The sequence below is a fragment of the Alligator mississippiensis genome, chromosome 1 (genome assembly GCF_030867095.1).
Source record: "Alligator mississippiensis isolate rAllMis1 chromosome 1, rAllMis1, whole genome shotgun sequence".
In the NCBI taxonomy this organism is placed as follows: Eukaryota; Metazoa; Chordata; order Crocodylia; family Alligatoridae; genus Alligator; species Alligator mississippiensis.
Genome location: NC_081824.1, coordinates 157,578,827 through 158,732,259, shown reverse-complemented (window position 1 = coordinate 158,732,259; position 1,153,433 = coordinate 157,578,827). Strand labels below are relative to the sequence as shown.

Genomic DNA, 1,153,433 nt, shown 5'->3' with positions numbered 1-1,153,433 from the left:
TGATAATGATAAAACCATTAAACTATCAGCATCATAGATGTGAGTTTCCAATCTTTGGTTTGTGGCAATGGCTGCAGCAATTCAATTATCTAAAACACTGATAGTGATAATCTGTTTGTTGGGAGCATGAAGGTGCAAGGTACTTTGGGTGACAGTGACCTGATGTGATGGAAGAATAGGAAATGCTACAGGAGATCAACCTGACCAGACAACAATCTCTTCAATGAGGTGAAACTCAAAAAGGAATCCTACAAAAAGTAAAAAATTGGTTGCAGTAGTAGGGAAGACTACAAAAGTAGCACATGGGCATGCAGGGAGAACATTAGGAAGGCAAAGGCATGATTTGAGATGCAACTGGAAAGGGACATAAAAGGCAATAAAAGGGGATTCTACAAGAGTTAGAGAAAAACCAAAGAAACCCTAGGTCCATTTTGGAATACAGAAGGAAATCTATTGATGTACTAGGATCAGTGCATCTGTGGACATTAGAAAAGCAATAGTGCAGGATAGAGATTGAGTAGAGGGTCAGCCTGACTGTATGAGACTTTGGTTGGGTGATGATGGACAGCAGTGCTGGACTCAACATGGCATGCTAGCTGTTGGGAGCAGAGCTGAAATCACAGAACTGGATGAGTATCTATACAGAGCATCAGGACATGCTAGCTGACCAATTTCAGGGGCAAAATCCAATAGAACCATGAGCTGCAGGTTGCTGATGAGTGATGACCTATACCCTACACATCTGTACCCAGGACTAGAGCATAGCTCATGCTGACTTCTTCTCCTCTTATCTTTTTCCCTTATTTTGCTCTATCTCCGTGGCTGTGGGAGGGGTGGGAAACAGTTTTTTAACAACTCTTCTCCTATGCAGTCAAAGCTAGTTCAGCCCTTATCCTGCTTTATATGCACGGAAGCAGGAATGGGTGTAGGCAGAGGGGAATTCCCCCAGTGATGTAGCATTTGATGGGCATGGAAATTGTTGAGTACTTGCTGAGGAGAATAGCAGCACAATTCTGTGCCTGGCTCACATCAGAGCTGCTCGTGGACATGCAGAGGAAGAGATTAAGTCAGTGAAAGAGGTGGTCCCTGTATGTCTTCCTCCCAGAAAAATAAGTGAATCAAACTACATTGCTCAGGTAACTTGGTTTCACTTCCTAATAAAATGATATAATAGAATTCCAAATCCTGAGACAAGGAAAATATGAGGTCAGCAAAATGTGGACACTAGATTTCAAAAGGGTGGATGAAAGAATGGGCAGGTCATCAAGGAAGCATACCAAAAACTAGCAAGAACCAGAAGGAACAAAATCAGGAAGTCAAAGATAAAGAACAAATTGCACCTGGCAAAGGAGGTTAAGAACAACAAGAAGAGGCTCTATGAATATATTAGCTAGAAAAGAAGGACCAGGGAAGCTGCAGATACTTTTTTAACAAACGAGAGAGATCTTCTAACTGAAGATGCAAAGAAAGCAGACAGCTACTTTGCTTCAGTCTTCACAAAAGTATTAAGCTGCAGCCAGACACCTAATAAGGATTATCTGGACAAGGAAGGGGGCAAGCTGAGGGAGGAGATATGGCCAAAGAGTTTTTGATAGGTCTGAATGAATTCAGGTCAGCTGGGGTAGATGAACTTCATTCCAGGGTCCTGAAGAAGATCTTGGAGCCCTTGGTAATGATCTTCATGAAGTTGTAGGAGACAAGCCAGGAACCAGAGGACTGGAGAAGTACCAACGTAGGACCCTCAAAGGACCAACAAAGGACCCTCTTTTTAAAAAAGGCAAAAATAGGACCTGGAGAACTACAGACCAGTTAGCCTCACCTCAGTACTTGGGAAGTTACTGCAGCCTAAGGAAGGCCATTTGTGAGGATCTGGAAGGAGAAGGGTGATCACAAGCAACCACCATGGATTTATGAAAAACAAATGATGTAAGGAGAGATTGAAGGAGCTAGGCATGCTCAGCTTGCAGAAAAGGGATTTAAGAAGAGACATGACAACAATCTTAAAATACTTTAAGGGTTTCTATAAAGAAAAGGGAAAGCACCTTTTCTCTCTTGCTCCAGAGAGGAGGATGTGGATCAATGGCTTGAAGTTGCAGCAAAGTAAATTTAGACTGGATAGCCAGAAAAACTTCATCATGGTTACAATAATGAGTCAGTGGAATGCATTGCCTAGGGAAGTTGTGGATTCTCCATCACTGGAGGTATTAAAGAGGAAGTTGGATAACCACTGATAATCTAGGCATAGGTATGCCTATGTTCTACTATGGGTATTTCCCATGCCTCTGGGCTTTGCTGATTGTCCCCATCCCATCTCCCCCTACCCTCCTTTTCTGGTACATGCCTCAGGGTGTTTTTAAGCTTCCCTTAGAGGCATTGGGTATTGGCTATAGCCAAGTCTGAGGACTTTGACTGGGGTGTACCAATGCTCCTGCTGAGACAAAAGTCAGACGTGCCTGGCTAGAGGGTCTTGTCCATCTACTCAGGGTCAGACAGATTACCATATTTGGCGTCAGAAGGGAATTTTTCCTCATGATCAGATTGGTACAGACTGTGGAGGTTTTTGCCTTCCTCCATAGCAGGGAGCATGACCTTCTACCGGGAAATCTTTTGACGACATTTCATAGAAGCAGGGCACTGGCTGCTATTGTTCCCTTGCTTGACCTGTGGCAGATTATGGTGTTAGGTCTGTGTCATGGCAGGGTTGACGGCAGACATATGCAGAGTTTAGCTTATCGATTGTATAGGATGGTTTGGCTAGGGATGATCCTGCCTCAGACAGGGGGTTGGATTGTATAGGATGGTTTGGCTAGGGATGACCTCTGGAGGTCCCTTCTAGCCCTACTTCTCTATGATCCTATGTTTCTTTGCACAGTCATCATAGACAGCCAAAGACTGGAGACCCATAAACTGAGCTCTCACAAGCATCAGTCTGGGAAGCACAGGGCCTGCCAGGTTGTGGAAGGTGAGAGCACCCAAAAAAACAAACAAGAAAGGGGGAATTTTCTGAAGGCAGTATCTGAAAAGGCTGTCTTCTTGCTTGCTTATTATGTTGTAGGTTCTTCAGTCAGAGAACAATTGCTGTGTCAGGAGTTACTGAAAATGGTCTGACTTCCCTGGGGTTTCACCAACAGAACAACTGTGGCCAAATTAGATTAGTCAAAGTGTTTAAGGGCCTGCCTTCTGTGTGGATTTAACTCTGCTCCTAGTAGGATCAACATACAGGTGTTGCTTGTGTAGCCTAGCATGGGCCAGGCAAGTGAATAAGGCCTGTTGCATCTTTGTTGATGGGTGAGCAAGAAAAGGAGTGGTTTTATGGTGTAAAATGCTGTGTTTCACTGAAGTTCTTTTCCCCCTGTACCTTCACCTTGGAACATCCAGCAGATCTGCTTCCCCGTACCCCTAGGCCCTCAAAGCAACCATGTATGTACTTGACACTTGACAGTGTAATGTCATTCCTTGCCCCTTTGAGGAACTCCTCTGAGCTAGCAGGGCATTTGTACTGCTGATCCATGTTGTGTATTCTCCACTGATGCTTGCCTATTCAGGCACAGTGATTCATCTGCTGTGTTTTTTGCATCCTCTCTCAAATGCTGGGTTATCGTTGTTTATGTAGGGTGCCACCATGTGTACAGACACATATGCTGGTATTTGTGCACTCTGACTTTTTGTTGTTGTTGTTCCACATACCAATCTGCCTCAGGTCTTCACCTGCAGAAGTTGGGATTTTCTGTCATGTCCTGTATCAGCACTACCCACCTTCCATAAACTGCATTCTGGGTTAGGTGACTCCTTTGCTTGGCAAATTCTAATTGATTTGTCGTGGGTTAATTTTAGGTCTGTCTGCAAACTGAAGCTTAGAGCTAGATCCAGTCATGATTCTTCTTTATGGTTGTGGTACCCACCTTGGGGTGGCACGTACATCATCACTCATCATTTGTTGCCAGCCAGTTCATGCTCTCCCAGGTGCTTAGATCTCTTAGATCTTTTCTGATATTGTCTTCCCACGTCAGTCCTGCCTGAGTCACCGAACCATCTCAATCTAGTTTATCTGACCTTTGGGGTGAGTTTTCGTGCTTCCAGGCATGTCCTGATATTATTATTTCTTGTCTTGTTCTTCAGGCTGATTCCCACATTTATATCTCTACATTCTTGTCACTGATCTTTCTAGTTTCTCCTCCTTTCTCTTCATGGTCCAGAATTACACCTTGGTTTTATCATAATCTTGGAAGAGTTGTTCTTTAATCTGATTGGCCTTTTTAAAACCATAGATTAACCCAGCATTTCTCTCCATTTTTTCCATGCTATCCATGCCTCTTTCTCTGACAGCCTCTTCATAGCCTCTTTCATTGTTCATGATAACGCTGTCTACACGAATGCTTTTTATTTGTGTAAGATGTTGCATCCTGCTGTATGTATCGCAACACTCTTCTTTCCATTCCTGCAACTCAGCATCACTTCTGTCTTTTGAGTATTCACTTTTCTCTTATTTAAGATTTTCTTGCTACCTTGCCCATGCTGTTAAAGTTTCTCTGTAATATCTGCCATAATGGCCAGGTCATCAGAATACAACAGCCTAAGGGCTGTTGCTCTAGGTGTTGTTTTGCTAATTATATCCAGCAGAGTGATAAACAGGGGCTTAGGGCTGATCCCTGCGATAGGCCAAATACAGTTTTGACTGCTGTTTTGGCTTCTCTTTATGTTTCTTGGAAGAACCTTATCAGACTCCTCTTAGGCACACTTTTCCTCCTGAGGCACCCCGAGGCACTATTTTTTTCCAGGTCCACAAACACTTGGCACAATTTCCTGTTTTGTTCCAGATACCTTTCCTGCAGATGTCGTACTATAAAGATTGCTGCCTTTGTTGTGCCTTTCCTGGCATGAATCCAAACTGTGGGCTGTATATTGTGACCATTTCCCTCAACCTTGGGTGGAATATTGTTTTCAGGGTTCTTACTAAGTGGGTCCATCTTGCATAGGACTAAAGGCAGTGCCTTTGCTGTCTGCCAATAGCATAGCCTCAATGAGCAATTTCAGATCTTTAGCCATTCAGTGAGCTGAGGTCATAATGAAGATTATCTGATCTTTCATTAAGCTTGCACATCATCCCCCAACAAAGAAAAAATGGCTTTTTCAGCTTCCTGGATTGTTAAAGAATGCTCATGTTTCCTTTTTTGTATGCAGTATAGTACTCATTTCTGTAACAGGCTGTGTTTATACAGTAAACTTACTGTGACTGTTTATACAGTAAACTACCACCTAACTGGGAGCAGTGTAGCCATGTCTACAAGGTGTTTCAGCTGAGCTAATTAGCACTGCTGAATGACTGGGCCAATTAGCCCACCCATATGCTACCTTGTCCACCCAAAGCATCACGTAGATGTGGCTACCCTGCTTCCAGTTTAAGAGGTAGTTTGTGAGAGAAGTATAGCATGCCTGAGGGAGCTGCTGCTGTGCATGTTGAGATTACCTTGTAGATATGGCTACAGTTTTCCTAGTTATTGTCTAGGTCTCAGAACTTTTACTATATTTTATCCAATGATTGTTTCATGTAAAGTACCAAAAGAGCCCTTGGAGCATAAACCAGCACCTAGGTCTCCTTCCCAGATGCCTAGACCAGAACTCAAGTCCCCTCTCTCTCTAACCATCATTGTGCAGTCACACACCATCAAAACTCTCTCTAAAACTATGAATCTTTAACTGTTTGTTATTTGGTGATACAGCTTCAACAAGAAATTTGGAGAGCACCTTTCAACTTACTGTAAGCTATAGCCTGATGGTAAGGGTATGTATGTGGGAGCTGTAAGGTGGAGCCTTTCAATGCAGAGGAGAGAAATGGGAGGAGACCTGTGTGTCTCACATCCTGCACAAGTTCTGTATTCACTAGGTTATTGTAAAGAAGCCAGGATAGAGAGTGTCACCAAGACTGGTATGCAGTATGTTCCTAAGTGGTAAGAAGTAAGGCTGTGTGAAACTTCAGCAGCCGTTTTGTTTTGGAGGTGTTTTGGCCTGTTTTGGTGCCTGAAACATGGAATCTGAAACAAAACAGAAAGCTCCAAAACATCTCCAAAACAAAATGAAATGAAATTTGAGAAAATTTCAGAGTTTCAGAGCTGGGCTTGCAGGGAAACAGAAACTAAGAAGAGGGAAGGGAAGGGGGGGTGGGGGGCGGGGAAAGACTGCCCTGTAGCTGGCCAGTGTCTGAGATCTGTCCCTGAGGTCCTTTCCAATCCCAGTGCTCTGGGGAGGGACAGCAGCCTGCTGTCATCCCATGCACAGATCTGGGGACCCGTGTCCCCTGGAGGAGTCTGGCACAGCCATGCAGCCCTCCTGGGGGGCATAGGTCCCCAAATCTGCATGCGGGATGACAGCAGGCTGCTGCTGCTGGCTGCAGCCAACGCCAGCACCCGAGCCTGCTCAGCACAGCCCACACCAAGCCGAAAAGAACCCAGTGCTAGTGCAGGCCCCCAGATCTGCATGCAAGATGACAGCATGCTGCCACTGCTGGTTGGGGCCAGCACCAGTCTTCCCAGCGCTTGGGCAGGGGCAGCAGCAGGGGTAGCCTGCTGTTATCCTGTGTGCAGATCCAGGGGCTGCCAGACTCCCCCCCGGTATGAGTCTGGCACAGCCCCGCAGCCCTCCCGGGGGTTGCAGGCCCCTGGATCTGGACGTGGGATGACAGGAGGCTGCCGCTGCTGGCTGGGGCCAGTGGCAGCACCAGTCTTCCCAGTGATCAGCGCAGGCTGTGCCAAATGCCAGTTGCAGCCAGCAGCGGTAGCCTGCTGTTATCCCACGTGCAGATCCAGGGGCCTGTACCCCCTGGGAGGACTCTGGCACAGCCCCACAGTCCTCCCAGGGGGTGCAGGTCCCTGGATCTGCATGCGGGTGACAGCGTGCTGCCACTGCCAGCAAGTAATACGAGTTTTGCTTTGAACAGTTTGAGGTACAGTTTCACATAACCCCCTGCACCTATCTGCTTGAAGCTTGGCAGGCTTCATGCCCTCAGGAGGGGCTACCATCCCTGTACTTTTCATCGAAATCAGGCAAGAAACGACAAATTTATAGGCATGTTAGTGATTTTCCATTATATCCTATGGACGAATCACTGAAACAACATCGAAACTCCAACACAGATTTGGTCAAATTGAAACAGATCAGTGATCCAAAACCCCAAAATGAATCACTATCCCTCTGAAATGGCCAAATCTGAAACTGTATTGAAACATAACCATCTTGCACAGCCCTAGTAAGAAGGATACTGAATAATTGGAGAGGGAGAGGGTAAAGAAAAGCCATGAAAAAATTTCAAGGACTGGAGAAAATGACTTACCATGGGATACTCACTGAATTAAATCTGTTAAGATTATCAAAGAGATTGAGACATAACTTGATTCCAAAGGATTAATACCTTCAGAGGAAGAAATTACCAGGTCCTAAAGGGCTCTGTAATCTCAAAGAAAAAGGCAGATCCCATGTCTTCCAAGCATTGCGGGGGGGAGGACTGGAAAGGCACATCTCTTCTGAATGGCAGCCTGTCTAAATATGGGCCTAGAATTCATTCCAATCTTGTGGGAAAAAAAGAGAAGACCTTCTCATATGACAGACTTTCCAGATGGTCTTTCAGATTTCAGGCAGCCTCAACCTCCCACAGCAGCCAATTATTCGTTGACAGTCACTTCTTTGCGCCTCAGTCAGGAGACAGCAAGGAATCCAGGGTATAGATTGCAGTTACAACCAAAAACCGAAGGTACAGATTGAGGGTTTTCTCCAGAGTCCTGACATAACTGTTCTTTTTTCCTACTAAGATGCCCCAAACCATCTAATGTCTTTTCGTGCCACCACCACTTGACGCAGTAAGAGCACCATCTGTTCTGTTCTGATGTATCAGGCTGTCTCTGGCTCATCATTCAGAGCAGTACCCATGGTCTTCCAGTTGCTGTAGTATCAGCTGTTGTGAAGATAACTCTTTAGGAAATTTATCTTACAAGTAGTGTACTGCAACTGTAGCCAATTTGTGTGTAGGCTAGAAATGAATCTGTCTTATCCTTGATGGCAGTTAGCTTAGGCAGTTAAGGATGTAATGTCTCTGAAGACTGCTTTCATAAATTATGAAAACATTACCGGAAGCCAGATACATTGGTTCACTGAGGCAGTGCTAATAGTATTGTGAGAGCGAGCATGAGTTTCCCATCTGGTTCCAGCCCTGCTGTTACTACAAATTTTCACCAGATGGCAGTATGCTGTAAGGGAAAATCCCCCCAGTATCAGTCACCCTTGCTCAGATCCGCAAGTTCAGACCTTATTCTTGAGCTTGCTTAGGGCCAGATCTTAGATTTGCTACTTTTTGTTGTTCTGATTTCTGAAATCTTAGCCCCAGCTATTTGGTTTCATTTCACCTGGAAGAAAACTGGTGAAACAGGGCCAGAAAAACAGGGCAAAGCTTAAATAAGTTGTAATGTTTTTCTTCTCTGTAGTTGCATATGGGAATCTGCTCTCCCTTTCCTCCTTTGGGCAGGGATAGCCTTGATGTATGCTGTACTGTGCCAAAGGCAGGCTGATCATAATAATCGCACCTCTGTTAGTTTTTATGGGTGACTGTCTTTTAAAAGCCACACACTAGAACAGGAATAAGTCCAGGGCTTTTGTCCATTTCCGAGAAAGCTCAAGCTGGATGCACAGCTTAGGCAGGGTTTGTGTATGCAGGGGGAAGATCTGTAGAGGCTGCAGTGGTGCAGTTGCTGTCTGGTAGTCACTGTGCTGTCTGTTAGCCATTCCTGGTAATGTCCCTCTTCTATTCACAGCCCTGCAAACTGTTTAGCTCTAGCTGAAAACATTAAGGTGTGATAACATTAACTCAGCTGTAGAAACGAATGACAGTGAAGCACTGGAGGCACTGTCAGAACACTCAAAAAGACTAGATTTTGTTTAACAAATTTGAATAAGAGATGTACATTTAACTATGATGATCGCAGGACTTTGACAACTACAGGACTACATTTAACTATGATGACACAATATTTTTTGGCTCTTTTGGCCTAGTTTGTTGTGTTTCTTTAATATATAATCAAGCAAATTAGTGCTTGTTCCAATAAAGTTATATTTATTTTTTGCTTTGATCTTAAATGGAATTATTTAGTACTGGGCTCCTAGCATACTAGTAAAGCTTCTACTTTCTCTTTAACTGAAGAAAAATATGTTATTATATGTAATTATATACCACACCTCCTGCACCCCCTTTTTCAAAATCCTAAATCTGACCATGAATGTACATCAGTCTTTACTTCAAGGGAAAGACTCAGCAAAGCATAGGTTTTAATCCTTGGGTACAGCTAAATGTGTTCAAGGCAAGACCTTGAGGTTGAGAAGTCTAAATTAGTTTACTGGAGCCATTTTGGCAGCAGAGCTATAGCCATGTCCCCTTTTACCTGACTTGTTGTGCCAAGTACAAGCCCTGCTGGAAACTCCTGGGTGCCTAGATCACCAGCTTTATAGATGCTTTGTACTGGTATCAAGGGGTTGTAACATGACAATGAATCAAGCTCATGCTGTTTTCCTGGCCACAATGCTGCATTATTCCAGTGGTAGTCCTTTGCTCCTTCCCTGCTTTTGAACCCAACTGGCTCCTTAGGGCCTTGCTCCCAAGCATAAGAGTTTTGTCTTGCTACTGATGAGAAACTGGTAATATTTGCTGTAACCAAGTTGCACAAGGCTAACCACTAGGGCTATGCAAAATTTTGCCAGCTGTTTTGATTCAACACTGTTTCAACTCATTTCAAGCTCAAAGCAGCGAAATCGAATTGAAACAAAGGGCTTTGAAACAGCCTTGAAACAAAATGAGGCTAGCTGAAACATTTTGAAAGTATTTAAATGTTTCGAGTTTCGACACAGCCAGCAGCCAGGTGGTGGGACACAGGGGAGAACCAGGGCTGCGCGCCCAGTGGCTCCGCAGCCCCATGTGGCTCAGCTGGGCAAGGAGAACAGCCCTGGTCTCCCCACCTCCCACAGCTGGGCTGTGGGAAGTTGATCAAAGTGCAGGGGATCGGGCTGGTTCCCCTCCCCAGCCCTATGATTCGCTGCTCAGCTGAGTTGCTTTCCCCAGCCTGATCATAGCACTGGGGAAGGGAACTGAGTGATCGGGCTCAGTTTCCTTCCCCAGCTCCCTGGTCCCAGGCAGCAGCACCTGGCTTTCCTACCTCACCTGGCAGGCAGATCAGGGGCCCGTAACCCCGGGAGGACTGAAACAGCCCCCGCAGCCTTCCTGGGGTTGCAGGCCCCTGATCTGCCTGCTGGATGAAAGAAGCTGTTTCGACCTTTCCCGTTATAGCATATGGGTGAAATGTTGAAACAGCTTTGAAACAGTGTCACTGTTTCAACAAAACAAAATGGAACAGCGGTTTTGAATCGAAACGAAATTTGAAACAAAACTATTTCGTTGAAACCTCAAAACTCAAGTCAAAATGGAATGGTGCCGTTTCACACAGCCCTACTAACCACAGCTACAGCCCAGAGCTGTGCGATGTAGCTGGCAGTTGCCTTATCTGTCATTCATAATTGTAACCCATGAACATTATACTTTTGTCAACACTCCTTGAAGCGGGCTCTCTCAATAAGGACCAGTTCCTGTGCCTGGTTTCTATAGAGCCACACCCACATTGTAAAAGTATAATTTGGCCTGTTTAATATAAGCAGGCATGAGGTGATGTAGGATTTTGAAAAAGTAGGAGCAGGTGGTATGACACACTGGGCATTTCTACATGTGCAATTAATGCACCTAAATTTTCTGTGCAGAAAATTCAGGTGCCTTAAACTGCTACTGGGCGTGTGTCTACATGTGCTCCTGTGTCAGGAGCAAATTGAGCTTGACAGGAGCAGCTTAGTGCAGGGCTGCTCCTTCCCTGATCTTCAGCATCCAGGGGGAGCCCCAGGCTCTGGCTGCAGCTGCCTGGGTGCCAGCCTCAGGCTGACAGGAGACACAGGGGCAGCCCTGGCCTGGTAGGAGGCTCTGGGGGCAGCCTTGGTCTGGTAGAGGACTCAGGGCATCAGGCCTGGGCTCTGGGGAGTGGGGCAGGAGCTGTCCCCAGCTCTGGGGGCAGTTTTGAGCTGTGCAGAGCTGAAAGCAAGCCCCAATTTGCTCCCAGGTCAGCATCTACACATGTATTCAGGCACATTAATGTAAAGTGCCATTGGCTAGTACTTGTATCTGTTGGTAGTAGCAAATGGTGCTTCACATTAATCTACTGTGTAGTAATTGCTGTGTATGTGTAGATGGTGATGCTTTACTGTGTATTAGATTAGTCTAATGCACAGTAAAGTGCATGTGTAGATACACCCACTGTCTCATAAAGCACAACACATTTTTCTGTGGTTAAAGAGAAACTAGGAGCTTTGCCAATATGCTAGGGGCTTAGCACTATATTATTAAACTTAATATCATAGCAGAAACAAAAATAACTTTATTGGACTGTGCACTAATTTGCTAGGTTATATGTTAAGTTAAAAAAAACACAACAACCTACAGAAAAAAATATATTGTTTCATTAGTCCTGAAGTCATTATAGTTAAATATGCATCTCTAATTCAGATTCCTGAAACAGAACCTAGCCTTCCTGAGTGTCTTGATAACGTATCCAATACTTCACTGTTAGTTATTTTCACACTGAGGTGGAGGGGGCATGGGGACGGCTCCAATCCACCTTCCTCACCCTCCAGCGGAGGCTGGGCAAAACCCAGGCTGAGCTCCCTCTGCTCCCTTCCCCACCTCCTATTTTGAAGACAGCACTGGAGCTGGGGTGGGGTGTGAAGCTAAAGGAGAGTAGCTGCAAACACACAGCCCCTCTAAATTGGAGCTTGATCCCCCAACCCCCTGGACCGAACAGCAAATATCTGCTGGGTCGGGGGGAATGCTGTAACTCATGGCACTTCCTACAAAGCACCATTAGTTACAGTGGGGAGCTGCATGTCTGTCAGCCTCCATTAAGTTAATTGACTCCCTCAATGCTGTCTAAGGAGAAATGCCACTGGCTTCTCCCAGGCAGTTGGTTTAAAGTTTGAGTAGAGCAGGAATCAAAGCGGGGGTTGCAACTGTACTGCTGCAACCCCCCTGAATCTGCCCCTTTAACCATGCTGTGACTTTGTCCCATTGTACCCATTGGATAAGCAAACTTGAGAAACACCTGTGCTAATAATTGCCCTCCCCTTTACTTCTAATGTTTCCAAGAGCTTTGCAGCAGTATGGAGGCAGAAATTGAAATGCAGAGACATTAACCCCAAAAAGGTCATTTATTTCCACTCTAACCTCTGTTCCCTGTACTCCAGCAAGTGATGGAAGAGAACTGGAAGAGGCAAAGCCAGTCAGATAGAGAAATGGATATTTCAAGCTAACTGATCTTTTGGACTGTTGAAAATGTATGTGGGAACAGTGAGATAAGGCTAATTATGATTCACTGGAGAGCAGGGCTGTGCTTTTTTATGTAGTCAGCTATGTTGTGTGTACTGCTCTATTACAGCATTTATAAAACCTTACTGAAGAACTGACATGTAGTTAACTACTTACTGTTTAGCTTGTCTGATACAATCACTTCCCTGTGGATGACATAACAAATGTTGATGATTACCCTCACCCCAGTATGCTGACCAAGTTAAAGCTCCTTGATCTCTCTCCTGCTCCCAAAACATTAAACACTTCTGTTTTTACTCTTCGTTTTTCTACCACCCCAGAAGCCCATCTGACTCATAATTAATAATTTTCCACTTAAAGGGATATTAGTGAAGTGATACATAACAATGGGAATATATTTGTACATTATAGAGTTTGTACTTGCCACTGATATTTTGAGTGTGAACTGAAGCAGATGCTAGGTCAGCCTTGCCTTAAACACAAGGTGTTCTGGAAGAAGCTGTTTCATTCAAAATATTAGCTGGTAGATTAAGTATATTGTGCCATCTACTGCTCAATGTTACAAATGACAATTTCTAAGCAAGAGCAATTGCAATGGCTTAAAAATCAAGTTAGAAGCAGAATTTTCCAGTCCTAGCTTAGAATACATCAGTCCGAGTCGAGTTAGTTACTGTAGGCTGCTTATAGTGGAAGGAATATTCAATTTAAAAACTCACATTTCTCTGAGTACTGCTGTAACCACTTTGCCATTAAGACCTTCCTCTTTGAGCAGACACATTCTTGCAAACCCAGATTTATCACAATCTAGGAGAAACTTCCCACAGATAAAACTATCATGACCTTTAGATCAGCATCCAAATCAGATCAATAAAAAGTTGCACCACATATGCCTTTGTTATTAGGTAGAACCTTGATCCAAGGCCTTGATTCAAGTTGTAATCTTTCCCTAGACATTTAAGAAAAATAATAACACAGCTTGAAGAAAAAAGAAGGTTCATCCAGATTGAGGGTAGCATCTGTCTGCCAACTTTCCCCTGTTTAATTAACTTGCTCCCTTTCTCACAGGGCCTTGCCTGTTAATCCTTGAAGGATGTGTGCTGGTAGAACGTCCTTCTAGCTTTCTAGCCGTTTCAATGAGGGACAATGCCACAACAACTCAAAACAGAAAACTCAGAAGTTTCTCTACTTCCTGTGCCTTTGCCCCCCTCCTGTAAGCAGAGAGCAATGGCTCTGGGATAAGCAGCTCAGGTGTGGGATTGCTTTGAAGAGACTTTTCTCTGTGCTAGTGACTTGGGATGGTCGACTGCTAATAGAGTGTTTGCCTAGTGCCTGGTGTCTATCTGCCTGCCTTTCTTGAGTGACTGAGTGACAGCAGTTGTTCTGGGTAGGACTGATTTAGGTAATTGAGGGGTGGAGCTAAGCAAGGCAGCCTTATAAGAAGGCAACCCCTAGCAAACTGTGGGAGCAGCAAGCAGAGGGCAGCAAACAGAAGGAGTTTGCCTAGGGAGTTCACCCTAGGAGGGAGCCAGGGAAGAGGAGATGCTACGTGTGTGGGGATGCATGGGCATACCTTGTGCAGGCACTTGGCATGCAGGTTCTTATGGTGTGTCCTTTTCCCCCTCCCCTTGCTTTCTTTTTTTATCCTTACAGCATAGGTGTGCTCCAGGCAGCAAAGGAGGCACAGATGGAGTCTGGATCCATTGTTGTGATCTGCATGGGATGTGCCATGCTTGTTTCTCCCAGACAGTCAGGAGCACGTCATTTGCATGAATTGAAGAGGAGCAGATTGAAGTCAGCAACCACTTTCAAGCACTCCATGGTGGAACTGCTGAGGAAGAGGCAGAGGAGAGGACATCTGCAGGTGAGGCAGAAGAGGCAGCAGCCAAGAGAGCAGGAAGGACCACTGCACCAAGAAGGAAAAGAAGAGTGGTCATGGTTAGTGACTTGCTTCTGTGGGGGACAGAGGCACCAATTTATTATCTAGATTTGGGGACCTGGGAGGTGTATTGTCTGCTGGAGCTTGAATTCAGGACATCACTGAAAGTCTGCTGAAGTTCATCCATCCTTTGGACCAGTACCCTACCTGCTTGTCTACGTAGGCACCCATGATTTTGCCAGGAATGTCACTGACCAGATCAGAAATCACAATGAGGCTGTTGGCAGGAGTACTAAGGAGCTTGCAGCACAAGTGGTATTCTCATCAATCCTACCCATGGAAAGCAGGGGTTTATGGGAGTACCATCATATCCTGGAAGTGAATGTGTGGCTGAGATGATGGTATGGATGTGAAAGCTTTGGCTTTTCAACAATGGGCAGATATTTTTGGTAGGAGGGCTGCTATCAAGAGAGGGAATCCATCTGATGAGAAGAGGGAAGAGCATCTTCGGGTATCATCCAGCCAAACTAGAAACAAGGGCTTTAAACTAGGTTCTACAAGGGATGGTGATCAAAACCCTCCAGTAGCAGAACAAACAATCCAGGGGGGAAAGGACCAGGAGAAGCAACTCAACTCTAGGAAAGGGCCAGAAAGCCACAGGACAGCAACAAGTGGTGCAAAAGAAAAGCGAGTAGATCAAAAAGCAAATATGTTGAAGCATGTATACAAATGCGAGAAGTACAGGGAATGAGCAAACAAAATGAGCTAGAAGCAGCAGCCTTTGAAAAGAACTGTGATCTGATAGGCATCACCAAGACCTGGTGGAACAGCTTTTATGATTGGAATGTCAGCATTGAGGATTACACTGTTTTGAAAGGACACGGTTGGGAGGAAAGGTGGTGGTGTTGCCTTGTATATCAAAAACAAATATACTTGTTCTCTGGTTCAGGAGGAAGAATACAGCTAAGCGGAATGCATTTGGGTGAAGATGAAGAGTGAAAGATGCAGCACCGATATAATAGTGGGGATTTATTACAGGCCACCAAATCAGGAAGAGGGGTGCATGAGGCACTCTTCAAACAGGCAACAAACTTATCCAAAAGCTATGGGATGGTACTGATGGGAGACTTGGATTTTCTGGAATTGATGGAGGATGTGAAGGTGATGGGTAAGTGGGGAGAAAACAATCACAATATGATAGAATTCCACATCTGGAAATAGGGAAAGCATGAAATCAGCAAAATTAGGACATTAGATTTCAAAAAGCAGATTTCATCCAACTCAAGGAGATAATTGGTATGATGTCATGGGAGGACAGACTGAAGGATAAAGGTGCCCAGGATGGAAGCACAAGAAGAATGGCAAGAGACCAATGTGGTTGCACAAGAAGCTTCTAAAATGATTAAAAATGCAAAAGAAAAGCAAGCAATGGAAAAAAGGGCAGGTCACCAAGAAAGCGTACCAGGAAATAGCAAGAACCAGAAGGAACAAAATCGGAAGGCTATGATAAAGAACAAGTTGTACCTGGCAAAGGAGGTTAAGGACAGCAAAAAGAGGTTCTATGAGTATGTTAGCTAGAAAAGAAGGACCAAGGAAGCACTGAGTCCTCTGTTAATGAGCCAGAGGGAACTCCTAACTGAAGATACAAAGAAAGCAGAGCTACTAAACAGCTACTTTGCCTTGGTCTTCACAAAAATATTAAGCTGCAGCCAGACACCTAATAAGGATTATCTGGATAAGGCAGGCAGTGAGCTGAGGGAGGAGATAACAAAAGAAACAGAAGGTTTTTGATAGGTCTGAATGAATTCAGGTCAGCAGGATCAGATGAGATTCATCCCAGAGTCCTGAAAGGAACTGGAAGAGGAGATCTTGGAGCCCTTGGCAATGATATTCACAAAGTCATGGGAAACAGCCCAGATACCAGAGGACTGGAAAAAAAGACAAAATAGTGCCACTCTTTAAAAAAGACAAGAAGGAGGACCTGGGGAACCACAGACTGATTCATCTCATCTTGATACCTGGCAAGGTAGTGGAGCATATCCTAAGAAAGACCATTTGCAGGCCATTGGAGGAAGAAAGGTTGATTGCAACCGATCAGTATAAATTTATGAAAAACAAATAAAGTCAAACAAACTAGATCTTCTTTGATAAAGTAACTACTTGTGTGGCTGAAGGGAATGATGTGTATATAGTGGATCTTGACTTTAACAAGGCTTTTGACAAGGTCCCACACAACCTTCTCATAAACACTTTGGAAAAATGTCATCTTTATAAAACTGCTGCAAGGTAGATAGTTAACTGGCTCAATAACCACAGACAAAGGTCATTATTAACAGGTCCGTGTCAAAATGGCAGGAGGTTTTGAGTGGAATCCTGCAGGAGTCTGTCCTGGGCCTGGTACTGTTCAACATGTTTGTTAATGATTAGGATGCTGGGATAGAAATCTTGAACAAGGTAGGGGATGACACAAAACTGGGAAGGAATGTAAATATGCTGAAGGTTGCGAGTGTAATTCAGAAGGATCTCAACAGATTGGAAAGCTGGGTTAGAGTTACCAGGATGAAGCCAATGAAAAATGCTACACCTCAAGAGGAATAATCAAAAACACAAATGCAAAATGGAGAACACCTAGCTGCATAGCATCTCTATGGAAAAGGACTTAGGATTCTTGGTTGATTGCAGGTTGAATATGAGTTTTCAGTGTGATGCAGCCACACAAAAGGTGAATGTGGTTTTGAGCTGCGGCAATAAAAGCATTAGATACAAGACACAGGAGGTGATAGTGCCTCTCTGCTTGGAACTGGTTAGGCCTTATCTGGAGTACTGTTTGCAGTTCTGGGCTCCGTATTTCAAAAAAGGACATGGAGAAGTTAGAGAAGGTCCAGAGGCAGACAACAAAGATGATCAAGGGCTCAAAAGTCAAGTCATGTCAGGAAAGGCTGAAGCAGCTAGGCATGTTCAGCTTACAAAAAAGGCTTTTAAGGGGGGACATGATAACATAAAGGGCTGCCATAAAAAAGAGGGAAAGTACTTTTTCTCTCTGCCTGCAGATAGGTGGATGTGGACTAATGGCTTGAAGTTGTGTCAAAGTAAATTTAGATTGGATGTCTTTACTGTTAGAATAGTGAGGCAGTAGATTAGACTGCCTAGGGAAGTTGTGGACTTTCCATCACTGGAAGTGCTCAAAAAGAGATTGGATAGTCATGCTCAGGGATGGTCTAGGCATAGTTATGCCTTCTTTCTACCATGGGTATGTCCCATTCTTCTGGGCTTTGCTAGTTTCTATCCCCCTGCCCCCCAGCCCCTTTTTCTGAGATATGCATCACAGTGTTTTTAAGCCTTTCTTAGAGGCATTGGGTGTTGACTGTATCTAAGGCTGGAGAGTTCAGCTGGGTACACTCTTTCCCTCTGCTCAGGGTCAGGCCAATTGCCATATGTGGGGTCAGAAAGGAATTATACCCCATGGTTATGTTGGCATGGACTGTGGGGGGTTTTGCCTTCCGCTGTAGCAAGGGGTATGGTCCTTTACCTGGGAACTCTTGGGCATATGTTGACAACATTCTATAGAAGCAAGATATTGGGTGTCGTGGTTCCCCTGGTTCACCTGTGGTGGGTTAAGGTATTATATCTATGTTGTGTCAGGGTTGAGGGTAGTTGAATGTAGAGATTATGGACTGTATAGTATGTTTGGCTAGGGCTGATCCTGCCTCAGGCAGAAGGTTGGACTAGATGACCTTTGGAGTTCCCTTCCAGCCCTACTTCTTATGATGCTATGACTCCTCACAGCTTTCCCTAGCCCATTTTATTAGTTTAATGTGAGAAGAAGAACTGACCACAAGGGACCAGGTTTCTGCTGTAGTGTTTCTAGGGCTGCTGGAGAAGAGCCTTGACACAGCTGTTGTGAGTACCTGGGTTGGCTGGGCCCCAGCTCCCTACTATTTGTCTCTGTCCCTATTTTTTAGTACTTATTAGACTTAATGAAATGACAAAATGAGTATAACTAGAGAGCCTTTAATCATTGAAGGCTGGCTGATCAAACTGCCTGGCAGAGAGGAATCTTGCAGGTATTTTATGCAATTGAAAAGTTACCATCATATCTTTTATACCTTTGCTCAGGGGTGGATTGGGAGGGAAGTGCAAGGAAGGGGGAGTGAAGGGTGGCAGTTGCATCCCCCTTTGATTCCTGGTCCATCCAAAGTTTAAAACCAACTGCGTAGCAATGGCAGCAGCACTTCTATTCAGGCAGCAGTAAGGAACTCAGTTGACTTTATGGATCATTGTAATCTACCTGATTCCTTCTGAACTCTTCTTTTGACAGGTGTTAACAATATTGCCTCTCCTCACTGTTTCCCTCCTGGATCACAACTCACAGGGAGAGGTAAACAAGAAAAAGGAGAGAGTGGGAAGGAGAAGAACTGCCAGTGGCTCATCAGGTATCTTGCTGGAAGGGGCTGAGGACTAGGCATGGAGATAAAGTGTGGCCTCTAAGAAATAAAGGATTAAAAGAGGGCGCTGATTTATTATCTGCTGCTTTATTTTTTACCCTCTCACTCCATCTCACTCTCATCCTTACTTCCATCTCCACTGGTCCTCACCTTCCTCAGCCAGTAGTCTACTGGGAGTTTAACGCAGAACATCTCCATATACGCTCAGAGGTATCACTGATGGTCAGGGTCACTGCCAGGTTCACCCAAGTACACCACTGATCTCTGTTGAAACCACACATGTCTCCTTATGTTGCTTGACCCTGCCTGCAGCACAACATGATGCCATCCACAAAACTTAGCAAGTCAGCAAGGACAGGGCAAAGGCCCTAGTTTTCTCCTCAACTTTTCTGCCTTATGAGCTCTTTTCAGTCACTGGCCTTCTGATGTTGCTACCGTAACTTGCACAATATAGCCTGGGTTCTTAAGTGACACTTTTGGGTACTATGGCAGCATTTGTGATTGTGAAATGATAATGATCTAATAACATAAAAAACCCACAATCAAGACTCACTAACCTCCACTGTTACTGATACACATACTTAAAAGTATGGGTACAAATCCCTGACGGATGTATAGCTAGTAGAAACTCCTAAGGCAGACAGTGTTCTTTGGGTAGATGTGTTATCCCTTATTAGACCAACTAAATAGTTGGAAAAATTGTTCTTTGCAAGCCTTCAGGTGCAAATGCCCTTCTTCAGGCAGAGGGAGAGCCTGCAGTTGTTCTGTGCCCTCCGGAGACATTTTGATTTTCAGCCGAGCTGGACTGCAACTCAGCTGTCCGCTAGCAGGCAAATTCAGTTAAGGTACACAAAATGTCCAACTCTGCTGACCTGCGCAATCGTGAGGCACGGTTTGTTCATCTATCATGAACAGTTTCATCTTAGCAGCAGGCCTAGAAAACTAAAATGTCCGATCTTGTCGAGACAGCCCAAGGTTTTGAAGAGTAACTAGTGATTCGAAGTGCCTAAATTGAGAGTCATTAAATGGATCTGACTGTTCTTGGCACTTCACCGGCAGGCAAGTTTCTTTGGATGCCGCATCAAGCCTTGCCTGCCTATGTCCTTAGACCGAGCTGGCTACAACCAAAGACACTGCACTGTATCTCAAGCTGGGGATTCAGAGCATCACAGCTTGCTTGGCCACGGGGTCTCCACTCTTTCCAGGGGTCATGGACCCACGGTCTAGTCGAGGTAGGTTGGGGGCCGGGAATGTTCTGGAAGGAGTGACCATTAGGAGAGGGTTCCCCGTGAGGAGAAGTGGGCTGGGGGTCCCCGCTGGAGGGAGCTAGCTCTGACTGAAGGGAGGCTGACCCCAGAAACGTTATGAGGGCTTGGTGGTTGTCGGGGAGCAGCATAAGGATTTTGTCAGTTTTATTTGACCATATTCTGTTGCCCAAGCATTTGGTCGCTTGTTTTTCTCTCCATGGAACAAACCCTTTCATTTTTCTTTCTCTCTCTCTCTATTTGACTGAAGTGCCTGTGGTAAATTGTGATTTCTGGGCAAATTAATAACCTGGCTATCCCTATTCACCAGAGTGGGGGACCACTCAAGCTTACACAACCCCAGGGTATATTCCTAGGGGCACCCCAACATCCCAGGGTTTTGTCCTACCCGTCTCCCTCACAAACACACTCACCTGCAGAGAGCACTGAAAGCCACCCTCTGAACTCACCCCATCCATCTTATTTGGAGTTAAAGTAACAAGTCTAACCCAAGCCTGTCTAGACTGAGATTACAATTCGTGGATACTGTTACGTGGATAGTGTAATGACAAACCAAAGCATGTTGTAACTCATAGGGCAGATGGAAGGGATATTTGGAATAAAATCATTTCATATTTACTCTCACATATTTGGGGTCTTTTCTATTCACGTTAATTGTGGTTTAAGAGGCTTAGCTTTTTGGATGGCTAACGAGAATGTTATTGTAATGGTTTCTCTTAAATCACTGGTATCTAATCACAATAAGGTGTTTGAGAACTGCCTTCAACCTCTACATGATGTTTTTTGACATAGGTCAGCAACATAAATTGTCCCTTTATGAGTCCTACTGTTGCTGCTTTGCCAAACAGCAGCAGATTTTGGGGGGGGGGGGGGGGGTTTATCGGTAAATTTTATGTTTGAGGAGAAAGAAATGCTACAGAATGGGAGAGGCAAGAAAGGAGTAACTGTAGTTACTGCACATTCAGTTAGTACTTCATTAAGGAAATACTTTGGCTGGGATGATCTAGTTGGGGCTTGTCCAGTTTTGAGCAGGGGGTTGGACTGCATGACCTCCTGAGGTCCCTTCCAGGCCTAACTTTCTATGATTCTACGACACTGTACTAAACTCACTATGCAGTATCTAAGGTGTGTTAATAAGACTGCTGGTGGTGCATGTGATGCTATAAAAATGCATGGACTGATTCTCATCTCACTTGCACTAGTGTCCAAAAGATAAGAGGTGGTGTAGTTCCTGCTTCAGGAGTGCACCAAGTGTGTCTGAAAGCAAGTGAAGGAAGTTTATGAAAATCTCACTTAAAATAACTAGATCAAGGGGGAGCTAAAGGAGGACCAAGCAAAAACAGAGGGAAAGGCTAATGGCTCATTGGCTACCCCTATGCCTCCTTACTGCTGAACTGTATCTCTTCAGTATAAAACTGTGGAGAAACAATCATTTTAGAAATTAGGAGAAGGAACTGGAGTGTAAAGGCATTTCTTTATGCGTAGGAAGGAAGCTCTGCGCATCGTGTATCTTCAGAGAAGGGATTGGATTGTGTAATCTACTTCTGGTTACAGATCCCGAGCAAGATGGCATTTTTATCAGAGAAAGACTTCCAAAAAAGAAGTGGAAAGGAGATGCAATGGGAACAAGAGGAGGAGTTAAGAAAGGAAATCGGCATCTTTAAAGATATGAGAGTCTGTCTCCAGAGGCTGAATCCAATATGGCCTAAAGAGAATTCTGGCAATGTTTCTGGCCTGGGACAGTCCAGAAGAAGAGAGGTAAGTATAGTTCCCACTTCAGTAGGATGGCAAGTGTATCTGAAAGCAAGTGAAAAAAGTTCATGAGGATCTCATTTTAAAATAACTACCATATTTATTGAATCCAAGACAAGGTTCCTGCCATCCCAAATCAGCACAGCGGGGAAAAAAGCTTCATCTTGAATTTGAATACTGGCCCAGGATAGGCAGCAGCCCAGCTCAGGCTTCAAGCCCAGCCTCAGGGCTGGGCTGCCACCTGCCTCAGGTTCGAATGGCTCATTTGATGAGGGAGGGCACGCATGGCTGGCGGGAAGCATAAGGGAGACTGCAGGGTGGGGGAATCACTTGCAGCCTACCCCCACATCCCATGGCAGATGTTGGGAGCATATGGCAGGGGAGTGCATGGGGGGCAGCCACAGGCATGGGGAGACAAGGAGTAGGGGAGCAAGCAGCAGGGGTCTGGCCTCTCACCCCCCACCACTGCTTTCCCTGTCATAGCAGTGAGGGGAAGAGAGGAGGACAAATTTAAGATGACCTACCAATTAGATTCTATACATGAAAAATTATAACAAATTTATAGTTTTCCATGTATAGAATCTAGTTACTGAAGGGCCATCTTAAATTCAAAGTTGGTTTGGACTATACTATAGTTCAAGAGAGTTAAAGGTGGACCAAACAAAAATAGAATGAAAGTCTAATTGCTCATTGGCTACCTCTATCCCTCCTTCCTGTTAAGCTGTATCTCTTTGCTATAGAACTGTGGGAAAACAATCCTCCTGAAAATTAGGTGAAGGAATTGGGATGTAAGGGCATTTCTTTCTGTGTAGGAAGGAAGCCCCATGCATCCTTTACCTGGAGATGGGGGTTGGATTGTGTGATCAAGTTTTGATTACAGCTCCTGCGTGTGTCAAAGAAAGGCTTGCAAAAAAGAAGTGGAAAGGAGATGCAATGGGAACAGGAGGAGGTGTCAAGGAAGAAATGTGGCATCCTGAAAGATGTGAGAGTCTGTCTCAGGAGGATGAATCCAATAGAGTCTAAAGAGAATTCTGGCAAAGCTACTGCCCTTGGAAAGGTGGCAACTACCAGAAAAGAGTAGAAGAGAAAGATGGCAAAGGTACCTAAATGTTCATTTACAAAAAAAGTCTTTTATTTAGTACTTCTAAATGTTTCTTTGAGCTTTTTTTAAAGCTCAGTTTATGATGAAGAAGAGGAGAGAATGGGCATGTCCAGTGCATAAGATCAAGATTTACTTTGAGAAGTTAATGAAAAGTTATTCAAAATATATTTTTAAAGGCTATAAAGTCCTATGCTGGCATATGTAACTTTCTGTGCCTTAAAAGAGTACCTCAGTATAGTTGAGTCAATACTTGTATTAACTGGTAGGACTGGGGTGTTCTATCTAGATTCATAGATGTTAGGGTCGGAAGGGACCTCAATAGATCATCGAGTCTAACCCCCTGCATAGGCAGGAAAGAGTGCTGGGTCTAGATGGCCCCTGCTAGATGCCTATCTAACCCCAGCTAGATGCCTATTCTCTTTGGAAAGAAACCTGAAAACCTAACTCTATGCAAAGACCTTAACTGAATCCCCTTTTTTGGCACAAGCTCAGTTACTCCTCAGACTTACCATCATAAAACTCTCTCCAGGTGGTTTGCAACCCTCCTAATTATCACTTCATTGCCAAGACAGAAAGGGCCCTTTCAGCTGCCTGTGGGAGCTTTAACTTCAAAGGACACCTCCTCCCCACACAGCTGACTGGAGAAGCAGTGTCCTGTGAAATCAAAGCCACAACAAAGACCTGGGGCACTCAGTGGTCCCATGTAGCTGTTTGCTGCAACTTTGTGTATTACCCTGGGCTGAATTGCAAACTCTCATCTTTGCAAGGGCTACAGAACCTGACCCTATGGACTATCCAGATGTACTATATTGCATTAACCCTGTGTCTGCAGTGATTCAGATATGTATACTCCTTCTTAAAAGTCTTACTCACCTATTTATTTTGGCATCCTTATACAAATTCTAGAAATTAACTTAATGCATGAATAATCCCAGGCAGCATCTTCCTCCATTCTCTGTTACTGGCTGGTGTCTTGTGTGAGTGTAGTTAACTTGCAGCCCTGTATTATTTGCCTTTAAGCCCTGTGTAATGAATAAGAAAAACAGTTGTCCAAGCTAAGGCAGGTAAGCTATTCCCACAAAAGTTTCCTTCTAGATTGGGAAGAATCACTGCGCCTTCTTGCGATTCTGCATCATTCTCTTTAGAGAGAAAACATGGAATAAGGGGGCAGATGGCTCAGGATGTGGATACTAACTCTGCCTGTGATTAGAAACCTTTTCCTAACACTTCCCTAGACTATACTGGAAATGAGCAATTATTCTCTAGGTTTAAATTAATGTCTTAACTTCCAGGTGGAGTATAAGGGAGCAGTTCTTTCATGCCTCCGAACACACAGGCTAAACTGTTAAAGATAAAAGTCCTTTTTAGGTAATGGATAGAAACTTCATTAGAAGTTTTGACTATCCAGCATTTCCTATTTAAATGCATATGTATTAGATTCTTTCCATTAAACACCAAGCTCTGACAATGGAGCAGACTTTGACAAAGGAAAGCTAAGTAGCTGAAGTGATGGAAGAAACCATAAAATGGAGGAAAGATGAAGTTTGTCCAACAATGAAAAACTTCACTAGCCATCAGTTATATAAGATTCTGCCCAGATTCACTGGAAAGAGAAGAGTTGCGACATACCACTACGGTTTCTTTAGGAAGAGCATTGAGCAAAGCCTATGCCTTCAGGATGACCCAGGTGAATTGACCAAGTGGAATCAAACTTTACGTTCTAGAGCAAACATGCAGGTTGGTAAAAGTTTTTAACTAAGGAATCTTCCTCTGAAGCTCTTCTAGGAATGACAGAAACAACCAGAGAGGAAAATATTAAAATGCGTAAAAAACTCTTAAGAGAAGAAGAGACAGCAATAGAGAAAATGTGTAAAAATCTGCAGCTGAAGTGAGAAAATATTCCTCACTGTTAAACTGTAAAACTTAAAATTAGAGTTTTGGGAAGGAAGGGTGGTAGTGTTTTGTTCCGGTGTTTAAGATTTGTTTTCCTAAATGGAAATAGATTGTCAACAATCATTTTTCATTCTTACTTTTAATATATTAAAGAATATGCAAGTTATCTCTTCTCTTGATGTCTATGCAAAATCCTTATTGACATATAGGTATAATGTATAGGTCTAATTTCTGTCTCTGGGTCAGCCATTGAAAAAATGGTAGAAATAAGTCTGACTTACACTCACGAGAGGAGAGTCACACACATTTGCATTCATAGTAAAGTATGCGTATCAGTATACCAATATTGTGGTCACTCAGTAAGAAGTGAACACTTATCAACAACAGCTTCTACCCAGTGGTCCTTTGGTTACTGCTGGCAACACATACATGAGACTTGAGTTAACTACATGGTATCATAGCATTTGATTTTTTTTTTAATGGTAACCACTCCAAAATTTTCCTTAGCCTTCCCATAGCCACCCCTCCCAGCGCCTCCCTTTCCAAGCCCCCTGCCTTATTCCCAGGTCACTGCTGCCTGCCCCGCACAGCTGAGCCTGCCCTGCTCCCTCCTTCAAAAGGTGCGGTGCTCCTGCTTTGGCCCTGCCCTTGGGGCCCATATCAAGCTTTGTCTGAAGATGGAAAGAAGGAAAGAAAGAGGCTGGGGAAGGAAAGAAGGCGGTGCTGTGAGAGGGATGCCAGAATTTCAAGCAGATCCCTCTTTCCTCTATAGAGTTACCTCAAGCCCAAAGTTCTTAACTATATACAATTTGTTGAGTTATAATATACATAATCATAAAACTAAATATCATATACATTTATTTACACAGTGAACATTAACCAGTAACCAAGGTCAAACCCTAAATAACACTATTTACTCATCACAATAAAACAATTTCAGCAGCATCAACACAATACAACATCAAAATACAAAATTTCAATGACAAAATATAAGGTGCGAATAAGAACAATCTTAATAACACCTATTCTTTAATATAGTCCCTGACCCATGCCAAGAGATAGTCCTTCTTCCAATGGGGTCCCTTGCGGGGTGTCCAGGAAGCACCAGGGCCCCCTCCCCTTAGGGCCTTGACTAGGCAGGGGGCTACTCACCCAGCCCCTTCTCTGGGGTTGCCCGCCCCAAATGTCTTTCCCTTGTGGGACCCAAGGGCCCAATAACCCAAGGGCCACAATTCAAAAAGGACATGGAGAAGCTAGAGAGGGTCCAGACAAGAGCCATGTACGTAAGAGGTCAGGAAAACAGACCTTACGATAACAGACTGAGAGCCATGGGGCTCTTCAGCCTGGAAAAGCGCAGGCTCAGGGGCAATCTGGTGGCCACCTATAAGTTTATCAGGGGTGCTCACCAGGATCTGGGGGAACATCTGTTCACCAGAGCACCCCAAGGGATGACAAGATTGAACAGTCACAAACTCCTCCGTGACCATTTCAGGCTGGACATATGAAAGAATTTCTTTACTGTCTGAGCCCCCAAGGTTTGGAATAGACTGCCACCGGAAGTGGTTCAAGCACCTACTTTGAATGCCTTCAAGAAACATTTGGATGTCTATCTTGCTGGGATCCTATGACCCCTGCTGACTTCCTGCCCCTTGGGCAGGGGGCTGGACTTGATGATCTTCCAAGGTTGCTTCCAGCCCTAATGTCTATGAAATCTATGAGACATGCTCCCTCAGGCGGCGGTGGTCAGGGCGCAGCTCAATGTGGTCTCCTCTGCTGGAGTGCCTCTCCAGGCCTCTCCAGGCCTCTCCGCTCCAGGCACTGAGGGCTCAGCTTCTCTCAGCTGCTGCATCACTGCTTCTGGCTTCTGGGTGCTGGGCCTCATGCTGTAGCACTACTATTTCCCTGTGCCCTAGCTTCAGCACCAAGCCTCTTTTAGCACAGGGTGGGCCCTTCAGGCACTGTCCATCGGTCCTCACGCCAGGTGGCTAACTCAAGCAGCCTCCGCTGCTCCCAAGGCTTGGGCCAGTATGCCACGCTGTGCACCATGGGACCTGGGTGCTTGCTGGGAAATGGGACCTGAGCCGTCTCACTGTGGCCCCCTTGCCCTGTGCGCTGCTCCATGCACCATGTAGCCCGCTGGCCCTGCTGCGGTTGCAGGCTTGAGCCGCCCTTGCGGCTACCATAGCTTGGGCTCTGTGCACCAAACCTTGTACCATGATGGGTCCGAGCAGTCTCACACCACTCCCAAGGCTGCTCCTCCAGTGGCAGCTTCAGGAGCCTTGGGCTTATTGCCCATTGGGGGAGAGCTCCCCAGCTTTTCTTGGCTCCGTTCTTCTTGAGTCCCTCGCTGCATCTGCCCCTGTGCTGGGCACAGAGCTCCTTTTATATGCTCCAGGACTCCGCTCCTGAATCCTTCTGGACCTAACAGTTTACAGTCTTCAATCAGGTCCCGGGGAGCTCTTCTACCCCTCCCCTCAGGAAAGGGGCGCAGCTTTATTTCTCTTGCTGCCTCCTGATTGGTAGATGGGCTTCACCAATCAAAACAGCAGGATCTCAAGCCTGGGACTCAACCCAAGCTCTGAAAGGTTTATAATTAAAAAATAAAAGTTCAAGTTTCTGAAAATATTATTGGTACTACTTTTATTGTATCTCTCCACCTGACCTCGCCATCACCCTACAAGAGAAGGACTTTGTCACTGTCAAGAATAGACTGACATGAATGCATACCGAGCAGCCTCTCAGATTAGTACAAAGAATCAGCTTCATGCAAACCCAACCAAGATGCAGGTCACAGCTTTTCACATATGCCAAAGAGAAACCAAGCAGAAATAAAACATAATCTGGGATGGAATCCCATTGACTGATCACCCAAACCCTGTGTACTTGGGACTTACACTGGATGGAACACTCACCTTCAAAGCACATGTGGAGAAGATGAAAAGGAAAGTCAGCACCCGCAACAACATACTTTGAAAATTGGTCACCTCAAAATGGGAAGCAGACCCTGCTATGTTACAAACCACTGCTACTGTCTTATGTTACTCCACTGCAGAGTATGCATGTCTCGTATGGGAATGATTAGTCCATGCCAGGAAGGTACACACAATTCTAAATGACAGCTGCCATGGAATAACAGGATGTCTAAAGTCAACACCAAAGAATAGCCTGTACTTACTGTATGGCATTGCACCACCTGATCTCAGTAGAAAGGTAGTGAGCCAAAAAGAAAGATCACAGTAGATGGAAGATCCAAGGCATCCACTTTATGGTCACATAGAAGTAAATAAACAGCTTAAAATGTGCAAGTGTATTGTGACCAGTGTTGCACCGTTGGACATGAGGGCTGAAAGGGCACAGCTGAGGTTGTGGAAGAAAAGATTACATGCAATCAGGTGCTCTAAATGCAACCGGAATCTCAGGAGAACCTGCCAAGAGGGGTGGACCTAGATTGGCCAACATGGTGATGCCTGAATCACCTGCGCATGCAAACTGGAAGATCAGAAACAAACATGATCAAATAGGGCTACTCTAATTACATGAATACATATGAGTGCAGTGAAGTGCAAGCTGTGGAGCATGTGCCTGTTTGCCAACTCCTTGGTGAGACTTGTACAAGAGAGGACCTTGCCACAGCAATGGAAAGAGTTATCAGTTTTGCACAATTCTGGGAAAACATCCAGTTTTATGACAAGGGTGCAGAAAGAAAAAGAACCTTATCTGCCTGGCTACTTTGAAAGAAGTGTACCTTTTTCTTGAAGCTAAGTTTCACCAAGTGCTAAAAATTTTCCAAATACTATTTGCTGAAGAATTGTATGTTCTATTTTTTTTCAGTTGTGGTATCTCAAGCCCTGGCAGTGTTAATGCCACTTATTGTTCCCAATTTGAGAATAAGGAAGGGTATGTTCTATGTATGTTTTGTCTCACTACCACTATGTGAGACTTGTGATATATTGAATTTCAACATTGTACCTCCTGAAAAATAATAGTCTGCAGCTCCAATAAGAATCCCTTAGAGCAAACATGGATACTTTAAAAAGTGGTAGTGGTATGTCTGTGCCTGAGAGAGATTGTCTATGTACATGTGGATTAGTGGGTACTCTGCATCTGAAGGGGGCAATGTTGCATAATAAATATATTTTGCCATGGAATTGTGTATTACTTGGACCCAGTTTCTCTGATGGGCCAATAACCCATACCAGCCCTGAAGGAAACTTAGTACCTCTCAGGATAATCTGATAAACAGTAACTCAGCACTGGCTGTAAAGAACTTGTTTAAGGAAACTTTTACTCAGTATTACTACAATCACAGCTTGAATGAGCAAAGGCTATATCTTCATTCCTTTCTTCTATTCTAATTAAGTCAACAGCATTTAGTAGAGCATGACCTTGGTGTGAATTATAAAGCTCAGGATTTACTGCTTTTCAGATGAATGTGGAATGCTGTATAAAGCCTTCTGGTTTCCTTCTGGAACTGAGCTATGTGGATAAGACATGCTCTTTGTTCTGGGTTTGTCTCTTAAAAGCCAAAGGCTACACAGCTGCCACTTGGGCCCAGACACAGACACATCCCATCCAATGTGCTGTCATTTCCTGCGAGCAAAATAAATAGGAAAATCAGACATGAAATGTAAGTTAACTGAGTGGGCAAACTTAAACTATTCTACTACTTACTATGTGTTAACTCTTGTTAAGTCAGTTTATCTTTTGCATAGGTTAATAAAGTTGATATACTACCCCATTTTTATGTTTAGCTTATTAGAACATTTAGTTATGTTTATTTTTTAAGTAAAAGGGAATATTTTAATATAAAAAGGGAGCCACAGGCTTCACTCTCTACCTGTCTGTTTCAGACACCCAAGGAGTGCTTCATTAGTTCCAGCTTACCCTGAAATCTAGTATTGGGAAATCAGGATAGTTATGATTTTCACTGGCCCCAAAACTCATTATTTTCATTCTAATAAAAATGATAACGGATATAAGAAGAGAAGTCAGAAAACAAGCCCATTAAACCAGTTCTCAAGCATATTTATTCCTTATGCATAGTAAGACTTTAATTGTTTAACTAAAACAAAGTACAAAATATGAATCCGCTAACTAATTAGGACCAACTCCTCTTCTATTAACTTTAAAAACTAATACACTTTGCAAACTTGTTCATTGCTTCAGTGTCTTGATTCTTATGAAGCTTTGATCAAATCTATCCATGAGCACTAAAAACATCCTCCACTGATACTGAGCCAGGGGCAGATCCAGAGTGGTGCACTTGCACCTCCCTTTGGCAGCAGCATTTTTAGTCAAGGCAGTGCTGGGGAAGTCAATTGAATTCATGGCTTATTATACTCTACGTTATCCCTTCTAAACTCTTCATTTCATATGTGTTAACAACCCTCTCTGCTTTTTAATAGTTTTGACATTCCATCAACAAGCTATCCTTTGTTCTGCAGTTTGCTGTTTGTTAACTGCTCCTGGTAATGAAGCTCCTATTTCACAGTCCTGTAGATTTTTTCACATTTGACAATTCTTAGTCCAGCTGTGTGTCTTCTATAATTTTCCACCATTTTATTGCAATTAAGTGTGATACAACCTCTTTCTTAAACTGTGATTCGAGGTAGAAATCTGGATCTTCAATATTACATCCTAGAAGAGATTTTGTGTGTGGAACTGTTCAAATCAGAGAGAAATTCCATATCCTCTCCATGTAGTTTCTCATTTTGACCATGAAATCTGAAACAGTGTTGGCAGTGCTTTAGCTTGTTATTGTCAAATTCTTCTGAAATATCCTTCAACTTATTGTGTATGTTTAATACTTCTCTCCAGAGAGTCCCATATGTAAAACATTTTATCTTACAAGTACTTGTGATCAATGCAAGTTTCAGCATATATAGTAATTGAATGCATATGTAAGAACACAGTTTTTCTGAAAAGTCCAGGAACAAATCTATTGTTCTTAGTCAGATAACTGTGAGTTTGATAACACTGGCAGGAAAACAAAAGTTCAATATTCACAGTAGTTTTTAGGATTCTTAAGTCTCCTTCCTCTACATGATTTGAAATATTGGGCTGAAGCTCATTATGCCAAAAGTATCAGATGATTTGCATATCTTTTTCTAGTTGACTTTGTCAGACAAGATAGAAATTCTTAAGGACAGGCATCTAGCTGTAAGAGATAGGGAGGCAGCTCAAAGTATAAAGGGCAGCACAGAAGAAAACTATGAAAACATCAAGAAGCCTCGTTGTCTCTCATCTTAATATACATGATTTTGTTTTTGGTTTGCAATTAATAAAAAGAAAACAATAGCTTTCAGCATGCAAATGAATTAAATGGGAAAGAAAAGAGGGGTTGGTAAGTGCACAGTTAGCCCCATCTCTTCAACATGGAATCCTGTAGCTTCCAGCTGTAGTCTGTTATTGATTGGGAAATTCACCATGCATTTCCTTTGCCCGGGCTGGTTTGGGCTACCACTTACCATTTTCTTCTTCTTTCTTCTGTCCTGTCCAACAGAGATTTATGCATGAGAGGCCTATACAATATTATCTCTCTCTCAGCAGAGAGAGGTAGTCAGCCTTATTAGTCTGAAGTCAGGAAAAAAGAACGGTAGAAGTGCATCTTTTAGACTTATTGAATCAGAGATACATGTGTCATCAGATGATTTGAAAACTGGCAGAATAGGCTGTATGGTATGTAGAATGGAGCGCATCAGCTGCAAGCAGATAAATGCCATATTGAAGGGGCTCCAGGGGACCAATCCACTCTATTCTATATATCACAGCTTTCATAGCATCTGTTGAAGTAAAATCTCTTGCTCATAAAACCTTATGCATCTCTGCTTCATTTAGCCTATAAGATGCATCTCTTCCCTGCCTTCTAATTCTGTCTCTTTCTGGGCATTTTTACACATGCTGTAGGGGCTAAATAAAGCACTGCAGCATCTTATGTATCAGCATCCTTGCACTTCAAAATGGCAGCAGGGGCATTTCAACTAAAGCTTATTGAACAAGCTTTAGTTAAAGCACCCCCACTGCCATTTTGAAGCACAGGGATGCTGATACATGGGATGTGGAGGCTGTAATTATAGCAAATCAGAGCAGTCTCTTGCCATGTCTACAGGCACCCTCTGGTTCTAGTTCCTTTGCGAGATGTAAGATGGTGTGTGTGTGTGTGTGTGTGTGTGTGTGTGTGAGAGAGACAGAGACAGAGACAGAGAGACAGAGAGTGGTCCATACCTCTCTGTCTCTCACCATCTCACACAGGAACTAAAACCAGAGGGTGCCTGTTTTGTAAACCCTTGTCTGATACACACAGACATACACACGTTTGTCTGTACATGTACGTGCAGGTGTGTGCGTGCGTGTGTGTGCGTGCATGTGCGTGCATCAGAAAAGGGTTTATAAAACTAAAAAGATACAGAAGATATACATGCTAGGAATAAAATAAAGAGTTAAGAAGAAATTTGGTACCTGTAAAGATGGGAGTCTATCTCAAGAAAATGCCTTCTTTGGGGATAAATCTCCATGGGGATAAATCTCCATCTCACACTGTTATGTGGGTCATTCTTTTGAGCTACATCTCAAGTACATCTGATTCAGTCTACATAAAAAGAGTGTGGTTGGGCAGCATAGTAATAGATTTTTGCTGTGGAGGTGGAACCTAAGTGATTTTACCTCAACCCTAGCAAAACTGTATGGACATGTCCTTTAAGACAAAATGACACATGATCCTTACATTGCTCATTCCCATCAGTCAGGGTGCCTGCAACCACAAAGCTGGGTCAGTGGGAGAAGTCAGGGTTGGCATTCTTTGAGAAGCTAACAGGTATCCAGGTGTCAGCTTCCCTACAGATGAAGCAGAACATTCAGCGTCTCATAGTTGGGGACCTACCTACATCAGGGTGAGATTAAAGGTTTTTCACAGCCTGCTTGCAGTGTGCAGAGCCACTTTCACAGGCATTTTGCAGTGACCACTTATTGACTAAGAGGCCCCAAAGGCACTGCCCCTTGTGGTTAATTGGCAGAGAGGGCCTGGCGAGGGAGAAGGGACAAAGAGGAGGTCACCATCTTGGCTGCTTACCTTCATATCACTCCACTAGTTAGTGCTCTCTGCTCCCCTAGTGGGCTGCAAGGTCCTCTGGCCACTGGGAACCTTTTATTTTTAGTAAGTTTTTATTTTTTTCAGGTGGTTCTACAGAAATCACAGCAAATGCCATCTGTTGTGGCAATCACGGAAACTGCCGGTTTTCATGGTTTCCGCAAAAATCGTGAAATCATGATTTAAGTAGATCCTAGGTCCCTACTCAGTCTCCCTTCACAGAATTGCGTTAAAAAATTGAACAACTCAGGCAATCTCCCTTTAGAGGAGAGGGCCACTGGGATAAGGAGTGATCACCTACCTCCACTGTCTAAGCAATCAAAGAGCAACACTAAGAGTCAGCTTAACAGAACTCCATCTACATTGATGAGGAGATGTTCATGAGCTCCCTGGCTCAAGGCCACCCAAAACATCCAATTGAATTGGTGTTTGGTGTTGACACCTGTGCACTGCTGTGAGATCACCCACCAGCATTGTGATTCCTGTCTTTGTGCAGTGTTTAAGTCCAAAACAGGACTGGAAAGGATCCACTTAATTGGAAATGTCAACATCTTGATGGCCTTTTCCTAGTAGCCCAGAGAAAGAGACAGAGGTTTGATTTAGGCCTAGGTAGCAATTTATTACATTCCTAGTGTCAGGGTACAACCACTTAAAATGAAGACCAGGCCCTAATGCATTCTTTGTCTGGTAGATTTTTGAACGTAACAAAACAATGAATTAAGTGAAAGGCAGGCTTTCTTTTCATAGTTATATCCTAAACAAGGTTTGTTTTACCAAGTCTCAGACCACTCTTCAGGCAGGGCAAGGAAAGTTTTAATAAAGGAACCTTGTTATTCTGTTTAGCACTTAATTAGCACTTCACTCTTCAAAGTGCTCTACAGACATGACTGAGTTCTCCCAACACTTCAGGATGGCACATAACAGCAGCCAACATCTGTGCTCGTAAGTATATACGGTATAGCTAATGTCTACAGACACATTTTTAAACTAACAATCACTGTTAGATTTTCCAATATTGCAGGATCTGATGGGTCAAGATCAGGTGGGTTTTTTTCCATTTAGATTTTCTTAGTCTGTGCTTCCTGACTTCTCTGGATTCATCCTTTTTATCTGATTTCTTTTCCAATTTAGGAAGTGACTCGTTTGATGGAATGAAGGGATGAAACAGAGGAAGAGTAGCAAAGTGTTTATAATAAATAGAAGGCAAATAGCCTGAAAAAAACTGTAAAAAGTTTAAAATTGTGCTGAATATGGTGGTAATAAATGTTTGGCTTCTTCATTGCTGGCTGAGATCTGGAATAGTATGTCAGAACCTTGGAATCTAAATCTGCATGCTAGTAACATTTTCCCCGTCTGGTTTTTCAAAACAGATAATTTATATTAAAGGCAGAGTCTTCCTTTATTTTAAATGAAATACTGGATATGTTCTCACATGAAAGAAAATTTTCCTTGTACAATGGCAATTCTGGAATGTGACCACTTGGGAATCTGCCCAACTGGGGAGAGAGGAAGTCAAACCACTGTAAAGTAGAATATTTGTGTTGTGTTCTTCATGTTTCCAAGGAGCTACACTCATGTTGCACTCACCTACTCCCACTGGTCCCCAAACAATGAAGTTCAATATTGGCTATACCTTTGTTTCATTGTTGGTGCAATACAGTCCTTTATTGAAGTGAACAGTCTTATTGGTGATTAAGTGGGCTCATTATTGTTGAATTATTCTTATAGGAAAGTATTGAAATCTGGTAATGCAAAATATATAATTTAGTAGTAAACGGGTAACACTGGTACAGGAATTAGAATTAACTAAGAAAGAAAAACGGTAGCTATGACAATGAAAATAGAAAAATGCAAATCCAAAGGAAGATGGAGTCAGAGCAACTGTTACTGACTTCCCTAGTTACCAAATACTTTTAAGGGAAATGCTTCCCAAAACAGGAAATTCCACCAATACACTGTACAGTATGCTTCCACATTGGCAAATTACTATACTTTGTGACCTACCAAATCTACGGCCAGAAACCATTTATCATCAGACAACTTAGGAAGAGTTGCCCCACCCCTCTTCCAACGGGTTCTGCACTCATTGAGAGTAGTGGGGCCAGGGACGTCCACAGGGGACATCTGAGCCCATTGGGGGTGCAAGATCTTGAAGAGGAGTAGTGAAGGCCAGGTAAGCTTTGAAAAGCGCCTGAGCCTGAAATGGCTGAAGACCCTGGAGATGAGGCTAGGTTAGCTTTGAGAAGCACCTGAGCCTTAAGGCTGGAAGACCCCATGAGAGGAGTAGTTAGGACCCTGAGAGAGGGCATCAGCAGTTGAGACCCTGATGAGAAGGAGTGAGTTGTGGGCCAGGCACACCAATGAGTGGCACCTGAGTCTGTGGGGAATGTGCGACCCCAGAGTATGGGGTGGAGTAGAGAGTGGCAGTGGTGAAGCCTCGTGAGTGAGGGACATGAGTTGAGGGCCCTGACGGCAGGGGCTTGAGTGGAGGCTCTGCTAGAATGGGGCCTGAGTTAGGTCCAGGTAAGCTTTTAGGCACCTGAAGCTACAGGTGGCCAGAGGCTGATAGGAGGGTGGCAGAGGAGGAGCCGTGAGGAGAACAAGGGGCAAACCATCATCCCCTTGATGGAGAGCAACTGGGGGAGTTACCCCGTTACAATACCAGGGGCAGAGTTAGCACAGCATTTTTGTGAACCACCCAGTGCTTGCTCAGATGAAAGTAGCAAGAAATGCCCCAAAGGCTCCGCGCTTGCTGGCTGGGGAGTGAAGAATAGCAAGCCTGAGGAACCTCTGGGTGAGGGCAGAGTGAATGTGGTCCCTGGGAGAGAAGAGGTGGTATGAGTGTGGCCCAGAAAGGGAGGGATGAAAGAAAGTGGGTGTGAGTCGGTGGAGAGTGAGAGGCCTCTGTGAGAGGGAGGCGGTATGAGTGTGGCCCTAGCAGGGCAGAGTGAAAGAGACTCAATGCTGTGATAAATTTAGCCTGGCCTCAGGCTAGAGATTAGCACAGCTGTGAGCAACAACTGTGAGGCATGGGACATGTTAAGGGGTGGTAGGAGTGTATACATTTGGCCCTTACACATTAGGGCCCTGGAAGGGCAGCCTCCCACCTAATTACCAGCTAATTACTTAACAGCAAAGTGTGGCAGGAAAGCAAGGTGGGTGGCATGCCCAGAGGTAGTGGGATATCAGCATTGTGGCTGGTTGGGGACCTCCCACATTGCCACACTACCCCATCTCACTTATGAATACTGGACTTCAAACTTGTCTCTGGTCTGTGACTGAACTGGCCCCTCTTTCTGCACCTCAGATTAGTTTAAATTTATTGGTAAAATGACTGGTGGCTGAAGTATTTAAAAAATGGCAGCAGCTTGGAAGCTGCCAAAAAAGGTTTTGAATGTAAGACACCAACCTTTTTTAAGGAAGGATCAGAAGGTGGCATCCCTGGAAGGGTCAAAAGTGTATGACAAATGCAGCTGAGCAGTATATTACATGAGACAGATCCTGAGAGCACGGAAAGTGGTCAGTAGTCAGTAGGTACAAATACATGAATAGTAGTGTCACTGACAGTGAAACAAAGATAGTTTGTTTTTGTTTTATTTCTAAGCAGGAGGGAATAATATTTTGCGGGCAAGAAAAAGAGGACATGACTCTTGCTGCCTACTCCCCTAGCTGCTCCACTGCAGCTCTCTGTCATTACTGAGGCTTCCATTTTACTCAAGAGTTGTTTTAATGTTTTTGTCTTGTCAACATGGGGGGCCCTCACTGCTCACGTTCGTTCCCCTGTGAAAGTCAACATTTTAAACAATGACATGTTCCTGCATAACAAGGGCCTGCCTCGGGGGTGGCTCTGATGCCCCTTGGTGGCCACTCAGCCCCCTTCTCTCCCTGTCTTTTAAGCATCCTCCCCTTCTATTCACCTGCCACATCTTGATGTAAATACACACTTGTCAAAAGGGAGGCTGAGTGGCCACCCCCACAGGTTTCTGAGGGAGTGCAGATCTAGTTGCTCATTGCATAAAGGGCTAATTTTGTGGCCTCCTCATCTCCCCTTTTAGCCATGCCCAAGCCTCACATATGTTACCAATCAATCAGTTATCACCAATCAGTTCCTGGGTCCTCCGCCCCAGTCTCAATCAGTGTAATGGGCACTCAGCCGCAGTCTGCGCAGCCTCTCCATGGGTTCTCTAGCTCCTTCCTTGACTCTCTTTGGGTGCTGAGCTCTCTAGTCCCATCCATCTCAGCCCCTCCCTGAGCCCTGGTCTCTCTGCTCTGCTCACAGGTTCTGGCCTTACTCCCAGACTTTTTTGTCTTTTCTCTTCCCTGTACTCAGGCTATGGCTTTACTCCCAGGCCTTTGGCTCTGCTCCCAGGCCTGTTGGGATTCATAGATGTTAGGGTCGAAAGGGACCTCAATAGATCATCGAGTCTGACCCCCTGCATAAGCAGGAAAGAGTGCTGGGTCTAGATGACCCCAGCTAGATGCTCATCTAACCTCCTCTTGAAGACCCCCAGGGTAGGGGAGAGCACCACCTCCCTTGGGAGCCCGTTCCAGACCTTGGCCACTCGAACTGTGAAGAAGTTCTTCCTAATGTCCAATCTAAATCTTCTCTCTGGTAGCTTGTGGCCATTATTTCTTGTAACCCCCGGGGCGCCTTGGTGAATAAATACTCACCAATTCCCTTCTGTGCCCCCGTGATGAACTTATAGGTGGCCACAAGGTCGCTTCTCAACCTTCTCTTGTGGAGGCTGAAAAGATCCAGTTTCTCTAGTCTCTCCTCGTAGGGCTTGGTCTGTAGGCCCTTAACCATACGAGTGGCCCTTCTCTGGACCCTCTCCAGGTTATCCGCATCCCTCTTGAATTGCGGGGCCCAGAATTGCACGAAGTACTCCAACTGCGGTCTGACCAGCGCCCAATAGAGGGGAAGTATCACCTCCTTGGACCTATTCATCATGCATCTGCTGATGCACGATAAAGTGCCATTGGCTTTTTTGATGGCTTCGTCACACTGCTGACTCATGTTCATCTTGGAGTCCACTAGGACTCCAAGATCCCTTTCCACTTCCGTGCCACCCAGCAGGTCATTCCCTAGGCTGGAGGCGTGCTGGACATTTTTCCTCCCTAGGTGCAGCACTTTGCATTTCTCCTTGTTGAACTGCATTCTGTTGTTTTCTGCCCACTTGTCCAACCTGTCCAGATCTGCTTGCAGCTGTTCCCTGCCCTCCGGCATGTCCACTTCTCCCCACAGCTTTGTGTCATCTGCAAACTTGGACAGAGTACATTTCACTCCCTCGTCCAAGTCGCTGATGAAGACATTAAAGAGTATCGGTCCAAGGACCGAACCCTGCGGGACCCCACTGCCCACACCCTTCCAGGTCGAAACCGACCCATCCACCATGACTCTCTGGGTGCGACCCTCCAGCCAATTCGCCACCCACTGGACTGTGTAGTCATCCAAGTCACAGCCTCTTAACTTCTTCACCAGTATGGGGTGGGATACCGTATTGAAGGCCTTCGTGAAGTCTAAGTATACGACATCCACCCCTACTCCTGTGTCCAGGCATTTCGTAACCTGGTCATAAAAAGAAACTAGATTGGTCAGGCACAATCTGCCTGCCACGAACCCGTGCTGATTTCCCCTCAGCATAATTTGTCTTGCCGGGCTCTCACAAATGTGAGCCTTGATAATTTTTTCAAAGACTTTACCAAGGATGGAGGTGAGACTGACTGGCCTATAGTTGCCCGGGTCCTCCTTCCTCCCCTTTTTGAAAATGGGGACCACGTTGGCCCTTTTCCAGTCCTCTGGGACTTGGCCCGTGTGCCACGAGCGTTCAAATATTCCCGCCAGTGGCTCTGCAATGATGTCGGCCAGTGCCTTCAGCACCCTCGGATGGAGCTCATCCGAGCCTGCCGACTTAAAGGCATCCAGTTCTTCCAAGTGACTCTGCACCACCTCAGGGTCTACGCATGGAAGTCTGGAGCCTTGCTGCTGCCTCTCTACAACCCCAGTGAGAGACTTGTCGTGCCCCTCACTTAGGAACACTAAGGGATCTACTCCTCCCCATAGTCCCCCCTAGCCACCACTTGCTGGAACTTCCACCTCCCCTTAATCCCATGCTAAACTGCCAATGTTATCCCAAGCCTAAGACTGTATTACCGACAGGCTTTCTTGGTGTCCATCAGAAGCCTCTCCTCTCTGTAGCCTGCTCAAGAGCTCCTCTTGCATCAAACTCCAGGATCAGACTGCCTGCCCATCTCAGGACCTGGGTTATATACACCCTAAGGCAAGCCTCTTCCTGGTCAGGTGTCTCCCTGGATTGCCAGTTGAGTTGTTCCTGCAGCCTTTTCCTCCTAAAGTAACACATGCCCTAAGTGTCCTGTTACACTATCCACTGGACACATCTACATGAGATGCTAAATGCCCATTGGACTAATTCTATGGCACATTCTACCACTACGGGCAAAAACCATTCTAACACACAGTAGATTAATCCAATGGGCATTAAGTGTCACAAAAAAGCATTCACCTGCACTAATGCACAGTATCTTTAGTCCAGTGGGCAATACACATGACATAAAAAGCACTCATCAATTCACAGTAGCATCAATTGATGCACTAATTCACAGTAGCATCAATTATGGCACATTAATGAATGTGTAGATGTGCCCACTGTGGGTCTAATCCCATAAATCCTTACTTCTGTGAATAACCTTATGCATGGCTTGCTACAGTGATTTGTTCTACCCATGTAAAAGGAAATGCCTTTCCTCATAAGCCCTATACCCAATGGTAAGGGTGTAACAGTAGAAGCCCTAATCAGGCAAAGACCCAAGCTAAGTTGAACATCAGTTCAGGATCTCACTGGTTTTATTTAGACACTAAGCAAGATCCCTTTACAAAGCAGGGGCCTTAATTAGCAAATAATTATGCTTCCTTGTGCAATAAGTATAACAGCATGGAGGATTTTATTAATTCAGATTTTCTGTAATAGTGCATTCTTACAAGGAAAATAACGGAGCATCTACAGCCACCATTTTCCATTCCTTTCCAGGATGAGCAGTTTGCCTAGCTTCCAAGGGTGGGTCCAGGATTTACTAAGAGTCTGTGGCACCCCAGGCAATTGCAGTTCACAGATGGAGCAGGACAGGAGCAGCTCAGGGATTCCCCTACTCCTACGTCAGCCAGGGACAGCATCAGCAGTGGCAATAGAGTGCTTGTGATGACTGCACCACTACAGTATTGCCCTTCTTCCCCATCCACCCACATCTCCCCTTGCTAGCTTCATTTGCTCCATTTTTTACCAAAGGTTCTGTTTATTCTGTCACCATGTAATTAAGCTTCTGCACACAGGAGTGCGACTCAGAGACTAAATTATTTCTTGACCTTGGTCACCTATGACTCAGGATTATACAAGTATTACCTTACCATCAAGAAGGGTAAGAAGTGTTAGTATTGCTGACTAAGAGTTCTTTCACACCTGATCTTGTTGCTGGCACTTCAAGCACAAATTCCAGAAAAGGACAGCCAAAACCTGTAATATAGTGGACAGAATTTTTTTCATTCAAAAAGTTTTGTCACAAAAGTGACCTTCCTCCCCTCCCCACCCTTCAAAGAACTAAAGCTTTGCTTTAAAAAAAAAATCCAAAAACCAACCTTACCATTATCATATTTGTCTGGTTTTCCAGAAAATTTCCACAACTCCTGCCTAGTATTGTGTCAGCATCTTAAAACTGAAACTATTAAAATATGGTTTACTACAAAAGTATGACTTTGAGCAAAGAAAACTTTTTAGTTACAATTAAAAAAAAGGTTCTCATAAAAATGTTGTCCAACATGGTAACAAACTTTTGGAAAGGACAGAAAATAGTCTACTTTGAAAAGAGGGAAGGCTTTTTTATTGGACCAACAGCATAGTTGGGAAAGCTGTTAGACAAGCTTTCAGGCATCGAAAGCCTTTCTTCAGAGCCAACCCTTACCCAAGGGGTTGAAAGGGCTAGAATTTGCAACCTAGTCCTTGTGGGTGATACATAAACTCAGAAAGATGCACAACTGGAACATTTATATAATACCTAACAGAAAAGAAATACAAGCCATGACCGCTGTGCTATACTCAATAGTATAAATTTAACTGAAGGGAAAAGGGGCTGCAGCTACATAAACAAGCAAGAAGGTCTTAAGCCCCTCTAAGCCCCTTCTTCAGTGGCACCCTGCCTGCTCTTTTCCCACTCTTTGACTTTTTTTTTCTTCCTTTTTCAAGAGTTTCACAAGCACTTCATAAAGGTTACACTATGCTGTGAGAACTCATGCCAGCAGGTTAAGCATGGGTGAATGACCACAGCATGAGCCCTGAGCACCAACTTAGAAGGGGCACAAGAATGGAGCTGCTACCACTGCTGGCCTGGCTACTGCAGCCACCCTTACTGCTGTTGCCACCCAGGATACAGAAACTTCTCATTACACCTCTGACTCATACACCCTGTAAAATTTAACTATGAGATAAACTGCACATGGCACTGAAGTCATACTCCAGCTCTGGCAGTACCTTAAATTCCCAGGTGCTGAACAAGTGCCTGACAAGCTTATATTACAGTTGTAAAATATATACATAATTTCATGTATTTCTTCAGCAAGGCAAATTCCTTTGCCAGTAACGGTCTATGAAATCATTTGACTTTGGAACTTCATTCAGCTATTGTGACATTAAGCAGCAAATTTACCCAGCAGAGATCACTTAGGTTATTGATGTTAAATGGTTTGGAACAATAAACAGAGATGTTTTTCATATTATTACACATGACAGTCGGCTGGTGATGATGAGAATTGTGATAACAGGTTGATAAATATTTCCTGGATTTAACCATTCTTCACAGTGGCTAAAGTCAGAGTGGACAAAATCTTAAATATGTTTCTTCAGTGCTTACCTGACAGAAAATAAAAGGCCTGAGATCCCAAAGTTGAAGCTACAATTATGAAGATTTAGTTTGAATTATTTTGAAAGACAACTTTAACATGAAGACAACTGCTGACAGCCTTTCTGTGGTTTGGAGGTGAAGGAGAAAATCCTTTGATTCCCTAAGATGAGGTGGTGGGAAGAATGACTACATGCTTTCCTTACATGTTATATCCTGCAAGGATACACTGTGGTCTCTATGATGATGCCATTTGAAATACACACACTGTGAAGTGAGTAAAAAGATCTCATTAGTATGGTGAGGGGGAAGGCAGAGCTAAAGCCAAGTTGTTTAAAAGATTTGATGGAATAAAGGCTCAAGACGGGGGGTAAATGCATTAACTTCTATAGGCTGTGTTATAATCAGAGGTCAGACTACGTGATCAAATGGTCATCTAACCTTCAAATCAATAGATCTAGAGAATTAATGCATACATTTTAATGACTTAGAAGCCATCTAGACTGCAGTAGAGTAGATTATTTAAATTCACAATACAGGCAGGTTAGACTTTGTTGGAACCATAGAATAATGACTGCAGAAATAAAGTGAAAGTTTCCTCATTAATTTAGTGAAAACAGGGGTTGAGACACAGTAATTTGAAAATGTCTCATTCCTTTGGGCAGCTTCCATTAATATCCACATCATTACATATCTCCTTTCTGCCACTGGAATGCTAGATGAGTCACAAAATTCAGACAGCACAAATTGTGATAAAAGCAGTTTTAGTTCATTTAAAAACTTTGTCTTGAAAGCCTGGAGGAATACAGAATTTGCATGGGACTCAATGCACTCCATCAGCAGTAGCAAGGATAGAAATGTTAACAATGGGATCCCCAAACACTTTGGATTTCAGAAAAGTCACAAAACTCATGGAAAATCTAATGATCTTCCTTAAGATCCCTCCTCAAAACCCTCATTTGTCATGAGGTCTACTTTAATGTAGTCTAATTATTTCCTTGTGTTTCCCCATCAGTCCATTTTCCCTTGACCTGTACTTCAATTGAAAACTCACTGGTGCAAAGGTCATTTCTATTGTTCTGTGTTTATATAGCACCTAGGACAATAGGGTCCTACTCCATGGTAATACAACTGACAAGCTGCCTGTGCAGACTGAGTAACTTAAAAACATAATATGGGAATTATTAGCAGTTGCTTAACAAGAGTAACCATCAGAAAGAAAAGTTTCAAGTGGGATGGAATATAAGTCACTGAACTAAAGCTTTCTCTAATCAAATATTTTATGAACTTCCTTAAAAAGGGACCTACCATCCATGTTCCTTTAGACCAAGAAGGAAGGCAACCCATGGGCCTGTGGGTACCAAGGACCTTGTTACACATTAATTTTAAACAGCTCAGGAAGTTTTTAACCCCTGAATTGTCCACATAATAACACCTGAAACTACTTTTAAACACACTTTAGGTGGCTTAAAGTTGTGCCACTCTAGGGCAGTTTTCTCTCTGATCCATGTTACCCAGCACCTATTCCATTAACATGTGGCCACTCCCTACAGATGACCCACCCAAGTTGCAGTCCTCCACCATCCAGGATGCAGTGTCCTTTCCCCCACCCTCCTTTTCTGTGTGAACAAACTTTCCACCCCCTTAATTCTACTGCCCAGGGGTGGTTCTGGTACCATGCCAACTCTGTGTCCTGCCCCCAAGGGTGTGACCCCAGGGGTGCAATCCCATTCAAACAGCCTGCAGAACATATTCTAAGCTAGCCAGGTCACAGGGCATGGATGAGTCCAGGAATGGGGTCAAGGAGGGGTGGGCAGGGGGAACAATGTAAGGGACTGGATCAGGTCCCCATGAGCTAGGCCTTCCTTCCTGTTAGAGGGCAGGGGTAGTAGCTCCCCCAAAACTGCTGCTGTCACCTCCCAGCCAGCCTGGGAAGTATGATCAGCACCCCCTGTACCCCAATCCCAAATTATTAACACATGAGACCTTCTTTAACTTATTTCCTCTTTATTTCTTTTTAAGTCCTTTTTACTTTACTTTTTATTTTGTTCTTCAATGGCTGACTTGCTTCATTTCACCACCCTTCCCCAACCTCATTTCCTTTCCACATCTCATTTCATTACCCACCTCCATCCCATTAACTCTCCATCTCCCAGCTTCAACTTCCCACCTCCCCCCACAACCCATCTCTCTCCCCCCCCCTTCCCCCCCCCCCCCCCCAGAGCAGGGTTAGAAGCCTGTCTTGGCTCACCAGCCCTATAGTGGCAACTCACAGCTGTAGCTCCTAGACAGGCTGCTGCTTGCCAGCCCTCTAGTGGCAAGTCACAGCTGTGCAGATGGAGAACAGTCAGAAGGTTTTTAGCCTCAAGGTGTGACTGCTCCAAATTTGAGATAGCATTAACACCAATCAACTTTTGAGCAGATTAAAATGCAACATGTAACAAGGCCCCAATAGCACCTTTCCTATTTCCCCAGGCTATACATCCCGGAAGTCACACGATTGTTATGCATATTATCATGCAGTAAAGTCCTGCTGCCTCTCTCAAAGACCCCCATATGCAGCAGAACTTTCTTACCTCTGATGATTTCTTGTGCATCCATGTCCAGTGGACTTTGGAGGAAGTATTCTTTGCCCTTTTCAAGTTTTAATAGAGTTTGGTTATCAAGGCCTGGTCTGTCTAGGCAAGGTTATACTCAAAATTTTGAAGAGGCTTTACACACTCTCACTTTCTAAAAGCAGAATGTCATTGATACTTATGATTGAAAATATAGTCTGATTTCCAGTTGAAACTCTGGCAATCTGTACCCCCTCCCCCTCCCTGCAGAGCAGTTTGATATAGTGAATGCGAGTACTAGACTGGGACCCAGAAGACCTGAGTTATACTCCCAGCTCTGACACTGGTCCGTTGATGATCTTACTTCAGCACTCCCTCTCCCCAATTCCCCTACTTGTAAAATGAGGACAGTGTTACTAACCTCCTTTGTGATCTTTGAGATCACAAGACTGGTATATAAAAACTACAACATAGTACACTATATTATTGCTTTGAGACCAAGTAAAGGAATTTCAGTTTATTTTGCACCGAGTCTGCAAAGCAGGGCAATCCAGCAGTTCTACGATATGGACTATCACATCAGTCTTCAGGACAATCCCTGGTTTCACTTAACCGTTAAGTGAAAACAAGAAAAGTTGAAGTAGCTCATCATCTTGCAGGTTCCCAGGCTCCTGGAAACTCAAGTCCAAAATCTAGTTCTGACAGGATTTTTATCTTCCCTTGGAAGAGATCTATTGCTCTGAACAGATATTATCCCAGGCAATCCCTGACTGAAACTCAGTATTTGGACGTCCGTTGTTACCTTCCTTCTGTAGTGTTTCAGGATATAGATGTTTTGTTATACAGTATTGTAAAAAACGTGGTTTGGTATTAAAATGTTTCATACAATCCTCTGGAAAACATATTTAAAAGTCCACTTTATAGAACCTATTAGTCTGGATGTGGAGGGAAGGACAAGGATATTATGAGTCATATTCCTATTTAGGGTCAAAAGCATCTGGAGCACTTTAGTATTTTGTTCCTGTACGAATTCCACATTGTGGACAACATGTTACTTGTGAAGGAGCAATGACCACAGATACACAACCACTGCTGTGTATAAGGCAAATACACAACGGTCCCTACCAGACATTAGAGGGGCAGATTTTCTGCAGACAGCCAAACATTCAGTCAGGTATTTTGGAGTCTGCATTCCAGTCCATTACATTGTGGTTACAGTGAGAAAATGAATTATGAAAAATCTGCACCTCCTTCCTGCACAGATGTGCTCCTTGTGTGTCTGAGTCACAGCTGTGAACCTCAGTGACCAAAAAAAAATAAATAGTTTCATTAGAAGCCCTGCCGAGCCAATAACCGAACGGAAGGAACAATTGTTTAAGACCAAATCTTTGAATTTGTCTGCTTCAAATTAGGCAGTGAAATCCATAGCTGATAAATAAACAGCCTGATTTGCAGATGCACAAATCAGCTGCAAGTGTTCTGAAAAGCTGGACAACTTTTTTATTACCTAAATTTAAGCACCCAAGGAAACAAACATGGTTCTTAATCTCTAGTTCTATAAAAAAAATGGTGGCCTATTTGCCACCCACCTGACCATGTAATCATCTGCATCACAGCCTGTCAGTTTATTTATGAGAACAGAATGAGATACCATATTGAAAGCCTGCTTAAAGTCTAGGTAGATGACATCTACCTTGACTCCTGCATCTAAGCATTTTGTGACCTGGTCATAAAAAGAAACAAGGTTAGTTAGGCAGTGAATCCATGCTGATTTCCTTTCAGCATTATTGCCCCTGCTGGGCTCCCACAAATGTGATCCATAATGATTTTTTCCAGAGTTTTCCCAAGAATAGAAGTGAGACTAGCTTACCAGTGGAAACATGGAAGGCTAAGAGAAGAAGTCGGTTCATATGAGAGTTCTGACAGTGATGCATAACTATTTATTCAACAATGAATTTTCTTAACTTTTTTCATGATTCCAAATAATATGCTATTAAAACTGTGGCCTGTGAACAACTTGAGTGCACTAACTTATTTTTTTTATATGAAAAAAACACCTGCTAAAAGTCACATGGCATATTACTGTTTTCTATTGAAGAAATGTAATTTTTAATAAATCAGCCAACATGAAACTTTGCAGAATATTCCAGTGTCTTCCTAGTCATGAATCAGACCCCCAAATTACAGCCGAGAGGCGTGTATGCACAACACTTTAAAGCGGGCTAAATGCTTTTGCACCACTTTAATGGTATCAGCATTTGCACGTCTCGGTGGCGTATTGTGCATTCATTCCAGCTGCTGTAGGAAATTCAGTGGTATAATGTGCCTTAAATGACTTGGGGCACAGCAAACTAAAACACCTTCAAGGAGTTTTAGTTTCCTGCCCCTACAGCTGCAGAATGAAGCAGTGGGCTCCGTGCAGCTCCATGGCTCTGTAGGAAGCCCTGCAGGCAGCCTGGCAGCAGCCCAGGAAAGCAGGCTCTGCCGCGGAGGGGTGCAGCAGCCCCCCACTGTAGCAGTCCCCCCCACCTTCCCCACAGCCCAGGGACCACTCTACCCACTGGCAGTTTGCCCTCCCCTCCCCACCAGAGAGGCAGGTAAGTCAGTGGGGTGTGTGCACAGCGCGGGGGTTTAATCAGCCCTAAATTGAAACGGTGCTTTTAAAACCCACCAGTTAAATTTAGGGCTCGTTTCATCTACACATGCCCTACAATGCTGAACTAAGACCCTGAATTTAAAAAAAATCTGCTAACTTCCAGGAAGCTGGCTCTCTCAGGTTTGCTCCCTGCCATTTCAACACAACTCTATTTTTGTGAAAATTTTCACAAGAATTTGGTTCCAATGCAAACAAAAACACAGTTAAAACCAAAATTAAAACTAAATTAAGAATTCTCATCCTTTTGTCCGATTTATCAATAGCTTTCCCTGTGGAAAGCGCTGGTGCTTTATTAACACCATGAAAGAAGATGGCCTGTGTCAACTACTTGGCTTACTAGATCTTTTCCTCATCTGGTTCCTGCAAGAAGTGTTTTCCATTTGTGACTCCTGTTTAACTTTGGTTTGTGACACCAAGCTGATATTAGACACTAACTCACCATTCCAGAGACATACACAAGGAAGGCAAAATATCCAGTCATCTGCAGGCAGTTTGCCACCATCCATCAACAAGCTGATTTCAGAGATGATTGCTCTGACTTGGAACAGAAAGCAGATTTTAAACCACGTTACACATGGGATGCAAGAACTATCCATGAAACATTTTACAGCCCCAGATTGTAAATCATTACTCAGAATCCTTTTTATTTTGTAGAGGTATTAGTGGGGTGTGCATTTGACCACAGCCAGCCAGACTGTTTATCAGCTAAGATTATTTCCATCCATAGTAATCTATTTTACATACTGTCTGCATGTGACTGCCTACTGTTCCATGGGGAAGGACAAGGAAATGATACATATGTATATTTCAGTATCTGAGGAGGCACCACACAGTTGTGGAAAATACAGGAAAAATAAAGTCTGCTTTTAAACCAGTTCAATAAGAATTCTTAAATTCCAGTGGAGAGAGTTTTGTATTAAATAACCCCCTTCAGTCTTTGCTGCATGGAGCTAATGAATGGTACTTGAGAAACAAAATGGGAACAGGTAACAGTGACACTAACTAGCCTGTCCTCAGCATCCAAACTAAGAAAAAATAATGGAAATCTGATCACAACTGGTGAAAGGTTAATTTGTTTTTTTCAAAAAAGTATTAATAATCTAAAGGACTGATGTCAACATATGGGGTCGAATTCTATTTCCCTGTGAGCATGTAAATGGCAGCTTTCTAGTTATGTCAGGGTTGACTGTGCAGTTTTGGTAAGAGGTTAGACAAAGTATTTGTATAGGATGATTTGGATAGGGATGATCCAGCCTCAGTTGGACTAGACAACCTATGGAGGCCCCTTCCAGCCTTACTTCTCTATGAGTGCCTATACACATGCAGAGAGGCTGTTGCAATGTACTATAATCAGAGCATGTTGGAGCAGGCTCAATTAATCGAGTCTGCTGGAGCATGGTAATTGCTGTGTTCCAGCAGAGTCTAGCATCGCATGTATCAGTGTCCCCGTGATGAAAAATGGTGGCAGAGCTGCTATGGCGGGGACGCTGATACACATAACGCTCTGAGCACTTTAATTCACGCATCTTTTAGAGTTGCTCTAATTAAAGCAGCCCCCCGCCCCTCAAGCATGTGTATAAGCACCCTATGATTCTATGTGGCTTTGACCTTAAGCACAGGTAGAGATTCTATTGCCCCTGCACTGTGAATGTGTAAGTTTGCACAAGCAGACAGAGCATGTGCAATGGGCTACACACTGAGTGGACAGGTACGTATACGTATACACAAATGTCCAAAGCACAGAAACAAAGGCCTCCAGAAACAGATGACTGGTGAAGATGAAGCGGGGTGGGGTGGGGTGGGGTGGGGTGGGGGGAGGGAGGGAGGGAGCTTATGGATCCACTGTGTAGAGGCAGGGCCATGAAGGTCCATGTATACGGCTACAATATTTCCACTTAGTTGGATAAAGGGAAACAGAAGAGCTCAAAGAGAGGAGCTCTACTACACACACAAATAAATAAATGTAAATAAGTCAATATAATTAAAAAGGTGTAGGAAATCTACCTGGATAGAGATATTCTCATGACAGGGTGCTGTGACCAAGTGGAAGTGGCTGGTGGTAAGTCTAACAAACATTGCCTTGAGACGTTGAGAGAGGTGCCTCTTACTATGGCTTTATACACCGATGCTGCTTTCTTTGTGCTTTTAGGTACCAGGGGATAAATACGTCTTGCCACCAGTCCAAATAAGAACCATCTGAGCTATTCAGTTCTTCTGTCAGCACCATCTCCAAGACCCTAGCATGCCCTCCATCACACCAGCGCTCTTTGACCTGGGATATGACTAATCTCATACACAGAGTTTAGAGAAAATTGTGGGGGTGGTCTTGCCACTTCAAATTATTGATCTACCATCAGCCTACTTAAATGCATCTCTCATGCTTCTGGTGATTCATAGCACTAGCTAGTGCTTCACCAGATGTGAAAGTCAAACTCCACTGATGGACTGTTTTCTTCACAGGACAACTGAGGTCCAAGCTTCCCCACTCTGCCCTGGGAGCTTCAGGGTTCTATCTGAGCAAGGGTGACCAGACTCCCCTCTTACCACAGAGAATGGTTTCAGTGCCCATTCAATATTTAGTCTCCCTCTCCGCAGACCCTGTCAAAAGGATGCTCAACCCTGACAGCTATGATGACTTGTTTTGTGAAGTAGATACTTGTTCACTAACAACTGAACTGAGACTATCCAGCCATTTTACAGAGACCGCACCAAAACTTTGTGGTAGAGGGCAAGAGACAGATTCAAGCGAGGTACCTAGAGGTGAAGATCTCTAAGTTAATCCTATGAGCTATTTGATTCCTCTAGTTACTCTAGAAGCCATTCAATATTTTTATCTGTTACCAGGCAATTACCCAGATATTTCCTAGTTGTTTTAAAGCAAGCTTTTCATAATTTTTCAGACCCATCCTAATTCTTCTTCCACTGAAGTCAACAAGAATTTTATCATCCACTTCAGCAGAAACAAGGTTTAACCAGTGCTACAGACTTGTGAAAACCTGATGGTTTAAAGTCAGAGCAGAACATGGCAATGACCACCACATATTGATGTGTTAATAGCAACCACCACGATTGTGAATACTAAATACTTTTGCTTCCAGATTATTTCTGCCATCATCATCATTGTCATCATCAATCCTCCAATAACAGATGACATATTTAGCATCCTACCACTTCTCCTAGATACTGCTGAAGGACATAGAGAACTTGAAAGCAAACAGCTGATGAAAGATTCCTTGCATTCCAAAATGGTTATGTTTGTTCAAGAAGACAAAAGGTGGAAGATGATGATGCATGCCTCACGTAGCAGACAGCCTGTTTGTGTCAAATACGTTCTTCTTGGTTCTTCTTCAAGAACTATTCATCCCTGTGTAAAGATTGCCCACCACAACATGCTGCGAAGGTCATTAAGAATTGGTTTATCTACTGCCTACATGCTAGTCACACAGACTAAAGCTGATGAAGTGAATTGTGCAATGAGTTGATGTTTTGCGCCTGTGGGTTCACCGGAGTTGCAAACATAATGAAGGCTTGCCCTTTGCTCAGTGTTACCCACCCCACTTTTTGACTCTCACGTACTACACTTCACCATTGCATAGGTAGATCTGCCGCTTCATACAAAACCATCACATGACTAAGTAGTAGCTACACGTGGGAGCAGCATTGAGTTTACAGAGAGAATACAGAAAGGGAAGTTCTGACTGTCCAGTTACAGGATTCAATGTGTGCATTTATATTGCTTGTCCCCACGTTGCAGAAAAGAGAGGAGGATGTTCAGGTTTTCCCATGCTTCTGGGTTTGCTGGTTGCTACATGGGGCTAGGAAGGATTTTTTTTACCCCTCCTGTTGCAACAGGAGTGGTTTCAGAGGGTTGTTTTCCTCAGAAACTTTGGCTGTTGGCTGCAGCCAAGGCTAGGGCTCCTGCTGGGATTAAAACCCAGAGGTTCCTAGTCTTGCCTCAATGAAGTCAAGCCAGTTGCTACATCTGGGATCAGGAAGTAATCTGACACCACAGCTTGATTGGTATGGAGTGTAAGGGGTTTTTTTTTTTTGCCTTCCTTTGTAGTGGAGGCATAGCTTTCTTGGATCTCTTGAGTGCATTTTTACAACTGCTACAACAGCTGGACATTGACTGCCTTTGTTCCCCTGCTTTACCCACGGCAGGTTAGTGTACTTTTGGTGTCTGAGCAATATGCCTCCTGGTTGTGCAACAGGGTTGACTGAGAAGTTTTAGGATCATAACTTGTATGGAATGGGTAGGATAGGGATGATCTTGACTTCAGCAGGAGGTTGGACTAGGTGACTTCTAGAGGTCCCTTCCAGTCCTATTTTTCTGTGATCTCACAGCAGCACAAGTCCCTTGTCAGGGTCTGATTGAGCCTCAATGTATCCCCATCATTCAGACAACATTTTTCAGTGGTTCAATTGAAGCAATGAGAGGTTACATGACAGGATGACCACCCTGCTGCTGGTGATGTCATCTCCCAATATGTTCACCAGCCTAAAGATAATTTTAAAATCATCTGATCTCCATTATTTATAACATCATTTTAAAGGTTAAAATAGAAGTCAGACTCCAGCATCTGCAAATCAAAATCCAGCAGTTACTTTTGGCCCCCTCTGGTACATTGTTGGTAGCCTCGGGATAGAGGCCAAAGATTTGTGGGACAAAGAGACCCTGAGATTCCATCAAAAAAAATATTTCAGCCATGCCACAAAAGTACTTTTATAACAAAAGTTTTAAGGAAAGCCTCCACAATACAGTGATATCCTCCCTATTTAAACAGGGCACAGTTTGGTTAAAACCATTTTTACAAAAAGTGGAATGCTAGATAACTAAACTGCTTCCATTCCCAAGTCCACTGTACCATCCTGGCCTGCCTTATTCCAGAGTCATTTAAGAACCATTAAATATGTTAAACTTCTCATTTGCATTTCACTTAGTTCTATCTTTACTGTAATAACTTTAGCTTTTTCTAAAGGCCAAGTCCTGAGCAGTAACTCAGGATGGGTGGGCAAGCAGGACGTGAGTCCTGGGCACTGTCTGGGGTGGAACAGGGCAACAGAACAGAGTAGGGAGCACCTTCTGAACCCATCTCCTGCTCCCCCTCCTCCTGTAACCTTCTGACCTCAGCTCTGCCAGGAGACAGAGAAGCATTAAGTGAAGTGAGAAATGTAAAGTGCTCCATTTGGGGAGGAAAAATCCACAACAAACTTACAGGCTCAGTGGTGCTATGCTACTAAGGCTCAGGAGTGTACGTGAATGACTGGAGGCCATTATGGGAAATGCAATTTTGGAGCAGCGGTGACAATCACTGCAGCTGGGGGAGATGTCATCCCATTTTTTTGCCACCAAAACCAGGTATTTTTTTGGCTGCTTAACTTGAGCAACTGTGGCAAAAGTATGAGGAGACATCTCCCCTCTGCAGCAATTAAATCTAGCTCCTGCTACCACACTCTGCCAGAGCTTTTGGAACCAAAGTCCTGCACGAGATATATGGGGAAATGTGAAGGGGAACTGCATCTGATGCAGTCCTGACCAGTTATACCTCTGGTCCTGAGACACTTGCTAATACTAACAGGAGTAGCCCCACTGCAATCGATGAGACTTCACGGAAGTATGAGCTGCAATGGCAAGTGTTGGATAAATTTAAACCAAACAAAGGAAAAACATATTTTCAAGGAACCAGCCTGATAAATGTACTCCAAATGTGTTTATCCTTAAAATCAAATTAATTCAAAACACACATACAGTAAATTCTAATCCAATTGAAATAGGATGCTTTCCTTTAGCATGCCTTTTTATTAACTCTTGCTGGTTTCTGCACAAACAATCCTTGCAAAAAAAGTAAAGGCTCTACACACTCTATTAAAGAAAGGCAGTGAGTTAGCCACAACATTCATTCACTAGCTCCAATCCTGCAGAGGTGTCTTATCAAGTGTTCAATTAGTTCTTTTATTTAAAGGCTATAAACACAGCAATGATCACAGAACATTACACAATTTTTAAAAAGGAAACAAATTGAAGCAATATTCCTAAAACAGAGGTAAACAATCTTTTACATAAAAAAAAATACCTATTTTTTTATGATTTCTCAGAAAGAGAACCAAAAAAAATTGGCTAGAGCAATATCAATTTTATTTTTTTCTTCAGGGCAGGAAAAGTCACAGCACGTATATCAGCATAGAGCAGGGAATGAAAGAAGGAAGCAGAGGATCAGAAAGTAAACTTCCTTTTTTATATATTTCCAGGTTTGGAAGTCAGCCACATGAAGGAAAATTTAATATCTGCTGTTAAAGAAGAAAAGTGGAAACCAGAGGGTTATTTATATCATGACCTTGGTGAGCTAAATTTATGCCAATTAAAAAATAAAAGAAAAAAGCCACCAATTTTAGGACCAAATTCAGATCACTGATTTCAACAGCTGCTCAAAATCACTAAGAATTTGGTCCCCAGAATCTCAAGTTCAGCACTCCAAAACTGAGGCATTCCATCAGTGAATATATTGTCAAACCAAGGACGTATCTTCTTATATCTCAACTTTCTTATCTCTCAAGAGGGTTATGTGATTTAATAAATGAGTCTTAGTAAAACTTTCAAAATATTTGGATGAAAGATGCTATAGACAAGCAAACTGTTATAGCCAGTGGTGCTTCTCAAATCAACAACTAGCACTCAAGGAGTAAATTTTATTTTAAGTAAATACTGAAACAATGGAAGTCTGTATACAGCCCTTTAAAAGTCTGTCTGGACTGGAGCTTGTGGTCCTGCTTTAACTCAAGTTAATGGATTGCTAATTAAATCATGTTAGCTAACCTTACTATAAATGCTCTTTTATATATCCCACAAATATTTGTGCCCTTGGAAAAGCATTTGTGGTTTATTCTAAGATTCAGGCTATATTCGCAGCCAATAACAAGACAGATATTTGCCATATACTGTACTATGTTCCTGCAAACATATCACAAATAAGCAAGGTTTCCCTCCCTTCTTTACACATTAGAATGCATGTGAATTGTTGACTAGCCCAGGGTCTCCAGAAAGCAACTGAAGGTAAATTATAGTGTCCTTTATGGAAGAGACCTGTACAATTCAGTGGTGTTAATGACAGCATTTATATCAGGGGTTCTCAACCTTTTTTCATTAACGAGCACTGAGATGACTTAGCCTTTCTCATGGAGAATTAAAAGAAAATCAAATAAATATAATTGTCATCTCACCTCAATTATGCTTTTCAATGCAATTCTTGACATGACTGCGAGCACTTTTGAGCGCTGTTTTTGAACTGGTTGGAGAGCACTTTATACAATCATGAGAGCACTACAGTGCTCATGAGCACCAGGTTGAGAATTCCTAGTTTATATCATATCACAAAATACTTTATTCTTAAAGTCCTAGCTCCTGGAGCCCAGTGATTAGGGCTAGGTACAGACATTACAGTTATGTGCTTTAAGCGTACAGAAAGCACCTTACAGCCATAACAGAACAGATGTTCACAGGACATAGTGCTTTAAAAATGGCAGATACTGTTCTAAGTTAACCCTGGATGGATGTGTACTAAGCTAAAGTGCTTTCTGCTAGAGTGCTTCATCCAATGTCTGTGCCAGATCCCATTGAGGGGTAATTTAGAGCGTGATCACTGGCATCCCAAGCAGCATTGCACAGGGCTGCACTCTAGCTTTGGGCAGAGCCTGTTTGCTGTGTCCAAGCACGAGGTTGGCACCACTCTGTGGCTGTCACTGACCCAAGACCCACAGATCCCAGCCTGGTGGTTTTTGTCCCTGCAGCCACCTAGCCAGGTGGGGGGGAGGGACCAAGGGGCTGAGGGGGAAAGGGTCCAGGTTCTTACTCCCAACAGCCGCCCTGGCTAGGCTGTGGCGTGCAGCTACTTGGCTGGGGGAAGTATTACCATACTTCCAGGTTTTCCCCGAAAGTTCCTCTTTTTGGATCCTCTCATCTCTGTCCAGGCAGTTTTTTGAAATGTGAACCAATGTCTGGGATTTTGCTCTGCTCCCTCGTGGGAGCAGGGGGAGGGCAACTGGAGGCAAGGGCACTATGTGCACCTGTGCACACACACACATACATGGCCAGCATGCAGCCAGGCAGGGTGGTGGAAGCAGCCCTGGCAGCTGGATGCAGGTAAGTGCACCAGCCCAGCTCTTTCCTCCTACCTGCACCGGGGCTAGACTCACTCTGCTGCCTCCTGCACAAATCAGAGTCACATGCTCTGGGCGGGGGCAGCAGGGCTGGAGATAGCAAGGGTCTGCGGGTCAGGAGTGAGGGGCACCAGCATGGCCTGCAGGCGTGGAGAACTGTGGGTTAGGAATGGGGGCACCAGCAGAGCCAGGGGTTTGTGGGTCAGGAGCAGGGGCAGCAACAGGGCCAGGGGCTGCAGTTTGGGAGTAAGGGGAGTAAGGGGCATTGTCAGAGCCAGTGGGCTGTGGGTTGGGAGTGAGATGTCCCCCAGCTTTTTGGAGCTGGAAATATGGTAACCATATGTGGGAGGGAGGGGCTGCAGGCAAAGGCCTCTGGGGTCTGTGTTCCTATGCTGCCTGGTCGGAGCTGCTGCAGGGACACAGACCTCAAAGCCCTTCCTTTGCAGCAGCCCTGTCTAGACCATGCCATGCTGCAACTGGTGGGCTGCATCTGTCAAGAGCCTAGGGGAGTGGGGAAGGAAACCCTCCCCCCTCCCCCCTGAGACCCCAGCCAGCAAATCGGGCAGGGCTGGGGAGAAGGGCTGCTCTGGGAGCCTCCTGGAAGGCATGCAGGAGCTCCCCCAGTTACCAGTGTGGGCAGGCTTCAAGCCCCCTGAACAGCAAACCCTGTTTGGTTGGTTTCTGCTCTAATTTATCGTGCTTTAAGTAAAGCAAGATAAGTTAAAGTGCTTCCTCAAGGGGCTTTTTGAACATTTGTACTTAGCCTAGATCAGCTTCAGTTAAAATCAAGAGGTCAGTTTTTAGCTCTGGTAGCTACAATGAAAGCCTTAATGCATGTGACCTGACTGCATCCCAAATACTCAAAAACAGAACCCAAAGTGTCACACACATATGTCTCACAACTGTTATGCCAGGTTTAGGATTCCTTGGAGCCAGACTCATGATTTCTCATTGGTTGGGGTTGACTTTTTCAATCACCCTGCAGAATCTGTGGTCAAGTCTATTCTATCTTCTGCTAAGCCCAGGACTGCCAACAAGAAACAGGAGAGAGGAGGCCAATGGTATACTAAGATTTTTGCAAACTCAGAGGTAAGGAATGAGAGCTTATTGGAGAGCTGTCTAGGGAGTGGCAGACATGTTCAGTGTTAGGAAGAACAAGACTGCTCCTTATCTAGACCTAAATGTGTTCAGGAAACAGGCAATTTCACAGAGGTTCTTTTAAAATGTTTCTTAATTGGTTTGCCCAGGCTGGTAGCCAAGGTCCTTCTACCCCTTTTTGAATCCACCATTCTATTTATATACAACTCTCCTGAAAGAACATATTTGAGTTATACTTTTATACTTCCACGAATCCTCACAAATTTCTGCAGAGCAACAATCAACCCTGGATTTCATTAACCCACCTTTTCCCCCTAGAACATCATGCAGCAGCTTCTATGCCTATTCAGTGATACTGGTCAGCAGAGTAATTCCTCTGCTGTTCAAAGAGTTCGTCATCATGTAACTGTTTTGTGCTTTCTACAGTTAATTCCCCAACTCCTCTAAGCTTACATATCAATACATTATAGATTTTCAAGTGCTGGATAGACTTTGTAGCCACAGCAAAGCCTCATTCATCATCACTGCATGGTTAACACACTAGCTCTTGCACCAGGAGTTGTGAAGGAAGACAAGTTTTTTGTACATTGTGAGGATCATTGTGCAACATTTGCAGCACATAATATCTACTGAATGTAAGTCACTAGGAGCACAATCCATGTTTTATTATTTATTGGGTTTCTCTCTTAAAGAAATCTGACTTTTGAGTTGTCTTATTTTGGTTAGTTAGCTTAGCTGGGGGAGGAAGCGGGGAGAGGGGGTTAAGAGGCTTAGTCTGACCTCAGACTCAAAAACCAGTTGGAAGGATTTAATTTAAAACGTTATTTTTTTTAACAAAAAGGTGCCTGAGCACTAGTAAGCCTTGTCGACAGACACTTTAAATGAAAGTGCAGAGCAAATAATACCCAAGGGCTTGAGTTCCTGAATCTTCCTGTCAAGTGAACTCTTAGCCAGAGCTTCTCAGTACTGGCACATACTGTTCCTACTATACTCCCTATCTCAGTGCACAGACTGATCAAAGCATCTCAGCCCTTTCACTCATATAGGCAACTCTGGAATCCAACCCAGAGACAGCCTGCTGACCTATTCGGAAAATGCAGCACTAATATTCATCACTGCTGAGTACTCCACACATCTTTGTCCATCTGGGAGTCTTGTGATATGCTGAGCACACAGCTGAGTATCCAACAGCATTTGGGGGGAGAGAGTCACCACACTTTGGTTTTGAAAAAAATAGATCAGTTACTCATTTGTTTGAACACTCACTGTAACAAACATGTGACCTGACACAGGCCATGGCAATTGCCAGTTGGCTGTCACACATGTGGCATAAATAAGATTTAAATGTTTGTTGTAAAGCTACAGGCCTCTGAGGAGTTGGATCAAAAAGAACCACCATCTATAGTGCTGTTCATCCACAGGGCTCTGTCTCTATCCAGCAGAGGGCACTTGAACACACCAATCCCATTACAGACTACAGTTTAGCATTACTATTTTGAGCTGCATTTCATTGTTTTTCGCAGAGGCGAGTGCTCTCAGGATTATCTCATTAAGCACTCTGCTCCCTGCTTCTCTTGGTCTGTTGCAACAGAGGTATTGTGAAAGCTTTAGAAAAACTTGATTCTGCACTCCTCAGCCTCAGAACAGCAAGCAGGGATTTTATAGTTTTTAAACACAATCACGTACAAAACCATAAAGCATTTTTTTACCTTGTTCTCAGAAGGGGGGCCTTGCAACTAAAGCAGTGGATGTGGACCACAGAGATCTAGGATCTGTTACAAACTCTGCTACAAACTTCCATGCACAATACTGTGCAAGGGGTTATACTCGTTATGCCTTAGTTCACCTCTGTTTTTGGAGTTTTTTCTAACTAAACAACATTTTCTGATCCATGTGAATACAAAAGATGGCACAAATCAAGAAAATAGCCTTCCATTTGACCCAAGTAGCAGCCAAGTTAGACTTACCAGCCACACCTCCTTTTGTTTGCCTACCAAAGGGCAAAAGGTATTGTCAGGCTTGGGAACATGTAGAAGTGCTAAGTTCAGGTGGTGAGCAAAGGAGTTACGTGTGGAGAGAGGGGCGAGGGGAAGCAAGTCCAATCTTCAGGACACATGGAGGCAAGCTGCATGCCTGGGTAGAAGGCAAGGCCAAAGGGACCCTTCCTACTCATTCTGGCTCCCTAGTAGACCTCTTACCCTTCTTTGGGTCACGGTACAGACCCAGAAACCTGGACAAAGCAAGTTACCCAACTCCCTCCAGCTTCCATAGCCTATTTTATTCCTTCTTTGTTCATATGCAGGGGTGGGCAAAATGGCGGATCCAGCTGGCGGCTGGACTCCATTTCTCAGCAGCCCCTGCCTGCATGGCTGGGAATGGTCTCCATGGAGACCCCAGCCACCGCGCTGTGATAGCGCAAGGCTAGGGTTGAAATGGAGAACTCCCCAGCCACACTGTCAGCGCACATAGCAGGGCAGGGCAGGGCCTGCTTCAGAGCAGCTGGGATCTTACAGCAGGGGCAGCTTGGTCCAGGGCCAAGGCAGAGCTGCAATCTGCTGCCTGCATGAACTGGGCAGGAGATACAGGCAGTGGATCATGGCTCTGCCCCAGCTTGGGACCATGCTGTCACCACTGCAAGAAGCTGGAGCAGAACCATGATCCGTTGCCTGCGCACCCCTGCCCAGAGTGTGCAAGTAGCAGATCATGGCTCTGCCCTGGCCCCAGACCAATCCGCCCTTGTCACAAGATCCCAGCAGCTCTGGAGCAGCCCCCTGCCCTGCCCTGCCCTGCGCCATGCCAGCAAGGCTGGGTCTGGTCTCCATGGCAACCCCAGCCTTGCTCTATCACAGGGTAGCAGCTGGGGCCTCCATGGAGACTGGCCCCAGGCATGTGGGCAGGGGCTGCTGGGAAATGGAGTCCACTGCCAGTTAGATCCAGTCCATGGGCTGGACTTTGCCCACCCTGAAATAGTTTTCTGTACAGGATTCTGGAACTGCTGCTATATTGTCTCTTTCCACACAACAAACCACCCCATTCCTGACTAAAGCACCTTCCTGCTCTCAAATGTTTATTAAAAAGTTTTGAAAAGTATTGAAAAGTTTATTAAAGAGGCCATCCTTAATGGACTGGCCGACGCCAACATCCTGAGGGATAGTTGTGGGTAGGTCAGCATGGGTTTGTTGCAGGTAGGTCTTGCTTGACCAATCTCATTTCCTTTTACAACCAGGTGACCTATCACCTGGACAAGGGAAAAGGGGAAGAGAGATTAATGTCATATTTCTTGACTTCAAAAAAGCCTTCGATCTGGTATCCCATGATCACCTCTTGGCAAAACTGGCCAACTGAGGCCTTGGGTCCACTACGATCCTCTGGCTGGAAAACTGGTTCCATGGTCAGACCCAGAGGGTGGTGGTTGACGGAAGTCAATCGTCATGGTGCCCTGTGACCAGTGGGGTCCCCCAGGGCTCTGTCCTTGGACCCATCTTGTTCAACATCTTCATTAATGATGTGGACACTGGAGTCAGAAGCGGATTGGCCAAGTTTGCCATTGACACCAAACTCTGGGGCAAAGCATCCACACCCGAAGACAGGAGGGAGATCCAGGCTGACCTGGATAAGCTCAGCAAATGGGTGAATGAGAACCTGATGGTGTTTAACACTGAAAAATGCAAGGTTCTCCACCTCGGGAGGAAAAACCTGCAGCATCCTTATAGGCTCGGCAGTGCTACACTGGCTAGCACTATGGAAGAAAGAGACTGGGGGGGTCATCATTGACCACAAGATGAACATGAGCCTTCAATGAGATGCTCCGGCTAGTAAAGCAACCAAAACACTGGCTTGCATCCATAGATGCTTCTCAAGCAAATCCCAGGATGTCATTCTCCTCTTGTACTTGTCCTTGGTGAGGCCGCAGGTGGAGTACTGCATCTGGTTTTGGGCTCCACAATTCAAAAAGGATGTGGAGAAGCTTGAGAGAGTCCAGCAAAGAACCATGCGCATGATCAGAGGTCAGGAAAACAGACCCTACGATGAGAGGCTGAGAGCTATGGGGCTCTTTAGCCTGGAAAAGCGCAGGCTCAGGGGTGATCTGATGGCCAGCTATAAGTTTATCAGGGGTGACCACCAGTATCTGAGGGAACATTTGTTCACCAGAGCGCCCCCAGGGATGACAAAGTCGAACGGTTATAAACTCCTGCAAGACCGTTTCAGGCTGGACATAAGAAAGAATTTCTTTATTGTCTGAGCCCCCAAGGTCTGGAACAGCCTGCCACCGGAGGTGGTTCAAGCACCTACATTGAACACCTTCAAGAAAAAATTGGATGCTTATCTTGCTGGGATCCTATGACCCCAGCTGACTTCCTGCCCTTGGGGCAGGGGGCTGGACTCGATGATCTTCCGAGGTCCCTTCCAGCCCTAATGTCTATGAAATCTATGAAAATGAGTCTCAAGTGAAGCAGAGGCAGCAGACACACATCCCCACCCCAAATTAATTTTCTGCCTGCCAAACCATAGGCAAGGATGTGACTGTAAGGCCCTGAGCCTGGGATATGGGGCTGTAATGGAGATATCAGAGGTCAGTTACACAACAGCAAACGGAGGACTTTAGAAAGGGCTGTAAATGCTTCAATGAAACCAGATCAGATAAGACAGCCTGACATTCAAGATGCTGCTTTAGCTCTAAATGTTTGTTTCACAAGTAGCTTTAAAACTCAAGGTTTTCTATGGCTCACACCAGCATGGTCTCTGAACACTGCCCAAGAACTTAAAAATAGGCACAGTAACAATCTTCCGCTGACTCTCACCAAATTCTAATGTTGGTAAGAACCTACGTGATTAGATTGTAATTCTGTGCATATCTGAAGAGCTTCCTGAAAGAAAATGAAGTAGAAGGTAGGGGGTTTGTATTTAGTTCTGCTGATGATGAGTTCTGTGTCAACTCTTACCTGTTCTGGGGGTAGGGTCGTTGATTGAAGTCCAGCTTCAGTGAAACTTCTTCCTTCTCAGCTGCCCCCAGTGTAACAGTTCCATGGAAATATCCCTGTTTTGGGATTACAAGGGTATGGAGAAGAATAAAGCCTCTGCAGAAGCCAGGGCTGATCCATTTAAAAGGCTTTAAGCACCTAGAGGGAGCCACTGGTCTGAATTCTTCAGAACACCTATGTGATATATGTTCCCTGTCTTCTGTGTTACTAACCTCAATCAGGATGAAAGAAAAGCTGAAGACACTGTGTGGGAATTCCTGCTCCAAGTTACAAGGGTGAACCTCCCATAAATGCTGAACAAAGAAAGGTTTTTGTAAGGCCTGGTATATATACACAACACTTTTTTTTTTCTAGCAGAACTCAATTCCAAGTGGCAGCTAAACCCTATTTTTTGACCAGCAGAGCAATATCAGCTTCTGACTAGAAAGAGTCTTCTGCCACAAAACAGTCAACAGAAAACACTTGTGGATGATGCTCATGCATTTTGCCAGCTACTCTGGCCCTTTCAACAGTGGATCCCACCCAGAGTGCACTTTGAGCCCTGGAAGCCATAGGTGTGCATATGTTCTGGTGGCTTTCCTGTCTACCTTATGCTGCCAGAAGTTCTGGCACTAGAAGCAGCCTAGGATAGACAAGGCCTAATAACAAAGACTAAAATCAGGGCTCTGGTGCACAGGGATAGATACTAAGGAGAGAAAAAATTAATCCTGGGACCAAGTTTAACAAGAATACCTGGGGTTGTTCATTGCAAACAAAAGTCTGCACTCCTTAGTCTGAAGCCTAAGCATAATAAGTTTGGAGACACTTGATGGCAGATAAATCTCTCAGAGGTCAGCTTTTGGGCATGTGGGTCGAACAGCCAAAAGCAGATGCATTTGGTTAATGTAGGATCTTCATTCTACTTGCCTAACTGGCAAATGCAGAGAAAGCAGTGGTGCTGCCTGAAAAAAACTCCTGATCTGCCTATTGGGTATGTTTGGGAATACCCCAAACTAAGTATATAGCACAAAGTATATTTGCTAGCCTCCAAAACACATCCATGCTAGTACTGACTGCTTTTGTTTCAGTGCTGGAGACAATTTTACTGGATGCCCCAATTCTCCTCCTTCTTTCTCAACCTATCACATTAAATACTTTGCTCTATCAAACTGTACACTTGCCTCACTAAGCAAATGGGCAACTTCTTTACCCTCCCTATCATCCTTTTACATTGCCCACTACCTTCCATGCACCATGACTGGAACTAAGGCCCAAATCTGCAAACAAATCCCTGACTGGATCTCCACTGAAGTCTGAGCACATTCCAGGATCTTCTTGCAGATGAAGTTTCCCAGATTTCTGCATAGGCATTTACAAATCATGCAACTGACCTGAAATGCAAAGGGTTGTTTGAAGATTTCTTGGGTTCTGATTTCTTACCCGATTCCCTTCTGGTTTCTAGACTTTCTAGGGTGCGCTCAGAACACGTTTTCAAGCTTTTCTCTGTAACCATGAGGACTAAAACTTTCATTTTTAAGCAAAAAGCAAGATTCTCCCTTATTGGTGAGTCTGAACGCTGAGAATTTAAGTGTAACAACCAATATTGCAAGGCTGGCAATAAAACCGTGCAAGTTGGAAAGACTCAGCCAGAACAGCAGCTTTGATTCTGCTTTACAGAACAGTGATATTAGACATTCATAAATTCTAAGCAACCCTACATTGCCCCAAATCTGATAAGATGAATAGACTGCTAATACCGTGCTATCAATACTTGTGTAAGGCAGTCAGAATAATTCAGAGCAGGTACAGCCATGTGCTGGCATGGCTTGTCAAAACATCAATCAGTCTTTTATTGATTTTACTCTTACTAAGTCATGTTTGGCTGAGAAACCATCTTGATAGCTGAACTAGTAAAAGGGATATAAGAATCCAGGAGGTTGACCTGCGTGTGACTAATCATGGTTCAGGAACAGATGAATCTGCCATCTATCTGAAAATCATTAAATCAGTCAAAACAAAGTACCTCTGAGAGACAAAAAAACAGTATTTTAAATCACTCCTCAATATTCATAAAACGAGCCAGTCTGGTATTTGAGGGTTTGAAGGAGTAAAAAAGTTCTTTTGCAAAAGAAATCATTTAATGAGCCACTTGTAAGTACTGAGAAGCTAACTGTCTTGTTGAAGGTAGAACCACATGAAAAAAAAGGAAAGTACGTGGGCCACAGAGCATCGTTAAGGTAAAAGGTCTCTTAGCTACACCCACAGTTTCCTGACAAAAACATTATGTTGTGTCATTCATCATGTATCTTATAGTTTGGGTGACTTAATTTACATTAAAGAAAAACAAGGGGGGGATGTAACATCTCCACAGTAAAAAGAGAAAACGTAGATCCAATTGCATAAACATATTCAGGTACCTAACTCCCATCAACATCAAATGAAATAAGAGCCCTTAATACCCTTGTAGTTGGGAGCCACAGCAACTTCTCCTGTAACATTCTGCATCCGAACTACAACACAACATGGCAGCTTCCCAACAGTAGACAAAGAAACTCTCTGCCTTTAAAGGTGCAGAATAGAAAAGTCAAAACAATAGCAAAGTCCTTCAGTCATATGGTTATATGCATTGTGGAAAGGGAACAAAGTCCCAAAACCACAACAGAATCAGGGTCAATTTTCTTTTGCCACAAGCAAAGACTTTAGTATGGTATTTACAGAGGTCCATGAGGAGAAAAAAATATATGTTTGCAGTCAACCTTCTTGTCATGCTCATTTGGAGAAAACTACTTAGTCTTTACTTGCATAAAGCAGATCTGCTTACCTGAAGAAACTGAACAGTCTTCGCAACACCCCTCTAAAATGGGAGTTGTTGTTATTACCACTACTTTATGGATGAGGAAGCTAATCTATAAAGATGATTATAACTTACCCAAAAATATTATAACATCCCTAAGATTACAGTGGAGGTTGCTGATGGATGTGGGAACAATCTACACATTTTCTGATTCCCGGGCCTGTTCTTTTACCACCATAAGAACATCCAACCTTCCTGCAAAGGAAGAATGCAGAGACGAATCAACATATGATGCCTATTTTTTTCTATGGAGGGACACTGAATGCAATAGCTAACTTTACTTACCCAAATATTTAGTTATAACCTACTAACCAAATGTTATATTCAGTGCTTGAGGGCAAAACTCCCTTTGATACCAGTGGGAGGTCAGCATTTTATTCTTGATTTTGCAAAATCAAGATCTTCATTAATTCAGACCATTAATCAGCCCTCACCACACATTGTCTTCAACTCCCCTCTACCATTTTAAGCTCATAATATCCTAAAATATTTAGCATATTCCCAGCAAACAAACCCTATAAGGCCTATTTCTCTCTTGAATCGTTGATGTACTTAATTGAAAATGTGTGTGTATTGTGAGGGAAAAGGTTAATAAGCACAGAAAAATGCTTATGAGGTTACTGAAGCAATCCACTGCGGTTAATCTTGGTTCATTCAAAACAGGTGAAATTCAACCCTGGGCCCAGAGCCACCAAAAGGCCCATGAAGCAATTACACCCCACTCAAACCCTCATACTGCAATTTAAATTGTGTATAGATCCCTGCAAGGGGATGAGTTATCCCTCACTGCATCTAATGCAACAAAACAGGCTGGCCCACCTCTCTGTTCATACTGAAGCTTGCTATAGAAATAGTGTATCATAACTGCACCAGGATGATGCTCACAGGTGAGCACCAATTAGACTTCACTGTCTCTTCATATACTGGCAGTTTGGGTATGCTAATGAATCACTGTACTCAGTCTTCAGTAGGGACTACTTGCTGCTACTCCCCAGGAAAATCTTCTGGTCAACATATTTTCATTGTTCAAGGGCTGTAGGCAGGAGCTGGGGGAGAGGTGGGTTTCTTCAAATAGACCTCAATGGTGGTCTCCTTGAAGAGAGCTCTAACATGCAGGAAAATGAGAAGACCCAAGGACCTTCTGTTACATAAGGGGACAAAGCAAATGCCATGAGATGTACCATATGTCCCAATACCCTTCCAGGATAAGGGTGCATATTGTATCCCTTAGGTACAGAGCACAGTAGAACTACTGTGAACTCTCTGTGCCAGAGCCTACCATGCTAATGCAATTTAGCTTTAGTCAGGTTAAATCCCACCCCTACTGTGTGTGGGAGAGGTCAGGGGTGGGGTAAGAAAGTAATATGAAGTCACAACCAGGTCTTTATAAGGGGCTTGGCTTAACACCCTTACATAGTGTGCTCAGTTCTGGTGAAGGAGAGGGAGTTAGTTGCTCTTTTTTTTTTTTTTTTTTGTTAAGAGTGAAACACTAAGCCTTCAAGTAAAGAAGATGCAGACTTTCCATAGTAGCCAATCTGTCAGGCCTTTTAAGATGAGAAAGAGTTTTGGTAAATCATTTGGGTATTTTAGTTGGCTGAGAAATGCCTGAGATGCAGGATTTCATATGTATAACATCTGTGTTTCTTTTGCACAGCAACTAGACTGGAAGAAGTAGCTGGAATTCGGGCAAAGTTCCCAACGAAAGTCCCGGTAAATGCCTCTCTCCTATTTCCTTATGTTAGTGTTTGAATGGCTGTGTGGGTGCATGTGTCTCCTTTTTTTTTAATTTACTTATTTTATCATCTTGTTTTGTTTTTCCTAAAGCAAAGCCTTTTAAGACTTCCCTTCCTTTCGTAAAAAGCTTGCATTTTTTACTCTTCTTTAAACCAGGTGATTGTTGAAAGATACCATAGAGAAAAATACCTGCCTCTACTGGACAAAACAAAATTTCTAGTTCCACAAGAACTGACTATGACGCAGTTTATAACCATCATTAGGTATGTAATGCATGCTTGTGTAACTAATACTATGTAAATGGAACAGTGTTCCTTCCTGTGCTGACTTTGCTGTAGCTACCTGAAGTCTAGGTTTTCAGCGGGGGGTGTTCCAAAGCACTAATTTAAAACTTAAATCCCTCGCTGCCTTCTACAAGAAATGTGGTGTCCCTTCTGTCTGTATGTTTCTGACGTGATTTTTAAAGGCTACATATTTTCTCCCTAAGGTGGGTTAGAGGGGAGAACCTATTCGGAGAGGCTAGTGACACTAGTACCTCAGAAACAGAGAGCTGTTTTTCTTGTCTGGTCTGTGTCTTTTAATATTTTTTGGTGTGTGTATTTTTCTTATGAAGTGGGGGGGAAGGACACTATGTAAAGCCTTTACATGGCACCTTCTATAAAATATAATCAAGAAACTTTATTCTCTTTCTTAAAGCTGAGCTGCTCTTCATTGCAAAACAAATGCCTGAGTTAAGCTGGGAATCCACAGCTGTAGGTGTTGTTTTTTTTTTTGTTTTTTTTTGTGCTGCTGCAAGCAACTAATCCTCTAACTGAAGCTTTTAATAAGTCTGTTAATAGGTTGCATTAAATCTCTGTCCTGCATCAGGCCTGAAGCACTGATGAAGAAACTTGTGCTCTCATTAACTGTAATGGGGAAAATCAAAGTCCAAAGTATAAGAGCTGTGCTCTGCTTTGAACTGCTGCAGAACAGATGCTGACTTCTTGAACTATGTGCCTATATACCTAGATTCTTGTTACACTTTTTAAGTTTAACTCTCAAAACCTCTACCTTGAACCTCCGCCCTCACCTGAGGAGGAGGGTTTAAAATCATGTCATGACTTGCAGAGCATTTGGTTTAAAATATAATGTGTAAGGTAACTGTGTCACAGTACTTTAGCATATTGTACTGATTGATGTTGCCTTTAAAATTTTGTAATGTAAAAGCTTAAATAGATTTTTTTCCAACATGAAAACTTTTTCTCTCCTACCTTCCCTACTCCCAAACAGAAGCAGAATGGCCCTAAATGCTACCCAAGCTTTCTACCTGCTGGTGAGTAACAAGAGTTTAGCCAGTATGTCACTGACAATGGCAGAAGTGTATAGGGATTACAAAGATGAAGATGGCTTTGTGTATATGACCTATGCTTCCCAAGAGATGTTTGGATGCCTTCTACCCAGCACCGGAGGGAAACTTGCAGACCATCTTCTAACAACTTAACTCTGTGGTTGGCAGCTGCAGCCAGGCAGCTTCTCTGTGAATCGTGCCAGTTTGGAGATCAGAGATGCTCTTTCTAATGTGGGCTCTTAAACTCTGTACTGAGGGCTAATGGCCCAGATGTTGGCAGGACCAACTGATGCAGAAGTGATGATGCTGTCTTCCTAAACTTTGGAGATCATATTTTATATTGAAGACACTAATGGGTTTTTGAACTGCACCTCCAAATGTCCTTTTTGTAATGCTTTAGGGTTGTTTGTAATGCTAATGTTTAACTTATATAGCTGCTTCTTTTTGTTTTTTTGTTTTGGTTTTTTTTTTTTTTGTTTAAGGTTCCTCCTAAAGTCTGAGGCTAATATTTTCAAATAAAGAAACTTTTTTAAGACTAGGTTAAATGTTGGCACTAATTGGGGAAACATTCAAAGATGGTTGTAGAAAACTAGAAGACACATGGAATAAGTACAGGTTTGGAGGATGACTATAATGGTATATTGTATGCATGTGTTCTTGCACCCCTCACCTTGTTCGCTGTTTTCATATGCATTGCTGTATAGTTCAGTTGAAGAATCTGATCCTGTCTTGTTAATGGCAAAACAACTGTAGAATGCTGTTCCTGTCCACACTGGGTCAAATTATTCAATAGTGAATGAAGCTGGGTTACTATACCTTGGATGAGAAGCAAACTGCCTCTTTAGCCTAAAGCAGATGTACTTTTGCCTGAAACTGAAAGCAATGCAGCACAGGTACTTACATTGGTAGCATCTCTTCCCCTAGTTAGCCCCCCCCCCCTTTTTTTTTTTTTTTAATGCACCTAAACAAACTAGCTAAACTGATCACTTATGTGACTGAGCTCTCTGACTTGAACTGAATAGCACAATTACTGTATGATCAAGTGCAATTCCCCATCCTACACAACATGAAAACATGACTTTTAAAAATATTTTTATTAAATTTGAGAAACTAAACAAGTCTCAACTTGTATTATTTCCCCTCCTATTCCTATGGGCAGAAAGAAGCCAGCAGCACAGTCTTGCTGAAAGCTGAGTGTTACTCAGCAAGACTAGAACCTTTTCACCTGGTTTAGTATGCCCTTACTTTAAAATGCAGGGATTTAAACTACTGGGACAGCCAGGTAACTGTAGCGCATCTCTGCCATGTATCAAACTGATTGTTTACCCTATGCAAATATCATAGGCCTAAAGGATGCAGAAGTGTTAACTTGTATTGAAATTGCTTACAGTGGCAGGGTCTGAGACCTCAATCCTTGTGCACTAGATACATCCAGGATCCTAGTGGAGACTCTGTGGTGTTTGTACCACTGATGCAAGTCCCTCATAATTCCAGAAGTTGCTGCATTCGTCTGCAAGTTGTCAAGTAGCCCCAGTGAAAGTATTCTTACCAGGTCAAGAGCCATAAGGCATTTCAAAGAAATCATTAGGCCAACCAGGTCACTGGAAAGGGTAGACCCTGAGAGAGTTTATATTACAGAAGTACATGCACAACCAAATCCCAGAGCCTGTTACATAGATTGATTTCACTTTTATTCAAAAAAGCATCAAGCAGATGGTTTCTGTTTTGCAAACTGAGCTTTGCTACAAGCCATTGGGAAGGTAGGAAGATGCCTGTTAGGCAGCAGTAATGGGAGAGAAACGAACAGCTGAAGGAAACTTCCCTTTTGACACCATTACAGTGTCCAAGAATAATGAAACTTTTTAGGCTGTTTAAAAGATTGAGCTAATAGGTTTGGCTTGCTCTTACACACTTTCTGCCTGTCTTTCAAACCTATGCGATACTTAGAACATAGAGAGGAAAATGCTCCAAATACTTTGCAGGGGCAATTGTATTATATAATATACATGGTTTTTCTCTGCTATATTTCACACTGGCTTGGGTCTATATATTGATCACTCTGGCTGTGGTTAACATTAGGTGGTGTGTGTGCCTTCAACTTGAACTTGAGCTGAGTCACCAATCCAGACCAAAAAGTTACAGAGGAGCAAGGTCAGTTGCAGGTAAAGATCCTTGTTAATATAATTAAACAAGTTACCTGAACCCCCACAACTAACAACCCTTCGTACTCCTTAGTAAAACTGTGACCCATCTGCAAGGTTTCAAAATATTTTAAATAAAAATATCAAAGGTCGGAAGTTTCAAAATTTCTTGAAACAATAAACCAAGAGCTAGATGTTTATCACCCAAGTGGCAGTTCTCCTGCTAGTGAAATTGCCTGGGTTTGAATATGACCTTTGGATTCAACCTATTGTCACCTCAGCTGCTAGGGATTGGTGTCCTCTAATCCAACTAGAAAAAGGGCAAACTAGAGGAACATTTTGCTGTGTTGGCTGAAGTATGGACCTGTGTAAGTGAGATAACCACAGAGCTCCTTCCAGCATGGCTGGTGTTTTAAAGAATCAATATTGATATAAGATATCACAAACTTATCTAAAATAGGTGCACAGATATTGCAGTGGCACCACTGAGTGAAACTAGAGGAGGCAAATACCACAGTTGTTGTCTAGTCAATAGCAAAGGCAAGACTGATGCATCCTAGCCAGGTCTGCCAAATCACTCTCTTTCTGAATGGTGTTATGCATTTGGGTGCTTTGGTGTTTCAAAGATGGGAGCCAGAAAACTCTGGCTGTTACTGCTTATGGGTCTAGTTCTACAAGGTGATGAGTTCTTGGATCCCAAGACACTCAATCATGTTGCTTGTTAGTAGGATCACTCGGCTACAGAAGTGCTTTTCTGAATTGGGGCCTTAAAGATCAGCTGGTGGCATTATGTCAGTAACTCTATTGAAACAGGGAGTTAGGAAGGGTGCTATTGGTTTCTGACCTGCTCTAGCACAAACTGTGCATCTTGGCTTCCCTGTCTATAAAATAAGGATAATTCTACTTTGCCTCGTTGAAAGCATTTATCCCTCATTTTGAACTCTTTTGTGTAAAAGTGCTGAAAGCAGCTGTGGTTTTGGGGGACCATGGCTGAGCTTCCCAGACAGTGAGTTTGAGAGGGTGGAGGGAACAGAGGAAAGGCAGCGTCAAGTGGAAATAGCGAGCAGCTTAGGCAGTGGTGATCACTTAGCAGTATCATGCTGCCCTGCTTGAGGCTCCAGAAAGTGGGATGATGTTGATACTTGTGTATGCTGCTGATGTTCTTACACAGGAAAGCACAAAGAAGATGGCAAATTTGCTGTTAAGTTGCTTGTAGGGTCATCGTAGTTGTAGGCAATGCCTATACAAAAGCTTCCTGTTGCAGTGGAAGGAGGGTGGAGCTTCCTGGAACGTAGAGCTGGGCCAAGGGGCAGTGAAAGAGTATCTAGCTAACATCTGCTTCCTCATCTCTGGTCTAATCCTTTTGCACACTCCTGTGCCCTTTTGGTAGTTCCTTGTATGTCTCTAAATAACTAAAACTGCCAGGCAGCAGGAGCCAGCTTTTGTTTTAGTTTCCTTTAAAAAGATGGGGCTACTGTGCTACTGCAGTATATCAGTAGCTCCTATTGAAATAGGGAGTTTGGGGGGGGGGGTGAGGGGGGAGGGATTGGATCCCTGCTGCTCAGTGATTATGGTGTGTGGAGGGGGAAGAAAAAAAAATCAGATTTTTATCAAGGGAAAGTAAGACCTTCATACAAGTGGCTTATGACATTTGCATTTCAACAAGCTACAGGTTGAGTGCTTAGCAAGGCAGGCTGAGCCAGAAACTGGCTGAGATGCCCAGTCATCTTCATCTCCCTTTTCCTAGAGTGCATGATCACTCCATTCACCAAGAACGATAACATCTACCCAGTTGCCTCCACTCCAAAGGGGCATGAGAGGCTAGAACTCTTACTTATCCTCACTGTTTGGGAGGAGGCAGCAAAATTTCATCTAAACTAAGGGAAAACCACAACAAATCTGCCTTCTCTATCTCAAGACAGAAGTCAGATGTCAGGCAGGAAGTCTCTCCTCTGTAACTTGTTGTCAGAGTTTTTGCTGCAAGATTCTTCTGTGGATAGGGAGACATCTGAAATGTAATGCATGGTGTAGAAAAATGCATGTTACATTACTGCATCCACCACTTTCTCAGTCTGTCTTGTTCATTTCCCCCATGCATAAGGGAGACAAGGGCTGCTTTCTATTTTGGATTTCTTTTCATGACCCTAAGCATCCAAAGATGGTTGGGTGACGGACATTTTGACTGTGAGCAAACCAAAAAATTTGGATGTTGCCCTTTTTTCATTTCTCGTTGCTCCATTTAGTCCTTTACAACATTATTTGATGGTCCCTTCCCTCTTATTTGTATGGTTCTTTACACTTGTTCCTTCCATAAATTGATGATAACCATGATAAACTCCAGTTCCAATCTTACCTAACAGATGTTTTTTCCCCCTCTTCCTTTCTTCTACCTCATAGCTCCCCTGTCTCTGTGAACCTTCCAGTCTCTTGCCCAAAGCTGACCATGCAATTACAGGTATGCTTCACATTGGGTGCATCTACATGAGATGCTTGATGCGGAGTTGCCTAATTAGCTCTGCAGTAGTCTGAGTGGTCGTGGCTACACAAGACAATACCCATTGGACTAATTCTGTGCATTAGCGTGGCTGGCAAAAACTATGCTAATGTGCTAATGTGAAGTAGATTGGTCCAATGAGCATTAATCATCACAAAAAAACATTTGTTTGTGCTAATGCACAGTAGACTTAGTCCAATAATGGTGCTATTAGGCTGGAGTAAACTAATACATTCCATTTGCTCTGTCACAACGTGTGGTTGGCCAGGTCACAAGAGTGCTTCAGTGCAGAGGCTGCCAGCTAGCCCTGTACGTGAGTACCCTTGTGCCCCAACCAGCCCCTCTGCAGCATGTTGAGCCAGGGCAGAGCAGCCCCAGGCTGACTCCCTGGGCTCACTGCCAGCTGGAGCTGCTCTGACCCAGCTCAACATGTAAACATGGCACTTAGGAGCAATGAACTCTGGTGCAAACAGCATGGAGTTTATTCAATCACATTAGTTACACGATTAGACGCGCCTGCTGAGTTCTAGCCTAGTACTGTTTCTTTGTTGCTCAGGTAGGCTGTGCCTCTCAAAGATAGCTGGGAACAAACGGGACTTCCTTACCTGTACTAGCCAGCTGATGAGCTGCTGGCAGATATATTTGTGAAGCAAACCCCAGTAGTGCTACTAAGAGAGACAAACACACCTTAGAAATGGAGGGGACCAGTGACAATTGTGAGAAAGAAATGTTTTATTGAAACCAAGCCAGACTTCAAGGGATATATGGACTGTAAGGGAGACTGTTTAGCAGCAAGGTCTTTCTGAGAAGAACGGGGATCTGTGCCTTACAGCTAACAGAGGACTTAATATTACACTCAACCTGTATTAAAGCTTGCCTTAAAGCTGAGGAGACATGGCTACATTAGCTATAGGTTTGACAGGTAGAGCTCATTAAATAAGACTCTCCCATGGATAATTTTCACAAAAAAATATAAATAAAAATTTAAAAAATCTTTAGTCTATATTTTCCACCGACTCTATTGACATTTTGGCTGAAATTCAAAGATATAAATATTTGTTATTTCTCTTTTTAGCAAAACAAAATGTCAGAAATATTTTTTAGGTTTCAAATGGTTAGAAGCTAATTCCTTCTATGTTTACTTTCAAAGACCAGAGTTCAGCTCTTTGTAACAGGTGACATCACACAATCATTTAAAACCAGTACTGGGAAGGATGCTTTATGAAGTGTGAATTGTCATTTGTTACTACAAAGCAAATACAATAACCTGGACTTAGGGTTTGGCATGTAAGCACTAGAGGGAGCTTTCCAAACAGTTTGGATTTAAAAATTGTTTGCAAAAGGGAGTGGATGGAGTGACTGAGCAGGGATATTAGATTTCTTTTAAAGAGTAGTGCAGACAACTAGGTTTAGTCCTGATTTGGGTTTTTAAGTTAAAAAGTGTTGTGTGCCTTTCCCACCCAGCTGTTTTCAAATAATTATTGCTTTCAACTTAAAAGGCAAAGCAAGGTAGAAATGTTGAGCATACTAATTGGTACCCAGTTCTCTCTGCTTCTTACCCCATCCTGAAATTAGATGTTTTTCATTTTTTATTCAGTGTGATACAAAAAATTAAGTCCAAATAAAATAGATCTTATGAAACAAGACTTAATCCTCTCCATCAAATCTCATTGCTCACTCTACTTATGAAATAGTCCTATAGCATTTATGGGATGAAACAAACAGTATTTAATGGAAGACAACAGGGAATTTTCTAAATAAGCCTCTAGCATTTTAAAGGAACTCATTCACTTTCAGAAGAGTCTAAGGTGACCTCATTTTTGAAGGTGCCACCCTGCCTTGCCTTCTACCTGACTTCAGACTAACATGGCTAAGTATCTCTCTCTAACTTTCAGAGGAGTTACTGAGCCACTCTCGAGACTCCTGTGCTGGAGACACCACTACATTCTGTGGGATGAGCCACAATATGGGAATGTGTTTCAATTAATTTCTGTAAGACTCATCTTAAGCATTGTTGCACCCTATTTGTAGATTGTTTAATATGAGCACAAATTGCTTTGGGCATTTTTGCTCATACTATTGAAATACCAAGCAACCAGTTGGCTTCTGTATAAATAACAAGATCATTTTAAATTAGAAGAAGGGACAGTCTTTTTTCATTTAGGATGGAGATACTCTTCCTTTTTAGGCAGTCATATAATCACACCACTTTTCCCCTTTCCCCTTTCTTGAGTTTGCCACCCAGCATGGATATACAGGGGCAAGTGCTCCTTTGGTGTTGCGTATCATTTGCTTGCTACATTGCACAAGTGTTGAGCTGCACTGTAGTCCACATCATCTCTGAAGCCCTACAATAGCTGGTCAAACCAGGGTACTGAAAAGCAGTTCTGGTTCTGTCCCATTCCCTAGCCCATGGATAACTGGGAGGGAGCACATGGAGAAGCACATGGAATTTCTAAATCAGTCAGGAAGTGATGGAGATGGGGCCGCAAAGACAGTTCAACGCTTACGTCATGTCCAGCAGGGATTGTAAAGCATTTATGAGGTCTCCTGTGATTTTTTTTTGCAGGGTGGGCTTGCCTTGTGGTGGTTATTTTCACAAATACTCTAAGAATCAAGGTTGCAGCCTTGCTTGGGTCAGGGTCAGACTTTTACCAAGCCCAGCATTGGGAATGGTGTGAAGTCATTTGACTCCACTGTCACATAGATAAGGCACAGTGAATGGGGTCTATCTGCTACTAAATAACAGATAGTTTGTAAACCTCTGGGTCTCATGAACAAAGCCAGGGCCTCACCAGCTTGCCAAACAGATTTTCAGAGAATTCTTTAGCTCTGCCTGCCAGTGGGTGAGACGAGGTGGTGGGGACATAAATGAGTGTACCAACACTCCCACCCAATGCAGCTGCAGTCACTGATTCCTCGTGCCCTAGTACATGAATGAATGGAAAGTTTGAGGTTTTGTGTGACATCACTAATGTAACTGTTACTGTTACAGCTACTAGCTCATAAAGACAAATTACAAGTGCAAAACAAAACCATTCTCACACACACACAGATCGAGGGTGGATTTAGGTTTCCTGTGAACAAAAAGTGAGCAATGTCAATGGAAAAAACAGGAGAGGGTGCTGAAAGGAAGACACATTGAGACTCCTATTCTATTCATAGCACTGGCAGCCCTTCACAAGAAAGTTTGGCCTTCAGTGTGAGAACTTCAAGCCCTTGTGTCTGTGATGGACATAAACATGCCCAGTGTCTGATCCAAACCAAAAAAAAAAGCCGCCTGTACAGGCCAAAGTAATAGTCTGATAGTGATATGAGCTGCATATTGAATGCTGACTGGTGGCAGGAGAGAGAGACTCATTTTCCAGCAGCTTGATGCATTAGTCATCAACAAAATAAAACAGCCATTAATAGGAAAAGCAGCTGTTATGCTATAGGTAAGCTGGGGTTGACAGCCTAGCTCAGACACATCTGCCCTGTCTAGACTCCAGAGAAACCTAATCATGGCAGGGGTTATGAAGATAATCTCACTATTCAAAGCTATATTTGCTTTGTTATAAACCTGTCAAAAATGTCAAGAAGAACCTTGGGAGAAATATGATGTATTCCCAAGAGGCAGCTGGGTAAAATTTAATCTTCTGTGCCACCCACCCTCAACAACTTTTGCTCCCCATATTTCTTTGGGAAGGGACCAAAACTCTTGCTAAGAATAATTGTTAGCAATCTCAGTGTAAGTTTTTATCTCCTACATCATGAGGTTCTTCTCAGAGGGAATTTTCAGTTATTCTCTTCAGAAAAAATCCTATCATTGTAATTCAACATAAGCTTGAGCAACAAAGTTCAAATTTGGCTCCAGACTCCCCAGGTGGCTAGGGTAGTCAGGTCTTATATTTTGATTCAAGACTGCCTGTAATAGCAGTTTGCATATAGGGATGTATATGGCTCTCTATTATTATGCATAAAGCGCTTTATACACTGTAAAGCACAATATACACTTTTCTGCGCTTGTCCTTTAACAGCATCTGATGAAGTGAGCTCAAGTTTACAAAAGCTTATGTGCTTTTGCGTGAATTCAGACTAACATGACTAACTACCTCTATTATTATGAGTGCCCTGCAAGCTTTAATGTATTTGTCTTCCCAGAATCCCTGAAAGAAAAAGAAACTTTATCTCCATTTTACATGCAGAGAACCAAAAGGCCAAGAGACTCAGTTCTTGTTGGCATGAGGATACTCAGGAAAGTTAATTAGATTTAAGTAAAGGTGTGAATTTAAAGAGTGTAAATGAAACCACCTTAAACTGCCATGTGGACACTCGTTCAGTCTAAACTAAAGCACCTAAAGTTCTGTTCCTGTTACCCAAAAGCACTCACTCTTGACAGTACTGAGCAGTTGAGCACCCGTATAAACTGATTCTCTATCAGTATCCATAAGGAAGGCATTATTCTCCTCTGCCCCATACAGCACGTCCAGACGAGTTTGCAGCGCAGGGAGAAAATTAGACCCCTGGATATCCAGGGATCTAAAAAAAAATGCTCCTCAATAGAGTGGAGCAAAACACGGTTCAAGACCGTGCCTTGTGAGTCAGTCCTCCAAAAGAGATGCTCTGGTTTTGGTCAGAGCATCTCTGGTGTTCCTGCTGCCCCTGGCGCTGTCCAAGATAAGTTGTGGGCGGGGTTTCATGGGTGTGGGTGGGTGAGGGGGGGCAGGGGGATGTGGGGAGGGTTTGGGAAGTGGCGGGGAGGATGTCCTCGGGGCTGCGGGGGTTGAGGACCTGGCCCAGATCCCTGCAGCTCGCTAGTCCAGCTTTGCACCGGAGCGGGTCGCATGGCTCCAGGAGGTGCGCACAGTAGCTGTGCCTCCCGGAGCCCTGTGACCTGCTCTGGTGCAAAGCCAGACTAGCGAGCCCCATGGGGCTGGGCCAGGTCTTCACCCCACTGCAGGCACAGGGGGCAGAGGTGGGAGCCGGCCCTGGGGCCTGGCCCACGGTGACAAGACCCGGTATGGCACGTGGTCCCTGTGTGCCACGTTGGGTCTTGCCACCGGGCCAGGCCCTTCCTATAGCGACAGGACCCGGCCCGGTGTGCGGGGACCACATGGAGCTGAGCCAGGTCCTGCTGACTCTGGGGCTGTAGCTGGGGAGCATGAGCAGCCCCAGGTCTGGCAGAACCCAGTTTGGCTCCACGTGATCCCTGCATGCCAGGCTGGCCCAGGCATGAGCAGCCCCAGGGCTGGCAGGACTAAGCTCAGCTCCGTGCGGTTCCCTCGTGCCAGGCTGCACCAGGCAGCATGAACTGCGTGCTGCTTATGCTGTCTGGCCCAGCTCGGCATGTGGGGATCACACGGAGCTGAGCCGGGTCCTGCTGGCCCTGGGGCTGCTCATGCCACCAGGCAGCTGGGCAGCACGAACAGCCACAGGGCCAGTGGGACCTGGCTCAGCTCCACACGGTCCCTACATGCCGGGCCAGGTCCTGCCACTAAAGGAAGGGCCCGGCTGAGTGGCGTGGCACGCAGGGACCACGTGCCGCACTGGGTCTTGTCACTGTGGGCCAGGCCCCAGGGCCAGCTCCTGCCTCTGCCCCCTGTGCCTGCAGTGGGGTGAGGACCTAGCCTAGCCCCACGTGGCTCGCTAGTCCGGCTTTGCACCAGAGCGGGTCACAAGGCTCCGGGGGGCGTAGCTCCTGTGCGTGCCTCTTGGAGCCGTGCGACCCACTCTGGTGCAAAGCCAGACTAGTGAGCTGCAGGGATCTAGGCCAGGACCTCACCCCCCACAGCCCCAGGGACATCCCCCCTGCCGCCCGGCAGAGCAGCCCCAAGGGCAGCAGAAGCCGGCTAGGCCCCACGCATAGGGACCACACGCCGTGCCATGTCCTGTCACCATAAGTGTAGCCCAGCCAGGCTGCAGAGGGGCCTCAGGACCTGGCTGGGCCTGGCACACAGTCTCTGCATGCTGTGTTGGGTCCTGTCACCATGGGCCCACGCCGGCTGGGCTGCAGAGGGGCCCCAGGACTCAGCTGGGCCTGGCACGTGGTCCCTGCTTGCCACACCAGGTCCTGCTGCCACGAGACCAGCCTGGCTGGACAGCAGTAGCAGCCCCAGAGCTGGCAGGACCTGCCTGGGCTCAGTACATGGTCCCCCCGCTGCTGCTGTTAAAAGTTAGTTATGGGCCCTGGGCGCAGGGGCTGGAGCCCTTCAGGGTAGAGCTGGGACCCTGGGAGGGGTGCCCTCCAGGGTGCCTGGGACCCTGGGCAAGGGGGCTGGGGCCCCGTGGGGGACAGGGGCTGTGGCCCTCCAGGGTGGAGCTGAGTCCCTGGGTGGGGGGGGGCCTCCAGGGTGCCTGGGACCCTGGGCAGGGGGGCTGGGACCCTGTGGGGGACAGGGGCTGTGGTCCTCTAGGGGGGAGCTGAGACCCTGGGGGGGGGGGCATTCCATGTGCTGGGGGGGCTGTGCCCTGTGGGGTCCAGGGGACCCACCCCTCCTGAGCAGCTCCCCCCACAATGGCCCCCACACCCACAGTCCTCCCAGCAATTGCCCCACTCCTATCAACAGACCAATCCACATCCCTTCACATCCACCCACCTGCCTTCCTCCACACCCCTTATCACCCCCTTTCTACAGACACCACATCCCCCCATCACACACCCATCATGTATGAAGAAAACCAAAAGCACAGATCAACACATATAGGTATTTAGAATTTATTTTTGCATGATGATAGAGACACTGGTAGGCTTTCAAATTGCTTTAACATTGTAAATATACCAATAAAGCATTGCCCAACTTATCACTATCTCTGTCTCTGTCTCTCTCTCTAGGGGTGTGTGTGTGTGTATGTATAGAGTGGTTTTTTGGTTTAACTGTGGAAGAACATGGGTTTTGGGGTATTTTTAAATATGGATTTGGGATGCTGCTGCAGCAGTCCAGTTGGCACAAGGGGTAGTGTCCCCAGGTATCAATTGGCTAGACCCCAGAAGCTCTTGAGAGCGAGTAGCCCTGAGCTACTTGCCAGGGCAGGTTTTGTATGGATGGGGCCAGGACAAGGCAGGTTTTTATACTTCTGGGGACTCTAGCTCCCTCTGGTTGCAGATCCAGGAGAAGCCAGGCAGGGTTATTTTGCCCCAAGTGGAGCAATTTGCTCCACAACAAAGTGCATATCCGAGCACGTGTGCTGAGGCAAAAAGCCCCAGCTCAAATTTGCACCGCTTCTATTTGAGCTGCTGCAAGTGCACATGCTTGCATGTGTGGACGCGCCCATAAAGAGCCAAATCCAACAGGTATTCAGAAACCATGTCCAGAGCATCAGGCCCTGCACAGGAGTGTCCTCCATAACTCAGTGGTAAGAACACTTTTAAAGGGCTTGTGTGGCCCAGCTTTAATTCTCTCCTCATCCTGAGAGTATTCAAACCTTTCACCTACCAGAGCAGTGGCCATGGAAAATGGAGAGGGAGGGATACTTTCAAACCCTTCTGTTGAAGCCACATCACTTTCTCTGGTATAATTAAAGATAGATTAGACCATAAAAGAGAGAAGATACAAGAAGGAGCATGCCCCTGTAGCTGAGTGATTTTTGCCTTAATCTGGGTTGGTGTGATGGGGGCTTCAGTGCCCTCTCCAAGGGCCCTTTTGCATTTTATCTATGAGTGTGAAATATAAAACAACCACCCTTACACATAGGTGCCCACCTCAAGTGGTGAAGGGCTTTATCTAAAGCCCAGTAAATTATACACAGAGACTGCAAGAAAGTTTCCATCAGGTACATGCAGACATCATTAGGTAGATCTAAGTGCCCATTTATATAGAAGTTTGAGGAGGTTAGACTGGGCAAAATACGGCTGGCCTGATCTAATTTAGTTCTCCTGAGGAGGTGAATTAAGTTAGATTGGGAACAGGTTACCTGGGTCTAATAAACATCTATACATGTTCAGAGCACAGCCCTGGGGCTGGGAAAGCCTAGCTGCTCTCCCCATGCCTGGGTCTGCACTCTTCTTACCCCCTACCCCCCGCCCAACTGGGTTATTTTAGCCCCCTCCCCCCCACCACCTTCCTACCCCCAGATGGATAACCCCCCGGTCACCATGGACCCACCAACACCTTGAAGATCTGACATCCCCTCCAATCCTGCAGACCCATTGTGAACCCACTAGCCCCCTGATCCCACCTACCCCTCCTTCCAGCCCAAATTAGGCTTCGTTCCTAGCACAACTCCCAGCACTAATGAACATCTGCACAAGCAGGACCTGATCTATGATCACACAGCTTAAACTAAACCACGTGATTATAGATCAAATAGTGTGAATGTATGACTGTACCCTCAAGCAGCAAGGGAGCTGCAGCCATAGAAGGAGGTAACAGCAGAGCCAGGGTTACTGTGTTACGATACAAGGAAAAAGGCACAGAAGAATAAAGGAAAAGGTCAATGTGGCAAATGTGGAAAGCCTTATATTGGACTGTATGGAAAGCTGTGCTTTGAGGATTTAAGGAAAATTTCTCTTCAAGCACACTTTTGCCAAGTATCTTGTTTCTCAGTTCAACCTGTTATATACTTTTCCCTCATGGGATTCATATCACTTCATGTGATTCACCTTCTGTTTGTGCTGTCTTGGTGGTTTTTCAGGAGGTGAATAAAAATAACTTGATATGATGAAGTGAAAGGAAAAAATGATCTAATAAAGAAAAAGCAAAACAGAACAGAACATGTGCTGACTTTGGAAGTACCAGAGCATGTGAGCACCATAAAGATGTGAAATATGTTTTGAGAGCAGGCATTCTAGACATTATGAAAAGCAAAAACAATGATTTCTGTTCAAGGCACCACTCATAATTTTTAAAGTTCTGACTGAGGTTTTCTGACAACTTTGCACAGCCCCAAGTGTATGTTTTGATTACATACAAATTACATGTGCGCACCACTGCTCAAGTTGTTTTATGTCCTTTCTTCCACTAGTGAAATGAAGCAATTTATTAGCAACTATACTGTCTAACTTGTTAGTTATGCTATAAGGAGAAAGGGCAATGGGGGAGTAATTTCCAGCATGTGCATTCTCAGGGGAGGAAAAGAGTTATAATAAACCATACTATTTCATATATATAAATAGCCAGATCATCTGGCTAATATTAACTTTATTCAGCAGTGTGGGAAGGGCATTAGTGACATCCTTTATCAATACTCTCTTCCCCCAAGCACCGAGAAACCAGAAGAAAAATAATGGAGAGTAAAACAGCAGTGATTTTCATGTTGTCATTTCAATGTTTGGGCAAGCCCCTTAAAGTGGGTCCTGGAAACATCAGTGGTTCAGAGTTGTGTCTCAGTAGTGGTAGAGAGCTGAGAAAGTCCATAAAGGACCCCCTGATCTGGTGGGGAGGCACAAGACTTTCCACAGCAAGCCCTGGCTGCCCAAATTTTCTTTCTGGCTAGTGGATTTATTTATTCCAAGGAAGGGTAAATTCCATTTACTTGATTAAATAATTCAGGAAAAGACTCTGGGAGGAGCTACTACAGGAAGTTCCATCCCACCATGTTCTTCCACAGGATTTTTCAAAGCACTTCATGAATCATATAGGCGTGTGCTTGCATACATGCACACACACTAGTTTACCAACATCACTGAAGTGCAGAAGCCTGGAGTGAAGGCAGCCAGCCAACCAGTTCACAATACACAAAGCAAAAGGATAAGGGGCAAAGATTTTGGCTAAAGCCATTGGGTTTAAGGTGTCATAGAATTGCAGAGCAGACTAATGCCAAGAGCTTTTGGAATAAGGCTTTAATTTTGAATTTGGGCAAAGGAAGACTGACAGTCTTAAACAGTAAAATTGGTGGAAGATTCCATCTAAGAAGGCATTTGAAGCAATGGGTCTGAGACCACAGGACTTCATAGCTGTCAACAACACAATTTCTTCTATGTACACCATACTAATTTGTTGCAAGGACAAGACAAAGCCCTTTAATTAAAGAATCTCCCATTGTTCTATCAACACTAGAGGGCGACTTAGTTACAAACATTTAAGAACATACAACATTCTATTCAGATGGTAGTGATTACCATATTTTCCAATACACATTTTACCTTGGTTGTCATTAGCTTCTTCCTCTTGGTATATCTGTTGTGCATCAGGGGCATGTACACTGCAGAACTAGAGCATTCAGTCCATGGAAATATTTTCCCTATTTATTTTGACTACACGTTACCTCCAGATTCTTTGCCCAGTAATGGTCTTACCCCATTAAAAGTCCACTGATGTCAGTATTCTTTAGGACGTGGGTTCTTGAACATTGTCAAAGCGTGGATGACACTTCATTAGAAAGGCTGCTGGATTGCCTCATGCCTGTTCATAGCTGCTGGGACCAACTCCTTCCCTTCTGCTCCCATCAGCCTCTATTTAATTACAGCAAGGACTTCAGGATATTCATAGTTTTCTAAAATGTGCTCTGGCAGGTGAAAACAGGGAGGGTAGACAATGCTGTGATAGTTGGCTCTGTAGATCAAGAACAGTGGTTTGGGAAACACTATGTCCATCGCTGTTGTATTTCTAAACCTCAGTAGAAGTGAATTGAGGAAAGGGAGAGCTAAATTAGTCTCTTCATGTGTGCTTGTGTCAGCTGAGATATGAACTGAGAAAATGAAAGATTTACTTAGAAGGCAAATGGATTGTTAGGCTGAATAAATTAGGTTTGATAAACCATTGCATATGTTCCCTGCAGCAGAGACGTTTGTCTGATATACTATGTTTTTTAAATTCCCTGGTCATGTCTATCTGTGATTAGGGGTTAATCTTTAAAAAAACCTCATTACCAAACTTGTGGGATTACTTTAGTAGTACTACCACTGGTAGGAACAATGACCAGTGTTTACCCTCTTAGACTGTATATCTACCCTGTGGCAATGTCAACACCATGTCTGGGGAAGGATGTTCGTAAGTAATCCCTGCTCATCTACTCCCATGATCATACTCTGAAACTGGAAGTACTTTAGTGAAGGCATTTGGGGACATCCTGTGGTCACTCCTGAGACTTTGGGCTCCAGTATCCTTGAAAGTGGCTGCTGGAGAAGATCCTGGAGTGGTATATTTCTGGGTTTGAAGCATGTGAGTGGGAGCAGATTGGTGGGGCATGCATAGAAATATCCCTGCTCCATATTTTAGCCACATCCAAAACTCTATGGGATAGGTTAGTACCTCCTTCTGTATTAGTACTGTTTGGAGTATTCTGGTTGTGTTCACTAAATAATACAATACTGTTTGTGGTACTTATGTAGCAATCCACTGCTGTTTGGAGGTTTGGGAGGGGGAAGGTTTGGAGTTTTCAAAAATGTTGAATGTCACAAAACAATTTCCCCTTTAATTGGACCATTTTTTTGAGGGAAATTTAATCTTTAAGATATGTATTGCCGACTAAATGGAAACTTGTCCTATGCAAACAGAAAGGATGTTTGTTTCAAAGTTATTCTTGTCCTGGGTCCAGGACTTCAAGAGAAGTAAAATAAAATGAATAAAAAACACATAGCAGGGCAAATTCAGGACAGACAGAATTCAAAGCTCAAAGAGAGTTGCATGGCGTTCTAATTACAGAATTTGTGCTGATTTCTCTTGTCCTATTTTATAAGTATATTAATTGAAAAGTAGGTGAATTCAAAGAATTCAAAGGTTATTCCAGATGTTTAACTGAGAATTGAGAAACTGAAACTAGAATCTGCCTCCTTGATATTTTGGAGTCTAAAGTTTGATGGAATGTACTGTAATCAATGTAGGATTTTATACCATGCTACTGCTATTATAGCTAATATACTACATGGTTTACATGTAGTATTAACTACATGTATATTAACTGTTAGGGGCGCCTTTATTTATATGCACATTGATGGTTAGATTTCCAGGTGTACTTAGCCTGTTCTTTGGCTCCAAAATGAAATTTGGAAAATGTGGCTGTTCCATTGAGGCTCTCCTATGGAAACTGGACACTTTTAAAAATCTGTTTTAAAAAATGACAAGATGGGAAATTTCCTTCTCTGATCCTTGATTACATCACTTCAGAACTCTTGATTGCATAAGGTGAGAACTCTAATTGAACTCAAAGACGCAAGGAAGCTTTTCAAGTACTGGAAAGTTCCTCCCCCCGCCCCCCGCCAACTATTCCAATCAGCTGATTGACGTCATGGAATTTTACTGAGGTTCAATCAATGTCAAATCCCTCCTTATTCTCCTAATGTTGTTTGCTTCACATTGGGATTTAATCTCTGGTTAAACAAATCAGTTTAGTACACAAATTACGGAGTTTCTTCTCTAATCTCTTTGACCATATAGTAGGTATTGACCAATAGAGGTGATGTTCATATAAAGTAGGGTGTGGGGAGGGAAGGGGGGAAAGAAGCTAAATCCAAAAGCTAAAAAATTCCACACAATAGCTGACCTCTCTATGTTGCAAATGTTTCGACAAGGAACACAAAGCTCTTAAGCACATTCTTGTTATTGCTCATCTAGCTTGTTTTTTTACTGTCTGGAAACCTGAAGAGTCTAAAGGACAAATGTGAAAAAGCGCTTAGACTTCTAAAGTACAGCTTAGGTGGGATGCAGGTGCCTAAATCCCAGAAAGCTATCTGTCAAAGCCCTGATTACTGCTTAGGTGCCTGAGAGTTTATAAGCACCTATTTTATCCAGTAAGGGTACTTAGGCACCCAAAGTTCTTTTACCAACACTCAAAAGATGAGCTGAGCACTTCAGTGCTTCACTTGTACATGTACTGTGTCAGGATTCACAAACTAGCCAGTGTCTTTGCACGTAAATCTCCGGAGGGATCAATCCAGTAGGTGTGTTCTGAGCACACTAACATACCAGAATAGTAAATCATTCATTACAAAGTGCAGCTGATAGTACCACTTTCATTCATACTGCCCACCTTTTATATCATCTTCTGATAGTTACAGCACTTGCCCAAGGATTGTGAGAGCTGAGTTCCAGGCTGCTATCAACCTGAAGAAATGTAAGTGAACATCTCCCACCTACCTGGAAATTATGCTAACTGTTAATCTGTAAACTGGGATAAGGGGTGCTCTTTACCCTTCCTGTTCAAACTGTGTCACTGTACACTCAGTTATACCAGAGGAATCTTGCATTCACAGTATGTTGCATTCTTAGGTTCGTGGTGATACAGCTTCAACAGGAGAGCTGGAGAATGACCCCTGTTGAGTCTACTCTAAATGGTACTGGTTAGGACAATCATGGGAGGCCAAAGCTATGGGTTTGCCCTCACCCCACCTCTGACTGAGAAAAGTATTGAACCAAAGTTTCCCATTTCCTGGGAAAAATGCTGTAACCACTAGGCTATTATTTAAGAGATGGGTACCAGAATGTTTTAGGCTTTAAATAAAGTTGACAGGCACTATGGTTATAATCCAGTGAGCCTGACATTGATCTCAGGAATAATGAAAGGGCTAAAATAGGACTTTGTTAATAATGAATTAAAGGCAAGAACTATTAATGCTAAGCAACATGGGTGTATAGAAGATATATCCTATTCAACTAACTTGATATTTTCTGATGACATTTCAAGTTTGGTTGGTAATGGTAATATGCTGATACAGTAGACTTCTCTAAGATGCTTGACTTGATACTACTCAAAACTCTGTCTAAGAATTAAAAATAGATTTCATAAACATTAGGGCTGGAAGGGACCTCGGAAGATCATCGAGTCCAGCCCCCTGCCCAAAGGGCAGGAAGTCAGCTGGGGTCATAGGATCCCAGCAAGATAAACATCCAGTTTGCTCTTGAAGGTGTTCAACGTAGGTCCTTGAACCACCTCCGGTGGCAGGCTGTTCCAGACCTTGGGGGCTCGGACAGTAAAGAAATTCTTCCTTATGTCCAGCCTGAAACGGTCTTGCAGTAGTTTATGACCATTCGACCTAGTCATCATCCCTTGAGGCACTCTGGTGAACAGACGTTCCCCCAGATACTGGTGGTCACCCCGATAAATTTATAGGTAGCCATCAGATCACCCCTGAGCCTGCGCTTTTCCAGGCTAAAGAGCCCCAGGGCTCTCAGCCTGTCATCATAGGGTCTGCTTCCCTGACCTCTGATCATGCGCATGGCTCTTCTCTGGACTCTCTCAAGCTTCTCCACATCCTTTTTGAATTGTGGAGCCCAAAACTGGACGCAGTACTCCAGCTGCGGCCTCACTAAGGCTGAGTACAAGGGGAGAATGACGTCCCAGGATTTGCTTGAGAAGCATCTATGGATGCAAGCCAGTGTTTTGGTCGCTTTACTATCCACAGCATCGCACTGCAGGCTCATGTTCATCTTGTGGTCAATGATGACCCCCAAGTCTCTTTCTTGCATAGTGCTAGCCAACATAGCACTGCCGAGCCTATAAGGATGCTGTGGGTTTTTCTTCCCAAGGTGGAGAACCTTGCATTTATCGGCGTTGAACACCATCAGATTCTCGTCTGCCCACTTGCTGAACCTGTCCAGGTTAGCCTGGATCACCCGCCTGTCTTCTGGCGTGGATGCTTTGCCCCAAAGTTTGGTGTCATCGGCGAACTTGGCCATTCCCTTTTGACTCCAGTGTCCACATCATTAATGAAGATGTTGAACAGTGATGTTGAACAGTATGGGTCCAAGGACAGAGCCCTGGGGGACCCCACTGGCCACAGGACACCATGATGAGTGACTTTCGTCAATTACTACCCTCTGGGTCCGACCCCAGAGCCAATTTTCCAGCCAGTGGATCGTGGAGGACCCAAGGTGACAATTGGCCAGTTTCTCCAAGAGGTGATCATAGGAAACCAGATTGAGGGCTTTTTTGAAGTCAAGATATATGACATCAATCTCTTCTCCCTTGTCCAGGTGATAGGTCACCTGGTCGTAGAAGGAAATGAGATTGGTCAAGCAAGACCTACCCGCAACAAACCCATGCTGGCTATCCCTTAAGATTTTGGCGTCGGCCAGTCCGACGCCAACAACTTAAAATGATAAAAAGCAACTAATGATAAAAAGCATGATTAAAAATGATAAAAAGCAACTAATGTGGTGCAGATTAAATAGATTAAAGACTGGACTGCTGACAGGTCTAAAATGTAATTGTATGTGAGGAGCTATCATGACAGTGGTTATGTTGCTAAAGCAGTCTTAAAGGGCTTTCCTCTTGCCCTGTGCTGTCTAATAATTTTATCAATGACCTGGAAGAAAACAAGCAAACAAAAAATCATGGATACTGTATGCAGGCGGCACTAAGCGTGGGAGAGTGGTAAATAATGAAATACACCTGACTGCTACAGAGAGATCTGATTCACTTGGTAAGTTGAGTGCAGGCAAACAGTTTTAGTGTGGCCAAATGTGAAGTCAAATAATATATTTGAGAACAAAGGTAGCAGGCTGGGCTTGCAGGATGGGGTACACTCTGCTGGAAAGGGTTAACTCTGAAAAGGGCTTGGGTATTGGGGCAGGGAATCAGTGGAGCATGGGCTCTCAGTGTGACACAGTGGCCAGAACCGCTAATGCCCTTGGATGATAGACAGGCAGCAGGGAGATTACATTACCTCTGTATTTGGCATTAGTACGGTTGCTGCTATGTCAAGTTGCGGTGGTTACAAAACAAAAAGGATGTTGAAAACTGTAGAAGAGCTATTAGAGAATCATTAAAAGGTAGAAAAACACACCTCCCAGTGAGAGACCCCAGGAGCACATTCTATTTAGCTTATCAAAGGGTAGGAGAAGGGATAACTTGATTAAAAGTACTTAAAAGTCAATAAACCATTGATAATGAGCTCTGTAGTGCAGCAGGCAATGGTGTAGCAAGATCTATTAGGTAGAAGTGGAAACCAGAATGACTCAGGCTAGGCACAAGTCTTTCTTTTTTCCCTTTTTTAAAAAAAGAGTGTAATTAACCACTGGAAGAACTTACTGAGGGGTGTGGTGAATTTTGCATCACTGGCAATGTTTAAGTCAAGAGAGATCTCAGAAATTAATTCAGGAAAATCTTATGGCCTATGTCATGTGGGAGGTTAGACAGAAGTTCCTGTATTCCAGTTCCACATCTGTCCCCTAAACTGTAGCCCTCTGCAGATGATGGCAGGATGGCAACAAGAAGAGAATGGAATGGGAGGTAAAAGAAGAGTGAAAAAGAAAACGAGCACACATAATTTTATTGTAGTTATTCAGACTCCTGAATGGCTTGTTGGGATGAAAGTCTCTCTCTTTCTACCCCCTGGTTTCAGTGAGATACAGTATCCTTTGCCTCCTATCTTAAGCCATTGTTTGATATTGTTTTATGGCGTCAAAGGGCAGTCGGGTTTCAAGCACAGAGGGAGTTGCATGTCATTGTTCAGCCATCTGATTCTTGTTAGTCCGATTAGAACTATAACCTACATTTCGGGCACTTCCAGGAAGGATCCTCTTCAATGCAGATCCCAAGCAAAAAGTACACATCCCTTTGTCCCCTCAAACTTTCAGCTGAAGAAGGAAGGGGAAGGGGGAAGGAGGGAGGAAAGAACAAGAAATATTTCTCCTGACATTTCAAAATGAACTTGGCCCAGGACTGGGGGCCATACATATTTGCATTTCTGTTTCCCCATTTGGAGTTCCCTATTGCAAGAGGATCTACTTTTACAAGGTCGGAAAACTTAGGCTCCCCTCACAGACTTTTTCTGAAAATCTTTCCAGCTGCCTGTTTGAAGAGGTAGGCAAGCTGTAATAGGAAGAAAGGGAACAGAGAAAAAATGAGGACTGTGAACATTTTCTGACTTCATCATCTTGGGCCATTATTACTGCATGCTAACTATAGCTACTCAAATACCAGTATTGCTAAATTGCAACAATTTCCTAACACAAACAGCAAGGCATGTACTTTTAGAGCAAAGTGGCTTGTCCTTTTGATTGAGATTAAGAATTTCTATGTTTTTCTTCTGTGGGAAAGCAAGCGGTCTCTGATTGTGAGGGTCCAGGGTCTTATCGCATCCCTGCTCCACTAGTAGATAGGTGGCAGGCCTGTCCAGGTAGAAGGCAGAGTAGATTTGCACCTCACAGACTAAGTCAGAGATGCATAAGCTTTTGTAAGCTTTGGTTTACTTCATTAGATGCTGAGAAGGGACTGCAGGAAGCAGAGCTTCTAAGTAAAAGCAGTGATTAGAATACAAAGGGTAGGGTAGGGGAGGGATAAAGAGGGGACACTGCAGGGAGAGGCAAAATGAGCAGGACAGAACCCACTGAGGGACATAAGTATTATAAAAGCCAATCCTAGTGATGGGATAAGAATCCATGGGTGCTTGTACACATGATGGGGGTTTAATTCTCCCTAAATTAAAACGGTGGGTTTTTAATTGTGTTGTTTAAAAACCCACCGTTTCAATTTAGAGATTTCCATCATGTCATAGTGCATCACGGCGCCCCATCAGTTCACCTGCCTCCTCCCCCATCTCAACCCCACCCCACAGGCAGGCTCCACCAGAAAAAAAAAGAAGCAGTGAGGGACCCGATCCTTTTTTTCCCCCCGGAGCCTACCTGCCTCTGCTGCAGCAGAGGGGCGAGCTACCAGCAGGCCGAGCGGTCCCTGAGTTGCAGGGGACCCCAGACTTTCCCTCTTTGGCCCCAGGCAGCAGCCCCCTGGGCACCCCTCCTGGCAGCCAACCTGCTAGCATCCCACCCAGGTAGTCCCAGGGGGGTGCCGCCACTGCAGAGGGAAGCACCAGGCCCCGCACAGCTCAGGGATTGCCCAGCCCACCAGCAGCTCAAGTGGGCAGGCTCCACTGAGAAAAATAAAGAAAAAAGCAGCAAGGAGCCTGATCTTTTTTTCTCTCTCTCCCAGAGCCTTCCTCTCCCACGGTGGGGGGATGAGCTGCTGAGTGGTCCCAGAGCTGCGCACCCTGGGACCACCCAGGTGGGCTGCTGGTGGGCAGGTGCTGCCTGGGGGGCACCGCCAGCATGGAGGGAAGTACTGGGGCCCCCCACAGCTTGGTCCATCAGCAGCTTGCTCGTCACCCCCACCACAGGAGAGGCAGGCAGCGATGCCGTTAAAGTGGTGCAAAAGGGCAATTAAGTCACTTTAAAGGCCAATTTTGTCATGTGTACAAGCACCCATTAGTCTTAATTTAGACCATACTTAACACAATCCAGTCTGTGGATGATTTCTTGTTCCAAAATTTTCCATTCAAGTTGTTTTGTGAAGTTTTATTGTCTAAGAACAACCACTCTGTAGTTAGTGATGGACTGCCTGTGGAGGTTAAAGAGTTCTTCCACAGGCTTGTGTGTCTTTCTGGAATTGATGCCAGATTGGTGTTCATTCCTTCTTACATGTAAGGATCACCCTGTCTATCCCAAGTAGGCAGCAAAGGGGTACTGTAAGCAGGTGTTCGTGTGTAGAACATTGGTAGAGGAGCAGGTGAATGAACCTCAGATGTTATAATCCATGTTATTTTGTCCATGCTTGTCTGGAATCACAGAAAAAGCCTGTAGTAATACCTCTAATGGAATCCAGCTCTCTTGATTCCCCAGGCTACACCTCACTACTGGATCGCTGGATCATAAATACAGCCACAGTAACAAAGTACACTCACTATTGCACAGGAGAAAGTTAACAAGGGAGAATATTAAACTTAAACATGACAACTGAGAAAAATTCTCTCTTCCCTCTCAGTGCTGCAAGCTTCCATTTTCAACTGCAAACCACCTTTGATGATGGCTTCACCCATGTTAGGTTCCTCACCTATCCATCTTGTTTCTAGCTACAGATTTCTTCTAATAAGCTCACATTGATGCTCAGATGCACATGTCCCTTCTTGATTTGTGCATTACTTACTTTCCCAGAAACTGGGAAAGGGGCACAGATCCTTTTATTCTCCTGAGTAGACTTAATGACTTTTACCTGGTCCGGCTTCCAGCCTAAATCAGCACTGAGTCAGCAGAATATCCTACCACTGCTTCCAGAGGTCTAAAACCTGATACACTGCAACACCTCCAAGTTGCCCATTGGCAGGTTTCCTCCTTGCCAAAGCTTCCATATAACTCCAGGATGGTGCTGCCAGCAGTAAAACTTGGTCCATGGGAAAAAGAGCAATTGTGGGGGAGCATTGCTTAAAATATAAGTTCTCAATGTGTGATGCTGTGTTTTTCAATTTTTTCTTTTATTGCAAAAAAATTCTTTAAAAAGGTATGCATTTAAAAAGGTATGCGTTTCAGTCTGCCCACTTGGAGACTTCATCTCTCTGTCCTGCCTTACTGACAGCTGCTAGTCCTGGCTTTCGTTCTCTTTCAGATATATTCCTTACCCTGGAACCATATGCCGTATATTTAGTTATTTAAAATGTTTCCCTATGCAAACCTTTTGAGATGAATCAACCCTCTTGCAAAGGTGCCATAGGGATATACAGCAGGATAATAAGAGTATTAACTTGGTTACACAGCATAAATAAAATCAAGCATGCTGGTGGTATATCAACAATGACAGAAAGGAACCTGAGATAAAAACAATTACTAACTGATTTGAAATGAGCATTCACAGTCCAGATTCTAAATGAGAGAAAGAAATGACTTAAAACACTATACAGCATATTGGACTGATTTTGTGGCAGGTGATGCTATATGTGTGTGTATAGTTGATTGCTGTTTTCTATAAAAGTTTGACCTATTTCTTTTAAGTCTACACACAGTGTCATCTTTAGAGGGGTACTGTGGAGGGGGAAAATCATTAAAAAAACCCCTTGCTTTGCTTCCCAAGTAAAAGTAAATGGCTGTCTCACCCTAACTTGCCTCACAGGACTCTAAGAAAGATATAGTTTTATTCTGTACCTCAAAAAGGGTTGTGGGCAGTTGACAGCGAATATATCTACAGTACTCTGAAAAGGTGAAAGGTTAGGGCCTGATCTAAAAAGGAGCTTAAGCACATAACACAGGGTTTAGATGAAAGCTACGCCCAAACTTTGTAATCCTGAAAATCCCCATTCAGCTTAATTTTAGAGTCACCTCACCTCTGGAGGTGCTTTGCCTTTTGCAGTTGCAGGTCCCCTAAGGTCTATTTCTGTGCATGCCTCGAAACACCTAACTTTTGGCAATGCTGATCAGCGTAGTGCCTAACTTATTCTAAATATAGACAAAATCTGGAAATTTGGCTAGATCCAGCAGCCTTACTGTGAAAAAGCTTATTTACGTGCCTATAGAATTAGATGCCAGGTGAAACTCAGTGATGGCTGTTAATGTTTGGGTTTTTTTAAATACAGTTGATGCACCACTTTAAAATGATGGCTCAAGGATTAGAGCGTTTGTCCAGGATGTGTGAAGCCCATGTTCAAGATCTCTCCCTGAGGAAATTGAAATCCACCTCTCTCATGAGAGGTCCCTAACAGATCCATGCAGCTATCAGATATGAGAGAAGCCTGAACAATTCCAGATTTTTGAGTCCCTGGATTACAGTGTAACAGACACAGGCTGCTCTCATTAACACCTTGTCCACAGACCAGGAGCCTGAACATTTCAGCTGCCCTGAACTTTTCATCACTTCAATAGCATAATACCATATTTAGGGGCGGGCATCAGGTCAGGGAGCCAATTTTGAAGGGATGCAAGATTGACAGCCACCACTGCTGATGACCCTATCACCACCAGTGCCCAGGACAAAAAAAATGTTTTTTACTAGGACTGTGCAAAGCTTCGATCCCTGATTTGAAGCCTGATTCGGTGGCTGAATCTCCGAATCTGAATCAAATCAGGAGACACTTTAATCTCTCCGAATTGAATCAGAACCCTTCAAAGTGATTTGGAGGGATTTGGAAAGATTCAGCAACTCGGACATAGACACAGCTTTAAATGTTTTTTCTAAATACCTTGAGGTACCAGGCAGCTCATGAATGCTAAGATGCTGGGGTGGGGGGCTCCCCAGTGTGCTCTGCAGCAGACTCAGAAGTGGACCAGAAGCACTTCCAGTCCACTTCTGGGTTCGCTGCTGAGCACATGGGTCCGCCCCCACTCCCGTGCTCCTGTGGGATGCTCCATCCGCCCCAGCATCGCAGCATTCATGAGCCGCACCTGGTACCTCAAGGTATTTGGAAAAAAACATTTAAAGCTGTGTCTATGACCAAATTGCTGTTTTTCCAAATCAGCATTGAATCTTCAGATTCGGATTTGGCCGAATTGAATCAGGGACAGTGATCCAAATCAACTAATTGAATTACTGTCCCAGATTCGGGCCAAATCCAAATCAAATGTAGCCTATTTTGCACATGCCTACTTTTTACACATCTGTAGCAGCAATCTTAATTTTATTTACAAATAAGCTGGAATCACTTTCTTGCAGTGACTGCAGGATGGGACTTCTCATACCATTATAGGGTACCAAGAGAATTCAGTGATATTAGAGGAATCTGTAGAAATTTTCACTCTGTATCTCTCTTTATCTTTTTGTATGTGTGTGTGCGCCTTAGACCTTTGGCATATCCGAAGTGCATCACCATAAGTCAAGTGGAAATGTATGCAGTTACGGCATTTTTACACATATAAGCACCACAGCATTGGACACTTTGAAAAGCACCCAGCACTATGACACTTGCAATTGTATAAGTCATGAAATATGCATCAGTGTTGAAAAAATGGTGGCAGCATGCTTTTGAACTAAAACACAGAGGAAGTGCTTTAGTTCAAAAGTGCACCACTGCCATTTTATGCGTGCTGACACACAGTTCACTACTTATAAAACTGCACGCAGTGCAGCATGGGTGCGTGTCAGCTCGCATGCAGCGCAGACTCGATTAATCAAGTCTGCTCCAAAGTGAGAGATCTCCAGCGCATCATGAGACAAAAAAGTATGTGTATAAATGTCCTTAAAAGTTGATCCATATGAAATTTTGTTATGCAGTGGGACATCTGCAGGATATTTCACAAAACAAAAATACTTGAAATATACTTGACAGCTACCAAATATGAGAGAAGCCTGAACAATTTCAGACTTTGAGGAACTGGCATTTTCTAAGTTAATTCTGATTTCTAGATTGCTCCACCATTTAGCAATATAGATATATACATATACATTTAAGATGACTAAACTTTTTTGTCCTCGTTCTGCTATAGACAGCAAAGGAATACACAAAGTCTTTCCACAATACCCATCTTAGGATATTATTAGAAACTCTCCTCCAATCCAATATCAGTTTAACTAGTTCTACTCCAAACACTATGCCCTTAGAAATATAACTCATGAGACTGATACATTCTTGAGTGTCGTCTATTGATTTAGCACTGTGCAGAATACTCTTGCACTTTCTGACTCATCATGAAACAGAATTATTCTCGAAGAACATGTTTTATCATCCAAATCTCATATTAAAATACAAAACATAATGTTGGTAATCTTTAATGTTTGCATGGGGATTATTTTTTCCTCATTTTTACACATATTGTTGTTTCCCCTCACCACCCCCTGTAGACCAGAAATGGAAGTTTTAAAATTCTTTGTGAAACTCTTATCTTCAGGGTTTTGCTGGCACAATTAAGATGCAGAAGTACTAAAAACCATCCCAAATTAATACTTATGAAATGAAAACTAAAGTGGTGAGTCCAGTGTGGGCATGATGAAGTAACATGAACATTTGGGATGAAGTCCAGTGCTTGCTACCTTCATTGGACTCTTGTTGTAGCAGAAGTTTCCTGATCATAGACCCTGATTCTCATAGAGGACTTCAATCACCCCAACATCTTCTGGGAGGGTAATATAGCAGTGCACAGGCAATCCAAGATGTTTTTTGAGAGTTCTGGGAACAACTTCCTGATGCAAGTGTTGGAGAGGCCAATTAGGGGCCATGTTCTTCTTGACCTGATGATCACAAACAGGGAAGAATTGGTGGAGAATGTAGAAGTAGATGATAGTTTGGGTATGTCTACACATGCATTAGATCTGGGAGCAGTTTACTTATGAGTAAACTACTCATGAGTAAACAATCCCATGCAGGAGTCTACATGTGCAGGGAAGCAGGAGCAGATTTGCTGCTAATGGCAGCAAAAAGCTCCTGCTTCTTAGGGCCTTGCAATGGATCCCTGCCACCATCAGGGGAGCTCTAGACTCCCCCTTGGTGCTAGCCCAGGGGCTGGTAGAGAGCACTGGACCAGGAGACTGCTGTCTTCTGGCCAGGGATGGGCTATTGCTTCCTGCCCCCAGGGGGCTGTTTGCTGCCAGGTCCCAGCCCCTTACCCTGATCCATGGGTGGGGCAGCTAGCAGTGAGCCCCCGGCTGGGCAGGGATTCCCCTCCAAGATCAAGGCTCACTGCTAGCAGCCCCAATGTCAGATTGAGGCAGGGGGCTGGGACCTGCTCCACCCCAGCAGCTCTTTCCAAGTCTTACACCTCAATCACCCAATTGGGGCATGGGGCTGGGACCTGCCCCTGACTGGGACAGTTCCCAGCCCTTGCTCTGCAATAGTTGGATCCCCAGCCCCTACCAGCAGGGAGTTCCCAGCTCCTGCTCTGTACTCGGGAGTGGGGACTGGGAGATCCTTATCTCTCAGCCTGAGCTCCTCAGTCATGGGGCTTGGGCTGGGAGATTCTTATCTAGACTTTGCCCACCTCTTTGCACACAGCCCTGTAGAAAAGGACCTGATGGTTACAGTGGACAACCTAAATATGAGTCAATAGTTTATCCTTGAAGGTTAATGGCATACTGGGCTGCATTAGTAGGAGTGTTGCCAGCAGATTGAGGGGAGTGATTTGGCACTGGTGAGGCCACATCTGGAGTAGTGTGTTCAGTTTTGCACTCCCCCTTTCCCCAAACCACAGAAAGGCTGTGGATAAATTGGAGATAGTCCAGTGGAGGGAAACAAACATGGTTAGGGGCACATGATTTCTGAGGAGAGGCTCAGGGAACTAGGCTTATTTGGTCTGAAGAGAAAACTGAGAGGGGATTTAATAGGAGCCTTCAACTACCTGAAGGGGATAGACTGTTCTCAGTGGTGGCAGATGACAGAATAAGGAACAATGGACATTTGTAGATAACAGTTTCAAGTGGGCTAAATGGCCTTTTGCATCACGTTAATTGCACTGCTGTTTGCACATTTGGTGGCATAATGCGCCTCAAATGACTTTGGGACACAGCAAATGAGTTTGGGATGCAGCAAACTAAAACACCTCTGAGGTGTTTTAATTTCCTACCTTACAGCTGTGGAGGGAAGCACCGGGCCCTGTGCAGCTCAGGGGCTGTGCAGGCAGCCTGGTAGCAGCCAGGGAAGGCAGGCTCCACTGAAGGGGAAAACTAAAAAAAAGTGGCAATCCTGAGCTTTTTTTATTTTTTCCCCCAGAGCCTGCCTGCCTGAGCTGCGTGGGGACCTGTGGCTGTGGTGACCCCTGGGACCACCCAAGCTGGGTGCCACAAGCAGAGGGAAGCACCAGCCCCCTCACTGCAGCTCAGGGATTGCTCAGCCCACCAGCAACTTGCTCTCCCCTCCCTGCTGTCAGAGGGGCAGGTAAGGATCAGGTATGTACACGCCATGGGGGTTTATCTTGCCCTAAATTGAAATGGTGTTTTAAAAAAACCAAACACTTCAATTTAGGGAGAATTAAACCCTAAATTAAAATTCCATAACAAGCAACATTAATTTTTTAGAAGTGGTAACAGTTTAACTGAGAACAACTGCTGTTTGTTTGGGGGGAGAGGGGGTTGGGTTGTGGTTGAACTAAAAAATCCAAACAAAAAAGATTTTGGAACAAACAAAATATTTCATCTCTATTTGGGGCTTTATTTATTTATTGCTTTTTTTCTTAACCAAAAATAAGGCAATGGAAGAGAAGGGCTAGATTTACATGCCATTCACAAAACCAGAGGAACTACTTATGCTCCTTCTCCTTTTACATCATAGCCTGGCTCCTTCTGAGACCTCTGTCTTTGGTGAGATTGAGAACAGAGGCTGGAGATGACCACTGGCATGTTTTAGGCTAGGAACAGACATTACACATAAACTGGTTTAAGTGATCAGAAACTGGCTTAAACCTGTAAAAGAACATAAGATCAGTGCACATAAACCAGTTTCAAAATGGCTGAAACTGGTTTAAGATAAACCTGGTTGAATGCAGTATCAGACTTAACTGATTTGGGTCAAACCAATTTATGCATGTCTGTCCCAGGCCTCTTTCTGGTTCAAGTTAAATGGGAGTCCCCCAGCATCTCAGGTGTTTTGCAGCTGGGCTTGGCTGGGTTGTGCTCTCTGCTCCAAACAGGATGACCCTGCCCCTGTCCTCTCTAGCCAGAGCTCCAGGGGAGACTGAAGGCAAAGCAGGGTCTGCCTGGCTTTCCTTGCTGCTCAAACAGGGATCCCCCACTCCCTCCTTCCCATCTCCCACAGCCTGGACCCCAGCCCTATGGACCCTAGGTATGTGGTATGCTAGCTAATGCTGAGGGGTGTCTGTATGTCTGTGTCTCCAATTTCACTGGGACAGGCAGACATTACAGTGTCCACATAGGGCTTTTTGGATCTCATCAACAGGGCAGCTGACAATGTCCTTCTGTTCCTTCCTTGGAAAAAGCTGTTTAAGAAGAGCTTGAACTAATGAGAGAGGCTGCTTGTTTTGCTGATGGGCTTATAACACAGTGGTTTGCAGATGGGCTGATAACACTGTGGTTTTATCAGCCCCCCTGATGGTTTGCAGCCCTGTCAGGTTTGCAGACATGGAGAGGGAGATTGAAAAACTCAGTATCATCAATAGATGCATGAACTGCATCTCCACTCCCCTCCCCAATTTTGCCTCAGAGTGCTAGCCTGGGATTGGGGTCTGGCAATTCTTCCACCCCTTGAGCAGCAAACAGGAAAAAGCCTGAGATGGTGCAGGCCAGGGTGGGGGTTTACACCCCTCCCTAATCAAAGTGTCCCGCTAGGGCCTGGTCACACCCACTTCAGCTCAGCACTGTGGAAGGGAAGGGAGAGCTGCTATAGTGCCCCCCGGCCCCTGGCTTCTAGCCTGAGCCACTGCAGGTGTGCCTGCATTTCAGGAAGGAAAAGAGAATGTCTTTTTACCTCCAAATTGGTTCCAGCTTTGGAGGGAATGTCTGTCCCTAGCCCTAGGGTTTGCAATGTGTCATCAGAAGCAAGTGGGTGGGGTATGCTTAGGAATGTCCTGGATAAATCATGCTGCCACAGTGGTCTACACTTGCTTGTAGGCTCTTCACTTTCTCAGAACCTTTAAAATGTACCTCAAAATGCCATTGCTGTCTGATATCTGACTACTTTTATATATGGTGGGTTTGTAGTCTCTATCTGTGTACAAGTAGATGCATTTCACATTAATAAAATACAATTTAAATTGGAAGTCTTCTAGGAGTATACAAATTATGCGTAGTTCCAACTTTTAATGCATTCAGTAAACATCATCCCAATTCCCTGAATGTGTGTGCTGATGCTATAACTGATAAAATAGAAGCAAAATGTAAGTGATCCCATGGGGGCTTCTTGCTGTAGTTGTGACTGAGCCAAATGGGCACAGCTGAAACAGAACTTTTGTCATTTAAATGTTTTTGGTACAATTAAATACCCCATTAAAAAAAGTTTATATTTGACTTGTTTCCCCAGAAAGTTGGGTTCAGACACAAATTTTTAATCCAGATTTTTAAAGTGGATTCAGACAACACTGTAAAATTTTGATTTATTCTGTTCCGTGGTGGCAGTGATTCAGGAGTGGGCTTACCACCTCTGATTCACTGCATGAAGTGCTTCATATTTACTGATTCTCCACCACCTACTAATGTCTTTCACAGCTGGCCTGCAACCTCTTTCTGGTTATTAAAACAATGAGTCAAATATTTGGCATCAGTGATTTACAGCTCTCTTACTAGAGGGTCTGTTTCACCCTATTGCAGAGGGCCTGCCAGAGCATACACCAATCATTTCCAAACTTTTTTCTACAACAGATCACTGTCCAATAGCAAAATTTCTCAGACAGCTATGCATGACAACTCCATTTTCTCCATTTTCATGATAACTTTACAAAACTCCAATTTCTCTGTGAGCCTGTCAGCTCTGTGGGGCAGTAACCTTCATTTACTATAGCATAATAGGGCCTGGTTGGCCTTTAGACACTAAAACAATATAAATGAATTAGTATTTGTAAATGTGATGGCCATTTAGGGCACCAGACTCTAGATAAAAAGGATATTTGTTCTCTACCAAAATAGCTTGTATCTTTCCATGGGTGCGATGGTAAACAGTTGTAAAGTATATGGAGATATTTTAATGAAAGACAAATGTCTAAATATCACTATTTAGAATTAAGGTTGCTCAAACCCATTTCCTATCAACACAATCAACTACGAATCAAGACAATCACAAGTTAGTGTGGGAGTATGGGACAGGGCTCCACAAAGAACATGGGGACAGAGACCCTGAGAAAACCCCCTCTGCTTACTGGAATGAAGCAGTGAAGCCCACTGAGGGCTGTAGACTTCCCTTATGTCCCCATGGGGACCATGGCGGCAGTGACAGAATGGCAAGGATCATGCACAGTCCCGATATGTAAGTTCCTGCTCCCTGCATATTGGAGGGCACCATAGTCACTGGTAAAGCTGGATGTCCAGCGGGGCCAGAGGAGAAAGTGGGAGAGGCAGATACAAGGAACTTGGAGGAGCATATCAGTGGCAAGCTGGGAACCAGTGACAGAGCCAGAGGCAGAGGAGTCTTCACGAGTCAGGTGCTTGAGAGGCACCCAGTACTAGGTACTGCAACACCAGGACTGGGGGACAGGAGGGATTGCCCACAGAAACCCCAGCAAGGACAAGCCTAGAGAGAAGAGAGCTGTTGCTCCTCACTAGTCTCTGAGGCAGCTGGCAGAAGCTGTGGGAGTACTGCCACACCGGCACAGAGGACGAAACCAAGGGTTCACAGATTGCTGGTGCAGAGTGGCCAAATTAATCAAGGGAGATGCCCAGATGAATTAAGGAGGACTGGAATTGATTGGATTGTGGTGGCCTGTACAGGGAGAATTAATTGAATGGGTTGAATAGTGACAAACAAATATTTATGAGAATTCATTTTATTTATTGAGATAAATTAAGTTTCCCCAGGTGATTATGAGACTTGAATCCTGATTGGTCCTGAAGAATGCCTCACAGAGATTAATTTAAGTTAAACATATTCATAACTGATTAAAGTTAATGAGTTTAGTGGATGGGATGAATTAAGCTGTAATTTGAGTTAAAGAACTGAGTCCTGAAAATATATTGCTAGCAGAAGACATGACTGAAGGATCATTGATACTTATGTTTGGAGACAAAAGACCTGACAACACCCAAACAACCAACTAGCATGTGAACAGGGTGTAAGGGGAGGCAGAGCCCCATAGGGAAGGCACCCGTAGAACCTACATACAGAGTCCCTTTAATAGTAAGGAACTTCCCTCTTACCAAGCAAGAACAAGACATGGCAGATGAGAAGGGGAAGGTGAAGTGGTGGGACCACTGGCATCCAAACTGTCGATCCTAAAGACCCAGTATTCCGAGAGCTTAGGCTCTTGAGCAGGATGATATAGGACCTACCTACAGCACCGTGCAGTTAGACAACCTAACAACCACTCCAATCGTGGTTTTTATGCCATATCATTCCAACACCGATAGATGGAATGCTTTTGGGTACAAAACTGTCCTTACTATATCTTGGAATAATGGGTCCTTAAACTCGGTTAGGGTCCTAGGAGATACCATTACCCTACTACAAATTTCTCATAATAATGCAGTGTAAGGTTGTGGTATGGTGAGGAATAATGGTTTGTGGCAATAATTTATCCCAAAATCTCTTAACATAGTAGGCAAGGAGCAAATGGACAATGGGAACTGAAGCTGATTGGAAAGTAGTTTTCTCATCCCACAAAATCTGAGATTTCAAAAATATTTTCCTGTTCTTTACTGGGAGCAAACATGGCCATTTTGAAGTTTGGGGGTCCTTTTCCTCTCCAAAGAAAAGAGATTGAGAGAGAAAATACCAGTTTCCCAGTTGTCAGGATACTTTCCTAGGATATGGAAGACCTAAGTTCCAATCCTTGTCCCAGTAAATATTTTATCAATTATGCAAGATGGACTTACTCTAATAGGAGATAGTGAGAGAGAAATTGGCTGTCAGGGCATTCCCACAGGTTAAAGACTGAGTTTCAACTCTCTAGTCTGAATCAAGAAAAGCAGAGGCTTGAGCCCACATCTCACATCTACATATAAACGTACTTTGCACAGTATACTTAAAATCAAATTAACCAATTCACATATTATTGTCCCTGCTTAGAGTCTGTCTACACTGCAGTAGCTGCTTTCACTGAATCCCATGGAGACTTAAACAAGGTACCTTTAAAGTAGCTGGCTTTGGTAGTGTTAGCTGTGAAGTTGCAGCAGGAAAGAGTACAGTGGGTGTGTCTACATGTGCTGTTAATGTGCAGTAAGGTTACTCTGCATTAAAATAAGGCACAGTAAAGTGAGCCCATAAGGGGTTTACATGTGCATCCACTTGGAAGAAAATTTGCTCCCAATGGGAGCAGTTGAGACCAGGGATGCTCCAGTCCCCTTCACTGCTCTGCCCCACTGCAGCAGCCAGGGGGAGCTCTGGGTGTAACCCTGGGGCTTGCAGGGGACAATGGGATGGTTTGGTCCCTGCCAGACAGGGACACTGCCTGGCAGCCACATGAGGATCGGAATTCTCCTAATCCTATGTGGCTGTCAGGCAGTGTTCCTGCCAGGTGTATCCCCCTGCAGTGTCATACTGACAGTGGGGCAGAGGGTTGGTCCCCCGGAGGCACTTCCAGTTTCACTGCCAGCATTTCTGGGCTTGCTGATAGGCCACCAGGGAACGCCCCCCCTCCCCCCCCACACTCAGCAAGCGGGCTCCCCCCCAGATTCAGGAGGCACCAGTCACCCATGCCACAGGGTCCTTGATCTGCTGCCTCATGACCCTTCCCTCTCTGATGCCCTTGCCCCCCCAGACTTACCGACTGGGTACTGCTCTCCAAGCTGCCGTGCTGCACTCCTGGCTGCAAGCATGTTACAGCTGCACGCGGCATTTATCGGCGACATTATCAGCCACATCAGCCAAAAAAAGCTGATTGCTGATAATGTCAATTTTCCTTTTATCAATGCCAATACGATATGGACTGATGTATCTGAGCACCTCTACCAAATACAAATACCATATTGCCTTACATACAACACAGCCCAGAATAAGATATGCATCTTGTTTCTGAAAGGCAGAATGAAGAGAAAAAGATCTTTCTTTGTCATAATTGACAGCAAGAGCCAGGAGCAGATCCAGACAAGGTAGAGTCATGCCCCCCTCTCAAATCATGCCATGGGAGCACTAGCCAGGGACTTTTCTAAGTCCCCAAATCAGGCAAGCATTCCCCTCTTTCACATCCATACTCATTACCTCCCCTGCTCAATTGATCCAAGGGTGGAGGAGCCCCAAAGCCACTTCTGTCTTGCTCCAGCTGGGCTGCGTTGAGAACCAGGATCAGCTAGAGACAATGGCAGAAACAGCAGAGGTAGCAGGTAGGTTTCTCCTCCTGACTTAGTCCTCCTGGGTGTTCTCCACCAACTCAGGAGCAGGCTCAGGGAGGGGGTGGGGTATCTGGTTGCCACTGCCAACATTGCTGCTGTCCCTGTCTGAACTTGGCAGCTTAGCTGGAGTAGGGCAAGAGTAACTCTGAAGCTCCCCTCATCAGCAAAGAACAGCAGTAGTGGTGGGCAGGGTAGGAGAGGAAAGGGAGGGGAGGGAAGGGTAATGGAGGTTCTGCTGAGCATGGAGGGGAATGGAAGAGGTGCTGAGGGCAAGAGGGGATTCTTGCTTGATTTAGGGACTTGAAAAAACACTCCAGTTTCTGTTCCCACCGCATGGTTTGCCTACCCTAGAATAGGGTTGGCAGCTGGAAGTGGGAGTGCTGCCACCCTTGCAGCACCAGTTGCTGCTCCTGCACTCCCCTTTGCAAAATCCTAGATCTGCACATGGCAGCAATTAGGGAGCCACTTCTACTCATTATTCCACTCCCTGTGGATCACGTGCAGAATTTACTTTCAGTTTCATTGTGCTGTTGTTTAAGCAGCAGAAACTCCTATTACCATTTTCATTTCATATAATGTGCACACCAATTTCCAGCAGCTGACTTTTTTAAAGACTTGTGGTGTACATGAGAAGATATAGTAACAGATAATATGGTCAGCAGAACTAAGGACAGTCAAGGACAGATAGAGGAATATTTTGAGAGACTTGGGGTGCAGAAAAGTTTTGGTAAATCAAACCTTGGTTAAATCAACTACAAAGAAAGAAACAGAGGATGCCCTTCATAAATTGAAACACTGTATAGCTGGTGGGAGGGATGGATACCACTGAGGGTGTGGAAACCACAGGAATGCAAAGGTGCAAGTTTTCTCCACAAGAAGACTGTGGTATATGAGAAAAAGTTGTGTGTATGGAGGAGGAGCTCTTAATAACAAGAGACATAGAAGACTAGCAGGTATAGAGGTATAAAGCTCGTGAATCACCCCATGGAAAGGAATACCAAACAATGACTGAGAAAAAAAAGTCAAAATTGGTAACAATTGGTTCATCTTCCTACCACCTAAATTAACAATTGATATTATCATTGCAGTGAGACAGGAAACAGGAAATATCTTCCAGAAGTGACAAGACCAGTGCTATTATTACATGAGTCAAAATGTTGGGTAATGAAGAAACAACAGTCTTTCATGATAAGGGTGATGGAGACTAGCTTTCTGAGGTGGATTTATGGAGTCAACAAAAAAACCATAAAAGGAAATGAAGAGGTCCTCTGGGCACATAGTTAGAAGACCTGAAGTGTGTGTGGGAAAGCAAACTTAGATTATGAGCTGGAGGGGAATACCCAAGAAGATGTGGTACAAATGTGTAAAACAAGACCTAGGAACATGTGTTCTTTCATGAGATGGCAATGGACAAAAGCTTGTAGAGAATGAGGATTCAAAAAGCCCACCCCCCTCTTGGGGCCATAGATGGGAGAACATGAAGAAAAACTGTCCTACATTACACATTCATTAAGCAATATTTCACTCAGGGGAAATTTAACTTCGCTACAGTAACCTTAACATTTTAATATCCTGATTTGTTTCACTTTTAAATCATTCAAAGTCCTCCAAAGACGTACACCCTTGAGTCATTGTATTATGCTTGTAGTCCAATTAGATTCTGTGCAATTGCTCACAGGAGAATGCCTGGCAAGATCAAAGCAATGGCTTCAGTGCTCCACAACTCATGCTCATGAGCCCACAGTTCCCCCATGCCTCTCCCCCCATCCATTTGCAGGTGCAGGCCTTTAATTTAGATTGATGTCATTTTTAAATTAGTTTTTGCATTTAATTGTAAGTGCCTCCTTAGTATAGTATAATATACTTATTATGTTAGTGAATAATTCATCATGTCTGTAACACAGCAGCACAGCCAGATTAAAATATTAAATGAACAAGTTTAAGTTATACTTCAGTTATACAGCCAAATTAATTCCCTTCCATCCAGTGCCTAGAAGCATAGTTTGCCTTTTCCTGAGCCAGCCTGTTTTGCTGTCCCTGGGCACACATTTTTAACAGTGAAAGTAATTCACCTTTGAAACAATTTACTATGCATATGGTAGATTTGTAGCAGATTCTCTGTATCCTGAAACCTTTTCTTCATGATTGGATCACTTGCAAAACATATTTTCTTTGAACTCATGCTTGTTATGAGCTTGCTGCAGGAGTCAGTTTGTGATTTCCAGCAGCTTGGGTTAAGCAGCTCAGATGAGCTGCTCATATTGACCCCAAATTTCAGCTGAGGGAAGGGCAGTTCTGATCATCAGTTATTTGCCTGGGGCACATGCTCAGTAAGCTTTCACTTGGGAGGGGAGATTGCAGGGACCCTATTCCAGCACAACTCTTTCCTTACTTCAGCAGGTTTAGACCAACAGGAGCACTACACTAGACAGGGTGGAATCTATATATGCATATTAATGTGCATGTATAAAATTTGGAGCTTATCGCTCCAGAGTATATTATTCCCCAGTGTGCATCTACAAGGGCCCTGGGGTGGGTGGTGGGGAGAGGGGTCAGCTTGCCAGCTCAGTGCTGCTCTCACTGAGCTCAGTGTGCTGTGGAGGGGCTGGCTGGGGCACAAGGGTACTTTAGTGTGGGGTTAGCCAGCAGGCAGCCCCTGCACTGAAGCAGCCTTGTGCCCCAGCCAGCTGGGGCAGCATCTACATGTGCACTGCTGCAGGATTTTTAAAAGTACTATCCTGTTGCAGCATAAATTAATTTACTCCAGCCTAATAGAGGTGCAAGTGTAGACATGCAACATTTACTGTATAGAGAATTAAGTAGCCCTGCATAAACATCTCATGTAGATGTGCCCAGCATGAACTCTGGGCTGATTTGTCCCATAATGTGCAAAATAAAAATAGACTCTTCTGCCAATAGAAGTTTCAACACAACACATTCTGAACAGAAACAAACTCTCGGTACAGAATTCTAATATTGCCTAAGTCTGTCTGTCTGTCTGTCCGTAATGCTTTATTTGCACTCTGACTGGCTGACAGACAGGCAATCAGAGTGCTAAAAAGCATTCGGACAGGGGGCAGCCCACTGCCATGATAGGGGGGACAACAAGGGACAGAGCAAGGTGGGGCAAAGCCAGTGCAGCTGGCCTCTTCCCCCCCACCCTTGCTCCTTGGAGGTAACGGTGGGGGCAGCAGTGTTGTGGGGAGTGGGGTCAGGGTGCCACAGGGGGGAGAGGCCACCAGGGCTGGCCTCAGCCCACCCCTTCCCCCTTCTGTCGTCATTGCTTGCAGGGCTGGCTGCGGCAGCAGGGAAGGGAGGAGTGGGCCTGTGTACGCTCCTGCCCTTCCCCTGGTGCTGCAGCAGGGAACGGGGAAGTGGTCCCAGACCCCAAGCAGGAGGGGGGAGTGGGCCTGGGCCCGGCACGGAGGGGTGGGGGGAGCGGGCCCATTGCGGTGGGGGAGAAGAAGCAGGCCCGGGCCAATATGGTGGCGGTGGGGGGAGGGGAGGAGTGGGCTCGGGTCTGGGTTTGATGTGGGGGGTGTGGGGAAGGATCAGGCTCGAGTGGGGTGGAGAAGCCAACCTGTCGCAGCAGTGGGGGCAGGGGGAGCAGCGAGCCCAGCCTAATGTGGCCAGACGTGGCAGCAGCTGGGGGAGGGAAGGAGTGAGCCTGCTCCCCACTTTGGGCCCAGGCACACTCCTTCCCCCCATCCCTTCAGCTCTGCACCTGCTCCTCCCATTCCCCTGCCGCCTCTGGGTCGGCCCATGTCTGCTGCTCCCCCCGCCGCAGCGGGCTGGCTTCTCCCTACCCTTGGGCCCAGTCCTCCCCTGCATTGGCCTTGGGCCTACTCCTCCCCTCTCCCCACCACTACAGTGGGGAGGGGGGGAGTGAGCCCAGATCCCAAGCAGCAGGAGGTAAAGGGGGAGCGGGCCCAGACGGGGGGCGGGGAGGGGGTGGCATGGGGCTCCATCATTGTTGACAGGCAATTAGCTAGTTCATACATATAATGCCTCTGGAATCCAAAGCTGCTTTTGACAAATGTCATGAAGTTATATCTCATTCACAGGATTTGTATAATTTAACCCTTGTTTTCCAAGGTAAAAGCTATACACAGCAGCATAATTGATGGGGAAAAGTACATGTGTTTCAGGATATTCCAAACGAAATCTGTGGAACAAAGTTCTGCCCTGAACATTCAAATAGTCCACCTACAGAAAAGTGCAGTTGCAAGTAGTCATTTCATTAATGTGCTGAAATTGCTCAGTACTCAAAATTCTTGAGTATGCTAGTAGGAATCTCTACATGAAACATCAGATCATATTCTATCTTTCTTCAGAAAGTATAAAGTTTTAGATCAAGCATGCATCATTCAGGGCTCCAAAAGATGGAAGATTAGGGTTGAAAGCAACTCAAACCTCAAGGTAGTAAGAGGCCTTGCTTTGACATACTCAGAACTTGAGTTAATCAAGGGCCACACGGAGGTAAAACACACCCGGGTTGGATCAAAGTGCCAAGGAAGTGCAGAGAAGTTAACTTCACAGAACTCTTTGGCACACTCTCCCAACGGGTAGAAGTTTGAGATGGCGATGGAAAAGGACTAAGGCATGACCTCCAAACTGGATTTCTTGGTAACATAAACTGCATCCTCACAGTGACCCTTTGTAGTGACAACTAAGAAAACTCTCTCCTTCTCCGCTGCAGGATAGCTTCTGCAGGAATAGTGTTGCAATGGGCTTTCCTCTGGAGTATTATCCCATCCTTACCAGAAAGTGATGAGCCTTTAACTGAGCTGTACTACCGACAGTTTGGCCAGGCAGCTGTCTGGAAAGTGTTGCAACCAAGTTAGGGACTCTTTGGTTATCTTCTGTTAGTGTTTATTCCCTGCATGCTTTTTCTTTTTGCTCCTCAGCATTGCTCAAAGTCAGAAAACCCCCCAAAAACATTTCTGATAAGATACTTGAGGTAACAGAGGAGTGAGGAGGTAAGTGGTTGGATTAAAAAGATCAAAACCAACAGTCAGTAGTAACAGGGTGCTCAACCAGTTCTGCGCTTCAGCCCACTATCTTATTCTTTCACTAAGACTTTAAAGTACTGTATGTATTTTTAAATGGAATATCCTTAGCCTGGAACCTGGTTACTGCAGGATGAAAATCTGATTGTACTTCTCTCAGCAGGGTTGATAGCAACTCCAGTGGCTTCCAAGAAGGGTCATGAGCAGAGATTTTCTGTGTTTTAAAATTGCAAATTCTCTGAAAAAAAACAAGATTCTCTTATTAAAATCCCCCAAATCTGTGTTTTCCTGTGATTTAAAATGAAATGCCATTATGTGTTTGCGTGTGTGTGTATATGTATGTGTGTATATATGTATCAGTTCAACATAAAATTTTATTGATATATTTACAATTTTTAAGCAATTTGGAAGTCTGCCAGTGCCTCAATCACTGTAATAAAATAAATTCTAAATACCTATACATTTTGGCATTTGATTCGGGGTTTTCTGTCCTGGAAAATCAGAACTCCCCATGCCCCCTTTGCTCACCAGGATGCACGTCCAGCTGCGGCTGTCTGTCCCCACTCCTCCCCTCCTGCTTTCTGCCATTGCCCTTCACTTCCCACTCATGCTCCCCAGCCTTTCTGGCACCCCTCACTCCCAACCCATGGCTTCCTGGGCCCTGCTGGTGCCCCTCACTTCCCAACCACAGACCTGCCAGAGGGGGCTCCCCATCTGTCAAGGCTACAGGGCTAGGGACCCACGTCTGCAGCCCCCTATCCCCTGCAGCAGCACCCAAGCCCCAGTTGCTGCCCACAGGTGGTGGCGGCTGCTGCAGTAGAGTGGAGCCTGGTGCTCCCTTCCCCACAGGTGGCACAACTGGAGTGAAGCCCACTTGTGGGGCAGGCTGCCTGCTGAGGGCTCAGGGTTCCCTGCCCTGCTGTTCTCCCACCTGGGGCCTCCACAGCCCCATGGGAGGGACCTGGCATGGCAGGGTAGGGTGGGGCTGGGCAGGGAGACTAGTGCCACCACTGGGAGCTCTGCACTTCCATGGCGAGGCACCCATTGCCCGCCCAGCAGCAGCGAGATGCAGAACTTGGGGCACCATCCCTGCTGCTGCTGAGTGGGCTAGGGGGTGCCTCACCAGGGTGGCGCAGGGCTCATGGTGATGGCATCGAGCTTCCCTGCCCAATTCTGCCCTACTGTGCCAGGTCTCGCCCGCTGGGCCACAGAGGCCCCAGGGGTAGGGGAGCAGGGTGGGGAGTCCTGAGCCTGCAGCAGGCAGCCTGCACCAACCCCTGCTCCTTGTACAAATCTGGAAGGCACATGCCCCTCATGACTCCCCCTGGAGTGTGCGTAGTGACAGGAAGCCAGACCCCTCTGCCACTGCTCCCCAGATAAGCCACCTGTGGCCCCCATTCCACTCCCTGCCCCAGCCTGGTGGCCGCACATTCCAGCCCCGGGCCCCAAGCCCCATGCACCGCCCCAGCTGGGCATCAGCTCTACCCCCAGCTGCAGCCCAAGCCCCTCCCCTCAGTATGGGAGCCTCTATTCACTTACCAGACTTTCCTGTGGGAAGCTGCTCTCCAGGCTGTCTCGTGTCCATGTGCACATATATGTGCATGGTACATGGACATATGCATGTGGTACCCCCTGGCTCACTGCCCTTCTCCTGCTCCCCCCAGCCTCTTGCAGACTGGAACTCTTTTACCATGTTTTTCTGTGGCGAACAGAAAACCTGGATCCCTGGTCATGGGTATAAAATACCAAACTTTACTAAAAATATGTTCTGTGTTTATCAGTTATTTTTATTCATCAAACATACATCTCCTTAACTGCAATCCAGTCAAATTTGCTTAAAGCACAATTTGTAGCTACCTTTTCATTCCATCCAGGAAGAGCACACACCAGCTGCTGAAACTTCCTTAGCCTGACGAAGGGTTTTTGAACCCGAAAGCTTGCTTAATAACTATTCTCCAACTATTTGGGTTGGTCTAATAAAAGATATCAAATTCACCCAAGGAACCTTGTCTGCCTTTGTAGCTACCTGGCACTTATGCTTCTGGAATACGCTGGAATTCCAACCATAGAGAAGAATTTCCACCCTGTAAACACCTCTTTGTCTCTATGCTAATCTGAAATTACAGCTGTCACATAGGGGCCAAAAAATCTTGTCTCATTTACATCCATACAAGATCACTGAAGCCAGTGTGAGTACAAGGGAGTAAGAGAAAAGTAAGAGAAGTGTTCAGTTCCCTACAAGCTCTGGTCTTCCAGTGGTAAGTTTTGGATAGTATTTTTGTACTGCCCAAATGTGTGTCAGATGCAGGAAACAAAGAGAAAATAAGAGACTAACCACTGAAACCTCTGTAATTATATAATTTTTATAGCTGGGTGAAACGATGTCACTCTGACTGACCTCCAAGAACTGGCTTTCCAGTCCAACACAAATATTAGTTTACTTTTTGAAGTCTCTCAACATTCACATGATATTACACACAAGGCAATGCAGCTGAGTTATGATTAAGTTTTTAGACCATTAACTAATCTATGTGTTGCTCAGCAACCCCGGATCAGGGGAACAACCTATAAGAAGTGATCACCCTTAAAAACTTGTCAAGTTTATGTTGCTAATTAAATAGCATTACCTCAGAATGTGCAGTGCTCCCTATATTTACCACAGGAATTACTTTGAACTTTTCCAATCCTATGATTATATTATTTAGCTGCATAATGGAAAGCTATAAAGCTTCAGAGGGTGACCACTTTTACTCAAATAAATGTTGAAGCACATGGTATATACTACTAATAAATACATTTTAAGAAATAAAAAGGGGCATAGAGTGAATTAATAGTGTTTCCCATTTGTGCAAAAGCAGACAGATACAAGAGGCCACTAACTAAATACTTATTTAAATTCCCAATAATAATGTGGTTCAGGCCTCCTAGGTTTGGGCAACATCACCTGTACCCCAGGTACATACTTGAGTTGTGCACCCCTGGTGTAAAAGGTGGCAACCCTACCCACACCAGATCAGACATCTGTCACATCATGGCCTTATATACACAGCCCTTCTTCCAATGTATAGCACACATTAGTCTGTATATATAAAATCTCCTGGAAAACTGAGTGTTGGGGTACTTATTAAAATTTTCAGAACTGAGGGGGTACTTGCTACTTAAAAGGTTGAGAAACACTGTTCTAGACTGTGGTTCCACTGAGCTAGATGTGACCTCATGCAGCTTCATACACAGAAATTCTCATCTCTGAATTGAACTTCTGCTACATAGTAGGTAGATGTGCGATTCCGTATGCAAAGAAATCCATGATTCAATCCAGGAAGCTGCCTAGCACCTCCTGATATGCCCAGTGCTTCCAACTGTCTCTCTCTGAGCAGCACCACCCAAATATTTGGGATTGGGTATTTGCATGTAAAGATGATCTAAAAACATAACAAATGCAAAAACAAGCCTAAGTCTTTTCTTACACCGTTTTTCTCCAATTTACATCATTGACTTTGTTAATCCTTGGTAAGTATTCCCTGATACCGGTGTATTAATGTTTTTAAAAAGACAAGGATCAACTGGGTCCATATTTGCCCGTTACAGGAAAAGAATAGTCAGTCAATTCACAAATAAAACGAATGAAGGGAATGGGAATAGCTACTTCCTTGATTAGAATAATGATGAATTTTATTTCTTCCATCTGCTTAACTTGTTTTTTATTCTGCAACCAGAGTGCCAGAATCAGACATAAAAGAGTACACAGTGCTTTAAAGTGGCATCCAATCCTGCTGAAAGTGTTGTGTGTAAACTATGTTGAACAGTGAAAGCAAACTTTTTGCAATTAATTTAACTATCAACCAATGGAAACAGAACCAAAAAAAAAGATTTGACAACTACTAGTGAGCCACATATTCACATAACTGAATAATGAAATGTAGTCAGGCATAGTTTACTAAGGGACCACATTCCATTCTCCCATATGTTCGCAAAGGTCACCTGAGAGCAACCTCCTGCAAGTGCCATCTATGAGGCAAATTCGCTTCTTGAAAACCTGCAGGAGGTCATTCTCGATAGTTGTTCCTCAGCTTTGGAATGCCCTTTCCTTGAGACCTGCAGAGCCCAAGCCAAGCCACCTTTCAGAAATGGTGTAAGAACTTTTTATTTGGGTAGGCTTTTAGCAGGTGAGGTTAAGCTTTGGAGCATTCTCTGGGGAATTGTTATATTATTTATCTGTTTATATTGTAAGATGCCGTCTAAGCAGCACAGCAATATAAAATGTTTGTAACAGAACCCAGGGGCACCTTGAGCCCCTGTATTAAATGACTAGAATCAATTGTTTTTTATGTTATTAAGCATCCTGTATGGACACAGACATATTGGCTACCTGTATATACTTCAACAGAACAACTGTATAAATCAGAAGAGTGTTACTTACCATTATTCTTCCCTTCAAATTGAATTTCAGTGGGATCTTCAAAGACCAAGCTTTTACCCTAGAAATGGATTTATTTCACTTGGTTTCCTTTCTCAACCCAAGCTACCTGGATTGTTAAAAGCATGGAAACCCCAACAGAATTAGATTGCATTTTGATAAAAAGATTGTTTATTTGTCAAGACCTGATCATTACAAACATTATACACAAATAACTTTATTCATATAACTTAATAGTCCAGAACCTGAAATTTGTTTCAACCTCTAGTCCCATTTAAGGAATGAAAAATAGAGAAAAACACCATAGTAGATAGGCACCTATCCCAGGTCTGCAAATTTCATAGTTTCATAGTTGGTAGGGTCAGAAAGGACCTAAGTAGATCATCAAGTCCAACCCCCTGCCATGGCAGGAAAGAATGCTGGGGTCAAACGACCCCGGCTAGGTGATTATCTAACCTCCTTTTAAAGACCCCCAGGGTAGGAGCAAACACCACTTCACTTGGAAGTTGATTCTAGATCCTAGCCACCTTGCCTGTGAAGCAGTGCTTCCTGATATCTAGCCTGAATCTACTCTCGGTCAACATATGGCCTCTATTCCTTGTTACTCCCGGTAGGATTCGGGGGAACAGGGACTCTTCCATTGTCTGCTGGTCCTCCTTGGCCAGTTTGTAGATGGCCACCAGATCCCTTCTCAGCCTTCTCGTGTGGAGGGTGAACAGGTTCAGGTCCCATAGCCTCTGCTCGTAAGGCCTGCCCTGCTGCCCCCTGATCATGTGAGTGGCCCTCCTCTGGACCCTCTCGATGCTGTCCACATCCCTCCTGAAGTGCAGCATCCGGAACTGGACGCAGTACTCCAACTGCGGCCTGACCAATATTGCATAGAGGGGGAGGATCACCTCCTTGGACCTGCTCATGATGCATCTGTGGATGCATGACAAGGTGCAGTTACCTTCCTGACTGTGTCCCCACACTGTCGGCCCATGTTCATTTTGGAATCAATAATGACACCAAGATCCTTTTCTGCCTCTGTGCTGACGAGAAGGGAGTTCCCCAGCCTGTAGGTATGCTGCTGGTTCTTCCTCCCCAGGTGCAGTACTTTGCACTTGTCAGTATTGAAACCCATCCTGTTTTCATCTGCCCACCCCTGTAACTTTCCAGATCTAGTTGCAGCCTGTCCCTCTCCTCCAGCTTGCCCACTTCTCCCCACATCTTAGTGTCATCCGCAAATTTGAACAAGGTGCTTTTCACTCCCTCATCCAAGTCGCTGATGAAGATGTTGAACAGTGTGGGCCCGAGGACCGAGCCCTGGGGGACACCACTGCCCACATCCCTCCAGGTCGAAAAAGACCTGTCCACCACCACTCTCTGGGTGTGGCCCTCCATCCAATTTACGACCCATCTGACTGTGTAGGCATCGGTTCTACAGTTGCCTAATTTCTTAATGACAATAGGGTGAGAGATAGTGTTGAAGGCCTTCCTAAAGTCCAGAAAGACTATGTCCACTGTAACATCTGCGTCCAAGGATTTTGTGACCTGGTCGTAGAAGGCCATCGGGTTGGTCTGACAGGACCTGCCTCAAATGAACCCATGTTGATTGCCCCTAAGCATGATCCCCCCTGCTGGTCCTTTGCAGTTGTGCTCCTGGATAATTTTCTCAAAGAGCTTCCCTAGAATCGAGGTAAGTCTAATGGGCCTGTCATTTCCTGGGTCCTCCTTCCTCCCTTTTTTAAAAACGGGGACCACATTGGCCCTTTTCCAGTCCTCTGGCACCTCGCCAGAACACCGTGAGTGCTCATAAAGCAGTGCCAGGGGTCCCGCAATGACCTCTGCCAATTACCACAGCACTCTGGGGTGGAGATCGTCAGGACCCATTTAACCTCATAATTCTGCTGAAGTATAAAAATGTTATTAACCCGCTTATAAAAATAGCAAAGCAAAGCACAAAAACTTATGTTGTTTTAATTACATTATACTAAAACTAATATTCAGTTATGGAAAATTTCTGATATATCTGGAAATGTAGAGCTGAATTGCATTATTTTTTGATCTCGGCAGTCTTTTCACGAGTTGGAAACTGGACTTGGATGGTTACTTTTACATTTGATTGGACTTGTGGTTAGGAGTGAGATTAATTAATCAATAAAACCATTCCAGTCACAATTTGAAAGCTTTATTAGGAAATGCAATAGCAAAGATTTTTTGGTACTAATAAAAACAATGATTATTCAGCCTTGGATTCAGGAAGAACAGGTCTGCTGGCCAGGTGTCTCTGCTTTCCTGAGGACTCTTGCTGAATTGGTTTTTCTGCTGAGCTTTGGGAAAGGTCCAATTTTTTGCTTGTCCCAGGCCCCATATTTATAGATGGTTGATTTGACATGAAAATAATTTATATCTGATTAGTTTTATTTAAAACTTATTTGTTTCACTGGACCTTTTGGAACTGGATGGAATCAGATTTTAGTGGCCCTGGGAAAGAGTTCAAGGATCTACTTAGCTAAGGCTCTTTATTTTTAGGCGTCTGATCCCAGTCTGTTAATTATCTGATAATCTTTACTTAAATCAAGATCATGTTAGTCAATTGAAATTTATATTTTTGAGATAGCAGAAGGAAAGATTTTTTGAAATCTTTATGGCTTTCCTTTTGGCCCTTGTTTAGTTATTTACTAACTGTGGCGTCTGGGCTGACATGACTGCTTTGCTCTTTCCATCCTTAAGGCTGCCTTTGTGTCTATAATTATTTGAACATGTTAGCAAAATATATTTATTATAAAAAAATAACTATTGATGCATGTGGTCACCTTGGTTATTAATGTTTTAGGATGCAATTGTAATACAGAGTATTTAGGATACAGGCCCTTAGCTTGCTGCAGCTTGGACTCAGGTTTCCTGAAAACGGTCACGTCTAACATCCACACTTTCCCTGCAATTTGGTTATGCTTTGGATAGCATATGTTTGATTCAAGTTATAGTGCTGTTTGTCACCCATAGCTTATGCTGCACAGGTCTATGCATGGCTACAAGATATCTGGTGTGTCTGAGATGTTGGAAGAGTCAGGATAAATATGTTTTAAATATATATTAAATAGCACTTTAGATTATTGATTTAAAAAAATGAACAACCAATAGTTACTCACTGAACACCTCTCATCCTGAACAAGAAGAACAATTTCACCTAACCCCCCGCTCTCCCCCAAACAGTTGCTAGTCTTTTAGTCCCAGATACTAGCACAATGCTGTTGTACCTTTTAGGTTATAAGTTATAAACACTGCAGAAATGCAAAACTATTTCAATTGGACTGTTTCTCAAATTTCATGGAAACATTACAATTAATCCTCCACTTAAATGCTTCTAAAACTAAGACTGCCTATAAATGCACTCCAAGGTAGTGGGGGTAGGGGATGAGGGTGGTTAATTAGAGCAGTTTCTGGGCAGCCTCTCAAATTAAAATGCTACAGCATCATGTATATTAAGTTCCCACACATTTAAAAATGGCTGCAGGATGCTTTATCTAAACCTTATTCAACAAGGTTTAGATAAAATATCCTGTGGCCATTTTTAAATGTGCGGGGGCTTAATACATGTGAAACTGCAGCAACGCTGCTGAGTTCTAATTAGAGCGCGGAGCTGATTTGATTGAGTCTGCTCCAATGCATTCCAATTAGAACGTGGTGGAGCATGTGTATAGGCCTCCAGAGAGTCCAGGACACCATAAGGCCTTACCTAACTTTTGACCTAAATTTCATTTCACAATGCTTTTTTTTAAATTAAAGTTTGGAAAGTCCTACTTAAGTGATCGGTATTTTGAAAGCATCTTAGTATTTTACTCATTTATTCACTGGTGGACAGATTTGTTTATAAGATAGAAACAATACTATTTTTCTTGTACAATTAAGTAAAAATAGCAGGTATTGAAAAGGTTGTGCTAAATGAATGGGGTCATTAATTTATCCCTATCCACTTTAGCATTAGAATGAATATGTGTACATGGGAAAAGCCTGTGGGCCAAACTATGATCTTAAAAAACCCCCAGAGAACAAAACAAAACCTTAACAGATTGTGAATTATTATATCCTCTATCCAATGTTTTCTTTACTTCAAGATTTATTGACATGTTCTTACAGTTATCTGAGGTGGCCAAACAAGTGTCTTAGATCTACATCCAGCTGTAAAGTGGCTGCCAAAAAGAAAACTGATTTAGCTTTAAAGAAGTAAATTACTGAATTTCCCTGAAATTGGTCTCACAAAACTTAAGCTTGAGATCTGTTTAGCACTGGCTTGAATCTATAAGAGTGAATGATGCTCAGCACTTCAAACAGGCCAGTAAGATAATTAGTAGGAATCAACATGGGTTTCTAGAAAGCAGACTTAGTACCTGTTTTGATGAGGTTTTATTTTTAGTTGACCTTAGATACTAGAGGGTTCTTCAGTCTACCAGAAAACAGTATAGCAGAGTCTAATGGGCAAAGTTAAAGGTGACACATTTAGCCTAGAAATAAGATGTACATTTTAAAAGTAAGCATAATTAACCATAGGAATAACTTACCAAGGATTCTGGTAGATTCATCATCAATGAAAATATTTAAACCAAGAGTGCATGTCTTCTTTAAATACTATGCTGTAGTTCAGTATTGCTTAACCTTTTGGCCCCATGGGCCAGATTGGGCCCTGGGGATCCAACACCACCCACTCTTACCTCCCATGTACCAGGACTGGGTCCTAGAGGTGGGGTGCCACTCCTTCCTATTCCCCTGCACAAAAGAATTAGGCCCCGAGGGGCCAGCACCAGTCCTTCCAGCCAGGATTGTCCTGGGGGGCCGGAGCCAGGGTTGGCATTACCTCCTCTCACCCCCTCACACCAGGATTGCCCCCCATGCCAAGATTGGAACCTGAGGCCTGGTGCAACCACTGTCTGGTCCTGCATGCTGGGATCAGGTACCAGATCAAGCATGCGGGGCCCAGGGCTCCCTATGGACCTGGAGATGTGGTAGCAGAGGAGTGGTACCAATGCTCTCCCACTGCCAATTTTCTGGACCCATGGGGAGCCCTGTGGACCAGATGACACAGTGCCATGGGGTGTATCTGGCCTGCAGCTGGAGATAGAGTACCCCTGCTCCACTTCCAAGCTATTGGGCTTGGAACAATACTTATTTCATGCAGCATCAGGGCCTGTTGTTATGTATGTGGTCAAACTAGATGATCCTAACATTTCCTGCTTAACCTTGAATGTATATTGGTAATGCCCTGAACTCCCCAAATACTCCCTTGTCTTTACGTAATTATACATACATACTTCAACTAGTTAGCAGGGAAAGGAATGAGAAAATTAGACCCCAAATAAATAGGTCAGCATTTGGCATAGCTGGAGGAAGAAAATATTATTTGGTGGGGTCTGAATGTGCATCCAGAAGCATGCATTCCCTGCCCAAGCAACCAAGTTTGTCATGGGAAAGGAGCGTGGGAGGGCAGATCAATGCCCCCACAGTGAGAAAGGGAATGGAGCAGAGGCAGGGGCTGGGGTCAATGAGGCCTGTGGGTCAGGGCAGGTCATGGTATGCTTGGAGCCCAGGTGGCTCGTCCAGAGATAGGGGTGGGGGGGCTCTCACCGCTGCGCGAACCCTGGAAGAGGCCTGAGGGGAACATGACCCCTGAATCTGTGCGCGGGGCATCTCAGAGGTGTACTGCTGCTGCAGGCTGGGCTCTGTGCCCCACTGCCGCTGCCTTGGGAGTGGCGCAATGCTGTATGTCTGCTGCCACCAGGAAGGCATGGGAGCATGTGGCAGGCACATGGCATGGCGCCGCTCCTGAGACAGTGGCAGCAGGGCTCAGAGTCCAGCTCACAGCAGCAGCCTGCCTCTGTGTTGCCCCTCACACAAGTCCAGGGGGCACATGCCCAGGCCTCTGCCAGGATATGAGCAGCGGCAGAAGCTCACTCACACCCCTGGATGAACCGCCCAGGCTCCAAGCATTCCTCTGCCTCTGCCCCACTCCCTCCCTCACTGCGGGGGTCTTGATCTGTCCCCCACAATCTCTTCCCCACAACAGACTTTCTTGCTGTGGTGTGCAGTGCTCTACATTGCCACTGGGCTACTGCAGGCTGAGGCTACATGTCTGTGTCTGTGTTTGTGCGCACCCCTCCCCGCTCTACTGCAGCTGCCTGAAGCCTGTGCCCAGGACGCCCTGAGGCCTTCTGCGCTGCCACTGCTGCCCCACTAAGCCTCATTAGCCCCAGGCTTTCACTGCTTATGGCATTTGGGCAGACATATAGGTCACAGAATTTGGAACCTTTGAAGTCTCTTTTTTAATTAAGCTTGCACTCTGGAGCAAATGGAGGATGAGAGTCCTGTGAGACCAGAAAAGTGCTCTTTGCACAAGTTAAACCTCCAAGATACGTATCGCTAGTTCACTTTGCTGTTAAAGCTTCCCTGATACATGTGGAAGGGAAATCTACTGGGCCTGAGTCCTGTGGAGAACGATAGGAAGTAGATGTCCTTCAGAACTGGCCAGCATATTGAAATCTACTTATGGTCTCGGTCCTTACTCCACAGAAGAGCTGCATTTTGTTACCCTGAATTTTATTTACCTTCAATACCCATCATCCCATTTTTTCTGCCTCTCCCATGTTTGCTTCTATCCCTCAATGGCACCCAAGGCTCCCTGTATACGCAACTCATTCTGCTTATGGAAGAGTATTTTGAAGGTCCCTATTCTCTAAAGAGGCAAACTACTTATGCTTTGCTGCTGTCCTTTCCCTTCTTTTATGCTCTTCTAAGGTGGCAGGGTCAGATAAGCCATTCCCTGGAGGGGAAAAATACTAAAACCCTTCTATATAACTGGGGAGAAAAGGCAGAAGCAGCCCCAAAGTACTATCCAGGGCCCTTCTCATTTTCAGTTTTCATAAATTGTTCCTTTTACTGGTGTGGGTCCAATTCATCCATCCTTTTTCATGCAAATTCCCAGTTTTGCCTGAGAAACAGGATTAGGACCTTGGCCCAGATTCAGAAAAGTATACGTGTGCTAGGCAAACAAGATTCTTTGGGTAGATGTGATATCTTATTAAACCAACTAAATAATTGGAAAAATTGTTCTTTGCAAGCTTTCGGGCACAAGCGGCCTTCTTAAGTGTGCTAAATACTTTTTAAATAAGAAAAAAAGTATGTGCCTTTCCAAATGTACGATTCGGTAAAGTTGCACCAAAATGTTCATGTGCATATGAAGTCCAATGCGTTTCAGCACAGATCTGAGAGTCTTAGCACTTCAACAACAATGAATCTACACACTGTTAAGTGCAGTTTAGTGCAGTGCATGCTCAGTACACCTGTCTTTTTGAATGAGATGTGTTAGCCACAGAATCCTGCCTAAGGGATTCTGTGGGATTCACAAACTGAACTCCTGTGATTAAGTCCCCTTAGTCACAGGAACAATTTTAGTTCCAGGCATGACTGGAATACTCTTCACAAAAGAGAGAGAACTACACAGGTATGAATGCCGCATGTCCCCAGAGACTGGGTGCGGGGCACGGCAACTGGCTGCAGGCAGCAGCAGTGGTGTTGGCGATGGGGGTGTGGCAGTGGTGAGCTCCCTTAGGTGGCTGCGGCACTATCGGCGGTGGTGGGGGGGGAGCGGTCACAGACGCTACCAGCAGCGGTAATCGTGGCCAGCAGCGATCAAGGACCACCCACAGATGTCACTGGCGGTGTCAGTGGCGAGTGGCAACTGCCTGCAGGCGTCACTGGCAGCGTCACCAGTGCTTTTTGCAGGGAGTGCACCGTCAATCTCAGGGGCTGTACGTGCACAGCTATATGTGTATGTGCTTCGCTAATGTACCCAGGGGTTAGATAACTTACCCAGAAAGTGGGGCTTCTGGGTCCTTCTCCACCTGAAAGGGTTTGAGCCTATATGCCCCATTTCTCAGGAAGGCACCCTAACCATCAAACTATGGCCAGGGTTAGGCTGAAGACACCCGTAACCCATCCTGTTGAAGCAAGAGTATGACAGGACAGTAAAACAGAGTAATTTAGAACACGGTCAACATGGTCATTTATAACATGGTCAAATTCAGAACATGGTCATTTATAATATGGTCAAATTCAGGCTACTAACAGTATAAAGCAAACTCTGCTGGTCAGAAAAGGCTGGCTTAGGGTAGTGTCTAAAGCAGTGATTCTCAACCAGGGCTCCTTAGTATCTTGGAGTGCCTAGCATCCCTTTCAAGGGTTTCTCAGGATGCAATACGACATTAACATTCATAGGTGTGTTTAACATGTAGGATTCCAGGGGCAGCTGTGATGCCCCCGATGGCTCTGCAACTATGCCCTGCTCCACCCTAGGGCACCTTCCCTTCTCAGCCAACATACCTTGATGTAATGTTAACTAGCAAATTGCCCATCAAGAATGATGGGGGGAGGGGTGGGTGGGCAGCGACGGAGCCCCGTGTCTGGCACCGTGTCCCACCCCCTCGGCTCCGCGTCCAGCCCTGCTTCATGCCCAGAGGCAGATTAAGATTTGTTGTGGCCCTGAGCAAACAAAATCGGAGGGCCCATCTAGAGGTGCACCAATATATTGGTCACATATCGTATCAGCACAGATAAAAGGAAAATTAATGTTATCAGCTTTTTTTGCCCAGTGTAGCTGATAATATCACCATTGACTGTTGCACATGCCACCATGCAGGTGGCCAGGAATGCAGCCAGGCAGCTTGGGGAGCAGTCTCCATGCAGTAAGACTGTTGGGGGGAGGGAAGATTGCAGCTTCAACAGTGAGCGAGGAAGTGGGCAAGGGGGTGGGGCATGTGGGGAACTGAGGGCAGGTGGGGGGGCACTCCTGATGCTGCAGGCACCCTGGGGGGCATAAGGGGCACACGTCCCCCGGATCTGTGTGTGGGGCCAGGTTGGACTGCTGCTGCAGGCTGGGGGTTGCACCAGCCTCTTCTCAGCAAGGGGCTAGGAGTGGGGTGGGTGGTGGCTGTGCTGGGAGCAGCAGCCATGTGGGGGCTAGGGTGAATGTTGGGGTGGCCACAGCATCCCCATACCCGAGCGGTGCCCCTGCTGAGGCACTCTGCTTTGCTGCCTCAGCACGAGGCTCCCAGGAAAGGCAGCAGAGCGTAGTGCTACAGCAGGGAAAGTGCTGGGGGGGGAAGGGTTGGGAGGGCTGGAGCCACCTCACTATTCCCAGGTGATTGCCTGAGGGGCCCTGACAACCCCTGCTTGCTGCCCACCAGCTGAGAGAGAGAAACGGTGCCAAAATTAAAACCATAGCTTTCACTCCCCTGCTGATGAGGAGTGAGTGGCAAGCAGGGCCCTGATTGGCACCAAACCCTGGGACAGCCCTGCACCCCGTGTGTTCATCAGCCTATGGGTGCATGGGGTGGCACAAACATGTGTGGTGGTGGGGTGGGTGTGTGGGGTGGGTTGAGCAGTGGATGCAGGTGCACAGGGGTGGCAGTACATACATGTGTGTCGGAGGGGTTGGTTGAGCAGTAGGTGCTGGTGCATGGGGGTGGCACACACACGTGTCGGGGGTGGGTGTGGGGTGGGTTCAGCGGTGGGTTCAGCGGTGGGTGCTGGTGCATGATGTGGTGCACACGTGTGTCGGGGGTGGGTGCAGGGTGGGTTGAGCAGTGGATGCTGGTGCATGGGGATGGCGCACACGTGTGTGCTGGGGTGGGGTGGGTTGAGCGGTGGCTGCAGGTGCACACGTGTGTTGGGGCATGTGTATGTGCACAGTGGGGCAGCAGAAAGCCAGCCTCAGCAGGGAAGTTGCAGCTAGGCAGCTCCTGCCCCAGTGCTTGGGGCTCCAGTCTTACCTCTCGGCTCCTTCCCCCGGGTGCTCTGCCCACTGAATCTGGGGCGCTGAGCAGCCTGCTATGGGCGGCCGGCCTAGCCTGGCTGAGTCCCCAGGGAAGGGGACTGGAGTTCGGGGGCAGCAGCTAATTCTGGCTGGCACTTGCTGCCCGGTGCTGTCCCCATGGCTCCCTGGAGAGGGGCAGTGGGGCCAGCAGGACAGGAGGAGCCACTGGAGGCTGGACAGCACTGGGCACCATGACACAGCCCATGGGGACCTGGCAGGGCCAAGGAAGGGCTCCCTGGGTGGGAGCAGGGCATGGGCTCCCCCAGGTGGGGGGCACTGCTGGGACGAGCCAGGGGCAGCAGGATTGGGGCTGCCTTGGGGGGGGCAGCTCCCAGGGCAGCTTGTCCCCTGGGGCCCAGCCACAGCTGGAGCCCGCCATGGGCCCCTATGTCTCCCTGGCTTGGCTCTGCCCAGCCCTGGCCCTGCACAGCCTGGGGTGAGGGGGCAGGGCTCTTGCAGCACAGCTCCACTGCAGCCACAGGGCTGGGCGCTGCTGCCCTTGCCTGGCACAGCCCCAGCTCGGCACAGGCAGGCTAAGGCTGCTGCTAGGGCCAGGCCAGAGCTGCTCCCAGCTGAGGGAAGAAGCCGCAGGGCTCCTGGCCTGGTCCAGGACACACAGCAGGGGGGTGCATGGGACTGACAGGCCACAAATTGGTAGGGGCCTCGTGCATTAATCCGCCTATGCCCAGCTCCCCCCCCTCCACCGCTCTGCGTCTGGACCCACACCGCCCCGTGCCACCCCTCCCCCCTGCTCTGCGTCCGCCTGCTGCTCCCACTTTTTGGTCTCCTGTTACCATAAGGTTTCAAAGTACTGAGATCTAAAACCACTTACTGCTTTAATACCACAAAACAAACAAACAAAAAAGGCTCCATAGAAGACTTCCCTCCCCATCCCTTTTTTATTTTAACTGTCAAAACATGCTTTTACTTTGTTGGCTACAAATGTCCAACTCGGGATCCTTAAAATTCTAGTTTATTAGGCGGATTGAAACACTGTAATGAGTTAAATCATAAACCTTGGGGTTGGTCCCCACACACACAAACACACACACACGCGCACACATACACACACACAGTAGCAAGCTACAGAGTCAGGTATACCTATCCTACAAGCGTTGGAGTCTGCCGTTGATGGCCAGTTGAGGCTTCTTTCAGTGTGGTGTTATCCTCCAGAAGGGGGTCGCTGGCTGGTCCTTCTGGCTGGACAGGTCTGGTCAAGTTGGAGATCAAGAGGGCGCACTGAGGGTCACTTTTCACTGCCTTTTATCTGTCCTTGGCAGACTTTGGTGACCCCCCAGTTTTCAGGTTTGCCCAATCCAGGAGTCATTGAACCTCGTGGGACTTCCCTCCCGCTCGGTGGATACTGGACGGCATCTGTCAGCCCCAGGGGTCGTCCGTATGTACGTGCAGGTTTGGGAGTCAGTTGATGAATTTTGAATAGGGCTCTGGGAGTGGTCGATCTGGAGATATTCAGCCCAAAAGTTTGTCTCTGGCGTTGATTAACTCAGGCCAGGGCTTCTAGCCCTTGATCAGTGACGTTTAGAGATTTCCCGGTTGTTACATTGTCTTCTATTGAATTCTTCCGTTGGTTGAGCTGCAGTTTCCCAGGTGTTAATTTCTGTCTGCTGCCTTGTTACACATTCAATCACTGATTCACTCGCTCTCTTAGGGGCCAGCCTGATACAGGGAAGGGCAGTTTGATTCCTGCCCTTGTTAACATTGTTACAATGTATAACTTACTTATGAAACTAAATACATTCAGTTGGAAGATGAAAGGTGAGGAGCATAAAATATAAGCTACAAATGCCATGGCACACAAATAGATAAAAATACCAAACTACAAGAGGAGATACAAAATGCACACGTACAAATTTTAAAACACAATTCCTTATCTTAAAGTGAAAGAGAGAGGAAGAAAGAAAAGGTAGAAAAAGAGAAACATATCCAAATAGGGGAGAGTAAATGCAGGCAAGAGGAAAAGGGGGCTTTCTGCTACAACTTCATTCATCTGTCCAGACAAGAGTTTGGGGGGAAAAAATGCTTAAGATGTTGCACGTGCTTTATTAACAGCAGTTTAACTATCTTTGCGCAACTCCCACCCTGTGGGCCAAATCTGGCCTGCAGAGCTGTGACATCTAGCCTGCAGAGTTCCCCATGTGTTGGGAAATTTAGTGGTGATCGAGTGGTGACCATTAACACTGCAATCCCTCCCCCTCTAAACCCTACACAGCCGGATCTTGCCTAGGCCTGGTTGTAGCCTTGCAAGCAAGTTGAAGCCAGGCCATTGTCGCTTGGCTGTATTGGGCTCCTACCTCTCCCACCTGGTGCCAAATATGCCCTGCAAACATACCTAGCACTGGTCATCTGGCCCACGGGGTGAAAAGGTTTGGGCACCACTGCATTAAGCAACTCAGTCTGGCTGGTAGTGCCATATGTCTGACTGGATTTGACTAAAAAGCAAGGGCAGCTGCCCTGAAAGATGACATACGACTGGGAAAGACTAGTGCTCTGTAAACATCTAAAAGTATACGTCTAGTCTGAAAAAAGAAATTTGCATAAAAACAATTGTGATGGCAAACCTGAGAAAGCAAGACACAAGCTACATGATGGTTAACCAAACAGGTTCAACGGGAATATAACTATTTGCTTTGTTATATGGAATAGAACTAGGTCCTATGCAAGCTTTCAGAGCACAATACCTTAAAGGCCTGTTTATTCCAGTTTCATGTAATTCTGCTCTCTTGAAATCAGTGGCATTACAACATGAGGAAGGAGTAATGCAATGGGGAACTGGCTAGATAGTACACTGGAAATTAGACAGGGCATGGTATTTAAAATTCCCTGTAGTTTCTACTTTCAGGATTTTTTTTAGTAAGTCTTCATAGAAATATATTGCATAGATTCTGAATTTCCTATTATTTTACAATCATTTTGTTCATATTAATTTCCTCTTCCTATTAATAGATTGATTACTGTAACATGTTTATAGGGAGTATGATGAGATGGCACATTCTACTCTCACACCTATGACTCGTTTATATAAGTACTTCCTCCACAGTATTGAAAACACTCATTGGATATAAAAAGAGAATGGAAGTAGATTATCTGAGAACATAGAAATAAATTGATCAGTCCTGGAAATCTACACATACTCAGCCAAACAGGCCCTTGCAAGTCAATAAGACCACTTACAGGAGTATAATTCACATGTAAAACTGTATGAAGAGCTGGGCTCACAAAGAAAAAGAAGTATTATTGTCATTGCAATTATTCTTGTGACAGAAGCAATCATTTAGACCTAGTTGTTTATATGACCACATAGTTCTGCAGACACGTTCTTGTGCCTGCCTCAGGAGTGGAATTCCTTTCCCACCAGACATGCAGGGATCATAGGAAAGGTACAGGTATGACTGGAAGGGACCTCACCAGGTTATAGAGTCCTGCCCTCTGCTCAAAACAGGATCATCCATGACTAAACCATCCCAACCAAGCATCTGCCTAACCTGCTCACGAAAACTTCCAGGGATGAGATTCCATAATTTCTCTAGGCGGCTTGTTCCAATGGCTGACCACCCTCATAATCAGAATGTTCCTCCTAATCTCCAACCCTGCTGCAGCTTGAGGTTATTGGTCCTACAGCCACAGAGAAAAATCCCTCTCCATCCTCTGAGTCACCCTTTGAGGATTTGAAGCCTATTATCAAACCCCACCTCAGTCTCTCTGTCTTGGCTAACCATAGATCTTTCAGCCTTTCCTCATAAGTCTTGCCTCCTAGGTTCATCATTTTTCTTCCCTTGATTTGCAAGTGTCACTCCTGTTATTACAAGCCAGGATGCTGTTGGAATTTTTGCAACAAGAGCACAGTGTTGGCTCATATTTAGCTTCTGTTCTACTGTAATCCCCAGGTCTTTCTATGCAGGACTACAGCCTAGCCACTCATTCCCCAGTCTGTATTCATAGATGTAGGGTCGGAAGGGACCATGCAAATCTTCTAGTCCTACCCCCTGCCCTGGGCAGGAGAGAAAACTGGGCTCAGTATTTGTGCAATGAAGTTTGTCTGTCCTAAGTGCAAGACTTTAAACTTGTCCTTACTAAACCTCATCTGATTGATTGTATACAATTTCTCCAATCTATTCAGATCATTTTGGATCCTAGCCCTACTTTTTGGAGTATCTGCAACTCCACTCAACTTGGGTGTCATCCACAAATTTGCTAAACATACACTTTATCTAAATAATTAAAATGGGATAGACTTTTATAAAGGATCCACACAACCTGATATTGATTAGGTGGAAAATGTGAAGTCCCATCTCCGGTGAAAAAATTTGGTTTCCTTTTAGTCACCTTTTTGAGAGTGGAGGTGGTAGCTCCTTCTGCTTTAATTGACAAGGCCTTTAAATTTGTGGGAATATTTGAATTTGTGCCCAAAAATAACTGCAAGAGGATAACACTTAACTGGAATGGCTTAGTTAGGAAGTAAGGATTTGGATTAGGTGACCTTATTAAGTCCCTTTCAGCCAACGATACTTTGGATGTCTACATTGCCTCTGCTGCACTCTTGAGGCTGCTGCTGAAAAAACAAGCCTTGCCTATCTGCTCCCATTCCAGATGTTCCAAACCCAGAACAGAGGCAGTGAGGACACTTTGGGGGTACTCCTATTGCTGCTGTCAAGCAAGCCAGTAACATATCTCAAGAGGGGAGGGAGCATCCTCACCAACTCAGTTCCTTTAAAATGTAGGAAGCAGGCGCAGTTGGGCAGGGTCCTATTTTTCAGTGGCAACCTTAAGAGCATGTTAAAGAGGCAGCGTAGGCATGTCCATTGCGGCCACCAAATGCTAACACGCTTTCCTGGCTAAATAAATGTTCATGTGTGGTATGATGGGGGATAAGACTAGTGTCTATAGACATGTTGATAAGACATATTGTCTATATTTCCCAGGGGATCTTTACTACAGAAAAAGGTGGTAAAGCTCCTGAAACTTCTGAAACTCTTCACAGATACAGTATTCATCTATGGGTCTTCTCCTTTCTGCAAGGAGAAGCAGCAGTGGCTGAGTCAAGTGACTACAAGTCAGCAGAACTCTTTTAGCTGCTACTGCGCCAAAATTACTTCAATGGTACAAGGGCACCAATATCTCTGGGAAACTAAATTGCTCCTGTGCTCACATGGCTGGAGAAGAGACCTTGCAGACTGGCAGAAGCAGTGTACCAAACTCCTGGAGTCTTGAGACATATCTGAACTGGCTCTGACATTTGAACAGAAAACTGCATCACAAGAAGGATTGTTAAAGCTTCCCTTAAGCATTTTAAAAAATAATTTTGGACAAAACATTTCATATTGCATCTGAATAAGGAAAAAATCCTCAAGTATTTTAATTTATTCAAGTATATAAAAGGTTTTATTCTATCAGTATAATCTGTACCTTTCATTTCAGTTTTTATAAAAATGAAAAATCTAGTTAGACTAAAAATATATACAGATTACATGCAAAATTTATCAGTACGAAAAGCAATACATGAGGCTCAAAAGTCAATTTATCTTGCCAGTGATTAAAATGTATCGCAAACAGAACGGCATTGGCAAATGACATCAGTTCACTGGAAAATTGATCTCTGAACATGACTTCGTTCAAGTTGACTGAACATTTCCTCTTCTGTTTCCGGAGTGAGCTGGATATTGTCTTTGATTGGAGACAGTGGATCTGACTTTTTACAAGTGGGAAGCCTTTCAAATTCTCTGCAAAAAGTAAAAAGTGATAGTTACATGTATTACAATGTCTAATTTCTGAACTGCAATAGGAATACAGTATTTCCTTTTTCTTTTTGTAGATATGAATGAACCCAAAATTGGAACTTAAGAAGACTGAAGTTCTGAACTCCCCTCTACTATCACCTTAACATGCATATTGGGCAAGTTACTTCACCTTTATGCTTCAGGTATCCTTTAATAGCTACCTTACGGCAACTGTAGTTCAGCAGGCATTACACACTCTTGGTGCTCATGTCCCTCAGATACTTGTGATTGAAATCTTTCAGCCAATAAGGTTAACTGAGGTTATGTGTGCACACTTAGGGGCTTGGTGTTCCCCTAGTACCAACAACATAAAGGGCAGTATGGACCCATCTCCTCCATATCACACCACAAAATATGTTTACTGAAAAGACTTGTGCAAGTAAAGTTTCCTTATCCCCTGGAGGTGTGATATTTAAAAAAACAACACCCCAAAAAACTTGTTTTGCATGATGGCAAAACACAAAACTTTTAGAAGATTTTACAAAAAGCTTGAAACTGGTTATACCTTATGTACCTGGAAAGAACTATTATAAATGAAAGAGGGACACTCACCTGACCCAAAATAGCCAAGAGCCCAGACATCAGTTACTTCCATGCAGAAAACAGATTCAAGTTTTGTTCTGCCTCATTTAGAGTAAGGACTTGAACCCATCTTGCATGCTTTAAGTAACTATTCTTAAACTTCGGGTCTATTGGCTATTCCTAGGTGGACAAAGTCTATTTAAATTGTAAATTTTACACTTCTTAAAATGAGCATATGACCCTGAGGAAAATTTCCATTTCAATATTTTGTTACCAAATAAAACCCCCAAAAACAAAAAAAGTTCTTAAGACAATTTCTGTTGAGCTCTAAAGAATGGGCTATAGTACACATATGGTCAATAAATCCTTAAAGAACTCCAGTTACCACAAAGACTGTAACTTTTCATTCTTTAAGTGCTTGCACATTTGTATTTCACTTCAATAACTAACAAGCTGTGACCATGTGCAAAAAGAAACTGCAGTATTGTGCTAGTGGTATTAGACTTCCATACTTCTACTAAAGAGTCATTTTCAAAGTACAAATTGAACCTCAAATAGCCGCTTTGCAGGTATCCATGATGGTCATGTCCAGACAAGCATGGATGTGCAGTATGAGGTGCCACAGACATCTGTGGGGCCACATATCGCATGTTTAGCTGCTCTCTGCGCTACAAGGGAGCTGCGTGGGGTGTATTTTTGATCCCTGGATATCCAGGGGTCAAAAATCCCACGCAGAAAAAAAAAGTACAGCAGTGCACTAGGCGAAGCATGCACTGCTCAAAATTGGAGCTGGGCCAGCCAGAGCCAGGCTCTGGCTGCCGGCCAAGCTCCAAGCAGCAGGATCATTGCTGTTACAGCCCCAGGAAACCCCTAGGACCCCAGGTATGGTTGCTTGGGCCAGCCCAGCATTGGCCCCAGCCTCCCTTACCACACCTAGGGTAAACTGCCATGCACCAGGGGGTGTGTGGCACAGATATTCCTTGGGGACAAGTAGCAGTGACACAAAGTGAGCTGCTGCTAGTTGTCCCCAGGGAACTAAACATCTATGCTCACGTGGATACGGCCTATGAGTGTATTTCACAAGAGAGGCAGAAACTGCCTATGCCCAAGTGAAACGACCCCATCTGACTCACGGGATCTAGAGTAGTTAATTACACTGAGATCTTAATATAATCTGAAATCCACTTGGATAGCCTCTGAATCTATATTGCTTGACTCTGCTTGGGTCTGTACCCTTAGACCCTACTTGGGTTTAAACTTTAAATGCTACAGTTTAGAAGATCTGAAAGATCTGTCCACTGGCAGAGTCCCTGTGAATATCTATAGTTTATAACCTAGCCTCCTGTTAATTAGCACCTGATTTAGAGACTAATACTGACAGGTGTAACACCTGGTTGAAACAGAAGTCCATTATTACTTTTGGAAATAACTTGAAAGGTCTAAATGATTAAGAATTCCCACTATAATAACCTGCATTTGCCTGATCCTTCAAGCAGTTTAATTGGTACCAAAAATGCTTTGGGGAGGGGGAAGGGAATGTGCCATGCAGAAATAGTTACCAAGTGTAATAAAACTAATTGTGGGGGGTTATTTAAAAAAAATAAAAGGGAGGGCCAGTGAGGGGGGGCAGGGGAGGGGAGGAAAGAGGACATATTATAAATCGGTCAAAACCACATTGAGATCTCATTATTAAAAGGAAATAAAGGCTATCCAAGTGGATTTCAGATTCTATTGATATTTTGGTATTTTTTACTTTTATCTTCGTATAAAAGACTACTAGTTGTTGTGTTAACACAATTTACTGCAAATCCCCCATCCCTTCCATTTGACGGTATAGAATTTATTACGCTAGAGCAGTGGTTTACAACCTTTTTAGACCTGGGTACCCCTTCAAAAATGCTGGCTCTAACTTTTCACTCACTTTTGACTACAAAATAGAAGAAAAAAAAAATAGAACAATTCTTCTGCTGCAAAGAACAAAAGACCATAACAGGGAAGAATGTTTTTAACAGTATGAATTCCTATTTGAAGTGTCTCGGTTTATCTTGCAATTTGCTCACCTAACAGTGGTAACACTGTGTGGTACCCTCTGGTTGAAAAAATCATTGCTCTAGACAAGCATATTTTATACCAGATGTTTTGGATATCAAAAGGGACAAGAACTTCCTACATCTGACAAACTGACAGAAGCCAGGATGTGAGGTGGAAGAAAGTGAAGATGCAATATATGTTCTTCGTTGTCATCTGATGAAAACTGTCTGCATTAATAGTCTAGTAAAACATTCTGCCGTACACTTTTACCATCATGGATCAGTTATTTCTCCATCTTTGCTACCCTCTACACAGATGTTGAGGTTTTCTTTTTGTCTTATGTTGAGGGCAGCCAAAAGTTGAATATTAAGAAATCTATCTTTTTGTCGGCCAAGCAAAATCTCCTTTAGTTGACCCAGTTCTCCAGATAATGAAACATTTGATGAAGACCAAAATGAAGACCAACAGGCATGACTAAAGATTTTAGGTGGAGGGAAACCATTATTTATATATCATCTCAAGATTTAAAATCCAATCTTGCAGGGCTGTGATGAGATTAGAATCCAAGGTTACAAACTGAACTTGATATCATAGATGGAAGTGTTGAGCTCCCTTTCTTTTTTCCTTCCGAATAGAAAGCCTTCCCCCCTTCCCTGCTTTTATATTTTTTATGGTCCTGAGGCAGATGCAAGCTCACTCCTCTCACGAAAGAAGTCCCCAAAAAGGGGAAAGAGGCACTCAGGACAATTCCACCTGGCTGCAGGGAGGGCTGCAGCTACTTAAAAGCGTCTCAGAGTAACATAGGGTGCTCCAGCACCCTGATTGAGAATCACTAGCTTAGATGAATGTACATAGATAAAAAGATATCCTCCTGCTTAGCAAAACTACCACATTTAGTATAAAGAGAATAAATACATCCAGCTGAAAACTTGAAGCATTTTATAGGTTACACCAGTCAATGAAAATTAATCTCTGCTTAGAAAGACATACAAAGTATAAAGCAAAAGAAGACTTTAAAAAGTTATTTGGGGAAAAAAAAAAGAAAGGTTTCCTGCTTGCTGATTTATATTAGCAATAAAATCAGTGGGGGACAGGGTGAAATCAATTTGCCCTATATAGTGAAGATGCTATATGAATAATGAAAAATTAAAGTATTTAATAAATACTCTCAAGTGTATTAAGTTCCCTCCCCCAGAACTGAATGTCCTTCCATTTCACAATTAAAATGGCAAGATGTAATTAAAAAAAAAAAGATTAAACAAATTCTTATCTGCATCAATCAGTATTATACTATCAACTGGCACATATATCCAGCATTGCAGATCTTTTGCTACTTTAAGATTTAAAAACTGCCTATGGAGTCAGATTTAAATGAACAAGAAGTTCTATCCTGCCAAGGAGAGAAACACACACACACACACACACACACACACACACACACACACACACACACACACACACACACACACACACACACACACACAATCTCCTTTTTCTAGACTTGTGGGAGCATTCTCCTGCTGGGGCATGTAAGTACAGTATTGAAAGGAAAAGAAGAGCTTGCTAGCTATCACAATTGCAAAAGGTCAGATAGAGAAGTGTGTAAGGGAGGGAAAAAAGATCCATTTCTATGAAAAAAGGTGAACTTACCTTTTAAATTGGAAGTTCTTCCAGAGTTCACTAATTGTAGCTTGCAGTCCTGGCTTATTTTCAGCATTGCAATGATTTTTCTTCTGTACACTCGGAAGTTTCTTGCTTAACCCACTGACTTTAGCAGGCATCAGTGGTTTGACTTTGCTCACAATGCGTGACCCTACAGAACTGAATTTATGTAACCCAGGAATCTGTAGATACATATATTAAAATAGTTAAAAATTCTGGCAAGCTGCAGAGGCTATGTTGTATTTACTTTACATAAAAAAAATAAATCTCTTTCCATTGCTCTGCTAGACAATTTAAAGAGTTTTTCGTTGTGTAGATATATATATAACTACATGAATACATAACTATATGTACACATTTTTAAATGAATCTGAAAAGAAATCATGTGGATTAAGGATACTGTGGAAACATATAGTTAAAATCAAAGGTAGCGCTGAGTTATTATTTAAACCAGTATCCCTGTAGCCCCAAATCTGTAAGTTATATAAAACTCATTTTAGTTGAGAATCCACCATCTCTCCTTTTTCACATCTCATTATGTAGCAAGACTTCAATAAAACAAGTTCTACAAGGGCAGCTTTCTGAGTTCTCACACAACACACATCTTAGGTTTTTATGGCACCTAAAATGAATAAGTAGAAAAAAACTAGAAGTGGACAGTTTATAGATTTGCAGTCTAAGGCCTAGCCCCCCCCACTTTTTTTTTTTTAACAACCCCCCAAAAAAACTCCAGCCCCCCCCAAAAAAAACCCCAAATCCTTTTTTATTCTCTAGGCACCTTTGAAAAAATACAGCTCTTAGGTTCACTCAGAGGTTCACTCAACCCATGTTTGACTACAGAAGAAGAATAGCGTAATGGTTCTATTGCAAAGAACTCAAAAACAGGTCTGCCCTATTGCAGTCTTTCTAACATTATGAATTCCTGCTTGAAATCTCTGGGTTTCCAATGTGAAACATGTTTGTACGCTTAACAGTGGTAACATTGCTTGGCATTCTGTGACACCCTTGAAAGGATCTCAGAGGCAGGACAGAGTGTTGCCACACCCTGGTAGAGAATCACTGGCCTGAAGTAGGGGCGGGCAATTATTTCAGCTGGAGGGTTACTTAACAAGTTTTGGTGAGCTGCTGAGAGCCAGGCACAAAATTAACGGTGAAGGTATTTTAACCAATTATAGATAAAAACCCCAAATGATATACTAAAAAAAAATCCAAACAACCCCTCCCAAACATCTACTATAAAATATTTCAATTTTATTTCAAAAAAATATTATTTGTCCTGATTTATGTTTTTTGAGTGGTGTATATAGAGGCAATTGCATAATAGCTCACAATAAAGTCTCTCTCCCAAGGGAACCAAACCAGCCAGCAGGACACTCAGCCAAGAAAAGACATGCCATCCCCCCATCCCCTCCAGCAGAGCCCTGCCACTCCCCAGCTACCTGCCTTGCATATGGCCCTCAAGAACTACTTGCACCCCAAACATGCCCACCCCTCACCCCTTTGTGAGGCTAATGTGGACAAAGCCAAGAGGAAGCCCAGCAGACCCCAGCTCCCTCCCAGGGCCACGTAGGCTGCTCCCACCCACAGCCTGGGGGTCCCCTTTCCCCCAGGAGGAGCCCCAGAGCAAACATACTGGGGGCAGCCTCACCTGGGGGAATGGGATGGGAGCCACACTGGCTGCAGTCAGATGGTAGGTGGTTGGGCCAGCTCATGGCACTACACAGGGCAAGGTGAGAGGCAGGGCCAGGACCAGGGGTTCAACATGCCGGGAGGTGCCGGGGAAACTCCACTGCTTCCGGGCACAGATGCAAAGTGCTCATTGCACAGTCCTAATGCCCAGGGAAGCTCCTGCCAGCTCTGAGCCACAGGCAGGTGGGGTATCGCTGGCCCAGGTTGAATGGGGTTGATAGGCAGACAGGGCAGGGCAGCTTCCACCCAGCATCCCCTGTGGCATCATCAGAAGCTGAAGCTAGAAGCCTCTGGGGCTTGAGTGTGGCTCACTCAAGGCCTGCCACACAGTGATGGGTGGGTGGGTGGGGATGCTGCTACCCAGCGTCCACTGTGACATCAGTGGCTTTAGCTTCAGCATCTCCTGATCATGCCACCTGTCTGGGGTCCAGATAGAATCAATTGGTGGGCTAGATATAGTCTGCAGGCTGTATTTTGCCCATCCCTAGCCTAAAGTGACTATTAAATCATCCAGTTCAGGAGTGGGCAATTATTTGGGCTATAGGGCCACTTAAGGAGTTTTGGTGAGCTGTTATAGGTGTGGGGCAGAGGAGGATGGCAAGGGGCAGGGTAACTGATTCCATCTAGCAGAGACAAGGGTCAGGGACTCTCACCACCAAGGCGGCAGAGCATAGGGCCACACCCCAGGAGGGGCAGAGATTGACAAGAGACTGAGAAGTCAGAGCTGTCTGAATGAGAGACTGGGGCATAGGGCCCACTCAGCTGGTTGATTGTTGCACCTGTGAGGCATGGTCAGAGCTATAGTGAGTAGCCCATAAAAAACGGATGGCCTTGAGAGGTAAGTGCAGACCAGGTGGGCTCACCTAGCAGGAAGGATTGATTGGGAACAAAGGGGTCTAAGAGAGATCTGCAGGTAAATAGGACAGGTTATGGCTCGCTTTAGGACCTTTGGGCAGCCTCCCTTTCCAAATATTAATAAGGCCAAGGTGTGGCAGAAAAGAGCCAAGGGAAGGGACTTTAAAGATAGAGTGGAGAGCTTTAGTCACTACATGGGGCATGATGCCCCCTTCCCCTCTCCCTTTGTGCACTGGTCCTGTTATACAATCCCATATTGAGACCATTAAGCTGTCTGACTGAAGCAGGTCTCATTTCATTTCTCTAGATAGTGTGCCCCTGTGGTTAATTATCCTCACAAACCCTCCCCTTCTCCCCCCCCCCCAAAAAAAAACAAAAACAAAACCCAAACAACCCCAACAACTGTGCCATCTTTCCATTCAGATTTGTCAGGCTTTAGTTTCCAACCAGTTTTTTGCAGGCTTTTCCATAATAAAACTAATTTTGTGAAGCAATTGAATCAGAACGAGACAATTTATTTTTCAGAAAAACTATTTTCACTCTTAGCAAATCAAATCCTCATCTTCTAGCAATTTAATGACACATCAGCTTTTTAATTGCTTTGCCAAAAACTGACATAACTGGAAATTGTTCTACAGTTCTTTGGGTCATCTCACTTGTGTCCTTTGAATATGGTGCATTAGTGCTCTGCAAGTTTTCTGGGACTTCCCTATTAGTATTATTCCCTGGTATTATTTAATTATTATTAAAAACTTGATATCAGCAGGCCAGTAAATCTTCAACTGGATAAATTATCCAAATCCACTAATTTAGAAATGTTTCTCTTTAGATTCATTTAACATCTTCTTTAAGACACGCAGACGAGAGACCTCTAAAAACATTTTTTTTTCCTTTCCAAACATTATATAAAGATGCTTAAGGAATAATTCTTCCTCTTCTCTAGTTTATGTTCCATGCTAACCCTACACAAGTTTAACTCTACCTCTGCTGTGCCTCAGTGCTCCACATACTGCAGAAAGATAAGTAAATTTACTTAATTGGACTATAGTTTTGCAATATCAATAGCTAGACAGACAAAATATATTATGCTTGTACCAATGCAATAAAAATATTTTAAGTACATGAACACAGAGGGTTTTTTTACATTAATCCTTCAATTATTTTTCCCCTTTTAGAACTAAAATATTTAAAATCAGATTGGTCTTATAAATATTAAACTATAATTTTACGGAGAAGGCTTACATAATCTGCTTATTTACGATTAAATAGTATATGTAATTACATGCACATAAACAACATTAAAAGACCATTATTTAGGTTACAAATAGGGGTGCACTGATAGAGGTTCTGGGGGCTGATACCGATAGATGATTTTTAAGGAGGAATATTGGCCGATACTGATCTGATTTCTGATACAGCTGCATGCAGCTGGTAAATCCATTGTGGTGGAAGGGGAGGGGGGAGGGAAGGGGCGTGAGAGAAGCAGATCAACACCCCCCGCAGAGAGGGAGGGAGCGGGGTAGGGGCTGGGGCAGATGCTGCCCAGCCAGGAGGGGTGGGGTGTAGGGGGGGGGGGGGAAGCTCCAGCCACTACTTGCACCCCAGGAGGGCATGGAGGGGCAGGCTGGAGCTGGGTGCTTCTTGGCAGGGGCTGGGCTTGGGGTGGGCAGTGGCGGCGCTGGAGGCAGGCTACAGGGAGGGCAGCTGCAGCCACCCAAAATGTCACCGTAGCCTCACCATAGCCCCTCCTCCCAGCACTGCTGCCGCCTGCCACAAGCCCAGCCCCCAGTGAGAAGAGTCTGCTGCAGCTCCAGCTCCAGCCCACAGCTATAGCCCATCCCCCTGCTGATCCAGGGGCACCCCCCCCCCCCCCCCATGTCCTCCCAGGGTGCAAGCAGAGGTGGGAGCTGCCCCCCCGCAACCTCTGGACAAGCTGCAGGTCTGTCCTGTACCCTCCCCCCCACCAAATCCCTTTCCCTCCCCTTCCACCACAATGGCCTTTCCAGCTGCACGCAGCTCTCCACGCTGCTGGGCTGTGCTCCTCGCTGCCTCCGTGCTGCACTGCGACTGCATGCACATACAGGCATTTATTGGCCGCATTGAGCCAATTTCTGATACAGCCTATTTTCTTTATATTAGTGCCAATCCAATACCAGACAGATGTATTGGTGCACCTCTAGTTGCAAAACTCATTTTGGAATCAAGGAAGGTGTTATCTTTTGAAAATTAACACAGAAAGAAAGCATTAAATAAGTTTAAATACAGGGATTTGCTGACTGAGGATGAACTATTGAAGGTCACAATTCCCTGAATCCACTCCTCTCCATGAAATCCACAAGTTAGAGTGAAGAGTAAAATATGAGGTGACTTCATCTTTTTATTTTGTCTAAAGTAGTTGTTGGGTTTTTTGTTTTTTTTTTAAAGTGTTTTCTACAATATGGTTCAATACCATCAGCATCACCCAAGGTAGGAATATCATTACAGACAATGACTCCAAGATTTTAGAGTACCTGCTAATTTGTATGCACTCATAACAATGATATATGAATTAAAATTTGGAATTTTTATAGTTTCCTAGTCAGGACTTGCACATTATCCAAACCCCATTACTTACTTGACTCCACTGATGAGTAAAAATATTACCGTACTAACTTTAAAAGGACCCAAATTTCCTGGAGTTTCTTGGAGATATAAGTATCTATAGATTTAATATAACTCCCAAGTAATTTAGTTTAATGTATTTAGCCTCACAAAAGCTGTCTGTAAAGCAGGAGATTCTTAATGTTTCCATTTTACTGATGGAACATTGAGACAAGAGATTGATTTCCCCCCAAAAGTCACATAAGAAGTCTGGAAAACAAATCTACACCAAGATCTCCCAAGTCCATGGTTATTGGCCTAGCGATTCTACTGCTCTTCTTCATAAAAAGACATTTCATAATTTAATGAAATAGTACATGATTTATTTTTAAAGTAAGAAATAGATTAAAATAATTAAAAGGAAAAAAGTTCAAATTCTTTACACCGAAAGCAACCAAATAACCACAAGGTACAAGGAACACATGCATGCTGCTACACTCTTAAACTTAGGTACACATTTTGTTTAATGATTATTAGTCTCTTGCTAAAAAATTATATTGTTAAAATTTAGTTACAACTCTTTGAATTAGGATTGAATTAGATTCTGATTAAATGAAGGCTTATAAAACTTTTCTGGCCAAAGAAATCTTGTTAGTACTTTTCTAGCCACAAGGTGGGGCTGGGGGGACAAAGACGGGTGCACATACTACTAGAAAAACTGACTGTGGGCCCTTGTTTCTAATGTGGCTTTATTCTTGCTCATTAAGGCATGGCTGCAGCTTGTGATATACATGAGAACTTAATATACAGGTCCTGTACTTAAGCAAAAATATATGAATAATAGAAATGTGGAATAATAGAAATAACAGAAGCTGCAGGCTTGTTATTGGTTCCAAGCACAACTGAGTTAAAACTAGTTCTCCTCTTTCAGTAGTTTCTGTATAAACATCTAATTAAATGTGAGAAATGCTGACCGGTGAATGCATGTCAAATGTACAAACATGCCTGAAACTCCTGTCCTAATAAAGTCTTCAAATAAGCAATTATAACAATTTAAATGTAGCTAGATGGACTTCGAAACACTGTGGAACATGTATTAAACTTAAAGAAACATTGTACCTTACTCCTTAGGACTGTATTTTTTCTTTCGGTATAAGTAGTAGAAAATGGGGGTGAACTCTGAGAATGTGAATCACCATCAAGCTTTATGCTGCAGTCACGTTCCTTTGAAGAGACAAACAATTATCTTGCATCACTCAAAATGGACTTTCCCATAATGACTGTATATGATTATACAACATAGTCTAAACTATATGTAGTGGGCTTGAGCAATTAAAAATTACCCAACAGGCACAGAGGGCTGGCAGTCCTTTTCATAAATCTCACCCATGGTCAGTGTTGTGCCATTAGAAGCCAGAAAACCAAATCCTGTTAATTTCAAGGCTGCTCTCAGTGGTGTTAGGGCAGGGGTGGTGGGCCATATCCAGCCAGCCAATTGATCCTATCCAACCCACCAGGAGCCTGAGGAGGGAGCACTGTGCTCCATGCTGCTCTGCTGTTGCTGTAGTCAGGCAGCATGCAGACTCCTTCCTCCCCACCCCCGACCTCCTTTTGGGACTGCACAGCTAGTGCCAACAATGCAGCTGCTGGCCCTGCATGGGACAGGGCACAATGCAGTGTGCCAAGTAGCTGTCCTACCCACCACGATGAACCACACTGCTGCCACAGCGCTGCTAGTCCATACTGGCCACGGGGCGGGGAGAAGAATCTCTGATCACGGCAGCCACTCCTGATTTTCCTGGTGTGGTGCAGCAGCAGCTCATTGAGGCAGAGGCAGGACAGCTACTTGGCATGCTGCATTGTGTCCTGTCCCCTGCAGGCCTGACAGCCACAGTGCCAGGACTATACAGTGCCAACAGGAAGGCAGGGAGGGGGCAGAGGAGTCTGTGCACTGCGTGGCCCTTTCCAGCCTCAGCTGCAGAGCAGAGCAGCATGGGGTGCAGTCCTCCCTCCTCAGGCTCCCAGACTCCGCTCCACCTCCTGTCCCCTCAACAGCTCACCAAAACTCCTTAAGTGGCCCTTCAGCCCAAATAATTGCCCATTTTGCGTTAGGAGCATTCCATCAGAAAATAGCCAGCCTTAATGAAGAGAGAAAAAAAAATGAGTCTGCACTTAACAAAGCCTTTGAATAATAATATAACAGACCTTATTGAGGTGTGAACAGCTGAGCCCAGGCTGTTTCCACACAAAGTAGTGCGCATGCTTGCTTTGGCGTAAAGCAATATCATTAATATTGAAAGCAACAGAACTTGGCAAATGCCACATGCAGGATTTAAATGGCTGCCTGTGCTACCTAAATTGCTCATACTATACAGCCTGCAACATTTTTCACCATTTCAAAGAACTGTTGTGAGAAGCTCTTCTTGTTTTTATCAAGAAAGGCTGTGTAAACTTACATACCTAGGATGCTACTTCTCCTCTGACACGTGAAAGCAAAATGCAGAACTGTAAAGTGGATCTGTATACTTAATTTGAATCCCTGAATGAGCAGCAGTGGAGAACTGAAAATATAAAACTCAAGCACTGACCCACAAACAGCCTTATGTAAAACTAATGTATCAACTCAGGCTTTGCAGATGTTGTAGCCTTGGAGTATGAATTTAAAGAGGAAAGACAGTTAGATACTTAACTGTGTAATTCATCTGAACTCCATGCAAAGCACCGATAGTTCTCAAAACTTAATTTAATTCAGAAAAATTTAAGCCCACAGAGACAGTATAGCTGAATTAAAACAAAGGCTAGTTTTCTTACTTCTGCATCTGAATCTTTGTTAGACACCTGTGAAATTTTTGAAGAGTCCAAACTGCTTTCAGACAGCTCATAAGACTCCTGAGACTGAGAAGAACATTCCATTTCTGGTACAGGGCAGGATTCTTCATCCGATTCATCATGTGCTACATTGCTTACTGTAGGTAACCTAGCCATCTCATTCTCCTGGGAGACCATTTGGTTTTCTCTCTCTTTGTGAAACTGGTGTAATGGCAACAAGCCACTAGATGGGCTGGGAGTCCCAGGATTCTTTCCAAAGTTTCCAGACCAACGGAAACAACTTCTTTGTGTTTCTCCAGGGGATGGTAAAATAGTTCTTGTAAATTTTCCAGTCTCCAAAGACTGAGGAACATGATCTTCTATATGTTTTAGTTCCTGTGCCTTACAGTCCAACACTACCTTTGGAGATGGCTGGCTGACTTCCTCCTTTTCTGTACAATCAAACACATCCACAGGACTGCAAAAGAACCTAATGTACACAGAAAGATGAACAGCAAGTTTAGAAAGAAAAAAAAAAAAATCACTTATTTGCAAGCAAAAATTTCACCTACACAGTCAGCTAGTTATATGTGCCCAGCAATTTGGATTTGAAATACTATTGCAGTTGCAGGACCCATTCACTGTTTGTTCAGTATATGCAAGAACTGCGTTATTTTACCTTTCAGGGCAGTAGGAAGGGTCAACAAGGGTTAGTGCAGTTTAAGCGAGGGGCCATGGACAAGTGTTCATTTCTAGTGCTGCTAATTTCTGGGAATTTTGCAGAGTTAGAAATCCTATCAGGAGCAGGAGTGTACAGGCCTTCCAGCCTTCAGCTGCCCCCTCTTCCCCACACATTGTGGAGTGACCTCAGACTGATAAAGACTGAGTAACAACAACTACTCTATCCAGCTTGTCCTGAAGAATGCACAGGGAAGCTCTCTCTGGTGTTCCACTCCTCCCAGTCCTCTGCTGCTGCCCCCATCTCCCCTTCCATTTTCCTTAGATCAGGTTTACCCTGGTCTGCAGAAAACAGGGGAGCATTTTCCCTTCTTTCTCTACTTCTCCAGGTTTTTGGGAGGAGTGGAGCAGCAGGAGTGTACAACTGTCCTTGCCCGCATGCAAGTTTTTCACATGGGAATTATCTTCCTTGTTGAAAGAGGAAGATCTTTCTTGTAGATCTGGTATGTTTTTTGTGGAAGAAACTACATAAATACCTGTATGCTCCCAGTTTCTAGCAGGTAGAAAGGCATTCCTCCTGTTAGAAATGCAATGCTTGTCTATACCCAGCAAAACTAGGGTATAGTCATGCCCTTTTTAGAAAAAATGAACTTACCTTCTTGGAAGAGGCTGTATTTATTGCAGCTTAATTTGAAAAGCAGGCTAGCTCCTCCTTTTCTAATGCTGCAGAGGTTGAGAACATCAGCTAGCTTTCTGCTTTTGTGATTAAAGGCACCTACCTCAGGATTCAGGAAATCCAATTACCAGCTCTGCCACAAATTTTATTGACATTGGGCAAATTACCAAGAGCCAAGTTCAGTTTGCTCACATAGGTACCTCTTAAGAGGTAGTTCCAAGAAGACTATGACACTGGGTTAGGTACTTAGCTCTTACAGAGTCAATGAAGAGGGTCAGGTGCCTTGAAAAGACTGTTTCTGATAAGACACTTGAGCTCCCTAGGAAATAGGGAGTGAGAAGAGATTCCACAGACCCAGGTGCAGAAAGCTAGCTGAAACAAAATGTTGAATACACAACTGATTTGAATTTCCCTTCCTCTCCAAGGCACAGAAACCTGTCTCAATGCTGCACTTTAGGTCCCTCTGTTCACCAAAGTGCCTTGTTTCTCTGGAGGGTTGTCACTTAACTGGAGACAAATAGTGATTCTCACCTTTAGCACAATAGCCTAGTTTGAAAGGGGGTGAGACAAGTCTCATCTTCCACCTCCCAGGACAGTGCCCTACCACTGGCCATGGAACAATCTGGACTGGGGCACCCTCCACTCCTGTTGAAGAAGCAGGACCACTAGCAGAAAAAAAATTCAAGAGTCATCATGGGGACAAAGAAAGGAAGCCTGACAATAGCCAAGTGACAAGAGCTCTCTGTTGGAAGGGGAGAGATCCACGTTATACTCACTATTCCTAAGACTGCTAATATACTTCACAATAGTCATTGGTTAAAAAAAAAGAAAAAAAAAATAAAAAAAAATCCACAACAAACCAACAACAGAAAGCAAATAATCCTGACAGCGGGGACCAAAACCCAGTTTTCCCATCTCCCACCTGAATGGTTTAGATTGTAGGTCAGTGGTTCTCAACTAAGTTGTTGCAGCACCCTGGGGTGCTGCAAGATCCCCTTAGGGATGCTGCAGTGCAGCCACTGCTACTGCCAGGCAGAAATACTCTGGGCACATGATGCACAGCTAGACCAAGAAGGGCTGTGGCATGCACATGCTTTCCTGCCTCATTAGGGTTTCTCTAATAAGCCTGAAAGCAGGCAGGGGAGCCACCTTGTACCACAGTCCTTCCTGGTCCAGTCCCCTCAACAATCCTCCCAGAAACAGATATGCAGGGCACCCTGTAGACCTGTTTCCAGGAGATGCTGAGGAGGGTCTGGCTGTGCACAAGGCATAAGGTGCACTTTTACATAGGGGCAACAGCAGCACCCGAGTTGAGAAGCACTGAGATAAGTTGAGGCAACACAGCAGTGATTCTCAACCAGGGGTACTGCCCAATTCAAAAGAGTTGGGGAGGGGTGTTGTGACTAAAAGGGTTGAGAATCACTGTTCTTCATTCCCTCGTTTGCCCTGTTTCTTTAGTGTGACAACTGTTGACTAAAGAAACAGGTCATTGGCCATTGGCTGCCCAGTGGCCCTTCTTCAACAAGAGGGGAGAAGGTTTTGCTACCTTGCAATTGAGTACTTGTGAGAGGTAAGATAACATGTTGCCACCCATTCAGACTATGGAAAGGCTTGAACTCAAATCACCAACTTCTTCAGTGACTGCTTTAGACACTAGGTAATCATTCAAAAGGTAGATACTGCCACCTGCTCTTCCTGCCATGCTTTTTTAATAAAAAATGATTATTAGAGGTACACCGATATATCCGTTGCATATTGGATCGGCACCGATAACAGGAAAATTAACATTATCAAAACTGGCTTTTTCTGGCCAATAATGTCATGTATAAATACCACATGCGTGCACACAACTGCAGCATACACCTGACTAGGAATGTTGCCCAGCAGCTTGGAGAGCAGCCTCCTGCCAATAGGTTTGAGGGGGGCCATGAGGGAGGCAGATTAAAGCCCCCACAGTGAGGAAGGGAGTGGGGTAGGAGCAGGCACTCCCCAGCCAGTGGGACCCAGTGTCCTGCTCCCAGCCCTGGGTTCCTATTCACTGCCCTGGGTGGGCAGCGCCTGCCCCTGCCCCACTCCCTCCCTCATAGTGGGGGCCTCGATCTGCCCCCGCCCTCTCCCCCCCCCGGACTTATCAGCAGGAAGCTGCTCTCCAAGCGGCTGGGTTGTATTCCTGCAAATCAGATATTGGATCGGTATTGGCCAATATGGCTGGTTAATAATTGGCTATCAGTATTAGCCAAGAAAATCTTTATCAGTTAACCCCGAATGATTATAAATACCATGATTTGAACTAAACTGTCTGTATTTGGAGATGCCACAGGGATCAGACTTATCCAGGAATCTTGGCTGATTTCAAGAAATACCCCAAGTCCATTTTGGATTGCACAAAGAGATTAGGCAGGGATCAAGTGCATAGACACTCTACCCCTTTGTCAGTAAGATCAAACCCATGCACTAGTACATGGGGGAGCATTACAGTCCAAAATGAAAGGCCTGAATGAATGCTGCGGCCACTATAAGCAATTCATTCTGGATAACTGTGGAACATACGGCACAGACATATGAGCAAAGTATAACCAGTTAAGAACTCAGCAGGATCTTACCATGCCAGCTACTCAACAAGAGCTCTGCACCTGCTCTTACCCAGCAGGAAATGAAAGCTAAGCCAGGGAATCTTAGCTCTGAAAAAACAGCCAAACGAATCAAGAAAGAGGGCCAAAGTGTTGTGGTTTAGCCTTCACGTATGCAAGATAAAAATCAAATAAATGGAGTTACAATGGAGCAGGTAGTGGGTGTATCTACACGTTCATTAATGCACTGTAATTATGGTGCATTGAGTTTAGTATCTGTAATTACAGGTACTAAACTTAATGCGCTGCAATTGGCACTACTTTGCAGTAGTACCACTACACACTGTTTTGTGCTCCTGATGCACAGTAGACTAATTCTACTGTGCATTAGCATGGTTTCTGCTCGCCACACTAATATGCAGCACAATAAGTCTACTATACAAGATGCTAAATGCGCAGATGTGGTAAATACTTGCTAATTTAAGTCAATATATTATTGTCCATTGTTCATTTATCTGTACCTTTCAGCATCTATATTCCAGTAAATCCCATTTAGACAGCTATGGTATCAATCTAGATATTTTCCTAGGGCTCCAATCCTGCAAACATTTATGCGAACAATTGTCACATAATCCATGCGAGATCCTTTCAAGGGTGCTATGGGGTACTGTTCCCAGCCTTGGCCATTTTCAAAGGGACCTAGGCTAAGCTGCAGAACTGCTGCTAAGCAGCCTGTTTCTGAGTAACCACAGTGTGAACCTTTTCAGATGTGAAAACTAACTTGGACAGCAAGCAAAGGAAACCAAATACAATTAAACAAAGCACAAGGCATAAAAGGAGAGAAGGGAAAACCATACATTAAATAATCTATATACACTATATCATAGTTTTTATCTTAAGTAAGAACTACAGTGACTGATGTAACTAAATGTATTACATGTTATATGGTTATTATAGGTATATTTTTGTTAAAACATTTAGATAGTTCGTAAAAATAAAAAAGCGTGTCAGAAGACTACAACATCGATAAAAAAGAAACAGAAACAGCATTCCACAATGGGGAAGGAAAGGAGATAAGAAACCTCCATCTTTCCCAAGGATATAAATCCTAGCTAACTGACACCTTCCCAGTCCACAAGAGATCTTGTTCAGTCCAGTCCAGTCCCAAAAGTTTCAGTGAGACAAAGAAATTTAAATAAAACCAAACCAAAGGTCATTTATTAAAATATTAAAACCAGCCATCTATACATATTGGGTATAAGCTGGAGGGAAATTTGGAAAATTCAGCAAATTCAAGACCTGCTGCCAATTTGTGTGCCACCATCTTCCCACCTCTCAAGTCTCCCCAGCCGATATAGGTGAGACTCTATGTTGTGCTGTTGCAGGTAGCCAGATAAACGTTTTCATGTTTTAAGGTGCAATAAAAGGTTGGGCTGTAGAGCTGTTTCTGCCTCTTATCAGTAGCCTACCCAGGTTACTGTGATCTAGGTAACTGTACTACACAACATTAGCACTGTTAGGTGTGCAAACAAATTCATAAAGATAAAAACTCACAGGCCACATACAGATGAGCGCAGCCAGGAGGTATGTGGTGCTGCAGACACATCTGCAACACCACATACCACACATTCAGGTAGTCTCCGCACTCCAAAGTAGCAGCATGCAGGGGGGTAGGGGGGAATCCCAGGGTCAAAAAAAAATCCCATGCAAAGACAAAAAAAGCAGAGTGGCACATGCAGAGACAGTGCGCACCGCCCAAAACTGGAGCCTGGCCAGCTGAAGCCTCACTCCAAGTGGTAGGATCGCTGCTGCCACAGCTTGGAAGGCCCCCAAGGACTCCAAATAAGGCTACTGGGGCTAGCCCAGTGTTGGCCTCAGCCTCTCCTACCCCACTTGAGGTAACCTGGTGTTCCCCAGGGACAAGAAGCAGTGGCACAAGATGGGCCTCTGCTTCTTGTCCCTGGGGAAACAAACCTCTATGCTTGTATGGACATGGACATAAACTTCAAACAGGAATTCACAGCATTAAACACATTCTGAACTGCTTCGGTCTTTGAGTTTTTGGCAAAAGAAAATTACTTTATTATATTTATGTAGTCAAAAAAAGAGAAAAAACTATGAGATGGCATTTTCCCAAGGATGCCTTGAGTCTAAAAAGGTTAAGAACCACTGATTTATGTGGTTCTCTAAAGAAATGAGATGAACTGTTAACATCAATAGGACTACTTGAATGCATGTGTTAAATGCATTCAGGATTAGGCCCTAGATTAGGGGTGGGCAAATATTTTGGCAGGAGAGCCACTTAATGAGTTTTGGTGAGCTCTGAAGATACAATTTCAACAAATTGTAGATGGAAATATCAAATCTTACACTAAAAATAAAACCTATAACATACTTTGATTTTATTTCAAAAACTATTTTTGTCCTGATTCATGTTTTTTTTTTTGAGTAATGTATATAGAGGTGATTGCATGATGGCTCAATATAGTCTCTCTCTTGTATGTTGTGTGGGGGTGGGGAAGAAAAAGGGGGCATGTGCAGCAGAGCTCATCTAGGTAATACAGGTGCGGGAGCGATCTGTCCCTCCCCATATCCAGTCTGCAGCTGCCCTCAGTGCTTTGCATAAATCTGAGCCCACATCACACTCCTGCCTGTACCCACCCCAGCCCTGGCCACTACACAGAGGTTCCTGGTGGGGTTGCATTCCACCCACTGAGCTGCCTGCAGGTAGCTGCTCATTGCACTGGGTGGGCAGAGTGAGTGGAAACTGGCCGGGAGCTTGAGCTGGAGCCCCTGCACTGGGGCAGGAGCTGCCCAGCTGCAGCTTCTCCCCCACCCACTGCTGCTTCTCTACTTTACTTGCTGCTTGGAGCAGCGCAACAGGGGCAGGAGGTTCAGGAGCCACTGAAGGCAGGGGAAAGCTGAGCAGTACCCGGGAAGCTGCAGCAGTGGCAGATGCAGCCCTGCCAGGAAGCCGTGTGCACTGGCCAGGGCTGGGACCATCCAGCAGCCGTGGGTGAAAGAACAGCATTGGCTGCCCCAGGGTGAAGTGGGTGGGGCTCCTCTCACAGGCCAGATTCAGTCAGTTAGTAGCTTGGATCCAGCCCATGAGCTGTATTTCACCCACACCTGCCCTACATCTTTTGACCCTCCATTTTCCATTGCAAAACGAAAATTAGTACTTATAATACCTCTGCTAGATATTAGGATAATTTCATCTTTAATCATGAGTAATTCAGATTTTATGGTTATTGGAACAAACCCATCTTAACTGATAAATAGGGCAGGGTCTGGCAACTTGAAGCCTGCAGGCTGTTTTAGGGTATTGGTAGCAAAGCTCAGCCTGGTGCATCACCCTCTCTCCATACTGTGCAAGTCTCACCCCTTTCCCCAGTGTCAGAGAAGCACCCCCCTGCCACTGAATTTCTATACAGCCACAGTGTGGCACAAGCAAAGCAACCCCATTGCCAAACCTCTGGACAAGCAGTCAGAGTAGTGAACGCAAAGTCCCCCCAGTCACTAGTCTGATCCACAGGCCAGATCTAACAGCCTGTAAGCTAGATAGCACATGGAGCCATAGGTTGCCAACCCATTCTATAGCCTCTCAGAGATAAATGGACAAAAAGATAAAAGAGCAGAAACCATAAAATAATACTGCATTAATAAATCTAGGTATTGCATAATACCTTCCTCGCACAAATTCCTGTATTTAAGGAGACAGCCTAGTATAATGGACAAAAGACTAGACTACAAGTTAGAGACCTGCATTCTATTCCTAGTTCCTAGGGTCATGCAGCAGATGGAAGTGGAACAATTTCACCTCTGTTGAACTTTTTCTCCCCCCTTATCTTGCTACACCCACCTTTTAACTTTCCATTTGCATCAGCCATGTCTCACTTGATTTGTACAACAGTTTTCAGTGGATGCATCTGCATATTCGTTAATGTGCTGTAATTACGGTGCATTAAGTTTAGCACCAATAATTACAACTAACTTAATGTACTGTAATGTGCTACTGCGCAGCAGTGCTGCCACATGCTTTTTTCATGACACTAATGCACAGTAGACTATTTGTACTGTGCCTTTGGCTTCTCATGTAGATGCACCCATTTTCAGCTGGAGATCAAAAGCGAGAAAAGTGAAAGGCTAAATTCTGAATATTCTATAAGAATTGAACTTGGACATTCTTATATTACTTATTAAAGTAGTGCTGTGAACTTGCCTGCTTCTCGTCCCTGGAACAACAATAGCATTACTGTCTTTGTTTTTCCTCTGCAGAAAGGAAGCAAATTTATTTCTAAGTTTAGGCAGGGAGTTCGAGTTTTCTTTACTAACAGAGTCCCCTGAAGCATCAATCACTGACACTGCAGAGACCTCCTTCTGTGGTTCACTGTCCTCACTGTTTTCTTTCTTGGGTCTTTTTGAAGATGAATACTGATTCAACAGATCTCCATTTGACAGCTCCTCTAAAGAGAAACACAGTTTTAATTCAATTTCACATCGCTGTAGAAGTACTCACAGAACGGAGTTTAACTAAATTGAACATCATGCCACTTAACCTTCTAACAAATCTAAAATGGTGTTAAGAGAAGGCTAATACAGACAATCAAGTACGGATTTTTAACCCAACGTTAAATCAGCAAATTTAAACTTTACTTGTACATGCTCTTTTACAAGCAGTGAACTACAAGTAAACCATTAGACAGTCATAGAAGATCTACAAGGTCCCTTCCAACCCTAGTTCAAGTCCAACCCCCTGCCTGGGCAGGAAGAAAGCTGGGCCCAAATGACCCCAGCCATGTAGGCATCAAGCCACTTCTTAAAGACCCCCAGGGTAGGAGTCACTGAATAATATTATTAGTAGTGATTCCTAAAAAGCAGACTAATGCATATAATATTTTACAAAACAGTGGTACAACCCAAGAGAGGCAAGGGGAAAACAATTTTATGATGAGGATAACAAAACTAAGAAAAAGTATGCAACACAAGATGAACATGAGAAAATTTAAGTTGAACAAAAAAGTTTATGCAAGATCCTGAAAATGAGAGCAAGGACCTTGAATATGAAAAAGTAAGTAGGCCAGCAAAAATAAAAAAATACTGATAGATAAAATCTCTCAAGTCTAATTAAAATTTGTATATTAAAAAATATATACCCGAGAGAGAGAGTATTCTCAACCTTATGCCTTCACCTCAAACAAATAGATTCCCCTTTTTCCTCTTGATGTTTTCTGTAAAGAAACATACCATTTCTTGGTCTTTTGGCCAGTAGCAAACTGCTTGGAAGTTTAAGTCCTTTGAGACTAACTATCCTCTCAATGCCTTTGGTAGTTGTTTTCTCTGGCAAAGGCATGGTAAGCATCTTAGTGTCCATATTATGACCAAGTTTATAGTCACTGCTCCAAATACTGTTTAAATGGCCAGCAGCTCTCTCATTCCAGCCACGACTTCTTAGTTGTGAAGGCTATAAAAAGTTAAGAATAGAAAGCAAAATGTGTAGGTAAGCAGGTCAGTCAGTTTAGGTTCTCCCACTTCAGTGTATAGTCAAAATGTTCTGACAGGTATACAAGTTAGTGGGAGACAGGGCTCCTCTTCAGTGCTGCTTTCTCTCTGATCCCACATTTTCACATACTTTCCATACAAATTGTATCTTTTGTGCTACCAAATCCACTTCCTTTCACTAAAGCGTGATTTTGTATCTATAGCATTTTGATATAGAGTCTGTAGAGTAAAATCTGTGCTTTGATTTCTATGACAAACTTGAAAGAAGTACTTTTCTCCTACACTTAAATGATGTAAATATGAATCTCAACCATTTTAAAGATTATTTTTATATCAGTTAATTCTGCATATAGACCCTTCATTAACCCTTACAGTTAAATGTATTTCTCTTTGTCTCAAACCAACATGGCTACAACGCAGAGCCACAAAAAAAATCCCTTTTTGAAGACAGCTCATTGAAATAAAACAAAAACACTAGCACAGAAGCAATGGCTATTTTTTTCCCCATCAAATATAATGGATTTTCCTGAAGACCGAAAAGAATGGCCTAAAACACAATTTGAGGAAACCCCTTTAAAATGTTTAACTCCCATTAATGTTTCTACACATACAAATGTTTTCATGACCTAGAGCAGAAGACACATTACCTGGTGCTCTATTTTACTGGACCGTGGAAACAATGTTTATGTTCATATTTATGTCCGTACTTTTAAGTTTTTCATAACTATTATTTAAAAAAAAAAAAATACAGACAAAAATAGTTCAATAGATTATGCATCACCTATATTTTAGGCTCTAGAAGTAATTGTCAAAGTCCTTAACTTGCAATCAGAAAGGGAAACGGGGAGGAGGGAAGTTTACCTTCTCTGGCTACTAGAACCTGCCTAATATTTTTATACACTTGTATACCGTGCAAAACACACAGTACCATAGAACAACTTTCACCCCCTGAAACATGTCTATATTAACATTCAGACACTTTATCCTATACAAAGTCAAATAGGCATCACAAACTCACTGTAAACATTAAGAACAAATGTTACCTGTGAAGTGTCAGGGTTGTAGTCATCAATTTGCTTCATTGTATTGACATCTACATTACCCAGTGCAATTTGAAAAGCAGCACTCTCACCAAAATGTCTAAGTCAATAACATAAGGAAGAATACAATGACATTAAAGGAGAACTACTTGAATATTTTATGATTTAGACAAAAAGCAGGCACTAGTAGGTCAAGTTAATATAAGTGCAGCTATCCACTTCATACATTAAAATGCTGTTAGAATAGCCCAGCCCAAACAAGGGCTAGGGACAGACATTCAAAAAGCCTAAGCCTGAATTGATTCAATCTTTGTCAATAAGTTTAACCTGGCTAGGCTGAACCAGATTGTAACCATACAGACATCCCCTCTGGGCTGAAGAAATGCAGGCACATGCCTGCAGTGGCTCAGGCTAGAAGTCGGGGGGCACTAGAGCAGCCCTCTCTTCCCTTCCACAATGCTGAGCTGAGGGGGGCATGGCCAGGCCCCAGCAGGATTCTCTGATTAGGGAGGGGTTACACCCCCCCACCGCTGCTCCTGACCAGGGAGGCAGCAGGGAGTTGATAACAAAGCATTTAGTTAGAGTTACACAGGGAATTGATAGCATTTAGCAGCCCATCAGAAAACAAACGTTTCTCTCATTAGTTCAAGCTCTCTTAAACAACTTTGTCCAAGGAAGGAATTAAGGGACCAGCTACCCGTTGATTAGCTCCAAAAAGCTCTAAGTGGATACTGTCCTGTCTGCCTTACACAGACTTCGCAGTATTAACTAGCATACCACATGTTGGCTACGGTCTGCACTGTGGGGGCGGAATCCCTGCTTGAGCTGGGGGCGGGGGGGGGGGGAGGAAGGGGAGCAGGAGGAAACCAGGCAGATTCTGCTGCACCTATGGTCTCTGCCAGAGCTCCAGCCAGGGAGCAGAGTGTCGGGGCTAGCCCTGCTGGACTGGAGCCGAGAGTCCTGCCCAGGGTTGCAAAGCATCTAAGATGCTGGAGGACTCTGGTTTAACTTAAGCCAAGAAAGGATCTTGGGTTGTATAAACCAGTTTGACCCAAATCAGTTAAGTCTGATACTACATTACTACATTCAACCAGGTTTATCTCAAACTGGTTTTAGCCATTTTCAAACTGGTTTATGTGCATTGAAAGTCTGTTCTGTTACAGGTTTAAATCAGCTTCTGATCACTTAAACCAGTTTATGTGTAATGTCTGTCCCTAGCCCAAAAGCTCGAAGAGGAGTGTTAGTGCTGAATGCATTGCACCACTCAGGCCTCATGCAGGAACAGCACCTGGCAGGCCACAAGTGTACACAGATGGCACATTAGAGGTCACAAGTGGACGTGTTCAACCGTTACTAGGAAGGAACAGGCAGGAGGAAAGTTGCGTCCCAAGGAAAAAAGAAATTGTCAACAACTAATTATAGCATCTTAGAAAATGTACTAAAATCTTTGGGTGGGTATAATGCTTGAAAAAGGATGTTAGAAGGAAGATAACAGACTTCTCTTTTGCCAGACACTTATCAATCAGGACTCAACTGTACAAAGAAAAGGGAAGGGAAAAAGCACAAAGGAAAGAAGGGGAAGAAATCCCCTTCACCACATCATTTTCCCATATTTTTCAGCACAGAAAGGATACTGTCCTGCATAAATTAATGTCTCTGGATCAATGTCATCACCATAGGCATTCAAAGGAACAAGTTTCCTTTTGATTGGGTCAAAAACCAATTGATAAAGGAATGTATTATTAGCTCGAATAAATCCCTCTATGTACTCTTCTGACACAATTATGTTCATCTTGAGGTACTGCCCCATTTTCTTAATAATCTGTCAAGAAAAATAAGATGTTGCTTATTTCTCATTTCTAACCATATGAAAGTGGTTAGAAAAGAAAATACATATATGAGCAAATACATCTTAAATTACTGGACAAAGCCTGAAATAGAGACAGCTAAGGCACATATTCCATCCATCTTTAAAAGCATGGAAAAACTGAATTAGGAATAACCTGTACATTCTGTTTCACCTTCAAATCTGATGTTGTTATCAATAAAACATTTCAACCCTCCACAAGACTGTAGTCTTCAACAGATGCACAAGTAATAGGTACCCCATCATCATCAAGACTTTGCATTGAAATGCAAGATTGATGAAGTTAAGTATAACTAAATTTATCCTTCACTTCACCTTCCCTCCTCCCCCAACCACCCTCAAAACAGAAACATGATATTACCAGACAGCTCTTAAACTTCAAGCTATTTCTCAAAGGAGAGAGTACTGACTCACTAAATATTTAACTATTTTTTCCAACAGCATATTTATATACACTGATGTTGATTCCTATGAAATTAATAATTAATATAACTACATGGACAAATTCAAAAGAATTCAAACTATGAAACAGAAGAAAACTAAACTTAATTGATTTATTTTGACAGTAAGTTTTCCACGTCCAATCAAAGATACTCTTCAATGTAAAATCACTTCATTAAGAATCGCCTTTCAGTTTAATATGCTGTTGAACCACCCAGTACTTTTTCCTTAGTCTGTAGTTAAGATGCATATGGAGCATGAATATGTGACCAAGTTTAAAAAGAAAAATTTGCAACTTTAAAATTAAATTTAGTAGTATACCATTCTAATGCTGGTTTTGCTGAATGGTACGATTGAACAATGGGAAATTTAGGTTTCCTTTTTATTTTTAAGAAAGTTAAATGAACCAAGGCAAATTGTTTTGATACATACCTTATCAATACATTTTTGAAGTGTGGGGAAAAAAAAAATGCAGTTACTCTCAAAAAAGTCAAAATTAAATATGTGCTTGACTTCAAGTGAGTTAATCCAATGGATACATCTAACTGGACCAAATGAAATGTTTTACTGCTTTATGGCCTAAATGCCTCCAAAACAAAGTTGTAAATTTTAACATCTCTCATTTTCTATAATCTTTTTTTTCCCCCGTTTGTGATCATACAAACAGTCCCAAACTGACTGGATTTCCTATGGTGTCAGGTTTGCTTAACTTGTAAGACTTGAATCAGGAGCTGCCTTAACTTTAATATTTTGCATAATGCCACACAGAGCCATGATAATTATAGGAAAATAAGCTAAATGACTTTGAATGCAAAGGCAGAAAAAAAGAAAGCAAGCAAACAAGCCGTTTTTCAAGCAGCTATTTTTCTTGAAGAACTGCTTACACTTTAACTAGGACAATTCAACTGAAACTAAATTAAAAGTTCTAAGCTGTTTCTTTAGAAACCCAACACAAAGAATAAACAAACGATAATTTAAAACAAAATCTCTTAGAGTTTAAAAAAATGTTTCCAATTATGATATATTCTTGAAGGGTTAGAATATTTTGTTATATTTTTTTCAAGTGCTGAGAGCTTAAACATGAGTGTTCTATCATACTGATGTATTACATGAAATACAAATTCTACAGCAGTAGTTGAATATTTTTGACAGTCTCAAAATCCAAGTTTGACATGCACACTGCACAAAATATTTACATATTTTAACACCATCACACATGTATAAAGGTTCTAAAAAGCCTAACATCAAAAGTGAACAAATACTACCTTTATGATATCAGGATTGTTGGCTAATTTCAATAGCTTGCACGCTTTAGCTAACCCAATTCCGTGAATTGATGGAAGGTAGTCACAGCCAGAGAGAATGCACATATAGCGGAATTTTTCCTCCGTAAACACGTTCCCAAGTTGTTTGCATTTTCCTAATTTGGCCTGATCGATCTCTAGCCCATTTCCAAACTTGTCAATTTTTAGGAACACCTAGAGGGAGGGATGGAGAGAGATTTACTTGTATTTTACACACTTTAAATGATTTGTTTAGTCTCATAAAAATACATTATTGCATTGCCACTTTGTGGCATTTAATGGCCTTGTCCCAGAATTGTCTAAATTTTAGAAGACATCAGGCATAGGTGAATTCCATAAAACTCAAAACAGCAGAGGAACATGTATTGGTGTACTTCAGAAGAAGAAAGAAAAAGAAAAGGCTGCTTTTCATACAAGAATGGAGACCCATGGATAGTGTTTTGGGATGGTCTTTAAGAATGAGAATTGTGGTCAAAACGCGCGCATGCTTTCTAATCCAGAAGAGTTTACATTTTTCAAAACAGCTGAACACATTTATGGTAGAGTTTGTACTCCTTTTCCTGTTTAGAAAGCACCTGCTACATTGTGAACAGAACTAAAAATAAGTATTTGTTTGTGACGCAAGCTTGAATGAGACACTGGTATCATGTTTTAGATCACAATCTCTGGGATGGGCAAATAACAAAATTTACAAGTGTGTGCGGGGAATTAGTTTGTACAATGCCGTGAATATGTAGTGAGATAAGGGTTATATAATGAAATACCTTTTTACATCCAAAAGCTAAAAGATCCGAGTCTTCTGTAATTATAGCTTGTACCAAGTTAGTTTTATTAAGATAGGCTAACTGAGCATCAGCTTCATATGGAGCAACAATACAATCAACACCTTGGGCTCGAGCTGCCTGTATAAAAACAAAAAAATGCAAGAATTATGAAAGCATTCAACATATTTACCACCACTTTCTTGCAGTAGCATTGGATAGGTTATGCTGGGAATTGTGGATAAGATGTTCAAGAATGCATAAATGACTTAGGACTGATCTCCATTCTTAAAGTGGAAAATTTTACTTTCTGTAAGCATATAGTAACAGCTACCCTTTATCTAAAAAGATCTGCTGACAGCAGTGCCCACAAATGGTCTAGTATAGTCAACGGGGTACCACCCACATGGACACATTTGAGTGATTTAAACCTAAGAGTTAGAAAACGAAGTGATTACATTCTATAAACACTTGCTTCTCTTATGCTGTTCACCACCACTATCACAACTGTTCATGCTTCCAGTTTAATAAATTACAGTTTGGACAGAGAAAGCAGCACTTAAATAAATTTAAAGTCTGAGTGATAAAACCTCTTGTGGGATTGAAAAGAAAAAAAAAAAGTCTTGAGCCATTCTAAGTTACCTACAGTTTTTCTTTACATAGTCCTTAAGCAGCTGAAAATAATTTTGTACCATATTTCCTATTCATGTTGTTTACTGGTAATAATGTTACATTTTTAAGGACACCAAAATAGTTAAATGTTTAATTAGAATTTAAAAGAAATGTTTTAACTGGCACATGGCAGACATTTATACAACTCTACCATAAAAAAAAAAAGTCGAGGTGAAAACATCTATCTGTTGTCATAAACAAGATGTACTTAAGATATTTCACAGCACATTATAAAGTTTAAAGATAACAATATTTGTGCAAGTTAAATCACCAATCCAGTGACAGGGAAAAGAAAAGCAAAAAGAGAAGGGAAAAAATACGGTGGAAACAAGCACTGGAGATGCCATTTGCAAATACAAAATTCAGTATAATTAATGACTTACTTTAATAACTTCATGAGCCATAGCATGAGTAATATTAATGCTACGTCCAAAACATTCTTTTGCTTCTGATAACTTCCCTTCACGAAGCAACTGTTTCCCTCTCAAAAGACTGGCTTGGCGCTTCCTGCAAAGGAATAAAAATTCCACTTTCCTCAAATATTGAACATTGCTATGGTATCACACAATATTATAATTGTACTCAGTGCTTTGCAAAGGATTAAAGGGACACTATTCACCTATCACCTGCCCCCAAAAAGAGTTACAGTTTGTGACAAAATGAAGAACAAAAAGATCCAGAAATCAGACAGTAAAAGATGAGTGGACTATCCCAAACTGAAACAAAATTATGCAACTTATGATATAGTGAGTAGGAAAGTAGTTAGCAGTGTTATTCTGGTCATAAGGCAGAGTAGAGATGCACCTTATAGACTAATTGAATCAGAGCTGCATAAGCTTTTGTAAGCAAAAGCTCACTTTGTCAGATGTTATGAAAGGACATGCTACCATCACAATAATATTAAAATAAATCCTGAAAAACAAGCAAAGAACAGAGGTGTTAGTTGAAATCAATGATGGGAAGGAAAAAAAAGAAAAAAAATAGAGGTGGTTTTCCACGATGGTTTTAAAGGGCAGTGAAAATATTATACACAAGCAGCATCTATACACATGCTCTGGTGCAGGAGAGGGTGAGAGGGGAGGTGGAAGAGGGGGTGGCATTTTAATTGCACCAACTGTGAGCTGCTCTAATTAGAGTACCCGCAAGGTTGTGTGTAGTCAGAGTTCTGCACTTCAAAAATGATGGCAGGGGTGTTCGAACTAAAGCTTATTCGATGAACTTTAGTTCAATTACCTCTGCTGCCATTTTGAAGTTCTGGGATGCTAAATACATGTGATGCAGGGGCTGCTGAAGCATGTTAATTAACACACTCCAACAGGCTCAGTTAGAGTCTGCTCTCACATGTGCTAATTAGCATACATCGGAGCAGACATCCAACACGTGTATAGGTGCCCAAAAACTACAAGTTTGGGAGACTGAGAAGGATTCTTGGGGACTCAATCCAAGATTAGAAACAAATTACTTCAAGGTGTAGGGGACCAAACATTTCTCAAGAATTGGTAATCCAGCAATACCCACTCAAATCTGAGCTAAAACTTCAGGAGATTCTCTCACAAGATTCTAGAACCACCAAATCAGAACACAAATCCCAACCTTGATTCACGTTGAATACTATCATACTGTCCCACTTCTGAGGACAATGGTATCAGGAGAAAAAAAAAAAGGAAACACTCCTGTTACATGATGTCTTTGAACCAACAAGAAATCTGAAACTCTTTGTAATTTTATATCTTGAAGGAATAGTTTCAGTAATTTATATTTTCCCAATTCATAAGCAGCTTTTTGTAGTAGAGCGGTGTCATGAAAAAAAAATCTCCGAAGAAAGGTTTATTGTTTTCAACATTTGAAACAGTTATTACAGTGTACTGTAAAAATGCAGTAACTAAAGCAATCTTGGTAAGCAAAATAAATTACCATAGCTTAAAAAAAAAGATGAAATGCACTGTTAAACAGTTAGGCTGATGTAGTTTGCTTACAAGTTGAACATATCATTACTCACTCTCTTCGAGTCTTTTCCACTTCCTTTTTAGAAGGCAGGGTGCATCCATCAAATACTAGAATTGGCTTGATCCCAAATGACAGCAGCATATCAACAAGTTTCATGCAGAAAACTACATAACTGTAAGAAGAAATACACTATTTAAATTTTTCAAAGCAAGAGAAGAACTGATTATTAAAAGCAAACTTTAACACTTTCACATTTCCAACTTCTAGGGAAAAACAAAGTAAGTCAATGACATGATTATAGGTTTTCAGCAGGGTGTGGGTGCATGCGTGTGTGCACACACACACACACTTAAAGCACAGAACATCCACACTATTTTAAGATAGAGTCACTTCTCATCTTCTAAATCCAGTGGCGTTACCCACTCTGAATGATATTGTTGGATATACCGCTTACTCCAACAGATAATATACCTAATATACCTGGATTCTTCACAGAGTTAAGGGTTCCTAGCCCTTAAGATAATGAAGGTTTGTGAACTAGCTTGGGTGTGTATGTCCACAGCAAACCACTGTGTGGGATCGCTGTAGTGCTCCATCTGAGCAGGGAGGAGGCACACTTAGCCAAGTAGCTCATGCTTGATTTGGCAACCAACTACAAATTACCTGGTGTACGAACATCCTGACCAAAAAAGAAATCCAGGTTCTACTGTACCTTGTCTCTTAAATTAAAGTAGATTAATTAGACTATTGCACCACCAAATCCTACCATACATGACAAACTTTACAAGCTATAGTACAAAACATCATTTTGACTTGAGTGAGCCAAATATACATAGTATAAAGTGATGAAATGGAGTGGTGACAAGCATACTGATTTATCCTTCCCTGACACTAATAAAAATAATCAATACTGTGGAGTTTGAGGGGCAGAGTGTGAAGCCTCTTCTGTGGCACTAACCAATCATCCAACCAGACAGGACTGTAGATGATTGATTGCTAAACACTGCATAACTACAGCTTCATGAAGCAGCATTAAACACTGCCTCTACACCATACAGCATATCTACTTGTACCCAGACAAAGAAGAGATTGTAACCACGAGGCAATAACTTTGCCAATGGCAGTGCTGTAAACAATGCCTTATAGCAGAGGTTGGCAATTTACAGACCACAGGCTGAATCCACCCTGTAGAGCCAGCTGATTCGGCCTGGGACATGGAGCTTCATCACCATTCAGCAGAAAGGGGGTCTTTATCTGTGAGCACTCTCCCTGTGCCACCAGCAGGGAAAAGTGTTGGCTGTGGCTAGGTCCTAGCATCTGCCCACCTCTGACCTAAACCAAGTCACCCTGGCCAACAGCCTAAAAGGATTTCTGACCACTGCCTTACAGGGAAAGGAGGTCAAACAGCAGTACAAATGGAACAACCCACTACTGTCCCCTAATCATATCCTTAGAGAGAGCTATTTGTAGGGAATTCTAGGCTTTTAATATTGTTGCCCTCCTCTGTACCTTCTCTAGTTCTGTATGCTTTTTGAGGTGTGAGGACCAGACCAGGACACAGTATGCAAGGTGTGAACACAACAGGGATTTATAATGGGGCATAACGGTACTTTATGTTTTGTTTTGTTTATAATTCGCCTCTTAATAATTCCTAACACTTTGTCCTTTTGCCAGCTGCTGAACACTGAACTGATGTTTTTAGTAAACTGTCCACAACAATTCCCAGATCTCTTTCCCATGTGGAACAGCTAATGTCTAGCCCATCATAGTGTAGGTATAGCTTGGGTTATTTTTGCCCAGGTGCATCACTTTGCACTCATCTACACTGAATTTCACCTGTCATTTAGTTGCTATTTGCTGAATTGTGCCAGATCCTTCTGTACTTCCTCACAGTCAGCCTTTTTGTCTTTACCACTTTGAATAATTTTGTGTCATTCAGAAATGTGGACACCTCGCTACTCACTCCCTTTTCCAGATAATTCATCAGTGTTAAACAGCATGAGTCCCAGCACAGATTGGGAAGCTGATTACTTCTTTCTAATCGGAAAACTGACCATTTATACTCACACTCTGCTTTCTATCTTCAAGCCTATTTCTAATCTCCAATCATACCTTCCGAGTAACTTCCCAGTAATCCCATGACTACCTAATTTAATTAAAAGCCTGATGGGGGATATTGTCAAAGACTTCTTGGAAGTCAAAATATATTAAAGCAACTGGGTCACCCCAATTTACCCTCAAAGAACTCTAGTAGGATGGTGAGACATAATTTCCCCTTGACAAAGCCACATTAATTCCTCCCCAGCAAGTCGTGTTCAACCATGCGCTGAACAATTTATTATTATTATTACTACTACTACTACCAGTTTTCCATGAATAGGACTCAGACTCACCAGCCTGTAGTTCCCCGAGTCCCCTCTAGAACCCTTTTTAAATATGGGAGTCACGCTAGCAACCCTCCAGTCCTTTGGTACTGAGGTTGCTTTTCATGACAGGTTGTGAGTTAGGCAATGTCCAATCTGAGCTCCTTCAGGACCCTAAGGTGAATCGCAGCAGGTCCTGGTGATTTGCTACCATTTAGTTTAATCGATTTCCTCTATGACCTCACCTATCAAATCCTCAGTGTGGGGCAGTTTCACTGACTTATTCCTAGAAAACAGTGGATATGAGAGGGCATCTCCATAACATCTTCCACAGTGAAGGCCCAACTGACTCCCTGGCAGCTGTTTGGGTTCTAACATACTTTTAATTTGGATCACTACCTTGCAAGTCTCTAGCTAGTTTCTCCTTAAACCCTGATTTAGCATTCTCTCTGGCTTTTCCATCTATTTCATTCTCCGCATCAGGCCATGAGTTCACAGAGCAGAGGCACAGCCACTGCCTCTCCTCCTCAGTGCCGTTTCTTATGCACCTTTCACTGCCCAGTGGGACAAGCTTCCTCCCAGGACCCAGCTTGAGGAAAGAGAACTGTTAGGGTCTTGTTACATGCTAATTTACAGCTGTTCCTGGAGCTTTTAATCCTTGGACTGTCCCCACATAGACACCTTAAAGTAGTTTTAAGCACTTATTATGCAGCTCAAAGTGATGCCACTCCAGGGAAGGATCCTCCCTGATCCACACTACCCAGGTCCTGTTCCACTAAGGTGCAGCCACTCCCCAAATATTTGCTGCCCAAGTATATGTCCTCCAATATCTCTCACCCCCACCCCCACAAAACAGCAGGGTTAGAAGCCCAGTAATGCCAACTCTCATGAAAAAAAAAAAAATCATGAAACTCCTGATTTCCAAGTAAAATTAACTCCGACTCAGGATCTCCTGATAGAGATCAAATCCCAGGCCTTTTTCTTCTGGCACATATAGCAAACACCAAACTGGTAAATCTGTGGAGGGGAAGGGGTAGGGGGGAGAGGGGAGCAGATCAAGCCCCCCAGATTTGTGCATGGGGCAGAGGCAAGCTGGGACTCTGCATCCTGCTGCCTTTGGCCTGGGAACCACAGAAACACATAGTCCAAAAATAGCATCACATGATTTACATTTCAAATCTCTCAATTTTTAAGAGTTTGTCTCATGATTTTTCACACAGGGAGGCTGGCAATACTAAGCCTGTCCTGGCTCCCTAGCCCTCTGGGCGGCAAGTGGCGACCACCTGCCGGCAGCGCTTTTTGCAGGGGGTGCACGTGTCCCCACATGCACCCCCTACGTGTCACCAATAGGCACAATTCCCATGCCCCTGCCCCACTCCCTCCCTTATGGGGGGAAGGGGGGGCCTCAATCTGCACCCCTCGCCCACACACCAAGGGCAGGGGGATGGGAGTGAGGGGCATGGGGTCCAAACCAGCCAGCAGTGTTTGCAAGCAGGTCCTGGTACAAAAGAGGCTGGGAACGCCTGACCTGGATTTCTTATCATTACTTTACATGCCAAAACTTTGTTGGGGGGGGAGGGGCTTAAGGTTGTATCGTTTTACATTCCTGGTGGGCAGTCTGGCAGAGACTGGGAGCCGCAGGATAAGGACGTGACTCCTCCCACCCGCACCCCGGGGTAACGGTGGCACTTACAAGTCGGTGGGCTCGCCCTTGGCCAGCCTCTCGGCGCAGGCGTAGGCGCCCTTGTGCAACCAGCAGTAGGTGTCCACGGCCACGGCCTGGCCGCGGTAGCGCTGCACATGCGCCTCCTCGGCCGCCTCGCGCAGGAAGGGCAGCAGCCCCGCGATGCCCATGGCTCTGCGGGCCGAAGCAGCCGTTCAGCGCGCGCGTGCGGGAGAGCGGAGCAGGGGAGAGCACCCACGTACCCGGCCGGAGGGGGGAAGGGCTGCTCCGACCGGAACGGCCGGCGCGCGCGAGCCGGGCTGCAAGCGCTTTCAAGCCGCGCGCGCTTCTGGCAGGCCACGCCCCCCCCGCCAGCCAATCGCAGGGGAGGGCGGGGATTGGACGGAGGGAAAGAAAACTGTATTCCGCAGAGCCGGGTGGCGTGTGGTATGCTGGGAGGGGGAGTGGGTATTGCGCATGTGTATGAAGGGGGGGGCATAGGGGTGTTGCAGCCGCGCGTTAGGAGCCATAGCCCACCTTCTTCCCGCTCTCAGCCTTGCTGTGGTTCCCGCGGGGGGGGGTGTGGTGCGGCCCCCCGCAGGGACGAGCCCGGGATGTGGCCGGGATTTCCCACAGCCCTTTGGCCTGGGAGGTGCTGATGGGTCTGGGCAGGTCCCCAGCACAGGAAGGAAGAGGGTGGGGGTGGACAATAGCCCTCTGCTGCAGGAGCGCCCCTCGAGTGGCAACAGGGATACCCGCACTGCCATAGGTTTTCCCAAAGGTGTTGTGTGGAGAAATTCACGTTCCTGCTTTGCTCTGTGTTTCCTGGGTTTCTTCAGCCCTCGTGACCAGGAAGCTGGTTATCCTAGTTGCAGGGGGAAAGCCACCTTGGCAGGGGGTGGTAGGTACCCTGACTGAGGTCATGCATAGTTAGCCTCCTGTTTTTACTTCCAGCAGGAAGATCTCGGCTATGTGCCAGTTCTGTGGGAAACTGGGACTCCTCCCCAGTTTGGTCCTGCGGCTGTACAAGTGAGGGTGAGTGAAACTCGGCGGTATCCAAACCCCAAGCCTCCGGTCCTGGGCCTGCACATGGGATGCTTGCCAAAGGATTTGGAAGCATCTGAAGCCCAGCTGGGTGTGGAGGGTGTTTTGCTAGTAGCAGAGCCACATGTGGTTCTTGAATGAGTCATGAATTTGGAATCGATTTTCGCTGATTTGATTTGGGGAGCGCGCAATTTTCCTTAAAAAAAGCAGGGGGAGGGGTGGAGATTGCGTGGAGATGTTCTCATTCCATCTTTACAATAATCAATTCCTCACTCTTTTGGGTATTAAAAAATAATACAAATCCAAAATATATTAGTGGTATATAGAAATGAAGCTTTCAAAGATTAAGTTTGTCCTAATTTGGGGGCCTGACTCATTTTTTGAGAGCATTTAAGGTTGGCAGTTCTGCTTACAATGCAAATTCAGCATAACCATTTGTCCCTAGCCTTGCCCTAGTCAAATTCAGAGTCAGAAAGCAGGGGAAATGGTGCCCTTATCGTATTTGATGGTTTTTCTTAGCCCTTTGTTTTCTTTTCTTGCTGTCTTGTGCACATCTGGTACCCTCACATACCAAAAGAGAAGTTTCTTTCCTTTTTTTCCTGGTAGGTGTGCATTATAAAGGAAAAAAAAAAAAGAAAACTGCAGTAGACGCAAAATATATATACACATCTGATGCTTTCTTACAGGGATATAAATGGCAAGAGGATAAATAGCAGTACAAGCAAGAAGATGCAAATCTCTTTTTAAGAATATGAATCATCAGCTTAAACACATTGTACATCAGTTGTGTGACGTTTGCAGCTTGAAGTCGAAGAAGTTGGGCTGGAAGGGACCTCCAGAGGTCGTTTAGTCAGTCGCACTTGATTAGTAACTACAATGGAATGCTCTGTATTGGATGCGTCTCTAAAACTGACGTGCTACTGAAGGTAATACGTGAATGAGACCACTTCAAAAAAAGTTATAAATGTTGAAATATAGGTGACTTGGAGGATTAAGAAGATACAGATGAGGCCCATCCCTGCACTGTTTGGGCAAAACATGCATTGGTTTTACAGAACAGAGGGAAAAATTAGGCTATAGTTGTATGTCTCCACAGCAATTTTGAGACTGTGACCACACACCTGTTTGCTCCAGGTCTGCACATGCTGAATGCTTTAGAAAAGATGTATGGTTGTCAGTGGAGTGGTACCAGATGTACACTGCCCCCAGTGTCTGAGACTGCAATTCTAGGCGTACTCTAAAAAGTAAGTGCATGTCATGTTTTTGCAAGTGATGTTTGGGGAGCAGAAGCAAGCAAGCAGGACTGTCTCACAATTGCCACAGAGGAAGCGTAGGCATATTCTTAGATTACTGACTGGCTGAAAAGCTGAAAAAAAGAGTGTCTTGCCTTTACATCGGTACAATATTAGGCTAAAATAGGCAACATGCAGCTTGTGATGGGGCAAGCTGAGTTTTACTGCACTTAAACAAACAAACAAACAAATCCCACACACTTTTAAAAAATCAGCTTGATTCCTTGAGCTGATTCTCTAAAATCCCTGAAACAAATGCTAAGGTACACAGGAGTACACAGTTTGTACCCACAAGTGATGGAGTCCACAGAACAGATATTTTCCAGAACTCATTATCACTACATTGGTATAGTGATTATTTTTCTTTTTTTCCTCACGTGATGCAAAAGATGTAGGCATTTACTTTAAAGAGTATTCAGGTGCTGTTCATCATGGGCTGAGAAGTGTGTGTCTATACCTGATGGGTTACTTAGCGCAGAGAATTTGAGAGAGCTTTCTGGTTCACATATTCTTTTTCTCCTACACCTGATGCCTGTCCTGTCTGCTGAATTACCATACCTTGTGTAATACCCTGGTGAGCTCCCAAAGCAACGATTTGTTTTTTCTTGAACTCCATCCTCAATCTGGGTATAGTCTAAGCCATATATAATGGCTGCATTTGGCAATCAGAAAATGGACCTAACCCATCTCAACTTCTGTCAACGCTGTGCTATTAGGAGCCCTAAAACTGACTAGATCCTATTTTGAGGCAAGCCAAGGCACCCATATTAACCAGGAAAGGAATTTCATAAGGTACAACTATGTGAGTGGAGGAGCAAGCTCTGAATACCAATGTAACTAGCATATTCATGCCACTGATATTCGGAGTGATTGATTTGGCAGTGATGAGGCACAAGCTGGCCATGCTATGGGGGATGAAACCATAAGGACTCCATGTCATCATGAGCTTGGGGTCAGGGATTCCTTTTATCTAATCATGCCTTCATTTTCTGTATAGCCAAAAGCTCACATGAGAGACTGCCGACACCTGATGGGGTTAAAAGTTTTTAAAAAATCACTGGCTTTCCTGATTATTGTCACAACCCAAAGTTGTGATTTTTGTTTGTGTGTGCGCTTCGGCACCGCTAAATTATTTCCTGCTATTTGTCGTTTTCTTTGCACGGTAGAGTTCTCTGCTGCAAGAGAGAACTCTGGTGCAACAGGGGATTTTCCGCCAAATTACAGCTTCTTTGCAGGGTGCATTTCTTTTGCATCATAGTGATACACGCTGCAAAGGATTTCCCGCCATTTGTATTAGGATTTGTGCCACATTATTGGCCAATTCCTAATGTAGGCACACGTGGCGGCTAGCGATTGACTTGCTAGCCGTACAAAATGCTTGTGTGGTTTCCGCCCAAGTTGGAGGACTCCATGAACATCCGGAGGAGGGAGGACGAGAGAGATTCTGTGTGAAGATCTCCAAGCGCTGCGGACCCTCGCGGACCAAACGCACCTCCCCTAAGCAGGCAATAGAGGCAATAGAACCGAGCCTACGGAACTTTCGCTTCTAGCCTCTCCCCATTGCCGAGCGCAATCCCAGACGTATCCCTTTCATAGATTCATAGATTCATAGATGTTAGGGTCGGAAGGGACCTCAGTAGATCATCGAGTCCGACCCCCTGCGTAAGCAGGAAAGAGTGCTGGGTCTAGATGACCCCAGCTAGATACTCATCTAACCTCCTCTTGAAGACCCCCAGGGTAGGGGAGAGCACCACCTCCCTTGGGAGCCCGTTCCAGACCTTGGCCACTCGAACTGTGAAGAAGTTCTTCCTAATGTCCAATCTAAATCTGCTCTCTGCTAGCTTGTGGCCATTGTTTCTTGTAACCCCCGGGGGCACCTTGGTGAATAAATACTCACCAATTCCCTTCTGTGCCCCCGTGATGAACTTATAGGCAGCCACAAGGTCGCCTCTCAACCTGTAACTCTTTCCTCTGTAACTCTTAACCTCTTTCCTGTAACTTCGGACCCGCGGAGCCTAAGTAACTCCGGGGAAACTTTTCGAACCTAACCGAACTGGACCCGCGGAGCCTGAACAACTCCGTGGGAGCAATTGATTTGTCGTGTTCCTCTAGCGAGAATCTAAGCGGGAGCTGTGCCTGGAAACCTGTCCAGCCTACACCAATACCATCTTTGGCTGTAAGTAAACAATCTTTTCAATCAACCATTACGCCTCTGTAACTAATTCTAACTCGCGTGCACTAAACCACTCCGCGGTTCTCTCCAGCTTTGCGTGCCCGGGCTGCTGGCCACAGCCCGTGTGCAACGAAGACGGGCCCGGCTCGCCCCCGGCTCGCACATGGCGACGGGAATGAGATTGGAATTGCCGCCGCACATGGCGACAAAGGTGGGATCAGGGCGCAGCCCGCACAATTATATCAGCTTGAAGTTATAATGCATGAAAAGCCCAGGTCTAGACTGGTATACATTAGATGATAAGAAGATTTCAGTATTGCCAAACTATAGGCTCAAGAAGCTCACAAGGCCTCCTCAATTCTGACATTTTAATTTTCTTTTTTTGTGTGTGTAACAACTCTCACAGAGTTGGAGGAAGGAAACCAGGTTGCAGGACTTCCAGCGTTTGGAGGAGGCACTAGGGGTGCCTGTAGATGTGCTGAGAGGATTCTTCAACATGCTGTAATTACAGCGTGTTGGAGCAAACTTGATTAATTGAGTGTGGTAATTACTGCGCTCCAGCAGCCTCCTGCATCTCATGCATCAGTGTCCCCATGCTTCAAAATGGCTTTTTCGACAAGCTTTAGATAAAGCATGCCTGCCACCATTTTGAAGCATGGGGATGCTAATATATGAGATGTGGAGGCTGGCTGGAGTGTGGTAATTACCACACCCCAACAGACTCAATTAATCGAGTCTGCTCCAACGCATTGTAATTACAATGCATCGGAGCAGCCTCCGCACTTGGAAATAGGTGCCTTCCATTGTGAGGTACTAGGAGAATGAGCATTAGCCAGCCTTAATGGGAATTAACTAAAGCACATGCTTTTCAAGTGATGCTTAATGCACATTAGCCTATTTTAATGCGCATTAAGTAAAAAGCATGGGGCATTTTTACATATGCAAGAGCCGCTGTGCCGGGCACTTTGAAGAGTGCCTGGCGTAGCAACACATACAGTTGTATAAGCAGCAAAATGCGTGTCAGCACTGAAAAATGGCGGTGGCCCACTTGAACTAAAACATAGAAGGTGCTGTAGTTCAAACACATACTGGCCCCATTTTCTGCATGCTGACGCACATTTTGCTTCTTATACAACTGATTCGATTAATCGAATCTGCTCTGGAGCAGTGCATCTCCAGTGCATGGCAGGAGAAAAAAGTCTGTGTATAAATGCCCATGGTTTTATACATGACACTTTAATTTGCATTAAAATAAGATAATGCGCATTAAAGCACACGTGTAGACATGCCCATTGTTATTCATAAATGTTTGAGCCAGAAGGAAACATTGTGGTCACCCAGTCTGACTTCATTGTCATGTGTCCTCCTAGACTGAGTCACAGAAGATGGAAATTCTACTATAATTTGTTCTTTTTTTTCTCAGAAAAGTGAGAGCAAAAATAGAGTTGAGATTTAAAAAAAATGTCAGTAGCAGCAGCAGTTTCTTAAATTCAATCCTCAGTTTTAAATGCATTATCTATCTCAAGTAGTAATGGCCATTGAACAACTAGAAAATGGTGATACATTGGGTCAGATTCTATTTGAACTATTAGGCACATAAATGGGCTTACGTGTCTAAATGTGATCGTATTCCACTTTGTCCCTGAAGAAACCGTTAACTTAAAAAAGGTTGGTGGTTCCTCTTGCTCCTTGCCGGTTTTTTTGTGACTCAGTCTTAAGGTGATGGTATGTTACAAATATAGGTGCAGGTATTTGATGCAGGATGGATTATAAGAGTAGATGCAAGATATTCAGGTATTTGACCAGGGTGGATTAGGATGACACTTAGGCACCTAAATTCATATGGAATACAGGCAGATATAATGGGTGCTTCCAGACAAGTGTGCACGTGTGGCTTGCAACTCTGTAAACCTGTGTGTGGCACTGTAAACTGCACACAGCAAATGTACAAATATATGCCATGCTGCAAATTTGCAGTGAGGTGCCAGAATTTGATACCGGGATTTCCTGATATCAAAAAATAAAAAAAAACTGCCACTAATTCAGTGCAGTGCATGCGGCGGCAGCATGCACCGTAAGAAACAGAGCCTGGTTGTCCAGAGCCACACTCTGCCTGCTGGCTAGGATCCATGCAGCTGCTACCCTGGGAAGTCCCCAGGATCACCATGGGGCCCGCACAGGAGCTGGCCCCAGCTTCTCTACCCTATCTGGGACAATTTGGCGTGTACTGGAGCACACATGCAAGGGTGTAACCTGGGGCACAAAGCAGTGGCACAAATATGTGCTGCTGTTTTTTGTGTCCCTGGAAATGCATGCCTCTCCACGTGGGGACATGCCCAATTATTGTACTGCTATCAAATGCCCAAATAAATCTATTATGATGTAATTGTTACTGCTATGAGATTCTGAAGTTAGACAAATGTAGCAAAATCACTCCAGATTTTATCATCCAGGGTCAAAATTAGGAAAATTTGCTCTACAGTGAAACAGCTGCTGCGACCTCCCAAAGCAACAGCCCTTCCCTTTCCCCTCCCCTTTTAAAGTGGATAATATGTACGTTTGACCAAACACCTTATAGGTGGAATAGGATCTGGCTCATTGTATTTAAGATTTCCATTTCTCAATATTTTCAAAGCTAGCATTCTTGGTAATGAATTGGCTGTCAAGGCAAATTAGACTTTGAACCAGGGAACAGGTATAAACAGAGGCAGGAACTAGGAAGACAGAATTAAGTGGAGCCAGGGAGTCAGGCTTATCTCTAGGCCTAGATAGACAGACAGTTATTCCTTATGTTAGCTCTCATTATATTCCCCTAATTTCTTGAAATCTATACGCTCAGGTCTCTCTTTATGCACATTCGTTTTGTGCGAATTTGCTTATATGCAATGACCTTATCTATACCAGAAACATGCTCTGTGCAAGAAAAAATTGATCTTATGCAAAGAAGCATGCAATACAGCTATGCAGTGATGTGAGTAAAGCATTGTGAGAGGGTGAGTGAGGCAGGTATGTGACGCCATCATGCAGTTGCCTCAGTCTCGCATCGTCCATTGTTTCGTGCGGTGCTACGCTACTTGCACTTGTATCAGTGGCGACGTATAGGGGGTGCACATGCCCCCCCACACTCCCGTGGGGCACTTCATCCATCCCACCATCTCAGTGTTTACAAGCTGTACCTGGTACTTTGAGGTATGTAGAAAAAATAGTTAAGGCTGTGTCTATGGCTGAATCACTGATTCTCCAGATCAGAATCAAATCTTCAGATTCAGATTAGGCCGAATCGAATCAGGACAGTGTTCCAAATCAACCAATTGAATCACTGTCCCCCAAATCGGGCTGAATCTGAATCAAATATGGCCCACTTCACACACCCCTAATTAGTATGTATCACCTTTCATCTCTTTAGTGGCTTAAATTTATCCGGGATGCAATATTATTAAATTCTAGGGTTAACCATGACACAAAAGATTAATTAATACAGATTTGCACTGGCTTCATTAAAGTTGTAACTTTAAACTAATAGTTAAAATGATGCAAATGGCTAGACAGGCACTTTCTTTTTCCAGCTGATTTTGATTTAGCTTAAACTTGTTCCTAATTAAATAAGTTTGCTGCACTGAAATAAGTATATTGGTTTAAAAATACACCTTAAGTTAAACTGGCACACTTTCTCCTCCTCCTCAAAAAATCAGCCTTAATTTGTATGTTGTTATGATGTTCTATAACAGTAGGGGCCAACTTTTTTGGCAGCCCTGTTAGAAATTAACTGACAGGCCCCGTCCACTGCCCAATATATTGCTCTGCTTTTTCCTGTGCTCCCTGGCCAATCTGCCAGTGTGCTGCCTGCCTGCTCTCTGATCTGCTGCTTGACACCCACAAAGGCTGCCTGTCCCACATATGCTGCAGATTGGCTACCCTTGCTTGTTCTATAATATGTATTCATTGTGAATTTTAAACATTGTGTGTCAAACAAATGTAAGCAATGTTCTTTATACTAAACAAATAGGAGTGTTGCTGAAATTCCTAGTCATCTTATAACCAGGGATCTGGGTTTTCCATTCCCCACGGGATCTCCACCCCAGAGTGCTGTGGGAATTGGCAGATGTCATTGCAGGACTCCTGGCACAGCTTTACGAGCACTTGTGGTGCTCTGGAGAGGTGCCAGAGGACTGGAAAAGGGCCAATGTGGTCCCCGTTTTCAAAAAAGGGAGGAAGGAGGAGCCAGGAAACTATAGGCCCGTTAGTCTTACCACAGCCCTGGGAAAGCTCTTTGAGAAAATGATCCAGGAGCACATCTGCAAGGGACCAGCAGGCGAGATTATGCTTAGGGGCAATCAACATAGGTTCATTCGAGGCAGGTCCTGTCAGACCAACCTGGTGGACTTCTACGACCAGGTCACAAAATACTTGGACGCAGGTGTCACGGTGGACATAGTCTTTCTGGACTTCAGGAAGGGCTTTGACACTGTCTCTCACCCCATTCAAATTACAAATTTAGGTGACTGTGGTGTCGACGCCTACACAGTCAGATGGGTAGCAAATTGATTGGAGGGCCATATCCAGAGAGTGGTGGTGGACTGGTCATTTTCATTCTGGAGGGATGTGGGCAGTGGCGTACCCCAGGGCTTGGTTCTTGGGCCTGTACTGTTCAACATCTTCATCAGTGACTTGGATGAGGGGGTGAAAAGCACCTTGTTCAAATTAGCAGGTGACACTAAGATGTGGGGGAAAGTGGGCACACTAGACAGGCTACAACTAGATCTGGACAGGTTACAGGGGTGGGTGGATGAGAATAGGATGGGTTTCAACACTGACAAGTGCAAGGTACTGCACCTGGGGAGGAAGAACCAGCAGTATACCTACAGGCTGGGGAACTCCCTTCTTGTCAGCACCGAGACAGAAAAGGATCTTTGGTGTCATTGATTCCATGATGAACATGGGCTGCCAATGTGAGGACGCAGTCAATAAGGTTAACCACACCTTGCCATGCATCCACAGATGCATCACAAGCAGGTCCAAGGAGGTTGGAGTACTGTGTCCAGTTCTGGGCACCACACTTCAGGAGGGATGTGGACAACACAGAGAGGGTCCAGCGGAGGGCCACTCACGTGATCAGCGGGCAGCAAGGCAGGCCGTATGAGGAAAAGCTACGGGACCTGAACCTGTTCAGCCTTTACAAGAGAAGCTTGAGAAGGGATCTGGTGGCTGTCTATAAACTTGCCAAGGGGGACCAGTAGGGAATGGGAGAGTCCCTGTTCCCCTGAGCACTACCGGGAGTAACTAAGAATAACGGCAACAAGTTGATTGAGAGTAGGTTCAGGCTAGATATCAGGAGGCGCTACTTTACAGTCAGGGCGGCTAGGATCTGGAACCAACTTCCAAGGGAAATGGTGCTCAGTCTTACCCTGGGGGTCTTCAAAAGGAGGCTGAATAGTCACCTAGTCGGGGTCGTTTGACCCCAGTACTCTTTCCTGCCATGGCAGGGGGTCAGACTTGATGATCTGCTCAGGTCCCTGCTGACCCTACCAACTATAAAACTATGAAAAACATGGAAAAATGTGGATTTTTTCCTTTAAAGGGGAAAATGACAGATTTTCCCTTTAAAAGAGGAAAACTTGGGAAACTGGGGGCTGTGTGGGGGTGGGATGTGTGTGTGTGTGTGTGTGTGTGTGTAGCTGGGGTGTCTGGAGGGGGTAGCAGGTGCCTGCCAGTGCTGGGGAAAGGAGTCTCGGTGCTAGGGCTGGGGTGAGGCAGGAGGGTCTGAGGCAGCACTTGATGCCACCAGTGAGCCCAGCTCTGCCGGTAGGGCTCACCCAGACTTGTCTGCCCCTCCAGTGAGAGAAGTGGGTGGGAAAAGTGGGTGGGGGGGTCCTTTGGGGGAAGTGGGGAGCTGAGTGGCCAGGCTGGCAGTGTTAGGGGCCTGTGCCCATGGTCTCAGGGGCAATAGCAAGGGCAGGGTGACTGGGAGATGCTGCTGGGGGGGCAGGGAGCCATGGCCAGGCTGCCTGGCATGGTGCATGCAAGCCCCAGCCTGGGGAAAGGGGTGCCACGTGTGTCTCCTCCTCTTCCATCCAGCCTGTGCCAGGGCCAGGTTTGCTCCGCTGCTGCCTGCATGAGCCACAGCTGCCACTCTCTGGCCCAGGTAGAATGGAGAGCATCTGGAGCCCCTCGCCGTAGTCCTGCTGCCCATAGCAAGGCCCAGGCTAGAGCCACGCTCAGCTTCACAATGCTGCTGTGGAGCACAGTTCTGGTCCTCTCTGCCACTGGTCCTCTTTGCCCAGCCCGAGCCGGTAGCACAGGGCAGCATGTGGTACCCCAGGTGCTGCCTGTGTTTATGCATGAGGTACGCTGCATGCACCTCATGCTGGAGGCTGTCCCCACTGTGTCCCCACAGATCACCATCCTGTAGTGTGCAAGTTGGGGAGGGGCAGCTGGGGGTCTCCTCCCAGCAGGGCTGGGGGAAGTAGTGGGCTGCAGGTCAGGAGTGAGGGGCACTGGCAGGGCCAGGGAAGGCTCTGGGTCAAGAGTGAGGGACAATGACAGGGGCAGGGCATCAGCATATCAGGGCTGCTCAGCACCACAAAACGGGGGGACAGCCACAGCTGGACCGACATCTTGGTGAGCAAAAGGGGCAGGGGGTGCTCTGATTTTACATGAGAAAACCAAAATCAAATGCCAAAATATATAGGTATTTATAATTTATTTTCTTATAATGATTAAGGCAGTGATAGGCTTCCAAACTGCTTTACAGTTGTAAATATATCAATAAAACATTGTGTTCAACTGATATGTATATTCATATACATACATACACACGCATATACATATACATATATAAATATATACATATATATATATGCATTTCATTTTAATTGCAATAAAACATGGATTTGAGGTTTTTAAATCAGAGAATGGTGGGAGGGGTTAAATCAGAGAATTTGGGATATTTAGACAGAGAAAACCAGGATCCCTGGTGATAACTTATGACTTTGGGGAAAGGAGGAAGGAGAGCCGCAGACTACAGATGCTGGACTTCAGAAAAGCACTTTGACTCACGCAGGGAACTGCTGGGTAGGGTCCCCTGGGAGGCCAGTCTGAGGGGGAAAGGACTCCAGGAGAGCTGGTTGTACTTTAAAGAAGCCTTACTGAGGGCATAGGAATGAACCATCATGATGTGCAGGAAGACTAGCAAGTATGGCAGAAGACCAGCTTGGCTTAGCAAGGAACTCTTTAGTGAGCTAAAACTCAAAAAGGAAGCTTATAGGAAGTGGAAACCTGGACAAACAAATAGGGAGGAGTATAAGAGCACTGCTCAGGAATGCAAGGATAAAATCATGAAGGCCAAAGTGCAATTAGAGTTGCAGCTAGTAAGGGACATAAAGGGTAATAAGAAGGCTTTCTATAAGAATTTCAGCAAGTATGAATCCCTTACTGAATGGGGGAGGCAACCTAGTGACAGATGATGTGGAAAAGGCTCAAGTACTCAATTGCTTTTCACCTCAGTCTTCAAAGGCAAGGACAGCTCCCAGATTATTGCACCTGCCAGCACAGTTTGGGGAGGAGGTGAGAAGCCAACACTGGTGAAAGAACAGGTTAGAGTCTACTTAGTGAAGTTGGACCTGTACAAGTCCATGGGGCCAGATGGGATGCAATGAAGGGTGCTGAGGGAGTTGGCCAATGTGATTGCAGAACTGGTGGCCATTATCTTTGAAAACTCACAACAACTGGACAAGGTCCCAGATCATTGGAAAAGGTCAAATGTAGTGCCCATCTTTAAGAAAAGGAACTACCAACCAGTCAGACCTCAGTTCCTGGAAAGATCATGGAGCAGGTCTTCCAGGAATCCATTTCTAAGCACTTGGAGGAGAAGACGATGATTAGCAGGGATCTTGCTTTTCTGTTTGCCATGGAAAAAAATGGATTTTTTCCTTTAAAGAAGAAAAATGCAGGAAACTGCAGGTTTCCCCTTGCAGGCTGGCAGAGTTCCAGCCTGCAAGTAGCTGCTTTGGGCTGGGGGAAGCGGGAGGAGGCTGTTCAGATTCAGGGGGCACCACATGCATTTGTGTGTATGCACACATGCACATACATAGTCATCAATACAGCTCCAGGCAGCATGGTGGAGAGCACCTCTGCCAGCTGCCTACAGGTAAATCCATGTGGGAGGTGGGCATAGGCAAGTTGGGGGAGGGCAGATTGTGGCAGTGGCTCATGCTAAGCCCCACAGTGAGGGAGGGAGTGGAGCAGGGTTGATAGCTGGGGCTGGGGGTGCTGCCCAGCTGTAGGGTATGCTGCTCACAGGCTTTGGGCAATAATGCATGGCTGGCAGCCCTAGCCAGGGAGAGGGACGGAGCCACAGGTGACTCATCTGGGGAGGTTAGTGCAGGGGCTGGTTCCCTGCCACTGCATGCAATCACAGGGAGGGGTCAGGTGCCATAGGTAACATGTTGAGGGGGGCACATGATGTCTTCCCCAAATTTCTGTATCCAGAGCAAGCAGGGCTGTCCCGGGGGGAAGGGGGGGAGGGAACACGAATTGGGTCAACCACCCTGTGCCCTGCGCTTTGTGGGGCCCTGCGGAGCATTGTGAATTGGATGCGGTGACTCCGTGCTGCCGCTGGCTTCATGTCCAGCTGCTTGGCACCTGCCTCCCTGCCGCTGAATTTGTCGCCAGCTTCCTTGTGTCTGGGGGCAGGGTCCCACACAGGTTGATTTGCCCTGGGCCCTGCCCCCTGCTCGAGTTGTCTCTGACAGCAGGGCGCGGGGATGCAGCCTGGCCGAATTGGCACTGGGTGGGGCCTGGTGTGGGCAGGTGGAGCAGGGCTGTGAGACACTGCTGCCACCACTGCTACCACCAGGAGCCCCACACTAGCCACACCACCATAGAGTAATGCCATGTCACTAGCAGCACAAGGAGTAACAGACAATGTTGGGGACCAAGCTGCCCTCACCTCTTCCTGCCACCAGTCACTTGTGCCAGGCCGTAGCTCTGCCCTGGAGGGAAGGTTGGGTGGGGTGCAGTTCAGGTGGCCTGAGGGGAATGGTGGTGGCCAGGCCATGGGTGCAGGGTACAGCCATGGTCTGACACATGAGCAGCTAGCAGTGGAAGGAGGTGAGGGCAGCATGGACTCCTGCCCCCCATCCATTACTCCTCATGCTGTTGGTGGCATGGTGTTACTCCGTGGAGGCACAGCTGCCGTGGGGGTAGTGGCAGTGGCAGCAGTAATGGCACAGCAGTAGTGGCGGCGGCAGCAGCAAGTCTCGCTACCCTCTCCATGTTCCTGTGCTGGGTCCTGCCCACTGCTATGAAGGTGGTCTGGTTGCTAGTCCAGCCAGGCTTCAGGCCTGTACCTTGCTATGGGCACACATATCTGGGGGGGTAAACACCCCCCCCCATGCATTGTTTGTGATATCGCCTATGGACATCTCTGCCCCACACACATCTCCTTCCTGCCCCACACCCCCCTCTTCCCCACATACTGGGAGGCTAGAGCCTGGGGGTGGGAGACAACAGGTCTGGAGTAAGGGGCAGCAGCAGGTTTGTGGGGGCTATGGCTTGGGATTGAGGAGCACTAGCATATCAGGGCTTCTCAGCACCACAAAGCAGTGTGGGGGACAGCTGCCACTGGACCCACATTCTGGTGAGCAAAGGGAGCAGAGGGAGTTCTGATTTTCTATGATAATAAACACTAAATCAAATGCCAAAATATATAGGTATTTAGAATTTATTTTATTATAATAGTTCAGGCATTGGTAGGCTTCCAAATTGCTTTAAAACTAAATATATCAGTAAAACATTGTGTTCAGCTGATACCTATATATATAGTGACATTTCATTTGAATTATGGAAAAATATAAATTTTGGATTTTTTTAAATCAGAGAATTTGAAAATTTTAAACAGAGAAAACCAGGATTCCTGGTGATTAGGCACAGTCAAGCATGGATTCACCAAGGGCAAGTCATGCCTGACCAACCTGATTGCCTTCTATGATAAGATGACTGGCTCTGTGGATCCAGGAAAAGCAGTGGATGAGATGTACTGTACTTTGACTTTAGCAAGGCTGAATACAGTCTCCCACAACCTTCTCACCAGCAAGCTAAGGAAGTATAGGTTGGATAAATGGACTGTAAGGTGGACAGAAAACTGGCTGGATCATTGAGCTCAAAGGGGAGTAATCAATGGCTCAATGTCTAGTTGGCTGCTGGTATCAAGCGGAGTACCCCAGGTGTTGGTCCTGGGACTGGTTCTGTTCAATATCTTCATCAGTGACCTGGACAATGGTATGGAGTACACCCCAGCAAGTTTGCAGATGACACCAAGCTCAGGAGAGTAGTAGATATACTAGAGAGTAGGGCAAGCATTCAGAGAGACCTAGATAAATCAAAGGATTGGACCAAAAGAAATCTCATGAGGTTAAATAAGGTGAAGTGCAAAGTCCTGCACTTAGGATAGAACAATGTACCAGGTACAGGCTGGGGACCAACTGACTAAGCAGCAGCCCTGCAGAAAAGCACCTGGACGTTAACTGTGGATGGTAAGTTGGGTTTGAGGGTTTGAGTCAACAGTGTGGCCTTGTTGCAAAGAAGGCTTACGGCATTGGGCTTATGTTTACAAGTCTTTTAAGTAGTGACACAGCTGTTCATTCCCCACGAACAGCCAAGCTGTTTGTTTGTTATCTGTGGCAGTTGGCATTTCTTTTGCAATTTTCTGTTACTGAAAAGAGAGTCAAACTGATTAAACTGTCGCCTTTTACACTGGGCTGCATTAGTAGAACTCTTGTCAGCAGATCTAGGGAAGTGTTTATTCCCCTTTATTTGGCACTGATGAGACCACACCTGGAGTACTGTATCCAGTTTTGGGCCCCCCACTACAAAAAGGATCTGGACAAATATTACCTGAAGGGTGGTTCCAAAGTGGTGACAGATGACAGAAAAAGGAGCAATGGTCTCAAGTTGCACCAAGGGAAATTTAGGTTAGATATTAGGATAATCTTTCTCATAAGGAGGATAGTAAAACTGGAACAGGTTACCCAGAGGGGTGGTGGAAGCTCCATCCTTGGAGGTTTTTAAGACCCGGGTAGACAAAGCTTTGGCTGGGATGATCTAGTTGGGGATGGTCCTGCTTTGAGCAGGGGATTGGACTAGATGACCACCTGAGATCCCTTCTGATCTTCATTTTCTATGATTCTATAAAGTTATTTTTTATATAAGAATAAATTATTTTCCCCTAGCAACATTTCTCTTGTTGCTTAAAAATTGAAAAGAAGAGCATTGGACCATTAAATTCCCTGGTGACTCAGATGTTTGCAATAGTTTGCCCTGAACCAATATTTAACGCTGAACTTTTTAAGAACAGTGTTATTGAATCTTGTTCTTTGTTTTGGGGTTTTCTGGTTGTTTTTCTGTGTAGTGGGTACATATATATATCCACAACACAGAAAAACAACCAAAAAAACCCAAAACAAAACATATATATATAAAACTTATTTTACTCTTTCATGTATTTGTTTCTTTCATTAAAAATATTGCTATCAGTACACAAGATTAAACCATAACTGACCTGTCTTTAATGCGCTTTATTTCACTGAAGTTATTCTTATTGGGCACAGGGCTAAACGTATAGAAACATGGGTCCCCTCTACATGAGACACTGACTGTGCAGTAGCTCGTTACTACTGCACAGTAGCGTCGCGTGGCACAAAGCGTGATGTGACACTACTGATCTGTAGTAATGACCTACTGCTCAGTCAGTATCACCTAAAAGCCATTCAGTGACACTACTGCATAGTAAATGACTGCTCAGTAACAACCGTGCAGTCAGTGTGTCATGTAGACCCAACCATGAATAGCCAAAATGTGTTTCAGTTTTTCTGCTCAATCTTTTTGCTTTGCCTATTGGAATTGAAATAGTATATATAATACCTTTAGCAAAAGGTGAACAAGCATAGATTTTTAAACTGTATTTGAATGAAGAATTTAAAATGATACAGGAAACGTCTGATAAAGGGACATTTGAAAGAAAATGTGGCCAGAATCCATCATCCTGATCAATACCCTATCTATAACAGAGTTATTTTGATTTATACCAGCTGAGGCTACCCCTGTATTTGTAGCTCACCAATGTCTCCTTTAAGGAAGGAATATGAGTGTAATATTTCTGTGAGCTACCCCACCAGAGCGTACTGAGAGGGAACCAGGCAAACCACCTGTGCATCTTTGCTGTATTTCCCATGAATGTCAGCTGAAGCTAGAAAGTGACACATTCTTTTGGTTATGTACTAGACAGATGGTGTATCTAGCAAGTAACATTTTTAATTTCATGATTAGCTTATGTGCTTAGAAGTTTTGGTAAGACTAGAAATGGTTCCATTGAATCCTATCGTTTTACCTTCTTGGCATTTTTGTTACCATGGCTGGCATGTAGCATTAAATGTAGAGTTGGGAATAGAAAATGCATCAGAAAAATGTTATTTCCTGATGACTATTTCATATCAAGAAATAAAAGAATGAACAATTTTACACAGTCATTTATTTTAACTCCTTTTTAATGCTGCTCATTTTTAAATGAAAAGGTCTTCTTTTCTCAAAGCAGAAAATATAATTTTCTGTTATGCTGGGTGAAACATGAAACCTGGTCTATTTATTTGCTTCCCTTTACAGGTGTTTTGATGGACTGCCAAGAATGTTGTTCCCACAGGCTACATTGGTTAAACTGACTCTAATTTGCTCACTGAAAATCTAGTTTTGTAAGAGAAATGTTTGAGCTTGTCTCTTTTTGCTACATAAGCAAGTTATAGCTGTTTGGCATCTAAAATCATATGTATAGTAGGAACAGTCATGAATCTTTGTACAATTCAAAAGATATGAATTAGACCAACAGCCACAGAAACCCAAGTAACCTTTTCGTTAGGTGCTGTTTAAATAGCCAAGAAGAATCCAGATAGCTTCAGAAATCATTTCTTGTTCATAGCCAGCCATTTGAAATGAGCTGTTGTCTCCAACAGGTGCATTTAAGAAAATCATACATCCTCAGTACAGTGCAACATACCTGCAAACTCATTCTTTTTATGGGTATACTAAAAATCAAGAAAAAGAGGAACTTTTACAGGTGCCCACAGCATAACCATGGAATAAAAATAGTTTGAAAAAATAACCATTTACCTTGATACAAAATCTTTCTTCATGATTCTCATTAGTAAGTGACTGTGTAAGACAAGCATATGCTGTACTGGTTAGTTGCTGAATGCGCATCTTTGTGGTTTGCAAACTATGATATATAGCCCAGAATGAATTCACTATAACTCTCTATAACTATGTGGATTTATGTGATTAAGAATATAATCTCCTTTAACAGTATGGTTTTCAATGTTGAAGTAGAGATGTAGTGCCCAGATGAAACCTCTTAGTCCTTTTTAGTGGAGTTGCCACGGAGTTAATGAAAGTTTTGATTTTGAACTTTAGAATTAGGGTCTCACAGTATTTTGCCTCTTTACCAAATTCTGTATATATGCATTATCAGTAGCCAGCTTTCACTTCTCTATGTGCAAAATTATATGTATGTGTACTTGCATCAATAATTTGGAATAAGGCATTTGGACAACAAGTATTGCATGCATTCTTGGGGAAATCCATCTCCTGCCTGCATGCAAAAGTGATAGCAGTCATATTGGCAAGGTCCAGTGAGTCTAATGTGTTTCTGTGAGTGAAAATGCCAAGACTTGGATGTGTATTGCAGAATCTACCTATTCAAAAGGTCTGTCTGAATGTCTTAATTTTAAAATGGATTTTTCCTTTGCGGCAGGCATCCACCCAATTTACCTCAGCGCGGCAGCCCTGGCGGCTGGACTACAACCGGCACAGCTGCTGCTTCTCAGCCAGAGAGCCAGCCCCTGACTGGAGCATGGCCCAGTGGTCGCATGGTGAAAAATGGCCTGGTGGCCAGGAACACAGCAGGAAGTGTTTGGGTGCCAGAACCGGAACCAGATGTGCTCCTTGCCACTGGGAGCACACAGTCACTGCTGCATATGCCAACAGGTGAGCCAAAGGAACAGGCCCAGGCCTGCCTGAGCCTAAAGCAGGGCAAAACAGAGGGGCATCCAGGCTCTAGACAGAAGAGTTGGCCTGGATGCCTCAGGACAGTAGCTGGCCTGGGGCCAGACCGACTCGCTGGGACCAGGCAACCTGCACCAGAGCAGCAGAGTTGGCCAGCCTGTGCAAGACCAGAGCCTACTACAAGTAGGGTCAGCTGGGGACAGAAGAGGGTGGCCAGACAAGGGTGAACCCTGGAGGGATGGCCCGTGATGCCCTAGCTTCCTGGCAGTTCATCCGCACGCCTGAAGTGCATCATCAGAGGACACCCACTGCTGGCCATAAGCAGGCCCAGCAGGGAACACTTGGAGCCTCTGGGGCACCTGGCTAAGGGGCAGTAAGGAGAAGCCCTGGGGAAAAATGGGCTAGATAGAAAAAGGGGAACAAAGTGCTGAGGAAGCAGACCCGTAAACCCCAATGCTCGGAAGCAAGCAGCTCAGTGAGGGGGGTGGGGGTAACAGAGCTCTGTCCACCACTCAGTTTGAGACACATTGAGTGATGTTATTTTTCTTTTGTGTTAGCATTTTTTCTCTAAGTGTAATGGGTCACAGCAAGCTCCTGTGACACTGGAGTATCATCCCATTGATGATCACCTGCAGCAACATCAAGGAGCAGCCTGGGATTTATGATGATAACACCCAAGTGGAAAGGGGTGGGATATAAGGGAGGAGGAGTCATACAGAAGACGCACCAAGGAGGGTGCTCCTGAGACGGTAAGAACCACAAGCAACATTACAGAGGTACACCTAACACCCAAAGTAGTGATGGGTGAGTAGGCTCAGGGGCAGTCCACCCCCAAGGTTGCGGGGTGAGGGCCTGTCACATCCCTGAAAAGGTGTCTTTACAAATAAAGCATGTGGTTTTGTGCATACAAGTGGAGAATGGGTAGAGACCTGGTAGACATTTAGGGCCTTGTAACACATGACATGTTAAGCTTCGCAAATGTTGATCAGTGTTAGTGTTAGCTTAAGTTTAAAGTAGGTACACATGCTCAGCCTAAAAACCTTCTCTGACTGTCCCTGAGGTGCACAGCTGTGACTTGCCACTAGAGGGTTGGCGAGCAGGGGCCTGACTAGGAGCTACAGCTGTGAGTTATCCACACAGAACAGGAGGGTGGGAGGAGAGGACATTGCATTCTGGGATACTGGCGGACTGAAGCTTGGGAGGCTTATCTCTGGGGAATGGTCATACATTCATGGAAAATGAGCTGGGACACACAGGTCAGAGATAAACCTTCCCTGAATGGGTGTAACTTTAAGATGCCTAAAGAGTGATTAACTCAAGTTTACGTGTCTTAATGTGCCAACAGTCCAGGGGTTAAGGGCTCCTTGAGCCACCTAAAACTAATGTGTAGCAAAGCCCTTAATCAACTATCTAGAGGAAAATATACAAAGGGAGTAGTGAGGAGAAATGCATTGTCAAACCTAGTTAAGTTTTATTTGACTCTTGTCTTTGTGCTTCCTGAGAAAATACCAAGAGTGACAGAAACTACATCTGAAGTATCATAGGTAATTGATGAGGACATGAGTAGCTGTTGCTATATCTTCACCAATAAAGAATGTGAATTAATTTATAGTAAGAAAATATGTCAATCTATAGTCAGAAGAACCTGGCTTTGAAGTACAAGAGCCATGTCCCTTCTGCAATAAATGATGTGCCCTCTTTAAAAAGGAACCCATGACTCAAGGTCATGGATATATCAATATTATCAAAATAACTCCAGGAAATTGTGCAGCACAATCACAAATATCTTTAGAACAGAACTGATGTCAGGCCTAGTCATCTCAAGCAGGTCTTGCTCAGGAGGAACAAATGGTGAAATTAATCCTGAGAAGTGCTGAGTACCAAAGACTCTATCTGATGTCACTGGGAATTTCAGATGCATTCATATTAAAATCTCCATTCAGGAGCAGCCCCATCTCTTCTTAATACCCATAGGTCAGATCTCATTTGTCTCATACATTTAAGTCAGAGCGACTTTCAGTGTGGTGAGCAGGATTTGTTCCAATTCTGTAGTCTTAGTTTTGGTCCTATCTCACTGCTAGTCTTGTCCATTGCCACCTTTGTTCTAATGCTCCTCTGCCTATCAGAGATCACTTGAACTCTAAAGATCCACCTCCTCTTCCTCCTTGTGATGGTTTCTGAAGAGATTTTCCTCCACACACTTTAATCCCACCTTCATTAAAAGTTTGTCTCCTTCTTAGAGGTCCTTTCATCCAACTGTCTCTAGTTATTTCCAGTTCCTTTTCTCCTTCAGTTATAACAGAGAACAATTCTGAGTTAAATAAAATGTTGTTCACTGTGTGACAGGCTCCAGACCTACCTACCACAGTGCTGGTGTCCATGTGGCTGGTCTGCGGGTGAGCCGGTCAGCACCATGCAGCCAGAAAGAGCTCTGCCAGTTGGTCAGGTGCGAGAAAGCTTTGAGCTTAAAGGAAGCTCAGAAGAAGAGCCAAGGAAGAGATGAGTGGAAGCACTGGCAGTGGAGCCAGACACTCTTCCTGTGGCCGGAAGGGACTCAGCAAATCCATGCAAGGCCAGCATGCCCAGAGGGGCAGCACATGCCCATCTCACCACTGGAGCACCCAGGAAGGACCCACAGGGGTCTGGTAGCTCTCCCGGGTGTTAAAGTTCCCAGAAAAAACTTGGATGCCAGGACCACCCGGGCAGCACTGGGGGCTCCCGCAGGTGCCAGGTGGATTGCTGCAGCTGGCGAGTTGAACGGCCCAGACCCAATACCATTCTCTGGCACCTGCGATGACCCCCACAAGTCAGCTTGGGCTGGGAGAGGGCAGCCCAGTGGACACTGCTGGAGCCTACTGAGGGGAGAACCCGCAGGGGACTGGCAGAATTGTGAGCATCATGCAGATGTAGAGAGATGCACCTTGAGGCATGATAGTACCTGGCCAGATGGAACTAAGGCCAGAAAACATGCCCAGCGAGGGGCATCACTGACTTAAGAATCTGTGAGAGAAGAGTGCACTAGGCACCGACATACCCCAAATGCTGAAGAAAAGCACTTGGCAAGGGAGCATTGCTGCCATGCCCACCATACCATCTGACCTATTTTAGTTGAATTATTGTTATATTATGATTTTTTTATTTTTTTTTTGGTGGCAGGCAAATAGACCCAGGTGAAACATAGCCCAGGAGGTGGGGCATGCCCATCTGCTGGTGCAGTGGTCGTGAGCCTGTCACACACTGCTAGGGAGAAATGAGTGACCTGACCATATACATTCTATCCCCCCCAACACACACACACACACACACACACACACACACACACACACACACACACACACACACACTTTTGAAGAAAGAAAAAGGCATTAGGACTATTTTCGTGAAAATACCTCAGAGAAAACAATGTTATAGACTCACTTTTGCTAGTTGGACAAATGGCAAAAGAGAACAATCACAAATACCATTAGTCTAGCTTGGAGCGAGGGTCCAAATATTGATAGTCAAAAGTTTTGCCTCCATTACCGATCTCTTGAGCTAGCCTGAGATCATATTTTTGGTATTGGCATAGTGTTTGTGATGGGATATAAGAGTGCATGGAATGACTGAGTACAAAAAGGATGCCGATCTGGTCCTATACTGTTACACCTTTCTCTGTTTTCTAATTCTTTTTTGTTAAATTCCATGTATGAGGGCATATAGATTTTTTTTTTCAGCTGGCTGCTTGGTTCATACTGGCCTCTAGAGGGAGGCTAAAAAACCAAAATAACTCTAAACTGGGAAGCAGAGGCACTCTTCAGAAGCGATACCAAACAGAAGAGACCAAGACCCGAGACACAGTTAGTCCTGCTTATTATTCTTTGCAGGTCAGTAGTCCTTAATTTAGTGTTTTAACTATTGACTAGGTTAAAATAATAGGGCATTTGTATAGTTGGATGTTTAGAAATAGTATTCCTTTAGTGTTTAAAATAGTGGAGTTTAAAATGTTTAAACTTTGAAACTGAAACTAGTTACAACCTGACATTTCTGTTATAAGCAAGAAGCTTGAGGTGTAAGTCCTGCACTTGGCATGTTGGTATAAAATTTCCAGTGGAGTTAATGGGAGTTTTGCGTGTAGTATCACTCCTTAAATAGATAACTGAGAGAATCAGTCTCACCTTCCTTGCCCTGAGGCCTCACACCTGGTGCAGTCGCCCCCTCTTTTCAGAAAAGCCATCATGTTGGGCTTAGTGTTCCCTGTGAAAAAAAGAGCCTTTTTACTAGGGTGGGCTGTAGGATATTTTCCTGCCTCATGTTAATCAGGGGATCTTAGAGCCTAATTCTGCCCCTCACTACATGCTTTTTGGACAAAGCCATAAATCAGCCTAAGCTCACCAAGTTGTTTGTAAACCTCCACAACCTGAGTCCAAGTCTGAGCCTTTTCTGGGTGACTCTCACATTTGAGGGTTTTGTTCTGAGAGTTACATATGGCTCTGATTGTGAATATCTTTGAAACATGAGTTTCCAATGGGGAAGGTGACATTTTAATCAATTTGACTCTCTTTTCAGTAACAGGAAATTGCAAAAGAAATGTCAGCTGCCGCAGATAATAAATAAACAGCTTAGCAGTTGGTGGGGAAGGACCAGCTGTGTCACTAGTTAAGAGCAGTAAACTTGAGTCTCCCTAAGAAAATCTGCATCCTTGAGAGGGAGGTGATATCCTTGGTGTTGCTGCTGATGCTTTGCCTGTATCCCTGGGCCAGATTCTGCCCAAGGCAAATAATTTCTGCAGTTTGGTGAGTTTGTTTAGTTTTTCCATGGAAAGATTGCTGCGGGGAAGCAGGAGATGGTTTCTCCAACAGTCCCCAATCCCGCAAGAGAAGGAGAGTGGTTCTTAGAAGACCTGCTGCAGGTTAGGGCAGTCCGAGTGGAGCTCTTGTGCCCCTGTCTTGTCTCAGTGACAGCACTGCACCTACAGAGGGTATGGATGGTATCCTCCTCTTGCAGGCTATTGCTTTGTCAAATCCTGGAAGATATGTTTCAGTGATAGGGACATCTCTGACTGGATCAGCAGCAATATATCACCCTCCAGAGGCAGGAAGAGGAGAAAGAGAATGCAGTGGCAAGCTGCCTATCCTCCCAACTCTGCTACCACCCCATAGTCTCTCCAGTGTGCTTATTGAAGCACTCTGCAAGGGAAACAGAACATACAGCACAGCAGGCATTTCCCCCCTCCCCCCCCTTGGCTTTCTACATGCACCCATGGAGGCAGCGCTGGGTTTTGTTACCCTGAACTTGTGGAAGCAGAAGGTAGCTAAGCCGGCTATGATACTTCTCTTTTAATTGATTTATTTCTGTGAGAAGTAGTATTCTGGATTCTGATTTATCTGAAGTGTTGATAATGGTTCTGAGCTAGAAAGCACTGTAAGCATCAGTAATTGCAATGTGAATTGCAGCTATGTAAGATATAGAAAGGTTTACTGAGGTCTTTAAAACATATTGGTTTCCCTAAGTGGAACTATAAAGTCAAACAGTATTCACAAGCATGAGCTGATCCAGGATTTGGAAAAGGGGGTGAGAGAGCAGTGACCAGAATTGCAAGGGCAACTACACCCCCTCTCCCAACTTTCCCCCACCCCACTGAGGCAGGCAGACTATGCCACAGGAGCAGCAGCTGTGGACTTTTTGAAGACTCGAAATTAGGTAAAAAATCTTCCCGCCTGCTCTTGGCATCTCCCTTGCCCTCCATGCTCAGTGACATGTCCTTTCCCTTTCCATTCATCCCCTTAGCCCAGTACTGCCACTGTCTCCAGCCGCTCCAGAGGTGGGGCGAACTCCAGAGCTGCTCCTGCCTGGTCCAGGCCGGTCTGTGGGGAGCTGGGCTCGGCCGGAGACAGCAGCAGTGGCAATGGGAAGGTTTGCCTTCTCTAAGTCTGCCCCCATGCTCGTGGGGAACACCTACAAGGGAATGGGCAGGGAGGAGGACCTGCCACTGCTGCTGTCCAAGAAATCCCTGGACAGAATATGTTGCTGAACACAGAGGGAAAGGATGCTGGGTAGTGTGGACTTCTTACCTGATTCAGGGGCTTAAAAAAAATCCCTGGCTTCTGTTCCTGCTGCATGACCTGAAAGAAATGGTGTGACTATGCCACTGCACCCCTTTTGGATCCACCCCGGTTCATATGCCACATTCACGGTCCTTTGTACCAAATAAAAATGGCTTCTAATGGCATGAATGCTTGTTGTTATTATTATGGTTAGTCTGCAGCAGAAGTAGGACCAGACCTTATCATCTCCTGGCTCCTAGCACTAATCTTTTTACCTTTTTAACATTTTGCTCTGAGGTAGAAAAGGACTTTTTAGCAGATTTTTCAATGTTGACAGTTATGTAACTTTGAACAAAAGGGGCTTTCAGTGCCTGCAAACCCACAAATAGCAACAAAACAAAACCAATAACCCCAAAACAACTTCATTCCAAATTTCACTGAAAGATTTTGAAACTTTATAGAATTGCTCCAATCATCTTAATATTTTAGGTGGGACAATAGGCAAAGTTCTGTTGGGGGAAAAATCATTAGAAATATTTCTCCAGATCTACCTATTTTTCTGTGTTTTTTGGGGTGGGACCTGGAAAAGAGGAGGGAGGTCTATTGTCCTCCCATTTTCCACTATTTCCCACCACACTCTGAGTATGTGGCAAAGCCATCCACCTTTTTGGTGGGTCGTCTGTGAAAGTGAGTGAAATCTGAGGCCACATTAGGTCTATCTGGCAACACTCCATAAATCCATCTGTTCTTTTCTGTCATATATTGGTGTACTCACCACTTTGCAGTGAAGGCAGTTAGACTAGAAATGATTAATCTCTAACTACAGTTTTTCAAGCAGTACTTTCTGCCCCATGATAAAACACCAGAGAATGTATTCCAGTTGTAAATGTTATTACCATCTGCCTTTTGCTTTTGTTTAGGTACTGATAGACTGGGCATAATTTACCTTCCTGCCCTCTGTGAAAAGATGCGGTTATTCTTCATTTGCATTTTATATTTGCTCCTGAAACCTATAGAAACTATCTATGGCCACAACAGTTACACAGAATATCAGCTGGGCAACATGAACATAATTATTTCTGTTCCACATGGTGGAGCAATGGAACCTGAAGACATCCCTGATAGAGATGCTGGTTGTTGGAATGCAAACAGTTCCTCTTGTATCTTCTCTCATGACTGTCCTCCAGGAACCGTTCAAGACTTTCAAAAGTGCAAGGTGGCTACAAATCAAGACAGGCATGTCATAGAGGTAGGTCAGGCTCTTGCTAAAGAAATCAGAAAAATTACTAAAGGCTTCTTCCCTCATGTGGTTATAAATCATCTCCAGAGATTCAAGATGGATGCTAACAGAGAAAAGGAAGAAGCTACCTTTGGAATTCCCCAAGCAGAAGAGGCCTGGGAAGACTACATGGGGTTTATGAGGTCTGCAAAATTGCACATGACAGAAGGCCTTATTGTGGATATCCATGGCCAAGCACACCCTGAACAATGGATAGAATTAGGCTACACCATTTCAAAAGCATCACTCAATTCAGGGCTATTTTCTGCATCAGGCTCTTCTATTCAATATCTTGCCAACCAGCTGGGCAATGTCACCTTTGAATCGTTGCTTAGAGGACATAGAAGCCTAGGTAAATTTATTGACGATCAGAACAAAATGTACATTTGTGTTCCTTCTCCAACCAATCCTAGTCCAAAAAATGGGAATTATTATAGTGGTGGTTATATAACACAAACTTTTGGCTCTCGATACTCTGGCACTGTTGATGCCATTCAGATTGAGCTGCCTCAGTGGGTAAGGGACATCAAAGAGATTCCAAACTTTAGTAAAGCACTAGCAAAGGCTATAATGAATTTCTGGCAAACTAACTACTGCATCCACAGTGGCCATCAGCTTCTGGGATGTTGAAAGAAAAAAAAATTACTTACATTGCTATGGCTATTTTGTAATCTATGCTAATTTATCTGATACACTGGAATATAGATTTCTATCCGACTGACTTTGAATTTAATTGACTCTGAATTCTTTAGAAGTAAAGTAGTGGTCAAGAGACAAAAAATACAGGATACAAAGGAATGCAATTCTGATGGCAAAGCCATACAGAAAGAAGAAAAACTTGCTAATAGCAACAACTTAATTATTAAATTAATACTTAAGAGTTTACAGCAAAAGGACAACTGGTAGCATCTGTGATGTCAAGGCAGACTGTAGTCAAGGTAATTTAGATTTTGCCTACCCCCTTAGTTAATTATCTTCTCATGAGGAAGGAATCTTTTTCTGTTCAGTAGTTTAGTTTACTTCAAATTACATTGAACATTGGTGATCTTCAACATATCTAGTTATTCTCCAATAAGTGAAATGTACTGTAGCCTGGCCAGAATCCTGAGGTCATTGGTCACTTTAGCAAAAAAACTCACACAGGTTTCAACAGTGAAGGACCTACCTCCTTGGGACATGGATGTGGAATTCAGCCCCTGGAAGCTTAGTTGTGGAGGAAAGACAGAGAAAGTATCCTTTTATTTTCAGTTCGTAGGGAAAATGATCTGTTGTAGAATATACAACTGGATTTTAGTTCAAGATTTTTTTCTGTATGGTGCAGTGCATAGAACAGAGAGAGATTTTTTTGCACCAAAAATAAAGTATTTCTGCCTCTTTATGGTATGGTAATATACATAAATAGGTTTCTCTGCTATTTCCTGTTGAACATCATTTAATTAAATGATATATGAAGCAAAATCTTTGAATCAAGGGCCATCGCTTTGTTCTACATTTTTATAGTACCGCACACACATTTGGGCTCCTGGTCCATGATTTGGGTTCCTTGGTGCAACTCTAATATGAATAAACAATTAGAGCAGCACATGATTTAATCTACTGCAAAGTTCTGCAAGTGGCAAAAAATGCTGAGAGCCTGAGCTGTGGCAACATCACAAGGGAGGCAGTACTGCATGGTGTTAATACCTGCATGGAGTATCTCCAAGAAAGCATCCATACTGCAAGCCATGTTGTGTTGCATGTGAGATACTCTCCCCTCTCAGGGCCTGGTCCAATGCTCATTTTATGTCAGTGGGAATCCATTTATCCTTTGACTTTATTTAACAATAGATTATTTCCTTAAACATTACTGTGTATTGTATTATTTTAGGGATGGACTTATATGTACATTATTTTAATGGGGAATTCCATTAGCAATATATAACAGATGGAAAAAATAAGAAATTGATATATATGAATAAAATAATGAAATACAGAGAATTTTAAAGGGAAGAAAAAGTTACTAAGGAAAGATCTTTGGCCAGTAGGATTAATGATAATATAAATACATTATTTAAATCAAATGAAATCTAGCAATGATACAGCTCTGATACTAGAAAAGGAGCAGTCATATTGTCAGTCATGAAGCAGAAAATATTCCATTAGATCTGTTTTGTAATTGGAAAGAAGCAAGGTGATGCATTGATGTCTTCCAGTGATAATGAAATATTTCTCTTCCATCAACAGCCAAAGACAATGTTAAATAGTACATTTTTAAATAAGCAGGGCTAGATAATGTTTGTAAGAGTATTAACAAGAATTGGCATAGTAGCTTTCTGAACCAAAACCACTAATTATTAGTACAGCATTGAATACTGGAAAAGTCCCAGAGAACTGGAAAAACCCAGTGTTGTGCCAATAATTTAGAAGGGTACATAGGAAGATGGATACTACAGGACTAGAGACCAACTGCAGGCCTGTGAAAGAGTGCAAGGGTGGTGACTAAGCACCCTGGCTAAAGTTGACAAACAGGATAAAGAGAAAGTCCCAGATATGGGATGCTAATTGGGTGTTATGGAAGCACTCCACACTGTTCTGGAGCACAGGTTGCCTCAGCTAGCTAGCAGACAGCCCCAGCATCAAGGCAACTTGTGCCCCAGCCATCCGGGAAGCGGCATGTGGAGACAGGGGGACCAGGTAGCCTAGATGGCTGGGCTGCCTCCTCCTTCTTTTGAGGCACCCTGCTCCCCAGGCAGCTGGGGAGCAAGTGGCTGGGGTGCAGGGGGCCTCAGCACAGGGGTCTGCAGCACACAGAGATGGGGGAGCAGGCAGCCCAGGGTCTCTGTGTCTCCATGTTTATCCTAGAAAATGCAACTTCGGCATGTTTTGAGATTCTTTTTCAGGGTTTTGCGGGGGGGTTGCTACCAGGAAATCCAGGTAGCAAAATTTGCCTTGGCATTGCAAATTAGCAATGCTGTGCACAGTTTAATGTGCAACACATCTGGCTTGTGGCACTGCAAAGAAGTTTGTGCAAACTGCACGTGCCTACATGTATGGATCCAGCCTAAAAGGCTATGCCAGTAACTGATGACAGCCTCCCAAATTATAAGAATAACCAATATCAAAGATGTAGCAGGTGGACGGAGGGTTGGGGGAGGGAAAGGGACAGAGGAGAAAGCTAAGAGCCTGGAAGGAATAGGAGGTAGGCTGACCAGGTGGCATCAGACTTGGCATCACAGCACTGAACCTACTTACAGGGACTATCTTGGGCAGTAACCCTAAAAAGGATACATAGCCAACTGAACTTAAGTTCTCCACATGGAGAGGTAAAAATAAAAGGAGAATTTGAACCTCTGCATGTGGATCATATATAGAGGGCCACACTATTGGAACAGTACATTTAATTTTGGTACATGCATGTCAAGGATACTGACATATTGGGAAGTGTTTTCAAACAAATGGTTTAAATTATTTATTAATTTAGTTAAGAAGAAAGTTGACTGTGGCTGGGTGAGGGGAAGATTTCTGATAGTAGATAGCTCTATGAAATAGCATAAAAAATCAGAACATAATCAAGTATTTGAAAGCTGAATCTAGATAAGCTAGACTAGATATGAGGCATCCATTTCTAATAGTGAGAGTTACTAAGCACTGGGAAACTTACCAAGCAATATAATAGATCTTCCAGCAGTTGAAGTCTATAAGCAAGACTGGATATCTTTTTGAAAGATGTGCTATGCCATAAACAGAAATTATGGTCTTAGATGAAATTACTTAGTGAGGTTCTTTGCCCTGTGTTATATGAAAGGTCAAGGGAGGTAATCATAATCATCTCCTCTGGCACTGAAACCTATAAATCTTTTGGTGAAAATGTAAACCCATATCTTCTCCTCCTCCTTAATTTGGGAAATTCAATTTTTCCCTAAATTTGTCCACTCTTGACTCTGGATGTGAGATTCTTCACTTAGGATCATTAGATTTCAAACAGAATTTATCTGACTTTTTCTGGAAAGCACTGTTTAAACACAGGAGATCCCTCACAGTGTGGTAAAGTTGATGCTACAGAGTTGTGTTTTAGTGCCAGGAATAGAAACTCTGTAGGGTTCATAAAGCACTTTAGGATGAAAGGTGCTATATTAATGTAAGACATTATTACTTGTCCTAGTTAAAGACTGGAACTTGGTTTTTAGGTAGACATAGAGGATACAACACAAGAATAAACACCTTTTAACATTGCTGTCCTACTGGAGGGGGAAAAGAGGGCTAGAATTATGGTTATAAACAGTGGATAGTTCAGGAGCATTTAATATACCACTGTTCACCACACTCTCTATTCCTCTCATAATACAAGAGGATTACTTTTAAAACAAGGTTTCAGAGTCCATTTGTATAATGACAGGGAAGCTATTTAGTAGGCTTCAGGTGATCCTGCAATGGACTAGCTGAGAGTTGTAATTCACACAAAATCAATTGTGAATAGATAGTTAATACCTGCTTACTAATTCATCATCTTCAAATATCACACTTGATTTTAAATAAACAGCCTCTGTGCAACCACAGAACCTGAACATTACTTCTGAGCACCCAAAAAATATGTTCTGCCTGTTTCAAAAACAAGTGTGAACACAGTGCCTGCCCCAAAGAGTTTACGCTTTAACTTCAGCACAAGTGAGGCTCATAAATAGAAAAAGTCAGGAGAAGGGGAGAAAAGGGACACAATAACAGTACTGTTACTCACTAAGGCACATACATCTCTTAGAAGCATTAGTAATTCTCCTTTGACTGTGCCTAGGATAGTCTAAAAATGACTTCATAGTGAATACAACAAAATAGATAACCATTAGGGCTAAATGTTGAGCTTCCCTATACTTATGCAAATAAGGAGTAAAACCAAAGATTTATATGCATGTAAACTAAAGTCACTATCTAGCTTACAGCACTTAAAATCATAGGAAAACAGGGCTGGAAGGGTACTTGAGAAATTACCACGTTCAACAAAGAGAATCATCTTTACCTAGGAGCCCATCCCAGAAAAATGTGTATCTACCATGCATTTAAGAACTTCCAATGACAGTGATTCTATCATCTTTAACTTGTTCCAGGTAGAAAATTCTTCCTGATATCTAATCCTCCTTATATTTGAAGATTTATCAAATCTCACCTCCCCTCTCCCCACCCTAGTCTAGACTAAATAGACTCTACATGAGAGGTATCAAGCATATGGCTATTAGGAGGCCAGAGAATTTGGGATTGGGGATACCAAGGGAGGCAAGGGCTGCTGCAGAAGCTGGGACCTCAAGGCCCCATTGGACATGTCGGCAGTACAGTGTATGCATGGGCTGTACCAGTACTGCCCCACTTGTCTCACAGCTGCTTGGCCCGCCTCCACTTGCACTGCCACTGCTGCAGCAGTGTGGCTGCTTGGCCCACTGCCTCTGCTACCATTGCTTCTGCAGCCACTGGCAACACTGCAGCCACCACTGCATCATGGATCCACCCTGTGAAGAGTCCCACAGTAAATTTGACACTCTGCTGGAGTTCTAGATTAAATGTCGGTATTTCCAACCATTCCTTATCTGTTCTGTTTTCTAAAACTCTGAACATAGGTCTTATTTCCCTTCTCTGGACTCTTTCCAATTTGTCCCTGTCTTTCATGAAGTGCACTGCCCAGCATAGACGACGGGTAGGGGGTGCATGTGCTCCCCCCGACGGCTGACACTGATACTGTTGGTAGGGCTGGTGCCCCCCCTGATGGGGTGGATTCTGCAGAACTGCCCCCACAGATTCAGGAGGCACCAGTCACTCATGCTGCCCAAAATGGGACACGGAACTCTAAGTAAGGCCTCCCCTTTGTTGAAGAAAGTAGTTGAATCACTTTCTGTGTATATGCATGATACTCTTACAGGGTGTTGCTAGATTTTAGAATATTGGTACAAAAAAAAAGCTAAATTTACAGACGGGCAAGTAAGGCAAATGCTAATCAAACTTATCCCTACTAGCACTGTTAGCCATAACCCTACCCAAATAGCAGGGATTATATATACTTAGTGGGACAAACTGATGGGACTCTGACTCAGCTGAAGAATTAGCTTCCCGGGGAATAGTCATTCTGCTGACAGTTCTGGTAATCACATTACCCTGTTCAAAGAGAGATGCTGGTGCTACTAGGCTGTTCAAATTATAGTCAGCAGTCCCTGGGGCTGGGCCATTCAGCATTAACAAAAGATTTCTAACATTTTCTGTTTTTTTTAAAATGGACCTTGGCTGAAAAATTGTATGCAGATTACAGAAATAACATGCAGATTGACATTTCTAGGTCAGATCATGATCTACATGTTTTCTAGGATTCTATTCAAAATATTCAAAGGCAAAGAAGGCCAAAGGAAACACATCTTAATTAGCTGAGTCAAGTTACTGTATTTCCTTTATATATATATATATATATTTATATATATTTCTTTTTGCCTTTTGCCTTTTGCTGAATCTAGTAGCTTATTCCACATATAGATAAGTTTTTTTTTCTTACAGAAAAGATTATCTGAATTGAGTAATTTGCTTCACTAACTCCACTCCTACCAGGAGTCATACGTTAACTTGAAAGTTTCTGGTTTAACTAGGTTGAATAGGATAAGTAGTTACTTGAGCAGGAACAAGAGGGTGGGGGGGCTGCCTTGCCTTTTAAGCATGTATCTGAAGCTGAAACAGATATGACTGAAAGCTTATTATCCTAAACCTCAGAAGGCCAAATTTAGCCATGTGGGTATAACTCATTTTGTGGTCAACAGGAGCTACATTTAATGCCAGGGCTAGTTTGCTCCACAGCTCGAATGACAGAAGTGATATATGTATGGGACCTACTGCTGAAATAATCTTTTCATACAAAATGTATGATGATACTTTAAAAAGCAAACTTAGTTTTCCTTCAGAGCTTTGGATTGGCAGCCTGAAATAGGAAAATTATCTCCCTATCCATAGAGCAAGTATAGCATGGATGTAATTTTCCTAACTCCACAATACCCCTTGGCCTTTACCCTGATCAGATCACTCTGAACAGACTTGGGGAAATCTAACCCACTGGCTCATGCTTGGTGAACAATATGAAGTCAATGTGATATTGTAATGGATGCATCACATACCACTGTTTATGGCAGTACATCAAAGGAGGATTGCAGATTTGATAGCATCACTACTCTTGTGTTGCTAGATAGTCATTGGCCAGAGACAGGCAACCTTCTATTTGATCTCCTGTCTCTCCCCTTCCACTTACATGTTATGATAACAGACCCCACTCTATGGACTCTTGGGACATGTCCACACGAGTGGGAACATGCAGTTTGTGAGGCCTAAAAGCCCTTTGAGGCATCATGAAATGCATGCAGTGCATGTGGATCCATTCAAAAATAGATACCAGGAAATTCTGGTATCTAAAAAAACCATGGAAAAAAAAAAAGGGTGGTGCACATGGCTGCAGCATGCACTGCCTGAAGTAGGAGCCTGGCCAGTCAGAGCTATGCTCCAACTGCCAGCCAGGCTCCATATGCCTGGACTGCCCTGTTGCCACTGCACACCCCAGGTAAGGCTTCTAGGGCCAGCCCAGGTGCTGGCCCCAACTTCCCCTACCCCAACTGGGGCAGTTTGCTGCACGCCAGAGCATGCAAGAAGGGGTATTCCTTGGGGACAAGTAACAGAGGCACAACTATGTGCTGCTGCTTTCTGTCCCCAGGGAAACTCATGTGGGCACTCGTCTGAACTGGCCCATGAAAGTGTTCTACCTCTCCTAACAATCAACTCGAACTGAATGAGGCAGAAACCCAAATCAAACAACCTTTCAACTACCCCACTACTGCAGAGTAGTGATACAACTTTAGCAAGGACTCTACAGTATCATCTCCAGTTTCTGATTTTGTTATAGTCATGTTCTTCAGCATGGTGATTCCACAGAGGAGCAAAATGCCTCACCTTTTGGTTGAAGGTGACCAAAGAGACCCAAAGAAATAGGCAGTGGACCTTATCATCTCAATGACCCCCATCAGTAAGAGTATGCTTCTAGAAAAAAAGAAGGTTCATGCTTCTAAAAGCAATACATAGTCATCAAACGATCTTTTGGAGCTTGCCCCTTCTATATTACTTCAGCCTACTTTTATTGTTCATCTGCCAAGTTGTTGGCTATGAGCCAGGCTCTGATACTGGTATGTGGCAGATTTGCAGGTGAGCTGCAAAAGACTGCATAACTATAACAAGGGCAAACTTTGAAGGAAAGGTTGGTTATAAATGCATAACATATAAGAATGGGCATGTGGTTAAAGCAGATATAGGCAGCCTGAGCCTGGCAATGACATGTTTTTGCTTCCTGGAGGCAGACAGGGGAAGCTGTTGCAGAAAGTCTGCTGCTTATTAGCTGTCTGCCTTTTATAACAACTGCTTTTGGCAGATGCTTTCATAAGGCAAATTACTGTTCTGAAACTGCAAAGAGAAAGGTTTGCTCTCTAGTCTTCTGCTCAAGGTGGGGCACTGTGCCAGAAAACATAGCTCTAGGGGGAAAAATCAGGAATTGGGAATGATGCTGGGTGGTTAAGGTGAAAGGTAGATTCTGTCCCACCTGCTGTTCTTGCTCTTTTGCTCTGACACTACCATCTAGATCCTTTATGTCTTCTGATTTACCTTATCCCTTTCTGACTTATTCCTTGACCTTCAGGGCTCCTTATTTTGTTAAAGGACGCATGTGGCACACCTTTTGCCAATACACTCTGTCTCCTGTAAAAAGGAGCCCTCCTCCACTGCTATGAGCAGTCTGGTACAGTGGGGTGATATTATTGTGCACATAATACTTTATTTCTTTGATACTTACTCAGGGTCAGTCTTTGATGGTTTGACTCATAGACAAAGATGATGGCAGAACAAATGAGTCATGCATCAGTCACACTTCCAAGCTAGATTTCTTAAGTTTTTCATTTTTCAAAAAGAAACAGTATGAATGATAAATGAAGAGTCTCATTGGACAAAAACACACAATCAAGGTGAAATTATTTGTGATTTGACATACATACCAGACTTTTCAATACTGGAGTCTCATGCTGACTGAAAGTGCATGTGTTTAGGTTTCATTAAACTCCTAAACCCTCATAAAGTGTCACTGGCCTTTGCAAAGCCAAGGACATGCAATCGTGGAACTGATCTGGCTAGGAACATTAGTGAAGGAAGACTGATCTGACAGAGACAATATGTGGCATGTTTAAACTCAGCTGCCGGTGAAGAATACATAACAAAGGGTAAGCATCTAATAGAGTTTGACTTATGTAGGTAGAGGCACTCTGCCTTAAGTAGCAACTCAAACCAGAAGAAAAATAGCTAGGGATGCAATTAAGTCTGAAAAGAGTATCCGTCTAGATGTGTTGCACCTCTGGGAAAAGTTTAAAATCTGATGTGATATAACTTTAGCAAATTAATTGTGATAGTGAGGTTCTTCCATCATTGGAAAGGGGAAAAAAAGACCTTAGTAGATCTAGGCTCAGATACAACAAATACAATTGTGGAATAAAACCACAACCTAACACTGTAAGCTAAACATGTCTACTGTAGAGATGCACTGATATTTTGGTCCATATTGTATTGGCACTGATAAAAGGCAGATTGACATTATCAGCAATTGGCTTTTTTTGGCTGATGGGGCTGATAATGTCACTGATAAATGCCGCGTGCATGCATGCAGTTGCAGCAGGCATGCAGTCAGGAATGAAGCCCAGCAGTGAAACCCCTACATTTTGCTGCAGTGAAACAAGCTGATCATGGGCAGTTCAGGTTAGTCAATCAGGACTGCCCTATGCATTGCTGCCATCTGTCACAGGGCAGACAAAGGAGAACTGCTGAGCATGCTGAGATGTCTGCACTGGGGTCCTGCCAGGCTGTACAGTATCAGCACTGCAGGCTCTCCACTGTTCAGGGCCTCAGTATATGTATGTGCAGCTCTGGGTACACCAGGAGAACAAACCTGGGAGAATTCTCCCAGATTATTTGAATGCATGTAAGCAGTTTTAGACTGAGCCCCAAGGAGTTTGTAGTCTGCCTTTCAGTTCTGCATTTGCACAGTGCTTTATGGTCAGGTCCTATAGTCTATGACTGGGATTCCTAGCAAGGAGGATAACAACAAAAAATCTTTTCAAACTTACCCTTTGAGAAAGACGGCTTAATCATGGGCAGCATAGGTCAGCCGCCGAGGATACCCACTGATCCTTAAGCAGGGCTGTCCCTGGAGGAGGGGAAATTGGGGTGATTGCCCTGAGCCCCACACTTTGGGGGGCCCCGCACATCCGGGTTGAGTGGCTGCAGCCCCTCCTATAGGGCCCACCTAGTGCTGGTGACTGTGCCGCTGCCACTGGCTTCATGTTTGGCCACTTGCCACCCCCCCGGCTGCTGCTGCCAGTTCTTTGCGTCCAGGCCCTGCACAGCTGATTTGCCCTGAGCCCCGTACCCTGCTAGGGTTGTCTCTGTCCTTAAGTAACTAGGCAGCCTCTTACACAATGAAATGTGCAGGGCCTCTGAAGCCAGAGATTCATGAAACCGATCACAGGAACTTTTCCACAGAAAAGTTTCTCTTTTCCTACAGTGAGATTGGATCAAAAGAATACTTTGCAGTTAGGAATCCTAAGACTGAATTCAGAGGCAATTTCCTCACACACCACTCTGCTGAATATGGAAATGTGCAACATATCTTCTATGACTAATTACTATTTTGTTGCTTAGTGAAATGGTCCCTTAAAATGAAAGTGGCTGAAAGGCAATGTTCTATGGTGCTGAGGTTTTAATGAAAAGTATGTAGAATGATTTGTAAAATTGGTTAGTACAGCTTACCATTGTCAGCCACAGCACAAGTGCAGACCCCAAACAAGCACTGATTCTACTTCCAACTTGGATTGGAAATCTGAGATATTGGCTTTGGTTCCATATTTAATGTGTCTCTTCTATGTGGCTCCAGCCCTCCTAGCCACTCTTCATATATTCTCGCTTTCTCACCCTCTCAGAAGAGTCCCTTGACCATTAGGCTATTAGGCACAGAGACCATTAGGCTCATTTTGCTTACTCTCCCTCTAGTCAAATGAACAATTATTTTATACAAAGTGGAACAATTCTTAAGGAGCTTTAGAGAACTATCTCCCTCCCTACCTGGGAGGGAGCCAGTGTAGGTTCAAACCCTCTCTGGCAAAGAAGGAACTGAAACCTAATAACACCTTCTCTAGCTGTGTTTTATGAGAAAGAAATCTATGCCAACTCTACCTCTAAAAGGGTGCATCTACATGTGCGCTTTAATTAACAGTAGGCTATTTTACTGTGCATTAAAGTGTCACATAAAAACCCATGTGATTACACTAATGTGTAGTAAAATAAACTGCACGTTGTGTCACTTAAAAACCATGCACATTAGTTACTGTGCATTAAGGCAGCCTAATGCACATTTCTTTAGTACCTCACATTGGAGCTACTAAATTTCATGCGCATTAGAAAAAACACCTTAGTGTATGTGTAGGTGTGCCCAGAGACAATTCCATGTTCTGAATTCCAATCACAAAGAGCACCAAGTCCTGAGGGAGATTAGAGATTTATTTATTTTATTATTGATTTATTTGATTTATATACTGCCCTTCCCCTCAAAAGGCTCTGGGCTTACAATAAAACCAATACATTAGAAAAAACCAAAAACAGTTTAACAACTTCCCAAACAATGCCCCCAAACGTAACCTTGCCTGCTGAACATCTGCCCAAATAAGGTGGTATTACAATACTGGAAGATGTCCAGGCTCAAGCTTTGGTGGGCTTCCAGGAGGAGAGAGTTCCAAAATTAAGGAGTGAATTCAGAGAATGACCTCACGTGCACAGATGGAACTTGCCCAAGGTTGCTCTCATCTGACCTTAGGGATCACAGAGAAGCATAAAGGAGGATGTGGTCCCTTAAGTAGGTAGGATCCAAGCCATTCAGACACCATCTTCTCTTCAGCATTTCCTTTAGCTAAAAGAGATGGCAGCTTAGGTGTGGCAGCTTTTGCAAAATCCATTTTCAGTTTGCTTCAGCCCTCCATGCATTGTACGTGGAACTGGGAATCAAAGTTGTATCTTCTAGGGATGGCAACAAGTGTGGTTTTCAAGGATGCTTCAGGAACTCTAACACTGAGCATTTTGATGCATAAGTCCTTTTGTAGATCTAGTCCTTTGTACCTTGTGATTCAGTTCTCAGTGGTAAATGTCACCATAAATAAAAAAGCATGTCCGTATTGGATAGTGTTGTTATCAGGCTTAATGCATGGAAGACAATAAGCGGCTTACTTGATGGGGTGACTGGTTATTTTAATAACTAATCCTTAAATATTTCTCTGTATAACTGTCTTAGCTCAATTTACTTTTTTGACAGCACAAGGCATAAGATACTTTACATTACAGTGTGATATCAGTATATGGACATTATATAGTCTATGGTACCATATTACCATGACACACCATAGAAAAAAAAGATTCCTCTTGAGATTCCCAATGCATTTCTGTATTGGGAATCACTTCTCTTTCTATTCCTTCATACAGCATTTTTCTTGATGCTGTTTCTCTTTGTTTGCCCTCAAATTATCTTGTTTCCTTTTACCTTTCATCTGCTATGCCCCTCCTTCCATTGGTTTTTTAACCCTTTACTAACCCTTTCCTAATCTTCCCCAGTAACTTCAGGATGAAAGAACCAACACAAGACTGCACTGCATTTCCAAGTTTGCAGAGGAGCAAAGTGAAAGTCTATTTCTGCTGTCATATCTTGTGAGCTTTGGGTTCCCATGCCTACCATCTTAACTTAGGTGAAACTTCTACTGAAGTCAGAGGGAATTTTGATTAAGTAAGCACTATGGAATCATATTCATGGCAAGAAATCAGATTTCCTATTACTATAGGTTTGAACACTGCAAAAATACGTGCATGTGTACATAAGTGCACATGCATACAGTCACTGCCTGACCCCGCAACCCTATACAGGCACAGTTCTCTGGCTTTTAATCTTATCTTTCCTTTGGCTGTTAGTTGTATCCAATTGTCTCATCCTGTAGGTTCTCAGCACTTGAAGGCAGGGACCACATTTTTTCTTATTTTTACACTGTCTAGGCAATGGGCTTGGGGACTTAAGCAACTATCATGATAAATTTAGAATAATGCAAAACATTTAGAAATACGTGCACTTAAAAACCAGAAAAGCCACAGCTGTCAATTGTTTGCAAATATACTGTGTCATGAGAACAATGAACTATTTCTGGTCATACTGTGCAGTTTTAGGAGGTGTGGTGCCTTAGATGATATGTATTGTGAAGTCTCGTGAGCATCTCCCACATCTTCTGGGATGGAGAATGGCAGTTATCCTAGCTAAGAGAGCTACTGATATGTGAAATGATACAATGTCAGTATTGAGGTTTAGCCTGCTTGCTTGTTGGTGACAATTTCTTTAAATATATCCATTTTCCCTTGGTGCCAGAGTTTTATTTTTGATTACAGGAACAGCAGTTCCTACAATCTCATGCTTTAGGAAGGGTTGGTTGAAGGAAAGGATTGAGCCAGACTTTCCCCAGGGGTCACAGTCCATTTTTCAGTTTTTCTTACCGAAGAACGTGATTGCTGTGAAAAACAAGTAGAACATTAGCTAATTTTGCTAATGTAAGCACAGCATGAACTCTACCTAGCAATCCAGTCTACTGAATGTATTGCCTTTTAGAAAATCATCAGAGAAAAAAATCTTTATAAAATTACTTTTTGGACCTTCTCCCTACTTTGACTAATAGTGAAGAGGAAACTAGTAAGAATTAAAGTTTCTTTTGATTTATGTTATACTTTCTGAGATATGTCATGATGCTAATTTCAGCATAAAGTCAGCTTAATTTTCTATCTAATTTATACACAAACCATCTATGGTACCTTTGTGTTGTTATATTAAAATGCCAGTCCAGAGTTCAAAACCTAAGCATAAACTCATGTAGAACCAGTGGTGGGGTTTTTGCATAGCACTGTATTTGGCCATGTGAGATCAGGTCCTTATCATCCTTGAGCCTCAATTCCTTGTCTATAAAGATGGGGTGAGGGAGTAGAATAGCACTTTTCAGAGAGGTGCTGTGAGGATAAATACATTGAAGACTGATTGGTACAGTGATGGAGCCCTATAATACCTCAGATGGAAAATACTTTTACTGTATTTTAATTTTGTATTGGAGCACAGGGCTTCACACTGGTATTATTTTTAGTAGGCAAATCCTAGTTTTCTTAAAGATTTGCTAATTTTGTATGTGGGGTAACCAAATAGAAAGAAATATTGGTAAGTGTAGGAACAATCAAATAAACTAGCTTGAAGAAATTGCAAGTCTACTCACTTCACAAATTGCAGGACGCTTATGCCTTTTGACAATGCTCCCCACAGACTCTCGGTTTGGGTCTGAACACAGTGGGGGAAAATTTCTTAGCTTTGCTGAACTGATGACCTTTAAAATAAATTGAGGAAAAAACTGAAAAGTTAATGAATTTCTCTGGATGAACATATACCATTTTGATATACATTAGCAACAGTCAATGTAACAAATCATTTGCCATATGCCTATCTCACTGAAACAATACAGTCTCATTTGGATTTCACACTCCTCTAAATCAGGTGGAACTTCCTTGTCTTCAGTTCACTTGTTCCTAATTTACCCATGTGTAAGTTCAGAATCAGACCCTATGAACTTAGTTTTCTCTTCCTCTGAAAAAGCAAGAATTGAATTCCAATCCCTGCTCAAAGTAGGACCATCCCCAACTAAATCAGCCCAGCCAAAGCTTTGTCTAACCTGGTTTTGAAAACCTCCAAGGATGGAGCTTCCACCACCTCTCTGGGTAACCTGTTCCAGTGTTTTACTACCCTCCTAGTGAGAAAATTCTTCCTAATATCTAACCTAAACTTCCCTTGCTGCAACTTGAGACTATTGCTCCTTTTTCTGTTATCTGCCACCACTGAGAACAGTCCAGCTCCATCCTCTTTGGAACCACCCTTCAGGTAGTTGAAGGCTGTTATTAAATCACCCCTCTGTCTTCTCTTCTCCAGACTAAATACTCTCAGTTCTCTCAGTCTCTCCTCATAAATTATGTGCCCCAGCTCCCTCGTCATTTTACCTGTCCTCCACTGGACTCTCTCCAACTTGTCCACAACCTTTCTGTAGTGGGGGGCCCAAAACTGAACACAGTACTCCAAATGTGGCCTTCCAGATGTGTAATAGAGGGGAAATAATCACTTCCCTGGACCTGCTAGGAACACTCCTACCAATGCAGACCAGTATGCCATTAGCCTTTTTGGTAACAAGGGCGCATTGTTGGGTTATATGCAGCTTACTGTCCGCTGAAACCCCAGGGTCCTTTCTGCAGAGCTGCTGCTCAGCCAGTCAGCCCCCAGCCTGTAGTGGTGCATGATTCTTCTATCCTAAGTGCAGGACTTTGCACTTGTCCTTGTTGAGCCTCATGAGATTCCTTTTGGCACAATCCTCCAATTTGTCACACTGAATCCTAGCCCTACTCTCCAGCATATCTACTACTAGGTTGTCTCCCCCATTCAGTAAAAGACCCACACTTTCCCTAATCTTCCTCCTGTTACTGACATACTTGTAGGAATCCTTCTTGTTACCCTCACATCCCTTGCTAGCTGCAACTCCAATTCCGCTTTGGCTTTCCTGACTTCATCCCTGCATACCCAAGCAATACTCTTATACTTCTCCCTAGTTGTTTGTCTAAGTTTCCATTTCTTATAAGCTTCCTTTTTGCGATTTAGCTTCCGGAAGAGTTCCCTGCTAAGCTAAGTTGGTCTTCTGCCATACCTGCTTGTCTTCCTGCATGTCACAATGGTTTGTTTGTTCTTGCACTCTCAGTAAGGCTTCTTTAAAGTACAGAGCCCAGACCCCTTTCCCTGCAGTCCCCTTAGCCAGGCAACAGTGTTTTGTGGGGCCGGTGCTGTTGTGGGGAGAGAGACCCTGGCTCCCTTTCCCCCACAGACCCCCTGAGCTGGCTGGGAGGGCCACTCGGCCAGGGGGGCCAGGGGGGAAGGGGTATCAGGTCTCTTTTCCCACAGCAGCCCCAGCCCCATGGCATGCTGCTGCCTTGCCAGGGGGACTGTGGGGGAAAGTGTCTGGGGTTTTTCCTTCTTCAGCTGCTGCTTACAGTTGCCAGCTGGTGGGGATAGGGGGGCAGGGACATGGGGCCACTCATGCGGGAGCTCCCCCAGTGGCCAGTGCAGGCAAGCTCTGACCACCCCATACCAAACAGAGAATGTCTATTTGGTTTCTCATGCTCTAATTTATAGCGCTTTAAGTAAAGCACAATAGATTTCTGCTGCCAGGGACTTTTTGAACATCTGTACTTAAGTCTATAGTCCAGTTCTCCAAACACCTGGGCAAGTGCTTTAACCATGTACTTATGCACAACCATCACCTTCATCTCTGGCCATGTTTTTGAATGAAAGTGACCATGGTTACTACACTTTGCACCACACTCAAAGCACTTGGTGTGTCCTAGGTTTGCACAAAGAACAGATTGGGCCCCTCTGTGGAGTTAGGCAGAGTTTAGGAGGCAAAGTATTCATACTCAGGGAATAGTTTAGTCTGGAATTGAGGCACTGAAAGACACTTAAGAGGTTTTGTGGCAGCTGGAGCAGGACCAGTCTGTATCACTGTTTGTAGCTAAGCTGCTTAAATTCTACCAAACTGGATCTGGCCCCTCACGCCCAGACCTTGTGCAGACTGAGTCATGGTTCACTGCGCTGGCTGGGAGAAAAGCGGCTTAACACAAATTTAAGGGCATGAGCTTTAATAGAAGTAGAAAGCTGAAAGACTCACCTTGTGGTGCACACTATCAATCCATCTTCCCAGAAAGTGCACTGTTATCAAGCTAGTTACCACAGAACAGAGAATGGAGATGGATAGAGAGTAATTCAAGCCAAGTCAAAAAATTAAATGGAGAGTCAAACAGTTGAGAAAGTCAACAAAATTTTCTAATGTCAATGATTTTCACTATACAAATGGCACTGCATGAAGCTACTATGAAACTAAGCATGAAAAGCATTTTTGCATGTACTCACTCTGTATATAGGTAGAGATCCAAACACAACCCCAGCTTCTTTGTTTCCTGACTTGAAACTCTCCAAAGGTTGTCTATTAATCTGTTACATAGAGAACAAAGTTAACACATTCCCAGGTAGAGAGAGAGTAATAAAGAAGAAATAACTAGGGCTATGCAGAGTTTCAGTAGCCAATTTGATTTGTAGGAGATTGAGCCCGATTCGGCAGCTGAATCTCGGATCCAAATCAAATCAGGAGACCCATTAAAAGGGTTGAATTGAATTGGAAGCTTCCAAATTGATTCGGAGAGATTCAGAAATTCAGCCATAGACTATACAGGAGTCCTCAACAATGCTGGACACAGCTGCCTCAGCTGGTAAGTCTGTTGTGGTGGGTGGAGAGGGGAGGGAAGGGGCGTGGAGGGGGGGGACAGATCAATGCCCCCACAGAGAGGGAGGGATTGGGGCTGGGGCTGGGACAAGCTGCCCAGCTGGGGTGGAGGGACACGGGACTTGGTGAGGGGGGCTCCCACCACTGCGTGCTGCTGTGCGGTGCCACGTGCCACCAATCCAGGAGCTGCTGTTCTGGTGGTTCCTCCGGCGGCTCTCACCGCTGGTCCAGGAGGGCATGGGAACCAATTTTCTCATAAGAAACAATGTTATAAATGGGGGATTGTTTCCTGAACCAAGGCCTGATACCCTATTTTCACCAAAAATACTCAGAATTTTTCTGGAGTCTTGTCTGCTTTCTTAAAGAAAGTGTCCAAGGAAGTTTGGACAGATGTTCTCCAGGGAGATGAGCAACGCAGCAAATTTATTCCCTGCTGTAGTGTTGCATTGGATCAAGCATTGTAAAGTCAAAACTGACATCATAAAGTTGAAACAGGGTGTCAATTTATAAATGTAAGTGCAAAACGTTGTAACTCGAAACATTGTAAGTCGAGGACTGCCTGTATAGCACAGCTAGTATAGGATTTTTTGTCTACAAGTTAAGAAGAGTGGGTTTTGCTTCTTTCATGGAAAATGGTTAACTAGTAAAATGTTGACCGCCCATAAGGCACAAAGTATATGAGTGGGGAAGGCAATAAGATTACATACAGTTATTTAAGATATATATTTATTGCTGTTGTCTAATGAAAACCTGAGATCAATTAAAAATAATAATTTTCAGATCTCTTACAGGGATGTGCCTTGGTTGAGGGGTGCAGTTAGTGGGGAGCAGAGATCTAGGATGATGGGGATGAGGACTTTCTTTGGACTCTGCTCCCACACAACAGCTTTGAAAGGAGGTGCTGAGCCTGAGACCCAGCTGCAGGTTAAGAGTTAAGAGTCTGCCTGGATAGAAGGCTGACAGCAGCTGTAACTGAGGAGGGAACTAAGGTGAAGCCACAAAGGACATGTCCAGACCAGTGTGCAAGTGTGGTATGCAGGGCCACAGACCTGTCCACAGCCCTGCAAACTGCATTTGCTGCACATGCAGGTGTTCACCATGCTGCTAGTTAGCAGCACAATGGGTTTATAATAGTGGAAGAAACTGATGTAAAAAAAATCCATGCCTGAAAAAGTTGGGTGGCACATGTGGGAGCAGTGTATACCACCCAGAACTGGACCTTGGCCCTCTGGAGGCACACTCCAGCTGCCAGCCAGGCTCCACATGTCGGATAGCCACCGCTGGAGCCCTGGGAGGCGCACAGGATCCTAGGTAAAGCTACAAGGACCAGCCCAAGTGCTGGCCCCAGCTTCTCCTACCGCACCCCAGGTAACTTGCTGCGTGTCAGAGCGTATGTGCGCAGGCATTCCTCAGGGACAAGTAGCAGTGGTACAACTATGTGCTGCTGCTATTTTTACCCAGGCAAGTATACATGCATGCTTGTCTGGACACACCCAAAAAGGCTTAAAAGCTCCAGGAGCAAAGTGGAAAATGGAAGAAGAGGGGAGGTGTGGTACTTAGGGAAAGCACTGAGCATGTGTGATGCCTCCCAGGGTCCGAAGACAGACCACAGCTTTTGGGTTTGAAATTGCACTAACCTCCTACTGGGTGAGCTATTTATGATCTTTCAGATAACAATGTGTGGTAAAACAGGAAATGTGGTGGCATTTACTGTCTTCCAGAATAGCATGAAGCATGAGTTTTCTGCCAAATCATATCTTATTTTAAACCAGTAATTAAACTGTGTATCAGCTTTAGCAGTCTTTCTTTGTCTTTCAGGCAAGGTGTCACAAAGCCTCTACCACAGGTTTGCCTTTCATTGGAATGGAGAAAACCATATTCCTCTGAGTCCAAACCAGTCAAAGGGCCAGGAAGGGTACAGGTGCCACTTCTAAAGTCTGGCTCAATCTTCTGAAGTCCAAGTGAACAAGGATTAAGAGAAAAGAAAGTGGCTGCCACAGTAGACTAACAAGCAGCATGTCCCCTTCATCTCACGTATAGTACATAGAGAAAGGCAGAAGAGGGTTAGTGGACTAGAATAATGGTGCTGCCTTCTCCCAGAGAGCCTCTGCCTCAAAGCTGTGGGAAACTGATGCATTTTACTGTCCTTAGATGCCTGGTGATGGGGGTAGGAGGCCATGGTTGCATGAATTTCAGCAGGATACCAAAAAGTCCCATCCCTGACTTGCTGTCCATCATCCTCCCACTGGAGGATAGGAATGCCACTCACAGAGAGGCTGAAACGAGCCCATGTGGTCAGAGGTCACATACTTAGCTAGTTGGTACTTTTTCTTTTTTTTTTCCTTTCTAGTACACTTTTCCTGATACAAATCAGTCTGGCCCAAATGTGGCATGTGGCACACCAGGTAAAGGAGAACGTGTAATGCATTTCCATTATCCAGAGTCATTGAAAATGTTCACAGTAACATCCAAATTGATGTAATTTTCCTAATTTTGTATTTCACTGAAATCAGCATAACAAGAGAGATTTCCCATTGTTCTTGTGCACCTTCCAACTAACCCTGGGATACTTAGGGTTAACACTGGAGCCAGGTGAAATTTTGAGCTTTCTATAGTGTCAATGCAAGTTAAGGACAGTCGATTGAAATTGCCTTCTGAGCTGAAATGTGGGCATGTGACACCATTAGAACTGAAACCCAAGAGTTTTTCATGAATCACTGTTTAGCAAAGTTTGTTTGTGTCTGTTCTTTGCACCAAAAGAATTATGTTTTGTCACCGAACAAGCTCTCTACATTGTCCCTTGGCTATTTGCTAAATGTAAAGATCAATTAGTACATTGCACAAAACAGATACAAATGAGTGCTATCCTAACTACCTTAGGAGAAGCGAGGGCTTTGAAAAACTTGAAATCCCGATCCACTTCAGCAGGTCTTGGCTTCCTTATAATTAATGATGATCTGGTCAGTGATTTCCATCTATGCACAAGAGAATGGGAGGATACAAAATTGACGTCCCAAGTAGATGACAACATGCAATATCACACAGTTAAGTAGCTTGCAAATACAGTTATTTGAATTTCCATATCTCTGCAGCCTATAGATTATATTAAGTATTTGATAAAAATCATGACACATTATTTCATTAACATTTGAATCAGTCTAGCTACTGGCTTGTCATGTTCAAGAGTGTATGTAGTTCATATTATATATACTATAATTCAGAAATCTATATAAATTAAATCTCTTATTCTGGAGGCCAGATCTGTTGACCTAAGCCAGAGGCAGGCAATTATTTTGGACGGAGCGCCGCTTAACAAGTTTTGGTGAGCTGTCGAGGGCCGCATGGGTAGTCCTGCCCCGTGACACTTGCCCTGCCCCCTTGTTGCCACCTTGGGACCGGAAGTCCCACCTCCTAACCTCTGATCTTTGCCACTGGAAGTCCTTCCCCTTGCCTCCCAGAAATACTCCTTTTGGGAGGGGGAGTTGCCACCTTGGAACCAGGAAAAAACCAAATCATACACTAAAAATCAAATACCTACTAGAACATATTTTAATTTGATTACAAAAAATATTTTTGTCATGATTTGTATTTGTGTACTGTATATAGAGGGGATTGCATAATCACTCAAATGAAATTCTTAGTTTTGTACATTGTGGGGGGAAAGTATGTGCGTGTGGTATTGGGTATATGGTGTGTGCATGGTATGTGTGTGTGTGGTATTCATGGTATGTGTGTGTGGTGTGTGTGGGGGGTATGTATGTGTGGTGTATGTGATGCGTGTGTGTGTGTATGGTGGATGTGTATGGTGGAGTGTGGGGGTTATGGGTATGTGGTAGGATGTGTGCGTGGGGTTTGTGAGGGGATGTGGTTGTATGTGGAGGGGCATAGGGTATGTTGGGGGCTTGTGTATATGTGCGGGGGGTGGGGGCAAGGTGTGGGTGTGAGGGAGGTCATGGGGGTGTGGCACAGCAGCAAGTGGGTGCTCAGGGCGCAGGTGCCCAGTGGGGCGCAGCTCCAGCCAGCGCTGCACATCACAGTGAGGGGCACAGCCTCCATTTGGCTGCCTGTATCTTTGGGGCTCCCTGCCACTCATGTGCATTCCCTGCACTTGTACAGCAGGGAGGGAAGCCCCACATGCTGGAGCCAGGTGCCTTCCCTGGCGGTGCTGCCCAGCACAAGAGAGAAGCCTCAGGCTCTGGAGCTGGCTGCCTTCCCTGCAGGGGCTGTGCTGCACAGGAGGGAAGGCAGATAGCTCCAGGTCCTGAAGTTTCTTTCTGGTGCTGTGCAGCCCTGGCAGGGAAAGCACCTGGCTCCAGCACATGGGGCTTCCCTCCCTGCTATGTGAGTGCGGGGACTGCATGTGAGTGGTAGGGAGCATGGGTAACACAGGCAGCCGTGGGGAGGCTGTGCCCCTCGCTGCGATGTGCAGCGCTAGCCAAAGTCATGCCCCACTTTTGAAGTTGGAATAGGCAATGATGCATAAATCATAAAGTGATGATGATGATGATTATGACCAAAGGTTATAAAAAATAAAAAAATCAAATTAGTCTTACACAGAGAAGCGTGGGTTCAACTAGTATAATATAAACTACTTACACTCTTGAAGAAGACAAGCCAGTAGCTAGATTGATTAAAATGTTAATGAAAGAATATGTCATGATTTTTATCAAATACTTAATGTAATCTATCTATCTATCTATGGAACAGCAGCTACCAAAACTTAGCCCTAATTTATTGCATCATAATGACTCTTCAAGGTGAGCTCAGTTCACAAAAAAGAATAGATCAAGGACTAGAACATCCACTGTCATAAACCAATATAGCTCCATCTATAATCAGTGCAGCTATGAAAATTTACACTAAGGATCTACATCCTACTGGGAAGAACTGAGATTTTTTTCCACAGAATGCTATACCCTGAAACTATTCGTCACATCAGTGGGGCCACAGCTATTTACTTCGTATTGGAATCCAGCCCAGACATTCATTTCAAATCCATATATCTGCTCATATCAGCCATGTCTGGATCCTTTTTATATGCAAGAGCATATGAAGAACATCTCTTCCTTGCATCAATACCTTTATTTGAATTTATTGATTGAAACTGTTTTGAATATTAGCATAACCACTGAAGAATAGCAATTATAAAAATAATCAAAACACCACAGATAATCAGAAAAAGCAAATTACTACAACGTATTTTACAAATTGTCACTATCAGATGATCACTCTTTAATCTGAGATAGCACAGCATGTGGCTATCTTTTCTTAGTGTTGGTTGCTGATTAAAGCCATGACCAGTGGGCTCTACAGTCTGTGCTGCTTCCAGTTTGATTTAACATTATACTATTTTACAATTACAGGAGTAAGTCCTTCTTTACTGGTATCAGACATGTCCTTAAAATATATATCCAATACGGCAGAAGCAGCCTTATATTCTCCCTTTAAGCTTAGCAGGCTCTACAGTGTATACAGAAGCGGTCTGTGCACATTTTACAGTGCTGTAATTTAGAGCTCTTTTTACAGCACTGTAAAGTTACAGCACTCTTAAACATGACAGAAGTACAGTATTTGGGGGATGAGGGTGCCTATACGCATGCTCCAATACATTCTGATTAGGAATCTTATCTTGCAGGACTGAGATACAAACAGATTCCCAGCCTCCTCAGTGTCATTAAATCCAGTGCTCTGACATCATTATTGGGTACTCAGAATTCTTGGAATCTAGTCTCTAGTCCTGGCTCTGCCTTTGTCTTCATATAAACCTTTGGTAAATTACTTATTCACTGTTCCTAAATTTACTCATTCCTAAGATGATGGTATTACATACAAAGTGTTGTAGGGTTGTGTTTGCAAAAGTATATAATCTGAGATGAAAGGTGCTCAGTTTGTGTGCTACTTGTTACTCCCAAATAGTATGTAAATATAGAGAGAAAGATCTATAGATATATGATCTTACTTTTCCCTGTCCAGTACTAGAGGATATTCAAACGTCTGTTTCATTTCCATGTATTTGTTGCTTTCTTTTATTATGGTAGGAAATTCATTAATATCACAGGGCAAAATCAAATCACTGGGTTCCGATAATTCAAACACCCTGGGCTGTCCCAAATAACCAAAATAGTGTCCATTGGTTGCATGCCAGAGCCTGGAAAGGTTGTGGGGAAAAGACAGAAGGGAAGAGGGGGAAAAGTAGATACATTTAGAAACTGAAAGAAAATGAAAAAAAAAATGTTTTTAGAACAGCATTAAATAATTGTATATAAGTCTGCAGTGTAGTATGCTATTGAAGACTGGAACAATGGAGAGAAGTTTGAGACTAATTTAAGGCCAAACATACCTTGGAAGAATGTTGTAATCATTAAAGAAATAATTAAAGATATAAGCAATGCAGAGTTAAGGTTAAATCTATCAGAAATCTAACACATTGAAAATCTGGGCATGAAGAGATAAGACTACAAACTAGTTATTCCATAGCATGATGTTTCCACCTTACAGACATTGAATTTCCTCAATTCTGTTGATTTGTTTAAAACAAAGCCTTGAAATTTACTTTACTATGTTCAACTTGTATAGCAGGTTAGAAGTTATAAAATCATAAGGTTGGGAGGTATGAAGTCCAAAATCTGCACAAATGCAGAACTCGCTGCTCCTAAAACATCCTAGACAGATAACCATCTAGCTTCTTCTTGAAAACCTCCAGTGTGGGGAATTCTACAACTTCCTTCTATATAGTGGACTTAGGCACTTGGTTGTGATCCTGTTCCACTCTGTTCAAGTCACTGAAAAACAGTTAACATGAAGTGGATAGGTCTTCCTCCTAAAGCTTACTAAAGCTTAGTGTTAATAACTTTCAGCTAAGGTGGCAGTGGGGGCATCTACATGTGCAGTGTTTAAACATGCAGCCAGGACTGCAGCATATTTAGCCAGGGCAACACAGCCCTGGCTGGCAGGGAACCATTAATATGGTTGTGGAATCTCCCTCCCTGGAGGTTTTTAAGACCTGGCTAAACAAAGCCTTGGCTGGGATGATTTAGTTGGAGATGGTCCTGCTTTGAGCAGGGGGTTGGACTAGATGACATCCTGAGGTCCTTTCCAACCCTTATTTTTTATGATTCTATGAGTCTATGATTAATAAGCATCAGCCATATCTATACCTGACAGAACCATCCACAGAGGCTGTTACCACCACTTTTTTCTCCTTTTCATAGAATAAGCTGACTACCTTGGTAGAATGAGCTCTCCAGAAAAGTTGCTGCTTTACTTGCTGGCGAGAAAAAACAAAAAAAACAAATATGATTGACCATGGGTCAGTCTGTAATATACTCCACTACTGTTATTGTCACAGTGGCCTCTTTTTCTTGACTCTCTATCCATTTTTAGCATCAACCTCAATGAGGCAGTCTGCAGGTTCCAAAGAAGTGTGTTTATAATAATCCTATAAAACATGCTGAAGATAGTGTACAGTTGAAACATTGCATGACTATTGGGGATACATTTATCTGTAATAAATTCCACCTACCAGAATGGAAAAATATAATTTACTCTTGTTTTTCTAGTAAGTAATAGATTGTTCAGGCCAAAGGTACTAACTTATTTTTAGTGCACATGAAGAAACCAGACTGAACTGCTCTCAAGTAAATTGAAACATAAATTTATAGTATCATAGCGCTTGAGGTCGGAAGGGACCTAAACAGATCATCAGGTCCAACCCCTGCCCTGGGTAGGAACGGGTGCTGGGGTCATATCACTCCAGCCAAATATCTGTCCAGCCTCCTCTTGAAGACCCCCCAAGGCAAGAGACAGCACCACCTCACTTGGGAGCCCATTCCAGAGCCTGTAAAGTAATGTCTCCTGATGTCCAGCCTGAACTTTCTTTCTTACAATTTGTGGCTGTTATTCCTAGTAACCCCGGGTGGTGCCTGGGGGAACAGAGCCTCCCCCAATTCTCACTGGTCCTCCCTGGTGAGTTTGTAAACAGCCACCAGATCCCCTCTCAGCCTTCTCTTGTGGAGGCTGAATAGGTTCAGGCCCTTTAGCCTCTCTTCGTAGGGCCTGCCCCACTGCCCCTTGACCATGCGAGTGGCCCCCTCTCATCTTATATTTCTCATCCTCTTGCACTGAATAATACATTTTTCTGCATAAAAGTCACAAGATCACTTCTTACCTTGTTACTATCTTCTGGATCTTCCAGAAATGAGCCAATATCCCAGCACATAATATGTCCTTCTATATATATATATATATATATATATATATATATAAAAATAAAAAAAATACATTAAAAAAGTTCTTTATTGCTATTAACCTACTGGAAGGGGCAACCATATAGCCTTAATAAGTTCAAAACTTCAGAAGGAAGTTAAAGTTACGAGCAATGAAAGTTAGCTTTTAGAGTAATATCAATTTCACTTGCAAATATACAGGAGAAAATATTAGACTACATATTAACAGGGAATGCAGGCAGGTCCATACCCTATTTATTAACAATCATTCTTGAATTATATAGATTTAAATTGTTAAAACCATATAAGAATTTTTTTTAACATTTCTAAAAGTGAGCCACCCACTCAGGGAAGTTACTATAAGCCAAACATGCAAGTTTCATAGGGATGAAACTATTCTTAGTTTCTGGTATAATGCACAAAGTTGGATTAATAGTACAAACAGTAAGGAAGCAAAATTGTACTCCTTTTAGTGTGGTCTTGTGAGACAGAGACCAAGCTGAGGGAGAAATGAGGAACAGTGACCCTGTATCCCTACATTGTCCCCTACTCCACTTCTTGCTTTATAGTTCTTTCTCTCTCATTAACACCCTGATCTCCTCTTTATAACCTGCACTCTTTTCCACTAGAAGGTAGGCAGCCTTTGAGTAGTCACTCTTGGGCAACCTACTCTCAAGAGCTGTGGGCTTGGGTGGAGAGAAAAGTGAATAACCCCAAATAAGGAGATGATGATACTAGCAAGCAGGTTTGCAAAAGCAAGCTAGATGGTCTGGCAATGGGTGATGGAAGCAGAAAGAAGGGAAGTGGGTACAAAAGGCATCTTGAGCAAATGTGGCCAGTGACATGCAAACGCATGTCCAAAAGGCATCTGAATACCAGAATGGCAGTAAGGCAGAGCTATTAAAAATCTGCATTGTTCCATGTACAATAGGGAATACCTGAAGCATTTAAATTAGTTTGAATAAAGAAAACAAATTATTTTCCTTGAATGATTCTTTATTTTTAGCATCAACCCCAAGCCACTGTAAGGTTTTGAAATGCCTGGGGAAAAACATCTCTCTAGATTCTGCTCAGCACCAGAACAGAGAAATACTAGGAGAATGAGTGCTTTCATGGGATCTGCATCAGGAACCGAAAATCTCAAAAGAGAGATGAAGAGAAAACATTTCCACACCATGTTTGAAGAAGTACAAGTTTTGGATAAACATCAGATAAGCAGACACTCGCAACTTGTGCCCCTGCTACTTGTCCCCAGTGAATGCCTGTGCCATGCACGCTTTGGCGTATGGCAAGTTACCCCGGGGTAGGGGTAGGGGAGGCTAGGGCCAACACTATGCTGGCCCCAGCAGCCTTACTTAGGGTCCTGGGGACCTCCTGGGGCTGCAGCAGTGGCAATTCTGCCACGGAGAGCCTGGCTAGCAGCCAGAGCATGGCTCCAGGCAGCCCAACTTTGCTTCTGAGTGGCACACACTGCCTGTGCATGCACTGCTCCGCTTTTTTTTCCTGTGGGTTTTTTGACCCCTGGATATTCCCTGGGAACAAAACTTGTCCCCAAGGAACCAAACATCCACGGTCATCTGGACGCAACCCTATAGTATAATGGCTTGATAGGTGTACAATGATATGAAAGGAAAAACATTGCTAATGCCTTTGCTAGTAGACCTTTCTCTGATTATTTATTTCACATTGGCTGACCTTTCTGCACTCCCTTGCAGAATGGAGACCATCTAAAATACAGTGTGGGGTGCTGCAGACATGTTTGTGGTGCCACAAACCGCATATCTGTGCTCGTCTGAACATAACCTATATGTCCATATCCATGAATATTTTGCATATATGTAGCCACTTGCTGGAGGCTATTATACATGATGCATGAGTTTTGCTTGTCCTTACAGAGAATTTTTTCCATAATCTAGAATGTGTCATTTTGGATGGAAAGTAAATAATAGTTATTTGTGTAAACAAAAGTATTTTGTTCTACTACTATTGTAAGCAAGCAGTCTTGTAGTAGATACTATATTCACTTTTCCTCCAGAAAACTCTTTTTACAATTATTTTAATAGTAGTTTTGCTTAAAGAAATAATGGCAGGCTTTGGCTCTTCATTTTCATATTCCCAGTATGTTTTTAAAATATATCATTTTCAATCCCTACAAATTGTCATGATGGTGACTGAAATGCTTACCCTTGCTGCCAGCCAAAAGCATTCTCACAGAGAGGTCTATGCACAAGACTGTCAAAGGAGTAGCAGAGTATTTTGTGAAGGGCAAAACTTCTCTCAGCAGATCTCCCTAAAACAGATAAAACAAAAGCAATCTTTCCTGTATCTGCTATTCTTGAAGAATCAAAGCAGCAGAACACCAAATAAATAGATGATGTCTACTATCCTCTTCCCTGGCCTTGATAAATGCAGTCTTGCCTATTCATATCCATTCAGAATGTTGCTGCAGAGATAATTTTCTGAGCCCATATCATGCCTCTTTGCAGTTCTCCATGAGCTCATCTTCCATCTTACAGGGGTGTAGGTTGTAGCCGTGTTGGTCTAAGGACATAGGCAGACAAGGTTCTTTGGGTGAATCTGATATCTTTTATTAGACCAACTTAAATAGTTGGAAAACAATTATTAAGCAAGCTTTCGGGTTCAAAAACCCTTCGTCAAGCTAAGGAAGTTTCAGCAGTTGGTGTGTGCTCTTCCTGGTTGGAATGAAAAGTAAAGAAGCCAGAAGCTGGGCTGGTATGCATACAAGACAGATAGTCAGTGAAAATGTAGATTGAGGGATCAATGGGTGAGAGACAGGCTGGGGGGGGGGGGGGGGGGGACGGGAAGAGAGAGAAGGGGGATGAAAGTGGAGAGATACCTGGGGAGTCGGATGTCAGGCAGCTTATAATGCGTCATAAATCCAATGTCTATATTTAGTCCATGATTTTTAGTGTCCAGGAGGTTGATGAAGTGGAGTTCATAGGCTCGTCTCTGGGAAGTGTTTTGTAAGTTTCCTTTGAGGATCAGGACTGAGAGATTGGAGAGAGAGTGGTTTTCTTGTAAGAAATGTGCCCCCACTGGTAATTGGATATTCCTGTCTTTGATGGATTTCCGGTGTGCGTTCATTCTGGTGTGCAGTTGTTGTTTGATCTCTCCTACGTATTTTCCATCAGGGCATTTGGTGCATTGGATGAGGTATACTACATTCCTGGAGGTGCAGCTGTAAGATCCAGGGATGCTGATGGCTCTGTTGTGGGGTGTAGTAATAGTGGGGGTGGTGGAGATGTGGGGGCAGGTTTTGCATTTCTTGTCATGGCATGGTCTGGATCCTTTTGGTGTGTTCTGGGCTTGAGGAAGTTTGCTTCTGGTGATGAGGTTGGCAAAGTTTGGTGCTTGTTTGAAGGCTAGGATGGGTGGCTCTGGGAAGATCTTTTTTAAGAATAGGGTCTCTTTCTAGTATGGGTTGCAATTGTTTGAGGATCTTCCATACAGGTTCAAGGGAGGGGTGATATCTCATCACCAGCGGTGTGCAATTTGTGGGGGGTTTTCTTCTGTACTGCAGCAGTTCTTCACATGGTATCTGGGTGGCTCTTTCAAACGGGTGATCTATATTTCTGGAGGAGTGTCCGTGTTTGGTGAAAGCCTTTTTGAGATTGGTGAGGTGGCGATCCCGGGTGTTCTCTTCAGTACAAATTCGGTGGTATCTGAGGGCTTGGCTGTATATCACAGCTTTTTTGGTGTGTTTAGGGTGATTGCTGGTTCTGTGCAGATAAGTATGTTGCTCTGTGGATTTCTTGTATAATGTGGTGTGTATTTTATCATTCTGGATACTGATCATCATGTCTAAAAAGGAGATGTTGGTGCTGGAGTATTTTAGAGAAAGTCGGATGGAGGGATGGTGATTGTTGAATTTCTGATGGAACTCAATCAGAGATTGTAGGTTTTCAGTCCAAATGATGAAGATGTCATTGATATATCTTAAGTATAGCAAGGGTTTGATGGTGCAGTTCTTGAGGAAGTCTTCTTCCAGGTGGCTCATAAAAAGGTTGGCATACTGTGGGGCCATTTTAGTGCCCATAGCTGTTCCCATCATCTGGAGAAAGTGTTGATTATTAGAAGTGAAATTGATGTGTGTAAGGATGAAGTGTATAAGGTCAGTAATATCTTTGGGTCTGTATTCTGAGTTGTAATCTTGTTCCTGTAGATATGCAAGGCAGGCTTGGGTGCCATCCTGGCGTGGGATGTTGGTATATAGGCTGGTAACCTCCATGGTGGCTAGGAGGGTGTTGCTGGGAAGGTGGTCTATGTTTTTAAGTTTCTGTAGAAAGTCTGTAGTGTCTTGTACAAAACCTGCTTTGTGGGTGATGAGCGGTTTTAGGATTGATTCAACGAAACCTGATATTTCCACAGTTAGGGTCCCATGGTTGGATATGATAGGTCTTCCAGGGTTCCCTTGTTTGTGGATTTTAGAGAGCATGTAAAAAGTCCCCAGGTTAGGAAGTATGGAGATTGAGGTCGTAGTTTTTCCACAATTGCTTTTTTTGCTTCTGGGATTTCCCAGTAGCAATATTTGATCCCACACTGCAAATTTGCAGTGCAGAATACGTTTTAACATTCTGCGCATATAGTTTGTGGCACTGCAAAGAGGCTTGCAGTGCAACAAACCGCACGAGCCTGCATGTCTGGATATGGCTATGGGCTTTAATTTAATCCTGCCCTGACTTGTAACCCTACTGATGCCAACTGAATGGTGCAACTTTAAATCATATCCAATACTCTTCATTTACACATGTGCACAGTCCATTATTTCCAAATTATTTTGGAAAGAGTGTAACGTGACAGATTTCCTCTTGAATTTGGGGGCAGTAGGCTCTGCCTTGCTCATTACTTAGTCTTACAAGACAAAGAAGGTCTTTGAAAACAATGGCCTTCTAGCAAATTGTTTATCTTAACAGTTGGTTACAATCACTCTAAGAGTGGTGTCACACGTTTAACTTAACACTAAGTACATTTAAAATGGGAGCAGACACACAATCAAATAATTCCGTAGATGATAAGAGCCCTTTTCAGGGAAGGGTTCTCTCTTAACATGTACTAACTTAAATATGGTCACTATTTCCAGTGATTTGCAACTGCTGCAAGTGAACGTGTGACAGGGCCCTAAGGCACGATTCTACTTAAACTTTCCCTTGCTACAGATGTTAAATCAGGACCAATTTGTGCTTCTTAAAATAAAGAAAAGTTAAAGGGGTAAAAAAATCCCTCCTAGTCTTAGTTGAAAGTAGATTGTCAAAGATAGGTAGCATTTTCCTCCTCCTTCACCTTAGTCCCATCCTACAGACCATCAAATATATTACCTTTATATTCCACAGATAGATGTTTCCATTTTCATGAGCAGAAGCCAATATTGGTGAACGTTTATATCCTGAGAAGTTTTTGGATATTCCAGGTGCTTCTCCTTTGGGATCAAAGAAGCTCACGCTCTTAGACTTGACTGTCTCCTCCACTTCTCCTTTAGAACATAAATTGATATAATCAGTCAGACTATATTATTACCATAGTTTTTACAGTGTGTCTTGAAAACACACATAGAAACATAGACTCATAGAAAATTAGGGTTGAAAGAGACCTCAGAAGTTCATTTAGTCCAACCCCCTGCTCAAAGCAGGACCCTCACCAGCTATATCATCCTAGACAAGGCTTTGTCTAGCTGGGTCTTAAAAATCTCCAGTAATGAAGATTCCACATCTGTCATTGATGGATTTCTAACCTAAACTTCCCTTGCTGCAACTTGAGACGATTGTTCCTTGTTCTATCACCACTGAGAACAGTCTAGCCCCATCCTCTTTTGAACCCCAGTTCAGGTAGTTGAAGGCTGCTATTAAATCCCCCCTCAATCTTCTCTTTTCCAGCTGAAATAAGCCCAGTTCCCTCAGCTTCTACTCAGCTGTCATGTGCTCCACCCCCCTAACCACTTTGAATACCCTCCACACTGAATCCTCTCCACTTTGTCTACATCCTTTCTGTAGTACAGGGCACAAATTGGACATAGTACTCCAGATGTGTCCTCACCAGTGCTGAACAGAGGGGAAGAATCACTTCCCTCGATCTGCTTGGAACACTCATACCGATGCAGCCCAGGATGCTGTTAGCCTTCTTTGCAACAAGGACACACTGTTGACTCATATTCAACTTATTGCCCACTGTAAGCCCCAGATCCTTTTCTGCAGAGCTGTGGGTTAGCCAATCAGTTCCCAGCCTCTACCAGTACATGGTACTGTTCCATCCGAAGTGCAGGGCTTTGCCCTTGTCCTTATTTGAACCTCATGAGATGTCTTTTAGTCTGATTTTCCAATTTGTTGAGGTATCTCTGAATCCTAGCCCTACCCTCCAGCATATATACTACTCTACTACACACACACACACACACACACACACACACACACACACACACACACCAGGAAACAAAAACCATACAGCAATGGCACAACCCTAAGAAAAATAAAGCACTTTAAAAAGGAAACTTCAGTACTAAACCAGAGCACTGCTGAAGGTATGTTATAAATCCTGGGAAAGAGCAAGTGAGAAAATCCAGAAATAATCTTTAGAGCAGTCCTTGCAATATCTAGGCCAGATTACAGAGGTGGGACATGCCCTATTCAGAGTAAAGCAGCAAATTTCAAGGAGGCCGCTTGCTTGTCAAAATTCTTCATTGTAGAGGAAATGCAGGGTTTCAGCAGTGGTTGCAGATGTAGGTGGGAGTGGCCCTGCTGTGACTCTGCATCCTTGGGGAAAGGATTCTAGAGCAAATCAGAATTTTTCTGATGAAATGAATTTTCATAAAGTGTTGGCTTTTTGAGCATGAAATAATTCATTGGATATATCTTGGTTCAACAAACTTTTACCAAAAACCAAGGCAGGGTTTCCCTGGATCCCTGAAATACCAGGCAGGAGCTGGGGACCCTGGGAGATTCCTGCAGCTGCTCAGTGAATTTGATGTTCTTAGTTTCATGACTGGTACTAGCATGTGACTTTCACCACAACCAAGTTACAAACATTGAGCTTTCTTTCAGAGCATCCACACTACTTTTTGACCAGCTCTCAAGGATGCTGGTTCTCTTTCTCACACAAAAAGACCCTGTGCAAAGCTTGTTTCCCCACTACTTACGGCCTTGGCTGTCTGTATTTTACCCACTGTTATTTTGTATGCTTTGGTTTTTGCTTGTAGCTGTGTTGGTCTAAGGACATAGGCAGGCTTCTTTGGGTAGATGTGATATCTTCTATTAGACCAACTGAGTAGTTGGAAAAAAGTTCTTTGCAAGCTTTCAGGCACAAACACCCTTCCTCAGGCATAGGGAGTCTCTGCTGTTCTGAGATCTCCAAGGAATGAAAGAAGCTAAATCACCAGAAGGAAAGTCCCTACGACCCAAACCACACCAAACGGATCCAGACCGTGCCAGGACAAGAAATGCAAAACCTGCCAACACATCTGCAGCACTCCCACAATAACCACACCCCACAACAGAACCATCCCCATTCCTGGATCTTACACCTACACCTCCAGAAATGTAATCTATCTCATCCAGTGTACCAAATGCCCCGATGGAAAACATGCAGAAGAAACCAAGTAACTGCACACCAGAATGAACCCACACTGAAAATCCATCAAAGACAAAAATATCCAATTACCTGTAGCACACTTCTCACAGGACAATCACTCCCTCTCCGATCTCTTAGTTCTAATCCTAAAAGGGAACTTACAAAATACCTTTCATAGATGAGCCTACAAACTTCACTTCATAAATCTACTGGATACAAAAAATCATGGACTCAATATAGACATTGTATTTATGACACATTACAACCTGCCTGACATCTGATTCATCATTCATCAGGTACCTGCCTGACCTTACCGTTTACACTTTTCTTCCCCCCCCCACTTCCTCCCCTCCCCTCTTTTTCTACCCTTTGTCTTCCTAATTTCCAGCTATTTACTTTTTCACAGACTGCCTCTTTTCTACCTTGGAGAACTCAACTACAGTAGAGTTTCCCTTACTTACCTTTGGCATTATTTCACCCTTGTTTTCCTCCTCCCTTTCCATTGTTTTCCTAATTTCCACCTAGTTATATTCTCAATGACATCCTGTCACACTTTTAGCTTCTTTCATTCCTTGGAGACCTCAGAGCATCAGGGACTCCCTATGCCTGAAGAAGGGTGCTTGTGCCTGAAAGCTTGCAAAGAACTTTTTTCCAACTACTCAGTTGATCTAATAAAAAATATCACATCTACCCAAAGAAGCTTGCCTCCCTTTGTATGCTTTGGCACTTATGCACAGGTAGCAATTCCTTTTGCCCTTCAGTATAAGTACATATGTGTATGTGCCTAGACTGAGCATATGTAGAAGGCTACTTACTGGATGGATGAACACACATGCTCATTCTGGATATGTACCTGCATGTAAATCAAGGGAAGCTGCTGGTCAGAAACCCAAATCTAGCAGGTATCAGACTCTGGAGGAAGAACAGAGACCTTCCATATTTTAGCCCCAATAATTGTGTAGTTGGGACACTTACTCATGAAGCCAGAGACCCAGGTTCTAGGTCTGTCTTGCCCTGAGGGAAATTGAACTTTTATCTCTGACTTCCCAGCATTGTGTTCTAACTCCATGGCACTATCCTATGCTCCTTTTGAAGCTGGGCCCCTGGGCAATCCAGAGAAGATGGTGTGTAGAATCAGGAGGAAAAAATACAAGACAGAGTATGGGGCTCGGTGCAAAGGATGTTGGCTTGGTAGGGAACAGGTTCTGGCTCCTGGCCCCACTGGCATAGAAACTTCTTGATAGCACTGCTCTCTATCCATTTTATCCAATGGCAATTAAATGCATGGGGAAGTTGCTGAGCCTGATTTAGTGAGGAGGGCCTAAAGCAGGGATGGGCTATTACTTCAGCTGAAGGGCCACTTAAAGATTTTTGGTGAGCTGTCAAAGGCTGCAAGGGTAGCCCCGCCCCTTGACAGGTGCCCCATCCCCTTGTTGCCATCTTGGAACCAGAAGTTCTGCCCCCTAACCCCTGACTTTGCCACCAGATGTCCTTCCTCTTGCCCCAGGAAGTACTAGGAGGGGATCTTGGAACTGGAAAAAAACAAATCATATACTAAAAATCAAACATCTACTATAACTATTTTAATTTTATCTCAAAAAATATTTTTCCTGATTTATATGTGTTTGTGTAGTGTATAACGAGGTGATTGCATAATAGCTCAAAATGAAGTCTTATTTTGTATATTGTGTGTAAGGGGGTATGTGGAACGTGTGGGGGGGTGGGCTATAGTTGGGGTGTGAATGCGTGTCTGGTGGGGTGTGAGTGGGGGGTATGAGGTTTGTGGGGGAGGTGTGTGTGGGTAAATGTGTGTGGTGGGGGAGTGGGGGCATGTGTGGATGGGTGTGGGTGTTTATGGGGGTGGAGGAGGCTGTGGACAGGGTGTGGGGGAGGCTGTGGGTGTGAGGTTTGTGGGGGTGTGTGTGGGAGAGGTGTTGGATTTGTGGGGTGTGTGTGGGGGGGAAGGCTGTGGGGTGTGTGTAAGGGTATGGGTATGGTGGGGTATAGGTGTGTGTGTGGGCCCTGGCCCCTCCCTCCCATGGTGCACAGCCCCTGCCACCAGCGGGCCCTTGGGGCACTAGTGGCCCATGCAGGCAGAGGGTCTCCCAGAGGCACACAGCTCTGGCCAGTTCCAGGAGCTGCAGATAGTAGCAAGGTGGTGGTTCCATTGCACAGAGCTCCTGGAAGCTCAGTTGCAGCTCCCAGGACCTGGCCAGAACTACACAGTGTGGGGCCCTGCGTGATGGAGCCAAGGGCTTTCTGCTGCCACATGCAGCTTCTGAGAATCCACTGGGAACCAGGGAGCAAGGCTAAGCCAGCCTGGCTCCATCACTCATGGCTTCCCCCCAGTGGCATGCAAGTCCCAGAAGCTGTACATAAGCCATGGGGAGCCCTGTGTAATGGAACTAAGCTAATCCAGGCTCCATGCTCCTGCTGCCCTGCTGGGCATGGGCCCTGTTCTTTTGGCTCCATGCTCCTGCTGGCCCTGGCCCTGGCCCTGTGCTCCATCCTCCTGTCCAACTACAGCTTTCCCCCACCCCACTTCCTTACCTACTGCCTGGAGCACTGCAGCAGTGACAGGAGAAGGAACCACTGGAGGCTGGGGGAACCAAGCATTTTCCTAGGTGGCTGCAGTAGTGGCAGCAGCAGTAGCTCTGCCTGAAAGCTGTGTGCACAGGCTGGGGCCAGGGCTGGCTCCTTCCCATGCATGAGGATGGGAGTGGGCAGGGTTTGGCAGCTGCCAAATCAGCTGGCAGGCTTTGGAGACTGGACAGGCACCTGGTTGAGTTCACCTGACCCCAGGTTTGGTGACCCTTTTCTTTCCTGCCAGGGTCAGGGGGTCAGACTAGATGGCCCACTGAGGTTCCTTCTGACCCTAGAATCTATGAATCTATGTGGCCTGTGGGTCATATTTTGCCTACCTCAGCCTAAAGGCTCATGCTTTGGCTTCCTGGGGGAGGTCCCTAACTATTCAGTTATTAGGGTTAAAATACAGGAGTGCTCTCACCCTCTCCATGATTTTCCTGTGACTTATAGTTAGGTATATGGCCACATGCATTTATGCTTGCTTGGCCAATGCATAACCCTACTGTACATACTCAGTCTATGCACAAAATCTTACACAGCCATGGCAAAAAGGCAGAGCCAAATACAGCCAGGTAGATGGCTAGAAAACTGCCATTTAGATCACAAAGGTAAAGAGAAATCTGTCTCATGTCTTGACTGTCCTCTGGGAAACAGCATGCTGTTCAGCTGGGATTAAGACGACCAGAAGAATAATTTGACAATTCAGCACCAAATGGGCATGGGGACATCAATGGCTGCACAGCTACAATTTTTGTGCTCCCTCTCCTCCCCTTCCTGCAAACTTGATGAATGAGGCTGATGCCCTGATTCCCACCCCGCCTTTGTTCTATTATTGAAGATGACTCCTAATGGTGTTATCAACATACTGATATTTCAGCCCTACAGTCTCACTATCTGCCTCAGCTGCCTTCCACAGCCACTAAACACCAGCTTGGGCACAACAGGAGCTGAGCAACATACAAATGGACAAGGAACTGTCTTTTATCCCCTCTGGGGCTTTTATAAGCTTTATCTTACCTTCTGTATCTTCTGTTATTTTAATATTTACTTCACTTTTCAGATTCTCCTAAAAACAAGGAATAAAACAAATTAAATTAACAAATGGAAAGCAGGAGAGTACACTACTAACCCACTACTAATACACCAGACTAACACACCAGACATACCCAGGAAAGGAGTTCTGTAGACTGAAATTCTATGAGAATAAACTACATCTGAGAGATGCTGATGTGAGGTGAGAGGTATATATTTTCCAAAGTCTCATTCCTTTCTGTGGGACTAATGAGAGGGCACACAGGCAGAATATTTCTCCTTTAAAGGAGATTTTTAAGGGTATAAGTGAATTGAAGCTGGGCACTGATGTGAACTCCTCATTAGTTTATTTTAACCAACGTAGATATGCAGCTATTTTCTTTGCATTAAGCAAAGAGGAATACAACTGCAAAATCAGCAGAAAAGTTTATCCTTGTGAGGCTCCATTTCAGGACTCCAGCAAAAATAACTTTTTGAAAACTTCACGCTGTACCTTCTCTAGGTTTGTATACTACAGAGGTAGAAAGACTTCTGAATGGCAGCACTAATTTTGGCCAGCCACTAACCCCCCTGTTTTTATTCAGAGATTTGTCCAGAATGCAGTGAAAACCATCAAGGCAACATACCTTCTTCAGGCTCACATGGCTGTATTCAGGGCCCTGTATGGCAGTGATATCACTCATAAAGAGAGAAACAATCGAGGACCCGGGAGTAGCATGCCTGTATGGAAGAAAATGTCCAGACAAAGATGGCTCAAGATACATTATAAAATATGGGAAACCACTAACAGTTTCAAAAGCTATGTAAGAGCTATGTCAAGTAAGAATAAAAAATAAAAGGAAATGCCTCAATCTGTTAAGCTGATTTTGCAAAGAATTTAGAAATTGGCATAGGTATCTGAGCAAGATCTGCAGAGCCAGCAGTCATGGGATCTACACTGGTTTTCAGGCTGCAGAACCCCACTGAGACTGTGCAGCAAATAAGTTTTCTCTTTATTGATTTTCAAGTTAAAAGGAATTGATCACAATTCCCAGCTGTCTGTGCCACTCCTACTGTGCTGCTGCTTGATGTCACAGAAAGCAGGTGTTTGATGTTTAATTGCTAGGGGTGTGCGAAATGGGCCATGCTTGATCCAGATTCAGCCCAAACTGGGGACAGTGATTCGAATCATTGATTTGAATCAATGTCCCTGATTCAATTTGGCTAAATCTGAATCTGAAGATTTGATGCTGATTCGGAGAATCAGAGATTTGGTCATAGACAAAGCTTTAAATGTTTTTTCTACATACCTTGAGGTACCAGGCACAGCTTGTGAACACTGCGATGGTGGGGCAGATGAAGTATCCCACAGGAGTGCAGAGGGCCCCCCCATGTGCCTAGTGGTGAAGATGGAAATGGATGTACTTCTGGTCCACTTCTGGGTCCACCGCTGAGCACACAGTGAGGACCCCCCATGCCCACCCAGCTCAGCGATCAGCTTCAGGGGTGCCTCAGGTGCCCCCTAGACCCAGGAGGCATCAATTGCTGAGCTGGTGGGGGGGAACAAGGGCCCCCCCCAGTGCCCTCCCCAGCAGACCCAGAAGTGGACTGGAAGTGCTTTTGGTTCATTTCTGGGTCTGCTGCTGAGTCCACTGGGGACCCCCTCCCTCACCCCCACACTCCTGTGGGACACTCCATCCACTCCAGCATCTCAGCATTCACAAGTCACCTGGTACCTTGAGGTATGTAGAAAAAACATTTAAAGCTGTGTCTATGTCCAAATCATTGAATCTTTCCAAAACTCTCCAAATTGATTTGGAGGGTTCTGATTTGATTCAAAGAGATTAAAGGGTCTCCTGATTTGATTCAGATTCAGAGATTCAGCCACTGAATCATGCTGAATCTCTGCCGAATCGAATCAGTGACTGAAGTTTCGCACAGCCCTATTAACTACCTATTCTCTTTTTCATAGGACTCCTGTTTTAGCATGGGCCTGCTCAAGGGATGAATTAGGGTTGTATAATTTAGGAGACTTGTCTAAAGGGCTCATATGTCATCTATTAAAAAGCCAGAAGGTGTGTATTATGAGGCAGCAGGCTACAGAAAGAGAAAGGATTATCTCATAGTCTTATGGCTTAGGCAGCTGAATGCTGCCCTGGAGAAGTGGGTTTTTTGCTATGTTGTTTCTATATAACTCCTATATAATACTTGAGCAAGTCTTTCAAGAGTGGATATTAGTGGCATGTTTCTCACTTTCTGGACATCTAATTTGATCTCTGATTTGCAGAAATGCTAAATGCTCACAGCTACAAGTAAAGTCAATGGAAGATGTGCTTCAAACATGTATTATTCCTAAACACTTTGGCAAAAAAAGAACCTAGCTTCAAGTTATCTCAAACTGGTTTCTCATATGTAAAAGAAAGATAATAGTTCACCCAAGTCTTACAGTGATATTATGAAATTTAATTCATTTTTGTGAAGCACTAATATTTTATAATGATGTGTGCTACAAAAAAATCCATAAGGCAATAATTTTAGAGCAGGGTTGGAATAGTAAGCAGTAAACTAGGCATAGGGCCACAAACTGAACTGTAAGGAAGAAAACTAAGGGTGTAGTAGCTGGTCCTTAAGTCAATTAATTCCCATTTGTGTCAAGAAGGAGTCAGAAAACCTATAGAAAAAGTAATAATTCTCATTTAACTAAAAACTATCATAATGTATGCACCAATTAGAGAGAATTAAAGTGTCACCACCAACCTTTATTCCTTAATGTTTCAGTACTTGACTTTACAGCATTACAACAATTCTTTTAATGTAATTTTTTGTGTATAGTGGTAATAAGCTTCCCATTTGGCCAGAAATATTCATAGACAAATTATGACATATAAATCATGTGCGATTCAATGCCTTTGCTAAACCTCATGCCTCATGTTTCATTTGTATCAAGACTTGACTCCATTTATTTAAAAACAAACAAACCAAAACCTCAACATGTGAAATCTGATCATGATATTTAAATGAATATACTTGGATCCTACTGAAAAGAAAAGGAGAAAAGGTGACTGGAAAGCTGTAATGTTAAAAGGCTGATTAATACTTTATTGAGTGGTTATGGCACATTTTAAGTGTAGCAAGTGCGTAAGCCTCTTTAAGGATTTGGAACAACATAAGACCATAAACCATCCTAAGGATTCAAAGAATATAAAGCTATCTAATTGCTTAAGTTCTTGAAAGTGCATAAGTATTTAAACCACATTACATCATAGAAACACACCTTAGTATTTACACTTTCTGAAGACATCAAAGTATGACCTTTTGATATTCTATCCTTCATGTTAGTAGATCAACTTTGCTAATTTCTGGCTAATTTTAAAATGAATCTTGGACGCGTACTACTCAATGGGTGTGTCAACACATGCTTTTACACACAGCTAAGCTTAATGTGCATTAGCCTAATGTGCATAAAGGTGATTTACCCATGTATCTCCATGTGCACACGCTAGTGCTCATTAACGCGCATGTGTGGACCAACTTGGAACTAAAGTTATTCCCAAGTCAATGGGCGCGTCCAGCATTAATAGACATTAGCATGTCTACACGTTCGCTAATGTGATTTAGCTATTCGCGCATAAATTTGATACCTGATTTATGCAGGTATCAAATTTAGGCTCAAATAGCCTTAAATCACCATTTTAAGGTGCATTAAGGGCATGCACATGGAGACCCATGACCTTAATGCAGCTTAAATCGGGCTAACGCATATTAAATGTGCACACATAGACACATCCAGTGAGGCCTAATGGCATAGTAGTTTCATTGTCCGTGAAGACTACTTGACTATGGAGAAATAAAGAGCCCCCACCCAGAGCTTGCAGTCTTGGAAACAGAAGTTGAGAAGGTAGGATGTCTGAGAAAACTTGAAAGAGGGAACAAGCTGGCATTTTACACGATATGACTACTAACTCTTATGAAGTAGAATTGAGTCTTTGGAGGTACAGTACTTGATTAAGAAAAAGGCAGTGGCTTTTTGAAAGGACAAAGAGAGGACATTACACACGAGTGCCAACACCTAGAGAGAAAGTGAAGAGGAATGGCCACGCTAATTGTATGTTATCTGTATTAATCAAATACAGTTAAGACAACCCAATTCTTCTCTAGATTACCCCAGTGTAAATCACTGATGTTGGACAGTGATGTTCGGCAGTTTAGCTGAGGAAAAAGATTAGGTTGAATGAAGTGGGTTCTTCAGTAATCTAGTGTGTCAATTCCATTACCTGGAAAATGAGGCAGGTGGGAAAAGGAAGAGCAGAGCAGTGACTCCAGATACTACAGGGGCAGAGGTCTGATTGCACTGACGACTTCTCCACCTGAAAATAAAGATGTTTGCACATGCTGTCTCTCATATTACAATCCGCACACCATTTCCTGATGTTCACTGTACTGAGATAAATTTAAACTGTAACACTGACATTCTGAAGAATAAAATGTTTCATTTCCTAGGGCATTTCATACCGTAAATAGTCAGGGTGTTATCTAATGGATTGGCATCTTCAAATTGGAGGCCTTTTAACATAAGCTCAGTATGTTCTATGCCAATGCAAGCATCTCCACCAGGAACACAAGATATAAAATCTTGGAAATTGGAGGACCAGCTCAGAAGAAAAAAAACTTTCATTCCTCAAGGTCCTACTTCAGAGGTTGGGCAAGAGTTAGGGTAGAGTGGCACATTAGAGAGCTAGGAGCTCTCTAATTCAGAGAGCTCTCTGGTTCAGAGAGGTAGGAGCTTTCACAGGCAAGAGCACACTTCATCAGATGCTAGGCATTAGTATTCAAAGTAATGTAAAATAAATTAACTTAAGCAAAGAATTGCAATATTCCCAGCATTCAATCCAGACATCTAAGTCCTGCCTTCATTATCTTGCTTTCCTATAACATTTCCTCTTTCCCTGCCTTCTGTGCAGCCCCAGTAACTGCTCTTCCCCTGAGCCTGCATAGGAGAGGACTGAGGAGCAGAGGTGTAGTTAAGCTCTTTTTTGTTGGGAACAGATAATACTCTTGTACCATGTCATAGACCCAAGAATTTAATTCACAATTGCCACTGTTAAGTCTGTTGCTGATGGCAGTTAAGTACCAAAGGAAAGACAGCATCTCATCATGAATCCGAACAACCACCATCAATTTCCTGCTGCCTCCTATCTGCTTAACTCTGCTCACCCTTTTGGGCCAGATGAGTGGCATAGAGCCCCTCTGTGAGTTGGATATGACTGTGTGGCCCAGCACTGCACTCTCCCTGCTCTGGGTGCTGAGTTTAGATCCTCCTGCCCCCATGCATTGGTATTAAGCCCCAGTGGCCCAGCACCACACCATCCTTTCCCCCTCTCCCATGCTGGGATTGGGTCCCAGTGGCTTGGCACCACGCCCTCATGCTGGGACTAGGTTCTGGGAGCCCAGCACCACCTCTTCCAATATCTCATGTGCTAGGATTGGGTCCCGGTGGCCTGCCACTGCCCCCTCCTGGCCTGCATGTGCCAGGATCAGGCCCTGTGCCCTAGCACTGCCCCTGCCTAGCCTTGCATGCTGAAATCAGGCACCCAATCCAGCACACTGGGCCCAGGGCACCCCACAAGTCCAAACATCTGGCACCAGGGAAGCAGTGCCACTGTTCCTTTGCTGTCACATTTTTAGACCTGTAGAGAGTGCCAAGGCCAGATGACCAAGGGGCTGCACTTGGCCTGGGGGTTGGTGGCTGAGCATCCCTGGTTTAACCAGCGGGATAAATTAAGCCAGGCAGAGCACTTCACTAGGTAGTTCATTTAGAGCTAGTCTTGGGTAATACACTGGGTAATTACACTTTGTAATACACTGGATTGTGCTAAGCAGACATATTCTTAAGACCCCTACTTGAATGAAAGAAAGCTTAGGCTGGCTCTTGTCTCCGCACTTCACAGGAAATTACTTTTTTGAGGAGCTGATTCTGTTTTTCCTTCAAGGAATGGGCAATGAGAACAATGAGGAAATGTGTTTCTCCAGTTTAGGAGCAGGAATTAAGTCCCCCCTCACACCTCCAACCACCACCATAAGTCCTCCTTCAAGGCAGAGTCCAGTATATCTTCAACAATCAGACTGAGGGCAAGGAGACACTGCATGGAAGAGAAATCCATGTCCAAGGACTGATCTAAATAGCTCTCCAAGCTAGGGTAGAAACAACGAAGTAGAACTGGGCAAATTTTTCTTTAATAATTGATTCACTGAAAAGAGTCACCCCAAAACTATCCAGCAAAGCAGCATTCACTGAACACTTTCTGATGAAAAAAAAATGTTTCAGTCCAGATTCAAAATCCAAATGGCTTTTCTATACAACTGCTCAGAAGCCAGAGCACTGAGTCAGGAGGGCAGATTCACTTCCTGGGAGAGTGTCTGAATTGTGATGCTACAGGAGAGTTTGGGCATTCTGGAATGGAGAAGGGGTCTAAATCTCTCTTTCGCTAATGCTTTTCCACTTGTAAAATTAATTAGAAATTCACTGGGGCAGGGACTGAAACCAGGTGTCCCATCTCTCAGGTGAATTTTTGACTAGACTATAAAGTCATTTTATCTATTGCCATCCTGTTCAGTGAATAGGTAAGTAATCTGTATAGAATGCAATAAGACCAACAGATCTGATATGGTCTGGTAGCCAGTTATGACTATGTAGAGATCTCAGATCAGTATCCTGCCATCTGTGTGGGCAAGAGACGGTAGGATACTGCTCAAGGGCGGACAAGTTCTTAGTTTATTTTTTAAAACATTCATTCGATTTCTGAAGGCTACTGTGGTGATAACTGTGATTATTTCTGAAGTAGTTAAGTAGGAAAAAAGGTACCAGTATTTCGAAGAGAACTACATTTTTCAAATTTGGGTATAAAACAGAAACAAAAAAAATCCCAGTGAATGTCAAGATATCAAAACAATCATCATAAAGAAAAAAGAGATGAGTAAGGGGAAACAAATATGAAATTAAAACAGGTACTAGCAGTACTGTAAAACTTCACAAAGGCCAGAAATCAGATCAGCACCCACACAGCTGAAACAGACATTTTCTACTAACAAACCTATTAGGATCAGTGGTGTAACAACCATCTCCTCTTTTTTTCAGATCAGTAGTAAATCAAAACCATTACTGACACCTGGAAGAGTGCAGGAGAGATGTCTGGAATTTCAACAATTTCCCATGTCCCCACTTACCCCCCAGACAAGAAAGTCTGGTCTTCCTTTCCCTTATTATTTCAGAATGAGGTTTTTTATTGCTCCACCTTTCTTACTAGGTAGGGGCATCCAGGTGGCTTATCCTCCTGATGCCAGATCATGAAAAATTGGCTGGCTGACCTACTATCTCACTTTTTAAAAGAGGTCACCCATCCCTGGTTTTATGTTAGAATTTTTCATATAGATGTGGAGCAGGTGTGGGATAAAGTAAATCATTTTGTGTCAGTGCATTTGACATCAAATGGCTTCATGCATAGCTTTACTTACAAGTATCTGACAGTGGCTGATTCAAAATTCCACAAAGTAATTCCACCATTTGCTCTGCCAGTAGCTAACAAGCTGTATTCCTCTACTTTTAACACATCAAAGCACTTTGTTTCTGAGCCAGGTGGCAGATCCTAAAAGCAGCATAAAGAGGAATGTTAATAACAAGGACACAATGTTTTGCAATGGCAAAATTTAAACATTGTAACTACTTAAAATGAATTCAATGTCTTTTATTAGACTAAAATTGCACATTTTAAAATTTGCTGTCCCTATGGGGCAGGGCTGTCCAGCTGGAAGCCTTTGGGCCACGTGTTTTGTGAGGGGTTAACGTGCAACTCACTGCTCATCTTTCCTCCTATTGCTCAGTTTACAGTAACAGCCAGAATCTCCAGGCTCCCCCCAAATCCTCTGGCTGCTGCTTTCTGTTGTCGTCACAGGGAGAGAGGGGCTATAGCTGTGCTGGGAGGTGAGGGTGAGTCCAGGGTCATGTTGCAGAAGGGAGGTGGGGAACTGGGGCCCCGCATGCAGGGCAGGCATTGCACCGAGGGGTTGCAGCAATATGGGGTGATGCACACATATGTGTGCATTGCAATGAGGTGATTGCACTCACGCAGGTTGCAGCAGAGAAGAACTGTGTTTATGCAGGTGTACAATGCAGCATGGGTGGGGGAAGCATCTGTGCAGTGTGCCTGTTTTGGCCCATACAGTACGTAGCCCCCAGGGGCTTATAAGTTTAATGACCTTGCTACAGTACATGGCATTACAATGTTTAACACAACAGCAAAAATCATAATTTAAATGAGTGTTGATTATAAGAACACATTGGAGATACCAAAGTAGTTTTTGGTTAAACATTGTGGCTAAGTACAGACAGTCAAAAATCCTGAGGCTGAATTAATTCTGGGGGACTGAGAGTTAACATGAATCTGGAAGGGATCTAGGACAAAAGTTCAATAAACCATTTTAAACTAAATCAGTTAATTCTGGTACTACATTCATCCAGGTTTATCTTAAACTGGTTTCAGTCATTTTGAAAGCAGTTTATGTTCATTGACCTTCTGTTGTCTTACAGATTTAAACTGGTTTCTGTTCACTTATACCAGTTTATGTGTAATTTTTGTCCCTACCCGGTGAGTGATGTGGGAAGGAACATCAGATATTTTAGGATGTAGGCACACTTTTTGTTAACTGAGAGGTAAGCTAGTGCACCTAAATCTCACATACAATAGGTAAGAGAGTATGCATATGGGTAGTCATCATGAGGCAGCTGATTTATGTTATTTCTCTGCCCCCTTTTCTTGTGAGGAAATGAGTTATTTTGCACATGGCTTCAGAGACAATTTTGCAGTAAATCATGGCAAATGTTGACTCTTTAGATAACCATTTTAAGTACCAGGTTCATTTTACAGATAGAAGTATCAGTTCAAGAATACATGAAGTCCTTGAAAGAACCCAGTTTGCAAGGGAGTGCTTTCAATTTCATACTTTAAGCATAAAGCTGTCCTTACATCATTACACTTCGTGCCAAATGCTCATCTCACCACATATATGTTTAAACAGTATTCTCAGTAATTACTGGCTCATTTTTGTGCCAGGTTAAAGATTTGGAGTGCTTTTTTTATTAATAAGCTTTCAGTACATTAATGCAACACAAGCATCCAAGTAAAATAGACAATGGGAGCAACCAAACAGTGCATAGTATTATCTAGAAGTTGCAAAAAGATCAGAATTATTGAGCATCTAGTAGACAGCATCTGGTCTGTAACAGTGGCCAGCACTGAATGTTTCAGAGGGATGTGGACGAGACTCTAGTGTAGGTAGTGGTAGAGTAATCTGCAACTCATGAAGTTCATATTCAAATCCCTAATTTTTTAATTATAAAACCTTCCTGAAGCAGGAGGCTTTATAATGCTGCCAATACGTTTTGATTAGCATTATTCCTTATAATGGGAAATGGAAAATTGAAACATGGGAAACTTCAAATGTGCTCACCTGTGTTTCTTCATTCTCATAACTGGAGTCAAGCAACAGCTGAACATCTGGAAAAAATCCATTTGGTTGCCTTGTATTGGGTTTCAGCTGTACACATATGATGGCGTTCTTTTGCAAAAATGGTATAGCCTCAGGAAGCTCCCAGGTGACAGTCAGATAAGCTTCCCCTTTATTAGTCTATTAAAACAATCCATTTAACCAAAGAGAAAAATAAGTATTTTTCCAATGAAATATATAATGACCAGTGAGTATGAGTTAAAAGATATCCCTCTTTGCCACATCATAACGATAGGAGTCTGTAACAGACCACTAGGTAGCAAATGTTGCAGACTTCAGAGTAGCACCAAGGTACCTGAGCTCGTTTGAGTACTGAAAGCAGTTTGCTATGGGCCCTGGAGTTTCTTGGTTGTCTGGAGTATGTATACACACCTTTAAAGAGAACTGGTTCTTTGTTTCAGGTTGTAACTCCTCATGCATTTAGCTCTGAAGGCACTCATTTCAGTAGCTGGTGAGCGAGCAAAAATGACGGCTGTTACAATTTTAGAAGAACCAGTTCTTTGGCTTAAACTAAAAAAAAATAAATTAAGATTGAAACTGCACTTGAACTTAACCTATTTCATCTATTTCCTAATAAGGGATGAAATATTTTCTGTATCTAAGCCATGCATTCTGCTACCTAGTTGTCCCCAGGTTTTGGTTTTAGGATATTTTTAGTGTTGTTTAAAAGTTATTGAAATGCAACTACTTGGGTTGCATAACCTTACTACAGATTTCTTATAATTTAGAATGAAGCAATGCTGAAGAGAATTTTTTAATATATAGAACCAAAGAAATATACTAAGATATGTATATTTACTAAGTAGTATTAGCTAACACTTTTCAGATTTAAATTTTGCTCATCATCAGCAATCCCTTGCAGTTGAGGATGATTGTTTTCTATGATTGCCTTCTCTGTCCAAAGATGATGACTGACAAAGCCAATCCAGGATTGACAGGTTCACTGAAACTTGGACACATGTTTCTGTGGGGGTGGGTGGCTCCAGATTCTTGATGAAGTCTGTGACACACCAATTCTGCTGCTCGCACTTTTCCATTTCTTGTTGTCATTGTGAAGTTTCAAAGTACTGAGATCCTTGCAGCAGACTTTTTCCCCATTTGGGATGGTCCTATGAATTGATATCAATGTTGTATTTTTTCAAGTTGGCCTTGAGGATGTCCTTAAAACACATTCTCTGCTCTCCTCTTGAGTATACACCTTGACTGAGCTGGGAGAATAAAACTTGCTTTGGAAGTCTGGAGTCGCACATCCAGATGATATGGCTGGCCCATTGAAATTGAGGTCCGGTGATCATTTTCTCAATGTTCATGGTGTTTGTTTGTGAGAGGATGCTAATGTTGGTGCATTTGTCTTCCCATAGGATTTGAAGGATCTTCTGCAGGCACAATTGATGGTACTTCACCAGTGACTTGAGGTATCTCCTATATGTTGTCCATGTCTCAGTTCCATACAGTAAGGTAGGGATCATGACTGCTTGATAAACCATGAGCTTGGTTTCAAATCTGATGTCATGATCTTCAAACACCCATTTCTTCAGGTGTTCAAAGACTGCGCTTTCACATTTGAGACAATGTTGGCTTTCTTCATTGATGCCAGCCTTCTGCAAGAGATGGCTTTCGAGGTACGGGAAATACTCAATGTTCTCTAGAGTCCTGCCATATATCTGAATTACCAGAACTTGGGACTGCTCATTAAGAACTTGTGGATAGAGGACTTCAATTTTCTTAATGTCAAGCATCGGTTCCATTTTTTGTACAGGACCTTACCATCCATTTAGTAGTTTAGCTTCACTCCATCTTGAAGCTTGTTGGTAGTTAGATGTAGCATTGCAGTAAGGAATATCGAGAAGAGTATTGGAGTGATGACATTGCCTTGCTTAACTCCAATCTTAACCTCAAAGGGATCATATTTGTATTTGGAAAGAATGGCTGCTGTGACAACATTCCACTAAGGTCTCAAATTTAACATGGTGGGGGAGGGGAGGAATAAGCAAAATGTTTGATATTTTCAAGTTTATAACAAACACAATACCTTTATGGTACACAATCCAGACAAAATCAGAAGCAGCAAGCTCATGGCTAAGAATATGTTTTACATATAAACCTTATCACTAGAGTTATGGTAATATGACTTGATACTGCAGGGCACATCCTGCTGCCTACATGCCTCTGCAACAAGCACAGGTTCCACAGGCAGAAGCATGCAAACAGTAGATTGTGGCTCTACCCTGGCTTCGGTCCCATGCTGTCACCGCTGCAAGATCCTGGCCACAGCCTTGGAAGAGGTCCTCATGCAGCCTCATGCCCTCCTAGAACTGCTCCTATAGCCATGGAGACGCTGGGAGCATGGGGCCATGAGGCCCTTCGTTATCATGGTCCCACTGCTCCTGGGGTCTCCATGGACACTAGCCACAGTGGCATGGGCAGGGGCTGTTGGGAAATGGAGTCTAGCCACTGGCTGGATCCTCCACTTTGTCCACCCCTGTGACAGCAGTATTCAGTCATGACAGACTGAGATGTGTTTCAAATTATGAACTCCAATCTGCATTATATGTTCAACTTATTTAAACCTGCCCTGTTGACTTGCTATTGTGTGTGAAACCCGGGATCACGATCTTATAGTCTACATACACCCATAGTTGACTGGTAGGGGGTGCACAGGGGTGCACGTGCTTCCCCGATGGGGCCAGTGCCCCCCCCCGATGGCCAACACTGATACTGTCAGTAGGGCTGGTGCCCCCCTGATAGCTTCTGTGGGTCCCCCCCTTCCCCCCTCCCAGATTCAGGAGGCACCAGTCACTCATGCATGCACCAGTAAGGTGAAAGCCATGCTTGGTGCAGATCATCATGGACTGCCCTGCATGCAGGTTTAATCTTGCTGGTGGGGAAAGCTGAATGGCTTCCTCTGCACACTGGACTACTCCATATAGGGCTGCCTAGCACACAGAGCAAGCCTGTTGGCTCTCTGCCACATGTTCAATATGAAGTGACATATAAACCAGCCACAAAAATGTTCCCTGTAACTTTAATCTAGTTACATGTGGAACATTGGTTTAAGTTCACCAAGAGGAGGAAGGCCATTAGCTTCCCCCATGATACCTGCAAAAATGTGCATAGGGCAGCCCATGCAGGGGTCTATTCTTGCCAGCCACTTTAAATTGTTTCTAAGTATGGCATGCTACCATTAATTATGTGATAAATGTAATCTCTTTCAGAGACCCCTGTCAACCTCAGTTTGCTCTGAGCTACATCAAAGATCCTTCTTTGCTACGTGATGCCTGCAGACCATTGGGGACCAATGGTGTAAATATCTAGGCCAAAAAAGGCACTGTAAACAGAAATCCAAAAGTAGAAAGATAAAAGCAGTCTCAACCTATATGTGGGTATCTGAGTGTAGCAGTGAGCTTGTTGCTCTTGCTACTTTCAGAGAAGACAGGTTGCAGGAGAAGTAGGCTGCAGGTTAGACAGAAGCTAATTAAAGGAGCCACATAACCCAAAAGGGGCTGGGCTTGCAGGATATAAGCCCAGGGCCTGAGCTGGGCTGGCAATCTGACCTGGAAGCCATGAAGAGAGGAGCTCTTGAGCAGTAGGGCTGCAGCAAGCCTCTTGACTAACATCTGAGCTGGGGCAGGCAAGACTAGTAGTTTAGTGATAGTTTAGGAACTTGCCTGGGGGTGGGGCCAGGACCCAAGGGATAGGGGCCAAGACCGAGGAGCAGAGCTACAGCCAAAGAGTGATGAGAGCAGGCATGGTCAGGGACCTGTAGCCCATGAGGGGCAAGAACCATGGTCAGGGACCCATGACCTGTGAGGAGAGCGAACAAGCAGGGCCAGGGGCCTGTAGCCCAGGAGGGGTGAATAATCCAGGTCTAACCCAAGAGGGGTTGAGATTGTTCAACGTACAGAGGCCCAAGCCCAGGAGGGCCCAAGAAAGTTAAAGGAACCAGGGCTGGAGGCCCCAACAGTGGTGGAGACTGGTCCAGGTTTAGAGGCCTGCATTAACAGGAGTTGACACTGGGGCTGAAGGCCCATGAATGAGAGATTGACTGGATTGGACAATGGGGCTTAATGCCCAATGACTGGTCAGATCTGAGAGGCTTGGGCTTAATTAGCTTTTAAGGCAATGAGCAGTGACACCAGTGTTAATGAGTATGACATCTTGCTTGGGGAGCCCTGGAACAGTCTCCCTTTTCCAAAAAGCATAATTACATCAAGGTGTGACAGGCAAGTGGAAGGGAAGATTGCCGAAAGAAAGGGAAGATGATGAGGAGGCTGAAGGGGCTCCAGGGGCATCATGGTCACCTCCGGGGCAGGACCCTGTTACGGTGAGCCTTGGATTTTAGCATCTGAACGAAAGGGGAGGATAACAGTTCTCTATTCCTGAAATGGAAACCTGAAACACTTGCACATGTGGATAACTTCACTTACTTGAGAATTCCTATTTTCTTCAGTGTGTGCAGTAATTGGCTAATAAAAGTGGTTGCAGAATCTGGCCCTTATCCAATGAACAAAAACTAATCTAATTACTGTGGCAGAGGGTTTGGATATTTATTCAGCAAAGCTTAATTGCTATGAGAAAAATATTAATGTTCCGGTTTGTTGAGAGCACAGAAAGAAGTGATCAGAATGCTGAAAATCTGGCAGTGGAACACTAAACACGTTAACATTTTTAATAGAAAGGAGATAATTAATTAGGTGACATGCAGAAAAATAAAATTCTTTGGACAGTTGATTCATGAAAAAAGATGTTTGGCCCTTAGAGCTAGGAGCTACAAAATGAAACAAATAACCAAACAAACCTGAACAATTTTGATCTTTCCACTCTGCTCCAAGGCTAGGATCATGTGCTGACTTTCATTAGCCTTCAGATAAACTAGCTGCAGCCACTGCTCATCTTCTCTGCTCTCTCGTGCTAGAGGCAAATCTTTAATCTCCTGCCCACTTCCAAAATCCCAAATTTTCATTGTTCCTGAAGTGGGTAGTAGAGAAAAACACAAAAAGACAACACAAATATGTATTTCTGATTCTCAAACCTGAGAAGTCCCGAACAGAAAAAAAGAAGAAAAATCATGATTCCACATATCTTATTTCCTGTGGTCTAGAGCTTGGGATTTTTTAAAATAATGCTTCACAAAAGCCTGTAATCAGGATGCAGCGTGTTTGTAAATTAACCTACTTACAGAAAGGTTCTGCAGAAAGCGGGGAGGGGAGGTGGGGGAAGGCAGAGCAAAGAGAGCCTTGTATGTCTCGTGCAACTGAAGGGAAAATTTGAGATGACAGATTTACTTTCTTTCTGCAAACTGCTGAAGTCTTCCCTCCTAGAGATTGCTTATCCTAGCAGTTCAGAACAGAAGCTTTTTAGGACAGGGACCTTATTTCCATTTGTATAATAGATGCCTAGTCCTGGTTAAGACCTTTAGAAAGCACAGTCTTCCTAAAAGTTTAATTTGTATTTCATATAATTCAAGTTGAGCATTGCTCTCTTCTGTCATTAAGCTCAACATATTTAATGAACAGAGTATTAGCACATCCAAGCCTGACTGAAAATCTCTTTAAGCTAATAGTAGAGCTGAGTGAATTTAATTTTGGCAAATCATTTTCTCTTTCACCAAAAATACAGTTTTAAAGCAGCCAGAATTAGACATGAATTCAACCCTATGTTTTGAGAACTTCCCTGAGATGCAGGGACATGCACAAAACATATCTCCCTGCTGTCTCATTCAAAGCAAGGACTTGAACATGAGTCTCTCACCTTTTAACAGACTGCCTTGGTCAAGGGTTATTTATAGTGAGTCTCTCAATTTCTCCTGTGGAAGCTGCTACACATATAAATACTTAGATATTTATTGGGGCCAGAAACAGATTAGGGCAGATTCTACTCCATCTATTTGGCATATAAGTGGACTTACAGGCCTAAGTGTAATTCTGTTCCACCTTGCTTGAGTTCCTGAAAAACTGTTAATGCAAAAGGTAGGTGGGTCCTCCTCCACCTTGCTGCTTTGTTTTGTGATTCACTTTTTAGGGTAAGATGACAGTGACAGAAATAGATGGATTTCCAGGGAATGGAACAGGGTGGAATAGAATCACATGTTGGTGTCTAAGTCCACTTTGATGCCCATAAGAGGAATAGGATTTTACCCAATGACTTCATATTTTGGGACAGACCCTATTCTACCTATTAGGTGCCTAAGTCCACTTAGATGCCTAGGTGTGATCCTATTCTATGCTGCTTGAGTCACTATAAAGCATCTAATGCAAAAGGTGAATGGCCTCACTTCCTGATTGCTGCTTTTTATGATTTAGCCTTAAGACTAAGATAATGGCATGTTATCAGAGTAGGTGCGTTACCTTTTTACAGGATCTTGAGCAGGGTAGAGTAGGATCATTCCTAGGTGTCTAACAGGAGGAACAGAATCTGGTCCCTGGTGCCTAAGGCATTCGGCTGCAGGTGGGCTACTCAGGTTCCCCCCTTTCTCTGGCTTAAGCAGAGAAAGAGCTAAGTTTGGGTCTCCACATCCCAGATGAGTGCTCTAACCACTAGCTGTAGGGCATAAGAGTACTACTACCTTTCCTTCCTTAGTTATGGGAATAGTGCCTAAGGCCCCTTATGAATGTAGACCTTTATTGCTAAATACAGGCAGTCCTTGACTAACAACTTTTTGAGTTATGACAAAGGGCATTTACAACATTTGTAAATTGATATCCTGTTTCAAGGTTCCCACACCGGTTTTGCCTGTACGACAGTTGACACAGCTAAGTCCAGCTGGTAAGTCTGTTGTGGTGGGGGGGAGGGAAGGGGTATGGGGGGGGGGCAGATCAATGCCCCCCGTAGTGAGGGAGGGAGGGATTGGGACTGGGACCGAGGCTGGGGCAAGCACTGCCCAAGGAGGGGGTGGGGCAGCTCGCGCCACTGTGCACCACCTGTCTGGGAGCTGCTCATGCGGCGGCTTGTCCAGCGACTCTCACCACTGCTCCTGCCACTGGTCTGGGAAGGCATGGGGTGGGGATGTGTGCCCCAGGATCTGTGCAGGGCAGATGGGGCCAGGGCTGCGTCAGGCCGTGCTCCTGGGTGGAAAGCAGAAGGTGGAAAGCACTGGGAGTGGGGGCTGTGCCCCACCACTGCTCGCCCAGCCAGTGAGGGGCCGATGCTAAACTGAGCCACTGCATTGTGCAGTGGAGCTGGCCCGGCCTCATTCCAAACCGGTGGCGGGAGCAGTGGTGAGAACTGCCGGACAAGCCATCACACAAGCAGCTCCCAGACTGGCAGTGCACAGTGGTGCAAGCTGCCCCATCCCCTTCCTGGCCAGTGCTTGCCCCAGCCCTGGTCCCTGTCCCAGCCACAATCCCTCCCTCACTGCCGGGGGTGTTGATCTGCCCTTCCAAGCCCTTTTCCACCCCCTCCCCCCACCACAACAGACTTACCTATTGCACGCAGCTGTGTTGAGTGTGGTAAAGGAGCCAGTCCCCCATTTGTAACATTGTTCCTATGGGAAAACTGGTTCCGAGTTACGACATTTCGACTTAAGACGCAGTTTTCAGGAGCCAATTGTGCTGTAAGTCTGAAGACTGCCTGTCTCCATTACTGTCTTCAAAAGTAGTTAACAATGGCCTCCAAAAAACCATTTTTGCTTTGTACCAGACACATTTTATTAAATTCTGGACAATATTTTTTGTCAAAAAAAGGGTTTTTTAATCAAGTTGACCCCAAATGGATATTTTGGCCATGTCTACACGAACAGGGGCATGCGTTTACAGTAGCACAAACAGTAGTGGCACAAATGTGTGCTGTTACTTTGTGCTTCAGTGAATGCCCCTGCTCGTGTGGCTTGCAGTGGGAAACATCGTCCTGCTGCTCATGTGCTGCGGGGGGAAGGGAGGAGGCTGGCTGGGCCATGGGGTACTCAGCGCAGGCCTAGCTGGCAGGCAGCCCCCACGCTGAGGCACCCTGTGCCCCAGCCAGCCAGGGAGCGACACATGGAGATTGGGGAGCAGACAGCCCAAGACTGCACACTGCAGAGCCCCCATGCTGAGGCACCCTGTGCCCCAGCCAGCTGCTTCCTGGCTGGCTGGGGCGCAATGTGCCTCAAGATGGGGGAGCAGGCAACTCCCTGGGCTGGCTGCTCCCCTCTCTCCACACTGAGGCACAAGGAGCCCCCATACTGAAGCACCCTGTGCCCCAGACAGCTACTCCCTGGCTGGCTGGGGTACAGGGTGCCTCGAGATGGGGGAGCAGGCAGCTCCCTGGCTGGCTTTGCAGCAGAGCCCCTGCACTGAGGTATGTGGAGACAGGATAGCAGTCAGTCCAGGGCTATCTGCTCCTGCATCTTGAGGCATGCTGCATCCCAGCCAGCTGGGGAGTGGCTGGCTGGGACCCTGGGGGCCTCAGCATGGGGGCTCTGCAGTATGCTACCTGCTAATTAGCAGTGTGGCAGGAGCATGGGCTGCCTGCTCCCCTGTCTCTGCATTTATCTTGGCACATAGGACTTTGGTGTGTTTTGTGCCACTTCTTTTTTCATTAGTGGGAAATCCCGGTAGTAAATTTTGCCCCCGAGCTGCTAATTAGCAGTGTGGCACATGGTTTAATGTGCAACATGTGGTGTGTGGTGCTGCAAAGAGGTTTGTGGTGCCATGAGCCACACGTGCCTAAATGTCTGGATCTGGTCTTTGATGTTATTTTAGGTCAGCCCCTAAAATAAAATAAAAAAAAATGTTCAAGTCAAAGTTCTAGTTTGATTGGCAAGTGACATTACCTCTGTGCTGAATTATGGGTATGCAAAAGCACTTTTCTTGCAATAGGAGAGCAATAAAATAGAATATTTCATCCCTCCCTCCTCTTCTCAGAGAGCTCATGCATACACCTTGGTAATATAGGGTTTACTAGGCATTACCAATATTGTTAGCTAGTCTACCACTCTTTTTTATGTTTGTTAGCTAGCCTATCAGCTTCCCAATATTGTTAGCTACCACTCTTCTCTCCCTAAGAGTAGTTCATGCTTCCTGTTCCTGCTCCAGTACTGGTCCCATACAAAAGCAGAAAGGGAGGCAGCAAGAAAGATAACTTCCAATTTTGAATGGTAGCAAAAACTGATCCTCATGGTTAGCTAGATCCTCAGGCAGAGATGGGGGCAGAAAAAGCTGGAGCATGGTTTCTGAGAAAGCAGTTTCATGTGGCCCCACCTTTAGAAGGGTAAGCAGCTTCTCACAGCAACAGGTATCATTATCCGTCTAGCCCCTAACACATATGGGAAAAGCATCTCAGATGCAGAGAGCTGAGCAAATGCTTTGGTCAGTATGCTTTGTGGTAACAGCTATATCTTTTTTGTAGTTTTTTTCATAAATGTTTTTGAGTATCCCAAAGTGTGCTACATAGGGTATTTATAAACATTTCAAGCAGAATTATGTAGTTTAGTGAAACAATTACAAAATTATTAAAAGCGTGATGAAAAATTCAGTGCAGTCCTGGAGAATACATTTGAGAGGCCTTGTCTTTTCCAAGGGAGGTGGTGCTCTCCCCTACCTTGGGGGTCTTTAAGAGAAGTCTGGATAGGCATCTACCTGGGGTCATCTGACCCCAGCACTCTCTCCTGCCTAGGCAGGGGGCCGGACTCCATGATCTGTTGAGGTCCCTTCCGACCCTAGCATCTATGAATCTTGTCTGATAACCTGAAATGAATGTATGCCACATAATACGTGGGAAAAAGACTCAGCTGTGTAGTAGTATATATTCTAATGTTCATGGTCAGCAACCACTACGGGTGCTGACAGAAGTGACATTTTTCATGTGATCTGGCCCCTGAAAGCACTCCACAGCTGTGACGTAACACATGCACAGGGTTGCAGAGTGCTTCTAAAATGGCCGATCATGAGAAAAAGTAACCCTCATTTAATCAGGTAACAAATTAAGGCACTCTGCTCTAGAGCACCTTAGGGAACTTGTATACAGTTCCGTACCAGGGTTATCTGTTATCTGTCATGCCCCTAATCTGCCACAGGGAGGAGGCAGAGAGTCTCCTCCCTGTGCAGCCATGGAAGGAGGGAGAGAGTGCCTGTGGTCCCCTCCCTGCAAGAAAATAGCTGGCAGACATTCTCCACTGGGGGTGTGGTGGGGGGTGAGGCGGGGTTCAGGGACTGTGTCCCCTTCCCACTGGTGCCATGGGGCACTGTGGATATTTTCCTGCTGGGGGAGGGCTGGCCAAGCCCCCCTAGCCCCTGATCACTGCCCAGCTGCACCCTTGCTCCAGCCTGGAGACACTGTAGCAGTAGTGGGAAGACTGGGGATTTGGATGCCAGCCCCCATGCCTTGCACACCAAGGTAGTTACCTGGGCTGGGGGCTAAGCGGGTGTCAGACCCTGCTTGGGGGCTCAAACAGGTGACAGCACCTCCTGCCACCTGGCCTCTGTCAATGCATGGAGGCACAGAGTCCACATGCACAGGAGCCATACTTTTGTTAGGTTTCAATGATGCTGTAACTTTAAGTGCTTTGTGTAAAGCACTTGAAGTTACAACCTGATCGATATCTTCTGTAAGTGCCCTATAAAGCTGAGTTCCACTTTCATTTTAACGACCTTTTTCCAGTTACAGACAATTCTCTTATTAATAGTCTTTTGGACTGAAGCATCCCCTGCTGAGAATTTCCTCAAATTTTTCTCCCAAGTTTGAGCAAAATTGGTTGCTTACTTTTGACTCAGAAAAGATTTAAAGAAAATGCATTTGGTTTATGTTTTTATTCTGAGGACTGATTCCTTTCTGAATCAATAACATTTGGCCAATGTGGACTGTTGCCAGAGCCATTGCTTTTGCATCGCTCTGCACCTCAGGAGATGAATACCACTTCCATTTGCCTTTCTCCATGCCAAATAGAGGGGCAGGGGAGAAAGTGGGCAAATGGTGGAGACAACATTCACCCTTTGGGGTCCTGAGCTGCACAAAAGCAGTAACTCACACATGCAACATACAGCTGAAGGGGGTGTGACTGCATCACTCCACTCCCTCCGAATTTGTCCCTGCACCCAAACATAATGTCTTGTTTGTTTTAATGTAGCATTTTGGGTTACAGAAGTTTACATTGTTCAAGGCTGCTCAGTGAGAGATGGTGGGGGGTAGTCTGTTGAATGCATAATACTCAATTATGTCCTCACAAGCAGATGGAACCCTAGTCTCACATATCTTCCCCTTTCTTAAAAGAAGACCGCCAGGAAAACTGAAAGTTGATGTTTATCCTCAATACAATGTTAAGAACTCAAGCACATCAGAGTCAGCCAATGCTAAATGATAACGAGGTTTCCAAAACAAAGTTAAATGCAAAGTTACACTCCTAAGCTATTTTCTTCGGGATTTAACAGAATTAATTTTCCCTGTTTCATTTGACCTAAGAAATATATATCACAGGGTTGCTTCTCAGCAGGATTGCTGGGTGCCCAAACTACTTCAAGGTTTATCCACCAAAGCTTGACACTGAGAGACATTACACATGGTTTTGTTCTTGACTCTTATTATATCTGGGAAGTACAATGCTGTAGGTTCAAAGGAGACTAATTACAGTCTCTATCCCTCATTCCATTTCAGCTGTAGCTCCTAGGCCCTTCAAAGGAAGACCCCCTTAAACAAGAAGCTTGCTAGATGGCTGCCCCCATGCCTGTACAAATAGCCACTGTTTCATGAACCTTTAAATCACCTTTCCCAGGCCTGATGCCTAAGTTGGACCCAGCTTTGAGTTATCTTTTCCCAGGACTGACAACTCGCACACTCTTTTCAGGTTTGGACAAGTATTTTTCATCTACCAAAGCAGGGGTGACCAACTGCTGGCACACAGGCCACAAGTGGCATGGGCACCCTCTGTGTTGCATATGGCAGATAGGGAAGGGACAGGCAGTACAGTGGCTGAGGGAACAGAAAGCAGAACAGAGGATTGGATGGGGGAAGAAAGCTCAATGATTTTTTCCCTCTGTTTGTTTACCCTGTTGCTTAAAGTGACAGGATATGCTACACTGCTGTGGCTGCAGCCTGTGTAGTCATACCCAAAGTACCTTTAGCTAGCTCAGGTACTGATAGCAGTATAGACAAAGCTCAACGAGAGCTGAAAAGCATATCTGAGAAGCTGGGAATATTTGAGCAATCCACCTACTCTGTTCTCTGATGCTTTGGGTACTGTGCTATCAGAGCCAGCTACTATAGTGCTAGCTACTATACCTCAGTGACTACAGTGTAGGGATACCCTAAATCAGCACTTAAGTTGGGAAAGTTAGTTTCTGGCATTTCTTGCATGTTATAGCCCAACCTAATTATTATTAATGTTAACATTTAGTACAGAGGAGTGGATGAGGTAGAGGTTTGTGCAAAGAGCATAGTACTGGTTTTCAGATAGTTCTTGACACTGGACTAATGTTGAACCTTAGTGCAGTCTGATTTCAGGTGGTTTGAGGAAAACTTTTCAGAATCTGGGTCACAATATAGTTCCATATTTTAAAGAGAGGCTAATTGGACACTCATTACTATTTAATTATTTTACCATCACATGCCCCTGTAGCAAAATGAAAACCACTTTTCTCAATCGCTGCACATGTTATTTCAATATTCGGCCCATGGGCATCTTCAATCTGGTATACTTGATATCCTGTTTCGAGTTCCCAAATCTATAAAAAATTAAACTAATTAAAAAAATACATTTACTTTTCATCCTACCAAATGCTGCCTGTCCCCCTGCCCTCGCTTGTCTTCCCTGTCTCTCACCCAGCATCCTCCCACCAAGCCCATCTTTCCCTTTTACACTCAGGAGCCATTCTGATTATTCATTTCCTACTCAAGAAATCATTACTTGATGCTGACTCCTTAACCAGTTATCACGTCATCTCCAACTTCCTTTTTTTGGGAAAGGTCACTGAATGGGTAGTTGCTCTATAGCTCCAGGTCCATCTAGATGCTTTGTATTCCTGGACCCTTGTCAGTCTGGCTTTTACCCTGAGTACAACACAAGTTAAAAGGCTTGGCTAAAGTTGCCTTGGGGGTTGTGGTTAACAATTTTCTTATATAGGGAAAACTGTACCCTTCTGATCTTACGAGATCTTTCAGCTACAGTTGATATAGCTGACCCTGAGTTGCAGATAAATGATTTACATGACCTAGTGGTTATTCACAGGACCTTGTTTAATTGGTTCCACTTTTTCTTAGTAGAGAGGTCCCAGAGGGTGGGGACGGGTGAATGAATGCTCATAATCCCCCTCAGCCCTCAGGACCTTTCTGTGGAATCCTGCAGACAACTCTTTGGCTCACCTGTTTGATGTGTATATTGTGCAGAGATTTAAAGTGAGGTGCCATCTGTATGCTAATGATGACTCCCAGTTCTGCTTCTATTTCTCATTTGATAAAAGCCCTGAGGTCTCTGTCCTTTCCCAGTGCCTGGCTACAGTTGGGGATTGGATGTGGGTGAAACAATTGAAGCTGAATCCAAAACAGACAGAGGTGATGGTGATGGGCAGACCACTTGACTTGATGGGGACTGGGACACCTATCAAGGGGCTCAGCCTCCTCTTGTCACTTAGGTTTACAGCACTGGGGTGCCTCTGGATACTCTACTGTACTTGGAACTTCAAGGGGCAATGGTGGGTGTATGAGTACCTTTCCATAGCTCCATCTGGTGAGAAGCTTGCAACCCTTTATTTCAAGCTGTGTGATCTGGATGTCCAGAAGCTGCAGCTGATGCAGAATAAGTGACCTGATGGGGGGGTGTCACCAGGAGCATTTAACAGCAATCCTCCAGCATCTGTACTGACTTCTAATAGTTTTCCCAGCACAATTTAAGGTGCTGGTTCTGACCTGCAAGGTTCTAAAAAATCTGGTCCCTACATACTTAAGATACTTGAGCAGGATGGAATAGTCACACATAGGGTGTGAATAGATGAGGCATTTCTCCCAAGAGAAAGCCTTTTGTCCTGCAACCTTACAGATATACAGTCTGTTGTCCTACTTTAAGTACCATGGAGCAGGCAAGATCAAATGTGCTAACGCTTTTTCCCTGGGACAATGCTGTGTACACCTGTAAGTTAATTGCAGCTGATTCAAGTTAATTACCAATCATTCCATGGACAAGCCTGTCAGGCTGTGTGCTTTCCTTGACCACCTACTGGCAGAGGAGAAGCAATGCTTCTTGGAAAGGCTGTGTGTGTAAAAAAGGGGTGTGTTGCTCCAGTTTTGTCTCAGGTTTTAACACAGATCAGTCAGGACAACTTCAAATGAGATGCCTCTTTACATCTTTGGTGCCTATTAAGTGGAGTTGGATATATCCTTATGTACTTAACTTCTTTTAACTTAATTGGGTCTTGAGGCCTCACATAAGTTTAAACAGGTGTCTGATCACTGTCCTAAGTAGGGATACTTCCTGACCATACATGTGTCAACTGGTGATCTGAGGCATTGTGAGATTTCACAACTGTTAAACAACTTGTTTGCTTCCATTACAAGCAGTCACATATTTGTGACTTGCATGCAGTTATACCTTCACAAAGAACATGTGTACATAGTCATGTACATGCCCAGCCAGTGGGCAGCCATGCTCAACCTAGGCATCTACAGCGAAGGGAGTAAAACAACTGCAACCCATGTGTAAGTTCCACAAAGGTCACTCACCTGGCTAGAAAACTGATGGATAGGCATACCAATGGAAATAGAAGCCCAGCTTAAATAGCCAATGGTAGATATTTAATAGATTATGTTAGATATGCATATAAAGCACATTCTGCTAATGGTAGAGTATGTCAAAGCCCAACCACAGGAAAATGAATTTAAAATTAAAACAAGCACCTCCCCACCCCTGATGTATCTTCCTGTTCCCTGGAGTGAAACAAGACACTAATTACATCCATTCTGCAGGTCAGTTAAAAGGGTTGTCTGATACAAGTAATGCTGAGGAATGTAAATAGGTTATTTATCAAGGATTATCACTTCCCAGGAGTATTATTGTGTAAAAATATCTTCAAAGAGAATGGCTTGAATACCAAACATGATTAACTCTTATCTAATCGCTCAGTAATTTTTATGAGATAAAAGAAATTGCAATTTTTCTTTTTCAGTGTGAAGGATGCAACTGAATACTCACCTTCACAATAGATTCAGCACAAATGGTGAGAACTTGGTGAAAAGCCCAGTTGTAAGCCAGTACATTAATGCTTTTCTCATGTGTTTGTGGGATTTGTTTTGTATCTTGTATCATACGGGTTAGAGGATAAATATCAATGACAGATGATCCTATAGATGGTGAGACAGACAAAAATTTTGTGACTGTATCAACTTCACTTCCAGGATATAGATAAGCTTTATGTAAATCATAACAATTTGAATTCTTTAAGAAATATTAAGAGTTTCTTGTCTGTGGCATTAGTTCTGGCAAATGGTGGCTATCTGAAAAAAGTAGAAAATATTCATCCCTCCAAGACTAGCATTAAATAATTACTAAAGGCCAGATCTTATTCCATGTATTAGGTTTGTAAATCACACTTAAACAGTTAAGATTTTAAGTACAATTTGATTCCAAGTTTGTGCAAAACTGGTAATCTGGAAGCTGTGTGGCCCCTCCTCCTCCTCTCTACATTTTCTGACTTAATGATAAAGCTCAAATGAAGGCGCATTAAATGGCCATGCAGGAATTCAAGCAGGGTGGGATAGGATCACAATTAAATCCATGAATGACCATCTATAGTGCTGCCGAGGTCAGTCCCAGGGAGGATAGTCCTTGGCGTGTTGCACCATTTGAATCCACTAAGAGGCTCCAGACTCAGATATTCATTAATGGAGGTATTTCAGGCTTGTCCCAAGAAGCTGATTTTCTCTAGTGAATCTCAAAGCAACCACGGTGAGGAGCACAGAGCAGCCTCCCCAGCAAAATTCTAAGTATGGAGAGGCAAACTCAGCTGGGACTGGCTGCTGCCATGGTGAAGAGAAGGCTTTAGATGCCTAGATGAAATAGAACCTGCCTCTAAATATTCTGCTTGCTTAGACAGCCATCTTCCTAGCTTCTATAGAAATAGCTCCCCTAATTGCACCATCAACAGGAGCTATGAATCCTGGGGTCCAAAAATAGGTCAATATGACATAAACACTAATACATGTCAACCTGATTGACACAAATCTCATTAAAATCAATTCCAGTATCCAATTCCCACTAAATAAAAGAAATCCATCCAAGTCAGTTTTTCAATGCCTCTGTTTATACAGCACCAAAAGTGTGTGCAGAATTTTGCAAAATAATGAAAACATACAGGCCCTTGATTGGAAAGGTAACAGTCTCTGAGAACCATGACGAAGACAGATGAATGAATTTGGTTTCGAATTTGGTTCTAGCCAAAGGGGACAACCTGGTGGGAGATCTGAGGATTGAGGGTAATCTGGGAGTTAGTGATCATGAGATGATAGAATTAACTATCTCTTGTAGGGCAGGGAAGTCAGCCAGTAGGGCAGAGGTGCTTGACTTCAGGAAGGCTGACTTAAATGAGCTTAGGAAAATAGTGGGAGAGACCCTATGGGAAGAGGGACTGGAGGGGAAGGGAGTTCAGGAAGGGGGGGTTGTTCCTCAAAGGAAAGGTCCTCAGATCATAGAAAAGGTCTATTCCTGTATGCAGAAAAGGTGGTAAAGGGCCCAGGAAGCACTCTTGGCTTACCAGAGGAGTCAAGGAGTGCTTAAAAAAGAAAAAGGAGGCTTACAGACAGTGGAAATAAGGGGTAGTCAGTCACCAAGGAGGAATGCACAGGTATAGCCCATATTTGAAGGGAGAGGATAAGGAAGGCAAGGGTGGTGACTGAGATCAGGTGGGTAACTGAAATCAAGGATAATAAGAAGTCCTTCTTTAGATATATAGGGAGCAGGAGGAAGACCAAGGAGAAAGTGGGGCCCAGCTGATAACAGACAGGAGAAAGCTGAACTCTTTAATGAATACTTTGCATCAATGTTCCTGCATGCAAATGGTGGTCACCCGCCTGCTTAGATACTGGATGGATGCTAGAGGGGGTGGGAGGGAAGGGGTTATTGCCAACTAATGGTCAGTGTTGAACTGGTGAGGGAGCACTTAGAGCAGCTGAATGTCTTCAAGTCGGCAGGACTAGATGAACTACACCCAAGAGTGCTGAGGGAATTGGCCGGAGTCATTGCGGGACCATTAGCAAAGGTATTTGAAGAATTTTGCAGCTTGGGAATGGTCGCAGAAGACTGGTAAAGGGCCAATATGGTGTCAATCTTTAAGAAGGGGAGGAGGGAAGATCCAGGAAACTATAGTTTGGTCAGTTTGACCTTGATGCTAGGTAAAATTTTGGAAAAAATTATCAAGAAATCCATTTGTGAGAGACTAGCAGAAGACATGATGCTGAAGGATAGCCAACATGGTTTCACTGAGGGCAGGTCGTGTCTGACCAACCTCATCTCCTTCTATGATCATGTAACGAATCGTTTAGATGTGGGTTGATGGTTGATGTCATATGCTTGGATTTTAAAAAGGCCTTTGATATGGTCTCCCATGATGTTCTTATAAAAAAAAACTGAAGGATTGTGGGCTGGCAGAGTCCACAATCAGGTGAGTTGGGAACTGGCTAAGGGGTCGAACCCAGAGAGTGTTAGTGGACAGGTCTGTATTGTCTTGACAGGAGGTGGCCAGTGGTGTACCGCAGGGTTTGATTCTTGGCCCTGTGCTGTTCAACATCTTTATCAATGACTTAGATGAGGATGTGAAAAGCACGCTGCCCAAGTTTGCAGATGATACTAAGTTATAAGGAAAAGCGGTCATGCTAGGAGACAGGATGCAGATCCAAGCAGACCTGAACAAGCTGGAAAGGTGGGCAGAGTAGAACCAGATGCAGTTCAATAAGGATAAATGCAGAATGCTTCATCTGGGCAGAAGTAGCCTGCAACATGAATACAGGCTAGAAGGGGAGATGTCCTGGCCAGTACAATGGCTAAAAGGAACCTCGGGGTTATAGCTGATCACAGGATGAACATGAGCTGCCAGTGTAACGCTATAGTCAACAAAGCTAATAGCATACTGGGATGCATTAGCTCATGCATCATGAGCAGGGATAAGGAAGTGATACTTCCTCTCTACTCAATGCTGGTGAGACCCCAGCTGGAGTACAGTGTCCAGTTCTGGGCACTGCACTTCAAAAAAGATGTGGAGAATATTGAAAGGCTCCAGAGAAGGGCCACAGGAATGATTAAGGGCTTGGAGGACAAACCTTGTGAGGAAAGACTAAGGAATCTGGGACTGTTCAGCCAGGGGAAGAGAAGACTGAGGGGAACTTGGTGGCCCTCTATAAGTATGTAAGGAGTGAATATTAAGAGCTGGGAGAAAAACTGTTCACTACGGCACCCCAGGGGAGGACAAGGAGCAATGTCCATAAACTGTTAGAGGATGGTTTCAGGTTGGATGTAAGGGTGACCAGAATCTGGAATAGACTTCCCAAGAAGGTGGTGCAGTCCCCAACCTAGGCAGTCTTCAAGAATAGATTGGACAGACACCTTGCTGGGATAATTTGATCTCAGCAGTATTCCTGCCCAGAGCAGGGGGGTTGGACTTGATGATCTTTTGAGGTCCCTTCCAGCCCTTAATTTCTACGATTCTTGAGGAAGAATCAAAGCTTTCCATATACAACCTCACAAGCCAGTGTATAGTGTATTTTCAATGTAACCTAATTGAACTAGTACAAGAGTAGGGGGTTAGCCATGGCTATGCAAGTAGAAAAGGAACTTGCAGGGCATTTGCAAGGGAAAAAAAAAAACTAGAATAGATTCTGTGGAAATATGGAAATGTAGCATTAAAGTGTACTGAGCTCATCTATAAATATTTGTTTTTATAATGCTCTACAGACATCCAGGGACTAAACTCTTGAGATCTCTTTTATAAATACAAGTAAGAAACAGGATTAATTTTCTTATGTATAACCTAGATTTCTTGTCCTTTCTAGAAGGGAGGAATAATTTTAATAGTATGATTAATACAGTCTATAATCCAGATTTGTAAAGGTATTTAGGCACTGCTCCATTCAATATTTCCAAGTCCTATGTGACCAGCTCCTCAAAGATGTTAGGTGCCTAACTGCCATTGATCAATTAGGATATAGGACTGAGAGTACTTCTCAACGTAGCACTGTGCTGAGCTGCCATACTTGGTTCTGAATCACAAGCAGGACAGCTGTGTTAGCATGGTACTGCATGCACAACAATACGTTTTGCCTCTCAGGTATATGATTTCTGGTTTGAGAGTTGGCAAATGAAAAGCAAGCATAATATGTTCTCAGCCTGATACTGCCTTGCATCATATAGCCATATACTAAGTGACTAAATTTAAGGTGCTTTTGGAAATCCAACTAGATGGCCATCTGCAACTTTAGGCACCTACATACCTTTGAAAATATAGCCCTTAGCTCTCTGCCTGAAAGCTCTAGGAGCCCTGTCTCTACCTGGTATCATTTTCAGGATCTGCAGCAGAGTTCTTAGAAACCTTGACAATCCAAAAAATCTCGACAGTCACAATGGGAGCAAGGCTTTTGGAGTTTCTAGGCCCATGACTCTGAGCCTGGCTGTCCTGAGATGAGCTTGCAGGATCTTTCCCCCAGTAAGGAGGTTTTGGGTCCCTCAAAAACTCAGAACTGAGCTGAAGAAGATCAGTGGATAATAATCTGCCTGGATGGGAGGCTTGGGACAGCTGGAAGTGATGAAAAGCTACTGAAGGTAGATTTACAGATAGAGTTAAGAACTGAGAGGTGAATGCTGGAGAGAAGCCCAGACTTAAATCTGATCCTCTTATAAAAGCTGTAAGGAACAGAGGGTTTTGGGCTGTGTTCTTCTGTTTTGTTGTGGACACAAGGTTGTTTTTGTGGAGAATAAAACTGGTCTGAGAAGCTGAGAAAGAAGCTATGCTTATCCAAGGCAGCAGGGTACATGGCCCACTTATACCCTCGTGTAATTTGCCAGGGATCCTGGTACCATCTAGATGCTCAGTTAAATCAACACCTTTTCAGGTTTTTTGCTTTTATTAAAAAACCCTCTCCTGTTCCTCAGAGCAAAACCAACAAGAATGCCATTTCACTGAACAGCTCAAAGGCTTGGGGCTCTTGCAGTTTGTAATAAATTGTCTGTGTCTATGTCTAATTTAGGCAGAAATCAAATTCTGAAAAAACAAAATCACTTGTCAGTCAACTCTAGCTATAAAATTCTCTGAAGAATTGGGACATTGGGTTAAATATCCCTCCCCATGATTTAAAGCAAACAATGTTTAAAGTCTAGACTTTGCAGCTTGAAGTTCCAAATGGAGAGAGGAGCAAGGGACAGCTTGGGTGCCAGGGATGCCAGTAAAAACTCAGATTTCTTGAATCCCAAGCTCTGTCTTACCACAAGATGTTCTGTCTCCTTCACTATTTTATACCTCTTACATGTGCTGAGAATCCAGTGGTCCTAAACACAACCAGATTTACAGAATTTGGCACTAGGCATGCTCACACACAAGGCCTTGTTACACCTTATGCTCTGAGCCACACAAATGTTGATGGTGCTATCTTGGAGTTGGAGCAGTCACACCCTTAGTTTAGAAATGTTCTCTGACTGTTTCCCACCTGCACAGCTGTGACTTGTCACTAGTGGTCTAGTGACGAGGGACAGGACTAGGAGCTGTAGCTGTGATCTGCCACAAGAAGGCTGCTGAGCCAGGACAGGCTTCTATCCCTGCTGTTCAGGTGGCGGTGTGAGAGATCCTGGGATACTGGAGGACTTGAACCTGGGCAACACATATGTGGGGAGTGACCACACCTCAGTGGAACAGGAGCTGGGCAGTGCAGATCAGAGATAAACCTGCCCTGAAGTGGCGCAACTTTGAGCCACATCATGACACTGAAAACCACTTTAAGGTGTTAATGTGCAGACAATCACTCTCTAGCTATTTGTTTAATAACATGGACAAAATGAAGAGTATGCAAACTAATATACTAATTAGATAGATAAATGTACCTGTAATCAGTTTGCCGTGGGTATTGTCAAATACCATAGCATAAATCTGCATTTCTCCAGGTCTTCCTTGAATATCATGGAAGACCTGAAGTAGCGAAAGGGTCTGTATATCCCACACTCTAAAAACCTGGAAAAAAGGAAGAAAAAAACCCCCATTCAGTCTCGCTATTCCATTTCTAATCATTCATATTTTGCTTTATGGTCACCCTTAGAGGCTGCAAAAAAAGTTAGGGTTCCGTTCTGCTGGGTAACTGCATAGTAAGAGAGACCTACCCTAGAACATTTAAAATCAAACTAGATGAGAGTAGAAGTAGCTGAACATCCATTTTAAAGAAGGTAAACAAGGCAAAAGAGACGGTCTCTCAGTGATAAAATCTTGCAGCAGTCAGGACTTAAACTCAGATTCCTTGAGTCCCAAGCTGCTATCTTAACCAAAAGATGCTCTGCTTCCTTCACTATTTTATACCTCTCACACATGTGCTGATAATCCAGTGGTCCTAAACACAAGCAGATTTATTGAACATGGTGCTAGGCATGCACACACATACGTACACAACTGTTCTTAGTATTACCATGTTACATTGCCTTCAGTGATGAGATGACTGGTTCTGTGAAAGTGGGGAGAGCTGTGACTGTGATATACCTTGGCTTTAGCAAGGCTTTTGATACAGTCTCCACAACATTCTTGCAAGCAAGCAAAGGAAGGATGGGTTGGACAAACGGACTGTAAGTTGGATAGAGAACTAGCTAGATTGTCAGGCTCACAGGACAGTAGTCAATGGCTTGATGTCTAGTTGGCAGCCAGTATCAAATGAAGTGCCTCAGGGGTTGGTGCTGGGTCCAATTCTGTTCAGTATCTTCATCAGTGACCTGTAAAATGGGATGGAGTGCCCCCTCAGCAAGTTTCCAGATAACACCAAGCTGGGTGGCATGCACTAGATATGGTGGAGGGTAGGGCTAGGATTCAGAGTGACTAGACAAATTAGAGGATTGGGCCAAAAGAAATGTCCTGAAGTTCAATAAGGACATGTGCAAAGTCCTGCACTTAGAATAGAGCAATTCCATATACCAATACAGACTTGGGACTAACAGGCTAAGCAGCAGCTCTGCAGAAAAGAACCTGGGGATTACAGTGAACAATAAGCTGTGTATGAGTCAACAGTATGCCCTTATTGCAAAGAAGGCTAGCAGCATACTGGGCTACATTAGTAGAAGTGTTGCTAGCAATTGAGGGAAGTGATACTTTGGCACTGGTGAGGCCACATCTGGAGTACTGTGTCCAGTTCTAGGTCCCCCACTCAGAAAGGATGTGGACAAACCGGAGAGAACCCAGGAGAGGGCAACAAGAATTGTTAGAGGGCTGAGGAACTTGACTTCTGAGGGAGACACTGAGGGAACTGAGCTTGTTTAGTCTAGAGAAGAGAAGACTGAGGGGGGTTTTCAACTAACTGAAGGTTGATTCCAAGGAGGATGGCACTAAACTGTTCTCAGTGATTTCAGATGACAGAACAAGGAGCGTTGCTTTCAAGTTGCAGCAAGGGAAACTTAGGTTAGATAGTAGGAAAATCTTTCTCACAAGGAGGGTAATAAAGCCCTAGAACAGGCAACCTGGAGAGGTTGTAGAATTTCCATCCTTGGAGGCTTTTAAGACCTGGGTAGACAAAGTCTGGGATGGCATGATATAGTTGGGGATGATCCTGCTTTGAACCGAAGGTTGAACTAGATGACCTCCTGAGGTCCCTTCCAACCCTAACTTTGTATGATTCTATGTTACAATTACTAGAACCCTATGGTTTTAGTGTAATGCCCCAGCCCCATATTGTATTATTCAATAGGATAGTTTAGATAAGGATGATCTTGCCTTGAGCAGGGAGATAGATTTGATGACCTTCTGTCCTCCTGTCAGCCTTACTCTTCCATGATTCTATGATTTTAAATAAATTGTGCCTTTTTATCTACCAAAAATTTGAGCTGGGTGAAATTCCAAATGACCAGTCCCTAGGAAATTCCAACAAGCCAAACAAGGCGGTATTACTATTCAGAATAAATGTTAGAATTTTAAACATTTCTACAGAAGTAAAATTCTGAAAATTTTTGTCTTGAATTTGAATAATTTCAGCATGGAGCTGTTTATCCCCAATTCTTGTCCTTTTAGGAGTTCTGGTTATGTGAAGCCAGGGGTGAGCAATTATTTGGGCCTGCAGGCCACATAGGGAGTTTTGCTGAGCTGTTGTGGGCCAGGTCAACACCCCTCTCCCCTCCGCACTATGCAACAACTCACCAAAACTCTCTATGTGGGATGGGGATGTGGGCAGGTGGGAAGCAGTGTTTGGGAGCAGGACAGGTAGATAAGACTGAGATTATGGCGCTGGGTCATAGCGCAGTGACAGTGGGACCAGGGCACAGCCGCAACCTGCTGCCCACATGCTCCTGTGATAAGCACCGTTTTTGTGGGCAGGGGCATGGAGATAGTGGACTGCGGCTCTGCTCCAGCTCTGGCCCCATGCTGTCACTCCGTCAAGATCCTACCTTGAACCCCGGATACAGCCCTATTACATCTGCCTGGTCACATGCCCTGCCTATGTGGCTCCTGGCTGGTCTCCAGGGAGACCTCAGTATTGTGGGGTGGTATCTACCTGGGTCTGGGGCAGAGCCATGATGCACTCCCAACATATCCTGGCCTTGGCCCCAAGCTGTCATCAGCCCATGACCCAAGGGTCTCCATGGAGATTGGCCAGGAACTGCACAGGTAGGGCACTCAGTTGGGTGGGCAGGAAGCTGTGTCTGGGGCCAGAACTGAGATCTTGGGGCAGTGTCACAGCACGGGCCCAGGACTAGGGAAGAGCTCCTATCCCTGAACTTCCCTGCCCATGGAACCCACGCCTGTCATACAGGCATGTGGGCAGCAGATTGTGGCTCTGCCCTGGCCCTGCCCCTGACCACATGTTGTCACTGACCCAAGATCCTGCAGTCTTTCTGGCACTGAATGCCCATCTTGCTCCTGGATACTGCTCCCCGCTGGCCCATAGCCCCATCCCAGCTGCCTGGGCAAGTGCCCTGCCCACAGGGGTCTTGCCCACTGATGGTGGGTGTAGGGCAGATAGACCAGGATGCCCAGGCAGTGGGGCTGGGTGTGGCACTGGCAGCCAGCAGGAGCCATTACTGCTGGGACTACCAGGAAATGGAGCCTGGCCACTGTTCCATGCCATCTTAGCCCTTGCATGCCTAGGGGCAGTGGGACCAGGCTCACTCACTATGGCCCGGGCTGTGCCTCTCACCTGGGGTGGGTGGGACAGTGGGACCTGCCACAGGCCAGATAAAATCCTTCAGCAGATCAGGTCAGGTCCAGTCCATGGGTTGTGTTTTGCCCACCCATGTGCTAATCTATAATTATGCTAAGCCATAGTTAAGCTAAGGCACCAAAAAAGAGCTGGGGAATAACAGGCCTCCTTGACCTCTAGATGACTCAAGAAGAAATGTAACAAGTAAAAATTCATTAATGAGCAGAGAAGCTGGTACAAGAAGGGATGAGTAGTAGGGCTGAGCGAAGCTTTGGTAGCTGATTAGATCTGGATGAGATTTGGCCTGATTCAGCAGCTGAATCTCTGAATCCAAATTGAATCAGGAGACCCATTAAAAGGTCCGAATAAAATCGGAAGCCTCCAAACTGATTTGGAGAGATTCAGAGAGATTCGGAGATTTGGAAGGCTTGCAGCAAATAGAAACTGAGAAGAGGGTGGGGGATGGGGTGATCTTCCATATATGGAAAAGGCTGAGAGGAGGGGACAGACTGCTCTGATATTGACATCTGTAGCTGGCCAGTGACTGTGATCTTTCTCTGAGTTCCCTTCCAATCACAGTGCTCTGGGGGAGAGATGTTGAAACAACGTATAAAGCTGTGTTGCAAGTGATCTGTGCTTTTTGTGAACTGTGTCCCTCTTGAAGCAGCAGTGGCTGAAAGACTCTGGCTCACTAGCTAGTCTCTTGCTAGAAAGTCTGTCTTCTTGTAAGTTGTATCCAATCCTTTTGTACTTACCCTTGCCTACAATCCCTATTGTTATCCCTATCCATTCCTTTCAACTTATTTTCCTCCCACAAATCCTCTTATTTGTTCTTGTTAATCTGTCTTGATTCTTTCCCCCCACAAAAAGAAATCTGTGTTTTCCCTGACAGTGTGTCATCACTGTGCAGGAAAGTGCAACATATATTACACACACACACATTTTGCAGCACACCAAACATTATGGAGCGTGCTGAAAAGGCAGGTGTCAGATCTTCTGGCAGGGGAGGAAGAGGGGCAGAGGGAATGCTGCAAGTTCCCCCTGCCCAAAACATAGATGCACCCTCTTTCCTGGCAGCGATGAGTCTTCTGCTGATAGTGGAAGCAAGGAGGTGGTAGCAGTGCCTGCACCTGCAGCTGCACCACCACCACTTACACCACGAACTAGCAGCAGCATGACATTCTCCACCCCAATTTCAGTTCCCAGCATGAGCCTTCCCGTGCCAGAGGAGAAGCTGGATCTGGAAGCAGAGGAGCTGAGGGCCATAGCGAAGGAAATTCTGGGAAAGGAGGGGGAATCTGAGTTTGTGCTCCACATAACTCAAAGTTCCCCTAGAGGCAGGTCTCATTCTCTGGAAGACACTTCAGAGGAGGTTGTGGGGGCAAGTGGCTCAGCTCCTCCTGTTGTTGTGCTTCTGCTTGGTGAGGAGGGGGATAAAGCAGGATCCTCGCCCTCAACCCAGAAGCAGGCATATAGTGTAGTGTGGGATCATGTTGAGGTGGCAGATGATCCCAGATATTCTACTTGCCAGCACTGCTGAAAGCAGATCAGTTGTGGCAAGGAGGTGAAACACTTCACCACCACGGCGATGCTGCTGCATCTCAGGAAGCAGCACCCCCTTGCCCTTGTTCCTCTTCAGCCTGGCACCAGTGGGAGTGTGCCAAAAAAGAAGTCCCCCTCTCACTCCAAAGCCCCCATCCCCAAGAAGCAGAGGCAGGCCACCCTGGACCAGTGGGGGAAAGGCTGAAACAAAGGCGGGGTGCATTCCCAAGGTGCGCAAGGTCACTCAGAGCATTGGGGAGATGCTTGCTCTGGATGGCAATCCCTTCTCCTTTGTTGAGCATCCAGGGTTCAGGAGTCTCATGGCACTCATGGCCCCATTGTAACAAGTGCACACATGCACCACCTTTAGCGGGACGGTGGTGCCCTCCCTGTATGAGGCATGCAGGGAGTACTTGAGGGAAGACCTGTGGAAGGCAGGTTCCCAGGTAGCCTTGCACTTAACCTCAGACATCTGGAGCAGCTGGGGTAGAGATCAAGCCTACCTCTCCCTCACAGGGCGCTCGTGTGATCAGTCAGCACACTGGTGGGCTCTCCTTCAAGTGGAGGTGATGGATGAATCCCGCATGGCATGGGAGATCATGGTGGCCATGAACTGCGTGGTGAAGGGGTGACTCATTGGGCAGGGCAAGCTCACCCTCAAATTCATGGTCACCAACAACAGGGCCAGTATGGTCAAGGCAGTCCATGATGCCAACTTTGTTGGCATCTGCTGTGTGGCACACAAGTTACATCTCATAGTCAGGGATGCCTTGGAGGGGGATAGGGCTCCCAGTGACAGTGCCATCACTACCAGTCAGGTCATTTTGACATGCAGGAAGGTGGTGGGCTACTTCCACTGGGCCATCAAAGGGGCAAGATGCTGTGGGACAAACAGGCAGAACTGAGCATCCCATAGCACAAAATCTTGCAGGATGTGGAGACTCAGTGGAACTCCAGATACCTGATGCTGGAAAGGCTGGGGGAGAAACAGAATGTTATCCATGAGATGGCCTTGGTTGGGAAGATTGGGATCAGTGGGCCCCTTAACAAAACGGAGTGGAATACCATCTCACAGATCTTGGCAGTCCTCAAGCCATTCCCCGAGGCCACCAAGAGTCTCAGTACTGGCCTCCTTAGCCAGGTGATCCCTGTAGTGAAGGAGCTTGAAAATGAAATGGAGAAGTTCCAGGGTATCGATGTTCCTGGCTGGGGCTTTCACCAGATGTGTAGGCGCTGGTGAAGCAACTGAAGGAGGGCATCAAACAATGGCTAGATCCACTGTGGTCCAGTACGATCCACGTGCTGGTGGGCATGTGCAACTTGAGGGTGAATGGGAGCATCTGGAGCAGCAAAACCCTCAATCACTGGACAGAGGTGCTGGTGAACTGATTCAGGGAGGCAAAAGGCTAGAGGCGGAGGGATGTGGCATAAGGAGATTCACTTTCCCTTGCCAGCTCTCCAACCACAGGCCAATCTCCTGCACCACAGCCACTGCCAATGTGGGCCAAGGGCATGGCTTCAATGTTTGGGTCCAGAGACACCAGACTGCACAATCAGGCAGGTCACGCAGAGGCCTTGGTGGTTGCCTATCTCACCAAGGACATGGAGCCACTGCACTGTGACCCCTTGGCCTATTGGGCAACCCACAGCCAGGTGCAGCAGGATATGACCACGGTTGCCCCGAAACACCTGTCCTGTCCAGCGACCAGTATTCCAAGCAAGAGCATTGCTGGTGATGTTGTGACACCCCACTGCACATCTTTGGATCCTGGTTTGGTGGAGCAACTGATGTTCCTGAAGGTGAATCTCCTGCTGCTGGGGTTCCCCAAGTGCCACGTGCAGATGGAGTGAGTGCTACCCTCCTCACTTGGCACCTGTTTGCTTTTTTAATTTGCTTTCAGAACCTTGAAGTGCACTTTCATAGAAACCCCTGCACCACTCTGCCTGGAACCTGGCAGGCCTCATGCCTGCATGAGGGGCTACCATCCCTGCTGTTTTCATCCCATTCTGCCTTAACATACACAAGTGATATGAGTTTTGCTTTCAAGAGTTTGAGGTGCACTTTCACAGAAATTCCTGCACCTATCTCCTTGAAACTTAGCAGGCTTTATGCCCTCCAAAGGGGCTGCCAACCTTGCTATTTTCATCCAAATCTACAAAAAAATTACAAAGTTGTAGATATTTTAGTGATTCCCCATTATAGTCTATGGACGAATCTCCGAATCGGCGCCAGATCTCCAAATTCGAATTGGACAAATCGAATCAAAACTGATTCAAATCACCAAACCGAATCACTGTCCCTTTGAAGTGTCTGAAGCCAAATTCAAAGTGAATACTTGCTGGTTCGCACGGGCCTAATGAGTAGGAGCAAAATAAAGTTCATGAGGGCAGGTGCCAACATAAGAGAAGAACTGAAGATACTAGGTGCAAGAAGTTGTGGAAAAGACAGCTAGGTAGAAATGGATACCTGCACAGAAAAACAGATAAGTATTGGCATGGAAACTTGGGTATTTGGAGCACCCATTAGTTGTTGCTTTGTAGCAATATAGGGGAGCGTAATTAATGAAACAAGTTGCAACTTTGTTTTGGCAGCTTTACTGAGTTGGGGTGACTGCTAAACAGACCACCCAGGCCAGTGTGAGCGATAGTAAATCTCTTTGGGCTTTCACTCCCAAACACAAATTCTAGTCATCCTTTTTGTATTGCACATGGGCTCCAGAAGGCCACTTGCTAACACTGGTCTTCCAGAGCTGCCTGAACACCAAAAGCAATAGCAAGCAGTATTGGCCACCCAAGAGATAAGACCCCCTGACCTCAAAGATGATACCCACCTGCACCAAAGCATCTAGGTTTGCTGGGAGTTTGGACACTGAAGGCCTGGCTATACCAGCTCCAGACTATACTATAGAGCAAGATATGCCTGCTCTGTACACACTACATGGCAAGATAGGTATAATGTAGTGACCATAGTGTAATGCTGGGCACGTGCCAATAAGAGTGAGACTGAGCACATACCATGCATGTGGTTATTGGCATGCACTAAGTGCTACTGTAAGGTAGTAACACACCAGCGTAGTATGTGTAGTGTAGAAGTTCTGGGTTAAACTGTGGTGTCCCCTAATGAGGTCCAGAGACAGGTCAGATGTGCCATGAGAGTTCCTGCATAGGCCAGAGTTCTCAGAGTACAGGGAGACTGGCAGCCTTTGAACAGTCCAAGGCAAACTTTTTCTCAGAGTGGGGAGTCTGGAAACATGAACAGCTCCAGCTCCCAGGTCAAGATGTCAAATAATTTCTTCTTCTTCCTGTGCGGGCCGGGGGCGAGCCAGGCCCGTCTTTGCGCACGCGAGCTGTGGCCAGCAGCCCGGGCACGTGGGGCTGGAGAAGACCAGGGGGCGAACTAGAATTAGTCAAGGACGCTTAGCGGTTGATTCAAAGATTGTTTACTTACACCAGTGGTGGTCGTGGTGTAGGCTGGTCAGCATCCAGGCGCAGCTCCGCTTAAATCCTCGTTGGAGGACTATGACAAATTCGTTCTAGCCCCGGAGTTGTGAAGCGTCGTGGGTTCGGTAATTTCTTTCCCCTGGAGTTACTGAAGCTCCGTGGGTTCGGTCCGGTTCCCTCCCACGGAGTTGTTAAAGCTCCGCGGGTTCAAATATTTAGTATACAGGAAAAGGGATACATCTAGGATTGCGCTCAGCGACGGGGAGAGGCCAGACGCTGTTTAGACCTCTGTTGCCTTCTTAAGAAATGCGTTGGGTCCGTAAGGATCCGCAGCGCTTAGAGATCTTCACACAGCGTGAAGTCTCCTCCTCCTGGTGAGTTCTCTAATTCCTCCAACTTGGTGTTCGTGGAGTCCTCCAACTTGGGCGGAAACCACTCAAGCTCTTTATACAGCTAGCAAGCCAATCGCTAGCCACCACATATGCATAATTTAGAATCAGCCAATAATGTGGCACGAATCCTCATACAAATCGCGGGAACTCCTTTGCACTTAGATGCAAAAGAAATGCACCATGCAAAGAAAGCTACAAATTTTGGTGGGAATACTCCATTGCACCGGGGTTCTCTTTTGCAGCAGAGAACTCCACCGTGCAAGGAAGCTGTAATTTAGTGGGAAAAATAATTTAGCGATGCCGAAGCACACACAAACAGAAAATCACAACGTTGGGTTGTGACATCCCCCCTTGCTGAGAGCATAGCTAAATTATGCTATACCCTTAATCTAGAACTTTGTCGTGAGTCGTCAAATGAACAGATAAGCAAACAAACAAACAAACATAAGATTCGCTGTCCTGGAATTGAGTTACATAATAATCAAGAAACAATAATTAACACAAATACATAATCTGATTCATAACAAAAACTGCACGATCAGGGCTTCAGTGGGCGTCATGGCGAAGTCGTACATCAAGCCCTCACTTCTCTCGGTGATGTCATCCCTTTCAGGGCTCCTCTTCGCCGCGCATTCTGAATCTCGGAACTATAAACAGAAAACTCTCAAAAAAAATAGATTAATGATCTTATTCAACAGATTTACACAATTTTCATGGCTCATATTCTCAATTGGATGAAATCATAGAGGATCCATCATCTGGCTCTTCTAAATAACGAAAACCTAACTCGTAGGCCAATTGCCATTGGCCTGCGTCTCCTAAAATCCGAAGCTGCCGCTTGTTGAGTCCAGAACGCTGTAGGAGAAATCCAAACATGTATCGCTCCTCTAGGGTTCTCGGTGGCAGTGATGGAAGATTGGATTCATGACGTCTGGTGCCTTGAAGTCTGGTCGGGTGTCGACAGTCCCGATCAAGAGACAATCTTGGCTCCATCAGGATATGCAGTCGTGACAACTGACAAAGAAGATTACTTACAGGTTGGTTTACCATTGGACTGAGCAGAATTCGGAGGACGACGATGTTCTTTCGCCCGTAGATCTCGAGACAACTGTCTAAGCTGTGAACGGTTAGTGGAACGGTTCCAGGATCTCGTAGGTGACGGTGAGGCCATGGTCTTATTCACTGGAGTGATGTTAGTCCCAGCGCACATGCTCTCGGGTTCCAAGCACAGTATGAGACGCCGATGATTGCTAGCATGAGATGTTCTGCGCCGGTATATTCTGGCCGTTCTGCATGCCATACGTGGGCTTTCTGACTAATCAGTCCTGCAACAAGTGCGGGTAGTGGAATAGGCCAGTGAACGTTGGCTGCTATCATGTCGATGTCAGTGACATGTCCTCTACTCCACGAAGCTTGTCTGACCAGGAAGCTTGCTTCTTCTTGGTTCAGCAGGTCGGATCCAAGTTCCATGACTAAACGTCCCAACCGTACAGCTAGGGTCTCTTCAGGTTGGATTCTTGATGCTCTACATAAATCCTGCAACTCAGTTCTGGTGCGAGAATAGTAGGCAGTAGCAATTCGATTAGTCGTTGTTGTAGGGAAAGCTGCTCTTTCGGGAGTTGATGTTGTTATAGGCTGAACTGCTGCCGCTGGAGTTACTGCTGCTGTTGCTGCTTCAGACAGGAGGGGCAGAGGCACTCCTCCGCTTGACTCTCCCCTTTGTCGGCAGGAAGGCGTGGTCCATAGAGGCGTCGCTGCGTCACTAGGCAGAGTTGCCGGCGACGACGATGCGTCGATGGCCAGAGTCGCTGACCGAACTCTCGCGGGTTCTTCAGAAGCTCCACCCTTCTTTTCCAGTTCTTCCACGCGGTCTCCCTCTTGCTCAGCGCCATCTTGGACTGGCATTTCAGGCTCCTTTTTCTCAGCCGCTTCTTTAACCGCTTGGATAGCCATCTGCAGCTGGGCTTTCAAACTTAAATTCTTGTGCATTAGATTCATTATAGTACGAAAAGTTGCACTGCATTCTCCCCACTTGTCGTACCACGGGGCCACCCTCTCATCTGCGGCTCGGTCCTCCGCTTCCAGGTCTTCACGGAGCTCGGATGGCAGCTCGCGACCCCTTAATCTAGCCGCCATGAGGGGAGGGAACCGGCCGATTGGCTCCGGTTCTTCACTCTCCCGAGCATATCGTAGGCATCGGGCACACTCCCGGGTGAAAGTCGGGTTCGTTTTGCCCGCCGGGTTGGGTCCAGCGAGGGACACAATATCGAGGGGCCTGAACAGGACCCCCTCGTCTCTCATTATACACCTGAACGCCGTGGGGAGCAAATACACTTCCCTTTCTCTCGGGGCTCCATCTTCGGAGACTCCCTCTTCTCCCTTTAGCGACAGGCGTCCACTTACAAATCTTTCACCCGTTCCGCCTGCCTGGTGGTAAGTGATATGCGCCTCCAGTTCCTCAAAGCTTTTCACTTGGTGTTGGTTATCACGCCAAAGGCAGTTCTTAACCAATTCTAATTCTAACATGTCTTCTCCTGATCCCATCCTCGTCAAACAGAAAATCACAACGTTGGGTTGTGACACTTCCAAAGGCTATATTCCAGGGTCCTTCTCCCTCAGCCCCTCCAAGTCCTTGCCTTAATCCAGGTACTTCTACAGGAGCCTCCTTGTATTTCTCTAGTTCTACAGAGTCATAGCTGATTTTTAGAAGTTGCTTTTTAGGCTATTAATGGGCAACCAACTTTTCATTCTTAAGTAGGTGGCCCACAATCAGCCACAGGTGGTGATGCCACATCTCTCTGGAAGTGGTCAATCACCTTTGACATATGGTGAAAGAGAGAAACCCTTATTCAACCTGAAATTCTTTGTTGGATCTCCAGGATGTAGCTCAACATTTTTGTGAGGGGATCCGAGAACAAAGATGTATCCAGTGGACAGATTAATAACATATTTACATTAAATTCATGTACACATACAACTCCAAAGGAGCCTATTCCAGAAACATGTACAAGTAACAAACTTTGGGTTGACACATTTTCCTAGTTATTATGAAAGGGTAGTGCCATCAGCCTTAGAAAAGACGTGCATATGTGTAAACCAGTAATCAGAAATGAAGAACCAAGCCAAGAGAAGACAACAAAAGAATTAAAATACCACTTTCATAGAAGAACAAAGTTCATTTTCAAGTCACTTTTGCTTTTATGAATATTCTATTAGATGTCTCTGTGATTGCTGCCCTACAGATAACTAAAACAGCTTAGTTAGAACAAGGGAAAAGTATTTTCTTTCTTCTCAATGTAGGCAAATAATTTTATAAAGCTCTTAATTGTGTATGCTACAGGCTGAGATTGCTAATAAAGCTGTGTCAAGAGGAAATTGCTTGCAGCCAGTATGACATCACAGGAGACTCTAACAGTTATGTGATGTGAAACTCAAGTTCACCATCCCTGTGATGCTGTAACCTAGAAACTGCCATGTAGCAAAACAATGGATTAAACTGTCATTAAAATCAATGTGATCTCTCAAGTAATTGCTTTTACTTCATCTTCTCTACTACCAAGAAAGAAAATCTGTCAGGAAAGACATTTAGGGTTCAAAAACTCCTCAAGAACATGACATCTGTCCATTGAATAAGAAAAAGAAATAGCATGTAGTTCATCACTGACGACTCAGAAGGATTAAGCCCCTATTGTTAAACCATCTTGAAATATGAAGACCTTTGAAAACTTAAGGCTGTCATAAGAAGTATTACCTTAACACATTTAGTATTAGATTCAGTTTACAGTATGCCTGGATTCTGTTATATAGCATCTTTCCTCTGAGAACCTGATCACTTAACACTGAAAGCCTCTCCATGAAGCAAGTACAGTAGATATTATTGCAGTTTTAGTTGGGTAAATTTAAGTATAGGGGAGTGAAACAATGTCTTTGAAGCTACACAGTGTTTCAGAGTCAGTGTCTAAAAAAAAAACCTAAGTTGACTCCCTCAGCTTTCAGAATCATGTCATACCACCTGCTTCTTTTGAAAGTTTGTTCATTTGTTTGTTATGTAGTGTTTGCATGGTACAACGTGTCAGCAGAACCTTTGTGCCTTAAAAATGATGCAATCAGAAAGAAGGCACTTCACTTGTGATAAACTCAGCATATGAAGAAATGCAGCACAATTGGCAGTCAGCATTTCTTCCAAAGCTATTTACACTTAATGAAAGCTTACTACTGAGTGCTGTAGTAGAGGCACAAGCAGAACATTAGGAAGAGCTGAAAAAGCTTCCTTTCTCATGTCCTTGTGGCAAGGTATTTAGCAGAATTGACAGATTCATTGGAACCATGAGCACTTCAGCTATTGCCTCAACTTTACAACCTTTGGGCTGTCAACTGTGTGCCTGAGCAACCATGCCACCCCGGCCCCCACTGAAAGAACTGAAAGAATTGAAGAACCTAAGTACCCAAAATTAGATAGTTAAGGAATTACTGCAGGGACTTGATACTGATAATAAAGAAGAAAAGATAGAAAAAAAGTCCTTCAGCCTGTAACACCATATATACTTTACAGTTAGGGCTGCCAGGCTCTGGAATGGGCTCCCAAGTGAGGTGGTCCTCTCTCCTACCTTGGGGGTCTTCAAGTGGAGGCTGGACAAATATTTGGCTGGGGTGATATGATCCCAGCACCCATTCCTGCCCAGGGCAGGGGGTCGGACCTGATGATCTGTTTAGGTCCCTTCTGACCCTAAACACTATGATACTATGATAAGATAAAAAATGGAGACAGTTTAACTATGACTGTAAACTCCTTATCTTAAACCTCAAATGGGAGAAATGGGAAAATTACAGTGAGTTGCAGTTTCCAATCTGTATTGGACAGAAGGTCAGAATAGATGCTTCAGTGATCCCTTTCCCTTCTGGCCTTAAAATTGTATGGATTCTTTGGGTAAAGGAAAGACAACCCCAGATAGAATTTCCCAATGGATATAAATATTACTTTGCCTTGTAGGTGATGAATGAGTCAAAGTCTTTAAGAGTTTTCATTGGGCTTCTAAATGGGTTGGTGGAGTGAAAGGTGGATTGCCAATAATTATTCCAGGCTTCTCCAAGGGAGTTGAAGTGTTACCCCTAGGATTCCTTCCAACTCTATGACACTGAGATGCAATGACAGAAGTGATGTCAAGGAAGCTATTTGCCAGGTAAACAGCCATTGGTCTTTCTATGGATGAAAACCTATGTTGATTAATGCAACAGAAAGTTCATTGAGAAGTATTTCTCAATCCTGAAGCAACTACAAAGGGGCAGGCAGAATGCTGATGCCTCTGCTCCATAGCCACAATCCAGCAAAGCCCTTAATGATATCCCATAAGTACTTTGCTAGATTGTAGCCTGGGAGTGCAAAGGGTAACTGTGTTATTCACTGCATTACACACATTAGAGGCTAGGCATGGTGGGCACTACATTGGTTGGTAAGCAAGGATTGCAATATGATGTTTTTTCTGGCTTGCAGCTCTTCGGAGCAACGAAAGACAATATGTATGTGCTCTGCATCTCCTCTTATGGATTAGTAACTTTACAAGCCCCAAGGCAGCCCATAGTACAGCAGTTGGTTTTACATAGCACACATTTCACACAAGATCTTACTTCTCTTTTATGATAATGATTCAGCAACAGGAGTTAATGTGAATTGGATCCTTTTGCATCATTCTTTACTGTTTTCTGGAAATGCAGTGATTTATAAGAAATGTAAACAACCTAGACACAACAGAACAGCACTCATCAATCTCTTCCCTCCTTCCCTCCCTTCACCCTGACTTCTTTTCCATTTGGTTGCAGTGGGCTGGGGAGATTATGCAAGCAACTGTTTCACATGAGTAACTTTTAATACAGTGTGCCACAAGCACTGCTGAAAGACTGAATGTCACTGCTGTGTATCTACATATACACATATATGACTATGAATGAACTCATGCATGAAGAACAGCAACAACAAGGCAAAGGAAAGCACGTTTACTTTGAACCCCATGAGGCAGATAGTGGTAATTGCCTCAGGGATAGTTATTAATAGTAACTTTGCTGTTCTAGTTATTCATTGAAGAACTTGCCTTGACAAACTGACAAGCTTCATTCTCCCCTGGAATCTCTTTATCTATGTATTCCTCAGGGTAAAATGTCTTTATATTGCTCTGGCAGACAAAATTATTTGGGTATATGTAATATCTTTCATTATAATTAAATAATAATAATTATAAAAGATATCACATTTGCCCAAAGAACCTCATCTGCCTACGTCCTTAGACCAATGTGGCTATAACCAACACCCCCTTTATATTGCTCTGTAAGACTGCATAGGAAATTAAAGTGCTCAAGAGCAAAGCAGAAGGCAACTAAGATTCAACCCAGAAGCACTTGAAGATAGCTTTCTTCTTCATTCCAGCTATGAAATGTATCTATTTTTTTTTAAAAAAAACAGCTTATATATTAGCGGGAAACATCATATGGGAAACTGAAGCAAAAAGACCTGCTGTGGATTCTGAGTCCTGACATCAGGGCTTGCTCCTCTGTGCAATATGGAACAGTCTACCAACAGGCATTGCACTCTTCTACCAGCAATAGTCTCACTAGAGCAGTGAGCAACTCTCTCCTCTAATTTCAGACCCCTATGTTAGTAAACAGTACCGGCTTTGTTAGTTAGAGACCCATAAGTGCCAGAAAAACACCAAACGACCTCACTCCAATGAACTCTATGTTCAACCAGCCACACATTACTGTATGTTGTCATGCAATATGTTTTAAGTCATAGGCCGTGGAATGGGGTGGGCCACCCGGGCCATGACCTGACCAACTTTTAGCATGTTAATTTAGCTAGCTATGCAGTTAAAAAAATAGCTATACAGTTTTAACCGGAATGACAATTGAACATTTGTGGGTTATATAAATTAATGTGCTAAAAGTTGGTAGTGCCATGGTCCGGGTGGCCCACCATGTTTCACAGCCTATGTTTTAAGTGAAAAAGTCTTCTTCATCTGCAACTCCAGCCCTGTCCACATTGAATTAAAATCAATTAACTTTGGTTCACAGTGCAGTAACAGACCCTGGTATTGAAGGACTACAGACAATGGAGTAACCTTGTTAAAATACTTTAAAATGCAGTATCTTTCTTCCATACAATATGTTTAGATATGTTTTAAGAGGTTCCTGATCAACTGCATGTTTTCATAACTGCACCAGTGTCAGTCTCAGTTAGTGTGGTTGTTAAGCCTTCCATTACACATTTGGAAGCTTCAGTGAAAAAAAAAACTTGTAACAGACTCTATCTTTCCTTCTGAAGGGGACCCTATGTCCTTGAGAATACTCTTTCTCTCTGTGACTCGTCTTATTTCTTCCATCTTTCCACCCTATGACAAAACCATGTTGTTGCCTGTGAAACTTAAAAGGCACAAATGGTAGTTGGACAACTAGGGCCAAATACAAACTGCCTCAGTAGATTCATCAGTGGGATTTTAGTGGGAATTGGATATCTATGACCTAAGAAGGGCCTGATACCCACATCATAAGCATCCATTATGTGTCTATATCCAATATGTGCCTTAATTTAAGACTGAAAGGGTCCCTAGACATCCATATGGAGGTAAACAAACCTGCCCAGAAGTGAACTGAAGTGTACATTACAATGGCTAACTCCCATCTAAACTCCGGAAAGATCTGAATTGGCCCGAAGATGTTACCAGGTTCTGCTTAAGTCCCTGGAGAGTGTCACATTATTAACTAGGCAATGAACATGGAGAACTTATACCCAGTGGTGGTGCTACCCACCTTTGCCCAAAGCCTTGTGTTTAACCCAGGAAGCATGAGGGCACTAACTCCAGGTAGTGTCTTAATTCCCAGGCACGGAGATAGGCTCCCTTTTTGCTTGCTTATCTTCTGGCCCTATGATTTCTGTATTGTTATCTGCAATGTGGTCCAGCTTCACCAGGCAGGGCAGAGAGTGCTCTTAGCTAGTCTAGTAGTTAGGGAACTCTCTTGGAAAATGAGCAGTCTAGGTTCAAACCCCTTCAGGGTGAGTAGTGATTGGAATCCAGGTTTCCCATGTTCTGGATGCATATTCTAACCACAAGACTATTGGGCAAAAGGTTTGAAACACCATAGGTTTTGAACTAAATTCAGTACTGTTGCCTGTGATTCATTGGTTTTCATCACCTATCATCAGAAATGGAGTATGCAACAGTGAAGGGGGATTCAGAATACAGGGGCCAGAGTTCAGATTAATCTCTGCTATTCAGAGTTTCTCACTGGCTACCTCCAAGAAGCTCCCAACTCTCTGAATTGTGATTTGGAGGCATGTACTAGTCCCCATTATCTGTACAGAGCACCTAGATGCATAAACCTGATAAACCTTAGGCAGCTCTGAAATCTCACCATTGATACTGTGGAATGCTCGATGCCTAGCCAAGTTAGTTTGAATCTCCTTTTTGTGGTAGCCATACAACATTTAGGTGTTATGTTAGATTAGGCATATAGTAAGACAATTTGAATGCTGCCACTAATTCTCCCAAAAGGAAATGGTAGTTGAGTATTTAAAAAAACATAACCTGCACACAGATAATTTCCTCCTACATCATCACCCTCCCTTCTTCCTAAATCTCATTTTTCTTAAAGGAAGCCAGAGACACTTTTTCCTTCTAGTAAAAAGCCTACATTTTGCAAGCACACAGAAACCTGGAGAGAAAATCTTTTACTTTATTTACTTATTTAACTTAGTTGAAACAAAATAACAATGTATTTTAAACTACACTGAAGTAGGCCAGGGTTCTTATGAAAAGGTTTGTGAAAACCTTATGAGATATTTGGAAGTTTTCAAATAGTTTTTGTGGATTGGCCAATCCAACTATCTCATTTGGTAAGAGAATGGGATATAATATCAAAATTCATGACTCAATAATGAGAAATTAACAGGGTAGCTACAGAAGAAGATTAGAGATTAGGGCACATCTACATGTGTACTTTAATGTGCCGTAGACTAGTTTACTGTGCATTAAAGTTTCACATAAAAAACTGTGACATTATGCTAATGCACAGTAAAATAGTTTACTGCACATTAACTATCACTAAGAAGCATGCAACTGTTCTACTGCACATTAGTGCAGCCTAATGAGCATTAATTTAGTACCTCATTAGAGATGCTAAATTTAATATGCATTAGAAAAGACACATTAATGCACATGTGGATGCACCTAAACAAAAGAAAATTGATTAAGACACATCAAGGTCATGTTACAGTATCTGATTAAGTGAGCTTGAGTTCATGGAAGTCTTTTTGTCTCTTTCTCTCATTCATATGGAGCCAAGTCATGTTATAAACTTCTGCCAGTGCGACTTTGTCAGTTTAAGGGGTAAGGAGAGTAAACTGGATGGTCACCTTGCTGGGGTCACCTGACCCCCATTGTTTTTCCTGCCTAGTGCAGGGGGGCTGGACCCAATGATCTTGTGAGGTCCCTTCCGGCCCCTAACGATCTATGAATCTATGAATCTATATATATTATAGAGGTTGTCTACTATTAGGTGCAAAAAAGGAGTGGCCATTCCACACTGGCCACACTACACATTTAAAAAAAAGTGAAGGACAATGGAAACTGCTTTTAAGCTGAAGCATTTATTCCCCTTGCTTGCAATGACTGCATGACTTAACTGTTTTAAAGTGTTACTGAGGGTTACTGAGGGTTACATTGTCAAAGTGATGTGAAGTTCACAAAGTAATGAGTTATGTGACAAATACGCATGAAATCTGCACCAAATACCAGAGCACTTGAAGCACCAGCAAAGTCACTATGCATGAATCTGAAGTAAAGCTCCAGTTCTGCTTACTGTGTTAAGTTATTTAATAGAGTCAGTTATCTCCAGGGAATGCAGTTGTGTGCCCTGTGATCCTTGAAGGTGATCCAGCAAGGTACTGGACATCTATTTAATGATTAGAAGACTTAGGAACAAATTGACAATGTGACGGATTACTCATGAGGCCAAGACAAGGAGGATGTAGCTCGAAGCACATTAAGGCAATGCTGTGTAGCAGCTGGTCACATACTTAGTACCTTACAAGAGAGGTAACTTGGTGATGTTCAAGATTACTACTAAATATCAGAAACAAATTCCAAACTAGTGGTTTTAACTTGTTACATAGGAACCTATATGAATTGTTCCCATCCCATGATTATAAAAATATGCTGGAGAGAAATCAAGCAGGGACACAGGCAATGTGAATCTAATAGTACTGTAATGGACCTGTGGACTTGAGCTAGAAAGTCTTCTGTAGAGGACATTGTTTCTCAGTTCAACATGTTGTTAGTAGAGGGTTCCAAAACTCCTAATTTATACATAAATTAACACATACAAATATCTGAGAGAGATTAGACTTAGCAGAAAGACCCATACACCATGGTAGGGCTGAAGCTGCTGGCTGGAGGCATCATGGGAGATGGCTAGATAGCAAAGCAGCCCTAAGTTGGCATCATGTTTTTCTCTTTAGTTGTCAGGGTTCACATATTAATGTGAATGGTTCATACCTCAGACTTAATGTTTGAGGCTGTTTGCAAACTCCAGTAGACAGTATTGCATTTACATTTTGAAGGCCTTCCCATTCCTCCTCCGCCTCCCACCCCCTTCCCCAAAGGAAATAATAAATCACACCGCCATAAGTTCTAGAAACTTATTTTTAAAGGAGCCCAAAGTTTGGAACTCAATTCTGTAGCAGACAATTATGGAAACCACAAGGGTGCCAATAATGAGGTAAATAAACATTTAAATATGGCATAGATGAGAATTTAACCTCTTACTCATCAGTATCAGTCAAGGGATAGAGCACTCTCAGGGACCATAAGAAACACAACTCCATTTTCTAAAGCAGGGCTGTCCAACTTCCAAGCAGCTGGGGGCTGCATTCCCCAAAGGCTGCATTAGTAGGAACTGCATGTCCTATGGGCTGCACCAGTGGGGGCCATTCGTGCCCCACCATGCTACACTATGGCTGAGTAGTGACCCCCTGCTGTACTGCATGCCCACCACAACACTGCATGCCTCCAACTTTCTCGGACCTCTCCAACTCTCGCTGCACTGTACTCCACTGGCTCACCCTAATCTCTCTGTGCTGCCACAGTGCCCCATCCCTTGGAGCAAGGGCATGAAACAGCAGCCTGAATGCTCCAGCTGCTATTGCAGCCCAAAAAATGGGAAGGAATGGTGTCTGGGCAAGAAGGACCTGGGGGGGCTCAATTTAACCCTTCAGTGTACAACCCTGATCTCATGAGAATTCCCTTCTTTAAGGGCTTAGCGACTCGGTAGGGAGGTGGGGCAGCAAACAGACAGAATAAAGTTCCTAAATGTCTAAGGGAAAAATAGAAGACAGGGCAAGGTGGCACCTTATAGACTAACTCAGAAAGACATGAGTTTTCGTACCCTACAGGCTACTTTGTCAGATGTTATGAATGGACTTCCAGAGAGCAGGCATGCTAAATAAAAGGGAACAGACATTTAAATACAAGGTTATGGAAGGGAGGGGGCTCTGCTGAGACAGGTAAAGGTGGATCAAATAAATAGATATAAATAAATAGTTATGAAAGCTATAAGAGAAAGATTAACTTTGATCTTCCAAGCAGTATATGAAAAACATTTTGATAAATATGTAGCCACATAATTTCCATGAAAGGATGACTCTCTCAGATGTCCCAAATGTCTTTGTTCCAATGATCTTTATTAAATGTAATGATGTTGATATACAGTACATTTCAATAGGAGCCCTAGATTAGTGACAGTTTGTCATAAAATAAACACCCTCTTACAGCTCAGCTGCCCTCATTTTGGGGGAGGATCCAGTAACTGCATTATGAGAATATTCTTAAAATAATGGCATCTGACTTCAAAATGGGTTAGAGTAAATGTCAACACTAATCCATGTAGGCAGGAATGTGCTGGTTCTATTCAGTTTTCAGGAGACCATGGATATGTATGATACGCTTATGTGGCATGCACCATGACATCACAAAGCAAGCTTGGCATTAAAGATGATTAGACAAAGTTGATTAGACATCAATAACATTAAGGTTTGAGAGAAATAGGCCAAATCCAGGAAATATATATATTAATACTCATAAAGTGTCCTAGCTCCCCTTCATCCCACCAAAGGTCTTGAAGTAGGAAAGTAGTGTTTGACACTAAATGCACAGAGTAGACTCTGCTTACTTAGTTTTTAAATAGGTTTTACCAACCTGTTTGGTTTTGTGCACATCAGAGGGGTTGTGTGGGTTAGGTTGTAAAGAATATGCACTGCCCTGTGTGCAGATATGCAGAAGACTGCTTCTCTCCTCCCTTTATACCATCACACACATGTTTCATGCAGCTTCAGGTTGCCAGACAAATTTGAGGCCTGTACTAAAGAAGTTTAAGGACAGTGCAAGGCAGCATTGATAGTGGCCCTCAAAAGAATTATACTGCTGACCAGATGAAAATGGCGGTGATATTCCCCTCTCTTTTTGGGGAGGTACAGCAGCTGTGCTTCCTGGAGATCTAGCAGCCAGTAGGTCTGTCTGAAAAACACCTTCTCCACAGAGGCTTCTCCTGTGTCAATGTAGCTTTGCACTGACACTTCTCCCAGCAAAGGACATGCCTTACAAAGGCTTGAGAGCTCTGAAGAAACTTCATCAGAACTAAAAGTCACTTTCCCAGTTTACTTAAATCAGATTTTGACTTTCTTTACACATACACAGCAGGGATGTTCTTCTGCTTGACAATTATTTCCTAACACAATGGTTTGAAAAGAGAGAAAAGGTCCCTGTTGCAGAAGGTTATAACATACATTGGACCTATTCTTGTTCACAGTTATTCTGGTGTCAATCTATTGAAATTATTTTCAAGTCAGGACAGGAAACAAGAATGTAGCTATCTCTGGATTCAGCTTTCCCCTATTCAAAAACAGAAGCATATTCTGGTGAGCAGTTCATATAAAGAGATTGTAGCAGGGCTGGAGTCAAGGGCCTGCTATGGTCCTGCAGAGCCAGCCAAACTGGCAGGGAATTCAACTGGGTGGGTCTGAGAGGATTGTGTGGTCCCAGTGTGACAAAGAAAAAGGTCTGGGGAGAACCTGGGGAAAGGGCAGGACTCCAGGGGCACAGGATCATGTGCCCACTCTGATTGGCCTGGAGGGCTGAACAGATGATTTAATGAAGTGCCAGAAGAACAACTGGCTTTTGGCTGCTTCTGGAGAGAGGACAGTGCAGTGGGGACTGAGCACTGTACGAACCACGTGGAGATACAGGGTTCAGCCAGCCAAACCGAAGAGCATGGCAGGAGCCAGGGTGAGCCTTGCATGCGAAGCTGATTGAACTGGCATAAAAAGAGCTAAGTAAAGTGAGTGGCCAGGTTAGAAGGGGCTAGTCTGGCCATTTTGGGGATGGATGGAAGCGTGACCTGGGCCATGGCACCTGGTGAGAGGCCAGCAATGGAACACGGGGAGTGACCCTAGTAGGGGTGCTGGGTACCTAGAAATGCAAGTATTCAGGGGATGTAACAAAGGGAATCTGCTAGAAATAAAAAAAAGAAACTGGAGAACTGATTTGTAAGTTCTGAATGAATTATAGAAAGAATTAAGAAGAAAAAAGGAATTAATCTATGAATGTTGAATGAATTCAGGGCAGCAATTGAAAAGCCACTGTAAACTGATTTGTAAGTTTGAATGAATTAGTTGTGATGAAGAAGTAAGAACAGAATTGAGTTCTTAGTAAATTAATATAGGCTCTTATTATATTAAAATAGGCTCTCAGTAAATTAATTTGGGAAGTTTGAATGAGTTTGTGGAACTGATTAAGGAACACTAAGTTGATCTATGAACCTGCTGAATGAATGCATGAGCTTAATTAGCTGAGCTTTGTGAGTGAAGACACATAAGAAATAGAGCAATGAGATTTCAAATTGTCATGCTCATGGATAACCAATCGGCTTAACACCCAGATAGCAATTTCTTGAAAGAGGAACATGAGACATTAAATGACAAAGTAAAGAACCTGGAGGAGTCCAGACAACGGACCCAGATAGATATCCCCATGCAAGACCTATGGGGATCTTTTACTACAGACTGGAGGGGAAAGGGGAAGGGTGTAGAGGAGGTGGAGCCCTGCAGAAGAACTGTGACCCAGACAAACAGACCTTCGCCCAGGAGTCATCCAACATCTTTAAGAGAACGAAACCATTAAGCCATGGCAGATGAAAGACAGTACAATGAAGATCAGGTATTCCAGCATAGCAGTGCATCAAAAATTTATATGCGCCGACAAGATTCAAGGGAAATTCAATGCATAGAGCAGCTAGGCACAAGGGAAAAAAGGGCCTTGAGGAGCTTGCAGATAACAGAAGTACAGCCATCTAGGAGAGTACATTTCAGCTCCCAGGGCTAGATATCCCCAGAATTGAGCTGAAGGGCTGGCTAGCTGAATGTAAAGGTAGAGCTTCTTTCCCCTTCAGTCATTTAAGTCCGGGGAGGAATGTTTCCTTGTCCCACCTGCACTGAGAGATTATTCTGCTGAGTTTGGCAATGTTAATTTTATAAACTTTTCAGAATTCTCTTCCTTGAAAATTGACTTACCATATAATCAGTGTGAAACTCAAGCTGTATGGAGTTAGTATGCTGCTGCTGGATGCATAATGGGGGCTGGGAACATTAGTATTATTTAGGGTAGCTGATTGAACCAGCATAGAAAGAGCTAAGTAAGACTGACCAGGTTAGAAGGGGCTATTTAGGGGGGGAAACGTAATTTTAAATGTATTTAAATCCCAAATAACTCAATTAATTTTCTCCATATACTTGTGTATACACACACAATCATACATATCCTGACCTGACATAAAACACCACCACCACCACCATCACCACACACACACACACACACACACACTATATATATATATATATATATATATATATATATATATACATATATATATATATACCAGTACATTCTGAAGCACCTGGGGCTCTAGTTTAGGTGTAGTTGAGGTGGTATTTTCTTCTAGAAAGGCACCTGTACTATCAACATTTTCCTCCAATAAAAAGGTTAGTGTGCTGGGATGCTGTTTCTATGGTTAAATACAACAGTTTGTTTTATACTGCATTTTCTCCACTTTAAAGCACCTGACATGAAGTTGTGGGATGTGTTTTATCCCTCATTCTTGTTATTGTAGCTCCCAAATGATATTAATAATGGGAATTCCATACATAAATCAAGGAGGGAAATGATGCAGTCATTTTGAAAACACATGTATTGAACAGGGACAGATCTGTAAGGGTGCAGTGGCATGGCCAAACCCCTGCCAGGAGCAACAGTCAGGGACTTTTTTGAAGTCCCTTAAAAAAGTAAGAATTCTCCTCTCCATTCCCCTGTGTGCTCAGGGACACATCTTTCCTCTCCTCCCCTCCTCTCACCTTCCCTTCCTCTCCCCTTCCATTCCCCACCAGCTGCTGTCACTGTTCCTGCTGTCCCAGGAACCAAGGGGAGCTCCAGAGCCTCTCCAGCCAGGATGTGTAGGGGCTGGGTTCAAACTGGGATGATGGGTGGATTGGTTGCCCCTCCTGGTCTAGTTCCCCAGGTGTTCCCTGCCAGCCAGGAAGCAGGCATGGGGATGGGGAGGGGGAGCCCCACCCCCACTCACCAACACTGCTGCTGTCCTGGGCTGAGTCCAGCCCCTGACTCAACCTGGCTGAAGTGGCTCTGGAGCATCTCTCACTCCTTGAACAGCGGGGTAGTGGCAGCAGCAGGCAGGAGGACAGGGGAAGAGGAGTGGATGGGATGTGCCTCTGAGAAGGGTGGTGAAGGGGGAAAATTTTTACTTGCTTTGGGGCCTTTAAAAAGTCCCCAACTGCTGCTCCTGTGGTGCAGTCTGCCTGTCCCAGGTGTGTGTGTGTGTGTGTGTGTGTGTGTGTGTATGTGTATGGGGTGGGGGACTGAAACTGGGACCAGGGGGTGCAGCTACCCCTGCAGTGCCAGTTATTGATCCCTCACCCCCTTTTGTAAAATCCTGGGTCCATTTCTGGCATTTGCACACATACGGGGAGTCTGCTCCAACACACTGGAAATCTAGCGCATTAAAACAGACTCGCTTAATCGAGTCTGCTCGAGCACGTAAATTGATGCACACAGGCAGCCTCATGCATCTCATACATCAGCAGCACAGCACGTGTCAGCACTGAGAAAATGATGATGGTGTGATTTAAACTAAACCACATTCAAAGCACACCACAGCCATTTTCTCAGCACTCACGCTCTCTGTGTCACTGATACACCTGTTCCTGACACAGCGCCAGGCTCTTTTAATTAGTGCAGCTCACCTTTAATTAGTGCAGCTCTATGACTGGGACTCCTATATGCTACAACTTTATCAAAAATAGATAATAAATAAAGCCAAGATCTTGCTGTCCTCTGTTGAAGGCTGAATTGCGGTTTTAAAATAAGATGCCATAGATTCTGCACTGTGTTGGGGTTGCATATCAGAAGTTCTGTGGCAGCTTCAAATAGGACAAAATAAGTATGTTTTTAATGAACAAAATAAAATATATCTGATCTGCATAGGAACCTCTGATTTTTTTTGTAAATAAGAAATTCAGATTTCACTTCCAGTATGCCGTTGCTGTTGTTCAATTTGCTCTTGCCTTTTTTCTTTAAATAGATAAGGGATGGATGCCTCAAATAAGTTGTTGAAGCTAATTTATTTAGAGTTTCTGGCAGCTGAGCAGGGGACAGTTGTAGCTTTTAGCATCTAGGGCAACATAAAAACAATTTGAGACTCTGGAAAAGACTAATACATCTGCTAGAGTGATTATGACTACATAGGTAATGATGCCATTTCAATGCTCATCATTGGACACCTCTACATGCCCATTTGATGTAGGACTAGTTTAGTCATGATTAAATTACCAATGGCAGCAAGCTGTTGCCACTGGGGGGAGCTCGAAACTCTGGCTGCAGCTGCTTGCGGCCAGCAGCACTCTTGAAAAGCTAGCTCCACTCTCTACTCGATGGCCAGCCACTTTCCTGGCCAGGAGCAGTGTGCACAGCACAGAGGCAGTATATTGCAGATCTCTTTGTCACCTATGCCTCCCTGCACCATATCTGCTCCAGCCCCTGACCCTGGCAGTGATGACCAACTCCCAAGGCTCCTGGTGGCTGCTGTGCTGGCTTTGCTGGCCTGCCACACTGACCACCACCTGGCCCACAGCCATCTGGGCCCTCCTAGCTCCCCCATGCATGGTGACAACCTGCTGAGTACCATCCCTGACCTGCTTGACCGGGTTTTAAACTAAGTTCTCTGGGGGATGGGCTGATAACCATCAGAGCAAGCCCACCAAGCATCAACCGCAAAATCAGCAGGATAGGATGCTCTAGGGAACCTGTTCCTACACCAGCCCAGGAACAGAGCTTCTCTATGAGTACAAGGAAGCGCAGGGCCTCCAATGGCATACTTACTTGCCTGTATACTAATGCTAGGTGTTTGGGGAATAAACAGGAGGAACTGATTTTTCTGCTAAACTAAAATGCCTATAATCTCATAGGGATAACAGAGACCTGGTGGGACTCCTGTTATAACTGGACTACAGGTATAAATGGCTATAGCCTGTACAGGAGAGATTGTGCTGAAAAAAAGGGCGGGGGTGTAGCTCTCTATGTGAAGGAGAGCTACACGTCTCTACAAGCTGAGATTGGCACCCAAGGAGGACAACTGGAGACCCTTTGGGTTAGAACACAAGGGGAATATGGTGAAGGGTGTACGATGGTAGGAGTCTACTATAGACCTCCAAATCAAGAACAAGAGCTTGACCAAGAATTTGCCAGGGAATTGGCTGAGGCTGCATGTTCGCGATGCACGGTTGTCATGAGAGACTTCAACTACCCGTACATCTCATGGGAAGAGCACTCAGCCAAATCCAATCAATCTCAAAGCTTCCTTACATGAGTGGATGAGCTCTACCTGTCTCAAGAAGTTTAAGGGCTGACAAGAGGTAAGGTGCTGCTGGACCTGGTACTGGTCAAAGGGGATGATCTAATCAGTGACCTAAGAATCGAAAGGAAGCTGGGTAACAGTGACCACGAGTTGATCACTTTCACTGTCTATTGCAAAACTGGCAAGTCAGCCAGCCATGCAGTAGTCCTCGACTTCAGGAAAGCTGACTTTCATCAGCTCAGGAGGCTTGTTCTTGTGGCCCTGAGAAGCCATAATTTCACAGGGATGGGAGTTCATGATGAGTAGTTGCTCCTTAAGGAAGTGATCTTAGAAGCACAAAGGGAGTCCATCCCAACCTGTAGGAAAGGTGATAAAAGGGCTCAACAACCCCCTTGGCTCAACTGGGATCTCATGGACCTCCTACATCTAAAAAGGCTTATAAAGGATGGAAGACAGGGGGAATACCACTAAGGAGGAATATTCTGCAGAGAGTGAACTAGGAAAGCCAAGGCTGCAGCTGAACTCCAACTGGCTACACAAATCAAGGACAATAAAAAGTTCTTCTTCAGATAAGCGGGGAGTTGAAAGAAAAACAAAGGCAACATTGGACTCCTGCTAAACTGACAACTGACACTCAGGGAAAAAAAGAATCTGCTTAATGATTGCTTCACATCAGTTTTTCACCAGCCCAAAGGGACCACCCTGCCTAACATGATGCAGGATGACCAGGTGAGAATGAACATATGCCCATCATTGGTGTGGATCTTGTATCTTGAGAGGCTGGACCCCCACAGATCTGCTGGTTCACATAGATTGCACCCAAGAGTGCTAAAGGAACTGGCAGACATGATAGCACAGCCATTGGCAGGGATATTCAAGAACTCGTGGCGTTCAGGGGAATTACCCAAAGATTGGAAAAGGGCCAATGTGGTACCTATCTTCAAGAAAGGGGGGAAAGAAGACCCAGGAAACTACAGGCCAATAAGTTTGACCTCAATACCTAGGAAGATTTTGGAAAAAAATTATCAAAGAAACCATTCTTGACAGGCTAGCAGAAGGCAACATTCTGAGGCATAGCCAGGATGGGTTTGTTTGTGGGTAGGTCTTGCCTGACCAATCTCATTTCCTTCTATGACCGGGTGATGTATCATCTGGACAAAAAGGAAGAGGTTGATATTATATATTTGGACTTTAAAAAAACTTTTGACCTGGTGTCCTATGATGTCTTTATGGAAAAATTGGGCAACTGTGCCCTTGACTACTCCATAGTCTGATGGATGGGGAACTGGCTCCAAGGTCAGACTCAGAGAGTGGTAGTTGATGGAACTGAATCAACATGGAACTCAGTGACTAGCGGTGTCCCCCAAGGTTCCATTCTTGAACCTATATTCTTTAATGTCTTCATAAACGATCTGGACACTGGTGTCAGAAGCAGACTAGCTAAGGTTACAAATGTTGGGGAAGAGCATCCACACTTGAGGATAGGCTGGTGATCCAGGCCAACTTAGATAGGCCTGCAAGGTGGGGGGGGATGAAAACCTAATGGCATTTAATACGGAGAAATGCAAGGTAGTCCACCTCGGGGGAATAAAACCTGCATCACACTTATAGGCTTACCAATGCTAAGCTTGCTAGGACCATGGCTGAAAGAGACCTGGGAACCATGATTGACCATAAGATGATCATAAGCCACCAATGCAATACCGCAGCTGGCAAAGCGAACAAAATTCTGGTTTCCATCTACCAATGCATCTTCAGTAAGACCCAGGATGTCATCCTCCAGCTGTACTCGGCCTTAGTGAGGCCACAGCTGAAATACTGCATCCAATTCTGGGCTCCACAATTTAGGAAGTACATGGAGATGCTTGAAAGAGTCCAGAGGAGAGTCACACGCATGATCAGATGGCAAGAGAACAGGCCTTATGAAGAGGGGCTAGGAGCTATGGAACTTTTCAGCCTGGAGAAGTGCAGGCTCAGGGGTGACTTGGAGGCAGCCTATAAGTATATAAGGGGTGTGCATCAGGTTCTGGGGGAATGACTATTCACCAGAACACCCCAAGGGATAACAAGGTCCAATGGTCACAAACTGCTGCAAGACCGTTTTAGGCTGGACATAAGGAAAAACTTCTTTACTGCCTGAGCCCCCAAGGCCTGGAACAGACTCCCCCCCAGATGTGGTGCAAGCACCTACACTCAACATTTTTAAGAAACATTTGGATGCTTATCTTGCTGGGATCCTTTGACCCTAACTGACTTTCTTCTCCTTGGGCAGGGGGCTGGACCCCATGATCTTATGAGGTCCCTTCCAGCCCTAATGCCTATGAAATCTATGAAATCCCAGGGCTATCACCACTGCACATCTACTTCCTGGACTCCGTCCAGTTGTCTGGACCCTGGCAAGGGGCTGATGACATGCTGCTGGATGCCACTGCCAGGGCTGTCTTCACCCTCCTGGGCCTCCAGCCTTGCTTCCTCTGGGCCTGCCAGGCCAGCCAGAACCTGGTGGCTGCACATCATTAAACAGACCTGGGATGATAAGCAGTGACTGGAGACACTCAGGATAACCTGGGCCACTTTCTGGGATCTCCTAGAGTGGTTCTAGCCACACCTGGAGTGTCAGGACACCGGCACGTGGCTGCCCCTCCCCATGGACGCCCACCTTCACTCACCCCCAGCACCATGCTCACTACAGCATGTCTGACAAGAAAAACATTTTATTCCCCTCATATCAAAAAGTCCCACTCCCTTCTCCTGTCTCAAAAACAGAGCCCCCTTCCCTCTCCCTCTGCAACAAACAGAGCCCTTCCATCATCCACTACACCCACCAACAAGAAAAAACCCTTTTCCCTGTGCAAACTATTTACAGAATGCGCTTTGTGTGTCCCATGCTTGGGTGGGGGGCTATGGGGTGGAGGTGCCTAGGGGGCAGAGCCCAGGGACAGGCAGCCAGAACCCCAGCTTCTGGCTCTTCCCTCATGGGTGCATATGCCACAACAAGCCTGGCAAGCAGGGAGGAGCTGGTGCTGCTGGAAACTGTCAGTGACATGGCCAGCCACTCCTACTGGCTGGGCTGAGGCTGTGCAGCTGCTGGGGCAGGTGCTAGCCTAGGCTCCCCAAACTGCTGGTGGAGGCTGCAGGTGAGGAGCTTGGTGGACTGGCAGCTGGAGGTCAAAGGGTCCCTGCCCGGTGATGTGTCACTGTGGGTGCCAGGCCAGGGCTGGGGCTTGGATAGACTGTCTGTGCTGCTGTAGACAGCATAGCTGCAGTGTGGGTCCCAGGGCACAAGGATGTCTGTCAGTTGCCACATAAAAGGTATGGTCTTGTGGGCCCTCCCAGACCAACAGTTGTGGTTGGTGATTATAACCCACTGTTCTCACAAGGCCTTGATCTTTAGGTGTGCTGACTGCTTGTGCCCACACTCCCTCATTTTCTCTGACAGCCCCTCTTAGACATAGGCACTGGAGCAACAGCCCCACTCAGAATGGTGCTGCACTTCCTCCTCACCCCACAACACCATGAGGTTGCCAGTCTGCTGCAACCAGCTGGGGTTCCAGGTAGTGGGCATGGGTGCAGGCATGGGTGTGGGCAAGGACATCACCATCAGGGGTCCCATATCAGCTCTCTGGGCCTCCACACAGCTGCTGGTTCTGGACAGCTGCCTGCAGTGCCCAGTGCAGGGGCGCATTATGGGACTGACAGCTGCACAGCTGCGGCAATGCCCCACAGCACCTGCAGGTTCAAGGCAAGCTGCTGGGTCACGTCTACACATGTGTTACTGCACAGTAACTAATCGTAAGTAAATTTGCTACCTGAATTTGCAGGCAACAAATTTACTCATGATTAGCAATTTTCACTGTGCAGTAAGTGTGCATATGTATAGACATGTGCACTTAGTAAACTAGGCTACTGAACAGTTAAGCATCTTGTGTAAATGTGCTCATTAGGTTTGAAAGTAAAACCACTGAACTGAATAGCTACAAAAGTATTAAACTGCCTCCTTCGTAGCTGTCATTTCATACATTCACAATGTTCCCTTTCAGATCTTCAAAATTATCAGGACTTCAAAAAGTCATTTCAGAAGAAAAATAGTATTTTGGAGCAATATTAAACAGTACAGAATTGCACCATTCACAAACTGGCCCTTTCCTTTTCCTTGGAATTTATGCAATAAAAATGCTAAATCAGATGACAAAATGGCATATATGGCAGTTATTTACAAGTCTAGAATCTGTTTACTGTATAGAAAAAGCTGCTAAAGAGAACTTGTTCAATTTTGCAATAAAAGAAGTCACTTGGTATATAATTTTTGAATAGTTGCTTGCTAGCAATTATCTGTTAATTTGTTCAGTCAAAGAAATCTTCTTAATATTGTTCTGTTTCTATATAGGGAAAGCTTATCACAAAATATTTAAGTGAACCAGATGCCCAGTTAAGGACTAATTTGTGAAATTATCACAAATTATGATTCCATTGCTGAAAGTCCAGTTCAGCCTTGAGCAACCCCCACCCCCTCCCAAAACCAAACCAAACCCCAGAGTCTCCAAAATGAATGAAGTTTTATTATATCTATTGGTACTACTGGCTCAGGGCAATTTGTTTTAAACTGAATTAGACATAATATACTGGTTCACCTCCTTCACAAAGCCCTACAGCACATTGTAAGTACAGCCAATTATAAGTATGTTCTTTTTTACTAAGGTTTTTTCATTTCTATAAAGAAATCAAGATATATGTAAGAACTCAGCACTGGTACAGAAGGAAAGTAAATAAGATGAAGGGAAGTGAAGAAGGCTAGCAAGAGAAGGGAAACACTTTGAGAAAAATAGTGTTACTAAAGGAATCAGTCCTCCATCAATAATATTTTGTCTGATTAGTCTCTGCACCTCATGAAATTCCTTACTATTCCCTATACTGGAGTAGCAAGTGTGGAGGAAAATGTGTTCCTCTCCCTGCTTACTAAGAAACTTTGCCCTTCTTTTCAGAGTTTGATATTAGCATGCTTACATTGTTGAGCCTTTTGAAGGAGCCCTTAAAACAAAATGAGACTTGGATGTATCTGAGTATTGGATTGCATAGCCCCCTAATCGACAACTCAAGAAGCATTAAATAAATGTCAAATAAACCTTGCTTGAAGCCCTAAGAAATGCAGCTACTGGCAGCTTACAGTTAGATGTAGAAGCTAGGGACATAAATTACACATAAGCCGGTATAAATGATTAGAAACCAGTTCAAATCTACAACAGAAATTCATCGCACATAACTGTTTTCAAAATGGCTGAAATGTGCTTAAGATAAACTTGGATGGCTGTAGTATCAGACTTAACTGATTTAGGTTAAATTGGTTTACTGAACTTTTGCCCCAGATCCCCTTCAGAATCAAGTTAACTCAGTCCTTCAGCATCCCAGGATGCTTTGTACCTTCCCCCCAACTCCTCCCCCTTCCCCTCCCCCTTCCCCTTCCCTCTTCCCCTTCCCTCTTCCCCTTCCCCTCATAGGTGGGTAGGCTAGCTTTGGCCCAAGCTGTCTGCTCCAGCTGAGCAGGGAGGTATACGTTAGTGCTCCTTGGCTTCTGGCCTGGACCACTGCAGGGATGTGGCTGCATTTCCAGAATCAAAAGTGAATGTCTGTTCACTTGCTTATCAGTTCAATCTGTGCAGCTTAGACTAACCTGAAAAGTTTGAATTGATTCAGCCTCAGTCTTTTTGACTGTCTGTACTTACCCAGAGGGTGCATCTACCCATGCTGTTAACACAGAACAATACACTCTGGCACATATCACACTAGAGTTTATTGTTCTTGGGCATTGAGTTTGAACATGTGCCCTGGACTGCAGCACACTGAGTTGGGTTGGAGCAGCCCTGGCTTGCAGGAGGACCGGGGGTCAGCCTGACAGCCTGGGGCTGCTCCAACCCAACTCAACATTCTGCAGAGGGGCTGGCTAGGGCATGAGGGTGCTCTAGTGTAGGGCTCTGCATTAAATATCTCATGTAGATGCACCCAGAGAGGCATAGTTAACTGTGTTAGCCTGAAGTCAGGTGAAAGTTACTGTCAAACCATCCAAGCTACCATCTCCAAACAGTATGCATGTCACAGAGTTGTGCTTCTGATTCTTAAAGTAGTTTATGGCAGGAGGGCAATAATGCTTTCTACTGTGCATTATTCATAAAAGAGCTACCAGAGAAAGTGGTGCTTCTCCTACCTTTTGGAACTCCCCTCCCCTCTCCCCCAGTGTTGGGAACCCAGTTTCTACAGTTTTTACTGACCAGTGTTAGGAAATCAAATGTTAGCAAACCTTGCTAATGTACAGTCACAGTAACTATCACCAAAAGGCGTTCAGACCATGCAGCATGGGATATGAAACTTTAAGTTCCCAGTTAAGTTCCAGATGAAAATGGAAAGAAAACCCCCACAGTGCTCTCATTTCACTTCAAAACAGTACTGACAAGCATCTGGTGTAATTCAGCTTTGTGTTTAAAATGACACTTAATTTTAGAAACTCCAGTAAATTTACTAAGATAGGTTGAATCATCATTATGAAATTAAGGATGAAATCTACTTGGTAGAATTAATGAACAGTAGCTGAGGCACCAGTCATAATATTTTAAAGTCATATTTGTTCCTTTACTAATTTGTAACTCACAACTTATACCCGTCAGTGTAATTTTGGAAGCTTCCTCTGCAAATGTAGGTCATTCTGCAAGTTAGCCTGTTTGAGGATTTCTGTAGTTGATAAGCTTCTTTATACTGGAGATTTGGATTTACTGACAGGCTGCATAGGTCAAGATTCCAACCTCCATCCTACCTGTGCTCCCTCCCTACTCGGTACTCAGACACCACCGACCTGCAGAGTAATCTGTGCTTTCAGAATCACCTAACTCACGAAGTCAAATCATGTGAACAGATCTGATCAGTGTCAGAGGAGGTCACTTGCAAACCAGTTAGACTGGCAACACATCAAAAGCCAGCAGTACTGGGCTTTAGACAAAATGTATGTAGGCAAAAACTATCTTGGTCCTATTGCATAAAGTCTAAAATCTTTGTCACTACAATTATGGAAATTAAAACTAAGCAATGTGATACTAGTCTGGATGGCATTTTTTAGCTTTTGAGATTTTATGAAAGTCATTGTTATGCCAAATACATGTATTATCCCCCTGTTTCAAAATAGGAAGGTGAGGTTGGGAGGATGAGATTCTTGCTAAAGAGCACAGACGTTTAACCTCAATAGTCAGCCTCAGAAGCTCCACACTTCTAAGACTATGTTCTCTCCACTGAATCTCAGGCTGCCTTTCATATCAAGTCGTACAGAATATACAAGCACACAAAAAATCTAGGCAACAAGTCTTTGCATAAAGCAATATTAATGTAAATGTTGCTGACTTTTGAGAAAAGACTTTCGTTGTAAATGCACATTAAGATAATCAGAGATCGACCTTTTTTAAATTGCAAATTATGATAGGTGAAAAAATTAAACTTTTGCCACTCCTAAGAGATTCATATTTTCATAATAAGAAACTTGAATCTCCTTACTCCACTAGAGAGAAGAATTGACCCCATGGGATAAAAATGCAGCAACATACACCTGCCATTAAGTACCTGAACAGAGCTGGCACATGGATAAAAGACAATGTATGCAAAACAAACAGCTGCTCACAAAATAGAGCAGCGACTGCAGATGTAAGGGTAAGGTTATCTCACGCATATTAGAAGTAAATGGAACTACTGGGATCTACATCAGCTGAGGGTATGGCCTTTGGCTTTGAAAAGCTAACTCTGTAACAAATGCTGATAAAAGCAGCAGGTCTGGGGACAATGTAAGGTCTTTTGAAACATGACTAATTTTTTACAATTCCCTAACAGACATGGTCACCATCTGGCTCCGTTAGTTCTATTACTATGCTCTGTGATATTAAGGCTATTACAGTTAATTATCTTGTAAACTGGCTTTTCTCTTGCAGTCAGAACCTTAAAGGCTGCTAATTTTCCCTAACATTGTGAAATCAGTACGTGTGATTATGCAGTACAGTGGTTCATTTGAACTTTTCTATATTAAATACCACATGAATTAATATTCTGTGCCCTGGTACAATGACTCATGACTCCAATAAACTTTCCATGTCAGATCTCTGCAAATGTATCTCCTGGGCAGGAATTTTTAAATCAGTCCTAGAAATGTTGGGATACATGACTGAATCTTCAGACTATAAGGGGTTATGCTGTGTACCCCTCAAACAACATCACACCTTTGGTCACTTCTTTCATATTCATAGTAGCTTTTACATGAAGCAGTGCAGATGGGTAAGACATGTGGCCCCCCTTTATATGTTACAGGTATCATGCAATGAAGTGGTTAATTGTGCAATTCCCTTGAGATCAGCTACACATGCCAAGTAGCTATCATGCCATAAAAAGCTCCAACCAACTATAAATATAGACTTTGAAAATGTGTACTAACTTTATAGCTGGTTGCTACTGAGCTTTAATTTGCATGTGTAGCAGGATCTCCCCCATGGCTGGGAGGCCCGTCAGTTGGTCAGGCTCCCAGCTGCAGGAGTGCACCATGTTCAGCCAGGGCTGGAAATCTCGTAACTAAGGGGACTATCAGCCCCGGCAGCTGCCAACTCTGCATCCCAGCAGCACCCTGAAGCTGTGGGACCCAGTGCCTGCAGCTGCAGATGCTGGGTCCCTGCGATGTGCTTTCTGGTGCAAGTACCCAGCTGGGCTGCAGTAGCCTTGGGGCATGGCTGTGATCTTCATGGAGCTACCGGGGCTAGGAGATGCAGCAGCTGCAATCTCCCAGCCCTGGGGGTTTTATGAATTCCCAAGGCTGGAGGACCCCCCCTAACTGTAATCTCCCAGTCCTGTGGTTTCACCCACCCCTGGGGATGGTAGATCACAGCAGCTGCAACTCCCAGCCATGGGGATGTGTTGGGCACCCCCACATCTTGGGAGCCCCTCAGCTGAGGGGGTTCCCCAGCCATGAGAGCTTGGTTCTTGCTGGTGCAGGGAGCACCCAGAATCAGGATCGCCCTGCAGTGCCAATAAAGCACAATGGGATGTAATACACAATCCCACAATCACATGTGGCATGGCAGGAGGCGCAATTGTATGGATTGTGCATTAGATTCTGTTGTGCCCTTACCTGCACGTATAGAGGGGGCCATGCTGAAAACAGGATTCTCTTCTGCCCAAAAGGCAAGGAGTTGCTAAGACTGCTAAAAACACTCTTGATTTGTCTTAGGACAAAGTCTTTGTTATTCTGGGATCCTACAGACCTACAAGCCCATCGTCCCACTTAAAATTCCCGTGAAGTCCTGAGATAACACTCCCTGCTTCCATCCTGGTGCTAATTTGAGTTAACTACCACCTGTTTTGAAGGAGTCAAAACCCGGGAGAATCAGACCCAGGATAAACCTGATGTACTGATTTCAATTATGGAAGAGCATGGAAGCAGCAAAGTTCAGTCAGCCACATTTAATGTTGTTAAACACTGGGCAAGAGGACAAGGAGAAAGGCATTCTTCATCATTCAGTTTTCCCTCAGTAGGTTTCCATTTTAATTGCGTGGACCTATTTACTGCTCATGGAAGTAAGCTTAAAGCATTAGTTTTAGCTGCATGCAATGCCTGCAGCTGTTATGTCAGCTTCTTTCTACAAGTTCTGCCAATCATAATCATTCATATCCTAGCCCTTGCAGATATTCAAGCTTGGTATGCTCTCAAGCATCATCTGCCAGTCAAGCAAAGATGATCATGTGTCTGGTTTTTTTTACCTCCATATGCCATCTAATATTTATAAAAACAAATCAAACACCAACTGCTTATTCTGTGTGTAAACAATAAGAAAAAGAAAAGAAAAATAAAAAAGTCCTTAACATAGGACTGTAGTCACACAGGACGGTGCTGGATGTGGTTTTTTCTCATCTCCTTCTCTGGCATGGGACATAGTCCTCTTATGAGTATCTGAACATATGTTAACCTAATAATCTCTTTGTCACTGCAGTGCCCAAACATAAGCAGTCCCTTGTCTCCCTTGCTTTTAGCACATGGTATGGTGTCTTTCAACTTTGTTTCCATAAGGTACTCTTCAGCTATGATGTGTGTGAAGGTCTATAGCTCTTTGAGGCACTGCACATGATGGCCTGGGAAGCCCCTTTCAGTCCTATGTTTGAAGAAAGTGAACTTTGATTGGGGACAGGGGCTGCCTTTTTGGTTCTGTTTCCGTACACTTGTGGCACACGTTCAGTTCACTAAAATCAGGAGCCTCTTTAATAAAGAGGTGTCTTTATTCATGCCAAGTCAAGCACCCAATCTTTGACACTCCCTTTTGACTCTTTCGAACACTGATTATCTAGAGTGATATCATGGAGGGAAGCTGAGAGACAGCTTAACTTTTAAAGGTATACAGTTCTAACACACTGCCTACCTCAGTGAGGATCTACTCCATGACTAAAGTTCTTCTACACTATGCCAATACAAGTAAGGGAATGAGCTCACATCTGAACAGTGTTCATGATTTTGATACTCCTGAAGCTGCTTAAAACTGAGGCAGTTATTTACTTTCCTCCAAAGAAGACCTTGAATAAAAATGTTAGCAAAACTTCAAGATGTCCCCTCCTTGTGTAAAGGATCAGGGCATAGGTAGTTTTGCCAAATGGGTAGACCACTGTGGGAAAGCAGGGGTCAGAGGTCGGGAGCCATGTTACCAAGTCTGGAGGGAAATCCAGGGGCAGAGTCTGCACCACAGTCCACAGTCCGTGATCAAATGCCAAGTTCCAATTTGAGGGATAATCCACAGGGTGAAGCCCAAGAGCAGAGCCAGACTAGGGCCAGGGGCTAGGAAATCCAAAGCCAAAGTCCACAGATCCACAGGGAAGTCCAAAGCCAAAGTCTAGAAATAAGCCAAAACCAGGATCAGGAACTGGGAGGCTTGCCACAGCAAAACTAGGTCACTAGGTTGACTGTCCTGCAAAGTAAGGCCCCATATGATGTTATATAGATAGGCACTGCTCCCAGCAGGCAGTCAAGGTGCTCACTGTTCCTGAACTGGGACAGAGTTCTTCAGCAGAGGCTCACAACAGGTAGGGCTGCTGACATACTTGGCCCAGGCTGGCCTGCCTGATCAGAGTCCCTGACACTTTGCTTCTTCCTACTATTCCCATTAGGAGATTAACAAAAAAAAAAGAAGTGTTTTATGGCCAGTATTTATTCCATCTATATCTTTAATGCCTCATGGGATGTAAAATCAAGTACACACACAGCAACAGCGTTAAATCATCTTTATCGGTGCACAGAAACTGCTGGACCACAGGTAGAACAACTCATGCACTAGATTAAACTCCAGTAACAATGAGAGTACTACATTTCATTAACTGGGTTGGAGTGAGATATATTACAGGTGCCAAACAAGCCAAGGGATGGCAAAGGTGTAACTGGATGTCTGAGCAGCCTGGACAGCAATGGTGCACATGACAGTGGTACATGGGGCAGCAGCATTGGCTGCACTGCTGGTGGTATGGCGGCAGCTGGGCTGGCAGAGCATTTGCTGCTATTTTTGCTCCTCTTCCCAGGGGTCAGTATCTGGGACTGGGGCCCTGATCATCCCCCCCACACCCCAACACAGTTTTTTATGCTACTGGAGACTGGGTTGTACCACATTTATTCAAATCTAAGGTGACCCTAACTTTAAGCCAACCTTCCAATAATTAGATTCTAAATATGGAAAAGGTATAATTTTCCAGGTACAGAATCTAATTGTTGGGGTGTTGTCTTAAATTTGTTCCCTTCCTCCTCCCCACTGCTACAGCAGGGAAAGCAGTGGCTGGGGAGAGGGGTCAAGTGGCTTGGGGGGTCAGGCAGCCCCCTTGCCCTCTGCCCCACCTTCTTCCCCCTTCTTCTTGCTCTACCTTCACCTGCACCCCCACCCTGAGCTTCCCATAGTCTCTGCCCCTTCCCTCCACTTACTCCCTACAGTCTCTGCCCCACTTCCTCACCCTCTTACTGTCAAGCACTGCTTGTGCTCTGTTGCCTCCTGGGTCAGAGAGCACAGCGCATGGAAGCTCAGCCCTTGCCCTTGCCAGGCCATGCAGCACTGGCCGTGCGCTGATTGACTGTCAGGGAACAGAGCTTCGTTGTGCTCCATTCCCAGGAGAGAATTCAGCCCAAGCCGGAGCTGAGCTGTGCCTCACAGTAAGTGGGGGAAGGAGGCAGAGGGGATGCAGAAGCTGCAGAGGTCAAGTGGAGTTGGGGGCAGAAGGCTCCTGTGGGTCCAACTGGCCCTGACCCAGGCTCAGGGATAGAAGCAAAGCTGCAGCAGCCACCTGTCCCACCCCCTTCTCTTTCATTTTGTATTCAAATCTAGGATAAGAGGCTTTTCCCCCGCTATGCCGATGGGGGGGGGGGGGGACCTAATTTTAGGTTCGAGTAAATATGGTAAGTTGTTTACTCACACTGTTAATAAATTATTCCCTTGAGTAACTGCATTGGCTTTGTATGGGACTGGTCCTTAGTAGATTTAGCATTTCTAATGTTTGTGTGTATAATTAAATTTACAGTGACATCCCAATTAAGAAAGTTTCCTTTTATTCCCTAGCAAGAGTACAAAGGTTTACTGTGTTATAGTTTCCAAGTGAGTAAGTAAGGGTAGCTAGAACTGATCAAAAACTGTAGTTTCAACAACAATGATTTGACAAAATCATAATATTTTATGGCATTGTATAGATTTTCCATGAAAGAATACTGAAACATTTTTAATTTTGATATGGTCTAAGTGCTTCATTTTTAATTTATCATTTTGACTTGCTTTACATATAACGTTAAAGTTGAAATGAGGCACCATCATTTTATTGAAATACTTTGTTCCACGTAGTGACCTAAAGATAATTTTGAAAATAGTTTGATGGAAAATTACCAAATGTTAGAGTTTCATTCTCATCTAGGGTGAAATGAAATTTCAGGCTGTTGGAAGGTCCCCTGGAATGGAAATCCTGAGTTTTATCCAGCTCTAGAAAAAAAATCTATGGAAGGAATTGTGGTCTGAAGCTTGACATCTGTATCATTACTACATCTCCTTAATATGCATTATAATGCCTTCTAGCTTCAATGGTTTCTTGATGCAAACAAATGCTTCACAAATGATCCCTATTGTAAAACAGTGAAGAGGAGTGTAGGTAGATCATAAAGAACAATTATTAACAAGGAATCTGATCGAAACTCTATGAAAATAATAGAACATTCTTTCTAAAGCTATTTTGTCTTCTTTACTCAGGCACTCTTCAGAAAAGTATCCTGATAAATCAGTTCTATTCTATATGCCATCTTTCTTACATGCAAAATTGTCTCTCACCCACTAACCCTTCTTTTTTTAACAGGAAAATAAAATCTCATTGTAACTCTCTTGATTACTACATTAAGGGAAAGAGACTTAAGTTTACAACTGATCTGTAATATTTTCAGTCATATTGTAAGATGTTTCTACTTCATCATTCATAAATCAAGTAATATGAACAAGTTTAAATTAACCAAAATAACTAGGTCAGATGGAAAGCATCACAAATCTTAGGTGATGGTAAAAGGGTTGTGGGCAATCCTTCAGAAAAACCTAGAGGTAAGTCTGCTGGACCGACACATTCATAATGGTTTGCTGTCAGAGGTCTTAAGACTGTGGGGGGTCATATGCTGAAGCTATTGCTGCTGCCTGTGGTAGTAACAGCAGCAGCCAGAGGAACATGCATGCACACACCTTTCTCCACTGCCACTCCTATGGCAATGGGGGAAAGAGGGACTCTCTGCATGCCCCTGTGCTCAATGTGCTCCTGTGTAGCCAGGGATGCCACCCCCTACTGCCACTGCTACCCCCTACTGCCAGTGCTACCCCCATGCCCTTGGAGCTGTGCTGCTCAGTGACAATGGTGGCCAAAGGCAAGTCTGGAGATGTGATGTGTATGTTTGTGTGGGCACATGCACTGGGACTGGAGGAAGAGGGCTCTGTGTGTGTGTGTGTGTGTGTGTGTGTGTGTGCGCGCGCGCGCGTGTATGTTGCGGAGGGCATGTTGCAGATAAAGAGCTGTGTAATGCACATACAGGTGATTGCACAATAGCGTAAAATGAAGTCTTACGCTTGTATATTGTAGGAGGTTGGGTAGCATGGGGGTGGGTATAGGTTTGTGGGGGGCTGTGGGTGTTTGCATATGTTGAGTGTGGGGGAGGGTGTGGGTGTGTCTGTGGCGGAGATAGGTGGGGGTGGGGTGAGGGAGTATGTGGATGTGTGTGGATACGTGGGGTGTGGGTTGGTATGGAGTTTGTGGGGGGCTGTGTGGGTGGGGTTTCCTTTTTCACACGGTACAGTTAGTGAAGTGATAGACATTGACTTGGCCATTGACAGACTGAAGCAAATTATTAATTTACATTCTCTGACCAAACCAAGTGGTGTTAGAGTGAGTAAAGTTAAGCACTTAAGTCTTAATGATGAAAGGCATTTCAGAAGTATATTATAAATATCTTTATATATAGTTTAAATTCCCCTTAAGAATTGAGAGATGATATTATAACAGCAACATTTCTTTTCCTGATCACGTTTTTTATTCCTCACCACACATCGTAGCCTTTGTATCAGACATCAGAAATGGTTGTTGTAAAAAGTAATGATTTCTCAGATAGATGGTTATAGCTTCAGGCAAAAGAGCAGCATGGAGAAATTAATCAAGACTCGGTATCTTTCACAGAAGTATCAAGTATCAAATATTCAAGTATCTTAATATAGTAATACATTTTTAAATGGTTTGTGAAGTGTGGCTTATCGCTTTTTTCTTCTGCTCAGGACAAATTTTCAGTTGCAATCATTTGACACCATTTAATTCAATAAGGTTGGATGTATGTAAGAAAACAGAACTTAGCACATTGTAATGCATTGAGTTTCCATGGAATTTTACTCATTCAGACCTATCTACAGTAAGAGTAGAGAGGCGGAGATTTTATTTAGAGAATTTTATGTACCATTAAAACTTAAAACAAAATACCTGTAAGCTCTTCCAGTACACTTATAAGTAAGAATACTAGTGTTCTTTCCATCTCTTTCTCTCTGACCTTTGTCTTATTTATTTACCATTTAATTTTCACTTTGCCTAACATTATGAAGTAAGTGCATGAACACCTTCGAGTTTTTCATTCTCCCACCGTTCACACCATACTTGTATAGACAAACCAATCCCAATATACAGAAAAGATTAATTACATTTTTTTCTGGCATCACAGTCTGAGTTATTTAAATATTAGTGGGTGCATCTCCATGTGTCTTTAAGGCAACGTGATAAACTCTGGCACAGTTTGTATCAGAGAAAATTGCTCCCAGGCACAGTATTTACATGTGCGCCCAAGACTGCAGCAGTTTGAGTCAGGGCAGAGCAGCCCTGAGCTGGCAGAAGACCCAGGGGGTTAGCCCCAGGTTATGAGTAGTGGCATCAGGTGGCAGAGGGGCTGGCTGGAGCAGAAGGGTGCTAAAGTGTGGGGCTAGGCAGCAGGCAACCCCTGCACTTTAGCACAATTGTGCCCTCACGAGCCCCTGTCACCATCTACGTGTATGTTTCAGAATAAATTACTCCGTTGTAGGATAGTACTGTCCCTGACAGTACTATTGTATGGTGGAGTTAAATAATTTACTGAGTCCTAATACCAATGCATGTGTAAACTGCAATGCTTTACTGAAGAACTAATTAGTCAACCCCACAGTAAAGTGCACGTATAGATTTACCCAGTGGGTGTGTCTACACATGCAGCCAAGTGTGCTCACAGCAGCTCAAATAGGAGGGGCACAAATTTGTGCTGGGGATTTTTGCCTCAGTGCACGAGCCTGGACTTGCACTTTGGTGTGGGCAAGTTGTGCCACTTGGGGCAAACTGACCCTGCCAAGCTCCTCCTGGATCTTTAGCCAGGAAGAACTAGAGGGTGGTCCCCAGCAGTATAAAAACCTGCCCTGGCAAGCAGTTCAGCGCTTCTTGCCCTTAGGAGCTCCTGAGGCCCAGCTAGTTAGTATCTCGGGACACTGTCCCTTGTGCCAGCTGGACTGCTGAAGCAGCCCTAACTTGGAGTGGCCCCTACACCCTCTACTCACTGCAGCGGTCTAGCAGTGGAGGCTGTTGTCTGGCTGTCATCTGCTGCCACCTGCAACAGTATCTGCCCTCTTAGACCTGTGGCCCCATGGCTGCATGCCTGCCAGACCAGGATGGGGTGCCCTTGCTCTGCCATCTGGGCAGCTATTGCCCAGAAGATGTGCTCCTTGTAGTGGCCCACTTTGAGCTGTCAAAGCATGTCCTCTTGGCCCCAAATGGCCAAAAGGTCAGCCACTTCATTTGCCCTCCAGCTGGGTCCCCAGTGCTGGCCCTGGACAGGCTCCTTTGGTTGGGTCTCACCACTTGTCTCACCAGCAGAGATCCTGGTGTTCCCTGTTTAAAAATTGCAAATTCTCTGATAAGAAACCCAAATTCTCTCATTAAAATACCCAAATAGTGTTCATCTGCTATTAAAATGAAACACCATTATAGAAAGAGAGATCAGTTGGGCAATGCTTTATTGATATATTTACAAGTTTAAAACAATTTGGAAGTCTATCGGTGCCTCCATTATCATAATAAAATAAATTCTAAGTATCTATACACTTAGGAGCATTTTACTTTAGGGTTTATGTCATAGAAAAATCAGAGCTGCCCCTACCCCTTTCTTTCACCAGGATGTGTGGTGCTGAGCAGCACTGTTATGCCAGTGTCCTGCCCCTGCCCTTACCTCTCACTCTCAACCCACAGCCTCCCGCTCCTCCAGCCACAGTCCCCTCACTCCTGTCCCACAGGGCCAGGTATGTGGGTGAGGGGTTTGTGGGGGTGGCTTGGGTGTGTAGGGTTTGTGGATGGATTGTGGGGGGACAGTGGGTTTGGGGGGTTATGTGGGGGGCTGCTCAGGGGTGGGTCCTCTGCCCCCCACAGGGTGCAGCCCTCCCCACAGCCCACAGATTGCACCTCCACAGGGTCCACAGCTCCCTCCCACAGAGGCCACAGCCCCACCCCCCGGGCCCACAGCCCTCGCCCCTGCAGCAGCAGTGGCCATTGGGTGCTCAGGGCCCATTGTGGCCAGAGCTCCCAGTGGTGCAGTGTGGCCCTGGATGCCTCATACCCTGCGCTGCCTGTGCAGCTTGTCACGGGGCTATGTGCCTTTGGACAAGACTGGATTGCTGGGACTGTCACCCAAGGCCCAGTGATGTTTGCGGGGACCATGTGTCATGCTGGGCCAGGTCCTGCCTTTGTGGAACCAGCCTGGCCCAATGGCACGCAGGGCTCATGGAGGCAGGACCCAGCCCAATGTCACATGAAGTCCCTGTGAGCCACGCCGGGCCCTGGGTGACAGCTCAAGTGCCACGGAGCTGCCCAAAGGCGCATGGCCATGCACTGAGCTGGGCCAGCCCCACACAATGTAGCACAGGCAGTGCTGGGTGCCAGGTGGCTGGGGCTGAGCCACGCTGCCCCATGACATGGGGGGGGGCCCTGAGTGCCCCGATGGCCACTGCTGTGAGGAGGCTGTGGTCCATGTGTGGGGTAGGCGAGGGACCCCCCCCCGAGCAGCTCCACGCAGTTACCCCCCGCCACAGTCCCCCATTCCCACACAGCTCCTGCTCCAGTTCCCGCCACCCCAGGTCCCCACTTACCTGAGGACAGAGCCTGGGTCCAGGTTGCTGCAGAATGCAGCGCTCCTTGCCTTGCATGGGGAGGGAAAATGCTACAGCACCGGGACAAGGAGCAGGCATAGAGATGCTATGGCCAGCTACCAGAGCATCTCTTTGGAGAATCCCAGTGTCCGGCTGCCTCAGGACACAGTGCTGGACTGTGCCCTGCCCTGCTTTTTTTCTGCAGGTCTTTTTTTGATACCTGGATTTCCAGGTATCACATTTTGAGCCTGTGCTGCAAATATGCAATGTAGGGAATGTTTTTTGGTTCCCAGTGTGCCTATTGTGGCATCTCAAAGTGCTTTGAGATGCCGCAAGAGGCATGTACAGGTTCATCTGGATGCGCCCAGTGAGTATGCAAACTGGGTATTTTCTATATACAATCCTCAACAAATAGGACAAATGAAGGGTCTGATCTGAACTAGCACACTCCATCCCTGTAATTTCAATGAAAGTGTCACAACCCAAAGTTGTGGTTTTTTGTTTGTGTGTGCTTTGGCACTGCTAAATTGTTTTCCTGCCGATTGTAGCTTTCTTTGCACGATAGAGTTCTCTGCTGCGGGAGAGAACTCTGGTGCAACAGGGGATTTCCCGCCAAATTACAGCTTCTTTGCAGGGTGCATTTCTTTGCATACTAGTGATGCATGTTGCAAAGGAGTTCCCGCCATTTGTATTTGGATTCGCGCCACATTATTGGCCAGTTCCAAATGTAGGCACACGTGGCGGCTAGCTATTGGCTTGCTAGCCGTACAAAAGGCTTGAGTGGTTTCCGCCCAAGTTGGAGGACTCCACGAACATCAGGAGAGAGAGAGAGAAAAACTGGAGAGATACAGAACTCGCCAGGAGGAGGAGACTTCACGCTGTGTGAAGATCTCCAAGCACTGAGGACCCTTGTGGACCCAGCGCGCCTCTCTTAAGCAGGCAATAGAGGCTTAATAACTGAACCCACGGAGCTTTTGCTTCTAGCCTCTCCCAGTTGCCGAGCGCAATCCAAGACATATCCCTTTCCTGTAAACCCAATTTTTGAACCCACGGAGCCTAAACAACTCCAGGGGACCAGGGAACCAAACCAAACCCGTGGAGCTTAAACAACTCCGTGGAAGCAACCGAATTTGTCGTAGTCCTCTAGCGAGGATTTAAGCGGAGCTGCGCCTGGAAACCTGTCCAGCCTACACCACTACCATCTTTGGGTGTAAGTAAACAATCTTTTCAATCAACCACTACGCGTTTGTGACTAATTCTAGCTCGCCACTGGTTTTCTCCAACCCCGAGTGCCCGGGCTGCTGGCCACAGCCCGCGTGCGCAAAGACAGGCCGTAGATCGCCCCCCCCGACTCACACTTGGCGGCGGGATTGGGCCCCGGCCCGCACAGAAAGGTTTAATAATGAAGACCTTAACTCAGCTGAACATTTAAGCAAATGCTTAAACACTCACCCATGTGCAGCAGAATACTTCACTATATGAGTATGTTGAAGCAGATGTATATAGTTTTTTGAAGTAAGTGTTAGAAATTTTATTTTTTTCCTGTTTTTCATAATTTACAATTTGGATCAAGGCCTCATTTTGCTAGTTTCTATATAAATAACATTAAAAAATTGGCTATACTAAGAGTTGAGATTTTAAAACAAACTCAATAGGTAAAAACAGTATGAAATAATAGAAGAGGTTGGATGAAGCTTTTAGAAGCTTACATGGTGAATGCTCATTTCTGAACGAAGAGCCAAGAAAGCAAAGTCATTTTATTTTGATTTTTTTTCTGTAATTGTCATTCGTAATATATTACATAACAGTTATTGTTGCATTTTACATTACAGTTTGTTGAGCTCCTCTTACCATCATTATATCCAGAAGAAAGCTAAAACCCCCCTGCTAATTTACTTAGAATTATGCAAAAAATCATCTATATTGTTTCTTGGTATAAAAAACACTGATCTGGAATATTATATATAAAAATACTGCTCCTTTTACCTCTTTTTCTGACCTTTGCCTAGTTAATTACTTTGTTTTTGCTTGCAACCTAAAATATAGTACAGGCATAAGTAATTTATATACCAGTTTTAAGAGTCATTGTGCATTGTGCACAATATATTATATTTTATCATTTACATTTTTTATTTTATAAAAAAAATGTTGTGAATATCATTAAGAAAAAATATATCCATCAGTAGAAACTGAAAGCATAACTTTTAGCATCATTTTCATGGAGTTCAGAAAAAAACACTTTACCTTTGCAGAGGAAAGGCTGACAATGTGCTGATCTTTTTCATTTGTGACAATCTCCATGATGCTAAATAAATGCCCCAACAGTTTCCCCACTGGCTTGGTGTTTATACTGGGATGCCATAAACGAAGAACTTTATCATCACCTGTAAACAAAGAATAGTCTACCTGTTAGATATCATTAACTCCGTTCTCAGACAGTTTTAGAAGCAGTTGCCTAGCATGCATGAATATTAGGGCTGTGTGAAATGGGCCCTATTCAATTCGGATTCAGCCCAAATTAGGGATAGTGATTCAATCTGTTGATTCGGATCACTGTCTCTGATTTGATTCAGCCAAATCCGAATCTGACAATTCAATGTTGATTTGGCAAATCAGCAGTTTCGGCACAGGCACAGCTTTAAAAGTTTTTTCTACATACCTTGAGGTAGCAGTGTGGCTGTGATCACTGCGGTGCTGGGGCAGATGAAGTGTCCCACAGCAGCAGGTGGGGCTCCCCGGCATGCTCAGCAGAGAACCTGGAAGTGGACCGGAAGTACTTTTGGTCCACTTCTGGGTCTGCCAGGGAGCATGCTGGGGGGCCCACTGGTGCTCCCCCCCGCCCGGCCTGGTGATCAGCTACAGAGGGACCCCGGGTGCCCCCCCCCCTCCCAGATCCAGGAGGCATCAGTCGCCGAGCCAGGGGAGGGGGTATGGGGGTCCCCAGCATGCTCCCCAGTGGACCAGGAAGTGGACCAGAAGTGCTTCTGGTCCACTTCCAGGTCTGCTGCCGAGCGCGCTGGGGAGCCCCCCGCGCAGCAGTGGGACGCTGGGCATCTGCCCCAGCACCACAGGGTTCAGAGTCCCTGCTATCTAGAAGCATGTAGAAAAATCATTTAAAGCTGTCTCTATGCCCAAATTGCTGAATCTGTCCTAACCTTTCTGAATCGATTCAGAGAGATTAAAGGGTCCTCTGATTTGATTCAGATTCGGAGATCCAGCCACCGAATCAGGCTGAATCTCCACCAAATCGAATCATGGACTGAAGCTTGCACAGGCCTAATGAATATACATACGTATGTGCGTTTTTTACACCAATAACTTGATTTTCACTTATACTTAGACCCTGTTACACAACTTTTAGGATTTTCATCTATGCATTTAACTCCTATTTTGAGTCACTTTTATGTTCTCAAATTAGCCTATGTTACATGTGCATTAACTAAATAGCAGTTTTTCTTCAGTGATGTTTTAATGTGCATTAAAATAGGCTACATGTGTAGATGCATCCACCGTGTGTAATAATGGTTGCTGCATTACAAAGGTTTGGTTCACTTTCTATATTTACTGCCAAGTCACACAATGCATTGGTCCCACAAACGCTTGTATACTTCACTGAAAAAGCTATGGGCAATGATTTCTGAATAACTCACTCTAGCTAGTGACTTACAACACACTACTGATTCACCTTCATGCCTTGCTAATTAATAGGACTTTACTGGCTCTACTGCCTATATTCATTAAACAGGTTTTAATTCCTTTACTGAACTTGCCACCTGGACACTAGGGTGGCATGCATGAGTTAGTGAAATAAGTTGGCCAAATACTTTAATACATTATTATCCAATGTTTGGATATTGAAAAGCCGGCTGGGTAAGTAAGTTGGTATGGTACTAAATCTATCCATCTATCCTGTGGGCATCCAGTGGCATATGGCATTGGTGAGTTACTTGAAATATTTTTAAAAATAGAAATGTTATACTTTTTCATAGCAACCACTGTAGTTTGTTTCTGGAGCACGAAAGTATGGCACCCTTTGGTTGCATCTTCCATGTTTTCTCTTCCTATGTGTGCAAAATTAGCCCTTCTACATAGGAAGAGAAGATTGCAAAATCTGTATGCAAAACCCATTAGATCTGGAGCCCTTCATTCAAAATGTTTTCCCCATGCTAGCAATGTGAATTGCAAATAGTTTTTCTAACTTGGATTTGAATATAAAAACACTCAGATTTTCTTTAAGATTGAGTTCTTCAGTCAAGTACTTGACTAGGTAGTTCCCTTCATTTATCAAAATTTAACCTTTTGAAATAAAGAAGCTATTGTTACAGACTTTTTTGTTTGTGTTTTAATTTAATTTAAATTAAATCAAAACATGATCACTTAATCCAAAGCTGGTTTCTATAACCAGCTCCTCAATAATATCTTCACTACTTAATAGGGCTGTGCAAAACAGCACCGTTTTGTTTCAACTTCTGTTTTGCCGGGACAGTGTTTTGTTTTGAGTTTTGTTTAGTTTCAAAAGCACTGTTCTATTTCATTTCGTCAAAACTGTTGGACTGTTTCAATGCTGTTTCGACATTTTGCCCATAGGCTATAATGGGGAATCATGAAAATGCCTAAAACATAGTCATTTCTTGCCTGATTCAGATGAAAATTGCAGTGATAGTAGCCCCTTTTGAGGCCATGAAGCCTGCCAGATTTCACAGAGATAGGTGCAGAGTTTTCTGGGAAATGGCACCTTAAACTGTTCAAAGCAAAACTCATGACACTTGCTGGCAGAGGCAGCCTCCTGTCTTCTGGCCCACAGATCCAGGGGCTCACATTCCCAGGAGGGCTGTGGAGCCATGCTGGACTCCTCCCAGGGGTGCAGGCCCCTGGATCTGTGGGCTGGATGACAGGAGGCTGCTGCTGCCACCTGGGACCAGCGCTGTGCACAGCCCGTGCCTAGTGCTGGGAAGGTTGGTGCTGCTGCTGGACCAAGGCAGCCGCAGCAGCCTGCTGTCATCCAGCATGCATATTGGGGGCTCACACCCCTGTTAGGAGTCTGGCACAGACCTGCAGCCCTCCAAGGGGTGCGGGCAAGCCCCCAATCTGCGTGCCGGATGACAGGAGGCTGCTCCTGCTACCTGAGACGGGCTCTGGGTGCATCCTGCACCCAGCACTGGGAAGACTGGTGCTGCCTCTGGCCCAAGGCAGCAGTGACAGTCTCCTGTCATCCAGCGTGCAGATCAGGGGTCCGTACTCCCTGGAGGAGTTCAGCATAGCCCCGCAGCCCTCCTGGGAGTGTTAGTCGCTGATCTGCATGCTGGATGATGGGAGGCTGCTGCTGTTATAGATTCTACCTACTGGCCAGATATGGAAGTGAGACTTACTGGGTGCATCTACACATGTGTTTTAAGGTGCAGTAGCCTATTTTACTGCGCATTAAAGCGTCATGTAAAAAATGTGCTATTATGCTAATGTGCAGTAATATAAACTACTGCACTTTAAGTGTCACTTAAAAACCATGCACATTCAGTACTGTGCATTAGGACAGCCTAATGCACATTTGTTTAGTACCTCACCTTGAAGGTACAAAATGTAATGCACGTTAGAAAAAGCACTTTAGGGCGTTTGTAGATGACACTTTAAAGTGGGTTTAAAGTGAGTTAAATGCCTTTGCACCGCTTTAATGCCATTGCTGTTTGCACATTCGGTAGTGTATTGTGCATTAATTCCAGCCGCTGTAGCGTATTCAGCAGTGTAACATGCCTTAAATGCCTTTTGGATGCTGCAAATGAGTTTGAGGTGCTAAATAGTAAAACACCTCTGAGGAGTTTTAGTTTCCTTCCCTACAGTTGCTAAGGGAAGCATCAGGCTCCAGGCGGCTCATGAGCTGTGCAGGCAGACCGTGCACGCAGCCTGGCAGCAGCCTGGGTAGGCAGGCTCCACAGAAGAGGGGTAAAAAAAAAAAGCAGCAAGTCAAATAATTTTTTTCCCCTACGCAGAGCCTGCCTGCCTGCCTGAGCTGTGCAGAGGCTCTGTGCTTATGTCCGTGGTTGCGGTGCCCCCTGTGGCTGCCCAAGCCAGGTGACAGCGGGCAGGTGCCACCTGTAGGGCAGGGGGCACCACTGCTGCAGAGGGGAGCACCAACCCCCCCACCCTCCCACAGCTCAGGGACCTCTCTGCCTGTCAGCAGCTCACTCTCCCCTCCCCACTGCTGGAGAGGCAGGTAAGGATTGGCTTTCGACATGGGTGTACACAACACGGGGGTTTACTTCGCCCTAAATTGAAGCGGTGTTTTTAAAATAACCACCACTTCAGTTTAGGGAAATTAAACCCCTGTGTCATGTACAAATGCCCTTAGTGCATGTGTAGATGTGCCCACTGGTTTGTAGTTCCCAGGATCACCTCTGGGCCCTTTTGGAAAATGGTTGTTATGCTGGCAACCTGACAGTCCCCTGGCACAGAGGCCATTTGTAATGATAGGTTAGGTGCTGTTGCCAGAAGTTCTGCAGTTTCATCTTTGAGTTCCTTCAGAACTCTTGGGTGAAATGGCATTCAGTCTTGGTGACTTATTCATATTTAATTTATTGATTTGTTCCAAAACTTCTTCTCTTGTCACTTCAATGTGGTCCTACTCTTTGGACCTACCAAGGAAGGAATGGTCTGGCATGGGAATTTCCCCAGTATCTTCTAAGGTAAAAACTGATGCAAACAATTTATTGAGCTTCTCTGCCACGGCCTTATGATCCCTGAGCGCACCTTTTACACCTTAGTTATCTAGTGATCCTACCAGTTCTCTCACTGGCTTCCTGCTTGTGAAGTATTTTTAAAAGTTTTTATTATTAACTTTAGCATCTTCTGCTAGATGATCCTCAAATTCTCATTTGGCTGGCCATATTTCAGTGTTACACTTGACCTCACAGAACTTCCTCTTTTCCTCACTTGGGTACCCCCTTTCTGTTTTTGGGGTTTTTGTTTTTTGTTTTTTTTTGAGAGATGCCATTTTGGCTTGAATCAACTCAACTCTGCTGTTAAACTATGCAAATTATTCATAAATCATAAGGCTGGGAGGAACCTCAAAGGATCATTGGGTCCAGCCCCAAATACTTTGACTCTGGTGGGACTTGAACCCACAACCTTTGAATAACACTTTACTGTAAAAGTCCAATGTGCTGTCCATTGCACCACAGAGCCAGTTCTGTTTCTTGTTCTAGCTGGTATCATTTTTGTAGTATAGCTTTATCCAAGACCCTCATCTAGTATGTCCTACTGTTAAGGACAGCATTTACAATTAAAGCATAAAAACATTATGTTAAAGGAAAACTACCAGAGAATTCCTGCTGGTAGAAATTCCATATGTGAATAAAAAAAATATGGTACTAGGATTGTACTACTGATCATGTGGTCAGGAAAGTAAAGGTGATTATGAAATGCTCAGGGAGATTAGAGAAGCTGATAAAATGGAACACTATATTAATGGGAGATGTCAACTATTGTCACATAGACTGGGTAAACACCTCATCAGACTGAGATGTAGAGATAAAATTTATGAAGGTAATAAATGACTGCTTTCTACAACAACTCACTTTGTAACGCACAAGAGGAGAAGCAATTCTAGACCTAGTCCTGAGTAACATACAGGACTTGGTTCAAGAGGTATCCATTGGTGAGCCACTTATTAATAGCAACCAACATTCCATAATCACATTCAACATTCCAGAGAGAGGAAGTAAGCCAAAACATCCACTACAGTGATATACCGCTTTAGGAAAGCAAATTACACAAAACTGAGGAAGTTAGGTTTAAAGGAGCAGTCAAAAACCTAAAACATATGCAGGCAGCTTGGATGCTATTTAAAAATACTATATGAGGGTCTTGGATAAAGCTATACTACAAAAAGGATACCAGCTAAAACAGAAAACAGAACTGGCTCTGTGGTGTAATGGACAGCACATTGGACTTCTACAATAAAGTGTCATTCAAAGGTTGTGGGTTCAAGTCCCACCAGAGTCAAAATATTTGGGGCTGGACCCAATGATACTTTGAGGTTCCTCCCATCCTTATGATTTATGAATAATTTGCATGGTTTAACAGCAGAGTTGAGTTGATTCAAGCCAAAATGGCATCTCTCAACCCCCCCCCACCCCAAAAAAAAAAAATGGAAAGGGTACCCAAGTGAGGAAAAGAGGAAATTCTGTGAGGTCAAGTGTAACACTGAAATATGGCCAGCCAAATGAGAATTTGAGGATCATCTAGCAGAAGATGCTAAAGTTAATAAAAACTTTTAAAAATACATCACAAGCAGGAAGCCAGTGAGAGAACTGGTAGGATCACTAGATAACTAAGGTGTAAAAGGTGCGCTCAGGGATCATAAGGCCGTGGCAGAGAAGCTCAATAAATTGTTTGCATCAGTTTTTACCTTAGAAGATACTGGGGAAATTCCCATGCCAGATCAGTCTTTCCTTGGTAGGTCCAAAGAGTAGGACCACATTGAAGTGACAAGAGAAGAAGTTTTGGAACAAATCAATAAATTAAATATGAATAAGTCACCAAGACTGAATGCCATTTCACCCAAGAGTTCTGAAGGAACTCAAAGATGAAACTGCAGAACTTCTGGCAACAGCACCTAACCTATCATTACAAATGGCCTCTGTGCCAGAGGACTGACAGGTTGCCAGCAAAACAACCATTTTCCAAAGGGCCAGGAGGTAATCCTGGGAACTACAAACCAGTGGGCATATCTACACATGCACTAAGGGCATTTGTACATGACACAGGGGTTTAATTTCCCTAAACTGAAGCGGTGGTTATTTTAAAAACACCGCTTCAATTTAGGGCGAAGTAAACCCCCGTGTTGTGTACACCCGTGTCGAAGGCCAATCCTTACCTGCCTCTCCAGCAGTGGGGAGGGGAGAGTGAGCTGCTGGCAGGCAGAGAGGTCCCTGAGCTCTGGGAGGGTGGGGAGTTGGTGCTCCCCTCTGCAGCAGTGGTGCCCCCTGCCCTACAGGTGGCACCTGCCCGCTGTCACCTGGCTTGGGCAGCCACAGGGGGCACCGCAGCCATGGACATAAGCACAGAGCCTCTGCACAGCTCAGGCAGGCAGGCAGGCTCTGCGTAGGGGAAAAAAATTATTTGGCTTGCTGCTCTCTTTTTTTCCCCCTCTTTTGTGGAGCCTGCCTACCCAGGCTGCTGCCAGGCTGCGTGCACGGTCTGCCTGCACAGCCCATGAGCCGCATGGAGCCTGGTGCTTCCCTCAGCAAATGTAAGGAAGGAAACTAAAACTCCTCAGAGGTGTTTTACTGTTCAGCACCTCAAGCTCATTTGCAGCATCCAAAAGGCATTTAAGGCATGTTACACTGCTGAATACGCTACAGCAGCTGGAATTAATGCACAATACATTACCGAATGTGCAAACAGCAGTGGCATTAAAGCGGTGCAAAAGGCGTTTACCTACTTGAAACCCACATTAAAGTGTCATCTACAAACGCCCTAAAGTGCTTTTTCTAACGTGCATTACATTTTGTACCTTCAAGGTGAGGTACTAAACAAATGTGCATTAGGCTGTCCTAATGCACAGTACTGAATGTGCATGGTTTTTAAGTGACACTTAATGTGCAGTAGTCTATATTACTGCATGTTAGCATAATAGCACATTTTTTACATGATGCTTTAATGCGCACTAAAATAGGCTACTTCACATTAGAACACATTTATAGATGCACCCAGTGAGTCTCACTTTCATCCCTGGCAAGTTGGTAGAATCTATAACAAAGAATAAAATTAACAGTCACATGGACAACTATGATATTGTGGAGAAGAGTTACCACAGTTTTTTGTAAAAGAAAATTCTACATTAATCTGCTGGAGTTCTTTGAGGGTGTTAAAAAGCAGATGGGCAAGGGAGATCCAGTTGACATAATATATTTGGACTTTCAAAAATCTTTTGATAAGTTCTTTAACCAAAGTCTTTTAAAAAAGTTGTGCTGCCACAGGATTGGAGGGAAAGTTCTTTCATGGATGGAGAGCTGGTTAAAAGATCGGAAAGAAAGGGTAGTACTAAACAGTCACTTTTCAGAAGCAAGGGATCTCAAAGTAGTGTCCCATAGGAATCTATACTGGGCCCAATTTTATTCAACATTTTCATCAATGATCTGGAAATGGGGGTGCATAGTGAAATCTCCAAGTTTGCAGATGACACCAAATTATTCTGGGTAGTCAAGTCCCATGCTAAGTGCAAAAAATGACAAGTGAACTTCAGTGCTGACAAGTTTATACAAATCAATGAGTACCCACCAGTGACTCAGAATGGCTGAGGCCTTAACTACTGTTGACCATTAAACACTGGAGGAGTAGGTGGTGGATGCAGGGGCAGTATGGATGCCACAGGGGCACCTGAGGGTCATCCAGGATAGAAACTGCCTTGGGTTAGGGACCCAAGGGGGCTAGAGCTGGGACCAAGAGCAGCCTTGCCTGGGTCAAGGACCTCAGAGGGCTGGAGCTGGGATGAAAAGCAGTCTTACCTAAGTCAGGGACCCCAAGGTGCTGGGATATCCCATGAGACAGGGCCAGGGCTCAGAGGCTGAGACAGGGCTAGGGCCTAGGGGCCAAGGGTCTGGGCAATGGACCTGCCCTGAGGGGCAGAACCAGGGGAAATGGAGACAAGGCCGGAAGGCCAAAACCCAAACAAAGTTTTAAGACCTGAGGGGCCACAGGTTGTGTTCGCGCCAGGGCGCCCCCTCTGAATTAATATGGAATAATAACCACAAGGCATGGCTATAGGGGAGTCTGGAGCCCACAATTAATGCTCCCTATGGGAAAGACTGGTGCCAGTTGAGCATGTGAAGCACCAGACAACTGAAGGATTCAGGCTCACTCTGGTTCCCTGGGGCAGCCTCCTTAAGCATTACAAGATATACCAAGCTTTGGCAGGTAAAAAGAGGAGGGTACCGAGAATTGGGACAGGAGTTACTTCACCAGCAAGGGGTGTCACAGTTGCCCTTGGGGCCAGATCTTGTTATGGGCATCCCCTGAAATTAGTAGGAGACAGGTTTGAAACTAACAAGAGAAAGTATTTTTTTAATGTAACGGGCAGTGGAACTTATTGCCTTGTAGAATTCATTGCTCCAAGGGGGTGGTAAGGGTAGATAGCATAGCGAGGTTCAAAAAGGGACTAGACACATTGATAGATGATAGATCTATAGATAGCTGTTGAACAGAATGGCTGGAGATGTTTCCTCTGGCATTGCTAAACCAATAATGGTGGATGCCTTGCAGGGTATTGAATAGGGGATACATCATTCTAGAGATATCTGGCTGGATGCTCTCCCTATATAGCATCCACTTCTGCCACTGTCAGACAAGATACTGAGCTAGATGGACCATTGGTCTAACCCAATATGGCACTTATGTTCTTATCCTATTCGAATATTTGTTTTAAAGTTTACTTAATGAAAAAAAAAACCTCTACAACCAACTCTTTATTAAAGTACATGGATCTCCATGTATAATATAAACATTTTACTCACCTCCGGTAACAATAATGTTTGCTTTTCCACAATATGTGAAGGCATTAACTCCCTTTGGGACAGAAAATTCTCTGACAGGTCTGTAATAATCAACAAATCATCTGATCAGGCAGGAAACTTTTGGTTTAGTCAGTAAAATCTATAACAATTCCTATTTGTTTTCCTATTGTGCATAATTATTTTTTTGGAAGTTCAGTAGCTATTATCAGTCATAAACTTGGATTAGGGTATGTTTTAAATTAAATTAGAATATTTCTTTATCTGGTTAAAGCAATATATCCTTTAATAAAGGTGCCCCATGCCCTCCAATAGAGTCCTCAATAGTAGTCAAGTTAAACGAGCCCTTTAAAAAGAAGTAAAATATTTAGAAGATATGGGTCCCAGAAAAAAAAAAGCTTCATCTTGATCCAAACAATCTTCATTCAGTTTAAGATAAACTACTGAATTCTAAAATCAGTTACCTCTGTCAGAGACTGGGCTGGTTGTGTTAGTCTTGGTTTCATACTAACCAAGTGCAACCTCTCACCTGGTACATGAATATGATATATTTTATGCCTGTATTTTATGTATCACATGCTGGGTAGTAAATCAGAAAACTCCATTTTTCTAAAATCAAACTCACAGAGCTGCTGCAACCAAGGCTAACATTCAAACCATGTGTACAGACTGACTTCATGCTGCCTCCTCCAAATTCTCCTTTTCTGCACCTTGTATTCCTCCCTCCAAATTCAATGGGGGTTTCAACAGTTTCAATGTTTTATTAAAATCATGGAGCTTTTTAATAAAGGGGGCTTTACAGAATGCACAATAGTGTTACAACCTGTACACAAATACCAAAACAGGCACTTAAATGGCTAGAAAAGCACTGTTAACATGCATAAAGTGAAACAGAATTCTACCATCAGCGTGAGTGTGTATATATACATATATATGGTATTTACGCAAATACAAGACCAGGTTTTCCACTCCAATCAGCATGTGGAAGAAAGTCCCTCATCTTACATTAGCATACAAGGAAGCTCTGGCTCTGGGAGCTGCTGAGAAAATTGCTTCAGGGCAGGACAGCTGCAGAGGAGCTCATGGCTGACACCTGTACTACTCTGGGGAGAAGTGCAAGTAGAATGCTGCTGACTTCCAGGGGAATAGGACTCAGGGTAGGAGGAAATGGAGCTGGGGTTTGGGCTTAGACTGAGCTGAAATGTGTTATACCTAGAAGGCTTATTTTTGGGTTACAGTTTTACACCAGTGGTTTGGGTGGGACTAGAAAGGGGTGATTTGGAGGCCCAATTAGTGCCCAGGCAGGAGGGGACTGTGGGAGAGTCAGGCACATGACCACCTTGAGCATTTATACACATACTTTTTTTCCCCACAATGTGCCGGAGATCTGCTGCTTCGGAGCAGAATCGATTAATCGAGCGGAGGCAAACTGCGCTGCACCGTGTGCTGTTGTATAAGCGGCGCAATGCACGTCATTGCATAGAAAATGTCAGCGATATGCTTTTGAACTAAAGCACCTCTGAGGTGCACCTCAAAAGTGCGCTGCCGTCATTTTCTCAGTACTGATGTGCATTTCATCACTTATATAAGTGTAAGCATTGCAGCGTTGGGTGCTTTTCAAAGCACTTGATGCTGCGATGCTTGCATGTGTAGAAATGCCCCTTAAGCCTTACTGGAGCATATATCAAGATAGATCAATTGATCTCTGTATATCTCTATATAAAACATATATACAAATATATACACATATATGTATATTAACACACACACATTGAGAGCAGAACTATCTATCCATCCATTTATCCATACATATAAATGGGTGAAGATGTTTTTTATTATTTGTCTTTTTGTTCCAGCTGATAGTTCTTTCCATTAATTCTTGTTGGACTTTGGAATAACCATGGGTCAGAAAAGCAATAACTGGGGTAGGGGTAAACTGGATACAAAGTATCCAAAGACTATAAACTTTTAGGAGGGTTTTTAAATTTAAAAGACATAATTTGCTTTTTCTGCACAGGAATAAATCAGTGGTTGACTATAAACTCTATGGCCCCTCTGACCTGATCCTGTGAGTTTGTGAAACTCAGTGCAGGATCAGTATCTCAGAGAGAAGACTTAATTCTTAAGTAAGGAGTAAAACAGCAGATAATCTGTCACCTGTACAACTAGTAGGTTCTTTGAGGATTTACCTTTAAAAAAACATAGAGAAATGTTATATAATCTGTCACTCTTATTTAATGAGCAATTCCAACCTTCTCTTAGATTAAGGATGGCAAATGGATTTCCAGCATTCAGATGGTCAAGTGTCAGCCCAGGCACATCCCAGGTCCTCACAACCAGAAGCCCTTCTTGATCCCCAAAAACCTTCCTCCTTAATCCCCCTCCCACCAACAGCTCTTTATGAAGAAAGAAGCTATGTACTTTCCAAGCACCATTCACATATAAAATTACCCATTCCATGAAGATTACAATATATTAGGTCTATCCCCAAAATAAACAGCAACAGTTGTACACTGCATGGTTAATTGGGGAATCTTCATTTGGTTTGCAGCTCATAATTAAATGTCTGAGCCACAATTATGTTTGGAATGGTCAATTCAAGAGGATTTGATGCATAGCTATTCTAAGGCTCCCAGTTTTATTTTGCTATCTATTTGATTCTAAAGTTGCCTAAACACAATGTAATTTAGCTCCTGAAAAATTTGGATATTTTTTTCTTATATGACCACAAGACACATTTACAGTTAAAGAAAAGACACTAATGAAACATTTGCAATTAATGATACATACCATGTGTGGTGGTAGCAAATATACCTCTGATTATATATATTTTTTACCATTTAACCCTCTCTCCAACTCTCTGGACCTTTGAGCAATTTCCAGGCTCTACTCCTGATATAGTGAGTGATCTTGGGCAAATCACAGGCACTCTTTTCACTTTCCCCTCCCCCCCAATTAAAAAATACACATAATACCCATAACAGAAGTTACATGCCTGAAACAGGAATCACTAGGTGAAAATTTGTGGCCTGTGTTGTGGAATAGGCAAGACTCTATTATGCTCATAATTACGGCTTCTAGACTTAAAAAATATAAATCTATGAATCCACCTTGTAAAGGAATCATAAGGCTTATCTGACATTTACAATTCTTTAAGGTTCTTAGATGAAAAGTGCAACCTAAGTGTTCTTCATTGTTTCTATTCTTGCCAAATGAGGTATGAACATATCATTTTGTTTTTTAAACATTTTGTTATAATTTACCCCCTTACCCAAAATTACATAGAGCCACCAGTCTCACTAGCTGTGAAAAATTAGCCATGGATTGATGAGATTCATTAGTCATCTTTTATGTATGCAGCCCACGCATTGAAAAAAAATACCAAGAATGCTTACTTAAATATCTGTTTTATTTCGTGTTTTTAGAATGAGCATAAGAATATGTATATAGTGTCCATATATGTATTTACAGGCAGCCCTCGGCTTACGACTTTGAGTTGCGATGAATGTCAGTTACAATGTTTATAAATTGACAGCCTGTTTTGATGTTCCCACGTGGGTTTCATCTTTACAACAGTCAATACTGCGTGCAGCTGGTAAGTGGTGGAAGGGGAGGGGAAGGGAAGGGACATGGGGGGGCAAATCGACACCCCGCGCTGCCTCCAGACAAGCGGCCCATGCCACCCCATGCCCCCAGGATAAGCCATGGTTTTGAGAGCATGGAGGGCATGTGCCCCTGGATCGGGGCAGGACAAGCAGCAGAGTGGGGGCTATGGGGGAGCTTCAGCCACCCCAAAATTCACCGTAGCCCTCACTGCCCACCTGGAGCGCAGCCTAGTCCAGCCCTGACCCCACCCACCCCATCCTGCACAGATCCAGGGGGCACACAGCCCCCTGTGCCCTCCTGGACCAGCAGTAGGAGCAGTAGCGGGAACTGCTGGTTGAGCCACCAGATGAGCAGCGTGCAGCGGTGGGAGCCACCTGGTCCCAGCTGGGCAGCACTTGCCCCAGCCCTGGTCTCAGCTCCTGTCCCTCCCTCACTGTGGGGACATTGATCTGCCCCTTCCCCTCCCCTTCCACCACTTACCAGCTGCAGGCAGTACTGACTATTGTAAAGAAACCAATCCCCCATTTGCAACACTGTTCCTATAGGAAAATTGGTTCCAACTTATGATGTTTCATCTTAAGACATGGTTTTTAGGAACCAATTGTGTCGTAAGTCTAAGGACTGCCTGTATTTGGGAAAGCATTCAGTATTTTTTAGAACCATGATATTACAGCAGTTCACATAATATCATCAAATTATTTTGAATGAGAATCAAAAGGGACAGATTTTTTTCAATAGAATTTATGTTTAACATCTACAAAACTTTATTTCCCGAATCAAAACCTAGGGAGAAATCACAGCATGCCTTATAAGGGCTCAGTCTGTCAAGTTTTGCATGACTAATTCCAATTATATCTTAGTTTAGTTAGCCATCTTTTAGAAAATCCACAGATAATGTTAATCATGATCCCATTTTGTAATGTACTTATCTCACAAGTGATCCCTTGTGAACAAATTGTGTTCAGCATATGATATGTATGGCTCTACTTACTTGTTGTCCTCTAGTCTCTTTAAGTCATCCAAAACAAATGAATGTACGCTGTCTAAGGAGCAGGATCCAAAACAATTCAGGACAGAGATGTACTTAACTTTCACAACCCAGTCATCATGTAGTTTCCGTTTAATGCTAGAGATATACATTAAGGGGTTAGCATATAAGATATATTTGTATATATTTTAATAGACACTGCTAAATAGTACTGCATGGCTCTTGGTAAAATTACACACTCAGCGATTTCTACTTCAAAGTAAGAGAAGAGAAAGAACTGAAGTTCTCTAGCTTTAGGTGCCACAATTGTTTATGTGCATAGTAACCACTGGTACTGCACAGTCCTGGTGCTGCACAGATCATTTCTGACCCTACTGTGCAGTTGCAATGAGGTACGTCACTGTAGCAATGAGCACGTATCATGATTCGTGCCTGGCAACGTTACATCACTGTAGCAATGAGTTATGTCATTGTAGCTCATTGCTACAGCAACATAGCATCTCATGTAGATGTGCCCACAGACACTAAAAAGCAGAGATGAAGACAAAGGCCCAGATCCTATTCTGCCTATTAGATGTCTAAGACTTATCAGCTACTCACCTAAACTATGTGCCTGTTGCCTCAGATCTTATTCTACCTGAGGCACATGTCTCCTGCTCTTTTAATGGGCAGCATCATACCCTTTGGTCACATCAGAATCCAGCTGAGAGAAAAGGGAAAACATTTACCTGAACTAATATGACTGAATAACTGGAGGAAGACGAGTCTCCCATTTTTTGCCCAATCGATACTTATCTAGGAAGTGAGAGACCTGGTTTTTAGTTTCTATGTGCCTAAGGGGATTTAAACCCATATCTTCCACTTTGCAGGATAATACACTCACTCACAAGCTACAGTCTGTGCAGAACTGAGGATGCCTCTGCTTCCTCCTGTTGAGGCTAGACTCAGTGCCATAGCAACAAAGTTTGGAGCATGGGGCAAAGCCTGCAGCGGCAGCCTGTCCTCGCCCCGCGCACAGATCTAGAGGGCACATGTCCCCCACCCCATGCTTGCCTGGAAGTGCACGCAGCAGCAGAAGCCACCCTTCCCCCACCTCTGCACCCCCCCAAAATGAGCTGCTCACAGCTCTGTCCTGTGCCCGCTCTGGCTGGACAAGGCTTGTTGGAACCCCTTCACTTTGGCACCTGGGGTAGTTGCCCCACTCATCCCCCTGCTCCCCCCTTGCTATGGCTGGACTTCTGGGAGCCAAGAGTGAATGACTCAAGAACTCAAAAGGACTGACTCTGGCTTAATCAGCTGGGCACTCCCCTGGAAGTTCTACTCCCAATGTTATTTATGCATCTTATCCATTAACTATTTCTAGAGATGGGAAAGTTCCCTTGAATTTTGGTTGGATTGGCATGGATCTAGTTTTTGGTCTAAAGCAGTGGTGTTCAACCTTCCTGTCCTGTGGGCTGGATAAGTGGTATAGGGTCAGTCCATAAGCTGGATCCCAGATGGGATCAGCTTACTCTCCATTGGGTTGGTCTGTGAATGTGATCCTCTGTGCACTCAGATCCAGCCAAGAGTGACCCCACGCACAGGGGCAGGGACATGATATCCAGATCACAGGACTTTACCTCAGTTAGGCAGCACAGGGCAGCCAGGGATGGGCAAGTACAACTGCCACTATACCTCTGCTGCCAAATTTCTGGACCCATGGGACCCCTATGGGTTGGATGACAGCTCTGCAGGTTGGATCTGGCCCACAAGTCAGAGGTTGAGCACCAGGACAGAGAACCCAAAACTCAAGTGGAGGTAAATGTCTGGTAGATGTCATCGTACCTTGCTTCTGAGTCTGTGCAGTAGCCCAAGCTTAATTATCTAGGAATTATTACAGGCCAGAATGGAAGTACCTAATTAATCTAGGCTTTTTAGTAGTTTTATGGGTAGTGCATTGCATGGGTTAGGATCACACTTAGTAACCTAGATGTGCAACAGGTGTGTAAATGGCACTGGAAGTGGAACAGTATCTGGGCTGAAATTTCTTTAAATGGGAACAAAGTATGTCTGCAGCCTGCAGAGCAGCAGGTTCTAATTTCAGCTAATAGGGGGCCATACAGTCACACCAATGTAAAGCTTTAATGAAATGTGCACATTGCATCTTATTTCATAGCAACTCTGTACACAGATCTCTACTAAGAACAACATAACTGCTTTTACATAACAGCTAAATAATCAATCTCATTTAAACATTTTCATCGTTAAGTCACATTGAGGTTTTTTCACAAGCAAAAGCTAACCACACATTCAGGTTACATAGAATCCAAATTCTATTTTTCAGTAAAAACTGATAAAGTGTAACATCATTTCACTACAAGTAGCTCACTTTTTAAAGTTCCTTGAATCCAAGACGTGCAATTGTGATTTTCGTTTGGCTTTAGACTGCTTCAGTCCAAAGTCATCACTGGTCACTGTAAGTAGGCTGACATGACCACCATCATCTCCCATTAAAATGTCATCCTTAGCCTGTTGATCTGATATATTCACCGTAGATACACAAAGCAGACAATGTTCCATTGGTTTGATAATAAAGCAATTATCCTGTGAAATATAGTGAGTGTTTTTTAGATATTGCACATGAGTCCTTAAACCAATTGAGCACAGCATCTATCAGACTCATCCACCTAGGGCATGTCTCAAGGTTTCAAAACTCCTACTGTGACAGCTCTTTCCTGAGATTAGAAACTCCTGAAACTGGTATACAAGGTAAAATCCTGCCTCTGTGAAACTCAAAAGGAGCTTTTCCATAGACTTCAGTTGGATTTGGATTTCATCCACAGCCTCCAACACTTAAACATTTTGTAGTAGCTGAGTGAAGAAATATAAATATAACGAAGAGTAATCGTATTAAGTAGTCTTAAGTGAAAGGTATTCAGGTTTTTTTTAAGAATTTTGTTTCTCTATACAGAGAAAAAGTGGAGTAGTATAGAGTCAATTAATCAGTGAATTAATGTAGTGGTGGTGTGTAATAAGAAATTACCGCAGAATCTCACTTTTCAGCCAATATACCCAGACAACCAGGAATCTAGATTATCAAGAGTCAAGAGAGGGTACTAGTAACACTGCAAGTCTTGGCAACTTTTTGTTAGACTGGGGAGGCTCTATAGGGGATTTTGGATAATTAAGATGTACTGATCATTAGTTTTATAGACTCATTTCCTCTGATATTCAAGAGATCAAGACCTTGCCAACACTAGCTGTCATGTTCATGTTCCTTGGGAATGAACTAGATGTCTCTCTCTGAATTTAGGAAATGCACTTCAAGGAGTAAATGGCACAGTATGGGTGAAGGCATCAGAGCGACAGAACTAAAGTAAAAGACCTTAATATGGGTATCCCTGGAAACTGAGGGCTTGAGGATAGTGTTGCTGCCCACTGCAATAGGACAGAATGACCCGCCTCATGGAAAGAACGGCCCGAGGAAAATTCTGTGAGGACCAATGCTGTCAGCTTTCTTTGCCAGGGGGCCCAGCTAGGACCATGAACCATAGACCCCTAAACTCAGTGGAAAGACAGTCAGTCCTTAAATAAGGTCCAAGAGAAACATCTTTGATCTGCCTTGTTTCCTTGTTTCTTTCATTCCCTCACATAAGTCACGCCCCATTGAGAACACAACTAATGTGAACAGGAGGACAGGGGCAAGCTAAACATCCTTGAAAAACTTGAAGTATTCTGTAAGGAATTGAGAAGAAACTTCAAACTTCAGAACAACATTTTCAAGATCAAAATGCTTGTCTCCATAAGAAGAACTGAAAAAAAATAGAAGAAGTTGGGGGATATTTCTTTTAAATTATCAAGATAACCCAAAGGAGCCAGTATTAAACTTATTTTGAAGACTTGTCCTTTGATGGGTAGAGTCACAGAAAATTAGGGTTGGAAGGATCAGATCATCTAGCCCAACCCCCTGCTCAAAGCAGGACCATCCACAACTAGATCATCCCAGCCAAACTTTGTCTAGCCGGGTCTTGCAAGCCTCCAAGGATGAAGATTCCCCCACCTCTCTGGGTAACCTGTTCCAGTGTTTTACTACCCTTCTAGTGAAAAGGTTTTCCTAATATCTAACCTAAATTTCCCTTGCTACAACTTGAGACCATTGTTCCTGTCATCTGCCACCACTGAGAACAGTCCAACTCAATCCTTTTTTGAACTCCACTTCAGGTAGTTGAAGGCTGCTATTATGTCCCCTCTCAGTCTTCTCTTCTCTGGACTAAATAAGCCCAGATTCCTCAGTCTTTCCTCATAAGTCATGTCCCCTGACCCCCTCACCATTTTTGTTGCCCTCTGCTGGACTCTCTCCAATTTGTCCACATCCTTTCTGTAGTGGGGGCCCAAAACTGAACACAGTATTCCAGATGTGGCCTCACCAGTGCTGAATAGAGGGGAATAATCACTTCCCCTGACCTGCTGGCAACACTGCTACCAATGCAGCCCAGTATGCCATTAGCCTTCTTTGAAAGAAGGGCACACTGTTGGATCATACTCAGCTTACTGTCCACTGTAACCCCAAGTCCTTTTCTGCAGAGCTGCTGCCCAGCCAGTCAGCCCCTAGGCTGTACCAGTGCATGGGATTATTCTATCCTAAATGCAGGACTTTGCACTTGTCCTTATTGAACCTCATGAGATTACTTTTGGCCCAATCTTTCAATTTGTCTAGGTCACTCTGAATCCTAGCCCAACGCTCCAGCATATCTATAACTCCCCCCAGCTTGGTGTCAATTGCAAACTTGCAGAGGGTGCACTCTATGCCATCTTCCATGTTGTTGATGAAGATATTAAACAAAACTGGCCCCAGGACCAACCCCTGGGGCACTCCACTTTCTCCTGGTCTGGTGATAGTGGCTGCCAACTAGACATCAAGCCATTAATGATTACCCTCTAAGTCTGATGATCCAGACAGTTTCCTATCCACCTTATAGTCCATTCATCCAGCCCATATCTTTAGCTTGCCTGCGAGAATGTTGTGGGAGACCCTATCAAAAGCCTTCATAAAAATCAAGGTTTACCACATGCACTTGTCTCCCATTTGCAGAGCCAGTCACTTTTTCATAGAAGGCAATCAGGTTGGTCAGATATGACTTGCCTTTGGTGAATCCAGGCTGACCATTCCCAATCACCTTCTCCTCCAAGTGCTTAGAAACGGATTTCTTGAGGATCTGCTCCATGATTTTTCCAGAGACTGAGGTGAGGCTGACTGATCTGTAGTTCCTCAGATCCTTTTTCCCCGTTCTTAAATATGGACACTATGTTTTCCCTTTTCCAATCACCTGGGACCTCTCCCGATTGCTATGAGTTTTCAAAGATGATGGCCAGTGGCTCTGCAAACTCATCAGCCAACTCCCTCAGCACCCACAGGTGCATCCTATCCAGCCCCATGGACTTGTATATGTCCCACTTTTCTAAATAGTCCCTAACCTGTTCTTTCACTGCTGTCAGCGGCTCACCTCCTCCCCAAACTGTGCTGCCCAGTGCAGTAGTTTGGGAGCTGACCTTGCCTGTGAGGACTTAGGCGAAGGCGGCATTGAGCACGTTAGCCTTTTTCTGCATTCTCTTTCACAAGGTTAACTCCCCCATGTCCCTTTGGCTTTCCTGACTTCATCCCTGCATGTCCAAGCAATGCTCTTCTACTCCTCCCTATTTATTTGTCCAAGTTTCCACTTAGAAGCTTCTATTTTGTGATCTAGTTTACTGAAGAGATCCCTGCTAAGCCAAGCTGGTCTTCTGCCATACTTGCTAGTCTTCCTGCGCATTGGGATGGTTTGTTCCTGCATGCTCAGTAAGGCTTCTTTAAAGTATAGCCAGCTCTCCTAGACTCCTCTCCCCCTCAGACTGGCTTCCCTGAGTATCTTGCCCATGAGTCCCCTGAGTGATTTGAAGTCTGCTTTTCTGAAGTCCGAGGTCCTTACTCTGCTGTTCTCCATACTTCATTTCCTCAGGATCCTGAACTCGATCATCATCTCATGGTCACTGCTGCCCATGTTGCCATTCACTACTACATTCCCCATTGATTCTTCCTCATTTATGGACATCAGGTCAGGAAGAACATGGCTCCTAGTTGGCTGCTCCAGCACTTACACGAGAAAGTTGTCTCAACACTCTCCAAAAACTTTCTAGATTGCCCTTCCAGCAGATGTCAGGGGGATTGAAGTCCCCCAAAAGAACCAGGGCTTGTGAATGGGAAACTTCTGTTAGCCATCCATCTGAAGAAAGCCCCATCCACCACTTCCTCCTGGGCTGGTAATCTATAGCAGACACCCACTACAACATCACCCTTGTTGTTTTGCCCTCTAACCTTAACCCAGAGACTTTCAACAGACCTATCTCCAACTTCATACTGGAGCTCTGAGTAATCATCCAGCTCTTTTACATAAAGTGCAACTCCTCCTCCTCTTCTCCCCTGCCTGTCCTTCCTGAACAGTTTATACCCATTCATGACAGTGCTCCAGTCATGCAAGTTATCCCGCCAAGTCTCTGTTTTCCCAATCATGTCTTAAGTAGAAGACTCACATCCTATGAAACTATAATCTGATAATGCCATTCATTAAAAATATGGGTAAGTTTAGGAATCAATTTATAGAACAGCTTACATTTTCCAGCTATGTCTGGCAACCTAAAGAGTTACTTGTCTTAAAGGGAGTCTCATTTTATTTATTATCCTTTGTATAGAAACTCAATGTCACTTAATGGAGCTTGCCCTGCTGATCAGTGTAAGGGGGTATAATGGAAATGTAGACGAAGATTTAGTGAACTACACTTTCTTTAACATTTGAAATGATCCAGCACTGTACCTGGCAGCTGCCTTGTGATTTATAATCCCAGATGATAACAGTTCTTTCAGTTACAGCCACCACCCGTTTGAGCTGAGTAAGGTAGTCGCATCCAGTAATCCATGAACTATCCTGGTGAAAGAAAAAGAATTGTTGAAATATATTGTGTTGGCTAGTATCCCTCTGTCTGAAAACAGGCTGCCTCAGTGTGTCAAAATGTCATGCTCCAGGCGTAGCTGGGTCATTTTAAGAGGTTGATAAGGAGTCTATTACAGCCTTAGGCTAAGTGCAGAGGTGAGTGCTCTAAACCTGTGGAGGAAATGCTCTAAGGATCATGCTTTGCTCAAAGCATGCTAGATTAGGTCAGGACCAAACAGAACACACATGCACTTTTTGGTTCGGGGAAGCAGGGGGCCTCGGAGCCTGCCTGTACTGGCTAAGGCTGACCATTAAACTGACCATCTACATTGCACTTCAACCTTGATGTCTGTACCCCAAATTCATGTATATTTTTTGGCTTACATTTACAGTGACTGCATGTCCTGTTTTCATTGAGACTGTCCTGGGACAAGTGTTCTGTCAGTTTGCTCAAATGAATACTTTTGCCTGTTTTCAGCAGGTGTTTTAAATGGATGTTTCAGCTGTGACTGGAGCTCAGAGATGGCTGAGAGCACTGGAAAGTGGGTGGTGGCAGGGCAGAGCATCACATTTTGAGGCTAGGGAAGAATGGCTACCCTACTTATATCTTCCAAGCACACCTACTGGTAAGATCTCAGACCATCAGAAATAGAGAATCTTTATTGCTACAGTGCAGAAAGAGTGACCTGCTGAGTTCTTCCATCTCTGATCTACACTACAAAGTTTCCCAACTAGGCTGGATAGCAGTGTGAAAAGACCAGGTTTCCTCACCAGCAAATTCCCTGGTGGGGATGCAGCCATGCTGACAGAACATTTGTGTGGCCTCAGCTTCTCTCATTCAGGAGGTGGTATAACTATGTCCCAGAAAAGACCGTCTGCCAGCACATGCTCAATCTCCACTTGAGGACCTGCCAACATTGCTGCGACTCAATAATATAATAAATAGCTCTTGATGCTTTAGGCAGATGTGCAGCACATCCATGTTTAACCAAAAGAAATTCCTATAGGAACAGGTGCTTGGCTCAGAAGACATTGCTAGGTTAAGGCTTCTTACATTTCAACTCTACTATAATGGCACTTGCTGAAATTAATTTAAATCGATTTTATGTATGAAAGGGATTACATGGAATGATTAATACATAGCGACCTTCTTTTATGAAGAGTCAATAATTAGAAAGATATACAATGTCTATCCATCTCCATCTATATGTCAAATATGAACAGGCCTCTGTGCAAAGCACTTACTCAATGTCCCTGAGGACTGATCAAAGATTTAGGTTTTTCAGAATACTGGTAAAAAAATTTTTGGCAAAACAGAAAACGGCTTTTTCAACAAAATCTATATTTTGTAAAACTTCAATGAAAACTCACATACTCCAAAAAGTCAGAAAGGAAAAGTATTTCACTTAATTTTCATTCCTGAAAAGATTTCAGTTTTGCTATAATTTTATATAGTACGTAGTAGTAAGCACTTACTACTACTACTATTATCAATAAGACATATATCATTATATACTCATGCACATGCACACAGGCCATGTCTACATGTGCGGCACAGTTGTTACTGTGCTGTTGTTTAGTCCTTTCATAAGCAAGTATTAAATGACCGCACAGTAACCAGCATTACTACCCAGTACCATTTCCGCATAGTTTTTTTCCTGACACCACTGCACAGTAGCAATGAGTGCAGTAGCACTGAATCATGGTTAGTGCCTGGCAATGCTACTGCATGGTACCAATGAGCTATGGTATCTCATGTAGATGCGCTCACAGGAGCCAATTTAGGGAGCCCTTTGATTCCTGGTCCATCCAAAGTGTAAGACCAATTGAATGGCAGTGTCAGTAGCATTTTTTTCAGGAAGCAGTGAGGGAGTCACTTGACTTCATGGTTCATTGTAATCTACCCAATTCCTTCTAAAATCCTCATCCAATAGGTGTTAATAGCCTTCTCTCCTTTTATTAACTATCATCCTTCCTACCTCCCACATACCCCAGGTGCGTAGGGGAGTTTTGCCTAGGGCATAAAATTCATTAGTTATGCTTCTCATCCTGCCTGCTTTAGGTTAATCAGAAAACCCTAATACAGGAAGAAGCATAGGGCAGAACCCTGGTTGAGAAGCACTGGGATAAGGCAGAGGCAGCACAACAGTGGTTCTCAACCAGAAGTACTGCCAAATTAAAAAAAAAAAAAATTGTGGAGTGGTACCTGAACTCTTAAAAGGTTGAGAATCACTGGGACAGAGTCAGAATTGTACACAAAGCATTTTAGTTTCAGAAATCTCTCTCTCCTGTCTGTCTTCCCTCCTGTTAAAAATTCTTGGTGTTCCAGTAAACAACAGTGGGAGATTTGCCAAAGTGTATAAGCAGCTGAGGATACATATGACAAGTACTATCAGTGACTTGCATCACAAGGAAGAGAAAAAAGGTGGTAGGGAAGGACTACAGAGCTACAAGCCCAGGGGCAGAGCTGAAGAACAAGAACTTCAAACAGACCATTATGAATTAGCAGAGGTTCTACAAGCAATGGAAATTGAGACTGATCTGCAAGGAGCAATATCTTTCTGTGGTATAGAAATGCTAAAACAAAGTAAGAACAGCTAACAGCTTAGTTGAGCTCAACCACACAAATAATTATTAAAACTAATAGCAAAGACTTACTTGGGCATATAAATAAAAAGAGGGAAGAAGTAGGGTCACTAGATGTTGAAGATGGGGTGGAGACTAAGAACAACTAATGAACAAATAATTTGTCTCATCTTTTAATCAGAATGAAGCAGCAGTGGAGGATGCTAGTGGAGTACCGCACAGCAATAAAGATACGAACATAGAAATTACAATATGTGAAGTGCAAGAAAAACTTAGATTGCTTATTGTCACAAAATCTGGGGGTTTGGGTAATCTGTATCTTAGCATATTAAAGGAACTGGCACCTAAAATAGCAACATATAAAGCATTGACTCTGCCCACTCAGAAATAGTACCCCAAGACTGGAAAATACTTATGGAAGTGTGGCATTTTATTTCCCTTTTTGCATCTAAAGGACAGATTTTTAATTGCGCAAATGCCAACAATATTATTTGAATTGCTGCATGCACATAATTACTCTTGCAATAGAATACATAAGTGTGCAAGAATAGATTGAGCATGCACAATAAGTCATCCACTGGCTAGGGCAGGGGTAGCCTAGAACCCATAACCCCAGATTCTTGGGTAAGTGTCCACACTACTCAGCTGCTGGGACCCAGCTATGCATACATGTGTCTAGCTGCATATGTGTTTGGCCAGTCTGAAGCTGTACTGTGCATGGTCAGTTAATGTACACAGGCCTTCCTATCCAAAGCAGTATGCAAAAAAGGCCAGGTAGATGGCTATAAAATTGCTATTGAGACATGCAAAGAGAATTCCATCCACAGTGCTTATTTTAAAAAAATGGAGAAAGAGCAGTCTGCTACACAGCACTTTTTTTGCACATCTTGGCATGGTTATAGAGTCCATGGTTCCCCATAATAAACAGAGATGACCACAATATTTTTTAAGAGGAAGATAATAAAACAGGGCAACTTCCAGGAAAGGGGTCCTCTACTTACACTTGAGCATGTAAAGCCTGCCTCCCTTTATTTGTTTGCTTTCTTACTACTTCATGTCAGCAATTGGTGGTTGCTTCATTGTAAAAACAGAGTAAGGGAAAGAAAAGAGCCCCCAGTCTGCCAAAGGGGTGAACAAGTGGGGAAAATAAAAGCAAAATAGAATATCAAGGAAGAAACCTGTGAGAACTATAGGAAAAAGGAGACACAGTCTTATATCAGCACAGTAATAGAACCCATAATGTCAGTAGTTCTTATAGAAAAGTTTGAAACAGGTGTCTCTGGCAGCAGGCCATCCTGGATCCAGCACCATGAAAGATATCAAATGGCTTCTGGTTCAATAAAGAAAAAGCAAGCATACCAGGAGAATATCCTGATATATGCCATGGGGAAGGCAGCTCCATACTCTACCCTTCAGCAAATGTTAAAACAAAAATATAACAGAGTGAAAGTGACTTTTGATGTCTATTTTGTAGCAGAGAATATTATATTTGAAAGGATCAAATTTAAAAGCAGGTTCTAAGAACACGGGAACAGCAGAAGCTTTCATTACTACAGTTCAGATTCTTGCTGAACACCGCAGATATGGATTATTAAAAAATAATTAATAGCAGGCAGAATAGCTGTTGGTGAAAGAAGCACCAGCTTATTAGCACAATCTCAGTTAAATCCAAATCTCATGCTAGCAAAAACTATTAAAAAAAAAGTACCCAAGAAATCATAAAACAGCAATGTGACTTAACTGATCATCATAGCAGGGAAACTGCACCAGACAACTCTGATTAAATCAAGAGGAGAGGCAAATGCAATAGAAACAGAAGAAAATGCTCCCCAAAATTTATGAGGGGCCAGAAAATTTACCCAAAACATCCAGCATCATCAACAATCTATATAGTGCTGCAGCCTAATCATACAATTACAGACCACAGTAGAGGTCTTCAAAAACCTGTAAAATGGGGGGAAAATGCCCATGTCCAATAACCAGGGCCATTACTCTGTACAAAGAGACTTGATAGACCTTGCCAAAGAGTAGCAACAGATTTAACATATTTTCTTACATGCAGCATGCCCCCAAATAAAACATGCACATTGTTTTTCAAAGGTAGAATGTAAAAAAAAGAGATTTCCTCAGCCATGTCTGAGTGTGACTCAGAGTAACTCTTCCTGAAAAAAAAGAGAGTCATCCCAGGAGACCTCCTGCCACACCAAGAAGTGCCTGCTGCCTTACCAAGACTATTTCCTGTGACTCCAACTCCCTAAACACTTTAAATGTTTAGGAAGACACAGTAAATCACAAGGTTAGGCCACAGGCCCTTGTAAAGGCAGCAGAAAGATTGTTGGTTCTTTAGTGTAAGTATCTTTTTTATATAAGTTCCTGTAGATAAAGTGTTTCCATATCACAAGTCTCATCAAGATACTACTGGCAGGCACAAGCTACAGTGCTCTGCCAATAGCTAGGGCTCTGAGAAGGTTAACCCAGGACTGCCATGTTGGCAGCCATGTTGGAAGCTGTATGGAATGCATAGTATTTCTAGGGTTGCTGCTCTTCCTGTGAAAACAGCTTCCCCATTTAGGACAAACACTAATTTTAGGGGGTTACATTTTGGAAGAAAGGTGCATGTGGTGTGTGAGAAATTATGGTATGTTTTCTTGTAAAAACACACATATTACTGAAGTTAATTACTCCTGTTACTATAGTGACTTGTTCTGGTTCCATAGGCTTCATCAGTGCTCATCATCCAGAGATAAAATGTATCATTTGTAAGACATGGGTTTCTTGAAGTTCCTGTATCAGTTAATGGGACTCAATATACCTCTGGAATATTTCTTAAGTTCTCCCAAAACTTTGATTTCAAACCTCCTACCTTAAACTAATGGTATGCATTACCTCCGTGCCAACAGGGAAGTGGAGAGAGAGTAGTGAAAACTTCAAAGACTTCTATAAAAATCACTGGACTTTACATATTAATTTGGCATATTGGCCCATATCCCTTACATCTGAATTATCACCAACAGAGCTTCTGAAGGGGGGTGATCAAGGACATCTTTATCTGCAGCACCAATACAACTAAGGGTAGGTCTACATGGCCACTGACATTCAAATAAAGGTGTGATGGAATCTGATCCATGATCCCAACAACTGTGCTCTCTACCATGATATACATACATGCCAGGAGGTGTCATTGTGGGATCGGTGATGAGATCCCAATTGTGCCCAATTGCTGCTGCAGGGGGAGCCCAGAATCATGATCCCAGCCTCCCCCTGCATCAATAAGCAGCAAGTCAGGTGCCCAGTGTGCCCGTGGCTCGGAACATGAGTCATTTGATTGGCTCTTCCAACTGTGGGAGAGCATCAGAGCCCTTCAGTCTAGTGTGCTCCGATGGCTGGGAGCACCATCCATCTGATCAGCACTCCCAGTCATGGGAACGCATTGTTCTGGTGAGGTCCCAAAGCTGGCAGCAACAGTTAACTGATCGATGCTGTCAACCTCAGGAGTGCATGGGAATCCTTCCAGGCTCCAGTGCACTCCTGAGGCTGGGAGTGCTGATTAACACTGACCATGAGTTCAACTGAAGGGAAGCAGCCACAAAGCTATTACACAAAATACATGTAATAATATTATAGCTTAGTGAACTCCCTGTTTTATCATGCCATTACTTGTAGGAACGTGTGGCTGAGTTACTAATTCAGATGCGATTAACTGGTTAATCCCATTTTAAGTATGACTTCTCCAAGGGCTCATGATACAATGCAATGCTGGGCAGAGATACCTAAAATTACTCAAATATTGGAAGAAATGTAGCTGCATTAATGCAGTGTGAATACACCCTTATTCTCAACAGAGTGCTATGCTAACAGCTATACTGCGTCTGGTGACCAAACCAGTTTGTCCTGAGCTGGCTCAGGTATCTCTGCACAGTGCAGTGTAGACATTCTCTAAGATGCTGAAAAGACAGCAGTAGCAATAACATTTTCTTGTTTGGAACAGTACAAAGCCACTACTTGAATTAACATAAGTGAACAGAGTTTGGCTCAACAACCCAGGTATCTGGAACTTTTCAGAACTTGGCAAGAACTCTCAGGTCTTGATTAATGGAGAATCCAAAAGGACTTTTCCAGAGGAATCATTTTCATCTTCCATATTTCCAACACAAAAAGGAGAAGGGGAGACACTCTTCAGGTAAACTGGTAGGAAAGGAACCCACTTCTCAGGGAATTTCAGAAAAAAAAAATCATAGTAAAACTCTGAAGTGCACCTGCTGCAGACTTATAATGGCTAAATAGTAACCGTATGACATTATTTCATCCTTCTTACAGGCCATTGTTGCTGACTGAAATGCCTCTCCCATGACTCCTACACATTTTTGCCTTCAACTGAGTGGCAGGGTACCTCCGAATTTCTTCATTTTCATGGCTTCCATGAGCTCTGAGACCATTGTGATAGACTAATAGTTTTTCCCATCATTAATAAATGGGCCTCATCTGACAAGATTGTAGGAAGGAGCAACTGTCTTTCCTCAAAGGATATTACTCAGGAAGAGAAGAAACAACTGGTTTGCCACACGGTACCATCTCCAGGGGTGGTTGAAAAGCCGCTGGAGACCAAAAAAATTTCTGCAACCTGTTCTATGGGCAGCCTGTCCTGGTCTCTTCTGCCATGTCTTGATGTTAATAGGTAAAGAGAAAGCAGGAGGCAGCCCTGGCCTTACCCTAATAACCACCTGGTGACTGAGGTCAAGGCCTTATGGGCTAGTTGCAAGGCTCTGTACCACCCCTACACCACAGCCCAAACCCCACAGATAGCATCATCGTGGATGTTCTCTTTGTCACACGCTTACATTCATGCAGCCCTCCTCTGGGCCCTCAGACCACTTGGTCTCTCACACAGTGCCACTCGAGTCTCCAGGCCCCTCAGTTCCTCCTTCAGCCACTCTCTAGGCTGCCAGACCCCATGGTCCCTTGCTCACCTCCCTTCTGGGCTTTCAGATCCCTTGGTTCCTCATTTGGCCCCTTCCTGGGTCCTCAGACATTTTGGTCCCCCAGTCAGCCTCTCTCTGGGCTGCCAGGCCCCTTGGTTTCTCCCTTGTCCCTCTCTGGGATGCCTCATCCTCTGGTCTCTCCCTTGACCCTTCTTTGGGCCTTTGGACCCTCCTGTTCCCCGTACACTATTCCCAGCCCCTGGGCTGATGGACCCTCCTGGTCCCAGTCTTTCCTGACCTTTCACTGGGCTGTTGGACCATTTGGGTGCACCTCTTCCTTGGCCTCTACCGGGACCTCTGGACTATCTGGTCCTGGTCTTCCTTGGCCCCTTGTCGAGCCTCTGGGCTCACATGGTCCCACTCTCTCCTGGCCCCTCTCTGGGCCTCTGGACGCACAGAGTTCCACTCTTCCTTGGTCCTTCCCTGGACCACTGGACCCACATGGTCCTGCTCTTCCCTTGTCCCTCTCTGGGATGACGTTTTGGAGATACAGACCTCTTGTTGAGGTAGCATTCTCTCAGCAGGGTCCAGATCTTACTGCTGGGCTGTTCTCAGGGCTTGGGCTTATATTTGCTCCAAGCCCAGCCCTAGTCCAGAGTCAGATGACTCCATCCTGAGTCAGGCTTAGCCTCACCTGCAGGCTCTGTGGGTCAGCTGACTCCCAATCAGCCCTTGCCCACACCTGCTGGTAGTGTTGAAGGTTGCCTGATCTCTTAAATTGGCAGTCCAAGTTCCCTGCCATATGGCCCATAAGCTTGAAATCAGATGCAAGTATTTAGTTTGCTGGTTGGAGTTTGGTTCCAGAACAAAGGCTGAGAACGTTTGCAAGTTCTTCATCACTAGGTACTTCGAAAGAATGAAGGGGTTAAGATAGGAAGTCAGGTAAGTTCTGGCCATAATGTAATGGCATGTAGGACAGCACAGTAACTGTTTTACAGGCAGTTTTCAAAGTCCTAGAGATAAGTTCCCATGGTCACCATCCTAGCCTTAGTCATTGGGTAGAATTATGGTCATTCTAAATAATGCACGTGAATATATAGTAACACAGCTCTTCCTTTTACTTATCTTTGAGCAGTCAGGTCCTGTTGATTTGAGAAAAGTAAAAAATGCTGTCCTGAAAAGCAAAGTGCAGTCCTGCTCTCAGGTGTTGACTCAGCATATCATTTGCCTCATTGCTTGAAGAGGACAGGGGTTGTTCTTAAGAGGTGAAGTAGTTTACGACACAGCTATAGTTTTTCAAGGTAATGCCATGCTTCAAGCAGTCAAGAAGGTCACAGATAAACAGCTTAAAACATGGCAAGAGAAGAGAATTGTTCCCAATGCTGTTCAGTACGTGGAAAAAAAATAAGATGGGAAAGGGGCAGCTTTGGATTGTACAGGAACCCTCGCTTTCAGCTGCAGCAGATTCCAAACCATAAGTAAAGCAATGGTATGTTTCAGATGAAAGATTGTCTTCCCCAGATACAAAGGTGGCACATTTAAAGAGCAATCTTTCTTACTACAAGAAAGATGCCTACCCAGTTGGCACCTGAGCACTGAGTTTGGAGGAGAACTTCTGCTACAGGATAAGGAAGGACTCTTAACCTTATTCTTTCTAGGTCTCAGTCAAGAGATGATAGTGGAGAGCAAAGAACAGGCTTTGTGCAAAGCCAGAGGAAAGATGAAAATAAGGTGAACCCCATCAGATTAGATATCTTCCTTCTCCCCCTTACCCCCTATCGGTTTGTTTTACAGAAGAGAAAGATACGTGACCACCTCAAAGCTTTTTTTTTTTTTAATGCCTCCATAAAACATAACATTGACAACTGAGTACTGTGTGGGGGGCAAAACCTGCAGTAGATATACAATCTGCCAAACCACAATACTGTGTTAAAAGAACACAATTCATAAATAGATCATTCATTTTACATTAGACATTTTTTTCTTATAGATAGAAACTGGAAAAGTTAGGATCTAAATATAAAAAGCAAGTTTTCTGAAACAGGAATTTGAAGTCTTGGTGTAAGTCTTTTAGCTAAATTCTGCTCTGATTTGCACTTGTGAAAATCTAAGATAACTACTGATATCCAAGAAGTTATTTCAGGTTCAGAATGCCCCAGTGAGTAAGATCTGGAAATACGTGGTGAAGCTATCGACATTAAATTCAGAAGCAGTTAGTCTCTTAATTATACTGCATCTTATGTATTGGTTCAGACCAAGAGTTTTGCTAAATTATAACATTTTATTGTCTCCATTAGTCTGAGGAAGAAATATTGATCATTTTTATTATGCTATTCTGGATCCTTCAGGCCCTTGCATTGCCCCGTTACCTGATGACACAGAACCACTGAACAGCCTCTGAGGAAAGCATTCAGCATTTTCTCTAACCAGTAAAGTCAGATACTCAAAATAGAACTTGGCAGCCGTTAGTCCCTTGGCAAATGTTCAAGAAATATGCATCCATGCATTGCCATACAGATGTAGCCTAATGCTCAGTAGCACCTCAGTGAACTCCTTCTACATCACCAGGGTTATGACTATGAATCTTCTAAAGAATCAGCAATGAAACAGTTCCTAGTGCCTTAGAAACTCTTTTCCCACATAGAAAATTAAAACTGTTCTCATCCAAACTCTGTAAAAATGTATCAGGAAGCAGTCATGGGGATAGGCTGCATGGAGTTAATAGTAATTAACAGTAAACTGTGGTGTTTTAATTACAGTATAATGTGGTCAATATTCTAGCCATTTTATTAAATTGTTTCATAGTTAATCAGAAAACCAGTTATTACTTACACATAATTTCACTGACAAGAAGAGAGATGCTGACAAACAGTCACTTAAAATGTTTAGAATTGAAGGTTGGAAACGCATGCATGTGCACTTACTGATTGTATAGGGTAGAAGAGCATGAAGAGTGCTTACACAAGTTACATTGTTTGCATGATCTGGCCCCTGAATGTGTTCTAGAGCAGCTGCAGAGTGCTTTTAAAATGGCCAATCATGCAAAAAATTAACTCTCAATAAATCAGCCATTAGTTGAAGGTGCTCTAGAGCACACTGCCTTAAGGAACTTCTGTTCAGGTTCCCTGTGAGAGTTAATTTTTTACATGCGCTTTTGCAGGGCTAGGCTGGTGCTCAGGCTGCCCAGCATTGGTCCAGCCCCACCCTGACTCTGGGGCTGTCACAAAGAGGAAATAGCCTCCTCCCTATTCAATGGGGGAGGAAAAGGAAGGGGGTGGGGGAGGGAAGAAGGGCATGGGGGAAGGCACACCAGCTGGGGTACCTGGGAGGGCCTGAGAAGCAAGGGGACTCCCTTTCTCTACCCCCTACCGGAACCTCTTGACAGTGGCAGTATGCAGCTGCTGGCTGGGTTTTGCCATGGCCAGAGCTGGGGGATGGGGTGGAATGAAGCCCCCTCATCTCATGCCCCTCCCCAAGATACGTTGGCTAGCATCTGGGTCCCATGAGGTGAGGAGGCTCCGTTTCACCCCACCCCACCAGCTCCAATCGTGGTGAAGCCAAGCTAGCAGCTGCATACTGGATTCTTCCTTCTCTTGTGAATGTTATGGCCTGTGTGTCCCTAACTTTGTGTGCCTACAGACATTTAGGGGAGGCACTGTAACTCATGGTGTTTTACACAAAGCACTGTAAGTTAGAGCGCCACTGAACCCAACAGACATTTGCTTGCTGGGTCGGGAGGGCTTGAGTCTACCCTCCCTGCATCAGTCTCGGCCAGCAGGTGGGGGTGCTCCAGCAGCTCCCAGGAGGCTGCCAAACCACCCCTCTTCCCAGTTCCACCCCTTACCCTCAGCTCCAGCTGCAGCAAAGCCAAGTCTGCAGCTGTGTGCTGCCCCTGTCAAGAGGCTTGGGTGCGGGGTGGGAGAATAGACTTCTCCCTTGCCTCATGGCCTCCCCCCCACAGCTACCCCAGCTGGGCTATTATGGGGAGCCAGGCTGGACCCATGATTTAAGGACACTCAGGCCATAATATTCACAAGAGAAGGAAGACTCCTATAAATTCATTTAAGCTCACATGTGCACCAGATCCACGCATGCAATATAATTTATCCTTTAGGGAAAAAATCTTTTATACCAAAAGCATATTGAAATTAACTAATGAATCAGAATCTCATTTTAGCACCTGTCATTCCCAAGGATTTCAAAGAGCTTTACTAAAATCAGATATATGAGTTTATGTCTACACAAATGCACAAAAAACACACTGATATATATGTTTAGAAACTATTTTAATCTTCACCCAAATGCCACCTGCTCTGGGTGAGAGGAGAAAGGCAGACAAGCAGAAAATGTATTCATTGCCCCCGCCCCCCATCTCCTTCTACAAAAGCAGGAGATTCGGGGCCAAGAACACCAATGTATGCAAGGTTTTCCCTTTAAGATCATCCTTTTTCAAAGCTAAAAGCTTTTCTAGTTACCAACAGTCTAAAAAAAGTATCAGAAAAATTCAATAACACATGCCATCTGCTCTTTGTGTATATGCCAGAAGATAGCAAGTGTTAAGCAAACAATCTGAACTCCAAATTTGTCCTCTAATTTCCTTAAAATGTTATTTATATGCAGATTTACTTTGCATAATATTACAGCAAAAGCAGAGAAAAGGATGCGTGCTGGATCAGTTTATTAAAAAAGTTGTCAGTCAGGGGAAAATTTTACTGTGGAGAAATGCAGAGTAACAAGTAGGTCACTGGAAAGGGCAGTTTTAGGGGGGAAAAAAATCCTTTTTATACGCATATTTTAAAATTGGCCGAATCCAATTTGTCTTCCCCAGAACTTCTGAGGAAGAATTGGATTTATGCTGAGGATTCTTTGACATTAAGGTTAGAAAGGATCATTATAATAAGCTGATCTCACCTGTTCGGCCAGCATAGCCTGTAGAAATTCTAGAGAAACATGGTTATGGAATGTCAGAACCACACATGCACACAAGTGTGTGTGCACACATGTGCATATACACACACGCACACACACACACACACACGTGGTTCCCAGCAGGGGTGGATCCAGAATTTCCCAAAGAGTGGGAACAGGGTGACTGGAGAGTCCCTCCCTCCCCCACCTTGCCTAGTAACAGCATGGGGAAGGGGAACCCCCTGTCCCTCCCTGATTCCCTTGTCCCCATACCCAGCTGAGCTCAGTCCCTGAATGACAAACAGAAATGAACACAAACACATATCTCATTTAGATCTGGGTGTGCGCATGTGTATACGAGTGTGAGTGACTGCACAATCTGGCCTTGCTTTTCCTGATCTGTATTTTGTTTCAGGGGGGAGGGAGAAGGAGCAGCATGGAGCTATTGGCTTCTTTGCCTGGCCAGAGCTGAAGGGGATGTGTTGGGAGGGGAGCCATTAGTTGTGGTAGGAGCATCAGTCCAGCCCCACAAAGTGTAAAAAATTAACCCTAGAGGGAACAAGTTCCCTACGGTTCTCTGCTTTAGAGCACCTTCATCTAGTACCTGATTTGACCAGGGTTAATTTTCTCATGCAATCAGTTTCTTTAAAAGTGCTCTGCACCTGTGCATGTGTATTATATCATGGCTGTAGAGAATTTTCAGGAGCCTGACCATGTGAAAAGTGTAACTTGTGTAAGCACCCATTAAGACCCAAAGGCAACATTACATCATCTAGTCTGACTTCCCATATAACACAGGCCTTTAAATCTTATCTATGAGCTCTTTCACTGAGCTCAGTTACTGGTGTTTACTAAAGTATAATTTCTGGAAATCCAATCTTGATTTCAAAAGATAAAGAATCCAGTACTTTCTTTCTTAGTTTGTGGCCAATGCTAAGCACTCTTACTATGAAAATTTTATGACAAATTTCTGCTTTGAATTTGTTTGGCTTCAGTTTGCAGCCATGCATTGCTGTTCACCTTTTTCTGCTAAATTAAAGAGCACTTTCCTAACCAATATTTTTTCCTTGTGAAAGTACCAGTACATTAGAAACAATACTGACTGATGATGATGATTCACTGCTGACTTTGAAACTTGTCAGACAGTTCTTTATCGTATAGTGCCAATATTTTAGTCAGACTGGTACTAGATTAAATACCCTACATCCATCTAAGTATCCTACATCCATTTACTTAGATTTATCATCAACTGGATTTGTAATCGCATCAAAGAATGACATCTGGCTTGATGTGCACTGTTCTCCAAAAAGCCCAAGAACAAAATAGGAAAGGACCTACTGACATCTTATGTTCTTTTCATCTACCTTTTGGTAAATGGGAAGGTTCAGATTGCACAGTCTGGCTGAGTCATCTTAAGTAGAAGGCAGCGTAGATTTGTAGACTAACTGAGGTAATATATAGCACAAGCTTCTGTGCTCTGAAGCTTACTTCACCTTAGTCAATTTAATCCTCTCTGTACCTTTGATTTCCCTGACGTTAAAAGGGTAATACCTTTCTTACAGTGTTTTCGTGAATGCCAGTTCATTAACATTTATTACAAAGTGCTATGAGAACCTTACCAGTAGTAGCTATCAGCAAGTACCTCGTCAACCATGCTCTTGTGATGCACCCAAAACCTCTACCAGGAAGCATGCCTCAGCTACTCACTCCTACCTAGCATACCTTATATTCCAGAAAGAATGCAATGTAGCAATGCTAAGGCTCTCCATCCCAGGTAAGTTTATTGAGGCTGTCCTGCCTTATTTATGGGATTTGATTTGTGCTGAGAGGGAAATATTAGTGGGCCCTGCTTGTCTCAGCTATAGCACAGAGGCAGTGTAGACAAGTCCTAAAACGATATTCTGTAGTAAGGCAGCAAGAGCTCTGCTGCTGAGCATTATCTAAATCAGGAGATGTAGGGGTCAGAGGGTGTGCATTTCTCACTGAATTTAGCATCCAGTCTCACTTCATTTGTATAAAATGCATAGCTTCATCAAAAGTTGTCATCACAGATCACATTAAATCAGCTGAAGACAGAATAATAATAGCAGAGAGCAAAGCATGCATTGTTATTTCTGCTATGTTACTTCTAAAGATTGTGGAATGGAAATGTAAGCCCTTTAAGGCAAAAAAAAGGCTTAATCTGTCCAATAATCCAGAAATTAATTGTGAGATTCAGTATTACATTATACACAGCTCTTTATTCTAATTAATTTTCTGCTGGGGTCTAAACCTTTGCTGATATAAATTAATGTCTATGGAGATGTGCTAACTTACACCAGCTCAGAACCTAGCCCTTGATTTTTAATAAGAGTTCAGATTGTTTGAGATACATGCATAAGTAAACCAGCTAGATAAAAAAAAATCCCAGTCCCTAGGCTGGAAAATGAGAAGGAAGAAAGGGAAGGAGCAAAAGATGGAGAGAAGGACCTCTTGACCAGTTGAGGAGGTGTGGATTGGAGAACAAGGTTGAGCTGAAGGGGGAAGAGAATCTCGCTTCAGTCAGAGGCAGGGAATTAAGGTGTGGAATGGATTGCTTTGAATTTAAAGATTTTCTTGGGGGTAGGGTGGGAGGCGAGTTTGTTTTGTTGAGACTTCTTATATAACTATTTTATTTTGTTTCTATAATATTTTTGGTCTTTTATTGTAAGGCACCCTGAGCCTTTTTGGGGAAAAGGTAGAGTACACGTTAAATAAATAAATGCATGCATTCATATACATTTGAGAGCATTTCTCAGGGTTGCCAGACAGATAAAAGTGTTTGCCTGCCAGCACTGTGATGAGGGCTCCATAGTCCCAGATGGAGCATTCCAAGGCCACTGTCCTTTGGTGCCACCTCTGGAAGGAGCAGCCAGTGAAAGGGGAGTAGGAGCACAAGAATGCTTGCCTATGAAAGGGGCGTGGGGGTACAAGAATGTTTTTCCACCCTGTAGATGAAGGGACCATAGCAGTGGCAGTGTCCTCCTTTGCCAAGTTGGCTGAGTCATCTTAAGGTGTGATGCATCAACACATATAACACAACACACATTTTCTCCAGGTAAAAAGAAACTCCAGGCTTTACTAATATGCTAGGGGTCTAGGGCTATTTTATTCAGTTTAAGATCCAAACAGAAACAAATAAAATTTTACTAGAATTAAAAATGCATTAATTTGGTGTAGCATAAATTATGTATTAAAAAACAAACTAGGAAAAAATAGTCAAAAGACATTTCTTTTGTCCTGTAGTAATTAGGATTAAATTGTATATTTGTTTCATAGAACAAAATCAAGCCTTCTTGAGCACCCAATTCTTGTACATCCAATTCTTCACAGCAAGTTATTTTTATACCCAAGTTCATGTTCGCAAGTTAATTTTTCCAGATCTGGGTTCATGTTTTTAGCTAGAGTTAGAAATGGTCTATGGAGCTGTGAAATAGGAGCTACATTACCAGGAGCAGCTAACAGACAGCAGAGTTGCCGAACAGAGAAGTGCTTGAGTAGTGGACTATTAAGACCATTTTAAAAGGAGAGAAGGTTGTTAACCCCTGTGGAATTTGATTTAGAAGGAATCAGGTAGATTACAATGAGCCATGAAGTCAAGTGACTCCCTCACTCTTGCCTGAATAGTAGTGCTGCTGCCACTGCCAGTCAGTTAGCTTTAAACTTTGAGTGTGGACCAGAAATCAAAGTGGGTGGGGGGCAGGGGTGCAACTGTACCACTGCACCCTCCCTGGAGCCGCCCGTACAGCTCTCCCATAGCCTAGAAAAGTGCTCATACACCAGATGATGGTGTAGGGATCCAACTAAACTATATTCTTCCTGGTAATCAGGTAATAAGGTAGGAGGACCCCAGTACAACAGTAATCCATGGTAAGCCATAGGTAGGTTTCCAAACACTGAATTAAAGCAACACATACTTGCTTGGGTGTAGTAGGGATGTTCTAGCTTTCTCTTCAGTAATGTGGCTCTGTTCTTAAATATATCCCTACCTTGCTCTACAGGTTAAATTAGAACTTACATGATCATGTATCAACTTGTATTATCTAAACTGGCCCCAGAGTTTCTGGTTTCATTTTTTTTAGATGGGCAATAGGTGGAGAAGTTGAGCATGTTGGTGAAACATGGACCCTGATTCCCCTTAAACCAAGGGTTTTCAACCTTTTTTAGTCTAAGTGCCCCTGGCAGCCAGACATTGAATGGGGAGGAGAAGCATGCAGCTGGGGTGGGGGAAGGGGGGGATAGCACATGGCCAGACATGGAGCAGGGAGGCCAGGACAGTGCGCAGGCGGGTGGGGATAGGGCACTGCTGCTTCCCAGGAACAGGGGCAGGGAAGCCTACAGGGTTGGGGGGAGGACAGTGGCCCCCCTCTGTGGGGTGGGGAAGCTCACCAGGCTGGTGTGTGGTGGCAGCCACAGAGGAGTGCTGCTGCCCTCACACTGCCCCAGCCCTGCTCCTGGGAGGTGGTGGCACTCTGTCCCCGCCTGCCTGCACGTATCCCCTAGGACTGGTCCAAGTACCCCCCAGGGGTACGCGTACCCCCGGTTAACAACCCTGCCTTAAACCATAGACATATACTTTGTGGGATCTGTCAGCACAAATATGCTGGCCCTCTGAAGAGTGACATCTGCAATTGCCGCAGCAAGGGGTGACATCAGCTATTCGGACATCAGCCCTTTCACCAGCTGAGTTAATGAGCTTTCTTAAGGTCAGTGGTGCTACTCTCAGGGTAAAATTTAGCCTTCAGAGTGTATCCACATGTCAGTCAGCCAGCTGCACAATTCAATTAGGGATGTGTAGAATTGTATTTCACCACTGAGCATTCTGCTTTTCTCATTAAAATTTTCAAGCGATAACCTCTTACCCTGCAGCTCAAAACAAGATGTTAGAAGGACAGGTAGGAGTGAGTGGGGAGGGGAAATTCAGTTGTAATTTTCGAATATCCTTTCATCAAGGTAAAATAAATAAATAAATAAAATCCTTCCAAACTTCTCTGAAAATCTGAACCTATCTGACCTGACATGCATAACTATGCAAAATCCTGCCAGAGATTCAGGGATTGAATCAAGTTCAAGTACTTTTTCAGTTTCCAATTAATTAACTTTATTACTAGCCAGTTTTTGCTCTTAAACTATGCAAAAATAAGTGAAAAAGCTGAAACTTACTGCAATATTTGTGCTGGCCAGAACCCTCATCTGAAAAAAAACAAAAACAAAATGGTTATAAGTAGGTGGCACGAAGAGTAAAGAACTGAACAGTCAGCTTAATGACAAGCAAAGGGAGTTGGTTGTCAGGCTCTTTCATAGAAATTGAACCAACTCTGCTCCTGAGTGCAATTGTTTTCTACTGGCCTGAGGAAGAAGGAGAAAGAGGGCACCTGGAGCTTCTTCACTTCTAGTTTTTTCCCTATGCAGATTTTCTCTCTCTGTCTGCAAAATAGGAAACAATACTTACACTGAGCCTGTCTCTCAAGGTTGTTATAAGGTTTAATTAAATGCTTCAAGAGCTAGGAGACACTGAAGAAAATAAATAATGGCAGAATATCCACATTTATAATGGAGTTCATGACAGTGGTCTCCTGATGTTAGGCTGCTGCATGCAGCCTGGCTCCCTAGTAAATCAGTCAGCTTTCTTCACATGAGATGGGTTTGATTTTCATGTTTGATATGATCCAGGATTCTCAGCTTTTCCCTCCTGCAATACCACAGCCATCTGTCCACCTCAATCTATCTGTATCCCACTCTCTTCCATGTGGCAGTCTGCCCCAGACCCTCTCCCCCAGCAGTTTCACACGCAGTTCATTAAGAAACAAGGATCAAAATCTGCCTTTGGATGTGTGAATCAGAAACACCCCCCTGGCTTCAGGGGGAACTTGTGAGCAGATAGGTGCCTTTTCCAGGCTGCTCTAAAACAAAAGCTACATGCCACATGATTAAGAATTCACTCTCTTCTTGACGTTTTAGCCTTTTTGACAAATAAATTAGCAATGACAGATTTCACCTCAAAGATTCTTCCTGGGCTCACCTGCTCTTATGGCTTTTCCTCACCCACTAGTGGACAGCCTAGTCACTAGATCCTCTCTCTCCAGCCCCTGCCCCTAGTCTGGTAGGAGGGATAATGAGTTTCTGCCTATTTTTGAAGCTATCCCTTTCCTAGAAGGATCAACTTTGTTGTCAATGCAGATAGCTTGAGACAAACACCAGAGCTGTTAAGAATCACATATCTTGACAAAGAAAGAAAAATTTGGTAGTGTTGGGGTTATGTTGTAGCTACGATAGTCCAGGAATTATGCAAGAGGCAAGGACCAGTGGGCAATTTGTGCATCTGGTTGGTCCAATTACAGATAGCACCCACAAAAATTCTTCTCTCTCATAGAAAGCAAAATTTGACACTCCAAGATGAATTAGTGAGTTTAGAAATGAATGATTTTTCTCTTTGTCTCTACTTTAAATTTTAATAGCTACAGACATTTTGGTAAGTGAGAAGGTTTACATTCCGGCATGCAACACTTAGAAAAGCCTCCACAATCTGTATTTATTGCAGAAGATAATGAGACCTATTAGCAATGTATACAGTATATTTAGGGGGATGGAAGTCTTGTCATTTGCTATATTAAGGGATGATGTGGAAAGGGTGATCCGGCCATTTCCAATCTCAGTCAATCATTCTGAGTATTGTGCAACATGGAGGATACACTGTGACAGACAGGGAATTATTTACTGGAAATAATTTATTTCCATGTCTGGATTTGGTGCAGGAAGAATCTTGTGGTCTGGATGCAGCCTGAGGGGCTGTGTTTGGCACCCCAGTAATTATTAAACCAACCACAGACCATGAATTCATGCTTGTGACTCCCTTTGATTTTTCTGATAAATATGGGTGCCTGTATATGTAGGCAAACATGTATATACACATACATACATACATACATACATACATACACACACACACACACACACACACACACACACACACACACACACACACGCTCAGCAGTGGGGGAAGGGTTTTTTAATTACAGCGGTTCCTGGAGAGCTGCTCTAATGAGAACACTGCAGCATCACATGTGTTAAGCCCTCACACTTAAAAATGACCACTCGGGTGCTTTAACTAAAGCTCATTTAAATAAGCTTTAGTAAAGCACCCGAGTGGTCATTTTTAAACCTATAGGGACTTATACATGAAACACTGCGGCAATGCTAGAGCATTCTAATTAGAATATGGGGCAGACTCGATTAATCAGAGTAGAGTCCACTTTTTTAAAAAACAGCAAGCAAATGCTAATTGTAATACCTAAATCATTTTCAAAGCAGCATGTGTGATTAAACAAGTCTGCTGTAATGTGTTCTAATTAGAATGCATCAGAGCCCGTGTAGAGGCACCCTGAATTCCACTAGGAACCATCATGTGTTAAATTAGCTCAATTAAAAAACCCAAACAGTCTATTTCTGGATGCAGTGCTCATTAACTGAACAGGTTTTGAGACAAAATGTTCCCATATACAAGTTCCTTAAGATATCCATGACAGTATACTGCAAGGCTGTCTAGGGGAAAATAACTAAAAGATGAAAATGTAAAATCACTTCATTTTAGATCCTTGGCCTCTGGACAAAGGTTGTTCTGAAAGGCTCCAACTCTACTTTTGGAATTATCTTTTAGTAACAGGATTCAGACCACTGTGATGATAAATTCTTGAAGCAAATTCATGTCTCACTTGCACCAGAGAGCTTCCAGTACAGTGAATAGAATTGCACCTATTTAAATCCAATGTGAGATCAGAGTAGGGTCCACTTTTTTGAAACAGCAAGCAAATGATAATTGTAATGCCTAAATCATTTCCCAAGCAGCATGCACAATTTTTGCCAGCATGACTCAAAGTCCCCAACGCACAGCTTCAAACAGGTAAGTGAAAAATCATTTACACTTTGGCAACAAAACAGAGACATTGATGTCAAAATGACATCAATGGAAACTGTGAGGAAGCAGCAGCATAAGACTTCTAAATAGCTCAGGGGTAATTTTATATTTGTTTAATGCTGCTCTATGTCAAATTCTTTTGCCTGGGTGTTGAAGAAGGATAATGTTCCTAAGGACAGAGAACTAGACTTGCTAATAAATTATTTCAGTACTTACCAAATGCCTGTACTTTTCTTTAGTGTTTAATCACCCACAAAAGTCTCTTATTCTTTTGTACATTCCTGTCATGAACGTTTTGCCCTAATTTCCCCAATTCTCTAGGCTGCCTATACACATGCTCGGGGGGGGGGGGGGGGAGGGATGTGGTTCCCATACAGCCGCTCTAATTAAAATGCCACAGCGTTACATATATTAAGCTCTGCATGTTTAAAAGTGGCCGTGGGGCACTTTATCTAAACCTTGCGCACTGAGGTTTAGATAAAGTGCCCCACAGCCATTTTAAAAAAAGTGTGAGGGCTTTAAAATGACACTGCAGCCAGAGCAGACTAATTAATTAGGACTTCTCTACTGCATTCTAGTTAGAAGATGAAGGAGCATTTGTTAGCCCTAGAGTGTGCTCTAGTTGATTTAAAAATAAACTAAACTATTTTTACAAATTGTAATAGCCAGTCCTAGTTGCATTACAATGATAGGTATGTCACATGGCAGTTTAAACAGATATATGTGGTCTATGTCTACCATACCTTCTGCCATGGACATCATACATTTCTGATATAAGAAACATAGTATCTTAGAAGACTCATGAACAAATGTTGCTTTAATAGTAGCAGAATCTGAGTTGATACTTAAAAGGGCATAGAAGGGCTGAAGTCTTGCAAAATGCTGGCTAGAAAAGCAGCTATAATGTCTAACGGTATCGTTCTCTGTACAACATTGAGTTTCTTGGAATTTCTACATGTATGGGCATTTCACTTCTCAAACTGCAATTCCAACATGCTACCAAACTGTTACTCTCATAAACATATTTAATAGGTTCCTCAGTGACAAACACTGTGTTCCACTGACCTCTTATTTTTCTAATGGACACACAATCTTTCATAAATTACATGTGGTGAAGAGTGGAGGGTCAATTGATAGACGACTTTGGAAGTTCACCTTAGCCAGTTAAATGTCTCCCTTTAATTACACAACAGTCAATAAGAGAGCCTGTTTCATCAGGTGATTCTGCATGCTCTCTCTAGTTAGATCCTGGAAATTTAAACCTGATTTTTTTTCCCCTTCAAAAGACACATCCTTGTGGCAAGGCACCTTTGGTGACTGCCACTTTAAGGGCTTGAGCAGGCAGCAGAGTGGTCTGCGAGTGACAGCAGAGCCAATTAGGGGGTCACATGACAACCAGGAGGCCACCTGATTGGAGGAGGGCTTGGCTGCTTGAATATAAGACCAGGACCAAGGAATAGGGCAAGCAGTTGCAACAGGGGAGCTGAATGATTAATATCTCCTGGCTGTAGTACTGCTGCTCCCAGAACATCTGGAGGTCAGCGTAGGAACTATGGGGATGGAGGAGGTTCCTAGGGGCCCAGGGGGGTCCCAAGCCCCAAGGAAGTGGCTGTGGGCCTAGAGCTGTGAAGAGGCCAGATTAGTGATAGAGACAGTGTGCACAGCGGCCTGAACAATGGGCCAGGACAGCCATATAAGAGAGGTAGTGCACACAAAGACCTTGGGAAGAGCCAGTCCAGCCTAGGAAAGGGGCTGGGAGTTTGTAGGCCTATTGAGGGACTAGGTAATCCCCTGATTGGAACTGGGGATAACTGAGGGCAGGGGCTCAGATGAGCCTAGTGGAGTGAACGGCTGTTTTGCATAAGATCAGCAGGGCACCAAGCAAGTCCAGTGAGAGGAATGCTGTATGGTGGGGCCCATGGTGGGCCCCTGCTAAGTAAGAAGCTCCACTGCTTTTTAGACTGATCCCTAGAGTCCGAACTGGTCAATGCAAGGGGGCTAAGGCTGACAGAGTGAAGGGCAAGTAAGCTCACCATGAGGGGCAGGCTAGGGCTGCAGAGAGCTACAGGCACCCCAAATGGCCCTCAGTTCAGCCTCCTGATGGGAAGCATACTGTAAGGGGGTCTGAGAGAGATGGGCCAGTGACTGAGCACAGGCTATGAGATGGAGGCTGCAATTGAGTGCCCAGGAGAGAGAGCAGCTCAGGAAGAACATCCAGGAGCCCAGAGGGGTGAAGAAAGATCAGGGGAAGTAGGCTTGTAGTTGGTCCTGGGGCATGACCTAACACTACACTCTGGGCTCCTGCAGGTAACATGCTTCCTGTGCCTGCTGATGGTGTGAGAAGTGCAGCCCCACATGCAGGAGGTGCATCGCCAGGGCAATGTGGGGTGAGCAGCAGCAAGCGAGGAGATCCCCACATGGCATTTCTGCTCTCTGCCACGCTGAGTCATGAGGGTAGAAAGCAGGGCGGCAGGGAACAGCAGTCCCAGCCAGGCCGGCTCATGGGACAATCCAAGCCCGGTGGCTCATCCAGGGGCAGGCAGGTGGCTCCTGCTGCCACCAGGCTCGGATTGTCCCATGACCCTGCCCAGACAGGGCCCCATCCTCAGGCTGCTGACCAGCCAATCATGTGCCACCAGAGGTGGGCCCAACCCCCCCCCCCCCGCCATTCAGAGGGGTGGGGGCAGGGAAGTGCCGCAGTGTGTTGTGTGGGGCCAGGTGGCATGTCCCTCCCCTCCCCCTCCCCCAGGTAAGAGGTGCACACACTGGAGGAGATGCTACTGCCGTGCCCTGGCTGCGCTCCATCCCTGCCCTCAGGCACGTACTGCCTATAACCTGTCTAAGTACCCCTAGCGGTACACCTACATCTCGTTGACCACCCCATGTATTAAAGGTAAGTAAAAATGATTTTTATACACTATACTGTACAGTATTCAAGTCCCTAACCCTATTTTCCCCCATAAGCCTTTAGTTTTACCAACCACGGGGACTTTCCGGAATCTAACCCCTGCAGTTGGCGAAGGTAACCTGTACTGGGAATCATCAGCTCAGTGAAGTAGTTATAGGAAGTTGATTTGTGTTCAAAGGGATGAAGATTTATTCTCACAAACTTGACTTTAAAAAAAATTACTTGCTCTGGAAATAAATTACACTCTGTAGAAAATGTTCAATTCTTTTTGAAATCTTTGGTTTCAATTTTATATGTGGCATTGAGGTCAATGAGTTAATTGTGTATGATATAAAAAAAAGAAGCAACTATGTTTTTAGAAGTATCCAGATATTGTCTATTTTTATTTGTTTTACTATGTTTCTTTGCTTTCAGCAAGTTTTACAAGCTCAAAACTAGGCAAAATTAAAGTGAATTTCAATGACTATTTCCTTCAGCACTGAAAACTACAGAAAAATGAACTATGGTAAGAACACTTTTATGTTTATGTACCTTTCTTCTATTTTTCAGTGAGCATGTCTACATGTTCATTAAGGCTCATGTAGATGCACCCAGTGTATAGAAAGTGCTGAAGGAAATAGCCACTGAAATTCACTTCAATTTAATTTTGTGTATGCATGCATGATACTGGGTGAATCTACATGAGATGCTTTAATGAACATGTAGACATGCTCACTGAAAAACAGAATCAAGGTGCATAGATTATACCTTGATATTATGCTATATAATATAGCATACACATGCACACATACACACGCAAACAGAATAAAGAAAGTCAGAATTACCTGGCTATTAAAAACAGTTAATGTGCCTTTCTGAGAAGCTGTCACCAGGAAATCCAGCTGTGGCACCTTAACTATACACCTAATCGCATCTCGTCTCTTGACACCTGCGAATGACATGACATTTTTCCTTATCTTAATGCTGTTTAAAACTAAGGAAAGTAAAGTACATAAATAAAACCAAGATGGTAATAACATTTTTCTCCTTCAATACATAATCTTTGAGTTCAAGGAAGTAAAAGAGGATGGTTCAGAATACTCTATAAATTTTAAGTTATGATACTGAATTTAAAAAATCATTAGAACCACTTCCAACCCTACTATACTGGCAAGGAATACAAGGACAGGCCAGGAAGAGGTTTGTCAAGAGGTACATTGACTTAGTGTAGGCCGGTCCTTTATTCTTTTATCTTTTTCAAGCCAGTTAGCACTGCTATTAGTTCTTCAGGCAGTCCAATTCTCATCAAACAAACTTCAATCTCGAATGACACAAACAGAAAAAAAATAAAAATCTTCCATCCTTTCTGGACATTAGAAGAAGAGTCATTTTCCATTCTGGCTTTTCTCTAGCTGCACAACAGCCCAGCTTTTCTTCCTTGCAAGCTATCTCCTCACAGCTCACCCCCTTCTGGTCTCTTCTCTGGGGTTTTAAGCACCCAGTGGGATGCTCCCTCATCACCAGTAACATGTCCCATAGCAGAATGTTCTTAACAGAGCAGTTTACCCCTTCCTAAAGAGACAGACCACCCTGTTTACAGTGAAAAAATGTTGTGATTTAAAAATCAACTTAATAAACAAAAGGTAGAAAGAATCTGTCTAAGGACATGGGCAAATAGGCAAAGCTTATGTGTTCAGTGGTTTCTGGGAAGACTTCACCTATATATACAGGACAGTGATGGGAGACTTTAGGGGAAAATGATGGAAAATAGGATAGAACAAGAAGTGTATATAATAACCATGAGCAACCATGTGACTTCATTGTTGCTCCCTCAGTAAAGTATGCATCGTACAGCATTAAAAAGTAGAATGAGAATTTTTCCTTTGTCCTTTAACATTAAATATGCTACCTGCTTTGGTAATCTGCCGCCTTCGGGACACCAGGAAAACCATGTTCTCTTCATCCAGCTGGGAAGCAAGAGCATCTCCTTCTATTATAAAATAGCCAAAGATCTGGGTGGGGTTTGAGGGGACAGGGTGAGAGAAAAAAACCCCATAAGAAAACAGATTCTAAAATTCATATATATGTGCATAAAACTAAATAGTTATCTGACTGTTTGGTATTATTTAACATCTTTCTTTTGTAAATTCCCCGCTGTTATGGCTACTTACTTATCCTTAGGTTGTTTGCTCTTCAGACCAGCCACAGTCCTTAAGTATTTGAATGTGGGCACTAATGCACATAATACTTTTACAGTGCTAATGTTACGTGATATAATGGTTGACTTTTTTTTCTTTTACAAAGCAATAGTTTTGAATTTTCTGTTTATTTTTTTACCTTTCTGTGCTTGTTGGTGGGAGGCAGAACTAGAAAGAAAACATCAAAACAATAATGGAAAAAACTTGACCTCACTGTATACAGGAGATGACACAAAGATGCATAGTATTTAATATCCTCTGAAGACAAGCTGATCGTTATGACATCCAGACCTCTTTTTTGGGAGTCAAAGAGGATTAAACATACATTTGAACTTTTGGATTCTTATTCACACCAAATGTATAAGCTTCAGGGTGTGCTCTACATTTTTACTTAAATCAAGGGCAAAGGAGAAATGGGAGGGCAGTGAAGCTAAGTTGTTATACATTGTCCAGATAAAGGTCCCTTTCTTTGATATTCTGCACAGTCCACACAGAAAAGAGAAACAGAGGGCACAGACAGAAGTGATATTTGTCACGCGGTCGGCCTCTTGAAAGTGCTTTACAACCACGCCCTGACAGAACTGCATGGCTGAAGAGTGCTTTAAGTGCCTGATCTCATGATAAATTAACCTTCATTTAATGAGGGTTGAGATGAAGGTGCTCCAAAGCAAAGCACCTTCATTAACTTCTGTAAGTCCCTGTGAGTGAGCTGGGCTGAGCTGATGCAGCCCAGCCCTGCCCCCAGTCTGCAGGATGGTAGGAGGGATGGGGAAGAGTAATGTTGAATTGTGGTACAGCACATTTTAGGAGCTACAGGGCCCCTTCAGGACTGAAATAGGGCATGCAAGGTATCACATAATCTCTTCATTTGCTGCCTTACATTAATTCTGAAAACAAAGTCAGCTTTTAGCACCTTTGTCTTATTTCATAGCTTCTCACATTATATTAGAATCCTTGTGTTTGCTATCCTGACTATTCCAATTTATTCCATTACCACCATGAACAGAATAGTTTGCATAGTCCTTCAAGACAGCTTTATGCTCTCTTTTACCCTGCAGCTCACAGATTAATGGCATTCAAGTCAACTGTCAATCATAGCCCTTCCATTTTTCTTCTAGTCCTACTTAATGCTGCTTTACAGTTGTTTCTCCCTCTTGTATCTAGACTTGAATTAGAATTCTTCTACATATAAAGACTAGGTAAATGACATTGATCAGTAACTTGCAATATCACATTACAACTTCTTCCCTCTCTCTTGCTGAAGAAAATAGCCTTTACTTAAAAGGAGTAACCCTAACATTTCATATACAAACTATGAAATTCTAAAACCTGGAAAACTGGTGATTTTTGCAGTCTGTGAACATTATGGGCCAAATCCAATTATATTTTATGCACCAAATTACTATTTACATATCCAAATCTAGTAGCATAAGTGGTATTTTTGGTGCACAGGCAGATTTTAGATCCTATTTCTACTTACACAGATACTTTTGCCCCTCTGAGCATGTTGAGAGGTCTCTCCTGTGACCAAATATGCTCTGTAGCAGAATGCAGTTCATAACCATGTATGTCCTTGATACCATGAGTGGAGAAAACCCATGACTAGAGATGGGAGGGATTGGGGGAATCAGGGAATGACCCCCCCCAGCTTTGTTCCAATAAGCTAATTGTTAGGGCATTCACCCAAGGAATGGGAGACTCGTGTTCTAGGCCTTTATCACCCAGAGGGCGAGGGGATGAACCTACATTTTCCATTTTCCAAGTGTTCTAACCACAAAGCTGTGCACTAGACATCTCTGTCCTCATCTGGGAACCCATAAGGAAAATATATGGGGGTAGGAAGAGGTCAGGTCAAAGGGGTTGTGGCTCTGTCAGATGGAAAGGAAGGAAGGAAAGAGTTTTGGAAGGAAAGGGTTCTGGCTCTTATTTTTGCCTCCTATGGCTTTTCTGATTCTTACAGTTAATAGTCACTGGATAAAATGCAAAGCCAGCAATAAGATAGCTTTAGCTTTGACAATTTGAGGGATTTCCAAGCATGAGAGACACCAAGGAATGTTTCTACTTTGAGTAGTACAAAGCAGAAGAGAATAAAAGGCCATGCAGGATGAGTGGGGAATGGTCATGACATTCATGACTCATGAGTGGGGTGAGGTCTCTCAGTAGTCAAGAGTTAGAAAGATAGAGTTGTTTGAAAAAGGAATGGGAAGGTGAAAAGGAAAGAAATAATTGGAAACTGTAGAAGCAATATGGACATGAATTATGGCCATCTGCATCTTCCTGAGGGCTTGAACTTGAAGGAAACAGAGGCTCTGGATGAGTGATGCTCTTTTTTGAGATGCAGTGGATAGAATAGATGCTAAGCAAGAACAGATCAGAGGCTTGAAAGGAAGAGCTCAGAATGAGGCAACTGATGACTAGGAGTGGACTAGATTGTGGATAAAGGGGAAATGAGAACAGGAACCTAGGCTGCCAAAGATTACAAGGCAAGTGATGAAGCTAGGAGGAGAGACCAAGTGCAGTGCTTGTTAGTATCTTGCTTAGTCACTAAGCCACACTGCCTCCCTCTGGAATTGGCTGTCATGAACCATCCCCAAAGTGCTGATACCTATGGAAAGAAACACGAAAGGATGTCGGAACCAAGCCAGAGATATTTTACCTTGCTGAAGTTTTTGACTTGGTCCTTTTCTTTTAGGAATGATTTTAGCATGATAATACAGCTTGCTTTGGATTCCTGGAATGGTATTGGTATAACTCTAGTTTCACTCAGTTTAAGGGTGAGTTACAACTAATTTGATGAAAGTTGGATCTAGCTACTAAACTGACAGTCTTGGCAATAGTTGTCCTGTTTTAGTAGAAGGAAAGTAGTAAAAGTCTGGATAATTTCAGAAGCAGTAGGTTAATCCAATCTTAGTTTCCACCTTGTTTCCAATTCCATTTATTACCTAGTCCCCGAATGAAACATTTTCTATACCTATGTCCCAGTCTGAGCTATGAAAAAGAAAGCACTCCAAAGGTACTAAGATAGCTTCTAACACACATTATCAGCAGATTTCATGCTAGCAAGGGAAACTCTTCTGCTTTGTCTTGCAGTATGGTATTGCAAAGGGTGCTGCTTATAAGAGGTACTAAGATAACTCCACTTCAATTCTATCTATCTACATTAACCCCTGTAATTATTTCATCATTAATGACTAGGATGATTTATTTCCTAACAATTCTAAATTAGTCATTCCATACATGTTTTCTTGCACAAAAAGGGAAACTAAGACTTTGTTTAAGTTTCTTTTGAACAATGGAACCATTTTAAAGCATTATACTAAACAGTAAGTTTCCTAAAGTTAAAGAAGATCATTTTAAGTACACTGCATACAAATATACAAATTAATTAGCGTGCTTTACTTAACTCTTTTTAAGCAATTTCTGTTCTAATACCATTATTTCAAATCCTGGTATGTAGCATAACATTCTTGAGGAACCCTTGTAAATTGGGGATGTTTGGAATTGGAGTTATCAGCAGCAGCTGTGCTGTTTACTAGGGATGCTTATTGCTTAAAATCTGTTTCCTGCTCTGGCTTTTGTACTTCTGCTTCTACAGCAGGCAGAGGGTCAGGTGATCTTTTGGAGTATTAGTGATCAGGTATACTTTGGGGGGGGGGGGGGTCCCCACTCAAGTTCATCATCCCCATGTTGGGAAGAGCAATTTATCCAGTTGACTAGTATAGCATACGCATATCACTGGATGGGATCAAAACTGCTGCTCTGCGTCCTAGACTCTCTATTGGCTAAGACAACAGGAAGACACAACAGTTCTAGTTCCAGAGGTACTGAGCCTATTAGAGCAAGACATTCCAACTACTGCCTCCATTGTTACCAGTGGCCATTGAGCACAGCAGGGTGATAACTGGAGAGGGCTGCCTGCATCGCAAGTTGTTGAGCTTAATTCTTGGGCAAGTACATGAAATTTAACAGCTAAATGATATAGTGGTCAGGGCATCAGACTAAATTATATAATGGTCCTTTTTGTCTTTAAAATTATATGAGGCCAGATACCAGTATGGTCCATCCTATTCTTAGGCGTCTCCTGATCCTAACCTGTCCTTCCCACTCTTTTGATACTTCTTAATGGTAAGAAGACACTCCTTCCAGAAGATTCTGTCTGGTTTCTCACCTAATTACTTACAATTAAAGGTGACTGAAAAATGCTAATTTTTTTTTTTCCAAGAAAACATTAAACAGTTTTCCTTTTTTTTTTTAAATTTTCTGCTGGCAAAAAAGAAAAAAAAATTAAAAATGTGTTTTGAAAAGTAAAATAAAAATCAGAAAATTTTAGTTGTGGTTAAAGCTTTCTTGTGAAAATGTTGTTCAGAAACCATTTCTATACACGGTGGGGGGGGAAGCACATTTTCACAAAATTATTTCAACCAGCTGTATGTAAAGTACTAATTGGATAAGATCTTCCTTTCTTTACTGAGCTTTTAGTCCCTGTAAATGTCATTTTGAAATATGAATTCATACTCTTTGCCAGTAGTGCTAATTTTTACATTTCATGTGTTGTAGCTGATGAAAAGCAGCCTTCCATAACATACCTAGATTCTTTTGCTTCTTGTGGGCTCCCTCTTTCTACCTGTTACTAATGGTGATGAGTACCTGATCAGCCATTGTATCCCCGTGTCCAAAATAGTACATCAGGCCAATGTTCTCACAGCCCCTGTATAAGGCTAAGACTTATGAAGCTCTATCCTCATGTATGCAAGTTATGCTGGCTAACATTTCTAATTTGTGTGCTCTTTTATACAACACACACATGATTGGGCAAAATTTGCCTCACCTGGGTAACTTATCTGATTAAATAGAAAAACCAGGGGAAGTCTGGGAGGTTAAGTAAAGACAGAATATATCTTGCACAAACACACAAGCCCTCCTTCATAGCTACTGTATCAATCACTTGGCTTGAATATATGGTGCTAACCCTCCAAACTACCTATACAAAGGGTAAACTGTCCTTTTAAACATGAATTTAGTTGCACTTTTGTAACCTACCCCCAACTGGTCTCCACCCTATCTGTTCAGGACAGTTGTGGAGTCTCCCTCTCCCCCCCCCTTCTTTTTCACAGTATAAAAGAAAATCATTCCTTTCCCCATGCAATGGAAAACAGTAAGATGGAAGTGATGCAAAGGATCTTGCATAGGACTAGATTTTGGCTCTTGCTACAGCGGAAGTTAGTATAACATTTCTTAGTGCTGTTGGCTATTTCAAGAACTGTTTATCATGTATGTCATACCCATAGCACTGACAATGCCCATTTTTTAATTCTTTTCTATTCCTAGCTGGGTTTCAAAGGAAAGCTGAACAGAGTCAGCTGGCAGAAGCTTCTCCTTTGAAATCTCTTTCAGGCTAGGAGATAAGGCAAAAAGAAATGTACAAGAAGAAAGAGAAAGGTTCGAAGTTTGGTTTTCATGAGGTGAATGCTATAACAAAAGATTTGGACATGGCCTTAAGATCTGGCTTACAAAGAGGTTTTATAGACACCAGGAAATTCAGTGGAATGCAACTACTAGAGATTTGAAACCCTATTCTTCCAACTGTATCATAGCTTTTATCCAAGCCTCCTAAGCAGCAGCTGGTTAATATGTTGTAATCGTTGACTTGAGCACAATGTTTAGCTCATGTAACCACATAAGGAGAAAGTAACAAGACAAAATGTCAAGCTATGTATTAACTGGAAATACTGTATACTACAGTTCTATATAAAACTGTCAGGTCCAAACACATTGCTGCTAGAACTGTGCTGGAAAATTATCTAAAGGTAACCTTTGATAATGCTTGCATAGCCAGTGATGGGCATCTCAGGGGATCACTAATATTATTTGATATTCCATGATAAAGTAGTTCTAGAAAATCTGCTCACTGAATTTATAGTCTGGTTCATTTGTTAATGCTCTCACTTCTGGGTCCCAAGGTCAGTCAAACAAGGCTTTGGGCATGTATCCAATATTGACAGTGCCATCTTGGGAAAGGAATTATACTGTTAGAGGTGTTGCCATTATTAGATCTCCAAGGCCAAACTCAAGGAGTTGTCTAAATGAAAAATAAAGATCCTAAGATAATATAAAGGTATAGATGTGCTTGAGATAGGCTAAAGATAGTCATCCTTTATGGAATGGTTACTTGCCAGTAGGTACATGGACAGTGCTTTTTTTAGTTAGAACAATAATTCCCTGACACAGACTCAGAATGAGATTCATAAAGCAGCTCTGCTGCCTATAATGGGACTTAAAAAGAATTGAGGTACCAGAGAGCAATTTATAGAAATCCCACCTCACCTCCTTGGCAAATACTGTATTTTTATTTTTACCAACACTCCTCCCATCTTACATAGGTGCCTGAAGTGCAGCTGCTTTATTTGTGTCATGAGATACTGCCATCTTTCCTGTAATGAACCCTTAGGCACCTGTCTCCCACCTTATAGACACTTAGCTACACCAAAATTTAATCTGTGAATTTCAAGTTGCCAGAGGGCCCCAAATGTGCATTCTGACCATGGCTAACACCTGCTGACATCACTGAGTTTAGCACCCATGGCCATGTTCATTCAAAAGCAGGACTGGGAGGTGAGGGGCATAGCAAGTAGCAAGCACCAGAATAGGGGCTACCTGCCCCCAGGTGTTAGATTTCATAGAATGACTAATTTAGAATAGGAAAAAAAATCATCCTAGTCATTAATGATGAAACATTTACCAGGGTGAATGTAGATAGATAGAATTGAAGCTGGGTTATCTTAGTACCTCTTATAAGCAGTACCCTTTGCAATACAACACTGCAAAGAAAAGCAGAAGAGTTTCCCTTACTGGCATGAAATCTGCTGATAATGTGTGTTAGAAGCTATCTTAGTACCTTTGGAGCACTTTATATTTCATAGTTCAGACTGGGATATAGGTATAGAAAATGTTTCATATGGGGACTATGTAATAAATGCAGTCATGTTCCTTCTTGCTGCATTGTGAATCCATACCTGTACACAGGGGTACAACCCAGATGCTAAAGTCCAGACTGGGGGTTTTAGGTTGTGAATCCCAATCTCATCTATACAACTAACCTAGGATTATGGGGAGGTACCTAACTGCATCTTGGTTCCACAAGGGAGGTAGGATTTCAGATACAATCTTCTCTTCTATGTGTTGCCCCAGTCAGGCTCCTGGATGTTAGATGCCCAATCTTAGCTCTCCCCATTTAAAGTATAGTAAAAGGAATTTAGGTCCAAAATTTGGGCTTGGGTCAAGAGCTGGGACAGGAATGGCAGTACTGAGCATTCTTAAGTTCCTCTGTGAACCTCTCTATGTAAAAATATTACAATGTAATTGCTGTAATGCATCATTTCTATAGTACATAGTACTCTCCATTCACAAAGTATAAAGCCAAATTTGCCTCATTATAAAACATAATCACCCTTGAGAAGGAACTATCCCCACTTCACAGATAACAGATCTACAGCACAGAAACCGTATAACTTGCCAAATTGCCCAATGCTACAAGGCATGTCCATGAAAGTCTGAAGAAATCCAGTGCTCATGCCTTCCAGCCTCATGCTCATCCCTGCAGAGTTTGCTGTATTTTCAGAACGTACATTCAGTTCTGCTTGATAGCAGCTCTGGAAAAATAGCATCCTTGCTCTGTAATCTTTTCCATACAGGAGAACAAGAGAACTGTGATTTGGGTCAGTTTGTATAATATGGATGTGTGGATCCCCATAGAATAGACTTATGGCAATAAAAGACCAAGGGACAGGAGGCCAGTTCCATGGGTGATGTAAACCTATGTAGCAGCATTGATTTAAATGGGCCACAGTGTTTACTTTGTGAAAGTTGACTTATTTATTTGCTATACACACAAAGCAAATAGATAAACCCTAACTACTACTGTAAATGCTCATTTGGTCATTCTCAGAGCCTTGTTATACGTTACACTGTGAGCCACTCAAGTGTTCATGGGTGTTAGGGCTAGCTCAAGTTTAGAGCAGTCACACATTCAAGGCAGCAGGGGCCTGGAGGATTGAAAGGTAAGAAGCCTCCCCACTCCCATTCTGAGAGTCCCTCCTGCCCCCTGCAGCTCCTCTGATCCCCCACCCACCTCCCCGCCAGGTCTCACCCCCCATCCTTTGGGGTTGCCTTGTGTCCCCTCAGGGCCCCACTCTGGCCCCCAGAGTTCCCCTGCCCCCCTGTAGGGCTCCCCCCACTTTTTCCCCTACTTGTGGCTGACTGCACTGTCTGTCTTGCGAGGGGAGTAGGCAGGGAAGGGTTAAACTGCCTGCCTGGCCCCCATCGCCACCACTGTGAGGCTGCTGTTCTTGTCTAGGCTGAGCCCAGCCCAGAAAGCAGCAGCGGCAGTGGTGGCAACAGTGGGGCAGGCAGGTAAACACTTCCCTGCCTGCTCCCCAGGGACAGACAGTGCAGGCAGAAACAAGTTATCAGGGGTGGTGGTGAGCAGGGATCTGGGGTCCTGGGAAGGATGGAGGGGGGCACAGGGCCAAATCTAGGCCAGTGGGGTGGGGGGCTAAGAGCTCCAGGAGCTGCCTAAAACTGAAGTGCAGCAAGGCCCTCAGTTAACATTAGGAACACAATGGCATGTCTTTATGAGGACAGATACGTCTAGGAATTTGAAACAGTGGAACAAGCAACATTGTGCGTGTTTGAATTGAGGAGCAGACCCTACTTGCTCAAAATGGTAGGATAGATTTGTAACTTGCACAGCATAAGCCAAATTCTGCCCCTCATGCAGATATAGCGGAGACAGATGGGTGGATTCTTTGGTCTGCAAAACCTGCCTTGCACCGTGTAAGCAACAAACAAAAGCATCTGGGCACCTAAAAGCTCAGTCAAATGCCTCTCTGTGGAATTTCATTGTTTAATTTTTACAAATTGGTCCAAAGTGGCTTTTCCATACAACTATAAAACTTCTATTCATTCCAGATTTCCTGATGTTATATTCATGCCTCACAGGTTAATTTTTGCATCTAGGTACATGGTAGCTTTGGTTATATAAATCATTGAACAATAGCAAAGGCAAAGCATTTTCATAGGTCTGTTGGGTGGACGTTTGGCACTTTTTCAATATCAAACTATAAAAAAAAAGTTTCCCCTTCCTTTTTCAACATGTTAAAACTCTATTTGTAACGACTGGTTTCTGGTAACCTCTTGGACAAAAGTTCATAGCATTACAAGCAAGGTGCTATAAGCCAGTCCCATTTTTTTTGTCTAGACCAGTGGTTTTTCACCAGGGTGCCACAGCACGCTCTGAAGGTGCCAGGTGAAACTGTCCTGTGTGCCTCTGTTTCCAGGAACCACGTACGGAGCTAGATTGGGAAATGGCTGTGGTAGGACAGCGTACTCCTGCTTGCATTAGGTTTATCTGCACTCCTTCCTGATGCAGCCACTTCCTGGTCAAGCTCCACCCATGCTTCCTAGAAACAGGAGGTGCCCACGTAGTTTTACCAGAGGCAGCAGAAGCAGTGCTGCAGCACCCTTGAAAGGAGGGTTTAGTCCTAATGCAGCAGGAGTTCCCCCTTCTGTTGCAGCTGCTTCTTAACTTGGCCCCACGTGCTGCTCCTGGAAAATAGGGTACCACTAAGTTTAGAAAAGTTATGGAGATGCTGTAAGCCTAAAAATGGTTAAAACCAGGGTGTGAATTACAGGGGAGCTCAGGGGGTGGGACTGAGGCTCCCCCCCCATAAGAGATGAGAGCCATAAGAGATGTAAGATTGGAAAATCATAAACTGGAGGTGCTCTCTGATTGGATTGCTCCTTCCAGTGAACCAGTTTAATTTTTTTTTGCAGAACCCCCCCCCAAGAGTCAAAGTATAATTTGAACCCTGGTTAAGACCCATGGATTTAGACCAAACAAAATAAAGTTTTTAGCTAATTTTATCTCTAGCCTAAAGGCAGAATTTTTTTCCAAGTGTTTTGGCCTTTCACAGATGAAAGATTTATAAAAGAAATAATGAATGATGTGAAAATGTCACACTTCACTGCACGATGCATCAGCAATGCATATTTCCAGTCATTTCATACACGAGAGGCAAGGATTTGTAATGATAGCTTTTACTGGACTAACTACATTGCTGAGAGAGCTGTCAGACAAGCTTTCCCAGTGATATATCTTGTCCATTAAAAGATATCACTAAAAATCCTTGCCTCTTGTACATTTCCTGGACCATCATAGCTGCTACAACAGTCCAACCCTACTAGTCATTTAATGTGGCATTTCCTTATTTCATATTTATGAAAAATTCCCAACACAAATAATAACAATAATAATAATAATAAATCACTTACCTCACACCATTCTATTTTTCCATCAGGATTGTTACTAATTTTCCTAAAAAAGGCCTTAACATCTTGATCTTTCACTTCCGGACCAAAAAGAGTCTGTACTGTTGCACAGAATTTATCATAATCTATTTCATCTGCATGGAGGAACAAGAATAAACAGGTGCAAAGTTGAAAACTGTCAAACCTTGCTTTACATATTTGTCTCTTGCCTTATTTTACTTTCAGTATCATTAACGTTTAAATTTTCACACTAGTGGTGTCAAGTATTAGGGTATTCCTGGCAAAAAAAGGTTTTCTTGTAGTTTTCAAAAATCTCATGGTTTGGCAAACAGTACATTCAGAAACCCTATAGGCTGAGAGGGAACACAGGTTAGAACCTTTCCACCCACTAATTCTGTCTTATCCCCAAAAGCATTAAAGGGCAACTGTGCCAACCTTGGTTGTTCTGATGCCAAAAGGGGTCTTGTGGTAAAGCCTATTATTTTGACACTGACATTCAGTGACAACAACACCACCTCATCTATATCATTTACAAGAATAGAGATTAACTTGGATAATTAACAGGTTCACAGTAGTATAAATCATTAGAAAGTAAATAACGATAGCGTTTATGGGGTATTATGGGATTATTACAGAATATTGTAAAGTTAGTATTTCTGTAGACAAATGGTACTGTGGCAGAATCTGGGCACAGTGAGAACGCTATTAATCCAAATTGAATTGGGGAAACGTATTTTCTTAGCGCAAACTGCATACTTTCCCTCAAGAGTGGGGAAGTTGAGGCCTAAGTTTTGGACCCTTCTCTCTACCTCAATGACCCTTCCACTCCAAAATTTCATATCCCATCAGTCAGAAAGCATGCCTCTTACTCTCATCTTTAATGTACAGGCCTAATCTTTCCTCCTTCTTCTGAGCTACTGTTTTTTCAACTACTTTCTGAAACTGCCTTAAAGCATTCTTGAAATTTGCCACATCAGAAAAGGTAGAGCAGTTCTGTTTATCTGAATCCTTCCAATCAGACATCCTTGATTAAAAGAGGGAACCGAGGTAGGAAGGACGGCTTGGAGAATTGTCCTTCTGGCAGACTGTTCTTAATCTTGTCCTGGTCTTTAAACCTTCAGCTTCTGTCTGAGGGCTGAGAGGCATGGACATGACCCTACATCTCAGGTGTAACTTCAGAGAGGAAGGATAACTTAGGCCCAACAAGCAAGTCATGCTGGCAAACCTACCAGCAAACCCCGATGTCATAAATCCCTGTTACATCATAGGGGGTCTCCTGATCAGTGAACCACCCTAGGTCACAAAAACCAGTACCAGTGACAGCTTGGTGAAAGACAATTTCTTTCCCAGTTTCCCCACCTCCAGAAAAAGAAAGGCACAACCATGGTCTTGAAAAGAAAGACCTTGCTAGTAAGTGAGATTCCTTCTGTTATTTTCTTTTCAGCATTTTAGGAACCCTTTTCTTCCCACTGGCCAGTGGTGATTAACTTCCTTCTAACCCCAGTGAGCAGAGGTTCCCTTATCTCATTAGTCCTTGTGGCATGTCACTCTCCAGTTGCATATGCTCCATTAGATGACATAGATGTGGCTGAGATGGGCAAGAACCTCTCTTTACTTGGGGGGAAGGGGTGATTTTCTGATGGCTTTATTCTTTGGATTATTTGTGTAATATTGCATGGCACTCAGATTGGTTATAACTGAATTCAGCTGGGTATGAGACTATTCACAAACATGAAAGGAAATATTCCTGCTGACTTCAAGGGAACCCCTTGTTCTTGTTGAGATATAATAAGTACTGATCAGTGATGACTGAGTATTTCATAAGCTTAATTATTTCAGTCTAACACTGTTTCTGAAGGTCAGTACTCCTTTGTTGTCATCTTCATCATTGTTATTTTTCACATGTAAATCCAACCGTACCTGAAAGTTTCTCAATACACATTTGATTCCAGGCCACTGATTCAGTTCTGATCGGCAGTGATCCAGACAAGTAGTCACTGGTACTTGGAAGCAGTTTAGTGGCCTAAATTCAAATTACTAGCAGGATCAAATGTATTCACCACCATTGCACACATCACTCATTTTTATTAATACATTTTTCTTGACCTCTGATGAAACTGCCAAAGAAATGGAAATAGGACCAAGTTGCCCTTTCAGTCTCTCACTATAGATCAGGAATTTCAGCTGACTTCATCTTGGCTATGTGTGGCGTATGTTTACCTCCAAAGACTCTCATGCAGCCATCTTTGCACTGCTTGATGCCGGGGATTTGCTCTTTATACTACTATGCGGGAAGGAAGAAAGACACACTTTGTATGTCTAAACTTCAAATTGTTGGTTATGATCTTGGATTACATGTAGGGTCTCTGCCAACATCTCCACAGCAATTGGCACATTTAAGAGACTAATTCAAGCACAGACTCCCATGTGTCCTTTGCTAGATGCAGCAAAGGAGGGGACCACCAGGGTGCTATTTATGCCTCTATGATTTTGCACTTGCCTGACCATAGAGTAAGTTACAGCTACCTAATCAACACTGCACCTTACCCCAATGGAATAAGTCCCAAGGGATTTTGTATCAGTAGAGGAGTATAGGAGGAAGGTCCAATAAGTTTAAAGTAACATGGAGTTCTGGCCCAATAGCTTTAAAGTAGCAAGGAGTTTCACTTCAGCACTTTCCATTAGCGGAAATCATAGCCAGAACCTGGACATTGCTCAAATGATATACTTTGGACTCTTTGCATCAGTCCGGCACTAATTGTACGTTGAATATTTCCCTTACGAACCTTGGCAATTATCTGTCCCCCATTTATTTTTAGCTATGATTATCTGGGATGTCTGGGTCATTTCAAACCTTTCATGGTGTTAACCTTTTGTAAAACTCTTCTTTTACAAATTTCTTAGTCTGCGATGCCAAGCAGAAAAGAACAGTATAAAATGAAATAGCTCACCATCTGTGAGTAATTGATAGGATTTATACTCTTCCATGAAAAGAAATATGAAGCATATGGTTTGAAGAGAAAGCTTTGGGTTTAGCAATAAAGCTCTTCTGGGTACCAATGAAAGTCAAAGGGTAAAATCTCTGTATCTTGTGCCCATGTCTTCCGATTTCTAAAGTATTTATCTGACTTCCGCGTTTCCAATAGAATATTTCTTTTCATATTTTCAAACCTCTCAAAACTTCCAGGGGTCTTTAAGCTAAAAATCCAAGTATCCTTTAGGAAGCAAATACCTTTCTACTCTTCTATTCCATGCAACTCATTTTTCAGAAAAGAGAATCTCATATTGAACTGCTCATTTTCAGGATTCCATCAACCTCTTCTCCAGGCTCTTGCCTTCCAGCCCAGCTCCCTTTACCTTGTCAGAAGTTCCACATACTTTTTGCTGACTGCATGCTACTTTATCTCTTTATCTCCTTTATCCATGGTATCTTGACTGCTGCTGGTTAATGCTGGGAACAGAACCCCAGTCAATGCATGCTAAGCCATAAACCTTTTACAAAATATCTTTAATTCTGCACCTATTATTCCACAAAGCATATAAGGGGTAACACTTACAGGCAATTCTATCTGTTGAAATCCTCATTTGAGATCTACTTATGACAGACACTATATAAAGAGCTAGGTATTAGAGTTAGGGGGAGAAGTCTGATCATTTGGACATTATACAAAGGTAGGCACACCCCTCCCAGTGAGTTAAAAGAAACCCTCAGGAGATTCAGGCAGAAGGGTGCCTAATTTCTGGGTCACAGTTGGGTTTAGCATCAACCTGCTCAGACTTGTCAGAAGTGGGGCAGTTCTAGGCATGAACAGATGTGTGAATCTAAGTTCCTGAGGAATTTCTCTCTCCTCTAATGGAAATCAAATTACTTACTGGACAGCATCACTGTATCAACAGGAAATTTGGTGAGCCACCCTGTTCCAGCCTCCAGTCTTGTGCTTGGAGGATTCTACTAGTCTATGAAATCCATTTGGGCTGCAAGGGACCCCAGAGGATCATCGAATTCAGCTCCCCTCCCCATGGGCAGGAAGTCAGCAGGGATCATAGGATCCCAGCAATATAAGCATCCAAATGTGTCTTGAAGGCATTCAAAGTGGGTGCTTGAACAGCCTCCGGTGGCAGTCTATTCCAAACCTTGGGGGCTTGGACAGTAAAGAAGTTCTTCCTTATTTCCAGTCTGAATCAGTCGGGGCGGAATTTGTGACCGTTCGACCTAGTCATCCCTTGGGGCACTCTGGTGAACAGATGGGTCCTGCCGTGGAGCCAATTCCCCAGCCAGCAGATCGTGGTGAGGTCGAGGCCACAGTTAGTCAGTTTTGCCAAGAGGTGATCATGGGATACCAGATAGAAGGCTTTTTTAAAGTCAAGATATACAACATCAATCTCTTCCCCCTTGTTTCAGGGAAGAAGCTGGAGGAAGGAATTAAACCTCCTTGGCAGAGTGCTCTGATCACTTAGCTGTGACATAAGCAGCCATTGTTCTAATCCAGCACCTGCATTGTGAAAGAAGGAACCCTTTTCAGTACTTTGAAAAAGAGGGTATAGGTACCTACTTCAGGTGATGGCCTAGAATTATGGATCTTGAGTGGATAGAAACAACCCCATGTAGCCCTGAAGAAGACACCTGAAGAGTAAGATTTAAGGTTTGTCCTATGCTTAGCATATACCTGTTGGCTGGCTCTATACAACTGCAGGCTAAGTGTGCTGACCTTAGACAGCTCCCTTAGTGGGAAGTTATCTGCACTATTTTGGATCCCATTTTGAGACATCTAACTTTCCCCATGCACTGCATAGGGAGCCACACACCCCAGCTAAGGCTCTTGATTCCACTTTACTGGATCTGGCTTTAGTTCTTGTGAGTTCTATGATTTTCTTATGTTCCAGTAGCTAGTTGGGACAACTGGACTCTAGTCCTGGCTCTGCCCGTCTTTCATTACGTGTCCTTATTAAGTTACTAAATTATACGTCTAAATTAGAAATAACATCCTATCTTTGAGTCAATTACAGTAAATGCTTATGAATCCCTTATTCATTAGTCTTCAATATGTAGCAAAACAATAGTCTCTGTCTATTTCAGTACAACACACTGCTATTAGATCTTTAAAAACTCCTGTATTACTAGGGCTTTATTTTATAACATGCTGCTATACATTTACCTGAATCACGGAAGCAGAGATAATAGGGCTGGAACGAACTTCAAGTGTTCATCTTGTCTATCCCCTGCACTGAGGGAAGATCAATTCTAGCTAAACCATAGCTAACAGATGTTTGTGTAGCCTGTTCTTAACAGCTTCCAGTGATGGAGAGTCCACAAACTCCTTAGGTAATCTATTTTAGCATTTAACTCCCCTTACAATAAGACAGCGTATTACCTCATCTCCCAAGGGGCAATTTAAGTCCATTATTTTTTGTCCTATACCTTGTGCACCTGGAGAGCAATGTACTGACTCCCTCTTTGTGGCAACCTTTATATATCTGAAGATTGGTTTTCTGTCCCCCTCAACCTTCTCTTTTCTACACTGACCAGTTCTATCTTAGTACCATTTTACTTGAATATAAGATGACTGTCGCAGGGCACCTGGATGCTCCTGCTCCTAGAGATGGGGAAGCTGCCAGAGGAGAAGCTCTGACAGTACAGAAGGAGCCCCAGCGGAGATAATGAGCGCAGCTGCAGGTTGCCAGGGCAACTGATAAGAGTCAGCTGGCCAGAAGGGGGCAGGGCCTGGCCCTTATAAAGCCCAGGGCTAAAGCCAGGCTGGCAGTTCCCTGCCAGGAGCCAGAGAGGTAGGAGCTCATGGGGATAAGGTGTGAGTACTGTTCGAGCAGGCTGAAGGATGGTGGCTCTGTGGCGCAGGAACTATGTTGTTGCAGCCAGGTGGCCTTAAGTTAAGTAACAGCCAGGAGGCTTGTGTTTTGTTTGGTTAGTGTGTGTATTACACCCAGAGGCTTGGGTGAGGCTGTAGGGGTTGGAGGAGGCCTCATAGGGACCCCATAGGGGTGGTGTGCCCTAGCGCCAGTGAGGGTGCAGTCAAGAGGGTGCATTATCTTCATAGGTACCCCAGTGGTATGGGGACCCCAGTGCCAGTGAGGGCGCAGTGCCAGTGTGGGCACAGCTCACAGTGAGGAGCACAACCAGTGGGTTGTGGGTGGGGAACAGAGACCCTGGGTTGTGTGTGGGGTATGTAGACCCCAGCCCCAGAGCGGGACAGCATTGAGAAGTCCAAGGTGGGCACGGTGAGCCCCGAAGAGGGGGAGCGCCATATTAGGAAGCCCAGGATGGGTGTAGCAGATGCCAGCAAGGGCATCACTTGCAGGGTGCATAGACCCTGGCCCCAAGGAGGGGTGATTACTGAGGAGTCTGAGAGGGGCCATACGGAGCCCTAGAACGGGGTGATTATTGAGAAGCCCGAGAGGGGCAATATTTAAGAAGCCCAGAACAGGCATGGCGGACCTGGTAATAGGCCTGCACTGGAGGAGGACCCAGGACAGAGGCAGGGTGCCGCGGTGGACCCTGACGGAACAGGTTAGTGGCACAGCGCCCCAGGTGAAGGGCAAGGTGCTGCGGTTGTCCCCGGCAAAAGGGGATAGCAGCGCGGTGAGCCCGTACCAGAGAGGGTAGTAGTGTGGTGGGCCCAAAAGACCGGTGGCCAGAGAGGATGTCTCGGAGGGGACTAGCCTATTGGAGAGAAGGCCCAAGAGTGGGCATAGGTGTATTGTGACTGGACAACGTCTATCCCATCTGTGAGGCTTGGGGCGTGGTATTAAGAGTGGTAGGAGCCACGCATAGCCTATAACCCTAGGGTGCCCCAGGGCACCCATGGGTGCAGGATAAGACCCACGAGGGGTCCAGGGGTTTACGTGCCCAAGGAGATGCAAGGCAGCCTCCCGAACCTACTGAACATCAAAGACGTGGTGGGCGAGAAATAGAGGGTGCCCTTGGGCCGAATTGGCACAGAGAGAGGGCCTTAAGGAGACCATGGCCCTCCTAGAGGACTCTGCCGTGACAATGACCCTGAATACAATGATCCCCAAATAATTAGATGCTACACATAGAAAATGTACAAGTTTGTTATAATTTTCCAAGTGTAGAATCTAAGTATTGGAGGGCTGTCCTAAATCCCTCTCCTGCAGTGCAGGGAAAGTGACCCCTAGGGAAGGGGGGGTGTCAAGTGCCCCCCTTGCTCTTGACCCCACCCACTTCATCCCCCTGAAGCCTTCTTGCCCCCCTCTTCCTGCAGGTGCCACCTGCACCCCCACCCCCAGCTCCCCACAGCCTCTTCCCCTTCCCTCAAATTCATCCCAGATTCTGGCTCTTTCCCCCAACTCTGCCTTTTCATCACCCCCACCCCTTACCATCAGACACTGCTCAGGCTGCTCTGCCAGGATCACAGCATAGTTCAGTTCTTGCCTGGTCATGCAGCAGTGCAGGGGAAGGAGTTCTGTGCTCTGTGCTTGGGAGAGGCCCTGGCCCCAGCCCCAGCCGAGCTGCACCTGAGAATCGAGGGAAGGGGAGGCAGAAGCTGCAAAGGGGAATGGGGGGTGGGGGAAGAGGATGCTGTGGGCCTAGCTCTGGCCCTGACCTGGGCTCCGGACCAGAGTAAGAGCCTTAGCACCTGCCTGCATGCCCCCCTCTGCTTCTTATGTGAATATAAGATGAGAAGCTTTTTTCCCCATGCTGACTGGGGGGGAACCCACATCTTGTATTAGAATAAATACAGTGTAACAAGGTACATGGCTCAGGGGCTGAAGCCCAGCTGCAGAGGGTTAAAGGGAATAGTCTACCTGCCAAGGATCCCTAGGCCAGCTGGCAGGGATGACTGGCTATCCCCAGGGGAAGTTAGAAGTGCCCAGGGATGGTAGCTAGGAGAGAGGCAGTGCTGGATGGTTTACTGAAAGAAAGAGCACAGAACCTGGGTTGCATCTCAGATGTTTTACTTTAGTTTATTTGCATGTTTGCTTATGTTGTGGCTTACTTTGCTTGCTGTGGGGACAAGCTTTCCACATATAAAATAAGTGGACTGGAAACTAGAACTAAGAGCTAACTGGCCTTTATGAGGAAGCTGGCTTCTGGGTCAAGTTAAAGGAGAGAGAACCTGCTACAATAGTGATATGCTATATTAGTAAGCACAATAATTGAAAATCAATTATAAAACTTATGAACAAACAATACTCATTGTGAGGAATTAGCTTTTTAAAAAATTGTTTGCTCACTAACAACACAGTTACAGAATTAATTAATTTAACCTGAAATAATATAGCTTCTCATCCATTAATAATACTTGGCATTTACTGTGCTTAGCATTTTCAGAGGGCTGAACAAGTATAAAATGGACTTTTCAGATACCTTTTAATCCATACAAGTGAAATTTAGAAACCACCAAGACATGAATTAAGAGATGTAAATTCACTGAATCCAGGCTCTTTGTTCTGGAATCAGGAATCACGTTAAATGCTGAAGAGACGAACAAACTTGTAACTCTGCACTGGATCATTAATATAAATTATTATCCTGTCTTAAAAGGGGGTTTCTTTTCCATTTTGTTTTAACTAGCATATACTTGTGGGTTTGATAATTAGAAATTCTTCCTTTTAAAGTTACACAGAGTATAGAATGCTAACTGATCACAGCTAGAAATACTGGTGCTCCTCAGTTTATTTCTAAGTAACCAACATAACTCCTTTTCATTTCTGTACTGGGGGAGAGATCACTGTTTTATCTGGTGTCAAAGCTGTGAATAAAGAAAAACAGCTAATACATCCTAAACAAGTTAGGTATTGCCTTCACCTTTGACCCAAATGAACAGTCTAATGGCATTTGCAAGCAAAACAACATGAATTCATAGGCTTCAAGCCCAGGATGGACTCTTCGATCAAAGTCTTGATATGCTTTATATCAGAGTGTTACTTTTGCCTCCTTGCCCTTGTAATGAATCCAACATCTGTGCTATAGGATAATTCCAAAAAGACATCCACTTTCCATTTCAAGACATCAAGAGATAAAGAATCCACTAATTCCCTTAATAGTTTATTCCAGTGGTTCATCAACCACTCCATTAGAAAATTATGCCAAATTTCTAATGGGAATTTATCTAACTTCAGCTTCCAGACATTTGTTGCTTATTGTACCTTTCTCCATTAAATTAAATAGCACTTTTATAAATCAGTATTTTCTCCAGGTGAAGGTAGTTAACATTAATCAAGTCATTTTTCAGTTATCTTTTTGATAAAATAAACATATTGAGTTCTTTGAGTCTTCCACTGTGCAATGTTTTTCTAGGCTTCAGATAATTTCATGAAACTTTTTGGCTCTCTCTAATATTTTACCATCTTCTTTGAAATGCTGATATAAGAACAGGATATATTATTGAATATATTGACATCAATACTCTATTTGATATGCCTGTATATGTCTCACCAATTCTGTATACAGGAATAAAAAGTCACCTCCCTGCTTCCCCCCCCCCCCCCCCCCCCACTACTACCTGTTCATGCATTCTAGGGTTGCATTACCCCTGTTGGTAACAGCCACACAGTGGGAGCTCACATTGGAGTTACTTGTCTGCTTAAACCACTAAATCACTTTCAGACATTGCTTTCCAAAAAACAGTCCCTGATTTATTCATATTCCCTGCATTCTTAGGATGAATATCTTTGCATACAGTGATATAACAAGCATTTCTTGAATGGCCCAAGTATATCAAGCAACCCAGATTGTTCAATATGCCTGTCCCATCTAGATCATTATTTGCACTTCGACAATTTTCAGCATGCATAAATTTGAACAGCAGTGTTTTTTGTTTTGTTTTTTAACTCACGACACCATTGATAAAATTATTGAATGACTTCAGGACAAGTACAAACCCTTGTAGAATCCCACAAGGAAAAACTGTATTTGATGAGGATTTTCCGCAGACAATTGCTTTTTTTCTATCTTAATCCATTTAACACAATATGTTCTGCTGATGCTATATAATGCTATTTTTAAATCAGAATCTTGAACAAACCTATGTTGAAAACCTTATAAACTGTATCCACCTTGCCTCTCACAGCAGTGCCCTCTCCTTTTTCCTTCCCCTTCCACACCCTTTCTATCACCATATTTTATTTAGAAGCTCTGCTTCCTGCAGTCCCCTCATAGCATCTCATGATGTAATCAACAGTTTAAGAAAGCTTATGCATGTCATAGACTAAATCAAAGAGGCAAGTCTACTCTGCCTTCTCCTTGACTTCAGACTAACATAGTTAACTACCTTTCTATGCACTTTAGATGTAAAAGAGGAAAATCTTTGGCCTTGAGAGAGAGGTTTATGAAACAGCAGATCCTATGCAAAGTAGGATGTGATTCAAGGAGCCTGCCCACTGTTCCCAATAGTATTTCTCCCACTATGATACTGTGGCACATTTCTAGGGCAGCAGGTCCCAGACTCTATATTCAGCTGGCAGGCACCACACCAGAACACATTTTTCCTGTGAAAGTCTGGCCTTCCATATTTTAATTAGTGTCTTGCACATCTTGAATATTGCTTTTTATTGAGACGTCCTGTATCACAGTATGTTATAGCGACTTATGATTCCTATCCTGTCTGACTCACTGTGACCCTTAGACTAAACCTTTGTTGTCCCCTTTGTAACATGCATATCATGACACATTTTTTTCTATAGTACTTTAACAGCCTTATCTGAAAAGTTCTATTAAGAAAGCAAACTATGTATTAAATCTCTTGTTTTCTGTAACACAAATAATTTGTTGTTGATTGCATCTATTTGTACTAATACATGGTTCTTACCGACACTATTTGGCATCCCATTCTACTAGGTGACTTACAAATTTAGGTATAAGTTCTGTGAAGTAAGCATTCCAGTTTAAAGACGGGTCATAATGGTTCAATAGAACAGACAGACAGGAAGAAAAATAAGATGATGTGCTTCTATAGCCTGGCACTTGAAACAATGTAAAGAGTAAATTGAAACTGTGTTAAGACAAGCTAAACATTGGAAGGCAAAAGTAAGGAGGATATTAAATTGTGGAGGTTGAGTGAGGTCTCAGATTTTTGGAAAAGGGCAAATAGTGTGACCATCTTTAAGACAGGGAAGGAGGAGGATCTGGGGATTAGTCAGCTTTACCTCTATCCCTGGAAAGGTCATTGAGCAAGTCCTCAAGGAATCCATTGTGAAGTACCTACAGCAGAGCAAGGTGATCAGAAAAACCCAAAATGGATTCATCAAGAGCAAGTCATGCCTGTCCAACCTGATTTCGTTCTGTGATAGGGTGACAGGTTTTGTGGGTAGGGAGAGAGCAGGGAATGTGATATCCCTTGATTTTAGCAAAGCTTTTGACACAGTCTTGCATAACTTTCTCATTAACAAGCTAAGGAAATACAGACTAAATGAAAGTACTATAAGGTGCATACGTAACTGGTTAGATCATAATATTCAATGAGTTGATATCAATGGCTCAGTGTCTAGTTAGGAGGAAGTGTCAAGTGGGATTCCCCAGGCGTCTGTTTTAGTATTGTTTAATATCTTCACTGTGATGATTTGGACAATGGGACTGAGTGCATGCTTAGCAAACTTGTGGACAACAACAAGTTGGGTGAAGCTGCACACCTTCTGGAGAGGAGGGCTAGGATCCAGAATGACCTGGATAGACTGGAGAAATGGTCCATGGTCAATCAGATGAGATCCAGCAAGGACAAATAAAATCTTGCACTTGCAATGGAATAACTGAATACAAAAATACAGCCTTGGGAACAACTTGCTAATGTGCACTACTGCAGAGAAGCAGCTGGGGATTACAGTAGATCACAAGCTGAATAAGAGCCAACAGTGTACACTCATATAAAAAAATCTAACATCATCCTGGATTGTGTAACCGGAAGTGTCACTTGCAAATCAAGGGAAGGGATTCTTTTGCTCTGTTCAGCACTGATGAGGCCTCACTTGGAGTACTGCATCCAGTTTTGGGTCCCACACTTCAAGAAGGATGTCAACAGTTTGGGAAGTGTCCATCACAGAGTAACAAAAATGATTAGGGGCCTGGGAGGCAAAACATAGGAGGAAAGGCTGAAAGAACTATGGTTATTTGGCTTGGAGAAAAGAAAATTGAGTGGGGATTTGACAACAGTCTTCAAATACCTGAAGAGTGATTATAGGGAGGATGGAGATGGGCTTTTCTCTGTGGCTGAAGGGGTCAGGACTAGAAGAAATGGCTTCAAGATGCAGCAGGGTTGGAGATTAGGAGGAACCTTCTGACTATGAATGTAGTCAAGCATTGGAACAGGCTAACTAAGAGAAGGAATTATGGAACCTCCACCTGGAAAGTTTTCAAGAGTAGGTTGGTTCAGACACTTGGCTGGGATGCTTTAGTCAAGCATGGTCCTGCCTTGAGCAGGAATTAGATTAGATGATCTGGTGAGGTCCTTTCCCCCTCTACTTTCCTATGATACTATGAACTTGGCCATGCAGTACAATAGCATTCCTGTTTTGGTCATTTGTCCTGTGAAATGTAGAAGTATACAAGATGTGTGATATGGCAAAATTAACATCCTTCCAGGATCTTCAGTCACAGAGTTCCCTCACCTTTCCACCAAAATTGGTAAATTCCTGGGCCAATGCAGCAATCAGTCTCTGCCCAAAAATTAAATTGCCAGACTAGGAACTTGCAAGAAAAATTAAAACTCTGAAATTGTTACTCCAAGACTCATGACAAACCATTTCAGTTGGGAGGAAGCCAAGAGAAGTTCACAGAAAGTAATTTCTACCTTCCTCATAGCAGGAGCAACTTTAGTCTCTTTCAGAACACAACCAGGTGCCAAACAGAGTAATAACCCCAGGTCACAAAGTAACCAATAGTCCTGCAGCAGGTCTACCTGTTCTCAAGTCAGTTCTCACAATCTACAGACTCTAGTTTTACCCTGGCCCCAAACAAACCTTCCTTCAAGAACTTAATCCATGACCCCAACTCCCCCCTCCCCCGCGCGCACACTCCATTCAGCTACTTTGCTTTTCCCTGCCACCTCCTATTAATCACCCCTTCCAAACCTGACAGCTTTTTCAGGTGAAATGAGGTGGAACAAAGTGGATCTATATCTGCCCTGGCTTCTGTGGGGCTTGCAAACCCCATCTCAATGTGCAAGCAAGGAAATGCAAAAGTTACAGTTCTCATGCTAACCTTAAAGGGATACTACCAACATAAAGCTTGTTTGAGCTCATTTGTCTTTCCACTGACTTCACTGGGATTACACTCATGTGAGCAATACTAAGCCCTTTGCTTATAAAATGCATTTGCTTCCCTGTGTCACTAATGACACTTTAAATTATTAAATGTGGATGTTAAAAATCTTGCTTCCTATGCACTATTAATGTGTTTCTATTTCATGCTTCATTTTGCTTGGACAAGGGAAATAGGTGAACCATTTCCTAATCCTTTTTACTTCCTGGCTGTCATATTAGCAAGAAGCTTTAGGGAATGGACTGAAAATAATTGCAGAGAAATTTTATTCCTTTACAAAAAAGCATTTTCTATTGAAGCTGAAATATAGAAGGTTCTGATGACAACATTTAGGCAATGCTTTGCTGGTTTGTGAGTATAAAACATTTGAGGTCTGAGTGGTTCTCACAGGGTATATCTGCACTGCAGCTAGAGGTGTATTTGCAGAAAAGACAGAAACCAGAGTGAACTTCAGATGAGCTGGCTGGGGTACCAACAGCAGTGGAACTGTGCCAGCATCCTCTTCAGTTTTGACAACATGAGTCTGCCCAGGACATCACCCCAGGGGTCCCTTCACCTGTCCATTTTGCCCCAGTGAATCAAAGATGCTCTTCCCACCTGCAAATAGTTGTAATTTAAAATATGGGTAAGCAAGCAAGTTACTGTCAGGTATGGTAGAATGTGAATACAGAACAAACCAGCTACTTTATCATCACTGCCTCCCACCTCCAGCCCCATGCCGGGGCCACGGTGAGGCACCTATCACCTGCCACCTGCATGCAGCAATGCTGTGTGCTTGGGATGGGCTGCTGAGGGCCAGCCACTGCCCACACTCCTGGGCCACGGGGCTGGGCTGGATCAGGCTGCAGTGGTCCATTGCCTCTCCCCACAACTGCCCATGCCTCTGGCCAGTGGCAGCCTGCCCCGAGTGCCTGGCACCATCACAAGCAAGCAGCAGGTGACAGATGCCTCACCTCTGTCCACCATGATGGTTTGCTCCTCCACTGCTGCTGCCACTGGGAGAAGGAGGGGTGTGGGAAGCCGTGTTCCAGCTGCAGTCTGCCTGCAACCCATGGCCCCTGTGTGGGGCTGGAGGAGGGAGGCAGTAGCCGCTGACCCTCAACCCCTAGGGCCTCCACAGCCCAGGCCACACTGCCACAGCAAGAGGCAATGGTGAGTCAGGATCCATGATTAGTCCTGGCTCTCCTCTGTGCCTGCAGCCAGGTTACATCTTCCCTCTCCCTCCTGCTCCCTGTGCCCAGACGCACATCAGCCTCAGGCACCACTTGCCACACCGTTTGCTGTTCTTCCCAGGGACTCAGCCCAGGTGCTGCAGCTTGGGTCCTACCTGAGGCTCCCACTCCTGCCGCTAGAGCAGCAAGTGGGGGTGAGGGGCGGCTGGGGATGCCTGGCAAGGGCTGCTGGCCCCCTGCCAGGCAGATGGAGCTGCACTTCAGAGCAGGGTTTCACACCCTCACCCCCATCTCAGCTAACTGGAGCAGTGATAGTTCTCAGGTTGGAGAGCAGAGGGGTGGAGCCAACCCTGCTCAGTTGGAACAGACAGCCCAGCCCAGCGCTACAAAGCATGCTGGAGGACTCTGATTTAACATAAACCAGGAAGGGGTCTGGGACAGAAATTCTGTAAACTGGTTTGGCCTCAATCAGTTAAGTCTGAAATTACATTCAACAAAGTTTATCTCAAACGGATTTCAGCCATTTTGAAACTGGTGCACTGAACTTTTGCTCTGTTACAGGTTTAAGTCAGTTTCTGATCACTTAAACCAACGTATGTGTAACTTCTGACCTTAACCTAAATGACTAAGATGGAAGCCAAGTTATTTTAGCAGCTATGGTACATATATTTAATTACAGTTTTTACATCCTGGTTTCTGAATGTTCTTTAACCAACTTACTTTGCATATATAGTAGCTTAAAGTTTTCATAGGCTGATTCTTTAAACCCTTAGACTGGGTCTTCTTTGCATGATTAAGAACACCTGAGGATTACAACATTGCAAGCACAAGTTCTAGTACTATACCTGTGACAATATTGACATAAAAAATCTATGTTCAACACATTATCAACATGTGTTTCTGCTTAAAAACCATGATTTTACTACCACAGTAGGGAATAGATGAAAGGTTTTCTCCATCCTTAGGCTGTCCTTTGCTCTATAGAGCTATGTTGAAGCTATATATAGATACAATGAATAATCTTTGGGCTTTCATCTGCCTTTCAGGCTAAAGAACAGCTAAGAGAACAAGCAGGAAAATAAAAGCCAAGAAAAGGCTCTGAAAATCCTAGGTAAGTAGCTGAAGGGAGGCTAATAATTTTTTAGAATACCGTGGCCTTGCTATCCAGAGTGCCAGTTATTTTACAAGGGGCCTTAGTTTTCTGGAATTTAGAGCAGGCAGTAGAGACCAGTTAGGTCTGGTTTCAGGAATGAAGTGTACCAAAAACAGACAGAAGTTTCCAGCTGTTTCTCCTCTTGCTCTATTTCTGAAATAGGCAGGTACACCTTAGAATGGGTGAGACTGTTGAGTGAAAGGAGAATTGGAAGAAAATGCTCCTGGGGGCAAGTGGAACAAGGGAAGAAGATAAAAATGAAGGAAAGTAGAGCACAAGCAAATGAACAAGAAGTGGAGTGCAAACATTTCTACTTTAAAGCAGTCCTCTCCCAACATCCTCCACAACAGAAAAAAAAAAATCACAGAAGTCCTTCCCCGCTTGGGAAGGTGTTTAAAGCACAGGACTAGGAATGAAAGATCCTGGCTTACATTTCATACCCCGACCAAGACACACAGGGAGACAGTGACTTGGGCCCTCTTACTTGTTGTGTTTTAGCTTTCTCATCTGCACATGAGAACAAGACCCCAGACTCTGAAATCTTTCATATCAGAAAAAGTAAGGAAGGAGGAGGCAGTGTAGGGGCATCAAATGACCCACAGACATATTCCCAACAAGCTATTTAGCTTGGGTTTACCTCTTGGTCTACATAAACGTGCACATAAATACCCTCCAAAACACTACAATCAATGGATACTCTTCTGGGGGAGGTTTACCCTGCTGCTCCTCCAAAGCAGGCTCCTGTCAGAGCCTGTGAGAGCCCTTAAGTGGTGAGCACCCCAAAGGTGCTCCGCCACAGACGTTCTCCCTTAAAAATCATTCCCAGGGATGGTGCAGTTCACCCGGCCATTTGGGCTACTGTTCCTGGCCAATGCAGCACTGTGGCAAAGTGGGACTCCCCGACTAGTCACAGTACTAGCTTCCCCACTTGTCTGTGGGCACGCCACCCACCTGTCTCACTTGCTATGCCTTGTTGTTAATTAATTAAGATATTATTTAAGGCAGGAGGCTGCCCATTCTTGCCCCCATGCCAGGGGGCACTAACTGTGGCTCCGTTCCTTCCCTACACCGTAGCCCATGCCTCGCAGATGGCATCCAGATGACAATACTCCCAGCCTATAGCTGTACCAAGCTTAGGCCTCATTGTCAGACCTCAGACACTCACTTTCATACTGCCTTCCTCTCACACTCCACCCTCTCTCACAGGGTCTCTTTCATGCGTTGACAACTTATACTGCCTTGCTCTCTCTTGGAGAGGGCCCCTTAGGCCATAGGCTTTAGATAGCTCATGCCTTGGGTGGCAGATGTACCATCTTTTGGGTCTCTCCCACGACCCTCACTGGGGTAGTGGCCAGCTAATTACCCGACTGGGTGTAAGCTTGCTCTGGCCCCTTCTGGGACAACTCGATCCATATAAACATACTGGGCACTTAGCCCTCTGGTTCTTCTCCCCCACTGGGGTCCCTCCTCTTTGCCCCCTTTCTAGGGCCACCCCTCACCAGGGTGCTCTTATCCCACACTATGACTGGTGCTCCGAGGTCTCACAGGGACTCTCACTCCCCCCCTGGAGCAGCATGTCCTTGTGCTCCACTATAGGTCTTGCTTTCAACCCACACTCAGCCTCCCAGTGGTGGAGGACTTACCAGGGTCAGGACTCAGCCCCTTTACTCGGCCTTTGGCCCAAACTACAGCCTTAGTCATCCAGAGACATACCTTGGCCTACTCCCCTCACATGGGGCCGGCCCCTCACTGGGGCTCCTCAATTCCTCCCCTTTCACTGGCGCTCCACACCGCCCCCTTCACTGGGGCCACGGGGCTTCCCTCCCCAGTGGGCTCATGTGGCCACAGCCATGCCTAGCCCCCTCACTTACTCCTCAGGGTTTTGCACCCTTCAGGGCTCAGGTGGCCATAGCCGTACCTGGCCCCACTACCTCTGATGTTATGCAACCCACCCAAAGGTGAGGGATAGGGTTAAGGCACCCCTACCCACCTTTCACCAGGGTGATAACTGGCCTGGCATTTCCAGGGGGCTCCTGAACCACTGAGAGCCCCACCAGGCCACCCACTCCCAGCAGGGTGGTTTTACGTCATTCCCAGGACCAGGAACCTCCAAGCCATCCCCTATAGCTCCTGCCCTTACCTGCAGAATGATACATGAAGTCTTACAGCCAGGCAATGTTTTTGCCTAGGCTGCCAGCAGTGAACCGCCCTGTTTATATGGATGGTCAGGGATCTAAAATGGCCGCCGCAATCAAGCACATGCTGGCTGCTTGGCTCCGCTCTTAAAGAGGCAAGCACCCACAGTATCCTGCCACACTAGCTATAACCAATAGAATTCAATTAATTATATTTGTAGTAATACCACACACTTGTTTCCATAACTACAAGTAACGGAGTTGTGTTTTCTCCAGAAGTTATTTAAATCAATGTGAAATATTTCTTCCGCTCATTTGCTGTCATTTGCTGCAAGAATTACAGGCTATATTTAGCTCAAAAGCCAAATACCATATTTAGTGGGCTGTGCGAAACAGCACTGTTTTGTTTTGACTTCTAGTTCACCATTTCAAAACAGCACTGTTTTGTTTGGAAGCACTGTTCCATTTCGTTTCATCAAAATTGTTTCACTATTTTGACATGTTTTGATGTTTTGCACATAGGCTATAATGGGGAATCACAAAACTGCCTATAACTTTGTCATTTCTTGCCTGATTCAAATGAAAACAGCAGGGATAGTAGCCCCTACTGAATCCACAAAGTGTGACAAGTTTCAAGGAGATAGGTGCAGGGGTTTCTGGGAAACTGCACCTCAAGCTGCTGACAAGAAAAACTTGTGACACTTTTAAGTGTGAAGGCACAGGGAGGTGAAAACAGCAGGCATGGTATCCCCTTCTGAGGCCATGAAGCCTGCCAGGTTTCAAGGAGATAGGTGCAGGGGTTTCTGGGAAATTGCACCTCAAGCTGCTGACAAGCAAAATCCATCACGTGTGACTTTCTGTGTGTGTTAAGGTGTGTTCTTACTGGCGCTGGGGCCTCCACACAACATGGTAGTGTGCCCCAATGAGGTCTCCTCCTCCCCTACAGCTTCAGCCTGGTTTACCACTTTAAATGACAACAGGTAAGTAAGCAGCACAGTAGCACTAGCAGCATCTCAGGCAGCTAAACTGTGACAGAGCCTTTCTTTCCTCTCCTGCAGGAGCTTCTTCTGCAGCAGCTGCCAGAGAACTCCCTACCAGCCCCAGTCCTGGGGCTTAGATGTGCCCAGGGCCCTGCCTCCTTTCAGTTAGCTGGCTGGGGACAAGTGCTAGGGTTCTGGGAACAAGTGCTGGGGTCTAAGGACATAGCACTGGCGAACAAGGCTCTTTGGGTCAATCTGGTTTCTTTTGGTAGACCAACTTAATAGTTGGAGTAATATATCTTAGCAGGCTTTTGGGTTGAAAAACACTTCGTCGGGCTGAGTAAGCACCTGCAGTTTGTGTGCGTGCTCTTCCTGGATGGTAGGAATAGTAAAGAAGCCAGAGGCTGGCACACAATGGAGGCAAGAAAGCCAGTAAGTGAAAATGGAAATGAAGGCATCAGGGGGTGAGGGACAGGCTGGGCTGGAGGGGTGGGGGGGAAGGAGGATGTAGCAGGTAAAAGTGAAGAGGTACCTGGGGAGTCAGATGTCCGGCAGGTTGTATTGTGTCAGAATTCCATTGTCAGTGTCTATAATGAGTCCATGATTTTCTGTACCTAGGAGATTGATGAAGTGCAATTCATAGGCTCATCTGTGAAAAGTTCAAAGGGCATTTTGACTGCCCTTGTTTCGGTTTGAGGCTGTTTCGAAGCCTTTCATTTCATTTCGATTTCACTGTTTCAAGTTCAAAATGAGTTGAAACAGAGTCAAAACGGAATACCTGGAGAAATTTTGCACATCCCTAATCTTTACCCATAGTCAAATACCATATTTACTTGAGAAAACATTCTCAGTAATTATATTCTATACATGGAAAATTATCCATTTGTTATTATTTTCTATTTATAGAATCTAATTATTGGAGGGTCATTTTAAATTCATTTCTCCCATCATTACGGCAGGGAAAACAGTGGCAGTTGGGCATTAAACCAGCTGCAGATATACGGATGTTTCATTTTGTAAGGACGACTTGAAAAATGTTATGGTCACATATGGTCTTTGTCAAATTTCACTTCTTAGTTCTCTTTCTTACTTTCATTTTCTGTAAACCCAGAAGACCCCAGGAGGTCATAGGGAGGTTCCTATGATTCATTGCTAGGTGTTCATCCCTGATAAGTGAAAAACTGCTCATTGAGTTAAGAAATCCCTAAGTGGTTCACAGAATCCAGTACTTGAACAGTGCCCAGCCTTGCCCATGCTGTTTTGCTCTATGATTTACATCTTACCTTGCTTGCAGCTGGTGAGATTTTGTAGGAAAAATAGAGGGTCTGGGTAGATTCTATAGCATTCAGCTTGAAGGATAGGTTGTTAATATTCCTCTCCCATGTGGTGAGGATTACTAGGTACATCGCTAGGTATACATGAACATGCATTATTATTAAGGCAGCCTTTTCACCACAGCTATCATTGGTGTTGTGGATCCCATGATTTTATATTTTTACACTGCTATTTTTGCCTGTGCTCTGCAACTGCCATAACAACAGATAAAACACTTTTTGTTGAAAAGTTTGAAATCTGACAAGTTACACCTCCCATGAAGCCCAGGGTTTATGAAACAGCAAGGACATTTTAATAAGGGCTACTGACCTGTTACTGAAGGTTTTAAAGACGTTATGCCTTCTGTTAGTAATGCAGCTTTTAGGGAAGAGAAATCATGAAACATACATAGAACTGATTTTAAAACAGCTGTGGTTCTCAGCCAGTTATCAAGGCTGAACTGAAAAAGTGTATCTGAAGGTATAGTTTGAATTAGCAGTAATAGGATAAATAAATAGGTTTAAATTATTTTCTGCTATTGGTAAAATGCTACTTAATGCACTTTGAATAGCTTTTGTTTGTAAAAGAAGGCTATCTTAATTGAATTAATGTGACCTGTGGCTCATCACACTGCGCATTGTTAGAACTTGTGACTTCTGCTACTGGTGCTCTCCTTGCCCAGACAGTAGTTTGTCATATAATTTTCTGCGACAAACTGATAGTCTTATTTTATAATCTATTTCTAAGGCAATCATTACCACCATATGTGAGAGTCCGGAGGGCACTCACCCAGAGTGCGTCCCCAACCAGGGACATGGACTGCACCACATCACGACGTCCATGCTACCACAGGAGCTCCCCATCTGCACCTGCCCGGCTTTACCTCCTCGACAGGTGAAGTGGATTGGTGCCAATTCATAGGGAGGGCAATATCCAGAGGCCAGGGAAGGAACCTGGGAGGGAGAGAGAAGGATGGTGGAAGAGGAGAGCAGCCTGGGAGCTAGAGTTGTGGGGTAAAGACAGGGAACATTGGGTAAGCCTTTGGTCGGACCCCAAAGAGGCGGTGGCACCCTCACTGTGCAAGTGAAGAGGAGGGTGGAAGAGGCAAGGCGGTGGAAGGCGGATTGGGGAAAGACCCTAGGAGTGCCAGAGGCAGCGGATCCACCCAAACCATCCGCCGCGGGGGGGACAGGGGTTTCCATTTTTTTCCTCCTTTGATGTCTTGCCGCTGGCTAGGGAGACCAGATTGGGGCCGGGCATTTTCCCACAAAGAAAAGGTGAGTGTGCACTCCAAGGGGCTCCACGACTGGGTCGGGAGCGGGCAGAAACCCCCTGAGCTGTGAGAACCGAACCCCTTCCCAGCTGATCGCTCCACAGGGAGTTCCCCTCCTCGTTAAGCAGTCTGTGCCATTAATTAAGCCCAGCGCAGTCCTGATTCAAAGTATCTGGGAGGAGTCCAGGGCAGGGAAAGTAAGCTGCTGAAGACTCCTGGGGGTAACCAACCCCAGGCAACTGGAACCAGACCTTGACGACATCCAGAAGAAGAAGAGGACAAAGGTCATAAGATTTCAGTGAACCTGAAAGAATTAAAATGAAATAAAGATATTGGTTTTAAGTTGGTCCTTTCCTCGCTTCCATTTTTGAACTTTGGGCACTGGGGCAGCCCCTATGATTGATCCGGGTGTGGGACGGGTAGTCACCGCCTCCCTTTTGTAAACCTCTTTTTATCATCAAAGTCGTGGCAGGCAGAGAAAAAAGGGGCACCAGACCTCACCCAGATTGACCATAAGGGGCACAGCCACCTTGAGGGGCAAGTGAATATCATCAGGACGTAGCGGTACAGGTCCGTACCCGGTGACTACGCAACACCATAGCACAACTCCACATTAATTCATAAACATGACAAGACCATTAGGGAAGTAAATTTTCCATTCATCTTATTAAAAAATACAGCTTATTATTTTTAAAAAGAAAAGAATTTCACATGTGCCATTAAACACTGGAGAACAAAAAGAGAATATCAAAATGAAAGTAAAGTGCACCTACACAGAAGTCTAAGTCCTGCCCAGTATTATTATTCAGACAGATGCTCCCCCAAGCCAATTAATCACAAAGGGGATGCTCCCTTTAATTTAACTTTAAAGTCATACAAGGCAGAAATAAGTAGCTGAGATTTAGATCTCTTAAAAATAATCAAGCTATCGCCCTCCAATGCAAAACTACTGTTTTTGTTTTTCTCTCCAAATGACAGTGAGGAAAAGAAGCAGCATTCACATACCTCAGTGACAGGAACCAATATAAAGAACTGAGATAGATGTGCCACATCTACAGTGCATACCACAAAATAATATGGATGAGTTCTACAAACACTTCAGATAGCCTTATTTAGGTACTACACCAATATTGCAAAGATTTGCATGTTTAGCACCGTGTAGGTCTATTTACTTTAATATAATTACTCACAATGCATAAAGCCAAGCACGTGTCTGTACAAGAGCAAGGCCTGGAAAGTTACCAGAAGCAAGCTGACAGTACCTTGCAGCTACCTGCAAACTTCTTAAATTTTAACTAAAATATATATTCTTTTTGTGTTTTCCTAGAATATATATTCCTTTAGAGGTTTTTTCTATTTTTCTGCCTCTCTCGCAATTGGAAAAACATTGCATGAAGTGTGTTTAAAATGTTAAGCACATTTTGTTATATTTCCTTTTGGTTATATTTCTAATGAAAATGAAATGTAAAGATCAGTACTTTTTAGTTTACAGAAATCCATATGATGCATGAAGCATTTTCTGCCCCACAAGACATTCTTTTATCTCTAATACCTCATGTGTTACATTTTGAAGAAATACAGAGAACTTGTGTGGTCTCAGACACATTAATCCATCTGTGAAATAGGCCTTGCACCTGCAGATATTTAGGTAACATCTACACAAACAAGTTTTACTGGTAACATTTCGGCTGCCATGTACATCTAGAATGTGTTCTTATTTTGGCTGCCTTTGCTGGTGCAGTCTCTGCAATACCAGGCTGTATTAACAAACGATATGCAGCACTGTAGGTGGGCATCTCTGTGTTCCCCAGCACCACTGCCTTGAGCACTACCCTCTGGAAATTTGTTTGCCATGCATGATGGATTTTCAACATTCTTCTCAGAAAGTTCTGCAAGGTTGAGTTACATTTCCACAATCCCCACTGCAGGGGGGATATAACTCTCCTTCCCTCACTTCATTTTTTAAAATTCCAGAGTTTTCTTTGTTTCAGCCAAATAATCTACTTTTTTTTTTAATGCTTTTTTAATATTGCCATAGTCCTTGTTACTCCATCCCCTAATCTGTTTTTCCTTGTACCTGTTTTCAATTTCCTTGCCATGTGGCCATTAGAAACATGGATGCCAAACAGACCTGTGTCTTTTTTAGAAACAAAACTACTAATTCTTTTGTATCTGCAGAACTTCAACAGCTACCAAAGGTGGGCAGTAGTAAGAATGAGAGAACTTGGGAGTGGATGATGCAGACGGTCAATGAAAATCTCCAGGCACTTCTGATTCTCAGACCAGCTGAACCTGGTACAGTGGCAGTTTTGGGACTGTGAAACAAGCACTGGTGTGTAGGATTGGACCCTGATGCCATGTGGAATGATTAAGAATAGCTGCAAAACTTCTAAATTCCTGGAGTTGTGTGCCAGACCCTTCAACACAGAGATACCACAATGAGAATGGCTTCTTTAATGGAAAAATGAGTGACAGTCATACCCAGGAAGTTTGCAAACTGGGATTGCTATTGGCAATCAGTTCAGTATTGGAAAAAATGTGGTGGGAATGGCTGTCATCCAACTGTGCACGCCTTAAACACAGGATTATGATTCTGAGCAATGTGAAGGCATTATTTATTGAATAGATAGATTCAATGAAACAATAAATTCTATCTGTTGAATAGATAGATTCAATCAATGTCCTGATTCTGTCCCACCATTCCGTCTGTGTACATAAACAAAGAGGAATATTTTTCCTTGGTTGGGCCAGCACTGGGGACATTAAAAGTAGGGTGATCAAAATAGGTGTGTAGTGATTCCAGTTTTATGAATCTCGGACTTTTTGAAGATCCCAAGCAGGTACACTTTTCATAGACTAAACTGTTAGGAATCAATGCCAGCTGCAATTCTTTAGGATCCCACTTCCTCTTGGATGGATCTCAGGAAGCCAAATATTCCTATTGTTGTGACTTCATGTTGTGTTTTTTTAACACTTAAGAGGCAGGATGGAGGGGAGAAGTGGAAAGACAGACAATTTGGAACAGTCTTATAAAGAGGTAATTACCAGAGGTTAGCGAAGTGCTGTACAGCTGAGGGAAGTCTTAATGGAACCTTTTGACAGTATGTCAGATACAATGTCCTGTCTTGTGTTATTCTGAGGCTGTACAGTGAATGAACAGGATATAAATTGTTATGAACTTTCAGGAACCTGAATGGGGGTATATCTCTGTTTTGGAAATAAATTATAGTTTCACAGAATAAAGCTTTGTTAACCTTTGATAAAACTAATAAATGAACTACTAAAAGAAAGTGCAAGTTGTTAGCCACTTTGCATTGTATCTAATGAACAGCAATTTTCACTTTTATCTGCTTGGATTGAGTCCCAGGACATGCTTGCATTTCAGGAACTAATATTTATGCACCTGGCTTAGGATTGGGAAGAAGAAATTGCAAAGGGTGCTAGGTGTAGGGTTTTGGATGATTAGCACCAGTCTACCAGGAAGCATCTGAGTTTGTTATTTTGATGCCTTTGCATTTCCACCATTCCTTGGTCTTATGGACTCCAAACTGATAACTTCAACCTTTTTTTTTTCTTATCTTTGCCAGTCCTTCAGCTGATAGGGAGGAGTAGTTCTCAAAATACACCAACTGACACTGCAAACAGACATTGCCTTTGTGCTGCCATAAAAAAAAAATTATGACAGTGTAAAGCCTAAGCAAACAGACATCCATACCCCTTCTCATGCCCCAAATGCCCAAGTAACCAACAATAGGCAATTAAAAATTTGCACTTTTTGAAGCAGGAGTCTCTCTGCTTTATGGCAGGAGATTGCCCACTCTCTCCATCTGCCCCAGGCAGGCAGTCCTAAGGCTTCAAGGGCCGGATGCTGCATGCCCCAGAAACGCTCCCGTAGGAGATACCCCATACATGTGAATCGTGCTGCTGTGCCCCAGGCTGGAGCACATACCTGAAACCAGGGGTTCCCAAATATCCAGAGGTGCTCCTCAAATCAGTTCATGGCAACACCACACCCATACCCAGGGAATCTCTTGCTGGGGAATTGTCAGGGGATAGCTCTTCTAATAGTATATACTGGCAGTAATAGGCAAACTTCAGCCCCCACGCCTCCCAACAAAGCCTAAAACACCTTTAAATAATAAAGGACTTATTTTCTGGACCAAACAGGAAGTTTGGCTGGAGTTTTAACTGTAGATTTTCATGGAGCCAAACTTGTGCACTCAAAAAGGCAAGCCAGAAGAAGTATTTCTGGAGCTCAGTGAGGATTCCCTGAATCCTAGGGGCTTGGGTGGCCATGCAGTCACTGTGAGTCCTGGCTAGCAAAGTTCAAAAAAGTGTGATCACCACCACAGGGATATGAGCATTGTAGAACTGTTGCTTTCTGTTAATACAAGTAAGTCAAATACTGTATGGATGGAAGTGCCAGGAGAAAGTTGGTTCTGTCCAAGGTCATGGTTTAATTTACTGGCAAGAGTTTAATGTTCTGTCAACAGAATCCACAACAGAGCATGAAGGATGTAAGGCAAGTAGTTCTCAATGTTTTTAGACTCGAGGGCCCCCACATATGACTCATGGCCTCCCTTGGATAATGCCAGCTTTTACTTGTCACTCATTTTTTGAATGAGGAAAAATAACTGAGAAATTTTTCTGTTGCAAAAAACTCAGAAAAACTCCAACAGGCACAAGTGTTTGTGACTCTATGGATTCCTGTTTGAAATCTCCTGGATTATCTGGTGAATCATGACACCAGTGCAACCCACCCCACCCCCGACAGCAAAAGAGGGGAGCTGGTGCAAGGGTCTCTTTTCTGGTGAGGAGGAAGTGGGAGACATTTGGGTCCTTGATGGGAGCTGGTGGTCTGGGGGAAGCTAGGGTAGAGTTGCACCTGACAGAGTAACCAAGGTAGAGATGGATAGATAGACAGACAGACAGACAGACAGATACACACACACAAGTCTACTTTGGTGCTATACTATATGCATATATATATAAAACCCTTATCCCCCTGGATTGCCCTTTCACCAGTCCAGAACCCCTCCTTCTATAGATATATACACACAAACACACACATTTACTTTGGTGCTATGCTACATCTATCTATCTATCTATCTATCTATCTATCTATCTATCTATCTATCTATCTATCTATCTATCTATCTATCTATCTACTTTGGTGCTTTCTCTATTCTTAAGAAAGCATGTGAAAGATGGGAAGGCAGCCATGTCTGTCTGTCTGTCTATCTACCTACCTACCTAGGTGCTATATCTGTCTATTTGGACAGATAGATATTTATCCATCTATCAAGATAGACTGATAGATAGATATCTATTGATCTATCAAGATAGATAGATCGATAGATATCGATATCTGTCTCATGCTTTCTTGAGTGTGTGTGTGTGTGTGTGTGTGTGTAAAGACAGACAGGCACAGCACATACTTGTATTTAATCTACTTTGGTGCTAAAGATACCGTCTATCTATTTACCTAGTTAGGTGCTAGATGGCTAGATAGATCGACGGACAGATATGTATTTCTATGTGTATAACTCTCTCTCTCTCTATAGGTAGCTAGAGACTGTGCATCTCTAGCTACAGCCACGCATAGAAGTAGCTGGAGACGGAACTAGATGTCCAGGGCTAGGTCTGGCTCTCCCTACCTGCGCGTAGGCAGGGCGCTGTGGGTGCGCCGTGCCTGTCCCCGGCGGGGCGGGGCGGGGCGGGGCTGGCGGGCGGCGGCGGGATGCGAGCAGCGCGGAGCGATGCACCCGGGCAACAGCAGCGGCCCCGGGGGCGGCGCGGGGCAGGCCCTGTTCAGCCCGGGCACGTACGAGCTGCTGGCGCTGCTGGTGGCCGCCATGGGGGCGCTGGGCGCGGGCAGCAACCTGCTGGTGCTGGTGCTGTACTGGCGCTTCCCGCGGCTCCGCACGCCCACCCACCTGCTCCTGCTCAACATCAGCCTCGGCCACCTGCTCGCCTCAGTCTGCGGCCTCAGCCTCACGCTCACCGCCTGCCTGCGCAGCCACTGGGTCTGGGACGCCGCCGGCTGCCTCTGGGACGGCTTCAGCAACAGCCTCTTCGGTGAGTCCCGGCCGGGCTCCCCGCCGCCGTGCGCGGCTCCTGCGGGGCGGGACGCCCTCTGCTCGGCGCCCAGGGGACGGGGCCGGGGACGGGGCCGCGGGCCGGGCTTGGGCGCCGCTGATGAACGGCTCTGCCCGTGTGTTAGTAGCCGTAGCTATAGCTTTTCACATAGTACCAAAGTAGGCAGATATGTATACACCCCCCACACACTTTTGTGCTATATCTATAGCACCTGCCTGTCTGTATCTAGTACCAAAGTACTGGGGAGGGGGGGTGTCTGTGTGTATGTATAGCATAGCACCGAAGTAGATTGGGGGGGGGGATTGTCTGTAGTACCAAAGTAGGTATGTGTGTGGAGAGAGAGCAAGCAAGCAAGCAAGCACCACACTGAAGTAAATAACTATGTGTATGTATATAACACCAAAGGAGGTAGGCAGAGAGATATCTATAGCATAGCACCAAAATAGATACATATGTGTTGTGTGTTTGTCTAGAAGTCTTGGTTACCAAGTGACACCTTTTATTTGACCAACTGGGAAATCGCAAAAAAATTGACCTTTTCCGCAAGCTTTCTGGATCAGTCTGTTTGTCAGGCTCTGGGAAAAGTATAAATGGTATAAGACAGTAAAAAGTCCCCATAGGTAGGAAATATGCTTTCTTGAGTGCGTGCGCACACACGCACGCACGCGCACACACACACACACACACACACACACACACACACACACACACACACACACACAGTAGAGACAGCGGTAGCAGCGGTTCCCAAACTCTAACAGATTGCACACCACCAATTTAAACAGTTACAACCTTCAGTACCACCAGCAAATTTTTGTCATGTAAAGTAATTATAATAAATCTGTTAATGCATATCACTGACAGGTTGTCTGTGTACCGCTGGTGGTACGCACACCACAGATTGGGAACCGCTGTAGCACCAGACAAGATGGGGGGTGGGGAGCATGTGTGTGTTTCTCTCTCCATCTAGCACCAAAGTAGGTAGATAATACAGCATAGCACCAAAGTTGATAGGGGTGTGTGTGTAAGTAGTACCAAAATAAGTAAGTAGATATATATCTTTGGCACAGGACTTCCCAAACTGTGGTACATGTGCCCCTGGGGTACACAAGATATTTCTGGGGAGGTACACATGAGAAATTATGTAATGGAGGATTTAATTTTCATGATAATAATAAGTGGCATTTAAGAGGTTAAAATATAAAGCGTATGGTGATAGGAGTATGCAGGCAGCTGGTAGATCTGGAAGGGGGTATGCAATAAAAAAAAACGTTGGGAACCTCTGCTCTAGAGCATAGATAAATGTGTGTGTTGTGTGTAGGTCTCTCTGTCAGGGAGGTTAAGGGTTCTTGGTGGGCACTGGTGGTCAGTCTGTCTTTCTGTTTCTCTCTCTGTGTGTAGCACCAAAGTAGGTGTATCTATATCTATACATCTATGGTATAACACCAAAGTAGATGCGTTTGTGTGTCTGCCTGTCCATCTGTTTCTACTTGGGGTTGTCTATAAGGTGCAGCTCTACCCTGGCTTCCCCCAGACACCAGTGTCCAACGAGAATCCATGTCCCTCCCACTGCCTGCTTACCAGCCTGGGACCGTCTTACGTCCACACCCCTCATTCCAGCAGCCCCTCATCAGGGCTGTCTCCCAACCACCGTTGCATTCCCTTTTCCTTCTGCACCTCATCCCTTCACTAAGCATCCCTGGGTTCCAAGAAGGAGGTTTAGTGTGTCAAAACTTTGGGAAAAGAGAATGGTTTCCTGGCAAAGCGAATGAGAGAGACCGCAGCCTGTATTTGCTGTACAGTTGGTGCAAAGGATGCTACACTCTGAAACAGCAGCATGAGGAGAAAGTCAAGTGTTTAATTTAAAGCATTTGTAAACAAACAAACCAAAAAAAAACCTGGATGATTCTGCGTGGAAATGTAGAAGTGTAGGATAGTTATAGTGCTGTATATTGTGTACCCCTTCATAGCAACTTTTCATAAACAAAAACAGTAGCAGTATTGAACATGAACCACTACATACTATGAATGAATCGAGGAACTGCACCTCTGTCCCTCCCTCTCCTCAGTGTTTCGATATTTTCACTAGTGTTGTAACTGTAATGGTCCAGGGGATATGAGAAGCAAGGTTTGTTTGCTAATTAGGTATTAATGAACCAACTATTGCCCATGTGTAGATGATAGAGAGAGAGAGAGTGAGATTGAGAGAGATGTTAGACAAGCATTTGCGCAAAAGTTGCTCTTTAAGGTTTGGAAAAGAGACAGCTCAGGTCTGGGAAGAAAGCAGGATGCAGAGTATTTTGTGCCCAGGAACTTATCTAACATCTCTCCCAACCTCATATTTTCAAATATTTTAAAAGTAAGTTCTTGATTGACCTAAATATTGTGTGTTGTCACTTCTGATTCATAACTGAATTCCACAGAGAAGGGCATTGTATCATTTTAATGACAAACTGCAAACATCCCTGGTGCAGCGAAGTCTAACGACCAGGGAGGCGGCATCACTGGAGCAGGGCACGTGGAAGCCAGCTAGATCTTTGTTCAGAAAATTATCCAAAATATGTAACTTAGTTTGTTTTTCTACTTTCTGCATCAAGTTTGAAAATATAATATCCTTATCTTGACAGAGTATCCTTGTGTCAAATTTTCTGGAATGTCAGCATCACCTTTTTACTTCTCAGGTTCTATTTTGTTACTGAATTAGTATTGGTAACTATGTGTAATTTATGATGATACTTTTACCTTAAATTTCACTCCCAGTCCCCTTTCCACAAGAAAAATCAAGCATCGTCTTTTAGAACTGTCATTTCAGCATTATTTTTCAAAAAGCTACTATTTTAGAGTTCTGCAGAGTGGTGGGTATCAGTCTTTTTGGAACTACACTTCCTAATTAAAAAATTACATCATCTGTCATGCTTGTCTTTTGAGAATTACTACTTCCAGTTTACGGAAGTCTGCCTCATAACAAGATGTATTCTAGCGGTGCAGTCTGCTAGTCGGAAGACAGAGTTCTGCTTCTGATGATTAACAATGTTGCAAAAAGATATGTGATTTGTTTTTACAATAATGAAAATAAATGTTGAAAAAGCCAGTGATAAAATTTCAAAATCTTATTGAATTTGGTTTGTTTTTTGTTTTTTTGACAGGCATATAAGCCCATAACTGCCTGTCAGTGTGCACATAAAAATACACACACATCTGCACTACAGTCTGTTGCAATTGGCACAGGCATCCCCTTCATAAGATTTTCAAATTTCTTTGTATAATTTGGTTTTACCTTTTAATTTACTGTAGGTTACCAGTTTGATGGGGCATTAGCTGGTCTCTTTTAAGACTGATTTCACTAATGCTAATGGGATGGCAAGCTCTTTGGCCAAGGTTTAGTTTTAATTGGTTTTGTATGGTACTTAGATTCAGGTCAGGTATACTTCTAGGAACTCAGAAATCAACCTTCTAATCCTCATAGTGATAGTAGGGCAAACATTAGTAGTACAATAATGTTATTTAAAAGCCATGCATCAACCAGTGTTAGTCCTGCATCTGGACTCACCCAGGTAATTGAACATATTAAATTTACCTAATAGAAAATCTAAAAATGTAGTTCAGTTACTTTCCTTTTCCCTACAAACTGCACTGATTTCCAAGATCTGTTCTTTTTGCACTTGTTTGTATACCCCAAATATAAGATGTATTGTGGGGGTAATATAAAAAAAAAAACCCGCTGTAGAATATCCTCCTAAAAAATTAAACAAAACCATAAGGTCAACACTAGCAGAAGAAATGAACTATTATTATTATGCAGAAATGTTAAACACCTTGTCTGTTTTTATATATAAAAGCGCTAGGTTTTCCACACTGTTTTCTGGAACTACTTATTATTAAAAATGAAGGAAAACTTAGCTTTATCTAACACAGCACAAAATGATTGGTGCATGAAATTACTTTTTCCCTTTAGAATTTCCTTCTTTCAGAAAGTTTCAGTTAAAAGTGGGTTTGATGACATTAGAAAAGTGTGTGCATGCAGCTCTTGTAGTATGAAAATACAGAAGCAAACACACCAGCTCTTTATTGCCTCATAAAAGCTGGCATTTTAACATGTTCTATTCAATTAGTATGTAAAAGTAAAATCATCTAAAATTTATATTATCGTAATTTGAAGGTGATTGTTAGTAATTCAGGTGACTTTTCTTTTGCACCCAATATATTACCATACTTTCCAATAGCAATCATAAGAAGAGGTCATTTCTCTTTTGTGTGTCTCTAGATTATATCCAGAATAGCCAGATAGTGTGTTTACTAAAAGGCCTGTCGTTGAATGCCTAGCTTTTTTCTTTTTCTTTTAAAGCCAGGAAAAAATACTTGATGGTGACATTTAAGCTATAACTCTTATCTTGTCATGTCTTTTTTTTGTTTTTGTAAGTGAATGTAGAGCTCCAAAAACGCACAAAATTAACATCTCCTACAATCAAAGTCCCCTATAAATATGTTACAGAGATTCAGCTTTGCATGTGCTATTCCTTTTGTGTCCCACAACAGCAACCTAGGAAGATATCTCAAGAGGGAAAATTCAGCCGTCATGGGTATTGAAGCCTGGGATTCATGACCACTGTGTTAAGTTAGTTTGTGTGCTATGGATTCCTTCCCACTTGGAATTGGACAGAGGACGAAAAACTTCATGTTGAGTGACCAAAAGATGTTTGTTGCTTGTGTTCACTTTTTAAATATAGACACAGGCATTTCTTTACATTACCACTCTGGCCCTTTCACCTCTGAGGGCTAGGGTTCAAATATGATGATCTTCATGTATTCTCCAGTGGAAGTTACAACCGTTCCCAAATCAATGTATAATTTATACAGTTTTCCTCAACTTTATTTAGGATTGACCTACACATGAGATGTCAGAATGAAGCATTTGGATGTGAGGTGCATAGCTGAGGAGATTGGACGGCATCAGTCCATGCTATGCTTGCTCTGTATTTTTGTTATTAGATTTGTTAGTTGCCTGTAAATTCCCTCCTCTTTCCTCATTCTTCCACCTCATTTGGTCACAGAGATTTCCCAACAGTAACCTGAGGTGCCTCCATCTGAAAGACCTACATTCTAGACTGGAGGCAAATCTAGAACAGCGTTGATCTTAGATAGCAGTTTTATTCACTAGCTATATCTTCCTAATGCATCACTCTTGGGCAAGTCAACTATTTAGTGCTATAAGCTAAGATTTTCAGAAGTGTTGACTGAATTTTAGATGATAATTTAAATCATTTTAAAATGGGTCTGATTTCTTAAAGAGGTATTTTTGGCTGTTTCTGGAAATCAAGTTCTTTTAAGGTATCTCAAATTAGGCATCCAAAATTGCTAGTTATTTTGAGAATTGTGGCCATAATTCTTCACCTTTTGTCTTTATTTTAAGTAGTGAAATCTATTGTCATGCCATTGCTATCTGTTTGATTTTGAAGGCAGATATCCCAGTACTTCCGTGCTTAGCTAGAGAATGTCAGTATCGCTAAGTACATGGGCTGAATGTTGACTAAAATCAAATTATGAGACAGCAACTGTATTTTGAATAGGATACTTGATCTTGTAATTATTGAGTTTGCCACAAATATAAAGATTGTTGTTCTATATTTCTATAAAGATATTGGATATGTGCTTGTTTAAAATTCCTTTCTTGAAAGCATTCCCTTTTTGATTCCTGTTCCAAAAGCTTGCAGGTGTCTTAGATTCAAAGTTTAGCCTTTGTAAGCAAGCTTCATGTCCAACTGTTTTTTCATTTAAGGAAAATTGAGTTTGTGAACTCCGTTTCAGTGGAAACTGATTGTTTCAGGGTCCAATGTGATCCGGGGATGTGCAGGGGAATTTCTTATTGTATTCCTTGCATTTGCATTAATTTTGTTTTCTAACCAGGGAACCCAGGGTAGCAGGTGCTACTCCTCAAGCAGTACTAGATTACTCAGGGTCTGCTATTCACTTTACCAGGCCTTCTAGTTGTTATTGTCTTTTGAATCATAAAAATTAGTGTTTGGTTTTGGGGGGGAAAAAGCACAGGAATTATTAAGGTCATAAAGGAAACCGTCTGTCTGGTAGAGTCCAAAACTGCATGACTGTCTGAAATGCTGAACTAAATATATTCCTGTAAAGCACCAATGTTTTGTTTTGTTGTTTTTTTCCTGACAAGTATCTGAAGTCAGATATAATTTACCTGCAGTTGTATTCATAATAGGGGCCATAAAAAGGGCACACATTTATACCACTTTTGTATCATCCTTAGTGTGGGAAATCACATTAAATTCAGTTGTTTCTGGGAACTGTCCTGTTTTCAATGCCTATTACATTAAATGGTGGTGATGTCTGAGACTGTAGCCGCCATCTAATCCATTAAATCATAAGTGTCAAGGGTTGACAAGTTCCAGGATTCTATTATGATGGGGAAAAACAGTAATAGATATATCTCAAGTAGTAGGGTGGTCAGATTCTGATGTCTTTGTATGGTAACTGTCTGCTAGTCCTTGTGAGCCTCTCTGCTTGCAAGTGTTGGTAAGTCCAAAAGTGTACAAGTCCTTCCCTTCCATCTAACCTGTTCTGGCTAGTTTAGCAGATGGCAGAGGTATCTGAAATATGTTTTAACAGATTCAGCAAGATCACGCTTATCAAGTGTGTAAGTTTTAGAAAGTATATCTTATAACAAAACACAGGTAAAAACAGACTTGGCTGTAATTGACTGAGGCAGGAATGTGGTCTGTTTAAGGGCCACAGGATAGGAGTATGAGACCCTCATGTACATCTTCTAGTTGAAAGTGCCTGGGGGAGATACTGGCATGTGCAAGAGAAGTGTGCACCCTGCCTGAGGATGGTGCATAGACAATAAAATTGTGTAGCTGGCTTCTTAAAAGGTTAGTGCAGTAGGCTCAGGTATCACATACATCAAGAGCCATAGGCATGAAAGTATATCCCAAGGTTTCAGAAATAAGCAGGCATAAGCATTTATTTCTTGCTTCATACATAGCTTGTACTGAAGAGAGTTACAGCCCCTGTCAGTAATATTACTATTCCCACAAACATTTGCAAACTCATTTAACTTGCCTTAAGCAAAGAATCAAAACAATGACAAATTGGTTGTTCACAGAGATAGCTTTAATAAAGATGGAGTGAGTTATACTGTGGAGTTATATCATACCATAAGAGGCTGCCTGATGAGGGTGCTAACTTGTACCATTTCATTGAAGTATACTATTGCCACTAGGGTTGCCAACTGTGGCTGAAGCTATTCTGGGAGATGTTTTTCCCATCGTGATGTAATGTCACTAATTGTACTGTTCAACCCGTTTACAATATCAATCTCCCAGATTGTTTTCAATAGTCACTGGGATATCGATGCCGACTCTGGTAGACTCCCGGCCAATCAGGGAGGGTTGGCAACCCTAATTGCCACTTGATTTTGGGGAAGTTCTTGTAACCCACTTTAGAGATCAACACTTTTTAGTTATGGTAAAGAGTCTAAACATGCAGTTTTTTCCTGTAAAGGTGTTTTCTGGAATGCAGTTCAAGCTTCAAATTCTCAGCATCCTTCCATACCAGTGGAGAGATCACAATATCTCTGCAGCAGCTAAAAAATGGTTCATTTGTGTCACAGTTACCATTTGGATTCCTGCAGTGCAACAGATGCACATTTATGTTTCTTCAAAACTAAGACCTGTTGTAAGCAGATAAGTTTATGAAAAGTGACCTGCCAGGTTTAATATTGAAATTGAAGACCCTCTACTTCCAGAGTGGGGAAATCACAGAAGTTTTGCCAACTGTTTTATAGTCTTTTATCCTCTGGGAGAGCACAGTATAAGAATCCTACATTTTAAGGATGAAATTCACCCCATTCGAAGCAGAAATTCTGTCAAATTTGCATATAATTTGGGGGGGAGGGGTTGGGCTTTTTTGTTTTGTTTTTTTTGAAGATGGGTGAGTTTCTCCTTTATACGCTAGAAGGTGGATTAACTGCTAGAGATTCATGTGAGAACCCAATTCTGGATACTGTGGGGGGAGAGGGTGTCTGTTTGACACTCACTAGCTAGTCAATCTAAAGTCTTCCTATAATGAGAGTATGGTGACCTACTCTAACCTCTCACATTGTTCATTTATATTGAAATTGCAGCTTTATGGCCAGTGAAAGCTAAAGTTACTGTTACCTGCCAAACAGCTTTAGGGCCTTGCCCTTTGTTAAAGTAAGCAGAGAGCTCAATGTGGTCATAACATTTTTAGTTTTAGTGATGTGTTTGAAACACATTAATCACTTGCTGAATTGAACAGTGGTAGAATGGTGGAATCAATTCTAACATTGTTTTACAATGGGAAAGCAGAAATTATTAATTATCAGTCTAAGATGCCTTGGGGAAAAATAGATTTCATCCTAGTCAGTTTTGACTGAAGATATTTACATAAAATTCACTGAAAATCCTCAAATGATGTATTACTGCTGTCACAGAGAGCAACATATTTATGTTGCATTGTTTGCTAAATTAAAGCAGATGTTTTATGTCTGCTAACATGATGTAAAACATTTTAATAGCCTGTTGATATTTCATTGTCATTGACCAGATGTAAAATGCAAAAACAACAGTGGCAGCAGTGGCCAGAAACCAGGGCTCCTATTTCCCAGCTGAGTACTTTAATCACTAGGCTACAGAGTCCCTCTCCCTCTTGCTTCCTTCCTGGGTCATTTGCACGTTTTACATTAGACTGTTGTTCATTAAAAAACAGAAATAACCCTGGCAGGAGGGATTGGAGCTCAGTACTTTCAACTCCCAAGGCAAGGTAATGCCCTCCTTGCTAGCCCACAGTTAGGTTTTATTTTATTTCTATTCTTCTGTATCCTTGAATCTTGCTCATTTGACTGCCCATTGGTCCAGTCTCTGCTGTGTGGGATGGAAGGCACCACACCCAGAGTAGGCTATTACATAGTAGTTAGAGGCTCACTTAGGAAGTAAGGGAAGTGGATTTGCCCCTCCACAGGTGAGGAGGCCCTAGAACCCAGGCTTCTTTTCAGCGCGATTGCAAAAGGTGTAGGACAATTACCGTATGTTCCTGCCTTTTTGTAAAGAAGTGCTGTGTATGTTATCACCATCAATCGATCACTCGGCATGCTCTGTTCCCTCTGAAGGAATCGGGGACTTGGGTGACTTCAGGTGCCAAGTTCTGTTTAGGATCTACAGAGTCTGTTTGGATCTGGCTCCCTTGAGTAACCACAACAATCCCGTGAGAAGCAAGGATTTCTTAGGGTGATTATCTTTTATTGGACTACCTGGGCACATCCAGACGGACATTTGTTTCCCCAGGGACAAGTAGCAGCGACACAAGTTGTGCCGCTTCCACTTGTCCTTGGGGAAAATCTGTGCCACATGTTTTGGCACACAGCAGGCTACCTCAGGTGGGGTACAGGAGGCTAGCCCCAGTACAGCAACTGTGCTGGACCCAGCAGCTTGACCTGGGGCTCTGGGGTCCTCCCGGGGCTACTGCTGCAGCAGGAAGCCTGGCTGGCAGCTGGAGCATGTCTCTGGCCAGCCAGGCTCCAGTTTTGGGTGGCGTGCACTGCTGTCACTTGCACCACTCAGCTTTTTTTTTGGCATGGGTGTTTTTTTGACACTAGAGTCTCCTGGGGTCACCCCCCCACCCCCCAACGCTGCAAAGTAGCAGTGTGGGGAATGCCTGCATTGCCTGCATGCATGGTGTGTGGCGCCACAGATAGTTCTGCAGCACCACATACCACACCTCCATGCTTGTCTGGACACTCTCCATATGTCATTGAGATAAAATCAGACAAACTTTCAGATGCAAGAATGTCTGCTTGCATTCTTCTATACATTCTTACATCTGAAATCTTGCCTAACTTTATCCCAGTGACATAGTTGGTCCAATAAAAGATATCACCCTAAAAAATCCTTGCCTCTTGCATAATTTTTGGACCCTCAGAGTTACAACATCACTCTTACACTACCATAACAATCCTGCTAGATGCAAGAAGTGAAACTGAAATTCCCTTGAAAAAATAATGTTCCCCCCACACCAATAATTTCCCAACAAACTTTTTTTCTATGAGTTGAAGGTGGAAAAATTGCTTTCTGTAGGCCAGGCAATGAGACTGCATTTGACCTCCACAGAATAGAACTGGCATATTTCCCTTCAAGCCAATGCAATTACCCAGGCTTAAACCAGAATTAAAATTAGCCAGTGATTCCTTTAATGGTAGAAGCCTATGGAACATTTGCAGTAGGCAATCAAAGAAAGATAGAGTCCTTCAGATGAAAATCCTTAAATCAGATGAGCATTATCTCTAAGTGATAAGAAGGCCATACATCTGTCAAATATATTATGATGGTCTTCCATCTGGTGATATATTAAGACAGTCATTGTTTCTTACACCTGGGTGTTAAAATAAATTGGTAGATTTCAATTGGTAAATAGCCTTGAGCATAACATAAGTTGTCTCAGATAAAACTTGGAAATCCTTTTCAGAGTCTTAGTATTGTTAAGAAAGCTACAGTAATTGATGCTCCATAATTGAAAATATCACATAAACTGGGGAAAAAGGGTATCTATCCTTCTGCAGTATGGAATAATGCACATACCATAACCTTAAAAACAAGCATCTACAGTTCTATTTAATTGGTTTATATTGAATGGTGTAAAACTATGCAATCTAATTTAAAATGAAATTTACTTGATATATACCGCTTCTAGACTAACAGAACAGCTATGTAAAATTTCATGTTTCACTCTGCCTAGAGCCACACAAGACAGGTTTCATCAGTATTCTATATGAAATTCATTCTCGGACATCAACCATATACAGTGTAACTTGGTATAACTAAGCGGCAAAACTGCATGCGTAATGAGATGCATGCATCCACTGTGTCTAAAGTAGGCATGGTGCCTTCCAGATGGAACTGGCACTAATGTGCCCTTTCAGAAAATGAGATAATATAAAGAATATCTTGGCTGTGTGGTTTGTTTTAAGGACAACACAAAGAGTATTGGTTTATGTCTGGGCTTCTACACAAGCAGATTTTAATCAAGGACTGGGTCTAGCATTGGTAGTGGTATTAAATTCAATGAGTGGAGAAGAGCTGTGCTTTTTTTCACCAGAAAACAAAGCGTGCCCAGAATCAATGTGTATTGGTGGAGGAAAAGGGAAGGGAGGAGAGAAGCTAACACAATTTTTGCTGCTGTACTCACGAGCCAGAATGTTAGTGAAACCTCCCAGCAGAAACTCCATGGAGCCTTAGGACACAGGATTTTCCAAAGTGCTAAGCATTAGGCTAGCTCAGAAGTGTCAAACTCACCTACACAGAGCTGAGTCTGGACAGTGGGCTTCTTGGAGGCTGGATCTAGCTTTGGGCATGGGAGACAACAGGGATGGCAGCAGTAGACATCATGGTGGCAGTGAGACAAGCAGCTATATGCCAGACAGTGGCTTACTTGCTGTGCCACATTTGCTGTGGCAGAGACATACAAACAGTGGTAGATCAGGTGGCCCTCAAACTTCCCCCTGCTGTTTATGGCCATGTCCACTGGGGCCCTTGACCCCAGACTCTGTGGCAGGTCAGTCTGCTGCTAGCTATACCCCTGAATTCTCTGGCCCATTTGTACCCTGGGAAGCCAGTTGGACCAGCACTGAAAGCCTGATTTGGCTCATGGGCCATACGTTTGACACCCCTGGTCTAGCTATTCCAGTTGAAATAAATGGCTTGATTTGAATAGGAGTAGAGTTAAGTCAGGGCTGAACACTTTTGGACATCCCGCCCTACAAAATACATACTATATGTACCTGGGTAGAGCCAGCTCCACAGCGTGGTGGGGATAAGTCTGTGCCCTGCACAGTCTTTGATATTTATTTTTCATAGATTCATAGATGTTTGGGTTGGAAGGGACCTTAGCAGATCATCAAGTCTGACCCCTTGCCCTGGGCAGGAAAGAGCGCTGGGGTCAGATGACCTCAACCAGATGCATATCCAGCCTCCTTTTAAAGACCCCCAAGCTAGGGAAGAGTACCGCCTCCCTTGGAAGCCCATTCCAGATTCTGGCAACCTTTACTGTAAATAAGTTCTTCATGATGTCCAACCTAAATCTGCTGTCCATCAGCTTGTGGCCATTGTTCCTAGTTACTCCAAAGGGTGCCCCTTGGTAAACAGAGCATCTCCTATTGCTTGCCTCCCCTCCTCACCCCCCCCCCCCGGATGAATTTGTAGGCAGCCACAAGGTCACCTCTTAGCTTTCTCTTGTGGAGACTGAAGAGATCCAAGGCCCTCGATCTCTCCTCATCGGGTTTTGCCTGCAGGCTCCTAACCAGATGAGTGGCTCTCCTCTGAACCCTCTCAAGACTGTCTACATTCCTCTTGAAGTGTGGCACACAAAACTGGATGCAGTACTCCAGCTATGGCCTAACCAAGTATCACCTCCCTGGACCTGTCTGTCATGCACCTGCTAATGCATGATAAAGTCCAGTTAGCTTTACTTATCGCTTTGTCACATTGACAACTCATGTTAATCTTGGTGTCACCAGTGACTCTGAGATCCTTTACCACTGCTGTGCTGCTGAGGTCATCCCCCAGATTGTAAGTGTGTTGGCGATTCCTTCTCCCTAGATGCAGCACCTTGCACTTGTCCTTGTTGAACTGCATCCTGTTCTGTTCTGCCCACTTTTCCAACCTGTCCAGATCCACCTGGATTGGTTCCCTACCCTCTAGCATGTTAACTTTACCCCATAATTTGGTATCATCTGTGAATTTGGACAGAATGCTCTCCATGCCCTCATCCAAGTCACTGATGAAGACATTGAACAGCAAAGGTCCAAGAACTGAGCCTTGTGGGACTCCACTGTGCACATCTTTCCAGGTCAATACTGACCCATCCACCACCACTCCCTGGGTGCAACCCCTAAGCCAGTTTGCCACCCACCTGACTGTGTAATCATCTGTGTCACAGCTGTTCAGTTTATCTGTGAGAATAGGATGAGATACCATTTCAAAGGCCTTCTTAAAATGTAAGCAGATGACATCTACCTTGATTCCTGTGTCTGAGCATTTTGTGACCTGGTCATAAAAAGAAATGAGGTTAGTCAGGCAGGGTCTACCTGCTTTGAATCCATGCTGGTTGTCCTTCAGCATTGCTTTTCCCGCTGTAAAAACTTTCTTGCATGCTCCTGTCCAGGAGGAGTTCTGGGCACACACCCAGCCTTGAACTCACAACTTGCTGGCCAAGGAATTGGCACACAAATCCCTAAGCCAGACAGCAAGAGCAATGAAAATGATGAGGAATCCACCTCCCCAACAAGAATTTCCCCCCATCACTTCAACTCACCCCTGAAGTACCTTAGCCAAGAATCAAACTCAAGTCTTTGGTGTAGCAAACAAGCACACTACCACTGAGCTGTCCAGGCCCTAAACTTTCTTGTATGCTGCTGTCTAGTGGGGGTTCTGGGCACACACTCAGCCTTGAACTCATAATCTTCTGTCTCAAAACTGAGCATACAAACCCCTAAGCCAGATAGCAAGTGAAACACTTGCCCAATTTTATAGGAGGGTGGGGAGGAGTAAAAATAAGAATAGACAATATTTTTCACTTTCATATCTCTCCATCTGCTGTTTTTCTGCAATAAGTGTCAGACAGGACAAACAAATCAAAACTATTGTTTTTGAAATGACACACAATTTTTAATTTAAAATATAGCTTGAAAATGTTTTGGGAGCAATTTAGGATGAAATAATCTTTTCTCTTTTGAAATCTTTTCTGGGAAAATAATACCACAGAATTTCAGCTAAATCTAATAGCTAACAGACCGGAGACTGATATGTGGTAGGATTGTATCCTAACACAAAAGACTTTATTATGCTAAGACCAAGTGATACACATGAAATGCAGCTATATCAATGAAGTTTATGTAACATCTGCAATTTGGTTAATGCACTGCAGACTGAACTGGAGACCTCCAGGGCTAAAGGCATGAGCTAAGAGGAATTAAGCTAAAAATTCATGTTCGTCTCATGTAACAGACTCACGTCCTGTGCAGTTGGACACAGTAGGGGACACATACCTATAAGTAGCATTTAGATGTAATGTCATAGATAGCAAGATGGTTGCATATATCATTGGATGTGTACTTTGCCTCCTTCAGATCCATCATCAGTGATGGATTGTATTGTTACTTTCTTCAGCAACAGAAGAGAGCACCTATGATACTCTCCTTGTGCCTGAAGAAGGGTATTTGTACCCAAAAGCATGCAAAGAACAATTTTTCCAACTATTTAGTTGGTGTAATAAAAGATATCACATTTACCCAAAGAACCTTGTCTGCCTATGAAATACCAGTGAATTTGATGTCTTTAATTATCTTGGATGTACCTTCCCACATGCGCAACTGGTGCCGCCTTAGCCCCCCTGAGACCAGTCCCACCAACTGGGGGGAGGGGGGTCTTCTGTGGCTGATCCTGCCGATCTTGCTGCCTGGGGGGACCCCATGGCTGATCCTGCGACAGCCAATTGCTGTGGCCAATCAGTGCAGCTGCTTCCGGGCGTGGCTGCGGCCGCTTCTGGGAGCAGCTGCAGCAATTGGCCGGCACTTGCAGGGGGGGCGCCAGCGCTCTTGCCTGTCCCCCCTGCCCATCGCCTAAGCAGTGAGCACGGCTGGTTTGAGGGTGCACCAGCTTTCTCAGGGGGTGCACATGCACCCCCGTGGACCCCTTATGCATCACCACTGCCTTCCCATTTGAGTTTCTGGTATATCTTGCAGTAGGTAGACTGGTAGCAACACCTGCTGGCACTACCTGTTCCCTCCCTGTTCCCATAGGTAGTAGGATCTACTACTGTGATCTGAGATGGATTAATGCTCTGTTACAAGATGAAGGTGGGCCTGGATTTCCATTTTTGTTATTCTGGGAGTAACATACCAAAAAGACAGAGAACTTTCAACCCCTAAGGTTAAAACAAGTCCTGCCTGGGTGGTTCAGTGACATATTTCAGATAAAATTCTCTTGAAAGGAAAGTGAAGCACTGCTGATGTAAGTTTCTCTAAAACACAAAGGTATTCAACAAATCAGCTTTTGTTATGTTATTGCAGGCATAACCCTTCATGTAAGCCTCTTTCCTGTGATCTACCTGCTACCCTACCTGATCCTGGAATTAGCGTTAGTGGGAGAAGAGATGTAGGCATATGTATTGGCTGTGGAAATTTAGTTTTTAAAATGTAAATTACACTATTCTCTGCCTTATTTTAAATTTAAAAGTAATTTTCATCAATCATGATAAGAAAGCCTGAAAGAAACCGAGTGGGAGCTCAATATAAAAAAATATATAAGTAAAAGCATTCTAGATATAGAGGGGAAATTAAAAGCTACAGAGGATGAGGAGCCCAAGTACTTAAGTAGACAAGACTCCCATTGGCATCAGTACAAGTTTTAACTAAAGAAACTCTGCAGTATTAGGACAAATAACTTTGTACAATGACATAAAAAGGACATAATTCAGAATTTGCTGCATCTCCATTGATTTATATTGCAAAGAAAACAGCCCATAAGTTATAACATACTGAAAAAGTAAACACTAAATTTAATGAAACGCAACTGTAAAGATGAATTCAGTGCAGGGAAAGTTATGTTTGCTTTTAATTTTATCTTCATATTTGAAATCACTTTTCCATTTTAAATAGCTGTCTGATACACCAAGGTCACCAACACAAAGGGATTAATTTATATATAAATTATTTTGATTTAACATACCAGAGCTCAAGTGAAAACTGATAAATATAGAGAGTAAAAGCAAGGCTTTCGTTTACCTGGAAATAAACTCTGCTATCTGATGTAAACTCTGGAAATGGTGGTAGTGCCTTTCTAGTCAATGTTACTTTCTATATGCTCTTAAAGTACACAATTAAACTATTCATTTTGTGTGAAGAATGCAGTATAAATGGTCTTTGATTAAAGACTGACTTTTCTAAATAAATCTGTAAAACTTAATAAATCTAGGAATTAACTACATGTTTGCCCTTCAAGAAAACTCCTTTTGAGTTATTTTAAGAGACATTTAAAATAAACAACTTGTTACTAACCCTTTGAATTTTCCATAAAGTCACCAAAAACCTCCAACATTTGTAAAAGTTTCACCAGTATCAGTCTTCATGAGACAGGCATCTGAGACATTCCCAAGTACTACCTCCAATTTAAGGTGAAACTTCTGATGTTAATAGCAAATCACCAATTGACTCCAGTGAAGTTACTTGCTTCCTCTTAGCCAACATAAAATAACAAGCCAAAAATACCATTCTGGTAGCAGAAGTGGCATGTCTATTCAGGCAGTGCTGAGGGAATCAGTTGACTTCAGGGAATCAGTTGCCCATTAGCAACCTAATTCCTGCTAATTTCTCTTCACTCAACATGTTTTAATGACACACTCTTGAATGGTCTTGATGTCCTGCTAATCTCCTTCTACATTGTTGTTGTCCATTAGCTTCTCCTATTTCACAGCCCTGAAGACTGTTTTATTCTAGTCCAGGTGTGGAAACATTAACTCAGAAATAACTGTCAGTGAAGTGTTGGATTCACTGCCAAGATGCTCAAGAAGGCTAGATTTTGTTGTGTGAATTTGAATAAAATATGTAAATTTAAGCCTAATGACAGCATGAATAATGAATGAATTAACATTTTTGATTGTTTGTCACATTTGTTTTTTGTGTTGTATTTAATAAGTAGTATAGCACATTAATGTACATTCCAATAAAATTATTTGTTTGTGTTTCAATCTTAAATTGAACAATGTATTAACAAATGTATCTAGTTTCTTTTTAATTGGAAAAAAATATGTATTGTGTTGTGTGATGCACCAGACCATGTACACTCATCTTTTCAAAATCCTAGTTTTTCCAGTGCAAGGCCCCTATTATTTTTTTCCCCTCTAAAAGAGTGTAAAATATGTTTAAAAAGGAACATAATGGTATATTTTAAATAGGATCTTTTTTTGGTTCTGTGCCTTTATATTATTAGGAGGCAGCTGTCTGTGGCAGCTGCCAATTTGTGAGGCAGAAATTATGAGGCATGTAACATTGAAGAATCACCTAGTTCTCACGGACTTGAATTCTTCTTTGACTCTTCATATAAAATGATCAGTCACCCGATTGCTCCACATGTGGAAAACAAACTTGCATATGTTAAGTGGGAATTTGATTTGCCTCAAAGAGACACTGTATTAGATGTCAACATGGGAAGAGAAAGATCAGATCAGACACTTCACTGTATGTCTCTGTTTTCACACTTCAGAATATAGTTTGTCTGTCAAGATATGCCTTTTGAAGATCGTCAGTGACAACAGTACTGAGGGTAACATTTTGAGAAGTACATAAGTTAAGAGGGTGCCCAAGGCTCCCAAGTGCCTGAATCACTTTAGAGAATGGCAAATTGGCTTTTAAGTTACTTAGGGACAGATTCTGATTGACTTCTAAAATCCTTAGGACTTTGGAGCTTAGGTGCTTCAGGCCATGTCTACACAGCCTGAACTTGCTGCTGAACTACGGACTACCGACAAGTGACAAGTCCCCTAATTCCCACTCATTCCTGCTCCACCATGTCCAAAGCCCCGTGATTAGGCAACTTGGATGATTTAGGGTAGTCATGAGTGTGCTGCTCACGGGCTCTCTGAAGGCATAGGCAGAGGCTGTGGTGTGTGATACAGGCTGCCCTGTGCTGTCTGCTCTGCAGATTTGTGCGCCTTAGTGGGTTGAGTGGGTGGAGCTTTATTTCTTGGGAATGTGGCAATGCTTGCTTAAGAGGCAGTACAGATACATCACTAGAGAGTGATTAGGCTCTGGCCTTTGTTGCTTTTGAAAAATGTACCCAAAGGCTCTCCTGACATGAAAATTCTAAAACGCAGAAATCGGCAGCAGATGGTTCGAAGGAACACCAGGCCCTCCACCATCTTTTGGTTTGCTGTGGGGTTTCTCTTGCCTAGCTGAGATGTAAGTGACAGACTTTACAGAAGTGGGGGAGGGAAGCACCGGTCTACACGTGAAAGACCATATTTTTCCACATTGTGCAGTCACGTAATTCAGGCAACATGAGTTCAGATAGTTACCTATTATAAGGCTCTGGGATGGGCCTGGCCCTTTAAGAGGACAAGCAGCCTAAGGGTGCCTGCAGGTGTCGGGGGAAGGTAATGAAGGACTCATCTGACCGGAAGAGGGCTCAGGCTGGAGCTATATAAGCCCAGAGCCTGCCTGGGTCAGGTAGTCTCTGCCCCAGCAGCTACAAGGTGGGAGCTCCTGGCAGCAGGGCTCCTAAAGGGACCTGGGCTGAGCTAAACAATTCTGCAGGCCAGGGAACAAAGACAGGTTCCTAGGGCAGAGCGAAACTGATTTGTAGGGAAGTGGCTTTTGTTTTATGTTAGCCCCTAGAGGGTTTGAGGAGCCTACCAGTACTCTGTATGCCCAGGGAAGGGCTGGGCTGGGACCTGCATGTCCGAGAGTCAAGGGCGTTGAGTGTATACGTTTGGGTATAACCCTGGGCTGAAAGTATATCCACTGGAAGATAAGGAAGGCTTGCTCTCTTAGAGGCAAAGGGCTGCTTCTGCTATATGCATATTTTTGTTATAGCCCAGGGGCTTATGGCCTATGTTACTGTTCAGTCTGGTGGTTTGGGATGAGACTGTAAGAGGTGGTTATGGAGGTCCCATTACTACCCAAAAGGGCACACAATCACCTTGAGCCCTGTCAGGGGCAGGTTCAAGGCTTGTGCTTCTGTTGATCCCAGAGAGGGGCATAGTACAAGGCCACACAGGGACCAGGGACCTGACACCTGAGTGAGGTGCAGCCACACAGAGGCCAAGAGCTCGGTGCCCAAGAGGGGTGCACTCATGGGAGATTGTTAAGCCCAGAGTGGGCACAGGGCTACATTAGGGCCACATGAGGGCCAGGGGCCTGGTGCCAGAAGGACACAGCCACACGGGAGCTGGGGGCCTGTTAACCGAAGGGACAAACAAGAGCTAGAGCCTCAGACCCAGGTCCAATGTAGTGGGCCCACGCTAAAAGGCTTAGCGAGATAAAAGGGGAGGAGGCCAAGGCCCTGACAGAGAGAAAAACGTCATTATAACTTCTGTGAGGCATGGGGCCTGGTGTAGGGGAAGATTTGGAGCCACGCAGTTAGCCCATAAGGTTTGACATGTCCTGTGCGGCACAGTTTTGGAGTGAGGCCCAGTGAGTACTAGTGGGAGTTTAGCAGGACCGGAGCTGCGCAAAGGCCCATGGGCAGCCTCCCCATTTATTATTTTACCATCAAAGCGAGACAAGATGGCACCCTTGGGTTGGAGCTGGCTTGGTTGCTGAGCCACCAGGGGGCATCACGGCCACCCCTGAGACCCTGACTTGTAACATTAACATCCAGACTTAGTATACATTTTTCACCTACATTACATTGGTAGAAATGTTTACCCAGGGTGCAGGCAATAAAGAATCTGGCCTACACATGTTAGTTGCCTTGCTGTGGGCCTCTCTAAGAATATAAATCACTTTTCTCTCTTCTTGTTGCTGGCTTGTATCAACACCAGATGATGCAGTGTTGCATCACCACACAGTGCAAGTCCTGTGACAACAGCCACCAAAATGAGCAAGCCCTGCCTTTCCCTTCAGCTGTATCATACTTCCCTCACTAGGGAGAAAGTTTCTCAGCAAGTGACTCAGTGCCTTAAAGGCACAATTATCTGCTGTATTAAGATGCAACTGGCAGTGGCAGAAAGATGAATTTGGTTGGGAAGTAGCTCTTTAAAGAGAATTAAAATTGTGTATTCTAATGCAGTGGTGCTCAAACCAACACACAAGCTTAGTCTATGGGCCCGATCCAGTGCGCAGAGCTTTGTCATCTGGTCTGCGGGGCTCCCCAAGAGTCTGGAAGTTTGGTGGCAGAAGAGGTGGAAGCAGTGCTAGTTATCATGGCTTTTGGTCACTGTGGCAATTAGTGCTGCCACTGCTCCCTCACTTTTAAATTTCCAGACCCATGGGGACCCCCATGAGCCAAATGACATGGGTCCATGGGCCAGATACTACTTATGGGCTATATCTTGGTTACTCCTGTTCTAAGTTGCTTAGGGACAGATTCTAATTGACTTCTATAGACTTCCCAAGGAGGCAGTGCAGTCCCCAACCTTGAAAGTCTTCAAGAGGAGACCGAGCAGACACCTTACTTAGATCATTTGATCTCAGCAGTATTCCTGCCCAGAGTATGTGGCTTAGACTCAATGATCTTTTGAGGTCCCTTCCAGCCCTTAATTTCTATGATTCTAGGGGCATTTATACACATACTTTTCTGTTCAGCAACATGCCTGCTCTGCACACAAGCTGAGGTGAACTGCACTGTGCTGTGTCACATGCACTTGTAAAAGCGGCGAAACACACATCAGCATGCAGAAAATGGTGGCCGCGCACTTTTGAACTAAAGCACCTCTGATATGTTTTAGTTCAAAAGCGTGCAGACACCATTTTCTCAGCGCCGATGCATATTTTGTAGTTTATACAGCTGCAAGTGTCACAGCTTTTGTAGCTTATACAATTGCAAGCATTGCAGCACTGGGTGGTTTTCAAAGCGCCTGGCCTTGCAGCACGTACATGTGTAAAAGTGCCCTATGGTGCTAAGATCCTTAGGACTTAAGTACTGTTCTAATGATATTTGGTTTTAATTTGACCAAGTTATAAATCTATGAAAACGTAACATGTTACACTAATACAGGACAGCGCAGTAGACATCAGCTATAATAAGAACTGCATTTGATTGGGGTTAATCAGGGTAAATGAGGATCATTGGTTCTAGATATATTTTGTATTGTAGCTGAGTAAGGGATAAGAGGGAACCTTGTTTTCATTCACCTTGGGAGTCATACAACTAAGAAAACGCAGACAACTGTGTCTGGATGGAAGGCAGAAAGGCCCAAACCTTGGTTTTGGTGAAGAGAGTCCATCAGTGGACAGCTCATCAAATAGCTACATTCATTTATTGAGGGAAATTTTTTCAAAAGTGTTTATTAGACTTATGCTCCTCAGCTAGAGCTGGTCAGGAATTTTTCAGGCAGGAAGTGTGATGCAACACTACTGTGCAGTAGTCTCGAGCTACTGTGCAGTCAGTGTCACAAGAAAGTCATTCTTCGTAACTCCAGTTACTATGCTCATGTAGATGCTTTTTTGGAAAACATCAGTTTATTGGGAAGGTTTCTCAGGTTCAGAATGAACCCAAGTTGCTTAGGGCCAGATTCTCAGAATGGTCAGAGAGAGGGAGAGATTGAGACACCTAAGAATACTGTGTATCCCAGCAATTGGGGCACTGGCCTGAGAGATGGGAACATTTGCTCTGAATCAAGTCAAGACTTGAACTGGGTCTCCCACATCTCAATAGAGTGCTCTAATTACTGGGCTGTTCAGGAGTGACAGAGCATAGTGCTGTTGTTAGAGGAAAAATGCCAAGGGGTCTTGCTTTGTTTATGAGGCAGAATGGAAAAACAATTTGAAATCTCAAAAATGTTCATGAAACAGGAAAATTGCTTCCTATATCCTATGCACCTGCTAATTTTAAAAGACACTCAAACAATTTGGAGCCTAAGCTTTATCTCTGAGAGAGACAGATTCCTAGGTCACTTAGATACTTTTGAAGATTTTACTCATAGAACATTTATTTCTTCAAACTTAAGATATGGGAAGTATTTGAACCATTTGCAAGACTGAAAAACTGCTCTACTTGTGTGATTGAAAAACTGCTGTAAAACAAGTCAATAGCTATTTGTATCAGAACCCAATACTTCCCAATCTCTGCAGTAACTGATTCATATATTCAGGGTTTGAAAACTAAGGCAATATGATCTGGAATGCTGAAATTACAGGATCAACATGGAAACTGCAGAAACTTGCACAGAGGAATTGAAATGAAGTCATCCTGGTTTCAATCTGTATTTTTGCTCAAGAAGAGAATAATTTTTACAACTGATCCAGGATACATATGGATCATAGAGCATGGAGCATAGAAACCCCGGCTGGCAGCCAGAGCATCTCACTGGAGGACCGAGCCTCCATTAGTTCAAGTGCATGCTGTTGTAGCACTGCGTCTTTATTTTCCTAGCAGGAAATCCCTGTAGCAAATTTTGCCCCTGCGCTGCAAATATGCAGTACGGTGCACATTCTAACATTCCACAAGTGTGGTTTGTGGTGCCACAAACTGTATGCCCCTGCTCATCTGGACGTGGCCAGCTTGTCTAACTTTATCCCAACTACCTACTTGGTGCAATAAAAGAGAACACCCTAGGAAATCCCTGCCTCTCATAATTTATGGACCATCACAGCTACAGCATCACTATTACACTCAAGAAATAACGGCAGTTTTTATAGAAGATTACCTTTACTGAACAAATAAAGGGCAAAAATAGCCTGATAAATCAACACAACCAAATTCAGGAAGCTCCATTGCTCTGGCAGGTTTCTATAATTTTTTGTTTCTCCAGAAATGTCTGAATTCTAAAGGTCAGGCTCCCCAGCTGTTCATCTCATCTTATTCCATAGCCTACTGATAATCCCCCGTCTCAGAATTAAAAGCTGTGTAGGCATTAAAAACCCATTTACTCAGAGTTGGTTTAAACTGCCGAGGCAACACATGCCATTTGAACACACTAGCAATTCTTTAAATCACATTTAATGTAATCAACTACAGACACAGCAGGAACAACAGGGATACCTGCTTGCAGTCTTCGGAACACCATCACAGTTCACTTTGCCTTCTGTAATATAAAATATCAGGCCTCTGGGCATTTCTTCTTATGAGCAACTCTGTTTTAAGGATCGTCCCTTCAGATGGCATTGTTTCACTGCTTACAGGCCTTCCTGCACCACAAATGAAACAAAAAACAAATGTGGTTTATATTTTCCCATGGGGTGTAACTCTCTTCAAATCCCTCATTTTCCCAGGGTTAATTGTTTAGATATCTCCTTTTGTACCCAAAGTCTTTTGCCTTCTTTCCTCAAGATTCCCCTTGTTGCAAAACAAGAGTGTAAGATAGATAACAAGTAGATTAACACAATATATACCCTCTAACTTCCTTTCCATGCTGGACATTTCCTGCCCAGTTCTTGACAACTTCCAGATTTCACTGAACACTTTGCAGAAAAAAATTGTTTTTAAATAAATACCACCTAACTAACTAACCAGAGGCTCCTCCCTTGACCCACCTAGAAAATGCAAAAATCTGTTTTAGTAGGCATTACTTTCAAATCAAGCTGGACCCAAATAAAAAGGTACCATTATTTTAGTTGGGATCCATATTGAGTTCTATAACCTGATTTTTTTCAGAGGCTCTGAGCCCTTACAGATTGCTAAGAAGTCAGTAAGAGCTGCAAGAGGTCAGAGGGTCTAAATCAGACCCTTAAAATGCACATATCTGCTGTGAATTAATTTGTGTAACTGTGCTTCTGTCAGGTGGAATGTATGCTTCTTATTTTAATCAAACTTCATAAACTTGTATTAATGAGGTTACACACCAGCACAAGTATAGATTCAAAGTAAGCCGGTGTACTGTGGGTTATGTGTGGCCTGAGAGGGACTAAGTTGTGCCCCCAGGCTCCCACCCAGTTGTCACTCCCTCCATCCCACTACCTGCAATAGCAGCCAGAGTCTCCAGGCTTCCCCTCTCTATTCTGGCTTTCTCCACCTGTCTGCACTCCAGGAAGCAGGGCAGTGCAGAACAGCATGGCCTAGGCACCTAAAAGTAAGCATGGGGCTTTGTGGGTGCATGATACAGTGGGGGTGGAGGGAGTGCAATGCAGTGGGGTGGGTGCACACAGTGTAGGGGGTGCACAGTACAGTGGCAGGGGGTGGGAAGCATCTACATGGGTGTACAGTACAGCAGTGGGCATGCAGTGTAGTGGAGAGGAGAGAAGGGGTAGGGGTGGGCACTGCAGCAGTGTGTGGCGGTGGGGATGCCTATATGGTACAGTAGGGGGAGCATCCGCTTATCATGCAGCCCAGGGGATCTGTGGCTTACCCTGGTGCAGCCCATGGGTGTGTGGCCCCACTGGTGTGAATTATGGGACGTGTGGCCCCCAAATGCTTGGAAGAACAGCCTTGATCTAAAAAATATGTTTTAACTGCAATAAATTCACTGCAAGTGCATTTCTTCCCTTCATTCTGCCTTTCAGGTTTGTAAGGTCTCTTTATTGACTCCAAGTACACTAAGAACTCAACTTCCTTCCTTTCTTCAGCTTCACCACTCCTCCCCAGATCAATGGCCCATTTTATTTGGTGTTCTGATTTGTCATGGTTAGAACCAGGTCCTCAGTCACAAAGGTAATGGGGACTACAGAAAGTACCTGTCCATGTGCAAGGTACTGCACTTGGGCAGGAAGAACAAGCAGCATACCTATAGGCAGGGGAACTCCCTTCTCGAAAGCATAGTGGCAGAAAGAGATCTTGGAGTCATTATAAATTCTAAAATGAACATGGGCCACCAATGTGAGGACGCGGTGAGGAAAGCTAACCACACCTTGTCATGCATCCACAGATGCATCACGAGCAGGTCCAAGGAGATGATCCTCCCCCTCTATGCGACACTGGTCAGGCCACAGTTGGAGTACTGTGTCCAGTTCTGGGCGCCGCACTTCAGGGGGGATGTGGACAGCATTGAGAGGGTCCAGAGGAGGGCCACTTGCATGATCAGGGGGCAGCAGGGCAGGCCCTATGAGGAGAGGCTAAAGGACCTGAACCTGTTCAGCCTCCACAGGAGAAGGCTGAGAGGGGATCTAGTGGTCATCTATAAACTTACCAGGGGCGGCCAGAGAGGAGTAACAAGGAATAACGGCTACAAGTTGATTAAGAGTAGGTTCAGGCTAGACATCAGGAGGCACGTGACTTCACAGTCAGGGTGGCCAGGATCTGGAACCAGCTTCCAAGGGAAGTGGTGCTGGCTCCTACCTTAGGGGTCTTTAAAAGGAGGCTTGATAACTACCTAGCTGGGGTCATATGACCTTAAACTTACTAGTGGTCATATGAGCCCAGTGTTCATTCCTGCCCAGGGCAGGGGGTTGGACTTGATCTGCTCAGGTCCCCTTCGACCCTACATCTATGAATCTGTGCAAGGTGGTAGCCCCCACAATAGAAAAGTTCACAATCGTCCATTATCCCATGCATACAAAATAAGACGAGAATTCTCTCTCTCTCTCTCTTTCCAGAGAATGGACTCCATGCCATTCTATGAATTGTTTATCTGAGCTAGTGAAACCCCACCCATGTTGTTATCCATATAAGTCTCTAGTCATTTTCTAACTCCTTCTAATCTCTTTTAAACCCCCTCTTCAGTCTAATTTCAGTGTATCTCATCTTGAATGAAGTGTGCTGCCTTGCAGGATTTACTGTTAGAGGTCTTTCTATTAAAGAGCTTTCTTCTTCCTTGTTCAGCAGAGCCTAGTCCACATCTTCTGGTAGCATTTCCCCTTTTTGGTCTGACCAAAGGTATTCTTCCTGAGGAAACTGTGCAGATTTTAGGGCCAAGACAACATATCCAGCTTTCTTCATCCTGGGCATGACTGTGTGACACCCCTCCCTACAACCAACTTGCCTTTTTGTGGTGACTGATGAGTCTAAAGATAACAGGAAATAAATACTCAAACTGAAAACCAGCTATCATGTTGCATGTCAAATAGTGATATTGAAGATGTGATACTTCCCACTTGCATAGTGCTTTAATTAATCAGAGTCACTGGGGCCTTATGGTAGAGTCCTCCCCGCACAACACGGGGCAAAGGGGACTGGTCCTAGCTGCCTGGCACCCACACTGCCACTGCCCCATTGTGGGGTTGTGGCCTGGGTCAGCAGGGTGCCACATGGCTCCACGCACTCTTGGGCAGCTGTGGCTGCTGTGGCTGTCATCCAGGGCCTAGCACTGCTCAACCTGAGTGGCTCCACCTGCTTGACAGCATGGAGAGCCACGCGGCACCCTGCCAACCCAGGCCACACCCCCGCAATGGGACACTGGCAGTGCAGGTGCCAGGTGGCTGGGGCCAGGGCTGGGACCGGGACCAGGACCGGGACCAGTCCCTGCTGCCCCCGCCACCCCTGGCCCTGTGCTGTATGGGGGGGACTCTGTCACAAGGCCCCAGTGACCCCGACAGCAGCTGCTACTACTACTGCTAGTGAGTACAGGGCTTGTTTTGTTTTGTTTTGTTTTGTTTTGCCGTGATGCGGGGGCTGGGTGGGGCAGCAATTGGCGGGGGGGGCCTCAGGGAGCAGTTGGGGGATAGGGTCAGGTGGGGTAGTGATCTGGGGGGTTTGGGGAACAGGTAGGGGGTGGGGCTGGCAGGGGTCCCCCCATGGTCTCCTCTCCCCTCCTCCAATCCCCCCTACCCCCTTCTTACCAGCACAGAGCCCGGGTCCAGCTCCCTGCAGGTGGCCCCCTGCCTGCCCTGCACAGGCAGGCAGTGTGCTTCAACAGCAGGGCAAGGGCCAGTTATAGAGACACTCTGGCTGGCTACCAGAGCATCTCTGTGGTGGACCTGAGCCTCCGGTTGCTTCAGGGCACAGTCCTGGACTATGCCCTGCCCTGCTTTTTTCCCTCGGGGTATTTTTTTACCCCTGGATATCCAGGGGTCTAGTTTTGCTCCTGTGCTGCATATCTGCAGCATGGGGAATGTTTTTTTGTTCCTGAATGCGCCTCTTGCAGCGTCTCAAAGGGCTTTGAGATGCTGCAAGAGAGAGGGTGCATCCAGACGAGTACGCACGTAAGTGACCATATCACCTCTAAAGAAGATATTCTACTTATCATCTGTATTGACAGAGTGTCTTTCTCATAGGGATCTTAAAGCATTTTACTGAGATTTTATTACACCTCCTTATGCTTCTGTAAGGTAGCCAATTGAGACTGTGTAGCTAATGGAAACATTGACTCAGGATACACTGAAGCAGAGAGGTTAATTGGTCAGCAGTAAATCATTTCTAGTTCCGTCCTTAACATTCATTTTAATATGGTGCTGACTGAAGGTACTGTGAACATCTGTTACATTTATCATTCCTAATTCTCAAACTTTTTAAAAGTAATAAGAGCTTCAGTGTACTATTTACTTTTTGGCCTTCCTGCAGGTATAGATGTTCTGTAGAAAAGTAATAAGACTGCATGTTTAAACATCCTCACAAAAAGATGAAAGCAGCTTTCAACAAATATGAATCTCCATAAAAAATCAAATATTCTTCCTATTAGAAAGGATGTATACAAATTTGTTAGAGAGATTTGCATATGAACTTGCTGAGTGCTATGATGTAAGCACATTTGTATTTAGACTTTATTGGTTAAAGAAGAGATACATGTTTTTAATGGACAGTGGCAACATGGGGCTTCAGTTGATTAAACCTTGCACTATTTGAGTAGAATAAAACCTGATCATTAATTTCCAAAATTCATACAGAGCCAAACCCTGCACTCCTAATTTATGCTGAACTCCTGTGAAGTCAATGATTTACAATGCTGGCATAGCAACCTTAATCTAAGCCTCCTGTTTTGCTCCATTCATTACAAGTCTAGGTTTGGGAAAAATGTAACAAATTCAAATGAAGAATATGTATTGAAAGTCCAACCATAGCTCCTGTGAGAGAATTCAGATACCTGGTATCTGATGAGTACAGTAGGAGGCTTGATATGACCTGTCCTCTTTCAAATGATGAACCATTAGTAACATACCAAGTCTGCGGCTCTACAGAGGATAAACTTTTCAAGACAATCTGTCAGAAACAGAAGTGGAATCCTACCAGTCCCATGTTTGGGGAGATTTGACTTTTCATTTCCATACTTTCAAGCATTAATATGCCTTTTAAATTAAGGTATAGGTCTAACTGTTCTCTTTCTAACAGGGTCTGTTGTTGTTTTGGCTAATTACAGCATTTTTGACCCCTAAATCAACCTGTAACATGAATTCACGCTTAACAAATTTATTTTTTGGATTAACCTGGACTTCATCTTTTCTTTCTCATACCCTTTATACCCTAAGAAGTCAGTTGAGATTAGAATCAGATGAGATCAGATTCTAATGTCCTTATTTGCTTGGAGTAGCCCTTTTAAAATTAGCAGTATTATTTATGGAGTGAGAGGCCACTCAACATGTTTCTGGGTGACAGAATTTGACCTATTTTGTGCAGCATCTAATTAGAATTTGTATTTTTTGCCTGCTGGCACACTAAGGGTATGGACACAGGAACACTTGGAGTCCTTCCAGCAGGGAAATGTTTCAAAAGGGCAGCAGCTGGTATGTTCTAATTGCTAGGCATCAACAAGCTGGGAAGGATTCAAAAGCAGCAAACCCAACTTTAATGCTCCTTCAACCAGAGGTAAAGTTGGAGCATGTTTGCTTTATTTGAAGTGGTCTTAGCTTGTTGACATGTAATGGACTGTACTAGCTGCTGAAATGTTCCCCTTTTGAAAGGGCTCCAAGCATTCCTGTGTCCACACCCTAGGATTAAATCGGTAGCCCAATTGACAGTATATTTGTGTCTATTCCCTGTGATGATTTCCTTTATTTCTCCTTACAGGAATTGTCTCAATCATGACCCTCACTGTTCTTGCCTATGAGCGCTACATTCGGGTCGTCCATGCAAAAGTGATTAATTTCTCCTGGTCCTGGCGGGCCATCACTTACATCTGGCTCTACTCACTAGCCTGGACTGGAGCACCTCTTCTAGGCTGGAACAGATATACACTGGAAATACATGGACTAGGTTGCTCAGTGGACTGGAAGTCAAAAGATCCCAATGATACTTCCTTTGTGCTCTTTTTTTTTCTTGGTTGCTTTGTGGTACCTGTTGGAATCATGGCGTACTGCTATGGTCACATTCTATATTCAATACGAATGGTGAGTTGGAACAAGGAATATTAAATGACAAACTAAATGAATAAATTGTCCTTGAAATTTGACATAGTCAACAATATTTCTATTGATAAAACATCCCCTCACAAAGTTACTATATCAAAAGGGTATTATTTTCATTCACAGTAAATTTTAATGGAAACTCCTAGGCAACTTATACAATCCTATCTAACATTGAAGGACATTTAATTTCATGTAGTGTCTTAGAAAGGTGTAACAAGACAGCTCCATGTCCTTGGCAGCAAAAGTGCATGGGGCAGTATTGGCTTCTCTAATCCTAGCTGCAGTAGTGTGGCCAGCTGCCATCTGTGACAGCAGCTATCTTTCTGCCCTCCTTTCTACCCCCACAAGGCAGCACCAGAGGCTGCTGCATGGTTGTTGCCCCTCATTTATGCTATTTAAAAAAAATCTTATTAACGTATCTATTTTTTACCTCAATTACCTGATATGGGAGAGGAACTTATCTTGGAAGAGTGACTCTAGTCTGTAGAATTCTTTTCCTAATGTAGTGCACAATGAAGTTCTGTTTTTTATGTGCCAAAAGGCAATAGAGGGAAAAGTACCTCCTTGGAATCTAAGACAAATTCTGAAATAGAAATTTAATAAAGGTATAGCATTAAAAGTCAATTGTAGCATTGGTTGTATCAATAGAATTTTTTTATTTGAACCTTTGACAATTTATTTGAAATTAATGCTAGAGATATTGAGCTGGTAACCATCAAATTCTTACGCAGTGCATCTGCTTTGCTTTGTGAGTTACCAGTTTTCAGACTCTCATTTGTACAAGGCTGCTATCAGATTTTTAAAGTAATATTCCATATCTCCTTCTATATCAGTCCAGAGTTTCAGTGATCAGAACTGGTTATTGGTAGATATAGGTAATGGATTGATTATCTTGGTCCAAGCATCTGCCTCAAACACAAATAACGTGTTAGTGGGGAAAAAAGTTTGTGGATGTATGGATACATGTTTTATCCTTTCTCCATTTCTTCCAATTCCCTTAGCAGATGCTGAGAACTGGCCTGGCATAAAGAACAGACTCCCCCTTCACCTCCTAGAAGTAGTCCCATGACAACAGGACTACCAAAAAACCTGGCAGGAAAATATAGTGAATCTTGTACCTGCAATTTTTCTATTGTACTTGGTGTAGTTAGTAGATAGAAGATACAAACCTCTAGGATTGTCCTTCCATCACCAATATATTAAAACAAAAACTGACAAAAAGCATCAGCAGAAATTAAAAGTTATTACACAAATGGATGGATGCATGCTACTTTTCTAAAATACTTTAATAAAAAAAAGTAATCTGATGTGTCATTGGATTTGTCATTTTTAAACAAAATTATTTTTCTGTTTCTCAAATTGTACCTTATTTACTATACATCATAAATGATTGGGAAACATTCCTGTTTATTTGCAGGAGAACTACTATTCCTGAAATATTTGACAGTCTCTGCTTCTGAAATATAGACTAGGAAATTGGGAATTTACTTCAAAAGAAATTAAGAAAAAAATTAAAACTATTTACTTGCTCCTGTTTTCAACCTCTTCCCTCTTTTTTTCTCTGCAGCTTCGCTGTATTGAAGATTTTCAGACTGTTCAAGTGATCAAACTCCTAAAATATGAAAAAAAGGTGGCGAAAATGTGTTTTTTAATGATCTCCACATTCCTTATCTGTTGGATGCCTTATGCAGTCGTCTCTCTTCTAGTAGCCTATGGCTATAGCAACCTTGTAACGCCAACAGTGGCTGTCATCCCATCCTTTTTTGCCAAATCAAGCACTGCTTACAATCCAGTCATCTACATCTTCATGAGCAGAAAGGTAGGTTCATCATAAGCTTTCTTATCTGATGCATATAATATACGATGAAGATTATACTGACTTATTTTAAGTTGTGGAGCCCAATTTTCAAATTCAGACATATAAAGTAAAGAACAGTGGTCTGTCGTAAAGCACCAAAATTAATAAGCTATCAGAAGTTGTCATGTAGGTGTCTAGATACCTGCCTGGGCATTTAAATATGGAAACAGACATCCAAGATGCAGGTACCCAGGTTAGAGAGTTTTTTTGTTTCTTAAAGCAGATGTGAAGCCTATGCACTGCAGCTGGGCAGGTCAGCAAAGCTCACCCCCTCAGCAGGGCCAGCTGAGTCTTAGTCCACTGATTTGTTCTAGGGCTGCTTTTAAGGAGCTTTTGCAGCACCTAACCCCTGCTGCACACTAACTGGTTTCAGTCTGCAAGTAACTGCTGTCTATATGACTTGTCTGGTGCCTGTTCCTGCACTCCTGCCTCTGCCTGTCTCTGAACTTCGGAACCCCTGTTTGACTTTGGCTTGCTTCCTGACATCCATTTATGGTAACCCGTCTGGCTCAGCATGCGAACCTTGGTTTGACGTCAGCCCTTGGGACGTGAACCCTGGTTTGACATCGGCTTGCTCCCCTACTACAGATGCTGGTGACAAGCCCTAATGCCTGTGTGGACCCTGGCAACAGAGATGGATCACATCTGGACACTGCTATCTGAGTCACTGTTTTAACACCTGAACTTTTCTGTTTCCTATGAAGTTCTACCTGGATCAGAAGCACACTTGTTTCAGTTTCAAAAACAAAAATACAGCCTTAATTTTTCACACCTTGGCTATACAATTAAGTAGGCTGGTGTAGTGCTTTAGTTAAGTTTCAGACAGAGCCCACTTAGAATTAAAGACAGATTTTGACTTTACTATGAATTTAGTGAATTATCAGTAGCATAATTCTGTAATGAAATCTAAGATGCCTGATATGATTTAAACAAACAAACAAACAAACAAAAACCCCAAACCTCCCCTGCAACACATTCCTTTATAAAAATTATATTTACTCTAAAAAGTTTTAAAAGACAAATTCATGATTTTATAATTCTTCAGAATTCAGCAGTTATTCATGAAAAAAGAAAATCATTGGCAAAAGACATCTCCCCAAATATTTTAAAACAAGGATGTTGACTACAGGTGATTGAGATAAATTTTTAAGTTCACAAACATTCTGAAATGTCAGAAATTTGTTTCATTCCAAATTGGAATAAATCTCAACATGTTGAAATGTATTATGAACAAAGAAGTTTCAAAAAAATCATGTTGTGTCATTCAAAACATTTTATTTAGATTCTGATCTTTTTATAATTTTAAATAAAACACAATTCATTTTTAAAAGATTACAGAATGAAAATTCAAAAAGTTTCTGACTAATTTTTATGAGGAATGCTCTGACATTTTTAATGCGTTTCATTTTCTGTTTTTTTCCATTTAAATTTTGTCAGAATTGACACATTCCTTGAGAACATTTCTATTTGATGAATCAGTGCATTTTGGATGAAAAAAGTTTCATTAGAAAAAAAAGTTTGATGAACTGTAACATTCATTAATTCAGAATCACATATGGACTGCAGTAAATTCCCCTTTGAAGATAATTAAATGGAATGAATTAAAATGTAAACATGTGCTTTATATGAGATTAAATTTTATAAACTTCTTGCCTTGTCCTCATAATGAGCAGTAGACTGCTTCTCTAGAGGCAGTCATCAACACATCTAAATAAGCTTGTGTAGAGAAAAGGGGAATCATTAACATATCTGTAAAAATGCTTGCAATAAATGATGTCTAATTTTCTTTCAAAATCCCTAGTAACATAATAAAGACAGAATAGATACAATGACCTAATAACTTCAGAGAGTGAGTCATCTAGATATCTTCGCTATGAAGCAGAGCATCAACTGGAAATATAATTGCATCTTGCAACCATTAAAACAAGATAAAACCTTCTGCTTCTGCAGGAAGCATCTTGTGTTCCAAGCAGGAAGAATAAAGATGACCCCCCCAAAAAGATATTAATGTTTCTTAAAGCTTTTCCTGGCCATTGAATATATTTTAACCTGGTATAGGTATGGAGTTTTCAGGGTTTATCACTGTATGCAGGAAGAATACTTGAAGAGAGTGATTTTGATGTTATAGCTCTGACTCACTCCCCAGATCACAAACCAATTACTATCAGAACAGAGCATGCAGGGTATGAAATTTGGCATAGGCCAGATTGCCACTGAAGGTAGTAGTTGTGGGAATCTGGAACTGGATGAACTAAGTTTTCAGGGACAAACCATGAGCTATATATAACCAACATGTATGTGTCATGCTGTTTAAATGAGACCTGAATTCAAGAAAACTTGCATGACCCTGGGGTTGTACTGTAACCAGAAACATCACTAAAAGATTTCCTTAAGTTTGTGAGCCTTCTGATGAACTGTGTTGTGTTTCACTTAGTGCCTTGTCACGTTACACTTAGGACATGTTAACGCTACTTAAAACATGAATGTCACTCTTTCAAGCAGGAAAACATGCTAGATGTGATCATATGGTAGTAAAGTTAGCATTTTGGGGGAAAGAGTGTTTCAAGATAGGGTTAAGGAATCCTTGTTATGCTATTGTAGGACTGCTCCACAGAGATACCAACAGTCTTCACCAGCTCTGGTGTATACCTGTGCTGGAACTGATAACCAGCTGTTGCTGACTGCACATCCAGCTCCAGCACTGTCCAGAGTTACTATGCGATCCTTCAGAAAACTCTGTAACTTTGTCATGCTGGCTACACTCTAAACAAAACATATCCTGAGTGTAACATGCAACAAGGCTCTTACAACTGGCTCAAGATTCTTCATTAAAGATAAAGTTTCTGTAACATTTACATTTTCTGTTGGGAAAACCAAACAAAAGGCACAGCATCTCAGAGGATTTGAAATCAGAATGCCAATGCCACCATGCTCTCCAGTGTGTTGTGCTGCTTAGGAACCCTACGTGTCTTAGGATACAATACCTTCTTTGTTTGACAAACAGTGAGTGCCATGTGGCTGGAGGTGACTGACAGGGAATACTTTCTAGCCAGAGAGCCTGACTCTCAGAAAATAACAGAAGCATCATGCATGCAAAGCTATAACTACCATGACACAATGTGCCCCAGTAGGGATACGCAGTTTATTGTTGAACCACAATGTTCAACCAATGAGAATGAAACATTTCAATTCAGGAATATCAGAGTTTTCGTTTTGAATGAAAATATGGAAATGAAATGTTTTACTGTTTTTTAATTTAAAAAATTCTGAACTAGTGAACAATTTTGATATTTAAATGTGCAACTCAAGACACAAGTGTTGAAATATTGGGATTTCCCAGAAGATGAGGATGTTTCAGTTATCACTTGCCTCTTATTTCAGATCTGAACCAAAACCAGTCCAATTTCACCCTGCTCCAGTTTTAGTTTACTATGACATTCCTTCTGCCCTTTTCCTTACAATATCTGCTACCTACCTTTGCTTTTGCAGTCTTCTCTTTTTCACTTCCATTTTCTCAGCGACCCTACCTTACCTTTCACATCTAGAAGCCATCCACTTGACCATCCTATTACATCTTCATGTAGCATCAGATGACTTTCTTTCTAGCGTATTGCCTCCAAAGGCCTATTGCCAGAGCAATCCTATGAGAATTATGAAGAAAGCCTCTGTTGCTGACTGGCTGAATGAGTTTTGTTCAACACCCGAAATCCCCTTACACAGAATCTAGAGAAACTACAACAGCAAGTTAGTAACACCAGCAGAGCAGCATCCTACTCTATCAGCAAGACCCTACTGTCTTAGCAAACAACGTTCCTCAAAAGTACAAGATGGAAAGATGATCGCATAGGGTAACTTCTAATGATGCAAAGGGAGAGGCATCTCAGAAAGCTTCACTACAGTCCCTGACTGAGTTTAAAAGGGAATGCCTTTTTGTCAGAGTATTAGGTTGGAGGAAATTGCCAAATTAATTTGATTTATGTTAAATTGGTGAGTTTCCAGAGGGAGTCAAGATTGCTTTGAGTTAAAATCAGATTCAAGCAGGTTTCCTAAATGGCCTGAGCATTTGTGTGCTTTCTTTCAGGAACATTAGAGCATCATCTGCATATTTAGCTGATCCCTACTGTTGGGATCCTTAACAGTCACTCAACTCAGGAGAACTCCTGCTGAATATCTTGAACCACTTATCTGTGAAGTAGAATTGAGCTGATGGTATCAAGTATCTCCTGTTTAGCTGAGAGAGACAAGTGCACATCACCTCCTAAGGCTAGATCCATTTATGGGAGACTTACTCCCATAAATGGGTATCTGTTATTCTTACTCAGAAATTCAATGTTTAAATGTTATTGAAAGTCTATGGTTTTATGGTACATCAAGGGTACAAAAGAAATTCAGTTTTTATTCCCCTTTCTTTTTCATTTTTCCCTTTAAATGTCTAGCCCTACTCTTGCAGAGGGAAAAAAGGGAATTATGAACAATAAAGACACTCAGAAATCAATGTTTAAGTTTGTTCAATTCTTTTTGTTCTTTTTGGTGTCTGGGCAATGATTTTTGAAAGCTTGTATTTGGTAATAATAAGTTCATAATGTTTATTTCAATGTAAACAGTATTCATGAAATATAAACATGCACATATGCAGTACCCAGCCCCACTACTGTAGCCAGCCCCACTACAACACAGATGTCTCTGTGGATGCTAGACTGTACTGTTCCCGCTTTATGTAAATGTTAGCATACTCTGTACAAATAAGCTCAGGATCAAGCACTTAGGTTCCTCTTTCTGACAGGGTTAAATCACCACCAGGAAAGTTTCAGCTACAAGAGCAAGTATCTGTACATGCTCAATCTTGCTCTCATTCTCACACCCAAACACGCATACATACGATGTCTGTAAACAGATGTTGCATGTGTTCTGGGAGAAAGTGTTTTGTCCTACAAACCAACAGATATACAAGACCACTTTCCTGTTTCAAGTCCTGCAAAAGTATGTCAAGGAAAATGTGCTATCCCTTTTTCTTGTATCTTTTAGGAGGGTGAGGAAAGGAACCCAGTAATGACCCAACAAGTTAATTAAAGTGTTCCAGCTGGAGATTACAAAAACTAGTCTAGAAATTTATGAATTATTTGACATACTCAAGAGGTGTAATTTGATTCTAATTCTTCCTCTTTGCAGTTTCGACGATGCCTTTTACAGCTCTTGTGCTTTCGCCTGCTAAGATTCCAGAGGACAATGAAAGAAAAACCAGTAACAGGGAATGACAAGCCAATAAGACCAATTGTGATGTCCCAGAAAGTTGGGGACAGGCCAAAGAAGAAAGTGACTTTTAGCTCTTCTTCTATTATTTTTATTATCACCAGTGATGACGCCCAGCAAACAGATGAAAGTAGCAAGCACAACAGCACAAAAGTTAACGTGATTCAAGTAAAACCACTATGAGGGGCTGAGTCAGACAGGTCTCAGAACTCGAATGGATGCTAGCCAATGAGTCTGTTTTGGCCTGACGACTCGCCAGTGGTAGAATGTGTGTGAAGAAGGTGCTATGCTTAATGCTGTGAAACAGAGAAGAAATTTAGTGGATGAAATCTGTAAAGTGGTTAAATGTGGTGACAGTATTCAAATCTGTACATTTTTTTATCTGATTTATCAGTGGCAATTTTTACTCTTTTTTAAGCATATCATATAATTAGCCAACATTCCTAGTCACACCAAATTATTGAGGAAATAAAGAGATTATCAGAAGCTAGCTTAGAGTCACCCACCAAAATGCTGACTTACAAAGTTTTCATTAAACCTATTACAAAACTACTAAAATACTGCCCCCTTTTCAGTACAAGGGGTCTCTTGCTAATGCTCATAAGGTACCTAGAGCCACTTTGAGAGATGCTCCAAAGAAAATAAATTCACTGTGAGCACTGATGAAAAGATGACAAACTAAAGCATCATAATGTTTATACATACAACAAACCATTTAGTTAAAATTATTAAATACCACATAATTAAAAATAAATGAAAAACTCTCTTACATATGTAACACGCATACTTTCTTTAGATGAAACAGAAGCCTTGACCACTAATAGACCACAAGACCTGCTGTATCACCTCTTTAAGATTAACCGGTGTCAATCCAAATACTTGTGATCTGAGTGATAATTTTCATACCTAAAACTCACTTGGCAGAACTACCTTCCCCCAAAAAAGACCTCCCCCCCCCCCCAACAAACAATAACAACAAACCTATGTAAAGTATCCGTGGTATGAAATGTCTGATGTATTCTACTCTACGTATCAATGGCGGGTAAGTGATTATTTTTACAGAACTAGAATCAACACGCATAACCTGATATTCTGCTCCGCTACTTTAGTTTCACTTCAGTATAACTGCAAATAAATCAGTGTAATCTCACTGCTGTGTCACTGAGTGCACACATAGGCCCGTAGTCTATACTAGATGAGCATTGTTTTAGGACATGCCCTCCTCACTGTCTGCCAGTTAGGCACTGTGGAGCTCAAGTGTGAGTTCTGCCGCTTCTCTATGCTGATGGAAACATTAGGAAAGGCAGTCAAGTTACTGTTCCATGTGCTGCCCAGGGGAAAAACTGCACTGAGTGTAGGAGAACAACTTGGATACCTTAGCACCGACAAGGGTTAATTTTGCCTCCGTAAGCTCCCAAAGAAATCAGTATGGGCCTAAACCAAAAAGTCCACTTCCTACTGAGAGTATTGAATAATCTGAACTCACTTTAAAACAACTGGTTCAGTCCACTACATATTTTCTTTAGAGACTAATGAGCACCTTTGAACAGTCCTTACATTCCATAAGCAAAAGACTGAAGCTTTGCCTCTTGATCTGTGAGGCTGCCATGGATACCTTGTACACTTACACTTTGAAAATATCTGCACTAATAATCCATCTCTACGTGTCCTGTTTAAACTTATACACAGAGATCAAGCTTTGAACATTAAGCAACATATTTCATTTAGGAAGATATGAACACTTGCCTACATTTTTACCATAGGTATAGACCTGAGTAGCTCTATGGATTGAAAGACATGCCCTTAACATAACTTATCAGTTTCTATGTCAAGAACTGCTTTTTCAATCAGCAGTCACTACACCTATGCACATTTAATTTTACCAAAGGGGCAAAGAAATGTGTCAACAAATATATACAATGCCATCCTTTTAACAGATTGTGCACATTTGATATTTAGCATTGTATGTACCTTGATCCTTTTGTGAGAGATTAAATTTATCTTATTTATAGAATTCATTCTTGATCAAGTATTTTCTCCCTTTGAGAAGGAAAATTGTTGTATTGCCACCTGCTGGAAAAGGTCTGTAATATCTTTCTAACTAACAAAACAATAGCATTTCAACTTGTGAAAGTAAGTGGTAAATATTTGGCTCTGCTGGAACTGCAGAGAAAGCTTCCAATTTATTTTACACAGAACTAGCATACATTGAACCATCTTCAAAGAGATGCTGTACAACAGGGGTATCTCACTCACCCACTGACCTGAGCCACATCTGGATTGCAAGGCTTCTCGCAAGCCAGATCTGGCCTGGGGTATGGAGTGATAGTGAATCCAGCAGGGCATGGGGTGGCAATAATGGAGGGGATAGGGCAAATGAGCTGCAGTGGCAACAGTCCAAGCAGCTGCAAAGTAAACATCTGTATTGGCACAGCCACTGCTCTGGCACTTGCTACCAAGGGCTATGTCCACTGAGGGACCCAGGAGGCCTAAAATTATGTGGCATGCTACACCTCATCTTAGCCACTCCCCCAACTTCCCAGATCAATCCCACAGGCTGCATGTTTGACACCCCTTCTATAAATGACTAGCCTTTACCCTCCCATTAAATCTTTATGAAGAGAAAACACAATTTATCATAGACCTTTCCCTTAAAGTAAATGTGTACTTGCATAATGTATGATGCCATGACATGGCATGATAAAATAGCATCTGAAAATGGAACAATGAAAAGAATGGAAATTGGTTATTTTGGCATCTTAAGCTAAGTGATCTACATATGACAACTTTCCCAAGTAAGGTAAAGTAATATCTATATATTTATAATTTTATTACATGTAGAGACAGCAACACAAGTTAGGAGCTGAGGGTACGCAGCCTCTCGCAGAATCAAGCTATTCATTGTCTTTAACACAAAAACATAAAAAAAAAGGAAAGGAGGGATATGGAAAAGTATGAAAGCAGAAGTAATGGGGGAAAGATGTAGGTTTTAGAAACTCTTTAGATTAACTATTGCCAATATAAACTTTCACTGTGTTCAGCATTTAAAAGAAATAGTCCTGCTGAAGCTGTTAAAATGAAAAAGAAAAGCAGCTAGAACAGTGAACACCATTATGACTCATACTCAACTGAATTCATTTAAAAAATCTTTTATTGATTAGAGAAAAATGTCTGCAATAAAAATTAGCTAGAATGCTATTAGCAACCCTGTACTAGCTGTGTATTTAGATGCTGTAATTCTCTGTTACTGCAGAGGATCAGAAAAAAGTCCATTGCATCCTGTAAGGCATCACTGGGGTTTTGTGACTAAAGACAATGACAAAGAGCTAGGACCACAGGTAAGGCAAAGGTGCTGGCCCCTACCGCACCCAGGACAACTGGCCCTGCACCAACCCCACATGCAGGGGCTTGCACAGAAGTAAAGCAAGTCAGCTAGTCCAACTCCCTGTCTGAGGAAGGATCATCCCTATCCAAAGCACCCTATACAAATCCATTGTCTGAGCTATTAGGAAAACTACACAGTGAACCCTGACACAACCACAATACATAACACCTTAATCTGCCACAGATAAAGCAGGGGAATTATGCCACCTAACATCCTGCTGCTACAAAGTTACTGAAATATGCTTGAGAAATTCAAGGAAGAGGACCAAGCCCCCTGCTACAGAGGAAGGCAAGAATCCCTAAAATCTATACCAATCTGACCACAATGTAAAATTCCTTCCTGACCCCAAACATGGCAATCAGTTGAATTAGGGGAGCAAAGCCCACTAGCTAGGAACCTCCATGTTTAAGTCCCAGAAAGAGCACTGGCACACCCCTGTCAAAATCCCCAGCCTTGGCTGTGGCCAACACCCAATGCTTCTGAGGATCATGACCCCCCGCCCCCCCAAAAAAACCCAAACGCCACCCAAAAAAATTTTCCTCTTCACCTCCCACAAAGAGCTGGAATCCTTTGGCTATGTGTAGGAAAGGTAGAGTTCATTCCTAAGTTACTAAAGATACATTAATTATGAAATCAGCAATAACAAGAATTATCTATTCTGCTCTTTGCACAAGACAACCACAGGATATTATTTCCAGTTGGAATGTCCTACAGCTACAGCTAAGTGAAGTGGTTACTGAAGCATTATATTGTGTTAAACCATATACAAAAGAAGAATCTTAAGAGTACACTTGGACTATCAGCCTTCAGCTCTGCAAATGTTTATTGATTATATAGTATCCTTAAAGGTACAAGGGACAAAAAAAATCTAATAGAAATAACTAAAGAGTTCAACTACTCATATCTAAATGGGTCAAATACTACAATGGGATAAGTTTAGCCAAAAAAAAATATTGGTACCTTAACTGATTGGATTTTGAAACAGCTAGTTCTAGAGCACAGAAAAGGAGAGCCAATTCTTGATGTAATCATAAATACTATGCAAGATGTAGTTCAGGATGCAGGACCATGACAATATACTGTATTTACTCAAATACAGGATGAAGTTTTTTCCCCCAGTTGGCATAGGAGAAAAAGCTCCTGGTTTTATAATTGCAGACAAAGATATCTCACTAAATACATTGTCTATCATTATCTGTCATTAAACCAAAACAGCATGTGCTCAGCAGTGAAAACCAACTATGAAGTTGATTGAATGCAGCGAACACTGAGAACATGATTGTAAAATACATAGCCTATGTTGGGCAAACATGCTGATGGGAACCCTTTTGGGGGTGGGGGGGGCATCCTATGTGCAAGCCCTAGGCCCAGAAGCCTGGGAGCTCAGATATCCTCTAGTCTTGCTTGCTCCTAGCCAAAAAGCCAAGGGGCAGCTAGGGTCAAAGCATGAAACCAGTCCCCCATTGCCTTTTTTATGTTTGCGTGTGTGTGGCCCTTAAAAAAAAAATAGGCAAATATTCCCCCTTTAAGGAGCTGGCACTGGGCCTTAAGGCACTGCAACACCAGCCAGCACCAGGCGGTCCAGAGCCCACCCAACACCCTCCCCCTAGCAACAAAATTACTACATTTGATATAGTGATGGGAAGCCACCACAAATATAGGTTAGTGCAACCCATCTGAATAAGACATATGGTCATGCCCATTAAGCCCAGTCTTCCTCAACACTAACTCTTTTTCAAGTCACGGTGAGCCACAACATTGCATACATTTTGACTATGCATACATTTTTACTTCCTCTTCACTTCCACAGCTAAGTAACATATTTGTTTCCCATTTCCAAACAATCCTGTTTCTTCACCAGCCTTAAATGCCTGGAAAACATTACCACATGGTGTCCCAAACAGTTCACTCAAAATACTTCTCTTGCCTCCTCTCTCAGTCTGATGCACATAAGTGTGGCTCTTCCCTCCATGACATGAAGCCAGACAAGCTTGCCCTGCACCTCATCTGCATATACATTTTTGAAAGATCACAGTTCCAGGCATGAGTAGGGACTAATTAGCATATGGATACTTTGTAGGGGGGTATCTGACACACGCGCACGATGGCTAGGGACAGAAGTTACACATAAACTGGTTTAAGTCTATAGAAATTGGTTTAAACCTGTAAGAGAACAGAAGCTCATTGCACATAAACCACCTGGTTGAATGTAGTATCAGACTTAACTGATTTAGGTCAAACCAATTTATGAAAACTCTATCCCAGACCCCTTCCTGGTTCAAGTTAAATCAGTCCCCCAGCATCCCAGCATAGGCTATGTGTTCACTTTCTCTTCCTACTGCCCCTGAGGTCTCCGAGATTTGCAGTCCAGATCCACAGCCAACAGGACTCGGCAGGGTTGTTCCTTTCTGTTCAATGCATGCTTGCTTCAAAGAAAGGACTATTCTTATTCAAGCTTTTATGGATTCAATGCCATTACCTTTTTTCCTGTCCACCTCCTCCTCAGTCTGGCTGCCCCCCACCCAGGAAGACCCTCCAGCTAGCTCTGGGCTTGTGCTTGGCCAAGCCACCTGTGTTTGAGAAGCAGGGGGGAGGGGCGGGGTATCCTTGGAGCTGGTAGCCTGGGAGGTGAGCTCTAGTGCCCCCAGCTTCTGGCTTGAGCCACTGAAGGCATGTGCCTGCATTTCCTGAATCAAAAGTGAATGTCTGTTCACTTGCTTGCCGGTTCAATGTCTGCAGCTAAGACTAACCTGCAAAGACTGAACTGATTCAGCCTTGGGCTTTTTAACTGTCTGTACTTAGCCATACTGAGCAGTGCTAAGCTGTATGGTCACTACGGCTTTTAGTGATATTGACTCTGCTGGGACCCAGTCCAATGAATTATATGGAAAATTCTGAGCCTTTTGGCTTTGAACTAATGTTCATAGTGGGAGCATCTACAAGAGATGTTTATTGTGCAGTTGACTAATTAGCTGCACAGTAAATATCTTGGCACCTACATTTGAACATTTGTTAGACTGGACCAAATTAATTTATTCCACAAAATGATAGTACTTGTAAATATTTGTAAGTATATACAAGTATTATCCTGCAGCAGAGTAAAAAAGTCCACGGCAACACGTGTAGATGCTGCCTGGCTGGCTGAAGCATGAAGGAGCTTCAGTGCAGGGGCTGTCTGCTAGCTAGCCCTGCACTGGAGCTCTCCCAAGCCCCAGCCAGTCCCTCCACAGCACGCTGAGCTGGGGAGAGCAGCCTCAGGGTGGCAGCCTGATGCCTGGGGACCCCTGTCAGCCAGGGTTGCTCCTCCTGGGTGCCACATGTTTCACCTGAATAAATTGCAGAGTTTAGTGCTCCGAAGTTAATTGCTCCTGGGCGCATGTTCAAATGGTGTGCCTGGGAGCAATTAAGTCTGAAGCACTAAGCTCTGCATTTTATTCATGTTCTGTAATTGCATGTGTAGATGTGCCCAGTTTGTACTATATACAAGCTAATGCAGAAACCCTGCTCAGAAGTATGTTTATGGAGAAGCTATGCTAAAACTTGCAGCAGCAGTTTAAAAAAAGGTAACGTGCAAACTTTCTGGATGAACTAAGTGTATGGGTACTATGTGTAAATTGCTACAACCATGTTTAATTGAAAGGTTATTGTTTGCAAATTTGCCCATCGCTTCCTTGTGCTCAGGAAGAGCAGGGTCTGTCAGTAAGGAGAAGGGTAGAGGCAGCCAGGGGAAAAGTAGTGGGGAAGCAGAAAGCAAAGGGTTTACTTGACAGCCTTCCCCCCCCCCCCATTGTATTTTCCTTGCTGTAGCAGTAGGAGGGGGACAAATTCAAGGCAAACATCCAATAATTGGACCTGGAAAATTATAACAAATTTATAAATTTTCCAGGTATAGAATCTAATTATTGGGGGGTTGTCTTATAATAAGCCATCTTCTATTTGAGTAAATAAGGTAATCAAAATCAAATCCTCTGCAGAGGAATGGTAACAAAAATGGTAACCTGTTATTACAGGTAGTAAACTAAATGCACAATAACTATTGCACATTAATGTATGTGTAGACGTGTCCTATAAAGAAGTTACAATTTTTGTTTGTTTGTTTTGTATAAGTCACCAAAAAAGATTTTGTTCTGCAACAGAACAACTTTTTTCAGGTAAGAAATATGGGGACAGAGAAACTAAAGAATCAATAATAGAGCTTGTGGAATAAAATAAAAACCAGCACCACCAAGATGCCTCCAGATGGTATGCACCAAAGCATTTTGAAGGAGCTAAGAATGAAGATCCTGAGCAACTAATAAAAAATTGAAGTCTCTCATTGTCAACTACTAAACCAAAGAACTGAAAGGTAAAAGACTTTGTACCTATTTGTGCCTCACTCATCTAAAGACATGAACAGCAGTGTGGCAAAAACTACAGATAACAATTATCTGACATAACAAAAAATGGAAACAATTGTGAGGAATAAATAGTGTCAGAACTGTTTTCCTCTTGTCAAAAAATGAAAACTCTAAAAAGAACAGTTTTGAATTAAAAATTTTCAGTGAAACACATATAGGAAACTGGTTTATTTTCCGTTTTAAAAGTCTTGAAAATCCAATGTTCTTTGAAAATAAATGGTTTCAACAAATTTTTTTTGACCAGTCTTAACAAGGAATGTCAGAGCAACTTAAAGCGTAGAGCATAGGCAACACAATGTCAGGCAGACAAATGCAAAATAATGAATGATGAGAGGGATTATTTAAACTCTATACACATTATTGAGAGCATCTACACTTGCAATTAATGTGACATAATAAACTCCAGCACATGTCCCAGGTGCAGCGTTTACACATGCACCCAGGACCACAGCACGTTGAACTGGGTCAGAGCAACCTCTGCTGGCAGAGGTCCAGGGGGTCAGCCTACTAACCTGGGGCTGCTTTGACCTGACCCAATGTGCTGCAGAGGGGCTGGCTGGGGCAAGAGGGTGCTCTTGTGCATCTACCCCACTGAAGCACCCTCATGTCCCAACAGGCCCATCAGCATGTGCACATTCATTGTTGTGCTCTAATCAATGTTGCCAGAGAACAGTACTTGTGTTTACTAACCTATGGCAGAGTTAAATAGTTTCCTGCCACCTAATAGGGTTGCACATGTAGACACTGAGACTTTACTGTGAAGCTAATTAGGCAGCTCCACAGTAAACCTCTCATGTAGAATTGTGTTCTAAGTTAACCGGAATGCAGGGGAGAGGGGAAGAGATGCCAATGGACAGGTTACTTAGTTCAATGAGTCCCACCTGTCAGAAGAATAAAATATTGTGAGGAGGGATAAAAAATGGAATGGAAAGCTATACTGGCATGATAATACTCTTACCTGTATTAATAACCTCCCTTTGAGTACTGCATGTACTTCTATTCACCCTACATCAAGAAAGATATAGCCAAAATGTAGGCAGCTTGGAATCAGACAATGACAATTCGTGCCAAAGGTTCTCTATAAAAAGAAATTTTAAAAATTCTGAAACCAAGACTGTGTATCTTACATGGGAGATGAGAATAGGAGGAAATAGGATAACAAATCATTTAAAGAAGCTAGGAAAAGTGCATAGAAGGGCCGAATACAAGAACAAAGGGACAACTCATTTAAAAGTGGTAACACTTCCCACAATGCATGATGAGCTTGATGTCATTGGCACAAATTGATGTCATCCATGCCAAGTGCTTAGCAGGTCTCATAAAACATTTGCATAGATAATGAAAACATGTATTGTTTCAACAGTAAGGATTTAAACTAACAAAACAAGAGCTTCAAAAAGGACATGAAAGTTCAGGGTTGATCCAACCTTTCAACAATAGTATTTAGGCAAAAAAAATACTTTGTACGGATCTGTTATTGTTTCAATTTGTCCTTGCACCACACTTACACCAACACCTTACATCAGCAATACATGGACTTTAGAATATGTAAATTCAACAGGGCTGTGCGAGGCTTCGGATTGTGCTTTGGATCTGGGGCCGCTTCGGCTGCTTCGGTGTCCAAAGTGGCATGCCCAGAGCAAAGCATGGGCTCAGTTAAGCTGGCTGAAGTGGTTTGGAGCATCCGAACCACTTTGGAAATGTTTCAGATGCTGAAAATGAAAGAAGAGGGAAGGGAAGCGGGGGAGGGAGGGAGACTGGGGGGGAGAGGGAGCAGGGAGGGAAGACTGACGTGTGTAAGTGGCCACTGAGAAGAATTTCTCTCTGGCTGCCTTTCCAATGACAGTGTCAGTGGGGAGGGACTAGAAACAGCATAAAAGCCTCTGTTTGGAGGCATGCTGTGCCTTTTCCTAGCTTGTTCCCCCTCAGGAACTGCATGAGAAAGGAACCCTCAGACTCAAGCATTTCAGCTTGCTTGCTGTACTCAGTAGTTGAACTTGCCTGCTCCTTTTTCTTGTTATAAAGGATTGGGTAGGATTTAGCTTAGCTTAGTTTAGCTATTCTATTCAATTACTATTACCATTCAATTCATTTCTTTGAATGTATATTTGCTCTTTTTTTTGTTGTAAACTTTGAAAAAAGATAGCTGTGTTTTCCCTGCCAGTATGATCCATCACTGTGCAGGGAAGCACACAGATTGCACACACACATACACACACACACACACACACACACACTAAAGGAAAATCAGATATTCATAGGAGAAGAAGACAGACAGCATACAAATTTTATATAACTCAACACTAAAGCAAACAAAGAAGAGTCCAGTGCACACACACAACAGAGGGAATAAAACACACAATACAAAAGGATTGACACACACACACAGACCTTTTGCAGCACAGAAAAGATCAATATGAAGCATGCTGGAAAGGCAGGTGCCAGGTCTTCTGGCAGGGGAGGGAGAGAGGGTAGGGGGAGAGCTAGAGCTGCAAGCGCCCCCCCCCAAACACAGATGCATTCTCTTCCCAAGCAGCCATGACATCAGTGCTGCCAGTGGAAGCCAGGAGGTGGGAGCAGTGTCTGCACCTGACGTCCCTGCATTTGCACCACCTCCACTCAGTCCAGATGTAGGCACCAGCAGTGGAATCACTGGCTCCTCCACTGCAATTTCATCTCTCAACAAGAGGAGAAACTCGAGATGGAACCAGGGATGCTGAGCGAATGGGCTCAAGCAATTTTGGGGACTGAGGGGGAATCAGAGTTTGTGCTCCACACCCCTCAAAGTTCCCCTAGACACAGGTTTCCTTTGGAAAGCAGTACCTCGGAAGAGGCTGAGGTGGTGGTGGCAAGTGGCTCAGCTGAGGCAGCTCCTCCTGCTGTTAAGCCTCAGCCTGCTGAGGAGTGGGAAAAGGCAGGAACCTCATCCTCAACCCATAAGTGGGGGAGTAGTGTAGTGTGTGAGTATTTTGAGCTGGCAGATGATCCCAGGTTTGCCATCTGCTGGCACTGCCAAAGGCACATGAGCCATGGCAAGGATGTGAGACACTTCCACCACAGGGATGCTGCTGCATCTGAGGAGGTAGCACCCCCTTGCCCTTCTTCCTGCTCAGCCTGGCGCCACTGTGTGTGTGCCAAAAGGGAAATCTCCCGCTCGTTCCAAAGCAGACTACCCTGGACCAGTGGGGGAAAGGTGGACAAAAGGGGGGGGGCACGTTCCCAAGACGAGTGAGATCACCCAGAACATTGGGGAGATGCTTGCTCTGGATAGCCAGCCCCTCTCCCTAGTTGAGTGACCAGGGTTCAGGCTGTTCGTAGCACTTCTGGTCCCATTTTACAAAGTGCCCACACGCACCACCTTTAGCAGGACAGTGGTCCCTCTCTGTATGAGGCATGCAGGGAATACTTGAGGGAGGAGCTGTGCAAGGCAGGGCCACAGGTAGCTTTGCACTTCACCTCTGATATCTGGAGTAGCTGGGGTGGCGATCACGCCTACGTCTCCCTCACAGGGCACTGGTGCATTCAGTCAGGCTGTCGGTGGGCTCTACTGCAAACTGAGGTGCTGGATGAGTCCCACACAGCAAGGGAGATCATGGGGGCCATGAACCGCAAGGAGCAGGGGTGGCTTGTTGGGCGGGCCAAGTTCATTCATGGGTGGGGTCAGGGGGAGAAAGACAGGCTGGGATGGGAGGTAGGGGGGAAAGCGGGATGTAGCAGTGCAGGTAAAAGTGCAGAGTTGCCTAGGGTGTCAGATGTCCGTCAGCTCGCAGTGTACCAGATTTCCACTGTGTATATTGAGTCCATGAGTTTCTCTATCTACTACCTAGGAGGCTGATGAAGTGCAGTTCATAGGCCCAGCTCTGAAAAGTGGTTTGCATTGTAATTTGTTCCCTCTCAGGATCCAGCCTGAGAGACTGGAGGCAGAGTGTTTTTTTTGTGTGAGGAATGTGCCCCCACGGGTAGTTGGGTTTCGTTGTCTTTGATAGATTCTAGTGTGCAGTTTGTGGGAGTACTGGAGATAGTTGGCAGGTTTTGTGTTTTGAGCTGTGGGAAGTTGGCTTCAGTTCTGGTGATGAGGTTAGGTGCCTGTTTGAATGTACAAACTACTTTTCAGAGCTGGGCCTATGAACTGCACTGCATCAGCCAGACATCTGACACTCCAGGCAACTCTGCACTTTTACCTGCGCTGCTACATCCCCCTTCCCTCCCTACCCCCCACCCCAGTCTATCCCTCACCCCATTTCCATTTTCACTGACTGGCTTTCTTGCCTGCATTGCAGGTCAGGCCAGCCGCTGGCTACTTTACTGTTCCTTCCATCCAGGACCAACTGCAGGTACTTCCTCAGCCTGACAAAGGGGTTTTCAATGCAAAGATACATTTTTTTTAAGTACTCCTTTTTTTTCATAATACACATATAGACATAAAACGCAAGATAAGCCATCACACACCATGAGTAACATCATATGGCCAACACAACACAACATACAATCTTTACTTCTTGCTGTCAATTCCTTTATAGCCTGGGACAGGTTCTGTGACAGTTCCGTTTGGGTACCCTTGCTGCTGCTGATGCCACTGGTGCTGAACCAGCTAAGTTATTGTACCTGTTGTCACGTAAAGTGGAGGACTGGGTGTGAGGCTGTAGGGGAGAAGGAGACCTCACTGGGGAACACTGCCATATTTTTCAGGCCCCAGTGCCAGGAAGGGTGCACCTTAGCACACACCCAGTGTCACCCACCCACGTCATGAGTTTTGCTTGTTAGCAGCTTGAGATGCAGGGCCCCAGAAGACAGACTCCCCCAGTGAGACACACACACAGCTGGCAGGCTTCGTGGCCTGGCAGGACCTAGCACTCAAGCCTGCAGTAGATTTCTCCCCCCTGTGCCCCAAGACAGACGCAATCACCCAAGTACCCGCCCACATCATGAGTTTTCCCTGTCAGTGGCTTGAGGTGCAGTTCCCCCCAAACCCCTGCATGTATCTTGTAACTTGGCACGGTTTGTGGCCTAAGCAGGGGCCACCACTCCTGCAGTTTTCATCCCACTGCACCTTCACACACACAGGGTCATCTGTTTCACAAGTTTTGCCTGTCAGCATCTTGAGGTGCACTTCCCCCCAAACCCCATTACCTATCTTCTTGAAATTTGGCAGGCTTTGTGCTCTCAGCAATGGCAAGGAATACTACCCCTGCAAGTTTTACCCAAATCAGAAACAAAACAACAAAGGTATAGCTATTTCATTGATCCCCCCATTATAGCCTATGGCCGGATCTCTGAGGTGGCTCCGAAGCTTTGGAGCCACTTTGGCCAGATCGAAGCAGCAAACCAATCCAGAGCTCCAGCTTGGATTGCTGACATCTGAAGCGGCCAGATCCAAAGCTGGATCTAATACCTGTCTACTCGCACAGGCCTAATATTCAATGCTATGTTACGGGGAGCTGAGAACTAACTTTTTAAAAAGTGTGTTTTAACCAATATAGATAATGTTAATATAAGACATGCTGAAAAATAATAGTACCCATTTTACCAGAATTAAGGAACTATAAAAATCCTTTTTTAAAAGGGTGAAGCTCTCACTAGAGATGAAACTAGTTGTAATCTCTGTGATACACTTAATCAATTAATAATAAAAAAATCTATATTGGGATAAAGTTGAAACAGAAATGAAGATGATTTCACAAATCAAAATACAGGTGATTATCAATAGATCTACTTAATATCAAACTCTTTGAGCAATGTTGTTATTCAGTTACATTTAATTATTTCACTATTCTTTTTCTATTGTATGAGCTCCCTCTCCTGGCTAGCAGATCTATTACTGTGCTGACAGAGTAACTTACAATAGAATGTATTTTTTTCATCATGCATCCTAAATGCATATGGGCAGTTTCATTATAACAAAAATTGTTAGCATTTTGACAAATGAGGGAAAATATATCTGAGCTTTATAAGAACTATCAGCTATTGCTATAACCACTCCAAAAGTTTGTGTCTACATGGCCTTAGAGACCACAAGCTCAACTTGAGGCCTGGACTACATTTCTGCTTCTATGATCCTTGGCAAGTTAGGCTGAAAAATGCCTGTGGCATAACTTGAAAGCTTCTGTAAATTACATCAGGCAGAGCAGTTTGCATGTAGACTTATGCCAGCGGAAGTTCATCAGAGTATGGTGTGACCTATTTCTGCCATGTTCAGAGTGGAAAGAGTTGGTTATGCTGGTTTTACATCATCCCACCTTCATCAGTTACTTTAAGTATCTGAATGAAGCTGGGGATCAAGATATAGTGCACAAACAAAATCCCTTTTTAATAGGTACACTAAAGTAGAACATAAAACAATAGCTGATACCATCTTCTCCCTTATACTGGCAAACTCCCACCCATTCAGGAAGCCCTCAGGGGCACTTAAAATAGATTTTTGTTTCCAAACAGAAAATTGGGCCCAGAGGGTAAAAATACTAACCTGTTATCTCTGCTTGTTCTGTTGCCCTTATAACCCTTGTAGTCCCTATACTGGCACATCTCAAGAGCACTTACCCATCTTCTGGTTTGCTGTGGCAATGTGAATTGTATGCTGAAGATGGGTCTTGAATGTACCTGTGGCCAGCTGCACAAATTTCCTATTTACACCTATAGTTACTTTCTGCTAAGGCACAATGAGGCCCTCAGAGAGGTGTGCCCACAAAATGAGAAAGCTTTTTTTTCTTCCACAAGCAAAATGTGCACTAAGGTTAGGGACAGACATTCAAAAAGCCTGAGCCTGAATTGATTCAATCTTTGCAGGTTAGTCTAACCTGCATACACTGAATCAGTTTGTAACCACACAGACATCCCCTTTGGACTGAAAAAATGCAGGCACATGCCCACAGTGGCTCAGGCTAGAAGCTGGGGGGCACTAGAGCAGCCCTTCCTTCCCTTCCAGAGTGCTTAGCTGAGGGCGATGTGGCAGGGCGCTGGCAGGATGCTTTGATTAGGGAAAGATTTCCCTCCCCCCCGCCTCTCCCCTCCCCCCCCCCCACCAGCCCAGCATGGAATGGATAACACAGTGTTTATCAGCCCTAACTTAGTGTTTATCAGCCCATTAAGAAAACAACAGAGGGACATTACCAACTGCCTTTTGATTCTGGCTTTGTCCCATCTGCCATAGTACGGACCATAGCCAGCATGTGGTCTGCTAGCTAAGGCTGAGAGGTGTCTGTACAGCAGGGGGGATGGGGAAGCCCCTGCTTAGCAGGGAGTGCTGAGGGGAGGGAGGAGCAGGGGGAAGCCAGGCAGATGCCTGCAGTTTCTGTCAAGCTCCAGCCAAGGAGCAGAAGGGAGGAGCCAGCTCTGCTGTGGAGCAGAGAGCCCCACCCAGCCCCAAGAGCTTGCTGGGATGCTGGGGAGTCTGGTTTAAACTTAAACCAGCAAGGGGTCTGGGACAGACATTACATAAATTGGTTTGAGCCAAATCAGGTAAGTCAGATACTACATTCAACCAGGTTTATCTCAAACCAGTTTCAGCCATTTTCAAACTGGTTTATGTGCACTGAACTTCTGTTCTGTTACAGATTTAAACCAGTTTCTGATCACTTAAACCAGTTTATGTGTAATGTCTGTCCTTAGGCTAGGTCTCTAAATTTGGGTCAGGAGACTCTTGTATGCTGTAGCTTTTGATGACACTCAGCAGGTAGCTAGGTCCATGGGAGTTATTCCACAATGCTCCCTGGGCGTATTAGGCCGTCAAGTTAAATGCCATCAATTTCAGTTGTTATATTACACACACAGTATAATAAAGACAGAAAATGTGGACTGTTGGCACTGGATTTATGACCCAGTCTTAATACCTTGTTCCAGGTGGGCCCAACGTTTCTAAATTTGACCAGTCATGAATTCTTCCATTAGATAATAGGCAAATTTTATCGATACATGGTGATAGCAAATAAAAGTAATGCAGGCAAATCAAACAAAATAATTCCCCCCCCCCCCCATCCTATTTATCCACCAGTTCCAAGGTTTCACGAGTAGATGGTACATCTGGCCCATATGCAAGTGCTACCCTGTGGTTCTTTGCTTGAATGTCAGACATCAGCAGTATGGTCAAGGACCGATGCCCACCCCCTCCACATCTGATGGGGTGGGCAAGATGGCTGGTGTTACACCCTCTGTTCATGGTGGCTGTTCCCCTGGACCATTGCTCTAATGCAATATTTATTCTACCTACACACGGATTTCTAAAAACAATTTTCTAAATATAATTTTCTAGCCATCATGGACCAGATAAATGTGAAGCCCTCTTACTGTCATGGATTGTAAACTCTTCAGAGCTCCACCCTATCCAAAGTGCAATGCACATCAATGGTGTTAATGCATCATGGCCCTCTCAAGGGGAAGGCAGGGCAGCCCTCTCTTGCACAGGGGTGGGTGTTTCAGAAAGTAACAGCAATTTCAAATAAAACTACTTTGTGTGCAATTATCACTTTCAGGACCACAGGACTTCTCTCCATAGCCATAAATGATGGGTTCATTCAACAATGTCACCATCAGTGTTCACCATGTAGTTTCTGACTTATTGTACACAAAATGGTTTCATTTCAAAATGTCCATTACTTTTATAAAAACCCTGTACTTTGGCACATACAGTATCACTGTGATGCACCTATCTGCTATACCAGCAACTACTGTCATAATCAATGACTAGTGGAACTAAGCAAAAAATGGGAAGTATTTTCTGTAAAAAAAATTTGAAAGAAATGGAAAAGGGTTTAAAGAAAAACTCCAGAAAATATGCATATTTCTAAATTTTCCACCTCTTCAAAAGCTGAAAAGAAAGAGAAAACAGGTAAAACATCTTGATGGTCTGGACATGACATTTTTCCTTTAAAATTTGGAACCCATTAGTAATGTCTGGTGTAGATTACTTTCTGGGGATCAGGGCTGAAGCTTTACTGAGATGTTTAAGAGAGTAAAATAAAGCTTTAAAGTATTCAAGAAACAAATAGTTCGACTAATGTAGGCATCTCTAGTTATACAAACTCCTCTAATTCATGAAAATGATATGCATTACATATATTAAATAAAATCTTAGTTATGATATCTTTCTCCTGTAGTACAGATACTCTTATGAAAGTTAATAGCATTCTTATTTCCAGAGAATTCAAATAACAAAGCATTGACAAGTGGAGGATGTTTGCTACAATAACAGGATTGAAATAGTTAATTGTTGCTTGCAGTTGCAATAACTTGTGGTAGAATAGTAATCATATGTAGCTTGAGTTTTTTCTAACTGTTTACATATCTGGATTAAGGTATTTGGATTATATATCTTTAGGTTATTTTTTAAAAACCATGAACTCTGAAGGACATATCTTGCCAGTTTCCAAGGTAAAATCATAAAACAAGATTTGGAAAGGGACATGTTGCTGTCTGAAACAGACAGAACATTTCCTATGGATATTCCATTCCTCAGATCAACTACCCCAAATGGTATAGAATAAAAGACTTCTCTTTCAAAGACCATGTCTTACTAATCGGTTCACGATCTATTACACAGGAGTATATAAATGCTTGGGACTTGTCTGATGGGGTAACAAAAACATTAAACTCAAGAAAAATATGTGTAGAGCTGGGAATTTCTGGGGTATAATGGTAACAAATCTCTTCATGTTTGCTTGTATATTTTGTAATTTATTTTTCTTATTATGGGTCTCTGAAATGTATGCATTTTCTTCAGCCAAGCCACCTTCAGAATAAGACTTACCTTTGACAAATAGAAAATCCCAAATAGCAAATATGTTTTGTGCCCAGCTGGAAATCTACAATGAACCTTAAGGGGAGTGGTGTAGCTGAAAGGCGGTAGCAAGTACATAGGAACCAAATTTCCTGCAAGGTGTGCATGCTCACTTGGACATAAGAATTAGACGGCTTTCCTTGTCCTTTGACTGGAAGAAGTCTAAAGTCCTGATTTTCTCTGATTAAAAAAATAGCAAATTCTCTGATAAAAACCCCAAACTCTGTGATTAAAATGAAATACCACTGTAAGGGAAGTTGGAGGTTGTGAATAGCCTGCAAGGCAGCAGGTGCCCTGGGGCATACACAAGCTAGGAAGGCACACCTAGTGAGAAGGTTGTATTCGACTAGGACAGGCTTGTCCAACATATGGCCTGTTACAAAGTTATTAGGTTATCATGCCAAACACCTAGGAAATTGCAGCTTTTTGAGAGTCATTTGCTTAGCACTCTTATTGCTAGAGCTGTTGATTTTTTTTATAGTGAGTTTGTATGAGAGAATAGTTTTAACTTTCTGCAGACTTTAATATGTCTTTCAGAAACTTGGCTCTTAAATGGTTTGTCCTTCTTGACTTGTGCAAATTACCTGCCTAGTATTTTTGTTACAAATGTGTAGATGAAATTGCCCATTCATACCAGGGACCCATGGCCAGCACCTATCTTCACAGATATGTCACATATGACAGTAGACACTTTTTGATTCAGAAGGCACAGCCTGAATAGCCCTCAGGTCTTTCAATACAGCAGAGGTGGGCAAAATGCGGCCTGTGGGCCAGGCCATTCCATGTGGCCAGTGGGGCCCCTAAAAATTAAGAAAATTAATATTTATCTGCCCCTGGCTACCTATCATGTGGCCCTTGATGGCTTGCCAAAATTCAGTAAGCAGCTCTCCACCCGAAATAATTGCCCACCCCTGCAAAACAGTGTTCCATCTTGATCAGAACAGCTTTCTGCTTTGAAAGATGAATTTGGTGTGCTAGGAATTGTCGTGATAGGCACAGTATGAAACTCCAGAGAACAATTCAGTATAGTGCTCACCTAGATAAGTACCATTTTATTTACAGGAGTAAGTAACTTAATTGCTGTATTTTGATTTTTCAGTTATAGCTTTCCCTACCATCCCTCCATTTCCCCAGTTCTTCACAGCAGCTGGCTGTGTGAGGTTTTGAGCAGACTCTGGCTGTCATGTTTCAAATAGGAAATTGAATTTAGATGATGATAAATTTTGCAAAAAGTAGTTTGGCAGTTTCTCTTGTGAATTAATGCTCCAGTTCATATTATGCAAACTCAAACAAGAGAGTTGTTGTTCTGAGAGATTGTTTTAATTGAAATTAGAGCTAGAAAAGGTATTTTACACAAGAGCATCTTTCTGTCTGTATGTGGGTGCCTTAAAGGGGCAGCTTCCTTTGGTCTCCCCCTTCACCAATTGAAGCTGATTTTTTTAGGTTAATAAGACTCTATCTGAAACAAAATAATTCTTCACCTCCCTTAAGCTGATACCTGCTTCTAAGGTCCATGAAAGTCTCTCCTGGTTTCAAAGTTCACAGTCATGATCCCTTTTTTGCACACATATTTTTGTGACTGGATATACACCATAATAGTTCAAACTGTCAATATTTCCCTTCCCTGAAGCTGAAGAGAAGCCTGTCTTCTCTCCCTAACGCAAGTCCAGGTCTCTACAAACTTACCACTGCTTCATTCCCCCTCCTTTCCCCACCTTCTCTCTTTGTCAAAGATAAATTCCTTCATCCTCCTTCTTGGGGTATATCTATACTGCATACTGCCATACAGCATAGACTTTGAGGGAAACTATTGAAATGTATCCAGCATGGCGCAAACAATTCTTCTATGCACATCTAATTAACCTGTCATTGCAGCCCTGACTACCTAGCACAGTTTCTTAAAGTTGCGATGTGATCTTGCACCCTGCTAGCCTTGATATTGGCTGATTAACTACTGCAGAACAGAGCTGTTCAGGACATCCTGATTCACGTGTTTATCATGTTCTGATAAACACCTCTGTTCAACTGACTTACCAAGTAAAAGGGAAATAGTTGGTTTTTTTTAGGTATCTTGGAGTCCCTATACCCTCTTTGGAAATCCTGTTTCTGCTAATTTGGTCTGTTAGTCAAACCTTGAACAACTGGAACTTCCAATCAACTTCCAAGAATACATTTAGCAGCTGTGTCTGCATATCAGCCTTCATTTGAGGACAATATACTATATCTTCTCACCCTACACTTGCTAGGTTTCTCAAGGGTCTCAGATACATGTCCATCAGTTCAGAAGCCTCTACCTCCCTGAGACCTCAGTATGACACCTGCCCTCTCAGCACCTAATGCCCTGTTCTCACATCTCCAAGAAAGTTTCCCTCCAAATAGCTATTACTTCAACTCAGAAAGGAGGGGAAATTCAGACCCCCAATTTTTCCAACTATTTAGTTGGCCTAATAAAAGACATCATATTTACCCAAAGAACCTCGTCATTCTCAAAAGACTGCATTCTGGGCACTCATTTTACAAGTGTTAGACAGGGCCATCTTACGATAATATAGTGGATGATGTAACTTTAAATATTCACAGAGAGACTGGCTACTTATCTACCCTTCCTCATACTTATTTACCTTCCAGAATGCTTAAGATTCACTTCCACCTACTTCAGAGAAAGCATCCAACAGCCAAAGACAGCAGGAGAATAATGCCGTAGTCTATGGCAAGGATTGCTTATTACCTGTATTGCAGAAACCAACACAGGGTCTAGAGAAGGATCAGTTCATGACACTGACATTATGTTTGATGCCACTCTCTGAAGGGGAAAATGTTTTTCATAAGCGAAATATCAGACAGAAGTAAGCCAACAGAGTTGCTTTATAATATAAGTGAAATGAGGGTCATGAGTGCAGATGCTTGCTGTGCAAAGAACAGGATGATGACTTAATTAGTAAATATGAGGCACGATATCCTTATGATATATTTTAACCCTCTGTGCAGAGGAGAGACACTGGTCTGATAGCAGACAATTGAGTGGGTATTTAGATTTGGTAGATAGGTTTTAAAACATGTTGCTTGCTCTGTGTAATGGAATGTCATTGGAAAGAGATGTTAATGAACTTGGAGAGAAGCCGCTCTGAGGATCAGTTAAGGCATGGAAACGTATTCTGACTTGATGAAAACTGACCCCACTGACTGAAACAAGTAGTAATGAGATGACATTGAGCTAAAGAAATGTTATGATGATATCAAAGTGCCATTACTAATGCTGAGGCTTATACGACTTTGAAAAAATTGAAGGGCCACAGGCTTTTTAAAAAATGAACTGGAAAATCTGCACTGGAAAAGGCATTACATAGATCAAGTATGCATAAAATGCAGAACAGGTTTTGCTGGACACATATGGCCCATCATCACCCTGTTCTAGCAGGAAGGCATTCTGGATGCTTATAATCTCCAGGAGCATAATGGGAACTGCAGGCTGAGATCATAGTCTGCCAGGATACAGAAGCAGGAAACAGATACATCTCTCTTTAGAAGAAGACATGTGAGGAATGCAGTAGGAGCTCTCCAATAAGAATGTGAGTAGGGATCAAGCCTAGAAAGAGCAACCCAGGAGAGTCAGTGGAGAGGCCTGTGAGTATGTCTACACTGCTCTCTGAAGTACTGCATAGAGAAACCCAAGCCAGCTTGCTTAAGCAGGTAAATAAGCCCACATAGAGCTCTATACCACTTTGATGAGACTGTGGGTACATCTACATGAGATAATTACTTCAGTTGCCTAATGAGTTCCACAGTAAACATCTCACTGTCTATATGTGTGGCCCTATTAGGCCACAGTAAACTAATTAACACTGCCATAGGAGTACATGTAAACACAAATACTATCCTACAGCAGAGTTGTTTCACTCCACAGCAATGCACATGTAGATGCTGACAGGGCTGGCTGGGGCACACGGGTGCTTCAGCGTGGGGACTGTCTGCTGGCTAGCTACACACTGGAGCACCCTTGTGCCCCAGCCAGCCCCTCCACAGCATATAGAGCTAAGTCGGAGCAGCCCCAGGCTGGCAGGCTGACACCTGGAGGGCTGATCCTACCCAGCTCAAGGTGCTGTGGTTCTGGGCACATACGTAAACATAGTGCCCAGGAGCAATAAACTCTGGCATGATATGTGCCGAAGTTTATTGCTGCACATTAATTGCATATGTAGATGCCCCCTGTTTCTGGTATTTGAAGTACATTTTTTTAAAAGGATACTTTCCCACTAAATATTTTGACCTCATTGACTCCATATTCTCACTAAATAAAGTGCTGCATTAGAAAATTTTTGACCAGCTCTAGCTGGAAACAGTTAGGCAAGCGAGGTTTTTTTTTTCTTTTCCTGTCATTTCTATAAATAATAATTGTGCATATATAAAAAAAATTTAAATAATCAGGACTCAGCTATTAGAGTGTTTGGCATCTCAAAGTGAGCAGATGCTGAAGTAAATCCTTATTACAGCCTTGATTCAGAGATAGCTAATGACAGTATAAAGGCAGAAAAAGGGATAGGAAGAAAATGTTGTCTCAGACATTATCACTGTAATTCATACTACTTTGAGGCTGACTAGCTTTCCATAGGAGCAAATTGTCAGTTTGACAAAGGCAACTTTGACTCGCTGGACTGCAAGAATAAAGCATGGGTAAGTGCCACATTTGTTATTCCTGATTACTGAGCAATGTTCAGCTTCATGCTATTTTCTTCCTGAGGGTACCTATGCATGAGCAGCGATGAAGGAGACTCAGTTAATTGAGTCTGCTGGAGTGTGGTAACTGCCGCACTCCAGCCAACTCCAGCATCTCATATACCAGCATTCCCTCACTTAAAAATGGCAGCAGGGGTGCTTTAACTAAAGCTCATTCAAGCTTTAGTTAAAGAACCCCCACTGCCATTTTTAAGTGTGGGGACACTGATACCCAAGATGCTCTGGGCACTTTAATAAGAACAGCTCTTAGAGCTGCTCTAATTAAAGTGCCCCCATCCCCCACCACTCCTGGAGCATGTGTATAAATGCCCTGAAGTTCCTGCCTGGATTCTTAAAAAGTGTTAATGCATTTTCCTCATTTCGTTTAGTCCAGTGAGAAATGGATGTAAACTGCTGGTGGATCTGTATGAAACTCCCTTTACTCTGGTGAAAGCAACTGTACAAGCTGCAAGAAAGCAAAGAATCACCCTTGGAATCTAATTGTGATCTTGAAAGAATATGAACAATTCTATCTGTTTTAGGATTTGTGTGAGTGTTATCTTTTATTGAACCAATGTTACAGTTGGGAGGAATATAGACAGGTTTTCAGGTACTAAGTACTCTTGTACATGATATATCAGATATCACCCACAAAAATCCTGGACCATCTTGGCTATAACTCTAACACCCCCTTTCTTAGGAACATATATCATCCCAGAGCATTTCTAACATGTTCACCCTCATGACACTTTTCCCTTTCCCACCTTTACAGTAAGGCAGTATTAATTATCTTATTTTACAGGTTGGAAATTGAGATACATTAAGTGACTTGCCTAAGTAATACAGTAAGTCTGTAATAGAGAAGGGAAGTGAATCCATATTTTTTCAACTTTCAGTTTAGTTCCCTCACTATAGGTCTTTACACCCCCTCTATCCCTGCAAGAAATCAAATCTCTAGCCTGCAGGAAATCAAACTCCTTTTCCAGAATGACAAACAAGATACTACACCATGCTATGCCAGAGAGGAAGACAAATAAACCTGTTCCTACATAGTGTACCACTGGAGGAGTGGGAGTGGTTTGGTTAAAGTTATCATCTTTCATTAAAGATCGTGTAACTCTTAGCCTGGAATAGTTCTTTTCTTAGCAGCTATTTTGTAATTCAGCTATAATTGAAATTTTAATTTAATTTCAATGCCCAATTATTTTTTTAATCTTCACTCTACAAGGCCATTTGAATTAAAGTCACACAAGGTTAACTATAAGTATCATGGGTCATGGTCTTTCCAGTGGTCAGTGCTACCACTTTATACATAAAGTGTCTAAAATCTATTTTGTTCTGCTTTATTTTTAAATCATCTTGTTCCAGTTCATGTAGGTATCCCAAGCTATAGTTTCTCATGTAAATTTCTATACTTGCACTTAATAAGTTATCAAATGGTATAAATTTTCCCTTCAAATTGTTCTGTTAACGTTAATAGCAGTATCTGACATTTTGTTTTATCAGACAGTGATTTAGCTGCAACAGACAGTGGCAAATGTATATCCTGGCTTTTTTCCATAGCAGAATGTATAGAGCATAAAATAAGTTATTCTTAGATGTTTAAGTCTTCAACACCATAACACATCATGAGCTAACTGGTTTCACAGCATCCTTGAATGACAGAGATGTTATCCCCACTGCAGAGATGAAAAAATAGTGCATAGAAATTGGATAAAATACCCCAAATCACAGGAAGTCTTTGTCAGATGCAGTAACTAATGCTGAGACTCTGAATAAGCATTCTTTACATCAGTTTCACAAGAGAGGCTGAAAAGATTTAGAGAAAGAGCTATTATTAAAATTTCCTAGACCTTTAATGCTAGAGGCTGCAATTGGGAGAGAAACAGTGGAAAATACTCTTGTTGTGCCCTGTTTACTCTCCTTTTCAGCATTGACTCTCTTTCACTGTGAGACATAGGATACTGGATAAGATGGACCTATCCAGTTAATAGCAGGTCTTATGTTCTCATTTTATCTGTCAGGGGACTTGAAACTTTCTGTTTCAGAAGGTTGAGGATTCAACTGGGGGATCATTGTTCTTGGATCTTGTCCTGACCAATAGGGAAGAATTGGTGGAAGATGTGCAGGTGATGGGACACTTGGGAACAAGTGATCATGATATGATAGAATTCCAGATACTGAGACAAAAAGAAAGCATACAGGTGAGAGAAAAAGGTGTAGGTCACCAAGGAAGTTTACCAAGAAATTGCAAGAACCTGCAGGGACAAAATCAAAAAGGCAATGGTAAAAATTAGCTGCACCTGGTGATAGAGGGTACAAACAACAAGAAAAGGTCCTATAAGTATGTTGGCAAGAAATGGAAGACCAAGGAAGTGGGGATCCACTGTTAAATAGACAAGGCAAACTCCCAACAAAAGATGTAAAGGAGGAGGAGCTATTCAACAGCTATTTTATCTCAGCTTTGACACAAAAGTTAAGATGCAACTAGACTTGATAAGGATTATTTTGGTAAGGAAGGAGTCAAGCTGAGGGATGAGATAACAAAAGAGACACAGAGATTTTGATAGGCCTAAATTCAAGTGAACAGAGCCTGATGTACTTCATCCTAGGAGACTGAGAAATTGGCAGAGATTTCAGAGCCCTTGGCAATAGTATTTTGGAAATCATAATTTCAGGTATGCAAGGTATCAGAGGACTAGAAAAGAGCCAATATAGTGCCCTTCTTAGAAAGGCAAAAAAGAGGACTAGGAGAACTACAGACCGGTTAGCCTCAGTTCAATACCCAGGAAGTTAGTGGAGCATATCCTAAGGAAGTCCATTTGCAAGTGTCTAGAGGAGAATAGGTTGATCACAAGCACCCAGCAAGGATTTACTAAGAACAAATCATGTCAAACAAACTTGATCTCCGTCTTTAACAAAGTAACTACTTGGGTGAACAGACAACTGACTCAATAGCCAAAAGCAAAGGGTAATTATAAATGGATCCATGTCAGAATGGCAAGAGGTTTCTCGTGGAGTCCCACAAGGGTCTGTCCTGGGTCTAGCAATGTTCAACATGTTTGTTAATGATTTGGAAAATGGAATCAAGAGCCTGTTGAGCAAATTTGAAGATAGCACAGAACTGGGAAGGATTGTGAACACACTGGAGGACAGGAGTACAATTCAGAAGGATCTTGACAGACTGGATAGCTGGACTGAGCTAGCTGGACTGAGCTAGCAGGACTGGAGCCAAAAATGCAAGATGCTTCACCTCAGGAAGAATGATCAAAAATACAAATACAAAATGGGTGACACCTGACTGGATGGAAGCACTATGGAAAAAGATCTGGGAGTGTTTGTACATGACAGACTCAGTATTATGCATTATGATGGAGTTGCACAAAAGGTAAATGCAGTGTGGGGATGTATCAATAGAAGCACTAGGTAGAAAACACAGAAGGGGTGATAGTGCTGCTTTACTTGGGACTGATTAGGCCTCAGGTAGAGTATTGCATGCAGTTTTTCACTCCATTTTTTTTAAAGGAGGTGAAGAAATTAGAGTGGGTCCAGAGGCAGGTGATAACCATAATAAAGGTCTTTAGAGATAAGCCATACAAGAAGTTGAAGTAGCTAAGCATGTTCAGCTTGTAGAAAAGGCACTTAAGAAGGGACATGAAATCAGTCTTCAAAAACTTGAAGGACTGTCATAAAGAAGAGAAAAAACATCTTTACTCTCTTGCTGCAGAGAGCAGGATGCAGACAAATGGTTTGAAGTTGCATCAAAGTAAGCTTAGATTAGATATCTGCAAAACTTTTTCACTGTTAGAATAGTGAGGCAGTGGAATAGACTGGCTAGGGAAGTTGTGGACTCTCCATTACTGGAGGTCTTCAAGAAGAGGTTGGGCAGCTACTGGTCAGGGATGATCTATGTGTAGGTATTCGTATGCTCTACTATGGTATTTCCCATGCTTCTAGGCTCTTCTGGTTGCCCCTCCCCCTTTCTGCTACATGTATCAGGGTAGTTTTTAAGCCTTCCCCAGAGGCACTGGGTGTTGGCTACAGACAAGGCTTGGGATTTGGCTGGGGTATACTAATGTTCCTGCTGGGACCAAAGCCAGTGGTTTGTGGCTAGAAGGTCTTGCCCCTCTGCTCAGGATGAGACCAATCATCATATTTGGGGTCAGAAAAGAATTTTATCCCATTGTAAGACTGGCATGTACTGTGGTGGTTTTTGTCTTCTTCTGTAGCAGGGGATATGGCCCTCTACCTGGAATTTCTTGAACATAAATTGACAATTTGTCATAGAAGCAGGATGTTGGCTGGCATAGTTCTCCTGCTTTACCTATGGTAGGTCAGGGTGTTAGGTCTGTGTTGTGTCAGAGTTGACAGTAGTCTTATGTAAAGTTTAGATTATGGATTGTATAGGGATGTTTGGTTTGGGATGATCTTGCCTCAGGCAGGGGGTTGGACTAGATGACATATGGGAGGTCCATTTCAGCCCCACTTCTCTATGATTCTCTGATTCTACGATCTCCTCCCCACCCCAGCTCTCCAGGACTGTTGAATTGCTATCCTTTTTTTGTTTGTTTGTTCATTTGTTTTTGTTTGTTTTTTTGGAGCATTTCTGTTGATGAGCTAGAAAATTTAAGATTCCAGGCAGATCACTCAAAAACTCTCTAACAAATACACAGGAAACATGTTCATATGTAGTTATGCACTGACTAATTATGAGCAACCTTTGTCCAGTTGCAGAGGCAGGTAAGGTTAGCTCCAAGAGGGCTCCAGGTTAGTAATTTGATGTCTGGTCTGCTTATTAATAGCAAGAGATGTTGAATTCAATGGCATGCAGAAAAGTTCCCATTTTTAGGATACTGGGGTGGAGGAAGCCTCATTAGGGTTAAACATAGTCATTCAACAGGATTACATTTCCTTGATTGTTTGTGAGATTTTTATTTCTATTTATACTATTTGTATTTCCTCTTTCCATGTTTACTTGCTTGACAGCTGCTGTTGCTTACAGGCAGCAATAGGAAAAGTCTGGGCTGCATATTCAGCAGAGTTACTAAAGGTCAGCTGTTATACAGCTGTCGTCTATAAAGTCAACATTCTGCATATGGCACTGAAATCCACAGGCATTTCATCACAGAGCAGGTGCTATTTCCTGTTGGTAGTGATGAAAGGTAAGTCATGGCCTTATGGCAGGTCAAGCCACTGAGTCAGCTCTTTGTTTTCCTTGTTTCACTTGTTCTTTCCATTGGTGCTGGTACAGAGAGTGAGAAGGAGCTGTAGCTTCATGCTAACATAAATATAATTAGATACCACAAAGAGTTTTGATATAAAGAGTCAAGAAGAAATCCAGTGGTTAAACAACATTGGCTCCATCTACACATGCCAGTTTTGCCAGATTTCAGTTCAAAATACTGACATTTGAAGCTGGGGGGAGGAGTGAAACAAATGTTATGCATCTGCCTCCAGAGAGAGTTAGGTGGCAGCGGTGACTGTGCACTGAGGTGCAGTCAACAGCCATGGTGAGTAGCCGAGTAGGTAGCTGCTAGCACCACCATTGACACAGTATTAGCTTTATGGAAGAAGATGGTGCTAAGGTGTGCACAGGTGAATCACATATCAGAAAAGTCCTCCTCATTCTCTCTCCCCCTGTTCAGAGGAAGGGTATGCATTATACTTTCAAGATAAAAAGTAGCATTTGCCTTTGTATTTTTCCATTTAATAACCATATTGAAATGCTTTAATGAGAATCCTTCTGGGATATGTCATACACTCCCACACTGTCTTTTTTTAATTGAAATCTTGGAGTACACAATTAAAAATAATCAGTAAGACAACCTCATCTTCTCCATAGCACAGATTCTCCAGCCTTTCTACCAGTGCTGCCTAGGAAAACATTCAAAACATTTCATACTGTTGTGTGGCATCAGGCTTCCCCTTTTTAAAATGAGATTCTTTAAGTCAGTGTTAGCTGTAGTCCTACTCTTTTCTTTTTAGAGAAAAGCAGAATGAATGTAGTATGCAGGAAAGAGCTGGAAATGGCAAGGTCTGTGCTGGGGCAGGCTCAGGGTGGGAGATGTTGTTTTCCAGTTTCCTATGCAGCTTTGCCAGTGACCCTTGCTACTCTTCAAATATGAATTCATGGGCTCCCTGCGAGAAAGAAGTACCAACCACATGTAACGATGTGTTAGTTTTCTTAGTAGCAAATAAGGATGTGACCCTCTAACCCTCACTTGCACGTATTCACCGCAGGTGCAGAAGGGACTATACTAATCTACTCTGTCACCTAATCCACTCTCCTTTCTTTCCTCTATTCGCTCCTGTGTCAGTGGGGAGTCTTTTTGTTTGGCTTTACACTTGGAAGAATGTGTGGTGCTGTTTTCTCAGTTCCAGCATAACTGAAAAGAGGCCATTCCCAAAGAATAATTACCTTCACACAGAGATAAAACATGGCAGACTTCAGCTGAAAAATATTTAATTGCTATGGAATGGACAAGAGGGGCTATGTTAATAACTTTATATAATCTTGAGTCTTTTGCTACCTACAACTGCTATCATGAAATAACTGAATATCTTTAAGGCTCCCACATGTGCTTCTGGACCTCATACTGTGCATTCTGTTTTTTATATAAAACAGCATATTCTTTTCGAGTGGAGCAGAATGAGTACCCTTGCAAAGGTGAGACCTGGGGCACTCCTGTAGTTGATTCTATGCTCCAAAGCCAAAGCAATGTAGAAACCAGCAGTTAAAAAAATGTTGGCAGGTCACTGCATTCAGCTCTTCAAGCAAGAGGGAACATTGGACAAGAAAAGTAGACTTATATTCACTCTGCACTGTATTGTAGGAAAAGTACCAGCAAATGTATAAATCTCAGTGACAAAAACCACAGGCATTAACAGAAATATCCTCCTTTGCCCCATCTAATTGCTAACCTTCATTCTGGAGTCAGTCTCTTAGCTGACTTGGGGGGCTGGTACTGTTAACAGAAGTTGGTGATATCCATCATTGATTTAAATCTGATGGCCCAAGATGGTAGTGACCACCACCAAATGCTTGTGCAGCAGTTAAACTCAAATCAACTAGTTGTCAGTTGTTAGTAGATATGCATTCCCATATAAACAGCACTGCAGCTGGCAGTCCACGTAGAGAAGCCAAAGGATTGAATATGCTTGAAGAGAGAACTTTCACCACTTTGAAGTTTCCTTCAAAGCAGGATTATTTTGAGAAATTTTGCACTGTTGTTGCCAATTATGTTCTGTTCTTAAAAAATGGAGACTCCAGTACTGCCTGTTTGGCATCTTATCATGAGCACTTGTAAACCTACCTAGATTTAAAAGCATGCACATTTGCCAAAATGTCCAATTCCTTGTTGCCTTTTTCATTGTAGTGACCCTACCTGCAGCATCCACATACTTCCTATTTTCATGCCAGATTATTCCTATAGCCTTGATGTTACAAAGACTTGATTCAGTGCTTTGTTTTTAAACATGAAAGACGTTTCAAGTAATGCAATGGGCTCAGTACAGGACCCCATCTCTAGTCACTTTACACTACTGACACGACACAAACTACTGTGAAAGGGTGGCCAAATGATACTCCTTTTTGCTTTCTCAGTTGCTGGGAAGCTTGTACAGCCCTTAAGGACTCAAGATGAAAATGTCACCCTCAGTTTGATACTATCTGCAAATGTATTTGAAAGCTAACTGGCTCACTGCTTCTCCCTCCAACACCCCTGTCCTTCCTTCCCTTACACACTGAAAAAAGAGTGAAAATATTTTAAAAGTTGTGTTTTTGTGATTGATCCTTTGTGTACAGTAGGTGATGGGAAAAGAATGTAAGCTTCAATATGAGCAGCAAGAAAAGAAGAGTGGTTTTGTCCTACACACATTTCTCTTCAGTAATAAGTGTTCTGGGAAATACACAGCTGTCAAGAACATGAAAGGTAAGTTTTAGTGACAGGTTTCAAAGGTTTCTTTCACCATAAAAACTCCCAGTTTAATTATCAAAAAAGCTCCTCCCTCTAAAACAATGGTTTTCAACCTTTTTAGATGCAGCGTACACCTCATTAGACTCAAGGAACCCCTGGGAAAAATGCCAGCTCTTAGTTTCTCTTGTTTTTTTTATTACAAAAAAATAATAGAGCAATTCTTCTGTTGCAAAGCACACAGAAAGACCACACTAAGGCAGAATGTATTTAACACTGTAGCTTCCTATTAGAAATCTTTGGGATAGCTTGTATATCATGTTTTCACACCCAAGAGTGCTATCTTTGCACAGCACCTCAGGGCACTCTTGAAAGAATCTCAAGGTCCCCAGGGTGCCACAGCACCCTGGTTAAGAAACACTGCTTTTGAAATACTAAAAGTAGTGATAGTTGCGCTCTTGTGTGTGGAGGGTGGGGGGGAAGGGGAAATACTGCTTGAAGGTGTCATTGCCATGCCATGCCATTTAACAAATCTGTGCCTATATATATTTTTTTTAACTTGACATCTGCTTTTCTCGCCTCTAACCCACTGTTTTCTGACGTCACTTTTGCTGTTTTATTTCTGAGAATGCAACGTTCAGGAAATCAGAACTGATGCAGTAAGCGACTGGTGTGGGAATAATGAAGCGAGTAAAAATGAAATCTTTCATTGATTTTTCTTGAAAGGAAAGGTGACCCTACTCAGAGGGAAGCCGTAACCATGGTAGCAGCTGAAGTGATGGAAAAATATCTTGTTGTTGTTACAGTAGGAGGCGGCAATGAACACTTTGAGCTGAAGGTTTTCAAGCCCATGCCTATAAGCTTGAGACATTTTAATTTAATCAGCTCTGACTTTGAAGGTTGGTTGTCTTACTGTATTTCTCTAGGGGAGAATTTCAGTGAGAACACACAAAGTAATTGGGCCACACAAGCACTAGAGGAGCAGAGGGATATTACTGTTAGAGGAAAGATTAATTCCTCTTGATAATATTAAAGTGAATAGGTGACAACTATCTAAAGCTCAACCATCAGTCCCAAATATATAGGGTTTGATGATCATTTATCTGGAGTCCCCTTTGCATCACTCTGGCCATGTAACAGGTGAGATGGAATAAAGTAGGTTAACGTGGGACTGTGTAAATGAGAATTTAGGCCAAAGTGCATACACAGACTCTTTCAAGGGCTTTAGAAAGCACCATTTCTCCATATCCTCATGGAGGGAAAAAGACATAAAGACCAAGGTTGAACAACTCTTATAAAACCAAAGCCAGTGAGAGAAGCTGTTGATGCTGGCTTTAGACTGAGGAAGTCCCCGTGTCAGCTAAGTGCTTGGAATATTCCTTTTATCTCACTAACATCTGCTCAGCCCCCATCTCCTTTCCCCGCACCCATCTCTGCCACTGTACCTAAATAGGGCTCCTGCAGTGACCTCACTTGCTGGCAGTGAAAGTCACCCTCCATAGCAATTCATGTCACTCCAGAACATTTGTAGCCAGGTTCTCAATAGCACCGATCTTCCATGTGGATGTTTGGTGGGATATAGTGGGGCTCCCCATGACTGGAGCCAGTTACAGCTTCCTGATCCAGCTCTAGCTAGCCACAGCAGTAATTAAACAGCTGGGGGCCTACTCCGATTTATACCAGAGATATACAATTATACTAGTGAATGGCAATTACAAGCCGAAATCTGATGCTGGGAGTAGGAGCTCCTTCACAGCCTGACACCTTTGAAGCGGTCCTTTGGGCTAAGGGAATTTTCCATTGTCTTGCTTCTAACAAAATCTGGGTACTTTGCTAACTAACTGAAAGGAAATGGACTAGACTAGAGAGTCTAGACACCATATACAGGATAATCTCCATTCCAGTCTTTCAGATGATAAATATTTGAGTAACTTTATGTATAATATTGATAATCTACAGATAACAAGAGAAAGACACTAGAACCTTAATAATGAAGTCACTATCTTTTGGGGTTGCTTTTTTGTTTGTTGGTTTGTTTAACATAAATGCCTAGCTGAAGAGAGAACTATTCAATATAGATAGACAATCACTGGAAAATATGAGCTATCAGTCCAAATCAGCCTTAAGAATATTTTTACTGAATATGATGCGCTTATGTCACTTCCAGCACTGTAAACTCATGTGCTGCTTTGAGGGTCAAAGCAAATGGTTACAGGCTCTCCACATAATAGTTTTTCAATAGATCTATCAGGCCACTGTCCATCTAACTTAGGATCCTAGTCTCCTTTCATTTTTCATCAATAGAGACTGACTTGCAGTGTGGAAACCAAATGTTTTGGTGACGGCTGTACTGTGATTCATAAAATGTGATATAATCACTGATCTAATAAGTAACCATTTTAAAATTAAAACCACTTGTCCTTGTAATGGCAAGTAGTAACTTGTCATATGCATAGGCAAGAAGGCTCTGCCTGTTTGATGGAGGCTGTCTTATGTAATTGATCTCTGGAGTAATGCATGTCAGAAATGAAATTGCTCTCTCATGCATAAGAGACAAAAAAAAACTGCAGGAAAATATCTCAACCATTATTAGCCTGCAGTTTCAAAGATGACCTTTAAAAAAAAATACATGACAACTGTTCTGTTTACCATAACAAGGTGAGCAATAAGCTTTTAGCAAGTGGCCTTAGATCAATGGGTCTCAAACTTTTTAGACCCAAGGCACCCCTCAGAAAGTACCAGCTCTTAGTTTTCACCTTTTTTTTGACTAAATAAAAACACTAGATCAATTCTTCTGTGGCAAAAAAGCTCAGAAAGAGCACACCAGGTCAGAATGTTTTTAGCACTATGGATTCCTATAGGAAATCTCTGTGTTTATCTTGTGAATTATGTTTGCATACTTATCAGTGCTGCTATTGCATTGCATCCTGGAAAGATCTCAAGGTACTCCAGGGTGCCATGGAACCATAGTTGAGAATCACTGCCTTAGATGGTTTCAGAACACCATAATTTTAATTTAAATAATCATTTTAATAATTTAACAGTTGACTATACTAAAATAGCCCTTAAAAAAAAAAATTAGGAAAAACTTAGTTTAGTCTCTGGGATTTTCTGGCTCTGTTTTTCACTAGACAAAAGGGAAATTGAAGACAAGAAATGGACTTCTTTTCTTTCCCTTGCTTCTCTTTCAACAGCCATCTTTATGAGGCCAGGAGAGAGCTTTCTTACCATAACTGAAAAGCAACCTAGGCTCTTTGTGGAGTACGTATATCATTCAAAACAAAGGAATCAAAGGACAGGGTGAAAGGAAGAACTAGCAGAGGAAAGGGAAGAATTGAAAATCAACCAGAATATTCAGGGAGAGAAGAATATGTGGATAAGTGAGAATAAGGAAGAAGCTGAATCATGGTGATTTCTGAGGGGAGAAACTGGTGCGGGGCCTATGGGTAGATAAAGGATTGAAAATAGCAGAGATTAGGACTGCATAAACAGCACTGGCATGCAAAGGACTCCCAGTTGGCATTTTAAAAAACAAACAAACCAACAATTCTTTTTAAGGGCCAGATCAGTTTCAAATTCACTTGGGCAAAACCCAAGTTCCAAGTAGTCAAGTTCCAAATTTCAGCTGAGCATAGCTCAATCATTCAAGTCTTTGTGTGTGGCTCTACCATCGGACACGTATCCTGCCTCTCAGATTCATCAGCCTTGGGCTTCAGATACTCCCCAAATCCATGACAGGCATCCTACATGAAGCCCCAAGCCTGGAGGCCTTGAGATTCAGATGCTTCCTAGTCTCTTTGCTTGTAGCCAAAAAGTTGAAGAATAAGTCATGGGGAAGCATGAATGCAGTCCCCCATTGCCACAAAACTGTGAGTCAAGTTTCCCACATTCAGGGAAATTTGCAGGGGAAAGCCTGCCCAGACTACAAGGGATAGGCCTCACCCTGGGAAAACCACCTGTGTGTTCATGGGATCTCCATTACCTTTGACTATTTCATTTGTATCAGACTGGTTAAAAAGACAAGCATCTTTCAAGCAAGATACAAACTTTAAACAATGTTTATAGACCGTCTTTGGATATCACAATACACATCTTTTAAAATGGCAAAGAAAGATTGTTAAAAAACCTTTGTCAAGACCAAACTTCTGAGAGTTAGATTAACATATTGAAAAGCATAATAATATCTTCAAGAGAAAAAAAAAGTGACCAGTTTTTCAGGAATCTTTGATTATTCCTTCATGGCCATCAGCATCCATATAATATTTATAAATATATTCTAACGGCATATATAGCTTTGCGTAGTGTTCCTGAAATCTATTTTTTACTTAGTAATAGAGATAATAGCACTCTAATGAAATGTTGTCATCTAGGCTAAGGACAGTCATTCGAAAAGCCTGAGCCTGAATTGATTCAATTTTTGCAGGTTAGTCTAACCTGGCTATGCTAAATCAGTTTGTAACTGCACAGACATCCCAGACATGCAGACAGATGCTTTCAGTGGCTCAGGCTAGAAGCCTGGGGGTGCTAGAGCAGCCCTCTCTTCCTTTCTACAGAACTGAGCTGAGGGGGGCATGGCCAGGCCCCAGTAGGATGCTCTGATTAAGGAGGGGTTTCCCCCCATCCTGACCAGACCAGCAGAAAATTGATAACACAGTGTTTATCAACCCTAACTCAGTGTTTACCAGCTCATTAAGAAAACAACAAAGGGACATTACCAGCTACCTGTTGATTCTGCTTTTTCCTGTAACAAGCATGTGGTCTGCTAGCTAATGCTGAGAGGTGTCTGTAAGGGACAGGGGAATGCCTGCTTAGCAGGGAGTGGGGAGGGGAGGAAAGCGGGGAGCAGAAGCCAGGAAGACATCTGCAGTCTTTACTGGAGCTCCAGCCAGGGAGCAGAGGAGAGGGGCCAGCTCTGCTGTGGAGCAGAGAGCCCTGCCCAGCCCAGAGAGCGTGCTGGGATGCTGAAGGAGTATGATTTAATTTAAACCAGCAAGGGGTCTGGGACAGACAATGCATGAACTAGTTTGAGCCAAATCAGTTAAGTCAGATACTACATTCAACCAGGTTTCTCTCAAACCAGTTTTAGCCATTTTCGAACTAGTTTATGTGCACTGAATGTCTCTTCTGTTACAGGTTCAAACCAGTTTCTTATCAGTTAAACCGGTTTGTGTGTAATGTCTGCCCCTAGCCCTATAGATCTCAGCTTGCTTTACAAAAATGCTTTAATATATACCAATCTGGATAATGATACTATTAAAAAAAGTCTTTAGGTTATAAAGTGGCCCAGAATCAAAATGTTTCATAAATATTGGAGACATTCTGTAAATACACACTGCAAAGGGAAAAGTTGTGATGCAGAGCATATTCCTTTGCTCAAGTAGCTCTGTCAAATGTTATGTGTTAGGCTTTTTATTTTAAAATGCATGTACTGGAACCTGAACACCTTAATAGCTGCTTCTAAGAATGTGCTCATGTTCTTTAGATTAAAAATGTATTAAACACAGTAAAGCTCCAAAAAGATGTCTGCATTTCCTTCACTGATAACTGTGCAGTCAGAATATAAGCCAAAAGTGAATCAACAAACTAATGAGAGAATCTTTGATGCAGGCAATGGCACCGAGTCCCCAGGTAGGTAAAAGCTTGAGGCAGATGGCTATTAATCTCAGTATAGAAAATGATGCTCCTTCAAAAAATATACATATAGGAAGATAGCATGAGGAAGCCAAGCAGCAAATTACACTTAAATATTGTATATTAATTAAATCAATGATGCATAAGCTTTTGTACACCTGAGCTCACTTCATCAGATATTGTCTGATGCAGTGTGCTCAGGCTCATGAAAGCTTATGCATCACTGATTTAATAGTCTGCAAGGTGCATCCCTACCCTGCCTTCTGCTTGACTTCAGACTAACACCACTAACTACCTCCTTTTTAAACACTGGCCTTGGTTAAAACGTTTTCTCTTTCTTTAAAGATCAAGAATTAGACTAAAGTGCTGTAGTGCAGCATTTCACTATGTTTTGAAATAGTTAGGAGACATAAAAGGGATGGTGCCTGGGTATTTTTTGTTTAACAGACATTTCTAACTGCTTGCCTATTTGTAGTTCATTTTCAAGAACTCTAGTGCTAATTCATGATACTAACCCAGATATAGATACCTGTACAGTGAGTGTGTTGACACCTGCCTTAGATCTGGGAGCAGTTTACTCACAAGTAAAGTTTTGTAGATGCCTAGGCAGGCATCTACAAATACAGGGAAGTGGGAGTAGATTTGCCGCTAATAGCAGCACACTGCTTCTCCTTCTTGGGACCCTGGACTGCTGCCACTGTCGGGGGAATTCTAGGCTCTCCCTGGATGCTAGCCCAGGGGCTGACAGGGAGCACCAGACGAGGAGACAGCTGTCTCCCGGCCAGGGCTGGAACATTGCTCCAGGACAATGTCCCATTGCTCAGGACAATGTCCCCCTGCCCCAGCAGCAGGGAGCTTCTAGCCCCAGCGCCCTGATCAGAATTCCCCGCCGAGCTGGGGGCTCACTACTAGCTGCCACACTGGCAGATGGAGCAGGGGACTTGCCCGACCCCTACAGCTCTTTCCAAGCCCCGCACCTCGATTGTCCAATTGGGGCACAGGGCTGCAATCATGGCCTGGAGGCTGTAGAGCTTGTTCCTCACCCATATCCATGATCATGGTGCAGGTATGGAACAGGCTCCCTAGCCCCCACCAGCAGGGAGTTCCCGGTGCCAGCTCCACAATTGTGGGGTTGGCACTGGGAGATAAGGATAAGGATTCATAGATTGTAAGTCTGGAAGGGACCTCAGAAGATCATCAGGTCCAGCCCCCTGCACCAAGCAGAAAAGATAACTGGGGGTCAGGTGACTCGAGCAAGGTGACTGTCTAGTCTCCTCTTGAAGATTTCTAGGGTAGGTGATTGCACCACCTCTGGTGAGAGTTTATTCCACAGGCTGTACACCCTCACTGTGAAGAAGTTTTCCCTAAAGTTGAGCCTGAATCAGTCTTCCAAGAGTTTGTGGCCATTACTCCTAGTTTTTCCCTCGGGTGCCCTGGTAAACAGTTGCTCACCAAGCCCTTTGTATACTCCCCTAGTGTAGCAGTAAGCAGCTACCAGGTCCCCTCTCAATCTTCTTTTCCTCCGGCTGAAGAGTTCCAGATCCCTCAGCCTTTCCTCGTATGGCTTCCCCGTTAAGACTCTGATCATACAGGTGGCTGTTCTTTGGAACCTCTCAAGCTTGTCCACGTCCTTGTTAAAGTGTGGTGCCCAGAACTGGACGCAGTACTCCAGCTGCAGTCTCACCAGTGCTGAGCAGAGCAGAAGAATCACCTCCTTGGCTTTGCTGGAGATACATTGATTGATGTGTGCCAGAGTATTATTTGCCCTACTGGCTACAGCATCGCACTGCTGGCTCATATTCATACTGTGGTCTATTATTACCCCCAGGTCCCTTTCATTCATGGTGCTAGTCAGTTTGGTGCCACCAAGCCTGTAGGTGTGTTGGAGGTTGCTCAGACCTAGGTGGAGTACTTTACATTTCTTGACGTTGAACTTCATCAGATTCTGATTCACCCAGTTTGCTAGCCTGTCTAGGTCCACCTGTAACTGTACCCTATTTTCAGGAGATAAGGATAAAGATAAAGATCTCCCAGCACCCAAGACCACGAAGTTGATGCTGGGAGATAAGGATCTCCCAGCCCCCTGCTCCCTGATCATGATGGGGAAGCGGGGGCTGTGGCACAAGGATCTCTCCTCCCCGGCTCCCTGATTGCAATCTCAGAGCAGGAAGCTTGGAGCTCCCTGCTGCCAGGGCAGAAGGACATAGTCCCTTCCTGGGCTCTGGTGATGGAGTCCATCTTGGGGGCAGGGAGCAATCTCCCATCCCCTGGTGGCTGGCTGACCAGGAGCAGATTTGCTCCCACTCAGGTGTCTACACAAACACTACTGCGCAGTAACTAACTGCAACTAAATTTGCTATTTTCATTTGCAGGTAGCAAATTTACTCATGATTAGTGAGGTAAATGCACATGCTTACTGCACAGTAAACTATGCTACTGAACAGTAAAGCATCTCATGTTTACGCACCCAGTACTACCACTAATATGAGAACAAGTTTGAAAGTGTCTTAGGTAAAGATTATCCAGGGCATGTGGGTCATTTTACTAACTATGTATGAGTCTTTTACAGAGGCAGTCTTGAATGCAAATGAGTAATGAATTATAGTTGATAAAAATAATATCTGCCATGATGTACTACCTTGCTGTGGTCCAGTTCAATCATTCTTTGCATATTGAACAACCTGAGCTTTTTCTGAAACTCATATAGCAGACACTGTTGATGAATATGAATGTAGAAAGCTGATGAGACATGGAATAGCCAACACACAAGGAAAAAAAGTCAGTATCCAGAAAGAGGAATTCTCATACCAACTCCAAACAGGGGGCCAGAGGGATTTCTCTTCAAGTTGAGATGTGTGTGGAGATACAAGTTTAATGAACAGGAAAGGGGGATATGGGGGATCTGCTAAGGGTTTCTCCCAATAACTTAATATTAATATGATTATCACATGAATGAAAATAAAGAAAATAAAGATCATTCAGTCAAAAATCAACAGGCAAAATTTGGTCTAATTATGTAGGTAAAATCTTGAGAAATGATATTCCTAGTATTTAATTGATTTTTGTTAGCCTTTGTGCTGCAAGCTTAATTTATTGTTGTGTGTGTGTGTGTGTGTGTGTGTGTGTACACATATATGTGCGTATTATTTAATGAATTGTCTCACTAATTAATTAGTGAGAGAGTGATGCTGTAGCCGTGATAGTCTGGGCATGATGTTGTAGCCAGGATGGTTCATCAGGTTCAGACGTGATGAAGCATGTCTTGCATTTAAAATCTTGTCTAACTATCACAGATATGCAGTTGGTCCAGTAAAAGATATTACCCTAAGAAATCCTTGCTTCTCACTGTTTAAAACTTGTTTGCATGAGTATCTATTTAAAATACACAGCTAAAAGCTCCAGTTTGAATCCTGCCACTAGGTGGTACTAGTTCTATACCTGCTTGAGTTACTAGTCATCCTCCTAATTCATCGACTTATGCTCCTCTTACGTGGCATTCTGATAGATTCCATTTCATTATCTGGTTTTAATCATCAGTTCAGAGGGACACCTCAGGGGGATCAAAAAGAGGAACAGAGGCAAAGTGCATCATTAGTTTAAAATGTGTGACTATTTCAAGTCCTCAGGCCTTTTAATGTATGTGTATATGAATTTACACTACATTCCAAATAGCAGGGGAAACAGGAAACAGTAGGGAAAAAAATCCCTGCTGGAATCTCATCTGTGGTCTGGCTTGTGCAAAGGGACTGAAATGAAGCTGGATCTTTCCACCCAAGGATTCCCCTCATATAGTGCAGCACAGAGTGGAGTGAAACCACTTTCACATTCCCTTGTGTATAATTCTTGAAAAGCACAGCCAGATAACTACTGCTCTTCAGTCATTTTTTAATGGTATAATGGCCACTGGGGGCTATAAGCATTCAGTACATTTGAGAACAGCCCATATGACACTCTCTAAAATTAAACTATGCTGGTGTTGAAGCTGGCATAAAACCAACATGAAAATTAGGGAATGGTTCCCAGCTCATTTCTAATACCTGGTGGAGAAAAAAATTTGGGCAACTTATTCTTTTATATAATTATGTCTCAGGGAGTTAAAACTCCATGGTGGAAATTAATGAGCTCAAAGTTACTGGGTTGAGTTTGGGGTAAGTTTAATATATTCTATGTGATGAAACATGAATATAAATGTTTCTAAAGCCAAATATTGTAATGTGCTGTTATTTAAGGTAATTGCCAGTCATATTTGTTCAAAGTGAATAAAAAAGTAGTCAGGTACCTGCATATGATTAAGAAATATTAGGCTGCAACAAAAAAACCACATTTTTTGACCTGCCATAACCCCATTAAGGCACGCAAAAATGTTGTTTATGCAGGTTGTTAAAATACTGCAGGATCTATTCATTTCATACAAATAACATTTTATTACTATGACTTCATGTGTCTCTGTTTCTGAGGAAAATCGCTTACAGCAGTAACAGTGATGAGATGACAAATCTGTATGGATCTTAGCTAACTTTGAGTCTACAGTGAGTCATGGCCTGCAAGAAAGGGAGATCTGAAAAAAGTGAGTTCCCATGGATGAAAAAAGCTTTGTTTCACCTGGCCAGGAATGCTGTTTACTGTCAAAATGCAATGCAACGAGACACAATATCATGTTTGAAAAAGTAGGGCTGGAGTGTTGTTGTAGCCATGGCTTCTTCCTGAAGGGCATTTTGTGGTGCAAAGCTTGTCTAAAGGTGCCGAGAGAAGAGCAGGAAGTGCCATGAGTTACAACAATCCCCCAGACCCAACAGAAGTTCACTGTTGGGTCCCAGGGGTTGGGGAATCGAGTGACTGCTGTTTAGAGCTGCTGTTTGGAGTGGCTGTGAACCTGCAGCCACTCTCCCCTAGCAATGCCCCTCCCCACTCCAAATGAACAGGTATCCATTTACAGCTAGGCCAGCTGAAAGCAACCTCCAGCATGAGTCCAGGGAACTCATGCTTCTGGAGACATAGCAAGATACCTTATCCATTCTACTACCAGATCCTACATATACTACTATACGTAGCTTAAAGGTAAAAAATAAGTAAACAACCATAGCAATGAAAGGGAACTTTGACATAATAGGCATTCCTCAAACATGGACAGAAAAAACAGTGAGATGCTGTAATGCCCAGACAGATTAGATCAAAGAAATTTGGTAGACAAACATGCTGAGTGGAGAGGACCATGAGATAACATGTGTACAGAAATGGATCCCCAAGCGTAAAAATGCATGTATGCATGCTATTAGTCTCATGATCAAGGCACAATATTGAGATTAAAGACAACTGAACAGCAGAGATGGATGGCTCAAAGTAGGACCAGTTTGCTCTGTGAGGAAGGGGAGGCTGCAGTTGATGGATCCAGTGCAGTGTTTAGATCACCGAGTAAAACTGCTCCAGTTTATCTGGAGTATTGTTTAACTTACCTAGAAGCAAAAGGCTTATTTTGAACTGGATTTGCATTAAGAACAAAAAGGTCTTGCTTCAGCCCTAGCAAAACTGCTCTGTATTGAGAACCTATTAACTTTGCCCTCGTATTTAATGAAATGGTAGTTTGGAAGAAATGAAGACAAGGTAGCCTGAATAACTAACATGGGAAATCAAATTGGCACATGCATGCCAAATGAATCACTTTTGTGTAAAAAAAATCATTAAACATGAACTACAAAAAACCTTTTCACTGTGTACTATTTTCTAGTCTTCTGAGCTTAGACAATGACAATCGCTTTTCTTCATTGCCAGTTACTTCATATCTTTTTAAATCAGTTAAGTCTAATTCTAATTTATACTCAGGCACACTTGACCCAGTCTAAAGAGAATTTAAAGGGTATAAATGACATTTATACTTACTTTAAGTCCTTTCTACTAGCAGAACATCACCTAAAACAGTGAAAAGGGGTTTGGTGTTAATGCAGATCTGGCCTATTGGTTTGTACTAGAACTAAAATGTGGTCCTAGTTAGATGTGTTGGTGTCCCTTTAAATGTTTTTCCCTAAATAATGCAAAAGGAAGAAAGAAAGGAAGACTGTTTCACTGTGTGACTCCCTGGGCGCACAAAAATAAAGTTGTTAAACTGGTGACCATGCGTGAATCTTGCAGAAGTGACAACACAGCTTTTCTTTGCTTTTGTTACAAAACATAACTAAAAATAACTGGTATGGTGTTGGCCCTATATTCATTGCTTCTGGTGAAAAACTCCCCATATGAACCGGCAGCACTGGTGCAGATATTAGCAAATGCCAAAGATAGAAGATTAAGATCTGGTAGGTAATAAATTTTTAGGTATGTCACTGAGAACTAGTGTTCATTGGAAATTTTGCAGAAAAAGACTTTTCTGGGAATATTTCTCAGGTCCACCATGAGGGCAAAAAAGAAGAGGAGGAGGAGGAGGAGGAGACACACCAGAATGGCCAAGATGCCAGTGATTAGAGTTGTTCCCTGAGCTGTGGGAGACCTAAGTTTAGGTGCTTTCTCAGATTCCTTGCTTCCACCATACTGGATTAGTGCCCTAATCATTAAGCTAGGGCTCTTCAAAGAAGAATACTCATGCTTTTATTGTTCTCAAATACAAAGATTTAATTTTTATTCCATATTGGTTGGAAACCAAATATCAGAGTCCTTATATTTTTTGTGAAGCATAATTTTCTTAGTTTGTTCAAATCCATGAGAAACAAACACTGGCTAAGAAAAGTTTATGTAAAATAGTTGTACATTTATATATGTGTATATGTTTGCTATCCTCAGTGGCTAGGTAGTACTCAGAATGAATGGAGCTAAAAGACCTGTTCATGCTCTCAGATTTGTGCAATTTCCCTGGCTTCGGCCAGATTTTCTCTAGTCTATCTATTGGTGGGGAGGGTGGGACTACTATAACTTTAAAGCAAGTAAATTCTGGTAGCAGTAGCTTCTAGTGAACTGATTATGAAGAAGTATTATTTGCAATTGCTCCCTCTTCTCTAACCTACAATCATGATTAATTTCTGTTTCTTTTCTTGATTTTTCTACAGGATATGACAACGCAGTCCAGATTGCCAAAACAGCAAATGAAGGGATGGCAAAGAAACAGCTGTCAGGCTTAGATTCTTTGCATCAGAACAGTTTGATCATTAAAAGAGTTTTAAAAAACCATGTTTGGCTTTCACAAACACAGTGGGCATGTCTACACGTGCAATTAATGTGTTTGAATTTTCTGCACTTTACATGTGTTCCCCAGTCAGGGGCAAATCGAGCCCAATAGGAGCAGCCTACTCCAGGGCTCCTCCTGCCCTGCTCTGTTTCCCTGCAGCAGCCAGGCTCCCCTGGGTGCCAACCCTGGGTTTAGCCCCAAGCTCCAGAGCATGGTGAGAAGCTGTCTCAGCTGGGTGGGCAGCTCTGTCCTAGCTGGGGGGAATTGCAGGGGGACTGTCCTGGCTGTGTGGGCAGCTGCCTCCCAGCCATATGGAGATGGAATTGAATTAATTATTTAATAAATAATATTAAATTATATTTAATTATTATCAAATATCATTAAAAGCTTGAAAGGATTTTTAAGCGAATGAAAGTAGTGGCAGCTGCAGATTGAACCTGCTTGTCCAGATTTTGCCTTCTGGCTCTGGATTGGACTTCCCACTTTTCATATGTTCCCCTTCAATATGTAATCGTTAGGACTGTTCAATTTGTTCATTTGTTTGTTTCTAGCTTCCTACAGTCTCCTGAGGTACTCACATGGTATCCTTCCTATCCCAATGGATGGTCTAGAAAGTACAACACACAAAGGGAGGCTTTTTTTTTTAATAACCTTTGTAGAAGAATCTGAAAATGTTCAAATGCTACTGCAAATGTGTGGAGGCAACCCTCCACATTTTGCAACTATTGGCAATCAGTGCAGCTCTCTGATTGGAACAGCAACATATTTGTTTCTCTCAAATTGCCATGTTTAAATGTCAGTGTTTTACTATTGATTTATAGAATTCTTTTCATTCACAGTCCCCCTAAAGTGGTATCTCTCTAGGTACCACACTGCATGCGATTCCTCCCCATCCCCCGACTAAAACCTGTCTCTAGTTAAACATTGTAAATGATGCCTTTGTATACTATTTGGTTAACTATATCAAACTATTGGAACTTCAGAATACTAGTCTACCTGCTTTAGACAGAAGATTGTGCAGCATTAAAGAATAAAGATGAATGACTGCTCATTTATTCACTGTTCTTGAAAATGGTTTAAAATTTCTCAAAAGGATGTGGTTATGCTGTCTAATTTGATATATTTGCATAAAGCATGCACCTGTGTTGTCATCTTAGAAATACAATTTAAATTTGCCTTCTAGTGTTTTACCTGAATGTTTTATCATGAGAAATTATGTATTTTGAAAAAGCACCTGGTAATACAGTACTAAAAATGAGGATTTAATTGCACAAAAGTCAGGAAACTCACAATTAGTTGCACAGCAATCTTAGATGTGCTGTTTTTCTTACGTGCAAAATGGTCATCATGAACATGTCAATATTTGGTAGCAGTTATTTCACAGTGCTGTCTGAGACATTAATGTCACCTACTACTCTAAATATCAGGGAAGCTTGTTTCGGTACAAGCCTCGTGGGTTGTGTTGATGTGCTCTATTGATGGCTGTCAGTTTCTTAGTTCCTGGAATTTACAATCTCATCTGCTAATAATATTCAAATTCACAGGTTTCATGATTCTCCATCTTCTAATTGAGCTTTGTTCCCTGCTGAGATAAAGTATCTTACTGTGTAGGAAGATGCCAGAGTTCTGTTGTCCAGTGTGCACTTGTGTATATGTGGCATCAGCTGTGTAACAAGACTCCATTTTTGTGCCCCCCGTTCTGTACACAGAGTGGAGGCAAGCTGCAGCTATGGGCTGGGCTCTGCACCCCACTGCTGCTGCTTTGAGAGCTGAGCAATGCCACCACTGGGCTCTATGTCCCACCACTGGGCTCTGCACCGCTCCCAGGCAGTGGCAGCAGGGTGCAGAGCGCAGCCCGCCTCTGCCCTGCTCACAGATCCGGGGAGCACATGCCCCCTGAGCCTCCTCTGGGTTGCACACGGTGGCGGGAGCCCACCCCCTGCCCCTGGAGGAGCCACCTGGGCTCTAAGCATCCCATGACACACTCTGGCCATAGGACCCTGTTTGTCCCAGTCCCTGCCCCACTCCCTCCCTCACTGCAGGGGCCTCAATCTGCCCCCCCACCATGCCCTTTCCCCAAGACAGACTTACCAGCAGGGGTGGGGGGAGGTGTGCATGTAAGCACACACTCAGCCCTCCCCCCCACAATAGTATTTTCTCTCTCTGCCCATGTTTGATATCCTAGATAATACCCATTACATTCCCCCATATTATTTGACCACTGGGCAGTGTTTGGACTCCTAGGAGTCTGAACTGGTTGTCTCCCACACTGGAGTGTGGACTGATTGCAAAGGTAAGGAGACTGACTAATGCCTTGGGACAAATAATAAGGACACAGAGTGGGGGTGTCATAGAAACAGCCGACACAGAAGAGAGCCCAAAGCACAAGACTCTGGATAGTGTCCAGAGCACTACCTTAGACCAACAGTCAGATATGTGTGCAAAAAAAATCTGCTGCTTTTCTTCTAACAAGGTAGTAAATCCAGAAACTACATCACTATTCACATAGTAGGTTCTTGACTTCTGAAACTATACTTCCTGTAGTTTCAGTTGGAGGGAAGAACTAGTGCCCCCCACAGCTCAGGGGACACTTGTCCCATGGGCAGCTTGTCTCCTGGTTACAGGAGAGATGGGCAGGCTCCATCAAAAAAAAAAGAAAAAAAAAGGATTGGGCACCTCTCACCACTTCTGCCTTCAGCAGGCTCCTGTGGCTGGCAGGACACCTGGGGCTGCCCAGAAATGGGCTGGCCTGCCCCGCGGCACTGCAGGGAGGTGGCAGGAGGGCAGCCAGAGAAGGCAGCAGGGATGGTGCACAGGGTGTGGGGCTGCCCAGGTGGGCTGCTAGCTTGACGGGTGCTGCTCCAGCTCAGAGGCTCCTGATCCAACACTTCCCTAAGCCTGCCTGGGCTTCCAGAGCCCAGTGCACCATCCCTGCTGCCTTCTTTGGCCACCGGCACACCCAGTTTGCCCCTGGGGCAGTCTGGGAAGGTGGCAGGAAGGTGGCTAGGTATGCTGACAACTGGAGAAGGTGATGGGGATGGTGCACAGGGTGCAGGGATCCCAAGTGGGCTTGTGGAAGTGTTGGTTTGGATGCCTCCAAACTGGGGCAGCACCTGGCCAGCTAGCAGCCCACTTGGGCTTCCAGCACCTTGTGCACAGTCCCCACTACTTCAGCCACCAGCAAACCTAGCCACCCTCCTGTCACCTTCTCATGCTGCCCCAGGGGCAAGCCAGCCCGTTCCTAGGTGGCCCCAGATGTCCTGTCCTGCCAGACTCAGGAGCATGCTGAAGGCAGAAGTGGTGAGGAACCCGATCCTTTGTTTCTGCAGAGCCTGCCTGCCTCTCCCATGGCCAGAGGGTGAGCTGACAGCTGCATTGTTGCAATTTTCAACATTGCAAACTAAACTACATTGGGAAGTAGTTTAATTTGCAATAATGTAAACAAATTTAAAACCCCCAAAATTCTTGCATTTGTACATTACAATGCCATTAAACCACACAGTGACATTTTCGTCATGTGTACAGGGTAATGGCATCATGTGTACAAGAGCCCTATATGTTTTTCTGTCTTTTTTTCTTGTGGTTATATCATAGAAGTATGGCCAAAGGGACCTACATAAACTGGGTTTTGTTGGATGAAGCAGGGATTGGAATTAAGAAGTAATTATTTTTGTTTTTTAAGATTGGGAAGGATGAAGGTGGAATGCCAGAGATGGCGGCTTGTCTTCTTTCCAATTGACTTGGGCCTGAGACTCAAAATAATGGATTCCATCTAAGGGAAAGGAAGTAGTCCTAACAGGGCAATAAGGCTATAAGCAGCTTCATTTAAAGTGGTCCTGTTTGTCCCAGGTTTTGACTTGGATCAAAACAGGAGTGGCACAGCCCTTTATGCACATAGTCCTTCTAACCTTCATTGCTGCTCCACTACCAGTATAAGTAGAAGCAAATGGCATCTTTGGAGTGGAATCAGCTGTGCCAGGATGTGTTATGAAATGTGGCCACAGGAACATTTTTGAGCACTTGGAGTGAGACAAGGGGATAGGACAAGGGGATATTTGTGGTGCCACAACCCACATACCAGGCATGTTAAAATGTGCTTGGTGATGCAGATTTGCACTGTGGGGGAAAAATTTGCTACCAGGAAATCCCAGTAGCAAAAAAAAAAAAAAAAGGGCAGTGGAAAAACAGAGCACGGCACATACCACAGGAGTGTGTGCTGGTAGACACAGAGGCTTAGTCCTCCCAGGAGATGCTCTGGCTGCTGACCAAAGCATCTGTCCTCCTTTAGTTCTGCCCTGGCTCCTCCAGCACACCAGGAGCCAGGAAAAGCAGGGAAAGGGCAGTTTGCCCAAAACTGGTCATTTTGCCCCACACCAAAGCATATGTGCAGGGGTGTGCACAGCAGCAAAAAGTAGCTGTATGAACTTGGGCCACTACTATTTTTGCCACTGCAAGTGCATGCCCCTGCATGTGGGACATGTCCTATGAGGCCAGGAGGAACATAACCTGATAGGCTTGTCCCTGGAATGAACTACAGTTAATTTAAATGAATAGTAACTAACTTACAGACCCACAAAGTGATGTCTGGGGTGGTGTGGGAGGCAAGTGTTTGTACATTTTACTCCCATTAGGACTTCATAGGTACCTGACACAGGACAATAGGTGTGAATATATGCAAGATCCCAAGAGAAAAAGCTTCTCCTGGAAGAAATGCCATGTCTGTTTACAACCTACAAGATTTAAGAGCAGTTTTGCTCATGACCTATGACCAGTCCCCCCAGCACTAAAGTGAGTGGAAACTCCCCTTCACACCAAGGCACAACAAGAGAAATTGCCTTAAAAAGCATCAAATTATTTGCCACATTCTGGCCTTAGTTAGACCAGTGTCATCGCAGAGACTTCAATGCCTTTGGAATCAGAATTTGTCTCACTTCCTGAGTGCCAGGATGTTATTTTTTTTCCTGGTATAAAGAGGAATTATATTAAAAGCCCTTTCAAACAATCAAAACATTGATGTACTCCTAACAAGTACTTTAGAAAGAGAGGTCAAATGATGAACCTTCTAAAACAGTCAGTTCCTGTTAAGACTTGACTATGATCCCAAAGAAATCAGTAGCAGAACTTCCATACAAATTAGAATCATAGAAAAGCAGGGTTGGAAGGGACCTCAGGAGTCATAGATTCATAGATTCATAGATGTTAGGGTCGGAAGGGACCTCAATAGATCATCAAGTCCGACCCCCTGCATAAGCAGGAAAGAGTGTTGGGTCTAAATGACCCCAGCTAGATACTCGTCTAACCTCCTCTTGAAGACCCCCAGGGTAGGGGAGAGCACCACCTCCCTTGGGAGCCCGTTCCAGACCTTGGCCACTCGAACTGTGAAGAAGTTCTTCCTAATGTCCAGTCTAAATCTGCTCTCTGCTAGCTTGTGGCCATTGTTTCTTGTAACCCCCGGGGGCGCCTTGGTGAATAAATCCTCACCAATTCCCTTCTGTGCCCCCGTGATGAACTTATAGGCAGCCACTAGGTCGCCTCTCAACCTTCTCTTGCGGAGGCTGAAAAGGTCCAGTTTCACTAGTCTCTCCTCGTAGGGCTTGGTCTGCAGGCCCTTGACCATACGAGTTGCCCTTCGCTGTACCCTCTCCAGGTTATCCGCATCCTTCTTGAAGTGCGGCGCCCAGAATTGCACGCAGTACTCCAACTGCGGTCTGACCAGCGCCCGATAGAGGGGAAGTATCACCTCCCTGGACCTATTTGTCATGCATCTGCTGATGCACGATAAAGTGCCATTGGCTTTTCTGATGGCTTCGTCACACTGCCGGCTCATGTTCAACTTGGAGTCCACTAGGACTCCAAGATCCCTTTCCACCTCCGTGCCACCCAGCAAGTCATTCCCTAGGCTGTAGGTGTGCTGGACATTTTTCCTCCCTAGGTGCAGCACTTTGCATTTCTCCTTGTTGAACTGCATCCTGTTGTTTTCTGCCCACTTGTCCAGCCTATCCAGGTCTGCCTGCAGCTGTTCCCTGCCCTCCGGCGTGTCCACTTCTCCCCATAGCTTTGTGTCATCTGCAAACTTGGACAGAGTACATTTCACTCCCACGTCCAAGTCGCTGATGAAGACATTAAAGAGTATCGGTCCAAGGACCGAACCCTGTGGGACCCCACTACCCACACCCTTCCAGGTCGAGACCGACCCATCTACCACGACTCTTTGGGTGCGACCCTCTAGCCAATTCGCCACCCACCGAACTGTGCAGTCATCCACATCACAGCCTCTTAATTTGTTCACCAGTATGGGGTGGGATACCGTATCGAAGGCCTTCCTGAAGTCCAGGTATACGACATCCACCCCTCCTCCTGTGTCCAGGCGTTTCGTAACCTGGTCATAAAAAGAGACTAGGTTGGTCAGGCACGATCTGCCCGCCACAAACCCATGCTGGTTTCCCCTCAGCATAATTTGCCCTGCCGGGCTCTCACAAATGTGAGCCTTGATAATTTTTTCAAATACTTTACCAAGGATGGAGGTGAGACTGACTGGCCTATAGTTGCCCGGGTCCTCCTTCCTCCCCTTTTTGAAAATGGGGACCACGTTAGCCCTTTTCCAGTCCTCCGGGACTTGGCCCGTGCGCCACGAGCATTCGAATATTCCCGCCAGTGGCTCTGCAATGACGTCGGCCAGTGCCTTCAGCACCCTCGGATGGAGCCCATCCGGGCCTGCCGACTTAAAGGCATCCAGTTCTTCCAAATGACTCTGCACCACCTCAGGGTCTACGCATGGAAGTCTGGCGCCTTGCTGCTGCCTCTCTACAACCCCAGTGAGAGACTTGTCGCGCCCCTCGCTTAGGAACACTGAGGCAAAGAACTCGTTGAGGAGTTCAGCCTTGTCCCCTCTATCTGTCACCAATTGCTGCTGCCCATTTAGCAGGGGTCCTATTCCTCCCTGGGCCTTCTTTTTACTCCCAATATATCTAAAAAACAATTTCTTGTTGTCCTTTACTTGGGTTGCCATCCTCAGCTCCATGGTAGCTTTGGCCCGCCTAACTGCCTCCCTACAAGCACGAGCAGAGGAGGTATATTCATCTTTAGTGATCTCACCCTGTTTCCACTTTTTATGTGCTCCCCTTTTGGCCCTTAGGCTGCCCTGGATTTCTCTGGTCAGCCATGGAAGCCTCCTGGCCCCTTTCCCTCTTTTGCCTCGCTCGGGGATCGTCTTGCTTTGTGCCCAAAGGATCGTTTCCTTTAGGCACAGCCACCCTTCTTGGGCACCCATCCCATCAAAACTCCTACTCTGCAGTGCTTCCTTGACTAATCGCCTGAGTGCAATGAGATCAGCTTTCCTAAAGTCTAGCACTTTCATCCTACTAGTTACCTTACCCACTCGCCGTCTTATGTTGAATTCTATCATAAGGTGATCACTGTCTCCCAGATAGCTACCGATTTGGAGGTCCCCTATCATGTCATCTCCCGTTGCCAATACCAGATCCAGTATGGCATTCCCCCTAGTGGGACCATACACCTCCTGTGTCAGGTGGAGGTCCTGTACACAAGTTAGAAACCTGCGTGAGCGATGGGACCTTGCTGTCTGCGTCTCCCAGCAGATGTCCGGGTAGTTTAGGTCCCCCATGACTACCGCCTCTTTAGCTTTTATGGTCTCCGAGAGTTGCCTCAGGAGCCCCGCATCTATTTCTTCCCCTTGGTGTGGGGGTCTGTAACAGACCCCTACCACCAAATCCCTTTCTCCTTGCCCCCCATGTAGCCTAACCCACAATCCTTCTACTTCCTCAGCCTCGGATTCTGTCTTGATGAGGGTTGATGTGTATTGCTCACTGACATAAAGTGCAACCCCCCCCCTTTCTTCCCCGACCTGTCCTTTCTGTACAATCTATAGCCCTCAATATGTACTGCCCAGTCATGGGATGAATCCCACCAGGTCTCTGTTAGCCCCACTAAGTCATAGGTGTTTAGTGCAAGCAGGAGCGCTAGTTCATCCTGCTTGTTCCCCATGCTCCTAGCATTAGTATATAGGCACTTGAGCCCTGCGACTGGTGCCTTTGTTGCCCCCCCGCTCCCAGTCCCATGGGGCCCATTGTTTCTTACCTTCTTGTTCCTTACCTGTTCTGTTGTGCTGGCCTCCCCATGGCTTTCAGTTTCCCAATGTTCTCCTTCTTCAGGCTGGGCTGTCCTTGTGGGTGCCACATGGTTTGGTGGTCCACAGCTTCCCCTGCCCTCGTACTCCCCTCCCCCCGACGAGCCTAGTTTAAAGCCCGCCGGAGGAGATCCGCCAACCTAGAAGAAAACACACGCTTACCTTTGGGGGACAGGTGAAGCCCATCCCAGCTGAGCATGTCCCTCGTCGTGATGTGCGGGTCATGGTCCAGGAAACCGAAGCCTGCCTCGAGACACCACTGCCGAAGCCGCCAGTTGGTCTCTCGGATGCAGTTCTCCTGCCATATAGTCCAACCCTGTGATCAAGGCATCCTACCCTACAGCCTACTTTCCCCTGTGGAAAAACCTGCAACTTCTACAGACTGATCTGTGGCTCAATTATTGTGCTCTTAAGCCACCTCAAGACCCATCAATGAGACCATCCTGGAATCGAGGGACTGCCGACAACAATGATCAAGGCAGCTTCATCCCTAACTAAACCATCCTAGTCAAGTTCTTCTTTGAAATGTCACTGGGAGCAGAATTAGATAAATCATAAATTCATTTTGATTCCTTAACTTCTAGTTTTAGCAGTAACAGTTTCTAGGCACCCAATATGAGTATTCCCACTCTAACCCAAGAAACAGGAATGTTTTCTTCTTCTTAATATTATTATTATTCCCATCATCATCACTATTATTATTTATTATTATTATTTGTGTACTGCTTATGAAAGGTATTAGATCAATAGCTTATTTCATGAAGCTGGTACACTGAAGGTGTGTCTATGTGGCAGCACTGTGCAGTAATGCTGATTACTGCACAGTTGTTTACTAGTTGCTTATGCAAGTACTAAACAACTGTGTGGTAACAACTGCACTGCACAGTCTGCTGCTCACGTAGATGTAGCTGGACAGTACAAAGTCTGTTTTCAACACAGTGATGATATGTACCAAAATATGTAGAGTTCAGTTCCTGTGAAGAAGGGGTCTTGTTGCCTCTACCTGACCTCTTTTTTTAAACCAGTTATTGCAGTGAATTTATTATATGGATACATATTCACTTTCTCAAATACTACAACCTTATGTTTTAAGTCTTCACCTTCTTCCCACCTAGCCTGGACTGAACCAATGACCTAGACATAGAAGGTTCTATCTCAATCTACCAGTCCCATGAGCCACTGAACCTCCCAAGAAAGTGAGACTTCAGCATCTGTTCCCAAGAGCAATTCTGTCACGTAGTGTATGATGCACTATTCATCAAACTGAGCTGAATAATATACCTGTATTTTTTCATAGATTTTCTTTAAATCACATTGCAGAACTCAAAGTCTGGGGGGAGCATCTGCATCTGTCATCTATGAGCCATAGTTTTCATTGCAGAATACTGATTTATTTATTTTGTATCAGATAAGATCTTCATATCTAGTTGCCAAACATACATGAGATGACTTGTTCCCATGAATATATTTAACGTTTAAGATACTGAACAATATGATGTTCAGTGATTAATACAGCATGATTCCTTTGTCAAAAATGTTTTGAATCAGCCTACAATCAAAACATCTGAATTTCTGGTAACATTTTGGCTTCTCAAAGGGGCTAAATTAACAGTTGGATTTGTGTGGCTTTTATTTAGCCACAAATGGCTGGCTTTTTTATAGCCTCAAATAACACTTAAATTCCAAACACTTGTGTTCCCAGATGAGACGTGCTATATTATCCAGAGGATTAAGTTTAGACAAAATGTCAGCTACTAATCAACACTAAAGGATAAAATTACTTGTAATTTTTTCAGCCTGCTAAATGAATATAGTGTTGGCCTTGATGAATTGGGATGACAAGCAGTTTTTTTATTCAGTACTGTGAGTTGTCTGCTAAATGAAAGCTTTGTAATACCACTTTAGTTCTATTGCAGAAATGTACATCACAGCAAAATTTAAGAAAGAATGGAGTGGTGGGAGGTAAATATATAAAAGTGCAAGTAAAATACCATAGGTGATTCCTTTTGCCTCTAGACCAATATGACTACAACCTGGATACCTGACACATAGGTGAACAGTAGTTTTTAAGGAAGACTTTAGAACATACAGTGGACCCCAAAGAGTTTTCTATGATGGCTTTAGATAGGCTGCTAATCAACACTTGTAGAACCTTTAAAGAAATGGCTTTCTAGAGGTGCCAAACAACCATAGTTCCCATTGTGCTTTAAAGAGTCAAGCAGAGCATCAATATATTATTAAAAACAGTCAGCAAAACTGCATGTGAATGAGCAGTAGAAATGAGTTAATAACTGTACAATCAATAGAACAACTGTGTGCAACAAAAGATGACCACCAGTACCTTTACTTTCAAACAGCAGGTTTCAATAGCTATTGCTTGAATTTTACCTTCTTTGGAGATGATAAAATCTGTACCAATGGATGAATGGAAAAACAGAAACACTTTTCACATTAGAACAACACAAGTGCAAAGAGCACACAGGTTCAAGAGAATGCAGCATTGCACAGGACCACCTGATACAAAGAGTGTCCAGTTGTGTATTCAACAACTACAATAAGAGTCGGAGCTATGGCTAAAGATAGGCTCAGGACATCAACTAGGTGAATTAGGGAAAGCTAAGTTTCAATGATCTCCCAATCCCTAGTGAAGTCATATTAGGTCTTTGGTGCTCTGGAGTGTGAAACATGCTACAGAAGGGGATAGGTTTAATGGTTGTTTCATGTCTGCACAAGAAACATTGAATGTAAAGAGAAAAGTGTATGGATAACAAAGTGTAATGGCATTCCTTTCTAGTATGTGCTTGAGTTGCTCTGGTATACTGAAGGAGCCAGTATTAATTTTAAGTGCCATCTTACAACTGAGATACTGAGACTACAGTTGTCATGCTGAGATATATGCAGAGGCAAGAAACACAGAAAGGCAGATGCTGTTCCACTGGGAATTATGTTTCTCTAAGGAACTAGGAAGTGACAAAGGATGTGGACATATGTAACAGCTACAGAGTTATATTGGGAAAAAAACTGTTTCTATATAACCATTTTTCTAACTGCATTCATGTTTAAAATAATAGCAGTTTAGGGTCATTAGGCTGGTATAGGAATGGACAGATGTAGTAACTACATGGGGGCAGCAGAAGTATACTTCAGAGCCGCAAGGCCCCTTTCTCCATTTAAAATAATTTAAAGTTATGTCTGTCCCCAGCCAAATGGGAGGCCAGCAGTATTTCTAGGTGCAGTGATATTTTCAACAACCAAGAATGTGGACTTCTTGGCTTTGTTAGAATTTGCAGTCATTTGTGAGCTAAGATAATTTATGTTAGCCATTCTAGGTCAACCATCTCCATTTATACCACATCATTTCAGAGATAAATTGCATCTCTCCCTTTGTTCCTCAAATACGTTACCAGCTGCAATATCTTCTGGACACTCTGACCTTTTCCCCCATTCAGAGGGATCTGTCCAGCAATTTTTTTGAAAGAAGGTCATGCCTCTTTTTTTCACAGATATCAGAATTTTCCTAAACTCTTCTCTTAAATTAATCTTCACAGTAAGCGGCATGACATGTGATTCAAAAGACTTTTTTTCTTTTGCATTATGATACTTTCCTGTAATAAGAACAGTTTTGCTTTCACAAATACTAACAGCCCTGCACTAACAGTCTAGTTCCATCTTATTTCACAGCAAGACAAGTCATTACATGGCTGATGTTGTGCCAATATATTAGCTCTTCTTTGTCTCTCTCTCACTCTCCCCCAGCCCTAACATTCCCAGACCAAGAGACTCACCTAAGAAAGCTCTGGCTTGTTTCTTGGGATTCAGGACCTTGGGATTCTGAAGTCATCCCATCTTAATTAAATGTCTGGTAGTGCCTGTTTTCTTAATTAATACAATAGGGGAAAGGTCTCTTTTGCATGCTTTGATTGCCCTAATCTCATCACCTACTACTTGGTCACCAGCTGCTGTCACCCCCTGAAATATCAACAGTCTGCATAACAATTCTGGTTTATCAGCATAATCCAGCAGCATAACCAGTTGGGACAAATAAGGGGTGCATGGGGAGGGGGAAAGGGAAGAGTGAACATTTGCCAGGAAAAAACAAAACAAAACAAAACAAAACAAAACAGGAAGGAATGAGAGCAGCTGTGCTATACAGGTTGAGAACTGAGACAACATTTGAAAGATGTAATACAAGTCAAATTCCATATAGAGGGACACTGCTAAGCATAGTGCTCTTTGTCTTTTCCTATGTGGTTTCTGTTGTGTACTTTCTAAAGTGCCCATTCCTTCAGGAACCTACTAAATGCCTGAGTGTTGTGTTTGTCCAAGGGCATTCAGAAATAAAATTACTCCAACCACAAATAGGGCTAAGAGTGCTGCCAAGCCAGTCAGCAGAGAATATACTGTGCATATAAAGCACAACTATTCATTAATTGCCACCAGCAGATTCAACAAAATGTACATGTAGATTCTCATGTGCACATTCAACATCATAGTGAGGACCTCAGCACTATGTTGTAGGACTGAACCCTTCTCTATAAAATTCAAACCTTACATATATAGAGGCTGTTCTGACCTCATGAGTATTCGAAAGACAGTATATATCAACCTTTTATTTGAGTTTAGGACACCACAGAAACAACATGTACTTTGCCAATGTATTTCTTGTTGAACTGACATGACCCTCATTGTCCAATCTTCAATTTAATCTTCTTGGTTACCACCTAGTTCTGGTAGCTTTTGACCACACTTTGAAATGAGGATTATGAATAGTTGTCATTATTTACTACCTTTTCAATCTATTTCTTTTTTAGTTCTTAATTTTCCATGCAAATAGTCTCATTCTCAACAATTAAAAGTTACTAGAATTCAATATTCAGAAAGCAAACTATCACTAGAGCAGTATAAGGGGAAAGCATTGTCAACAGCAGCATCTATTTTACTAAGAGGCAAAGCTAGACTCCAGCTCCCTGGCCATGAAAGTACTTTGGCAAAAAAATCTAGCATGGCTGTGCAGTGCCAAGCAGAGCCTTTCTTTGTATAAGGACATAGAAGACTAGCTCCAGCTCCCAGAGCATGCAGTGGCTCCCTGGTATCTCTGAATGAGCATTCAGCAGGAGACAAAAATATAATCACCAGTAAGTAGTTATGGCTGCATTGATCCAACCCCAACTTGAGCTATATTGGGACAACATAGGTCTACTTCAGCCATCAAAATGAAAAAGCTTTTAAAGAGGGGCTCTTCAGGCTATGGGGAGAGCTCCTGCCTCTGTCTTCTGAATCTGCTTGTCCTATTTGTTCAGCCACAATGACCAATTTGCATCACCTTATTTGCAAATCCTAAGTTTGGGTCCAAATGATCTGAACTTTCACTGAACAAAGAGCATTTTGTTCACCATCAATAACAAAATTCTTCCACTTGATAAACCAGGTTCTTAGAGTATGCAGGAAAACTGCTTAGAACTTCATTCCTGTGCTGCTGGAGTTAGCAAATGGGTTGTTGCCAGCGCTAAATTTGAAAGTGCTAATGTTAATTAAAATCTATTTTCAAATACAGCTCACAGCTTTAAGGGGGTGAGAGGAGCTCGTTACTCATGTGAATTTTCAGACTGTGAAAAAAGGGACTGCATTCTTTAGGAGGATCTCAGCTGTGTGACATAAATAATAATTAATGAATGATTAATACATTGTGGTACAGCATAACTTTTCCTATATAGCTGTGTGAGTCCTCTACTTGGAAGGGGGGAAAAAGGTCTTAAAGTGAAACAATTTTCAAGCCAGGGTACATGAGAACTGTCATTGTTTTGTTAACTCTAGAATTGTTCTTTGACAGAAAACCAGAACTAGTTTTGAAGTGGGTATAGGATTCAGGCATATATGGCAATAGGCAGGAGTCCTATAAGAAAATATATTACTTAATCTGGTCCTTTAGAGCTGGAGTATCTTAATAACTATGTATTCCAACTTTCACATCAGCTGTTCTTACATAGGAGACTGTTCTAATCAGTAATCTGCTTAATTATTCAGCCTATGTACAATCGGAAGCTTGTCAATAAAAACTAGAAATCATCCCTTGTTTTCCATTTCATTTTCTGAACCTATTTCCTGGCTAACTCACACTTCATTGACTTCAAGGATCACCAAGTGAGAATGCAGTTGGATAAAATGTTGAGTGTTAGAATTCAATAAGAATTTTGAATTAGTATTCCTTTATGTAGTCTTCTGTGCAAATGGGAATAGTATGGCTCTTTCTTTGGGAAAACATAGCAGAAAAAAACAGCACCTTCTCAACCCGCAGGTTGCTGTCTTATCAGAGACCAAAATAATTTTTTATTCTCATTAGTCCTCAGAACCAGTACGGTCTACAGTAAACTAGATTTTACTCTACTTTATACTTTATCAACAATTTCTTTCTAGTTCAGTTACACTCTGGGTGCAAACTCTTTGTGATTTGTAAGTAGAAACCCAGGCCACAATTACCCAACTGGCAAAAACAACAACAATAATGATCATAATAACGATAATGATAAAAGATTTTTTTTTAATTGAACACATTTTGATCACAACTCACTGGGAAACAATGTATGTGGAATCCCCCAATCCCACCATAACTTCCTTTTCAAAGCATGGCTGCATTTCAAATGATTAAAGACAAAAAGAGCCCATGGTCATCTAAGTCTTTTTCAAATATTGAAATATCCCTTTCAAAATTGCCTTGCAGATTTTTTTTCTCACTGTTTCTATACTTCTTATTGAGAAATCTCTTCCATGAAAGATTATTCTCTGGCTGCTTGCTAATATTTTTCATTTGAAATGGTGAGAATGTTCTGCCACAAACCTCTTCATATACCAGGTATGAAACTTTTGCAATATGGAAACTATAATAGTCTTTTATATGAGAAAACTATTTATATGAGAAAGGTCCAGAGTAAAGTTTGCACAATAACAAAACACATTATTAACCCCCTTGCAGAAATAAGTTACAGTAGTATTTATTATGATATGATCATACACTGTTTCTGTACAAACTTCTGCCATAATCAGTTTGCATGCGTTGCAGGATGGTTTTATGATGAAGGCATCAGACTGAAGTACAGATGTTTAGGCAGCCTGTGGGGGAGCTGCTCTAACTCATGACAGTTTACACAAAGCACCATGGCTAGTGACAAAAGTTACTCATAAACAGGTTTAAGTGATCAGAAATTGGTTTAAACCTGTAATAGAAGAAAAGTTCAGTGCACATAAACCAGTTTCAACATGGCTAAAACTGGTTTAAGATAAACCTGGTTGAATGTAGTATCAGATTTAACTGATTTAGGTCAAACTTGCTTATAAAACTTCTGTGCTTGACCCCTTCCTGGTTCAAGTTAAATCACAATCCCCTAGCATCCCAGCATGCTCTGCAGGCCTGGGCTGAGTTATTCTGTCTGCTCCAGAGAGCAGGGTTGGCCCTGCCCCCCGCTCCCTAGTTAGAGCGGTGAGGGCTGGCTCAGTGGCCTCACTGGCTGGTGTACTGCCTCCTCTTCCCTTCCCACCCTAATCAAACCCCGGCTGGGATCTGGGGCCAAGGGAGGGGAGTTAAACTTCCTTTTCCCCCCAGTACAGAACTGCCCTGCTTTGCTAAACTTACTGCTGGCTGTGTCTGACCTACAAATCCCAGAGGCACCTAGAAGCAGGAAAAGGAAGCAAACACACAGCCCATGCTGGCTGTGCCAGAGAGCCATGGTCTAGCACCCCTGGGCTTCTGGCCTGAGCCACTGCAGGCATGTGACTGCATTTCCTGAATCAAAAGTGAATGTCAGTTCATTTGCTTATTGGTTCAATGTCTGCAGCTTAGACTAACCTGCAAAGACTGAATCAATTCAACTTTGGGCTTTGTCACTGTCTGTACTTAGCCCATGAGTTAGATCAGCACTGAACCCAACAGGCATTTGCCTTTTGGGCCAGGGGATCTCAAGCCTGCCTGCACCAGCCCTGGTCAGCAGTCAGGGGCACTCCAGAAGCCTCCTAGGAGGCTGCTGAAATACCCGTCTCCCCTGCCTCATCTCCAGCCATGGCTAAGCCAAGCCAGCAGCTGTGTGCTGCTCCTGTTAAGAGGCTCAGGTGGGGAAGGGAGCCCCTGAACCTTTCAGGCCCCTGTGAGGTACCCTGGCTAGGGTATTGCGGGGAGCCAGGCTGGAACCCCAACCCCCTGCTTAAGCCTCCTGACAGTGGCAGCATGCAGCTGCTGGCTCGGCTTTGCTATGACTGGAGCTGGGGTGGGGAGGGGGTGGAGCCCCCTTGCCTTGTGGACCTGGAGACCCTCAAAACCCCAGCAGGGGTACCTTCCCCCACCCTCACCCTTACCCTCTCTCCCCAGTGCACAGGGAGGAGACTCTCTCCTCTCTGTGACAGCCCCAGGGGTGGGTCTGGGCTGGTGCTTGCTAGCATGACCAGCTCTGCAAAAATGCATGGGATACGGGTAGAATCACCTGCACTTAACCCTCACAGGGAACCTGAACAGAAATTCCCTAAGGTGCTCTGCTCTTTAGCCCCTTAAGTTAATAGCTGATTTAATGAGTGTTATTTTTTTGTGCAATCAGTCATTTTAAAAGTGCCCTTCAGTCATAAGCGTGTGTTATATCATGGTTGTAGAATGCTTTCAGGGGCCTTTTTGTGTGAAAAATGTAACCTGTGTAAGCACCCTGAGACTCAGGAGAGCTCGATTCTGCTTTTACCACCTTTGTTATAGCTTGTGTGTACAAAAGTCGCCTAATCATTCCCTGTTTTTTTTCCCCATCTGCAAAATGGAGGTAATACTATTGGCTCTGCTCTGAGAAAAACGAGTAAGCAGCTGGGTATAATGGAGGTGGAAGTTATGAACAATCTACTGATTTGGGATTGCACAGTGAATTAAGCATGGTCACAAAGGGAATGAAGTCAGGACTCATGCTGGGTCAACTTCTGTTCAGATTCAAGAGGAGAAATGTAGAGTAACTCCACTGAGTTACAGAATCACTGTGAATTGCAGACATAACAGTGCAAATCCAAATGTATTTCTCATTGAGTTGGTTGTGAAGTGATTGGGGCAAGAAAAGGATAACATTAATTTAAAGAAGCATTCGTTTTTATAATACGTCAAAGATGAATTGCCTTACAGATAGTAGTGGCTTAAAATATTAGTAGATAATGATTGTACTGTGTCAGCAAATGAAGATTTCAGTTTCTATTTTACTAATATCAAAATATTGCAAGACTGTGTTCATGTACTGCATGATGTCTAACCTCTGAATTTACTGAGGTTCAGTTTCTATGGAAATAATGTGATCAATGTAGATTGCTATAATGCACCCAGGGAAGTAGTTTAAATTTGCACATACAAATACAATACTAATTTCTTGAGAGCCTGTATTTGAAACGTCAGGATTCTCATTATGTATTCTTTTGCTCTCTTTGAATATTTATGTATGGGTCAATTTTTTCAAGGGTTATTGGTGATTTTCTGTACCCACTGAGACACCATAACTGGCTCTAATCTTCAGGAAGCAGATTTTAATACTTCCTAAACATAGTGTACCTTCAGAAATGTAGACACCCAAAATTACTAGTTGCTCATGTATGGCATGTACCTGTAAGTATTAAGAAGGCTTAGACAATATCTTAAATTCAGGTTGCAAGCACTGTATAAAGCTAGAAGTGATGTATCAGTCCTGAAGATATACTGAGGATTGATTAATATAAAAATGTGGTACGGATTAATTCTATTATAAACAGTAGCTATATATTTATTACACACATATTCAGCTCAAAAAGGATGTTTGAAATAGATGACTCATTCTTTGCGGTTTTCAAAAAAAGAGTGATTATCTTCAATGTATGCTTATCCTACAAAACCCCAGGAAACAGTGAAGTTTTCCACATATTAAATACCAAAGCTTCAAGGTACAACATTTCTTTATTTTCTTTTTTTGGAAAGAGAGATTGCAATTGTCTTCATAATTATCATCTTATCTAGGAGGTGAATCAATACAATACTAGTGTCAGTGGCACGGCAGGTAGACAAGACTAAGGCACATGATTATCATGTCAAGACTTCTACTTTCTATGCTCATATTAAAGTTTTATGCAGCATTTTGTATTTCAGGTACCCTTGATGTTTTATTAACACCATTTATAACTGCAGTATCAAACAAATGGCAAGTGCTAAAAGTTTAATTCAAGTCATTTACACAGAAAGCTGTACAAAAACAATCTAAAAATCTAGCCACAAACCCTTGGACTACATGCTACAATTCTAGCAGCTAAGCCAAAACATATCATTGAGGCTGACTACTATTTCTTATTTGCACTAATGCAATTCATGAGCAGCTCTACTGAAGCCAGATAATAAAACATTAGCAAACGACTAGGAAAGAAGGCCTGTATATGTGTCCTTACATTGGTTTAAATTGGAACATAAGAACTTCCATTTACTGGGCCAGACCACAGGTCCATCTTGGCCAGTACACTGTCACACACTGGCACAGAGTGGATGCTGAAAAGGAGAGTGAACAGGGGTATGACCAAGGTTTTTCCCCTGTTCCTTTCCCATTTGCAGCCTTCAGCATTTAAGGTCCAGGAAGTTTTGAGTTAGAGTCTGTCCCCCTAACTCTCATGTTCAATAGCACCTTTTCTCCAAGAATATGTCCAATTCCTTTTTGGACAATTCCTCCCTCCTCTCCCCCCAAACTGTCAGCTTTCAAAACATCCTCTAGCAATGAGCGCCACACTTTAATTATAGACTGTGTAAAAAAGAACTTTGTTTTGCTAGTTTTAAACTTGTTAGCTACATGTTTCAGTTATGACCCCTAGTTCTTGTATTGAGAGAGACAGTAAATAATAGATCCGTATACGCTTTCACCTCACCATTTAGTTTTTCATAAATGCTTATCATATCCCCCCTCAATTGTCTCTTTTCTAAACTGAATAGACCTAGCCTATTCAGTCTCTTCTCCTATGGAAGCTCCTTCCATCCCATTAATCATCCTTGCTGCCCTTCTCTGTACCTTTTCTAGTTCTTCTATATCTTTTTTGAGGAGTGGGGATCAGAACTGACCAGAGTATTCAAGATGTGGAAGCACCATGGATTTATAAAGTGGCATAATAGAATCATATAAATCATAGAGACTGAGGGAACTGGGCTTATTTAGTCTGGAGAAGAGGATACTGAGAGGGAATTTAATAGCAACTTTCAACTACCTGAAGGGGAGTTCAAAAGAAGATGGAGCTGGACTGTTCTCAGTGGTGGCAGATGACAGAACAAGGAGCAATGGTCTCAAGTTGCAGCATGGGAAGTTTAGGTTAGATATTAGGAAGAATTTTCTCACTAGGAGGGTAGTAAAATCCTGAAACAGATTACCCAAGGAGGTTGTGGAATCTCCATCCTTAGAGGTTTTTAAGACTCAGCTAGACAAAGCTGTGGCTGGGATGATCTAGCTAAGGCTGATCCTGTTTTGAGCAGGGGATTAGGCTAGATGGCCTTTTGAGGTCCCTTCTAACCCTCTTCATAAGTCATGTGCCGCAGCCTCCTCACCATTTTTGTTGCCCTCTGCTGGACTCTCTCCAATTTGTCCACATCCCTTCTGTAGTGGGGGGAAGAGTGGGGGTGGGGAGAGGGGGAGGGGTGCAAAACTGGATACAGTACTCCAGATGTGGCCTCACCAGTGCTGAACTGGAAGAAATAATCACTTCTCTTGATCTGCTGGCAACACTCCTACTGATGCATCCCAGTATGCTGTTAGCTTTCTTGGCAATGAGGGCATACTGTTGGCTCATATTCAGTTTATTTTCCACTCTAAACCTCAGGTCCTTTTCTGCAGAGCTGCTGCCCAGCCAGTCAGCCCCCTGCTTGTAGTGGTGCATGGGATTGTTCTGTCCTAAGTGCAGGACTTTAGGTTTTGTTCACAATTCCTTTCTTAATAATTTCTAATGTTCTGTTTGCCTTTTTGTCAGCTGCTGAACACTGAGCTGCTGTTTTTAATGAACTTGTAGGGCCCATGATAGTGTAGAAAGGTTTGGGTGATTTTTTTCCATGCGCATTACTTTACCCTCACCTATATTGAATTTAATCTGAAATTAGCTAGTATTACAAGTTCTGATACTGATGGGAGAAAATGAAGTCTCAGATTTAGATACCTACTGCAATTCTGGTCTACCAACAGGAATATGGATGTATAATTAGGCAAAGTGAGTCTGAACCCCAGCAAAAACAGCAAATATTAACAGGAAAGCCGCTTGATAAATGTGAAAGGTATTATGAATAATCATGACCTCTTGTTCACTAATTATAATTTGTTCTGCACTCATCTACAGTTATTTGGAACCAATGCTTTTATCAGTGAATAAAATTATTCAGTTTCCTTATTTATCAAAAAGGACTTGCAAAATCTAAATTGCTAAAATACCCAGTACTGCAACTTGGAGACAGTGCAGGCAGGGCACCTCCTTGGGCACCAACTTAGGCACTAGAATGATGGCCCCTGGAACATCCATGCCCTAGCAGCAGCTGCAGCTTAGTGCATGGACATTGCACTGCTACTGTAGCAGCAACAACCCAGGTGGGCAAGGAGCAGTGCAGACCACGCCACAGTAGCAGATAAGACTCCTGCTCCTCCTCATTCCCCCTGCAGCTCCTAGTACCTCTCCCCTATCATACTCAGTGGTGCCTCTCACCCCCTACCCCCTCAACTTTCCAAAGGGTTTGTCTAGGGTTCAATCTTTCGTAGTTAAGCCTTGGCAAATACCTCTGGTAATCATCTTTTTTGGTTCATTTGGTTCTTAATAGTTGTGAACACTTTAAAGTCTTCAAATGAAAAGTATTGATGACATCCTGGGTAAAGCACCCCTTGTAGAAAAGCACTGAAAGAACATAATGCAACAAAACTGGTCATGGAAGTTCTACTTCTGTCAACAAAACATTTAAAAATAATATATGTACTCGAATTCCCCAGTATGAAACTCCTTGGGCATAACAGTGTCTCAGTCCCTCAGGCAATGGCCCTTCCTGCAAGTTCTATATCGACAGAACTAAATCATTCCAAGAAAATATCATAATAGGGTTGAGAGTGCATGATGATATCATTGTTATTGAGCTATTACCATAAAGAGCTATAAATCCAGTAGAAGGAAAACAGAGGATAAAAAGGAGACACCACTTTTCAGCCCTCTACCAAAATCCTTATGACAGCAAATGTGCAAGCTCATTTAAAAACAGGTCTTGCAACCACAGTTGAAAGGACGTCAGCATGATGTTAAAATTATGAGATGGGAACTGGTTGGAAACACACTCAAGTTCCACGAAACTTTTTTTCTTTGTTTTCTGACAAGTTCAAGATGCCGCGATAGATTCAGGTCTAAATGCCACATACTGCTCTTGCTTGGAAATTAACGCCAACAAATTGCACACTGCTTGGACTGGCCCTCCTGAAATGGTAGGAGGGGAACAGGAAATGCAATATGGCAACACAGCCCTAAGACATATAACAATGGACCAATTCAAAATTAGGAAAATAACTTAGGAAAACTCAAGGCTCGTTGACATTAACAGTCTTAAGAATTCTTCAAAGCAGCATCCCCATTAGGAACATGAATAGTAAACTCATTGGCCATGCCTTTCTCCATTAATACCCACACAACTTTATGGACTTGTATATGTTCAGTAGAACCAAACTGCTTTGCCTTAAAGCTCTGTTCCGCCTAACACACGAAAAGCTCATTTTTCTTTATAAAGAGAAGAAAGAGGGCAAGACTGTAAACTTTAAGTAGACACTCAAGTCAAATTTAACCTAAACATTAGATTTTATTTAAACTGTATACATATACTTAAAGGTGGCTGCTTCTGCTCCAGCACTCCTGCAACCAGTCCCCTCCTAAGTACCATTCAAAGGAACAGAATGTTTATTTTAAAAGGTGTGTGCTCTCAGCGCTTTTTCTTAACACCTCATCTCTTCCTCTATCATTGAGAGTGAAGAAATAAGTATCTTATTTTGTAGGGTTGAAAAGCTGGTATTTTAGACTCTTGATTTTTTTGCTGGAAATAGACTTTCCCCCTTCAGACATTCTTTTTCATTTATTTTTAATAGTATATTGAATTATTGAAAAACTGCACTTTCAATTTCTTTTTGATATAAACTTTCGTGCTTAAGGGTTATAACTGTTTTGTAACTATATTTTGACACTTCTTGCACTTGTTATTTTTAACACCCACAGCTATTGTCACCCTTCAAATTCAAGCAGTTGCTGAATTTTTGGAGGATGGTGGGGCTGACATGTCAATGATTTTGTTTTATAATTTTTTAAAATTTGTTCTTGAGCGGTTTTCTGGTATGGATTTTCTTGGAAGAAAGGGGGGAGAAAAGTTTTTATATACATACAAAAGTTCAAATTGCATCTGAAGGAGAAAACTATGGGGAAAGTCCATGCTCTGAAGCTCTTGTATGTATGTTTATGGTTTGGATTGGCTGGGGGGGGTGGGGTGGGGGGGGGTGGGGGGGCTGGAGGGGTAGGGTATAATACAGCTGATTGTTATCTTTGTCAAGGTCCACAGAAACCAGGTTCTAATAGATTCAGCTACTACAACAGTAAAATCATAGACAAAGAGGACTGGAAGGGACCTTAGGAAATTATCTAGTTTAACCCTCTGCTCAAGACTAGATCAGCCTTGCCTGAACCATCTCAGACAAGCATTTGTCAAACCTGCTCTTAAACATTTCCAGGAATGCAAATTCCATATCTCTGGGTATTTTTTCCCAGTGTTTAACTACCCTCAAAGATAGAAAGTCCTTACTAATACCCAACCTAATTTCTCTTGATGCAAAGTAAAACTGTTATTTCTCATCCTGTCCTCTGTGACCACAGAGAATAATCTATTGCCATACCTCTTTGAGGTATCTGAAGACTGTTTTCAAATCCCACCTTTAATTTTATCTGCTCCTGACTAAATTATCCCAGTTCTTCCAACTTCTCCTTCAAAGTCATGTTTCCCAGACCTCTCATTTTTGTTGCTCTTCCATGAACTTTTTCTAATTACCCATGCCTTTCTTTAAGTGTAGTCCTCAGCAGTGCTTTGCTACAAGAGTACGCTGTTGACTTGTATTCAGTTTACTGTCCACTATAATACCTAGATCCTTTTCTGCAGTACTGCAGGCTAACCTGTCATTCTCTAATTTGTACTTGTGCCTGTGTTTTTTTCTACTTGAAGTACAGTTTACTGATTGCAACTTTTTGTTTCTCTAAAAAAGTAATCACAGGTACCTAATGAAAACACCACATTTTACAAACTGGGCACTCCTCAATGAATGATAACTTCTTTGTGATCTTTGTATGTGCAACCCGGAAATCTAAAAATAGCCAACCACCTTGTAGAAAGTCTGCATGAAAGTAGGAGAGCATGCTGGAGAGAAGCAACCACAGAAGTGGACAGACGAAGGTGTACGAGGGAAAGCAAGAAACATTTGTTGGAAATTTCAATGCAGCAAAATGCAAGCTGGGAATACAGCAATATAAGATTTCTCCAAATAAAGTTGGTACGTGCTATGGAAAACAAACAAAGATAATGTTATGAGGACCCAATCAGATAAGAGCAGTGTCAATACAAGCAATCTTCACAGCTTGAGGAAGAGGAAAATTTCCAACCATTCTCTAAGGAAAGGATAGAAAAGGTACTGAAACTGATGAACATAGGGAAAGTCTACAGTTTTGATACCTTATTGCCCTAATTCTTACAATATTTTGGGAATAGAAATACTATCGGAAATCATACAAGAGAGTATTACATCCACAATATGTTAAAAAGCCGAAGTGATAGTTATACTAATGCTTGGCAAAGACCACTTTTTAATAGTCAGCTGCTGCCCAGAGTCACTCTTGAGCTTCAGGTAGTATAATGATTACCAGCTCCATGTACTATCTCTGCTCCGCTTGGCCTCAAGGAACTGTATCTTCCAAGATTTTGTGAAGAGAACCTGAAAAGTGATAAAACTGCCATTGCAAACTACTGCAAGAAACAGAAATTAATATATATATTTTTTAACATACTGGTAGTTCCATTGAAGACAACTTAAGCTTTGCACTTCTTTCAGTGGCACGTGAGACAAAGCCAGCATAGACAGACTGCACACTCACATGCAAAAACTGCTCAAGCAGAAGTTCAAGGGCAAAGGCTGAACAAGTAGTCCTATTAGTACCTACCTGTGGAGCCAACATGCAAATGCTGCATAGTTAAGTGCTCTCTCTCTCTGCTATTCAGCAGGCAAACCCTGTGTTCTTATCCGCCCACAGCATGCTAGTTGACACATAGCTTATTCCCATCATAAGAATTATGACAGGCACACAGCAGTAAAATATATTTGTATGGTTACTGGTCCTAGTCAGCATAACTCCACCTATCATTTAGCATTTCGTGATCAGTTTGGCTGAATTCTAAGTACAGCAATGCCACTCTGGCCACTGTCCAAGCACGTATGGGCTTTGCCCCACTATTTATTGGGTGCATCTATGCATGCAATTAATGTAAAGCAATAAATGCTGGCACTTATTGCTCTGGAGTTAATTGCTTCCAGGCATAACATTTGAAAGTGCACCTGGGACTTCAGCACATTGAGCCAGGTTGGAGCAGCCCTAGCTGGCAGGAGCCCCCAGGGGCCAGCCTGCCAGCCCAGGGCTGCTCACCCTTGGCTCAACGTGCTGCGGAGGGGCTAGTCAATAGCCAGCCCCACACTGAAACACACTCATGCCCCAGCCAGCTGGGGTAGCATCTACACACACTGCTGCAGAGCAAAAAACTCTGCAGTAGGATAGTACATTCAAATAGTTTCCATCCTAATAGAGGCACATGTGTAGGCGTGCAACACTTACTGCAGAGCTACCTAGTCTACTCCATATAGAGCAGCACACTCTCCATCCAGCTCAGAATATCAAGTCACTGTGGAAAAGGAATCAACAAAGTCTCTCTGCCAGTACCAGAAACACCAACAGTAGCAGGCCAGATGAGCTGCTATCTGGCTTTTGCCTCCAGTACTACATCTGCGTCCAAACTTAAAAGATTCAGATGTGGCAGAATCTGCTGTACCACAAAGATCATACTTCTGAGAAAGCCTATTGTGCTAGGGGTGCACTGATACCAATAGCAGATACCGATGGCCGATTATTAACCAACCACATCCGCCAATACCCATCTGATAGCCGATATGCAGCTTGGCAGCTTGGAAAGCAGTGTCCAGTTGGTAAGTCTGTGGGGGGTAAAAGGTGCAGGGGGGCAGATCAAGGCCCCCATGATGAGAGGGGGAATCGTGCTGGGGCATGGGCAGGGGCAGCTGCTGCCCAGCTGGGGTGAAGTGGGGCTTGGGATGGAGCTGCAGGTGGCTTGACCACAGGGCGTGGGGGGGGAGGGGGCTCCCTGCTGATGTGTGCACCACAGGGGAGGCATGGGGGGGGCATGTGCCCCCCGGATTAGTACATAGGGTGAGGGCGTGCTGCCTGCTGTGAGTTTGGGACTGGAAACTGCACTGGCTTTTTCCCAGTGGGGGGGAGCTGGGCCAGGGCTGTGGCAGGTGGCAGCAGCACTGGGAGGAGGGACCACAGGGGGGGCTATGGCTCTGGCCCCTTTGTAGGCCCTCTTCCCAGTGCTGCTGCCACCTGCCCCAAGTGCAGCTCCAGCCTAGCCTCCCCTGTTGGGAAGAGGTTGGCACAGCCCCCAGTCCCCATCAAGTAGCTCACCCTCACCCCACACAGATATCTGGGGGCACATGCCCCCATGCCTCCCCTGGGGGTGCATGTAGCAATGGGGAGCCACCCCTCTCTCCCCCCGCCTCCTGGACAAGATGCCCATGGCTCTGTCCTGCACCCCACCCCACCCTGGCTGGGCATTGCCTGCCTCTGCCCCAGCCCCACTCCCTCCCTCCCCATGGGGGCCTCCATTTGGCCCCCTCCCCCACCCCACCCCTGTCCCCCCAAAGACTTACCAGTTGGATGTTGCCGTCCAAGATGCCAGGCTGAATTCCTGGCCACCTGCAAACTGCGGCTGAATACATTCATGTGGCATTTATCGGTGACATTATCAGCCAAAAAAAAAGGCTGATGGCTGATAACGTTAATTTTCCTTTTATTGATGCTGATCCTACATGGACCGATATATTGGTACACCTTTATATCGGTACACCTCTATATCGTACACTTGTAAAGCTGGGACAAATGCTTGATGTCCCTTTCTTTGCATATGTTAGATGTCCACTCTTTATGACCCACCGTACCTGCTTTTCCCCTGCTCTATGTATCACTTGTGGTTCAGATGATTTCATATTGACTCCATGAATAGTAATGTTACTGTGTTACCTGATGGGGCTGTTTGCATCATATTATAGAGTGGTGTATGTGCACACAAATTGTCATTTTTTTCTTACAAATCTAAAAGTTATTCAAGAATTCTGCAATTCTCTAGACTTAACAGTAATAGGACACTTTTAAAGTTCTGTTTAAAAAAACCAAAAATTTCCAATGCTACGATACAAAAAGAAACTGTTCTTGTGACAACATGCCCCACAAAAAATAATCGAACAACTACAGTCTATACTCAACAAAAATCAGACCTTGAAATATTCACAGCTTTCAAATAACTACCTTATGTTGTACAACTCATTGTCAGAACCAAACTCTCCTCTCCACTACTCAACAGACATGTGGGACAGCTTTGCCTTAGCAAAAAATACTTAACTTGTCAACACATCTCCACTGTTACTATAATCAATACCTCCCATAACAAAACCATCAGAATCTATGGTTCCTACAGCTGCCCCTCCCAAACTGCAATGTATATGATCGAATGCATCAAATGGCTTCAAGGTAACTATATGAGTAAAACTAAACAGCAATGAGTCTGATTCAGATGATTTGAATGAACTCTCACAGGAAAAATACAAAGGACAGAGAAACACACACCATTAGGAGTACATTTCTCACAGCACATCCACTTCTTTTCTGACCTCACTATCTTTGTGCTCAAAGGAAATCCACTTAACACTTTTATAAGCTGAACTTAGGAACAAAAATGCATAAACTGGACACTAAGAACTAAAGATTTAACACTGACATCGGTTTTATGGAACATTATAACTTACCGGATTCCTGAATTCTCTTCATGAATGGAAGGTAAGAAAAACCCTCTTCCTTTTTTGATAGCCTTGATCTCCCAATAATCAGCTTTTCTTCTGCTGATTTGTTTTTCTGGGAATTTCATTCCTCTTGCAACTGTTTTTTACTCAGCTGTGTTGGCTCTCACTGCTCAGACCTGAGGAAGAATGTCTTGTATTTGAAAGCTTGTCTAACTCTATCTCAAATACACAGTGTGACCTCTAAAAGATGTCACCATAAGAAATCCTTGCCTCTTCCATAACTCCATGATGGTCCAGGATACAATGTCACTCTAACAATTTAAAAGAAACATCACTTAGCTCTTGCAGCCCAATATTGCATTGCTCTTGTGCATGAGAATCATAAAGGGCCTTGTTACAAGATAATTTTGGGCAGGCTCTGGGAACTCTTAACCCCTGGATTGGTCTGCACATTAACACCTTAAAGTAGTCTTAACCACTTGTTACGAGGCTCTACATTAAGCCACTCTAGGGCAGGATTATCTCTGATCTGCACTACCTAGATCCTGTTCCATTAAGGTGCGGCCACTCCCCACAGACCTGCAGCTCAAATTGGAAGTCCTCCAGCACCCCAGGACCTCTCACAGTCCTGTACATAGAGCAGGGATAGAAGCCTGTCCTGGCTCACAAGCCCTCCAGTGGCAGCTCACAGCTATAGCTCCTAGTCCTGCCCCTGCTCACCAGGCCTCTAGCAGCAAGTCCCAGCTGTGCAGGTGGGGGACAGCCAGATGTTTCTAGCCTAAGGGTGTGACTGGTCCAAACTCCAAGCTAGCAGTGACATCAATCAACAGTTGTATGGCTCACAGTGTATGGTGTAACAAGGCCCAAAGTGAAGCTGACCATGAAAAAGTGAAAAGCAGGCTTTCAAAAAATAAACATCATAAATAGCAAATATCAACTTTCACTGGATGTTTTATTTGTACTAATTTGGAGTATTTTTAATAAAGCATCTGGACCTAATACTTAAGAGCTGTATGTGTAGATGAATTTCTGCACTTCCATGGAGTCTTAAATTGGGGTATTGTTTGAGGATTTTTTTATATGAACACATATAGTATTTAATACTTTATCTGTTTTTGTAAGTTATTTTGTTTCTTACTATAAACTGCTCAGAGCCTTTTTTGGAAAACTGGTATATAAATCTAATAAATAAATAAATAAATAAATAAATAAATAAAGTGTAACAGAGTAATGGCTTTTGCATTATAACAGCTTACAGCAGAGGCAACCTTTTCAAGTGATGGGTATGGCCAGAGTGTTGTGCTGTAATTTGTTTCCTTCTGCTGCCTCAGTTGAAACCACCATGTCACAAATCAAACATACACTGAGGTCAGAGGAAGATCTGAGACACTATCTAAAGCCAGCAGAGATCTAGAAGAGTAGAAAACAAGCATCCCTCAGTATACTGGGAAGATAGGGGTAGGAATAGCAGTGGGTGACATTTGTGGTAAGGACCTATTCTTTTCCTGAGAGAGAGAGAGAGAGAGAGAGAGAGAGAGAGAGAGAGATCAGTTATAGGAGAAGGTAGTGGGCATAAGCCTCAAAAAAAATCCTTCTTGTTATTAGAAATGAGGCAATTTAGAGATTTATTCCAGGAAAAATGCATTAACTGCATATCAAACAATGTAATTCTTTCCTCATCCAGATTTTTTTTTCCAAAGGCATGTTTCATAATAAAACAGTATTTTTGGCTTCTAAATGTTTATTTTAGATTGATGTTCAGATTTGTGAACGACTTTAAAAAGGAATGCAGAATAATACACACAAATAAAAGAAGTTAAAAAAAAAATTTATTTTCAGTACTTCACAGTACAATGCATCTTTAACATCATACTGTCACATTGCCATGAGCAGTTTCCAGCCCATAAACAAAAAATCTTAAGAATCTTTCCTTTATCATAAATAAGGATGGCTTACAGTATGCTCCTTACAGTATAAAATAGCAAAGATGATCCTGCGAAGATCACAATTTAAAAAGACAAATGAAGGACAAAATGAGGGTAGGAATGAATTGTTTTAACTGAACATAAAAACAAATATTGAACTACCCTGCTTACAGAAAAGGTACCCACATTGCCTGGTATTTATAGATAGTTTCATATGCATTGATTACAGAGGAATAAAAGAAAAAAGAGCAATCCATCCTGTTAGCTGCAGGCCACCAAACCTTGTATGTGATAATGCTTTCACACCTGGAACGTTTCTGGTCTCATGCTTATTCAGTGTACAAACACACTGTACTTACCAATGGTGAAAAGAAAAAAATTGATAAAAGTTGTGGGGGACATAAATACTTCCTTAGATCCTGCAGCACACTGATATACAACACTATTAATGGACTGTTCCATACCAAGGTTAGGATATAACTGCAAAAAATCTATCCCTATTAAAAAAAAAATAAAAATCAGCCAAGTAAAAGTAATTTTCATTTTTAAGCGCTCACACCATTGGAATGATAGAAAACAAGATACCGTAGCATGCTTTAAAAAACCCTGAGACAGACTCCATCTCCCATATAGACAAAAAATATTAACAATTCAGATGACATAATTAAAGAGAAAAGAAGTCAGATTATTTGGTGATATGTATTTAAGAGAAAGGCCAGCAGATATCAAATGTAAGGCAGCGTGTTGAACATCTCAAGGCAGACAAAAAGAAACAGCCCCACATACTGTGCTGCCTACTGCTTCATCCTTTGATGCATTAGACCATTGTGACTGTCATAGACCATACACCAGATCTGATGAGTTGTGTATTATAACAGAATGATGCTAGGTAACAGCTCAGAACAACTGAAGGATGTCCTGCTCAGTGAAACTGCAAACATCAGTATGTAAGGCCAAGACAGCCTTTGTACTTCTCGTACAAAATATCATGATAAATGTAAAAGTAGATACAATTGGATTGTCTGCTTTAATTTACTACTATTTGTGAGATCCCTCTCTACAGTAGCTCTGGTCTAAAATGTTTCTACTGGCGAGAGCCTTCCTATAGAGCAGCTGCCAGCTTATTTCTTCTTGTCCACCACCATTCAGAGCTGGCCTAGATAATACAGCAGTAAAATTACTGGACTCTGACAAGTTAGCATTAATACTATTGAGCTTTTTCTGACATTGGTGCAGTGCTGCCAAGCTTTAGAAAAAACACCAGTGTGGATAACGCCTAAGGCAATGTCTTTCATCAAACCATGTAGAAGCCTCCCACACTGGTAGAACAGGAATGTGGACAAAACTTCTGGGAAATAGAAAAGCAGGAATGGTACTGTTTTGGGAAGTTAACGAGTTGTAAGGTCTGCAGCATTCCCATTTCATTAAGAAAAATCAAATACATAACAAGTTATATATACCAAAAATGTATAGCAGAAACAAAAGTACTGTCCATAAGCATTTGATAACTGATTGCTTTAAATCATGTTTTTTTTCCACCAGCTTAAATGTATTTTTAAGGAGTATGACAGCATCTCACCATGGTAATACCCCTCTGCAACTTCATATGACTCTGTTCCCAAACTGAGACCAAAGACCTCAGTTTAAAAAAAACAACACATTTAGAGTACTAGAAAGCAGCATCTGCATAAGATACACCTCAGTGCAGTGTATATACAAAACTTAGGCAGACAAAGTTTTGTTGGTAAAGTGGTATCTTTTATTAGACCAACTCAAATAGTGGGAAAAAAATTTCTTTGCAAGCTTTCGGGTAAAAATAATCTTCAAGCAGCTTGACGAAGGGTATTTGTATCTGAAAGCTTGCAAAGAAGAATTTCTCCAACTGAGTTGGTCTAAAGACATAGGCAGACAAGGTTCTTTTGGTAAATTTGATATCTTTTACTAGACTAACAAGGCTACAACCTATACTCCTGAATACAGTACATACACTTTTACTAAACCAAGTTACCCAGGTAAGCAGCTTCCTCAACAGAACTGCTTGCAGAATTTGACTTGCATACAGACCTAATATTAATGTGCCTTGGATTTCTTGGCCACTTGTGTTCCTTTATGATAGTGAGAAATAATCTGAACTAGGATGAAGCAATTAATAAAAAGGAAGAACAAGCCTGCTGACCAGATAAGTAAAAAGGTGTTGTTTCCTTTAAACTCCAGGAAGTAGGCAGGAGTCAGCCACAGTGCCTGTCCAATAAACCACAGAAGGAGAAGCAGTACACCCCGATGCCAAGACATCCCGATAGCAGGCATGACGAGTGGCAGCAGGCACAAGTACCAAAGGAAATACTGGGATGTGCACACTTTGTTAAAACTCACAAAGATGGCGGTATGCAGGAAGAAACAGAAGGCCAAGTCTTTGTAATAGGCCAAGGACACTACTAGAAGCAAGAGCAGCTGTGGCAGGAAAGCGGCGAGACCGAGGGCAAAACTCCATTCGCTCTCTGCAGTCAGGTACAACATGTAGAAATAGGGGGAGAAGTTATGCCGGATATCCCTCCTGGTCAAGTGGTAGAGGTAGGCGTGCTCCAGAAACTCCCAACCGTACAGGGAGTAGCATGCAAGGCCCAAGGCAGCAAAGGTACTGCCAGCCACCGCCCCAAAAAGCAACACATCCGGGCTCAGCAGCCTGAAGAAAAGCTGCCCAAAGTAGCTCGCAAAGCCAAGCTTGGATGCATTCGATGGGACAGTCTCTGTTGGCCCTCTGCCATGGCCCAGGTGCAGGGAGATGGGCAGGGCATAAGTCACCGGGTAGATTTTCATGTGCACGGAAAGGCCATAAAACACAGCTGCTTTTGTGATGTCTCTTCTCTCCAAGTAATACACGGTGGCCAGCACAAGCACGGCGACCAGGGACTCTGCATTACCCCTGCTGGACACAGCTATGGGCAGCGGGTTGAGCAGCCAGAGGGCACAGTAGCTGCAGGCGGCGCCAGGCTCCAGCCCCCGCAGGCGGAGGACACGCTCCACCAGGCAGGCAGCCACCACGTCGCCAGCGATGAAGAGTAGCTTGCCGCAGAGCTCTGAGAGGCAGACGTTGGGGACAAGCAGCCAGGCCAGCAGCGGGGTGTAGCGGTAGGTGGTCCGGCGGTAGGGTGAGTGCCCCGCGGCCACGTGCCGGGCTGCATCTGTGAGCACCTGGTAGTCGAGGTCCGTGTACTTCACCTCCAGGGCCTCGTCCTGGTACTGCCCGTAGACCACCAGCCCCAGGCGCAGCAGCACCGCAACGCCCACCGCCACTGCTCGCCAAGGGCGTGGTGCCATGGCGCTGCCCAAGCTGTGCCTGTGTAGGGAGGGAAGCTGCTAAGCCCCAGGATAAGGGGCAGCTGCCCACCCTGCAGAGCCAGCAGAAGCCCCAACCCCACGCGGGGCCGCCCTGCACCCCTAACACTACCACTGAGGGGGGCAGGGGGCGGCACATGCGCACGCAGGCTGGGAGAGGCGGTGACGTAAGCGCGGCGGCGCGAACGTTCGGAGCCGCTGCCCGGGGAGGGGGCGAAGGAGAGGCCGCTACCTGAGTGGAGCGGCCCCACAGCCGCTTCCGCGATCGGCGCGTCACACGGGGGCGGGGCCTCGCCGCGCGCGCGTTCCGTGTTACTGCGCATGCGCTCGGAACCTCCGCTCCTTGCCTGGTAACGTTCCAGGCACTCGCCTCGGCAGTTGGCGGGAGCTCCCCCTGCGCGGGCGGCTGTCACTTTCGCACGTCATTAAACGTCACACAGCCATGACGTCCATTTAAGACGTAAGTAAAGGCACCAAAAAAAAATAAAGGAAATAAAGGCAAAACACTTCCCCCCCACCCCCCACACACACATGCAGAGTCCGGCTTTCCCTTTGGTGCCATGTATTGGGGCTGTCTGTTTGGGGAGCCTGGGTAGAGCTCTGTCTTGGAGGCCCCTGGCAGGCATTACACGTATGGCTCACTTCCCTGGTGGAGGGTGCCATCCATGTGAAAGGTGGGAGGTGCCAAGCCCTTACTACACCACTTACTGGCCAGTCGCACAATCATGTTTTGAGAGGCCGGAGGGGCAAAGGAAGGAGCAGGTTGTCAAAATGCCTGTCTTACTATAAAAAGAGCCGGCCAGCTCTAAAGCCATTTGAAAATTATTAATATATTTCGTGTTCCCGGTTGAATCCTGCAGACCGGTTTCAAATCCCACAGAGTGAGCAGAATGCTATTGTTCCAAAAACTGTACGGGTTGAGCAGGCCGAACTCAATCATTCGAAACACCGCATATGGTGCAACAGTTGGCGAGCAGCCTCTGTCCCAGCCGCTCCCCCTGGGACTTCAGATACTCCCAAATCCATTGGCAGGGATCCTCCGTGCAGGCCCAAGCCTGGAGGTCTTGGGATTTGGATGCCCCCAGTTGATCTATGCCCATAAGAGGCATGAACTATACAGGATTAGGCTGGCCATTGTCCCGATTATGTGGAAAAAAAAAGGATAGTCTGGTTGTCCTCTGTCCTCTCGATACGAAACAGGACGCCTTTATGTCTTCTATTTTTCTCTAGAAAATAGACATTTTCTCTTTATGTCCTCTATTTTTCTCTTGAGGAGAAACCAGAACGTCCTCTATGATGGCCACCTTATGCGTGGTAGTGCTTGGAAAGGTGTGACAGCCCCAAGCTGGTTTCTATCTCTGGGGTCCAGGGTTCAGGCAGTAGTGAAGCTGGCGGTGAGAGCAGGACAGACTGCTTTGCTCCCTGGTCTCGTACTGCTGGAACTCGTCGCCACTGGAGAGGAGGTGGAGGCAGATACTGCAGCCAGGTTTGCAAAGGGCCTGGATAAATTCATAGTGATCTATACATTAATGGTTGTTGAACAGAACGTTTGGATATGTTTCCTCTAGCATCTCCAACTCAATACATGGTGGATGCCAGGGAAGAGGGAATGGATCATATCCATACAATGCTCTTTCTGTATGGTGTCCACTTCGGGCTATTTGACCATAGGGTTAACAGGGTCTCAACACCTGTGGAGCAAAGGTTAGACTTTTCCTGTTATTAGGGATTATTGGATACATGTCACTTGATTTTGGGGGACAACCAAAGCAAAAACAGGGACAGGAATGAGGTCACCGGTTGAAAATGAGTGCACCAAATGGTGTGTACTTTGGATACTGGGTTAGATGCACAATTGGTGTGACCCGATATGGCACTTCTTGGGTGTGTCCAGACAAGCGCAGATGTGCGGTATGCAGTACTGCAGAACCGTCTGCAGCTTCACACACTGCACATGTAGGCATTTCCCGCAAGGCTACTTTGCAGTGTGCGGGTTTTTTGACCCCAAGAGAATCCAGGGTTAAAAAAAAAAAACATGTCAGAAAAAAGCAGGGTGGCACACACAGTGGCAGTGTATGCCGCACAAAACCAGAGTCTGGCTGGCTGAAGCCACGCTTTGGCTGGTGGACAGGTTTCCTGCTGCAGGAGCACCCTGGCTGCAGCTCCCAGGGCCACCACAGTTGCTGGCTTCAGGTTTCCCTACCTCACCCAGGGTAATCTGCTGCATGCTAGAGCATGTGTGGCACGGGCATTCGCCAGAGCTAAGTAACAGTAACACAAGGTGTGCCACTGCTACTAGTCCCCAGGGAAACAAGCATTTCTGCTCATCTGGATGAGCCCCTTATGTTCTTATGCGGGGGTTGTATTTAGTCATGTTAGTCTGAAGTCAAATAGAAAACAGGAGATTTGCTTCTTCTGGACTAAGCGTAATAGATGAACTGAGCATCAATTCACAAAAGCTTGTGCTAGATGTGTGCATGTATTTTACACACACACACGCGTTTGCGTGTGTATATATGTATGTGTATGTATATCTACTTTGCTTAGTCTAGAAGTTGCAAATCTACCCTACTTTCATCTTTTATTGGACCAACTCTGTGCTGGGAAGAGCTGTTGGATGAGCTTTTGAGCATCTGGTGCCTTCCCTCAGGCCTCAAAGGCTTATGAGGGCAATGGTCCCGATTATGTGGCAAAAACTGATCCCATAACAGTTTAAGTTTTTCTGCATTAATACAGATTTTTCTTCTTAATTTGTGTCTCGGTTGCACATTGACTACCGTGCTTGGGCCTTGGCAGCTTCAGAAGTGTAGATCCCACCCTTTGTGCTGTGTTTGGGATTAGAAGTGGGTGATGTTTTCCTTTTTAACAAATAGTTTGTTCTTTGAAAAGGTGGTGTTGGTTGGCCCCAAACTCATTATGGGTTTATGCTGAGTTCCCAAAATAGTTTCAACTGGGGGGAAAAGGACAAAAAAACCAAACCAAACCTGGGAGAGGAGCAAAGCTAAATTCACAAAACTGTTAGAAGAAGGCTCCCATTTATCTAAAAACTCCATGATTTGGGAGGGAAGGGCGGGGGGACTTACCAGAGTGCAGGGGCCAGGTTCAATTGAATCTTTTTGCAATGAGCGTATTTGAATGTATGTCTCTTGCCTATCAGGAGAGTAGCACTAGGCAGTAGGGTATTCTGTAGGGTATGGTTGTGTGCTTAGATGTCGGGGTGCATGCTCTCAAGCTCCTATTGCTGTTTGACTTTGCATAAATGGATAGTCAGGAATCAGTGTTCTACCTCTCAGGGAGTGTCCTAATCAGGAAGCTAGACAGCCAATTTTTCTTTCTCTGTCTCTGGCTCAATGAATATTTAAATATTTTGTGCAAAGTGGAATAGCTCCAACAGGAAGCAAGAAGAGAACTCCACTTCTTAATACTGTCTAGTTTGGGAGTCCTGGTCCCTGTTCCACTAATTGTACAATTATTTATGATTGCTAATGCTTGGCTTATTTTACTTCAGCCACTGATTCATAAAACAGAAAACTTAAGGGGGTTAATATCTACAAGAAACGGTTATAAAATCAGATAGCCCAGAGGCAATGGATGATTGGGCACCTATTATGCTGGAGGTGGTGTTGGGCTGTCATAGATGTTGTAACATATTTTGCTTCCTACCTGAAGCTTCTATTCATTCATTTATATTTCAATATTTAGACATGCAGGCTTAATTCTCAGTTATATAACATTTCTCTTCAATAATATTCTGTGTGTGTTGCTACGTGATGCAGGTCACGTGACATTTAACATTCCAGACAGACAGTCTAGTTGGAGGCACTAATTAATAGCACACAGATCTTGAAGCATTCCTTCCTAATCCCATATGGATACCTTGCTATGGACTATAGCTTGCTATGTAGGGCATTCAGTGCTGGGAAATGGGAGACATGATTTCAAATCCATTTGGCAGAGGAGAGGACTCCCTCTCCCTTACACTGGTTAAATACCCTAACTACCAGACTACTGGAAAAAAGAGAGACCAACTCCTCCCCTGGTGGTTTTATGTACCTAAACAATCCATTTCCTTTGCTTTTATTATTAGTGCCTGACAAGAAAATGTTTTGTTTGGGACATTTTGTTCAAGGCCAAATGAAATTTCATTCTGGTGAGAAGAGCAAGACAAACAAACAAACAAAATATTCTCAATATTACTTTGAATCTGAACCAGTTTTTTCACACATCCATATTTGTTTTCTCCTGTGTATTCTAAAATCAGTATAATACACCACGAAAAAGTCTTTTAGGTGGATTACCTATCCATCCCATGAGTGTGTTCGCATGTATATTTGGAGGAGGCATTGTGGTGATGTCCGAGATGGGAGTGAAGAGGCACTCTTTAAAAAAGGGCCTTCTCTAATACATATAAATTTCACTTGGACTCCTCTTATTTCTTGTCAGCTGAAGATCAATTTCTAACAGATATGCTATATCTACCAAATGCTACTGCCTCCCACCTCAAATTAAAATGGAAATGATTGGCACGACAGGCTATACAAGTATTTCTTCAGTGTAAAAAACACTGACATCTATTATTTTTAAAGATGGATAAAGAATACTTCCCAGGATATGTCTTTGTATCATATTTATAGTATTCTTTTGTTCAGAGGCTTGTCCAAGGTCACAAAAATCCAACTCTGTCTGTTGCACAAAACTGTTATCAAAAAAAGTAAAACTTGGACACAGCAGACTGGCACAAAATGGTTTAAGTTAACAGCACTGTAATAAAGAGTCTTCAGAACAAACTGCTAAAATGTTGGCATAGCACCCAGCTTAAAAATTATAGCAATGGGAGGAAAGCCTTATATTAGCTGTAGTGTGTTTTAATTGGTTATTTTGAATGGGATGAGTTTCCTAATACTTATTACACACTGATTATTCAAGAATCACTGAAAGGAATGGCAAGCTGCTGAACCTCAAAGAATAGACTTTATCATCAGATCTGTTACTCCTATCTTCATTTTGGATCTAACAGGATATTATCCTGATCCTGAAAGGTATCCTGGCCAGATTGGCTAGAGAGAGAAATGGAGGATGACATAATTTCCGCTGGCTTTGGCTACATTCTGAACGACATCTTGGGTTCCTTCTGTCATCCCCTCCCTCACATGTCATTTTCATTCTATACCTTATTTTTCCTTTTCTAATCTTTCCTCTTATCTTCTAATAAGAATTTGCTTAGCTGGCCAAGGCAACATTTGTAACATCATAGTTTCATAGTTTCATGGTTGGTAGGGTCGGAAGGGACCTGAGCAGATCATCAAGTCCGACCCCCTGCCATGGCAGGAAAAAGTACTGGGGTCAAACAACCCCAGCAAGGTGTTCATCTAACCTCTTCTTAAATACCCCCAGGGTAAGAGCCAGCACCACTTCGCTGGGGATCTTTAAGAGGAGGTTAGACGAACACCTTGCTGGGGTCGTTTGACCCCAGTACTTTTGGGGTGAGCTGTGATCAGAAAAATAGGCCAACAGTAACGCTTTATCGAATCTGACATGGGGAAAGGTTTGCCAGGGCTTGGAGCATCTGATTGGACCATTTGCTGGGCCTCTGTATCTCTAGCAGGAAGGCTGAAAGGGCAAGTCAGCACCAGAGATAGAAGCTGTGTTCTCATTGTTGCTCTTTTCCTCTCCCTTTGTTTGTGTTTGTTGTCCTTTGTCTTAAAAAGGGCTGTCCAATTTCAAAGTGGCCAGGGCCCAAATGCCCCATGGGCTGCTCTAGCAGGCTGCACGCCCTATGTGCACCTATGCAGCTGACCACTCTTCCCACCACATGCAGATGAGTACTCCCCACCCTGCTGCACTGCACTAGCTTGAGAGGGCACTTCCTCCTCCTCTCTCCACTGCAGTACGTACATTAGGCAGGCTCTCCCCTGCACAGAGCAACACTGCCTCACCTTCAGTTCCCTATGGGCTCTCCCTGTGGCACGGCAGTATGGCAGGCACTCCAGGTTGTTGGTGGGGGCATGTAGCAGAAGCCAGGGGAGGGAGCCCCAACAGGAGCCCTCTGCCAAAATACAATTAATACTTCCTTAAATAGCTTCCAAAAGACTGTCAAGCTTACTTTTCCCCTGCAAAGCACTGTATAACTACAGGGGACAAATGTAAGTGTCAAACTGAAAGCCTTAATACTTCAAGTTTTAAGTGCCTTAACCTTTTTCTTTTCTCTGACTTTAACAAAAGGTTAAAAGATTTTAATGATGATTGTTATAATGGGAGTCAATGGGCAATAACAGAATATTAAACTCTGTTTCAGACTTAACTATTTAAGGTAAAAAGGAGCTATTTTGATATTTTATTGCTGGTTGGATGTGAGACACCTCCTTATCTACTCAAGGCTTTCCTTTGTCCATTTGTCTTTTACAGCCCATTTCGTTTAGGGTGCTGCCTCTAAGGATACCATCTTTTTACCATCTTACCACTACCATCTTTTTCCTTTTTCTGTTCATGGATCTTCTGTGTTACCTTGTTAATGGAACACGTTTCATGATTTCAGTTCCTTTGAGAAATATATCTTACTGCCAATCAGAGGAAGACTTCAGAGCAGTTTATAGAAGTTCAAAGTGCAGTTAATTTTTTCTTTTGGTTTAATTCTGCAGTCCATGCTTAGGAAAATCTTCCATTAACTTCAAAGGGACTAAGGACTGTACAGCTTCCTCAGCGAGGATTTATCTGGACCTTGAAAAGAGAAAGGCTAGAAAGCTTAATTCAGAAGGGGTGTGAGGTAAATAAAGCAGGAAATCTGCCTTAGCTGCAAGAGTGATTGAATGACATTTTCTGAGTGGAAGAAGCAATTGATTTTACTTATCAATAATTTAACATCTTGAAAGAAAGCTAGAAGCTCTTCATAGAATTAAGGCTTTCCTTGCAAATGGTTTGCTTCAGGAACAGAACCTGCTTGCTTAACCTGATTTGTCATGAAGTACAAGGATTAGGGCAGGGAGGAGGACAAGCTTATTAAAGCCATAAATCTCTTTTTTTCCTGTAAAATATTGTTTTTATTTATACAAGCTACCAAGAGCTACTTCTAGGAAATATCAGGAGATAAAAACTAATAGAACCAATGAGACTGAAGTTGGTTGAGACTGTTGCATATGGGGAGAGAAGTATAACATAAAGAAAAAGGTGGCCTCAGCCACAGATGGGCATAACAACTGGAATGAATAGAATGATCTCAATATTCAACAGGGATTTTCTGTTACCCCTCAGGCCTTTTGTTTACAGTTTTTTAAATCTGTATCTCTCATATAAGGCCTTAAAAACTGAAGTGCTCTATATTTTGTGTATGCATCAAAGATTCTGTTGTATTTTAACCAGAGGAACTCTTTGCCTGGTCTTAATCAAATTTTCCTCTTCATCCCATGTAGGTTGCTGCATTTCAGTAGTGGAGAGTATATATTATGAAGACAAAAAAAACTATTGTTTCAAACTCCATCTACACCAGGGGTGGGCAAAATGTTGGATCCGGCCAGTGGCCACACTCCATTTCCCAGCAGTCCCTGCCTGCAGGTCTGGGGCCAGTTTCCATGAAGACCCCAGCAGCAGCTGTACTGTGATAGCTCCAGGCCAGGGTTTCCATGGAGATCAGCCCCAGCAGCGCTGGCATGCGGCAGGGCACAGAACTGCCTGGCTGGGATTTTGCAGTGCTGACAGCATGGTGTGGAGCTGGGGCAGAGCCACAATCTGCAGCTTGCATGCCCCTGCCTCGGATATGCAGACTGCAGATCATGGCTCTGCCCTGTCTGTGGACCACGTTGTCACTACAAACCGGGCTCTGGAGCAGCTGTGTACCCTGCTGCGTACCCTGCCAGCAGGCTGGTACTGGTGGGAGCTTGGGGGGGCTATAGCTACCCCAAAATTCCCCATAGTCCCCTGTAGCCCCCCTTCTAGCAGCGCTGCTGCTGCTGCTGCTGCCTGCCTCACACAGGAGGCAGCAGCTGAGCCTGCCCCACTCTTGCCCATAGCACAGACCGTCTCAGTTACCCCTCACCTCTCCAACCAGGAAGAGGCTGGCAGCACTGCTGCCTGCAAATGCTGCTGGGGCTGGTCTCCACAGAAACCCCTGCCTTGCACTATCACACAACAGCTGCTGTTGGGGTCTCCATAGAAACAAGCCCCAGCCATGTGGGCAAGGGCTCTTGGGAAATGGAGTCCACTGCTGGATGGATCTGGCCCATGGGCTGCACTTTGCTCACCCCAATCTACACTATTATTGGCAACACGTAGGGGGTGAATGTGGGTGCACATCTACCCCCTGAGATTGGTGGTGCACCCCCTGTGATTGGTCACTGCCGACACTGCCAGTGGCGTCTGTGGGTGGTCGCTGCTCACCAGCATGGCACGGCACCCTGCCATGGCTGCCTGCAGGAACTCCCCACTTGCCACCAGAACGCTGCCGGCTGCCACCTCTGCCATTGCTGCTGCTGCCTGTGGGTGGTTGCCATGCCCCCCCCAGCCTCTAGAGGCATGTGTCGTTTGTGTACACTATTGTCATTCATTAGCACTTATAATGCAGTACCACTACAGGGCAAGAAGGCTCAGCTGTTAATTTTCAAGGCATTGTACATATAGAAAAGAAAATTTATAATAGTGTAACAAGCATTAAAGTGCATGTACCTCGAAGAAGAGTGCTCCACACCAGACACAGCATGGCTTGCAGAAGCAGAGGTTTGTCTCTTCTAAAGTACCATAGGGAGTAGTGAATTTTGTCTCTCTGAGAATAACAGACTAGGGGCAAATGAAAACCAGCCTCAGCAGAGGCATCATGGAAGAGGGAAGCCTCAGTAAGAGACTTGCAAACAACAGTGATCTGTCAGTGAACCTGGAGAGGTTTTTCCTGCCTCTGGGGGAAAGGGGGAGAGAAGGATATGCACTGGAAGATGGCAGAGGGAGCCATGCAGTGGCACATCCATCCCTTGGGCCAAGCGGAGCTCATGAGGGGACCTCCAGGGGACCAGGGGGTGCTCAGCCCTGAAGAACCAAGCCAGGGCCTCAGGATGCAACAGGCTGATCCCCACAGGCACATTATCCCCAAGGAACCTGCAAGCCTTGTGTGAATAAGAGGGAAGGCGAGACCAGAGGGAGTTATTCCTGGGTCACCTTTGGCTGCTTGTGAGAGGTCTGGTTGATTTGAAGGGAAAGGGGTACTGAGCATCATGCAGGGAAGCTTGTGATGTAGTAATCTCTAAGAGGGGTGAGCGGAGGGCTATAGAAAGACGAAGAGGGGTTGGAAAGCACGGTGGTCTTTGTGTTGCTTTGTTTTGTGCTTGCCTTTGAGTTAAGGTTGTACCAGGGGTGGGACAGCACTGTCTGAGAGTATGAGAAGCCAGAGTCGGCTACCAGATGAGCCAGGGGCCACAGCGTCCTCTACCAGCTGCTGCCTGAAAACCCAGCTGAAGACTGGGTTGTGTGTGCTGAGCCCAGCAGACCCTGAGCTGCCTGCCCCTCTGCTGACCAGTGGATAGGCTGCAAAGGCTTTTTATTGTCACCCTGAGTGTCATGGTGTTAAGTCAGAGTATCCGTGTATTTGAAGTGCTGTTAGCAATGTGAAGTATAGTATGTGAATGTTGGGTGGTTTATTGTTGATTGTTAACTGGTATTATTAGGTTAGTTATGCATTTTTCTTTTGGTGCCATATATATATATATGACACCAAAAGAAAAATGCATAACTAACCTAATATATATATATATATAGGATTATAGTTTGTATATATCAGTTTGTATCATGTCTTGCACTGGAGGAAAGGAACTTGGGGTATTCTGCTGCTCAGCTGCTACTATTTCTTCAGTGGACTGGGAGAAATACCAAGGCCATTGGCACCCCAGGGATCTGAAATTGGCAGTAGGCCACCCCTAGCATGGTGGACCAGGGTTACAGTAGAAAAAACAACACATAAAGGAGGCTTGACACAAACCATGGAGTGCAATATGCACAGAGTAACAGGGAAAGAAAAGACTAGTTTCTAGTCAATCAGGACCAGCAATCACACTTTGCCACCTGCTTAATTATTACTAGGTTGTAGTTAGACACATGCATTGCATAAGAGGTGTGTTTTGAAAAGGGGCTAGCAGACAAGGAATTGAAGCTGCAGTAGCTGACAGAACAAAAGTGGGAACAGACAGCTTTAAAAGGTAGTGGATCTGAAAGATGTATCAGGGCTAAATACTGACTATAACAGAGAAGGAAGGAGCTTGTGTTTTATGTGGTAGAGAGGGAGTCAGTGAAAGAGAGGATCAGGGCTACAAGCCAGAAATATGATTCTGGCAGCATTGGGGAACTCCAGGAAGGTGATTACAGTAAGTGGGTGGCAAGACGATGGGGGCTCAGGAAAGAGCCTTGGTTACCTAGGCAGACAGAAAGGACTAAATGTTTGCCATATGATGTAGAAAAAAGCAATAGGAGGCCTAACATACAAAGCACAATCACTTAAGAGCAAGGAAGTAAACAGTGAAGAAGGAGAAGCAAACACATTATTCATAGCAAGTATTAAAGAAATGAAGTGTTCATCATAACTCAAGTTTAATTCTTACCTATGAAGTGTAATTTATTATGTGTTATTTTTGCTGTCATGATTTTGGAACTGAAGTATTTTCTTGTGAGTGATACTGTTAAATGGGAAAAGTTTAACTTAATATAATAATCAAATTACAGTAGATTTTGGTAAATCATTTATAATTGCAACTAATGTTGTATATGTAGTTGTAGGTGACATTTATGGTAACATAATGTGGACTTACATTTGAGGATGTTAGAAGTCATTCATTTATACATATATTAGTCATTTTTTTCTTTAAGAGCATTTTGTGTTTTGTTTACTCTGATATTTTGGGGTTTGGGGGTCAGAGTTAAGGTTATGTAATGAAGGGATAACATCCATTAGCTACTAGAATGAATAATATATACTTTGCAATATTAATTGATAAAGTGCTTGATATCTTCCTAGACAAAGAGAGTTAATATAAATATACGGCTATCTTCATTATCTAGATTTTTCTGTTAATGTGTTTGAGTAATAAGGTTGGATACATTTATATGTATTCACACATCATGGCAAAAACAGGTGTCTATTTAGAGGATTTGATCCAACTTTTCATAGGAAATAGTTTTAATAATTTTTTTTAATATGCTTTATTTAAATGGACTTTCCTGAACTCTACAAACAGTACTTAGTATTATAAATAGTTATATTTGAGTCTACTAGCTTGCTTCAGAAGTGAATCTTTTGATATGTTTTAAAGCTATGGCTGTAGGAAACATAACTGGTTGGGGGGCTATTGGACATGGAAAAATAACGTTATAATTGTAGGTGATATAAAAATTAATTTAAAAGTTCTGAACCCCTTTTAATGCAATTTTTTTCACACACACGTGTCACAAATGAAGCTACCTTTTAAGGCCTTGACTTCAATTTTAAAAAGATGACATTTTGTTAACTCAGGTTAGCTAACTGAAGTTCACTAACTTGTGAGGTAAAAATCTTAGTAGAGACAAAGCAGCTTGTAGTTCTCAAAATATAAACCAGGGAAGGTAAATGTGATGGGCTAGCTGGTAGTGATTTAGCCCAGGGGTTTTGAAAGGGTAAAAGATGATTGGAGGGCTTGGAATTCCTTTTCCTCACTGTGGCAGGGCACTGTTTGTGCCTGCCACTTTAAGGGCCTGGAGCTGGCAGCTGCCAGGTGCCTGTTGAGGGCAGCCATTTTGAATCTGGGGCTGCCCATATAAACAGGGCAGTTCTGCTGCTGGAGGTCAGGCAACAATGTTGTCTGGTTGGAGGGCTGTTTGTATCATCTGGAGGTAAGGGAGGAGCTGTAGGGGATGATCAGGAGGCTCCTGGTCCTGGGTATGACCTAAAATTGCACCCTGCAGGAGTGGGTGGCCTGGTGGGGCTCCCAGTGGCTCAGGAGCCCCCAGGAAATGCCAGGCCAGTTACCACCCTGGGGAAAGGTGAGTAGGGATGCTTAAACCCCAGCCCTCACCTTTGGGTGGGTAGAAGTAACATCTGTGGTAGCACCATGACCTGCTGTCCCAAGGGGGGGAGTGAGAGTCCCTTGTGAGACCCTGGGGTACCAGTTGTGGTGTGAGGTACCCCAGCTCCCTCATGTCCAGGAAGGGGGACCCAGAGAGAGTGTGGGCTAGTGAGGCCAGAGGTAGAATGTCCCCTCGACTGTCCCATACTGGGGCCAGGACTGAGAAGGTCAAAAGGGCCAGGTGCCTGCTGCGAGGGGCACCCAGAGTTGTGGGCCTGGGACCCTGCTTGGCCTTGGAGGTGAGGCCAGGGCCTGTGTATGGCTGAAGGTCCTGAGCAGGGAACCACACCCGAGAGGGGAGCCAGCTATGAGGAGCTCGGCAGCCTGGATGAAGGCGGCGTAGGCTGCCTGAGCGGAGGGATCAAAGGAGGGTCCCGCCAAGAAGATTCTGGAGTCCAGTGTGTGGCTGGGGTGCTTGTTAACATCTGGATGCCATCTGTGAGGCTTGGGCTGCGGTGTAGGGATGGTACAGAGCTGCGGGCACCCCCCTAATATTGGGGTGTGAAGAAAAATGGGCAGCTTCCCACCTTATTTACCAAATTATTAATTTCCAACAAGGAGTGGTGGGCGAGACAAGCGGGTGGCATGCCCAGAGGCAGGTGGGGGGCCAGTGACAGCTAGCCTGAGTGCAACCCACTTTGCCATACTTGCCAATCAGGCCCCAGAGACTCACCCTCCATGTCCCCTGGTTGGCCCCTTGGGTCACCTGGAGGGGGATAAAAGGGACAGCGCAGCTGACTCGGGGGTGGGGGGAGACCAGCGAGGGACAACAAAGAAGGAGTTTCAAAGAGCTGGGCCAGCGGAGCTGGAGCAGTTGCCCCAGGAGAACCTGAAGGAGTGGGACCCTAAGCAGCATAGCATGCGGCCTGCAGGAGAGGTTCCCCATTTCCAGCACAGATCTGAGCAGTGACCTGAGAGGTTCCCAGCTCTATTTCCAGCTCCTCCAATAAGAGGCCAGGAAGCTTGACATGAAGCAGGGGCTCCTGGAAAGTCAAGACCCCTTGCAGTTTAGAGCAGCAGTAGCACTGGTGGCTGGGTGGTAGAGTTTTTGCCTACCATGTGGGAGATCTGAGTTTAAGTCTCAGCTGGGATGACTTGGAGTGAGTGAAGTGACGAGGAGAAATTCTTGTTGCAGTGGAAAGGGGTCATTGTGTTTTCCCTCTTTTCCCCCCTCTCCAGGTACCTAACCCCTATATTCCTTGTTACTTAATGTTTTGTATATTGTCCACCAATATTGTTTGTTCTGCTGTTTGTGTCAACTGGATGAATGTCTATGGTTGTAAATGTGTAACCTTTATTGAATCCTGCCCCCCTGGGGTGTTGTAGTGTCCCCTGTATCCCCTGGTTTATACTTATGTTCCCATTACTGTTCTCTCATTAAAAGGTATATGGTTAAGTCCCCATTGGTGACCTGGCTCTGATTGATAGGGGAAGGAGGGTCTCTGTACCTGCCATAGTGCTTGTGCACTTGTACCCCCTCTCCAGTTGAAGGGATCAGATCATCTTGTACCACCTGGGTTACATAAAGTTTGTCTTCATTGATAAAAAAAAATGTGCCCTTTAGGATTTTACAACTGGATAGCCACCCTGTATTTATTTTCCTCATCTTAAAAATACACAATATTTTGTGGTCTTCTATTTTTATTGAAAAGTAACCAGGTTGGCTCAAACCAAGTATGGGATGCAGAACTGCCATTGCTTACTGACATCATGTTTACACTAAGCTACCATATATCATGCTATCTTCCTGTGACATCTATCTCGTATATGTATCAGATGGCTATACAAAAGGCATGTAAGATATGCCCTTCATTCTTTGTCCTCCTCTGGACACCTAACACTGGGGATTGGAGCAGGTTCAGATGTCGCCGCCTGCTGTTTGAACACAAGTTTGGGGGAACCCACATGTGCAGAGATGAGAGGCATGGCAATTTTTTTTTTAGATTTTTGAGTACATCTACACTGGGGTGCATGAGATTTAGTTGTGTTTAAACATTATCAGTCATAAACATTTTGTCCTAAACAAAGTACAGCAGCAATGTTTATTACATTGTGAGGCAGTTAAATTCACAGGTTTCCTAAAATGGCATATCTTCTGTTTATTCTGAATTCACAGCTAATTATGTCCCTGTTCTGGTATCACACTCCAGAGAGTAATCAAGAATCGGCTATTGAACACAAGCTAGATGGTTCATCACTATGATTCTTACCAGTGAGTCCTAATCCCTTAGGTATTATTGTAGTAGTTGTAAATGAAGATGCAACATGAAGTTGTAAAAAAGAAGTTCTAAAATAAAGTTGAATGCTTCTCATCTTTCCTCTTTAAGCATGTACAAGGATGATGGAAAGAATCAAGAAAATCTTGTTCAGGTAGACAGAATGAACTGAATGGATATTGTCTGTATTCATATTTACTGAAAATGAATGTGTTGCCAGCTCACAAATAGTTATGTCTGCCAGCTTGTGGTATCGCAAAATAATGTTGTTTGGCATTAAATATGCTATCATCCTTTACTACAAGATGACAGAATATCTGATATAGGTGCTTGGAGAATTAATGTGGATAGTCCTGTTTACTCTGCTTAATAGTGTCATTACATTAGATCTTCTACCATATTTTCTTGAATAGGTTCTTCCAGGACCTTCCCCCCCCCAAAAAAAATACAACAGCTGCTGGAAATTGGGGTATGAGTTTTAAGCAAAGGAATATGATAACTGCAGTTTCTGCTGAGAAAGTAACACTAGTGTGCTAGACAGGGGGATCCCTAACTGCAGGATGTAGTTCTCTCAGCACAGGCTCACATAACAAAAGCGGACTGCCTACCCGGCTCAGCTCAAGAGAACAGGGGTCAGACATTTTTTGGCTCAGCCAGCAGTACCCATCCTATCCTGCACATAAGGGGTTAACAGAGCAGTTGGAATGTTTTTTGATCTACCCTCCAACTGCATCTGCCTCTGTGTTCTCCCTACGAAAATACTGTATTTCTTAGTATTTTAAAAGGAAAGATCTTTTCTCTACCCCCTCCCCCTTCATTCTGCTTCTCAGAAACGAGGTGCATGTCCCATTTGCAAGTGTGTTGCATGTGAGAAAATAAGGGACTTCTTCAGAGGACCAATGAAGGAGCACACCGCCAAATGGAAAACGGAAGTGACTGGAAATGGAGTAGTGGCTATTGCCCTTCTAAAGGTATTTTCAGTTATTTTTTTTCCCCCATAATTAGAACATAGGCAAGGTCAGGATGCAGGGCCTTGCTTCAGACACGGGCTATGATTTCAATACCACCTTCATCCCTTTTTTTTTTTCTTTTTCTTTTTTTCAAGATGGCCGCCGACAGGTGAAACCCTTCTGAGCTCCTGCAGCTCGAGTGCCTTTTGTGCGTTCCCTGCACTCCGTGCCCCCCTTTTCCTGTCCCCACCCCCCCAAAAACCTTGCCTCTACCCACCCTGTCCCTGGGGACCCCCTTCCCCCCCGCTCTTTGAGCGTTTTTCCCCTGGGCTCTGGCAGCCTCAGTTGCCTCTGCCCCTCCCCCACCCCTGCCTGATTTCTCCTTGTGATTCCCGCTGCCTTCTTCCCCCAGGGCCCCTTACCTTGGTCCCTGCCATCTCCCCCTGCCTTGGAGCTTGCCCTGAGCCCCTGCAGGGTTGCTCTGCCCCCCCCCCGGCTGATTTTTGGGGCGTTTTGAGCCCCCTCCCAGTCCCTGTCGTCAGCCTGAGGCTTCCCCCCCCCCTCCCGGGAGAGAGTTAACCCTCTCCTGCCGGGATGCCAGCCAGCAGCAAAGGCACTTGGCATGGGGATATCTCTGCAGACCTTCCCCTCAGCCATGGCATGCGGGTGCATGCCCCCTCCACGTCACGGTGGAGGACTGCGCCAGAGCTCTGGTGGACCTGCTGGGACGCCGGAGCATCCGGTATGCCTCCCGGGTCAATTTGGTGCCCATTATCTATCTGAGCTCTCCCAATCTGGTGAGGGAGGTGTGTGCGGTGGGGCTGGAAGTCTCAGGGGTCCACCACTTGGTCACGCCCCTGGAGACCCTGGCAGTGCGGGTGGTGGCCTCCAACGTGCCCCCGCACCTGTCAGACTGGGACCTCACCAACACGGTCGAGCGCTACGGTGTCCTCACCAGCCCGTGGCGCAGGCTGACAATAGGGAGCAGGACCCCCAAGCTGAGACAGATCCTGTCCTTTCAGAGGCAGGCATTCATGCTCCTCAAGGGGGACACTCGGAAACTGCCTCCGTCCTTGACTTTTGCCTCTCAAGGGAGGTCCTACGTGGTGTATTTCTCCCTGGATGGGAATTCCTGCTGCCGCTGCGGCGGCAGCTCCCACCAAACTGCCCAGTGCCCGTTTGGGCAGTCAGCCGAGGCACCGGCTGCCGCGCCTGCCCAGGAGGATGGTGCATCCACCTCGTGTGCGGGACCCTCATCAAAGGGTGGGGTTGGGAGACCTGCCAAGCCCCCCTCCACCCCTGCTCCATCGGAGGGGCTCGACCCCTCTGGCAGTGGCATGCCACCGGGGGGGGCCTGGGACATCCTCCCAGGTTTTTCCCGCCCCTGTTATAGTGGATGCCCTTTCCGGTGGAGGGGCTGGGGAGTCCTCCCAGTCCCTTCCTGTCCCAGTTCTCCCCGGGGTGGCTAGAGTCTCGGGCGCTGGGGCCCCGTCAGGTGGAGCACCCGAGACCCCCCTCCACCCCTGCCCCAACCGAGGTGGTGGACCTGGAGGTGGCGACACCCAAGCAGCCTGGCCCGCCCCCTACGGGGGAGGTGCCAGCTACTCCCCAAAAAGCAAAGAACAAGAAGAAGAATAAAGGAGTGTCTAAAGGAGCTCCTGCCCCTTCGGGGCCTGTCTCGGACAGCACCGGGGAAAAGGCAGCCAGGGAACCTGAGCCCGCTCTGCCTGCCCCCCTGGAAACCCTGCCACCTCTGGCCATGACTGAGGGTGTCCCGGAGAGGTCTGGCAACCCCTTGCCCCCATCCCAGCCAGTGGGGCCTGTGAGCGGCAAGGCAGGGGGAGAGTACCTGCCTTCTGAGCAGCAGCAGGCAGGAGAGACGGCAGAGGGTCTTGCCACCCCACTGCCCGCTCCCATGCCTGCCGGGGCCAATGAGGAGGAGGAGATGGAGTGCCTGCCCTCTGAGCGCCGCAAACGGCCCCGGGAGCGGGACGACATCTGCCCCCCAAAGCGGATGGGGATCGATCTCCCCAAGATGGTCCTCGACCCAGATAGAGAGGGGGGCCTGCTAGGGAGCTGGCCATTGAGGGCACTTTCACTGGTCTCACTGGGAAGTCCCCTCCCAGGGTACAGCCCTGCCGGTTCTCGGTCGGCAGTATCCACCTCCTTCTGGAGAACCCCCCCCTGGGTGGCCCCCAGCTATGGAGGTCTCCTCAACCTCTTGGACCAGACCAAGGGCCAGAGGAACGTGGCCGAGAGTATCCGGCAATGGTGCCTGGACCCCACGCAGTTTGTCTGCGCTGCTAGCGACGCAGTGAGGCTTATGCGCCGGGACCCGAGCACGCGTCAGCATGCTTTCCGGCTCGAGAAGCTGGTGACCCGGGTGAGGGAGGTGTGGGGCCGAGGTGGGCCTGTGGAATAGGGCAGGGCAACGCTAGGCCTTTCCCCTGTCTCTGCGGTTTTTCTGCCCGGTGTCCATCACCTTCTCTCCCACTGGTACCCTGCCTACCCTTCCTCCCTCTTCTCCTGTTCATGGCGGTTACCACAATTGCCTCGCTCAACACCAATGGCTGCAGAGACCCGGTGAAGCGGACGGCCGTCCTGAAGGGCCTGCAGCAGAAGCGTCTGGCGATCACCTTCCTTCAGGAGACTCACAGCGACGCGTACGTTCAAGCCGACTGGCGCACTGACTGGAGAGGCCGCTTGTTCCTGAGCCACGGCACCAACCTCAGCGCAGGAGTGGCGACCCTCCTCTCGCTGCAGCTGCGGTACGACTCGGCAGTGGCACGAGAGGTCGTCCCCAGCCGGCTGCTGACCGTCCACGTCACCCTGGCACACCAGAGCCTGCTCCTCATCAACGTCTACGCGCCCACCGATGGGAGAGAGAGGGTCGCCTTCCTAGAGACCCTGGGCAACCTCCTGCGTGACACCAGCAAGAAGGACGACCTGCTCCCCATGCGCGGGGATTTCAACTGTACCGTCGACGCGCTGCTAGACCAGACTGGGCCGGAACCGCACCTGCCTTCAGCCCACAAGCTGCAGACTGTGCTGGAGGCGGCGGACCTCGTCAACGCTTGGCGGGTCCTCCACGCTGACGCGCAACAGTACACCTGGGCAAAGATGAGCGCCAGCGGGCTCGCCATGGCCCGCCTCGACCACCTCTACATCGGCCAGCACCACCTGCCGTTGCTGCGCGGCAGCCGCATTGTTCCATCGGGCCTCTTGGACCACACCTTGGTCTGCTGTGAGCTGAGCCTGCCTGGCAGAGCACGCACGTGGGCCCCTTACTGGTGCCTCAACGTCAGCCTGCTGCAGGACACCCGCTTCAGGGACTGCTTTGCCCACCTCTGGAGGAGCTGGGAGGCGGCGCGAGCAGACTACCCCTCCTGGCGCCTGTGGTAGGACGTGGGGAAGGCCCAGATCTGGGCGTTCTGCCAGCAGTACAGCCAGCTGGCGGCGAGCGAGCTCCGCCGCCGCACCCAGGAGCTGGAGGAGGACGTGGTGGAGCTCGAGGCGGCCCTGCTCCACGCGGGCAATGACGTGGCGCTCCTCGAGAGCCTCCGCTCCCACAAGAAATGCCTGCGAGAGCTGGCGGAGGGTGCGGCCCGCGGCGCGCGGATCTGGGCCCGCTGCCAGGAGCTGACAGAGGCCGACTCCCCGACCAACTTCTTCTTCGGCCTGGAGAGGCGGCGGGCCCCGATGAAGATGCTGGACCACCTCAAGACCCTGGAGGGCCGGCTGCTCACGGACATGGGTGAAGTGTGGGAGCATGCCATCGCCTTCTACCGGGACTTGTTTGCGGCTGAGCCCGTCTGTCCGCGGGCCACCCAAGAGCTGCATCGGGACCTGCCGTGCCTGGGCGCTTCGCAGGCCGAGGCCTTGGAACGCGAACTCTCTCTGGCGGAGCTGGAGGCCGCGGTGTGGGGGCTCGCCCCGGGCCTGGACGGCCTGCCCGCGGAATTTTACAGAGCCTTCTGGCCCCTCCTCGGGCCCAGCCTCCTCCGCGTCCTCTGCGAGAGCCTCGCCGACGGGACCCTGCTGACCAGCTGCCGCCGGGCCGTGTTCACCCTGCTGCTTGAGAAGGGGGACCTCGGCTGCCAGAAGAACTGGCGGCCCTGCTCCCTCCTGTGCGCCGACTACAAGATCCTGGCCAAGGCGCTGGCGAACCATCTCTGCACCGTCATGGCCTCCGTCATCGGGCCCGACCAGAGCTGCTGCATGCCAGGCAGGATCATCCAGGACAACTTGTTCCTGCTGCGTGACCCGCTCACGGCCGCGAAGCTTTTTGGCCTGGACGTCGGCGTGCTCTCCCTGGACCAGGAGAAGGCCTTTGACCGCATCGACCACCGGTACCTGCTCGGCACCCTCGAGGCCTTTGGCTTCGGGCCGCTCTTCACCGTGCCACGACGCCTCCGGCCTGCTCAAAGTGAATGGTGCGCTGTACTCCCCATTCCCCGTGCGTCGCGGCATATGCCAGGGCTGCCCCCTGTCGGGCATGCTGTATGCCCTGGCCGTTGAACCGCTCCTGCACGCTCTGCGACATCGCCTGACCGGCCTCGCCCTGCCACCGGCGCCGGGCCCCGCCACCGGCCCCCCGCTCTGGCTGACGGTGTACGCGGACGACGTGACCGTCTTCCTGGGCAGCCAAGAGGACGTGCGGGCCCTGGTGGACTGCCAATGTGCCTACAAGCTCACCGCCTCGGCCCACATCAACTGGGGCAAGAGCGACGCCTTCCTGCTGGGGACGTGGGCCGGCACGCCGCCTCTGGACCTGCCAGGAGGCCTCGCCTGGCGCCGGGAAGGCCTCAAAGCCCTGGGCGTGTTCCTGGGGCCGCCGGCCTTTGCGGCCCGCAACTGGGAGGACCTGGCGGAGGGAGTGAAGGCCTGCCTGCAGCTCTGGCGCTGGTGCCTGCCTGCCCTCTCTTACTGTGGCCAGATCCTCGTCGCCAACAACCTGGCGGCGGCCACCCTATGGCACCACTGCGCAGTGCTGGACCCTCCGCTGGAGCTCCTGGAGAGAGTGCAGTGGCTCTTGGCCGACTTCCTGTGGGACGGACGCCACTGGCTGCCCCGAGCTGCCCTCTACCTGCCCACCGGGGAACGGGGCCAAGGCCTGATCGACCTGGCCAGCCAGGTGGCCGCCTACCAGCTGCAGGCCCTCCAGCGGCTCCTGTACGCTGACGGCCACCTCCCGTGACGGCAGCTGGCATGCCGGTTCCTGCGGCGAGTGGAGGGGCCTCGGCTTTAACCGGGAGCTGTTTCTGCTGGACCTCACTTTCCTGAATGGGGTGGTTCTTCCCCCGTTCTACCGCAGCATGGTGCGGGCCTGGCGGGCGGCCTTCCATCTCTGTCCCCAGGCCAGGCGCCTGCGGTTCCCGCACCTGCTTCGGGAGCCCCTGGTTTACCACCTGGCCCTGCAGCGTGTCACGCCGAGCCTGGCCTCCGCCAGCCTCGTGGCAGCCCTCGTCGAGGCGCGCACCACCCTCCTGGAGCACCTCCTGGACCCTGCTTGGTCGGTGTGGCTGTCCCCCGAAGGCCTGGCTGCCTGGCTGGCGCTGCGCTCTGTCCGCGCCATGGGCTGGCTTCTGCGGACCGTCAGGGGCGCCCTCCTGATGGAAGCAGCGAGCGCCCTGGAAGTCCATCTCCAGGCTCGCCAGACCCTCCCCGCCGCGGACGCCACGCACGACGCCTTCCCACCGCTGCCCCTCATCCCAGCGGTACCCGGCGAGCTGGCCGAGCGGCCCAACACGCTGCTCAGGCTCCCGGTGCCCCCCAGCAGCAATACGGGCTGTCCTTTTGGCACCCTGCCCCGCAAGGGTCTCTACATGTGGGTGGTGCACACCCGGCACGCCCAGGTGCTCACCGGCCGCCCTGACACCGGGTGGCAGCAGTGCCTGGCACGGCCCAGAACCCCAGCGTGGCGCACACTGTATAAGGTGCCCACCGCCAAGAGGACCGGCTCGCTGGGACCGGGATGGTCGGCACCCTGCAGCTCTTCCACCTGCTGGTGCGGGCCCGCCTCTCGCTCGAGTTTGAGCACACGGTCCTGCGGCGGACGGTGCCCACCTTCGAGGAACGCTGGATCCTCGAGGGGGCACTCTGCCGAGTCGAGGCGGGGCGCCTGCTCCTCGCCCTGTAACACCCCCGGCTGCTCAAGCTGCGGCGATGCGTCCAGCGGGCCGAGGCCTTGGACTTTGCTTCACCCAGGTCGAGCCTTGAGGCCCCCCATGGGTGTCCCCGCTGGCAGAAATGTAAATATGTAAATAGACCTTTGGCTCGATATGGTTTTTTTGTTTTTTTGTTTTTTTTAATCTAGGGTGTACCGGCAGGCCTTGCAGGCTGTGAGCCCAGGACCATGTCCGTGAGGCCCAGGTGTTCGGGCCAACCTGTACATACTCTTTACTGGCCCCGATTTGTCACCCTCCCTGGAATAAACGCCTCTTAAAAGTCAAAGGCTGGCTGGCTGGCTGGCTGCCGACAGCTGAAGACCTTCTAAGCTCCTCCAGCTCAGGTGCTTTCAGCTCGTTGCCCTGCATTCCCTGCCCCCCTTTTCCGTTCCCCCCCCCCCCCAAAAAAAACCCCTTGCCTCTCCCCACCCTGTCCCTGGGGACACCCTCCCTGCCCCTTCCCCCCACTTTCTGAGCTTTTTTCCCCTGGTCTCTGGCAGCCTTGTTTGTCTCTGCCCCTTCCCTTGGTCCCTGCCATCTCCCCCTGCCTTGGGGCTTGCCCTGAGCCCCTGCAGGGTTGCTCTGCCCCCCCCCCAGGCCGATTTTTGAGGCGTTTTCAGCCCCCTCCCAGTCCCCTGTGTCAGCCTGAGGCTTTTTTTTTTTTTTGCGCTTTGCAGTTTAACCCTGTCCTAATGAGGAATGGCTACTCCTACATGTGGCAGCTGGCATGAGGATGTCTCTCGGGACCTCCCGCTGACTCATAGCCTGATGGTTCATACCCCTCTCCATGTGGGGCTCGAGGTTTGCGTGGAGGCTGTGGCCGCGCTTCTGGGATGGTGTATCATCCGCTATGTGGGTCGTGTGAACACAGTCCTGATGATTTATTTGAGCAAGCCTGCCTTGGTTGACAGGGTGTGTGCGGAGGGCCTGGACATTGCGGACGTTCACTACCCTGTCATGCCCCTAGAGACTCAGGCAGTGAGGGTGCTGATCTCCAACGTCCCACCGCATGTTTCTGATCTGGAGCTGGCCAGGGGACGCGAGGCCTATGGGGTTCCTGCGAGTCCTTTTCGCCACCTGCCAATGGGAAGCAAGGACCCTCAGGGGAAGCACGTCCTGTCTTTTCGGAGGCAGGTCTTCATGCTCCTCAAGGAGGGCCCCCAGTCGCTACCTCGCTCCCTGAGCCTCACGCTCGAAGGTCAGAGGTTCATTATCTATCTGTCTGTGGGAGAGACCACGTGCTTCAAGTGCGGTGGCTCCTCCCACCTGGCTGTGCAGTGCCCTCAGGGCAAGGCGGCCGGATCATCGCCACCTGTGGCAGTGCCGAGAGACGATGCGTCGACCTCTGGGGCACACGGCAGGCCCAGGGAGGCTGGGAGCTCTTCCTCCCGACCTCCTTCCACCCCCCCTTCCATCTCAGGGGACCGGGGTCTCCAGTGGGAAGCTATTGTCCAGCGGAGGGGCTGGTGCTACTACCATGGCCCCACCGCCACCTCCCCCGTCTGTGGCGCCCCCTGCTCTCGGTGCGGCAGCCCCACTGGGTGGAGGGGCGGATGCTTCCCCTTGCCCCTGCCTGCCCCGGCCGAAGTGGCTGGGGTGGCCGGGGACTGCGGCGCTGGAGCCTCATCGGATGATGGGGCTCGGGCCTCCTCCCAACCACCCGACAAAGAGAGGGAGATGAGGGGGGCCTCTCAGGACGCCCCATCCCTGACAGACCCCTCCTCGGCCAGTGCCGAGGGCCCCCCCACTACAGAGCCGGACCCCACTCCGGCTGCCACACCACCTGCCCCGTTGGATGTAGCCATCGACGGGGCAGACTTAGCGGGGGGGGAGGGGCCTTCAGGGGTCCCCCTCCCCTTGCCTGTCCCCCAGCCTCCGGAGTTGGGCGGCAGCAGGGATAGTGGCGAATGTCTCTCTTCCAGTGGCCTGGCCCTGGGGGTGGCGGGAGAGCCTGCTGCCCCTTTGGTCATGCACCAGCCTAGCGGATCAGATGGGGAAGTTAGCGAGATGGAGATCCAGCTCTCTGAGTCTCGCAAGAGACGTCGTGAGCGGGATGGCCCCTCTCCCCCAAGAAGACAGGGAATGTCCTCGCGGAGCCGGTCCTTGACTCGGATGACGAAAGGCGGCTGATGTGCCTGGACATAGAGGGTATCGACGCTGCAGTTGCGGGCGAGCTCCCGCCGGGGGTGTGGCCTCGCCGCTCTTTTGTAGGCAACATCCACCCCTAGCTGGTGGAGCCCCCCTGGGTCCCTCTTGACTATGGGGGACTCCTGTCCTTGCTGAAGCTAACTAAGGGGCAGAAGAACGTAACGGGGCGCATCACCCAGTGGTGTGCGGACCCCAAAGTGTTTGTCAAGGCTGCCAGGGCGGCAGTCAAGCTCATGCAGCAGGATCGGGGCACACGCCAGATGGCCTACCATTTGGACAAGCTTGCCCAGAGGGTGAGAGTGGAGTGGGCCCTGGGCGGGTCCCTCGACTAGAGTAGGGCACGGTAGGCTTTCCCTGACCTGTCCGTATTGCCTTGCTCTGCTCTTGGGTGCTCGCTCTTCCACCCGCACTTTGCTTTGCTCTTCCTCTCCCACACCCATGGCAGCCACAACCATTGGCACCTTCAACATCAATGGCTGTCGAGACTCGGTGAAGCGTGAGGCTGTCCTGGAGCTTCTGCAACAGAAGAGGCTGGCCGTCGCCTTCCTACAAGAGACGCACTCTGACAGGTTCAACCAGGCGGCCTGGCGGGCTGCCTGGCGGGCTGCCTGGCGAGGACAGGTGTTCCTGAGCCATGGCACCAACCTCAGCGCTGGGGTCGCGACACTCTTATCACCGCAGATGCAGCTTGTCGCGGCGGTGCCGCGGGAGGTCGTCCCCGGCCGCCTGCTGACCGTCCGCGTCACCCTCGCACAGCACCGCCTGCTGCTCGTCAATGTCTACACGCCCTCCGATGGCCAGGAGAGTGTCGCTTTTTTCGAGACCTTGGCTGCCCTCCTGCACGACGCTAGCGAGGATGATGACCTGCTCCTCCTCGGTGGAGATTTCAACTGCACCACTGCCCCGCGCCTCGATCGCACAGGACCTGAGCCCCGCCTGCCCTCCGCTCGCAAGCTGCAAGCTGCCCTGGAGGGGGCAGACCTTGTGGACGTCTGGTGAGCCCTGCATCCTGATGCGTGCCAGTACACCTGGGCCAAGATGGGTGCCGGTGGTCTCACCATGGCTCGCCTCGACCGCCTTTATATCACCAGGCACCACCTGCCACTCCTGCGCAGCAGCCGCATCGCTCCCTCAGATCTATCAGATCAGGGCCTGGCCTTCAGTGAACTGAGCCTGCCGGGGAGAGCCTGTGCACGGGCACCGTATTGGTGTTTCAACGTCAGCCTGCTTCAGGACTCTTATTTCCAGGACTGCTTTCCCCACTTTTGGCAGAGGTGAGAGGCTGCGAGACCGAGCCGCTCCTCCTGGAAGCTGTGGTGGGACGTGGGCAAAGTACAGATCCGAGCCTTCTGCCAGCAGTACACCCAGCTGGTCGCAAACGAGACGCGCCGCCGTATCCGGGAGTTGGAGGAGGACGTGGCGGAGCTCGAGGCTGCTCTGCTGGCCACTGGCAGCGACGTGGCACTGAGCGAGAGCCTCCGGCTCCGCAGGAAATGCCTGCGCGACTTGGTGGAGAGTGCGGCCCGTGGCGCGAGAGTCCACACCTGCTGCCAGGAGCTGGTGGAAACTGACGCCCTGACCCGCTTCTTTTTCAACCTGGAGTGGCGGAGGGCACTGAGCAAAGTCTTGGACCATCTCAAGACTCCGGAGGGCCGGATCATTACAGAGCCGGGCGAAATTCGCGAACGTGCCGCCGCCTTCTATTGTGACCTGTTCACGGCTAAGCCGTCGTGCCCCGAGGCCACGCGGGAACTCCACGAGGGCCTACCGCGTCTCGATGCCCTGGAGGCCGGCGAGCTTGAGCAGGACTTGTCCCTGGAAGAGCTGGTGGCCGCCACGGCCGGCCTCGCCTCCGGCAAAGCCCTGGGCCTCGACGGGCTGCCTGCCGAGTTTTACAAGGCCTTCTGGCCTCTCCTCGGCCCCAGCCTCCTGCGTGTTTTCCAGGAGAGCCATGCCGACAAGGTCTTGCCAATCAGTTGCCGCTGAGCGGTGCTGACCCTGCTGCCCAAGAAGGGAGACCTGGGCTACATGAAGAACTGGCAGCCGGTCTCCCTGCTGTGCGCGGACTATAAGATTCTGGCCAAAGTGCTGGCCACCCGCCTCCACGCGGTCATGGCCTCTCTCACCGGGCCTGAGCAGAGCTACTGTGTGCTGGGCAGGACCATTCAAGACAACCTGTTCCTGCTGCAGGACCTACTCACGGCTAGCAAGCTCTTTGGCCTTGATGTCGGCCTCCTCTCTCTAAACCAAGAGAAGGCCTTTGACCGCGTGGGCCACGCTTATCTCTTCCGGACACTGGAGGCCTTTGGTTTTGGGCCCCTCTTCACCGGGGCCCTCCGGGTCTTGTACCGAGATATTTCCTGCCTGCTCAAGGTGAACGGGGTGCTTTGAGCTCCGTTCCCCGCACGCAGGGGCATTCGCCAGGGCGGTCCGCTGTCGGACATGCTCTACGCCCTGGCCATCGAGCCACTGCTACACGCGCTGCGCCGCCACCTGAGTGGTGTGGCCCTGCCATCGGCCACAGGCCCGTCCGCTGGCCCTTGTCTCCGGCTGTCGGCCTATGCGGACGACGTCACTGTCTTCCTCAACACCCAGGAAAATGTGCGGGCTCTGGCAGATTGCCAGCGGGCCTATGAGCGCACCTCCTCCGCCCGCATCCACTGGGGCAAGAGCAATACTCTGCTGCTTGGCGCATGGACTGGCACACCTCCCCCAGACTTGCCGGGGGGCCTCGCCTGGCGCCACAAGGGCCTCAAGGTCTTGGGCGTGTTCCTGGGGCCGACGACCTTCATGGCACGCAACTGGGACGGCCTCGAGGAGGGAGCGGAGGCCTGCCTGCAGCGGTGGCGCTGGCGCCTGCCCAGCCTTTCCTACCGGGGGTGCGTCCTCGTCATCAACAACCTGGTGGCAGCGACCCTGTGGCACCGCTGCGGGGTGTCGGACCCTCCGCCGGAGCTACTGGAGAGACTGCAGCGACTCCTGGTGGATTTCCTGTGGGACGGACGCCACTGGCTCCCACGAGGTGCCCTCTACCTGCCCACCGGCGAGGGGGGCCAGGGCCTGATCGATCTGGCCAGCAGGGTGGCCGCCTATCGGCTGCAGGCCCTCCAGCGGCTACTGTACACCGAAAGCCACCTCCCGTGGCGACAGCTGGCGTGCCGATTCCTGTGGCGAGTGGGGGGCCTCGGCTTTGACCGGGAGCTGTTTCAACTGGACCTCACCTTCCTGAATGGGACGGTCCTTCCCCCGTTCTACCGCAGCATGGTGCGGGCCTGGCAGGCAGCCTTCCATCTCTGTCCCCAGGCCAGGCACCTGCAGTTCCCGCAACTGCTTCGAGAGCCCCTGGTCTACAACCCGGCCCTGCAACGTGTCGTCCTGAGCCTGGCCTCCACCAGCTCTCATCGGGGCGTGCTCCACCCGCCTGGAGCACCTCCTGGACCCTGCCTGGTTGGACTGGCTGTCACCCGAGGTCCTGGCTGCCCAGCTGGCGATGCGCTCCATCCGCACCGCGGGGCGGCTTCTGCAGGCCATTAGGGCCGCCCTCCCGACGGACTTCCAGGGCGGTCACTGCCTCCATCTCCAGACTCGCCGGCCCCTCCCTGCCGCGGACGCCTTCCCACCACTACCCGTCATCCCAGCGGTACCCAGCGAGCTGACTGAGCGGCCCAACACGCTGCTCAGGCTCCCGGTGCCCCCCAGCAGCAATACGGGCTGCCCTTTTGGCACCCTGCCCCGCAAGGGCCTCTGCATGTGGGTGGTGCGCACCCGGCACGCCCAGGTGCTCACCGGCCGCCCTGACACTGGGTGGCGGCGGTGCCTGGCGCAGCCCGGGACCCCAGCGTGGCGCACGCTGTATAAGGTGCCCCCCGCCAAGAGGACCGGTGACCTGCAGTGGTGACTCGTGCACGGCATCCTGGCCACCGGCACCTTTGTGCGTCACCTGGACCCAGCAGCCTCAGCGGCCTGCCCTTCTGCCCGGGGGTGCTAGACGAGGACATTTTCCACGCATTCCTCGACTGCCCCTGGCTGCAGCCTCTCTTTGCCGCCCTGGGCACCCTGCTTCGGGTGCTGGGCCGAGACTTCTCCGAGGATGTCTACATCCACTCCTTTCCGTACCGGGCGGCCGAGCAGGCCACGGTCAGCCTGGCCAACTTCCTGCTGGGCCTTGCCAAGATGGCCTCCCTGAAGAGCCGGCGAAACTGGCTCACTGGCACCGGGATGGTCGACGCACCAGCAGGCGGAAGAGCTGCAGGGCGGGCCCACCTCTCGCTCAAGTTTGAGCACGCTGTCCTCTGGCGGACGGTGCCCACCTTTGAGGAGTGCTGGGCCCTCGAGGGGGTGCTGTGTCAAGTCGAGGCGGGACGCCTGATCCTCGCACTGTGATACCACCGGCTGCTCAAGCTGCAGAGACGCGTCAAGCGGGCCGAGGCCTTGGACTTTTTTTGTTCATGCGGGTCAACCCCTGAGGCCTCCATGGGTGTCCCCGCTGGCAGAACTGTAAATATGTCAATAGTCCTAATGTTCAGTGTGTGTGTGTGTGTGTGTTGTTTTGTTTTGTTTTGTTTTGTTTAGTCTAGAGTGTATGGGCAGGCCTTGCAGGCCATGAGCCCAGGCCTTGTCCATGAGGCCCAGACATTCGGGCGTACCTGTACTTGCTCTTTACTGGCTCCGAGTTATCACCCTCCCTGGAATAAATATCTCTTAAAAGTCAAAAGTCTTTCTTTCTGTCTTTCTTACCCTAATCACCTTCACAGTCTAACATTTAGCATTTGCTCAGGTAAATAGAAATGAAGATCCTGATCCCTAAGCACAGCCCCTTCTGCTTTCTCTCTGTATTGCATCTCATATGACTTTTGGATAGCCATCTGAAATGCCAGTATAATTTGTAAATGGATGCAATGATCAGTTTTATGTCTTTCCAAGATATAATGGTGCTGTAATTTTTATGATGTACTAAAGTATTTTTAAAACACTTAATAAAATCAATGGTGCAGTTCCTTGCTTTTACCCTTATATGTAAAGCTAATAAGTGCAGCCGAGAAGCTAATAAATTGGGGTTTTTTATTGTTGTGTAATGTAAAACATTACAAAAAAAGTGCCTCTTTTTCTCTCTCCTTCCACAGCAATAAATAGCCATTCTATTTATATTCAGCTATCAGTATCAAACTTATTTTCAGTGCCAGCCCCATCACTGAGGGAGAGCCTGTAACTCACAGATTCACTTTTTCTTTTTGCTGATAAGCCAATTTGTGCACCCTTAGTAGTCCAGTTTGTCTTTGCTTTCAAAGGTACTATGCCCAGAGGGCTGATAGCTATCAGGAAGTGCTAGTTCCCTTTGAAAAGCCTTTTCAGTTTTGCCTCAGGACTATTAAGGGCCCCAAAAAACTGAGCGCATCTACATAAGCCGTAACATACTGTGCTTTAGCATGTCATGTCAACAACTGTACTAATGGGCTAATGCGCAGTAGAATTAGTCTGTTGTGCCATAAGCATCACAAAAGAAGTTTGAGTTTGCTACTGTGCATTAACATGGGATAATGCACCTTTATGTAACATCTAATATTAGAGATACTAAATTTTAATGCACAGTAGCAAAGGCGCATTAATGAATATGTAGACATGCCCACTGACGTTCTGCTTCTGGTGAGAAAATCATTACTCATATATACTCACAAGGGTAGTGTGTATTAATGCAATAGGCTTGTAAAAATTTGTCTTATGGATAAACAGGGTCTTCCCCATTCACAACAGACTCATTAATATCTATGGACAGGAATCAATGTGCCTCTTTCTGTAAATTCTCAAGAGCTCTTTGAAATTTGGATTTTGTTTTATTTAGCTGATCTACAGCAATGCTCGAGCATTAGCTATGCTGTCCAACAAGAAAGGAGTAGACCTTCACACATCAATATGCAGACCTATTTACAGAATCATGGCATTTTTCATTTTTTAATGAAATTACTTTATTCTGTAATATTTTGTTTATATGTCTTCCTTTAAAAATATTTGATTTTAAGTGCCCTTTAAAAATCCAAGCTAATTATGTTTACCTGCTCACTTTCCTACAGTTCACTAAACTTCCCAACAAACTGCAGAAAGGTAGAGGTTCTCTATTTTCTGCTAGAAAAACGAACAAGTCACATACACAGTAGTTGCATGTTGACTGACCGAAGAACAAGGAACACTATTTAAAAAGTCCTTTTTCTTTTATAAGTCTTTAAAAAGATGGGGAAATGCTAAAACACTTCTATCAACCATCTCAGGAAATTGTCTGCTAAGCACCATCTGACATCCTGCATCTGGGAAAGGGGTTGGATTAGAAAATAGAGGTGAACGGTTTTTGGTTTGTGTACCACAAATTAGCCCCACACCCTTCCTGAGTACCACTCCAATCCTGTTCCTTTACCTGATCTGTTGCTCACTTTCTGCTCTCTGCCACTATGCTGCCTGTCCCCTTTTCCCCAAGCTGTGGGAGGAGGTGAGCAGGAGAGCCTGGGACACAAGCAGGAAGAATTGGAAGTCCTTACACAGTCACAGAAATATGACATGATTAGAATAACAGAGAACCAGGGCTAGTGATCAGGAAACTTCTTTTAGCTGTTTGAAGAAAGCCTCATCCACCACTTCTTCCTGGTGTGGTGGCTTATAGTAGACCCCCACCATTACATCACCTTTGTTGATCTCTCTTCCTACCCTAACCCAGATACTTTTGACAGGCTTCTCTCCAGTTTCATACTGGAGCTCTGAGCTCTTTTATGGCTCAGGATGGCTCTTTTACGTAAAGTGCAACTCCTCCTCCTCTCCTCTGCTTACCCTTCCTGTACAGTTTGTAGTCATCCATGACAGTGCTCTAGTCATGTGAGCTATCCCACCAAGTCTCTGTTATTCCAGTCGCATCATAGTTCTGTGACTGTGCAAAGACTTCCAGTTCTTCCTACTTGCTTCCCAGGCTCCTTGCATTCATGTACAGACACTTGAGGTAACTAGACAATTGCCTGGATTTCTCAGGAAGAATGAGAACACCTCGCCTGTTTCTCCCTCCTACTTGCTCTTCCTCCAGGTCACCCACTTCCCCACTTATCTCAGGGCTTTGGTCTCCATCCCCTGGCAAACATAGTTTGTGAAACCCTTCTCACTAGGTTAGTGAGCCTGTCTGTGAAGATGCTCTTCTCTCTCCATCAGGTGGATCCCATCTCTTCCCAGCAATCCTTCTTGGAATATCATCCTGCAGCAGCTTTGGCCTGCTGATGTTGACAGCAGGCCAAAGCCCTGCTGTCAACATCACCTGTGCAGCCAGGCATTGATCTGCAGGATGCACCTATTTCTGCCCAGGCCCTTTCCCTTGACTGGAAAGATTGAAAAGAACACCACCTGAGCCCCCATCCCCTTCACCCTTGCACCCAGAGCCCTGTAGTCACTCTTGATCTTCTCAGGGTTTCCCCTGGCAATAGTGCCGCAGGAAGTAGTACTGGCATTTCGAAGAGCACTCAGTGTGAACTGATGCTCCAATATTGCGTAGGGAGGATTGTGATGATGCAAGTATAGATTTGCAGAGAAGACAGATTGAAGTCATGAGTATTCATGGTTATTAAAATATATTTTTGCACAGAATTGTTGAGCATTGTCCCCTGGCTAATTTCCAGTTTAAGTAACTAGTATATATTTTGCCTACTTACAAATTCCCCAGAAGCCTTTTGTTACAATATACCATTCTTCCTAGTCTTCAATAAATTGCTTTGTAGGATTGTTCAGCGATACTGAATTGCTGCTTTATTTCCACAGCAGCTGATCGAGGCAAGAGAAGTTGCAGCTATGTAGCCGCATCCCCTTTCCGCTGTCACTGACGCCGTCTCTGGTTGACCCAGGTGCAGGGGGAGCCCCAGAGCCACTCCTGGAGAGAGGAACCTATGCACTGCTGCTTCTGTTCCTGGCTGAGAATGGCTTGCCATATAGCTGATCCCCCACCACTCCCAGATGGAACAGGTCAGGAGTAGTTCTGGGGCTCCCTTTGCCTTGAATCTGCTGGAGACAGGGACAGCAGTGAGCAGGTGTGTCTTCCCTCCCACTCCAGCCCCTGCTCCACCACACACTGCACAAATGCTTTCTGCCTGGCTCCCCAGCATTCCCCAAACCCAAGGGCTCCAGCTGTCCCCAAGCATCCCAGGATGCTTTTCACCTCCCCTGCAAACTCCACCTTGCAGTGTGGGTGGGCTAGCCTTGGCCTAAGCTGTTTGCTCCAGCTGATCAGGGAGGCATGTTCTCATACCCTCCAGCGTCTGGCCTGGGCTACTGCAGGCATGTGACTGCATTTCTAGAATCACTTCTGAAATCAAAAGAAATGTAAAACCTGCCAACACATCTTCACCATCCCCACAATTACTACATCCCACAACAGAACCATCACTATTCCTGGATCTTACACATGCACCTCCAGAAATGTAATATATCTCATCCACTGCATCAAATGCCCTGATGGAAAATATGTAGGAGAAACTAAACAACAACTGCGCACCAGAATGAACAGACACTGAAAATCTATCAAAGACAATAATACCCAATTACCTGTGGGGGCACATTTCTCACAAGAAAACCAATCCTCTCTCCAATTTCTCAGTTCTAATCCTCAAAGGGAATTTACAAAATACCTTTCACAGATAAGCCTATGAACTCCACTTCATCAATCTACTGGATACAAAAAATCATGGGCTAAATATAGACATTGGATTTATGATACGTTATTACCTGCCAAACATCTGACTGCCCAGGTAAACCCTCCACTTTTTACCAGCTATTCTCATTCCCTTCCCCCCACCTTCTTTCTCTCATCCTTTGACTACTGCTATGTTCAGTCCCTCTTTCTCCCTCCACCCCACTTGTCTGATACTTAATGACCACCTCAATTTACATTTAAACTGACTGACTTTCTTGCATACATACTAGCCTCTGGCTGCTTTACCACTCCATCCAGGAAGAGCACAGACCATCTGCAGATGCTTCCTTCAGCCTGACAAAGGGTGTTTGTGCCTAAAAGCTTGCTAAGAAGAATTTTTCAAACTATTGGAGTTGGTCTAACAAAAGATATCAGATTTACCCAAAGAGCCTTGTCTGCCTCTGTTCACTTGGGACATTTTTACACATGTAAGCATCACAGCTCTGGGCGCTTTGAAAAGTGCCTGGCACTGCTATGTTTGCAGTTGTATGAGTGGTAAAATGCACATCAGCACTGAGAAAATGGTGGTGGTGCACTTTTGAACTAAAACACAGAATGTGCTTTAGTTCAAAAGTGCACCACTGCCATTTTCTGCACACTGATGTGCATTTCACCACTTATACAACTGCACACAACACAGAGCAGCAGATCTCCGGCATGTCGGGACAGAAAAGTATGTGTATAAATGCCCTTGCTTATCAGTTCAATCTACGCAGCTTAGACTAACCTGAGAGGACTGAATTGGATCAGCCTTCAGCTTTTTGACTGTCTGAACTTAACCAAAATGATCTTGCACTCTGCTCTATGGGAGGTTTTACTGAGAACTAAAAGGATACTATTTCCTATGATCTGACAATGCAGACATTGACAAGACTTGTGAAAGATTAACTAATAGTTTCTTAACTCATGGCTACTGTAAATATTTGAGGCAGACTAGAGTATGGAGTTACTTATTTTCTGAAGTTCTGTGGCAGGGATTAAAGTATGTGTCATAGTTCTTTGCCTTCTACCCTATTTTTACCTTCTTACCTGCAAAACTGAAACAATTTCACAAAACATTGCTTCTCATACTGAAAAAGTCATGTGAAGAAGAGCTACATCCTAAGAATAAACATTTAGAGTTTGAGATTCTTTTATCTCATAATGAAGCTAGGAGTCCAATCTAATGATTGCATAGCAGATATGATATTATGTTTACAAATTCATGGCTTTTTAGAGAAAAGCATACCATATCATTTCTCATAATATGCCATCAAAAATGCTTTAGGCAAGAAACCATTCTGGGTCAATTCAACCTAGGTTCTGTTCAGTTCAACTTAAATACTCTAAGAAAATAAAATAACATAGAGGCATAAAAAGAGGGTTGGAAGGGACCTCAGGAGGTTATCTAGTTCCAACCCTCTGCTCAAAGTGGGACCATCCCCAATTATATCACCCTAGCCAAGTCTTCATCCAGCCAGGTCTTAAAAGCCTCCAAGGTCCATAGCCTCTCTGGGTAACCTGTTCCAGTGCTTTACTACCCTCCTTATGAAAAAGTTTCTCCTTATATCTAACCTAAACTTCCTTTGCTGAAACTTGAGACCATTGTTCCTTGTTCTGTCCAAAGGAAGTTTTCATATAGCCAAAGCTACATAGATCCTCTCATTAAAGTTGTCTAAAACATGGGCAACTGCTGCCTTTTAACTCGGGGGGGGGGGGGGGAACCAGTGGCCAATTGCCAACTGACGGGGGAGGGAGGGACAGTGGCTGATTGCTGACCTCGGAAACACCGGCTTCAAAAATGGAAGTGCTGCCGGCAAAACTAGAAGTGCCACCAGCACTTCTCACGGAGGGCACCAGCCAGCGCTCCCCACTTCGGCAAGGGCCAATCTCATGGGGGGGCATGTGCCCCCCACCCCATGTCCTCCCTATACATTACCTATGGTCTAAACCCTTTTTATAAGACTTTGTTTTTCCATTTGGTTGAACTTTGCCAAACTAACTGTTTGGGCTAAATTCTTCCATGGTGGGCATTGCCTCCAGAGTAAACTTTTTTATTTGGAAATGCTCTGCTGAAATGGTTCAGCCATTTCTGACTACGAGGCTAAGGAACATAGTGTTGTTTTGCCATCTTAAGTTTTGTTGATCTTTTCCTTGAGAAGCTCAGAACTCCAAAACTTAAGTTATAACTTTTTTTTTTTTCTGGGAAGTGACTTTTTTCAGTGCCCGTAGTCTTGCCCATGAAAATCTGTCTCAATTTAACCATGTTGCAAAGTTGGCAAAAAAAAAATCCATTTAATGGCATTCAAACAATTGTTGAGCCCTGGCCCAAATACTTCATCAGCTCTGGGCATACTCCAGAAAGCATGGGAACCTGACCCCTCACTATTATTAAAAATGATACCTTTTGCAAGAGTGACGTGTTGACTAAATTCCAATGTAAATAATTACTGCAGATGGAGCCAACTTACATTTCTCCTGTTTTTCATTGCCTAGGAATATTCACGTGTCACAGACCAACGGATAAAAGTAGTTCTGGATGACATGCAGAGCATGCTGAAGGCAACGAGTTACCTACATTTGTAACATGCCAGGAGCAAACAGGATCAATGACTACAATTCTGTGGAAGCCAATTGATAATTAGTGTCATTTATGTGCATCAAGCTTATATTCCTACATCACGCACTTCTAGGACAAGGAGTAACAGTAGAGCAGAGTCACTTTGTGTCACACATACAGATGAAACAAGTGATAAAAAAAACAGCCTTCTTTGGTGCATAGATTTTTTTATATATATATATATTCTGCCTGCAAAGGTGAAACAAATGGAAGCTGACATCTCAATCAAAAACAGTTTTTAGCTGCTTGTGAATTACAGTACTCTAAGATTTTATTTTCTTGTAGCTGAACTTTAACTCTGGGTTTCCAGGATTGGTAGCTTTGATATCAGAGGCTAGAGAAGAAATATAATATCCATCTGCAACCTTAACATCACCTTCACATAGATTTATGTTTTTTTGGTGGAGAGGAACAAACATTTAAGTGTGTGTGCATGTGTGTGTGTGCGTGCACATGAACCTCCCCCCCCCTTTTTTTTTTAATGTCAGGAATGTGTTTTTGCAATGCATTTAGATCATGATAATTACCAAAATTAATAGTAACTACTGTTCCCAGAATTCCAATTTAACAGCACCTTCTTCCTTTAGTTATGTAGACCCATATATTTGTCTATGTGCATTTGAATTTGTTTCATTAGCTGTTCTCTGTGAACCTCCATAAAATCATGTTGGGTGCATCAGATATACTGGGTGCATCTACACATGCAATTAATGCAACTAAATATACTCCAGCTCAATTTAAGATGGAGTGAACTAATCCCAATGTCGCCATCTACAGGTGTGTTTAATCACAGTAATTAATTGTGCTGCCAGATGCCACTTGTATGTGATAGGAGTATCCAGCAGCATAGTCCATTAGTCTACTGCACCCTAATTGCTGTGTATGTGTAGATAGTGCTGCTTTACTGCGCAACAAATTAGTCTGCTGCACATAAAAGTATTTTGTGTAGACATGTCCACTAAGAAGTAAGCAAGGACACATTATTGGCACTGTGCAGTTAAAGAAGGAAGTAATGTTGCATTTTGTTGGACACTGCCATCCCAACAGCCAATGACATTTTGTTTCACAAAACAATTGCTTGTGCTGTCTCCAAGAAACTCCTTGCATTTTATTTCTAGCTTGGAAGAGAAAAAAAAAATATTTGCCTTTAGTAAATATAGAACCCTCCAAAGCAGTTTCATAGGAGCCTTTTGTTGAGCAATAATGTAAATATTATCTCAAATGTAAACAGCTCTCAAATGTACCAGTTGTACCACAGTTCTGTCCTCTGATTTATTTTGAGCCTGGGAAAAAAAAAAAAAAATGTTGCCTTCTTTACTGAGATTACTGTGTAGTCTGGGCCAGTATTAGCAACTATGCCAAACCTGGGAAACATTTGCCACCAACCTTTCCCACTTCTAAACCAGGAACAAAAACAAACCGTTGAATCTCTCCAAAAGTATAAGCTCATTCTTTTGCACCAGGCACATGATCCATTTTGCACTGATATGAATGGAAGGCATTTCCGTTTTCAAGGTCTTGCCCTTCAGCTTTATAGGGAATGGTGTTCACAAAAATATAGGTTAAACCTTCAGATGATTGGACCCCTGAAGGAACCACCACCTGGTTAAAGCAGCCATGCCCAGGTCTATCACAACATGGGGTGGCCACCGTTCCTTCCTTGACCTTCCTTTTGAACACCTGTGCTTCTTCTCAAGCAATCACTGTACCAAAATTTGTCCCTCTGGGTTGCGTGCCTACAAGTAGCTAGGCTAGCAACACCAGACAGCTACTGTTTCAGACTGAGACTTAGATCCAGGTTTCTGCAGAAAAAGGCAAACACTGGATGAAGCATGATATAAAGGGCCAGAAGGAAAAAAAAAAAAGAGAGAAAGAGTACAGATCGCACAGATGAACCACTGAAGCCACAAACCATTGTGAATATGCTGTCAATTGTACCTGCTTTAAGCTCAGCTATTTCAAACTGATCAAAGTGGTTATGGTACTACCTGGCAGCCTATCTAAACTAGGCCTCCCAACATTAGAAGAGTCAGGACAGCTCTAGAGTAGATGGAGACTTAGGAAGCACTGTTCGCTGTAGCTGTAACTGATTTGCTTATAAATCAAAGGATATGGTTAAGTTGTGTTTTCTTTTTTCTTGTTTGTACTCAAAGGTAAAAAGCCCTGGAAAGCCAAGTATAAATCAACTTCAGAAGGGTGAATCTTTTGTTCATTTGTTTTAAATTTTACTGTTTAATAAATCACCAAAATCAAAGTAGTCCTATGTAGGCCTTTAATGGACTATTTAGCAGGCCTATAGACAAGAGCCACCTATACATGGGCTCCAGGGGGGTGGGTTAGAGTAACTCTCAGGAGCCACTTTAATTAACATGCCTGCAATATCTTGTGTATTCAGCATGTGCATTTCAGAATATCAGTGGGGGCGCTTTGACTAAAGTTAATTGAATTAGCTTTAGTTAAAGTGCTCCTGCTGCCATTTTGAAAGACAGGGACTCTGGATACACGAGACACTGCAGCACACTGAAGTATTCTGATTACTGCAATCAAGTCGGGTCTGCTCCAACACATTCTAATTGGAACATGTCAGAGCACGTGTAAAAGTGCCCAGAAGTGGTTAATGCCATTCAGTATATATTTGTAAATAGCTGGGTTTGGAAAAAGGACCTCATGAAATGTTTAGACAATAGCTTTCATCCATTCTACTGTATTTAAAGTCCATTTGTTAATTGAGAGTCCATCTTCTTAACAGCATGTGTACACATGACATCTGCAAATATTTTATCTATTGTTATAAGCTATGAGATATTGGTGAATTGCAGAGCGCCACAGATAAGAATGGAAGTTTAAAACAAATAAACAAACAGACTTGTAGGTTACTTCTGTTTTGATGGTTTAAAAAAAAAAAAAAATCCCACACAATAGAAGGTTTTGGAAGAGGTAAAATTAAGTTTATTCTTTTAACACAGAAACAGGAAAAACAGAGAAGGTGGAAAGGGAGAAAAGGAAGAAATATAAGTTAAAACATAAGAGGTTTATGGAGCATGGATCTGTGTAGCAGGTACTCTGACATCATGCATTCTGACTTTATAAGACTTCAATTTCTGATTATTGCTTTGCTGATGAATTCTTCTAATTTTTGTGCCAAATGGATATGGTGTAATAATACACCAGGGCAAGTTCTGCTGTTTCACCTTAGGAGATTTTTCATTTGTGTTGCCCGGTTGGAGCAAAACAAAGACTTTTTGTTCTTATGCCTTCAATTTAAATGCGAGTCCAGAAGACACCTCATATCCCTACGTATCTATCCTGAGGCACATTGCTGAGGGATCTTCAGCTTCTTTTACGATTCTAATAGACCTCCGAACAAGCAGCAGTATATGATAAAGCAGATTTCCTGCAGGGTTCCCACAAAAACTTCTAAGCAGGAATTTCATTTTCAGTGATCTCCCTTTCTTCTTAGCTAAAAGCTACAAATTCAGAATTTATAATGGAATCAAAAGGACCCATTTTTTTCTCCACTTCTAATTGTCAGAAAAGACAATATAGCAAACTTATACTAAGGTAATCTTTGTATACATTTGAAAACTGAAATTTTCTGGAGGCATGAGACACAGTTTTAAATAAATAACCTAATTTTGCACCATCCCAACCTGGTCTACATTCATTCTACTGCTACAGAACTTTGCTAGGATTGATATAATCCTACATCAGTGCAGGCCTCTGTAATGTTAAACTGCCAACTCAGTGCATTTTATAGTAATGTCCACTTTACTTTGCATTATACTTGGATATTAACCTAAATAAGGTAACACTACACTCATTATTTTTTACCACTTCAGGGAAAGAATTTTGCACTGCTTGCATATCCAAGTCTCATATTATACTCGGGTAATACAGGATCTGCCCCCAAAGGTAGCAAGAAGTTAGCTGAATCTTTATATCTATTTTGAGTTCTAGTTCAGGTTGTGCCCGCCTCTGTTCGATCAGGCGCTCTCGTGCGGCCTTAGCCCAGACAACTGATCGTGCCTGTCCTGGGCTTGCGGGTGGACCCCAAAGACTACCCCAGCTGACATCAGGGGATCCCTTTGACTCACCTGCCACGACTTTGAATGTTACCTCAGTGGAGGGGTTCCCCTTTGAGGCAGCCTCCAGGGTCGTTGCACCTCCCAGTGGGCACTCACGGGGCTCCGACCTCTCCTACACCCCGGCCACTCGCCACCTTGGGTCGCCGGTCCTCGGGCCCCTAGGTGTTCACTGCTCTGCCTGACCTCTTCCCGCGACCTGCCAGCTATGTGCCAGTATCTTCATGCCTTGATGTGTGGGCTCCGAAGTCCTCGGACCGTGTCCCACCGATCCGAAATCCTGACACCCTAACCCATCCACCCTGTGACTTAATGTGTAATTCCCTACCACCGTGATAGCTGAAGTACTAAAGCTACAGGGCCAGGAGGCAACGAAGGATGCCCCTGGCCTGTGGGCCCTGTGGATCCCCCTGTGCCAAACTACTCAACCCTAGTGGTTTGCCCTACTTGGGCATTGAGTCCCAGCCTTTATCCTAGGGCTGTAGTGGGCCCCATCCGTCACTGGTTTTGTCCCTCCTTGGGTCTTCAGTCACCCTTCGGCGACACCCGGTAGGGCCCCACTGGCCACACCCCTGTTACCTCCTCTCTGAGGCTTTTGCTGCAGGCTCACTCCTTGGTCTCAGCACTGGCTTGCCCCGATGCTGCTCTCTCTGCATCTGTATCCAGTTCCTTCACGGGTGCTGCTGCCAGTTCTGCTGCACGTGCAGCTGCTGGAACCTTTGCCGGCGTCACTTCCGGCTTTGCTGCTGCCTCTGCGGACAACGTCCCTGCCACCTGTCGGCTCCACTGTCAGCCTCGCCACTGGCCTCTCCACTGATGTCGCTGCAGGCTTTCCTGCCGGCTCTGTTGTTGGCGTCGCTGCCGGCTTCTCTGCCAGCGTTACTGCCAACTTCCCTGCCGGCTCTCTTGTTGGCATCGCTACCAACTCCATCGGAGCCTCTCCTCGCTCTGCCTCCAACTTTCCATGCTGCCTGACGCGGCAGCTGAGCCCCTCTGGGTGAGGGCTCTCTCTTCAAGCCTCTGTTCGTTTGCCCCCCTGCCACATCCTTGGGTCAGCTTCTTATTTCCACCGGGCAGCGTCTCCCGCCCACACTGCTCGGCCTCAGCTGAATATAAGCACGGCTGATCAGCTGTGATGGCGGTCTCGCCACGCGCGTCTCCTCCTGCTCTTCGGGCTCTGCAGGAGATAAGTTAGGCTCTCCTTTGGCCTGGGGCCCTCCTGCAACCCCAGCTCCCCAGGGACACAGGTTTAGCAAGAATTTAGCAAAGTGGTATGTCAAACAGGGCCACCTCTCACCATCAATCAGACCAAATAATATTGAAACAAACAGCATTAGTGCTCAAGTAAGAGAATACATTTTACTTTATTATACACCATGGGATAAAAGAAAAAAAATAGTAGAAGTATGAATTGCCAAAAATTATGAAATATAGTATTTTGATTTGCAGCACAGCAGTTTAATTTTTCTGTATAAAAAAGTTTTATATTAAGCCAGTGAAATATCAGGTAGTGATGATCGACTGTTATATTTGTAACAAACAAGCACCAGGCCTACTGAGCATTGCAAGTCAAGACTTGTAATTGTGACCATGAGTGAAGGGAAAGTGGCAAGTGCGTAAGAAATTGAATGGTGAAGTTGTAACTTTGACTCAGTATGGTTGCCAAGTGAGATTAAAAAAAAAAAAAACAGTTCAAAGAACAAGCATACAAGTAGGTTAGGGGTAAGTTTCATCCCCTAGTATGGCAAAGCAGTAGAAGTGGGATTGACATGGCACAGCTCAGTGCTGAAAGGATAGCATATCTACTGGGTAATCTTATTAAGAGAGATGCAGTAAATTCTGAGGGCATGCCATGACAAAAGGAAAAACTTAAATGACACACATAATCCATGAATGCAGTCGAGTGACAAAACTGAATCATAATATGAAACAGCTAAATAGACATGTGACAGAAGAGAGAAAATGTCTGATTTTACAAGATGATACAATTACAGGTTTTGGAGAGAAATAACTGTTAGAAAGTAGAGCAGCGATTTTTCTCTGCTTGAGTATCTAGTTCATTAGAGTCTTGTTCTCTAAGCAATATAAGTAAGTGTAATATAAGTAGAGTGGCATTGTTATTGCTGCTGCCTCAACATAGAAAGTGGCACCAAAAAGTATCATATACCCCCACTGGAGGAAAGCAAATATATTTGGGATTTTCAGACAAAGTGAAAGAATTATTCTGGCATTGAATCTACCTTTTTTTTTCCCCTAGTAAAGTATCATCTTGCAAGACAAAGCAATACAATACATCTAGAAGATGATGCATTCAGGACAGGCCTCATGAGGTTATCAAAATATAAATGTTTCCAGGTATAATATTTGGAGTAGGAGATGAATACATCAGAGGAATGACCTAGCCTGAATTTAAATAAAAGCTTCCTGAAAATTATATTTATTTGGCTGGAAAATAGCGGTCTGGGGGGGTCAGATTCCTATTTCCTGACACCCTTAAAACCCATCGAAACAAAACAGTAGAAAAATATACTGAACAATCTAAGTAAAAATAAAGGATTTCTAATGACTATGAGATTTAGAACAGTGTAAAAAAGTCAACTGTCAGAAACATGGAAGTGTACCATCAGGATCATATTTTATTCCTCAGAGTGCTGACAGGATCTAAGTATTAAGTAGCAGATTATGGAAGATTATGTATTATATCCCCAATAGCAAGTCATCTAGAAAACTGGAGTACCTAAGATGCCTGCCATAAAGAGAAGAGCACCAAAACAAAGTAGGCAAGGTTCTTTGGGCAAATTTGATATCACTTATTAGATCAACATTTTTAGTTGGTCTAATAAAAGATATTGAATTTACCCAAAGAATTAGACCAACATGGCTGCAATCTATAGATTCCTCTTACCAATTAATGGAGTTTGGACTTGTACCTAAATGTACATTTTCAATATTGTGCCTAGTCAACAACTGGATAAAGGAACAGATACAAGCTGGCCATGCGAGGTACACATGGGGAGTATACAAATACAAACATATTAATAGCATTTGTGATTTTTTTTGTTGGCTAGTTGTACATCACTACCAAAAAAGCTTAAGCAGTGTCCATAGAACATTATTATGGCTAGCTCTGGCCATAACACTTCTTTTGTTCCTACGTACCTGGTTATGTGTGCAGCTTAAGGCTTCATCCTTCTGAATGGAGTTCAAAATTTTCACTCCAAAATCTATAGTACCATACATCCAGCCTCAGGCCTCCCCTAGTCTGTAGGTCATTATTCTCTATCCCTTTATCTCCATGATCATTACTCCAGCTGCAGGAACGGAAGCAGGTGAAGAGAACCCAAAAACATCTTCCTCTTTTGTTTCTAGCCCAGGGACCCTGTATTAACAGTTGAAGACGGTTCCCTTTTTTCTCCTAGGCTGATTCCTACCTTTTCTGTTTGCCAGTCTTTCTCCACACACTATTTCTTCTGCAACTCTCGGCCTAGAACATTAAGGATTCAAGCGCAACCAACAACCTCCAGGCTCTGCATGTGCTACCTTTATTCCGTCTGGACTTCATAATTTTCCAGCACCTGTTTCTAATCAGCTGCTTGATCACAGCTGTCAGAGGTAACAAGCTGCTTCATTAGCCCTCTTCAGGCTACTGCTATGGTTTATATATTATCACTGTCCCATAATAATACAGAAACTGGCACATATTACTAACGTGTATAGACTATATTGCATAAGACATCATCTACAGGATCTGGATTGTTATTCTTGCTTTGAAAACTGATCATAACTGGTCTTTCTGAAGAAAAGTAAATATATCAATCTTATTTTAAAAGTAAAGATGTGTAACAGCACAGAAAGTATCTGTGCACAGTGAAAAAAGCATGAATTATTCAAGGTTCTGTATGTTGCTGGCTTGCAACATTACAGCTGAAATGAAGATAAATGAATAGTGAGCTGGGATCAGTGTTTTGGGACCTGTTGTGAACTCTAACATTATACCCAGCACTTTTGCTGAAATACAGTCTTACAGGTTAGCCATTTTTAATGGTGGTGGTGTTGTGAATTACGTATCATATTTACTTGAATGCAAGATGAGGTCCCCCCCCCCCCAATCAGCATGGGGGGAAATGTTTCTTGTCATACATTCATGTACAAGGAAACCACACTATAAACACTGTCTATTTTTGAACTGCTGCTGTTGGGGGATCATTTTATATATTGGGTCATCTTGTATTCAAGTAAATATGGTAAGTACAAAATGGGGTTTTACTGAAGGAGCTTTTGTATTAGGGTGGAACCTGTTACTTGGTCTACCTGCAGCAACTAGGAATAAACTGGAAATAGGAAAGGGGGAAGTACTTCTATGGAGAAGAAGAAAAATGTGAGAATTATAACTAATTTCCTCCTACAAAAAGGATGAAATTAAAAATCTATGGGGAGTCACCTTTGGTAGGCATTACTCTGTGTGATAAGAAGTAAGGAAAATTCTGGGTTTAGCAATACCTTTTGTGTTAGTATCGCAGGGCACCTTAGTGCCTGCTCCTAAGAGAGGAGAAACTGCCAGGGAGAGAGCCCTGGCAGAACCAAGTGAGTACAGCTGTGGGTTGCCGGAGCAACTAAGGGGAGCCAGCTGCCGGTAGGGGGCAGGGCCTGGCCCTTATAAAGCTCAGGGCTGAGGCCAGGCTGGTAGTTCTCTGCCAGCAGCTGGAGAGGCAGGAGCTCCCTCGGCCGAGATATGGGAAGGAGCCTAAGTTGCAAGTACAGCTCATGATAGCCCTGGAGGCTTGAGCTATGATGAGGAGTTATGGCCAGGCGGCTTGCAGTTGTGTTACAGCCTAGGGGTTGCGGTTTTGCTTTGTGTTTGTGTTATTACACCCGGAGGCTTGGGTGAGGCTGTAGGGGTTGGAGGAGGCCTCAATCACAGGGACCCCAGAGAGTGTGGGGTGCCCTAGCGCCAGGAGGGCGCATTATTGTTCATAGCGCCAGGGAAGGCGCAGCTCGCACGCCAGTGTATGAGCAACTGGCGGCGAGGAGCGCGGCCAGTGGGTCGCGGGCGCAACCCGTAGGTTGCGGACAGGGACCGAGACCCCGGATTGCGTGTGGGGGGAACATAGCCCCCGGCCCCAGGAAAGGGGCGGTATTACTGAGTAGCCCAGTGTGGGCGTGGCGAGCCCCCAGAGAGGGGGAACGCCCTTGTATGTTATTGAGTAGCCCAGTGTGAGCGCACGGGCATAGCGAGCCCGGCCGCAGGCCAGTGCGGCAATCCCCCCCTCAGACCAAGGCAGGGTGCTGCGGTTGCCCCTGAGAAGACAGGGAGTAGCAGCGCAGGGAGCCAGAGTCGGGGAGGGTGTCCATGCGGTTGGCCCATAGGACCGGTGGCCCGCTGGAGAGTCCCGGAGCGGAACCACACCAGCAGGGGAGGCCCAGAGTGGGCTAGATGGGAGTCCCAGCAAGAGGCTGGGCACGAGAGAGGGAGCCCAGAGTGGGCCATATTAGAGAGGAGGCCTGGGAAGCGGGCGTATAGACCGGACAATGTCCATTACTTCTGCGAGGCTTGGGGCGTGGTATCAGGGGAGGTAGGAGCCACGCATAGCCCATAAGGCTAGGGCGCTTGGGTAGCGCCCATTATACGGGGAGACCCACGAGGGGTCCAGGAGCTGACAGGCCCGAGGAAACACAAGGCAGCCTCCCTATTACATATATTCCATCAAGACGTGGCGGGCGAGAATGGGGGGTGCCCTCGGGCCGGAGTAGCACGGTGAGAGGGCCTCAAGGAGATCACGGCCCTCCGCGAGGACCCCGCCGTGACAGTTAGAAATAAGGAGGTAAAAAAATCACAGAATTGGGAGAGACAGCAAGAGCCCTCTAATCTAGAGGTAGCCATCTTGCAGTATGGGTGCCACAAGTGGCATGGACAGCCTCTCTGTGTTGCATAGAATCATAGAAAATTAGGGTTGGAAAGGACCCCAGGAGACCATCTAGTCCAACCCCTGCTCAAAGCAGGACTATCCCCAACTGGATCATCCCAGCCAAAGCTTTGTCTAGCCAAGTCATAAAAACCTCCAAGAACGGAGATTCCACAACCTGTTTGGGTAACCTGTTCAAGTATTTTACTACCTTCTTAGTGAGAATTTTCCTAATAATTAACCTAAACTTCCCTTGCTGGAACTTGAGACCATTTCTCCTTGTTCTGTCATCTGCCACCAGTGAGACCAGTCTAGCTCCATCCTCTTTGGAACCACCCTTCAGGTAGTTGAGGACTGCTATCAAATCCCCCAAATGCCCCAACACTCTCCAAAAACATCCTGGATGCCTGCATTCTGCTGTATTGCCCTCCCAGCAGATGTCAGGGTGTTTGAAGTCCCCCATGGGAACCAGGGCTTGTGATCGGGAAATTTCTGCTAGCTGTTTGAAGAAAGCCTCATCTACCACTTCTTCCTGGTCTGGTGGTCTATAACAGACTCCCATCATGACATCAGCCTTGTTACTCTCTCCTCTGACCCTAACCCAGAGACTTTTGACAGGACTCTCTCCAGTTTCATACTGGAGCTCTGAGCAATCGTATGCCTCTTTTACATAATGTGCAACTCCTCTTCCTCTTCTCCTACATGATCCTTTCCTTATTTTATTCCTCAGAGGTCTTGTAGACTGACTTTACTCAGCTTATGAGGACTGTGAAGACCATAGCCTTAAACCCAAATTTTTATGCAATGCAGTTCCACTTAACTTGCATCTAGAACTAGAAAGCATTGTTTTGCTTGCTTTCTTGGCAACATGCTTCTTCATTACCGAGATGACTTCCCCAACCTTTCCTACCCCCTTTTTTACAAGATTCCTCTGTACAATCCTCTTTTTCATATGGCATGTTTTCCTAAGGTTTCAGGAAAGGTTTATCTCTCAGAAGCATTCTGGACATGAGCATCTCCAACAACATGAATGCATTCCTCTACTACATAAATACCGCTTTAGTTCAGAGCACGCTTCTTTTGTCAGTATGGTCATATCTTAGCCATGTCCTCCTTCATTTGATCAGATCCTGTTCTAATACTTAACAAATTAAGAAGTGGCTGCTCATATATTGTCTCATTTTTCTGAGCCCCCCTGATTTCTTCCATGCCTCATTGCTTCTTCATCAGCTTCTTTGCCACCAGTTATGATTCTACCTCTTGCATATTCCACTCTCAATGGTGTTATATCTTCCTGATTGCTCCTCATTGGGCATGTCTACATTGTCCCCCAGGCCTTCTGCCAGCTGTGGCTGCTCTGACCGGGCTCAACATGCTGCGGTCCTGGGTGCACGTGAAGACGCGACACCCGGAAGCAATAAACTTCGGTGTGATATGCACAAGAATGTATTGCTCTATGGTAATAGTAACATGTAGATGCACCCATTAAAAAGTACATAAAATCCTTTTCTGCTTTCATTGCTAGTGTCCTAATGTTCCCATGTGTCTCGTTTGGTTCTTTCTCCTCTTTTTTCATAGTTATAGTTTCATAGTAGCTAGGGTCAGGAGGGACCTAAACAGGTCATCTAGCCTGACCCCCCTGCCACAGGCAGGAATGAATGCTGCATTCACAAGACCCTAGCATTGTTATTACTTCTATGTAGTGAAGTTAGTCTCTCTTCCAACTTGTTCAAAATTTCACCTTAAACATTTTAGACTCTGTGCAGCCTCAACAAATCAAAAGCAAGATTCTCATGCAATCCTTCCTGGATTCCAGGATCTGGCAGGGCTTCTGGGGCAGTTCTGCCAAGTGGACTAATATATATTCCTCATGCTTCCAGAGTTTGCAGTTCTGGGATAGCCAGCCAAGCCAGGACTTCCAGGGTCTTAACCGTGAAACTGGCAGCCTAAAAGCACTGGGAAGCCTGAGGGATATCTGGGCTTCTAGGCCTCCTGCCAAAGTAAGGACTTAAAGCCTGGAAAGTCTTGGATTTGCCTTCAGGGTTTGCTACCCTGCTGTCTGAACTGCTCCCAGACTGGGGATCTGAAGCCTTTCCCCAATTGAGCTAGCTGGCTCAGGAGTCTGGAAGTCCAGAAGCCCCTGGATCAGGACTGTCCCAGAGCCTGGCAGCTATACAATCCTAGGAAGCACTTTTTGAAAACATTTTGTTTTACATACTGGAAATGAAAAAAGCCTTGCCAGGTGTTAAATATGAAATTATCATATTGGAAGCTCAAATTATCGTATTTTCTGGAAAATGATTGTACACTGAAAAAAAAGAAAAAAGTATGTCAGTAAGTCATCTTCTTATTTACTTTTGTTTTCCTTACTTTAACTCACCAGTGAGTGAGGGAGGGAGAACTGGGCCCTCAAAGTTGAAGCGTTTCTTCATTTTGAGGCAAATAGTCATTAAAAAGTGCTGACAGGAAACCTGGAAGTTGGTTAAGACTCCCTGAGAGTGACTTGGGTTTTGCATTTGCTGCATCATTTAACTACCTCAAAAACGATTGTACATTTTGAACACTTTTAGTATTATTTCATTGTACAAGTGTTGACATTATCATAGAAATAAAATAATTATCATACACTTGGCAACCCTGAATGACAAAAGAAAGTTTACTTTCAGTTTCAAACCACCTCAGACCAAAATCGAAACAACCTGCATTCTCACTTTGCCTATTTATGGTTTTGAAGGCATAATACTGTGACAGACTAAGGCAGGAATGTCAAAAGTATCTGGCCCTATGTGGCACAGGACTGTTCCATGTGCCAGGTTAGGCCCATGGACCCTCTCCCATCCCCCAGAATACTGAATCTAGTGCTTGTTCACTGTGTACAGTCCAGATCCTGCTGTGGCCATAAGAGATGCTGTCCGTGGTGCGGTTCAACCAGGAGCATGTAGCGCAAATCCCAGAACAGCTGGAGTGAGCATCACACTGTATGCAGTGCGTGCCCTGGCCAAGCTGTGCCCCACACAGTGCCTGCTCTAGGAACCACAGCATATAGCACCTGCTCCAGCTGGTCCTGGACCTGCGCTGCACAGTGCTTACAGGTGCTGTAACCATAAAAACTGCCAGTGTCCACTCCTGCGAGGTGTTGCATAACGACTGGGCTGGTGAAAAAGCCACTAACTAGTTAAAGCTGAACAAAGCAGTTTCAAGTTTGTCAAAATAGAACCTTTGTCAAGGACAGTGAGAAGAAGATGTTTAGAAAAAGAGAAAGTGTGATAAACCTGCCTGTCTGGGTGTCTTTATGCATACAGGGTTTTAGAAAAAATACTCAACAGTGAAAACTCAATTATGCAAATAACCTAGAAATGGCCAGTAGCAATAGCAATAGTCATGGTAAAAAGAATGACTATGCAAGTAACAAAAGGTATAAAACAGTTTGGGGAAAAAGGGTCACTAGAACTATGCTCCTGACCACCCGAGCAAGACCCTGGACTGTTTGATCAACAGGAGAGGGAGCAAGATTGGCTTGCAAAGCAACTAGTATATTTCTGTGTACAAAAGTATGTGCTAGCTGCTAAATAAACCTGCATTAGTGAAGTGGAATCCTTTGTCTCTCAAGCATCCTCTCTCAACAACTCACTAGTTCCCCAATCTAGGGCTTTGGGTAAAAGCACCACATGCAGCATGACTCTTGGACTGGCTGGAGCAGGCACTGCATGTGACAGTGCCGGAGGTGCCAGGTTGAGTGCCATGTGTGGCATGCATTCCAGAGCAGGAGGCGCATGTAGCACAATCCAGCTGGGGTGAGCACTACATGCAGCGTAGTGCCTACTGTGGGATCTGCAATACACACCCTTGGCCAGATGGTGCAGCACACAGTGATTGTTGAAGCTGTTCCAGGATCTGCACTGCAAGCACCTACCTGTGCAACATGGCTCCAAGGTGCCTGGGGTGTGCAGTGTGCATCTGAAGCCCAGCCTCTGGGGCTGGTCTGGAGTGTGTCATGCTTTGTGTGGGTCTGCTTAGAACTAGGGGTGAGCACCAGGGGCTGGATGGTGGGAGTCTGCAAGCCAGATCCAGCTTGTGGGACACATGTTTGATACCCCTGGACTAAGAGGAAGTGTCCTACCTAAGGATGCTACTTTTTGCCTCAGTAGTGAATATATACTATGGCTCACAATCACAAACTGATGCTCAACTGTTGGGTGAAGCTAGCGATAGCTACACCTCCAACATAATCATACAAATTCTGGAACCTAGCTATCCTTTCTCCCAATTCTTCCACTCATCCTTTCCTTTATTTATTTTAAGGAATAAACCACACAGGTGAGTACTTTTTGCCTGGATTTACTTGGGGTGATGGCTATATGTCAGAGTTATCTTTAGAACTTAGTTCTATAGGTACAATGGCATATACTTCTTTCTACCCACCAGCAGATTCACGCTAGGAAACCCTAATTTGTCTCTTATTCATGACAATATCTTAGCTTAACAACTCTTGCCTCCCCTTGTTTTTACAGAGGGTTGTCATAAGTTCTATGCAGTTTTCACTTCAGTAACAAGATTATCTCTGTTGTCTTTTGGTAGTAAGAATACTGAGAAAAACTGATGGGAAGCTATCTAACTACCAAGGCGCACAGGAAAGCTTTTAAAGATGATCACTGCACTCGCACTCTATGAAAGGCAATGGAGTTTGTTTCTCCTCTCCTCCCTCTCATTACTTTCTTTGGTTTCAATAGCTTGTTGTACAGTTCATCGGGCATTTTGAAAAGCCGGGCTGGAAAGGACCTCTAGAGGTCATCTAATCCAACCCCCTGCCTGAGGCTGGTTCATTATTATCCAAACCATCCTATACACATCTGTTTTCTAATATATTAGCAAAATTAACAAAACTACACTATCAACCCTCACACAACCACAAGATATAACACCCTAACCTGCCACAGATAGAGGAGGAGAACCACAGCAGCCAACATCCTCCTGCTGCAAATTTTGTTACAATACACTGGACAGAAACCAAGACAGATGCCTGCTGCTGCAAAGGATGGCACCCCCCCCTCAAGTCCATATCATCTGACCATGGGGTAAAATTCCTTCCTGCCCCCAAATATGACAATCAGTTTGTCTGAGCCGGGGAACAAGACCCTTCAGCCAGGAATCTCTGCACTTAAGTCTCAGCAGGAGCATTGATACACCCCAGTCAAAATCCCTAGCCTTGAATGCAGCCAGCACCAAATGCTTCTGAGGAAGGTAAGCCCCATTCTTCCCCTGCCCCCACCACCCCAGGTATGTAGCAGCAAGAGGAGAACATACTTCCTTCCTGGCTCCATGTGGCAGTCAGCGAACCTCTCAGAAGAATGGGAAATACTCACAGCAGAACATAGGCATAGCTATGTCTAGATCATTCGTGACCAATGCCTGTCCAATCTTCTCTTGAATGCCTCTGGTGATAGAGATTCCACAACTTCCCTAGGCAGTCTATCCTACTATTATTTCTTGGTATCAAATCTAAGCCTACTTCACTGCAATTTGTCCACATCCTACTCTCCACAGCAGGAGAGAAAATGTATGCTCTCTGTGAGGATTTGTCAGGGATATAGGCAGCTGGGCCTGTAGACAGGCCCCTGAAGGGCAACCAGGAGGTCAGCAGGATGGGAGTGCAGGTTACCAGGGCATCAGGTTGGGGTTTGGAGCAGAGATCCAAGAGATATAGTTTGGGGTGCAAGCCAAGGTCAGAAGCCAGGAGAATCAGAGTGCCAGACATCAAGCTCCACGGAAGATCCAAGAGCAAGGTCAGGGAAAATCAAAGCTGAGGTTAAGCTAGGAGACAAGAGCCAAGAGATCCTGAGTCAGCAGTCAACATGAGGCTTGCCAGAGTAGACTGAAGCTTTTGTTAAGGCATGCCTGTCTGCAGCTGCAGGTGTGCTTGAAAATGCTGAGTAGTGCTCTAAGCAGCCAAGGCAGCCACAGAGAACTGGAGCAGTCACATTAGCCAGTGATCAAGGTCATGTGCCTGGCCCTGACACTCCCTCTTCTTTATGGCAGCCCTTCAAGTATTTGAAGACTGTTATCATGCCTCCTCTTCATTGACTTTTCCATAAGCTATACATTCCCTTTTCCTTCAGCCTGTCCGCATATGACTTGCTTTCCAAGTCCTTTAGCATTTTTATCACCTACCTCTGGACCCTCTAACTTCTCCATATCATTTTTAAATGCGGAGCCCAAACTGCACACAATACTACACTAGATGAAACGTAAACAGTGCTGAGCAGAGAGGGTTTATCACCTCTGGTGTCTTGCTCCTAATACTTCTATTGATGCATCCCAAATCCTTATTTGCCTTTTTTGTGTGGCTACATTACACTGCAGGCTCATATTGAATCTGTGATTTACCAAGACTCCCAGATCCTCCTCTGTAGTGCTGCTGTCCAGCCAGGTGTCACCTATTTTGTATCTGTGTTTTTGATTATTCTTCCTGAGATATAGCATTTTGCATTTTTCAGCACAGAATAACATTCTGTTAGTTCTATCCAAGTTTTTCAGTCTATCGAAATCCTTCTGAACTGTGCTCTTGTCCTCCATCATGTTCATTATCCTTCCCAGTTTCATGTCATCTGCAAATTTGCTCAAGAAATTCTCTCTCACAGTTGGTTAAAATAATATAATTTTTGTTCTATTTTGCTCAAAAGGTACATTGGTAAGTTTGTTGGCCAACATTTTGGTCTTTTGATATCTGTTTTTCAAGAATAATATATTTTTCTTTGAGTACATTGAAGGTGTATATCACTAGCATCCAAATATTTTTTTTTAATAAATAGGTTTGCATTTTTGTGTTTTCTTGTATGAAGAATTCTGCCCTTAAATATTTTAAACAGCTAAGGGCAGCCACTAGTTCATCAATCATTATTCAAAAGGGCCCCTAGACATGTTAAAAATACCTTTGTCTTGCCTACAGAGCACAATCAAGGAAAACCTCACAAAATAAAAGAAGAGAATAATGACGGCTGAGGTAAATGACTTGATTTTTTTCAGCAATGTAGGGAATAAACTGTGCTGACTTTTTATGTATGTGTATATTAGTACAGGAAATAGACACAGATGTGGGAGCAGGGGGGTGGGGAAGGAAGCTGCACACAGAAAATAATCGCTGCCATGTCAATACTGGAACACTTAGTAGCTGAAGGTTGAAATTCAGGCCCCAACAAATAGGTTGGACTTTGAATTCACCATACAAAGAATGAGTCTTACCAGGCCAGTTATTGTTTTACTTTCTGAAGCTGGCATGCTCCAAATGAAGGGAAACAACTCAGTAAAGGAAGACAGTAGTTTCTCGGCAACCCAAAACTGACTCATGTTACTGGATTCATAACTAGGAGTGAGAAAGCACGCGACAGGTTCTATACAGAGATTTCTTTGTCAACCATAACCAGCCGAAGAGGATTGAAAAGTAAATATGAGACAAACATTAAATTAAAGCAAAATGTAACTCCAGTCCAGATACAGCAAGAGTTTTAGGGAATGAGGAATTTTCTTCCTGCTTTCCCTCAAATGATTTGCTTGCAACAGTTTGTGATTATTTCAATAAAAGAACTAGTATTGCACTGTACTGGCACATAGAATAGCATAGTAAATCTCTTTTGGTCAGATGTTTTAAAACAGAAAAACAGTCAGCTGAAATTATTTTTATACTGTATAGACAAAAGGGCTTAGCATTAAACTCCAACAATATAGGTTTTTGAAAATTAAAGCTGGACACTGGAAATGAATTTTGTATTTCTTGACTTGTGTTGAACTACAGTGACACTAGTCCACTAAAAGATGTTCCTGTTTTTCCTCCCATTAAATATTTAGCTGAGTTACACCCCGCCCCCTTTTTTTAGCCATAGTATATGTATTTTTAAAAGAATATTGGAATATCCAGTCTGGCTGTTCACTGTGACAACATTGGCTTCTTTGGCTTTTCCTGATTGTTTTTTCCCCTTCTAAATGCACTGTGAAGTGCTCTTCTGACTAAGCACATGTTTCAGTGTAAGTTAACAGTAGGCCAAGTCAGTCAGATTTAGGAAGATGGTTATATTTTTCTTGAACAAAGGCGCTTTCCAGCATTGAAGCTTTAATATTTTCATTTGATATAAGTGTATGCATGTGTGTTAGTTTCTTTTTCTTTTTAACAGAGGACAGAAAGAAGTCACCTGTGCTCAGTGGCAGCGTTACATGGTCCCAGTTTTCATCTCAACTTTTTGATCTTTGGTTGGTTTCCCTATCTTGTCTGGAGGCAATTTTCTGCAATGACTCATTAGAGATATTGTGCAGTAGTTTTGTTTACTTTATGATGGCATTTTGGTAATGGGAATAGGGAAATAAAAATGCAGTTGTACAAAAGGACAGGCCGGGGAGAGGGGGTGACTGGCTTGGTAGTAGCACTCGCTGTTGTGAAGAATTTGCAGGGTTTGGTAGAGCACAAGCTCAGCAAGTTGGCAATGTGGTATTGTGCACAAGACTTTTAGAGCTTTATTATAAAAATATTAAAAGGAAAAAAAGTTAAAAAAAAAAAAAAGGTTTTACAAGGGGCTGGGCATGAAAGCAATCATCTCTTAGTCTGCATCATAATCAGAAAATTGAAACTGTTCTCCCCCCCACGCCTGCCACCACTCCTTTACCACTTCTCCAATGCCTTTCACAGTCACACTTTTTAGACTAGCTGGTCATAACTTCCATTTACTGGGTCAGACCATAGGTCCATCTTGCCCGGTATCTTGTGTCACAGTGGCAGAGAATGGGTGCTGAGACAGAGAATGAACAGGGTATGACTCTTCCACTTGCAGCCTCCAGCATTTAGGGTCTAGGAGGTTCTCTTATGCTCACTAGTCACTGATGCACCTTTTTCTCCAAGAATTTGTCCAATCCCTTTTTGAATCTTGCTAAACTGTCAGCTTCCATGACATCTAGTGACAGTGAGTGCTACACTTTAAGTACAAGCTGTGTGAAAAAAATTCCTTTTATTAATTTTAAGCTTACTACCTACTAGTTTGTCATTTTGTGACCCCCACTAGTTCTCATATGAAGAGATAGTAAATAATCAATCCCTATTTAATTTCTCTTCACCATTTAGTGTTTTCTAAACACGTAAGCATCTTTCTTCTAAACTGAATAGACCTAGTCTCTTCAGTCTCTCCTCATATGGAAGCCCCTCCATTCCACTAATCATCTCTGCTGCCTGTCTCTGGACCTTCTCTAGTTCTATAATCTTTCTGAGATGTGAGGACCAGAACTGGGCACAGTATTCAAGGTTTGGATGAATGTATAAAGGACATAATATGCCTTTTTGATGGTTGCTGAGAACTGAGCTGATGTTCTTCGTTAACTGCCCACAGTGATTCCAAGATCTTTCCTGTGTAGGTATAGTTTGGGTTATTTTTGCCTATGTGCATCATTTCACACTTGTTTACATTGAATTTCACCTGCCATTTGGTTGTCCATTCACCCAGAAAGTTGGCCAGCTCACTATTCACCCCTTTTTTTTTCCCATAGTATTTATGAGTATGTTAAATAGCACTAGTCCTAATACAGATCCCTGGGAACCCTGCTGTTTACTTCCTTCATTCTAAAATCTGACTATTTATACTTGCTCTGTTTTCTATCTTTAAGCCAATTTCTAATCCATTAATGGGCCTTCCCTATATTCCTGTGACTACCTAACTTTGTAAAGACCACTTGATGGGGGACCATGTCAAAGGCTTCTTAGAAGTTTAGCTATGCTATGTCAACCAAATCACCCTGATGCATCTGCTTATTGACACTCTCAAAAAACTCTAGTAGGTTGGTGAGGCATGTTTTCCCTTTGACAAATCCATGTTGATTCCTCCCCAGCAGCTCATGTTTATCCATATGCTGAACAATTCTTTTTTATTATTGTTGTTGTTGTTGTTGTTGCTGTTTTGATCAGTTTTACAGGAACAGAAGTTAGGGTCACCTGTTTGTAGTTTACTGGGTCCCCTATAGAGACTGATCATCCAAAAGCCCAGCTGATTCCCTAGCATGTTTTCAGTATCTAATGTACTTAAAGAAATGTTTATTGTTACCTTAATTGTCTCTAGCAATTTTCTCCTCAAATTCTTTCTTAGCTTGTCTTATTACAGTTTTACATTTGACTTTCCAGAGTTTGTGCCCTTTTTTATTTTCCTTATTTGGATTGGTCTTTTATCTTTTGAAAGAAGCCTTCATTCTGTTTATTGACTCTTCAACTTTGGCATTAAACAATGCCAGCTTTTTTTTGGTCCACTTTCCTTTTTTCTTTTCATTTTTTTTTTTTTGATTTGCAATATGCATTTGCTCTGTGCCTCCAATTTATTTATTTAGCATATGCAGTTTCAGCATATTGTTTCAGCCTTCTTAAGGCAATGTCATCACCAATGTAAAGAGCCTGAAGGCTACCAGCTGGCATAGTAAATGGACATGAGTCAACAATGTGAGACATGGTTTGAACTTGTCCACAACCATAGGCACCGACTGTGGGGGGGGTCTGTGGGCTCTGGCTTCCTTTGAAAGAGGGTAGGGTGACCACCCATCCCCAATAGGGCAGAACAGTTCTGAAATGAGAAAATCAAGTCCCAGTCCTGGACTGCTTGACTCTGGAACAGCATTTGCCTTATCCCAGATTCTTGGTGTCATGCAGGATCCAGTTTTTCTGTTCACCACAGAAAAACGTGGGAAATAGCAGGTTTCCCCTTGCAGGCTGACAGAGTTGTGCACCTCACTGCTGATGGGTGGGCAAGGGGTGGCTCAACTTGTTGGTGTAGCTGGCATGGGGCTCCTGGAGGGAGGGCAGCAGGGTGGGGAGCCCCAAGCCTGCAGCAGGCAGCCTGCATCTGCCCCTGAAACCCCCCCAGGCTTCACTCAGCTCTGCTCTGGTCATGCCACTGGTGGCATCATCTTAGGCCCTGCCCCCAGCAAAAATAAAAGTCGGCACCTATATCCACAAGGGCATTTGTTGCCATTGTGAAGGCTCCATTGGTATAGGTTTGAGGCACAGTGACCCTGTCCAGTTCAAAAATGGTTGAGAAGTGCCCAATAATGGTTAAATCCTGGTTGACTGACTTTAGGGTCAGAGATCATGTGGTGATTGTTTGGCCCTTGTGCTGACCATTCTTCATGCCACTGAGTAAGTAAAGAAAAGGCAAAGGATTTTGGAAGGGTGGACCATATTGGATGTCATGACGGGGATTGAGCTACTGGTGGGTAGAATATGTCCCAGTGCACTGGTATGTCCAACCCAATTGCATTGTGGTCACTATTGCAAAGTCACTTGATAACACTTATAGTTTCACCAAATCCTGTGCATTATTAAAGGCTAGGTCACGAATGGCCTCTCCTCTTGTAGGTTCTAGGACTAATTGCTCCGGAAAGCAATCTTTTGAAATGTCAAGAAATTTGATCTCTTTATTGGCCTGAGATTAGATCGACCCAGTCTATTTGTGGATAATTAAAGTTCTCTATTATTATTATGTTTTCTGCTTTTGCTGCCTCTCTTGTCTCTGTTTGCATTTCTAATTTGCTGCTGCCATCCTTGTGTGGTGGTTGATTGTATAACACCAGACATACTTTATTGAAACATGGAGTTTGTATTCACAGAGAATCTGTGATTCCTCTCATCAGCTGAAAAATCTACCTTATTTAATTCGACGCAGTCTTTGTTGAGTGTCACTCCCCCACCAGTATGGCCTATTATTCCTGCCATTTTCCACTATGCAAAGTGCCTCCTTTTTACTCAGGCTGGCACATTCATGTATGTTCTGTTATATGGTAAAGTGCCAGAACTCAGGGGAATGTTGCCTTAATTAGGAATCAAAAAGGGTGGGGAGTGTCTTTGGAGTCAGTCTCTGAGAGTTAGTTCCTGCAGCTCTTTAGGGTCACCATCTTGGCCAGGCCCAGCAGGAAATTGGCTAGGCTGATTATGCTCTTTTCAGCTGCCTGGTATGAGACAGAGAAAGTGTACACAGTTTGGTAGAGAAAGAAAGAAAAAGTACTGAGCTGTATTAACAGGGGTGTTGTACAGGAGGTGGTAGTACTACTTTACTCAGCGTTGATTAGGCCATAGCTGGAGTATTTTAAGGAGGCACTGCATTTTAAGAAAGTAGCAAAACTGGAGAGGATTGAAAGGTGAGGAAACAAGATGATAAAGGGGTTGCAGTACAGTCTGTAGATGGAAAGGACTACCTTGATATGAATTAGTGCTAGAAGCCAAAGGCAGTTTACCTCATTCAGCTTTTTTGTTACGCTATCTGTAGTGAATTGTTGGCTCAAGTGAGTTACTTCAGATTACAATCGTTCAACTGATGGCAAACTTACTTCCCAACTTTATTCGTGCTTTAACAAATTATATAAAAGAATGTAAGCCAATATGGAAATTGCTTTCTCTGTTGATAAATAGGCAGGAAACATTAATGCTTTAATCTAAAGCATTGCTACTTACACTGGCTCCCAAAAGTGATAGTCAAGATTGGAGTCTTGCTGTGCTAGTTAATGTACAAATGCCCACAAATGTGGCCTCTGTCCAGACAGCTGGCAGTGTCATTAGAAAAGTGAATATAACAAATTGTACGAAGGAAGGGTAAGTAAAGACTGTACAATGACGCAATGTGGTTAAAAAAGGCTAAACATTGATCTACTGTATCATAGATATTGATTTAAGCCTGCTGGCATAGCTGTGTCCTTTATATTCTCACATTCCTTCTTCTATTGCACCAGCACAAAATTCCTTGCTCCACCAATCTCTGCTTTCACCATGTTGCTCTGAATGCCTTGAGAAGAATCTCAGCGAATGATATAAGTTCCTTCACTCATAATTTGTCCTGTTTGCAATCAGCCTTACTTCTTACTGGGGGAGGAGAGGGATACGCACCTTCTTTTTAGGTAAATTCCCATGTTTTCAGCTACTAGCAATGTCTTGCATTTAACTTTGTCCCCAAGATTTGCTCCCTCCCTGTCTTGTATCTAAGAATCTGATTATATCAATTTTTTAGTAAGGATTTATACTGTTGAATAGGTAACAGTTGCTTCTCAGCCTCTTGAAGGCTCAGATCAACACCTCTGGCCTCACCCCCCAAGCTGTGCTTCATGGAGGTGGCAGTGGCACAGGGTGCTGGCGGTGCAGTGCTGGCATCACCCCCATGCTCCGGCCTCGCTGCTGCATCCAAGGGTGGCCACACCCCACCCCACCCCCAGCAGACAGCCAGGAGCAGGAGATGGGGGGTGGGGGGTGGGAGGGAGCCCACATGCTGGAGGCAGAGCAGCAGCACTGCGGGGCACTGGGTGGCAGTGCTCCATTCCCCCCTTCCCCCCCCCCAGTCATTTATGATGGGCAATTTGCTAGTTTTTCTATGATTCTACCCATCAGATCACATAGACCTGTTATCAACAAATCATATTCAACTATATCAAAGTTTTATGAAAGATCTAATAAGATGAACAGGGTACAATTTCCCCTGTCAGTCTCTAGGTGAAGATTGGCTAAGGCCACAAGCGCAGTCTCCATACTACACCCAAAGCAAAGCCAAACTGATTAGGGTCCAGGATTCCAATAGCATCCATATGTACCTGCAGCTATCATTTGACCTTTCATGACTTTTCTCCAAAAGAGGAGGTGGGTGACACAGCAGTATCTCACTGAAGAGTCAATGCTGAAATACTTTTTTTGAGCAGAGAGTGGACTATTGAAAACTTAATGTCCAGAATCCTGCTCCCCTGAAGGGAGGTATTGACAACCCCCACCAGCAATAGCTCTAGATTTCCCAGATAGCTTTTATAAGCTAGGATGGGCCCAGGTCCAGTTCACAATAGATTGCCTGCCTCTCTGTCCCCACCACATTCTCTGCATTGATGACTGACAACAATTAAAACTGATCCATGTAGACCAGGAAAGACTGAGCTTTTCCAGCCCTGAATTTAGATTATGTAGCTAAATTGGTGGTCCCCAAGCCATGAGAGATATGAGCACTGAAAAGTAGGTTAAAAATGTGTCACTATGGACTGCAGATGACTCAGTTTAACTAATCCTTCACCTCACAGGGACCATTGTGGGTAGGCATTAGAAGGTACATTAGAAAATTGTATTAGAAGATAACAGTGTGACCATGAAATCGGCATCTTAAGAGCATTCCAGGACACCTTATTTCCAGGGAGATGAAAAACATTAAGTCCAACATGTATTCCTTTGTGTATTAATGCAATGTTGGATGCCATGTTTCCCTTGCTCTACCTTTGGTAGGTTAGGGTGTTAGGTTTGTGTTGAGTCAGGGTTGACGGTAGTCTTATGTAGTGTTTAGATTATGAATTGTATAGGATGGTTTGGATAGTAATGATACTGCCTCAGGCATGGGGTTGGATTAGATCAGTGGTTCTCAACCCATGAATTGTCACCCAAAAGTGGGTCACAAGAACATATGAAAGGGTCACAAACAAACTTTAACAATGGATCAACAAACTTAAGAATGGATTTTGCTTTAAAGGAGAAAAACTTGGAAAACTGTGGCTTTTCCCTTGCATGCTATCAGAGTTCTAGTCTGCAAGGGGCTGCCTGGGCCCCCACTACCTCACTCCCCCACACCCCCCCCCCCCGCCCTCTGCCTCACACACTGGAGAGCTGGGGCCTAGGGGTGGGAGGCAGCAGGTTGGGAATGAGGGGTGCTGGGTTGGGACTGGCCAATGTTTACAAACGGGTCCTGGTATAAAAAAGGTTGAGAACCACTGGACTAGATGACCTCTGGAAGTCCCTTCCAGGTCTACTTCTCTGATTTGATTATTTATCACCTGGGATAGCTCCATGATTGTCATAGCCTTCCATGAAGTTCCACTTCAACCCGAAGGAGCCAGCCTCGGTGTGAATATTCACGTTACCTGAGACCGAACCACTTCTGAGGACCAACCCTATTGGTTTAGTCATGGAATATGTTGTGCAATGAGTCAGGCAATACACTAACAGAATCCCCATTCTATCTCTGGTCTTGAACACAATACATGCTCAATTTTGGACAATGTAGGGACTGGATTTTTTTATTTTTTTTTTTATAGACCACATCTTCTTTATAGACTTTGCTACTCTGACCTTCAATCCCAGGCTGATACTGCACTCTATGGGCAAATCTACATGTGCTTATTAAGGCAATGCAATAAACTATGGTGCTTATTGCACTGGAGTTTATGTGGCACAAGGGAGCAATATACACATGTGTCTGGAACTGCAGCATGTTGAGCTGGGTCAAAGCAGCTCCAGCTGGCAGGGGACCCCAAGGGTCAGCCTTCTAGCTCAGGACTGCTCTGACCTGGCTCAATGTGCTGTGGAGAGGCTGGCTGGGGCATGAAAGCGTTTCAGTGTGGGGCTAGCAGGCACTGAAGTACCCTCATGCCCCAGCTAGCCCTGTCAGTGCCTATAAGTGTGATGCTGTAGAGTAAAAAAACTCCACAGCAGTATAGTAATTTTATTTACAAGTACTACCACGCTGCAGAGTTTATTAGTTTACTCCAGCCTAATTGGGGTGCACATGTAGACCTGAGATGTTTAGTGTGGGGTGAATTAGTCCATTCTACAGTAAACATCTTGTCTAGATGCACCCTGTATCTTGCTGGCATTATCTGGGCAAACTCATCCAGTCAGGTCTCAGTGATATATGCAAGGTGGGTGGTCTCATTCTGAATTAATTCAGAGATAATTGATGTATTAAACAGCAACAACAACAGATTGGGATTTCCACTGGCTATGACCCTAATAGGAGAAGTTGCCATCCCACCGGATCCCTCCCAGTACTTGCTAGTTTCCACCCAAAGTCTGGGGCTGACAATTGGCTCTAAATAACCGCTAATTGGTGGTGGGAGTTGGGGGGAGTGGAAGGGGGAGACATTGACTGGTCTATGAGAGACAGACAAACAGGTGATGAAAAATTCCATTTCACCTCTCAAATGCCAGGCATTCTCCATTGTCTTCAGATCCTGCATCGAAGTTTACTTACAGGAAACTTTGTCACTAATCCCCATTCCAGTGTTAAGTGCTCCCATCTTTGAACTGATCAGAATGATCAGGGGAAAGTAACACAATGCACATGCATCAAAGTCCCAAAAACTTACTTTGCTGAGAGTATTTTGTATATTTATGCATCTTTGTGAATAAAGTTCTTACAAGAACAGCTTTCCCTTCTGTATTTTTATTTCTCCTTTCTTTCCCCCTCCCAGTGGTTTGTTTTCTCATTTTCCATCTAATTTGGCTGTAGCTGTGGGCAGAGGAATTGTGGTGGATTTCCTCTTCCTATCCCCCTTCCTCCCTTGGTTGTAAAATGCTATGGCACCATGGTACTTTATATAGTGTTGAAAAAATAATATTATTTAGTTGCTGGTCAATGATAATCTAGTAACCTGGGGGAAAATTAAAATGGAAAATAAAGTATAAATATAATTCTTCTACCTCATCAAAATGTTCAGTGCCCTAGTGTTTGGAATATTTAGATTTGTTCCTTTTGACCTGCACTCCCCAAGCCTTTCCCCCCTTGATTTCAGAGTAATTACTGGCAAGACATTGTTTTATAGATGGCTCATTTTGCTTGCCAACCATTTGTTCTCTGAGCTACAGGATAATCTCAGATCTGCACTGTCAGTCTTTGAAATTTCCCTTTCTTCATTGATTTAAAGGGTTGACATAACTTCTATTCCTGCAGATCTGTTGTTAATCACTTCTTCTCTGGAAACACTAATTCCCCCAAATCCATGTGTGTGCTTTGTATTAAAGCATCCTGAAAAAGGCATGTTTCATGTTGGGCAATGTGTGCAAATGTAACATGTCACACTATATTTGGGCATGTCTACACATACATTAACATGGTTTAGTTAAGGTGCATTAAATCTAGTACCTCCGGGCATTATTACATGTGCTTTGGGGGTGGGAGGAGCAGTGTTTTAATTAGAGTGGCTCCGAGAGCCACTCTAATTAAAGCACCACTGAATCTCCTGTATCAGCATCCCTGTGCTTCAAAATGGCGGGCATGGTGCTTGAACTAAAGTTCATTTGATGAGCTTTAGTTGAAGTACCCCTGCTACCATTTTTAAGTGTGGGGACACTGATACATGAGACACAGGAGGCTGCTGGAGCACAGTAATTGTCATGCTCCAGCAGACTCAATTAAGTGAGTCTGCTCTGATGCGCTGGAATTCCAGTGTGTTGGAGCATCCCCTGCACTCATGTAAAGCTGCCATCCATTGTGATGTACTAGAAAAATGTGCATTAGCCCGTCTTACTGCATATTAACTAAAAAACACAGTTTTTAAGCAATGCTTAATGTGCATTAGCCTATTTTAATGCACATTAACTAAATAGCACTCATTTTCAGTGATCCTTTAATGTGCATTAAAATAGGCTAATGCACATTAAAGTGTACATGAAGACACACCATATGGCTTCAGGTCATATATAAGTTTGCTTTTTTGTGGCATCCTTGTGGCTTCATGAGTTGCTCCTCAGCTGTCACTAAAAGGGCCCAAAATGGCTCTGAGGAAAGGGTGAAATATATTCTTCATTTTAGTGGGGGCATTAATGGTGATAGTCTTTTGTGTATTTGGATATCAGGTGGGTAGAAATGATCAAGGCCAGTTTGGTCTGTGGTGTACACCTTGTAGTCATCCAGTTGATCCTGGTTTGATGAAACATTTTAAGAAGTGCCATGAGAATAAGCTGATGGAGGAGCTGGTGCATTCTTGACTCAATAAGGGAGACTATATGACACAGCTTTGAGGGGATATGGGGAAGAAATAGAACTTGAGAAAAACAAGATGAGTCTTGAGGTGACTTAAGAGTCTTATACTTGAGCCACAGATCCATGTGCAGAAGTTGCAGGTCTTTTCACAAAGGAGAGCAGGCTGCAGGCTGGGATTACTCTCCTTTTCCTTCCTCCACTCCTGTGCTCTCTTCAAAGCTCTAGATCAGGGGGTTGTGACAGGGGGCATCTTCGCGGCCAGATGCCAAAGCAGCCAACCCACCTGCCTAGGGCAGTCTGTCCCATCTCATCTGCCATCACTTGGTTGTTAACTTGATTTATTAAGCGGGAGGTTACCCATTCCTTGCCCCAATGTCAGGGGGTGCTATCCACAGCTCTGAACCTTCCCTACACTGTGCCTATGCCTCACAGATGGCATCCAGATTAGGATCACTTCCCCTGGTCTGAAGCCAGGGCAAATTCAGTCCATAGTTGGGCTCTATTCACTCTCACACTCACTCCACCCTGTCTTACAGAGGCACTTAGCACTCTGCCCATCCTGGGCCACACTCCACTGCCCTAGCTCCTCTTGAGCAACCCCTCATGGGCTTTCGGGCCTAGCTACTCTCACACTGGTACCACCAAAATAATATTATTTAGTTGCTGGTTTCAGCAACTAAATGATATTATTATATTCAGTAACAAAATAATATTATTTAGTTGCGGATTTCAATGATGTAAGAAGAATAGTTGGGGAAGTACTAAGGTCCCAGAGGGAAGGGTAGTTGGGTGTCCAAGAAGAGTGGTCGTTCCTTAAGGAGACGATCCTCCATGCCCAAAGGGAGGTAATCCCAACAAAGATCAAAGGGGGCAAGAGGGCTCAAAAGTCCCCATGGCTCATCAAAAGCATACGGGAACATCTCCTAGCTAAAAGGGAGGCATACACCCAATGGAAGAGAGGGGCCATCACCAGGGAGGACTATACCTCAGTTGCTCAGGATTGCAGGGGGGTGGTCAGAAAGGCCAAGCCAGAGATGGAACTGGGACTAGCTACCCGGATCAAGGACAACAAGAAGTCCTTTTTTAAATACATAGGGGGCAAAAAGAAGGTACTGGGTAACATGGGGCCTCTGCAAGATGCACTAGGAAATCTGGTTGTCGCACCAGATGATAAAGCTAACCTGTTTAATGATTTCTTTGCCTTTATTTTCCTGAGCAGGGACCAGATCAGCCTGTCCGCTGGGACCCCCTCTGGCCCCGGGGGAGGCACAGACAGACCTAGGGTCAGTGAGGATCTAGTCAGGGAACTTCTGGAGGTACTGGATGCATTTAAAGTCAGCTGGTCCTGACTCTCTCCATCCGAGTGCTGAGGGAATTGGCAGAGGTCATTGCGGGACCCCTGGCATGGCTTTACGAGCACTTGTGGTGCTCTGGTGTGGTGCTAGAGGACTGGAAAAGGGCCAATGTGGTTCCCATTTTCAAAAAAGGGAGGAAGGAGGACCCAGGAAACTGTAGGCCAGTTAGTCTTACCTTGATCCTGGGTAAGCTTTTTGAGAGAATTATCCTGGCGCATGTCCACGAGAGGCCAGCAGGGGAGGTTATGCTTAGGGGAAACCAACATGGGTTCATTAGAGGCAGGTCCTGTCAGACCAACCTGGTGGCCTTCTATGACCAGGTCACGAAATCCTTAGACGCAGGGGTAGCAGTGGACGTACTCTTTTTGGATGTCAGGAAGGCCTTCGACACTGTCTCTCACCCCATTCTCATTAAAAACCAAGGGGACTGTGACGTCAACACCTACACGGTCAAGTGGGTTGCTAACTGGCTGGAGGGCTGCACCCAGACAGTGGTGGTGGATAGGTCATTTTTGACCTGGAGGGATGTGGGCAGTGGGGTCCCCCAGGGCTCGGTCCTTGGGCCCGTGCTATTCAACATCTTAATCAGTGACTTGGACGAGGGGGTTAAAAGCACCCTATTCAAATTTGCTGATGATACAAAGATGTGGGGGGATGTGGGCACGCCAGAAGGGAGGAATAGGCTGCAATTGGACCTAGACAGGTTACAGGGGTGGGCAGATGAGAACAGGATGGGTTTCAACACTGACAAGTGCAAGGTACTGCACCTGGGGAGGAAGAACCAGCAGGATACCTACAGGCTGGGGAACTCCCTTCTCGTCAGTACAGAGGCAGAAAAGGATCTTGGAATCATTATTGATGCCAAAATGAACATGGGCCATCAGTGTGGGGACGTGGTCAGGAAGGCCAACCACACTTTGTCATTCATCCACAGATGCATCTCAAGCAGGTCCAAGGATGATCCTCCCCCTCTATGCGGCACTGGTCAGGCCGCAGTTGGAGTACTGCATCCAGTTCTGGGCACCGCACTTCAGGAGAGATGTGAACAGCATTGAGAGGGTTCAGAGGAGGGCCACCTGCATGATCAGGGGGCAGCAGGGCAGACCCTACAAGGAGAGGCTAAAGGACCTGGACCTGTTCAGCCTGCACAAGAGAAGGCTGAGGGGGGAACTAGTGGCCTGTTACAAACTAGTCAGAGGGAGCCAGCAGGTATTGGGGGAGTCCCTGTTCCCCCGAGCACCACCAGGAGTGACTAGAATAACGGTCACAAGCTGGCAGGGGGTAGATTCAGACTATACATCAGGAGACGCTACTTCACTGTCAGGGCGTCTAGGATCTGGAACCAACTTCCAAGCGAAGTGGTGCTGGCTCCTACCCTGGGGGTCTTTAAGATGAGGTTAGATGAACACCTTGCTGGGGTCATTTGTCTGACTTGATGATCTGCTCAGGTCCCTTCTGACCCTACCAACTATGAAACTATGAAACCATGCAGCAACTTTGGTTCCCATGAGTTCCCCTACTCCATGTGGCATAGCCTTAGACCAATGCTGGGCTGCATCTGTCCCAAGCCCTTCACTGGGCAACTAATTTCATCAACATACCCTTGGGGTATTCCTATGTATCACCCTTCAAGCCATTTGAGCAGCCCTATTCAGTACACCCCCTCGTGCAGCCCTTTAGGCCACCCTCAGCAACCCTACTCTGAACCCCCAGATGCTTAGTCCTTCAGGTACTCTTTATTGCACCCTACTCTAAGCAGGCCCACACCATAACTTTTCCCAACAACACTACTTCCTCTGGGGCTTCTAGGACCCTTTGTCCCTGATAGGTTCACAATTACCCACCAGATGGTGCGGGTTAGGATTAAAGAGCCCCTACCAGCCTTTCACCAGGGAGGTTAGTGGTCCTGGAATTTTGTTGAGACTACTCCACCACAGACAGCCCCACCAGGCCTCCCTACCCTGGCATGGTGCAAATTTTAGATCATACCCAGGACCTGGAGCCTCCATGCTATCCCCATAGCTCCTGCCCTTACCTCCAGGATGTTCCTGAACCATAGCTCCACCAACTGATGCTTCTCTCATGGCCACTGGCAGCAAACTGCTGCCTCCCCCTATATAAGCTGAGTCCTAAAATGGCTGCCGTAATCAGGCACCTGCCAGCTGCCTGCCTCAGTCCTTAAAGTGGCAAGCACCTGAAGGTGCACTGCCGCAGGGCTTTTAATAGGCTACCTTGAAAAGGCCAAATTTGGTGTGCTGTTGCTCTTTTAAGCCACTTCTTAACACCTGTCAGCAATTTTCTTTTTACCAAAACTCTCCCTCCCCTCAAAAAACCCCCACAAAACAAAACTCAGAAATCTCTGAATAGTTTAGTCAGAACATTTTATTTGTAGGTAATGAGCCTGCCAACAACTGACAAAAGTACAAGTATACTTAATTTTATTGGTATTTTACAGTACTTGTTATTTAGGCAGTGGCTTCTATTTCCCCTCTCTCAATATGGGAAGGAGAGGGAGAGAAAGGAGACGGGGCAAAAGTTTGTCTCTTTCTGATTCCTTTAATTTCTGGTATCTTGTTTTAACACCCCTGGGACAGCCTTGTCCCATATTTCAGTGCAACACAGAAGCAAGCATTTAGGTGCCTAGTTGCTGGAGTGTCCTCCAACACTTAAAGAGTTTGGTGCCCAGGAGCTCTCTACAATGTTAGGTAGAGGTAGGCAGTGGTCTTTGGCATGCCAATATGTAAGGTTACGATATTGCTGATTTACTTGCAGATCTGAATAGACTTTTTTTTTAATTGCTTGGTATATTTCAGTCTGAATCAGCTCACTAATATGAGAACACTTCCAGGAGTACTACTGTACACCTTTATATTTCCTACATATGGTAAATGGGGTTACTGGAGTACTGTAATTTTAATGAATATGCAAACTAAATGTAGTCACTATCTTGCAAAATAATGCGCGTGTCGTTGTATTATTAGATAAAGCTGTTCCTTGACAGTGTTTCCTTTTGCTTTTGGCTTTTTATTGAGTACTTTTATTTGGGCATTCCTTTCCTGGCAGGCCATACAATTTGGAAAAGTTTATGCTGGATATAATGAGATTTTGACATCTCTCTCCGACATAAGAATGATTTTCGATTAATTTAGGAATTCCTACCTTCTGCAGGGCACACAAAACTATCCAGCAGGTATATCGCATTGTATGCAAATGAATTTATCCTGTCATATTTTTTAAAGAAAATATACAAAATTGTGAATGTGTCACTTAGTAGCATGTAAGCAGCTAGCTGTTCCACCGTAGTAATAGATTAAAACAATGTCATGACATTTCTTTATAACACTCTTTCTTTTTCCATCTTCTTCAAGATGGGAACTCCTTCACTGTAATGCTGGGAAAAGGGAGCAAGAAGCTTAAAAAATGAGCCTGAAACAGAATTTTTAAATGCCAGGAACCACCCCTGATAGAGATCTATCTATCATTATTCACCTGTGGCCATAGTTCTTAGATGTTTAAAGGTCTCATAGGAGGCAAATGGTGTTACATGAGGACTGCAGAATACACCCCTCTCCTAAAGTTCAGAGAAAAATATACTGGTGAGCATGGCAAACTTATTCTTGTGCTCTAGGGCTTTAGATTCACAGCTGAAAGGCACACAGATGCTCTTTGGAGCTTTTTCCTAGTCTGATTTTAATACAGGATTAAAGACTCTGAGATAAATCTGCATCCCATAATGTCAGTGGCAGAACTCCAGTTGACATCAGTGGTGCCAGAATGCCTTTACTTTTGGAAGAATCTGAATTTAGGAATGTATGAAGATCAAAAAGTAGTTGATGGAAGAAAACTTCCATTTTCAAAGAAAATGCAATATATGCACATTCCAAACCTAATATAAAACACCTTATTTCTTGCTTGATTTGTGAAATTGGTTTAGGCTATGTTGACTAGAGAGATACTTTACAAGCTATGTGGTTAAAATAGCATACCACAGTTGGGGAATCTTGACCTTTGTTTTTACCCAGTATTTTGCCCATTCCTCAGAGCAATGGAAAACTTAAATAGTTTGCTATTCCAATGAATTATTTTCATGCTGCAGTATTCACAACACATACAACCTGTGCCAAAAATTGTTGATGTTTGAATTATTTATAGAAAATGGATATATTGGAGACAACCCTTACAATGTAAACTATTTCATTTGTTTACTGTGAGGACTGCAGAACCAATTAGGCCCCCCTCTCTCATTCTCTCTCTCAAATCAATAACAAGATGATAACAATGTAAGAAAAAAACTTTATAACTACATTGCCAACCCAGTGATATTTATCTTCATGCCAATCCATTCACATTAAAATGTATTAAAATGAATTCACTCAATTAGTTAATTGACTATTACTGTACTGTACGTTAGACTAAAACATATATGAATCTTTCATATTTTTCCTGTGAGATTTTGTAGGATAAATTTATACTTATCTTTCAGAAAGCTAGTCAATTAAATAAACATTCTAAGTGTCATCTTTTTTATGGTCTCCAGCAAAAGGTATGATTTCTGTTTGTAAACTGATTATAAAAATATCTGCTTTTCTTCAACTTCTTTCATATCTGTCTAGAGATGTATATAAGAAGTAAGGGCTTTTGTTATGCCATCTTTTATTAGGTCAACTGTATAGTTGGGAAAGATGTTAGACAAGGTTTTGGCAAGAACAACACTTCAGTGCTACTAGAATTGTATACAGCATTTATCACTGTTATATCTGACGACCTTTGTTTGCTCATTTAAGAGATGGGATTCAAGTTTGGAACTCTAGGACCAAATACTAGATCCAAATCATCATGGCTAGTGACTGTCTGTCTCTCAATGAACTTTCAGACTTGTAGCTACATTTCACAGCTTTGACTAATTGCTAATGCATGCCAAAGGGATTTATAGGAGACAAGCATTTTCTCAGCCTTTTTAGTTCATTCTTTGGTTTTGCTGATTCTCTTCCTTTACTCTTGTGCATTTTTGCCCAAACAGTTCAACTCTTTCTTTTCCACTCTCCTAATGCTTCTTCTTCCCTTCCCTGCCTTTCACAGTCCTCTAATCTTGTGCCTCCTTTCTTTCACCATAAAGAATCTCATTTAACTACCTGATAAACATGTAGACATCTGCCCCAAAGCTCTCCCCTTCTACTCTACTCTTAATCTCTCACTCTCAGTTCTGTCCCTCTGGATCCTCATTCTTACTCTTGTCACCTTTGCTCATCCTCACATTGCTTTCTTCATCCAAAACTTTCCCAGTCATCCCTAAGGTCATCTTTTCCTTTTCCTCTTTCTCCCCCCCCCCCCCTGCTTCCTAAGCTCTGTTCTGCAACAGAGCCCTTTTTTCTAATTTGGCTGAACTCCTCTGTTTCCCTTCCTGCTAATTTCTGCTTTCACAAACATTTGTCTTGGCTTTATCCTGTGAAAGGACTCCTTTCACTTGTCCCCAGTTATTTACAAGAATCTGCTCTTCTTTACAGAGACCCTCCTGATCATTTTGCAACTCCCAAAGGACTTGAATCTCTCTCTCTCCTCTCTCTTGCTTCTAAATCTGCAAATTTGCCTTGTCCTATCAAAGCCACCTCTGCTTTTTTTACAGTTGCCACCTCTGCTTTTTCTACAGAGCTCCCAGTTGCCTTGTCACCCAGCATTCTCAGTTTGGCTCCCTTTTCTCATCTAACTTTGACTCTATGAGTTTTTCATCTTTTCCCTTCTAAAATTGTCTGTGTCCCTGAGAGGGTGCTTAATCTGGCTCTCAAAATTGTGGTTTGGAGTGTTAGCAGCATTCACAGGTATTACCTGACAGGGGTCATTATGTGAATGCTTTTGCTATGGCCCCCATAGCAGAAGCATGGCAAACCATGGCAGAGGTGGTGATGTCTGAACTGCTTTAGTACAGGAGTGGAATGCTCCAAGGAAGTAATGAAGAAGTGGGACTAAACCATTAGTTAAACCACCTGTAACTATGGCACAGAACCTCAGACTATACAACACCTGCTGCAATGCCCACTGCTTTAAGATGCATGTACAATGAAAGCCCTTGCAAAGTACAATAAACAAGTGCAAACATGTGTAGCAAAATGGTCAAATGTTGTGTGGAGACATAAGAAGATTTGGCTCTTGCTTAGCCAGTGCTTTTAGTTGACTGTGCCCTTAATCCCAGCTCAGTTCTTGATCTCCCTCTCCGTTGCACACCTTGCACAGATATTTTTGGACTTATGTCTTCTTCTAGCTGTGTCTCACTGTGGGAGGCCATTGATATGCCAGTGGCCTTGCTGTTGCCCAAGCTGTTTAAGGCAGTTGCCTTGACTCCTTCTCAGAGCCCATCATATTGTTCTTCCTTCAGGACAGCAGAGAATGGGCCTACACCAACTAGGGTAGGGACTGTCTTTTATGTGTTGCCAACTTTGTTACTGCCAGGCACTTAACAAATGACAATATTGGTTTCCTTCTAAGTAGCTGAAAGACAGCCTGCTGAGCAGGGTAAGACACCTTAGTCAGGACATGTCATAGGTGACAAAGCCATTAGTGTCTCTTTTCCATACTTTTCCCTCTTGATCGATGTGATTCCATATGCAGGTATGGGCTCTTCCAGCTTGGACACTCCTGGCAGATGCTCCACAAGGGGCAGTACACCATAGAAAAATTACTCTCATGCTCCAAATGGCTAATTCCACCTTGCTGCTGTTCTTGCTCATCATTGTCTGTGTCCTGAGCAAACTCTTTCAAGTGTGGCTCCCTAAGAGCCAGTCATATCCATGTTTGGTCCCTAGAACTTAAATGTTGGAGGCTGCAAGTGAGAGAGGAACAGTGTGTGTGTGTGTGTGTGTGTGTGTGTGTGTGTGTGTGTGTGTGTGAGGGGGAGGGGGGGACGACACTCTGGCCAGACCCAGCTCACTCTCCTTTTCAGCATGCCCTTCTGCCACCATGTGACATAGGGTGGGTGCTGGGCTAGATGGCCCTATGGTCCATCCCAACAAATGACAATTCTGTGTGTTCTCCTAGAAGTAGTGATAGGCTTTGATTTTCCTAGGGGCAGATGCAGGTGCTCAAGCCCTAGTTGAACCTCAGCCTCAACTTCATGCCTCCCAGCTGCTCCAGACCGGGTGGAACCTTGCCCACCCGCATGTGAAGAAGGCCCCTCTGGAAAGCAATTACCCCTAGGCTGCTTTCAGAGGAGAGATCCCTCAAGTCCCCAGCCTGCCTACCAGGGCAGGGGAGTATGACACACTTCTCCCCTCCCCTCCCCCGCCCCTACTATTTCTCCTCCTCCTCCAGCCCTGCGCCATGCGATTAGCCCACATTCTAGTACTGCCCCCCCCCCCCCTTGCCTAATCTCATTTACTTCGAGGCTGCTGCCAGGTCTGCAGGCAGCTGCAGTTCCGTGGCTGCTTTTTTTTTGGCCCAGAGCAGCAGAAGCAGCAGGAGGAGGAAGAAGAGGCTGCAAGTTGCCTTGTGGTGGAGCGGCAGCAGCAGCAGCAGCAGCACCTTTGACGTCCCATTTCCCCACGTGACGGGCAGCTCCATTCCAGGGAGGGAGCTGCAGCCGCTCCTGCAAAGCTTGGCGGGGGGAGGTGGGGGGAGTCGCAGCCTCGGCGGCGGCAGCAGCCCTCTGTCCGCATTGTTTGTGTGATGAATGATCAGTGCCTCCCTCCGCCTGCCGCCGGCTGACACCCGCCGCACGGGGCACGCGGGGAGGAGAGCAGCGGCTGGCGCGGTGCAGTGACCTTGGCCCAGGAGGTAAATAAGCAGGGCGGGGAGAGTGTGTGTGCGTGTGTGTGTGAGTGCGAGTGCGAGCAGGGCGCTCGGGCTCTCCCCGCAGCCCCGCGCCTGCTGGGGCTCTGGTGGCGCTGTCCGCGGTGCCGAAACCCTGCTCCGGTGGCGCTGTCCGCGGTGCTGAACCCCCGGGCTCGCCGCAGGGCAAAGCCTCCTCGACTGCCATTTGCTGCTGGGGGGCTGGAGGAGGGGAGGGAGAAGGGATCAGCGGCCGACTCCCCTCCAGCGGCCACCCCGGGGGGTACGCTGCTCCCCACGACAGCTGGGGGACAAGGTCGAGCTGGACCCGGCCATCCGGCTTGCTGGGTGGTCCGGGAATGGAGCGCACTCTTCTCACACCTGCCTGGTTGCAAAGGCAGAGCCTATGCAGCGTGCTTGGGGGTCCTGCTTAGTGCAGCCCCCTGCTCTCCTGGGGACTGGGGATTGGTGTGTGGGGGGCACAACAGGACTTGTGACGGAGTAGGGATTTGGACACCAAGTAAGGAGAAAAGTAGCGGGTGGTGGCCAGGCAGGCTTGTGTGGCTCTGGGAGGGCACACGTGTGCTGGGGGATGATAGGGGGTAATGCCTGAGGCTGACCAGCCCCAGGTGCACTGGAGAGGGGTGTATGCGTGGAATCAGCCACAATGGGAATAATTAGGAAGGGGAGCCCTTGGCAAAGTGGCGGGGAGGGGGGAGGAGAGGCTGGAGCCGGGTAGACAACCCAGCATCTATCCTTTGTGGGGGGAAGGAGAGAAACATTCTTGCATGGCACCGCCTGGCAAGAAGCTATTTGAAATGGCAATTTATTTATGGTCCAAATTAAGTTAACACCTTACACGAGCTCTTTGTCTGAAGGTGATGGGGGGTAAGGGCAGCAACGAGTGATTCGGCTGCTTCTCCCCCCTCCCCACCCATGTAAATATCTGGTTGGAGTAAGAGCTCACACTGCTGCTGCTGCTAGCGTGTTGGTAGGGAGGCAGCTCCATTAATCACCCGTGGGGGGAAGGAGACCCGTAGCGATGTCTCATTGAACCCACTCTTTTGCCTTTTGCAGTGGCAAACTGCTCCAAGCAGCGTTCAGCAGAGGAGCACATCACCGGGACATGGCGCAAGGAAATAATTATGGGCAGAGCAGCAACGGGGTGGCTGATGAGTCCCCGAACATGCTGGTGTACAGAAAGGTAGGAGGCTCGTTCCGCGTCTCTCCCTGCCAGCCCTGGGGGAATGCAATTCGAGGGCAAGTCTAGCTCCTGATCTTATGCCCTATGAGCCAGGTGATGGCGTTAACCCTTTGCTCCACGTCTCTAGATCCAGGCTGCTGCTGTTACTTACCCTGAGCGATTTCCTTGCAAGATTAGCTGATATCAGCTCTCAGCTGTGTTTTGGATTCTCTATTGTGCGCAATGTATACTTAAGTGCAGGGCGTTAGTGGCAACAGTACACAGGAAAAGCAGCTCCAGAGTTTGGCTGCTGCTTTTCTGGTGAATTTTAAGGGGAAAAATCAAATCTGTTGCTCTACATTTTTCAAATGCAGGTGCTTTGCCAACTTTAATATGCATTTGAGAGCATTGGTTCCTTAATTCATGTTTTGTGCATTCATTTGTGTTAGCTACATCTTACATAGTTCAGGTGGGTGTCCTGCAGTATTTGTTGTGGTTCACCTGCTGCTGCTTTCATAGCTAGATGCAAACTTTAACTTTACCTGGAAGACTGGTAGAAGTATTCAATTCTAAAATTGTTTATTTGTGAAATGAGAGAAAGTGCTTTTCAAACACATTCTCCCTAAAAGATTTGGCTAATTCTTTTAAATGGACATTTGCAACACCTATACAGTAAGTTTAACACAGTGAATGATACCTGATCTGAGGAAAAAATATAATGTAAACGATCTATTTGCCATTGGGAGCATTTTTAAAATGGATGCTCCAAGGGTTACTTCTTTGAATAGATTTCTGAATATAATAAATGTTTTAATAACAACATCAATAAACAAACTTCCAGGCATTGAATTCCAATAATGGGATTTATTTGGCTACTGTGCTTCAATTAAAGTGGTTGCTTGGGGAATATAAGATGGGTTAGTGGAAACAAAGTATATTTAAAACAAGGGGCAGTGCTCTCTTTACCTGGGAAATGACCTTCTTGAGTAAATGCAATTAAATTATAATTATAAGAATGAAAAGTTGAGAAATCATATTAATGGGGCAAAAAGAGCTTTTTTATATATCTGATCTCAAATGCATAAGGCTTAAACTACACATTTACTCTCAGAATTTAGGTGCAAAAACAACACTGTCATACAAGTTGAACATTTTTGCAAATGAACTATAATAGAAAACAATTAACATATTCTCTGATTAATGTTAACACTACTTTAAAGTGAAACAAATTGACATGTCACTGATAATTCTGGCAATTTAATTTTTTCTTTCCAGAAATTAGAAACCTGTTTGTCATACTGAGATATAAAGCATGCTTTTCGGTTTTCAAAGATGATGCCGACTTCACCGAAATTTATGGAACTTCTGAATTTGGGTGCTAAATGTCAGTTAAGTGGTTTAACCTAAGTGGCCTGATTTTTTTTTTTTTTTCAAAAGATCTTGGCCATAGCACCTACAATTTATTCAAACCTGTAGTTATTGGTGTCCCTTGCTGGTATCTTCTAAATTATACAAAAAAAAAAAAAAAAAAAGAAGTGTGTGCACTGCACATGTGCCTACAACCATGAAGAAATGGTTATTGAATTATTTCTTTCTAAAATGTTGCATATACTTGTATTTGAGTCCATTCTCTCAAATGCCTAATGTTTAAGTGTACTGCATATATGGTAAAGAGCTATGCTTATAAATAGGAGAATTATGTAATATTTTTCATCTGCATGCTGGATGCAGTAGGTATTACATAGGATACCCCAAAATAGTTGGGTATCATAGTATAATTCTTTAAGGCTTATTGCTGCACTCAAACATGATTTTGACCCCATGAAATTGATTATTTTCATATTTGTTGTTTCTGTCTTATGCTGGAAGCACTTCTCTTCTTTATGTAGGGAAGCATATATGGTGTTCACTTATTTTATAGCTTCTCTGGACATGTCCCCACAAGCAGGAACGCGCGTTTCCCTGGGCACAAGGAGCAGTGGCACTTGTCCCTGGGAAAAGCTTGTGCCTTGTGTGCTTTGGCATGCAGCATGTTGCCCTGGGTGGGGTAGGTCAGGCTGGAGTCAGCAATTGTACTGGCCCCCACAGCCTTACCTGGGGGCTTCCAGGAGCTGCAGCCAGGGTGCTCCTTCAGCAGGTAGCCTGGCTGGCAGCCGGAGTGTGGCTTTGGCTGGCCAGGCTCCGGTTTTGGGTGGCATGTGCTGCTGTTAGGGGCACCACCCTACTTTTTTTAGGCATGGGTTTTTTTGACCCTGGGACTTCCTGGAAAACCTGCATGTGTGACGTGTGGTATGTGTCACTACAGATGGGTCTACAATGCCACATGTCTGCACTTGTCTGGATGTGCCCTCTATGTTGTTGGGTTTTTTTTAAATATGATAATTAAGTGGCCAAGCTTGGTAAAATTTGTGTTTATCTTGATTGCATTTCTGTTTGGATAAAATGCAATGAATGTTGAAATACATTGATTGTTGCATCTGATCAACTCCTAATTTTCTATGAATGTTTTAGCCATCAGTGGCTAGAACCCTACTGCACTGGGAGAGGAACAAGACAAATGAAGCAGGGATAATGGAAAAGATGGTTTTCCTGATTTTGGTTTAGTAGAGCCAAAGCTTCAAGTACCTCTGCACTTGTTCATAGCTTAAGTAACCAAGTGGTGACACCCATTACCACCTTCCAAAAAAACACCTTCATCTCATCTCTGTCCATACTTCTCATAAATGTTAACACCAACACTCAGACAGGTAGAAGCAAAAAGATAATTGTGTGTTGGCAGGAAGGGAGTGGAAGGGTTGGGTAGCACACAGAACCTTGTGGGAGGGTATTGATGGATTTTAGTAAACTGGAAATATGGAAGATGGGTGTCTGTTGTGCACCAGGGGAAAAAAGGATGAACACAATTTTTGGTATGCTGGGAAGAGCACAGAGAACTTTTGGTATGAAAAGTGAGGTGAGGTAGTATGCAGGGACTCTCTTCAATAAATAGGGAATTTGGAGAAACTCTGACATATAAGGCCATCTTTTCATGTACTCTTTAAGTATTTTAACTTCATGCAGTGTAATGTGGAGTAGGCTTGTTCCTTTGATCCCTTTTATTATTCTTTTTGACCTGCCAGACTATATCGATTGTGCTGACAGGTACCAGAGTCTTGGGAGGAAACTGATAATATTCTTTTCTGAGGTCCTGCAACAATGTTCCAGGAAACAAGCAACAAAGTAATATTTCATAGTGTAGGTGTTTAAAAAGCACAGAATTAAAAAATGATCTCAACCTAAGCACATTTAGTACAACTTATGTCATGAGTGTAAAAAAGAGGCTTTTAAACCCTAAGTCATTTGATTTCAAATATATTACTAACTATCCTTTTAATTTTTTTTTTTTTAGTAACAGATACTATATCATATGATTTTCATAACTGGAGAATGAAATGTTCCTCTGTATTTCCAAAAAGATAACGGAAGCAATTACCAAACCTTACTGCATTTTGCTATTGTATTAGGGATTAATGCATTGTGATGCATAAGAATAGCGCTGGCAAATTTTTGAAGGGCCATATTTTTTGCTGTTAACAGCTACTTGAAAATGAAGATAAAATTTGGGATTCCTTGGCTTGTGGATGACTGAAGAGTAGCAAATGAGAGTCATTTCACATTTGAGTATTATGGCTTAAATGTTCTCCAGTGTGTTATGCAGCCTGACTGTGTGGGATAGCAATCTGATATTTGTTCCCACAAGCAGAGGATGGAACATATAATATCTCTTGTGGTAGGGAAGAGGCAGAACTTGGCTGTAGTGACTATGAAACAAATTCTTTACTGAGACTACAGGAGACAAACACGATCTTTTACTTTCCCCTGGCCCTATAACTCTCAGCCAAATTTTTATGTTCTATGATCTAGAGTGTGTTGCAGCTCAGTCTCCCTGGATACTTTTACATGTGCTGTGGGATGTGGTACTGGGCACTGTAATTAGCAAGCCTTGCTAATTAAAAGTGCCCACATGTCACGTGTATCAGTGTCCCTGAACTGAAAAAATGTTGCTGGGGCACTTTGAAATAAAGCTTATTGAATATGTTTTATTTCAAAGCACCCCACCTGCATTTTTTCAGTGCAAAGATGCACCGGGACCCTGATGCACATGATGTGGAAGGCTGCCGGAGCACATCAGTTTCCGTGCTCCAGCAGACTCAATTAATCGAGTCTGCTGTGATGCACTGGATTTTCAGCACATCAGAGCAGTCTCTGCACATGTGTACAGGAGCCCCCTAACTCCTAGCCTACTCAAGTTAGGAAAGAGGTGGCAAACTTCTTGGCTAATCTGTGGCACAAGTGTCACAGGCAGCTTCCGCATGTGGCACACAGATGATCAGGGAGGGGATGGGCAACACAGCAGCAAATGGGGCAGGAAGCAGAAAGCAGAGCAGGAGTTCAGGCAGGGGAAGAGGATTGAAGTGACACTGGGGGGTGGGCGTGGGACTAATTTGTGTCATGTTTTTCAGAAAGGTTGGCCCCCACTTTTGTATAAGAAGCTTGAAATGGATTAGTTTTATAAAAGGCCACAAGTAACAATGTTTGAATTGGAAATCTGCTCTGAATCTGAATTTTCATGAGGTCAGTTGTGTTGGGAATTACCACTGAAATTTGACAGTCACAAAGTGACCTGTTTTTCTAAGGTCTGGAACTGATTTTCAAAATTCCATGGCCTAGAGATCTAGCAGGTTTTTTTTTTTCCCATGAGGGATGCCATGTCTTTAAAAAACAGCAGATTTCGCAGCGTTTTCATCCATAGTTCAATTTACAGGTAATTAATGAGTTAAAGAGTTGGAAAAAGATGGCTGACTGGTGCTGACCAGAGAACATAGGAGATGTAGTAGCATAGAATGACACACATTTGATTTCACTGTCTTCGGATAATGTCCTCTATACATGTGCACAGGGAAGATGTAGTTTTTCAAATTTGAAATCTGAATCTTTTTTTAATGGAAAATGAAGGCAAAATATTTGTTAAATGTATAGCATATGGATACCTATGAAATCACTTATCAAAATCAGTGCTTCAAAAGGCAGTAACACAAATAAATAGTTCCTTATACATTCTCACTCCACCTCTGAAGATGCTTGCTTGCCAGGGTTATTACACCTCAGGGAATACTGCTTCTTTAATAGAATGTCAACTGCATTACTCTTTGGATGTCAGCCTAATTATAAAATAATGAAATGTGACATGTAACTGGTGCTGACACACCTTAGGAAAAGTCCTATTTTTTTTCCTGCTATTGGCCTGAGGCAAATATGATCATGTTTAAAAGTATTGCTTTTATTTTCCTTCATGCAGTCTATTTCAATCAGTAGTTAAAAGATGAATTAGAAGATGCAAGACACTGGCACCTCTTTTGTTTGAACATGAAAATTTATAGAATACTGAGTTCTCAATAATACTTTCAATTATTGCTGAAAGTTGAACTGTAATGGCTAATACTGGATTTTTATTGGCTCTTACAAAGTTAAGTTGGTAGAAGTTTATTTTAAAAATGTGACATCTACAGAATAATATTTTATTTGAAATAAGACATTTTTTTGAAGAAGCAGGATTTGTGGACTTATATCATGAACACACATACCTTATATCATACATTCTGCTTTTGTAAACTTTCAGTTTTTTAAAATTAAATATGGTATGTTTACTTAGCACCCTATCCTCTTGTGAGAAGAAGAATAATTCTGCTGTGGTGTAGGCACAGGGCTGGGAATCATGAGGTCTGGTTTATATTCCTGATTTATTTTTCTATCTGCAGGGCAAATAATATATGCTTACAGTTGGTGTCTCTACCTATGGAATGAAAATAAACCACCTTTCTAACTGACATGGGTAAAATGTGGATGGCTTTTCATTGTGGTTTTGAATTATTTTGAATTACTGAATTACTCTGCTTGGGATAGAAGCTTTCAGGGAGTCAAGATCAGGGCCATATTAAGGCATAATCACTACAAACAAATGCTTTGGTCTCTGGAAGCTTGTGAGGCCATCAGAATCTTAGCTTTCATTATTAAAACTGTTTCTATCTTCCCAGTTGTAAAGAGGACCTTGAAAACACGACTTAAGTGAAACTGATGCTGTGGCATCTGCCTGAGTCTGCAGATCACTTGGATCAATAACTGTGAACTCCTGTGTTCATTGGAATTGGTTTAACTTTGAAATCTGTTGTTCTGGGGTTCCCCTTTGCAATACTTTTCTTTTCCCCCACATCCCCTCTCCTTTCCACCTGCAACAGAAACTTATAGGGTGTTGAGGTGATACATTTTTCTCCTAGCTCAAGCTTATAGCAATAATTGCATGACTTCTTTTTGTATTTAGAAGTAATCAAAATACAACGTTACAACCTGCTAGGCCACCATGTCACTTTCTTCTTGCACCCAATGTGAGCAGTCCAAATATTGTGTGCTCCTATTTTCATTTCTGCATTGTCATTTTTTAGTCTCTCTGCCTTTCCCCTTTGAAGCATTCTACATTAGTTACTATGGAAACAATGATGCTATTGATAGTGATGTGCAGTATAGAGTCAGGTTTTTCCCTTGAAGTTTAAAATATGATTTGTGGAACACAGGTGTTTGCATGACATTTTCATGACTGCATGTTCTACACTGTAAGATTTGGAGGATTCTCAAAAACACAAGCATAGGTGCCAACAAGACTATAAATAGGAAGTTCCCAAATAAATGCAACTGCTTACAATTTGAGCGTGACAAACTAGTTTTTAAAAAGCGCATCTGTAATAAGAGAGAGAGCAGAACATAATGTCAGCACCATTAAGTCAACACACACTTAAAAAAAAAAAAGACTCGTAGGTTCCAGCCAACAAATACAAATTTTAGGCAAATCGGAAGAGGTTAATGTTATAGGCTAACCTTTTCACCAAGTGTGCTGCCATTTAGCCCTGTACCCTGCCTAACGGCCACTCAAACCCCTTTTCCCCCACCTGATCTGTTGCTGCTCTTTCTGTTTCTTGCCCTGTGCTCCCTGCCTGATCTGCTGCTTTACTTTCTCCCCCTGCCTGATACGCTACTGTGCTGTCTGTCCCCCCCACCTCTCCCCACACACAGAAGCTGTTTGGGGAATGCATGCTGCAGGTTGACCCCCCTGGGTTTGATGATATCTTGATATCTCAAACTCTCTTTCAATCCTATTTTATATCATGGAACAGTTATAAAAAGCAGGATTAGAAGTAGTAAAAACTGTATTTGCAAGGGCATCAAAATGAAGTTTTTAGAAATATGAAGAAAGGGAGCAATAAGTAACATTGGGAATAGTAAAAAAACAAAACAAAACAAAAGGCAAGCAGGATAGTCTTAAGGGCAGTAGCACTAAATGGAAGGGTATAGCGCTAATAAGAGGATGGCACAGATGTATAGGGGATGAGAGGATAAGAATAATGAAAGGAAGTGCAAAAAATCTGCATGATTTGGAAAACAAGTGGGCATGCTGAGGAGTTTAATAAAAAAATATAATGTATTTATAATAAATAAATAAAATCTAATAAAAGATATCGGATTTATTCGAAGAACTTTGTCTGCTGAAGAGTGTGTCTCCATCAGGTGTTAAGCAAAACATTGGGGGTGGAAGTGCACTGAGTTGTAAGAAAGTGAATTGAATGAGACTCCTGAGAGGGGCAGGGGAGGGGGAAGTGAGAGAAGTTTTGACCTCTGCAACTGGGAGACTGGCAAAGTTCCAGTAATGCTAAGCTTCTAGCCTTCTCACAGTAGCAGAGGGAAGAATAGATCTGTGGTTGGCAGGAGCATCCAAGCAGGCACTGGAGAATCTCAGAACTAGGGGCAAGAACTAGGGGTGCAGCCATGGTAAAGTAGGGGTACAGCCTAGGCTGGAGTTTGTCTGAGAAATTAGTTTGGCTGAGGAAACAGGTAAAATTGCTATGATTGCTTTAAGCAATCCTGGCAAAGACCATCTTAAATAACAATACACACTAGAGAATACAGGAAAGCTCTTGACTGAAAGAAGCTGAAGCCTGGTATTGTGTTTCCAAAACAAAAAAGTGAAGCAAATGCCAGAACCCAAACCGAAATATATTCAAGTTGGATAATTTCAATGACTAGTAAATGTATTATTAAAGTGTGGTGTAAATAAAATAAACAAAACTTAGCCATGAAATAGTTAAATTGGAGAAACCTGCAGTTAACTATGCTTTGTTTCTGTTCATATTATAATATCTCTATTTTCTTTCAAAGCATAGCTTTAGGGCTCAGCTTCAACCTGATAATTCACTTGCTCTATAGAGGTAGACAGTCCTTTATCTCTATTTAGACCTAGTTTTCTATCCCTGTTTTGGAAGCTTTGTTTGCAGGCTAGTTTTCTATGTCTAATTCAGTCTGTGCTTAACTATTATAGGGCCTTGTAGTGGAGATGAGTATATTTTTGGGCGGATTTTTTGAATCCTAGAACTTCAGGTTTGGGTTCCTTATGTGGAAAGCTCCATCGCAGAATGCTATTGTGGACCATGGAATTTCATGTTGATTGTCCATGGTTTTTCACACTTTTTTTTTTTTTTCTGTGCTCAGTATGAATAATGAAATCTCCTTGGATTGTGGAGGCAGGTCAAAATTTTAGAGGGGGATGTGCTATATTCACTTTTAATTCTTTTTTGCTATAAGAATATATAGAAAAAAGCAGGAATTGTCAACTCTTCCTTTTAATATAACCCTGGTAAGGAGTGCCTTTGTGCAAGGAAGCAGACAGAAAATATGCAACTATTATTACTCCAGATTCTGTTAAAAGTTCTAATGAACTGCCTTAGCTCAATGCATTTATTTTAAGACAATATTTTAATTTCAATTTTCCTAGTCCAGATAATGGCTATTATAATTGTAGTAAAATATTCACTGCCTTCCAAGGCAAATGGAGTTAACTTATCATAGACTTTCATAGTCACTTCCTATGTGAAAAACTTTAGGATGAAACTTATCTTGAGGAGATCCCTGTGAAAATTACTCCTATTGTTCCACTAAAGCAGAGACAGAGAAAGCCATGTGGAAATCTTCCTGAAATCTGTTAGATCCCCTTAGATCTATGCAGATCCAGGTGGACCCATGAGAGCACCTGCCCCTACCCCACCCCCCCACCCCAAAAAAAGGAAGAGAAAAGAAAAGGTCAGTCATGCTGACTCCCTCTATCATAGCAGTGATTTGTACTTAGGGCTGGAAGCTATAGTCCTGTAGTAGCAACATTGTGGGAAGTCCCTGGGGATCTGAGGTTGTACTAACTCTTATGTGTGACCTTGGACAAGTTTTATACATTTCTTCCTCCCCACTTTGCAGAATCCAGCTTGAGTAGAAACGATAAGCTCAAAGGAAGTAGGATGATGCCATAGAGAAGAGGCATTGCACATGGAAAATCTCTTTACACTCAGCTGGGGGAAGGGAGATGGGCAATATTCGTTTATGCTGTCAGGGTCCACAGAGGTGTTAGGCCTAATGGATAAAGCCAGGGGTTATTACAAGTATAACTAGTCAGAGGAGCAAGACAAGGGTTCATGTGCCAAGTCAAGGGGTTACCAGAAGCAGATGTCTGGAAGCAAGCTGAGGTCAAATTTCAGTTCTGAAGTTCAGGGACAGGGTACATAGGCAGGAATAGATACACAGGAAGTCATATGAACCAGAGCCACACACAGATTAAGGCCAGGTTCTTGTGCAGTAGGGGCCAGCTGCTGCAAGAGCTCCTTAAGAACAGCTTTGGAACCAGTGAGCTGGCTCAGGGTCAGCTGGCCCTGCTTAGGTGGTTGTTCGTCTAGTTGCCTGGCTGCAGTGCCTTGCCTAGGCTGACATAAATACCACAAACAAACTTCAAAGCAGCTACAAAGAAAAGGAGAAAACATTTACTTTTGCTGCTTGTACCCTTGGTAACAATCCATATGCTTTTTTTCTTACCTTTTTCACTATCACAGATCCCAGGGTACTATTGGGGCATGTTATGCACTTCTTCTACATCATGATCTACTGGATGAGGGTGTGTTTCTCTGTGACCTGTTTATATGATGTATGAAAGCCCATCTTTTATCAGATGAGAGACTTAAATATTCCTCACACCCTAAACAATTGCAGTTTAGATTGTGTGTTCTTTTTTTTTCAGTGTCTGGAATATTAACCTGGGAAAACCCAGTTTTCTTGCATGCTGATTGTTAATTTATTCATAATTAACCATAATTTCATCATGAAAATGTTTGTTTGACTATGCATTTGCATATATAATAGTCTTAGCCTCAGACAATTAATTTTTCTTAGCATGATATCTTGCAACATTATTGCAACACGTCTTCAACACTAAATTCTGCCCTGATGATATTTATTTATCTATAGCATTTATTTCCCTACAATCTATGCAGGACTGTCAAAACAAATCTGAAATTTCTTGTGTTTGGAGATTCCATTTTCAAATAACAAATTATTTTGGACGATAGCTTTGAAGTTTCATTAGATGCTCTAAATTCAGGAGAGGGTAGAATCTTGTTGCATTCTTCCACTATAGATAGCTCTTTTGACTAGTGTATTATCAGGATGAACAGGATGAATAAATGCTTTATATCACTTCATGTGAGAGATACAAACTTGAAACACTTAATAAGTAAGATTCAGTCTGATTTCTCCTTGCTCATTAAATTTGCAGGGATTGTCAGTACACATGATATAATGATCCTTGATTGGGCCAAACTCTTACTGTCCAAGGTATTTCTTGCCACCTCTGTGGAAACCATGCATCAGTATCTACAATGGAAAAGACACCAACAATTAGCAATTGTTATGTATTTACAATAAAAATATTGTAGATTTAGGCTTCCCCTGAAGCAGATTTTTTTTAAAGATCTATTTCTAAATTTACCATGTTGCTTCTCAGATGAAAAGTAAATATGAGATCAAACCTAAAATTAGAACTTGAACCATTTTCACAAGGTTTGTCATACTCATACTGATACATAGAAGTGATGTGGTCTGAGGAAACAAGGACAAGATTGCGAGTCAGGATGGATTGGTTCTAATCTGAAATCTGTCACTGAATCATTGAGTGGCCTTGAAAAAAATATTTCACTTCTCTGACTAGAACTACCTGTAAAATGAGTTTAATTATACTCTAGTCCACTTATTTCAGATAGATATTATGGTTTCAGGATAAATGCTGAACATGTTAAAGTTATTATGGACACAGCAATACAGTTTTTTAACCAATTAAGATACTCTGAGTAATAACAGTTTTTCTCTGCTCTCTGGCATAATAGATCACTAGCTTTGAAATGTCCTGACATTTTTCAAGAGTTGCTAAGTGACCACAAATCCTATTGAAATTGAGCTAGAGGTGCTGAGCACCTTTGAAAAATCATGCAGTATGTCTATTCCTAAACAGCCAACATATTGTCTATTACTACACAGTCAAGCATAAGTCATCATGCTTTGAGTTACATATGATGATCAGATTTTGACTCCTGTGTTTTAAAGAATCCAACAAGGTCATCCCTCTTTCCACTTTGGGTAATACTTCACTTTGGTTTCCAGAAGGGCTAGAAGACTCCCTCTCATGCAACTGAAAAAAAAAGGCTCATAATGCTCTGGATGCATTTATAAAAACATCATTCATGCCTCACAAAACTGCAGCATGGGAGTAACATTCATATAAGGTCAGCATCTTTTATTTTTTTAAGTTTAAGAAACTTACTTCAGTCTTCAGATATTCCTGACCCAAAGCTTCAAAAATCACTTGCCACAAAAGAATCAGTATGCTGTACTCCACACTTCCCTTCTGGAGTCACTGACTTTGTCACTTTAGGAATAGTTTCTAAAATCCTTAAGTGTATCTTTAGCTATATGCTAGCAAAAGCAAACATTTGCTTCTTATGTGGCTATCGTATTTATACCTCAGCCCAGTGAGGTTTAACCTTCCAGCCCTGTATACTGTATAAGTGGTGTGGGGTCAGTCTGAGTGCAATTTGTCATGCCAGCCTGAGCCCGACACACACACTGTATAAGGCTGCAGCCCTACCCCACACACTGGCCTGACTCCATGCACTGGATCTGGCTGCAGGGCCATGTCATCCATCCCACAGGACTCCCCATGGGCCAGCTAACAAGGCTGAGCACTACTCTTAGTCTGATTTATTTAGATGAACAAAACATACCCAACACATATCCTAAACCTTTCTGCAGGTTGTCACTGGTGTACCTTCATTTCATGAAATGTTGCAGAATCATTAGGCAGATATACTCTACCTGAAGCCTTAGCCTCTAAGACCACTGTACTCAGTCAATTGTTCCTTTTTTCTCCTTCCAGAAATGGAGACATAACTGCATGTAGCTTAGGGACTGAGGTGCCACAGTGGTCTATACAAGCAACTTTAGTGCAAATGAGAATCAGTTTCCAAATCAGCTCTCTCTGAATGATTCGGTTATGTAGAGTAGCTTGTGCAGTCTATGTACTGGCACTATGTGCTGCTCAGTCCCCTTTCTCTTCTCTCTCTTTCTCTCTCTCTCTCTTTTTTTTTTAATGTGATTAATGTACAGTATTGGTGAATTCCAATTTCTTGGTTTCAGGTAAACTTGGGTTTCTGACAGGAATATCTCGAGTTAACTTTTGCGTTTTGTGAAACAACTTCTTTGTTACTCTTGATCACTGTGGTTCTAATTTTTTATGTTTTAACATTACTCTTGGTAATGGTTTATGCTCCATATATTTTCATCATTTCAGGCTCTTACTACAGATATTTTTCTGTTTTGGTGTGTAGACCTGTCACCTCTATGCTCTTACTTTACCAAATCTCATAAGGTAAGCAGAGTCAGACTGGAGTGGTATTTGTGTACTTGTGTAGGGGACCCCAAAGGAACATGTGTGGAGTACTCATGAGGTGGTGCTCTTCCCTTTGAGTATTGAATGGATATCATAGGGTGACATCTGCTGAAAGATGATAAAGCCTAAGGGCAAAACACCAGCAGCCACTGGAACTCTTTTTCATAAGAAATGTTAACATAAGTGTTCTCATCAAATTGATGATCAAGTACTTTTATGCTTTTGACATTCTCTGCAGTTCGTATAAGAGATGTGCCTCTCTCTTTTCAGCCGGGGGGGGAGGGGAGGGGGGGAGGCGGGGAGGGTTGGAAAGCTGTATTGTGTATATTACTGCTGTCATCTTGGAACAAAACCCCACTGTGCTAGGTGCTGCACAAGTACCATTAGAAGATGGCACTGGCTCCAGAATGGCTTACAAACAGACAGGGATTTATAAAAGACCAATAAGATATGAAATGAAATGTTGTTGTTGTTACAGGTGAAGATGCATATCACTTCTGCGCATATCACTTCATTTGTAAGAATTTTTGTCTGTTCTGGATAAAAATCCTGTATAATTAGAAGAAGATAATTATTTGAAAATGGTCTGTACTTTCTGCCACTTATTTTTTCTTTTGCCAGGTTTTCAAAAGAGAAATGACTACCCCATTAGCAACAGTCTATGTATACCATGTTTGTACAGATTTGCATAGTTCATAAGCAAACTTAACATTTCGTCCAACTAATACTGTTAAATAGTTTTGAAAACTTTTTTGCCTTTTGTTTCCCAAGATAGGTTGAATGTAGCTGACCAGATGAACTGGTTAGTTGTTACTGATTAACTAGCTAAAGTTTGTAATCACTTTGTACATCAAATGTTAGAGTTATTGCATCTTTCCCATATTAATGATAAGCGTTACTTTGTCTTGTCAGAATGCTGATGGTTTTGTTGCTGATGGTTTATGCAGAAAAGGTGACAATAATGAAATGCTTATTTGCAAAGAACTTGTCCAAAATTCTGCTCTTCACTTGAATAGAAAGTAGGATTACTTTATATTCTCCTTCTTCACTTCCCCTTCATTAGCTGAAGCTTATTTGAATATATTTCACCCTTCACAAAAGTTCATTGAAGTGTCATTCAATCCTATCCCTCATCATGGCATTGCATAGTCTTGTTTATAGTGCAGGGGGCTGGTTCAAGTTGTACATTAGCTGGAATTAAAAATATTTAAATATTTCTTTGACTACTTCTTTATATACAAGACACTTTTTGAACTTACATCTATACTAGCTGCTACCACCAAGAGAGCATTCCATTTCTTAGGATGATGGGTTCAGCAATATGAGCAGATGATGGGTAGTTCATAGCTGTTATTGGTTTGGACTCTTCCTTGTTTTACAAAAGGAGTCAATAGCAAAAATTCTTTACCTCTAACTTAGCATCATTAAGATAGAGTAAGAAACATGACCTTTAGCAAGGTGTCCTGTTATTCTGGAAAGAAGACCACAATGATTGATCTTCATCTCTGTAACTCTGTAACTAATTTAATGCTTAGTCTATTTTTATTCCTTTCCTATTATATAATATTGGTCAGGCTAGGACACTGAAATCCTCAAATCTACTTTTTCATAGAAACCAAAAATTTCAAGAAACAGCTAGAAATACAGGAAATTACCTCATTTTTTTTTTTCCCCTAGAAACTCTTCAACACTTTGACTGTAAAAGTCTTCTGGGTACACAAAATCATAATATAATCACATGCTTCAGTCTTGCAACTTACACTCATTCACATTGTAGGCCAAGACTTTTACTCAGTGGTGCAGACAGTATTTTTGGATGAATTGAGAGCTCCTGCAAGATTATTGTGGTATGAAATATTTATCAAAAACAATAAAATTTCCAAAGTTATTGAAGATTTTAACATTCATATGGTTTCATTCCTAAGTGAAAATGGGCCCTGTCAGAGTGAAGCATGACTTCCAAATTACCCATGCTTTTGTGGTGCAGTCATAGGTTTTTCACCAGATCTCCTTCTAAAAGCAAATTATTATCAGGGTAAAATTATCTAGACAAAGATCATAAGAACACAAATAATATTTTAAGCACTTCAATCAATTTTATAGAGATTTTAGTAGTTGTATGTGTACCTAATACTGAGTTCAACAGCAACATTTGTGTAACTACAGAAGTTTAAAAATTACTTTATTTCATGGCAAGCTCAAAAATGAGCTTTTAAAGGGTTGGAAAAGGAGCCATCTTTTTATTAATATCCTTGGCAAATTACACTTATTAAATGTCTAAAAAAATTTGTTTATGGTAATTTACCTGGCTATTCAAATCTTGTCCAAAATTTCCTGAAGTGTATAACACTCCCTGCCCCCAACAAACTCAATTTAGAAAAGGCCTTTTTTTTGTTTAAAAAAAAATGAAATCCTGTCAATTTTGGATACATACAGATTATTACATGTAGATCAACCTAACTTAGGTTATGTCAATCTAATTGTCAGTCTGTACAGATGTTCGGGGAGATGAGATGGGGCAAAAAGTGGCTCGCCCAATCTAACTTAGTTCACTTGAGGAAGTGAACTAAGCTATACTGGAGATTGGGTTAACCCATCCAATGAATGTCCATACACATTTGGAGCACAGTCCAAGGGCTGGGAAAGCCCAGGTGCTCATCCTAGCCCTGGGATTGCACTCTTCCTCCTCCTCCCCCTCCCCTGACTGGGCTTGTTTTGCTTCCTGACCCCTTCCACCCCTGAACAGCCACCTCTGCAGACCCACGGCCCTCCCCCCACATTGACCTATTAGATTGGTTTCCTAGTGTGGCACCCAGCATGAACATCTGCACAAGCAGGACCCAATCTACAATCATATGGCTTAAAGTAAGCTTCCTGATTGTAGATCAGGTCTCGAAAATGTATACATATCCCCCTTCTATGTAACTGGGAACCTGAAATACTTAGGTAATAGGTTGTGAGAGGCAAAGATTTTTGTGGTTGATACCTTTTTTGGGACCAAGTGCATGGCTGAGATTAGATTTTGACAAGCTTTCATAGGCAATGAATTCTTCAAATTCTCGAAAGCAATTAAGCATATATAGAAGTCCATTTCAGTTCGGGACTACACTTAATTTGCTTTATACCAGATAAGGACTCATCCTTGAATTGCTTGACTTCCTAGACTTTTTTCCTCATTCCCTTGCTTTCCTAAACCACAATATAGTCAAGCACTAACTTACCATGGGTGCAAAGGGCAGACATAGTATTGAAATAAGGCTTGTGTAGGTGAGGACAAAAATGTTTTTCCAGAGCTCAGTGGCAAACTTTTTATTGTACTTGCCTGTCACAAGCCTATCTGGCTGGTGACAGTACCCTAATTCCTTTCTATCTCCATAAATGTTATGACATTTATTCCTTCTGAAACATCTGTATGAAAAGATGAACTAAACTATGAATACTAAATTAGTTAATGATGCAACCTGTGAGTTAGACTGGAAGAGAATTTGAATCTCCTTACCCCTCTTAGAAATTTACTTTTAAGAAATGTTTTCAGCAAATAAGCATCTATTTTATCTGTAGTGGGTACTCTTAAGAAAACTAGATGAGATGGAGCCCAGTCTGGCTCCCAGTTAATTTGATGGAAAAATTCCAGGTTATTTTAGTAGGATCAGTGTTAATCTAGTTTTCCCTTGTATAGAGAAGAAAAAGTGTTCCAAAGTATATTTCAAGATGCTTCCAATTAAGACTTGGGTATAATTTGAGAATGTTTAAGGTATTAAGCAATTGACTGTATAACATTTAAGTTAGTGGGAACCACAGTATTAATTTTGTTGGCATTGGAGCTATAGGCTGTGATCCAGGAAAACATGTAAACTCAGGAAAGACTCATTTGCATGTGCTGAAGTCTCATTCAAAGCAATGGAATATAAGCACATGCTTAAATGCTTTCCCAAACAGGAAAAGATTGAAACATCAATTGAAACTGTAATTTATTCACTTTTGTGATGTAAATTAACAGGCCAAACTTTGCTTAGATTTCCACCCCCGTAAATCCACGGTAGCTTCTGACCTCTATGATACACGTCTATCACGGCTTTAACATAAAAGAGAATTTGGCTATTGAAATTTGTAGCAGGCAAAAAACTGCAAAGCATCTAACATAATCGCATATGAGAGGTATTGACAGGCAATGTGCTTTCAAGTTCATTAGTCTTCCTTTCTCATTGATGCAGATAACATTTTTAATTAATTCCAATTAAAACTTATATTTTCCTCCTCAAAATGAGCAAATGCTATTAATGTTCTTGAATGAACTGATCTTTGCTCCCAGAGTAAAGCTAAATAACTTCTTGCACAAGTGACAACCATAACTCCCTAAATAATATCTGAGCAGCAAAACTAATGAGTGTATTTCCTATATGGCATTATAGCTATTATTTTACTGGGAGAGGAGATATGGTTATAAATTAAAATTTAGTGAAAAAGCACCGGTATCTGGAATTTTGTACTAAAATGTAAATACTCATCACAGAATGTATATGCACCAACCAATGTGTTGAAATGTCAGTATAGCACTGACCTCTAATGAGAATTGGAACCAATCATACACTAAGGGTTCTGACAGATCTGCAGCTCCCTGCTGTGACTCATGGTGCTTTACAGGAAGTGCCATGAGTTACAGCGACTTCCTCCACGCCAAACAGAGGTTGCAGGGAGGGGGGGGGAGAAATCAAGCTCCACTTTGGAGCTGGCTTCATGTCAGCAGCCTCTCTTCCTTGTCCTTGCCTCCCCTCCAAGCTCCAGTGCTGTCTTCAGAATGGAAGGGGGAGAAGGGAGGAGAGGGAGCTTAGTCTGGGGTTTGCCTGGCCTGCACTAGAGTGGGGCAGGTGGATTACCCCCCTGACCCCCAGCACAGGCTGGGCAAACCCCAGGCTGAGCTCCCTCCCTTCGCTTTTCCATCCCTCCTTCCCCCCTCCCCCCCCCCCCCCACATCCTGAAGACAGCACCAGGGCTGGGCTGCATGAGCCCAGCCCTGCTCCTGGACAGGTACTGACAGAAACTTATGAGGGCACTTTGCTTTGGAGAGCCTTCATGTGAACCCTCATGAAATGAGAGTTCATTTCTAGTGCAACTGGACACTTTTAAAATGCTCTGCAGCCATGCACTTCTTTCAAGGTATGGCTGTAGAGCACTTTTAGGGGGCCAATTTTGCGACAAAATGTCATTTCTGTCAGTACCCTAAAAGGAAGCAGTCTGGCCTGGTAGACAGGGAACTGACTGGGACTTGGAAGAAATGGATTCCATTCTGGCTTCGGTATTGATCTCCTGGGTGACATAAGTCTCTTTACCTTTTTGTTCTTTAGTTTTCTGTTCTGTAAAATGGGGCTAATGATACTTAATGTCTTTATAAAGTGCTTTGAGATTTAGAAGTGGGAAGCACTATGTAGGAGTGAGGTGGTATTATTCTAAACAGCTAATAGAACAGTTTTTCACCTCAAGTTCTAAGGCTGTCATTGATACAAAAGGTGGGTAGGAACTCTTGTCTCAAACATGGTGACTTAGTCTCAAACCAAAGGTGTATGTGTTACAAAAATAAACCCAAAGATTACCAGGAGGGGGTCTAACTGCCTAACTGGGAGTGGAACCAGTTCTTTGTGTCAGAGAAATTACAGTCTTTTGATTCAAGTAACTTACTGGACATAAATTATGATAGTTCAATTATTCGTTTGTTACAGGTTGCCTGGCTGTCATTTGGGCAAGTTATTTACAGGCTTTCCCCCCAAGCCATCATCTCTAAAATGGAGATTGCCCCTGACTTCACATGGGTCTTGAGGATGAAATCATTTGTTTGGCCTATCATACGGTCTACCTACACAGAGCTATGATATATGCCTACTACACATTTTTCCCCTCTTTGAAAATGTTGATATTCACAAGAAGAAACTGTGGCAAATCATTTTGGCATCTTGGTGAAATTTTAAAACTTTAACCTGGTGTATTAAATAAATTGTCTCTCTCTCTCTCAGATAAAATTTCATCAGTCTGAGCTATTATCTCTTTGACTCGTGTTTAATGTTAATGGGGACTTTGTGACTAAATTCCTGCACACACTTCAGTAAGTGTACTCCATAGTGTCATTGCTTCTTTTTCTTCATGTACTTCGAAGTCCTATATGAGTGACAGGAAAAGGAACTGTAATGTACAAGACCTGCAGTACAGGCCCATCTGTGAAAACCAGATGGCATCTGTAACCATTTTTCCAATGATTTCGTTATTTTCCCTTCCATTTCCTCTAAATTGTCTAGGGGGAAATTCATATGCTGAAGTGATCAAGTACAATAGAGATACTGACCTTTATTGACAGAATGGTATTTTTGTGTATTCTTACCAATACAGGTTACTCTTCCTCCTCAAATGCATCTAAATGCTATATTTTCCATTCAGACAAATTCCTTTTGCTACAGGATTGAAATTGAGGATTCTTTGGTGTTATTAGAAGAACAGATATTCATACTAGAGCAGTGTCTGTTGACTGCTTTTTCTTGTGGCTGCTTTAGATTTTAGTAATGTAATTAATGCTTCAGAAGGAATTCAGGACCCCAAACTGATCCTGACAGATGCAGCAAGTATAAAGAATTTTTAATTTCCAACTTAATGTTGTTACATTTTTTAATGAAGATATTGTAAACCATAATCACAGATGTCTTTTATAATCCTGCCACAGTAAAGCAAGGGGTCAATCTGCCAGTCCTTAATCTTAAACAGTGTTTGTGATTTTTAATCTTAATCTTAAAAATCTTAATTTCTAAGAGTTCTATGTGTTTAGAAAAAAAAAAAAAAAAAAAAAAGAGCAAGCTAGGAAATGTTACTTTCTTTCCCAACTATTGTTACAGCCATTAGTATCACATTGTATCTAGCATATTCCAAAATAAAAAGAAAATCTTCTGGAAGGGGAAAAATGACTACAGGAGTAAGATAACCCAGAACACCATGTTAATTCCTTGCTGCTGCACTGCTAACAGAGTGAGCTCACACATTGCCTGGTAATTTTACTAATAGACAGTCTACACTGTAGATACAGGAAAAATTTAAAACAAATTGAAGCTTCTATAGAAAAAAACTTTGAGGCTATGCAGGTTGTCTGTGTCCCTGTGTTTGAACAGAATTACTGGCAGAATTCTTTTTGGACATCTTCCTTTCCAGTTACTTCCTCCATTATTTAGTTTTTGTCAAAAAAAAAAAAAAAAAAAAGAGGCGGGGTGGGGTGGGGTGGGGAGATTTAGATCGTATTCCACCTACTTGGCTTCTAAATGTAATCCTTTTCCTCCTTGCTTAAGTCTCTGAAAATGTATTGGCAGATCTGTTTTAGTATTGTAACTTTACCTTTAATCCTAGGATCAAGCTACCAGAAGTGATGAAGACTTACCTACGTTTTTTCATTCATGGTTTTTCAGAGATTTGAAAATAGGATCAGGATTTGGTTCTAGCCTTTATGGTTTTTCATTTGCTCTTCTCACCAGTGTTTGATCCTTGACTTAAATTTAGCAGGTCCCTAGGACATCAGCTCAAACTTTACTCACTTATGTCAAATAATTATTTCCCTTGCTTATTTCCCTTGCCAAGTAAAATCTAGATGCTAAAATCTTTGCCAAAAGCAATTTTGCTTTACAGAATCTAGGACCATGGTAATAAATTGAACCTTTGGAATTTATAACATTTGAAACAGCACTGCTTGAAATGTATTACTTAAGCAACCTGACTACCTGCTTTTAAAGTTGAATCATTTGCCTACATTGAAATTTTTTATAAAGTCTTGGATCTAGCTATATCATTTACAGCTCTTGTTGAGGAACAAGAACATGTAAAAACATGACTGTAGGATGGTCAAATTTTTGCTATTTTGAGTGACAGCTATGGTATAAAGTCAGAATATAAATATTCAAGTTGCATTAAAATAACAAATCCTTCTGGCTGCTGCTATAGAAAACTTGTTGTATTTGCAGTTTTCTTTCACACACTTAATTTTGTATATGTTCACAACTTTTGAAGGCAAATGCTTTGCCTGGTGACAGAACAAATACAAGAATTATTTACTGACTGTGTGGTTCCCAAGTTTTCCTCTTCCATCCAGGGACCCTTGAGACTTTCCATGCACAGTCTTCATATTCTGAAATGAATGACCACAATATAAGTGATAAGAGATAAATGTAACATGTCAAATTGCCTGTGGAGTAAACTGTGCACATGCGTTTAGTAAAAAATGGACATTTGTGAAGGGTGAAGCAATTTGCAAGTGTAACCTGGAGGAAAGAGTTTACTGATCAAATTTGCAGATGACACAGCATCTGGAGGGTGATGGAATGATCACTGCCAGACGGGCATGGATTTGTTTGGCATGATTTGTTCTTAACAACTTAATTTTCTTCTTTGACAGGGTAATTGATTTGGTGGATGAGAGGAATATGTTGGACATACGGGACTTTAGGAAGGCTTTTGACACAGTACCATATGCCCTTGTTACAAGTGAAGAGCTGAGATGTGTGCTAGTTAATTACCATTAGGTGGAAGCATAATTGGTTAAATAACTGCAAGTGAAAAGTAGTTATTAATGGCTCTGTATCAGACCGGCTGGTAGTCTCATGTGAGATTCCATGGACTCTGTTTTGAGATCCATTGCTGCTTAAAATTGTAATTAAAGATACAGAGTCCACTGCTCATCTTACAGAAGGTGCACACCTGGGGTGTGTCCAGATGAGCATATATGTGCATTTTTCTGGGGACAAATAGCAGCGATACATAGTTGGGCTGCTGCTACTTGTCCCTGGGGAATGCCCATGCATGCATGCTCTGGTGCATGGCAAGTTGTCCTGGGTGGGGTAGAGAATGCTGGCCCCAGCAGGTCCTGGCCCTAGTAGCCTTACCTGGGGTCCTGGAGTCCTCCTAGGGTTTCAGTGGTGGTGATCCAGCATGCAGAGTCTGACTGGCAGCCAGAGTGTGGCTCTAGTTGGCCAGGCTCTGGTTTTGAGTGGCACACAATGCTGTTCTGTGTTGCTCCACTTTTTTTAGGCATGGGTTATTTTGATACGAGGATCTCCAGGTGTCAACCCCTCCGCCCCCCTCCCCTCCCCCCGCAACCCTGCTGTGCTGCAAATTAGCAGTGCAGCAAATGCCTACATGTGCAGTGCGTGCAGTTTGCAGCACTGCAGATGGGTCTGTGGCACCATGTGCACTGCATGCATGCTCATCTGGACACTCCCCTGGGTTGCAAACAGGATTAAACTTCAAAGGGATCTTGACAAATGAAAGAATGAGGTAATAGTAGTTATCAAAATGAAATTCAGTCAAGACAAATGGAACATTCTGCACGTAGGGAAGAAAAGCCAAATGCGCGAATATAGATGGGTGTCCCAGCTAGCAATAGCTCTACTAAGAAGGAATTAGAGACATGATGTATCACAAACTCTACATGAATCAGTTTTTTGCAAAACAAACAAATAAAAAAAAGAAAAAAAAAGGAGGTGGAACAATTTACTGGTAAGTGGGTTGCAAAGCAAATTGCATATAAGGAACGGCTTCAGGGACAAAGTATGCTTCCTTAGGGAAAAAAGAGATTTAAGGGAGGGGGAGCACTATGGTATCTTTTTAGATATTTGAAAACTGCTACCAAGGGCAGAGTCAATTAGTATTCTCCCTTGCCACAGAGGGCAGGACTTGTGACAACCTGTTTGAACTAGAACCAAGCGATTTTTAGAAAAAAATCCTTAAACTTTCTAAATGTAACAATCATACAATGGAGCAAGCTATCAAAGGAAATTGTGCATTCCCTGCCCCCTTCTTCTTGATACTCGGTAAGTCTCTGTCTAGGAAGGGTTATAAACAGTAAATCTTGTATTTGTGCAGGTAGTTGGATTAGAAGACCATTTGAGATCTTTGTGACTTTAAGAAACCCCAGTGAAAACTGACCTTCAGTGAATAACTGTTTAGCAGCCTTGTCTTCTATGTTTCTAAGAACCCCCTCCTACATGTTACTGATATTGTGCAATCAATTGGTTAATTGCATAATTACCTTTTAGACCATGTACACATGCAAAGTAGCTATCTCATTATAAAAAGCTTCAGCTATAAAGTTAGGTCTCACAAAATATGTACTAACTTTATAGCTAGTTGCCATCAAGCTTTAATTTATATATGTAGCAGGGTCTCCCCTGCAGCTGGGAGCCCTGTCAGATGATGGGGCTTCCCAGCTGCAAGGATGCATTATGCCCAGCCGGGTCTGGGAGTCCCAAAACTTAGGGATCTCTCAGCCTCAGCAGCTGCAGACACTGGGTCTCAGCAGCTGCGGGGGTGGAAGCAATCTCTCCGGGGCTGGTAGATCACAGCTGTCATGATCTCCCAGTCTCCAGGGTACGTGAAACCCCCAGCAGCCACAATCTGCCCCCCAGGGGTTTCACTCAATCATAGGCAGCTGTGATCTCCCAGCCTTGGGATTTCCACGCACCTCTGAGTCTGGGAGATTGGCATCCATGATCTTCCAGCACCAGGGGTTTCACACAGTCAAAGGCAGCCATGATCTCTCAGGCCCAAAGGTTTCATGCATCCCAAAGGCTGGGAGACTGTGTCAGCTCTAATTTCCCAGCCCTGGAGATGGGAGACTGCGGCAGCTGCATCTCCCATCTGCAGGGTTGTGTGGGGCACCACCATAGCTGGGAGCCTGTCAACTAAGGGGGCTCCTAGCTGCAGGAGCTTGCTTTTTGCTGTTGCATGGGGAGTCCAGGATTGGGCTCCCTCTGCACTGCCAATAGGGTATGATAGGATTTAATGTGTGATCCCACAATTACATCTCCTGCCATGCACGTGTGGCATGGCAGGAGGTGTGATTGTGTGGACCATGCATTTAGATCTCATTGCACCTTTACCTGCATGTGTAGAGGGGCCCTATAATAACTCTTCTGATCTTGCATCATTGAAGTCAGTATGAGTTTTGTTAATGGGGTGAGTGAGTTCAGGATAAAATCCCATGTTGAATAAAAAGGAGGAAATAATGATTCTAGCAGATTACATCTCCCTAAATGGGTGAGGTTTACATTACTCAGAAGAAAATGTGGGGAAGCTAACACAACTTTTTCACATGGCTGTTCTTCCAGTGCAGAAAGTGGGATTGTTGAAGCATCTAGGATACATACTGCTCATGTTATTTAATTGTGATGTACACAAGGGACCAATAATTGGTGAAGTTCCCCCCCCCCCCCCAATTTTTTTTTCTCAGATTGCATTTTAAGTGCAGGGCTGGTCATCAATGCTCTGAAAGCTGAGTGTCATGCTTTCACTGCATGGAGGCTATGATGGCATCCTTTTAAGACTGAGTAAACCATATGATTGCTACAAGTTAGAATCCAGCATTTCAATTAATACTGCAGTGATTAACAGAAGCTCTAGTGGCACTGATTATCCTCTTAAACAGTGTAACACAGTGCTTCCAGCTGCTATTTCTAGGCAATAGAAATAGTAAATATTAAGCATGGAAAATTTAATCTCCACCCAGAGCATTTTAATAATATATATATCAAAATCCAGACACTTTTGGTTCTTCAACTCCATTTTTTTCTGCTCAGTACTGTAATACATGCAAAGCTTTGTAGTTCAGATGAACACCGCTCTTGTCTGTGATTCATAAAGAAGAAAAATAAAAGCACTTTTCATTTCATGGCCTGACGAATTGATTTCCTCTATAGAGTCCTACTGGATCTCAACTTAAAAGAAATACTAGAATAATCTTTAATGTCCCATTATAGATCTGAAGCACTTTCTACTTACTGTTCCTGAAATAGAATTATGGTGTAAAGATTTTCTTGTTTAATATTAGTTTTTAAGGGCAAAAGGGCTTTTGAGAGACAAGGTGATGGGGGAAGTTAGACACATTGGGCACATGAGGTGTTTACCTATGGAGTTCCCTAATTAGCTTTGCAGTAAATGTCTCAGGGTCTACACATGCAGTGCTACTAGGACTAGGTAAAGTAATTCTGCCACAAGTTAGTACTAGTAAATACAAGTACTAGTTTATGGTGGAGCTTCTTGCTCCACAGCAAGACACATGTAGACACCGATGGGGCTGGCTGGGGAACAAGGGTGCTTCAGTGTGGCAGCTGCCTGCTGGCCAGCTCTGCACTAGAGCAGCCTTGTGCCCTAGTTAGCCCCTCCATAGCATACTGAGCTGGGTTGGAGCAGCCCAGGGGTGGTGGGCTGACCCACTGAACCCCCTTCCAGCCAGGGCTGCTCTGACCCAGCTCAACCTGCTGAGGTCCTGGGTACATGTGTAGATGTGGCACATGGGAGCAATAAACTCTGGCATGACATGCACTGGAGTTTATTGCTGTGCATTAATAGCATGTGTAGATACACCCATTGTCTTATTATTGTCTTCAACCATACTTTCTCCCCAAGTGGTTCCTCCTCTGGGTCCCTATTTACTGAAGTAGTTCTTGTTGTGTGATATTTTTCCCCTTTTGTGTGGAATTACCTCACTCCATGGAATGCAAGATAAAAAGCAGGACATACTTTTCTCAGAACCCTTTTGTTAAAAATTGTGTGGCTAGTAACTGAAAACTGATATGTATACCTAAGTATTTTCCTATGGAGCACATATTTAAAAAGGGATGCACATATCTTCAGATAAATTATTAGCCTCTGCAGGCTCTGAAGATATTTTAAATTGGTATGTCTGTTTGCACAATTGGGTCTTTAATACCCTGTTGTGCCATTTCTCAAATATTAGCAATAACTAATTAGCCAAAAAAGGAAGAGAATGTGGCTAGAGAGAACATTTGAGATATATAATATTTTTTTATCCAGGTTAACTATGATGCAAACCAGCAACAAAAGAAGTGTAACAAGGTTTAGCAAGCAGTATCTCACGGGGACAGATTACAATACAATAAAATATAATAGCTAATATTTCACTTTGAAGAATAAGTCTAGGATAGTACATTATCAGTACTCTTACATTACCTGTAAGACTACATTACCTGTAAGTGTACTACTTATCATGCAAGAGTAATTTGTTTATCCTAATGTTATATGCGGCTATAGAAATTCTGATTATTATTCTATTTTAATAATAGACTATTCTATGTGTTTGATTATTTTATTATATTTGGGGTTTCAAGTGAATCTCTGAAAATAGCTGCTTTAGCCACATAAACAGTAACTATATCACATTATGGTCATTGCAGATGTTTAGCTTAAATCTATAAGGAAGATGACTTGCTACTTATTATATATTCATGGTTATTGAATATTTAGTGCCTAACCCCAATCTAGGAACATTTCATTGCACTAAACAGATCTTGAAGAAGAGATTTTAAAAGGTATTTTTACGTACATATGCTTTTCATGTATTAGGATTGCTACGTTTTTAAGCTGACTGGATTTGTCTGCTAGAAATCTCTGAAAATTCCTCAACACATTGGATCACAGGATCTGCTAGGTTGCCAATAATAACAGATTGTGCAATTGTAGGCATTGGGTTAGCTAGATTTTTAGCACTGGCTTTTCATCTGCTGGTTCCCTCAGAAATGCAGCTTTTTTTTTTAGTTGCGTCAAGCTGTAAGTCTGAATTGCATAGCAATGGCCAAAATGTCTTGCTTGTAATCTTTTGGCCAATCAGCCTTGTTAAGTCTTAACAGAACACAAGCCTTCTGAAGACTGCAGACCATCTGTCAATTCAAAACAGAGAGGCAATGACACTTTCAGCCCCAAAAAATGACTACAGACTTCCAAAATCTTCCTGCAGTTCAGTGAACCTGACTTTCAGAAATAAACAGAAGGATTGATTAATTTTAATAGCAAGAAACAGATGACCAAGCACACAAATCAAACCAAGTGGAGTGGAGTCCCATATTCACATTCTCCCCTTGTTTATTTCTCATTGCTCTTCTCCAATATACTTGCATTATTTTTTTTCAGGGAGTAAGGGCTGCAAAGGAAACACTTTATGGTACAAGGTAATGAAAAGTGCTTTGTTTTTTTAAATGAAAATGTGTAGTCTAAGATCAGTGAATTATCAAGTACCTATTCTCCCATGAGAAGAAAAGCCAAAGTAGGAAGTTCTATTATAATAGTTATAACTATTGACATATTGGTAATTCTTGATATATCCATGCCACTACTTGCATGGTTAGATCAAGAATATAAAAACATAATTCAGAAATGATGTCCTATTTGTAAACTATACAGGTCTGGGATGGTTCTCAACCTTGGACTTAAGGGACCCCTTGGAAAATGAATTTTTAGCTTTCACTCATTTCTTGACTGAAAAAATATTAGAGCAATTCTTCTGTTGCAAAGAACTCAGAAAGACCACAACAGGTCAGAATATTTTTGACGCTATTATTCCTATTTGAAATCCCTGGGCTTATTTTGTGAATAATATGTAATATGCATGGTACCCCTCAGCACTCTTAAAAGGATCTGACTGCAACCCAGGGTGTCATGGCATGCTGGTTGAGAATCACTGCCCTAGAAGCTGACCCTAGTGAACATACATTCTGTAGCTTTCTCGCAACTAATTAATTTTGTTTCCAATTCAAGTAATAAAGATTTGTTTATTTGGTACTGAAAATATTAAATTAAACATCAGTTTGGGCCTTGGAATTCAGGAGGCTGATGTCCAAGATCATTATCTCAAAAGGAAAGTTTTTGCCTCGTTGTCTGTCAGAATATCCAACAACATTTAAATCTGTCAAACCCATTCGAGCAGGGCCCTGGAGTCCTGATGCATTTGTACATTCAGGGGGAAAGCAAGGGTACTAGTGATGGCTATGTTAACCCCTGCTCCACTGCTGTTTGCCTCACTGTTGCTGCCAGGTATGGTTCTCGCCTGCTGCCTGGATTTAGTCCATGAGGAGCCCTATGGTCTGGATTTAGCCTGGGGGCACAGGTGGGTGTGATACCTCTGATTTAGAAAAAAATTGACAAGGCCACATGACTCACCAATCCAGGTTAAGATGTAGACCCAGATGCCATCATCCAAAAATGTTGGAAAACCTAGGTCAGTCTGGGTAGGTTCACTGGGAAAGGAAATGGCAATTTTAAAACTTTGTCTTGGAAGATCTAAAAGGGTAAGAGAGACCTTTCTTTAGCCAGAGTCTGTTCACCCTCCTACTATCCTAATATTAAAGGCTTCCTACTAACAATCAAGGTTACATCATGATACTTTTCCCTAGGAGTAACAATTAGGCAACTTAAGTATAGGGGTTATCGACAATACCTCAGCGTAGCACACAAATTATGGCTCAGGTACTACGTAAGTGGGGGTAGCATAAGTGGGAGTGATGGGGCAACAGCCCTGGTTTTAATTCAGAGGGGGCACCTGAATGGTATCCTTCATTGCTGCCATAGTCTATGTTGGGTGATCTTGTACTGAGGCAGTAGCAGCTTGTGCCTCTGCTGCAGCAGTCCCCATATGAAGAATTAAACACTCACTTCCCCTACTCAGCACCACCCAGGGAGCCAACATTTTAAATCGCCAGCTATCTAAAAATTTAGGAGAGGTGAAGATTAGAAGACTTGACCTGAAAATGGCATAGCCCTTTTAAACATGCCAGTCTGATGCACAAAGGAACAAGTGGCATGTTTGACATAATCTCTTTTGGGGTTATAGCAGCCGGCAGACACAATTTCTAGTGCTGCTGGGAAGGTTGCTTTATACCTGCTGCTGAAGCATCTTCTTACAACACTAAAGAATGCTTTGCTTAGCAGCAACACAAATCTAGTAAAGTTTTCAGGCTGAAGAATGCAGGCATTACACTAATGACTACAGCAGTTAGATGTGTGGGTTGGTGTTGGTTTCATTAGTCTCCTTCTGAAATGCTTTCAGCACTGCAAGAAGGCGGTGAAATTGAGCGCACTGGAGGCAGAAGTTCTTTGTTTCAACCCAAGAAGCTTCAAAGCTGCTCCTGACATTTTATGAAATAGTCTTAAACAAAAATCCTCTTTTTACCCTGGAGGTTCTACCATACAACTGTCTGACTCTGTTATCAAGGCTCTTGCTTTTGCTTTGCAGCTGTTTCTTGACAGCATTTTTTTTATGATGGGATATAAGTTTACTGTTGAGTTTGTTTCATTCAAGTTGCATTTGAGGGGGGAGGGAAATGTATTGATACAATATTCCTATTCCTTAATGCTGACTCTTGGCATTCATTAACTGTTAGCTTTTCATAGATTTCATAGACATTAGGGCTGGAAGGAACCTCACAAAATCATCGGGTCCAGCACCCTGCCCAAAGGGCAGGCAGTCAGCAGGGGTCAAATGATCCCAGCAAGATAGGCACCCAAGTGTTTCTTAAAGGAATCCAGAGTAGGTTCCTGCTCCATCTCCAGGGGGAGTCTATTCCAGGCCCTAGGGTCTTGGACAGGAAACAAATTTTTCCTTATGTCCAGTCTAAAATGGTCTTCCAAGAGTTTGTGACTGTTGGACCTACTCTTCCCATGGGGTGCCCTGGTGAACAGACGTTCTCCTGATTCCTGGTGCACACCCCTTATATACTTATAGGCTGCCACCAAGTCACCCTTGAGCCTACTCTTTTCCAGGCTGAAGAGTGCCATGTCTCTCAGACTCTCCTCATAAAGCCCGCTCTCTTGTCCTCTAATCATTTGTGTGGCTCTCCTCTCGAGTCTCTTGAGCTCCTCCACATCCTTTCTGAATTGTGGAGCCCAGAACTGGACACAGTATTCCAGCTGTGGTCTTACCAAGGCTGAGTAAAGTGGGAGGATGACTTCCCAGGTCTTGTTTGAGATCCTTTGGAAGATACAGACCAGAATTTTGTTTGCTTTGCTGGATGCAGTGTTGCATTGGTGGATCATGTTTATCTTGTGGTCAATCATAACCCCCTATAAGTGTGGCGTGGGTTCTTTCTCTCAAGGTGGAGCACCTTGTATTTCTTGGTGTTGAATGCCATTAGGTTTTGATCCACCCACCTTGTAAGCCTGTTGAGGTTGGCCTGAATTGCAAGCCTATCCTGTGGGGTGGCTGCACTTATCCATAGTTTGGTGTCATCAGCAAACAGCCAGTTTGCTTATAACACCCAAGTCCAGATCATTTATAAACACATTGAAGAGTACAGGTCCGAGAATGAAGCCCTGGGGGATGCTACTGGTTACAGTGCACCAAGTTGATTTGGTTCCATGAACTATCACTCTCTGAGTTCATCCATGGAGCCAGTTCCCCAGCCATTGGACCGTGAAATTGTCTATGCCGCAATTCCCCAATTTTTCCTTGAGGACAATATGGGACACCATGTCAAAGGCTTTCTTGAAGTCCAAGAATATGATATCCACCTCTTTTCTCCTTTCTCCAGGTGATGCATCACCTAGTCATAGAAGGAGACAGGTGGGTCAGACAAGATCTACCCACCACAAAGCTATGTTGGCTCTCTCTCAGAATATTATCTTCTGTTAGGATGTTGGTAATGGTTTCCTTGATGTTTTTTTCCAGGATCTTTCCAGTGATTTGAGGTCAAGCTAATTGGCCTGTAGTTCCCTGGATCTTCCCTTTTTTCCTTTTCTTGAAGATAGGCCCCATATTAGCCCTCTTCCAATAGTCAGGCACCTTGTCTGAGCGCCACAAGTTCTTGAATATCCTCACCATAGGCTGTGCTATAATGTCATTTAGTTCCTTTAGCACTCTTGGGTGCATTCCATCTGGGCTGGCTGATTTGTGGATGTCCAGCATCTTAAGGTGTTCCCTCACAAGATCGGTGGTAATGATGGGCGCAGGTTTGCCTTTCCCCTGGTGATTCTGCCTCTTGTCAGACGGGGTGATTCCACTGGGCTGATGGAAGACCGATCTGTGGTAGTCATTAAGGAGATTGTTTTTTTCCTGAGTGTCAGTTATCAGCTGCCCCACTTGGTTTAGCAAGGGTTTAATGTTACCCTTGTTCATTTTCTGACTTCCCAGATATTTGAAGAAGGACTTTTTGTTGTCCTTAATTTGAGTGGCCAGTTTGAGCTCAGTTTCAGCCTTGGCATTCCTAGTTTGCTCCCTACAGGTGCAGGCTAGTGCTGAATACTCCTCCTTAGTAATGTTTCCCATCTTCCATCCTTTATAAGCTTCTTTTTTTTAGGTGCAGGAGGTCCTTGAGTTACCTATTGAGCCAAGGGGGGCCTCCAGCCCTTTAGCTACTTTTTCTGTGGGTTGGAATGGACTTCCTTTATGTTTAAGGAGTGACCATTCGTCATGGACATTCTTCCCTGCCAAATTGTGGTTTCTCAGGGCCTGAACAACTACCCTCCTAAGCTTGTAGAAGTTGGCCTTTCTAATGTTGAGGACTTCCATATTGCTGACTGACTTGCCAGCTTTGTGGTGAATAGAGAAAGTGATCAACTCATGGTCGCTGTCTCCCAACTTTCTTCGATTCTCAGGTCACTGCCTAGATTATCCCCTTTGGCCAGTACCAGGTCCAGCAGCACCTTGTCCCTTGTCAGTCCATAGACTTCTTGAGACAAATGTAACTCATCAATGCTTGTGAGGAAGCATTGCAACTGCGCAGATTTGGCTGAGTGCTCTTCCCATGAGATGTCTGGGTAGTTAGTCATCCATGATAACCATGCACCAAGAGCATGTAGCCTGAGCCAATTCCCTGATGAACTTGTGGTTAAGTTCTTGCTCTTGATTAGGAAGTCTGTATTAGACTCCTATGTTATCCCTTTTACTATGTTCCGCGCTCCCCCCCCCCCGCCCTTATTCTTACCCAGAGGGTCTCAAGTTGCCCTCCTTGGTTGCCAATCTCCACCTGTAGGGAAGTGTATTGCTCTTTCACATAGAGAGCTACACCCCTGCCCTTTCTTGTAACACGATCTTTCCTATACAAGGTACAGCCATCTCTATACTTGTGGTCCAGTCAGAGGTGGAGTCCCACCAAGCCTCTGTTATCCCTATGAGATCGTAATCATTACTGTTTGGGAGTAGGCCCAGCTCCTCTTGTTTGTTGCCCAGGCTTCTGGTATTTGTGTAAAGGCAAGTGAGCTTGCCATCAGTGGTCCTAGGTTTCCCTGCACTCCTGGAAGAGCCCTGTACCTGGGGTGGGGTAGGAGTTTGTTTCCTTGTACAGTCTGACCTGATGGTTTGGTGGCTGATGCTTGGTGGGCTTGCACCAGTGATTATCTGCCCTTCTCCTGATGAACTTGATTTAAAGCCCAGGCAAGCAGATAAGTCATTCTGGCTCAGAAGAGCTTCTTCCCCATGTGAGTGAGGTAGAGGCTGTCCCTTCCCAATAACTCGCTGGGTCTCTCTCTCTGAAGCGTGGGCTGTGGTCATAGAAGCTGAAGCCTTCACGATGGCACAAGTGCCTCAGTCTTCTGTTTTACTTCCTGAATTTTAACTACTTTATGCTGTCATTCAGCGCCATAGCCAAATATTTTGGTGTCTGGTGCAGGTCATGTGCAGAACTATTACATGATTTGATTTAAAGCCTGCTTCCCTCCCCCCACCCCCTACCCTGCCAGGGCACCCAATACAGATGAACTACTGGCACTACTCTTGTTATGGTACTGTTGCCATTAACATTTCACCATTCTTAATTAATTATTGATGCTATTTTGCTTCCTCATCCACTGACTTGTAATTGAGCTATGGTGACATTTTACTGGTATATTACTGCCTACTTAACTTTTTTCCATGCAATCTTCCTTGTTCAGTCTGCCAGTTACCCATGTAACGCTGTGACCTACCTGCTTAGTTTGTGCCCTGCACTTTGTGGGATGCTTACAGTGAAGTTGACTAATTAACTGCACAGTAAATTTCTCATTATGCCTGTGGCAGAAAGCCACCTTTTTTCTCCCTACAAAACTCTGCTATGTCACAATTGTGATTTAGGATGGGCCCAGCAGAGGATACACATCCTTAACCTATCTCTTTGGGTAACCTGAGCTTGATACATTCCTGAGGGAGGGGGGGAAACCTGCTCCCTCTGCCTATGTGACTGGCACGACATACCTGGGTGAGGGGCTTCCTTCCTGGTGGGCTAGAGTCTGCCTGGCAACTAGTGATGTATTTCAAATTGGTTGGCTGGCAGCCAACAGGTGCTGGCCTCTATTGGACCAGGTAAATGAGGTCACAAGGGCTATATAAGTTAAGGACTGCCCAGGAGGAGGGGGGCAGCAGCCATGAGGGATACTCAGGAATGAAGAAGAGCTGTACCATCTGAAACTTCCTCTATCTCTCAGAACTCATGATCAAGGAACTGCCTGCCTCCAGAGGGAATCTCCAACAGCCTTTGGATGATATTTGTGAGTAAGCTAATTGAGATCCAACTAGATATATAGCTTGCAGTAACTCAGATGCAAAATCAAAGGCTGCCCCAGCCACAGGAGTTTGCTCTATGGAATTTGTCTGATATTGCTCTACCCTGTACCCTATTCTAACCCTACCCTCTGTAACCAATAAAGTTCTCCTTTGTGACTGGTGTAGGAGACTTATTGAGGGGTGGGTTTAATTATGCCTAGGAGGCCCCTTAGGTCTTCGGACTAAGGGCTGTTTGGCCCCCAACTTGGGGAAGTGCCCCAAGTTCTTGTATTGGGTTGAGTACCCGTAGGACTATTAGGCCTGTTTCCCTGAGGACACAGGACCCAGACAGTCCCTTCTCGGGGTGATGGCAGCACGTTACCCCCAGACTCTGTGGTGGTTCTCGAAAGGGGGTCTACCAGGGCTTAGGCACCCCTGGAGAGACACACGTGGAGTCCGGAAGGTGGACGGGTGTAGTGTGGTGGGAGGCTCAATGCAGGAGCTCTCCCTACTGGCCCACCACGCTGCCCCAACCAGCCTCTCCACAGCACACTGATCTCAGTTAAAGCAGCTCTGGGATGGTCAGCCAGGGCTCCTGCAACCTGGTTCAATGTGTTGCAGTCTTGGTACAAGTGTAGATGTGTACCCAGGAGTTTCCCTGGAGCAATAAACTGTGGAGCAATAAGCTAATGGCATGGTACAAGAGTGGTAGTGGGTATTTTCTAGTTTCAGAGATGTGTATTTTAAATGTTACTCTGGACTTGTACCAAAGGCTGTCTCCACCCCCACTTCCATTAACCCAGCTGTAAATGGATGCACAGTTGGCCTGGGGGGGAAAAGCATATATGATAGTTGTATATAACTTTTCCTTATGTGCTGTTGCTGCATGCCTTAACCATCCTAGTCCAATGCCTATCCCCCTCACACCCCAGGCTTTAGTGAACTGTTGAGCTTTTTGACTCCATGATCTTTGATACAGATTGACAAAAATGTACATTTATGGAATTATTACCCATCTGATATTTAAACTAATTTGGAGTAACTTTGTTAATTGAGATGGTAATCACATCCACCTTCATGTGTAGTATTTCAGAGAATATCTTCACACTTTGGCCAAGATTTTCAGGAGAGCACCCTTCCTCCCTCCCATCTCAGTAGAGCAGGGGCTCAGCACTTTCTCAACATCAAACCACTTTAGTTGCCCAAAAACGGAAGCCCTGGCAGAGATTACTTCTATCGAGCAACAGGTGACATTCTTTGATGGAAATGGGTTACCTGGCATGACAACTTCAAGTTCATAGAGCAAGCTGTCCAGAAGGGGAGACAAGTGCACTGGGAACTTGCTGTGCCAGTGCTCGCCTGCAAGGGGAGCTGAAAAGCTGCTGGCTGGAGCTGTCAGCTCCCTCCTATACCTTACAGCTGTGCTGCTAATGAGAGATATGCTGCTCTGAGCTCCCCATGGATGAAAGAGTTGCTTTCCTAACCCTTGGGCAGAGCAGGGGGGACCCACGTAAATGTTGTGGGTGGAGGGAGGGACAGGAGCATCAAGGCTGGAACTCTCCTGGAATACCGTATAAGGGGCTTTTGTGTGCTCACTTTCCATCTTTCCTCATCTGCAGCACCCTAAACAAATTCTCTCACCCTATAAGTAAAGTATGTCATACTGAGTGTGTTTACACTTTGCTTTTCACAGGTGCTAAAGGCTCCTTAAGGAAGTTGCTTTGAAGGCTGGTTGGGGAAAGGGAGGAAGGGCCTGAGTCATGACATCTGCTGAGGCACCCTGGGGCAGCAAAGTTCAGCATGAGTCAGAGAGTAACCTTGCAGGAGGAGGGAGGAAGAAGAGAGAAGAGCCTACCCTAGGATGCTGGAGAACCTGGCAAAACACTGTCACAATATAGGTGACATGCTACATGTTCAAATTAAAGGTTGATAGAAACTAGTTACAGAAATGATCTGCTTTTTTTCAAGAAATATGTTTGTAGCTGTTTGGCTATTTTTATTGTGCAATTACTACTTTTGTATGTGCAGCATGTCTAAAGTTATGATGCAATTAACCAGTTAATTGCACAATAAATGTAAAGTGTATCACAGGCCTGAGAATCACAAGTCAGTCTTGAAAACTTGGCATCCTACATTTTGCATGCAAATTCCAATAAGCTTGTATTCGAATGAGCTTTAGCAAGTAGTTTCTAAGAGGGAGTTTTCTAGACTTGATTTGGAACATTCTCATTATTATAGATATTCTGGACTGAACACCTTAGAGGTAGAGTCTATGGGACTCTGTTTGCTTGCAGTATCTTGCAAGCTTGGGCATAGCACATGTTCATTCTGAACATTTCTTAAAAGGTTTGTTTTGCTGCTTCATCTTGCCTAGTTGTCAAATTAACCTACATCTTCTTCTGGCCTCCAACCCTTATACTATGTGACAAAGCAGTATGTTGTTGAAATGGTGTTTTATGTTTGTGGAGGATGGAGAATTCTCAGTGCTTATGATTCCTAAGGAACAACTGTCAGAGTCCTGCCAGTCACATTTGGAAACTCACAAACAAAATCTTTAGCAGTTTTGCCTGGTTTTACGCTGTTTTGGTATGTTTTAACGTGAACTTAAGTTTTAAGTTGCATTGCAAGAACTGGAATGTTGGCCAATGGGACTTACTGCTAAGTATATAGGAAGCTACTACATTATCCTCTTTGATTTACCTGCACTGTAGTGCTTACAGATCTGTCAACAATGAGTAAGCAGCTGGTGTTCTGAGAGCACTGATTATTTATATGTAATATGATCATTTCACTGTTGCTCTACCCTTCCCTTTCCATGCCCTATTTTATTTGCTTTTTCTTCCATCTGTTGTTTTTTGCCATACTCAGAATTTGTAAGCTCCATTGGGGACCCCAGATCTATTGTGTTACATGTTTGTACAATGCCCAGTACTTGCCTGAGGCCTCTCGCCACTAGAACAGTGCAGCAATAAATACCATATTTACCTGAATATAAGATGAGGATTTTCCTCCAGTCAGCACAAGGAAAAATGTCCCTTACCTTACATTTGCATAAAGGGAAACCTTATTAAATACTTTGTCTATCATTAAACTGCTGCCAAAAGCAGCATGTGCTCAGCAATGGAAACCAGCTATGAAGTTAATTTAAATGCAGCCAACACTGAGCATGACTTTAAAATACAGGACCCATAATGGGCAAACATGCTGATAGGAGCTATTTTTTCTGTGTCCCTTTAAAAAAAAATCAGGCAGGTATTCCCTCCACTGAGAACTGGCATCAGGCCTGGAGGTAGTGCAATAGCAGGCTGGCAGTGGGAGGGCCAGAGCCAGCCCTAATGCCTTCCCATTGGTGCCCAAATCACTACAATTGACAAGAACAGATTAGTAAGCCTATCTGAATAAGATATATAGTACCCATTGTGCTCAGCCCCCCTCAGCACTGTCTCTCAAGTCATGGAGAACCACTGCATTGTATACATTTCCTTCTCACTCCTAAAGCTGAGTTGTGCCTTCCTTTCCCATTTCCAATGATTCCTGTTTCTTCACCAGCCTTAAATGCCTCCATGAGGTCAAGCCAAACCAGGTTGCACTGCACCTTATCTGCATATAAATTTTTGGACTCTTAACAAGAACACCTAGAGTGTGTGTGTGTGTGTGTGTATGTGTGTGTATGTGTATATATAGATATAGATAGATATAGATATATATCTATCTATATATATGTATGTATATTACACAAACTATGCATGATATGAGTCCAAAGCTAAAAGGCTCATGATTTACCATGTAGTTCTTTGGGCTGGGCCCTAGCAGAGTCAACAGCATTTCAAGCCATGGTGACCCCATAGCCCAGCACTGCTCTGTGTGTGTGTGTGTGTGTGTGTGTGTGTGTGTGTGTGTGTGTGTGTGTGTGACAGCAGTGCTGGGCTATGGGGTTACCATGGCTTGAAATGCTGTTGACTCTGCTAGGGCCCAGCCCAAAGAACTACATGGTAAATCATGAGCCTTTTAGCTTTGGACTCATATCATGCACAGTTTGTGTAATATATAAGTAGATATAAAAGTGCCATTTAAAAATGTTTTTTGTGGCATACCTGTGCTAAAATATGCAGCAGTTTCAAAAAACATCAACCGCATCAATTCTGGATGAACTAAGTTTATGGGTACTGTGACAGTGTTGGCTCTTCGACTTGGTTGTCCAGGGGCTCTTTGGCTTCTGGTTGTCCTCTCTGGGAAGAACCATTCCCAGATGAAGTGCTCACACCCGTGACTTAATGGAAGAAAGTTTATAGAATTCCACCTCAGCGAGAGGTGATGCTAACCTGGGTTGGGGCAGTTCCTTATCTGACTCACTGTGTTCTGGGATACTATTTGGCAAGTCACTTATGGGTCCAGACTGGGAGCTCCTCCACCCCTATACTCCCCCCAAAGGTCTCCATATGATTTTTTGGTCACACTGGATCCAGGCTCCACTTGTTGCATCGATCACCTTTTCACTGTCACACCAGCCTTGGAGCATCTTATCAATACCTCCCAGAACGCATACCTGGGATCCCCAACAGTCCATCTAGTATGAAAATAAAGAAATATGGGCAGTCTTGCTGCCTCTCATTCTCTTCCAGCACATCTTCATCTGTCATTAAAAAGCCTCTCCATTCACTTCTGGCATCCTTTTACCTCTGCCCAGCGGTGCATCCAGCCAATCAGTGTTGGGACTTGCGTCCCAGGTGTGGCTCATGCCCCCTGTGGGAGGAGGGCCCACCTGAAGTGAATCAGGACTGGGACTCTTCATCTGAGGCCCTATCCTTCCCTGGGCTCACTGCACCAGCTGAGACGCTCTCAGCCAGGGCCTCACTCCCTGGCAGCTGCTGTTTCCTGGCTGGGACTTCCAGTGTACAGCACCTGGGCCACATGTCTTGCAGCTCTGTGCTCAGTGATCTAGCTGCATCACCCCAAGCCAATGGGGCTTTTCATAGGACCACAAGTAAGGGAGAGGGAATGAGTGGGTCATTCTCCTTCCCCAGTCTCCTCACTGTGCTACAGGTACCTATAATGATTTGCCTATATACAAATTACTATAGTCATGTTTATTTCAAAGTCAGTGGGTGCATTTACTGCAGAGCTGCTGAATTAGCTCCATAGTAAACTTCTCCACATCTACATTTATGCCCCTATTAAGGTGCAGAAAATGAATAAACTCCAGAGCAGGCTAGTACTTGTGAACAGAGCAACGCATGTGTAGACACTGGGGCTGGCTGGGGCATAAGGGTGCTTCAGGGGGGAGGGGGGGTTCTACCTGCTGGCTAGCCCTGTGTATTCTTTTAAAAGGTTGCCTATGCTTTGTTCCCTGGCCCCATGCTTCTCTGGCCTAAAGCAGTCTGCAGCCTGCTGGCACTCTCTAGGATGCTGTCCCCAGAGCCTGTGCCCAGCATGCCATGGCTGCTTCTTGCCCAGCCCCTGGCACCAATACCCAGCATTGTGAGCTTCTGCTTATTGCTGTCCTTGCCATGCTCCACAGCCACACTGACCACTGCCTGGCCCTGGTGGGTCTCAGCACAATCCACCTCACCCTGCCCTGTGGCTGCACCCCTGGGCACAGGGCCTAGCCTGTACCCTGCTGGGCTCCTGGGTCATTGGCTACTAGCCCCTAGGCCACCTTCTGGACCCTTGCAAGGATGCTGACAATGACCGCATGAACATCACCACAGGCACCATCCACTAGTTCCTGGGGGTCCACAATGAGCTCTTTGAACATATGGAGGGGTTCCTGACTCACTAAGCTCTGATGCTCCTGATCGCTATGGTTCCCCAGGTGCAGCTGAGAACATGGCATGGAGCTCTGAGCTTCGATGGTGCGCCAGGCAAGCCTGCACTTCACCACAATGTGTGCCACTACCTAGAGGGGCATCTCTGCCCATGCTATGCCTAACCCCTGTGGCTGAGGAGGAGATCCCTGCTACCATTAATAAGTTTCTCTGTATGTGACAGGCCCCTGCCTGGGAAGCCACTGGCTACTCAATAAAGTCCTGAACTGCCTCTTTCCTCCCTGCATGTTAGGCAGGGGGAAACTCCAGCAGGTGAGGGCAGAGGGGGAGCTTGGCAAGCAGGAGCATGGAGGGAAGTGGGGGTAACCCCCTTGCAGGGCCCCTGGCCCCAGGCATGCAGCCGGAGGGCAGGTAGGTGAGCTGGTGAGGGTATGGATGGCTGCAGTACCACCTCCCCCTCCTTCCCAATATCCCTTTTCTCTCTGTGGTACTTATTGGACAGATGTGGAAGGTGCTCCCAGTGGTTGGACTTGGTCCCTGGCTGCCATAACATGATCTGGCTGCCTGCAGTGTCCCAGGGCATAGAGGCATGGTGCACAGCTATCCAGTCAGTGCCCCCCTCCAGGGAGGAGATGCAGCTGTTCATTGCTGGGGCCATCTTTGGCCTGTCTTCCTGGCTTGAGGTACACTGCTGGAGTTGGTGGGACAGGTGCCAGCTTGGGCTGCATAAGCTGCCAGGTGAGACCGTGGCTGGGGAGCACACCAGAACCTGGCTCTGGTGCCTTGAGGGGCCCTCCCCCACTGAGTCCTCCTCCTCACTGAGCTGTGGCATAGGCTCCAGCAGCCCACTCACAATGGAATACATGTGGTGGGCCTTGTCAGGGTCCCTTGGGCCCAGGATTCAGTCCAGCTGCTGCATAAAGGGCATGCACCTGTGGGTAGACCCAGAGCAATGATTGTGGTCTGTCACTTGGACTAAAGGGCCTTGGCCTTCATGTGGCACTGTCAGCCAGAGCACTGGTGGCTGTGTCCTTGCATGTGGTCTGATATAACCATGTAGATATGCACATTTACCCTGCTGGCCCAGTGAAACTGCCATTGGACCTCTGCATTGCCCCAGATCATGATAAGGTCCACAGTCTCCTGCTTTGCTCAGTTTGGGCTCTGGGGCACTGTCATCAGCATCAGGGAGGCTGCCATGGTAGCTGCTGCCAGAGTCTCAGGGGTCAGGCTGGGGCTGTGGGTGCCAGTGTCATCTGGCATGTGTCTGCTGGGGTGGGACACAGTGCCCGGGAGGCAGATTGTGCCTGTTTGGAGTCCTGAGGGGCAGAGCCGGGGTCTTCAGGGCTGCTGTGGCTGGCATGTGCCCACATTGGTGGGGAAAAATGCCTAGTGGTAGCAGCAGCTGGCAGGGGCCCTGGGGGTCAGGTCGGGGACTGGAGGCCACATTGGGACAGCTGACAAGCTGTCCCTGCCACATGGTTGAAGAAACTGTCAGCCATGTGGCTCTGCCCCAAGCAAGGAGGCTCATCCCCTGCTGGTATGGCTGACTGGGAACAGTTTATACCCAATGTCAGCATGTACACATGTGCTACTGTGCATTAGGTAATGTGCCATTTATCTAGTACCTGTTTGTGTTGGTACTAGCAAACAGTGCATTCGACTAATGTGCAGTAAGTGCCAATGCATGTGTAGACAGTGACACTTTACTGTGCATTAGATTAGTCTAATGCACAATAAAGTGTCTTGTATAGATTCACCCAGTGGGTATTCATACCACCTGGAGTTTACAGCATTGACCTGCAGGTGGAGAGCATGCTATGTAGACTAAATGGTCCATACCTCCTCACTTTATTGACTCTACCCTTTCTCACTGCCACAGAAATCTCTGTGCATTCAAGGAACTTCTCAGTCCCAAGAGAAGAGTGTGCCTCTTAGCTGTCTCTTCTTTTATTCATAGCTGCCAATCAGCTGGCATTTGTAAGTTTGCTTCCCTCTGTGCTGTATAGTATAGACAAGCATAAAGTCCATAAGAAATGGTTGCTTTGTATGTGACAAATGGCATCCCTAAGCTTTCAGTTATTTAGTAGGACTTCAGATTGGGACTTCTTTTGGGATTTAAGATTTTGGGTTTGTGAAGTGCAAAGTGTATTAATATTTGTGCAGATAAAGATACTAGCTTTTATTGAGCACAGCTTTGCAAAACCGATTTTCCATTTTGGGGAAAGGAAAAAAATAGTGCCCCTTATATGGTAACATTGTAGGAAGTGTGTGTGACAGTGTTTTGTCATTACTTGAGAAGGATTGGATTCAGTGATGAAAATCTAGAAGGTTCTTGGTTCTGATGAGCACTAAACAACTGGAGCTTATAGGAACATCTTGCATCTAATAAATAGTCCTTGAAACTTCTAACAGCCTTTATTGGAAGATTATTGGTGATTGTTACTTCTGGAAATGGCATAAATACTATGCAAAAGGCCTTTCTTGCAGCATTTTAGCACTTCTTTTAATTTATTCTGGCACCAGGAATCAATATGAAAAACAATGCAGAAAAACCCCTTGGGTTTTTTTTCAAATCTTCAAACTTCCTAAATACACTTGGTATGAGTTGTTGGCCTAAACATGTTTCTATTGGTGCTATATGTGTTATTTTAACTTCTAGGTCAATTGTTTTTTTCCATACATGAAGTTATAGAGCAGCAATTCTTCAGAGAACTGAAGCACTTAAGCTGCAGTGCAAGAAGATACTTTCATTTATTGAATTGCCATGTTCCGGTTGTATTTGGAAGCAAATGCAATAACAATCACTTGCAATGAATAAAATGAACTTTGTTTATTTCATCTGGAAAAATGCATTTATTGTATTATGCTTTTCATTACCAGCATGGCACTATATTAAAAAGTGTTACAGTTCAGAGAGGAATCATGGTCTCATTTTTAGAGCACTTGCCTGTACTGTGGGAGATCCAGAATCAATTTCTTGCTATCTGATAGATGTGAAGGAAAGAAAAACAAAGAACTGAATGTTTAGCACAGTTTTACTGTGTCCATTCTGCATTCAGAGATGTAGGTTAAAGGTGTATATAAGCTAGGTTTTAAACTAGCTTGCTCAGGGACTGGTGGCAGTGTGCCACAGACTGGTGGCATGGGACTCAATGCCTTCTGCAAAAATTGTCAGGAACCTTAGGTGAATACATGAGGGGTTCACTTGCTCTGAGCTACATTGGTACTTATACCCACCCTACCATAGGGATGTCTATTTGAGATACAGTCACCTCTCTGACCCTTTGTTATACTGTTTCACGGCATATCTAATTTTAGCAGCCAAATGAAGGTTTTTTCATTCTCCCTGCAAGTAGAATTGAGTGTGAATTTTGGGGATACAAAAAACACTTGAGTCAGCTTCAGAAGAGGTTGAGATAAGGTAAAGTTTTAGATACTTATGATCTTCCACTTGTCTCAACTTAGATGTTTTTACAAGTACAAAGTATGTGACATAATGCTATCATTTCCCAAACTGGGGGCATAAATACATCCATATTTAGCTACTGATCTAAAACATTTTTAAAGTACTGCTGAACACCCACATGTGGCACTGAAGTTAATGGAAGCTACAAATATTCAACACCTTCCATTTTATTGAAGAACCTACTTCAGCAATCAGAATTTGAAAATGTTTGCTACATATGCATATTTAGCCACATCTCCACTGGAAACTTTTTGTGACTTATGATGCCAATAGCAATTGTAGGCTGCTTTTCCTTCCTTCAGTGCTTTAATTTTGCTTCTATGTCTATGAAAGCACTACCTCCCTCTTGCTCTTAGTCATTGTACGGATGAAAGGATTGGCTGAACATCTAGTCTTACAAATGTCCACTTTCAGCTTATGTGTGTGGGCTAGATTCTGTGGTCTGCAAAGTTATGTGGTCCACATTGAATTTTGAGCCTTGTTATATGCTTGTCACAGGCCAGCTGGTAACTGTAATTTAGTTGCAGGCTGACTGGGTGCTACAACTGTATCAGCCACTGAGCTGTTTGGTTTGGGATCAAGGAGGCAGAGTTGTGGGGGAAGCAAAGGCAAATTTATTATAGCTTACACACATAACAGTTAACAGAAAGATACATGCGACAATGCAGTATTAAAGAGCTAATAGTAAATAAGAACAGATAATAACAACAGATGGATCAATGTCGCAGACCAACTGGGCACTGCGAGGGTATCAGCCACTGGGCTGTTTAAAACAACAGATAGACAGACATGGGTTGGCAATTTATCAATAGTCCCTTGATGCCAGGTACACGCCAAGCGATTCCAGTGAAGTTAGGCATCCCTGACTGATGCTGTCGGAGGGATTACTGGGGAAGATCCTTTGATCAGGATCCGATCCTCACTCACACCGGAAGTTCAGAGTCCGGGCTTGGAACAGCAATGACTGTTTTGTTCCCTTCTTCCTGTTGGTCACCTGACACACGCACTTTTTATACCTAGTCTTATGCTAATCTGTTATCTTTAGAGCCACTCAAAATCTTGCCTTATAGCTGTTACCCTATGGGATTGAAAGGTGTTAAAAATTACCAGAAAAGGTTACTACCCAGACTTGGGTTTATCTAACAAGCAAATTACAATGCAGCATTTTTAGGTTTGAAATTAACATTACTAAACCCAACCCTTTTATGTTTTTCTGAATATGCTTTCTTGAGACGTGCTTTTCTGGAATGTGTTGGGTGTGCCAGGTGGTTGGATCCAGTTTTATTGTCAAGGCTGAACTCTGAGCAAAAACCATTAGGTCAGCTAATCTTGCAGCTACAGCTTTGCCTATGGGGCCCAGGCAGTTTCACGATTAATATAAACAGTTATTTTTATTATTTTGCTTAAACTTATGACAGACAAGTTACATTTGTGGGTTACAAACTTACAAGCTTTATATTAGCTAATATTCCCTATTAGGCAAAATACTAAATGCCTCCAAGAAGCACATGTTTATTGTTTATTAATCCCTCTGGTTTTGGCCATCACATATGTTGCACTTTGAGCACACATTGATCTGTAGTGATGCTAGCTTGAATTTAGTGCAGTCACACCTTAAGCCTAAAAACTCTGTTACTCACCTGCACAGGTGTGACTGGCCACCAGAGAGCTGACTAGGAGCTACAGCTGTGAGTTGACACTACAGGGCTGGTGACCCAGGACAGGCTTCTGAGTGGGGGTGTGTGTGAGAGGAATTGAGGGGAGAGAGGAGCTGGGAACATGAAACTGGGAGGTGAATAGTTAATGGGGTGGGGATCAATAATGAAATGGGAGGTGGAAAGGAAATGGGGGTGGGGGAAGAATTTTGAAATGAAGGAAGTCAGTCACTGAAGGATGAAATAAAAAAAATTAAAAAGAAATAAAGAGGAAGTAAATTAAAGAAGGCTTCATGTTGTAATGAATTGAGATCTGGGATTGGGGTGTGGCAGGTGCTGGTTGTGCTTTCTAGGGTTTCTGGGAGCTGGGGGTGGTGAGGGAAGGTGCTTTTGATGGAGCTAGTGTCATGCCCCAGAAAGAAAGCCCTGGCTTATGGGGAAACAATCCAGCATCCTACCTTGCCCATCCCCCATTGTCCTCTATACCCCACTTTTTGATTCCTCTGTGCCCTGTAACCTGAGTAGCTGGCATGTGCTCAGCGGGCTATTTGCATGGGGTTGCACCCCTGGGAGTGGGAAGGTCGCACCCCTGGAGGCAGGAGTGGGAAATTGCTTGGTGCCAAAACTGGCTCTAGGCAGTAGAGTTTAGTGGGTGGAAAATTTGTCCACACAGAACAGGAGGGTAGTGGAGGGGACCCTCTTGGGTGCTTCATTTGTGGGGTAGCAACTTGGGTGGCTCATTTGTGAGGAGTAGCTACATATTAATGGAACACGAGCTGGGTAACATGGATCAGAGAAAAACCTTCCCTGGAGTGGCATAACTTTAAGCCACCTAAAAGGTGCTTAAAACTAGTTTCAGGTGTTAATATGTGGATGATCCAGGGGTTAAGAGCTCTAAGAGCTGCCTAATATAAATGTGTAACAAGGCCCTTTGGCAGGTTGGTGATTCCAGGAGAATTACTTCTCATTGGAAGGAAGGGGGTGTTTTCACTGGTATAAAGATGCTGCATAACTATGTCTATACCTGGGGAAGAATCCTAGGGCTTTGTTACACACTAATTTTAGGCAGCTCAGGGAGTTCTTAACCCCTTTAGGCATCTGAAATTTATACCACTCTTGGTTAGGTTTATCTGTGATCTGTGTTACCTAGTTTGTCTTTACACTAATGTATCGCCACTCTAAGCTACGCAATAGTAGAACACCTTGCCTCTGGACCCTGCCTATCATCCTCCCCTGGCACCCCAGATCCCTGCTGAGCCCTCCTTCCCCACAGCTCCCAGCTCACTTGTGGCTGCCAGTGCTTTCCCAGAGGAGCAGGCAGGAAAGAGGGATCTGCCTGCATGGTTGCCACTGCCACTGCCACTCTCTGGGCTGGGCTTAGCCTGGAGAGAGGCTGTGGCTCTGCAGCAGCTGAACAGGTGGGCTGCTCTTCCATGCCTGCTTCTCCAGGGTAGCCACAGGTGAGCTGAGAGACACAGGGGGATGGGTAAATCAGGAGGGCCGGTGGGGTTGGGGATGGGAAAAAGCGTGGACTGAGGGTGAGATGGGGAGGGGGAGGTTCTTACCTTTCATTCCTCGAGGTCCTTGTTTGCCAGGGGCAAGTCACAGTTGTGCAGGTCTGGAATGGTAGGAGAAAGTTTTTAGCCTGAACATGCGATTGCTCTAAACTCGAGCTAACCCCACCATGGATTACCATTTTGAGAAGCCTAAGTGTAACATGTAACAAGACCTCTATTTCATGCTATGTGCCCAAATGGAAATTATCCAGCTACATAGCTGGCATTTTGGACACTTATGCACAGTTTCTGACCCTATTCTGTGTGTTGTATGGATGCATACACTTCTATTGCACTTTGGCCAGCATGGTATATGGCTCCATCTGCACATACCTGAATTAAAGTCCCAACATTATGGCTTGGAAAAAAAACTAGGGGGTTGTCCTCTCATTTTTTAGCCTAATATCTGGGATACTCCAGCTGTCCTCCAGAAGTTGAGTCACTGTACCTTGCACTTAATATGCACTGGATAGAAAGCAGTGAGGGAGTTTCTGCTCCACTGAAAGTAAGGATCCAGGCTAGAAACCATGGCCCCTTTCTTCAAGACTAGCAGTTGTTTCAATGAGTCATTCAACCTTCAGCTGATACACTTCCTCCTGGGCTCACATCTTTCTCTTTTGGTTGAGCAGGGGACAAACTTTAAGAAGAGGGCTGGCGAGGGGACTGACCTGGGGGCTAGAGTACTGTTCTAGGATGCCAAAGATGTAGGTTCAAACCTCCTGTGGGTGAGGAGGTTTTAACCTAGGTCTCCTACTTCATAAGTGAGTGCCTTAAGCTACTAGGCTATGGAGCTACATGGGAGGGCCTTCCTTCTCTGGCAAGTAATACCTGTTAGTCATGGGTTCTTTTCTGGTACAATATTATGAATTCTGCTCACCCATGGTGGGTGGGTGTGGTCACATACCAGCCTGGCCAAAGTGCAGCCTGGTGCATATGCTCAGTAGCAATGGAGTAGAATAAAAAACTACTTATATGTGCCGAAAATAGCAGTTACATGGCTGGGTAACTGCCATTTGGATCTGTCGAGTGAAAAAGGATTCTGCCATAGGTGTCCTCATGTTCCCAGCAGGAGGGAAAAATGGGCCTTGTCATGGTTGGAGAGTAGCTTCATTAGATGTGACTCTCTACTTATACGTAACTACTGTTGCTAGAACAGAATTTACCCTTACTCTAATGTTTTCTATGTTTCAAGCAGCTGAGAGTCAGGGGGTTGTAATCAGTAGGTCACTGGGTCCACTGTTCACAAATGTCCAAGCTGTGCTCAGCTACAATGGGCCAATTCTCTTCCTTGCTTATTTTCTTTTCTCTCTGTCTCTCTCAGTTTGTGGGGCCAAATGATCTTTTCCAGCCTTCACAGGGCTATTTTTACTATCAAAGGTATGTGTGTTGGTTGCATTTTTTACAGGACTGTGAGCAGGAGATTCTACACATGATTATTTTCGGGTACATTCACTGTCTTTCACTAAAATCTTGAAACATTTTAGCTGCTTTTTACTATTCACTCGACAATGGTGCAAGGGTAATCAGGAAAAGATTTTAGTGAAGCCAAACGCTTGTGTAGGTACACATGGTTTCATTTGAAATCAGGTACTAAAAGCATAGGGATGGCTCTGTTTACTGTCATTCTCATGGCAAGCAGCAGGGGCCTATTGTGCCATAAATATGTGCCACAGGGGAAAGGCAGGAAGACTGATTACCCATTGCCATATTATCTGCTTGGTTTCTGTGTGTTGAGGGTAGCTTTAAGTTGTGCCAGAGACTTCTTAAACAATATACTGATATGGATGCAGCAGGGATCTGAGGATAAAGCACTTATTTGGCCTTCTGCCTTCTCTCAGTGCCTCCTACTGTTGGGATGCTACTGTTTCTTTTCAGGCACCCTCACAGAAGGAGGTATACTATAACTTTCAATTTTGGTGAATTTTCTGACTGTTTCTTACATTAGAGGAGCTTCTTAGAATGGATTGGGACAGTTCATTGGGAATTGCTTGATATTTTCAGCTTCAATCTACCATTATAAGTCTGAGACTATTTTCAGTATAGGAATTTTGTCATCCTCTTTCACTAGGTAATAAAGCATAATGGATGCTCTGAATGAACACACTTATGTAGCTGCATAAGGGAACATTTTTATTTATGTATCCTTTTTAAATTATCCCCATAAGTAATCCCTCCCTCAAACTTAATCTGTTAGCTAAGTCACATATAGCATACTGAATATGTATTAAGGATAAGCTTTTTCCATTTTTAGGATAAAACATTAAATGACAGATGTCCACAATTCTAATACCAGATGCCACTGATGGAAAGGGTTTATGACCTGAATACTCTTAAAGAATTTCCTTTCCTAAATGCACATTCACAACAGCGAATCAAAACTCATAGAAGAGGTGTGATATCTTTTATTAGATCAACTAGATATTTGCAAACAAATTATTGTATTTGTCTGCAGTCTTTCAGGCACACTCACCCTTCATCAGGCATAGGAGAGAGCAGAGATTGTAAAAGTTGTCCTAGGTAAAGATGAAAATTCATATTTCACAGGAGAGCTGAAGGCATGGTAAAGTCTCCTGTTTGGAATAGTTCATTTTGTCCAAGTTAGGCACAGAGAAAAATTGAAGTTGTCTTTTTACCTTGAAGTTGGCAAGTTGGATGTAGAGGCATATTTCCTTCAGGTTATGATATTTCATATTTCACAGAAGAGTGGAAAGATGGAAAGCTCTTCTGGGCAGGAGTTTCTTTTGTGGTGAGATATCTGTGTTTCTGTGCTCCGAGAGATGCAAATTCACTCAAACAATAACAGAAGCCTGGTGTTAGCAATTTAGATGGTAAAATACTTCCTGCTTGTAAAAGGCAGTATTTCTGTTGGTAAAATGCTTCCTTCTTGTACAATTATGAACTTTTCATTTTAAAAAAGTTCACAACAGCATCTCTTTTCATTGATCTAGATAACTGCAGTGGCTTTTGTTATCTCTGTACACATTAAGAGAGATCTATTGACCATGTACTGTTTGTACCATTTTACTTATTTATAAACACCATTTTCAATGCGTGTGTTTGTGTGTGCAGGAGGGATGGGAGGGGGTGCTGACTTAATATGGACTATTTGGAAACCTAAGCTATTTGGTGAAGTCTGTAATAGCTTCCACTGACTTCAGCCAAGCAGGCTGGAGCTTATTGTTGGTGTGTAAGTGGTTGGTAGTATCAAATAAGCTGGACTGTCTTCTCTCCCCAGGTTTAAAGGGGAGAGCATGCTCATTTTTGTAAGAGCTGTTTTGGTTCTTAAAAATATATAACACTGGATATTGCTGCGGCAAGTGTTACATAGAGATGGAACAAAGAGATGACCTAGATACTTATTTGAACTACCAATGTTTGAACTACCAATGAATTTTCCCCCCATTATTTTCTTCTTCCCCTGCCCCCTCCCCCCCCCTCCCTCCCCTTTGTAGCTCAAGCACAAGTTACAGGCCTGCTGCAGAAATTATTGGGTAAAGTTCTGTGGCATTTGTCTTGAAAGAAGACAGAGTAGATCATCATACTGAATCCTTCAGCTCTCAAAGGAATCAGTGAATTTCCAAGAACTATATTCTAAATTAGGGAAGGTTCCTTTTGATTCTGGATACATTGGTACTTTTGCCAGTATAATACTTAAAACTTTAAAAAAAATACCCTTTATATGCCCCTTAAACAAAGGCAAAAAATTCTTATTCTTCATATGCCACTTTTTAATTTTCTCTTCTACCCAGGCCTTTCAAGTGTCAACCATGTTTTCCATCTTTCAGACCAGGTGGATTCGTATGTATATATTACACACACACACACACACACACACACACACACACACACATATATATATATATATATATATATATATATATACACCTACACCCCTGTATGTATGTATATATTATGTCTCTTCAGTGCCTAAAACAATTGGTCCTAATCTAACTGTAACTTTTAGATACCACCACCATTTTAGTGCTTAATAATAAGCTGGCTATGCTGCTGGGATGCCTCTGTAGTTGGGCCTCTTCCAAGAAATGTTTCTGTCTTTCCCTTGTCCTCCTTTGTTGGATCAGTAAATGGCAACTGTAAATGGAGGTCCTAGATGACAAGACAGCATCCACTCCACAGTTCCCTCCACATAGGTAACTCTATCCCAACAGACCTTAGTATCTGCCTTCCCTACTATCCCACAGATACCAGATGTAGTATGGTTCCATATTCTAGCTTCGTGATGGCCAGGGATAAGGCATGCTTAGGGAAGTGAGTGATTCCCTGTGTTCCAGCCTTTGGTGTAAATCTCAGCATTTATGTTCAAGTTTCCTATTTCAGCTTCCAATACTCCTCTTTCTTGTGGTTTTCATTTTCTGGTCTTCTACCTCTCAAAAATCCTTTTTTCCTCCCCATAACTCTCAGATTATTTTATCTTTTTGTTTTATGTTCATCAAATGGGATGTAAGCCATGCCCTTGAATGTGTGCAGCTTTTGTTGAAGTTAATAGCTGCCCACATGCATGTCTTAGGTCAGACACTGGCCTTCAATTTAATTCCTTTTTTCCATTGTCTCCTTGATCTCTGCCTTTTAACTTCACCCTTGTGCTTCTTTCTGTCATGTATCTGCCACTTTCTCCTGGTTTTGCTTTCCTTTTTTCCTCCATAACTTCTGTCTGTACTGTCCTTATTGTCAGGCCGACCTTCTCATTAGAAATTGTGTGTTAGCACCATGTAGTGAGGCTTCACTGGCAATACTGTATTTTTTTGCTTCTTACCTGCACCTGTGTCCCAAGAAAGAGCTGGGGAAAATTGGGGTGTGCATTATATGCAAGGAAAAGGCTCTCTCTGGGTCTGGAAATTTGCGGGGAGGCAGGGTTGGAGTGGTGGCAACATTAATTGCTGTTGCCCTCAGCACTCCCTGTTACCATTCTTTTCCTCCCCCCAGCCCTACCTGTTACCAACTTTTCAGACCTGTTGGGAGCTCCCCTCCCCAGTTGCATGCCAGATCAGGATGGCATGCAGGGGTTGGTCTGCAGTTGGGCTTGGTGCACTGGGTCAAACCCAGCACACGCCCCCAGATCTGATATGTGGCTCCAGAGCTAACACATGGTCCTGGGCTCAGCCCATGGCTCTAGACCCAATGCACAGGGTTAGACCCACTGTGCAGCCCTGAAGCCAACATACCAGGTCAGGCCCCACCATGCTGGTGTGATGGATTGGGCCCTGCAATGTCACTCTACTGGATGGGGTCCAGTGCATGCCCCTTGGCTCTGACTGGCAGCCCCTGGCCCTGGAGATCCCAGACCTCTGATACTTAACCATACTCCAAGGTAATATATATATTTTTTTTCCTTCTTAGTGCCTTCCAAAAATAGGGGATATATTATCATATTTGGAGCAGGCTATATATGAAAGCAAAAACAGTTTTCTGCAAATGGATTCACATTGAGCAGTAGTTCCCAACCTCTTTTTTTCCGTGACCTGCTGCTGGGAATGGTGTGTGGCGGCAGCAGCAGCCCAGGGGCAGGGGAGCTCCTGGCATGGGGCACAACTTGTCTTTTGTGTGTGACATCACTGGCATTGCCCTCACAGCCCTCATTTGGGTCATGACCCGGGGTTGGAAACTGCTAACATGCAACCAACAAACTGGGATACTTTGGGTCATTACATTTTTCAATATTAGCCAGATGTGGTGGAAGTGAGAACTACTACTGGGTGTATGTGTGTGTGTTAAGGCAAACACCTCATTCTAGGTATTAGGCTAATGTTCATGGTAAAAATCACAAGGCGTCATTTTATCTGAAAAATCAGGCATTTCTTTTTGTTCTGATCTTACAGAGATAAACAAATATAATAAAAATTACTTTACTAGTATCTCAGCCTCAACAGTCTTTAAAATAATTTTCCTAGCCCTCTGCATGGACAAATACCAAACAGCTTCCAAAGGAGTCAATATGATTTGTCTCAGAAACTAGCACAAGCACACAAGTGTTGGGACTTCCTTATCTTGTTCCATAGGGAGACCAACTTCTTCACTTTTCTTTGACCTCTTCCCAGAGAAGAACTTGCTATGCTGAGATCTTGGTGTTCAGGACAGTTCTTAGCTGAGGGCTCCAATAGCACCAGCTCTAGGTATTTCCCACTGCCCCAATTTGTAATATCACTGTTATGTGGTAAACTTTATTATTCATTCATTACTACATTTAGCATAACATTATCAAACTTGCCCAAATGGACTCAAGTTTGCTTACCAACCATACCACCTGATTTTGCTTCTGTGTCCCTCATCTCACCTTCTACTTACCAGCAACTCTCTCATCTTCACCCCCATGATTCAATTACCCTATTTCCTGTCCTCTGTCCTTTTGTGTCTGTTGTCACCCCTTGTTTACCCATAGCTCTCTGCCTCTATCTCAACTTTAGTCCTGGTATATAAGGATGCACAATCAACAAAGTTCCTATCTAGCATGGAAAATATTCTCTTGAAGAAAACATTGTGTTGCTAGCGAGATGGAGTAGATGGGGCTATAGGACTCTTCTTACCTGAGGGCAGGATTTTATAAAGAAACAGAGCAGGGCTAGCTGAGGAAGTTAACTCCCCCAGTGCATGTGATTTGCGGAGCAGAGATACTTTGTTTAGCAGTGAGTAACTATCTGGAAAGAGCTTTTATCAAGAGGAAAGCAAAGGATAGGGATTCCTTTTTCTTTACAGTATGGCCAAAGAGAGTCCTTTGTAGTAGTCTTAGCCTTGGGCTTTGTATAAAAGAAGCCATGTTGCATTAGTTTATCCTTAAAGCAGTGAATTGTGGATTTTAGCAAATCATTAATGACTTCTACAAGAAGAATGACCAGGCAAGAACAGGAAGAGATCGGAAACAGGTTTGCAGAATTTGGCAGATAGAGTAGTTGTGCATGCAAATGTATAAGTGGTTAGGTCTGGTATGTCTACACACAGTTGTAGATCACATGCATGTGGTTTCTACTGTGTCCAGTTAGTTGTGCACCTTTTTGGTTGATTTGTCTAATTTGTCATGAAGAAACTTCTCTGGATGTATTTTTCCATAAACTAATGTTTATATTCTAGAGATACATGCAGCTGGAAGTAAAGATATATAATGTATACACATACATTGTGGAATCATCAGACATATTTGCATATCTGCTTCAGTGTGGAATACAGCTGTTAGGTAGAAATTACTAGAGGACTACAGTTATATAGTATATCAGTAGTAATACTTGCTGCCTTTTGTAGTTCTAAAACTGATGGAGAAATGTTCTGGTGTGTGGTTTTGTACTTTGAATGGTGGTTTTAAGTTGAAAAATGTCATCAGTCAACTAGTATGTGGTTTTGTAGTTTAAATTGTGGTTTGAAGTTGAAAAATACCATTATCAGTGTACTGTCTTTGGTTTTCTTCAGATTAATTTGTAGAATATTTCTAAAATTTTGTGTAATGACTTCCTCAGACTGCTTCAAAGAGAATTACTGTTGGTAAAAAGACCAGTGCTACAGCAGGTGATCAAACATTAACATAGTTGCATTGGGATTTTTCTTCAGTGTGTGTACATCTGTGTGTAAACACTTACTCAAATACACATTAAACTCCACACTCATACTCATATTAAATTGAACACTCTGATATATAATACATTATGTGTAAGGGATTCTGGGAGAATACTGTTTTTTATTCATAGAATAAAATTAGGGTTCAAAGGGACTTCAGAAGGTCATCTAGTCCAGGCCTGTGCGACCACATCACCCCAGCCAAGGCTTTGTCTACTGAGGTCTTGAAAACTTCCAAGGGTGGAGATTCCACAGCCTCTCTGGGTAGTCTATTCCAGTGCGTTTACTACCATCCTTGGCTAAGTACAGAAAGTAAAAAAGCCTAAGGCTGAAACAATTCAAACTTTTTAAGTTAGTCTAAACTACACGGATTGAACTGATAAGCAAGTGGAGAGACATTGACTTTTGAGTCCAAAAATGCAACCACATGACTACAGTGGCCCAGGCATGAAGCCAGAGAACACTATAGCATGCCTCCCTGCTCAGCTGGAGCAGACAATTTGGGCCAAGGCTAACCAGGCTACCCTGCAATGGGGGTCTTGAAGGGGAGGTGCAAAGTATCCTGGGTTGTTGGGGGACTGTGAGTTAACTTGAATCTGGAGAGGATTTGGGACAGAAATTCAATAAACCTATTTAACCTAAATCAGTTAAGTCTGATACTACATCCATCCAGGTTTATTTTAAACCCATTTCAGCCATTTTGAAAGCAGTTTATGTGCACTGAACTTCTGTTGTGTTACAGATTTGAACTGGTTTCCAATCACTTATACCATTTTGTGTGTAATTTCTGTTGCTAGCCCTGGTGAGAGAGATTTTCCTAATATCTAACCTAAACTTCCCCTGCTGCAACTTGAGGCCGTTGCTCCTTGTTCTGTCATCTGGCACCACAGAAAACAGTCTGTTCCCATCCTCCCTGTAATGACCTTAAATCCCCTCTCATTCTTTCCTTCTGCGGACTAAATAAGCCCAGTTCCTTCAACCTCTCCCTATAAGTCATGTTTCCCAGCCCCCTGACCATTTCTGTTGCCCTCTGCTGGACTGTCTCCAACTTGTCCGCATCCTTTCTGTAGTAGGAGCTCAAAACTGGATGCACAACTCCAAATGTGACCTCACTGGACATGTCCAGATGAATGCTCAAGTGAAGGCACTCACTGCACTGCTAATTTGCACTACGGTGGGGTTTTTTAACACTGGGCGATCCCAGTGTCAAAAAAAGCTGCACTAGAAAAAAGCAGGGGGTGCACAGGACAGCAGTGTGCACTGCCCAAAACTGGAGTGTTGCTGGCCAAGCTCTGCACATCTGGATCACCACCACTGGTGCCCCAGGAGACCCCCAGAACCTTAGGTAAGGCTACTGGGGCTAGCAACTTGCTGCATGCCAGAAATGGGGTTGGTAACTTGTTGCATACCAGACATGTGCAGGGGTGTTCCCCAGAGACAAATAGCAGTAGCTCATATATGTGCATAGTATGGGAACACATGCTCCTATTCATGGGGATGTGCCCACCAGTCCCAACTAGAGGATCAACTTCCCTTGATCTGCTGGCTACGGTCCTACTAATACAGCCCAGTATACTGTTAGCCTTCTTGGCAGCAAAGGTATGCTCTTGATTTGTGTTCAGGTTATTGTCCACTGTAACCCCCAAGTCCTTTCCTAAAGAGTTCCTGCTTAGTTAATCAGTCCCCAGCCTGTACCAGTGCATGGGATTGTTTCGTTCTAAGTACAGGACTTTGCACTTATCCTTATTGAACTCCATGAGATTTATTTTGGTCCAGTCCTCCAGTTTATTGAGGTCTCTGAATCCTAGCCCTACCCTCCAGTGTATCTACTACTTCCCCCAACTTGGTGTCATCTGCAAGCTTGCTGAGTGTGCACTTTATCCCATCTTCTGGATCACTGCTGAAGATATTGAATAAAACCAACCCCTGGTGCATTCCATTTGATACTGGCTGCCACTAGACATTGAGCCCAACAATACATCCAGTTCTCTGTCTACCTGACAATCCAGTCATCCAGCCTGGACTTCTTTAGCTTGTTTGCAAGAATGTTGTTAGAAACTATATCGAAGTCATGGTATATCTTGTTCACTGCTTTCCTTGCATCCACAAAGCCAGTCATCCTGTCATAGAAAGCAATCAGGTTGTTCAGGCACGACTTGCCCTTGGTGAATTCATGCTGACTATTCCTAATCACCTACTTTTCCTCCAAGTGATTAGAAATGGATTCCTTGAGGACCTTATTACACAAGTTCTTAAAAGGAATAACTGTAAGAATATCAGTGGGTCAAATTCTTTCTTGCAATAGCTTCAGATACCTAGGTTAGGATACAGAATAGGTTGAATGTTCACACTGATCTGCAGCTTGAGCAAGGTGCATGCATGTGTCTGAGAACAGGTCACTCATTTCCTATATAAATACTAGCCAATGCCTGGGGGGGGGAGAGAAACTTGCCCCACCATCCCCTTTGCCCCCCTCGGCCAGCACCGCATACTGCCACTTGCAGGGAGCAGGGCTCGGGGACAAAGGGGCATTTTACATGATGGATACTTCACTTTGAAATGTAAACAAACAAACAAACAAAAAAAACAAACCCAAATCCTTTTAAGTTGTGTATGCAGACTAATTTTGCTCAATGGGATTTATGTCTAACTACACAGATCTCATCCTTGTCAGTGAAGGTCGTGCTCTCAAGATTCTCACCTCGGACTAATGCTGATCACAGTAGTTTGTTTGTAACCCCTTTTCAAAAGAAAAATACGGGATGATTTGTCTCAATAGACTCTTCTAGTTGTAAACTAGTGGTGGTAGAAATACAGGAGAAACTTATATTTCTTTTGCTTTTGGTTTGTTTTTCATCACTTGATGTGGAAATTTGTAACAGGATTATCGATTTTACCATGATATTAATGTTTCCCTTTAGCAATTACTTTGTTGTTCTCCTAGGAGTCTAAATCATTAGCTTTGAAGTTGGAGAATAGGTCAGATCATTTCTTCTTTCAAAGATGATGCCTGCATGACACCCTAGGTACATTTCTAGAAACTCTAGCTATCTTATCATCTTAAGGTTCTAATCTTAATAAATAGCATTCCATGGTACTCTTTCGTTTATGGATAAACTGAAGCAAAATGTAAAATGCTTAAGTGTTGTGGATAAATACAGCTATAAGAGAGAGTTTTTGAGGTTTTGTTTCTAAGCGTTATGCTTCCAAGGACGTATAAAATAAGACCAAATCCAAGTGTGTTTTGACTTTCAGAAAAATGTTAGTTTAGTTCATTACTTCCACTTGATTTTGAACTGATTCTTTTTCAGAGTGAAAAGCATGCATAATTTAGAGAAAATTTCAGTGATCACCTGAACCTGTAGGTGCTTTTAGACTAGTTTTGTCAGTATCAGAAAACCTTGAAAAAGAGTGTTTTATTTACTGGGACATCTACAGGCTCTAAAATCACTTACTTTGAAGGGGTTGCTCAGACATTCTTTTTTGGAAAACAGAAATAGATTTCTCTCAAGAAAGGCATCATGTGGTCTGAAGCTCTGTGCTGCAGAGCATGATGTCAGTAGCTAGTTCTTTCATTAAGCCAGGCAAACAGATAATTTGAAAGCTGGTTTTCGATCTGTAGCACCACATGAGGTATAATATGCAATGCTTAGCATATATCATGGCTGTAAAAGTGTTCCTAATGAATCAGGGTTAAGAGTATCTAAGTGGTATTTAAACTGATCAGATACAACATACAATAAAAGCACACTCAGTGCTGCTTAGGAGTCATTATAGCACGTGGCTATTTATTGATTTGCTGGCATGATAAGGACATAGCACACCTGAAAACCAATGTTGCTTTTTAAATTAGTTAGACCTCCTATTTCTCCCACAGATAATTCTGCTTTCCTTCATGAGAAACTGAATGGGCCGTGATATTCACTTTAAATCATTTCCGAAATATTCCTGTTGCTATAGCAGCCGGTGCTGATGATGGCATTTACATGCAAAGCACTCAATGAGAAGATGTACAGAAAAGTCATTGAAAATGGTCAAGTTTGTCAGCTTTTTCATAGCCCACCTACAAAGCAGCTCATTATGCAACTCGTTTTACTGGGAACCAAAAGATTTATTATAACCAGCACAGCTAGAGATGTAATAACGGAGAAATAAAGGCCAAAGCTGCCTTCTGTGGTCTTAGCTCAGTTTCCTTAACCCTTGCAGGCACTGACTTGCACCAAATCATTCAGTGATTAAGTACAACATTGGCCTAGGATTTCATTTAAAAAGAACAGTACAGCATCTTGGAAGACATCATTTTTGTTCTAATATGAAGACTGCTGTAGTTTAATTTATTTAGAGAAAAATTATTATTGTTATGGATTTCCAGTGTTTCTGAAACAGTTTTGGTTTCACACTGTATGGCTAAATCCTCTAAACCAGATGTTCCCAAATATTTTTTATTATGTACTCCCTTCCAGATTTACCAGCTGCCTGCAAACCTTACCAGCATACATTTTATATTTTTACCCCTTAAATGTCAATTATTATAATGAAAATTAAATCTGCCGTTACACAATTTCTCCCATGTACTCTCCAGAGAAGTCTTGTGGATCCCCAGGGGTATGCATACCACAGTATGCTCTAGACCAGTAGTTCTTAGCTTTTTTTTAGACTCAAGGCACCCCTCAGAAAATGTCAGCGCTTAGTTTTCACTCATTTTTTGACTACAGAAAAAAATAGAATAAGTCTTTTGTTGGAAAGAACTCACAAAATTCACAACTGGGTAGAATGTTTTTAACTTTATGGATTCCTGTTTGAAATCTCTGAGTTATCTTGTGAATTGGTGCTAACATGGCATGGCTCTGCATGGCACGCCTGAAAGGATTTCAAGACCCCTTAAGGTAGTATGACACCTTAGTTCAAAATCAGCGCTCTAGATACAGGGGATGTGTCCAGATGAGGGCGGACATGCAGTAGTACGTGGTGCCACAGACCTGTGTACTGCACCACATACCACACACACTGCACATGCAGGCATTCCCTGCATTGCTATTATTATAATTTGCAGCATGGGGGGCTGGGGTTTGACATCAGAACCCAGTATTTAAAAAAAACCATGCCTTAAATTGGGACAACACACATGGTGGCAGCGTGTGCCACCCAAACCCAGACCCTGGCTGGCTGGAACCACTGTCCAGCTGCCAGCCAGGCTCTGTGCTGCTAGATTACTGCAGCTGCAGCCCCCAGAGACCCTCAGGACTCTAGATAAGGCTTCTGGGGCCAGCCCAGGTGCTGGCCCCAGCCTCTTCTACCTGACCCAGGGTAATGTGCTGCATGCTAGAGTGTGCATGTGCAAGCATTTCCTGGGGACAAGCAGCAGCGGCAAATATTGTGCCACTGATGTTTGTTCCCAGGAAAACGCACATTCCCACTGATAGGAATGCACCCAGGGAGTCAGTGTATTTTCCTCAAGGCTTCCCAAATATACTGTGTATAGCAACTATTAGTATGGAATGAATAGCTTAGTCTCTCCCTTGCTTCTAGGTCCTGGGACTCAGATCACTTTTATTATAATCATGGTGGTAAATTCTGTGATGCTGACCCCTAGGTTATAACTTGGCTATTGACCCAACACAGGAAAATTAGTGTCTCTGTTAACTTGAGCAGATTTAAGCTACCATTATGGATGCAGAGGCCTTTTTTTTACTGTTTAATCCATCATCAATCCTATTTATGTTGTGCCTTTCCTGTGCCACTTCTAACTCTACAGTATTGTATTGATACCTTTAACAAAAAGAAAAGAAATGTAGTGGTAATGAATCAAGCCTCAACCCATACTGGCAAGGTAGGTACACAATCCCAGTCTGCAGATTAAGTTCTGAGTTTAGGTGACCTGGTTCAGGTTACAGTTGCACCAGAATCAGGAACAAAACCCAAGTATGCCAATCCAGTTCCTATATCTTTGGGAGTATCCCTTCTAGTGTTGAGCCAATCAGGCCAAACTCAGATAGAAAATGTTATTGACTCATTAATAAAGCTTCCTATCTCAGAAGGCTGAAAGGAGTCAAAATTTTGTGTTCAAGGCCTCATCCAATACCTTCAATACACATTACCAGGTCCATTAAGTATCTACCATGCCCATCTACTTTTGATAGTACCTGTACTATCAGTGGATGTGTCTACATGTGTATTAGATCCAGGATCAGTTTACTTATGAGCATCTACATGGGCAGACCTCTATATGTGCAGGAAAGTGGGAGCAGATTTGCTGCCAATGGTAACAAACTGCTCTCACTTCCTGGAGCCCTGCAATGGGCCCCTGCTGCCACCAGGGTGAGCTCTTGGCTTCCCCTGGATGCTAGCCCAGGGGCTGGCAGGGAGCACTGGGCCAGGAGACTGCTGTCTCCTGGTTGGGGCTGAGACACTGTTCTCTATTCCGGTGGAAGCTGGCTGTTGCTGGGGTGGAGACAATGTCCCCCTGCTCTGGCAGCAAGGAGCTCCTGGCTCCAGCTTCCCAATTGGGCGCAAGGGACTTCAAAAAAGCTGCAAGGGAGGGGCAGGTTCCAGCCCCCTGCCTGCCCAGCCGGGGACTCACTGCTAGCTGCCCCACCAGCAGATCAGGGTGGGAGTTGGGACCTGGCCCACCCCCAAAGCTCTTTCCAATTGCAGGATATCTGGGGGTCAAAAAAACTTCACACACTGCTGCTTTGCAGTGTGGAGACCAGCTGAATATGCAGTATGTGGCACCACACACACTCTGCGTTGCCACGTACCACACAGCCACACTCATCTGGACTTGGCCGATGGTTTCAAAACCCCCACTTACAGAGGATACACCGCCATTGGCCAATAACTGCAGCTCATCTAGAGTGAATGGCTCTAATTGCTCAAAGAAAAAAAAAGTGGCCTCATGGTGCTCTCTCCTAAAAAGATCAGGATGGATGAGGGTGTGGGAAAGGGAAACTTTCATACTTAGGTTTTAAAAGTGTTGAGCAATATATTTAGGACCATTCATCCCAGGTGGAGGCATTCTCAAACCTACCTTCTCTGAGAAAGAGGGGATTACAGGCAAGAGGACCCAGGCTCTCGAGGAGAATGTAAACTATATCTAGACCTCCGGCTAATTTTTCTTGGCACCTTCAAACATATCATGCTTCTTCACCTGAGGTGCCTTCTGAATCAGAAGCAGGCTACTTGCCTCTGTGTGGCACTGTAAGTGGGCTAAATTAGCAGGGATTGGGCTAACTGGTCCTATCACTCAGCACTGCTCATTACCAATGTGCAGCAATGCCCTGAGGTAGCTGCATTATATTGCTTCTTTTCAGGAAAGAGATTGCATCAAGCAGTGCAATGTTTTGGGGGTACTGTTGCTAAGCACAGTATGATTGTAGTCTAGATTGGCCTACATTGTTCCTTAAAGTTTAAGAGTATGGCTTGTCTCATTTAGGGGTTGTAACATAGCACAGGTGGTTCCTTGTTCTAAAATTAATCCATCTCCGGTGCTTTGTTCCAATTACTGATTTAAACATGCTTTCAAAATATGGATGGACATCTTATTGCAGATCACAGGATCCTGAAAGGTGGAGACACAATGGTCGGATACCTTCCACTGCAGAGGAAGTAGTGAGCCTGAGATGCAGAGTAAGATTGGAAGACTCATAAGATTTCATCCTAAAAGAAGTAAAAGCAAGATGATGAACACTTGAGGGAGGTGGTGCCTTAGGCTAGGGACAGACATTCAGAAAGACCAAGCCTGAATTGATTCACTCTTTGCACGTTAGTCTAAACTGTGCAGTTTAAACGGATTAATAGCTGGAAAGGCATGCTCTGTTAAACCAGGAAATGCAGGCATGTGCCTGCAGTGGCTCAAGCCAGAAGCCAGGGGGCACTAGAGTGTGCCTGCCAGCCACTGCCAAAGGGGAGGGAAGAGCAACACCCTCCAAGGCTCTTACCCCTCCCTGCTGGAGCAGAGGGGGCATGGCCAGGCACGAGCCCTAGCACACAGGGGATGGGGGAAAAGTCCTTTCTCTAAAGCAAAGTATTGAACACAGGAATTTGCAAGGCAGACAGCAGGGAACTACCACAAATATTAGCCTAAGCTAAGATACACCCCAGTAAAACACAGCATACACAACTTCGTCTAACTTAAAATGTAAACCAAAAAGACAAGTGTTAGTTTTACTAATTGTGAGGGCAGAGTGCCTCCTTACAGACAGGCATTCAGAAAGGCTTTGTTATAAATCTCCAGCATGTGTGATTGTCAGGTCTTTGCCAACACTTTCCACCTGGGCTCAGAGCTGCAGCAGGGCTTAGATCTGTGCACAGATCTGCTTGCTTCTCTCCCCTGCTCCAGACTGCTGTGCAAGCTACGCAGATTGCAGCCAAAGCCCTGGTGTTCAGGGGGAGAGAGGGGACAGGGGAATGATTAATTCCATCTCTGCCTGTTTGCAAGCAAGCCATGGAGGTATGGCTGGGGCTAGCAGCTGCAGTCCCCAGGGTTTGCCAGAGTGAGGGTGGCAGGAGAGTGGATGGAGGGAGAAATTTGCTTCAGGGGCCATAGCAGACCATTGTCTGGCCACACCCCGCCCCTGCTCTGGCTGGGGGGGGGGGGGCAGCCCTGCTGTGGAGTAGAGAGCCCCGCCCAGCCCAAGACCATGCTGGGAGAGTCTGATTTATCTTAAACCAGCAAGGGGTCTGGAACAGACATCAGTTAGCAGCCAAATCAGTTAAGTCTGATACTACATTCAACCAGGTTTATCTATAACCAGTTTCAGCCATTCTCAAACTGGTTTATATGCACTGAACATCTGTTCTGTTGCAGGTTTAAACCCATTTCTGATCACTTAAACCAGTTTATATATAATGTCTGTCCCTGGGCTTAGAGAGAGCTGCTGAAATGCAGAATTTCCTATTTGTAAGAAACTGGATTCTTTTAAAAACTGGCTTTTAATTGCTTCAGAAACATCAACATACAGTCTTTTGAAGAGACTTTTGCTTGTGTACCCTGGAACTTCTGATGGACATTGACTTAGTCAGTTTTGATGAGGGCTCTCTAGGTAACCAACTGGACTATAAAAGCCCTGGGGTCTTGGATAGAGGATATTCATGGAGACTGTTAACTTCGCTCAGCAGCAGTTGGGGGTCTTGTGGGAGGCTAGAGTGCCCCAGATCCCTTCTGGAAATCTGTGTAGCTTGGGTGTACACGGGTTTGTACTTCCCTCTCCAATTGAGTGAATTATTGGCAGGGCAGTGTGCTGTGGAGGGACACAACAGCCCAGCGGCCACCTTTGTTCCCTATAGAGTCAGGTCCAGTCAATCAATTACTTAACTTTATACAATTTTATTATTACAACAAAACCATTAAAGGGTAATGATGTGTGTGTGTGTGTGTGTGTGTGTGTGCGTGTGTGCTAGTCCTGAGACTTTGTTCTCATTGCTTCCTGCTGCAAACTTGAGGGTCTACTCCTGCCTTTGTGGTAGGGAGACTAACACCTTTGGCATGCTGGGACTGTCCCCAGTGTCAGAGACCCTGGAAACACTGGGTCCCAGGCCTCAGGGAAGTTGGAATGGTGGGTGCTCCAGACCTGGATCTGGGAAGATTGTCTCTGTAGCAAAGAGACTAGGAGACCTGAAAGCCTCAGTTCAAGTTGGTGGGTGGGGCAAGGTTTTTACTCCTTACTTCAGGGCTGGGACCTAAGTCCTAGCAAGTGACAAACTTTTATAGGTTTGCTTCCAGCGTCATGGCACAGAGTCTGAAACCCCTGGCATATTTGGCTGCCCTGATAGTATAGACCATGATACACTATGTCCTCAGTAGCCCAGGAGGAAGCAATGCATGGTCCATATGAATTCTTCTTTTAATTCGCTGAAAATCTGCCCAATGTGGGCTCGTTTGTCAAAACAGTTTGGGTTTAATAAACCAGAATTCTACTTTGCCCCTAAAACTCCCAGCAAGCTTTGCTCAGACAGAAATGGGACAGACAGAGTTAATCATAGCATGGCTCTAGGACAGCATTAATTACAGGAGCTGTAAGTTTGAGGAGATGCTGATATCAGAACAATTCTCTGGCAAAGTCAGCCCAGTAACAAGATTCCAGAAGCAAAGTATTTAACACCTGCAAATGGAATCTTGTCTTCTCACATGGAGGTGATGGATCCAAACTTTTACAGGATCCCCTTCACACTATTGCAGTCTGAATTGTTTGGTTGTGGGGGCTGCCTGTTTGTCTAGGTACTGCAGGAGTTGTATTTGTATTTCATATAGCAAAAAGACCCTCACCGAGAAGTGCCATATGAAGAGGAGGTATTTCCTGTACTACTTTAACACAACTTATTAGTCACAGCTTAACAGGAGTCCGTCCCCTTGCTGCCTTGTTGATAAGCAGTGCCGCCTTCATATTGTATGTGGTTGTTCCCACAAATATTGAACTTGGCTGATAACTCTGGGCTTGATGAAGTTCTGATCACAAGAACGCATACACTTTGCTGATCTTTCAGTCCTTAAGTAGAAAAAACTCTCATCATAGTCAACAACATTTTTTTAAAGATCTGCTGCATCGCTCCAAAAGCCTAAAAAGAATTAAATCACTTCCTAAATGATTTGCATGTGTATGGCAACTTCCATTGAGGAATTCTAAGAGACCTAATACATGAATGAATTATTTTATAACAACTGTATGCAGTATAGAGGTGGCATTATGTACATTTTGCAGATGGAGAATTTTCAACTGGTTTTCTTTTTCTGTCCTGTTGGTTACCTCTGCCTTTCACTGACTGCTGCAGGGGACTTAACATTTCTGAAAATGGAACCCAATATATATAATATTGTTTTGTTTTGTTTTTAAATCTAGGTTTGAAAATGTGGGATTGTCTAGCGCAGTATTTCCTAAGCCTTATGAGTTTATGCCCTACTAGTAGAACTGGACACACTCACACCCTTCACTCCCTACTTTGGCCCTTGCTGCTGCTGCTTTCCCTTGTTTCTAGTTGCAGGAGAAGTGGCAGTGACAGCTGAAGAAGGGGAAGAGTACTTGATTTTACTATGGTGGAATTGCTGATTGCTGCCAGGTTTCACAAATGCCTCTCCCTGCAAATATTGTTGCATGCCCTGCAGTTTGGGAAACACAGGTCAAGTCCATAGCAGAACTCACATGTGCTTTAATGGGAAGACTATGCTTCTCCTAACAGGCTTTCTAAGGGAGACATTCTTGTACATGTCCAGTGAGAGATGTTGGTTTTGACCTTTTCAGATCTGTGGTTTATACAGAAGATTAGAACAGGATTAGGATTGTTGATTATTGTTAGATTATTTTAGATCATTGTTAAATATGTTCTAATGAGAACTGGCAAAAACACAGGACTTAAAAAAAAATTTTAATCCCAAACTGGAACTAGAAGATTTTAATTTAGAATGGTTTAAGTCTAAATGTAATATTTCAAAGTTATATTTAAAATTATTTTTAAATACAACACATTGCATTTAGAGAAGTTTTAAAATGAAAGAGATGCATTCTGCTCTGAAATTGTCAGGATAAGATGTTTTGTCACTTTTGAAATACTGTTTTTCTTTTACCCAAATACAAATTTTAATTAAAATTAGTACATTCCTGCAAAAGGTTTGATTTCAACAAATTGGCATTTTATGACAAAGTAGCACTTTTTTACTAGCCATTTAATGCATTCTATGTTGTGAGCAACATATAGGAAAAATCTGGGTTTTATATATGATGTTCTATGGTCTTTAGCTTTAATAAGAATGTATTTAAACAGAGTCATCACAATAATTCTGCAGTGCAGCTTCCGAATGGTATTTAGATTTTTAAAGCAACAGTTACAATCACAGTTGTCATCCATTTTTCATCTTTTTTTCTGAAACGTGATAATTTGACTTCCAAAATCTGTCTGCCAGTATATGTAAGAAGTGCATCCTTAACTTTGAACTAATAATATTTTTCAGAGCTGTCTTGCTATGAATACTTATTATATTATTGTATAAATTAAGTGCGATGATACATCGATGATGATGCATTATTTGTATTGATGCAGCAGCTAGGAACCCTAATCATGGTTTTGAATCTGATTGTGCTAATTACTAGCATAAAAGGGTTGTGAAAATGGCCATTAGTGTCCTTTAGAGGGGGGAAAACATTCCTTTAGTCTTGTATCAGAGAGGATAAATAAAAAGAACAAAATGTAGGTCACATCTAGCTTTCAAGGAATTAATACATTCTGGAAACAAAGTAATGTATTAAGCATTTTATATCTTGCAGATGGAGAAATGAACTTTAAAAGAAAAAAAATGTTTCCTCCTGCAATATAGGCATCTTTATAATCAGATGTTTCCACTTGTCTGACCTGTATGACAGTAACTGTTTCTTTAAAAAGAATAGCTTCTTAATCTGTTTCAAGGTTAATTAGATTCCGATAATACACATCACAGAGAGGGATCCAACTTTGGGAATGAAACATTTTAAAATAAAGCTTGTGTAGTTTGCTTTTGTTTTTCTGCGTCCTGTGTTAATCCATTGAAATCTAAGTTTATTTCATGACTTGCTCATCTGTGACAAAATACAGCTGAAACAACAATTATGTGGTCAGGTTTTCAAGTGAAGGAAAAGAGCTGTTTGAAGCTCCAGTGCTCCGTACTCATTCCCATTTTTATTTTTAATCCAGCCCTGACATGTGGAACTATTTGTTTTACAGTATAGATAGATGTACGGTGCACACTGGAGGGCAGGGTTACGTTATTGCTCCTTGTCTCATACCCCTGCAAATAAATATGACCTTTTGGCAACGTTGCATGCATATGATACAGAAAGGATGAGCTTGATACTAAGATATATTCTTAATGAACCAAATAATCGTTGACATTCAAGGTCACAAAAATAAAGTGGTTTATGCTGGGAGAAAGGAATATTAATTATAATCTCAGACTCTGGGCATAGCTTGTTAAACAAGCTATTGTTAAAAGACAAATGGCCCACATGCTGCTTTGACTGGAGACTTTGAAGTAAGATTGATCCTAAAAGGATGTATTTCCTTACAAGATTATCTGTAGCAATTGAGGTACCAAGAGGAGTATATCTATAATGCTGTAAGGAAAATGTAGATGAAAAAATGTACAAAAAAGAAGGGTGCAGGGAGAGGAAAAACCTAAACAATGACAGACATACAAACAACCTCCGTGGAAGGAGACTCAGCAGAGTCAGAAGGTGCTTGGAAGGTTTTCAGTACATTGCTTTCCCCTAGGGAAGCTATACTGTGTGATGAACTGCTCTGCCATAGAAATGACTCTGCAAAGACCCTCTAGTTCACAGTTGTTTAATTAACAGCTCTCTTAAGGCTGGAAATAGCAAGTTATACTGCATGACCTGCTGTTTACTGAAAGAAGTAAACAAGGTGATTTAACTTCATGTAAGATTGTTAGATAAGTTCTTTTATGCATATTCTCCAAACTTCGCATTTTTACAGACACACGCATACACACACACACCAAGAAGGTGGGAGAAATTCTTCAAGGTTTCAGAAAAAAATTAAACAACTTGTAAGTGTGCATTTTTAAAGCACTGTAGCATGTTTAATAAGGATGTCAATGCTAATTTTTATACCGCATGGTTTAAGTTCTAAAGCAGGAGTAGGTAGTGTGCTTCTGGCTGGTCATTGCTTTTTGATAATCAAACCACTTTATGTAGGCACTTAAATAAGGACTTGGCCAGGTAATTTTAGACATCTCTTTTGATGGGAGTTTGTAAGTTAGAGTGGCATGTTAAATTGTTGTTATGGCTGTGTGGATAATTAGAGCTTCATTTCTCAATGGTCTTTAAATATACTCTAAAACTGATCAAAGACTGAAATCATACAGGTTCTTAGCAACAATTGTGTGGGAAATTGTTTTCTTGGCCTTTCAAAATTCATCCTGTTTTTCATTATAACAATGCAATCAATACCTCTTGAACGGGAGAAGGAAAATGCCCCAATCATGAACTTAAAAAAAAAAAAAGAAGAAGAATTTCCACTACAGTGGTTTTATACCTTTTTGGATTCAAGACACCCTTCTGAAATGCCAGGTCTTAGTTTTTACTCATTGGCTATGGAAACATAGTAGAGGAATTCTGTTACAAAGAATTCAGAAAGATCACAACAGGTCAGAATGTTTTTGACACTATGGATTCCTGCTTGAAATCTCTGGTTTACCTTGTGAATCATGTGTAGGTGTTTGCTAATATTGCACAGCACCCTATGGCACCCTTAAAAAGATCTCATGTTACCCCAGGGTGCCATGAAACACTGGTTGAGAATCAGTGGTCTAGTCATTATTGATTAATTTGTGATGCCAGGCTGCAAATGTTTATCGTGGGATAACCCTGTTTAACCCAGGTCAGAATGCAAATGTACAAATGTCCATGTTTATTGTCCTGGAGTAAATCCTAAAAGAGATAAGAGGAAGTAACAGTTTATCCCAGAATATTGGAAAGCGTGTCTACACAGTTATTCTAAGGTTGCATCATTGAATCAAAAACAGAAAAGCAGTACTGCATTACTCATTCACTGTACCCTGAATCGAAGGGCTGTATATGTGTATGTTGATCCCAGGTTATTTTTGTTCCCGGGCAAACATATGCAGAACTTAGGCTAGGAACAGATATTGCATTTTTCTCTGAATAGGAGGCTCATGTTCAGGTCCATGTCCCTGAGTTACTTCATTCAAACCAGAGCTGTTAGGGGTTGAACCCATCTTCCACGTCTCGTCTTACAGCCCTATTCCCTAAGCTATAGTTGCCTATTTTTTTTTCTCAATTTGCCTGTTTCACTTTGTTTTCATAAATAACTAGATGCTCATTAAAAGCCAGATTTGAACCTGCATTTTCCATTTCCTAAGACTCTGTATCCTAGCCAGTACATTGAAATCAGTCCCTCTCTAGTCCACTGACTATGTATTTATATGAAATAGAAGATCCCACCTAATTCCCTGCCCCCTCCTTCTCCCTCTAACCCACTTACCCAGGAAAGAACAAGGGGGGAATAAGGATGAACTCTGCAGATTCATGATCAGTCTCATGAACCTCTGCTAAGTGCTCTGAAATACTAGTCCTTGCCTGACCAACCTGATTTCCTTCTAAGATAAGGAGACTGGCTCTGTGGATGTAGGGAGAGCATTGGATGTTGTATAATTGAGTGTAGCGCGGCTTTTGATGTGGTCTCCCACAAGATTCTTGCTAGGAAGTATGGGTTGGATAAATGCACTGTGAAGGGGAAAAAAAACCTATCTAGAAGGTCGGGCTCAAAGGGCAGTAATCAGTGGCTCAAAACCTAGTTGGTAGCCAGCATCAAGTGGAGTGCCCCTGGGGTTGGTCCTCAGGTTGGTTTTGTTCAATACCCTCATCAGTGACCTGAAAGATGGGATGGAGTACACCCTTAGCAAGTTTGCAAATGACATCAAGCTGGGGGGAGTAGTTGATATGCTAACGGGGAGGACTAAGATTTAGAGAGACTGTGACAAATTAGAGGATTGGGCCAAAAGAAATCTCATGAAGTTCAATAAAGAAAAGTCCTGTACTTAGGATGGCATAATCCCATGCACCGGGAAAGGCTGGGGAGTGACTGGTTAAGCAGCAGCTCTGCAGAAAAGGACCTGGAGGTTACAGCAGACAATAAGTTAAATATGAGCCAAAAGTGTGCCCTTGTTGTGAAGAAGACTAATGGCATAGTGTGCTGAATTGGTAGGAGCATTGTCAGCAGATTGAGGGAAGTGATTCTTCCCCTCTGTTTGGCACTAGTGAGGCCACATCTGGAGTACTGTGTCCATTTTTGGGCCCCCACTACAGAAAGAATGTGGACACATTGGAGAAAGCCCAGTGGACAGCAATGAAAATGGTTAGGGAGCTGGTGCACATGACTTCTGAGGAGCGGCTGAGGGAACTGGGCTTATTATGCTGGAGAAGAGAAGAGTGAGGAGATTTCATAGCAACCTTCAATTACCTGAAGGGTTGTTCCAAAGAGGATGGAGACAATGGTTACATGTTACAGCAAGTGAAGTTTAGGTTAGATATTAGGAAAAGTTCTCTTACAAGGAGGGTGGTGAACCACTGGAACATGTTACCCAAAAAGGTGGTGGAATCTCGATCCTTGGAGGTTTTTAAGGCCCAGCTCAACAAAGCCCTGGCTGGGATGATCTGGTTGTGGATGGTCCTGCTTTGAGCAGGGTGCTGTACTGGATGATGTCCTGAGGTCCCTTCCAGCCCTAATTTCCTAATAATCTGTGTTTCTGTGAATGAGACAGAACAGTGACTCAAAACTGTATCTTTCCCATCCCAAGATGAGGGCTGTGACTGGGTTTTTGGCCATTGTGGGCTGCATCTCTTTCACCGTAGTGTAACAATTCCATCCTGAGAAACCTTTCCTGGTAAAATTGGCATGTATGTTTCCACAAATAAGCTTGTCTAACAAAACATCACTTCTGTTGAGGAGGGAGGTGAAAAACCCTTCAAAATTTGTCTGTTAGCAGCTTTAAACTATTTATGAAGTATTTCTTAGATTAGTGTGTGTGTGTGTGTGTGTGTCTGTGGGTGTGGGTGTGCGCGCATGCACCCGTGCATGCTTGCTCAGTCAACAACTGCAAAAAGTATTTGCAGGACTTTAGCAGAGTTACATAATCATTAAAGAGTCCCTTTTGCCTTTAAAGGGTTTTAGTTTTACCAAGTAAGAGTGGCAACGCATAGCGGCTGCATGGGGGTGCACCCCCTGACTAGCCGTATGCACCCTCTGATTGGCCAGGCTCGCTGCTTAAGCTATGGGCAAGGGGGGCAGGCAGGAGTGCCAGTGCCCCCCCTGCAAGCACTGGCCAACTGCTGCGATCACTGCAGCTGCTTCCCTGGGGGATCCCCCCTGGTCTGCAGGATCACTCATGGGGAACCCCCCCCCCAGGATCGGCCGTGGGGGGACCCCCCCAATGGTCTGTGGGACTGGTCGCAGAGGGGGCAGTCCCCCCGGACTAAGGTGGCACCTCTTGCCCATGCCAAGTAAAATATGGTTGGGATGTGCTTCTGGTAAGGCTTTATTCTTTCTTTAGTAGCTTGAAGCTAGTGTCCTTCCCATGTACTCAAAACAACTTCCAAAAAGACTTTCCAGACAAATGGACTATATAAACTCATGTACTATATGTTTGAGGTGAAAAGATTTTCAGTAAATTGTTAGAGAAATGTATTCTCTGACAATTTTCCTGATCAGAGAGTTTACTTGAAAGTTTATGTGGTTCTAGTTCTCCCAAATGTCACTGCATGTAGATAAAGAACATGTCTTTGAATGAATCAGATTTCCATCTTGTATTCTGATAATCAGAAGGTTGCTCCTTCAATATGGCAGCTTGCTTTTACATGGCAATAAAAGCTTAGAACAGGACTTGGCTGGTTTTAGAGGCAGCTGTCTCTATCTGTCTTTAAGAATTATTCATCCTTGAATGTTGCAAGGCAGAGCAGCTTCCTGATATGGAAGAGTGGAACAGAACTGTGGCAAACCAGAACGAATAGCCTAAACGATAAATGTTTTACTGAATGACCTCAATGCCATTTAGTCTTCTTGTCCTTAGACAAGTTTTCTCTCTCTGGTGTAATCTATTAGGTTAATGGACATAGATGGCTTCTGTTTTTATTTAGACTCTTGGACACATCATGTCTCTTCTCATCATCAGTCAGTTTAGAAGGAGCTTGTGATGTACAAACCTGGCAGTAGACAGCAGTTCTTTAACATTAGTCTTTTACAGTTATTTCCAGTCTGAGTGACAGCACATGCCTGGTTTAGACTGAGATTACAAATAAAAGAACTTCTATGACAAATAACTGAATAAAAACAAAAGCATGGAACTTTTTTTCTAAAGTTAATTTAATTCAAAGCTGAATATTTAACAGACAAACAACAGAATATAACACTTTGTGAAGTCATTTGTAAGCATATGTATCAGGCTACAGGTGACAAAGGATCTCAGATATTTAAATGCTGCTGAAATTTTACTAACAATGGAAATAATTGAAGGGGGAGAAAAAGGGAGGGAAAAAAATCTTCCAATTAAGGTACAGGTAGAAATTCATTTTCTATTCTGACAGCTGAATCCACACGACTGACAAAGGTAATACCATGTTGAAGATAAGTCCCAACTAAAGCTACCCCCAAACTTTGAAATAGAACAAATAGTAATATCTGATATAAAACAGTGGTACCAGGAAAAGCAGGGGTAGTAAGAATTCCATTCTACAAAATATTAACCTTGCATCCTAAGTGTGGAGAGGTTGAATTAAGAACCTACCTATACTCTGAATGACCAACTGAAGAACTTTGTTCATGACAGTTAGGCTATAATTTTGGTCAAGCTTTCTTATAAAACTTAGTTATTAGTTCAGTGTATACTACAAATTGAAACCATGTTTGCTAACTGTACATTACAAACTGGAGCTGTAAATTCTTGAATGGGATTGTATCTATCATTTAGAAAGGCCTCAGTTGTGTATTTCTTTCTCTTTTTGGAACATATTATCTGATTTTAAAAACAAAATGTTAATTTGATACTCCCTGGACGCATCTACATGAGACACTGACTGCAGAGTTGTTTAATTAGCTCCGCAGTAAAATGTCACCAGTCTCCATGTACACAGCTATTAGCCCAGAGTAAACTATTAGCCCAGTGTACTGTAGATTAGTACTGACAGGTACAAATACTATCCTACAGTGGAGTTATTTACTGTGCTGCAATGCAAGTATAGATGCTGATGAAGCTGGCTGGGGCAGTATGGGGGCTACTGGCCGTTCCTCTGGGGACTGCTGTTACTGCTGCTGTCTGCCCACAAGCAGCCCCTGTGCCAGCCTTCCTCCCCCCTGCCTGCTATGTTCCCAGCAGCACACTTTGTTTGGAGTAGCTGGGGGGGGAAAGGCACAGATGGAATTATGCCTTGCAGCCCAGCTTGTCCTCCGTACTCTTCCTATACTCTCAGGTCCAGCAGAGGGGCTGCAAGAATGGTTGCTGGCATGAGAGACCCTTCAGGAGCAGCGTGGGCACTGGGTACAGACCAGGGGTTGGCAGAGGCCAGAATGTGAAAAGAGCAGGGCACAGCATGGTGAGATCTTGCCCATGCTATCCTTAAGTGGCACCTGCTAGATCAGTGAGTCTCAGCATTTTTAGCTTCAAGGCCTCCTTCCTATCTCTTATCTATCTCAGTGATTTTTAACTGAGATGCCATGAAATTCAGAAGCTATTCAGTTATTTTTTAACAGTACATCTCAGCACTGCTGATTTCCTCTGGTAGAGAAATGGAATGGAGAACGTTATTTTTTTGACACACATACATCTGCGCGCATGTGCACACACACATACACACTTACATTTGGGGTGTAATAGTGAAATGTGCTGCCAATTTTAACCTAGAAAAGAAGTGCCCCAGGTATCAAAAGTTTGGGAAACACTGGGCAAAAAAGTGGCCTGGAAGCTCCTTGTGTACTTCCTCCTGCATTCAGAGGAGGATGATTTTTTAAAAAAATATAATAGAAATGTATCAGAGATACCTGGCATGCTGGATTTCTACCCCTACCTGAAACAAACCTCAGGGCCCCAAATATTGGCTAACTGCTAATACAGACTTTAAAAAAAATCTGATTTTTTTTTTTTTAAAGACATAATACAAATATAAGGGACCGGATCCTCTAGTTGCTTTGCACAGAGATCTAGTTGGTTGGGGGTTTGCCTACCACATGATAAGGGAGTTGCAGTGCCCACTGCTCAGGGAATACGGGGCATGACCAGAAGATGGAGAGATGGCTGCAGTGTTTCCTGGCTTCTGGACTGGCCTCTTTCAGGGCTGTTGCAACTGGCAGAACCAAGAGCTCTTCAAGATTTCCCTGAATTGATGCGAAAGTCTGGATTGGTCTATGACAGATTGAGAGATTGGAGGAGCAGCTAAGGAGGCTTATTCCTCTTTTATCCTTGTTTCCCTCAGCAATAGAGATCTGGGCCAAGAGTCTGGCCCAAGATTATATTATTTTATGGTTCAGACTTACTTTATTGAGAAGCATTGGAATGAGCAGCACTGATCATGATGGTTCAGATAAGCTGTTACATTAAATAGAAGTTCTTTCTTCACCTCTCTGGTGGCTGTCGAAGTTGAAGGTAAAAATCTCCAAAAACAATAAGGAAGAAACTGAAGTTGATTAAATTCTTGTTCCCATAGGGACTTTCCAGTCTAAAAAGGATGTGATCTTTCATTCTACCATTTTTTATTGGAATAATATTAAAATTAATTGAATTGTACATTCCAGGAAAAAAAAATCCATGGGGATTTTCCTTGTGAAACTGCTCACGTTCTTTAGGAGCTTTTATTTTATTCTTTAGTGCTCTTATGCCAGATACAATATTTTCATCCTTCTATGGTGCCTTTTATGTGCATATATCAAAATGCTTTGCAAATATTACTGAAACAAGCCTGAGGACACCGATAATGCAGGGGAACATTTTATTCCAAGCCAGGTACTGAAACACAAATGTTCAGTGACTTGTCCAAATTCATACAGAAAGTCTGGGGGAGGGCAGAGCACAATGAAAATTTCTTCAATAGAACTCTTGCGCCTTAACCCACTACACACGCTTGTATCTTAAGACCCAAAGGACTTCGTTCTGTCTGCAAAGGCTTGGATCCAGCTGAATTTTTCATCTTTTTGGAATTACTGGGCATATTTACATTACAAAATGATTGGGCCAGGCAGAAGCATGCTCAAACATGCCATGCTGGTACTTATTTGCTACCTTGCCAACTGGAGGTAATATAGCCCCATTCTTGTGGCATCACAGGAATTCTTCTGTCCAGTGCCAAGTAAATGTAAGAACATTGCCTCTGCTTGAGTAAGTAGCAATCACTGAGCAGCCTGGCTTATTTGAGTATGCTGCAGCTTGGCAGAGTCACTTTTCAGTGAAGACTTGCCTACCCTCATATATCTAAGAGTCCATTGAGAGTAATTTCAAAAGCATGTTTATTAGGGTGTGAAGCTGAATAATAGATTAAAATTTGGAAACTCTCAGTTTAACGTAGTCTAGCAAGAATTCCAGCAATTCATTCACCTTAAGCTATATATATAATTATGCTCGCATTTATTGTCTTAACATTTTCAATAGTTAATCTATTAATGAATAATTATTAATTCAGACATAGAGAAGATAACAGAATGAAATTCATGCAACAGTAATGGCAGCATTTGGAAAAATAGCTTCTTTCATTTACATTTGCAATGAATACCCAAGTAATTCTTTGCACAGTTAAAGCTTTCACATGCAAGCAGTATTTCTGCAGGCATACCATTCATTACTCACTTGAATGCACACATTCTGCACTTGCAGTTCGAATACAGAAGGCCAGACCCTTGACGCAAATCACAAGCATTGCATGTTGCTGCAGCTAGGGCTGGGGATTTTGTCTGGATCATGCATGAGCTTCTGCTGGGAATTAAAGTAAAAAGTTTCTGGCTAGATGGTCTTGCTCCATCACGCAGGGTCAGATCCCATGTTTGGGGTCAAGAATGAATTTTATCCTATGGTCAGATTGGTATGGACTGTAGGGGTTTTTGCCTTTGTAGCAGGGGGCATGGCACTCTACCTGGGCTCTCCTGAGTGTATATTAACAACCTTTTACAGAAGCAAGATGTTAGCTACCATGGTCCCCCTGCTTAACCTGTGGCAGTTTAGGGTATTATTTCTTGTTTTGTCAGGGCTGATGCTAGTTTTACAAATAGTTTTTATTATAGATTTCTATGGGAGGGTTTGGATAGGGATTGAACTAGATGACCTCTGGAGGTCCCTTCCAGCCCTACTTCTCTATGATTCAATGATTCCATAACAAAATTTACTTAGTGAACAATGGAGATTTACAAAAGTCAGCTCTGTCCCAGTGCTTTGATAAGATTTGATTATGAATAGTATTGGGATAGAATAGGTTTAAAAATTAATTGCAACTATAGCATGTAATTTGCAACTGTCTATAATACATATTTAATAAAATCCTGTTTTGTACTTCTCATGAAACTTATTGAGTTAGTGAAGATTCCAAGATGTGCTTGTGTTTAATCAGTAATCATTAAAACAGCAGACTTTCTCCTGAGGGCTGCAGAAGTGCACCTGAAAGCAGAAGTCAGACTTTTATCACACTGCTGAACTAAAAATATGCACTATTTTTATTGTCCACTAATGTACCATTACAGGGTATTCCCCTCCCCGCTCCCCTTACTCCCTTGTACTAGTGTGTAACATTCAATATTAAAATATGAACTATTTAATAGTCTCTCTTCTTCACAACAGTAGTGCATAGAAATTGTTGCAGCATGGCAAACATTGCAGTTGTCTGTAACTTGTATCTTCCAGTGCCAGAAAAGTACCAGTTGTCAGTGTTCTGCTCTCTGGATGAGCACGTGAAATTACAGCTGAATTTTGATACTTTAGGATAGTTGGCTACCTGGAATTTCCTAGGAAAATAAAGGAAAGTCACAAGTACAAACTGCTGAAGGGTTGCTATTAATACAACACTTAATGATATTTCAACACCTTAGGCATTATTTTATTTTTACAAAGGAAATAAATAGGAGTGTACAAAGCTACTAACATGCTTGTAGCCATCTTGTTGAATCAGATTTTGGTTTCTCTTTCCATAATTCATGTTTACATTAAATATACAAATGTATGTAAGGCTGAGGAATTTATGTCCTCCACAATTATTAGAAAAGTAACAAAGTTTGGCAGTGTGGTTCAAGGTCATTATAAAAAGAAATCCAAACTACAAAGTTTAGATGAGGATAGAGCCTCCACCCAGTTCAGGAACAAGCTGAACTCAAAATTTGGATCCAAATGTCTGGCTAATTACATCCTAGGCTAAGTACAGACAGTCAAAAATCCTGAGACTGAATTGACTCAGTCTTTGCAGGTTAGTCTAAACTGCAGAGATTAAATTGAGAAACAACTAGACACACGTTCACTTTTGAGTCAGGAGGAAATGCAGCCACGTACCTGCATAGCTCAGGTCAGAAGCCAGGGGGCATGAGAGCACGGCTCTCTGGCATGTAGCCAGCATAGGCTACATGTTTGCTTCCTCTTCCTGCTGCCCCCGAGGTCTCTGGGATTTGCAGTCCAGAATCACAGCTGTAGGACTCTCCAGGGTTGCTTATCACTTCCTTTTCCTGCTTTCAGGTGTCTCTGGGATTTGTAGTCCACAGTTGTAGCCAGTAGTAAGTTTTAACCAGGGCAGCTCTGTAATCAGGAGAAGGGTAGTTTAACTCTCCCTCATGGCTCCAGACCTCAGCTGGGCTTTGCTGGGGGGGCAGTCCCTGCCTTCTTCCCCACTCTATCCCTCTGCCCCTGCCTTTCTGTGCTGGAGCAGACAGCCCAGCCCAGCCCAGCCCAGGGCTGGAAAGCATACTGGGGTGGGGGACTATGATTTAACTTGAACCAGGAAGGGCTCTGCGATAAAAGTTTCATAAATCGGTTTGATCCAAATCATTTAAGTCTGATACTACATTCAGTTCAGCCAGGTTTATCTTAAACCAGCTTCAGCCATTTTGAAACTGTGCACTGAACTTCTGTTCTGTTACATGTTTAAATCAGTTTCTGATGACTTAAACAAGTTTAAGTGTAAATTCTGTCCCTAGCCCTGGTGTTTGATTCATAACGAGTATGTTCAGTTTTGTAAAAAAAAAGTTAAAATGGAAGGGGAGTTAATAATAAGCAATAAGAAAAACAATCAGTATATGTATAGCTCCTTTTGTGAATTTGTCACAGGGATTACCTGACTGCAAGGCAGAAAAGCTCAGGTGTGGTTTGCACAGGTAAAGCTCAGGGAAAATTTTCACCTGAATATTTCAAAATTTGAAGTGATGATGCTCTGATACAATGAAGATGGGCATAACGTAAATATTTAGTTCCTTACTGACTAAATTAGAGCAGACTTGGTAAACTGCTAAAGTTTAAGAATGTGTAAAGAAATCTGATGTTGGCTATGTGAGGTAGTTTTGTCTATTTGTCCCCATTCTGAAATAGCCCTTAAGATAATGCTGTCAGGTATGATGATGATAAAATGAGTTGGCAGGGAATTCCCTTGTCGTCTTTTTTTTTTGTGTGAGTGGGGATCCTGTCTTGGTTTTTTGTGTGGCATGCTATTGGGTGTTTTTGGTTTTGTTTTCATAAGGTGCCTTGTAGGCTGTGTAAGAAGGGTGGGGTTGAATGTTTTCTAGGATTCCTTGGATAAATGGTTGCTTGTGAATGCAAGGAAATGGAGCCAGTGACTCCAGTGGGCCCCTTTACCAGTCCTGTGTTCCTACATTAGCAGCTATTGATCTCAACATACGCAGAATGCATTTTGCTTTGCTAGTAGAAAACCAGCTTTGTTGGCTTGCCTTTTGTTTATGGGGATAGGTTACATCTTTAAAGGCCTGATATAGGGATCAAATTACACAATGATTTCCAGGAAGTGTTTGCATAACATTATATAGAATACATTGAACTATCTATGTTAAAGGAAGATTATAAAGGTTGCAAGCTAAAGAAATTAATATATATCTTCAACTCAGGGACTGAGTTGTGTGCAGGAAAAAAAAAAAAGAATGACGTCCACATTGAACAATGAGGACAAAAAAAGTACTGACTAGCTGTTTGTTAACTGAACACTCACTGTCCTGTGGACTCACATAAAATGAGAAAAATAGTAGAAGGCATAGGAGTGACATAAGGCTATTCAAGAAACAAGAAACTAGGGTTAGGTCAATTTAAGTGCTGATCTGTACATACGTTCGGGGAGGTTAATCAGGCAAAAGTGAATGGGCGGATCTGAATGGGTTAGCCCAATCTAATAAGCATTGGTATATATTCAGAGCAAAGCTTTCCACCCCAGCTTACTTAGACTGGTTCCTGGTGTGTCTTCTGGCGCTAGCAAACATCTGCACAAGCAGGAACCAATCTATGATCACATGCCATAAAGTAAGTTGCATGGCTGTAGATCATATATTGGGTCCCATGCATGTTTGGATGTGCCCATTGTCATCAAACCCTTTTCATAAACCCTTCAAACTCCACCTTACAATTAGCTAGCCCTATGTACTATTCAATAATTTAATTCCTCAAATGATTAGAACCCCAATTTTCAGCCTATACTTATTCAGAGTAGTTCATATCCACTTCATCTTGTTCTAAATTTGGCTCTGTTCTCTTTCCCTGCTGTTTAAATCCCTAATTCATTTATAGACAGCGGTCATATCCACTTTGTGTTCTCATCATGGGGCTAAAAAACAAAGTTCCTTAAGAGTATATCAACACTCAAGGCTGACACTTGAAGAATTCCATTGGTAACCTTTCTTTTGCCTGATGCATACACTTTCAGAACTACCCATTGTCATGTTCTTTTCATCCAGTTCTTTAGCATCATAGAAAATGAGGATTGAAGGGACCTCTAGAAGTCATCTAGTCCAACTCCCTACTCAAAGCAGGACTGTCCCCAACTAAATCATCTCAGCCAATGCTTTGGCTAGCTGGGTCTTAAAAACCTCCAAGGATGCAGGTTCCACAACCTCTCTGGGTAACATGTTTCAGTGCCTTATACCCTCCTAGTGAGAGAGCTTACCTGATATCTAACCTAAACTTCCCTTGCTGCAACTTGAACCCATTGCTCCTTGTTCTGCCATCTGCCATCACTGAGGACAGCCTAGATCCATCTTCTTTGGAACCACTCTTCAGGTAATCAAATATTGCTAAGACATCTCCTCAGTCTTTTCTTCTCCAGACTAAATAAGCTTAGTTCCCTCAGCTGGCTAGCCCTGTACTGAACAGCTCTACTCCCTAGCCAGCCAGGGCAGTGTTGACATGTGTGCTGCTGCACACTAAAATTTTGCAGCAGGGTAGTACAGAGTTTTTTTCATTTTGTATGCCCTAATAGGGGCACACACGTAGATACTGAGACATTCACTGCACAGTTAACTAGTCAACTATGCAGTAAATGTCTCATCTTGTATAGATGTGCCTGAAGTGTACACACAGAAAGGGGCCTATACAGTGCTCCACAAGCAACCTTGATCTTTGTATTTTTTAGCTTTTCAGGACTTGACTGCAACTTAAATATCATTCTTATACCATCAATTTTGTGTGTAATCCCTTACTTAAAAAAAAAGAAAAAAGTATGGACAATCCATTGTGTGGCTTCTTAGTGGCTTCCATACAATTAATCAACAGGATTGGTTAAACTGAAGTTTATGCTATGGAGAAGCCAGTAAAAATAGTATGCTCCTATCTTCTATATGGAATAACACTTGGTGGGATACTTTGTTTATAAGTTTCAATGTAATTTTCTGATAGAGTGATCAGACATGGGAATCTTCATTTCCATTCTATACCCTGGAGGAGACTGCTTCAGTGGGATCATTATTCCCAATCCTGAGTCTGTCTTCCCTGCTCCCCCTGTACTTGTCTTTGTCTCTTAGACTACTTAGATGAGACAGATATGGCAGTCTTCATCCCAAGCTTTCCAGCCCAGTGCTAATGTCCCCATTCCAAGGTTCTAGTTCCAGCCTGTCCAGTCTGTCTAACCTCAACTTGCACTTCATCTTCCAGCTTGCTCATGCTAAGCTCCAGTTCCACTCACTTCTGCAAACAGGTTCCTTGTGCAACTTTATGCCCACCTTCCTGTTGATCCTGCTTTTGTCCCTCTGCATTCAAATAGGCCAGTGACTCCTAGATGACTTCCTGGGATTCTGCTCTCAGTTTAGTGCCCAGTCTCAGAATACTGGAGTAGCCCAAAGTGGCAATGATAGCCCCAGGTTGGTATATTCTCAGTGCAGAAAAATCTGTAGTTTTGGGGGTGCTGGTTGTAGCCATGTTGGCCTAAGGATACAGGTAGACAAATTTATTTGGATAATTATGATATTTTTTATTAGACCAACTAAATAGTTGGAAAAAATGTTCTTTATAGGATTTTGGGCACAAGCACCCTTCTTCAGGCACAGGGAGAGTCTGCTGTTGTTTGTTCTCTAAAATAGAAGCTTAAGCCAATATGCAAAATGCAGATCTGTGAAAATGCAAGTGTGTGGCAGGTCGATCAGAGGGGTTGGAGTTAGTGGGTGTGAGACAGCTAGGTGCAGGGTGGGGAACAAAAGAGGGGAATGTTGACTGGTGATAAAATGTAGCTGGTAAGATGTAGAGAGATTACCTGGGGTTATTGGATGGCCTGTAGGTTATAAGGTGCCATAAATCCAGTGTTTATATTTAGTCCATGATTTTTTGTATCGAGTAGATTTATGAAGTGAAGTTTGTAGGCTCATCTATGAAAGGTGTTTTGTAAATTCCCTTTGAGGATTAGAACTGAGAGATGGGACAGAGTGTGGTTGTCTTGTGAGAAATGTGCATCCACAGGTAATAAGGTATTTTTGTTTTCGATCGATTTTCAGTAAGTGTTCATTCTGGTACACCATTTTTGTTTTGTTTCCCCCACATAGTTTCTATCAGGACATTCAGTGCACTGAATGAGATATATTACATTTCTGGAGGTGCAGGTATAAGATCCAGGAATGGTAATGGTTTTGTTGTGGGGTGTAGTTATTGTGGGAGTGGTGGAGATATGTTGACAGGTTTTATGTTTCTTGTCCTTGCATAGTCTGGATCCATTTGGCATACTTTGGGACATAGGAAGTTTGCTTCTGGTGATGAGGTTGGTGAGGTTCAGTGCCTGTTTAAAAGCTAGGATGGGTGATTCTGGAAAGATCTCTTTGAAAACTGGGTCTTCTTCTAGATGGGTGCAACCGTTTGAGGATTTTCCATGTAGGTTTCAGGGAAGGATGGCATGTCATAACTAATGGTGTGTGATTCGTGGGGATTTTCTTTTTGTACTGTAGCAGTTCTTCATGTGGTATCCATTGTTTTGTGAAATCCCTTTTGAGATTTGTGAGGTAATGATTGTTGGTGTTTTCAGTGCAAATTTGGTGGTATTGGAAGGCTTGGCTGTATATTACGTCATTCTTGGTGTGTTTAGGGTGATTGCTGATTCTGTGCAGATATGTATGTTGGTCCATGGGTTTTTTGTATCTGGTGGTTTGTATTTCACTCCTCTGGATATTGAACATAGTGTTTAAAAAGGAAATGTTGGTCCTGGAGTATTCCAGAGATAGTCTGATGGAGGGGTGACAATGATTAAATTTGTGATGGAAATCAATCAGAGTGTCCAGATTTTCATTCTAAATGATGATGATGTCATCTTAGATATAGCATGAGTTTGGCACATTTCTTGAGGAATTCTTCTTCCAAGTGGCACATAAAAAGGTTTGCAAATTGTGGGGCTATTTTGGTGCACATAGCTATTCCCATAGTCTGGAGGAAGTGTTGGTTACTGAAAGTGAAGTTGTTGTGTGTGAGGATGAAGTGTATAAGTTTCCCTATATCTTTAGGTCTGTATTCTGAATTGTAATCTTTCTTTTGTAGGTATGTAAGTCAGGTTTGGATGCTATCCTGGTGTGAGATGTTGGTGTATATAAGCTGGTAACATCCATGGTGGCTAGGAGGGTATTGCTGGGAAGGTGGTCTATGTTTTTAAGTTTTCATAGAAAGTGTGTTGTCTTGGACAAAACTTCCTCTTTGAGTGACAAGATGTTTTAGGATGGATTCGATAAAACCTGATATTTCCTCAGTTAAGGTTTCGTGTTTGGATATTAGAGGTCTGTCTGAGTTCCCTTGTTTGTGGATTTTAGGGAGCATGGAAAAAGTCCCTGGGTTGGGTAGTGGGGGTATTAGGTTCTCTAGTTTTTCTTGTAGTTCATATGAAAATGATTTGATGGTGGTTTCACGTTTTAAGGTGAAAAGGGGAGCTAGATCTTCCTCTAGGTTTTTATAGTAGGTGGTATCAGAGAATTATCTGTTGACTTCTTTTATGTAGTCTTCTGGTTAAGGATAACTATAGCTCCTCAAGGGAATTTACAAAGCACCTTTCGTTGATGAGTCTACAAACTGCACTTCATAAATCTACTGGATACAAAAAACCATGGACTAAATATAAACATTGGATTTATGGCATGTTATACCTGCCTGTCATGCAATAACTTCAGGTAACTTCTCTACATTTTATGAGCTACATTTTATTACTGGTTGACATTCCACCTACCTATCTGACACCCATTAGCTCCAATCCCCTCTCATCTTCCCTGCCACACATTTGCATTTTCAGACCTGCATTTTGCAAATTGCTTAAACTTCTATTTGACCCTAGAGAACAGACAAACACCAGCAGACTCTCCCTATGCCTGACGAAGGGTGCTTGTACCTGAGAGCTTGTACAGAACATTTTTTCTAACTATTCAGTTGGTCTAATAAAAGATAACCTTGTCTGAAAAATCTGTAGGGAATTTAGCTGGTGACATCTAAAAAGTATTCTGAGCATATGTAATTCATATATACTTTTTAAATTCTTGGCTTGGGCCAAATTTGAGTAGTTTTTCAAAGGAATGGAAAAGTACAGAAGTACAAAAGTTGTTCAGACAAAGAACAACTTTTCAAATTCAGGTTCCTGCTATAAGGCATGGAAGTCCTATAGTTTCTCAAATAAAAGGTTATTAGAACGTCTTAACATGGGCACAATAACTTTTTTTTTTAACCCTCAAACTTGGAAATTGCTGAATTGTTTTGGTTGAAATCCCCCCTATCCCCATCTACCTATATCTATGTCTAGACATATAGATATATATCTATATCTAGACATGTCTATATATTATATATAAATATATATAGATATAATGGATCTATCTATCTATCTATCTATCTATCTATCTATCTATCTATCTATCTATCTATCTATCTATCTCCTAAGATACTTGAACTTGGAAAATTTTACCCTGAGTGATTACTTTGGCAAAGTTAAAAGTCAATGGGTGAGGTGGGGGCTAGGGTCTTAGAATGGAAAACGTGTGATTGTGATGAGAAGTGCTTTCACCCCTGCCCATAATATGCTATGTTATTGAATGCTGGCACATAACAAGACGAGAGGGATGGAATTTTTCTGTGGGGTACTTGGAGTCTTGCCATGTTTTTTTTTTTAATTTTAATTTGCTCATTCTTTTTAGCTAGGTGGTTGGCTATTATTGATTCATAAAAATGTAGTTGCTATGTATGTCCTCAGAGTTACATTAAAGCAATTTGGAGCACTGGGTTATGCAGTCACACCCAGCAACACAGCCTTGCCTCCTTTGCTATGAAAAAGAAAAGTTGCTGCATCTGTTTGGGCTGATGAGGAAAGGACACTGAACTCTTCCTGCATGTGTACTGTTTTTTGTTGGGTCAGTGTTGGTAGATTTGCCCAGAGCAGCAAGTTTTATGTTTCACATTCTGAATTAAACAGGGGTTTTTTGCTTCTTTTATAGTCTGGAAAAGTAGCTATCTATAGACTTAGGCAGATAATATTGCATTGATTATGTTGATCTAGTGTGACTGAAACGTAAAAATTTGTGGAGTCAGAGAAGGATGCAGTGGGACAAAAGCAATTCCCTGCATCCAACCAAAGGGTCAGCACTGAATCTTTTGTCTTATTCTACAGAATCCCCTTCACAAAAGGACTGCTTAATTTTAAATGAGACCAGTGTTATTTATGGCTCACAAGTCAGTGAAATAAATATTTACCTTCCTGTAGTATTTATCTGGAATTGTTGTTCAGGGCGCAATAACCTCAATTAGCATCATAGGATTTCTGAATTAAGTCTCATCGCAACGGGATGTAGAGTTACCTAACTCTCTTAGTAAGTGGTACCTTCTCTTAATTATTAAGCATCTTTATCCTCCCTCCCCCTGTAGCAATTAATTTTCAGAAATACCGATCATCTCAAATTGAACTCCCACTACAGTTTATTTGTGCATATTTGCACACCTTGTGAGATTGTCTAAAGTACCTACTACATGCAGCATGTGCAGTAAGAAAATGAATTTTCTGAGGAAGCTCTGAGGTAAAGGAGCTGTCTGCAACTCAAGAAAAATAAAATATTTACTTAACTAAATACAGCTCCTCTCTGGTGTAATGTGACATGGGAGAATATTCCTTATAACAAGACCTGTCAAAATGAAATGTGAAAATGCCACTTCCATATAATTAATATCACTATTAAATCAGTATTCTGTCATTAATAACTTATGAACTCTGTTTTCAAGAATTTGGAGCTTAAAGACTTGCTATAGATCTTGCCATTAAAGACTTAAAATGTTACTTTGGAAGATGTGGAGAGGCAGTCCAGTAACCCTTGCTATTATTCCAAGGAAAGGCAGCAGAATTAGTTTAGGAGGGACTTTGACCCAAGCCTTTCAGTATCTGTAATACTTATACTTTGTCTAGTCACCTATATGACTCCGTTTGTTGATCTTCCAGTATGTGCTGTTTATTTTTCAGCAATTCTGCCTTGAAAGAAAGGGATATGGAAGGGTTATACATGAATGGGTGTTTTAATGCCAATAACTCCAAAAAGACCTAAACGTCAGCTTCTTGAACCTAGTGGAAAGTTTGTCCTACCAAAATCTATAGTTCCTACTTTTCTTTATCCTTGAGTTGAACTCCCATTCAAATCAAAGGAAAAATTACATGAGTGCAGTCTGCAAGATCAGGTGCTAAGCCATTAGGATGGTTACAAAAATGAAAAGCAGAATCTGTTTCTTACTAATAATTTTTCCTGGGTTGAGGACTTAACTCTGGGTTTATAACTTACATTGGTTTCCCTTACCAGCAATGCAGTGCACATATACAGATATACAAACATGCATATTAAAATAAGGTTGAGCTTGAAGTGTATAGTTGTAACAAACCCTCCCTTTGGGCATTATTTTTACTATTTGGTCTCTCTCAGACATCTCAGTGGCCACCTGGAAGTGTCCACCTATACCACCTTTACAGACTCTAAATCCAAGACTGGTGAAAAAGAAATTGAAGAGGGCCTCATGGTAAGTAAAAGTTTCCATTCTGCTGCCAAGCTCAACTCACTGCCCTGATCATTAATGTTGCAATGCTGATGTACCTTTTGCAAAAAGAAAAGAAAAAACAAAAAGAAAAAAAAAGTAAAAATATTATTGGATTTAGGACAAATAAATTGACAATAAAGCCAGTACAGTTGTCAAGATATAATCAAAGGCAGAAGTTGGCCGAGAATAATAACTTTGCTAGGGCAGTGATTTCCCAACCTGGGTGCCTTGAGATCCTTTGAAGGGTGCTGTACTGTGTTAGCGCTGTTAGGCTCACAAACATGATTCACAAGATAAACCTAGACATTTCAAATAGAACTCCATAGTTGTGGTCTTTCTTAGTTCTTTGCAACTGAAAAACTGCTCTGCTATTTTTCTGTAGGCAAAAAAAAAGAGTGAAAACTAAGCTAGCATTTTCCAGGGGGTGCCCAGAGTTTCTCTTGGGTTGCCTCAGGTCTATTCCAGGCTGCTTTGAGTCTAAAAAGGTTGAGAACCACTGTGCTAGGGGTACCAGGTTTTCAGTGCTAACATATTTTTATGACTTTGTGAACATGGACTATAACTGGGAAACAAGAAGCTTTTCTTAGAACTTCATTCTAAAAAATATTGATGGCACAGCATATTGTTTTGAACTTCATGACCTTTATCTGTCTACTCCATGGTAAGCCTCACTTAAATTCTGCAGCAGGACCCATGGTCTCCACTGCAGTTAATGCAGTCTTCATCAGCTATTTCAGATAAATTTAGAAAAGAGAGTTTTTAAATTCGGAACAGCACAAATGAATAATGCAATCAATATGGTATCTTTGATTGAGATTCATTTGCTTTTTTATTCTGTTGCCCTGTGTTTCAGTCTTTGTGTTTATAGATTTTTTAGGGTCAGAAGGACCTCAGTAGATCATCAAGTACAATCCTCTGCCCTGGGCAGGAAACTGTTCTGGGGTCAGATGACCCCAGCCAGGTGTTTGTTAAGTCTCCTCTTAAAACTCTCCTCTACCTTGGAGGTCTTTAAGAGGACAAACACCTGGCTGGGGTCTTCTGACCCAAAAACAGTTTCTTGCCCAGGGCAGGAGGTCGGACTTGGTCTACTGAGGTGCCTTCTGACCCTAAAAATCTATGAAATCTATGAACACAAAGATTGAAACAAGGGAAAACAGAATAAAAAATGAATTAATCTCAATCAAAGATACCATATTGATTGCATTATTCATTTGTGCTGTTCCGAATTTTATAATTTGTGTTCTTGCTGAATATCCAGTGAAAAAAAACAAGACTATATTATAGACTCTATAAGTGGAAGTTGGAGAGCTCAAAGGTTAGGGACTGCTGGAACTTTTGGCTCCAGCCAGATGCGTAAAGGCAGTTTCTTTTCTGCATGTTTGCTGGAGGTTGAGAGATTTAGCAATGAAACAGTTAATACTGCTGAATTTCAAAGAATTCTTAATCTTTAAAATTTATGCTTCCCAGAGGTGTTGCTTCAGGTCTCCTGCAAACTCAGGCTGACTTAACTGCGCTAGTTTGCATTCAGGTCACATATAAAAGTTTTTCTTGACAACCAAAAGGGCAACGCTTCGATCTTAAATTTTGCCGAGGCGAAGGTTGGGTTCTTTGACAAAGTCTTCTGCTGCAGAATTTCAGCATACAAGGGAGAATTAGTATTAACTCTATCCAATTCTGAAGACTTATCAATTATTATAACTTCTCACCTCTATCTAATGGTTTGTAGTTGCTGTTGTTGCAATTATAATTCAAAACCTTCACTTATACACCTGATCGTTTTAAGATGTTTTGTGCAGACCTAATCAACAGCCACTAACTCTCCTCAAATAGTAATGAAAAAGCCTCCTGTGGAGTTTATTCAAATAATCTCAGAGGTGTGCATTAAACTAGATAACTGGGGGACTATTTACAGTATTTTACATGAGATGGAATAGTCAACACTATTTCTGCATACCTTTACCTATTAAACTGTTCTTGGCTTTTGAATACATGATACACTTGCCTGTTGCTGGGGGCTGAGTTCTTGGAGGTACAAGGAAATATGTAAAATATCCCAAAGCAGTCTGCTCCCACATTTGGTCTGCAAGTAGCCAAAAGCACATATCTTTTGCTACTCTGAGTAGAACGAATTTGAACCTAGGGCAGGGCTTATGAGACAAGGCTGAAAGATTCAATGTAAACACACAAACGTGAACCCAAGGTCATACCTGGTAAGATCCCTCTACTATTTGTCTTGGAGATGCCCTGGGTTTTTTTTGTTTGTTTGTTTTTTGTCCTGAACTTTGGTTGAAGTATGGGGTTATTATAAGGGCAGCCAGTTTTTACTTCCAGCTTATGGCACTGGGGACGTATCTATGCACATCAGCAGCTAGAATTTAGCTATGAGGATTTCTCCTTTTTTAAAAGGCTTCATTTTATATGTAAGTAACAACCAATCAGCTAAACATCTTAACTGTTTGGAGGGGGCAGGGGGCGCTATTATGATTGAAATAAGGGCAGACCCAGGCATTTGCAGACAAGGTTCTTTGGGTGAATCTGATATCTTTTATTAGACCCACTTAAATAGTTGGAAAACAATTATTAAGCAAGCTTTCGGGTTCAAAAACCCTTCGTCAGGCTAAAGAAGTTTCAGCAGTTGGTGTGTGCTCTTCCTGGATGGAATGAAGACCTAGGCATTTGACACAGGTACTTTAAGTTTGACACCTCTTTAAAGGCAGCATAACCCTACTGAATGACAGATAGTGTAACTACTAGAGAATGTTAATTGGCTCAAATATTAGTGTTAAATATTCCCTAGAGGCTGGATGTTTAAACTAGAAGTGTAACTTTGTGCAGCTTTCCAGAGAAGAGAATTATCAAATATATTTTATACTGTGTATTTTCCCCCTATTAAGCATTGTCAGATAGAAACAAAAATCATTACTTGTTAAATTATTGTTTTAAAACATGTATTGTCCTCCCTGCTCCATACATGTTTTCGCCCCTCTTCAGATGCTGCACCTCCCCTTTTCTATATTAAATGTCTCTTCCTCCACACTTCCTCTGCATCTTTAAAGTACTTTTGTGACTACTTTCCAGGATTGATTCGTATTCCAACCAGAAAGAGGTAGTTAGTCATGTTAATCTGAAGTCGGGTAGCAGGCAGAGTAGATATACACCTTAGACCTTAGACTCAACAGGGCCCCACACAGGCAGCTTTTGTAAGCCCCTGACTAATGGTTGATAGGCAGTTCTTTAGATGTTCTGGGAATCTTTAGGGACATTTTAGGAGACTGATGGCAAAAGCAAACTAAACAAAGGCACTCAGCTCACCAGAACACACTACAAACCTTAGGGCTACTTTTGAAAAATTGTCTGTTGAAAAAAATGTGGTTCTGTCCCTCTCTGATCTATACTGTATCAGTCCTCCGGCTCTTCTACTGCACCTGTCTGCTAATCTTTGTGGACATCTTCATTTGCTGTGCCCTTCTCCACTCCCCACATCAATAGGGTCAAACATGCAGAGTTGGGGAAGGGATAATCCTTTGCTTTTTCCAGGCCTGTAACCATAGATATTGAAGGAAGGTGTTCAAGTAACATGATAAGGATATAACATTTTAAACTTGATCTGGAGCCATGACAAGGATCAGGAAATAAAGATCATTTGCTCACCAGAACTGATCTGGCTTTTACCTGTTAAAAAATTGATTTTAAGGCACTGAGACTCTCAGCAATTTGCTGAGAATCTGTGACTCGGAGTTTGTTTAAAAACAATCACATGGACAACCCCCTGCCCTTGACTAAGATGCTTTACTTATGTAGCGCCAGAAATAAGGAAAATATTGGCAAAAATGGAGTGAGTGAAGCCACTCCACACTGAGTCTCACAATCTAAGCAGCAACCTGCCAAAGAAGTGGAGGTGGCTCTTGTGCTTCCAGAATTTCCTGGAAGGAAATGTTTCTGAAGAGCATTTGGAGAAGATGAAATCTCCCATGTTTGCAGGCCTAGAGGCATTACTGATTAGCAGTTTTTAAGGCTTCCCTTGGGAAACGTACATTTCTTTATCTACCAGCTGAACATCTTGATCATTGGTAGATACCCATGAAATAAAGTTAAATCCAGTATGTGACTGTGGACTAGTGAAAGACTGCATTTTATTTATATTATAACTGGAAAACTGGTGAAAGCAAAGGAAATGTTAATGTAAGAATTGGACTTAACTCTGGAAATAAGAGTAGATATTTGCAAAGCTAGTGAAAATGGCACTTTCCAGCTGAAACTTTGCTTGTTTTTAATACTTGAAAACGAGAAACTCATGTTTTGTAGTGTAGTGTGATGGCAGTTTAACCGGGGGAGGCAGATTACTGCTTCTGCTTGCCCATTGGTATAGACAAAAAAGGGACTACATTTTCCAGTTACCTTCTGGATGAGCTATTTCTAGCTACAGGACAGACCACAAATGGAATGGGGTATTCCTGCAGAGCTTAATTCCCTCCAGCTGTGTTAAAACTTTGGGGGCATCTCTGAGGGCTGGTTGCATAAGGACACACATGGCAATTAGATATTGCTTATCTGGTCTCCCTTATTTTCAGATGACGTGTAGCATCTTATAGAAAGTGAATTTTTCTTGGTGTCTTGCTTTGAATTCATGCATCAGTTTACCTCCTACAAGAGCTGTCTTAGAAAGGAAACAGTATTTCTAGTGAAAGGGACCTTGTCAACACAGATTTGTACCACCTGTATTAAAGGCTTATTTTTTCTGACATTCTAAAATTAGAAGTATGACTTGCATAATGATTACATGCTACAACCTGAGCAGTTCTCTAACGAATCTGATATCAACCTGAGTAATCCGAGAATTGTCTTGCTATTTGTACTATAGGGTACTTAGTCTAAGCTATGAATTAATTGGTCCTTCTCATTCTTATTGGCTGTGTTATGCATCTTTGGTAGACTTTTCAGTCCATTTCTGTGCGGAACACTACTTAAAAAATAAGCAGTGTGTTATAGCCCTATGTGGGTCATCCAGGCAAGGAGAAAATGCTAGTACTTTCATTTATATAACTGCATTTTTTCAGCTGTTTGTCGTAGTTGTACACATAATGAAAACTAATGTAATTAAGTATAAATACTTTGCTAACTGGAGGATGTCAAAGGAACATTTTATCCCATTGATGACTCTCTGTAGTCTGCTTTTCTGTCAGCCCTCACTAACCCATTATTGCTAACAGGAGTTGGCCAGCTAAATAAAAGGCTTTCTTCAACCTCGTGAGAGCCTTATATTTCAGGATAGAATTACCTTTGATTGTCTGTGGCTATAGTTATTTGAGGTTTCCCCCAAAATTTTTGAGGAGAATAAAAAGCTAAATATTAAAGATAATTCATTTTACACGTAAAAATTGAGTGGAGCTGAAACTGCTTTCAGTGGGTCTGAAGTTCACTCCTTATGTAGGCTGTTTGTGTCATTGCGTTGTAAAGCAAAGGGTGATAACCATGACAAGCTTTCCTTTAGGGCTTGCAGGCACATGCATTTTTTGGCAGTACAAGAAAAATGAAATCTGAAAAAGAGTGAATAGAAGTACTTTAGCTGTTCTCATTATTTGTGGTGGTTTGGAGAAGCCTGTCCTGCTTACTCCTGATGTTGAGTTTACTTTATTTCTGCCTTGTCACTGCTGCTTCCAGGTGCTGTCATGTCAAATGAGAACTTGAATGGTGTACTGTTGTTTGCCAGAATGGTATTGTTTCAGTCTGGGAAGTCTATTGGTGGTTGAAGAAAGTTCAGTCATTTTATTTTCAGCGATTGGTTGGGTTTTGTACTGCAGAGCACCAGAAACTGAAAATATAATTTTTTTATGGTGCTGAACACCTTGGGTCCTAACAGTTCCATGTCTTTCTGAATAATGCTGTATTTGTCTGGAAGAAATTTCACAGAGTGGAGTTGGAAAAGTAAAGCAGTTTATAAATTACTTGCATTTTGCATGACATAGCAAGGACAGCCAGTCATATTCAGTACTTCGGTAACAATGGCTCCACTTAATTGGCATCTGGCACCTAGCACATGACCCTTGGATTGTAGTCAAAGAATTAAATTCACAGCTGAGTCCTGCTTGGCTGGTGGACATATACCATCATGTTGTGATATAATCTGTGTGTTGATATAAAGCTACTATAAGTGGTCTGTTTTCCTTAGCCTTTGACACTTTGTAGAGCAAAATAGGAAACCCAGTGCTATCTGCAACATCCTTTAAGCATTGTGTAAATGAACTGAGATTGAACATCACAATGCTTTTCCTTTGCCTGCCATTTAATCAGCTTGCTTTCCTTTGGGAAATGGATCACCGCTTCAGCAGACACTCCAGTTAAAAATGCATAGGTGTTAATGTTCCTTCTTTATGGAGCCCTGGGGCCACTTGAGTCCACCAGGCTCTATCCTTTCATTTTCCAGAAACATTCAATGTAAAATCCCTCGAGGGACTTGCCTCACCCATTCTTCAATGGTTGCATTGACAATGTTTGGGTTGTCTCCCCTGGAAGCTCCCTTGCAATTCTAGATGTTGATTTTTGTCACTAAGAGCTTTACAACATTTAAGGAGCATGCTGCACTATGGTATTTACTCCTCGCTGTGGAAGACCCAACTTTCATCTTTATTGTAAACTTTGATGGGGGTGTTCCTGCCATTACTTAAAGCCAGAGGTTCCTAGCTAAAGGCCCTTGCCCCTCCACTCCTGGTGAGAACAGTTGACATATTTGGGTCAAGAAGGAATTTTACCACATGGTCAGATTGGTACAGACTATGGGAGTTCCTTCCAGCCCTGCTTCCCTATGCCTTTCTTTTATGTGTGTATACATCTTGTTGTGATTCTTGTGTGCACGTGGTTTGCCCTGATTAGCTTGTAACCATCCCACCAGTGGTTACATTAGAACTTGGAACCTCTTGTGATACCATTTTTTTGCAGATCTCAGGGCTGTGGCCACTGTAGAATTAAGTATTAAATTCAGATATGCCTAAGCGAAAGAAGGATGACCACCTTTTCAAAAGGAAAAGGCAGGACACATGCCGGCCTTTCCCTATCCTTGCACTCCCCTGCCACTGCTATTGGTGTTGGCACAACCAGGCCAGAGCAGACTGGAGCAAAGCAGGAGCAGATACAACCTGCGTACTCTGAGTTCCCTGCCCGGCTGCCTTTCTCCTGGGAGCCACGCACCAGCTGCGTGCCCCCTGCCCTCCCAGCAGCAAAAGGGGATGCAACTCCTATGCTGCTTCTGCCTCTGCTACTGCTGGGTGTGCAAGGGGTACCTTGCCATGGTGGCATGGCCAGTGTGGGGCCCCCTGGGACAGGGAAGCAGGGCAGGGAGCCCTGAGCCTGCAGTGGGCAGCTCTCATCTGCCCCTGCCTCCTATACAAAGCTGGGGAGCCATGCGCCCCCAACCCCATGCTCTGTGGATGAGCCACCCATGGCTCCATCCCACTCCATGCCCCAGCCCCATGTACCACCCTGGCTGGGCAGCATCCCAGGCCCTGCCCGACTCCCTCCCTTACCATGGGGGCCTTGATCTGTCCCCCTTATACACCCTCCCCCTCCATAGACTTACCTGCAAGGAGCTGCTCTTCAGGCTGCCTGGCTGTGTTCCCAGCCACATGCATGTGTACAGGGCTGCACATGCACATGGCATCCCCTGCACCCCATTCCTGGCAACCCCAAACAGCCTCTTGCTGACTAGAATGCTGCCAGCCTGCAATGGGAAACCCGCTATTTCGTGCAGATCCCTGCACAATGCTGTGAATCCAGACTAATGCTGTCCTGGAGTCATGCAGCCTGGGATCGGGACTTGTGATTCTTCTTCCAGGACTGTCCCACCCAATTAGGGATGGGTGGTCACCCTAAATGGAAGGAATTTTTATCCACTTCTGATATAAGGAACTCAGATGCCTAACAAAGGGCTGCCCAGTTCCCTAGCTAATGCCTTGTGCTAGAAGTTTGAATGTATACAGTCGGCCCTTTTGAAGTGCTTTATCAGCTTTCCAAAGTAGGTGGGGTAGGCCTGTGGTATCAATGTAACATGCATTACATTGCTTTGTTATGTGAAAACCACCTAGTTTGAAATTGTACTACTTGTTTCTGGGAGTTGTACTTTAGCTTAGTTGCCTGAGGCAAAGCCAGACAACCAGGTAATGCAGCAGCTTACAACATAGAAAGATCAGGGTTTATGGACACTAGGGGCCCCTATATATGTGCAGGAAGCCTGCTCTGATGCTCTGGAAATCGAACAGAGTTTGAATTGAGTAGTTTTATTCTCTCCCTCCCTTTCTCTCTCTTTTCCTACTACTGGTATTTCATGATTATTAGCACATTGTTAAAGATTTTGGGGCAGTTCTATTCGTATTCACAAATTCTGCTGCCTGATATCAAAGGTTTTTTGTACTTGGGTTCTAGGTAAGGTCAGCAGGATATTTTTCGTATCTGTAGCTGTGAAAGTTTAGGACAAGGTTGCTGCACGTTTTCTACAATAGGGCTGATAGACACTTCATTTTTTAATTATGAATGGGAATGGTGATCTGACTATACAATCCAGAGAGTAACTTTTTTGTATATTCACTGTTTCTTCAGCGGGATGAAAAAGGATCGTGTATTGAAGAATGGATCTCTTATTCCATTCTTCACGTTATCCGCACTCTCCATGACATAAGTTAGAAATTTAACTTAAATTTGTTATTTTGAAATGGACCTATTTGTCACGTTGGCAACTTAAAATCTGTTGAAAAACATGTATGAACTGATGTCTGCAGAGCCTGTCTATTCTTCAGATGGCTTTGCATTTGTAAAACCTAGCCTTGATTTAGAGGATAAAAAATTATTATTTGTTCTTACATGCAAGCTTTGCCCCTGCTACGCAGCAGTTTTATTTCTCCATTTTTGTTCAATTGCATTTACCCAATTGTACTTCCTCCCCTTCTCCCCTCTCTTCACCCCCACACTTATTTATCACTTCTAATACAAGATACCTAACAGTGAAGTGAATGGAAAGAGATGGCGTACATGGAAAGGCTGAATGAAAACCTCGTATTAGGAATACACTCTTGCCACCTATCACAAATATGTCCACTGTATAAAGATTTCGGATTTGCATAGTTTTTAATATAGTGTGTAGTTAGCTTGTTGAATTCATTGCCACAGGAGGTGGTGGAGGCAGATAGCATAGCCAGGTTCAAAACAAGACTGGATAAATTAATGGGTGATAGATCTATTAATGGCTATTGAACAGAATAGTCAGAGATGTTTCCTCTGGTATCTCTAAACCAATAATGGTGGGTACCAGGGAGAGCGTTGAATAGGGGATAGTTCACTCTTGAGATATCCAATTCAGTGCTCTCTCTCTATACCACCCATTTCTGCCACTGTCAAAGGCAGAATACTGGGCTACATGGACCATTTGTCTAACCAAATGTGGCACGTATGTTCTTACAAAAGATGAGGACAAGGAATCACATTTAAATACCACTGACGTGCGCAGGGGTGACAATCTGTTTTTGACCTTGATGAACTGTGGCTCCTATGACTGGCTCCTCAGCCTGTGTTCATTGAGTGTCTCACTTAGGACACTGATAGAGGTACCACCTAATATTTTCCCAGTCTGACCTAACTTTCTGCTGAAGAATTAGGATGAATAAAGAGAAGCTTTTATGTCTTTCCACTAAAAACTTTGCATTTTTTTCTGAGGAATGGGCCTCTGAAGACTTATGATAAATAAAAATAGCCAACTATGAACAGGCAGTGAGAGTGGCTCCTAGTTTTGGTAGTTGTATAATGCCTCACTGATCATTTTTAATGAATTACATAAATAGTCCTTTGTAATGCTGTACTTGTAATCTCTGCAGAGGTTAACTCACTTGCAGGGTGCCTATAAATTAAGATGATGTGCATCTGTCTCAAACCACTAATAATAATTTTATTTAAAACGTAATTTCTTATCTCTAAAGAGCTAAAACATTGGCAACTTTTTTGCTAGCTACATTGTTCAAAATTCAATGAAATTTTCAAAGTTACTTTCTCACTTACCAGGTAGCGTTCCCAAATATTTATGCTTGTTCACACCACAATAACTTAACTTTATTTAAAAAACTGATGGAATGAATGTGAAATCCTTGTGACTATAGTGACTGTGTGCACAGTGGTTGGACTGGGGATAGGAGCTGGAAGTATCAGGGTATCATATCCCAAATTTATCCCATATTTTACTTTGGTGCAACACTTGTACATCTGTTAGTCACTGTGTTATGGCGGGGTCCTCACGGAGGGCCGTGATCTCCTTGAGGCCCTCTCACCGCGCTACTCCGGCCCGAGGGCACCCTCCATTCTCACCCGCCACGTCTTGATCGAATACGTAATAGGGAGGCTGCCTTGTGTTTCCTCGGGCCTGTCGGTTCCTGGACCCCTCGTGGATCTCCCCGTACAATGGGCGCTACCCAAGCGCCCTAGCCTTATGGGCTATGCGTGGCTCCTACCTCCCCTGATACCATGCCCCAAGCCTCGCAGAAGTAATGGACGTTGTCCGGTCTATACGCCTGCTTCCCGGGCCTCCTCTCTAATGTGGCCCACTCTGGGCTCCCTCTCTCGTGCCCAGCCTCTTGCTGGGACTCCCATCTAGCCCACTCTGGGCCTCCCCTGCCGGTGTGGTTCCGCTCCGGGACTCTCTAGCGGGCCTCCGGTCCTATGGGCCAACCGCACGGATACCCTCCCTGACTCTGGCTCACTGCGCTGCTACTCCCTGTCTTCTCAGGGGCAACTGCAGCGCCCTGCCTTGGTCTGAGGGGGATTGCCGCACTAGCCTGCGGCCGGGCTCGCTATGCCCGTGCGCCCACACTGGGCTACTCAACAAAGCACAATGACGTTCCCCCTCTCTGGGGCTCACCGCGCCCACACTGGGCTACTCAATAACATACAAGGGCGTTCCCCCTCTCTGGGGGCTCACCGCGCCCACACTGGGCTACTCAATACTGTACGAGGGCATTCCCCCCTCTCTGGGGCTCGCCGCGCCCACACTGGGCTACTCAGTAATACTGCCCCTTTCCTGGGGCCGGGGGCTATGTTCCCCCACATGCAATCCGGGGTCTCGGTCCCCGTCCGCAACCTACGGGTTGCACCTGCGACCCACTGGCCGCGCTCCTCGCCGCCAGCTGCTCGCGCAGTGGCGTGCGAGCTGCGCCTTCCCTGGTGCTATACAGATAATACGCCCTCTTGGCGCTAGGGCACCCCACTCTCTCTGGGGTCCCTGTCGCAACCTACGGGTTGCGCCCGTGACCCACTGGCCGCACTCCTCGCCGCCAGCTGCTCGCACAGTGGCGTGCGAGCTGCGCCTTCGGGGTCTATGTTCCCCCACACGCAATCCGGGGTCTAGATCCCCGTCTGCAACCTACGGGTTGCGCCTGCGACCCACTGGCCGCGCTCCTCGCCGCTAGTTGCTCACGCACTGGCGTGCGAGTAATTGAGGCCTCCTCCAACCCCTACAGCCTCGCCCAAGCCTCCGGGTGTAATATACAGAGCCAAACGTAAACTAGAGCCTCCTGGCTATAAGACAAACATAAAGCAAAACCACAAGCCCCTAGGCTGTAACATATAACCCCAAGCTGCATGGCTAAACTCTAGTGCCCATCCTCTCAGGGCTATCACAAGCTGTACTCGCGAGTCATGCTCCTTTCCATATCTCAGCTGAGGGAGCTCCTGCCTCTCCAGCTGCTGGCAGAGAGCTGCCAGCCTGGCCTCAGCCCTGAGCTTTATAAGGGCCAGGCCCTGCCCCCTACCGGCAGCTGGCTCCGCTTGGTTGCTCCGGCAACCCGCAGCTGCGCTCATTACCTGAGCAAGCCTCAGCTGGGCTTGTTATGTCAGGCCAGGGCGCGCTCACTCGCTCCCTGGCAGTTTCTCCTTTCTAGGAGCAGGGGTACTGAGGTGCCCTGCGACACACTGGTCTTGAAGAAATATTTGATGATTCACAGATAGAAAGAGCATGCGGGCATTAGTAAGATTGCATTCAATCAACATAGAGTTGAAACCCCGTGTTTTATGTCATGACATGAGTTTAGCCTGACGAAGGGTTTTTGAACCTGAAAGCTTGCTTAATATTTGTTTTCCAACTATTTAAGTTGGTCTAATAAAAGATATCAGATTCACCCAAAGAACCTTGTCTGCCTATGTCCTTAGACCAACACGGCTACAACCTACATCCCTATGACATGAGTTTGAAATTTTTCAGGTGCAAAATGTGGATGCAATGCTGAAATGAACAGGCAGTGAGAAGACTGAGTGTTCTGCTCATCTATTTGCAGTCTGTCTCCAGTTAAATTATTTTGCAGGAACCAGAGGTTGAGAAGGAAGAAAAGATTCAAATAGGCTAGCAGAATTTGCAGAGGTCAATAGCTTAGGAATTATAGGGTTTACAGATTATTTTCTCTTTTTATCAGTCCATCCTGATAGGCAGAGCAATCCATTGCAACTATTTGTGCGCTTGGGCTCGGTACAGACAAGGTGGATTTGATTGAAGTTACTTGGTTTTCTATAAGTGGCGTAGTTTAGATCGGTCATGAATAGAACACATGTTTGCCCTTTGGTGGGAAGTGGTAGGGGGGGAGAGTGCAAATCTTAGACCAAGTTCTGCCATTTTAAAACCAAACTGTGTTCTGTTCTTCTGTTATGGGTATAGACAATTTTGTGTGCCAAATTTCTGTTCTATTAAGAGAGAAGACGAGTTTCTGATTGTTTATACTAGTAAAAGTGTAATGTCTGTATCTGTCCATAGAATTGGGAAGGAGATAACAAGAAATGTGTCCCTTGCTTCTATTTTGCTGCGCAGTAGGTATATTTAATTCAGTACATGAACTTGTCATCCAGGCAAAGACTCAGAAGAAACTTCTGCTCCTGCAGACCTAATTATACTCACCTTATGCAGATACTCCTTGAAGGAAAAGAAGTATTAAATAAAATGGATGACTTTTTGTGGCTTCTGGGCATATATCAAAACATCAACTACAATCTACACTGTGCAGCAGTAATAGGAAATCATCACTTTCTATGAAATAGTCTTGTTCCCAACAAATTTTAGTCCTAAATAAAGTAACCACATGGCCTAATAAAAATAAACAAGCAAACCCCACAACCCACATCAACCCTGAAAACTAGCAAGCCAGCATTCCCAGATAAGTAGATGATGGGATTATGTGGACTGAAGTAATTGTATAGTTTAACAGAAATTAATACTTTAGTTAATCTTCTAGTCATCTTCTCTTATACTTGGTACAGTTGCCAGTTCTTATCTGCTCAAGTTTGTCTCAAATTCAAATTTTTTACCTGAAGTTATTTATCCAGCTTTATAAACTTTATAAACTTTTCTTTTTAATTCCAAAAAGAAGAAAAATAAAACTTGGCTTTTGAATTAAGCAAATGTGGCTGGAAAAATTGTCGTTTAACAATGCTGTTATTCTGTGCTTGGATATTTAAGAACATCTGGTTTACAATTTAAAAATCTGGAGAACTAATCTCTTTAGGTTGATTTATAAAAGAAAAATAAAGGAGGTATGAACATTTGAAATGCCCTTACAGTTTATGAGCTTACTTTCTGCCTGCAGGTATGAAGGCATGTACATTATGAGGAAGGGAGAGGAAGAATGCACTGAGATCCTTTGTGTGAAGTATCTAGAAAGCACATGATAGACAAAGGAGTTAGCTTCTGTCAATTGTTTCTTTACCCTTCCCATGTGTTCTTACATGTGAGAACATCTGATGAAGCAAGCCCTCTGTTTACAAAAGTGTATGCTATATATCTCTGATTTACGTAATTTATAAAGATGCAAATCTAAACTACCTACTGCCTGACTTCAGTGCTAGCTAACTCTCAGTGCTATGAAAAATCAGGGTATTGCCTGATATTTGTCATTGGAGAGAGAGTTTCAGTTGCTGTGAAGCCTTCACAATAATCTTGTAATCTCATAAGCAATTAAAACAAATTGCTGCCAGAGATTTTCTAAAGTAGAAATAAAATGCTGCTTTTAGAAGGGACAACCCTATGAAAAGATTAAATATTGGCAATAGAGAAATATGAAAAAATCCAGCAGAGTGAAGAACTGTGTTTTTAGGATTAGAACTGGCATTTTGAAGCCCTTGTGAAGACATTAAAGGATGATCTCTATTTACTGTATCATTTTTGTCTGCTGGCACCATGGGGGGATTTGAGATGCTGAAGAAAGCAATAACTCATGGAAAGGCTTGAATAGCATTTTACAAATAGATTGGACATCTTCAGTAATCCAAAGGGTGCAATGAGAACTAGACACTAGCTTGGTATTTCTGTGGTTTAGCATTTGGGGTGGCAGATGGAGAAGGCAAAGGAGTTGCCTCAAGAGACAGGGAGCTATGTCAATCACTTCCCGGCTTTGCTGCATGGAATTTGCATGAAGAGTAATAGTGATGCTATTTTGAACATATGAAAAAAAGAAATTGCATTTGTACTACTGATGTTCTGCTACCACATAGATAATGTTAGAAGTATTCCAGATAGTAGATGAAACTATGAATATGAAAGAAAATATTCTACTCTGACTCTCACAGGTTCATTATTAAGAATGAGCATTATTAGAAGAGGGAGAATTTGAGCTAAACTCCCCTGTCTTGGATTCACAATAAGACTTTGGGCAAGTGGCTTAATTTTTATCTGTGTTAACTTCCTTTAAAATAGGTAGACAAGGTTTCTTGGGTGAATTTGATATCTTTTATTAGACCAACCCAAATAGTTGGAGAATAGTTATTAAGCAAGCTTTTGGGTTCAAAAACCCTTCGTCAGGCTAAGGAAGTTTCAGCAGTTGGTGTGTGCTCTTCCTGGATGGGATGAAAAGTAAAGAAGCGAGAGGCTGGGCTGGGGAGTCAGTTGCCAGGCAGCTTATATTGTGTCAAAAATGTGTTTAAAATAGGTACAAACTTCTGTGTCTGCATTTGGAGGGGGGGAGGGCACTAAAAATGCTTAATTAATGCTTTAAGCACACTTTTACTTCATCAAATTAATCAACTACTTTACAGGATCATCTTCTACCCACACACATGCTAGCACAGTGGATGTAAGTCTTCACATCTGGTAATCGCAGCTAACATCAGTAAAGTAAATGTTCTTCCCAGTAGTACAATAGATTCTGAGTAGATCAACATGGACATTGTAATGTCCAGGCACAATGTGACTGGTGTAAAGGTGCTCTACCCAGTTTAACTTGTTGTTGCCTTTACTTATGTTTAGCTCTCATCTTTAATGGTTTTGCTTGTGCTTTTAGTTTGTTTTTGTCAGCGATGTTAATGAACTTGGTCCTTTCAGTGTAGTTTCTCTAGGGTTTCCTTACTGTAAATGCTTTAAATGGTTGATTTGGGTAAGTGAACATCTGCTTGGGAGTAATTTTTTCAAATAGCCTTGGCTCATTACAAGCACTTTGGTTTGCATTTGTTAGTTGAGAGCTTCATTACCAACACAATCTCCTTCCATTACAGATTGACTTTTATTAGAAGATGTTTAGGATTGTAAATCCAAGAAAAAAGATGACAAAGCCGATAGGGAAATACAGAGCGCCCGGGCGAGGGACTAACAATAGAAAGATGGGGGTGAGGTGGGGAACGCAACTAGGTTACAGGCGATACAAAGTTAGCCAACTAAGCCTGGGGGTAGGGGGAGGGGGGAAGGGGGAAGGGGAGGGAGGGGGTTCGCGACACTGAGAGAAAAAGAGGATAGAAACACACATACCCGTGACAATGGTCCGCAATGGTGGAAGAAGTGGTCCGAGGAAAAAGTGTCTCAGTCTATATACAGTCTATCGCGGGGGTCCTCTTTGGGTGGCGCAGGGTCGTCGTCCGTTGCTGAAGAATCCTCTTGAAGCGAAGGTCCGTCTGGTGCAGAGGGGCGGGGGGGGGATTCAGGCGGTCCCCTCTGGGTCCGGTCCGGCGGCTGTTCTTCTGGTGGGGTCCGTGTACTGGCGGTGGCCCGATTGATTACGTGTGCTTGACGTAAATGTCACGGGACCATTGGATGGTGTTGGACACCATGAGGCAACGCATCAGCTTGGCGTAGCAGTGGGAGACGTGGCAGGCACGCAGGACGCTCTTGTTGCTGGGGTCCCAGGCTCCGAGCGTTCCCACGATGAACGCGTTGACCGTCACGTCGTAGCTGCGGCCCCTCAGGGTGTCGACAAGTGGGGCGTACTTCTCCCGCTTGCGAGCCCAGGAGTTGGTGAAGGCTTGGCGCCGGTTCTCAAATGGGATGGTGATGTCCACGATGACGATCTTCTTTGCCTCCTTGTCGGTGATCACGATGTCGGGGGGCATCTGGCTCTTGCAGCCTGGGACGGTGCAGTTGACAGAGACCTGCCCCGCTGCGGCCGGGATGGCCCTCACCAGCCGGTCCTGGATGGTGTTGTGGTGGAGCTGCCAGGCCCTGGTGTGCGGCTTGCAGTTGCACAGCACGTGGGGGAGGGTCTCGGCCACGTAGCTGCACCTATTCTACATATTGTTTGTATCCAAGGTTTTCTCCCGCATGCATTCAAATATGGTTGTGCCTAGGTGGTTCCTCAACAATATAATTCTGTCTTCAAACTTCTACTTAGCCTGCGTGTATAGTTTATAGCATGAGATGTAGAAGAGTCAAATCATATTTTTAGTGCTCTGCACCAACATTTTGGGCCTGCTTCCTGCACCCCTCAAAGAGGCCAGCTTCTGAGCACCACATTTCTATCCAGTATGCTAAACCCTGAAAATCTAACCACTTTGTCTAAATGGAAGCTGAGCTTTTCAGGAAAAAACCCTGAAAGTGAAAGATGAAAAGAGCTATTTGAAAAGCAAGGCTTATGGTTATTGTAGTGTGTGATGAGTTTAGAACATTTGGTTTTGACTTCAAAGAGGCCATTATTAAAAACATCCAAAAAAAAAATTCCTTAAGATGTCTGTAATGCTGTCTTTGTAGTCTTTGCAGACGTAGTCATAAAATTTCTATAGTCAGAAATTTTAAGGAAAAAAAAGTTTTAGAAACATGTTGATGTTTCTGAAACTAAATCTGTTTCACAAGTGCGGTAGCTCTGTGATGTGGGCAGAATGGCCAGTTTCACAGAGTGGCTGGGGATCCTGGGACTTCAGGACCGGCTCAGCTGTGCAGACTATTATGAGCTGTGTAGTATGGAACCTAGAATCTGTAAAAACCCTGACTCTAGCCTGGGTTTTCAGAGCTTCCAGATGCTCTGCTGCTCCACTGAGCGCCAAGATATCATAATCTCCACGTGCCATATTTTCCTCTAGAAAATTGTTATACTGAAGGTTTCTTAGCTTTGTGTACTATTTGGAGTTATTTCAGTCAGAGATTCCAAACTGGAAGGTGGTATTATTCCTGAATACATCTCAACCCTTTCTTCACCTGCCCTTGTCTATTTTTGCTTCTGCTGGATATCTGTTCTTTGCTTAGGGACAGTAACCATCAGGAAAAAATAGTTGCATCTTTCTTGTCTGACTGATTCCTGAATTTATTTAACACAATTCAAAATAGATGTGCCCCCTCTGATGCCTACAATTATTTTGATTGACAAGCTTCCAGGTAACACCATGTTAGCTACTGTCAATTTTACATCTCTGTATGCCAACATCACCCACAAGGGTAGATTACAAGTCCTAAAGAAAATTATCCCCAATGAGAACACAGCTTCTGTTTCTTTATACTCTTCTGCTCTGTCCCTGCACACAGATTTGTGGATTTTCTATACTTGAAAATGAACAGCGCTACTATGATGTATGGACCTCAAATATGCCATTATATGACCTTGACATCTGCTTCCTCTGCAGCTGCCATCTCATCCCCTTGGTATATGTAAGGTACATGGATGACATCTTCATCATATGGATGCATGGGAAGGAATTTCTAGAGAAATTCCACCAGGACTTTAACAACTTTCACCCCTACATTAAACTGACTCTGGAATATTCCTCCCAGCAAATTCATTCTTTGGATGCTGCTGTGAAAGCCAGCAATAGCCATATCGCCATCACGTTGCATCAGAAACCATCCAACCACTATAGCTACTTCCCCACCAGTAGCTCTCATCCTAAATATGTCCTAGTTCCATCTCTATAGCAACAATTGTATCTTCTGTAATCCTACTTACTGGGATACACACCTTAAGGATATCTGGAGCAGGGATTCCTCCAATTACAATACAGTCCTAATACTGTAGCCACTCAAATCAACTAAGCCAGACTTGGACCCTGCTGTAACCTACTACAGTATGAACCTCAAGACAAGGACAGCACCATCTCTTTGGTTGTCACCTACAGGCCCCAGTTTTAACACCTCAGGCACATCATTTATGAACCCCAACCCCTTCTGGAAAATGATGATCATCTCAAAGTAGCCATGGGGGACAAATCTGTCCTGGTTTACCAGCAGCCGCACAACCTCAAACGGCATCTCTCTAGGAACAGACTACCCAGCCCCTGTTCTTACGAAGGCACCAGACCTTGCTCCAAACCCAGATGCCAGATGCTGCCCCTTCATCAACACAGACCACATCTTCACTGGACCAAATGACATGGATTATAACATCCAAGGTTAATTTATCTGCAACTGTACCAATGTCACACAGGCCATCACTTGCTTACAGTGCTCCTCTGTTGTCTACATTGGACAGATGCAATCCCTGAAGGTAAGAATGAATGAACACCAATTTGATATCATTACTAAAAAGACAGACAAGCCTGTGGCAGAACACTTCAACCTCTGCAGACATTCCATCACTGACCTCAGTGACTGTTCTTAGACAACAAAACTTTACAAACCAATTTAACTTAGAAAATCTGGAACATGAGACCATACACCAACTGGATTGCGTTAGGTATGATCTAAATCAAGATGACAGAGTTTTATTCTATTACCTGGATTAGCTTTTATAATCCCTACATCCCTCAGTCATTGCTATTCTATCTCCTATCCACCTTGTCTCTCTCAGTATTCCCCTCCTTTTTCTTACCCTTTTCCTGCCCTTTGTCTTATTACTTTCTATTTAGGAGCTCTGCTTCCTGTAGTTCCTTCACAGCATCTGATGAAGTAAGCCCTCTGCTTACGAAAGCTTGTGCTATAGATCTCTGATTTAGTTAGTCTATAAAGATGCAAATTTACCCTTCCCTGTGTCTGTCTCCAGACTAACACAGATAACTATGTCTCTCTACAATTATTTCCCCAGACTAGCACTAACTGCAGTATTAATAGCTCTGTGTACCTGTTCAGTCTCTTCTCCCTTTTATTGGATTTCTGCTCCCCAGTGTTGTAACAACTATACCTATTGAGAGGCAGACTGATGTCAAAGAAAATGTGCGCAATATTAAACCTCCAGATTGAGCATTTAATGAAAAACCCAACTCACATTTAGCAACGGGGCTGCTATTTTGGGTGTCTTTTTTTCCCACCAGTAACAGCTCTGGGTGATTTTGTTGGAAATTTTACCTGATGATTGAATAAGGACTTGTGGTGCATTTTTTAGTTACTGTTCTTATAAATTAAACATAAATGTTCCAAGATGCCAAGCACCATTTCAATTGTCTAACAAAATCACGTATCAAAATAGCACATGGCTGGTATCATAAAACAACTGTTTTATGAAATCTGGTGGCAAACTGAAAGTGAGGCAGATTTTCAAAGATATAAAGGGACAGCTGAATGTATCAACAATCAAAGAGGGGAGTGCCAAATACTCTTTGTTTTGAAGAAGCTGTCCCTAAAATCATAATGTTATCTGATCAAAAGTATATAGATTCATAGAAGTAGGGTCAGAAGGGACCTTGTAGATCATCAAGTCTGACCCCCTGCCTGGGCAGGAGAGAAAACTGGGCTCAAATGACCCCAGGCAGGTAGACATCAAGCCTCCTCTTAAAGACCCTCAGAGTAGGAGCCAGCACCACTTCCTTTGGAAGCTGGTTCTAGATCCTAGCCGCCCTGGCTGTGAAGTACTGCCACTTCACAGTGGCACTAAAGTAGTTTAATATATAGTAGTGTTATATATAAAGTAGTTAAATATATATTAAACTTTCTGGGAGTATAAATAAAATACTGAAATACAGGCCTAACACAACCACGTGAAAAGACTGAAAGCTGGATAAAAAGCCTGAAGAGAAGTGGAAGATAAATTGCAGGAAGGTAAAAACCAGTTATCAACTTCTGAGAGCCACTTTGCCAATTATTGCTATAAATATATTGAATATATAAGGAGTTGGAAAGTAATGACAACATTTGTGTCATTGGGGCTGACACTGCCTGTGTGACCAGGATTCAGTCAATTTTGTCATCTGGTTGGGTGACCAATTTCATGGGTAGGTGCCCGTTACTGAATGGGAATGTGAAAGTTCCACAATTGTGTTCCACTAATCCACTGTTGATGCAGGTTAATAAGAACTACTGTGTTCTCCTTACATGTAGTAAAGGTTTTGAAAGGAAGAGAAATTATTTTAAAACAATGGTAGTGTGTATTGTGGAAGCTCCAAAAATTGGAAACTAGGACACTGGCTTTTTTCCACTAGTTATTGAGAATCAATAGAGCATTGTTGGGAGCAGGTGTTGTATGGTCTAGGCCCTCTCTGCCCTGATGTCTTAGTGGTGGATGATGTCAAGATGGAGAGGGATTGATACTATCCCAGCTGCTCTCTGGTGTTGTGTTCCTCACCTGCCACACCTTTGTTCTTTCAAGCTGGAAGCTGGTTACATTGGCTAATAGGTCTGGACCTATCAGAGGAATTTTTTTGTGGGACTCCACCTCCCCTTGCACCCCACCTTTACCACTTCTTATATATTATCTGGTTTCTTCTTTAGTGTCATAACCCATGTGGTATAGGGCAATCCTGTCAGCTGTGCCACTGCACCCCTAGTTAGGCCCTTTGGGTTAATTCATTAGAAGCCCATTTGTGACACAATTCCATGCAATCTGTCACACATTCAGAATTCCGCCCCTTTTATCAGTTGATTAGCAGACTCAAAGGTAAATCAACTCAGACCAAAATGCATTAATTCATTAATGGTCTCAGAAGGTACATTGACCTGATGTTACTTCATTCATTCAGGGTTCACTCCTTCTATCAATTAACTGACCATCTCTAAAGTAAATCAATTTAATGCCATCCATACCTGGCTGGCTTCACTGCCCCAGCTCATGATAGGCTCAAGCTCCTGCATCTCATGCCACCCAGCTCCTCTTCAGCTCACACTTTGGCCTTTACTCAGGTGAGCTGTACTGGCATTCCACCTGAGGGTACCTGCGTTCATTGGTGGTCCTCCGACCACGTGTGCCTGCTGCCTTGTGCACTTTTCCCACAGATTGCTGCAGACTGGCACAAGCAAGAGAGTCTTCTCTTGGCAGATGCTTCAGTCTCTCCCCAGTTGCCCCTCTCTGGGGCTGGAAGTACTGCTCAGGGCTTCCTGGTGTCCAGTGCAGATATAGCACATGTTGAAAAAACACAGTGCAGTGCTCTGGGCTCCAGCTGTGCTCTTCTCTCCACCTGAGGTAAGTGGAGGGTGATCATCATTCCTGGAACCTCCTCTGTGTCCAGAGCTTCTCTCTTCACAAGCACTATACTTTTCTAGGCAACTGAGACACTTGGACATGATTCTCCAGTCAAGTTTGTACTTGTGCTAGGCAGAATAACTTGGATCTAATATTTCTGTCTTAGGACGAATTCTTTTCATTCACAACAGTGATCTACATTTTGTACTCATTTGTTTTAACTGTAGTGGGGGTGTAGTTGGGGCAGAGAAACAATGACTTTGAAGATGACAAGGAAATAAGTTGCAGTCATTATGATACCTATGGAGCTTTTTCATTGACTAGATAATGGTAGTTAAAATCATTCAGATTTTATCGTGTGGGACATTATTATGATTTATTGCTGTTATGTATTATTTATCGTATTACGGAGCCTAGGAACCCTGCATTATTTCCAGGTTCCTGGGATATGAATAACTACAATAAATATGTTATGAGAATCATCTGGGAATCTTAAAGCAGTCTACAGACAAAACATTCATTATTGTATGTGCGTTTCTATTCACCACTATTTGTAGTTTAACATGGTGCTCACAGGCTCCTCTCAGGATCAGGGGCCCATTATGCAGTACGTTATCTATTGTAGACACAGTTATACATTATTCCTTCTTTAGAAAGTTTGGTATCCTTGAAATATTAATGATTCCTCACAACACCTCCAATGTAAATAGATGCAGTTCCTATGAGTGCATTAAGGCATGGAGAGATTAAATGATGTTATTAAGGACATAAAACAAAATTCTGGCAGATCTAGGGATATGATCCAGGAATCCTAACTCCCAGACATTTTTTTATAACCACTGGATAAAATGTTGTGTTCGTATACAGCTACAGGAGTTGTCTGTAGTTGTCTAATTCAACATCTTAAGTATGTAATTTACCTAGGTTTTTGTATGAGGTCCAACACCTTTTAAATTTGGGCACCTTAGGGGGCTGTTTATGTTTATTTATGCAGTGTTCAGCTACCTTCCTGCTGCCCTCCCCCCTCCCCGAAAAAAAGAACACCAAACAACCAAACCACAACAACAACACAAAAACGCCAAACTCTCTAGTTCTAAGTGAGGTTCATTTCTATCTACTGTAATATTCTAATTAGGTTGACTGTGGTATAAAGAAGAATAGTGCTTCTACACTCAGATGATGATCCCTGATGGTGACTCTGCAATCTTACAAATTGCTGGAAGGCATATTTGATCCTTTATCTTTTTAAAATTAAAATTTTTTGCAGCATTTCATTTTATTCATTTGCAATGTTATATAGTTCTACTACATTAAACTATGGGACAGGGACAGCCTTCCAGCATGTCCAGTATCTGATATCTTGCTGATGTTATTGAAATATACACTGTAAAAAAATTGCTAAATGAAATTGGTGGGTTCTCTAGTTTTGATCTACTTTCTTCAGGATGATATGATCTAAAAGGAATCTGATCCCTGGAAAGGATCAAGTATGAATATGACCGGACCCATCAACTGGACTCTTAATAATTAACAATGACTTAATAATGGACAACAATATAGTCCTTGCCAAAACAGAAATTGAAATCAACTGCAAATTTGGCATAAGTATTAACTGAAATGGGATACAGTATTTCACCCAAAACTTTCTCCTTCCTGGTTTTGAATGTACTTAGCCTTTCTCTAAATGACTGTGATTAGCATAAAATCAAATATTTGAGTTAATTTAAGATTGAAATACTTACCAAGCATATTCAGTATCTACCATTTCCAAAACCCAATTGAAGTATGCTGGAAAGCTTCAACTGACCATAGTGGATGTTATCTTTTCCCTTTTCTCTTTACTCAAAATCAGTCACACACGTTCTTAGGACATATTGGAAAAGACTTTTGCTTATTTGCCCCTTCTTCCTTCCCTGTCTGAAAGCAGGAAGACATTACTTAAATAGTTTATCAGATAGGTGGGAGAAAATGCCATTCCCTGCAAGGCTAGTTTGCTTTTGCTCCATTTACTAAGTAGGAAAGAAAAAAGATGTGTGCGCAGTTGGTGGATCTTGTCATATTCACACTTGATTCTTTCAAGGGATCAGATTTTTAGAAGACCACATAAGGACTAGGTACAGACATTTGGGGAAGTTAGGCAGAGGTTAGATTGAGTTAAAATGGCCACCTGTGTGGCAGAAATGCCACCGTCTGTGTCCCTCTCCAGAAATCTGTCTCTGCCAGCATGAGAGACTGGGGTTGAATTCCTCAGGGTAGGGGATCGGCCTCTCTGTCTACATGACAAAAGCCTGGTGCCTCGGAGGCAGATGCTCTGGTCACCTGGGGAGGGGGAGGGAAAAGCCCCGCTCACCGGCCCAGGTAGCCAGTGATGCTTTTTTAGATCGGTTGGCTAGTGGCCAGCACTGGCAGCTTTGATTGGACAAGGCTGCTGAGGTCAGAGAGGTTATAAAAAGGCCTGGGCCAGGAAGAAGGGTAGCCATTAGCCATGCGGTCATCCAGGTGAATCTGAAACTGGCTCCCTCCTCATAACCGCATGCTCAGAGTGACCTGCCTCCAGAGGAAAACTCCAACCACCTCTGGATGATGCATGTGAGTAAGCTACTCGAGATTAGACTAGATATTTAGCTTACAGTAACTCAGATGCGTGTTTAAACGGCTACTTCAGCCATCCTAGTTTGCTCTAGGGGATACCTCTAATATTGCTCTACCTTTTACCCTGTTTTCACCCTACCCCCTGTAATCAATAAAGTTTTCCTTTGTGACCGGTGTGGGAGACTTATTGAGGGGTGGGTCTAAATTATGACAAGGAGGCCCCTTAAGTCTGTGGACTAAGGGAGACTTTCCTAATAAGCCCCTGACTTGGGAAAAGTGCCTCAAGTGCCTGTATTTGGTCTAGTACCCATTGGACAATCAGGCCTGTGTTTTCCAAGGTGCGCAGAGCCAGAATTGAGTCCAGAGCCTTGGATGGTGGCAGCGGGAACCCCAGGCTAGCGGGTGTGCTCCAGGGAAGGGGTGGGCCAGACATGAGGCACCCTAGGGAGGGCACTCGGACCCTGGAAGGTGGTCGGGCACAGTGAGGTGGGCGGCTCAACGCAGGAGCACCCCCTACTGGCCCGCCACAACCTGATCTAAGGCAAGTTGAGATGTTGTGGAGGGGGGGTGGTCAGGGGGACTGGGAGGGGACTGCAGTGAGATCGGGGTCGAGGGGCAGGCAGGACCTGCAGTGGGAATGGGAGGACAGACAAGATCCACAGGAGAGATCGGGGGGGGGGAAGGTGGGGTCTGTGGGAGGAATTGAGTGTGCAGGTTGCCTCCACAGAGGGGATGAGGGGGCAGGTGGCATGATTGGGGGGGGACAGGCAGGGTCATTAGGGGGATTTAGGAGCTGTGAGGGTATTCATAGGGTCAAGGAGGGTTTGGTGGGATCAGAGAGGCTCACAGGGTCTGTGGCGTGGCTTGGGGGGTGGCTTTCTTCTCCCTACCTTCCCCCCAGGACCATGTACTATTTTTAGCAGCATTCCCACCTCCCAGAAAACCTATGTTGCCATCCCTCCCCCGTCCTTCCACTGGGACTTAGTTTCTCAGGTCCTGGCTTAAGTTAATGCTGCTAAAACTGGCACCAGGAGTGGCTTGGGGGTGGGAGACTTAGCGGTCTCAGGGGAGGTGGGTATTGCTGGTCCATGGTGGGAAGGGGTTGTCCACCTGGGGGAGAGGTGAGGGGATCAGTGGGCTAAAAATAGTCTGGTGCCAGGGAGGGCAATAGGAAAAGTATAGCAAATAGGGAACTACAGACTGGTCAGTTTCACTTCAGTCCCTGGAAAAATCATGGATCAGGTCCTCAAGGGATTAATGTCTAAGTACTTGGAGGAGAAGGTGATTCAGAACAGTCAGCATGGATTCACCAAGGGCAATTCATGCCTGGACAACCTGGTTACCTTTTACGATGAGGTGACTGGCTTTGTGGATGTGGGAAAAGCAGTGAACATGATGTACCTTGACTTTTGCAAGATGTTTGGTCTGATCTCCCACAATATTCACAGAAACAAGCTAAGGAAGTATGGGTTGGATGAATGGATTGTAAGGTGGATAGAAAACTGGCTGTATCATCAGGCTCAAAGGGTAGTAATCAATGGCTTGATGTCTAGTTGGCAGCTGGTATCAAGTGGAGTGTCCCAGGGGTCTGTTGTAGGCTTTGTTTGTTCAGTATCTTTATCAGCCACCTGGAAGATAGGAGTTTGCAAGTGACACCAAGCTGAGGGGGTAGTATATATACTGGAGGTTAGGATTCAGAGAGACCTCAACAAATTGGAGGATTAGACCAAAAGAAATCTCATGAGGTTAAAAAAGGATAAGTTCAAAATCCTGCAATTAGGACAGAACAATGCCACGCACCAGTACAGGCTGTGGACTGGCTGGCTAAGCAGCAACTGTGCAGAACAGGACCTGAGGGTTTCAGTGGATGATAAACTGAATATGAGCTAACAGTGTGCCCTTGTTGTGAATGCACTGGGCTGCATTAGTAGGAGCACTGTCAGCAGATCAAGTGAAGTGATTATTCCCCTCCATTTGCACTAGTGAAGGCATATTTGGAGTACTGTTACCAGTTTTGGGCCCATGCTGCAGAAAGGATGTTAACGAATTGGAGAGAGCCATTGGGCAATTCATTGGTGAGGGCAACGAAAGTGGTTAGAGGGCTAGGGTACATGCCTTTTGAAGTGAGTCTGAGGGAACTGGGCTTATTTAGTCTAGAAAAGAGAAGACTGAGAAGAGATTTAATAGCAGCCTTTAACTTCCAAAAGGGTGGTTCCAAAGAGGATGGGTCAGTGGTGGCAGATGACAGAACAAGAAGCAATGGTCTCATGTTTTAACAAGGGAAGTTTAGGTTAGATATTAGAAAAATCTTTCTCACTAGCAGAATAGTGAAAGAATTGGAACAAGTTAGCTAGAGAGGCTGTGGATTCCCCATCCTTGGAGGTTTTTCAGACCCAGGTAGACAAAGCATTGGCTGTGATAATCTAATTGGGGGTGGTCTTTTTTTGAGCAAGGAGCTGGACTAGGTCAGCATTTGTCAATCTATGAGCCATGGACCAAAAGTGGGTTGCAAGAATATATGAAAGGATTGTGAACAAACTTTAAAGATGGATCAACAAACTTTAAAAATTGATTCTCCCTTAGAAGAGAGAAATGTGGGAAACTTGTGGCTTTTCCCTTGCAGGCTGCTAGGCTTCCAGCCTGCAAGGAGCTGTTTGCTCCCTGTCCCTGCCACATACTGGGGAGGTAGGGCCTGGGCGCGGGGTGAAGTGGGTTGGGAGTGAGGGACTCTGTGTTGGGACTGGTCAATGTTTACAAATGGGTTCTGCTACAGAAAGGGTTGAAAACCACTGAACTAGATGACCTCCTGAGGTCCCTTCCAACCCTCTTTTTTTATGATTCTATAATTTTCTATTATTTAAATATAGAACATATCACTGTCTATCGGAATCCCTTAAAATAGCTGGAATGCATTGCACCAGTTTTGACAGCATTAAGATATGGTTTAAATCTCCTTTTGTATTAGTAATCTGATGACTAGATTATACCTTAGTCTTATTTTTGCAACCCACACTTGCAAAGTTTTTCTAATGCAGATGGGGCTGTTTTTAATAAGAATAAGCAGATGCTTTTTTCTTGCTTCTGGCAACTTTAATGTGAAGAGAAAAATAGATGATTTTTATAATTAACATTTCTGCCTGCTGAGGTTTCTTAACTCGTATGAGCCCAGTTTGTCACAGTTGGATTGCAAGTTTCATGTCCCACAGGGGGCAACTGCATGTGGTGCTTTACTGTGCATTAATGTGCAGTAAAGTGTCACTGTCTACACATATGCGGAACTTTCTGCACAGTAAATTAGGCTAATGCACCATTTGCTAGTACCAGGAAATACAGGTACTAGATTAACGGTGAATTACCTACTGCAGAATAGTAGACCGGTCAGCTCCTGGGCAGCCCAGGCAGCAGGAGGGCCACTGCTGCTCGACTAAATACTGATATGGGGGGGGAGCTGTGCTGGCTGCAGCGGAAGCTGTCTCCCCACCATGTGGGGATTGGGGCTTGTCCCGATCTCCACATGGCCAGGAGAGCTGTCCTTGCAGCCAGGACTGCTATATCCCAGCTATGTGGAGATTAGATTGACTTTATGTGGCAGTCCTGGCTGCTGGGATGGCTCTACCAGCCACATTGAGATTGGGTCCTGCAACAGTCCCAGCTTCCGATCTCCATGTGTCTGGGATGCAGCTGTCCAGGCAGCAGTCCCAGCTGCTGAGACAGCCCTTTTGGCCATGTGGAGATTGGGACCATCCTCCATGCCCTTGCCAGCCCGAGGCTGGCACTCAGGAGAACTTGGAGCTCCCCCTGGTTGCTGCAGCAGGGCAGAGCAGGAGCAGCCCTGAAATGAATTGCTCCTGTTGGGAGCACTTTCATATGCATGTGGGGGCACAATTTAATGTGTCTGAATTTTCTACAAAGAAAATTCAGGTGCATTAATTGCATGTGTAGACACTCCCACAAAGTAACTGGCAAGCTGAATAGACTATGATATGCAAAAGGTATGGGAAAGAAGTAGGGGGAAAAAGTTGCATCCATAATTTAAGAATTTCTTGAACATTTAATATATAATACCTAAATGTTTGGCTGTTTGCAGTTTCCTTCAGATCACTTTAATCAGGCTTTCTTGTAGAATGGGAATTTGAATAAAAGCAATTTCCTTGGTAATCACAGAAACCTTTTTTGAGAATTAGCCAAGGGAATGATAGGGGAATAGTCTGTCTTCAGTACCTTATTCTTTCCCCTGAAATCTATGGAGGATTTTGAACGCTTATATCTCTGCTAGTTAAGAACTGACAGTTTTTCACCATCCTTTTTCAGGAAAAAAAACCTGCTGAGAATATTACAGTTGGCAGTTTTAAGAACAATTAGGTTCCATGGATTTTCCTGAGTTCCTACCACAACCACTCTTGTGATAGGGCCGGGTAAGAAACTGAGGCACTGTAGCTACCAGTGGTGGTAAGTGACAGACTGAAATAAAATACTAGTACTGATTCCATTACATTTATTGACACTGCCGGTGACATTCCAAAATAACTGAAACACTAAAAAACAGGCATGCCTAAACTACATACTTACCTTACTGTAATGTGCGTGTGTCCTTGCTTGTCCCCTTCTTGGTACGCTCATATCCTTACTTTTGTCATACATCCGTGATTTAGATCTTATTCATTTTAGGACAGGGTTTCTGTCTTTGCACTTTTCTTACACGCTGTGCCAAGAGTTTAGAAGTGATGCTGATTTTGATAATAAATGATAGCCAGTCAACGGGTATAGCTCTTTATCCCTTTTTTCACATATGGAAGGTACCGTTGGGCAATTATTATAGACATAGAGTAGGTCTAGTTGGTATAGGCCTGACTAGAAATCAGGAGACCTGGTGTTTTTTCTGGGTGACCTTGGGAAGGTCATTTTCACATCTGCTTCCCCATCTGTCTTGTACCGTCTTAAGACTTGATGTATTTTAAAAGGTATCTTTATGATTGTTATTGAAGATCATTGCACAGAATTTCCATTATTCTGCTGGAAGTCCTTTCTGGAGTATGAATTCTCCACAGAGTCTTTCATTAATTCTCAATTCTGTCTACTGCATTACCTAAGGCTGAAAAAGATGAAGACCTGGATGAAAATGAACTGGCCAGCACATGAGATGGAAATTATTTTTGCTTCTTGGTATGGGGAAGACTCTAGGCTGTTGGCTGATCTATTAACAAAGTAAGCCAATGTGCAGCTTAATAACAGCAACTTTGTCCTGAACTTGCTTTGTCACTTACAGTTGCCCCAAAAACAATGGATTTACTCATAGTAACTTCAGTGCAAATTCTGATTCATGTGATTGGGGTGTTTTTTTTACGTCTCTGAAACGTGTGTCTTGAATTCTTTCAGCTCAGGATAGCATTGCTATCTAGAGTCTGAGCTTTGGAGCTGTAAACTGTATAGCTGCTCTTTCCTAACTATAAAATAGACTAATGCTATTTGAGGAAATAGCACTAAGGAAGGGTTAGGGAAATGGAACACAACAGTATATTTAATTTGTTTATTTTAATTTTGGTTGCCCTGAGGAAGTTAAGTTACCCTTATTGGCGCAAGATAGAATGCTTCACAGAACCTGTTAGGTGCTTAAATTCTCCAACCTAGCAGTGCTAAGGTACTAAGAAAAAGTCAAACCCAGGACATTTGTTAAAAAAACAAATTTACAACGTTCTGCTTTGGAACTTGGTTATATTCAGAGTTTAAAAGTTATGCTTTTGCACATTTAATGGGTTTTTTCTTCCTTCCAAGGTGATAAAGAAGTATACTGTATAACAGTGAGGACTGCACTCTCTATAGATATGGACTAATTCTTAACATGTCAAGTCCAGTCCTATCAGTTGATTTATAATAGTGTAAAACTGACGGGACAGCAAAGTTTCATAGCTGGTTTCAGCAACAGTTAAGAACAAAATGCACAAGTCCATTTAATTTCCAAATAAAAAAGCAAAGTTTTCAGTTATTTAGGGTAGAGGAAATCCTATGAACTTCCCCCTTGTCCCCCTCCCCCCGCCCAAAAAAAAATTAAACGTATTCAAAAGAAGAAAGGTAACACCCCCAGATTCTTCACTCATACTCTGTAATAAAATGAGCTCCTGATTTTGGCTTTCCTTAGCAACGTGTACAATTCATTCTTAACCATCTTGTTTGTCGTGGCCTCAATTCACCTTTTTCAGGAGTTAATAACAAGTACCTCACATTCACTTTCTTTTTCATTCTGTAGATCTCCACAGGGAATACAGTGCAATGAATTAGAACTTGTAAAGTGAAGCCCTTTAGCACAGAGTGCATTTCTCCTCCATAAAACATCATTACCAGGCCACAAGTTTTTGTCTTACAGAATTAATTGTAATCAATTATATATAATTGGAGCTCCGAGGAATTTCAGTCTAAATGAATCTTCATTAGAAGAACCAATTTTTACCATGGTTATTAAACAAAGCATACATAAGTGCCTGCATATTTTGGTAATACAGTGAGCAGCAATTGAATCCTCTGATTACTAACGGAGCCATTCAAATGTGACATCAAATGCAGACACAAAGGCATGTAACAAAAACTGTGGAGAAAGTTGTGGGCTTTTTATATAAATCCAGCAACAAAGAAAGTAACTTTCAGTTATAAAGGGATTACTTCCCAAACTGGGAAAGTAATAAAAAATAAATAAATAAATAAAGAATTTTGGATCTAAGAAAAATTTAACCAGAGTCTAATTTTAAGAGGATTTTATAAATGACATTATATAATACCTATCATGTGCATACTGTAAGACCAGCTGGTCTGCTGAGAAAAGGAGAAAATCAAAACAGTTCCTTTTAAAGGACCCTTTGGTCAGTTTTCACCCTCTCATCCATGGAACCAATCAGATTTACTTTTCCGCAAAGATATATATCAAAAGAAAGCTAAATGCATGGGTCAAAATGACAAGGTTCTTTGAGTAAATCTGATATATTTTATTAGACCAACTCAAATAGTTGGAAAAATTCTTCTTTGAGTTGGCTTAATAAAAGATATTGGATTTACCCAAAGAGCCTTGTCTGTCTATGTTTCTAGACCAACATGGTTACAACCTACACCACTGGGTCAAAATGAGGATGATAAAACTAGCTTACGTATATATGCTAGTTTCTAATGTAATAAGAAAGGCACAAGACCTCAATCCTTCAGAAAAGAAAATAGATTACGTCTTGAGTCTTTATATTGTGTTTGTGATGACCTTTTGACACTTAAATACTACATTGGTAGTTATAGTATAAATACTTGAATGTGTAGGGAAAGAAGGAAGGAGAGAGGGCTTGAGAATAGTGCCCTTAATTTATCTTTCTTGCCTCTGGTGCCAGAGCTGCTACTAATAAATAACATCTATGAAAGAAGTATGACCAGGGTAGTCAGGGCCTGAGAGGACTGAATAGTCTCCGCCCCTCTGCAGCTCATGTGAGAGGATAGTGGAACAGGATGCCATTATGTGCTTTTGGGTAAATTTGCCGGAGGTGCTGCTCTGGTTTATGAAAATTTAATGTATTACTCTTTGACACAGCTTCATCCAATCTAACCCAGAATGTACAGACCTTATGTAGATTTAACTTGCTTAAATGTTAACAGAAGGTCAATCCCATCTCTGAAAGATTACATGCACTGGTACAGTAACTATGGACATTTTGTCATGCTCTGTGGAACACAGCAGGGTTGGCCTGTTCTTGTATTATGTATAGGATTCTCAGGGTAGGTGATGGATGTCTGCCTCCCATACAGTTAAGCCACCTACTGTTTCCCAGAAACTGTAGGTAAAAGTAAGAACTGTTGAAGGTCATTAGGCTATGTCTATTCCTTTGGATTGGAATTACCAGTTGTTTGTATTGTGGCAGTGCCCATAGGCTTCCATCCAAATCCGTCCCATTGTACTGGACACTGCAGGAATGGGTAGGAAGAAAGTCTTTTCGCTAAGGGATTTATCTTGTGACAAATGTTCATGTTCATGAAAAAGTCCCTCAAAAAGGGAATTTTAAAATGAATATTTTTTAATCTGCCTGCTGCTTCCAGATTAAAAATAGAATTCTTTAAAGTTTTAGCGTGGTTCCCACTAGCAACTGCAGTGGTGAGACAAATATTTGTCAGCTTTTCTGTCATAACTCTATCCTTTTTCTTTATTTTATTTTAGTAAGTTACTTGCCAAGGAAATGTGAGCTGAAAATATTTGATTTCAAGTGCAATCCTGGGGCCAAATTAATCCCTAGTGTAAGTTAGTTCATTTATTCAGTTATCCCAAGAATGAATTGGCTCTGATTCTTGATTTCTGTTTTCTAATTTTGTTATTAGATATGCAGAGATTTGCCTAGTCAGCCACTGAATCTCATTCCTCAGCCTTTAATCTCACCATAAGAATATCTATCTTTTCCCAGGTGTTTATAATGAATCATCCACAAAACTGTGATCCGGACCAAATAGGAAGTATAAAATCATAGTCTTGGTATCACACCCTCTTTTAGGTTTTTTCTTTCTTCTTTCTTTTATAATTTATCATGGGATCATGTAAGCTAAACAGAGTTTTTGAAGGCCTTAAATCCTTAATTATTTCAACTATTTCTTGCATTCATTCTCATACAGAAAGTCTTTCCACAGTTTAAAGCTTTGTAATAGCTCAAAGGTGGAAAGTTTTTTTCACTCTTTGGGCCTAACCTGTACTTGATGATTGAGTGCATCATGCTAGATTTGGGCCATCTCCAATTTGAAAATGTGATATTTTATCTTTGCCTTGCTATAACTAGCTGCAGTCAGAGCTAAAGGAGAACTGAAAGCTTACATGGAAACTTGCTCAATTACAGTCTGGAGCAGTGGTTATCAACTGGGGGTATGCGTACCCCTAGGGATACTTAAAAGATCGTAGGAGGTATGGGAGAGCTTCTGCTGCTGTGTGCACCCTGGCAGAGGCCTGGGGGGTACGTGCCCCCCCCCCCCCCCGCTCTGTGTGTGGGGTGGAGGCAACTGCCGTTGCACACTAGACTTTGAGCACCAATGCAGCTGCCCTGGGAGTGGTGCGATGCTACATGTCTGCCACTGCCAGGCTGTGCCGCACCACCTGCCCACCTGGTGGAGGGATGCATGTGGTGTTGCACCACTCCTGGGGTAGCTGCAGTGGTGTGCAAAGCCCAGTGTGCAATGGCAGCTGCCTCCATCCCGCACACAGATTGGGGAGGCACGTGTCCCCCAGGCCTCCACTGGGGTGCACACAGTGATGGGAGCCTTCTTGCCCCCTTGCCTCTGGATGAGCTGCCTGGGCTCTGATTGTCCCATGACCCAGCCTGGCCAGGGCCCTATTCACCCCAGCCCCTGCCTGTGCCCCATTCCCTCCCTCACTGCAGGAGCCTCCATCTGCCCCTTCTCCCCATGCCTCTTTCCCCTCCTCATAGACTTACCTATTAAGGGGACTAGGGTGAGGGGCGAGTGCGTGCTCAGCCCCCCCCCCAATAATTTTAATATAAAGGGGTACATGAGCTGAAACTTTGAGACAGAAGGTGTACACTTGTTAAAAAAAAAGTTGAAAATCCCTGATCTAGAGCTCTAATCTGGATTTGACCCTATATTTTCAAAATGTTCCCCATGAATGCAGTGAAACAAAAAAAGTCCTAATCTGCAATATTTTTTTTGCAAATGAATGCAGTGCTCACCACAGTAACTCTCTAGTGAAGGTATATCTTCAGCTCCTGTTTTCATTCTTGTGGTCTCTTGACATATTTTATTCAGCTATAATCAGTCCTCTTTATACTCAATGAGTTAGTACATGAGTGTTTATAGTAATTAGCATTATGATAGACTGTGAAGTCTCTTGGTTTAACTCATTTATGTCAAATATATTCTGATAAGACTGGGTACCACTTGAGGTTTAATGTTGCATTTGTAAAACCTGCAGCAATCAGTCATTAATTTACTTTTAATATATATGAAATATTGGCAATTTGAACTTTTGTTTCTTTCAAATCAATTGGGGATAATTATCCTAAAATGGTAATAATTCAGCAAAATGCTGAATAAACAAGCTAAGCGTTTACTTGAACCATTTTTGTAAACAGTTTCTTGATTTTTTACATGCCTTTTTAGAGACAGAGTGAAACCGTGTCAATACAATGGGTGAAATTCTCTTCTTGTTAATGGGAATTTTAAATCCATACATCCTAGGTTTCACCAATCTTTTATTCTGTGCAAAGTTAAATTAATAGAGCTAAATATGAATATGCTTTTGTTTCTTGTGCACCAACACCAAGGAAATTAGCAAACATTATTTACCCATGATTACTAGCTGCAGTGATGCATAGGGGGTGCATGTGCACCCTCTGAGAGCACCGGTGCACCCCATGATGGCCACACTTGCTGCTTAGGCAATGGGCAGGGGGGCAGGTGGGAAAGCTGGCTCCCCCTTGTGAGCGCTGGCCGGAGAGCAAGGCTACCAGGTGAAGTAGCCATGCTCCCAGCTGGTACATGAGTGCCGGCCAGGGATTGGGGCCACCAGCAGGTGACTGCAGACACTTCTGGAAGTCCTGCAGCTGCCTTTTGGTGAGTAAGATTGGCCACGGGGGGACCCCCCCCCCCTTCCCCGGTCAGTGTGATCGGGTGCAGAGGGATCCCCCCTAGTTGCTGACTGGTCACTGGGGGGCAAGTGCCCCCCCCTCGACTCAAGAGGCACCAGTTGTCTATGGTTACTAGCCCCACTGAGGATAACTCATTTCATAATGTATATGCATTATAATTGTTTAAAAGCAGTTAACTACGTATTAGAGATCTCTTCCCCCCACGCCCCAATTATAGTAGTTTAAAGATGGATCAAAATTGAGGGTTTTGTACAATGTCATTCTCTTTGATCTTAATCTTTTAAAATTATCAGATTCAAAATACAAAATCTGCCATGAACCTCAATATTTGAAACCTTGTTGATTAGATTATCTCCAGTTTGGAGATTGTCAGTGACTACCTTCCATCTCTCTCAGCCCCATGCAGTATTCATTTCTCTGCTGGATCCAGCTGAGCTCTGCCATATTGCTTACTTAGCTGGTTCTCCTCCTTCTTCTGCTTGGCTTTCCTTCTAACTTACCTTGTAAGAATCCCTAAAAGATTGTTATATGATGTATCCACAAGTTACATTTTTCTTCTTTGCTATCATCAGGGATCCTGGTTTTCTCTAATAACAAAAAAATTCCCAATTTTTGGATTGAAAGAAGTAACCCAAAATCCACATTTTTTCCATGATTAAAATGAAATGCCTCTCTCTCTATGTATATATAACGTGTGTATGTTTCATTTTAATCATGAAAAAATTTAGATTTTGGGTTACTTTTTTATAGAGAAATCTGTGTTCTGTCCAGTGCCAATCTCTATAACATCATCAAACTTTTCCATATTGTCGCCATCAAACTGATGTTTGTAAAATGTTCCTGCAGCATCAGAATTCAAAAACTTGAAATGCTTTGGGGAAATATTACTAACGCCAGAGCTTTCTGGTTAACTAGGATGGGAGTTTAGGTTGCACAAGTAACTTGTGATTGAGTGGAATATCTGCTCTCACACATTTGAATTATAATTAGTAAATGCATACATGCATATTTCCCATTTTTATTTTCTGGCTAATAAAAATGATACCCTTAAGTTCCCCTGAGCTTATCTGGAAAAAAATATTAAATAGAAGATTTATACACTGAAATAGTCAGTTGCATGTATTTTTTTGTATTTTTTTTTGTGGAGTTTGTCATCTACACATACCTTTTAATATTGTTAAAACAAAGTGGAATGTTGGTTCTAATGCAAAATCCATTAAAGACCAGCAAAAAGACAAACTGTTGGTGTCAGATTTGGATCAGGCCCATCATACATGTAGTGTTTTCCCTAGGCCCTTGGGTTCCAGGGATGGGGTACTCACTCAAGCCTCCATGTCCCTGGGGTTCTGTCCTTGAGTCATCATTCAGCAGAGACTGGTGAGATGATAAACAGGTTCAACTTGATTAGGAAACAGGACTTAGCAACACACACACTCCAGCTTGCAGGAAGAACCACCCACCACCACCAAACTCCATCCACATGGCATTAGGGGGAAAACTGGACTGTTCCACTGCAGGACCCTTAAAGGTACATTCTATATAACACAATACATTTTAAGGATATGTGTTTTTTTTCCCCCAAGCATTTAAAGAGGACACATAGATCTTGGGTATAATGGAAGTTGTAGAGACAGGCTATGACTTCAAGCTGCTCATGGTCGCTGTCTCTGCTTTGGGACTTTGTGGAAGACCTGAGGTCAGAACCGTTGGACAAAGGTACTCACCGAGACCCCAGTTCAGCAACATGAATAAGCATGGTCTGCATCTGTAGCACCTAAGTAGTCCCATTGTTTTCAGTAAGGCTAATTGTTCATAAAGAATTAGAATATGATTTGAATACCTTGGTGCACTAGGTATAAAGTCTACAATTGGTTGGAAAAAATATCTAAGGTTTCTGGTTTTCTTAGGTTCTTCACTAGGCACAAGAATTAGCAATATGTGGAACAACTCAACACATTTACTTTACATTTAGCAAAAAAGCAATAATCAGTTTAAAGGAAAATGGAAGTTAATTAAACTCAGCTCCTGTTGTGGTCAGGTTCTTGAATTGTGAGCCCCTCACCACAGATCCTCTGGTCTCTTTCTGAAAAGAGAGAGAGAGATTTATACAATAACACTGTGTAGTGATTTATACAATAACAAAACCTCTTTTGTTAATTCCTGGGATAATGGAAGGATGTTCACCTATTCCATCAGAGTTGCCCTGGAAGTCTACAAAACCCCATTAACTTGCATTGATACTGATGTGTTTGTGCAGAAGGAAAATAAATCCTATGTGATTTAATAAGAACTCTTTTTTTTCCAGGCTCAATAGAGGATTATATTCTTTGAATGGATATACAATAGATATTACCCTCAAGTTATATAACCTTAAAGAATTGTCTATAAAACCCTCTTTGTTTAATCATCATCAAATTCTGAAACACTCTTTTATGAAAAGATTTAACTTAAAGCTATACTTATGACTTGGGACAGTTGTTTTCTTCCTGCTAATATGCTTGTGATATAGAAAGAGCCGTATGTTGTTTACATGATGAGGAAAATAAAGTAAAGTACTTTTGGTCTGACTGCTTATACAGCCTGCCAGAGACTTACACTAGTTGCTTCTTTACAGTTTCAATATAAAAATTATGTGCTAACTTCAGGTTATATTTAGTGTTTCAATATCTCCAGTGTCCCTTGGAATGTTAATAAATTTAGAAACTGTTCTGGTTGCTTCCCAGAAACTGCCAAATTGCTCTTTCAATTTAGCATTTCTAGCATGCAATGTTCTGAGGCTGGTACGTATCAATTACTGATAGTGAACTTGATAAGAGGCAACTTTAATGGGCAGATGAGCTGTTGTCATGTGATACTACTGGAAGTAAATGGCATTGTAAATATTTTATTAAACCATCTCTGTGCAATTCTATTTGGATCTTTTCAAATATTAAAAAGTTCATTTATCCTCCAAAAATGCAATCAGAGACTCTTCCTGATAGATTTTTTTTTTGACTGCAGGAAGATGACATCTGATGACTGTAAGAGTAAAAATGGTATATCTTTTGGTTGAATCTGTTTCCTCTGGAATGCTGTGGTGTTTTGGGTTGATTAAATCATATTGTTGCCAAGTAATCAACAGTTATACAAACAGTTTACAGCTTTGAATGGGATTTTTTAGCCTTTCAATTCCCCTTTCCTTTCACTTCCTAACGTTATTTAAGTCCTCCTTTAATATAGTGTTGTTCTCCAAAAGCTCTTCATTACAAAGTTGTAACTGATTACACTTGACAGCTCCCAACTTCATTTTGGATCCATTACAAACTCCAGGCCAGGCTCATCCTAATGCGAAACACACCTCAGTGGGTCCCACCCCTGACCCCCACCCAAGTTGGAAGAGGATAAGCCATAGTGAGTATTTTGTACAAGGAGAAAGTGGCACCGTTCCTCCTAAATATTTCTGGCCAGGCACCATTTTGAGGTCAAATTCACATATTATGCACAGTTTCTTCTGGCTCTTGTAGAGAGGACTTAACATGGCAAGATAGCATGGGTATGATGCAGTGACACACAACATCTGCAGCCTGCCCATCAAGGAAATCCTCTGCAGGCCACCAACACGTTACATCTCAAAAAATTCAGTGGAGCTGCTATTTAGCCTGTTAAGGCTCCTTTGAAGATACTAGTGGAGATTTACTTTGTCTTCCCCTGTATAAGATCCCTGGAGCATAATTTGAACTTCTGTTGCAACCGTTTGTAAGTTTCTTGCACACTCCATGACTAAAGCTTCAGGTTGTTTTCTATTTGCCTTGTCTGACTTAACCCAATTAATATTACATCTGGGAATATTAATGGTGTGTTTTTATGAATTAAACTTGCCGGGAGAAATTGCCAGTCACAAAAACAAATGTAACTCATATTTGTGACACAAATATTACCTATGTTTCTATAAAATTTAGTCTTTCTCACAAGTCTTAAGCTTTGTCAAAATACTCCATGCAACCCTAAAGGTGACGCTAGAAAAGGCCTTGCCATTTGCCAAATATTCTTGGAACATCCAGAAGAGATGTTGGTCTAACTTAAAAAAAAATTCTCTCCAATGACAGGAATTTCACAACTTCCCTAGGTAGCTTGTTCCAGTGCTTGGCTGTCCATAAAATTAGAACGTCTCCTACGATCCCAGCTAAATCCTATTTATTATAATTAAGTTGATTTCTTCTTGTTCTACCCTTGGTAATATTGAAGAACTCTTCTTTTTTAAATAACTACATATATACCATATTTTCCTGCATACTACATGATCTCCACGCATCTTGTTTTGGGAAGGCAGAATGAAGAAAAAAAGGAATTTTCCAATGAATGCTGACAGCAGGGATCCTGACTGTATATTATATTATAGAACATTCATCATTCATTCCCACTTCGCTTAACAAATTACTGCAAGACAGTTCAGAGAAATAACGTCAAAGCAGGGTGTTTCTAAACGGGACATTTACTGTGCAATAGACTCTGCATGTATGTGTGTATGTACATATACATACATACACATATTATACACACACACACACATATATACACACACACACACACACACACGCACTATATAGATATATACCCATATATATATAGTATACTGTGTGCGTGTGTGTGTGGCCAAAAATGTTTTGAACCCAACAACCTTTAACTTGAGAAAAATCATCTTAATTCATATATAAAAATGAACTATTGTCTCTGAACCTAAGTATTAGGCTCAAAGAAATGACATACAGATTGTAGTACTCTACTCAGTGTCTGTCCATAGTTCCTACAGACAATATCAAATAAGCATTTACGCTGTGAAAAAGCTGAGATTCCATTCAAATTGTCATTGTTAGGTTCCAGGACACACTTTCCTTTGAGATGGAAGACAGCAGTTGCTCTAAAAGCCCTACACACTCAGGCTTGGTACAAATATAAAGCTGAAGCACTTTAAAGAAGGTGATGGACCATTACACTTTCAATAAGGCAATACAACTTGTATTTGACAAGCCAGCTTTGTTTATTTTCAGTTTGCATTTGAACACGGCTTTTGTAATTATAAGCAATAGAAACTTTTATTTTGTATTTTTAATTGAACAGAAAGACTTTCTAATCACTACAAAGTTTGATGCTGCACAGCAAACCACCTGACACTTGAATATCACAAAGCAGGCCATAAATTTTGGATTCTGCTTGAGATACAAAATTCTCCATTTATTTAGTTTCAGGGTTTAATTGTAATCTCCTTATAAGAGTGAAGACCAGATGCATCATTTTCTCCACTTTGCAAGTCTTCTGTGAATCCTGGGTTACTTACCATTTTCAGAATGTTACATTTTTTGGAGATCACTTTCCATTTTAGCTTAAAATTATGATGTTAATTCTTGAGCACAACATTGCAAAATGACAGAGCTAATTGGTTACGGTAGATATGGATTAAACACTGGGATTCTGTTCCCATTTTTTGCACTAATCACACTTGGCTTCCATAGGGCTTAACATCATCAGCAATGTTTATTTTATTTTTGAATTAATCTCAGCTTTCTCAGGAATCCTGCGTAAGCATCTGCAGAAATAAGCAAGTAAACAAAGTATTAACAGTGTTAGTCACTAAGGTCCCCTCCACAGATGAAGGTAAAGGAAACATGGGATCTAATGAGCAATTCACACAATTGTGTCTCCTGCAATGCCATGTTTGTGGGATCATGCATTAGATCCCATCACGCCTTATTGCCAATCAGGGAGAGCCTAATCCTAGTTCAGGAAAACGATATCCACCCTGACACCTTTGTCCAGGGACTTTGTGATCTGATCATAAGGAGAAACCAGGTTAGTCAGGCAGGACCTGCCCTCAATGAGCATGTGTTGGTTGCCCCTGAGCATTACCTCCCTTGCTGGGCCCTTGCAGATGTGCTCCTTGATAATTTTCTGAAAGGTCTTCCCAAGGACCAAGGTAAGACTGACTGGCCTATAATTGTCAAGGTCCTCCTTTCTCCACATGGGAACCACATTAGCCCTTTTCCAATCTTCTGGTACCTGGCCAGCACCCTATGAGGGCTCATAGAGTCATGCTATGACCCTCACCAATTCTCTCAGCACCCTCAGGTGAAGAATTTCTCCCCTGTTACTTCACTCACCCCTCCTTGACCCAGCCAAGACTTAAACGCAGGTCTCCAACATGGTAGGTAGAAACTCTACCACACAGCCACCACTGCTGGACATACAGTTGTCACCGCTGGTGTAAATTAATGCTCAATAATGTGCAAATGTGTAAATATATTTACATGTGTAAATTAAAGCTCAACAGCAACTGGCTCTAAAATTAGGACACATTGTTAGGTCTAACTTTATAGCTGGTCGCAGTTTTTTTATGGCATGATAGCTACTTTGCACATGCAGTGGTCTCCAGTTAATTATGCAATACCTGTAATGTGTAGAGGGGGCCTAAGGCAGCAAGAAATATTAAAAAAGCTATCACTAACTTTTAACAAAGCATTAGTACTGAAAGTTTATCCAGTGTAATTGTGCACCTATATTTTTACAGTACCTCTTTTCCTAATTTTAGAAGGGAAAAAAGAACTCTGAGTAAACTTCTCATCTCCTTAGAAGACCTGTTAATATTTTCTCTAGGGACTCTTGCCTATTAGCATTTAGCTGCCGTGGTTAGAGACTTGATAAGTTATATATAGCAACTCATATTTAAATATGATCTTTGGGCAGTGAGTCTCTTTCTCTTCCCCCAAATCACTGTAAATTGATATAGTTTGATAGAATGATTTTTTTGAATCCGTTATTCTATGGAGATCTCATTTTAAGCCAAAAAGGGACCCAGAGCAGAACACCCTTTTAAACATAGAGTTATAGACTATCCAAGCCTGTTGCTTTGTTTTGTTTTGCTAGTCTCAAAGCATTTTAGATGGCAGCAGAGTTAAAATAACTTTTTTATGAGAGGAAGACATCAAACTAGATTTATACTTGTTAATATCTAATCCTCCTTACTGGCTAGTCCTCACATAGGACAATGTGGCATTTCCATTAGGTATCATGTACAAAATAACATGCAAGCTCAGTTTCAAGGAGATACTTTGAAAGTATCTTGGGCCACACCTACACTGGGAAAATAAGTTATATGTAGCAAGCAGGCTCATTAAATATGTTTTAATGTGTTTTAAAACTTGTTTTATGTTTTAGTACAGAGTATACAACAAGCTAATGAAATTAAAGAGAGGTAGTGAGTCACGTTAGGTTGAAATTAGCCAGAAGGCAGAACAGGGTGTCCCATTTAAAATCAGTTAGTCTTTAAGGTGTCACCCTGCCCTGCATCAGTGAAACAATAGAGGTTTACTAAAACCCACATTCAGGATTAATTAGGGATTAATATTGATTTGAGAATGAATATGGAATACTTAAATCTCTTGGCAAGGAATTATGAACAAGGAAACAATTGCTCATAGATAGTTCATTAAGAGGAAAAAAGGAATAACCTTTAAATTAACCTCAGTTTCTGCTAACCATAACTAAAAAAAAATAAGATCAATTGAAATTTAATTTCTAGAGAAAATCTTTAATAATGTTGGCAGAATGCATCAATAAGTGTGTGTATATGTGTGTGCATAAACGCACACACATGCATTTTATGACCCACGAAATTGCTACTGAAGTGAACGTATAAAGGAAATGCTCATCAATAGACTAAGTGCAATTACTCCTTTTAGGACAGTTTAGTACTTCCCATGAAGAAGTTAAGTAATTTTTAATGACAATCTTAAATGATTGTGATTCAAAGGAAATGCAATTTGCACATGAATACTCAACTTGCCTAACAGATGTTTAGTGAACCAAAACAAAAATTGATGCTATTGTGTGACAGATGAGTTGTAAGGGACTAATTGGAGACTTGCTTTTGCTAATCAAACAAAAGGCTGATCAGGAAATGTGTAGAAAGTTGGGTCTGAGTGAAACAGTTGTGCTAAAATGTTATGGTATGTGAAAATATTCACTGATGTAGATTAATGAAACTCAGCTTTAAAGTAGCAAACCAGAGATGCTGTGACTCATTCTAATTTAAATCCTTTTTATTTAATCATCACTTTGTTTTTTTAACAGCTTTCTAGCATGTTTTTTTGCAAAAATATGAACCCATATTAATTCTAGTCAATCATTGCAGCTTTTCCTGATAAATGCTGCTTATTTTGCTATGTAGATATAGTAGGCAGACAGTTCATAATATAGAACCATTTACATTTAAATATACTCAAGAAGGATATGTAACAGAACTTTTTTCTCACAAGGCATTTATTGGAATTTGGTATTACTGAGCAATTTTAGGAAAATGTTCTATTAATATGTATATTTATATTTTATTTCTTAAACAGTACTCTAATAAATAATAGAATAAGAATTGAGATTCTATACTACACTGTGCTTATTAGTCTTACCAAATGGCCAAGATAGTCTGATATACTGGCACATGGGTATACTTCATCTATTCAGACCTCTAATTAATTTACATAAAAACTTTAAAACACTTGTCAAGTGTTGTATAGAGATAATGACTCCATTATAATGATGTGCTGAGCTCTCTAAGTTGTCAGCAATTTTTTGTTTTATTTTCTCACTTGTTTTCCGCCTTTTTTAACTATTGTCATAAATGAATGTTCTGTAGGAAAGTCTGCTCCTATGATAAATCAGTGGAAAAATGTTTGATAGCCTTAGTGAAAGAAAGAATTTGCTTGAAATAGGTCTTAATTTATCACCAAGGCACTCTCCATTTAAGTCTGAAGTTATTAATTTCCCCTTGTTTTGAAGTAATCTCCTTAGGTGTAGATAAATTTACTTAATAATAACGTAATAATGCATCAGTACATCAGAATGTTACGTAGTAATGGTCTGCTACTGAGATATAGCAGCAAAAGTATAACCTATACTTTTACTTTAGGACAGGATCAGTTCAAGATTCCTGCTGTTTTCAACATTTGGAGACAGAATTTACTTCTTAGAACAGGAACAGTTATCAATAGAAACAATGCATTTAAGGTACTTTTTAAATGCTGTTTGAGATTAGGTTGTCAAACACCAAGAATAACTAAAATACATATTTCTTTTTAAAATATATATCATATCACTAATCCTCCTAATATTCCCTTGAAACATCATCTTAGCATTAAAAATATAATCAGCATTTTAATCATGAGGGAAACTCAGGGAGGGAAATTACCTCAACTCAAAATCAGGAGATGCTTGGATTGTAGCAATGAATACTCAAATATACGTGTAGTTAAGCTACTTATCTTTTTGACAAATGTGTGTGTATAGATAATCTATCTATAATATATACATATATAAAACAAAATTAGTGTTAATAGCAGTGCAGTTCTGCCAAGAGTCAGTCAACATCCCCCCCCCCAGAAACTGGGCCCCCAATGTAATGAATGAGGTTGGTATAAGAAGCATGGGGTTTAAAAAACAAAAACCAAAAAACGTTAGCATTCTTTTTACTTGATTTTTTTCAGAATTTTCATTCCCTAAAAATAAATAAATGAAAAATCAGTATTTTCATGTATTATCCCATCTCTAAGGCTGCTCAGCCTTTTTTCTAGAGCCAACTTCTTTATATCATTTCCAATGGGAGGCTCCTGCTCATTCAGAACTTCTGCCTCCCACCTAAGCCTGATTTCTCCCAACTTCACATTGGTCAATTCCATTTCATGTGCACTCAGGACTCTGAGAGGTGCCCACTGGAGTTTAATAAAGTGCCCAGCCGGAGGATGTGTGTGTATGTCTTTGTTTTAGAGGTTTGAACCAATTCTGCAAAAGACCACCTCTTCATGTTGGAATTCTGGCTTCAGAACTACTCCCTCAAGCCTTTAATGTCTTATTTTATAGTCCTTAGCTTATATCATCTCACACTCTGAGAAGCTTTTATTTAGATTACAGCAGAAAACACCACCATCCTTCCTGTCACTCGGGCCCACAACATGGTCTTGACAAAGGCCTGGAACATCCTGTTCCAATCATACTCATTCAATAGGCTACTGCAAAGGTTCATGTCTTGCCCATGGTTTTGATCATGACCACCTACTTGCTTTATTCTTTTCTCACTAATTCCCCTTTCTACATTGCATAGAATATAAGATATCTTGTCTTCTGTTTCAGGGTCCTTTTTATTCCTAATGCCATCCCTGTTGAAATTTTCTTATTCCCTGTTATGATATCAATTCCTACCTCTGATTAGTTGGTGATTTCAGGCCACATAGCTCACTTGTGCTTGTTGGAAAGTTTAATGTTGTTTGGAACAAGCTGCTGACTGTATGTTGATGTGTTAAACGTTCCGTTTCCTAACATTATCTTTTACTCATTACTTTGCAATGTTTTGCCCATTGATACCCAACACCCTTTTTAGTTAGAATCTATAATTGCCTCACTCAGCTACTGGCTGATTCTTCTTCCTTCCCTCCCCACCCTCCAATGAAACCCCCAAACCTACCATGCTTCTATGATACCAAGTGCATGCCTCACCTGCGCAATACACATTTTTTATATTATCATAAAATGTTTCTGAACAACACACTTAACATCTGTATAGATATTTTAAACACATTTTGCACATTAACTTATTTACTGATTAAACTATTATGTGAATGTTCATTCAGAGTGAATATGTCTTTGTAGGGATTCCTGGGGTAGCAGATCTATTCATTTTATTAGAAATCATAAATCTCATTTATTATTTCAAAAGATGTTTTTGTATTAGAAAGCTTGCCTAAGTTTATCCCAACTACATAGTTGGTCCAATAAAAGATATCACCCTAAGAAATCCTTGCCCCTCATATAATTTCTGGACTATCAGGGCTACAAAATCACTCTTAGACTATCATAATCTCAAAACATTGGACATTGCCATGCCATAAAACCTACCAAATTCACATATGTGAATCTAAGATAAACTTTTCAAATAAACTGACTTGTGAGAGAAAAATGAATAGTCCTTTCCAAAGAAATGAACTCATTTACTAATATGTAGTTGAACGAAATAAATGATGGACACTTTGGTCCATGCAGTCACATGCATATACACAGGGCTAGCATTAACTCATGGTCTAAATGGAGTTTGCCTGTATGCCTAATTTTGGTTGTATTAAATTTCAGACATCTGTTGTCATGTAGTCTTGCTTGTGATGCTTTGTCATTGGCTGCCTGATGTTACAAGGACTTTTGTCATGGTGATATGTTCTTTCCACTAGAATGTATGAGGTATCAAAGTTATAAATGCTATGGGCATGTCCACAACCAAACAGCTGTTTTGTCCCATTCAAGTGTCTGTAGCAAAATGTTGTCGGGATGGAAATAAAGACCTAGAGCATGTATACAGAGTTCTTTTTTATGTCAGATTACTGTATTTGGATGGTGATTGCTAATGAGACTTAATCCAGCCTTTGATTGTAGACCTAGAATGAGACCAGCTATATTTTAAAATAGACATATATAATAATAACAGGTATGAGAATTTGAAAGTGTTGATCTTGGAGTATGATTGCCTTTCCATGCATGAAATTTATTTTCTAGGTTAATAGCTGATGTCTGTGATCTGTAACAACCAACGTATCAGAGAGGTTTGTGTAAAATCCTGGATTCCCTTTGTTTTGTAACTGTAGAATGATGGCATCAATAATTGTTAGGACAACAGGGGACATTGCTTACCATACAATAAAAGGAAAGTATAGATTGTTTTATCCTCTCTTTACTCAAAGTACAGCTTTGGATTCTGTGTTTTTGAAAACTGATCCAATAATTGACCAGTGGCACAAAAAATAAAATTAAGCTTCGATCTCCTTCAACTTGTTTCGTGAAAGTGTGGCATTATGGCCAAATTCCAGAACATTTCATTGAGAGGTTAGTAAAGCTTCCCACTAACTCATGATTAGGAACTGTAAAGACATCAGGTTTTTAATTATTTTCTATTACTATTAGCTCCACCATTATGTGGTCCTTCTCATGACTATCTTAAATCTTTTTAACAAGCATTCTTCCAAGAGCCGTTTTCTCTGTTTCTTTGTTTTCTTTTGTGTCTTCTGATCACAGTCTGTTCATATGTTTTGGGTTCAGTTTAGACTACATGGTTTCTTGGGCAGAGATCCCCTCCCTGTTTGTTAACAAAGCACTGTGCTTCATAACTAATAAAGTTAGAAAAAACAAAACAAAACAAAAAAGGGAGGTTCCCAAAAGCTCATGCTGCAGTCAGCTGCATTGACTTTTGTCACCCAAACCATCTTGGAAAGACAAATTGTTTTGTCTGTTCACTAATTCCTAGATAGGTTCCACTTTGCATTGTTCAAGGGAGCATGGGCTATGTAAGACTGCAGTTAGAAAGATGCTCTGCTATGTACAAAATCCTGATCCTAAAGCAAGACTCTTAGCAATTTAGCAGCAATTCCATGTGAACTTGCAGAATACTTTTGGGTGATCTCCCTTCTATGTTTCTTGAAGTCCCAAGATCAACAGTTCTGTGTACTAGGTTGTCCTTTCTCAGGAAGGAATGGAAGGGACAGAACTGACCAAAGCTCCATGGTGTTATTGGCTAGGGACAGAAATTACACATAAATCACTATAAGTGATCAGAAACCAGTTCAAATCTGCATCACAAGAAAAGTTCAGTGCATAGACTGCTTTCAGAAAGGCCAAAACTAGTTTAAGATAAACCTGTATAGATGTAGTATCAGACTTAAGCTGATTTAATGTAAATCAATTATTAAACTTCTGTCCCAGATCCCCTCCAGATTCAAGTTAGCTCACAGTGCCCCAACATCCCAAGATGTTTTGCACCTCCCCCACAATCCCTCCCCACCATGGGGGGGGGGGGGCGCAGACTAGCCTTGGCCCAAGTTGTCTGCTCCAGTTTCATAAGGGGGTATGCTCTAGCACCCCCTGGCTTCTGGCCTCATCTACTGCAGACATATGATTTCTAGAATCAAAAGTAAATGTCTGCTCACTTGCTTATCAGTTTAATCTGCACAGTTTAGACTAACCTTTGAAAATTGAATGAATTTAGTCCCTGGCTTTTTGACTGTCTATACTTAGCAATTATGTTCAGGAGCATTCTGACTTAGAGCCATTTAATCATAATCCCACAGATGGTTGCTTTGTCCCATTGGTTGCTCCATCAAGCACAAGCACCAAATGTCTGAAGCTACAGTCCCACTCAGACTGACCAGAATTACTATTGCAACAACATATTACCAGTTGGGTTAAAATCAACATGTCTCATGATAGTCTAACCCAGTTCTTGTTTTGGTGAACAGCCTGAAGCTTGGTGAGTTCTGTCTCACAAGAACTGACACTAAGGGCCTTGTCACACAAAACTGTTGTGAACTATTAAAGTTAGGAGATACCCCTTGCCTGAAAGGAAGCAACTTTGCAATGCCATGAGGCAACCTACCATGTGGTAAACTGCTTGAATATGTTTTTTACTTATGTTTTAATTTGCTTGTGTGACACCACCAAGAAGGATCAAAAAGTCATAAATACTGGACCACTGCAATGCAGTAGTCCTTGTGATAACTTTTCAGACACCTCCTGCTTGAAACCCAAAAAGGCAGAAGGATTGTGAAGCCAGAGGCTGGTCTGCAGTGCAGGCAAGAAGGCCAGTCAGTGAAAATGGAAATGGAGGTGTCAGGGGGTGAGGGACAGGCTGGGGAGGGGGATGTAGCAGCACAAGTGAAAGTGGAGAGGTACCTGGGAAGTCAGATGTCTGGCAGGTTGTAGTGTGTCAGAGTTCCAATGTCTATATTAAATCCATGAGTTTCTGTACCTAGGAGGTTGATGAAGTGCAGTTCATAGATTCATCTGCTAATTGAATACAAGGTCTTAATCAGGTCAGTGAAGGCCATGTAAAGATCTCAGTTTTGCTTGCAGCATTTCTCCTGCAGCTGTCTAGCAACAAAGAGCGTAACTATTGTACCTCTGAGTGGTATGAAACCATATCAGGACTCAGGTAGAACCTCCTCAGTGAGGAGAATGAATCATGAATCTGCTGAGGAGCATGCGGGCAAGAATCTTCCCAGCTATGGGCAGGGGTGCAATACTACAGTAATTGCTGCAATCTGATCTATCTCCTTTCTTAGATACAGTTATGATTCTGGCATCTGTCAAGTCACTGGGCATCTTCATGTTTCCAGATTTTCAGAATGATGACATGTAGTTGGTGCAAGAGCCTTTTCCTACTTTGCTTATAAATTTCAGTTTGTATTCCATTCAGGATCACATGCTTTGTTGTTCTGCTTAATGACTTTCAGGATCTTTCACTAAATTTGTGGATCTACCAGGTAACCCTGAATGGGGTATTGTAGAATGGCTTCAGTGGTCTTCATCATTAGAATTAACATAGGAAGCTCCTGATATTGTTCCTTCCACTGCCTGTTGATGTGATGAGACACTTTTTAAAGAGTGCCGTTCTATCCTTGGACCATTTTTGAGAGCTTCTTGGATGCTTGGCCCATAGATAGCTTTGGTTGCAATGAAAAAACTATGCATGTTGTAGCTGTCAGCAAACTTTTTAATCTATTTTGCCTTGTTCTCCCACCACTTTTTCTTTTGCAGTCAAATATTGCTTTGGTTGTTGGCTTAAATATAGTGATAAATATCTTGCTTCTCTTGGAATTGCCATCATTCTGATAAGCTTTGAAAGCTTTCCATTTTCTGTTGATGAAAGCTGGAAATTCCTTATCATTCTCATCACCCTAGTTCTGTTGTCTTTGTGGACAAGCCTAGAGTTTCTTTGTATGCCTCATGAATGCCTTTACTGAGGCTCTCCCATTGCTCAGTGAAGTCAAGATCATCAGGGAAGTCAGAGTTTCTCATTGAGGCACTGCTGGAGATGATTGCTTTTAGCAGAGTATTTCAAGCACTTGATATTGAACCTTTTCCTTGGCTGCTTCTTTTGCTTACATTATTTTGGAGTGATATGAATGGACACAATAGAGTGTAGCAAATGATGATCCATCCAGCAGTCCTTTGCACCAGTCATTGCTCTGGTGATATGGATGTTACAATGTTCCTGGGCATGTACTGTGATATAAGTAATCAGGTGTCAACATTTTGAATGGGTGAATCCATGATATTTTCCATTTGTTACTTTGGCAGTAATTCATAATGATGTGATCATGGTCTAAGCATCCTTAGGTAAAGAATTCCTTTTGAATTACTTTCCCCATCCCTTCCTTTCCAAGTGTTCCTTTCCATAGCTCAGAGTCCCTAGAAATCATCAAGAATAATGATCTTATCTTCTTTGGGGACAGATTATAAAACCCAATTGAGTTTAGAGTAGATTTTTTTCCTTTGTTTTGTCATCTATGTCAAGGGTCAGGGTGTATGCGCTGATGACTGGTGCATGTTGTCTCTTGGTCAAAGTATCATGAGATGCAAATTGATGCCAAATGGATGTTTTGTCATCTGAATAACAGTCTGGGTCTTGATAGCAAAACTAACACTGTGGATGTGTGTCTTTTTTGGTTTTTCCTTTCCAAAAAAAAATATGCAGCCATCACAGTGCCCCTGTCCTGTGCAATTGGTGTCACTAAGTGCAGCAATGTTAGTATCAAATCATGCAAATTCTCTGGCAACAAGCTCTGTTCTTGTTTCTGGTCGCTCACTATGGTGCTTGTACACATGATGAAAATTGGCCCTTTTTGCAATTTAATTGCATCATGCTGTACATGTGCCGGGGGGGAGGGGGGTTATGATTTAAATGAATTTCCTACATTGCAAACTAAACCACATCCACACACACAATTTAGTTTGCAATGTAGCTATTTGTAATGTTGCAACCTTTGACAGTTTGCCCCCCCCACACCACCAGTGCTGGAGAGACAGGCTGAAGGCAGAAGTAGTGAAGGGCCTGATCCTTATTATTATTATTATTATTATTACTATTATTATTATTTTGTGGAGCCTGCCCATATCTCCCACAGCCAGGGGGCGAGCTGCTGGTGGGCCAAGTGGCCCCTGAGCTGCTGAGTGGCCCCTGAGCTGTGGAGGGCCCTGGTCCTTCCTTCCATGGTGGTTTTGCCCCCTGGGGTCACCAGGACAGGCAGCTAGTGGGCAGGTGCTTCCCCAGATGCGGCTCAGGGAACAGTTGGAATGGACCGGGTGCTTTCTGTGAACTGGGACAGCACCTGCCCTCTAGCTACCCACCCAGATGGCCCCAGGATGTGCCGTCACCATGGAGGGAAGGTCTGGAGCCCCCCACAGCTCAGGGCCTACTGGCAGCTTGCCCCCTGGCCACAGGAGAGGTGGGAAGACTCCATGGGGGGTGGGGGAGCAGAGGGAAGAAAAGGATCAGGCTCCTCACCACTTTTTGTTTTCCTCCCTCAGTGGAGCCTGCCCATGCAAACTGCTGCCAGGCTGTGTTGCCCCTAATCTGCAGGGGGTCCAGTCCTTCCCTCTATGGTGGCGGCACCTCCCGGGCCTGCCTGGGAAGGGTGCTAGATGCATGGGTGCTACCCAGCTTACAGGCAACACCTGCTGGATCCAACTCCTCCTCAAGCCTGTGTGCTGGAAGCCCACTGGGAGCGGCTCCCTGCATGGGCTTGTGGAAAAGTTGGATGGAGAAGATGCTTCCTGTGAGCTGGGGAGCCCCGGGGAGCACCACTGCCAGTGTTCCCTTTAAGCTGTGTGGTATGCATGACCACGCAGGCGCACTCATGTTGGATTGTCAGGTGCACCTTCATGGCTGCACATGCTGCAGAGCTTAGAGGGAATGCTGACCACCACCACAGGGGGAAGGACTGGGTGCCCCACATATCAGGGGCTGAACGGCCCAGCAGCAGCTCATGTGGGCAGGCTGCTGAGAAAAAGAAAAAAAAAGCAGCAAGGGGTCTGATTCTTTCTGTTTTTTTCTTCTGAGGAGCCTGCCCACCTCTCCTTTGCCTGGAGGGCAACCTACTGATGATCCCTGAGCTACAGGGGGGCTTTGGGCCTTCCCTCCATGGTGAAGGTGCCCACCCACTACCAGCACACCCAGGTGGCCCCAGGGGGCATTGCCACCATGGAGGGAGGGACCAGGGCCCCCCACAACCCAGAAACCTCTCTGCCCACTGGCAGCTTGTCCCTGTTCCCACCCCCACCCTTCCCCCAGCCACGGGAGATGCAGGCAGGCTCTCTAGAGGGGAAAAAGCCTGGTTGGGTCCCTCACTGTAACCATGATGGAAACCCCTAAATTGAAATGGTTCATTTTAAAGTGTCACAATTAAACCCCCTTCACATGTACAAGCAGCCTATTAGGGTTATCTATCAGGGTAGATATTCCAGTTTTCAGTCATTACTTGATTTGGACATCAGATAGCATAATCCAACTGAATATGTTTTTCTAGTCAGGTGAAATGAGACAGGCTATTTTTATAGCATCTTGTATAGCCCTTTCCATGCACAAGGTGAGCCAAGTCAATACTAGACAGGCCTGCTCTGTCATGATTGCAGCTGTTGAATTGCACATCTGTTTCAGTTCCAAGTACAAAATGATCATCCTACAGACATCACCACTGTGCAGGCCCCTGACTAGGAGCTTCTGGTAATCGATAGAGCTTATCCCTGTTGCCACACACCCATTGCCATAAGATCTGTTGTTGAAGAAAGATACCTGCATGTCCCTTTTTTAATGTGAGGATGTCAATGCGCATCAGTAACCCGTGATACTTCACAGGAACAAAACCTTAATCTGATGACAAGGACCTAAATGTCTGGAGGTTTCTACTTTGTGGCTGCCTTCATCTGCCTCTGCAGTCATTGTGAGACATTCTTTCTGCTCCAACATTGTGAAGTATCTGCCTGCTGCACCATTGAGGACTTTTATTTTTATTTTTGGATTGCTGTTAGGCTGGAAACCTTGATCTCAACTTTGCTGCCATGGGGATGACCCTACCAGGAGTACGAAACTCCAGATGGCATCAGTCTCAAGGTTCTTGGTATCACACAAGCCTCTCTACCATGCCAAGGTTGTGATTATTGACAGGTTTTAAAATTACTGTCTAGTAAAAAACTTATAAATAAAGAAGCCTAATGACTTTATACTTTAAGGAAGAGATATCTTATAATTCCTTTCACCAGGCTGAACAGAACTAAGAAATTACTTTTCTGATCAAGTTGATGGTCTAATCTGTTATCCTTTTATGTTTGGTCAGAATGTATTTTATCAGTTTAATCGCAGTATAAATGTTCCAATATATTTATATTCTTTACTGGCACATGTTAAAATGAATAATACCAGAATAGATGCTTTTAAAGAAAAAAAAGCACTTTCAATTATCAGTAGCGATAGGATTTATCCAATAGACATTTCTGGTGTATAGTTAATACACTGAATGTTTCCTTGTAGTTTATCAAGAAGAATTCGTCATTGCTTATACTTCTCTAACCGAAAATTTTACGTCTTGCTACACCAACTGTAGTGAATTATTTGGAAAAGAATAATACAATATGCTTTAACTTTTATTAACATCTTCTTTGAATTTTTCCATTGTATGGAAAAAAGGAAAGAAATATTATGCTGACTAGCATTTTTGTAACATTTCTTAGTTGAATACAACTTTTTTTATTAGTAAAATATTGGATTTTAGTCAAAAGGTGCACACATTCTATTCCATTTTCAAACATTTGTTAAACTGTTAACTTGAGAGATAAAGAAGGAAGAGAACAAAGAAAATATCTTAGCTCCATTCATTTTTTGCTGCTTATGGCAAAATTGGAATAAGTTCTCCAGCAACAAACCAACTTTGTCATAGAACTTATGAACTGTTCTGATGTACTCTTTATTTTCATAACCCATATCCCCAGGTTTGTACTTGGAAATACTCCTTGACATAGAGTTTGCCTGATTTATATTTGAGTATGTGTGCTTTGATATGGTCTCCAAGTGTGTTAGCTCCTGCTCAGAATTGGCTTACTCCATTGTGCCAGGGAGGGAATCTGCAGTGAGCCTCAGTGGCTTTTCTCCCTTTGTCCCTCTAAGCCAGTGGTGTCAAACTTATCCTGGGCCCCAGGCTGGATATGCAGGGTCAGCAGCAGCTGCAGCAGGTCTGATGATAGTGATGGGAGTCCAGAGATGGTGGGGGTCTGGGCCATATGTTTGACACCCCTGCTCTAAGCCATTGCTTCATGGTAGAGTACAAAGACCATGTGCAGTAATAAATCCAGTTATTACTCTGACGTGATAGCTGGAGAGCAAGTGGTAACTAGGGCACAGAAGGGAACTGGTGAGGCTTTACTCACCAAGACGCCCCTGGGGGTTACAAGAAATAGTGGCCATAAGCTAGAAGAGAGCAGATTTAGACTAGACATTAGGAAGAACTTCTTCACAGTTCGAGTGGCCAAAGTCTGGAATGGGCTCCCAAGGGAGGTGGTGCTCTCCCCTACCCTGGGGGTCTTCAAGAGGAGGTTAGATAGGCATCTAGCTAGGGTCATCTAGACCCAGCACTCTTTCCTGCCTATGCAGGGGGTCGGACTCGATGATCTATTGAGGTCCCTTCTGACCCTAACATCTATGAATCAACCAGAAAAAAGAGAGAGACTAATGTCAATCACATGACTACAGCAGGATGGCAAACTATATGGCAAAGGAATCCATATTCTTTAGCATCTTGGAAAAGCATCAGATTCTACAATTGCAGTATGTGTGGCTTATCACAGCCCTGTATTTAGATGCACCAAGCCAGCTTCTGGTTGGCAGTACTACTATGTAGCTACTACACAGCTACACTGGTTACAGTTCGGAATTCATGTGAGCAGTGAGGGCATAGCGTATGTAGCTGAATACTGTTTTGCATTGTATGGATGTAGCCAGGTACAAACATTACACTTTTACTGGTGTAAGTGATCGGAAACCAGTCTATACCTGTAACAGAACAGAATTTCAGCACACATAGACTGCTTTAAAAATGGCAGACCCCAGTATAAGATTTGCTCCCCACAATGAAAGGGCGAATGTGTGCTCTGTTCACTACTAATCTAAACTACACTGCTTACAGAAGACTGTGCAAATTAGATTGATTCTGCCTCAGGCTTTTTGAATGTCTGTACCTAGCCATAGAGTCCATGAAATTATGATTGTGGTTAACAAGATTGTTCAAACATCTTGGAGTTACTTGTTCAAGCTCGCCAGACACTTTGGATAGCATCACTGTGTCAGGTACACTCATTTTCTATTTTCAAGGTTATCTCAGTAGTCACAAGGGCTAGTAGTGTAAGGTTTACCCCCCTGATTAAAAACTGTAATATAATGTGTAGCAAGGGGTGAACACTAAAGCAAACTCAATGGCATCAGAATTATGGGCCCCTTGGTTATAATTGCTTTTTTTTAAATGCTATTTCTTTTTGCATTCCTGCTGTGCAGAGCTGGAGAAGTAAACAGAGAGAATCCACACTATCTTCTCAAGTCTTCAAAACTAAGGGGAGAGGGGAGAAATATTAAGTTAGTAAGGAACAAAAATCTTACAATGTATGGCAAAAAAAATAAAGTTACACACTGCTGTTAAGCATCTGACATGATGCTAAAGAAAAGTAACTTGGTTTGTTTGCTCATTTAGGAAAGGGCAGTCTAGCTGTGTGCCTGTGTCTGAAGTGCCAGGCAGTACCTCAGTGGAAGAAAGGAGGTTGAGAGAAAGTGAGTACATCCCCAAATGATTTTAGGTGGGCAAAAATGATTGAGGAAGGAAAACTCCAGTTAGGTACTAAAGAATATGGAATGGTTTCTTCAGTGTATCTTCAGAGCATGACAGTCTTATACCCCTGTGAATTAACTGACCAGAAGATCAGAGTAGAACTAGAAACAATGATGAGCAAGTTTGTTAGGCATTTCAGCTTTTCTAAAACACTCTCTACATCCTCCCAGCAAGTCAGAAAACATAACTTGTTTTTGCTATTCCTTAATGTATAGAAATATATTTAGAAAGTAGCTCTTCCAAATACATTGTTACTGTTGGAAGAGGGCAGTGGTGTTGATGTCTGGCTTTAATCCTTACATGTAATTTGTAAGGATTAACCATTTTCTTCCCCATATTCTGGAACTGATCAATAAAGGAAAGCAAATAAGAGAGGAAAGAAGCCTGAAATTTAACTCTCCCAGCACCATGTATGAGTATATTCATGCTGGAGGATCTAGGAGGCAGCTTTTGGCCCAAGGCACTCCATACTCTTACAGAATATGGGCCCTTGTACATGTATTCAGCATTTAGTCACTAAAAATGTTCCTGATTTAATTTTTATTTCTAGTTTAAGATGTCTAAATAAGTAACATGGTCATGATTTACCACACAATGGCTTATTATGCTGTAACTAGTAAAATGTGCTAAGGGGCACATCAGAACGAGTTTACCATCCTGCCCTTTCAGTACTATTTTACTGGCAGGTGGCATTTTAGGACAAGATTTGATATTTTGGTTGGCTTATTTTCTTGGGTTATGCTGGATTGCTTTTTGGGGGGGAATTGTTGGCAGTTTTGCTTGAGAAACATGCATTTTGGGGGAGGTTTTTGAGTTCAATAGGCAGTGCTGCTCGCCTCCCCTGCAAAGTCTCCCGCTTTTTTCTGGGTGTTTGTTCCTTGTTGCATGGGGGGCTGCTGGATGGGGAGGGACATTTTTTCATGCAAAGGTCTGCAAGAGTGAGGTTGCCTGCCTCCCCCTCACACGTCTGGACTGACATTGGGGGTCAGTACCACAGGCCTCCCAAAAGAGCTGCCCCACTACCCAAGCCGTGTCCCAAAGCAGTTCTGCCCCCCACTTTTTCTGCACGCTTGTTGCACTGGGTGCTGGGTGTGGGGGGACACTTAGGGCTACACAAGGGTACACAAAGGGTCTGGCTGCCTCCCCTCTGCCTCCCCCACCACCTCCCTGTGTGTTGGCATGTGGGTATCATGTACCAAGGTACCCAGGCTAAAGCCTGAATGGAAACATTACTACAGGAATTCTGATGTAAAACAGAAAGAATCTTGTTTCTCCTGTCTGTCATTTATATCCTCAAGTCAAAAAGCAGGATTTTTTCCAAAGCTGAGAACCAGTGTGGGGGTGGCCTGCAGTTGTTACCAAGGTTGATTAAGATTCCTTGGGTATCCCTATGCCCAGGACAGCTTCCTCCAAACTGGGGTTGGGCTGGGGGGCTTTGATCAGCCTATTCCAACTCCCTTCCCCCTTCCCCCCACACATCGCCCCACAGTGACCAGCATGAGCTAACACCCCCACCCCCACACAATAGGGACATAGTGTGTTTTGAGGCGAAGAAAGAAACAGCCCAGGCTCAATGAGAGGAATTTTCTTATCACTTAATCTATTTGCATGTCAATCTTCTAAGTGCTGCATTGGCAGATCATCACTGCCTGCCCTCATACCCCCGCAGCCTACAACCAGATCACTTCAATACTCATTCCCCCTCCTGTCCTCTACCCCATAAGTTTACCCCTATTCTCTGGTACTCCTGTTCCTTCTAAGCTTATTTTTGTCTCTAGCAGTATGTTCCTGTCCTCCTTTCACCACCCTTTGCTTGCCATTGCTCTGTCTGACAGTCATACTGCTGCCTCTTTCTGGGAGTGCAGGGTGCTGCAGGTCAGGAGTGAGGGGCACCAGCTGGGCTGAAGGGCTGCAGACTTGGTAGGAATGAGAGGCACTGGCAGGGCTGGTGGGGTGGGGGGGCTTCAGTTTTGGAGTCAGGGACACAGGCAGGGTTGGGGGGGCAGAGGTGCCACCTGCACCAACCACCAGCCTCCCATGCACTCGTGCCAAAACTCTCAGGCCACTGCAGGGGAAAGGAGAGTCGCACGCTCTTGGAGAGGCTTGGGTCCTGCAGTGCACCCAGCTTTGGGTTGTAATGGCCGTGTATAACAGTGTATGGTGTGGGCTGTGCTAAACTGTTGTATGTGCTGGTGAGCATCATAGCCCAGCCTCTAGCAAGGATCTTTGAAAACTCTTGGCGCTCTGGTGTAGTGCCCGAAGACTGGAAGAAGGCCAATGTGGTGCCTATCTTCAAGAAAGGGAGGAAAGTGGATCTGGCTAACTATAGGCCCATTAGCCTGACTTCTATCCCGGGGAAGATCTTAGAAAAGTTCCTTAAAGAGGCCATCCTTAATGGACTGGCCAACACCAACATCTTAAGGGATAGCCAGCACAGGTTTGTTGCGGGTAGGTCTTGCTTGACCAATCTCATTTCCTTCTACGATCAGGTGACCTATCACCTGGACAAGGGAGAAGAGATTGATGTCATATATCTAGACTTCAAAAAAGCCTTCGATCTGGTATCCCATGATCACCTCTTGGTGAAACTGGCCAATTGTTGCCTTGGGTCCACCACAATCCACTGGTTGGAAAATTGGCTCCGTGGTTGGACCCAGAGGGTAGTAATTGATGGAAGTCACTCATCGTGGTGTCCTGTGACCAGTGGGGTCCCCCAAGGCTCTGTCCTTGGACCCATACTGTTCAACATCTTCATTAATGATATGGACACTGGAGTCAGAAGCGGACTGGCCAAGTTTGCCCATAACACCAAACTTTGGGGCAAAGCATCCACACCAGAAGACAGGCGGGTGATCCAGGCTGACCTGGACAGGCTCAGCAAGTGGGTGGACGAGAATCTGATGGTGTTCAATGCCAATAAATGCAAAGTTCTCTACCTCGGGAAGAAAAACCCGCAGCATCCTTATAGGCTCGGCAGTGCTATGTTGGCTAGCACTATGGAAGAAAGAGACTTGGGGGTCATCATTGACCACAAGATGAACATGAGCCTGCAGTGCGATGCTGCAGCTAGTAAAGTGACCAAAACACTGGCTTGCATCCATAGATGCTTCTCAAGCAAATCCCGGGACGTCATTCTCCCCTTGTACTCGGCCTCGGTGAGGCCGCAACTGGAGTACTGTGTCCAGTTTTGGGCTCCACAATTCAAAAAGGATGTGGAGAAGCTTGAGAGAGTCCAGAGAAGAGCCACGGAAGCAGACCCTACGATGACAGGCTGAGAGCCCTGGGGCTCTTTAGCCTGGAAAAGCACAGGCTCAGGGGTGATCTGATGGCCACCTATAAGTTTATCAGGGGTGACCACCAGTATCTGGGGGAACGTTGTTCACCAGAGCGCCCCAAGGGATGACGACTAGGTCATAAACTACTACAAGACCGTTTCAGGCTGGACATAAGGAAGAATTTCTTTACAGTCCAAGCCCCCAAGGTCTGGAACAGCCTGCCACCAGAGGTGGTTCAAGTTCCTACATTGAACACCTTCAAGAGCAAACTGGATGCTTATCTTGCTGGGATCCTATGACTCCAGCTGACTTCCTGCCCTTTGGGCAGGGGGCTGGACTCGATGATCTTCTGAGGTCACTTCCAGCCCTAATGTCTATGAAATCTAAGAAATGTGGCCATTGCATCCAGCCCTGGGGTGTATCTCAGCCCCACCTCCATACACAGTTATATGAGCTGTTACACCCCAGAGCTGGATGCATCTCTGCCCTCTCATTGCACTGTTATATGTGGCCATTACACCCCAGAGCTAGGGCCACCTTGGCAGGAGTGAGGGGGTGAGGGGTACTGGCAGGGCTGGGGGGCAGTGGCTTGATCATGTTTTCTGTGTGATTGTTGTATATTGTGCCTCCTGTAGGACTGAAGAGGACCAGTTCCCATCCCCCCTCAGACCATTACCTTAAGATGCCTCAACACAACCTGTAAAACAAATTGAGTGACTCTGGCAAAATCCTGGAGTGCCGACCCTATTTACATTTTCACTGACATCCTGCCACACTTTTAGCTTCTTTCATTTCTTGGAGTCTCAGAACAGCAGACTCCCCATGCCTGAAGAAGGGCGACTATGCCCAAAAGCTTCCAACTACTCAGTTGATCTAATAAAAGATATCACATGTACTCAAAGAGCCTCACCTGCCTATGTCCTTAGACCAACACTGCTACAACCAAAAGCCCAGACCCCTTTGAATTGCTTTGTCTGCATTAAGAGTGCTCCAATGAAGCTGCTTTTTGGTTGGGGCCCTCAGGCCCTGGATAAGGGTACTGGCAGGACTGGGGGGTAGAGGTGGCAGGTGGGGAGTCAAGGGCGCTGGCAGCACTGGGGGTACAGAGGCTGTGGGTTGGAAGTGAGAGGCACTGCAAATCATGAGAAATCAGTGACCATGCTCTTTCTGATGGAGCATTTTTTTTTTCTTTTTCATACAGAATCAGACATGGTTTCATCATGTTATGCTGCAGAGTCCAAGGAACCCAGGTCTCATTTTTGTGGGGAGACTTGAAATCTGGCAGTGCATTGTCCTATCAGCATTTCACAGTAACCCTATCTGCACGTCAATTCCAGTTCCCCTGCAGCTCAGGTTACAACTCTCATCAGTCTGTGCCTTGAGGCAGACCTCCAAACCTGCTTTCCAGGAGTTTGAACAGACACCAGCCCAGTTCAATAAACCATATAGTTTCCTATAGCCGTGACTGTTCTAGGGCCAGCAGTATTATTGTTTTCTTGTCGCTTGCCCCATTAGGAACAGAGGAAGCCATGCCCTAACAAGCAGTTCACAGAGCCAAATCCCCATTCCTGCATTACCTTCCAGTATGCCAAAGGCCTATTCCATGATTTATTACCCAGAGCTACCCAACCCATACCACATGCACCCAATGCTATATGTTAGGGTTCTCTCCCAGAATTGGCAAAAGCCTGCTTAGCTCTGACTTGCACTTGGCAAGCCATGCACTTTATTTGCTCTGTCCATCAGTCACCCACCCCACATTTCTGAGGTCCCAGGAACATTTCACTTGCAAAATTCCCTGCCAGTCCCCCCTCTGCCCAGGCCTGGGGCTGTGGGGGAGCCCCTGTTCACAGTGAGTGGCCTGCTCTCACCATCCACTGTTTTGGGGCATCCCAGGCCACATACTACGGTTTGCTCCCTGAATTTCAAACTGCCTGCCTCTACTGAAGGTCAAGGAACATCTGCACCACACCGCCCCTTCCCCACCCCCACCCCCCACTACCTGTGATGGTGTGGGGCAGGGACCCCCTGGCTGGCAGTGAATAGCCTTCTCACCATCTACTGTTTCAGGGGCAGCACCAAGGCTGCATGCTATGGTTCATGAAGCTGCATTTTGTTCCTTTAAGTCCCAGGTCATTATTCCTGGTTCCTTTTTCAAAGCTAACCTATACCCAATAAAAGCTTCTTATTAATGAATTACACATTCTAAAGAGAGAGAATTTCATTAGCTATGCATATTTTCCAAATAATATGTAAATTAATATCCTGCATCCATCTGGATGTCCAGAGACTTGTCCAGCCCAAAGCCTGATTTGTTCATGCAAGGCTGCCAACTGACAGCCTCCCCAAGCCTACTGTACAGGCAGTCCTTGAATTATGGCATTTCGATTTATGGCAATTTGCACTTGCGGCACTCCACCGTTTACACCCATGTTATTAATTATGGCACTGGATCTTTGCACTTATGGCATGACAGCATGATAGTGGCGCACAAACATACGTCACCCAGTCAGTCTGTTTCCTGATGTGCTTCAGCAGTGAAGTTTCTTGTATTCTTTTGATTCTTCATGCATATTAAGCTTCTTTATATATTCAGTCCTTAAAAATGGCTGATAAAAGACATAGACGCCCTTCTGAATTCCATGACCCTGATGAAGGTGTTCCTTCCTTTATGTGATTAGTTACTGCATTGCCCTGTTTAATCGATTTGTATACAGTACACTTTAGAAAGCTTTGTACTGTACGGTGCATATCATTTATAGTTGATTAAATAGTTGATTTAAATATGGTGTTTATAGTCATTTCTATAAAAAGTTGGGCACCAGGCCCTTGGTCAGGAATGTAACCCCCTATTATAACATTGTTTCTATGGGAAAATCAGATTCAACTTACAGTGCCTGTTCCAGGAAGATAACCAGCTGTAAGTGTGAGGACTGTACTAAGTATATGGACTTGAAAAAGGAACTGGTCTTTGGGCTGAGATTACAGACTGAAATCCTTTCTGAGCCATCAGACGCCATGCCTGTGTGCCATCGAGAGACTCTGCTGGTCATTCCTGACCAGTCTTACCTGGCCCAAAATACAGCTTTGCCATGTGAGGCTGCCAACTAACAGCACCCCAGCCACGGTGCTAAGTATATAGACCCCAATAAAGAACTGGATTTGGGGCTGGGAGTATGGCTAGAAATCATTCTTGGGGCACCACCTTTGTGGCACCAGGGGACTCTCCAGGACATCTCTGGACAAACACAAAAGCATGGTTTGTATGTGCCAGGCTGCCAACTGACAGTGTCCCACCTTCCCCCCCCTGCTCATTGTACTAAGTATATGGGCGGGCTCAAATAAGGAATTTCTTTTGGGCTAGGATTAGAGGTGGAAATCTTTCTTAGGCCGCATCTCAAATCTTTCTTGTGGTTTTTCTAGTTTTCTGGTTTTCCTGGAACTGAGTTTTTTTGGGGGGTGGGATTACAGCTGGAAATTCTCCCTGGTCCCGCCCATATAGTCAGGGGTGTCCAAGGCAGCGCCCCCCCAGTGCAGCATGGCATGGGGGACTAGCTCTGGGGTGTAATAGCCACATATAACAGTGCATGGGAATGGCAGATATGCACCCAGCACTGGGGTATAACAGCTGCATATAACAGGGTATGGGGAGGGCTGAGATACACCCCAGAGCTGGGTGCAACGGCCACATATAACAGTTTAGCACAGCCGACATCATACATTGCCAGTACTCTTCACTCCTGATCCGCAGCCCCTTACCCTCCCAGGAGTGGGGTGCAGTGGGTCCCGGAGGGATCAAAGCCCCAAGCTGCAGGTGGCAGCTCAGGTTCTTTCCTACCCCTCTCTGACATGAAGCTGGGCAGCTCAGTGTGTAGACAGCATGTGGAGGATCCCAGGGGCACTAGAGTTTGAAGTTGTAGTAGAGAGCCCAGCTTGATAGCTCAAGTGGTGTGGCTTTTGTCTGTCATGTGGGAGACATGGGTTTGATTCCCAGCAGGGCGTTACAGGGTTGAGTTACTTGCAAAGGGAATCCTGACTGGGGAGTGGGCTCCCCTCATCTCCTTTACCTCACCCCACTGGGATGCCTATGCCTCAGGTTTTGTGGGATATGCTCCTCATATTGCGGGAAACCCTGCATCTTATATTTTGTGAACCCTGTGCCTCAAGTCTGTTGTTGATTTGTCTCTGTTACATGTATATGTTCATCTAAAATCCCTTTGACTCCCCCCTGCTCCCCTGGTCCACCTCACCTCCCCGGTGCCCAGAGGAGGGGTACCATTATCTCCCAGGGTCCCCTTGCTCCATGCATCTATGTTATATTCCACCCTGTTCTTTCTCTATTAAACCCGTATATGGTTAAGTTCTAATTGGTCTCAGCTGTACTCTATAAGGAATAGGAGAGCTGCTCCCCCATAAGCAGCTACCCTTCCCATAGCACACTAACACCTGCTAAATCCCTTCAATTGGAGAGGGGGTACCTCTTCTGAGTACCACCTGGGTTACATTTACCACCCGGGTTACCCCTATCCTCTCAGCCCTGCCGGTCCCCCTCACTCCTGACATGCCCCCCTAGCCCTGCCAAACCAAAAACCCAGTCCAACAAAAAGTAATTTTAATTAGCCTGAGTCTTGAACTGCCTGACCCATAGCAATTTGATCTTTGCCACAAAGTACACACAAACACAAGGAACGATTTTTTTTGGAATCCAAAAAGTTGTAGTTTTCATTAATCTGAACCTTGAACTAAATCACCAGTAAAAAATTGCAAGATTAGCCCCTGGAGTCTTGTTGAAGTATTACAACAGAGATTCAATGGATTTTCATGGATTACCGAGTGAACCCAAGCGGCAACTGATGGTGTAATAGTTGCAAAGGGAAAATCAAGTTTTCAGCCGTAAGTCAGATCTACGTTAAAAATTTCAAATGATAAAAAACCCTCATGGAAGGAATTCAGGAACTAAATTAAAACATGTCAGAGGTGTTTTAAATTACCACAATAAAAAAAATCTAAAACAATAAAATCAGCTGACAACGTGGATAGACAGACGCTATCTAGCTAGCTTAATGGAGATTTTTTCACGAGGACACAGGAAAAGTGTAGCATGGTAACAGGAGAGGTGTCCTGTGGACAAGTGCCCGATACTCCAGATTAGAGCAGTATATATAAGCTTCAGCTGTACCCTGAGAAGTAACCAATAATACTCTTGGGGTAACTGCTTTTCTCATCTGGAGGATAAACTATATCAACTTGTGTATATAGCCATTTTCATCACAAAGGACATAAAAATGTTTGAGCAAGATCCTGCAATAGTTTAAGATAGATGAATGCTATCCCTCAATGGAAGAGAAGGCTACACAGAATTTAATTATTCAAAATAAAAAAAAAAACTTGCTTTTTAGTATCATGTAGCAATTGAGGAAAAAAATATAGGCCATTTTGATATTGTCTAAATGATAATACCTTAAATATCTCAGTGCATTCTAGTACAGACTGAGATATTTGTTCAAAAAATGGTGCCAGCTAATAAAACCCTTTTACTCCGTGTTAGCCTAGATTTTTTTTCATAAGACCTTCCATTTAAAAAGTGATCAGACCTAAGACCACTTAGTTCTTGAGAACTGAGGATAGAATAAAATATGCTATGAATTGCTCCTGAAGGTGCTCAAATTCTTCATGGGAATGACATGATTTTCCTACTTCTTGGCTTTGGTATCTGACCTGTTTTGTTATTACACTATGCATTTTTCTGTTTTTCATCTCTGCTTTGAAAGAATTTATCTAACAGCCTATCAGTTTGTTGTTTGCCTTTTTTCAGCCTTTGCTGTTACATGAAAGTCATTCTTTTAAAATAGTTAACTTTAGGAATACTAAAACACATTCAGTCTTGTTCAGGAGCTTGTTTTAAAGGAAGAAACCTTTTTTAATTTTAACAGGTGTTTACAAGATTTTTCAATAACTCCAGAAGGGTACTGGTTCTATAATTCATAACAACTTTTCTGTCTCAAGCTCTAAATAATTATATGTTCCTAGTAGGAAAAAGCCTCAGACTTTGAAATTAGAATTTCCTAATTCTTACATGCAATAGTTATGCATGCAAGCTATGAAGAAACTATGTTAACATTTTTTGGACCAGTAGTTTTACAAGAGTTTTTCCATTTGAACTGGCAGAAAATGAAGAGTTGATGTGAGAAGGTGATGAACATATTAAATACTTACCTTAGGCAGGGAATGGATTGTGTGGGAGATACTGTGAATGCATGTCCCAGCCTAGCAAATCTGGAGCAAAGTTAAAAGAATTACTCTCTCTCTTTTAATCTTGTGAAACTGTAGCAAATTACTGGCTCAGTAGTCATTCAGCACCAAAAGTCTTCAATGATAAAAAGATGAATGGTGAATAGAGAGATCTTTCAAACTAGAGCTTTCCTCTCGTATGAGGTGACCTGCTGTCACACTGTTTCCTCACTTAGGAAAAAACCAACCCATAGGTCATTTGGGTAAGGAAGTCAATAGTATCAGGTTTGTTCAAGCAGATTGTCATGCCACAGGATAGAATGAAGAAGGTAGGAGTTCCCTTGGATATGGAAATACTAGGATGTCTGTGGATTAAATAGAATGGGTAAGTGTGAATGCAATTTAACAGTGACATCTGGAAAGAAAGACAGTTCTGCAGACCTTGACTTAAACAACAGAGGAGCCTGATAAGCTAGGTGGAATCTAATAACATTCCTGAATGTAGAATAGAAACTTGGGATAACTAGATAAGGTTTCTGAATAAGGGAAGTATTGTGTTCAATTTGCAAATGCTTGTGCAGAACACCTTGTATATTTATGTTAAAAGTACTTGTAAGGCCAAACTGAAGAGAACATCTTGATGGCTGTGGAAAGGAGACTGGGCTACTGGGAGTAGAGAAGGTACAGATAAGAGGTCCAGTCCTGGCCCTGTTGAAATTAATGGCAAGACTCTCATTTACTTGAATAGGTTCAAAATATCCCTCTCAAAAATGATATTGGTCTCCAGAGACTGAAGGTGGCTTTTGTTAGCAGGAATTACTGCACTGGTCTGATGCCATTTCTAGCTTTTGGTACAATCATAGAAAATAAGGGTTGGAAGGGACCTTAGGAGATTATCTAGTCCAACCCCCTGCTTAATGCAGAACCACTTCCAACTAGATCAGCCCAGTCAAAGCTTTGTCTAACCGGGTCTTAAAAACCTCCAAGGATGGTGATTCTACTACCGCTCTGGGTAACCTGTTCCAGTGTTTTACTACCCTTCTAGTGAGAAAATTCTTCCTAATATCTAACCTAAACTTCCTTTCCTGCAACTTGAGACTGTTGCTCCTTGTGTCATCTGCCACCACTGAGAACAGTCCAGCTCCATCCTCTTTTTCAGCCCCCTTCAGGTAGTTGAAGGATGCTATTAAATCCTTTTCTCTAGACTTAACAAGCCCAGTTCCTTCAGCCTCTTCTCATGTCCCCCAGCCCCTGAACCATGCTTGTTGCCCTCCACTGGTCTCTCTCCAATTTGTCCACATCTTTTCTGTAGTGGGGGGGTCCAAAACTGAACACAGTACACCAGATGTGGCCTCACCAGTGCTGAACAGAGGGGAATAATCACTTCCCTGGACCAACTGGCAACACATCTACCAATGCAGCTCAGTATGCCATTAGCCTTCTTTGCAATCAGGGCATACTGTGGTTCATATTCAGCATATTATCCCCCAAGTCCTTTCTTGAAGAGCTGCTGCCCAGCCAGTCAGCCCCCAGCCTTTACAGGTACATGGGATTGCTCCATCCTAAGTGCACAACTTTGTACCTGTCCTTGTTGAACCTTATGAGATTTCTTTTGGACCAATCCTTCAATTTGTCTAGGTCACTCTGAATCCTAGCCCTACCCTCCAGTGTATCTACTACTCCCCCCAGCTTGGTGTCATCTGCAGACTTGCTGAGGGTGCACTCTATGCCATCTTCCAGGTCGTTGACTGTTCCTAAACACCTTCTTCTCCAGGTGCTTTAAGATGGATTCCTTGAGGAATGACAGTCATAAGGTTAAGATGGTTGAGGTTAGCTGTAAACACTGTGGGTTTACTTGTAAGTGTGGTATCAGAATTTGTGTTTCAGCATACCAAAAACTACATGTAGAGGAGAAATATTTACAGTACTGGAAGTGTCATTGGGTAACTCACTTTCAGTAAGGTAAAAAGTTTTGCATCGGGAAGGTACTGTGGCTTTTTTGATGTCTTTAGTGGCATAACCCAGCTGGCAACTGTTTTGCTGCTGGGTAAGAGGACAGTACTGATAAAGCCTTTAGGTTATACATTCTTTGAGCCTGGGCCTGCTTTCCTCTTTCAGTACATCATGGAGCAAAATGGAGCCTAGCTAGGTTGAGCTGGAGGTGCTACTGTGATACTACAAATGAACACTCTTAGCCTTTTGTTTTTCCTCTGAGTTGGAAATTTCATCTGACCATTTTCCACATCCTAAGTGCTGAGGCCATTTTGCCGCATCTCTGCTCTGAAGAGGAGTAAAGGTAGTATATACATTTCTAATGACAAGTCAGCCTATAAGAACTTGTTCAAATTTGCTACGAAGTCTTACTTTGGGATAGAGCTAACCAAATGTTCTCCCAATTTTCATAAAGTTGTTATGAACCTGAAGACTCTCCTGAGGGGAACCTGGGCTGAATTCTCTCTTTAGAAAGACATCATGAAATACTCTGTGACTTCTGTTATGGTTTTTGATGAAGTTTCATTTGGGTTTTCTTTCAACTCAGCATGTAGAAATATCTAATGTGTGAACTATAAAAAAATAAGTGGAGGGAAGGGGTGCAGTGGTGGAAAACCTTTGTCTTTCACATGCTGTAACTCTAATGGGTATTATATTCATTTGTAAAGCAATAAGTGACTACAGATAGTTTTGTCTAGCAGTTAACTGGGAACTAGATATTTAACCAAACATACTCAACATTACCAGTGAACCCGTAAGTGCGAGGAAATTGAGCAGAACTTGTTTTTCTTATACTTGATTGCAATTTAGGACATCTAATATTAGGCACTGAAGCTCATTACAAAAAGCTGGTGAAACATTTTCACATTTGAAGCCCTTTGTATGATGCTCTTGACCTGTCAAGAATAAGGATTTTTTTTAAACCTATGTTTAATAGAAAGAATAAACTAACTGGAATAATTTTATGAAAAAAAAGTTTCTGGTTGTTGTTTTGGGTTTTTTGTTTATTTGTTTTGTTGTTAGAGCTATTCTGATGATAGTGCTCTGGAAGTATTTATGTAACATTGCAGCTGGAGTGGGCAAGTGTTATAACATGCTGAATTTCTGTGTATGACTGAAAAAGAGAGGGCTGAAGGCTTAATTGCTTTCTTTATAGCTCAGCCTTTGACTTGAGTAGAAATACTGAATAAGAGAGGAATGTCTGGCCAGCTCATATGGAATATTAGAGACTTCTTCAAAAAAAGAAAGGATATTTCTGTGCTTCTGAGGTTAGCCATATACATTATACATTACAAACACCTTTGAATGTTACAAATCCAGATTACAGAAAATTCTTTTGTTATAAAATACCTTTTGACAACCGTTTTAACAATAGGCTATTTTATTGTGCTTTGATTTATGAAACACTCTTGCTCATGAAAGATTTATTTTCCCAGAATCAAATCAGTTTTTATCAAGGCTTATCTGCAATTATAAGATTTGTTCCATTATAAAAGATTCTTGTGAGTTTTGTATTAAAAGGCTCTGACAACTTCACTACTTGCAGTAGGTTTTTGATCTTTGGTAAGGGAAAAAATAGTGTGAGGCAAATTGTGCCACTCCAGGCAAAATAACCCCGCCTGGCTCCTCCCAGATCTGCACCCAGGGGGTGCTAGATCCTGGGGTCAGCATCTGTGCTGTCTCCAGCAGTATATAAAGCTACCCTGTCCTGGACCCATCAGTACAGGAGATCAGGGCTACTCGCTCTCAAGAGCTTCTGGGACCAGCCAATTGGTACCTGGGGACACTACTACCCCTTGTGCCAGCTGGACTGCTGCAGCAGCCCTGAGAGTTCCCTGCACCTTCTACCCACTGCAGCAGTCTGGCAGTGGGGGCTGCTGCCTGGCTCTGACCTGCTGTGCACCTGCCAAACCCGGATGGGGACTGCATGGCCAGTAGAGGCAGGGCCAGCTGCCAGTGGGCTGTGGCTGAAAAGTTGGCCTTTGTGCGGCACTACTGCTATGTGTGCCTCTGCCTGGCCAGTTGAGCAGCTATCACTTGAAAGATGTTCCCAGTGTGGCGGCCTGCTTTGAACTGTCAAAGCATGTCCTCCTGGCCCCAATTGGCCAGGAGATCAGTCACCTCCAGTTGGGTCCAAAGTGCCAGCTCTGAGCCAACTCCTCTGCCTGGGTCCTGCCACTTGCCTCCCTAGCGGGAATTGTGGTGTTCCCTATTTGAAAACTGAAAAATCCCTGATAAAAAATCCTGAAGTCACTCTGTAAAATACCCCCAAATCCACGTTCCTCCACAATTAAAACAAAAGAACACCATATATGGAGAGAAAGAGTGAGAGACAGAGAGATAGCGATCAGTTGGGCAATGTTTTATTGATATGTTGGCAGTGTTAAAGCAATTTGGAAGCCTATCAGTGTCTCTATCATCATAATAAAATGAATTCTAAATACGTATATGTTTTGCCGTTTGCCTTTGATTTTCTTTCCAACAGCAGTTAGAGCTCCCAATGACCTCTTCACTAACCAGGATGTGGGGACAGCTGCCCCTGCAGCCACAGCTCCTGCCAGCCAGTCTCATCCTGTCTGGCAGCTGGGCATGCAGGGTGTGTGCTGGGGGGATGTGGGGTTTGCGGGAGGGAGGTGGGACAGGGGGTGGGAGGATGTGGATGGCTGTGGAGGGATGTGGGAGGCATGCAGTGTGTGGGTAGGTGTGGGTGGATTGTGGAGGGACTGTGGCGGGGGGCTGCTCAGAAGGGGTGGGTCCATTGCCCCCCACAGGGTGCAGGCCCCCTGCACAGCTCACGGGCTGCCCCCCAAAGGGCTACAGTCCCCAAACAGGGGCTACAGCCCCCCCACAGGTGTTACAGTCTCTCACAGGGGCTACAGCCCCCCAACAGGGGTTACAGCCCCCTCTGCAGGGCCCACATGGTCCTGCTTGCTCCCCCAGCCCCCCAGATTGCTGACCCATCTGGCCTCATCCCCTGTTGGCTCCTGCAGCCCATCCGATGGCTGCCCCACCCAGCCCCACCCACTCCCCCAGATCCCACAGTGGCTGCCCTGCCCGGCCCCATCCCCTGCTTGCACCACCAGCTCCCCCCACCCCCCATGGCTACCCCCTGGCTCCAGCATCCCAATATTTAAAAAAAAAAAAAGCCCCACACTCACCAACAGTATCAGCTGCCATCAGGGGCACTGGGGCCTTGTGGCAGAGCACCCCCCACCCAGCATAGGGCAGTAGGGGGCAGTGGGGTCCAGCCCCAGCTGCCTGGCACCTGCACTGCCACTGCCCCATTGCATGGGTGCAGCCAGGGTCACAATTTTGCCCCTGTGCTGCAAATATGCAGTGCGGGGAAAACATTTTTGTTCCTGCACATGCCCCTTGCAGCATCTCAAAGGGCTTTGAGATGCTGCAAGATGCACATGTGCATTTGTGTGGATGTGCCCTTAGTTTTCAGTCAGTTTTTGACTACAGCTAATAAAGCAATTCTTCTGTTTCAAAGAACTTGGAAAGACCACAACAGGTCATAATGTTTTTAACACTGTGCATACATATTTGAGATATCTGGATTTATCTTTTGAATCATATTTACATACCTAACAGTGTTAACATTGCAGCACCCTTAAAATGATCTCAAGGCACCCCAGGGTGCCATGGCATCTTGGTTAAGAATCACTGATCTATCTTCATATCCAATCCATCTTACTAAGATTCTTTCAACAACTGTTGTAAAGTAAATGGATGAGTTTCCAGTTTCATTTGTTAACTTTCGATCAAGTGGTAAGTTTATCTGGGAGAAGCTATATTTTCTTCCTGGTTTTATTATAAAGTAATGGCATATTAATATTCAAGTCAATAAAATTAATGAAGAACTGAAGACATTATTTGAGGGCTGAGAGATTTTCCCTTGCAACAAGGTAACATTACTGCAATATGCAGTTAAAAAGTCAAATCCTCAATGTATAAAATATGGAGATAAGGTTGGAAGCTCAACCTCTGTCACCCATACTTCTACCTTAAAGAAAGGTCTCTTAACATCACTGTATAATTTTTCCATCACAATACAATTTTTCATTTACATAACGTAAACAGGACTTTCTTACGTTCTTCATGTAAGTGGAAGATAGACATACGCACAGACAGTATTAGAAACCCAACTGTCACTCTGAAGTGATTTCAATGCTGCTATATACAAATTATTACAGGGAGGGCACTGTACTATAGGTGCCGGATTTGCCTCATGTGTTTATTTGATTTACCTTAACTTATTAATTGTTCATCATTTTGATACTTATGAATAATGTGATCATTTGCAATGTAAACAAAGCACCATTTATCATGTGTAAGATGTTTCTTTATGCGTAATATACAAGAATTTAAGTAATAGGTCTCATGGAAAGAACAATAATGGAACACACCTGCATATAAAAACGTGGCCAAATGAAAATTATGAACCCCTTGCCCATAGCGTAATGCAGGTTGGGTAAGTGGGGCATGTGTCTCAGGCACCATCTAAGGGAAGGGGTGCCAGGACACAGGAATTTGGGGCGGGGAGGGGCAGTTGGTTGGAATGCTAACAGCTGTCTACTTCTGTGATGCACATTGCTGGCTCAGACAATGTGTGTCATGGAGTGCCAGGCATTCTGGGAGTTTGCTGCTGCTGTGAGGAGACCTGATCCTTAGTTTTGCTGCTGAATTCATCCAGGAAGAGCACACACCAACTGCAGATGCTTCCTTACCTGACGAAGGGTCTTTATACCTGAAAGCTTGCAAAGAAGATTTTTTCAACTATTTGAGTTGTTCTAATAAAAGATATGAGATTTACCCAAGAACCTTGTCTGCCTATGTCCTTAGACCAACATGGCTACAACCTACACCCCCAGTGCTGAATTTAGCACTTTTGCCTTGCCCTTTGGCACAAAAAACCCAACCAACTCCTGCCCCAACCAAAAAAAAAATGGTATGAAAAATTTCCTCTGGAAGCAATCTCCACTCCCAATGTAAAGATTTACAGTTCCCAGAATGCCTTGCACCATCTCCCCTCTCTGTTTGCTACTGGTCTTGAACCTGCAAGTGAGAAGTGAGGCAGAGAGGTGTTGGGGGGCAGGGGTGGAGAGGTACAAAGGGTGAAAGACAGCTGCCCAGGGCACATGTTTTCTACACTAGGTCTCTGACTTTTGTCCATCCTACATTAGGGAACTGATTCTTTAAGAAAACCATTCTATGCCACTGAGATTATGTGCTTTCAGACATTTTTCATTCAGACCTCCTTTTGAATGCCTTATGCTTGCTGCACTGACATGAAGCTGTAGCGGTGTATGTTTATCACGTGGCATGCTCTCAAATCCGCAATGTTTTAAATTAAAAAGTAAACACTGATTAACCTATTTTTAACACTCCCCCCGAATTACAAGGTTAAATTCTAAGCGTGATTTCAAAGGTTAACTTGTCTTTGAAATACTTGCCATTTCATTTCCTCACTGTGACATAACCACATACTAAACTGCATGATGATATGCCAAATTATCCTAATTAGATTGGGCTCAATGTGCTGAAGACAATTTAGAAGCAAAATGAGAAAGAGGAATCGATGCAAGTACGTAAAGATTTTTCATGGACCTCAGAATATTCCAGACAACATTTTGTTTTCTGCTTTATCAAGCTGGTTTACAGAATTAGCATGCAGATCATGTTAAAAATGCTTTCATGTATATTTTACACTACCCAACATTTAAAAGCTTTATTTCCTCTTCAATTACAAAATGATTCCATTTTCATTTGTCAGTCAGATGCTGCACTGTACTGACCTCCCTGCATCTCTCATATACACATAATAAAGAGGCTGGAAATACTGATGCCAGTTTTGGAATAGGTAAATCCTGAAGGGTTCTGATGGGGTGGTCCAACTTCCACAGTTTTGCTTGGAAAACTAGATCACATGGAAGCCAGAACTTTAAGAAAACCCCAGCCCCTGAAAACTCTGACCCTTGGGGAAAAAAACACAAAACCAAGCAACTGAACAGTAAACCCAGAAATAGGTGCTTGGTTGTTTTAGCAAACTTTAAACAGGGTGGACAAGTGAAAAACTCAAATGGACCTTTGGGTCATTCCAACCAACGTGAGAAGTTTATTGATTAATTGACAGAGCAAAATTAGTAGCGAAGCATAAAGCATAATCTTATGGGATGGGTCTCGACTGCCACAAAGTAAAGCTGGTCAGTCAGCAAGGGATTCTCCAAACGATTTGGTGAATGTCATGTGGGGGTCTCCAAATTCCCCTTCAGCCAATGTCCAGTATTTATAGATATGTGGTAAGCATAATTTCAATATTCTAATACTTAGTCTCTGATTGGTTTCATTTAAATTTGTTTCACTGAAACTTTCAAAACTGGATTAAACCAGATGTTTTGTGGACCTAAAAAGTGTCAATTAGTTAAGATTTATAAATTTACGAAAACAAAGGAGCAATAGGAAGGACTTCTTGTCTTGAGGGTTGACAAGGCTGCTTTCTTGTCCTAAATTCTTTTTACCTTGTGCTCTGTTTGATGGTGTCTTAATGAGGCATACAGATGGCTTCCTTTGCTGTGCTAAACCAGCTGTTGTATCTGCAGGGGTTCATGCTATGGTCCCACAGGCAGAGATTTCTGGGGCTCCTCTGTTATAGCCACTTTCCGTGGCTCAGACTTCTTGAAAATGGTCAAGTCTGGCAATAGCATTTGGTTTTGCCTTACAGATGCCAGGAGAACTTTTGAAGTCCAGACCCAACTCTCGTGAAAAATGTTGAGGGCAGGTATGAAAGTTTTCACTCTCTTCTGTCCCTTACAGCGGTAGCTTTTTGTCCTCAGAGGATTTTTTAGATCTTGATAGAACAGTGACTTTTACGACGTGTCCCACACCAAAATCTACAAGAGGATGAAGTAGCTATCTGTCATTCCTTGAAAACCAGTGGCTGATAGTTGGGCATTCAGCTTTATAAACTATCAGGAGGGTAGAAATGCTGATGTTAGGAGTTAGGACAGCAGGCAGGCAGAGAAACCCCTGGGAGGGACTGGCTGCTGGCTGACTGGGTGCCCTCAGCTGATTCCAGTTTAAGTGCTTGGGTGTAGCTACTGCATATAAACAGTAGTCCTTGCAGTACTCCTGATGAGGCAGGTTCTTTTTTTGTCTAGTCCCAGTGCTCCTTGTTCCTGGCTCTAGTTGTCCTAGTCTGGTCCCTGTTCCTCAGTCCTCTGTTCCCTACTCCAGCTCCTTATCCTTCAGTCTGTTTCCTGGTTCTCTTCCTGGCTTAACTTCTGTCATGTCTGCATCCTCATCTAGCTCCCTTTCTGCACCTGTGCCTTCTCTAGCTTCCTGGTTGTGCTTGCCTTGTGACCCCTTTTGGATTCCTGATATTGACTTTTGGCCCATGACCAGGATTCTGTCCCAAGTTCTTGAACCCCATCTTCCCCCCTCCCCTTTTCCAGGTTATTTTTGTGACACCTGGCATCCCTATAAAAACCTCTGGGGAAGACCCGGAGCCTGGGGAAGCTGTTGGGGGGCTGGGAGATGGCATAGGAGGGTAAGTGTCATAGTCACAAATTGCCACAGCAGAAGACAGTGTTGTTATTTTTAAAACAACAAGTTTTTGGAGGTAAAAGAGACCATCACATGTTTTGATCTAAATGGTGACATTTTGTGGGAGGCTTTGTTTAAGACTGCTGTTAGCTTATCAGTAAAATGCCTGCCTTCATCTGAGGATGACTGCACTATTTTCAGAAAGGGGTATTTATTTGGATCTAAAGTTCTGTGACTTTTTTTTTCTTCAAATTCTCTAATCTGGGTGTTTCAAGACATCAGCATGTTTTATTTATGGATCATGCTAGAGCATCACAAGCTGAAAACCCAGAGCAGCTCATCTATCCAAATTCGCTTTAATCTCTCAGGCACGTCAAGAAAAACCAGCATCTCAAACTCCTTTTCTACTCCTTCCTAGTATTCTCCTTCTGCAGGTTGTGAATATAGCCTTGCCTGACCTTCTATACCAGTGTTATCTAACTTCTAAAGGGACAGGGGCCCAGGGCTTCACACAGCCATGGACCCCCTGGGCTGCATACTATGCATACACCCCCTCCTACCAACCTCAGCACTGTGTCCTCATGTGAGCAATAGCATCCCCTTCCACAGCTCAGCTGTATCTCATGCTTGCATGACCCGAGGCTCAGCCTCAGCTCCCTGAGCTACACATGCCACACTGCCCTGCCCCTGAAATGGGGACATGGAATGGAAGCTGGAGGAGGGAGGAGACATGTATTGCTGTTGCAAGCTGGAGTGGTGGGGGTTAGAGTTGCTTACCTTTGCTGACAGCTTGATCAATAAAGGGTGAGCTTGCTTGGGATAAATGTTTCTTTGTGCTGTCTGAGGATTTAAAAAAACAAAAAAACAAGAGAATTCAGTTTATTCCCACAATGAGCTTTCTATTCCACCTAGTACTTGAGTCACTATTCAGCCATTGTTCCACCCTTGAAAGTCCCACTGAGATCAGAGGGAGTTCTAAGCAAACTTCAATAGCAGGATAGAGAGCTGAAAGCATTGGACTGCAATGATTTTGGAAAAAAGAATTGAAAGGTAATTAATTAAAATGCAGTAAGATGGCATTTTGAATTTCAGTAGTCTACCCCACCCCAAATAGAAGTTTCCTAAGCTTTTGCAGGAGCACCTTCTTCAACAACTTTTAAATTAGCATCAAAGTAGCTATCTTTGGAAAATGTATGGAGCCCTGGGGTGTTGGCCATAGTCATGTTGGTCTAAGGATATAGGCAGATGAGGTTCTTTGGGTAAATGTGATATCTTCACTTTATAAATCTACCAGATATAAAAACTCATGTAATAAATATCGACATTGGATTTATGGCACATTATAACCTGCCTGCATCCGATAATCTCAGGTAACCTCTCTACATTTTCCCAGCTACATTCTATCATCAAATCAACATTCCTTCTCCAGGCCGCCCCCCACTTATCTCACACCTCTTGTCTCCCATGGCCTCTGATCCTCACTGCCATGCATTTGCATTTTCACAGACCTTCATTTTGTATATTGGCTTCTACTCCATCTAGGAAAACCCAAAACAACAGCAGACTCTCCCTTTGCCTGAAGATGGGTGTCTGTGCCTGAAAGCTTGCAAAGAACAATTTTTCCAAATATTCAGGTAATCTAATAAAAGATATCACATTTACCCAATGAACCCAAAGATATCACGTTTACCCAAAGACCTTCTTAGGGAGTCCTGTGGACTGCCATAATCGCTTGGCTATAGACTCATACTCCATCTCTCTTGCTTCCAGGATCCTTTATGCATTTACTATGAGATAGTCATTGGTTTAAAAACATAAATAACCTTGGCAGTGGGACCTGCAGTCCTTCATTCCCCTTCCCAGGATACAGCTGTAGCTATCAGCCTATAGAAGCCATGGCTGTTGCCCCATGGCTCCTGCATGTTGGGCTTCCCAACTTCAACGTAAATGGGTAACAGTGCCCTGGCCTATCCTGTTCATTAGCTTGGAGGTTAGGGCACTCTCCTGGGAAGTAGGTGGGGTTCACATCCACTCAGGGTGATGAAGTCTATAATCTATGGCTCCCCACTGCCTGGGCAAATAATCCACCAGTCTATGTGACAAAAGGGCATTGTGCCACCAGTATTTTTGACAGAATTCAGTAGTATCAAGGTGAGTTTGGAGTACCCATGATGGCACCAAACTGAATAACATTGGAGCTTAGAGGGGCAGTAACTGGCAAGATATTCAAAATAGTGTACCCCCAGGCATGGTATTTAGCAACCTGTAAGAGTCAACAATATGGATTACAATTTGGTTTCTGACTGCTGGGAGAGGTATTAACTGGAACACCTTTTGCTGACTAGTACACATAAAACCTGCTTGCTTATCTCTAGTTTAGACCTCTCTGAACCCAAACTGAGGCATGCTAGGCCCATTCACATTACATATTCATGTTGGACAAAGCATTCAGGAACTTCTAATTTATTGATGCCTTAAACCTACCAAAGCTTAGAATGGAAACAGATATGGCTTTTGTGCAATCATAAATTTTTTTATGGTGGCACAGAGGCCAAGCAAATGGACATCCATACCCTTTGCACCACAAATGCCCCAAATGTGACAAATGTGGTAATGATTTACGTGGCTTTTTTGTGGCAGGTGTCTTTTTATGGAGTGTGGCAAGGCACTGTAGGTGCCTGCCACTTTAAGGGCCTGAGGCTAACAGCTGGTAGGTGCCTGATGAGAGAAGCCATTTTGGATCTAGGGCTGCCCATAGAAACAGGGGATTTTTGCTGCTGGAGGCCCAGGCAACAACATTACCTGGCCAGAGGGCTGCTGGTATCATCTGGAGGTAAGGGAGGAGATGTAGGGGATGGTCAGGAGGCTCCTGATCCTGGGCATAACCTAAAACTGAACGCTGCCGAGAGTGGGTGTCCTGGTGGGGCTCTCAGTGGTGCAGGAGCCCCCAGGAAATGCCAGGCCAGTTACCACCCCGGGGAAAAGTGGGTAGAGGCGCCTCAACTCTAGCCCTCACCTTCGGGAGGGGTTTGCATACCATCAGAGGTAGTTGCAGGGTGCAAGCTCTGAGGAGAAGAGTGGGGCCAGGCATGGCTGTGGCCACCTGAGCCTTGTGGGGGTGTGAGACCCCGAGAGGGAAAGTTGGGGGTGCGTTTGCATACCATCAGAGGTAGTTGGGGCCAGGTACGGCTGTGGCCACACGGGAGCAAATCTCCCCCCCCCATGGCCCCAAGTGAGGGGTATAGTTGTGGAGCCCCAGTGAGGGGGTAGCCCCAGTGAAGGGGGCTGAGATCTGTAGCCCCAAGCAAGGGGCAGAGTTCTGGAGGCCCAAACAAAGGGAGTAGGTCCAGGTAAGTTTTCAGATGCCTGAGGCGAAGGTTTGGGCCAGTCCGAGTGAAAGGGGCTTAGCCCCAGAGCGAGAGGGGCAAGTCCTGACCCCAGTAAGTCTTCCACTGCTGGGAGGCTGAGTGTGGGTCGAATGTAACATCCACAGTAACACCATGACCTGCTGCCCCACAGGGGGAGTGAGAGTCCCCTGTGAGACCCTGGAGCACCAGTCATGGTGTGAGGTACCCCAGCTCCCTACATCCAGGAAGGTGGACCTGGAGAGAATGTGGGCTAGTGAGGCCGGGAGTAGAGTGCCCCCTCAACTGGTTCATGCTGGGTCCAGGACCAAGAAGATCAAAAGGGCCAAGTGTTCACCGTGAGGGGCACCCAGAGTCATGGCCCTGGGACCCCACCTGGCCTTGGAGATGAGGCCAGGGCCTGTGTATGGCTGAAGGTCCCGAGTGGGGATCACACCCGAGAGGGGAGCCAGCTACAAGGAGCTCGGCAGCCCAAATGAAGGTGGCGTAGGCCGCCTGAGTGGAGGGATCAAAGGAGGGTCCCGCCAGGAGGATTCTAGAGCCTAATGTGGGGCTGGTGTGACTGTTAACATCTAGATGCCATCTGCGAGGCTTGGGCTGTGGCGTAGGGGAGGAGCAGAGCTGCAGATAGTTCCCCCTGGCATTGGGGCAAAAATGGGCAGCCTCCTGCCTTATTTAACAACTTATTAACTTTTCCACCAAGTCATGGTGGGTGAGACAGGTGGGCAGCGTGTCCAGAGGCAGGTGGGAGGCCGGCAACAGCTGGTCTGAGGGAAACCCACTTTACCACATGGAGCAAGAGCACAAGCAGCCTAGAGCGGCTCATGCTCTCCGGCTTCCTTGGACAGGCACTCCTAGGGCCTTGGTGACCTGACATGTGTACCCTGGAAATCCCCATATGGGATGGGGCTCCTCAAGCCCTGGGAGTGCCTGCCTGACTTTTCCCTCTTACAACGATGTGCTCTGGGCAATCTCCAGAGAGCACCTCTGTAAGTGGGAAACCCCAGCTGTCCCTTCTTACAGAGACAGGCCTTAGAGATACCCCAGAATACATCTCTATAAGCTGAGAAAGCCAGGTTTCTGCTCTTAAAGATGTGCCCCAGGGAATCTCCCAGGCACTTCTCAGAGGAAAAACTGGAGCTCCACACATACAGAGACCTGCCCTAAAGATTGCCTGAGGCATGTCTGCAAGTGGGAAACCCCAGCTTTTGCCTCTTGCAGAGGCCTGTCCTGGGGTATCTCTGAGGCACATATCTGTAAGCAGGGAACAAGTCACCCATTGTCCCACAGACCTGGGACCTCCTTAATGCAGGACAACAGGTAATGTGCATTTTGCCCAATGAAGTGGCTAGGCTGTGGTGGTCTACTTCATTTGGCAATACATGTTTATACTCTTTATATACATAACTTTATACACTGTTAATGGTCTTCATAGACAACAGTGGAGTTACTTGCAGCATGTAATCATGTGCTTAAGTCTTGTTAAGATCAAGCTGAACTTGAGATCTTCTTTTGGGACTCAGAGTAGTGTAACTAAGGTAGGGCAACCCTGAGTGCTGACTTACTGAGGGTGGGGAAGAACAGAAAAATAATAGCTGCCATGAAAGGCAAACACTGATATTAATAGTGTCAGTCAGATTAAAAGCTAAATTGCTGTTGCCCTTTTCTTTCCCCTTAATTTTTAGTTTGAGACAGAAATCCCCTTTCTTGCCAGTTGTAAAACAGCAGATTCATCCCCCACTCCTTTCCCTCTCTTCCAAATAGCAGCATATCAAGGGAAGTAATATTTTTAGCAGTTGTAAAACAAACAAACAAAAAATCTCTTAAAATTCTTCCTTCTCAGTGCAACCAGGTTTATCAAGGTAAAAGTAGACATTTGAAAAAATGTCTCAATGTGTTATGACTTCTAAGATTACCTAGAACAAGATGAAAGATACTGGCCTAAAAAGATGGACAAATCCTAATTGCAGAGAGAAGTAAAATGTACCGTAGCAGTAAAGTCACAAGGATATTGGCTTAATATTCCTAAAATAAATAATTTAGCCTATGATTTCAGTTACATGATTTTAAATAATTAATTCACAACAGAATGATAGTATGGCTTTGCATTCTATGCAATAACCACAGACTGTTCCCATGGCAATTTATTGTTTCAACACGCTCTTATTTCTAAATAGTTCCTATCTTGTCTGAACCTCCTTTTAACTCCCTGAGCACCTCCCTCCACCCCATTAAATCATAATTGAATGATAATCCTTGAAAGCTTCGGATGATGTGAATGAGAACATTAACAGGCGTTATAATGACTGTCTAAAATCATGATTCATGCAAATCAAGTGGACATTCAGGACTTCTTCTGCAATGGACAGTGGAGAATTGGACATGCAGGTTGCTGACAAAGAGTAACTGGTATGAAAAACAAAAATAATGTAAGAATGAAACAGATACATGATTAATAGTATAGGAGTGACATCTTTACAAGCTACCAGGAAATATTTTTTTTCAGCTCTTTTGGGGTTATTTGATAGGACTTAATAGGTAATTATATTCTTGCGATGGGACTAAAATACAAACCTGCAGCCATGTTCCCTTGGAAGTTTGAGTGGGCTCTAAAAATTACTCATGCCTTAAAATAGGTGGGATATTATAACATGCATATTAATTGACATTCATGCTTGAGAGAACCTTGGAAAAAGACTGAATGATTTTTCCCCCCCATAAAAATGCCAGTCTTCTTTTATCATTTCAATCACATTGTTAATATGACCTTCCAAGAGCCTTGAAAAATAAGATTTCCTAACCTACTTATTTTACTTGGTGCCATTTGACAGAGACTGATGACTCATTTTTCTGGTCTAAACCACAACAACAATTTAAACTTAAAAAATGTATCTTACATGTTACTGATGTGCTTAGATGATAGTAATGTACTAATAGGGCAATAAACAATAGGGAGGTTTAAAAGCCAGCATCATTAGAATAACATGTAAAGGACTATTTCTAAGTCCAATTTAATGCATCATTGTCTCCAATCATTTCATTTAAATTGAAAATAATGGGCTGAGGTTTTTAGAGCAAGACCCAAGATTTGTGCATAATAAATGTGTACAATTAGGCACCTATAATTTTAGTGCACTGCTTACATGGCTAGTCTTGTGCAAAAATAGCCATTTACATATGCAGTCACTTTCTCTAATGTGCAGTACCATAAATTTGAGTAAAAGTACAAACACGCAAATAGATGTATTTTCTTGGTGATGTTGGGACTACTCCTTTTTTGTTTTTTTAAAATATTGCCCCAATATATCCTTCCATTATGTTGCTATTCTTCTCATTTAACTATTTATTATCCATAGCTGTGTGTCAGAGGTTCATGACCCTGAAGAGGATAACAAAAGACAATCAGGGTCAGACAACCATGAAGCAATGAAAATATTATTACAATCTCAACTAAAAAAAATCCTTTGCAAACTAGCTCTGTCCGTTCCATGCCTGTGCAGCTGACCATCTGTGCACACTTCTCCATCCTCCAGTATCTGACATAGTCTCCCTTCAAGGTTAACTATTCTGTGGCAGCTTCTGAAAACTCTTTCTTGTGCATGTACACACAGAGCCATGTACACTACATAGAGGGTTATCATTGCCATTTTTGATAATGCAGTTTCTATTCTCATGTTTATAGAACCAGCAGAAGCTAAGGCAGGGTGGAACCTTAGAGACTGGTTTAGAGATCCATAAGCTTATGCAGGCAACTGCCTACTTTGTGATATACTTTTATAGAACAAGTAATAGGATTACGCACATTTCTTATTTGAATAAGGAGTCATCAACCTGAAAAGGTGCGATACCATAAATACCAAAAAGCTGAAATACCATAAACCTGAAAAAGTTGCTGTAGCAAGAATCTATAGAATCTGTTTTTACTATGGATTGAAAAATTACCAGGTCCAGGGGACAGTCAAGGTGGCCAAAACCTTTTGGGGCAGAAATTCAGTAGATTTGATTTGAAAGTGTGTAACTTTTTTTGTTTCTTATAGAATGAAGAGTCAGTAGAAAGATATACTTGCGTATTAAAACAAAAAGCTGTACTCTCTTATTTTGAATAACTCCAGTGCCTTGGTAGATTGGGGTAGAATATTGAAATGTGACAAGGAGATACTGTGTTGGTTGCAGATATGCTTTTAAGGGATCTGATGAAAATAGCACATCACTTCTGAAAATTATTAAGAATGTATTCATGTACTTGGGAATCTTTAATTGATTGTTTTTAATGGTAGTACCATCATTCTGTTTTTTCTGCATATCTTCTGGTATGTATAGCTCAGGAAAATTCAAAGTGGGTGTTGCTACTTTGTACTAATGAGTAATGGTTTCCAGGAAGGAACACTGTCCTGTCATATAAAAATGTATTTGTGAATGTGGCAAGAACTCCTGCCATGCAATACAGGATTTGTCTGAGGCAGAAGTGAATATGACATTTTTGTCACTTTGTTTCTCCTATCCTAAAAATACAGGACATCTCTGGCAAAGCAAAAGATTATAAGAATCTTAAGGCCATAAGGTGAAACTCCAGAAGTTGAGAAATTAAAAGCTAAGCTTGCTTTAGTTTTTTGCCTCTTATTTGTATGTATGTGTGTATCATGATATGGTCCGTTATTACTAATTGCTTTTCCCCCCACCACAGGAACATAGCTTACCTAGTGCAAAATGAGTCTGGGTTGTCTATATCACTCCATTGCACTGTGTACATAGAATTTGGATGCAATCAATGCAACATGTACTTTAAATAGAAATATATATTCTCCTTTAATTCCAGCTAATCTTGAAAGCAAAAATGATTATCAGACAGGTAGTATGCACTGTTTAAGTTTTTATTCTTAATTTTATGATTATTTACAGATATATCCAAAGACATACAGACATCAGCAATGGTGATATCAATTTATTGTCCATCAGTGCGCACACACCAAAAAAAAGTCATCAGAACATCTGGCAACATGGTTTTTCAAATAAAAATATTAAGTTAAAATTGAGTTATGGAGATATGTTGCTAGTACAAAGCTAACGGTCTCCTTTTTCAGAATAGTTAGAGAATGGAGGTTGTGCATTTCTGAAAATCAGTCATGTCTCTGTAAATATTTAGGTGTATGACCTAAGATCTCAAAGCAGCTAACTTTGACATATGTGAACTACCATGGGAAGAAAAATGATCCAGTAGTTTGGCCTGGAACTTGAAAGACTGATTCAGTTGCTTTTCTGACGTGAATATCTTGTGTAATCTTGAGCTAGACAAAAGTACTCTGTGCTCAGTTCCCCTTCTGTAATCTGAGCGTAACAAGTTTTTCCTACCTTGCCAAAGTATCAGGAGGCTAAATAAATTCAAGATTGTGAGGTGGCTTGCTTTTATGGAAAAGGAGGCTAAATAAGGAACCTGAAAAGGGCAATTCACTTGGGCTAGGGACAGAAATTTCACATTCATTGGTATAAGTGATCAGAAACCAGTTCAACTCTGTAACACAACAGAAGTTCAGTGTACATAGACTGCTTTCAAAATGACCCAAACCAGTTTAAGATAAACTTGGATAGATGTAGTATCAGACTTAACTGACTTAGGTTAAATCAGTTTTTTGAACTTCTGTCCCAGATCCCCTCCAGATTCAAGTTAACTCATAGACCTACAGCATCCCAGGATACTTTTCACCTCCTCCACAACTCCCCCTCCTGCACTTAGAGGGAGGGCAGGATAGCCTTGGCCCAAGTTGTCTGCTCCAGCAGAGAGGTGTGCTCCAGCATGTGCTTGCTTCTGGCATGGGCCACTGCAGACATGTGGCTGCATTTCTGGAATCAAAAGTGATTCTGTTCACTTGCTTAATGGTTCAATCTATGTAGCTTAGACTAAACCACAAAGATTGAATCAATTAAACCTTAGACTGTGTGAATGTCTGTACTTAGCCTTAATAAAGATCCTAACAACTTTTCACATGACTTTCCAATGTCTGAGATACCTGTCTTGCTATACTGAGTTGCTTGTGTGTGTATGTAAACTAAAGAATCTCATCAGCTTTAAATGAAAATTCTTTAAGATAACAAACAATGACACAACATTACAACTGATGTTTATTATAAACTGTGGGAACATGTACACACATGCTTCACTGCAGATTAGATTAATTAGCACCGCAGTAAAGCGTCACTATCTACATGTGTGCTAGAGTGCGGTAAACTAATTAACTCCATTATAAGAAAGTTGTGTTTGGGACAGTACTGTCTTGTGGCAGAGTACTTAATTGCACTGAAATGCATGTTTAGACACTGACTGGAGGCATAAATTGCACGCAGCCAGCCCAGCCAGCTGGGGGCCTGTTCCAACCCCGGCTCAAATTGCTGCTGTCCTGGGTGCACATGTAATCACTGCACCCAGGTGCAATTTACTGTGGCTCAAACTGCTCCAGAGTTATTGCTTTGTATTAATTGAATGTGTAGATGCATCCTGTATGGCCTATAGTTCCTCCCAACTCAAAGAAAACTTCTGTTTACTTTAGGAGAATCTTTCTTGCTTTAAGATTGCCAGGCTTCATTTTCTATGCTGTGGAATTACCAGAAGCAGAATATATGTCTATTTAGATAATAAACTGTATTAAACTCCTTAAACTCATTTACTGAGGAAGTCTTTTGACACTAAGTAAATGCTGCACACAGTTAGAAAATGTAAATGATACAAAATAGTTGCTGGTGAGTAAAGTAACTGTTGAGAACTTCCAGAAAAATGTTGTATTAATATTCTACTTTTTCTAACCTGCTTAGCAAGCTCTTCTACAGTTCAGGGCTTATCATGGTATTAAGTACAGATGAATTTGTGCTCTCAATTTTCTTTGGTTATTCATGAAAAAGACCAGTACTGGAGATGGATATCATTGCCCACTCTTGCCTTTGAGAATCAATCCATGTTGATTCTTCTTCACACTATGCGGGCTCTGAATTAAGGCCTTAATCCAGTTTCTGCTGGGGTCATTTTTGCCAAGGACACAGGATTGGTCTTGACTTTTTAGGTAGGTTGAATCTTTTAGAAGGGAAAGCTCTTTCAGTTTAGAAATATTAGTGGGAGAAAAAAATGATGCCACTTGGCATGTCTTCACATTCATTAATGCGCCATAATTATGGCTTATTAAGTTCAGTACCTGTAATGGCAGATACTAATTTAATGCACTGTAATCAGCACTACTGCACGTTACCACAAGCAAAGGGTGCATCCACAGATGCAGGCATGTGTGCTTGCAGCAGCTCAAATAAGAATGGCACAAACTTGAGCCAGGAATTTTTGTCTTAGTGCATGTGCCCGGACATGCACTTTGGTGTGGGGCAAGTTGTACCACTTGGGGCAAAATAACCTTGCCCAGATCCTCCCAGATCTGCATCCAGGGGGAGATAGAGCCTAGGGCTAGCACAGGGGTGGGCAATTATTTCAGGCGTAGTGCCGCTTACTGAGTTTTGGCAAGCCATTTAGGGCCGCATGACAGGCAGCCAGGGGCAGATAAATATTAATTTTCTAAATTTTTTAGGGGCCCCATGGGCTGGATAGAATGGCCTGGTGGGTCACATCTGGCCTGCGGGCCACATTTTGCCCACCCCTGGGCTAGCACCTGTGCTGACCCCAGCAGTATAAAAAGCTGCCCTGGCAAGTAGCTCAGGGATACTTGTTCTCAGGAGCTTCTGGGGCACAGCCAATTGGTATCTGGGAACACTACCCCTTGTGCTAGCTGGACTGCCGCACCGGCCCTAACTTAGAGGTCCCTGAACCCTCTACTCACTGCAGCAGTCTGGCAGTGGGGGCTGCTGCCTGGCTATGACCTGCTGCCACCTGCGACAACATGTGGCCCCCAGGTTTTGCACTTTCCAGACCTGGATGGGAACTGCATGGCCACAGCAGAGCATCTGCACCTCTGGGACAGCTGCCAGTGGGCTGAGGCTGTACAGTTGGCCTTTGAGTGGCAGTACTGTTGCCAATAAATCCAGAGAGGTGCTCCTTCCCCTCTATTTGGCATTAGTGAGGCCACAGCTGGAGTACTATGTCCAGTTCTGGGCACCACACTTCAAGAAGGATGTGGATAAGCTCAAAAGAGTACAGAGAAAGGCCACCCACATGATCAGTGGCTTTGGGGATAGACCTTGTGAGGAGAGACTCTGGGAATTGGGCCTTTTCAGTCTGAGTAAAAGAAGACTGAGAGGCAACTTGATAGCCCCCTGCAAGTATGTCAGGGGTGAACACCAAGATCTAGGGGAGCAGAAAGGTACCCCTCAGGAGGATGAGGTCCAAGGGCACAAGCTAACTGAGGGAAAAATTTAGGCTAGACATAAGGAAAAACTCCTTTTCCATAAGGATAACTAGAATCTGGAACATACTTCTAGCAAAGGTGGTGCAGTCACCATGCCTGGAGGTGTTCAAGAGAAGCCTGGAGCAGCACCTCATGGAGTTCGTTTGAACTTGCGTACCTCCTGCCCATGGTAGGGGAGTGTACTCAATGATCTTACAGGTCCCTTCCAGTCATTCTATTTTATGATTCTATGATACTGCCATGTGTGCTGCCTCCCAGCCATCTAGGAGCTATTGCCTGGAAGATGTTTTCAGTGTGATGGTCTGCTTTGAATTGCCAAAGCATGTCCTCCTGGCCCCAAGTGGAGGGGAGGTCAGCCACCTCCAGATGGGTCCCAGGTGCTAACCCTGAGCAGGCTCCTCTGCCTGGGTTCTGCCACTTGCCTCACTAGCAGGAATCCTGGTGTTCCCTATTTAAAAATGGCAACAACTCTGATAAAAAAAAATAAAAAAAAAATTCCCAAATTCACTCTTTAAAATACCCCAAAATCCATGTTCTTCCACAATCTAAACAGAAGGCCACTATATATAGAAATGGAGAGAGAGGGTGAAACTGAACAGTTGGGCAGTGTTTTATTGATATATTTACAATGCTGAAGCAATTTGGAAGCCTGCCAGTGTCTCTCATCATAATAAAACAAATTCTAAAAATCTATAATGTTTGGATGTTTGCTTTTGGTTTTCTTATTGTAGAATAGTTAGAGGTCCCCCTGACCACGTCACTAACTAGGATGTGGGGACAGCTGGCCTTGCAGCTACAGCTCCTGTCAGGAGGTCTCATCCTGTCTGGCAGCTGCGCAGATTGGGTATGTGATGGGGGGATGTGGAGTTTGCAGGAGGGGGGTTGGAAGGGGTGTGAGGGGATGTGGAGGTGGATATGTGAGTGGCTGTGGAGGCCATGGGGTATATGGGTAGGTGTGGGGGGATTGTGGGAAGACAGTGAGTGTGGGTGGAGGCTGTGTGTGTGGGGGGCAGCTCAGAAGTGGGTCCCCTCCCCTGCAGGGCCCCAGCCCACATGCTCCTGGCCTCCCTGCACAGCCCACAAGCCCACTTCCCCCACATGCCCTCCCCTGCACGGCCCACAGCCCACAAGCCCACTTCCCCCACATGCCCTCCCCTGCACGGCCCACAGCTGACCCACAGTAGCAGCCATAGGGGCCTCCTGGCACAGACCCCCCACCCCCCCGACATGGCACGGGGCACTGCAGCTCGGCCCCTGCCACCTGGCACCCGGTGCTGCCTCTGCTACATCGTGTGGGCCCGGCCCAGTTTGACATGATACTGGGAGCCTTCAGGCAGCTCTGGGCCACTCAGGCTGTCACCTGGGGCTCCGCATCACTTGTGGGGACCACCTGTCATGTCAGGCCAGGTTCTATGGGCGCGGGCCCTATATGCCATCAGGCTGGGCCACTTCCATGCATGTAAGACCCAGTTCTGCACCACAGGCAGTGCCAGTGAGTGGTGCAGGGCCCTGGGTGATAGCTTGAGTGGCCTGGAGCTGCCTGAAAGTGCACAGCATCACACCAAGCTGAGCCAGGCCTGCACAATGTGGCACTGGCAGCACCAGGTGCCAGGCAGCCAAGGCCAAGCTGTGCTGCCTTGTGCCATGTGGGGGGGGGGGGCTGTGCCAGGGGGCCTTGAGCACCTGATGGCCACTGCTGGTGCGGGTGGGCTGTGCTGGGGGGCTGAAACCATGTGGGGGGCATGTGGGCCCTGTGGGGATGGCAGGTGGCAGACCCACCCCTCCCAAGCTGCTCTCTCCCACAGTCCCCTGCACCCTCACAGCTCTCCCTCCATCCCCCCACCCCCACTTACCTGGAACGGAGCCCAGGTCCAGGTCACTGCAGCCTGCATTGTTGTTTGCCCTGAACGGGCAGGCAGTGTGCTGCAGTACTGGGGCAAGGGGCAGGAATAGAGATACTCTGGCCTGCTACCTGAATGTCTCTTTGGAGGACCCAAGCCTCTGGTTGCCTCAGGGCACAATCCTGGACCATGCCCTGCCCCGCTTTTTTTGTGTGTTGTTTGTTTGTTTTTGATACCTGGATATCCAGGTATCAAATTTTGAGCCCACACTGCAAATATGCAGCATGAAGAATGTTTTTGTTCCCAGCGTGCCTCTTGCCACATCTCAAACAGCTCTGAGACGTGGCAAGAGGCATGTGTGGGCTTGTTTGGATGTGCCCAAACATTCTTTCTGTGATGTTATTAGTGCATTAGTATGGGTTTTGCCTGCCATGCAGTAGAATTAGTCTATTGTGATCAAAGCATCTTGTAGATGCACCCACTTTGTCATATTTTTGTTGATGTATTGATTTTTATCTTAGGAAAACAATTATTTAGAATACCCTTGGCTTGTAGGGCCACATGTGAATACCCTCTCTGAGTATTGTGAAGTCGGGGAATAGAGATGGAACACAGAATGAACAACATGCCTCCTCTCCCTACAGCTCTGTGAATAACTATTGAACAGGTTATTTTCCAGTAGCATTCCATATTGGGAATTCTCCCTTCAAGTTAGGGTTCTTGGACTGTTCCATTAAGTAGTGGGGTGGGGGAAGATGGCTTGTGTCTATCTCTGAAGAATGATGATAGTAGTTGGGAGATTATAAGGAGAAACTTTGGGGAATTAGAGCATATTCTTGGCTACAGCTTTCAATCCCCTTGAGCCTTGGAGGGCAAGGATTTGGGAAGATCATAATGGAAGAGAACTCTGATAGTCAGCCTTTCAGTTTGCAGAGCATCTGGCAAGATTTTTTGCTTTTTTCTTAACGACATTTTTGTTCTGTGTTGTGAAGATTGAAATTGATTGTCATTAGTTTGTTTTATATAGACTACATTGTGCCCTTGCCATGCTAACCAACTCAGTGTAAAAGTTCCTGTAACTAAAGAACTCCTAGAACTCAGAATCTGCCTCTTGTGAGAAATCCTTGCATTTTGGAATGAGAACAAAAAAACAAATTGAAATCAAAATATGAAATTTTGAAATGGGTCAATGGAAATGGTTTGATGTTGACTTTTACAATAAAATTGAAAATTCTTTTATAAAAGTATAAATCGGGGCTTAATAACTATTCTGAATAATACATCAAAACCTTAACAATGAAAAAAATCAGAATAAAAATTTTCTTTTGGAATATGCTCTTCCATTCGGACTTCAGTGAATTGACTTCAGAGGGCCTTGAAGCAGTCCCTACTAGCATTAGCATGAAAAGACCATATTGAGCAGAGAGATAAGTTGTGAATGCTGAATACAAATCTGAAGTTTCTCAAAGCCGAAACTAACAGATTCTGATGCTAAAGAATGGGTTCTTATCTAGTGAGACACTTCTTCCAGTGACATTATTGTGACAGATTGCAGAGTACTGTGTACATATGGTAGCAATGTAAAAAAATGTTCCAACTGTAGTCATAAAAGTACATCAAATGCAATTAGTATTTTCATCTGAAAAAAATCTATTTACAGACAAGTACTTACTTACTTATTTCCTCATTACTCCTGCTTAAATAACTGCTAGGAATGACTAATGCAACAGTACGAAGTCCTGATATTGTTCTTGTATGTGTTTGCATGTTGTATTATGGGGGACAAAACTGCATCAATTGAATCGAGCCTGAGCACTGCATGTAGTGTGATTTACTGGGCTTTCCTTATCCCACCCCTCACCACACACACAGACATAATGGTTTTCTAATTTGAAGAATCTGAACATAAGAAGGCGGTGGAATGATTCAGTCAAGAAAACAAGTTGCAGTTATTAATATCAGTGACTTTTCTTCAAGGCTGTGCGTGTATAAAGAGAAAAAATTAGTTCATGAGAACATAAATGGAAACCTTTCCAGTTTAAAGACGCACCTTTCTGACTTAGGAAGAAGTCTGCCCTCAAAAGCAGTTTGTCCCATTCATCTCCCAATAAGACATGTTTACAGCTCTTTCAGTGAGTTTGTGTGAAGAGAAAATGGAGGCAAAGCTGAAGTTAATCTCTTGTTTACCTAAGAATAGGTGAAGTCCTGGAACAGGATCCCTCTCCAGGGGTGGCCATGATGCCCCTAGTGCCTCCTCAGCCCTTATCAATTTACCTCTCCTAGGGCAATCTCCCCTTCCCCTCACCTGCAGGGAGGCTGCCTCAGGGCCCCTCAAGCCTGATCTCATACTCATGAACATAAGTGTCTGTGCCCATTGCCTTCAGGGCTAATTACATGAGCTCCACCCACCCCAGTACCCACACCAAGGCCTCGCAGATGTCGCACTTTACTTTTTGTATAAATAAATGTACCACAATGCTTCTACCAACCTTTCCCTTGGCTGCTATGGATCACTTGACAATCCAAAGCACATCACTGAAATTGCATCATATACATCCCCATCACAATATCCACACCCCACACCTGTGTTCCTGCATGTGCATCACCATCACCCTTTCCCATCACAATGATGCAACTTTGTCTCTAACCCTCCCCCTTATCTCCCCTTCCCCACTCCTGTACCCTTATCTATTTCCAAGTCCTTTTAGTTGTTGCTGTTACTGTCATCTCTCTTATTGGCTCTGCCACCACCATCATCATCTTTGTCATTGTTCTCTTCAGGGGTTCTAGACCTGAACAGTCTGTGCCAGTCCATTCTCTTTCATAAGATCTCTGCCATCTCCTCCCCTACATCTTTCATGGTTTTCTTGTAGTACCTTTTCATCTTGCTTAGTCCTATTTTGACATAGGCCTGTATTAAGAGCTTCATGTTCCTGTACACGAGCAGGTTCCTGGTTTTCCACAGGGCGTTTCTGAAGCGGGAGATAAATTGGTTGAAGCAGGCTGGTGGAGTCCCGTTTTTTTTGGAGAGGTAGCCAAACAGTATCGCTTCTCTGGTTGAGGAATATAAACTCACAGATGTCACACACACTAATCAAATTATAACTGCCCCTATGGTCTATGGATTCCTGGCTCTGTTCTTCCTTATACCAACCTCTCTCTGGGCTATGGGTACTTTGGACCCCTTGATCTCTGTCTGTGGCTCCTCTTGGCTTTAGGTCCTTCTCCTTAGACCTTGGCCTTGCTCCTAGGCCAATTGAGACCCATGGGCTCTCCAGCCCTGCCAGTCTCTGGCTGTGGCCCTTCTTGGCCTTTGACCCTTCCTGAGTGTTCATCCCACTCCTAGGCCAGTGAGACCTACAGGCACCCTGGCCCTACCTGTTCCTTGGGCCACTGGCTGTCTGCTCTCTTTCCAAGCCCTCTAACCATCTGTTCTCTCTCTGGGCTCTCTGGCCCTGCTCCATCTCTGGGCATTCTGTTCTTTGTTCTGGCTTCTCTCTCCCTGGGCCAGCTGGGACCTACTTACTTCCCCTTAGTCCCCCACTACAAACTACCAGATGCTTCCCAGCCCTAAGACTGCGTGCTAGCTGTCCTGCCAGCCCTAAGGCTGAACTCTCAGTCCTAAGGCTGTGTACCCACAGACATACTTGGTGTGAGCCAGAGTCCCTTTCTCAGTGGTCTGCTCAGGAGCTCCTTCCCTGTCAGCTACCTAGGTAAGACCGTCTCCCTGCCTCAAGCCTGCCCTGGGCTTATATATACCTCAAACCCAGCCACCTTCCTGGTAGGTATTTTCCTTGATTGCTGCCTGAGCAGTTTCAAGGACCCACTCTCCTCTTAAAGTGACAAACACTCTAAGTTCCCTGTCACAGGCCCCCAGACTTTGATACACATGCTTCTCAAAGTTACTTGAACCAGGATGAATTCCTTATTTTTTTTATCTCCATTCTGCAGCAGTGCTTCCTGGGTATGAAAACTCCACAGGATATATTAGCTGACTTGGGCTGCATCAGTGACTCCCCTCCCTGCAGACCCTTACAAGAAATGGCATATGGTAATCCATGTAATTCACTTATAAAATCATAAATAGCAAGGCTATGTTGGTCTTCCAGGGTGACCTCCCATGTTTTGGCCAGTTACTTGATTTCAAACCAATGGAAAATACATCAAACATAGTTAAACCTCTCCCGCAAACAAACAGCAGCTCTAAAATCATATTGTATCAACTGGGCAAGTAATTCATCATCATGTTCAGTCAAGATCTCTCAATCATATTTCATAGATTTCATAGATTTTATAGACATTAGGGCTGGAAGGGACCTCGGAAGATCATCGAGTCCAGCCCCCTGCCCAAAGGACAGGAAGTCAGCTGGGGTCATAGGATCCCAGCAAGATAAGCATCCAGTTTGCTCTTGAAGGTGTTCAATGTAGGCACTTGAACCACCTCCGGTGGCAGGCTATTCCAGACCTTGGGGGCTCAGACAGTAAAGAAATTCTTCCTTATGTCCAGCCTGAAATGGTCTTGTAGTAGTTTATGACCATTTGACCTAGTCGTCATCCCTTGGGGTGCTCTGGTGAACAAATGTTCCCCCAGATACTGGTGGTCACCCCTGATAAACTTATAGGTGGCCATCAGATCACCCCTGAGCCTGCACTTTTCCAGGCTAAAGAGCCCCAGGGCTCTCGGCCTGTCATTGTAGGGTCTGCTTCCCTGACCTCTGATCATGCGCGTGGCTCTTCTCTGGACTGTCTCAAGCTTCTCCACATCCTTTTTGAATTGTGGAGCCCAAAACTGGACTCAGTACTCCAGCTGTGGCCTCACTAAGGCCGAGTACAAGGGGAGAATATTGTCCTGGGATTTGCTTGAGAAGCATCTATGGATGCAAGCCAGCATTTTGGTCGCTTTACTAGCCACAGCATCGCACTGCAGGCTCATGTTCGTCTTGTGGTCAATGATGACCCCCAAGTCTCTTTCTTCCATAGTGCTAGCCAACATAGCACTGCCGAGCCTATAAGGATGCTGCGGGTTTTTCTTCCCAAGGTGGAGAACCTTGCATTTATTGGCGTTGAACACCATCAGATTCTCATCCGCCCACTTGCTGAGCCTGTCCAGGTCAGCCTGAATCACCCACCTGTCTTCTGGTGTGGATGCTTTGCCCCAAAGTTTGGTGTCGTCAGCAAACTTGACCAGTCCGCTTCTGAGTCTAGTGTCCACATCATTAATGAAATGTTGAACAGTATGGGTCCAAGGACAGAGCCTTGGGGGACCCCACTGGTCACAGGACACCATGATGAGTGACTTCCATCAATTACTACCCTCTGGGTCCGACCACGGAGCCAATTTTCCAGCCAGTGGATCGTGGAGGACCCAAGGCGACAACTGGCCAGTTTCTCCAAGAGGTGATCATGGGATACCAGATCGATGGCTTTTTTGAAGTCAAGATATATGACATCAATCTCCTCTCCCTTGTCCAGGTGATAGGTCACCTGGTCGTAGAAGGAAATGAGATTGGTCATGCAAGACCTACCCGCAACAAACCTGTGCTGGCTATCCCTTAAGATGTTGGCATCGGCCAGTCCATTAAGGATGGCCTCTTTAATAAACTTTTCTAAGATCTTCCCTGGGATAGAAGTCAGGCACATTGGCCGTCTTCCAGTCTTTGGGCACTACACCAGAGCGCCAAGAGTTTTCAAAGATCCGTGCTAGAGCTTAGCTATGTGAAATCTCCCTAGCATGGGAAATGTTTAATATATCCCTGGATGATGACACATTTTTCTCTAATATTATCAAATGGAACTGACCTCTCTTTCCATAGTACTTTAGCCACTTTGAGTGCACTGCTAGGGTTGATCATTAGGCCTGTGTGAAGTAACTAATATTCACTTCAGATTCGGGTTCAGTCAATTTGGGGATCAGTGATTTGATTCAGTGATTTGAATCACTGTCCTGAATCAATTCAACTGAATCTGACTCAGAGCTTTGGCCGCCGTCGAATCAGCCAAATCTCCGAATCGAACAGGCCCCACCCCCGTCCACTTTCCCAGCCTCATCAATGGCTGCTCTGCCCAGCCTCAGTGTCCTGGCACTTGGGGGAGGGGGGGAAAGCCCTGCACTCATCAGCTCCTGCCAGGCCGGGGGGGATCCCCACTGCCCCCCACTTTCTTGGCTTTTTTTTTTTGTTTTAAGTGCCGGGACACTGAGGCCAGGCAGGGCAGCCATTGATGGGGCTGGGAGAGCGGGCGGGGGTTGAGGGTTGCTCAGGGGGGCTGGGGGAGCAGGCAAGGGATGGGACCTGGCAGGGGTCCCCCCATGGTTCCCTCCCCCCTTCTCCAGTCCTCCCCCCACCCCCTACTTACCAGCATGGAGTCCAGGTCCAGCTCCCTGTAGAAGTGAGCGGAGACTGCCCAAATCTCTGAATCTTTTCTAAATTGATTTGGAGGCTTCTAATCAACTTGGACCTTTTAATGGTCTCCCAATTCAATTCGGAGATTCAGATGCCAAATCAGTCCGAATCTCTTTCAAATCAAATTAGCAACTGAAGCTTTGCACAGCCCTATTGACCATGCATATAAAATCCCATAAAATATCTAGGCAAGGTCTGGTCCCATACTTTATAGTTTATTGACTCCCTAAGAAACTGCTTCCAACCCAAGTGCACTAGTCATGGATATAGAGATATTGAAGTGACCCAAAGGGCTCCCAAATATTAAGGGTCATTTAAGTCTCTAGGACCATCCAGAAGAAATATATGGGTGAAGAGTTTAGAGTTTGGATATTTGGCTACTTGTCTAACAGCCTGAGCAATAGATACTCATATTTCCTTTACCTCCCATGAGTATTAGAGAAAAGAAACTGAGATACCAATCTATTTGCAAAATAGAAATCTCTAAATTTTTCAGTGTGAATGGATGAGACTCTGCTTCTGTGGGAGATATGGGCTAGTAGAAATATATATGGCAAAGCTTGTAATTTTATCAGTTTCTCCTGACATGAATCCTTTTAGGTGGTAGACACATGAAAAGAGGTATAGGGGAAAAAACATGTATGAGGCATACTTAAGCACAATGCTTTCTATCTGAAAACTACACTAATATGAGGGCAGGTAAGCCTAGCAAGTAAATATTGTCAATAACTGAAAGTGCCTTCATTAACCTGCTTTACTTGTGACAAGTTGCAGTGTTTTTTGATGTACTAGCTAATTGCCCATCAAGAATAATGGATAAATAGCTACTTTTTTGATGCATTGTGCATCTAATTGTCTTCTCACAGTAGCTGGGAACCCAGCTTCTGCTGTTCCTCAACTGGCTCCTCCCTCTGCCCTCCCTGCCACAATGGGCTCCTGGCATCCTTAAAGAATATTATGGATAGTCCATCTGTCTGTGTGTCTGTCTAAGTGCTTTATATATAGAGAGATTGGGCATTGTGCCTGGTAGTTGCGTGAGCATTGTTTGCAAAGTTTTTAAGAACAAGTTAGGAAAAAAAACGAACTTGTCTAGGGTAGGGATAATCCTGCCTTGAGGAGGGTTTTGGACTAGATGACTTCCTGATGTCCCTTCCAGCCCTATCTTTCTACGATTGCATGATTTTATGGAATAACTGACCTTTCATGAGACTACTCCGCTCCCTTTGTGAGTTGTTGTGAATTTCTCCACAAATATTGGCATACCTCGTAGAATTTGGAGAACGAATTCCTCACACTCAGTAACCAAAGACATGAAACCTCAGGAACCTAATATGGGACACCCTTCTGCCAGAATACATGAACCAACACTACTTTTAGAATAAATCCTGTAAAAAAGGTGTTTGCCGAGGAAGTTTTATTTTTAGATGGTGTTAGATGCACCAGCTTCTCTTCCTGCTGAGAGCTAGAACTGGCTATCATGTCTAATGAAACACACTGATTTTTTAGTATTCTTAATGTTTAGGAGTTAATTCTGCTGTATTTCTAAACTTCTCAGTAATGGTGAAAGGAAAGAAGCAGACCACAAAGGTACTAGTTTTAAAAGTGACAAGTGCATGATGGATATGAGCTTCATAGGCCAGAAGGAGGTAGGAGTTGACCACTTACTAATGAGATGACATGCAGGGTAAAGATGGTGATGAAAAGCCTGAAGATGAGCAGTTTTCCCCCATACCTTATACCCTAGAGTATAGGGTACCCTAAGAAGATAGGTGAAAGTGAGGACATGAAGTTTATGCTTGAAACAGAGAGAAAGAGGAGGGAGCCTTTGGAGGGATGTAGAGAGAGGGGTGACATGGTCTAGGATATTTGCAGTCGTCTTCTTCTCCCTCCCCTCCTTAGGAGGAAATCGTGAAATAAAGAACCTATAAGCGTTGCCAGAATATTACACAGGAACTAATTTAACTTTCTAACTGAGCAACCATCTTGTCTTTTCTATCACATTCCTACCATTTAATTAGTTGGTACTTTATTGATTTAAGGGTTCCCTTCAGCTCCAAACCCCTCCCTGCCTTTTGCTGCTTGACCACTGAGAACAGGCTAAGATGCTCCAAAGGTTACCTCGTGACCTATGGTGCCTCATATATACCTGCTTTACCCAGGTTTTATCAATTCTTAGCAGAGGGAATACTGTTATCTAGAAGAATCACACCCTTGTCCAGTCATGCACTCAGAAAATACAGAATTCCCCTCTTCTGAAAAAAAGGCCTGCCAGTATGGTCACATGTTCTGAGATCACAGTTAACAATGACAATAAGTGAATTTAAAAAGATAACAAAAGGAGTTATTATAAAAACAAGAGCAAGCATAAGAAATCAGTAACCATATGTTAAGATACAGACAGAGATATAAGAATATATAAAAAAAAGAATATGTCACTAAAATAATCTGTTCTTACCCTGCATCTTAAATCTGATCTCATCAGGTTAGAAAGCAGTTTCTGAACTTCTCTGCTAGGACCTCCTGCAATTTTTTCCATCAACCTGGTTTACTCAGTCTGTTGGCTGAGGGACTGCAGCCTTCCCTATACCCAGGAAGATGAGAGACAAACCCTTGTTGTCAAGGCAAGGCTTAAGTATAGTTTCTTATCTGGCCAATTACATATCTTACCCATGAGATTCTTGGGGAGCCCGTATGTCATGGACCCAGTTATGTTTCAGGGGTTCAAAGCATGCCATGAATGCTTTCTTGTGTTTTATTGTAGTGATATGTCATGTGTGGTCTCACTAAGAGCCAATGCTAGGCTACATCCATTTATGTTGCTGTTATCACTGTATATATATTATGTTATTACGCATGTATAAATCTTTATTGTTTTGGATATGATTTAGTCAAGGAAAGGGAGTCGGGGAACTGCTAAATCTCTCTTGCTATTGTGACTCTAGGGCAGTGGTTCCCAAACTGACAGATTGCACACCACCAATTTAAAATGATACAACCTTAAGTACCATCAGCAATTTTTTGTCATATAAAGTAATTATAATAAATCTATTAACGTGTATCACTGACAGGTTGTCTGCATGCCACTGGTGGTGCCTGTATCACAGATTGGGAGCAACTGCTCTAGGGCAAGAAGAACACAGAGAAAAGGGGTTGAACCCCAAGGCATTGTCTGCCTGTAATGGGGAAATCAGCTCCTTTATAGGAAAGGCATTTGAGAGGAATGGCCCATCAAGCCAGAGGAAAGCCAGATAGCCAGGAAGTCCAAGTTCTGGTGACTCATGAGCAATTAAAATAATGCTGTTGTTGGGGAGCAAAGAGGGGTGCTGGCCTTGGAGGTTCATTAAAGGATAGCTAGGATAGAATCAGTATCTACATCTCAGATTTGGGGGGATTCAGTGACCTCAGCTGCTAGTGCTGGCAGAATCAGCAGAAAAGCTGCATTCTGGCTATACTGGCTGCACTCTCGGGAGGGCTAAGGCATAGTTAGAAGAGGGGCCCTCTTGCTTTTCTGTCTCCAAACCTATTGTCAGTTTTGCTTGTTTAATTCTTTTATCCTGTGTAGCAAATCCCTTTGTTGTTTTGTCTCTTTAATGATCATCTGTGGAAAGAGTGAATTCTGAGCAAGTGATACTCCAGGCAATCATTTACACAGAAAGGGGGACCCGTGATTTCTTTCATAATCCAATGGAGTAGCCACTTGGGGCTGCTAGAGATTCCCTCGCAGCAACAGCAGGATCAGCATAAGGCCACTGGAGCTGAGGCTTACTGGAGCAGGGAGCCTTGCCAAAGCAACCTTGGTCTGGTTCTTGGGGCAAGTTGCAGCCATATTGGTCTACAGGCAAAGGAATCAGAACTCATGGCAGAGGTGATACCTTTTATTAGACCAACTAGATATTTGCAAAAAATATATATTCACAAGCTTTGGGGCACACTCACCCTTCCTCAGGCATAGTGAATGCAAAGATTGTAAAATTTCCCCTAGGTGGAAATGAAAATTCATATTTCACAGGAGAGCTGAAAGTGTTGTAAAGTCTCCTGGTTGGAATAGTTCATTTTGTGCAAATTAGGATCAGATAAAAGTTAGAACAGTCTATTCCAGAACAGTAGGGAGAACACAAGACTCTGAATGATCTCCTGTGGATGGGTTTGTGACACCATACTATGCATGTAACTCCCTACCCCCTGCGAAAGTGCGTGTTTTCACCAGAGCAGAAATATTTCCTGATTTAATTGAGACCAGGCGAATATTTGCATCCTTTCAAACGTGAAGGTTGCCAATCCTATATTCTAAAGATCTAGGGTGCCTATAGACATGCCCATTTAATCAAGTCTTCTTTGCATTCTAGTTAGAATGCTCCAGCATCACCTCACCATCATGTGTATTAAAACTCTGCATGTTTCAAAATGGCCATGGTAGTGTTTTATCTAAACCTCACTGAATGAGCTTTAGATAAAGTGCCCCCACAGCCATTCTGAAATGCCAAGGGGCTTAGTGCATGCAGTGGTGAGCCATTTGAATTAGAGTGGCTGTTGGGGAACGACTTAACTAAAAAGCCCCTCCCTGCCTCCAAGCAAGTGTATAGGCAGCCATTGTCTCCCATTTAATTTCCTCCACAGTGAGAGATATTCTTCCTGTTCCCACGTGCTACTCACATTAGGGTTTTCCTTTTAAAATGTACATTTTTCATTGTCTGCAATAGTAAGTTACCGCACTTCTGTCAGACACTAATTCTTAACGATTACTGTTCTTCAGCCAGTTAGACTTTAAGCCTCTCCTAGGTGCCAAAGACACTCATTGTTTATTCCTCGAAAGTCATCATCATATTGTGCAATCCTGGTCTGTCTTATAACATATAAGAAATACAGTTGATATCAAATAGTACAATGTGTATAAACATAAGGATGAAAAGGCTAAATAGAGCTTGACACTACCTATTTGTAGGGTCTATATATGTATGCCATATCAGTAAAGCACTCTCAAGAAAACATGCATGATGGCCCCACAAACTCCCCAGACCATAGCAGGGGCTCATGACAGTTTACTTCAGTGACTTTGGGTTTCTGGCTGTACATATATCAACTATGCATATAAAAGGTACCTGTGAAGGTAACCAGCTAGTGTTTCCTAACACACTGCTATCCCTTGAGTTCAGACAATGGAGGATGCCAGCATAGGGACTCTTGTTTGTGTGCCTTACAAACTTGTGTCATTCCTGCAGTTTTCCTTTACCCACATGGAAGGGGCTAGAAACTGGCCATGAAATGTATCTTTTAATTATCTTTTTTTTGTAAAGTACTATTCTTGTAGCAAGGCCTTATGGCATATGGCAATGTAATTGCTTGTATGTTTTGAATACGCTTAAAATGCAAACACCTGAAAAGAAACTGATAATGACTTTGCCAACTAATTTGTTCCACACAGCATAGTCATGAGAACAATACATAAAGAGGTTACTGCACCAGTAAGCTTCTCAACAGCAAATCTAAAGTACACTGTGTACTAGGAAAAGCACCCACGTAGTTAAAACCCAGAGTCAAAGCTGGAGATGCAAGGCCAAGGCAGGCTACAATTATTGGTTGTTCAGAGAGGTTAAAAAAAATCTTCCCCGTGTCATAGCTTGAAGTGTTTAATTACAAGGAATTTCAAGAAGAAAAGACAGAAATAATATTCAGGACTAAATGTTGCTTCTGGGGGAGTCAAGGCAGATTCACTGATTTAAAAGAAAACTGCACATTTGAGGGTCTCTTTCTTATTAAAAGGAATATTTTGCATACTATGTTTACTAAGAGATTCTGGGGTAATGACAGTCACCAGTTTGGAAAGGAATGGTTTAAACAGAAAATCACAGGTGGCCACTCATTGCTGAACTTTCCATTGCTCTTATCAGCATCTTAGTTTGCATTACAGCTGAAATGACCTTCATTAATCCTGCAAAATGGTTGAGGCAGGGTGTTACCCAAGGGCTTGATCAAAGCAACACTGCAGCAAAACCTGACAAATAAATCTGCTGTAGTTTGTTAACTTTGCCCAGAAGTGCCACAGTCCCAACTTCCATGATTAAACCACTGAACATTTTCTGGCCTGGAGCAATTGAGTCTTGAAAATGAGGATGACAGCTGGAACCAATCCCAAGCAGAATGTTTTCCTTTTCACATGAAAAATGTGAGTGCGCATCTTGGGAGCAGAAATATTAAATAGATGGAAATTTACCCCTTCTAGTACTTCAGCACAGGAGTCTGGTGTTAAGATACCTGTACCCCAAGCAAGCACAGAAAAATGATGAACATCTAAATTGTAATGGACTGTGATGTGATCTCTTTCTTGGTGCAACTTATTTAATAGTAATCAAGTTTTCTTAATTTTTTTAGCATGCAAATTTCCCTAAATTCAGTGAGCTGCATGGAGCCAATAACTAGAGCCTTGGTTTTCCCATCTTTTTTTCTCTCTCCCCTTTGAGAAGATCCTATAGTGATAGTGAATATAGTCCCAGGAAATTTGGGTTAAATTCACTACTCTGCCACAGTCTTCCTATGTGAACCTAAGCAAATCACTTAATCTCTCTGCCTCAGTGTCCTATCTATAAACTGGGGATAATATTTCCCTAACTTTCAGGCATTCAATAAAGATAAACAAATTAAAGTTCATCAGGAACTAGGATACATGCACCAAGATGGCTGCCATGGACGTAGCTAAAATAGTTGATATTGTAAGATTTAGCTAAATAATTTTTATAATATAACTGTTAAGTTCTAGGTGGAAAAACTGGAATAGAGATCAATTATCCCTGTGCTCAATCTGCTAAACTAGACTAGTACTTGGGATGCTGCCATTTTTCTCTCCCCCAACTACCCACCTTTTAGCTTAATATTTAAAAAATGTGAACTTGAGAAGCAAAAAATCTTTCTTAGAAAAAAACAATCAATTTTACCCAAATGTAAAGAGTTCAGGCAGAAAATGAAATTGCATTAAAAAGAAATTAACAAAAGCTGCTCACACAAAGTTGAACACAGAGTTGGTAGGGAAAACAATGTACTGATGAAACCCATTGTACGGTCTGGGAAACATATGCATGTAATTGGCACATGGGATAATAACTTTCCAGATTTTGGCTATCAGTTTTTATCTTCCAGTCAGTTTTCTTTTCTCATACATGAATGCAGTCTTCTTTCAAAACAAAACTGCACTGAGGAAGCAGAGTAGCAAAGCTATTTCTCTAGTTTAAGATCCCAGGAAATTTTGGCTTTGGTTTATCCTTATTTATTCACTTCCAAGTTCTGGTTGCAATGTGATATTTCCTCTACAAAAGAGCATGTATTTTAGTCCATAGATTTAACAGTACTCATCAGCTTGAAATATATTAAATCCTCGTGCTCAATGTCCAGAAAAAAGAATTATGTTGCTAGTTTTGCTGGCAAAATAATCCTAGAAAATGTTACACGTGATAATATGTAATCTGAATAATTTTGTTTGGGGAATGAACCTGTTCACTTGTTGAAAATTTTGTCAAGAGGGGTCACAACTAGTAGGGGGCTGAACATCCTCATTTCCTTCTGTAGTACATTGGAGATGCAAACTAATCACCCTGCACTCCTGTACTGTTAAAGAAGAGTGCATTTCTAGACAGACATTTATTTCTCTTTACTTAATTTTTCCTTTTCTTCCCTTACTCCGTCCAGCTATCCCCTTTCTTGCTAATAGCTGTTTTGAATAATATTTTACAAAGTGACTTAAAAACAGGAAAGCACTTCAGGTCAGTACAACGTAGTGAATTGTCCAACAAGATGAAAGAGTAAAGCAGAGGTGTAGCTGGGCAGTTCTACACTCTGGGTAGCTGTGGCAGCCAGCATGGCCAGGAGAACAGTTTCAGTGGCATTTGTTTTTGCACCCTCCGTCAGCCCCCCAAGCATAAGTGGCACTAGCAAGTATTATTTGTGGGGGCTGGGTGGTGCAGAGTGTGCCCACCTGACCCCATACCTCCCTCTCACAGGGCTGTTCTGGGGCCGGCATGTGCTGGTGCTGTGCACGTGGCGGTGGAGGAGTGCACGGGAGGGGGGCACTGGACATAGTGCTGCAGTGGCGCTGGAGCTGCTATCACTGGCTCAGTTGGGGGGGGGGGGCTAAGCCCCATTAGCCCCAGCCTTCTGCTGCCTATGCCCCCAAGTCAATACTCAGGGCCCCAGTCTTTCCTCCTTAGTTATACTGCTGCAGTACATTGTGCATATTTATGTAAGAGATAAATAAGGAAATAGCACTTTTACATACCATGTGAAAATGTTTAATACGGAAGACAAAGTGAGCAGAAAAATTAGCTATAGGCTTTTACTAATAGAATTGGAAAGATTCCTAAGAAGCTTAGGGAACACAGGAACATCTGCCAGCCACAGAAATACTCTTTGGTGAGGACCTGATCCACTGCCCGTTGGAATTCATTAAAAGACTCCATTCAATAAGAACTGATTTTTAAGAAAAAAAGCACACCAACACCTTTTTAGAAAAGAAAATCACTTTGGTCAAAATGTTCTGATTTTGATGTATAAATGAAGGCTTTTATTTTTTTTTTCCCAGTAAATTTTCATATCACTTAAGAAAAAAAAACCTGTTTAAAATGTTTTTTTGATGGTGAAAAAAATAATGAAAGCAGTTTTTACAACTAGGTACTTTTGGTATTCAGCATTATGTGTTAGGAAAAAAATAACAATTTTAATATAAAACAATTGGCATTTTGAGCCAAGAAGTGTCTAAATACTTTATCTAGCTAACTACTTTATTTAGCCATGTCACTTTCTCATTTTCCTACTCTCTTAGGGCACATCTACATGTGCATTTGATTCAAGATCAGTTTACTTGCAAGTAAACTACTTGAGAGTAAACTCTCCCAGGCAGGTGTCTATACATGCAGGGACTAAGGAGATTTGCTGTTCTTAGCACCAAACTTCCTGCAGCCCTTCAATGGGTCCCTGCCACCACTGGGGCAAGCTCCAGGCTCTGGCTGCAGCTGCCACTAGCTTCCAGCCCTCTTGAAAAAGCCAGCCCTGCTCTCTGCTCCCTGGCCAACCACTTCCCTGCCCAAGAGCAGCATCACAGCACAAGGGCAGCACACAACAGCTCTCTCCTCATGAACTCGGCCTTCCTGTGCAATGACTGCTCCAGCCCCTGTCCTTGGCAGCAACAACCAGTGCCCCAGGCTCCTGCTGGCCACGCTGTCCTGCCGTGCCAACCGTCGGCTGGCCTACAGCCATCTGGCCGCTCTTGGCTCCCCAATGCACAGTGACCACCTGACCAGCCACAGCACACTCCTCTTTGGCCTCCAGCTCCACCACTTCTGGGCCCACCAGGCCAGCCAGGACTGGTGGCTGCACGTCGTCTAGCACATTTGGGATAACAGGCTGTGGCTGGAGGCATTCTGGATGACCCAGGCCACCAGCTGGGACCTCCTAGAGCAGTTCCAACAATACCTGGATTGGGAAGACACTGCTATGTGGCCTCCACTCCTTGCGGACACCTGGTTGGCCCTTACCCTGCTCAAGCTGGCCATGCCCACCAGCTTCTGCTATATGGGCCATGTCTTTGGCATGGGCAAGGCCACTATAGTGGAGGCCATCCTGGAATAGTGCAATGCAGTCCAGAACATACATGCTGGGGCACACAGTGCTTCATGTGCATGACCCCCTGGCAGTGCTGGTAGTGGGGTTCCATGCCCTGGGCTTCCCACACTGCATCAGGGCCCTGGGTAGGACCCACATCCCCATCATCTGCCCGCCCCATGGGGACTGGCCCTACTCCAGCTGGAGGGGCTTCACTCCATGTTGCTCCAGGCCACCATGGACTATCAATGCGCTTTCATGCACATGAGTGCCAGCTGGGTGGACAGTCCCCACAACACCCACATGCTCCATAACTCTACCCTGCCAGGCCTGGTGGAGAGAGGGTACTTTGCACCAAGGGTTTGAGACCTGCAGCTGGGTGCCAAAGTGATCCTGTCTGTTTTCATCAGGGTTCCTGCCTACCCACTCCTGCCCTGGCTCATGCAGTCCTATACCAGTCAGATGGACCACCATCAGGCACTTTAACTGCCATCTGGGCTGGACCCGTTCCCTGGTGGAGTGCGTCAAGCATTTGAAGGGATGCTGGTATACCTTCACTGCCTGCCTTAAGTTCACCAAGGACAACCTACCTCGGGTCATCACCACAGCTTGCATGCTGCAAAATATTTGTGAGGTCCAGGGGAACTCTTCTGTGAGGCCTAGGTGGAGGAGGCATGGCAGGCAGAAGCTGTCTAGCAGTGGGAGCATCAGCTGTGGTAGCAGCAACAGTAAAGGCTCCCCCTGCCCTGCCCTGGCCCCCGATGAGCCATACCCACCCAGAAGGGCCAGGTCACCGAATGCAAGAGGCCCTGGCTGACCACCTCCTCTTGCACTCTCTACTGTAGCCCACCTGAACCACTGCCCACGCCTCACCCCCCGACCCATTTCCAGCACCATGCTCACTGCAAACACATCTCAGAAGAACCACAGTTTTTATTCTTCTCACATCAAACAGACCCCCCTCCACAACAAACACACCCTCCTCCACATCCCTCCCCAACTAGCCTGCTCCTCCAGTGCCCACTCCACCCACCAACAACAAAATACCCTCTTTCCTGTGCAAACTATTTACAAAGTGCTTGTGTTCTGTCCCAGGGTGGGGGCACTTAGGGGGCAAATCCTGGACACAGATGAGCAGCACCCTGGCCTCTGGTTGTTCCCCTGCAGGTGCAGACATCATAGTGAACCTAGTGGGCAGGGGGCTTGCTCATGGGCAATGGTGGCCAAAGTTTCCCCCAGTGTGGGCAGCTCCTTCTCTGGTAGCCAGTGTCCAGGGCCAGCATGCCATCCTGGCCTTGCTGCAGGCAGCTCCAGTTCTGCACCCACGTGGAGCCCAGGTGAGCTGTGGGCCTCTGCCCAGGTGGGGGAGCTGGGTAGTGTGCCACAGAAGGGGCTTCTGGCTGCTAGAGGTGACATAGGGCTTCCTCCCAGGCCCCTGTGGGGGCCTGCTTCTGGGCCATGGGTGGCTGCCAGGGGGCAGACAGGACTATGGTTGGGGGCCAGGCAGCAAACAGGACAAAGGTGACTGCCAGGGCCAAGATAGCGTACAGCACCTGGTGATCATCATCTGTGGCCTGTATTGCCTGGGCCAGGATCATGTTCTGGTCCTACAGCACCTCCAGCTGCTCATACTCTAAGGCCAGCAGCTGTGCCCAGAACTCCCAGTCTACCTGGTTCCATTCCTCTTTGCTGGTGATGTCCTCTACCTTCCAGGCCCATGAGTCTTTCAGCAGGTTCTCCAAAGTCACCACTAAATGCTCGAGGAGGCAGGTGCAGTCCTGAGTCCTCCTCTGGCAGAGCTGGTGCATCTGCAGGACCTCGGCTATGGGTGCCAGCAACCCTGAGCCCACAACCCAGCTGCCAAGGGTGGCCTCTCCCTTGCGTGTAGCTACAGGACCTGCAAGGCCATGAGAAAGAAGCTGTTTGTGAGAGTTTGCAACTTCTCTGAGATAAGAGGGTCGGTACCAGGGGATGTGCACTGCCTGGCCTCATATCAGGGGTCAGGCATGTATGAGTGCCCAGGGACCACAATAAGTTTTCCTTCCTGATGCCCCCCTCCCAGAGTGGGACAGGCCAGGCCCCTGGCAGCACCTGCTGCTATGGCTACACACCCCACTCCCACAAGCCAGCTGCTCTCCTGTGCTGCCACCCACCCCATGGCACCTGGGCTTGGAGGGGACATGGGGCTCCCATATGAATAGACGAGTTGCTGCCTAGACCCCTGCCCTTCCCACAGGGGGCCTTTCTAGTGAGCTGCCCCGAGGCCAGCTCCCCAAGGTGCACAATGAGATGTTTGTGCAACGGCACAAGCTGCTCAAACGTTTGCGCTGTGCCCCACCTCTCTGCATGCTGTGGGCAGGCCAGGCAGGGAAGTGGGGCAGGGGCTGGGGGAAAGGATGGGGGCTGGGGCAGGGAGGACCCTCTCCCCAGTGTGCCAGCTACATGTCCAGGGCTAGCATGACTGGTGGCTCGGCATAGTCCTCCCAGCAGGCAAAGGCATGCAGCTGTGCCCAATGTCCTCAGCCCATGGGGCCCGGTGTGCAGGTGTGTGGCCAGGCCCCCACCCACCCCAGAAAGGACCTGGCACTTTTGGTGAGGCAATATCGTGAATGGCCATGCCTTATGACTGGGCCTGGGGCTGAGAAGCAGGTGAATAGGCACTGGCCTGAGCTCCCCAAGCTGCTAGTGGAGACTCCAGCCGGCGAGCTTGGCAGGACAAACTGCTGGATGGCTGAGGGGCCCTCCCCTGGTGATGGTTAAGGCTACCAGTCCCATTCCTGCTACCATTTCTGAATCAGAAGCCAAACTAAAGTCAAGATGATGAAAGGATCATAGAATTATTGGAAGGTAGACTGGAAGAGACTTCATGAGGTCATCTAACCCTGCTAATCCATTCTAGGCAAGCATCTGTCTAACCTGCTCTTGAAACCTTCCAAAGATGAAAATTCCACAGCTTCTCTAGGTATCCTGTTCCAATGCTTGGCCACCTTCTAGACAGAAAGTTCCTTTTACTGTCTAGCCTAATTTCCTCTTTTAATCAATCTTTGATATCTAGTCTTTGTATAATCCTTATAATAATGATGTATAATCTTTAAATAGCTCACTTACAAAGAGGACAGGGGTGACTAGGAAGGAAATATGGCTAGAAATAGTTTGGTGCATGGAACAGTTGTTCTTTTGTAGACCTGCTACTGTTGAATGTATGGGGTCTCCTATTAATAGGCCTTTATACACATGCTTTGGGAGGTGGGGGAGTGCTTTAATAAGAGTGGCTCTTGGAGCCACTCTAATTAAAGCACCCGGAGCATCTTGTGTATTAGTGTCCTGGTGATTCAAAATGGTGGTGGGGGTGCTTTGTCTAAAGCTCATCAAACTAACTTTAGATAAAGCACCCCTGCTGCCATTTTAAAGTGGGGAGATGCTGATACATGAGGCTCTGGAGGCTACTGGAGCGTAGTTGCACGTAATTACAGCATGTTGGAGCAGCCTCTCTGTTCATGTATAGGCACCCGATGAGTTCAGTAAGAGCAAGATTGGAATCTATATGAGAATTTTAAAATCTATATTTCTAAAAAAAAATAAAAAAATCTATTTCTTTAAAAAAAAACAAAACCCAAACCTATATATGAGGATGCAAGTACAACCTTGTTTAAAACACAATTCTGTCTGGTAGACTAGTTTGGACATATATTTATTTTGTCAGATTTTATGTTATAGTATAAATACATACACACAAAGATGGCCTTAAATTCTCAATGTAGTTAAACTTTCTTGATTTTGTTGTTGTTATTATTAAAATATGCACTTGATATCAACTTGGTCTCAGTTCTTTTTGAAATTCATGTCCCTATCACCACCACTCATCCAGTTGGTGACAATACCTGTGTGCTGTATCACTGCTCCATCATTATTAGATGCAGATGCTGAGATGCCTGAAAGATCTTATTTGGTCAGCATAATATGGATTCCTCACTGATACTCCAAGCAGCTTCACTGATGAACTCTCTATTTCCAGTGGTACCCTTAGGCTCTTGAGTTTTCTTTTTCTGCTGTGTTCTAGAAACAGATACAAACTACAGAAATGAGAGGCAGGGCTAGTCTCTTGAGCGCTTTGGATTTCAAGGATGAAGGGATTTATAATACATGCCACATATTTCATTTATTTATTTTTCTTATCGGATTGGAATCAACTGGCGATCTAATTCAGTGTTGGGCTGCTTAGTTTGGAACAGCGTTGATTCAGTGAGCTAGGGAGCTTGTCCATATAGTGGTAAGAGGCTGTACCTCTGAGCATGGCAGAGTATGAGACACTGCTTAACATTTCTAGATCTGTCTAAAGTACCCTGGAATTTAAAAAAAGGTATAAGCAAATATGGAATGAAAGTGCTATTCAGTACATATATTCTTCTCTCCTACTTCTGTTTCCCTGTTGTAGGCTTTTAGTAGCGAGTCTGAATTAGGAGTTTCAAAAGTCTAAGCACCATTGGAACTATTTTCAAAAACTGGCCAGTGGGCCCAAGTTCCACTGACTTACAATGAATTGATTTTGAAGTCCAGGACACTTTGGCAGGTCACTTCATTTCTGTAAGCCCATCTGTAAAATAAATTCAGTAAAGATGATCATCCTGTCTGGTAGAGGGTACGAAACTGTAGTTTATAAGGCAAGTAGTGCTGATTGCTATTGACTCCAAAGGATATGTGCTTCTGGCCAACTATTTGTAACAACCCACAAAGAATAGCATGCCAATGGACGACAGAAATCAAATGTTTGTATGTTTATATTGCTGTCTTGTATGGTGTCACTACTAGATTATTTTTAGAGGCAGTGACCAATACAAAGCAACAAGCCAATAAGCCTGTTGCTTAGAATAGCAACATTAAAAAAAAATGTTTTAAGAACTAATGTTTGTGTGTGAAATATTTACATTTTTCTTATCTACCTGTCCCAAAGCAGAATTTTCAGGGAGGGTGAAGGGCACTTACCATGGTACAACTAAGTTTTTTTCCTTCATGTTGATGATGGATGACTCATCATGAAACATCACAAAGAAATACATATTGCTAGGAAAGAAAGGCCTATAACAACACAGAGAATGGAAAATATAAATAATAGCCCATAATAAGCCTAAGGGTAGCATTGTGTATTTACTCATTTATATTTTGGCTATATTTATTCAATGTGTCTTGCTATCACCCATTCTTTCAGCTTGATTTAATGCATAATCTCAAATTAATTAAAGTTGTTTTCAGTGAAAAGCACCTGTTCAGCATGTGTTTACATAGAGAATAATTGATGGTAAATGTCATTTGAGTAGGTGGATACTTAACCAAACTGTTAAAACTGTAGGGAGGCCTGATATGCAAAATTCAGATTTGGATTTCAAACTCCCCAGCTGTCCAGATTTTTGAGACCATTAATGCCAGATAGATTTGAGCAATCTCCATTAGGAAAGAGACTAGCTGTAAAATTTATAATTAAATGTAGGTTCAGTTTCTAATCCCATTTAGGTTTGGGGGGATATAGGAGATATAGGTTCTGAGGACTGATTCAAGACAATTTCTGATTAAAAGAACAGAAGCAGAGCCCATGTTTACTTCAGTAAATTGTAAGAAAAGGTGTTTGTGCATGTGCTGATGAATTCAAGGTAGTGAGATATTAAGGATAAATTTCAACACTTTAAAAAAGATTATAATTAATTTGTTACAAATGTCAGGCATGGGGTGAGATCATACGTAGAGAGTAAGTTTTTGGAAATGGGAATATCTTTGTAGTGCTTAGTGTGATGAAATTTCAGATTCTAGGAGCTAACAAAATATAAATATGTATTTATTTATTCAATTTATATATTGCCCTTCCCAACAAAGGGTCAGGGTGGCTTAGAATAACTTGAAAAAGGAGAGCAAGAAGAGGACCAAAGAGCTTAAAAAAGAATTAGAACATCAAGATAAAGCAGAGACCTCCTTAAAACACATCTCATCCTAGTTTTGCTTGACAAATGTCTCCCCAAATAAGAAGTTCTTATAGCGCTTCCAAAAGATGTCCAGGCTTGAGCTCTGCTGAACCTTAAGAAGGAGGGTACTCCAGAGCTGAGGGGTAACTGCAGAAAATAACCTCCCATGCATTTTCACCAAGCCGACTCAGCAAACTGATGGCACTCTTGGTTCCTTAACTATTTGATATCTATGATATTAAATGGTATTAAAAGCTATGAGCACACTACATAATTTTTAATGAATCATTTACCAGATTTTATACCATGATAAATTTGCTCAGTAGCACAAAGCAGTTTGCTGCCTTTAGTAGGCATTATAATCCACTGCCACTAGCTGGCTATGGAGCCACTTTGCATTAAGCAAACTATGACTGCCACAACAGACACATGACACCTACCTTGTCATTAAATTTATGACACATTTTTGAAGGGATAAGTTTAGCCTGGATTCATATGATCTAATATGTAGCTAAGCTTTTTACTGTTTGCTAGCTCCATTTTTACTATGTAGTATGGTTACTCTCCTGTGTAGTAAACATGTCATGTATCCACATCCCATATTTGACAGAAGGCAATAGAGTTACTGTAGTAGAGTTCAGCAAAACTTGCCCAAGGATGTGGCAAAAAATGAAGTTGATTGAAATCTGCCAACTTATTTTAGCTGGAAAAAAAACCGGAAGGCTAAATTCACAAAAATGGAGGAGGAATTAGTACCTCTGTTCCCCTTAGCCCCTCCTCCCAACCACCAACTGGTCCACTCTTCATAACCAATGTCTCAGTGGTTTAAGCACTCACCCAAGATACAGGAGATCCAAGTTGAATTCCTTTGTCTCTCTGGGAGCATTTAACCCCATATCTCCTATGTACCAGGAGAGTAATCTAACCATCTAGAGAGTCATTTGTTGCTCCCTATGGACATGTCCAGATGAACAAACACGTGTGGTTTGCTGCAGTGCAGACCCACTTGCTGTACCACAAATTGCATGTGGTACACATTCAGGCATTGATCATGGTGTCAAAAAAAACCTGTGGTAGAAAAAAGCAGGGTGGCGCATGTGGCAGCAGTATTCACCGCCTGAAACCGGAGCCTGGTTGGCTAGAGCCCTGCTTCGGCTGCTGGCCAGACTCCACACACCCAGATTGCGACCACTGGAGCCTCAGAAAGCTCTCAGAGCCCCAGGTTAGGCTGCTGGGGCCAGCCCAGGTGTTGGGCCCAGCCTTCCCTACTCCACAGAGGTAACTTGCTGCATGCCAGAGTGAGCATGCACAGGAGTTCCCTGGGGACAAGTAGCAGTGGCACAAGTATGTGCTGCTGCTATTTGTCCCTGGGGAAACACATGTATGCACTTATCTGGATGCACCCTATGGCTAATATATTAGTTCATTCCCTTTGAAAATCCCTCTGCCTGGAGTAAGGTATATCACCTACCTTGAATTATTTTCTTAGTTTGTTTTTATCTTCTTGAGAGGCTGTATAAGAGGCAATATGTTCTAGTGCATAACTGATTTAGATGTGGCTGTAAATAAATGTTCACAGTAGTTCACTGTACTGTATATGTTACAGCTATATAAAATCATATCCTTATGGGCAGACAAGAAATAAAGCAAAACAAAACAAAGCAGCAGGACAAGCAATCTTCACAGTGCCCTACTGACAAGCGTGGAAGAGTTTGTTTGATAAAGTCTCAAAATGTGCTCAACTAAAACTTGAGGATTGTGCCTACATGATAGCTTTACACAACCATCTGGGACCTTTCTTCAGGCCCCTAATACATTTCTGAGGTGTGACTGATTCTCAATTATGCCATGAAGACCAGATCAACCATCTGGGAGGTCAAAACAAGAAGCAGCAAAGGGGCTTTCTTAGATTTGAAAGGGAAAGTGTGCATGCGTTGGGACAAGGGAGGAGATCAAAGCTCTGCCCAATCATAGCTTCTTGTTGGGACACTTGTCATTTGACCAAAGAACCTCTACATTTTGGAGTCTGAGATCCTGGAGTTGAGTCATGATTGCATTAAAAATGGATAACACAATTCAAGTAATAAATGTTAAAATAGTAATCAGATGTGGAAGGAATACATGAATCAAATGTGGAAGAAATACATGCTATCTATTGAGAAATAGACTTGTTAGATATTTTTATTATTCCTATAATATGCTTCATCTTAGTGTCCAGCACTATAAAACAATATATAACTATCTAACCGTATTCTGAAATAGAAAGAAAATCTCCACCCTTTTTCCTTCATTTTAAAGTCTTACTTAAGGGTCAATTAAGAAGGGTTTACCTGTAAATCTTTGTAGTTCCGGCTTCTATGCATAGTGAAGTTCTCTCTGGCTGCTTGCTCTCACTGCCATTGGTATCAATACTCCATGAAAGACAATTGTAACACTCCACTTTGGGTACCTTACCTGAACAAACAGTGATAAGTAGCATTTATCTCATCACACAAGCAGCAACACAAGTGACAGGCTACAAAATATCATTGTGTAACAGTAGTAGTGATGGCTAGTGCTGAGCATGGTGAACTAAAGGCCCATTTTGTCTTTATTTTACATGGAAAACTATTATAACTGTGGTATTATGGCCAAGTATGGGCATTACATTTTACTGGGAGAATCACCACTTTCTCAATGCAAACTAGGAGTGAACAAGCATTCATTCACTTTCTCCTGGAGCAAAGATCTCCCTCTGGGACTGTGATCTGGGGAAGGTGGAAAGGCATTGCCCTGCTGCACTGCTCCTCTTCTATAGATCAAGAGGGATGTGGAGGGGAGGAAGAACTGCCCACTGTTCCCCCCACTCTTTCCTCAGACCAAGAACTCCCCAGTGTACAAAATGAGTGTGGGGCATTGCTGCTCCGCTCCTGGTTCAGTGTCCCCAGTCCAGGGAAATGTGGGGAATCTTCCTCCATTACTCCACTCCCCACTTAGAAATGAGAGGAGTGAGGCAGCCCCTGCTCCTCACTGCTTATCCAGATCAGGATCACCTGTGCTCCCTTTTCTGGAAAGATGTAAAAAATTTCCACTGCTAGAAATGAATGCCTATTTATACCCTACATAGGTAAGATGAAATAGTGAAAACCCCAGCTTCCTAGGCTTCCATTTCTTCAATGTTACACAGAAAGACAAAGAATGCTTAACTTTTGAGAGGTAACCAGGTTGTGGCCATATTGGTCTAGTAGCAAAAGCATTCAGGAATCATGGTAGAGGTGATATCTTTTTTTAGACCAACTAGATTTTTGCAAAAACATTTAATTATTTGCAAGCTTTTGGGCACAAACACCCTTCATCAGCATAAGAGAAAAGACTGTAAAAGTTCTCCTGGGTAGAAATGGAAGTTCATATTATAGGAGAGTTGAAGGTGCAGTAAAATCGCCTGTTTGGAACAGTTCATGCTATATGCAGATTAGGTTCAGAGAAAAGTTGGAATAGTCTGTTTACCTCTAAGTTGTTTGGTGGTAAGCAGGCTGTAGTCATATTTCCTTCTGGTTATGGTGTTTCATATTTCACAGAGGAGGAGATATCACCTCTACCACAGGTCTTTCACCTCTACCATGGCTCCTGATTGCTTTTTTGTGCAATCCTTTGAAGAGTGATACAAGGTGTGAGGAGGTAAGCCAGGTGTAAGGAGATAATAAGATATGTGAAGACTCATGCTCTTCCTATCTAGCCATTCCCGTGCCCTTACTGCCAAGCCCCTCTGCAAGGAGGTAAGCAGTGTAATAAATATGTTAGGTTTTTTTTAATGGGGTGCTGCTCAATTCACAACAGTTATGAAGGGTGCCTTGAGTCTAAAACAGTTGAGAACCACTACTTTAAGGTAAACGATGTACACAACATCTTTGAAAACAAACAAAAACACAACAATGATGCCAGGTACAGACATTATACTTTTTCAGGTTTAGGTGGTCAGAAACCAGTTTGTACCAATAACAGGACAGAAATTTGGATCTCATAGATTGCCTAAAAATGGCAGATCCTGATCTAAAATAGACATGAATCCATGTAGTATCAGACTTCCTCAATCTAGGTTAGACCAGTGAATTGAATATCAGTACCAGGTCCACTCCTGAATCAAGGTAGGTCACTGTCCACTGGTATCCCAGTTGCCTATGCAGCTTCCCTGCTAGACCCCCCCCCCAGGAACTGCTACACATGCTGCAGAAGACTGTCATACTGATTGCTAATGCGGGAAGGGGAGGAGGAGGGGTTGGTTTTCTTTGTGTTGATTGATTGATTGAACTGGGTGAAAATTAGTTGTTGTTGGGGTTTTTTTGTTTGTTTGTTTTTTAATTTGCCACCCCCTTGAGAGCCATTGAGAGAGGGATTGAGAAAGGGAGTGTGTGTGGGTGTGTGTGAGACAGCCTAGGTTGGCAGGTTCACATGAGTTGCTTCTTGTGGCATTTTTTCTTGTCTCCCCCTGTACAGACCCAGCTTTTCTCTGTCTCCCTCTTTGTTTCCCTGATGGCCAAGGTGGCACCGCTGTTTTGAAGCAAGAATAAAGTGAGTGCTCCCCTTCCCCATCTCTGCACAGGCAACAGTTGCAGGGTTATGTACATGTGTCATACTGTCATAGCTGATTCCTACTTCCCCCTCACCCTCATCAGAAGTTAGCTTGACAGGCACGTCCAACATGGTCTTCTTTCTATCACTGACTTTGCAGTGCTGAGCAGCCTGGGAGGCTGCAGGTCACACTGGGAGGTGTGCTTGAGCACCCCCACCATGCTGGCCTCAGCCAGTACAGGCAGACTCATGCCTCCCCCCCCTCCCTACCCCTCCCCACCATATAGTGAACTTCTATTCTGTTCTCCTGACCTAGACTTAGGGCACTTACAGAACCCTGTGCAGGTTTGAGTGATTCCAGATTCCACCTCTGGCTTTTTGAATGTCTATACTTAGTCTGAAAGAAGAAAATTGAAAGTAACTGTCCAGAAATATTTAGGTTATCCTTGACCTATTCATACTGTAGGTGAGCTATTGAATTATTCAAAAGTGATGATTTTGTGGCAGAATTTTAGCATTATTTGAAAAAGAGTTTGGAGACAACAGGTCAGGTCATTTGTAATTGGAAGTTTATGTGCTTCTAAAGTGTTTCAGATTGACTGTGGGTTTTACTGCCAAAATATTGTTCCTTTCTGTCCACTGCTGTTTCCCATTCATCCACAGAATCCAACCATTTCCTTTTATCTCATTCAAAGATCTCCCTCTCACTGTCCTCTCCTTTCTTACACTTCCTCTCATTGTTTAATTTCCTTTTCCCACTGTCAATGTGCACTAAGCCACATTTAGAAAAAAAAGTATTTCAGAAAACCTCCCTGCTCGTCCAAGCATTTGATTTATAATTAGCATTACCATTCTGTGTATTTACTGCGTTGTACCTGTAAATGTAACAAGACAGTAAGGTCTTCAGGGCAAGGATATCTATGTTGTAGCAAATTTGTCTATTGTAATTTTGTGTAGCTTATGCCAATGTATAATCTATCATTTGATCATGCTTCAGTGGTTTACTAAGAACAGGTGAGGCTTACTGTGGATTTGGATGCAATAGCTTGAGGGCTAGCTTCAAAATATGTGGAGATGTGGGAACCACAGTATCAGATTCTGGCATGGTCAACTCAGCTCTCTGTAATGTACTGGCTGAAATGTAAATGTGTGACAGTCAATGTCTGGGTGCATGGGATTTAGATTTCTAGATGCTGGACTACATTACATGTAGTTTGACATTACTCCAAGTAGTAGAGATTCTCCTTTTATCTCTGATAGATGGTTCACACTTTTGGTGGAATAAGTTTTTGATATAACCTCCTGATTCTGCATGTACGCAATTGAGCTGAAGATCATTGCATATGTATATGGTATAGATATAGATTGATGGCAGTGGCTGGAATTGAATTTTTGTGTATTCCCATGTGTTTTCAGCAGAATTTAATTTTAATTACTGAAAAAAAGATTTACATTATGGCTGCTGTTCTTTTCAAACATGAAAAAAGGTTATCTTGTGCAATATTTTACTGGTTGCACATATGATGAAATAGGGGATTTGTTATTTTAAATAGTTTCTCTTTAATAAGGTTAAAAAAACCCTTTACCTTGCTGTGGGAAGAATATATGCAATATTAGAGTATGCTTTTGATAGTAGAGAAGTCCTCTTTAGAAACTGCCACCATAGTCTGAGGAACAGGGAAAGGATTGAAAGTTTCTAGCCTCATTATGTATTTATTTGAGTTTGAAAAAACCCATTTAGTCATGATGATAGAAAATTTAGGTTGAAAATTTAGTACAGCAGAACTTAAGGTTAATCTCGTTAACATTTTAAAGGAGAAATCATATTCTTTTCCTATAAAATTGTCGTTCCTATAAAATTGTTGTCCCTTGCTTCAGATGTGCAAAGGGGGGAAAAAACCCACTACTTCCCTAATACATTGCATGTAACCTACAGGTATCCTCCTCAACAGTTTCTAAACAACTCAGGAGCACAAGGTACAGTTAAAAAATGTCTTAGCTATTTATGCAGGTCAGTTGCATTTGCTCTTTTAAATAACTCAAGCACTTCTAAAAAAAATCTTGCCCATTATCTTGAATATGATTTAAATGTGTAAATTAGAGACAGCATCTATCTTGTCATATGGCTACATTCATTTGATAATACTGTCCTACCTTACTTTAATGAAACAGTAATTCCGTTCCAATGTTTAACACTGTACATTGTAAATTAAAAACAAATAACTAGATTCTCAGATCTCACTATTATGAGCACAACATAGAAATCTCAGTAGAAATAAAGATGGTTCTTGCTCTGAAGAGTTTGCCACTGGCTCTTATTTGCCAAGCTGAGATTTCTACCTTCTGAACTATAATTTACTTTTCTCTGGCACCATTACTATGCTGTAGACCCAATTCTGATTCACTTTTTCCAGTCATTCAGTGCAACTCCTTTCAAACACGTCAGGGTACAAAATGGAAATCCTCTGACTGAGTAATAAACCTAATTGGCAAGAACAATAACAAGAAGGAGGAAATAAAGCAAACCACCACTATCTCTCTTCTCAGGCAAGATGCAAATTTGTCTCTGATTCATTTGTGATGATGATTCCTCAGCGGTGTATTTCTTGCATCTCCTGTTCTCTTGGGAAAGGTCATTTGAGCGCAGAAGTGATTATGATTCTGAATTAGTAAATATAACCTACAATGCAGAGTGATAAATCTGAGAGTTTGCTGTAAAATATAACAATAGTATTATAAAAAAGACCTTTTCATGTTATTTCCTTAAAAATAAATAATGTTTGAAAAATAAAGAATATAAAGTGTAAATATATAGGGAAAATAAGGAAGGTAAGGGGGAGGGAAGGCTACTAGAGAAAATATCTGGGGGCCAAAAAATTGAATTCCAAAGTTAGTCCACATGCTGCCAATATTAATGTGTGTGATTATTATTAATGCTAATACAAGTGGGTGCTTTGGTATATCCAAGGGCAGACTTCAGTTCTACGTGTTTGTATATCAATGGTTTCAAATCTAGTCCTTCATAAAAGCGTAGTGAAATGAATTAGGAGTATAATGCTAATTTCTAAATGACAGGTGCCTTCTAAGGCAACAAACAAAGTACTTCAGAAAGTCTGACTATATCTGCCTTGGTCTCAGAGGACAAGGAACAAATGGATATGAATAATAAAGTATTGACTGATCAAGATTAAAGCATGCTAACAGTACAACTTCTGAAAGTTGGCACCAATGTTTCTTGATTATAAAAAAAGAAATCAGTGATACAAAATGACTGATACAACATGGTTAACATAGTGTACAGTTCATTAGGAAACATCTTTAAACAGGGAATACAGGGAATAACATGCTTGTTATTTAGATATTATGATCTCAAGAGAATCATTGTAATGTAGACTTTTGGTCAATGCATAACGAATTGTGCATGAAAATATAAATATTAGTGGAAGGTTAAAGATGCTACTTTAAACTGTAGAGGGAAATGATTTATAGTTTATTCTGCTTGCATTTATAAGCAGAGTATGTGACAAGCTGGTTTTTGGAAGGAACAATTTGATTGGACAAATGTTTCTTCAGGTCGTGATTAACAAAATTCAGTTGCCCGAGTGAAGAGAAAAGAAGCAGATTTATCACTTGGACTAATTTATTTTAAAGTATAACAAAGGGCTAAGATTATAAATACATTTATAACAACCTCCCAGGAATGTCATAATATGATTCACTAGCTGAGGGGGTGGGGGCTAGGAAAATGACTTATTGAATAATTCCCATTAAAAATATTTCACTAGAGATAATATTTTACTCACACTTGAGAAATAATTACTTATCGTGGACTGATGGATAAGTAAAGCTTTTGGAAGACTAGTTGATGGACAGGTGTGTAGTTGCAGGCAATTCATAAGAAGATTTGATCTCCCTCAGACAGAAGCCAAAGTCTCTTTGAGTTCAGCAACTATCGGACAGATCTGTCAAATGCATGTTATGTATTAAGACAAGGTTCTTTGGGTGACTCTGATATCTTTTACCCCTGTTATGTATTAATGAAGCCAATGGAACACAGAGTAATATGTGAAATAGTTGATACCAAGAGAGCCTGTTAGTCAAACACTACTTGGAGGTTACCTGAAGTTATCAATATTTTACAGGGGAAGAAATAGAGTACAAGGGAGAGTATGTTAGTCTCTCAAGGCCAAACAGAAACTCTGTGACAGAACTGGAAACTGAATGTGAATCTCCCAAAATCCATGCCAACACCAATACTACTGTACAGTGCTTCTTATTCTCATCTTTGTAGAGCTTAACTTGTCAGCTCAAGATTTAAATATATCAGCAAGGTAATGCAGGTAAACTTTAATTTCTGCTACTTCCTGCTCTTTGGATATGTTGCACAACCAAGTTTCATAGGCTGTCAAAACAACTCTTTTTCCTCCAGGACTAAATACTCATACATGAATTTTAATCTCCTAAACACAGAACAGCTAATGGGTTGATTATATCTGACAACACTGAAGCAATATATTTAATGTAAAGGTTACAGCCACCAAGGCTCTTCACCGGTTATCGCTACACACACACACATTTTGAAAATCCTAATCTATTTTAATTAACCCACCACCTTTTCTGGATTGCAGCTTGTAGCATTTTTAATATCGAAAATACATGTTGTTAGGGCTCTCATTGTCTTCAGGTAAAATTATGCATCAAGAAATAGAATGTGATTGAAATATATGCTCCAGGATTATTGTAAATTAAATTGCAAATCTGCAAAGAATGGGACTGCATCTGGTTTGAACATAGTACCTTGGGATGAAGAGATTTTTCAGACCTTTTCCCATCCTCACCATGCCTCGCTTGTGCCTGGTATAATCTGTAGTATAATGCATCAACGTCTTTTAAAAATATTCCAGTGCATTATGCCATATTTCATCCTAATGGGTTTCTTAAAACATGATGTAGTGGAACAAGATATAATGAGACAAAAATGAATTAATGAGGCAGGCAGTAAACAAAATATCTTTCTGATCGTGATCCCTTTGCATAATGAACATTCAATTCACAGTTAATATAGCTATAAAGCCAGCTGGCATCCACCATGTCAGTAAATTGGCAGCTATCACTATACAAAAATGACTCAAATCTGTACACTTCTATATATAATTCAGTGTTTACAGTTTCTAGTTTATAATAGTATTTCTTTTGGGGTTTTTTTACTTAGTTCTTGGTGGAGGAAAAAATAGTTAAAAGTATAACTGTGAGCTATTGGGGTTTATCCCTTTATCACTGATTATAATAAGGTGTGTGTCATGCCTATAGTGAGAGAAGGTATAAGGGTGTGTGTTGGGGAGGGGTGAGGGAGGGAAAGGGAACCTGGGTCTTAACATTTTTCTAGAACAAAAAATCCTAAAATAAATCCTCACTGACTAAAAATATCTGTTTCTTTCTCCGGAAAGTACAGCTCTTCTTTCAGCAGATGTGATTCCTCCACTAAAACCTCTTACATTGAATATTCATCCCAGGCTCACATTTGGAGCATTAGACAGCATCCCCCTCCCCACCACTACCACAAAGAACTTCCTGACAGTGATGCTGGCTTTAGTATATTACTTATTTTTTTTTTTTAAAAGAAGAAGAAAGTTGTAGAGTGTAGCATAGATCATCCTGCCAAAACCAGGAAGGACTGTCACATTGTTATAGTCATTCTTTCTTATTATCATCCTTATTACTGCCATAGCTCCCATGGATCAGGACTGTATAGACAGAACAGAAAAAGCTATCCTTGCCTAAAAGAGAGATTGTGGGTCATATGCACAAGCTTGATTTCCCTACCATTTAGGCGTAGGCAGGAACGAGCTAATTAATGGTTTCTTGCATGCATATTAGCTTCAAATTTTCATTTGTGCAGTCATTGACATTGGCCAATTAACATAAAGTAATGGTGAAAACAGATTGTAACTTCTTTGGGGCAGAGTCTGCCTCCACCTCTTAGTACAATAAGTCCCCAATCCTATTTGGAGCTGTAAGTATTAGTGTAATACAAATTAGTAACAGTAAAGAACATCAGCAATGAAATCTCTTGATTTTTGTCCTTAGCTCTGCATCCCTGCTCCCAGTATGGGCCATGTAAAATTTCTGTATGTTTTTTTTTTTAATAGGATTTACATTTGAGTCCCTTAAGAAACAACATTTACGTCTAAGATTTGTTTAATGCATGTTAATTAAAAAAATAGGCAGAGGCTGAGATGCTTAATTAGGGCTTGGACAGATGACACATTTACACCTATGTACATAGAAATGTACAAATTTGCATACTCTGGGATACTCTGGACCTGTTATTTCAGCGTAGTACATCCCATTCTAGCACCTCATCACTTTGTATGTGGGGCATTTGTATGTGTGAAAGAAAAGTGGGGGGGAGGGAGGAATAATGGCTAGTTTTGTCTCATGCAAATGGCGACCCTGAGATAGCAGCAGGCAGACAACACCTACCTTGCTGTAACTTAAACCAGCATACTTTTACCCCTGGATTTCCCAGAGGATTTGAGTGCACTGGGTTTGAGTAAGTTACACTAGTGAAGGGCTATGCTATGTCATCTCTCTACTCATTGTTTTAAAGATGTATAAAGACCAATCACATTAATATAAAGTAATCATGTGCCATGTCCCTATGTTTCTTTTACATGACCATGGCTATGGTGTAAATTAGAATCAGTCCTGCAGTTATTAGCCATTACTTACACAGGCAAAAATTGCATTAAGAGTTGTGAATAAAATTAGATCAAAAAAGTTGGTAAGGATTGCTAGGCTTGGGGCCAGTGTTTGTAATAATCAGTCAAGTGCCAGCTTAGTGCAAAACAGCATTTTGGACTAGTTCTGAAAATATAAATACTAGGTCCTGTTAGAAAAAAAACCAAAACACTGCTTTGCTGCCCTGAGGCTTCAGGATTCTTGGTTGTCTTTGGCTATGTTTTGTTTTTCTCTCCATTCAGTCAGAATTTGCAGTACTAGCTAAAAGGACACATACAGCGGTCAGCCAAACTAGTCACACAGTACCAAAAAGGCAGACCTAAGGCTCTGCAAGTGACAGAGCAGCTGACATGGCATTCTCAAGTTACAGTTTTAATGATGGAGTACAGGACTGAATTTTCCTGAGGGGAGCTTAAGAAGTTCAGAAAACAGTAGAAACTTCTTCACATTTCCCATCTGTATTTTTCAGTTTCCCAATCATGAGCCAAATTCATATCTTGTATAATCCTGTTGAAATTTACATGAAACCAGGGATGAATCTGGCTCAATTTATTGTATCACTTCTGATATGATACATGAGATGGAAGCAGGATTGACTTATCTTCATTATGTAGATACAACGTCTCTTTGGGTGGAAACAGACCTTGTCTGATTTCTCATTTGTGCTGCCTTAAAAATTTTTAAGGTGGAACAAATGAGGAGAAAATAGACATGTTCTTACCCTTTGTTGCACAACATAACAGGAAAATCAGTGACACAACAAAAGGTAGTAATAGGCTCTCATGGATGGGGAGAGCTTTAGACTTTTTGCAGTGGGAAAACTGTACAGTGGGCTGGGAAAAATTTTTGCCTTCAGAGACTTCCAGCAGAATTGTGCGGATAGGTTGAAATGAGTTGCTTGGTTATTTTCCCGCAGGTATAATTGCTACATTAGATACGTTTCTGATTAGTTGTTATTCATCTGAAGAACCTTTGCAAAATGCAAATACTACATGAAGCAATCAGACAGCACATCCCTGGATTAGAGAACCAAAGATGCTCAGTCTGTCAGCTCCTTACTCATCCTGTTAAACAGCTCAGAGCAGCGAAGATCAAGACACTTAGACAAGTCCTTACCAACTCTGTTGACATGAGTACAGTGAAACCCAAACACAGCATTTGTCACCTGTCTTTAGGTAACAGTGGGTGTACCTACATGTGCCATTAGGGGAAAGCAACAGACTGTGGAGCTTGGCGCTCTGAAGTTTATTGCTCCTGGGAACCTCTTGGGCGAGTGTCTGCATGTGATCCCAGAGCACAGGAGCCTGAGGCTGCTCCAACTGGGCTCAATTTGCTGCAGAGGGGCTGGCTGGGGCATAAGGGTGCTTCAATGAGGAGCTAGCCAGCAGACAGGCAGCCCAGACACTGAAGCACCCTTCAGAGGAGCTAGCCAGACGGTCAACCTATACACGTGCACCACTGCACATGAAAAACTCCACAGCAGGGTAAGACGTGTAAATATAAATCCTACTCTACTACACGGTTTATTGATTTTGTGTGCCGTACTAGGGATGAACATGCAGATACTAAGACATTTACTGCAGAGCTAATTGGGAAACTGCACAGTAAATGTCTCGTGTAGACATGCCCAGTGATAAGGTGTGTGTGGATATATATTCTCTTAAACTTATGACCAGTTTTATTCCATGTTTTACATTTCTGTTTGCTTTGGGAGATCAATAATGAGAGATGCAAACAATATCACAAGGAAACAACTAGCTTTATGTGGAGGGAAAATTGTTAGGATAAAATAAGAAATCATCCAGTGCTCATTTTCACTCATATTTGAGCCCAATTCTCTGTGAGTCTGCTGTGAGATTCAAATGGGAGGTTTTCCACTTCTGTTTTCCAGCTAGGCTTGGTGGATATTTTGCAAGAAATCCCAAGGTTTGGGTGATGCAAGCCCTTGAAAGAGTAGTTAATTTTGTATAAGCATCATTTTTATTTAAGAGACCTCTAGATATTTTGAAAGAGGCAGGGCTCAGAGAGAGAGAGCCTGTTGTCCTGCCTAGATGCTTGAAAATATCTTCATACAAGTAAAGAGAACCACGCAGCTCACTTTTCAATTTTTTTGCCCCATTCACTGTGAATATGAATCTTCCCTGTGCATGAGAGAGGTGTGTGAAATGTAACAATGTTCTGCAGGGGGAAAACAACTTTCCAATAGAAACAGGGTAGAGTTTTGGATGTACAAGAGGGCTAAATTTCCAGCTCATTTTATATGTAGCATGTCATGAAACAGCCAACAGATAATAGCTCCTCCCTACTTGGATAGTCTAATAGATTATTAATCGGCATATGACTAGCCCACAACTCATGAAGGCCAGTTGAAAATTCAAACTCTCTCTCTCTCTCCTATTCATGTTGAAATTCTTGGAAGAGACAGGAAACATTGTGAGTCTAGGAGATGATTTACTAGAGCTCATCAGACAAGCAAGCCCAGCTGCTTTATATACCAGGCAGAAAAGGAAGCTGGGAAGCAGACACTTCTGACTGCAGTGGGAGGAGATTGGTCAGTAACATACATCTAAATTCCTTTTGAGAGAGTAGAGTTTAGGTGAGTATGTGGGCCTTGGAATAACCCACCTGTGCACACAGACACTTAGGCTAAGTATGACAGTCAAAATGCCCAAGGCTGAATCAATTCAATCTTTGCAGGTTAGTTTAAGCTGAGTAGCTTGAACCAATAAACAAGTGAACAGACATTCATTCACTTTTGATTCTGGAAATGCAGCCACATGCCTGTAGTGGCCCAGGCCAGAAGCCAGGGGTGCTAGAGCATACCTCCCTCCACCAGCTGGAGCAGACAGCTTGGGCCAAGCTCATCGCCAACTCATCCTGCGAGCAGAGCTTGCAGGGGAGGTGAAAAGCATCCTGAGGTGCTGGAGGACTGTGAGTTAACTTGAATCTGGTGTGGATCTGGGACAGATGTTCAATAAACTGATTTAATCTAAATCAGGTATGTTTGAACTTACATCCATCCAGGTTTATCTTATACCAGTTTCAGCCATTTTGAAAGCAGTTTATGTGCACTGAACTTCTGTTGTTACAGATTTGAATCAATTTCTGATCACTTATACTGGTTTAAGTGTAATTTCTGTCCCTAGTCTTAAAGAGCAGAAAGTCAGGATGTGAACTTTCAGTGTAAGAGCCAGTCTGCTAACTCCCCTTATGGATGCTCTTAGGGTATGGACAGATGTAAAATTTGAAGTGCTCTAATTGCTTTCAAGGTAATCCAATAAGTGAGAGAACAGATATAGTTGGTTGATTAAATGCTTCAAGAAAAGCTGTTCCACCTTGAAAATGAGTGTGCGCTAAAAGTTCATCTGTGCAACCCTTGAAGGATTTAGCTGCAAGGACTTTTATTAGCTTTGAGGCTGCTGTCTTACACACAGGTTAAGACTTCTGAAAAATTATTAAGGGTAGCCCTTTCTAGAGTTGAGTTAACTAGTCACATCTATATTTGAAACTGTTGGCAAGTCAGAGGATATGAAGTGTCCACACAGGGAGTTAGTGAGCAGTAGTTGATTCACTGCAAAAATCACACCCTTGATTGTAGGAAAGCCATGAGAGGAAAAAATATCTTCATTCTAAAATCAGCCCCCTTGAGACCTTTCTTATATGTGTAATTCAAAGGCTCCTATGTATGAACTCCTCAGAAGGATATATTATTTTTTTAGAATGCTTACAACCATTTAAAATATTTTTATGTACATTTGGATTGAATTTGGTGGAACTGTCTCTTAAGAAGAGGTCACATTCCATTCAACTTTTGAGGTAGGGTGAGCAGGAAATGAGGTCCCTACAGATGAACAGCTAGTGTGCTAAGTCACTAAACCCTCAAGCCTCCTGTGTCTTCAGAGTTTCTGTTCTCATTTCACTATTTTTAAAGTGCAAGTCTGTTTTTTTCTGCATAGACCCAATTCATTTCTTTTATTTTGTAAAATAAACCAATCAAAATGCTATTACTGGATGTATGACTCACAAATGAACCTGCTATACTAAGGCAGACAAGGTTCTTTGGGTGAATCTGATATCTTTTATTAGACCAACTTAAATAGTTGGAAAAATTTTTTTTAGCAAGCCTTCAAGTTTAAAAACCCTTTGTCAGGCTAAGGAAGCCTCTGCAGTTGGTGTGTGCTCTTCCTGGATGGAATGAATAGTAAAGAAGCCAGAGGCTGGTATGCATGCAAGACAGAAAGTCAGTGAAGATGTAAATTGAGGAGGCAGGTTATAATGTGTCATAAATCCAATGTCTATATTTAGTCCATGATTTCTAGGATCCAGGAGGTTGATGAAGTAAACTTCATAGGCTTGTCTCAGAAGTTTTTTTTAAGTTCTCTTTGAGGATCAGAACTGAGAGATTAAAGAGAGAGTGGTTTTCTTGGGCTTTTAAACCCAAAAGCTTGCTAAAAAATTTTTCCAACTATTTAAGTTGGTCTACTAAAAGATATTATAGGGGAGGTGGGGAAGTATTGGGGGTGTAGGTTTATTGGGGTGGAGACCCCACTCCATGCCACCTATGGGTCATACCTACTGTCCCCACACCACCAGTGGTTCATGCCCCCCCACTGCTTGTGGGTCACACCTGCCCCTCCACCCAACCCGTGGGTCACGTCAGCCCTGCTCCCCCACAGATTGTGCTGGCCCCACCCACCTTACCTGTGGGTTGCACTGCATTCCTCCCTCCAGCCCCTGGTGGACCCCCACATCAACTTAACTGATATCAAGCAGTCATTTTGAATCTATTTAACCCACCCCTAATACACCAAATGTCTGTACTTAACCTAAAAGTGTGGGTAAATGCAGAAGACAGGATTTTAGAATGATTTTTCGAGACCAGTCATTTAGCTTTTGTCAGGCTAATGTAGGGTAGAAAGTAAATTCTAGAGTTGAATGTCTTCAGTTCAGTATCAGCTCCTTGATGGGGAAGGCAGCTTGAGAATCTCAGCTGAGCTCAATTCCTGCTATAACAGAAAGCCCTCATGCCTTTGAGTCTTGAAGTCCAAACATTACAGATTCTAACTGCTGGTTTATTGGCAATTACATTCTGCAGGTTTGAAGACTACAGGTTAGCTTGGGGAGAGGGGGCTGACTGTTAGGAGAGCTCATCCTGCCACAGGTTTGCTGCTCAAGATTGCTTAATCACATTACCACCTGGTGCCAGAGTTCCCCATTTGTACAGAAGAAATAAATAGGCCACATCTATTTTCATAAAGTAGTCAGAAGTGTGCCGTTGTTGCCAAGAAAGCTAACAGTATACTGGACTGTATTAGTAGGAGTGTTGCAAGCAGATCAAGGAAAGTAATTATTCCACTTTATTCTGCACTGGTGAGGCCACATCTGGAGTACTGTGTCCAGTTTTGGGCCCCCTCACTATTGAAAGTATGTGGACAAGTTAGAGAGAGTCCAGAAGAGAGCAATGAAAATGGTTCACGTCCTGGGGAACATGACTTACGTTGAGAGGCTGAGAAAACTGTTTATTTAGTCTGCAGAAGAGAAGACTGAGTGGGGATTTGATAGCAGCCTTTAACTACCTGAAGGGTGATTCCAAAAAGGATGGAGCTAGACTGTTCTTAGTGGTGACAGATGACAAAACAAGAAGCAATGGTCTCAAGTTGTATCAAGGGTGGTTTCAGTTGGAAATTAGGAAAAACTTTCTTATTAGGAGGGTGATGAAGCACTGGAACAGGTTACCTAGAGAGGTGGTAGAATCTCCATCCTTGGAGGTTTTTAAGGCCTGGCTTGACAAAGTCCTGGCTGGAATGATCTAGTTGGGGATGGTCCTGCTTTGAGCAGGGGATTGGATTAGATGATCCCCTAAGATCCCTTCCAACCCTAATTTTTTGTATGATTCTATGTACTTTGGAATATTAAGATGAAAAACTGTATGCACAAAGCATGATTAGTAATACCACTGAGGAGTGATTAACTAGAAATTATAAAAGCTAATATTTCTAAATGGTCAACAAGTGTGGACCCATGCATCATGCACTGTAATGATCGAGTCTAGTTTTTAACTAGGAAAACTGTTAGCCTGCCATAGCCTCGTAAGTTCACAGCTGAAAAGAGTTTCAATTTCCAGGTTAGGTACAAATGGGAAACAAGTGAATACTTTCAGCTGATCTTATTACCCATGCATTTTAATTCCATTCAATTATAGTAAGTACTATAAACAATTTGTAATGTACCTTCACACATGGTCTTTAACTTTTACAGAACCAAGCTTGATTCAAGCCAATTAACTGCAGTTAAACACGTGCGACTGGCCCGAGGGCTAGGTCCTAGAAATACATAATATGTTATCTGATCTAAATGGTGTCACCCAATGAAAATTATGGCTGTTGCCAATTTACCAGATTGGTTCCTTATCTCAGTGTCTTGTTCAATATGCCTCCATAGAGTTGTTGTGAATTTCCCTGTATTCCTTATTCTGACCCATTTTAAATAATCTGATAGATGTATAAAGTTTGTTGCAGATGTGAATCCTGATTTGAGTGCATTTGTTAATGATTGACAGTACTGGATACTGTGCAGAACAGGTACAGAATATTCTGTTCCACTGCAAATTCCTTGAGCCATCCTACACATTCACAGATGTATTTCTTGACCTCCATCCTGCAATAGAACAAACACTTGGCTTTAGAGGTTTGTCTAATTCCCCTTTGCTGATTGTCAGGTAAACAGACAGGCCAAAACAAAACAAAACAACACCCCTAACTACTCTGCAGCAACCGTGGGATACATCTTTCATGAGAACAGAGAGATTGTGCCCCCACATAGCCTCTATTAACAAAATTCTTCCTGGCACTGTGGAATCTTTCCCTTCCTAAGCAGACCTGTTATTCTCTGAAATGTATATGGCTGTTAGATTCAGTGCACATGCTAAGCAGTGGAGAGGCTAGATCCTCTCTGTAAACAGCCTGTCTACTGTTCAACCTCCTTGTTATTCATCTGATTTCCAGGCTTATTAATGCTGATCTCAGAGTCTGAAAGCAGCAGTTCTAAGTAGAATTGGGTTCTCAACTTTTCATCAGAGAGTTGGATGCCACATGGACCTCAGTTAATGCTGCAGACCTGGAGCTCATAGGGGGTCCATGTTCACTACTGTGACTTAAAATCTGGAAGTTATGTGACATGCTCCCAAAGTGAGTGACTAATGCAGCCCCCACCATGTAGAATGCCACTGGCTGGAAACCACAGCGTTCTCAAATTCCCAGCCAGCTGGTGAGCCAGCTCACCCAGAGATGTGGGCGCCCTGGGGTTCCTGGGATCGGGGAGCCCACTGGTAGAACTGCCTAGAGCTGCACATCCCCTCAGGTGCTGCAGCTGCTAAATCAACTTTGACATTGTTGTCACTTTCCTGGCTGCTGCTAACTGAAACTGACAAGTATATCAATTTCACTCAGATGTTACAAAGACTCAAAGGAGAGCAGTTTGTTTCACATTTTTGAGTTTCAGAATTTCTGGCTCATGAACTTCTTTGAAAAGTAAAAACGTTCATCTGATTAACTGATGACTACTGTACTTTTTTCATGACACAAAATTGCTTTTGAAAATAGACTCATTGAATCTTCCTAATTGATAAAAATGCACTCATAAAAAGGAAAGTGAAATGGAAGTACAGTGACTATCAGGCTACAATAACAGATGGAAAATAAGAATATTTTTTAAAAGTTTCTTGTTCAAAAAGGCAATATTGATAGCTTTTTGGAAGGTCTAATTTAGTATAAGGCATTAGCCAGTATTCTGAATATTTTGAGGCAAAGTAGCCTTTTTATAAAGTCACTTCTGTCATCCACAAAGATATTAAAATAATTGTTGCAGTTTTTAGTAACATCAAAATTAAGATGCTTCCTTCTTTAGAAATGGGAAAAATAAATAATTAGAACTCTTTTAGGAAACAAAATGGGATTGCCAATTTGTTCTCCTTAGTTCCTTCATTAAAGAACAACTCCAGTAAAACACTAGAGACAATCTAATCATTACATAAAATTAAAATAAATCACTTGAAAAAAATGTTAATGTCTCTTAATTAAAATGCAAATAGATAATTAACTATAAACTAGGAAGCTGGAAACTTGATAGTCATTTGGGCCACAATTCAGCAAAGCTCTTGAGCCTAAATCCGTGCCCATGACTTTTGCCTTAGGCTACATACAGACATTATATTTCTACTGGTAGAATTGCTGTTCTCCTGGTAGGAACTCTGAGCATTCATTTAATTTCTCTTGAGGCAAATATGCTCCCTCTGGAAGTCAGAGTAATCCCAGGATGACATCTGGAAGGTCTCTCCTATGAAAGAAACTCTCACAACAATACATGCATGCATACTAGACTGAAGTCTTCATAAAGTTTATCAAGTGTCGTGCTGCATGGGAGCCCCAGTTACATGGCTAGTTTTAAAGATATGACGAGTGAAATTGTCTTCAGGAAGATTACTTATAAGTTTGGCATGTGTTTTAGTACCTTGCTTGAATCAGATTACTGTATGCACAATAGAAATGAGGGACACTAGATCCTATGATTAGAGCAAAGAAGGGTTTTTTGCGAATTCTGTATTTTTTAAAAAAATAGTTAATTAAAGATGACAACATATTTTTTTCTGTGATCATTTCCCCTCTCCCTCTCCCAAATTCTCCCAATTGTATTAACTTGAAACTGTGCAACTTGAACCCCAAGGAGCTCTGAGAATGCATGAGGTATTTTTCAACTGATGAAATTTCTCCCTATTTGAGATTACTCTAAGTAATAACAAGCAAGAAATACTTTTAAAAAATATAATGCATACTGAAAATATTAACTTATGATGAACTAATCACAAAGAACTTTTTAAGGAGTGGTCTGTGTTGTGTGCTGAAGCAATCTAGAACACAGATGTTCTGGTTCATGAAGGATTTTTAAAGTCTGGCTTTATTTTGAATTGGCACAAAAGATAATTCTTAATTCTACAAACAGCAATGTAAAAAAGGAATGCATTTTAATTGGTTTGAATTATTTGTCTTTCTATTATGACTTTGGTTTGCAATTTTACTACAATATGAGTGTGTCTAACACGAGATGTTTACTATGCAAGTCCTCCTGCCAGCTAGAGCGGCTCTGACCAGGCTTCACGTCTTGCATATGAATAAATTCCAGAGCTTATTGCTCTGAGTTATTTGCTCCCAGGAGCATGTTCAAATGGTGCACACAGGAGCAGTAAACTCTGGAGCAATAAGCTCCAGAGTTCATTCATGTGCACTAAGTGCACATGTAGATGCGCCCCATGAAAACAGAAATGAAAAGTGATTTGTGATTGAAAAATCAAAATGTTTACAATATCATTTCAGCAATGACAGAACTTCTCCTATTTTTTCCCTGACAGAAGTTTGACAAATGCATCTGATTTCACAAAACATTTTGATTTTGATATAACCATGTGTTTTGAGACTATATGATCTGACAAAGTTCACAGAGACATAACATAACGGATAACTTGCTTTTTCTAGTTTTATTTTATAAATAAGGTTTTGGATTCTCATTCAGTACCTCCTTCCTTCCTGCCTGTCTGCCTGCCTTCTGCATATCTTGCTTACCACATCACTGAAGGCTGTCTTCTGGACAGTTTCTTTTATGACAGTTGGGATCTTCAAAATTATTTTTTACATTATATGTATATGGCAGGTGTCACGGCTTGTTTTTATTTCAGAGTTTTGAACAGGTAATAACTGCTAGAGGGAACTTGATAATGCCTCTCCTTAACATATAAAACATTTGCATCATTCTGCATGATGATGCTTATCCAGGTTATAGAACATATTAGAAGTCCAGGATTAGATGTAGTTATAGAAATATTAATGGATCTAAATTCCATTAGAATACACAGTTCTATGAAAGTCAGTCCACTTCATGAAATTTGGACACTCTGTGTAAAGTCAGGTTTAAAGGAAACAGAGAACAAAAGTTATAACTAGTTGAGAAACATTTCATCCCAGTATTTCTAAAATAAAAATGTGATTGTTTTTGTTTTTAAACAAGTTTTACATTTTTGTAACTGTCATATTAGATGGTACAAAATCAAATAGGCATAATGGAAGCAACATTTCTGTCACATTTTTCTTCATCGAAAACGTTTAAATTTTCACTCTAATACAGATAAGGCCAACTTCAAAATCTTGAAATCCTTTCACACCGCTATACCCCATTTTTCTGTCCACAGTATGCAGGTAGAAGTATTCAGACAAAGGCACTTCCTTTTAAGGACAAACACTGTGTATTTCTTATTTTTTGTTATTATCTAAGTAACAAGAAGCTTTAAAAAAATAAATCTTGATAGATAGTGATGAAGTAATGTTCAGTGAGGATAAATCCCCTCTCATCTGACTGACTGCTTGATTAGAGTTCTCATGTGTTGCTTTCCTTTATATAAGTGCTTATAGTCTGCGCTATAGTTCCCAGGTTGCTACTCAGAAAAGCTTTTTGTAAATGGCTTTTCCTTTTTACATGACAAATTACTATTACACATGATGTTCTCTAGAGTAGGTATCTAGGTAACAATGATGATACTGCTCCTTGCAGAAGAGGGAGTGTAGGAGACAAGGAATAATCAATGATTTTTTTCCAGTGATACGAGGAAAACTGAATCTCTTGGATTTGGCAGGTTACTTTGACATATCTGTCAAGAATTAACTATGCTGGTGACCTTTTTGATGCCTAGTTTGAACCATGATGATGATGATATCTTTGGGTTTGGCTCTGTCTGACTGTGTTCCCCAGTAGCTCAGCAGTTCATTTTGCTTTCTTCCCTAGCAATTTGGTCTCAGACTGGACATAGGTAAGCAGGATACTACAAAATATGCAGTTGTGGTATCCGCTGTTCTCCAATCTGCTCCTATTCAGAGTAGTTAATAGAAAATCTTTGTTTTCAAGGTTCTGTACAGCACAGACTGAGCATACAGAAAATGAGACTGAAATTAATCTCTTTCCTGTAATTCTAGATTACTTTTAGAAGTGAACACAGCTTCTAGCAATACATTTGTGCTTCTGAATTTTATTAGTTTCATTTCCAATATTAATTTAAAGTTCAAAATTACACAAAATATAGCCTTTAAACAATATTTGAGCTGTGGAATGGTGAATATATTATGAGAAAAAATCAGATTGCACATTTCTTGACCTAGGTCAGCATCAAGAAGGGCTGGAGTTGTTTGTGGAAATCACCAGCAGAAATACTAAAATAATAACGTTTTGTTTTGTTCAAGTATTTTCTCTTTCAGCACTGTACAGTAGGCTGACATGTAAACCTCTCCCTTCATTACTTACTCCTACAAAACTGTTTGATAGCTTCTAAGAATATACAGTTAAGTTGTTGCTCCTAATATAGTTTTCTAGTTTCCATAACATACTGTCCCCTGCAAAACTGTTCCCCACAGACTTCCCAACATCCTTTTGAAATTCCACCTCCTTCCTTAGACTTTATTCTAAAGATAATGCATTTCTCATTCCTTTGGAACAACCACTGCTAAATGAACATGTAGAGCTTATATGCTTAGAGGTCATATGGCTTTTATTTTTTTAGAGATTACCTGGAACGTAAGGAAAATAAACAACAGTGTTTGAATAAATGCATGTATAAAACAACAGATACAGATAAAGTAGGAAAGTTTTCCCAGAGCTTTGACAGAAATTTAATTTTATTGGGGTGGAATGACTGGCTCGTAAAGTCAGGATAAATACTTTCATGAGGAGTGTGGCTTTTGAAAAAATAGCTATTAACGGTTTTATCCTGTAGTAGCCAATGGTTTTGCAGGTGACTTTCAAAGATGCAAACTCAGGATGCAATACACACTATTTGCTACCTCCCACCTCAGTATTTGGAAGTGGTGAATACAGTTTCAGTCTTTCTGGTCTATGAAAATGTGTTTGTTTTCATATGCTCCACAATACTGGCACTTGACTTTCAAGCTTTTGCAAATGGTTTTGTTCCTCACTGGGACAAAAAGAAAACATTTTGGTGAACTCACTTTAGAATCGAAAGTGCACGTGGGTCTGTGCCAGTCTCTGTGGGGTGGGTGGTGGCACCTGGAAGGAGCTGCTGCCGCCTGGGCTGCCTAGAAAGGTAGCCCAGTGGCAGAGCCACCTCAGCCCTGCTGTACAGCCAAGGGTAGTGGGATGTGCCACGGGCTGGATGGTGCCTGGGGCAGGACTGAGACCCACCGTAGGCCAGTCAAAGTCCCTCCACGTGCTGGATTTGGTGCACAGGCCATATTTTGCCCACCCCTGCTTTAAATTGATCTAAACTGGGTTAACCCCATCTAGTGAATGCCTCCACATGTACATGAGTTCACAGTACATCCCCAGGGCTGGAAAAACCCAGCCACTCATCTCAGCTCTGGGACTGTTCTATTCCTTCCTCCTTGATCCTGACTAGGCTACTTCTAGCACTCTGACTATTGCCTTCTCCCTGCCCCACCCCAAAGCAGGCAAATCCCGTTCCCTACAGACCCATCAGCTCCCACTCCAGTTTTGCATATGTACACATTTGCCACACTCAATGTATGATCACATGGATTAATTTAATCTGCATAATCATAGATTGGGTCCTGCTTGTGCAGATGTTTGCTGATACTGGGAGCCATGCCATGATGATATATTGACTCAGCATCAGCTGTCACTGGGATGTTAGAGGGTTACTTATTGAATGGCCAACCTTACTTGCTAGAGAACTTACATTATGGTACCTTAAAGAATGTTGTTCAAGTATTGCATCAGCTAAAGTTGTCTTTGCGGTTTTTTGGATCATAGCACAAGCTGGTATAAATACAGACTGAAATCCTAATTCTTAAAAAAAAAAAAAAAAAAGACAACTTCAGGCTTAACTCTCCTGTTTCTCTGTTTTTCTTCAAACTTTGTTTCATCTCTACATTAAATCAAGAGAGCTCAAAGTGTGTACTTTCCAGATGATTTCTCCAAAAGTATGCTGAAAGTATAAAGTATATTAAATACTATCACAGTAGACAAGTATTTTAATTTATTTTTTAATATTGGAATATTAAATTGCTCAAATGCCTTCTCCCAGAGAATTCTTTCTAATCATAATAAAATGAAGAACGGTCTTCCTTATAGCACAGTATTTAATGCCATTTGAGTTGGGGGAAAATTAATTTGAATACTCTGTGTACTCAGTGAGACTGGATTTGAGTATTTCTGTTCAGTGGAATGTATGGTCTATTAAAGTAAGGTCACTTGCGTGGTGATGGCTTATATAAGCTGAGTCACTTCACTGAAATCCCAGGGTCAAAATCTTTTCATGCGGTTTTTCTTAGGTTTAAAAATGTTATTTCCTTGTCCTTGGAAAAGGTCATCCATTTGCTTCAATTGGATATGTGGGAAGGGAATATTTGGTGTATATGCCTTCTATGTTTACATTGATCAGTACAAAGAAAATGTGGCTATGGTCTATATTTGTTTTCTGTACTATGCTCTACTCATTGATCTTGACCAATGCTACATTTTCACCATCTTGAAATAATAATTCACAGAGAGTGAGCTAAATGGAAAACAAAAAGGAACCAGAGTGTACAAAAAATATTTATGGTAACGACAAATTACAAGCACCGTTTCCTGTAATATTGTTTTGTCAGTAAAACATATTTGAGCAAATACAGCAAAGAATAAATTGACATTTGTTGTTCCTAAATGCTATATCCTAAGTGTTACTGAATTATCAAAGTGCAACCAAATCGAATAAGTTTTTGGCCTAAAAAATTGCCAATAGTGTGGACAGACAAAATAGGACCAAAGGGAATACTGTATAGCTCAACCAGATCAGAACAAACTTTTTATAGCTGAGCAACTCTCAGCAGTAACCAAGAGCTTATGATAGTTGTTGCGGAAATGATGAAATAGCATCAATTCTTTAAAAGAAATGAACAAAGACTTAGTCTCTATCATTTAGTTTTGTCTCTGTCTGACACTGTGTGTGTGTGTGTGTGTTTGTATGTGGAGGGGAAAGGGAGGTGTAAAGACAGTGCCACCTTCATTTATTTTTAAGTGTTATTGGAAGCCAAACTGTAACAGGGCACTTAAAGCACCTGCTACTTTAAGTGGAGGAAAGGCTTCTTAGAAAGTTCAGGCAGCAATCAGGGAAGTCACCTGACCAGCCAGGGGCTAGGCTTAGGAAGGATATAAGTCAAGGGTTTGAGCTGGGCAAGTAGTCTAGCCCTGAGAGCCATGGAAGGAAGAGTCCTTAAGCAGCAGCAAGGCTCCTGATACCATCTGAGTGGGGGGTAGCAAGATCAGAGATTTAGGGTTTGAGGGCATTTATACACAAACTTAATTGCATCTGCTTTACACGCGAGCTGAAGCAAACTACACTGCACCGCTTGCAGTTGTATAAGTGGTGAAATGCACTTCAGGACACAGAAAATGGCAGCGGTGCCCTTTTGAACTAAAGCAACTCTGATGCGCTTTAGTTCAAAAGTGCGCCACTGCCATTTTCTCAGTGGCCAGCGCTGTGGTGCCTACATGAATAAAAATGCCCTGAGACTGCAGTAGTGGTGCAGGTCTCAAGTGGCCTGGGAGTGGGGCCAAGGCCGAAAGGATAGGAGCCAAGGCCAAGGAGCAGGAATCCAGCTGTGATGAGAGAAAACCAGGGTCAAAGATCTGTAGCCCAGGAGGGGCATTGGCCTGGGTTAGGAGCCCATCTGTAAGTATAAGCAGGACCAGGGAACCCAGAGGTCTCAACTGGCCTAGGAGTAGGTCAGGAGGGACTGCTGCCAGGGCCATGGAGCCTCTCAACTGACCTAGGACTGGGGTGAGGGCCCAGGGATAGGGGTCAAAGCTGAGGGGACCGCAGTTGGAGACCAACAGGGCAAGCAACCTAAACTCTAGAGTAGGATGAAGTCCAGCAGGTGGAAGAGGCAGAAACTGGGTCAAAGACCCAGGACCACATGTGGGAGTAGCCAGGAGAGGTGAAGTACCTGGGTCTAGATGGAGGAGGTAGAGGCCTGCCCTTGGGAGGGGCAGAGAGTGCAGGCATGAATTAGTGATCAGTAACAGCTGTGAGTCTTGGGCATGGCTAGGAGGGGAGATGAGGTGGCCACATAATTGGCCCTTAAGGAAAAGAGCAGCGACACCAGCACTCATGAGTGAGATCTTGCTTGGGGAGCCCTGGTATAGACTCCTGTTTCTAAATACAGATACATCAAGGCATGGCATGTGAAAAGAAGGGAAGATGCCCAAAGACAGTAAAGCAGACGAGCTGAAGGGCCTCGAGGGGCTTCACAGCTACCCCTGGGGTGGGACCCTGCTACACAAACCAAAACATTGTATTTGTCAATAATTTATAAGATGCAATAAATACATTTAAAAGTTAATTTAGAAATCAAGATGTCTGAAGCACAACGGGATTCATGGGAGCAAGAAAAAGGAGAGCTTGTGCCTTCAGGGTGCATACAAGTGTTACATTTAGATTGACCTAACCTTGGGCATGAAGGCAATGTCACAACTTACACTGCCCAAAAAACTGTGCACCCAATTTAAGTTAGTTCATATCAGGAGGTGAATTAACTTTAGATCAATCTTGGTTAAACCAGTGTAAAATGGGTTAACCTGATCTATCAAATGCCTGTATGCATTCACAGAACAGCCCTGGGTCTGGAAAAGCCTAGCTCAGGGCTGTGCTGTTCCTAGCCGCACAATCCAGACTGGTCTATTTTTAACTCCACCATGGACCCACTAGCCCCCTTTCCTGGACCTGTCAGCCCCTCTGCTGACCTGCCAGCCCACCTGGATCTCACCAGCACCACTGTCTCCCCAGGTTACTTATCTTGGCCTGCCCACACTGCTTCCAGTAGTGTTGAATGCCTGCATGTGCTGCTTCTAGTTGAAATTTAGGCAGCTTAAAGTAAGCTGCCTAAACCTGAACAGGTCCTGTGAATGCTTGTTCTAGCTTTGAAGGTGTTGAGTTGCATGAGCCGAACTTCTGCTGTACTTTATAGATTTGCTTGAGCACAGGGTTTGCATCCAGTGCCCAAAAAACTGTCTTTACAAATTGGGAGACAAGGAATGAGAAGCAGGTAAGAGATGTACCTAGTGTAAACTGTTTTCTCCAAACTCTTGTCATGTGGACATTCTCTCTTATACACATACTATTATTGCACTTAGATACTGAATTTCTAACCTGGTGCTTTATATACTGATGCAACACTCAGATGAAAAGCAGAAAGGCTTGCTTTAATTACTACCAACAAGTTACAAAACTAAATGACAGAAAAATATTCTTTCCCAATGTAAAATAAGCTATTAGTCCTTAGTATTATCTTAGCTGCACAGAGATTTTTACCCAATGCGGGCAGGAAGCAGTTCTTGTACAGCCTCATGGTGTGGATCCTTTACTTTTGGCTGGGTTGCACAGGATGGCTTTTTGATCTTCCCTGGACTGCACCAACACCTTGCTGGCAGTTTTGTCTTGCTTTTTATACTGTTTTAATTGTATAGCTTTAAAGCTTTCCTTCTTGACAGTTGCTTAATCAGACTCCGAACAAAGCAGGCAAGGACAGAATTAACATATTACACAATTGTATCTTGTTTGTGTATTTGTGAAGTTTGTACACTTTCGATCAGTTTGGAATCAAATAGGATGGGTATTGATGAATGAGATATCTTTAGGAAGTAGATCACAGAATGCTATTGTTTTAGTAGTTATTGTAACAATGGAGCCTAATAAATAGCAACATCTAATGGCTTATGGAGATAGTGAAGATCAGAGACCATTGGATACAATAGGTGTCTGCTTCAGGATAATACATACTGGTTTAGCATAATGAGCATTTAGAGACTGACTGCCTATTCTGAGAAATATACCTTAATTAATAAATGCAAATATGAGGTAGTGAGGATCAAAGGCCACTGGGGACAATAAGCAGGAGTTAGGTTAGATGCAGTCACGTAGACTGATTTAGTATAAAACTTTAGACAGATATTGGAAGTTTGCTTTCGGAAATAGGTCTTAATCAAAGGGGGAATGTGTTAACCAGTATATATTTACAGTCATGTTTTCAGTGCACCTTGGCTTTTGTCTCTTATACGCTTTGCTTTGAAGTGGATATTTTAGTTCTTTTGTTTTCTTTAGTGACACTTAGCTCAATTGATATGTAGATGTAGTTTGTAGGTTTCTCCTACAGAAAGCCACTTCCCCTTTCTGGCTTGCTCTGAATCTAGTTACATTTATGCAATGAGTGTGTTAGGTCTCTGCCAATACTTTTAACCATCACTTCTCAGGTGTGGTAGGAGGCTGAGGACTGTTCTTATGACTGTTATTATCTTATTGCATGGGTCTGGTATTGGGTACCACAAACACTCCACTCTCTCTTATGCCTAATGGGTTGCAAACCATTAGCAGACTTTGATTTTCTTGTGGCGGTCTTGTTACCACAACCCAGTCTTACCCCAGCCATAGTCTTGCCTTTTTATGCAAGAGGCACTGTCCAAGCTTTCACAGTTTTCACATGCAGCACTGTAAGTAAGATTTCAGTGTTAACTTTCCTGGCATTTTATTTTAGCAGTACCGTGTCAAATGTTTACTTAAGCAAACACTGCATTTAGAAAGGATCCAAAACCAATCATATATGCCATCTTCCCAGCATGAATTATACAGGAGCTCCTTCTGATGCTCAATAGAATACACTTCTGGCTAGGCACTGGGAGCAAGTTCCCCATATTGAGAGATTACAGGAAGGTTATTTACTGACCTAGTTCTCTTTTCATAAGAGAGTAGTGGATTGACTGCTTTATGTTGGCACCCCAGAATTCCTCATTTAAATGTATCTAGCATTTATTTTGAGGACCATTTTGACGCATTTTGATTGAGGACCATTTTGATGCATTGAGGGCCATTTTGATGCATCTTGTAATCTGTCATTTGAATCATGGATCAACCTAGCTGAAAATCACAATTAGTCCCATGCAAATGTTTATGTTGTAAAATTTATTTTGCTTCATATCTCGATGATGTCTTCTAATTAATTGACTCCCATGTGGTATATGACATTTCAACTATGAGGGCGACTGTGATGAATCATGTCAGATATCATTTAATCAGGAAGTTTAGCTCATGAAACCACTTACGGAGTGACACTTGGCAACTAGGATTTCATGGGCCTCTGATGTTTGCTTCAAGTCCAGGAGAGGTATTTTAACAGTCCCCTTCAACCAAGTCATGGCATTTAAAAATTACAGGAACCTTGAGCTGTGCTCAGCTGACTTTCAAGTACCCACACATAGAATCAATCACTAGAGATTTCTTGCTTGGTGCCCTTTCTGACACTTTAGATAGGGCCAGAGATGCGGATATGATCCAAACAGATACTTGCAATGCAAACCAAGAGGTGCATTTATGTTGTGCTTTTTGCCAAGAAACTCCAATTGGGAAGAAGTAACATTTTTTTTTCCCTCTACAAACCACTTAAACAGATATATATTTGCTTTTTGCTGTGCAAAAACGGCGTATTTTGCGCTACAAATATACATCTCTCTGTGACCTCCGTGTCACTCTATATACAGCAATGGGATTCACAGATTCTTTAGTTATAAAAGTGCAATTTTGTAGCAACTTTGCAACATGAGCCATTCTCTGCGATTTCCATATTAGGATGCTTTGAAAGTAGCAAGAGAAACACATTTGTAAGGTGGTTACCTCCCTGCCCCCCTTCCTCCTTGCCCCAACCCAAAAAAGCATGAGGCCTTCTGTATACTGAGTGTTTTTGAGCAGGAGCAAGTTGGTGGTCTTACTTAAAAAGAAAGTTAAAACAAAAACCCTATATATATTGTCAGAGCTGCTCTAGTTTATACAGCTAGGCACAGTTCCTTTATCATCCTCACCATCTAATACTGAGAAAACACAGATTCATTTTTATTTCATTTTTAAACATCCAGTTAGGTGACTTAACAGTGATACACCAGGAAGGTAAACTACTGGTATTAAGAGAAGAATGTGTTTTCCGGATCAGATTTATTGAGCAAAATTAGAAAGGGATTCACTTTAATTAAGCTACCCTATCCTTTACATTGCTTCAATCAATATTGATGAACAGTGGAGGAAAGCTGTCTTAAGTACTGTTTCTCAAATATAATTAAATGAGGGCATAATGTTTTGCAGTGGACGAGATGATGCATTAGCTGAATTTAAATTGGGGAAAACAGAAGACAAAGGTTTAGCTGTGCACTGAGATGCATTGAATTAGATGTTTGGAGGCTTAAGCCAAAAGTTTTTCTTTCACTTTACAGTTTCCCCAAATTCTTATATTTACTGTTGTACAGAGATTGCAGAAACCAAGGGATCTTAAGCTATTTTTTGTGAGTTGAGACTAGACAATTTAGGCTTTGTAGTCTAACTAATCACATACAAAGAATCCCACAGCTACTGTAACTAGTTAGGAAATGGGTATTCTGTTATACAAAGGTTCAAAACATTCAGAGTTGCTTACATTATAAACAGTGAATGGTGATCAGGCCAGTCAGTCCACTCTGAGAGTATCTAGACCTTCAGCAACCTCCTGAATGAAGAATATTCACTTCAGAAATGTAACAATATATTGGAGTGACTTCTTTGTCAGAGGTGCAAGGGAGACATTTTTATGCAAGAACAGAAGAACCTTGGGGGTACGTACAGATGGTACGTTTAGATTGACTGAACTAGGGTTAAGTTGATCTAAATGCCCATATCTGAATGCACTTTGGGGATTTAAATTGGGTCAAAAATGGCAGGTCCAATCTAAGTTCCCCTAAGAAGGTGAACTAATTTTAGTGAGGGACAAGTTAACAGGCTCTGTTGAACAACTGCATGTATTTGGAGCGCAGCCCAGGGCTGAGAAACCCAGCTGCTCTCCCCAGACCTGGGGCTGTGCTATTCCTATGCTCCAGCTCCCCCCCCATCAGGCTATTTTTTAGACCCCTAACCCTTTCATCCTCAGACAGACAACCCCTATTGCAGACCTGCTAACTCTGCCCCACAGACCCACTAGCCCCCCTGATTCTCCCACTCCCTCCCCTCCACAGACCTGCTATTCCCCCCTAATCCCTTCCCAAATTACTTACACTGGGTTTTCAACCCAGCTCCCAACACTACTGAATTAGTTGTATATGCCACTCCTGGTCATGCAACTTAAAGTAAGTTGTGTGATCATAGACCAGGTTCAGTAAACATTTGTACATACTTTTGCTTATTACTTAGTTACTCCAACATCCCCTGTGGCTTCCCTTCCATTTAAAGTAAGAATGTAAAGGCTAATACTATAGTAAGTTTCCATGCAGTCTAAAGCTTGTCCCTGGAGAACAGGTGGGAAAATGTATGTAGATGTCAAGTAGAATCTTACGCCGTACACTGTGACGACACTGAGTACCAACAGCACAAATAACATCTGGCTTTGGATTTCTGCATCCTTGGGAATACTGGAGAAAGGCAACTTCATGTAGGTCTAAATGTAACATTTGTGTGTCAGCTTTGTGTTTTTCACTGTAATGATGCTTGCTACAATAGAAAATACATTTTGATCACTTTCTTTTAATCTGCAATTTTTACACAAGAACAAAGTCTAAGTGGTAACATACAGTGCTGCCAGGAATCCTACTGTATGAAAGTATTATATTATGGACTTTAAGGTTATGATCTGCTCTGTAATGCCCTTTTATTTCAGTGGGACTCATCTGCCCTGTTGTCAGAAACTTATATATAATTTAAAGTAAACATTTTTCTACTGACATCTCTAACACTGGATGACCTAGATACCTTGTTCTGGGCAGACCCAAACCCTTACACTGACCACGACTTCTTCATTTGCTAATAGGTGAATTTTATTGATACACAATGATAGCAGATAAGAATAATGCAGACAAGACAAACAGAATCGATATGTACCAGTCCTAGGGCTGTCAGAGGGAAGGTACATCTGGTCAGTACATAAGCTTCACCTTGAGGTTTTCTCTTGAATGTCAGACATCAGCAGCCTGAAGATTAAGGGCTGATCCATCCCGCCCCCCCGCCAGACCCCTCCACCCTGCTCAGTTGGGGGGCATGAAACAGGCGGGTGGTGTGCCCTTTGTCCAAGGTGAACTTGGTTTCCCCTTTTGGGGACACTTTTCTGCTCTGAAATCCCTCCTTTTTTAACCTTTTGTTCCCTCTGACTATCTCTGAGCATTGTTGCTTGGTCTTCCTGTGGTTGTTATACTGTCCACGTTCTGTCCTGTCAGCATATTTGTTTCAACAAACCCATCTCATGCACACATCTTAATTTGTTTATTTACCAGTCTCTTAATTAGGTCTGTTCCCCCAAACCAGGAATTTCAAGGGACTGTGGCCTAATGCTACCTTATCTCACATTATGGAACAGTGTGGTGCATTTCTTCAGTTTCTCAACTTGTGTATGCCCGCTTGTCCATTGGCCTCAGACACAGTGGGCCTTGAAGAAAATGGTCACAAACAGGCTTTTAGAAACCAGTTAACCCTTGCCATCCCCCTGAACCATTGCCCTAATGCCTCAAGGCACCTATCATATTTAGGACATACTGCCATTGAGGTTAATGGTATTATTTTTATTGACTTTAAAAGTACTTAATATTAAGATTTGTTGTTAATAACTAATTTTCTAAATAAGGTTGATCAAAATACACATCATGCACTTGTTTTCATAAGTTCATATGATTGACAATCACAGCTGATTAATTTCTCTCTCTCACAATGACTTTGAATAACTGCAGCCATTAACCCTAGTCTTCTACATTTTGTTCTGCACTTAACTTATAACATGTACTCACATGTATATATGTATTATGTTTTATCAGTACCATTGAGTTGTTCATGCATAATACATATGCATATGCAAAAGAAGTTGTTCTCCAAATATTCTTTGTAACTACAATATATATAGTCATGAAGAAACAAAGATTTTTTTTTCCTGGAGCTTGAATTATATAATTGATGTTAGAAATTATGGGAAGGATAAAGGTGAAATATTTTCCTCGTAACTGGATATTTTTTAATTTACACAAGTGGAGAAATAATTTGTTATACTTTGCTAAATATTAATAAAGCCTGTAGCAAAGCAGGATAAAGATTGATAAATTGTATTATACAAGTTATCTGCAAGGAATTTCAAAGAAAATGGTTTGCTCATACTTCAAATGTAGTCACTATTTTTGAGGGGCTTGAATTATGGTAGGTGCAGCTCTATATCAGTTCTAAAATATAGTTAGACATGAAATATGTGCTACAGTAAAAATACCAAAAACAGTATGAAAAGGAAAGTGGAAACTCTTTCTAGATAGCCACTAAAACAGAACTGTGTTCTAGTTGTCGGAGTTTTGGGGGAGGCAAAACCCACCATATAATTTCCCCTATCTCCTCCTATTTTTTCTCTTGATCTCAAGAGGGAAGAGAAAATAGATCTTGCTTTGGACTTTAAAGCTTTATTTTAATTTCAAATAGCCTTTTTTAACACTGTGTAAATCACTAAAACAGCTTCATAGGTCTGGCTTCAAGAGAGCTAGTACTTTCAACGCATTTAAAATCAAGGCCTGGGGCCTTTAAATAGAGGAAACAGCTGTAACAGTTTCTAAAAGGCATATGAGGTGAACTGCCATTATAGCACGGTGTTGGAAGCTTCTGAGAGAGAGAGGGAGCACCTAGGTAGCTGCTTTAGATACTCTGAAATCTAGTTTGCCTTTTTATATTTGATACAATAGCAATCACATTAATAGAATGTGAGGTTCCTTTTCCAACAATGGCTTATAGCACTTCAGAAAAAAGCCCTCTGCTTTGCCTCAGCATTTCTTTCTCGAGAGATCAGAGCACAGACTCTGACTGTATTAATGTTGTCCTTGAATAAAGATCTTGTGGCCTTTTACCCTATTAAAATAAAATACAATTGAAAATGGTCAAATGCAGTTAGTGGACACTTTTCTGAGAGACTGGATTAAGATTTCTCAGAGAACAGATTTCTGGCAGGGAAAGAAAATTCTAATTTTGTTTCTTCTTCTTTTTTCTTTCTATATGTTCAGATGGAAGACGTCATAGCCCGTATGCAAGATGAGAAAAATGGGATTCCTATTCGTACAGTTAAAAGTTTTCTTTCCAAGATTCCCAGTGTCTTTTCAGGTAAGATTCAAAGTATGTTTTGTACTGCTCAAACCATTTGGCTCTAGCCGGTACAAAGGGGTGTTTATGCAGAAATAAACTATTTAACAAAAGCTTTTTATTTTTTTAATCCATGAACATATCTGATCTGGAAGAAAATGTGAATCCATTGACAATTTGAATTGTTGGACAATAGGCCAATGTTGAGCATTGTTATGTAGTTTCTTATGTGCTGGAAAGGATTTACACACAGGTTTTTTTGTAAAGTGTTCTGTGACTTAAGGCAATGAATACTGAAAGGCAGTATGTTAGTGTAACCATTGCGTTTCAAATCTGATTATAAAACAAATTTAAATTATGAGTGCAGTAAGTTTGCTTATTTGTCTAGTCCAATATTATCAAGAAAATAACTGCCATATTTGCTGCGGCAAAGGAAGTTGCATTGCTTAGCATGCCATGTGGCACTAATAGTGGAATTCTTTCATTGACTCCCATAGAAAACTACCTTCTGATCAGAGGCATGATGGCTATGAATTCAATCTTAATAGTTCAAGCGCAAAGATGTTTCTTTGTCTTGTTTTGTATGTACTATTTATGCCTTGTGAATATTAATCATAGAATGAGTAACATGGTTTCATGGTATCTATGCCCAAGAGAGGCTGAATTCTAAATATCAAAAATCTTAGAGAAGTCTGAGATGTTCATGGAAACTTTCATAGCACCTACCAGGTTTATAACTAATCCACATCTATCTTTTATGAGTGCAAATATCCACTTCAATTGAATGTTTTTCTTTTTTAAAAGAAAAAAGAAAAACCTTTTAATTCTACCAAATGACCATAGAATTTCTTTTAAGTGTATACCACTGGCAAATCTAACCATAAATAAAGGTATAAATAGTTTTTGTAGTGGAGAAGGTAACCTGATCAAAGAAAATAAATAGTACAAATGTTCCATCTCTCACTTTATAACTTCTGAATTGTCTGTATTTGTGATTAGGACTGCTGAAGACAAAGTTAATTCTCAGCTATGAGAAACAACACAAACTGGCCCCTCATAAATGGAGCTTTATATTTCAGAAACTTGTAGGCTGTACAGTTTCCAAAAAGGTTTTATAGTGACTACTTTGTTCTGCTTCTCTTTGACTGTCAAGCCCACAAAGAGTCATGCTTGTAAAAGCATTATTTAAAAAAAGTACCTCATTTATATAAACAAACTTCCTACATAGATAACAAGGATTATCATTAAGTCAGTGTTTATTTTTCCTTGCTCTATTTTGTGCATCAGATATAATTTTGGTACCTTTCACTATCTGATGATAAAAATAAAGGACTTTGATTTTTCATGAATTCTGAACATAACTTATTTACCACTGTTCAGAATGTCTCTGTTTTGCAGTATTGTGGGACTACAGATAACTTGAGTACATAACCGCACAAACTAAGTAGATAACTTATAAATAAATATGTACATATGGCAGTACCCTTCGCTCCATGGAAACCAAACTGCTCAACTTTGCTAAAAGTAATGGGCATTCTTTAACTAATATATTAAGGGTTCCTACCTTTGGAACAGGATATGATAATATGGTTCAGGAGCACAATGATGTTTAGTGACCAGAATATAATAATTATTAGGAAGCTGTGTGTGTCCACTGTCCACAGATTTTATATGGCATGTGTATAGCATGTTTACTGATATACATCTGTTTAGGAATTATCCAGTCAAGTAGATAAAATTTGTTTTTAAATATTGTGGAAGTTAATAGATGACTCTCTATAGTTAAAGCTTAATATAGTGTTGCTTGACATGGAAAGGGATGACTGCAGGGCTGTATCATGGATATACAGTTGTTGGTATGAGATCTATATAGATTAGTGTATATTGCAAGCCACTCATCTTGGGCACTGAGTTCCCCTGCCCTCGAGAACCCCAGCGCCTCTCCCACCAATCTCCTCAACTTGTTGAAGTTGGCCCTCTTGAAGTCTAGGGCTACTGCCTTGCTGCAAGCCCTTGACACCCTGCGCTGGATGATGAATTCCAGCAAGCGATGATCGCTTTCACCCAGGTGGTCCAGGACCTGGAGCCCCCTTACCAGATCATCGCCTGTGGCCAGGACCAGGTACAACAGGGCATTTCCTCTGGTGGGACTGTGCACGTCCAGGGTTAAGTGAAGGTCCTGTATCTTGGCCAGGAACCTCCTGGAATGGTCCGATCTGGCTGACTGCTCCTCTCAGCAGATGTCTGGGTAATTTAGGTCACCCATGACAACTACATCCCCTGCCTTAAGTGCCTCTGCAAGCTGGCCCGAAAATTCACAGTCCAGCTCCTCCCCTTTGTTGGGGGTCTGTAGTAGACCCCCACCATTAAATCCCTCTCCCCACGACCCCCTTGTATCTTGACCCAGAGCACTTCAGCTTGCCCCTCCTCTGCCCCCATTTCCCTGGCAGAGGATGTGTATTGCTCTTTGACATAGAGCGCCAGCCCCCCCTTCCTTCCTTCTCTATCCTGCCTGTAGAGCCTATAGCCCTTAATGCTAACTGCCCAGTCATGGGATGAATCCCACCACGTTTCTGTAAGCCCCACTATGTCTGGGTTTGAACTGGCTATTCTGAGGTTGAGCTCCTCCTGTTTGTTCCCCATACTCTGAGCATTGGTATGCAGGCATTTAAGGCCTTGCATAGCTGTGCTTGCCACCCCCCGATTAGGAAGACTATCCAGACCCCTGTTTCTTACCTGGACACTCCTTGCACTTGTCACCTGTCTTGCTCGGGTGGCGTCTCCTCGTCTTCCTGCGGCCCCCTCCACCGTTTTAAAGGACTGTGAAAGGTGCAGACTAGGAGAATGGTTCCAGCACCTTCTATTATATAATGCCTTAACCCTAAGCAACATAACATTTTGCTAGGGAAATATTTATTCTGAAATATATTTTAACTCTTGTGAATAGTTGAACAAATCAAATTTCACAGGTAAAAAGTGACAAACACCATGATCATTCTCTTTCAAGTTGGCCCCCACATAGACAGTGTAGGCACACTGCATGCATTCATTCTGTCTGTTTAGATTAAAGTCAAAAAGTGCAACTTACATCACACTTTTTTTCATTTGCTCTGATCCCCCCTGTAATATGCCCCCCTCTACATGTTGTACTTTAAGCATGTTAATTGTGTCTAAAGTTGCGACCCAGCTACATGTTCAACCAATTAGTGGCATGATAAAAGAAAAGCTACAATGTTATTTCACAAAAAAAATTGTTATAATTTTGTAGCTTGTTTTAATCACACCATTAATTGAATGTGTGGTTAAGTGCTCTCTTGTGGCTGGGAGCCCTATCAGCTAAGGGGCTTCCAGTGACGGGGACGTACTACCCGCTGACAGTTCTGCAGCCGACAAGGCTTGCAATGAAAGTGGTATTCCTGGTGCTGCTCCCATTGTGAACCTTGTCAGCTGTAGGGCTTGCAGCAGGGGCAACAACAGGAACGCTCCCACTGCTGGAAACCTCTTTGGCTGCAGGGCTCACAGAGGGGGCAGCAGGGAGAATGCTACCACTACTGCGAGCTGTGTACATCACAAGGCTCACAGCAGTGGCAGAGTTCTCCTCACTGACCCTCTTGTGAGCTCCACAGCCCCCCACTGCAAGTCCTTTAGCCGATGAGGCTTGCAGTGGTAGAAGAATTCCTAGTATTGCCCCTGCTGTGAGTCCTGCAGCCCATGTTGACTGCAGAGCTCACAGCAGGGACAATGTGGGGAACGCTGCCCCCACTGTGAGCCCCATCAGCTGTGGGGCTCACAACCAAGGAAGTTGGTGCAGAGCGAGCCTAGTATCACAAACCCATGCTCCTCCTGCACCGGTGATAAGGTGTGATGGGATCTAACATGCAATTCTACAATTGCACTTCCTGCTATGCACATGATCCACACAATCATGCCTCCTGCCATGCACATGTGGCATGGCAGGAGGCACAATTGTGTGAATTATGCATCAGATCTCATTGTGACCTTACCTGAACATGTAGAGGCGCTCTATGTGACATGCACAGACAAGGTTCTTTGGGTGAATCTTTATTAGACCAAATTAAGTATTTTGAAAAAATTACACCCCTATGTTCAACCCACACCCCTATGTGACATACAATAAGATATTTTAGAATAATGCTGTATGTTGTTGTTGTTAAGTAAAACAACTTGCCATTTGATTTAATATTTTTTTAAAATCCAGGATATGTATGCTTAATTACCTAGCTTGCTGCCTGATGGTGCAGGGGAACTTCTGCACTGGCAATATGGCACAATGGGATCTAATGCAGGATCTCATAACTTCCCAATGTACCTTTATTTTAACATCGGTCAGGGACCAGAGAAAATACTTTTTTTTTTCTTCATTGAGTCTTATTACACATTACCTATCATAACAAAGCAAAAGGTTATCTCAAATGGCGCTCACTTTTATTCAGAATACTGTAAATTCTAAAATTTAGAAAAATGTTAAATTAAGAATTGTATCCATCTTTACATTTTCAATCAAATGTTGTGATTGGAATTTGGCACTTTTATAGTCATTCATTTTAGGTTTTAGAAATACAATGTCAAATACATATTAATTCATAATTATTTCATAGTTATATTAAATGAAGGAGTATACCAGCCTTTATGCAGAAAGGGAAGTTATACAACTTAATGCACTTGTATAGAACAGGTGTATTTTTACTGACATGGTTTGCACATAAACAACTTAATTTTAAAACTACCATTTAGATTTTTTTTTTTCTCTTTAAGAGTAAAAATTGATTGGCAAATTTCAATTGCATGACAGTCTGTTTTTTAAGCTATTCTTTAAAACTCCTAGAATACAAAGAATATGAATCCACAGGATCTATGCATCTTCTGCATCTGGGTATGTCTGTGTGTGTGTGTGATGCTGTGAATTTGTAACTATAATACCAAATAATTTTGTTTAAAGGCAAAATTCAGGGAGGAATAACTCTACAGAACTTAATGGTATTAAATCAGAGATTAACTGGGCCCTATTTTCCGAACTGCTTAATCCAAATATTTCCTAATTCTACAAAGAAGTCCGCTCTTGGATCAAGGCCTTATGTGACAAGTCTCAGTCTAAACATTTTTAGTTTCCAATTATAAGCCTCTGAAAACAGAGGAAGATAATAGGAGTGTTGGCAGCACCCAGCATGCTCCTATAACTCACTTCTTAGGACATGGGGACACATGTGCACATAATAACTACCAGAAGTGTTGAGTATATGACGGACTGAGAGCCCTGGCCCCCCTCAGGAAGAGGACTGTTACCTGAAATGCATACAACTTTCTACATGTTCATCATCTTAGCCCCCACCCCCAAAATAAAAGTTGGTGCCTATGATACCTAGCAACATTTATAGGAAGAGACTCATGCAAATTTTTCTGCATGAAGATGGAGTTCTGTTTCTCAATATGCACTTAACTACAGTTAATCATGTAATGCCTGACAAAGTCAAATAGAGCTATAATCATATAAACAGTCGTATATGAACACTAAGGAGGATGAGTAAGGCACACTGGCCCAGTTCCTGCGGGGCTCAGCCTGAAAGACCTGCCAGAAGTTTTTTAGCTTTGGGCGCTGACTACTTTGACATGCAACTCATGTTGCCCCCTGATTATTCAGTCACATAATGCTGATCAGCATAACATGATTGTGGTGCATTTTCATAGTTCTGTGACAACCAGTGGCAACATTAAAATGCTGCAAAATCCACTTCTTACAGTGCAACATGCTCAGTTTTTGATCTCACAAACTAAGAGCTTTCAGACCTCACAAACTAAGGGCTTGTCTACACTTAGAATTCCGCCAGGCCTGTAGATGTGCAGGATGCCCGCTCTGATGTGCTGCAATTGCATGGCATTGGAGCAGGCTCAATTAATCGAGTCTTTACCACAATCAATTAATTGAGTCTGCTGCAGTGTCCTAATTAGCAAATTGCGTATTTAGCATCGACATGTCTTGTATTTAGCATCCCTGCACTTCAAAATGGCTGCAGGGGCACTTTTAACTAAAGCTCGTCAAATAAGTTTTAGTTAAAGCAGCCCTGCTGCCATTTTGAAGCACAGGATGCTGAATACATGAGATGCTGTGGGTGCTTTAATTGGAGCAGTTCTCGGGAGCCGCTCTGAAGTGCCCTTCCCTCCTACCCCAAGAGCATATGTAAAGATGCCCATAGACTAAACAGAAAATTAGGGTTGGAAGGGACCTCAGGAGGTCATCTAGTCCAAACTCCTGCTCAAATGCAGGACTGTCCGCAACTATATCATGCCAATCGAGGGCTTGTCTAGCCAGGTCTTAAAAACTTCTCTCATTTTGAGTTTTTGGGCGTTGATTATCATGGGATAGATATTCTACACTGTTTGGATCTTCTCAGCTAGCTGTGTCCCACTTCAATCCAAAGAAATTGATTATCTGTATCAAGAACATCTTTAGGAATAAGCGTGTAGCATTGGGTTTGGGTCGTCCTGATGAAGACCTCTGTGCATTCTGGATCTTTTCTCAAGCACACTCTAGGGCATGTAATAAGTGTACATATTTCTGCATGATTCCTCTTCTGTCTTGACATAGTTCATTTTCCTTTGAACCTGTGCTCTTTTCTAAAACAGTCAGGCCCAAAGCACCACAAATGCATTTTTAGAAAGTTGCATGTTCTTTACCCCAGACCCTCTGCAATGGCAACCAGCACAAGAACAACCTACAGTGTCCTTGTCAACTCAAAGTTCAAGCGTCCCGTTCCCCCTCCCCCCCCAACCTATGTGAGCACCTAACTCGTTAGGTGTGAGCAGCTTGACTCTTGAGGTTATTGATATTGAGGTATACACTTATTTGAAAAAGGTGTTAAAGGCATGGGTTGTAAAACATGGCAATACACAGGAGGTTACTGGTGGGTTTGAATGCTTAGGGCTCCCAAATTTAACTTGGGATATTGATGGTACTTATGCAGCCATTGTTTGCTCACCAGAAAGGGCCTCAGAATTTAGAAAATAGAAAGGGTTTCCTTACCCTGGTTGATCATGTTGGCAGCCTCACCAACAGCAATGCACAGTGATCTGGAATGATTCATGATGTTGGCATCTTTAGAAACATGTAACTACTTTCTGTAATAAAAGACAGAATATTTGCTCCTGGGACTGCAATAGTCACTTGCATTGTTCAGATTTTCCCCTATCGTTCTGACTGATATATCTTACCCTCTGCTTCCCTGGTTCATGAGAACTATACCAGATACCTGGATAGTAGAAAGGATCTGTTTAACTATCATTGAGCAGTTACATGATAGTGTCACAACCCAAAGTTGTGATTTTTTCTTTGTGTGTGTGCTTCGGCACTGCTAAATTATTTCCCACCAAATGTGTTGCTTTCTTTGCACGGTAGAGCTCTCTGCTGCTAGAGAGAGCTCTGGTACAACGGGGGATTTCCCGCCGAATTGCAGCTTCTTTGCAGTATGCATCTCTTTTGCATTGTAGTGATACACTCTGTAAAGAAGTTCTCACCATTTGTATTAGGGTCCGCGCCATGTTATTGGCCGACTCCTAATTTAGGCACATGTGGCGGCTAGTGATTGGCTTGCTAGCCGTACAAAAGGCTTGGGTAGTTTCCGCCCAAGCCGGAGGAGGGAGGAGAGAGAGATATTCTGTGTGAAGATCTCCAAGCGCTGTGGACCCTCACGGACCCGACGCGCCTCCCCTAAGCAGGCAATAGAGGCAATAGAACCGAGCCTATGGAGCTTTCGCTTCTCGCCTCTCCCTGTCGCCGAGCGCAATCCTAGACGTATCCCTTTCCTGTAATTTTGGACCCCGCAGAGCCTAGCAAACTCCGGTGAAAACTTATCGGACCTGTGGAGCCTGAATAACTCCAGGGAAACTTTTCGAACCCAACTTAACCGGACCCGCGGAGCCTAGCAAACTCCGTGGGAGCAATCGTTTTGTCAGAATCCTCCAACGAGGGTTCAAGCGGGAGCTGTGCCTGGAAACCTGTCCAGCCTACACCAATACCATCTTTAGGTGTAAGTAAACAATCTTTTCAATCAACCGTTACGCCTCCGTGACTAATTCTAATTCATGTGCGCAAGCGGTTCCGCGGTTTTCTCCCACCCCGCGTGCCCGGGCTGCTGGCCACAGCCCGTGTGCACCAGAGACGGGTCTGGTACGACCCCGGTTCGCCCCCGGCTTGTCCATGGCGGCTGGAATGGGATTGGAATCACTGCCGCGCATGGCGACGAGGGCGGGATCGGGGCCCGGCCCACACAGATAGCAGTGGATTATGTGTGTGAGAGGGAGATGACATTGTTTGTTTAGGTGTTTAGCTTGTAGCTGGAGCACTTTTCTCTGAATGTTGTGGGAAGAGGCCTTTAGAAGATGGAGTTCAAGTGTTTTGAAGTTTGGCTCTCCCAGTTCACTCTCCTAGCTGCTGTGCTGTGTAGTCTAGGCCCAGGGAGTAAAGGGCCTTTGGTTTGGTAAAGTCTGTGCAAAGCAGTATTCTCAGTAGGTTGGCACTCGGTAGGACTGGCACGTGACATTGTCTGTGGGAAACCTGTAGAAATAAAGAACAGCTTCTACGTGCCCGTATCCTTTTCAGCAGTCTAATAAATCAGGTCTGTGCTCTGCTGGGCCAAAATGAGGTTCTGTTCTGTCAGCTGCTTATGACCCAACTCTTTTTATCCCCAGTTGTCCTTCAGGACTAGCCCCCTCTAGCCTTCAGCTGCCTTTGAATCTCTTCTAAGAGGCTGTTGTAAGATTGCTGAACATTCACTCCTTTGTCCTGTATTTCTTCCCCTTCATCAGGGCTGGGTGTTCAACAACTGGTTAGCTTCATCCTCAAGGGCCTTGGCACTTGAGGTACAGTAAATGGAGGAGCTAAAAGACAAGTAGTTACAGTTCTTTGTTCAGTCTCCGTGACTGCAATGAGAAAATACCTCGCCTCGCTTTTAACAGGGTTTCCTTTGTGTTTTCCCTGCCTTGGGAAGGTAGAAAATTGTCTTCACTTGTGCTTGCCTAGGAGCCCTGCTACTAGGAACCCCATTGTAAACTGGGAATGTTTTAAATGGTGGCTGATTACTGTGGATTGGTGGAGAGTGGTTAGTCTGAAGTCAGTCAAAAGGCTGGGTGGATATGTAAATTTATAGGCTAACTAAATAAGGTATCTAAAGCACAGGCTTTTCTGGGGTGAAGCTTGCTTTATCAGATTTTGTAAAAGGATGTGCAGAAAGTAGAGCAAAAGAATACAAATGACAAGGGGTGGGGAGATGGAGAGAGATGAGGGCAGAGGGGAAGTGAGCAGGAAAGACAAACATACATTAAACCCATAGGAACAAAGGGGTCACAAAAGCTAATCCAAGTAATGAGATGAGATAAGAATCCATAGTCCCTGTTTAAACTATAAATACCATTTGATGTCCCCTGATGAAGGGGAAATTTGTGGATGATTTCTTTTCCTGCTATTTCCCATTGTAACTGGTTTTAACAATTTTTCTGCCTGAGAACAGAAATCCTGTGGCCGATGATGCAGTCTCCAGGGGGGGTTTAAGTGTTCTGCCACAGGCTTTTGTGTCTTTCTGCAGCTATCAAATTGGTGTTCATTCATTCTTACAGATAGCCCAGATGCAGCAGATGCAGGTGGTGGCATATGTGATGTTGCTTGAGGTGCTCTATGCAGACATGCAAAATGCAATACAATAGAGCCCTGCAGCAATTTTTCAGGACCTTGTGCATTCAAGAGAAACAAAATATTGGGGTTTCACACCCATGTGATGCTATGCTATGAAAAGTGTTATAATTAGAATATTATTAGGCTTTGCTTGGCAGCTGACAGACCTTCAGCATTAAATTTGGGTCTGCACTCCGAATCTTACAATGGCATGAATGCTATAGGCTTGCACAATGTCTGGGTAGTCAGTGGTAGTAACACTGGGCTTCCACAAAAAATTCTCAGAATTTGGGTTGTGAGGAGAATTACTGGTTTCCCTGGTATGGAGCAGGAACTGATGGTTGGCTCGATGTGAACTCTGATCCATTGCCAACAGTGTAGCCAACCTCTATCGTTGGGGTTTTCATGACAACCCAGACTGTAGCTGTAGCAAAACACACACCATGTTGCATATTGTTGATGACTGCCCACTGACAAAGCACGTGGCCACTGAGGATGCTATAACATGCCTTGGCAATTATGCACATGCTGACTGACTGATTAGACTATTAAAGTACCCCTTGTAATGTTGTGATGTGAAAATCACCTCAATGACTACTGTAACAAAATCCAGGACATAGATGGAAGAACACCATTAAGTTAGGTAGCATTTTTAATGGTATCAAACATTCCTATAAACATGTTCTCTTTGAAGGCTTTTTCTGACCTGAATGTGCCATGGCAGAACAGGGTGTGTGCGTCAGAGGAGGGAAACAGGTAACAAAGTTGAGGGAAAAGGAACAAGCAATAAAAGAGCTTGTTTGGGGTACTTGAGCACTAGCCATGAGGTTACCATTGGTCAAGCCACCACCATTGCCCATAACACACCAGGGGTTTCGGGAGGGGGTAGTGTAGAAGCTCAGTAAGTTTCCTAGTTCACCCTTGTTGAAATACAAGTTATTCTGTCCTAAATGTTGATGCAGCCAGTCCTAGTATATCAGCCAATATTTGTTCTATAAGACATCAGATTTTAATACAAGTAGGCTTGGCAGAATTATTTTTTTATTTTTAAATAATTTGGATGGAAAATATCAATGTTAATTTGTAAGCAATTATTTTTATTATTATTATTTTAATAGTAAAATACTATTATCCTTGGTGTTCTGAGGGTTTTACTTAGTGCTGTAGATTTTGAAATTCTCTGGAGATTTTCTCTTCTTCCCCATCAGATGCCTGGCTGATTAGGAAGTGATCCTTGTTTATAGCTTTGATTGATTAATATATAGGATTTATGTTCTTATCTGTGCTATTGGTGCTGTCTTTCATATATTGAGCCTCCTGGTAGCATCATAGGAAAAAATCCTGTCTGCTCTTTTGTAGTAAGCAGAGGTAGCAGAGCACTGCCACAGGTCCTGGATCTGTCCTTGTCTTCTGTACAAGCCTGTTTGAGCTCTTTCTTTGGTCACATCATTAGATAGTATCCCAGGAGTGTTCTGGCGTTTGCTTAGCATTGGCCTTTTCAGGCTTGTTTTGTGCTGTAGTTCTTTGAAAGGGCTGCCTGTGGCTTCACCTCTCTTTACAGGACAAGGCAACCCAAGAACAGCTGAATGAGACATGGCATAATGCTGCAGTGCTCCAGTGCTGGTGTGTGCTACTCCACAGCTGCATCTGCAAGTGGACCAACCCTGAGCATGAACCAGCGTTTAGATGGAGAGTTGACATTTCATCAGGATGATCTGAGAACAGTCAGGAGTGCACAGGTATAAACCTGGCATCATATTCAAACCTATGTGGGATGTCAGTTGGATGACTGCCAAGGTTGTGTGAAAGGCAGTCCATCCTAGCTTGAAATGCATTAAGTACTTTGAATGTGGGTATTAAGAGCTACCTTGTGGGTAGCAGATTTGTTTAAATTAAAACCATTTATATGTGAGAATAAGTGAGTGTTCTCACTTATTGCTGCATGCACTGGTGGCTGGAAGTGTCACTTATGATTGTTAAAGATACAGTAGCTTAGCTAGCAAGATAAGGGTTGACTTCCTGGCTGACTTCCAGTGTGGGTAATTGCTGTCTCTTTTGCTCGTCTCATCTTCCTCTGTAGTTTCAACTCAGTGTTGTTTTTCTTCCTGTCCTTTATGTGCTGCTCAGCAATTACCCAGAAAGATTGCTGGTCATGATTTAAGTGATCCCTGTTTATTGCTTTCTTTAGTTAGTGTCATTCTACAGATTGCCGATTTGTATTCTTCTAGAAACAGTCCCATTTTCATGTGTCTGATTTTTTTCTCAATGGCTTTTATTATTTATTTGAAAAGGTGAAAGTTTCATGTGTGCCTTGTACACTTCTAGAATGTGTTTTGATACCAGGTAAAATGCTTATGGTTTTCCTATATTATTTGAAAATCTGGTAAGTGTTTAAACCAACTCTCTTGCCTGTATGAGCAGAAGAGCAGTGAGAGAGTCTCTCAGAAACACGATCATTTGATAGTATCTATCTGGGGGGCAAACACCACCCTTCTCAACTGTTAGATTGCCCAGGATTTTTTTCCTTGCTTAAAAAAACCCCCCAAAACCCAATACTGTTTGTTTGAAATAAAGCCCGGAAATACACTTTCAATGATTATACCCAGTATTCTGCATGCTCTATAGCAAATTAAACCAAAGCTCTGGAGTGAAGTCTTCTTCAATAGCATCAAACTCCTTTATTGAATCTTTTTAGTCCTGCTGGGTGTCCACACACCATCTTCACCCAGACTAGCCCCCTTCCCAGTAACTTTGGCTCCATGCTTCTAGAACAGTGCTTTCCAACCTTTTCCTCAGCATGACTCCATTTAAACCTCAGAAATTTTTTGAGACCCCAAAATGATGCATAGAAGATTAACACCCCTCCACCCATGCACAGCATAGCCAGAGTGGAGCCAGGCAGGGAAGGACGCAGGCTGCAGGTTCGGGGCTCCAAGCCCTGCTGCCCTCCCCCTCAGCCTCCGTGGCCTAGTGGGTCAGAGGAAAGCAGGGCAGGGAGCTCTGGGCCCACAGCAAGCAGCCCGCATCCACCCTAGGCCTGCACACAAATCTGGGAAGCAGGTGCCTCTCTGTGCTTCCTTCCATGGGAGTGTGTGCGATGGTAGGGAGCCAGCCCCCTCTGCTGTCCCCCAGAGGGCCTGCCCATGGCTCCATCCTGCTCCGCCAGCCAAACCCTGCATTCCTAGCCTGGCTCTGGGTCCCATGCATTAGTCCAGCTGGGCAGCACCTTCAATCCCAGCTCTGGCCCACTCCCTCCCTCCCCATGGGTGCCTCAATCTGCCCTTCCCCTCCCAGACGCTTATCTGGAGGCAGCTGCAAGAGCTGCTCTCCATGCTGGCTTGGCTGCCACATGCATGTGTGCACATGCATGCACGTGGTGCCCCCATCCTGATTGCCCTCCTCCCACTCCCACCAGCCCCAAGCAGCCCCTTGTAGGCTGGAACTCTGCCAGCCCACAAGGGAAACCTGCTTTTTCCCACTTTTTTCTGCGATTTTCATAATAATCAGTTGACACTGTTGAGTGTCTTTGCAATCCCATTTCTTATCTTTGTGACCCCAAGGTTGGAACCGCTGTCCTAGAAGAAGCAGGAACATGAAGCTGTTAGGAGAAGGGTTTGTGTGATGGGAATATGGAGCGTGCCAGGCTTTCCATCAGTGCAAGCAGGGGGTAAAACAATACAGCACTGCTTGGGAGCAGTTAATTGTCAAAGACTGAACCATGCGGTATGTTCCTGCAGGCTTGGCATTTTTTCAAAAGCACTCTGTGCCCTTTCTGTTTGCTTCTAGTGGGAAGTAGGACTTGACCCATAGGATGTATTTAAGGAAAACCCCAGCTGCTTGCCTCCTGCTGTTCCCTCCCAAATTGCGCACTGTTTTTTGCCAATCTGACTTGCTACATTGCTTCAAAGGCCTGCTCACCTTTGTCTAGTTAGACTGTGACTCTTTAGGGCAGAAACTCTCTTTTATAGTGCTTATGTAAAGTTGGGCCACATTCTCAGTTGCCATCTATGCACTTCAGCAGTCAATATGACAGATAATTAACAGAGTTATGGAAAGGTTGAACCCAGGCATCCTGGCATGCCCCTGGTCTTCAGCTCTCTACAGGCAAGTCAGAGCTGTGAAGGTCAGAGATTAGTATTTAGCCTTAATGGGAGACTGCTCAGAGCACATTCTACATTTAATACCACATGATATTGCATAGATTTAGCATTAATTGTAAGATGTAACAACCAGCCAGTTCAACTTAATACTTATGGCCTTGGTACGTTACCATAAAGACATCATAAAGGCATTTAAAATGAGAGCAGTCATCAGTTAAGGGGTATTAAACTGCCATAAGTACCCTCTGAGTGTTTCAAAGATATGCCACTCCAGCTGAGTTTTTTTATATTCGATTTGTTTTGCCTGGGTGTAGCATGCCCAATGCTGGGGTGGTGCCTCCTGAACCTGGGGGGGCACCCGAAGGAGCCACTGACCCTGTCAGCAGGGGAAAGGGGACACCAGCCCTACCAGCAGCATCAGTGTCAGCTGTTGGGGAGGCACCAGCCCCATCGGGGGGGCATATGCACCCCAATGCACCCCCTACCAGTCGCCTATGCTTCCTGGCCATTACCTGGACCCTACCATCTTATTGTCCCCTTCAGCCTCTCAGAGTCCCATCCTGTTATCTTGCATGCCATGCTTTGATGTTATAATTTGACAGGAAGGCTGTCTCTAAAGGGCAAAGGAAGCTTTAGCTGGCAGCTCTGGGTTGAGGCACCCTGGCCTTGGCCCACTTTGCACTGGCTAGGTGATTCCACCCAAGGTCCACAGTACCAGGACCTTAAGCTCCTAGTCCTCAGCTCCAATCCCATCTCTTGTGGACTCTGGGCCCCTCAGGTCACAGTATCTGTTATCTGCCACTAGAGTCTTCCTAGTGATAAAAGCACCTAGGATCTGCGATACCCCTGGGCATCCTACTCAGTGGCTTCCTCCATGCCTACCAGCACAATCCAGTCCTTCAGTCTCAATGCAAACCAAAAACATGAGCATCCACTCTCAGAACAAATTTATCTCACCCCGCAGTCGCACTGACACAAAGGCTCAAGTCACTTAACTGCTGCTGCTTGGGGTGCAGGATTTCTTTCAGCTGCTTCATAGCTCAGATTCCTTTCTCCACGGACAGCTCAGACTAGCTCTTCCCTGCAGCTCTGCCTCCCACAGCTCCTTCATTCAGACTTCTCTCTGTGTGTCAGGCCCTGGGGCTATGAATGAGTTTTTCCCTGGCTCACCTGATCCTCTTCTGCCCCATGCCTGTTAATTACCCGACACCTGGGACAGGTGAGAATTTTATTTACGGCCTCTTTGCTGTCATAGGTCTGTTTCAGGAACTAGGACTGGTCATCCAACTCTCAGCTCCCTCTTCTCTTCAGTAATGGAGTAGCAGCCCTGTTACAAGAGGTCATTCCAGGGTATTGTATGAATGCTGTGGGGAAATAAAGTGCCTTACTTTCATTCCATATGTATCACAGGATGCATGACCTCCAGTCACTTCACTCCTTTGTACCCTCCAAATCTCTAGTGGTCTCCCCACCCACTGCCCTTCCATGCTGAGAACAGACCTCTCATCATTTAATTGCAGAGAAACCATGTAGTTGAGGGAAGTAGCCAGGCTTCAGTGCATGAAAACCCTGAAGCTAGGGGAGGGTTTTTGGTTGTAGCCATGTGGGTCTAAGGATATAGGCAGGAAATGTTCTTTGAGCAGATATGATATCTTTTATTAGACCAATTGAGTAGTTGGAGAAAAGTATTTGCAAGCTTTTGGGCACAATTGCCCTTCTTCAGAAATAGAGGGACTCTGTTGTTCTGAGTTCTCCAAGGAATTAAAGAAGCTCAAAGTGTGACAGGAGGTCAGCGAGAATGTAAATAGGAAATTAGGAAAATTAGAAGCTGAGAGAAGCATGCTTCTTCTGTCTCCAGGGTCTTGCCTTATTGCCTCTCAAAGGTCTGGCCTGGCTGCCCTTCGGCTCCACTCCCAGGTGCTGGGAGTTATCCTGTCTGGGGTTATGGGAAAACATGCTTCCTGTGCTTAACCCCCCTCAACCTTTCATAGCCCACCTTATCTGGGGCTGGACTTAGTGGTGTTTGAGGGAAAGTTTCCCTCTCCCATCTGGCTAGGGGAGGAAACAGAAAAGGGCCCTGTCCTTGCATGAAATTTTAATTAACCTTGGGTAAAGCGAGCTTAATCGAAATTTTCCCACACTTTGCACCAGGCTTAAAGGCATAGGCAGCTCTGAGCAAGGCAAGTGGGGGGTGCTGACTGTATGGATCCAGCTTCCTGAGCTCCACTCACCAGCCTACTCCCTCCTAGGATGGATGGGACATGGAGGACTCATGGGAGGAGAGCTGGTCCCCCCTCTAAACCCAGTGACCTGGAACAGGATCACTGGGGAATCAGCAGGATTTGTTGCAGGAAGCTGGGTCTTTCCAGCTCCCTTCCTTCCTCTCCCTCAGTCAGGATGGGAGCACATGTCCCTCCATGCTTCAGTAGCTCCATTCCAGTCTGCACGACCTTCCTTCCCCTGACCCAACCCTGCTTCTCCCACCCCCTGCCTTTCCCAGAGATGGCAGCACAGAGGAGGTGCTTATTAGAACAGCCTGGTTTGGGGTCAGCCAGCTGGGCACAGCTAGGGGTTCCCTAGGGCTGAGCCCTCTATCGCCACACACAGTTCATTGATACGTAATATGGGAGTCTTTATTGTATTCAGTTCTTTAATTTAATTTCAAATCAAAATGCTTTAAATAATTACATAAAAGACATTGTGTAAAATTACTTACCATTACATAAAATAATGTACATAACCTTAAAGGATTTATGCAGACCAAGGCAAACTGATGCCATGGGGTCTTCCTCCATGACTGTTCCTCCCTTCATCCATGCCAGCCAAATGCCCACTACTGCTGGCTGGTTACTTTGGTGTATCAGTTCCCCTCCCCTTGCAGACTCTGATTATCAGCGCTGCCCTGGTGTGTGCTCTGTGCCATGCAGTGAGCATGCTGGTCCTCAGTTCTGTCCTGATGCTCACTGCCATGCCCCTGCTGCCGACAGCACTACTGCTGCCTGTGGGCGGTTGCCGTGCTCCCCCAGCCTCTGGGGGTACTTGGCATTCATGAGTTGGTCTAATAAAAAATATCAGATTCACCCAAAGACCCTTGTTTGCCTAACTTTAACAGGTCACTACATTCCTATGATACTCAACTGTTGCAGATGAATATGTTGCAAAGCCTTTTCTGCTGACCTCACCTCTTTTCTCCCATGCCTGTTTCTCCTCTGCTTGCTTCCATATTTCCACTTCTTTTCAGTTTTTCTGTCATCTCTTCCCTCAAACTTCTAAATTTCACTCCTCAACTCTTCAGCCCTAAATTTCCATTTATTTCTCTCTATAACTATATTGGGTTTTACCTACTACCCCCCAAACACGTGCCTTCAACATACATTTGCTTTCCTCCCCCCACTTTCCTGCAAGTGTCCCTCTGATATGAAATGAAAATAATAATTTAGCCCTGCTTTCCTAAACTGCATCTATAATGGGTACTTTGACTGCTTGATGTCGGGGCAGGGAGGATGAAAAATTTGTCCTCTTCCTTTTTGCTCACCCTCTCAAAATTTGTGGTTTTCAATCAAGGATCAAGGGCCAATGACCTGAAAATAAAAGTGGCTGCATGGGTAAGCTTTCTTCATGGTATGAACACAAGAAAGCAGTTATAAGTGGTATGTGCAAGACTTCATAAGTCCCACAAGTCTGTCACATTTCTTAAGTAGCAGGTTTTTATCCTCAAGTAGACAGGCCTTTTGAATTGCCTTTCTAGGTAATTTGGCATGAATCTTGTCTATGGCCTGTATCACACTTTAACCAGACAGACACTATAACGTATGCTTTTTGTGGCACAGACATGACTGTTTTTCCCCTTTTCCATACAGTGTTTAACATAATGTTGGCAGCTGTGTGAATCCTAGATGCAGAATCTACTTCTAGTCTTGAGAATCCCATAGCCTCTCAGCAAAATCACCCTTTTAAAAATAAGTATGTTTGTAGACTGAGTCACAGAACAGATGTCCACAGCCCAATTTATAATTCAGGCCATGTCTATAAAGCCTCCCTCTCAACATGGAGGCCACTGCTCAGGCACACCAGAGACTGACAATTTAAACAGTACAGATAGGTTGGAGAGGCTCTGAGAGTATGCATCAGGGCTGTGCTAAGGTCTGCAGCTTTGGGAGTGCTGGAGACCAGAGCTCAGTGTGCGGGAGACACTCAGGTCCACTCCAAGCTGCTTTGAGCTGCACATACCCTCCTCCTCAGAGGCCCTAATATATTCTAGAGGTGTGTACTTGGGGCAGTGCCGTAGCACGTAGGGGGCGGCTGGGGGGGAAGTGGGGAGACTGCCCCAGGTGAAAAGCAAATGGGCACCAACAGGTGCTGCCCAGCCAGGGTGGGGTGCAGGACAGAGCCCCAAGTGGCTTGTTTGGGAAGACGTGAGGACAGGGGAAGGGCGGCTTCCACCACTGCATGGACTCCTAAGCAAGCACGTGCCCCCTGGATCCTGGCTTTGCCCCGGATGCCAAACTTCCTTGCCATGGCACTGAGTCAGGGTGTCTCTGGAGCATCTATTCTACCTAAATGCTAGTCTCCAGCATGCCTGGATGGGGAGAGAAGCCACAGCTTATTTCGTCGGTGGCAGTCCCAGTGTTGGGAAGGAGGATGTGTACACAGATGCTCCCTGGCTAATATGCCTATATATCATTATTTCTAATGGGTGGAAACTGATCGTGTCCTAAATCCTACACCCCTGGCTGCAAAGAATATTGCTTGCACTAGTTTAATGCTCTTTGCCGTGAAAGATGAGAAAGCCTGTTACTACTCTGGCTGAGAAAGTCCAGGTAATCACCAGGGATCCTGGTTTTCTCCAATTCAAAAAAAATCCCCAATTTTTGGTAAAAAAAACAACAACCCCAAATCCACATTTTTTCCATTATTTAAATGAAAAGCCGTGTGTGTGTGGGTGTAGTGGTGGAAAAATGTGGATTTGGAGTTACTTTTGTTTTAACTGAAAATTGTTGTTTTTTTTTTTAAATCAGAGAATACTGGGATCCCTAATAATCACCACATATGCCTTAGTCATGGGTATTAAGATCCCAAGTGGTCATGAATTTGTTTTGTGGGCTTCTTCAAGCCTCCAAAGTCAATCTGGTTAATTCTTCTTCTTTGTACTTAGTGCTTCCAAGGAAATAAAAACAGGTTGGCAGGCATCAGGTTGGCATCAATATTCTTTCTAGAACACTATATACCCTAATCTCTCTAGGGCATAGATGGCAGGGTGTCTGGCTCATTTGATGTTCTCCTGATTTGTGGCTTATCAGGGTCTATTTACCATTTTGCTGCACAAAAAATATGGTAAATAGTAGGCAAATAGATGAGTAGAAGCAAAGATATGTAAAATAAGACACTGAAACAATTACAGGTTCCTACTGCTAAATTAAGTGAGAATGGGTAGCTGATATTTCTTTTAACCAATAAGAGTACTGGTATATAAAAGACAAAACTTCTGTTATAGTTTGTATAAGAATGAGCATGTGTCTACATGTCCACACCTTTAAAAGTTCTTTCTCTATATCCCTCTTAATTCCTCTTGTGCACTCTGACACCTGCTAAATTCTTGGTTTTGCTTCATTGCATGCTGATTTAAAAAACAAACAAACTTGGATTCAGTCTTGCATTTCTCATGAATTCCAACTAAATGGATTCCTGGATGCAGAACGAATTCAATGCAAAATTGGGACAAACATTTGTATGTCAAATATGTTATTCTAGTATATAACTAATGCCTAACTATAAAACCAGCTGCAGAAATTGGCAACTCAAACAGAGCAGTTTGCTTCATTTAAATCCGTTGTGAAAATGTATTTTCTGTGAAGCTCTTCAGTAACAATCTACAGCTGATAATTGGCTGAATTATTAAAAAAAACCTGTATGGATGCAAAGTTGCATTCGCTACCAATATATCATTTGGATTTGACCTGAATTGTCTACATCTCAGTTAGACTGCAAACTTCTTGTGGTAGGGGCAGAACCGAATTGTATATTTTTCAATAATTCTTAGCATGCTGTTGTGGGTTAATACAACATTATCATAAGGTGATGGCTAAAGAGAAATACCCTGCATCCATTTTTCAAATGTTAATGCTTTCTATTCAGTTCTAAATATATATATATATATATATATATATTTGACAATTTCTGAGAGTGCAGATCTGCTTTGGCGATTGACAATAGAATTCAAAATTATGAGAACTGAATTTTCAGAAGATGCCAAGCTGAAACAATGGCTGTTACCTACTGTGCTATGATTTTATACTTTTTCTTAAGAGGCTTCTTAAGGTGTAATCACTGTCACCTTATTATATTGTTTTCTATTGTAGCAACAATTTGCATAGTTACATGCTGCAGCAACAGAGAAATGTCTGAGTGATTGGTCTGTCTTTTATGCTTGAATATTTGACGAAGGAAAGTATTTTTTAAAATATCTTTAAAAATATTTTACTTATTTTTAAGAGGGGCTTAATACTTTTGTCTAGAGTGAAGCTGCTAGTCTAGTTATCTTAATCATCTCAATAATCAACAAAGATAATCATACTAAGGAATCTGGATGCATTCTCAGCTGAGGCTGATTTAAAATATCAGAAATAAATAGGAGAAGTATGATTTGTCTGAGATGTGATTCATCTCCAAGGCTGTGAATAGATAGAAACTTGTTTGATATAATAAACACAGGTAATATGACATATGAATCATAGAGATTATGAGAAACACTGAAATATCTTTCTTTTTACAAAAGGAAGGTAACAAGCAAATGTCACCATCTTGTACTGGGGGAGAACTTTGGCTGAAAGAGGCATTCAGTTACTGTGCTGCATGACACTACCTACAAAGCTTGCTTTCTTTAGGGTGGAAATCTTCATCGATTGTCATGATAAACCATATTTGTTTAAGGCCAACTATTAACATGGAAGCGCCATGCAGTTATTCTAGAGTACCATCATACAATTTTGTACATCCCTAAGATATATAGTGTTTTGATATCACTGGTGATGAATGAGATGCCAAAACCAAGTTAAAGGCTAATAATCAGAAATCCTGGTTTTCTCTGATTTAAAAAAATCTCCAATTTTTGGTTTTTAAAAAAAGTAATCCCAGATCCACATTGTTCCCTGATTTAAATGAGCAATCAATAATATGTAGATGTAATATGTAGATATAAAGGTGTTTCATTTTTAATTCTGGAAAAATGTGGGTTTAGGGTTAAAATAAAACACCACTATATATTATATGTACATATTAGTGATTGTTCATTTAAATCATGGAACAATGTGGATTTGGGGTTACTTGTTTTTAACCAAAAATTGGGAATTTTTTTAAATCAGAGAAAACCAGGATCCCTGCTAATAATAATAAAAACAGAGGGTTGGCAGAAAATGATTGCCTTTATAAGCTTGAACTTCTGTGTATAGTGCCTAATATAATGATGTCCTGGTCAATAACTGGGATTTTTATGTGCTAATGCAATATAAGTAATAATAGTATGAGGATTGTTCTAGGAAACCTTGTGATTCATTCAAACATCATAATTTCATATTTATGTTGAGTGCATTCCTGTGAAGTCAGCAGAGGCTGAAAGGTTGCAGATAGGTGGGTTACTTATTGTCCCAGAAAAGGACGAATTGATTTTTTGTGGCAGCTTCTTTGATCACGATAAGAAATATATGATATCTGGGAACTCGAGGGAGAGATATAGAAGTGTAATTAGAAACTGATCTTCCAGAGCGTAAGGGGAGGTGAGAGGATTACCCTTTTCTTATAGTACCCCAGAAAATGTAATGTATCATTTGCAATGCATCATTAAAAAACAGTTTAAAAAATAGATACACACTACTGGAATCAAGTCTTAGACAAGACATAGAGGCTTGACATATTCACCTGAGACCTGAAATGAGAAAGTGTTCATTTACGTGGCCCTTTCAATGCAGTGTGGTGTTGCAGTTTTAGGTGAATAGAAGGATTCAATTAGTTCTGTGGTAAATTATCCATTTCTGGGGTAAAATGACCGTATAAGAGAGGCCAGGTGCTCCATAGTCCATGCCCCCAATGCCTTGAATTTTAATTAATACAGACTTTATAGTACTGTGGCAGCTACTGGTTCCTATTTTAATTCCTCCCTTGATTGCAGCATCCTGCTGGCCAAACTACACCCTTGGTAATATCTGTACGGTCCTGATCGACACTGCATCTCTGCAGCCCTGGTTCATTCTGTGAGTTTGAAAAGCAGCACTGTTTGGAACTTAGTAAACAGTGGGGGTGATAAACCACTGAAATAGTAGAATTTGGCTTGTTCTCCTTTAATTGGCCCAGCTCTCTACTCTTAGACTGCATGGAAGAAGTCTGAGGAAGAAGTAGCCATTTCAGCAGATTTGCTTTCCAAGGGAGAACTTCTTGCAGATAGGGATTCATGAAGCTGGAGAAAAGGTCCAGGTTCAGTAGAGTGGTTGGTATCAGCATTGCACAGCCATGCTTTTGTCCTTGTTATTTCATCACCTCAGTAGTGAATTTCCAGTTTGAATGCAATTGTCATGATTTCCCTGAAGCCAGTCTGTTTCAGTGCCGGCTTTCTCTCATTGTTGACAGAATTTATAGTGTGCAGAACAGAAGAACGTAGCAAATTGCATGCATAGCATTTGGGGCACATTGTGAACTCTGAAGTTTTGAGAAGATGTCTTATTGACCAGTGACAGACTCAGTACTTATTGACTTAAAGGAGCTTGTAACTACTGCCATTTGACATAATGATATGGACATTTCAGTTTGTTCCTCACCCTTCCACTTCATATTGCTGTTTGGTTTGTTTGTCTTCCTTTGGCCTGAAATTTAGGACTGTCAGAAAATACAGCCAGAAGAGAGGCTTATAATAAGCTATTTAAAACTTCACAGAATTCTTTTTATTTTATTGAAATCTGCTTAGTGACCACATTGCAATCCTGAGATTCAGCATATCCATGTGACAAGTCTTGCTGCGCTGTGATTAATAATAGCTCAAGGCTGCTTTTAATAAATGAAATATTGTGTTTCCAGTAACTTTTGTGTTCAAAGATGATTCTGCTTTCATTTTAAGTTTTCAAAGCAGGACATATATAAACACTGGTCCTTCAATGATTTATTATCAAAACTATAAACCTTCATGAATCAAAGATTTTTTTTTTAAATGGAATCTCATTAAATGTTCTGACTTCCTCCCCTCCCCCAAACCTTTTTTTCCCCCCTTATGATTACCTTTCAATCCAGTGGGCATTGCCATCTGGAGCCTGAGTAGAAGGGAGAAAATACATTAATGGAAATCAGAGGCAATTTTGCAAATTGTTATAAGAGACTTAAATATGATGTATTAAAATGCCTTTGTAAAATAATCTCTGTGGAAAACAACAATTGTAAATGTCAGCTCTCTAAACCAGCTGATATGAAAAGCTTATTTTCACCAATGTTTGCTGGAGAGGTAGGGCTAGAAGTTATGGGGTGGTAGAGAATAGAACATAACATTTTGTAGTCTTCTCATGAGCTGGAAAAATATTTTGAATGTACACGGCAGCCCAGACCCGAGGAAGAATGCACTGCATTTGAAAACTTGTCTAGGGGGTTGAGGTAGCAGGCCTTTACACAATTCTAAAGGCATGTAAAACAAGACCATCCATGCATTAAAGGGTGTTCAACTGTGGTAAGTACTGTGTAAGCATCTTAAAGTTATGCCACTTTGGGTAAGGGTTACCTTTGAGCTGTTCTACCCACCTGAGACTAGGGTATTGTATTGTTAGTTTGTTTCACAGAGATAAAGCAACCAGTTTGCAATCATCTGGATTCCCAGGATGCACAGCTCCCAGCCTCTTTACTTCTGACAAATTTTCCACCCTCCCACACTGTGCTGAGGAGGTAGTATTGGCCCCTAGCACATATCCCACCCACCCCCAATGGTACTATGCCACCAAATCCAAGGACCCCAAGACACCTTGGTCTAGGCACCTGAGCTGGGAGCCAGGCACGTGTCCTTCCCCTCAGAGGGCTAAATGTTTGCCCTACATCTGTTGGCTCTCCTCTACATAGGAGAATTTGGGGGGCAGGATGTGGCTTCCCTCCTATGTTCCTAGGAGGGGAGAGGAGAAGGGGCTGCCTAGCGCTGAGCATGGTGAGACCATAAAGTCCAGATAACCATGCTTCCTGAGCATCTATACTGTTGCCTCCAGCTCCACAATGGGAGTGGAGCCATTAGGCTGTGAGAGCATGGAGCCAGGGAGAAATGCTTCCCCCAGCTCCATGCTGCTGCTGCAGTTAACTCCCTGGGTGCTCTGCATCTCGAGAAGGGATAGAGTAGCTCCTGGCCATGCCCCTACTCACCAGCCCCTCTAAGTGCCAAGTCATAGATGTGCAGGTCAGAGACAGCATTAAACCTTAACTTGATTGCTTTGAAATTGTTCTACCTTTAACACCACCTAACTTTTTATAGATTTAGAATGCTTTAAATGACACTTGTAACAGCACTCTAGTAAGCCTATCCCAACCGTGCAGTTCGTCTAGTAAAATATATCACTCACATAAGTTCTTGTCTCGCCCATATTTCCTGGGCCAGCATGGTTACCATATCCCTCCAACACTACCATGTTCATGTCTGATTTGCTGTTTCTTATTCTTATATTTATCCAGTTTGAATCAGATTACCCTTTCCTTCTCACATATTGAATGAGGACTTCCAGCTCAGCATGGACCCTTGGAAGTAGCTGTAGGGTTTGCTGATCAAAGATAACATTTGCTACAGTGACTTTTCCTGGAGTATTATTTTTACATGAAAATGCAGAGGGTTTCTTTCCTCTTGATCCTGGAAACCTTTACATGCATGCGCCCTGCAGAGGTGAAGGGCCTGCTCCTGGAGAATGCTGAGTGCTTCTGAAAAGAGTGCAGAAAACCAAAGCCCTGCCAGCATTCATATGGCCAAAACTACGCTGGTTTCCCTTCTTTCTGACTCAGAAACCTGTTATCCATATCCAGTAAATTAAGAGAATTCCCACTGAAACTAGGGCTTTAGGATTTTGAATGATTCCTTATATTGAATAGGAATTAGTAGCAGTGGCTCAGCAGTGCTTAAGAGCTACCCTGTGGCTGAATCATCCTGGATATGATAATGTCAGCTGGGGGTGTGCTTCTCTACTATGTTTTTATACCACAAGAGAGCACAGTATAGTCACAGGGTGGCAAAAAAGGGATTTTTTTGTTCAAGAGACTGATATAAACTATACTGGCTAAAGGAACTCTCTAGCTATATCTTCACTGTGGGGGAATTACAGAAATAGCTGTACCTTTCTAGTACAGACAACACTTTAAAAGGAGATAAGAGCAGGGGCATCCTTCAGGACCAGCCCCAATGCAGAAATGTATTCAAGGACTTGGGGAGAACAGCATTTCTCTCTCAGCCATCTCCTTGGTACTGCACTAGGCTCAACCTTCTTGCTGGCCAAACAGCTTAGAGCAACATCAGTTTCCCTCAAGCAATCTCAGCTCGATTAATAAATCTCCATGTTCATCAGTCCTGTTCACAGTCCACTGCTGATCTGAAGCATCTACTCTCTTAACTCATACAGTGCCAAACCAAAAACTTTCTTTTTTTTTAAATAGCTGTAGGGTCTAATTTAGCTTAGATTAGGAAATAGATCATATTATTAATTCAAGATCAGGTCAACAAAATATTAGTGTGGTTTTTTTTTTTAATATAATTTTTTTAAATGCAGTATCTGTTGTGGGATTTTGAAATCTGGAGCAGTCTGGGAATTACCGCTTCAATCTTACATACTCTCTTGTAGGATCTTGACTAAATTCTGCAGCTAGTTTCCAAACTTAAAATGGGCTGAGTTGAAAGGCTGGAAAACTTTGGCTATTAGAAACTTTGCATCTGGATCAGAACTTTGTGCCTTGATGCCACCTCCACCCTAACAAAAGGAGATCTTGGCATTTTCCCCAAAGAAAGTAATTACAGGAACACTTGGTAGACATTTTCTGACGCTGTATGAGTTCAAACCAAAAAGTGATTAAGTCTTAAAGCAAAAGATGGGGCTGTGCAACAGCATTGTGAACCCAAGATTAAAATGTATGAGGTATAAGCCTTGAAATCCAACTTATTTTCCTTCTTAATGATGCCTGTTATCTGTGTAATCTAGCATAAATGAAAAATGCAACTGAATTGCTCTTCCCAATGTATTTATTGGTTGGAGTTCAGGGTTTGCTACTGAGTTGTGCATTGCATTAGAAGAATAGCATTATATTCAGTTTTGCAACCAAGTCCCACCATGTGAGCCATGTTGTTTTGTTTCCCCAGATATAAAATGGAGGTTAAGCATAACTACCTTTCTAAAGCATGCCAGCACCTGTACATAAGTGCTGTATTAGCTAATAGTTATTTTTGGTGATAAGAAGTCAAGAGTTGCAAAGTTGCCTTGCCATGACATCTTAACTGCTGCTCCAATTGGAACTCCAAAGCCTTCATTTTGGCGTGTGAATATTAAATGCCCACCCATAAATACTAGTATGATAAAGTCAGACTTTCATGTAAGCATTGTCCCACAGGGTTCGTAGATGATAATTATTGCTGATGGTAGGTGCATCACTGTAGAGTTTATTAACAATATATAGAACTGTCTGCACTTCTAATTATGATAATATCTGCAGCATTTGATTTGCAGAAACTAGTTAGCAAATACAAATTATAATGATTTTCTAGACTTAAAAAAGTGTAAAATATGCTATTAAAATCCCAAAGTAAAGGTTAGTTTGAAAAAAAAATTATCAGCCTTGACAAGCCTGTTAATTTGGAAGTCTAGTGAGGGAAGTGCTATTTAGTTCAAGAGAAAAACTTTCATCTGTAAACAGTTTTCAGCCACCTGATTTGTTAAGTGATTTGTTTCAAATAAGGGAACAGAGAAAATAGCTGCTTGACTCCATGGGCTTGCTAGATGCTTCTGTGATGACCAGGCTGTTCATTTAAATAACATTGCAGTTTATTGGAAGAACAATTCAGATAGCCCAGAATGCAACTGTATTTGTCATTTATTAATTTCTGAGAGAGGCTTAACAGTCACTGAGCACGTGGAGAGTGTTCAATATGTACATGTTTTAACTGGAGGAAATGTAGTCCCAGGAGCAGGCCCTTACTGACTGTTAATAGTAACTGGGACAAGAAGTCTACATCAGAGTCTCATACTACAGATTCTCTGAAACTACACCAGAAATATACATAAACATACACAAAAAAGAGTAGTAAAGCCTAACCCAGTTGATACTTTAGACAATACTGCACAAAGCAAGTATACAAGTTTTTTTTACTATAGAATTACTCTTAGAATATATACATATCTCTGGTGCAAAATAATAATAATAATATACTTCAATCAACAAGGAGGTGATGTAGATTCTTTTAAATATACCCTTGCATTGGGAACTTGAGTACTTGGTGCAGACTTTGTATTGTTGTTACAGGTACAAATTCTCCAATATGTAATAAATGAGTGGAACCTTGCTAGACATTCAGCACAAGGGGAGCTTGGGATAGTTGTTTTTCTCTCTCTCCCTGTTTTAAAACACCTAGTGTTAACATATTGGTGTGTTCACTGAAGTTGTTTTGGAACAGTTGAATCAATCCTGTGATCTGTCATCAGTTCCCAATGTAACATTGTACAAATCATACACATGCTTACTGCCTCAGTTCCGTCATGTTTAAAATGGAGAGTTGCATGTTTGTTTGAAATATTTATTTACCAGTATAAAGTGATTTGAAATCTTTGGATGCAAAGTGTTACACAGGTGTTAAGAAATGGTGGTGTTATAGAGGTACTGTGTCTATGTGCTGCCCTGGGGGGTCAGGCCAACTCTCAGGATCTCAATATTGTGCTGTTAGACAGGAAGGTGTGACACAATTGCACATATACAAACATACAAATCAGTTAGGTGCATACACACACACACACTACCAGCTCAGGCACATACACATTCAAACCAGCCTAGGCACATGCATACCTATCACCAATTCAAACACATACACTATTCACCCCAAAAGTTAGACACAGATCACTAATTCGTATATCATGCCCACAATGCCATACACGCACGCACTCACGCACGCACTAGCAACTCAGATACACACACGTTCAAAATAACCAGTCTAGGTTCATGCACCCCTATCACCAGTTTAAGCCCATACAAGCTACACGCACCAAATTTAGAGACAGAATCAGTTACCAGTTACCAACACCTGCACATCCAATACACATACGTGGATTACTAATTTATATACCACACACACACAATGATATCTATATATCTATATCTATGTGTGTGTGTGTGTGTGTGTGTGTATTCACTAATTTATGCACATACCACCCACCTACACATACACACAGGTGAGTTCCTAAGTTGGGTGTTATGTTGTGTATGTATGCATGTGCTTGGTGTACTTGGGATACCTGGGGAAAGGTTAAGGTAAGAAAGTAGAAGTGTAGGGAGTTAAAGTTACCAGGACTGGGGTTAGAACTGGTAGACCACAGGGGCCTGGGCTGAAGAACTGAGGCTCGGGGGTAACTTTAGGTTAATTGATCTTAATTGATTAAAAGACAACGTCCAAAGCCTGCAGAACAGGGAAGCAATGCTGGACTGGAACCAGAGCTACGGAGGAGCTGAAAAGGTAGGTAGGGAGAGGGGAAAATGGGACTAAGGGAAAGTGTGGGTGTTAAAGAGGGGCTCTGGTTGTGGGGAACCAGAGGATGGCTCCCAGGCAGCTAGAGAAGTTGCAGGGAGCAGCAGTAGGTGCTGGAAGCTGGAGAAAGGCTCCAGCTGCTGGAGAAAACTGCAGGGCAGCTAAGAGGAGCTGGGAAGCTGCAGGAGGGGGGCGGGAGAAATACAGAAAGTGCGGGGGAAGCCTGAAAACAGAGAGAAGGACAGCAGAAAATCACAGGAAAAGCAGCAGGCAGCAGGGCAGTAGGAAAGCAGAGAAAGACAGCAAAAAGTCACAGGTAAAAGGCAGTAGGAATTGAGAGGAGATCGGGAAACTAGTGGAGAGGGCTGGGGGCTGGAATTGAGAGAGAGAGAGAGAGAATGAGACTGAAATTTAAGATGAGGAAGGGACTGGGATTCAGTAAAACATGACCCAACTCAGGGCTGCAAATGACAGTGGTTTTATTGAACAGGGGAAATGGTGACACAATGTCCAATTGGCTTGGTGCAGGGGATAAAGTCCACTGAAGTCCAAGAGGAGAGAGAGAGAGAGAGAATGAGAGAGAGAGTCCAAATTGTAGAAGGAAGTGTGAAGGTAATATCTACCTACCCAGGCTGCAAAGGAGTCCTTGTCCAGAGGGGGGTTACCGGCAGGGCCTCTGGATGGATAGGTGGTGTGGTATGGTGCTGGTCCAGATGGAGAGGGCATCCCACTGGGTCTGTTTTCAGTGCCCCTTTTTATAGGGGCAGACCTTGTGTGACCCTAGTGACAGGAGGCATGCCCATGCAAGGGTCAGTCCCTGGCGTACTGAGCATGTGTGCTCCATGCAGGGATGTGCAATTTCTGGTATCTGCAATGGTGAGAGTTGCTGGTTTTGCAGGGTCTTTTGTCTTTTAAATGCTGGTCTTGTCTCTGTTCCTGGGTGAGGTCTGTGGTTCCTGGATGAATCAATGTGAGGTGATGGCCCAGTCATTACAGGCCATTTAGTAGAGGCCTGCTACCATTGTATTTCAATCATTCCCAATCACACTCATTCATCCAGGAACCAATTTACATGGGAGGGATACGTGACTCATACAGTTGTGACACAGGGAATGCCCAGGCAGAGGACAGAAGAAGGAGGCTTGACATAAAATGGAAACTTGACATGACTTTGGTTCACTTACAAACACAGGCCTAAACCATACAATATCCATATGAAACAATAAAAATCAGTACGAAAATGATAATAATACAATATACAACAGTAAAAATCAATACAAACCTAATAATAATACAGTATAAAACAGTGGGTACCCAAAACCAAAAACTTGCTACCAAAATAAAAATGTTTAAAGCTTATCCAAAGTTTCAGCTCACTTATACTTATTTATAGGGAATAGAGAGGGAGAGAAAAGGTCAAAAATGGTTGGGGAAGGGGAGGGAATGCATTTTAAAATAAATACAAAAAAAAAGAAAAAACTGGGAGTTCTGCTACATATGTTGTGGTCACACCAATTACTTAGCAGTCAAGAAATCAAAGTTGTTTCAGGCACTGCCTGAAAAATGTCCCTTGGCTCAATGAAATTTAATTTACTAGCACTTAAAGGAAGAACTACAATGTCCTCAATGTGTCACTTTCAGTAACTAGAAAAATACTATCGGTTTTGTTAGCACGGGAAGCAGTCAGATTTACTTCAAAACCAAAAAATGAAAAGAGCTACATTATTACTTGAGGTGCACAAGCAATTGTCCCACTGTAAAATGATTATGCACTGTGTGTGGGGAAAGCTCTTTGTAACCACACACAACATTAAGATTTTTGTTACACTTTGGAAGTTGTCTGATACATGCATTTCTTGTGTGTCAGTGTTTCTTGGTTTATATGTTGTGTGCATAATGTTTGTTATGGCACTTGATTCCAGTTGACAAATTTAAGAGGGACAGGATATGCTTTGGAGAGCTGCTATGGCTTTCACTGTTTTAATAGAGCCTGTTGTTTGTTGTTGCATGTCACCTTTAAGTACCTAAAAAGTTGGTGCAAGTGATCTGGATTTGTTTCTTTCACTATTACCTGATACCTGCCAATTTGGGGAACTGATTCATTTGAATTTATATTTCAGATGATTGATTGGTCCTTGTTTTGGTCAATCTCTTCTAACCATGTAGGGTACACACTTGTGATAGTAGGAGAGACTTTTGTATGCATAAAGCTGTGGGGCTGCCTTCCTTTTCTGAAAGCATCATTTCATCAAGGCATGGCAGGTGAGGAAAAGGGGAAATTGCCCAAAGACAGCCAGGTTGACCAGGGCTGAAGGAACTCCAGGGTCATCCTGGCCAGCCCTGGAGATGAACCCTGTTACAGTAAGCCTTTGTAAATAGATTGAGCATGCCCAGTAAAGCTACACACTGGCTGGGCATATATATATATGTACCTGATTGCATACCATATGTCAGTGAATGAACAACTTGCTAACAGAAAGTAAAAGATCTCTGGGTTTTTTTAATGAATATCCTTCCTAGGTTTCCATGCATCTATTACTGATTCACCACAGACATTGCTGTGAAATTCACCTCTTTCTGGAGAATTATGCTGTGCTTATGTTGTTCAAAAATAATGTTTCTAGCTCTTGTAATTGAGGAAATAACTGTAAAGAGCAAGATTACCAACATTGCCAGTCAAAACATAAAATATATCAGGAGTGCAGATATAATTTTAACACCCCACATGGGGAAAGCCTGTACAGGGTAAAATCAAATTGGTATAAGAGGTTCATGTGTACATATGGTGCATTATTATTCTTTTTTTAATCACTGAGAACAATTAGTGATTTGGAGGAATGTCAAGGAGTATGATAAATTACCCATGACTTGGAACTCTTCAATTCAAGTTTGGAGGTACAAACTCATTCTATGCTCTAGCTAGTTAAACCTCCAGATGATTCAGTTGCCTACAGATGTGTCTCACTGTTGGTCATTGGCAGCTCATTCATGATATTGGACTACAGGATAGTATTGCCCTTTCTTGACTAACAAAAAAAAGGGACTTTCCCTAGTCAGATCCACAGTATCAGACCCATACATTTTCTTTAAAAAAAAAAAAAAAAGGAAATTTTGGATTCCTTTTGTATTTCTGCTGATGCCCAGTTATTTGCTGACTTCTGAAGAAAGCTTATTTGTAAATTTCATTACAAATTAGGGCCTAATGCTGTGATGTTCCTTGTATCTGCAACTCCCATTTGAAATCAGCAGGATATGCAGGTGTTACAACACAAACCTTTAGTGACAGTGATGTATACTGTTATAGATTTGTTTTAAATTAAACCAACCAGCTGTGCCAAATGATGCCAGATATGTGGTAGATATTTGTGTGTGAACTAAAATCTACAGGGGATGATTTGTTTGGTTCATTCAGGCTATATTATGGTTCTAATTTGCTGGCTACACAAACCAAGTTGATAGAAGATTTCAACCAGTTGCAAACCAGAAGAGGATGGCCACTCTCTATCTATTGGCCAATGCCACTTGTTCAGTGCCAGTTTAAGCAAACTATGCTGTAGGCATTCCTCACCATTTCTCTATCAAAAGATGATGGTAATTGAGATTTGCCAAATAATAAGAATAGGCATTGGACAGTCTAGCATGTGGCAAAATCTATTGTCATATGGATCAGGCAATTCTTTCCCTCACCAGGTTAAAAGTAGATGCTCACATTTATGCTGCTTTGCAGGGGGTTAGAAGAATTTCTAACCCCCTGCAATTGCCATGAGATTGCTCAATAGCTATGCATCTTCTGACCCATGAAACTTCACCTTAGTACAAGAGCAGTCTCAGAAAACCACTGAAATTGCATTCAGTCAACAATTTTGGAACTGGGGAAACTAGAGCAAACTTGCCGTCATTGTCTTTTTGAACATGAATAGTCATTCTCATGTGGCTTGCTTATTTATAGGGCCTGGTTTTAAATCGTGATTTAGCATTTTTCATGAAAATCACTAAATTCAGTGATTTTTTTTCATGAAAAATGAAATTTGCAACAAAACGCCATGATACAGCTGCAGCAAGTGGCCATATTATGGGATTTCATAGCATCGAGATAGCTGCAGCAGGCTGGGAAAAGCATTCCCCAGCCAACAGCAAAAGCCGAGTAGCCCAGAGGTGGGAGAAAGGGGTTGCAAAAGGGGCAGGGGGAGGAGAGAGCTTGGAGATGGGTAGGGAAGGGGCTATTTGCTTCTCTAGGTGGGAAAAGTGGGGCATGGGGATTCAGGAGCAAACAGCCCCTCCCCTACTCAGTGCCAGGGGTGTCTGCCAAGGCAGCCCCTGGATGCCTCCAACCCCCTACACCCCAGTTTTCCCACCTGGAAGAGAAATCAACCCCTACCCTACCTATCCCCAAGCTCTCTCCTCCCCCTGTCCCTTTTGTCACCCCTTTTCCCATCCCCTGGGCTGCTGGCTATGGGGTTTTCAGCAGTGATCAGAGGCTTTGGGAGCAAGGCCTCTGCTGTTGCAATTAAATCTGGCCCCTCAGCCAATCAGGAGGCACGCGGGAGGTGTGGGGGAGGAACCACAATCTAGGTGCAAAAATGGAGGCCCCTGCCATGATCAGATGATATTAGTGAGCTAGGCCTGCGATTTCAACCAGGCCCTACTCACTTATACCTGAAATATCTCCAGAAGAGAGGCTTCTTCAGGTCTTGGCTTCTCTTCTATATGTGAAATATAGATTTCATAGGTTTCTAGGGTAGGAAGGGACCTGGTAGATCATTGGGTCTGACCCCCTGCTCCAGGCAGGAAAGAGTGCTGGGGTTAAGTAACCCCAGCCAGATGCCTGTTTAACACCTCCAAGGTAGGGGAAAGCACCACCTCCCTTGGAAGTCCATTCCATATTTTGGCAACCCTTACCATAAAGAATGTCTTCCTTATGTCCAATCTAAATCTATTCTCCTTCTGTTTGTGGCCATTATTTTAGTTCTGCTTAAACATATTTTAGTTCTGTTTAAACATTTAGGTCCAATAGTGCTATTTGAAAGAGTGTTAGTTGGCAATAAAAGGGAACATGACATTTGGCCTCTGTGTGTGTGTGTGTGTGATGTAATGACCATATTTTAAGGATGAATTTACAAATTAGTGGTGATCCAGCAATTCTTTTGTGTATGAAGCATTCCATTTGCTGTCATATGTGGAGTGGCATGCATTAGTAAAAGTGCTGAGGTTGGAGTACTATGTATGGATAAAACTACTAGGAGCAAGTACAACATGGAGCTAGCTTAACCAGCTTAAAATAAGAGACAAACATTTGATGGAGATAGTGACATGATCTCTTTTTATCTTTCCTAAGATTTCCTGTGTTGCTTTGTCCTCATTTTCCCTGTTTCATCTTAACAGGAACAGTTCAGAATGCCATCTGGAAAATTAGGTAAGGGAACTCTTCCGGCCATGCTTGTGTCCCTTCAGTGTCAGTTAGAGCATGTAAAGATGTCCTACTTCACAGAAAAGGGAGCTTAGAGTTTGCGGGGAATGGGAAACTTCTTCCAGTTATTTCTTCCTTGTTTGCTATCTCTTAGGTGTTTGTCTAACTGTTTAATTCCCCTCTTCGTACTTTTTGAAGCATGAGCTAGATTGCAGACTCCGCATATCTGTGGCTATTTCAGAAAGAGCCTGTCTTTTTACCTGTGCCTGACTATGGAGGATGGCATACAGTTTGACAGAATAAGCATCAGTGAATTAATACCATAATTTTTTCTATGCAATAGAAAATAAGACAGTTCATTGAACTATAGTATGACATTACAAAAGAGGTATAAGGAGTTGCAGCTTGTAAAGGTTTTTTAAATATCCAAGCAGTGCCATAATGATTAACAAATAATTAGTCAGGCAGTTGGATGACAGGGGTCCTGGACTACCTTTGAATTAGGAAATCCTATAAGGAAAAATTGTGAAACACAGCTACCTCTACTACCTCTCTTTTCCTACCTCTCTTGGTATTCCTGCAGGACAAGCAATAACTGAGGGAGAGAGAAGACTACAGGAAATTGCAACACTGAGTATTCATTGTCACACCCTTGTCCTTCAGTTGTAGGTTCTGTGTTTCTGTACTTACTTCATTCCTGTAGCAGTGAGTTCTCGGTCATCTTGCTAGCTCATATTGCGACAGAGCCTGTCCCCCTTCCCATTGTCCTTATGTTGTTATACTACTGGTCACCTTCCTTTTTTCTTCTCATTACTACTCCAGGTATGTATCCACCTGTCACTTTTTTACCCTTCTTGATGTTGTGTATCAAGGACCCTATACCACAAAAAAGATATAAATATATGTATATGTGTGTATATTGCATACAATAGATGCAATGTGTATGCATCTTCACTGTACTCTGGGGTTAGAACAGGGTTTGAATTATGGAGGAGCTGGGGGGGGGGGGGGCTGAGCCCCCCCAGCCTGCCCTGTGCCTCAGGTGGTGGTGGTGGCTTCTTCTGGCTTCTGGCCACCACTGCTGCAGACCCCTCCCAAGAGTCAGAATGTAGTTCGAACCCTGAGTTCTGTATAAGTATCTTTTACAAATCTATGATCAATAGAAACAGCTTTATATATTTCTTGGAATTTCAGTGCAAACAGATTTTAAATTAATTCCCTCACAGCATTTCCAACTCAAATACTGGATTGCACAGGTGTGCTCTAGCACATGAGAACTACAAAATGAAATTGATTACAAATGTTAAACTAACCAGTCTGTTTTCATTGTTCAAGCTCAGTAAAGGAAACAGTGAACATTGTAAACAAATAACATAAAATTAATTAAACTTTAAAAAGATGGGTTTTAATAATACTATGTGCTGTTGGTAATAAAAGCAGTATTTTGGATTTGTTTTCTAATTAAAATAGTCAGTATATCCTGAATTCTGATATATAATAGAAATATTAGCCTTTTCCACCCTGAACTGTATCATAAGAACAGGAAAAGAAGAGTGACTGCACAGAAACAATCCTGAGACTCAGGATGCGAATTACAGGGGAGCTCTGTGAGGGTTGGGGGAGGCTGAGCCCCCTTAAGAGATGAGTCCCCCTGTAAGATTTGAAAATCATAACCTGAGGGAGTCTCCAATTGGATTGCTCCTTCCAATGAACTGGTAAGTTTTTTTGCAGACCCCAACAAACGTCAAAGTGTAATTTGAACCCTGGGCTGGACAAGGGTGCTAATAGTTGAAATGTAATTGGCATGCATTTAGTACCAGCTAGAGCCATTCAACTCTCTCTTTCAGTTGTGTTGGTTCTTCAGAAGTGAGCAGTACTCAGAACTTAGGCTAGAATTCTATTTCCCTTTGTATCTAAAAGGCAGTTCTCAAGCCATTCACTTGAATGCTGTTGGCTCCAGCTTTCTACTTTGGGTCATGTATAAGCCTTTGCAAATAGAGTGAGAATGCCCAGTAAGTAGGGCTACACACTGGCTGGGCGAGTATGCATGTACCTGACTGCATACCATATATATCAGTGAATGAACAACTCACTAATAGAAAGTAAGAGATCTCCAATTTTTTTAATGAGTATCCTTCCTAGGTGTCATGTATCTGTCACTGATTCACTACAGACATTGCTATGAAAATCCATGTCTTCCTGTAGAATTATGCTGAGCTTTTGCTGTTTGAAAATAATGTTTCTAGCCCTTATGACTGGGGTAAGAGCCTTAGAAAATGGTATAAACTGATCCTGCAGGTATCTGCAAAACAGGTCTGAGAGGTGTGAATTATTTCATCCTTTACCATCAGAACACCAGGGACTCCGCAGTTCAAAGGTTATGGAATTTCGTAGTTTTCCTGGGTACCGGATCCAGAATTTCTACCATACAATTTACCATTTTACTGCAGTAAGGCACCCAACTCTGTTGTCTCCCTTCCATCTGGGACTTGCTGCGACTGCATATGGTTTCCTGTGCTCCTTTCTCTGCAGTGTTCCCTGGAGCCAGGCAGCAAGGCAGATAAGAAGGCAGAGCTGCTGACCAGCTTGTAACCAGAAAACAAGGAATCCAGAGGGTAGGTTGTTAAGCTTAGCTGCCTGAACAGTATAGCAGCTGAAGAGGGCTGGGCAGCTATGTAGGTGATCCACTGTACCTGGCAACATGCTCCTCTTTCTCTGGTATGCAAGAGAAGATTGATTTCATGCCAGACTACTTGAGACAACACTGTGAGAGCCAAGCCTTGGGGACTGGAGCCAAGCTGCCTAGAGAGCGTAGAGAAAAACTAATCTTAAAAGACCCACTTTCAAGAATACTCAGTGAATTTTAAAATAAGGAGCATTTTCAACTATGTGAATCCTTGTGCCCATGCTTAGGGAGTGCAGGCAGGAATGAGGGGGGTTAATTGTGGTAGAATAAATTTAACATTGGTGCAGAATTTGAATTGCTGTCAGAATTTGGCCCCATCATGCTGAAAATAGTACAAGGTTGTGAAGAAAATGAAAGTTAATTCATAAGAAATCGTAATATGTTTTCTTTCTTGGAATCTACTTATTATTGGGTCACAGGATGGTCAGGAGACATTGAGACATGTACAGCTGCATGTCTGCTTTCCCCATATAAGGGCCAAAGCAGCAAGTGTAACTCAGCTATTTGTATATGGGCAATTAGACCTCATCCTTGTCATGTGTGCTTGCAGTAACCTCACAGCAGTGGGGTGTGCAGCAATGTGGCTACACCACCCTTTTGGACTGTACTGTGGTGCTGGCCCCATAACTAGGGATTTTTTTAAAGAACAAAAATTGTTCTCAAAGCATATAAGAGTTTCCACCCCCCACTACTTCCCCTCCATGCTCAAATTCATGTTCCCTCCCTCCCTCCTCCTCCTCCTCCTCTCCTAGCAGTCCCATGGGCAGAAAAAGCTTCAAAGCCAATTCTGCCTGCTCCAGCCAGACCGCATGGGGGCTGAACTCAACTTCAGTGGCAGCAGCAACAGCAGAAATGGGCAGGAGTCAGTTCCCTCACCCTGCCCAATTCCCTAGGAGTAGGCCAAGGGAGTGGGAGCCCTCCAAAACATTGCCACTGCCCCTGTCACTGTTTCCAGATGAACAAAGCCTTTGCCCAGCCCAGCTGGAGTGGGCAGGAGTGCTCTGAAGCTTCCCCCACCCTGGGCCAGCTGGAAAAGTAGCAGCAAGAGGCAGGGAAGGTATGGACTGGGGAGAGGGGACATGCCTTTGAACATGGAGTGAAATGGAGAGGCACGGATTCTTACCTGCTTTGAGGATTTTAAAAGCATCCCCAGAGGCTCTGGCAGTGAGGTCTGTCCACACCGGTGAGTGAGTGGGAAGAGGCTGGGAGGCTCCTGTATCCATTTTTACTAAATCCTGGATCCACCCCTGATTCACAGGCTCATGTAATTATACAAAACACATAGGCTACAGCCACCCAACATAGTATATGTTTGGCTCTGGTGCCCAGTTTTCAAATCTGGGCCCTAAGAGCCAGATTTTATTCCATCTTTAATACTCATAAGTAGACCTCGGTGATTAAGCACAATTTTATTGCAACCTGCTTGGAGTTCTTGAAAAACAGTTACTGCAAAAGGTGGGTGGGTCATCCTCCTCCTCACTATTTTTTTGTGACTCAGTCTTAATGGGCGAGATGAGAGTGTTGCAAAAATACTTGCATTAGTGGATTTTAAAGGTGGCTTAGAATCAATTAAGGCACCTAAGTACACTTGGATATCTAATAGGTGGTATATGTAGGCAGCTGCATTCTCTCCCCCCCCACCAAATTTTTCTTAAAGCCAAATAGGGTCATAGTTAAGTAGGGCCAGAAGGACTCTCACAAGGTCTACTCTACTCCAGCTCCCTGCTCAAGGCACCATAATTTTTGACAAAACCATCTCAACCAGGTGTCTCTTGAACTTGCTCTTGAGACTAGGGATGGAAACAATGTCATATTAATTCATTCACATGGGGTTCCCATTGATAACTGTGCCCCTTGTGCTTGTCTTATGCCAGTCTTTTGGTCATTGTTGCCTGATCAAATGTGAGATTTTTTTCTTAACTATCTCAGTCCTTCATAGAGCATTTCTCTTAACCTTTTTGACCAGTCAAACTTTCAGTGAGATATAGAATAATGGGGAGGAGAGGCTTGCAAACCATTTAAAAAATCTTCAGTAAAATGTTCAGTCATTGCATGAAGCCACTTCTTGCTTCTTTGCTTGGTTACTTATTTCCAGGACTAGAAACACTTTGAGAATAGAGAAGAGACACTGGGCCAAATATGTCTAACAGTTTTTAATACGTATTCCACAGCTCTGGTTTTCTTCTGATCCCTTAATTTCTTCCCAAGTTTCTATTATTTCCTTGCTTTAATAATATTCACAAGTACATTTTCCATGTTTCCTTACCCTTTATGAAAAATATTCCTACCTCTCTTCCCTATTTATTATCTTCTGCCTTTTTTGTGTCTTCATTATTGAGCTCTACATCAGCACAGATCTTCTTTGTTAAGTAGTAATTTTACCAGTCCTTTCATAATTATAAAGGTTTCTATTAAATATGTATCTTCAGAATTGTGTTTTATTGCAAAGTACAAATGGTGTGACTAGTCACCTTTGTGGTTTGTGCCCAAGTCAAGGTCCAAGAGTGTTTTGTAATAGTATTTAGGACTTATTCATTATCAGTATTGTATCATGATGCTGATCATGCTGCCACTGCTTAAGAAATAATAGTTGAAGAGAATGAAAGAATGATAGGTCTTTAAAAAGGACCTTAGGTTGTATGGTGGCAGGCTGTAAAATGTATGGCTAGAGTAGTCAGCATATTAACTCAATCCAGCATGCTATTGGCATATTTTTGCAACTAGGAAAACACTGTTGACTCATTTACCTTTTGATCCAGTCTAACCCCAAGGTTTTTTTCTGAAGTATTGCAGTCTGTTTAGTCATTCCCCAATTTGTATTTGTGTATTTGATTGCTCCCTCCCCAATGCAGTGCTTCATATTTGTCCTTAATGAATTTCATTCAGTTTAATCTTGGACCATTGTTCTAGTTTATAAAGGGCCTTCTGAATCCTGATAATATCCTCCAGAGTGTCTACAACTCAAGCAGGTTGGTGTAATCTGCAAGTCTGCTAATTGCATTTAATCTCCTCCTCTAATTCATTAGTAAAGATATGAAACAGTACCAGATAGGTCCCCGGAGGAACTGAGAGGCCATACTGGGTCAAGGTTGGTGCTCTTTGTACTTCCTCTCAATTAGACATCAAGCCATTGATGACTCCTCTTTGAGCATGATGATCCAACCAGTTATGTTACATTTTTCCAAATGGTATTTCTTCAGCTTACTAGTGAGTGTCATGAAATACAGTGCTGAAAGCCTTCCTAAAGTCTAGATATGTTGCATCCACTTCTTTTCCCTATACAAAGCTTGTCAGCTAGTCAGAAAAAACCCTTTGCTTTTTTTTGCCTCCTGAAATACACAGAAAATTGTTCAGAACAGTAGTAGTCAACTATTGACTTGAGGATCTCTGTTATGCTAACCAGAGGTAGTGAATCACCACAGCTATCAGTTCAAGAAAGTCTGAAGATAGGAGAATGGAAACAAGACTGGCATGTATAAAACATTAAACTACTTTCCCATATGGGAAAAATTCATCAAAAATAAATTTACAGGGCTTGGGAATAAAGCATATTTTAGAGGCAGGGATCGTATCTATCTGCCACAGATACTACAGCAATATTTGCTTCACTGGTATGTGGGGAGATGCTGCCAATTATGAATGAGTTGCTACTACTATTATCTGTGAACTTCTGTCATTTAATAACCCCTTTTAAATTTATCCTTCTAAAATGGCCAGTTTATTAAAGTAAAAAGCAGAGTGACTTAGGAGCTAAAAAAGTTAATTTTGTTTTTAATTAGCTCTTTGTTTAATAATATATATATTTTTTTAACCTTGAATCATCATTTACACCAGGGCAAAATGGGTATAAGATGCTACCAGATGTGTAGCATGTTACTCAGTGGACATATCTACACATGCATTTGCTCCAGGAGCAGTTTCATCTTGAGTAAACTACTCAAGAGTAAAGGCTCCTGGACACACATCTACAAGTGCAGGGACATGGGAGCAGATTTGCTTCTCCTAACAGCAAACTGCTTCTGCTTCCTGAGGCCCTGCAATGGAGAGTGGGCACTTTGCGCTGGGGGTGCCAGACCTCCAGTTGGGCATGGTAGTGGTCCCGGCCCTACTTACTGGGGACTGTACCTACCCACTCCTCCCACTGGCCAGCTGGACCCCTGCCAGGCCCACTTCAACTGGTAACTTGGCCAGACCCACACTTTCGTGGAGTGCACCTTTGGCCTGCTGAAGGAATGCTGCCACTTCCTCACTGCTCGCCTTGAGTTCACCAAGACCAACATCCCCTGGGTCATTGTTGCAGCCTGTGTGCTTTATAATATCTATGTAACCTGGGGGAAACAGGTTTGTGAGGCTTGGGTGGAGGAGGCACACTGGGTGAAGGCCACCTGGCAGTGGGAGCACCAGCTGTGGTGGTAGTGACAGTGGTGGGCCTCTGCCACCATGGTCCTGGGCAAGTCATATGCCTGCCAGTGGGGCCAGGGCACTAGGTGTGAGAGGCACTGGCCAATCACCTCCTCCTGCATTCCCTGCTGTAGTCCTTCTGGACAACTGCCCACAGACCCCCACCCCACCCCACCACCTACCCCAGCACCATGCTCACTGTGGACAGTTCTCTGAAAAATACTTTATTCCCCTCACAGAAACTGAGCACCTCCCCCCTCTTTCCCCCACAACCAAGCCTGTTCCCCCTTCCTCTGCAACAACAGAGTCTGTCCTCCACTCCCTCCCTCCCCACAGTGCCCCTCCACCACCTACCCCACCCACCACCAATAAAACACCCTCTTCCCCATGCAAACTATTTGCATAGTTTGCTCCTGGTCAGTGTCTACACATGCATTACTGTGCAGTAACTACTTGTGAGTAAGTTTGCTACTTGCATTTGCAGGTAGCAGATTTACTCAGGAGTAGAGCAGTTTACTGTGTAGTACATGTGTGCACATGTAGACGCACTTGTTTATTGTTCAGTAACTGCTCTACTGCAGAGAAAAGTGTCTTGTATAGAAGCGCCCAGTTTGTCCTAAGATAAGTAATTCTTCAGAGTTAATGAAAATTGAGATTGTAGCACTGCCTGTTTCCATCATGCATATTCTTGACTGGGAATTAGAGTGATTTAAAAATAATAAAACTTCCTAGTGCAGTTTTGTGCTTTAATATTCCTGAACACTAAAATACATTAGTGGAATGATTTGCAAGAAACTTCATGCATGTGACTTTGTATGTGTGTCATTTTGCTCCAAAGGATTCACTGTTAGACATGAGAGATTTTGAATGTGTAGACACCACTTTAAAAAGGCAAGTAAAGTCAGACTAGTTCTACCTGTGGAGATTACTCCCTTTTGTTTGGAAGTCCAAATCTTCTTGTAATGTATATTTTTACTCCAGGCCTACCCTCACTCTTTTTCCTTTCAAGGAAAAATATCCTTCATAAAATGAAGCTAAGCTTGAAAACATAGCTTCACAACACAGACTGATTTAAAATATTTTATGAATACACAAATGTATAAATGCCTCAACTTGATTTCCCTAATCCATCCTTGGAACCCAATGGCTCATGTATTCTTGATTAATTTCAATAAATGTCAATCATAGTTGGGCTGCCTTTTAAATAAAAAAAAGAATATAGCAAAATCTGGGTAAACCAGATTTATTATGAATTCATTAAAACAAGGAAAATATTCTAATTTGGTTATCATTGCCATAATATAATAACTATTTATTATATGAAAATATTTCTTTCTGCTGTTCTCTAATGTTAGAAAACTCAGTACCTTCCCACATCATAACACACCAACATGATACATAGCAACCCCAACATGATACACAGCAATTTACTATGTTAGAAAGGAAATGACTTATTTTCTAGGACTCAGTATGTCTATAATGCATTTTAAAGTTTAAAAGTATAGACAATCTCAGCTGAAGAGGGAAAAAGTAAATGATGTATTGACAAGTTAAATTTAGACACATTACAGTAAATTTGACCTGAGTTACAGCTACACAGCTTAAGTGAATTAATGTAAGTGCTGTGGGTTTATATAATATTCAATGTACACTTCCTAGTGGCAAATTTGCCAGTTAGCAAAATATTACTAAAATGCTCCAGCAATGTTATGCTCCTCAACAGAATATATTTCCTTTGCCTTACTTTCTAATTTGATAGCATAATGTGATGCTAACAAATTGGAAAGTAAGGCATTTATATGATAATATTGAGTGAAATCTCTTTCCAGGGATCAACATTTTGGGAGTGTACCTAAGTGGGGAACACTGAGGTTTAAGCATGTGGTCCATTTGCACTTCTGTCTCAAAATACTGTATGCATGTCTGAGTGAGAGAAAAGATGATAAAAAAAGAATATGAGATAAATAGACAGACTCTAGTTTCAGGACACTGAGTTTTTCTCAAGAAGGAGTTCATGACCAAGTCTATTGTAGGAGTACTCTGAAATGTAACTGGCCAGTACTGCACCCTGGGCAGTACACTTCCCCTCCCCCACACCTTCCCAGCTCTTGTATTATGGAGGACACGTGCATTCACACACACAGTCACACACACACTTTGTTTAGTTTATAAGGTACAAGTCTACCCAGCTTTCTATAACTATGTTGGCTAGGGTTCCCACCCTCAACACACTTAAACCAGAAGAGCTAAGCCAGCAAAAGAATTGCAGTATAGGCATAATTTGAGACTACACAGATGCTAGACCCAAAAATGGCCATTTACCATGAGCAGATGCAAGATAGACTTCTTAAACCTTGACACTAGCACACATATGACAGGTAGCACTTAACATTTCAAGCAGACACTGCTTTTCTTTCTTCCAGAAAGAGAGAAAGAGGTAGACCTGAAATGCTTCCCTATTATGTAGTGCACTATAAAAAGTTGCCCTGACGCGTGATAGTGGGTTTGGTGTAAGGATACACGCAGAATAGGTAGCAGGCAAGTGCAATATAATCAAATCCAAGCTTAAGGCTTAACTTTACTTGATTAGATTTTGGAGAGTACTTGTTTAGTAGCCATCCCCTTTAACTGTCAGTTTCCTTAGATAAGTAAATACTGTCACTTCAGGATTTGCAATATTGTCTATAGCAGTGGTTCTCAGTGTTGTTAGACCCAAGGCACCCCTTGGAATAGATTTCACTCATTTTTTACCATGGGAATAACAATAGAGCAATTCTTCTGTTGTTGAGAATTTAGAAAGGCCTCAACAGATCTTGATATGATGAATTCCTATTTGAAATCTCTGGTTTTATCTTGTGTATAATGTAAAGGTGTTTGCACACCTAACAGAGCTAATATTGTTCAACACCCTTAAAAAGATCTTGCTGCACCCCAAGGTGCAATGGCACCTGCTTAAGAATCACCATTTTCTACTAAGTATAAAAAAAAATGAGAGAAATCCTAAAATAATCTCATTTAGCTACATTAGATAGATAAGTATGAGCATATCCATGTTTATGTTAAGAGCTAGATAATGACAACATTTATAGTATGTGAGCAATTTTTAGGAACTTTATCCTAGAACCTTAGAAATGTGTCCAGTATGTAGACAAGTGACATTGAGTATATACCTCAGTAGCTGTGTACTGATTTTTTTTCCCCCTAGTTAATTTTATTTTTGTGTCACTGTTGCTAAATAGTAGCTTCCTTCTTACAAATATGTTTGAAATATATTAATACAAATTAATTAAAATGTTGTATAAAACAGACAGAGGGGAGAGAGTAGGGTCCATTATTAAAATATTAGTCTGCTGCTTGGGAGACCTGAATTCTGTTTCCTCTTATACAGTTTGGCTGCTTGTATTTGCAAAGGTATATACCATTTAGAGCAAGAAAGAGCTAATGCTTGGATAGTATTCTATACTTTCTTTTTCTTCCTGCTCTGTACAGTGGTAACAGAAACACTGTACAATGGTAACCATCTAAGAAAGGTAGTTATTAATGCTACTGAAACCACAGGAATCTCTGAAAAATATAGCGCTAGACCAAGAAAAATAATACTTTGTGTAGTTGTCCAAGGAGGAGAAGGGATGAAATCCTGATACTGCAGTCCTTCTGTGATGGAAAAGTTGATTCAGTTTTTGCATCCCAGAATAACTCCTTGGTACCTGAGCACTAGCTACATTTTGGGGGTGGGCAGGTAACCCATTGGTTTTAGCTAAACCATGATTCTGAGTTTCTGGTTTTTGGGCATGTCACTAGGAAGGTCTCTAGCAGGTACCTTGATGCGAGGAGGCAGGAGAACAAAGTTGGACTCCCATGTTGCCCAGGTTACAAAGACAGAGTGTAAATGAGCAGCAATGTAGAGGTTCTGTTGTGGTCCCCTTCTTTTCTCTGAATGTCCTAGTGTGTTACAGGGGGAGAGGGGGACTTGGATTTGAAATAGGCTCTTCAGAGTAGTGAAGATCCCTCTGCTCAGCAGGGACCTTAGAAGCTCAACAGGGGCCTGAACAGAGCAAGCACGTTTGCCACTTGAGACTCAAAGAGAACTCAGCAGAGCCGGTGCAAGGATTTTTGCTGTCTTAGGTAAACTGAATTTTTCTGCCTCCCTCCCATGGCAGGAGAGAGGGGTTTCTTGTGATTCCTGACCTGGTATCTGCTTCACAGAAACCACACTCTTGAATCCTGTGTGGACACAGGAGCCTGTGAGAAGTGCAGCTCCCTACCCCTCATCCCCCGCGCAGCACAATGAGACAGGGCTTAGGGCCACAAGGAGGCAAAAGTACCTGCCCACTGCCTGTGAGCCAAAAGGCTCTGCTCCTGCTGGTCCATGCTGCCTCAGAGCACTGAGAAGAAGCATGTTGCACGTGTGTGCACTGTGCACAAGGCACCATAGCCTGCACTACCTGCTCCTATCACTCTCCGCACTCCATCTCTCATGATTGCTCTCAGTCCCGGTGGCACAGCTGGGACATGGGGCTCTGCTCCTCAACTTGATCCACAGTCTGAGAGAGTCTGGGGCTCAGGGAGGGGCTGGGGAAAGAGCAAGGCAGCCCAAGGAGACAAAAGTCTGGGGCTGGGATGACCTTGGCAATGGTGGCTCCTGGCCAAGTGCACATTCTGCCAACCTGCCCTGAGCACCATTCTTGCTGCCTGCTACAATTTGTCACCCTAGACAGCCACTTCTGCCACCTATACAGTTAGGTTAGCCCCGAGTCAGAGCACTATAAAGCTGGCATATGTATACGTGTGAGGGGTCTAAAGCATCACCTAATCCTGTGTACTACAGGGTCAGTATCTAGCTCTAGGTGAGCTTTCATAAACCCTCCTCGCAACAGATTAAATACGTTCGATAAACTAATCCTCGTTAGTACAACTCTCATTTCATTCTCAGGGATGACGTGTTGCGTCTAATCCTGAAAGTCACTTAATTGGTTTTGTTTTTAGTCTGATAAACAGAATCAGCAAGGGATAGCTTTAAGCCTGTTATTTCTGATAGTTTATGAAGATACTGAAACACCTTGATAGAGATTTATATGGAGAAAGCTATGATAAAATGGAAACGGCACAAGAATCCCAGGGGATTCTGTGTTCCATGCTGATGAGCTATAAGTCACCCATTAGTGGCACAATATATAGGGTGCCTCAATAACACTGAATGGGACTTTAACCTGAGAAATAGTGAAGTATTTTTAGATATTTGATATGTACAAAGGACATTATCCGCCGCTTAATTTTATTTCATAAAAAAGGTCAAGAAGATCAAGATCAGAACATCCAAATTCTGGAGATAGGAAAGATTCCTGAGCACCCAAAGAGTATGGGCAGTGGATGTACTAGTTTCCTGGAAAACTGGAGTATGTGGGTCAGCCTTAATGGTTTTGATTGGTGGAGGATTGATTTGATTGGTGAAGGGACAGCATTAATTGTGAGGATCCAAATTAATGGAAAAAACTTCATATTTTGGTGAGGGGAATCCACAATTGTTGGGGATAAAATTGATATATCTAGGACAAGCATTAATTGGAGAAGGCTGAGAGAGAGAATGGTGGCAAGATTCATTGGAGGAACAGATATAACTTAATGGGGGGAGATGATGTTCATGAAAGCAGCAAAATAGTTTTATCAGGGGAGTTGAAAATATGCTTGTGGAAGCTGAAAAGGTATAACTTTTTTGTGATTTTATTTTTGAAGAGGCATAGGGGAGTTTTTGATGTATGTATATGTGTGTTCATCTGTAGACACTTTTTTATGTGTTTTGTTTTATGGAGACTGTCAGACAGAATCATGTCTTTTAAAATTTCCCTCTGCAAATGCATGGCATCATGTTGCTGTTTGTTAAATGTACTTAGATAGATGTGTGTTAAAATTTCAAGCTCCTATTAATTTCAGGAGAGTAAAAAAAATCAGTTATTTTCAAATGGATAAATCTGAGAATGGAAATTACTTCCTTGCTTTTAAAAAATGGAATAAAAAACTAACTGAATTTTAAGTGGAGAGGGTGTAGTGGGGAGAGAGAGTGAATGCATACAAGAGACTGAATCCTTTTGAAATCTTTTTTTGTATTTAGGTCATTTCATAATTGTTTTCCTGAGAGCTGGCCTATGTTTTAAAGATTTTTTTTGTCAAATGCTGTTTATCTCTCATATTAACGTAAGAGACTCGAAAAGGTAGCAGACTCTAATCCAGAGGTTCCCAAACTTTTTCTTATTGCGTACCCCTTTCCAGATTTACCAGCTGCCTGCATACCCCTACCAGCATGCATTTTATATTTTAACCTCTTAAATGCCAATTATTATTATAATGAAAATTAAATGCACCATTATACAATTTCTCCTGCATACCCCCCAGAGATGTCTTGCATACCCCCAGGGATATGCATACCACAGTTTGGGAACTCCTGCTCTAATCCAATGATAGATATGTATGTCTCGTTTTGTGTCTCAGGATCTTTTACAGCCTGAATGACAAAGTATGGCTATTTAGTAGGCAAGATTCTTTGGGCAGATGTAGTATCTTTTATTAGACCAACTGAGTACTTGGAAAAAAGTTCTTGGCAAGCTTTTGGGCACAGTCACCCTTCTTCAGGCATAGGGAGTGTCTGCTATTCTGAGACTCCAAGAAATGCACATATTTAGTAGGCTATTTAGTAGGCACATATGCTTCTAGGATTTCAGGTCCTCAGTTTACATCAGCCCAGATGATAACCATCTCACATTTGTACTCTCCAAGGGACTTGTGTCCAAACCCTGATTGACTCAGACTAAATACCTACATGTGGCAAAATCTTTGAATGGGAAAAGACAATAGGAGAATGTAGCCATAAGCATAATATAATCATCCACAGATGTAAAGTAGCTTAATCTTTTGTGTGTGAGAGAGAATTGCAAACAAGGGTTTAATTATGCCAGTTTCTACACAGACCATAATTATTTTTAACTTCAGTGTGAAAAAGGTCCATGCTGAAACAAGAACTGTGGAAGGAATTATAAAATAGAAATATGTGAAATGTATTCTTTACTTTTCATTCCATCCAGGAAGAGCACACATCAACAGCTGAAACTTCCTTAGCCTATCGAAGGGTTTTTGAACCTGAAAGCTTGCTTAATAACTATTCTCCAACTATTTAGGTTGGTTTAATAGAAGATATCAGATTCACCCAAGTAACCTTGTCTGCCTATGTATTAAATCCCACATTGATAGTACACATTCCATATGAATGAAATTTGTTTTCAGATTGACATGTACTTGTTAGGTTAGGACTTAATTAATTGAGACAAGATGTAAAAAAGGTAGCAATGGGCAAAAGTTAGAGAGGGGGAATGAGGTATAAAAGTATTAAAAGCAACTGTGTGCATTAACTATGTGCACAACCTGAAGACTGATGATACCTTTTTGTTTTAAATTATGTAGTTCTCTTGCTTGAGTTTGGCCCCATCTAAGTATAATAGACTTTTCATTGGAAATATACCCTCCAGCGTAAACAACCAGAATATTTGTGCTCTGGCCAGTACAAATGTACTATGGTCAGTTTAAATCTGCAGGCTTGTATCTAGAAATGTCACAAATCTTTGCTGTTTATTTTTCTTTCAAAAGAGTACCCAATACATGTGTTGTAGATTCCCTCCCCCCCAAACCTTCCCCCTTCCTTTTATCAGCATTTTAAAGAGAAAAACAAAGATTATATATGAAAATCTTTATATATCATAACCTTAATATCATCAATCCTTAAAATCAGCATAAAATCACCAATAAGTCCCCAATTAGAGGTAGCTAGAGAAAATGACCTCCCCCGGCAAAAAAACAAACAAAAAAAAATCCAATAGGATTGAGCAAATAAATACTTGATTTGTATCTTTTCTTTAAAAACACTTGTAAAAAGCAAGTTTAATTCAGAACTAATAGCAAAACATAACAGCATATAGGTCAATATCAAGAATTCACAAATTTGGTCAAACCAGAGATATGGAGAGAGAGAGAAAAAAATGAAATGGAAGAAATGTCATATAATATATACTCTAAATTAGTTGAAAGTACAGTCAGATTAACATAAACCAACTGTTAAATAGTATTTTGTAGTTGTCTTAAAGCTAGTACCAATATCAAAAACATTTTAAAAATTAAACTATTTCTTTCCATTAATTTGGGAAAGCAAAAAAGTTCTCTCATCAATATTTTCAAAAAACATAAAATGCTTTTGATTTGTGATTCATTTTCTCTTAGTAGGGAAAAGAACAGAAGTAGATAAACCCAAAACAGCAAATTCTGTCCTAACACACCTCCTTTTTCACACTGAGTGTGGGTTGCTTTTGATAAATCTGGAAATACATATATTTTTGTTACACATAACACTTCCATTTTTTTCCAGACTCCCTGCAATATATATGCTCTTTATCATAAGGCATAAATACTACCATCATAGTACCAACATAAAGAATAGAATAGTAGACCAACAAAAGAGGCATATCTATATTTAATATAATATGATTTATGTATACTAAGTAGAAGAATAGGAAGGGAGACTTTTGTAAAAGCAAAGGAGATTTATCTAGGGCCTGTTCTACTCAGAGACAAAGAAAAGTGTAATCTTTAGGATAGAAGTCTGAAAATATGAACTGAGTCCCAAACAGAGCCCCTAGCAGAAAGCAAGCTACTCATAAATGTCACCGGTGTAATCGAGGTCTCTGTGAAATGGTATCACCATGGGAGAGAGACCATTCCTCACATACCATTCACAAGGAAGGGCCCTGCTCCTCCTTTTGCTATTGAGCTCTCCCCTTAACTGAAGGAATGACTGATTCTTATTTCAAGGATTTACTTAGACTCTAACGACTTTAATCCAGCCCTGCTGCCACTCGTCAGAGCAGCGAACACAGATTCAATGTGTGGTTTCATTTGAAGCTTTGCTAAAGGTACATACAGTCTAAGAAAACAATGGACAGTTAGTGTCTCAAGGCTGCCATTTTATTTCTAAAGATAAAGTTGTTTCTGTATATATCTGCAAGCTCCTTCTCTGTCATAAATTGGAAATATTTTATAAATGTGTCAAGCTTAGCTTTAAAAGAAACAAACTGTGTTTCAAGAAGCAAGTATAGTTGCAAGAACTGGCTCAAAATAGACTTACTTTTTCTTCACCAATTACTATATAAGCCTGCGGACTGCCTCATAAACTAGAAACAGGGTAGCCCACTCCAGGTAGAGCTTCAGATGCACTAAATAGCACAGGTGAGTGCCAAGTAACCTGTCCTCTTGTTAAGTAGGTCGCCCACAGCTAATCTGTTTCTATTTTAGGAGAGAGTGTCAATGTGCCTGGTTCAATGTAGTGCACTAGAAGGTGCCACCATCAGGAGTCCTGAGTGAACACAGGGCCTAAGTTTGTTTTCTATTTATCTTTTTCCCAACAGAGCTTCACTGAACTTCAGGCTACAGCAATTGAACAAGTTATTTTTTTCTTAAGGCTGAGTCCATATTAAAAACATTTATCAGCATAGTACTATTGGGTAGTGGTGTAGTTTGTGTGCATGTGTGTGAGCATGTGTGCACACTCACCATAGTTCTGTGATGGTGTACAGAGTCCTAGGATGGATGTACTTCTATTGTCATAAAATTGCTTTGCCTGATATAGCTAACTTCACGTACTGAACCATTATAAGCCACTTAAGGAAACCACTTTTTATTTTTTTTTGCCAGTGATAGTTTAATATACATAGGAGAAATTCCTCCTATCATCTCCTATTTGATCCAAGTATAACTACACCAGTAAATCTTCTCTGGTGTAAACTTACAGTCATAAACTTATTAATGAAACCAGGGCAAGCACAGCCCAGCCTAAATGTCCTGAAGCAAATGGAATTATGCCAAGGACACATTCAAATATGAAAGTTTTATATCTGGTATAGGCTGCACTGTAGCTACTTAAGTATAAAGGTAAACAGGAAGACAAGAGAAAACAAAGATGTTTTCACTCCTGCTGTGTTCAATATATATTTTCTATTACAAAAATCATTGACAAAATAGTGTAATAAAGTATATTTTTGTGTAAGATAGTTTCAGAACTTTGTGAATTACAACAGTATTTGGTTTCAATTTATGTAACCTACATAAGAGTGGATGCATCTACATGTGCAATTAATACAAAGAAATAAACTCCAGTGCAGTTTATGCCAGAGTCAATTGCTCCTGGAGTGCAGCATCTACACATGCACCTGATGCAGCAGCTTTTTGAGCCAAGGCAGAGTAGCCTTTTGCTGGCAGGGGGCACCAGGGGTCAGCCCCGGCTCTGGGTGGTGGCATCAGGCAGTGTAGGGGTTGGCTGGGGCATGAGTGTGCTAAAGTACAGGGCTAGGTGGAAGGCAGCCCCCATACTTTAGCACCCTTGTGCCCCAGACAACCCCTGCCACCATCTACATGTGCATTTCAGCACAATTTAGTGCTCTGCCATAAGACAGTACTGTCCTTGACAGTACTGTTTTATGGTGGAGTTAATTACTTTACTGTGCCCTAATACCAGCGCACGTGTAGATGGTGACATTTTACTGAGGAGCTAATTAGTTTACTCCACAGTAAAGTGCACATATAGATGCATCCTCTGAGTATCAGATGGAATAAATAAGAGTGAATAAACCTGAGCCTAGGGGTTAATTGGATTAGCCTTGTTAAACCATGGTAACTTCTGCAGCTAGTCATACACAAGAGAATGAATGGCCTATCATCAAACTGGCCACCTTTTTGAGTAGGCCTAGCAGATAGCCATTTACAGATGAAGTGGTACAAATGTGACACAAGGCTGGATTAAGACATAAACTTCAATTGCTGGAGCTACTGGGATACAATGTAATGGTTTTCAACCCCTTTAGACTGAAGGCACCTCTCAGAAAATGCCAGCTTTCACTCCTAATAATAATAGTAGAACAATTCTTCTCTCTTCTTCTCTAGGTGAGGAGAATGTTTTTGAGCCAATGGTTTGATAGTGCTGAAGTAATGTTGTAACCATTATGCTCCAGGAAATATGTTAGAGGCAAGGATTTTTGTGGGTGATACCTTTCATTAAACCAACTGCATGGTTGGGATAGACTTAGACAAGCTTTATTTCCTAGAGTGCCCTTCTTTTGATCTCCAGAAAAGAAGCAGATCTTGTGCTTAGCTCTGTTTATCTGCTTCTTTTCCAGAGACCTGTGGGATAACATTGTGATACCCAAAGGCTTGTTTAAGTCTATCCCAACCATGCAGTTGGTCCAATGCAAAATACCACCCACTAATGCCCATGCCTTTGAGCCTATAGATTCTTATTTAAAATCTCTGGGTTTATCTTGCAAGTCACGTGTAGGTATTTCTACACCTAATTGTGCATGCCCCTATGGCACCCTTATCAAGATTTCAAAGAACCCCAGGATTCTGTGTCATCTTGGTTGAAAACTACTGCATTAATATCTCTGTCACTGTACCCCAAAATGATTAAAGAGCATTATAATGCTGTAACTCTACCATCTTCAATAATAGCTATATTTTAAATTAAAATGCATCAAAGATGCCTAAAAAAGCTTTCTTAAATACAAAACAAAAATACATTTCAGAAAAAGCATACAATTAATCAGTAAGATGCTTAATTGTAAGAAAGCATATGTTAGTATGAGATAACTTTGCCATTTAGTCTTATATTATCTAGGAAACATGTTATCTCACAGTGCCAGAACCTGTGGAGAGCTTTACTGTGATATAAAATGGAACCCTGAAAATAAAATAAAAAAGAAGAATTAGATAGAACTTGCAGCTACAGCTAGTCCATGTATCAGGTTAGTACATGTTAACAGCCAAAACCTATAATATTTCAATGAAGTGAATTAATTAAAAGTGACAGGATTTTAGATACATTCCTTGGAGCGTGAGCGTGCAAATTAATACCATACTTTAACCCCCAAAAGAACAGGATATATCAATCTTAAAATACTTTCTTTTTTGAGCAGATATAACTGGCAATGGAGAATATATGTCAACAAAAAAGTGCAGGGTACAGAAGAACCATGAATACACCAAAAGCCACCAAATTTACTTGTAAAAAAATTCAAGGCAGTTATTTAAAAGGAACGAACAGATTAACCTTTAACAGAAACCTTTAAAAATATCTTTCTTTCTTTGAGAAAGAAAGAGGATGTAACATGACAAAACAAAACAAACAACAACAACAATGAAAAATATTTTTTTTTGTTATGTTAACAGTCCAACACAAAAAAACAGAGAGTAAGCAAGCAGGATCAATATTTTCTTAAGAATATGCTTTATTTTTTCTCCAAACAAGAATCTTTTTAAATTCTCCAAATGAGAGTCATTTAGTTCCTTATAAATCAGTTTATTGAGCATCACCAGCTATCAGCTACTGATATGTATAGATATAGATATATTTTTAGAAAGCAAGCAATTCAATTATATATGTATATTACCAGTCCTATGAATACACTTCTCTGTTCAATCTGGCCGTGCATCACAGAGTAGGCTGGTTCCTTGAAGGGAGGTCATATGTTTTCAGTTTTCAGACACAGTCATGATTGGGGAAGAAGAAGATTCTTCTCTCTTTTCAAAGTGATGATATTTAGTGATGTCCTTTAGTCATGTAGCCACCATAGATTCATAGATTCATAGATGTTAGGGTTGGAAGAGACCTCAATAGATCATCGAGTCCGACCCCCTGCATAAGTAGGAAAGAGTGCTGGGTTTAGATGACCCCAGCCAGATGCCTATCTAACCTCCTCTTGAAGACCCCCAGGGTAGGGGAGAGCACCACCTCCCTTGGGAGCCCATTCCAGATTTTGGCCACTCGAACTGTGAAGAAGTTCTTCCTAATGTCCAATCTAAATCTGCTCTCTGCTAGCTTGTGGCCATTATTTCGTGTGACCCCCAGGGGTGCCTTGGTGAGTAGAGCCTCACCAATTCCCTTCTATGCCCCCATGATGAATTTATAGGCAGCCACAAGGTCGCCTCTCAGCCTTCTCTTTCGGATTCTGAAGAGGTCCAGGTGCCCCAGTCTCTCCTCGTAGGGCTTGGCCTGCAAGCCCTTAACCATACGCGTGGCCCTTCTCTGGACCCTCTCCAGGTTATCCACATCCCTCTTGAAGTGCGGCACCCAAAACTGCATGCAGTATTCCAACTGCGGTCTGACCAGCGCCCGATAGAGGGGAAGTATCACCTCCTTGGTTCTTGTCACGCATCTGCTGATGCATGATAAAGTGCAGTTAGCTTTTCTGATGACTTCATCACACTGACGACTCATGTTCATCTTGGAGTCCACTAGGACTCCAAGATCCCTTCCCGCTTCCGTGCTACTGAGCAGGTCATTTCCTAGGCAGTAGGTGTGCTGGACATTTTTCCTCCCTAGGTGCAGCACTTTGCATTTCTCCTTGTTAAATTGCATTCTGTTGTTTTCTGCCCATATGTCCAACCTGTCCAGGTCTGCTTGTAGTTGTTCCCTGCCCTCTGGTGTGTCCACTTCTCCCCACAGTTTTGTATCATCTGCAAACTTGGACAGAGTACACTTCACTCCCTCGTCCAAGTCACTGATGACTACATTGAAGAGTATTGGTCCAAGGACCGAGCCCTGCGGGACCCCACTGCCCACACCCTTCCAGGTTGATACTGATGCATCCACCACCACTCTCTGGGTGCGACCCTCTAGCCAATTTGCTACCCACTGGACTGTGTAATCATCCAAGTCACAACCTCTTAATTTGTTCACCAGTATGGGGTGGGATACGGTATCGAAGGCCTTCCTGAAGTCTAAGTAAACGATGTCTACCCCTACTCCTACGTCCAGATGTTTTGTAACCTGGTCGTAAAAAGAGACTAGATTAGTCAGGCATGATCTACCTGCTACGAACCCATGCTGGTTTTCCGTCAGCATAATGTTTCCTGCTGGGCTCTCACATATAGGAGCCTTAATAATCTTTTCAAAGACTTTGCCAAGGATGGAGGTGAGACTGTCTGGCCTATAGTTGCCTGGATTCTCCCCTTCTTGAAAATAGGGACAACATTGGCCCTTTTCCAGTCCTCCGGGACCTGGCCCATCCACCATGAGTGCTCAAATATTCTTGCCAGTGGCTGTGCAATGACATCAGCCAGTGCCTTCAGTACCCTCAGATGGAGCTCATCTGGACCTGACAACTTAAATGCATCCAGTCCTTCCAAGTGACTCTGCAACATCTCAGGGTCAACGCTTGGTAGTCTGGCACCCTGTTGTTGCCTCTCTACAGTCCCATTGTGAGACTTGTCTTGCCCTTCATTTAGGAACACTGAGGCAAAGAACTCATTGAGGAGTTTAGCCTTGTCCCCCCTGTCTGTCACCAATTGCTTTTGCCCATTCAGTAGTGGTCCTATACTGCCCTGAGCCTTCCTTTTACTCCCACTATATCTGAAAAACAATTTTTTGTTATCCTTAATTTGGGATGCCATCCTCAGCTCCATGGTAGCTTTGGCCTTTCTAACTGCCTCCCTACAACTGCGAGCTGAGGAGGTATACTCCTCTTTAGTAATCTCTCCTTGTTTCCACTGCTTATATGCCCCCCTTTTTGCCCTTAGGTTGCTCTGGATTTCTCTGGTCAGCCAAGGAAGCCTCTTGGCCCCTTTCCCCCTTTTCCACCACATCAGGATCATCTCCCTCTGTGCCCGAAGGATCACTTCCTTAAGGCACAGCCACCCTTTCTAGGCTCCCATCTTGCCAAATCTCTTACTCTGCAGTGCGTCATTGACTAAACGCCTGAGCTCACTGAAGTCAGCCTTCCTAAAGTCTAGCACTTCCACCCTACTAGTTACCTTTCCCACTCTACGCCTTATGGTGAATTCTATTATTTGGTGGTCACTGTCCCCCAGGTCACCATTGATCTGTAGGTGCCCTACCATGTCATCCCCCGTTGCCAATACCAGGTCCAGTAAGCCATTCCCCCTAGTGGGACCATGTACCTCCTGCATCAGGTGGAGGTCCTGTACACAGGATAGGAACCCGTGTGAACAGTGGGAATTTGCTGTCTGTGTCTCCCAGCAGATGTCAGGGTAGTTTAGGTCCCCCATGACTACCATTTCCCTAGTCTTTATGGTCTCCGAGAGCTGTCTCAGGAGTTCCAAATCTAGTTCTTCCCCTTGGTGTGCGGGTCTGTAGCAGACTCCTACCACCAAATTCCTTTTCCCTTGACCTCCATGTAACCTAACCCACAATCCTTCTACTTTCTTCTCCTCCAAATCCATTTTGATAAGGGTTGATGTATAATGCTCCTTGACATAGAACGCAACACCTCCCCCTCTCCTCCCCACTCTGTCCTTTCTGTACAGCTTATAGCCCTCAATATGTACTGCCCAGTCGTGGGTAGAGTCCCACCAGGTTTCTTTTAACCTCACTAAGTCGTAAGTGTTTTCTTCAATTAGACAAGTTTCTGTTTTTTCATAAACAAATTTTTATTTTTCTTTAAAAGTTTCTCTTTTTCTATTTTCTATTTTCTTAAACATACTGATTTCTGTCCTTTCTCTCTATATATACTTCCTTCCTCAGTGCCAGGATCCTCCTGATTCAGGTATGGGTAGAATATGCATATATAAGCCATTTTATCAGACTTTTTGCAGAAAAAAATTACATAATGAGATAGCTTGTGCACAGGTGCTAACTCCATAAATGCACTTATGTCAAGGCTAGGCATAATGGATCATTTCAGTTCTGTCAAGCATCAAAAGGCTGAACTGTTGGCATACTTGTACCCTGCTGGGGGAACCACTGCCCTTTTTTTTTTTTTTTTTTTTTTTAAGGACCAAAAAAAATGGGGGTTCTCACCAGTACATCAGTATGTTTGCCCAGTATGGCCATATTTTACAGTAATTTAAGCAACTTCATAGTTTCTATTACTGAGCACATATTGCTGTAGGCAGGAGTTTAATGATAGTCTATGTAGTTAATGAGGTTTCCTTGGATGCGAATGTAAGATGAGAAGCTTTTTTCCCCTGTGCTCAATGGTGAAAAAACCCTCACCTTATATTCAAGTAAATATGAAATATGAAATATGATATTGAAGTAGTTGGGATAGCTATTTCAAGTTCTACAAAATATTAACCAACTAAGCAGTAGGATTCTGTTAATTTTAAATACATGAAAATGTCTTGGCTAGAATTGAAATGGATGAACTGTTCATTGTGCAATAAAGGTGTAAATGCAGCAGAAAGTCATTTTTGGTCAATTAACTTATGGCCCTAAGTGTTGCTTAAGATTTGAAATTCAAGGTCTTTGCATTCTTTTCATAATCTCAGATATGAGCTCTATCTTTGTACCATTCAGAAATTTACTAAATATATGTGTATTCAATTTCTCCACTCAAAAATGAATATAATGAACTTACACGCATGCACGCGCACACGCATGCATACACACACACACACACACACACACACACACAGAAATTTTGGCAAGTACTCTGTGTGTGTGTGTGTGTGTGTGTGTGTATTAATGCTTGTTAAATCCTTTGAGAAACACAAATGCAAATTGTAAAGACAGAGATATTATTATTGTTTCCCGAAATTCCAATTCTTTGTTTATTACTATCATAATTTTCATACCTTCTGGAAATATTCTTGTTCTAAATGATGCTTCTCTGGAGAGAAATCTCCACATATAGGACTATTCTCCTTCATTTTTTAGTCTAATACTTGTCAAACATCTTTTCTGAAAAATTCTATCCCTTGTGTTAAATTGAGATGATAGATCTTGAGATGCATATGTTTTTATTTCGCCAGTTAACCCCCATTCCATAGTTGAGGGTACAATAGATTTTTTTCAGCATATAAACTCTCCCTTGTTCTATACCATTTGGAGGAAACTGCTAGTACAGATATACATCCACTGGCCCTCTATATATTTTTATTTTGTTTCTTCTACACAGGATAAGTACAGGAGCACTGAGGAGTGAGGGCATGCAAGAAATGCAGGCAATGTCCTGTCCAAGGTCCTGAAATGTTGCCTTTTCTTCTTATGCTGGTAGGTGTACCAGTTCTGCTATAACAGCAGGGAGTTGGACCGGTTTATGGCTTCATGAAGCATATATGTTCTCCTGATTCTATATCCAAGTTGTTTTTTCTACAACTTGACACATAATAGGCATCCTACCGTGACCCCTACAAATGCTTATTTTTGTTACTTTACCAAAAATGATCACACCATTTGACATATGCCATTAGATTCCTTCAGTGTAGTTCCTCTGGGGAACAACAGCATCTATTTTATATTGTGTGAATGCAATTATGAATGGCTTTCAAAATTTTGTAGGACATTACCCTCCCATTTGAAGTGGACAAAAATAATCTCTTTGCTAAAGAAGTCTTCTGTAACAACAGAGGATCCTACCATTTATCATCCTACTTTCAGTGTGTTCTTCTTAGAAAAAGCATTTCAAATGATTGTATCCTAGTCATTTTCATTTTTCTTCTATCTGAATACCTGCTAGTGATGACTTGTGCCAATATGGTGAATGATCACTCAAGTTGTTATTAGTATGGAATAGGTACTGACGTGTACTTGCATTGTTTCCTTGTTCCTAACCTGCAGTAAATGAAGGTAAATCATGGTAACCTTACCCTTTCATGAAACTCTTAATTGCAAGTTAGGAATAGACGGTCAAAACAATTCAACTGCATTTAGCTGCACTGTAGTAAGGCCCTTGCCCCTTTTAAAGTGGTATAACTGATTTGCAGTGGCCAGTAATTAAATGACAGTTCAATTGAATTTATTCTTGCAAGTAGAACAAATTCCTGACATACTTGGTTAATATATTCAAGCAAGGCAAAGGTGTTTGACCAGGTATTATAGGCCTACTGAAGTAACAACATGATAAACAAGGTATAAACACCTAGGAAAAAGGCAAAGGCCTGAGAAAATTAGAAACTGGGAACACTTTGATAGTTTGGATTAATTTTTTGTACTCTTTTAGATGGAAATTAGCATCAGCCCTATTCCCAATGTTACCTTAAGAAAAGGAGGCAGAAAAAGATGTCCCTTGTTGTCTTTTCACTCTTGCCTGATAAACTCTGATATCAGCTAACATCTTTTACTCAGTACATTGGTCTCCTGCTTTGTCCCTCCATCAGTTGATACATTGATCCCCCAAATTTTCTGGATGAACTCTGCAACTCCTAATTATGGAATAAGTTACAGGCTAGATGTTCTGATACTCCACATTGGAAAAGCTGATGCTGAACAAGGTTTGGATGCATACAGAATTGTTAAAGAAAATTGGAATAACAAATTGGACCCAAATATTTATTAGAATCCATCTTCTTAAAGCATCTAGTCTCACACAATGATTTTTTCTCCATTATGCTAACATCTCTCTTTGATCGGCTTTTCTCTTTGTATGGGTCCTTGTCTGCCTAAGAACAGGGTTCTACATCTGTTTCATAGGGTAAGTAATGCTTTCATCTTGCTTGCAGAGAAAAAAGAAAGCTATTACAACTAGCAAATAATGCTCCCTTAAGACATGATAAGCAGTTTACTGTAAGGGCAGAACAATCAGGGGAACATTACTGAACTTTTAAAGGAAATTGCCAGTGATGTGCCTGTTCAGAGGCTTCATCTTTATAACAGTTATGTATCCAGTAGCTATCCATACCCCCTCAGGGAGGAGATATAATACATTTGTATTACAATAGGGCTACTGAAATAAAAGCTTGAGAGCTGAAAGTCTACATTTTCCCCCATAATCACTTAAACACGCTTGCTATTGTGTGTTTTCTTTTGCTTTCTTGTAAGTCTCTAAGAGGGGTGTTTATAAGGTGGGAGGGAGTAGTTAAGAATATGGTATGTATGAATTCCAAAAGTAAATAACTGGTCTCATAAAAATTAATAAACACCTTTAGAGAGAGATGAAACCTAGCACTGCTACTATAAATAAAGCCTCCTGAATCTTTCCAATTGGTTTATCCTACCACTGTATTTATTTGTGTTGCCTAACAAACCAACTGGTTGCCTGCTGTTTTTGATGAGTTGCTGTTATTGCAGCTGGGGAAAAAGATGCTATCCACCTGCAGTTCTGCTCTGCTACCAGAGGGCATGAAGATCAAATGGGAGGTATTAGTTTTCTATGCCTCACTCTCTTACTCAGTTGGCCTGTCTACACAAGACATGTACTGTGGAGCTCCTAATTAACTCCCCAGTAGAACGTCAGCATCTACAAATGTGGTGCTATTAAGATGCAGTAAACTAATTAACTCTGCACTAGATACTTCTCATAATCCTGTGGCTGAGTTCTTTGTTCTGCAGCAGTGCACATGTGAATGCTGATGGGGCTGGCTGGGGCACTAGGGTTCTTCAGTGCAGGGCTAGCCCCACACTGGAGCACACTCATGGCCCCTCTAGCATATTGAGATGAGTTGGAGCAGCTCCAGGTTGGAAGGCTAACTTCTTGAGCTCCCTGCCAGCTGGGGCTGCTATGACTTGGCTCAACATGCTGTGGTCCCAGGCTAATGTGTAAATGTGGCACCTGGGAGCAATAAACTCTGGCACTATATGGCTTCACCTTACTAGCACATGTAGATGCTTCCAGTGTGAAGGTAAATAGAACACCAGGAGTTCTGTAGCACTGTACTTAACAGAAAAGAAAGAAGGCAGGGTAGAGAGGCACCTTATAAACTAACTAAATCAGAGATGCATGAGCTTTTCTGAGCTTGAGATCACTTAATTAACCAGCAGGGCAGAAATGCTAGATTTCAGAAAGGCTAACTTCAAGGTGCTCAGGAGATGAGTTAGTGAGGCACTGAAGGTCAAGAGCATTGGCAAAATGGGAGTCCAGGAAGGGTTGTCATTCCTTAAGGGAACAATCCTTCAGGCACAGAAGGAGACAATCCCATGGTGCACAAAAGGGGGCAAAGGAGCCAAGAAACCCTCTTGGCTGAACAGGGAAATCCAGGAAAGCCTAGGGGCAAAGAAAGAAGCATACAGGCTGTGGAAGCAGGGGGTAGCTACCAAGGAGGAGTATAGCTCCTTGGCTCGCACTTGCAGGGAGTCAGTTAGGAAGGCCAAAGCAGCAATGGAACTCAGGCCAGTAACAAAAATTAAAGACAACAGAAAGTCCTTCAGGTATATGGGGAGCAAAAAGAGGCACAGGGCAGCATAGGACCCCTACAAGACAGGCTAGAGCAATTGGTGATGGATAGAAGGGACAAGGCTGAATTCTTCAATTCGTGTTTTGCCTCTGTATTCCTGAACATAGATCAAGACAAATCTCCCATTTGCATTATCGATGGGCACAGGAGGAACACCAGCCCACCAGTGGTCAGCATCAACCTAGTAAAGGGACACTAGAGGGGCTGGATGTGTTTAAGTCAGCAGGACCAGATGATCTTCATCCAAGGGTGCTGTAGGAATTGGCCAGTGTCATAGCAGAGCCACTGGCATGGCTGTTTCAGCACTCATGGTGCTCAGGTCAGGTCCCAAAGGACTGGAAAAGGGCCAATGTGGTCCCTGTTTTCAAGAAGGGAAGGAAAGAGGACCTGTGTAATTTATAGGCTGGTTAGTCTCACCTCTATCCTTGGGAAAAACTTTGAAAAAATTATCAAGGATCACATTTGTGGGAGCCCAGCAGGAAAAATAATGCTGAAGGGCTACTAGCATGCATTCATAGCAGGTAGATCCTGCCTGAATAACCTCATTTCTTTTTATGACCATGTCACAAAATGCTTAGATGCAGGAGTCAAGGTAGATGTCATCTACTTGGATTTTAAGAAGGCCTTCAATATGGTATCTCATCCTATTCTCATAAACAAACTGAGCAGCTGTGACATAGATGGTTACACAGTCAGGTGGGTGGCAAATTGGCTTATTGGTCGCACCCAGAGAGTGGTGGATGGGTCGGTATCGACCTGGAAAGATGTGGGCAGTAGGGTCCCCCAAGGCTCAGTCCTTGAACCTGTGCTATTCAATGTCTTCATCAGCGACTTGGATAAGGGCATGGAGAGCAAACACTGTCCAAATTTGTGGAGGACCCAAAATTATGGGGTAAAGTTAACACACTAGTGGGAAGGGATAGAATACAGGTGGACCTGGACAGGTTGGAAAAGTGGGCAGAAAGGAATAGCATGCAGTTCAACAAAGACAAGTGCAAAGTGCTGCATCTAGAGAGAAGGAATCACCAACATATGTATAGGCTAGGGGATGACCTCAGCAGCACAGTGGCAGAAAGGGATCTTGGAGTCATAGTTGACTCCAAGATGAATATGAGCCATCAAAGTGAAGAAGTAATTAGTAAAGCTAACTGCACTGTATCATGCATTAGCAGGTGCATCACGAACAGGTCCAAGGAGGTGATACTTCCCTACTATGCGGCATTGGTCAGGCTGCAGTTGGAGTACTGTGTCCAGTTCTGGGTGCCGCACTTCAAGAGGGATGTGGATAACCTTGAGAGGGTCCAGAGGAGGGCCACTCATATGGTTAGAGGCCTGCAGGGAAGGCCCTATGAGGAGAGACTGAGGGACCTGGATCTTTTCAGCCTCCACAAGAAAAAGCTGAGAAGGGATCTTGTGGCCATTTACAAATTCATCGTGGGTGTGGGGTGGAGCAAGAAATTGGAAAGGCTGTTTACCAGGGCACCCCTTTGAGTAACTAGGAACAACAGTCACAAACTGACAGAGAGAAGATTTAGGTTGGACATTAGGAAGAACTTTACAGTAAAAGTTGCCAGAATCTGGAATGGGCTTCCAAGGGAGGTGGTGCTCTCCCCTACCTTGGGGGTCTTCAAGAGGAGACTGGACAAGCACCTGGCTGGGGTCATATGACCCCAGCGCTCTTTCCTGCCTAGGGCAGGGGGTTGGACTCAATGATCTATTGAGGTCCCCTCTGACTCTAACAACTATGAAACTATAATTAGATGCTGTGAAAGAACATGCACAGGTCAGTCTATCAAAAAGAGCAATTTGAATACAAAACCATGGAAGGGAGGAGGGGGAGAGGAGGAAGTGATGGGAGAGGCAAATAAGTAATAAACCCATAGGAAGAAAGGGATCACAAAAGCTAATCCAGATAATGCGTTAAGAATCCATAGTCCCTGTTTAGACCACATTTAATACAATCCAGTCTGTGCATGTGAAATTTCACATTTAATTTGGCTTTTACAGTTTTACTGTATGAGAACAGCTACTCTAAGGTGAACAATTACATATTAAAGAATTCTACTATAGGCATTTGTGTGTTTTTGGACTTGATGCCAGGTCTTTTCTCTCAGTAAAAAAAGAAAAAAATGGCTGTAAATGGATGTGAGCTCACATGAAACACAGGACTAGGTATCTGGCAGGGGATAGCTGCTGTACACACCATCTCACATGGGAAAAAATGAAGGCACTAATATAATAGCCATGAGTGCCACAACGCAGCAGCACATACAGTTTTTGCTTTGTTGACCCCTTTTAAGTGTTCAGAGCATATGAATGGCAATAAGAAAGCCAGTCATGCTCTAGATGTGAGGAAGTAGGGAATGGGTATTTTGAGGCAAAGGGGATTTATGTTCCAGTCCCTTTGAGATTATTTGTAAAAAGAAATGCTGCATCATTGGCACAAAGTAGGAGTTCATGATTCATGTAAGTTGAATTAGTATAATAAAAATAAAACTGAGTAATTGTACGCAACCTGTAAGTTTCCCAGGACAGAACTATCTAATCCTGAAGGAATTGGCTGAGGTAATTTCAGACCTGTTGGCTATCATCTTTAAGCATTTGTGCAATTCACAGGAGGCCTTGGATGACTGGTAAAGGCAAATATAGTTCCCATATTTCTGAAAGAGGAGGAGTAAGGTCTGGGGAATTACAGACCAGTTGCTCTGACCTCAGTAACAGGAAAGATTATGCATTAGGTTATCAAGAAATGTATTACCAAGCACCTGGCAGGAACTAAGTGATTAGGAATAGCCAGCATGGTTTCATCAAGAGCGAGTCATGCCTGAGCAATTTGATTTCCTTCTATAATAAGGTGACAGGCTTATGATGGGAGAAAGTAGTGGATGCGATATACCTTGACTTTATCAAGGCTTCTGACACCATCTCCAAAGTTATTCTCATTCACAAGCTAGGAAAACACAGCCTGGATGAAAGTATAATGGTTGGATCATTGTGTTCACTGAGTAGTCATCAATAGCTCAATGTCAGCTTGGGGTGAGATATTGAATGGGGTTCCCCAGGAGTCTGTCCTGGGTCTGAGGATGATACTGAGTATACACTTAGCAAATTTGCAGATGACATCAAGTTAGGAGGAATTGCAGACACTCTGGAGGGTAGAGATAGGTCTAAGAATGACTTGGATAAACTAGAGAAATGGTCCAAAATCAATCAGATTTAATTCAACGAGACAAGCATAAAGTCCTGTACTTGGATGGAATAATTGCAGGCACTAATACAGATGTAAGAATGAGTCTACATTACTGTAAAGAAGGACTTACATGTGAGGGTTTCGGTGGATCATAAGATGAATTATGAGCTAACAGTGTGCTTTTTGTTACATATAGAAACCCCCTCCTCAAAACCTGAGTTATATTAACAGAGGTATCACTTGCAAATAAAGGGAAGTTATTCTTCCACTTTATTAAGGACAAGAACCTACCTGGAGTACAATGCCCAGTTTTGGGTCCTGCATTCAAGAATACTCATTGGAATGAGTATAGCCGAGAGCAACAAAAATGGTTAGAGGCATGAGAAACACATGTTTTATAAAGAAAAGATGAAGGACATTAGATTATTTAATTTGGAGAAGAGAAGACTGATAGGGGGGTTGATAACAAATAACAGGTTTTTAAATACCTGAAGGGTAACTATAAAGAGGATGGAGATAGACTTTTCTCTGTGGCTGTAAAGAAGAGGACTAAGAAAAATGACCTCAGACTGTAGCTGAGGAAATGTAGGTTGGAGAACTGGAAGAACTTTGACTATGGGGGTTGTCAAGTATTGAAACAAGCTACCTAGAGAGACTGTGGAATCTCCATTCCCACAAGTTTTCAAGAACAGATTAGACAGACACTTGAATGAGATGGTTTAGCCAGGGATGATCCTGCCTTAAGCAAGAAGCACGACTAGATCACCTGATGAGGCCCCTTCCAGTCCTATGTTCTGTGATTTATAATGATGCCCATCCCAGCCAGCTCCATGGACTGGATGAGAGGCACAGATCAGGCTATGGACCAACTCCTTATGCCATCCTAGTACAACACATAGAGCCATATCATCTTGCCTGTGAGGCTCCACAGAGGTGTGTCAAGGCAGCTCCATGGCTGTGGCAGCTGCTGATGAATAGCAGTGGCTATTTATACATCCCTCCCCACACAGATGGCCACACTGGTCAGCTACACTTTCTCTCCAGTTATACTACTGGGGCTCCCTATGGGTGCAGAAATTTGTTGGGGGGGGGGGAGGAGTTTTTGGTGATTAATGCTGAATTGTGGTGATTAATGTTGCCACTCCTCCTCTGCTGCCAAATGTCCAGACACATGGGGGGCTCAATGAAACAGTTTCACAGGCTGGATCCAGCGCACACATCATAGGTAAAACACCAGTGGCCTAGCCCAGTGCTGAATTGAGATTTGAATTGGGTAGCTGTATTCCATCTATGTCTCTGAAGTCACCCATTTCCCTCTTCTTCCTGAGGTCCATAACTGGTAGAAAAACCCTTATGTAATTACCCTGTGTCTACTCCTCTTTTCTTTATTGTCCAAAATAAATAAATAAATAAAAAAATTGCCAGACAGTGAAGTTATCAAGCAGCCATAGAAGGGCAGTTTGACTGCTGCCCTTTCCACATTGTATATCCCCAACCCCTCAAAAGGCCCCAAAACATACAGTGGACCTGGATATCTCTTTAAATGATTAACATCCTGTTCTTTCTGGTTGCTCCACCTACGCAGGACATGTCATGGCTTTTTCCAACATGCTCTAATAAGCAGCTGACTGAGTTTGTGGAGCAAATGAAAAAAAAATCCTCAAAGAAATTCAAGTTACAAGGAGAGGCATGCTAGAAAAATACAGCAAATGAGATTTTGTTGTGCATGAAGGCTCATCGTTTGCTTTTCTTTTTTTTTTTTGCAGGATGATAATATTTGTTTCTCACACTGACACTGCAAATAGCAAAGACACAACAGGTGCTAAAAGTAATAGTCATTCACGTCACTGCATTCTCCTAGGCAACACTACAGAATTTTCTCTCTATGTTGTTAAAAACAAATAGGGCTTTATACAGGTGCCATGCAGTGAACCAGAACTCTCACTCCTCACAAAGCTTTGGAACCTGTTGAGCCTAAGCTTTAAAATACCCATTCTACAATTACACTGAGATAATCATCTTCAACTCTTCCATCCAAATGAAATAAAATATGGAATGCAGAATGAAATAGCAGAAATAATGCATGCATTCTCTCACACGTGCAATATAACTAATAATACCCAATACCAATGACTCGATCCAAATGACTGTACACTCTATCAACCCAGCACACTGTGCAATAGGTAGAGAGTTATTTCTTTATTTTTCAGAAAAATGCAGAAAACCCAAAACAAACCCCTGAGATGGCAGCTCTGACTTACACAAGGTCACACAACAGGGTAATGGGACAGGCTGGTCATTTCCCACTGCATTGCCTGTTTTATACTCTTCCACATCTGAAGAAAACAGTTGAGAATGGCTGCATGGCATGCCTCTCCTGTGAGTGACTATCCACTCCAGCGGCATTTAAGCTGGTAGAGTGGGTATGCTATAGGAAACAGCAAGACAGGCATGGAGTAAGAAATGGGTTTACTGTCAAGATGTATTTAGGCTCCATGTAAGTAAGTCCCTGTGGACATTTCTAATACACACCCACACCATGGTTCCGTAATCACAATCAGAAACTTCTGTGGGTGGCAGAGCTTGGCTACCCGCAGAAAAAAATTAATAGAATTAAAAAAAATCATGTAATTTCTTTCTGCTTTGATGTAAAAGTAACTGAGTCATTAAACCATTTATTGCTGTAGGTCTAAAATGATTTTTCCACAAATACTTATGTTCATTTGTATGAATATTATTTGGAAAGTAAATACTGCAAGGACATGAGCTTGGTGTACTGAAACTAAGTTTCAGACATGCCAAAATATTTTGTCTAAAAATTTCTCCATTTTTTCTTAACTTTACTATGACTCTGAGAACATAATTTATGTGGTGACTTGCCTGATAAAACACAGAATAAATATACCAACATATGTTTTAGGTTTTCTCTTTTAGGTACAAAAACAGTGTTTATAGTGGATAATATTCTGAACAAAAATAGTGAAACTTATTTTAAGCCAAAACAGATGTTGATTGTAAATTAAAATACTACTTCATATCTATTTTAATTTATTATAAATCTCCATTGACAGCTAAATCATATTAGAGAATCTCAATTGTCAGCATAATTTATTTCAGTGAGTCATTGGAAATTATCTTCTAGAGCTAACTGATTTTGCCTTTATTGTGATAAGTGCTTGAGATGCACATATAAAAAGCTTCCATGAGAAGACCCATGTTATTTTTATTCTAGTGTAGAAAGAATTGATAGGGTCTGTCTTAGACAATGACATAACATATATTTTTCTACTGAAATTTTAAATAGAGCAATGATCTCAGAACACAGTTGAGAAAGAGGAGCTTATGCTGAGTTTTGTGGAAGAACAAACTTGAAGTGCTTTACTATTATTGCACTTTGTGAACATTGTATGGTATAAATTCTATTTAAGAAGCCAAGCACTGGACCCTTTCAAACAAGCTGAAAAAGGTATGGGCTTGGGTTAAGGCCAAAACCACTAGGCCTTTTGGTCAAGCAAATGCTAGAAACTCTAATTCATTACATCAGATGGCATTTTTGCCCCTTACTCAGAACTTTAAGCCACACCAGACCTTTAACGCTAAGAACAGACATTTGGGGAAGTTGAATCAGATTCAAAATGGCTGCCTGATTTAAACTTAGTAAGTCCCAGTGCTGACCTTACACTTACAGACCTGATCTCAGTGACTGGCAATCAGTCTAAACCTGTAACTGTACAGAAGTTCCATGCACACAACCCAGTTTAAAAAATTGCAGAACCCACTTTAAGATAAATCTAGATTTATGTCATATCAGATCTATTTGATTTAGGTCAAACCAGTGCATGGAACTTGTATGCAGTTTCCTTGCATAGCACTGAGGCTTGGAAAGCCCAGCCACTGGCCCTAGCCCTGAGGCTGCTCTTTTCACCACCCCACTCCCACACTGGGCTATTTTTTTATGCCCCCAGCCCCTTGCTTCCCCCACCCCCAGACCAGCCAGCCCTTTTATCAGTATTCACCACTGCCAGAGCCAAGTAAATAAGTCCTGGTTGGGGGGGGGGAGGGAGGGGAGGACAGGATGGATGGGGGTGTAGGTTTTGCTGGGGGGGGGTCAAGAGGCTAAAAGTAGCCATTGATCTCCCCCCCGCAAGCTCTCCCATGGGCCCTGTGAGCCTGCCTGATCCTGTCAGACCATCCTGGACCCCAGCAAAACCCTGTGGGTTGTGCCTGTGGGTTGTGCCTCCCCACCCACAGGTTGGGTTGGCACCCCCACTCCACCTGTGGGTTGTGCCTGTTCCCACCACCCTACCCATAGGTCATGCCTGCCCCCCACTCCTCATGGGTTGCACCTCCCCCCCATCCCCTGGTTGACCCCGATCCCCTCTAGCCTGCTGGACCTCTGCTAACCTCCCCATCCTGATTTATCTGATAATGGGCAGCCATTATGAACCAATTTAACTTCCCTCTAATGCCCATAAATGTCTGTATTTAACTGAAAAGTGTGCAGACACTTGAAGTGATAGAAGGTGTTAAAATGATCACAGCTGGAAGCTATAGGAAACAACAAAATGTTACTAACGTGTAACCTGATCAAAAGTAGAAATTGATTGTGACTTTGCTTGGGTTCTTGAACATTAAAAATGACATTTTTCAAACAGAAAAAAAAATCTAAAGCAAGATTCTAATTTTATATTTGCACTGATAAACCTCAGTCCAAAGGTCATGTCTAATTTGCTGCCTTTCAAATCTCAGTTACCCAAAATTTCACTAGCAGGAAGGAATACTTTTCTGAGAAATCAAACTTGAGAAATGTCTAGAGCAAAGGGGTTTGTTGTTCATTTTGTTTTCCCCCTCTTGAGGATGTTCTATAATGGATTAAAGGGAGGGGCAGGGAAGTCACCAGAAACAGTTTGTCTTCATTAGTGAAGAACATGGTTTGGGTTAATTGAGGTGGCTACCTCAGCCCAGACATCTCCATCCTCCAATGGGACTGCATCTAGCATAGTCATTCAGAGCTAGCTTGGGTACCTCTATGCCACATCACATTCTGAATTGTTGTAGAGGTATCCAAAATCAGGCTAAAAGGGACAGCAAGTTTTTAGGATGGAGTATTCTCCATTCCTCATAATACTCATATATTTAGACTAAGAAGAAAACTTTCAGAAAGTAGCTGCCTTGAATGTTTGTGAATGTATGACACTGGAATGTATGACACTATTAAAAACAACCAAATCAAAATGTTAATTTTAAAAATGGTCTCTACTGAAAACTGTATTTGGCCAAGACCAAAAATATTTTGATTCTTAAATGACACTGTATTATATCATGGGAGTTTTAGTTTGGAAGCTTCATATTGACATTCTCACTAGCTAGGATTCATCTTCCATGATGCACTTCTCCTGCAACTGTCACCCCTTCTAATAAGAGAGGAGACCAAAGATAGTTTTATTGTTAAAGGTGATAGCCATTGGAGCAAATGAGTGAATGGGTGAGGTTTTTTTTGCTTTCTGGCAGGGGTTTGAGGAGAACTGCACCTCAAGCTGCAGACAAGCAAAACTCGTGATATAGGTGACACTGTGTTAAGGCACAGCAGGGTGAAAGCTGCACGGATGGTGGCTCCTGCTGTGGCCACAATGCCTGGCAGCTGTGGAGGAGATAGGTTCAGGGTTCTGGGGCCCTGCACCTCTAGCTGCTGACAGGCAAAACTCGTAACTTGGGTGCTTGTCTGCAGCTTGATGTGCAGTTCCCCCCAAACTCCTGCACCTATCTCCTGGACAGCTGGCAGGCTTTGTGGCCTCAGCAGGGGCCACCACCCCTGCAGTTTTCAGCCCTCTGCACCTTAATGCTTACAGTGTCACCCATGTCACAAGTTTTGCCTGTCCTCAGCTTGAGGTACAGTTCCCCCCAAGCCCCTGTACCGATATTCTTGAAACTTGGCAGGATTTGTGGCCTCACCAGGGGCTACTACTCCTGCAGTTTTTACCGCCCCCATGGTGTAACACATACATGTGACATGAGTTTTGCTTTCAAGAATTTTGGGTGCAGTATCTCCCAAACCCCTGCACTGATCTTGAAACTTGGCAGGCTTCATGCTCTCATGCAGAGGCTACCACCATTACAAGTTTCATCCAAATCAGACAAAAAACAACAAAATTATAGATATTTAATTGATTCTCCATTATACCCTATGGCCGGATCTCTGAAGCAGCTCTGAAGCTTCGGAGCCGCTTTGGCCGGGTCAAAGCGGAAACCCGGTCCAGAGCTCCAGATTGGATTGTTGGCATCCAAAGTGGCTGGATCTGAAGCCAGATCGAATAGCTGCCTACTTGCACAGGCCTATTGTCCCCCCACAACTTGCCAATCAGCTGGTACCGGACCCCACCCCCCCACTCGTCAACCGTCCAGGGACTCCCTGCTTCTCAACTGGCTGCTGCGGGTACACCAACAAAAAAAGGTTGAAAACCCCTGGATGACATAATCTGATGTTCCTTTCCAGTTTTAAGCTCTATGAATATATGTAGTTTAGCCAAGGATCCTAATCTAGACAATAGACTTTATGGAATGACAAAATAAGAGTGACATCTGTTTTCAAATGGGCTGTGCAAAGAGCCATTATTAATTAGAAACCAAAGTGAAAGAAGAAGCAGATCAGAATTGCAACTGGAACAATGTCAAAAAATAACTGTGTACATAGAGTATCTTTCAGGAATCAACTTTATGAACCAAATGGCATTTCAATGAGATATATTTTTCTGAATTAGAACTGCAGGAATTTCCCCTATGAGTGTAAACTGTGTGTTAAGAATTGCACAGCTGGCTCTCTTCCAATGCCATCTGTGTGTGGGTGTCTTCAAGGGACAGTAGAGTAAGAATTAGAGGAGCAGTGTCAGAAGGAAAATACCAGATTTCATAGACATTTTGCAATGAAAATGTGAACAAATACAAAACTGATTAAAGTAACAGAATGAAATGAAGTCTGAGACAAAACCCTTTTTATTGAACTGGAAGGCTGTTTGTTTTTCCAATGTGTTTCCAAACTGCTGAAGTAAAATAACAGAGAAAGTAAAAGTGCTAACCACAGCAGTTAACAGTCTCAGGCAGCTGTTGTTGTATTATGAAGGAGGTTATCAAAGGGCAAGTTACAGAGTTACTGATGCATGTGAAAAAGAGAACATGTTTGAGTTATAAGGAAAATCTAACTGGGAAGGAACCAAAAAGCAAAAACCTGATATGCAAAGACAACATTACTGAGGGTGAATAGGGTTAATAGGGTAGCCAGTGACAGCACTGACATTACTGCCATGCTGCTGTTTGTCCAACTTGTTCCTATTTTCAAGGCTTTGCAATGCAATTGGCACTCAACTAAAAAATCTCTCATTTTTGCATGAGTTCTTACAAAATCAAATATTTTTTACTTATGGAAATGTAACATGTGATACACCATTTCATTGTTTTCATTGTAAGTTTTTAAAAATTGAAATTATACAATTAGGTGATCTTAGAGTTGATCTAAGAGGCCTGAAAGTATGAACATTTGCTTTTTTCTTAGTAAAGTAAAAAATTACTTAAAAAAATTACTTTAAAAAATTTACTTAGTAAAGTAAAATTTTGGAAAAGCTTATTTATAATGATACTTCCTTTGACTCTCAGTACTGTGCAAAATAATGTTATTCTACCCTGGAAAACCAGCATTCCATTCTGACACTAGCTTTGCTTTCCATTCGAGGACAGTATCAGCTTTCCACTGGAGGAGAAATCAGTGATGTGAATTCTGGATATATTCTAAAACAAGGGTGCCAGACATGCAGCCTGTGAGCTGGATCCGAATCATGGAACCCTGTGATCCAGCTCATGACCCCCAATATGTGGGATTGGTCTGGCGTGTGGGTTGGACATGGCTTTGTGATTGCTGTATACAGCACAAGGGGTCAATCTGGGGTGCTACATATAGCACCCTGCTGAACCAGCCCTTCACACTGGCTCTGGGGCATGGTCCTAATCCAGCCCACAGACTAGCCTAGTGGCCCTTATTTGACCAATGGGGCCAGGTGAGTATGACTCCCCTTTTCTACATGTCACTTCTTTTACCAAAATGCATCGGTCCTGGAAATGAGGCAGTCATAAACAGAGTGCACCTACATTTGTACTTAACTGCACAGTAGACTAGTTTGCTGCAGTGTAAATCATCACAGTCTACATGTGTGATGCTATTAGACCGCAGCAAACTAATATTTGCCACTGTATGATAGTATTGTCAAGGACTGTCCCCAACAGTACTATCTTACATCGGCAAAAATAACTGCACCTAAATGCTCATGTAAGTTTTGGTCTGAGCATAAATTGCACCTGGTCAGCCCGGGCAGTAGGGGGCCAGACACCTACCTGCAGCCTAGCCACATGGCTCTGCTCTTTGGACACTGTTGTGCCCTAGATAGCCCCTCTGCTACCCAATGCCATGACTGAGAACCTGGGGCTGACCACCGAAGCCTATTGCCAGCCCAGGGTTACTCTGAACCGGCTCAAACTGCTGCAGTCCTGGGACCACATGTAGAGGTTGCACCCAGGAGCCATTAACTTTGGCATGAACTGCACCAGAGTTTATTGCTCTGCACGAATAGAATACATAGATGCATCCACAGGCGTTCCCCTGTTACAGAGCTTTTTACCCAACATAGAAATGCCTGATTTTTAGAATTCTGCCCCAGGAATTGCATCCAAATAACAAAAATAAGGAGCCACTCTGCCTGCTGTATCTCCTCTCAGAATCCCTGACATTACAAATCTAATAACAAAGCAACTTTCCTTTCAAAGCTAAAAACTTGCATCCTGGCTTTATGTCTGAGGTAAATTAGATATGCATAATGAAGTTCCTAGTAACTCTGCAGGTACAAGTCAGCTATTTTGGGGAGGTGAATGATAAATTTGCCCAAACATGAGATTTCATTCATCCTGAAATCATCTGCAGATTAGCACTCAATTTACTGAATAGTTTCAACTGGCATTTTTTCAGCAGTGCGATCACAAAACAGCCAGTACTGCCCTTTCAAGCAATAGCTTGGGAGTTACATTACTTGCTCAGAATGGTGGAGACCAGACCCACAGTTTCCTACTCTGTCTACAGGGGTTTAAATGCACTTCTCCCTCTGTCCTAACCACTAAGCTCTGGGATATGTTGTTGATGCTTTCATACTCTTCTGTTAGAAATATTCCACATTTTAGAAGTAATTAAACATTCCCAGAGCCCACGTGTTCCACCTCCAAGCTGTGTCCTAACCAGCCAGCTAGTGAGTCATTCTTGCTTAAAATTTCACTGACTGTTTGAGTATTTATGTATAGCGGAACAGTTCCAAAAGAAATTACTAAGGGAGTCCCATTTATACCTTGGTGGTTAGGATACTATAGTGGGAAGGAAGGGACACCCAAGTTTAGGTCTAGTCTGTCCAATTCTGAATAGGGATTTGAACCAAGCCCTCTTTCCTCTTTGTTAAGTACCCTAAGTCCCAGATTTGAAACAAATCTCTCTCAATTCATCTTGTTGAGACTGAGCTAATTCTACAGGTGAAATCCTTAGCTTAGAATGTTTTGTCTTTCATCGATTCATAGTAGCTAGGGTCAGAAGGGACCTCAACAGATCATCGAGTCCGACTCCCTGCCTAGGCAGGAAAGAGTGCTGGGGTCAGAAGACCCCAGCCAGATGCCTGCCCAGCCTTCTATTAAACCCCCCCCAAGGTAGGAGAGAGCACCACCTCCCTTGGAAGCCCATTCCAAATTTTGGCCACCCTTACCATGAAGAAGTTTTTCCTGATATCTAGTCGAAATCTGCCCTGTCAGTTTGTGACCAAAAAGGAGCCTGTCCAAATAGGGACTTGAACCTGGACCCTCAGATTAAAAGACTGATGCTCTACAAACCCAGCTATCCAGGCACTCTTTAACTAGCCTTTGTCCTGTCTGAGACCATTTGTAGATGATACAGGGGTTTACTTTGCCCTAAATTGAAACGGTGTTTTGTTAAGAACACCGCTTCAATTTAGGGCAAAGTAAACCCGTGTGTTATGTACATCCATGTCAGAGCCTGATCCTTACCTGCCTCTCCAGTGGTGTGGAGGGGAGAGAAAGCTGCTGGCAAGCAGAGTGGTCTCTGAGCTGTGGGAGCAGGGCTGGTGCTTCCCTCTGTGGCAGCAGTGGTCACCCCCAGGCGGCACCTGCCTGTAGACACCTGACTTGGGCAGTCCCAGGAGTCACTGCAGCCACGTAAGGAAGCACTGGGCCCCTGTACAGCTCAGGCAAGCAGGCAGGCTCAGGTGGGGGAAGGAGATCAGGCTCACTGCTTTTATTTTTTTTCCCTTCTGTGGAGCCTGCCTGGGTAGGAAACTAAAACTCCTTGGAGGTGTTTTAATTTGCAGTGCCCCAAAGTAATTTGCTGCATCCCAAAGTCATTTAAGGTAAATGTACTACAGCGGCTGGAATTAATGCGCATTGCGCCACCGAATTTGCAAACTTGTGCAAACAGCAATGCCATTAAAGTGGTGCAAAAGGCATTTAACCCACTTTAAACCCTCTTTAAAGTGTCAGCTGCAAACAGCCTTAGACATTGTGATGTACATTCTCTCAGAGAGGCAAAGATATCTTGTTCTGTCATAGATATGTGATATTTACTGATGGCTTGACCGACCAGTGGCTTGAAAGCCAGGCCTAAAATGTTGTGCTAACACTGGGTGCATATACATGAGATGCTAACTGCACAGTAGCCTAATAACACTGTGCAGTAGCATGCTGGGCAAATCCCATGCTAATATGTTACTCCACAGTAGTATAAAGCTACAGCACAGTTAGCATCTGAAAAAAAACATGTGCTGGTGCTACTGCACAATAGTACAAGTTACTGTACACTGATTTAGTACTTGGTTATTGTAGTAACTGTGCAACATTAATGAACATGTAAACACACCCAGTAAAAATAAGGCTAGAAACCAGTGTTGGTATTTGAACACAGGTTATAAAATCATGAAAGCTAGTCTAACTGAGCTGTGCCTCTACTTTGTGTCTGCCCTGAGCTAGTAGTTATCTGCTGTGGGGCTGCTGTGATATACAGTAGCCAGATTATTAGTTGAAAAAAGTGAAAAATTTCCTTGCTAGCTAAATTTGGAAGAAAGCCTTTTTGCTATCCATGCTATCTGAGTGCTGAACACTGGCAAACAGGTAAAGGCATTGCATAATAGTGTAACTAGCAGGGGAGAGACCAGAGGGGAAACTGCACTAGGCATCAACTAGGGTTGGAGTTGCAAAGAAAAGCAGTTGCTGCTGACAGCAGCATGATTGTTTGGCAACCAGATGTTACCATTTGTACTTTGCCCCAGGTTTCTACCTACATCCCTACACTTCTGGCTTCACATGAGCTTTGTGGATATATATGAAGGTCCTGCTTTCAATGAAAGGTCCCTGCTGAGCCTTTGGTGCATTCACCTTTTCCAAACAACACCACCTTGGTCTTATCCAAGCTGAGTTTGAGTCAGTTGCCTTCCATCTTTTGAAGTTCTCATGATGGTCTCATGATCACAGCGTTTGTATCCATGGAAAATGATATACTGCTGCTTGTTATAGCTTATTATAGCTTATTGTTGGCCTGTGTCATCACTTCTATTGATCCCCTGTAGATAATTATGATAAGGAAAGAGAGACTTTGCATAGCTTAAAGTTTTGGGAAGGAAAAGCAGCTCCTTTCTCTGGTGAAGAAGAATAGGAGCCACTCAAGCATAGGGCTGCATGTTTCACAAAGGACAGGAGTACTGGGTGACTGACTGAGCCACAGATTTAAAGAGAGGACTAGATCTATAGCTTTCTTAAAAGTCTGTAGCCTGTTTCTGAAGCATTTATTGTGTCATCAGAATTCACACTGTTGGAATTGGTTGTCATTGCTCTGAGTTATTGTGTGTATAAGTATGGGAGGTTAGAGAGATTTTTTGACATGTAGAAGAACTTTTTGACATTCAGGGAAACTGACAAATTTGTAATTCTGAAAATGGTATCCCTAATTTCCATTATCAGTGAATATGCTTAATCTACTCAGCTTTCACTAGTCAAGAGGAAAGGGGCCATATGCACAGGCCTGGCTTTTTCTTCCTTCGGGTTTCTATAGCTTAGAGTGAGGGGGCCAGACTGTCTCCATAAGAGTGAAAGGATGGTTCGTGTCACATTGTCAGTCTTTGTTCATTCCTATTTTTTCTTCTTTACTGCAAAGAGCAATGAGAGGTCATTGGACGAATAAACCTTATATTGTAGAATTACAGAAGTATCATAATATTTCTGTGCTTGGTTCAGAACAATCCAACACCCTTTCAGGAGATTTAATCCTTTGGTCTGCAGGTTTGTTCAACTGTTACTTTCTTTCCTCATCCCATGGAGCTAGAGTCGAGACAAAGCTTTGAAGTTTGAACAAGGATCTAGATCAGAGCTTCCCTAGGTTTACGGAGATTCATTCTAATGTTCTGATTTAGGTCCATCTCTAAGTTTAATAGCTTAATTAAAGCAATATCAGGTTGATGTGTCTGCTGCAAAATTGATCAGCTGGAAAAAATATAAGTTCATATGATAAATGTGAATGTATGACATTTAATATGTAAATGCCATTCTACAAATTTTATTAAATGAATGATGTGCCTCTGTTGAAGTCAATCTATTAAATCATAAAGGTCCATTGGTTAAGTATATAAATTCTATCAGAAACCTAAGCAACATTTGACATTTGTGTAATTCCATAGACATGAGTTAAATCTATGTTAAATCTATGGGATTGTACCAAGTATGAGTTTGGCCATTATTTTGAGTGGCTGGAGAAGGAAAAACAAGGGAAGTATTTTCCATTTCTGTTTTTAATTAGCATTTTAACTCCTAAGTCTATCCAAAGCTTGACATCTTCCTAGCCCCAGGAATTCTTTTGTCTTATTTCCCAGTCCAGCTTTCTTGCCTGAGAGTTTCGATCTTACTGAAATACTGAATTGGGTCACTCAAAACAGCTCTTAATTTAGCTTCCAATAAGCTTAGCTGAAAAAGCAGTCTGGTTAGCTCTGTAACAGTGTTGAGCACTGGAGCCACATTTAGAGAGAAAGAAGCAGTTTTCTTTGAAATGCCACCATAAGGTTCTCCCCCAAGCCTTCTGAAGGTTTCTTCAAAAAAGAAATACCTGCTTCCTATGAGGGGTCAGCTGTTTTGTGCTCTGCAACTGTGGAGAAGCTGGTAAGTTCCTTTTAACCACAATGTTAAAGAGTGAATAGAAAGAAAAGTTCTTTAAGATTCTCCAATTAAGTTTGAGCAAGCTGGATATTTTGTGAGGAGGGTAAGTGGGAGTGGATGATGGTTAGTAACTAGACTTAGTGTGGAGAGGTGGTTAGCTGTGCAAGTCTGAAGTCAGGAAGAAGGTAGGGCAGGGTGGCACCCTAGAGACTGATTCAGAGAAGCATGTGTTTCAGAGGCAGCAACCTGCCTACCAGATGCCAGCCTTCTACCCTGAAGTAGGGCCACTGACTTCATATTTTCCCATAGATAAATGAATTCTGAAGGAGCCATGGCTTGCTGTATGATTGCAGACATTTTCAGAGGGGTGGAAAACATGTTGTCTAATTCACCAAAGATCAAGAGGCAGAAATTTTCCCAATCAGACTTGAATAGACAAAGGATTATACAGGTGACATTAGTAGATGTAAGGGACAGAACAGGATCTTTAGGTACTATCAAGAGTCACTTGCTAATTTGGTTCTGGCTTCAGTGCAGCTGCCTTCTGAAGCAGTGAACAATAGAAATGTAATGACCCACGCCGCCACCCCCTACCCCCCCACAAAAAACAGTTATGGCCTAGGATTTTCATGTATATATATCAGTAATGAACAGGCTTTCAGAGACTCATAGCATTGAACTTTGTCCAGGCACAAGCAAAGATGGAAGATTACTATACCATCTCACATAGAAACCCAGCTGCTTCTTGGAAACTTTCAATGAAGGATATTCTGTAACTTCTCTGGGCAGCTTTTCCCACTTGTCCTATTGTTCTTACAGTTAGGTCATTTTTTTCTGAGATTTAATCTACATCTTTTTTCTGCAGTTTAAGGCCATTTCCTTAGAGATTAATTTATTCAGAAAGGTATAAGCTTTTGTAGACTGACTCGCATTGAATTTTGATTCACCATAGTGTCCAGATCCTTCTTGCAGTCATACTGCCTACCTAGCTTGTGTTTGCTTTTGTTTCTTGAGCTGTAGCACCTTGCATTGCCTTTGTTGAATTCCACATTGTTTACAGTCCAATTGTCTAATTTGTTCAGATTCTTATGATTTTTAATTCCAACCACCAGAGTATTTGCAACCTCTTCCAATTTTGTGTCATTTACAAACTCGATCAGTAAACTCTCCATTCCTGGATCCAAATCAATAATGAAATGTCATGGCATATAACACTTAACAAGTGGAAAAAAAATAGTGCTGTTGAAGGGAACAATAAAATGTAGCATACCAAGGAAGAAAAGGATGCAGAAAATATCCTTAGAATGGCTATGGTGGCCTTAATATGCACTGAAAATTAGAAGCTGACTTGTTCAGCAATGTAAAGTTTATCTGAGTATACTCTGAATTATGAATTGTTCTGCAGGGAGTTGTCTGCACTGAGCAGCATTTAGGTAAAATGTTTAAGGTGACACAGGGCGCAGAGATCCAGCACAGAGCACTCATGAGCAATCTGTCACTGTCATCTTTCAAGTAAACACTGTAGTGTCAGTCTTTCTGTCATAAGATGAAATAAATGGTATGCTTTGCTTGGAGGTTTCAGATGGCAAAGCCTTAATAGGAATGGCTGTAAACAGGGCTCTGAGTAGTCCATGACAATATTCCATGGTGTAAACCATCATTTTTCCACCAACAAGCTTGCTGGTATAAAACTGAAGCTCAGGAAGCTTGGGTTCCCATCCTCTCCAGTAATCTGATGGAATCCCTTCCCTTCTCTTTGGGTGCATCTACACATGGCCATATGACACCTTTGTTAATGTGCCATCATTTAGTACTTTCTTTTGGAAGTACTAAAAGATGACGCAGTAACAGCCTGTACTGAACCATGCCAGCCATGCATGATTATTTTTGGCCCCTATGTCGCCATAGCAATGCACTATAACAAGGGAGTGCGTTGCTACAGCAACATAGCATCTTCATCACGGTTTTTGCCAACCGATGCTATGGCGCCATAGCGCATCACTACGGCATCATAGCGTCTTCTGTAGATGTGCCTTTTGACTTGTTTTCTATTAAAGGATCAAAGCAGGGGAGAGAAGGGATTTTCTCTCCTTTGTGAGGTGCTTTAAGATAGCTCTATGAACAGCAAGTTAGAGGCAGTTATTAGAATAGTTTTCAAAAACAATGAAATAACATTAACCAAATATACTTTTAGGTCTGACAGTTTGTATCTCTGGTGATGGCCATATAAAGGTATTGCCTATCTGCAGGGAGAATCATCATTCTCCCAGTAGAAGTGACAAGCATACAGATATTCATTCAATTTCTCCCAGGGAAACATACCCCTTCTGGGAGAAGATCTTCCAAGTGTCAATCTGGAAGATTTCTCTTGCAAGAAAGTTTTTCTCACAACAATGAAGGCCTGTTACACTCCCCTCCTGGTCTGGTCCAGGAGGGGAGGGAAGTGGTAGCTTCTGTTCCCTGCCTCTTCCCCAAATGAAGGATTACTTGGTTACGGTACTCCTTGGTTTGGGGATGATTATGGTAATCCTTGGTTTGGGGATGTAGCGGGGGGCTTTGTCTCACTGTTCCCTCCATTCTGTTCTGCAGGATTTCAGGTACTAGCTCCTCAAGTGCTGCACAGGAGGAAGTTCCCAGCCCCTTGGGCTTTAGATGCCATCCCCATCACCTAGCTAAGCAGTGTGAGTGAGGACATAAAAAACCTGCAGGGCTGTAGGAACCCTCAGGGAGCCTGTCCCCAACCCCAGATCCCAGCCTGCTGGCTTCCTCTTGCAGCCTCAACTGTCCAGTAATCTCAAAGCCACTGGGACCACGAACTGAGGCTGGAAAAACTGTCCCTGCTTCAGTTCCTGCCCCCCCCCCCCACCATGGGTTTTAAATGCTATCCCTCCTCCCATACAAAAAACTAGAACTCTTGGTTCCAAAATGATACCTTTTATTAGACCAATTGGAAAATGGCAAGAAAATTGTCCTTTTCTGCAAGTTTTCGGGATCAAAGTCCCTTCGTCAGGTTCTGGGACCAAGAGTTCTATTTTTTTGTATGTCTTTTTGTCTCAGACCAACACAGGTAGCAAGTAGATCCCTCCTCCCACCCCTTTGGGCTTTAAATGCTATATGTGTGGCCCAGCTGGTAGCACATGTGGCAATTTAAAACTGGGGAGCAAGGACCTGGGGTCAGGAAAGCTGTTCCTGGCCCTGCTTCCATCTGCCTCTAGCTTTAAATTACCCAGGGTGCAAGCCACCTGAGCTAAACAATGGACAATTTGAAAGCTGTGCTTATTGTCAGCCTACCCAGTTCCTAGGCTGTCAAGTAATGGGTTTCCCTAATGGCAGGCGGGGCTGAGAGTGCAGTTTTTTAGTGCTCTGAAATTCTTACCAATAGAAATTAATGCCCTGGCCAATGAGGTTTCAGCAGATTAAGAATGTATTTTCTCACACTCAATTTCTTTTCAGCTACTTTATGTTTGAATTCTAGAATTGAGAAAGCATTTCAAGGCTGGCTGCATTTTTTTCTTGCAAAAACACTGTTAAAGCAGGACTCACTTTGCTTATTTGCAGCTTCGTGTAAAAAAAGATATGTTTGCATTCTCTATGAAGGAAGCTCACAATTAAAAATGCAATCAGCACTTTTTTAGTTGAGTTTTACACAGACTAGATTAAAATAGATTTTCTGTGTGCTCTGCATAGAGTTTCAGTATTGATGTAGCCTGTACAATCAGTGGCATGGGTCTCTAAAGAATTCAGGAAGAAATTAAACTTTACTTAAGGAACATTCATTACAGTTTTAGGACTGGAGCAACCAATATCCACAGTTCCCACCACTGTTCACCTGTTTATATTACAGTGCATGGTGTTTTCTATAAAATACACAATCTGCATGAATGTGCATTTAATTGCTTAGGGAACTGAGTACTTGTGTATTAAATTAACAACATACTAGAGCAATGGGGGCAACCTTTTTGGCAGGCATACCACAAATTAGTCGTGCACACTCGCTGAGTGTTACTCTGGTCCCCTTCCTCTGGCTGATCTACTTTTTCTGCTTTCTGTACTCTCTACCTGATGCCTGATCTGCCCCTTTCCTTTCCTATACTCCTTAACCATTTTCTGCTTTGTTTTCTGCTTCCTGCCCTATTTGCCATCTCCCTGATCTTGTGTGCCACATACAGAGGCTGCCCACAGATACCTTGGGGTATCTGTGTTACAGGTTGGCTCCCCCTTTATAAGATAGCTTTCTGCAAACAGCTTTGCCTAGAGGGTCGGGGACTTTTGGCTTTAAAAGCTCTCAATGAGTGTTTTTATAGGCTGTAAGAATAAAAGCTTTGGAGGGTTTTAATTCATTTTACCAATGGTTGTTTTGTCTTGTCAAACAGAATGTGCTGTAAATATTAGCACTGCAAATTAGTTTTCTTTTGGTATTTTAAAATTCACTATGACAGTTTACCCGTACCCATCTTAGCTTCCTAGCTAAAAACCAGCTTGTCTTACAGATGCTCTTCTGAAGAATGACAGGAAGGGTTGAAGAATAACCCTCTCTCAAGTGGATGTAGAGTTGTAAAAGTTTTTTTTAAACATTTTTCAATACTAAATAGCTTCCAGAAAGTGAATGTGTGTGTCTACAAGCATCCTCATTATTTTCAGATGTGGTGTTAACCTAAATAGTGCACTGAGAATGTATGTATTTCTTCCAAGATTATCTAGACTTTATTCTGAAGAAGAGATAAAAATACCTGCTACTGAATAATATTTGCTGCTAGGAAAATATTAATATATATTTAAATATATGTCTGACAGGATTACAGACAGTGTTTCTAAAAAAGGGGGAAAACAACCCTGTTCTTTTTATTTGCCATGAGGAGCAATGCTTTGGGATGTCTTAGTTCTCCTGTTCCTCCCAATCCTCCTCCCAGCATATTTTATAAGATTTAACAGGAAAAAAAATCTAGAAGTACTGTCTGTAAATACTCTCCTCTTTTACATGCTAACTTTCATCCTATTTTTTAGTGGAAGATCAGTCATTTTGGGGGGTGAATGGATTGTATGCCAATAGATAAGGACTTATTGAACTTCTGTTTTTCTTGTCCTCCTAGTTTTTCTCTAGCTAGATTTATAATTGCCAGCAAAGTTGGAGGCTCAAGGCAGATGGGAAAATAACCCAAATCAAAGTTATTTGCCACTATAACTATTTAAAAATTCTTACTATGAAACAGGCCTGTTTCCTTTGATCCTGGCTTGCTGAGCAGGTATTCTGGGTATGTGTATCCTAGCATAGAACCTTAACAAGTTTAGCATTCATTAAATTTCAATATTTGCCATACAAAAGAAAAAGCCTTCCTGCCTGCCTTCCTTCCTCTGGAGGGAATCCAGTTGTTTAGTGACCTTGTTTTTCTGATCACCTCAGTGAATAAGAAAGGCATTTGTGTAAGTAGGGACATTAAAGCTAGGTATAGACATTCAAAGAGCCCAAGGTGGAATCAATCTAAGTGACCTGGTTTTCTGTAAGCAGCATAGTTTAGATCAGTAGCAAACAGAATATACCTTTACCTTTTGGTGAGGGGTGCAAATATTAGACCATTTCCCACCATTTTAAACCAATCTCTGTGCACCAAACATCTGTTCTGTTACACTTATAGACTGTATCACTTATACCAATCTATACCTGGCCTCTGAAAAGGATAAAAAAATAGCTGACTGAAATTATATTTTATTTATTGTTGATTAGCAGTTTCTTTTAATATTTAAATTGCACAACAAGCTTTTTAAGGTAACACTTCATCATTCTTCTTGATAAAGTATTATACAAGGTATCAAACACCAAAGGAATAGGAATTGATAACTTCCAATTTTGTGATTCCCAACAATGATTTGCAATTCATTATGATTCTAGAAAGAAGAGAACATTGGTACACTTTTCTTCTTTTGCCTTGAACTTGAAGTGCTGATGGCATGCAACTCAAGTCAGTGGGACATAGGTATCTGAGAAAAGATTTAAATACTATTCTGTGCACTCATTCAGATACTATGGGGTTGGCTACATTACAAGTAAATTAATAGCCTGGGACTACTATTACTTAGATACTTAGTCCATCTCAGGATCTGGCCCATCTCTTACCAAACTTCAACTTAGGGAATGACTTTGTTTTGATCTAGGTCTGAATCTACATAGCTTTAGCCCATCATTTTTGTTACTATCATATATATAGAACCCTAAACATAAGCATTGCTACATACAAGGCTGTGATTCCTGACAAAGTAAGCAGCTTGGACTAAACATGTGGGATTTGTATTAATAGTGTCATTGTTATAGGAAGCGTAGTCTGAAAAAGGTGAGATGGAAAGATGGATTTGCAGAGAGAAAAAAGAGGTGCCCAGGTCCTGGAAATAAGTTCATTCTCCCAGTGTAAAGATGGCAAAAAGTTTTAAAGGAATTAGAAACTGGGAATTCAGCAATCTAAAACACATGTGGTTTCTTGAGTATTTTTACTCCTATCCCTCAAGTTTTTCATGGAGTAGAAGTGTTCAAGTGAAGCACAATGTGTTTTTCATTATATGTTGGTAATTTATTTTGCTAGTCTATTAGCAGTAAAACATCACTGGGTTTAGACAACTTCCCTGAAGCCAATGGGATTAAACAATATTTGCCTAAGGAATTTGGTTTTATGGTAACGTGGGAATTTGGATCAAGTTCTTCCCTCAGTTTACAGCTGTAAAACCCTGTTGACTTCATAGGGTCCTAGCTGTATAATACAAGGACAGTTTCCATATTTGTTTCTAAATTTCCCTTGTTAAGATATTTTAATAGTATGGGAGCATTTGGCTGATATAAACATCTAGCCTTATAGGCTTTTACTGCTGCTAAGATAAATTGCCCCCTCTTATTTATGCCAGTGTAAATTATAGTAAATATGTGGATTTGAAGTTTAATAGCTAACAAAGTGTATGGTTATAGCAAATTAGTAAAAACGCTTTCTCTACCAACAGGATAATTTCTGGGACTTGGGAAAACAATCCCTAGAAATGCTACTTTTTAAGAATTCAGCATTCTTTTGTAGTAATTTTAGAATGGTGTATATGCACTGTAAATACAATCATTTAGTACATGTAATTATAACCAACTAGGCTTTGGAAAATACATATTAAACTTTGGAAATAAATATGGTAAAACAGAAGTCACTTGATGATGATAATTATCTACAATAAAAGATGCTGAGAAAAATAGATTTTGTTTTCTTTGTGCTACCCTTATTTATATATATGAAACCAAAGTTGTAGTCAGAACATAGCTGTTTAAATCTATCAAATCCAAATATCAATATATATTGACCAGATATCAAAATAGCTATAAACTTTCCTGGAGACTTTCATATACTGTAATGTATTTTGCTAAAATATTTTTTTGTGAATGCAATGATGATTAAAAATAAGGACTTAAGGATTCTTGTTCCTGCTCTGCCATTGAACTTTTCTATGATCTTGAACAAGGCACTTAACCTTTCTTTCTCATTTTCCCCATATGAAAAAGATATTCATTGTATAATTCACAGGGGCTTTTGAAATTCCTTTGAACACTTATTTAAATGTTTCCACTGTGCTTCAAGCAGTGCTTTGAAGTTCCTAGGTGGAAGGTAGTAGTGATAATATTTTGTAAGGTGGTTCACATTTTTAATTTCCCTTGAAACTGTAGTCTGCTGGCCTGCCTCATCAATCCATGTAGGTTTAAAAGCTATGAAATCTGCTTTAGAACACTATTTATTAATTGCACTGACAATCTTCAGCAGCCCCCAAACAAAACAGTTCAAGATAAATCCTAAAGCTAAGCTTTCTTTTCCAGGAACTTCTTGCCAAAGTTTGTTCCTGGCACCTCTCGCACAGTCTAACTCAAGATCATCAGCCTGCAACAGAAGTGTACCTGTTTCCTTTAATTCCTCTCTACAAATTGAACTTTGTCAGCATTTGGTGAAATGAGGTGGTCTTCAGGCAGTCACCTATCTCTTTCCAGATCTTTGCCTGTATCTGAGAAAGAAAGAAAGAAAGAAAGAAAGAAAGAAAGAAAGAAAGAAAGAAAGAAAGAAAGACTTTTGACTTTTAAGAGGTGTTTATTCCAGGGAGGGTGACAAATCGGGGCCAGTAAAGGGTATGTACAGGTGGGCCCGAACACCCGGGCCTCACGGACATGGTCCTGGGCTCACGGCCTGCATGGCCTGCCCGTACACTCTAGACTAAAAACCATAGTGAGCCAAAGGTCTATTTACATATTTACATTTCCGCAAGTGGGGACACCCATGGGGAGCCTCAGGGCTCGACCCGCGTGAGGCAAAGTCCAAGGCCTCGGCCCGCTGGACGTGCGTCCGCAGCTTGAGCAGCTGGGGGTGTTACAGGGTGAGGAGCAGGCGCCCTGCCTCGACTCGGCAGAGCGCCCCCTCGAGGGCCCAGCGTTCCTCGAAGGTGGGCACCGTCCGCTGCAGGACCGTGTGCTCAAACTCGAGCGAGAGGCGGGCCCGCACCAGCAGGCGGAAGAAAGAAAGAAAGAGATAGAGAGCGAGTCTTCTCCATAGGACCAAAAACCTACTTTTAAAAGGGGTCTGTGTCAGAACAGGGTTACATGTCTGAGGCCATATAGCCCTTATTAGAGAACATTAGTATCCTAAAGTAAAAAAAAAAAAGATTTTTAAAGTAGAAGCACTGATGTTCCTAGTTTGAATCATCCTTCCATTTTCTGATTGGGGTTCTTCAATAGTTACAGCCAAAAGAGAAGACATAGTCATAATGATAGCTACTGAATAAAAATTTGCTAAGGGTCTATCTCCCATCACATAGGCCCCCAACACGGCAATAATGATAATCACAGGATTGTGTTTACAGAACTATAAATATTCTAAAACCATAAATATTCTAGAACCATAAATATTCTAAATATTCTAAAACCATTGCTAATTATTAATGTTGATGGCAGTGAAACAGCAAATACTTCTGAAATGCTAGTATAAAAGGTATTCTTTTAACTGTGGTGCACTTTAAAGAAAAACATTAGGGAGATTCTCAGATACAGGTACAATTTTTCATAGGATCATAGGAACATAGGGCTGGAAGGGAGCTAGGTCACTTAGTCAGCCTCCTTTCTCAAGGCAGGATCATCCCTGACTAAACCATTCCAGTCAAATGTCTGTCTAACCTGTTCTTGGGCCCAGCTACACAAGAGTCTTTACTGTGAATTAGCGTCACTGTCTACATGTGTGTGGGCTATACTACACAGTACATTAGGCTAATGCACTGTTTGATAGTACCAGTAAATGCAGGTACTAGATTAATGGTGCCTTAGTTACTGCACAGTACCACATGTGTAGACATGGACTGTGAGTAATTTGCCTGATCACTTTGTGACTGGGATGCAGCAGTCCCAGGACAGCTCTCCTGGCTATGTGCGGATTGGATCCTGATCTGATCTGCATGTGGCTGAGATGCAGCAGTCCTGGCTGCTGTCAGAACAGCTTGCCCCTCTCCCGTGGAGATTGGGAACAGCTCCTGTGCCCCCTGCCAACCCTGGGCAGGCACCTGGGGGAACATGGAGCTCCCCTTGACTGCTTCTGGGGGGCAGAGCAGAGCAGGTGCAACCCTGAACTGAACTGCTCCCATCAGGAACAATTTTGCTCCAAATGGGCACATGTTCACATGCGTGTGGGAGCACAGTTTCACAGAAAATTCAGGGGCATTAATCAAACATGTAGGCATGCCCCTTGAAAACTTCCAAGGACGGAGATTGCATAACTTCTTTAGGTAGCCTGTTCCAGCGCTCAACTATCCTGTAGTTAGAAATTTTTTCCTAATTTCCGATCTAAATTTCCTCTCCTAAATTTGAGCTCCTAGTATTGTCGCCTAAATCACACAGCCTATAGAATCTATCTCTATCCTCTTTATAATCACCCGTCAGGTGTTTGCAGACCTTTATTAAATCCCTCCTCAGCCTTCTCTTATCCAGACTACCTAACCCCAGTTATTTCAAGCTTTCATCAAAAGTAATGCTTCCTAGCCCACTGTTGATTTATTTATTTATTACTCTTTGATGGGCCCTTTCCAAACCAACCACCTCTTTCTTGAAATATGGGGCCCAAAACTGGATGTAGTGTGCAAGATGAAGCCTCATCAGTACTGAATAGAGTAAAAGTATCACTTCAATTTGCAAGAGATGCTCATATTAATACAACCCTGTTTGCTGTTGGCTCTTTTTTGGTGTGCAACATGAGCACACTGTTGATTACATTCAGTGTACACTGTTGATTACATTCAGTTCACTGTAACCCCAGATTCTTTCTTATAGTACTACAGCTTACCTAACCATGTCCCAGTCTGTATTTGTGCATTCAGTTATTCCATCCCATGTCCAGGACTTTGCAAGTGTCCTTGTTGAATTTCATTTGATTGATTTCAGATCATTTTTCCAATTTACCCAAGCCATTTTGGACCCTATTCCTACTTTCCAGAGTGTCTGCAATTCACCCAACTTGGTGTCATTCACAAATTTGCTAAACATGCACTCAATCCCATCTTCCAAATCATTAATGAAGGTATTTAACAATATTGGAGTCAGGGAAGAGCCCTGGGGAACTCCACTTGTTACGTAGTCCCAAATGGACTTTGAGCCATTGATGACTTCTCATTGGGCACACCTACACGAGATGCTTAACTTCACATTAGCATAGTTTACTATGCAGTAAGCCACCTTAATCTTGAGTAAATTTGCTACCTGCAAATGCAAGTAGCAAATTTGCTAGAGATTAGTGACAGCGCAGTGCTTGTGTAGATGCCTGATTGGGAGCAGATTTTGCTTCCAGTCAACCATCCACCAGGGGATGGGAGATAGCTCCGGGCCCCAGGAGCTTCCTGCTGCTGGGGCAGACTCTGCCACAAGAGCCCAGGTGGGGACTATGTGACCCTGCTCCAGCAGCAGGGAGCTCCTAGCCCCCTGCTCCAGGATCACAATGGGGGAATGGGGGCTGGAAGACCCTCAATTCCCAGCACTGGCTCCATGACTGTAGGGCTGGTGCTGGGAGACCCTTACGTCTGTGACTCAGAGCCAGCGCTGGGAGATAATAAAGCTCTCCCAGCAGCAGCTCCACACTTGTGGAGCCAGTACTGGGAGCACAGAGTACAGAGCTGGGAGGGAAACAGGCAGGGGAGCTTCTTCCCTGCTCAGCTCTATGCTCATGGAGCTGGGTGGAGAACAAGCTGCACAGCCTCCACCTGGCATGCAGAGTGGTGTCTGGGAACTGTCTTGTTCAGGAACAGGTCCCAGTCCTGTGCCCCAAACAGGTGATAGGCACAGGGCTTAGAAAGAGCTTCAGGGGTGGGGTAGGCCCCAGCCCCCTGCCCCAATCCACCAGTGAAGCAGCTAGCTTGCTCCATGAGCAGCTTACTGCTAGCTGCTGCACTACTGGGGGGTTGGGACAGGGGGATGGGACCTGCCTCACCCCTGCAGCTCTTTTCAAGTTCCTTGTCCCTGATCAGGGAGCCAGGACCAGGAGTTCCCTGCTGCTGCGGCAGGGGGACATTGTCCCTACCCCAGCAGCAGGCATCCCCCTGGGGCCAGGAGATAGCTGGTTCCTGGCCTCCTACTTCCTGTGAGACCCTGGGCTAGAACCCAAGGGGAGCCTAGTGCTCCCCCCAGTGGCAGTAGGGGCCCATTGCAGGACTGCAAGAAACTTGGTGCAAAAAGCAGCAAATCTGTTACCTAATCCTTGTATGTGTAGATGTCTGCCTGAAAGCACTTACTCCAGAATAACTTACACCAAAGTAAACTTAGGCTGGATCAAATGTACAAGTAGATGCACCCATTGAGCACAATGATCCAAACAGTTATGTATCTACCTTACAGTACTTTTATCCAGTCTGTATTTCTTTATTTTATTAATGAGATGAGAGACAGTGTAAAAAGCCTTGCTAAAGGCAAGGTATATTACATCCACTGTTCTTCTCCCATCTACAGAGCCTGTCGCCTTATCATAGAAGAAAATCAAGTTGGTCAGGCAAGTCTTGCTCTTAGTGAATCCATGATCATGTTTTCCTGATCACTTCATTCTCCTCTAGGTGCTTTAGAAAAGTTTCCTTGATGACCTGCTCCATAATCGTTCCAGATACTCTGAGTTCAGTCTGACTAGTCTGTAATTCCCCAGATCATCATAGATTCGTAGATGCTAGGGTTGGAAGGGACCTCAACAGATCATCGAATCTGACTCCCTGCCTAGGCAGGAAAGAGTGCTGGGGTCAGATGACCCCAGCCAGATGCCTATCCAGCCTTCTCTTTAGGACCCCCAAGGTAGGGGAGAGTACCACCTCCCTTAGAAGCCCATTCCAAATTTTGTCCACCCTTACTGTGAAGAAATTTTTCCTGATATCCAGCCTAAATCTGCTGTCTGTCAGTTTGTGACCATTGTTCCTTGTTACCCCAAGAGGCACCCTAGTGAACAGAGCATCTCCAATCCCTTGCTGTATCCTCCTAATGAATTTGTAGGCAGCCACAAGATCACCTCTCAGCCTTGTCTTGCAGAGGCTGAAGAGGTCCAGGTCCCTCAGTCTCTCCTCATAGGACTTGTCCTGTAAGCCCTTAACCATACGAGTGGCCCTCCTCTGGACCCTCTCGAATCTATCAACTTCCTTCTTGAAGTACAGCGCCCAAAACTAGATGCAGTACTCCAACAGCGATCTGACCACTGCTGCATAGAGGGGAAGTATCATCTCCTCGGATCTATTTGACATGCATCTGCTGATACATGATAAAGTACTGTTAGCTTTGCTGATGATTTCATCACACCGACGACTTATGTTTATCTTGGAGTCCACTATGACTCTGAGATCTCTTTCCGCTTCTGTGCTACTGAGGGGGTCACTTCCCAGCCAATAGGTGTGCTGGATATTTTTGTGCCCTAGGTGCAGCACTCTGCACTTGTCCTCATTATGCTGCATCCTATTGTGTACTGCCCCCTTTTCTAACCTATCCAGTTCTGCCTGCAGTTGTTCCCTACCCTCTGGAGTGTGCACTTCACCCCATAGTTTAGTATCGTCCGCAAACTTGGACAGAGTACACTTCACACCCACATCCAAGTCACTGATGAAGATATTGAAGAATACAGGTCCAAGGACTGAACTCTGTAGGACCCCACTACCCACATTCTTCCAGGTTAATAGAGACCCATATACTACCACTCTAGCAGTGAGACCACTAAGCCAATTTCATAGTTTCATAGTTGGTAGGGCTGGAAGGGACCTGAGCAGATCATCAAGTCCAACCCCCTGCCATGGCAGAAAAGAGTAGTGGGGTCAAATGACCCCAGCAAGGTATTCATCCAGCCTCCTCTTGAAAACCCACAGGGTAGGAGCCAGCACCACTTCTCTTGGAAGTTGGTTCCAGATCCTAGCCACCTTTACAGTGAAGCAGCGCCTCCTGATGTCTAGTCTGAATCTACCCTCTGCCAGCTTGTGGCCGCTATTTCTAGTCACTCCTGGTAGTGCTTGGGGGAGCAGGGCTCCCCCAATGTCTGCTGGTCCTCTCTGACTAGTTTGTAAATGGCCACTAGATCCCCCCTCAGCCTTCTCTTGTGGAGGCTGAACAGGTTCAGGTCCCTTAGCCTCTCCTCGTAGGGCCTGCCCTGCTGCCCCCTGATCATGCGGGTGGCATTCCTCCGGACCCTCTCCATGTTGTCCACATCCCTCCTGAAGTGCAGCGCCCAGAACTGGATGCAGTACTCTAACTGCGGCCTGACCAGTGTCGCATAGAGGGGGAAGATCACCTCCTTGGACCTGCTTGAGATGCATCTGTGGCCTTCCTGACCGCGTCCCCACACTGCCGGCCCATGTTCATTTTGGCATCAATAATGACTCCAAGATCCTTTTCTGCCTCTGCACTGACAAGAAGGGAGTTCCCCAGCCTGTAGGTATGCTGCTGGTTCCTCCTCCCCAGGTGCAGTACCTTGTACTTGTCGGTGTTGAAACTCATCCTGTTCTCATCCGCCTACCCCTGTAACCTGCCTAGGTCTGATTGCAGCCTATTCCTCCCTTCTAGCGTGCCCACTTTAACTTCTCAAAAAGTTTACCTAGGATCAAGGTAAGACTAACTGGCCTATCGTTTCCTGGTTCCTCCTTCCTCCCTTTGCCACACACCAAACCATGTAAAAATCTGTCACAGATTCTTAATTCATTTAGGCTTCCTTCTTTCCTTTCTTAAAAAATGGCAAGATATTTGTCCTTTTCTAGTCATCCAGGACATTACCTGACTTCTACATTTTCTGAAAAAGGATCATCAATGGCTCTGAAATTACCTCAGCTAATTCCTTCACTACTGTAGAATGTGTTCTATCTGGCCCTTCTGATTTGAAAGCATCTACCTTCCCTAAGAAAATCTTAACCTGTTCTTCCACTATTCTGGGCTGTTTATCTCTTTCTCTATCTGCTATCAACTTCTTTCATCATCTGGTAGCTGGTAATATACATGAAGACTGAAGTAAAAAATGCACTAAATACTTCAGTCTTCTCTGCATCATCCATAACTAGTTTGCCTTTTGCACACAATAAGGGACCTATCTGTTTTTTGGTCTTCCTCTTACTTCTGACATACTTGTAAATGACCCCCCCTCTTTTTATTGCCTTTTATGTTCCTTGCCAATTACATCTCAAATTGTTCCATAGTGTTGCTGGTTTTCTCATTGCATGCCTGTGCAAGACTCTTTCCTAGCACTATGACCAAGTGTATGCTTTCTGTAGGAATTCCTTTTTATATTTCAAGTCTAAACTAAGCCCACCGGGGGATGGGGAGACTACTGCCACTGCTGGCCCGCTGAGCAACCCTTGCAAAGCCAGCAGGCCAAGGCACCCCTGCCCCCACCCTGGAACAATCTGTGGGCAAGGCAAGGGCCCCCAAGGAGACACTTGCCTGTCTGTACACAAATGCCAGATTGAGTAGACAAAAGGGATGGGGGTGTAGATCTCTATGTCAAGGAGAGCTACACATCTCTGCAAGCTGATATTGGCACCCAGGGTGGATGACTGGAGACCCTTCTGGGTTAAAATGTGTGGGGAACACGGCACAGGGGACACAATGGTGGGAGTCTACTACAGACCTCCCACCCAAAGTCAAGAGCTTGACCAGGAGTTTGCCACGGAATTGGCTGAGGCCACGTGCTCCCGGGCCATGGTTGTCATGGGAGACTTCAACTACCCTGACATCTTGTGGGAAGAGCGCTTGGCTAAATCTGAGTGATTGCAAAGCTTCCTCTCATGTGTGGATGACCTCTATCTGACTCAAGAGGTGTATGGGCCAACAAGAGGTAAAGAGCTGCTCAACCTTGTACTGGCAACCAGGGATGACCTAATCAGTGACCTAATGATTGATGGGAAGCTGGGTGACAGCAACCACGAGCTGATCACTTTCACCATCTGCCGTAAAGCTGGCAAGTCAGTCAGCAATACAGAAGTCCTTGACTTTAGGAAAGCTGACTTTGACAAGCTCAAGAGGCTTGTTGGTGAGGCCCTACGGGACTGTGACCCCAAGGGGAGGGGAGTTCAGGAAGAGTGGTTGCTCCTCAAGGGAGCAATCTTCGATGCACAAGCTCAGGCTATTCCATCTCAGGGGAAACGCAGCAAAAGCACACAGCAGCCCCCTTGATTCTCCAGGGAACTAGCAGACCTCCTGCAGCTAAAAAGAAAGGCTTACAAAGGATGGAGGGTGGGATCCATCTCCAAGGAGGAATATTCTGCACTGGTCCGGTCCTGCAGGGATCAAACCAGGAAAGCCAAGGCTGCAATGAAATTCCAACTAGCTATAAGTATCAAGGACAATAAAAAGTCCTTTTTCAGATGTGTGGGGAGCTGGAGGAAAAGCAAGGGCAACATTGGACCGCTGTTAAACCAGATGGAACAACTGACAACCAATGCCCAGGAAAAAGCCAGCCTGTTAAATGGGTACTTTGAGTCAGTCTTTCATCCTTCCCATGGGATGCCCATGCCCATTATGGGACAGGGAGGCCCAGGTGAGGGAGATTCCCTGCCCTCCATCAATGTTAACCTCATGAAAGAACACCTTGAGAGGCTGGATACCTTCAAGTCAGCTGGCCCTAACAATCTACACCCCAGGGTACTCAAGGAGCTGGTGAGCATCATAGCCCAGTCCCTGGCACGGATCTTTGAGAATTACTGCTGCTCTGGTGAAGTGCCCAAAGATTGGAAGAAGGCCAATGCGGTGCTTATCTTCAAGAAAGGGAGGAAAGTGGATCTGGCAAACTACAGGCCCATCAGCCTGACCTCTATCCTGGGCAGGGTCTTAGAAAAGATTATTAAAGAGGCCATTCTGAACAGACTGGCCGATGGCAACATCCTGAGAGATAGCCAGCATGGGTTTGTTGTGTGTATGTCTTGCTTGACCAATCTTATTTCCTTTTATGACCAGGTGACCTATCACCTGGACAAGGGAGAGGAGATTGATGTCATATATCTTGACTTCAAAAAAACCTTCAATCTGGTATCCCATGATCACCTCTTGGCAAAACTGGCCAACTGCAGCCTTGGGTCCATCACGGTCCACTGGCTGGGGAATTGGCTTTGTGGTTGGACCCAGAGGGTGGTGGTTGATGGAAGTCAATCATCATAGTGCTCTGTGACCAGTGGGGTCCCCCAAGGCTCTGTCCTTGGACCTATATTGTTCAACATCTTCATTAATGATGTGGACATTGGCATCAGAAGTGGACTGATCATGTTCGCTGACAATACCAAACTCTGGGGTAAAGCATCCACACCTGAGGACAGGAGGGTGATCCAGGCTGACCTTGACAGGTTCAGGAAATGGACGGATGAGAACCTGATGGTGTTTAACACTGAAAAATGCAAGTTTTTCCACCTTGGGAGGAAAAACCTGTAGCATCCTTATAGGCTTGGAAGTGCTATGCTGGCTAGCACTATGGATGGAAGGGACTTGGGGGTCATGATTGACCACAAGATGAACATGAGCCTTCAATGTGATGCTGTTGCTAGTAAAGCGAGCAAAATGCTGGCTTGCATCCATAGATGCTTCTCAAGCAAATCCCGGGATGTTATTCTCTTGTTGTACTCAGCCTTGGTGAGGCCACAGCTGAAGTACTGCATCCAGTTTTGGGCTCCACAATTCAAAAAGGATGTGGAGAAGCTTGAGAGGGTGCAGAAAAGAGCCACGCGTATGATCAGAGGTCAGGAAAACCCACCTTATGACGACAGGCTGAGGGCTATGGGGCTCTTTAGCCTGGAAAAGCACAGGCTCAGGAGCAATCTGATGGCCACCTATAAGTTTATCAGGGGTAAACTGGATCTGGGGGAATGATTGTTCACCAGAGCGCCCTAAGGGATGGCAAGGTTGAACGGTTATAAACTACTGCAAGACCGTTTCAGGCTGGACATAAGAAAGAATCTCTTTACTGTCCGAGCCCCCAAGGTCTGGAATAGCCTGCCATTGGAGGTGGTTCAAGCACCAACATTGAATGCCTTCAAGATAAATTTGGATGCTTATCTTGCTGGGATCCTATGACTCCAGCTGACTTCCTGCCCTTCAGGTAGGGGGCTGGACTTGATGATCTTCCGAGGTTCCTTCCAGCCCTAATGTCTGTGAAATCTATAAAATCTATAAAGAGATTGCTGTCTAGCCAGGACAGTTTCCTGTTGCACTTCCCATTCTTCTGCTGATTTTACACCCTTAATATGGCCTCCTTAAACTACAGACAGCAATCCTAGACTCTTCCTCTCAGGCTTGGCTTCTAGGAGATCATGCCTACCATTTCTCTGAGTTTGTTAGTCTGCTTTTTGAAGTCCAGTATCTTTATTCTGTTGTTCTCTTCCATTTCTTCCCTTAAGATCTTGAACTCTTATCATTATGTGATCACTGTCACCCAAGTTACCTCCATTTTCATATTTTAAACCAATTCTTCTCTTATTGTGAGCAGCTAGTTGAGAAGAGCTTCCCTTTTAATTGGCTGTCCAGTACTTGTACCAGGACATTACCTCCAACATACTCAAGAATTTGCTGGACTGCCTGTGCACTGCTGTTTCCTTCCCAGTAGACATCCCAATAATTAAAGTCCTTCACTGAGCACAATAATCTAACCAGTTATGTAGCCACCTTACGGTACTTTCGTCCAGTCTGTATTTCCTTTGGTTAATAATGAGATGAGAGATGGGTCCTGTGATTTGGAAACTTCCATTAGTTGTTTAAGCAAGTCTCATACACTTTTTCTTGGTTTGGTGGTGTAAAACAGATGTTCACTATGACATCCCCCCTGCTGTCTCCTTTGACCTTTACCCAAAAGCTTTCAGAAGGCCTGCCTTCCACTTTGTATTGAGCCTCAGAATAGGTGTACTTCTGCTTTATATTTAAGGCAACAGCTCCTTTTTTCCCTTGCCTGTCCTTCCTGAATAAGTTGTACCCATCCATCACAGTATTCCACTCTTGTGAACTATCCCACCTGTACTTAGACCATCAGTTCTTTCTGCTTATTCCCTATGCTTCTCTCATTAATATAAACATAATACGTAACTAACTGATTGTCCTACTTTCTCCCCAGGACTTCCTATATTACCTCACTTACTAGGTTTTTATCCAGGTCCCCTGGCTTTTTACTTACCTCTGGGGTTTTATCTTCATCCTCTGGTGAAGCTGATTTAAAGTATTCCTGACTAGATTAGCAAGCCTGTATGCAGACACTCTTCCTCCTTTTCATCATGTCTCTATATCTGTCTAAAAACAAGATTTTTACACAGCCTATCATTGATAAAGAATAAGATAAAATCCTTAAAAGGTTGAAAGCTTCAGCGTGATTAAAATTAATCTAATAATTTCTTAGCTATGAGTTCTAGCCCTTTAATAAAATGATATTATTTGTCTTATAATGTGCTGGAAGATATTTTTGTCTTATAATGTGCTGGAAGATTACTGCTATCAAATAGCTTTATTATTGTTGTTGTTGATGATGATGATGATGATTATAATCTGCAAGGTTGTCTGGAATCTGATAAATGTATGTAAAATATAAATATAAGACTAGATACTTATTTCAAATTAGGAACAAACCATTGCTGTATTTTAGTAAGCAAGTGTGACCTCACATAGCCGATTCTGCTGCATCTTGACTGTTGTTAACTGCACTAGCTACATGGCATGAGTATATGAGCACATTCCACAGTCACACCTTTATTCTGCTGTGCAAACATACACCCAGTTAAAAATCTGTTTGGTGCTATCAATTCTGTAAGTCTCGTGAAATGGATGGAAAAACCCCTGCCCTTGTTCTGTGCTAACTTGTACACTATTAGTAAACCAGTGCAATAAATTGGTATCAATTTGCTAAGTGTAGCCTCTCAGGTTTTAAGTGACTTTTCCAACCAATCTAAAAGTATTGTGCATGTCTAAACATGCATAACGGTTGTATCATAGCTATGCTTGTGTGCTTGGCATACGTATGACAGTGATCAAATTTACAGACAATATCAGAGGGAGAGGTGAACACACAGGAGTAGAGAAGTAAATGACAAAATAATGAGTGGCTATTCGAGAAAAAAAGGAATTGCAAGAAAAAAGGAGCTTTGCTTAATTGTAAATTCTCCTACCTAGAGAAAGGAAATAAGCATGGTAGCTATATGATGTGACTGTGATCATGGAACCGCAGCTATTGCATAAAAAATAATTTAATTTCCTCTTCTCTGATTAATGCTGACCTCATATTGCTTGCCAGCACAAACAAGCTTCTTAGAAGTAATTGCAAACTACTAGAGTCGCTGTGGGATCAAAATATGGGGAATCAAAGTGTGGGGTTCTGGGGAGGTTTGTGGTTTTAAAGTGGTTTGGATAAATGGCAAGAGTGTTTCAGGAATACTATCAGTTGATATTAATTGAAAGAGAAGTTCCTGAGGGCCAGAAGCAGATTTTCTGCAGATTTGCTCCATTGCTTCTAGATAGTCTCTCAAGGGAGTGACAGAAGGAAACTGTGCTGGTTCCTAGCATTTTCTTCTCCCCCGTCAATATTTGATTTGTCTAATGTTTGCATAAATTGTATCTGTCCTTTGCTCTTAACAAGATTTTGGGTGCTTTTCCTTTTAACAAGATTTTAAAGAGGATCATGGTGTTGCTTCTGCTGTGGAATAATGGATAATTTTCATGATGAGATTTCATTAAGCAATAATTTATGATGTATCTTTCCATTACACCTTAAGTGCCTTGCTTGACTGAAATAGAAACATGGTACAACCACTACAGAGGAATGAAGAAATCCACGTGAAACTGCGTGGTTGTTTTTAACAGACATTCCCTTAACACTATTTTTACTATTTCAAATACTTCCACATTTTTCAGGGTCACTTTTTTTTATTTTTATCTAGACAACCTTTCCTTAATTTTTTTCTTGATTATCTATGTTAATGCTGGGTAAAATACCACTGGCAGGTTACAGTCTGTGACAGATAAGGTTAAGTACACTTCTTTTAAAACTGTGTGTAAAAAGCTCTTGGGCAGAGAATGAGGCCTGAATAATACTGCAAAACAAAGTATATGAGGAAGAAACATAATAAGTAGCAGGAGTATAATGAATAAAAAACAAAGCAGGGGATATGAAAGCAGAGGTATAAACTGGGTGCTATTATGCAGAACCTTGGGGGGAAAAAAACAAAGACCTTAATTATGAGAAAGGCAGCAAGTAAATGGATTTCAACAGATTCTGAGGTTAAAATACCAGGAAAGGGAAAAGAGTTGCAACACCAGGAAATCTATATTAGGTTTAGAAAGATGTTGGTTAGATAGGGGTCAACTGCCCATGAACATGACTCAGGGTCTGAGATGTAAACAGAATGTGACATGTATATGATATGACTGGATCAATGGTATGGTTCTGAATGGAAAAAACAAAAAAGTGCCATTTATCAGAATAGCAATGGCAGCTAAAGATAGATTACTCTGGAACAGGGACTAGAATTACTCGAGAGATAATACTGGAAGATGTTAAATCCAAAGAATTATGTCTCTAGTCAGAAATTGCCAAAAATGAAGAATGCAGACTATAGCAGGTATGCCATGGGTATAAGTGTGCACAGTTACAATTTGTATTGCGTGTACCTTTTTCAACCTTATTTTATAAAGCACGGTTTCCCCCCTCAAAAGACATATACTTAAATTAATTCAATGTTTTCTTGCTGGCTTTCTGTGTAAATTCATAACAATTCAATTGAAAAAAAAAATCAGGCTACTCAAGTCAGTTGCATGCCTCCTATATTGTAAAATCAGGCATCTGTATTCCTGGTCTGAAAAAAAAAAAAAAAAGAGTCCATATACATCTCTCTTATTGAAATTGTGGAATCTCCTGTAACAATAAGTTAATCCATTGATTCTGCACAAAAACAACAGTAGTTCCTTCTGGGTATGTCTACATGTTCCCCTACAGTGCCGTCGTTACCGTGCTGTCATTTAATACTTCCTTTTGGAAGTACTAAATGATGGCAGTGATAGCCTGTACTGCGCCGTGCACACAGCTCGTGGTTAGTTTTAGCTGCTATGTCTCTGTAGTGATGCACTATATTGAGGGATCGTGTTACTATGGCGGCATAGATGTGGCATCACGGTTTTGCCCATGGATGCTATATAGCCGTAGTGAGTTGCTATGGGGATATAGCATCACATGTAAATGCACCCTCTGTACGTTATATTTACAGCAATTCAGAACCCTATTTGAAGAGTGCCATGGGTACATTTTCTAAACTAAATATACATTTTTCCTCCTAGGTTCTGACATTGTTCAGTGGTTAACGAAGAATTTATCAATAGAAGACCCAGGTAATTTTTATCCTCTATAAAAATTCTGGATTGTGTGTCTATGATGTATACTGTCTCTTTTTTTTCTCTGTTTCAGTTAGTATGACCTGGCAACATTTTACCCATGGATTTTCAACTGTTCATTTTTACTAGCAGAGCACACAGCAGCCAGTTTGGTGGACCTTCCTTAAAGATCAGACTGTTTCTGAAGTCCAGTTTATTTAGACACCCTCCACTAAACAAGACAATGATCAGTAAATGCAATAAAGGGTTGCTTTAATTGGGGATGTACAAGTACAAATTCAACTCCACGGGGACATGTTCACCTAATGCCATGTTAAATGGCATTTAGACAGTTGTTAAACAGCTGAGACTTTTTGAGTTTTCTTAAAGCAGAATTTACCAGCAGTTTAAAGCGTATACAATAAATACCATTATTATTCTTGTTCTCTTGGTCTGTACAGGGTTGTATATTAAATATATGGGTCTGATCTTTTAATGGAATCTTAATTAAAAGAAAAGGAAAAAATATGAACAGAAAGATAGGATCCATACGGCCTGGTAAATGGATCAAGGAACCCCTAAGACCTTTGCTTAGGGATATAGGCTAGAAATTGAAAGATCTCGTTTCAGTTTCATACGCTGCTGTGTAACATTAGCCAAAGCTGGCAGCCTCTGTGCCTCAGTTCCTCTTTTGGAAATATAGGAGGCATGTTGTAAGCTGGTCAGGGATTTTCCCATGGAACAATTTTCTAACAGAAAATGGTGATTCACAAAAGATCAAAGTGTAGTGTGTGAAAGTGTCATTGCAATATTATTTTGGGGTGGGAGAAAAGGATGCAATATTCTGAGAAGGCTGAAATGCTCTTTGTCTAAATGTTTCTTTTGTTTTTAACATTTTGGCATGTAATGCTTTAATTTTTTATTTTTTTTTTAAATGTTCTCATTTTTATTTCCCTTTGAAATGTTGTGAGGATTTTTTTTTTGTTCTATTTTAGAAGAGGGAAAATGTGGAATTTCCTAAGTAAAGGAAAATGCAGTTCTCTTTTATAAGAACATGAGAACTGTCAACAGTAGGTTAGACCATGGGTTCATCTAGCCCAGTATCCCATCTTACATAGTGGCAGAGAGTGGATGTTGATGGGGGAGGGTAAACAGGCAATATCCAGAATATCCAACCCCAGCTTCCAGCATTCAGTTCTAATCAATATATTAAAGAATGTACCGTGCTAATGGGTACTACAAAAGTCCCCAGTGTAGATGCTTGAAAGCAGCCAACTCAGCATTGTCACAGCAAAGGAGAAATTATTAGTTGCTTCCAGGTCAACATAACTTCACCTCCTTCAGTTACCAATTCATTTTGATCAAAGAAACAGTGGTTGCATGCCTGACTTCTATTCATCATGGTCAACACACCTAATTAAATGAGAACACTTGAGACATGGCTTTGAACTGCTGGCACTCCTATTGCCTTGTTTGTCAGTAACAACATGTTCACCTATCTATTTTTATTACAGTTTGAAGCTGCATTTTTCTTACTATTTGGCTGAGATGGAACTATGGCTTTGAGTTGTCAAACAGTGATGATTTGTTACAGTAGCAGTAACTGATTTTTTTTTGAACTGTAGTATAGGGATAGGTTGTCATTCAGCTTATCTGATGAGAACTGAGAAGCACGGAAAGGAAGAAGTCTTAAACTATAAGAAAATATGGTTCCCTTTATTAATATGTGATTGTAAAAGGCCCCTCAGATACCTTTTACTACAGTTAGCAAGGCATTTGAAGAGAGTTAGGTTTTGGTAGTGTCTTATGTCCTACTACTAGGGTAGGGGAAGAAGAAAACTGACCCACAAAGCCAAAGGGTGTTATCTTTATTGCATTTCATTACTGCAAACCAGAGGGCAAACCAATCTGGGACTGGCTAGCTGCTCTTATGTAGGGCTAGAGATTCAAAATGTAACATTTACTAATGTGATACACCATTCTGCACCTAACACTGTTGCAAATGGTTGAAAATTTCCCCAAAGAACCAAGAAATATTGATTTGACTACATTGAAATGTATGTTTTACTAAATTTACAGGCAGCTATTAAACCACTTCATTCCATGATGGCTTGTGTTTTATATTAATATAAAAGTCAAAACAATTCCAGAACAAAATAAAGTAGTTCCAGAATATTTTATTTCACAACAATTTCTCAGATACACATTTTTCATTCCAATTCCAGAGAAAACCAAGGTTCAAAATCTGAATTTCCTTTGCAACAGAAACTCTGAATGTTGATGGGCAATAATCATTGTCATAAAAAATATCTATCTTCATAACTCCACGGTTAAATTAATTTAATTTTCACAGGTTTCTCTAAATTGCTCAGATTGAACCAATAATGAAGTGAATGGATGTTCATTTTTTAATCCAGAAAGGCAGCCAGATGCCAGCAGTGGCTCAGGCCAGAAACCAGGGGGTGCTACAGCGTGCTTCCCAGCCTGCCAGCCACTGCTGAGTGCACCCAAATGCAGCCATGCTGGTCCCATCCCTGATTGACTGCCCAGCACACAACTCCAACCCCCTACCCCCCGCAGGGTAGGGAACAGTCCCTCCAGCCCAGGGCCCAGCTGGTGCTCTGCATCAGCCCATGTGGGGGAGTCCCTGGTTCTCAGCAGGGGGCTCCCCCACCCCAGGCAGGTTCCCCCAAGCCCTGCTACCCATATAAAGGGGGAATTCCCTCCTCCCATCCTCCATGGAGTCTGACGCTGGCTCAGACTCAGGCTGGAGGGCCTGTTCCCCCCAACACATGTGGAGGTGGGGCTAAGCCAGCACTCAACAGTGCTGAGTTGGGGGAAGGGAGATTTCCCCTTCTGCTCTGGCAGCAGGGTTCAGGGAGCCCTGCCCAGGGCAGGGAAACCCCTTTAACAATTTTTAATTGGGGTGAATTGGTAAAAAAAAGAAACAAACCCTTGGGTCACTCCAATCAGTGGGGGGGCGGGGGTTGCACACCAGGGCTCATGGCAGGGGCTGGGGGGGGTGGGTAGAATCCATTACTTTGCCTCCCCCCTGCCCCACCAAGCTAACACATACAAGCAGGACTAGGGCTCCAGAAGAGAGATTTTGCTGTCTCAGCTCTGTGTCAGCCTGGGAGTGGTACTGGCCCTTTTTGGCTAGAGCAGACGGCATGGGCCAATCTTTGCCTGCCCACCCTGTGAGTGGGGGGGGGCGGGGTTTGCAGGGGAGGTGCAAATCATCCTGGGGTGCTGGGAGATTGTGAGTTAACTTGATCCCAGAGTGGGTCTGGGACAGATGTTCGATAGACTAGTTTAACCTAAGTTAGTTAAGTTTGTACTGTATTCATCAAGGTCTATCTTAATTTGGTTTTGGCCATTTTGAAACAGGTTTATGTGCACTGAACAGGTTCGGTTCTGTTCTGTTACAGGTTTAAACTGGTTTCCTATCACTTAAACTGGTTTATGTGTAGTGTCTGTCCCTAGAGATTCCCAGCATCTTCAATCCACCTTTACATAATTTGCCAGAGTTATACTATATCTCACGGAGAACAATGGTTATCAGTAAAATTATACCTCAGGGCATTAGAAAGCTCTTATGAATACACAAGATATAATAAAGGCAAAATTGTGTTCTTGAGTGAAGCTGAAGTTGCTAGACTTGGCTTAGTCAGGTTCTAAGGCAGGGCAGGAGACCAGAATGTATTATTGTTCCTAGACTATGAAATTATTCTCTGGTTTAAGTAGCGCTCACTGGCCACCCTGGTCCAGTGACAGCCAGTTCCAATCAGCTGTGCCTATATATTTCCTGCAGCCTATCACCACTTTACCTGAAGCCCTTCTGGGTCAAGATATGCAAGGAGATACTGTAAAGTACTTTCTGCACAAGATCTCCAAGCCTCCCTCCTCAGTGGTCCTTCATTATATTCGCTGCATCTTGAGTCCTCCCCATCTACAAGTGATGGGGGAGTATTGTCCTCGTCTTTTAAAGTAGAACTGCCCACAGCCTCATCTCATCCACCTAGCTAAGCATGCCCAGCCTGCTGGGGTCCCAGGCTGGTCTCCATAGAGACCCCAGGGCTAGGGCTGGGCCAGGATCTCCAGGCAGTGAGAGCCTGGGGCCAGGCCCTGGGACAGAGACACTTAGGGAGTTTTGGTGAGCTAATACAGGTGGTGGGGTAGGTGCTGACCTGGCCTATGATAACTCACCAAAACTCCCTAAGTGATCTTCCAGCCCAAATAATTGCCTGTCCCTGATACAGGGTCATGAATAATGGTAGAGTATAAGGGGGCACCATTTGTTTTCATTATGTCAAAAAGCATAAAAGTGGTTTCTGAAAACAGTACTTTGAAAAAAATAGTGCAAGTATAATCTGCCAGAAAAAAAAAATACTGCATATTGCTTATATATGGGAAATAATTTACTGTAGTTAAATCAGTTCGTAGTATAGCTGAGCTCCCTGTTTCCTGAAGCTTAAGACTTGCAATAAAGGAAATCTCTGTCAAGAAAGCAAATGAGATAGGGGAGGTTAGACCATGCTCAATCATTCTATATCTGAAGTTATTCCAGCAGAATAGAGCAGTATTTGTGACCAGTGTAGCCATGTTCATTGCATGGCTGCTGCTTTATTTCCTGCTTTTCTCCATGCCCCTTTTTAAACATTTGTTTTTGATTTGAGGCCTACTATCTAATTTTAAAAGAGCAAAAGTTATCAAAATTATTTTGAGTGTTGAGACTTGGTTGTGTCATAGCAACATGCCTGGCCCCTATGCAAACTAAAGCAATTAACTGAGTTTACAGAATTGTACAAGCTTGCACTTAGGCACTTGGACATTTGTTTGCTAAATTGACCATTATAGGGTAAGTGTTGACTCTTCAGCAATGTTGCCAATTACCTTTAATGTGGAAAATCTACTTTGGTCTTTTTTCAAGCTGATAATTAGTGCTGTGAAGTGTGCTACATTTGCCCACACTAGAGAATAAAGTTCTTTTAATCCAGGGTGGGAGAGGAGAGGGAGGAAGAGGCTAAGAGGAAGGAAGTGTTTGTTTAAATCTCACAACTGAGATGTCCAAGGCATGAGTTCTATTATTGGCTTCATCACCGATTCCTTTGATGAACGTGAGTGCAAGTCATTTGATATCTTTATGCATCAGTATTCCACTGTATAAAATGAGAATAATATTGTTGCTTTTTTACAAATGGCAGCTAACCTGGGATCTTGTCAGTTTTGTTTGGTGCTGAAATTGGTCAGAAAGTCAAATATTTTTGTAATGAATATGTTTATTTACAAAATATACAGAACATCTTCAAGTCTTTTTATGAAGAGTTCTGTTTTTTCTGTTTATGCTTTAGTGGCCCATAATGTGAAAGCTATTAGCATCTCTCAATAAAAGGATACCTATGTCTCAAATTGTTACAAGTTCTGGGTGCTTGCCATTTTTAAAACATATTGAAACCCTTAGACTATAGGCCTCTTATACTTAGTAATTATATGGGGGCAGTGGCACTGTGACATACAGTATATCAGAGCTCTTATGTCTCAAACTGCCATTGGCTGCCTTTCAATGGCACTGTTTGGGAAAGGAGATTGCAACATCTGCTGCCAGATCACTTGTATCCAAGCTGTTCTCTGTGGTTGTCTTAACCTGCACCATGCTGCATTCAGAGATTTACTTTAGTTTGTTAAAGAAGCCATGTGCTGCTAACAATTTTACAGAAATAAAAAGTCACTAAACATCCTAGGCATAAGGGTGTACATCTGAATAAATACTGCCAAAAGTATTTCTGAACTGGTCCTACATAGTTTGTCCTCATCATACCAATTTTTTCAAGGTAGTAAAGTGAAGCATTCTTTGAAAGGCATATGCTTCATGATTTTTCAACTCCATTTCTTTCTATTGATTTTCCTTATATTTGATTGATGTAGCTAATTTGTAACCAGATGTCCATAGGTAGAATTGCAAACTGTGGTCACTGATCTAGTTGAATAAACAGAGAGAAGTCAGCAGTGTAACAGCTGTTTAAATTTCTTCCATTTTATTCTTAATACCAAAGTTAAAATTATCTTTACAGCACCCAAAGTACTCAAAGGAATCTTAATAATATATTGCCCATGCTGTAATATTGCAAAGATTTAGTGGTATCATGTACTAAAAGTATTAGTTTTTATTTCCCAATTCATGGAAATTCAAGGTGATTTACTTGGACTAGCATCAGGTTTTTTTATGCTTTCTAAAACAGCAGGAAGGGAAGGAGCCAAGCAGTTGGTAAATCTACATGTGCTATGAGTGTGGAGCAATAAACTTCAGCACATATCGCGCAAGAGTTTATTGCTTCTGGGCACCACATTTACACATGCACCTGGAACTGCAGCATATTCAGCCAGGTTGGAGCAGCCCCAGCTGGCAGGGAACCCAGCTTGGTATGCTGTGGAGATGCTGGCTGGGGTACGAGGGTGCTCTGGTGCAGTGGATCTCAACCTTTTTGTACCAGGACCCACTTGTAAACATCAATGGCCAGTTCCAATCCAGTGCCCTACACTCCGCAGCCACTGCCTCCCAGCCCCGCTGTGTGTGGAGCAGAGGGGTGTGTGTGAGATATCGGGGGCATGAACAGCTCCTTGCACGCTGGAACTCTGCTAGCCTGCAGAGGAAAAGCCACGGTTTCCAACATTTTTCTCCTTTAAAGGAGAATCCATTTTTGAAATTTGATCCATTTTTAAAGTTTGTTTGCGACCCTTTCATATATGCTTGTGACCCACTTCTGGGTCACAACCAACAGATTGAGAAATGCTGCCCTAGTGCAGCACTAGCCGGCAGGCAGTCCGCACTGAGGCACCCTCATGCCCCAATCAGCTCCATCAGCATCTACACATGCATTGCTGCACGTTTAAGAATGATGTTGTAGGATAATATTTGTGTTTATAAGTACTAACCTACAGTGGAGTTAATTATTTTACTAACAGCCTAACAGGGCCACATGTAGACTTTACTGTGGAGCTAATTAGGCACCTCCGCAGTAAACATCTCATGTTGATGCTCCCAGTATGCACAAAGTATAACACTTGGACTGGCCCAAACAGCTGTGAGCAGATAATAAATGAACTGTTGGTTTTCATTCCAGAATTTGTTGCATAAGAACATTAACCACTTATGAGAAAGAGATGATGATGTCAAATGAATAGCAAAAGTTCATGTACACATTAGCAGTCCCTGTGTTGATTACACCTGTTTTAATAAATGAATTAAAATATGGGCAGAAAAAGTGCTCCTCCCAACACTTTCGCCAAATATACATGAATCAAATAAGCTGACTGTGGACAAGCCACAAACCTCTCCTTATGAAACCTGAAGTTACAGGAAACTGAACTATTTCATAGTTTCTTATTGAAATGAGTTCCCAGTTTGTAGAACATGGCAGATGCTGTGACATTCAAAACCTTTAAATGACTCTTCAAGTAATATCCCTCACCTCCTCTCTCCTCCTGGATGTGGTTGCTTTGAGTTTGTGAGTTGTGTAAAGTCTAAATGAAACCTTACATGCAGGCTCATGTGAACAGAGAGCAAAAATAAACAAGCTTCCAAGATGCTTGAGAAATGGAAAATGCCTAGTTTTGCAGACTCTCCTTGTATATTTCTTTATTTTTTTTCTATGTCATCCTCCCTAAAAAGGCTCAAGGCAGCTTACAATAGCAAAATAACAAAAACAGATACAACAATAAAATAATAGTAACATAACTCCTCAAGAATGCCCAAAGCTGAACTCAGCCTGCTAAAAGCCTGCCCATAAGGTCTTACACTTCTTCTGAAAATGGTCAGGCTTAGGTTCTGGTGGGAGGGAGTGCTGAAGCTGAGAAACAACAACCAAAAACAATCTCCCATATGTTTTGATCAAGCAAATTTGGTGCACAAATAATCCTTTCAGGAGATTATTTTTGGCTGATGTTAGGGATCATGATGGAGCACAAGAGAGGTGGTGATCCCTTAGGTAAATAGCACCCAGACCAATGAGTAGAGATAATAATTTCAAAGGGCCACCTTCTTACAATATCCAAACAAAACAAAAATAATATGGGCCAAACTCTTTGTATAACCCACACATACATTGAGATGTTTATTGCACCAAATTATTAGAAACCAAAGTTCGAAACCTTGTGCTTTAAAAATTGACACAACACTCAGCTTATTAATAGCAGAAAGGTTTGCTTTAACAACTACCAACAAACTATAAAACTAAATGACAGAAAAACAAAAGACTTTTCCTTAATATTCAATACATTAGTCCTTGTGTTATCTTAGCTGCAAAGAAATCTGTACCCAATGCAGGCAGGAAGCAATTCTTGTACAGCTTTACAGAGCTTGGGTCCTTCACTCATGCGCTGGGTAGTGCAGGATGGCTTCTTGATCTTCCCTGTAATGCACACTCTTTGCTGGCAGTTCTGTCTTGCTTTTTATACTGTTGTAATTGTATTCCTTCTTGATAGTTGGTTAATCAAAGTCCCACACTATCAAGAAGGCATTCCTTCTTGATAGTTGGTTAATCAAAGTCCCAAACAAAGCAGGGAAGGAGAGAATTAACATATTAGACTTGTATCCTGTTTTTGTGTTTGTGACTTTGCAAGCTTTTGATCAATTTGGAATCAAATGGGGTGGGTATTGATTGAATGCAGTACCCTTAGGAAGTTAATCACAGAATATTATTTTTCAGTAGTTATTTTAACAATGGAGCCTAATAAATAGCTGCATCAAATGGCTTACGGAGATAGTGAAGACCAGAGACCATTGAATACAGTAAGTGTGAATTTCACTGTTTTAGAATAAACACACTAGTTTAGCATACTAAACTTCTAGACACTGAGTCCCTATTTTGAGAAATATGCCTTAATTAATTAATGTAAATGTGAGGGAGTGAGGATCAGACAATAGGTGTGAGGTAGGGTAGATGCAGTCACATAGACTGCTTTAGCATAATAAACATTCAGACCTTTGTAAAACTTTAGCCAGATAGTGGATGTTTACTTTGGGAAATAGGTTTAAATCAAAGGGGAAATGTGTTAACTAGGGTGTATTTACAGTCATGTTTTCAGTGCACCTTAGATTTTCTCATCTCATACAGGCTTTGCTTTGGAGTGGATATTTTAGTTCTTTTGTTTTCTTTAGTGACACCTAGCTCAACTGAGATGTATATGTAGTTTCTAGGTTTCTCCCCAGGCTATTTGGCTTTCTGGCTTGCTCTCTGAGTCTTGTTATATACATGTAATGAGTGTGTCAGGTCTCTGACAATAATTTTAACCATCACTTTTATTTTTTTGGCTCAGGTGTGGTAGAAGGTTGAGGACTGCTATCATGACTGTTGTTATCTTATGGCCTGGGTCTGGTGTTGGGTATGCAAGCTTCACTTTCTCTTATGCCTAATGGGTTGTAAGCCATTAGCGGAATTTGATTTTCTTTGTGGCAGGCTTGTTCTAGCCGTTGTCTTGCATGTTGTGCCTGAGGCACTGTTCCAAGCTTTCATAGCTTCCATAGTCAGCAAAGTTTTGTGTCTTTGCAGTGATGGCTAGGAGCACCTGTAAACTGAAAACTACTTAACTTTTCTTTTGAAGTCAGTAGTATTTTTCTAAGTAAAGTACATGCCAATTAGTGTTTTTGCCCACTGTTATGTATCATAAACTTGATCTTTATATGCTAGCTTCAGCACTGGTAGATCATCCATACATAACATACAAAAAAGATACAATCTTTGTTCCTTTTTTTGAGGAAAAACTTTTCCATATCACACAAACAGTTTAACCAGGTTATCCTATGAACAAGTGACTAAAAGATTAAGAGTTTCCTTTCCATAGAACACCTCATTTCATTCCTAAAGCTTCTCTAATTCAGAAATTCCCATTTCTTTCTTGTTTATGAGGCATTCTTTTCTTGTCTTCAGATAGTCATGTATGATTAATGTCTTCTGTTTCTACAAGATTTAGTATGGCTATTGTGGTTGTTCAGTGAAAAAATAGACAAGTGGTTCAGAATTTTCAAACCCTAGATTACAAAAGGGCAGGCATATTCTGAGATCACTCTGAAATAATAAAAAAAAAATTGAGGTAACAGGTAGGGCTTTACGAAGCTTCAGTTGCTGATTCGATTTGGCCCAATTCAGTGACTGAATCTCTGAATCCAGACTGAATCAGGAGACCCTTTAATCTCCCTGAATCAAATCGGAACTCTCAGAATCGATTTGGAAAGATTCAGAGATCTGGACATAGATACAGATTAAAATATTTTTCTATATACTGCTGTGATGCTGGAGCAGGTGGAGCATCCCACAGGAGTGTGGGAGGCTCCCCAGCTCACTTGGCAGCAGACCTGGAAGTGGACCAGAAGCACTTCCGGTCCACTTCTGGGTCTGGAAGGGGGACCCCTGACTCCCCTGGCTCAGCGACTGGTGCCTCCTGGGTCTGGGGGGGTGGGGAACCCAAGGTCCTCCCATGGCCAATTGCCGAGCCAGGGGAGACTTGGGGAGTTGGAGGGGCCCTGCGCACTCCCTGGCAGACCCAGAAGTGGACTAGAAGTAGTTCCAGTCCACTTCCAGGTTCACTGCCGAGCATGGGCGGGGCAAGCTCCTGTGGGATGCTCCATCCACCCCAGCATCTCAGCATTCACAAGCCATGCCTGATACCTCAAGGTATGCAGAAAAAAGACTTAAAGCTGAGTCTATGTCCAAATTGCCAATTCTCCGAACTGGCATTGAATTTTCAGATTCAGCCAGATTGAATTGGGGACAATGATCTGAATCAATGAATTGAATCACTATCCCTGATTTGAGCTGAATCCGAATCGAATAGGGCCTGTTTCGCACACCCCTAGTAACAGGCAAGATTACAAAGGACAACTTTGCTTTTACCAGTAACTCCTGACATAATATCATAAATTCTTCTAACAGAATGTTTCAGCAACTCATCTGGAGCCATATCAAACTATTCTCTGTTCTTGATGTGTGTCTACCACAGGTGTGATTTCTCTCATGAAGTCCCCACAAACCTCATTTTTGGTTAAAAATATAACAAACAAGTCAATCACATGCAACTCCTACTTACATTGTACTCACAGCTGATTTTGGATTTTTTTCCCCCCAAATCCAGATAAATATCCAAAAGTCCCAAACTTATGAATGAGTAGGAGAAAAGAGGCTTGAACTTTCTCACTATAGTTGGAATTCTTTGCTGAATGTATGCTAAATGCTGAATGTATCAGAACCTTAATATAATCAGAAGTTACTTATATAGATAATTATAATGTTCAATAGGATTTTGAGAATGAGTTTTAATGAATTGCAACTAAATGCTATCAACTGGCAAGGGAGATAATCATACACTTGAAGTGATAGCGGAGAAACCAATTGGGGAAAAAACGTTACACATAAAGACTGGCCATCTTACTGGGACGAAAAAGATACCATGCTTCACAGTAGCTGAATTAGTTATATTGGACTGTTTGGATTTTTGTGCCATTTTCCTGGATGAATAAAAAAGTTATCCTTTGCAAGAGCAGTCTGTGCGCTGTGAACCATGGCATACCTTTGTGCCTAACGTGACTGGGTGCAGTGCCATGTAAAAACAGTGCTTTACCATGAGTGTACTGAAGTGAACTGCTCCTTTTTTGGAGCAATGGTTCCATGGCACAAGCCATGGTCCCTTGTGTTAAGCTAAAGCAAAGATAAGAAACTAGAGACCGGCAAAACTTCTACCAGTTGTAGTGAAGAAAAAACTTTAGGGCTTGAACCTTTTCCACTGACTGAAGTGAAGAACTTGGATTAAAGGTGCTTGCCTTAATTAAGGTGTTTGATGTGGCATGGCAGGAGGTATGATTGTTGGGATCGGGGATGAGATCTCAGTTGCACCATTACTACTTGCTAATGCAGGGGGAGCCCAATGTCATACTCCCATACTCTCCTTGCACCAGCAAGTTGGTTTGGGGCTGGGGCTTACAATCAGCTGGTTATTAGCTGTGGCCTCAGGATCATGCTAGGGACTCAGACTAGCCATCATGCTTTCTAGCACATGGGAATGACAGTCAACTGATTGTCAGCCCCCCACACTACACCACATCAGGGCTGGTTCAAGTCCTCAGTACTGTCCTGGGGCCATAACTGATAGAACTGGCAGTCATCTGATTTTCAGCCTAGAAAGCCCTGGTTTTAGTTCACCTGGGGCTGTCTGGGTAGATAAATACTTGTTTGTCAACCCCAGTCTGGAAAGGCCTGGGTTCAAGACCTGGGGATGTCTGACCAGGACCAAATGACTGTCAAAATCCTGTTCCCAGCAGCTCTGGCTGGACTGTTTCAAGCCACGCTATTTTTACAATGTAGCAGTGAATGGGTGAGATGAGTAAGTTAAGAAACAATACATGGTGTTAGAATGTTAACAGCTCTAAAGAGTCCTTTGCTCCAGTCCATATTTTTTCTTTAAAAAGAAGGGGAAAAAAACCTAGAAGAGGTGTTCAGTGTTTGTGAATACTGCCCAGTGGGAAACCTTAGATTCTGAAAGACTTTTCAGATAGTGAAATTCACTCCTTTTTGGGGGCATAATTCAGTGTACAGAAGAAAAAACTTATGCATAATAAGTCTCACTCATCTCTTCCCACTCTCACTTATTTGTTTATTTAAAATAATTAGTAATTAATTCTATTGTAATTAACCAAATTAAAATAAGTTACTTATTATTAATATCCTGATGAATTCTCTGTCTTGCCTTCCTGATCAGCCCTAGACTCGCATATTCTACAATCCTGCTCCTACCATTAGAAATCACTGAGCCAATCTAGCTATATGTTGACTTTGATAGATTTCTAGAGGACCTCCTGGTGCTGCAGTATTTCAGGAGCTGGCCCTCTTGTTTCCTAGTCCCCAAATCTCCATTGTACCATTATGAAGAGACTCTATGTTCCTAGAAAGGCAGCCTTTTTTTGGAGAGAACAGAAAACATACTTAAGGTTGTGAATTATCCATTACCTTCTTCCGTAAGAACTCTAATGCCAGTCTTGCTTACCATTTGAAATTTGACATCATCATAGCCTCAGCTGAGCTCCTGCCTGCTGAACACTTACCAGACTGTTCTGTTTGGATCCCAAAATGGAAACAGTGTGTTTGATTTTTCTCTAAGATGAGCAAGCTCTAGCACAGTTTCTTTATTAGGCTGGTCAGGCCTTCTTCCTGGGCCTAGATACTGTCTCATAATCCTTCTGGAAGAGGGGCACTATAGCAATTGTCAAGACATCCCAAAAGCTTAAGCACAGCTCCAGCTTCCTGGACATTCTGCTTTACATTTCAAGGGCCATGTGACAATTAAAATAAACATATACCAAGTTTGCAAAAGGAACACTAAACCAAAGAATGTTTGACCTTTCCTTTGAGTATCTTTTGGTATTCCATCAGCATTAATTAGGCTCCTACAGCAAGCTCCAAAACATAAGTAAGTGAAATGTTGACAAGGCCTGAGTGAGATTGTAGCTGTTCCTTCCCTATTAAAAAATTTCTACCTTCTGTCATCTGAATCCTTGATTGGCCTTGTCTGGTGGTCATAGTCAGCTGGAAGAAACCATTTGGCATTTCTTTCTGAAGTACTTTCAGTTGCAGTAGTTATGGTGCATTAAATTTAGTACCTATATTTTCAGGTACTAAATCAATCTGTAGTAACTGGAGCTACTGTGTAGTACTGCTAGCACATACCATTTAAGTGACACTAATGCACAGTAGACTAATCATAGAATCATAGAAATGAAAGGATGGAAGGGACTTTGTAAGATCATTGACTCTAACCCCCCTGCTATGGGCAGGAATACTGCCGAGATCAAATGATCCCAGCAAAGTGTCTGCCCTCTTGAAGACTTGCAAGGTTGGAAACTGCACCACTTCCCTGGAGAGTCTATTCTAGATTTGGGTCACCCCGACTGTAAAGAAGTTCTTCCTTACATCCAACCTGAAACCATCCTCTAACAGCTTATGGCCATGGCTCCTTGTTCTCCCCTGGAGGACCCTAGTGAACAGTTTTTTCCCCCAGCTCTCGATATTTACCCGTCACATACTTATAGAGGGCCACCAAGTCCTCCCTCAGTTTTCTCTTCCCCTGGCTGAACAGTCCTGGATCCTTTAGTCTTTCCTTATAAGGAGGTTTGTCCTCCAGGCCCTTAATCATTCTTGTGGCCCTTCTCTGGACCCTTTCAAGGTTCTTCACATCTTTTTTGAAGTGCAATGCCCAGAACTGGACACTGTACTCCAGCTGGGGTCTCACCAACATTGAGTAGAGAGGAAGTATCATTTCCTTAGTCTTGCTTATGACTCATTGGCTAATGCATTCCAGTATGCTATTAGCTCTGTTGACTACAGCATCGCACTGGTGGCTCATGTTCATCTTGTGATCAAGGTCCCTTTCAGCCATCATGTTGGCCAGCATATCTAACCTATATTCATGTTGCCTGTTACTTTACCCCACATGAAGCACTCTACATATATCCTTATTGAACTGCATCTGGTTCCAATCCACCCATCTTTCCAGCTTGTCCAGGTCTGCTTGGATCCAAATCCTATCCCCTAACATGACCACTTTCCCCCATAACTTAGTATCATATGCGAACTTGGCCAGTGTGCTTTTCACATCCTCATCTAAATCATTGATAAAGTTGTTGAACAGTATGGGGCCAAGAACCAAACCCTGCGGTACACCACTGGCCACCTCCTGCCAAGATGATACAGAACCATCCACTAACACTCTCTGGTTTCAACCCCTTAGCTAGTTCCCAACCCATCTGACCATGGACTCTGCCGTCCCACAATTCCTCAGTTTTTTATAAAAGCATCATGGGAGACCATATTGAAGGCCTTTTGAAAATCTAAGTACATGATATCACTCATGTCTCCCACATCTAAGCAGGTTGTTACTTGCTCATAGAAGGAGACAAGGTTGATCAGACACGACCTGCCTGCAATGAAACCATGTTGGATATTCTTCAGCATCATGTCTTCTGCCAGTCTCTCACAAATGGACTTCTTGATAATTTTTTCAAAATTTTACCTAGTATCAAGGTCAAACTGACAGGCCTAGTTTCCTGGATTTTCCATCCTGCCCTTCTTAAAAATTGGCACCACATTGGTGCCAATTCTTTTCCATTCTTCCAGGATTTCTCTCAAGCACCATGAGTCTTCAAATACCTTCTGTACATTCATTAGCATATTACCCTGTCTTTTCTGTGACACACTAATGCACAGTATAATTAATAGGGCTGTGCGAAGCTTTGGTCTCTGATTCAATTTGAAGGAGATTTGGCCCAATTTGGTGGCCAAATCTCCAAATCTGAATCGAATCAGAGGACACCTTGATCTCTCTGAATTGAATTGGAACCCTCAGAATCGATTCAGAGAGATTTGGAAAGATTCAGAGATTCAGATATAGACACAGCTTTAAATGTTTTTTTCTACATACCTCTAGGTAGCAAGGGCTCATGAGTGCTGTGATGCTAGGGTACACAGAGTGTCCCACAGAAGCATGGGGGGGGTGAGGGGGGGATCCCCAGTGTGTTCGGCAGCAGACTTAGAAGTGGAGCAGAAGCACTTCCGGTCCACTTATGGGTCCGCTGGGGAGTGTGCTGGGGGGTTCCCCAGAGCCCTCCCAGCTCGGTGACTTGTGCCTCCTGGGTCTGGGGGGGGGGGCATCTGGGGTCCCCCCATGGCCAATCGCTGAGCTGGGGAGGCATGGGGGGGTGCCCCCAGCATGATCCCCGGCAGACCTGGAAGTGGACCGGAAGTACTTCTGGGTTTGCCATCAAGCATGTGGGGGCCCCCCTTGTGCTCCTGTGGGATGCTCCATCCACTCCACCATTGCAGCTTTCACATGCCATGCCTGCTACCTCAAGGTATGTAGAAAAAACTTTTAAAGCTGTGTCTATGTCCGAATCTGAATCTTCAGATTTGGATTTGGCCAAATCAAATCAGGAATAGTGATCTGAATAAACGAATCAAATCACTGTCCCTGATTCAGGCCAAATCCGAATCCAAATTGAATAGGGCCTGCTTTGTACACCTCTAATAATTAGTCTACTGTGTATTTAGCGTCTCGTGTAGACGTGCCCACAGAGTCCATAAAATCAACCAAATTCATACATTTTACATAGACAGATTTTCCAACTGATCTCAGGTGTTTACATTAAGTATGTCTAAATGGAATTCTTTATCCTTTGCTGACATAATAGGTTATTATTTTTCCATGCTCTCTGTAAACAGGTTGTGTTTACTTGCCCCAGGGACATTTATATCCCAACAGCAGGGAACATGTTTCCAATATCTATGCTCTGTGAAGCCTATTAAAGTTTGAAAATCTCTTTAGGATTTGTTTGTATGTTTGCATGTTAGATAGTGACAGACTTTAAAGACCATTATCAATATAGAAGATATATAAATTTGTAATAAAGCATGTATATACTGGATAAGTAACCTTATTTATATATGTCCCTCCAGCATACAGCATGTTGCTATTTCTCATATTAATAATTTATGAAAAAAAATTATACTAAACTCTAAAGTATTACAGTTTAAGTGTAACTATTTAATTTTCAAAAGGTCACCTTGATTACAGCAATGGATCAAGAATTCAAAGAGTGTGCCTTAGACTTATAGTATGATTTGCTGAATAGCAGAAAGGATGAGACTGTTTCACTCTTTCTTTCTATGGCTGAAACAGAGTGGTTGGAACTTTCCCTGGTGTCATGTCTGTGGCTTGTGTGTTTTCTTTTATCTATACCAAACTTACTTGCAAGTTAGTTTTAGTTTCTAAGGAGGAAATTCCTGCAACCAAGGGACCTGCAAAAATTATAGAAAAAATTCTTATGCAATTTTCTGAAGAATTTGAGTAAAAATAATTATCAATAAAGCTAGCCAAAATATTTGAACAGGATATCTGTTTTGAGAAGAAGCAATTTTGAAATAAAAGAATTAATCATTTGAAATGAAATTAACCAAAATAATGGGATTTTTTAAAATCCAAGGCATTATCAAAACTAATAATTTAAATGTTTATGGGTTTTGTTTCTTTTTCCTTCTTTTTGGTTAAAGGGGATATTAAAATATAAGTACAAAAATATTTGAAAACATGCAGAAAAACTTGTAAGTTGACTCATTCTGAACCCTGTCAAATGGGTGCATTTCCCCCCTCCAACTGGAAAAAGCATTATTCAACCAATTCTCAAACTTTTTTATAAAAAAGAATGATTATATGAAATGTTTCTTGCTTAGAAATTGAGCTTAAAACATGTCTTTGAGAATACAACCAAAAAGTGATTTCAAAGCTAGTGGGGCCAGAAAACAGTCTTGGGAAGAGCCTCCGTGAACCTACTTCCCCATCCCCTGGCTTCCCATCACCACCCAGTAACTTAAAACCCAGCAGCTATGGGAAGCAGACTTAGGGTGATTTTTCCTAACCCCTACTTCCAGCCCCATGAACTTTAAATGTCATGAGTGCCACCCAGGTGGGTGGCAGGGTGCAATTAAAAGCCTACACAGCTGGGACCTAGAGCCTGGGAAGCTATCCCTGGGGCAGCAGAGCAACACTCCCCATGCTTTCCTTGGTCTGAGGAGTGGGCTTTGGGTTATGCCCCACTGCTCCACTCCCCTTATCTACAGAAGGGGCATGGAGTAGCAGGGAAAGATTTCCCACCTGTTCCCAAAACCTGTTTTTTCCTGGTGTGGTGAACAGTGGTAAGTCTTTCCCCACTGCTCCACTCCTGCCTTTGTCTAGGGAAGGTGCGAGGAGCAAGGAGAAGGGAGAAGTTGCAGGCTGAATGCCTGTACTGTTCCATCTTCTGGAAACATTTCTAGCCTGTTTAGGATCTTAGTCAGATATCTCTAAGGTGCCATGCTGTCCTGCATTCAGGCTGTCTTCAGATTAATGCAGCTAACTACCTCTCTGCTCAAATATAAGGGAAGTGGTGTCAAGAGAAGAGAATTAAAGACAACAAAGTATATTGAAAATATAGTGTTACTCTTGTATTAGGGTTGCAATAGCACCTCAAGGAATAAAACAAAATAATCCTCCTCTTCCTGTGATGTTCTCTAGTAACATTAATTACCTATGGTAAAGATACTTATTAATTTTGTTTTGCTTCCATGACTGTTTCATAACATGTATTATTTATGTTATGAATTTCAGAAATTTGTCTGGGTTTCAGTTGCCATTAAGTTTTAATTTAAGTTGCTATTTAAAATTACTTTTTAATTTAAGTTGCTATTTAAAATTACTTTTTACATCTCAGCGAACGTCTCAACCTAGTGACGTCTATTAAAATTTTCCTTAGTAAGGGCCAAGGAATGCTGAATGCTTTCAGTCCTTTCCAGTCCTTTGCTAGCAGCAGAGAACTTCTGTTGCATTTGGAAATTAATTAAGCAGCTATCAGTTAAATGTTTAAACCTTTAAAACTTGCATAGTGTCCATACTGCCTTCTGAGAGCCAAAGATAATTTTTGTTTGTCTTGTTTGGTTTTTTTTCTAAACTGTTGACTAGATACCATTAACTTTGTTTAAGCTAGCCTTTGAATTGTTGTACAAGCTGTGGTATACAGTCAGTTAAATGATGCTTTTTTAATCTATATTTACAAATTTTTAAGAAATCAATGAGCCTGAGATAAATAAAAATAAAGGAAAAAAATCTAAGTTTACAGCCAAATGGCAGTTTAAAGTTTTGGATGATTTCATTAGTGCATACTGCCAGGTACTTCTGTGCAATATGGAGACCTAACCTATAGTCCATTAAATCAGTGAAAGTTTTCTTTTTATTGAATTTGGATGATCTTAGGGTATGTGATTTCATTTAAGCCTTCTTTCTATCATTAATGGAATATTGCATTTCACTTTGAGCTTCTGGAAGCTAATCTGAAAACTTCGAAAGCAAGAGGGCCAAAGTCAGTGACAGTGTCACATCAGTATCACACATTCAAAATTCAGTCCATTTGCTCAGAAGGCTTTCAAAGTTTAACAGAAGTTTTGCAGACTTGAACTGAATTTTGTGTGAAAATCTAAAGTCGGAAAGCTTGCAGCTTGATTTTCATTGAAAGTGCTCCACACAGTTCTGCTAAGGAAGCTAGTGGCTTCCCAACCATTGATTGTATTAGATCAAACAGGTAAGAGTCACAGCAGTATATGAAACTGTGCATTTTGAGACATAACTCAAACTACAAAAAATAATTTAAAAAGGAACACATCTGAGAAACCAAAAGATGTATCCATTCTCTAGTTAGTTGACAAATGCATGGCTGGTGAAAAAAAAAACCCACAAAAAATTAACCCTTTTGTGCTTTTTGAGGGGCAGCATTTGATTTTTTTTGGAAGTTCCTTTTGTTAAGAAGAATTTGCTGAAATATTGGTTTTCATTATATTTTCCCTTTTGCCACTTCCTCCTTTTTCATGTCCTTGTGACAATATTTAATAAAATTTGCAGATTTAATTGGAATCCAACAAGCCATGCACTGAGTACTTTTGTTATGGCCTCAAACTTGCAGTCTCTTAGGCTGCCAATAATACACCTTAGCACCCATGCCACCTCAGCCCCCAGTTCCTCCTCTTAATCAATTTTATCAGTATTTCTTCCCCTGGCTTGTTATCCACAGGCAGAAAATATGTTGACCAGTATTTCAGAGGAGGATACAGATATTATTTACAGCAGGAGTCAGGACTTAATTAGCTATGAGTCCAATTTCACTGGGGCAACAGAGAAAAGACTTCCTGGATTCTTCCTTTGGGACTAGTTATGTCCTCTGTTTCTTTGCTCACTACGGTTATAATGGAGAGAATACTTCCTTCTCCCAACCATTGCTTATTTTGCTTAGTTAAATTGTAACTTCTCTGGGGCAGAAGCAGTCATGTGTCCTTTGCTTATATAGTGTCTAGCATGGTTGGGGAATTTAAAAGTATGCGAAGATGAATTATTTACCTTAGGGTAAGAAGCAAGAAGATTTGACACACATTAATTGCTCCACAGTAACTGTTCAAAGCTTTCATATAATATAAATTTTCAGATCTGTAGATGGAAGCACAATTTTATAATTTTCGTTCAATGCTAGTAACTTTAATTAAAACCCAGATGTACAATTGACTGGGGACTTCATCAGTTTTCTGCCTCTGTGATTTCTCAGAACACTATCTGCAGGAATGGCATTCACAGGTGGGTAGCAGAGAGATTATAGGTTTGGACAAGTTAATTCAGAGAGGGCAATTTCATCTTGCCCGTATCTGCTGCAAGGTATTTGTAAACCACTAAACAAAAACAAAATATTTGGCATCTTTCTGCAAAGGCTGATAAACAGTTCATCCTGCATCTATGCAGGCAGTTCAACGAGATGACTCTTGGGTTACCTTCCAACCCTATGATTCTGTGGTTCTATAACTATACAAATGATTTATGTTTTATGACAGCAATAGAAAGCAGGGCTTCTGCCACTGACTGGATAGATAGGGACTTTTCCCTACTTGATAGATAGGGCCTGTGAGTATCCAAGGTTGGGAAAGTTGCTTAGGGGGTTCATTAGGTATAGGATACTTGCTGTTTCCTCTTGGTAAAATTACTAATTACATGCCTACTGATTTTGAGGTGTTGCCATTCTTTCCCCCTCCTTTTGGAGTTTTCACTTCATTCTGTCTCTGTTTCTTGAATTTCACCCAAGGAAAGATCCCTTGGCTCTTCTGGTCTACTTATGTGTTGTTGAGAGACAAATAAATAGGATCTTTATGTAGCTGATCTGCTGGTCACAATGTGAGGAGAAACCCAGGGGTCATTTTAGTGAGGGATTCACTTGCCATCCTGCACACCACTGGTATACTTCAGCAATAGAACAAGAGTCTTTTAATAATTCCCTCTCCTCTTCTCACTTCTCTGATATATATCATACCCTTCTCCAATTTCTGCTAGTGTTTTCATCGTTGCTCCCTGCATGGGTGGATCCAGGATTTTGTGAAGGTGGGTGCAGGAGCAGCCAGCAGTGCTTCAGGGGGGTGGAGTTGCATTCCTGCTCCCAACTCCACAGCCATAGTTTTGTGAAGTTAGCCAGTGTTATCTCACAATCAATAGAAAGCCGGACCCTAACTTGCTCAGATGGGGGCATCCAGGAATCAAAACACCTAGAAGTAGGGACTGTTTCTGACATGTTGTTTCTTAGTGGCTGCCACTGCAAGTTACCACCTGTGCCCTTAATGAACAGAAGCATTATAAACACTGCAGAACTGTACAGTCACAATACGTATTTCTAATGAGTGTGTTCAACATTAGACACGTAATGTACACAAAACAAAATAAACTCCACACAAACAGCGCTGTGCATTATTGATAATGTGATGAAAGAACAAAATGATATGACATTCCTATGTCAAATTCTTTCAGATAAATAAAAGTGTAAGAATGAAAAGATTCATGTAACCCTTCTTCCAAGCACTGGTTGGCAGCAACAAGGGCTGGGTTCAAATTTTGGGGTACTGAATAAGTTTTCACTGGGCACATATACACAAGATGCTACGGCACCACAGCATCCATTGGCAAAAACCGTGACACCACTGTTACATCACCGTAACAATGCGCTCCCTCATTATACCACGTTGCTACATCGACATAAGAGCCAAGATATCTGTGCGCAGCCTGCATGATGCAATACAGGCTGTTACTGCACCATCTTTTAATACTTCCAAGTGGAAGTCCTAAATGACAGCACGGTAACAAAGGCACCATATGGCCACCTGTGGATGTGCCCACTGTGGCTCAGACCACCACCCAGAAATCGGGGATCATCACTGAATTGAATGTGGTGCCCCTCATAAACAGCCCCCCTCCTTGCAAACAGTGTAAACACACAAGGTCGGATTTATTACATCAGACAAAGACAAAGAATACACTGAATGCAATTCAAAACACTATCAACTACAAACTATAATTTATAATTTGCACTCTTTTGGGGAAACTTCACCCACGCCAGGGAGTCTAGGTCTTGGGAGGCTCCCCCAAAGGGCTAGTTCTAGGAGTCTGCACTCCTATACTTGCCACTAGGCAACAGGCCCACACTAGGGAGCCCACACTAGAGAGGGAAGGACCTTTGGGGTTCGCTGCACATTGGGGAGCTGCTAGTAAGTGTCAGTCCTTCTGCAGTGCAAGGGGCCCCTTGTTGCTCCCTGGGAAACTGTAGGGTGCTGATCTCCACTTCCATGCAGTGGCTGTGAGGGGATCTCTGGGGCTTCGGTCAGTATACTGCACCCCCAAATTTCGTAATTCAAACTCTGCTGGGGCAGAAAAGCTGCAAAAGAAACTCAGAGGGTCAGGCCTGTCTGTACCAGCTCCTGAACTACAGAGCAACAAAAGAGCCAGGCTCCAACCCCAGCCAAAACTTCCAGGCTCCAATCCTGGTCAGTTTGCTCCAGGGAATGGGGGAGCCATTCTTCCCAGATTGCATTCAGTTCTGCAGCCCTGCAGCTCCCCTTCTGCCCAGCTGAAAGATTCCTATATACCTTAGCATGACATTAACCCTGGCACCCCAACTAGGGTTTGACATGCTTCCAGTCTCTCTCTTAACTGGTTAATTTAAACAAGAGCGCTGTACAGTCTATCCAATCAGGCTAGGGATCTGATTTACATACTGTATGTGACACAAATCAGGCTTCCTGGTCTCAGCATACAGCAGGGGGTTCCTAAAACAAAGAGCCACAGATATCAGGACACCTCGGGGGGCTTTCCTGCCTACCTGCCCAGACAGCATGCTTCTCTTCAGATCAACAAGCAGAGGGGATGAGACAAGATACAACAAATACAGAAAACATGATCATATACAGCAAAGCAGATGCATATTAAACATGGTCATATTCAAACTAAAACAATATACACATCACCATAAAACCAAAACACACTTTTCAGTACAAGCAAGATACCCAGCAACATGAAACTAGAACACACTTTGCAGTACAGAATTTCTTGTACATGTTTTGTGTGTTAAACTCAGAAAATGAAAACTTGTAGTCACTTTTGTCTTAGAAACATCCGGCTTTTCTTTTAAAAGTTTTCCAATTAACTCATGCAAATTTTCTAGAAGAATAACTGTTTTAAGAACGTGGAAGTGAGAGGGTGATATAGTTCTGCAAGAAAAACTAGCAAAAATGTTAATGATAGGGAGTGCAATGTAATAAAAATAAATACATGGCCAGCTATTTAGAAAATACCAACTGTAAATTATTTTTCTAGTTAAAAGTGTATGTTAATGAAGATTGCTAAGCACATGCTGCAAGCTAGTTGTAGCAAACCAAAAGCTTGCTTTTAGAAAATATAGATCAAGGAGAATCCATCTAGTATTGGTTTTTAACTACCATAGTAAGCATAACAAACTGAGTCACAGTGAAATGAGTGACATATGTATACTCCTGATGATATTTAGAATATGTTCCATTATGTTTGAGATATCATTAGGAAACAGCAATAATACAATGTATACATTAGTACAACTTTAATATCAAGAGACACTCCAATCCCTCACTTCCGGTGCCCTGACAAAGATTTAAAATAAAAAATCAGACAAAAAGAAAAACCAGTCAACAGGATAACAGAACTCATGTACAACCACCACCACCGCAACAAATTAAATAGCCAGTAATTACATATGAACATATGCTCCTACACAATGAATTACTGCTGAGCACTAGCAAAGAATTAGACTTTATATCCTGGAGGTCAATAGACTTCACCTATTTTGGACAAATATGGGGAAATCATTCCTAGAACACAGCTAAAATTAATCAAGGGGGCAATATGGATATAGAAGCTAAATTTCAGGTGTCCAGGCCTGAAAACTGGAATAAACTTTTAGCTCCTAATTCCTTAGGCTAGATTTACCACTGGTGCTACCAACGGTATTGAAGTCAAAGTGAAGATCTCTGTTAACAAGGATACATGCTTCCTGTCTAGTGTCCTCTTTTAGCACAGGAGTCACTAGAAGTGAGTTGCTAGGCATTAACCAAACCTCTTTTCTATATTGAAAAAAGGTCTGCGATTGAGCTGAGAGAGCCAATGATTTAGTTTGTGGTTTTATTTTGTTTTCTTGACCAGTTCCCCAGTTCTTCATATTCAGACAGTAATTTCTCTAAAGCACCTAGAGGGTTCAAAGGAATTTGCAACAACAGTGAGGAAGCGGACTCCCTTTTTTCGTTCCCTATGTCCATACTTTATTACAACCACTGGACGAATGGGCTTTCCATGAACTGCCCCTTCTGCAACTTTTGACACAACCTGAGGTTTCTGTGATGCATATATTGGCTTTGCTATAACAATTTTGGCTACTTAATACATCTCTCAGAAAACCAAAGAGGATTTCCTTAGTTTTTGATCATAAAAAGTGTCTATGGGTGATAATGCCAAATCTCTGACACTTTGTATGTAAATCCTTCATTGTAGAGGAAGTGGAAAACTTTGACGTTGAGAAGAGAATTATGAATAAAATAATAATATGTAATTCAGTTTGTAAAGTTTGTGAAATGCAGCTTTGCAAAATTGCCATGAAAAATTATCATCATGTTTCTTATTCTGATGATGACAGTAAGTTTACCTACCAATCTAGGAAAAACTAAATATGCACACACTCATATATCTGACCAAAGTGGATGGGAGAGTAGGGTCCCTGGCACATGTTACTCCTAAGACATGGTTAACCACTTAATTGTACCTTAAAGAGTAACACAGCCACATGTTCATAGAATTAATTGTGCAATAAAACAGGGAGGGAATAAACCACAAAGTTATTATTACACAAAATATATATTAGTAACTTTGTGGCTGGTTCCTGTTACACCTTAAATTACATGTGTGGCCAGGCTGATCAGCTCTGATGCGCTCTTGAGGCTATAAGTGGCTGTCAGTTGATCAGGGCTTCCAGCTTCAGGAGTGCATTGGAGTCAAGGGCTCCAATGTGCCCACAAGGCTGAGAGTACCAATCAGCTGACTGATTTGCTACTTGCTAGAACAGGGAGAGCCTGAGATCATGATCCTGGGCTTCCCCTGCGCCAGTAGTAGGGCACAATTGGGATCTGCTTCTTGATTCCACAACACGCCTCCTTGCCATACACACATAGCATGGCATGGGGCATGATTGTTCGGATCGCAGATCAGCTCCCATCACACCTTTAATTGAATGTCTGCCAGGGGCCTTGAACTCTGCAAAGTAAATATATATTGTTGAATGTATGTAAGTTCAGCAGCTGCTCTAATAGAGCCATCTCTAATTAGCAGGTATACTTGCAAGCTGCAGGACATGATTTTAGTTGCAATGTTTTTTGCTCAAGCTGGACACTTTCTGTATAAAGGGAATCAAACATTTTTTTATTTCAGCTTGTAGTTTGTAATTGATATGGAAGTTGCTTTAAGGTAGATTAAATGAAAAAATGTTTTTCTTTTACTAGAGACGATAGATTAGAGGAGGTAATAATAATTCTAGCAATTGCTGCATGTTCTTTGTATTTTCTAACTTTCCTGGTCACAGGTGTGTGCTCTTTTAATATTTCAGCAGTGCATGACAAGACTAATGATCAACGTAGTAGGAACTACATCATGATATTAAGTGGGTTCAGAAATGAAAAATGTTCAGGAATTCCTTTTAGGCAAAAATAAATATAGCTGGGCTTTAGTACTAATGTCCTCACTTAACATTAAAAAACCCTTTCTTTGACAATTCTTGCATGCACAAAACTATTTTCTGTAGGCCAGGCTTTCCTTGCTTAGACATCTTGCACATTGGATGTGGTTCATTGTATTGCCATGACAAAGTCTTGGTGGCTGGTAGATTCAGACAATGAATAGATTCCTTTGGTCATGTCCATGCTTACTCCCACAGAGCCCAGGTAGTAGTTAGTAGCAGGCCTTAGAATCCAGTGTGTATGGAGCCCTGTTTTAAGTAGAAATTATTAAAAGCCAATATTTGCCCTTTTCATGGGGTTTTAGTGCTACCATCTCCATGCTCCAGAAGTAAACAAAATATGGGGGTTTGCCTGTGCAGTGATCAGGCTTGGTCAATCTTTTTTTTTTTCTCCTTATGGAGTCAGAGGACACCTATACATGTGCATCAAGACTGCTCTGACATGCTGTAATGGGAGCAGACTCCAGTCTGGAGTGTGGCAATTACTATGGTCCAGCAGACTCCAGTGTCATGTGTATCAGGATCCCCATACTGAAAAATGGTAGTAGGGGTGCTTTAACTAAAGCTTGTTTGATAAGCTTTTGTTAAAGCACCCCTGCTGCCCTTTTCAGTGTGGCGACATTGATACACATGATGCTCTCAGTGTTTTAATTAGAGTGGTTCTTGGAGCCACTCTAATTAAAGCATTCCCTGCCCCATCCTGCTTTCCAGAGCATGTGTATAAATGCCCTGGAAGACTAGGGCTACAACGTGTGTAAATAACACGTGGACCTTTAAGCTTCTTCATTTGGGTGTTTTTTTCCTCTTCTGTCTCTGCTGTCAAAACAATGTATATTGCTTCTGACATGAAAAACATGAGCTCCCTTTCTAAAAGAGCTACCTATCTTGTTTTGACTTTAATGGATTTTGCTAGGGGAATGCTCCCAAATGGTATGGTGCATAAGACTTCTAGCCAGCCAGAGATGTTCCTAACAATAAAGGCACATAAGTAACATAAGAATCTGGGGCTCAGAGCACAAGGATGCACTTTTACATGAAGGGTTAGAAACCAGTCTCAGCTTACACACATCATTTTATCATAAGAAACAGTACCAGCATTATGATTTGCAAAGTACCAAGGTGATGGGAATGCTTTGTGGCAGTGAAGAGCAGAAAAGCAAAGGGGGGGGGGGGGGAACCTTACCATAGAATTAATTCTTCTTTATTATTTTAAAACCAGTATATCTGTAAGAACGCCAAACATCTTGTGTAGCTAAGTTTTTTTGTTACAGTAGCTAAGACAAAAAATAACCATAAGTCAGAGGCAGAAATAGAGAAATGTTTCTTGAAAGATTTACTCCAGATTTACAAGATAGGAATTCTTTCAAAATGTAGCCAGTGGTATGGTTTTGGTTTTTTGTTTGCTTCCACTCTGTGCCAAAAGTCAAAGAAAAGCTTAAAATCTCATGGTTCGTTCTGCTGATGGACTTTATTTAGCTGTGTGGGTAAAGAGAACAACACAAGCACAAGCAGATTAATTAGCAATCATTTTGCTGAGAAGTGGAATGTTGCCCTACCATCTGCTGTGCCATTACTGGGAAAGTGATCTTGATAGAACATTCATTAAGCACTAGTCTTTTTTTAATACACTCCGTCACAGAAGTATAAGAAGTTTTCCAGGCTTCAAGACAATGGAATCCTACTGCAGTCTCAATGGAGGGAGAGTATATCCCAAATGTTGATGTTATATATATATAAATATATATATATATAATTTAATTTTTAATCATGTAAAGTTATAATCTATGTGCATAAATGGGATTTATCTCTCCTTTTATTATCATAGCACTTTCATTGATGCTGCAACTAGTTGTCTTATGGTGTAGGCAAGTGCATAATATCACTGGAGCAGATTATTTTCTCCCATGATAAAGTGTATGGTTAGAGTGACCGAGAAGGGAATTGGTCCTGTGTTTTCTCCATGCTTTCCAGTGGAGTGAGATACCACTGTGGACTTCAACCAAATATGTTTTCAGGGATCTGCCTGGATTCTGAGTCTCTTCATTCATATAAGATTTTTAGCTTGGATGCTGTGTACTTCCATCTTGTCTTTGAGGTCTTGGTGCCCCATCACCACTTTTCCACAGTATGAAATCTTTCTGGCCACATCTGCCTTTGGATCTCTCATTTTGGGGTGGTCTCATGGGAAGGGTATTGTTGCAATCTCTGTAGTAATGGTGGGGAGGTGATGTTCTTCTTCTCTTGTGTCCCTTTCTAACATGGAACTGTCCAGGCTGGGGATTTCAAATTTTTGCTGCAGCATGCTGCTGCTTGCATCCTAGTGTTTATGGCAGTGATCCTCTATGCCACCAAAGGCTAAATTGGGCCTTCACAGGCCATATCTATCCCATGAGCCATAGGTTGCTGACCCTGATCCAGGCCACACCCCTTTTCTTTTTGAGGCATGATATAGGGAGGGTTATGTCCTGCAGATTGTTACATAATGTAGATGATGTAATGAAAAATACTTACAAGCTCTGCTTAGACAACATAACGATACTTTCTACTCTTCCAACCCATTATGCTAAGAGGAAGCTTGAAGAACTTTGACATAACTCAATATTTCCTGCTTCTTCCTAGGTCTTTACTATACGGTTAATAAATGATACAAAAATCAACACTGTTCATCCAGCATCAAATTTCCACTGTGGAATAAAAGAGAACAAAGATGAAATCAATATCAGTGTTGGTGGGTTGTAGGTGCACAATGATTATAGAGAACCAGAGAAATGGCTGAATCTGGTGATTTAAGGTGTTTTTACATGTGCTCCAGGGTGGTGGTGAGGGGGATGGGACTTCAATTACACAGGCTCCAAGGGCCACTCTAATTAAAGCACCCACAGTGTCTCATGTATCAGTTTCCCTGCCCTTCAAAATGGTGGCAGGCATGTTTTTACTAAAGCTTGTTGAACAAGCTTTATTAAAGCACTCCCGCCGCCACTTTGAGGCATGGGGATGCTGATACACTGGATGGGAAGACTGCTGGAGCATGCTAAGTAGCACACTTCAGCAGACTTGATTAATTGAGTCTGCTCCAATGTGCTGTAATTACACCATGGCAGAGCAGCCTTCATGCACATCTACAGGCACCCTTACTTCTGTTATATTCAAACAGCTTTGAGATGCAGATTACTTTTATATGAAAAGTTACATTGTTTCTGGGTGTTATTTACAGTCCACTGAAATACTCTTTCGTTCTTAACTATTTTACAACAATTCTCTTTGTCTACCTTAGAATTTTTTTATTTAAAATATAATAGGAAGCTGATCTACATCCTAAGCAAAGATCATTCAAGCTTCTGGGCTAGGATGACTTCAGAATACATCACTACACTAAAATGCATTGCTTTGTGGGGCTGCTGCTGCGAAAGGGAATTAGTGACTCAGAACTTCAGTGCCAGATCCTCCTTGTAAGTGTTGAATGCCAAGTCATCACCACTTATTTTGCTCCTGCCCCTATGTCATTTTACTGCCAGACTGAGCATAAGAAGGAAAAGCAAGTTGATCTGCTGCAACTTAAAAGTAGTAAAATACAACCTACTTCCAAGTCTCACACTGGGACCAAGGAAGAACTTGCATACATTCTCCGAGTCTGATTGCTCCTTCTGAGAAGGAAAAAAGAAATATACTGGGAAAGAAATTCAATATATGCTACTTCATAAACTGAAGCTGTGAACTGCCTCCTTTCATCCTATCTCATCTATGGAATTTGTAATGGAAGCAGCACCTGGTGAGAGTGGTTTCAGAGAAGAAAGAAATGTCATTGAAGGAAGAAGTCTCTTTACACAAATGTTAAGGGCAGTCACATCACTCTCCTTCTTTTCCTTTTTTGTGTCCTTGCATGACAGGGTATTTAGCAGAATTTGCTGATTCATTGGAATGACAGGGCCACACCATGAGCACTTTTGCTATGGCCTCACCCTTGCAGCCTCTGGGCTGTCAACCATTCACCTTAGTGCCAACACAACCCTAGTCCTCGTCTGTTGCCTACCCGCCTATCATAAAACCTATTACCTGTAACCATAGCAGCCAGCTTAGATATGAAACATCTTTCTAATGCATAGCATACGGACTGGCAGCTAGTGGCATTAGCAGAAGCAATAAGAGTGTCATCATAGGTATGGTGATTGGAATGCAGGTCAGAAAACAAGGAGAGAGAGAAAACTCACATCGCTGAAACTGAATCAGAGGTCCACCTGGAATGCTTAAATGACTGAAGCAGGCATCTGTACATACACTGCTGACATCTATCATGTCAGACAGAGCTGCACATATAGCATCAAACCCTGTTCACATATGTGAGCTCTGGAATTGATGTATATATTTGGAACATGGGGGCTTGTGTTCATTAACTAAAAAAATTAACAACATAGTAAAATAAGCAGGGAATATATCCATAATGCACACCTGACCCAGAGACTAATTATTCACAGACAATGATTCATTCACAGCCAGATGGTTCTCTTTTATATCTTCTGAACTCCATTGAACTGTCTCTCTTGTTTTTTCTTGACATGCCCCTGAGCATATCTGATCACTCCACAACAGTTCAAGATAACACTGAATGCATGTGGCGCAAACAATTACACCTTCATTATTGGAGCTTTTTTGTTTAACACAGGATTGTTAAACATGTGGCCCTGTATGATCTGGCCCATGGGTCACTGGACCAACCCCTTGTGCCAGCCGTAGACCTGGGTACTCAATGTGACATGTGGATTGCACCCTGAACACAGGGAGTTGATCTGTGGGGCAGGCTGCATGCAGTGCCCCAGACTGATGACCTGTGCTGCCCACATCCTGTACACAGCAAGTCCCAGGATGAGCACATGCTGCAGGTGAAATGTGGGCTGGACCCAGTGCCATGGTACTGCACAGGCAGTAGGTCCTGGTCTAGCCTGCAGTCCAGCTCAGCAGCTCTCATTTGGCTGGCAGAGCCATATGAATTTGACACCCCTGGTTTAACATATTCTTACATATAGCGCCTAATACATTTGAAATCATAGTTCTGTGACACGCTTGATATTAGTGTTTGTATGAATATGCACTTATTCAATAATACCATGCACAATCTTTTCACAAAATATGTACATTTTCTCCTACCTATATATTTAGTGTCTGAGAATTTTTTTTTCTTTCAACCCAGGAAGAATTTGCAAGATAGCCTAATTAGAGGAATTTGTAAAGATATCTGCTGAGAAGAGTTCTTCGAGTGATTTTTTTCCCCCCGCTATACTTCCTGGCAGTTTCTGGTGCTCCTAATCTCCATCTGTCATTCTTGAACTGAAAAGTGCTTCTTGAAGACTAAGACCCTTGACTCTACCTGCACTGTTATCTAGGGAATAAGAATCTAGCTGAATTGAATTCCTTTATACAAGCATGTAAGATGCTTCTGCTGCCAGTGAGATTTTCCTTTTCAGGATCACGATTTTGCTTTCTGAGGTTAGCCATCCTGCCTCATTAGTCTTCTTGCTATATTCCCCTTTGAAACAACCCTACAAAATCAGGCTTTATATCAATATGTTGTCTTTTTTGGAGTCCTGTAATATGTCAGCATTCTTATTTTATATATATAAAATAAATAACAAGGTGCATGCATATGTATATATGTTTGTGTGTGTGCATATTTTTTATTTCTGTGAAGAAATTCTTTTGCTGATGTGCAGGACTTATAGCATTAATCTTTTTGATTATGATATTAGAGTGTATCAGAACTTTGAGCCAATGGTTCATCTGCCTGGAAGCATATGATTTATTATTTATTTTCCCTCTTTGCAGTTGACCCAGGCATAGCCTTTCCTGCTGGAGGAGATCTGAATAAAATTAAACATCTTTTCTCATGTTTACATCTCTATATAAATTGAAGCAGTTGCTCTCCTCAGACCCAGAAAGAACTGAATCCTGCTTTCACTGAACCTTATGGAAAGACTCTCCTTCAAAAGTGACATGGTTTTGTTAGCACCAATATTTTTAGACCCAAATGCTATTTTTCTGAAAATAGCAGTATATTTTCCTTAGGTTCTCAGGGCTAGAAATGTTTTCTGAGCTAATAGGGATCTAAAAGTATTTAAAAATATGTCTCATATATGTTAACGTAGTGCTTTACAGAGGTGTTGGACTAATGGCCCTGGGAAGGGAAGTTCTCTGCTTAGCTGTCTGGAAAAATGAAAAATGGGCATTAGCAAAACTTGCAACTGTGTTTTTAGGCTTATTTGGAAGGATTGTGCCTGGATGAGAAGATAGCTTACTCTTCACTGCTGCCCTAGACTTCTGTCCTGCTGTCTCTATACTCACCCCTTTCTTAGTTTTTCTGGGTAGGATATACTTAGTAGTGCCTGCTTCAGCTGCCTCCATTTCCTGGCTTCTCCTGGTTGCTCATCTCTTGCTCTATCCTCACACAAATGCCTTTCATTCTGAAATTCCATCTGTCCAAGCAGTACAAAAATGGTAGCTCTGATATCCATTCTCAGCATAGTTTTATCCCTGTGTTCACGGGATATATATATCCCAGCATATCTATCTATCTAGATAGATAGATAGATAGATATCCCAGCACAAGCACAGCTGGTTCAAGTCTTCCCCCCCTCCCATGTATCCTGCATATACATATGATAAGCATATAAATGTGTAATTGATGTTACGTTAAAATAAAGCTTTTTTGAGCTGATTTGCAAACACAACTAAGGTAGGTTTGAGTGTGGGCAACATTTTCAAGACTGAATATATGACTCTGAAAATCAGAGTAACTGCTTAAGCACTTCTGAAAATGTTAACACTGTCTATGTCTTGCCCCTGCAGAGGAAAGTACAGGTAATCCTGCAGGAGGCAATTGCAGGATAATCTTTCCATAGGACAAAGTTTCTGTGTAGCATTGATTAGCCAGAGTTTGCCTTAAACCATAAGGATCTGTATCTATTCCTAGACTCATTCTTTCTTTTTCTCATCATTATTATTGTAGTTACTCTGAATGCTGCTGTTGTTCACAAAAATGTCCAATCCATATAACCATACACCTTTGGTGGAGAAACATGTTCTCACTTAGACCAAGAGATTTTTAGGAATTTCAGTGACTCCTGTTGATACACACAGATATGATACCATAATCAAGCAGTGCTCTCTCCTTTTGTGCTGTAAGTTTGGCCTGGCATCAGTCAGTGGGTTTTTCACCTTTCAACAAGAGCAGAATCAAGGCAGTAAAAATTATTCACTTTCTCCTATATCAAAGGAAAGCAACTGTTGGTATCTATATTAGAATTGTAAATGTAATAAAGTGTACTACATTGTTTCACTGTACTGTATCAATGAAAAAATATTTTTTTAAATAAATAAAGTGTATCCCATTGTACCATACTGCTTGACCCTTCTCTTGTAAACCCAATCACCTTTATCCATCTTCCTTTAAAGAGATACTGGTGGATTTGCTACTTCTTCTTTCCTCTCCACACTATATTGATTGAGGGCACTGCTAGATCCAAGGTGACAGAGAGCATTTTAAATTAGTAGTAGGTCACTGCAAGAACCAGGGGAAGCTGAATAAAGAGGCCATCAATTTAAAAACAATTACTGTGCTTTTAAAAAAATCATTTATTAATCATGTAATTCATTGCCTCAAGATGTCTAGGCCCAGAACTTCTGGAATTTAAATGCTTTGAAGTTTATGTGAATAATGAGAATATGCATATTGCTACTAGATGAAATAAAGTTCATGTGGCTTCAAGTCCACAGGCTTCAAAATACAAGTATTAATCATTTCAAGAAACTTTCTTGATGAGCATATTATTTTTAAAATGTCCTTTAGGATGTGGCTATTTTTAATGCATTTGTTGATGTCTACTTTTAAAGACATACTGAATTCAGCGGCGCAATTATGATGCTAGTAAAAAGGAAACTAATTTAAAGAAGACAGAGGAAATAAGCAGCACTTGTTATGAAGTAGATCGAACTGGGGGTAATGTTAGGTGTGCTCTTTGGGGAAACAGCCAAGCTTATTTCCTTCTCCCTGTGTTCAAGGAAGGAGAAGGAGTTTGAGTTTCATTGGCTTCAGGTTAATTAAAAACATCCCACTCATCCTCCTGAACAGTTTAAAATACCTATAATGAAAGCATTCTGGTGAGCAACAAGGGGAGTAGTCATGAATTAGGAAAGACACAAACTAATCAGCCCTTTATTAAAGGATAGCAATGAATTTAAACACCGAACTGTAGGCATTAACCTGTTTGAATGCTGCTTGGCATTTCTGAAATGCTTTTCAAAGTGAAATTAGGTACATTATTGAATTTGTACTTTAGAACATGTTGCAAAAAGGTTAAAGGGCAGAAACTGTTATGTATCTATAGGAGTGTCCAGTATACTTTGGCTTTGCATAAGTCTTGCAGGGAGGTGCTGGTGAAGAAATAGCTTAATCTTGTGGGAGAAGATTGTGGTATGGTATGTCACTGATGGTATGTCACTACTCTGGCAAGAGCGGTCTTAATCAACACAGTACTGCTCCCACAGCAGCACAACTGCTCTGTTGTGAATAAAGTGAAACAGCTACAAAGACTATGAATTAAAGTCATTCATTTCTGTCAGTGAAAATTTCCAGGAAATTTCCACTGCTAGAAATCTTCCCAGGAAAGGGAGCAGTACAGGCATTTCAATCTGCATCTGTTCCCTCTTCCTGGCTCCCCATGGCTTCCCAGACTGGGGTGGTCCTCCACTCCTCATGGTCCACAGGGGAAGTAGAATGGCAGGGTGAGCGTAGTCTGGGAGACATGGGGAGAATTGTCTCACAGCTTCCTCCATTCCTGGTCTCTAGCAGCAGAGCAGGGCATAGGGAGGAGAAGGGCAATGCCCCCTGCTCATTCCCCTGACTGAAGACACTTTGGTCTGTAAAACTAGTGAAGAGCAGCAGGTGGCTGCTCCTCCACTGCTCCCAGTCTGGAGGAAGCAGTATGGCATTCTTCCCTGGCCATTCCCCGCACTAGTCTGTTCCCACTCTGAGCAATGAGTGGGGAGCAGAATATAGCTTGTCCTAGTCTTGTGAAGGAGGTGGGGACAGGGCAGCAGCAGGTCCACTCTTCTGTGATCAAGAGGAGTTGAACTGTGAGGAAATGCCTCCCTACCTTCCCCAGACCTGGATCCCCCCAGTCTGGTGAAGACACAGGGGAAGATGCTGCTTGATGCCTCCCGATCATTGAGGAGTTGAGCATGCAGGCGTTCATGCTGCTGAGAGCAATTCTCTTTCAGGAGAGATCATCCAGGTGTCAACCTAGAAGATTTTTTTTCCTGGAGGGGGCATGTTTCCTCTGGGAGAAAGTTGAATGAACCTTCTACACCAGCAATTTTTACTGGGAGAGTTGATTCTGCTGGGAGAAAGAAAATGCCTATACATGACCAAGCCAGTATTATGGGACTTCAATCTCTGGGATTGAACTTTACATTGTAGCATAATGAAGGGAGTGGCGTGACCAAGGTACCAGACTGAGCGGGGTGGGGGTGGAAATAGCAGTGAGTGCCAGAGGTGTAGTTGGGCAGCTGCCCTTGAAAGGGGCAGCATCAGCTGCCACCGTGATGATTCCGGCAGCATGATCAGCTGCCGTTGTGACTGCAACTATTTTTGTAGCCCCCTTTCAAAGCTGGCACCCAGGACTGCTGCTCCAGTTGCTCCATTTCTTAGTTATACTACTGGAAGTTCCACTGCCAGACTAGCTACCACTATGCTGGTGCCAGCACAACCGGTAATGCTGTCCTGCCCACATTCACTGCTGCCACCCAGGGCACTTGGACATCACGTTACACCTCTGGGCAGAGATATGAGAACATACACAACATCGTGTCATCTAGATTTGTTCTAAAAGGATTGGTTATGTTACACAGTGGCCAAACAGTGGCAGAATTTCTCAGCATAGACACTAAACCAACTAAGAGATTAACTGAGCGTAAAGGTAATGAGCTGTTAAGCAGGAAGGCAGTGGAAATGCTGTGAAATGGGAATGGGAAACAGACTTGTTTGGATCATTTCTATACTCCACAGGAAAAGCCATGGTTCTGTGTTCCAGGAGCCCTCACTTAGAGGTAGTTGATACTTAAAAGAGACAAGAAAAACTATTGCAATAAAAATCCCTTGCTGTAAATTTAAGCATAATATGATTTGTTTGTTTGTTCTTTTCTTCCCCCCTATCAAACAGTGGAAGCTCTACATTTGGGGACATTAATGGCAGCACATGGCTATTTCTTTCCAATCTCAGATCACGTTCTAACACTAAAGGATGATGGCACCTTTTATCGGTTCCAAGTGAGTACACTTAATATGTTCTTAAGTTGGTTAAATGAAGGCCGATACTAACAATAAAGTTATTTATTGTAATTATAGTTTCCCCTTTAAGTGCCACAGTTTATTGTGTCAATTCTTAGACCTGAAGTTTCTAAAATGGCTATGTTAAAATACTATATATTAAACACAAAGATATTAAAGGCTACCATGACCTTTGTGAGTATATGCATGGAATGATAAAAGCATGTACACATTTCTGAAATAAAAAGCACGCCATTGTTTTGAAAAGTCGAATAGATGAAAACAAGTTACACTCCAAGACCTAATTGACATTTACTGAAGTTCTTAAGTTTTGGTGTTTTTTACACTAAATAGTATCCTACTCTTAGGGCACCCCTCTGCAAAGATCTGTTGTAGTTCTTATAAGTGGAAAATAGCACAACATGGCTCTGCCAGAATTTAGGACTTCTTCATTGGCCCTGAAGTGTAAATAAATACGTACTCTTCCTGGAAGTGTATACATTAGTGTCCAGCCAGTACATTTTGTTCTCATTTATTGCAAATGTTTCTATCTTAAATCATCAGCAGGAATCTGAGTTTTCCATTTCCCATGGAAAAATGTGGATTTTCTCCTTTAAAGGTAATACATCTACATGTGTAATTAACGGGCATCTACACGTGCAATTAGTGCATATGAATACATTTCAGGGCCTATTGCTCCTGAGTTTTTTGCTCCTGGGTGTGCTGTCTGGAGAAATTAGCTTTGGAGTTTGTTCATGCACAGCATGTGGAGCCCAGCTGGAGCAGCCCCAGCTGGCAGGGGGCCCTAGGGGTTAGCCTGCCTGCCTGGGGCTGCTCTGACTGGCTTCAACAGGCTGCAGAGGGGTTAGCTAGGGCATGAGGGTACTTCAGTGTGGAGCTAGCCAGCAGGCAGCATGGAGCTAGCAGGCAGCCTCATGCCCCAGCCAGGCAGTCAGCACCTACACATGTGCTGCAATGCATGAAAAAATCTGCAACAGGGTAGAACTTAAATTTACAAGTCCTACCCTGCTGTGGAGTTTATTAGTTTTGTGTGCCCTAATAGGGGCATGCATGCAGATGTGGAGATGTTTACTGAGCAGTTAATTAGTCAACTGCACAGTAAGCATCTTGTGTATATATGCCCAATGAAAATAAATAAACTCCAGAGCTATGTGAGCCAGAGTAAGCTGTTCCTGGGTGCAGTATCTACACATGCTCCCAGACAGCAGCAATTTGAGCTGGAGCAGAGCAGGCCTGGGCTGGCAGGGAGTACAGGGGGTCATAACTGGGCTACAGGAAGTGGTGAAGGGTGGTAGAGGGCCTGGTAGGAGGTAGGAATCTGGACCCAGCTGGCTGGGCTAACCAGGTGCAATTTACACCTGCGGTCACAGTACACAGGTGAATTTGATTACAGTTAATGACTCTGCTGGTACTATTTCCCTGACAGTCCTATCTTACAGCGGAGTTAATTAGTTGACAGCATCCTAATACTGGCACACGCATAGATGGTGACATGTTACGGCAGAGCTCATTAGGCTATCCTACAGTAAAGTGCACATGTAGATATACCCACTGTGTATAAAAAAAGTGTAAAGGTATTTCAGAACAGGTTAAAAGACCAGAGTTATTTCATATATCATTAATATATCTTTTTCTTTTTAGGGTCTGTTTATCTATATCTATATTGATAGATAGCTAAATATTTTGCATTCTATTACATTAATTATGGAGTTGGTTCTTTACTGCTTCCTACAATGAATAGATTCATAGATTCATAGACATTAGAATCGGAAGGGACCTCAATAGATCATTGAGTCCGACCCCCTGGATAAGCAGGAAAGAGTGCTGGGTCTAGACGACCCCAGCTAGATGCTCATCTAACCTCCTCTTGAAGACCCCCAGGGTAGGGGAGAGCACCACCTCCCCTGGGAGCCTGTTCCAGACCCTGGCCACTCGAACTGTGAAGAAGTTCTTCCTAATGTCCAAATAGTGTACTAGTAGCTTGATTCGCATATTGCTACTTGAGGAAAATATTATTGCACATGCAATTATGCTGTTGTAGATAGATCTGATTGCAGTTATAAAATAACCTACTAGATATGTTAGATACAAAGATATATTACCCAACAGTACCAATTAACAACCACAGTGTACAACTCTGGTCTTCCAAATATTTGAGACTAAAATTTGACCTTATAAAAAGAGAAAAACATTTCATGAGAAGGAAGTCAGATACTACAGTGATAAGAATCATGCGGTAACCAATCTAGAATATAGTAGGATAGAGTAGAGCATTCAAATCCAGAGGGGAAAAAAACAATACATTAGAAAGCAATTATAACTACATATCATATTTTGACTTTCTAAGCTGATAGTATACGCCTTTATTGCTGCCCTACACATCTATTTTTGGATAAAAAATAGATATGTTAATATTTTGTCTAACAAAGATGGCTTTAAAATTTTCTGCAACAATAGCATTCTAGCAGGAAAAGTAGGAGGTTGTTTTGAGAAGAGGTATTATTGCACAAATATAACTGCTAATATAATATTGCTACTTCTAAACTATTCATATCCTGGATCTGTGAAATAAAAGACTAATAAGAGACTATCATAACATGATAATTCAACTGTAGGGCAAGATAGATTGGCCTTAGTTGAACTATGAGTCTTACTTTCAGTCACCATCAAGAGATATTATTGTTGACAGCCTATGTATGATATTTTATAGATATTTTGGCATCAAATACTGTACAACCTTTGCCATAAGAGATGGGGGGAGAGGGGGAACTCAACATGGATCCTTAGGTAAAAATGTTCAGGACTTTCCTTCTTTGCACACACAATAGCAAATATTCAGTAAGGCTTAATTTATTGCAGCTGTGGATTTGTCCCACATTTCACATTTGCTCATTAAATAACTTAATTTCCATTAGTGCCTCTGCTGTGGCTACTGAGCTCTTTAACATGCCATGGCTGGTGCCACCTTGTTTCTCTTTAATGAAACATTCATTACATTGTAGTAGTATAACAATTTCATTTTTTTAAAATTACATGCCTACCAAAATAATTACACCCATCTAAAAACAGTGTGTTACTTAACCTGTTAACTTAGGCATTGGGACTGGCCCATTCAATTAGGAGGAAAGTAAAATTATTTTACTATGACCTTAATTTTGTGTGCATACATATGAAATAGAATCCGTTCCCAGATGCCTCAGAAATAGAACCATGGCTGGACAAAATTCAGCAATTTCTACAGTATTGTAAAATAAGCAGAGAGGGAAACATTTTCAACTGCCAGCACTGAAGAGTGCAAGTCCATCCCTACAGAGCATCTCCCACTACAGTGCAATGACCTACCCAGCAGAAAATAGGTTATATGCAGGATTGTACTCTGTGCTTCCTCCTATCCATTACAAGAGGTTTTGATCCCTGTTCTCCTCTTGAGAGCATAATTCTTTCCTGATTGTTTTAAACAATTTGATTTTTTATATAAATGGCCACAATTAGTGAAGCTTGCATTTCATTTCTACAATTGCCTTTTTCCAGACAAAATTATGCTTTTCAATTGCCACTTTTGTCACCAGGAGGGCTGTAAAATTATAAGTGAACCTTTTTTTTCAAAAGTACATAGCCATACAAATAAGCCTTTTCATTCTTTATCATTCTTCAAGGCATAATCACTGATTGGTTATGCAGTTGTTCACCTAATAATGTGATTGTTCAAAGGGGACATATCAAAAGTATACCATTTAATTAGTAACTCAAAAGGGTTACATTTGACCAACTCCAGACTTGCAGAGATTTAAGCGATAATGAATCTTCTTGACATTCCCCAAGCAGGAGCATCCATGGTAGGGCTCTCTTCACTGCAGGAATGTGCCTGCACTGCTTTTCCCCTCAGTGGGTGGGAGATCAACTGACCAGGTATAGGGAAAAAGACACAGTATGCAGAGGGTTGAGCATGGAAGAGCCCATCTTGGGTCTCTTTACTTCAGTGGCTTTTGTGACACTTCCCCCCCCCCCTTTGCCATTCCCTTGTAACATTGCATGGTGTTAGAATATAGCCAAGAAATAACAAGAGATCTGACAAATTTTATCTCCAAAAATGCGTCCGACATCGCTTGCACCTATTTAGTTGGTCCATTCAAATCTGTTACCATAAAACCTTGCTTCTCACATATTCCTGGGCCATCATGGCTATAACACTCCAGCATTCATAGGAAATAGTATGGCCATCTATACTAATGTATATGAACTTTCACGAGCCTGTAGGAGCTTCAAGTGAAGAACCTTTTCTGCAGGAAACACCTTTTTAGCCTATTTAGACATCTTAACATATGAAGGGCTTATTTTTTTTAAAACAGTGTTTTCAATGGTACACTTTAAAAAGGATCACAATGTTGATTGTCTAGAAAACTTTATTTGGGTTCAAAATAAATAAATGGATGTCATTACACAGTAAAAATGATGATAAAATGTGCTGCCTCTTGCTCTAAGGGACTGGGGTATAGGCAGTCTATTCTAATGATTAAACCACTGAGAGAAATCAGGGGCCTGGGGCTGAGTCAGAATGCAGGAGCAATATTACGAAAACCAGAGGGAAATCCAGAAACAGAGCCCATAGCACAGACAGGGGTCAGGATCCAAGGATCATATGCCAAGGGTAATCTACAGGGCAAAGCCTGAAAACAGAGCTAAACTGGTGTCAGGAGCTAGGAAAAAGATTCCGCAAAAAAATCCAAAGTCAACATCCAAAGTCAAAATCCAGAAATAAGTGAAAAACCAGGGTTGGGAACCAGGAGGCCTGCGACAGGAAAACCATTGACTGGCTTGCAAACCAAAGTCCCCAGCTGCACTCTGAGCAGCAAATCAGGGTGCTCATTGCCCCTGTCACCTGAACCCAGTTGTCTTTCCTGCCTAGTGCAGGGGGGCTGGACCCGATGATTTTGTGAGGTCCCTTCCATCCCCTTACAATCTATGAATCAATCTATGAACCGGGGCTGAGTTCACTAGCTGAGGCTTGGTGCAGGTGTGGTTGTTGAGGTACTTGGTCAAGGTTGACCTGCCTGCTCAGTGTCTCTGACAATACTTGGCTCAGACTGGTCTGCCTGATCAGAGTTCCTGAGAGTATTCCCACCTCTATGGGGCCATCTTCCATGGAGCTGAGGTCCAAGCTTTTCTGAGTGCTCAAGATGGAAAGCCTTCGCCAGTTCTGAAGCATGGATGTGGTTAGCCAATTTCTAGGACTATTCTTCAGGACTGTATCCCTCCCAGGTCATTAGATAGTGGAGCTTCCCCTGGATTTGCTCTGAATCTAAAATCTGTCTGATAGTGTATTCTTTGTGCCCTTCAACTATTACAGGTGGGGGAAGTGGGGTTTCACAATCAGGAAAAGGGTCTTCAATATAGGGTTTGAGGAGGGAGCTGTGAAAAAGCAGGTGAACCTTCAATATTACTGGTAGATGGAGTTTAAATGTGATGGGGTTGATTTGTTCCATGGCCTCAAAAGGACCAAGATATTGGTGGTCTAACTTGGCTGATGGCTTTGTGGTCTTGATATTTTTAGAAGACAGTCAAAACTTATCACCCACTGAGATAATGGAGCCAGGCTGGTGGCGTTGGTCAGCCTGGTGCTTATATGCAGCCCTGGTGGCATCTAGATGATACTTCAGTTATTGCTGTACCAGCTGGAGGTGTGTAATGAGGTCTTCCACAGCTGGAACTCATGGGAAAACAGAGAGTCCTAGATGAAAATGGGAGAAGAACTCATAATTAGCAAAAAATGGAGTCTGGTGTCTGGATGCATAGGAAGTGTTATTATAAGCCATCTTCACCAAAGGGAGCAGAATTACCAAGTTTTCTTGGTGGTAGTTTAAGAAACATCTGATATACTGTTCAAGGGTTTGGTTTACCTGCTCTATCTATTGGTTTGGGGGTGGTATGCTGAGGAATGAAAGGGTTCCAGTCCCAAAGCCTTGCAGAATTTGTTCCAGAAACATGAGACAAATGAGGCTGAAATTACCTGGGTAGGACATCCATGGAACCAAAATGTGTTCCAGGAAAGGTTTTACAGTCTTGCTGGCAAGGAGTGGCATAGCCAAGGACAAAGTTGGCCATCTTAATCAATAGGTTGACCACCACCATCATTGTAGAGCAACCTGCTGAGTGTAGGAGGTCCACAATAAAATACACATAAACCAAGGCCATGAGGGAGTGGGTACAGGCTGGAGAAGACCAACTAGTTTGGTTTGGGGCTTCTTTGGGCACACATGGCACAAGAGTGAACATATCATTAAAAGTAAAAGTTCATCCAAGGCCAGAAGAGCTGTTGAGAGACTCATGCTTGTGTTCTGGAGCAACTAAAATGGCCAGCAGGTGTGGTGTCATGCCACAGCTTAAATATTTGAGGTCTTAGTAGAATATTCGGGAATATTCTTATATTCGGGAATATAAAGGTGCTGCTGGAGAAACAGGAACTCACCGCACCACTGGAAACCAGGTCTGGGTAAGTCTGTTGCCTGGCACAGCCCCCTGGCAAACAGGTGCTCTGCAAGGTCTGCTTTAATCAGTAAGGAGAGGTTCTGCAGAGTGGTGCCTGAAATAAAGTTCTTGGGCTAAAGATGGTTGAAAATGGAGGTAGGCTAGGTACTGAGAGTTCATCTTTTTCAGGACAAGGCATCTGCTTTCCGATTTTTAGTTACTGGGCTGTAAATGACCATAAAATCAAAGCAAGAGTAAAACATTGACCAAAACACTTGGAGAAAGTTCAGCTTCCAACTGGCTTGTAGGTATTCCAGATTCTTGTAGTCCATTATTACCCAGACAGGGTGGCATACCCCTTCCAGAAGGCACTTCTGGGTTCACTGCTGCCATTTTCAGGTCAGCACAATCAGCTGTGGAGGGACCATGGGGATTGCTTCTCCTGATGCCCACACTTCCCAGCTGGCACTCTCAGGGGGGCACCAGTACTCTCACCTGCCCCCCCACCCCCGCCCATCACCTAAATGGAGAACACAGGCTGTCAGGGGGTACACCAGCGTTCTCAGGGGGTACATGTGCACCCCTGTATACCCCCTACACAGCACCACTAATAAAAACTGCTGGACCCTCTTCACATCTTGTGAGTCAGCCCTCTCTATGACTGCAGATACTTTACAGGGGGTCCATGGTCAGGCCTTCATGGTCAGTTATGTACCCTAAAAGTTCAATTGATATTTTATCAAACTCACACTTCTATAACTTAGCATACAATTGTTTTTCCTGGAGCATCTGTAAAACCTGGCAAACATGTTGTGTGTCATGGGTTGGGTTATCACAGAGGATCAGAATATCATCTAGGTATATTATAATGAACTGGTTCAGCATGTCCCTAAAAGTGTAATTGACAAAATGCTGGAATGCAGCAGGGGCATTGCAGAGTCTGAAAGACATGCCCAAATATTCAAAATGTCTGTACCAGGTCTGGAAAGCCATTTTCCATTCATTCTACTCCTGTATTTGGACCAGATTATAGGCCCCACACAAGTCGAACTTGTTAAAAAACTTGTCCTCTTCAGTGTCCCTGACACTTGCATGGCATATTTCCTCTATTGATCATAGGAGAGTAAGGCTAGAAAGATCTCCACAAGGTCATCTAGTCCAGACCTCTGCTCAAGGCAAAATCATCCCTGACTAAACCATCCAAGCCAAATTTCTGTCCAACCTGCTTTTGAAAATTTCTAAGGATGGAGAATCCTCAAGCAAAACCAGGGATGTCATCCTCCTGCTTTACTCGGCCTCGGTGAGGCCACAGCTGGAGTACTGCATCCAGTTTTGGGGCCCCCACTTCAGGAAGTATGTGGAAAAGCTTGAGAGAGTCCAGAAGAGAGCCACTCATACGATCCAAGGCCTGGATGGCAGGCCATATGAGGAGAGGCTGAGGGATGTGAGGCAATTCAGTCTGGAAAAGAGAAGACTCAGGGAGGACTTCACAGCAATCTACAATTATATAAGAGGGGTACATCAGGACGTGGGAGAACAGCTGTTCACCACCTGGGAGAGCATCAGGACGTGGGAGCTGTTCACCAGAGCTCTCCAAGGGATAACAAGGTCTAATGGCTGTAAACTCTGGGAAGGCCGATTTAAACTAGACATAAGAAAAAAGTTTTTTACGGTGCCTGTGTCCAGGGTCTGGAACAGACTCCCCCCAGAAGTGTTGCAAACACCTACTCTGGACTCTTTCAGAAAACATCTGGATATTTTTCTTGCTGGGATCACTTGATCCCAGCTGACTTCCTGCCTCTGGCAGGGGGGCTGGACTCAATGATCTCATAAGGTCCCTTCCAGCCCCTAATGTCTATGAAATCTATGAAATCCACAGTTTCTCTAGGTGACTTTTTCCAATGCTTGACCACTCTCACAGTCATAACATTTCTCCTAATTTCCAATATAAATTTCCTCTGCTGTAGCTTTCATCCATTGCTCCTAGATCTGCCCCTTATTCCCATCTTCTCTATAATTATCCTTCAGGTACTTGAAGACTGTTATCAAATCCCCTCTGTCTTCTCTTCTCAAAACTAAAAAAAGGCTCTTTCAGCCTTTCCTCCTAAGCCATACTTTCCAGTCCTCTAATAATTTTTGTTGCTTTCCACTGGACTCTCTCCTCTTTGTTCACATGCTTCTTGAAATCCGGGGCCCACAACTGGACACAGTATGCCAGGTGAGGCCTAACCTGTTAGCACCACTGTCCACCATACAGTGCTAAGGGATCATTAAAGCACAATAAACCATTAAATGGGCTTGAAATATGAAAAAAAAATAGCTGAACTAACCAAAGTCTAGTGTTATTGATACTACAAATGTTATCTTAGCAGTTTCAATATACAGAGAGAGAAAAACACTTAGTACAATAATCTCACCCAATTTCCAGATGGTAATTCTGTTCAACAGAAAGTGTGGCCAGTCAGTTCCTGAAAACAGAGGATGCATCAGTGGAAACTCTTTATGGCTGGCACAGTCAAAATCCAGACAGGTCTTGAAGGCTGGATTTATGATAACATATGCTTAGCTTTCTTGCTGCCCCCTTTTATGCTTTTCTTTAACTTCACTCCTCTGATGATTCTTTGCTTCCTGATTGGGTTCTCTGAAATCAGCATACTGTCCATAATTTATCTGGTCAGCTTATTCCTTTGTTCAACAGGCCCATCACTTTCACACCTCCTAATTCAGTTTTTTTTTATTCATGTCTTGATTTGGGCATTGTCCATTGGTTTCCTCTTATCACCTTTCATTAATGTATCCAATCATTTCATCCATCTGATTCAGCCAGTTAGTGCCAAGTTCAGTTAATTTGAGCTGATAACAAGGCTTTTACTATGTTATGTTAGAAAAACTCCTCACAGTGATAAAAAAGGAAAGAAACAACATGTGAGCAAGCTATGAGAACAGCTCAAGGCCAGCCAATATTGCAGACACCAGCAGAATGAAAAGTTCAGATAATAATGAGACTATACAAAAACGTAATCAATGTTAAAATAAAGCTAAATATAAAAGAAAAGTTTAAATACTACTATAATTCACCACTCAGGCAGGTGCAACCTTAAGCATAAATGTGACAAGCTACTCTAATACACCAGTACTGTATAGAGTGAAAAAATAAGTTTTCTTTATTATCAAGAAACACTCCTGTTAGTGCAACCCGGTATACTGTTGTTCTGTTTTGCAACAAGTGCACAATGTTGACTCATATTCAGCTCATGGTCTATTGTAAGGACCTCACCCCAGGTCCTTCTCTGTGGTACTGCAGCCTAACCACTCATTCCCCAGTCTATATTTATATGTGCAATTATTCCATCCCAAATGCAGAAATTTACCATTGTCCTGTTTACATTTCATGTGGTTGAATGGAGACTGGAAATTTGCTAAGTGTGTACTCAATTCCATTGCATGGTTCATTAATGAAGACATCATATGATACCAGACTCAGGACATATTCTTGAGGAGCCCCACTTGATACCTCCTCCCAAATGGACATTGAACCAAATAAACATTTCCTTAGCTTGTTAATGAGAATGCTGTGGAAGACAGTGTTAAAAGGCTTGCTAAAGTCAAGGTATATCATATACCCTCCTCATCCACAGAGCAGGGTATATGATCCACATATCTCACCCCATCCACAGAGCCTGTCACCTTATCATAGAATGAAATTCGGTTGGTCATGCTGACTTCTTCTTGGTGAATCCTTGTTGGGTATTCCTGATCACTGCTTTCCTCTAGGTGTTTAACAGTAGACTCTTTGAGGATTTGCTCCATGATCTTTCCAAGTACAGATTGGTCTGTAATTCCCTGAATCCTCCTTCTTTCCTTTCTTGAAGATGGACACTATATTTTTCTCTTCTTCAATCATCTGGCCAACCACCATAATTTCTCAAAGAGGATAGCTAATGGATATGAAATTACATCAGCCAATTCTTTCAGTAACCTAGAGTGCATCCCTTGTAGCCCTGCTGACTTGAAACCATCTAGCTTTGAAGTAATCCCTAACATGTTTTGCCTATACTCTAGATTCCTTGACTGCTTCCCTATCTCTGCTGCCAACTATACTTTTCATCTGGTAGCTGCCCCTGTTTGTGAAGACTGAAGTCAAAAGGCTTTAAATACATTAGCCTTCTCTGCATCATCTATAACTAGATTGCTTTCTGCATTACATAAGGGACATATGTTTTCTTTGATCTTCCTTCCTTGACATATTTGTAGAATCCCTTTTTATTGCCTTTTATGCCCCTTGACAGTTGCATCTCAAATCGTGCCTTGGCTTCCCTAATTTTCTCCCTGCATGCCTGTACAATACTCTTATACTCTTCTAAAGAATTATGACAATTTTCCACTTCTTGTAGGATTCATGTTTGAGCTTCAGTTTGCTATCTATCAATTCTTCTGTCACATTGGAATAGTTTGCTCCTGTGCCCTTGAAAAGGCCTCCTCAGAGTACAGCCAGCTGTCTTGGACTCCTCTCCTCAGAGTTCTCTCCCAGGGAGTCATGCCCACCAGTTCCCTGAGGCTGTAACAGTCTGTTGTTTTTTTTAATCCAGTATCTGTATTTTGTTGCTCTCTTTCCCTTAAGATCTTGAATTATACGTGGTCACTTTCACCCTAGTTGACCTTTTACTTTCACATTCTCAACCAATTCCTCCCTGATTGTGAACAACAAGTCAAGAAGTTTCCCCCCAGTTGGCCTCTCTGCTCTCTACGTAAAAAAGTTACCCCAATATTCTCCAATCATTTTCTGGATTGCCTGTGCACTGCTGTTTACCTATAATTAAAGTCCACCATGAGAACCAGTTCCTGTGATTTGGAAGTGTCCATAGTTGTTTAAAGAAGACCTTGTCCACCTTTTCCTCCTGGTCTGGTGTCATATATCATGCACCTATCATAACATGTCCCCGTTGCTCTCCCCTCTGGTCTTTATCCTGAAGCTTTCAACAGGTACACTTTCCACTTTGTTCTGCACAGTAGGAGGGCACTAGGATGTACCTGCTCCTTAAAGGGAGCAAGCAGCCTGACAGGCCATTTGCAGGTGGTGCAGGGGAGAGACTCACCTGACTGGAAGAGGGCTCAGGTTGGAGTCTATATAAACCTAGAGCCTGAACCGGTTGGCAGTCTCTCCCTGGCAGCCATAAAGTGAGAAGCTCTTGACACCTGAGCAGCAGCTGGGACCCTGAAAGGTCTTGGGTGTATCTAAACAATTCTGTAGGCCTGGGAAAAGAGTCAAGTTCCCTAGCCAGAGAACGAACAGGTTTTTACAGGCAAGTAGCCTTTGTTTTATGTTTCATAGATTTCATAGACATTAGGGCTGGAAGGGACCTCGGAAGATCATCGAGTCCAGCCCCCCGCCCAAAGGGCAGGACGTCAGCTGGGGTCATAGGATCCCAGCAAGATAAGCATCCAGTTTCATCTTGAAGGTGTTCAATGAAGGCGCTTGAACAACCTCCGGTGGCAGGCTGTTCCAGACCTTGGGGGCTCGGACAGTAAAGAAATTCTTCCTTATGTCCAGCCTGAAACGATCTTGTAGTAGTTTGTGACCATTCGTCCTCGTCATCCCTTGGGGCGCTCTGGTGAACAAACGTTCTCCTAGATACCGATGGTCACCCCTGATAAACTTGTAGGTGGCCACCAGATCACCCCTGAGCCTGCGCTTTTCCAGGCTAAAGAGCCCCAGGGCTCTCAGCCTGTCATCGTAGGGTCTGCTTTCCTGACCTCTGATCATGCGCGTGGCTCTTCTCTGGACTCTCTCAAGCTTCTCCACATCCTTTTTGAATTGTGGAGCCCAAAACTGGACGCAGTACTCCAGCTGCGGCCTCACTAAGGCCGAGTACAGGGGGAGAATGACGTCCCGGGATTTGCTTGAGAAGCATCTATGGATGCAAGCCAGCGTTTTGGTCGCTATACTAGCCGCAGCATCGCATTGCAGGCTCATGTTCATCTTGTGGTCAATGATGACCCCCAAGTCTCTTTCTTCCATAGTGCTAGCCAACATAGCACTGCCGAGCCTATAAGGATGCTGCGGGTTTTTTTTCCCAAGGTGGAGAACCTTGCATTTATCGGCGTTGAACACCATCAGATTCTCATCCGCCCACTTGCTGAGCCTGTCCAGGTCAGCCTGGATCATCCGCCTGTCTTCTGGTGTGGATGCTTTGCCCCAAAGTTTGGTGTCATCGGCGAACTTGGCCAGTCCGCTTCTGACTCCAGTGTCCACATCATTAATGAAGATGTTGAACAGTGTGGGTCCAAGGACAGAGCCCTGGGGGACCCCACTGGTCACAGGACACCATGATGAGTGACTTCCATCAATTACTACCCTCTGGGTCCGACCCCGGAGCCAATTTTCCAGGCAGTGGATCGTGGGGGACCCAAGGCGACAATTGGCCAGTTTCTCCAAGAGACGATCATGGGACACCAGATCGAAGGCTTTTTTGAAGTCAAGATATATGACATCAATCTCATCTCCCTTGTCCAGGTGATAGGTCACCTGGTCGTAGAAGGAAATGAGATTGGTCAAGCAAGACCTACCCACAACAAACCCGTGCTGGCTATCCCTTAAGATGTTGGTGTCGGCCAGTCCATTAATGATGGCCTCCTTAATAAACTTTTCGAAGATCTTCCCCGGGATAGAAGTCAGGCTGATGGGCCTATAGTTAGCCAGATCCACTTTCCTCCCTTTCTTGAAGATAGGCACCACGTTGGCCTTCTTCCAGTCTTCGGGCACTACACCAGAGCGCCAAGAGTTTTCAAAGATCCGCGCTAGAGGCTGGGCTATGATGCTCGCCAGCTCCTTGAGTACCCTGGGGTGAAGATTGTCAGGGCCAGCTGACTTGAAGGTATCCAGCTTCTCAAGATGTTCCTTCACAAAGTCAGCATTAATGGAGGGCAGGGGATCACCCTCACCCGGACTTCCCGGCCCTGTAGTGGGCACGGGCGTTCCATGGGGCTGATGAAAGACCGACGCAAAGTACCTATTTAATAGGTTGGCTTTTTCCTGGGCGTCAGTTGTCAGTTGCCCCATCTGGTTCAGCAGGGGTCCAACGTTGCCCCTGCTTTTCCTCCGGCTCCCCACATATCTGAAAAAGGACTTTTTATTGTCCTTGATGCTCAAAGCTAGCTGGAGTTCAGTTGCAGCCTTGGCTTTCCTGGTCTGCTCCCTACAGGACCGGACCAGTGCAGAATAATCCTCCTTGGAGGTGACTCCCATCCTCCATCCTTTGTAGGCCTTTCTTTTTAGCCTCAGGAGGTCTGCTAGGTCCCTAGAGAGCCAGGGGGGCTGCTGTGCCCTCTTGCTGCCTTTCCTCCGAGATGGAATAGACTTAGTTTGTGCATTGAGGATTGCTCCCTTGAGGAGCAACCACTCTTCTTGAACTCCCCTCTCCCTGTGGTCCCATGTTAAGCCCCTAGAGGGTTGGAGGTGGCTGCCAGAGGGCCTGCGTGTAGGACCAGGGGTCCAAGAGCTCAAAGGAGAGCCTGTGTGTGGGACCAGGGGTCTGAGAGCACCAAGGAGGACTGCGTGTGGGACCAAGAGTCCAAGGGCCCAAGGGGGCTGGGGATGGGGCAAGCAGGTTAGTCTCTCCCTGGTAGCCATGGGGTGAAGAGATCTGGGCAGCAGGGCTCCTGAACGGACTGGTAGCTTACCTGTGGAACCGCAGCAAAGCTCAGGGAGCTGACAAGGCTAGCCCAGGGCTGAAAGGTATACCAACACTAAAGGGGAGGGAAGGTTTGCCCTGTCAAAGGGGCAGTGGGCTGCTTTTCCTTTATGCTTATGTTATAGCCCAGAGACCTATTGTTTACATTGCAGTTACACTGCTGGTTTGGGTTGGGACATACAGGGGTCTTATTGGTCCCCATGGGGCAAACAGTCTCCTTAAGCCCTGCTAGAGGCAGGTTTAAGGCTCAAACAGCTGTTGAACCTGGATAGGTCTGAACACAAGCCCACAGAGCCAGGCAGGGACCAAGGGCCTGGTGCCCAATAGGGCCGCAGCCTGGCAGGGGCCAGGGGCCTGGCAGCCAAGAGGGCCAAATATTAGCTAGTGCCTCAAAGCCAGGTCCAACACAGTAGACTAAGAAACAAAACATAACCTTGTCTCTAAGGGGTAGTTTATCCTAATGGATTATTTGAATCTTCTGAGTTTGCAAATCAGTGCTTTTGATATAATTAAAATGTTGTTCCCCTGAGGTCATTTTTACATAATGTATCTGCCTTCCATTTATATACTCTTAAAAAAAATTAAAGTGTTGGTCTTAATCTTCAATTAGTAATGAGATATATTGCTGTTACCCTAATACCAAAATGCCTTCCAAGTAAAGATTTAACGCTAATTTTTGGAAGCTTTAGGGAAGCATTATAACATGCTTCTCAAAGGAACATACACATCTTGCAAAAGCAAAGTTAATTTTCTACATATTTTGGCATGAGTTAGCCTTGTGCAGCCTAACCTTCTAAGGTTAGAAATTATGTGTTTTGACTACTGACTAAAGAAGCACATGAAAACCTCACCTTCCTACTTTTGCAAATGCTCATTGTTCCCCAGCATGTTTCAAAGAGCCAAAAATTACAGAAGTTAAATTTTTCCTTGCAATCCTATGATCCTGAGATTACTGGTTATGGTTTTTAGTATTTGTTGTTTGAAAGGTTAATTATAGGAGTTATGTACAGTAAGCCATAATGCAGTCTCTTGGTAGAATGTGAGCCAGGTTTTTTGTTGTGGAAATTTAGACTCTCTTCAAGTCAGTAGCAACACTTGCCTTGACTTCAGTGACACCAGATCTAGGGACAGACATTACACATAAACCAGTTTAAGTGATCAGATGTACTGGTTTAAACTTGTAACAGAACAGGCATTCAATGCACATAAACCAGTTTCAAAATGGCTGAAACCGGTTTAAGATAAAGCTGGTTGAATGTAGTATCAGACTTAACTGATTTGGCTCAAATCGATTTATGCATTCTGTCCCATACCCGGAAGTTCGTGTTGTTTCTGTTTTCATTTCTGTCACTGACTTCTTTTTCTTGGGCAAACGACTTAACTTCTCTTTGCCTCATTTTTCCTTGTCTGGAAAATGGAGATTCTAACATTTGCCTAGCACTGTGCAGTGCTTAGAGCCCCTCTGAAAAGAAAAATTACATTTTTGTGCATCTCCATTGTTTTTTGGTGTTGATTGTACTTGACATCTCACACCTTCATTTACAGAGTTAATAACAGAGTCCTGAGTAATCGTTGGGGAGGAATAAAAATAATAAATATTGGGCAAAAATTTTATAATTGACTTGAATATTTCTCACAATATACAGTAATTAGAGTAAAAATGCCTATTTCAGTGAAGCAACTCCTGGAACAATTGACATTTCTTTTATAACTATTGAAGAGGAGATTTATAACTATTTAAGAGGTTACAGGAAACTTCAGGTTTTTTCCCCTTAATACAGTTTAAATAATAAATTATTAGTGTTTCTATAGAAAGCTGATGGGCTGTGATTGATGTTTACTTAAATTTGAAGTAGCAACTACCTCTTGTGATAAAGCTAAGGTAGAACTGTTTTTGTCCTCCCAGTAAATTATTTGCTAAAGACTGTAGACATCAATGCAAATATATTTAATTGGGGGAATATATATTCATGCTACAGACTTTTGTTTCAGCCTTCTCCATTAACAGATTTTTGCTGATACATCTGCATAAAAATGTCTGTGGTTACATTTAAACATAATCAGATTAAAAATATATACTTGCTGTCCCCAAACCAGTATTCTGCCTGTTCTACCATAAGACCTTACAGGCCCAATCACTTTTATGCCATTCAGTTGCTTTGCTTTTATGATAATGTATAGTCATGAGACAAAACCCTGTTTCTTCAGTCACAGGACCGAAGAGCTGGTTTCTTGTTCCTAATTACAAATGCAATTAGATTAAATGCCTTAAAACTGAAATGATGTAAATTGGCAGACTTGTTTCTGCCTGGGCTGACAAATACTATTTGACTTTCCACAAACTATTCCACCACCCACCTTCCTTCCGGCTATAAGTGGGATGTCATGGCAAAATGACAGACGTTCCCTGTTTGCTTGTTGTTCATGGCAAACTACTCTGCAGCACCTCCTGAGGCAACTTGAAATATTTTAGCAATGGTAATTCCTTCAGGTTTTCAGAATTCCACTGAAGCGATTGTGCCTGTAATTATATAGTCTATGAAAAAAGTAATGGTACAAAATGCTTATATCTCAGTCTCCCCATAAATGTCCAAGGCAGAGCTTTTTCTTTCTTGGTTTTTGTAGGTCGTAAAACAGGGCCCGTGAGGTTTTATAATGTGGGTACTGTATAATTATTGATTTGCCTTGTAAAGGTACTCTCCTGATAATTCTACTACTCATATTGGAATTCTGAGCAATAACTCCATCCAGTTTCTATTCCCTGGGTACATCTACATGTGAAATTATTTGGACACAATACATTTCAGCAAAGTTTGCACCAGAATTTATTGCTTCTGGGTGCAACATTTACATGTGCACCTGGTACTGCAGCACGTTAAGACAGGGTGGTGCAGCGTCAGCTGGCCGGGGCCTGGGGGGGAGGGGAGGCCAGCCTGCCAACCCAGGGCTGTACCTGCTCAGCTCTGGAGGGGGTGGCTGAGGGATGAAGGTGCTATGGTGCGGGGCTAGCTGTCAGGCAGCCCTGCACTGTAGCATCCTCATGCCCTAGCCAGCCCTGGGCATCATCTACATGTGTTGCAATGGAGTAAATAACTCTAATGTAGAATAGTACTTGTGTTGAGGAGTACTATCCTATAGTGGAGTTAATTAGTTTACTCCAGCCTAATAGCATTGCTTGTGTAGACAGTGATGCTGTACTGTAGAGCTAATTAGGCAACTCTGTAGTAAGCGCCTCATGTAGGTACACTCCCTGTGAACTTTATTTTTTACTTACTTATGCCTCACCCCAACCCAATAAGATCAGGCTTTTTTCCATTTCTTATGGCATCAGGTCAGCTCTGCTCTTATGTGCTTTCTTTTTGAAACACATAGACCTTGGCTTTCAGTGACTGTGGTTGAGGAGTGACCTATCCAACAGATTTTTAATGTGAGATGCCTATTAAAGTACATTGTATCTCCCCAGTCCTCATATACTGGGAAATCTTGGGAGGAGAAAGGAAAGGATGGGAAATGGGTACCTGCATTGCAGGAAGATAGCAAGCCATGGCACAAGTTTGATATGAGTCTCAGACAAGAAGGTTCCATTTGAGAAAGGGATAGCTGGAGCTGGTTTTTGGCTAAGAAATAAAATCCACAGTATACAGTTTGCAGTTCACGGAATTGCTGCCAGTACACCGGGTAATATATATCAGTGTTAGTTTATCTTATTGCAGGGATGTAACTACCAGGGTCTAACTACCTTGGCAGCAGCAGGGGCTAGGGCAGGCTGTCGTAGATGGATTGGCAGTGGTAGAAGCTGCTGTTCTAGCTCCCCTGTCAGTGGGCACCCAGGACTAGTGCCCCAGTTGCTCATCCCACACTACTGTCTTCTTGCACCCTAGGGCTAAATTAAGACCTCTGCCTTTAAGTCATGCAGACTGCAGCACTGGGAAGGAGTATGCCTGGAGTGAGATATATATGTGCAGTCAGTATGCTAGTGAAGAGCTAAAGTGCTGCTGTGTGACCTGAGGAAGCTGGCTGCTACTATCACTTTTCACACATTCTCCTGCTAATTCAAGTACAGAGTTTGTATATGGTTTGGGGGTAAAAGGATATCACTTCTGCCACATGGAAATTCAGTGATCAAGCTCTCTGGCCTTGCCCTAGCTACTCATGACATCATTTATATTTAGCGTTTAAAGATTGGAAAGTGGCCAAATGAACCTCATTTTACACAATAAAATGGAAAATAGGTTAAACAGTCTTATTGCTGTGAATGTCAACTACTTGGTGATGGTGGAAAGATGGAAGACAACTTCTTATGAAATTTCCTCATGAAAAGCTTCAATCATTTTAATTATGCAGCTTTTGCTGTGGAATGATTTTGCATTTATTCTTAATACTTAAGAAAGCTTTTGTTTTTGAAAATGTTAATTTTCAGTGTTTTGCTTTCTTTTAGTTTTTATATTTTTGGTGTGAGCTTTTCTTCTTACAAACCAAGTTCTCAGCAGCAAAGGTGACAGTATGTAATAAAGGCATTTACTGGGGCAAAGGCTGTCCAGTCAGAGGTTCTCTGCCCCCTCCAAAGGGGTAAGTAGTAGAATGGTCCCCAGTCCGTGCCTTAAAGCCTGGAGAACCCAAAAATTACTTAACTGTTCCCTGTCAAGTGTATACAGACACAAACCCCAAAGCTGCTCAGCTTATCTCTTTTTTCAAACTTGTCTCCACACCAGCCAGATACCCTGCTTGTTCGCACTTCCCTGTCCATTGTTATGCTTATCTCAGTCTCCTTTCTTTGATGCCTCTGGATCATCTGAACCATCAACAGGGCTGCTTAAGTTCTTGTAGTGGATGTTTTTGGTTGTAGCTGTGTTGGTCTAAGGACATAGGCAGGCAAGGTCCTTTGAGTAGATGTGATATCTTTTATTAGATCAACTGAGTTTATTTTTTCTTTTTATGTTGTGAAGTTTCCATTTCAAATGGCCATTTCCATTTTATGTTGCTGGGTTTTTGGCTGTAGCTGTGTTGGCTACAGTTGGTGTAATAAAAGATATCACATGTACTCGAAGAAACTTTCCTGCCTGTAATGGATGTGTCTTCTGTCTCACAGGCCAGCAGCTCTGGCTTTACTATCTATTTAACCCATTCTTTCCCCCCTGTATAAGCAAGCCAATAAAAACTGAAGTACACAACCTTGTTATAGTATGAATCCCAGTAACACAGCAATATTCCAATAAACTCCATAGTCTGTCACAGCCTCATCAACCTCCTCCTGATTGAAGAGAGGAGGGTGGGGGTCTGCAGCAGACTTGGATAGCTCTTCCTTCTGCTGTGCCACTGCCATTCTTTCAAAATGATGAGTTTCCTCCATTCTGGGTATCTGCATACGCATCCTGTAAGTCAACTCTTGATATCCCCATATGTTTCTCAGCTGAGCCCCCTATTACCAAAGTTCACTTACCTATTTCCTGAAGGATTCCACCAGGAGCAACTCTTACACAATGTGGTATCACATTTCACAGAGTGGACATTTTATACCCATGATGGATTCCTCCCTCCGCAGTACCTGTAACAGCTAGGGGGTGAGGTAGCTGTGTGAAGGGGGCAATGTTCTACTTCTCTTTATCTCCTTATGATATGAGCAGATGAAAAGACACCTCCTTGCACTTTACATTGTCTTTCTATGCTGATGTAAATAACTTCAGGTTCAGACCTAGACAAGATGTGCAGCTATCTAATGGTAGCTTCTCTCAGTGGGTATATTCCTATCCCTCATCAGATAAACAAGGAATAACCTTTTTACCTTTAGGAAATGGATACCCTTGATGGATGTAGACAGATGAAACCTAAACTCACACCATATTCTTTAAGGGTTAATTCTCAACTGTTTAGGCAAAGTTGCCCTGTTTTAGTGGTTTATATTATCTGTCTACTACTTTTTTCTTTTTTTTTTTACTTTTGTGTTGTTTGTCCGTGCCCTTAATCTCTCCAGTCATGTGACAGTGGGAAGCAGGGTGAGAAAAAAGGGAAAGTTGGAAAAACGAAAGTGATGAACTAGAACACTTAAGAGAGGCTTTTTAATATCCCAGTGTTGTCAAGTCAAATCAAATCAAATCGTATCAAAAATCTCATGTCTAAGACAAAAAAAAAGGTTTTTCCATTTGAAAAAAATGTACTAGCAGTTTACAGAGGCCAAGCCCATAACTTTGTGCCTTGGTACAGGAGTGATGTTGTAGCTTTAATGGAAGTGTCTGAGAGGCAAGGTTTTTAATCTTGATATAATAATAGTGAAACCATGTTTATTTTAATCACACACAATAACATTTTCACAATTTTGTTTACATTTTGTTAGCCCAACTTCTAATTTTGACCACACTGTAAAGCAATGGCTTCCTGCCATTAACTATAATGGGAGCAAGATTAGTCATCTTTGGTATATATGTTGTAAGAGAAGTAAGATATTTTAAAATTACTTTTGTGTAGTTGTCATATTAAAGTCTTGTCATTCACACTTGTATGGTCAGATGGATTTCATTACTATGGCACTGGTATAATTTGCAGGAGATATTATTAATTTAGACTTCTTCGTTATAGAGCAGCAGGGAAATTTTTAATCACCAGGAGCTCAGCCTTTGAAGTTAAATCATGACTCTTTTACCCTCTTACTGCCCAGTAAATAGAAGAAAGCTGCAAGATTAACTTCCATGTTTTTCTTATTTCTAGAGGGGGGGGAGTGATTTTAAAAACATCCCCATTGCCTAATTTCAGGTGGCAATGCTCTCTAGGTGTCAGGATAGGGAAATGCACTAGAGACAGAGGGTGAAAAATTAGATCCATGTAAAACAACCAAAATTTTGCCATGTACCAGTGGAGTAACTGGATTGGGGTGACTGCGGCAGCCACTCGGGGCACCAATAGGGGTACAAGGGCAGTCAGAAGTCATTGCTGCCTGTGTGGGACAGCTGTCCTGGGTGCTCAGTTGCATTGTTACACCTTTGCCATTGACTTTGAGGCCAAAAGCCACCTGGGAACCTGATTTTAAGTTTCCTTTTCCTGTATCTGTTCTACAAATTGACAGTAAACAAATAAATAAAATAAAACTTCATTCCTCTGAATACCATTCCGCTACAGTTTGACAAGTGCACAAAGATAATTTCACTATTTTAATATCTATTAAATTTTTTCGAAAGATATGTCATAGTTGATCTATGAAAAAATGTAAATAAACTTTACAAAACAGTGTTGGTCCAACACTTGTGTAACAATTGCTTTATCTAACCTGTCTTCCCTATTCTTTTGTTTTGTTTTGCTGTATAGACACCCTATTTCTGGCCATCAAATTGTTGGGAACCGGAAAACACAGACTATGGTCAGTATGGAATCTATACTGTTTTTCTCAAGACACTTTTGTTTTATGGATAAACACCTAATAAGGTGTTTGTGATTTTACCATCCTATTATCCTATTATTAAAAACATTATTAGTGTATTGTCTAATCAGAGTGCAAGAACTGCTGTGCTGAGCTCAAGATTGGCATTGAAAGCAAATCTGAATTCAATTTAGGTATAGGTAACAGCTGTGAGCATTGCAAATATATATGGTGAAAAGGTCTTAATGAAATAGAAGGTATTTTAAAGCGTGTGATTCTACCATTATTCTGAGGTTTAAATATGCACAAGCAGCTGATTTAGGACTTTTAAAAACTGAAACACAAGTCAAAATAGGCCAGATTTTTCAAAGAAATGTACATGTGTATATCAAATGAATGTGTGAAAATCTGTTTTAATTTGTATGGAGATTTAGCTACTAGGGATGCAAATGGCCACATCCTGGCACAGATATCTTATTTGCATTCTGCCTTGTAGTATTTGTACACACACATTAGAGGTGTGAAGTTATTTATGTAAGCTTGAATTTAAAGATCTGGGCATAATTGAAAAAAAAAAGACTCAAATTAAAGATTTTCAAAAGAGGACACCCAAAGTTATGCTTCTGTATTAGATGTAATCCAAAGTAAGTGCCATAATTTTGGATGATACTGAGCAATCTGCATCTTCCATTTACTCTAATTGGAGGGTAATCAATACTTTAAAAAAATAGCCCAGTTTTTTTTTAAGTGACTAAATAAGAACATGGTAATATAAACTCTGGCACCCATTTCTAAATTTCCCAGGCAATAAATCAGTATTTTCAATCTGGTATGTATTTATAGAGTCAGTTCTGTCCCACTATGGAGACATGGTTTAGTTGAGTTAGTATAGAGTGAAGAATCAGCCCCAGTTTGTTGTGCAGTTGATGTGTGCAACTTTGCTTAAATCCATAAGAACAATACTTTTACTAAAAAAGTGCTTCAAATTAGACATCTAAAATGTTGAGATGTTGGGAATTTTTTTCAGATGTGTCAAGGAGCCACACCTCCCATTTTAACAACAATTAAAAAAAATGATTAACCTTTCTTTACTTCAGTTAACCTGTCTGCAAAATAGGGAGAAAAAATGCTTTATCCATTCGGTGAACCACTGAGGTTTGCAGATGTAGAATTCAAGTGAAATCCATACCATCCATTATTAAACAATTTTTTTTCGGAAGGTTTGAATAATTAATGAAGTGGACAAATGTTTGATTCACCACTTCTTTTCCCTTTTTTTCTTTTTTATTTAAGTTTTTCTGTGCTATCCAGAGGCTGCATCTACACAAGATGCTTACTGCGCAGTAGCTTATTACTGCTGTACAGTAGTATCGTATGGCATGAACCGTGATGTGACGCTACTGTGCAGTAGTAACGAGCTACTGCACAGTCAGTGTCACCAGGAAGCTGTGCAGCGATGCTACTATGCAGTATCCAGTCATTTAGTACTTGGGTGTGCAAGTACTAAATGACTCTATGATGACAACTATGCAGTCAGTGTCTTGTTTAGACGTGGCCACAGTCTCCCAAATTGTGCAAGACCAGAAAGTTATGAATTCTGTTTCCAAGGGAGCCTCTGAGATGACTTGGGGAATGCTAATAAATATGCCAAAAATGTTTGAGAGGGCTCTTTTTCTGTCTGGCATGGCTGAGCCTGAAGTCAGGCTGATCAAGTTGCAGTTTTTTTACACTGACATTGATGAGGAAATACAGTATCTAACTGACATATTAAACTGACCTTACACCTGAAGAAAAGCGATTAAAGGCACCATGAATGACTTGAAGATACAAAAAAAAAAATGTCAGAATCAATATTACAAATAAATCAAATTGAATGTGCTAGGTTTTTTTTGGCTGGGACTAGAGACATGCTGCAGGGCATAAGAACAAAACAAAATATCAGTCTGTCCTTCTACAAAACAATAAACTTAAGAGTTAGTAGGTATTAGACCCACCCAATCATTTTATAGGCCATTCTGCTAAACAGTCTGTCTTCTTTAGATAGCGTATAGTGATGCCTGAAAATGGGCAGGTCTTTAAAGGAAAAGAGACACCTGTGCTGTGGAGCACTGAGTTTGTTCATGGCATTTCCAGGCATTCTCTTTTTGCTAATTAGGATCTGTCACCATCCAGCCTGGCAGGGGGATGAAAAATTTCTGCAGAAAATACAGTAGTGCTTTGAACAAACAAATGTAAGAACACACTTGTCCAGGGCTCAATCCTTTTAGTGTTCGCTCTCTATTCCTTGGAACAGTGCCTTACCACTGACAAACATGCAGGGTGGTTCAAACATATGGCCCATGGGCCAGACCTGGCCTGCACAGGTCAGGTTGTGTCATTTTTACGGACATGCAAAGGACTTTTTATGATTTCTTACAGGCTGGACCATACACCTCTGAAGAGATTCAGCCTACAGGGATTGTTGCCATGCCCTGTTGCAGGAGTGTTAACCCCCTGTCTTTCAGAGCTGCTGTTTCAGCATGGCTGTACAACCCAGGGAGTTAATGCTTATGGTCACTCCCCCACTCCTCCACACCCCAACACTTTACCTGCCACCAAAACCAGAGTTTTTAGTAATCCTTGCTGACTTAGATCAACCCCAGGGGGAACAGAGAATGGAGGCAATAGTGTTAACTGCCTGGATTCTGGAGCCATGGGGTTAATGCTACCACCAGTGCTCAAGGATCATCTGGCCTATAGGAAGCCCTGCAGGAGGTTGGCCTATGGGACCCAATGCATTTGATACCTCTGTCCTACTATGTCAGGCAATTGTTCTATTTAATTCAATAATCAGTTTCTATACACAGCTAGTACTATGTTCCTCAGCAGGCATAATCTTATGTAAAAAACAATTTGTAATAATATTCTCATTGAACAAACATCTTACCAGTCCTAGTTAGTTCTATGTCCTGAAGCATGAGGGTTTCATAAGGGTTATGTCATTTTTACGGACATGCAGATATTGAAGAGTGAGAACCATTAACATATACTGCTTAATAAGATTCAGTCCACAGTTTCAACAGAAAAAGTGGTAATCAACGAGAGTGAAATGCATCCCTCTGCAGGGGATCTACAGAAGCCCTGTGCTGATAGAAAAACAGATCTGGGCATATAGACCTTCTATGGGCTTTCTGCAGAAGACTGAATGCTGTCTCAGATGAACTCAGAGGGAGTGTCCAGAAGAGTGCAGCTGTGCATTATGTGGTGCTGCAGACCTGTCTGCAGCGCTATATGCTGCACATGCTGTACCTGCAGGCGTTCCCCGTATTGCTACTTTGCAAGGTGTTTTTTTTTGTTTTTTTGTTTTTTTGTTTGTTTTTGTACCCTGGGAGATCCCAGGACCAAAAAAAAATACACCTAAAAAAAGCAGGGTGGCATAAATGGTGGTAGCATGCACCACCCAAAACCAGAGCCTGCCTGGTGAGAGCCATGTTCCAACTGCTGACTATGCTCCTTGCTGCAGGAGCTCCATAGCTGTGGTTCCTGGAGGTCCCCAGGGCCCCAGTTAAGGCTGCTGGGGCCAGTGCAGCTGTTGGCCCCAGTTTCCCCCATCCCACCTGGGGCAACAGGCTGTGCACCAGAGCGCACATGGCATGGGTGTTCTCCAGGGACAAGTAGAAGCATCACAAGGTGTGCCACTGCTTCTTGTCCCTGGGGAAATGCATGTTTCTGCTCATGGGGATATGCCGAGAGATGCAGCAAATCTTCTCAGCACTTCTGCTGTTTGTTAGAAAATATAAGAAAAATAGAGACAATAGAGTATAATAAACCATTTCTAATTAATACCACTTCCCCTGCAGTGATGTTGAATGCTTCCAGTGTGTGTCATACTGAGCAGTATTTTCCTATGAAGGAAAATATGGGGCAGAGCCAGAGCAGTGTTAAGTCCTGTTTTTCTCCCTTAAAATTAATGGAAGTGGCAGGTTTCTAGAGTCTTTCAGGGTCAGGGCATCCTCAAATAGATAAGGTAGTACCTTCCTCAGTCATCATTGTCAGAAGCAGCAGTCCTTCATATGAGGATGACAGACTTTCAGCAAATAGGGGAAAAATCATTTAGCTTGGAGATGACTCAAGAGGCCAATCTGAGAGCTGCATATTTGGCTGAAGACATGGCAAATAGTTTCAGGATGAAGGAATAGCTCCTAGTGATGTCAGGTCACAGCTATTGCCCTTCATCTGTCTCATCTATCTGCCTCCATAGTGAGGAAAGTTTGCTTGAACAAGAATGCCTTGTTGTACATCATGGATCCACTGGGGACAATTCAATGCTTGAGTTTCCCAGGTATCAATATTAATATTGCATTTCTTCAGATTGGCCTTCAAGGTATCCTTGAATCTTGCTCCAGAGTGGTGACCATCAGTGAGTAGGGAGGATAGGGAGAGGGTTGTCAGGCATCCTTATGACATGTCCTGTCCAATGGAGCTGGTGCTGTATAAATATGGATTTGGTGATGTTTGCTTGAGTAAGAATGCTGGCATTTGTTCTTCTGTCCTTGATATGGAGGTTTGTCCAAACATATTGCTGATGGTAACATTCCAAGATTTTCAGGTATTTCTGATATGTCATCTAAGTTTCACACCCATACAACCGGGTAGGAATGATAGATGAGAAGTTTGATTAGGGTCCTGCTCTCATGATTATTAAAGATACAGTTTTTTAGATGTCCAAAGACAGCACTGGCAGATTTTATCCAGTGCTGAATATTGTCATCTCTGTTAACTTTTTTGGGGGAAAGATGGCTATCTAGGATGGGGAAATGCTCAACATTCTCCAAAGACTACCCTTTAATTTTAATATGAGGAACAGCAGCTGTTGTTTGATTTGTGGTGATTTGGTAAAATATTTTGATTTTTGTGAAGTTGACAGAGAGTCCAAGCATTTCATATACTTCACAGAAGTAGTCAAGAATGTTTTGGAGGTCTTCAACTGAGTGGGCACACATGACATAATCATCACTGTATTGAAGATATAATGAAGATATTGGTTATCTTGGATTTGGAACATAACTGAGTAATGTTAAAGACAATCCTGTTCATGTCCTACTGGATGTTGACTCCAGATGGAAGTCCGTCAGCAATGTCATGTGGAATAGTTGTCATCTGGATGGAAAAGAGAGTTGGTTCAATCCTTGCTTTATGCTAGTTTTGATAGTGAAGTGGTCCATTTTTTAGCCACTGCTTAGATTGGTTGCTGTCTTGTCATTGTGAAGAAGTCTGGTGATGGTAACAAATCTTTGTGTGCAAATTTCTTCACTATCTTTCATAGGGCAACTTTGTTGATTGAATCAAAGGCCTTAGTCAGATCAATGAAGACCATGCAACAGTGAGATTTTTACTTGCAGCATTTCCTCTGTAGCTGTCTAGCAACAAAGATTGTATCTACTGTACCTTTGGGTGGACTGAAATCACCTTGGGCCTTGGGTAGAATCACCTCAGCAAGGAGACTGAGTCTCCTGTGGAGCATGTGGGAAAAGATCTTCCTGGCTATGGTCAGGAATGCAATATCACAGTAATTGCTGGAACCTGATTGATCTCTTCTCTTGAATATAGTGACAATTCTGGCATCTCTCAAGTCACTGGGACATGTTTCATGTTTCTAGATTTTCACAATAATCGTGTGAGTTTGGTGAGAACTTTTTCCCACTTTGCTTATACATTTCAACTGGTATTCCATCAGGACCATGTGCTTTGTTCTTTAATTGCTTCATGGCTTTCAAGATGGTATCTTGATAGGTTGGTAGATCTTCAAGTAGTCCTTAATGGGATGTTGTAACATGCTGGGATCTCAGGATCTCACCATGATGCCCCCTGGTGGTTCTGTGACCATGACTTGCTCTGACTATAGGGTGCCTTCCTTTCTATCTCATCCACCATGCCTTGCTGTTTCTTATGGTTCGAAAAAGGGAGGCTACCCTCCCTGGGCCTTCACCTGGCCCCAGTTCAACTCAACCCCTGCTAGGGTTACCTGGCACCCTACTGGTTCTCACTGGTCCCAGGCCCCTTGCTGGGCCTCACTCTATAACTGTGCTGCCACAGGGCACCTCAAGTCTTAAGAGCAAATTGCATGGGTCCAATCCTCCCCTACACCACACCACAAGCCTTGCAGGTGTTACCGTAGTATTGTTCTCTGCTGTAAGGGCTTCAGTCTCCTTGGCCTCTGCCCCATTACTCTGGCTAGGCCTTTTTAGCCTGGGACCACTGTATCAGGCACCAGCTCTGGTTGCACGGCTCTTGGGTATAAGGTTCCTGGCCCCTGTGTGGCTCTGTGGCCTCACTGTATGCCCACTCTGGCTGCAATAGTCACTCCAGCCTTCAGCCTGCTCCTGGCAGGGCTCAAAGTGATCCCATGCCCCTCGAGTACTAATGGAACCTCTGTATGCTGTCCCTGCAGTCCCAACCCAAACTGCTGGTATAACAACATAAACCATAAGCCTCTGGGCTATAACATAACATAAAGGGAAAGTAGCCCTCTTTCCCTTTAAGAGGGCAAACCTTCCCTCATCTCTAGTGCTGGCATACCTTCTGGTCCTGGGATAACTTTGCGAGCTCCCTGAGCCTTACTGGGGTTCCACAGGCAAGAAAGTAGTCCATTCAAGAGCCCTGCTGCGCAGAGTGCTTCACCCTGTGGCTGCCAGGGAGAGACTGACCAGCTCAGGATCTGGGGTTAACTTGCTCCAGCCTGAGCCCTCTTCCTGTCAGGTGAACCTCTCATTAGCTCCAGCACTACCTGTAAGTAGGCTTTCATGCTCCTAGCCCCCTTAAAGGAGCAGACACACCCTAGTGCTCTGCTACAGATATTTTAGAATGGCTTCACTGGTATTGTCTTTAACATTAGAATCTCAGTTCAGATGCTCTTGAAAATGTTCCTTCTGCAGTGGATTGATGATGGAGCTGTTTTTGAAGAGTGCTGTTTCATCCTTAGATCTGAGAGGGATGGCTCCTTGGGTTCTTGGCCCATAGATAGCTGTGGTTGCACTGGAGAAATTACACATCACGACTGTTGACAAACTTTTGAACCAGTTTTGCTTTGTCCTCTCATCACTTGTTTTTTTTCCACTCTTGAATTTTTCTCTGGGTCTTGCCTGTGGTGATGGTTTTGTTTTTCTTTGGGTTTAAAAACATTCTGTCAAGCTTTGAGGGCTCTCTCTTTTCTGTCAGTCAGAGCTTGAATTCCCCTAATATTCTCATTGAGCCACTCCTGAAGTTTCTTTGTGGAGAAGCCTAGAGATTCTTTGCACATCTCATGGATACCTTTCCTGAGATTCTTCCAGTGATCTGTGGTTTCAAGATCATCAGGGAGGTCAGAGAGTTTTCCACTAAGGCATTGCTGGACACTATTGCTTTTAGCAGGGTCTTTCAAGCACTCGATAGATATTTAACCTCTTCTCTAGTTGCTGCTTTCATGGACACTTTTTGGGGGTGATATAAATGCACATGATGGAACATATCAAATAATGATTCATCCAGGAATCATCTTCACTGATCATAGTTCAGTTGACACAGATGTCTTGAGCATGCACTATGATGTAGTTAATCATGTGCATGAGCAGGGGTGCATCCATGATGACTTCTGTTTGCTTAAGAGAAGAATTCCATTTGAACTGGCTTTCCCCAACTGTTCCTGTCCATAGCTCAGAGTCCCTGCCTACTCTAGCACCAAAATCACCAAGTACAATAATCTTACCGTCTTTGGGGACAGATGGTAGGACTTGGTCAAATTTAGAATATAATTTTTCCTTTGTTTCATCATCTGCATCAAGGGTGAAAGCATATGTGCTGATGACCAGTGCATGTTGTCTCTTGGTCAGCAGAAGACAAAGGGTCATAAGATTATTCATTGATGCCAACTGGATGTTATGGCATCTGAGTAACAATTTTGGTCTTGATAGAAAAATCAACTCTTGGGTGTGTTTTGTTCAGCTTTTCTTTTCCAAAAAAAGGTGTTGCCATCACCTGTGAGCTGCCCCTTTCCTGAGTGCCTGGTCTCATTAAGTGCAGCAGTTTCAATATCAAATCATGCAGCTTCTCTGGTCACAAATGCTGTCCTTCACTTCTGTCAATTACTATTGGGGTTTTCCATCAGGGTGCAGAAGTTCCAGGTAGCTTCCTCAGTCTTTATTCATCAGTGTTAATAACCATATAACAACTTTTTAGTGACTGACCAAATTTTATAAACCTATGAAGTAATTACACACATTTAAAAAATATATAGTTTCCCTTTAAAAAAAGGAAGCAATTGCTGCTACCTCCAGACCTTACTCATAGTTATGTTGCTGCTGATAACGAAGAACAGTACCAATGCAATAACTAACATTAAGCTAAAAATAAAACAGGGTTGAAACATCGCATTTGTTCATTCATTACCAAAGTTAACTAAAAAAATATATTCTTGTCATCCTTTGTAGAGCATGCTAGAATCTGCTTTAAAATACTATCTTATTTTCTGCTTTTAATGAGGGATATAAGGTATTTTAATAACCAATATTAGCTGCAGGAAATATGCTTGACATGGGGCGCATCTACACATGCATATTAGGGTGAAGCAATAAGGTCCAGCGCATATTGCGCCAGAGTTTATTGCTCCTGGGCACTGTTTTTATGTGTGCGCCCAGGACTTCAGCACATTGAGCTGAGTCAAGCAGCTCTGGCTCACAGGGGACCTGGGGTACTGCTCTGATCCAGCTCAACATACTGTGGAGGAGCTGACTGGGGCATGAGGGTGCTTCAGTGTGGGACTAGATGGCAGGCAGCCCTCTCACTGAAGCACCCTGTTGCCCCAGCCAGCCCTGTCAGCATCTACACATGTGCTGCTTCAAACAAAAAAAACTCCACAGCAGGAATAGTGCTTGTCCATACAAGTACTAACCTGCTGCGGAGTTTATTCACTTCCTGTTGCTTAATAGGGCTGCACATATGGATGCAGAGATGTTTACTGCAGAGCTAATGAGGCAACTCTGCAGTAAACATCTTGTGTGACATCCTTTTTTTATACATTTGTTACAGTCACTCCAAAGGGTGTTTCAGTGTTCAACTGGACACTTGCTTCTTGAGAGATTAGTTTGTGACAGCTTAAAAGATCTTCATTTTCAAGAAATGCTCATCGATCCCTTTTAAAAATCAGTCCCTCAAAGAAGAATCTGAAGACAGACATCCAATGTCACTAGTCCCTTTTAGAAATCCAGAACCTTAGTTTCCAATCAATTGATTTTATCAGTTTAAAATTCACACCTTGGCTGCAGCCAGATAAGCACGACCATGTGGTATGTGGCACATTCACGTGTTTCCTGCACTGCTACCCTGCAGCATGGGGAGGGAGGGGGTTTGACACTAGAAGATCCCAGGGTCCCAAAAACCCACTCAGGAAAAAAAGTGGAGCAGCACACATGGAGGCAGTGTGAGCCGCCCAAAACCAGAGCCTGGCTGGAGCCATGCAGGAGTGACATGGCTGCAGTTTTCCTGGCCCCCAGGACCCCAGACCCCAGGTAAGGCTGCTGGGGCCAGCAACATTATCCCCGGGTTACCCACCCAGGGTAACCTGCCACATGCCAGAGCATGCATGGCACGGGCATTCCCCAGGGACAAGTAATGGGCATTCCCCAGGGACAAGTAACCTGGGGAACCAAAGGTCTGCGCTCATGTGGACATGGCCCTTGGGTCCAAATTTCTCCCATGCTGAGTTCAATTGATTTCAACAGGACTTTTTGCATAAGTAAAGGTAGAGGGATTCCCCCCCCCTTTTTTTTAATAATAATTTGCAGGTGGAATTTAAATTGTTCTGCATCTCTTGCATAATGCTGTAACCCGTTCAGCTTAACATTTACTAACTGCTGTTAAAATGCAAGCAGAAACATGTTCAGGCAGTTTAGCACATGCTAAGTGCCTTAGCATTGCAAAGTTTTCAGTCATACTCAGGAGCCAATTTGATCTGTGACCTCCTCATCACCAGTATAGTCTTCTGCCTGCCAAACCACAAGAAGACTTCTTGGATACACACATGCTGCAAGCACTGGCATCTCATTGATTATGTCATCATCAGGAGAAGAGACAGGCAGAATCTCAGACTGACAAAGGCCATGAGAAGTTTAAAATGCTGGACTGACCACAGGCTCATAGTCTCTAAGGTGAATATCCAGATACATCCCAGAAGATGACTACAAAGCAAAAGATTATCCAAAAAACAATTTCTCCAAATTTAAGCAGAAGAATGTGAAACAGGCATTTGTTAAAGAACTGTCTGACTAGTAACAATTGATGTAAACTCCAATAATTTCAAGGAAAATTGGGCATCCTTCGGAGATTCTTTGTACTCGGCTGTATCTAATACCCTCAATCCCACCACACATCAAGATTGGTTTGATTTAAATGATACTGACATAGGGAGACTACTGAATGAGAAATACTGGTTTCATAATGCCTGCTTAAAAGACAGCACTTCAACATCTAAGAAGACAGCCTTGAACAGCATCAAGAGGATTGTCCAATTCAAAGTCAGAGAGATGCAAAACTCATGGCTGAGCAACGAGGCACATAACATTCAGTCCTACTCAGACAGGAATAATATAAAGAACTTCTATGATGCTCTGAGCACAGTCTATAGGCCACAGTTGCCAAATCAGAGTCTGACATGCAGCAGAACATGGACCATTTCTGTCCAGTTTGTGACAACTTTGGTTGCACAATCAACACTAAGAAGATACAAGTCTACACCAGGAAAGCCTTATGTAGAGCATACCATTACAGCGTATGGCCAAACCTTCCAGGCAGTGGACAAGTTCACCTATCTTGGCAGTACACTGTCACATGCAGTTTACATTGATAATGAAACCAATGCCAGAATTGCCAAAGCAAGTGTGGCCTTCAGCAGACTATATGCAAATGTGTGGGAATGCTGAGCATCAGCCAGCAAACAAAGCTGAAGGTTTACAAAGCCATTGTGTTGTTAATCCTGACGTATGCATGTGAAACCTGGACAGTGCACAGATGCCATGCTAGGAAGCCAAACCACTTTCACATGGGCTATCTGAGGAAATTGATGAGGGTAAGATGGCAAGACAAGGTCCCAGACACTGTGGTTCTCATATGGGCAGGCATTCCAAGCATCCACACTCTGTTGCTGAATTCACATATGAGATGGATGGACCATGTCACCAGGATGTCAGATGAACAACCGCCAAAGAAGATCTTCTACAACAAGCTAAAGGGAAGGGAAAATACTCTCTGTGAGGCTAGAAGAAACATTTCAAGGACTCCCTTAAGTCATCCTTGAAACATTTCAACATTGACCCAAACTCTTGGGAAGATCTTGCTCATGATCATTCCATGTGGCGAAGCCTCATCCATACTGGAGCTATGAGTGGAGGAGAACTTCTGAGGCAGAGCAGAAGCACAAACAGCATAAATCTCACATCAGCACATCTGCTGTTAATCAAGCAACCCAAAGTGGCATCTCTTGCTCAGTGTGCCACAGACAGTTTAAAGCACAAATTGGCCTGATCAGCCACTCACATGCTCACAGAAACCAAACCAACCAGTGATTTCATGGTTATCTTCAAATTTGAAAGGCAAACAACACATCAACAGATCAAATTAGCAAGTATGTCTTAAAAAAACACAATTGGATTCAGGATTTATGCAATTCATAAACAAATGTATTTCAGTAGCACAGGTCAAGAAGAAAGGAAGACATGCAGAAGAGCTTCACCAAATGGACTGAGATAGTGACTGATATAGATAGGACAATATTTTGGGGTGATAGTTGACAGAAGTACCTGATCTGAACACCTAGGAGGAAGAAATGAATTTCTAAATTAAAACAAACAAGCAACAAAAAAACCCCTAGTTTTTCTGCCAACAGAGGTGATGAACAATGGGACTATGGTGACTTGCTTGAGAGGGCTTTTGCTAAGTAGGCAATATGCTGGCAGTTTGGAGCCAAATTATGGCTGCTTTGGTATAGGTAGTGAAACAGCTGATGATGAAGTAGATGATATGTCCACAGAAATGGATGGGACTAGAAAGCTGCTTGGTTAAGAGCTGAAGAAGAAGTTGATTTTCAGAATTCCACTATAGTTGAAAAAGGGGGAAAATAGATATGATGAGATACAAAAATTCAGAAGTCAGAATTATATTAGGGCATTATTTGCTTTTGAGAGATCAGTGGGTTTTAGCAGACGTATGACAATGTAGGGTTCGAGCATGAGAAAAATAATCAACTAAATAGCACGCAGCTAATTTTTAATTCTAGTGAGATAAATCTTAAACCTGATGAAGAATCCTATCAGTAGAATCAGAAAAAAAAAATTTAAAATGTCCTTCAACATAACTTCCCTTCATGCAGAAAAAACATTTTATTTTTGCATCTTGATAAAAACCAGTTCAGAGGGAAAATAGAAAAAAAACAAACATGTACGATTAGGTTGGAAAACAGGTTCATGATATCAAAGATAAAATATATCTGCACAAAGTTCTGATCAAGCTGACAATTTGCTTGACAGAACAAGCAAAGGACAGCCTGAATGCCAGGCTTTACTTAGCAGTTGGTACAAGTTGTAATCTTTAGCTGTCCTTCAAATGCTGCTTGTTTTTATTTTCATTCAAAAGTACTTGTGGCAAATAGATCTTGTTTATATATATCAGTCAAAAAAAGAGAATCTGAGAATCAGAAATTTGAACTGACAGATTAAAGTACTGATACAACTTTTATGCTATAAGCAGAATTCAGACTAAGAATGAAAGGGTCAAAATCCGTATGGGGTTTTTGGTTGTAGCTGTGTTGGTCTAAAGACATAAGCAGACAAGGGTCTTTGGATAGATGAGGTATCTTTTATTAGACCAACTAAATAGTTGGAAAAATGTTCTTTGCAAGCTTTTGGGCACAAATACCCTTCTGCAGCCATATAGAGACTCCATCTGTGTATTTGTGCTATACTCTATTTTTCATTTAGAGAATTCCAGCTATGAGTCTCTCCACCCCCACCCTCCCACCCACCAAAAGAAAAAAAGGTGGGGGGGAAGATCTTGATTTGGAGAAGAACATTACATATATTGTTTTTCTGAGAGAACTGGGTACAGTTTTAGGAAGCAGCACCTAGAACAACTTTGCTAATAATATAACTATACTAAATTATGTTGAAGGAATGATCTCTCCAAATAAGATTGCAAATGACTAAACAGCACAATTTCATGGGCTCATAATTTCCTGGAGTTTTCACTTGGTGAGACATAGTTTCTGTGTTTGGTTTCACTTTCTCTTTTAGTTTGGACTGAAAAACATTTTAAACAGTGTAGGCTATATTCGTTCAGGATATTCAGGATATGTGTCTTGGAATGAGTATGCATTTAACAGTGATTACAATGTTCATAGGTAGGTCAGTGTTTAAGTTCAAAACTGGTGAAAGAATCAGTCAAGAATATACAATGAGTTGGTAGGATATAATGTATTCTTTCTTGTATATACTTTGGATAGCAGTAGTTACTCACCAGTAAGGAAGCAAAGAAGTTGTGACTCATGGATTTTTAGGCATGTGCTTGACTTGAGTGGGAGTTATATAGATGTTGAAATGTTTTCTTAACTTAGGGCCCAAGTAAAATGCTGATAAAACCTTTAAGCAGTAGCACACTATGAAAAATTCTGCATGTGTCATATAGGCCAGATATAGCCATTACACAGAAACCAGTACTAGTAACTGGAAATCGGTCTAAAACCATAACCGAACAGAAGTTCAGCTTACATAGACTGGTTTAAAAATAATAGACCTGGATGGATGTAGTGTCAGACTTAATCAATTTAGGTTAGACCAGTCTATTGAACTTCTGTATGAGATGTAACGACTCAAGTTAGGTTGCAGTCTGCTGGCATCCCATTGTGCCCACTCCCCCTGATCCCTTGCACATAGGCACCCTAGAACTTTCTTACACTTGACTGCTCTGAGCTGTCAGCTGCAGGCAGGAAGGAGCTGGGCAGCGTGGGGAGGAAGGGAGCACCTGTAGCACTGTATTTTTCTTTATGCAGGGGAAGTTTAGTTTAGATATTAGAAAGAATTTTCTCACTAGGAGGGTAGTAAAACACTGGAACAGGTTGTCCAGGAAGCTCCATCCTTGGAGGTTTTCAAACCCTGGCTAGACAAAGCTTTGGATGGGATGATCTATTTGGGGATGGTCCTGCTTTGAGCAGGGGGTTGGATTAGATGACCTCCTAAGGTCCCTTCCAACCCTAACTTTCTATGATTCTATGAATGTCCCTATATGGGGCGGGGGAAGTTGGGGCACTCTACTGAAGGAAGGATCAGGCCTCTCAAAGCTCTAGTGAACAGCGGGTAACAGCAGAAGGGCAGAGCAGGCAAAGTGAGTGAGCAGTGGCTGCAGGCTGCTGTGCCCTGTGTGCACAGGGCCTGGTAGGGCTATGCTGCAGTGGGGTGGGGGGGAGAGCTGCAGCCACCACCTCCCCACAGTGCTGCTGCAGGTGCTAGCACTTGGTGGGGCACAGGGCTTTGGCAACAAGGAGAAGGGATGCTGCAACGTGATCAGGTGTGTGTATGTGTGTGTGTGCGTGCATGTGTGAGCTTGGCCCCAAGTGATCCTGCCCTTCATCCATCCCCTCCCCACCTTTGATCTGTGGAATATCGAGGTGGGACAGGTGTCCCTAGTCCCCATTGTGGCTCCTGGCAGATGTCCATACACAGCCTGCACCCACCAGCACTCAGCACACAGGTTTCCTGACCTGGTTCTTGGCCCTTGGGCATCCTCACCCCAACCCAGATCCCTCACTTCTCCCACAAACTCCACCCTAGACTCCCTACTGCTCACTCTTTCTTTCCTTGCCTCCCTAGCCTAGTCTAGCACTCCCTCCCTTGCTTAGGTTTGGGCTGTGGAGCTGCTCCCCAGCAATTGTCCAGAACTCAAAACATCAGAGATTCCTGAACAGCACAGCCCGGGTGAAGTAGAGACATCCTTTGCTGTCTAGCAGCCCCTGTTTGCTGCTGCCTTCGGTTGTGAAGCTGCAGATAAGAAATGAGGTTATCAGGGCATTGGATCCACTCTGGGGAGCAGCTGCTGCCAGTCCTAAGCCCCATGCACAGGATATCCCTTCCCCTTCCCCTTTCCCAAAGTCAGAACATGAAGCCAAAGCTTTCTGCTGCTTGCCTGGCTAGCCTGCTCCCAGCTACCATCCCTTTGGGACCCACACGTTTGAGCCAGGGCTATGTAGAGTTTAGAACCTGGATTTGTATGGGATGATTTGGATAGGGCTGAACCTGCCTTGGGCAGGGGTTGCATTTGAAGACTTCTGGCGGTCCCTTCCTGCCTGGCTTCTCTGTTTCTCTGTGATTGCTATGGCTGACAAAGCAGCAATGGTGGGGGGCGGGGTCTGCTTCCCCATGCCTGGCAGCTAGTCAGGGATGGCTTGCTCATTTGGCAGCACTTGTGAGTCTCCAGCAGCTTGGGCAGCCAACAGAGCATGCTGAGAGGCATGCAAAAGCACCCCCAAGCTGCTGGCATCAGCCAGTGCAGGCAGCCAGCATGCCCCCCCTCACCACCTCACCCAAGTACAAACATCTGTTCTGTTCTCTCCTGAACTAACCTAGGTCACTTAAAGTGCAAAACATAGATCACTTCCATCTCAGGCTTTTTGAACATCTGTATCTGGCCATAATTTTAAAATAACTGTTTTGCAGCTGTTTTAGAGTTAAAATTATATTATAACCTGCATTTTTATGCAATATTACCTCATCTCAAACTTTGAAGGTCTCAGATACCTCAAGAAATTAAACATTGTAAACTTCAAATATATTTCAGGATGCCTCAAAGTATATTTTGATAGGTTAAAAACATAATTCTTACTTTAATTCGTTCTTTTCAGGAACTTCTATAACTGGATGCACATGCTATGTGTTTCATTTGAGACCTGGAAAAATCCTCTTTCCATTAATATAAAGCATCTCTTTACAGTTCTGTACATTTGTAAGAGACTACTATGTAATAATTATTACAGGTGAAAGAAGAGACATTTTGCCTTTTTTGTCCATGTATTTTCTAGGAAATATTTTTACCAGGTAAAAATTTAAAGAGACTCCCTGAAATGGCTCCGATTTTTGTAGAATGTTTAGAGAGTGGAGACAGAGCTGTGATTTGTCACATGGTGCTGCCTATGCTTAGTTGTCATAAAGAAACAATTACAAAACCAAAGAGCATCCTGCAGTATTTTGCTAAAAGAACAAAAGGAAAGTTGGGCAAGATGGATCAAATTTCTTATGCCTGTAGTTATATGCAGCTGTTTTAGGGATCATATTTTAAAAAATGATAGTAAATTAAGAGACCTACATAAAGGGGCTAGAATGTTAATTTCAGGCCTGACTGATCTAAAGACATACTAAAATGTATTAATAATTCAATAGTCTTAAATATCTAAAAAACCTTGATGATAAGACTGTAGTGTAAACACAGACATGATAAATATTCAGAAGATGAGAGCAGGAAAGCATTTTGAGGATTCAGACATGTGCAGTAACTTAGAACAAAAAAATATTGAGTCATTGATCAAATATATACATCCTAGGAAATTAGAGCATTTAAAAGGAAAAGGATGAATTGCTTCTCTCAAACATATAAGTTCCTTGTTTGGTTTAAAATAAGAACAGCCTGTATGTTTTTATAGCAGGTACATAAATGTACACATTTCTTATCCAGACTGAGTTGCTGTAAAATAAGGAAAGACTCCCCGTTCTATTCTTATATGTAAAATTCAGTTTTAGCTTCAGCTGTCAGAAATCCTTTATGAAATGGGAGAACAGGGGAAAAATGTCTTTTTTGTTTTCATTATAATACTCTTTCTTCAAGAATTCAAGTGGGGAATTCACCACACCCTTCAGCTCCCCCTTCCACACATGTAAATGTACATAAAGGGATTGCAGGCATAAGTTACATATAAGGTATTTATAAGGTTCTTCACATGTTCTAGATACAAACCAAAACTTCAACAGCTGTAAGTCATTAAAATCAGAAAGAAACTGGCAAGCCTTATGGGAATCCATCTAGAATGCAGGGTACAAGTACTGTAAGGTGGGCATAAAACTGGTTGGATCATTGTGCTCAATAAGTAGTCATTAACCGTTCAACTTGTGGTTGGGAAGAGGTACCATGTTTTGGATGAAGGGACTGAGTGCGTGCTTAGCAAATTTGTAGATGACAACAAGTGCGTGGAGTTGCAGACACTCTGGAGAGTAGGGCTAGGATCCAGAATTAGCTGGGTAGACTGGAAAAATGGTCTGTAATCAACCAGATGAAATTCAAATCAGACAAGTGCAGGCGGTTGCACTTGGGACAGAATAATTGCAAGAAGAAATACCAACTGGGAATCAGTGGCTAGGCTGCAGTACTACAGAGAAGGACCTAGGGATTACAGTAGACCATAAGATGATATGAACAAATAGTGTGCTTTTGTGGCAAAAAAGGTTAAGACTATAGGCTGTGCTAACAGGAGTGTCTCTTACAAATCGAGGGAAGTGATTTTTCTACTCTATTCAGCATTGGTGAGCCCTTATCTGACTTACTGTGTCCAGTTGAAGGCCCCACACTCCAAGAAGAATGTAAACAGATTGGAGATAATTTAGTGGAGAGCAACAAAGATTAGAGGACTGAAATGCATAATTTATGAGAAAGACCAAAAGAGTAAGGGTTATTTAGTTTTGGGAAGAGAGGACTGAAAGGGGATTTGATAACAGTCTTCAAACACCTGAAGGGTGATTATAGAGGGTTGGAGGCAGATTATTTCCTATGGCCATAGCAGACAGGACTAGGAGAAATAGCCTCAAACTGTAGTAGAGGAAGTTTAGGTTGGAGATTAGAAGAAATTTTATGACTATGGGGGTGATCAAGCATTGGAACAGGCTACCTAAAGAAGCAGTGGAATCTCTATCCCTGAAAATTTTCAAGAGCAGTTTGAACAAGCACTTGACTGGGATTGTCTAGTCAGGAATGATCCTGCATTGAGCAGGGGTCTGGATTAGGCTTCCAACCCTACTTTCCTATGATTCTATTTACCCGTATTTATTTTAAGCCTAGCTTAAGACAACTGACTGACTATTTGACCTGTGTAACCGAACACAGGGTGTGCTCTGTTACTTGCAGGGGCCTGAGCAGCAGCAAGGAAGCCTCTAGCTGTCTGCAATCCCAATTGGGCATAACTGCCTGATTGGGAACAGGGCCCAGCTATTCCCTATAAGAACAGGGGCCCTGAACAACAAAGGCAGCAGTCTGCTGCCAGCAACCAGAGAGATACTGCCAGCTGAGCTGCTGCCTAGAACACCTTGAACATAAGGGAGGATCTATGGGGATGGCAGGAGGTTCCTTGTCCTGAGTATGACAGAAAACTGCACTTTGCTGAGGAAGGATGGCCTAGGGGGGCTGCCTGTGGCAGGTTGGTCCCTGCAAATGTCAGGCTAGTCACCTCCCCAGTAAAAGGTGAATATTGGGTACCTGCTAACCCCAGCCCCCACATCTTTGGTGGGTAGTAAGACTGAGCAGGGGGAGCCCAGACTCCCTGTGAGTGCTGAGGCAGGGACCAGGTCAGGTGGAGGGACCTGTGGCAGCACCCAGACTCACAGCTGAGTTCTGAGGCTACACTAGGGAGCTGAGAGTGAGGCTCCAGGGGTATGCAGCCCTGAGCCTCAGGGAGCTATGAGTAGAGCTCCCTGGGCAAGGGAATAAGGGATTATGGCCCAGGGAGGGCAAGGGGATGGGGCTTGGAGCCCTGATCCCCATAGTACGGGCTGGGAACCCAGAGTGGAGGCCTGGGGCCCAGAAGGAGGCTTGGAGCCCTGAGTTGAGGAGGAGTTGGAGCCCCATGATTGGATGGGTTTGGAGCCCTGAATTAAGAGGGGCTGGGAGCCCTGAGGGGAACTGGGCTGAAAGCCCAAGTGAGTGAGTGCCCAGGTGGTAAGCCGGATAAGTAGGCCAAGTGTCAGGCCATGGAACATCTGCAAGGTGCTGGGACTACGAGACTCTCACTTCCCTCTGGAGCTCAGGTCCCAGTGTGAGGCACTGGAGGACCATCTACAAGGTATGGGACACGGTAAGGGGTGGTCAGAGCCATGTACATAGGCCCTTGTCAACAGGGCAGGTAAATGGGCAGCCTCCCACCTTAGTGACATCTCATAATCATTATCATCAAGATGTGGCATGTGAGGAAGGCAGGTGGTTATCCCAGAAGCAAGTGGGCAGGCCAACAGTTGCAAGTGGGTGGGATGCCCATTTGTTACAACCTGTTACCATAAAAGTACCTGTCTCTATTGCCTATTTGGCTGCATTCTTTTCCACCAAATAATTTAGCAAGAAGGAGACACTCATGGAGTAAACATGAAATGCTCAGCAAAAGTCTCAAGGCAACTAACAAAATCGTATACAAATTGGATTTGAGAGTCTCCAATGAAGTCATGAGTTTTCTTAATTCAGGAGAAACTGCATTTACTCAGCATTTCTGCAAGTCAGTTCATAAATATGAACCAGTCAGTTAGGGCAGAATGACAAGTATATCATAAATATTCTTAGATAGAATTTTTCAGATGTATATAGAAGTGTGTTTCTTAAATTTGGTGCTAGTGTAATGAAAAGAAATGCACAGGTCTGCTGCAAATAGCTTGTAAACAAATTTGCATTTTCATTGTGTACACTTGGGATTTTCTATCCCTTTGTAACAAGTTGCCTCTTTCCCAGTGTTACAACATTTTAAATCAACTGGGGCTTTGCAGCTATTGTTCCAACAATGGCGTTTTCTAGGACTTTAATGAAAGCCCCTCACCCATGCACCTTCTCCCACTAGTGACTTGTCACTGGCAGGATTTGCTGGGCTTCAGGGTAAAACAGGAATCAGCTTGTTTCTAGCGGGATTTGAACTAGTAGATTTAATAAACCTTTTATATGGAAGGTGGATTCTTCTGAGTGAATACAGTTTGAATTCAAAGAAACCAGAGCTGAAAATACAACCTCTTGGGTCATCTAATCTGTCTCCCTGACATGGCAAGTTTGGTTGTCAGTGTGTGCTTGCATACGTTAGTGTTTTCCCCTGCCTACTTGTGTACAACTAAGCTACAACGCTTTTCTTGGTGAACTAGTTCCACACTCTAAAAAGGAGAAAAATATGCCCCTTCCTATCAAATGCAGCTTTCATATTCTTACATGGAGCTCATGAAGGTGGAAAGGGATCTTGGAGTCCTAGTGGACTCCAAGATGAACATGAGCCGGCAGTGTGACGAAGTCATCAGAAAAGCCAATGGCACTTTATCGTGCATCAGCAGATGCATGACGAATAGGTCCAGGGAGGTGATACTTCACCTCTATAGGGCGCTGGTCAGACCGCAGTTGGAGTACTGCGTGCAATTCTGGGCGCCGCACTTCAAGAAGGATGTGGATAACCTGGAGAGGGTCCAGAGAAGGGCAACTCGTATGGTCAAGGGCCTGCAGACCAAGCCTTACGACGAGAGACTAGAGAAACTGGACCTTTTCAGCCTCCGCAAGAGAAAGTTGAGAGGCGACCTTGTGGCTGCCTATAAGTTCATCACGGGGGCACAGAAGGGAATTGGTGAGGATTTATTCACCAAGGCGCCCCCGGGGGTTACAAGAAACAATGGCCACAAGCTAGCAGAGAGCAGATTTAGACTGGACATTAGGAAGAACTTCTTCACAGTTCAAGTGGCCAAGGTCTGGAACGGGCTCCCAAGGGAGGTGGTGCTCTCCCCTACCCTGGGGGTCTTCAAGAGGAGGTTAGATGAGTATCTAGCTGGGGTCATCTAGACCCAGCACTCTTTCCTGCTTATGCAGGGGGTCGGACTCGATGATCTACTGAGGTCCCTTCCGACCCTAACATCTATGAATCTATACTCCATTGCATCTAGGTTATGGATAATATATTTCAAATCTATTTCATTTGAATAGTGTGCAAAACATTTTATACAATCATTCTTCCCCTTTACTACTGTGGACAGGAAGGCACAAAGTTCAATGATTTCTCAAGGTCAGACAGAGAGCCGGAGGCAGATCCAAGTATGTCACCTTGATCTTCTGACTCATACTATCCTGCGTGGAGCTCCATGTTGCCACAGCTGGTCAGCTGCTGGTATCCAGCCTAGGTCATTTAAAACTAGCTCAGTTGTCTACGCTGCACACTTCACTGCAGCATGAAGTATCTACTGGTTCTTACTGTCCCCTTCTCCAACTAGGGCATCCTGTAGAGACAAGGTTGTTGTGCCTGAACAGTAAATCATTTCTGTAGTTTGTTTTTTTTACAGGCAACTAGTTGCTACAGAAATTGGCAACATATCCATCAAAGAAAAATATGTAATTTTAGACTGGACAGAACAAAAGCCAGCATGCTTTATGGGAGGATCTTGCATTAGGAGGGAGATGGACTTTGTCATCTACAAGATGTTTTTTCTTCAACTCTAGATTCTGTGTTTTCAAACCCTTTATATTGCTGTGAAGAGCTACATAATTCACTCAGCAGGACCAACCTCTGTCATATAAATGGCTTGATATGAGTCTGATTTCAACAGTAGGCTGTATTTTGACCTGCAACTTGCTTAATTTTGATATAGAGAGCCCCATGGAAAATGGTACTCTGCTAGTCCTAGAGAGCTTTATCCTAGAAGCCAATATTTTCGGTGCAGTAGCCCTTATGAATTTGGCTGGCAGGGTATGTGTGAGAAGCAGCTTCCCACATCACTGGACCACTATGGCAGAATGTAGAGTGGATTTGGGCAGTGGTGCAGTTGCATCCCAACTCCCAAAGTTTAAAACCAACTGCTTGGCAGTGGCAACAGCTTTTCTATTCAGGCAACAGTGACAAAGTCAGTTGACTTCATGGATCATTATAATCTACCCAATTCATTCTGAACTCTTAATTCCACAAGTATTAATGACTCTCTTTCCTTTTTAATTGTTTCAAAGTTTAACCTTTCTTCTGCAATTCTGCTGTTTGTTAGCTGTTCCTGGCAATGCAGCTCCTATTTCATAACCATACAGACTAATTTTAACTCTAGCAAGAAACTTTAAGTCAGGTGTGGAAGTAACTTTCAGTGAAGCATTGGCTGCATGTCAAGATGCTCAACAATGCTAGATTTTGTTTTATGACTCTGAAAAAGAGATGTCCATTTTAATATAATGAATGCAGGACTAATACAAAAGCATGTTTTAATTATGTTTGCCTTTTTTATTATGTTTTATACATAATATACAATATTGCAAATTAACACACTGTCTAATAAATGTATATTTGTTTTTGCTTCAATCTTAAACTGAATAATACAGTCCTAGGCCCCTCGCTTATTAGTGAAGTTTCTAGTTTCTTTTTAATTTGATATACGTTTTGTTACATGTGATGATGCACCTCGCCATCTGCATCCCCCTCTCTTATTTTACAGAATCCTAGGTATACCCATGGTAGCATGGCCAACACGTTTGTATATGTATGTATAAAAACTTTTCTGGATCTCCTGAATCAAATCTGAGTCAGATAACTGATTTTAGAATCAAAATCCTCAATAAATATAAATGAAAAAAAATGTCTAAAGTTTGTAAACCTGATTTTCAGAATTACTTTCAGATGGCTATATTGCATAAAGTAAACTGAGTTGGCTATTACCTTATTAATATGGAAATTAAAAGTGTCAGAATGAGAAAATAATATTGATGTGAGTGGTGTATGATTGTGGAAAGGATGGAATGCTTCAAAACCATGGAAGCCTGGAATAGCTAAACATGATTAGGATTTATAAGAATATAAAATTCCATTATAGAAACCTGATGCTAAACGATGAATGTTTAATGCTCTATATGTCCACTTAAAAAAATGGATTTTTTTCTAACACTTAAGCATTAAGCAAAACCTGAGCTAAGTGACCATCCTGGAGCCTTTCAGAAGATTTTACTTTGCAGAAGCATTAATAAACTAAAGTTGAAACAACACCGGTGCTGTTTAAGCCAAATATTCACTTCAGGTTTGTTGATTGGCAGTAATCCTCAGGACATCTTTCACTGTAATTCTTAATCCTTCATAAACATTCAGAGATTCAATCTATGCCCCCCTCTACATGTTACTGATATTGTGGAATTAACTGGTTAATTGTGCAATTACCTTGAGACCAGCTACACCTGCAAAGTACTTATCACACAATAAAAGGCTCCAACCAGCTATAAAGTTAGACTCCAAAAATAGGTACTAATTGTGAAGAAATCCTCCTCTGTCTGTCTCTGTTTGGGTCAATCCAGCTACCCCTTCCCCCGCTTTCAGAATGCTGCTACTTGGTTCAACCTGGTCACCTAGATGACCAGGCTAGGTAAATTTGTAAGGGAAGGGAGCTCTCTCTCTTCCTAGGGTGGGCATTTTGAAAAAAAAACACAAGCAAATTATCTCCAGGCTGCCTGGATGATTTTACTGTGAGTAATACCTGAAAACTAGCTAGTAGAGTAGGGCTAATTAATTCAGACATGTATTAAAAGGGCCCCTGAGCTCATATTTGTAAGACTCAATTTATCTGAAAATTGCTCAGAGTGCTTTCTCTTAAATTTTTTTGTCGACCCCCCAACTCTCCTCTTTACTCCCCTCCCCACCACCCACCCAACTTTAACAAAGGTATCAGGTTACAGCATGACTGGCTGTTTTCTCTGCGAATACCTGAGGGGAGAGGGGACATTGAAGGTTTTTGCTCCCTTTACTGGGCCAGCTACATTGGCTTGGTTATCCTTGGATGCTTCAGGAAGAAAAGGCTGCACAAAGCCCTAACAGCCTAGGTGGTGGCAGTGCTAATCTAGGCTTGTGGATGTTCTCCAGGAAGGGGGGTGGACAGCTGTAGGCTCCCGTGGGAAGATTCCTAAAGTGTGGTTTTGGGCCTGGCACAGTGAGGGGGGTGGCTCTGCATAGTAGCACCCCCTACTGTGCCACCACACTAACTTTATAGCTGGTTGCTATCAAGCTTTAATTTGCACATGTAGTAGGGTCTCCCCTGCAGCTGGAAGCCCCATCAGCTGTCAGGGCTCCCAGCCACAAGGGTGCACCTTGCCCAGCCAGGGATGCAAGTCCTACAACTGCTGGGGACTCTCAGCCTGAGCAGCTGATGGGGCACCTATCTGTGAGAGCTTGTTTCTTGCTGGTGCAGGGGGAGCCTGGGATCAGGCTCCCCCTGCACTGATAATAAGGCACAATAGGATCTAATGTGCAGTCCCACAAACATGTGGCAGGGCAGGAAGTGTGATTGTGTGAATCGCACATTAGATCCCATTGCACTTTTATCTGCATGTGTATCTGAAGACAGAGACTGTTTGAACTCTATAGACTTTCCATTTGAGTTGCTGTTCTTTTTGCTCGTGAAATGATGCATGTAGATATGATTTCCATTGACTCCGAGGCCATAATTTGTTCCTGTTGTAAATATAAATTTTACCTCTATTTTGCCTGAATAATATGCGAGCCCTCCTGAAGTGGAATCCTGTCATTCCTATAATTTGTTTCCCTATTAAGCTATATTAATATCTGGTTGTGCCTAAGAATTACAAGTTTATCCTGATTGGGGTTCTGAAAGATAGTAGGGTTATTTTTCTGCTTCTGTCTATAATCTCTAAAGCCTCACTCCCAGTAGCTTTGAAATCAGTGGAAGTTTTGCCATGTAATTCAGTGAAAGGCAGGATTTGTCTGAGACAGTCTTAGCAACTTGTTTAAATTACTAGATTTAAACTTGTAGACTAAAAACTGTGGGTTTTCCATGAAACGCATATATGCCATGTATAATTAGTTCACTTATTCATACCATGAAACTCCATAATTATCTCTATGGTCCTCTTTAAAAATAAATTGAAGAAGCTTCACATGAGATTTAAACTACAATTAAATAGTGAGAGTGAGGGAAAAATAGCTGAACCCAGAAAATGGGTCATTATGATAATATATATTTAAAATGTAATGGGGAGAGAAAGACAGCAAGCTTGAAGTTCATTATATATACATCTCTCAAAGGGTTAAACTGAACAATGTCACGGTTAAACCATTAACTTGTCCAGACTTTGATTGCAGGACCAGTGAACAGGCTAGCAAACAGAAAAGCTCCACTATGGCTATGTGTATACACTGGCAGAATAGAATAAACTGGGAAGGTATATAATTATGCCCAAGTTCCCAAAATACATCAGAAAAAAAATGTAACTAGCAACTATTTGGAGGAGGAAAAAGAGAAGGAAGGCTTTCCTACCTTTTAGTCCAAATAGCCTAGTAATTTGAACACTTGCTTACAGAATGAGAAACCCAGGTTCTTAACCCCCTTCATGCAAGGGATTTGAAGTGTATCTCCCACTTCCAGCAAAGTGTTTTAGCTGCCAGGCCATGGGCTAAGCAATGTCCAGAGTGCCCTCCAGGCTTCATCTTGAAGCTCAGACTCTGAGGCCTAGCAAGCCAGCAGTATGGATAGTGATGTGCGTAATCTCTTGAAAGGGAAGGCCTTGGGTTTTAGCTACTGTACCTGATCCAACCTCCAAAGGAGCAGAAGTTACCTCACTATTACCTATCTATTTTATCCAATGAATGTAAAATACAATATGCAGAGCAGCACTGGAGACAGAAGCAAAAGCCAGAACCTAGAGCCATTTCATTGTCCATCTCACTGGGCCACACTCCCACTGATTTGCTTTCTTTCTAGCCCCACATATCTTCCACTCTTGGCTTCTCAACAGGCAATTTCAAGAGGAAAGATGATGGGAAGTTTTTCTCCAGTAGCACTTTAGGGAACTGGTACACCTTTAAATGACCATCAGGGTGATTCAATTCCATCATATGGCCATACCATAGCAACCTTTTAACTCTGCCTTAACCATACTTGTAGGTGTGTCTACATGTTCAATTATAGCACCTGAATAAACTGTGGCATTTATTGCTCCAGAGTTAATTGCAAGGCACAGCATGTGGAACCTAAGCAGAGCAGCCCCAGCTAGCAAGGGGTCCCAGAGGTTACTCTGCCAGCCTGAGGCAGCTGTCCCTGGCTCAACGTGATGTGGAGGGGCTGGCTGGGGCACAAGGGTACTACCAGGCTAGCAGGCAGACAGCCCCCACACTGAAGCACCCTCATGCCCCTACCAGCTGGGCAGTATCTACATGTTTTTTACTCTTAAGTTTTTTACTCTGCAGCAGGATAGTAATTGTAAAGATATATAGTACATGTATTTACAAGTAGTATTCTGTTGCAAAGTAAATTAGTTTACTCCATCCTAATAGAGGCACACTTGTAGATGCTGAGCTGTTTACTGGGCAGCTAGTCAACTGTGCAGTAAACATGTCCTATAGACATGCCCTGTATGTAGAAAATATTGTAAGGAGAAAAAAGTCACAGGTGATACAATCATTAGGTTCCTAAAAGGGAGAAGCTTTCTAATGTCTTGGATAGAAGACCTGAGGCATAACAAAACCAGTTGTGAAGTCTTTTACCAAGAAATATATATGCTAAAAAAAGGCATGAAATGGACATTTCAGGAAGATGGGTGTGGAGAGCGTTGCCACAAGTGATTAATAAGATAGTGTGGTGTAATACCAGATGTTTATGTATACAAAAGTCTAATTCCAGTTTGAAATTTCCTTAAAATAGTGAAGGCTGAAAGTCCTTATTCTTAAATAGTATTCTGATTTCCAGGCTCTGTATTTCTCTTAAGAATCTCATTTCGGGACACATGACTTATATAAGTCCTAAAATTACTTATTTTTCTGAGAATAATTTTGTGCCTTATATACTTTTGTTGTTTTGCTTTAACCATTTATTATTCTAAAATAAGAAACTTGCTGCAGTCTGAGGTTTCAGTGAGATTTTTTTTTTTTTTTTGTTACACTAAAAGAAAGAATCTACAAGAATTTAAGTATACCTGCAGGATTGTGTGATGCTCCTTTTGGATAAGAGGTATGCCAGAAGCCTGGTTCCACAAACATTTCTCATTTAAAGTCACATTTACAGAGGCAACCCCACTGACTTGTGAAACTTGAGAATTTTCAGCCCTTGTCGTTTTTTTGCTGTCAGTACATTTCAGAATGGGATTAGTATTTTATGTTTGTGTGGGTAAATGGTTTTTGCTGTAAGCAAAGGTTGCAGTGGCAATCCCTTACCTTTCAGTCATCCTAAGGGATGCTGCTCATGTGTTGCGGTGAAGTGTGTATGTAGGGGGGGGGGGTAGAAAGGGGGAGAGGTTCAGATCTTTTACTGAAGTATCCTGCATTGGGCATAGACTAAGACTGGCTGCCAAACTAAGGGGTTCATTGGTATGGTCTTCTCTGGAAATTAAGTTTCTGAAAGAATAACGGCTTCAAACATATTGATTAAGCTGACAACAAAAGACAAAGCTCAGAATATATATTGGACACCCATCATCTAATAATAGAAGTATTATAAACTGAGAAACCTCTTGTGTTATTTTTTCTGAATATGCTTCATGCCTCCATGTATTTGTTTGTGACTGGAGACTTGCACGGACTTAAACTATAGTGGGTTGTTAGAAGTCAGCAAGAAAATAAGCAGCTTTGCAGCAAACAAACAAAGCTTTAACCAGGTTTATAGCAATGATGAGGCAGCCCCAGCCCTAGAGAAAGAGCCCTTTTGCCCAAGACTGAGGACCTTGGGTTCAAAAGACACTGCTCTGTGAAAAATTCTGCCCTCCAGAAAGGGATGGGAAAACTGTCTGCTACTGCTGCCTGACACAGACTGATGGAGAGCCCATGTCTGAAGTAAGCGGACTACAAATTGGTCCCCAAGAAGATGAAGCTTTCATGTTTCCATCATGTCTAATAGGGGCTTAAGGGGAATGCAAAATACAGTTACCGTGAGAGACTACTGTGATTTCCACCCCCCCCCCCCCCCAAAAATACATCATCCTTCACTGTGAGGAAGCAGCTTCTCCTGGAGGGAGTCATACTTGTTTTTCCTGGAGGGAGACTTGCAGGAGTGCCTCACTTCCTAAACATCATTGGGCCTGCTAAACATCATGATGGGTATAACCCAGGGATGCATTTTGGAGAGCCTTTAAGTAACCGTTTCTCATCCCAAAGAAAAATGGATGCATGCTGTTGTAACTTGATAGGGCTTCAGTCTTGTTTTTACTTTTCTTTTCATCAAGTAGTATCTGGAAGCACAAATGCAGTTTTTACAAGTGTCTCTGAACTCTAAGTTCTCTGCTGCAGTACCAGGGAAATCAGTGAAATCCCTCAGGGTTGGGGTAAACCACAGTGAAATTTGGACCATATCCTTTTTCTGTGGACCAGAGAGATGACAGACAGGGTTGGTAGATCTTTGTCTACAGTAATCAACAGGCCATTCCATTCCAGAAAGGGAATAGTACTATAGAAGCATAAAGTGTTCACAAAATTGCTCCTTTGCCTTGTTATGGAGAATTTAGGTGCCTCACTTCATCCCTGGAAGGAATCCCCTGTATTATGGAGCTACTGAGGTTCATAATGAAGACTGAATTTTCCCCAAGATGAGAGAGAATGAAGCTTAATTCAGTAGGAATGTAGAATGCATAAAGAATTCAGGCTCAAGCATTTAGTGCAATTATTTTAATGAACAATACTAACATCTGTCCTGGTTAATTCATATTCATTTTATTTTGACCTGTCTTCTTTTTAATATTTAGTCTTTTGTAAAAACATTAAATTTGTTCAGTTACACTATAGTGAATCCAAAACAACACTTTTAAAGTTCATAGAATTACGTCAGATTAGATTCTGACTCACCGTTGTACATAAACCATGCTGCCCTTCTTTCATTTATAGCCTTCCATAGTCTTCTCTTTGAGATATTCATTGAAGGGAATGTTACTTTCAGAGCCTATTTATCATTTATGTTGTTCATGTTGCCTTTAACTGTGATTTTTCTCATGTAATTGTTGTTTGTTGTCTCTGAAGTTGGAAAATAAAATATATATATATCATTTTTTTATGTTCTTGAAAAGCCACTTTGTTCTTTTAGATATACTGTGCATATTATTCTTTTAAAATACTTTTATATTTTCTTTTCTAATAAACAAACAAAAAGACAAACATTTTGTTTATTATAGCTATGAGATAAAGTGAGCTATAGAATCATTTAGTTGATCATTTTGGCTGACTTCATTGCAGTAAAGTTTCTACTGTATGCATTTTTTTCAAGGAATACAGAAGGAATAAACTACCAATTTATTTCAAAGAAAAGTGGATGAATCATTTTGGTTTCTGGGGGTTTGATGTTTATGAGACAGCGAGAAATGATTGATTTTTTTTTTTTTTATTTTTATTTTTTTGGTATTCCAGCGGTTTACCTCTGCAAGCGAACAATGCAAAACAAAGCGCGGCTTGAGCTAGCAGACTATGAAGCAGTAAGTACCTGGGGCCATTCCTCAAACTGAGATGTCAAATCAATGAGTTTCTCAAGCCCTGCAGCATGTAGAATAAAATTCAAGGTGAAGAACACAAACTCTTCAGCCATAGTTTATAAATTGATCAAATTTAACTTGTATCTAGACAAAGAGCAACTAGTACTCTATGGCTTCTTTTAGAAACCATAAATGCTGTTGCATAGGAGAGGCTGAAGTAAAGATTTCAGGGGATAGAAGTGGGATGAACAGTCAGACCCAAACCCCAACTTTTTCTAGATCTTTGGGGCATTGTTTAAAACGTGGGCTTTTGGTTTCATCTCACGTCTAATCTAACTGTTCACGGTTCCTTTTCCTGGCATCAGTGTTCACAAGTCCTTAAATCCCTGCTGTCTGAGGCAGATATATTTCAATACCTGGAAACAACTGTACTGCATAGTGAAAAGCTTCTACCTATGAATATTGTATTCTATTTATATATAAGGTACCCATGAATTTGACGCACTCACATGTTTCTGGCGCTCAACTTAGGGAGAAAAAGATATGTAAAGACACATTTACAAGGTATAATCTTTTTGGTATGTTTAAGAGCTTTACTTTTTCTTTTCTTTTTCCATGAGTGTCAGATGCAGTAGTAGTGTAAGAGAGATGTTGTAGACCAACTGAGCATATCTACATGAGACACTTACTGCACAGTGTTATTAGGCTAATGAGCAGTAAGCATCACTAAATAACCATTTGCTGGTACTGCTATGCAGTAACTTTAGACACTGTGCATTTAGTTAGCACTTTATTAAGGAAGTACTAAGCTAAATGTGCAGTATCTAAGGCAAGTTAATGAACTTGTAGACACACCCACTGTGTAGCTGGCATAGGGTTAGAAAAGCTTTCAAATGCAAGGCATTCTTCATCAGGTCTGACCACAGCAAGCCAAACACAGCACAGTAACAAGCAATAGTAGGAGAGAGTGAGAGAACTTGCCAGGGCAGCAAACACACAATTAGTAGAAGAAGCTGAGTACTGGGAGATGAAGGCCTATCAAAAGGGAGGAGAGTCCTTCTCACCCTTAGCATGTGGAAAGAATTCAGGTGTCAGCTAAATTAGAACATGCCATTAAACCAGTATCAATGTTAAGTCCTTGGTTCTCAGTGTTCAGCCAGTTTATGATTTTTTTGTTCCCATGTTTGCCTTTTAAAGGCATTAAGCACATTTCCCTTGACTATGAAGACAGTGAGGTCAGAGAGGGAGTGGTTGTTCTGTCAGAAATGTGCTCCTAATAGTGTATGCATGTCTCTGTCCTGTATATAGATTTTTATTTTGAGAGTTCATTCTGGTATGTAGTTTCACCCATGTGGTTGTGATGAGGGCATCTGGTGCATTGGATCAGCTATATCACATTGTGGAAAAGATGTGTAGGACACATGGATTGTGATAACTTTGTAAGGGGGTGCATGTTCATAATAGTGGCAGTAGAGATGTGCTGGTAGGTTAAGTATTTCATGCCAAGGCAGGACTGTGTCCGACTTGATGCCTAGTGGGCAGTGGGGAGATGGTTCTGATGATGAGTTGGGCAAGGTTAGAGGGTTGTTTGAGAGCCAAGAATGGAGGGGATGGGAATATTTCTTTCAAAGGTCTGATTTTGGTTGTGTATAGGCTGTAGTCTGATGATTTTTCTGATCAGTTACAATATTGGATGGGGATGAACATTAAGATGTTCACAGGGAGTTTTCTTTTTGTATTGTACCAGGTTACCATGGGGTACTTGAATAGCTCTTTCAAAAAGATGGACTGGTTCCCTACTGGAGTGCCTTTGTTGTATAAAAGCAGATTTTAGACTATCTAGGAGGTAATCATGAGTGTTTTCCTCAGAGCAGATGCAGTGGTATGAAAGCCTAACTATAGATTATAATTTCTTGAGTGTACTTGAGATGATTACTGGTCTTGTGGACATAGGTTTGGTGGTCTGTGGGTTTTCTTTATCTAGTGGTTTATCCGGTGCCATCATGGATATGGATTGTGGTATCTAGACTGTTGATGTTAGTTTTGTGAAAAATGCACCACCTGTCCCAACTTTCATTCTCAGATACTGTGGGGCAAGAAACCTAGTGATTAAAGCATTCCCCAGGACATGGGGCATCTGGGTTTCGTGCCTTCCTCAGCCCAAGGGGAGACAGCCTCCCATGTACCACTTCCCAGGAGACTTCCCTAATCATAAAGCTATAGGACAGGGTGAGTGAGGACATCTTCTACATCTCCTGTTGAAATGAGTGTACTGGGCATACAGAAATGAAAGATGCATGGGGCCAGAATGACAGTAATCAAGAGGCAGCATGACCTTTAGCCCAGAGATAAGGGCACCCCCCCCATTCTAATTTATTTCTTTGCTTAACCAATGACTTTCTCATGTGAAATGTATAATCTATCTAGGCAGCGGGGACTAAAAGCTGTATTTCACTCCTAACAGGGAAGTCCAGGAACTAAAGTGTCAGGCTGCTTTTGCTACCATTGCCTGGTAGTGAGAACGCTCTCCTATGAATTGGGAGATGTGGCTTGACTTCCTTGAGGTTGAGAGAGACCTAAAATCCAGGTCTGGGTGTTGTGCTTTGCACTGAGCTGAATAGTGATGATAGTGGCAGTTAGGCAAGTTTTGTGAATGCAAAACAGATGATTTGGCTAGAATTTAGGTATCTCCCATGTCTCATCTGGATCACAAGAGTGTATAGGCAAGTCCTAGGTTCTTGATCTAGATTGTTTAGGACCAAGCCTATAAGCTAATGAATCTAGATGCTTCAATAGTTTTGCAGCTGTTAGAGCAGCATCTGTTTGGTTTCTTTCTTTTTTTGTGATATAAATGCCTAAATTCTGCCCACGTACCTTCAGATTCTCATGCCCACATCCACAGAGAGACATGGATACACCCAGTATCACCACCTGACCTTTAAACTCCTGGATCTCAGAATGAAATTCATAAACTTGAGTCAAGCTCCTGAGTTCCCAATACAGAAAATAGTCAGAGTTAGGTGCCTAAGAATGGGATTCACAAGAGCCAGCGCATTGTATACAAGTGAGGGAGATGTAGTGATCCTCCGGTTTTACTACTGTACCCGAGGGAAGACTTACACCAAGGCTTTGAAAATGATACATATTGGATTTCTGTATATTTCTGTACAGAAATGGATAGCTACAGTCTTCAGGAAGATTTTTTTTAATTAAATCATGCATGGCCAGTTTTCTTGAGATGGGTTTTATGTTCCCAGAATAGTAATCACTTCTCCTTATAATGTTTGGCAACAGCAATCTCTAGTAGTACCATAGCCCATATTTACTCAATGTTAACACTTCACAGAGAAGACAAATGGATATTCTAAAGTAGATTAATGGCAATATCATGCAAATGCTATTGCTATACTCCCACACTGCGCTGCTGTTGAAAACTGGAGGGTATTATTGAATTAGCACCATAACTGTCTACTCAATGCCCACAATTTAGCAAGAGCACCAGACTCTCCCCCTAAATTTGTGTTCAGCTTTTTCATCACCCTTTTTCAAAGCTTAAAGAGAAAGTGAATTGGAACAAACATCCCTGGCATTCTGTCCTTTTCTGTTAAGCAGGTACCTTACTCCAAACAAATAGGTTGTGTTTATGCTAGCATGTACATTATGGTTTTTGACCACAATATCATTTTGTGATGTATGAAAGATAAGCTACCATTGTAGAGACTAGAACTGATCTAAATCTACAATTAAGTTCCTTAAACTGTGATGTATTTTCAGGAAAGTTTGGCCAGGTTACAACGAGCATTTGCCCGGAAATGGGAATTTATTTTCATGCAAGCTGAAGCACAAGCAAAGTAAGTTCTATTGAATTTTTGTTGCTGGATTTGTCATTGAATATTCTAAAGAGTACCACTATTAACACTGTTCATCTTAAATATACCACAACATTGACAGAGTGGACAAGAAAAGAGACAAGATAGAAAGAAAAATCCTTGATAGTCAGGAGAGAGCATTCTGGGATGTACACAGACCTGTGGTAAGTAACTCCATGGATTTTATGTTGAGTTTTAGCATTTGAAATGAGTAGCATCAGACTCCGTTCAGGCATTCCTCAACTTATGACTTTTCGAGTTGCGATGAATGTGACTTAACTTTTATAAACTGACATCCTGTTCTGATGTTCTGGTGTGGGTTTCATCTTTACAACAGTCAATACAGCTGCGTGCAGCCGGTAAGTGTGCTGTGGTGGAAGGGTAAGGGAAGGGGCATGGGGAGGCAGATCAGTGCCTCCCATGGTGAGGGAGGGGCTGGGGCTGGGGCTGGGGCTGGGACCAGGGGTGGGTCAAGTGCTGCCCAGCCGGGGCCAGGCAGGCATGGGGGAGGGTGGGTATTAGCTCCCATTGCTGTGCACTGCTCATCTGGCAGCTTGACTGGCAGTTCCCACTGCTGCTCCCACTGCTGGTTCGGGAGAGCATAGGGGGTCGTATGCCCTTGGATCTGCACATGGTGGGGCTGGGGCTGCAGCAGGCTGTGCTGTGGGTGGGTGACAGGGGCTACATTGAATTTTTGGGTGGCTGCAGCCCCCCATAGCCCCTGCTATGTCACCCACCCCATCCCAATTTGGGGTCACACTACACCCCATGTCCTTCTGCCACTTGCCCAGGGCAGGTGTGAGTATGGGATAATGCCACAACTTGTCCTGGGGGCATGACTCCCACCTCTACTTGCCACTTGTCCCAGAGGCCATGCAACAGCTCCATCCCATGCCTGTCCCACCCCAGCTGAGCAAGTGGTGGGAGAGCATAGCCAGCTCTCCCAGGACAGCCGCTGCCTGCCCAGAGTGCAGCCTAGTGCAGCCATGGCCCTGCCTGCCCCACCTCATGCAGATCTGGGGGCACATGCCCCACATGCCCTCCCAGACCAGTGGTGGGAGCATCAGTGGGAACTGCCCATTGAGCTGCCAGATGAGCAGTGTGCAGTGGTGGGAGGTGCCGTCCCCACCCCCCACCTTCATGCCCATCCAGTCCTGGCTGGGCAGCACTTGCCCCAGCCCCTCCCTCACCGCAGGGGACATTGATCTGCGCTCTGCGCCCCTTCACTTCCCCCCCCCCCTTCCCACCACATCACACTTACCAGCTGCACACAGATGTATCAACTATCATAACGGAACCAATCCCCTATTTGTAACACTGTTCCTACGGGAAAATTGGTTCTGAGTTATGACATTTTGACTTAAGACGTGATTTTCAGGAACCAATTGCGCCATAAGTCTAAGGACTGCCTGTACAAAATGGTGAATATTTGGGAGTATGTGCTTAGGGTTTTTTGAGGGAGGAGGTAACAGATGATGGTTTTTATTGTAAAATATGTTTTAAATGTGTTCATGTTGTAATAATATTACATGTGTCAGGTAGCCTGACTAGCTTATACACAGGGAAAGGAGAGTTAACAGAGTCCCTGCCAGGTCCCAGAGCTGACTGTGTGAGGAAATGAGATTGACTTCCAGCATCAATGGATTACTGGATAGCCCTGTTGATTCTTGAAGGAGTTGAAATGCATGTGACACCCTGGAGCCATCAAGGGAAGAGAGAGAAATGAAAATGGCAGTGGGCAGGGCAACCAAAAAAGGAAGGTGTTGGCTTGTGGTCTGGGAGGGGCTAAAGGGAGTGAACAGTGGAGCAACTTTGGCACTTGCAGCTATGTGGACTGGCCAGTGAACCCCTGAGCTAGCTTTCACATGCTCAGGATTGTACAGGCTGATCTGGGGACTTATTGGACATTTGGTGGGCACAGAGAACCTTTGGCTGGGTAGCCTTTGAACTGGGTAACAAAGTAAATGCCTTTATTGACAAGAAGATGTCTGTTTTGTTGCTTGGAATTTCAGGGCACACTTCTTCTTATCTAGAGTAAAGTTCCTAACTCAAGAGCTGAGCTGGGAGAGGCAGGGAGGGTCAGAGACCACAAGGCTTTACTCTTAGGGTTGGAAGAAGCCTGGGCTCCCTTCCACTCTAGAAGCCACATCTGGGCCAGCTGAGAGTACTTGTGTAGATATCATAGAGACTGGGCAAGGCCGAAGTTTCCAAGCAAGGGCTCTCCTGGATAACTCCAAGGCAGGTAGTGGTTCTCTTTTTGTTGGCAGAATGTGCAATTTGTCATTTCTCCACTTAGTATTGTGGATAGACTGATGTTTAATTTTCAAAGAATGCTGAGATAATTATATCATTAATTCACTTTGGGAAGAATGACTTCAAGGAAGAACACTAAGTGGCACTAAAGTAGTGATTAAATAAGGAGTTGGAAGCCCCATTTATTTGCATTTCTGTATTATATATAGATGGAGATTAATAAGTTTTCACTTCTTGTACACCTAAGTATGTACTGAACATGAGTGCTAATTCAATAGAATACAGAGGGCATAGTATCATAGTGCTTAGGGTCGGAAGGGATCTAAATGGATTATCAGGTCCGACCCCCTGCCCTGGGCAGGAACAGGTGCTGGGTTCATATCACCCCAGCCAAATATCTGTCCAGCCTCCTCTCAAAGACCTCCAAGGTAGGAGAAACTACCACCTGACTTGGGAACCCATTCCAGAGCCTGACAGCTGTAACTATAAAGTAATGTCTCCTGATGTCCAGCCTGAACCTTCTCTCTAACAATTTGTGGCCATTATTCCTAGTAACCCTGGATGGTGCCTGGGGGAACAGAGCCTCCCCCAATTCCCGCTGGCTCCCCCCCGGTGAGTTTGTAAATGGCCACCAGATCCCCTCTCAGCCTTCTCTTGTGGAGGCCGAATAGGTTCAGACCCTTTAGCTCAGGGGCAGGCAATTATTTTGGGCGGAGGGCCACTTACCCAGTTTTGGCAGGCTGTGAAGGGCTGCATGGGTAACCCCACTTGACAGGTGCCCTGCCCCCTGGTCACCATCGTGGGACCAATGTCCCAATGTCTTGGGGCCAATGTCACAGAGCCAGCACTGGTGGGGCCCAAAGTGGGGTGCAGGCTGGCAGAGGTTTGTGGAGCCAGGCTGGGCTGCACAAGCAGGGAGAGGGGGGAGCTGGCCCAGCTTCATAGAGCCCCTGCTGGCTGGGACCCTGTGCTCCTGCCACCCTGCTCCAGGCCCTGCTGGCACTGTCCCTGGGACACTGGTGCTCCAACTGGCTCCCTGCCCACACACACACAGTGCCCTCCAGCCCCACGGTACAGGCAGGGGGCAGCACACAGCCCTGACCCCCTGCTCGCTGGCAGGGAAGAAGCTGGTGCTGAGTGCGGGGAAAAGCAGCCCCTCACCTACCCCATGGCTGGTGCTCCTTGCTGCAGGTGCTCACAGCCCATGCAGGGCTGTCTGGAGCAGGCACAAGCAGCCCCAGGGGGGTTGCGAGTGGCTGCAGCATGGGGGGCTGGCCACGGGGCGAGTGAGGGGCTGCTTTTCTCCATGTTCAGAACCAGCTTGAAACCCACCCCCAACTGCCAGCCTGGGCCCTGCGCCGGCTCCGGGCTTGCTCATCAGCGGCAGCAGCTGTGGCCCCCCCTGCTTGCCACGCCAGGCAGTGTTGGTTGCTGCTGCCCGCCCAGAGCTCACACGCTGGGCAGCCCACAGGCAACAGTGGCAAACACTGCCTGGTGCAGCAAGGGGGGCTGCAGCTGCTGTCGCCATGCACAGCCCCAACGGGTGTACCTGTAGTCGGTGTGGGGCCCAGGTTGGCAGTGGGGGCGGGTTACAAGGCGGTGCTGAGTGTGGGGGGAAAAGTGGCCCCTCTCTCGCCCCATGGCCGGTGCCTGTGCTGCAGCTGCTCGCAGCCTGCCTGGGGCTTCCTGTGCCTGCTCTGGACAGCCCTGCACAGGCTGCAGCATTGGACGCCAGCCACAGGGCAGGGGAGGAGCCGCTTTTCTCCATGCCGGGAAGTAGCCCAGGGAAAAGCTGAGCATGGGGGGGGAAAAGCAGCCCCTCACCCACCCCGTGGCCTGCGCTCCCTGCTGCAGCCACTTGCAGTCCTCACGGGGCTGTCCGGAGCAAACACAGGCAGTCCCAGGCAGGCTGCGAGCAGCTACAGTGCAGGGCACTGGTCACGGGGCAGGTGAGGGGCTGCTTTCCCCCCCACACTCAGCTTTTCCCTGAGCTACTTTTCCCTGGGGTCCTCCCCCCACCTTACCTGAGGTTCCAGCACAGGGCAGCCACGTAGTCCCAGTCCAGAAGCCCCTGCTGGGGCTTCCAGCTGGGTGGGCCCTGCTGTTGTGGGAGCCCGCAGGGCTTCCCCTGTGTCCTACTGCCCTTGGTTCCTGTCATTTTTGACAGGAACCAAGGGCAGATAAATATCAATTTTCTAAATTTTTAGGGGCCCTGAGGGCCGGATAGAATGCCCTTGTGGGCCAAATCTGGTCTACATGCCATATTTTGCCCAACCCTGCTCTAGCCTCTCTTCGTAGGGCCTGCCCCACTGCCCCTTGACCATGCGAGTGGCCCTCCTCTGGACCCTCTCAATGCTAGCCACATCCTTCTTGAAGTGCAGCATCCAGAACTGGATGCAGTACTCCAACTGCAGCCTGACCAATGCCACACAGACGGGAAGGATCACCTCCCTGGACCTGCTTGTGATGCATCTGTAGATGTACAACAAGGTGCGCTTAGCCTTACTGACTGCTTCCTCTCATTAGCAGCTCATGTTCACCCTGGAGTCAACAATGACTCCAAGATCCCTTTCTGCCACCGTGTTGACAAGAAGGGAGTTCCCCAGCCTATAGGTGTGTTGCTGGTTCCTTCTCCCTTGATGCAGCACCTTGCACTTGTCTGCATTGAATTCCATGCTATTCTCGTCTGCCCACCTCTGTAACCTGTCTAGTTCTAGCTGGATTCTGTCCCTCCCCTCCAGCGTGCCCACCTCACCCCACAACTTGGTGTCATCAGTGAATTTGGACAGCATGCTTTCCACAGCCATATCTAGATCTCTAATAAAGATGCTGAATAGTACAGGTCCCAGGATCAAGCCCTGGGGTACTCCACTGCCCACATCCTCCAGGTCAAAAACAACCTGTCCACCACCACTCTCTGGGTGTGACCATCTAGCCAATCTGCCACCCACATTTTTTTGCACACCCATGCACAGAGCAGGCTCTGGGCACAGACCTAGCCTTGCACTCACAGGCTCTTGGTGTGGGGCCTAACATACAAACCCCTAAGCCATACCACAAGGACAGTATCTTGCATTGGCATTTATAGAAGAACACTGGCAAGGTACAAATCGTACTTAAAGCTATTATTTGTTATAAATAGCACTTTAGAATTCTGAAAATGTAACTATTATACATTAATAAATGTGACCATTCTAATTCATTTCCACTAAGGGCTTTTGGTTAGTAAAATTAGATTAGTGGGAACTTCAGAAATAGGAAGAGTGAAAAGTCTAATGGGAGTGGATGAGCTTGGAGACGATAGAAAGACTTGTTTTGATTTATCAATCTTAAGTGAAGATCCAGGGGATTTAGAGGGGGTACATATTGAGAGAAGATTGAAAATAATTGTCAGATACAGAAAAGTAGACCAGAGGTTCTGGATGATGAGCATAGTGTTGCCTACTTTTCATTCTAAGGTAAAGAAGGGAGGTAGAAAGCTATCTGGCATTTGCTATCCATAAGAAATGGACTAGAAAATAGAAAGATATGAAACACATCTCCAGATTCAGAGAACATTGAAGACTAGGAGAGATTTAGCCCCGTATTCAGAAAGAGATCCAAAAATATTGTATTCTTATTTCCAGATTGAGGAGAGAGGATAAGTCATTGAAGTTTAGAGAGCTAAGATATAGAAAGACAATAGAGGAGAACATTACAGGACCCAGGACAAGATGAAAGAAAATCTGATTAAGGTCTTTGATTGAAGTGTGGTCAGATATTGCTGGTGCAATAGCTGATCTTCCTAATATGACTGTAGGCAAACCCATGAAATATGGCTGGTAAAAGTTTGGCCTTGAATAGAAATCTAGGCCCTGAATGTAAGAGTCAAGGCATTCATTCTGAAAGCACTGAAATGTTTTAAATTCAGTAGCTGAAAAGTTTATGAGAGAGAGAGAAAATAGCTGACAATCTGTTTGTGCTTCAACTGGTACAATTTTTTTCATTAAAGGTGTATTTTTAAGGAAACATTTTCAGTGAAATAATGATAGGACCCTGAAAGCAGAAGTCTGAAACTTCCAACTCTGGATGAAAATTTTGGGTTGTTTATTTGTGAGGGTCCTTTTTTTCCTTTTTGGCTGTGTCAGCACAAATAGTAATGGCACCTGCAGCAATACAAATAGTAACAGCACAGATTTGTGCCGCTACCTTGTGCCACAGCGCACACCTCTGCACATGTGTTTTGTTGCAGAACACTGTCCCCCAGTTTGTGACTAACTGCCCTTGCTCAGCGTCTCCTGGCTTCTGGCACGTTGGACCAGTCAGGGCACAAATGAACAAGTAGAGATGGTCTGGACAGCAACCCGATCATCTCCATGGAGGACTAAGCTTCTGTTTGTTCCAGTGCATGCTTTTGTAGCATGTGCTGTGCTGCTTTCTTTCTGTTTGCTACTGGGAAATCCTGGTAGCAAATTTTTCCCTCGTGCTGCAAATTTACAGTGCAGGGCATGCTTTAACATTCTACACATGCAGTTTGTGGCACCACAATCATCTTTGTGGCACCACAAATCACACATGTGGAATGTTGAAGTGCGCCCTGTGCTGTAAATTTGCAGTGCGGAAGCAAAATTTGCTACCAGGATGTCCCAGTAGGAAAAGGGGCGGGGGGAATAAAAAAGCAGCACAGCACATGCTACAATAGCATGCACCAGAACAAACAGAAGCTTAGTCCTCCAGGGAGGTGATCTGGTTGATGTCTACAGTGTCTCCACTCCTCCATTTGTGCCCCTGCTGGTTCAGCATGCCAGGAGCCAAGAACCACAAACCACACAAGTGGGGAAGCGATCATTGTGGCTCTGGTTTTCCAAAAAGAGATTTATCAATCATTGGAAATTGTTAGTGAAAGCAGATTTGCAAAACTTTAATTTTTTTTCACAGTTTGAAAAAGAAAACCATAAAAGACTTCAGTATATTAGGGATAAAACAATCCCATGGTCTCCAGATTTTTTTCTTGGAGAAAACTGGCATCTTTTAGCTTGTTTTAGAGCATCACTACAGCAGTTATAAACTTAGAATATAATGAACAGAAGCTATATCCAAATCAGATTTCAGAAAAGAGATGGGTAAAGATGATAAAATGGAAAGGGGAGGAAGTCAGGACATAGATCAAGGGAGATACTGTAGCAACGAGCTCTGAAAGTAGGATGGAGTCACAGAAGAGAACAACTGAAAAAGAGTGAAACCAGGAGAACAAAAGTCCCAGTGTGCCAAGAGATCAAATGTGATGTCCTGGCCAGTAATATCAAACGCAGCTCTAAGATCAAGAAAAGTGAACCAATGTCTGATGTAGAAAGATTGCTTGCTACATACTGACCTAATAATGTCTTTATTTCACAGTGGAGCTCTTAGTGAGAGTTGTGTTCACAGATCAAAGACAACACTATAGAAGGCTATAGATGCTTATAGAAGGTTATTTCTGTGTAGTAGCTCATGGAAAGTTGACTATAAGTGACTGAGGCAATTAATTTTAATTTTATTTTTATTTTTGACCTGGTTAGATGTAGTAGATACATTTTACAAGGTTTTGCTAAGAAAATTAAACTTGTTATGTGGGACAGTGATTGATAAAACAGAAAAAGTATGTTCAAGTGGAGAAGGGGGTCCCCCCCAACTGGGTTATTTGTGCTTAAAATGTTCATTTATAGGGAAAGAGAATAGCTTTAATATCTCATTGCTGACCCTCATTTTAACATTTGATCTATTGAAATAATTTGATTATGTAATATGTCTTCCAAATGTAACATTCTCCTACTTTCTCATTATTGTTTTATACATCTCTTTAATTCAAGCAAAGGCATGTCTACCCTTTATGTTGATTTGTTCATGTTAATAGTAGCACATGTAGGCCTACTTGAGCAAGCCTGTACCTAGCTAGCTCAGGTTCAAGTAGTAGTAAAGCTAGTGTGACACATTCCTGTATGAACTGTACTTGCTCAGGTAGCTTGACCTCACTGAATGTTATGCTATATCACTGTAACTAGTACGTGAGCTGCCTGGAAAAAAGATAGCTTGAGTATATTTGCACTCCCACCAGTAACCACCATGCAGACATAAAGGGCTCTTTTTTTTCCTCTTGCACCCCAGAAACAGTATCACCAACCTCTAAAACTTCTAGAAATAATAAAGCTAAAAAATAGGACAAAGGATTAGAACAATATAGCGTTATAAATCAAGCTGTACTTGGGGAGTCCAGTTCTTTCCAAGGTAAAAGAAATTCAGAGGTTGTTCTTGTTTTGAAAAGAAATGTCATACCCCTGATTAATGTTTTTATGAGAGAACATGTAACCTTCATGAATTATTATCACAGTTAAAACCCATAATCCTGCAGCTTGTTTAAATTCCACAAACAGGTACTAAAAAGCTCTTCTGAAATGTTCTCAATCTCACATCAAATACATATGCAGTGTATTACCCCCTGGGCTTCCTGTAAGGGCCTTGTTACATGTTGCACTTTGAACTGCTCAAATACTGATCGGTGTTAATGTCTTGCTATACGTTAATTTTAGGCAGCTCCTGGAGCGATTAGACTCTGGATTAATTGAGTCTGCTGGATCGTGGTAATTACCACACTCCAGCAGACTCCAGTATCTTGTGCATCAGTGTCCCCGTGCTTAAAGATGGTGGTGGGAGTGCTTTAACTAAATCTCATTAAATAATGAACTTTAGTTAAAGTGATCCTACCATCATTTTAAAGCACAGGAACACTGATACATGAGACACTCCAGGCACTTTAGAGTGGCTCCGAGAGCCTGTCTAATTAAAGTGACCTCTCCCCCGCCAATCCCGGAGCATGTGTATAAATGCCTATTAACACCTAAAATAAGTCTTAAGCACTCTTTAGGCAGCTAAAATTTATGCCACTCTAGCCTAGGTTTATCTCGGATTTGTGTTGCCCAGCTCTTGTTTCACTAATGTGTAGCCACTCTAGGCTATGCATTAGTGTAAACACCCCAACACCCACTCACCTGCTGGCTCATACCAGGCATACTGCCCTTTCCCAGCTGCCTGCTTATGGGCTCCTACTGCCCCCACACTTCCTTGTGACTGCCCATGCCATCTGCACATCCAGAATGGGGAGAGGTGGGATTCTTATCTTTCAGTTCTCTGGGGCCCTGCTGGCCTGAATATGTGAGTGCTCCAAACTTGAGCTAGCACTAACACCAATCAATATTTCAGCAGCTCACAGTGTAAGGTGTAATAGGGCCCTAACTCTTTGAAATAGTGAGCAAGGAAATTTAACACTTTGCTGCTACAAACCTTTAACTAAATGCATTTTTTTCACCGGGTTATAAATTAATTAAATTCAAATACAATATAAAGGGCCACTGGACAGGATTTAGGATTCAAATAAATTTGAAAGTGTCTTGATACAGCAGAAAGTAACCGTTTCATCCACAAACTTTTCAATCTAAAGCAGTGTTCAGAAATCAAACATATTACATATATCATTTAATGCAGAAGGGCAAATTCCACTTAGTGAATATAGTTCCTAAAGGTAGCAGCATGACTAGTGGCAAACACAATGATCGATTCATTTGTGACATAAAATTTAACAGCTTAGATCATGTTCTTAATTTGCCAAGAAATGTGGGGGGGGGGGGGTTCATAATAATATTCTTTGTAGCAATTCAATAAATGATAATGTTTCTTTTTGTATGTAAGAATCACTTCTCTCCTGGCTTTTCTCCTTATTTAATTTTTTAGTTTGAAATTCCTAAAAAAATAACCTCATGAAATGTGTCTTTCCATTTTCCATTTCTGTCCTCTCTACCCCCAGTATCAGACCTAATAAGAAATATTATCATCTAATCAGAGTTTATCAAGAGAGTCTTCAGTGTTTGTTTTTCTTTTCTTTTTTCTGCGCACACATGCACATGCATATGTTTGAATATATGTGTGTATCAGGTACCCACACTTCTCTTATTTTTTATTAAGTTGTAGCCCATCTTTTAAGCTAAGCTTTTAGGTCATTGCAAACTACTGAATTTAATTTTGGTAGCAGGGAAACATCCTTCTCTTTGCACACTCCAAATCCCATAAGCTTCTGAGCCAAGTCTTGTTTACCCAAAATAAAGCCAAACCATTTCTGCCTTACATATTTGAGTGAGGCAAATATGAATTGTGTCATCCAGCCCTATTAGCAATTCCTCAGTTTGAAAGTTTCATGCCAAGTGTTTCAGGTATCTAAGTTAAAGCTGCATTGGTCTAGAGGCAAAAGGAATCAGAACTCATGGTAGAGGTGATATCTTTTATTAGACCAACTAGATTTTTGCAGCAGAACAAAAATTATTTGCAAGTTTCGGGCACAGGCACCCATTTTCCTGTGCCTGAAGACGGGTGCTTGTGCCCGAAAGCTTGCAAATAAATAATATGGGGTTTTTTTGTGCAAAAATCTAGTTGGTCTAATAAAAGTTATCAACTCTACCATGAGTTCTGATGCTAAATGTTTTGTATTTGGTTTGTAACGTATGATCATGGGGAAGTCACATCTTCATAGGTGTTACCAGATTTGCCTGTCCCACCTGGGGTGTACTCATTTATTAGAGCTACGTTCTGGGGTCTCTGAAATTCTATCAAAGTACTGCTTGTGTCACTTGTGTTTCTATATGGAGCTCTATCTCTCCCTTCTGCAAGCCCCCACCTGCCAATGAAGCTACCCTGGAGGGCTTAGTTTCAACAGGGCTGGGTTTCTCCAGCCACAGGATCAGTTCAACACTCACACACACAGAGATTAACAGAGCACGTCTGTAGAAGCAGGGTGAATCAGCACTTCCAAGATGACACCCTCATATGCCACAGACTCAGCACCCCCCAGTCTCTTGTCACAGTTGTCCTGGTAGTAATGCCCTTCATGAGCAGACCCCGCTGGATTTTGGGGCATTACAGGGATCTTTGGCCTAGGTAAGAGGAGTGTTGCTGCAGAGCAAATGGGGAAGTTGAGGAAAAGAGAGTAAACAAGGTTTGGAGAAAGTATGGCAACCAGCGAGACCATAAAAGTTTTATTGTATTTCCAGGTATATGAAACTTATAATGATACTAGTAGCAATAGGTATACAAGGAGAGATAACCAAACCAAATAGTTACAATATTACATGGTTTCAGTTGGGTATTTTGGAAATCTAGCTCAAGTTTGATCAACAGAAGTCAGGTTTAGAAAGCTATGCCTGGAGTAAGAGAGAGGGGGAAGAAAAAGAGAGATTAAATCAGATCTGAGTTTTAGAAAGTGGGCTTAAACAGAGGGAGAGCGAAAGAGTTGCGGGGTCCCACTGCTCAGGGAAGCTTAAACTGGTCGAGGTTCCCAGGTGTTTGTTTTAGCTCGTAGACCAGCTATTCAGTTTAGGGTCCAGGGTGCTTGAGACTGGCAGAGCCCCCCACACGATCAGTGAAGTTATTCCAGGCAGGAAAGGAGAAGGTGAAGTCCCAGTGGAACTGGTGCAGCATTTGGATCTAAGAACAGGAACTGGACCTTGGATAGGGGTTTTTGTAGGGAAACAACAATAGTATTGGTCTGATAACTGCTGGGGTAGGTGTGTGCACGTATGGGTTGATTAACATCTGGAGGAGAGATTCCCCCATCATGTAGTGCTCCTCTGGTCCAAGAGTTCAGGGGAGCTGTCTGTCAGCCTTGTACGGAACAGTTTAGGTGTGTCTTCCACTGCATCTTCATTGCTTTTTGTAAGTCTTTCTTCTGATCAGTTCTGGTTCAGGCAGCATTTTTTTTTTTTTTTTGGGGGGGGGGGAAGGGGTATCCTTCAGGAATCAGAGAGGCTGGGTACTGTGCCAGGGTTCCCAAGGAACACAGAGCTAACAGGTAACATAGGACAGGGGAGCCTTCCTCATTCTGTCTTTGGTTTGAGAAATTAACTAAAGGCAATGAAGCAAAGCCTGTAAAACATTATCCTAGGCATGCTGCTATAGCATCTACAACATATTCTGTTCAAAGGAGATACAGGTGTATGCTGAATTTTGTAAACTTCATAGATAGCTTGCTGAGTAAGACCATTTAGAAACAGTGTGTTAACTGCCCTCTGGGTTTACTCATGTTATTATAGCAACGTTATTAAATGGGTTTTCTCATTGTAATAAAATGATGTGCCAACAGTGTAGGAATGTAATGTTCAAGTGAAAATTGGGGATGATTCCAAAATGGGAAGATATGAAATCTGTAGGGAAGGTAGATAATTACAGAATCTGATGAGATGTTAATTGTTTTCTAAGAGACAGTTCAATGAGAAGTAGGTGACTAAGTAGCAGTAATTAGTAAGAGAAAATAATGGGAAAACTCTAGTGCAGATATACTGCATTATGTGAACCTGTGCAAAGGAAGTTTATGGTTCATAAGCATAATTATAATAATGATTTTCTAATAATTCATAAGGCTGATGAGTATTATTAAGTAGTTATTTATCAGTTTAAGATGGTGCATAAGCTGTATAAACTATCCTGCTAGGAAGGCAATGGGTAGCCTTTTCCTGTTGTAAAAAGTTATATTTTTTATCAAAATGATTTGCTTACTAACAAAAAGCTCAATCTGGATCCAGATCAGTAAAATTACATATGTTTGGTTTCTGGGCTGAAGAAATTAGAAAAAAGGTTTTGAGGTTTTGAGTACTTGGGGTGGGGACAGCAGAGCAGATATTATTTCAAACTGAGAATGTGTCCACCTCTACATATATAAAAAAGATAAAAGAGTTAAGGCGCAGTATTTAGAATGTAGTTATATTTTAAACCAACCTTCTCTGATATTTCATGTTGGCTTTTGAATATAATTGGACAAACACAAGACAAAGAAGGAATCTCCATTTGACTCTCTAGAAATGAGCATTATTCAGGACTCACTGTAAAACCTAAAGGGGAAAAAAACCACGGATTTCATGCAGTGGTCATAGCATAAATGTAAATTTCACAGTTTGCCATGGATCACAAGAAAAAGATGTCATAGCTCTTAACCTCATTCAGACTGCATTCTGTGGACTGTAAAATATAACCTTGAATGCTAGTTTTCAAGTACAGTCCTAACATTTCTGTGTATTGTCATTCCCTTTCCACCCCATACTTTTTGACAGTGTGATCTCATAATGATCCTTGCTCTTTTATTTCTATGAATCATTCCTACTGCACTCCCCAACATCAGGAAATGCTTTGAAAAGCAGATTAGTAATGATCAACAGGGTAAAGCATATGGTATGATATCTCCTACTTGACTCTTTCACACTGAAAGAGTATTCAGAGACATTAAATACTAGATGGCCAATTACAAACATACTGAGGAAAAACAGAGCAGATGATACCCTCCCATTAATATCTGATGCCATCTTGTTTGTCATTTGTCATCAGTTTTAGTTTAGATTTGACAACTTATATTTTTGATAAATTTTCAGGGACAAAGATTAATACAATAATAATACTTTATCACATTTTAAATGTGGAGATACAGGTTCTCAGATAGTGTGCAATATTAGTTTTAGCTCAAATACTTTGTGAAAGGTGACCTCTAATACCAGATCAAAGAGCAAAAGTGATGGTGGTAGGGGGAAAATGGTAATCAGACTGATGACCGTGTGGTCTAATATCTCACAAATTAAAAGAAATGAAAACTATTATGATGCACCATTGTATGATACAACAGCAAGTTTTCCAGCTTGCCAATGATTTGTATACTTAGGGACTGAGTTTCAGAAGTAATGAACACCTACAATGCGTATTGATCTCAGCCAGCTTTGTAGAAAATCAGATCCTTAATTTTTTTCCTTGTATCTTTTGATACAAGTATAAAAATAGAGATTTTATAAGCTATTGCTTTTGGGAAGTAGCAGAGGTGTAGTCAAGGACTTGGGTATCCTATGTATTTTCTATTCATAAACTAATCACAGCTTCCAGGAAGCTTCAGTGTCAAAGAGTGAAAACTTTATTTCCTTCTGAGGAATTAAATCACAATGAGAGAGGACTAGTACATTAGTATAAGGGCTTGTCCACATGAAAATACTCAGCTTTGTTACATGGTAATTTTGGGCAGCTCCTAGAGCTCTTAATTCATGGATTGTCTGCACATTAACATTTTAAAGTGGTTTTAAGCACTCATTATACGGCTCAAAATTAAGCCACTCCAGGGCAAGATTATCTCTGATCTTCACTACCCAGCTCCTGTCCCACTGAGGTGTGGTCACTCCCCACAGATGTGTGACCCAAGTTCAAGTCCTCCAGTTTCCCAGGATCTCTCACAGTCCTGCTCATAGAGCAGGGATAGAAGCCTGTCCTGGCTCACCAGCCCTCCAGTGACAGCTCACAGCTACAGCTCCTAGTCCTGCTCCTGCTCACCAGGCCTCCAGCAGCAAGTCCCAGCTGTGCAGGTGGGGGACAGCCAGATGTTTCTAGACTAAGGGCATGACTGCTAAGCTAGCAGTGACACCAGTCAACATTTGTGTGGCTCACAGTGTATGATGTAACAAGGCCCTCAGGGAAGTTAGGTAGTATTAAATTATAGCCAGAAAACAGCATAATGTTCCTTATTTGTATAAACTTCAACTGGTTCCCAAGGGCTGTCCTGTCTAAACATCATAGCCCTGAGGCTGGGAAAGCCCAGCCATTCACCCCAGCCCCAGGGCTGAGCTGTTTTCTCAGTCCCAGGGCTGTGCTGCTTTCCCAGCCCCAGGTCAATGCTGTGAACATATGCAAACATTTGTTAGACTGGATACCCATTTTAGATTGGATTAGGTCACATCCTGAGGTGAGCTAACTTAGACTGGGTGTACCATTTTTAGGGCTATTTAATCCATATGCATGGCTGGGCATTTAGATCAAAAGATCAACAGGTGGGTTGGCAGGTCTGTAGGAATACTGGCAGGTCCGAGGGAGGTTGGTGGGTCTGCCAGTGGTAAATGGGGAGATAGAACAGCACAGCCCTGGGGTTGGAGTGAGTGGCTGGGCTTTTCCAGCCCCAGGGCTATGCTGTCAATGCATGCAGGCATTTGTTAGGCTGTGTAACCCATTTTAGAACCCAGTTAGTTCACATCCTGAGGTGAGCTAACTTATATTGGGTGTGCCATTTTTAGGGCTATTTAAGGCCTGTGCATGATTGGGCATTTATTCTGACCTAAACTTCGTGTTGGATCTAAATGCAACAGATGAGTGTGGCTGTGTGTTATGTTGCACCACAGACATGTCTATGGTGCCACATTCCACACATTCAGCTTTTTCAATGCTGCAAGGGAGCAGTGTGTGTGGGGCGGGGATAGCCTGGGGTCAAAAAAACCCATGCAAAAAAACAGTAGAGCAGCGTGTGCTGCTCAAAACTGGAGCCTGACTGGCCAGAGCCACACTCTGCTGCCGGACAGACTCAGAGCAGTAGGATCACTGCTGTTGTGATGCCCAGGATGCCCAGGACCCCAGGTGAGGCTGCTGGGGCCAACCTAGTGCTGACCTCAGCCTCTCCTACCCCACCCAGGGTAATCTGCCATGCGCCAGAGGGTACGTGGCTCAGATGTTCTCCAGAGACAACTGGCAGCAACACAAGGTGCGCTGCTAGTTGTCCTCAGGGAACCAAATGTCCACACTCATGTGGATGCAGCCTTAGAAGCTTATTGCTTCAGAAACAGTCTCTATTCGCTAAGCTGCCACCTCACCCTGCCTTCTGCCTGACTCCAGGTTAACAGGAGAGAGGCTAGTTACCTCTCTCTCTCTTATTGTTACAATAGGCTGAATTTACTCACTGCACTAGTTAGTCTTTAAGGTGCCACCATGCCTTGCTTTCTGCCTTACCACACCAGATACAATTAGGGAGCATATAAAATTAGAAACTAGTCAGATAAAATTCTCTTTCTTACCCCACACTGAGCTCTGAGCCTCTTTTTCCTAAGGTTGCCTTACCAGACAAAAGGGAAGCCACTTGACAACTTATAATTCAGCTTTTATCTATTCACTGCACTTCCTGCTGTGTCTTGATTAAGTCTATCCTGCACAACAATAGGGAGCCCACCACTAGTTTAATACTATTCAGGGATCTGAAAATAGAAATACCATGAAGACACTGGGCACATCTACACGAGGTACTACAGCTCATGAACCATGATGGTGATGTTTACTGCATAGTAGGAATGAGCTACTGTGCAGTAGCTCATTGCTACTGCACAGTAACGTCTAAAAATAACCATGCGGCGATGGGACTGTGCAGTAACACTGGTTTCTCCACAGTCATTTAGTACTTGGTTAAGCTAGTACTAAATGACTGTGCTCATATATACACACCCGTTATGATTGATTATGCTAATTGTGCAGTAGTGGAATCAGGTGTTTCTGTCCGGAGTTAAGTTCATGTTAAGTTATAAACCGCATATATTAATTACTGTTGATACAAGACATCAGATTATGACACAATCAAGTTGATAGTTTACTTATTTCAACTGAATACATACATCCAGAGCTATATACTATTAATCTCTGTTCTTTAATGAGTTGAAATGAAGAAAGCTAACAAGGACATCTTATCGAGCATTTAATTTCATTCTATGCTGCCTTGCATAATTCTCCACTAAAACTTTCAACAAGAGAGAACACTTAATCCTAACAAAGCCTTTATTAATTCTTACCAAGATGATCCTTTCCTTTGAAATAGCCAGTTCACTGGAAGGTTTGACATTGAATATTCCTAGGCTTAAAATATCAGTTCAATAAATGTATTAGAAAGAAATAAAATATGTACTTAGATGATTAAAAGCCAGCCAGTTCTACATCTTTATGAACTAATGAAGACTAGAATTAGAAATCAAGCAGCATAAGTTTAATTTGTTTTAGTAATATTATTTTATAGAAACCATACAAAAGATTTTACTTAGGAAAATCCACAGTATCTTTTAACATGCTTCATGTATAGTTTTTAATATGACCTTAATAATGCTTGCCAGGAAAAGTGATCACATTTGATTCTGAGCTAAAAAAAGTATTATTCCATGCTGTTTGGGGCAACCTGCTTGGCGCAGGCTACATTTGGTTCAAAATTCTGAAAGAGTGTTTATTCTGTCCTGTGGGCCTATGAGGGTTTTACTTGGTAGCATAATACCTCTCTCTAAAAATGAAAAAGAAAAAAAGATTAAAGGCATGGGGACAAAATACAGAGCTTGAATAAGTAGCCTGTGATCCTTTTTCAACAGTTGCTTCTTTTTGATCCATAGTAGTCTTTGGAGGATTTGGAGATTTGTTTAGGGAGCTTTTTTGAGATTTGAGATATAGGACAATGAAATCCCAGCTGCAAGTGAGGTGCTAAAACTGCTGCCACAGAGATTTAGATTTGCTAATATTGGGACCAACTATCTATTAATTAAAAAAAGTTTCAAATTTAATGTTGTTTGGGGGAGGTGGGAAATGATGTCCCACAAACCAGGTAAATGAAAGCACATAGGAAGCACTGGAAAAAATACATGCCTGATCATTTTCTTCAGCAAAGCTGAACACTGAGTTTCAGGAACGCTGAAGAGCCTAATATTAACTATATATGACAGACATATATCTAGTTTAACGCTCCTTTCATTCAACTAAAAGTTTGTTTTCTACTGTTTATTTCATAGTGGAAGCATACTTCTGATAGAACCTGAACAAAAAACATACTTTTTATACTTTATGGCATGTGTTTCAGCTCATTTGTTATTCACAGAGTTACGTGCAGTGTGACACAAAATAATCTACTTGTGTCATACTGTATAGGGAAAACTAATATGCAGGAATGTCCAAGAACTGTATGGTTACCATTAGGGAACTGCTAACACTCCCATATCAGTCTGCTTCTGTTTGCAGATTATAAAATATCCATCTTGCATTGTTGGACTAGGACTGACTTTAAACAACCCAAGAGCTCATGAGACTCATGAATCATTTAAATCTGTGTTGTGATGACACTATTAAAACTACAACAGAGGGGGATGTAATTTTTCATACAAATTCATCCCACATTTCCTGAGTCACCTATTAATTAAGTAGTAAGCTGGAGGCCAAAGCTTAAAAGGACACCATTTCTGATGCTCATCTTCAAGTTGTCAGCTCAGAGAAAGGTGAAGGATTAATTAAATCAAATAATGTTGGTGCCAGAGAGGCATCTGTACTGATTTGTAGTCACGCAAAAGCTGAAGGGACATAGAACTAAAAATAAGATATGCATGGTATTCTCGTGACAAAAAACAGTGGACAGAGATAAAACTTAGTGAGAATCACTCCCACTCCCCATCTCTCATTCATCAATGTTGAATCTGAAGAGCCACAAATCTCTTGTACAATTTAAATACATAATTTAAATAAGTACAATATTAGAATTTGGAATCAAATGACAGCAAAAGTGAGGATTATTAGTCCTTGGAGCCCAAGTCCAAATAACTGTGGTGTTAGGGACTTGCAGAGTTCTCCACTAGGTATTGGTCTACTGCCTGACTGGACCTAGTATCTGCATATTGCATATAAGAACCACAGACATGATGGTACATTTCAAAATAATCGGATTATATTATTAAATCATCTCAGAAGGTGAGCAGCTCACCTTTCTTACAACTCATGTCACTGGTTTGATCTCTACTGCACTTGCTCTGCTTGGTGAAAGTAGGTCCTGACATCACTGGAGTCAACTGGGGTTCACTGGGTCTAGATCTCTCCCTCCTGACTCCTAATCAAAACAAGCATCACATCCATAATCACTCTCTCAATCAGAAATACGACTGAGGGGAGTCAAGGCCAGAAACTGGGGTCAACAAATCTTAACCCTTTTTTAAAAGTTAAGGCATTATAGGATATTGGAGAAGGCCACAACCATGTGATATTTATCAACTATGGTGAAAACAACAGGTATATATAAATCATTTGATAGCACGGTTCAGATCACCCTATGACTCTTGGCGGGGTCTGCAAAAAAAATTGAGCTGCCCATCATGATGCCCTAATAAAACCGGAGACCCCCCCAGGTTATGATTTTCAAATCTTACAGGTGGGCTCTCATCTCCTATAGCATGCCTCAGCCCCCCTGTGCTTCTCCGTAATTCGTGCCCTGTTTGATAACCTTGAGGTCTGTATACTTGTTAGACTTATTAGCTTGCAGTATTGTGTTTTTTGATAGTGGGGAGTTGTGACTGTGTGCATGTGTGTGTGTGTGTTAACTTTGCAGCTTAACAGTTCTGCTTTAAAAAATAGGATAGCTCTGTTACAACTTATAGCTCATTTCTTACTAAACATTTCTGCTAGTTTACTTGCAGGCTTATGAATTTTGATATCACAATTAAAGTTTCTAGGCAGTTTGGGAAGAGTGGTCTCTGTAGCATTTCTTAGCAGCCTGATCTGAAGGTCAAATTAGGAGCTCTTACCTGTTTTCTTTAAGGTATTTGTATGTTGAAGAATTTTAATTTTCAGTCTTTTGGTGGATCCTTAAAGTTTATAAACATGTTTCTAGTTAAGAAGCCTGCTTCCCCAGTAATTTAAAATAAAGTTTAAACAATTTACTTTTAAATTAGCACACTTTTTAAGTATCTAGGCTGTTCTCGTCACCATGACCCTGATTCTCCAATCACATGCAGGTATTTAACTTTACCACTATGAGTGCTACCCTCCTGAGAAATTCCTGGGACTCCCAGTGATAGGGAATGTTTATTTTCTTCCCCAGCATACCTATTTCTGTTTCTCAACCTGCTTTGAGACGCAGCAAGAAGCACGTGTGGGCTAATCTGGATGTGTCCATGGTGTTTAACAGGCTTGGATGTAGGTATAGAAAATTCATTCATTCCTGATACTTTTCAGTTAAATAAATATATTTTAGCAATTTTTCCCACTCTTGCAACAGAAATGAACCTGATAGAGGTACATTTCAAAATGAATTAACATCCAAATTCTTGAGAAGATTTTCTATAATGGTCTAGGACTCAAGCTGCCTCAGTGAGCTCTGCATTCCTGACTACTAATACCAACACAAGGTACTTATTTAAAATACTTTGAGACTTTTCAGTTAAAAGGCAGATAAACTTAATACTCCTTAAAATACTCATTACTGCTCTCCACATGGCTTTATATGACATTGGATGTGGTCATAATCAGAGGTAACTGCAGGGAAGAAAACAGTAGTGTACATCCTCAGATTGGCTACTTGGTAAAGGAGCAAGGACAGCAGGTGGTAAAGTTAAAGACCTTTAGTGATTGAAGGATGAACTGTGAATTGCAGCAGGTTTGTGTGTGCATTGTTTTATAGTATCCATTTCCATTGGATCTCAGTCTCACATGGCTTTGGATAGATGCCACAAGTCTATGGATTACTAAAAAATGATTAGATTCAAAGTACATTTGACATGTCCCTCTTTCTGTCTAAAATTTGCAAGGTGTGAATGCTTATGGAAGAGATAAGGTTGCCTTAAATATGGTTTACATTAATTTATTTTCTTCTGAGGCTTTTTCTACTCTAAGATACACCACGACAAATATATCTTAGCAGAATGCTTGCCTGTAAAAAATGTTTAGTAACAAACTAACTATTGGCCATTTAGCTGGTCAATAAGTTACATGCCAAAAACCTGAATCACTAAGTTGTTTTATTCGGGGCACTTAGGCCACTGACAGACATGCTGCTGCCCAGTCTAACTCATGGTGCTTCACAGTAACATTCACTGTTGGGTTGGGAGGGTGGGGGATTGAGCCCAGCCTATGCTGATTGGGTTTGAGTAGGTTGGAACCACTCCAACCATCTCAACTCCAGTATAGGCTGGGCAGACCCCAGCCTGAGCTCACACTACTCCCTTCTCCCCCCTTCACATCATGCAAACAGCACCAGGGGCAGGGGTAGGCTGCATCAGCCCAGCCACCCAATCAAACAGAAGTTAATAAAGATGCTCTGCTTTGGACTTCCTTCATTTGAATGCTCATATAATGAGAGTTAATTTGTCATACAACTGGAGATTTTTAAAGTGCTCTGCAGCTGTGTACTTCTGTTAGGGCATGGGTGTATAGTGCTTGGAAGGGGCCAAGTGCAAAACAAATACAATTTCTGTCTGTGCCCTTAGAGTGTGAAATTCCTATTGTCTATTTCTAACCAGTCAAAGTGTAACATACCATATTATTTCTAATATTTCCCATTTAAAGCATAGTGAATATGACAATTACTTACAAAAGAATTTCAACTTAAGCTACATAGTAGTGCACTACATCATCTATCACTTGTTCCAAGCATAGGAAAAAGACTGTGGATATCATATATTTTCCTAGATATCACTGTGTTTATAATGGTTAGTGAATTCTGACCATTGTCAGAACTAGAGGATAGAATATAATATTTTTAAAGGTATCCATAGTTTTAATAAAATGTCCAAGAATAAGGTTGTGGTATTTACAATTGAATGACCTATGCTTGTTAAATTAGATTAAGGGGGACTAGATATGTTTCTTGTTGGAATTACATCAAAATGCAGCTACTTACAACCTGCCAACAGTATAGGGAAAACAAAAGTGGTACTGTTGCTTACTCATCCATCCTACCTCAGTCTCATTTCTGAAAGATATACACATCTTTCAAATTTACAGAGCTTATCTTTTCCCAATGGAATAGAATAATGTATGCAAGAACATTCTGTGCTACTAAATTTTCCTATGTCACACCTTGTTGAAATAGTTCCAAAATCCTTGAAGTTTCTAACAATTTAAAGATATATATATATTGCAACTAGCCAATTGCCATTCAAGAATGATGGTGGAGTACGGGCAGGGAGGGGAGGGGGGCAGGGATAGATCATGGGCACCCACCACCCCATGCCACTGCTACCTCCCAGGAACATGGGGTGTGGGGGGAAATCTTGCATGCAGTGGCCAACACCACCACCCACTGTTCTGTGCTGCTGCCACTCCATGTCCAGCTCTGTGCCACCACCACCCCTGCTCCACATCTGGCCCTGTGCCTCCCCCTCATGCCATTCCATGTCCGGCCCTGTACCTTTACCTCCCCCCCTGCTGCTCTGCACCCAGAGGTGGATTAATGTGTACTGGGGCCCTGGGGAAACACAAAATTGGAGGCCGTGTCCCCCCACAGGAGCTAGGCTGTGGAGTGGGGCAGGGCCCCTTCCCTTCCTGGTGCTGGAGGCTGGGGGGACCCTGCGAGGCTGGGGGTGGTGGGGTCACATGCCCACATCTTCTCCCTGCTCCTTGCCCACCCTGTCCTGCTATGGCTATATATACACACACATAGACACACACACAAAGGTATGCATACAGATGGGTGCACACTACTCTCACTCACTCTCTGTACATGGAGACAGAGACACAAACACATTCTCCCTCCTGCCATGAACACACACAGGCATGCACACACATACATACATTCATACATACACAGACACATGTATGCACACACACAGATGGGTATGCACTCAGTGTCTGTGCATGAACACAAACACACTCTCCCTGCCATGAACACAGACACATGCATGCACACTCATCCATGCATGCACACACACACACGCATGCATGCATGCAAGTGGGCTCACACACCATTCACTCACACTCTGCAAATGGACAGACACAAACACACTCTCCATCCTGCAGTGAACAGACACACGCACACACACATGCATGCGCACACAGAGGAACAAAAAGAATTTGGGCAGGGGGGGGGCTGAGTGTGCATACATGCATGTCCCCCTTTCCCTCCAGGCATAAAAGTCTACAGGGGAGGGGGTCTAGGACCAGAGCAGAGCTGGGCCCAGGGCCCATGCAGCTGCCCCTTCCCCTGCAACTGGGTCATTGCCTGTCACCGGAGGGCCCGCAAAACTGCTGCTCCCAGCCCTGCACTGGCCCAGGCTGCCTCCCCGCACTGCCCAGGGAGGCTCAAAGCTGGGGGCCAGAGTGGGGCCAGCCTCAGCTGCACCACTGGGCCAGAGCCCCTGGGACCTACATGCCTGCCCTGCCCTGGGTCATTCCTGGGAAGAGCCCAGCACAATCCAGTGGCTGCTCCACAGGTGTGGTACCAAGAAGCCAAGGGTGGAATGGGGCATATCGCCTCTGATCTATGCACGGGACAGGGGCAGCTGCAGCGGTGGGTCAGGCTCTGCCTGCTCCCTGCCTGCATACCTCACTGCTGCTGCTTTGACAGTGGTGTGGCACCATGTACCTTGCTGCCTGGCCCACCCAGCAGGGATGCACATGGCACCCTGCCAGTGTCAAAGCCGGGAGTGAGGCACGCAGGCAGGGAGCAGACAGAGCCCAGCCCCAGCTGCAGCTGCCTTTGCCCCGTGGACCCCGCTGTGCCGGGCTCCTCCTGAGGATGACTCGGTGTGGGGCAGGGCAGGGGTCCCAGGGGCTTCGGCCTGGCAGTGTAGCTGAGGCTGGCCCTGCTCTGGCCCTTAGCTCCAGGCCCTCCTGTTTGGTTCAGGGAGGCAGCCAGGGCCAGTGTGGGGATGGGGGTGGCAGTTTTGTGGGGGTGGCAGTTTTGTGTGTGCCAAAGCCAGGCAATGGCCCCAGGTGCAAGGGAAGGGGCTGCTTCACGGGTGCAGCAGGCTCCAATCCTGGCTCTGCTCCACTCCCTTCCCCTCCTGCTCCTAGCCACACCTTCCCCCTCCCTTCACAGACTTTCCCGCATGCTCAGCCTCCACAATTTTTTTCTCCCTCCACCTATGTGCCCTGTGCCCACCCTCTCTGTCGTCTGGCCCTGCTCCACCCCCCTCCCTGCTGCTCTGTGTCTCCCTGGCCCATGTCAGCCTGCCTCCCCTCCTCTCCTTCCCTCCCTGCCTGCCACCTCCCCCTTCCCCTTCCTGCTGGCTGTTCCAGGTGGCAGCCCCGTGCTCAGGTGGCCAGGGTGTTTTCCCTGCAACCAAACTTCCCCAGCAGCAGCTCAAACTTGGGCCCATGCAGCCCAGGCCTCCCAGCCAATTGGCACCTGCCCTCTCGGCAGCACATGCACAATTAGCCCGGAGCAGGGTGATCCCCTGCCCTCCATTGATGCTGACTTCATGAAGGAACATCTTGAGAAGCTGGATACCTTCAAGTCAGCCGGCCCTGACAATCTTCACCCCAGGGTACTCAAGGAGCTGGCGAGCATCATAGCCCAGCCTCTAGCACGGATCTTTGAAAACTCTTGGCGCTCTGGTGTAGTGCCCGAAGACTGGAAGAAGGCCAATGTTGTGCCTATCTTCAAGAAAGGGAGGAAAGTGGATCCGGCTAACTATAGGCCCATTAGCCTGACTTCTATCCCAGGGAAGATCTTAGAAAAGTTTATTAAAGAGGCCATCCTTAATGGACTGGCCGACGTCAACATCTTAAGGGATAGCCAACATGGGTTTGTCGCGGGTAGGTCTTGCTTGACCAATTTCATTTCCTTCTATGACCAGGTGACCTATCACCTGGACAAGGGAGAAGAAATTGATGTCATATATCTTGACTTCAAAAAAGCCTTTGACCTGGTTTCCCATGATCACCTCTTAGAGAAACTGGCCAATTGTTGCCTTGGGTCCTCCACGATCCACTGGCTGGAAAATTGGCTCCGGGGTTGGACCCAGAGGGTAGTAATTGATGGAAGTCACTCATCGTGGTGTCCCGTGACCAGTGGGGTCCCCCAAGGCTCTGTCCTTGGATCCATACTGTTCAACATCTTCATTAATGATGTGGACACTGGAGTCAGAAGTGGACTGGCCAAGTTCACTGATGACACCAAACTTTGGGGAAAAGCATCCACACCAGAAGACAGGCAAGTGATCCAAGCTGACCTGGACAGGCTCAGCAAGTGGGCGGATGAGAATCTGATGGTGTTCAACGCCGATAAATGCAAGGTTCTCCACCTTGGGAAGAAAAACCCGCAGCATCCTTATAGGCTCGGCAGTGCTATGTTGGCTAGCACTATGGAAGAAAGAGACTTGGGGGTCATCATTGACCACAAGATGAACAGGACCCTGCAGTGCGATGCTGCGGCTAGTAAAGCGACCAAAACGCTGGCTTGCATCCATAGATGCTTCTCAAACAAATCCCGGGACGTCATTCTCCCCTTGTACTCGGCCTTAGTGAGGCCGCAGCTGGAGTACTGCGTCCAGTTTTGGGCTCCACAATTCAAAAAGGATGTGGAGAAGCTTGAGAGAGTCCAGAGAAGAGCCACGCACATGATCAGAGGTCAGGGAAGCAGACCCTACGACAACAGGCTGAGAGCCCTGGGGTTCTTTAGCCTGGAAAAGCGCAGGCTCAGGGGTGATCTGATGGCCACCTATAAGTTTATCAGGGGTGACCACCAGTATCTGGAGGAACGTTTGTTCACCAGAGCACCCCAAGGGATGACGACTAGGTCGAATGGTCATAAACTACTACAAGACCATTTCAGGCTGGACATAAGGAAGAATTTCTTTACTGTCCGAGCCCCCAAGGTCTGGAACAGCCTGCCACCGGAGGTGGTTCAAGTGCCTACATTGAACACCTTCAAGAGCAAACTGGATGCTTATCTTGCTGGGATCCTATGACCCCAGCTGACTTCCTGCCCTTTGGGCAGGGGGCTGGACTCAATGATCTTCTGAGGTCCCTTCCAGCCCTAATGTCTATGAAATTATGGACAGACAGACAGACAATGGCTTTTATTATATTAGAACAGTATGAGAGCTTTTATTAAGCATTATATCTAAGTTGTTTATCCAATATCCATCCAATTCAGGGAGCCAAATTCATGTCTTGCATAACTGGGGGAAAATGTCTTTAACTTTAATGAAGTGCATCCATTTATTCAAGAAATAATTTTTCCCTTGGATGAGTCCTTTGGCCCTTTACTATCAAGATTCCTCACTCAGTTTCATGTCTTGTGCACCTTGAGATAGGGCAAATATAAAAAGTTAGATAAAAGGGGATAATTTGCTCTTAAATCTGTCACAGAAACTTGGCAGCAGTATTTGAAGATAGATCAAGGCCAAAGATCTGTCTTCAGTTATTTTCTTTCACTCAAAGAGAAGACCATTCAAATCTTCCGGGAGATTTGTTTGGAAGCTCTTCAAAACAATGTTACTATACAAATGATGTACTACATGCTAAATGGTAAACCTGTTTGAGGAGCCTCTTACTCACAAAAGTCCAGTGGTCCCATAAAAAAAAAAAAAAATCACACAAGGAGACACAACAGGGTTTTAAGTATATTCTGATACATGTGTAGTATGCTAATGAGGGCACATGAATAAAATCAAAATGTATCCAGCTTCCTACAAAGAATTTTAATTATTCTAGGAAAAAGCATAGGTGACATAACAGGTTTCAACAGGTGGCCATTGAAAAGGTCTAGGTACAGACAGTCAAAAAGCTTGAGGCTGAATCAGTCCAGTCTTTGCAGGTTAGTCTAAGCTGTAGAGATTAAATTGAAACAGAAGCAACCAGACACGTACCTTTGACTCAGGAAATGCAGCCACATGATTGCAGTGGTACATGCCAGAAGCCAGGGGGTGCTAGAGAATTGCTCTCTGACTGCATGTTCACTTCCTTTTCCTGCTGCCCCTGAGGTCTCTGAGACCTCAGTGCAGACTTAGAGCAGACTTAGAGCAGAAAGCCCAGCCCAGCCCAGGGCTGTAAACCATAATGGGATGCTGGGGGACCATAGAAAATGTGTAGCGGGGCACAGTGGGGCATGTGCCTCCTCTGAGATTCACTGCCACTGAAACCACTGCCAGCTTCTGTGGGTGGTCACCACCCCCCACCACTGACATGGCCACTGGTGGCTGCAGGCAGTCCTCGCTTGCTGCTATGGTGTCCCCCCGCCCCCCAGTCGCAGGAGACACCAGTCATTCATGTGGGAGACTGTGAGGGACTTGAACCAGGAACGGGACTGGGACAGAATTTTCATAAATCAGTTTGACCCAAATCAGTTAAGTCTGATACTATAGTCAACCAGGTTTATCCTAAACCAGTTTCAGCCATTTGATTTATGTGCCCTGAACTTCTATTCTGTTGCAGGTTTAAACTAGTTTCTGATCACTTAAACCAGTTTGTGTGTAACTTCTGTCCCTAGTCAAGAAGTCTGATAATCACTTCTAAGTAAAGACAGATGTCAACAGTAGTGACCAGAGGAGCATTAAATATCACGCTTAACTGTATATTCAATACTCCCTTAATAAATACAGAATACATAAGAAATAAGGGTGAACTGCTGGACTAGAATTCCATTGAGGGCTTTGCAGGGACAAGTTGAAATTGCTAGGCAGTACTGTTCGTTATTCCTCCCTCCATTTCAGGCTGCCAGAGTGCTGATATCTTCCTTTTCTGCCTTCCCCTTAGTACTGAAGCTTCCTGACAAGTATCTTCCCGCACCAACATTCAGCAGCTTTCCTTCTGCCATGCACTTCACAGCTGCTACTCCGGCCTCTTTGCACAAAAGGAATCTTCTGTATGGCTTCAGTTTCTGCCTTGAATTTCATTTACTAGTCTCTGAATTCTACTGGAGCATTTTTTTTATGTCTAGAGAGGATTTCAGGGGCAATATATATATTATAGCTGTGGAAATTCCTGTAATGAAATTTGAACCAAAGCAGTGCTTTCCATTTATCGGGTGAATTCTGAAACTTGCTACAAACTTGAACCAAATTGTGAGCAAATCTGTAAGGATTAAACTAAAGCCCCACAGACCCCCACCTTGGCTCCCCCACACTACAGCTTAGTGGCCAGAGCCAGGCATCCTGCCACCTATACCCCAGTGTAGACTCCCTCACAAGCAGGAGCCAGTGTGGGTGGCTCGCCTCTGGTGGGTCATGGTGGCAGGGGCATAACATTGGGACTGGGCCTGTGACCTCCAATGCATGGCCACTGCCAGCAGGTCCCCAAGCCGTGCGCAATGGGGTATTTTAAGGCTTTTAAGGCCAATAACTACAGGGTCCTGGAGTACTAGGGTGGAGGAGGGAGAACTGAGCACCTCAGCTAGGGGAAGTAGGGTTGGGGGCATGTTTTTCCATTCCCAGCAGCCAGTCAGGGCTGGCTTGAGCACTTGGCTCCACTCAGCAGTCTCCGGCATGCCCCACAGGGTGTGCTGGAAGGCATGCAGGAACACCTCCAACCTGATGGCCTCAACCACTGCAGGCAGCCTGCATGCCCTCACCACCAAAGGGTGAACATGTGTTCTGTTTGCTACTGATCTAACCTAGGCTGTTTACAGAAAACCGTGTACATTACATTTATTCCTCAGGTTTTTTTAACTACTGTACTTGGCCTATAAGATGTTCTGAGTTAAAAGACTACAGTTTTTGCCTCTTCACGGGTACCCATTGTATTGTTTTCTTGAAAATTTAAAATACTGTCTTAGAGATATTTTCTCATACCTAGGTATTTTTATTCTTACCCTTCTGATGGTTACTTTTGCCCTTATCACTATGGAAGTCATTGGGTTAATTGATTTTGTGCCATATTTCAGAACGCATAGATCCAGGCTCATAGTATATAACCATAAAATCAGATCAGTATTACATTTTAGAAATGCACTGAACATGATTTAACAAGGACTTCAGTTTATTTTTAAAGCAGTTACTGAAGCTCATACCTGTTTCAGATGTGAAGAGTTTGTTATATTAAGCCTTATTTTTCTCTTTGTATCTTTCATTTGGTATTATAGTGTTTAACAGCTGCCACTTATTATTTTAGGAAAAAAACAACAGAGGATCTGTATATACTTCCTAGAACTGCCTGTGCTAAAATAGTTTAGGAGTCCATCTAATCCTCTATCTTGTCTCCACACCTAGCTAGTGTTTAATATTTTAAAAGAAGGCTTTATTCCTTGTAATGCATTTAATTGTGATATATAGCATCCAACAGTTGTCTTACACTGCAAACTACACTGCTTCCTGACCCCATTGTATTTCAGGGATACCTTGAAGCATGTTGATTAATGTTTCCCACTATATTGACTTCCCTCTCTTCTCATTCTGTAACTTTCTTTATAAATAGAAATCCCTCTCGCTAGTTTTGCCTACTAAGAACAGTCTGACACTTTCAGTATAAACCCATACTTAGGAAGGATTTATAATTTAGAAATGTCATTTCAGGTTTAGCCTGGAGTAACTGTTTTTCAACTCTTAAATACATGTAAAGGTTGCAAAAGAATTAAGCATTAAAATAGATCAACATTAGTAGAGAGGGAAGGGTGAATTCCATTTTCAAGTACCACTTAGACTAGATTAATTTGTTTGTTGTCTGTTTGCTTTTCTTAACCTTAAAATATGAGCACTGCCCAGTGGTTAGGCGAGAGAGCCTTTTTGTATGCCGCACATCTAACTGGGATTCTGAAACTTAAAATGTGCTCTCTGAGAAGTGTTCATTAGGTGCTGGAGTTAAATACAATTATAATCAGTAAGCCATTAAATATTTTAAACTGTCTGATGAGATTCCCTTCCCTTCTCAGTTGTGTAGCTTTGTCTTCTGTGATATAATTTCATTGGCTCTCAAATGAGGGTCTTTCAATCTAGACAAGACCTTAATTTCCGAATTAAACAAGCAAGACATTTTCTCTGCTTGGAGTTTTTATGCAAAACAAAGATAGTCATATTATTTGTATCTTAGTTATGATTTTTCTGGTCTCATTGAAATTAAACATCCATAATCATCTTAGTGATCCAGTACCTGCCTCTGTTGTAAACACCTTTTAGAATGTTTTTGTGTTTGTCTATGTATTGTTCACAGCCCTTTCAAAGTGCAGAAATAGATTAAACTTGCTTAAAGGGCATCCTGAGTGCAATAGAAGAATAGTTCTCTAAGTACAGGCCAAACAAAATGGTATTCAAAACTAAGGTAATTAGTAAACTGAGACAGGAGACTGCTCATTGAAAATGGACTTTAGGGCAGGTTTCAATATATTTTTTTCTGAAGTCATTGTTATAGGAAAGACATCCAATTCTGGCAGCATTTCCCCTGCAGTTTAAAGGCAGGCTATAAAACAGCAATACTCATGGCCCTGTAAGCAGAACTAGTTTATATGTCTCTAGAGCAGGGGCGGGCAATTACTTGGGGCGGAGGGCCACATACTGAGCTTTGGCAAGTCTTCGAGGGCCACATGACAGGCAACCAGGGGCAGATAAATATTAATTTTCTAAATTTTTTAGGGGTCCTGTGGGCCGGATGGAATAGCCTGGCGGGCTGCATCCGGCCCACGGGCCGCATTTTGCCCACCCCTGCTCTAGAGGCATCTATACTACAACATCCAAAGGTTTGTTTTAACATATAATGTCATATATCATTATGATATAATTATCTACACTTCTGTGTTTGAACTCAGTTTTCTTACCCTAAGGCCCCCTCTACACATGCCAGTAAAGGCATGATGAGATCTTATGAGCGATTCATAAAATCATGCCTCCTGCCAAGCCACAGATGTATCGCAGCAGGTATGGTTTTGGGATTATGCTTTAGATCCCATCACACCTTACTGCTGGTGCAAGAAGAGCCCAATCCCAGGCTCCCCTGCAAAAAGCAGGGTCCCGCAGCTGGGTACCTCCTCTGCTGACAGAACTCCCAGGCATGGAGGCACCCCATGCACCTCCATGATTGGGGAACCGCAGCCACTGTGATCTTCCAGCTATGGGGCACCCCATGCACCCCCAGGGCTGGGACATCAGAGCAGGACTCTCAACTCCAGCTGTGCCCAACCTGAGAGTCCCACGCCTGAAGGGATTCTCAGTCTCAGCTGCATCATGCACACAGCTGAGGCTGAAAGTCCTGCAGCTGTGGGACTCTCAGCACTGGCTACACATAAAACAGCAGCTGTGATCTCCCAGCCACAGGGGACTGCCTACATGTGCAAATTAAAGATGGATAGAAACCAGCTATAAAGCCATTGCACATTTTTGAGCAAAAACTTTTTAAGGTGTATAGTTAATTTGCACCAATAGCCAGTTTATTGTGCAATTAACTGTGTCATTGCTTAATAAATATAACATAAAGAGGGGGCCTAAGTAATGATTTCCTGGTGTAGTAATTATATGAAATGAATATGAATTTTTGTCTTAGATGTCATTTTTTTTTCAGCCGGGCTGTGTAAACACGACTGAAGTGGATATAAAAAAGTCTTCAAGGATGAAAAATCCACACAAAACAAGAAAGGTAAATGCTGAGTTTGGATAGAATGCAGTGTATCTCATCATTTGACATGTTCTTCAGTTCTTTTAATGAATGAAAATATAACCCCCCTTTTCTTTGCATTGTACAAATAAATCTAAATATTTCCTTGCCTCTTCATGCCTTTACATGACAAATTACCAGGAAATGTATTAAAAAAAAATAATAAGGCATTGTTTTCTTTAGATTGCATTATTATAGCACTATTTGTGGGCTATTTAAGGAGACTGAACACATGAATCTTATGCAGTTCACACATACAAAGCCTTAGAACAACTTTCCAACTTTTGTTTCAGTTCTCTGAAACAAAATATGTAAATACTATCCCAAGATCTTAAAAGATATGAAGAGACTAAGTTAAATGTGTTGCTTTCAGTGATTGAACACACATGGTTTATATTTACTATCCACATTGTTTTCTATGGAAAAAGGAAAATGGCCTAGAATTTTTGCTTACAATATATATGTCAGAGCCCCTGTAACAACAGTGGGTTAATAATAACTCTGAAGGGAATAGGATCTAGTTTAAGGTAAAAGTTTTTCCTCAATTGAAACATTTGAAATGTTGATATTCATATCAAATTCCAGATTTTACAAATCACCTCTATTTATAATGGGCTGGACTGATTCAGTACAGTGTATAGCAATCCACCTGAACTCTAAGACAGCCAATATCAGGTTGAGCCCATATTTAATGTAAACTATTCCTTTTAGTTAGCTTATGGTCACATTCCATATAAAGGACTGAATCAAAAGGAAGTCTGGATTTGTTAACATTTTCAGTACCGTTCTGTGTGTACTGATCAAAGTTTTCAGACATTAGTCATCTATAAAACATTCACCATAAATTTGGAAGCTGTACAAATAATAATTAATCATGACAGCATACCTCTCAATTTCCTGTTCCTTCTCTTCCTGCCAGCCATTTCCACCCACTGAGATAGCTGCCTTCCTGTGTCATCTCCACTTCCTACTTTACTAAAATAATTAAGTAAAATAAAATATGGTAGTTTTAGGATCCTATGACACCATGAAATTGTGCATTTTTATAAGAATCCTTTAATACTTATCCCAGTACTGAAGTACAGATTATTTTTTTCAGCATGTGGTACACATACTTGAGTACTAATGTAAAACTTCTGAAAAAACAAAGTTAAAAATATATATACAATTCTATAGGCACAAGTAGAGCACACTGTTTGAAAACAAATGTCTGTCTTTCCATGTTTTTGTGTAGTCTGTCTATGGATTACAAAATGACATTCGAAGTCACAGTCCTACCCATACACCAGTACCAGAAGCTAAGCCACCCACAGAAGATGAACTACATCAAGAGGTTTGGAAAACAAATAAACTTTTATATAACCCATTAAAACATGGAAATTAGATTCAAAAGTTACCATAACTTGCAAGGATATTTATTTAGCATGTAAATATGTAGAGGAAATAAAATCTGTTTCTTTTCTTTCCCCTTCTTCCAGTATTGGGGGACTTAGGCATTTAGCTTCCATATTAAGACTAATGGGAGTAACATTAACATTTTTTAGTCTTTATTAGCAGTTTAAGCTTTACCAACAATCCATTTATTGGGTACTTTCTATAATTAAACCCATCAGCCTTTCAGCACTAAGCGGCTTGCTCACTCATATTTTCAACATTTTCATTTAATGTTTCAGGGCGTAGTTGGATCATGGTGCATGCATCTGTGGGATATACACCTATATCTGCCATTAATGCTTCATTAATCTTTCCTAGAGCAATAGAACTTGTAGAAGGTGCATGACTGAGCAGTTAATGGCTTTCTTTGTAAGAAATTTGAAAAATGCTAATTGGCTTTTTGTTGATGAGCCCTGAGGAAAATATGTAAAATCAGTCCCTTTTTGGCTCTGTATAATCATTTATATTTACTAGAAAGTTACATTTACTCTAGAAAGATAATATTGAAATGTCAATATAGTTCATCTATACTTTTTTCATACCTTTGGATAAATTAAGATTTAATAAAAACAAAAATCCTGAAAATAGAGCCAGGCAATGAATTACTCATAACATTTTGCTTTCTCTTCTTGCAGATTAAGTATTGGCAAATACAATTAGATAGGCATCGATTAAAAATGTCAAAAGTTGCAGAGAGGTAAGTGCATTGTCACATCTGCTATTTCTGAAGTACTCTAAGAAGCATAGGGAGAGAATTTGTGTAAAGAAACCAAACAGGAGAATGAGACAGAGGAGCTAAGATATTATTGAAAATCAATGTAGAAAGTTTTCTTTAAATGTGAGTTCTGCAGTTATGACATTTCTCTTATTTTCTAATATGGTGCAAATAAATTCCTTTCCTGCCAGTTTAGGCTGAAAGGAAAAAAATGTGTGTATGTATTGCCAGGGAAGGAGAGATGCTGAAATTGCTTTGTACAAACTCCTAGGAAAATAATTACCTGCTTTACCAGATCCGAGTGGAGAAAAGGCTGTAGTATTCCAAGGGCAGATTAATTCCATGTGTCCATACTGCAGAGGACATGTATCCACTACTTGCAGCTCTAAACTTCAGAGCCTAGCTAATTCTTATGGGGAGCATCTGCACTTAAGTGCCACTAAATTTTATAGGGGTGTAGGTTGTAGTCATGTTGGTCTAAGGACATAGGCAGACAAGGTTCCTTGGGTGAATTTGATATCTTTTATTAGACCAACCCAAATAGTTGGAGAATAGTTATTAAGCAAGCTTTTGGGCTCAAAAACCCTTCATCAGGCTAAGGAAGTTTCAGCAGTTGGTGTGTGCTCTTCCTGGATGGAATGAAAAGTAAAGAAGCCAGGGGCTGGGCTGGGCTGGGGAGTCAGTTGCCAGGCAGATTGTAATGTATCAAAAATCCAATGTCTATGTTTAGTCCATGATCTCTAGTATCCAGCAGGTTGATGAAATGGAGCTCATAGGCTCGTCTCTGGGAAGTGTTGTGTAAGTTTCCCTTGAGGATCAGGACTGAGAGATTGGAGAGAGAGTGGCTGTATTAAGCTAATATGCATTAAGCAATTTCTGGCAGGTGTCTAAAAATCCATGGACTTGGCACTAAAGTTAGTGCCAAGTACCTGCAGCACTGCCATGTGCCCCTAGTGGCTGGGCAGACCCGGCACTAAAGTTAGTGTTGGGTCGCATCCACATGTGTGTTAATGTGCTTTAACTAATCATGCCTAAATTTGATACCTGCATTTTCAGGTATCAAATTTAGGCATGATTAGCCTAATTTCACCATTTTTAATGCACATGAATGCTCATAATGCACATTAAATTAGGCTAATGCGCATTAATGCATCTCGCGTAGATGCACCCTTGTTGTATTGACTTATCTTTGGTTTTGCAAATACTTAATTTGATCTCTGTTGCTAAAGAGGTGCCCACACATATATATATCCTCCATGTTAAAGTTATTAGGGAGCCCTGTTTAGGGAATATGACTGGTTTTGACAAATTTTAACAAGCCTGCACCATGCCTACTCCCCAGCGACTGAAAAACAAAAAGAACCCCCAACGTCCCACACCTTCTACTAACTCTTTTTTACATTGTTTGCCATCTTTCCCCCAACATTAACTTTCCAGAATAATCTCATTCCACCCTGCCTTCATGTGAATGTGCAATGCCACCAAGTTCAGCTGCTCCAACTTAGTTCCATCTAAGTCCTAAAACAGACTTTAATGAGACATTAGCCAGACTGAAACAAACTGTGCAGCTCAAGAACCTGTCTCTGGATCTCCCATGCAGTGATGCTGCAGCTTTGCCTCATATCTATATTCTCAAAGAGCGTCTTTTCCTCAGCCTGTCCATCCACACCAAGAGATGAACCCACTTAAATAGAAACAAGGCTCATATGAGACTGATTGGGTAGATGTGTAAATGGCTAGCCTCTCTCTCCAGACCAGTGAGGAGAAAAATAGCATCCCAGTCTCTTTTTAAGCTGTTCCCTTATGGTATGGCGTGTGATGGTAATTCAGCCATAAATTGCAGGTGAACACACAAACAATGATCATTCACAGGATCAAATCAGTTTGTACAGGCCTCTTTCTCTGTTCTGCAACTAGCTATAAATGAGCAAACATAATCTCTTTTAGATGTTTCCTCCAGCTAAGGGCTGTCTCAGACCTTTGTAAGAAGGAAACAACAGTAATTGAACCAGTCTTGTATGCTTTGCAAGGGCTCTACAAAGCTTTGGTCACTGATTCCATCTGGTGGAGATTCAGCCCAATTCAGCAGCCGAATTTCCAAATCCAATCAGGAGACCCTTTAATTTCTCCAAATTGGATCAGAACCCTCTGAATAGATTCAGAGAGATTCAATGATTCGGACATAGACATAGCTTTAAATGTTTTTTCTACATACCTCAAGGTACCAGGCAGCTCATGAACGCTGAGGTAGTGAGGTGGATGGAACATCCCATAGGAGTGCAGGGAGGGGTCCCCAGCATTCTTGGCGATGGACCCAGAAGTGGACCAGAAGAAATTCCAGTCCACTTCCAGGTCTGCTGCAGATCACGCGGGGACCAGCTCAGAGACTGGTGCCTCCTGGGTCTAAGGGAGCACTCAGGGTCCCTCTGCAGCCAAGCCGAGGGTGTGTAGTGCGGGGTCCACTGCTGAGCATGCAGGGCCCCCCCCCGCACTCCTGCGGGATGCTGTATCCACCCCACCATATCAGCGTTCACAAGCCATGCCTAATACCTCGAAGTATGTAGAAAATACATTTAAAGCTGTGTCTATGGCCGAATTGCTGATTCTCCGAATCAGCATCGAATCTTTAGATTTGGATTCAGCCGAATTGAATTGGGACAGTGATCCAAATCAACAAATTGAATCACTGTCCCCCGAAATGGACTGAATCTGAATCGAATACAGCCTGCTTCGCACATCCCCAATGCTTTGACAGTCAAAGATGACAACCAGTCTTCTATAGAGTGTTTAACTTATTACAGTCATCAGCAACTTAGGTTTCCTGAATGAAAGGCTACGTTACTAATTTTAGCAATAAAATTATTCTATTTCAGTGCTTGACAAGCTAGGAGACACTTTGCTTTGCTTTTTAAGAATAAGATTCCTAACCATAAAACTCATTAACCACATAATGTCTGATGCTTTATTTTCCAAGTCTATTAGCCTACACAGAGCAGTATGTGGAATACGATCCATTTCTTGTGCCCACTGACCCTTCTAACCCTTGGATATCAGATGACACTACTTTCTGGGAACTTGAAGTAAGGTATGTAGTTGCCTTTTATTTTTAGATAAAACCACACAAGCGTAATAGTGGACAAATTCAGGATTTCATAAAGGGAGGTGCAGGAGCAGAAACCTGTGCTGAAAGGGTGGCTGCACTCCTGCTCCCTCTTTGTACACCATGCAGGCAGACTATACACAGGAGAAGCAGCGGAAGATTTTTTTTTAAAGTTCCTCAAGCATATAAACATTTCCCCCACCTTCCCTGTGTTCAGTGACACATTCCTTCCTCTCACCTTCCCTCCCCTCTCTTCCCATCCCCTCCCCTCCCCTCCCCTCCCATATCTGCCACTTCTGCCATCCCCAGGGATGGAAGGGACTCCAGAGCCACCTGTTCCACACTCCAGCTAGACTGCACATGGAGGTAGGCTTGGCTTAGAGACAGTAGCAGCATCAGGTGCCTCCCCCACACCTGGGGAAACTGGGCAGGAAGGAGGAACCCACCTGCTGCTGCCGCTGTCCCTAGTAGAGCCCAGCTGGATTGGCTCTGGAGCTCCCACTCCACCCCCTGCCCCCCCTCCAGCTCCATCCCTGGGACAACCTGAAGACGGTGGTAGCAGTGGGTGAGGTTGAGGAGGCATGGATGGGGAGGAGAGGGGATGTGCCACTGAGCATAGAGAAGAGGGGAAGAAGGATTGTTACTTGTTTTGGGGACTTAAAAAAAAGTTTCCAGCTGCTGGTCCCATGGCATGGTCAACTGAAAGTGGGGTGCAGGAAACATGAAAGTATGAAAGACTGCAGAATCCATTCTTGCCATTTCCAGGCTTCAGCTAGGGAGAACTGCCTCATTTTAGATTTGGATCACAACTGTCCTCAGTCAAGATTGCCCCTTTTCATATGTGCGTACATATACCTAGGTTACATTGATTAAGTGTGGAGTGTGCTTAGTTGAATGATAGTGAACATCTGAACAGTGCACAAGCACAAATATGATGTGGAAGGTAAGAAATATGAAGCTGGACTTGTGGAGTTCATGTAAACATACAATGCTGGAGTACTAGTTACTGTTTTTTTTCCCCCTCTTCCACTTCCACTCTCAGCAAAGAGCCAGGACAGCAGAGAGTAAAGCGATGGGGTTTTGGCATGGATGAAGCACTGAAGGACCCTGTTGGAAGAGAGCAGTTTCTTAAATTCCTGGAGTCAGAATTCAGCTCAGAAAACTTAAGGTGAAGCTGAGGACTTTTATCTTTCAATAGCTTTCAAGACATGTTCTCTATGTCTGTTGCTATTCTTTTCTTGCTGTTCACTTTGCATTCACAGCTGCATTGGGGTTTTTTTGTTATTCTTTAGGGTCTACTCCTATGAATTGCTGCAATTGCTCTCAATTTCTAGTAAGTTTGAGATCTGAGGTTGTTCAGGCTTACAACAGACTTTAATAGTGCGTGCATCTGTTGACTAAGCATATTTATTACTCTGGTTACTATCAGCTTTTAGCTGAGTAATTTGACTAGAAACTTTCATCTTGAAACTCATCCCCAAAATACTGACCACTCACAGGTTATTTAACATACTTTAACACTGTGGGTGGATGGCAGGAATTCAACATTTTTGGCAGGAATGCCATAAACTAGTCCTTCCCAAAGTGCCACTCTGATCCCCTTCTCCTATCCAGTCTGATTTCTGCTCCATGCCTTGTTCTCTCTGCCTGAGCTGCTGCTCTACTTCTTTTCTCCTCCACAGTCTGCTATCATACACACACACAGAGGCTGCCCATGCCACTTGTGGCACCTGTGCTGCAGGTTGGCCACCTCTGTTTTAAGGAATAAACTGACAGAGAGAAGATTTAGACTAGACCTTGGGAAGAACTTATTTACGGTAACGGTTACCAGAACCTGGAATGGACTTCCAAGGAAGGTGGAGCTCTCCCCTACCTTGGGGGTCTTTAAGAAGAGACTGGACAAACACCTGGTTGGGGTTGTCTGACCCCAGCACTCTTTCCTGCCCAGGGCAGGGGGTCAGACTCGATGATCTTCTGAGGTCCCTTCCGAACCTGAAAATCTATGAAATCTATGAAATGCAGCATTAAAATAAACTTACATGGAGAGATTGTTCCAACATGACTAAGAGATTTAAGACCATTGGTCCCCATGGACTTTCACTGGGATTTTTGCTCTTAAATCCTTTAGGAGCTTTTGCAAATCTCTCCTGTAGTAAGTGAAAATAACCACAAGGTTATCCGATAGTAGTGGTTAAACATGAAATGATTAATGTTACTTCCAAATTTTTCCAAAAATATATATATTCTTCAGGAATGACTTAATAAAAATGTGCTGCATGTGTGTGAGGTTAAAGCTAAATATCTCTGGTTAAAATTATTTCACTTATCAATAAAAATGTTCTAATTAATTTTATATAATTATAATCTAACTATTGGTAAATGCCTCCATATTTACTTGAATCCAAGATGAGGTTTTTTTCCCCTCATTTAGCATGGGGGAAAAAAACCCTTGTATTTGATTTGAATACAAGGCAGAGGAGGAAGCGAGTGGCTCCTGTGGCTCTGACTCTGGCCCTGAAGCTGCAGGGGATAGGTGAGTGAGCAAGCATTGCAGGAGGGCAGACAGTGGGGGAAAAGAGGCAGCCTGCCCCATCAGCTCTCTGCCCCTGCTGCTGCTTTTCCCACTGTAGCAATGGGGGGGACGAATTTATGACCGCCCTCCAATAATTAAATTCTATACATGGAAAATGATAACATATTTATAAATTATCCATATATAAAAGCTAATTATTGGGCAGTCACTTTAAATTTTAAGTCATCTTGGCTTTGGGTAAATGCAGTATTTTGTTGTGGTAGTTCTAATGGAGTCATAATAAAGTCGTATGCTTTCAGTAGAGCTATATATATACATATCTGTGTGTACACTCTATATAGAAGTACTATGTATTATATGTATATTGTATCCATATATTGAAGTATTCTATATTTGTACTATATATGTGTGTACTATATATAGTACTTCTAGATACTTCTGTATCTCATAGACATATATTTCAGCAGTAAAATCTACATTAGACTTGGAACATATGTATGTGTATAACTTCTAAGTTATATAACTAATATGTATAATACCCAATACATATATTACTCCTATATTTATATGTGTATGTGTGCACACATGCATGTGTGCATGTGCATGCACACACACACATGAACAGACACACCTATAATAATGGAGTGATCTATGTATTAGGCAATAGGTATATAGTATTAGATAATATATGAACTTCTAAGGTTAATGTAGATTTTACTTCTGAAATATGTCTTTCATATGTCTAAATAATATACATGTACACACACACACATATATATGGTAATATCTATCTATAACTTCTATATGCTATATATAGTACATCTAAGGTTAATGTTTGCTGAATTTTATTTCTGAAAGGTATTTCCATCACAACCCCATCCCCATGCTTTTACCCAAGTATTAGTTCCCATAGCTCAGCTGTAAATCCCTTTAAAAAATTTGCAAACATAGCAATGCTGAGACCCTGATCTCATTTACTCCTGTATAATGTCCCAATTCTGAAAGATGCAGCCAGGCTCAATTGCTAAAGTTGAGGTGATAGAACATCTCATAGGAGCCATTGAGCATTTTGCTGCATAGGTCTCCAAACCTGGAATAACTGTATTTACTGCCTGAGTTTATTTAAGACTTACAACAGGATAACTGAGAACTGATTCAGCATTATTACCACACCATACATAACCTATTCAGACTTGCAGTTTAGAAGCTTCAAAATTAAGTTTGAATTTAATAGAGTAAGATGGGAAAGTCAAGTATTAATAAAGACAAGTTATTGAACAAGATTGGACCAAAAATATCAATGCAATATTCTGGATGACCCTGATCCTACCTGATATTTTCCCTGGATTTCAGCAGTAGTAAGACCAGGCTCAATATGCAATGTTTTTAAACCCATAAGTTTTAGGAGGCAGTTTGGAATTAAAAAAGCTGAATAATCATTTAAATAAAAGCTGTTTATCCAAATGATACAAAGGAATGGAAAGGTATCTTTTTATTTAAAAAATGTCCTAGTAATTTCTTATGCATGGCATCTGTTCAAATGTAAACCTATTCAATCTACCTACCGTAGGCTATGTTTTTCTAGTTTTCTGTGGCTGATTTGTCTTGCTGCCAGCTAGACTTTTACCAGCATAATCCCAGGCTCTTTTCTTTAATCCTATTTACAACACTAACCATAGGCAATTTTTAAATGACTGTTCCAGCAAAATAACCAAGAGAAATTTGTTTGGAGCTGATTCCTCAATGTGCCATCTACCATTATATCTATCTGTCTATGTTCTTATATGAGCATGGTAAAACATAATACCTTATGGGTGCCAGCTGGAAAGGTTGCCTCTGGGAAGTGTCAGAAAAAGAATAAACTAGTCCCATATGAATGAAAATCAAGATGATCTCAGTGATAGAAAATAATAAATTAAATTAAATAATCATTTTATGCATAATGACAAAACTTTGTAGCCTACTTTATCAGCAGGGACATGATCATTCCAAGTGCAATTATGACTTACTTCTGAGTTCATAAATTTAAAAGATAGCTTATCAACTGCACAGTGGTAGATTTGGGGACTTTAGGGGAATAAAATAATCTATTAGTTTGGCAAAACAATTTGCTTCCATCAGCAGCTCCTTATGATTGTGATATAACTAATGGAATCCCACATTTGCATTTGTCAGCTGTTATCCTTTCATAGCTTTAACTATGATTGACTCTACAACAAGCATCATCAAAACTGTAGGTGCAGCAAAGAGATGGGACCACAGCAGACTGAACTGCCAAGCTCTGTAGAAAACATAACAATGGACTTTAGAAATTGAGGAAAGGCTTAGTAATAATAAAAAGAGAAGTCCGCTGCCCAGGTCAATGAAAGAAATGACAGAGATATGATTGTAACCAAGTGGATGCAATGATTACATTACAGCATGATCATTTGCATCTTATACCATTAATATTCTCAAAATTTTTTGTTTATGCACTCAGGCTGGGAGGGGGTAGAATCAGGACTGGCAGCCTTGGTCTTCTATTATGGAGAATGGTACAAGATGAAGAAACTTATGAGTCACTCAGAGATTTGGAAGAGATGGATTCAGTTCTTTGTTATGCAACAGACTGCATAACCTGAAGCAAATTAATCAATCTGGGCATAGCTACTTGAGACATTTACTGTGGAGCTACCTAATTAGCTCCATAGTAAACATTTTGGTGTCTATACATTAGGCCCCTATTAGGTCTCAGGAAACTAATAAACTCCACAGCTGGTTAGTACTTGTAAATATAAGTACTATCCTGCTGTTGAATGTTTTCATGAGCAGCAGTGCATGTGTAGATGCTTACAGGGCTGGTTGGGGCACAAGGGTGCTTCAGTGTGGGGGTTACCTGCCAGCTAGCCCCACACTGAAGCACCCTGGTGCTCCAGCCAGCCCCTCCACAGCACATTTAGCTGGGTCAGAGCAACCCTGGGTTGGCAGGCTGACCCCTGCCCTCCTCCCCGTCACCTGGGGCTGCTCCAACCTGGCTCAACATGATCCAGTCCCAAAAGCACATGTAAACACAGCTCCCAGAACAATAAACTCCCATGCCATATGCGCCAGAGTTTATTGCTGGGCATTAATATGCACATGTAGATGACCCCTTTTTGTCTTTGTTTTTCATTTTAAAATAGGATTAATGGCATCTCACTACCTCACAAGAGATGTTGTGCGCATAAATCCTGTATTGGAGGTGAGGTTCTCAGATACTCCAGTAATGGAAAGGTATGGGAGTATAGTAGACATATCAAACATAACTCTTAACTTCTTTGACAAAGAACAGAGGCAGCTCTGTCTCTGTTCTTTATGAAATACCTATAATCAACACAATGTTTCCTGCACCACATTTTTTTCAGGAAAAAATGTTGGTGCAATATGGGATTCTCAGTGAAATATTTAATTTCCAAGAGGCGCAGAACTGTCCTCCAACATCAGGCTTGCACCAGATTGAAGAATGAGTGAACTCTTTTAGAAGGCATACTTTCTTCTCTGCTTACTAGCAGAGGCCTATTGTTAAAAGTAATGGAGTTGGGAGTGTCATTTCTGCAGATTTTCTAGCTCGTATTACAAAGAAAAGTACACAATAAGTATTTGAAATATGTAGACTGCTAAGTTTTAGTATGATCTAAATGTCCTAGAGCTGGTTGTGCATGCAGTCTGACTTTCAAAGAAGACTATACATCTGATTGAAATATGTGATCTGGAGACCAAAATTCTATAATCTTTGAAAATCCCAGCCTCCCTTTTAACCTGACCCCCGCTATTCCTGTATATTACTTGGTTCTCAGAACAATGAGTATATGCGGTCTGTTTCTTTCCAGGTGGAGATTGTAATTGATTTCAACCTGTAATGACCAGGGATCCTGCTTTTCTCCGATAAAAAAAATCCCCAATTTTCAGATTTAAAAAAGTATATATGTTTATATATTATGGAAAAATGTGGATTTTGGGTTACTTTTTTAATCTGAAAATTGGGTTTTTGTTTTTTTTGTTTTTTATTAGAGAAAATTAGGATCCCTGATGATAACCTCAATGGCTTGATTCTTGCATATCTAAAAGACAGACTTTCTCTCTATGTGGTGCAACAGTAACTATGTGACAAATGGAGGTACTCACATGAAAAAAAACAGCCCCTTTGATAATAAGGAAGGGCTAGTGACTGGATAGCATCAGTCAGGGGCTTGCCTGGAATTTGCTCCTGTTCTTGATTAGCCAGATCCTTCTGAAGATGCTGGAAAACTCAGGAAGCAGGGAAGTCCTGGTTGTTTGGAACTGGGGGATAGGAACTAGAGGATAGTCAAATATGGAATTCTTATTCTGAACCAGTTTTCCTTGGATGGCCCAATGTACACTAGAGGTTTGTTGTGGTGTTTACAGCTCTAGTAACCATAAAAATGCATGACACAAGGGATACATGATTCAAATTACACCCTATCAAAGAAATATAGTGAATATGCGTACACCATTAATTTGTATGCTGCAGAATGGTGTGGGCTACAGATCATTCCAACCTTATTACTGAAAGCTCATGTTTTTCTTTACTTTATCCGAGGAGGTTTTTTTGAGGTTTAATTATACCATAATAAAATACTGTGATTTGTGGAAATAAGGAATGGTGTAGGATACTGATGATAAATAGTAACAAAAGAACCAAGGTGAAGCTTGATGGAAGAAAAGAAAAGAATCAATCATCGCTATTGATGATGTTTATATGCGGGTGTATTTAGCTGAAATGCCAATGGGAGGCTAGTTCTGCAGTTAACAGACACTGGAGAAGAGTAACTTTCCTTAATTATTTATGCAACCATTATTACAACCCTAAGAAACAAAGCAGGTAGCAACAGCTGCCTATGCTGTCTATTATAGCAACACCTACCTACCCCGTTTTCAGTTTTGCTAAGCTTCAGCCCTTTAGAGTGCATTTGTTCCATATTTGCTTTGGCCTGAGACTGGATCATTTGTGCATTTGTTCCATATTTGCTTTGGCCTGAGACTGGATCATTGGGCAGCTTTAATGAAAAGGGTTCACATATTTCTGAAAATCAAATCAGGGATTATCCTGATGTGTTAATTCCCTCTACCCGCAACGATATCATTGAAGAACTTTAGCAGCTCCATGCAGTAGCATGACTGGGGCAAGGTGACCATGGCAGCAGATTATACCTGTGACATGGTGGCAACCAGATGTTGCTGCTGCCCCTTTGTGTTGCAGCTGCCCCAGGTGTTGGACTGTGTTGTTACACTTCTGGCTCCATGTTTTGCAGTATGACTGGCTTTTGGCAAGGGTCCTAGGTGTTAGGAGTCAGGAGATCATCTTTCTTTCTGTTCTCATGAAATTCTGCCTTGATTTGACAGAGTTGCAAACCTCTGAAAGGGCAAATGTTTTGCCCCAACTGTTGGGACCTTCCTTCTCTGAAGATTTCATCCTCCCTCCAGATCACTAAGACAGGCCAAATAGAATAAGTATACTCCATCCCCACATGCCTTCCAACATGACAGGTCTAGAGCTAGGGTTTCAGACATGCATGAGCCATACATGTCACCACCTAAGCTACCTTAATCTGTGCCACCTGTGTATATGCAGTAGGAATTTTATGAGATTGTATACTATTTTTTCTGCCAGATCCTTCTTTCACTCAGTACAGGGAATGCACAATGAATGAGGCAGATTACTGTAAGAAGAGAAAGGAGATTCTGTGTTGTTTGGCACTGCACTAGGTCCCTGGAGATATGGTCTCTAGTCTTGGCTGTGCAATTGACTTCCCATGTCTCATTTGGCAAAATTATCATAACTCAAATGCACAAGAAGGGCAGTCTTATTGCTGCCATTTCCTAACTTTTGAGTGTTTTGTGGGAGGAGGGCATACATTTTGTTTTCAAAGCTAAGTAGATTAAAGTGTAAGGGTGTCTGCTGTGAAGCAGTTTCCCTAGATATAAAATGTTGCAGATATCAGCATTTTTTCAGTTTTAAAAGAGTTTGCTATAATTAAAGCTTCACCATTTCTGTGGGGGTTTGGGGAATGGTAATGCTAGAAATGTAAAATAAAATTAGTTTTCCAGGCAAGAGATTGTGCTTATGTAGTTAAAGATGTGACTGTATTGCTTACCTTTTCTAAGCTGGAAACCACAAGATTCTCCCAATTAAATCAGTTTATCTTTCACCTATTTTGCCATTATTATCTAAATAGTAGCCTAAGGCAATTGTTTGCTCTAAAAAGAAAATGTATCCTGGAGCTTATTTGGGAGGACTCTCAGACACACTGCTGGTGGTCTACAGAAGCAATCATGAAGACAGCCACCCTAGACTAAACACTAAGGATGTCTGTGGGAAGACAGATGATGTCTGTCTTAACCTGTTTCTTTATCTGTCTTCTATACACATGAATAATCAGCCAAACTATGACATTGCATCTGAAGGGGATAGCACTGCAGGACGTAACTATTAAATGTAAATATCACAAGTAGCTTCAAAAATAGTTGTCCAAATTCTCCTGGGTTCAGTGAATTAGAGTTTGCATGCTGTAAAGTATTTCTGCTTGAGTAAAATCAGTACATTGCTCTAGCTTCACTGCATTCAGATTTGCAAATAAAGTGTAATGAGACCCTGAATACTCTAGAAAGAAGAATGCTTGAGTGCCTAGAACTAGCCTGGGATGTTAGAGACTTAGCTTTAACATCTTGTTCTACAGATATGGAGATATAATACTATATAATAATCTAATAATCCAAATAATATATTATATAATACTATAAAATATCATATACTATTATATAATATACACATATAAAAATACACATATAGAGATATAATAATGGATATAATACTTGTCTACCCAACTTGGGAGCTGTGTGGGAACAGTATGTTAAACTACTGGGAGGTGTTTCAGTATTCCTGTAACTGAAGTACTGTTATAGGCACTTAACATAGCAATATCAACAGAGTGGGACTAACAGTTGTGGCTTCTTAGTATGGGTGTGTGAAACAGACTGTATTCAATTCAGATTCAGCCTGAATTTGGGGCAGTGATTAGATTTGTTGATTTGGATCACTGTCCTGATTCGATTTGGCCAAATCCGAATCTGATTTTATGGTGATTTGGAGAATCAGTGATTCAGCCATAGACACAGTTTTAAATATTTTTTCTACATACCTCAAGGTACCAGGCACAGCTTGTGAAAGCTGCAATGGTGGGGCAGATAGAGCATCACAAGGGAGTGTAGGAGGGCCCCCCGCATGCTCCCCGGCAGACCCGGAAGTGGACTGCAAGTGCTTCTGGTTCACTTCTGGGTCTGCTACCAAGCACGCTGGGGACCCCTCCACACTCCCGTGGGATGCTACATCTGCTCCACCATAGCAGCATTCCTGAACCACCTGGTACCTTGAGATATGTAGAAAAAAACATTTAAAGCTGTGTCTATGTCTGAATCATCGAATCTCTCTGAATCGATTTGGAGGCTTCCAATTCAATTTGGAGAGATTAATGGGTCTCTTGATTTGATTCAGATTCAGAGATTCATCTGCCGAATCTCTGCTGAATCGAATCAGCGACCAAAGCTTTGAACAGCCCTACTGCTTAGTAATGAGAAATTAAAACACTAAGTCTGTTAGGTGCCTCTAGCTCTCTTTAGGAGAAAGTTAAGTTGACAATGGCAGAGCAGGAGTCTGGGAAAGGGACCGGGGCTCTCTCCTCTCCTGCTGCTAAGCAAGCGTGACCAGCTTAGAAAAAAGGGAATCTTTAACACTTTTTTTCCCCCCCCAAGTAAGCAGGTTTTGTGAGAAATGACTCATTTCTTTCCAGGTGGTAAACCAGCCAGTGTGAAGTTTTGTGAGGTGATATTTTGTTTGTTTTGCTTTATATTGCCACCTGTCCTAAAAACTAGTATACCAACCGAATTTGACCTGCAGCCTGCATGCAGAGTACTTCCTCGGGGCTCAAGTACTATACAGTTACCTACCCCACCCCCACATACACACACGGTGAACATTTGGCTTATCCTTGTGGCATAAACAGAATGGAAGCATGTTTTAACCATAATCTCAAATCATATTACAACCCTGCAAAATCCAAGCTTTAGGACAGTAGAATCCCAGCTCACATGTCATATTGGATCAGCCTGGTTGAAACCACATTGGAAGGCTGCTTTGGAAGGCTGCTATGTTATAAATGGTTTCCCCAATACAGTAAAACTTACAACATAGATGGAAGTCTTGTGCTTCCTGGGAACAAACCTGTGCAAGCTTTGTGCACTGCACCATGTCTAAACAAAATTGTTGCTTAGAGGGTTCCCAGGTTAGGTCATGAGCTTTTTGTTGTATTTCCCTGATAATTTTGTTATACAAATTAAACTACTTAAGTTGATTTGCTAATATAGATCTGAGTGCTGTTCGACAAAGTCTTTTTAGTACTGTTTTACTACTACTACTACTGGGATTCTACACATAACTTTGCATGGCTGCATTCATCTGATGGGATAGTAGACAAAGAGAGAAATGACACTTCTATTAATTTTTTTTTTACAATGCAGCATAAGGACACAGTCAATGAAAATAAAAGAGAGCAGAATTGAATCAGATAAAATGAAATCTTTTTTCGGGCAATTCACAATTCACCTGTGGAACTTATAGCCACAAAATATAGTTGTGCCTAATAGTCTAAAAAGAGGATTAGATATTTTGTGTGGATTACAGGAGCCAATTATAATCAGTATTAGGGAAACAAAAGATCAGAGGTTTGGATGCAAAATACATTTTCCTCCTATTGGAAACCTCTAATTTATCTGGGATAAATATGGCAAGTTATCTCATAGTTTCCAAATGAAAGATATGGATCTTTCATGAAGCAGCTAGTTCTGTTCAAGATATTATGGCAGCCAGATCACCATGGCTGCCATAATATCTTGAATAATAATATCATGGCCATAATATCATGGCTTGTACAGAAATGATGTAATTCTTACATCTTACCTGGCTACAATTTTGTAATTGTATGGGTTTTTTGCGTGAAGTCTTTGTTGTTGGTTTTGTTATATTAAAGCACATTTAAAAAGGGAGAAGTTTATACTGGCTAAATTGAAACCTAGGAAAGAAATTAAATGTTCAAGTTACCGTATCTTGCCATAGGTTCTGGATGGCAGTAGAAGATTTGAAGAAGAGACCTATTCGTGAAGTTCCTGTTCGAGTCCAGGAAATTTGGCAGGAGTTTCTTGCTCCAGGTGCTCCCAGTGCCATCAATTTAGATTCAAAAAGCTATGACAAAACTACACAGAATGTGAAGGACCCTGGAAGATACACATTTGAAGATGCGCAGGTCAGTGTATTATCTCTGGTCAAGGGCTGGTCTTTGGGATGTACAAATGGGCATGCTTGGGAGAGAGATTATAACAGTCTCTCTTTTTAAAAAAAAAATGCAATAAATAAAATAGGGTTGAAAATGAATTATTTGCATGAGACACTCCTGTGCTTTACTACAGGGTCAGATATGGCCTATCTAGGTGACTGTACTAGTGCAAAGCCCTGAAGGTGGCCGTCTAAGAAGGGAGGAATTTTGCTTTCCTAGTGCACCCTGTGCTGCAGAGAAGCTGATTTTATTTGGGTTCTTCTTAATTCTTTGGCTCAACTGCTTTTAACAGGCTTTTCTTAAGCAAAGCTAGGAGTCTGTTCTCTTGATGCATTTTCATGATTTTTGTTAGCATTTGTAAGAGTCAAATTGCTCACAGCATAAAGAAAACACACCCTGAAGAGAAACAAACCTGTTTCTAAATGCCTGTTTTGTGGTTATATCTGAACCATGTCCTATGGATATTGTACTTTATGCATTTCATTATAAAAGTAATATCTACTGAACAGCATGATAGACTTCTAGGAAATGATCTTCTAGGAAAGAGTGATACTCTAGGTATAAAGAACCCTGTGAGCATGGCTTTAACAAGCTTTTCTTTCCCATAAATAGATAACAGTTTACATCTTGGGGACCAATTTAGTAATAAAAATATGGTCTTGTTCTGCTTTTCATAGACACAACAGACAGATGCTTCCAATCAGAAATGAGGCTGTGCATATCAGTGATTTTTTTTTTTTTTGATTTGGCAAATGAAGCAGGAATGGAGGGGGAAGAGGAAAGGGGGAAATGTTTGATTTGAACCAAAACACAAATATCTTGGCAATGTTTTAAAATGTTTTTGTGTTAAATGAAATATTCATTTTCACCCCTTGTAAAATGCTTATTTTTTGGGCACTTGTAAAAAAAAATGGTAGCAAAGTGCTAAATTTATAAATGTAGTAGTAGTGATGGCAGCAGTAGTGGTATCATTTACCCCCGATGTAACTGGCTATGTATATATCCAAGATGTGGGCCACCAAGTTCAGTTCTTCTGCCTGAAGGGATCTGGACTTACATCCCCCAGGAGAATGTCCTATTCTGGGGCAAAAGGAAATATGTTGTATTCACATGTGTTCACATGCACACACTGTCTCTTGCTGATGCTGTTCTACTTTGCATGATGAACTAGTCATTCACAGAGGCAAAGACTGCAACCTAAATATTCTGGTTCTGGGAGCTACATGTGGCAGCATGGGGTGGAGCCAGGCCAGCCTGCCTCTATCATGTGGGGCTCCCCATGGCACATATAAAGGTTCCAACCCTTGCATGTCCCCAGTGGCAAGCCCCATGTGATGGAGCCAGCTGCCTTCCTTGCTCCCTGATGCCACCTGCAGCTCCTGGGACTCTACCAGAAGTGGATGGGAGCCCTGCCTCCTGCTTCCCAAGAGAGTCTTGACATCTGCATGTGGTGGTAGGAAGCAGGGAAGGCAGCTGGCTCCATCATGCAGGGCTTCCCCCCAGTGGAGTGTGAGTGCCAGGAGCTGCATGTGAGCCACAGGGAGCCCTGTGCAATAAAGGTGGGCTGGCCTGGCTCCACTCCCTACCAACCCATGCAGCTCCTGGAACTGGCTGGTGCCCCACCAGATGGCAGCACTTGTGTGGGCCATGAGCACTCCGTGGGCCTGCCACCTGCTGCTGTTGGGGTGGGGGCTGTGCACCATGAGGGAATGTGGGGGGGGGTGGGGGTCCTCACACCCCCGTCACCCTCCTTCACACCCTACATACTCACATCCACATCCTGCCTACCCATACGCCGCTCTGGTCACCCCACTGGGTGTGGATCCCGGGGTCTTAGCTTCTACCAGCCCCGTGCTCTGTGCTCCAACCCAGCTGCAGTTCCTCTGCACACTCACTGCTGCCACTTCCCTACCTGCTGGGGAAGCTGAGCAGGTCTCGTGGCAGCAGTGGCCCCACCTGGAAGCTGTGCATGCTGACCAGGCCAGAGCCCTCCCACACACAAGGGTGGCAGTGAGACATGCAGGCTGGTTGGAGTACAATTAATTGGTGGGTGCATTCTACTGGAAGGTAAGAAACCAAGTCCAAATCCAGTCTAGGACTAATTGTGAGTTGGTGTTTGAAATGGGGGTTTCTGCCTCTCCGCTGAAGTGTGCTGAAGTGGGTCTCTCTTAAATCCACCAGTTGGAATTGTTCCATTTTGATGCAGACTGTTTAAATAGGCATTGAGACAGAATACATATGTAGCATGGTGGTTAGGACATTCATTGGGCAGAAGAAGTGTGGGGAACCTGATTTTCAGTCCCTGCTCCACTGAACAATTAACTATTTTTATATGAAGTGCTATGGTATCAAGTGAAGAGATTGAAAATACCCAGCTCAGAACATTGTGTAACTAGGTAATTTGGCCACTCTACCAGAAGTGGAAGAAGTAGGTTTGAACCCTCAAGCAAAAGAGGGGCTTAAGATAGGGGAGATCCAAGCTTGAGTGAGGATTTGAACTAGTAGGCTATTGAATTGAAGGGAATACTACCACTGCTTTTCTCTGTGGCAGTTCTTTGAATTAAACCCCAATTTTTTTTTCTACCTGGAATCTTCCCAAATTCATAAATTATTTCACAGTAATAAAAAAAATGCAGTGCTTGTTCAGTAGCCTATTTGCCAAAAGAAGAAAAAAAAAAAGCTCAGTTCTAGTCACAGTGCCTTTTGTTTTAGATTACAAAAATGTGAAAAAAAATATTTTTTTTCAAGTGAACTATAATATATGTTCTTTTGTGATAGTCTGCATGTGACTGCTTGACTCTATTGAACCTTTGGAGATTAAAATGTCAGCAATTATAAATCAAAGGCATAAACTGAATGCTTAGAGACTGTATAGGTCTGATGTATTTAAAAGTAAAGATAGTTGCACTGGAATCCTTAAAGGAAAAGAGACTTAACATCTCCAGAATCTTCCTAGTTTTTCACTGTTTATGTAGTCTTTTTGCAAGGTATGGTTTTCACAGAACTCTACTCATCTGATCCAGTTTTGGCAGTTAATGCTTCTCAAGGAAAGGAGAGAAGACCTAATCTGTCCTGTCTTGAATTGAGCACATTATGGTTTTTATTCAGGACTCTTGTTTAACAGGGGAACCTTGGCTCTGCAATTGCTTCTGATAGCCTCTTGCTCATCCTTGAATTTGACAGCTTTCAGGGTTTCATACCAGTCTTGTAACTTTATGCTCTGCAGTGATGCTCTAAAAATAACATCATGGGGTTCCATGCTGATAACTCAGTGGGCACATCCAGATGAGCAGGGTCACGTGGCATGTGGTGCTGAAGACACGTTTACAGAGCCACATACTGCACAGTCCAGTGTTCTCCACGCTTCAAGGACATGCTGCTTGAGTGTGTACTGTGCTGTTTTTTTTCCTCCATGGTTCTTTCTATCCCTGGATGTCCAGGGGTCAAGAAAACCATGGAAAAAAAACCTGGAACAACATACACTCAGCCAGTGCACACTGCTGAAAAGTGGAGCTAGCCCACCCAGAGCCATGCTCTGCTGCCAGCCAGGCTCTGCATGGCAGAATCACCATGACTACAGCCCCAGGAGGCCCCTAGGACCCTAGATAAGGATTCAGGGACTATCTCAGTGCTGGCCCCATCCTCCCCTACCCCTCCAGCATAACTTGCCTCATGCCAAAGTGTGCATGGCACAGGCACTTCCTGGGGACAAGAAGTAGCGGTGCAATGTGCATCACCGTTACTTTTCCTGGGGAAACCAAATGTCCATGAACATCTGGAAACACCCAGTGTGTCCAAATCATATGCAAATAGTTTACAGGTACATTTTTTTAACTCATCTTTACCAACTTGACCTGGGATCTGGGAGTCACCATGGGTTCATTATAGTGAGGGGAAAATGCATCAGATTTTATAAAAGAGAATGGATCTGACCCCACATCCACATTCAGTTGATAAGAAGATGTCTTATTGTCATGGTTAATTTTCAGAGTTTTCACATACATTATAGTTTTAAAACTGAAATAATATTAAAAGCATTTTTACCTAGATTATCTGGCACCTTATGATCAGGCATTCAGATAATTGAATTTGTTCAGGCAAGCAAAAACTTTATAAATACATTAAAAAATAAAACCAAACTCCAACAGTTCAGTCTTTCACATTTCCAAGATTATGTAATAATTGTCCTTTTCTATATTTTCATTTACCAGTTATTGCATAAAACTTAGAATAGAGATGAAACCTTGTATTAAAGCTTAAAAAGAACAGTATACAATACCAACAGTTACAAGTTACCCTTTTGCATCAGACTTAAGAGTACAGATGCAGTAGTCTATTAAATGGAGCTTAAAAAGGGAAAAGTTTGTTCCACAATATCAGCAATTACAAGTTAGAAAAAAACATGTTGCTGTTTGGATAACCAAGTTTTGGTCAGTGAGAATCCACTGTATTTGGTACCATCTTGTTTACTTTCTCCACAGAACAAAATCAAGAGAGTTTTGCTTCAGTCAAAACCCTGGCACAACAGTCCTCTGTGTTGCAAGGGAGGGTTTCATTTACTTTCAAAAGGGTGGCTGCATTGAGCTTTATTTTAAAATGAAATATTTTCATGAACACTGGCTTTTGTAAATCATCCTATCCCAACTGGGGAAAATCAAAACCTGCAGTATGAAAATTCTGTACTTTGTAAAGTAAGTTAAACAGGTTGAGAAACACTGGTCTATATAAATATCTAGCATGGTGATTTTGACCAGGGCCTTTGCACTCTGCTGCATAAAACTATTCCCAGATAAAAACCAAATTACTCTGGATATTAGAGCATTCCTCCTGGATTTGATTTATGAGCATTCTCTATCTTTGTACAGATTTGATAACTACCCAGGCTTTATGCTCTTTGAGTCAGGGGTCACATGTCTATGGGCACGTGAAGACATTTGTTGCACCTGATCTATGATGATGCGGCTTACTTTAAGCTGTGTGATAATAGATCAGGAGTGGCTTGTGCACATTCTCACCAGTGCCTTTAGCCATGCCAGGAACCCAGTCTAAGTAATTTGGGGTGAGGGGTAGGGGTAGTGAGTCCATGGGGGTATCTGTCTGGAGATGGGGCAATGTGGAGGGATAAAAATAGCCTGGCCATGATTGGGGAGGTAGGAAGATTGCTGACCTGGGGTTTTCCTAGCCCCAGAAGTGTGTTCTGAACATGTACAGATGTTCACTAGGTCAGGCTAACCCATTCACCATCTAACTTAGCTCACCTCCTTAGCTGAGCTAATGTAGATCAGGCTGACCATTTTTTGCCCAATTTAGCCTCTCCATGTATTTGACAGATTAGCACTTAGATTGACTTAACCCTAGCTAGATTGATCTAAATGTAATGCCTGCACTCTATACCAGTGATGCTAAACCAGGGTTGCAGTGCCGCAAGATCCTTTGAAAGATGATTTGAGGTGTGATGAGATAAACCAGTTGTGAAGAGATAAGCTGATACGTGCAGGCCTAGTTCCCTGCCTAGCCTCTCTGCAAAAACTCAGCACTGTAAATAAATAGGTTAATTTTTCAATTAGATTCAATTTCATTTTCTTTTTTTTCTCTCCTTCACCTAAGGGTGCAGGTAGGAGTCTAGCCAAATAACCAATAACTTTAAACTCATGTTTTTAAGTGTAGCCAGTACATAAGGCTTAATTATTTGGTTGTTAAGTTATCTTGGAACAAAAATAAACTGCCTAAAATATCAGGTACTATATTTCATTAAAAAAAGCATTTTAAAATTAATGTTAACTCTAACCAATTAACCATTTAACCTGCAGTTGTTTAAAAAGTTGTTTTCTATGGACAGTAATTGCTGTAATTTAAGAAAAGATTTTCAAAATTTCATTTTAAAATCTCTGTCTGTATCTGGGTATATTTCTTTTTTTAGGAGCACATTTACAAACTGATGAAAAGTGATTCCTATCCTCGTTTTATACGATCCAGTGCCTACCAGGAGCTGCTACAGGCCAAGAAAAAGGTATCGGTGCACCTTGCCTTTGTACTGCCACTGCGCAAAGTGGTGCTTATGTTTGTTACAATCCTTGGTCTTCTCTCTCCCATGGCAATATACCTGGAAATCTGGTAGGTGACTAGGCTGGTTTATTTGGAGGTCACATGCATACAGTAGTTCCAGATATATACATGTGTATATCTCCTGCATGTGTGCATGTTTTAATAAGTTAAATACAAGACCTGTTTTTATTTTTACACATAGCCCTGCTCTTTCTGTTGCCAAGCAATTTAAATTGAAAGGTATTTTTATAAATACATTAAAAAAATAAAATAAGACCTCAACAGAGCAGTCTTTTATATTTCCAAGGTTATGTAATAATTGCCTTTTTCGTTATTTTCATTTCCAAAGCCACTAAATTTGTTGCCAAGTGATCTTAATTTCAATCATTGGGAGTTCTCTTTTTTCCACTTCTTTACATGATTAATTTTATTTAGGCTAGAAATCTAAAAAGAAAATCAGATCATGCCACATTCCTTCAGAAAAAGATTTATACCCTTAATGTGACATTCATTTTACAGGCCCAGAACATGCAGTAAGTTCTACACAGGCATGTCTCTAATAGTGCACCTGCAAGGTTGGTCCTAAATATTAAAATGTGAGGCATTTTGAAACCATTCAAATTTCAATAACAATTTTTTTGTTTATTTTTTTAGTGGACCTGATTCTTCCACTCAGTGAGCGATGAATTCTAATTGTTATTACTAAGGAGCTCAGTGCTTCCGAATTCTGGCCCATTATTATTAGTAGAACTAATATGATAGCTATGAACTCCAGAATCCCATGCTGTGCAAAACAACAGCCTGAGGATTATGTGGAAACACTGTATGATGTTTTTCAAATATTGATGTCTAAACTCCCTATAATATGGAAATACTGAAAAATGCCAAAGAGCTACTACTGTATATATGTAGTCCTTAAATTTTGCAAATATTGGTTCATTAACCCAAGTTGTGGACTTCATTATTTTTTTTCTTATTTACAGTTTTATTTTTAACTCAAACCAGTTTGGTTCCCCTGAGATTTTTTTTTTTCTTTTTGTTAAATCAAGTACTGTAACTGCTTTACCCATCCGCTGTTATACAAGTTGGCATTCACTAGCAGCTTCATACCTACTTTTGCTTCTTGATTTGTACATGAGCTTTGTTTTGCAGTCCATCGTTTCATCATTCCTTCTTTTCTGCTTTATTTTTTTCTGGCCTTTCTTTTTATTTTCATTTCTTTTTCCTTTTTTTTTTCTTTCCCCCTCCCTGTTTTTAAATTTAAGTTGGATCACACACTGGATCGTCGAACATCTTTTGAGAAATTCACACGCAATGTGGTAAGTTTATTGGCTTAGAAGGATAACATGCCTGGTGAAACACCCTTGTCCCTTCATCACCCAGTTCCTTCACCTTTTCTTTTCTGCGAGAGCAGAAAAAGCTGTTGCCTTCATGCAAGTTCACAACTTTACATAGAAATGACAGCTTTATACTAAGCATTCTTTACACCCTCCCTATCCTTTTGCTGACTGACCTCAGAAAAAATGCCAGGCTATTACTGTTGCCATAAAAGAAGGAATGGACCTATGGAAGCCATGCCGTTTGCACTAAGAAGCATGAACTTCACCCTAGAATATGGAGTTAATTCACTCTGTGTGTTCATGTTTTGTTTTGTTTTGTTTTTTTAATTAAGCTAAGGGGACCTGTGAGAACCTGTTTGATATTGTTCCTTTCCTAGTGCATCACCAAATGACATTTGCATTTTTAACACACTGGATTTCTTTCCTTTTGTCTTTGCTATCTTTTCCAAGAAAGGCTCTTGTCCATTTTCATAATGGGTCACAGGGAGAAAATAACCCATAACAAATACCCCCCAATGTCTCTCAAGTCTAGTCTATCATCTCGGAAGCAAATGTGCCTGCTAAGTAGCTGATGCTTATGATTGTACAAAAATTTTGTTTGGATGTCATTAAGGGGACGTAAAAGCAGTCAACATTCCTGTCTACATTCTTTGATTATGCTCTTTTTCTTCTTCATTGAAAAGTAAGAACTTATTTTTTAAAGATGTTGCACTAAGGTAAAAAATGGACATTGGACCACTTCCTCACCATTAGATGTGAGTTCCACTGCTGTCCTCTCTTATGGGATTCTTTTTATTTCTATCTCTCCAGTGTCTTTGGATCTTTTTTGACATTGTGCAAGTTCAAACTAAAGCATTCAACACATTTATTTTTATAGGGCAGAAACATCCCTATTTTCCCATGCCATAAAAACTGTACACCAACACTGAGGGCGAGCACTAACCTGTTATGAAAAGAGGTAGAAAGATCTTGGATTCTACTCAAGTTTGTCTGCATTGTCTGTTGAATTGTGCAGTTCATGCTGCTCTGTGTGTGTGCGTGTGTGTGTTTGTGGCTTTTTCTGTGACAATCAGTTAACGGACCAGTGTGTGTTGAAATGAAAAGTATAAGAGCTTCAGCAAAGATCATGGTTTTTGTTTTTAGATCCTAGAGGAGGAAGAGAAGTTCTTAGAAACTGCTTCCTGTATAATGAGTCTCAAGAATATTTGTCTTAGCCCTTTAGATAAAATTTTTTTATCTTATAAACAAATGAAATGTGAAGAGAAAGAACAAAAATATCCAGAGGGGGTATCTCACATGCTAAAACAAAACTAATCATTTGATGTTTTGTTATAGGCAAAGGCTTCCTGCAATATCTATTTAGTGTATTATTTTGCAAATTCAGGAATTAATTTGGCTTTGATGGGACAAAGTCACTAAAAATAACTAAATAGCAATGATGTAAGCAAACAATTTGAAACAAAAACCCCTATATTTTGCATGGTTTTGTTGCCATAGCATGTTGCACTGTGATGTGTGTATTGTCTCAAGAGGTTGATCTATAATTTTAAAAAAGACCTTTATATTTAACAATTATGTTTTTTTTCACTGAGATGTTTATAGAAATTTCTGTCTTACTATAATCTGGTTTGCACTAATAAAGAAAACATGGAAACAAGTACAATATACTTTGACCTTTGAGAGCTAGACTTTTTCCAATCTACAGTGGTTGGGAATCTACAATAATTGGGGTAACTATAGATTTTAAAGAAAGAGCAGTAGCCCAAAATGAGCAGAAGCTTATTTTAACTTATTTTAGCAAACCCGGTGCTGTTGAGAGAGAAATATAGCTGTAACATGTCTGTGATCAGGGTGATCTTATTTTCCTACTTATCTTTAAAATGTGCTTTTTTCTGTGCACTTGTCAATTTAGGGATAAAATATTAGCAACAAGATACGGGTACCATAATTAAATGTAAATAATTGAGTAATGTTACCCAAAGTCAAGTTAGACTTTTTTGCAGTGTGCTCATTCCCTTTTCTTTCCATCCCAGCTATGTCTCGGTTTTTAGAACTTTATCTGTAGTGCTTCACCCTAGTACAAATTGAATACTATTGGTGGTGTCTAGACAAGATGCTTACTGCACAGTAGCTACTTACTACTGCACAGTAGCATTGTCAAGAAGCCATGAGGGGATGCTACTGTGCAGAAACACCAATTACTGCACAGTCATTTAGTATTCAGGTATGCAAGTACTAAATGACTGGAGTAACAACTGTGCAATCAGTATTTCATGTAGACATGGCCACTGAATGCTTTGGGAAATTTGCATTATGTAATGACAGAGTAAGAGCAAAAAGATCAGTCTTGAATAAAAAGGTATAAGTGTACCAAAGAATAAGTATAAAGAGGAAAGAGTCAAGGTGACAGAGATTTTGAATAAATATAGCATGTAAGGGAGAAAGTGGGGGGGGGGGAATGGGTGGAATAGAGTTCAAGAGGATAATGAAATCTTGTGTGTAGCCTTTTACTTTGCTAAATAGGGATTTGGGCTCCTATGATAAGAGGTCCTACCCTGTCCTGGTTCAATGTCCTACTACTGAAGGAATGGGCATGGAAAGAAAAATATCGTTTTTCTTATTTCAACCTGGATTATTGCATAAAAGATATAGATCCAGTTATGTAGCCTGCAAAGTGTCTCTGTCATGGTACTGAAATCTTAAAAACCCACAAAAAGTAGAAAGCTTTCTGTCCTGCCTTGATTAGGCATAAATTGAGCACAACAAATGTGCGGTATGATTCTGTCTGATACAATACTTATATTTTTCCTGATGCAGTTACTCAGAGAATATCAACACTTCTAAGAAAAAAGCTCATCCCTCTAAAAGGACATTTATCAACTGCATTTACTGACCTAGAAGGCCAAATAGTCATACACAGGTGCACTTCAGTCAATACCTCAAAAAATAGCTGCCCACATGCATCTGGATTTGTGCATGTAAATAGTGACATCCGTGTACCCACATGCCCATTTGTGGGCACAGTTGCCCACCTCCATCTTTATAAGTTCCTATTTGTGTGCACTTATGTATAGCGTGCACAGACAGCTAAGGCATCTTGTCTGTTTGAAATCTGGCTTTAGGAATTCTAGGCATTTTAAATTGTCCATAATGTTTAGAGTTGGTTGGAAATTCTACAGCAAGACATGCTTCTGTAAGAAAACATCCCTTCATAGAGCATAGAAATCTTTAATTCAAAATATCTTTATACTGACAAACCTTTACTGAGTCTAAGGCAAGGTTTTGAAGAGAACTTTGCCTGGATTCCTGTGGCCAGGGAAGCTGGATGCTTCAAGGGACCCATCCTAGAGACACATGTGCCTGGAAAGCCTGAATGGATTCTGCCAGGAATGGAAAAAGGCTTGTTTTTGCCACCCTCCCTTTTAACGTACCAGGGACCTGGGGAGCAGGGGTACCAGAGACTCCAGTGGCTCCGCAGCACTGTAGCTGTCCTGCTTGCTTTTGCATATGCTCAAACTTATAAGGTAGCCCCTAATGAGCATGTGGGAAGTGTATACACACTGTTTTTGCTATCTCCTTCAATTTGCTGGCCTAGGCGGCTGCCTATATTACTTAAAAACATAGAATTATAAAAAATTAGAGTTGGAAAGGACCTCAGGAGGCATGGCCGATCGGTGCCTCCTGAGTCTGGGAGGGCACACACAGGTGCTTCTGTCAGCAGTGGGGGTGGAGCTGGCGAGCTCCCATAGACACCGGTGGTGGCAGCGGCCCTGTCAGGGGTGTCACATACCTCTCCGTGCCCCCACGACATGTCACCTATGTCAGGAGATCATCTAGTCCAACCCTCTGCTCAAAGTAGGACCATCCTCAACTAGATCATCCCAGCAGGGTTTTATCTATCCAGGTCTGAAAAACCTCCAAGGATGGAAAGTCCACACCCTCTCTGGGTAGCCCGTTGGTTAAGTTGGTCTTTTGCCATACTTCCTAATGTTCCTGTGCATCAGGCTGGTTAGTTCTTGTGCATTCAGTAAGGTTTCTTTAAAGTCCAGCCAAGTGTTCTAGACCCATCTCCCCTTCAGACTGGCCTCTCAGGGGATCCTGTCCATCAGTTCCCTGAGCAAGTCAAAGTCTGCTTTTCTAAAGTATAGGGTTCTTACTCTTCTGCTCTCCTTCCTTCCTTTTCTCAGGGTCCTGAACTCAATCATCTCATAGTCACTCTTGTCCAAGTCGCCATCCACTACTATATTTTCCACCATTTTTTTCCGTTTGTGAGCACCAGGTCAAGAAGAACCACCAAGTAAGGCCCCTAGCTGGCCTATCCAACACTTGTATCAGGAGGTTGTTGCCAACCCTCTCCAAAAAGGATCAAAGGATCAAACAAGGATCAAAGGGGGCAAGAGGGCACAAAAGCCCCCATGGCTCACCAAAAGCATATGGGAATGTCTTCTGGCTAACAGGGAGGCGTACACCCAATGGAAGGGAGGGGCCATCACCACAGAGGACTATACCTCGGTTGCTCGGGGCTGTAGGAGGGCGGTCAGGAAGGCCAAGGCAAAGATGGAACTGGAACTAGCTACCCGGATCAAGGACAACAAAAAGTCCTTTTTTAAATACATAGGGGGTAAAAAGAAGTTACCGGGTAACATGGGGCCTCTGCAGGACACACTAGGAAATCTGGTCGTCACACCAGATGACAAAGCTAACCTATTTAACAATTTCTTTGCCTCCATTTTCCTTAGCAGGGACTGGATCGGCCCATCCACTGGGACCCCCTCAGGCCCCAGGGGTGGCGTACCCAGGCCTAGGGTCAGTGAGGACCTAGTCAGGGAACTTCTGGAGGGACTGGACGTATTTAAATCACCAGGTCCTGATGATCTCCACCCCAGAGTACTGAGGGAATTAGCAGAGGTCATTGCAGGATCCCTGGCATGGCTTTATGAGCATTCATGGTGCTCTGGTGCGGTGCCAGAGGACTGGAAAAGGGCCAATGTGGTTCCCATTTTCAAAAAAGGGAGGAAGGAGGACCCAGGAAACTATAGGCCAGTCAGTCTTATCTTAATCCTGGGTAAGCTTTTTGAGAGAATTATCCTGGTGCATGTCCACGAGGGGCCAGCAGGGGAGATTATGCTTAGGGGCAACCAACATGGGTTCATTAGAGGCAGGTCCTGTCAGACCAACCTGGTGGCTTTCTATGACCAGGTCACAAAATCCTTAGACGCAGGGGTAGCAGTGGACGTACTCTTTCTGGACTTCAGGAAGGCCTTCAACACTGTCTCTCACCCCATTCTCATTAAAAAACTAGGGGACTGTGGCGTTGACACCTACACAGTCAAATGGGTCGCTAACTGGCTGGAGGGCCACACCTAGAGAGTGGTTGTGGACGGGTCATTTTCGACTTGGAGGGATGGTGGGCAGTGGGGTTCCCCAGGGCTTGGTCCTTGGGCCCTCACTGTTCAACATCTTCATCAGTGACTTGGATGAGGGGGTAAAAAGCACCCTGTTCAAATTTGCTGACGACACTAAGATGTGGGGAGAAGTGGGCACACTAGAAGAGAGGAATAGGCTGCAATTGGACCTTGACAGGTTACAGAGGTGGGCAGATGAGAAAAGGATGGGTTTCAACACCAACAAGTGCAAAGTACTGCACCTGGGGAAGAAGAACCAGCAGGATACCTACAGGCTGGGGCACTCCCTTCTCATCAGTGCAGAGGCAGAAAAGGATCTTGGAATCATTATTGATGTCAAAATGAACATGGGCCGTCAGTGTGAGGACGTGGTCAGGAAGGCCAACCACACCTTGTCATGCATCCACAGATGCATCTCGAGCAGGTCTAAGGAGGTGATCCTCCCCCTCTATGCGGCACTGGTCAGGCCGCAGTTGGAGTACTGTGTCCAGTTCTGGGCGCTGCACTTCAGGAGGGATGTGGACAACTTGGAGTGGGTCCAGAGGAGGGCCACCCGCATGATCAGGGGGCAACAGGGCAGGCCCTATGAAGAGAGGCAATGGGACCTGAACCTGTTCAGCCTCCACAAGAGAAGGCTGAGGGGGAATCTAGTGGCCTGTTACAAACTAGTCAGAGTGGACCAGCAGGCATTGGAGGAGTCCCTGTTCCCCCGAGCACTACCAGAAGTGACCAGAAATAATGGTCACAAGCTGGCAGAGTGTAGATTCAGACTAGATATCAGGAGGCGCTACTTCACTGTCAGGGTGGCTAGCATCTGGAACCAACTTCCAAGAGAAGTGGTGCTGGCTCCTACCCTGGGGGTCTTTAAGAGGAGGCTGGATTAACACCTTGCTGGGGTCGTTTGACCCCAGTACTTTTTCCTGCCATGGCAGGGGGTTGGACTTGATGATCTGCTCAGATCCCTTCCGACCCTACCAACTATGACACTATGAAATATTTCTGGATTGGCTGTACACTGCTGTATTGCCCTCCTGGGAGACATCAGGGTGATTGAAGTCCCCCATGAGATCCAGGGCCTCTGATCTGGAAATTTTTGTTAACCGTTTGAAGAAAGTCTCACCACTTCCTCCTAGTCTGGTGGTCTATAGCATACCCCACCACAACATCACACTTGTTGCTCTCCCCTCTGACCCTAACCCAGAGGCTTTCAGCAGACCTATCTCCATTTTCATACTGGAGCTCTGAGCAATCATATGGCTCTTTTACATAAAGTGCAACTTCTTCTCCTTTCCTCTCCTTCCTGAACAGTTTGTACCCATCCATGGCAGTGCTCCAGTCATGCGAGCTCCCACCAAGTCTCTGTTATTCCAATCATGTCATAATTCTATGACTCTGTGAGGACTTCCAGTTCTTCCTGCTTCTTGCCTAGGCTCCTTGCATTCATGTACAGGCACCTGAAGTAACTAGCCAATTGCCCTACTTCCTCAGGAAGTATGAGAACACCTCCCTCGTTGCCCCCTCCTGCCTGTGCTTCCTCCCCACTTACCTCAGGAATTTTGCCTCCATCCCCAGTGAACCTAGTTTAAAGCCCTCCTCACTAGGTTAGCAAGCCTGCCTGTGAAGATGCTAGGTCACCCTCTGAATGCTAGGAATCCTTGAAGCTGCAGGTATAGTGCCTGGGCAGCCCTGCCTGATCCCTCAACTCCTAGAAACACTAGGTGCTCCCTCTGGCTACTCAGCAAGACTGTTCTCATAAATGTCACAGCTATTATCAGCAGTAAAATGTACAAGAATGTCCATTGGACTCAGCAGCTGCCAGGTGAGAGAAGCTCATAGTTCTCTGGAAATTTGAAGACATAAAAATGTATCTGGTATGATGCAGTCCAAACCAAATTTTAAAATGTCTACTGAACGGAAAACCGTGGGTTTTTGCCAGATTAAATCATGTCGGTAACTCAAAATGGAATAGAAATGAGGAAGACTAACTGAATCCTATGTCCTTTGACTCAGATAAAGTCAAACCAAGATGTCCTCACAGGAAGAATTCTCCTGCTGTTTGCTTTTCTGGCAGCTTTACTGGTGGTGCATAGTGAAGATCTCACACAGCTTGTTCAAAGTTTGCCTTAGCTCAGTGAGGGTGAACCTTTTTCACATGGTGTGCCACGAAGTTTGCCCTGTGCCATCCCCAAATGGCACTCTAATTCCCTTTCCCTGCCCAATCTGCTGCTCTGCTTTGTGCCTGCTGCCTTTTTCTCCCTGCCCAAACTTCTGCTCTGCTGCTCTTCTACCAGCCCCCTCCCTGACCTCCCATGCACCATGCAACGGCTTCCTGTGCCACTTGTGTCACGTATGCCACCAGTTAGTCACCATGCTTTAGGTAGTCATCAATGGTCTAAGTGGCATCATTTCTCCAAACTCAAAGCAAGTGCTGGAGCAACATGGTGCTACTTAATGTGAATAAGGTAAATAGAGAAGTTCTGAATAAACCATGGAGTGACGATTTTTAGATTTGTCAGGCTACCAATAGAACAGGGTGCCATTTTTTTTTTTCTGTTAATAACAAGAATGCTTAAAAATCTAGTTTTGGTCAACCCAGGGCTGTTCACAAGTGCAGGCCAAATTTACCTAATAGTTTAGCTTCTAATTTAGCTAGAAGGATTTTTTCAGAGCTAAACCTCCTCCCCACCACCTCCACCCCCTGGCCATTCCTCTCCTCCTCCCTGAGTTTTGTATAACAGCTCAGGCATTAGCATATTCATTTGAACTTGGGAGAACAAGGTGTGATTTTTTTTATTTTGGTCTGAGGGAATTATAACTCTTTTAACAGAGTTCCCTAAGCAGAAGGCATCCTCACTCTTTTGCTCTTCTGCACATTCTTGAGAACTAGCTAATTAGTTTATTAGAAATTCAGTAGCACTCATGGGCAGAGATGGAAACCCACCTCAGAATATTATATAGCCTACTGAACAGGGCACTCAACTGAGAGATGAGAAAGAAGAATTTTGAACCTTTGGGCTGTTTACATCCTGGAGGAGTCTTTTCACCTACAGGATACTGGCTATAAGTCAGGAAATTCCCTTTGCTTCAGAAGTTTTGTGAATAATGGCTGTTTGCAGACATTTAACCCTCCCCTCCAAAAAAAAAATGCTTTACTGGAAAAAGCGGCGCATTACTTCGACCCAACTCTGCAGTGTCTGTATAGATCAGACTCTTCAGTGTTGCTTTTTGGTGCTTTTAGCTATGGCTGATTCAACAGGCTATTAGATAAAAGAACCTGATCTATACAGATGTCAGGTGAGCTGAGTCCAACTAAGGCACTGCCTCTTCTGGGCACATGCGGGGCTTGGCACAGGAATGCACCCAGTTTAAAGTAAAGCATCAGCTTTCGGGGGGTGGGGGGAGGGGTCTGTGGGTTTCTCTTAATGTCTGCAAGCAGCTTTACTAGCTTCTTATTTCCTTAGCTTTTCCTACAAGTGGCTAAAAGACATTTTTGTTGCATGAAAGTTTTCTTGTTTTTGTTTTTGTTTTTTTTTAAAGAAAGAAAACATGAAAAGTTTTAAGTTAAAATGTAATCCCAACTGATTTATTTTTATTTTATTTTATTTTGTTCTATGGTGGACTTGAACAATCCTATTTGGTTTACCAATAATTATCTTTGTGTGACTATGCATTGCTGTTTTGTCCATGGGGACTGAATCCAGGAACCCAGCGCATGATACTGTTACTCCAGAAATAAAACTCTGGAATCCTGGAAACTATAACAGCCTCCTGAATTTCTCTACAAATTTCTGGGATACATTTACTTGCAAAAGCATTGCTAAGCCAAATTTTGGAGCATTATTGCATCTTTTTTCCCATCATGAGATATAGAAAAAGAACTGTAGTAAAATGATGCATCTTTTCTAACCCAGTGACAAAATTAAATCAAGGAATGACACAAAAGTAAACCTAGTTTTAATTTTTTGTCATGAGATATAATCTTTGAAGAAAACTTTCAGTCATTTTGTGGAAATACTAAATGGTCAGCATGCCATCTAATACTGATAACCACTATAACCATCAGAGTGTTTATAATGCTGTGTAAAATCTCTAGCTGCAAAATTACTAACCTTTTTGACACAGTCTAATAGGATAGCATCAATAATGTCATAACCATATAAGCTTTTATACACTGTATAGAGAGTGATAATATATTGAAAAGATTCCATTATAAATAGGACACTTCTTATTCATCATGCTATATTTTGCTAATTAACAGAAATCCCAATGAAGACAAAACTTACTCTTCTTATTTTGCCTTGATGTGCTCACAAATCACAAATAGTTATATAGAAATACAAAGCAATGCAACTAAAATGAAAATATTAGATACAAACCTTGATTTGGAATAGTAAATACACACCAACTTGTCACAAATCTAACTCAGCCATGAAAGGAGTAACATCCTAATACCTCCCTGCTTGACATTGCTCAGATTGACTTGACCACTTTGGGAAAAGCAAGGTCTGTTTATCTGCTACCTGCTCCTCAGACCAAAAGGGAGGATAGGGGTCAGGAAGATGGCCAAAGGACTTAACTGATATGAGTTCCCCTGGAGTGCCCAAGATGTAAGTTGCCCTGCCAAAAACAGTAAAAACAGTAAAAATAACTGGCATATTCCTTCCCAAGAGCAGAAGGTGCAGAGAAGCACAGCTGTATTGTATTTCATACTTGGGGGCCATCACAAATAACCCTAATGTGGAGTAGGTAGGGAAATTATGAACTAAATACCACATAACTCAATGGCACAATAAGTAACAGCAAACCTGGAAATTTGTAGCTCAGCAAGAGGGACAAAAAGAGGTTGGCTACCACTAGATCAAATGCTCCATTAGCTAAAGTAGAGAGAGAGACTTACAGAAATGAGAGGGTGAAAATGGTTAAAAAAGACACTGGGGTTAGATCAATGTTATTTCATCTGTTCACTAACCAGATATAACATGGCAGTCTTCCCCCATTGTAGATACAGGTTTCTCACATCCTGTATGCATGTGAATGATACATGTGTTCTCTGCGGGCTTCTCTGGCTGCATATTTGCTTGCAGTGTAGAAGACACCCATCGTCAAAATTGGCCATAGGTGTGTATATTCATTCTTTGTATGCTGCCCTATTTGCAGAACTTCCTTGGTGTTTTTAAAAAGCAGTCTCCTCTCAAATGCCATACATAGAGATAGCTGAAAAAACAGATTTCTTATGAGAACTTTTCAAAAATTAGTTCCTGATATTGTGAAATTAATGGATCCCACCCGATTGAAGTTAGCTCTTCAGACACAATGCATTTTGCCTCACAGCGGAGAAAGCAAAGCATCACTCTGATTTTGTGGTTGTTTTGTTTTGCTATGTGGACATACATCTAGTACAATATCGGTAGAACTCAGTTTATTAAGTGCACTAAGCAGCCATCAGATGATAATAACTTATGTTTTGGTCTAGATTTAAACCTGTGACCTGGAGTTGAGAAACTTTATACTGTATATATCCCATTACAAAATCCCTAAGATTTTACCCTGCTTATTTGTAAAGACATATTTACTGGAGTTCCCTTATATTTTCCTCTGTAGTATAATGAGCAAACAACAGAGCACTTCATGTATGAGATGAAAAATTGTCAGGACCATTAAACACAGCATACGTTCACTGTGGCTTAGGACAATATCACTTAGCATGGCATGGCAGATTAAAGCATACAGATGAAAACTAATACACATTTACACTGACTTCTGCCAGTGGATGGTGAACTTTCTACAGTCCTAATTTCTCAAACAGAGCAAACAGAACTCGCTAGGAATTTGCTGATGAAATTCTTTATGTTTATTATAAGAATTGATATGTTGAAAACAATTTTTTTTAGGAAAATGTTAATTTTGATGAGTGTCTTGATTTAAAATGGTTTTAAAATTATTAAATTTAAAAAAATGTTTGGCATAAAAAATAGTTTTCCATTTTGGTTTATACTTTAAATTATAGTAAAGTAAAAATGGTTGAAAGTGCAACATTTCAGAATTACCAAAATGAAGCATTTTCATTGACTTGAAATAATTTTGGACATGCATCCTGTGAACATTTTTGAGATTTCACCATTTTATCACAATTCAATGTGGGATTTTTTTTTCCAAATCATAAAACCTGTTTTCTGCCAAACTCTATCAATAATTAGTCAAAATAAAGAACAGTATTTTACTCAAGGATAACTTCTGCCTAAGTTTTGCTTGGTCAGAATTTCAGGATTTGTCCCTCTCATGTAGAAACTGTTCTACCTGATGTAACCATTCACTCCATCCATACCATATCAAGCTTCATTAATATTTGACCATTCCTATTTCCAATTTGCGTGAGACTTCCATTTCAAAAGAAAGAAAATAAAACCCAATAACAAAACAATACCTTTTTGACTAATCTGAGGCCCAAGCTTGGGTAAAATCTTAAAAAATATCTAAATGGCTTTGGAACCCAAATCATAGTTTACTGGAATCTTAGAAAGTAGGGTTGGGAAGGACCTCAGGAGGTCATCTCTTCCATCTGCTCTTCTAAGTCAGGAGCACTTTCACCTAACCTGTTACTGTGTTAATCTCACCCGTTATATAATTGACACATCAAGTCTTGTAAAATGATGTCTGGCTAATATGTTCCTCAAGTTCTTCAGTGATTGATATTCCACAGCCATTCAAGACCACCTATTCCAGTGTTTAGCTAGTCTTGCAGTTAAAACGTTTTTCCAAATGTCAAGCCTAAATCTCCCTTTTTGCAATTTAAACCCATTGCTTCTAGTCCTAATTCCCCTAGACATGAAGAACAGATGATAACCTGTAACAGACTGGATAACCTGTTAAATTTCCCCTCAGTTTGTCTTTTGTCTATACTAAACAAGCGCAGTTATTTCAGCCTTTCCTCATAGGTGATGATTCCTAGCCTCCAATCATCTTTTACATTCTCCTTTATGCTTTTGTCTTTGTTCAACATATCAATTTAATAAATAAAAATTTTAAAATCTTTCATTAAGTGTGATGCCTAAAACTAAACCTTATTGATGCTATTCAGAACTGAAGGATTATATCACATACTATTTTTTCTGCCTCTTTTCATGTTTCCCAGTATGATGCTTGCTTTCTTTTTCCAACATTATGACATGGTTTCCTCATAGATGTTAGGTGTTAGGGTCGGAAGGGACCTCAATAGATCATCAAGTCCGACCCCCTGCATAAGCAGGAAAGAGTGCTGGGTCTAAATGACCCCAGCTAGATACTCATCTAACCTCCTCTTGAAGACCCCCAGGGTAGGGGAGAGCACCACCTCCCTTGGGAGCCCGTTCCAGACCTTGGCCACTCGAACTGTGAAGAAGTTCTTCCTAATGTCCAGTCTAAATCTGCTCTCTGCTAGCTTGTGGCCATTGTTTCTTGTAACCCCCGGGGGCGCCTTGGTGAATAAATCCTCACCAATTCCCTTCTGTGCCCCCATGATGAACTTATAGGCAGCCACAAGGTCGCCTCTCAACCTTCTCTTGCAGAGGCTGAAAAGGTCCAGTTTCACTAGTCTCTCCTCGTAGGGCTTGGTCTGCAGGCCCTTGACCATACAAGTTGCCCTTCGCTGTACCCTCTCCAGGTTATCCGCATCCTTCTTGAAGTGCGGCGCCCAGAATTGCACGCAGTACTCCAACTGCGGTCTGACCAACGCCCTATAGAGGGGAAGTATCACCTCCCTGGACCTATTTGTCATGCATCTGCTGATGCACGATAAAGTGCCATTGGCTTTTCTGATGGCTTCGTCACACTGCCGGCTCATGTTCAACTTGGAGTCCACTAGGACTCCAAGATCCCTTTCCACCTCTGTGCCACCCAGCAGGTCATTCCCTAGGCTGTAGGTGTGCTGGACATTTTTCCTCCCTAGGTGCAGCACTTTGCATTTCTCCTTGTTGAACTGCATCCTGTTGTTTTCTGCCCACTTGTCCAGCCTATCCAGGTCTGCCTGCAGCTGTTCCCTGCCCTCCGGCGTGTCCACTTCTCCCCATAGCTTTGTGTCATCTGCAAACTTGGACAGAGTACATTTCACTCCCACGTCCAAGTCGCTGATGAAGACATTAAAGAGTATCGGTCCAAGGACCGAACCCTGCGGGACCCCACTACCCACACCCTTCCAGGTCGAGACCGACCCATCTACCACGACTCTTTGGGTGCGACCCTCTAGCCAATTCGCCACCCACCGAACTGTGCAGTCATCCACATCACAGCCTCTTAATTTGTTCACCAGTATGGGGTGGGATACCGTATCGAAGGCCTTCCTGAAGTCCAGGTATATGACATCCACCCCTCCTCCTGTGTCCAGGCGTTTCGTAACCTGGTCATAGAAAGAGACTAGGTTGGTCAGGCACGATCTGCCCGCCACAAACCCATGCTGGTTTCCCCTCAGCATAATTTGCCCTGCCGGGCTCTCACAAATGTGAGCCTTGATAATTTTTTCAAATACTTTACCAAGGATGGAGGTGAGACTGACCGGCCTATAGTTGCCCGGGTCCTCCTTCCTCCCCTTTTTGAAAATGGGGACCACGTTAGCCCTTTTCCAGTCCTCCGGGACTTGGCCCGTGCGCCACGAGCATTCGAATATTCCCGCCAGTGGCTCTGCAATGATGTCGGCCAGTGCCTTCAGCACCCTCGGATGGAGCCCATCCGGGCCTGCCGACTTAAAGGCATTCAGTTCTTCCAAATGACTCTGCACCACCTCAGGATCTACGCATGGAAGTCTGGCGCCTTGCTGCTGCCTCTCTACAACCCCAGTGAGAGACTTGTCGTGCCCCTCGCTTAGGAACACTGAGGCAAAGAACTCGTTGAGGAGTTCAGCCTTGTCCCCTCTATCTGTCACCAATTGCTGCTGCCCATTTAGCAGGGGTCCTATTCCTCCCTGGGCCTTCCTTTTACTCCCAATATATCTAAAAAACAATTTCTTGTTGTCCTTTACTTGGGTTGCCATCCTCAGCTCCATGGTAGCTGAGGATGGCAATGTTCAGGTTGTGATCCATTATAACCCCATGATCCCTTTTGGCATAACTGCTGATTAGACAACTGTTCTTGTATTTATGCAGGTGATGATTCTTAACAAAGGGCATGTCTACACATGATTGCTAGCTAGGTTGCCCTAGTGGCACGCTGCCCAAGTGTAGTGTGCCACTATGGCAGCGTAGCGGTGAAATTTAACTATATGATGTGCGCAAAAAAGTACTAAAGCATAGTGCTGTAGCAACGTTGCCATATGGTGACATGTAGACACACCCAAAGTGTAGTACTCTGTTCTTGTACTTACTGGATTACATCCCATTTCTCCAATCTGTCACAATCATTTTGAATTTGATCCTGTCCTCCAAAGTGCTTGTAATAACCCCTTCTACCCTGAAACCACTGCAGTTTTAATAAGCTCTCTCTATTTGATCATCAAAGTCATAAATGAGAATACTGAATAATATCAGATCAAGGGCAGACCCCCTCTGATACCTGACTTGATACATCCATCCAGCTTGAAAGTGGGACATTAAAAACTCTTCTTGGAGTATGGTTTTCAAGCAGTGTTGTACCTGCCTTAAAAGTATTTTCCTCTAAACCCAATTTCTCTGTCTTGTTTAAGTTCCATTGACTTTCAGTAGAAGTTAGGGTATGTCTACCCTGCAGAATGTAGTGCTGTGCCAAGATAATCCAGCCAGCTCCAAATGATCAGTGCTATTGTAGTACTGTAGACAGGCTAATATAGTTTGCTTCTCAGCGGGTGTGTCTACATGAGACATTTATTGTGCAGTTGACTAATTAGCTGTGCAGTAAATGTCTCAGTATCTACACATGTGCCCCTGTTAGGCTGGAGTAAACTAATTTACTCCACAGCAGGTTAGTAGTTGTAGATGCTGCCCAGCTGGCTGGTGCATGAGGGTACTTCAGTGCATCAGCTGCCTGATAGCTAGCCCCACATTGAAGCTCCCTTGTACCCTAGTCAGCCCCTCCAAAGCACATTGAGCTGGGGGAAACAGCCCTGAGCTGGCAGGCTGACCTCGGGAGTGGGGCGAGGGCTGCCAGCTGGGGCTACTCCACCTGGGCCCACATGCTGTGCCTAAATAAATTGGAGAGCTTATTGCTCCAGAGGTAATTTCTCCTGGACTTACATTCAAATGGTGTGCCTTGGAGCAATTAACTCCAGAGCAATAACCTCTGCAGTTTATTCAGGCACCATAATTGAACGTATAGACATGTCCAGCAGGATTATTTAGCCCAAGTGATCCTCTATGTTAATATAACCAGACTGCTTCCGCTACCCAGGCTGAGGTGCCTTGTGCGGTGTACATAAGCCTTTAGAGTCTTAAATTTTGGCTAAAATCCCAAATTTTGGCTGAAAAGTCAGCCTTTCTCTGTCTACAACCCATTTTCCTACCTGGAAAAAAGCCTGAGGCTGAACCGAAGGAGAGCAACATGCCAAGGAGTAAAAAAAGCTAGGAGGAAGTAGATGATGGTGGCCAGCTTGAAAGAACTGAGGGGAGACAGCCAATATAGAAAAGACAGTTACTTAAAGGGTAGATATTTATGGGGCAAGACAGGGGTGAGACATGCCATGCTAGTTCTGTTCAATGGAGATTTAGCTCTTAAAGTGGAAGCAGGAAAGCCCAAAGAAGCAGAGCTCATTAGCTTATACACAACATGGCCTTATTGTTGCTTCCGGTTGGGGAGCTACTGTATACAGAGCCAACAAGGTATGTCTAAGCTCAGTGCTTCATTGCACAATAGCAATATGCCAAAAGTTCCTCCTCCTCCAGTACCTCCAGAGCAGGTGGTGTAGTACAGCCATATTTGTGGCCATAAGCTTACATTTTTCCTTCTTTACAGACATTGGAAAGTCACTCACTGCATAGAGGAAAAAGAATCCTGACCCTCCCCTGAATCCTACCTCACCTGCAATCTTTATTGGGCCTCTTAGCATGACTTTTGTGATCAGAACTCTGGCCTGTGCCCCATAAATTCTGTATTCCCCTGCTTTTCAAAGCAGAAACATGGGAAAGCTATTGCCCTCTGTTGCTAGAATAGGATTTTGGCTGATTTTATTGCTGCCTGGTAGCAAACTGATTTGAAGTGTTAAAGGGAATAGCAGCTGGCTAGAAGCCCATGAGGGATTCCTGTTTCTCTCTTTCTCTCCTTACTTCTTTGTCTCTCCAGATGTGCTTCTGTCAATTGGTACAATATTTGTAGTCTTTATTTGTAGAAAGCTTGGGTTTTCACTAGGGAGTGTCTCAGGCGGAAACCAACCTATATTTCTGCTATGCCACAGGTGTGCAGTACATGAGCCAATGAATAACTGTGAAAGCAAAGGCTTTGACGCAGGTTCTTCGGTCTCATTATATTCACACCAGTGTGCACATTGTGCATCTGTTACACAGTTTGATGCTTGGGGTTTTTATTTCCAGGAGCTCTAGAGTTATTGATGCAGGTGGGTAGCATCTGCACTAATAATAAAAGACTCTAATACGGAGCTATTGAGCTTGCTTAAGTAAAAATGATGAAAATTGTTAACATTTTTAAGATTAAACCCACATCCCCCTGTTTCTCTCAACCATGCCCCTTCTGTGTGTTTTAATATTAGCCATTATGCAGTTTAAATTTTAGCTTGTAAAAACAACATCTTTTATTGAAATTGCTGCTGACTTGTTTGCAGCTGATTTGAGACTATAGTGGGGACTTTGTAAACAAAGTAGTGTATCAGTAAATTCCAATGTGGAGTATAATTGGATTTTATTTTTTTTCTCTCTCTCTTTTTTTTTATTTTATTTTTTTTGGCTTAGTTAGCCCTGAAATTTTCTCCCTAATCCTGTGTACTTTAAAATACAATTCTATTATGAAAAATAGCTAGGTTAGATAAAAAAACATATTTGTAGCTTGATCTGCTGATCAGATATTCATGTTCATTCAGAATCATGCTGTTCATTCTGCTAATATTCCTGCTCTTCATTCAGGTTAGCTTTCTAAAGCCAGTACATCTGTCTTTTGTAACATCATTTAAATTTAACTAGCTTTCACTTAAAAGGCCCTTTTCCTTTAAACAGACCTCTAAACTATGAAATCTTCAAATTGACTATAAAAGCACCTATTTATTCAACAACTAGGTTGCCTGTGAATATTCAATGGCATAACTGCTGACCTTGGTGACTAGACCATTTTTTTTTTCCTTTTTCTCCTGTTAGCCCTTCAAGTCCAAATAAGGCTGAGAGAAGGATCAAATTGTTTTCTTGCTTGTGCACAATCAATGGAACAACAGTTTTCTAGGTTCCAAATAGCCAACTCCATCATTCTTAACAAGGTTTGATAAGCTGTCACCTGGGCAAATCTTGACCTACAGAACCTTTATTATTGGTGATAATACACAAAAAGGAAAAGAACCAAACTTGACCCTTAAGTTCATTGGAAAATTCAGGATAGGTAGATGTTTTGTAAATTGCCTACATATGGAATACTTTGAGAAGCAATAAATAAGAAATGGTACCATGTTCAAGTAGTCTATCAAGGATCAATAGCTCCAAGTGCCTACATAGAAGGGACCACAGACTGTTGGCTCCCCAGGAAGCTGTTGCTACAGGACTACTGTGTCCATACTCCAGCTGCAGAAGCCTGAGCCCACACTGCCACAGCAGCAGTAGCCACTGCCAGAGTACAGAGAGCCCAGGCTGTGGCAGGTAAGACTCAATACCTCAGTCTCCCCACCCCCTGCTCTTACCCTGTCCCCTTTTCCTTCTCCACTCACTGCTTTGCCCAGGGCAACATGATCTATTTAAAGTTGGGGTGGGCAAAATACAAAGCACGGAGGGGATTTGTCTGGCCTGTGGTGAGTCCCTCAGTCCCGCCTAGCCCAGGGACTGTCCAGCTGTAGTGCGTGCTGCTGCAGCAGGGCACACAACAGGGCTGGGACAGCTCCACAACTGGACTGCCTTTCTAGGCAAACCAGGTGGCAGCAGCTTCTTCCATCTACCATCACCACTGGCCCCATGTCCTCAGGTACCAGTGGGGACATGTACCACAGCCCCTACTCAGCATGCCCCATGCCTGCTCTGGACTCACCTGCTCATGCTAAGCAGTGGTTTAAGCAGCACTGTCCGGGCAGAAACTGTTGCTTAGCACAGGGGAAAATGGCCCCTGGCCCCTCACCCAGTGCTTCCTGCTACAGCCACCCAGATTGGGCTGCCCTGAGACTATATGCTACCACCACTGCCCCACAGGCCAGCCTGGAGGTGGTAGTGATGGCAGCAGAGAGGAGCAGCAAGGCAGCCCGGGCATAAGCTCTGGGTGGCTGTGGCAGGCAGCAGCAAGGGGGAGTGGCCACTTTTCCCCCATGCTGAGCAACAGTTTCTGCCCAGCTAGCACTTCTGTTGCTGCTATTTAGCATGAGCAGGTGAGTCCAGAGCAGGCACAGGGTGTGCTGGGTCAGGTCTGTAATGCATGATCCTGCTGATCTATTCTGATGCAGGTATGTCTGGAGTGGGTGCAGAGCATGCTGGGGCTGTGCGCTGCCTACAATGGTGGGGTGGTGCCGCAGGGTGTGTGGGCTCTGGGCTGTTGTGGGTGGGGGCAGGTTCTGACTGGCTCAGGTGGGGTGTGCATGGGAGGCTCCCAGGCCTACCCCACCCTACCCACAAATCCTCCCCCACAAATCCCACAAATACACCCTCTCCCGCACACAATCACATAACCCACAAACACCACACCCACCCACACCCTCCCCACAACCCTCCCCACATGCATCCCCCCACACACACCCCTCCATGCACACCCACCACCCTACACCCACACCCTACACATGCCCCCCAGCCACACACAACCTACAAACTCCATACCCACCCTCACACATACCCACACATCCCTACAAACACCCCCCAGAAACCCCCATACCCACCCATATCCACAAATACCCCCACCCCTGACATACACACACATCCACACACACACACCCACACCTCCCCACAAGCCCACCCACCCATACCCCCTTAGACTCCTCCACAGCTCCCACAATATATAAGAGTAAGACTTCATTTTGAGCTATTATGCAATTACCCCTATATACAAGATGCAAACACACACAAATTAGGATAATTTAAAAAAATTAAGTTATTATATTATAGTGGATGTTTGATTTTTAGTATATAATTTGTTTTTTCCCAATTCCAAGATGGTAACCCCCCTTCCCAAATGGAGTACTTACGGGGGTGATGGGAGGGACTTATGATGGCAAAAGTCAGGGGTTAGGGGGCAGGACTTCTTGTTCCAAGATGGCAACCAGGGGGCAGGGCACCTGTCAAGGGGTGGGACTACATTTGTGGCCCTTGACAGCTCACCAAAACTCATTAATTGGCCCTCCAGCCAAAATAATTGCCCACCCCTGATTTAAAGCCTCTGCCATATGCTATTTAAAGAGTCTGTTTTTAAAGTAGAAGAACATTTAGAATTGATCTGAGATGTACACCATGAAATTGTATAGGGTTTTTTGGACAGGGATGATCACGCCTCAAGCAGGGGGTTGTACATGATAATGCTTCCAACCCTACTTCTCTATGATTTTATATTTATTCTTTCCTAGTTTTTACTAGCAAATACAACAGCAGGTAAGTTTCCTGAGAGGTTTGAATTCTGTGAAACTGTAAAATGGAAATTAAACCCCATATTGAAACTTACTGATACACTTCTTTCTTTACACACATCATTTGCAAACAAGTCAGCAACAATGTCAATACAATAGTTACAAGCCAACCATCCTTGGAGGTTTTTAGACCTGGCTGGACAAAGCTTTGGCTGGGATGATATAGTTGGGGATGCTCTTGCTTTGAGCATGAGGTTGAACTCCTGAGGTCCCTGCCAACCTTAACTGTCTATGAATCTATGAATCAAGGTCAAGATCTAATCTCTTAATGATAGATTTGGGCTGTTATATAAAACTGCAGACCATCTTAATGAGAAACTGTAGGTTCTATAATATCCTATAAAAACTTCACAGATTCTTCAGGGCAGGGCATTTTAGTCTATCATACCCTTCAAATTTATGCTTAATGTATATGACAGGCAAGGGGGGTTTCTGGTGTCTTTTATTGGACCAACTGTATAGTTGGGAAGATGGATGAATTTTGGGGCATAAAGTACCTTTGTGTAGAGTCATAAAATAGTAAAGCCTATGGCCACCAATCCACATACTTAAATGTGTTTAAGTATAAGCCTGAGAATAATTTTATAAGGTCAAAGTGAAGCTCATCCTTCACTATTTTGCTGCATCATGGCTTAAGTCTGAGGTCCCATAAGGGATCTTAGACACCTTCAAAATATTGCCTTAAGTGATTAATTCAGTTGTCACTCAGATGTTGAGACTTTCTTCTTTTAGACAGGGAAAAAGTGAGAACAGGGGAACATTATGGCATCATACTTCGAATGGCTTATCAATTGTAAGGAATGGACAGATAACATGCTTACACTGATATAATCAGTCATTGCTCCAGCATTTTCCAGGAACAGATACTTACACCTACACTGGTATAAATACCTCAAATGCAAATTAAAATAATAACAACAACAACAAAATTGTAGTAAAAATACACCCATGTAAATAAAGGTGTGGGGAAACACATAACAGTTGAACCATTTCTAAATGTCACTGATTAGGACCTGGTTCACATTTTTCACAGATCAGAGGTGTCTGCAACATAGTGGGTGCATCTACATGAGACGCTTTACCGTGAAGTAGTGTAGTTTACTGTTCAATAAGCATGGACATCTACACGTGTGCATTCTTACTGCACAGTAAACCTTGTTAATCGCAAGTAAATTTGCTACTTGCAAATGCAAGTTACTAACTACTAATTACTAATTGTGTATTAACTGAGCTTGTGCAGACACCTGACCAGGAGCAAATCTGCTCACAGTAGGCTGGCCACTAGGGTGTGCCAGATTGCTCCCTCCCTTTGGGAGCTGCCTGCTGCCTTGGCAGACTCCACCACCAGACCTGGGACCTTGGTAGCAGGGAGCTCCAAACTTTGCCATCACAATTGGTGAGCAGAGATTCTCTCAGCACCGGCCCTGCGACCATGGAGCTGGCACTGGGAGATAAGGATCTCTCAGCCTGCTGGCCCATAACCATGGAGCCGGCACTGAGAGATCCCTGCCGACAGGGGCTGGGGAGCCTCTTCCCCACCCAGCTCCATGATCAGGAGCTGGCTGAGGAATAAGCTCTCCAGCCTGTTCCCCATCCAGCTCTATGATCTAAGAGCTGAGAAGGAAACCGGTTCTCCAGCCCCCACCCCGTGATGGCAGACTGAGGTCTGAGAACTGTCTCAGTCGGAGGTAGGTCCCAGCCCCATGCCCCAATTGGGCAACTGAGGCACAAGACTTGGAAAGAGCTGCAGGGCTGGGGCAGGTCCCAGGCCCCTGTCCTTATCTGTCAGTGGGGCAGGTAGCAGTGAGCCCCCAGCTAGATGGGGAATCCCTGCCCAGCTGGGGGGTCACTGCTAGCTGCTCCACCAGCAGATCAGAGCAGGGGGCTGGGACCTGCCTCTACCCTGCAGCTCTTTCTAATGCCTAAATGCCCATCAGGGAGCTGGGGCTGGGGGCTCCCTGCTGCCAGAGCAGGAGGACATTGTCCCTGTCCCAGCAGCAGGCAGGCCCCCAGGGGCAGGGAGCAATGTCCCAGCCCTGGCCAGAGGACAGCTGTTTCCTGGCCCCATGCTCCCTGCCAGCCCCTGGGCTAGCACCCAGAGGGAGCCTAGAGCTCCCCCTGATGGCAGCAGGGGCCCATTGCAGGGCCCCAGGAAGCAAGTGCAGTTTCCTGCCATTAACAGCAAATCTGCTCCCACTTTCTTACACATGTAGATGCTTGCCCAGGAGCCTTTACTCTTGAGTAGTTTACTCATGTCATGAATAAATGGCTATAGGATCTAACGCACATGTAGGAGCACCCACAATGCCCTAACATTCTAGGTAGAACAGTCACCTTTTAGGCATTGAAGTGCAGCATGTCTGACACCAGGGGTTGGAAGTGAACACCCAGCCTAGCACACCTCACAGAGAGAATGCTTGCACTCATGGTTTGGGAGTCCCAGAGAGTGGATGATCTGTGGCTAGGGGCTTTTTCACTTTTTTGCTTTCCCTACTTTCTTAAATATGAGCTCATTAAAATTTGGTAGCAGTAGCTTGCACTTGACCACACTCTGGTGTGTGTTTGCCTGAGGGTGCCCACTATAGGAATGCTTGGCCGGGGGGGGGGGGGGGAGGGAGAGAGTGGGCATGATGAGGGGCTTTAGTTGACTAGGGAGTGAAGACATAGCTGGTTGTTAGCAAATAGCTTGTATTGACCAAGCAGTGCAAGGAAGCTAATCGATAAAACAGTGCCAATGAAAGAAGGAAAAAAAGGGGGATTAGGGGATAACTGAATTCTGGCTTTGTATCAAAACAGCCAAAAGCAACAGCATGGGGAGTGAGGAGCAATGAAGTGTGGTGTCCTGGAGGACCAACCAGACCTAGGTCACAACGCTTGGTGTCCACATGTAACATTGACTTGGGTCACAGTGAAGTGGTTCAAAAGAGTACTTGATTTGCCGCATACACTTTTGGACCTTTCCAGACAGCTTTAAACCATTTTAGCAGCCTTCTACATCTGTCCATTTCAGGTTTAAACTGCATTTGAAGTTGTCAGAGTATTACGTACGCCTTTTCCCTAAGTTGCATCAGTTTAAGTGTCATTTGTCTGCCTGCATCCCAGGGTAACCATTTGGTCAAGTCAAGCAGACTGTTACCTGTTTCTCCACTACCACCTAGTGGTAAATGTCTGTAACAACACCTGCTGTAAACAGCTGTCCTGCAATAGCAGTTCATCTACCTGCTCTAGGTCCTGGTGTAATTTACATCAGAGTACAAAATCAGTGCAAATTATACTCGGTGTAGCTTACTTAAGCCCAGAGCTTGAGGGACTTGAATAAACAAGGACGCAGGCTGCACCCAAATAAAGTCAGAGATATGATAAAAGGCAGAGGCACACTAGAGAGGATTATGAATATACCATATTTCATGGTGTATAAGTCAAAGTTTGAAGCCCAATTTTTAACTCTTAAAATTCAACCTCACCTTATACACCATATCACCATCCCCTGCAAATGGCGCTGGGCTTAGTGCTCATCTGGAGCAGCCCAGGCAGTGCTGCTCTCAGGGGATGGGGCTGCACCAGTTGAGCGCCATATCCAGTGCCGCTCACAGAAGACGGGGCCAGGCTCAGCTCTCAGCTGTCATGGTCCCATCCCCTGCAAGTGGTGCTGCCTCAATTGTGCCAGCCAAGTGCCGAGCTCAGTGCCGCTCACCGAGAATGGGGCTCTACCAGCTGAGTGCCGAGCCCAGCCCCAAGCCTGTTGCTGCTCGCAGGGGACGGGGCTGGGCTCAGTGCTCAGCACCAACACTAACAGCATACATGGCCAGGCTCAGCACTTAGCTGGTATCACACAAGCACTGCCGCTTGCAGAGGATGGGGCCATGCCAACTGAGTGCCAAGCCCAGCCTCGACTTATATACTGAGCCTATGAATATCCTACAGTTTTGCACTGGAAAACTGGGGTCAACCTATACGCCGTGGTTGACCTACACAGCATGAAATACAGTACATAAATAAGCAAACAGTCCCAAGATGTAGTTACTGACTCCTTTCAGCCAGTGGGTAACCACTGACCTGGCACTTCTTTGAGACCACTTAATTTTCAAGACTCAGTTGTGCAAATAAGTTAACCATGTGCTTACTTGTAAGGTCATAGCTACACAACCTCAATGCTGAGGCCAGCAATGCCACAGTGAGGCATATCCCATTACGAACTCCTGCTCTGCACTTGCCAAACCCTGAAAATGAGGCAGTATGACTGGTTTAGATTGGCTCTGATGGTGTGCCAAGAAGTATGCTCTGGCACATCTATGTGAGCATTACTCACATAGCATTACTGCACATAAAATTAATCTAATGCACGGTAAAGCGTCACTGTCTACACATGTGGCAATTACTGTGCAGTAGATTAATGTAAAGCACCATTTGGTAGTATTAGGCAATGTCGCTTTATGTCAACGCACCTGAACGCACATGTAAAAGCTGACCCAGGAGCAAATTGCTCCTGGCCAGCCCAGGTAGCATGGGGCCACAACTGCTTCTCAGCTTAGGCGCAGGAGAGGAGCTGTCCCCAGCTCCAGGGGCAGCTGTGAGCGGTGCAGAGATCAGGACCTATCCCCAAGCTCCGGGGGAGGGGCAGCTGGGCAAGCTGTCCCCAGCTCTGGAGGAAACTCTGAACAGAGACTTGAGATCTGTGCCACTCAGAGCTGTCCCTGGAGTCAGGGACAGCTCGTGCCCCACCCTCTGGAGCCCAGGCCTAAACCCACCATGCCCCCTGCCAGCCCAGGGCTGCCCCCATGCCTCTTACCAGCCTAGAGCTGGCACCTGGTCAGCTGCAGCTGCAGCCTGGAGCTCCCCTTGACCGCTGCAGGGGGGCAGAGCAGGACAGGAAGAGCCCTGGACTAGGCTGCTCCTGTCAGGCTCAATTTGCTCCCAACCTGAGTGCACATGTAGATGCACACCTGGAAGCTCAGGCACATTAATTGCAGTTGTAGACATACCTCCCGACACCAGCATGGCAGTGTATGCTTTGGATATCTCTAACCTGGATCTGTGGTCTCATTTCCAGGATTTTGGCACGTGAAGAGTAAGAGGAAGTGGGTGAGGTTGTTCCCCTGTGACAGTAGCTTAGAGAAGCCCCCAATCCCATTGAAGTTAAGCATGATGCTGAGTTTGGGCCTAAACTCCTCATTTATTTTTAAACTGAGGAGGGGGAAGTTGAACAGAGAAACTGAGGATCTGGTCCTATGATGAACTGTAGCATCTGCCAGAAAAAGAGGCAGGTTTCATGTGCTTTTATGACCAAACTGTCACTCAAATTTGAGATGGCTTTTTAAGAAAGAGTTTCTTGGCAGAAAGGAGTCAAAGGTTTCTTAAATGTGTTTCCTTATTTAGCAATGTAGCCGATTGGAACAAATCAAGTGGCTCTGTGCATGAAACAGCTGTTGTCCATATAGCCCGGACACACTAAAATAGACTGTAGGTGACTCAGTGAAAGGGTTGCCCTAAGAGACAAAAGGAGACAGAGTGGTTGAGTGCAGGCTTGTCTTCTTTTGAACTATTAAGTATCATTACTGTCAGAAGCAGAATACTGAACTTGATGGATGAGTGATCTAATCCAATATGGCAGATCCTGTGATCCTTTGAAAATTTTATTTTGGGGAAAAATGCATGCAGATCTATTAAACTTATCTTCTTTGTATGAAATCCTACCCAAGTTATACCCCAATGCATCGTGTTTTAGCAAATGCTTATCAGGGGTTACGTCTTTTTATGTGGCTAGTAGCAGCTGTATTTGTGTAATTCAGCTGAAATGATAATAAAACCAGGAAAAAAATAAAAGATATATTTATTTGCTGATATAACTGGAATAAATTTATTTAATGTTTAGTTACCCCTGAAAATGTGGAATCTCTCTGCATTTGTGATTCCCCCACTACTTATATAGTCTTAATGATATCCATTTGCATTTTCTGTGTTGATTTCTTTCAGAAGTATTATCAGACCCTTTGATCCAATGGTTAGATCAGGGGTGTCAAACTCACCCACATCCCTGGGTCAGATCCAGCCTGCATGGTTCCTTGTAGGCTGGATACAGACCTAGCAATGTCAGTGGTGGTGGAAGGGTGAGCTGTGACAATAACACAGACGTTAACATTGCTACTGCTTGCTCTATTGTGTCTGATGCATCTGCAGCCAGGCTCAATACCTGAGAAATTGGCAGCAGACCCCACCCCTGCTTGCCCTGCCCTTGAATTCCCATCTCTTTTAAGAGCCCTGCTGGCTAAGTGAAACAGCTCTTTGGCTAAGTGAAACAGCTCATACCTTTGACACCCCTGGGTAGGACCGTTACATCTTGGTATTGGATAGCTAGTTTTCTGTATTCTTCTCTTCTGCACCCTAGTTCCAATCCCTAGGAACAATCATTCTACCTGATTTAACAGGATTAGCTAAGGTCCAAACATGCATCTTTACAACAGCAGGGAATCTTAACTATGAAAGAAGATGGACCCCATGGGCCCTCAAAGCAGTCTACAGACTAGACACATGTAATGTACCTGTATGATGTTTTCTGTAAACCGTAGAAATATTTCCAGCAAAAGTTAAGCTTAGCTCATAGAAGGAACTGTTTTACTTCTTGAGCCCAATGTGCAGCTGCCTTTTATGTTCTTCCCCACACTTCAGAGCGGATGGTGTAATGTTCTTGGAGTGGAGTCACTGCAGTTCAGTATACTCATCTCTGCATCATGAGACAGGCCGTATTGTACTAGTCTTTTTTAAACTATTTTAAGCACTGGGTATGATCAACAACAAAAGCTCAGTGTTGGCTTGTTGCTAAGCACAGATGGACCATTTCTGGGTGCTACTGTATAGTTTTATAATTTTCTGAATTATTCTGTGAGACAGTCTGTTGTTTAGTGCTTTGGGATTCAGTTTTGTACAGGCATTCAAAGTTTAAATAAAATGGTTTCCTAGGCTTAAGATATGAAAAAAGCTCCAATTGGTGGCTAAAATGTTACCACATCACTGGTAAATAATTAGGTGTAGGCTGATGAACAGGTTCTCAGTGATCATACCTCTGTTTTTTGTTTTTATCTTTTCCTCAGGGGAAATCGCTCACATCAAAGAGGTTAACCAGTCTAGTGCAGTCCTACTAAAAGGATCACCTTGTAGCATGGAAGCAGACTCAAATCATTATACATACTTTGTAGCTCACTGATTGCCTGAATCAGAGGACAGTAGAACAAGATGTTGCATGAGCAAGGACCTGACTTGTTTTCTTTTGTGTATACTAAGGCATTACAGACTCCGAGGGACTCTCTAACTTTCGATGCCTCCATTTCGAAAATTGTCTGCTCACTTCCTCCTTCATATCAAGCTGGATCTATGTCTTTTTATTTTCTGCAAGCTCAAGTACAGTGAAAAAAAGCTTCTGCTAGACACAGTTTATTAAAAAAAATGCCATCAGTCAAAAACTGGAAGAAATGTAAGAAAAATGCATACATATACTAATAAATATACATATGATATCACATTTGCTGCACAATAAATTAGCACAGAAGGTTCCATTTCACCTGATGTATTCACATTGAGAAAGAAAGCCTGTGTCTTTGTCTGTTGTCTATATTCTCTGTTAATGTTTCTTGCATTTATTTTTATACCATATTTAAAAAAAGAACACCTTTTACTCCAAATGTATTAAAGTTGATCTTTTCTCTGTAAATTAGTGTATGTTTATATTGTTGTTTTATCTTTCATTAAAAGATGCAGAATCTCTTTCTTTTGGTAAATTTGGGATTTTAATGTTGACCCCTAAGACAAACCAGAAAATCACTGTGAAAAGGTTCTGTAAAGGGTAATTCTTTTAAAGTGACTTGGAAATCCTGGACTTTTTAATGCTGTCTCTCAATGACTGTAAATCAGGGGTGTCAAACCTATGGTCTATGGGCTGTATGCATTCTGCAAAACCACGTTGTGTGGCTCACAAGGTCTTTAGAGAGGCAAAGCTAGCAGGGATGGAGCAGCCACCAAAATCCAGGGAATAGAGCCCCACTGGAGATGTGTGTCAGTGGTGGAGGCTGTTAACCCCTGTGGTCACAACCATGGCTAGATTTAGCCTATGAAGAGCCCTGCATCCTTGGTGGGGGTCAGGGTGAGCTTGACATCCCTGCTGTAAATCAAACATGTTTTATTTGCAAGAAAATAAATCTTCTCTTTAACTACCATTCAAGCTCAGTCAGCTTGTACCTTTCATGAAACTAGGTTATTTCCATGTTACTCAACCCATAAATGAATGTTTTGCTGGCAAAACTAGACTTGCAAAACACTTGTCTTCAAATTATGCCCCAGTGACAGTGATGTAGCCAGATTGTAATTTAGCAAGTAATTCTGTCAATGTGTAGAAAGAAACAGGATTTTGCTGTTAGTTCATTTGATGAAATGACCAAATCTGACTGAATACACATGGAGAACACATCTTTTGAGTGAGAAAATATTGTTTTTGCACAGTCAGTTTGGAACTCTCCTTTTATTTTAAAATGATTCCAGATTCAGAAGACTGGTCATGGATATTATTTTCAAAGGGCAGGCCCTGTATACTAAATGCAATATGTTTGCATTTAGGGCCAGATTCTATTTTACCTATTAGAGCTTTAACTGACTTAAAAGCCTGAGTGGTAATCCAACTGCACCCTGCTGGAACTCCTGCAAATCCATTAATGAATCTAATTTGTAACTGTACTCATCTTAGTCTTAAGATTAGGTCACAAAAAATGTAGCAAAGATCAGTCGGACCAATTTTTTGTAGGAGCAGCTTTTCAAGGACTCATGCAGGGTGAAATAGGATCACACTTAGGTGCCTAAGTACCTAAGTGATCTGAAGAAGGGCACTTGATGCCCAAAAGCTCTCCCAGATATACAGTTGGTCCAAGAAAAAATGTTACAGAAAAGTCTTGTCCCTCATACCATTCCTAGATCATCACAGCTACAACAACACTCCAAACCTATTAAGTACACTTAGGGTAGAAACAAACATTGCATTTGTGCCCCCATAATGGGGACACAAAAGCCAAGCAAATATGTGTCCATCCTACTTGTGCCAAAAATGCCTAAAATTTGTGGCCATGATAGGTGGTATCAATTTATGCTGCTTATTGCAGCAGATGTCTGTTAATTTTATAGGGGGAGAGTGTAGTCAGTCCAGAGCTGCCTGTGCTCTCCAGTCACCCAGGGCAGGCACTCTTCAGGCTTCAGTGGCCCAATGCTGTGTGCCCCAGAAATAGGAATCATTTGGCTGGTGGTCCCAGCTTTGTAACTGCACTGGAGTATCCAATTCACTTCAGTGGAGTCTCCAGAAAGACAACATTTCTGTAAGTGGGGAAAGCCAGCATTTCCCTGCTTACAGAGATGGGCCCAAGCAACATCTGGGATGCACCTCTGCAAGTGACGGGATCAATGGAGCAAACAACAGGACATTGGGCAATGTGCATTTCACCCAATGAAGCAGATCAAGTGTGCCAAGATGAATCTTGGCACAGCTGATCCACTTCATTATGTGATGGCTATTTCTAACCTTCATCACCTAAGAATGGAATAGGGTCTTGCCCTTAGTCCTAACTCTAGAATAACTCATGTGAATAAAGACTTACTGGCCATGGCTTACAAAATCAGGCCTCAAAAATTGCACAAAACAAATAGCATAGACACAGCAAGTATGGGGCACTTTAAGACCTTTATGAGTAGAAACGTGATAAAGAGCTCTCTTTCCCCTCCCCCCCCCCACTCCCCCAACCGCTCCTATGGGACACTTCATCTGCCCCAGTATCGCAGCATTCACAAGCCGCGCCTGGTACCTCGAGGTATGTAGAAAAAACATTTCAAGCTATGTCTGTGGCTGAATTGCTAATTCTCCAAATCAGCATCAAATCTTCAGATTTGGATTCAGCCGAGTCAAATTGGGGACATTGATCCAAATCAATGAATTGGATCACTGTCCCCAATTCAGGCTGAATTGAATATAGCCCTTTTTGCACACCCCTAACAATCACGCTCAGTGAAAGGAATTCAGTGATGCAAACTGAATCAAATAGCCAAATATTATCATTTTTAAGGGTATAATATTGCCTGGATGCCAAAACAGAAAAAGGGCTAATGCTCTTTTTATTAACACACAAGACTGGGGCTTAGGAGATTTCATTTCAGTCCCATCTCTTCTGTATATTTCCTGTGTGATTCTGGAAAAGACATCTCTTGATGCTGGAATAATTGGTATATATACCCTCCCATGTATGCACACACAAGTTAGATATGGACTAGGTTAAATAAATGCTCAGGAGAAAACAATGTACAATCCCTTTCTTATTACTTTAGCAATGGGTAATGTACAGCAGTGTTGGAACATGCCTGGTTGTTATACTAGAAGGCAACATTATTTTCTAGTTTAAGGAAGTGAAGAACTCAACTTAATCTAAGAAATAAGTGAAAGTATAGGAGATTTAACTACTGAAATTGGAATTTAACCAGTCCTTAAGGACCTGATCTAGGAAAACACTTAAGAATATGCTTGACTTATATCACATGAGCAATCATCTTGATTTCACCTGTTTGCTGGTTGAAGTGATCTGGTGCAGTGTTCTTTTTGGGACCCAAATAAGCCCAGGTCATCAGGACACCAATTTTAAGCTTTGATGCTTCACTATGGGGATTCCTGAGTTGAGGCAACTTAAAGAGGAAGTTTCTGAAAATCAGTCTCTGTTAAAGTGTTATAATTTGGACATCTAACAGTTAAGGCACCCCAAAAACATTCCCCAGTCCCAATTAGCTTTGTCTTGCAGCACATGACTGATGCACAATGTGACAACGTAAGTTTTCATGAAAATATCATAAGGTCAGGATGAAATGTATCAAAATATCACTGCAGTGCAACATAATGAAACACCAAAATTCCATTCCAACAGTCATTTTGGGACACTTTCATTCATGCTCTGTTGGAGCCTAAGATGCCACTTTAATGAAGCAGAAATAAATAAAAATAAAGCTGAAAAAAATCATAGGAGGAGTCAGGTTGAGACTGTCTTCATCATGTGGAGTGATGAACATATCAGTTTGAATACAATGAGTCACCCAAACCTTTAGTCATGGAACAAATCATCATAAAAACCCCAATTTCCCTCAGAAAATGCCAGCTCTTTGTTTTCACTCATTTTTTGACTACAGGGAAAAAAAAAGTAATTATTCTCATGCCAAGGACTCAGAAAGACCACAGCAGGATGGACTGGCTTAGCTGTTATGTATCCCTTTTTGAAATCTCTCTTGGTTTATCTTGGGAATTAGGTTTGCATACCTAACAATGCTAACATCGAGTGACACCTCACAACCATGGAAGGAGCTCAGGGTAGCACCCAGGGTGCTGCAGTATCCTGATTGATTATAACAGCATTAGATATTTCAGCTATATCACTGTCACAAGAACATGGATTCTTTAAATCATGCTGGAACAGATTTGGCAAACTAAAAGTTTTGGAATGTTCATGCACTTTCATCTGGTTTGTATTTATTCCTGCTCCAGTTATATTTCAATATGTACTAACCCATGCATGACAGAAAAAAAAGTTGCCTATAAAGAAAAAACACTCAGTGGGTGCATCTACACAAGCCACCAACGGCACAATTGTTACTGCATAACCAAGTACTAAATGACTGTGCAATAACTGGCATTATTACTCAGTAGTATCCCAGCACAGTTGCCTAGTGATGCTTACTAGTACGTTGCATTGCAGTTCGTGCCTGGTGATGCTACTGCACAGTAGTAATGAGCTCCTGTACAGTAGTAACAAGCTACTGTGTAACAAGTGTCTTGTGTGGACACAGTTTGTGTGTGTGCAGAGCACTGAGACACTAACATTTGCTACAGCTACTGAAGATGAACTTCTAAAGTTAGAGGTGAGAAGAATTAAGGTTTAATTCAGCCCCATATGCATTCATATAAGGGGTGAATTTGTTGTAACAAAGGTGCTAAGACTGGAAAGTGTTTGTGTTTTGTCGTGTTCTGTTTTGTTTGCTTGCTTGCTTGCTGCAGTGAATGACAGTGTTCATGACAGATACAAAAAAATAATAGGGCCAGGGACTGAAATTATCAGTAGTTGCAAGCCTCTTCACATTGACTCATCTGTGCACAAAATTACTGCACAGTATGGGTGCATGTCTATATATGCAGACCTGTACTGCGCAGTAAATATGTTATGGTGACTTATGCCAACTTGAGCATAAACTTGTTACCTGTATCATGCAGGCATCAAATTTATGCCCGATTAGTTGCAGCGTAGTAATGCATGTGTAGACACCATACTGTGCAGTAATGCTGTGTATGTGAGCTGACTAACGTTAGTACCAAGTCAGTCCACACACAACATTAATGGAAGTGTAGATGCCAGCCTATTCCTGCTTACTGCTCAGTAAATTTAAGATGGCATAAATGCACATGTAGACACACCCACAATGCACTTAAGAGACCATCTCCAGGGATACAAAGCTTTTTTAACCTCAGGGCCATTCTTTTATCGATCTTTTTGGTCCCTTGAGTGCTTGGGTTCTGAACACTGGAAGCTGTAGTGGCAAAGGGGCAGAGGGCAGATCAGTCTGGAAATGCCCTGCTTAATATTTTTTTCTATTAGCATCCCCTCTGTCACTGTGACAAACTGGATACTGAGCTACATGGACCTCTGTTCTGACCCAGTAAATCATTTTTATTCTTATGTACTGCAGGGCAGTGAGGGAAGCTGCTGGGGTAGTGATGATGATAATGGGGAGATGGCAAAAATCAATTAATTGAAAGTGAAGCTGGAGGAGGGGAAAGAAATTTAAATGTGGCATTCCAAATTGAACTGACACAGGAAAGTGCCTGGGGAACTGTTGAATTAGAGGAGTAAAGAGGTCAGAATTTAACAGGAATTGCCACCCCTCAGCCACACAGAAATCTAGATGAGAACTCTAAAGATCATGAAAATTAAAAAAGGAGAATTTTACATAGGAGTTAGAGACAAGGGTTGGGCACTATTAGTCAGCTATTCATGACTACTCTACTTAAATGTTGAGCATTTTTTAACACCTGCTTCAGATTCCCTTTCTTTAAAATTATTATGTTTATATTTTCCTTCTCCCCTGGGATGTTTTGCATATGCATGAATACCTGTAAACGGTGCTATTTAAGTGTAAAGAGACAAATCCAAGATATCTGACTGATTAGGATCTGATTGATCCTAATTAAAAAAAAAAGAAAACTGCCTTCCAATTGCAAAATTCTTCAGAAGGAATATTTATAATATGAATAAAATAGTTATTTTGCTAACATTTATTTATTAATTTAAGAACATTTCTGTGCTAGTGTGAATAATCATATGTACCTGTTAACCAGGCTACATGGATTAAATGTATACAGCTGTCTAGCTTTGGTTTATTTGAGATATTTGGGAGCTGGGGGAACTTGATATTCTTCTTTCTGAATATTAACACTTGACTACAAAGTGAACACACAATAGTGCTTTCTATCGTTGAACTACTGGCATTTAACACAGGACAGGTTTGTGTATATACTTATATATAGTCAGGCAAGACAATGGATGTGATAGAAAAACCTAAATATCCAGAAGATATCCTGTTGCCCCTGCTTACTATTCTAGGGGTAGATATTAGGGCAGTGCGCAGCTTTGGTTGCTCATTCAATCAGAGGAGTTTCGGCCTGATTCGGTGGCCAAATCTCTGAATCCAAATTGAATCAGGAGACCCATTAGTCTCTCTGAATCAAATTGGAAGCTTCCGATTCAATTTGAAGAGATTTGATGATTCGGTCATAGACACAGCTTTATATTTTTTCTACATACCTCAAGGTACCAGGCAGCTCATGAATACTGAGATGGTGGAGTGGATGGAGCTTCCCATGGGAACATGGGGGGATCCCCAGCATGCTCAGTGGTGGACCCTGAGGTGGACCAGAAGCACTTCCGGTCATAGATTCATAGACTCATAGATGCTAGAGTCGGAAGGGACCTCAATAGATCATCGAGTCTGACCCCCTGCATAGGCAGGAAAGAGTGCTGGGTTCAGATGACCTGGAGGTCCACTTCCAGGTCTGCTGCAAAGTGTGCGGGGGACCCTCCCCCACCCCCTGGCTCAGTGACTGGTGCCTCCTGGGTCCAGGGGGGCAACTGGGGTCCCCTCGTGGCTGATTGCCGAGCCACAGAGGCATGGGGGGCGGGTCCCCTGCCTGCTTGGTGGAGTTGGAAGTGGACCAGAAATACTTCCGGTCCACTTCCAGATCCGCCACTGAGCATGCAGGGGCCCCCCTGTGCTCCTGTGGGATGCTCCATCCCTCCCACCATCTCAGCATTCATAAGCCACATCTGGTACCTTGAGGTATGTAGAAAAAACATATAAAGCTGTCTATGGCTCAATAGCTGATTCTCCAAATCAACATCAAAGCTTCAGATTAGGATTCAGACAAATCAAGTCAAGAAAGTGATCTGAATCAGTGAATTGAATCACTACACCACGGAAAAAGCTGAATCTGAATCAAATATGGCCCACTTTGCACACCCCTAGTAGTTATTTAGATATAGAGGGCATGTCTACATGAGACACTTTACTGCGGAAATGACTAATTAGCTCTATAGTAAAGAATCACCATCTACACGTGGGGTGCAATTAGGCAGAAATAAACTAATTAACTCCACTGTAGGATAGTAGTGCCCTACAGCAGAGTTATTTAATTCACTACAGTGAATGTGTAGTTGGTTACTTGGCTGGCTAAAGCACGAGGATGCTACAGCGTGGGGGCTGCCTGCTGGCTGGCTAGCCCCACACTGTAGCAGCCTCATGTCCCAGCCATCCCCTCCACAGCATATTGAGCTGGGTCAGAACAGCCCTGGGATGGCAGGTGGACTCCCTATCAGCTGTGGCTGCTCTGCCCCAGGTCAACATGCTGTGGTCCCAGGTGAACATGGAAATGCTGCACCTGGGAGCAATTAACTGCAGTGCAAACTGCGCTGGAGTTTATAATGTCAATTTAATTTAATATATACATATGCCCAGAAATATCACACCATTTTTACAGCTTGTGCTTGCAAACTTCACCTTGTTAGTGGCAGCCATTATAGGAAATGTTTTTCTGTTCTCCTGCCATGCCAAAATATTTCTTGCAACAGTCAAATTTATGGTTTCTCTCTTAGTGTGAAAAAAAGAAAAGTGTTTTGAAATCTTCTTTAAGCATTTTTTCTATTTGTCTAAGAAAACTCATTTATTGCTTTTGCAGTAAGCCTTTTGTCTAATTATTCCTGTGTTGTGTACAGAATACCTTTCTTTGTTCTTTAAATAATTTTAATTTATTGCTTGTTTTTTGAAGGGTGCAGAACCATAACATTTTTATGTAATCTTAGATTTCATGTTCTTCTTTGTGAAGGTGATATGAATTTAGAAACAATGGTGACCTTTTCTGTTTTGATCACTCTCATATGTTTCTCCAGTGACCTCAAATTGGTATCTGTTTTTCTGTACTGCTCTTTACCTGGTTGGTCATCTTACTCTCTTATTTTTATGCTATCAATGAGGACACTTTATATGGTCTTTTGTGGTCCTTCCTTATGGCTTTGTTTCTGTGGTTGTCACTTAACTGATCACTCTTGTATGTTCCTCCAGTGACCTCAAAAACTCTTTCCACTCACCATGGTGTATGAGAGGGGTCTGAGTTCCTGTTCCTGTGGACCATTTTGGATAAATGGTGGCCTATATATGCCGCATAATGCGCTCAGTGGCACAGCAGCACCTGAGCCACAGAACATTGCTGGTGGGCCTCCTTCAGGGCATAAGCAGCCAAAAAACCTACACAAATCTGCACACAACAAGCAGCAGCAGCATATAAAAAAAGGTTAAATGCCTTGTGTGAGGACCCTGTGCCCAGCAAGAAGAGGCCAGAAGCTGCCACAAACTCTCCTCTTTTACCTGCCAGCCTTGTGCTCACCTACTACTCAAAACCGCATGGGTGCCTGCTTTTTATGTGCTAGGACCACAGTGGTCTCAGTGGCCCCAAAATTGAAACAGAAAAAAATAACCAGTTTTGGCTGGGCTGACTCACCCATCGTCATACACACTGCCATAGCTCCAAATGAAGCCCAGGCCAGAATCTGGGACATGTTGTGTTATGCCTAACTCCCTATGGGTCACACCAAGCCCCAAATCTTTGCTCCCTGGATCTGGTCATTGCTCAGGTAGCCTCTGATGCTCATCTGAGCTTGGCATGTGTTGGGAGCCAAAAAAAAAATGTGAGCGCTCCCTGGGCTGCTCTTTCCAGCAGAAAGACTCAGGGACTCAGATGCAGGCCTGCACTCACAACTTTTGGGTCCACAGATCAGCACACAGGCACCTCAGCTACAGAACATAGACTAGAAGTATACTTCACAAAGTCATAAGCAGCCAAACTGCCTACACACAGTGACACATCAAAAGTGGTGGCAGTGGCAGCAGCAGCAGCAGCAACAACAACAAAAAAATTAAGGGGCTTGTCCAAGGACCCTGTGCCATGTAAGAAGAGGCCAGAGGCATACAGAAACTTCTCTTTTACCTGCCATCCTTCTGCTCATCCCCAGACCTTTTACGCAAGCCTGCAAGGGTGTCTGTTTTTTTGTGTACTAGGGATGTAATGGCCTTGGTGGCCCCAAAATCTAAAAAGGAAAAAAAAAAAACCAAACTGTTTTGGCAGGGCCAAGTCACCTATCCTCACAGACACTGCCAGGACTCCAAATAAAGCAAGAGGTCTTTTCCAGTCCTTTGCCTCTGTGTTTGTGAGGCATTTACATGATATGATAATAGATGTATCATAGGTAAATAGTTACCTGCCTGGTGTCAGTGCTCTGACTCTGAACCTGACCCTGCAAGCTGTTACATGTGGACATAAATCCGAAAATACAATGAACCATTTTTTTACCTTGTTGAAACTTTGCACAGGTATAGAGAGCTATCCAGGGGTGTATCCAGAGGGGGTGAAGTGTATTGGACTGCACCATGAGAGCCTCCTGGGACTTTTTAAAGTCCCTAAAGCAGGTGCAAATCCTCCTCCTCCTTCCTACTCAAAGGTTTTCCCTTCCCCAACTCTTCCCCCACCTGCCTTTCTCTGCTGCCGCACAAGCGGTGAAGCACCACAGCCATTCTTGCCTGCTGCTGGGAGGCAGGACAGGGGAGGTGGTTTGGGCTTAGCTGGGGACAGGTAAAAAGGCAGCAGGGATGGATAGAGCAGGGAGGATGAACTGCTTTCTAGATACTGTTGCCACTGTCTCCTCCCCAACTGAGCTCAAAACCTGCTCAGCCCATCTGGCTCTGGAGCATCCCCATGCCTGAACAGTAGAGAAAGCAGCAGCAGCAGGCAGGGGAGGGGGAAGAGAGGTGAAGGGGGAGTGCCTCTGAGCAGGAAGGGGAAGGGAGTTGTGGTTTTCACCTACTTCAGGGACTTTAAAATGCCCCAGAGGCTCCTACAGTGTGGTCTGTCCACACCAGTGGGGGAGGAGGAGGCTGGGAGAAATGGGTGCATCTACCCCTGCAGTGTGTTTTGCTGCTGCCACACACCTCCTTTGGGAAAACTTGGGTTTGGCCCTGGACCTTTCAAAGTGATTTAGTGTGCAATCTCAGGGACTTGCACTATGCTACATTGCCATTTTTTAAACAGGATAAGACCCAAATGTTCAGGTTTGACCATACAATTCTGTAGCAATGGGCACATCTACGTGAGACACACTCATGTGCCTTAGCCTAAGTTACTGTGCAGTATAGACACACATCTACACAGGCACCTGCTCCAGAGCGGCTCTCTGGCAGTCCATAGTTGCAGGGTATAAAAGCCAGCAGCCATTTTGTGCTTTGAGGCAGACACATCAGGGAGCCTGTTCTGTCTCCAGGAGACAAGCAGGCCTCATGTGCCCCCTGGACAGGCCACAGCTGCTTTTGCCTGCCCTGTTCCCTCTGTAGAGCTGTTGCTTAGCCACAGGTGAGTGTTGCAAAGGGCTGTAGTTTGTTGCACCGCTTGCCCACCCCTGAGATTCCCCACAGGGCTCCTGGCTGGCTGTCTCTGGCAGCAAGGCCAGCACCTGCTCCCTGCTGCTGCTCATCCCCAACAGTGTCTCTTTGCAGGTGCTATGGTGAAGTGCCTCTGCTGAGTGGCTCCCAGTCCCTGGCCATGCCCTTCTTCTGAATGCTCCTCAGTGCTGTCCAGGGACCCAGTATGTACCTATGCAAGTGTCACCAGCAGGGGTGGCTTGGCCAAGCTCACACTGTCCTCACCCCTCCAGTGACACACCACTGAAGGAGGACCCTTGGGGCTTCACTGCCCTGCCCTGTTCTCCTCCGCAGCTGCTGCATCCACTGGCAGTTTGGGAAGCCCTGGCCAGCAGCTGCTTTGCCCTTGGCACAGATCTGGACCCCACCTTGAGGACCGGTAAGTGGCCAGCTCTGAACACATGGTACGTCCTGCATTGGAGGAGGGCCCTCTCAGTCTCCACCCCTGCCCCTGTCCCTGCTCCCTGCCCCTGGGTTCCCCAGCTGACAGCATGAAGGGAGGCACAAGACAGTTCAGAACTTTCTTGTTCAGAATGTACATGGAGAGAACAAGGGCAGCAGGATCTGGAGCCACAGCAGCAGGTGCTGCAGCAGCTTGGCCTAGCTTTCCCTGGGAAAGGGGTGGGGGAAGCACTCTGCTGGCAGCAAGCAACTAGTAGGCTACCGGCCCCAAGGGAAAAGAGGGGAATGGGAGGCTTAGGTAGAAGCCACCTGGGCCTGGGCCTGCCTGGCCAGCTTACCATGGTCTGTGGGTGCATGGCCAACCCCCATTCTGAGGCCAGGAAGCGCAGAGCCCCTGGTGTAGAGCACCTTAACTCTCAAATGTTGCAAACTCTGACAAAAGGCTTCTGTGTCTTGCCACTGAAGGGCCAACATCTGGATGTGGGGCAGAGCCCACCAGCCCCAGTAGGGATGTAAGCTTTGGTACACCAGCACTCACAACTAGAGCCATCCAGGAGCGTTGGCAGCCCTAGCAGGAAGAAGCCAGCAGCCCCGGAGCCTTTTGTTGTGTCTAAGGGACTCTGCATGATAGTGGCAGGAAAAAGGGGCATGCTTGTGGCTGCTTATGTCTTCTTCTCACATGACTTGGGGCCCTCAATCAAGAGTTGGAATGATCTTTTTATTTAGTCTGGAGTGGTGGTGGGTAAATGTATGTATGTGAGTGTGGCCAAGGTGGAGGAAAGGACATGGGCAAGGATGAAGTGTTATCCTAGCTGTATGGCTTATGGGCCTATGGGATTAATTTTGGGCCAGAAGGTTGTGAGTTGAAGATGAGGTGTGTAAACAGAACCCACCATGGATGGGGCGTGCAAAAAATTTTTTTTTTTCTACCATGACACATGGATACTGCTATGGGCCCCAAAACCAAATGGACTAGTGACAAGGTTTTGGAGTGAAAAGGTGCAAGCCTCAGCATAGCATGCTGAACCCACTTTGGATTTGGCATGCTACGTCGAGGCCCAGATTTAGGCCCGTGCTTCAATCGGAGCACTCAGACTGTGTGTGAGGAAGGGGAACTTGGTGGGCCAAAATGGGGTTTTTTTTTGTTCTTTGGGAATTTTGGGGCAGCCGAGAGAGTTGAGGCCTGAGCACGAAGAAGCCAGCAGCCCTGGAGGCTGTGTTGTATCTGCTGGGCTATGCATGATGCTTGCAGGCAAAAAGGGGATGTTCATGGCTGCCTATGGCCTCTTCTTGCAGGGCACAGGCCTGTCTGCAAGGGAAAATTTTTTTTTTTTTTTTTTAAGTGTGGGGCGGAGGTGGGTGAATATCTGTCTGTGAGTGCAGTGCTGGAGAGGCAGGCACATGGGAACGAGCTTGGGCTTGGTGTTGTCCTGTCTGTGTAGCCTAGGGCTGTGTGTGCTTTGTCTGGAGCCACAAAGTTGCGAGGCCAAGACTGGGTGGGTGGCCTAACTCCCAGCATGACTGGCACGGCCCTGCCTGGATTTTTCCTTTTTAACCACAACGCATGGATGCTGGCATGGGCTGCCGAACCAAAGAGAGTAGTGGCAAGGCTCCGGGGTAGAAAAGTGCCGGACTCAGCATGCCATGACAAGGCCCAGATTTAGGCCCATGCTTCAATTGGAGTGCTCAGACTGTGTGTGAGGAAGGGGAAATCGGTGGACCAAAATGTTGGGTTTTTTTTCTTTAGGTATTTTGGGGCAGCTGAGAGAGTTGAGGCCTGAGCACAAAGAAGCCAGCAGCCCTGGAGGATTTGTTGTATCTGCTGGGCTGTGCATGAAGCTGGAAGGCAAAAGGGGGTGTTCATGACTGCCTATGGCCTCTTCTTACAGGGCACAGGCCTGTCCCTCAAGATTAAACATTTTTTTTTTTAAAGTGTGTGTTGGAGGTGGGTGAATTTATGTATGTGAGTGCAATGCTGGGGAGTCAGGCACATGGGAAGGAAGTTGGGCTTGGTTTTGGCCTGCCTGTGTAACCGAGAGGTTTTTGTCCTCTGTCTAGGACCAAAGAGTTGTGCGTTCATGATGGGTGGGTCCCTTGACTCCCACGTGCCTGAATTTTTTTCTTTTAACCACAACACATGGATGCTGTCATGTGCCACCATACCAAACAGAGTAGTTGCAAGGGTCCAGGGTGGAAAAGTAGAGGCCTCTGAGTGGCATATTAAATCCTTGACCGATGTGCCTGTGCCCTTCAAGAAGAGGCCATAGGTAGCCACAGACATCCCCCTTTTGCCTGCCAGCATAATGCACAACCCAGGAGATACAACAAAATCCTTCGGGGCTGCTTGCTTCTTCATGCTCGGGCCTTAACTGGGAGTCAGGCTTGGAGTCTTTGCACACACCCAGTCTTGACCTCACAACTCCACTCCAAAATCCAGTGATGTGGGAGTCAGTGTTGGAGTCTGGGCACAAACCCAGTCTTGAGCTTGCAACTTTTTTCCCACGTCCAACGGATGGGCTCCACTAATCAAAACAGCAGGATGTCAAGCCTGAAACTGAACCCAAGCTCTGAAAGGTGAGCCTACTACACACAAATTATCTGCATACTTAAGAGACCAGTTAGGGAGGTTACCCACACACTTTCAAATGTATTAGTGGCAATGCTCCATGGTGAGAAGTTCCAGGCGTCCGCATGGCATTCGGAACCCGAGACCCAGGTATAGGCCTGTGCTCCAATCGGAGTACTCAGAATGTGACTGTAGAAGGGCAAGTTGGTGGAGCCAGAATGGATGTTTTTGTTCTTTTTTGCATTTTTGGGGCCCCAAGATTGTTGTGGCCCAAGAATGAAGAAGCCAGCAGCCTTGGTGGATTTTTGTTGTGTCTCTGGAAGTGCGCATGATAGTGGCAGGGATAAGGGAGCTGTTTGTGGCTGCCTATGGCCTCTTGTTGCATGGCACATGGCCGTCCATCAAGGATTTGATTTTTATTTTTTTTTAGTTAGTTAACTAGTTAGTGTCTGGTGGTGATAGACTAATGTATGTATGTATGTGAGTGTAGTCATGGTGTAGGCTGGTAGGTGGAAAAGAGCCACATGTTGCCCTTGTGGTGTGGCTTTGGTGCTCATCTATATGGGCCCCACACCAAGAGACTGTGAGTTCAAGGCTAGGTATGGGCCCTGTGTTTGGTTGTGTGAAAAAAAAATGTTTTGCACTATGACACATGGAAGCTGCCATGGGCCCCAAAACTAAATGGACTAGTGGTAAGGCTCTGGGGTGGAAAGGTGCAGGCTTCTGTGTGGCATGCTATCACCTTTGGGGTTTGGCATATCATGCCAAGGCCCAGATTTAGGCCTATGCTGCAATTGGAGAAGTCAGAGTGTTTCTGTGGAAGGTGAAGTTGTTTGGGCCAAAATGGCTTTTTTTGTTCTTTTTGTATTTTGGGGCACCAAAGACCATTGGGGCCTGAGAACGAAGAAGCCCTAGAGGCTTCCTTCTGGAAAGCGACCACAACTTCAGGGATAGTTGCACAATACGTTACAAGAGATACACAAGAAAAAGTTGGTAATGATGCATTAGGACTGACATCTTGAAAAACTGTACTCAAGTAAAGATAGAGGTTTGAAATGCTTCCTAATCACAGTTAATAGAAGAACAGTTGCCCACTAATAGTCCAGTGGTTGGCAGAAATGTTCTTAAATACTTTGAATTCATGTATTACATGATTATTCATTTAGGTCATATTCCCTCTTCTTTGCTTATGCTCAAAGAGAATAACCTTGCTGGAAGTAAGGGCTTTTCTCGGATTAAAAAGAATCTCTTGGATTTGGGCTCTATAATTCTGTTAATATTTTTCCTTTTAGCAAGTACATGGAACAGGGGAAAATAAAAGTGGAAAAACAAGGGAAAACTCCCTCCCATTGGCTCTTGGTTTTTTTGTACATTACATAGGCAGGTACATCACAGAAAAGTGCAGTATAGACTGCTATACTCAGGTCATTTCCTTTGTGAAAAGATAGCATCTGGCTGGCCTGCTTCTGGCCTATTTTTCCTCACTTTCCCTTTTTCTGCCCATTGAGGACAGCCAGTTCATTCTGTTTCATCTTGGCACACTGATTATGGTGACATTATATTCAGATAATCCCAGGTGTTTTCATAGATTGGCAACTTTTCACACTACCCAGCCACTCCAGGCAGGTGCTCCAGAGGCTTGAGAGGCCTGACCCTGCACACCCCACAAATTCCTAGGAAGGTGCCTTCCCATCTTTCCCCTCTTACAGATATTCTCCCAGAATCTCTGGGGGACACCTCTGCACATGGGGAAAGTCAGGAATTCCTGGGCTGCATAGCATGGGGTCCCATAAGCCTGAGGAGAACACATTGCCCATTTTCTCACAGCATCAATGGGTAGGACAACAGGCAGCATGCGTTTCACCCAGTGAGGCAAATCAGCTTCTTGTGGTGATGTCTATTTCATGTGTATAACTCTTTCTCTTTATCTATATATATTTCTCAGCTTCATGGCTACGAAGTGCTTGAGCATATGGTTTGGTGGTTTGAGCACTTTGCTGAGAAACAAGGTATGCAAGCTCAATCTCCTTTGGACGTTTGTTCCACTAGGCTAATGGGTAACAGGTAGGTGGATCCACAGTTGTTTCTGTCTTACTCTGGGCAGGTATGCACTCACCTGTCTGGAAATAAAATCTAAAATCTATATAAGTACCCCTTAGGTGCATCAAGCTGAACATGATTTTCAATAATACACCAATAGTATTTTACCCTTTTTTTTTTTTTTTTACCAGAATGTGAATACATTACAACAGTTTAAGACTATACATCACTTACCTAGTTCCTGTTTAAGCTGGTGAAAAGGATGGTTACACCAGTCTAAGCACATTTCTATCCAACCTCATATAGGGAAACTGAATGGGGACAAAGTGACTCAAAAGAGAGGTATGAGCAGGACTTCTTATCCCTTGTATCCCAGAGTATGAGGTATAGAGGTACTTAGAGTTGTCAAGTTCCTTTTCAGTTTAGAACAAGTTTCCAGGATCAGAAATAAACAGCCCAGCAGTAGGGCTGTGCGAAGATTCGGTCCCTGATTCAATTCAGTGGAGATACAGCCTGATTCAGTGGCCGAATCTCTGAATCTGAATCGAATCAGGAGACCCTTTAATCTCTCGAAATTGAATCGGAACCCTCCAAATTGATTCAGAGAGATTCGATGATTCAGACATAGACACAGCTTTAAATGTTTTTTCTACATATCTCAAGGTACCAGGTGGTTCATGAATGCTGCTATGGTGGGTGGATGAAGCATCCCACAGGAGTGCGGGGGGCTCCCCAGCGCGCTCAGCAACAGACCTGGAAGTGGAAGAGAAGCACTTCCGGTCCACTTCCAGGTCCACCGGGGAGTGCTTGGGGGGGCCCCCTGCACCCACCCCAGCTCAGCAACTGGTGTCTCCTGGTCTGGGGGGGCACCAGGCTCCCTCCATTGTCAATCGCCAAGCTGAGGGGCCGGGGGGAGGGGAGGGGGGAAGCATGCTCCCGGTAGATCCAGAAGTGGACTGGAAGTACTTCGGGTCCATTTTCGGGTTCACCGCCAAGCACGTCCGGGGGGGGGGCACTCTCCTGTGAGACTCTCCATCCAACCCAGCATTGCAGCATTCACGAGCCACATCTGGTACCTCGAGGTATGTAGAAAAAACATTTAAAGCTGTGTCTATGGCCGAAAGCTGATTCTCTGAATCAGCATCAAATCTTCAGATTTGGATTCAGCCAAATCAAATCGGGGACAGTGATCCGAATCAACTAATTGAATGACTGTCCCTGATTTGGGCCAAAGCTGAATTGAATATGGCCCATTTTGCACACCCCTACCCAGCAGTGGGATGACAAATGCTTAAGGACTACATGGTTGGAGTGGTTACAGGATTGATAACAGCCATGATGCTGTCATCACATGATGCTGATTAGAATCATATAATCAAAGAATAATAGACAATTAGGGTTGGAAGGGACCTCTGGAGGTCATCTTGTCCAACCCCTAGCTCAAAGCAGGACCATCCCTAACTACACAATATCAGCCAAAGCTTTGTCTGCCAGGTCTTAAAAACCTCCAAGGATGGAAATTCTACAGCTTCTCTGTATTTTACTACCCTCCTAATGAGAAAAAAATCTTCCTAATATCTAAACTAAACTTCCCTTGTTGCAACTTGAGACCATTGTTCCTTGTTCTGTCTTCTGCCACCACTGAGAACAGGCTAACTATATCATCTTTTAAACCACGCTTCAGGTAGTTGAAGCCTACTATTAAATCCCCTCTCAGTCTTCTCTTCTCTAGACTAAATAAGCCCAGTTCCCTCAGCTTCTCCTCATAAGTCATGTACCCCAATCCCTGAACCATTTTTGTTGCCCTCCTCTGGAATGTCTCAAATTTGTCCAAGTCCTTTCTGTAGTGGGGGCCCAAAACTGTACACAGTACTCCAGATGTGGCCTCACCAGTACTGAATAGAGGGGAAGAATCACTTTCTTTGACCTGATAGAAACACTCCTACCAATACAGCCGAGTATGCTGTTAGCCTTTTTGTCAACAAGGCCACAGCATTGGCTCATATTTAGCTCGTTGGCCACTGTAACTCACACATCCTTCTCTGCAGAGCTGCTGCCCAGCCAGTCAACCCCTGACCTGTACTGGTGCATCAGATTTTTTCAAGTGCAGGACTTTGCACTTGTCCTTATTGTACCTCATGAGATTTCTTTTGGCCCAATCCTCCAATTTGTCTAGGTTATTCTGAATCCTAGCTCTACCCTCCAGCATATCTATTATTCCCCCCAGCTTGGTGTCATCTGCAAACTTGTTGAGGGAGTGCTCTATGCCATCTTGTGGGTCATTTATTAAGATCTCTAGGTCATTTATTAGACCTCTTGTGGGCCATCCTCTAGAGTGGAGGTGATGCTTCACCAGCACACAGGGTGACAAGAGGAAGGGAAGCCCAGGTAAGCATCAACCTCCAGGGAGCAGGGGGCCACAACTGTCCTGGAAGTGGGAGGAAGGCACGTGCACCCTCAGGAGGCCTCAGGTGCCTCTACACTAATGCTCATAGCATGGGGTGTAAGCAGGAGGAACTGTGCCTCCTGATTGCGAGTAAGAACACAGACTTAGTAGGGCTCACAGAAACCTGGTAGGACCCTACCTACAACTGGCTAGTGGGCATTCAGGGGTACACCCTATATAGAAGAGACAGGATAGAGAGGAAAGGTTTGGGGGGGGGGGTTGCACTCTATGTCAAAGAGCACCTCACAACATCAAGGATTAGCTTTGGGTTAGAGGAGGGTCGGGCAGAGACACTATGGGTCAAACTACAAGGGGGGCATGGTGAAAGGGACCTTCCGGTGGGTGTCTACTACAGACTACCCAACTAGGGGGAAGAGCTAGACCAGGACTTCTCCAGTTCAGCTTATGGAGGCGGTTAGGTCAAGGGATGTTATTGTCATGGGTGACCTAAAGTACCCAGACATTTGCTGGGAGGAGCAGACAGCCAGGTCTGACCACTCACGTAGGTTCCTGGCTGTATTACAGGACCTTCACCTTATCCAGGAAGTACACAGCCCCCACTAGGGGTAACACCTTGCTGGACCTGGTCCTGGCCATGGGGGATGACCTGGTGAGGGGACTGCAGGTCCTTGACCACCTGGCCAATAGCAATCATTACCTGCTGGATTTCACTATCCAATGCAGGGTGTTTAGGGCTCACACCAAGGCTAAAGCCCTTGACTTCAGAAGGGCCAACTTCAATGAGCTTAGGAGACTAGTGGGGGAGGCACTAAGGGCCCAGAAGGTAGAGGAGATGGGAGTCCACAAGGGATGGTCATACCTTAAGGGGGCAATCCTGCAGGCCCAAAGGATAACGGTCCCTGAGAGAAGCAAGGGGGGTAAGAGTGCTCAGAAACCCCCTTGGCTCGGCAAGGGCATTCAGGAATGCCTGAGGACTAAAAGGGGGGTGTACAACCAGTGGAAGGGAGGAGCTATCACCGAGGAGGAGTACTCCTCCTCGGCCCAGGAGTGTAGGAAGGCTATTGGGAAGGCCAAGGCAGAGATGGAACTCAGGCTAGAGTCCAGGATTAAGGACAACAAAAAGTCCTTTTTTCAAGTACATTGGGAGCAAGAAGAGGGCACCGGGCAATGTAGGGCCCCTGCAAGACACAAACGGTAATCTGGTGGCCACGCCAGACAAGAAAGTGGATATTTTTAACAGTTTCTTTGCCTCTGTTTTCTTGAACAGGGACCGGGATATCCCAGCTACCAGAGGTAGGGACAATCTTGGGGATAGCTCTATCAAGCCTTCAGTCAGTGCAGATGTAGTTAGGGATCTTCTGGAAGGGCTAGACATTTTTAAATCTGCAGGTCCAGATGCCCTCCACCCAAGGGTGTTGAGGGAGCTGGCAGGGGTCATTGCGGAGCCCTTCGCCCAGCTGTATGAGCATTCGTGGTCATCTGGCCAGGTGCCGGGGGATTGGAAACTGGCTAATGTGGTCCCAATTTTCAAGAAGGGGAGGAAGGAGGACCCAAATAACTATAGGCCTGTAAGCCTCACCTCGGTGCTAGGGAAGATCTTGGAGAGAATTATCAAAGAGCACATTTGTGGGGGGCCTGCAGGGGAGATCATGCTCAGGGGCAATCAGCATGGGTTCATCAAAGGCAGATCTTGCCAGACCAACCTGATTGCCTTTTATGACCAAGTAACTAAATCCTTGGATGGTGTCACTGTGGACGTAGTCTTTCTAGACTCTAAGAAGGCCTTTGACACTGTCTCTCACCCATCCTCATCAATAAATTAAGTGACTGCGGCATTGGATGGGTTGGATGGGTAAAAAATTGGTTGATGGGGTGCACCCAGAGAGTAGTGGTGGATGGGTTGTATTCAACCTGGCGAGATGTGAGCAGTGGGGTACCCCAGGGCTTGGTCCTTGGGCCTGCAATGTTTAACATCTTCATCAGCGACTTGGACAAGGGGGTGGAAAGCACGCTGTCCAAGTTTGCTGATGACACTAAGATGTAGGGCGAGGTGGACACACTTGAAGGGAGAGAGAGGCTGCAACTAGATTTAGACAGACTACAAAAAAGTGGGCAGATGAGAATAGGATGTGTTTCAATGTAGACAAATGCAGGGTGCTGCACCTTGGGAGAAGGAATCCACAGCATACATACAGGCTGGGGAGTTCCCTTCTTGAAAGCACAGAGGCGGAAAGGGATCTCGGAGTCATTATTGACTCCAAGATGAACATGAGCCGCCAATGCCAGACCAGAGCCAGCAAGGCCAGCCATACCTTGTCATGCATCCAAAGGTGCATCTCAAGCCAGTCCAGAGAGGTGATACTCCCCCTCTATGCGACTTTGGTTAGGCCGCATTTGGAGTACTGCATCCAGTACTGGGCACCGCACTTCAAAAGGTATGTGGCCAGCCTAGAGGGGGTTCAGAGGAGGGCCACCCACTTGGTGAGAGGTCAGCAGGACAGGCAGTACGAGGAGAGACTGAAGGACCTGAACCTGTTCAGCCTCAGCAAGAGGAGGCTGAGGGGGGACCTGGCAGCTGCCTACAAGCTCATCAGGGGAGATCAACAGCAAATAGGCAGAGCCCTTTTCTCCCCAGCACCACCTGGGCTGACAAGGAACAATGGTAATAAGCTGATGGAGAATAGGTTTAGGTTAGAAATCAGAAGGCAATATTTTACAGTTAGGGTGGCCAAAATTTGGAACCAACTTCCCAGGGAAGTGGTCCTCACCCCTACCTTGGGCTAATTCAAGAGGAGGTTGGACGATCACCTGTCTGGGGTCTTGTGAACCCAGCATTCATTCCTGCCTGTGGTGGGGGGTCAGGCTAGATGATCTGTTCAGGTCCCTCCTGACCCTAGCTACTATGAAACTATGAAGTGACAGGCTGCAACAGGATAAGCTCTTCTGGTCTGCAGCAATCAAATTGTATCAAACCCCAACCACCCAAAGAGGCTGAAGGGTGACCTTCTGTGGAAACCAAAAAGGCAAGCAACAAGCAACAAAGTAGGCTCCTGCAGCAATTGGCATGACCCAAGCACAAAGCTCAGGGACTCCATCCGATGATAACCAGTGGCAAAGTAAGGAACAGGACTGAGTCCCCTCTGAGGCAGTCAGTGGCAGAGGGGCAGCAGCACAGGCAGCTCCCAGGGGTCCTTGCTCTAAACCCCTGCTCCAGATGACTGGCCGGGCACCCCACATGCTTCGCAGCTCGCCAGTCCTGCTCTGAGCGCCAGCCTGCACCCCGAGCTCCTGGGGACCCTCGTCCTGGTATTCTGCCGCTCCTCAGGATCCCAATGCCTTGCTGCTGCTGTCCCCTTCCCCAGGGAAGGTAAGGCGTTTCCTCAACTCACCGGCCCAGCTCCCAGCTCCAGATAAGGACGCTGCCTGAGCTCCTGGCCGCTGCTTCTTCTCCACAGTGGAGTGGGGGGCCGACTGCCACCCGTAGCCTCTGGGACTCCTGGCACGTCCAGCACATTGTGATGGGGCCTGGGGGCACCAGCTCTCTGCCCCAAGCCCTGGCCTCAGCTCCCTCTCTGCTGCAGGGCTGGAGGCACGACTGACAGCTGCTGCCTTCTTCTCCCAGGGCCTTTGAGGCTCTTCAGAGGGGTCTTTCTGCTCCCTCTGCTGGGTCAGCTCACTTCAACTCTTCTGAGGCCTCCTGTGTTGTTCCCTAGAGTCACTGTCAGCAGCCCCCATGCCAGTTTGGCTGCTGCTTTTATCCCCTCCAGCAGTTCCTCCCTGGCTTGCAAACTGGCCAACCAGGGTTCAGGGTGGCAGGCCCCCAATTCCGGCCATCTCCCTTCCATGCAAATGAGTGGATTGAAAACCCCTTCTTTCGATTGGCTTCTCCTTTTCCACAAGGCAGGGCTCCCCTGCTCCACCCTTGGGGTCACTCAGAGTTCACTGGCACTGCTTTTAGCCCAGGGTAAGTATCTCAAGCCAATCTGGGGAGCCCGCATTGGCAGTTTGTTACATAGGAATACTCACTTTCATCTTAAATGTATTTTAGTCTGTTATTAGAAAAATTCTATAAACTCACCGGGAGTCTTGGAAGCCTATAATCACTGTTCTTTCAGTTCAAACAAACTCATTTCACATCATTACCTTGACTCTGTTCAATGTTCTCTTTTAACAGCAATTTAACATGACATGTAAGTAGGTCAAAAAGACCTTTTGCAATCTTTTCCCTACCAGGGTTTAACAACAGTTTTACAAGTCGAGCAAGATCAAATTTAAAAGTCTTGATGCACTACCTTCCATAGTAAGGGTAACATCACCTAAAAGATTTTCTAGTCTGATGTTAGATTTTGGTTTACCTTTACTTTCAAAAGCAAGTGAGGCAGTGAGTGAGCATCTGGTTTTCTGTGCAATGAGTTACAGTGGATTTTAGGGTCTTGTTACATGATAATTTTGGGCAGCTCCTGGAGCTCTTAACACGTGGATTATCCACACATTAGCACCTGAAACTAGTTTTAAGCACTCTTTTGTTGGCTTAAAGTTATGCCACTCCAGGGTAGGTTTATCTCTGATTTGTATAATGCAGCTCATGTTATACTAAGGTGCAGCCACTCTAAGCTACACTTTAGTGTAAACATCCTATCTGCACCACTGACCTCCCCAGCATCCCAGATCCCCGGTCACTCCTACCACCCCCACTTATTAGTGGTTGCCTGCACTGTCTGTCCCAGGGGAGCTGGCAAGGAAGGGTTAACCAGTTTAGCCTGCGGCCACCTTCACCACTGCTACTCTATAGGACAGGCTCAGCCTGGAGAAGAGCAGCAGCCTGACAGCACCTGTGCAGGGAGCCAGGCGGGCAGGTTAACTCTTACCTGCTTGCTCCCCTGGGACAGACAGTGCGTGCAGCCACAAGTAAGCGGTGGTGAAATGGTAGAGGGTAGTGGGGAAATCCAAAGGGCAGGGAACAGCAGGAAAGCCCAGAATGGGAGAAGGGGGATCATTACCTTTAAGTCCTCCAGGCCCCTGATGGCCTGAATATGTGACTGCTCCAAACTGGAGCTAACACTGAGACATCAGCATTTATGCAGCTCACAGTGTGAGGTGTTACAAGGCCTTTACACTGAATTTCAGCTAAAAGCTGACAGGTGTTATATACATTCTTTCACAGCGAATATCTCCAGTCCTATGATCCTAGCACTGTTAAGGACATTTAAAGTATATTCCTGTTTCTGTTTTACTTTATTATTTTGCCTCTCAATTAATAAATGTTGGGAAAGATTTCTAGGGTGCAGGTGCTAAAGTAACTGCAAGTTAACATCCCTGTATGTATATTCCACAATGCAATTAGCTGTTTAATACCATGCTCATAAAATAAGTATCTAGATCTTCATCTTAACGCTTAGATACTAGGAAAGACCTAGTTCGATTAAAATAATATAATGTGCTCTACCTGGTGGGCCAAGCATATAGCTCAAGACACGTTTCTCCATATCTTTATAAAAAATAAAGCTGCCAATAAACAAACCCAATTGTTTATATTGGGCTATAATAGTGATGATATTTCATAGATTTCGTAGGCATTAGGGATGGAAGGGACCTCAGAAGATCATTGAGTCTAGCCTCCTGCCCCAGAGGCAAGAAGTCAGCTGGGGTCAAAGGATCCCAGCAAGATAAATGTCCAAATGTCTCTTAAAGGAGTCCAGAGTAGGTGCTTGTGCCACCTCTAGAGGGAGCTTATTCCAGGCCTCGGGGGCTCGGAGAGTAAAGAAGTTCTTCCTTATGTCCAGCCCGAAATGGTCCTGGAGGAGTTTGTGACCATTTGACCTTGTCATCCCTTGGGGTGCTCTGGTGAACAGGCGTTCCCACAGATTCTGATGTACACCCCTTATATACTTATAGGCAGCCACCAGGTGCCCCCATAGCCTGCGCTTTTCCAGCCTGAAGAGTCCCATGGCTCTCAGCCTCTTATCATAAGGCCTGTTCTCCTGCCCTCTGATCATGCATGTGGCTCTCCTCAGGACTCTCGCAAGCTTCTTCACATCCTTTTTAAATTGTGGAGCCCAGAATTGGACACAGTACTCCAGCTGCAGCCTCACCAAGACTGAGTACATAAGGAGGATGAGATCCTAGGATTTGCTTGAGAAGCATCTATGGATGCAAGCCAGAGTTTTGTTTGCTTTACCAGCTGCATCATCGCATTGGTGGCTCATATTCATATAAAAAGCAATCTCACAGCAAAGGTTGGTTAATAATTGGCAAGATAACTCCCAAGGACAATGGTAATAAAAGATTAGTATAGAATTTATCAGGGTTGTTCTGTTGTTTAGTTTTGTTTTGCTGTGCTGGGTAATCTTGCATTCATTTATTGAAAAATAAATTAATGCTATGTGTTTTTTTAGTAGCTAGAACATCATTTCATGTTACTCATGGAAATAAACTATTTTGCAATAGCAAAAACTCTGCATTCATTTTGCTGAGTGATCCAATTTCTAATCTTGTTTTCCAGATCTTGCTTTCCAGGAGGGGAAAAATAAACATGTCCCTTCCTAACACAAAGAGGACAAAGCACAACAAAGGAAGCAGTGATAGCTATAGTATGCTAGAGTTCATGACAAATTTTCAGTGAAAAGTTTTTCTTTTGGGGAAAATACTGTTTGATTAAAATTGGTGCACATCACATGAGCGCATCAGTTTTCTATCTCTGATGGAAAAAAAAGTTAAATGAACCATACATTTTTCTCATTTTTTGTTGAAAATATTGCAGTTCTTTTGATAGTTAGAATATGTATTTTTAATTTAATTTGTATTTCTTTAACTTAAATGTGCAACATATTAAAAGATTAATAGAATGATTATTCATTATATGATATATAGCATATTAATATTAATAATCTACTACATGTACTATTTAGTATAATATACCAGTTAAAACAAGATGAGATAAGATAGTCAAAATGTTTGGCATTCTCAAACTCTAATGGTTCAATGGCTATGAGATTTTTTTCAAAATTTCTATTCTATTGAAAAATTCAAACTTTTTATTTTTCTTCTTGATTTGGAACAAAAATTAACCCCCCCCCCCCAAAAAAAATAACCCCCAGCATTTTCTAAATGAAAGGAATTATATTTCCTGATCCACATTGTTTCACAAAAAAGATAGAAAAAACATAAAGCCCCTAATTCTTTCTTCCTACAAGGTCCTTTGCAATAACAATATTACAGTATATTAAATCAGTTTCAGGTGTTACTTTTAACAATTACAGATCAATAATTGTCATGAAAAAGTGTAATTACTCAAGTGGATGATGTCTCTTCAAAGTCTGGTGTGAATATCAAGGAAGTGAAACACGTTGGCTTTGCCTAAGTTCTGAGAGTGGAAGAGTTGGGTCATTTAAACTCTTAACTCATAAGGTATGAGATGGGGGAAATCCAGGCTCAATGAAAGCAAAGAAAAGATTTCTATGAAGTTGAGACATCTGGTCTCCTACATATGGCAAGAAATCATAGAGTGTGTCATGTTTATTAGAAGGACAGTGTTTTATGATGTTTCCAGCCTGCTTATTCTGTTGGGCAAGGGTGACATCTAGTGGACATATTCACTAACCAGAGTACATTACCTTAGATATTGTACAAAGACATTAATTGTTATCTGTTACAGGAGTAAGATAACCCCTATTACTGCAGTAGGTAAACACTAAACAGAGAAGTTAATATATTTAATATCAAAATAGTCTCGTGAAATAGACAAAACCAGTTATTACTGTTTCTGTACAGGAACAGTTCTGTTTTTATTCCCCTACAAACCAAGCTGCTTATATTACTGCATCCCACTAGTATTGGATGATAGGGTTTTTTTGATGTTTTTTACTTTATATCTTTGTTTGTACGATGATGTTCAAGGGTTGAAAGAATAATACCATTTTAGATTCTTTACTTTTTTAATGGTAGACTCTTTGACTTTTACCTACCAAAGGAAAAAAAAAAAGAAGCAAAATGAGATAAGTAGTATTGTAGTAGTTAGAAAGAGTGATGGGGAAATGGTTTGTACTGAACTGTGTTGACACCACAAGATTGTTTTCTTTGTTTATGTGGCTACAGCTTAGTGAGAACAGGCATGCATTAAAAATAAATCAGTATCATGGTGATGAAAGGTAAGATATTTTACTAGCAATATATTTAGTATTTAAAAATAACTTCTTCACAACTAACAGCAGCTGTCTGTGCATTTAGATATAGAGCACTTTCGATGGAATTCTATTTCCTTTTGTGCATCTAAATGGCAGTCTTCTAGTTGTGTAAGTGGTATTTTTGCCACTTACAAACAGGTTTTAATTAATAGATTCATAGATGTTAGGGTTGGAAGGGTCCTCAGAAGGTCATTGATTCTGACCCCCTGCCATAGGCAGGAAAGAGCACTGGAGTCAGACAACCCCAGCTAGGTGCTTGTCCAGTCTCCTCTTGAAGACCCCCAGAGTAGGGGAGAGCACCACCTCCCTTGGAAGCCCATTCCAGATTCTGGCAACCCTTACTGTAAAGAAGTTCTTTCTAATGTCCAACCTAAATCTGCTCTCTGTCAATTTGTGGTCATTGTTCCTAGTTACTCCAAGGGGTGCCCTAGTAAATAGAGCATCTCCTATTCCCTGCTGCCCTCCCCTGATGAATTTATAGGCAGCCATAAGGTCACCTCTCAGCCTTCTCTTGCAAAGGCTGAAGAGATCTAGGTCCTTCACTCTCCACATAGGGCCTTACTTGCAGGCCTCTGACCATATGAATGGCCCTCCTCTGGACCCTCTCAAGATTATCCACATCCCTCTTGACGTGTGGCACCCAAAACCTGATACAGTACTCCAACTGTGGCCTGACCAGTGCTGCACAGAGGGGAAGCATCAGCTCCCTAGACCTGTTCGTCATGCATCTTCTAATGCATGATAAAGTGCAGTTAGCCTTGTTGATCACTTCATCACATTGATGATTCGTTCAACTATGACTCCAAGAACCCTTTCTGCTGCTGTGCTGCTGAGAAGGTCATCCCCCAGCCTGTAAGTGTGTTGGTGGTTCTTTTTGACCAGGTGCAGCACTTTGCACTTGTCTTTGTTGAACTGCATCCTATTTCATTCTGCCCACTTTTTCTAACCTGCCCAGATCCATCTGGATCCATTCCCTACCCGCTGGTGTGTTAACTTTGCCCCATAATTTGGTATCATCTATAAACTTGGGCACTGAATAGCACTGGTCCAAAGACCGAGCCTTGCGGGACTCCACTGCCCACATCTTTCCAGGTCAATATTGACCCGTCTACCACCACTCTCTGGGTGCAGACCCTAAGCCAGTTTGCCACCCACCTGACCATGTAATCATCTGCATCACAGATTGTCAGTTTATTTATGAGAACAGAATGAGATACTGTATTGAAAGCCCTCTTAAAGTCTAGGATGATGACATCTACCTCGTCTCCTGCATCTAAGCATTTTGTAACCTGGTCATAAAAAGAAACAAGGTTAGTCAGGCAAGATCTACCCATGCTGATTTCCTTTCAGCATTGTTTCCCCTGCTGGGCTCCCACAACTGTGATTCTTAATGATTTTTTTCCAGAGTTTTCCCAAGGATAGAGGTGAGACTAACTGGCCTATAGTTTCCTAGTTCCTCTCTTCTTGAAAATAGGGACTACACTGGCCCCTTTCTAGTCCTCTGAGACCTGACCAGAGCACCATGAGTGCTTGAACAGCAGTGCCAGTGGCTCTGCTATGACACTGGCCAATTCCTTCAGCACCATTTGATGAAGTTCATCCAGACCCAGTGATTTGAACACATCCAGCTTCTCCAAGTGCCCCTTCACTAAGTCTGCACTAATAGTTGGTGAGCTGGTGTCCCTCCTGTGTCTATGATCCAATTAGGAAATTTGTCTTGGTCTGTGTCTAGGAATACAGATGCAAAGAACTCACTCAAGAGCTTAGCTTTGTTCCCCCTCTGTCACCAATTGATCTAGTTTTTCCTGTACTGGTCCTATACATTCATAGATGTAGGGTCGAAAGGGACCTTGTAGATCTTCTAGTCTGACCCCCTGCCCTGGGCAGGAGAGAAAACTGGGCTCAAATGACCCCAGCCAGGTAAATGTCAAGCCTCCTCTTAAAGACCCCCAGGGTAGGAGCCATCACCACTTCCCTTGGAAGTTGGTTCCAGATCCTAGCCGCCCTGGCTGTGAAGTAGTGTCTTCTAATGTCTAGTCTAAACCTACTCTCTAGCAACTTATGGTCATTATTCCTTGTTATTCCGGGAGGCGCTCGGGGGAACAAGGTCTGTCCCAAACCCCACTGGTCCCCACTAGTAAGTTTATAGAAGGCCACCAGGTCCCCCCTCAGCCTTCTCTTGTGAAGGCTGAACAGGTTAAGGTCCCATAGTCTCTTCTCATAGGGTCTGCCTTGCTGTCCCCGGATCATGCGGGTGGCCCTCCTTTGGACCCTCTCAATGCTGTCCATATCCCTCCTGAAGTGCAGTGCCCAGAACTGGATGCAGTATTCCAGCTGTGGCCTGACCAGTGCCGCATAGGGGGGGAGGATCACCTCCTTGTCCCTGCTTGTGATGCATCTGTGGATGCAAGACAAGGTACGGTTAGCCCTACTGACCATGTTCTTGCATTGTTGGCCCATGTTCATCTTGGAGTCAATAATGACTCCAAGATCTCTTTATGCCACCGTGCTTTTGAGAAGGGAGTTCCCCAACCTATAGGTATGCTGCTGGTTCCTACTGCCCAAGTGCAGCACCTTGCACTTGTCAGTATTGAATCCCATACTATTTTCATTTGCCCACCCCTGTGACCTGTCCAGGTCCTGCTGTAATCTGTCCTTCCTTTCTAGCGTGCCCACCTCACCCCAAATCTTAGTGTTGTCTGCAAATCTAAACAGGCTGCTCTTCATCCCATTGTCCAAGTCACTAATAAAGAAATTGAACAGTGTGGACCCAAGGACCGAGCCCTGGGGGACCCCATTGCCCACTTCCCTCCAGGTCGAAAATGACCCGTCCACCACCACTCTTTGAGTACGACCCCTCAGCCAATTTGCAATTTATCTGACTGTGTAGGCATCAATACCATAGTCACCTAGCTTTTTAATGAGAATGGGGTGGGACACAGTGTCAAAGGCCTTCCTGAAGTCTAAAAGGACTACATCCACTGCAGCACCTCCCTCCAGTGATTTTGTGACCTGATCATAGAGGGCAATCAGGTTGGTCTGACATGACCTGCCCCTAATGAAACCATGCTGGTTGCCCTTGAGCATCATCCCCGCTGCTGGCCCATCACAGATGTGTTCCTTGATAATCTTCTCAAAGAGCTTCTCCAGGATTGAAGTAAGACTAACAGGCCTATAGTTGCCTGGGCCCTCCCTCTATCCTTTTTTCATCCAGCACCTGGTCAGAGCACCACAAGTGCTCATGCTCAAGCCATGCCAGGGGCCCCGTGCTAACCCCTGCCAATTCCCTCTACACCCTGGGGTGGAGAACATCTGGTCCTGCTGATTTGAACATGTCCAGCTCCTACAGAAGTTCTCTAACCCGGTCCTCCCTGACCCTAGACTTGGCAGAGTTTCTCCTGAGTCCATCCTGAATCTCAGTAAGGGAGTCCTGGTCCCTACACAAGAAAATAGAGGTGAAGAAATTGTTAAAGAAGTCTGCTTTCTCCTCTGGTGTGACCACCAGATTGCCAAGCATATCCTGCAGGGGCCCCACATTACACGGGGTCTTCTTCATTCTCCCTATGTATTTAAAAAAAAGGACTTTTTGTTATCCTTGATCCTTGATGCTAGCCCTAGTTTCGTATCTGCCTTAGCTTTCCTAACAGCCCCACTACAGACCTGAGCGGTGGAGGTATACTCCTCTTTGGTGACAGCCCCTCCCTTCCACTGGGCGTACGTCTCCTTTTTGGCAATCAGGCATTCATGTATGCCCTTGGTGAGCCAGGGGGGCTTTTGGGCACTCTTGCCCCCTTTGCTTCTTGTTGGGACTGTCACCCCTATGGGCTCTGAGTATCGTCTCCTTAAGGAACAACCACTCATCTTGGGCACCCAGTTCCCTTACTCTCCAGAACCCTAGTGCCTTTCCACTAATCTCCTCAGCTCATTGAAGCTGGCCCTCTTAAAGTCTAAGGCTACTGCCTCGCTGCAGGCCATTTACACCCTGGGCTGGATGGTGAATTCCAGTAAGTGATGATTGCTATCACCCAGGTGGTTAAGGACCTGGAGTCCCCTCACCAGGTTGTCGCCTGTGGCTAGGACCAGGTCTAGCAGGGCATTCCCCCTGGTAGGACTGTGCACCTCTTAGGTTAAGTGGAGGTCCTGTATCTTGGCCAGGAACCTCCGTGAGCAGTCAGACCTGGCTGATTGCTCCTCCCAGCAGATGTCCGGGTAATTTAGATCACCCATGACAACTACATCCCTTGCCTTAAGTGCCTCCACAAGCTAACCCAAGAATTCATGGTCCAGCTCTTCCCCTTGGTTGGGAGGTCTGTAGTAGACCCCCACTGTTAAGTCCCTTTCCCCACAACCCCCCTGTATCCTGACCCAGAGCACTTCAGCCTGCCCTTCCTCTGACGCCATCCTGCTGGTTGAGGATGTGTATTGCTCTTTGATGTATAGCACTACACACCCACCTTTCCTCCCTGTTCTATCCTGCCTGTATAGCCTATAGCCCCTATTGTTGACCACCCAGTCATGGGATGAATCCCACCAGGTTTCTGTGATCCGTACTATGTCTGGGTTTGAACTAGCTATCCGGAGGGCAGGTTCCTCCTGCTTATTCCCCATACTAGGAGCATTGGTATAGAGGCATTTAAGGCCTTGAATTCGTGCATATGCCACCCCCCAATTCTCAGGACTATCTGGACTGCTGCTGCTTACTTGGGTATTCCTTATGTATGTCACCTATCCTCAAGTCCTCCTGTGGCCCCATCCCCCAGAGAAGCTAGTTTAAAGTGCTCTGCAAGAGATCAGCCAACCTGGAAGAGAAGACATGCTTGCCTTTAAGATAGAGGTGTAGCCCATCCCACCCAAGCAAGTCCCATGCACAAAAGTATGGGTCGTTATCCAGGAACCCAAGGCCTGCCTGGCAGCACCAACACCGTAACTACTGGTTGACCTTGCCAATGCAGGCCTCATGTTGTCGTCCATGCCTACTCACCTGGAGAATAGAGGACAATACCACCTGTGCCCCCGTCTTCTTGAGCTTGGCCCCCAGGACCTCGAAGTCCTTCATGATGTGGTCTGGGTTGCCTCTGACCATGTCATTTGTTTCCATGTGGATGAGAACCATGGGGTACTGGTCTGAGGGTCGAATGTAGGCCAGGATCCTCTCTGTGATGTCCCAAATCCAAGCCCCAGGCACGAAGTAGACCTCTCGTGCCATGGGATCGGGTCAGCAGATGGAACCCTCCACTCCCCTTAGGATGGAGTCCCCGATGACGAGGAGCCAGCATTTCCTTCTCCTGATGTTTCCTCTCTGTGCCATCCGTGCCATGCATGGAGTGGCATCATCCCCGCTGGAGGTATCCCCTTCATCCTTCTCTGTCACGGCTGCCAGGGCCTCGTACCTGTTCCTCATTTGAACCTGGGGAGCCTCCACCATGCTAGCCCAAGCAGCCCTGGATCTGGTGGATACCTTCTGCCACTCCTGTGTTGAATGTGTCTCCTGGGGGGACCGTACTCTGGACTACTGGTCCTGCAGTGAACAGAAATATGAGTCAATTTCATCCTCTGCAGCCCTGATCCCCCGCAGCCTGCTCACCTCAGCCTGGAGCTCCCGTACCTGCTCCTCCAGAGCCCTAAACCGGGCACAGGAGGGACAGGCAAGGGAACCACCAGGCCCTGCCCCTCCCACTGGCTGCTGGAACCCCACCAAGCCTCCCCTACAGACAGGGGGGCAAGGAGCTGCTGACCTTACCAGGAGCTCTGTCTGGGTGGAGGCCTCAGAAGAGCCCATGGCAGGTGGCACCGCCGGGCTGGGGCCCCTAGCAGCTGCGCTCTGTGTCCACACCATATCCGCAGGGCTGAGATTACTACTCCTGCTTGTTGGAGGTGTCCTTCTGGGCCACTACCACGTGCCCACCTTATGCAAACACTGGTGCAAACTCTAGCATGCCCTTACAGAGTGAGCCTGTTTGCCTGCACTGTTCGCACATGCTACCCGTGTGCGGCTCCCTGTCAGCTGAACTAAGAGGGATCCAAAGGGCTTCCCCTTCGAGTCCACCCCAGCTGCGCCGGCACCCTCTTACCTTAGGGGGATCACCTGCTGCTGCCCCCTCTGCTGCCACCACTGCTGATGACTGCCTGCTGCCTCCGCTGCCATGGTAAGGGGTCACACCTGTGTGTGGGGCACATGTGCACCCTGCTCCCTCTGCTCCTGACCCCCAACTGCTAAGGGTTCCTTCAAACCACGGCTTTTTAAAGCCTGCGGTTTGAAATTCCCGCAGGTGGCCCTACAGCCAATCAGGCATCCCAGCTAAACTGGAAGTGCCTGCCGGCAGCCTTGCCCCCTACTGACCCTCCTGCTATGCTACCCTGCACCTTCCTTTTGCTCCCTATATAACTGAAGAAGGACTTTTTGTTGTACTCATTTTTTGTCACCAGCCTAAGTTCTAATCCTGCTTTGGGTTTCCTAACTGATTCCCTACAAATGTGAGCCAAGGAAGTATATTCCTCCTTGGTAGCTACCCCTGGTTTCCACAGCCTGTATACCTCTTTCTTTGCCCTTAGGCTTTCCTGGACTTCTCCATTCAGCCAAGAGGGCTGCTTGGCCCCTTTGCCCCCTTTTATGGTCAATGGGATTGTTTCCTTCTGCCACTACTTTAAGTTCTCAAAATGTAGCCAAAGAGAAATCCATGACTAGCAGTCATAGATTCTAGAGGAGGTGGAGCTCCCTGGTGTTTTATAGTCCCAGTAACTGAGTGATTAGGGACTGTCCTGGAACGTAGAAATTTAAGTTCTAGGTCTTCCTCATCCACAGATGATTTGATCTTGCATCTCTGATGTCTCAGCATAGTACCTTATCCTCCATGTCACAAATTAAGCATTATTCAAGCCCTCTCTTGCACTGCATTTGAAGCTAAGCCATTAACCCTTTTGTTTGATAGTCTTTGGACAGAGAGCAGTGCAGTGATGAGGATTCCATTCTATTAAGAGAAAGGATTTAGGTTACAAGCTATGGCCTACTTCCTTCCAAATCAGCAACCACCTCATTGTTCTACACACTTTCTAGCTTGTCTCCCTCTTCCTGGCTGTACATATCTCCCTATATTGGCTGTTCAGGGGGCCATCTTCAAAAGGATAGTTGAAGAAGGTTGGAGAACATTTTTAATAATGTCTAACCTGTGGTGTGGTATATAAAGTAGTACACTGAGAAGCCAAAGTATTGCAGAATCAAAACTCCTCTAGGTGAGGGAGGGAACTAGAATCCAGGCCCTGCTTCCTGTGTAAATGCCATAACCACTTAACTATTAAGGTTGAAACATGGGAGGGCCTGCCTCTCTCTGCTATGCTTTTTCTAGTACTTGCACTCAACTAGTGTGTATAGCTGTCTGACCAGTGCACAGACTACTACACATGCTAATTCTACAAGTCCAATCTGAAGGGAAATAGAATCATGGCCTGGACAAAAGTACAAAAATGCCACTTGTGGCCACTGATAGACATGAGGGGGGGAAATGGTGTTTTACTGGAAGAGGAGCTGCATCAGTTTGACCTGGCTCACGCAGCATCTGTATAAACCGCACATTTTAGCAGGGCTTTTTGGTGCTTTTATCTAATATCTGATTCAATCACCTATTAGATAAAACCACCAAAAATGCCCACTGACGTGTGTGATCTATACAGACACTAGGCAAGCTGAGTCAAACCAATGCAGCTCCTCTTCTGGACATGCGCTCTGCATGAAATGGGGGCAAGCTGAGCTAAAAATAATATGCCTTTTTGGGTTTTTATCACATCAATCAGCAGCCTGTGTGTCTTAAAAATCTGTAGTTTAGATGCACAAAGGGAAACTGAATTCTTCCTTATAACAATCTCCTCTTTTATAGTGACATCAGATTAAAGAGAACTTAATAGGATGTTCCCAGGAAACTGACTTAGCTTAAATACACAGAATGCCTTCTGCTAAGAAAAATATGGCTTGAATAAGGTGAATTTGGCTACTGTTAAGGACATTTAAAAGTATGACATCCTAAAATAAGGTAAAATGATACCATATTATATTATACTGCTGCAGTGCAGTGCAATGCAATGAAATAACAGTAGAATACAATACAATACTTTAATACACACACAAAAAAAAGCAGATTAAGGGTAATGGACTCAGAGCTAGGAACAATTAAATGTAGCTTTGTTTAAACATAGATGAAACAATGGAAGCTACCGCGAAAGACAATATGTTAAATTCTGAATGGAAGCTTAAGAAATATAGCTTAAGGGCTCATGTACATGCCATGATTTTTGCTTTTAAAACCCATGGTGTGTACAGGTACCCTAAGGTGTTTCCCTGCAGACTGTAAACGCAATGGTTGAGTCATTGATTTGGTTGTAGCTGTCTTTCTGACATCATGTGAAAGGAACAAGAAACCCAATGAATATGTCCCTGGAAGGAAGTGGGACATTTTGTAGGCAGAATCCAGGCTGAAAAGAAGGAAGGTATTTCATAGAATCATAGAAAATTAGGGTTGGAAGGGAGCTCAGCAACTTGTGTAGTCTAACCCCTTGCTCAAAGCAGGACCATCACCAACTAGATCATCCCAGGCAAGGCTTTGTTAAGCTGGGTTTAAAAACCTCCAAGGCTGGAGATTCCATGAATTCCATAACCTCGCTGGGTAACCTGTTCCACTGCTTTGCTACCCTCCTTGGGAGAAAGCTTTCTCTTATATTGACCCTAAGCTTCCCTTGCTGCAACTTGAGACCATTGCTCCTTGTTCTGTCATCTGTCACCATTGAGAACAGTCTAGCTCCATCCTCTTTGGAACCACCCTTCAGATAGTTGAAGGTTGCTATTAAATCCCTCCTCAATTTTCTCTTCTGCAGACTAAATAAGCCCAGTTCCCTCAGCATCTCCTCTGAAGTCATGTGCCCCAGACCCCTCACCATTTCCATTGCCTTCTGCTGGACTCTCTTTAATTTGTTCACATCCTTTCAATAGTGGGGGTCCCAAAACTGGATACAATACTCCAGATGTGGCCTCAGTAGAGCTAAGCAGAGGGGAAAAATCACTTTCTTCAATCTGCTGGCAATGATCCTACTAATGAAGCCCAGTATGTTGTTAGCTTTCTTGACAACAAGGGAAAACTGTTGTCTCATATGCAGCTTATTGTCCACTGTAACTGCCAGGTAATTTTCTTCAGAGCTGTTGCTTAGCCATTTGGTCTCCAGACTGTACTCATGCATGGGACTGTTCCATCTTAAGTGCAGGACTTTGCCCTCCCAGCAGATGTCAGAATGATTGAAGTCACCCATGAGAACCAGAGTCTGAGATTGGGAAGCTTCTGCAGCTGTTTAAAGAAAGCCTCATCCACCTTGTCCTCCTGGTCTGGTGGTCTACAGCATACTCCCACCACAACATCACCCTCATTGCTCTTTGATTTCTTACTCTTTGATGTCTTATGCATTTATAGGGAAAAATAATTTCGTATATATAAACCTTGTAAATAAACAGGATTGCACAAAGCACCTGAAACAATTACATTCTCTGCCTAATAGAAATATTCTGGCAAAGACCAAATTATTAGCTAACCATATGAACCCAGGTCTGTGTTCATATTTTAATTTTTATACTTGGCCTGTATTATAGATCCAACAAGCATGAAAATTCAAGGTAACTCTGGCAATTGTGCCTGAATTGTATAACTTTTTTGCCTGAAATTGTAAAACATATTTGGAGAAACTACATATTTTGTACACCAGCATATAAATTCTGTGCTGATTCTGGCTTCTTGTGACTCAATCTGACCTCAGTCCCTGGAGCAGTGTTCCTTGGGATCTCTCAATACATGGCTGTGTGGATGGTGTTACCATCAGAGCTTTGGCTTCTTTGGCCATGGGATGCTGCTCCAAGAAGGACTGTTAAGAAGAGAAGGGATCCACCTAACTAAGAGAGGAAAGAGCATCTTCATACAGGCTTGATAACTTAGTGAGGGGGGCTTTAAAATAGGTTCTCTGGGATGTGGAGACCAAAGCCCTTAGCTAAGTGGGGAGGTGGGTGATCTGAAGGAAGCACAAACAGGAGGGGGCAACAGGGGAGGTGAATTGTAGTTGTGTAATAAAAATAATTCTGTTTATAGGCAAAATTCAGGTTTTAATCATATTAAGCCAAAGATTAATTGGGCCCTATTTTCCAAACTGCTTGGTCCAAACATTTCCTAATTCTATAAAAAATGTCCACTTTTGGATTGAAACCTTATGTGACAAGTCTCAGTCTAAACATTTTCAGTTTCTTATTATAAACCTCTGAAAACAGAGAAAAACAATAGCAGTGCTGGCAGCACCCAGCATGATGCTATAACTCATTCCACAGTGACTGGGAACTCATCTGCACATAATTCCTATTAACATTAATAGGGAAAGACACATGCAAATTCTTCTGCACAAAGATTAAGTCCTACTTTTTAATGCGGATAAAACTTCAGTTAACCATGTAATGCATGAAAAAATTATGACCATATGAATAGTCACATCTGAACACTGAAGAAGATAAGGCATGCCAGCCCAGTTCCTGCTGGGGCTCAGCCTGAAAGAACTGCAATAAGTTTTTACCTTTGGGTATTAAGAAGGAAAAAGACATGGAATCCCTGGTGGGTGGAAATTGGAAACTTGTAAACTCAAGCAGTAATCAGTCTTCATCTCCACCTGCTTCGGTTTGCCTAGAGAACAGCTATGGAGCCGTAGCAACAGTGGAGGAGCATGTTCTGTTGGTGAAAGAGACACAGGCCAGGCATCCCCAAGGTTGGAAGTATTGAAACCACTGCCACAAAGAGGAAGTAATGGGTGTTGGTAGTTGGAGACTTCCTTCTGCAGAGGAAAGAGGCATCCATCTGCTGGCCTGACCTGTTGTCTCAGGAGGTCTGCTGCTTGCCTGGACCCCAGATCTGAATTGTCACAAAAGGATTATCAACACTTATCCAACCATCTGAATACTACCCTGTGCTGCTCATCCCTGTGGACACAAATGATACTGTTAGGGGGGACCCTGAGCAGATCACGAATTACTACAGGACTCTGGATGCAAGGGTGAAGGGGTCAGAGGATCAGGTGGTGTTCTCCTTAAGTATTCTGGTCAAGGGAAGGGCACAGGAAGGAGCAGACGCATCCTTCAGATCAATGTATGGCTGTACAGGTGGTGTTGCCAGGAGGGTTTTGGCTTCTTTGATGATGGTATGTTGTTTTGAGAAGGATTGCTAGGAAGAGACAGGATACTTGGGGATGTAGATGAAAGCCCTGAGGTAATCAGGAAAGAAGATGACCTGGAGGAAACACAAGCAGAAGGGGGCAACAGGGGAGGCCTTCTCATTCTTCATAAGTGTCACGGCGGGGTCCTCGCGGAGGGCTGTGATCTCCTTGAGGCCCTCTCACCGCGCTACTCCAGCCCGAGAGCACCCTCCATTCTCGCCCGCCACGTCTTGATGTAATATATAATAGGGAGGCTGCCTTGTGTTTCCTCGGGCCTGTCAGCTCCTGGACCCCTCGTGGGTCTCCCCGTATAATGGGCGCTACCCAAGCGCCCTAGCCTTATGGGCTATGCGTGGCTCCTACCAGCCCCTAATACCACGCCCCAAGCCTCACAGAAGTAATGGACGTTGTCCGATCTATACGCCCGCTTCCCGGGCCTCCTCTCTAATGTGGCCCACTCTGGGATCCCTCTCTCGTGCCCAGCCTCTTGCTGGGACTCCTGTCTAGCCCACTCTGGGCCTCCCCTGCCGGTGTGGTTCCACTCCGGGACTCTCTAGCGGGCCTCCAGTCCTATGGGCCAACCGCACGGATACCCTCCCTGACTCTGGCTCCCTGCACTGCTACTCCCTGTCTTCTCAGGGGCAACCGCAGCGCCCTGCCTTGGTCTGAGGGGTATTGCCGCACTAGCCTGCGGCCGGGCTCGCTATGCCCGTGCGCCCACACTGGGCTACTCAATAAAACCCAGTGGCGTTCCCCCTCTCTGGGGCTCGCCGCGCCCGCACTGGGCTATTCAATAATGTACAAGGGCGTTCCCCCTCTTTCTGGGGCTCGCCGCGCCCACACTGGGCTACTCAATAATGTACAAGGGCGTTCCCCCTCTCTGGGGGCTCACCGCGCCCACGCGGGGCTACTCAGTATAGCCCCACTCTCTAGGGCTGCTCAGTATGGCGCTCCCCCCCTTCTCTGGGGCTCACCGTGCCCCCACTGGGCTACTCAGTAATACTGCCCCTTCCCTGGGGCCGGGGGCTATGTTCCCCCCCCCACACGCAATCCGGGGTTTCGGTCCCCGTCCGCAACCTACGGGTTGCGCCCGCGACCCACTGGCCGCGCTCCTCGCTGCCAGCTGTTCGTGCAGTGGTGTGCGAGCTGCGCCTTCGGGGTCTATGTTCCCCCACACGCAATCCGGGGTCTAGGTCCCCGTCTGCAACCTACGGGTTGCGCCCGTGACCTACTGGCCGCGCTCCTCGCCGCCAGCTGCTCATACACTGGCATGCGAGCTGCGCCTTCCCTGGCGCTATGAACAATAATGCGCCCTCCTGGCGCTAGGGCACCCCACAATCTCTGGGGTCCCTGTGATTGAGGCCTCCTCCAACTCCTACAGCCTCACCCAAGCCTCCGGGTGTAATAACACAACGCAAAACCACAAGCCCCTAGGCTGTAACACAAATGCAAGCCGCCTGGCCATAACTCCTCATCATAGCTCAAGCCTCCAGGGCTATCCTGAGCTGTACTTGCAACTTAGGCTCCTTCCCATATCTTGGCCGAGGGAGCTCCTGCCTCTCCGGCTGCTGGCAGAGAACTCCCAGCCTGGCCTCAGCCCTGAGCTTTATAAGGGCCAGGCCCTGCCCCTACAGGCAGCTGGCTCCGCTTGGTTGCTCCGGCAACCCGCAGCTGCGCTCATTACCTGAGCCAGCCTCAGCTGGGCTCGTCATGTCAGGCCAGGGCGCGCTCACTCGCTCCCTGGCAGTTTCTCCACTCTAGGAGCAGGGGTACCGAGGTGCCCTGCGACAATAAGAAAGAAGAGCAATCAGCTAGTTACCTCAGGTATCTGTACAGAAATGCATGGAGCTTGGGAAACAAGCAGGGCAAAGTGGAAATCCTCATATAGTCATGGAACTATGATATGACTGGTATACCAGAGACTTTGTGGGATAGCTTTTTTGACTGCAGTACTGTCACAGATGGGTATAAACTTCAGGAAGGACAGGCAGGGCAGAAGAGGAGTATCAGTTTCACTTTAAGTAAAAGAGTTGTATGATTGAGGCGCCAGGATGCCTGCATCAGGGTAGTCAACCAGCGGCTCCAGAGTTGGTGTCGTTGGGAGGGCTTTGGATTCTACAGCCAATATCAGCACTTCCAGGGAGGAGGCTTCCTGGGATGGGATGATTTTCATCTCTCTCCTAGAGGTAAGCATCTGTTTTCCTCCAGGTTGGCTGAACTTCTGTGAAGAGCTTTAAACTAGGTTTGATGGGGGATGGGGAACCAGTGGTCAAGGAGAACCCAGGGTTGGTGAGCCACAAACAAGGCATCGGATCAAGCCAGGTAAGCTCTAAGCGGCACACTAGACATTGAGGCAAAGGGGCACCATCGAGGGGCTAACGTGTCTTTACACAAATGACAGGAGTATGGGGAATAAATAGGAGGAGCTCACACTCTTACTTGCTAGCACCCAGTATAACCTGGTCAGCTTAATGGAAACATGATGAGATTCTACTCATGATTGGGTGGTAGTCATTGAGGGGCACGGGTTGTATAGGTGAGACAGAGTGGAGAAAAAGGCAGAGGTGTAGCTCTCTAGGTTAAGGAGCAGCACACATCTTTCATCATCAAGGTGGGGTAGAGGAGGAGAATAGTGAGGTATTGTGGGTTAGGGTCCAGGGGGGTCCAGGGAAAAAGGACTTGGTAGTGGGGGTCTACTATAGAACTCATCAGGATGATGAGCTAGACCTGATATTCTCCAGGCAGCTCTCAGAGGCCGTTCAGGTGAGAGAGGTGGTGGTCATGGGGGACCTGGATATCTGCTGGAAGGAGCAGACGGCCAAATCAAACTGCTCACATAGGTTCTTAAACTGCATGCAGGACCTCCACCTAACCCAGGAGGTGTCCAGTCCCACCAGGGGTAATGCCTTGCTAGACCTGGTCATAGCAATTGGGGATGATCTCGTGGGTAACCTGCGAGTACACAGTAACCTGGGAGATAGTGACCATCATTTGGTCAAATTCACAATCCAGTGAAGGGTGGGACAAATAACTAGCGAGGCTAAAGTTTTAGACTTCAGAAGGGCCCATTTTCATAAGCTTAGAAGGCTAGTTAGTGAGGTGACTGAACTCAAGAGCATCAAGCAAATGGGGGTCTAGGACAGTTGGCAGTTTCTCAAGGGAGTGATCCTTGAGGCACAAAAGGAGACTGTCCCATTTCACAGGAAAGGGGGCAAGGGGACAAAAAAGCCCCCCTTGACTGAACAGGGAACTCCAGAAAAGACTGGGGGCAAAGGTAGAGATTTATAGGCGGTGGAAGCAGTGGGCAGCCACCAAGGAGGAGTATACCTTCCTGGCACGCTATTGCAGGGAATCAGTTAGGCAGGCCAAGGCAGGACTGGAGCTTAGGCTGGCTACAGCAATCAAGGACTATAAAAAGTCCTTCTACAGATACATAGCGAGCAAAAGGACGGCACAGAGTAGCACAAGGCCCCTGCAGGACAAATCAGGGCAGTTGATGACAGACAAAGAGAAAAAAGTAGAGCTCTTCAATGAGTTCTTTGCTTCAGTATTCCTACGTACTGGCCAAGACAATTCACCCAACTTGAACATAGATAGATGTTTGGGAGGTACTAGACTGCCAACAGTTAGTGCTGACTTAGTGAAGGAGGACTTGGAGGGGCTGGATGGGTACAAGTCAGTTGGCCTGGATGACCTCCATCCATGGGTGCTAAAGGAATTGACCAGTGTCATAGCTGAGCCTGTGGCGTGGCTGTTTAAGCACTCATGGTGCTCTGGCCAGGTCCCTGAGGACTGAAAAAGGGAAAATGTAGTACGCATTTTTAAGAAGGGGAGGAGGGATGAGCTGGGTAACTTTAGGCCATGTCTTACCTCTATCCTCAGGAAAACACTGGAAAAAATCATTAAAGGGTGCATTTGTGAAGGCTCAGCAGGGGAAATGATGCTGAAGGGAAACCAGCATGGGTTCATCACAGGTAGATCCTTCCTGACAAAGCTTATAGCCTTTTACAATCAGGCCACACACTGCCTAGATGCAGGATCTGAGGTAGATGTCATCTACCTGGACTTTAAGAAGGCCTTCAACACAGTTTCACATCCTATTCTCATAAGAAAGCTAGCAAGCTGTGGAGTGGATGCTTACACAATCAGGTGGGTGGCCAACTGGCTTAGGGACTGCACCCAGAGAGTGGTGGTGGATGGGTCATTTTCAGCCTGGACAGCGGTCGGCAGTGGTTCCCACAGGGTTCAGTCTTTGGACTGGTGCTATTTAATATCTTCATCAGCAATTTGGACAAGGGTGTGGAGAGCACCCTGTCCAAGTTCACAGATGACACCAAGTTATGGGGCAAAGTTAACACACTGAAGGGCAGGCAGTGGATACAGGCCGATCTGAACAGGTTGGATCAATGGGCAGAATGCAACAGGATGCAATTTAACAACGACAAATGCAAGGTACCCCACCTACGGAGGAGGAATCCCCAGCATACCTATAGGTTGGGGGATGACCTCTTCAGCAGCACAGTGGCTGAAAGGGATCTTGGAGTCATAGTTGATTCCAAGATGACCATGAGCCAGCAGTGTAATGAAGCCATCAACAAAGCCAATCGCACCTTGTTGTGCATTAGCAGATGCATGACCAACAGATTGAAGGAGGTGATGCTCCTCCTCTATGCAGCATTTGTCAGGCCGCAGTTGGGGTACTGTGGCCAGTTTTGGGCACTGCACTTCAAGAGGGATGTGGAGAATCTGGAGAGGGTTCAGAGGAGGGCCACTCGTATGATTAGTGGCCTCTGTGCAAGACCCAACGAGGCAGGTTGAGGGATCTGGATCTCTTCAGCCTTCACAAGAGATGGCTGAGGGGTGACCTTGTAGCCTCCTATAAGTTTATCAAGGGAGGACAACAGAGAATTGGAGATGCGCTATTTACCAGGGCACCCCTAGGAGTAACTAGGAATAATGCATACAAACTAGTGGAGAGCAGATTCAGATTAGACATTAGGAAGAAATTTTTCACAGTAAGGGTGGCCAGGATCTGGAACAGACCGCCAAGGGAGGTGGTACTCTCACCTAACTTGGAGGTCTACAAGAGAAGGCTAGATAGACACCTGGCTGGGGTCATAGGACCTCAGCACTCTTTCCTGCCTTGGGCAGGGGGTCAGACACGATGATCCTTCATGGTCCCTTCTGACTCTACAATCTATGAATCTATGCTTGCCCAGAGCTCCAGTATGAAACTGCAGACAAGCATGTTGGAAGTCTCTAGGTTAGGGTCAGAGGGGAGAGCAACAAGGGTGATGTCATGGTGGGTGGTTGTCTGCTATAGACCACCAGATGAAGAGGATGAAATGGATGAGACTTGCTTCAAACAGCTAGTGAAAGTTTCCTGATCACAGGCCCTGGTTCTCATGGGGGACTTCAATCACCCTGACATCTGCTGGAAGGGCAAAGCAGGAGTGCACAGGCAATCTGGGAAGTTTTTGGAGAGTGCTGGGAACAACTTTTGGGTTCAAGTGTTGGAGGAGGCAAGCTAGTGATAGATGATGTGCAAAAGGATAAAGTAGTGAATGCATTTTTACCTCAGTCTTTACAGTCGAGGTCAGCTTCCAGACTACTGCACACCAGGCAGCACAGTTTGGGGAAAAGGTGAGTAGCCAACAGTAGTGAAAGAACAGGTTAGGGACTATTTAGAAAAGTTGGATGTGTACAAGTCCAAGTGCCTGATGCAATTCACCTGAAGGGGCTGAGAGAGTTGGCAGATGTGATTTCAGAGACCCTGGCCATCACCTTTGAAAACTTGTGATGGTCAGGAGAGGTTCCAGATGTTTAGGAAGGGGCAAATATAGTGGAAATCTTTCAGAAAAGGAAAAAAGAGGATACAGTGAACTACAGACTGGTCAGCCTCACCTCAATGCCTAGAAAACCATAGAGCAAGCCCTCAAGGAATCCTTTTCTAAGCACTTGGAGGTGGTGATTACACATTGCATGAATTCACCATGGGCAAGTCATGCCTGACCCACATGATTGCCTTCTATGATGAGATGACTGGCTCTGTGGATGCAGGAAGAGAAGCAGATGGCACAGACCTAGCAAAAAAGGATATACCATGACTTTAGCAATGCTTTTTACATTGTCTCCCACAACATTCTTGCAAGCATGCTAAGGAAGTATGGGTTCAAAGACAGGACCATCAGGTAGATAGAAAACTGGCTGGATGGTCAGGCCCAAAGGGTATTAATCAATTACTTGATGTCTAGTTGGCAGCCCGTGTCAAGTGGAGTGCCCCAGGGGTTGGTCCTGGGTCCAGTTTTGTTCAATATCTTCATCAGCAACCTGAACAATGGGATGGAGTGCACCCTTAGCAAGTTTGCAGACTGGGGGGAGTAGTAAACACGCTGGAGGGTAAGGCTAGGATTCAGAGAGACCTAAACTTATTGGAGGATTGGACCAAATGAAATCTCATGAGGTATAATAAGGGCAAATGCATGTCCTGAGATCCCTTCCAGTCCTCATTTTCTGTGATTCTTTGATTTTTAATCAAGCTAGGTAAATTTTTTTTTAATCCAAATTCTCTAGGGCTGGATTAAAGATAATGTATATCTGACTCTCATCTTCCCAGAATACCTTCCATCAGGCTACACAGACCACAGGCACACAGAATACATGCTGTTAAGATTCCCAGAGAGGTTGGATGGAGATACAGAGGTAAACAATCTTTCTGGCTCCCCTGTGCTAAATTGGGAGGGTTGGAACAGTGGGACACATGATCTAGGCTGGTATATAAAGAGGGATGAATGGGAGCCTGGTTTACCAGGATCACATTGCATGAAAAGTGACTTAGCTCTACATTGAGGAACTCTTTTGAGAGAAACCCGAGAAAGGTTGAGTTCCTAAACCAACGAAGGTGGGAATCTTAGGAATGTCCAGAGACACTCCGTGGATGGGAGGGGATGGGATAGAACAGAACTTTGATATTTTTATTTCTCTATTGTCTCAGGAATATTATACAAACAACAAATTAGAATAACCACCCTACTGCTCTAACTTCCTTTAGGTGGCCAAAGATCAGAGAGCTACAACTAGTTGAGCATGTATCCACAGCTTTCCACATGTGGATATATAATGACTTTTAAAAATCTCATTGATGTATTTGTGGCCATTGCTCCATGGATAGTAGTCTGTATTAGTTCTTATGTTAATGGATGAAAATTAGTGGATGAAATCAATTATTCCTCTTTGTCCATATATGTGACAATAGGCAACCAGCTTTTGTGAAACTGTATGCATGTTTATTAGAAGATTTGTTCAGTATTTAGTGTGAAAAATGATCATATTGAAAATGAGTAATTGTGTAAGGCAAGTGTCTCCTTTTCCCTTAGGGGATGGAGAAAAGAGTTCTCTCCCTTTAGAAATTAGGCCCCCGTAGCATGGTGTCATTTGTTAATTTTTTCCACATGTTATAAATGGGATGTTGTTGTTTCCTAACTGAGTCTCCCCTCAAGTCCTGCTGGGTAATATTTCAGATGGTCACGGTCAACAAAAGCATGTGACAACTTCCAGATGTTCAAATAATTGAAATGATCTACAGATCTAAGGGAACACACTAGCAAACAAATGAAGCATAAGTTAGAGAGCTAAAGGCTATGAGGGGAGAGTGCATTTGGAGCTGGTGTAACAGGCTGTGTAACAGGGTAGAGAATTCACCAATATCTGAATCATTATTTATCAAAGTTTGTGTAGTGGGTGGTATGAGGCTAAGACAATAGACATGGAGTCTGCTTGTGACTCATCTGATGTCCTGTGTTATCCTGGTCTGGTTTTCAATGGTGCTGGGAAGCTGCTGCTCAAATGATTGATACCTCCAGTCTCAGATTATGTGAAAACTATATTTAACAATCATTTACACTATCTAGTTCAACACTGTTTTGCTCAAACTCTTCAGCAAAAATATTCGTAATCTGTAGGGTTTAGCTTCCTTATTTTTTGGCAGAGCTGACTGGATCCTCCTCTGCCTCCTCCTTTCATAGCACTTGAGAAACAACGATTTATGAAAAGACAATTAAACATGCATTGCATTGTGGTGTATTTCCCTTTTAAATTATAGAAACATTCATCAGAAAGGAAACATGTTAATATTAACCACTATCAAATTAACATTTTGTAGACATGAAAGTGCATGATCATGCAGTACAGTATATACAAACTACCAAACAGAAGCCACAGGGTGCTGGAGACACATTGCTAAATGTTGTCTAACAGGCTGTGGAATCTTGTCATCAGTTAGAGAAGAGACAACATTCCTACCCGGTAGGATCCTAAAGTAAGTCTGTTGCTCCTTTTAGTATACAGGCATTTTATGCTATAGTGGCTCGGCTTCTGACAGCAGATCCTTTGAAACAGATGTTCTCTGTGTCTGCCTGCTGTGTGTAGAATTGACATAGCTTGGGTGGAAAACTATTTTTCAAAGTTCTTAACAGTGAGCTGCAACAGAGGCAGGTGGGCAAATCACTTAAAAAAATACAGATTTGTATGGAAAGATTTTCTGTTGGAACCCTGTTACTGATGCTGAAGGAATGTTCTGGTCACATTGGATTCAAAGTCCAGTGTGGACTTTGAATCCACACAGAAGCACAGAGCATTTACAACCACTGAGATGCTTGTTTGCTAAAGAAATAAGTATCCCACAGACTATGTCCTGCAAGAAATTATATGACTAGGTACAAATATTTGGAAATTGGTATGGTGTTTGTTTCTCCTTCTGGTAGTGTCTTTTAAAGGCAGATCCGTGTTCCCAACTTGAATAACTCTTTCATCAGTGTTGGACTAACACTAAAACAGGTTTTCAAACATACAGCTAATATAGCAACTTATTTGGCTTTTTGGTTGCATGGAAGCATCCACATATAAATAGTTAAGAAGCTTATAAAAACTGGAGGACAAGTTGTTCCTCTAAGACCAGTGGTTTCAAACTCCCATTTCAGGAGATTAAAAATGTCACTCTGTGACCGTGCTGGTTTAGGCTGGGGGAACCCAGTATGTCTGAACTAAGGCGAGCCTTAATATTTTGAAACAGTGGCTTCTGAAACAAATTCTCAGCATCCTTCACCAACTTATCTGACTCCTCAATGCATTTTGTATTGTTTGGGCAAGGTTATTCTTTGGGATAGTCATCCACTGTAATAGCTTCATATTACAAACAAGGTGTTTGTAGAGGGAGGCCCAATGTTTGGCAGGACTGAGGGAGCATGTCTGTATCTCAGTGATGGCATGGCCCACTCATACTGCTGCTTGCACGTTTCACTGGAAATGCACTGGTGAAGACATTCAGCAGTCTCCTTATGGCTACTGTTCAGACCTTAGCCTCTTGGGTGCTTAAGAGCAGCCAGTGGAGTTACCTCACTGGTGCACTCACTGCGTTTCAAGCAAGCCCATGGGAAAAGGTGGACAGGGATGGGACGTGCCCAAGACCAAAATGATTGATGTTGCCATCTAATTTTTATCCTATCTTACAATGAGGCAGCTAATAGGGTTAATACTCATACCTTGTCATAGATTTTCAGGTTAGAAGGAAAGTCTGATCAGCTAATGTTATTTTACTAGAGTGGCACGTGTTGTTTTAGGTAATTGAAGTTCAGCATTGGTGAGGAGATTGATCTGGCTACAGATTCACTTACCCCATTGTTCTGATTGTTGCATAATACTGTTTTTAAGCAAATGTTCTCTAAGCGTACAAGCTGTTCATGTGGTAGATGAATCCTCTAATCTGATGTTTTAATGTTTATTTTATTTAATTCTCTTAGTCTTCATTCCTCAGTTTCCCCATCTGAAGAGTATCTCTTTACAAAGTGTTTTGCTCATAATGGCTCCTTTTGCCTTTAAAATTTATACATTCCTAATTATAAATGTATGTCTTAGGTCTCAGGTAAAGTGAAGGGTTCATGGTGCAAGGGTTCATGGTGCATTTAGGTTCATAATGTGTGTACAAAACATGGCAAGTGGTAAATGGCCAATCTTGGCCACCTTGCTCACTTCCCCCAGTATTTCTACAGTCTTCATGGTCCACTTTAATATAACTCCGTTCACAGACAGCTCTATTGATGCTATACTGATTTTCTTGTAGCACAAAATCTTCACATCCATGACCTTGCCATGGAACTTATTTTTTATCCAATGGTGTGCAGCACATTTTCATCTAAATGGATAGCAGTGTTGATGTCTAGTACCTTATGGGTCTTTTCCACAATGGTGATGCTTAGTCAGTTGTGTGGCACAGTGAAATCTGTCATGCTTGACATATCTCAATACATTTTGGTTTTACCATCATTCAGCACTGTAGACAGTCTATGTTTAGCCTAAGGAGTATGACATTTTCAGCTTTCCATAAGATGCCATTCACAGATGGACCTCCTTGGCCACAGCATTGTGCTATTTGGGATACTCTTGACTAGGGAGGGTACATTTTGAAACAATGTCTGATATAGTATTGAGGCTACATCATCTGCACATCAGCCATATCTTCTTTCAGGATAAGTTTCTTATAATTGTTTGTTGTCATGGTCTGCCTCGGTGGCAGCTAAAAGCCTTCCCTTCTATCCCATGAAACAGCATTTTCTCTCACAAGTGTTCACAATTTGTGGGAAGCACGGAAATGAACCTTCTACACAGTGCCTTCTGCTGCCATTTCTCCATCTGTTCCTGGGCTGGTCTCTTTCATTCTGCTTCTGGTATTTCTCTTACCAGTGCTAGGGATGTGAAATCCTGATCAGCCCTAATGATTGCCCAATGCAACCACAAGTAGCCAGTAGCAGAATAAGAGGTGGATGAGCTTAGAAAATATTTCCTCACACCTTCTATCTGAGTATTGCAGAACAGATCAAGACTCAACAGGCCTCTTCCACCCATCTGAAAAGGTGTATACAACCTTTTCAACGGAGCTGTTTAGATAGCGCACATGGGAACTCATGAAGAACATCCTCACCATTCTGTCCCTTAGCTTTCAGATGTGTTTTGGACCACTTGAGTATCCCAAAGAAATGACATAACTAGCATAAATAAGCTGTTTAGTCTGACAAGATGGTTTCTAAAATTTAATTCAGTCATTGAGATACACTCCATTCTATTAAAAAGCCTCTAGGTCAGTAATCTTTAAGTCATTATAAAATTTGATCTTTAAACGTGCATTCAGTCCCAAATACTTGTACACTTATCTGCTCCAGGACAAATTCTTTTATTTCAGTTTCAAAAGAGTTTGCCTAACTACACTTCCATATTAGATAGTTTGTATGTATACGTAGTTTGGCACACTTGTCATACTATATGGAGAAGGTAGGGCAGGGTGGCACCTTAGGTCCCTTCTACATGTTACAGATTAACTATTTACCTGGTTAATTATACAGTTGCCTTGAGACCAGCTTCACATGCAAAGTACTTATCACACCATAAAAAAGCTCCAATAAGTTATAGATTATAGGTTTCAAAAAATTGTACTAACATTATAGCTGGTTACTGTCAAGCTTTAATTTACATGTGTAGCAGAGAACCCCATCAGCTGACAGGGCTCCTAGCCTCAGGAGTGCACCATGCCTACACAGAGCTAGGAATCCCACAACTAAGGGAACTCAGACCCAGCAGCTGCTGACTCTGGGAACTCTGTGGATGCTGGGTCCTGGCAATGAACCTCCTGGTGCCAGGATCCACCTGGGTCCTGGCAGCTGCAGGGTACAGCTGCGATCTCCTGATCCCGGGGGTGCACAGCTGAACATATTGACATGGCAGAAGGCATGATTGTGTGGATTGTGCATTAGATCTCATTGGATCTTTACCTGCACATGTATAGGAGGGGAGCTTAGAAATTAACAAGCTCAGAAGCATGAGCTTTTTTTAGTCAACAATCTACTTTGTCAGAGATTGTGAATCATATAAATTTAGGGTTGGAAGGGACATCAAGAGGTCATCTAGTTCAACCCCCTGCTCAAAGCAGGATCATCCTCCATTAGATCATCTCAGCCAAAGCTTTGTCTAGCCAGGTTTTGAAAACCTCCAAGGATGGAGATTCCACCACCTCTCTGGGGAACCATTTCCAGTGTTTTACTACACTCATAGTGAGAAAAAGTCTTCCTAACATCTAACCTAAAACTTCCTTTGCTGCAACTTGAGACCATTGCTCCTTGTTCTGCCATCTGCCACCACTGAGAACAGTCTAGCTCCATTCTCTTTCGAACCCCCCTTCAGGTAATTGAAGGCTGCTATTAAAATTCCCTCTCAGTCTTCTCTTCTCTGGACTAAATAAGCCCAATTCCCTCAGTCTTTCCTCATGAGTCATGAGACTCTCTCCAATTTGCTCATGTTCTTTCTGTAGTGGGGGGCCCAAAATTGAACACAGTACTCCAGATGTGGCCTCACTAGAACTGAATAGAGGGGAATAAGCACTTCCCTTGACATACTAGCAACACACCTACTTATGTAGCCCAGGATGCCATTAGCCTTCTTGGCTAGGGACCAAAGTTACACATAAACCAGTTTAAATTATCAGAAACTGGTTTAAACCTACAACAGAACATAAGTTCAGTGCACAGAAAACAGTTTCAAAATGGCTGAAGCTGGTTTAAGATAAACCTGGTTGAATATAGTATCAGGCTTAACTGATTGGGGTCAAACCAGTTTATGAAACTTATTTCCCAGACCCCTCCCTGGTTCAAGTTAAAACATAGTCCCCCAGCATGTTTTCCAGCCTTGGTTGGGGCCGAGCTATCTGCTCCAGAAAGCAGGGATGGCTCCTACCCTCTGCTATCTAGCTGGAGCACTGAGGGCTGACTGACAAGGGCATGGGGGCAGGGCAAGTCCTGCTGGGCATGCAGCCCAGTCTACGGAGGAGGAACTACACTCCCCAGGCAAACCCCATCTAGGAGCTGGGGCAAGGGAAGGGGATTAAATACCCCTTCCCCAAACTTACTGCTGGCTTTTACTATGGACTACAAATCCCAGAGGCACCTCAAAGCAGGAAAAGGAAATGATGAGCAATCATGCATAGTCCTGCTGCTGTAATCCTGGACTGCAAATCCCAGATACCTTAGGGGAAGCAGGAAGAGGAAGTGAACACAACCAGAGAACTATTCTCTACCATCCCCCAGGTTCTGGCCTGAGCCATTGCAGACATGTGGCTGCATTTCCTGCATCAAAGGTAATATCTATTCACTTCTGTTTTAATTTGATCTGAGTACTTTAGATTAACCTCCAAAGACTGAATCAATTCAGCCTTAGGTTTTTTGATTATCTGTACCTAGCCCTTGGCAACAAGATATGCTGGCTCATATTCAGCTTATTGTCCACTGTAACCCCCAGGTCCTTTCCTGCAAGGCTGCTGCCCAGCCAGTCAGCCCCCAGCCTGTACTGGTACATGGGATTGTTCCTTCCTAAGTGCAGGACTTCGCACTTGTCCTTGTTGAACCTCATGAGATTCCTTTTGGCCCAATCCTCCAATTTGTTTACATTGTTCTGAATCCTAGCCCTACCCTTCAGCATATCTACTACTCCCCCAGCTACTGCTATCTGCAAACTTGCGGAGGGTGCACTCTATGCCATCTTCCAGCTCGTTGGCAAAGACATTGAACAACACCAGCCCAAGGACTGACCCCCGGGGCACCACTTGATACCAGCTGCCAACTAGACTTTAAGCCATTGATTACTACTCTGAGCCTGATGCTCCAGCGAGTTTTCTATCCATGTTACAGTCCATTTATCCATCCCATATTCCTTAGCTTGCCTGGGAGAATGTTGTGGGAGGTTGTATCAAAAGCCTTGCTAAAAATTGAGGTACATCACATCCACTGGTCTTCCCACATCCACAGATCCAATAACCTCATCATAGAAGACAATCAGGTTGGTCAGGCATGACTTGCCCCTGGTGAATCCATGCTCACTGTTCCTAAGCACTTGGAGGAGAGAAAAGCGATTAGAAATCAATTCCTTGAGGATCTTCTCCATGATTTTTCAGGGAGTGAAGTGAGACTAACTGGTTTGTAGTTCCCTGGATCCTCATTTTTCCCTTTAAATATGGGTGCTATGTTTGCCCTTTTCCAATCATCTGGGACCCCTTTTGATCACAATGAGTTATCAAAGATGATGGCTAATGACTCTGCAATCAAATCAGCCAACTCCCTCAGCACTTTTCTTTCGGGTATATCCTATCTGGCCCCATGGACTTGTATGCATCCAGCTTTTCTAAAGAGACCCTACCCTGTTGTTTCACCACTGAGGGCTGCTCACCTCCTCCCCAAACTGTGCTGCCCAGTGCAGTAGTCTGAAAGCTGACCTTGCCTATGAAGGCAAAGAAAGCATTGAGCACTTCAGTCTTTTCTGCATCCTTTGTCAAAAGGTTGCCTCCCTCATTCAGTAAGGAACCCACACTTTCCCTAATCCTCCTTTTGCTACTGACATACTCATAGAAACCCTTCTGTTACTCTTCACATCCCTTGCTAGCTGCAACTCTAATCACGCTTTGGCTTTCCAAACTTCATGCCTGAGCAATGCTCTTACACTCTTCCCTAGTTATTTGTCCAAGTTTTCACTTCTTATAAGCTTCCTTTTTGTGATTTAGATTATTGAAGAGTTCCCTGATAAGTCTTTTGCCATACTTATTAGTCTTGTGCATCAGGTGGATCCTGTCTTCGTCAGGTGGATCCCATCTCTTCCTAGCAATCCTAGGAGCCTTGTTAACCTGGGCAATGGTATGTAAATTTGTGCAACTGCTGTTAGATCTATTGCAGGGGTGGGTAAAATACAGCTTGCGGGCCAAGTCAGGTGATTCCATCCAGCCCACAGAGCCTCTCTGTAAGCCAAAAGAATTATCTCAGGCCCTAGGTCTCCATGCCTCTCTGAAAGTCAGCACTTCTATGCAGGAGGTGTGGCTCTGGTTGCTAAGCAACAAGCCCCGACCCCAGCCTGGCTTGATCTGCCCTCAGCTCCAAGCTGGTCCCACTTGCTGCCACGTGTGGCTTTGGACTCATACACTCGAGGGACTCTAAGGATCCACACCTCCTACACACACCCATACATTCCCACACAACACCCCCCCCCCATAATATCCCACATACTTTCACACCCTGCCTCAGCCCCCACACAAATTCTTGCACCCCCCACACCCCATACCCCAACCACACACCCCAGCCCCACACCCCCATACCCCACAAAGACCCTACCCATACACCCATTCCCCAACTACCCCCCTACTTACACCCCCTTCCCCCTACACAATAGTAATACTGTATTTTGAGCTATTATGCAATCACCTCTCTATACACTACGCAAACACACACAAATCAGGACAAAATATTTTTTTAAATAAATTTAAAATATAGTAGATGTTTGATTTTTTTAATATATTTTTTTTTTCTCCCCGGTTCAAAGATGGCAATCCTCTCACCTCCCAAAACGAGTACTTCTGGGTCAAGGGAAGAGATTTCAGGTGGCAAAGATCAGGGGTTAGCAGCAGTATTTCCAGTCCCAAGATGGTGACCAGAAGGCAGGGAGCCTGCGAGGGGTGGAGATACCCTTGTGGCCCTTGACAGCTCACCAAAACTCATTAAGTGACCCTCCAGCTGAAATAACTGCCCACCTCTGTCTAGTGTTCTAGTGTGTAGGGTCATACCAGTGAACTGACTGTATATACTGACCCACTCTGGATCCAACCCAAGACTCAGCCCCACATTACTGTGGTCTGTGATGCTGGAAAGTTGAGCACTACTGCTCTAAACCTGGTTTTTTGTTTGTTTGTTTGTTTGTTTTATTCCATCATGTATTTTTCTTTTTCATTCTGTATTCCAGTAGTTCTGAAATTCATTCTGTATTACTTTAACCTGTTATTCTCTCCTTTTGCAAATTTCTTGCTGCTGCTTCCTTTATTTGTCTACACCTGGTATCTTTATCTCTTCTTTCTATTATTGTTTATACCACCTTAGCCTCTGTTTCTCTTTTCTCTCTAGTATTTACATCTTTTTCTGCATGATTTTCTCTCTTGGTTCTTACTGTTCTTACCTATCTTCTCCCGCAGTCCATTTTTTTTCAGAGCTGGATACAAATCCTCTTAAAAGTCAGTTGAAAAACTCCCACCGACTTAAAAAAAAAGCTTTAATCTGAACATCCTTATTTTTCTTCATTTTTCTCTCCATTTCTCCTGATGATTACCAGCATTGAAAATATTATGGGAACAACTTGTATTGGGATGACTAAACTAGTAAATAATGGACAAATGCAGCCTTAATTAAAAACAATTCTCTGGCAAAGCAAGGGGCAGGACATGAAATAAGAAGAATTTTTTTCATCTGGATTTGCAAGATTTGGCTACTTAAAATCATTTACTTAACTTACCCTTATAATATAAAGAAACCACATAAGTATTTTAGCTAACCAAATACAGTGGTATGGATAAACCATACAGCACTGTGTTTGTGCAGCCTCTATTAGAGTAGTCATAACATTCAAATGGAAATTTCATTTAATGGAAGAAAATAAGGTGTACATTTCGTTCTTTCTAACACAGAAAGCAAGCATCTACTTTATATATTTAACCAAAGCCACTGGCTTACTCCCCTGGAGGCTCCTTTCTGCACCATCTGGAAAGAAGATTTCATTCTGTCCACATGGTTAGATCTTCAGTGTGCAATTACTGTATTTTATGAACCACACTGTCCTAAGACTTACTCCCTACTTCACTAACTTGGTCCTGATGTTGATACTCTCCTTATAACACAGACTATACACAGTGGCTGCATTTGCATGAGATGCTGACTGCATAGTAGCCTGATACTACCGTGCAGTAGTGTCATATGGCAAAAACCATGCTGCGATGCTACTGTGCAGTAGTATTAGGCTACTATGCAATAGCATTAAAAAAAAAAAAAAAAAGGTGTTTTCTGTTGCTACTGTGCAGTAATGTGAGTGTCACAGGGCACTAAGGTGTGTCTGCTCCTTTAAGGGCAGGAATTGCTTGGCAGAGCTCCACAGCTGCAGGTTGCCTGGACAGCAGGCTGAGGGAATTAGCCTGCACCTGGTCAGGTGACTGGAAGGAGTCAGGGCCTTTGGCACATATGAGTCCCAGGGCTGAGGCCAGCAAGGGTTAGTTCTCTGACAGCAGTTAAGGGGGAAGAAGCTCTCATAGAGAAAGCTACTTGGAGATGCTTGAATGCCTGTTCTGTTGCTGGTAGGATTAAGGGGCTGTAGGAGCTCATAAGTTCTTGGGGGTGGGAGGCACACTATACTGAGAAAGAAGCTTGCCTTCTTAAAAGGGATAGAGGGGTGGACCTGACCGTTATTGTTGTGTTATAGTCCAGGGGCTTGTGGTTTCTGTTGTTATTTATACTGGTGGACCAGGATGAGGCCATTATGGAGGAGAAGGCCTCATTGGGGCACACTACAGTGTGGAGAGCCCAGCACCAGAGGGCGCAGTGACAGGGGCTGTGAAGACCCCAGCACCAGAGGGCACAGTGACAGGGGTTAAGGGTCCAGTGACAACAAGAGGCCCAACTAGACTGAGGCCTCATCACAAGAGACAGCATCTGAATGCCATCTGCAAGGCATGGGGCATGGTAAAGGGGCAGTTTTGGAGCTATGCATCTAACCCATAAGGCTTGGGGCTGTTGTAAGGCACCTCCTGAGTGTGGGCCTACTAGTCCCATCCTCTGGTTCCAGGCCCCATCCCCAGGTCACAAGCCCCATCCCCGGTCTCCGAATCCTGTCCCCAGGAATCATGCACTCTCTATATCCCTGGGCCCCAGGGCCCGTCACTGGGCTCAAAGCCCCTCACAATGGGAGTAGAGCTCCAAGCCCCATCACCTGTGGAGCCTAACACCCAGATCCATATAATGAGCCCAGCTCTCCTGCAAGACTGGGTGCTGCCACAGGTCCCTCCAACTTGGGCCCTGCCTCAGTAGTCACAGTGAGCCTGGGCTTCCCCTGTCTCAGGTCTCACCCACCAGAGATGTGGGGCCTGGAGTTTTCAGGCATCCCTACCCACCTTTCACTGGAAAAGTCACTGACCTGGAATTCTGGGGAGCTACCTCACCACAGGTAGCTCTACCAGGCCACCCTTCTCCAGCAGGGTGCAGTTTCAGGTCATGCTCAGGAGCAGGGGGCCTCCTCCTTCCCCATAGCCCCAGCCCTTACCTCCAAGGTGTTCCAGGCAGCAGCTCAGCTGGATGTTGCCTCCTCAGCTGGTAGCAGCAAACTACTTTCCTGTGGTTCAGGAACCCAGCCCTTACATACTCCAGCTGGGCCCTGTTCCCCAACCAGGAAACTGCTTGATTGGGAAACTCTGCTGTGAGCTGCCTGGCTGCTGCTCAGGTTCCTGATAATAACAGAGCAGAGGGTGCTCTGTTACAGTTTCACAAAATATTTTCACACATGAAACTAAATCTAAAGCAAAGGAAGGCTTTTGTGTAAGTATATATACCCATACTTTATAGAAAGACTAGAGAATGCTTTAGAGATGCACTAAAAGAAACGGCCCACAAGTCTATTTGACATATTATAGTAGTTCATACGAAATGGATACCGGTATTATCTTAGGTTATTTCTTACCAAGGTCAAGGCTTCCTGTCCCCGTCAATATTTAATTCTTGTTTTGGAAGGTTGTCTTTACCACTGCTGAGTTTTTAATGAAAGTTTAGATTCTGTACAAGAGTTCTGCAGAAAACAGAAGATTCTATACCTTGAACCATGGAAGATCTCAGTCTCTGCTTATATCTATATCTATATCTATATCTATATCTATATCTATAGCTAGCTAGCTAGATAGATATAAGCAGACTGAGATTTTCCATGGTTCAAATATATATTGCTTGTTAGTTTTGTAGAACTTGGCATGGAAATGGAGCAGAGTACCTTTCTTTACTTGATTTCCATGGTTTTAATATTTCTTATAATTATAGGAATGATTTACTACCTATTTATCAACATATCAAAAAATGTCTTGTATTGGAGGAAAAGGGAGAGAGCTAGGGATTAACAGCAATGATGAGTCAGAATTAAAAATAGATGTATTTCAGAAGCAAATGTGACCTAATAGTTGAAGTGGAGAATCTGGGAGTTTGGTGTATACCAGTAGTTCTCAAACTCTGACATGTTATGCACCGCCAATTTTTAAATGATATAACCTTAAGTACCACCAGTAAATTTTTGTCATATAAAGTAATTATAATAAATCTGTTAACACGTAGTACTGACAGGTTGCATACCACTGGTGGTACCTGTACCACAGATTGGGAACCGCTGATGTACAGGATTACTGCTGAGTTGTCACATTTAACTTCTTGATGGTATGATCTTGTTTCACTTTCTAGGAGGCATGAGAGTTAGTTAATAGTCAAACTGGTGTCCTCGATTGGCAAATATGATAGAAATGGAGAACACCTTTAGTGAATGTGATGTTTACAGGGGAGGGAATGGTCTAATATGACTCCTAGGTAAGTGCAGAACTTTGCACTTACCCTTTTTGAACTTCATGGGCATGTCCATACGAGCACACACATGCCTCTTGCAGCATCTCAAAGCTCTTTGAGATGCTGCAAGAGGCATGTGTGGGAACAAAAAAAAGTTCCCTGCACTGCAAATTTGCTGTGTGGGGGCAAAATTAGATCCCTGGATATTCAGGGGTCAAAAAATACCCCAAGGGAAAAAAGCAGGGCAGAGCACAGTCTAGGACCATGCCCTGAAGCAACTGGAGGCTTGGGTCCTCCACAAAGACTCTGGTTAGCCAGCCAGAGCGTCAGTATGGCTGGCCCTCACCGCGGTGCTGACGCATGCTGCCTGCTCGTGGTTGCTGCCACTAAAAAAAGACATTTCACTTAATAAGATGAAGGGAGGAGAAAAGGAAAAAGCAAAAACATTTTTTTTTCTAGTTAAAGATTTGCAAGAGAAAATGTCGTCTTTCAGTATCTCAAAAATAAATAATTTATCATATACAGCAATTTTAAAAGAAGCAATCAAATTTATAAGGAAAAGTTTGAATAGTCTCCTTAAACTACTGATTGTATGTTTTACCTCAGCTATGCAGCTAATCCAGTCCTATACCAGCTTTTGTATAAGTGTTTGTCACAGAACAGTAGAGGTTTCTCTTTAATAAATACAGGGAGTCAATCCTTATTGATAAAAATATGTTCTGTCTTCAGATCTGGAAAAAGGTGCATTGTGCCTGAAAGCTATCAAGCTTCCCACTCAATTATACAATTGAGCCAACAGAAGATAACAGACAAACCCTTGCCTTTCCTATCCCGGAATTTTATTCTACAGTTGCAGTGAAACAATCCATCCTACAAGGTCTCTTGCTCAGAGCCTGCCCATTGAAGTCTTTGCACATCTATGACAATAGTTAAGGTTTTGTGAGAAGAAGCATCAAGGGATATCTATTCTTTGATAATCAAGTTCAATATGATTTGGTATTATCAGGAATTAAAAATGACTGGAATCAGTGACCTTCCAAATTGTTTTCTTGAAATACAGTTGTTTCAGATAAAGATAAAAAGGCTCAGAAATACTGCAAGTACTTTGTGTCCTAGGACTATTTTGTGAGGTCTCCCTCTTCCCTGCTCCCCCCTTCCCCCCCCTGCTTTGGAGATAACCTATACACATTTGTGGTGCTAATTTGTTTTTATTAGTTGCCTCTTACTGACTCATCCAAAGGTAATACTGGATGAGAAACTCATTAAATGCACGAATACAGCAGATGGCAGTATTAGGCCATTTTAATCATTTCTATGGGCAAACTGTTTCTGAAGAGATGCTAGCTTGGTTGAACTTAGATTTCTTGTGTTTCCAGGTTTCTTTTGTCTTTCCCCATCTGCCTGAAGTTCACTCATTTCTTTTCATTACAAAATGCACTGTCATGCAAAAGCATAGAGTGGCAGAAAAAAATCACCATGTAAGGTCATCCCCTACTGATGTAATGGAATATGGTATGGCCTGAGATGACATGAGGTTATGGCCAGGACCTACTAGGGCTTCACCTCGTATTAAACACTCCACAGGGGCAACATCTGTGAGTGCTAAACAATTGCTGGCTAATGCAATTTTAAATACCACTTCATCAAAGCAATAGACTCCACAAGTCTCTTTTGGGACCTGTAAACTAATGTATTCCAGGTTAAAGGCCTATTGTGTAGCACATGAATAGGAGTCTGACAGCTTCGACCATTGCCTTACACTATAGCTGAGGGTTGCTAATTCATCCATAGCAAACATTGTCTCTGTGACTGAGACCAAATGCACTGCCTTTAAACTCTGTTCTTTTTGCTCAGGAACCTAAAATTTTGGATATCAGACATGACTTTTCCCTATGAGTCAACTGGGAAATATGTTTTCAAATATAAGAAATGTGTTCTCTTCAATGGCAGGTGGAACTAACATTACAGCTTTCTGTGCAAGTGTGAGACGGATCCTGGATTTAAAGTTTACAAGAAGAATTGTCAGGCAGGCTACTGCCAAAGAAGCTGGGCTTGCTGTCGATGTTGGTAAGACTACATGATCAAGATAAATACATGATCACATCCAGAAATAAATTTCAGGATCGCAAGAAGATAAGGATAAGGAATGACAATGTGGAAAACGTAGAGAAATGTAACTATGTAGGAACAAGAATCACTGAGAACAATCAAATAACTGAAAAAATCAAGGCAAGAATTTACAGTCTAATACACGCCTGTTGAGCCTGGATAAAATAATGGCATCAAGGAAAATTTCAAGAAACCTTAAAATCCAGCTTTATAGTGTAATTGTTCAACCAATTATTCAGCCTGTTCCTTTTTATGGATGTGAATCTTATATACTGGCAAAGGCAAATGGCAAAAGGCTAAATGTGTTTGAAAACAATGTGCTAAGAAAATATTTGGCGCAGCACAAGAAAACTGAGTATGGAGGAGAAGACATAATCAAGAGTTTGTGGACCTTTTACAAAAGACCTGATGTCTTGAGCAAGATAAGAGTGCAGAGAATGAAATGGGCAGAACATATCCCAAGAACTGATGAGAGAAGGTATGTGAAGCAGATTTTGGAAGCTGAGGTGGAGGTTTTGAGACCCTGGGCTAAGGAAACCATGGCAAGGTAACATAAAAACTGATCTAGAAGGAATAGGTAAAGATATGCCAAGGTGGAAGAAGATTGCACAGGATAGAAAGATAGGGTAGAAGGTTGTAGTTAAGGCAGTTATAGGCCTCTATGTCTGTGAGATTAGAGAGAGACAGGGTAGAGGAGAAAGGGGAGAAGGGTGGGTTAGGATGATTTGAGTAGCTTCGGCATCATCCCTGATGGGAAAAGGATCTGTCCACCACAGCCACAAACAAATCTAGGGTTCTTGCTTTAAATGCCATCATTTTTCTTAGAACCCAGACTTTTTATAGACACAGAATAGCTGTAGAAATCAAGAATCACCTTTTTATGATCTTTTCATGAAAAGCTTTCAACTAAAGTTTGACAAATTTCTCTCAGGGCTACATTGCAAGGACAGGGGCCATCTTTCCCCTTTCTTAAACTGTGTTAGTTTAAATCTTGAGAATTTCAGTGACCCAAATCATGGAAGAATGTGGGCCCTAGAGTTTGCTTCTATCCATCTTGCTCTACACTGATGACATTACCCACGTAGGTGGGTAGACAGTTCTCTTAAATCATTTCTTTCTACATTAGGACTCATGAAGCTGTCATTGTGGACCTTTACAAAAGACCTGATGCCTTGAGCAAAATATTTCTTTAAACTTCGGTTTAACTTTAATCATTTGACAAAAAGACAAACTACTAGCCATTTCTTTACAAACTGGGCCTGTCTACATGAGATGCTTTACTGTGCAGTAGAGCAAATTACTGCATAGTAAGCATCATTGTCTACATGTGCAGACCCTTACTGAACAGTAATTTGTTCTGCAAATGCAAGTAGCAAATTAACTGCTGAGTAATTACTGCACAGTAAGGTACATGTAGACAGCTGGACAGCAGGGGGTGGGAGATCACTCCCTGCCTTTGGGAGCTGCCTGCTGCTGGGGACAGGGAGCAATCTCCCAGACCCCACTCCATGGTTGCAGAGTTGGGGGCAGGAGTACCCTATATGGGGAGAGTTCCTTTCCCAGTCTGGAGCCGGCTGTAAGCCCTGATGTATGAAGCATGCCAAGGGGTGGTTCCTTAGCCAAAACTTCCAAAGGTATTGGATTCCTCACCCAGCCAGGGGCTCACTGCTAGCTACCCCACTGACAGATTGTGGCAGGGGGTCGGGACTTGCCCCTCCTCCACAGCTCTTTCCAAGCCCTGTGCCTCCATTGCCTGATTGGTGCACAGGGCTGGGAAAAAGCTGCAGGACTGGAACCTGCTCCAGACTAGAACAGTTTCCGGCCAGCCCCAGGCTGTGCAGGGAAGTCTGCATGGGCAGCCCAGAGCTAGCTGGGGCTGCCCAAAATGGATTAGTCCCCAGCCAGCTCCAGGCTGCACTTGCAAACTTCCCCATGTAGCCTGGGGCTGGCTGGGAACTTTCTTGGTCTGGGGCAGGTCCCAAAAGAATATTCAGAAGACTTCAGAAGACAGATGTGGTTTGTTCTCACTGACTGAATAGATATTTTAGAAACCCTTTTCACCCCTCTAGCCTTTTACCAGGCATGAACAGCATAAGGTAGGATTGATTACATCTACCTTGTCTTTTCTATTCTATTGCTATAATAGATCTGTTTCTCTTGTATCATGTCCACATCATTCTAACACTACCTCTTCATTATATCCATTCTGATTTTCATAAAAGTCTATCAAAATCATACTAAGTATTCTGTACCTTTGAAACCAAGAAACTTTAGAAAGAAAAAAAAACCCACATTCATGAGAGAACACTTTTCTTAAACAAGCTGGTAGACAAACTGTTTGTGGCCTGTACTGTGTAAATGTAGTTTAAACAAAGTTTATTGAGATTCCAGAAGTGTTAACTCCTGGAATTTATTGTTGTTGTATTCTGAGTGACTGCCTTAGTATTTGAGCTGCTCCCCCTGTCCACCACCATTGGACGCATGCAGAAGAGCAGGGGCATGTGCTTGCAGAGGCACAAATAATAGCAGCATAAATTTGTGCTGCTACTTTTTGCCATAGTGCATGCCCCAGCATGTGCCCTTTGTTTGAGACCATGTCCAGCTCCTTACTAGACTCCATGTGCTGTGGGAGGTGTGGGGGAAACTGCCTGGGGACAGGGTGTCTCAGCACAGGGAAAGCCAGCAGGCAGCTCTAATGCTGGGACGCCTTGACCCCAACCAGCCAGGGCTGCCTGCTTCCCCATCTCTGCATGCTGTGGAGCACCCATGCTGAGGCACATGGAGATGGGGGAGCTCCTGTAGCACACTCCACCCCAATGCAGGGCTTCCACATTGTGTGGCAGACAGCCCTGGGCTGCCTGCTTCCCCCTCTCCACATTTTGTTCCAGCACATGCTATTTTCACATACTTGGCAGATTTATTTTTTTTTCTGGGGGGGGGGGGGGGGTCCCAGTAGCAAATTATACACCTATGCTGCAACTCAGCAGTGCCACACATGATTTAATGTGCAACACATGTTGTTTGTGGCACCACAAATTGCATGTACCTGCACATCTGGATGCTTCCATTGGCTGTGTCTAGATAAGCACGGGTGTTTCTTTCTGAAAGGACAAGTAGCAGTGGAATCCCTTGTGCTGCTGCTAGATGTCCCTGGGGAACGCCTATGAAACATTTGCTCTAATTTTGGGTGATGCAAGCTTGTGCCACACATACTGCCCTGCTTTTTTTGGCATGGTTTTTTTTGACCCTGGGATCTCTTGTGGTCAAAACCCTCCCCTCCTCCCGTCTTTCCCCCCCCTCCCCCCCACACACACACTGCAAGGTAGCAGTAGAGGGAATGCCTGCCTGTGCAGTGTGTGGTACTACAAATGGGTCTGTAGTGCCACGTACTGCATGTGTGCTCCTCTAGACATGGCCATTGTGTCCACCTACATCAGAAAAACAAGGGTGGAGGGTGTTTCAGAGTACAACTGAGGAAGGCATGGACTCTCTGAAAAATGTATTTATTTTTTTTTTTCAAATGTTGTTCAGGTCTTGACATTTCCAAGAATCAAATGCTTCACAGATGGAGGAGGCAGTTCTCAGTTGTGAAATCTCTAAACATCTCAGGTGAAATTAAAACCAGAAATGATTTTTTGGGAAAAAATCCAATACCTTTCCAGTTTCACTTGGATTGTGAACAGTCCCACAACTCTAGGTTTTGTAGGATGAGGATGCACCATTTCTGTTTCCTCTGCAGAGGTGGCAAATCTGTAGCATGCATGCCACAACTAGCATGGACAGCCTCTCTGTGTGGCATACAGCAGATGAAGGAAAGGGGAGGTAGAATAGCAGCAGACAGGGTAAACCAAGACACAGAAAGCAGAGTATGTAAAGCAGGGGAAGGGGACTGGAGTGGCATTCAGGAAGGGTGAGGGGCTAATTTGTGGCAGGCTTGACAAAAAGGTTGGTCCTCACTGGATTAGCCTGAATGCCTCCATTTCCACATGCACGTTCTTTATCTGCTCTCATTTTTTCCAGTGTAAATCTGCTGTAAACACATTGGAAACATTGGGATAAATCTGGCATAAACTAGTTTTTTATTTGTCTAAGCTAACTTTTTAATAAGAGAAGACAGTTATTTATCAATTGAAATACTTGTTTTGTACTGAATACACATAGCTAGACCCATGCTAATATTCTAAAGGACATGCATGCTTTTGTAATGAACAGTCATGAGTTCATAAATCTCACAATGAAGAAGTCATAAAATTTAATACAGATTAAATCAACAAACAGTATTCTTCCATTATTGCTCTGAAAATCTTTCAAATTTGGTAGACTTCCTATGTTTCTAAATCATCCTATCAAACTTTTATGCTAGACTCTAATTCTCTATTGAATTCTATAAAATGATAAGCTTTCTATTTTCTGTAATTTTTTAAAATATAATCTTAGGGCATTTTTATGCAAAGGAAAAAGTGGGGGGGGGTTTGGGGCGGGGGGGGGGGGTTGTTTTTTAAATGCCCCAAAATGTTACAGGTCCAGGGAGGTGATTCTCCCTCTCTACGCAGCACTAGTCAGGCCGCAGCTGGAGTACTGTGTCCAGTTCTGGACATCGCATTTCAAGCGGGATGAGGAAAACCTGGAGAGGGTCCAAAGAAGAGCCACTTGCCTGATTAGAGGCCTGCAGAGAAGGCCCTATGAGGAAAGGCTAAGGGACCTTAACCTCTTCAGCCTCTCCAAGAGAAGGCTGAGAGGGGACCTTGTAGTAGCGTACAAAGTCATAAGGAGAAAGCAACATGAAGTAGGTGATGATCTGTTTACCAGGGCACCCCCTGGAACAACATGGAACAATGGCCATAAACTACTGGAGATTAGGTTCAGACTGGACATTAGAAAAAAGTTCTTCACAGTCAGGGTTGCCAGGATCTGGAATGGGCTTCCAAGGGAGGTGGCGCTTGCCCCATCCTTGGGGGTCTTGAAGAGGAGACTGGACAGGCACCTGGCTGGGATTATATGATCCCTGGTACAATGACCCTTTTCTTGCCTGCCAGGGGCAGGGTGTGAAACTAGATGGCCCACTGAGGTCCCTTCCAACCCTAGAATCTATGAATCTATAACATTTGTGATTAACTTTAAAAAAAACTTCATACATTGAGGGATTGTCCTTCCCCTTTGGTTTAAACAAATTTTATTTAAAAAAAAAATACTGCTGACATGCTTCATGATTTAATGGAATGCTATCAAATGAGTTATGCAGTCTATTTTATAAAGGGAGGTCTAAAACTTTAGAAATACATGGTTTATTTTATTACAATTAACATAAGATTAGGGCTAGGGTTAGAAATTGCACATAAATTGGCATAAGTGATCAGGAACCAGTTTGAATCTGTAACACAACAGAACTTCTTTCAAAATGGCTCAAACCAATTTAAGATAAACCTGGATACATGTAGTATGAAACTTAACTGATTTAGGTTAAATTAGTTTACTGAATTGTCTCCAGATTCAAGTTAACTCCCAGTTCCCCAGCATCCGAAGATGTTTTGCACCTCCCCTGCAAACCCCATCTCAGAGGGTGAGTGGGCTAGCTTTGGCCCAAGCTAGCTGGTCTAGCCGAACAGGGAGGCATACTCAAGTGCCTGCCCGGCTTCTGGCCTGGAGCACTGCATGTATGTGGCTGCATTTCTGGAACCAAAAGTGAAAGTCTCTTCACTTGCTTATTGGTTCAATATATGCAGCTTAGACTAACCTGTAAAGATTGAATTGACTCCACCTCAGTTTTTTTTTTTTTTTGTGGGTTTTTTTTTTGGGGGGGGGGGGGGGTTGTCTGTACTTAGCCTAGATGTCAAAAGGCTAAGATTTTCAAAAGTAAGTTGTGATTTTGCTTTATTGAATTTTTGAGTAATTTGAGAAAATGGAGGGATATTTGGTTTCTGGTCCCTGCCACAAAGAACCATTTATATATTTTTACATGGAACAGGCATTGGGCAAAATGCTTGGGAGCTGGGACTATACTCCAGGACTTCTCCTAGGTAAATGCCCTCACTGAAAGGCTACAGAGCCATCTCTGGAGGATCTTCCTGATTGTATGAATCTTGAATTCATTTCTGTACAGTGGCCCAACTTCAATGTGAGAGGTGGAAGGTGCCACTCTGCAGTCCAGGGTGACAGTTAGGCCCCTGGCAGATGTTACAGTTAGATGGGATCATCCTGTTCTTTAAATAGTAACCAGGCCTTACATTTGGGCAATTAATGGTACCAAAAAGATGAAGTTTGTACCATGCCTTAAATTGACTCTGTGGCAGGGTCCCTGCCATGCAGCCCAAGGCTAGCTGCATGGCAGGGCTTGGCTGGCAGCTTTCCCAGCCCCAGGACTGCATGGTGTCTCAAAATAACTGTTGTGTGGTTCTGGGGCTGTCAGCAAATATAAGCAAATTCTTGGTTCTAGCTCTGGGACTCCTCTAGAGTCTCCAGCTGCCTTCGGTGCAGTCCCAGGGTTGAGACTAACACACAGGTGATTGTTGGCCGTGTTGGAGTGTGGGGCGGGGGGAATAGAAATTGGAAAGCTTTCCCTACTGGAAGGGGGAGTTTAAATCCTGTGCTGGGGAGCTCTTGCTGCCCAGTCCAAGGGAGCAAAGGCACCTGCCATAGGGAGGAGGTGGGCAGGCAGGCTTCCCCTGTTGCAGACTTTAAATCTCACATTGGGTACTTCTGGCCAGGCAGTTCACCTGGAGCTGCCAAGCAAGGGGCTTCGTCCCTGGTGAAGGAAGCATACATTCCACCATACTGGGCAGCGAGGACAGAATTGCCCAGCAAGGTGTTTTGACAGTCAGATGATTATCTGCCTGAGCTTGGGCAGCCTTGGGTCTCAAACCTGGAGCTCTCCAGGGCTGACAATCAGCAGATTATCTGCCCTGACAGCACCAGGTGAACCTGATATGGGACCATCCAGGGTTGGAGCTGACTGTCTGGCAGGGCTGACAATGCTTTCAATTTGCCAGTGCAGGGGAAGCCTGGGCTCCTTCTGCACTTGCAACTAGTAATGGTGCTATTGGGATCTGATTCCCAATCTTAAAAATTGTCTCCTGCCAGATCTATGTGGCATGGTGGGAGGCGTAATTGTTGGGATTAGAGATCAGATCGAATCATGCTATTAAGTGGACACGTGCTGGAGACCTCAGAATGCTGTCCTGGGAGATAGAACGGGACCATACGAATCCCTCTGCTGACTGTCCTTACATGACAGCTCTGATCATGGTCATATGCTCTGTTCTTTGAACCTTCAGCAGATCCTTCTGGGTTGTGGGTTCTGAGCGGACAGAGATGGCTTCCTGCAGCCTGAATGAGGCATATTCAGTGAGGGGTTGGGATTCAAGATTTACCTCATCATCATTGTTTCCATATTGGCTATCTGTACGCAGCTTTAGGTTGTTTGTCCCGCATATCATACTGAGGTGCCTTATTTTCCCCATGCATACAGAACCTCAGTGCCTCACACACTGTTCCAAATTCTGTTTCAAGGTCCAGTCACTTACATCCTTGATCAGACTTAGTGCTATATGACTAACTAAGAGCTGAGTTGATCTAAAAATCTAAGCATGCAAGTGAAAGCTAATAAACATAGTTGGTTTTGAAACTGCATGCTATTTTTCAGCTTTCCTGAAACATACTACTAGGCCAAGTAAACCTACTTATGTAATGCAACGGTCTTTTTCAAAATGTCAATGAGAATGCTGAATACTTCATCATAAATAAAGGCATTTGCAATTAAATTAGCAGTCACTTATGGCCTGAAGTAATTTTGGATAATGGGGAATTTCAGATTATGGTATTTCAGTTAATCAAGGATAATCAGGATAATCGATTGAATAAAGAATAGGAAGAACATCTGCAAGGAATCATACCAGCTGTTGATATGCTTCCAAGGCTATGGCTGTGGGACATATGAACACACTAGATCAAGATCTTGCCTGCTCACCCACTATGGACATCTATGACAAAGAATTTTGAAATGACCTCTTGAGAGAACATCTCCTTTGAAAAAAAGATACATTTATCTGCTTTACTTGGGGAGTAGAACTAGGCTCTGAATATGTGACCCAGACCCAAAGGGGTCTGGTTCAAGTCCTGAAAAATGTTGAGTTGAGCAGGAAATGTCTGGTTGCTTGTGTAACTGTTTGTGAGATATACAAAATCATCAGTCTCTGACTCTTACTTCCTAGGACAATAATGCATTTTCTTCCAGACATGCTCAATTGTGCATCTGATACACAGACTACTCAGCCAAAATGACTTGCCTGTGATTTATTTTGACTATCTAGCCCTTACTATGACATCACCTCCTTAACTTGATCAAAAAAAGGTTTATGCCGAATTCTTCCCATTAAAAATAGGGCAATGATTTCTTCATGCCAATATTTACTGGTATCAAAGCAAAATACTGTCTCCATTATTTGTCTTAATTTAGCCAAAATAGTACACAAAGCACAGCGTAGAAAAACAATATGTTCTTTTTTTCTAAACTAGATCATCACTTACTAATAACTATATGATTTTATTGGAAACAAGGATGTATTTCAGTTATGTTTTGTAAATAGCAGTGCAACTGCAAATGAAATACTATCCCAATTGAAGATAGGATTAGATATTGTTCCATTTAGCTCTTTTCATCCCAAAATCTCCAAGGGATTGTCTTTTAATTATCCATTTATACAAAATATAGCGCAATGAGACCCAATTCAACTGTTAGGCCCTCCAGGCAAAACTCAAATACAAATAAAATAAATATAATAATAGCCGTTTGCAAACCTCAATTAAGTCTCACCAATCCCAGTGGAGTTTAAATTGTCCCAGATTTAGGATAGTTTAAACTACATATTGGCTTTGGAACAAGTTTTGTATTTGAACCCTCAGGGCATGTCCAGACAAGTGCACATGTGTAGTTTGTGGTGCCTCAAAGCTGTTTGAGGTTCTACAAAACACACCCCGTGTATGTGAAAGCATTTGCCACAGCTAATTTGCAGCATGGTGCCAAAATTTGACACGTGTGTGTATCTATGCTACCCAGGACAATTTGCCCTACAGCAAACCCTACATGTAGGAGTATACACAGTGGCAAAAAGCATTTTTTCAAAAAGCACTGCTATTTTTGCCATGGCAAACACATGCCACTGCATATGCAGACATTCCCTCAGAGTCCAAACTTGTAGTTGCTAATGTTAATAGCAAAGCTCCCATGTACGCATGACTCAACCTGCAGCAAAGATAGAGATTTTTGGTTTAATATCATGTTATTTCTATCTGAGTTGAAAACCAATTGGTAACTTAAGGTCTACAAACTCAAGTAAAATTCTAAAGAAGTGATTTAGGGAAACTGCTATTGTATAACCCACACTGAATTCAGATTTGAATGTGTTAATACGATTTGTTGTGATATTTTGACCAAGGATTTAGGATATATTTAAATTCAGGTTATTCTGTTTTCACATCACCAAAATTTTAACACCTAAGAAATTGTCATGGATTCTAAAAGTGCATGGCCTTCAGAGCTTTCTGACATAACACTTTTCTTTCCTTAAATTTAATTGTATACCTTAACTTCCATCTGAATTAACCTCAGTCTTATTCAGCTTCCATTATTACAGTCTCTGATGCTTTATAACTAATGGTTGTGGTGTCAGGTGCAGCTGGTGAACTCAGACTGGTGGGGCGGTGGAGCGTCCCATGGGAGCGGGGGTGGGGTGGGGGGTGCAGCTGGCTGGGCACTTCAGCCAGTAGTGGGAAGGCTGCAAGCCCCTCTGCTCCCAGCTAGCTGCAACTGCCCTCTGCCATTGTTCCCATGGGATGCTCCACTGCCCCACCAGTCTGAGTTCACGAGCCATGACTAGGTGGTGTAATGGAAACCTTATTGTATCAGTGGTGAAACACATCAGAGCCAATTTATTGACTTCTTTTTCATTTCATTAGGTACATCTACATGTGTGCATTTACTGCTCAGTAACTGATATTACTGCACAGTATGGGCACACATCTATACGTGCATGCCTGTACTATGCAATAAATACAGTGACTTATGCCAACTTGAACAAAAATGTGATACCTGCATTATGCAGGTATCAAATTTATGCCTGATTAGTTACTGCACAGTAACACATGTAGACACCTTACTATGCAATAACACTGTGTGTGTGTGTGTGTGTGTGTGTGTGTGTGTGTGTGTGTGTGTGGACTGACTTGGGACTAAGGTTAGTCCCAAGCATTATTGCACTTAAATGTCGCATGTGTAGACGCCAGCCTATTCCCACTTCCTGTGCAGTAAATTACTGCGTTGTAAATGTAAACTGGCGTAAATGCACATGTAGATATGCCCACTAATTACAAACATGCCCAAACAATGCCAAGTGCATAGCACACAAACTCTTGACTATAGCAGGTACATGTCATTTGTGAGGGAGGAAAAGAACGGGGAATTTTTCTTTTTAACCACTAGATGGGGTAGAGCCAAAACTATAGATCTGATAATGTAATGGTAGAAACTAATCCATTTTCTGATAACTGTTTTCCTGAAATATGTCAATTAAGTTCAATACTAGGTTTGTCTGCATTTACAACTTTTTTGTTAATAAAGATGCCTGTTATAGATTTGTTACTTATGTTCAGAAAATGTATTTGAAGCACCTGAGCTATATCACATATATATCACACGTGTGCGAATATGTAAATGCTGTATACTGTATTCATAAATAAAATGGCTCTTCTTTCTATTTCTTCCACAGCTTCTCTATTCTTACTGCTGCTCTAGTAAACACAAGTCTTCCATTTCCCTGTGAGCACTTGTAAAATATCTACTTCTATTGTTGTTATTACATATTAGGATCTTGGGGGGATAGTCATTGCTCCGCAATTTTTACATTTTGTGACATGCATTTTAGCAAATTATCAGTCAGTATTATTAGAAGCCATTAGGAATATAACAAAGTCTTAAATAGGAAGGGGAGAACTAGACATATAAACACTACAGATGTAAATATATTTTGGAAAATACAATTTAATTTTAATTATAAGGAATTAACTAGTTTATTATACTGTTTCTTAAATTATGTACATGCATCAAACCTCAGATTACAGGCAAAGTTATTCTATCATTCTTGAAATCAGCAGTCACTCTCACTATATTTTTTTGCTTAATTTACATTATTGCTCCACATAATTTTCTGGTTGCTGACCAACAGAACTGGTTTCTCCTCACGTCTGAAATTGGCAGGGAAGTAATACAATTTCAATCGTGTTCTGATTTTGATTCTAAATTATAAGATATCCCTGCCTGAGTTTTGAAAACTCGTGGTTTTGAGAGAACTTTAAACTTTGAGAATTTTCTAACTTCTGAATTAATATTCCCAATCCTCGTGGACATATAATATCACTAATATGCTTCCACCTGAGGTTCTATTTAGAGCCAATTAAGGTGGGTTCTTAATCATTCACAGAAAAATCAATAATTTAGAACTCAGGTTGCTCATAAAACAGTATTTTGCCCAGTGAGAATTTTTTGGGTACTGTGGCAGAACCAAGGAGAAGAAGGACCTCTGCTCATCCCAATCCATCCTACCACCCCACCTCCCTCAGACTTCTTCCAGCCACACCTGGTGTGTAGTGGCTCCCTATCCAGACTGTTGCATTGCCAGCTCTCCTTCTTTTAGTTCAGCTGCTTTTGACTTGGGCTGCTCTCAGAACGGTACCCCTCCAGGGCTAGAACCTGCTACTATGGGAGGCCCTTGGATTACCGCACCTGCGGCTCTTGTCCACCTTGTGGGAAGCATCTCAGACAGGGTGCTGGGACACCCTGTTGTTCAGCCTCCACATCTCCCCTTCCAGCCAGTTCCAGTCCTTAGGTGTCTGTTACAACCCCCCCCCCCCCCCAACAATCTCGACTTAAAAGTTCTCCTGTCTCAAGGTAATAGACACACTTGTTACTCAAGGCTTCATCCCATGGGCTTGCTGAGCAAACTGGGAATAAAAAGAAAATCATAACACAAATCACTCCCCTTCTGGGGCTGCATAGGGTGTCTATTCAGGCCTTCTCTCCCTCAGACAGGGACCATCTACTCTTCTCAGCAGGCAGGGCTTTCCTACCCCTCTTCCTCTGTGTAATAAGCTTTTATCTGTCCAGGCCACTCACGCTTCCAGTCATATGGCTTACATGCTGGCCCCAAAAGTCCTGATCTTAAACAGGCCAGGCCCCCTTTCCAGCCCTTTTTTCTTCATTCTTTGTAACAGGGCTGTGGCTCTATCTTACAGGCATACACATGCACAAAAATTTCGTTCAATAATTTTTGGTCGAAAAGTATTGTTTTTTTTTTCTTCTGGTCATTTCTAAACAATTTAAAAGAAAAAGATGTCTGTTTTGAAATGGAACAAAAATGTATTTGATTTTAATTAAAAATATTTAATTTTGCCATCTCTTGAATAAACTAAAATGCCATCAAAACAAAATGAAAATATTTTGTTTTCATTTGTATTGTAACATAAAAGATTATTTTGTTTGGTATTTTTTTAAACTGAGCTGTCAAAATTAAATATCATTTTAAGCTGAAATGAAATGAAAGTTGCCTTTTCATTTCAAAATATCTATTTGAAATAAAATATATTGCTACACTCCCTCTGGGGGTGGGAAGAAGCAATATTTTTTTTCATTGGCATTAACATTGACAAAGCTATATTTTTGGCAGAAACATTTCAGCATAAATTAGTTACACTAGTTCTACTTAGGACCATCTCCATTGCAAATTTTCTGATGACGAATACTTGACACTGCATGTCATGCCTAAGCTTTGCTCACTGCTAAGTGTATCATATGATGACTAAACTCATTCAGATTGTTCTGTTCAAATGCATATTAACAGATTTTATGCAGTAAGAATCATTTCATGCACCAATGAAGCAGCAACCTTCTAGCAACCACCAACACACTATTACTCAGGAACTGAAGAATTCTTCACCCACTAGAGCTGCAGCAGAGGTAGTTAGGCAAATATTAGTCTCTAAAATGGAAGTGAGCCAGAACATGAAGTGCTTACAGACCTATACCTAAAAATGGATAGGTTTTTTAATGACTATAATAGATCATTTCTGCTTTTCATCCAATCCATTTCTCCTGGCATCTTGACAGTATGTTGGTTTAGTACAGCGGCATAGCAGGGCACCTCCGTGCCCTGGACAGTGGCAGTACATGGGGCAGTGACAGCTGTTGTGCAGTTGGCAGTGGAGCCATCTGATCTGTTAGCTGTAGCAGTAACTTTTTGCAGCCCACCCAAAATAAGTGGTGCCCAAATCTGTTATCCCAATTGTAGTTATGCCATAGTTCAGTATCACAGCAAAGGGACAATGTCTACCTGCTTAACCAGCAACATCAGTTTTTGCTAGTCCATGGATTTTCTTTGGGAGGTCTCCTGAGCATCTACTAAACAGTACTCATCCTAGTTAACTCTAGAAATCTCTCACATTGACCTTCTGGAATGGCTTCATGTGCTTCAGGAGAATGAATGGATAGATATTAGGTTTACATTTAATGTTTTGGATTGGAAGGTTTTGGTGGAATCATTTATATTTATTTTTGTCTCTGAGTTTGTCTACCTTCAGCTTGTAGACATCAGTCCTTCTAATAGCTTTCATCAGAAACCCTTTAAGTATATAAACATGAATATATATTAAAGGATCCATCTAAACCTTCAAATTTACATCAAGCTATTTAGCAAAGGCAAGTAAATACTTTGTTTCAAGGCAAATTTGATTCCCCCACCCTCTTACCACTTGATTGTTGAAACTGTCTGGAGCTGTGCTGGATTTGATGGTGGATTTTTGATTCGTGAGAAAAACAACATATGGGGACTTGATCACACCATCTATGCGTTGCCTTCTGTTTTGTCATATTACTTAACTAAAATATGTTTTTAAAAAAATAGAGTGAAGCAATTTTGTTCAGCTGATGTGTGTTAGGGCTCTCTGTAACTTTGCAGCTATGTCGTATCACTTCTTTCTTAGGGCCCAAAGGAAAGCTGTTTTCCTACTCTGCTGTTCCTGCAAGACCACCAGGCAAACCAAAGAAAGAATCCAGATAGGCACGTCGCTGACTATGCTTGAGGTCAGACCAGAGGAAAGTGAGCCATTGTGATTCATGTAAACAAAGCATTTGTTCTGAACATGTTTGTGTCTGGAAACAGCAGAGCTGACAGAGATAGATACAACACTGCCCACTGGGGACAAACAGGCACCCCTGCTTCCCTAGCCTGGATATCTCTCCCTCCCTTTGTCTGATTGTGGGCTGAGCTTTGCAAGCATAAGTCCAAGGCCCAGGGCATGGCATTTCCCCTCTATTTCAAGCCACTTGCCCCCTCCTGACCATCTGGGGCTTCCCTTGAGAGACAAGATTTCCTTCACCCTGGCTGTTCTGGCAGGATCTTTTCTTACACCAGGTAATCCTCCCCTTTTGTGGACTACAAAGGTTCGGGTCTTAAAGGGGTCCCACTTTCCTTCCTTTCCTGGCCCCCTTGTCCCTGTAAGGTCCCCTGTTTATCCCATTTACCTCAAACTTGTGTCCTTACACTGAGATTTGCTATGCAGTTGACCTAGGTCTACGCCTGGCCTGAAATGAGTGAGAATTGAGCAAAATGAAGGATTTGTGATAGGGAAAAATGTCAATGAGGGCTAAGATAAGATTAGCAAAGTCATTTCAATTTTTGAACATACATAAATCTGAACTGAGGTCACTCAAAGATGAATTGTCAGTATATTAAGTGCTACAATCCCAGTCACTGACAGTGCTTTATTTCATGACACTGACATTCATTATTGGAAGGCTGTGTCCAGCTCGGGGTTCTGGACCCTGTCCCTGATACTGTTAATGCATTTTATCCAATGCAAAACACAGAAACAGCATTGGATGTGGGACCAGAACCCAGAGCACTCTGCTTTCCACACATCCCTAGAGGCAGGTTTCCTTCTCTTGCTTGCTCTTTCAGTCCTTCTCTCTTTGCTGCCAAGTGAACCAACTGCAACATGAGGATAAAGGGTAGTCTTAATCTGATCCACTCTATGGATCTAAACCTAGTCTGATGGTTAGTGACACTTTACTAGAAATAAGTGATGTGGATTTGAACTGAAGCCTAGAACCTAGTTTATGTCTTGGTTAAGTGCCCTAACCACTAGGCTATTGATCTGTAAGGTGTGTGAGTGCTTCTCTATTGCTACCTGTAGTTTATCTCTGACTGAAGTTTTGGAGACACAGAATTTGTGTGCTTTACAAACTGGGTTTGTCGGCTCCCTGGCCATCTGGAATTGGTTCCAAGGAGTCAGCCAAGCCCAAATAGATAGGCTTCTCATGCCAGATAGACTATGATGTAAAATTCCCTCAGTGAAATAAGGACCACATGTGTATCTGGGAGGCAGAACAGAACTTAGGCAAGAATTAGATGTCTAAGTGTAATGTAGACACACAGCAGGTAAAGGAGAATGTTTTCCAGGGTGTCCACATTTTCTAAAGGATATTGAGAAATTGGAGGAGGTTCAGGAAGCAGTGACAAGAATCCCTTGTGGGTTCTTTAATACAGCATACAAAAGCATAACAAGCTCTGTTGTTGGACAAATTTAAGCTAGAAATGAAGGGCAACATTTTAACAATGATAATTAACCACTGGAACAACTCACCAAGGGATATGGTTGATTTTAAGTTGCCTGAGCACTTTGAATCAAGACTAGATCTCTTTGTAACATATCTTCCATAACTAAGCTAGAAATGTAGACTGGTTGTAGGAATCACTTGGCAAAGTGGTACAGCATCTGTTTAACAAGAGGTCAGATTAGATGATCCAAAGGGTCACTTCTGGCCTTCAAAACCATCATTCAATGGATTGTGAAAGCCACAGACTTAACTATTACCTTTATAGATCAAGTCTGCTCTTTAGGAGCAAACATAGAGGGTAAAATCCTCTTGCTGACTTAGGAGCCTAAATCCCACTGAAAATCTTTGCCAAGTAACTACATTTATCATTACCAATGATAATTAACTATTTCATCTATTTGGGGGGTGTCGCGATATGACTGCGTATGGACGTGGGCCTTTACGTCCCGTTGACATTCACTGGTTTCCCTCTTCTAGGCCGGTGCCGGTCAACTCAAATGGGTCGGTCTTCCTCACAGTTGTCTCACCTGCCACAACTTTGATGACCGAATTAAAAGGGGGAGGGATGATGATTCCCTGACCCAGTGTTGGCCATCATTTGCGCAGTGTCAGACCAAGTATACACAACAAAACCAAAACTTCTTGGCATAAGAAGCAAAATTGCAGGCGATCTGCCATCTGTTCAGTGGTGCCTGTCCCGGATGCAGGAGACTCAGATGTAGGCTCTCCCTCTCTGGTACCTTAATCCATAAATGCTTGATCGCTGAAGCTGTGATCAAACGTCTCCTTTATTTATTTATTTTTAGTGATTGATGCCACACTGGCTTAATTGACCGCGCACGGCAGCCAATTAATGCCGGAGCACCAGCTTCTCCTGAGTATGTGAGCTCCTCTGAGCTCTCAAGACCATGGAGGTCTTTTGCCCTGTTCCCAGGGACTTCAGTTCTGGGCAGCAGACAGGCATTCACACTACCTCCATAACCTGACTCTCTCTCTCTCTCTGTCCTCCCATCCCACGCCATCCCCACTCCCAGGATCAGAAATAACCCTGGGCTGTTTAATGAGCCCAATCCGCTTCACCTGGCCTGGTGGTAAAACGGCGTCGGGAATAATCGGGAGCTCCTGTCGGAGTGTGGCTATGCCACTGAAGTTGGGCAGACTCCCCTGGTCAGGGGTCTGCTCAAGGTATGTAACCTTGTCCTTTTCACAGGGGGGTCTTATAAATAAATATTTTTCATTCTATTTTTCAGTTGAAGGAAATAGATCAGATATAAATAAATCAGAATAAATAAGATTTATGATTCCAGCTTGAAACACACACACACACACACACACACACACACACCATCTCCATGTGATATGTGTGTTGGTGTGTGAGGTTGAAGCACAAGAAAAGAAGCTGCATTTTCATGAGAGCTGGGCAAGTGTTTCAGGGCAAATAAGGGTTGTTGGTTGTAGCCATGTTAGTCTGAGGACATAAGCAGGCAAGATTCTTTGGGTAAATGTGATCTCTTTTATTAGACCAACTAAATAGTTGGGAAAAAGTTCTTTGCAAACTTTGAGGCACAAACACCCTTTGTCAGTCATAGGAAGACTGCTGGTGTTATGTGTTCTCCAAGGTAGCAAGTAATTTTCTTCAAGATGCAGTCTCTGCTCCACTAGTAGATCACAAGTTCCCCAGATTTAGTTGGTATTTAGAATTGTAAATGAAAATGTAACACTTTTTTTTCAGTCGAAGGGCTAACTACAAAATGTCCTCAGCCGGTATTAACATATCTGTATTTAATATTCTAACTATTGATTAGTTAATGAGTTTCATGGCATTTGTTTCTATTACCTGACTGGGTGAGTGAACGATCACATCTAGTGCAAATATGTGCACATATTAGATTGAAGTTTGGTAGCACAGTTGTTTGTTTCAGTAAAACTCAGTTGCTGAATCCCCCTGCTAGTGGCCACGGATGAGTTCATTCGTCGGAAAGTTGGGGCTGTATGTATGCTTTTTCTCCTTTTTCTTCTGATAACACTTTGTCCATTTCAGGCCAAATACCTCAATACTACTTTATGTACTGGCTGGTTTCAACTCTGCTGTGCAGTTCTTCTGGTCATCAGCAATATACCATCAGTTGAGTGAATCAAGAATTAAATAATTTCAGTCATCAAATCAGTGAAAGCAGCAGGAACCAAAGCTTATCTGTAAGTTACAGGAATTCATATGTCCATCATGCTCCCAAAAGACCAAGTAGCCAGAGGCTATGAGCAGCTACTTTCTATTGAACAGGTACTCTGTTCCATTGAGTATCAGGTATGATGCTGATTTCAAAACACCCTTTTTTCCTCCTCCAGGAGGAGAAAGGTGTTGAAGGGAGGATCCGGGAGGATAAGGAGAAGAGGGACATTGAAGCTGCAATAATATACGTTAAAGAAAGTTAATTGTAGGATTTCTGCCTTTTGCCCGTCAGAAATTTGTGTCTTAACTTTATCACACATCCTAACCCTTCAGCATTCTTGACTTTTTCCTTGCTTGCCCATATAGTGATTATACTATCTAAGATAATGTAGTGAGAAAAAGGGAGTTCTGCCCTTATTTTAAACTTGCTAGAGATGTTTAAATACTATACAAGTGAAGGCCACAAAAATACTACAGGTCAGATTTTACTTCACCTATTAGGCACGTAAGTAGACTTAGGTGTTTAAATGTAATCCTCTTCCATCCTGCTTGAGTCCCTGAACCCTGGTAATACAAAATATGTAGTGGATCTTCCTTCCCCACAGGTTTTCTTTTTTTTCTGACTTGACACTCTAGTTCTACCCAATCATATAGGTAACTTAACAGTGCTTAACAGAAGTAGATTCATTTATGGATTTTCAGGGACTTGAACAGGGTGGAATGTTTTGCATTCTACAAGTCTGAGAGATGTTCCCTTCACTGTGGTCACATCTACATGAGATACTGACTGCATAGTGGTTACTGTGCAGTCATTTAGTACTTGCATACAGAAGTACTAAACGACTGCAGTTTTTTGGTGACACTGCCTGCACAGTAGCTCATTACTAATGCACAGTAGCATCATGTCACACTTTGTGCCATGCAATGCTACTGCACAGTAGTAATGAGCAACTACACACTAGTAACAGGCTACTGCACAGTCAGCATCTCATGTAGACAAGGCAGTCTGTACATAATTTAACATGAATAAAAATATAGAGTTTCTTGTTTTATTGATATCATAATGGTTTTCTATGCTGCACTTAAACTATGAGTGGATTATTTTTCATATGCTACAGTTAATGTAACATCTCATTATCTAGAAATGGAGTATGTACCAGCTATCAGAGAGAGTTACCTGAATTTGCCCCTATCTTTTGAATGCCATACCATTCCATCAATAATCCCATCAGTCTGTAAGAAGTGTATTTACTCAAATCCAAGATGAGGTCTCCCCCGCATTCAACACAGGAGAAAAAGATCCTCATCTTGAATTTGACAGCAAGGTGGGGGGAGCAGGAGCAGGTGGCTGCTGTGGCTCCAGGTCTGGCCCCAATGTGGCCTCAGAATTAGTCAGAGCTGCTGGCCTTCCCACTACCTGCCCAGCCACCTGTGCCCCCCTACCTTCCATTCTCTGCCTCTGCCCCTGCCCCACTCAGTTGTTCCCAGCTACCTCTGTCTTGCATGCCTCTTCTGTCCCCTGCCCTCCTCCTCCTACCACCTCTGCCCTTCCCTGTCCATTATCCTCCAATGCAACTCCAGCTCCATCTCTACTGTGGCCTTGGACATGGAGTATATGCTGGCTGCACCCTGCCCCACATGGCCTAGCAGCAGCGGTGGCAGTGACAACAGCTCTGGCCCTGGACCCAGCTCTAGCTCCAACCCAGTCCTGAGGCCAAGGACAGGGCCAGGGCAGAAGCTGCCATTCTGCATGGGTGGGTGGGATTGAGAGACATCATGTACACTGTTCCCTTGGTTGGAGTTGTGATGGAGGGTAAGTGGAGGTGTGAGAGCACAAGCACCTCAGGGTGGCAGGCAGTGGTGCAGCAAGGGATATAGGTGGCAGGGGGGGAAGATGCTGTGAGTGGGGCACTGAGGCAGTGCAGGTGGCAGAGAGAGATGGGGGCAGGCAGCAGGTGGTAAGCTTAATGGGACCTTGGGACAGGGGTCAGAGTGCTTAATTTCCTTGTCATCTGCCTCCCCCATCCCTACCTGCACCCCTACCACTGCTTCACTTGCTGCAGTAGTGTGGGGGAAGAATTTAAAGCAACCCTCCAATAATTAGATTTTATACATGGAAAATTATAAGAAATGTTTGAATTTTCCATGTATAGAATTTAATTATTCTGGGGTTGTCTAAAATTTATGCTCATCTTGGATTTGGGTATATATGGTATCTCAGTCAGATAGGTAGAGGAATATACACAAAGGCTCTGGCTTGTTACTCTTTGATCATGGAGAAATACTGGTCTGGTACCAGGTCATACCTAACCTTAGTTTGTAAGTCAGATGTAACTAGGCTTGTCCAGGTCTTGTACAATACAGCTAACCAGTCCCATAAACCATGGCTAACCATGTCTATTTGGTTCTTTTTCTAGGTCCTTATGAAGGCAGAGGAGGAAGAGAGATCTTGAACTTAATGTCTTCCTTGTTTTTTTCTGACTGAATGAGGACTTTTTCCAAGGAAGGACAGCGTTACAGGACTCCTCATATGGAGGAAGTCCAACTCGAGTGAGGTTACAGAACCAATTTCCTTATTTGAAGGACATAATTTATCAATTTTATTTCTCCCTTTTGAAAAGAAAGGACCCCAGAGAAAAGGAATCACAAAAAGAAGAAAAATATATATTCAGTTCCTTTGAAACCAAGGGCCCATTTCATTTAGTATATATACATTTCAATCAGGAGAATAACCTGAAAGATCTCAAAGAGAAATTATTTTGCTTTCCTAACCTACATTATACAGGGTCTTTTTTTTTTTCCTCATATGAAAAAATGAACACCATATATGAACATCATATTTGAGAACGATAGTATCTAAAATCCTAAGCTTAAAATGTTAATAGTCTTCTTTACATAAAAGACAGGAAGGACCAGAAAACTTAATTAAATCCAAATATATTTTTCAGAATTCTATCAGGCAAGTGCCAAGTTGGATTTGATTTGGTGTGACAGACAGCCAAAAATAAAATGGATCTGCAGCCCTGGATCTGCAGCCTATGAATAATTTATCAACAATGCAAATATGGTGCAAAAGGATGACTGGATGTATACATCTGTTAATAGGTGTGGTTTATAGATGAGAGAGACTTGATCCACACACTAGAATTGTGTAAAATCAGAACAAGCAGGTGTATCCCCAAATAAGATATATCACATGCAATATTTATGTATGAATATGAGAGAGAAAGAGAGAGAGAGAGTGTAGAATCATAGAAAATTAGGGTTGGAAGGAACCTCAGGAGATCATCTGGTCCAACTCCCTGCTCGAAGCAGGACCATCCCCAACTAGATCATCCCAGACAAGGCTTTGTCTAGCTGGGTCTTAAAAACCTCCAAGGTTGGAGATTCCACCACCTCTCTGGGTAACCTTTTCCATTGTTTTACTTTCTTATAATGAGAAAGTTTTATGTAATATATAAATTAAACTTCCCTTGCTGCAACTTGAGACAATAGTTCCTTGTTCTATTATCTCTCACCATTGAAAACAGTCTAGATCCATCCTCTTTCAAACCACCCTTTAAGTGGTTGAAGGCTGCTATTAAATCCCCCTCAGTCTTCTTTTTTCCAAACTAAATAAGCCCAGTTCCCTCAGCTTCTCCTCAGAAGTCATGTGTCCCAGTCCCCTCACCATTTTTATTTCCCTCTGCTGGATGCTTTCTCATAGAGCCCAGTATGCCGTTAGCCTTCTTGGCAACAAGGGCACACTGTTGGATCATATTCAGCTTATTGTCAACTGTAACACCCAGGTCCTTTTCTGCAAAGCTGTTGCTTAGTCAGTTGTTCCCCAGTCTGTACCTATGCATGTGGTTGTTCCATCCTAACTGCAGGACTTTACACATGCCCTTATTGAACCCCATGAGATTTCTTTTGGTCCAATCCTCTGATTTCTTGAGGTCTCTCTGAATCCTGGACTTATGCTACAGCATGTTTACTCCTCCACCCAACTTGGCATCATCTCTAAACTTGCCGAGGGTGCACTTCATCCTATCTTCCACGTCGCTGGTGAAGATATTGAACAAACTGTCTCCAGGACCAATCCCTGGGCACTCCACTCGATACCAGCTTCCAACTAGATATCAAGCCCTTTGAGCCTGACTATCCATCCAGTTTTCTATCCACCTACAGTCCAATCATCCCACCCACATTGTCTTAGCTTGCTTGCAAGAATGTTTTGGGAGACTGCATCAAAAGGCTTGCTAAAGTCAAGGTATAACACATCCACTATTCTGCATGCATCCATAGAGCCAGTCATTTTGTCATAGAAGGCAGTCAAGTTGGTCAGGCCTGACTTTCCCTTGGTGAACCCATGCTGACTATTCCTAATCACTTTCTTCTCCTTCAAGTGCTCATCAAATGAGCTGTAGATAAGGCAACCATTTTGAAATGCACAGGGGCTTAACATACATGACAGTGAGCCATTTTAATTAGAGTGCCTGTCTAGGAACTTTTCTAGACATGAAAATGCCCCAACCCCCACCCCTTAGCAGATGCATAGGCAGTCTTTATTTTTGCTTTTCTTGCCATTGCAGAGAAGGGGAGTGGTTGTTGCGGGGGAAGGAGGGTGTTGTGAAGGTAGGGCAATGGAAGCATGAGGTGGAAGCAAGATAAGAATCTAGATACGTAGAGGAGCTGGACAGTGTTT

General features: G+C 43.2%; 8 protein-coding genes, 2 long non-coding RNA genes and 3 other non-coding genes across 24 annotated transcripts; 7 read left to right on the top strand and 6 right to left on the bottom strand.

Annotated features, from left to right (window-relative positions):
- The first annotated feature begins 18,498 nt into the window (after positions 1-18,498).
- Positions 18,499-34,092, top strand: LOC102576767 (uncharacterized). Of its 2 annotated transcripts, none has more exons than XR_002094438.2 (4): positions 18,499-18,703; positions 21,535-21,738; positions 22,613-22,831; positions 33,945-34,092. XR_002094438.2 is itself a non-coding variant. In XM_059715864.1 (4 exons), the coding sequence occupies exons 1-3, from the start codon at positions 19,741-19,743 to the stop codon at positions 22,811-22,813; spliced, it is 612 nt and encodes a 203-aa protein (XP_059571847.1). In that variant the 5' UTR covers positions 19,468-19,740; the 3' UTR covers positions 22,814-22,831; positions 33,945-34,092. The 2 variants fall into 2 exon arrangements, 1 of the variants encoding a protein (XP_059571847.1); XM_059715864.1 differs by lacking the exon at positions 18,499-18,703 and adding an exon at positions 19,468-19,947.
- A 31,335-nt stretch (positions 34,093-65,427) lies between these two features.
- MAP1LC3C (microtubule associated protein 1 light chain 3 gamma) lies at positions 65,428-67,597 on the top strand. Its single transcript, XM_006268821.4, has 4 exons — positions 65,428-65,566; positions 65,653-65,708; positions 65,889-65,995; positions 67,002-67,597. The coding sequence occupies exons 1-4, from the start codon at positions 65,509-65,511 to the stop codon at positions 67,210-67,212; spliced, it is 432 nt and encodes a 143-aa protein (XP_006268883.1). The 5' UTR covers positions 65,428-65,508; the 3' UTR covers positions 67,213-67,597.
- Positions 67,598-126,788: 59,191 nt separating this feature from the next.
- On the bottom strand, positions 126,789-161,199 carry EXO1 (exonuclease 1). Its single transcript, XM_006268826.4, has 13 exons — positions 160,895-161,199; positions 156,891-157,010; positions 155,275-155,398; positions 154,223-154,360; positions 153,420-153,632; positions 151,481-151,668; positions 149,850-149,946; positions 148,552-148,768; positions 147,527-147,770; positions 139,384-139,870; positions 137,692-137,796; positions 131,437-131,630; positions 126,789-127,176 (listed from the first exon to the last, which is right to left on the bottom strand). Exons 1-13 carry the CDS (start codon positions 161,053-161,055, stop codon positions 127,035-127,037), a joined length of 2,430 nt encoding a protein of 809 aa, XP_006268888.2. The 5' UTR covers positions 161,056-161,199; the 3' UTR covers positions 126,789-127,034.
- Positions 161,200-161,379: 180 nt separating this feature from the next.
- On the top strand, positions 161,380-188,182 carry LOC102557807 (uncharacterized). Of its 8 annotated transcripts, XM_059715842.1 has the most exons (8): positions 161,381-161,899; positions 162,595-163,152; positions 165,313-165,376; positions 165,465-165,584; positions 179,172-179,404; positions 179,980-180,171; positions 183,136-183,285; positions 186,366-188,182. In XM_059715842.1, exon 8 carries the CDS (start codon positions 186,413-186,415, stop codon positions 187,352-187,354), a length of 942 nt encoding a protein of 313 aa, XP_059571825.1. In that variant the 5' UTR covers positions 161,381-161,899; positions 162,595-163,152; positions 165,313-165,376; positions 165,465-165,584; positions 179,172-179,404; positions 179,980-180,171; positions 183,136-183,285; positions 186,366-186,412; the 3' UTR covers positions 187,355-188,182. The 8 variants fall into 8 exon arrangements, with proteins under 8 accessions (XP_059571812.1, XP_059571825.1, XP_059571808.1 ...); XM_059715829.1 differs by lacking the exon at positions 165,465-165,584 and adding an exon at positions 183,968-184,194 and having other exon boundaries at positions 161,380-161,899; positions 162,595-165,376; XM_059715825.1 differs by lacking the exon at positions 165,465-165,584 and having other exon boundaries at positions 161,381-161,516; positions 161,819-161,899; positions 162,595-165,376.
- Positions 188,183-198,277: 10,095 nt separating this feature from the next.
- Positions 198,278-358,232, bottom strand: WDR64 (WD repeat domain 64). Its single transcript, XM_019500548.2, has 28 exons — positions 358,079-358,232; positions 357,213-357,343; positions 346,595-346,697; positions 345,531-345,634; positions 339,047-339,076; positions 321,336-321,446; positions 316,877-317,091; positions 314,512-314,646; positions 309,918-309,997; positions 300,655-300,794; positions 254,110-254,236; positions 248,224-248,372; positions 245,641-245,764; positions 237,931-238,100; positions 233,076-233,252; positions 231,084-231,214; positions 227,846-227,938; positions 224,219-224,312; positions 223,578-223,626; positions 217,733-217,887; positions 214,581-214,686; positions 212,339-212,400; positions 211,329-211,438; positions 210,131-210,319; positions 207,047-207,146; positions 203,802-203,882; positions 201,079-201,186; positions 198,278-200,332 (listed from the first exon to the last, which is right to left on the bottom strand). Exons 1-28 carry the CDS (start codon positions 358,230-358,232, stop codon positions 200,240-200,242), a joined length of 3,321 nt encoding a protein of 1,106 aa, XP_019356093.1. The 3' UTR covers positions 198,278-200,239.
- Positions 305,502-305,586, bottom strand: TRNAK-UUU (transfer RNA lysine (anticodon UUU)). The gene is given in 2 exon segments: positions 305,502-305,537; positions 305,550-305,586. It is a non-coding gene; the product is annotated as a tRNA-Lys (tRNA).
- On the top strand, positions 306,321-306,405 carry TRNAR-UCU (transfer RNA arginine (anticodon UCU)). The gene is given in 2 exon segments: positions 306,321-306,357; positions 306,370-306,405. It is a non-coding gene; the product is annotated as a tRNA-Arg (tRNA).
- A 12,091-nt stretch (positions 358,233-370,323) lies between the features above and the next one.
- LOC132244512 (uncharacterized) lies at positions 370,324-375,233 on the bottom strand. Its single transcript, XR_009456033.1, has 3 exons — positions 374,906-375,233; positions 372,333-372,415; positions 370,324-371,037 (listed from the first exon to the last, which is right to left on the bottom strand). It is a non-coding gene; the product is annotated as an uncharacterized LOC132244512 (long non-coding RNA).
- An 8,973-nt stretch (positions 375,234-384,206) lies between these two features.
- Positions 384,207-422,949, top strand: OPN3 (opsin 3). The gene is made up of 4 exons (XM_006268823.4): positions 384,207-384,545; positions 413,126-413,445; positions 415,031-415,282; positions 420,491-422,949. Exons 1-4 carry the CDS (start codon positions 384,227-384,229, stop codon positions 420,752-420,754), a joined length of 1,155 nt encoding a protein of 384 aa, XP_006268885.4. The 5' UTR covers positions 384,207-384,226; the 3' UTR covers positions 420,755-422,949.
- A 31,628-nt stretch (positions 422,950-454,577) lies between these two features.
- Positions 454,578-454,740, bottom strand: LOC132248081 (U1 spliceosomal RNA). The gene has a single exon (XR_009459431.1). It is a non-coding gene; the product is annotated as a U1 spliceosomal RNA (small nuclear RNA).
- A 37,871-nt stretch (positions 454,741-492,611) lies between these two features.
- On the bottom strand, positions 492,612-496,340 carry PIGM (phosphatidylinositol glycan anchor biosynthesis class M). The gene has a single exon (XM_019500661.2). The coding sequence runs from the start codon at positions 496,040-496,042 to the stop codon at positions 494,795-494,797; it is 1,248 nt and encodes a 415-aa protein (XP_019356206.1). The 5' UTR covers positions 496,043-496,340; the 3' UTR covers positions 492,612-494,794.
- A 10-nt stretch (positions 496,341-496,350) lies between these two features.
- LOC132244504 (uncharacterized) lies at positions 496,351-534,552 on the top strand. The gene is made up of 4 exons (XR_009456019.1): positions 496,351-496,520; positions 510,245-510,340; positions 511,175-511,315; positions 530,795-534,552. It is a non-coding gene; the product is annotated as an uncharacterized LOC132244504 (long non-coding RNA).
- Positions 534,553-567,466: 32,914 nt separating this feature from the next.
- Positions 567,467-1,072,244, top strand: RGS7 (regulator of G protein signaling 7). Of its 4 annotated transcripts, none has more exons than XM_059715793.1 (18): positions 567,467-567,748; positions 568,820-568,946; positions 798,301-798,397; positions 897,712-897,762; positions 933,628-933,734; positions 955,208-955,259; positions 984,595-984,659; positions 988,431-988,507; positions 988,608-988,689; positions 1,019,774-1,019,848; positions 1,021,101-1,021,199; positions 1,021,936-1,021,997; positions 1,024,990-1,025,100; positions 1,026,158-1,026,283; positions 1,036,797-1,036,983; positions 1,042,934-1,043,023; positions 1,045,276-1,045,356; positions 1,071,765-1,072,244. In XM_059715793.1, the coding sequence occupies exons 2-17, from the start codon at positions 568,869-568,871 to the stop codon at positions 1,045,348-1,045,350; spliced, it is 1,434 nt and encodes a 477-aa protein (XP_059571776.1). In that variant the 5' UTR covers positions 567,467-567,748; positions 568,820-568,868; the 3' UTR covers positions 1,045,351-1,045,356; positions 1,071,765-1,072,244. The 4 variants fall into 4 exon arrangements, with proteins under 4 accessions (XP_059571776.1, XP_059571775.1, XP_059571772.1 ...); XM_059715792.1 differs by having other exon boundaries at positions 1,071,575-1,072,244; XM_059715789.1 differs by lacking the exon at positions 1,045,276-1,045,356 and adding an exon at positions 1,044,324-1,044,377 and having other exon boundaries at positions 1,071,575-1,072,244.
- The last annotated feature ends 81,189 nt before the right edge of the window (positions 1,072,245-1,153,433 follow it).

Bases quoted from the DNA above. Each gene is read 5' to 3' on its own strand.
- LOC102576767 (XM_059715864.1), top strand. From the start codon at position 19,741: ATGGATCTGACTGTTCTTGGCACTTCACCGGCAGGCAAGTTTCTTTGG. The intron at 19,948-21,534 runs GTAGGTTGGGGG...TTCTGGTTACAG, and splicing joins GGACCCACGGTCTAGTCGAG to ATCCCGAGCAAGATGGCATT. The intron at 21,739-22,612 runs GTAAGTATAGTT...TTTTGATTACAG, and splicing joins GACAGTCCAGAAGAAGAGAG to CTCCTGCGTGTGTCAAAGAA.
- MAP1LC3C (XM_006268821.4), top strand. From the start codon at position 65,509: ATGCAGACTTTCCATAGTAGCCAATCTGTCAGGCCTTTTAAGATGAGA. The intron at 65,567-65,652 runs GTAAATCATTTG...TCTTTTGCACAG, and splicing joins TAAGATGAGAAAGAGTTTTG to CAACTAGACTGGAAGAAGTA. The intron at 65,996-67,001 runs GTATGTAATGCA...ACTCCCAAACAG, and splicing joins CAGTTTATAACCATCATTAG to AAGCAGAATGGCCCTAAATG.
- EXO1 (XM_006268826.4), bottom strand. From the start codon at position 161,055: ATGGGCATCGCGGGGCTGCTGCCCTTCCTGCGCGAGGCGGCCGAGGAG. The intron at 153,633-154,222 runs GTATTTCATTAT...CCCTCCCTCTAG, and splicing joins TAGCTTTTGGATGTAAAAAG to GTGTTCCTAAAAATTGACAA. The intron at 127,177-131,436 runs GTAAGTTCACCT...TACTTTTTGCAG, and splicing joins AAGAACTTCCAATTTAAAAG to AGAATTTGAAAGGCTTCCCA.
- LOC102557807 (XM_059715829.1), top strand. From the start codon at position 186,413: ATGCGGTTATTCTTCATTTGCATTTTATATTTGCTCCTGAAACCTATA.
- WDR64 (XM_019500548.2), bottom strand. From the start codon at position 358,232: ATGTCTGATTGGAAGGATTCAGATAAACAGAACTGCTCTACCTTTTCT. The intron at 357,344-358,078 runs GTAAGAGGCATG...TCCTCCATGCAG, and splicing joins CCTGTACATTAAAGATGAGA to ATGAAATAGATTATGATAAA. The intron at 346,698-357,212 runs GTAAGTGATTTA...AACCCCACCCAG, and splicing joins GAAAAATAGAATGGTGTGAG to ATCTTTGGCTATTTTATAAT.
- OPN3 (XM_006268823.4), top strand. From the start codon at position 384,227: ATGCACCCGGGCAACAGCAGCGGCCCCGGGGGCGGCGCGGGGCAGGCC. The intron at 384,546-413,125 runs GTGAGTCCCGGC...TTCTCCTTACAG, and splicing joins CTTCAGCAACAGCCTCTTCG to GAATTGTCTCAATCATGACC. The intron at 413,446-415,030 runs GTGAGTTGGAAC...TTTTCTCTGCAG, and splicing joins TTCTATATTCAATACGAATG to CTTCGCTGTATTGAAGATTT.
- PIGM (XM_019500661.2), bottom strand. From the start codon at position 496,042: ATGGCACCACGCCCTTGGCGAGCAGTGGCGGTGGGCGTTGCGGTGCTG.
- RGS7 (XM_059715789.1), top strand. From the start codon at position 568,869: ATGGCGCAAGGAAATAATTATGGGCAGAGCAGCAACGGGGTGGCTGAT. The intron at 897,763-933,627 runs GTAATTTTTATC...CCTATCAAACAG, and splicing joins TTTATCAATAGAAGACCCAG to TGGAAGCTCTACATTTGGGG. The intron at 988,690-1,019,773 runs GTAAGTAACTCC...TTTTTTTTTCAG, and splicing joins GGGATGTACACAGACCTGTG to CCGGGCTGTGTAAACACGAC.